This window comes from Notamacropus eugenii, chromosome 3, assembly GCF_028372415.1.
Source record: "Notamacropus eugenii isolate mMacEug1 chromosome 3, mMacEug1.pri_v2, whole genome shotgun sequence".
NCBI classification, from domain to species: Eukaryota; Metazoa; Chordata; class Mammalia; order Diprotodontia; family Macropodidae; genus Notamacropus; species Notamacropus eugenii.
In genome coordinates this window covers 401,097,741-402,123,526 of record NC_092874.1, presented here as the reverse complement: position 1 = coordinate 402,123,526, position 1,025,786 = coordinate 401,097,741, and the positions used below count along the sequence as shown (strand labels likewise).

The window sequence follows — 1,025,786 nt, the reverse complement described above, 5'->3', positions numbered from 1 at the left end:
CGTAACAATTGTTTTCAGAGCATAATACGCTTGAATTCACTAAGGCAGGCTCACATAATTTTAGCTAATACATCATTGCTCTCCTATTCTTGGCTTTTAGAAAGAATGGAAACCTCCCAAAATGACCAGACAGAAACCAGCCATTACTTATCAGCTAAAAATAATAGACCAAAAACTCCTCAAAAAGCTTCCAGAGAGAGTGTAATCAGAATGTCAAAATGCTAAGATATTTCAGTAATTTTCCTGTCAAACAAACCCATCCATCAGCCTCACTCATAATTCTGCCCCTTCTTGCTTTGCTGCATAGCTCTGCAGTGTGTCTTTGGAATTATGCTTAAAAGTGACTAAGCCACCCATACTATTTGACCCAACAATCCCATTACTGCACCTTCCCCAAGGAAGTGAAAGACAGAAACAAAGGTCCATTACATTAGTGCCTTATACCTCTTTCTCACCATGATAGAACTATGGAATATAGAAGCTGAAGAGAATTTGAAAATTATCTACTCCAACCTCCAATCAATGTAACATTTGCAACTGAGGGTTATCCAACCTTTGCCCAAACATTTCTAATGAGTAGGAGCTCAACCCTTTGCTAAAATGATAAAGATTATGCTAACTTCAAAAGTTCTTCCAGATTGAGTCAAAAACATGTCTCCCTGTGTCTACCCATTTCTCCAAGTTCTTTCACCTGAGATTGCAAGTCTGATCTCTTTTCCACATGGAAGTCCTTAAGATGCTTAGATATCGATCAGATATCCTTTGTGAGTCTTCTCTTCTTCTGGCTAAACAAGCCTGCAGCACTGGAATCCAAATCAATCAATCAAGCATCTAAGAAACTCCTAGCTGGCGCCAGACACCTGGCTAGCAACTGGAGCATTTAGGGATATTGCACCTTTGGGACACTGCAGCTCCAGTTTGAAGAGACTTCCTACCTATTCCCTGGTTGCTTATGAGGTAAGGAGAAAGATACTAAGTAATAGTCAAAGAATTAATAATATTTTTCTCTTCCTTCAAGGAAAGAACCTGGAAGTAAGACCCAGATGTCTTATTGCCTGTCCAATGTTCTTTCCGTTACACTATCCTGTTCATGGAATCAAGTATTTGTTTTGGTCAGCTAAATGACTCAGTAGATAGAGTGCTAGGCTTACAGTCAGAAAGACTCATCTGCCTGAGTTCAAATCTGGCTTAAGGCACTAAGGCACAGAAGAAAATGGCAAACCACTCCAGTATCTTTGCCAAAAAAACCCCAAATGAGGTCACAAAGAGCTAGACACAACTGAACAACAATAAAAATGGTCACCTAAGGGCTTTCTCAAGACCTTCTGCCAAGTCAGATCTCTTCCTCCCTTCCTCCCTACAAGGGAGATTTTTGAAGTGATTTCCTATCCCACAAGTTTTTTTTTTAATTCTCTCTCAATCCTGTTTCATTCATGAAGCATTTCTAGAATAAGGAGTTGGATGACTTGTGTGGCTATGCCAAGCATTTCATACACAAACCATAAAAAAGAAAACCTAATTATCCAAGTAGGCAAAATAAGAAGGGAAAAAATTCAGACCCTAAAATGATTTTGAAAAGTGATTATTTTCCTGAATTTTAGCATACTTTGTGTGTGTGTGTTCATCCTTCGTTGCCAAAGAAGACCATGCCATCAGAGAAATAATGACATGACTTGCACTTGACTTTGTTTTGAATGAGGGAGGGCGGAGCATACTTTACCTTTTTCATTAAAGTCCCACTTTGAACTTCAAGTTTAAATGAGCTATTTGTAAAGCATTTAGCACAGTGCGTAGCACACAGTTTATTACCTTTCTTCCCTTCAAGCTGTAAAGGTGACCTGGAGCCTTTAAAGGCTGTGCCAATAGTTTGCTGGTTCTAGCAGACTGTAATAGGTAGAAAGTCAAGAAACATTTATTGTCTACAATGTTCCAGGCACTGTTAAATGCCAGGGATACAAAGAAAGACCAAAAAAAAGTGGGGAGGTGATTTTCCTGCCCTCAGGGAACTCCAGTCTCATGGAAGAAACAATATGTAAACAATAATGTACAAACAAGACATATGCAAAATAAATTGGAGATAATTAACAGAGGGAAGTCACTGGCACTAAATGGAATTGGAAAAGGCTTCTTGTCAAAGGTAGAATTTTATCTGGAATTTGAAGGAAGACAGGGAAGCAAATAGATAAAGATGAAGGGGAAGAAAATTCCAAGCATGAGGGACAGTCAGTGAAAAAGCCTGGAGCTGATAGAAGAATCTCACGTAAAGAAGAGAAAGGAGACCAGTGTCACAGGATTGCAGAAAACATGGTGGGGAGTAAGGCTAAGACAACTAGAAAAGTAGGAAAGAATCTGAGTACTAATCGTCAGTGTACTGGCATCCAGGGTCTAACCTAGCTAAGTTTGAAGCTGCTCATTGCCAGAAAGCCAGCCACCAGGTGATGGATGTTTTCAGCTGTAGCACCTTGGGAAGGCCATCTACCAAGGAACAGAGAGGCAATGTATGTCCATGGATGGAATGAAATCATAAATCCTTCTGATTTCAAAGTAAGCATTATATCTATGAAACTAAGAGTTGCAGAAGAAGGAATTCTAATTCTAGCTACAATGGCTGCCAAATATTAAGGTACAAAAATGGACTCTAGAGTCACAGTTGCCATGAGTTGCAAAGCACAGTTCCAGAGATAGGAGATCAAATACCGCTAAACAAAAGTATCCGGGGAGGAAATACATGATTGGGAGGAAAGAAAAGCTGCAATTGGGAAATCACCCAAGAACTAGAAATATGGTGTATTTATATACTTGTCTATGTAATTACTTATTTGAAATGTTGTAAAGAGCATTTTTTCCATGTGCCAGTGATATGAAATGACCTCTGGATCCCTTCCAGTCCTGGCAGGCATGAGGCAGTAAGGCCCAATATTAGGCCTGTAGGCTGGTGGAGAGGACTTGAACTGGGAGAGCGAGAGAGTAGCAAGGACAAGAAGAGGTTGGACTAGAATATCTTTAAGACTCTAAATCCCATTTTCTATAATCTAGAATGCTTAGTGAAGGCAATTCATCCAGAGTATAAGAAGCAAGGGGGAAATCCCCTGCAAGTAAGTGGCCAGCAGTAAGCAGAAAGAGAAGGAAAACTGAGTTTTGCAGATGTAACATCTGAGTTTGCTAGGCTAATGGATCAAATAATAATGAGATATTACAATCTAGGGCAAGACAGGCAACCAGGTGGCACAGTGGATAGAGTGCCAGCCATAGGAGTAGGAAGAACCTGTTTAAATCTGGTCTCAGACATTTACTAGCTGTGTGACCCTGGACAAGTCCTTAATCCTGTCTGCTTCAGTGCCTCATCTATCAAATGAGCTGGAGAAGGAAATAGCAAACTACTCTAGTATCTTTGCCAAGAAAATCCCAAATTGGGTCATGGAGAGTTAGACATGACTGAAATGACTCCACAACAACAAAACTCTAGGGCAAGAAAGTCAAACTTATACTTATGTAGCAGGATTCACTGGGATGATACCTCCATATGTTATAGTGTTTAGAGGTCTGGGGTTGCCCAGATTCCTTTCTTGGTCACCTCTCAGTTTATTTCCATATTTAATCCCAAGACCCTAGAATTCACCCAAATTCTATGTTTATGTATTTTCTCATTACTTAGTAAAATTGAAACCTCTTTCTCGTTAGTCAGCTAAACTTAGAGTCCCTACCCCAGTTTATCAAATATTATTTAGTTAATAAACTGGAGAAACCTCCTTTTTTCCCATAAGTAGTTGGTCATATCTCTATTTTAAATCCCTTAATCTTATAGGATTAAATAAACATTAAAATTATTAAATATATAATTTATTAGCAATAGGATCAATAATAACAAAGATGTATTTGCAATAAAATATTTACAATATTTTAGCAGTGAGAGAGATCACAGCTGGAATCACTTCATGGAACTGCAGATGCCTCTTCTTTACTTCTAAAATACTTGTAGATTGATAAATTAGTTGCTTGGACTGCCAGAAGCCCAAGGTTCCCAAGACTGGGGAAATGGCATGCCTTTGACTTTACATCTAGAAACAAACCATTTGGCCTAGTTCCCACTGTGCATACCTTGGGTCCTCCTCCTCCCTCCCCTTCCCTCAGTAAGAGAACTATTATAATCTCCCATGTAAGGGAGTGCTAAAAGACTCACCACTCCACATCAGAAAGCTAGCTTATCTTTGAATTTTAATATATTGCATCCATTTTAGTGCCAGTTTTTATTATAGCTTGGTTTCATTTAACAACTAGAAAATGGCCCCATACAGTCTGGTTCTAGAAATGGCAACTGCCCCTACAATGCTATACAGTTAATATGATGACCTCACTTTGTACCTCAGCTGTATTCCTAAATAGTTCTGGATGTAAAATATATATTTGGATTGGAATAACATTTTCCAATACAATTTCACAGTTCTCAGGGAAAAGATTTGTCCCTAACTTGTCATTCTTTTGAAAATCTATACTTCAGAATTCCCGTATGCACTGGAAAGACCATTCTCTCTGTCGATTCAGGCTTCATGCTTTTAATTGAATCTGCACAGCAGAATGTAAGTTCCTTGAGACAGGGACTGTCTCACTTTTGTCTTTTTATTCTCAAAGCCTAGCATAGTGCCTGGCACAAAGTAAAAGCTTCATAAATGCTTATTAATTCATTACATATATCCATGCAGAAAAAAATCATCATGTAGGCATTCAGTTCATGTGATCCTTGCACACTTGTTAAAAGCACATATAATCTTTCAGGAAATTATCAAGAAAAACTTCCCAGATATTCTAGAACCAGAGGGTAAAATAGATATTGAAAGAATCCACCAATCGCCTCCTGAAAGAGATCCCCAAAGGAAAACTCCTAGGAATATTGTAGCCAAATTCCAGAGCTCCCAGGTCGAGGAGAAAATATCTCAAGCAGTCAGAAAGAAACAATTCAAATACTGTGGAAAAACAATCAGGATAACACAAGATCTAGCAGCTTCTACATTAAGAGATCAGAGGGTTTGGAATATGATGTCAAAGGAACTGAGATTAAAACCAAGAATCACCTACCCAGCAAAACTGAGTATGATACTTAAGGGGAAAAGATGATCATTCAATGAAATAGAGGACTTTCAAGCAATCTTGATGAAAAAAACCAGAGCTGAATAGAAAATGTGACTTTCAAATACAAGAATCAAGAGAAGCATAAAAAGGTAAACAGGAAAGAGAAATCATAAGTGACTTACTAAAGTTGAACTGTTTACATTCCTACATGAAAAGATAGTATTTGTAACATTTGAGAATTTTCTCAGTATTAGGTAGTTGGAAGGATTACATATCTAGACAGAAGGTACAGAGTGAGTTGAATATGAAGGGATGATATCTAAAAAAATAAAATTAAGGGATGAGAGAGGATTATATTGGGAAAAGAATAAAGGAAGAAATAGAATGGGGTAAATTATCACATAAAAGAGGCAAGAAAAAGCTTTTACAATGAAGGAAAAGAGGGAGGAGGTGAGAGGGAAAGAGTGAACCTCACTCTTACTTAAACTTTGACTTACAGAGGGAGTAATATGCACACTTAATTTGGTATGAAAATCTATCTTACACTACAGGAAAGTAGGGGTGAAGGGGATAAAGGGGGAATGGGGTAATGATAGAAGGGAGGGCAAATTGGAGGAGGGGGTAATTAAAGGTAAACACTTGAGAAAGGACAGGGTCAAAGGAGAGAATAGAATAAATGGGGGACAGGATAGGATGGAGGGTAATATAGTTACTCTTTCACAACATGGCTGTTATGGAAGTGTTTTGCATGACTACATATGTATAACCTATATCGAATTGCTTACCTTCTCAGTGGGGGTGGGTGGGGAGGGAGGAAGGGAGAGAAGATGAAACTCAAAGTTTTAAAAACAAATGTTAAAAATTGTTTTTACATGCAACTGGGAAATAAGACATATAGGTAATGGGGTGTAGAAATCTATCTTGCCCTACAAGAAAATAGAGAAGGGGTTAAAACAAGTGTGTGATAGAAGGGAGGACAGATTAGGGGAAGGGGTAATCCAAATGCATGCCTTCTTGGAGTGGGAGAAGGGGAGAGATGGGAGAAAATTTGGAATTCAAAATCTTGTGGAAATGAATGTTGAAAATTAAAAATTAATTAATTAATTAGAAAAAAAAGCACACATACTACATAACAACATTAATGAGCAGCTAGGTAGTGCAATGGATAAAGAAGAAAGAGTCATTTTCCTGAGTTCAAATGTGGCCTCAGATCCTTACTAACTATATGACTCTGAGGAAGTCGAGGGGCTATGTGAGGCAGAGAAGAGAAGAAAGGGTTGAATTGTCTATTTTCTCAGTCAAGAAAGAGGTAAGGTGTTCTCAAATGAAAATATTTAATAAATGCTGACTATGTGCCAGGCACTGTTGTAAGCCCTGAGAAGATTGAGAATAGCCAAAATGGGGAATGGAACAAAGAATTAACTAGGGAGGAATGAAAAAGATTGCTTGGTGGCAACAAGAATTCAACAAATACTAGATAACGTAAATTTGTAGTGGACCCAGTCAACTCAGTTCAAGACCTTCTCCCATGATAGTATAAGGGAGCAAAGGATTTGAGAGTAGAGAACAGAGTTGACATGGTTACCTGGAGGATCAAAATGGTGAAGGGATGAAAATGAAACCAAAGCAGGGTCAATGGTCTGGAATTCCACATCTTCTTCCTGAGCTATAATAGATAACATGAAACCCAGCATCCTTTAAGAACAGGTTTGGATTTACAGTAGTTCTTGAGTGGACTAGATCTCCCAAGACCCTTTCTGGGAATCTTTCAAGGTCAAAAATATTTTCAAAATAATACAAAGACATCTTAATTTATAATATGGTAAATATTGATAAATATAACCAGGGGTTTACTGGAGTCAACTTAGGCCAGCTGTGAGAGCCATTTTCAGTATGAGTTTTGCACCCTGAAAACTGGCAAGGTTTGATATATTGTGTTGTTGATCATCTAAACTTAAGAAAGTGTTGGAGAAAATGCTAATAGTGCAGATTAAACTTAAAAGTGTGCCCTGTTTACAATATCTTCCCCTGAGCAACCCAATTGTTAAATGTTTAATGGCATACCTCTGTGTATAACTCATACAAACAAAAGCTTTTTGGTAAATCCTCAATCATTTTTAAGAGTGTCCTGAGATAAAAAAAAGTTTGAGAACCATTGGATTAGAGGATATTTTTTAGATTTAAAAGTCATCTTAGAGATCATCTAGTCCAGAGGTTCCTAAAGTTATTTGGCCTGCTACCCCCTTAAAAAATTACTCAGAACCTCCTGATAATCTACTTTCTTTAGCAGTTTTTTTGAAATTTGCATCATTTCAAAAATATAAATTTTTTAAATAACACATCTTAAATTTAATAATTTATTGTAAATTTGAGACTTTTTCTTGCATTGAAATTTTGATGATGCAATATTGCATCATGTAACCATATAGCATCATATTGTAAACAAGTCATTACAGGCATAAATTCCCACTGAGGCATGCTGGACTTCCTAACATTGTGCAACATGCTAGCCTGCCAACACTTGCTTGTTAAGACCTGTTGGCAGACTTGATCACTGATCACTTGCATTTTGTGTATTTGTTTGTGAAATCATGTAATCACTACGACTTTAACTCTGTTACATAACAGGGGAAATATGTATGAATGGTTTTTCAAAATTTTCTTATCCTCTTTTCTTTCCTTATGCTTCCACCACCCCTTATTATTATTATATTAGTATTATTATTATTCAGTGCCCCCTCTATTTCCATGTGAGGTTGCTACTGCCCCCCTGGGTTGTTCCATTGACCCCCCAGCAATGGGGAACCTCTGATTCTAGTCCAACCCCCTCATGTACAAATGAGGAAACTGAAGCACAAAGAACCTAATGCTTCATCCAAGATTACCCAAGGAGTAAGAAGCAAAACAGATCAGAGCCCAGGTTTTCTCACTCCAAGTTCACACTGTGCCCAAAGGGGCACAGTGTCATATTCAACCTCTTAGACTCTGTATCCATGAACACCTCCTACCAGACGTGCTAATAATAATCTGAATTCTATTTTAGTTGTAGCCAGTTTGCTTGGAACTTACTTCTTTTTCTTATAACTGTGCTGGTAAGATGTTTCCTTTATATCAAGTCCAAGTTACTGCCATCATGTATTAAATTCACAAATGTAAAACTGTACAAAACATACCATTGTTTCACCAAATGTTTAATGCTGCCAGAGAATGCCAGTGGTAGAAGGGATTCACTAGTATTGAATTGGGCACATCCAGCCCTTATTTCCCTGCTGAAGTTACCAAGCTGTGTTCTTTTTCTATAGGGCTAGGCTGTACTCATATGTGAAGAAATGTAACTGCTTGAGAATCATCATCTACAGTGGAAACAGTAGTGAACTGGGAGTCATAAGATCCCAGGCCTATTCCAGGCTCTGCCCCTAACTGTCAAGACACTAACCATCTCTAGGCCTTGGTGGGTGGATGATCACAAAAGTCTAGTGTCATATTATTCTCAAGGTTGGCTTTTAACAGAAAGCCAATATTATACACTGAATCTAAGCAAATTTGCATAATATTAAGGGGAAGTTTCCTTAGTGTCAACAGTATCTTACAGAAGTCTTCCAGAATGGTTCTGAAGAATGGGAATAATATAGCCTGTACATTATTATGTAGGAAAATTGGTTAGATATTCCTCACCTTAGAAATGAAGGATATAATATCTCCCAGTGTCCTAGATTCATTCAGTACCTTCCTGGGTACTTTTCTTTCATAGAAGAAACCTGGAGAAGCTTATATTCCCAGAGTTCCAATGCAGAGTCCTGGAGAATCTGGTCTTAGAGATTTTCATGTTGTTTTTACTGTACTGTTATGTGAGGCCAGGATTGAAATCAGGAAGACTCATCTTCATGAGTTCAAATCCAGGCTCAGACTTTTACTAGCTGTGTGACCATGAGCAAGTCACTTAACCCTGTTTGCCTCAGTTTCATCTCTAACATAAGCAAGAGAAGGAAATGGCAAACCACTCCAGTATCTTTACCAAGAAAACTCCAAATAGGGTCATGAAAAGTCAGACACTACTGAAATGACTGAACAACAACAAAGAACCATAAATGCCAGCAGCTCTCTATCACCTCCAGGATAAGACATAAAATTCTTTGTTTGAAAGTTAAGGCCCTCACAAGCTGGCCACTTCTTGCTTTTCCTCTCTTATATTTTACTCCCTCTTGACTTATGTTCCTCATGCACAACCCCTCCATCTTCTGACTTGGTGCATTTACATTGGCTGCTCCTCTTGTCTGGTGTCAGCCCATCTTCTGTAGGAGGCCTTTCCTCTAACATTACCTCTAGTACACACAGTATTCTTTGTATATAGTTAGCTATTTGCATGTTGTCTCTCCTATTCAAATGTGAGCTTCTTGAGAGCAAAGATCATGTTTTTGCCTTCCAGTGAAAAAGAAATATGAGAAGTACAAATTTAGAGATATCTTTACTCTAAATGTTCACATGGACTATTTATGCCTGGTGGGTGAGACGTCCAAGCTCATATTGGTCTGATCAGCCACAGTTGGACTAGTTGTACTTTGACCCCAACAAAGTGATGTCATTTTGGACCTCTTGAATGAAGAGCAACAATTTCCAGGGCCCAGCACAGTACTTGGCACAAAGTAAGCACCTAATAAATGTTTGTGGATTGTTGACTGGGCAAATCACTTAAACTTTCTAAATCTGTTTCCTCATCTGTAAAAGGAGGATTATACCATGCATAGTATCTACCTTATAGACTTGTGAAGACCAAATAAGATTAATCATCATCATCATGAAGTAATAATAATATAAATGTTATATTATACATACAGAGGTGTGTATATATACACACATATATGAAAAACTTGTTGAGTGTCTGTTGCTATGTACGGCAGATTTAATAAGATAACCAAATTATGTGTGTGTGTGTGTATGCAGTGTATATATATATATATATATATATATATATATATATATATATATATATATATATGTATGTATATATATTAGAAAGAGAATGTTTGAGAACCATTAAATTAGAAGGTATCTCTTAGAGTTGAAAGCAACCTTAGTGGTCATCTAGTCCAATGTCCTCATATGTAGATGAAGAAACTGAGACATGGGGAGCCAAGCGTTTTATCCAAGATTACCCAGAGAATAAGGAGCAGAAGAGATTGGAGCCCAGGTCCAACTTTGCCAGACATTATGCTAAGTATCTTTCAATTATTATCTCATTTGAGTCTCATCTACCTGGGAGGTAGGTGCTATTATTATCTTCATTTTACAGAGGAGGAAACTGAAGCAAAAAGAGGTTAGGCTATTTGTCCAGGGTCACACAGCTAGTGTATCTGAGATCAGATCTGAACTCAGATCTTCCTAACTTCAGGTTTATACCTCTTATCACTGCACCACCTGGTTGCCTGTAATGCCAATTAGATATTTATAGCAGCTACTATGAATATACATATATATTTCCAGGGTTGAACTACAAAATATAATAAGCTCTCTTCATTCAAGACCAAAGCAAAACATTTATTTGGAACATCACCATTGAGATACCGGAAGGCAAAACTTAATAAAGTCACAAAAATAATCATACACATCACCAATCCAGGGAGCACCGACATCTTAAGCATTCTTTCTGTCCAGTCTCCCTGCAAGCAAGTTCCCCTAGGCAAGTTACTCTATCTGCCTGCTCCTTTCCCTCCAAGCAATATAATATATGCAATTTTCAAATAATGACTGGGCACCTGATTGGCTTAGCACTGAGAAGCTTGAAAATCCACATGCCTCAGCACTTAATTGGAAAGGTGAGGAAATCCCCATGGCCCAGAACTTGATTGAATCTGCGTCAGGGCTCTATGTGACTCAGGATGTGTCACAGCTGTGAACTGGGATGGAGTTCAAAGCAGCAAGACATCCATGATTGAAGTATCTGTGTACCTTTAGACCTGGGAACACGACTCACGTTCCAAAGGAGAAAGGAACATTTGGTCACATAGGCCTATTAATGGACAGGGAAGATCTTATATTCCATTCACCCTCCACTCCCATAATGAGATTTTGAAAATTTTTAAGTACTGTATAAAAGTCTGTTATTAATATTATGGTTATATGGTTATATATTATGGTTAATAAGGCCACAAGTCCTAACCCCATGTATACATTAGGAAGCCCATCCTAGAGTTTCATAACAAGCTTGTAATACCCACTCCTGCTTTCACCTGTCTGGACACAATTGTACTTACCCACTTTCTCAAACCAATCTCAGAGCTACACTCACTACAAATCTCCCTCTAAACATCTCTCCTGTTCACTCCTTAAAGTCATTAGGGTATAGGGTGTGTTCAGGGAAGACCTCTGATGTGAGGACTGCCAAGTCATTTTCAGGGGTGCTTTCTACCTTTGGTGTTCAACTCTTCCACCTAACCGTCACCTGTGGATCTAAGAAGCTATAGTATGTGCAGTGGCCATATCCCAGTAAACCATTTCAGCAAATGGGCTGAAACAGGTTGAGGGTAACAAACGGGTCTCATACTTGGTCAATGAGTTAGTAAGGTATCTACCCTAAACATGTGAAGATTTCCCCTAGTAGAATGGGTGGATGAGAATAGTTTGTTCCAACAGCCATGTAGGCAGCTGAAGCAGATGCTATGTAGTGCTTAGAGCTTGGTTAGACAGTGAAGATGCCAAGGTTCTGCACAGCATCTTGAGCCATCGCCAGTCATCTTGACTGTCCTGCTACTGGACTGTGATGACTGTGGAGGAGAAAGTGAGGTTGACAACTTCATGCATTTCTGCCTCACTTAAATCCAGTGGGATACATGGGAAACTCTTTCATCTTAAAAACCATCATATGATTCAAAATTACACACTAAAAGAAATGAAAAGGCAATCATAAAATCATCTGTCCCAGGGCCATTTTAGAAGAAGTATAGTAAAAGAGCAGAGGACTTAGAATCTAAAAATCTGAATATTAGATTTACTACTGACTTTCTCTATTACTTTCCCTGTCACGTTTCCTATTTAGATTTCAGTTTTGTAACCTGTAAAATAGGAGGTTGGGTCAGATAATCTTTTTTAAGCTTCTATTTTGCTGTAAAATACTATGATAATATGAATATCAAAACAAATAGAACAGAGTCATCTCTCTCTTTTTTCCTTTAATAAAATCTTTAAATGCAGAGATTCCATACCCCTCAAAAATCCAATTTTATGCACGAATCAAAAGACATCACTCATACCATTTTACCATTTTACCTATCTCAAAGTCCCATGGTGACAGACAAGTGATGAAGCAGAAGGTATGAAAACACTGGGAGCTGTAGTCACAACCCTGCACACAGGTAGCCCAGGCCAGAGGGTTATCTTCTCCCTGGAAGCAGCAGTAGGATTCCGCAGCTCCCATGTGTATTAGCAGCCTTGTAAGAATCGCATTTTTCACCTCCTGATTTGAGAAAGCGGCTAAAAAAGATGCCCTAAAAGTTGTCTGCTTATCCAATTCTGACCTGATTACCAAGGCAGGTGGGGATCCCAACCTGTGGTAAAAACACAAAATGATGTAGAAAAAATGTCTGCAAAGAAGATTACATTGAATGTGCACATATTTATAGACAACACAAAATCTAGTACACCTGAAAGAACAGCTCTTGTTGTAAGAGAACTCAGCAGGTATTGCATTCAAATAGCATCCCTGAGTGAAACAAGGTCAGCAAAACTTACTTAAATTGGAGCTGCATGTATTTTTTTGGAGTGGCTGTAGTGAAGGGGAGGACTGCAAAGCTGGTGTTGGTTTTGCAATCAAAACTTATCTAATCAATAAGTTTGTGTGCCTGCCAAAAGGAGGGAACAACAGGCTCATGACAATGCAGTTGCCAGTTGCAAGAAAACGTCATGCCACCATAATCAGTGCCTGCATTCCCACCATGATGAACCCTAATGAGGTCAAAGAAAAATTTTATGAAAACCCGGAGACTCTTATTATCAATGTGTCAAAAGAGCACAAGTTTATAATTCTCAGTATATCAGACTTAGCAGGAAGTCCTAGAGAGGAATGGAGTTGGAAACAGTAATAGCAATGATCACTTACTACTGAAGACTTGTGTATCTCATGACCTTTTCATCACCAACACTGTCTTCCATTTACCTAAACACAATAAATTTTCATGGATGCACCCTTGCAGCAAACACTGGCATTTAACAGACTATGTGATTGTAAGAAGAGACAGATGGGATGTGAGAGGGAGGAAGGCAATGTGTGGTACAGAGTGCTGGACTGATCATAGACTTAGCCTCTCCAAACTAAATATTTGCATTCAACAAAAGTAGCATGCCCAAGGCAAAATGACTACCAGACAAATTAATATCAATAGATTAGAGCTCATCTCTGAGAGGGAACAGTTTGTTACTAACTTGGAAGGAGAGTTAAGCCAGTACACAGTTGGAAACAGTGGTGCAGAAAAGGAGAGGGCAACTTTCAGAGATTTGATGAATAGCACTGCATTTGCTCATCTGGGTCAGAAAACTAGCAAATATCAAGTTTGATGCAAATGATGAGGAAATTCAGAAGCTGCTAAATGAAAAAGGAGAATGCCACAGGGTTTATCAGGAGAATAATTCATCCATCTCTAAGAAGGCAGCATTTAATTTAATCAAAAGTAAAGTACAAGAGAAACTTAGAGAGATGCAGGATTCTTGGCTCAGTAAGAAGACAGATGAAATTCAGTTTTATGCTGATAGTAACAATTCAAAGCACTTTTATGATGCCCTGAAGGCCATTTATGGGCCAAAGACCTATGGTGTGTCTCAACTACTCAATTCTGATGAAACCACATTGATTAGTGATGAGGACATGATCCTAGAGAGATAGACTGAACACTTCCATAGTGTTCTCAACAGACCACCATCAATCTGTGCTGAAGCATCTGACTTTTCATCTCAGGTTGAAGTCAATCCCTCTCTAGATAAAGTTCCAATTGAAGAAGAGGTTTTGAATGGGGCAAAGCACTTTGTGCTGATTCTATTCCAGCTGAGATTTACAAGGTAGGGAGTCCACTGCTCATACAAAAGCTGACTGAAATTTCTCAGGTTATATGGCAAGAGGAGGTTATTTCCCAAGAGTTCAAAGATGCCTCCATTGTCCATCTCTATAAAGGTAAAGGAAATAGATTGTGTGGTGACAATCACAGGGAAGGTCTCTCTTTTAGTCATTGCTGGCAAGATTCTTGTCAGAGTCCTCCTTAATAGACTGATCCTTCACCTGGAAGATGGTCATCTACCTGAGAGCCAATGTGGCTTCAGAAAGGGCTGAGGAACAGTCAATATAGTGTTTGCTACCAAACAACTCCAGGAGAAATGCCAGGACTAGAACAGAGGTCTATTACATTGTTTGTAGATCTGACCAAGGCCTTTAATACTGCCAGTCTTGAAGATTTATGGAAAACTATGTCAAAATTTGGTTGTCCAGAGCAGTTCATCAGTATTAACATCAAGTTCATGATGGCATGCTTGCCCGGTTTCTGAATGATGGACAATGCTACCTTGCTTTCCCAGTCACCAATAGAGTGAAACATGGCTGTGTGCTTGCTTTCATGCTTTTTAGCACGATGTTTTCAGTCATGTTGTCAAACACCCTCAATGAGGACAAATGAGGCATCAAGGTCAGCTACTGAATTCTTCAACTTGAAAGGGCTGCACGCCAAGACCAAAGTGTTGGTGCATGATTTTCTGTTTGCTGATGATTTTGCACTCAGTGCAGCCTCTGAAGCTGAGATGCAACAAAGTATGGATCAATTCTCTGCTGCTTGTGTTAATTTTGACCTCAGAATTAATACCAAGAAAACACAGGTGCTCCATCAGCCAGCATCACACCATCTAGGTAGGGAACCATTGGTTACAGCAAACGGAGAAATTTTGAATGCTGTGGATAAGTTCATTTACCTTGGTAGTCCTTTTCATGGATGTACACTTTGAATAAGGTTGACACACTCATTGCCAGAGCTTGCTCAGTTTGGCACACTCCGAAGGAAAGTATGAGAGAGAAGAATATTAGATTGAGTACCAAACTGAAAGTCTGTAGAACCATTGTGCTAACTTCATTGTGTTCCTGTGAAACCTGGATGTACACCAGTTCCATGCCAGGAAACTGAATTTCTTCCATTTGAATTGTCTTAGGAAGATTCTGGAGATCACCTGGCAGGATAAGGTACCAGGCACTGAGGTCCTTACTCAAATTAAACTACTGAGCATTCAAACTACGCTTCAGAGAGTGTAGCAATGATGGGCTGGCCATGTTGTTTGAATGTAAAATGTACGTTTACCAAAAAGACAATTTTATGGAGAACTCACACAGGGCAAGCATTCACATGGCGGTCAGGAGAATTAATACAAGGACACTTTCAAGGTCTCTCTTAAGAACTTTGGAATTGATTGTGTGACATGGGAGACACTGGCACAGTGTCATGCCTTCCTCAGAGAAGGTGCTGTGCTATGTGAATAAAACAGAATTGAAGTAGCTCAAAAGAAATGCAAGATGCGCAAATTTAGAGAATCTACCCCAAATGTTCACATGGACTATTTGTGCCCAATCTGTGGTAGAATATTCCAAGCTCATATCGGTCTGATCAGCCACAGACAGACACACAATGTAACTTGACTCTAGCATTGTGATGTCATTTTGGTCCTCTTTGAGAATGAAGGATAACAGCCAACGATAAGCTCTTTATCCACAGTCAAGGCATAAATTATACTTCCAGAAGGAAATTAGAAAGTATCATAAACAATTATGAAGTCTTGGTCAAAAAATTTATACACAGGATGCCTTTTCTTCAGTGCTGCTCAATGAAAGCCAGAGCTATAGAAAAGAAAAACGGATTTGGGGCATAATCAACCAGCTAAAAAAGTGGTATCTGAGAATGGTTTTCTAGAATATAGCTTAAAATAGAGATAACAGACTTCTAGTCAAAGATGGAGTCCAGGATCAAGGATAAAGTGCAGGGAGGGATAGAATGGCAAGAATGTATTTTCCTGTGGTGTCTAAAAAAACCAGCTAATCAAAGGGCTTTAAACCAAAAAGGATGAAGGATGGAGGAAATTGCCTATGTATATCCACTAACCTAGATACCATGTAGCTACAATGAAAAAAACATATCTTTTTGGGATGCCCAGAATTTCACAGAAGACAAAATGCAAGAAAAGAGAAAAAAGAGTAAAACTCTTGAGTTCAAGAGGAACAAGTTTAGTAAAAAGGAGGCAAATTCAATCTCATAGATATCGTTGCAGTTTGGTAGAATGAACCCTATGACAGGACTATGGTTTCACTCAGATGTACCTTATTCAAAGTAACAGGATAAGAAGGGGGGTAGAGCATCATATGTAAGATATACTCATGTGAGGAAATCTAGAAAGCAGGGAAACATGATGTGACAGCACTTGAGTGAAGATCAGTGGATGGAGAAACAGATGTAATTTTGCCATCATAATCTACAACAGACCACCTGGAGAGAGTGAGGACGTAGGTGAGGTATTTGGGAAATATAACAAATTCAGAGCTAGAAGGCCCCTTAGAAGTCATCAGAACTAGCTAACTTAGGACCCATCAGATCTAACTCTCTCATTTTGCAGTTGAGGAAGCTAAGGTACAAGAGAAACAGAGGGAAGGCATAGTTATGAGACTCCAATTATCCACATGTGTGCTGAAAATCTGTGTCAAAAATAGCAGCTAATAATTTTTTAATTTGCCCTAATGATATTTCCATACTTCAAAAGATTAGGGAACCAGCAGGGGGAAATTCAATACTGGATCTGATTTTCACTGATTTGGAAGAAAATGACAACTCTTGCCTAGATTTTCTGATTGAGAAGGGGAGAAAAAGTCAGCAGAATATAACAAACACCCTAGATCTTATGAAAACTGATTTGAAGGTGTTCAGAGGAAATATAGGTGGAACCCCATGGATTAAAATTCTATAGGGAAAGTCAGTTTAGGAGGGATGGGATAGAAAAGAAGACAGAAAAATTAGTTGTCTGAACAGAACAATATGGATGCAAAGGGAATTCACCAATGAACTTAGAAGTAATTTAGCATTTCCTCCAATTACTAATATAGGCAGCAAACTTTCAGAAAAGGGGTCCATAGGCATCCATGTGTAATGTTAATTATGTTAATGAGAGTTAAAGATGTTCCCCACCTATTAATGGGAAGCTTGATTGGGGAACTTTGTTTTGTACGAAGGTCCATACCTTTTGTTAATTTCTAATGAGGCACTGGTTCTCAACGGTTGTGATGCCCTCTGGATCTAAACAGTGTAAGTATACTCTGAGATGAGGTTTTACTTTGGGGCCTACTCATTGGAAGTGTTTGTTTGACCAGACGAGACTCTGGGTAACTGCTAAGGAGTTCCCTGGCTTTGGAAACCCAGATGTTGGTGCTTCTCTCTCTGGTAACTATGTATGTATAGTCACACAGCTGGATCTGTCTGTGGATCTGTGATACATGTATTGTTTATGGTCAGACAGTTGGAAGCCCTGTTTGTTGGTCTTTATTTCTCTGTTTGTATTTTCTCTGTTGGTATTTGTGTTTGATTAAAGTGATTGTTGACCCCTCAAAAGTTGCTTTTCTTTTAGAAAAGCAGATCTAAGAACCTGTATAGCAGGCCCTCCTTATCCCTATGCCGGGATCCTTGCTATTATACCATGACATACACAAAAAGGTTAAGAATCCCTGTGAACTGATATCATGTATATAAATCCCCAGCCTTTAAGACAACAAAAGACTAGTATAGTCCTATGTAATATATATACATATATATATGTATGTATACATATTGCCGAAGAAAAGACATTTCTTAGTGCAATCATATATGAAGTGACAGGTTACCTATCAGAGTAATAGACTACCCTTTCCCCCTTCCTCTTTATATTAAAACAAAGCTTAATTGCATGCTCCCTTGAACATATTCCAGTCTGACAAAGTAAAAGAAAGTGAAACATAGCACTGGATTTACGTACTACAGAAATGTGCAAATTGGAAAATCCTTGAAGCTTTGATTTCCTTCTGATTTCTAAGCCTTTAGGTAGTTTTCAACTTTGAAGGATCAAGGAGTTAAATGCATAATTGAGGACCCATATGTAGCATATAAATGTGCAAGATTAATGAGCTACTGTTAATTGGCAATGGCAATATTGCACTTCAGCCAGGGGAGAAGCAGCGAAGAAAGATTCTCACTGTCCCTGACATTTTCTATGGGACAATAGGAAGCACCTCATAATGCTTTCCATAATTATTCACTTTGTTTTTCCTGAAGTTTTCATGCCTATCAGACAGAAGAGGAGACAATATATATCTACTCCTTTACACTCATTGGCAAAGTCTCCAAGTGCAGGCTAAAACATACATTTTCACTTTTTTTGTTGCTTTTTTTGTTTGTTTTTTCTTCCTCCTAACATGGCTATTATGGAAATAAGTTTTGCATGACTTCACATGCATAATTGATGTCATGTTGCCTGCCTTCTTGATGGGTGAGGGAAGGGCAAGAGGGAGGGAAGGTATTTGGAATTAAAAACTAGAAAAAAAACTGAAAAAAATAGAAAAATCTCAAGAGGTAGTTACTGTTTAACTCTTCATATCCAATACACCAGGAAGTAGATAATAGGAGAGATCATAAGAAAGAAACAAAAATGGTGGGATGGAAAGAACGCCAACTAACAGTCCAAAGTCACAATTCTGTCACTGTCCACCTGGGTCACGTTGGCCAAATCACTTACCTCCTCTGAAATTTGGTTTCCTCATTTTTAAAATTAGTATATTCCTTGTAATGATTCTTCAGAAATTGTTGTAAGAAACAAATGGCATAACATGTGTGAGTATTATCCATATGTAAGGCATCATTATTTTCTGTGTTCATGGTTGGACTGGTTTTTTTTCTTTTTTCATGTTTCCTTTTTTTCTGTTGGTCTGTGGGAAGACAGACATAAACAGGCATGTGTATAAGTAGAGCTATCGATATCACATTGTTGGCAGAGACTGACTTATCTGACTACACAGCATATGTTTTATGAAACTATATATATGCATATGTAAATATATACATATGTTTGTGCATGCTATATACATATAGAGTGTATTATTTACTTTTGAGAATTCACAAAAGAAAGAATTGATGGAATTTTTGTCCCATTCGCCATTTCTGCCTGTTAAGATCTTTGTTCAGTCTTCTTTATGTTGAAAATAGTTCAGATTTCACCTCCACCATGAAGTCTTATTTGCTCTTTCCCACCAACGTCCCAAAAAAGACTTCTTTCATCCACCAAAGATTGTGAAGTGTACCAGCAGTTAACTTAATGTTTGTAAATGAACTAAAATCCAGGAAATTCTTAATGGAACCATGACTGGGGCAAGATGCTTCTTTGTCTTGGGTTCACAAAGCAGATAGGTACAGAAAAATAGGTAATGAATGCTGTCTACTACCCATGACATGCCATTAGGAAAAATGGGCATGCTTTTATATTTTCAAATTCAAATTGCAAATTCTAAATTAGCACAGCTACCAAAGTAGTTTTGTGTAAGCACATATTTGACCATGTAACTCCCCTATTCAACCCACTCCAGTGACTTCCTATTATCTCTAAGGTAAAATATAAACTCTTCCAATGGGCTTTTACAATCTTATACAACTTGGTCCAACCTATCTCTCCAGACTCATTGGGCAGACTCTTCTCACACTCTGTGGTCCAGCCAAATTGGCTTTTTCTCTGTTCCTCATACATGACACTCCATCATCTATCTCCTCATCTCTGTGCTGACTAGCCTGGAGTTCTCATGCCTGGAGAGCATTCCCTCCTTACTTCTGCTTCAAAGAGTCCCTCTCTTTTTTAAAATGCATCTTAAGCTCCATGTTGAGCATTAAGCCTTTCTTTATCCCCCAACTCTTAGCATCCTCCCCTCCAAGCCTGCTCATCCAGAGGGGTTTTCTGAACAGGGAGCACAATATAATTAAACAATGCTTCTAGATTGTAGGCATTGTCTCTCCCTCTTCACATGTTGCCAGGTGTTAAGAAAACAATCTCACTAACATTAAGTCTTATACCAAGAGAACCAGAGTGCAGGTCTTAGAAAACTCAGCCCCCATAATATTTCATCTAGAAGACCTCTTCTAGAGCTAAGGAAGGAGGTGAAAGTATGTGCCAAGGATAGATAGGTAGTGCAGTTCAGAGCACTGGGCTTGGAAGAAAATTGTAAGCTTCATCTTCATATGTTCAAATTCCTCTTCAGACTAGTTGTGTGACCCTGGGAAAGTCACTTAACCCTGTTTGCCTCAATCTCATCTGTAACATAATCTGAAGAAGGAAATGTTGAACCACTCTGGTATCCTTGCCAAGAAAACCCCAAATGGGGTCTCAAAGAGTTAGACACGACTAAAATGACTAAACAACGACTGTGTGTCAGGCATTGTGCGAAGTACCTTGCAGTGATCTCATCTGAGCCTCACAACAACCCTGGGAGATACGTGCTATTATCGTCTCAATTTTATAGTATAGGAAACTGAGGCAGACAGGTTAGGTGACTTGTCTATGGTCAAACAACGAGCGTCTGAGTCTAGCTTTGAACTGAGGTCTTTCTAATTCAGGTAGTCCTGTACTTCACCCACTATAAAATCTAACTGTCTCTATCTAGAATAGAGGGTATGTTATTAATTACTACCTGAGTGACCTTAGGTTTAAGCTTGTTAATCTCTCCAGGACTGTTTCCTCATCTGTAAAATGAAATGAATAGTTTAGATTGTAATTCGCCTTTTTTGTGTTAGGAGACCCCTCTGGCACTCTGATGAAACCTATAGACCCCTGCTCAGAATAATATTTTAAAATACATAAACTAAAGTACATAGGATCACAAAGAAAATCAATAATTAAAACATAGTTACAAAAATCTTTTTTTAAAAAATAAAGCCAAGTTCACAGACCACAAGTCAAGTACTCCTGGACTAGATGCAGTTGAGGTCCTTTCCAGCCCTAAATCAGTGATACGAAATGCTATGTAAAAATAACTCATTCTTAGAATGACAATCAAGAATCAATAGACATTTATTAACACCTACAAATGTATCAGGTTCTGTGCCAGACCATGGGGCATACGAAGACATGAAAGGCCTTGTTTTCAAGGGGCGTACATTCTCTAGGGAGACATCTGTGTCACAACACGTGAGTGTAAAAGTATAGAATAACAATAACACCTATAGCTGGCATTTATATAGTTCTGTAAGATTTACCAAGTACTTTACAAATATTTTCTCATTCAATCCACACAATAAACCTTGGAGGTAGGTGTTACTATTATGCCTATTTCACAGATGCGGAAACTGAGGCAATTAGAGGTTTAAGTGACTGGCCCAGGATCACACAGCCAAGAAAGTTTCAAAGGTCCAACTGGATATACAAAATAAATGCAAGGTACTTTAGAGAGGAGGCATTGCAAGCTGGGGAATCAGGGAAGGCTTCATGTAGGGGGTGGCACTTGAACTGAACTTTGGTGGAAATCTGGGATTCTAAGAGGTGAGGGAATTAGAGGACGTTCCTGTATGGGTACAGCTTGGACTAGATGACCTGTCTCATCAAATGCTGATGTTCTACCAGAATGGAATTTAGAGATTGTCTAATCACAAACCTCGGTGGTTGGGATGGAGGAAGGGAGAGTGGTTGGGCACTTGTATGCATCCATTTACAAAATGGATGAAGTAAAAATATTGGTAACTCTGAATGTTGTCTTCCCATAATTCAGAATACTTTTCCTATAACTTGTGTCCCCAGGGCTAGGCAAACCTGTTTAGTTGGTCAGTCAGTGAACAAATGTCCTGCATATAGAACCTAGAACATTAGGCCCCAAATGGATCGATCTTTGGGGTTGTCTAGTTTAGCTCATTTTACAGATGAGAAAACTGAGATCTAGAGAGGAAAAGTGGGGTGTCTGGGTGGCAGAGTGGATAGAGCTCTGAACCTGGAGTCGGAGAGACCAAATCCAGCCTCAGATACTTACTATGTGACCCTGGACAAGACACTGGACTACTGTCTCTCTCAGTTTCTTCATTGTAAAATGGAAATAATAATAGCCCCAACCTCCCAGGGTTGGATTGAGGATCAAAGAAGATAATATCTGTAAAGCACCTAGCATAGTGCCCATCACAGAGTAGGCACTATATATCCGTAGGTTATAATTATCATTATTAACATTAAAAGTGATTTGCCCAAGGTCAAGGTGATGGCAAGTAGTAAGCATAGTGAGGATTTGAATCTAGCTGCGACTGACTTATGCCCAGCCTGTGGTATAGTCTAGCAAGTTCATACTGGTTTGATCAGCCACAGTCAGATACCTTGACCCCAACACAGTGATGTCATTTTGATCTTCTTTGAGATCAAAGGACAACAAAAAAACAACCTCTCACACAACCACTTGACATCCAAAGCTGTATCAGGCCATGTATGCTGGAAACTACACATGGGGCTTCCTCAAAACTGGGGACTGTTTCCTCTTTCCAAAAAAAAGAAAAAGAAAAAAATGGGGCTTTCTACCATTCTGGTCTATATCAACTGAAAAATATCAAAACTTGAATAGGGGTTGAGCCATTTGGGATGGAGGAAAGGTTTGACAATGTGGGTAGAAATATGCTCTTTTGGAAGTGTTAGTCTGAAGGAATGTTGACAAGCAGCCTATTACTTGGATCCTTTTCCTAAACCACACTTTTGGAAATTTCCCTAGTGGTACAGATGGTACCATGACTGGGATTCTCCCAGGAGACTTGAGACCTTAGAATATTGCTCCAAATGCCATGAAACTGACAGAAGTAGTTCTGTTAAGATAACATCAGAGTGTTCCAGCCATTCATTTCTCATTAACAAATCTATCATTTCCAACCCTCTTGGGCATACCGCCAGCAGTGAAAACACTAAGCTTGATTATTTTGTGTTCTCACCAGCCAAGAGCAGAAGACAGCCAATGTAATCTAGCATACTGAGCTCAACACTACGAGGTAAGAAATCTAGTTTCTAAACCTAGCCTTGCCATTTGATGAGCTAGGTTTTCCCAGAGGCAAAGCTTCTCTTAGAGAACAAATCTGGCTTCTCTGGAAACTGCTGGGACACTTTCAGAACATAAAGTATTGCTTCCTACTACTACTTGAAAAAGAACCACAACAACCACAATGTTGGGAAAGACTTCAAGAAGCATCTAGTCTGACATCTGATCAAGATTCTCTTCTATATATAACTCAAGCCCAAGAGATGAAGCATCAGGTCAGCATTCTCTCCACCAATTAGGAACCTCCTCCTGGATGTACCACTATGTGCAAATCATTACAGGCTTGGAAACTCAAATTAAGTACAGTATCTTAAGAACTCTAATAGTCACAGAGCCTTTTTTGTGGCTCTTAAATAGGCTTGCTGCAGCAATAACACATTAGAAATAACATAGCCACATGGCTCAACCTAGGAAGAAACTCATGCCTAATTTTCAATTGGCCTTTCCCATGAAAGGAAATTAATTTGGGGCCATACTGAAAAACTTCAGAACTTGGATCAATGAAATGCCTAATTGTGGCTTCAGAAGACAGATAGAAAAGCATTCTACTTGCCCCTTAGCAGAGTGGTGATGGACTATAAGTATGGAATGAAGCATGCATCTTCAAGCATGGACAATGTGTTGATTAATTTCATTTGAGTGTACTTACATGTTAAAAAGGAAAGGAACAGAAGGAAGAGAAAAAAGCAAGCAAAGGAGGAAGAAAGGGAGGTAGGGAGGGAAGGAGGAATGAAGGAAGAAGGGAAGGAAGAAAGAAAAGAAAGAAAGAAGGATTCAAAGACATAATTCTTGTTTTCAAGGACCTTACTCATTATTTTGCAAGCTAAGACATGTTACCTTAGAAGAAATTACAAGGCACTACATAAGAAGTGTAGTTTAGAACAGTGGTTTCCAATCTGTTAGCAACAGGTCCATGGAAGGTCACATGACTAATGCAAAAGTTCTGCAAATCCATATGCACATGAAGTATTGCCATTTTGTTCTCTATTTAGTTCCAACAAAATGAAATGTGGCTCCTCTCCAAAGGAAGGTTAATTTGGATGGCCAAAAGATGCCCAGCTGACTTGGGTTTTACTGGCTAGTTCCTTCCCTCTCCTCCCCTCCCCTCTCCTCCCCTTTCGTCTTCTCTTCCCTTTCCTTCCCCAAAGCCTTAAACCTACTGCACTCTGAAGCTAGGACATCAATGGGCCCCTGCCTAAGGGCTCCTCTGGACCCTCCTAACTTTAGGGTGATTATCAATAATAACTGTTGCTGTTTCCCACCCAGCCTGATGTCTTTCTTTTTCTTCCCCTCATTAAAGGGGCAATGCCCTGCTTACTTCTTAAACAGGCCTATTCAATGAATGGGCGTTACTTCATCCTAAATGAGAACCTGCAAAGACCTTGACCTAAAGGGTCCAAGGTCACCCAGTGCATCCTGGGTCATCTCCAGTTATCCTGATGAATGTCTGGTCACTGGATTCAGATGGCTCTGGAGGAGAAGTGAGGCTGGTGACCTGCACAGCCCTCCCTCACTCAAAACAAAGTCAAGTGCAAGTCATGTCATCATTTCTCTGATGGCAAGGTCTTCTTTGGCAACGAAGGACAAACACAAACAAACACAAAAGAGACAAAAGAAGTAACAGATTTTGTCTATGTGTATATTAGGATAGGGACAGAGACTGAACCTATGATTTCCTTGGCATAGGGAGCTCCTGGTGAGTAACTTCCTCCATCAATACAGGTTAACACCTTCTCTGAAACTTTTATAGTCTCAGAGAGTTGCCTAAACTCTGAGAAGTAAAGTAACTATTGGCCCAGGGTCCTACACCTCATTTTGTCAGAGGCAGGACCTTAATTCAGGTGTTTCTGGCTCCAAGAAATCTATTTATTGTGCCCCTATTGTTTTCCAAACATATGTATATATTGTTGTGTTTGGTAAATTAAGACCATACATATAGAAATGGAAAGGACCATCGAATTAAACCCCCTCATTTTATAGATAAAGGAACCAAGACCCAGAGAAAGTAAATAACTTGGCTTAGACCACACATCTTATAATCATCAGAGGTGGGATTCAATCCCAGCTACTTATGACTACAAAGGAGTCACAGCTATTTCCTTCCTTGCTTTCTTCCTTTTTTCTCTTTCCTTCCTTTCTTCTCTTTCCTTCCTTTTATTTCCTTTCTCCTCTTTCCTTCCTTTCTTCCTTCTTCCTTCCCTTCCCTTTCACAATGCATCCTCATTTTACAGATGAGAAAGTAGAGGGCTTGAGAAATTAAATGATCCACCCCCTCAATGTCATAGCAGCAGGAAACAGAAGAGTTGGAATTCAAACACAAATCCTTTGACTCCATATGCAAGGCTGTTTCCTCTGCATGACCAAATACAAATATCATTAAATACTATAGTGTCTAAAATACAAAATTTATAGTAGGACTTTTTGTAATATATTCTCCCAACCAACAGATTTAACTAGTATTACATACAAATTCATTTTAAAAAATTGATTTCAAAAAGAGGTCCTCATAATTAAAAAGGTTAGGTATTCTGGTATAGACTATCTACATGAGTCCCAAGAGAAGAGCAAATACAAGGAAAGAGGCATTTTCATAATCTCTCTGCTTTCTGGAGAGGCTAAGCCTGCATTCTTGGATCCTCTGACATTCTCCTAAAGGACAAAAAGTACAGTATTGACTTTCAAAAGCCATATTTGTCATCAATGAAGTTTAGCTTGTCTAATGCCCTAAGAGAATTACTATACTTTAGATTTTGCCAAAGACTAAAACATCATTACTGTAGTTAAGTGTGTTAGGAATGTGTTGAATTGCTTCCATGAAGATGTCTTGAAACATTTCCACAGCTGAGCTTATTGTAAATGTTCCCAGTAGGAAATTTTGTTTCTCATCCTTATTTCTTTGGAATCCCATGAGAAATACAAGAGATCTTGTTTATTGCTGAAATACATTTTGTTTAATGCCCTTGGCATCTGTCACTGGTGGTTTAAGCAGCAAATAAGAGAATCATAATGTTTCCATGCTGAGGGAAGAAGGAAAAAGAGAGATTGAGAGGATGAAATGAAAATGTATACCGAGAAGAGGGAAGGCTCCTTTCAATTATAATATGTTCATATTTCTTCTCCCTCAGAAATACAGAATGCTAACAAGATCTTCTCTTTGAAAGTTGAGAAAATTTTAGAGCAAAAAACAAAAAAGCTAAGGAATGAAATAAAAGGTGGACCAGGAAAGAGAAATTACAACAGGTAATCCACTTGGAGAAAAATGATGAGTAGGAAGAATGAATGAAACCATTTAGAAAATGTAGGGTATTATTATGATGGCAAAGAATTAGAAAATATATAAATTAGACTATTGATTGAAGAATGACTGCCAAGTTACGATACATGAATGCGATGGAATACTATTGTGCTATAAGAAATTTTGAAGGGGATAGTTTCAGAGAAACCTGAAAAGATTTGAATGAACTGATGAAGAGAGAGATAAACAAAATTGGGAGAACAGTATACAATAACAGCAATACTGTAAAGACAGACAAGTGTGAAAGACTTAGGACATCTTCTCAGCACAATTCCAGAGGACTCATTTTGAAATATGCTGCCACCTCCTGATAGGGAAGTGATGAACTCAGAGAGCAGACTGAGACATTTTTTTTTGACAAGTGCTATGTGTAAATTTGTTTTGCTTCATTACTCTTTTGTTAACAGAGGATTTGCTTTTCTTGCTTTCTCAATGGGTGGGAGTGGTGGGAAGGAGGGAGAGAAGGAGGATCTTTGTTCAAAAATAAAGTAAAATTAAAAAAAAAAAACCCAAAGTATGGGGTCATCTAGGACCATGCACCATACTCCAGTGATGGAAATGGCAAACGATAATGGACCCATCTCAGAAATCATTCAAAGACTACAGGAATCTGAACAGTCCACCAGATAACTGAACACAGTGACATGTTTCCTCTAACTCTTTTATATAATGCTAAGCATCAACAGTTTTTTTGGTCATTCCTCATACGACATGCCTTTTAGTTGACTTTTTTCATATTTGAATGATCAATGATTTCTACAAATTAGAATCTTGGTTTATTGGCCATGGTGGTTCATCTCTGAAGTCAGGGAAGCAAATACTATAGAAGGGATATTCTTCTCCTCACACACCTTTTTCTTTTTTTGGTTGCTGGTGCCTGTCTGTTTCTTGCATTACTGATGTACTGTCCTCAAATAGTCTACATTATTGTTATTACTGTTGCTTTACTAGACATTTAATTTCATTGGTATAGGGAACTCTCAATGAGGAAGCTCCTTCTACCAATGAGTATAGTATATACTTACTTTGAAGAATGAATTGGGGGGTGGAGCCAAGATGGCGGAGTAGAAACACACAAATACGCTAGCTCCGAACCCACAGCCCATGAAATATCTGTAGTAAAGAGCCGCTAATAAATTCGGGAGCAGGAGAAGCCACATAATAGTGGAGCGGATAAGATTTCTGTTCCAGAGGGACCTGCAAACCTCTCGCAAAAGGTCCGTCGCGCTGCGGACACGGAGCCCAGCCCAGCCCTGCCCCAGCCCTGACACCGAGTGGACTTCAGGGACCGGATCTCCAGTGGCCACGTGGGTCCCTCCACCCACAGGTGACGGGGGTCAGTGAGAAGGTCTCTTTGGTTGGTCGAGAGGGGAGTGGGGTGCCCCCATACTCAGGCCCCCTCGGAAGGCAACAGCGGAGGCAGGAGCAGACCGGGGCTCCCCAAGCAGGCAGGAGCCCGGATCCATTGTTGAAGGTCTCCACATAAACCCCTTGAGGAAACTAAGCCTGTGAGGCGGCCCTGCCCCCACCTGAGCACCTGAACATAATCTCACACTGAATAGCAGCCCTGCCCCCACCCAAAGCACTGAGGCTGGGAAGCAGCATTTGATTCTCAGAACCCAAGCGCGGGCTGGGAGGATCCTGAGGCGAGGTGGGTGTGAGGAGAATATTCAGAGCTCAAGTCACTGGCTGGGAAAATGCCCAGAAAAGGGAAAAAAACCAAGACTATAGAGGGCTACTTTCTTGGTGAGCAGGTTTCTCCTCCCCTCCCTTCTGATGAGGAAGAGTGGTGGTCACCATCAGGGGAAGACACGGAAGTCAGTGCTTCTACACCCCAGCCCACTCAATGGGATCAGTTCTGGGAAAAGGTCATAAAGAGCCCAAACAATTTTCAAAATCATGTTAGAGAGGTGGAGGAAAAACTGGGAAGAGTAATACAAGACTTGCAAGCAAAGTATGAACAACAAATCAGCACCCTGCTAAAGGAGACCCAAAAAATGTGGAAGAAAATAACACCCTGAAAAATAGACTAACTCAATTGGCAAAGGTGGTTCAAGAAGCCAATGAGGAGAAGAATGCTTTCAAAAGCAGAATTAGCCAGATGGAAAAGGAGATTCAAAAGAATGAACTGGCTGAATGAAAGGATTCAAAGAGTATTCATTGATGTAAACACTTTCAGCAGCTTTCTAGCAGGGTGTACGCTTTCCAGGGTACTCTTTGACTCTTTCTAGTCAACATTTTTATTAATGTAATTTAATAGGGATATATGGAAAGTAGCTTTGGAGTTTTGAACGTGGAACCAAAAAAAAAATCAATCACACAAGTACAGAATGGGGAAGGTGTGATTAGGTAACAGTTTGTATGGAAAAGATTTGAGAGTATAAATGGACTACAAATACAATATGAGTCAAGAGTATGACATGGCACCCAAAAAAATCAAATGTGATCCTAACATGAATAAATAGGTATGTGTGTTCGTCCTTCGTTGCCAAAGAAGATCTTGCCATCAGAGAAATGATGGCATGACTTGCACTTGACTTTGTTTTGAGTGAGGGAGGGCTGTGCAGGTCACCAGCCTCACTTCTCCTCCAGAGCCATCTGAATCCAGTGACCAGACATTCATCAGGATGACTGGAGATGACCCAGGATGAGGCAACTGGGGTTAAGTGACTTGCCCAAGGTCACATAGCTAGTGAGTGTCAAGTGTCTGCGGTGAGATTTGAACTCAGGTCCTCCTGACTCCTGCACTGGTGCTCTATCCACTGCACCACCTAGCTGCCCCTAAATGAATAGGTACACGCATGGTGACCATACTGAGGAAGGTGATCATTCTCTTGTCCTTTTCAAAGATCAGTCCACAGCTGGATTGTAGTACACAATTCTGGATACTATTATGGAAGCATACTAAAGACCCCTTGCTCCCTCTTTAGAAATCTTTTTTTAAAAATTTATTTATTTAACTTTTAACATTCATTTTCACAAAATTTTGGGTTCCAAATTTTCTCCCCATTTGTCCCCTCCCCCCACCCCAAAATACCAGCATTCTAATTGCCCCATCACCGATCTGCCCTCTCTTCTATCATCCCTCCCTTCTCTTGTCCCCATCTTCTCTTTTGTCCTGTAGGGCCAGATAACTGTCTATACCCATTTACCCATATTTCTTATTTCCTAGTAGAACAGTACTTGACAGTTGTTCTTAAAACTTTGAGTTCCAACTTCTCCCCATCTCTCCCTCCCCACCCATTCCCTTTGGGAAGGCAGGCAATTCAATATAGGCCATATCTGTGTAGTTTTGCAAATGACTTCCATATTAGTCATGTTGTGTAAGACTAACTGTATTTCCCTCCATCCTATCCTGCCCCCCATTGCTTCTATTCTCTCTTTGATCCTGCCCTTCCCCAAGAGTGTTGACTTCAAATTGTTCCCTCTTCCCACTGCCCTCTCTTTCATTACTCCCCCACCCTGCTTATCCCCTTCTCCCCCACTTTCCTGTATTGTAAGATAGGTTTTCATACCAAAATGAGTGTGCATTTTATTCCTTCCTTTAGTCGAATGTGATGAGAGTAAGCTTCATGTTTTTTCTCTCACCTCCCCTCTTTTTCCCTCCACTGAAAAGTCTTTTGCTTGCCTCTTTTATGAGAGATAATTTGCCCCATTCCATTTCTCCCTTTCTCCTCCCAATATATTTCTCTCTCATCCCTTAATTTCCTTTTTTAAAGATATGATCCCATCCTATTCAATTCACTCTGTGCTCTGTGCTGTGTGTGTGTGTGTGTGTGTGTGTGTGTGTGTGTAATCCCACCAACTACCCAGATACTGAAAAGTTTCAAGAGTTACAAATATTGTCTTTCCATGTAGGAATGTAAACAGTTCAACTGTAGTAAGTCCTTTATGACTTCTCTTTGCTGTTTACCTTTTCATGCTTCTCTTCATTCTTGTGTTTGAAGGTCAAATTTTCTTTTCAGCTCTGGTCTTTTCATCAAAAATGCATGAAAGTCCTCTATTTCATTGAAAGACCATTTTTTCCCCTGAAGTATTATACTCAGTTTTGCTGGGTAGGTGATTCTTGGTTTTAGTCCTAGTTCCTTTGACTTCTGGAATATCATATTCTACACCCTTCGATCCTTTAATGTAGAAGCTGCTAGATCTTGTGCTATCCTGATTGTATTTCCACATTATTTGAATTGTTTCTTTCTAGCTGCTTGCAATATTTTCTCTTTGACCAGGGAACTCTGGAATTTGCCCACAATGTTCCTAGGAGTTTCTCTTTTTGGATCTCTTTCAGGAGGTGATCTGTGGATTCTTTCAATATTTATTTTGCCCTCTGGTTCTAGAATCTCAGGGCAGTTTTCCTTGATAATTTCATGCAAGATGATGTCTAGGCTCTTTTTTTGATCATGGCTTTCAGGTAGTCCCATAATTTTTAAATTGTCTCTCCTGGATCTATTTTCCAGGTCAGTTGTTTTTCCAATGAGATATTTCACATTATCTTCCATTTTTTCGTTCTTTTGGTTTTGTTTTTTGATTTCTTGGTTTCTCATAAAGTCATTAACCTCCATCTGTTCCATTCTAATTTTGAAAGAACTATTTTCTTCAGTGAGCTTTTGAACCTTCTCCTCCATTTGGCTAATTCTGCTTTTTAAACCCTCCTTCTTCTCATTGGCTTTTTGGACCTCTTTTTCCAATTGAGTTAGCCTCTTTTTAAAGCTGTTATTTTCCTCAGCGTTTTTTTTGGTTCTCCTTTCGTTAAGCTGCTAACTTGTTTTTTAAGGTCTTCTGTTTCCTGAGCCAAGTTTAAGTCTCCTTTGGAGGCAGGGGCCTTGACTTCCTCTGACAGTATGCCTTGTTCTTCCTCATCCGAATGGATGGGGGGAGACACCTGTTCCCCAAGATAGTAGCCTTCTATCGTCTTATTTTTTTCCCTTTTCTGGGCATTTTCCCAGCCAGTGACTTGACTTCTGAGTGTCCTCTCCACACCCACCTCGCCTCCAGATCTGCCCAGCCAGCCCTTGGGGGCTGAGATTCAAATGCTGCTTCCCAGCCTCAGGGCTTTGGGCAGGGGCGGGGTTGCTATTCAGTGTGAGATTAAGTTCAGGTGCTCAGGTTGGGGCAGGGCCGCCTCTCAGGCTCAGTTCCTTCAGGGGGTTTATGTGGAGACCTTCAACAATGGGTCCGAACTCCTGCCTGCTTTGGGAGCCCCTGTCTGCTGCCGCCTCTGCTGCTGCCTTCTGAGGGGGCCTGAGTTATGGGGACACCCCATTCCCCTCTCGGCAAGCTGAGAAGACCCTCTCACCAACCTTTGGGGCCCATGGGTGGAGGGACCATGGGCTGGAGATTCTGTCCCTGAAGCCTGCTTGGATCTGCTCCTCTCGTAGGCGTGTGGCCAAGGCAGGGCTGGGCTGGGCTCTGCTCCGGGTCCAGGGTGCAACAGACCTTTCGTGTTGATTTTGCAGGGCTCTCTGGAACAGAAATCTCCTCCACTCTGTTGTTCTGTGGCTTCTGCTGTTGTTGGGAGTTCTTCTTTACAGTAATTTATGGGCTGTGGGTTCAGAGCTAGCATATGTGTATCTTTCTACTCTGCCATCTTGGCTCCTCCCATTTTAGAAATCTTTATAAAGCATTTTTCTCAGCATCCTACTCTGAAATCTTTAGAGTCATCTGAATGATTATTTTTAAAAATTATCATTTCAAAAAACAGTATTGTACTCCAAAATCTTTTTAAATCATTTTAATAAAAAGCCTAATGAATTTCTAATCCCTCTCCCTCAATTAATTAGGGTAAAGGTCAGACTAAGAGAAGGAAGAAGTTTTTTTTACTTCAGTTAATGGAAGTATTTCTTGAGTTGATCTTTGATCATGTGAAAAGGAGAATTGCTAGAGTTCTTGACCTAGGGTCTGTAAACAATTAAAAAAAAAATTTTATAACTCTATTTCAACTTAATTTCCCCTATAATTCCTATGTATTTTATTTTATGCATTTAAAAAACATTGTTCTGATATGGGATCCATTCACCAGATGGCCAACAGGATCCATGACATAGAAAAAGATTAAGAATCCCTGACTTAGAAGGATTAGTCAAAGAAGGACTGAATAGTTTTAGGAAAAGGAATATCTAGATTGTTCTGACAATTTAAGCGATTTTTTTTTGAGACTCTTTCCTAAACTCTGAGCCCTCAATCAGTCTTGATGATGGAATTTTACCTGCTATTTGAGAATATTATAAATTGTAACTCCAAAATGGCTTATGTTAGAGAGATTTTTCAAAGGCATGGAATAATTCAGTCTTTGGACCTCTTTCAATCAAAATAAATGTTTAGAATTAGTTTAATCCACATTAATAAAAATTGTCTCTGGCAGGTTTGTGCCTAACACACAAAGTTACAAAGCATAGGAACATACATTCTAGGGCAGATACTAACAAACTACAGCCTGACCAAAGAAAGGCAGACAGGATTGTGAAAAGACTTAAAACCATGTCATATGGTCATTTGTTGAAGGAAGTGAGACTTTTTAGTTTGAAGAAGAGAAAATTCAGAAGTGTCATGTATTTGAAAAATGTTGGCAAAGCTGTGGAGAAAGAAGCACACTATTATACTGCTGGTAGAGTTGTAAATAGGTGCAATTTTTTGTAAAGCAATATGGCAATGTACAATGAAAGCGCTGTCCTTTGTCCTAGTGGTCTTACCAATGGAACCATACCTGAAGGGTAATATTAAAGGGGAAAGAGGGCCTATAGGTTCACACCTATGCAACAATAGCTTTATTTATAATAGAAAAAACTGGAAGCAACCCACATGTCTAATGTTTAGGGGGAATAACAATACTTTGTGGTATGATGAAACATAGAAAATGAAAAAGAATATAAACAAACATAGCTAGAAATATGTAGCAATAGTGAAAAAAGCGAAACCAGAGCAACTGACACGTCAGTTATGCCTGTACAAAAACATATCAGCAACAAAACTGAAAAATATACACAAGAAAAATATCGGCAGGAGGAACAGGCAAAAACAAGGCTTTCTTTTTATTATTTTATTAACGTTGACATGTATTTTTCTAAACAAATTATAAACTGGATATTTTATTTATGATCTCATTTTTAGAATTGTCACTATTTGAATATTTCTTGATTGATACTGTTTGTTCTGGTAGAATAAAACCTCACTGAAGGTGGGGATCACTTTATGTTGTATTGGGAGCACCTAGGGCAATACCTTGCACACAGGTGCTTAATAATTGTTTGCTGAATTTAGTTCAATTGGATGTATATTTTAGAATGTCAGGAAAGGAAAGGAGAGGGGAAAGAAAAGGGAGAAAGGAAAGAAGGGAAAGGATAAGGGGAGGGAAGGGAAGGGAGAAGGGGAGTGAAGATCTGTAAAAGCTAGCATGGTTGTCGCATCAAATCTTATCTCAAATGAGAAAATATTTCTGAAGCACTCAGCACAGAGTCTGGCACATAGTAGCTGCTTAATCAATGTCTGTTCCCCTCCTCTTCCCCATATATTTTTGACAAAGGAAGCTGAGTTGTGCAGGAAGCTGAGTTGTGCAGGTAAAGTGAGAGAAGCAAGATGTGTGGTGGGAGGAGCATTAGTCTTAGATTCAGAAGATCTTAGTTTGATTAAGAAGGCAACATGGCATGGGGAACTGAGGGCAGAAAATTAAGTTCAAATCCAGTCTCAGACTCTTACTAGCTTTCTGATTCTGGGCAAGTTACTTAAGCTATTTGCCTCAGTTTTCTCAACTGCTAAATGAAGATAATAATGGCACGTACCTCCTAGGATTGTTGTGAGGACCAAATAATATTTCTAAAGCACTCAGCACAGAGCTTGACACATCGTAAGTGCTATATATAAATGGAGATGATGCTTTTGCTAATTCCCTGTATGACCTTGGGCAAGTCTTCTAACCTTTCTGTACCTGTAGTTTCTCTGTCTATAAAGTGAAAGGTTACCCCACCTAGATAGCCTCTGAGGTCCTTTTGGCAGCTCTACATCTATAAACCTATGTAGTTCTTAGATCTGACACTTAATAGTAAATGACCCTGAGTAACTCACGTTACTAATTACTTTAAGCCTCCTATTTCTCCCAGGTAAAATGATGAGGATCTCCGTAACTCATTCTGAGGAAAGTACTTTGTAGAATGAGTTACCGGTTTTATTGTCAAGGCACGGGTGTCATCTAGTGGCAAAACCAGTAAACAGCACTTACATAGAGTCCATTATGTTTCAGGGTCTTGGAGTCCATATTGTTGAAATAACATTTTTTAAAATGTACAAAAAAAAGATAATAATATATCATAAAGAGATAGCTCCTGATATATGCAACTATTTCAATGAAATTAAATAGAAACTGTAGGGGAAATACATGTAACACACACATGCTACCATTATTCTCCAAATTGAGGTTGGTTAGCCCTCTGATACTTATTACACAGCCTTACATAGATGCAAGGCTGGAACCTCTTATGTTACAGATGAAGAAACTGAAGCCCAAGGAGGTTAAGTGATTTGGTTAAGGTCACATAGATAGTAATCATGGATGGATTTAGAACGCAGTCCTCTGAATCCAGAATCAGAACTTCTAAGCATAATAACACACTGCCCTCCATCATGTGGACTTATAGACATCTCAAGGTGAGCTGAGCAGGTTTTGCATTATTCACTATTCCTATTATAATTGTTTCTTTGGTTTTTTTTCTGGTACCCTTCCCTCTATTCGTGGGTGCTTACATTTTATTATTTATTTATATTAGGATCATCAGCTTTTAAAAACTTCTTAATTTAGACAAGTAACTTTTTTACAGTGCCTTCATTTTCCTACATTCTCCCTCCTCCCCTACCCAGTGAGCCATCCTTTGTGGCAAAACGTTTATCAAGACTAATGAACACATCAAACAAGTCTAACAGGATGTGCAATGTTCCACGCTTGCCTTTGTAATACAGGGAGTGAATTTCCTCATCTTTATTTCAGGTCATTATAATTATACAACTTTTTATTTCAAAGGGATTTTGTTCATTGTTCTTTTCATTTACGTTGTTATAGTCATTGCTTGTATAGATTACTTTCCTGTTTCAGTGCTTATAAGTCTTCCTATACTTTTCTGAATTCTTCATAATTATTGTTTTGCAGTAATATTCCATAATATACACGTACTACTAATTTGTTTACATTTCCCGATTGATGAGCATCTAGTTTCCAGTGATTTGCTTCCACAAAAAGAGATGCAAGTAACCTTTTGGCTTGTATGGGACATTTCTTTCATTTTATTTTACTTCATTGTGGTATATGCCAAGTAATGGGATCTGAGTCATAGGGTATGGACATTTCAGTCTCTTTCTTAGCATCTAAAACTACTTTCCAAATTACTTTCTAGATAGGGCCAATTCGCAGCTCCACAAACTAGGGATTACTGTACTAATCTCTCCACATTACTTCTGACATTGATTAGTCCCATCTTCTGTCATCTTTACCAATTTACTGGATGTGAAAAGAAAACTTAGAATTGCTTTGACTTGCTTTTCTTTTATTATTAATGATTTAGGACTATCCAATTCTTATGAGAAATGTGTTTATGCCCTTTGACCATTTATCCATTGGAGAATGAATTCTTTCATTAAAGTGGGGTAGGTACGTATGTAGGCACACTCAGCAACGCTAGCATTCTATATTCCATTTAGGCAATTCCATAGGTTCCCGCTAAGGTTAGATCATTCATATCATATCATCATGTCACTTCTCTAATTCCAGGCATTAACTCTCCGCAGCCTAGGAAGTACTTTATATGTACTTTCCGTTTTGTCATGGCAAATATTAAAAAAAAATTTTTTAATATGTCAAGGTTGAAATTTAATAAAACTAATTACTTTTATTGCTTTATCAAGGATATTCTTAAATGAAACAGGAATTAATTTTTTCTCCTACAAGTGTATGGCAGTGAAGAATATGGTAACAATTGTTTCAGTTTGGTACCACTGCCTTGATTCATGCTAAGATGCCAGTAGCTTGATCTGCCATTTTTTTTGTACCTTTAATGCAAATATCAACACCGTTAAACCATGAGATTCAAAAAAAAAGTTGCCATGTTTCAATACCATTTGTGTTTGTTGCCAAGTATTCACATAAAAGACCTTCTTTGATGACTAACTGGTGCTGATACTGGATGAATACAATCAAACCCAGCAAGTCTGAGCCATTTATAAGGCAAAGGTACAATTCTACAGATGAAGTATTAATTAAGTCTTCATGTTTACAGCTAAATCTTTAAGAAGTCACACAACCTCTGGAAAACTCCACTATATACCTGTGAAAGAATTAGAGTGAAAAAGGCAAATGATATTTTAAGATTATTATGAAAAGAATTTTGATCTCAGACTCCCTAAAAGGGCTTCAGGAAACCTCAGATCATCATAGTTTATGAACCATGGGGCTAAAACACAGGATGTTTGAAAGTTAAGTTGTTGTCGTTCAATAGTATCTGACTCTTCATGACACCATTTGGGATTTTCTTGGCAAAGATATTGGAGTGGTTTACCGTGTCCTTTTCCAGCTCATTTTACAGATGAGGAACTGGGGCAAATAGGGTTAAGTGACTTGCTCAGGGTTACAGTGTTTGAAGCCAGATTTGAATTAATGAAGATATGTCTTCCTGACTTCAGGCCTGTGCCACTTAGCTGCCCCAAAGGGTAAGTAGTGTGCAATAATTATCAAGTTTGTTACAAAGGAGTTTGTATTTTCTCCTATGGGCAACAGGTGGTCACCATTTTTTTGTAGGACTTATTCTGATAATGAAATGTCAAAATTTCTTGCTACTGATATTTTTCAGTTATTAATACAAGACTGTAAGCTTTTCATTTATGAATTTTATTGCAGCATTATTAGGCTTATAGATTTTAAAACTGAATGAAGGTCAGCCAGACTTCATTTACCTCCCAGCTCAGTGCTTTGAGCCTCCTTGCCTTGAAACATTCCATAACCCCTGTGCTTTCTTACACTGGAATATTCATCTATCAAGCTGACCCCTTCTCTTACCTGTAAGTTCCTCCTAGGGCCTCCATTTTATGGAGGGGTCAAACCCACAAAATTCAGCCTTTTATTTATAAACGTATATGTGTGTGTGTGTGTGTGTGTGTGTGTGTGTGTATACACACACACATATATATATTTTAATGCATACTGTATATATATTTAAAAGGACTGCATGATTCTTATGGCAAAATTCAATTCTTTATAACACTGTGGCTGAATTTTGTGGGTTTGATTATTGTTATTCATTAAGAAACATTGTAGCTCCTAAATTTGTTTTACAACCTTGTAAGAAGTTTTCCTGGTAGCTAGGTAGTGCAGTGGTAGAGTACCAGGCCTGAAGTCAGTATATTCATCTTCCTGAATTCAAATCTGACTTTAGACACTGACTAAGCTGTGTGACTCTGGGCAAGTCACTTAACCCTGTCTGCCTATGAGGTGGAAAAGGAAATAGCAAATTACGTCAGTATCTTTGCCAAGAAAACCCCAAAAGGGGTCATGAATAGTTGGACACGAATGAAAAACAACAAAGCAGTCTTCCAGTCTAATGTCTTACCAGTACTCATTGTTTGAGTGCTGTACAGAAAACTTGAGAATATAATAAAGAACTAGAAGAAATATTCCCTACAACCTAATGAGGGAGGAATGATTAAACACGCTTACAAAAAGCATAAGATTACATACAAAGAAAGCAACACAAAGAACCTGGAGCTTGGTTCTGCGGAATCAAAAATGCATCTGTTACCAAGCGTCACATGAGTTAAGAGCAGGAAAGGGCATTAAGGTTAAATACAGGAGTTCTTAACTTTGAATATGTGTGTGTCATGGACTCCTTACGCAATATAGTAAAGCCTGCAGACTCCTTCTCAGAAAAATGTTTTTTAAAAGTATAAAATTAAATATATAGGACTGCAAAGGAATTATAAATTACAAAGGGTTGTTGTAAAGGTCAAATGAGATCGTATTTGTAAAGCACTTAGCACAGTGCCTAGCACGTAGTAGGCACTTATAAATACATGTCCTCCACTATGCCTCACCCTCTGATAACTAATTATATTTTAATATAGTAAACAAAATATTTTAAAAAAGAAGTTTACTGACCTCAAGTTCGGAAAACTGATGTCATACAGTCCTCTTATTTTACATGTGAAAAAACTGAGGTCCAGACAGAAGAATTTGCCCGAGGGACAACTAAACTGGATAGAGGTCTAACTCAAAAGACAAGTGTTTTTTCTGAGATACCATGTCACATCATTCCTCATGTGGAAAGCTTCCTCCTCATATCCCAGCATTGAGGGTATAATGGCAAGGGGGCACATCTGACTGTACTCTTGTGAGCGCTGTTTAGTGCTACCAGGTAGTACTTAGGATATTGACGCATGTTTTTGAAAGGGTGAAGTGCTGTGTTTTTAAAAGTAAAGGGTAGGAGTCATAATGAGTAGTATGTTCGCATGAAAAGAGAATATTGTTACAGTTAAGTAGGTATTTCAGGTGTGGTCTAACAGGTGAAAAGGAGAATGAGGGCAAAGGCTAGGAGCCTTTGACACTATGGAACCTTCCCATGAACTTCTCTTCCAAAACGGCCTCTTGGTGTATGTACCCTGGGTTTGGTAGGGCCTGTGGTCTGGCTGTGAGTGCCCCCACCAATAGAGCAATATGGGGTAATGATGAAAGCCAGAATTTTTTTTTAAATAAAACTAATGTGCATCATCAGTAACTGAGATTGCCTTTGGGCGTGTTTCAGTAGGAGATTGTCTGGGACCCAGAATTGTGGTTCTGCCATTTACAACTTGTGTGACAACAGACAAACCACTTAACTTACAAAATGAGAGGGTTAAACCAGCTGACTTCTAAGGTTCTTCCTAACTCTAAAAATATGATTCTTTGCCGAGAAGGATGTTAGTAAGAGTGAAGGGGACAAAACTGAACAATGAGAGTGGTCCATAGATCATAAGATCCAAATTTTTTTCATCTCCTTCCATACCTAATGATCTTTCAGGAATATATTAACATGTTTTCCTTTAAATTAATTATAAATTATTTGAAATATTAGGTATACAAATTGATTGTTAAATTAAAAGATAAGTTGGAGAATGCACCACTATTTCCTTATCTATACCTGAAGATACGTTTGTAGCTGATTAGAGCCCTGGATTAACATCATAAATTTGAACCCCGGGTTCATTATTTAGTTTTTCTCTCTTCCATTGCCACAGATTATTTATTTTACCTGATCCAGTGATACATACTGCTTGAATTTTCAAGATTGGTAAATTACCTGAAGAAGGTGCCCAAGAATGGTTTCAGGTACTGCTACAGAAAATTCAAAGATAGCCTTACATGAAAGAGCTCAACCTCCTATAGGCACATTTTCTATTCTAAAATATGGCCACCAACCAGTGGCCATAGGAAGTCATATTAAATTTGTGACCTTGGATATGTCACTAAACTCCAAATGCCTCAACTTACTATAAAATATGGGACTTATGATGGATGCAGGAAAATCTTGCTCAAAATACTCTACAAAATTATGTAGAAAAGATCTAACTCTAATTTTCATCTCTACTTTTAAGTAAGAAGAATAAGGAAGTAAAACTGGCACATTAAGTTTTAAGTCAGAACTGGAACTTTACATTTAGGTGCTATGACAACAGCATTAGTAAATAGCATAATATACAACTCAAGAGTATCACCAAAGTTATTGTCACAGTGGCTTTTAATATCATGTGTTAACATCATTTACATACATTTCATATTTAAGAAATACTAAAAAACATATAATACTTATTTTAATTTAGACTAACCTCTCTTCTAGGATTAAAAGTGAGACTAGGAAAACCTAGTATGAGGCCGTATAAAAGATTTCAGGATCATTTTCCAAACCAATATGTTCAAGAACATAAATTCAGCAGGCACACTAATAACAGTCTGATAAAACACCAAGAATGTGTGTTTTCTATGGCCAATCCCATTTGTTTAGGGTGAAAAAATGGCATTTCCTTAAAGTTAAATACCTTACATAATTTTTCTAAATTCTAGTCTGGTCTCATAGTATATTTCATCCTACTTAAGAGTAAAAAAAAAAAAAAATTAAAGCATTCAGGCATGTTGGTATAAATAAATGAAGTGCATTACAGAATGGTTATAGCCTGTATAACATGCACCATTTATGTACATTTCACCTGCATAGATGTAAAGTGCCTTGCAACAAGGCATGAAATACAAAATCTCACCAAAAAAATGTGAGTCATTTCTTAGCACAGAGTGAATCGGAATGACAGTAACTTTGGCAGTTCATTTTACAAAGTTGTTTTCCCCAATGCAAATATTTCCTTCATTCTGGGTCAAGCCGCGGTAAAACAGGAAGAATGAGATTTCCAAATGCAGAGTCCTGAGTTATGAAGTATCCCGAAGAATGTGCATGAGCATGCTGAAACAAAGAAAGGGAAAATTAATAATCGTAGTTTCTCAACAACATGATTAAAATGACTTGTCCTATATAAGGAATTCAGAGAAAAAAAATGGAAAGACTAATATGAACTAATATGAGGAAGGACAAATAAAAGTGAGGAAAGTCTAACCAGAAGAACAATTCACAATGACCACAATAATACAAACAAAAACAAAAAAATTCTTGTCACAATAGTTTCTTATATATGGTAATATTTATAGAGGTTAATATTTAGATCATACTAAAATCTGCATAACACTAGCAAAAAAGAAAGGTATCTCCAATTTAATGTAATAATCAATCTTGGCGTTAAAGAATTGATACTGATGAAACATCTTTTCCTCTTCTCAGCAGGTACGTGGCAGATTATGGGTACAGAATGTCGTATACGCTCACAGCCACTGTGGTTTTTCTTAACTTTTTCTTTGTTACACAAAAAGGTTTTGACAAAGGGCGTGCAGAGAAGGCCAGGGTTGGGTGTATCAGGAAGTGACAATGGTGTGAAAAATGAAAGCCATCAATAACATGTGTAAGATGAGAAAACAAGTCCTCATCCTTTCTAAATTGTAAAGCCATTTTTATGCTACTTATTTTGCCAATAAAACTGAAGTAGAAGGAGAAATGCTGCAGCCATAACATCAATCAGCTGAACTAGGTGCTCCTCTAATTACCTTCGTAATCCCAGACACCAAAAGAGTAATATAAATACTTGTTCTCAAAGTGGGGACAACTTTAAACACAGATCTCACAGGACCACCTCTTGGTGGGACAGGCAAGGGAAAGCACCTGAGTTCACATAAAAAGATTCTGGATTTGCACATCAAATTTTCTAAGGCAACCTAGTAGTAGAAAAGAACAAAACAAGCAGAAAAGTGATGATTTTGAAATTAGAGGAGAGAGGTCTGTCTTCAAACTCTCCTTAAGTCTTCAACCGCTCCTAATCTACTGGTTACTTCCCTACTACCTTCCAATATGATCAAATAATTTTAGAAAAGCATTCACTAGACACTCTCCTTTTCTCTAACTTCTAAGAAAGAGCTCTCTCTCATAACTGTCTCCATTATCTCTCTTCTTATTCATCTCTTAATCCTCTGCAGTCTAGCTTCAAGCCCCATCATTAACCTGACACTGCATGTGACACTGTAGCCACAATCTCCTCCAAGATCTCCTCTCCAGGTTTGTGTGGTATTCTCTCCTTGTTCTCTTACCTGTCTGGCCATTTCTACTAAATCTCCTTTACAAATTCTTCCTCTATATCACACCAAATTATGGGTATATTCCAAGGTCCTGTCCTAAGCCCTTCAATTCCATCACTACACTGTCTTGATGACCTCATCAGGTCCTACTGGTTTGATGATCATTTCTAAGCATGATTCCCAGATGTAAATGTCCACCTCAATCTCTTTTTTCGAACTGAACGTCCTAGAGACATCTCAAATTCAACATGTCCACAAGAGAACTCATCATCATTCCCCTCCATATCCCCATCTCAACCCCCTCTACCAAACTTTCCTATTTCTGTTAAGCTACATGACTTATTAGAGGTCACAGGGCTAGTCAGTGACTGAGCAAGGACTAAAGGAGTTACCTAATTCCTAATTAGTACTCTAATATAAAATGTTCATTGATGGCTTGTTCAATTTCTTTTTCTGAAATGCGCTTATTTAAATACTTTATTTCCTCTTCTGTTAATCTGGGAAATTTATATTTTTGTAAATATTCATCCATTTCACTTATATTGGTCAGATTTATTGGCAATGTATGCAACATTTATATTGATATTAGATTCTGGGTAGAAAAATAAATTTATTGGCTAATATGCCATGGAAAAAAACAAAACTTGAGGAAAGGGCAAGGTGAAAAGCAACCAGAAATAGCACCTTCAGGTGGTATGTAACATTTGCAAAATATAAAGGCCTTATATAAGCTGACATCTTTTTCCGAGCATCCCACATAAGTCTAACATGTATTCAGAAGAATGCCCCCTTTTGACCCAGCAGTGCCACTTTTAGGGCTGTATCCCAAAGAGATTATAAAAATGGGAAAGGGACCCACATGTGCAGAAATATTTATAGCAGCTCTTTTTGTGGTGGCCAAGAACTGGAAATTGAGGGATGCCTATCAATTGAGGAATGGCTGAACAAGTTGTGAATGAATGTAATGGAATACTACTGTGCTATAAGAAATGATGAGCAGGTGGACTTCAGAGAGGCCTGGAAGGACTTACATGAACTGATGCTGAGTGAAGTGAGCAGAACCAGGAGAACGCTGTACACAGTAACAGCTACACTGTGCAAAGATTGACTTTGATAGACTTAGCTCTTCTCAGCTATGCAAGGACATCAAACAACTCCAAAAGACTCATGATGGAAAATTCTATCCACATCCAGAAAAACAAATACAGAGTCTGCATGCAGATTGAAGATATTTACTCTCTTTTGTTTTGTTTTTTCTTTCTCATGGTTCCTTCCATTCACTCTAATTCTTCAGTACAATATGGCTAATGTGAAAATACGTTTAATAAGAATGTATATGCAACACCTACACTGGATTGCATGCTCTCTTGGGGGTGGAGGTGGAGAAAATTTAAAACTTATGGAAGTGAATGCTGAAAATTAAAAATTAATAATTTTTTTAAAAAAGAAATAAAAATGTCCCTCTCCCCTCCCTGCGCTTAGCAATATCTGCTCACCTGTAAGGCAGCCTTCTGCTGCGCAGCAATGTGCTGCTGTTCAGCATGATCACGAAAATCTTTATTAAGGGGGGGCCTGGAAAGGGCAATGCTGAAAAAAAAAAAAACATTACTTGGCTACTTTCAAGGCACCGAACTAGTTAGTATTTACAAGTCACATTTTTCACTACATATGATGTGTTCTTTGTGGCGATGCAAAAGACCTTTCTGGAGCAGGGATTTTTTTTTTCCAGTTTACCTGGCTAATTTTATTACAGTCAAGAAATCAAAGCCACATGAAATTTTAGGCTTTCAAACTATCACTAATTCTACTGAATTAGTTTTAAAAAGCAATTCATTAACAGTTCAGAAAAAAATAAAACCACATTTTAATTTGTGCATGTATAAAGTTGCATTTATAATATGACACTGAATTTAGGTGGTGAAGATGGCAATCTATTAGGAATAAAAGTCAATGCCTTAGCAAAACCCATCTCTCAACAACCTAAAAAACTCATCTCTATTATAATGACTACAACTAAATTCCCACAGGTCCTTTTTACTTCTGAAAATAAAACTGATAAAATGGCAAATAATGTGATAAGTTTTTCTTCAAATTCTTCTGGAGGGAAAAACATCCATCATGTAATTGTCTAGGTTAAAAAGTCAAATAACACCGTACTCCTGGAATGTGTTTAGAAGATGCCAAAACTGTCAGGTGACATCAAATGATTCAATTAACTGGTACTCTGGTTAGCGAAGGGTAAATAACCAGAATGACTGAATGATGACTTTTCCCAAAAACTGACAGTTGTTTCGGCACTGTATAAAATACCCGTGATTTCTTCTTTAAAAATATGTGTGCTAAATATAGCATCTTGTTTCTTAAAACATAAGAACTTTTTCAATTTTGTGAAGGATCCCAATAACCTACTGTGGATCATGGCTTCAGACTTTGAGATACACTGACATCCAATTAATATATATAGTACCTGGCTCCAGGATGATTTGTTGAAGATTGGTTTTGCATAAGTAATTTCCTTTTCTCCTTGTCTAGTTCTGCCAGGATTGCTACTCGGTTCTTATTTTGAAAACCTAGGGGAAATAAGGAATAAGAAAAATTTCAATCTTACTTTATGACCCCAAGGCCACCTATAACTTGGAAATTAAAACTTCTATTCTTTATGACATTGTGATGAATTCATTACTGTGTGTGGCTCAGCTTATATTAAATTTGCTTTCCCTAGACAGGTATTATACTTTCTTTCTTTTAAGGTGTTATTAAGAAAAATTAAGAGAATTTTACCAATTTCAGTTACAAAACAGACATATTCTGTGTGTGTGTATATATATATATATATATATATATATATATATATATATATACATATATATATATACATATATGTATGTATAGTGCTCTGCTCTACTTTATTCTCCTACATAAACTTTCCTCCTGAACTTAATTTGTTTTTCCAAAAGTTTTAATCACCAAGGTAGCAGTCATGTCTTTTGTATCTTTGATTCCAATACTACTCTGTTCCCCACCCCCAAAGGTATCAAAGAAAGAAAAAAAAAGACCAATGTGAATAAAAATATTTATGATACCTCTTTTTGTAGTGACAAGAACAGGAAACTAAGAGAAATCCATCACATAGGTAATGATTAAACAAATTATAGTATATTAAGACAATGTAATATTATTGTGAGGGCAGCTAGATGGCACAATGGATAATAGAGTTACAATCCTGGAGTCAGGAAGACTCCTCTTCCTGAGTTCAAATCTGGCCTCAGATACTTAATAACTGCGTAACCCTGAGCAAGTCACTTCAACATGTTTGTCCCAGTTTTCTTATCTATAAAATGAGCTAGAGAAGGAAATGGCAAATCACTCCAGTGTCTCTGACAAGAAAAACCCCAGATGGGGTCACGAAGAGATGAACATGACTGAAATGAATTAACAACATATTGTTGTCCCATAAGAAATGATTAAAGGAACAGTTTCAGAGAAACTTGAGAAGCCCTACATTAAGTGAAATAAGCAGAAACTGGAGAACTATACATACATATACATATATATATATAGTAACAACATTATAATGAGAACTCTGAAAGACTTAAGAACTTTCATCAACCATGTTCCAGAACACTCACAATGAAGCACTCTACCTACTCCCTGGCAGAGAGTTTATGGACTAAAGAAGCAGAATGAGATAAATAGTCTTAGACATTGCCAATGTGGGAATTTGCTCTGTTCTATTGTACGTATCTCTTCCAAGGGCTTTCTTTTCCCAACTGGGTGGCAGAAGGTAGGAGGGATAGGAAGAGTGGTGATAAACACCCTTCTCTCAGATGGGAGAACAGAAAAAAGGTCAGAAGGAATCACAGACAAGCAGGACAGCTTTGAAAGTTTATATTGAAGATATTCTATGCTTAAAAAGAAAAGCAAGCTCTAGATGACAGCCTTGTAGTTTCAAGTACAATCCTCTCCCATTCCACAATGAATATGAAAACGCTCATTTTAATTGGTCTTGAGTTCTTCATTTTTAAAATGAAAAAATTTTTTCAAAATGTTAAATTCTATGATTGATGACTCTCTGGCAGTTGGTAAAATATACTCCTCTTTCCCAAATCCTTGAAGACTAAGTCTTAATTTTGTTCTTCCTGGATTCCTTATTTTAGGTCTATAACAATAAAATAAATGCCAATTTCAACAAATCTCTAAAACTAAATGGTGTCTGGCTCACCTCCAGGAAGCAAACTGAATGCTGTTAGTTCAGTTTATTTGGGGCAATCAGTCTATGTTGAAAAGGATACTGATTTACACCACAGACAGGATTACAGATGTACAGCCCTCCACAAGACTTTATAGATTAGGCATCCGAGATCCAGAAAAATGAAGTAACTCAGCTTACCCATTTGATTAACTTTTTCTCAAATCCTATTATCCATCAATAATCAAATAAAGCCATCACTACCATCTGAAAATCAGCATTCAAAATGTTCCAGTAAAGGAACCCTTTTTTTCTGTTACATGCAAACAGACCTTTATTAGAGTATTCAATCCAAACTGGAGTTCTACAGTCACACAAACTATAATAATACAAACTGGTAGAAAACCACACAAAGGGAGACTTGATCACATAACCAATAAGATGGTAGATACTGTTTTTCACAAATATTTCTAGCCCAAAACATAAATAAGGGGAGGTAGAGCAGAGGAGTGGAAAATTATCACATGTAAAGTAACTAAAGCTGAATTCACAAGACAGAAAGTCAGAGAAGTAACAAACAACTCGGCATCCCCAACACCAGTAACGACTCACTCTGCACACAGGTCGTGAGCACAGCGAGCACAACGAGCCTTAAGCAACTTTGCAGATTTGTTACTTCAAATTATAGTCAGTCCTCTTCTGTAGAGCAGTGACTAAGATCACCCCACAATGAGTTGCAGACACTGATTCCATCCAGCCCCTGGAAGGAAGGAAAGGGGAAAGAGGAAGTGGAAGTGGAAAATCAGAGGATCATAAAGCTCCAATCTAGAGGGAAAGTAGCTTCCACCCAAGGGAGAGGGGACTATAAACCCAGCTGGGGAAAGTATTTTCCCTGCCAAAGTATATTCTGGATAGGCTCCCATACTAATGAGCTTCAGGCATCTGTGCAACAAGGCAAAGTGAAGGAGTCAAAGCAAAAAGTAAGACAAGTGACTGGGAATACAAGAAAAAGCTCGAAAGAACAAAATCCAAGCCTAAATAAAAATCTAGCCCACAGGCAAATGTGTGTGTTTGTCCTTCATTGCCAAAGAAGACCATGCTATCAGAAAAATGATGACATGACTTGCACTTGACTTTGTTTTAAGTGAGGGAGGGCTATGCAGGTCACCAGCCTCACTTCTCCTCCAGAGCCATCTGAATCCAAGACCAGATATTCATCAGGATGACTGGAGATGACCCAGGATGAGGCAATTGGGGTTAAGTGACTTGCCCAAGGTCACACAACCAATGAGTGTCAAGTGTCTGAGGTGAGATTTGAACTCAGGTCCTCCTGACTCCTGCACTGGTGCTCTATCCACGGCACCACCAAGCTGCCCCTAACTTCCTTATGGGCCTCACTGAACAGTAGGCATGTCCTGATCTAACCACACAATCTGGCTTTAACCACACCACTGCTTCCAAATTCAATCACAGGCCTCAGTGAACAACACACCCACTGCCCCTAGCTAGCCACTGCCCCCAGACTCATTTTCCCTACCTAGCCACAGCTCCTCCAGTGCCCCTGCTGACCCAATATCCTGATTTCCTCATATGTGCCTCACTGCATCAAAAGAACAGCAGGTATGTCCATGAACTCATGCCCTACTAGCATAGCAGGCATGTCCATATGATAGAACCCTAGACACTGCTCTAAGACCCACTCCTCATATTTCTCATAGAAAAAGCATGTGTGTGCATGCACTCAATCACAACCATATCCATCTAGTCTCAGATAGGACCACAATACTCAGCAAATCAGAAAGCAGCACTACCAGGGTGCAGGATGTGGACCCCAAAATAATTGAAGGGATTTTCCCTAAGTAGGCACCTGCACAGTGATAGCAAAAGGGGTCCTTCTGGTTCATCAGAGTCTTAATGAACTCTGAGTTCAAATTAAAATAGAGAGGCTTATTATATTATTATCATACATACATGCCAACCCCCCCAATGGGCTTTTCTGTATGCACTATGGGTACATGCAAAGTTCCACTAAGGCTGGGACCCCTCCCCTATTAACTAATCCCTTGACAAACCTCTCCTGCCTTTTTAATATTCATAATTTCTGTACCGTAAAATGGCCTGTCATGTCCTACTGAAGGTGCCAGTTCCTTCTTGGAACTCAGTCCAATTCTGAGAGGTATTACTCAATAAAAACCTTTGCTTGGATTGGAGATGGTTTGAGTCTGAATTCTTTCATGATGACTCCCACTACACACCATGAAACCACAACAGCCAGGCCCTTAGAACAAGTAAGTGTTATTTTTCTAAAAAAATAAAAAAAAATGAACCAGAATTTCTTGATCAAAGAAAGAATTCTGCAGACTCCCCAGAGATCGTGAAATACCAGTAAGAAAATCCAGAATGGCTTCAAACGAGAAGTAGGTCAGAAATTGGAGCTTGAAACATAGAACTGAACAAAGAAAAATAACAACATCAAGGGAACAAATGGAAAAAAAAATGTGAAGGAAAGCAGCCTAGCAGTTCCAGATTTCAAACTATATTAAAAAGCAGTAATCATGAAAACAATCTGGTACTGGCTAAGGAATAGATTAGTTACACAAAGCAAAGTAGTAAATGAACATAGTAATCTAGTGTTTGATAACTCAAAGATTCAAGATCTGGAGGCAAGAACTCACTATTTGACAAAGATAGATGGAAAATCTGGAAAGTAGTTTGGCAGAAAAAAGTACAGATCAACATTTCACACAATATACCAATATAAGGTCAAAATGGGTACATTATTTGGAAATAAAAGAAATGACTTAGGGGGAGCACAAACAATTTTACCTGTCAGAGCTAGGGATAAGGGAAGAACTTATAACCAAATGAGAGATGGAGGATCAAAAGAACCAAAATGGATAATTCTGATTACATTAAATTAAAAACAGCATTTGTACAGCCAAAACCAATAGTCAAGATTAGAAAGTAAATAGAAAATTGGATGGAAAGGTTTTTTTACAGCAAATTTCTCTGATAGGTCTCTCATTTTTCAAATACATAAGAATTAAGTAAAATTTATAAAAGTAAGAGCCAATTGATAAATGGTCAAAGGTTATGAACAAGCAGTTTTCAGAAGCAATCAAAGCTACCTAGAGTCATACAAAAAAATGATCTAAATAACCACTGATGAGAGAAATGCAAATTAAAACAACTTGGAGGTAACACCAATCAATCAGATTGGCTAACATGATAGAAAAGGAAATGACAAATGCTAGAAGGGATATGCAAAAATTGGGATATTAATGCACTGCTAGTAGAGTTGTGAACTGGTACAACCATTCTAGAGATTAACTGGGAACTATGCTCAGAAAGACATAACTGTTTGGCCCACCAATACCACTACTAGGTCTGTATCCTAAAGAAATTAAAGAAAAAAGGAAAAGATTTATATGTTTAAGAATACTTACAACAGCTCTTTTTGTGGTAGCAAAGAACTGGAAATCGAGGGAATGCCTATCAACTGGGGAATAGCGGAACAAGTTGTATGTGATTGTGACGGAATACTATTATACTTTAGAATGCAGTCAGAAAAACCAAGAAAACTTACGTGGACTGATGTGAAGTGAGAAAAACCAGGAGAATAATGGCAATACTGTAACAATGATAAATTGGGAGAGACTGAGCTACTCCGATCAAGACAATGGTCCAAGGAAACTCTGAAGGACTGAAGAGGAAAGATGCTTCCACCTCCAGGGAGAGAACTGATGAACTCTTGAGTTCAGATTAAAGTATAATTTTTTCACTTTTTTGCCTTTTTTTTTTTTTTTGCAACATGGCTAACATGGAAATATGTTTTACATGATTTTACATGTAGCTGATAACATATTGCTTGCCTTCTCAATGGATGAGGGAGAGACTCCACGGAGGGAGAGAATTCAGAACTTAAATTTTTTTTAAATCATGCTAAACTAAATAAATAATGAACTTTTTTTCTAAAAAAGAACACCCTAAAAAAAAAAAAGAAAAACAAATACAAAACTAAGAAGATGCAATGGATATTCTCTCCAAGGAAGTAGAGGTTCTAAAAGAAGAGATGACAGATTTAGAACAAAAAAAAAATACGTAAGTTGAAAAAAAGTTAGGCAAAAAGAAGCAAAGGAGAACAATATTAAAAGTATTCATGAATTTAAAGCCAAAACAACTGATCTTGAAGATAGGATGCAGACAGATAAGAATTACAGATTTCTCAGAAGAGCGTAACAAATTTAAAAAAGAAACAAAACCTGAAAGCCAAATTGTAATAAATAATACAAGAAAAGTATCCATAACTTCTGAATAAAAATAACAACGCAACGACTGATCAAATATACAGATTAATGGTAGGGGGGTAAGCATAGTGGAGGGATACCCATACCTCAGACTCCAAGTAACTATATTTCACAATGTATTTTCTCCCCACTCCCCTTTCCTTCATCTAGAGAGCCAGTCATTCCTTATGACAAAAATAAAAATACAAAGAGGAGAAAAAAGCATTTCACCAAAACTAACTGACACTTAAATCAATACTAACAGTAGATTCAGTGTTCCATGTCTACAGTGGAACCTCACCACTACAAAGAAATAATGAAGGTGCATTGTCATATTTCTTCTTCAGGATCAAGTTTGGTCATTATCTTCTAATATTCAGTTTTGGTCTATTGCATCAATATATGTCTTCCTGTAGCCTTCATATTCAACATTTACATTGAATATTAATTACAGCAAATAGATCAGTAAATATCACAAGTTGCTTAGCCATTCCAAATCAGTAAGTACCAACCTTGTTTCCACTTCGCTAGGAAAGTGATGTTTCAAATAGTTTGGCATATATTGACACTTTCTATCTTCAACTTCTTAGAGGTATATGCTCAGCAGAGGGATCTCAAGACTGAAGCATAAATGGATGAAGAGCTGGGTTTGGAATCAGGAAGATCCGAGTTCAAATCCTGATTCAGACACTTACTAGTTATGTAACCCTGGGCAAGTCATTTAACATCTCTCAGCCTCAGTTTCTTCATCTGTCTTCTCATTTGTAAAGTCTGGAGTCTGGAGCAGAACTGGGAGAAAAGTGTGATATGGATGGTGCTGATCCTTCCCCAAATGGAGGCTGCAGGAACCCACCAATGGAAGAAATCATTTTCTTGACATCCACTGCCCCTCTTTCTCAGGCAACAGTAATCAAATCTATATGACTACTTTAAGAAAGAAACTGCCCTCTTCCTTAAACACAAGCTGATGCTCTCAGGTATGAGGTACCTTTGAGGGCCGGTTACAGAATATCTGTTTTGTTGTTACAGAATTTTTAATTGGTGGAAGATATATTAAGTAAAGTCTTCAAATCCTCCCAGGATGGAATAGTTGCAAACAGTATAGCCCCTTTCTGACTTTCCATATGGCTAGAACTGGAAGAGATGAAAGAACCAGACTGAGATGATGAGACCCTTCTGGGCTAGCATTCTAGTGGAAGATGCCATGAGGCCTTGGTGAGCTGTGCCTCTTTGTTCCCTTTCCTGGGGTGCTGTTAATCTTCATTTTCCCAAAGACTGTTTGTAGTGTTTTCCATCAGACTTTGTACTTGACAAATGTCAATTAAAACATGGGTCAATTTGAAAAAAAAGAAAGAAGGAAGGAAGGAAGGAAGGAAGGAAGGAAGGAAGGAAGGAAGGAAGGAAGGAAGGAAGGAAGGAAGGAAAGAAAAAGAAAGAAAGAAAGAAAGAAAGAAAGAAAGAAAGAAAGAAAGAAAGAAAGAAAGAAAGAAAGAAAGAAAGAAAAGAAAGAGCCCTATTGTTCCCCCCAGAAGCCCTGGGACCAGGGACTTTACAGACCAAAACATCCTTCCCTAACCACCACTTACCTATATTCAGTTGTCTTCTCCCATTAAAATATAAGCTCGTTGAGGGCAGAGATTTTGCATTTGTCTCCTCAGCACTTAAGCACAGGGCCTGGCACATAGCTTAATACTTTTTTTTTTCATTTGTGCAATCATTTATTCATGACATAAGTAAGAGGAATAGTAAACAATGGCTAGCAGTCAGGATCTTTAAAAAAAAAATCCTGAAAGGTCAGATTCCTGGGCTAAATCTAATAAAATTAAATTAAATAGGGATAAATACGAAAGTCTTACATGGATTCAAAAATCAACTTCACCAGGACTAACTAGAGGAGGTGTAGTGAGATAACAGTTTGTGGGTAGACTGCAGATCAGCAGTGCGATATGGCAACAAATCCAGCAAAACCTTAAAAAAGCAAATGTGATCTTGGACTGCATTAAAAGAGGCACTGCTTCCAGTAATAACAAGATGGTAGTTCATATGTTTTTTTACACCTGGAGTACTGTGTTCAGTTCTGGTGCCATTTTAAGAAAGACACTAATAAAATGGAGAGCATCTAGAGGAGGGGAACCAAGATGGTGATGGACCTGGAGTCTATGACATATGAGGATCAAAGGAAAGAAATGGGCAAGCTTATCCTGAAGAAGAGAAAACGGAGAACATGATAGTTGTCTTCAAAAATCTAAAGGGTTATCATGTGGAGGAAGGATTAGACTTATTCTGCTTAGCCCTAGAAGGCGGAACCAGAAGCAATGGATGTAAGTTGCAAAGAGGGAAGTCAAGGCTTGATGTTGCAAAAAGACTTCCTAACAATCAGAGTTGTCCAAAACTAGAATGGGCTATCTCGAAAGATGTCAGGCTCCTTCTCCTTGGAGGGCTTCAAGTAGAGGCTAGATGACCCTTTGTTAGGTATATCCTTCCTATGCGTGGTTTGGACCATCGAGTTCCCTCCCAAGCCTAAAATTTTATGATTGTGGTATTAAAAGTGTAAGTATAAAATAAGCACAGCTTAAATATGGCTTGTAGGATTAGTATCATTATTTTATAGTCATATTTCATGACAGTGGTATACTAGACATTTGTGTTATAACTCAGATATGTGAGTTTTATTTAAAAGATGACCAACAGTCCCCACCATAATAAATTTAAGGTAATCTTTCCCTTGATAGGGTCAGACAACAATAGCTCATATTTTAGGGCACACTGAGCTTTACAAAGTGAGATATGTATACATGCATACATACACACACATAAAATTTCCTTTGATATTCATAACAACCCTCAGTCACTCAACTAGCATTTATTAAGTACCTGCTATGTGCCAGACACTGTACTAAGTGTTAGGGATATAAAGAAAAGCTAAAAGATTCTCTGCCCTCATGGAAGACACAGTCTAAAGGGAGAGATAATATGCAAATAATTATGTACACATGAGCTACACACAGGATAAATTGGAAATAATCAACAGAGGGAAGGCACTAGCATTTAAGGGAGTAAGGTAAGGCTTCTTGTAGAAGGATTTTAGTTGGGACTAAAAGGAAGACAAGGAAGCTAGGAGGCAGAGATGAGGAAGGAGAGAGTTCCAGGTATGGGGGACAGCCAGTGAAATTCCTGAGTTGGGAGATGGAGCATCTAAAGCACGAACAGCAAGGAAGCCAGTGTCATTTTATTACAGAGTATTTGGGGGTTTGGGGGACCTAGAGAGGTAGGAAAGGGCTAGGAAATGGAGGGCTTTGAAAGTCAAACAAAAAATTTTGCTTATTTAATCCTAGAAGCAACAGTGAACCACTAGAGTTGAAAGAAAAGAGTGTGACATGGTCAGACTTTCATTTGAGGAAGATCATTTTGACAGCTGAGTGGAGCACGGATTGGCGAAGAGAATACAGTCACAGAGAGAACAACCATTATGCTACTTGCAATGAGGTGATGAGGACCTGCACCAGGGTAGTGGCAGTGACAAACGAGAAAGGGAGCATGAGAGATACTACAAAGGTAAAAACAACAGAATTTGGCAAACTCTTTGGATTTGGGGTAGGGGGTGGAGACAGAGGAGGGAGTGATAACTAGGAGGATAGTGGCACTCTTGACAGCAATAAGAAAGTTAGAAAGGGAGGATTTGGGGGGAAAGACAGTAAGCTTAATTTTGGATATGCTGAATTTAAGATGTTTAAAGGACATCCAATGTGAATTATTCAATTGGCAAATGGAGATGCTAGACTGGAGGTCAGAAGAGGGGTTAGGGCTGGACATATAAATCTTAAGATCATCTGTACAGAGATGGGATCTGATGAGACTACCAAATGAAGCAGTATAAAGAGAGAAGAAAAGACAGCCCAGGATAAAGTCCTATGGAATACCCATGGTTAGCAAGTGTGACATAGATGGAGATCCATTGAAGAAGACTAAGAAGGAATGGTCAGAAAGGCAGAAGAACCAGGACAGTACAGTGTCATGACAACCTAGAAAGAAGAGAGAATTAAGGACAAGAGGCTAACCAACAATGTCAAACACTGAAGAGAAGTCAAGAAGGCTAAGGACTGAGACTGGTTAATTTGGGAAAGATTAATTTCAGCTGAATGATGAAGCTGGAAGCAAGACTACATAGAGTTAAGAAGGAAGTGAGAGGAAAGGAAGTGGAGGGATCAATTGTAGACAGCATTATCAAGGAGTTTAACCAGGAAAGGGAGAAGAGAAATAGAAAAATAGAGAGCAGGGATGGATTGATGACATAAGTTTTTTGAGGAGGGAGGAAACACAGGCATGTTTGTATGCAGTAGAGAAGAAGCCAGCGAACAGGAAAAGACTAAAGATAAAATGAAAAACTGAGGATAATAGCAGGGCCAATTTGCTGGAGAAGATGGGATGGAATGGGATTGCTTGCGCATGTAAAGAGATTTGCCTTGGCAAAGAGAAGGGTCACCTCTTCAGGTGAAATAGGACTAAAGAGGAAAAAAATTAAAGAATGCACCTTAGTGATGTAAGATAAGAAAGGTGAGGAGGAAACTAAGCAAATGGCTTCAATTTTTTCAGTGAAATATGAGGCAAGGTTCTCAGCTAAAAGAAAGGGGAGCCATGGGAAATCTGAAGAGAGATGAAAAGATACTGAAAAGTCAATGTGGAAAATGGGAAACCAAGTTAATTAAAGAAGAGTAAAAGGACTCACAGTGATGGTCCAGTTGGGTTTATGTAACATAATTTTGTAGCAGACCCAGTCTGCAGTTTTGTGATTTTCTCTAGCATTATGTAGCAGCTCTGGAACAGTCCAAGGCTGAGGCCTGGCAGAGAAAGATCTTTGAAAGGGCAAAAGAGAAAGAGATTTGAGAGAAGAAGATAGTGTAGAGATGCATTAGTTTAGCAAGAGGGCAAGATGGGGAAGGAAGTTCAGTATATCTTGTACAGATGGGGGGATGGCCTGGGAAAGAATGGAAGTGGAGACACTAGAGACCACAGTGAGGATGAACAGGTTTGGGGGTTGCAAGGCATTAGGAAAGGTGGAATGACAACAGAGAAATTTTGTGTATAAATTTTGTGTATAAATGAGATAGGGTCGGGGAGTAGATCATGGGAAATGGGTTGAAGAACAGGGAGGTTGGGGTGCTTGTGGAAGTATCAATAAGAATTTTGGAGTCCAGTAGTATAAGGGAAGAAATTGAGAAAGACTGAGCAAAGTACTGAACTCACTGAGGAAGGATGGAGAGTGGCCTGGGGCCTGGTTGACAATAACCACCAGAATCTTTCTGGGGTGATAGATAGGGAATGTATGGATCTCAAAGGCAGAGAGATTACTGAGTAAAGATGGTAGAGGAAGAGACTGGAAAAGGTAAGGAGGACCAAAGAGTATTCGAACTTCTCCATCAAGACCAATAAGGGGTAGGGGTACGACTGAAAATGCCACTAGTATTAGAAAAGGTACTCAAGGAAGCTATGATAGGTGTGGTAGGTGCTATGTCATTTTTATTTTATAGGTGAGGAAACTGGGGCTATGAGGGGTTAAGTGATTTGCTCTGATCACACAGCTATTATCATCAGACTCTGAATGGAGACTTTCCTGACTCGAAGCATGGTGCTCCAGCCACTAGTGACAGAAGGCATCTCAGATCCTCTACCTCTTTGGCCTCAACATTACAATCCTCTTGCAGCCTCTCTCTGTTGTGTGACGTGCAAGTGCACACTATGTACACTTTCCAACCACCAATAAAGCTGTTCCTTATATGTGTATGGATGAGTTATTTGCTCCTTTTGTTTTGTTCTAGTTAGTGTTCCAATAACAATTCAGTTCTAGAGAATTTATTATGGTGGATCAATGGAATAGATTAGGTACATACTACACAGTAGTAAACTAGCACAGTAATCTAGTTTTTGATAAACCCAAAGATCTAAGCTTTTGGGATAAGAACTCACTATCTGACAAAAATTGCTGGGAAAAATGTAAAGTAGCTTGGCAGAAACTAAGCACAGATCAACAGCTCATACCATATACCAATATAAGGTCAAAGGGGATACATGATTTGGCCATAACAGAAGCAAATTAGGGGAGCATGGATAACTTTTATCTGTCAAATTTATGGATAAGGGAAGAATTTATGACTAGATGAGATAGAGAAGAACAAAAGAAGTAAAATGGATAGTTTTGACTTCATCACATCACAAAATTTTGCTACAAACAAAACCAATACAGCCAAGATTAGAAAAAAAAGCAGGAAATTGGGGTGAAATTTCTACAGCAAATTCAAATACATAAGGAAGTCAGTAAAATTTATAAAAATAGAGCTATCCCCAATTGATAAATGGTCATGAAAATCAACAGGAAGTTTTTAGTAGAAAAAAAAAATCAAAGCTACCTGGAGTCATATGAAAAAATTCTCTAAAACACCACTGAAATGCAAATTAAAGCAACATGGAGGTAACAACAATCAGTTTGGCTAACATGATATAAAAGCAGAGGACAAATGCTAGAAGAGATAGGGAAAAACTGGGATACTAGTGCACTGCTAGTAGAGTTGTGAAGTGGTCCAACCATTCTGGAAAGCAATTTGGAGCTATGCTCAAAAGGATATAAAACTGTGCATACCCTTGGACCCAGCAATACCACTAGTACATCGGTATCCTAATGAAATTAAAGAAAAAGGAAAAAGACCACAGTTGATTTAAACTATGGAATAGTTCCTTTTATTTCCTTCCTTTTTCTCCGCTCTTATCATATTCATGTCTGCTGAGCAGGACCTGTAATGAAGTCATTACAAGTGTACAGTCAAATTCCCTCCTCTTTGTTTGTAATTTTATAAGCTGGAGTTGCTAGCTGCCCTCATGATCCCTTCCCTAATACTTTCTAAATTTCTAACATTTACTTCTAAACTCCTTTATATAGTAAGGATTTAAATATTATAAATTGTAGAATTTTAGGTCTAGAAAGGCTATTGGAGTCATTTAATCTAGCCCCTCTCTATAAAAAACAAAAAACAAAAGTGGCAGCTGGTGTCTTTAAAAAATAAGATACCGAAAAAGAAGAAATGTACTGTTAAGTTATTGAACATATGTACATATCATATAAAATTTATGAATATATGTAAACATGTATAGGTACAGAAGATAAAACTGGGCCCCATTTATTAACAACAGAATTGCCTAGATATATTGACTTTTACCCGATTTTAATGACATGGCATAGCTAGGTGAGGAATCTAATACTCAGGACACTGGTGAATTACCACCATTCCCTAGGTAAGTAAATGGAGACCAGAGTCTCCATATTGTGAATAGTTCTTAAAAGTGAATTTAAAATTTGCTATATTTTTAAAATAGTGTCAGAATGCTGAGAATTTGCATCTGTTCATTGGCAGCGAATGAGACATGCCTTTTGGATATGGCCAAAGAGAAATGTACTTAGCTTTACTATGCATATTTATTGGTAGAATTCTCCTCCCTCCCTCCCGTCTTCCCTCCCTTCCTTTCTTCTCCTTTCCTGCACTCCTAGATTACTTCCTTTTCTTGTTTCTTTAAATGAGTTGGAGGGAAATGGGAACAAGAGAAAAAATTATTATTAATAATGAAAATAATAAATTGCTCTTCTTTGCATACACTATAAAAGAAAAGGGCTGTTGCAGAGGTCTTCAATTTGAACCATCTCTGCACCATCTATGACAGGACTTCTTAAACTTTTCCCACTTCTGACCCCTTCAATACTTCTTAAACTGTGAGTCACGGTCCCATATTTTGACCCACAGTTTAAGAAGCACTGATCTATGGCACACAATATGCTGGAGACCCCTTTGAATTTTTATATGTACATATATTCATAACTTAATAATAAATTTCTTCTTTTTAGATATCTTGTTTTGTAAAGGCACCAACTACTACTTTTGTTTTTTAAAGAGAGAGGCTAGATTAAATGACTCCAATATCCCTTCTAGACCTAAAATTCTACAATTCATTTGCTAACTCATCCTAATTTCTTACAGGAAGAATATAAAATTTAAACCACATAAAATATGAATTTATCCGATGGGAGAAAATAATGAAGTTTAATTCAACAAGTATTTAAGTACAATGTGAATGTAAACATATGAAAAATAATGAAAAGTTCTAGAGTTAAAGACAACACTTCCTTTCCTCAAGGAGCTTAAAAACCTACTAGGTGGAAGAGTGGCAGAAATGTACACACATAAGTACCACATATACTATATTCAAATATGATATGAGAGACTGAAACAAGGACAAAAAAGAAACCCCAAATATTCTGGAACATGTGGCTTAATAGCTTTCATGGTCATGCATCCTTATCGACGAAAACTTCTGGCACAAACACCCCCAATATATGTATATTTAAAAGTACACAATATACTACTGTTCTAATAATTATGTACAGTATGAAGCTCAAAAAAACTTTTAAAAGGAGATAAAAATGAAATAACATTTCATCCTAGAGTCAAAGGGAGTCAGTAGAGTTTATTGAGTAGGAAAGTGATAAGGTTAGACCTGAACTTTAAGAGAACCACTTTGGTAGATGTGTGGAGGATGGATTATAGAAGATCAAATAGAGAGCTACTGCAATAAAATTACGTAAGAGGTGATGAGGCCTTGAGACTGGTGGCTATATATGTATAGAAAAAGGGTCATATACAAGAATTGCTGTGAAAACAGAAAAGACAAGGTCTGGCAACGAAATGGATCTGTAGGGCAATGTTCTAATTTGTCCATGATGGCCTTTTATATCTAGGTCATGTATTCATTTTGAGCTTATTTTAGTATAAGGTAAAGGTGTTAGCCTAAATCTAATTTCTGACAGACTGTCAACCAATTTTCATAGCAATTTTTGTTAGTAAGTAAGTAGCTATTTAGGGTGGGACAATATGTTGCAGAGGATAAGCAGACACAGATGGATTGTGCCCTTCATTACTGATCTCATTATGTTATTTTTCACCAAAAAATTACCCCTCTTTCTAAATTTCCCTTTTATTGTCAACTGTAAAGCCATCCTTCCAGTCAACAAGGTTCATAACTTCAACGTCATCCACAACTCTTTTGTCTTCATGACCCACAAATCCAAATCCAAGTAGCCAAATCCTGCTTTCTATCTTCACAACATCAGATTTCTATTTGCTCTTTCCCTCATTAACCCATCTTTCACACAGCTCCCCAAGTGCTTTGTCCTAAAGCTCAGTTCTGAACATGTCATTCTCCTATTCAAACTCAACTGGCTCCCTATTGGCTCTAGGGGGCAAATGTTATCTCACCATCTTTCATCCTTTCACCAATGTTTATTTCTTGTGTGAGTTTTATAATGTACATTAATTATTAGATGAATATGACATGTATTTAATTTTTTAAGTGGATCTGTTATTTCTTCACTATAGGACGCTCTTAGTGAAGAACTTTTCTACCAATGCCAATTAGTACCAGCAATAAGTAAATGTACAAATATTAGGGAAGGGGTGACACTCAAGAATGTTTTACTGATAGGAGTGCACAATCAAAAAAGTCTGGCAACTACTGCTAAAATCCAAAATCATTGGGTGTGATATGACTTCAAACTCCAAATGTTATTTATTTACCTGGGTGGCCTTAGACTAGTCACTTAATTTCTCAGGGCCTCAGTTTATTACTATGTAAAACTGGGGGGGGGGGGGAATAGATTAGATGATCTTTAAGGTCCTTTGTGCTCTAAAATCCTATGACACTAGGATTTTAGAAATCCACTGAAAGTCACTGAACAAGAAAGAGGCATAAATCAGGCCTTGAGATTTAGCAGGCATGGGAAAAAATGAATTGAAGAAGAGAGAGACTCAAGGAAGGTTGGCCAGTTAGTAAGCTACTAAAATATTTAATTGTGTAAAATATTGTTGTACAAATTCCAAAATAGCACTTTCATGTCATCAACTGAATGTTTTTACAATATGCTTAAAATTATCACATTCATTTAACAATTATTTATTAAGTACTCAAGATATATGGAGCTTACTTTGTGCCCTCAAGAGATTAAAATTTAGCACTGCACTCTTCTTCAGTGTTAACATCTCAATGTGAATCTAAGAAATCATAATTTTTGAAGCTGAAAATATGTCATCAAGTTATGTATGTATGTATGTAGTAGCTTGAGCTATTATGTGTTGTTTCAAACTTTAGAAATTTAAAGATACACAGTAGACAGGAAATTTAATTATGACCTAAAAGCATTACTTTGTAAAGACATGAGATTATTTTCACAAAATTATTCCATTTTAAATCTAAGAGAGACCATCACCTACCTTCTCAGCTATGACTACTGTTTTAATATCTAATTTTAAAATAATAGTTTACAGTAATATAGCATACTGGTTATAAAATGCTTCACATAATATATTTCTTTTGATCTTCATAAAAAGGTAAGGTAGGAAGTAATAACAAATATTATCAGTCATTTTACAGATGAAGAAAGAAAAAGACTAAGGCTAACTGTCAGCACCATCAGTGGCAGTCAGGAGAAAAGTCCTTAGGGACAGTTTTACCAATTTGCCTTCTAAACAAAAATCTTCATCTTTTTACTGTGCCATACTGCTGCTCACATGTATGCTAACTAGATACTCCGAAGACTTCATCTCTGAAGTGATTATATTAATTAAAAACTGTTACACTGTCAAAATGAATCATGCCTTCTTTCACTCTCAGCAGTATGGGGGTGCTGAAAACAGATGGAGCTTAATATATTGCTCACACCAAACAGTTCCTTGACATTCACATGCAAGTGACCTGTTTAAAGTTAGTTTTCATAAGATGTTACTTGAAGCCATTAAGATAAAACAATGCACACAAAATGCTTATCTTTTTTCTAAAATATGTCTCATATAAATCTACATTAAAGCTTACATTCATAGTTATCTTTAAATTTCCACAATTTCTTTGCCTCACATAGCGATATCACTACTTCAATGAATTACAATAAAACTTAAAAACTTAGAGCTGATATTGTCTATCCTAACATTAGTTACTTAAAAAAAACTAAGAATATTCTCACACTATCTAAATAGGTATTTATCCTTCAAATTTTCCTATTCATAATCTCATAAAAAATCACACTACCATCTCTAAGACACTAATGTTTACTAGTAGAAAACTGAATAACAAATGAAAAATCTGCATTTGAACAGAAATTAGAAGACATAACATTCTTCATAAAGTCCTACTTGGCATGACATGTAGGAGACTCAGGTTTTTGGTGCCTTTTTTTTTTTTAAACCTGAACTTCAATTTCCTCAGTATAAAGAAATTCTCAGTGAGGAAACCTCCTCTTCCAGTACAGATGAGCATCTACTCTACTCTGTAACTCTAGTCATAATTCCCTGGGGCACCTCAGTCTTGGATGGCTCCTAGGTTCCAAGCCTAAGATATTGGGAGGATGCCACCTCTCTACAGTAAGACTCTGTATGCAATTACAAGCTGTCAACTCTGGAAAAAAAGGTAAAGTGAAAATCATAAAGACATGACAATCACTATTTCTTAGAAGAGTTTCACTGAAACAAAACAGTCACAGCAAGAAGACCAAAAAAAAAACCAAAACAACCCACCTAGATTACAAGTAATAGGACAGGGAGCTGCTAAGTTCATCTATCAGTATAAATACTTTGGACAAGTATCTGTATAGGAACAATGAACTGGGCTCAGATCTGAGTATGAGGAAGAGATTAGGCTAGATCTCATTTGGAATCCCACACAGCTCACACAGCTACAAAAGTCCATCTCTTTGGTACGTGGTGAGCCTACACATATGGCTACAAAACATGGAATTTTTATCTCAAACGTATAGGCTACCAGTGGCATAAAAAAAATCACCAGAAACAGGTGTCAGTCTGTCATTTTTTTATGACACTTCTCATGTACAACATACTGCTGGTAATATGCTTTAATGTATTTATACTTCACACATTTTTCCATTTTCATCTGGGTAACACTGCAGCAGTGTGAGCTCTCTGAAATCATTAAGAGTGTGGCAGTTTCCCAAATGAGATCCACCCTAATCTCCTCCGCATATTCAATTCTGAGCCTACTTCACTGTTGCTATATAGATATCATAACTAGGTGGTAGAGGGAGTAGAAGACTGAATATTGTGTCAAGACCTGAGCTCGAATCCTGCCTCCGACTCTTAATAGTTGGGTGCCCTAGGCAAGTCACTTAACTGCTATTTGCCTCAGTTTCCTCATCTGTAAAAATGAGAATATTAGTATCATTTGCCTCCCAGGGTTGTTGGGAAGGTTGTGAAATAATATTATTATATCAGAGATATAAATGCTAGCTATTATTAATAACATTCTCCCACTCAAAAAGCTTCAGTGAATTCTTGTTACCTCTAGATTAAAATACAAACTGCTGTTTGGAATTTAAGACCCTTCACAATCCGGCCCCAGTCTCTTTCCGGACTCATTTCACATTACTCCCCCTCAGGCAATCAATGTTCTAACCCAAATGGCCTACTTAATGTCCCTCCATCCAAAACATTCTGTCTCTCATCTCTGTGCCTTTGAACAGGCTGCCCTCCATGCCCAGAATAATTTTTTTCATTTTCATCTTCATCTCTTGAGATCCCTGGTTCCTATTAAGGCTTAAGTGAGATATCCTACACAGTCTTTCCTGACTTCCTTGCTCCACTCCACCCTGGCAACTAGTCATTCTCTCAAAATTTATATTTACTTATCTGAATGTCTGTCTGTATAAAAAGGTGAGAATTTTTGGAGTACGTATTTTGTTGTATATTTCATCTAAGGATACCTCTTATGTAGCTGGCCCTGCAGTCCATCAAAACTTTGACTCTTATCTAGTTTACTTAAATATCAAGTCTTTTTCCTGTCTACTGTCTGGACACACATGGTCCCCCTCACCCAATTCTGTATTTGTGCACCTGATTTTCTGATTCCACCCACAGGACCTTACATTTATTCTATTCTATTATTAAAGTTGGATCATCACTCTAGCCTGTCAAAATCTTTTTTTGGATCTTGATTGTGCTGCCAAATAAATGGGTTATCTATCCCTATTTCATATCTTTGTAAACTTGATCAGCAAGGAACTTTTTTTCCTCTTTTTTTATCCTTTATTACAAAGGACAGCTCTCTTGAAAAGGGAAGGCTATATTGGAAAATATAAGTGATATAAATTAAAAAATAGCAATAAAAAGTTTATTTTTTCAAAATCCTCGATCAGCATAGCAACTATAACTTCACTCTTATCACTAATAAATTACTGAAAAGAACAATATCAAGACCAGCTCCTTGAAGCAATCTATTAGATAACTCCCTCCAGATGAACATCAATCTATTAGCCACTACTCTTTAGGGATGGTCACAAAGAAATGTGGTGATCTAAGAAGGCAAGTCATTAGCACAGAACTGGCAAGACATACCAAGAAATTTCTACCTTAATAATTTAAGTTATAAAGGTCACAGCCTCAGATTTTGGGGGCACTCTAGGCCTCCAAGATTCTGATCAACAGATTGCCATATGTGTGTGTTGCTATCTCTTCCAGGGGTGGGGAACCTGCAGCCTTGAGGCCACATGTGGCCCTCTAGGTCCTCAGGTGTGGCCCTTGACTGAATCCAAACTTAACTCCACCCTAAGGCTAATGATACAATAATAAACAAGGGGCAGCTAGGTGGTACAATGGATAGAGAATCAGTCCTGAAGTCAGGAGAACTAGAGTTCCAATCTAGCCTCAGACGCTAGCTGTGTGACCCTGGACAAGTCACTTAATCCTGACTGCCTCAAAAAAAATAATAAGCATTGCCATAGTACTTGAAGATATGCCAAATGTGTTATACATCCATTATCTGCCAAGCTCACAACACCCACAGAAAGTCAACTAGGATTTGTTAAGTGTCTACTACGTGCCAGACCCTGTACTAAGAACTGGAAATACAAAGAAAGGCAAAAGTCCCTGCTCTCAAGATGTCATCATCTGAAAGGTGAGACATGTCAACACAATATACAAACAAGACATACACAGGGTATATTGGGGTAATCTCAGAGGGAAGGCACTACAGTTAAGGAAGACAGGGAAAGGCTTCTTGTAAAAGATGGGGTTTGAGCTGAGACTTGAAGGAAGCGAGGGAAGGTAAGAGGCAGATAGGAGGATGAAAAGTGTTCCTGAGGGGTAGTCACTGAAAACACTTAGAGTCAGAAGATGGAGTGTCATGTTTGAGGAATGACATGGAGGTCAGTGTCACTGGATCAAATTGTTCACGGAGGGAAGGGGCATAAGGTCTAAGAAGGCTGGAAGATAAGAAGCGACCAGGTCATAAAGAGTTTTAAAAGCTAGAGGATTTTATCTTTGATTCTTGAATTTCTTGGAAATGATATGGTCAGAGCTTCACTTGAAGAGGATCACAGGAGAGAATCACTGAGCACAGGACAGACTGGAGAGAGACTTGAGACAAGGTGTGAGGTGATGAGAGCTGCACCCAGGTGAATGCAATGACAGAGAAGGAAGCACGCAGAAGAAACGTTTAAAAGGTATAACAGTAGGGTCAGCAATAGTTCTTATTTTCTGACTTGTCAAGAAACACTGGGGTACTGCACAACATGGTCATCTGGTCATTTTCAATGCAATAATTATTATTCTCTGATGTACCTAAAATTCTGGAATATTGATCTAAATTAGTATTGCTAAAGTCTGAAGGAGGTTCTCCTGTGTGCCCAAAGAGGGCTTTCAGCTGTCCATAATTGCTGATTACTCACCAGGTGATAAAAGAACAGGATATACTCTTGATGTTTGTAATTGGTAGAATAGGCATGGTTAGGGAACTGGCCCCTGGCTACATATGTATTAGGTTAGTAGGCATGAGGCAGGTAACAAGGATGGTAGTAGAATGTTAGTGTAAAAAGAGGAGACAATCAATAGTAGTGTGAGCTTGTGATGATGATGGCTGGCTGTAGATGAGTCTAGGTTGAGCTTGCCCTTAAGGTGAAATTTGATGAAGAGGGAGGTTAAGAATTAGGATAATGTTCAAAGACAGGTAGTTGTAAGATGACAGAATTCTGACTTGGTTCTGCCAAGGAAAGAGGAAAAGAAGAAGATACATTGTGCCCCATCCTTGAAGGAGTCAAAGAATGATCATCATCATAGAATTTTAAGATTGAGATGAAATATTATAAGTCATCCAGTCCAACAACATAACCAAAGCAAGAATCCCCCACTGCAGCACACTAGACATTGGAGTCAAAATCCAGAAGTGTTTAGGTGCTTTCCACCAACTATCCCATCCCCTATAACCACTCCTAAGACTATGGTTTTCCTAAATCAATTTCTAGTTCTCAAACTATTATGGTAGATTTCTACAAAGAACCCTAGAGTATTTTGCATGCCAAATGTCTGCCAGGGGGCCCTAGATCTCAGCATGATTGGGGAGGCAACCATGTCCTCCTGGAAGCATGGGAGGAAAATTAATCAACAAATATTTACTGATCACCTATTATGTGCCAGGGACTATGCTACAAATAAAAAGAAACAATCCCTGTTCTCAGGGAGCTTACATTCTAATGGGAAAGACAGTGAGTACATATATAAGCATATATACAGAATATAAAGAGAATAAATGCAAGATAATTAGGAGAGCACTCTGTGGTTGAGGAAGGTTAAGAAAGGCTTCATGTAGAAACTGATACCTAAGTTGCATCTAGGAGGAAAAGAAGTATTATGAGGTGAAGATGAAGAGGTTAATACAAAGAGGGAATGGGGAATGCTAAATGCATTGCATTGCATAAACACTGGAGATAGAGTGTCACGTGTAAGAAACAGAGAGGACAATCTGGTTGGATCACTAAGTGCAAAAGGAAGAGCAATGTAAAATGCTACATGTGTTGGGATATGCTGGGACCAAGTTGGCTTAAAAAAAAATAGAAAACTTCATATTTTATCCTAGAGGCAAGAGGGAGTCATTGAAGTTTATTGAGTAGGGAGTGACAGGTCTAAGCTTAAGAAAAATCACTTTTGCAGCTGAGTGGGAAGTGGAATGGAAAGACACATGAAGCAGGAACACCAACTGTGAGGCTACTCCACTAGTACAGGTGAGGGGTGATAAAGTCCTCAACTAAGGGAGTGGCTGTATGGGTAGAGAAGGGGTAAGAACTGGAGAGATGCTATGAAGGTAGAAGTGGCAAACTGACTGTAAATGTGGGGTGAGGTAGAATGAAAAGTCAAAGATAATTCTGACATTAGGAACCTGAGAAACTGTTAGAATGATGCTGCAAACTTGACAGAAATAGGAAAATCTGGAAAATGACTGAGTTTTGAGAGAAAGATAAACTCATTATATTAATGTTTTATATGCACAGATTTCATTATTGTTCTGGATATGTAGTAGGTGCTCAATAAATGCCTTCTGAGTGACTGACAAAAAAAAAAAGACAAGAATTTTTATAGATTGTATATAATTATAAAACAGAAATTTCATCACATCCATAGAATTGTGTAAATTTACACTCAAACTTTGACACCAAAATTGGTTAAAAAAAAAAATCAGGAAGGTCCTGCTGTTGCATGCTAGTAAGTAGATTCAGTAACACAGATAAAGCTTTACTCCAAAATAAAACATAATGATTATGGAGAAAAAAAGAAAAATCATATAATTTCTTTGCTTTCTCATCACATAGATGTGATGGTAGTCAGTTTTGAGATAGGTTGAATATTCAGTCAGTCAGTCAATCAATAAATATTCATTAAACAACTAATCTACTATATGCCAGGCACTGTGGTAAGTGTAAGGGATATAAAAACAAATTTGTTCAAAATTATTCATCACTCAATGTCCACATCAAAGCTTCTCAAAAATAGTTTAATATATTAAAACAAATAGGGCACAACCTGCCAAAGATTCTGATAAATAACAAATACATAATTAAAAATTATTTTCTAGGAGTCCTACAAAAATATGGCATAGGCTTTCCCTGCTGGTTACAGTGGCAGTTCACTGAAAGTATTCTTAGGATAACAAATGAATGAATGAAGAACAAAATGTAGGCAAATGACACGTTAAACATAAATTTTATTTAAACATATAAATTCCTAATAGATAATAGGTAATTAATCAGACCAAATACAGGGTAAACTTTCCATTACAAACTAATATTCTAAATATTTACATCTTGATTAAAAAAGATGAAGATCCTATAAGCATAGTTTTAAACAAAATTATACATATATGTATATGTATGTGTGTATATGTATGTATATATATACATACATATAGATATAATTTGCTCTGTTCTCATTTGTAAATCTGGCTGTGCACTTAAAAAGCTCTACTGCCTTTCTTCTTCACAGGAGTGCAGTCACCGTATATGCTGTTTTTATGTTCTTGATCTTGTTTTCTTTCACTTCATGTAGAACATTCCATATTGTCTTGTATTCTCCTTTTTTGTTATACTTTACATCATAATAGAACATTGGTGGAATAAATAGAGACAGCCTTGGAGACAAGGAGTACTAAATTCAAATGTTATCTTTGGATATTCTTAAGTTGTTACTGCTGTTGTGAAAGAAAAGACAAAAAAAACCTCAAGAAAAATAAAGTAAAAAAGTATGCTTCATTCTGTATTCAGACCCCATCAGTCCTTTCTTTGTGGATGGAGAGCATTTTTCATCATAAGTCCTTCAGAGTGGTCTTGTATCGTGTTATTGCTGAGAGTAGCTGTCATTCACAGCGGAGCATCTAACAAGTGTTGTTACTTTGCATCAGCCCATGCAAGTCCTTCCAGGTTTTTCGGAGAGCCTCCTGCTTATTTCTCATAGTACAATAGTATTCCATCACAATCACATACCACAACTTGTTCGGCCATACCCCAATGGATGGGCATCCCCTCAAATTTCCAATTCTTTGCCCCCAGAAAAGACCTGCCATGAATAATTTTGTACATATATGTTCCTTTTGTTTTTTAATCTCCTTTGGGATACAAAGCTAGTAGCAATATTGCTAGCTCAAAGGATATACATGGTTTTATGGCCCTTTGGGCAGTTCCAAATTGCTCTACAGAATGGTTAAATCAGCTCACAACTCCACCAACAGTGCATCAATGTCTCATTTTTCCCACATCCCCTCCAATACCTGTTGTTTACCTTTTCTTTACTATTAGCTGATCTAATAGATATAAGGTAGTACCTCAGAATTGTTTCAATTTGCATTTCTCCAATCAATAGTGAGTCAAGAGTATTTTTTCATATGGCTGTGGATAGCTTTGATTACTTCATCTGAAAACTTATCCCATCATTTATCAATTGTGGAATGGCTCTTATTTTTATAAATTTGACTCAGTTGTCTATATGTTTGGGAAATGAAGCCTTTATCAGAGGAACTTGCATCAAAATTTTTTTTCAGTTATGATTGCTAACTGTATTCCCCTCCATCCTACTCCCCTTTATTTATTCAATTTTCTCTATCATTTGACCTTGTCCCTCCTCAAAAGTGTTTTGCTTCTGACTACTCCCTCCTGCAATCTGTCTTCCCTTCTGTCACCACCATCCCCTCTTCTCTTATTCCCCTTCTCCTCCTACTTTCAAACTTTGGGGTAAGATAGATTTCTATGCCCAATTGAGTGCGTATGTTATTCCCTCTTTGAACCTATTCTGATGAGAGTAAAGTTCACTCACTCTCTCTCACTTACCTTCCCTATAAAAGCTTTTTCTTGCCTCTTTTATGAGATAATTTACCCCATTCTACCTTTCCTTCTTTCTCCCAGTACATACCTCCCTTACCCCTTAATTTTATTTTTAGATTTTTAGATATTTTTAGAAGATCCCTTCTTATTTAACTCACACCTGTGCCCTGTCTATATATACTCCTTCTAATATATACTACCCTAATAATGAGAAAGATCTTATGAGTTACAAACCTCATTTTCCCATGTAAGGAGTTTAATCTTACTAAGTCCCTTATGACTCCCCTTTCCTGTTTATCTTTTTATGCTTCTCTTGAGTCATGTATTTCAAATTCAAATTTTCTCTTCAGCTTTGGTCTTTTTATCAAGAGTGCTTAAAATTCCTTTATCTCATTGATTTTCTATTTTTTTCCCCTGAAGGTTTATACTGAGTTTTGCTGGGTAGATGATTCTTGGTTGCAATCCTATCTCCTTTGCCCTCTGAAATATCATATTCCAAACCCTCTACTCCTTTAATGTAGAAGCTGATAAATCTTGTGTTATCCTGACTGTGGCTCCACCATACTTGAACTGTTTCTTTTGGGCTGCTTGCAGTATTTTCTCCTTGATCTGGTAACTCTGGAATTTGGCTACAATATTCCTGGCAGTTTTCATTCTGGCATCTCTTTCAGGAGATGATCAGTGGATTGTTTCAATTTCTATTTTACCCTCTGGTTATAGAATATCAGATGATTTCTTGAAAGATGATGTCTAGGCTCTTTTTTTTTTTTTTTGATCATGGCTTTCAGATAATCCAGTAATTTTATCTCTCCTGGATCATTTTTGCAGGTCAGTTGCTTTTCCAATGAGATGTTTTACATTGTCTTCTATTTTTTCATTTTTTTGGTTTTATTTCATTGTTTCTTGATTTCATTGGCTTCCACTGCTCCATTCTAATTTTCAAGGAATTATTTTCTTCAGTGAGCTTTTGGACCTCCTTTTCCATTTGGCCAATTTTTTTAAGGAATTTCTTTTCCTTACTGACTTTTTGGACCATTTGATCTAGTCTGTTTTTTAAGGTGTTACTTTTTTTAGTATTTTTTTTTCTCCTTTACCAAGCTATTGACTCATTTTTCATGATTTACTTGCATTGCTCTCATTTTTCTTCCCAATTTTTCCTCTACCTCTTTTACTTGATTTTCAGAAATCTTTTTTGAGCTCTTCCAAGGCCTGAGATCAATTCATATTTTTCTTGGAGACTTTGGGTGTAGGAGCTTTAACTTTGTTATCTTCCTCTGGGTATATATTTTGATCTTCCTTGTCACTATAGTAACTTTCTATAGTCAGAGCTTTTTTCCACCGTTTGCTCATCTTCCCAGCCTATTAGCTGACTTTTAACTCTGTGAAAGTAGGGCTCTACTCCCAAGGTGGAGGGTGCATTGTCCCAAACTTCAAGGGTTTTGTGCAGCTCTTTTCAAAGATACTTCAAGGGACCTGTAAGTTTTCAGTTTTTCCAAGGTAGCTTTATCTAAGGGGAAGTGTTTACTCCTCTCCTGGCCTGTGCTCTGCTCTGTGAATGACCACAAGCATTTCTTTCTGTCCTGGAACTGTGGGAAGAGTCGAGGGTACCTTCCCCCTCCACTGTGGACATAAGCTCTGGTGTCCCAGTGCTCCTCTTAGCCCTGGGACTACCACCCAGGACTGGATCCAAATATGGACAAAGCAACACAGAACTGTCTCAGTGCTAGCAAAAAGTACTCTCCTTCTGACCAGCTATTTGACCCTCTTACCATCTGTGGGCTGAGAACTCCAGAAGCATCCAATGCCACTGCTGATTCAATCACTCCCAAGGCCTGCTCCTGGTATGTTTCGGGTGGGACTATGTTGGGGCCAGGGCTATGCTGGACTGAGTTCCACTTTCACTCAGGTGCAACAGACCTTTCCTGCTGACCAAAGTTGTCTTTGGCATCTGGGCTGAGAGGTCTGAAAACCAACACTGCTGCCACTGATTCAGTATCCCCAAAGCCTGTTTAGGGTTTGCTGGGGTCAGTCTGTGCTACCACAGTCTATGTTGGACTATGCTCTCTCACCTTGGTGCAACAGACCTTTCCTGCCGACCTTTCAAGTTATCTTAGGCTGGAAATTTGTTTCACTCCATCTTTTTGTGGGTTCTGCTGCTCTAGAATTTTTTAGTCATTTTTAAAAAGTATTTGGAGGGGTTTGGTGGAGAGCACAGGTGAATGCCTGCTTTTACTGGCCATTTTGGCTCCACTCCCTCATCTTTGGAATTTCTTAAACAACAGCTGGAGGACCAGGAGTAAAGTTAAAGAAGAGTTGCCAGTCCGAATTGGTAAAGGGAGTTTCTGCGCTGTTAAACTCACAGGTCTTGACAAAAAAACAATTCCACATGCCATAATTTAATCAGTTGCTGGTTATTTCCAAATATTCAGTAACACAAATAAAACTACTATGGTATATTTCTGTATGGGTTAATTTTTTAAAAATTTTATATTGTCTTTACAACTGGACTGCTGAGACAAGGGTATGATTGGCTTTACGACATTCAAGGTACAATGCCAGATTGTTCTCCAAGAAGTCTGTTACAATTTATCACACCTAGGAAGTCTAGTGGACTGAGTGCTGGGCCTGAAGTCATGAAAACCTGAGTTCAAATTCAACCTCAGACACTATGTGACCTGAGGCAAGTCATTTTAACCTCTTTCAGCCTCAATTTCCTCAAATGTAAAAAGAAGACAAAAATAGGACCTATTTTGCAGGATTGTTGTGAGAATCAAATGAGATGTTGTTAAGTGCATAGCAACATGCCTAGTCCGTAGTAGGTGCTTAATAAATGTTTTCTTCCTTCCACCCACAAAGAATTAAAATGCCAAGTTTCTTGGAGCCATTCCAACAATGAATAACTTTTTTTTCTATTTTGTCCCCAAATAATAGGCATAAGGCATTTTCTTAAGGTCTTTTTAGCTTATATTTCTGTGATTATTAAGGAATCTCAATCATGTTTCATTTGGTTATTAACAATTTATACTTGGGAAGTATGAACTGATAAAGAGTTAAATGAGTAGAGCTAAGACAATTTGCCCAATTACCATAATAATGTAAAGAAAAACAACCATGAAGGACTATAGAAGTTTTTAACAAACCATGATTTAAGAAGATTAACGATGACTCTTGGAAGAGACAACATAGACTAGAGGTGCATAATGAGACCTACGTGTTCAGACATGGTTAATGTGTTGATTTATATTGCTTGATTATTCTTATTTGTGAAAAGAATGGGCTTCTGAGAGAGAGAGGCTGGGTTAGTGAGTAGTAATGCAAATACAAAAAGAAAAAGAACATCAGTAAACCACTAGACAAACACACAGAAGAAAACAAGATTAGGAAATAAATGACAATTTTGTTTCTATGTTCTTAAATTTAGTATGTACTTAAAAATAGAAGTCTATGATTTCCTATCCAGTTCTTTTTTGTTGTTCTTTTCTACATATTGAAATGGTTGTGGTTTTTTGATGATTAAGTCCAGGATAGAAAAGAATAAAACTTGTATTTCTTTACTCAAAAATAACCCGTTCACAGTATTCGATCATATTTCAAATGGGTGGTAATGTATTATTCTTATGCATATATACACATATATCAATTCCTTATAAAGTCTAGATGTTAGATCTTTATTGCAAATATTTTAAGGAAAATGTTGCTTTTCTTTACATTTGGAAATTTTGCTTTTTGTTGTACAAAAAGTACAACTGGGCCCAGAATTAAACAGGAGGAAAAAAGTAGCCTGGCTTGCCTGTGTAAAATTGCAGGGCTAATTTAATGACTCTAAACTTTGTCCTGAAACAAAGGTTCATCTTTTTAATACCATTATTTAGATGGCTGCCAAGTCATGGAACACTACTGTCTCTGAAGAATTAAAATTTACTATCACACTGAGGGTAATGAAGAGGCTCAAAGTGGGTGTGAGCAGACTACAATACATAAGTAATTATGAAGAGCTAAAGCAAGGGTGGGGGTGGGGAGGAACCTGTGGCCTTGAGGCCACATGTGGTCCTCTAGATCCTTGGGTGCAGCCTTTTGACTAAGTCCAAGTTCTACAGAACAAATCCTTCATTAAGGGGATTTGTTCTGTGAAGTTTAGATTCAGTCAAAGGGCCACACTTGAGGACCTAGAGGGCCATACATGGCTTTGATGCCGCAGATTGCCCACTCCTAGAGTAAAGAATGTTATCAAAGAAATGTATGAACAAAAAAGAATATGGACTACTCATATGGTGAGAACAAGGAATAACTGTTGTACTACCTGTGTACTTCAGTGGTATCTTCACAATGTCAAGAGAAAATGAAACATAGATAGACGTCTATTAGTGAACCTATGGGAAGACATGACCAAAAGTTGCACTGGATGCACCAGAACATCCACATTGATAAGCTCACAAACACATCTTAGTATCTGAGTAATTAAAAAAAAGACTTGTATATGTAATCAAAGTAACTGATTTTTATCTCTAATAATTCTTTCATTTGTTTGATAAAAATTTTTCTCCTCTCTAAAGTTGAGATATTATTCATTTTTAAAACTGCATTAAGATATTCTTATTATACTTATATTATTGATCGAGTTTATTAATAGTATAAAGTTGTGAGATATAGATCTAAACCTATTTACTGCCATGCAGTACTCTAATTTTCCCCTATTTTTTCATTGAATGACTCCATTTCCCAATAGTTTTAAATCATTAATTTATCTAACACTAATCTCTTATATACTTTAGGTCTTAGGTCTCTATTCTTTCCTGTTGATCTATTTCTGTGTTTTTTTCTCTGGCAATACACAATTTTTATCATCAGAATAATTTCATCATTATTATGATCATTATTAATGTAAAAATGTCAAATGGCTGTACTCAAGGACCTTGAAGGCCACACGTGGCCTCAAGGCCACAGGTTCCCTGCCCCACCTCCGCTCCCTCTAGTTCTTCATAATTACTTCTTATGTAGTTGAGTCTCTTCATTACCCTCAGTGGGACACTAAGTTTTAATTCTTCAGAGAAAGTAGTGTTTGATGACTTGGCAGCCATTCAACTATTGGTATTAAAAATTTGTTTCAGGAAGAAGTTTAGAGTCATTAAATTAGCCCTGCAGTTTTCCATAGGCAATTATCATAAGAATGATAATTATCACTAGTCCTTCAAGACTGTCTTTTGTTTTTGTACCTGCAGATATGGTGCCTTACCCAAAGCAGGGACTTAATGTTTGGTGAATTGAACTGAATCATTACTTCTTGACATATTCTGAAACCTGGTAAGGCAAAATTCCCTCTCTACCTATGTTCTTTTTCACAGTTCCATTGTATATTTTGCCCAAATAATTTTTATATGAATTTTTAAGGCTTTACCTAATTCTATAAAGTAGGGTCTTGGTATTTTGGTCTATATTACATAAAATATTTAAATGAGTTTGGGAAGTCAAGGCATTTTCACTGGCAGAGGACCTTTGCATAGAGTGGATAGGATGATATTTCCTGGCAACAGAGAATAGAAAGAGATGCTCAGTTCTTTTATTTTCTACAAAGGAGAATGACTTTTACACTAAAAATGTCGGGACTAAAATGAATGTCAAAGTTGATATCCAAGAAAAGTTAGGAGCTAGTAAGACAGCATTTAACTGCCCTTAATGAATTCAAGTCACTTGGACCACATGAACTACATGCTCAGGCCTTGAAAGAACAAGTATGACTGCTGAGTGACTATCCATGGTATTTACAAGATTACAGAAAACAGAAGCAGAACCTAAAAAATGAAGAAGGGCAAATGTGGACCTGATTTTCAAAAACGGAAATAAAACGAAGTCTGCACATTAGGCTGGTGAATTTGACTCCTATTCCTGAGAAAATTCTAGGATAAGTCAGTGTAAGGGTAAGGGAATTTGAAGATCTTCTCTGCCCTTTAATAGGCCAATGTGACACACTTTGAGTACACTTGAGTCACATGAAGTCTATGGTGGGAGGAGCTTGCTGAATGGGTGGAGCAGGAAGAGTGCAGCAAAAAGAGAGAGGGGGAGCTTAAAGAGAGGTAGCAGCAGAGCAGATTGCCTGGATGACAGAAGAGCATTTTGCCAAAGGGAGCTGTTTGTGGGGAGGCCTGACGGAGGGAAGGTTGGGGATGGCAGTCCTCCCTCTAATGGTAATGTGTATAAATTTCATTGTTACCATGGTGGAATTGGCTTTCTGGTATCTGAATAAACATTTTGGTTTCATCTTTGAGGAACAGAGTTTATATTTTGAGAATTTGCCCTGGAAATACACCTGCATATCCATAGCAGCTGCTGTGGGTATTGCATTGGCTCTACAAATGGCGACAAGGATGGGATTATGAAATATATAACCTATACTTGGAGACAGGAAGATTCTAGGGAAGGAAATAGGCATCCCAGGATGGGAGGATTTACCTTATTCCTCTCTTACAAGAGATTGGCTAAAAGCACAGGACTTTGTGAAAATTGGGAACTAGGGCTACAAAAGGGAGAACCCAGAGATTTAGACAGATGTTTGCAAGGAACACCAATAGAACTGGGGAAAGAAATGGCAGGGATATGTAGAAAAAGGTGGGCATTGTTAACAAGTTATCACATTATATGTAAAATTAGAGACAAATTGCTGGAAGAAAAGGTTCAGTTGAAAAAAAGGAGTTAGCTTTCTATGCCACAGCATCTGAACTTTCTTTAGAAGAGCAGGTTAAAAAGTATCAGGCAGTAATAGAAAAGACAGTTGTAAGTGGCTCAGAAAAAAAAAAGGGGGGGGGGGGGAGTTAACAACAGGAAAGTGAATGCAACCCTTGCATCTGTGGGGCCTGGTTTGGGCCCAGACACCTGGGAGGAAGATGCTTAGGAGGAAAATGAAACAAATGTAGATGAAGAGGTTTCTAGGAATATGAGCACACATCCAATACTATGAAGGAAGCAGGAGAACCAGAGGGGCCACACAGTGTTTAAGGAAGTAACTGAGGATTTTACTCAGTAGGAGGTCACTGATATTTTAAGTTGATTTACATAAAAAAATGAGAAAATCATTAGTATCTAGGATGGTGAGAATCAGTGACAAGGGGCCAGAGGAGTATAGATAGATAACATAAATTGTCTGAAATTCATAGGTATTAGAATCTCCTGGTACCACAAACTTTTAGGGATTACTATATTCACAAAGGAAACAAAGGAACTAATCTGCTGGCTTTAGCTGCCATGGGACACAATTAACAGTATGCCAATGACTATATGTGGCCTAGTGGAGACAGACCCTGGTATTTGCTTAGACTGTATGAGAAAATTAAAGGAAGGGGTAATGAAAACTGCAATAATGGCTGGAGAGCTGAGGTTTATCACAGCACTCCCTTAACAGTTTCTCATGAGAATATAACAGGGAAATCTGTTCCCCCTGCTTATAAGCATCTAGTTCTGACTCTACTAATTGGGGAAACAGGGCAACCTCTTTTGGAGGTGCTGGATAAGATTTCACAGCTAACTGATTTAGGGGAATGGGGAAAAGATAAATTTCCTCAAAGAGAAGAGCAAATTCAAAGTCAGAATAAACTGACAAGGAGAGAAATGTTTACTGCTTTATTAAGAACAAGGATAGATTTTGGAAGAATAGATGGTATTTCAACTAACGAACTACATAAGATGTACTAAGAAAAGGAACTCAGTATTAGATGGAATAGGGAAATAAGAACTGCCCCCTACAGACCCTCCTGAATCATTGTATCCAAGTTCATTACACCTGAAGGGAGAACATTATGGTAAAGATTCCTTTTGTGTAGGGGTTGGACTAAAGGGCTATTGAAGTCATCTAACTCTTAATCTTCTAACACTTAAATTAGGTAATTCTGGTATGTGACTGTCACAAGACTGGTTATGAACTGAGCATGAGACTCTGACCCTCCTGAACCAGTCTACACTCTACTAACTCTACAACTTATCCTCAAATAACATTCAAGTTTTATTAATGAGAATGCCTTATAATTTTCTCTTTCAGCTTTCTCTTTCTCAATTTCATTTAGCATTTTCTCTCATTGAAATAATTAGGAAATCTGTCATCCTGTTTTGAAACATTCTGCTACATAAGAATTACATGCTCTTGAAATTTGGTAGAATTCACTTATGAATCTTCCTGGTTCTGGTACCTTTTTGCAGGGAGGCACTTTTAATAGTTTGCTAAATTTCTCCTGAATTGTTCCATTTCGGAATCTACTTCCTCTTGTGTTAATTTTGGTATTTTTTGGTTTTATAAATAGTCTTCCACTCCTTTTAAATTCTGAAATTTGTAAGTATAGCTAAATTAGCAGATTTCTGACAATTTTCTTGATTTATTTTTTTTCTCCTCTTTCTCATTTCTAATTTTGGTAAATTTGCATTATCTATTCTTTTTCTGATTACATGTGATAAGTTTTGTGAATTTTGTTTTTCTCTTTTAAAAAGTTTGGTTTTATTTACCTTTAAAATGTATATAAATTTTGAACTTCAGGAATCTCTTTTTATTTTGGTTATTTATTTTTTCACTGAAATACTATTTTTTTCCTCTTATAAATTTAAGTGCAAACACAAACAAACCCAATGCAACCAAGATTAGGAGGGAAGCAGAAAATTGGGAAAGAATTTTTGCAACTAGTGTCTGTGATAAAAGTCTCATTTCTAAAATATATAGAGAAATGAGTCAAATGTACAAGAATACAAGTCATTCCCCAATTGTTAAATGGTCAAAGGATATGAACAGGCAGTTTTCAGAGGAAGAAATTAAAGCTATCTATAGTCATATGAAAAAATGCTCTAAATCACTATTGATTAGAGAGATGCAAATCAAAATAACTCTGAGGTACCACATCACAACTATCAGACTGGCTAACACGACAAAACAGGAAGATGATAAATGCTGAAGATGTGGGAGAGCTGGAACACTAATTCGTTGTTGGTGGAGCTGTGAGCTGATCCAACCATTATGGAGAGCAATTTGGAACTATGCCCAAAGGGCTACAAAAATGTGCATACCCTTTGGCTCAGCTATGTCGTTTCTGGGACTGTATCCCAAAGAGATCATAGAAATGGGATAGGGTCCCACATGTACAAAAATATTTATAGCAGTTCTCTTTGTGGTGTCCAAGAACTGGAAATGAAGGGGATGCCCATCAATTGGGGAATGGCTGAACGAATCGTGGTATATGAATGTAATGGAATACTATTGAGCTAAAAGAAATGATGAACAGGAAGACTTCAGAGAGTCATGGAAGGACTTATATGAACTGATGCTGAGTGAAAGGAACAGAACCAGGAGAACTGTATACACAGCAACAATCACAGTGTGCAAGGAGTTTTTCTGGTATACATAGGACTTCATTGCAATGCAAGGACTTAAAAAATTCCCAATGGACTCGAGGCAAAATGCCTTCCATATCCAGAGAAAGAACTATGGAATTGGATCACAGAATGAAGCAGATAATTTTCTTTTATATTATGTTTTGTTTTGTTTTATGATTTCTCCCATTCACTTTAATTCTACTATGCAACATGACTAAGGTGAAAATGTATTTAATAGGAATGTATGTGTAGAACCTATATAAGACTGTACACTGTCTCAGCGAGGGAGTGGGGAAGGAGATATATGGAAGTGATTGTAGAACACTGAAAACAAATAAAATAATTTTTAAAAAATTTAAGTGCAGACAACTAACAAAGGTTTTTTCCTTAGTCATATAGGACTTCAGCGTTACAAACTGGCCTCTTAGTGTAGCTTTGTTTGAATCTCATAGATTTTAATATGCAATAGCTATACTGTCATTATTACTGACATAATTTTTTTATCATTTCCTTTTTCACTAAGATATTATTTTGGTTCCCACAAGGACCTAGACATTTAATTCATATTATTACTCATTTTTGCTTTCCTATATTATTACTTTTGGATGTAATATATGTTTTATTACATTTACCTATTCTCCTGTGATTTAGTATATATCATAAACATATATTCGAAAAAGAATGTATAATCATTGCTTTTCCCACTGTAATCTCTCTATATACTTATTAGATCTAAATTGCCTCATCTTTATCAACTCTTTCTTGTTGGATTTATCAAATATTAGATAAATGTGTTAAAAATTTGTAATACAGTACTGGGAGATGTTATCTGTTCCTTTTTGTAATATTGTGAGCTTTATCTTTCACTGCCAATTAGGTCCAAATATATTTAAAATTGATAAGTTCTCATTTTGAACGAAACCTTTTAGAATTATATGATGTCCTCACTTATCTCCTTAACGTTTTCTGGTTTCACTTTAACTTTGTTCATTATCATTAATGCCACTACTATTTTTCACAAATTAGCAACAGTATTAAATGTTAGATCAACCTATAAGTATGTTTACTGTAAATAACATTGTCATGATTTTTAAAAATTTTACATAACCCTTTTTTCTTTGAGATTTCAATTCATCTACAATTTTAGCATGATAACTGTTAAAATTTATTTTTTACCCTACCATTCTTTATTAAAGTATTATTCAAATTAAAGGAAATATAATCTCTCATTCATATTACTACTAACATTATTAACTCAAATTGAATAAAATAACTCTAAACAAACTATCTAGACCTTAAACTATTAACTATGTAAATTTCTTCTAGATTCTCTCTTTTCAAAATTTAGGAGCTTTGTTTTTTATTTTGTAATGTGTTTTGTAATTTGTGTCTCCTCTGCCCATTACTTTTCTAATCTTTATGTGTGAAATTATGTAAAACATTAAGTCAAAAAATTAGTCGGAAAGTTCTCGAATATAATTTCCAACTAGACTATCTTTACTTAAAAAGTATAAATTGTTTTAAGTACTGTACATATCTTTCAAACTTAAAGTCCACATTATTTTCAAGGGGCTCTTGGAAGATAACAGCTTTCTGTCATCCTTCAAAATTTATATGATTCATGCATATCTAGCTCTTTCCTCTCAAACAGCATACTTGCTTTTGCTAGATAGACTAATTCTGGGTTCATAATTCATATTTTTAAAGTGTATCAATATATATATGTCATATTCTAGTTTCTCTAGCTGATCCCTATCAAAATCTGTTGTGATTCAGATTAATGTCCTTTGAAATGCCATCTCTGTCTTTCTTTTTGTAGCATTCTTTCCTCATCCATGCTTAACAAGAATGTATCTAGAAGGTTTAGAAATTTAAACTTTCCCTTCTCATGCACCTGTGGATTCTATTTGCATATTACCTCTTATTTTTGATAACTGGGCATTTTTCTTAAATAAATTTCTAGATTATATTGCTAAGATTTCTTTTTTCTAAATTATTCAGGATATGGGTAATCCTAAGGTTTCTGCATTTTTACCTAGTCTCTACCAAAAAAAAGGGAAAAAGTTAAAAAAAAAAACCCAAAAACTATGAAATCAAAATTGGCAAAAATATAAAATGTGCAGAAGAGTATTGGTAAAATGAAAAAAAATACTATGAAGCATCTGAAAAAGCTAGAGAAACAATTCAGGTGGGGAAAACAATATAAAATATTCTTGGAGACATTCTAAAATAGATATGTGACACCTCAACACTGAAAAGAAAACCATGATCAGAAATAAAAGAAGAATTTGATGGAAATCAAGTCACTGAAGATAAAATTAATGGATTTCTCATGGAAAGAAAATAAGCAAAAAAGGAATAAAATAGAATACCTGAAATGGCAATAGAAACAAATAGCAATCATTACATCTAAAAAAAATCAAATTATATAAAATAAGTGGGAAAAGGTCGGAAAAAAACTCTTAAGAGATTTGTACAATGACAGATCTGGAGTGGAATGGGAGTACAGCAAATGTGAGGAGACTGACTTCCCTTCAATCTCTCTACCACTTTGCTTGGAAGTCAAGTGCTATATTAAATTCTCTTATATTAATAAGCTGCATTATCACAATCAATTAGACTACAAATCTATCAAGACCATATTTTTGACTCGTGGGTGAATAGTTTTAAAAAACAACTACATGGAGAATACATTGAAATTACACATAGTAAATTCTCAATTATTTTTACTAATGGAGGAAAAAGTATAAACATACATTTTTATTTGAATTTGAAATGTAGTGCATGTTTCTCTTTTTTGGGGCATCAATGGATTTACTTCCTTAACTAAGCTTCATTTTGGCTTACATTAAAATCATTTTTGTACTCTGATGTCACAGGAACTCAAAGTGAGGAGGAGCTGCCAGGGACCAGGCTGTGTGGGTGCTGTGTATATTGCAGGACAGTAGGGAATCTTGAATGAATAAAGTGGAATCAAATATTTCCCACTGCATATTCCACATTGCAGATAATCTAACGTTGATTTCAAAAGGAAGTTGAGAGAGAAGCAAAAGAAACTTTTGCAATGAGGTGACAAAATTGATATCAAAGATAAGCACTAGCAAAAACTAAATTATCCTAAAATTTCCATAGGTTTAATAGCTCTTCCTAATTCAACTGTCATCCTCGATAAAAAGATAGCAGGCAGTAATTTCCCTATCCTATGCCAAACTAAAATACAACATTCTAACAGTATGTTAAGGATTATAACTGCTACTTCCCAGCGTAGCATTTAATAAATTGTACTGATAACCAATGTAACTTTTAAAATGTAAATTAAAATGTTACCCAACTAATGCTTCAGTATGTTTTACCTAAACATCAGATTCATAATAGAGCTAACGAACTAAATTTCTAACCACTCTGTTGATAACCCAGGACATTCTACAAAAGGTAAGTTGACCAAATTTCAACTACTTTATGTAGGCTCTGCCTATAATTTCTCCAAACAATATTACAACATGATTTTTCTTAATTACCTTCTGAGAACAGTTTGGTTGGTACTGAATGACTTCTTCCTGAGGGTGGTCATGAGCTAAATCGTCATTCATAATCTACAAGACACCAAGATCGCAGAATGAAAACTGCCACATCTTGTCATGAGTTTTCCAACCAACCCCTTCAATCAACAGTTTTTCCACCCCCTTCTCTACACCCTCCTCATAATTCCTAGTTATTTACCATATTTACCAGTCACCACAGTTCTTTACAACCCAAACCAAAGAACAGTGATTAATGTATTGATGTCAATCTGGAGGAAGGTACTCCTAGTCACTGTCTTGCTCTATTCAATATCTGTATCCATGGATGAAAGCACACATGGCATGTTTATTAAATATGCAGATGGCATGATACTGAGACACATAGTAGACACATTGGGTAAGAGAATCAGGATCCCAAAAGGCTGAAATGATGGGCCAAATCCAGTAAGATAAAGTTCAATAGGATTAAAAGTCAAGTCCTACCTTTGGGTTAAAAAAAATCAGCTTTGTAAGTATAGGATGGGGAAGACATGACTGGACAGTAATTAAGTGAAAAAGATTTAGGGGCTTTAATGGACTGAAACTGAAACTCAATATGAATCAACACTGCAATATAGCAGGCCTAAAATCTAAATTATTGATTTTTAAAGTAAATTTGTTGCATTCATAAGAATTCATTGCAAAGTAGATACGCACATTTATAAAACAGCAAAAAGCACCAAATGATTTTTTAAAAACAGAATAGAACCCTTCGTAGGAAATCAGCTTCCTACTTTTCCCCAAACCTTCACTCCATTTAAAACTGAAATGTGAATAGACGATTCTATAACTACATGTCAAAATTTACAAGAAATCAAAAAGGAAATAAAGTTTCAGCCAGCACCAAATAAATCCTGACTTTCACATTAAGAGAATAATGATGTCCATATTTCTGGTCCCAGATAATCACTTTTACCAGGCCCAAAGGCCCCAGAAGGAAAAGGAGCAGGAGAGAAAGTTTTACCTTATACCTGCTCCTTTTCTCTCCTTCTCTATGCCCATTATCTTGTAGCTGGCTCCTGGACCGGATATCTAGTCTAGGAGAAGCAAAGAGGAGAAGGTTTGGGAATAAAAGGTAAACAAATTCAAGGATAAATTAATCCCTACCCTCTCACCCCCCTTTTCCAATCCCCCTGTATCATTTCACTGGGGCTCCTTGGTCTATCAAAACACAAAAATTGAGAATTTATACTCTAACATTAAAGTATAGGTTCAGGAAATTGAAATATCTACAAAATGCATGATGACAAAGGATTCAGATTATAAAGAATACTTGTTAAATTAAAATCTAAAGGGCTACAATAAGGACCTGAACAATATTTGAAGTGGCAATCAATGATTCAAGTGAGTGGTTCAACTAATTCATGAAATTCCAAACTAAAATCTAACATGGCAGAAATTTTTGTTTTGTTTTTCAGATTACAGCCTAAATTCTAAAAGTTAAAAAAAATGCACTGAGAAATTATTACATTCATAAACTTATATTTATTTCTCCCTTAGCCTTCAAGTCTAGATATCTACTTTCTTTTTCAAACTAATAATAAATGGGGAAAGAGGAGAGAAGGAGAAGGAAAGATTAGCCAACAAAATTGTAAGTATAATTTATTTCCAGGAATTAGTTTCACTGAGATTATTTCCATTTTAGAATATATTTTCTTGAGAGCAGGGAACATGTCTACTTGATTCAATTGATCAGTAGTCACCCAATAATAAGCATTTATCAAGTGCCTACTATGTTCTAGGCACTATGCCAAGTACTAGGGAATCAATCAAAAAAGCAAAAACAATAAACCAGAACTACACATATGTGGGAGCTTACGGATTATGTAATAATACTAAGGATATGGGTGCTGCCTAATAACAAAGTTTTCTTCTCTTAAGAATGGAAAGAGTACTAGATTTGCAAACTGAGGACCTGGTTTCAAATCCTATCTCTACTACGGACTTAAGATTTACAACATTAACATTCTTAGCCCATAGGTAAAAGTGGGAATTGACAATGCTGAACATAATGTCACAATATTTAAGGGGCCTGGTATAATACTAAATCAGTTTTAAATGTAAAGTTTTACTTTGCCATGCCTCTTTTCATCTTGGACTACAGAGGTAATTCTAAGTTCTTTTCCCCTTACTCATACATACGTAGAAAGAGATTCAAATATGAATTACCTTGTCCAGGAGGATTTGTTGCCATGCTCCTATTTGCTGTTTAATTATCTTCGATAGCAGTTAAAGTAGTTAGGTTTAGAATGACCTGTAAACAAACGTACAATAAGTCACACTTCAACAACCGAAAGCATCAGATCTGCTTCCCTTTCTATGTCTACATTTAAATGATCACTGATATCTTAACCTCTTCCAACAATAGCAGTTATGGGAGCTAGTGTTTTGGGTTTTGTTTTTGTTTTTTTAGGCACATCTTCTGACATCCTGTCTGACAAAACTTGCATTCGTTCACCTACATTTTTCACTGACTAAACAGAGTAATATAATTACTCCTTTAATTTTATCATTTGGCATTTACTAATATCCTTTCACCTTGAACATCAGCTAGTAAGTATTGTACTACTGTATACTCTAAATAGACAATTAGACAATTGTCTAAACTGACAATTGCTAAAATGAAATTAAATGGAATTAAAGGGGACTGAGGAAGGCTTCCAGTAGGACCTGGAATTTTAGTTGAAATGTAAAGGAAGCCAGGGAAATCAGTAGTTGAAGTGAAGGAGGAAGAGTATTTCAGGAATTCAGGAGCCAGAGAGAAGGCCTGGAGCTGAGCAATGGTGTGTTTTGTTTGTGAAACAGCCACGAGGCCAGTGTCACTGGATCCAAGAGGACAGAATGTGTTTGTCCTCTGTTGCCGAAGAAGACCATGCCATCAGAAAAATGATGACATGACTTGCATTTGACTTTGTTTTGAGTGAGGGAGGGCTGTGCAGGTCACCAGCCTCACTTCTCCTCCAGAGCCATCTGAATCCAGTGAATATCTATTCATCAGGATGACTGGAGATGACCCAGGATGAGGCAATTGGACTTAAGTGACTTGCCCAAGTCACACAGGTAGTAAGTGTCAAGTGTTCAAGGTGAGATTTGAACTCAGGTCCTCCTGACTCCTCCACTGGTGCTCTATCTGTTGCACCACCTAGCTGCCCTACAAGAGGACAGAGTAAGGCTGGGGGGCCTCAAAAGTTAAATAGAGCATTCTGGATTTGCATCTAGAGGCCATAAGGAAGCCACTGAAGTTTACTGAGTAGGAGGTGACATTATCAGACCTGTATTTTAGTGACCGAATGGAGAATGGATTAGAGTGAGGAGAGACTTAAGGCAGGCAGACCCACCACCAGCAGGCTATTGTAATAATCACGGCATGAGGTGGCGAGGGCTTGTACCAGGACAGTAGCAAAATCAGAGAAGGAGTTAAATTTGGTAGAAGTTACCAAGGTGAAATCAACGTGTCCTGGCAACAGGTTGGATATGAGGAATGTGATACAGTGAGGAATTCAGGATGACTCCTAAGTTGTGAGCCTGGTATTGTCCTCTACAGTAATAAAAAAATGTAAGAGTGGGGGAGAATTTAGGGGAAAAGATAATGAGTTCAGTTTCAAACATGTTAAGTTTAAAATGTCTCCTGGACTTCCAGTTCTAGATATCAGACAGATAGTAGCTGGAAATACAAGACTGGAAGTCAGCAGAGAAACTGAGGAAAGGTAGATTGGGAACTCTCAGCATCAAGATGGTAATTCTATCTATAGAAGCCGCTGAGATCACTAACTGAAGTAGCAGAGAGGGAAAAGAGAGGAGGACCCAAGACAGAAAGAACCCTGAGGGGGGCTCCTACAATTAGAAGGCAGGGATCTGGAGGAGGATCCAGCAAAGGAGACAGAGAAGTAGGACAAAAGCCAGCAGACAGTAGTGTCCCAAAAACCCTTAGAGAAGAGATTATCAAGAAGAGTGACTGACACTGTCAAATGCCGTAGAGAGGTCAGGGAGAATGGAAATTGAAGAAAAGACCCTGGGATCTGACAACCAAGAGGTCGTGAATAATTTTAGTTATAAGTCTCATCATTTGGCATTTACTCACATTCTTTACCTTGAATATCAACTAGTAAGTTTGCTACTTTGTAACTCTCCATCAACAATTACTGATTGAAGCAGCTGTAAGTCTCTGTCACCTTGAACATCAGCTAGTAACAGTGTTGCATAATTTTGTAGTCCAAGGGCACAAGTATTCATGTAAGAAGCTTAAAGTCTCCTCACGTGGCATTTCCTTACATCCTTCACCTCGAATATCAGCTGGTAAGTGTGGCACCCTTTTGGACCCTAGTCAGTCAGCAAGCATTTATTCAGCGGTGGGTGGCCACGGGGCTTCCTGCCACTGCCCACCCACTGACCCTCGAGCCTCTCTTTTCTATATTCTACCCACTCTGTGCAAGGAGGGGGAGAATCCAGTTCAATTGGACAAGCACTCATAGAGCTGTGCCTGGCACCGTGTTGGACGGCAATCCATCCCAGAGCGCCTGCCCTCAAGGAGCTTGCACTCCAAGGAACGTTCTCCTCCTCTCATACCCTTGGGACAGAGTCCGTCCAAGCTGCCCGCCGCCAAACCCCCTTTCGGGGGCTCTGGTCCCTCCTGCCCGGGGGCACGGATAGGAACGCAGCACAAATAATGTGTGTCCGCCTTGCTGCTAGAGAAACGAAAATGAATGGAATAAAAGAAGCTGTTTCCGGTTTTTGATGCTTTCTTCGGGCTCCCTTTACACGCTTCACTCTCTTCCCCTCCCCCCAGCCCCCCACTGGGAGCTGCTTTTCTTTTCCCTAAAAGTTTGCTACAAATGACACCAACCCCAAAAAAGGGCAAACTGTGCCAGCTTCCTACTTACAAAGCGGGCGCCGCGGGCCGGCGGAGCGCCTGCCCTTCGGAGGGCTGGGTGTCGGAGGGCCGGGGATCGGAGGGTCCGAGGTGCCAGGGTCTCACGGCTCCGCAGCCGCCGGCACAGAATCCGACCCTCCGCCCCGCCACTATCCCGGCTCTTCCGGCTCCGGACGGAAACCGTTCCAGTACCGGACAAGAGACCTTCCGGCTGGAGCAGGGGGACGACGCCGGGCCGCGCGGCGACGAGTGAGGGGACGCAAGCACGTACGCGCTCACGTACGCACGCACACGAAACGAGGTGGCTTCCGCTCTTGGTGGCTGCGGTGGGCCGCAGGCAGGCCTTCTGTAACCTTTTATTTTTGTAGACTTTGATAGACTTAATGAAGCCTTTCGTGTCACAGCGAAGACTAGGATGGTCCGGGGTGGGATGCACTAAAGGAAGGGGCTTGGGATTGGGGGAGGGGGCCGCAGCCGGCTCTCTTGGCCTCCTTTCTAGAGAACTGCGTTTAGCAGGGTTAGCTGCCAGAAATGGCCGCTAAGGGGCGCAGTAGATCAAGTGCTGCGCCCGGAATCTGAATAATGAGAACAGCTAGCACTTATGTAGCATTATATATGTTAATTTATGTAATATAATATATATTGTATGTATATGACATGATATATAAATATAATATAATATATCTTGTGTTATATATAATAATATAATTTATATAATATATAATAAGTATACTGTTAGTTTAACCATGCACATAATTAATATGTAATAAATATTGTAACATATTACTATATTAATTAATAATTAATATAGTAATATATATTACATATATTACTATTGTAACATATATTACTATATATTAATATATTAATTAATATATTACTATATTACTATTATTGACATATATTAATATATATTAATTAATATATTAATATATGTTACATATATTACTATTATTGTAACATATATTACTATGTCAGTATAAGACTACAAACCAGGCACTGTGCTAACTGCTTTACGAGTATTATCTCATTTAACCTCACAACAACCCTTGGAGGTGGGTGCTATTACTATCTTCATTTTACAGAGGAGGAAACTGAGGCAAGCAGAGTTGAAGGGGCTTGCCCAGGATCACGTGAGGTCAATGTAAACTCAAGTCTTCTGAACTCCAAGCCCAGATCTAAAGAAAAATCCTGCCTCAAACATTTAGCAGTGTGACCTTGAGCTCAGTGGCTTAACCTCTGCGTGTTTCCCCATCTGCAAAATAGAGATAGTTTGTGAGGATAAGAAGAGATAATTTGTATAATGTTCTGCAAACCTTAAAGGACCATACAGATGATAGCAATCAGGACAATTGTGGCAGATCTTGCTTGCTTTTAAGGGATTTATTTGTGTTTGGTTTTTTTATCCTTTGAGTTAGTCTGCCAGGGGCTGCTTGACTTGTGGACAAAGCCTCTTAGTAAATCAGACCAGAATTAGCCTGGGTTGTAGACCATCCTCACCAACCCCTCTTAAAATCAGTCTCTTGTTAGCTCCAGAATTCATCCCAAGATCAATGTGCAGAATGGGACATATTTTTAGTTTTTATAGTGTTTGTTACCATTGTATAAATGTTTCTCCTGGTTCTGCTCATTTCTTTCACCATTTTATAAAAGTGCTCAAAATGTTTATGACATTGATGTTATAGCATAAATTTCCCTGGTTCTGCTCAATGCACTGCCATCAATTCATTTCCTTTTGAAATCCTTGTTTCCTATTTCTTACAGCACAAGAATATTCCATCACAATTATATATCACATCTTATCCAGCTGTTCCTCAGCTGGGGGACATCCTCTTGGTTTCTTGCTTCGAATGCTGTAGGAATTCTTCCTACAGTGACTATTCATGTTGAGTACCAAGGATGAAACATGCATTGATTAAACATAGAGAGGTAATGGTTTTAGGGTACATAATAAAAAATTTTTGTATGTCGACATTGAGGGAATCCATTTTGCTTGACTATGCATATTTATTTGAATTTATTTTTTTCAATGGAGTGAGGATAAGAGGAAAAGAGATTTCAGTATTTTCAGATGGGGGAAGGGTGCTACAGATGTGAAATGCATGTCACTTTATTACTGATTTTACCCAAATGTTTTACTTCATTGTAAGAATCCTTTCACAAAGTGGGAATAATTGGTAAATGTTTATAATGGAAAAAAAAACATATGAGTAAACTGTTTTTTAATTTCATGAAAGATAATGTCTAGGCTCTTCTTTTGATCATGGCTTTCAGGTAGTCCCAAAATTTTTAAATTGTCTCTCCTGAATCTGTTTTCCAGGTCACTTGTTTTTCCAATGAGATATTTCACATTATCTTCCATTTTTCCATTCTTTTGGTTTTGTATTGTGATATCATGCTTTCTCACAAAGTCCTTAGCCTCCATCTGTGCCATTCTAGTTTTGAAAGAACTATTTTCTTCAGTGAGCTTTTGAATCTGCTTTTCCATTTGGCTAATTCTGCTTTTGAAAGCATTCTTCTCCTCATTGGCTTTTTGAACCTCTTTTGCCAATTGAGTTAGGCTAGTTTTCAAGGTGTTAATTTCTTCAACATTTTTTTGGGTCTCCTTTAGCAGGGAGCTGATCTGCTTTTCATGCTTTTCTTTCATCTCTCTCATTTCTCTTCCCAGTTTTTCCTCCACCTCTCTAACTTGATTTTCAAAATTCTTTTTGAGCTCTTCCATGGCCTGAGCCCATTGGGTGTGCTGGGACACAGAAGCCTTGATTTCTGTGTCTTTGCCTGATGGTAAGCATTGTTCTTCCTCATCAGAAAGGAAGGGAGGAAATGCCTGTTCACCAAGAAAGTAACCTTCTATAGTCTTATTTCTTTTCCCTTTTCTGGGCATTTTCCCAGCCAGCGACTTGACCTCTGAATATTCTCCTCACACCCACCTTGCCTCCTGATCCTCCCAGCCAGCGTTTGGGGTCTGAGATTCAAATGCTGCTTCCAGCCTTAGGGCTTTTGGTGGGAGCAGGGCTGCTATTCAGTATGAGATTGTGTTCAGGTGCTGAGGTTGGGGCAGGGCCACCTCTCAGGCTCAGTTCCCTCAGGGGGTTTATGTACAGACCTTCCACAATGGATCCAGACTCCCACCCACTTGGGGAGCCCCTGTCTGCAGCCGCCTCTCAGCTTCTACCTCCCGGGGGGGCCTGAATTATGGGGGCACCCCACTCCCCTCTCGACCCGCCAAAGAGACTCTCTCACCGACCCCCATCACCTGTGGGTGGAGGGACCCGCGTGGCCGCTGGAGATCCCGTCCTTGAAGCCTGCTCGGATCTGTTCCTCTCGGTGCCGCGGCCGTGGCAGGGCTGCACTCAGCTCCCACTCCCGGCGCCCAGTCCGCAGCGCGAAGGACCCCGCGCGAGAGGTTTGCAGGTCTCTCCGGAACAGAAATCTCCCTCGCTCCAATGTTCCGTGGCCTCTGGGTGCAGAATTCGCCGTGAGTTACTTCCCTGTAGCCGTTCTATGGGTTTTGGGTTCGGAGCTATGTGAATGTGCGTCTTTCTACTCCGCCATCTTGGCTCCGCCCCCCGAGTAAACTATTTTTTAAAAGATATTTTTTTTGGATATGACCAATGTGAGAATTTGTTTTGCTTTACCATGCATATTTATTACAAAGATTTTGGTGGGGGTTTTTGAGAGAGGAAGTGAAAATAATAATAAAAATAATAGCCAGCATATATATAGTGCTTTAAAGTTTGCAGAGCACCTTACAAAGATTATTTAATTTTATTCTCACAACAACCCTGGGAGATAGGTGCTATTATTCCCATTTTAAAGATGAGAAAACTGAAGTAGGCAAGTGACTTTCCCAGGGTTACATAACTAGTGTTGTGTATATTAATTGGGGTGGGGGGGGGGGTAGAGTGAGATTAAAAGGGGAGAAAAGAGAATCTTAAACATCATCTGCTTAGAAGTTTTCCTTACTACCCCTTTTCATTTCAGTTGTTAGTAACTTCCCTACTCCCCCACCAAAACCCTCACATTTATTTCTTAATATTTATATATGAGTGAAAACAAATTCTAGGGAAGGTAGCCTAGCCGTACCAGATCTTAAATTGTATTATAAAGCAGCAATCATCAAAACTACTTGGTTGTGTTCGTTCTTCATTCTCGAAGAAGACCATGACATCAAGATGATGACATGACTTGCAGTTGACTTTGATCTGAGTACTTGGAACTGGCTAAGAAATAGAATGGTGGATCAGTGGAATAGGTTAGCTACACAAGACACAGTAATCAATGACTAAGGTAATCTACTGTTTGATAAACATGAAGATTCTGGCTTCTGGGATAAGAACTCACTATTAGATAAAAACTGCTGGGAGAACTAGAAAAGAATATGGCAGGAACTGGGTATAGACCAATGTCTTATACCCTATACCAAAATAAAGTCCAAATGGGTACACGATTTAGATATAAAAGCTGATACTATAAGCAAATTTAGAGCACAAGAAATAGTTTACCTGTCAGATTTATGGAGAACAGAGGAATTTATGACCAAACAAGAGGTAGAGAACATTATGAAATACAAAACAGATAATTTTGATTACATTAAATTGAAGAGTTTTTGCACAACAAAGCCAATGCAACCAAGATTAGAAGGGAAGCAGAAAGCTAGGGAACAATTTTTACAGTCAGTGTCTCTGATAAAGGCCTCATTTCTAAAATATATAGAGAACTGAGTCAAATTTATAAGAATAAAAGTCATTCCTCAGTTGATAGTCAAGGGATATGAACAGGAAGTTTTCAAAGAAAGAAATTAAATCTATCTATAGTCATACGAAAAAATGCTTTAAATCACTATTGATTAGAGGAATGCAAATCAAAACAACTCTGAGGTACCACCTCATACCTATCAGATTGGTTAATATGAAAAAATAGGAAAATTATAAATGTTGGAGAAGATGTGGGAAAATTGGAAAACGTTGGTGGAGTTGTGAACTGAGCCAACCATTCTGGAGAACAATTTGGATTTATGTCCAAAGGGCTATAAAACTGTGCATACCCTTTGACTCAGCAATATCCCTTCTAGGGCTATATCCCAAAAAGATCATAAAAATGGGAAAAGGTCCTACATGTACAAAAATATCTATAGTGGCTCTTTTTGCGGTGGCCAAGAAATAGAAATCGAGGTAATGCCCATTAGTTGAGGAATGGCTAAACAAGTTGTGGTATATGAATATAATGGAATACTATTGTGCTATAAGAAATGACAAGCACTGAGACTTCAGAAAAACCTGGTAAGACTTATGTGAACTGCTGTTAAGTGAAATGAGCAGAGCCAGAAGAACATTGTACACAATAAAAGGACAGTGTGTGAGGACTGTTTCTGATAGACTAAGCCCTTTGCAGCAATGCAAGGACCTAAAATATCCCCAAAGTGCTCATTAGGCAAAATACCATCCACATCCAGTGAAAGAACTATGGAATCGGAACATAGAATGAAGCAGACTATTTGCTCTTTTTTTGTTTGTTTTGTTTTTTCTTCCTCAAATTTCCTCCCATGCGTTCTAATTCTTCTATGCAACATGACTAATGTGAAAATATATTTAATAAGAACATATATATGTAGAGCCTATATTGGATTGCATACCATCTTGGGGGGAAGTGGAGGAAGGCAAAGAAAACTTAAAACTTATGGAAGTGAATGTTGAAAATTAAAAGTACGTAAATTAATTTATAAAAATATTTATATATGAACATATCTTCTGATAGTGTAAATTTCTTGAGGGCAAAACTGTTTAATTTCTCTGTAGCCAAACCCAGGGCCTAGTCCAGTGAAAATAAATCAGTACAATTTATTAAGTTCCTGTTATATGCTAAGTACTGAGCTAAGCACTGGGAATACAAAAATGAACTGATGCAAAGGGAAGTGAGCAGAACCAAGTGAACGTTGTACACAGTAACAGCAATATTGTATGATGATCAACTGTGAATGACTTAGCTATTTTCAGCAATACAATGATCCATGATAAATAATAACACAGTTCCAAAGGACTTATGATGAAACATACTATCTCCAGAGAATGAACTGATGGAGTCTGAATGTAAATCTAAGTATACTTTTTTAAACTTTATTTTTCTTGGTTTTTTGTCTGTGTTCATGACTGTGTTCATGTAAATATGTGTTTCATGACTGCATATGCAAAACTATGTCAAATTGCTTGCCTTCTTAATGAGGGGAAGGGGAAACAAGGAAGGAGAGAATTTGGAACTCAAATAAAAAAAAAACAAATGTCAAACTTTTAATATGTAATTAGGGAAAAAATAAAATGTTAATTTTTTTTTTAAGTTATGAACTAGGATTCTGGGAAGAAGACAGAGTAGGTCAGAAAACTCCTGGCTATCCAAATTTTCCACAAAAACTACAGAACTTTGAGCAGCAGAAATAATTAAAAGTTCAGCAAAGCAATTATCCTCCTAAGACAACTAGAGAGAACCTCAAGAAATACCAGATTTCTAGGAGCGCAGGTTCAGCTAAATGAAGTGCAAATACCTCCAGGCAGACTTAGTCGACAAATAGCAAGCCCTTAAAGCAGCTGGAAGAGGAGGCAGCCTCTGCCTAAGAAAATTTCACCTCACTAACTGTGTGGGGATCTGATAGCAGAATGGTTGTTGTCTTTCATCTTCCAAGAGGACCAAAATATCATCACCATGAGAAAGTGAAATTTCAGTGTGTCCAACTGTGGCTGATCAGACCAATACAAGCTCAGAATGCTCCACCACAGGTTGGGCACAGATAGTCCATGTGAACACCTCGGATGGATATCCAAATTTGCGCATCCTGAGTTTACTTTGTGCTGTCTGAATTCTGCTTTGCTCAAAGAGCACAGCACCCTGATGTGGGCACACCATGCTGAGCAGTCCTGTGCCAGTGTCTCCCATGTTGCACAGTCAAATCCAAAGTTCTTGAGAGAGACCTGGAGAGTATCCTTGTATGGCTTCTTCTGGCCACTATGTGATCACCTGCCCCCATGCCAGTTTTCCATAAAATAGTCTTTTTGGCAAGCATACATTTTGCATTCGAACAATGTGGCCAGCCCATTGGAGCTGCGTTCTCTGAAGCATAGTTAAATACTTGGCAGTTCAGCTCAAGCAAGGACTTCAGTGTCTGGTACCTTATACTGCCAGGTGATCCTCAAAATCTTCTTAAGACAGTTCAAATGGAAGAGATTCAGTTTCCTGGCATGGTGCTGCTAGACTGTCCATGTTTCACAAGCGTAAAACAATGAGGTCAGCACAACGGCTCTGTAGACCTTCAGTTTGGTAGTCAGTCTAATACCTCTTCTCTCCCAAACTTTTTTTCGGAGCCTCCCAAACACTGAGCTAGCTTTGGCAATGCATGCATCAACCTCGTTGTCAATGTGTATATCCCTGGAAAATACAGTACCAAGATAAGTGAACTTATCCACAGCATTCAAAACTTCTTCATTTATTGTAACCAATGGTTCCACATATGGATGGTGTGGTGGTGTCTGATGGAGCACCTATGTTTTTTTGGTGTTAATTATTAGGCCAAAATTAGCTCAGGCAGCAGAGAATTGATCCATACTTTGTTGCATCTCAGCTTTAGAGGATGCAAATAGAAAGTCATGCACCAACACTCCCTCCACTTTGGTCTTGGCTTGTAGACTTTTCAAATTGAAGAACTTGCCATCAGTATAGTAGTTGACTTTGATGCCTTGTTCATCCTCATTGAAAGCATTTGTCAACATAGCTGAAAACATTATACTAAAAAGCATGGGAGCAAGCACACAGCCCTGTTTCACTCCATTGGTGACTGGGAAGTCAGGAGAGATTTGTCCATTATCCAGAACCTGGGCAGACATGCCATCATGAAATTGATGTACAATATTGATGAACTTCTCAGGGCAATCAAATTTTGATATAATTTTCCATAAGCCCTCACAACGAACAGCGTCAAAGGCCTTGGTCAGATCTACAAACATTGTGTACAGACCTCTGTTCTGCTCCTGGTATTTCCCCTGGAGTTGTCGGGCAGCAAACATCATATTGACTGTTCCTTGGCCCTTTCTGAAGCCACACTGGCTCTCAGGTATATGACCATCTTCCAGATGAAGGATCAGCCTATTAAGGAGAATTCTAGCAAGAATTTTGCCAGCAATGACTAAGAGAGAGAGATCCCCCTGTGATTGTTGCAGGACAATCTATTATAGAGATAGACAACAGAGACATCCTTCAACTCCTGAGGGATAACTTCCTCTTGCCATATAAATGGAAATTTTCAGTCGCTTTTGTATAAGCAATGGTCTCCCTACCTTGTAAATCTCAGCTGGAAAAGAATCAGCACCAGCTGCTTTGCCACATGAAAGGAGCCTGATGACTCTCAAACCCTCTTCTTCAGTTGTAAGTTCAGCTAAGGAGAGATTGACTTCAACCTGAGGTAAATGGTCAATGACCTCAGCCTTGATTGATGATGGTCTGTTCTCTAGGATCATGTCTTTATCACTAATCAATGTGACTCCATCAGCATGGAGTAGTTGTGATGCACCATAGGTTTTTGGTCCATAAAAAAGCTTTCAGGGAATCAAAAAGCGCTTTGGATTGTAACTATCAGCATAAAACTGAATTTCTTCTGCCTTCATACTGACCTAGGAATCCTGCATCTCTCTAAACTTTGCTTGTACTTTACTTTTGATGGAATTAAATGCTGCCTTCTTAGAGGTGGATGAACTATCCTGCTGGTAAATCCTGTGGAGTTCTCATTTTTCATTTAGCAGCTTCTCAATTTCCCCATTGTTTTCATCAAACCAGTCTTGGTGTTTGCAAGTGTTCTGACCCAGATGCGCAAATGCAGTGCTGTACACCAAATCTCTGAAAGCTGCCCACTCCTTTTCTGCTCCACTGTTGGCAACTGTGTGTTGGCACAACTTTCCCTCCAAGTCAGCAACAAATTGCTCATGCTCAGAGAAGAGCTCTAATAGAGGCAGAGCCAAGATGATGGAGTAAGAGCAACTACTCACCTAAGCTCTTAGACAAACTCCGTCAGATACTTCTAAAAAGGGAATCTGACCAAATTTTGGAGGTGCAGAATCCAATAAGAGACAGACTGTGGCAGTTTCACAGTCCAGAACAGATTGGAAGATTAATGGGAAGAATCTGTTCCATGAGGATGGAGGAGCATACAGCGCCCAGCACAGCATCCCTGCCACTGCACGGCAGAGCAGGAAAGCCCAGGGGTGGTCTGAGGAACTGCTTTATCTGATGTAAAAAAAACAGGGGTAGTAATCCAAATCTCAGACAAAGCAAAAGTAGAAATAGATCTAATCAAAAGAGATAAGGAAGGAAACTATATCCTGCTAAAAGGCACCATATAAAATGAAGCAATATCATTATTAACATATATGCTCCAAGTGGTATAGCATCCAGTTTGTTAGAGGAGAAGTTAAGGGAATTATAGGAAGAAATAGACGGCAAACTATACTAGCGGGGGACCTCAGCCTCCCCCTCTCTGAACCTGATAAATCTAACCTTAAGATAAACAAGAAAGAAGTTAAGGAGGTGAATAAAACTCTGGATAAGGTAGATATGATAGATCTCTGGAGAAAACTGAATGGGGATAGAAAGGAATATACCTTTTTCTCAGTGGTACATGGCACATATACAAAAATTGACCATGTACTACAGCATAAAAACCTCACAATCTAGTGCAGAAAGGCAGAGATAGTCAATGCATCCTTCTCAGATCATAATGCAAAAAAAATCATATGTAATAAATGGTCATGGAAACACAAACCAAAAATTAATTGGAAACTAAATAATCTAATCCTAAAGAAGGAATGGGTTAAACAACAAGTCATAGAAACAATCAATAACTTCATTCAGGAGAATGACAATTTGGGAGACAACCTACCAAATCTTATGGGATGCTGCAAAAGCAGTTCTTAGGGGAAGCTTTATATCTCTGAATGCCTGCATGAATAAAATAGAGAAAGAGGAGATCAATGAATTGGGCATGCAGCTGAAAAAGTTTGAAAAAGAACAAATTGAAAATCCCGAAGTAAATACCAAATTAGAAATACTGAAAACCAAAGGAGAGATTAATGAAATTGAAATTAAGAAAACTATTGAACTAATAAATAAAAGTAAAAGTTGGTTTTATGAAAAAACCAACAAAATTGATAAACCTTTGGTCAATTTGATTAAAAAAAAGAAAGAAGAAAGCCAAATTACCAGTATCAAAAATGAAAGGGGTGAACTCACCTCCAATGAGGAGGAAATTAAAACAATAATTAGAAATTACTTTGCCCAACTTTATGTCCATAAATTCGACAATCTAAATAAGATGGATGAGTATTTTAAAAAATATAAATTGCCCAGATTAACAGAAGGGGAAGTTGAATACTTAAACAACCTCACCTCAGAAAAAGAAATTGAACAAGCCATCAATAAACTCCCTAGGAAAAAATCTCTGGGGCTAGATGGATTTACAAGTGAATTCTATTAAACATTTAAAGAACAGTTAATTCCAATACTATATAGACTATTTGGGAAAATTGGGGAAGAAGGAGGCCTCCCAAATTCTTTTTATGATACAAATATGGTTTTGATACCTAAACCAGGGAGAGACAAAACAGAGAAAGAAAATTATAGACCAATTTCTCTAATGACTATAGATGCTAAAATTTGAAATAAGATTTTAGCAAAAAGAATACATCAACTAATCATGAGAATAATACATTATGATCAGGTAAGATTCATACCAGGAATGCAGGGCTGGATCAACATTAGGAAAACCATTAACATTATTGATCATATCAACAACAAACCTAACAGAAACCACATGATTATCTCAATGGATGCAGAAAAAGCTTTTGACAAAATACAAAACCCATTCCTATTAAAAACACTGGAGAGTATAGGAATAAAATAACATTCCATATAATAACAAGCAGTATCTATCTAAAACCCTCATCAAGCATTATATACAATGGAAACAAGCTAGATACATTTCCATTAAGATCAGGGGTGAAACAAACATTATCACCACTATTTTTCAATATGGTATTAGAAATGTTAGCTGTAGCAATTAGAGAAGATAAAGAAATTGGAGGAATTGAAGGCAAAGAAGAAACTAACCATTACTCTTTGCAGATGATATAATGATATACTCAGAGAATCCCAGAGATTCAAGTAAAAAATTACTTGAAATAATAAACAACTTTGGCAAAGTCGCAGGTTACAAAATAAACCCACATAAATCTTCTGCATTTCTGTATTTTACTACCAAAGCCCAACAGCAAGAGATTTAGAAAGAGAAACCCCATTTAAAGGTAGGGTAGACACTATAAAATATATTTGCGAGTCTACCTGCCAAAACAAACCCAGGGACTATATAAACACAATTACAAGACACTTTTTGCACAAATAAAGTCAGATCTAAGTAGGAAAAACACCAGTTGCTCATGGGTAGGCCGAGCCAGTATAATAAAAATGACAATTCTACCTAAATTAATTTGCTTATTTAGTGCCATAGCAATCAAATTATGAGATAATTATTTTCTAGAGCTGGGAAAAATAATATCAGAATTCATCTGGAAGAACAAAAGGTCCAGAAAAGCAAGGGAATTAATGAAAAGAAATGCTAGGAAAGGTGGCCTAGAGCTATCAGATCTCAAATGGTATTATAAAGCAGCAATTATCAAAACCACTTGGTACTGGCTAAGAAACAGAAGAGTAGACAAGTGGAAAATACTAGGTACTCAAGACACAGTAGTCAATAAATATAGCAATCTCTTGTTTGATAAACCCAAGGACCACAGCTTCTGGGATAAGAACTCACTGTTTGACAAAAATTGCTGGGAAAACTGAATAAAAGTGTGGCGGAAACTAGGCATAGACCAGTGCCTGACACCATACACAAGAATAAAGTCCAAATGGGTATATGATCTAGGTATAAAGATTGATACTATAAACAAATTAGTGGAGCAAGGATTAGTGTATTTATCAAATTTATGGAGAAGGGAAGAATTTTTGACTAAAGAAGAGATAGGAAGCATTATGAAATGCAAAATGGATAATTTTTATTACATTAAACTGAAAAGTTTTTGCACAAGCAAAGCCAATGCAACCAAGATTGGGAGGGAAGCAGAAAACTGGAAAAGAATTTTTGCAATTAGTAGCTGCGATAAAGGCCTCATTTCTAAAATATATAGAGAACTGAGTCAAATGTATAAGAATACAAGTCATTCTCCAATTGGTAAATGGTCAAAGGATAAGAACAGGCAGTTTTCAGAGGAAGAAATTAAAGATATCTATAAACATGTGAAAAAATGCTGTAAATCACTATTGATTAGAGAGATGCAAATCAAAACAACTCTGAGATACCACATCACATCTATCAGATTGGCTAACATGAGAGAACAGTTAGATGATAAATGTGCATACCCTTTGACTCAGCAATACCACTTCTATGTATGTATCCCCAAGAGATCATAAAAATGGGAAAGGGTCCTACATGTACAAAAATATTTATAGCAACCCTCTTTGTGGTGACGAAAAACTGGAAATCAAGAGGATGCCCATCAACTGGGGAATGACTGAATAAATTATGGTATATGAATGCAATGGAATACTATTGCACTATAAGAAATGATGAAGAGGAGGACTTCAGAGAGGCCTGGAAAGACTTATATGATCTGACGCTGAGTGAAAGGAGTAGAACCAAGAGAACTTTGTGCACAGCAACAACCACAGTGTGTGAGAGTTTTTTCTGGTAGACTTGGAACTTCATTGAATGCAAGGACTTAAAAAATTCCCAATTGGTCTTTTAAGGCAAAATGCTTTCCATACCCAGAGAAAGAACTTTGGAATTCAATTGCAGAATGTAGCAGATCATTTTCTTTTGTTTTATGTTTTGGTTTGTTATATGGATTCTCCTATTATTTTAATTCTTCTACACAATATAACTATAGTGAAAATGCATTTAATAGGAATGTATGTATAGAACCTATATAAAATTGTATGACATCTCTGGGAGGGAGGGGGGAGGGAGGGGAAAAAATAATCTGTTATATGGTAGTGATTGTAGAACACTGAAAAAAATAAAATTTATATATATATGTATATATATATATACATATATATATATATATATACATATATATATATATATATATATGTATATATATATATACATAAAGAAGAGCTCTAATAGCAGAATAGGTGAAGATTGAAGGACCCTCCACTGTTAAGGGTCACCAGTCCCAGCTATGTTGGCTAGATGTGGTCAGGGCTGCAGCTATGAGCAAGAAGCAATGAGCATATGTCAAATTAGTGTGGTAGCAGAGGCATGGTGATTCTATTGACTGTGGGCACTCATAGTAGAGCAAAGTCCCTGGGTAGGGGACTCCAGGGTAGAGGGGTGAGCTGAAGCTTGCAGCTGTGGGAGAAAGGCCAGTAGGAATAGCACCTTAGAGTGGCTGGGGGGGTCTTACCTGTGGCATAAGGTTGAAATGGGCCCCTGGACAGAGCTCAGAAAATAACAGTAAGAAGAACCTAAGGCCTAGAGCACCATTCCCCAAACCCCTGGACAAGAACTGATTACAATAATAAGCTGATAAAAAGAAAATAAAATATAAATAATAATGAGTAAGCAAAGGAGAAAGAACCCAACCATAGACAGCTACTATGGATACAGAGAAGATTTAGGTTCATATTCAGAAGATGATGAAATTAAAATGCCACTCTTAATTCAAAGAGAAATGTCAAAAGGAGTTCTTGGAAGAACTACAAAAGAACTTCAGAAGTCAAATAAGAGATATTGAGAAGAAAAAAAGGGAAAAAAATAAGAGCAATCCAAGAAAATCAAGAAAATTATGATAAGAAAGTCAACCAATTGGAAAAGGAGATTCAAAAACCTAATGAAGAAAATAACTCTTTGAAACTAGAATTGGGCAAGGCAAGGTAATGACGTTATAAGTCACCAAGAAATAATAAAACTAAATCAAAATAATGAAAAAATAAAAGAGAATGCAAAACATCTTATTAGAAAAGCAACTAATCTACACTATAGATTGAGGAGAGACAATATAAGAATTTATTGACTACCTGAAAGTTATGACCAAAAAGAGAGTCTTGATATAATATTACAAGAAATTATTGAGGAAAATTGCCCCGAAGTTTGATATTTACTGCCTTATAATATAGTTTGGGGTCTAGTACTACTAAGCCTCTTTCTTTGAAATTTTTGACATTTTCTTCTTCCAAATAAATTTTATTATCTTTATCATCATTATTAGTTTTATTTTTATTCACTAATTTATTTTATTATTTAATTTTATTAATTATTTATCTATTATTTAACATTAATTTTATCTATTTATTAACTAATTAGATCATTATTTATTATGAGTAAAATATTTTTGTGATTTTTTTGTATTTGTAATTTATCATTATAAAAACTGTAATTTAATTGGGATGGCATTGAATACATATATTATTAGTTAGTCAAACTTGTCATTTTTATTATATTGACTTTGCCTACCATGAAGAATTAATATTTCTTCAATTATTTAAATCTGACTTTATGTAGCATTTTTTGTTTTGTATTTAATATATTTTATTTTACCCAAATATATGTTAATAATTTTTTAACATCTGGGTTTTTTTTAAGTTTTGATTTCCAGATTCTCTGGATTCCCCTCCCTCTTCTCTTCCCTAACTCCCCCCCCCCACCCCATGCAGTCAGATATAGGTTATACATGAACAATCACATAAAACATTTCCATATGAGTCATTTTGTACTAGAAGGCTTGAATAAAAGAATGAAAGAAAGAAATGGAAAATAGCATGCTTCAATCTGCATTCAAACAACATCAGTTCTTTCTCTGGAGGTGGATAGTATGCTTCTTCATTAGTGCTTTGGGATTGTCTTGGATCGTTGTATTGCTGAGAATAGCTAAGTCATTCATAGTTCATCATACAGTATTGCTGTTACTGTGTATAATGTTCTCCTGGTTCTGTTCACTTCATTTTGCATAAGTTCATGTAAGTCTTTCCAGGTGTTTTCTGAAATCATCTCATTTGTCATTTACCATATACCATTATAATCATATACCACTGCTTGTTTAGCCATTCCCCAACTGATGGGTATCCCTTCAGTTTCTAATTCTTAACCACCACAAAAAGAGCTGCTATAAATATTTTTGTACAAATAGGCCCTTTCCTCCACTTTTTATATCTTTGGGATATAGACCTAGAAGTGGTATTGCTAGATCAAAGGGTATGCACAGTTTTATAGCCTTTTGGGCATAGTTCCAAATTGCTTTTCAGAATGGTTGGATTACTTCACAGGTCCACCAACAGTGTTTTAGTGTCCCAGTTTTCCCACATCCCCTCCAACATCCATCATTTTCCTTTTTTGTCATATTTAACTTCTCTCTTTTGTACTTCCTTATCATCACCCTGTGCTGGGTACCTCCCGGTTCCCTTTTCAGCTTCTCGGTGTGTGTTGTCTTCCCTCGTTAGATTACAAACTCCTTGAGGGCAGGTAGTGTCTTTGTTGTATTTGTAGCCCTAGTATTTAACTGGTGGATCCTTTGAATTCAGAAGTTCTGAGCTACAGTAGGATTAAAGCCAATTCGTTTTTCCATGTTAAATCAGGCACCAATGTGGGCGTGGAGGACCACCAGGCTGCCTAAGGGAGGGGTCAGAAAAATCTTCTGAGCTGATCAGTATTGGCATCAACCCATAAGGGGCTGCTGTATATCCAGCCTGAGTGAGCTAGGGAGACAGACCCCCTCTCAAATCAATGGGGACCACATTGCATGGGGGTTTGTGAATGTTTATAGAAACCCCACCCCCTCCTAAGTAATTCCAAATTACTTAGAATTCGGAGATTTGTCACCTGCCAATGTAAATTAGAGTTGGCACAATAGTCCCAGAGGGGATGCTATACTTTCAACCCAGAAGCACTGCTTTCCTGGGGAGAAGGGAAAAAAGTTTTTTAGTTTCAACTGGTTCACCCTTTTACCAAACTGAACTAGACTGAGTGTTCTAGGACTATCTTCTAGAACAGAGTAGGGGGGAGTTCAAACCGGTCTCACCAGCAGACTTGTAGTGTTTTATGTTTTGGCACTACCAGCTTCTAGACTATCCTATCTCTGTAGAGCATTATTTCCCACCCCTAGGATTCCTCTTGCTCTAGTCAGAGAGCCAGCACTACCCCCCCTTACCCCAATTTCCTCCAAAAAAAAGTTCAGCCTAAAGGTACCAGCTAGACCTCTGACCTGGCTTCTCCTGCACTAATACCATTCTTTGTCAGTTTTCAAGGTCAAAGTCCCTCACCTCCCCAAGAGAATGAGTAATTCCATCACTCTCCCTCAACATTCCAACTGGAAACTCCCTAGCTCTGGCTAGCTCTCTGACCTCTGATCCTTTTTTGGCTTCTGAGAGGAGTACTCTTTGGGAAGGATCATATATACATATGCAACATATATACACACACTCAAATTATGTATGCATAATGTAACATATATACACACACATATTATGTATGGATAACCCTGAAGATATTTACTACAAATACATCCTTCAGCCCAACTTATTCAACTCTCTTTTCTCCTTAGAGTGGTAAGCATAAAACAGATATTTAAGTACTTCTTTATCAAAGTCAAAGGAAAATGATTTACTGTACAGAAATTTGTCCTATAGGTAACTTTTCAGCAACATACATAATCATCTTTTGCAAAGCAAGAACAGAAACATAGTACTTAGAAATGTACCTTAAAGGGAAAAGGTGATTCAGTGATTGCTTTGGTGGTTTGGAGAAATGGGTAGAGTTTAATTAGGGCAAATACTGATTGCTTCTGACTATAGAATCCAGGGTAAAAACTCATGAAGGTCTGCCATTAGAAACCCTTAACTGTATGATGCAGGAAACAAATCAACCAATTCTCTATTGAAGTTCTAGGCATCGATTTAACAGACAAAGCTTCATGATTTGAAAATGTATTTTTTCCCAAACATTCCAAGTGATAGAATGACTATTATCCTTTAACATTTTCTCTGTCTGTCTCTCTGTCTGCCTATCTCTCATATCACAAAAGGTAGTAACAAAGGAGTTTTATTCAAATGGGCTTTGCACTTGGATCTGCCAGTGAATAATTTTGACTTTTAAAATTCTTCTGACCTTTTTTTCTATGCTATTATTCTCATGCATAATGAGATTGAGGTAATGCTTTAGAAACCACTCATTCCTCTTCATGCTGCACCTATTTATTGAGTGCCTACTATGTGCAAAAAATTTTCCTTGGCATGTTAGGAAATAGTTTCTACCCAATAATTATGATTGCATAGCAATTAGAACTTAATTTGATACCATTCATTTATTTAGTACAATTTGGCTACTGCAGTAATCCTGCCTTCTCAAAATTCTCCCTAGTTTGGAATGCCCTCCCTGAATTTCTTCATATCATTCAAAATCTTAGCCCAAACCTTCTTTTGTCTTTGCCTTTCATTTACTTCAGAAGTGTTGTTTTGAGAAACAGTTAATATAAAGGATGTCGTGTAAAAAAAGCTATTATTGTATTAACAAACAGAAAATGATAAATCCTGACAACACAAATATGAGTTGGACTTAAGCACATGGTGTACTGGGGGGAATGTTGCCATAGAGAGTCTCAATGTGAATCTGCTTTGTTTTACTGGGGCTAAAGGAACTCCTTTGTCAAGTACTCTTAAACCATTGCCTGTGAGTATTACAGGGTCTATTTATTAAAAATCCTGCTTAGTGTCTGAGGCCTGGGGCAATGTTTCATTTGATGTTAAGGGATCTGATTCCTTGTAACTCAGACTGCCTGGAAGACGGGTTGGTACATGGCTGTTGTCTTTTAATCATACTCTTGTCTTTTTGTGATACAGCCAAGGTGGGTAGATACATCCAAGGCATTCTCCCCCCTCCAGAATTCAACTCAATAGGCCTTACTTAGACTCCTAGTCTCATAGACATCTGCCCATGCATCACTGAAGGCCAAAAGGAAAAGTGATATAAACAAAAATACCTCTGCGTCACTTGCCTTGTTTTGACTTGCTTGTACCTCACCATAATGATGTTTTAAAAAAATTGTTAGGATTATAATGATATGCTTTGTACTAATTATATCATTACAAGCAATTTCCAAGAACATTAAATACAGGGATAAAACAGTAAGTATATGAGGCAACTACACAGTTCTTGGATGAATAAATACTCAGACTTTCATCTCAATATGTTTCTTATGCAAGCTAATTTTCTTCATTTTTGAATTCAACACAGTGAGCCATTTTGGCTAAACACTTGTGATATGTCAAGGTTTTAAATAAAGTGGGCTTCATAGTTTACTCATCAGCAAAACAGGAATAATATTCAAGAATATTTCATAGTATCTCAGATCTAGCTATTTAGTACCTTTCATTTTAAAAATCATTATTCTATCTCTCTATTATTATTTTTTTATGGGAAGTAGACCTAGATAGAATCAGGCAACTATGAACAAGTAGGAATGAGTGGTATGCAATCAGGTTTATCAAAGCAACAAAACAACATTACATCCATGTATTCCTTCACAAAGTCTTTATTATCACAAGGACAATAAGAAAAGCATACAGCTCACTGGGCTTCTCATAAAAGTTCAGTGTTAATTTAATAGCATTATTGTTAAAAATGAAATGCAAAACACAACAATAATCAAAGAATAAATAAATGAGCACAGTACTGGTTACACAAGCCAAAGAAATAAACAATGCTCCCTTTAGGGGCTGTAACCAACTCTTGGATAAAAGCATTAACAAAGAGAAGTTTCACGCAACTGGGCTTTGTACCAGGACCAGAAGATTGACATCTCTGAACTCTGCCAAGAAGGAAGTTTCAGCTTCTTAAATTTTTCACTGAGCATTGACTTCTGAATTTCCTTTTATGACCTTAAATAAGTGGGGCGACCAACATTTATTAAGTGACTCCTATGCACCAGGCAGTCAGTTATTAATATTTATTACCAGGTACAGTGCTAAGCTCCAGGGATACAAAGAGAGGCAAAAGATAGTCCCTACCCTCAAGGAGCTGACCATAAACACGGGTAGAGGGTGCAACAAGCAAATATGTACAAACAAGCTATATACACGATAAATGGAACATTATTAAAACAAATAGAGGGAGGTTGGGAAAGGCTTCCTGAACATAAAATTTTAGTTGGGAATTAAAGAAATCTAAGAGAGCCAGGAGGCATGGAGGATAGCCAGAGAGAATGCCCAGAGCTGACAGATAGAGCGTTTTGTTTGTGGAACAGCCACAAGGACAGTGTCACTGGATCCAAGAGTACATGATAAGGAGGAAGATGTAAAAAGACTGGAAAGGTAGGAGAAGGCTAGGTGATGAAGGTCTTTGAATGCCAAAGAGCAATTTGTATTTCATCCTGGATGCAATAGGGAGCAACTGGAATTTATTGAGTAGGGGATGTGACACAGACAGACCTGTGCTCTAGGAAAATCATTTTAGTGATTGAATGGAGACTGTATTGGAGTGGAGAGAGAATTAAGGCAGGTAAACCCACCATAAAGCTATTATAGTAATCAAGGTTGGGGGCCTGCACTAGAGGCGTGTCAGAGAGAAATGTTGTAAAGATGAAATCAACAGACATTGGCAACAAATTGGATTGGGGTGGGGAGGGGTGAGAGATAGGAATTGAGGGTGACACCTAAGTTGTGAGCCTGGGGGAAAGCAAGGGTGGTGCTAACCTCAACAGTTATAGGGAAGTTAGAAGATGGGATGGGTTTGGGGGGAAAGGTAATGACTTCAGTTTTGAATATGTTGAGGAACTATGCCAAATATTGGGGATATAAAGACAAAAGTCAGTTGCTTCCCTCAAGGGAATTACATTTGAATTTGGGAGTGATGTGTGCACATATGTATGTATACAAGCTTGTGTGATATACATATACATATGTATGATATATACACACACACACACATATATATATATATATATATGGGTGGGGTGTACATATATTTGAGTGGGGGTATATATGTGTGTATGTGTGTATAAAAATATATACACACATACATGCACACATATAATATACTTAAGTAGATACAAGTAATGACACACATACATGCACACATATAATATACTTAAGTAGATACAAGTAATGAAAGAAAAGGAGTAGCTAGCAGCAAGGACCAAGAAAGGCCTCCTACAGAAGATGGAGTTTGAGCTGAGTCTTGAAGGAAACCAGGAATTCCAAGAGGCAGAAGTGATTGGAGAGAGAATTCTAGGTATGGGGCAACCATTGCAAAGGCAAAGATTGGAAATGGAGTATTGGCCAGTATGGCTGGGTCACAGAATATATGTGAGTGAAAAGGTAGGAATGGTCTAAGTTGTGAAAAGCATTAAATGCCAAACTGAGGAGGTGATCAATGGCCATAGGGAACCACTACAGCATTTTAAGTAGGTGGGTAGTGGTCAGACCCTATTTTTAGGAAAATCATTTTAGAGCCAATGTGGAGGATAGATTGGAGTGGGGAGAGAGAGAGAATAGGTAGGGAGAGCAATTAAAAGCCTATTAAAATAGGTCAAATGAGGGATGGTGAAGGCCTGAAATAGGGTGGTGGCTGTGAGAGTGGAGAGAAGAGGACATATATAAGAGATATGGAGATAGGAATGACAGACAAGACCTGGCAAATGATTAGACACCTGGGGTTAATGAGAATGAGAAGTAAAGGATGATATTAAGGTTGTAAACCTGTATGACTGGATGGGTGGTAGTAACCTCAACAGTAGAAAACCAATAGAAACCAACAATAGAAAAGTTCAAAGGAAGAGTGGGTGTGGGGAAAATATGAGTTCTGTTTTGGACATAATTGAGCTTCAAATGCCTTTGTGACCTCCAGTTCTAAATGGGAGTTGATAATGGGAGAATAGAGCTCAGAAGAAAGACTAAAGCTAGATATACAGAGTAAAGATGATAAATGAGCCCATGAGAATTAATGTGTAAGTGAAAGAGTATTGAAGGAAGAAAAAAGCCTGAGGGTTTAGGAAACTACCCTATAGTACAGCAATATTTAGTGGATGTGACATGGATAAAGAAACAACTAAGGAAACTGAGAAGATAGGTTAAGGGGAATACCAAGAAAGCCATGTCATGCAAATCCAGAGAGAGGAAAATATTCAGGAAGAGAGCGTGGTCAACAATATCAAATGTTGTAGAGAGGTCAGAAGGGATGAGAAATGAGAAAATGTCATTAGACTTGGCAATTGAGAAGTCACTGGTAAATTTGGGAAAACAGTTCCAGGTAATTTATCTCAAGCTAGTTTACAGAGGATTTAGAAAAAGACCAAAAAGAGAGGAATTGGGGGCATGAAGTGTAGACAACTTTCTCAAGGTTAACTGAGAAGGGGAGTGGAGTCACAGGGCAATTAGCAGAGATGTTAAGATCTAGTGGGATTTTTTTCTTTTAAGGATCAGTGGGAATTTGGATGTATTTGTAGGCAGCAAGGGAGGAGCTAGTGGATAGAGAGAGATTGCAGATGAAAATGAGAGATGACAATAATTGGGGGCAATCTGCTGGAGAAGATGGCTGGGATGGGATCAAAGGTGCATATTTAGGAGGCTGGCCTTGGTAAGGAGAAGGTTCGACTATTCATCAGAGACTGGAGAAAAGGTGAAGATAGTGGGGATGGTGTTAGAGAATATGAGATGAATAGATGAAGAAAAAAGAGAGTTTACTGTGAATGGTCTTAAATTTCTCAATAGAGTAACCTGAATTTGAAGACAAGATTGGGGCATTTTGCCTTCTGTTACTGATGCTTATGAGAAAGAGAATCCACTTGGTGGAGAGAAAGCTGATGTGACGCTGGATGCCATGTGAGGGTGAAATTGTTGCAAGAAATATGGGAGAGGAGAGACATTCTCCTTCAAGTAATACCCATAATGCTAGCCTCTCTTTGGGGTCAAATCCATATAGGTGGAGAGACAGACAGACAGACTTTGGAAGGTACATGTTGGAGAACATATTGGAGAAGCCAGCTCTTCAACCTGTTTCTGATTTCTGGCTTGCCTCTCTATGTAGTCTTCGGGGAATTTCTCCTTGGGTTAGATTGAGCCTTTTCTCTTGATGGAGCTGAGATTTCATCTTGCTCCCACCTCATTCATTCTGTGTATTTTCCAGCATGCTCTAATTTGTATTGCTTCGCTGATTTCTGTTTTTTGTTTGCCTGGATAAATGGGTTTACTTGATATACACTGTGATGGTCTTTTGTGTAAACAGCATTTAATAGGAAGAGAAAATCTTGCACATATAAGTTTGGGATAATCATAAGAATGATAAGGGAAGTAGTTTTTTTTGTTTTGAACCTATTGTGTCTCCAAACTTGACTGAGTGACTAGACTGCTAATATTTAGGGGGATATAGATATAATTCTAATCTGGTTCCTTCTAGGAGAATAAAGGAAAGGGCACCCAGACTGGCAGGGCTCGAAAGGGCTGACTAAAAGACTTGCTCATCTCTCTCTCTCTCAACCCCTACTCTTAAACCCCAGCTAATATGCTGCTTTTCCTCTTCTCAAGGGCAGTCCAGACCTCAGATTATACTTATCAATGCCTCCCACAAGTTGCATTTAGACAGCCCATGTAGACGTACATGGGAACACACACAGCTTAGAAGTATAAAGTGAGATCTCAGCTGAGAGTGTCAGTGGAGGAATTGCTGTGGGAAAACCTGAAAAGAAAAGAAAGTTTTGGAATAGTGTAGGAAGGGGAAAGGAAAGAGAATTTAAGTATCTATTATATAGTAAGTACACATTTGATCCTCACAACAATCCTATGAAGTAGGTGCTGTTATAATCCTCATTTTACTGTTAAGGAAACTGAGGCAGGCAGCACTTAAGTGACTTGTTATAGCAGCAAGGACTCCAGCATATACAGGAGGACCTGCTGTACAGGTTCTTAGATATGCTTTTCTAAAAGGAAAGCAACTTTTGAGGGGTCAACAATCTTCTTTGATCAAGCACATATTATTCACTTAGTTCAGGGGAAAAAGTCAACATATTGTACTTCAGAAAAAATAGAAAGCATAAATTACAAACAGAAAGACCAACAGACAGGGCTTCCAACTGTCTGACCATAGACAATACATACATCATTACCAGAGAGAGAAGCACCGACATCTGGGTTTTCAGGGGTGGGAGGGGGGAGTTTCTATCTGGCATCTAAACCTTCTTCCAAAAAAAAAAAAAAAGCACCAAAGCAAAACCTCACTTCAGAGTATATACTCTTTTCAGGGCTGGAGGGCACAACACTTGTGACCCTATGCCTCCTTAGAAATTAACAAAAGATGCCTGAGGCCTCTTAATGGGTGAGGAAGATCTTCAATTCTTCCTCACACCCACTATTAACCTTACACTTGCCCAGGATCGCAAGCTAGTAAATGTTTGGTGGTAGATTTGAACTCAGATGTTCCTGATTCCAGACCAAGTGCTCTTTTCACTGTCCTACTTCACTCCTGTTTTGAAGACCCAGATGAAATCAGAGAACTTAAATTTGTAGTGGACCCAGTTAGCATATTTTCATGATTTCCTCCAGTTCCATTCAGCAGCATGTGAATAGGATTGAAGGATTTGGATGGTGAGAGTAATCCAGGGTTAGTAAATCATGAACGAGGGAGCAAGGCATTCAGAAATACTAGACAAATTGGAAAGATAGGAGAAAGTAGCCAAAGCTCAAGTGATGACCTAGGAAAGTACTGAAGGATAGAGGGACTGGAGGTGACACTAAAGATAGAACTAGGAAGGAACAGAGAGACATAAAATGATAGAAGATTATGATTATGAAAAGGAATTACTGAGTTCTTGACCTTGGAAGTGGAATACCTGTGGGTGATGGCAAAATCAATAGTTTGACCATTCTTGTAAGCAGCTGAATTGAGGTAGATTTCTAGGTTATGGGAGTTGTCTCTGTAAAGAGCATAAGTGAAAGCAAGGAGGCAGACCAGTTCAGATCAACCAAAAATGAATAAAAGTAGTTAAGTAGCATCAAGGTTCCAACTAGTTAGAATATGTGAAACCAGTCATTGAAGTTTTGACTTTCTACAGAATATTCAGGATCCTAGAAGTGAAAATGGGCAAGAAATAGTATTATTCTACACTGGAAATTCAGTAGAAATGGCTGTAATGGGTGCCCTTTCTGGTTCCCTGTTACATGTCTATTTAGCCAACCTCACAAATGCATGATAGTTCTGCTATATCTATATATAGATATAGAAACAGATATACACATATACAAATATGTGTATATCTATACACACACACACACACACACACGCACATATGAAGAACAGAAACCCTGAGTGGATATTAATCTGTTTACTATATCTGTATACCACAGGCTGACCTAGACTTTCCTCTCTTATTTTTACCTTCTTTACTCCTTCCACCAATCATAATGCATAATGTAGATTGGGGGAAGAACTGGTATAATTTGTGTCCCGGCTACTTTAAAAGCTAGAAAGTTCAAAATGAGGTTAAAAAGCAGAAAAACAGATATCCTAAAAAAAACCTTAAGCCTCATAACTTATACCGATGCAGAAATTAGGCTATCATGTATTCTCCTGCTGTCTTAGAGGCTTTTCTGAAGATGTTGTGTTATCACTGAATGGGACATAGTTTGTAAGGTCTGATAAGAATATGCCTCTCATTTGGAAGTGTCTAGGAGGGGCTGTGATGAGGTCATATTTTTTAGGACTTGCTTTTCACCTTTGAGACCCAATCTGTTGCACCTCTATTCTTTAATAAACATAATTCAGATATATTTATTTGTGATTTAGCTGGCTTTTCACTCACTTGGTGTGCTAGCCAATTTTACCATACAATCCCCTTTAGAGAGCATGTACCCCTAAATAATGAGAGACAGATAAGAAAGATAATTTCTCCAGGTTCTTAAATTGAGCATATCAAACCCCAAACACTGGCTGAAGATCAAAGGGACAAAGTTTTCTAGGGTGTTTGCAAGAGTATCATTTACAATTAAGTCAAACCAGAACAGGGGTGATGATAGACTGAAGAAATTAGAACGTTATTGAGGGGCTAATAATTGAGAGACTAGAGGATAAAGGGCAAGTGCATTAAGATCTTGGGGTCAAATGGTTGAATTTAATCTAGGAATATGAGGTAATGCTTTGCTTTCCCTGTCTCTGCAATATTTTGTTTCCACTTGTTTCTTTTAAAAAATGTCTAAAATTGATATATCTTGCTTATACATCACCTATATTCCCTAATATATCCCTCCCTGTTGCCCTTTGAGAAAACCATCCCTTATTACAAAGACTAAGAAAGAAGGGAAAAAACAATTTAGGAAAACTAATCAATAGCTTTTTCAATGAAAACCAAATGCTTCAGTATTCAACTTTCTAGTCTAATAAGTCTGCATTCAGGAAGAGCTATCATACACTTTAGCAGATAAAAACAGGCACCCTTAAAGAATTCTGGTTTAGGTTAGAATGTGCAAGCACCAAATTGGCTTGTTCACCATTTCTGTCTTGTTTGATGTTATAACAGTAACAATAATACCATTTCTTGTTTTCTATAACAATTACAATGGCTTTATATTAACGTAGTGTTTTAAGTTTTATAAATTTTTCTTTCCCAATAGAACAGCAAATAGTACAAGTGTTCATTTTACAGATGGAATTTCGCAAGATCAGATGACTTGTCTGCAGATAACTGGTAAGACAGCTTGTAAGTGTGGAAATTAGGGCTTGACCTCAAGTCTTCTGACTCCCAGTTCAATATTCTTTTTGCTAAATTATAATCACTGTGATTTTTTTTTGTCATTTTAGATACAGGAAAAGTAGAGTAAAAGTGTGGAAAGGGAAAAACAAGGAAATATCATTTAATTTCAGACTCCAAAGCTTACAAAGAACTTGGAAGTATTTAACTTTCACTCTACTGGCAATAATGCTCTGGACTCATAGATCAAAAGTTTAGAGCTGGAATGACATTTCAGGTCATTTAGTTCAACCTTTTCATTTTACAGATAGAAAGCTGAGCTTAAGTGACTTGCCCAAGGTCATACAAGTAGCAAAACCTGAACTCTAAGTCAGGTCCTCTGATTCCTAACTCCCCGCTCTTCCTACTGCATATTGATGCTTCCAGTTCATTACTTAGTTTCACATGCCTCCTTGAACCACCAGTTGGTATGGATGTCATTCAGTCTCGTTCAGCTTTGTTCTTAGGTCTGAGGAGTCCCATGCCCACCCTGATAACTTAGCCAGACTCAGCTGCAGTGCTGAGCAGGCCTTGTGGGTCCCTGTGGAACAGTCAGTGACCTTTTATCTCTCATCTTCGTGTATCCCTACAGGACAGTGCCAAGTGTAGCATGTGGATTTTGTACATTTCCCTGACCAAAAACGAGCTCTGAGTCCCTATTTGCTAGGCAAATCTAAACTTCTTCTGGAACACTCAGTCATGTGACTTTAGCATAACTGAATTGACTCTTCAGAGTTGCAGACAAACATGCTCAGCTACTGCATAGTTGTTTAGTGCAGCATAGGACGGATCAGCAAATAAACAGGACGTAATAACTAGAGCCCAATGCACAAGACATCTACCAAGCAGCTGTGAATCCTCCTAATCCCTACTATAATCTCTCCTAAAAAGTACAGAAACTGCTTCAAAACAGGAATTCTAGGAAATCGATGGTTTGAGATGTTTGACTCACTGCACTCACAAAATGAGGCAAAACTGGGGAGGGGGTGGGGCTCTGGACTTGGTGCTCACAGCATCGCTCAAGACCTCATTGAACTCTAGAGGAGACAGACTTTTCGTAGTCCCTCATGGCCTTAGTGGGACCTCCAGTCGCTTCTGACTTCAGCTTACTTCTAAAGAAAAGCGGATGAATCCAAAGGCTAGTCCTGGCAAGAAGCCAGCTACCTTTTCATCAAGTAGCATCTCTCTGCTGCTGCCACTGCTTTAAAAAGTCATATCCTCTTCAGCGTCCCCACAAAAGCAAAACATTCTTTCCTGGCCACCCTTCCCTTGTATGCGTTGTCTCCCACTGCCAGAAAGGAAGCTTCACGAGTCAGGGATTGTCTCAGTTTTGTGTCGTCGTTTCCAGGCTCATTCTTATAGACATGTTTATATAGGTAGAGGCCGTGTGATACAATGCGTAGAATGCAGGCTTTGGAGTTGGTTTCCAGTCCTGACTTGTACAGGTGTTAGTTCTGAGACCCTAGGCAAGTCACCTGACCTCCACAGGTCTTCCGCAGTTTCCTAGGGCTTATTCAGGCACGGCCAAGGCTGCACGCTCGCATTCTCGGACGGACTCACAGAGCCTTCATGTACATGCACGCACGTCTGCATGAGGGCCACGTTTCTTCAAAGGGTTTTGACGCGTCTTATACGATCCTTTCAACAATAGGGCTGGTTACTTTGTTATCTCTTCACGGGTTTGGGTTTGGAAGGTTAACCCTGCAGAAGCTTACTGGGAGCGAGACCCTTAACATGCAATTCCCGTGACTGCCACCGAACGAAGGGTGGTGGTGAGGCCGGTATGGGAACCCCCGGACCGAGGAGGACACGGAAGCAGAGAGGCTTTCACGGTCCGTGGGTGCCGTGCCAGGACACCAGGCCAGCGCTCCCGATGCTCGGTCCGGCTGGTCCTGATGCTTGGGGGCACAGCAATCCCAGTCTACGTTCCCCGGGGAGAACTGAAGTTCTCCGCAGAGACTCTGTGTGGGAGGGGGTGTGCGGGCAAACCCCGGGGCACCACCCCAGAGTCAGGCCAGGGAATCCACCGAAACGGCGAGCCTCGGGGCGGCCCTCGCTCACTGCATTCGCCCCGCTCCCGGGGGAGCCGGCCCAGGTGGGGGGGCGCTGGGAGCACTTCCTGCCTGGGAACTGGTCATCGAGGGGAGGCGGAGCCCTGGCTTCGGACCCCGCCCCGGGGAAGCCTCGGCAGGAGGTCCAGCCCCGCCCCGCCCCGCCCCCAGGCCCACCCTTCGCCCCGCCCCCTCCCCGCCTCCCGCCCCCCCCCCCGCTCCAAGTGGGAGAAGGAGCGGCAGGAGGCCGAGCTGACGCTCCTCCCCCCAGTCTGAGGGTGTCCCCGGGCAGCGCTAGAAGGGAGACCGGAGGCAGGTGGGGGGGGACTCGGCGTTATTAAAGCCCCGGGAGAGGGAAGAGGAGGAGGAGGAGGAGGGGGAGGAGCCGGTGCTAGAGCGAGGGACGGCGCGTGAACCCGAGCCTCAACCCCCGCCGGCCCGGCCGGAGCAGCCGCCGCCGCCGCGGCCCCCAGCAGCTGAAGCGGCTGCCGCAGCCTCGGACCGCGGCTCCGCGGAGTCCAGACGCCCGGCAGAGCCAGGCGAGGAGGGCGGGGAGCGGCGAGCTCCTCCCACCCAGCTGCGGCCCGGAGCCGAGCGGGAGAGCCCCCTCCCCTGCGGCTCCCCCCCGGGGGCGGGGGAGGGGGTGGCGGCGGAGGCAGCCGCAGCCGCAGCCGCAGCAGCGATTCCAGCCATGTCGGCCGGAGGCGTCGGCACCCCCAAACCCCTGCCCTCCTCCGGGCCCAGGTCCCTGCAGGACATGCCGCACCCTCTGGCCGGCCCGAGCAGCGAGGAGGCGGCGGGCGGCGAGCTCACCCCGAGCCCGGACCTGCAGCTGCCCCGCAGCATCGCCGACAAGGTGGGGACGGCGGGGAGGGGGCCGGGGCGGGCGGGCCGGGCGGGCGGGAGCAGGAAGTTGCATCCGGTGTGTATTTGGGAAGTTGGGGTCTGGGGCTCGATTTTTTCCCTCCCTTTCTCCCGTTTTCTGTAATGGGGTCCTGGAAAGGGGGGTGCTGAGAGCCAATTCTGGAGTGCCCCCTGTCAGACCGTAACGTCTGGATGACATCGGAGAGATGCATCACGTTTTTCTTCCCCTCCCTTCTGGATTCAGTGACCTCAGGGAGGAAGGAACAGTGCGGTTGTGCCCCTGTGGCCGAACCGCTGGGGATGGCACTTCTCTGGCACTTCCAGCCTCGTTGGAGGGAAGGCGATCCGGCCTTCCTGTGTGGTCGGTGCTGGGAGGTGGGCTGCCTGTGCTCTGGCTTTGACTGCTGAGGGCACCCCCGGCTCCGGGGGGTGTTCCCAAAGAAGTTACCGGTTCCGAGAAGCAACAGTGAATGGGTTCTGTGGGAAAACTGAGCATCTAACCTGGTGGCTTCCCTTCATTAAGTCGTGTGTGTCTGTGTCTATGTGTGTATGTGTGTTTCAAGTCAGGTGACCACCAGCCCTCCTGAGGGGGTGGAATGGTAGTGTGGTCTAGAGTCCTGTGATTTTCATTTTGGTAGCCCCTTTTTACTGGGATCCTGTTCTAACCCTTTAAAGTTGAGCAGATCTAATTTTCGTGCTGCAGGAAAACCATCCTCTCTGCTTCCTCCATCCCCCTTTTGTAAACCGGGAGGTTCCTTTCTGCCCTCAGGAGCAAAGCAAACCACATGGCTATTTTGAGAGACCCTATAGCCTTTGCAGTGGCAGGGGGCTGCTCACCCATATCCTGTTGCTTGCCATTTCAGCACAAAGGTCTTGGTGCCCCCTGGAATTCAAGAGAGTATCAAAATACCTTTTGCTTAAATAGCAAATTTCACTAATTTCAGAAAATAAAGGTAGCTTCAGTATGTACAATAAAGATTTCCAACTTCCAGAATGCGCTATTTGGACTTAAGCTTTCTTCCTGCTTCTAAGATGGAGCAGAGTTGTCGTGGAGAAACCTCCTTTGATGGGCTTGACTCAGAAATGAGGAGAGGAATTGGAGAGTGGCAAAGGGACTTAGGGGATGCATAAACAAGCCACATATCTCCCTGCATATACGTATATGTATATATATTTATGCATACACATATGTATATATATCCATTTATGCATAGATATAGCCATACCTTATATAATCTTTTTCTTTTTTTCATCAACATTGCCCCATGTAGAAACTCCTTCCTGGTGCTGATATGTAACTTAAGAGGGAAAAATAATTGGCCTATGGTTACTGTATGTGTCAGAGGCAGGACTTGAACCCAGGTCTTCTTGACTCAAAGGGCATGTATCATGAATCTGGTTTGCTTTTGCCATAATTGAATAAAATCATAAGGATCTATGTGTGCTTACCAGAGAGCAACATCCTTGAAATATAACTTCCTTTACAACCTTTGTCCTCCTTGTGTTTTCTAGTGGTCAACTTCAACCCTGGACTAACTCAGTTCTGACCTACAAAGGTTTCGAGAATAGGGAAGAAACCACATTTTGATTACTGCTTGCTTTGTTAATGGATCTCAGTTCTCAAAGAAGAAAGATTGTCCTGGAGGCATTATTATTAATTAGCAAACAATTAATAAAAAGCACCCTTCAGTATTTTAACTGCTACACAGAACTTTGTAGTGACATAATGCTGACTTTGGGCTCCCAAGAGAATGATTTATAGTGAGTTACTTTTGTCGGTAGAGGCCGAGTGATGAAGTTGTCTCCGACTTAGAAGCAGCAGATTTTCTTGCCTTGTTATTTTTTGTGTGAAAATGTACATATGCTTTGAGTATGGTATGATTTAAGTACCCAAGAAACAAGCAGACAGTGACAACAAGAGCCATAATGTTTCCTTGGTTAGCAGAATCCTTTTTTTTCCCTTTTAAATCAGAAATATGATTTCATTGGTGTACAGAGCTTCTGGTAAACAATTTCCTTTACTGAGGCACATCAACTTCTCTCCAGCTGAGGTCCAAGTATCAACTTTACTTAGCTATGGCATGGTATTATGGTTGTTATAGCCTTAATCCCATGAACAAGTCACTTAATCTCTGAAAATGTCAGTTTGCTCATCTATAAAAAAGAGGATAACCCTTGTACTACTCCTTTTACAGTATTATGAGGAAGGGAAGAAGCACTGTGCAAAACAGCCTGCCATTACTGACGTATATATCACAGCTAGATAATAATTTTAGTCATGGGTCCTAGTACATTGCTAGTATTATATTTCCTGGAAAATAAAGGGTTCACACCAAAACTGTAAATGATCTGAAAGTAGCTGACTAGATAGCTTCAAGGATAACACATGCTTTTGTGGGCCATTCTGGTGGTTCAGGGATTGTAACCAAATGAGAACTTAAGAGACCATCCAGTACTGTAACAATAAAAAAAGTTTGTGTAGCAAAACAATGAAAAAGATCCACAGCAGAAATACAGCACTGGTTCAGGAAAATGGAACCTGCTTCATTTTTGTAGATGGATCTGTTCAGAAAGGTATGTTCAAGCATTTGTGAGGTGCTCACTGTCTGTTAGGCTTTGTGACTAGATGTTGAGAAATAACAAAGCAAAAACCAATCCCTGCCCTCAAAGATCTTTCATTTTAAGGAGTTTACATCTGAAGAGAGATTATTTGATCCTGTCACCTGTCTTCAGGAAAGCCAAGTATTATCATTCCCATTTTACATATGAACATTTTACATTTCCTGTTTTTATCGCTGTCTAATAATGCAAAATGTGAGTTTTGATTGAAGGGTTGAATGAAAGATGGCTTGGGCTCAGAAGAGTGTATTGACTGACTTGGAAGTGGTACATCTGTAAGCCCCATTAATATTCTGAGCTATAGCTCACTAGGGACAACTGCCCTGACTTTGGGGAGGAGGTATGGGGAGAGGAAGACTAGCCTATCATACCTAGTAGGCCTTAATGACTGAGAAGCCATATCAGTGACTGGAACCTTAGACCAATTAAATTTCAGGAACAGCTTGTTGGATATTTTGGGGAAAAAAACTAGCCTAAGTCTAGTGGCAAGGATCCTAGCAGATATTGTTCCTACCACACAGGTATTAGATCCCAATAATTTTTAAGTCAGAGCCTTCGAACAACTGAATCAGTGTTTCAGTAATTTGAAGACGTGTGTGGTTTGGATTACAGAGGGGTCATACTTAGCTTATCCTCTGTCTGCTTTGCCTAGAATGAAGTCTTTAGTCTCAACTTGGAAAACAAGGTTTTGAAAAATGTTGTATCTCATTTCCATTTGTGTTCAATTTAAATACTTCCTCCTCCAAAAACAATCCCACCTATATCCATGACCCTTTGATCTCTCAATAGATGTTTTTCTACTTTTTGTCTTAGACTTTAACTTGTTGGAAATCTGTCTAGTATTGAATGTGGGGGTTCTTGGGACGCTGTTAGGTCTGGTAGGATATACCTTAAAAGACATAGTCCTTGTTCTCATAGAGTTTATATGATCTAGTTGGGAGACAACATATAACTTTATGAAAAGTCAGTCAGTGAATGCAGTAATAAAAGCATTGTCACAAAGTAGTACATGCTTACCACATGGTAATAAAATATAGGCTAGATCTCTGTGGCTGATATGGCTTGGAAAGGTTTTAGAGGATAAGCACGTGTGTTAGGCCTTGAAGAATGGGGGAGATGTGAATGGACCAAGTTTGAAATGGAGGAAGTTATATATATATATGGAGGAAGTTATATACATATATCCCACAAATGAGATAATCAAGGGACAATTAGATTAGTTTGGCTAAAGTGGAAGTTTTTTTTCAAAAACTGGATTGGGCAAAAAAGTAGTATGGAGCTAGATTGTAAAATATCTGAATATTAAGCCAGGAGCATAGAACTTGGTTATAACCAGTGGGGAGCTATTAAAGATCTTTGAGCAGAAAAGCAAAGTAGTATTTTAGGAAAATTCATATGGCTGATCTATCAGATGGATTAAAGGATAGGGGGACAGAATGGAAGCAGAGAGATCAGTTTGGAGGTTTTTTTCCATACTAGGACTAAGATAATAACTTGAACTAGAGTGGTAGCAGTGAGAGTGGGAAAAGAGATAGATAATGAGAAAGATTTGGGAGGAAGAATTGAGGTGAATCCAGTGACTGACTTAAGTTAGTAGTCAGAAAAAATAGTCAAAGATGACTTGCAGGTTTTTAATTTGGATGATTGGATGTATGGCCGTACCATAAACAGAAGCTGGGAAATCAGGAAAGTGTGCCTTTAGATCCCTTCAGATGACTGTGGAACATTCAGCTGAGAATGATCTTCAGAAATTGGAGATGTGGGAGTGGAGCTTGGGGAAAAGGACAGTATTAGAATGTCTTTTTTTTTTTCCAACAGGGTTAGTGAGAATGGATGAAATCTCTGAAGGAGTGAGACTGTGTAAAAAAAAGCACTGAACACATTAAAAAGGACATAGTTGCAGCTCTCAAATTTTTAATCTTGAGGAATGTCCACATTTATAGAACGGAAGGAAGAAAAGTAATAAAGGAGATAGAAAATCTTAGATAGGGAGAGTTTTATATGCAGTGTTAAAGAACAGCCCATATGTCAAGGAATATGAGGACTGTTGGAAGGGCGCTGACCTTCATCAGATTCAATAGAGGGAAGTAAGGACCGTGGGTGGTGAGGATGTGATTCAATTCATTCTTTCTGAAGTGAGTTACATAGTAACATACAGAGTAACACTTTTGAATCTTGATGTCTTCTGGCTTTTACATCATCATAATTACCCCAGTATCCCTCTCCCTTCCTGTCCCAGAGAGTCATCCCATAATAACAAAGTGCTGAGGGGACCAAAGTCACTGGTTATTAGCTCTTTGCTGTCATTATATCAATACTATATGTAGGTATTGTATGTTTAAATTTTTTTCGACTTTAAACAAGTCAGTTCACTTTTTGCTTCATTTATTCCATTCATTTCCTCATCTGTTTTGCATGTGTAGACAGCCTAATTTCTTAGGTATTATAAAGACTGGTCTTGGGTATTGTGAAATTTTTCTCTTAGAGAAGAACGCTTTAATTGGATCTAATGGAGAAAAAAAAGTGGTATGTTAGCTGATCTTTTAAAGTAATTTCCATACCTATGGATTCCAACGTAAATTTTCCTTATTCTGAGCCTGTGTAAAGTAATAGAAAACTTAAAACTCGGTTTTGCAGTTCTCGTTATTGCCATTTATTAGCTTTGAAAAGCAAAAGAAGAGACTTCATTGAATCAAACAAAGAACCCTCAAATCACTGGGTTTCTAATAGATAACCCTACTGCTTGAGGCTCTGATTTAAATCCTTATACATTATAGACAATTGGATGTGAATAGTAAATATCCAGGGAAAAACCAAGGCATGATGGGAATAGTTAAAAAAATGCTGATAGTAACAGCTGCATCTGACCTTCTCTGAAACTATTCTGTGGGTATCAGTGTATATTATACTGTCAGAGATATATCGTTTTGGAAGAGTATAACTGAAATCTGAGTGCCTCTCCTACTTTATTTAATAATACAAAAAATTATATTTGGTATCTTGACTAATTTTTGAGGAACAGTTTTACTTTAATTTCTCTTAAGTCATTTTGGTAAAAGATTGGATAGAGTATTAAATTTCCTTTATATTTCAATTTAGTAGCAATTTGTATCAACAGTAAGTTAAATACACTACACACAAAATTATGAAAATTAATGAAAATTAAATATGCACATTTATTTTAATCTACAATAGTAGAAAGCTTTCATGTTCTAATCTTGTCATTTTCTGAAGCTTCTTTACCTGAGTCCCTTGATCTGATTTCTAGAAACTCAGAAAAGACAAAAGATTAATCTGTAGTTGTACCATGACTATTCTTGATTTGTTGACATTGGGAAGTTACCTTCCACTATTAAAACCTTATTTCCATTAATGATGGTTTTAGAGTGGCAGCTCAGTAGCATTGAAGCCTTTCATAGCAAAGGTATGTTTGTGAAGACATGACAGATTTTTCATTATCTGAGCCTTTGACCAATTTTATTTTTTAATTGAGTGCTTGTAGATAAGATGAATGGGTTGGATGATCCTAACATAAAGAAAGAAGCAGCGAGGTATCATGGAAAGGTCTGGGATGTTGGAGTCAGAGGATTTAGATTTTAACTTAGCTCTGCTACTTCCTATATATATGTTTTTGGCAAGTTGTTATTTGATCTTCAGTTTGTTCTGATCTGCATAGGCATTTGACTTTAAGGCTCAGAATGGAAATAACTTTTTATTTCCCATGGAAGGAAAATGAATGTATTTTTTCTCTTTTAAATGGCAGTTAAGGAGAATGGTCAGGGTCCAGTGGTACAGAACTGGTCTAGATACTGAGAAACTGATGAACCATATTACCAAGGTTGATTATTTTTCTAGACTATCCAAACTAAAGTGATAGTATTCTTTCTGCTTCAAATAGTGATAGCATAACTATCTACTAAAACTCTGAACTCTCAGAGGTTTGTCCCTTGAATAAGGCTATGACTTGATATTGCAGAAGGCTTTGAACTCCATCTAGAAGGAGGTTTTCTTAATTAATGAAGAAAAAAAGGCAGATTCTTTTTAGTTAACAGGAACTCTCAGGGTGTACCTCATTATCAGCTTGCTAGTGTATAAATTTATGTGCATGAGTTTGAAGGGAAAGGTATTTGGGGGACTAAATAAATGAAGGAAAGAGTATTTATCAAGAACTTACTATGTACTAAATACTTAGGGTATAGCTTGGAGAGTCCTTTTTCTCCAAGAGCACACACTCTAAGTGGGGAAGATAATATATGAAGAGAGAATAGGTAGCTACAGGGTAGAGACAAGGTCTAAGGGTACAATTTTAGAACAAAACACACATCCAAACCGTTGGGAGGTTCAGATGGCAATATATAGAGTTCTGTAGGGCATTGTTCCAATTAATCAAGCAGTCAAGCTGCTCCAAGGTAAATAGTAATACCTGGAGGTCTTTAGGATGCAGTGAAAAGATGTTAAGAAATTATCTTCCATCTCACTAAAAAGATAATGCTCATGCCATATACAGTTGGGACAGTTGCTCTTCCCACTCCACTGTTCTATGACTGAGGTCCGGAGAGGGGTAAAAGGAAGAGGTGAGGAAGAACATTCCTCCCTTCTCTTCCTGTCTGTCACGTTAAACATGTATTCAACATATGGTGATTGTTTATTCACTTACGCGAAAGATACTTTTGTTTGCATCTCCTCAAGAGTAAAAGCTTTTTTACCCTTGCAGATCCTCAATTTTCAGTACTATTCACTATGGTTCATCTACTGAACACTCAATAATTATTGATTGAACTCTGTCATTTTACTACTTTAACTAGCCAGGCATGGATAACTAGATGCACATATTGTGAGAAGGGTGTATCATTGTAGTATAATAGAAAAAGTTGGAAGTTGAGATCTTTGGTTCTTCAGCCAGTAATGCGTGTAGTCTGGAGCAGGCCACTTAGCTCATCTTTGCCTCAGTTTCTCCATCTTTAAAAGTTGGGACATTTCCCTTTATGTGTGAGACAGAATTTTGGTATAAAATTAAGATAATTATGTTCTGTGATTTAACATCATGCTAACCCTCTCTAACCTCTTCCTACCTCGTAAGAACAACAAAAAAAAAAGATTTGAACATATTTAAAAGATATGGAAATAAAGTTATGATATTTTATTTATTGTGATTAACTAGAAATGTTTATAAAACAAGGTTAGGAGGTTGTGTTGATGTTGAATATTGATTTCTATAAAACTTTTAATTTTTAAAAATGCTGCATGAATTTCATCTAAAACCAAGGTTAGAATGATTCTGGTTGAATAGGTAGACAGATCTGCAGATTGACTTACAAGTCATGAGTCAAGACCCTCAGCCTTTCTAGATATGGAGAATTGGCTGCTAAAAGTTTTCTCCTACACTTTTCCAGTAGATGGAAGCTGAGAGACTTCCCTCTTTGAACACATGGGACAGAATTATGACATAAAATGAACATAATATTAAGTGTGTCAGGCATATATATACATAAACAATTATTTTACTTCCTGAAAGCATGTAAAACTCTGTTACATGATCACTGTAGAAATTAGAGTTTTAAAGATAACTAGTGGTCCTTTTGCCTGTGTTGATCTGATGGTTCTGTATTTTAAACTTAAGTTGTGACAAACAGCGTGTGTGTTGTTGTGTTTCTATGTTGTAAGATGAGGAAATGCAGTTCTGTTGTTCACTGTCCAGGGAAATAAACTGCACTGTTATCTAACATTGTTTTCCAAAATCTATTTTGTGTGGATACAGATTTCTCTATTTACATTTTACTTTTGCCTTCATTTATGTAGGCATTTGGTTTCAAGGCTCAGAATGGAAATGACTCTTTTCCTGCTTGAGGAAGGGAAATGAATGTATTTTTTTCTTCTGTTCATATTTGAAAGCCCCTTGTCTACAAGTGAAGAAACAACAACAAACAAAATACGGCTTAGAGAAGCAAGAATTGGAATCAGCTGTAACTTGAATTAGTTATTGTTTAAGAACTTGCTTTTTTGTATGTATTATGAGTCACAAAACAAACCTTAGAAGACTCAAGGCATATTTGATTGGGGAAGTTCTCTGTTTTACTTTTCCATGGAATTGACCCTATTTTACTGGTATTGTCCATTAAATTAATCTTATCTGGCATGTACTGCAAATCAGCATAAGTAAATCTTGTCTTCAAGACTCATATCAGCAAATGGGAAGAAGACAGCGTCAAATCTGGTGTTTCATCATGCCTTAGTCAGTTAGTGCCTCTTGGATAGTGTTTTTCGGAAGTTTTTTAAGGAAGCCTTGAAGAAACTGATGTTGAAGGTCTTTAAAATCTATAAACAGTAGAAACTTAAGCCATATTCTAAGCATAGGAGGATGGAGATAAGGATGATGTTTTGAGGCCAGAGTAAAAATCTTAGAACAGTTGCTATAAGAAATAAGGAGTCTCCTAGAGGTTAGTGAAAGGATTGTTGATCATCATGCAGGACAGAAGTGTACATGTTTAGTTGTTGGGTTTTTTTTTTTAATTGTTGTTGGCAGTTGTTTTCTTTTGATTTTTGAACTGTTTTTTTTTTTTTAATTTTATTGGGAGAAGAAACTTTTCCTCCCATTGAAGATCCATACCTGCTCTACAGCACAGAGTGCTAGAGTTGCCTGGTGTACTTAGAGGTTTAAGTGATTTACCCAGGGTCATACAGTCAATGCGTGTGAGAGTCAGGACTTGAACTGATGCGGACTCCCTGTCTACTAACATAGTGCCTCTATGGTACATGTGTTAAGAATTTAGTAATTGTAAGGATATTCTGATAGTTAGGTGAAAATGGAACTACACTAAAATTTTAAAGATAAACTAAAGTGAAGGGAGTGTTGTTGGTGCATGATTCTTTTTCTGTTTGCAGATGATTGTGCACTCAGTGCAGTCTCTGAAACTGAGATGCAATGAAGTATGGCTCAATTCTCTGTTTGCCTCCCTAATTTTGACCTAATAATCAACATCAAGAAAACATAGGTGCTCCATCAACCAGCACCCCACCATCCCACCATCCAATTGATGTCGAGCCATCAATTACAGCAAATGGAGAAGTTTTGAATACTTTGGTAGTGTCCTTTTCAGGACTGTACACCTTGAATAAGGTTGACACATGCATTACCAGAGCTAGCTCAGTGTTTGAGAGTCTCTGAAGAAAAGTGTGGAAGAGAAGAGGTATTTGACTACCAAACTGAAGGTCTACAGAGCCGTTGTGCTGACTTCATTGTTGTATGCCTGCAGCGCCATGCCAGGAAACTGAATTGGTTCCATCTGAATTGTCTTAGGAAGATTCTGAAGATCACCTGGCAGGATAAGGTACCAGACACTGAGGTTCTTTTTTGAACTAAAGTGCCAAGCGTTCAGACTCTACTGCAGAGAATGCAGGTCCAATGAGTTGGCTACATTGTTCAAATGCCAAGTGTACTCTTGCCAAAAAGACTATTTTATAGAGAACTCACACAGGGCAAGCACTCACATGGTGTTACTAAGAGAGACACAAGGACAATCTTAAGGTCTCTCTTAAGAATTATGGAACTGATTGTGACGTGGGACTCATTAGCATAGGACCATCCCCCATAGTGTGCCCTCATCGGAGAAAGCACTGTGCTCTATGAGCATGGCATGAGAATTGAAGTGTAGCTCAAAAGAAACTTGAGATATGCAAATGTAGAGAATCTACCCCAAATGTTCACACAGACTATTTGTGCCCCACCTGTGGTAGAGCATTCTGAGCTCTTCTTGGTCTGATCAACCATACTGTTGGATACGGATCAACCATGCATTGTTGGACACACTGTAACTTGACTCTAACATGGTAGCATCATTCTTTTTCTCTTTGTGCACTTTGGACTTAGACCCTTTCCATTTGCTATCTCAGCCTGGATTGTCTTCATTGGTTTGTAAGTTATAAGTCCATAGTCCTTGTCTCTGGCATCCGTTAGCAGTATATCCTCAAAAGCCTATAAATTGCTTATAATCCTCCAGCAACGTATACATATGTTTTCCCAACATTGTAACCAACAATTTTGGAGGGTCAGTTTGATGGCTGTGAAGTGGTCTCCCAAAGTTATTTTAATTTGCATGTCATTGATTTGTGGGCAGCCTCCTTTTAAATATTTTATCTATTTCTCCCTCTCCTCCACCTTTCTGACCTAACGAAAATCAAGCTCAACCTAAACGTAGTTGTAGTGCTGCTTCCATCTCATGGATACGCCTCATCCCTTATTACTGAATGTACCATTTCAGGATCACTTATTCTAATAATTTACTCTGTCTTGCATTTTGAATGCATCATTGCTTCTGTTCCATTTTTCTCTTCCCCATCCATCCCTTTTACATGTTACATTGGACTTTAGTATTTAGATGGTTTTGTTTGTTTGTTTTCCTGTTACCTTTCCCTAATCTGACACATGGATTTTACAATTCTTACTTCTTAGTCTCTGTTGTTTGTCTGTACATTTTATATGTTGACCCCAAGACATGGTATATTTAGAACTAGAAAGAACTTTAGGCACTTTCTAGTCTGACAGACTAATTTTACAGAAATTGAGGCCCAGAGAAGGCAAAGTGACTTGCCTACAGTCACCAAAGTAGTATGTAATAGAAGTGGAACTTAAATCCAGATGTAATGACTCCAAAACTGGTGATGTTTCCATTGTACCATCTAGAATAGAGTGGTTTTCTCCTGTTTACAGCCTATTTGATCTGTCACACTGCACCAGCTCATTAATACCAACGGCGCCTCTACTCTTTTAATATCTCCTGGTCTGTCAGAGTATTCTTGGACTCCGTAGGCGTTCTTGGTCCCACTGTTGGCCACTTCAAACTGCCTTCATGAACTCCAACAATCCTTGACTTCCTACCACCCCAATTCTAGGTTCCCCATACCATCTCTTTTGTTTACATTTCAAGTCACCAGAGGTCTGCCAGTAAAGAAACAGATGTTTAGGCCTGAGGACTACAATTCATGCTAGCATAATATCTCAGTCTGGAGAAAACACATATTTCAGATGTAAGGTTTTGATCAGAAATAGAGGTACTAGAGATATTTCCGAAAACAACAACAACAAAAAAAACCTATAGATGAGTTGGAAAGAACTTTTATTAAAGTAAATTAGTGATGATAAAATGTAAACATAGTAATGGATAGGGTGCCAGGACTTCCTAAGTTTCTAGGCTGTAAAATAGGGATAATAATAGCACCTGTCTCACAGGATTTTGTGATGATCCATTGAAATAGTATTTATAAAGTACCTGGCATATAGTAGGCACTTAATAAATGCCTGTTCCTTTCCCTTTTCTTTTTCCTTCCCTTCAAATTGTCCCTGAATTTCTTGACTACCAGAAGATACCCACACCCCCCTCCCATCCCCCATTCACTGTAGAAACTGTAGAGGTAGAAAAAAGCAGGTTTAGAATTTCTTGTAACTGAGTTAGGTAAAGTCATATCATATACCTTTGGCTTTAGTATATCTTCTATGAGTTTGGCTTGACTTCAGTTTTTCCCCCACCCTTTTACTGCCTTTGCTTTATGATTCCTAGTTAACAATTAGATAACACTTTGAGGGCAGGAATGGATGGATTTCTTCCATGATATGTATTCATAATTTAATAAATGTGAGGTGCTAGTGAGACTCTTCATCCGTTTGGCAATCCTCTTGTTAATCTCCCTCTTTAGCAAATTCCCTGCAGTAGGAGTTTAGACACTGTCTCCTTTCCAAGTCCCCTTTTCCTTCCAAATATCCCTCAGTGAATAAGCAAAATTTTTTTGGCTCCAACTCCCTCCTACTCAACATATCACTGTTCTCTCATCCTCCTTTGCCTCTCCTCACCCTCAAAGAAATATCTTTTCTTTTGAAAGCTAAGCTAAGATAAACTCTCTCTGTGCTCTTCATCTGAGGAATGATACCCCACCAGGACTGTTACTGTACTTCTCTTCCTCCTCTAGTTTTTGTTATTGTTTTTATTTTTTGAGGCAGTGTGTTTTAGTGAAAAGAGTCCTTGACTTTAAAGTCAGAAGATTGCTCTAACCCTTGCTGTGTGACCTTACGTGGCTCCTTTGTCTCCTAAAACTTTGGTGCGCATCTTTAAAAATGGGATAGTACTTGAAATACCTATCTTTTGGTATTGTGTGAAGAAACACGTCAAGTAAACTGAAAAGATCTATGTGAAAATGAACTGTTATTGTAGAATGTCTCTCCATGCTACTTCCCATTTCCTTCTGACTGTGTATAAGTCATCTCTTGAATAAGACTCCATATCCGAACCGCTCAGTCTCTTTGAATTATGGCTTTTAAACCTCATTACCCTGATTTTTATGAAAATAGTTTTAATAATACAGTTTTTGTTTTTTGATTGGATCTAAAATGGTGCAGCTGTATATATGTATGTATTTATATGTCTGCATATCATAAACACACATTAAATTCCTTTTTATCTCTGCTTTTCACTTTCTTGAAACTCTTCCCCCTGGGGCTTTTGAGACACTAGATGAATTGTAAATCCATATCCCTGTGACATTCCATTAATTTGCATGCTTGCCTCCTTTCAGCCCTTAGCACAGTGCCTGGCATATAGTGGACACTTAATAAACGTTTCTTGACTTTCTCATCCTGCCCACTTAGGCTCACCCCCAAGCTTTTATGGAACTCGTCTACTTCCTTGCCTTGACATATGACTGCTATGAGAATGATTTCCTATGAGTGATAATTATATCATTTTTGTCCCCTCAAACTCTGACTCTATTTTTTCAGCAGCATCCAGAACCTGTCTTGCATGGATATGCTGCTGGCACCTCAAACTTAGCATTATTATCCACATTGTCATCTTCCTCTCCCAGATCTTCCCATTTATCAATACAATAGTTACTCTTCTTGCATCCATATTTTATTTTTGTTCCCACTATAATCAACCTAACTCAGATATTTATTTTTTTACTCCTCTACAATTGTAAAGATACAGGCATGCTTTAAATCTCTCCTCCTTCCAAACTATCCTACATCCAGTCATTGTGTACATCTCTTTCATGCTTTGTGTTTCAATGTTTTGTGACACTTTCCTTCAATGTCTCCTCATTGTCGTTAGGATAAACTCAAATTCTTTACCTTGGATCAAGGCCCTCCACAATTTAGCCTCTCTCTCTCTCTCTCTCTCTCTCTCCCCCTCCCTCTCTCTCCCTCTCTTCCTCTCTCTTCCTCTCCCTCCCTCTCTTCCCCTTCCTCCCCCTCTGTCTCTCACTCTCTAATCTGTTTTCCTTTGGTTCTCTACCCTAGTTGAACTCTCTGCTCTGGCCAAACTGATTTATTATGTATTATTCTCCTAATCAGCTATGCATGTATCACAAGAACTTATCATTTGCTTATTACATCTGCCTGCTTGTAATGTCCTCTCTGCTTCTTTTCACCTTGTAATCTTCAAGACACAACCCAAGTAGCCCCCGGTAATCTCTCTCTCCTCTGAAATTTGGTGAAACCTATAATGGGTATTGGTACGTATATGCTGCCTTCTGTTGTTGCTTGTTTTCATGCAAATATTTTACCTTCCCAATCAATTTCTTCCCAATCTGTGCTGTCAGAGAGATTACAATTTTTCCTTAGCCATCACATAGAGTATGTTGTTCAGTCATTTAATTTGTGGCTGACTCTTTGTGACCCCATTTGGAGTTTTCTTGGCAAAGATACTGAAGTGGTTTGCCATTTCCTTCTCTAGCTCATTTTACAGATGAGGAAACTGAGGCAAACAGGGTGAAGTGACTTGCCCACAGTCATCTAGATAGTAAGTGTCTGAGGCCAGATTTGAACTCGGGAAATCTTCCTAACTCCAGGCCTACTACTCTGTCCACTTCACTATTTAGCTTCCCATTATATAGCATAGTACCCTGCAAATACATTAGGCACTTAAAAAGTTTGTGATTCTCCCTTTTACCCTGTCTTCTTACAGTTTACCCAGTAAGCTGTCTTCTTACCAGGTCCTAAATTTGACTTCAAAATTGCTGGTTAGTTTCTTCCATTGTGTTTCCTGAGTGCTACATTCATTTTCTACTGTCCTTATCTCATAGCTCCTGGAGCTAGAAGGAACTTGAGATCTAATCCCAACAGAGCTATTTTTACAGATGAGGAAACTGAGACCCAGAAAAGTGAAATGACTTGTGTGATATCATATCACTAGTAAGCAGATGAGCTGGTATTTGAGCCCATGTCTTCTGATTAAGTCCACAGCTGTTTTTATATACCACTTTTTTTTTTTTAATATCACATTTCCTCACCATGCTAAGACTATGGCCACAGCTTCCTAATTGGCCTTCTGTACCTCTAACACCACTCTTATCTCCAACCAGCCTCAATCCCCATACTCCACTGCCTCCATGAAGCCTTCCTCAGCAGCTGCGCCCATGGTGATTTGACCATGTCTGACTTTGCTGTCACTCACTGTAAGACACATTTTGATGCTTTATTATATTTGGTATTGTTTTTCTCTGAGTTTATTGAGGGCAGGGAGCACACTTTTTCTATTTGGGACCTTTACTCATTCAATTTCCTATTAATGGATACTTTTCTATCCCTAATCCCCATATCTACCCACTTAGTTAATGATACTTAATGAAGGACAATAAGTGATACTGGAAAAGGGTATTTATTTCAATAAATGAATCCTAGCTTATAAGATACTTAGAATTTGTTATTCCCATTCTTTTAAACTGTGTCAATTTATCCTTTTTCGTTGTTGTTGTTCGGTTGTTTTCGTTGTGTCCAACTCTTGGTGACCCTATTTCAGGTTTTCATGGCAAAGATACTAGAGTGGTTTTCCATTTCCTTCTTCAGCTCATTTTACAGATGAGGAAATGAGGCAAACAGAACCCTGTTTGTGACTTTCCCAGGATCACACAGCCAGTAAGTGTCTAAGGCCAGATTTGAACTCAAGAAGATGAGTCTTCCAGACATTAGGCCTGGAACTCTTTCCACAGCACCACATAGCTGCCCTGTTTTCCTCTTTATAATTGTATATACTTTTTACATTTATTATAGTTAGCATGTACTTTGTTCTGATGCAGGTTTTTTTTGTTTCAGATTATTTCACAAAACTTTCTTCAGATGTATTTATAATGTTTATGGATATATTTTTGAACATTTAGCCTTTTAAAAAATCTTTTTAATAACATTTTTTAAAATATCAGTAAATCACATCATGGAATTTTCTTAGCATACTTCTAGATTGCTTTATCAAAATGTCCCACCAGTTCATCATTTATTCCACCGCCAACGTGTACATGTATCTTTTTTCACCAAAACTATGTTGGAGGTCAGTTTGGTTGGTAGGAGAAGGTCCTCCAAAGTTGATTTTATTCACATTTCAGTAATTTGTTAATGGGGATGAACCCTTTTTTCATGTAAAAAAAATTTATTTTTAATTTCTACGTTTTGTTCGCAAATTCCCTGATTCAATCTTTCGACCATTTAGTCATTGGTACCGGATATTGCCTGTGAATATTTTTATGATTTCTTAGTAATTTCAATGTTAAATGTTTATCTTTGTCAGAAGAGGTTCTTTTCAAACCTAATCTTATACTCAGAAACTTTTATAGTTTTGTGGAATTGAGTCTAATATTTATATGACACTTTCTATACATGTGCCACATAATGTATTAAGTACTTTACAAATATTTCTCATTTGATCTTCACAACAACTCTGGGAGTTAGGTGCTGTTATTATCCCTATTTTAGAGGTTCAGAAAAGCATCTGAAAGCTGGATTTGAACTCTGGTCTTTCTGACTCCAGATACAGTGCACTATTCACTGTACTGCCTACCTACCCTGTAATTAGCATGTCTTTTCACAATCCCTCCAATATTGATTATTTCCATCTTTTGTCACCTTTGCCAATTTGCCAGGCAAAAGGTGAAACCATAATTTTTTTGATTGGCTTTTTTCTTATTAGTGACTTGGAGCAATCTTTCATATATGGTTGTGAATAGCCTGAAATTCTCCTCTTGAAAACTGTTCATATATTTTGACCATTTATCCACTGAGGAATAGCTGTTAGTTTAACATATTTTATGTTAATTCTCTCTATATCTTGGATATCAGATCTTTTTCAGAGAGAGGTACTTTTAAAATTGTCCTTTTTGTTATTATAAACTTGAAAATATTAACAGACTTGATCATTTCATAATGTAAAGAGAACCAGGAAAATAGGCTTATATATTTAGCTGTAAACCATCACTATGATCAACTTTGGGATTTTTTGTATATTCAAACTTAACTTGGCCATTCCAAAACTGATCTGCTTTTTTTTTTGTCCTCTTTGGAAATTTTTCTGATCTTTTCTGTTTATTTTTTAGTGATATCATATATACCCTTTTCTTAGTATCAGTCTTACCTCCCACTCTCCCCTGCTTCCCCAAAGAAAGCCTTCCCTTATAAGAAATAAATTATGCAAAGCAAGTCCACACATTGCCTGTGTCTGAAAATTTATGTCATTCATTCTTGATCTCAACTCCATTACCTCTCTGCCAAGAGGTTTGAAACAATAATCAAAGATCTCAGATTTTTACAGTTGTTTTCCTTTGCAGTACTTTTTTATAAATTGTCCTCTGGGTTCTGATCACTTCATTCTGTACCAGTTTATATGAGTCCTCCCAAGTTTCTTTTAATCAATCCCTTTAACATATTCTTTCACATTCATTTACCATAATTTGTTTAGGCCAAAGATTCTTAAGTTTTTAATGGTCAGAGAACAATTTGGCAGTAAGGTGAAGTACATGGATTCTTTTTCATAATAATGTTTTGTTGCCTACATTCATAGTTGAAGGAGATGCTAAATTTCAGTTGAGTGAGAATAGTGAGAATAAAGATATAATTTTTTCCAATTAAATTTTATGGACTGCCTCAAAACTATGCATCAACTCTAGGTTAGCCACCCTTGAATTAGATATTCCTCAACTGATTGACACCCACTTTGTTTCTAGTTATTTTGGTTACAACCAAAAGGAGGCTTTGAACATTTCTGAAAATAGGAGTCGTTCTCTGTTTCTTTGATCTCTTTAGGGTGTGTACCTAGTAGTGGTGGTGGTGTTCAGTCAAAGGGTCTGTACTCTGTACATTTTAGTGACTTTTGGAACAACTTCCAAATTTCACTTCAGAGGACAGTGTGCCTGTCCTCTCACAGCTCCTCCAACATTACCATGTTTCCTTTTTGTCATTTTTGCCAATTTGGTCAGTGGGATGGAACCTCAGAGTTATTTTAATGTGCATTTTCTTAATATTAGTGATTTGGGGCATTTTCTCTTATGGTTGTTGATAGCTGGCTCCCCCCCTGCACCCCGGGATTTTAACTTCCCATTATATCCTTTGACTATTTATCTGTCAAAGAATGGCTCTTATTCTCATTTTTTCTGATCACTTATATTTTCATCCTCAGTATTTAGATCAGGATTTTGTGCTTGGATCAGTACCCCCAGGCACCCTTAGATGGGTTGGGCAGGTCTTATGTTCCTTGGGAGCTTGAATGCTACTGGCAGAATGCCCTCTACCACAATCCCTAGCCTTTGTCTCAGTTTCCCAGTGGATTACTGCAAGTTCTGGCCTTGGCTTGTCTCTGTGCCTTCTTATTCTTGCATGATTTCCAGTGGAGAGTTGGTTCCATTTTCTGCTCTGGTTCCGACAGGTTCTAGTGGGATCTTAAGCATTACATTTGTCTTAAGCCTGTTGTACTTAGTGCCCAGGTATTGTGTTGGCCTTGTTTACTGTTTGTGGCTCCCAGTGCTCCAAGAAGTACATGGCTAGGCCCTGTCCCACTGTCAAGTCACCTCTGAAGATTGCCTTTGATTCCCCAAAGCATTCCAATCAAACTTGGGAATTAGGCCTAAATCGTCCCTAATGGCCCCTTAGTTTCATAGATTCTGCAATTCTGTGATAGTATTTTAGTTTTTATCAATGGGAATTATAGCAGACACCTTGCCACAGTCTATTTAGCAAGGCCTGGGTAGAGCTGGAAATTGATTTTTCCCTGTTTTTGTCCACTAGGTGCTTTCAGGCTTTGTGTTAGCAATGAGCGTATATATAAAAAGTAATAAACATCCTTGCTGCTGAAGTTTCGTATTCTAGGCGGCTGACGCCTTATGCATTTCTCGTCTCAGATTTTCCTTAAATGACACTTTTTCTTATTAGGAAGTGGTGGGAAGAGAAAGTGAGAAAGAAAGGAGGTGGAAAGAGGAATCACTGTGTCCAATGGTCTTTTTTCATATTTGCTTTCTTTCTTTCTGCTGTTTTTTTAAATCTCTTTTTGACTTAAAAAGAAGCAGATTAGTTAATGATCAGGCTCTGAATTCCATTCCAGAAATGGAACTCTCAGTTTTAAGGTAGGTTCTGGGGTCTGTGCTTTTCCATCCTTGTTCAGAATGTGAGTCTTAAAGGTCAATGAATTATAGGATGTGAAGCTGCATTTACTTCAAGTATCCTGAATTTCATTGCTTTGGATATTTGCTCTGCTGGTACAGGGCCCAGCCCCTCTACATCTTTACAGTGAATCAGGGGACTGTCTCTGTAAGCTGCTAATGGTTGAAACATTTCCTCACTCTGGTATAATTTCCAGGCTTAGCTAACTAACAGGATGCCCTGGGTTGAAAGCTTTTCCACTTTGAGAATAATAATAACTGGCATTTATGTAACATTTTTAGGTTTAAAAGTGCTTTAATACACTTTTATTTAATTTGACCACAGCGTAGGGATGTAGGTAGTCACTCCTGTACTTACATAGCCTTTGAAACATCAGGGCCCCCTGGCTATGCTAAATGAGACATCAGAATAGGACTTTAACAGAGTAAGCTACAGTTTAGGAGAGAAATTGACAGCTTGCCTTTCTGTAGTTTTTAAAATGGTTCTGATTGAATTTCTAAATTGAGTATTAGCTTGGGTCCTCACCCAAGGTAGTTTTTATTTTCCCCTTCCCTGATGCTCTGAGTCTTAATCTTTCTGTGCTCAGTGGCAGATTCTCTTCTCCTAGCAGCTGTTCAAACCCACCCTCTGTTATACAATTATATCATACTGTTTGTGCCATCTGTTCTGAACTGAGACATTGAGCTCTGTAGTATTATGTGGCCTTGGTGCCTTTACCTCCAAGAATGCAAATACTGTGGCTCCTGTAAGAGACTGTATTTCTCTCTGCAGATCCTTTGACTGAATTGGTTACCCTGAGTGTGCTACATTTACTGTGGAGTGGTCCATGATGTCAGCTTATAATTTTAAGTAATATCTTGGTAGTAAAAATATGGTTGGCATATTTATTGTTGATTAGCCTGTTTGGGTTGGCATGGTAAAATAATGCAGTTAGCTAGGCTTTAAGCTTTCCCTTCTTCATGTCACCAAAGTCTTTCTCCAGGTGTGCACGATAAAAAGTTAGAGGTAATGATATGAGAACTGCTTAATGAGTTTTTCTGCACTGACTATTGTTTGCACAGCTCAGAGACTGATGGATTGTCATTCAGATTTCAGGGAGGGCCAGAGCTGTCTGTACAAGGCAACAATATTCTGTATTTAAGGATTTCAGAGCTTTTCCTGTAGTTCTGAGTATGGGTACTTTAGTATCTTAATCAGTCAACTTATTATTAACTTTTTAATGCCTGCTGTGGGATCAGGCACTGTGCTAGCTGGGTTTCAGAGATCAATGTGTTCTCAATGAATGCTCATTGATTGGTGTACACATTTTTAAAAATAGTAAATAAGTACAAGGTGATGGGGAGAGGGCAGGAAAGGGAATTATTAGCAGTTGGAGAGTGGGGATTAGGAGAGACCTATAAGATTAGATATTCATGAAAGTAAATTCCAGAATACTATGAAGTATTTTCACTCTAGTCATTGTTTTCAGACGGGGGAAGAGAGTGAAGGAAAATGAGGTCACCAAACAACAGATGCTACCCACTTTTTCTCAAGTTGTTCCTCCATAGGACTTTGCTGTATATGCTGTGTAGCTGAGTAGAAAGGAAATTTTTTTGCTGGATCTCCCCTGTTCAAGGCACATTTGATATACCAAGAACCATAGTTGGAGGAGCATTTGAGTATTGATAATAAACTGCTGCTTGAACGAGTATATACAGCCGGCATCTTATCATACAGTGTCTTTCCAAGAAGCTCTCCTGGGACTAGCAGATTGACTGTAGAGCTTTTCAGTCTTTAATTTTTAAAACCTCATCTCCATTTTCAAACTTTCCCTGTACTTGTGATGTGACTGTTAGAATAATCTTTTTTGTTATCCTGATCCTGAATTGAGGAAATGTCTTTTGACTTAAATTTGCCACTTTATAAAAATGGATAATGACTGTCTGGTAACCCCAAGATACTCTATTATCAATAGATTATAAAACCAGCTGCTTGATTTTTTTTTTTTATTAAAGATGTATTGGGAAAAACTGGTTCTTTAAAGCAATCAAGTAGAGATTTGTTCAAAGGAATTTTGTAGCCTGTTCCACCAAGGAAGTTGGGGTTATGTCATAACTGGTATGTTGGAGCTAGCTTGTGGATCCTGTTGTTAAATTTTGAGTGTGACTGTTTACACCTCAAAAATAGGCAAATGCTCCAAATCAGGGCTTGATTTATTCCTTTTTTGGATTGTCAAGACTTAAGAAAATGATGGAGGAAACTGTAAGTGATGCAGATAAAATAAACTTTAAAACCTGTCACATGTACATTTTTCCTCCTCAGAGAACCAGCTATTAAATATTTGTCACTCCACCCCTGGAACTGATGTGATGGTTTGCCTATTAGAAATAAATAATTCATGGATATATGATTTCATTGCTGTGGGTATTCTTTCCACTAATTCAGATAGCAGGCCCTCTTAAACCTGAGCTTTTAGTGTGTCTTTAGCTGAATATATTCATTACCATGATGCCAGCCTGTTGAAGAACCTGTCCAAATTTAACCAGACTGATCTTGGATGACAGCCAAGTAGTCTGCCACCAAGCCTATGTCTGAAACATACCTATCTTGGTAACAGCGACCTCAACTAGTGCTCTGCAGGTAGTTTTTGAGACTGTAGGGTCACTGTGAAACCAAATGGGATATTGGAATAATAGTAGAATGAAGGAGCCATAAATGGTGGTAACAGCAATTTACTGATTTCTTCAGAACTATACAGAGCAGAAAAGCCGCTCTCTTCATCTTAAAAGATACAGATAACGTGGGTAGATGAATAACTTCGACTGCTGTGCTCAGAAGTTCAGAAACTGAGTGATGAGTCAGTGTTTGCTTTTCTGAACTGCGAGTTTGCACAAGGAGGATTGTTACTGCAAATTGAAGGGAAACAATGGGAGGTTGTGGCAGGGGTTAATAGACCCATTTCTCTTGTGTTCACATGATTCTAAATTATTTTGCTGAAAGCAAAAAAAGCCAGCCTTCAGAAGACATGGCTACCAAAAAGAAGTATATCAGCATATAATATTGACAGTTTTGAAAGATTTATCGTAATAAAGATTTACTGATTTTAATTTTCTTACTTGTTTTTTATCACTTGCTAGCGTGTGAGCCACCTGCTTATTGGCTCATTCAGAGTGATACTCCAAATGAAAGGGAAGCTGTGACTGTATTACCCTGTGAGTTATGTACAGAAATGAGAGAGAGGCTCATTTCACATTAGCATAAAAACAGAGGAAGCATTTCTTCCTGAAAGGAAACCAACATTCAAGTCAACAATTCCTAAACTCTTGAAAATCCTCTTGGTGTTTAGCTGAATCTCACAAATATCCTCATCTTTTTATTTCTGGCGAATGCTGAAAAGATTCATTGGGTCCCTGCCTGTTTAGCCATCCTTGGAAATATTTAGAATTGTAAGTTTGGGGTGGGGTGGGGAACAGATAGAATCACTTTCTTCTCCTTTTAACTTAGATTCCCCCCCCCCCAAAAAAAAAAGAAATAGACATCTGAGTTACATGTAGATCAAGTTGAAGAATTGACTTTATGATTGTGAAAGGGTCAGGACTCCCTCATCAAACTTGACTTGCCACCTTTACTGACTTCCACATATGGCAGACCTTATATTGCAACAGGTACAAATTTTATGAGGTAAGTTCTGAGTAGACCTAGTGAGAAGGAATGTAAGTAGCAGTATGTGATCTACCAGAATGAAAAAGTAATGGGGCTTAAAGACCTTCTAAGACCTTCTAAGGAGCCATGTCCTTTTTTCTTCCTGTTGGCCTTGGGAGAAGAAAGCTCTTTCTGGGTTGGTAGAAATGCATTCTTCAGCTATTCCATTCTTCTCTGATGGTTGTGTGGGAAGCCCAGATGGGCCTAGGATAAATGATTTATTGTTGATCTATTTCTATCCTCCTTTGAAGAGTGTTTTTGTGTATCTCTTTAAGATAATAGAATGCTAAAAATGAAAAGGCAGCTCCTTATTTTACAGATGAGGAAACTGAGGCCAAGAGAAATTTAGTGATGTGTTTAAAGTCATGTATCAAAGGGATAATTGAATCTAGAACCAGTCTTTGCTCTCAAGGTACTTATATACTATTAGGGAAAAAACAGGTGGGCATGTATATATACATATGCGTACAATACAGATATGTGCACACATATGCATATATATGTATACATGTGCACACATGTATATGCCCACATACATATATGTGTGGTATGTGCAGAACAAATATGTACAGAATAAATACTAAATATAATTGAAGAGGCAGATGTTCAGAGGTGGGTTGTCCAGAAAGAATTCAGAGGGCAGGAGTTCTCCTAGATAAGAGAGCTTTATTGTCACAGAAGTGGTGGGCTAGTAGTCCTCAGGAGCACTAGCAACTAGAATAAGACAGGTTACTTTTATACCTAAGTTTTGGGCGCTCAGCTAGGGGTGGGGGGGTATGCTTCTGTGTGGGCAGTTAACCACAGGGAAGGATATCAGGAAAGGGGAAGCAGGTGCGTAAGGGGAGGCAGGAAAGGAGATGCAGGTGTGTTGGCTACTTTACAAAACAGTTCAGGGATGTGGTCCCAAAGCAGGGAACTTAACTTGCAACATTTAAGGATATGTGCACAAACCATAGGGGTTAGTCACATACACAGAAAATAACAAGGTTTTCTTGTCAGCAGATAAGAGCCCCCTGTTACTGGGCAGATTTAGATTTAGGCAAGGCTCTCATTGTTGCTGGGCAGAAGTCACCCACATCATCCCCCCCCCCCCCATAATTTTTTATATGAGAAATCTTTCAGGAAGATGGGTGGTGGTTCCTTCTTTGGTAACTGCGTTCTGCTGGCAAGGGGTACCAGATGGGTGGGGGAATTGTCGTCCGAACTTGTTGTCAGCGGAGTCCAAGGTAGAGAGTCCTATACCATGTGACATGGCCAGTAGTTGGTAGCCCAGGAGCTGGAAATGGAGTTTTTCTATATGAAAATATGCAAAGTATACTAACAAATTAAACAAACATGATTGGAAAATTAGAAGCAGCACAACAGTTGTAAGGGGAGTCAAAATAGGGGATGATCATCAGCCCCGAGAGGAGGTAGAGGGAGATATCAGGTTGGAGTGGATGTCTTGTATCCAAGAGGCTGCCTGTAGCATGCTTTGAGTGTGGAGTTCTACATTATAGGAATTATTAATATACTTGTAACGAGATGATGCCCAAAGCACAAATACCTCCTGTACAGGCAAGAAGATAGTCAAGAACAACTCAGTTCTCTCTAACTACATGGGCTAGAGAGTCAGGTGACTCTCAAGGTTCAAATAAGCAGGGGCAGTGTCTTTTGGGAAGAGTGAGATGGTGGCTATTAAGTTAGAAAGAATAGCCCTGTGCTTCCAGTTGCCATAGCAAGGGAGTAAATACTCAGCTTCCTTGGATAGATACCAGAGGGTATTTTCCCAGAATCTATGTTTCACATGGAAGTTTTGGGAACGAGTAGTGTGATTGTAACTCTGGATCAGGGGAATCACCTGGCCTAGTGTGCACTGTCCAGATGGGAAGAAGTAGCAAGTCAGGATAACATCAAGAGGTTGAGTAACATTAGGGGTGGCTAGTCCACAAAGGAAGACAGTTCTCTGGGGTAGTATGAAGAGAACCTGTGGTTTTATTTAAACCAGATCAAAACACTTTTGCCTGTATAAGTGATGTGTTGCAGGAACTGGGGAGATATCTGGTCCAGTGTCGGGAGATATTTGAGAGGGTTCTGGATGAGAAGTGGGGTTTTATGATGCCTGGGCCTCTGCTGCCTGCACCCATATTTGTCAGGATGCTAGTAACAGAAGTCTTTTGGTCCTTGCTGGCCTGGAAGCACAGGTCCTTGTGTCAGATTTGAGAGTAAATGAGCAATTACTGTTGTAGAGAGGTCCTTAGGGGAATGCTCGAGGATAAATTCCATGCTGGATTCTCAGGGGATAAGTAAAGGGATATGAGTAGTAAATCAATATCCTGGGGATGATGGTGACATACCAGTCATGCACCCTGCATAGCCCCATCCGACAGATGCGTATTTGAACCCCAGTTTCAGGGAAGCAGGCCTAGATTTAGGCACAGGGCGGGAATCAACTATAGGAAAAGGGAAGAAGAACATGACAGGGTTTTCATAAACAAAACTAAAAACTGAGGAATAGAAGGCAGAATAGAAAAACAAAGCAACTGCAAAGCAGCAGATTATGATGGTCCTTTGAGGATCAGTCGATTCACAGGTGTACTGCTGAGGGTGCTCTATAATAACAGAGACAGGCTTTATCTGGGACATGTGTGTCCACCTAGGGGGCCTCAGAGCTTCACAGCGTTGAGGGTTCTTAAGATGACCTTGTATGATGACCGTTTTACCTCCAAAGGGTCAGTACCCTGTGACATCCAAGATTTTAAATAAACCATAACTCTAAAGCTAACTGATGGGGAGAGACAGACTGTTTTGTCTGTCTTGGGGAGGGAGTTGGCATTGTCACGTACTGCCTTTTGTACCAGCCCAATGGTGAGAGAATACTTAGTAGTCAATACTTAGTCTGAGTCTGTTAGCATTAAAACAAGCTTAAAGCCTCTGCAGGGTGGCATATGCATAAAATCTATTTGCCAGTCCTCACCTGGGAAGGACCCATGATTTTGGACAGGGATAAGGAAAGATGGGAGTCCAGCTACTCCTTCAGGGTTGGTGTGGATCCATATAGAACAAACCTTGCAAACCTGCCTGATTGTTTCTAGTATCAGGGGCATCATCAAGGCTGATTCCAGACCAGCGACTTTATCAGCCTTGTCTGCCAGTCAGTTTCTCATAGCCTGTTCAGATTCCTCTTTCAGATTTCCTCTTTCCAATATGTGACTGCCATCTCTTTGGGAGAGTGTACTGTCTGAAGGAGGTACAGAATTTTGGTCCCCCATTTAACAGGGAACTCTCTTTGTGATCACAAATCCCTACTCCTTCCAAATAGTCCTATGGGTGTGTAAAAAATGGAAGTAATATTTGTAATCTGTAAAGATGTTTACCCCTTTGTTTTCCCCTAATTCCAAGGCTCTGGTGAGAGCTATCAGCTTGGCCTTTTGTACAGAAGTTGCAAATGGAAAGGTCTTAGATTCTGTAGTACCTTGTAGGCTGATTATGGCATAAGTGGTTCTCCTCACCCCTCCTTCCACAAAGCTAGAACCATCAGTGTGCCATTCCTCATCAGGATTATTCTGATAAGGGATAAGGATGGTTGAAATACACAGAATCAAGGGTCTCTTTACAGTTGTGGGTGAGGCTCTGAGAGCCACTGGAATCAGGAAGCAAAGTGGTTGGATTCAATACACAGACAATCAGGTGAAGGGTATCTAGCAGAAGTGCTTGATATTTAGTAAGACATGCCACTTGCTAGCCACTGGTGTTCTTTCATTTCTCAAATGCTCTGGACTTGATGAGGAGTCAGAACTCCAAGGGTAAGTTTGAAGGCTTCAGTAATAAGGAGGGCAGTGGCTGCAACAGCCCAGAGGCAGGAAGGCCAGCTGGCCACAACAGAATCAAGCTGCTTAGAAAAATAGGCCAGGAGCCTTGGGTCAGGTCCCAGGGTTTGAGTAAGGATTCCCAAGGCCTGTCCCAGCCTGTCATCCACATAAAGAGCAAAGGGTTTTTCCAGATTAGATAATGCGAGAGCAGGAGCAGAGGTTAAATTGGACTTAAGGGGGCTGAAGACCTGTGTCTGTTTAGGTCCCCATTCTAAGGGATAAAGGTGTCAGGACCCTGTGTGGCAGCATACAGAGGTTTGGAAATGACCCCAAAGTTGGGAATCCAGATTCTCCAGAATCTGGCCATGCAAAGAAGAATACATAACTGTTTCTTTGTGGCTGGTTCAGGAAAAGACAAAATGACCTGCTTTTTTTTTTTTTTCTGACATTAAAGACTGAGATGTAGGAGTTAATCCCATGTATGACCCAAATATTTTATGGACTGACAGGGTTTTGAGGTAGACTTTAATAGAGGACTCATGAGTGGCCCTCCCAGGGATACCATGGTCCCAGACCAAGGATCTACTGGATTTCAGATTTCAGAGGCACTATGGGACAGAACCTTTCAGCAGATGTCTGGAGCTGATTTAGAAATCATATGCATACTTAAAATTGTGGCTCCTATGGGAGATTAAGGATCCAAGTCAGTATACTTTCTTAGAGCCTCTCCCAACGTATTTCTAAAGAGGGAAGGGTTCTCCTCTGACCCTTGTATAATTCTCTTAATTTGTCATAGCCCATTTATTTCTTCAGGTCGCCTTTCATGCCTTCTAGGAGGGAGGTGATTATATGGTTTCTCCTCTCCCAATCCTCATCATCAAGATAGTCTTAGGAGGGATTGGCAAGAGGGATGGCAACCGTCCTGGGTGGATAATGGGGGCTAGCTGTGGACCTGGCTAGATCATCACTGTGTTTCTGAGCATAGTCCCAAATCATTCTCTTTTCCTCAATAAAACATAAGGTAAAGTTAATAAGATTGATGTTGCCCCAGGTTAAGTTAAATTGTAAGAAAACAGAATGAAATCCTTCTGTAAATTTGGTGAGATCCCCTGAGTAGCTCCCCAATTTCTCTTTAGTCTGGGTAGGGATCAGATATTAAAAAGGGAACATGGACTTGGTTGTTCTCCTCCATGAGATCAGGGACTTCTCTTAGAGCGAGCATTGAGACATTGAAAGGGGACTTGGGGCTGGGGGTACCTGTCTGGTATTTGAGGGACTTAGCATTGGGTGGTCAGGAGGGGGTATGAGGGAGGCTAAGGGACTTGGAGAAGCCCTTTTGGGGTCTAGGTAAGGAATAGGATGACCAGGAGGATTAGGGGTAGTGGGTGGAGATTTAATCCCATATATGACTAGAATGTTGAGTTTTGGTGCCTTTTCAGATTTGGGGAGTTTAGGGCTGAAGTGAGGGCATGTGAGGAGCATTTTGCAAGAATCATGGAGGTCAAGGTCTTGGGAAAGAGGGGTGAAAGTTTGAACATAGGGGACTTCGATCCATTTTCCCTCCCCCTGGCAAAAAAGATCTAACTGCAAAATGGTATCATAATTAAGGGAGCCGTTGGCAGGCCACTTTTTCCTGGTCCTCTAAGTTATATTGTGGCTGGGTTCCATTATAGAAAAAGATGAGACACTTTGTCTCAAGGTCCCCCTTCCCAAATTTCTCCCAGTGCCTTATAGGCAACCAAGGGTGGAATCCATTGGAATAGAAATGTCCTATCCCATGGCCAATATCCTGCAGCCACTTGCCTCCTCATCAGTGTCCTGAAGACGACAAAAGAAGATGGCTAAATGAGAGGTGTCCCGCTCAAAAAGCAAAAAACTGTCTTGCTTGACTACGTAGAAGTCAGAGAGACCCACAGTGTCACTCCAGGTAACCTAACCACCTGGAGGGCTTCAGTGGAAGGACATAGACAACAGAGAGGGTAGTGAGAGAGACATGCCTACCTGTTGGCTAGGAGAAGATCCAACCCTTGGACAATTTCCCAGTCAAGCGAACCAAATTTAGAGGTAGATGATGTTCAGAGTTGGGTTGTCCAGAAAGAATTCAGAGGGCAGGAGTTCTCCTAGATAAGAGAGCTTTATTGTCACAAAAGTGGTGGGCTAGTAGTCCTCAGGAGCACTAGCAACTAGAATAAGACAGGGGCTTACTTTTATACCCATTTTGGGCACTCAGCTAGGGGTGGGGAGGGGTATGCCTCTATGTGGGCAGTTAACCACAGGGAAGGATGTAACGAAAGAGGAAGCAGGTGTGTAAGGGGAGGCAGGAAAGGAGATGCAGGTGTGTTGGCTACTTTACAAAACAGTTCAGGGATGTGGTCCCAAAGCAGGGAACCTAACTTGCAACATTCAAGGATATGTGCACAAACCATAGGGGTTAGTCACATATACAGAAAATAACAAGGTTTTCTTGTCAGCAGATAAAAGCCCCCTGTTACTGGGCAGATTTAGATTTAGGCAAGGCTCTCATTGTTGCTGGGCAGAAGTCAGCCATATCGTAATGTAGTTAAATACTAGATATCTAGTGAGGGAGGACATGAATCTTGTAAAGACCATGGGGTCAAGATCTGCAGGAAGTAAATAAATATTTATTAAGTACCTACAATGTGCTAGGTACTATGCTAAGTACTCTATAAATATGACCTTATTTAATTCTTGAAGCAACCATGGGAGATAAGTGCTATTATCCTTGTTTCTTACCTTTGGGGAAACTGAGGCAAACAGATTAAGTGACTTGTCCAGGGTTACAGAGCTATTTAACTGTTTAAGCAGATTTTGAACTTAGGTTGTCCTGATTCCAGGTCCAGTACTCTTTAACTACCTTGCCCCCGAACTGCCTTGGGATAGGCTGTGGATGGTGCCCCTAAGGATTTGATCAGAGGACAAAAACAAAACTTTATAGGATCCAGAACTTTCATGTTAGTGGCCAACTAGGAACTCTGGCAGTCAGGGTCATTCATTGGTATATAGTTTTGTACAAAAGCCTAGGAAACAAATGGGGGTTTGGGCAGAAGCCTGTGCTCTTAAAAGGAGTTTTAATACCTTCTACACTGTAGACAGTTGGCTAAGTCATGTTGGGAGTGGGGGGTGGGGCGGTAGGTATGGGGGACAAGGGATGTAAGATAACTGAAATAATTCATGTACAGCTCCTCAGTTATCAGAAATCCCCATCATAAATACAGGAGTAAAGGTTTCTTTGCAGTATCAGGGGACCCTTTGTCATTGTCTGGAAATCTGACTGGGTTTGCACTTTGTGGAAAAAGTGGCAGAACAGACAGAAGACCTTTAAAATTTATTATGCAATTCCTGAAAGGATCCTAACAAAGGGTATTGAGCCTTATCAATCATTCCAAGGATTAGAAGTGTATTAATTAGGCTGTGTGGCCTGTAAGTACCATTTAGAGATATGGTCTGCTTAACCTTTAAACTCTTCAGAAAGGAAAAACTTAACCGTTGTCAGCAAGTTAAAAACCACACCAAATCAGACTTTGAGGCTTTTTGAATATATATGTTTAGCCTTATTCCCTGCCTAGACCTGAATTTAAATTTTGGGTTTCCTTTCTTATGGTTAATGGTAGGGGTTTCTTTTTAATGGGGCTTTTTAGATAACTTTTCTTCCCTTTCTCCCACCCTCTTTCACCAATTATAAGGGAGGTTTGGGTGGTATTGAGATGTTTGTTAAGAACCTACTATGTCTAAATGACTTCATATTTGAAGCCACGGAGTTTGTGAACTGGGGATTGTGATAGTTTTTCTTGCAATGTATGGGCTAACTTGGATTAGGGGCATAGGATGATTGGTACGATGATTTCAAAAGTTCATTTGTAAATGAATTTTCCCCTAGGAACTCTGTGTGTGTGTGTGTGTGTGTGCACATATACATATATGTGTAAATATAAACACTTCAGTTTATAGTTTAGCTGATGGTACCAAGTTGATCTCTGTTATACTTGAAATAGGTTTTTAAAAAAAGATCTGGAGCAGAGGTGGAGAACCTGTGACCTCAAAGCCACATATGGCTCTCTAGGCCCTCAGGTGTGGCCTGTTGACTGATTCCAAAGTAGAAGGGCTGCACTTGAGGATCTAGAGGGCCATGTGTGACCTCAAGGCCACAGGTTCCCCATCCCTGACCTAGAGAAAGCCCTTCATGGAAGCTCTATGGAATAACACAGACAAGAACGTCATAGGTTGAAGAAAGGGGATGAATTGCTATCTGTACCCATGGAAAGAAATCCCACTCCTATGAGACTGAAGAATGTGGATGCCTGAAGTACACCTAACCACCCTGTGAAATACTGTTATTATGAACTCTTATTAACTCAGGGTAACAAGAATACTTCTCTTCCAATCCTAGGCCCTTGAGGCTCTGTGTGCATGGTAGATCTGGAGGGCAAGTAGAGATACCCTTGAGCACTGGTGACTTCTTATTTCCCTGAAATTAATTTAGAGATTTTTAAAATCCTCTCTGGATTAGTCACTTCCCAAGTATTTTATAGAAGGGCTTGCCTACTAAGAGTCCAAAGACTTAATAGCCAAATTGAGTATTAATCAAGTGTTTCTAAACTGGGGATGACTTGTAGTTGCCTGCCACAAGTCTCACCCTTCTCCAGTCTGTCCTCTACTCAGCTCTCCAAGTGACCATGACCAATCTGACCATATCACCCTCCTGCTCAGTAAACTCTGTCAGCTGCCTGGCCTCTCCAGGATCAAATATAAAATCCTGTTTGTCTTTTAAAGCCCTTCTGAGGATGCCTCCCCTCTTCCAATATTCTTACACTTTTATACCTTTCCAGGCCTCCTAGCTTTTCCTCAAATGAGTTACTCCATCTCCCAAGTATGGGCATTTTTACTTGCTGTCTCCCATGCCAGGACATCTAGGTGGTACAGTGGATAGAGTGCTGGTCCTGAAGTTGGGAAGACTCCTTCCCTGATTCCAAATCTCACTTCACACACATACCAGCTGTGTGACCCTGGGCAAGTCATTTTACCCTGTTTGCCTCAGTTTCCTCATCTGGAAAATGAGAGCTGGAGACAGAAATGGCAAACCACTCTAGTATCTTTGCCAAGAAAACCCCAAATGGGATCATGAAGAGTCAGATACAATGGAAATGACTGAACAACTATAACCCCCATGCCTAGAATGTTTTCCCTTCCCATCTCTGCTTTGAGGTTTCCTTCAAGTTCCAGACAAAAATCCCACCTTTTATGGGAAACCTTTCACCCTCCTCCTTAGTTTTAGATTAGAACCTTTGCTGCTTTGATCATTGCCAATTTACCTTGTTAGTACACAGTTATTTACTTGTTGTCTTTCCCATTAGACTGTGAGATCCTTGAGGCTAGGGACTGTCTTTTGCCTTTCTTTGTATCCTCAGAGCTTAGCAGAATGCCTAGCACGCATTGTGTTTAGTAAATCTTTATTGCTTGATTGATCCGTAGCAAAATATAGAATTGAGTATATGCTGGTTTTCAGAAACAAGCCAATTTGGTAAACCCAAATACTTCCCAATGAAAAAATGTTGTTACTTTTCACTGTTATTTCTCCTTGTAATTACATGATTGTCCTCTTTCCTTTTCTGGTTGCCCATTTCTTAAATGATAGTCCCTCATACCATCTCTTTCCTATAAGATATCACTAGAAATATATTGCACCCTGCTTGTGTCGATCATATGTCTATTGTCCCTATTGTCTATTGGGTCACCAGAAACTTTGGTTTTTTGAAGATAGTGATATTCTAAGATTTGCAGCCTTAAAGTGAATATTATATTAGAAACATAGTAGAGATTCAGCTTTTAATTATTGAAAGCACTTACTGATTCCTGTTTTTCCATTGTTTGGGTAGGTATTTCTAAAATCACATTCCCCATTTAACTTTTTCTGCTATAAACATCTGCTTTAAAGATTAATTTGCGTAAGAGCTCAAAGCTCAAATTATTTTTACAATTGTCTGTCAGGTATACAATTGCAGGAATTTTTGTAAATGAAGAGATAGATTTGAAATTCCAGATGCAGACACATGGGCTCAAACACCATTCTCTAACGGATAGGTTGCCAAAACACATTAACAAATAGTTCTCAAAAGAAGAACTGCAGACTATTAAAAACCATATGAAAGACTACTTCATGTTACTAATAAGAAATGCAAATCAAAACAATTCAGGTTTCACCTCATAGCCAGCAAATTGTCTGTGATGGAGAGGCTACAGGAAGACAGGCACATTGATAGGCTGTTGGTGGAGCTAAGCATTTGTCTATCCTTTATTGTGCAAAGACAGAGATCTCATTGCTAAAGCGTATACCCAGAGGAGGTCAAAGACAAGAAGAAAAATCCCACACATTTTGTAGCACAGTAAAGGATGGTAAACACAGTGGGCACCCATTAATTGTGGGTCATAAATGTAATGAATATTCCTGTGCTGTAAGTGATGATAAATTTGAAGAATATAGAAAAGCATGGGAAAAGTTCAATATGAACTGATGTAGTCAGGTAAAGAGAGGAAATCAGTAGGTGCAATGACTACGACAGTGTGAACTGAAAGAAAAATAACAAAACAATTGGACCTGGATACTGCAGAATTAGAGGAACAGACTTGTCCCTGAAAAAGAGATGAAAATAGATCTCCCTCCTATTCTCTTTGCAGAACAGGAGGTCTTTGAATGTGGGACATTGAAGATAATGCCATGATTTTGTATGTGTTCATTAATGTAGCTTAACTGGTGCTTTTGCAAAAGAGAGAGCTTGAAGGGAATCCATAGGGAAATGTAGGCACTTAGGAGATTCTGAATAAGGAAAAGCTAAGATCATAATAGAATGTTGAAAAATAAAATAAAAGCAGTGTTTACTAACCATCTCTTTATGATTTATTCTGAAATGTTACAAGCAACTGACCTGTAGTTGATATGCTCAAGAAAATCAGGGCAACAGTTGATATTTCCCATTCTCCATGGTCTTTTGAATATTACTGACAGTGGTTTAGCAATTACATACACCAGTTTTTTTTTTTCAGTACCCTTAAGATGTTCATTTGATTGACGTGAATTTAATTCATTAAGGGCAACTAGGTCCTCTCAAATTCAAGTCACCTTTCTGGATCTGTTACCTTGTCTGCAAAATGGGGATAATAATACTTGGATTATATACCTCACAGGGTGGTTATGATAAAATGTTAAATATAAATGTTAGCGCATTATATAATTGTGAAGAGGAGTTGTCAGATTTGTTAAAGTCACAGTGGTTTTTCTGTCAGCTGTCATAAGTTTCTAAAATATAGCTGTTACTCATTCCTTTCGTTTGGCTGTAGAGCAGATAGTTCTAGTCTGTTAAATCTAGATTTGGTTCGGTCTACAAATATTTTGTGTGCTTACTAAGAGCCACCTTGGGTGGAGAAGTATGTGGGAAGAGAGTGGGAGGAAAAAACATGGAAGCTTAGAATCTATAATAACTCTTGAGATGGGTAGGTTTAAGAAAGTGGATTATATTTTGTTCTTATATCCCCTTCATTTACAAATCTCTCCTTCTTTCCTTCTTATCCCAGTTGTCTCTTTCAACAAAGAATAAAAAAAAAAAGAAGAAAAGCTCAGCAAAACTAACCTGTACATCCACAAAGCCTGACAACATATTTAGTATTTCACACTCATAGTTCCCTGCCTCTTCAAAGGGGAGAGGTACATTTTGTTTTCTCTTAGCCAGGGCCATAATTATACAGCTGTTTGAGTTTTTTTATCTGTCCATTTACATTAGCATCATCATATGCTGTTTTCCTGTTTTTTATTATTTCACTTTGTATCAGTTCATTTGAGTCGTCTCATGCTTCTCAGTATTCTCCACATTCATTATTTCTTACAGTGAGATAATATTCTATTATATTCACATATCACAGCTTATTTAGTCATTTTCCCGTCAGTGGGCATGAACTTTGTTGCTAGCTCTTTGCTGCCACGAAAAGAGCTGTTGTAAATATTTTGAGGTCTATGAGACATTTCTTTCTGACTTTTACCTCTGGAATCTTCGCCTAGTAGTATTGCCCTAGGATCACAGGATCAAAGAGTACAGAAATTCTAATCACTTTTTAAAAATGCAATTTTAAATTGCTTTTCAGAATGATTGGCTAAATTTTCAAGAGGGTGGATTTTAAAATATATATTTTTTTGTTTTTTCAAAAATATTTTTCCAATTATTTGTAAAAACAACTTTAACATTTGCTTTTTAAAATTTTGAATTCCAAATTCTCTCTCCCCCGCATTGAAAAGGCAAGTAATTTGATATAGATCGTACATGTGCAGTCATGTAAAACATAGTTGCCTATTACTTATGTTGTGAAAGAAAACAACCCCCCCAAAACCAAAAAAAGTCATTTTTAGTTGATTATTGTATAATATTGCTGTTACTGCATACAATGTTCTCCTGGTTCTGCTTCATTTCAGTTTGTATCACTTCATGTAACTCTAGCTTTTTCCAAAAGCATCCGCCATCATTTCTTACAGTATTAGCATAGTATAGCACGGCATGGCATAGTATAGTATAGTATAGTATAGTAGAGTAGAGTATAGTAGAGTATAGTATAGTACAGTAGTATTCCATCACAATCATATATTGCTGCTGTTCTAGTGATTCCCCAACTGATGGACATCCCCTCAATTTCTAATTCTTTGCTACTACAAAAAGAGCTGCTATAAATATTTTTGTACCAAAAAAAGGTCCTTTTGAAAATTCCTTTTTCCTTTTTTTTCAGATTTCTCTGGGATCTAGAGCTAATGGTGGTTTTATTGGGTTAAAGGCTATACACAGAACATAGAAATATATAAATTTCAAAGCCTGTTTTTTTCCCCCACGAGCAGTATCCATTCTTAACTTTGGTACTAAATATTAAAAAACAGTAACAAGCATAGGCTGTTTGATAGGACTGTATTCCACATCTTTCTGGAATGGTTGAACTTGCAGAATTTGTGCTTTACTGATGTAGACTTGAGTCCCTTCCATGGCACAGTGAAGCATTGGAGCAGGACATAGTTATAATAATATATACTGTATTATGTGTTGTACTGTCATAATGATGTAATTGTGAAACCATGTGGATTGGAGAAGCCTTATACTAGGTTTGAGAGTCCTACAAAAACTGAAAATAGACAAAGGCATTAATAAATTGTATTCTGTATTCTTTTTTTTTTTTTTACTTAATGCCCTCTTTAGGAAAGACTTTTTTTAAAAAATAAAAGGAGAGATGCTTTTAGCCCTATTTCATTCTCTGTTAAAAAGATGAAAATATTCCTTCAGCATAAATTTATCTGCATGAACAAGTTTTAAAAATCATTTCCCCTTTCTGGTTTGTGGTTCTGGTCATTTATGGCTTCATTGTGCTTGATTTTCATATTCGTAATAAATTCAGTGAAACTAAAGGTTTATCCACATTTGAAATGAGTTTCTCTAACCTTTTTGCGTAGTTCATTTCTTAGCTTGGGATAACTTTTTTTTACAAGCTTTGGTAGATTTAGGGGTTCAGCCACATAAAGCAAAATATGAAGGAACACAAAACCTTGGTCTTATTCTTAGTTTACTGCTAGTGTTTACTCATCTGTAGAATCAGATGGACGAGATCAGGGGCAGCGTGTGACTCACAGATGGAGTCTGTATGTTGTGTACAATGCTCATTAAATGGACAGATTGCATTATTGCTGGCATCTAACAGTTGCTTAAGTCCCCTTCCCCACACCCCTAATACACACACGCACACACTCACACACGCATACACACACAGACCAAATAATTCTTTGTTCCCATAAGCTTTTTTGTAATAACGTGTGTGTCCTAGAGAAGAGTTCTTTAGATATCTCAATGAGATTATTTGGTCTCTCTGTTGTTAACTACGATATCTTTGACACCAGTTAGGAAAAACAATTATATAAAAAGTTGAGTGGGACTGTCCAAGGAGCCAGGTCTAAAAATACTTGTTGTACCATTGCTGTGTTTGCTGAAGCTACAAAACTTCATTTGTGCTTATACTTTTCCAGCTTTGGCTGCAAATATTTTCCCTACCTCTCTTCAGAAAAATCCTCACATTCCAACAACATCAACGAAACTGTACCTGTTACTTTGTTTTAGCATACACTGATTCATACAAATAAATATTTAAGTATTAAAAAAAGGAAAATATTTTCAGCAGCATGAATTCCGTGTATAAAGGAGTAGCAATGATCTAATATTTTTTGTTTTAACTTTTTTAATGTAACTTTATGTAAATCTTGTTAGAGTCGTTGTTCAGTCATTTCAGTCATGTCTGACTCTTTGTGATGCTGCTTGGAGTTTTCTTGGCCAAGATACAGGAGTGCTTTGCTATTTCCCTCTCTAGCTCATTTTACAAGATGGGGAAACAGGCAAACAGGGTGTAGTGACTTGCCCAGTGTGACACAGCTAGTGTCTAAGGCTAGATTTGAACTTAGGTCCTTCTTATTCCAAGGCTCACGGTGTCTCCTAGCTGCCCAAACAATCTATAGGGATAACTAAATTTTTTGAGGTTGGTTTGTGAAAACTGGGTTTTTGTTCTTATTTTTGTTTCTTCCTGAGGAATTCTTGTTATCCCCTGGTGAAAGGCCTTAATTCCTTAATGGAAATACATACTGTGACATTGCAGGGAGAATCTACCTCTTGTGAATTAAAATATTAAAACTTTGGGCGGGGGGGCACGTGGGGAAAGGATCAGGATCTTTGATTTCATTTTCTAGGGAACTCCTAGTATGGAGACTTCCACCACTTCTGCAGATTGCTGATGCCCCTGCAGTTTACTGCCTTGGAGAGATGACGAGGCCCTGAAAGGTCAAGTGGTTTCTTTTTTGCTGGTGGAGTCAGAAGCAGGGCTTGAATCCAGCTGTTGTAGGCTACTTTTCTATGTAAACTGTAGGCTCTTAAAACTGTAGACTCTTAGCTTTGGGGATACTCAAACTTCCACTTGAGGAAGTAGTTAGCTTTTCTTGAGAAGGTAAGCACCAAGAAGTTTTCTTTTCATACTGTTAGAAATAGGCGAGGGTTTTTGTTTATGGACCCTTTTTAGTAACCGGATATCCTCCTCAATTTGAAATAACTTCCTACACTATGTATAAACTGTACTTTCAGTCCTTCTGCAACCAGTGGTCCATAGTATTAAAAAGGTAATAAAAAGGAAATACTTAAGAGTGAAAGGATAAACAGACAAGCCAATTTGCATGTTTAAAGCTAGACTCATTCTGGAGCTATTTAAAGCTGGGCCAAGTATCCCAAGGGCATTGTGTGTATCCTTTGGATGGCAAAGAAGTAGTCTCTGCCAGACCACCAGGCCTCGTAGCAGATTTATTCATTTACATCCGCTCGAGAGGAACCCTTTAAAGAATATCTGTCCTGGATTCATGGCAACTTCTTTCCTTCCATGACCTCAGCAATTGATGCTGGTATTACTATCAAAAGTTATCCCTTTTGTGGTTTTCCAAATGATGCTGCGTACTCCTTAGGAGGGATGGCCTGCACATAAGTGGGACAGTTGACTCACTAACTAAAATGTGGAACATTTTACAGGGCCTTGCAAAGCTCCCAGCTTTGTTTTCTTCTGCTAACAGCCTGCCGTGCTTTAGAGTTCTCTCCTCATCTGATTTGTTGTAATAACCTATTAGGCATTCCTTGGGCTAGGCACGGAGAAGTGGGCCCTTGTGTCTTCGAGGCTACTGTAAAGTGTTTTTAAAAATAATATCTGAGAGGTGACAGAAACTTGCCTGGAGAAGGTGAATAGGTAAATTTCAACCAAAGGAGGAGATATGGCATCAACCACCACTGAAGTGTTGTGCCAGACCTCTGGGTCAACAGCACAGAAAATGGGAGTCCCTACACGCAAAGTAAGAGATGTTGATGAAAAGCTTTGCCTGAGAGGCTTTAGCTCTGTGTTACCTGCAAAATCACCCAAATATAGTAATAAATGCTAAGCACTTTTAAAAGTTTGAAAAGCGTTTGCATATTCAGTAGTATCTCATTTGATCCTCACAGTGACCCTATGAGGTATATGCTATTAATATCCCATGTATAATTGAGGAACCTGAGACAGCAGAGGTTAAGTGCCTAGGTGTCTGAGGCCAGATTTGATCTCAGGTCTTTCCATCTCCAGGCTCATGCCCAGCAGCTCTGGACTAACTCGAAGCCTAGTAAGTGTCTGAGGTAGAATTTGAACTTATTTCTTTCTGACTCCAAATCCATTACTCCTCACATATTGAGTGGGTCCTTTCAAATCAGTTGTAAACTCTTAGGGTGTTTGTTTAACCTGTGGGAGACCATTGGAAGGATGTAGTAAGTGACCTTAAAATTACTTTAAAGATCCCTGTGTAGAAGAGGAAGGAGATGTCCTCCAATTTCACAGCACAGAACCAAGAACAATGAAGCTAAGACATAAATTCAAAGCTCTGACCCCTTATAAAACTCGTTGCAGGCACACACATAGAATACCCTTGTAGGGTGGCACATAGTTATGGAATACATTTGGCCAAGATAACTCACATCTCTACCATTCAAGGACCAGATGCTGCTTTCTCCATTCCCTTCTTTTTTTTTACATTTTAGACTTGAATACTAAAACTTAAATAAATAATGAGAAAAGAAAAACATGTTATAAACTTAAATATTAAAGCTTACATATAAAATAAGAAAAGAAAAACGTGTATGGAATGTGAGAGAGGATTCTAAATATACAGCAGTAAATTTACATTTCAAGAAAGCCTCTCTATTAAATGCTGCATGTTGTGTTAAAAGCTATCCATCTTTTCTTTGCTTCCTTCTTTTGTTCTCTGCTGTACATTTTTTACTGTGTTCTTTTTTTCCTCCTTCCTCCCTCTTTTCCCCCCAGGCTACAATTAAGTATGGATATTATGTATATTGATATGTACACACACATATACATATACAAACATATACTTTCCCTAAGAGATTATATTCCTAATCTTTGTTTTTTTATGTTTGTATGTATTTCTTATCCCTCCTGACTCCTCTACTTTACTTCTGCCCACTATCTTGTTCTCCTATTACTTAACCTACCCCCCCTTCCAATGATCCCTCCCTTATCCTCCCATTCCCATTAATCTAAACACCCTGCAATATCCTCTTTCAACCTATTCCCTATTCTAAAGAATCCTCCCTTATCCTCTCTCCCCACCATCTCCTTGGTGTTTTATTTTTTTCTAAATTTGGAAGATTTTTATACATACATACATACATACATACATACATACATATATATATAATACACACACACACACATATGTATATATTGTTCCCTCAAACAGATTCCTGATGAAAGTAGGTTTCCAGAAATACCAGCCCTCCTCCCCCCATCTGATTCTTCTGTATTGGTTCTTCCTCTCGTACCTCATTTGTATGAGATAAATTACTCTTTTTGCTCTTCCTGAATGGTTTTACTTTTTGAAGTCATATGCTCGTGTCTACCCTAATCTTTCTTGTGAACTATTCAATTACTAATAACAATCTTAGACATACATAAAAAGTGAGCTGTCCTTGTTGAGTCCCTTGTAACTAGTCTTTGGTATATATCTTATCTTGGCCCTTATACATCAAATCTTCTGTTAAATTCAGATTTGTTTTTTTAATAACATCCTGAAAGTCTGACAATTCATTAAATATCCATTTTTTTTCCCATTCACAATTGTGCTTAGCTTTGCTGGGTTTGGGATTTCTGGCCAGAAGCCCAGTTCTTTTGCCCTTCGGTATATAGTGTTCAAGTTCTGTGGTTTTTTAGTGTTGCCACTGCTAGGTCTTGTGTGATTCTAATTGTGGTGCCACCAAATGTAAATTGCTTTTTTTTTCTTATTCCTTATAATATTTTATCCTTGAGCTGGAGGTTTTGGAATTTGACTATAATATTCCTGTGGGTTTTCCTTGTAGGATCTCTTTCAGGTTGTGATTGGTAGATTTTTTTCTATTTCTACTTTCCCCTCTTGTTCTAATGCTTCAGGACAATTTTCTTTATTTATTTCTTGTATTATTGTATCAATATATATTTTTTTTAATCGTAGCTTTCAGGTAATCCAATTATTCTTAAGTTTTCTCTTCTTGATCTGTTCTCCAAAGCAGTTGTTCTTATGAGATGTTACACATTCTTTTGTATTTTTCATTCTTTATATTTTGTTTAGTTAATTCTAGGTCTCTTATGACTTCATTGGTTTCCCCTTGCCTAATTCTGATTTTCAAGAAGCCATTTTCTTAAGATTCCAGATTTCCTTTTCTAATTGGTTGACTCTCTTTTCATAATCTTGTTTTTCTTGTGGTGTTCTTATTTTTTTTATTTTAGTTTTTCCTCAATCTCATTTGATTTTTAAAGTCTTTTTAAAGTTCTTCTATGAATTCTTTTTTGGGGCAGGTGACCATTTGACATTATTCTTTGGGGAAGAAGAGGATTTCTTTGCTTCCATATCTTCCTCTGAAGACAAACCCCAGTCTTCTTCATTCCCATTCTTTCTCTTTTGCCTGTGCTTTTTTTTTTTTTTTGGTAAGAGCTTAATTTTTTTGCTATCACCTGGGATATGGGGAATGGTGCCTTGGGCCTTAGATCCTCCTTTTCTTCTCTCTGACCCAAACCAAACCCAACCCAAACCTCTAGCTTCCTGTTTAAGTGCCCACAGCCAGCAGTAATCCCCACCCCCACTGCTTCTGCTCTCACTGGGTGTGTGCTGGTTCTTTCTCGCTTGCCAGTTCTCCACAGCACAGCTGGGTCTGGTGTTCCTTGTCAGCAGAGGTTCCCTTGATCTTCCCTGGCTCACATACTCATCTTCCCCCACTGCACCAGAGTAAATGTTCCTGTGTCTGGGACCGAGGCAGCCTTCCAACCCAGCTAACCCCAGGCTTGCTGCATGTTGTTTAAATGGTCCTATCCTGGAGGTGTTTACTTTTCTCGTGGACCAAACCTCATCCAGGAATTTTTCATCAGATCTCCAGTTGTTCCTGGAGGACCCCAGTTCTGCCTCTTTTAGTATTTATTTCTAGTGCTCTCTGTTTGCCCTGAGGTACTATTTTATCTGTTTTGTGGAGGAAAATCTTGAGAGCTTGGAATTTTCTGACCTCTGCCATCTTCCCAGTTTCTTTTCTCTCTTTCCCCTTCTTATGGTGGTTCTCATTCTTCCTCCAGGGTAGAGTGCCACTACTGGGCAGGTCACGCTGCCTGTGCTATTGTTTTTCTCCTCTCTACTCCCAAAGGCCAGAGTCAGTTTGACTCACAAAGCTCTTTTGATCTCCTGCATTGACCACTGGAACAGACTGAGCTCTCCTACTGGAGGAATAGCTCTGCTACTCGACATTGTGACAGATGGGGCAGGGGGAGTGGAGGAGAGAGAGAAATCCTACTCTCCCCCACCCTCAGGTGAGAATTTTCCCTTAAAGATTGGGTGTTTATATAACCAGCTCTCTTTCTGACTGCCAGTGTTCACACAAAGTAGCCCTTTGCTTCTGCCTATTTCTAGAATGTCCCAGTTTTTAAGGTAAAGGGACATCAGAAGTGTGGTCAAGGCTAAAGCTACCCTCTAATTCTATCAGGTTTACCTTGACCCTCATAAAGAGGCTTAAAAAAAGTAGACACTCATAAAAGTAGACACTTCTTGCACTTAAAGTGAAAAATCTTAATACTTTTATTTCTATTACCTACCCCTTACCTTTCATTAATTGGACTGGGGAGGAAATCAATTGATCAGGAGTGTCCTGATTATTTTACCCTCACTCCTTAACTATCTAACTGTAAAGGTCTTTAGGTGGAGGCTGGCTGACCACTTAATAGAAATGTTGGTAGAGATTCACTCTTTTGGTTGGAACAGGTGACCTGTGAGAACCGTTTTTAACTCTGAGTTGCTGTCATTCTCTAAAACAGTTAACTTTGGACTTTTTTGATCTTGCACTCCTGTCAGAAAAATTTTTTGAGCACAAACGTTAATATGTGTATATTATTTATAAGAAATTTTTTAAAAAATGAAATAATATTTGATCCTAGACTCAATAAGAAAATAATAGAATTTATTGCATAGAAGAAGGACATAGTTAGACTTAGCTTTTTGGAAAATCACTGAGAAAGGTGTGGGTGGATAGGAGGGGGGAGAAACTGGAGGAAGGATATTCCAGTGGGGGGAGGGGCTAGGTAGCAAAATAGAGCATTGGTCTGGGAAGCCCAGGAAAACTCATCTTAACTCTCTTTGCCTCAGTTTCCTCATCTATAAAATGAGCTGGAGAAGGAAATGGCAAACCACTTCAGTATCTCTTCCAAGAGAACCCTAAATGGCATCACCAAGAGTTAGATATGACTGAAACAACTGAAATTGTTCACAAAGGTGATGGGAGACTGAACTGGAGTGGTGGCTGTGTAAATGAAGAGAAGGGGATCTATGCTAGAAATGTTTTGGAAGTAGAAACGACATGGCTTGGTAAATAGTAGGATAGATGGAGTTTGGGAAAGGGAGAAAATGAGTTGAAGGTAGTGCTGAGTTTGCAGACCTCTGTGGGAGGACTGACAGTAGTATTCTCAGTAAAAACAGGGAAATTTGGAAGAGGAGTATCAATTTGAGAGGAAATCAGTAAACATTTATTAAACATCTATTATGTTCCAGTGACTTTGCTAAGCACTGGTGATACAAAAAGAAGCAAAAGACAATACCTGCCCTCACGGAACTTATGATCTAATGGAAAGTTAATGTAATCACAACCCATCCATGCCTCCACATCCTTGTCGTAGGCAGAAGATGTCTATGGGGGTGAGTGGTGGGAGAGGGAGGGTTCCAGTCATTGAACTGTACTACAGGGTTCCCCTTTGAGTAGTGCATCCTGTAGACAGGATTGATGGGGGGTGGAGGTGGGACTGGGGATGTGTGATGGAAGGCAGGATGAGGAAGCCCTGGGGAATTTTGCCTTTTGAAGCTGCTCCCTTTTTCTGGTTCAGAGTTAGTTCAGAGGCCTACCCTGCAACCTTGGAAGGTCAGTGGTAGGAGGAAGCTGAATGAAGGAGTATTTATGGTTGATTGGTTCAGAGTGTGCAGCTAGAAGGGGTACCACCAGAAATGATGGAGTGAAGATGTGTGGGTTCTAGTGTACTGAAAGATATTCACTTGGACAGTTCTCCAAGTTAAAGACAGGCATTTACTGGGGTGATGTACTGAAGTGGGCCTTGCTTCCCTGTAGAAGAGACAGAGTAGGCCGTACTCCACATGAGAGAGACAGGGCCCCAATATGCTCTGCTCCCAGTGAAAGAGATAGAGCGTCAGCAGGCCCTGCTTCCTCCACAGTTAGCCAGGTTAAATAAGATCTGGTTTAAATACAATTTTATGGAATGGGGGAAGGAGAACAAGAGAATGGGAGGACAAGCAAGCACAGCTCTGGAATATCAGGTAGTCCCGGAGGTGCCTCTGTCATTCAGATAAAGACAGGGTGAAGAAGGACATTGCTCTGGGATGTCACATGGTCCGTAGAGATAAGCAAAGAAAATAGAAAAAGGGAGGGAAGGAGTTGTTCTGGAATGTTAGATAATTGGGATGCTTTGTGAAAGCACACAGGTGAGTGCAAGGTTGGGGGGCTTCCTTGCATAGTCTTCTTTGGTCACTTTTCTGGCTGGTCACAGCCTGCATCTCATTTCATATCTCACATTCCCTATCCTGTTTGCTCCATCTGCCTCAAGTACTCCTTTCTACTTTATCACAGGGATGGTGTGGTTATGTTGGAGCCTGTGTGGGATATTGGGGTGTTTTCCTGTCTTTCTACATTCTCATTGGTTGATCATACATACTGTTGGGGGGGGGGGATAGGTATCAAACCACTGTCTTCCCTCTCCTTATTCAAGGACCACTGCCCTAAAAAGGGCAGATAGGGCTGTGTAGTGGCAAAGGTTTGTCTTTGTTCTAGCCTTTTTCTGGTAAATGGAATGAAAACACTCTCTGCTGTTTCAGATGGGAAAGTCCTTGAAGCCTGAGTGTACTTTAAGAATAGTATTAGTATCAGGTAGACTAGGAAAGGGGTTTGTTTTGTAAGCCATTGAGTATTTAAATATTTACAAGATTTATTGCTTTAGACCTTCCCAGACATAGTGGTTTTATCAGTCAGAAGATGGGTCCTCAGAGTAGAGGTTTCCCCTGCGTGGTAGGGTGGTTGGCTAGAATGAAATTGAAGGTCAAATGGTGAATAAAGTGGAGCATGGTAGGCATTAATAAGTATTTGCAATGAATTCATCCTACTACTTGCGAACTTGGAATCAAGATCTGAGTTAAAATTCTGCTTCGTGGGCAAGTCAGTTAACCTTTCTGTGCCTCAGTTTCCTTATCTGTAAAATGGGAATAATAGCACCGACCTCACAGTGTTGTGGTTAAGATCCAATGAGATAATGTATAAAAATTATGTTGTAAACTTTAAAGCAATATAGAAATGCTAGCTATTATTTTTGTTCTTATTGTCATTAATAACCTTTAATCTTGACCCTTCTTTACCCTTCAGTCCCCTGACCCTCCTCTCAGCTCTCCATCTGTATCTTCTGCTCAGTGTTTTTAACTTGACCTCTTATATAGTCTTAACTCCATCGTTTGTAACCTCTGTATTTCACTAATTCTACTGCCTTTTAGTACTTTGCACTCTGATCTCCTCCCGCTCTTGATCTGTGAACTCTGAGGCACCTGTACTATTAGGTTTCTCTTGATTTGCTGAGTTTTGCTGGAGAAAGTTGTAAAGTCTAGCTCATTTCACCCACTCCTAATGAACGTATGGTTGATAACCTCCTCCCCACCCCCAGCTGCCATGTAGTCATTCATTCACTCTAATTTTATTTGATTCCTCTCCTCATTTACCACAGTTATTGTTCCAGATCTTTACTTGCCCTTTCTTGACGTCAGTCATTCTTCCCTACATTCAGTTCTGATGATTGATAACTTAGCTAGCTGTCTACTCCATGGAGAAAGTCTAGTGCTCAGAGGTCAGGGCTAGAGATCTAGGTTTGGGAATCATCTGTGCAGGGATGACAGTTGATGGTGTGAGTATAAAAAAAGATAAGGTATACAGAAGAAGGCAAAGGATATTGCTTGGGAAAAGTGGAAGGAAACAGACATTCATTAAAAATCCACTACATGCCTCAGGGACTTTACAAATATCTCATTTGATCCTCACTACAGTCCTGGGAGGTAGGTGCTATTATTATTGCCATGCTGCATTCACGGAACTTGAGACAGATAGAAGTGACTTGGCCAGGTCACACAGCTAGCAACTGTCTGAGGTGGGATTTGAATCAGGTCTTTGTGACCCTAACCACAGTGGTCTAGCTGCTGCCCCACCAGCTGCTTCTAACCTCTTTCAGCTTGGAAACATTAAGGAGTCAGAAGGAAGACTTGGAGTAAGGAGATAGACAAAGGGATAGTTTGAGAAACTAGAGGAGAAAGACTGGAGGCAAGGAGGCCGGGGAACAACCAGGATGTTCTCTTAGGAGACAAGGGAAGAAAGAGCATCTAGTAGTGGGATGTAGTCTGCTTCAAAGCTTAAGAGATGGGTCAAGAAGGATGGGAGGTCAAGGAATCTGAGGCAGCAAAGGACATTTGACTTAGTAGTCCTTTATAAAAAGAAAAAAAAAGAAATGGAAATGGACACAGACAGACATACAAATATATACACACAATCAGAAAAAGACAGACACAGAGAGACACACTCAGAGAGGGACATGTACAGATACAGAGTGAGATTTTTACTTTCCAAATCTAGAGCTCTAAAGAGTAAGCCATTTAATTGTCTCCCCTCCACCATTCTTCAGATTTTATCACTATCAAAGCCTTCACTACTCTCCATCTTTTCATTGAAGAGATCCCATAAAAGTAACTAAGACAACATCATTCACCTTTGATCTCATACCCTCCCAGTTCTGGCAGAACTTCGTTCCTTTAGTTATCTCCTCTGTAGACTGGTAATTTCATCATGCAGGGAATTCCTGGTATGGATACTCCTTATATCAGTGAGGAGCAGCCACTAACATGTAACCTAGCATCTTAGTCAATTTCCTGGGCTGCTGAAAGGTTGAGACTTTCTTGTTGTCACATAGCTTGATGTATTGGGTAAAATAGAAAAGACATAAAAAAAGAGAGAGACAAGTTGTTCTGTGAAGTTTGGATTCAGTTAAAGGGGTGGAACTTGAGGCCTCAAGGGCACAGGTCCCCCACCCTTCTCTAAGCGCTCATCTGCATCCCCCCCATAGCTTCCTTTCTAATCCTAGATTCAGGTATACTAGTTAGGGAAGAAGAGACAAAGTGGTTATGTGATAAAGAAATGGCATGCAGACTGTAAGAGTAACAAGAAAATTGAAAGCCACTAGTCAACTCCAAGGCCAGTCTGTATTCATTGTTCTTTTGAAAATGGGTTGCTCTGGTGTGTATGATAGTATGTCAATTTTCCTATCATATGTAGAACTGGTCAGTTTTCAGAATGCTATGCCAAAGGATTTCAGGCCACAGTTTTAGGAATCTATAACACAAGACTGGGAGAACTTAGGCAGTAAAAATGCTTTATTGCAATTTTTTTCCATAAGAGCAAAGTAAGGCATGGAAGTCAGGTGGTCAAGGGCAAAACAGTGGCCAAGGTCACCCAGCTAGATCATTAGCAAATAGCTTGACAGCAGTAGATAGAAAACCTAGTTCTTCTGACTTAGTTCAGTGCTGCTTCTACTCTACAATTAAAAAAACTTTTTCAGTAGATTTTAAAAATCTCTTGCTTTGGTACTTTGGTACTTTGGTACTCTGACTTGTTTTCTCACTAAATTTTTTTCTGCCTTTGTAGCTTTTTGTGGCTGAGGGCAGAAAGCCTAGCTTTCTTTTAATTTTAGTTTGCATAGCATCTGTGTCACAAGTGATAAATTTGGTCACTTTTGTTACTCTTCAGGAAGGATCAGAGTTGTGTCATTTGAACTGATTGGACACATTTTTATAATGCCAGGTTGTAGATCATAGCTTCAAGGGATTTGGGGCATGAATGGGGCACTCATCAAACTTTTGGTTAAAGGAATGGTGCTTTTGAACAGAAGAACCACATTTGTATTGTTACATTAAGACAGACCTGCACAACTTGTCAGTAGGTAGGGGCCAAAATTAAAACAGACTAAACTTCTTCAGGCCACAAATAGGTTTTTAATGGCTCACTTTCTAAGTAATGGTAAAATTAATGATTAAACTATTTTACAAATAAACCATATTAAGAAGGGAAAATTTCAATTGCTATCAGTTAATTATGCTTATTACTTAAGATTTTTATTTATCATGGAATCACATTAATGTTAAAACAATTACTTTGCTAAGTGGTACAAGTTTTAATACATTTTTCAGATCCTGTTTACATTTAGTAATGACTAAAAACACAGCGAACACAACTTTTGCTCCTCTCATGCTAGAGACAGATTGATGATGGTTGGTTGCTGTGGCTCACGTGAAAAACAGGAGCGTGTGTAGTGGTAATCCACCAACCAAGTTAGGTGATGGGCCTGCTAATGAAGGCGGGTTAAGTGAGGCACAGACAAAGCACTCGTTACATCTTTACTTTCTTTTACATCCTCTACAGTTTTCTTGGGCCACCTGAAACCTTTTGGTGGGCCTCAAGTCCACTGTATGTTGTACAGGCCTGCCTTAAGAATATTGTTAACTAAAGTATGCATTCCAGCTTTAAACTCGATTAAAGAAACAGAGTTTGGAGGGGGAGGGTTCTGAATTTGAATATAGTGCTAACCAATTTATTTGTATTTCAAATTCAATCCCAAATAATCGTTGATTAGGTATGTGCCATAAGTACTGTGCTGAGAAGTGAGAGGAGTCCAAAAATTTAACCTTTGAGCTCTTTTCTCAAAGAACTTATCTAGTAAATGTGCTCAAAAGAGATGAGTTCATATAGGAAAACCAAAATGGATGAAAAACGCCTCTTCTCATTATGCGATTGTGAGTAGTAGGTATGCAGTTGTGTTGGAAGTCTGTTGTCAGGCACTGTGTCAGTACGCATTTGGAATGGGAACCTCATACATGGGAGCCATGCATTGGGCCCAGAGTGAATGAAAAGAGGATTGGCTGGATAACATTGAAAAAACCGGGTAGTACTTCCATTGATCCCAAGTTTATGTTTAAAAAGACTGTATGGTTATGATCTCTAACCAGTAGAACCTTAGAATCCAAGTACCAGGTGAACCAAAGCATAGGCTTGTGTTGTAAGTTCAAGCAGGGTGTGATATCATTCCTGGGTTGAGCTGCCTTCAAGGAGTATTGTATGGGAGGGCTGTTGCCATGCAAAGAGCAAGCAATAATATGGTGGGGTAAGTAGTGTTTCATTACTAACTGGGATATATAATAACACCTAGAGAAGAACTTCTGAATATACAGGATGAGTAAGCATAAAGTTGTGATCTATACTGATGAAAGGAATTACCCCCATTGATGGGGTTACTAATGATAAAGATAACAATAGATTTAGAACTGGAAATCAATCAGCAGCCATTTGTTAAGCGTTTGCTTTGGGCCTGGTGATGATGGTCTGATCCAATAGATTGTGAGCTTCTTGAGAGCAGAGACTATCTTTTGCTTCTTTTTGTATTCTTAGAGATTAGAACAGTTCTGGCACATAGTAGGTGCTTAATTAATGTTTATTAATTGATAGATTGATCCTGTCATTCCCCCTCTTCTCAACAAACTCCAACGGCTCCCTGCTACTCTTATCTTTGTATACTTTTCACCAAATAAAATTTGTGGCATATAGGGCTTGTGGAATGAATTGTTGACCTTCACATACTTAGTCTGTTGTGCCCCCTTTAGCAGCCTCCCTTCCTAACAGCAGTAAGATAGGGGTGTGCTAGAGCCCCTAGGAGCATGGAGGTAACAGGAATGATGGCTATGCAATGAGGAACAGGAGAGGGAAAAAGTTGCTCAAAGTGACATCTGCAGAAAAAGAGGAAAACCTTGCATCTTGCTCATTTTACAGGCTAATTGGAGTAATCACAGTTGAATAGAAGATATAACATAGCTCAAAAGTATAGCAAAATCATTTAAATGATTTTTTTTGGTTTTGTTTCTTTTAAGAAACAGGTTTCTTAAAGGTTTCTTTAAGGTTTATTCTAATAATTTTTGTTTTGGTAAAAATTGTCTGTTGGGTCAAACATACTATCAGAATTAACCAAGCATAATTTTATCAAATCAAAATCTAAGTAAAACTTGCACTTGTGTGAATTTACTGTCATATATAGTTTATTGCTGAGGCTGTTGTCATTACTGGGCCAAAAAAAAATTTAGTAGCTCTACTTTTTTTTTAATGAGAGAGTTCCAGAGACTTATTTAAAAGACAGACAACAAGAAAAACAAATGAAGATTTTTCCATCTCTGTTTAGCAAGAGATTAAAAAGAATATATATAAGTTGGGTGTCCTGTATGTCCTTCCAAGTCATGTCTTTGCTGCTCAAGAAAAGAAGTCATGGGATCAGTCTGGCCTCTGGTGTTTCATTCTGTATGCCTCTATTTCCTCTTCTGTAGGCTCTTGGGTGTCATATATACAATTGTAGGACCTCTTTCTCTCTTCTCACTGCATGATCTCCTTTTCATAGAGGAGGCGGACCTGTTAGCATTAAATGCATTTTTCATGTTTCTTTTTTCTTCACCCCCACTGTCTAAACTACTCTTCCTATGTTTCTTTTTCTCTTTTCTCTTTCTCTGGGGGAAGTTCCATTAGAGTTTTTCATCTGCTCATTTGCTCTTCTCTCACAGCATCATCAGGAATATATTCATCCACATTAGCATAATCTCCTTCCCACCTTCTTTTAAGAAAACTTGACAAAGGAGTGACAGCATTTGTACTCCCATCTACGTTCTTTCCAATTTACATATGTGTATAATTGTTGATTCCAACATCCTCCTCATACTTAAGAGCAGGTGAAAGCTTGCTCTTGTCTTGAATATTTCACATGGTCTTCTGTTTGAACTGACAGAATTGGGGGGAAGGGAAGGAGGGAGTGTATCCAGGTATTTTTGACCTCCATACTTCTTAGCATGCTTTCTTTCTGTTTTTTGAAATCTTCTATCTTGACTTTAAATAATTTATGCTTAAATTTATATTTAAATAATTTATATATAATATGTATCCAGTTTTGTTAGTTCTTCTTGAAGATGCACATCAGATCCTTTGTCATAAGTCTCCCAGGCAAACAACTGTGTCTTTGCAATTAAAATTATATCTCCAGTGTAACGAAATTGTCTTCTGTACTTAATCAGAATTCCTTTCTGCATTGGTATAAGGATTATCTCTGATTGCTTTTGCTTTTGGATCCTAGTAGGCAGCTTTGGGATCTAAATTTCACAAATATTTAGTAATGTCTTCTCAAATACTGTTATGGTGTCTTTGCCTCTGAGGATTTGGTTCTCCCCAACGATGTTTTGGTGAATTCAGTTGTTCCATTAACTTTCCTGAGGCTAGTTCTTCCTGTAGTTTGAACTTTCAGATGGTAAGCCAGATCAACTTTAGCACATTCTTCCACAATCTTCATACGTTCTTCCGTCATAATCAAACAAGCTGAGGTTGGACATATTCATCTGTTGCTCCTCTGCAGTGTTTCATAGTCACATCATTCTCCTTTTCGCCCTCTTACACCATTCTCCTTTTCGCCCTCTTACACCATTCTCCTTATGAATTGTACTCTTCTTGTTTCTCAGGTTGGGGTTTCTTGTTGCTTTCGTGTGGGTCTTTTTTGTGGATCTCTGTATCATGAAGACTGGCAACTTTTCTTCCTTATCTACTTCAACTGGGGCTTTACCCAACTTTCTCTGTTATAGCTCCTTCTTTTTCTGGTCTTCTCCCTTTTTTCAGCTCTTCCAAACCCATGTCACTTGAATCCCCCTGGAAGCAGAGGGGGCAGAGACAGTGTTTGTTGCTTCTGTAACAGCAGACAACATGGTTCTGGTTATCAGTTATTGGGTGGTGTCACTGCTTCCACTTAGGGGAAGACCTGAGAGGAGTGTCTGGCGACCCTGACCCTGACCAAGACATGCTTCTATGGTGGCTGAGCCTTGTGGACCAGTAGTGCTACTTTTGTTGGACTGGTGGTGGGGAAGAAAACTAAATTACTATCAAAAATTTCTTTAATCTGATGACAGGACAAATTCAGGATTCCTTCTGTGAGCACTAATAGGTAGAATACTTAGCATGCCATCCTCAGATATCATCCTTATCTGTAGATAAAAGTGATTAAAACTGACCTCAAAGCATTGTTGGAGTTGGAACTTAATTATGGAGACCTGGGCGTGGACTGGGAAATGTATGGAATTTGCCCAGTTACTCTAATCACTTAAATTATTTTTTTGAAATAGGAGTGCCCCAGAAGATTTGTGCTTAGATTTGTTTGGAGGGGTAGGGTTGGTGGTGGAGAGGCAATTGACATTGAATGATTTGTCTAGGGTCACACAACTAGTAAGTGTCTGAGGCTGGATTTGAACTCAGGTCCTCCTGACTCCTGAGCTGGTGTTCTATCCACTGTGTCACCAAGTGCCCCTAGATCTTTATTTTTACATGTACGTTGTCATTTTTGTAGAAATACTGCTTTAAATAGCATCTCCTGTCATATTGAATTTTAGATTCATAGTTTGCCGAAGCAAGAAGTGCTCTGAGAGGTCATCTAGTATAACCCCTTCATTCTGTACTTGAAGAAATTAATAACTAGCAGCTAGCATTTATATGGCTACTTAAAATTTACAAAGTACTATACATGCACACACATATACATATATATATATATATATATATATATATATATATATAAAATCTTACTCAATCCTCATTTTCTGAGGTATCTGCTATTATTATCCCTCTCCCATTTTACAGAGAGAAAAGAGGGTATTTAACTAGAACTTGTTTTTCCTTAATTTTTAATGTCTTTATTTACTGTCAGATTTGAATAAATACTATATTTTAAATGCCCTCTTTTCTCTCTTCAGTGGGAAACTTAAAAGTAATTATCTACATACTAAATTGTATCACTAGGTACAAAGCAATACAAACTTGGAACATAATAAGTAGTTAAATAGCCAAATAGAACTACCAGGTTAATTTATTTATCATCATTGATAATGAAGTGGTAAAGTCCATTACTGTTGTTGATTTAAATTATTTCTGTAAGTCTGGTAAGTTTTTCTTTATGAATATTATTGCAAAATTGTTTTATATATATGTATATGTGTCTGCACATATATACATATAAAATATGTATATACGTATGTGTGTATATATGTATGTATATACACACACATATATATATATATATATACATATAAACACGTTTTAATAAGGGGAGACATATATAGGAAGTTTTGCCTACAAGTCTGATGGAAAGTGCCAATGGTCCCTTGGTTGCAGCCACAAAACAGAAGATAATGCATCTTTTTGAGTGTCATTTCTATGCATAAAATGAACTCCTTTTTTGACGTTGTTAAGGAATGTTTGGTAGGAAGAACTTTCTTTTTTGGGGTTATAGGTAGTTGTGACTGCTGAGGAGGTAGGGACTGCAGTTCTATCCATAGTTGTTAGGTTGTATCTCTCCAAGAATTGTATCCCTGGATTTTGACTCCAGGGATTTAGGGTGGAAGCACTGATGGCAGTATGATGGGGTTGGGGGAGAAGAAACTCTTGGATTTATCTGTCCATTAGTGACAGTTCGTCAGCAATTGATGAGCAATATTTATGTTTCCTCCACTAAGCTTTTTTCTAACCATACAGGTGGTTAGAACTGTTTCCCTTCAGTATGAATTAGTCAGGAAATTTGAGATGATGTTGTATGGTGTCCCTTGTGAGTAGAATCATATGAAAAACCTTGCAATCCCTTTTTTACTGTTGCACTATTGAAACTCCTTATTTTGTTTGATTGTTACCCAGAGCATCTCCCAAAGCCACAGCAAAAGTCTGCGATTGTCTCACCCTCGTCAGTATCTTGCTTGTTCTCTGTAATTAGGCCACTGAGCAAAGTTTTCTTAATATCCGATGTGGAGTCTTACTATTTGACTTATAACTAAGAAACAGCTGAGGAGGGCTTTCAAGGTTGTATTTTGTTCCATCAAGTCAATTAATTTTGGGAATACTTCAGCATCTCATTCTGTATCCTTTTCAGTCTGTTGTATAACTCGAAAGATGCGGAAAATAGCCCATGAAAACATTTCCTAAGGTAACTTTTTTTTATTGAGGATATCCTCAATAGACCATTCTTAATAAAGGTTTTTAAAGACATGAGAAAGCAGGAAAATGAGTTGCTGATGGCTTTTTGGTAGTCTTTTTTGAGCAAAAGTACTATTTATGGTCTGACTTCATATTCTGAAGTGCCATTGCCACTTCAAATAGTATTGAGATGATGTAGTCCAAATGCGGAGGGAAGTGGGGGAAAGAGAGAGACAGAGAAGGAGAGAGATCTATTCCATTTTGCATCTAGCTTTTTCTTCCACTTTATATTCAAATGCTTTTATCATAACTGGATTTCATGGCAAGCTCTCTGCTGGCTTCATTTTCTCCCTGATGACTTTCCAGTGTTCTTTGAGGTCATACTTTCTGTAGCGCCCAGTCATCTTACTCCTGTAGAGTTTTTGTAAATGAGATTATTATCAAATCCCATGTTGCTCTTGACTGCCACATCTTATTTCTTGGAAAAACTATTTGGTGAGCAGTAATTTTGAGTGAAAAAACTAGACTAGTGTGTTATTCCATTATAATTCTGTGTTAGTAAACAAATCAAAGGGCATACAATAAGAGTTCTCTGTCTTGTATGTAGTGTTAGAATTTAGCTCCTTTGCTCATTAAGTGACTTTCATTGTAAATCTGCCTTTCTGTTAGTCTAACAACATTGATCAAGATTAGTCAAAAGAAAAACAGAGATTTTATTTGGAAAATGTTACAGTTTCTTAGTTTTAATTAAATGGAACTTACCTTTATGAAGATAATCTTGTTGCATCTTTATTATAACTGTGCCTCTGTGTCCTACTAGGTGCCAGAGGAAAAGCTTTTCAGAAGATTTAGTGTTGCAAGTTATTATTTTGACCTGTAACTTAAAAGCACCATATTATCATAGATTTAGAGCTGGAAGGGACCATGAAGATTATTTTAACACAACCCTTTCATTGTATGTAAGGAAATTGAGGCCAAGAAAGATCACAGAATCATATATAGAGAGTTAGAGGGAATATTTGATGTCACCCAGTCCAGCGTCTTCATTTTATAGATGAGAAAACTGAGGTTGTGGAATATTAAGTTAGTTGTTTAAAGTCACCCAAGTAGTAATTATAAGAGGTAGGATTTGAACCCAGGCCCTCAGACTCTAGATGAAGTGACTGTCTACTAAGTAGGAGAGCTGGGTTTTCCAGGTCCTTTTCTACTCTATCCCACTGACTAAGATTAGGAGTTCCTATTCTGTGAGCCATAGACCCTTAGGATCTTTTGGAATTATTACAAGCATCCTGCAGATCTGTATGTACACCAAGCATCAACATTTTGCTCTTTAGTTCCAATAAAATAAATGATACGATTCCATATTTTTTCTCTGAATTGTTTCTATATCATTGATGCTTCATTTACATTTAATAGGCAAAAGTATTTTTTCTGGTTAGAATGTGATATTTACTTTTGCAGAGATTCATCTTGTACTTGAGTTTATTTTCAGGTCCCACAAGGAATCTAATGGATAAAATGTAAGTTCCTTTAAAATTCCTAGACAATTTAAAAAAAGCAGTCATTGACTTGGGTCAGCATCTGATAAATGACTTGGATTCATAGGAAGGAGGTAAATAAAATTTTTATGAAAAGGGTTGCAAATGAGTATATATCATGAAATTTATTATGCTTACAGTTTACCAAGTCGCAGCCTCACCTTCCTAATGTAATGGTCATCTTCGAGAAGGAAGGACAAATAACACGCCACTGTGCTGAGTTCTAGGGGTACAAATAAAGACTCATGCCCCCAAGGAATTCGCTTATCAATGGGAGAGGCACATGTAAATAATTATGTACATGTAAGATACATACAGAGTAGATAGGAGGTAGTCTGAGAGGGGAAGGTAGTAGCATTTAGGGGGACCAGGATTTGAACTCTCATGCAGAAAGTGAGGGAACTTAAGAAGCAGAAAGAGATGAGAGCAGAGCACTCTGGGAATGGGAGATGACTAGATCAAAGGCGTAGGGAAAGGAGATGGAGTATTATATAGGAGGCTGGTTATTGCCGGTAAAAGAAACGTAAGAAGACTGGCAAGATAGGAAGGGGCTAGCTTGTAATGATCTTTAAATGACAAGAGTTTATATTTGATCCTGGAGGTAATTAGGGAGGCACTGGAGCTCACTGAGTAGTGACACAGTCAGACCTAGACTTTAACATTATGTTTTGTATTTCTTATTTCATTTCTTTTGGATAATATTGTGGTTTCTGTGTCCTGCACATTCTTTTCTCTGAAAGTCCCATCAGACTTGTAGAGTTATTCTCTTCTGGTCTACCACATGGCTTCTCTCAGCCTATAGTATTTTTTCATTATATATGACATTTCCTTCTGTCTACTCATACATTTCCAGCCTCAGTTCTTCAATTGGAAATTTGTACTTGAGTCAGACTTTTTTCCCTCTTGTACTCTTGGATGATGTGTGAGCATGCTCAGTTTGATCCTGGAAGAGGTGATTAAGACTTCCTGCTACAGGAATTTCCAGATTTTGACTTAGTTTTTGGTGGCTCAACTCAATTTTTTTTAAATTGTTTTTTGAAGAATGGGGAGACATGAGTATGTTTGTAATTATCTGAGAAGGAGCCAGTATTTAGAAGGATAGAAAAGTTGACCTTAACTAAAGAGAAGGCCCACTTCTTCATCTAAGGGGAGTGGAGATAATAGTGAAGATGTCTGAGGGATGTGAGATGGGGAGGAGGAGAGAAGGGAGAGCTCATGGGACAGTGAAATATCTCATGGAGCCTGAGCTGAGAGGGTAAGAGAAGAGAGTGCTATGAAGGACTTGAGAGAAGAGAATGGAATATCTATCAGGTAGGGTGAGAAAACAAATTGAGTAAGGAGGAATATGCAACAAACATTGCACACTCATAGGCCCCCACTTCTCTATGGAAAGGAGGGTGGCATGTTTCCTTCTCTTTTCTCCGGGATGTGTATGACACATAATGGCTGTATGGTCCTGGGACATTCCTAGCACTCTAGGCCACTGGTTTCAAAGGGGGGAGGGAGGACATGTGGTCTGACCCCAAGGACTGTGATGTAATCAGCCACTTAAAGGGCGAGAAGAATGGTTGCAATTGGTCATCCTTGAGGTAGCCATTTTTGAAGCATGTCTCTAATACACCCTCATCTATCCTTATCTCCCCCAATTCATCCCTACTTTGCCCCTTTATGTCCCTGGTCCCAAGTTTTCAACCTCTTCCAGGTGTCTTGGAACATTTGTAATGGTAACCATAGCAGCAGCTGTGCAGATGTCACTGGGAAATTTTCCCTATACTCATCACATCCCTTTATGCCTCTGGTTGTTCAGTTGTTTTTCAGTCATCTCTGATGCTTTGTGATCCCATTTGGAGTTTTCTTGGAAAAGATACTGGAGTGGCTTGCCATTTCCTTCTCCAGCTCATTTCACAGATGAGGAAACTGAGACAAACAGGGGTAAGTGACTTGCCCAGGGTCACATAGCTAGTGAGTGTTGAGCTCAGATCTGAACTCATAAAGATGAGTCTTCCTGACTCAGGCCTGTCACTCTGTCACCTAGTCACCTGGTTGCTCCATATGCGTCTGGTAGGTACCTCTGAAAGTGTGGATAGTGACAAATGACAAAGACCTCTGATTCTTTGATTTTTTTTATTTGGGAGGGACAGAGTGAGCCTTATAGGATGAACAGCCCTGAATCAGTTGTGATTTCTATTGACATTATCTATCTTTGTCATATTCATCCCTTTCCCAGACTTCCATATTTCTGTTGAGGGCGCAGTTTTTTCAGTCACCTAGGTTTACAGCCTTGGTGTTGTTTGTCCAGACTCCCCACTCCTTCTCAACTCACATATCCAGTCGTTTGCTATATATTGCCTTTCCTACCTCCACACCTCTTCCCTTCTCTCTGCCCACGCACCTCACTGTTGTCAGGTTCTCATCGCTTCTCACCAGGACTATTGAAATGGGAGACAGAGAAGGGGAGAAGGAAGTAAGCCATTGCCCAGCTCCTGCTGTGTGCAAGGCCCTGTGCTAAGTGCTTTGCAAACATTATTTCATTCGATGCTCATAGCCATCCTGAGAGGCAGATGCTCTTATTATCTCCATTGACAGTTCAGGTAACCCAGGCAAACAGGTTAAGTGACTTGCCCAGTGTCCCATCGCTAATAAGTATTGGGAGACTGAACTTTGAACTGAAATCTTCCTGACTCCAGGCCACATTCTCTTTCCCTAGCTGCCTCCTAATGGGTCTCCTCCCTGTAATCTCTCCCAAGTCATCTTCCACATAGCTGCCAGAGTGATTTTCCTGATGCAGAGATCTGACCATGTTACCACCCTACTCTAGTCAACTCTGGGTGTCTCCTGTTGACTCTTAGATCAAGCATCATTTCTTCTTCATCTCATCTTCTTTTAAGTTCTATTTTTGTATGATTTTTATAATGGATATAATTATTAGTATGGTAGTACATCTATAATTTATACCTAAATGTATGAACATTGAGAGTACATGCTACACATTTTTTTTTTTACTAATAGATGTATGTTACTTAAAAGTTTGGAGCACATTTCCCTATGCAAGTCTCTAAGACTGTAAATTTCTAAGAAAGGGCTAAGTCTCAGTCCCTATTTCTAATCTGAGACCAAGACTGACTATTGCAATTAATCTGAGGCTGACAGCATTTTAGTGTTAAGTTACTATGAGTCATTTTATATATATATATATATTCTATTCTTTTTCCTATGCATTAGTTAGAAGCAGCTATACTACATATGGTCTATAGAGTGTCAGACTTAGTCAGAAAGACTTGAGTTCAGATCCTACCTGAGACACTCCCTAACTCTGTGGCCCCTGGGCAAGTCTCTTAAGTTCTTTCTGCTTCAGTTTTCTCATGTTTAAAATGGGAGTAAAAATAGTCTGTTTGACAATATTGTTGTGAAGATAAAATAAAATTATAAGTGTAAACCACCAATTACAAAGCATTACGTAAATGATAACATTTCAACATTATTAAACCGTAAAAGTCTTCTTAGGCTTCCTAGAATTCTTCCTTCATCCTTTCCTTTTTCTGTTCAGTTATTCAGTCATGTCCGACTCTTTGTAACCCTATGAACCATGCTGTCTGCGGGGTTTCCTTCGCAGAGGTACTGGAGGGGTTTGTCATTTCCTTCTCTAGTGAATTAAGGCCAATAGAGGGTTAGATGACTTGCCCAGGGTCACACAGCGACGTGAGCGTCTGAGGCTAAATTTGAACTTAGATCTATCGGCCTGACTCCAGCCCAGCCCTTTATCCACTGAACCATCTAGCTACCCCATCCATGTAATAATGTTCCATTACTTTCATATACTGTGTGCAGTAACTGTTCACTCGGTGGGAACCCACTTTGTTGCCTTTTTTAAAAACTTGCTAATTCTGCATCTATGAATAGTTTGTTATATAAAGGACCTTTCTTTTTTATCACTCATCGGTTGAAGGAAATGTAAGAAAGGCAAGTATATAAAGATAAAAAAATGAAATAAAAGTTTTTACCTCACTAAGGCCGAATAAGGCTAGTTTTTTTTAAAGCATTTCCAGTGACTTATTTTTTGCATTAGTCATATCTAAATATGCAGTGAGCTCTTCCTTATCACTGCATCTGATAGTGTAATGAACATTTGAAACTAGTATTCCTCTGCTTCTCCGCGAGCTAATATTTTTTTGTTTGTTAAAAAAATCTTTCGTCTGGTTTAAGGGCATGAAGTTAAATGGGGAGGAAGCTAGAATGCTTAGGGTCAGAAGAATCGGAAGAGAGAGTAACAATTAGTTTGTCTTTTGAATTTTTTATTTATCTTTTTTTTTTTTTACGTAGTTTTCATTTCCATATAAATCCTTCCCTTTGGAGGAGAACTATCCATTGCTGCCAAAGGTTGGAGGAGGAAGGAATTCAGCAAAACTAACCACCGTATCAGCTAAATCTGGCAGTATATCATCTCCCACCTCTGCAAAGAAGGGAGGGAAGTATATTTTCTCATTTTTTTCTCTAACTCTAAACTTGGACATCATAATTATACGGTGCACAATTGGGGTTTTTTGGTTGTTATATTTCCCGTTTACATTTTTGTCATTTTCAATATCATCTTCCTGGCTCTGCTTACTTCATTTTTTTTAGTTCTGATCTTTTCATATTCATTGTTTCTTATGGCACAAATAATATCTCACTTAGATTCATGTAGCACAAGTTGATTTACCGTTCTCTAATTGATGGGTATATACTTTGTTCCTAGTCCTTTGCTACTACAAAAAGTGGCTACTATGAATAGTTTACTGTTTGTGTGAGGTTTCTGAATTTGACCTGGATTTCTGGTTCCCTAGATCAAAGGACATGGAGATTGCAATTACTGGTTTAGCACAATTCCAAATTGCTTTTCAGAACGGTTGAACCCATTCCACAGTTCTACCATGGGGTAGAATGCCTATTTACATGCCTATTTACAGCCTTCAACGCTGACTGTTTCCATCTGTTATCCCTTGGCCAGCCTGCTGGGTGTGAGAAGGAAGCTCAGTTGTTTTCGATTGGCATTTTTATTATTAGTGATTAGTTGTTCTCTCATCTGTGATTGTTAATAGCAATTGCTGTTTTGAGAGCTGGTCTTTTTTTTTCCTTCCAATTCTTGCACTTAGTAGTAATCTCTTAGCATATGTTTCCTTTGTATTCCCCCCCACCTCCAGCTCATACTGTATAGTGCCAGAATCATCTTTCTTTGCCAGGTCTAATCTTATCATTCCTCTCCTCAAAAATCTTCAGTGATTTCCCATTGCAGGAGTAAAGTTCAAACTCCTTTTGTCTGATATTCAAGGCCCTCAATAATTTTACTTCAGCCATTCTTTGTGGCCTTATTTTGTTATCCCTTTCCACACTGGACTGTGCTTAGGTATCATGTTATCCTGCCTGTGCTCATTTTCCAATGCCTAGACCACTATCTTTTCTCCTCTGTACTTAACGAATTCTTAGTTATTCTTTCTAGACCAGCTCAGATGCTGCCTCCTACAGAAAGCCTTTCCTAATCTATCTCTTCCCCTTTCCCTCTATTTAGGGGCAGGTAGGTGGCATGATAAATAAAGTGCTGGGCCTAAAATCAGAAAGACCTGAGTTTAAATTTGCCTTAGACACTTACTGTGTGACCCTGGGCAAGTCACTTAACCTCCGTTTGCCTCAGTTTCCTTATCTGTGGAATTAATATAATAAAAACACCTGCCTCCTGGGATGGTTGTGAGGATCCAGTGAGATCATAATCGTAAAGTGTCTGACACATAGTAAGTGCTGTATAAATGTTAGCTATTACTTCTGCTGCTGCTGCTGCTGCAGCTACCACCACTATTATTCCTCCTCCACCTCTTTGCTATGGTATAGAAGTAATACATTCAGTAAAATCGTTAAGAGCAAATTTGAGGAATAAGTGAAGATAAAGATCAGTTCATTTCTTATTTTTAATAGTTATTTGTTGGGTATTACTATGTCACTCTACAAGGAAACTCTTGGGCAGGTTACTTTCTTTCTCTGGGCCTCAGTTTACTAATTTGTAAAACAGGATTATACTAAATTACTTCAGAGATCCCTTCCATCTTTAATGCTGTGATCTGACATTCCAGTCCAATCCAATGAACATTTTTTAAGTGCCTACTATGTGCCAGTTCCTATCCTTAAGGAGCTCACTATCTAATGCGGGGGGAGAGACAATGATAAAAAGGGGGTAGGACAGACAAGGGGAAGTGGAGGTGATACCTAGCACAGAGGTATCTTGTTCCATGGAGGTGAAATTGGGCCAAGTTTGTTAAAAGTCCATTTACCATATAAGCACTGCCACCAGCTGTCCGAACTTGAATATCTACCCAAGGAGGTATTACAGGTACAAGTAAATACAATAAGATCCCAGCAAATGAAAGATTCCCTCTTCCTTTAGTCATATGACACCCAGCCCAATGGTTCAACTCTTAGATCTCTTCAGTTTTCTTTACTTTGTGAGATACACTTTGGGTTTTCTTTTTGTTTGTTTGTTTGTTTTTGTCTTGTGACCATAGTTTTAGAAAATATTTTTTGAAGGGGCAGAGTAGGTCAATGTGGTCTCTCAAAAACAAGGCGCTTTGGGGAGGTTCTCACTCAAACTTTCAAAGGTAATGGTTAGCTAGTCAACTTGTACTGTTTTTTTCTTCTTTTTTTCTTTTAGTATGGAGGTTGAACCCTTGCCTAGAAGGTTTTTTGGTTGTGCTGAGAAGAAAGGGTGACTTTGGTTCTGGAATACATAGCTGAAGGGTTTTGGTTAGAAAATCTCAGGATAGTTCCATTCTATTGCTTTAGAACTGCCAAAGTCCAAAGGTTTTTTCCTCCTGAGTGTATGGAAGAAATATCACAAAAGCAATAATACTGACTTCTCTTCCTACCTTTATCTGAGTTATAAATTGCTATAATAAAGTATAGTCTACTTGCTTTGTTATTTTTTTTTAAACTGGGATTTAGGAAAACCATTAACTTGAAGCTCGTGTGAGTCACAAAGCTAGATGACTTGTTCCCTGACTTTCCTTGTCATCCATCTCCCCATCTCCCCTCAGAAAATTAGTAAAACTGATTTATAAACTTAATCTGTGATTTTACTCTCTTTTCTCAATTTTTTTGAGAAGTCTTTACCACTTAATGGTTCTGTCTGTTTGCCGACAAAGCTGTAACTAGAACAGAACAACTAGGGCTTTTTGTCTAGGATGCTAATTTTAAAGGGTGCTGGCAACAGCAATGAGATGTTTTGGCAATACAGAAACAACAGTTTATCACCTCTTTGCTAACAATAAGCAGAACTCAAATAGATTTCTCATCTTCTTCATTTGGAAATTTTCTTCCACAATGCTGACTGAAACCTATCCATGCCTGAGTACTTTGTCCATGCCCTCCCATCACCAGGCTTTGTTCCTCATCCTTCACCACATGGTTATTCCATTTTCTTTTCCTGTCGTACAGTTCCCTGATGACATATTTTATTCTTGTTCTTCAGAGTTCCTTATTAGTTTTATGCTACCCTTTACTTATGCCCACCATGTACTTCATCACTATCTCCCGTGTGATACTAATTTTTAATTTGTCCGACATCTGTTGTATTCCAGGTCTCCTGCCTTCCAGCAGCAATGGCAGCACTTTGGTATTTTTAAAAAATGAACTTTTGCTTTTATAGGAAATGGAGTCATTGAAGGAGCTTTGTGACTTACTGAAGGTGTTCTGACCTGTTTTGCCCTTTCTCAGAGCCTACCACTTGGTCCATCTGAGTGTTCTCAGGTGCCCCCCCCCACATGTGTGTGTATATATATATATATATATATATATATATATATATATAGACACACACACACACACATATACACATATGACATCTTGGCAACAGAAATTCTTTTTCCACTTGGTCTTTCCTGTGCGAATAGTTAGGACAAATTTTTTTGAGTGGTTATAGATGTTGAGACCCTAGAGAGTTCCTGATGAGCTTGATGCAGATAGGAACTTAAGGAGGATCTGACTATAGTGTTTAACTTAGATTCCTCTGTATCATATCAATGACAGTAGTGAAACATCCCTGTCAGCATACATTTCCCTGTTTTATACTTCCCATGAGGTTTATGATCAGATGGTTAATGAACAGGGTTATTGAATATTCTGAGATTTTCCAAGATCATTTTCAGTGATTTCAGTGTAAAGCGAGTGGATACGTAGTTTAAGTTAGTGTTTTGTTTTATGAAATCTAATGCTTTTTCATAATCAACAAAGCACAGAGATAAACAAGAACAAAACTTTGCAGTCTCTTTAGCCAGAAAAATTAATTAAAATGGGAAAGTATCAGCTGGGCTGGAAAGAGTTTCTCTTTCCTTCTCATTGCTGCACCTCCCCTTTACCCTTAGTCGCATCTTTTCGTTTCACAAATGTCCATAGGGTCCCACCCCATTCCCTTTAAAGACTGCTTGTGTTGGGTGTAGTTTGTGGTGGTTGCCCTCTATGCAGAAATTCTTGTCTACTGTTATGATTTCTGAGGTGGGTTTTAAAAAAGTGTAAATCATAGATAACTTCTGAAATTTTCCCTTGAGGGTAAAAAAATGAAGATTTTCTTGGAATTCTGTGGATGATGCTTGCTCAGTTGCCTAGGGAGTGAGATATGAGGAAATGCTTGTACTAATATGAATCATTTTTAAAAGGCTTAGTTCTTTTCTAGCTGGTGATGGTGGTGGTGGCGGCGGTGGGGGGTGTGTGTGTGTGTATACACAAATGTTCCATAAAAATTACCAAGCCAGCGTTGTGCTTTAAGAATACTGCAAAAAAGTTCATGGCTAATTCCTTCCCCCTGCCCCCCAAAGTATCTGAGTATTATAGTTTTTCTTTTTTTTTTTTAGTCCTCTTGCATTCTTAGTATGTGAATTTTTTCCATGTCTTGTTAATTTTTAAAGACATATTATTGGGTTTTCTGTATCATCTCTTACCTGGTATGAAATAGCACTGTGTTCAGGGAAGGAAAGCAGGGGTAGAAGATCACCAAAGTATGTGGTTAAAAAGATCCTTATTAGCTCAGAATGTTAGGGTTCTTGTGAGGATAAGAATCATGAGTTCAGATTTATGATTCCATCTAACTCACATTTAAGAGGTGGAGGAGGAATCATTTGGCAAGTTAATTCTTGTTAAAAGAGCACTGTAGTTGTTTTTACGAGGATCATAAAGAAACTTTTCCCTTTGAGTTCAGTTTCATATCTTTATATGAAATTTTACTTCGTTCAAGCATAGGATAGTTTTGTTCCTTTGTTGGAAGAAAACATTGACATGATAAAACTAAAATTACAAAGGGTGTGTTCAAAACAAAACCAACATTATGCAGGGCTTGTTTTATTAGGAGTTTATTCTCTTTGTGTGTTTTTTTAAAAAGCCGTTTTCTCTTTTTTCTCTTTTTAGGACCTTAGTTTGCCCAATGGTGGAACTCCTGCGGGCACTTCCAGCCCAGCCTCTTCATCTTCACTTCTCAACAGACTTCAGCTGGATGATGATCTTGATGGTGAGACCAGAGACCTGTTTGTCACCGTTGATGATCCCAAGAAACATGTCTGTACGATGGAGACCTACATCACATACAGGGTCACTACAAAGGTAGGACATAGTAATTTAATAATGGATAGGGAAAAGTTCCTTGGAAAGTGGTGGCCCTTCCTACCCAGAAAGCCATTTATTACAAAGCTAAACTACTTTTTACAGAGTTAATTTAATCTTTATTTGATTAGTGTGGTTTAAGATGAACTGCATGGGTGTTTAGGAGTGACAGACTCTCTGTATTCCATTAAGAAAGAATAGGCAGTGTAGTTCAGTGGAAGAAACGCTGGATTTCAGGTTAAGGACCTGTAAGGGTTCAACTCTTGGCTCTGCTACTTGCTACCTGTAACTTGAGGCAAGTCCTTTAACCTTCCTGGGTATCAGTTTCCTCATCTGTAAAATGAGAATACTAAATGACTTCTTAGCTCCCTTATGTGATAAGTAAATATTGTCTTTGTAATGAAACAAAATAATGGGGAAATGTTTTTTGTTTGTTTAAAAGCATGTTTTATTGATACTTTCTTGTTTTGCTTGACTGTATTTATTTTCTGCTGCCCTAGGGGCTGGGGTGGGACGGGGTTGAGTAGGGGAGAAATCATTGGGAAATGACAGAAATATAAAAAAGATTAAACCGTAAAGTTATTTTTTACCTCCTTTTAATTTCCCAGTGACTTCCTCCATAGCGGGTGGTGGTGGTGGTGAGAAGCACTGCAGTCAAGCAAAACAAATAAATGTCTTAGCCATATCTAAGAATATGTGCTTCATTTTTTACTTGTAGTCTTCTATCTCTGTGAGAGGCAAGAGACAGCCCTTAAGCCTGTCTTCTGAAGTTACAATTATTGATCATTATATTATTCAAAGTTCTGAAAGTCCTTCAGTATTGTGTACCTTTACATTATTGTGCTCATGATGGAAATTGCCCTACTGGTTCTGCTTACTTTGCTGTGTGTCCATTCATACAAGAGGAAGAAACATTTGGAATGAATTTTTTTCTTTTTAATTTTTCCTAATTACATGTAAACAATTTTTAACATTCATTTTTTAAAATTTTGAATTCCAGATCTTCTCTCTGCCCTCTCCACTCCTGAGAAGGCAAGCAGTTTTTATAGGTTATATATATGCAGTCATGTAAAACGTTTCCATGTTAGTCATGTTGTGAAAGAAAATACAGCTCTCCCCCTCACCAAAAAATCTCAAGAAAAATAAAGTTAAAAAAAAGTATGCTTCAGTCTGCATTCAGACCTCATCAGTTCTTTGTCTAGAGATAGACAGCATTTTTCATCATAAGTCCTTCTGAATTGTCTTCAATCATTCACAGTTGATCATAGCACAGTGTTGCTGTTACTCTGTACCGTGTTTTCGTGCTGCTCGCTTCACTCTGCATCAGTTCATGTAAGTCTTCCCAAGTTTTTCTGAAATCATCCTGCTCTCCATTCTTACAGCACAATAATAATCCAATACAATCATATGCCACAACTTGTATAACCATTCCCCAATTGATTGGGAATTTCTAATCCTTTGCCACCAGTAAAAGAGCTACTATAATTATTTTTGTGCACATAAGTCCTTTTCCTTTTGCTTTTTTATCTTTTTGGGATACAGACCTAGTTGTGGTATTGCTGGGTGAAAGGGCATACATGGTTTTATAGCTCTTTGGCCACAGTTCTAAAAATTGCTCTCTAGAATGGTTGATTCAGTTCACAACTCCACCAACGGTGCATTTGTGTCTCAATTTTCCCACATCCCCACCAGCCTTTGTCATTTTCCTTTTCTGTCATGTTAACCAATCTGATAGGTATAAAGTAGTACCTCGGAGTTGTATTGATTTGCATTTTTGTAATCCATAGCGATTTAGAGCATTTTTTCATAAGACTTTAGATAGCTTTGATTGCTTCTTCATCTGAAAACTGCCTAATGTTAAAGTTGGACCCTGCTGTTGAGATGAAGGGGACATTGTCCCAAGCTTCAGGTTTTGTGTGTAACTGCTTTCAGAGCTAGTTCTGGAGGTTTCTAAGTTTTCAGTTTTTCCAAGGTAGCATGATCGAAGAAGAGATCTCACTGTGTAGCCACAGTGGATATTTATATTATTTATTATTATATAATGCTGCGCAGGTGTGGTGGACATGTTCTGAACCATAACTGTAGGAACTCATATCTAGTACCTGGGAAGAGGAGATTGTTGTGGCTATGGATCCTGGGAAGCTGAACTCTTAAGAAATAATAACAAAAATTCACTTTACACACACTAAAATCCACCTTATTTACACTAAAAGTCCACCTTAAATATACTAAAATTCATCTTACATACAGTTTGTTAGCCATAACTGAGAGGTAGTGTGGAATAATGGATAGAGAGCCAACCTTGGAACTAGAAAATCCTTCCTCTGATACCTACTGGCTGTGTGACCCTGGCAAATCACCTAACCTCTCAACTTTTCTAGGTAACAATGATTATAAATTGAAGGGGAGCTGCTGACCTGTATTAGTATAGGGAGTTTCCTCACCTAGGAGTTTCCCACAGTGATATAATCACAGGAGCAGTCTCTATCCTTATCTTGTTCTCATTACTTAAATGAAGCCCTTTTTACCTCCTGAGTGGCTATGGTCAAAATAAGTGGTAACGTTGTGACCGACATTGTGGTTATTATACACATCTGAATTTCAGTGAGGTGGGTCCTTGTTTAGAAGGTTTTTAGCTTGGGGTAGGATCTGGCAGACCCTTTGCTCTGATAGCATGGCCTGCAATAACCCAGGGTCCTCTGTGTCCTGTGATAAACCATCAGAGAAAGACTTTGCTGCAAGTTATGTTGATGATATATCTTTTTAAAGAGTAGACAAGTTGGTTTTGTTTTGTTTTGTTTTTTTTTTTGCTGTATTAGATGAAATGTAAAACCTTTTTCCTTTATAAATGGTCAGTTTGTGCTATAAGATCGGTGGCTTATCTTGCTAATTCCACAAAGTTTCTTTGCTGCAATTCCTGACCCCCTCCCAAGTGATTTCTCTGACTTCCCTCTGAAAATGTGTATTCCTTCTCATCTGTTTTTACTCAGTTACACAAATTCACACCACATCATTTTTTCCCCATTGCTCTCTCTAACTGGAGATGAGGGTGATGAACCTCTCTCCTGCCTTCTTTCTAGTTCTTTCTCAGCTTTCTGCTGGACATCTCCACTTTGAAGACCTCTCCCAACCTGAATAATGGCAAATAAAATTCCCATCTTGATATCCCACTTGCCTTTTTGCTATCATTCTCCATCACCCTTTCTGTTTCCTCAGTTAAGTTATCTCTTCCTTCATCATATTTCGTGAACCCATAGCCATTGCAAAGTTACAGAGTTGGGAGATGGAATGTTTTATGCAAGTAACAGCTGGTAGGTCAGAGTAGCTAGATGGAAGAGCATGTGGAGATCTAGGGGGCAAGAAAATTGGAAGGCTAGAAAAGAGCTAGGCAGTGAAAGCCTTTGAAAACCAAATGGAGGATTTCACATTTGATCCTTCAGGTTACAGGGAGCCACATAGTTACACCTATGCTTTAGCAAAGTCATTTTGGCAGCAGAGCAGATGATGGATTGGAGTGAGGAGAGAGAGGCTTGAGGCAGGGAGACTAATTAGAAGATCATGAGAGAGATGATGGTGGTCTGAATCAGGGTGGTGGCTGTGTAAATGGAGAAAAAAGGATGTGTACAAAATATGTTGCAAAGGCAGCAATGACAAGATTAGATAGATGGAATAGGTGTGAGTAAGGAGTTGAGGATTATATTGAGATTTCAGTCCTGGGTGGCCGAGATAATGGTTGTACCCTTGTGGGGAGGGAGGTAGGCTGGTGAATTCTGTGCTGACCATGCTGAGTTTGAGATGTCTGTGGGAAATTCATTTCTAGATTTGTTCTCCACACATCTAAAGGCCTTAGTATAAGTTACTAAGAATTCTCTTGAGAAGGAACCTTCAGAATGGTGTAGGAGCAAGCGTAGAGCTGGGCACAAAATCTTTGTTTCAGTGATTGAGGTAACTTAACCTGTGAGGAGAGATTGGAATCACCGAGTTTGGAATTTTTCATAACTGAGTTCATACCTTCCTTTCCTCCCACTCCGCCACCCCCACCTCAACACACACACACACACACACACACACACACACACACACACACACACACACACTCTACTTTGAAGTGTCTCAGTTTAAAGGACAATCTAGAAGGTAGAAGCAAGGTCAGCATTCTATAGCATTGTAATCAGTGCTTGCCTTTGAGTGTTGTCTTTGCAGCTGAACCCAGAGAAGTATGGGAAGAGTTCACTCAGTGCACTGCTTGACTGCCAAAAGGCTTTCTAACTGAACCCCCCCCCCCCACTTTACCTTGTTTATATAAAACTAGGAATTGTAGGCATTTCAGTGTGAGCAGTGTTGTTGCTTCATAAATCATGAGCTTGTTTGGAAGAGAAGATGCCTGTTGTGCCAAGAAAAAAGAGAGCAAGGGAAAATTGAGCATTCTAGTGACTAGAGGTTATTTCAAGTTTTAGGAGACTGCCATTTTAGACATCCTTGGCAATACTGTAATTTTCATTTGACAATCCTATGACCTGCCAACTCTTTGTAAAGGGAAGCATGACAAATATGTAACCTCCCTTGCCTCTAGGCAGAACAGTTCATGGTAGGGGCAGAATTGGACCTTCTGGATTCAGAAGTAGCCTGTTCCTTACAAAATCTTCCCCTCTTCCCTCCATCCAAAATCTGGCATAGAGTTTATTTTTAAACTGAAATTTGTTGTTATTATTCAATACTTGACCAAAGTCATGAGCATATGCGTATGTGCATGTGTGTAGAAAAAAATATGGATATGAAACTACAAATCACTATTATACTTAGCTTGCAAGAATTTAATAGATTGAATATGTGAGTTTCAAAGCAGTTCTTTTAATCTGTACCTCCTTCTGAACCTTCTATTCTCTTTAGGTGTTTAAAAAAAGATGCCCAGATGTTCTTTCCTTCATCTTTTTGAGGGTATTCTTACTATTAGCCCTTTTCCCTCCTAAGTTCTTGTTCTTCCTTCCCACCAATAAAAATAAAACAAACTTTCTTTGTAACTAATAAAAACTAGAGAAAAACAAATGTACCCCACGGATGTCCAAAAATCTATATTGAACCTTGCCCTTAAGTCCCTCATCCCTTTGTGAGATCACTGTGGGTAACAAACATGCTTTTTCATTGTGCTCTTAGATCTTTCAAAATTGTTTTTTGTTATAATGTTTTGATTATTGTATAAAATGTTCTACTGGTTCTTCTCACTTCATTCTGTATTAATTCATGTCTTCCCAAGTTTATCTAAATCCATGATTTCTTGTTGTTTCTTACAGAGCAATAAAATTCCATTACTTCTATTTGTTTTGTTTAGCTTTTATCCAATTGATGAGAACCTCCTTAACTTCCAATTCTTTCCCTCAAGAAAAAAAATGCTGCTATAAATATTTTTATACATATGGGTCCTTTATCTCTTTGAAGTATTTACCTGTTCCTGGCAATGCTAGGTTGAAGGATATGTGTAGGCCACTCACTGCTGCACCCCAGCCCACTCAGCTCTCCATCCACCACCTCATGGTAAAGACACCTGTATCACCATCTCAGAATGACCAACAGGGGACTTGTTTACAGACTGAGCCAAGAAGTACAACAGAAAATTGAGAAGCAGTATGATGGAGCAGATCTTCATTCAGTAGATTACCACATAGTGCCGCAGGGATGTCGGGAGGCCCCACCCTGGGCAAGAGAATTTCCAAAACTGACTCAAGCATGGCACGGTGCTTTGTGAGCTTATCAGTGGGCTGTATCCTGAAGGCCAGGGCCCAGTAAAGAAAATCCAGGCTTCAGGCATGGTCTTCAAACAGATGGAACAGATTTCTCAGTTCCTGTAGGCAGCTGATATCTTCCAAACTGGGAACCTCTGGGAAAGAAAGACTATGGCCTGTGTGCAGCAGACACTGATGAACCTAGGTGGGTTAGCAGTGGCTTGGGGTGATGTCTTCTTCTCTTGAGATCCTAACTGGTTCCCCAAGAAGTTCAAGGAGAATCCCCCTAAGAAACCAACTGCAGGAGGCAAGAATGTCATCTGGCTGCAAATGGGCACCAACCATGGGGCATCTCAGGAAGGCATGACTGGATATGGGATGCCACACCAGATCCTCTGATGACCACTCTTCCTTACATTTCCTTAAATGGTTAATATATTTCTAGCAGTGACATTCCAAGGAAGCCTGTGGAACTCTCAAGTCCCTTCTCTTCCTCTTCTCCCTATGCTTCTTGCCCATTGGTGGCACTGCTTCTCCTGTTGTGCGTACAGGTGCTGAGCTAGTGCTTTCTCACCTTGAATTTGCTGTAGTACACTGCCTGTCCCCAAATCAGCAAAACTGGACCAAGTGCCCCATCCTCCCTTCTCCTGTACAAAAACTGGGGGATATCCCTTCATCATTCCTATTCATTCTCCCACCCTGGCTTGTCCTCTCATTTGGGAATTTGCACCCATATAACCATTCTTTAGGCGAGGGTTCACGGCACTGCCTTGAAAGGAGATGAACATGGGACCATTTTCTCTTCCACAAGGTTGTTCTTCCTGTTCCCCCCACCCCCAGCCTTGATACTGTGGGAACTTAATTTATAGGGAGGGGCCTACAGTGGCTGCTATTCTGGCCACAGGTGGACTTTGAAAGCTACACATCTGGGTAAGCCTCTCCTTGGCAGAGGCCTCTTTTTCCCTCTGTCCCTCTCTTCTTGGCATTCCCTTTGACCTATCCTCCTTTACCCAGTAGCCTGAGACAGGGTTCAGGGATGGAAGGGATGTCCAGGGAGATGGATTGGCCTTGCTTTCTCTTCTTTCCTGAGTCCTTCCCCTCTTCCTCAAAAGGCCCACCCAAAGTCTGAGATTTGAGAAATGTGAGTTTGCTGATCTGAATTAAGATTCCCAGTCTTTGTAAAAAAAAGAAAAAGAATACGTATAAACACATATAATAACCTATATCAGATTGCTTACCCTCTCAGGAAAGGGGAATTTGGAAGTTAAAACTTAATTTAAAAACCTGATAATAATTGTTTTAACATGTCATTGGGGGAAAATAAAATATTATTAAAAATACTTAGTGTTAAAAAAGTGATGGAGAACTTGTTAATAATACTAAACTTAAAAGTGTGGAAAAAATAAGTACATACAAGAATTTAGTGGTTTCTTGCATGTAGCTCTTGAATATAGCTAGCTAAGTGTTGAAACAGATAGAGCACTGGACCTGGGGTCAGGAAGTTCAAGTCTAGGAAGTAGAAACTCAGCATTGTTTAATTTTAATTCTCTTTATATTAGTGATTTGGAGCATTTTAAAAATATGGCTGATAAATATTAGCTTTAGCAATAAGAGAAAAAAAGAAATAGAAGGAATTAGAGTAAGCAGAGAAGAAACAAAGCTATTACTCTTTGCAGATGATACTATGATATACTTAGAGAATCAAGTAAAAAATTATGTGAAATAATAAACAAATTCAGCAAAACTGCAGGATATAAAATAAACCCACATAAATCATTGGCATTTCTATATACTACTAACAAAGCCCAACAGCAAGTGATAGAGAAATTCCACTTAAAGTTACTGTAGACATTATAAAATATTTGGGAATCTACCTACCAAAACAAACCCAAGAACTATATGAGGACAATGAACTATATGAGCACAATTACAAAACACTTCACACAAATAAAAGTCTGATCTAAATAACAGGATAAATATCAATTGCTCATGGGTAGGCTAATCTAATATATTAAAAATGACAATTCTACCTAAATTAATTTACCTATTCAGTGTTATACCAGTCAAACTACCAAAAAATTATTTTATAGAGCTAGGAAAAACAATAACAAAATTCACCTGAAAGAACAAAAGGTCCAGAATATCAAGGGAATTAATGAAAAGAAATTCAAGGGAAGGTGGCCTGATCATACCAGATTTTAAATCGTATTATAAAGCAGCAATTGTTAAAACTGTTTGGTACTGGCTAAGAAACAGAGTGGTGAATCAGTAGAATAAGTTAGGTACACAAGACACAGTAGTCAATGACTATAGTAATCTACTATTTGATAAATCCAAAGACTCCAGATTCTGGAATAACAGCTCACTATTAAAGAAAAATTGCTGGGAAAACTGGAAAATAGTATAGCAGAAACTAGGCATAGACCAACATCTTACACCATATACCAAGATAAAGTCAAAATGGGTACATGATTTAGATATAAAGACTGATACTATAAGCAAAATAGAAGAGCAAGGAATAAGTTACCTACCAGATTTATGGAGAAGGGAAGAATTTGTGACCAAACAAGAGATAGGGAACATTATGAAATGCAAAATGGATAATTTTTATTACATTAAATTGAAAAGTTTTTGCACAAACAAAACCAATTCATCCAAGACTAGAAGGGAAGCAGAAAGCTGGGGAGTAATTTTTATAGCTAGTGTAAATAAAGGCTTCATTTCTAAAATATATAGAGAACTGAATCAAGTTTGTAAGAATACAAGTCATTCACCAATTGATAAATGGTCAAAGGATATGAACAGGCTGTTTTCAGAGGAAGAAATTAAGACTATAGTCATATGAAAAAATGCTCTAAATCACTATTGATTACAGAAATGCAAACAACTCTGAGGTACCATATCATACCTATCAGATTGGCTAACATGACAAAACAGGAAAATGATAAATATTGGAGAAAATGTGGAAAAATGGGAACATTCATGCATTGTTGGTGGAGTTGTGAACTGATCCAACCATTCTAGAGAGCAATTTGGAACTATGCCCAAGGGGCTATAAAACTGTATGAAACTACCCTTTGAGTCAGAAATACCACTTCTAGGTCTGTATCCCAAAGAGATTATAAAAACAGTAAAAGTACCCACATGTACATTTATAGCAGGTCTTTTTGTGGTGGCCAAGAACTGAAAATTGAGGGGTGCCCATCAGTTGGGGAATGGCTGAACAGGTTGTAATATATGAATGTAATGCAATACTATTATGTTACAAGAAAGGAAGAGCAGGTAGACTTCAGAATACCTGGAAAGACTTACATGAACTCGTGCTATGTGAAGGGAGCAGAACCAGGAGAACATTGTACACTGTAACAACCACCTTGTGCAGTGACTGACTTTGACAGACTTAGCTCTTAGCAAAACGAGGAACCTTGTAAGGCAACTCCAGAAGACTCAGGATGGAAAATGCCGTTCACATCCAGAGAAAGAACTTTGGAGTCTGAATGCAGATGGAAGCAGACCATTTGCTTTCCTTTTCTTTTGTTGTTTTGTTTTGTTTTTTCTTTCTCTGGCTTCTCCCACTAGTTCTAATTCTTCTTTACATCATGACAAATGTGAAAATATGTTTAATATGAATATATAAGTACAGCCTATATCAGATTGTATGCTGTCTTGGGGAGGGGGAGGAGAAGGAGAGAAAAAGGAGAGAAAGGAGAGAAAATTTAAAATTTAATTTAATTTAAAACTCAAAGTCTTATTGAAGTGAATGCTGAAACCTAAAGCTAAATAAATAAATTATAAACATATATGACTTAAAAGCAATAAATATGCATTCATTTCATTTATCAATGTTATTGGCATGTTATTAGGCAAAATAATTTCTGATACTATCCTTTTATTCCTTATTTCTATAGAATTATCCTGTTTCTCTTTTTGGTGTTCTTCACTCTTTTAAAAGTTATGTTAGCCAATAGTTTATTTTATTAGTCTTTTTTTTAAAACTCAGCTTCTGCTTTTATTTGTCAATTCACGTTTTTGAGTTTTGCTTTCAAATTTATTAATCTTTAACTTTTAGACTTTCTCGTTTGGAATTCAGTTTAGCATTTTGGGTTGATTGCTTTTATAGGGATTTTTAAAATGTCAAATTCACTGATTTGTTTTCTTTCATTGACTAAAGTATTTAAAAATTCAGATTTTCATAAGTTCTCTCCCTAAGTACTGTATACCTGTAATATGTATGAAGCAGTTAGGTGACTCAATGGATAGAGCACTAGGCCTGAAGTCAGGAAGATCTGAGTTCAAACTGGGCCTCAGACACTCACTTGCTGTATGACTGTGGGCAAGTCCTTTAACCTCTTTTTGCTTTAATCCACTGGAGAAGGAAATGGCAAACCACTCTAGCATCTTTGCCAAAAGAATCCCATAATGGGGTCATAAAGAGTTGGACACAACTGAACAACAACAAATAATGTATACATATGAATATATTTCATATTGACATATTTTCATTTTCTTTAATGGCACAGACCTTAAAATACAGTACAAAGTAAGGTATAGTTTTGTTTGTAGAGGCTATAGTAAGAAAGATGAAATTAAAAGTAATAGAATAAATGAAAAGATGTGTAGGACCTCTACTTGGTCTTTGTTAAATTTGGCTTCACACTGGTAGACAGAGCAGCTCTACTTCTTGAAATCTCCACTTTCTGGCAGTGTTTCTTTCTGCCTGTTCATGCTTAGTAATCACCTTAAGTTATTGAAGTTGTTTTTGATGAATTTTCATGTTTTTTGTGTTGAGTTGGAAATTTTCCTGAAAATTCATAATGACTTGCTATTTAAGTCTCTCTCTCTGCGTGTATATCTATCTATCTATCTATCTATCTATCTATCTATCTATCTATCTATCTATCTATCTATAAATTGACCCTACTTATTCATTGGCTTTTAATCAGTCCAGTTTCTAGTCTTCTACGTATAAAAGATCCTAAGAATTTTGGGCTTGGAAAGAGCTGGTCTAGAGGCTGGGTCAAGTTTTCTTCTTGCAATGGCTTATTTGTGCCATATCTTTATTTGTTCAGGTATTTTTGCAATTCCCAATTGATCAAGGCTCTTTTAGTTTGCAGTTCTTTGTCACCATGAAAAGAGATGCTATGAATATTTTTGTACATATGGGTCTTTTTCCTCATTCTTTGATCTTTTGGTAATGGTATTGTTAGGTCAGAGGGTATGCACAATTGAGTAACATTTTGGTCATAGTTGCTTTCCAGAATGACTAGACCAATTCATAATTCTACCAACAGTGCATCCATGTGACTTTTCTCACAGCTGCTACAACTTTTGTCATTTCCCTTTTTTGTCAACTTTTCTCAGTCTGGTGGAATGAGGCGGAATCTCAGAGTTACTTTAACTTGCATTTCTTTAACAGTGGTTGAAATAGTTTTTTTTTTTCCTCTTATGGGTATTGATAGCTTGAATTTTTTCTTCTAAAAATGGCCTATTCATATCTTCTGGCCATTTATAAATTGAGGAATGGCTTTTATCCTTATAAATTAGAATCAATTCCTTATATATCTTGGAATTGAGACCTTTATCAGAGAAACTCACTGCAAAGATTTTCCCGTTTAGTTATGTGGTTTCCTTCTAATTTTAACTGAGTTGATTTTGTCCAAAAACTTTTTAATTTTATAAAATCAAAATCCTTAATTTTATCTTGTCTTTTTATCTATCCTGTATTTGGTCATAAACTCTCTCCTAAACCACAGATCTGAAATGTCCTCTAATCATTTGATGTCCTTCCCTCTCTTATTGTTTGTGATGCAACCATTTATGTGTAAATCATATTAATTTAGAGTCAATTAGCTTTTATAATTTGATATTTACTGAAAAGGTATAACAAGAACAAAAGTACAAAAAACTTTCTCAACTCCAGGAGCATCTCCCACCTCTGCCACCTCCATGTGCAGGGAAAATGGGCTCTAAGGTATTCTAATTGCTACAGAGTATCTCCTCCCATCATGTTCTGGCATAAGCAGCGTATAGTTCATTTGTGGCAAGACAGGGATCTTTGCATCAGCCTACCACTGGGCTTGGTCCAGGTGCTTCCCTTCTCAGGGTTTCTTGGACTTAAGTAGCTTGGCTCCTGTTAAGCTGTGGCATGGACTCTGGTTCTTGGATCTCTGGCATCTTGATCTTTTGACTTTTTGAAGCTCTCAAGCTTGCTGCCATAGCCAATATTCCTTCACTTAACAGTAGAAAAAAACAAGCACAACAAGGATAGGAGCAGCCGCTCATGAGCAACGTTGCAGTGGCCTGAGACCTTTCTCCCTTGGAGGAATGAAGTGAGGGAGGAAGGAAGGAGGAAAGGAGGGAGGGAGGGAGGGAGAGAGAGAGAGAAGAGAAGAGAGGAAAGAAAGAAAGGGAAGAGAGGGGAGAGAAGGGGGAGAGAGGGACAGAGAGAAACATCGAGACAGAGAGGAAACAGGTAGGCAGATATCTCTTTGACCAGTTAATGACTTTTTGTGTCTACACTCAGTTCCAAGCTCAGCAGCCAATCAAGAGTTAACTTGCATAGTAAGCAGACAGGGAACAGAGAAAACCTAGTGCACATGTTCTGAATTGGAGAGCAGGACCCTTCATTATACCCCCTGGAAGCAGGTGCAGCAAACAGCAGTGTAGAGCATTCTGTGCATACTCCTAAGTTGTGGGCTTTCATTGGCCAGCCCCTGTCATATATATATAATTTGCAGTCAAGCCTCTCTCCTTGCTGTGGCTCCCCTAACCTCCTGTAGAGTACTGTTATCTCTTCCACATTGCAGGAGTTTGGGGCGCAGCATCCCCAGCAATCTGGAAAATACACATAAAATTTTGCCTCCCTTTTCGTACCAAAGAAGTCTGAATTATTTTTGTATTAAAAGATAAAATATGTTGATATTATAGAGTACTATATTTATATTTAATGCATTTCTGAGTTTCTAACTTTTTCTGTTTCTTTTGTTGGCCTTTGTTTCCACAAAACTCTCCCTAAATTCTCACTTAATTTCTTATTTTGATCTGTGATTTATTGAAACCATGCTGGGGAAAGTTGCAGTGTGAAAGGGATAACTGTATAAGCTTCTTAAGTGCAGGTGCTATTCCATATTTTGGCCTTTGTATCCCCAGGTTCTATCAGTGTCTGGCTAATAGTAGATACTCAGTAAATGCTTGTGAAATTGAATCCTACCCTTTTCTGGAATGATTTCCATTTCCTTAATGATTCCATCAGAGAATGTGGAAATAGAGTTCTTTAAAAGAAGAAAGTGTAGCTAATACAAGCGGTTCCAGGGAAGCTGCTTGGCCAGCATTAAATGGCAAACATTTCCAGTTTAGTGGAAATGCTTGCTTGCACCACAGGTTGAAATACCAAAGGAACTTGGAATCTCCTCTCATAGACTGAAACCAAAAGTTTTCTCCTCCTGTGGGGACAAGACAACTGGGGTTAGAGTGAGGCTTGACTTTGAACTGTGATGTGATCTTAGGCAAATGATTTCACATTTCTAGAGCTGGAAGGAACTCCAGAGGCCATCAAACTGCAGAAGAAACTTCAGAGGTCACTGAGTCCAAACCTCTTCATTTTACAGGTGAAGTAATGGGGGCTCAGAGAGATTGAAATCATTTGCCCAAGGTCACACAGATAGTGGGTCAGAGGCACTATTTGAAGCCATGCCCTCTGTTTCACAGATAACACAAAGGAGGCCCTGAAGTTCTTGGTCACCAGCCTCTAACAGATTGACTCTCAATCTGGTCAGACAGACAAGACACCTTTGGAGGGATTAATAATGACCTTTATTTTAGTCTAGTTTTCTCAGAAAGGTCGCTGATAATGGAAGCACTAATTCCTGTAGCATTCCCCAATCACCTTTCTCACAGGGGCCAGTCAGAAGGGGAGGGAGAACTATTCCTACATCTTGATGGGGTCAGTCGAGACAGGTGCAACTTGTGCGCTCCACTAAGTCCCCACAAGCCTCAGTGGGGGCTAGTTGAGGCAGGTACATGCATTCCTCTGTGCATTACCTGTGGTTTTTCCCATGGATTCCCCGTGGTTTTTCCCCATTCACTGACTAGTACCCACTTGCTTTATAGGGCAACAGACAAAGAAGACATATTGCCAACAATGGCCTCATAGGTTTACTTTAGCAATATCGTCATTTGGCGCAAGCGTAGTAAATATCATGTCACCCCTTATCTTATAGCGCAGCCTCAGTAGGATGATCGTCACTATGATTCTGGGAATAGCTATCTAGAATCTTTGGACCTATTCTGGGAGCTATTATCTAGCACCTGGAAACGAGACATTGTCATGGCCATGGATCCTGAGAAACTGAACTCTAAAAGGATAACAAAGTCCTCCTTATGTGCACCCTCTGATTCCACAGCCTTATCTTTCTGCTCTACTACACTGTCTCTCCATAGTTTCCTAATCCATACAAATAAGGGGGTAGACTAGATCAGGGGCTCTCAATCTGTTTTGTGTCATGGACCCCTTTGTCAGTTTGGTGCAGCCTATGGATCCTATCTCAGCATATTTTTATGCGCATAAAATAAAATGCATAGGATTGTAAAAGAAATCAGAAGTTAGTAAAAATAAAGATAGAATTTTTTTTTTCCATCCAAGTTCAGGGACTCCCTGAAATCAATTCACAGATCCTCTGAAGGTCTGTGCACACCAGGCTTAGAAACCTGGGACTAGATCATTTGTAAGGTACCTTTCAGTTCTAAAAAATACCGTGTCTCTATTTTAGGGAAAGCATTCAATCCTAAATAACCATCTCTACTGAAGTTGAAACAACTTTTATAAAGCCAAAAAAAAGAGTAAATTATCCTGATTAATTCTGTGGTGTGGGACTTAAAGGAAAAAATAGTCAGCTCTGCTAAAACTCAACATATGCATTCCTCAAAAGCAGAATCACTCATTAAAAATCATAGGACTTATGGGGAAAATGGGACTTAGGAGGACATGATCAAAAGCTTCATCAGTGAAATATAACAAGGATAGAGACTTAGTAAAAACAGTAGCACAGTTTTATACATGTAATACATAAATCTCACAATAAATAGTGTTAGTGTGGGCAGCCTGTACTCTGGGTTCCCATGACCTGGAGTAGCAAAATCTCAGGTAAATTGGACAGGCCCTAGGGTTGTCTGAGGCTTTTTGAAAAGGCATGGGGAGTGGTTTCAGACCTTCTCTGACTCTAGCTCCTCCTACACCAGAGTATATACAGCACTTTATATATGGCACTTTACTTTGAAAAAGACCTGAAGTTGGTTTGTAGAAGTGGGTGTCAGAAGGGTTGCAGCTTGGGAGTTATTGCAGAGTGTTGCAGTTTTCTGTATTTTAGCTGCTTCTTGGGAAAGTAATCTCGAGTAAGCATAATTCTTGTTACGCTCAAAATGTTCCCTAACATATCAATCATATTGCAACAAATTTGAAACAAGCATTCTAGCAGAACTGAGTGGATAGGGGAACCTATAATTGCCTAATTTCTAGAAGATTGCTAAGGCTTCATTGAGAATTTGTGATCTATATAACATCTTACTATCATCTCAGTATTCAGTTAGTACAAAAGTAGGAGTATTAATGTGAAAACATTCTTTGAGCCTCTGCACGTGTACATGTACATCAAGAAAGAGGTATGAGGATGAGTTAAGAAATAGTCCTAGCCCTAAAACATTTCCAAAGGATTCATGATGCAAAATGCCATCCATATCCAGAGAAAGAAGTATAGAATCGGAATGCAAAATGAAGCAGACTATTTTCTCTTGTATTATGTTTTGGTTTGGTTTAGTTTTTCTCATGATTTTTCTCATTCATTTTAATTCTTCTTTGCAACATGACTAATGTGAAAATGTGTTTAATAGTCATGTAGAACCCATGTAAGATTGCATGCCATCTGGGGAGGGAGCAGGGAGGAAGGGTGAGAAAATTTGGAACTTAGGGAAGTGAAAAAACAAATTAATAAATTTGGGGGAAAAAAAGAAATGGTCCTTGCTTTCTAGGAGCTTGTAGGCTTGTGAGGGGTGGGGTGGGAATAAGAATTATATACAAATTAATATGACACAAAGTGTGAAGTATGAAAATATTTAAAAGGTACTATGCCCAAAGAGGGTAGTACACAGAGTAGCAAGCACTGTGTGCCAGGCACTGGGCTAAGCATTTTACAAATATGTTTTATCCTTTGATCATTACAACCACCTTGTGAGATAGGTGTTATTATGATCCTCCTTTCACAGTTGAGGAATCTGATGCAGACAGAGGTCCTTGCCCAGGGTCACACATGTAGTAAGTATCTGAGGCTGTGCATATGAACTCAGGTCTTCCTGACTCCAGGTCCAGCACTCTATCCATAATGAATCATGAAAGGAGAGGTGACATTTGAGCCAAGCCTTGAAAATTGGCTAAGATATGATATTTGCAGGAGGGGTGTGTGGAAATTCCAGGCCTAGTAAATGGTCTTAGCAAAGGCCATACCAAGGAGGTAAAGTATACTGGGAGGGAAGGGGCTGATAGTCTGGTGGATGGTTTTGTTGGTTTTTTTTTTTTTCTGATTCACTCTTTGAGTACCCTGATGATAGAAATTTTTACTGAGGAAGAAGTTGTTTTAAAAAACTAGACACGTCATCAGAGAAGTTCTCATTCTTAAATCATCAGTTCTCTTGAGAGTGATCAGGTCATTTGGATTAAAAGGGAAATGGAGTTCTTTTAAAGGGATCCACTGTTTATACTCCCCATGTGGTAGCATGATCTTTCCTGGGAGTCAAAAAGACCTGAGTTCGAGTGCTGCATCTGTGTCCTTGGGAAGCTACTTAACCCTTAATGTCCGTAATAGCTTTGTAAATTGCAGAGCAGGAGGTGATCTTCACTGGCATAATCACTGGGGGCTCCCTACATTGATGAAATCACAGTACCAAGAATCTCTTACCTTTCTTTGCTAGAATCTAATCTGATGATTGCTTTTGTTGAGGGGTGGGGAAGAGTTAAGAAAGAAACATGTCAACCCCACATCCTTTCCCCCCCACTTCCTCTGTCTTACAAGGAAAATTTTGAGTCATTTCTTCTAGACTAAAAATGTTTCTGAGAACTAGAAAGATTCCTCTTCACAGAATACCTAGTTCCTTCTAAATCATTCTTGGTCTCCTTTGCAAATTCATTACACGTCATACCCGTCAGTTATCATACCCAAAGACTCTGTTCCTGCCCCTCTTTCCTTATTCTCTACATTCTCGCTTGCTAACCTCATCAACTCCTGTGGTTTCAGTTTCCTTCACAAGCCATCAACACTTTTTGTTTAGATTATTGCAATAACCTACTAACTGGTCTTCTTGCTTGAAGTCTCTCCCCATTCCAATCCATCATCTGCTCAACTTAAAGTGAATTTTCTAAAGTGAAACTAGGTGGTGCAGTCGATCCAGTGCTGGGCCTGAAATCGGGAAGACTAATCCTGGCCAAGTCACTTAAGTTTGCTTCAATTCTTCATCTGTAAAATGGGCTGGAGAAGGAAAGGGTAAACCATTCAGTATCTCTACCAAGGAAACCCCAAATGGGGTCACAAAGAATCATACACAACTGAACAACAAAGACCATGTCAGTTTTCTGCTCAAGGAGCTCCCATGGCTTCCTATTACCACTAGGATCAACTATAAAGTACTCTGTTTAGAATTTTAAAACTCTTCTTAACCTGGCTTCTTCCTCCCTTTCCTCACCCCAACATACTCTGTGATCCATGTACATTGGCCTTCCTATTTGCCTTTCCTCTGATAGTCTTCCAACTGTGTGCCTTTGTATCATCTATATTTTGTGCTTGAAATGCTTTCTCTCCTTATGTCCGATCTCACCTGGCTTTCTTCAAAACAGCTCAAATCCCACATTGCTTTAAGAGGCTTTTCCTTTCCCAGCTGTAAGTGGTTTCTCCTCTGAAATTGCCTTCTGTCTACTCTGTATGTATTCTGTGTGTACCTAATTGTTGTCTCCCCCTTTAAGAGGTAAATTTCACGAAGACAAATACTATTTTTACCTCCCTCTGTATCCCCAGTACTCTAACCACTTTGCCACCTACCTGTTGTTGTTTGGGGGAAAAGATGTATGAACTCATCTTTTTGCTATCTTCTCCTTCCTGGAGAGACCTTGTAAAAATAGTACCTTAATGCTTTTTAAGATTGTGTTACTTCTGATACAGATTTCTGCCGTATTTTGTTTGACCCATCCATTCTTACCAATGGCTTCTGCACCATTTTTTCTTCTTCTCATAGGATATCTAGGTAAGGTCCAAAAATAGAAGTTTTATTGTCATTGATGGTGATAATACATTATTAACAAATGAACAGATCTGTTATCGTTTTGTAATGTTTATATAGCATTTGATATATAATGATGTATAAATATAATATTTCCATAATATTCATACCTGTTATTTACCTTTAGCTTAATAATTAGTCATTTTTAAATGGTGAAAAAAACACCAAAATTGGACAGATGGGAAGCTGTGGATTAAGAGCTCAGTCTGAATTAATGTAAAAGATGAATTTGAAAATATTTTGTTTTTAAAAAGTATATATATGTAAAGTTTCATATTCATATACATTCAAAAGTGGTTTTCTAAAATATAATATAAATAGCTAATGATAAAGATTAATTGATTGAAAAATTAAAGGCCTAGTTTACATAATATTGCATTATAATCAAGTCTTTTAATATGTAAAAATTACTGGATTTTTTGAGAAGTTGAGGACATGTGGCTTAGGTTTTTAAGCGTGTGGTTTGATATAAATTATTGAGTCTTAAATGTTGGAAGTGCCTTAATTCTCAAAACTCAAAAAATCTCACATGAACAGATAGGAACTTTAATTAAGGATAAATTTCTTATCTTCTATTGAACGATCATAGATTTTGAAGTTAGTAGAGTCTAAAGTGATGTGCTTGCCAGCTTCAGGGAGCCCTAGAGGCTGTGCAGAATCTGAAGGTAAAACATTTTCTCTACCCAGTGTGCTCTGTGAACTTGAATTATTGATCCCAGTTGGCTAAGAGGTGATAGAGAATGAGGGTAGGGTTGTGAGCCTCTTTTCCTGTTTGATCTAACATTTTCTTTCTGTTTTTTGCTATATCTGTTAAATATCTGAACCTATTGCAAGTAGTTTCCTTGATGTCAAATGTGATATTTGACTTATAGATCTGTTTCTTTTTGTCTGCCTTCCCATAATTAGATCCCTCATAAGGAACCAATGTTCAGAATTCCAAGTTTTCAAACATGCACACAGATTTTTAAAAGGCAGTTTATTTATACTCCTTAGCCCTTTCTGTTGCCTGAATTTCAAGCTGTTTCTGCAACCCTACAAGTAGTGTTTATAAATACATTAGAATAGAGAAGAGGATTCCTTGGTGTATTTTATTATGTCAGAATATCTACCCTAATGTGTGAGAGCGTTGTGGTTTTTTTTGTTGTCGTTGTTGTTGTGCTATTGTAGATAATGTGAAGAAATCTATTTCTTTTAACTTTTTAATGCTTTGCATATAATATGCATAGATTCTCTGACCCCTAGAGATAGAAGCGTTCTCAGGTCCTCTTGTCTTTCCCCTGTCATGGACCCATGAATCTAGAGCAGGGTTTGTTATCCTGAAATACGTGAACTTGCTTTAAAAATTTTTTTTATAACTATTTCAATATAATTGGTTTTTCTATATCTTTTACTTTATTCATTTAAAAACATTATCCCAAGAAAGTGTGTGTAGGCTTTACCAGGTTACCAAAGGAATCTATAACACAGACAAATGAAAAGGCCATGGTTTAGCGTGTGAAGGGATTTAGGGGCTCTCTAGTTCAATCCCTTCATTTTGCACATGAAGAAACTGAGGCCCAATATTAGGTCACACAGGTAATCAGCAGTAGAGGTAGAATTCTATTAACTCCTTACTCTGTGGTAGGCCCAGTGCTAAATACTGGTGATACAAATGAATAGATGAACTGAATAGTCCCTGTCCTCTTGGAAACCTATATTTTGTCTGGTGAAACATGTATACAGATCCTTCCTATTTTGGTTCTGTAGCTTAGTAAGTTTGACCCTTCAAGGAGAGAAAAAGAAGACTGCTTATTACTTTGGCCATGAGTTAAACCATGAAAAATAATGCAACGGCCACACAGTCCTTTAGTATTCAAAGTCTATCAGTAAATTCAGTATTCAGGTCCTATCTTAGCCTCTTGAGAAGGAAAACCTCTTCAGAAGGGGAGCTTTGTTTTAATAGAAGATTTGCTTCAGGAGAAGAGTTGCTTGACAATGTGACATTCTTGTCCTTATGACTCTTAAGAGCAATGAGTAGGAAAGGAGTTATCAGTGGAAGCTGGGCTATTCACAGCTTATTTGAAAAGTCAGTGCAAATGGCTCAGTGTACATTTGTTAATACATGAGCTGCATTCTTTCTTTTTCCTTTGCAACGATGCTGTGGTGCTTCCTTGGGATCTCTTAGTGATCTGAGCCTTGATCTCAGACTAGCACATCTGGTGGCCACAGGCAGAGCAGTGATCAAGTCACGTGTGTTCCCAGCTGTGTCATTTTCCTTGATGTTTCACTTTCCCTCTCCCCGTGTAGCCAATTAGTTACCATGTCTTATCATTTCTACCACCATATAATATTGGGCATCAGTCCCTCATCCTTCTACTCATAGCCACCGTTGTAGTTCAGACTTTGATCCCGTCTTGCTTGGACTTGTACTTGATCTTCCTGCTTCCAGTCTTTCCCTTATCCATTCATTGCATCCTGTGCACTTCTTCCAAGGTGACTTTCCAAAAGCACAGTTCTGACAGTGTCACTTTTCTATTAAAAACTCTAGTGACTCCTTACAGATTTTAGAATCAAATATTATTTCATCTTTATCTCATGTTTTGTTTCTATTTTTTGCATATTTTATAATGCCCATAATTATTAGTATAGTAGAATATCATGTAATTTATGAGTAAATGTACATGTACTGATGGTGTATATTTGCATGCGCATGCGCGCGCGTATGTGTGTGTGTGTTTTAAATGAGAGATGTATATGATGAAAGAAGTGTGGAGACTACTATTCTAAAGCAGAGAGAGTTGAGAACTGAATGATGAGGTTCCCTAAATTTCTTTTGCGCTTCCTTCCTTGTTCTGGCTTAGTGCTCTCTTTGAGAGTGACCACTTTAGTTTAGAAAACTTTTTTTAAAATTTACTTGATGCTTTTTATACCACAGTCACTTCCAGATAGTCTTTCCCTATGTCCAAATTTTCTGTTATGTCAAAATGTATTCAAAAGCAACCATCACTATTAACTGCATCCATATCTATGTGCAATATTCAACCCCTTTGCTTACCAAGAGTAGGGAAGCGTGTTTCATAATCCGCCCTCTGGAATCTGTAGTGGTTGTAATATGTAATAGGCATTCAGCTGCCTTTGAGGATTGTTTCCATTTACATTCCGGTAATCATATACACAATTCAATGTATGCCTTTCTGTCCAAATTTCTGAATTCTTATAACATAATAATGTTCTATTACATTCATATATTAATTTATTAAGCCATTTATTCCCCAGTGAACGGCTGTTCTCTGGCTTGATTTCTAGTTTTTGGTTAACACAAAACGTTTTGCTATGAATATTTTAATATATATTTTACTTCTCTTTCTTTATCTCATCCTTCATGGGGTTCATATCCAATAGTATTATCACTGACTGAAAGAGTGCAGTCTTTTTTCACATAACTCTAAATCAGAGAAAGCGTATTTTTAAAAACAACCTTATAAGAGAGAGTTTAACCATAAGCCCTGTGAAAATTAAAACCTTTGTGATATACATATCACAAAGTATAGATATAGAAGGGCTAAATGTCTCCTTTTTCTGTCCAGTTCCTAACGTTGTTATCTGTATATGAGTGTTCCATCCAGCAATTGGTGCAGCTAGGTGGTACAGTGGATAAAGAAAAGCACTGGACTTGGAGTCTGAAAGACATGAGTTCCAATAAGGCCTCAGATTTGAGGCGGCGTGACCCCTGGGCAAGTCACTTAACCTTTGTCTGCCTCAGGATCCTGATCTGTAAAATGAGGATAATAATAGCATCTACCTCTCAGAGTAGTTGTGGGGCTCAAGTGATAGAATATTTGGGTTTTTTCCCACTTAATAGTATTTTATTTTTTCCACTCACAAGTAAAGATAGTCTCTAACATTCACTTTCATAAGATTTTGAGTTCCAAATTTTTATCTTCCTTCTACCCTCCCCAAGATGGCAAGTGGTCTGATATAGGCTATACATGTACAGTCACATTTAGCATATTTCCACATTAGTCATGTTGTGAAAGAAGAATCAGAACAAAAGGGGGAAAACCACAAGAAAGAAAAAACAAAAAGAGTAAAAATAGTATGCTTCTCTATGCATTCAGACTCCATAGTTCTTTCTCTGGATATAGATAGCATTTTCCATTAAGACTTCTGGGATTGTCAAGGGGACGGAACCAAGATGGTGGTGTAAAAGCAGGGACTAGCTTGAGCTTTCCACCCAAACCCCTGCAAATACTTGTAAAAAATGTAAGACATGACTCTAAACAAATTCTAGAGGTTCAGAACCCACAAAATGACAGAGTGAAACAAATCTCCAGCCCAAGAGAGCCTGGAAGGTGAACAGGAAGTTCTATCGCACTGGCCAGGGAGTGGAGCAGAACACAGTCCCAGGTGGGCAGGGCCAGCACAGAGAGGGTTGGAGCAGGCCTCAGGGGACTGAATCACTGGCAGCTCTGGCAGTTTCCAGACTTCTCAACCCACAAATGCCAAACACCGCATAGTGGGAAAACTCTTGTCTTACCTGAGTGGGGGAGGGGCGTGGTTTGGCCGGGTTCTGAGCCCCAACCCTGGGGCAGAGGAGGAAGTGACCAGCAGCAGAAGCAGCACCTGCTGGAGCTCTGAGGCCACAGATGGTGGGGGATAGATCAGCTGATACAAAACTCCTAAAGCCTGAGACAGCACACCAACCCCAAACCCCAGCCCCACTGGAAGCAGAGTCCTACCTTGACAAAGAGCTAGAAAGTCAAGTATTGGCTGGGTAAATGAGCAAACAGAGGAAGAAAAGTCAGACTATAGAATCTTATTTTGGTGACAAAGAAAATAAAAAACGTACAACCAGGATAAAACAAAGTCAAAGCTCCTACATCCAAAGCCTCCAAGAAGAATATCAGGCCATGGAAGAACTCAAAAAGGATTTTGAAAATCAAGTAAGTGAAGTAGAGGAAAAATTGGGAAGAGAAATGAGAGTGATGCAAGAAAATTATGAAAAACAAGTCATCTGCTTGCTAAAGGGAACCCAAAAAAATACTGAAGAAAATAACTCTTAAAAATAGACTAACTAACCCAAATGGCAAAAGGGATCCACAGAGCAAATGAGGAGAAGAATGAAGGCATTCAAAAAGCGGGATTGACCAATTGGAAAAGGAGGTCCAAAAGCTCACTGAAGAAAATAATTCCTTCAAAAACAGAATGGATCAAATTGAAGGCAATAACTTTATGAGAAATCAAGAAATTATAAAACAGAACCAAAAGAAAAAATAGAAGACAGAGTAAAATATCTCATTGGAAAAACTAGTGACCTGGAAAATAGATCCAGGAGAGATAATTTTTTAAAAAATTATTGGACTACCTGAAAGCCATAATAAAAAAAAGGGCCTAGACATCATCTTTCAAGAAATTATCAAAGAAAACTGCCCTGATATTCTAGACCAAGGGGTAAAATAGAAATGAAAAGAATCTACCAATCACCTCCTGAAAGAGATTCCAAAAGGAAAACTCCTAGGAATATTGTAACCAAATTCTAGAGTTACGAGGCCAAGGGAAAAATATTGCAAGCAGCCAGAAAGAATTGATTCAAGTATTGTGGAAATACAATCAGGATAACACAAGATCTAGCAACTTTTACACTAAGGGATCCAAAGGCTTGGAGTATGATATTCTGGAGGACAGAGGAACTAGGATTAAAATCAAGAATCACCTACCCAGCAAAACTGAGCATAATCCCTCAGGGGAAAAATGGAATTTCAGTGAAATAGAGGACTTTCAAGCATTCTTGTTGAAAAGACGAGAGCTGAATAGAAAATTTGACTTTCAGATACAAGAATCAAGAGAAGGATGAAAAAGGTAAACAGGAAAGAAAAATCAGAAGGCACTTATGAACTGCCTAAATTCTTACATGGAAAGATATTTGTAACTCATGAGACCTTGCTTAGTATTAGGGTAGTTGGAGGAAAGATAGATAGATAGATAGATAGATAGATAGATAGATAGATAGATAGATAGATAGATAGATAGATAGAGGACACAGGGTGAGTTGAATATGAAGGAATAATATCTAAAAATGAAATTAAGGGGTGAGAGGATTATATTGGAAGGAGAAAGGGAGAGATAGAATGGGGCAAATTTTCTCACATAGAAGAGGCAAGAAAAATATTTCGTAGTGGAGAGGATGTGAGAGGGAATGAGTGAACCTTACTCTCATGGGATTTGGCTCAAGGAGGGAATAAAATACACATTCAATTGGGTATCTTACCCTACAGGAAAGTAAGGGGGAAGGGGATAAAAGGGGGGGATGATAGAAAGCAGGGCAGATTGAGGAAGGGAGTAGTCACTAACAAACACTTGAAAAGGGACAGGGTCAAAGGAGAAAATAGAATAATTGAGGGGCAGGATAGGATAGTGGGAAATATAATTAGTCTTTCACAACATGACTATTATGGGGGTATTTTGCATGACCACACGTGTATAACCTATATTGAATGGCTTGCCTTCTCAATGAGGGTGGGAGGGGAGGGAAGAAGGAAGAGAATTTGGAACTCAAAGTTTTAAAAACATGTTAAAATATTGTTTTAACATGCAACTGGGAAATGATAGGCAGTGGCATATATAAATCCATCTTGCCCTACAGGAAAGTAAGGAGGAAGGAGATGGGGGGAGGTAAAAGAGAGGGCAGACTAGGAGAAGGGGTAAGCAGAATGCATGCCATATGGGGTGGGGGAGAGATGGGGAGAAAATTTGGAACTCAAAATCTTATGGAAATGAATGTTGCAAACTAAAAATAAATAAATTTAAAAAGACTGTTCGAATTGTCTTGTATCATTGTATTGCTGAGAAGAACTAAGTTTATCAAAGTTAATCATTGCACAATGTTGCTGTTACTATGAGATAACATTTGTAAAGTGCTTAGCACAGTGCCTAACACATAGTTGGCAGTTAATAAACCCTTCTTCCCTCCCTTCCTCCATTGCTTCCTTCCGTTAAGGACTATTAAGGGGTCCCTTGAACTTGTCTTTTTGAGTTGCCTTATTTTCCAGAAACACTGCACCCAGAACATGCAGGAGGCCCTGAATGCATCAAGGATGAAGTACCATCCCCTTCCCCCTCCAAGCTGACATAATGTATTGTTTGCATCCCAAATTGGACTCCCTGTTTGTTCTTGGGAGTCAAGACAGGTGCCAGTCAAGCTGTGCTAGGCTGAGAAAGTGCTTGTGCATGTGGGACCTGTATAGATAAGCAGACTGGTTCCCAAGGGAAAAGAATTTGGATTCTGCTATTGCCTTGCTCTTTCTCTTCTGGAGGGGTTTTGTCCTTTTCCCATCTTTACGACACCTTTCCCTGTCCTGTGCCCCTATCCTTTAAGTGGAGGTTTCTGGTATCTCCTCTTTCCTTTGTCCTGTTGTTATAAACATGCAAGCTTCTGTATGGATTGTGAACTCTTTGGGTTCCACGTGCATGTTCATTTCTTTTGTAACAAACCCACTTTTCGTGTAAGTTTCATGAAGTTGTGATTGCTTATTGATCCTTCCTTCCTTCCTTTCTTCCTTCTTTCCTACCCCCTCCTTCCTCCTTTCATCTGTTCCTGAGAGTATTTTGTCATGTTGTAAACCCTATGAAGAAGATAGAAAAGAAAGACTTCCATTAATAGTATTTTCTTAATTAATAGGTCAGTAACAATTTCTTTTTTACTCCTTGTTGATCCTCTTGAGTGTTCTCTGAATCAAGCAGCCAGCTTCTTGCCTCCCTTAGATGTGTCTATTCAGTTGAAAGGTGTGTTCTGGCCCTTGATCTTGACCTCTGGAGCACAGTGCTAATAGGAGTGTGGCTTCAGGTTCAGATTGCTCCCTTTCCTGCCCCTTGCCACTTTCCTTCATGCAAGAGGAGATGTAAAGTGCTACCACTGAAATGTTTTAAAAATTTAAAATGGAATGAAAGATAAAAAAGGGGCAACGATTGAATTCAGTTATACATTTATTCTATGCCTATTATGTGCCAGGGACACAAAGTTTTGATAAACATGGTTCCTGTCCCAAAGTAGTTTATATCCTATCCTAACATAGGAGAAGGCATGCCCATAATTGTAATGGACATTTTATGATAAATATGCTGTTGCTTTTGCAAAACAAAGTTCTCTGAGAGATCCAAAGAGGGAGGATTATTATTCATTGGGATGCCTCAATTGAGTTTTAAAGGTTATATGGGAATACAATCAAGCATTTATAAAGAATGTACTGTATTCCAGATGCTGTGCTAGGGTTTTTCAGCAGGTGAATGAGGGAGGACATTCCAGGTTAAAGAATAATATACTTAGTCACAGGAGAGTTAAGAGTTTGTTTGAGGGGAGTGAAAGTAGTTTCGTTCATCTATGTTGAAAATTTTAAGATGCCAGCAAGATAAATCTCAACTTTATCATTCTTCTACTCAAAAAAACTGAAGCATTTCCCTGTTTCCCAACATGACTAGCTCTATGCATAAGAAATATTATTCTGGTAGTTGGAAGTTCCAGCAATTATTCTGGCAGAATGGAAGTAGGAAACACTGTTTGGTTATTGCAGACATTTAGGTTAAAAGTGTTAAACTCACTCTCTAGTTGTGTTGAACCAGATTAAAATTTAATTGGAAAATATTTGACAAAAGGAATAAAAATACATTATAATATAATGTTAGCTTGTGCCTCTTTAAGTCAGTATTCAGCCTGCAGGGATCCTTGTCTATTTGAATTGGATGATAGTAAGAGCCTGTGCTAGTGTGGTACCTGTGGAAATGTGTGCTCGTCCTTCATTGCCAAAGAAGACCTTGTCATCAGAGAAATAATGACATGACTTGCACTTGACTTTGTTTTGAGTGAGGGGGGGCTGTGCAGATCACCAGCCTCACTTCTCCTCCAGAGCCATCTGAATCCAGTGACCAGACATTCATCAGGATGACTGGAGATGACCCAGGATGAGGCAGTTGGGGTTAAGTGACTTGCCCAAGGTCACACAGCTAGTGAGTGTCAAGTGTCTGAGGTGAGATTTGAACTCAGGTCCTCCTGACTCCTGCACTGGTGCTCTAAACACTGCACCACCTAGCTGCCCTAGCTGTGGAAATATAGAAAAAAGGAACAGATGCTTGATGTAGATGTGAAAGCTTCATCTCCAGCATCTGCCACTTTCTATACATGTGAGCTTGGACAAGTCACTTACCCCTCTGGGGTACAGTTTTCTTATCTGCAAAAATGAGGAATATCCTTGAGATAGTTGAGAATGCTCCTTCCAGGACTAAGTCAGTGATTCTACAACAGAAGTGGCAAGCAATTGGATATTAGACTTAGGGGTTATCTTTTATTCATGCCTATCCTAGCCATGATGAATGGGTGGTTTCCCAGAGAAAAACTGAAGAAAGAGCTGGTTTTCGGGAAAGAAAATAAACTTATTTTAATCATTTTGAGTTAGAAGTACTGGCAAATATACAGATGGAGATGCTGTGTAGAGAGCTGAAGATGAAGATCTTGAATTGCCAAAGAAAGAAACTTAGGAGGTTATCTTTAAGGGAAAAGCTGAACAACAAGGTTCTTGTCTCACATCAGTTCTACCTAAGGAGATGAGTGGGATAGACTTAGTGAAGACTCCTCAGATTGTAATTTTTCTCCCAGGGGTGAGGTAAGGCCTAAAGGCTCAAGGTTACAATATTTTTAGAATAGAATAGTTCCATATAAGGATATAAAACTGTGTAGCGTATTAGGGTCTCAATGATTGGACAAAACTTACATAATTCCTCGATGTCTTCATTTCAAAAGGGATTGGTTAGATTTCGTGTCTAGAATGTAAGACCATATTCTCAGCTAATGAGGATAATGGTCAGTGGGGGGAGGAGGGACTTGCGTTAGGGTCTATATAAATCACTGTCCTGTTCTTTGTCTTCGGCTTTCCTACTCCTACAGGTGAGCCCCGCTTCTCGAGAATCGAATAAATCACTTTTCTGTCATCACTTTGAGAGGCCTCTGAGTAATTGATTTATGTAGGGACCTGAGCCATCCCACACAGAGAGATCTTCTGACTCTAGACTCCAGGTAACTGCAGCCCACACACTTCAGTAGCCCAGGGTGCTACCTTGGACTAGGCAACATCTCTGTTTCTGTAGATGATGATGTTTCCTGTCTAGCAGGAATGTTCCCATTTTGGAGTGAGGGGGAATGCTTAGATCTCACCCAGTGCTTATTTTGGGTCTGCTCAGGTTTATATTTTGGGTTCACCCAAAGTTTTAATTTATTTTCTCTCAGCTGCTTTACTTGTTCTGATCTTTGGACCAGTTTAGCAGAGTTGGAAGTACATAATTGACTAAGTCCAGTTTTGAAATGGTGTGTTTATAGGAAAACTATATATGATGACTAAATAAAAAAAGGGAAACTGAATGTTGTATAATTAAAACAACAAACTTTGTTCTGGAGAAGGGATGAAAAAATATATCTCTAACCTTCTTGGCAGAGGCAAGAGACAATGAGTATGGAACGCTGCACATAATGTCAAAGTTGGTTGATGTATTGGTTAGTTTTTCTGAAATTCTATTTTTTGAAATTTTTTTCTCATTTGTTATAAGGGATGCTTTTGATTGGGGAGGAGTATGGGATATTTTGGAAAATGAAGGTGATATTTTAAAAATGAATAAATAAAAATTTTTTAAGAAAGAAATCATGTTAGCCCACAGGCCACTTATGGAATGCTAAAGGATTTTGAGTAACCTGTGAAAAATATAGAGGAGAACATCCTCCACCTTTTCATGGGCCTCTCGAAATCCTTTGATGTGTCCTATGGCTATAAGCAGCCTGTGGGCCATACGTTGTGCAGGCCTAAACTTGGTGGTGGAGTCAATAGACTGCTAGAACCAGACTCAGAAAGACCTGAGTTCAAATCTTGCCTCAGATACTTGCTAGCTGTATGGCCCTGAAGTAAGTCACTTAACCTCTATCTCTCTCAGATTACTCATGTATAAAATGGGGATAGTAATAGCAGCCACCCCCCTCAGGGCTGTTGTGAGAATAAAATGAGGTAGTATTTATAAAGTGGTTTATAGTAGTTAAAGAGGTATATAAATTCTGGCTGTTATTATTACTCTTATTTTCTAGAGTATTAATTTAACAAAAAAAAATCTCATAAATCTGAAAAAGAATATCAGCCATTAAAAATGAGACGAAAGACTGTTTTCTTAGGCCCAGTGATAGGTTAAAAAATTATTTCTGATTTTCATTTGCAGAGGGCACTTATTGAGTGTTATTTTACTTCAAAATAGAACAGAAAAATTATCAAAAAGTTACTGTAATGAATTCGAAAAAGTACAATTCAGTAAAGCCACAGCGTCTAGTCTATTACATTTATGAAAGCTCCATCTCAGAATTGCTACCTTGCTTCAAAGCTAGGTTAGAGACCACCACATGAGGCCTTTTCTGATATCTGACCCTCTCCTGTCAGTGTACCCTCTCTTATCCTCTGAAACTGCTTTTTACTTATTATGTATATATTTTCTATCATACAGCATGTCCAAATGGGGTTTTAAGCTTAAAACTTTTTGACTGAGACTTTTTGGACACCCTGTATGTATATATGTTTTTCTTGGTTGAATATAAGCTTGTTTGTTGACTAACTGAATAATACAGTTATGTATAAATGGGGGTGTATACATGTGTATATACAGGTATATATTCCATAGCAAGAAATGTTGATTCATTTACGTTTCTCTGAGTAAGAAACATTTGTAGTTAGAAAATTATTAGAAACAAAGCCATATCCTTATACATATAATAAGAAAAGACATATAATTAGAGTCCAGACATGAAAAGCATTGCAGCAGAGTAAATTTTATTGATCCCTTCTGAGAAATGTGACATTACTGGGAATTCAGGAGAAGAGGAACTTTGAAGGGGGAGGAAGGGAAGGGGTGCCAAATTCATGGCACCTTCATTATTTATTACAGTTTCCTCCCCAGCATGTGTTCTTGCATCCGGTGACTCTGGCTTCGTGGCTGTTTCACAAACAAAACTCTCTATCTTTCAGCTCCAGGCATTTTCTCTGGCTGTCCTCTCTGGACTGGAATATTATCCTTCCTCCACTCTGACTACTGAACTCCCTGGCTTCCTTTAAATCCCAACTAAAATCCCACTTTCTGTGGGAAGCCTTTTCCAATCCCTATTAATTCTAGTGCCTTCCCTCTGTTATTATTTCCTGTTTATCCTGTATACAGCTTGTGTGTGTATATACATATATATACACACACATACGTGTATATATATGTATGTGTATGTTTATTTATTTGCATGTTGTCTCCTCCATTAGATTGTGAGCTCCTTGATGGCAGAGACTGTCTTTTGTCTTTTTTGTTTGCTTCCCCAGCACTTAACACAGTGCTCGGCACACAATAGGCACTTTTTTTGGCTGTTTTTTGGCTGACTGATTGAATTGATTAGGCCAGTTGTATGTGACTTTGAGAGGGGCAGAGTTCTAGCAATTCTAGCAGAGTAGTCATTTTTCATGCATAGTTTTTGACTCCTGTTGGTGTTAGTATTAGCTATGAAGTCATTCTTGAGTGTTGGCCCTGGAAGGTAAGGCTGACAGTTTTTGTTTGAGTTGGCCCTCTTGTACTTTGCCTTGGAAAAGTGCCTTAATAGCCTGCTTATTTGAGACAGAGATGAAAATGCTGGAGATCCTTGAGATACTAGAGTCATTGGAGTCTATAGAAAAGAATGTAATGATCATATTTGACTTCCAGGAGCCCAGATGGCCAAGTAACCAGTAAGTTCTCATTCTCCCTTGTTGACTTCTAAAAACTCAGAAAATATCGCCCCAGGAAAAACCCTGGAATAGATGATTCAGAAGAAAGATATGGTGCAGCAGTCTTTTACTCTGGGAAGCTTGGGGGATTAATGGGAAAAGGTCCCTTTTGCTCTGGTGGGAGGGGAGCAGCAGTATAGCACTGGAGGCATCCCAGCTAGTCATTGGCAGGCCCCACCTCAGCAAACCAGTGGGAGACCATGAGCCCCAGGGTAGTGGAGGAGGCAAGTGCCAACACTAGTGGACCCCCTGTAGTGCTTTGCCTCAAGGAGGGGAACCAGTAGACTCCAGGTTGGAAAACCATCACAGGTGCACAGGAGGCAGGCCTCCTCCAGTAGCCAAACCTTCTGGTACTTTAGAGTAGCCCAAGTAAACCAGCATCCTCCAGGAACCAGACCCCCATTCCCCACCCTGAGAGCTTCAATGTTGCCCCAACTCAGTACCAGGTAAGCTGCCAGGCCCCTACAATCTCCAGCTGCCAACATCTGAGACCCCCAACACACAAAGTCAGCCACCAGTTCCTTCGCCCCTAGCACAAGAAGCTTGGGTCAGTGCCTCCTGAGCTTCAGCAGGAGAGCTCAACTTTAAAAGCCATGAAATAGGTAAACATCATAGGCAAAAAGCAGAAATGGACAATGACCATAGATTCTTTCTGTGGGGACAGGGAAGATCAAAACATAAATTCAGAAGAGGACAACTTTGTCAATATACCCGCATCTGAAACCTCAAAGGGGAACATGAACTGGTCTCAAGCCCAAAATGCCTTCTTGGAAGAGCTCAGGAAGGATTTTAAAAGAGAAGTAGGAAAAAAATTGGGAAAAGAAGTGAGAGGTATGCAAGAGAGAGTCAGTAGCTTGGAAAAGGAAGGAAAAAAATTGACAGAAAACAGTCCTTCAAAAGTAAAATGAGCCAAATGGAAAAGGAGATACAAAAGCCAATTGAAGAAAATAATTCCTTAACAATTAGAACTGGGCGAGTAGAAGCTAATGACTCTATGAGACATCAAGAATCTGTCAGTCATGGTGGAAAATGCTCTCCACACCCAGAGAACTATAGAATGTGAATGCATATCAAAGGTTGCTATTTGCTTTCTTTTTATTTTGTTTTGTTTTTCTTTCTCGTGGTTCCCATCCATTCTAATTCTTCTGTACAACATGATTAATGTGAAAATATGTTTAATAAGAATGTATATGTAGAGCTTATATCAGATTGTATGCTGTCTTGGGTAGGGGAGAGGCTTGGAATATGATATTCCGTAAGGTAAAAGAGTTTGGACTACAACCAAGGATCAACTACTCAGTGAAGTGAAATTGAGCATAATCTTTCAGGGGAGGAGATAGACAGTCATTGAAATAGGGGACTTCCAAATCTCCCTAATGAAAAGACCAGAACTCCACAGAAAATTTGATCTACAAATACAAGCCTCAAGAGATGCATAAAAAGATAAACAGGAAAAAAAAAAGAAAAAAAACGTTATTCAGTAAGGGCGAACTGTTTACATCCCTACATGGGAAGATAGGACTTGAAATTCTTAAAACTGTCTCTTTATTATGACATTTAGAAGGGGTATATACATAGAAAGAGGTCATGGGTATAAATTGACTTTGATGTGATGACAAAAAAAATCTAATTAAATGGTAAAAAGTGATTGTACTGAGAGAAGAAGAAAGGAAAAGGCAGAAAAGGGTAAATTACATCACTTGAAAAGGCACAAATACCTATTATAGTAGAGGGAAAGAAGGAAAGTAGATGAGCATTGTTTGAACCTTACTTTCATCAGATTTTTCTCAGAAAAGAAATGACATATTCAATTTGGTATAGAAATCTAACTTACCCTGTAGGAAGTTGGAGGGGGAAAGGGAAAGAAAAGAAAGGGGGGCATGGATAGTAGGGTGGAAGAAGTAGTAAAGGAAAGAAAAGCGAAGAGGGTAGATTGAGGGAGGCAGGGGTCAAAAGCAACACTCTAGTTAGGAGGGAAAGAGAGAAAGGAGAGAGAAAAGCATAAATGGGGAAAGATAGGATGGAGAGAAAGGCACAGTTAGTAATCATAACTGTGAATGTGAATGGGATGAACTCTCTCATAAAACAGAAGCAGATAGCAGAGTGGATTAAAAATCATAATCCTACAATACGTTGTTTACAAGAAACACATTTGAAGTAGAGGGATACTCACAGAGTAAAGGTAAAAGGTTGCAGTAGAATATATTATGCTTCAACTGAAGTAAAAAAAAAAAAAGCTGGGGTGACAATCCTAATCTCAGACAAAGCAAAAGCAAAAATAGATCTAATTGAAAGAGATAAGGAAGGAAACTTCATCCTGCTAAAAAGTACCATAGACAATTAACTAATAACATTAGTAAACCTATATACACCAAGTGATATAGCGTCCAAATTCTTAAGAGAAGTTAAGGGAGTTACAGGAAAAAATAGACTATACTAGTGGGCGGCCTCAACCTCCCCCCTCCAGAACTAGGTAAATTAACCACAAAATAAACAAGAAAGAAGTTCAGAACGTAAATAGAAGTTTAGAAATGTTAGATATGGTAGAGCTCTGGAGAAAATTGAATGGGGGTAGAAAGGAATATACCTTTTTCTTGGCCTTCTGTGGCACCTATGCAAAAACCTCACAATCTAATTCAGAAAGGCTGAAATATTAAATAATACATCATTACCCAATAAAATTATGTGTAATAAGGAGCCATGGAAAGACAAGCTAAAGACTAATTGCAAACTAAATAATCTAATCCTAAAGAATGAGTGGGTCAAACAAATCATAGGAACAACCAATAACTGCATCCAAGAGAATGACAATAATGAGACAACATACCAAAACTTATGGGATGCAGTCAAAGTAGTTCTTAGGGGAAATTTTATATCTCTTAATGCTTACATGAATAAAATAGAGAAAGAGGAGATCAATGAATTGGACATGCAACTAAAAAAGCTAGAAAAAGAACAAATTAAAAATCCTGAAAACCAAAAGAGAGATTAATAAAACTGAAATTAAGAAAACTGTTGAACTAATAAATAAGAGCTGGTTTTATGAAAAAAACAATAACATAGATAAACCTTTGGTTAATTTGATGTAAAAAAGACAAATTACCATTGTCGAAAATGAAAAGAGTGAATTCACCACCAATGAAGAGGAAATTAAAAGAATAATTAGGATCTATTTCGCCCAACTGTATGCCAGTAAATCTGATGATCTTAGTGAAATGGATGAATACTTACAAAAATATAAATTGCCTAGATTAACAGAAGAGGAAATAAATACTTAAAAAAAAACCTCATTTCAGAACGAGCCATCAATGAACTCCCTAAGGAAAAATCTCCAGGGCTAGATGGATTTACAAGTAAATTCTACCAAACATTTAAAGCAATTAGTTCCAATAATATATAAACTATTTGGAAAAATAGGCAAAGAAAGAGTCCTACCAGATTCTTTTTATAATACAAATATGGTGCTGATACATAATCATTGAAGAGTCAAAACAGAAAAAGAAAGTTATAGACTAATTTCCCTAATGAATATTGATGCAAAAATTTTAAATACAATATTAGCAAAGAAATTACAGCAACTTATCATGAGAATAATACACTGTGATCAGGTTGGATTTATACCAGGAATGCAGGACTGGTTCAATATTAGGAAAACTACCAGTATAACTGACAACAAAATCAACAACAAAACTAACAGAAATCATATGTTCATCTCAATAGATGCAGAAAAAGCATTTGACAAAACACAACACCCATTCCTATTAAATGAGAGCATAAGAATAAATGGAGTCTTCCTTAAAATGATAAGTAGTATTTATCTAAAACCATCAGGAAACTTTATACATAATGGGATTAAGCTAGAAGCATTTCCAGTAAGCTTAGGAGTAAAACCAGGATGGACTTATCACCACTATTATTCAACATTATGCTGGAAATGTCAATGTTAACAATAAGAGAAGAAAAAATTGAAGGAATTAGACTAGGCAAAGAAGAAACAATTCTATCACTCTTTGCAGATGATATGAGAGTATACTTAGAGAGTCCTAGAGAATCAATTAAAAAACTACTTAAAATAATAAATTTAGTAGAGTTGCAAGATATAAAATAAACCCACATAAATCATCAGCATTTCTATATATTACTAATAAAGCCCAGCATCAGGAGATAGAAAGAGAAATTCCATTTAAAGTTACTGAAGGTATTATAAAATATTTGGAGAACTATATAAACACAAACCCAAAGCAAACTCAGGAACTATGCAAACACAATTACAAAACACTTTTCTAACAAATAAAGTCATGGGTAGGCTGAGCTAATATAAAAAAAATTCCAGTTCTACCTAAATTAGTTTACTTATTCAGGACCATATGAATCAAACTAGCAAAAATTATTTTATAAAGCTAGGAAAAACAATAACAAAATTCATCTGGAAGAACAAAAATAGTCCAGAATATCAAGGAAATTCATGAAAAGAAACATAAGGGAAGGTGGCCTTGCCACACCAGATCTTAAATTGTATTATAAAGCAGCAATCATCAAAACTGTTAGGTACTGACTAAGAAAAGATATAAAGTGGTGAATCAGTGAAATAAGTTAAGTACACAAGACACAGTAGTCAATGACTATAGTAATCTACTGTTTGAGAAACCCAGAGACTCCAGCTTCTGGGATAAGAACTCACTGTTTAACAAAAAGTGCTGGGAAAACTGGAAAATATTATAGCAGAAACTAGGCATAGACCAACATCTTACATCCTATACCAAGATTAAGTCAAAATTGGTACACAATTTAGATACAAAGGCTGATACTATTAGCAAAATAGGACAAGGAATAGTTTGCCTGTCAGATTTATGAAAAAAAGAAGAATTAATGACCAAATAAGAGATAGAGAACATTATGAAATACAAAAAGGATGATTTTGATTACATTAAATTGAAAAGTTTTTGGACAAACAAAACCAATGCAACCCAAATTAGAAGGGACACAGAAAGATGGGGAAGTTTGTATGGCCAGTGTCTCAGATAAAGGTTTCATTTCTAAAATATATAGAGAACTGAGTCAAATCTATAAGAGTACAAGTCATTCTCCAATTGATAAATGGTCAAAGGATATGAACAGGCAGTTTTCAGATGAAGAAATTAAAAGCTATCCATAGTCCTATGAAAAAAATGCTCTAAATTTCTATTGATTAGAAAAATTCAAAATAAAACAACTCTGTGGTACCAACATGACAAACAGGAATATGAGAAAGATACAGGAAAATGGGAACACTAATACATTGTTGGTGGAATTGTGAACTGATCCAACCATACTGCAGGGCAATTTGGAACTATAACCAAAGGGTTATAAAACTGTGTATACCCTTTGACTAGACATACCGTTTCTAGTTCTGTATCCCAAAGAGATCATAAAAAAAGGGAAAAGAACCCATATGTACAAAAATATTTATAGCAGCTCTTTCTGTGGTGGCCAAAATTGGAAATCTAGAGGATGTCCATCAATTGGGGATTGTCTGAACAAATTGTAGCATATGAATGTAATGGAATATTATTGTGCTATAAGAAATGATAAGCAGGCAGACTTCAGAAGAACCTGGAAAGACTTACATGAAATGTTGCTGAGTGAAGGGAACAGAACCAGGAGGACATTGTACATGGTAATTAGCAACATTGTGCGATGACTAACTTTGATACCTCTTCTCAGTGATGCAAGGATCTAAGACAACTCCAAAAGACTCGTAATGGAAAATGCTATCCATATCCGGAGAAAGAACTATGGAGTCTGAAAGCAGATGGAAGCATACTATTTGTTCTCTCTTTTTTTGTTTTGTTTCTTCTTTCTCTTTATTCTTGTTGGTTCTAATTCTTCTTTATGACATGACTGATGTGAAAATAAAAAGAAAAAAATGCTGGATAACAACAATAACTCGCAATTTATAAAGAACTTTACAAACATCTCATTTGACCTCTACAACAATCCTCTAAAAATGTCTGATCTTTATTTAAATAGAGAAAAAAGTTATACCTCTTCAAGAACTAAATTACCAATATGATCAATCAATCAGTAAGCATTTATTAAACATCTACTATGTACCAGACACTGTGCTAAATGCTGGGGATGCAAATATAATAAATGACATAATTCTTAGTGATATAGAACTTCAGTCTTATGGTGGAAGGTGGGGGAAGAGACTATGAGTTCATCTACAAGTATTAACAATAGATATAAGAAGAATAAATATCAAGTTGTTAAATACAAGGTAGTTTGAGCAGGGCAGTAGCAGATGGAACGGATCACAAAAGGTTTCATACAGATGGTGGTACTTGAGCTATGCCTTGAAGGAAGGGTGAAAATGAAGGAACATAACCAGCTGTGGTCTCCCAGACTCTGAGGTTTAAAGATCTGTTAACCCTCCACTCCTTGAACCCCTTACCACAAACGGTTTAGCAGAAGGAAATGAGTTAAGCCATTTTTTCTTTCAGGTACCCGGGCTGTCCTGATTCTGTAGCGGTCTCTGTGTTTTCCCACTCTTCCCCAAGGGACTTCAGAGTAGGACTTGGAGGGCATTCATTGGAACACTAAACCACCATTTCTAAATACAGTTAGTTCAGACAGCCAGCTTTCTTTCCATTCCTGCAAGCTAGGGGGAAAAAGAAAAGCAAACCAAATATCATCATTCTAGCTCCTGAGTTTGAAGTTGGGTCTGTAGAGCCAAGGTGATTTGTCATCCAGATTGAAAGTCTTTGTCACTTGGCTTCCACAGAAAGGGGAGGGGTGGAGGCAGTTGAATGCAGGATTTCCTTAAGCTTGGTTTATTCTGAAAAAGCATATACATATTTTTGTTTATTTACCTCCTCCACAGTCTCATCTATTTAACTTTTTCCCCCACTTTTCTTTTTTGTAGACCAGTCGGATAGAATTTGACTTGCCAGAGTATTCAGTTCGTCGAAGATACCAGGATTTCGACTGGCTGAGGAACAAACTGGAAGAATCTCAGCCTACGCATCTCATTCCCGTAGGTAGTATGCCCTTGTAGCTTGTTGCTCAGCTTTTCTGCATCCTGCTCAGTTGGAATAATGTTCATTGAATCCCTCTTTAAGCTAAGTGCTATACAGAACATTCACACAAGAATATCTGCCATGGGAGGGCTTATATTCTAAATTGGTTTGACTCACATCACAGATACAATGTACATTTCAACTTATGGATCCCACATATTTATCAGTATCTTATGCCATTAGTTTTTTGTTGCTGGCTGGGTAGATTCAGTATGAAGCATGTAGACCTCTTGTATGTTTGTTCATCTGAACTGTCTCAATAAAGATTGTGTAGGGACTAAGTTGTTGTATGTGTTCTAAGTAAACTTAGTATTAACACTGAGTGTACAGTTTCACTCTGTGTTTGGATTTGAAAATGTGACTGGAGATACTGTTGTTTTTCCTCTCAAGAGCTGTATCTGATATTTGGGTAGCTGCCAGCAGGTAAACAGTGGTACTTTAGGATTATTGCTGCCAAGTACTGTAACAGTTGACTCTAGATTATCCAGGTGTGAATAAGAGAGAATATACATTCTTAATAATTACCCTTTTTCTACAGAAGTTTAATTCTTTACTACAGTAGCAAAAAAATCTATTGATTATTACATAAAATACTGTCATAATACATTAAAATGCATTACAATAACATTGGCTTGTATTTTTAAAAAATTTCATCTAAAGAGAGGTAAAATACAAATTACAAATTTAATACCTTCCTTACTTTACCTAAACTCTAATTTTTGACTAAGTGTTGTTTATTTTAATTGGAGTTAAGTAGAACTCACCTGCAGCCTTTGCTGAGGGTCAAAAGTGTTCTGGCTCAGTTGAAGCTTTTTAGGCTAGTATTAATTTTGGGTCTTGAAAAGCTTTCAAAGGTGCTTTCTTTTTCAAAAGCAACCTTTAATTATTATTTTTTCACTTTTATAGAGGAAAAAATGTTTATAGCACTCTTTCTCTCTGAATTTTCCTTTTCTGTCTAGCTTCCAAGAAGAGATTTTTGATATTTTTTTGCAGCATGCCTCTGCTATCCTTTGTCTGCCTTCATAGCTAAATGCGGAATTGTAGTCAGCTATTTTCTTGTAAAGGTTTGTGTAAAAATCTAGTGATCTTCTCTTTCCAAATAGGTTATCTCTAGAAGCTATCTTGTTATGTCAAGTGTATCAGTTATTTTGTATCAAATCCTAAATATTACGTGTAAATTCCTTTTAGGGTAAGGGTTCTTGGAAATTTGGGTTCTGTAGATAGATTTCAGAAGGTCTGTGAAACTAGAAAGGAAAAGAAACACCTTTATTCTTTACTAATTCTCAGTTTCCTTTGTAGCTTTTTGTATTTGTTGTAATGCATTTTATGACATTATTTTAAGAAGGGGTGCATGGTCTTCATCAGACTTCCAGAGGGGTCCATAACACAAAAAAGATTACCTATTCCTTATTATTCTATATTCCATATGGGCTTACCAGCTTATGCTTAATCTGCTTTTTAAAGGTTCTTTACCCCACCTTTTTTCCTCTGAACAGTTTTAAATGCATTTGATTAGAAAGTGTTTTCATTTAATATGCTGGTTTCTTCACAATAGAATTTTACCTGGTTTTATAATATATCTTTTTAGTTAATGGTACCTATCAGTGGAGTGTATTGCATCTTGTAGATACTGTAGATATCTAGACAGGTGACAGATAAGAGAGTGAGAGTGATTCTGAGTCTGAGTTTAAGATATCCTTAAATAGAGAAATTCCTGTAGTTTCAGCAAGACATGTTGGAGATAAGAAAATGCTTGATAACAATGAGGTAAATGACAATATTGCGGAAGAGAAAGATCAACAGTTCCTAATCCAACATTACTGATACATTATAACACCCAAGGTGTTATTGGACTGGCTGCTGTCTTAATTCTTAGCCAAAAATATTTAAAACTCAAGGCCATTTAGGTAGTATACATTTTGTTTGTGATAGAATTCAGTGGGAAAAAGCTTTGCTTTACGAAGAATTGCTTTTTAAAATACTTGCTCTAAAATAGAGAACAGATGCATTTTAGAATAAGAGAGTTAGATGGTATAGTGCAGGGTTTAGTGGAAGACTGGGTGGAACCTGTTTGTTGTGAGCCAGGAATGGTTTTTACATTTTAAAAAAAGTTTATTGTATTTTAAAATGTAATAATTATTCTTAACTCGAAGGCAGTTGGTGCCAAATAAAATAGTTGGGACTTGGCCATTGGCCATACTTTGCTGACCTCTCTACAACATAATGGATATGTTGGACTGGTAAATTCAAATTCTGTCTCAGATTCTTACCAGCTGTGAGGCACTTGGCAAACCTCATAACTTTTCTGTGCTCAGTTTCCGTATCTGTAAAATGAGGATAATAATAGCACCTAAATCACAGTTACTAAGACAATGTGATGTGTGTGTTTTTACACACATATACATGCACACACATACATGCACACATGTATAAAATGCTTTACAAACCTTAAGACACTGTAAGAAATGTAAACTGTTAGGCTGGCAAAAGAGAGTTTGGAAACAGAAGTTATTTCAGATTAAGGGAGACTATTGTTATGAGAAATTATTTCCTTTTTGAGTTCATATAGTGGGTTACTGCTCCTGAATAAACCTAACACAGAAATTATAGAGGGTTTTATTATACATAAGCACAGGTTTAGTAGATAGAAAAATAATCCTGAACAAGGTTTAGGATTCTAATGAGGCTTCTTATAGAAAAAAGTATGTCATATAGAAAGAAAAATAATTTTTGACATACAACCATCTAGCAGTCTTAGGCCATAGATGTTGAAAAAACTTAAACAGAATCACAATCTCATGTATACCTTAAGGGGAAAAAACCCCAGTTATATAGACTCTAGGTAAACTAAGTCTATTACAGATTGAATTACATTTAGAGGGTTCACAGTGGGCTGATTCAGAAAGGATATTTACATACCTTCAGAGTCTGCTACAGGGGAATTCTTCCACAAATAGCTAAATCATTTTGGGAAACTCACTTCCCTTTGGCTTCTTACTTGGGGAATGTCAAAAAGACTTCCCTTTGTACTTTTATTTCATGAGTCAAGTTTTAGTTAGGTGAGGTTAATATTAACAGAAAACAGGTTTCATTTAGCCAGAAGATTCCAGGAGGAATGGCATAATAAAAATTAACAAAAGGAAATAAGAAAATGATTCTCAGTCCCTTGTTTGGATCATAGAGGTCTGCAGTACCTCTTTGATCACACATTTATAAATTGTTGTACTCCCATTAGAATTTGGTCATGTACCTTTGTAGGCAAACATAAGCACAGGAAACATTAGAACAAAAGTAATATAACAATGTCATCAATATTAAATAATAGGAAGTCTACTTGGTTCAGCTTGTTCCTACTCCAATGATCGTTTAATCAGCTTATTTCATTTTGGATCTTAGCTATCTCATATACCCATCGGATTCTGGAAAACATTTTCCCCTAGAAATTTTACAAGAGATCTTGCTCCCAGGACAGTCCTGGAGAAGTTTTTCTCCCAGTAGATCCACTTCCCTGGTTCTAAGTTCCAACAGAGAGGTTCACTAGGTAATGCTGCTAAAATCTACTAGTGATAAAACCTAATACAATTTAGTAAAGCCTAACACAACTTCTTAAATTTGGTCTTCCATTAACTAGTTTATGTGGTGAAAAACAGCTCAAACATATGGAGTTAATCTTATAAATGAGAGAGCTATAAGAAGAACCTCAAATAGGAAATCATAATTCACCTTAAAGTTCAGAGAATTTCAGTTTTTACATGCTACTTGCTCTTTCTACCTTTACTTGAACACTGTACATGATATAGATAATGCTCTCTACAGGCTGAAAGAATCTTAAAAAGGATCCATGAGGGTCTAACCTACATGGTCTTTCTGGCTCTTAATATTATAGGATAACAACTCCAAAAGCAGGGGAGAAATGATTAAATACTTCTTTGTAATTATTAGCACTATTTTAAATGTAAAGTCCTTAACACAATCTTGAAAATTTGTAAACAATTACTAAAATATAATTAAATCCTGTATATCCTTGGAAAAAGGATAAGAAAAAAATTACAAAAATAATTCATTTGTGTATATTCAATTGGACTTGAAGGAAGTTCAGCACTTTACTTTTTCAATCTTGTTCTTAATTACTTTCAAGATCAAAAGAAAAATTTACAAACTATCCAGGAACATCATATTGTCCTTTTTTCATTGTTCTTAATAGAAACATTTGAATGCCATCTATCTGTCTGTCTATCTATCTATCTTATCTTTCTATCCTAGTTTTCAGAGAAAACAGTCTAATTTTGCTGCTTCTCTCAAAAGTGAAGTTTACTACTCCATTAAAATCATATCACATCTGTGTTCAGTCCCTCCCTTGGAGTGTGTATGTGTGTGTGTGTGTGTGTGTGTGTGTGTGAGAGAGAGAGACAGAGAGAGAGAGAGAGAGAGAAACATAATCTGAGGTGATATGAGATACAGAACTAATTTCATTTTGTAGAATGATGAGTTTCTGAAGATCATGAAGTCCAGGATGGCAGCCAGATGGGAAAGGATAAGGAGAATTGCCTGGGTACCATTCTTAAATGACAGATGATCTGAGATGTCCCACATGTCCATCCTGCCTCTACACTTCTCCAGCCAGAGGAAGGGAGGGGCCCTAGGGCAGAGGGTGCTGAGGAAGTATGAATTTCAGATTTGATTTCATTTTGCATTATAATGTGTTTCTGGAGATCCTAAAGTCCTAGAAAGCAGCCAGGTGGGAAATGATGAGTAAATGCATAAGAAGAGTAGAAAGGTAATGCCAGATAGAGGAGTTTGTATTTGATTTAGAGGAAGTAGTGAACCATTGATATTTATTTAGAGGATGAGATAGACAGACCTTGTGTGTTGTTCGTCCTTCGTTGCTGAAGACCATACCATCAGAGAAATGATGACATGACTTGTACTTGACTTTGTTTTGAGTGAGGGAGGACTGTGCAGGTCACCAGCCTCACTTCTCCTCCAGAGCCATCTGAGTCCAGAGATCTGATATTCCTCAGGATGACTGGAGATAGACAGACCTGAGAACTACATGGGGACATATTGGAATGGGGAGAGACTTGAGGTAGGAAGACCAATTGAAAGTCAGTTAGTAATTCAGGTAAGAAGTAGTAGATGTGAGAGTGCAGAGAAGAGGCCATAAATAAATGTCTATCCTATAGAGATAAGAAGGACAATGAATACAAGGGAGGTGTCAAGTTTGATTCTGAAATGGTGAACCTAGGTGACTAGATTGATTGTGGTGTTCTTGGAAGTAATAGGGAAGTTCAGCAGAGACTTGGGTTTGGAGATAAGCCCAGCAGAGATGAGTTTAGCAATAAAGAGAATGAGTTCTATTTCGGACTTGATGAGTTTGAGATGCCTGTGGAATATCCAATTTAAAATATCTAATAGGTAGTTGGAAATGTAGAATTGGAGCTCAGGAGAGAGGCTATTACTGGATATGTAGATCTGAGAGTCATGGGATCATAGATTGAGAGATAGAAGAGACCTGGATGAGGAAACTGACACTCAGAGGTAAAGTGAATTACCCAAGGTCATACAACTAGTAAATGTCAGGTGCAAGATTTGCACCCAAGTTTTTATTTTGCTCCCAGTTGTAACACTATTCACTAGACCATAGTATCATTTGAATACAGATGCTAATTAAATCTATGGGAGTTGATGAGTTCATCAAGTAAGAGTATATAGAGAGAAGAGGGCCCAAGATAGAATCTTGGAGTACACTCACATTTAGTAGATGTGACATGGATCCAGCAAAAGAGACTGGGAAAAAGAGATCAGACAAGTAAGAGAACTAAGAGAAAGTCCTATCAGGGAGAGGTGGTCAGTGGCATCAAATGCTGCTGAAAAATTAACAAGTTTTAGAATTGAGTAAAGGTCATCAGGTCTGGCAATTAAGATATCATTGGTAATTTTGGAAAGAACAGTTTGAATAGGAGTATGAAAACCAGAAAGGCAGCTAAATGATGCAGTGGATAGGATACTGAGCTTGGAATCAGGAAGCCTCATCTTCATGAATTCAAATCCAGCCTCAGACATTTGATAACTGTGTGACCCTGGACAAGTCATTTAACCCTGTTTTCCTCACCTCCTCGGCTATAAAAATGAACTGGAGAAGGAAATGACAAACCACTCCTATATCTTTGCCAAGAAAATCCCAAATGGGGTATTGAAGAGTCATGACTGGGTTTTAAAAGAGAGTGAGATATGAGAGATTTTAAAATAGAGGGAGAGAAGAGGAAGTAAAAGTACCAAGTGAAGACTTTCTCAGCAAGTTTAATTGAGAAGAAAAGCAGAGAGAGTGTACTAAAACTAGTAGAATCTTGAGAATTATTTTTTTTATAGTGGAGACTTGGATATGTTTGTAGGCATCAGGGAAAGAACTGGTAGATAGGGAGAAATTCCAGATTAGAAAGAATGGGAGGAATGTGGTGATAGGGGGAATGATAAAAGACAGGAGAGAGTCAAAAGTACATGAAGGAAAGATTGGCATTGGCAAGAGGAAGGGTCATTTCTTCATTAGAGGCTCGAGTGAAGAAAGAAATATAGTGGGGAGAGACGTTAGAGGGATGTGAGAGATAAGGAGGGGGAGGGAGCTTACTTCAAATGTCCTGTATTATTACAAGTATTCTTAGTGAAGAAGGAGGCATAGCGATGAGAGGTGGGGGAAGGTTGCTGTGGGCAGCTTGATGTGAGGTTTGGAATAGTGGCTTTGGGGAGTGGGACAGAGAATTGAATATGGAAGAACAGAAGGATTGGGGTCCTTTTGAGATGAGGTAACATAAATTGATAACTGTCCCAGTCATGGTTGTTGACTTCTCCCAGCTCTGTTGAACAGCCCAAGAGTAGGAGCAAAAGGTGAGGATGGTAGAAGTAATCCAAAGTTGGAGTTTACATAAAGGTGTTTTCAAAAACCTGCAGGAACATGCACATAAAAAAGGAATAGTAGGAATTATTTTTGGGGGAAACAGTATTAAATACTCTTAGACTCAGCAGTTGTGTTGTTTAGTTTTGCTGCATTGCATTTTTTTCTTCCTTGTTCTTTGTTAAAAGGGAGAGTTTGTTGAGTTAGTGGGGGGGTTGTCTTATGTTTACATTTGAAGGTGATATTTTAAAAATAAAAAAATGCTGTTAGAAGGAACAAAGTCTGCTCTGCCTTCTATAATTTATTTATAGTTTATATATAAGCTTGTGTTCATATAACATATATTATACTTTGCAGCCTAATCTTTTACATCTTTGTCTGAAAGATATTACTGCACACATTTTAGAACTTTATTAAAGAAGGCAACTTTGAAGAAAGAAAATTCTCACCCCATCTTGGGGATCAGACAGTCTCACTCGCAACACTGATAGCCAGAGGATGGAACAGGAGAACTTTAAATCAAACATTCTTTCCAAAGCTACATGGAGAAGATTAGACCAAATCACTTTATTCAGTACCATGAAATACAACTCAAAAAGCGGCATAAAACAATGCGTGGAATAATCATTTGCATCCAAGTATAAAGACTTAGGAAAGTAGTTGACTAAGAAATTCACAGTAGTTGACTGTGAAATCCAAAAAAAGTTAACTTGGAAAACTGCATGTTTTAGAAGTTTGTAGACACTTAAAAACACTTTTCCCCCACTTCCTGGCATCCGAGCCTACTTTACACCATGTGATCTCAAAGCCACTCACTTGGGTTCCCAAATCACAGCTGTATCTCCAAAAACCGAATAGAAGTAGTATAGAGTAATAGAGTAATGAGTGGATTGGGCTCTGTATTTGGAGACAGGAAGACATGGGTTTGAATTCCACCCCAGTGGAACTGAGAACTGTGTGAATCTGGGTAAGTCTCTTAAACTCTATGAGCCTCAATTTCCTTATCTCAGGTCTCAGTAACCTCAAATGTATCTTTCATCTCACAATCTACGATCCTATGAAATTGACTTCCCTCTTTACAATACCACTTCCTTCTTCCCCTGCCCCTACCATCACATCCTATTTATTAGAAACAATGTAATAATGATGGTGTTTATTTCATTCATTCAAGTTTTTTTAATTGCCCACTATATGCAAGATATAAATGTGGCCCTGAAACCATCCTGCATTTCTCATGGTTCCTTAATGTTGATAGCTATTAAAAGGTCGGTTCAATTAGGGCTAATTTTCTTGTCCAGGAAGAGTAAGTGAGAGGGTGGAGCCAAGATAGCAGAGAAAAGCCAGGAAGTCATCTCAGTTCCCCCCAGTTTCTCTCAGAAACAATGTTAAATCAAGCCTCTAAAAGAATTCTGAAGCAATCCAGAATCCACAAAAAGATGGACTGAAATAATTTTCCAGTCCAAGATAATTTAGAAAGGACTTCAGGAAAAGTCTGTCTCATTTGGGTGAAGAGAGAGTACAGCATATTGTAGACAGTGTGCAAGCAAGCCAGTAGGAGGCTCTTAGCTGCAGGACAGATGAGCAACCAAGACCCTATGGTTCTGGCTTGTCAGGCCAGCTGTGAGACCTCCAACTTTAGCATAGCAGGCTATTGCCAGCCCTGGAACCCAGGGCACAATAGGTGTGTCTAGACAGGCTACCCTAGTACAGTGGACAAACTGCCAGCCCCAGAGGCTCCAGCTCAGAAAGCCACTAACCAGGCCTCAGCTCCCAGTGCACGAAGTCTGGGACAGTGCACCTCTGTGTCCCAGGAGCAGAACTCAACTTTTAAAAAATGAGCAAAACCCAGAAAAGATCCCTGACCATAGAAAGCTACTATGGCAGTAGGAAAGGTCAAAATACAAACTCATAAGAGGACAACAATGTCTAAATGGCTAATACAGAGTTTCAAAGGGGAATATGAATTATTCTCATCCTCAAAAAGTCCTCTTAGAAGAGCTCAAAAAGAATTCTAAAAATCAAGTAAGAGAGGTAGAAGAAAAATTGGGAAGAAAAATGAGTTATTCAAGAGAATTATGAAAAAAAATGTCAACAGCTTAAAAAAAAGGCACAAAATTGGATGAAAAAAGACCACATTGGAAGAACAATTGACCTGGAAAATAGATCCAGGAGAGGTAATTTAAGAATTATTGGATTTCCTGACAGCCACGATCAAACAGAACCTGGACAGCATCTTCAAGAAATCACCAAGGAGAACTGACCTGAGATCCTAGAACCAGAGGGTAAAATAGTCATCGAAAGAATCTGCCAATCACCTCTAGAAAGAGATCCTAAAATGAAAAGGAATATTAGAGCCAATTCCAGAATTATCAGGTCAAGGAGACAATACTGCCAGCAACCAGAAAGAAACAATTCACATATCAAGGAGCCACAGTCAGGATTACAGAGGACTTAGCAGCTTCTACATTAAAGGATCAGAAGTCTTGGAGTACAATATTTCAGAAGGCAAAGGAGCTTGGCTTACAACCAAGAATCCAGTGAAATTGAGCATAATCTTTCAGGGTGACATGTGGACATTCAGTAAAATAAGGGACTCTCAGACTTTCCTGATGAAAAGACCAGAGCTGACCAAAAACTTTGATCTTCAAATACAAGACTCAAGAGAAGCATGAAAAGGTAAACAGGAAAGAAAAAATGTTACTCAGTAAGATTTAAACTGTTTACATCCCCATACAGGAAGGTGATACTTGTAACTCTTGAGAACTGTATCTCTATTAGGGCAGTTAGAAGGAATATATGTAGACAGAGGGTGTGGGTATAAGTTGGCTTTGACATGATGATATAAAAAAATTAAAGGGTAAAAAAAGATTGTAGTGGGAGAAGAGGAAAAGGGGAGGCAGAATAGGGTAAATTATATCACATGAAGAGGTACAGAAGAACAGTAGAGGGAAAGAAGAGAGAGGTGAGCGTTGTTTGAACCTTACTCTTTGGATTTGGCTCAAAGAAGGAATAGCATACACACTGAGTATAGAAATTTATCTTATGCTGTAGGGAAGTAGGGGAAAGGGGAAGGAAAGGGAGGTGATGGTCAGAAGCAAAACACTGGTGAGGAGGGAAACTGAAAGGAGAGAGAAAATTATAAACGGGGAAATATTAGATGGAGGAAAATACACAGTTAGTAATCATAACTGTAAATGGGGTGAGTTCTCCCATAAAATGGAAGTGGATAGCAGAGTAGATTAAAAACCAGAATCCTATAATATATTATTTACAAGAAACATATTTGAAGTGGAGGGATATTCACAATAAAGGTAAAAGGCTGGAGCAGAATATATTCTGCTTTAGTAAAAGTAAAAAAAAAAAAAAAAAGGCAGGGGTAGCAATGCTGACCTCTGAATCAACTAAAAAACTACTTGAAATAATTAACAACATTAGCAAAGTTTTGGAATATAAAATAAACCCACATAAATCATCAGTAATTCTATATATTGCCAACAAAGCTCAGCAAGAAGAAATAAAAAGAGAAACTCCATTTAAAATAACTGTAGACAGTATAAAATATTTGGGAGTCTACTTGCCAAAACTAACCCAGGAATTATATTAACACAGTTATAAAACACTTTTCACACAAATAAAGTCAGATCTAAACAATTGGAAAAATATCAATAGCTCATGCGTAAGCAGAGCTAATATAGCAAAAATGACAGTTCTACCTAAATTAATTTACTTATTCACTGCTATACCAATCAAACTACCAAAAGTTGTTTTATAGAGCTAGAAAAAATAATAACAAAATTCATCTGAAAAAATAAAAGGTCCAGAATATCAAAGAAATTAATGAAAAATTACAAACATCAGAACTATTTGGTATTGACTAAGAAACAGAATTGTAGATCAGTGGAATAGATTAAGTACATAAGACACAGTAGTAAATGATTTTTGGTTTGATAAACCCAAAGACTTCAGCTTCTTGGATAAGAACTCACTATTTGACAAAAACTTCTAGGAAAGCTGGAAAATACCATGGTAGAACCTAGGCATAGACCAACATCTCACACTGTTATATGAAAATAAGGTCAAAATGGGTACGTGATTTAGACATAAAGGGTGATACTATAAGCAAATTAGGAGAGTAAGCAATAGTTTATGTCCCAGATCTATGGAAACAGGAAGAATTTATTACCAAACAAGAGATAGAGAACATTATGAAAAACAAAATGGATAATTCTGATTATATTAAGTTTTCACACAAACAAAGCAAGTGCAAACAAAATTAGAAGGAAAGCAGAAAGATGGGAAACAATTTTTTATAACCAATGTTTTTGATAAAGGCCTAATTTCTTAAAAGTATAAAGAACTGAGTCAAATTTGTAAGACTACAACTAAACATGAGTTTAGTTCAGACATATTCCCTGCCCTCATTGAGCTCACAACTCAGTGGATAAGGTACAGACAACATAGATGTTTCTACCATAGTTCCAACCCTGGGGTCTGTGAACTTGTTTGTTTTTTAAAATATTTTGATAACTGTATTTCAGTATAATGATGTCTTTAGTAACCTTAAGATTCTTGCTAGAGTCCTCCTTAATAGGCTAATCCTTCACCTGGAAAATGATCATATAGCTGAGAGCCAGTGTGCCTTCAGAAAGGGCAGAGGGGCTGTAGATATGGTGTTTGCTGCCTGACAACTCCAAGTCATTCCCCAATTGACAAATGGTCAAAGGATATGAACAGGCAGTTTTCAGATAAAGAAATTAAAACTATCTAGTCATATGAAAAAAATGCTCTAAGTCACTATTGATCAAACACGTACTGGAGAAGATATGGGAAAATTGGGACACTGATGAATTATTGGTGGTGTTGTGAACTGATCAACCATTCTGGAGAGCAATTTGGAACTATGGCCAAAGGACAATCAAAGCTTTGATCCAGCAATACCACTACTAGATCTGTATCTCAAAGAAATCATCAAAAAGGGAAAAGGACCTACATGTACAAAAATATTTATAGCAGTTCTTTTTGTGGTGGCCAAGAATTGGAAATTTAAGGGATGCCCATCAATTGGGGAATGGTTGTCCAAGTTGTGGTATATGAATGTAATAGAATACTGTTGTGCTGTAAGAAATGATGAGCAGGCAGATTTCAGAAAAACTTAGAAGGGCTTACATGAACTGATGCTGAATGAAGTGAGCAGAACCAGGAGAACATTGGATACAGTAACAGCAACATTGTGCAATGACTAACTGATAGATTTAGCTCTTCTCAATAATACGATGATCTAAAACAATCCCCAAGGACTTACAAAGGAAAATGCTATCAAAGAATACTATTTTTACTGGGGTTTTTTTTGTGGCTTTTCCCTGTTGTTTTGTTTCTTCTTTCAAAACATCACTAACATGAAAATATGCTTAATGTATAATGTATAATGCACATGTATAGTCTATATCATATTGGGTAGGGTAAAAATGGGAAGGGGGAAAGAGAAAAAATTTGAAACTCAAAATCTTATAAAAAATGGATGTTGAAAACTGGCTTTACGCATAATTGGAACAAATAAAGTAGTGTTTATCCCCCCAAAAAAGAGTATAATGAAAACTGCATTGCTAAACCTATTTCTCTCCTATTTTCTCAATTAATTGGAGCGCTTCTACTTTCTCTGTCTTCACAGCCTCTTCCAGAGAAATTTGTGGTCAAAGGAGTTGTGGATCGCTTTTCCGAAGAGTTTGTTGAGACTAGAAGAAAAGCTTTGGACAAATTCCTAAAAAGAATTGCAGATCACCCCGTGCTCTCCTTCAACGAACACTTTAATGTTTTCCTTACAGCCAAGGTAAGCTCAGAGTTTTTTGTATGTTTTTCCTGCTATTCTCTCAAATGCATGTCTAGGTACTTGGTAAAAGATCAACTGATTTGTCTTTCGTGATTGGCCTCCTGAATGACTCACTAGATTTACATTTAACTTTCCCTCAGAGGTGCTTATATATGTATAAATTGCAGGTCCACACAAAACCTCAGTGTGTAAGAAGAAGATAGAGAAGTTCACATTTCCCAACAGCAGGGATTAATATGTTTTTAAAAGAGTGATAGACACGGAAGATATCACGATCACACCTTCTAGGACTGTTGTACTCCTGCATCCCACAATGATATTGTGCATTGTTTCAGGAAAAGCACAAAACTGCTTGGATCTAGATACGTACAGTAAACTTATGGGACTGAAATGTTTCCTGGACATTTACTAGAAGAAAATTGTAGAGATACTCACTTCCAACCTTAGATTTTTGGAGCTTAAACTGTATCCTAATGGTTTTCCCTGTCCTCACCTGCGTCAGAACTGGCCTGAAGCATCGAGTGGCAGGGAGTCATCTGTGTATTAGACAACTTGATTCTTGTGAATCTATGGAAATGGTGTAACTTGTGCCCAGGATTTCCAGCATATATCTAATTCTTCCATCTTTCCTTTAGGCCATTCTGCTTTTTTGGTAGACTTCATATGTATTATGCTACCTGAATAAGGCCAGAAAGCTGATGATTCCATGTAGCCTGTCCTACAGTTGTCGAGGGGATTTCCTTTCTACTTTTCCCTGAAGAAATGCCAAAGACAAAACTATTTGCTTCTTACGGTATCTATTGATTTTAGTTGTTTCAGAGAGGGTGTCTTACACCTTGACTTGAAACTGAAGCTGTGTGGCCCCATACTTTAATGTTAGCCTTTTTATTAGCTCCCATCAAGCCTTGTACCTTTACCAAATTTTTTTCCTCATCTAACATATTTTTACAAGAATTACAAGGAAAATTCATCTCCATTTTTTGAGATGAATTTCTTCTTCCCAAAAAACTCACTGTTACCTTTTACTTATTGGTCATTTAATGATAATTTAATGATTCATGATAAAAATTATTTTACACATTTAAGTGAGACTAAAGTATTTTAGAAACTTTGTTAAATGTGGAAAAAAGAATGCTGCTTATTATGCTAGAATTCTGTAACCAGGGGACTTGATTTCAATGGAAATGTAGGTCTTTTATGCATTGCCTTGGAAATGCATTTCAGGTTTCACGTAACGTTTTAAGTGATATTTTTGTTTTTATTGACATGTCCCAGCCATGACAATATGTGGTTCTATACTTATTTGTCTTCCTTTTTTTAAGATTCCATTTTCTTTATTATTTGCTAATTTTAAACATTCATTTTTAAAAAATTTTGAGTTCCAAATGTTCTCCCTCCCCCAGTCATTGAGAAGACAAGCGATACGATCCCTATGATACATATTTCACATAATCTCTGTGTAGGAGAGGACCTCATCTAGGTCAGTCCTCTCAACAAACATCCTGGACAAAAGTTTGGCTTCAATTCTACGAGTGCCCCATTCTTGAGGAGCTCTAATAAGTGAGCAGTTCTTCCTTATGTTGAGATAAAATATGCCTCTCTTTAACTTCTAGCCCTTTGGTTCCAGTTCTGTCTTTTGGGGTAGAACATAATGGTTCTTCCTTTTCTATCCAACCTATGCTTCCATCCTCATTGGGTATTACTCTCCTTCCCACACTTTTCACCTAGCCAAACTAGCCTCCTTTCTGTTTCTCACACATAACTCTGTTTGCACTGGCTGTCCCCCTTACCTGAACCCACTCTCTTCTTACCTGTTCCTCATAGAGTTCCTCTCTTTCTTTAAGACACAGCACTTTCTTCTTCATGAAACCTCTCCTGTTCCCCACAACTGCTAGTGTCCTCCCTCTCAAATCATGTGTGTGTGTGTGTCAAATGGGAGTCAAATGGAACTACTTGGCAATGCCTTTAAATCCAAATCACTCTGGCTCTCACTAATTGACCAATAATAGGTCTCAGCCCAAGCCTCACTTGCTCATTGTTTTGGATTCGATGACTCAGAGTGAGTGTAAATAGCAATTGTTTCTGTCCTGGTCAGAAACTGAGGTCTTTTTTGCCATTATTGATTCTTTTGTGAAGGGCAGGGTAGGTCAACTTTTACCTCAGTTCTTAGCCTTTAACTACAGAATGGGTATTGCATCAAACTGAGACCTGGGAAAGACTTTAGTTTAAAAAGGTCAAGGTCTCCCACTGCATCTGAGGCCATCACTAGTCATCTTGATCTATGTCTTGCCACTGGACTCCTGTGACTCTGGATGAGAGAGTGCGGCTGATGACTTTGCATCGTAAGGCCTCACTTAAATCTAATTCATTCGCAAGTCAAGACATCACCCTCCTGATGTTATTGGTCTGCTTAGAGAACGAAGGACAGACAACAACAGAATACCTGTCACGTAGTAGATCATTAATAAATAATTTTTTGTTAAATGATATATTAATATATGATAGTTCTCCAGAAATTTGGCAGCCATCATTTCCTTGTCAAGTCTCCTTTTCTTTAGACTATGCATCCCTAATTCCTGAGAGAGTGTGTTCATTAACAGTTTTGATACAAATGTGACAGAGGAATTGTTTTAGTTACACAGTAGAGCCTCTGGCTTGGGTCTAAAATGGCCACTTGGTTTTCTGGATCTGAATGACTTCCTCCCTTTTCCCAAGTCATTAAACTACCCTGGTGTTTTCTCTTGTCAGGATCTGAATGCCTACAAAAAGCAAGGGATGGCATTACTCTCCAAGGTCGGGGAGTCTGTCAAGTATGTCACTGGAGGCTATAAACTGAGAAGTCGACCACTAGAATTTGCAGCTATGGGTGAATACTTAGATACATTTGCCCTAAAACTTGGAACCATCGATCGAATAGCTCAGAGGATCATCAAGGAAGAAGTAGGTAAGCTGTGCTCCCTCCAGGTCAGCATCCTGGCTACTAAAGTTACATGAGGGACTTGTGTGTGAGCTGGGTTTGCTAAAATTAAACAAGATTAAGCAATGCATGTGTGTTATCTTGCTTAAGGGAGGCTCACATGGTAACCTTGATACTTACTTCATGTTAAAAGGGGTTAAAATTTTTACTTATAGTGAAAAAGGTAAGAGGGAACAAAGAGTAAATTGATGAAGCCAGATCCTAAAGGAGCATCATGTACATACTTCATTCTGACAACTTGAGCTTTTCCCACAACAGACAATGGGGAATTTGGTTTGTTTTTTTTTCTTTTTTTTAATTACATAGCTATGGCTACTGGAATGGGCATCCTGGCAGTATAGCCACTTCACATTAACATGAAATGAATGATTTGACCATGGTGTGACAGTGGTGTAGGAGAGGATTTGTTCTGGGAAGTTTGGATTCAGTCAAAGGGCTGCACTTGAGGACCAAGAGGGCCGCATATGGCCTTGAGGTCACAGGTTTCCCACCTCTAGCGTTGGACAATAGCAGTCAGTTGTGCAGACTTGTGTAGTTCAGTAGGAAAACCCAGCCTACTAACTCAATGTCTCATGTCCCACCATTTCCCACTAAACCAATGGGCAGGAAGCAAGTTTTGTTATTTTTCATCATAAGTGATAAACCATTCATTCAGTGACTGGACTTCAGGTCAAGACATATTGCTCTGTCTTAGCTCTGTGACCTTGGGGAAACTCATTTCACTTCTCAGTTTTTTCATTTGTAAAAATGAGGTGGATGGACAAGATGCTCTCTAAAGTCTCCAACACTACTAACATTCTATGATTGAAGGATTTTTTGATTAAAAGAAAAAAGAAAATTTTTCTTGCCTGTTCTGGATAGGTCCTAGATAAATATTAGGGGTGGCCATCTCTTTTTTCTCTCCCTCTTCCTTTTTTTCTCAATTACATGTAAAAACATTTCCTAATATTCATTTTTTTAAATTTTGAGCTCCAAATTATCTACCTCCCTCCCTTGAGAAGGCAAGCATTTGCTGTGGATTATGCATGTAAAGTCCTGCGAAACATACTTCCATATTAGCCGTGTTGCCAAAGAAAACATACCAAAAAAAACAAAAAGGAAAGAAAGCTTAAAAAATATACTTCCATCTGCATTCCGCTCCTTCAGTTCTGTCTCTGGAGGTGAATAGCGTTTTTCATAAGGAGTCCTTTGAAGTTGTCTTGGACAGTTGTATTTCAAAGTAGTGAAATCATTCACAGTTCATCATAATGCAATATTTCTGTGGCTGGATACAATGTTCTGCTTATCAGTTTTGTATCAGTTCATATAAATCTTCTCAGACCATGTTGCTCATCATTTCTTAGACCACAATAATATTCCATCACAATTGTATACCACAGTTTGTTTAGCCATTCCCCAATTGATGGGCATCCCTTCAATTTCCAATTCTTTGTCACCACAAAAAGAGCTGCTCAAATTGTGTTTGTCCTTGTAGATCCTTTTTCTCTGACTTCTTTGGGATGCAGACCTAGTAGTGGTATTACTGGGTATGCACAGTTTTATAGCCCTTCGGGCATAGTTCCAAATCCCTTTTCAGAATGATTAGACGACTTCACAAGTGAGTGGCTATTTCTAAGAATATTTAATTGAGGAAGTTCCTGCCATAATTTTCTTTATGTATGCATGTGGATGTGTATACACAAATATGCATATGTGCATATTTGCATTCAACAAATTAAATTTATTCACTTTACTTCAACAAACATTTATTAGACATCTACTATGAACAATGAACTGAGATAAAAAAAGGTGTAAAGTAGCAGAGTATTATACATTCCTTCAAGAAGTTTGCTGTATACCTATTAATATTACTCCCCATTATTATAGACCCTCATAAAGCCAGGATTCTTACCTGTTTTGTGTCCTGAACCTCTTTGGTAGAGGTAAAGCCTGTGGAACTCTTCTCAGAATAATGTTTTAAATGCAAAAAAATAACTTACATAGGATGACATAGTAAACCAATTATGTTGCAGTGTAGTTGTCAAAATATTTTTTAAAAAAACCAAGTCCATTGAACTCATGCTAAAAACCCCTGCCATTAGAAGGTACTGTGACATTGAAAACATAGATTTTGATCTAGGAGCCCCAGAACACTTATAAGCTAGCTAGATGCAACAGTTTTCTACTACTATTTATTCTTCTTTCAAAAAAAGAAAAACAAAAAAACACCATGGTGTCTCATTCTTACAGGGCTGAGCAAGTCAGTTTTATGTCTGGTGAATAAAGCGTAGGATAGCCCCAGCAGGGCTTGCTGTAGAGATACTTTTGATCAAAGCAGTAGCAGATCTGCCCAGGTACAACAGTACCTAGGCCTAGATTCCTCCTGATGTGACCATCACTTTCCTTATCGAGTTTTTTTTTTTCTTCTTCTAGAATACCTTGTAGAACTCAGAGAATATGGGCCTGTGTACTCTACATGGGGTGGACTGGAGGTGGAGTTGGAGGAGCCTCTGGAGGGAGTTTCAGCGTGTATTGGGAACTGTTGTACTGCCCTGGAAGATCTGACTGATGACATGACAGAGGACTTTTTGCCGGTGCTTAGGGAGTACATATTGTACTCTGAGTCCATGAAGGTCAGTTACATCATACTCTTCTTGTTCATCATCCCTATGGGCATTGAAGCATTTGTCTACATGTGATGAATAGGACTCAGAGCTTTGTGATTCAACAGTGACATGCGCAGGCAATATGGAAACACAGGCAAATACTGAACCCATTGCACAAATTAGTGGGGAAATGAATACCAACAACACTTAAAAATAACGAGAGGACTGGTGTTGCCAGAATTGCCTTCTGAGACAAGTTAGATTGCTACAGTTAATGTGAAGAGGAATTTCATGGGTAATGTTTAAGATTTTGGAGGTTCACAGGTGACATTTGACCACAGTCACTATTGAGCAAGTTGAGCTGACTGGAGTTTGAGAAGAAAGAAGGTAGATAGCAAGCATTTATTAAGTCCCTTATGTACTTATAGATACTTCATCAGATGATGTCCCAGAAATCAGACAGCTGTATGAGATGAGACTCCTGAGCCTTAAAGGGATAATTTATTTATTGTTTCCTTTTTCCCTTTGGGTATCTGTATCTGTACTTACTAAGGGGACTGCCCCCTTTTGATTTGTCAATGCATCTACCAATTCCCCTCCCTTCCATTTTGTAACTCATTATAAGTCCCAAGACCCTTGATGAAGTGTTGACTGTATCAGTTAGTGATTCATTGAGGCTGTGCCTCCCATTAGAATCAGATGGGGGTACTGACTTTTACCAGGTGCTGGGGATATTAAGAAAGGCAAAAACATGGGCCCTGCTTCCAGGGAGCGAGAGTCTAATGGGTGAAGACAACAGGCAAACAGTCTGTGTGTAAGATAAAACAAGGGTAAATTAATCATAGAAAGGTGCTAGCTAAAGGGCACCAGGGAAGGGCAGCTTGAAGATGAGATTTCAGTTGAGAATAAAGACTTCCAGGGAAGCCCTTTAGGAGGAGGGAGAGGATTCCAGGCATAAAATGTCAGAGCTGGGAGATTGAATCTCTTATGTGAGGAGCACCAAGGAGGCCAGTGTCACTAAATCATAAAGTATATGCAGGAGAGTAAGATAAAGATGCCTGGAAAAGGTAGGAAGGTGACAGGCTGTGTTCAAATTCTGTCTTGTTAATGGTGTGATCCTGAGCGGATCTCTTGCCTCCTCTTATGTTTTAGCTTCTTTAGCTCTAAACCAATGACTTCTAAGATTCTGGACATAAATCTTACATAAAACCCTATGTTGAAAAGGCTGTGGTAATCTGGCTACACTTTTATAGAATTAAACAGAATGAGTCAAAAGGGGCCCTGGGGTGGATTTTCTTTTAAGTTTGGTGACATTTGGGGTGTTTATTTTTTTTAATTAAGATACTATTTTTAGTGATATAATGTCTATATCAGTGGGGTCACTGGTCTTGGGGAATCTGGTAGAGGGGAAAAAAGAGCATCTTATCTGAGATGTGACATGCAATAAGATTAAGAAAGGAAGTTCCACAAGGGGAAAAATGTGTTTTCAGGATGACCTCTTGTGGAAAAAGCAGTTGGTTTTACAAGGATCATTGGTATTTCTATAAGAAGGCAGCATCATGTGTGAACCTCTCAGAGTTTGTTCTAAGAAAAACAAATGAAATTAGGCTGTGTGTTCATGTTTTATTTCTCTCACAAGCTGATGACATACGTTGCATGGGAGTTACAGTTCAAAACTAACCCCAAGAAGACCAGTACAGAACTGGTTCAGTTTGGGACTTGGGGTTACAGAGTTATGTGCCCTTCAAAGAGTAGGTGTTCCCAAGGGGTGCCAATCAACTCTGATTGATCAACACACTAGGAGGTAGGCTATGTCTTTGAGTACATGATTTAGGTCACTTAATCCTGGTCAAAAGTTGAAGGGAGATGGGGTGCCCAGTTTATATCAAATCACCCACTCCCAGTCTTGGACTGCCTTGGCAAATGAATCTGTCTTCACCCAAGCAGCTTCCAATGCAATCTTATTATCAGTAATGTCCTTGTGAAGAATTTCAGAGCAGGAGGCTGGCTGGGGAGAGCTCTGAAAATCATTTTTCACATTTCCCTATCTGATTCTAATGAAAGGCATAGCCTTCTCAATGAATCACTAACTGATATGGTCATCTCTTCATCCAGGGTCTTGGGACTATTATAACAAAATGGAAGGAGGAGGAGGAAGTTGATCAACACATTGTCAAATCAAAAGGGGGAGTCCCCTTAGTAAGTACAGATAGTCATTCTCCCAAATGTTTCCATGAGAAACACCCTCTGCAGTTCATAGATGCAGTTCATGAACCCCACAAGGTTGCTGGCATCATGGATCATTGACTCAGTAACATTCCTTGATAACCATACCAAGAGTCAGACTCAGAATAACAGTTAACAGTCCCATAAGGTTTTGAATAGCAAGTTCCTTTCAATATTTACTTTGCCCTTTGATTCTAGAATATCAGGGCAGTTTTCCTTGATAATTTCATGAAAGATAATGTCTAGGCTCTTTTTTTGATCATGGCTTTCAGGTAGTCCCATAATTTTTAAATTGTCTCTCCTGGTTCTATTTTCCAGGTCAGTTTTTCTAGTGAGATGTTTCACATTATCTTCTATTTTTTCAGTCTTTTGGTTTTGTTTTGTAACTTCTTGGTTTATCGCATAGTCATTAGCTTCCCTGTACTCCACTCTTTTTTAAAGAACTATTTTGTTCAGTGAGCTTTTGAACCTCCTTTTCCATTTGGCTAATTCTGCTATTTAAAGCTGCCTTCTCCTCATTGGCTTTTTGGACCTCTTTTTCCAATTGAGGTAACCTATTTTTAAAGGTGTTATTTTCCTCAGCATTTTTTTGGTTCTCCTTTAGCAAGCTGCTGACTTGCTTTTCAAGCTCTTCTATGGCCTGAGCCCATTTCATATTCATTTTGGAGATACTGGAGGCAGAAGCCTTGACTTCCTCTGACAGTATGCCTTGTTCTTCCTCATCTGAAAGGATGGAAAGAGAAACCTGTTCACCAAGAAAGTAACCTTCTATGGTCTTATTTTTTTCCCCTTTTTTGGGCATTTTCCCAGCCAGTTACTTGACTTCTGAATCCTTTGTCAAGAGGAGGGTCCTAGTGCTCCTCCTCCCCCCAGTACTGTTCTCAGGGGCTTTAGGCAGGGACAGGGCCACCACTGAGGGCCGCTGTTCAGATCCCCTGTTCAGTTCCCCTGCTCAGTTCCCCTAGAGGCTGAGCTGGTCTGACAGTGGACCCAGGCTTCTTCTGCAGCTACTGTAGCCACCCACTGCCCACTGCTGCTGTTGCCGCTGCCTCTGCTGCCACCTGGGGCCAGTGCTGGAGGGACCCCACTCCTCTCTTGCCCAGCTGGGAAAGCCCTCCCACACTGACCTTTGAAAGTTCCTTTGGGGCTTGTGGGTTGAGGGGTCTGGGACCCTCCCAGCTGGGGATTCTGCTCTGGAGGCCTGTTCAGGTCCTGTTCCTCCCCCTGTTTCCAGCCAGGGCTAGGCTCCGCTCCACTCAGTGTCCCATGGGATAGACCTTTCCTGTTGGCCTTCCAGGTTACCTTTGGCTGGAAATCTCTTTCACTTCGTCATTCTGTGGCTTCTGCTGCTCTAGAATTTGTTGAGAGTTTTTTTTTACAGGTGTTTTATGGGCTGTGGGGGGAATATTCATCTTTCTACTCCGCCATCTTGGCTCTGCCCCCCAAGTTCTAATAATAGATATGTGACTCCAATCTCACATTATTTGGAAAAACTTTAAGGTGAGTCTTCATTAGTTTGTATACATTCCTACACACGCAGTAGTTGCTGATTAGATAACGACATAAAAATCAAATCTCCCGTTAACACAGGATAGTTCATAGATTACTGCTCTTCATAGATTTGTATCTGTTTTTAACGCTTATTTACTCTTCTCTAACCATGATCAGTCTGAGAGAATGAGGTGCTTCAGCAATTGAACCTGATAACTTCAGACATGAATTTTAACTCTTGTTTAGGCCATGGAATGAATTCAGATCTAAACAGCAAGGTCTTTCCCACTTACAGCTCATTCTTTAGTATTGATCACAAGCCTTAGATCTCTGATGCTGCTCGCATTGAGCTGTTTCCTGAAAGCACCCATTTAAGCCTGTCGAAGACACAACAAACCTAGAAATAAAACTCAAGACTCACGGTAGGTTAGGACATAATTGTTATCAATATCAAATTATTACTGCAACAAATTAGCTTGCAAATGAAATTTAGTAGGCCTTCTAAAAATCACAAAAGTTTTTGCAAAACATTTCTTTGTAAAAGTATTTTCCTTTCTTAAAACAGCTTACAGTTTATCCTGATGTTATTATAACAAGATAAATTCTTCTAAATTCTCAAGTCAAAAAGGATATCTCTTGCACAGGGCTGATAAAAATTACAATGGAGATTGTACAAGGCCTTTTCTTTGCATAATTACCAAGTTTTCTTTCACAAAAAATACTTTGGTAAATTTTTTATTTGAACAATAACTTTAAATAGCTTAGTTAACAATCTCATAATTTTCCTAAGAAACTTCCCTTTCAAATATAGAAAAAACTTGGAAGTTTATAATTTCTTAAATAGTACTTCAGAATATTACAACACATGGCCAAATAGAATGACCCAACAGCTTCCTGACTCATTCATTATTTTCTCTGACAGTAATAATTTTTAATCTAACAATACCTAGGTCATAAGAGAAATTGCTTTTCTAACAACATAGGTGATACAATTGTTTACCAAATTACACAATGTAAGGAAATTTTAGAAATGTAACAATATCATAAACAATTATCATGTATTTAAACTTGAAGCAAAGCCAATTAATTACAGTCAGATGACCTTAATTTGGTCAGATGTACTTCCAAATTGCTTTACACAGAAAATCATTCATCTCCTCACCATTGGTATACTGATCACACGTAAGAGAACCCATATAAAGTTACCAAGTAAGAAGCAATTATATCTAATTTAAACAGTTAACATTCAGATAGCATCTGTTCTATGCTAAGCATTGTGCCAAGCACTTTACAATCATGTGATCCTCACAGCACTCCTGGGAAGTGGGTTCCACTATTATCCCCTTACAGAACAGTAAACTGAGGTAAATAGAACTTTCTTGAGGCCATACAATTAATAAATTTCTTAATGCCAAATAGCAATATCTTTTCGTGCTTAATCCTGATAGGAAGAGCACTCTCTGATGTTGTTCTTATTCCTTCAGGGCAGATTTTTACTTAAACCAAATCAAATCTGGATTTATAATTGCTAATGATAAACATTTTCATTTTTTTTAAAGTCCAATACTCTTGGCCTTTTAAAAAGGAAATATCATCGACAAATTCATACATTCCCTTAAAAAAGACACGTGACTGAATATACTAGGAAATGCATATAAAGTTTTACAAACAGTTTGAAATCACATCTGCCACCACCAGGCCAGTTCAAATTGTGCTGTGCCCACATTTCAAGACCAGGCTTCTGGCCCAGGCAAAAAGGAGACCTAAGGAATTTGAATCAGTGTTGACAGGGCGAGGCTGGAACGTCCAAAGCTTCCAGAGTTTAATAATTAATTGAACAGTACAAGGAAATATTTTAAGATTTTAAATAATAAACTCATCACAATAACCAATATTTTTACCATAACCAATATTTATGTTGTGTTAGATTTAATAAGACCTTCCTACAAATTTATCCTGAAAGGTGGGTGAACATAATTCCTGCTACCTTTCCATAACTTTATCTATTGGTTCTCAAATTAAGCTACAAAGTTTTCATTTTCAGTCCTTCTACTTAAAACAAAAGCAAACTTCCTCACACCCTCTCGACATGATTAAGCCACCTGAAGCTGGCACAAGGGCACCCAGCCCAGGATGGGAGGGAGGGGTGCTTAGAGAACATGGGCTTCCACACCCTCTTCTGCTCCCAAGCAGTTTTTTTCTCTATCTTCATATTTTCACTCAAGCCTTTATTTCTCTTTCCTAATCTTTTAAAAACTCAGACTACCTCCACTTTCCTTTATATTCCACATTAAAAAAAATCATACTGACCCCAATTTGTCCTGTTTGTCTTCACCTTTTGGAATCTGGAAGGGGTTAATACCTAATAATTTACAAACCAAGAGAGCTGTATTTCACACCCTTCACAAACAGCTTTTATAATGTTAATATGCATTTTAAACAAATAACTGCAATCCTAAAGTGATCTCTTAAAAGACTAAAAAACCTTTATTTTTTGCAGTTTTAAACACATTGCCCTGATATCAGATACATTGGTGGGAGGAGTACAAAGACAGTTCTCTAGATTTAATTTAAACATAATCTACAAACTTTAGATTTGGGATCAAATTAAACTTGAATTTAAACTCATGCCACCATTTAATTGTCGACCCCAAAACTAGAGTTTGTTCTAAGAAAGAGACAAACAGATTAGGTCATGTGTTCATGTTTTATTTCTCTCACAAACTGGTGACATGCATTGTATGGGAGTTATAGTCTAGAACTAGGCCAGACTGGCTCATTTTGGGATTTGGGGGTACAGAATTATATGTCCTTTGAAGAGTAGGTATTCCCATGGAGTGCCAATCAATTCTGATTGATCAGCACATTGGGATGTGGGCTATGTCTTGAGTACATGACTTAGTTCACTTAATCCTGGTCAGGAGATAAAGGGGGAATGGGGTACCCAGTTTTTATATTGGATCATTCCCCCCCACCCCCTCCCCGCATCATACTAGACCACTCCCAGCCTTGGGCTATCTATAGAGGCAGAAGAATACTGTCTTCACCCAAGCAGCTTTTGATGCAATCTCATTATCAGTAATGTCTTTGTGAAGAACTTTGGAGCAAGAGCCTGACTTGGGGAGGGGAGAAAGGGGAAGCTCTGCGAATTATTTTTCACAGGAGTAACAGACAAGACATTGGACTTAGCATTAGGAGGTCCTGGGTTCCAGTAATATTTCTGTAGGTTCTGTACACTTCACCTTCTTCATCTGTAAAATAGGGGAATTAAACAGCTGTTAAACTCCATATCTAAATCTATGATCCTGAAATCTTAGTCGCAAGACTTCTAACTAGAGTCAGAAAATTTAGTAACCTTGATTGAGGGGGGAGAGGTTTGTCACCCGAGTTCAACTTGAAGGATAAAATTGAAAGCCTTCCCTCTCCAGCTTTATATTTTGGCAAAAAAACCCCACACCCAAGTGTTACCCAAGAACGTGTTTGCTGCCAATCCACTTCTCTAATTTGGAAAAAATTATTCCTCAGTCTAGCCTATATTTGGGATGAGAAAGGAATTCATTTCAGTTTACTATGGAAACCCCAAATCTCTTCACCAGAGCTCTGTAATTACATAATATGCCCTGGGCAGGGCAGGGAGGAGAGAGCCTTTCCCCAAAATCCATCTCCTGTGGCTTTCTTGCTTGGCTAACTCTTAACACATCAAAGTATAGAGAAACCCAATCCTGGCACAGTAGTCCTGAAATTTGGTGTCTCACCAATGGAGGAAAGCACCCTGGCTTTTCTTTTTTTTTTTTTTTTTTTTAAATTACAGATCCTTTATGTAGTAGTAGGATGAAACAATGACAATCTAGTAACTCAGGATTTTCACCTTTCAATAGTACAAATGTGTTTTTTAATTTTTATGTAAAGTGCCAGCTTTATGTACAAACTATTTAAAAAAGAATAAAGTAAACTTTTAAAATCTGCTTTGCAGCAAGCAGTGAGGCTGCCATTTTTTCAACTATGTATGGATCTGCCTAGAAACCAAGGATTTAATTTGTTGCATTACACTATCTTAAGGGGTCTCCCCATTCTAAAGCCAAAATGGCTAAGACATTCAAGCTACAGAAAGCCATCTAAGATCAGTCTTCTTGCTAAAGCATTAACACTTTCATTTTCAGATCTTTCACAAAAATCCGAGTAGCTTATGTCAAGTATCACCACATCCTAAGCAACACCACTTGCAAACATTAAACAAGATTTTTCTGAGGTAGCTACACAAAACTCTCAAATGCCAATAATGGCCATTACTTAGTACAGTCATTTCACTGTGTAGCATTAAAAGTAACTGATTTTCCCGGTGGAAAAAAAAAAAAACCAGCTAAGTAATAGCATGTCTTCAGTTCATCTAGAAGTCTGCATCCAAGGTAAAAGAATTCTCAGTTGGACTTGACATCACTCCCATTCTCTGATATTCTCCTACTCTCTTCTCAAAGAAGTTGGTTTTCCCTTCCAATGAGATATTCTCCATAAAATCAAATGGATTTTCTGCTCTAAAAATCTTGTTAAAACCTAGTTCCAACATAAGTCTGTCTGCTACAAATTCAATGTACTGCTTCATTAAAGTGCAATTCATTCCAATCAACTTTACAGGCAAAGCTTCAGTCAAAAATTCCTGTTCTATTCTAACAGCATTGATGATAATTTCCTTTACTTTTTCTGCTGAAGGCTTGTGTACCAGGTGTTTGAACATTAAACAGGCAAAATCACAGTGCAAACCCTCATCTCTACTAATAAGTTCATTGGAAAAAGTTAACCCAGGCATTAAACCTCGTTTCTTGAGCCAGAATATGGATGCAAAAGAACCAGAAAAGAAGATTCCTTCAACAGCCGCAAAAGCTACAACACGTTCACCATATGTTGCTTCTCTGTCCCCAATCCACCGCAAGGCCCAGTCAGCTTTCTTTTTAACACAAGGCAGCGTTTCAATGGCATTGAAGAGAAATTCTCTTTCTTTGGGGTCCTTAATATAAGTGTCAATAAGGAGACTATACATTTCAGAATGTATGTTTTCCATAGCAATTTGGAAGCCATAGAAACAGCGAGCTTCAGTCACCTGTACTTCTTGGCTGAACCGCTCCACCAAATTTTCATTTACTATGCCATCACTTGCTGCAAAGAAAGCTAACTCGTGAGATATGAAGTATTTCTCCTCAGGCTTCAGTGTTTCCCAGTGCTGAATATCCTTAGAGAGATCCACCTCCTCAGCCGTCCAGAAGGAGGCCTCTGCTTTCTTATACATGTGCCAAATGTCATGGTACTGAATGGGGAAGATGACGAAGCGCCGGGGATTCTCCTTCAGGAGCGGCTCCTCTTCCGTGCTGGGGAGGGCCGGCCCACTGGGGGCTTTCGCTTTTACCGGCTCCGGGACTCCTGGAAAATCTTCCTCGCCGTCTTGCTGGCCAGGATGCGGGTGCTGCTCACGGAGGGAGGCGTGTTCTCCTTGTCTGCAAGCTTGAGCGCCTTCAGAGGCGAAAGGCGAAGTTGCTGCGGGTCGGTGACTGGGGAGAGCGGAGCGCGGGAGGACAGCATGGCGGCGGCCGGAGGGCGGACGGGTCGGGCCACCCTGGCTTTTCAACAGGATGAAGCCTAGTGTGTGTTTTTGCAAGAAAAATTAATACTGTCTGTGGCTTTCAATGAAAATGAATTCCACAGGAAGATTTCCTCTAAATGTGCTGCTTGTATCTTGTTTTCCTTCACAATAATGATGAGGTAAACAAATCAACTTTTGGGTACAGATCCTCAATGTCATTGGTATAAGGAGTTTCTGAGAGAAAGCTTCCTTTACCAGGGCTAATCTACAAGTTTTTCTATAACTTCAAACCTTAGAAAGTTGCTAGGCGACACTGGAAGGATAATTGATTTGCCCAGTATCATGCAGCAAGGGATTGAGCTTGGATCTTAGGGCCACCAGACACTGGATCTCACTTTGTATGGACTTTCTACTAGCAAGTTGACACAGTGCAAAGAACATAGGACTTGGAGTCAGGAAGATGTGAGTTAAAGTGATACCTCAGCTTTATAAACCTGGGCAGGTTACTGGACCTCTGTCTGCCTCAGTTTCACATTTCTAAAATAGGGATAACAATAGCACCTACTTCACAGAATTGTTATGAGATTCAAATGAGTTAAATTAGGTAAGTATTTTGTAAATCTTAAAGCACTACATAAGTGCTAACTATTGCTGTTACTGTTCACCCTCTCCCTCTAGTATAGAAATTCCATGCTAATGGATTATAAACTTAAATGCCATCCCAGGTCTGTCTTGTTCACCTGTTGACAGCTAAATATAATGACCTTATCACAGTCTTCCTCCTCTTTGACCTTTTTTCCTTATTTCATCTTTAGTTTATGAAATAAAATGTTTCCATATCATAGTAAAATTTTAGAAAAATGAAACTTAAAAAAAGATGAAAGACAAAACTGCAAATCTATTATATATAACTTGCTATTCCTTTAAATATATAGTAATGTTATCATGGACATTTCTTTTTTTTCCTTTTTTTCTTACTTCGACTCTAGAGATGGCTACCATTAGACATACACATATGTGTGTGTATGTAATCATTCTATACATATTTCTATTTATCAGTTCTTTCTCTGGATGCAGATAGTGTCTTCCTTCAGAGGTCCTTTGTAGTTAGTTTGGGTACTTATAATAGTCAAAATGACTTCATCACTCAAAGTTGTTCTTATAACAGTATTGCTGTTACTGTATATAATATTCTCTCGGTTCTGCTCGTTTCGACCTTCATTATTTCACTCAAGTCTATTGATCACATACCACAACTGTTCAGCCATTCTCCTGTTGATAGGCATCACCACAATTTCTAATTCTTTGCCACTGCAAAGAGAGCTGCTGTAAATTTTGTTTTAGAGCATACAGGTACTTTTCCTTTTTTCGTAATCATCTTTAGTAGTGCTATTGCTGGATCAAAGGGTTTAATAACTCTTTGGCCATAATTCCAGATTAGTCTCCCAAAAGAGTCTTTTTGACTCTTAGAAATTTTTGACACCACTACCACTTGTTTCTGCTAGGAATTATCTTTTCCCTTGGCTTTTATGACACTGCCCTTTCCTGCTTCTATTCCTACGCATCTGATCCCTTCTTCTCAGCCTCCTTTACTGGATCCATCTTCTGCCTCCTAAGTATAATCATCCTCCAAGGCTGTGTCTTGGGTCCCTTTCTTCTCTCTTTCTAGACAACTTGACCTTGGTGAGCTCATCTATTCCCGTGGGTCCACTTAGCTCTACGTAGATAACTTTTTATCTCTGTCTGTCAGTCTGTCTGTAGCTCTAAACTCTAGTCTTGGTATATCTCCAATTTGTCTATTGGATATCTCCTGGATATGCCATAATCTCTGTCAACTTTGCTTGTCCAGAATTGAGCCATTTCTTGTGCCAGACCTACCCCTTTCTTGTTTTTGTTGATGCCATCACCTCTTTCCCACAGACCTAAAAATTTCCAGTCATATTTGATCATGTTCTTTTCATGGGTCCCTATTGCCTGTAAGTAAATGCAAATGCCCTAGCTTGGCTTTTAAAGCTCTCTGCAGTCTGGGTCCGTTCTATCCCATAGTCATTTTGTATTTCTTGAGTTTCTTCAATTTGATTGTCCTTCTCCTTTGTTCAGCCATTTGTCAGTCCTATCTGACTCTTTGTGACCCCATTTGATGTTTTCTTGGCAAAGATACTGGAGTAGTTTGTCATTTCCTTCTGCAACTCATTTAATAGAGGAGGAAACTGAAGTAAACAGGGTTAAGTGAGTTGTCCAGGGTCACACAGCCTAGTAAGTGATTGACTCACAAAGTCTTATTGACTCCCCACCTGGCACTCTACTGCATCACCTATCTGCCCTTCTTCTCCCTTATTCTCTAGACAATAGACATGTACCAAGTCTACCAGTTAATTCCTTACAACAGCTTTTACAATCAGCCCTTCTTCCCCCATTTATATAGCCACTACCCTTGCTTCAGGCCCATATCATCTCTCATCTGAGCAATTGTAATGGTCTCCTAGTTAGTTTTCCTAGTTCCCACTTTTCTTTTCTCTAGTTTCTTCTTCACATTGCTACCAGAGTAATCTTCATAAATCACCATGTCTACAACTGCTCAAAGACTTTTAATGGCTCAATGTTACCTAACTCCATAGTCTGACCTTTAAAGCCCTCCACCTTCTGATGCCATGCTACCCATACAGTCATTTTGCACTTCTTGAGTTTCTTGAACTCTACATTATGGACAGACTGTATGACTCCTAGTTGATCTCTGAATTTGGCATGCTATCTCCCATGTCACAAGAGGATAGTATATATTATTCAGTGAATAATTGGGGAAAAAAATCCTATGTCATTGTAGGGGGACTCTAATTACTACTACCTTGTCATCAAATATTACAAGCTTCCATGAAGATTTAACTGAAATGTCTCTATCACGTGAACTTTGGTTCTTTCTCCCTCCTCTGGCCCCATGAGGCACGTATATTAGGTTTCTTGTTTAACAAACAGAGCATAGAAAAATATAGGTTAATCATGCTGTGAAGATGTTAATTCCTCACCGGGATTTCTGGTTCAGTGTCATTCAGCCAGGAAGCTATTACTTTTGAGCCCTGAGAAATTCAGAAACATGATCTCATTGCATGTTAAACATAAAAACCTTATAAATAAGAATGAAAACTTTCCAATTAGAGCGCAATAGCTCCTCTACGTTTACTCTCTTCTGTATACAAATCCATACCGAGTCATTCCTGAGACTCTCTGAGTAGGTGAGGATGCACGTGGTCTTTGACGGGGATTATGAAATTGCCCAGGACAGTATGTGGTAAAGGTCAATGATGTGCCAGGTGAAAAGTACCAGATTTTAGTGACATAAAGATTTAGGTAGTTTCTGCTGCTTAAAAAATATTACCCCTGTTTTTAGTGCTGCCTCTTTCTCTTTTATCCTTTTTAATTGGGGGAGAGGAATTAAATTATTTTTCAAAATAGTAATATTTTTTAAAAATAAAATTTTTTATTTAAAAGTTCATGGTGTGTACATTGACCTTTTATATTCAATGGCAAAGTGATAAGTAGAAGAAAAAATTTCGTAAATTTCATGAAAATAAAGTATATGAGAATTAGTGTGTTAGTTGGTCAACATTTGCAATAAGGAATAAATATACTTTTGGTTTTGGTTTTGTTTCAAGGTGTGCTTGCAACAGTTTTTCCTCATTGTGATTCAGTGGAACCAAGTGGAAGTATTTACATTATGTTTGAACATCCATTCAACTTCAGGACATACGAGTAGGGAATTTGAAATATTCAGGTTCAGTCTGGTTCTGTGGGTATGTGTGTTGCTGTGGTTGGTTAGCTCAATTCTTTAATACTCTGTTGTAATGAAAGGAAAATTGTGTGGACCTGAGATCCTGACCTGTCTTTGGGGGTTGAGCCAAACTTCTGCTGTTTGCTTCTTGATACACCCTGCCCAGCACCTCCCTCTTTGGGAATTCCACTTCCTGATGAAGTCCACTCAGTCCTCTCAGTCTACCCTGAATCTGTGACCCACAACTGGGCACTTGGTGATAAAGCTGGCACCTGTCCCTGTCACAGGGTCTCAGTATGGGACCTTCTTTTATCCTAGTGCACAGCCTCTATATATATGAGTGTTGGCATACTCCACATGCCTTCATGGTGTTCTTGTTCTGAACTTGTCCCTGGAGTTCAAAGACTTCTCTGTATCACTGTGCCAACCTAGGGTGGATGAAGGATGCCACTGTGACTTTTTCTGGATTTCTCCAGCAGGATTTGATCCAGTGCTTTTTCTGTGTCTCTTTGGAGTTCTATGGATGGGAACTCAGTCAACTACATTGCTTCCTGGTATTCTGTCATCTTGGCTCTTCCTTTCAAAGACCACTTATGGCAGAGAGGCTCAGCAGTCGCAACTATATGTTCTTTCAGGATCCTAGGCTTTTTGTAATCTTTCCTTTTCAGTCCAAAAATCACTCTTTAGCAGAGAAAAAAAAAGAAACTAAATAAACATTGGACAGCCCTGCCTTTTCTCCCTGTCGTTAGTTCTTATAGTGGTACCCACCATGAGCTGTGGTCCCATTGTTTTGATTCTCTACTTTTCCATAGTGTAGCTTTAAAAAACTTGTTGTCTGTCATTGTCCTTGCCAGACTTAGTTCATTTTGAGCATTTTAGTATTCTCAAAGTTGTTCCATTGTCTGAATGTCTTCTAAAAATCTGAGTTTCTTTAATTAAATTTTTTTCAATTAAAAATCTTTTTTTTCTTCCTCCCACCTTCCCCCATTTGAAAAAAAGAAACAAACAAAAAAAGAAGAAAAAACAAAACCCTTGTAATAGATAAGAGTAGTCAAGCAAAACTAATGGTCACCTTGACCAGAACTGAGAAAATTTTTGAGTTCTTTACCCCCCTTAGTCTTGGCATTTCTGTGTTGGGAGGTAGGTGACATACCTTATAATGGCTACTGCCGTAATCGTGGCTAATCATTACATCGATCCAAGTTTAGTCTTTAACAGTTGTTTGTTTTTATGATACTGTTATTATCATATAAGTTGTTCTCCTGGTTTTGCTCACTTTTTCATTTCCTACAAATCTTCCCAGGTCTCTGAAACCATTGTTATTCATTTCTTATGTATGGCACAATAGTATTCAGACACATTCATCCACCATAGTTTGTTCAGCCAGTGGATGAGCAGCTCCCTAGTTTCCGTTTCTTTGCTACTACAACAACAACAACAAAAAAGCTACTCTAAATGTTTTTGCACATATGGGGACTTTTTGTTTTTCTTTGATCTCTTTGGGGTCATAGTCTGAAAATATTATTACCGGATCAAAGTATTTGCATAGTTGAGTACCTTTAAAGGTATAGTTCAGATTGCTTTCTAGAATGGTTGGACCAATTCAGAGTTTCACCAGTAGTGCATCTCTGTACCAGTTTTCACCTAGCCCCTCCAATGTATAGCATTTTGCTTGGTCAGTTCTTTGGTAAACTTTGCCAGGTATGATGTGCAATTGTTTTAAATGGTATTTCTTTAATGTTAAATGATTTGGAGCAAAAATCAATTTTTTGTTGATTTCTTGTTTGTCTTTTTCTTATCAAACTTGCTTCTTTTTATGACTTCAGACTCTCCTTTTAGAGGTTTCAGAACAATTATAGTCCATGGAATCCTAACTGTTCTTATTCTTAACTATTTGAAATCTACTTTTCCAAAATCTAGAGTGTGGTCAGACTCCATATGCCTGGCTTTTTCTCCCTTTTCTGTCATAATGACCATATTCTAGTCTTTCATGAGTCCCATGATTTCTATTCCTGCATCAGTTTTTTCTTTCTGTAGAGATCTGAATCCAGAATAGAAGTTTGTTGTTTTGTTTTGTTTTTTGTTTTCTGATACAGTAGATGCTTACTCAATGTTTGAAGGATCATTAAAGCTACTCTACTTTTGATCGAGAATCCCAGTAAATGTCCAGCTGATTTGAAGTACTCCATCACTGCCATACCTTAACTTGGAATGTGTTTCTTGAATTCCTCATTATATTTCATTCTTCTTTTCTAAACAGTTTCTGGTATACATTGATGACAGCATTGTTTTTGTGTCTACTTCATGGATCCTTATCCAAATAAATGCCTTTTACTATACTTTTTCCCCATTACTCCTTGTCCTGAATTTTCTGATATAAATAGATTTCTTTAAGATATAGAGTGTTCCAAAAGTTTAATGCAGTTTTCAGCTATTAAAGCTCTATGATTTTGGGGATACCCTGCGCTAAAATTTTGGGAGTACTTATTATAATTTGATTTCTTCATTCACCACTTCTTTCCCCACCTTTTTTTTTTTTTAAACAATCCATCCCTTTTTCTTTTGATCTAGATACACACTTCCAAAGCCATATACTAGCCATGGGTATCATCCCCTCAAGCCTCAGTGAGTCCTGAGATCAGATTTGCCTTTTTGTGCCCTTTTCTTTAGCTCAGAGAGTCCCAATGCAAGGAAACAAGGAATATATATATATTTACCAATATATATAGCAAACAGGGAAAATCCAAACCAGTATAATTCAGTGAAAAAAAATAGATGCTTGTTTTTTGGTTCAAAATGTTGTGTTTGTTTTTTTATCACAGTTATTTTCAGTTATGTCCCTCCTTCCACAATTCCTCATGAGCCTCTGCTTTAGCCTTTTTTTTTCCAGTGAGGAGAGAACAACTGAGCAAAACCTGTTGATGCAATGATTTATTTGACTGTGTGTACAACATTGAATAAAGTAGTTTTGTTGTAAATATTTACTTGAGGCAGGTCTTCCATTTTTACCACTTAATACTCTTGTGTAAATAACATAATTATAGCTTCTTGGTGAATATTATTTACATTATAAAGTGTTTTTTGAAGACTGGTATTAATGTTTGCATTTCCCAAGGAAGTACAGGTGGTGAGATATGCTATACTTCTGTATCTACTTTTAAAGAGTGAACGGTATTCTCATCTAAAAAGAAGTGTATATGTGTTTCTGGGTGGGAAGTGGTGGTGGTGGGGTGTATAACAGGATGTTTATAAATGAATAAAGCATTTATTAAGCACTTACTATGTGCAAAGCACTACAGATAGAAATTCTATAGACAGAAAAGTTAGGCAGTTGCCGCTCCCAGAGCATTCAGCTCTCCCTCATAACCTGGTCCGGAGGCTACCCAACATTCCCACCTCCTTATAAAGAAGGAAATGGTTCACCATCGGTCCTCTGGAACCTAGATTTTCATTTACATCACCAAATTGTGAATATATTTGTCTTTGTTTTGCTGTCTTCATTCTGGCAGCTTTCCGTACCTATTTGTATGCTTGTATTTGTTTTTTTCTTACGCTATAAGAACATTCATATATCGAAGTTTCTGACACCTACTTTGTTCCTACTTTTTTTTTACTGCCACAAAAATTGTGATTTTGACGTGTATTGGAGTTATGTGTCTTTGATCTCTTTGTAGTATATATCCATTGTGGGAGGTCAAAGGACATAGAACCTTGTAGCAACTTTTCTCACATAATTCCACGTCAGCATTTGTTGACCTAATTCACAGCTCCATCCAAAATATAGTAGTGCTAAGCACATGGCAAGAACTTAATAAATGTTTGTTCTCTGAGTGTGCAGTGATATTATCCTGACCCTCACCACCCCAGGTGTACAGATCAGTGATGGAGTTTTTCTGGTTTAGGAGGCAGGTCTTCACCGTGAGACAGTGGTTGGACACATAGGCAAAAATGCTAGTTTTTGTTTTTATTTTAGCTTTTTATAAACAATCTTTTGTTAAAGTTTTTGGAGTGACAGGATAGAACAGGGAATCACTCCTGCCAACCCTGGGATTGAAAAATCAGTTGTCCTCTGTGGTTGATTCAGGGGAAAACTAACCATCAATTATCGATGATGAATCTAATATTGAAGATGTCCAGGAAGCTCATATGAATATTTAACACTGAAAGCCATTCCCTTTTAGATAATTGCATAAATTCCCCAATCATGAGCCAGTAGTTCTCAAAAGAAAATTGCAAACTATTAACAGCCATATGTTAATTGCCATAATTAACCATTAACTTTGGCCCACATCACTAATAATAAGAAAAATGCAAAGCAGAATAACTCTAAGGTTTGACCTTCACTTAGTGGCTGTGCAGAAATGACAAAAGATGGTTAATGTTGGAGGAACTACAGGAACATTTAATGCCCCGTTGGAGCTGTCTATTTGTTCAGTCATTCTGGACAGAAGTATGGAACTATGCTCACCAAGTAACTAAAATATTCTTTGATCCAGAGATCCCAGTGCAAGTAATATATATGCCAAGGAAGTCAAAGATAAAAATTTTAGTGATATAATAAAAATTCTTATAGCAGCACTTCTTGTGCAAAGGATTAGAAACAAACTTGATTAATTGGGGAATGGCTAAACAAGTTTTGGTACATGAGTGTAATGAAAAATTATTACATGGTAAGGATACATATGAAAAATTCAGAGAAGTGTGGGAAGACTTAAATGAACCAGTGCAAAATGAAGCAAGCAGAAACAGGAGAATGATATTCACAGTGGCAACAACAGCGTACATGGAAATACTAGCATCAACGAAACAAATGGGGATAGACTGTGGAATCATGGTGACTGAAGCTGACCCCAAAGGAGAGGTACGAGAATGCCCCCCTCTTCCTTCTCTGCACAAGAAGTGTGCTGTGGCTCTGGAATGATACATCCAACTTAGCTGATGATTTCTTTAATTTTTCTGAGCTGAGCCTTCCCCTTTTTTTATTATATATACATATATATATATTATATCTTTACACACAGGATAGAGGGGAAGGTCATTCTGGGAAATGTAAGTGATGTAGCAAAGACTATATAAACTTTTTTCAAAAGGAAAAAGCAAAATAATATGGGGTAGTGTGGCAAATAAGAACAAGAGCTCTCTCATGAGCTGTGATGGAAAGAGCACTGCCCTGGGAGTCAGGAAACCTGGGTTCTAGTCCCATCTCTCTTGGGAGAAGAGGATAGGAATAAGCATTTATTAAATGCCTCCTATGTGCCAAGCACTGTGCTAAGCACTTCACAAATATTATCCCATTTGATTTTTGCCACTGACTAGTTATGAATATAGTTTTGGGTAACATCTGTGAGCCTGTTTCCTCAGCACTAAAACCAGAAGAATAATACAGTTATCTCCACTTTACAGAGTTGTAATGATTAAGTCACTTAGCCAAGTGTCTCTATGCATACATACATGCATGCATACATACATACATACATATATATTCATATATATTCAGAATGAGATCTCAGTTAGCTTTGTGTTCGTCCTTCGTTGCTGAATACCATACCATCAGAGTAATGATGACATGACTTGCACTTGACTTTGTTTGGAGGGAGGGAGGACTGCAAGGTTACCAGCCTTATTTCTCCTCCAGAGCTATCTGAATCCAGTGACCTGATATTCCTCAGGATGACTGGAGATGACCCAGGATGCACTGGGAGACCTTTTGAACAAATTCAGCCTCAGTCCAGAGGGAGTAGGGAAGGGACTAGTTCTGTCATTGTTGGCTAGTCCTGCTGGATGTGGTGGTGGAAGTGGGGTAGAAAATAGTATATAGGGTGTATAGAGAATGTAGAGTATAGAGAATAATATAGAGAATAGCCTCAGATGTAAGAGCTAAAGCTAACAGATTGCTTCTTAGGACTCTGAAGACCCACCCAAACGTGGCTTTAAAAAGAAAAAAAAAAAACTAGGCAGAAGTTCTTCTCCCTCTTCTCTAGAGTGTTAGAGAGCCAGAGACCTGAAGCCTGTCTTGCTTAGACCAAGGCAGTGAGAAGAAAATTCATATCCTGAGTGGTGTAAACTGGATTTGGAGAGAAGACCAGAGTTTGAATTTCCCCTCAGACATTTACTAGCTGCCTGACTTTTCATCAGACACTTAGCTTTTTTCCAGCCTCAGTTTCCTTTTCTGTAAAATGTGCATAATAACGTACTCTCTGCGGACTCCTCTACCCCTTGCCCCCCACGCTCCATATTTTCTCCTTTGACAACTCATTTACTCCTCTGGCTACAACTACTTATCTCCTCTATGCAGATGGCCTCAAATGTTTGTCTCTCTTTTGATCTCTCACCCCAGTACCAAGCCTGCATATCCAACTGCCTGTAGAAAATACTCCACTTCAGTCAAGTCTTTCTTGATATTCTTATTTGTTAATACTCCTTCCTCAAACTACCTTGTGTTTATTCATTTCTCTGTGTAAGTATTACATCCTCCCCTAGGGGAAAGTAGAGGTCTTGAAATCGATCAGGGACTATTTTTTTCTCTTGTTTTTGTATCCCCAGTGCCTTTCACATAGCAGGTGCTTGATACACACTTGTTGAATTTAATTGGATTGACTAGCACCTTAAACTCAACATGTTCAAAACCAAGCCCCTTTTTATTTCCTTTGACTTTACTGGTTTCATTCTATGGTGCATTTCCCACCTGGTGGCACTTCTCTGGACTTCATCCATGCTCTCTGGAATCTCATCCAGCAAGACCTCACCAATCCTGAAACTTATACCTTCTCAGTATGACCCCAGGGGTTCCTCCTTCCTTCTCACTAATGGGGAGAGCTAGTCGTGAATTTTACATTTAAGGAAGGCATTTGGCTCTTGTTCTTTTGTTTTCTCTCCCATTAGATGGTAAACTCCTTGAAGATATGGACTATCCTTTGCCTTTCTTTATTTCCTTTGTTATCCCAGCCTTTAGCACTCTGTGGGACACCTAGTAAGTATTTAATAAATGTTTATTGATCAAATGGTGCCTTCAATCACCAGTTTCCCTTATTCCTTTCCTTGTCTTTGATTTCATCTTTAATTAATTCTTCCCCCCCCCCCACATCCAAACAGGTGTCATTTTCCACCTTTCATTTATCCAAAGTACCTTCACCTTAGTTCAGTTATTAGTTTATGTTACTTACTATTATTTTTATTACTTAGTTATTGTTACTTCCAGCTTCCACTATGTCAGTAGCCATCTGGCAGAGTTTCTTGCCTTTACTCCCCTACTCCATCCTTTATATATCTGACATAATAATCCTTCTTATGCATTTATGTGATCATAGTCTTCTCTTCAAAAATCTTCTTTTGTCTCCTGAGTAATGTGTCTGCCTGGTTTCAGAACCTTGCACAAAATGGTGTAATCTTTAAAAAAAAAAAAAAGAAAAGAAAAGTTTTATTAATGTTTTCTGGGATTTTTTTTTTTTTACCTCACTGTCTCTTCTTACCTTCCTAAATAGAGTGTTCACTTTATCAGGTATATGTATGGTCAAGGAAAATAGAATCAACAAATTAGCAATATCTGAAAATGTATGACTTATTCTGCAACTGTGGTTTGTCACCTTTCCAATGGGAGGCATGCTCGATGCAGCGTGGGCAAGCACTACCAGAAACACCTCAGATTCATTATGTGTTTGATTTGTAATTAATTTTTGATCATTGCATGTTCAGAAATCTTTTACCCTTGCCAAATTTTTTTTGTGACTCCCCACCACACACACACACATTCAGTTACACTGCAGTACCAATCTAGAGCACTGAGAGATGCTCAGAAGTTGTGACTTGCCCACCATCACACAATCAGGAAGTGTCAGAGTTAGAACTTAAACCCAAGTTTTTCCGACTCCAAGTCTGGTCTTCTATCCATTCTTTATATCTTGGATATCTGACCTTCATTGTTCAGTTGTGTCCAACTCTAGGTGACCCCATGGACTTTATTCATGAGATTTTCCTGGCAAAGGTACTGAAGCTGTTTGTCATTTTCTCCTCCATTGTGTCCCTATTTTTACACATGAGGAACTGAGGCAAACTGGGTTAAATAGACTGCCGTAGAGTCACACAGCTGGTAAGTGTCTGAGGTTGTATTTGAACTCAGATCTAACTGACTGCAGGCCCACACCGTAGCATCCAGCTGTCAGACCTTTGTTTTATTTATTTGAAACTGCTCTCTCCAAAATTACTAATGGTCTCTTAGTTGCCAGATCCAGTAGCCTTTTCTCACTTTTCCTTCTCCTGAACCTCTTTGCAGTCTTGGACACGTTGATCACTCCTCCTTGACACTCTCTTCTCTCTGATCTTGGTGGGCCCCCTCCCCAAGCCAGGACTTTCCTTGAGTGTGAGTCCACTAAGGGACAAGGTCATTAGAGTAGCAGTCTAGTTCCTTTGAATCACCAGGTCGACTTTGAGGCATTTAACATTTTTCATCCCTAGAGACTGTTGAAGGACATCTACCAGGTTATAAAGAGATTAATTACTCTCTGTGTTGGTGGAGGGAATAACTACACCCAAACAATCACTAACTTCTGAAGTATTTAAACTGAGGGCTGTAAGACCCTTGGGGCCAGGGACCTTGTCTTATCTAAACGACGTCCTTCCCTTCTCCATCCCCCCCCCCCCCCCCCCAGCATAGGTTTGTTGGTTAAGGGAAAAAAGAACTTTGCAAATTTAAAAATGCTGCTTAAATGTGAGTGGTGGTCAACAAATCGAGAGATCTGCATGTAGTGATTCCAGAGGGACTTAACATTTAATTAGTGCTCTCTCTTTATGCCTCATGTATATCAATTCTGTGGGCTCATGGCTATATATAAAGTAACAGGGTTCTGTTTGCTATAGACAACTGTTGCTCTAACCGTCTCCAGGGTGGCATTACTCCATTGGTCTCATCTTTCCTGTTTAACTATAAACTCCTTGGAGACTGGATATAAGCTGTTTTCAGACCCTGTATCCCACCTAGGACAACCTTGACAGCTTGGTGTATTTAATACTGCCACTGCTGCAACAACTTCTCCAGTAACAGACTTACTTTGTGGTTAAGGTGCCAGACAAAGAGAGCCAGTATCTGTGTCCTCTGTCATTTCAAGAAAGCCCCGAGGATCGAGATTTACTTCACACATTACAAATGAGATACGTTCTCCATTTGAACTTTGAATCTCAGCTCTACTTCTTGCTGCTTGTATGATCTTATATTACCTGTTTGGGCCCCACTTGCCACACTCACAGATGTTGGACTAGATTATCTCTAAAGACTATTTTTACTCCAAATCCTATGATTTTTAACCAACTTCAGGAAGTTACTAAAGGTAGGTCAGAATGTGTGTAGAGAACTTGAAAGCTCTTAGGGGGGAAATTATAATATATCATTAATAATTATATAATTATTTTACATATAAACAAAATATTATTAATATTTATTATATTTCATTATATATTATGTATTATATAATGGTAATAAGCCTATATTTAAAAGACTCAAAATGTATGTTTTCTGTCTTTCCTAACTGGCTGTAGGGCATAATTTCAGCTTTTAACACATTCCTTTTGAACACGTTTCAGTTACTGAAGAGGTACATAATGTTAGTAATTTCCCATTAGAAGGGCTACAGATAGATGGAGAAATTATGGGAAATGATGGAGATATCATTTATTACCCAACTTTTTCACATCCTTATAAAGAATCTGTCTTTGACTTACATTGATCTCTCAAGATCCCAGGTTTCCCTGATAAAAATCCTTTGTATTTCAGAGGCTAACTCTCCCCAATTCTGCTCTTCCCTTCTAAGTCACACTATTTGTTAGACATTATCCTCTGCCTCCTTGCTTGCCATTTAACTTTATAATAAAGGATAAGGAAACACTTGACAGAAGAGATTCCATTCCTTTTTCTGTTAACTTTCTTTTCCTTCCCATGCACAAGAGTTGCATTAGCTCTTCAGGTTAGCTTCTGCCCTGGCTGTTCATCAGTTTCTTCTTCTCACCCACTTCCTACTGCCACTAATCTCCCCACATTCTGTAGTACTTAGCATCTCACTTTGTAGAATTGCCTGAATTCACCCGGAAGATGGCTAAATAAGGAACACTTTGGGGTTTATGTATTGTCATGTAAAAAGCTTGCTATGCCAATGATGATTTATTTGTTTTGATGCATGTAGTGGTAAGAGACTGGGTCAGTATATTCATTTGGGTTTTCTTATCCAGAATTCAGAGAACCCGCCTTGCGTTTAGACCTCTCACATCCTTTGGCCTCGGACTTGGTCTGCCACCTGCCTCTTATCCCTTTTCCTTCCTTGTTAGGATCAAAATGCCTTTAGCCTCGGGCTGTGTGGAATGGAACAATGGCCCAAATTTTAAAGGAAAGGGGAGGGAACAAACATTAATTACATTTATCTTTTGAGTGTTGGAAGCTCTGCTATTTACTGACTGCATGACATGGGAGAAGTCATTTTACTTTTATGAGTCTTTTCCCCATCTGTAACAGTCCCTGCCCTGCCTACCCCACAGAACTATAAGGCTCCAATGAAATGATGTTTATGAACACTTTTAATATTTGGGTGCTCTATTTCTTGTTGTTACCTTTCCCTTCAGCACTGTGTCCAGCAGCTCACCTTTGAAATCTTGAGGCTAGAGCAGCTGTGCCCCAGAAGCCACTTTGGGACCCCTCATAAAGAGACCCAACTGAAAAAAGACTGAAATGCAGATGATTCCCAGATCTCTTTACCCAACCCTAGTCTGTCTTCTGAACATCAATCCCATATCACCAACTAAGCAGATGGAGAGAAGGAAGGAATAAACATTTATATAGCACCTAGTAGGTGCGAATATTATCTCATTTGATCCCCATGAAAGCCCTGTTAGATAGGTGAAATTATTATCCCCATTTTACAGATGAAGAAACTGAGGCAATCAGAGAGTAAAACGTGATTTGTCCAGGGTCACGCAGCCAATAAGCGTCTGAGGCTGGATTTGCACTTAGGTCTTCCTGACTCTGGTGTTCTATCCACCATGCCACCTGGCTGCCTCAGTTGTCATGGAGATGTCAAACTGGATATCCCTCATCTGACCCCTGAATAATCACATATAACTTTGTACTTAACCAGGGCCAAGAAAAGGAATTGACTTGCTTGAGGGATAGTTAGCATGGTCCTCAAACCTTTCAAGGACTGAGATGACAGTGGCCATAGTAAAAGAGGACTGAGGAGGGAAGAGGATTTGGCGCTGTGACCATCTTTGTGTACCTTTTTTTAATGTGTCTTTTTCCTTTTTCCACCATTTCTCTCTCCCATAGAATGTATTAAAGAAAAGAGACCAAGTTCAAGGAGAATATGAAGCAAAATTGGAAGCTGTTGCTTTAAAAAAGGAAGAGCGCCCCAAGGTGAGTCTGACCTGCTTAAGAAGAGCATGTGGTCCCTTAGGGAAAGAACAACTTGGGTTTTTCAAACCCTGTGATTTTTGGTGGCAGTATGGAAATCCTTCACCTACAGATGCTCCCTGGAAACACTGAGAGGGTCAGTCACAGCTGGTCTTAGCCTCTAAGTGCTCCTGGTTATTGTTTCTCCTCCCTCCAAAACTTTGTGCCCAGCTCTCCACACCTTTAGCCTCAGTTTCAGCAGGTCCCTCCTCTGGGTTCTTTTTGTAGCCTCTAGTCACTGCAGTAAGTAAGGTTATATGTATCACGCAGAGAGGAAGACATGTCCCACTGAATACGAGCGTTGCTCCTCAGAGTCAAGAAAAAAGTCCTCTGCACATTTTGTTTGGCAGCGTTGTTTGTGGAGAGATGCTTTACTGTTTTAAAAAACAGATGTTGCATGTTGTCAGGGTGAGGGGGTAGGGAAGGCAGCAAAAATTTAAAACTCAAAAGCTTATGGAGGTGAATGTCAAAAACTAAAATTAAATTAAAGGAAAAAAAACCTAGACTGCAAGGTGGGCGTCTATTTCACAGACGTGGTCACCAGAACATTGGCTCCTGTGCCTCGTTTCTCACAGTGGCTGCTTTCTAGTGACATGCCAGGGCAGGAACTAGCCCTGGTGTTCTCTGCATGTGTTGCTTTATGTTTGTGTAGGATTTTCTTATTTTTTTAATCAATTTTGATCATCACAGAAACCATTATAAGGTAAGCAAATTCACTATAATCTTTTAAAGTACATATGTATATATGTATGTACGTATCTGTGCATATGTGTAGGTATGCATATACATACATGCATATACATATATAAAATATGTATATATAAAAAATGAGACAAAGGTGAGGCGGTAGCCTAGTTTCAGTTCCTTGATGATAGTGATTGTGCGCCCTCTGGTGTTGAATTTTTGTACCACAGTTCTTTTGTCAATCCTGTAGCAGTTGCACCAGGTTTAAGCAGGGTTGTATATGATTTAATAAATGTGCTGTGGAATGAAAACCAGTGAGGAAATGTGCTTGTTTTAAGGCATCAGACAAGGAACTTAAAAATCGATAACTATTTCAATATAATTGGTTCCTTTAGTAATCCTGTGTATTTAATTTTATAAATTTTAAAACATCCAGAGATCCATAGACTTTACAAGATTGCCAAAGGGGTCAACACAGAAAAAGGTTAAGAACCCTGTTTTAAGGCATCAGCATTTCCCCAGCTATGAGGTTACAAGGGGAAAGGATGTTGATTAGGATAATAATAATAATAATAATAAGCCATGAATGTCACTCCGGGCTTCTCTGATGCTGCAGGTAACTCTTTGCTGTTCCTTCAGTAGTCACTTGACATTATCAATTAACATTGCCTCGGACTTTTTATGAGAAGAAATGAAGTGTTAGTAAAGCCAGCGTCAGTCTCCCAAACCTCAGCCTGTTTTGATGAGATGAGATGAAGTATCATTAAAACCCTCCAGATAACCTGGTTTTGAATCTGAGACTCATCCAGTTTAAGATCACAGCAGAACCATACCCTTCAGAGAGGCAAGTGCACAGCTCCTGGCCTGTCGTGAGTGTCTTCCTGTTTCTTAGAAAGCTGCTTTAGCCATCTTGAAAACCTTCGGGGTTGCTGCTCTGCAGACTTTGGTTTAAGCGTCAGTTATGAAATGGCACATTAAAAGCTAAGCGTGTTTCATCACTCTTCCTTCAAAAAATCCCCTAAAGTCATACGTCTATTTTGTCTGTTGTCATCAATCACCAGGTGTTTATTAAGTCCCTGCTGTCAGGCACTGTGTTAACTGCTGAAGATAGAAAGATAACAGTGAAAGAGAGAAAAGTCCCTTCCTTTGAGGAGCTTATAGGGAGATAACATATAAACATAGCAGCATAATACAGAATCTGGGTAAAATGAATACAAGGTAGGGAGGGGACATGACTCGTATCTGAGGAGTTCAGAAAAGCTGAGTGTGGAAGAAACCAGGTATTCCAAGAAGCAGGGGGCAGGCAGTACAAAGCACTGGCTTTGTGATTATGTGATATCGGTGAAGCACAGGAAGTAGGCCAGTATGGCTAGGCCATAAAGTAATGTGCAGGAAGACTAGGAAGGCCTTCCTGGTTGTGATGGGCCTTAAATGCCAAACAGAGGAGTTTCTATTTGTTCTTATTGGTGAAAAGCTGGAGTTTTATTTTGTTTTTAAGAAGTAGGAGAGCATGGTCAGATATGCCTCTTAGGAAAAATCACTTTGATAGTTGTGTGGAGAATGGGCTATAGTTGGCAGAGATGTGTTAGGAAGACCAAATTTTTTTTACAGTAAATGGTCAGGTAAGAGGTAATGAGCGTTAAATAAACTAAGGTTCTGACTGTGTGAGTGGTGAGAAGGGGATACATGCAAGAGATACTGTAAACATAGGAAACCACAATGTTTAGCAACTAATAGGATATGTAGGATGAGAGTAAGGAGTTACAATGTTTTGGACTTGTAGTTTTAGATGTCCATGGGATATCCAGTTTGAAATGTCCAGTATGACTATCCAAATGATAGTTGGGGCAGCCAGGTAACATGGTAGATAGAGCACAGGAGTCAGGTAGGCCTGAGTTCAAATCCAGCCTCAGACACTTACTAGTTGTGTGATCCTGGGAAAATCACTTAACTTCTGTTTGCCTCAATTTCCTTATCTATAAAATGGGGGTGATAATAGCACCTAAGCTCCCATATTTGTAAAGTGCTTAGCATAGTATCTAGCAATATAAATGTTTTATTGCTTCCCTCTCCCCACCCTCCCAATTGGCGGTCAGAAGAGAGTCTAGAGTTGGATATACACATCTATATTTCGGTCATTTTTAGTCATGTCCAACTCTTTGTGACCCTGTCTAGGGTTTTCTTGGCATAGATACTGGAATTCTTTCTCCAGCCTATTTTATAGATGAGGAAACTGAGGCAAATAGGGTTAAGTGACATGCTCAGGGACACACAGCCAGTGAGCGTCTGAGGCCAAATTTGAACTTAGGTCTTCCTGACTCCAGGCCAGCATTCTAGGGACACTATGCCACCTAGCTGTGGTGATATGTTACAAGTGTCTGCCATGTTTATAAAAGCCCTCATAGGATGTTACCACACTGGCATATCTTTTATCGTCTTTCTCTCCTCCTTCTAAACTTCTTTAAAGGACAGTCTACCCTCAGTCCTGCTGCTTCTTTTTTACTCCTTTGAAAGAACTTCTGAAATCTGACTTTTGACTTAGCTACCCCAAACTGCCATGGAGTGAAAAGAATCTATCCCCATTGTGGTATCAGGGCAACGGAGAGATTTAAACTTCCATGTGTATTTGTCTTTCCCATTTAAGGTCAGTCTGGTTCTTAGTTGCTGGGGTTCAGGCACATATATCTCTCTTACATTTTGCAACCAGAATTGTCACAAATATCCAAAAAGGCAAAGCACTTATTCCATTCAGGTTTCTAGGTGAGTTTGTGGGGGGAATAAAAGATATTTATGAGGAAATGGGGTTGGACTTCATCAGGGGGAGTGCAGGCTAAATATAGGGAGGTTTTTGAAATTAGAGACTGAAGGGCTGTGACAGGTCACAGAGGGAACATAGGGGCTTCTCATTCTGAAACCCAGGGACAGAAGAATGGGGCAGCCCAGGTCTTTTGGCTGTTTATTTCAGCTAATTAACCTTCATGGCTCTTTTAGTAGAGATTCCTTGAAAAGCTAGGGCTTATTTTGGTTGAAAATGAGGATTATAAGCAGTGTTGAAGCTACCAAGTTTTTCCTCAGTCTGCAGAAGAGAAAACAAAATTCTCAGCTGCCAAACAGATGCCCCTGTGGGGAAATGAGCATCTGCCTAATTCTGCCATCCAGAATTCACCCTGTGCAGGGGGAATTAATCTGTCAGCTTCTGTGGATGGAAATGACTTCCATGAGTTGCGTTCTAGTACAAAGTAAGTTTAGTACAAAATGAGTTTCATATTAGTACAGAGTGTGCTCATGAACCTTTTGTAATGTATGAAAAGTATTCTTATTACCATCTTAGAGCACAGGAATGTAAAACACTGTAAAAAAACATTTACTTGAAATCCTTTCTCTTCAGGCTAATGAAAATTGCTCAGTCATTTTCCCAGCTTGAATTATCTGATGAGATTAAGACAATTTTAAGTCAACTGAAGATCAGACTTCTCTCGATTTCTTCTGCCCATTCTCTGTTGATATTGGATAAATAACCCAGATTTTTGAGACTTGTAGTAAACCTGTTTTTTTGAACTAAGGGTTAATCTGAACTTCTCCTTTCACACTTGTGGAATGGATACCTTTTTTTTTTTTTTTTGTCTGAGGAAAGGAACAAAAGAGCAAAATGAGGAAGATCCCCAGGGAATTTCCTCCAGATAATGGAAATGCACATTGGTTCAGGTTTGCTGCCTGGAAGAGACTTTCTGGGTCAGGGGGAGGGAAGAGAGGGCAGTATAATAGCCATTTTCAAATATTTGAAGTGCTCATATGAGCAAGAGACATTCGATTAGTTTTGTTTAGCCCCTGAGGCAGAAGTAGGATCAATGGGTAGGAGTTAGGTAGAAGCAGATTTCAGACGCAAACTTCCATGTAAAGCAGGAAACAAGGACTTATGTATAGATTTTAAGGGATGCTAAACTTGAATGGGAGAAAATGTTATTTTATTTGCACTAACCTCTATATGAAATTTGACATTTCCCTTATGAATTTCTTAAAATATTATTCTGAGAAAGGATCCATAGGCTTCACCAGACTGCCAGAGCATCCCTTGACTCAAAAAAAAGAGCCAAGAATCCCCGAGGTAAAGAAAAACTTTTTAATAGTTACATCTGTCTAAAAAGTGGACACCCCATCTCTGGGGAGGCTGATTGTCCACCAATTTATTGGTATTGTTGTAGAAGGGAAATTTGGTCAGGTCCAAATTGAAATGGGTGACCTCTGAGGCACCTTCCAATTCTAAGATGCTGTTTTATGATGCTGTTACTTCCCTTCTCTAATGCTGGCAGTGAGAGCTTAACCTGTTGATAGTATGTCAAGAAGGTTTGAAATATCATCAAAGAATAGCTTGTATTTTTATGAAGCCCGGGTTTGAAAAGTAAAATACATACAACCTTTTCCTTGAAATCCCCAGACTCTTAGGGAGAGAAGGAAATCCACAAAATGAGCAAGGATTTGCACAGTTGCAAAGCTGTTTACTAAGTACTGCACATCTTTGGAAGGCTTGAAGTGACCAAAATAGGTAGAGTTTCCTAGGCATGACACATGTAGCAAAATTTTTATTTTTGAGCAGAGTTTGGGAGATATACTATGTTCAGAGGCAGAAGAGAAGGGTCCTAAATGGAGGAAAGGGAGTGATCAGGTTCCAGACTTAGAACTGGGAAAATGACAAAGCTTTATGCTAAAAGTGATAGCCTTGTTTTTGTTGAGTTAGGAATAATGGGACCAGTGCAGCGAGATTGTTGTGGTGGAGGCCTCATGAGGGGATAGTTGGTAGGAAGAAAGGAAGTTGGAAGCATGACACTAAGAATTTGCTTAAGTCTTAGGGCATTCTAATCCCCAGTAGTTCCCTTGTCTTCTTTGCCATCACAGTGTAAGAATGCTTAAATGACCAGCAAGTGAGGTCAGAGGACCGGAGAGGAGAAGACATTCTGTGCTAATGACATTGGAGCTCCTGTGCTAACATGATGTGATGGCCATCTTAAGGGAAAATGGTGGTTGAGATCCACTCGGAGACACTCCTTTCATTTCCATTTTATTTCCATTTACCCACAGAGGAAAGCAGGAAAAGCAGCTGGGAGAGTCAAGTCAAGAAATGAGTGAGAGTCCTTTCTTGCTAGGAATGGCCTTGCTTTGCTTATTTCAGAGCTGGGTTTTCCTCTTTGCATAGGCCAGTGACTAATTCCCATCACTCATTCCTGTCATGGCAGACCAGCCTAAATGACATGGCCAGATTCAGTCTGTCTACCTGGCACTTCTTAGTGCTTCGGGGCTTTTCAAAGGAATATGAGGTATATGAGGATCAAAGACAATGGATGTGAATTTGTTCAGTCCTGCTGCTTTGGGCATAATTCCTTTGCTTGAAGTGTTTGTTAATAGTCTTTTTATCTTGGGTGGGTGCTGAGACAGTGATCAGGTTCTTCAAAATGCCAAATTCATTATGATAGACTTTTAAGCAAAACCTCCTGTTTTTTGTTTAAACCAGATCTGTGGTTTTATTGGCACAGTCAGCTTCTTCCCCTGCTAATGAAAATCAGCAAATAGAGTTGCCTGGGGGGAACTGAAGTGTTAAGTGACTTGCCAGGGTCACACACTTTTATTTTTATAATAACTAGATTTTCTCCTATCCTACCCCCTACCCTTCCTAAGAGATCAATCATCACATAACAAAATAACAAAAATTTTAAAAATCAGTGAGCACATAAAAAAAATCTGATGTTATATTCAGTGTTCCCCATCCATGGACTTTTGACTTCTGCACAGCAGGAATGGGAGGGAAAAGGGTATATCTTCTCTGGGGCTAAGGGCAATAATTTATTAGTAGGCCTTCCCATTTCCACTCTTCCTTATAGGGTATCCTTCATAACACTGCTAAACATATAAGCATCCCATAGGCATAGATGTCACTCCTATGCTCAGAACATCTTCAATGGTTTTGTTTTGCCTACAGTGAGTAGTGCTCATACTCATTTTCCCTGGCATTATAATAATAATTGACATATGGGGGTTTAAAGTTTGCAATGCTTGACACAATTCAGTGCATTTGAGTCCCAGAGTGATTGCAGTAGGCTCTACAAGTATCATTTCCCCCATTTTATGGATATAGATTCAGAATTTGAGTGGCTTGCCCATTGTCATTTAGCTCCAGTCAGAAGTAGGTGAAATTGGGACCCTGACTCATTGGTCCTCCTGACTTAATGGCTAATATTTCATTTGCTTTTTATTATGAACTTAACAATCATCCTCAAACATTTCATTTTATAAAGAAATACAAGAAGTAGATTGTATATTAAAAAAACAACTGTGAGCTTTGGCTTAACCCTTTAGCCTCTCTACTGTGTTGCTTCTGCATTCACAAACCTACATAATTTGCCACCACTCTACCTGTCCAGTCTTATTTTACTTTGTGCCCCATACTTACTGGACTGTTCTGTCCCCCAAATTAGGTCTGAATTTTTCGAACTTCATGTTTTTGCTTACACTGTTCCCTCTGCCTTTATCTGTGATTTCGTTGGTGTATGAAACTCTCTGCCAGTACTCGGTGACCTGCCCTGCTGCCCATCTAAGATTTGAGACACTAGTGTACAAATCATACTTCACATATATGCTAGCAAATCACTTAACTTCTGAGTTTCTGTATCCTGGAGTTAATAAAAGCAGGCATGAGGACCTAATGAGATAATGTAGTAAAAAGCTTTGCAAAGCACAGTATATGCAGCTATTATTACTGTCAGCCTCCTCTCCCTCCTCAGGCACCTAGTAGCTCTGTGACATCGGGTAAGTCACTTAACTCCTTTGAGCTTTCCTCAGTGAGGGAATTGGCCTCAAGTTTCAGCTCTGAGGACGGTCCCTTTCAGCCCTGTGATCTTCCTGACTGCCTCATCCCCTGCTAGACAGTGGCAGAATTTCATATGTTCCCCCAGTGCCTGGCACTGAAATTAGGTATTAACAACATAGGTTGTGGAGAATGGGGATTTGGTAGATAAGAGTGGTAAATGTCCAACACCTGGATAGTATTTGCTGTCCATCCTGCTCCTCCTCCTCATAACTAGCGTTTATATGGCACCCTACTATGTGCCTGGCATTTCACAAATATTGTCTCTTTTTATCCTCATAACAACCCTGGGAAGTAGATGCTACGATTTTTGTCCCATTGTTTCAGTCATGTCCAGCTCCTTGTGACCTCATTTGGGGTTTTTCCTTCTTTAACTCATTTTGCAGATGAGGAAACTGAGGCAAATAGTGACTTGCATAGTTAGTCAGTGTCTGAGACCAGATTTGAACTCAGGTCTGCTAACTGCTGACTAACTGCCTCCTTGACTTATCTGCATTCATGTCTGAACTTCCATGATATGAGAGAAGAAAATTTGTGTCAGCCTCAAAATCCAACTCAGTCATTGAGTAATTCCTTCTAGTTGTGTTAGGAGCAAATTTAACAAAGTCCAATTCTCGGGATTCAATTCAATAAGGAAATGACTTCCAAAAAACTAGTGGGATAATTAATATGAGGAATCTCAATAAACTGCCATATTCTTACAGCTTTCTAACTACTTCTGGTTTTCTGTGGAGAGCTCCTGCCATAGAAACTCCCTCAGTACAGATGAATGAATCAATGAAAAAGCATTTATTTTTATTAAGCACTTACTGTGTATCATGCATGGTGTGAAGTCCTGAGTTGATCCCTGCTCTCAATGAACTCACACTTTAATTGGAGAAGATTGCACCTCAAAGAAAGGGGCCAAAGTGTGGTGGAAAGGCCAGGAAGTCCTAATGAGGCAGTAGCAGGATTGATGACAAGTCTCCAGGGTGTTTAGGCTTCATCCTCTGTCAGATGACACATGGTAAGGCCTGGAGGGCAGGCAGTGCAGATAGTAAGGCCCATCCATGGGTACTCCATCTCACTAGACAGAATAGACCTGGTGACCCCCATCTCATTTAAGCTGTGTGACTAGCCAAGCAGTCTTGAATAGGAGAGAGGAGGGAAGGGCATCCCCTTTGGTGACATGCCTGAGACTAGTGAAGAGAGGGCCAAATTTGGAATCAAAGGCCTGCATCCAACCTACTGAGTAGGTGACCATTGACAAGGTACTTATTTAATCTCTTAATCAGAGATCTGTATCACATTGAAACCTGTTTCTTCTGTCACACAAATTAGGAAATGACTCATTTTTTTTTCCTTACCCTACTCCCTCGCCTGACCTTATTCATACCACACACACACACACACACACACACACACACACACACACACACGCACACACCCTTTGTTGAACTTCATTTGTATTCCCTGATTATCACAGTTTTGGGAGGGTAGAGATCATTTTTTGGTTGACTAATATATAGGATTAAATTAAATTAAATTGAGGCTTTGCTTCCTGTGAGGAACATGAAGCAGAGACACTGACTATAATGAATGCTTGTCAGAATTGTAAAAATGGGGGAAATGCTGAGCTTTTAATGCCTGTGTAGCACTTAGCATTGTGTAGCAGTGAAATGAGAGCAGCTCATTGGCTATCAGTGGATAGAGCTCGAGGCCTGGAGTCAGGAGGACTCATCTTCCTGAGTTCAAATCTGGCCTCAGACACTTACTAGCCATGTGACCCTGGGCAAGTCACTTAACCCTGTTTACCTCAGTTTCCTCATCTGTAAAATGAGCTGGAGAAGGAAATGGCAAATCACTCCTGTGTTTTTGCCAAGAAAACCCCAAACAGGGTCATGGAGAGTCTGACATCTAACACTATTGGAATGCCTGAACAACAAAGTAGTGAAATGACCTGACTCTCCCACTCTCCTCCCATTTCCAAAATGGGTGCAAGAATCTCTGCTGGGTGAATCCTAATTACAAAACCTTTAATAAAAGGAACTAATAGTAATTCTTAGTGGCCCTGGAGCATTTCTTCCTGTCTTAATAACTTAAGGCATTTCTCCTCAGGATTCATTTTTGTCTTCAGTTGGGGAACTTGACTGTTTGGTTGAGAAAATGGGGTCAGTCATTTTTCTGAGAGGGGTCAACTCCTCACTAAATTATTATTCCTCCCGGATTCTGCTCTCTGAAAACTATGTCATTCAGTGACTTGCCTATTGAAGTGTAGCAAGGAATGAAGAAGAGACTTTACTGTGATATCTGGCTGCTTTTAGACAGCTGTTTATTACTTTGACCCTTTTAAAAATGTGTGAGTCAAAAAAATCTCAAGGACAAGAGAAATAAGCAGGTAACCCTGCGTGTGTGTGTGTGTGTGACCTTCTTGTCTCTCAAAATGCCCATTTGATGTTTGTCTCCAAGGTGCCAGCTGATGTCGAGAAGTGTCAGGATCGAGTAGAATGTTTTAATGCTGACCTCAAGGCTGACATGGAGAGATGGCAGAACAACAAAAGGCAAGACTTTCGGCAGCTACTCATGGGCATGGCTGACAAAAATATCCAATATTATGAAAAGGTAACTATCCCACCAATTCACTCCTAGAGTCAGGACTGACCATTTAGAGCTAGAAGGGGACTCTGGAGAGGCATGAATCTGATTGTCATTGTTTTAGAGATGAGGCAACTGAGGCAGAATATGGCCAGCTAGCTAGCAGAGTGAATAGAGGAGTCAGGCCTGGAATCAAGAAGACCCAAGTTCAAATCCAGCCTCAGACCATACTAGCTGTGTGACCCTGGGCAAGTCACTTAACCTTGTTTGCCTCAGTTTTGTCATCTGTAAAATGAGCTGGAAATTTCGTAACTTTGTGACCCTGGGCAAGTTGGCCTCAGCTTCCTCATCTGTAAAATTGGGGTGATAATAAAACCTGCTTCCCAGGGTTGCTGTGAGGATCAAATATATATGGGGGTGTGTGTGTGTATGTATATGTAGGGGAGGGAGAGTAGTATAAAGCTTAAAGCGCTTGTTCTTCCCTGGCTTCCCTCAAGGCTCTTCTCAGATCCTACCTTCTGGAAAAGACTGTTGCCAGTCTCCACCCATGGTGGTGCCTTCCCTTTTAGGTTGCCTCCATTGAACCTTTATATATCTTGTATATACGTAGTTGTTTGCATGTAAACTCTGCCAGCAGAATGCAAGTTCCCTGAGGACAGGGACTCTTGCTACCTTTCTTTGTGTCCCCGGGACTTAGCACAATGCCGGGCACATAGTAAGTGCTTAATAGATGCATGTCTACCTATTATCATAATGATTATGGTTATTATTACCCCAAAGTGGGGTGGCTTTTAAATGTCATTGTAATCTCATATCTAAATCTAATCCTTATGTATGATGGCCCCAGTTTTTTAAGTAGTATTTTAAAATTTGTGGCAGAGATCTTCCCCTCTATAAAGAGAGACCGAGGAGGTCCTGTATGGTACATACATGTACACTCTGGCTTACACAGTTACAGGATGATAAGCCTTCTGTCTGGTTGGAGAAGGTAGAGAAATTCACTTAGTTGGCAGTTTAAAGGTTAATATAACCAAAAATAGGCCAGCTAGTTGGGGCCAGGTTATGGTGTCCTTGGCTGCAGACCATAGATGGAGAGCTTGAAGGGACCTTGTAAGCCACTGAGCCATTTTGCACATTTGAAAATTGTGGCCCAGAGAAGTTAGTGGATCTCTCTGAAAAGACATAGAGATGAACAGTAATGAGATCCCTCCCCTTAGTTTTTTACCTTAGAGCCACAAATCAACAAATAACTTACGGATTTGAAATTCAATTGCCAGATTTAAGAGAGCTTCCTTCTAACACACTGAACCTTTGTGCCTTCTGTGAATATTACAACTCAAGAGATTTGTGCATACTCCAGACCTCAAAGACTGGTTAGTTGAAGGCTACTATGACTGCTGGTATCTGCCAAGTCAGTTGGCAAGCATTTATTAAGCTCCTTCTATGTCCTAGGCACTGGAATTCAATGTATCTATCTATAAAATTTAAGATTAATGTTAAAATTTGATTGGACAAGAAATAGTGCTTAGTCCCACCTTATACCTAAAGACTTATTTTACTGGGACAGATTGGTACAATGGATTAGACTTTTCTGAGCATTAACCTTAAAAACACAGAAGTAGGGGTTGTATTTGCTTCCTCTATTTTTCCTTGCTGGCATGTATTTTTATTTTTTTATGACGAACACAACCACTGCAGTGTTTCAGAGCATTTTTTCATATGACTATAGATCATCTGAAAACTGCCTGTTCGTATCCTTTGACCATTTATCAATTGGAGGAAAGATTTATATTCTTATAGATTTGACTCAGTTATCTGTATATTTTGGAAATGAAGCTTTGATCAGAGACCCTGGCTGTAAAAATTGTTTCCCAGCTTTCTGTTTCACTTCTAATCTTGGTTGTACTGGCTTTGGTTTTGCAAAACCTTTTTACTTCCATGTAATCAAAATGACCCATTTTGCATTTCATAATGTTCTCTATCTCTTGTTTGGTCATAAATTCTTCTCTTCTCTTCAAAACTGACAGGTAAACTATTCCTTGCTCTCCTAGTTTGCTTATAGTGTCCCTCTTTACGTCTAAATTGTGTACCCACGTTGACCGTATCTTGATACACAGTGTAAGATTACCATGTATTTTTGAATAGTAACAGGTGGCGCAATAATTTTTAAACAGTACTGGATTGTACATCAAACATAGAACACTGGGCTTGTTTTAATCCATCCTTAGACACTTAATAGCTGTGTGACCCTTGGGCAAGTCGCTTAAACTGTTCTACCTCAGTTTCTTCATCTGTAATCACCTACCTCCTGGTATTATAGTGAGGATTGTAAATCTTTAAATGCTTTAGAAATGCTAACATACTTGTTATTATAGTTAGCATCTCTGGCAATTATGTTATTATATTTTATATGACACTTTACAGCTTTAAAAAAAGCTTTCATATGCATTACTTCATTTGATCTCCACAATAGCCCTATGGGTTTGGATAAGACAATTATTTATTATAACCCTTATCTTAGAGATGAGGGCACTGAGGCACAGAGAAGTTAAATGACTTGTCTGGGGTCACACAGCTTATTTATTGTCACAGCAGAGATTAGAACCCAGGTATTCTGACTCCACAGACTTTCTAATAGACAGGCAGGTATGGAGTCAGGCAGACCTGGGTTCACATATGGCCTCAGACACCTATTAGCTTTGTGACTTTGGACAAGTTACTTGACCTCAGTTTCCTCATCTGTAAAATGGGGATAATAATAGCATTTACCTCCCAGGGTTGTTGGGAAGATCAAGTGAAATAATAATTGTAAAGCACATTGCGAACCTTAAAAAGTGCTATATAATGCTTTTATTGTTATGATCATTATTAACTGTGCTACTTCATACCAAGTCAGTCTCCTGATTAATTATTGTCTTTATTGAGCCACTTTTTATAACTTTTAAGAAAATATTTTGTAGTTCCAAAGAGACAGTGTGTTGTTGTGGATAGAGAACTACCCTCAAAGCCAGGAAGACCTGGTTTCATGTCCTGTCTCTGACCCATTCCTAGCTGTGTATGACCCTCTGGGCAAATCACTCAGCCTCTCAGCACCCTAAGCAATTTGTTAAGCCTCTTAAGTTGCAGCAAAGGTGCAGATCTGCATTTGTGGAGGGAATTTCCTTACTGGGGAGTTCCCTGTACCAGTGAATTCACAAATGTAGTCCCTAGTCCCATCCCTATACAGCAATTTAATTTACAAATGAGTAGTGGTTTGTAAGAAGTCTTGGGCCTCTGGACAGCAGATGAGGTGACAGGTAGCAGTGAGCGTCCTGGCAGGGCCTCTAGAGATTCCTTTGGATTCCTATTCTATCGATTTCTTCTACCTACTGTCTCGTTATGTCAAGACTTCTGAGCAGCACTCTTTCTGTCCCTTAATGTCAGGCCTCCAAAACTTGCTGAGGGTTGCTGAAGGTTAGGTCAAGTTCAGAATTATTTCCTGTTATCTCCCCTTCCTTTGAAAAGGACCCTACTTATGCCAAAGCATGTCTAAGGCCCCATGTTTCAGTCATTATCAGGCTTGACGCTCCTTGTGCCCAGGTGTGTTTCTAGCCGTACTTGCGTGTGACTGGCAGCGTATTTCACAAGTTCCCAATGATTATGCTACCTGTGGGATTTCTAAAGCAGAGTGGAGGGACTAATTCTATTCAGATACAAACATACCAAGCAGTACTGCTTTCTTGAAATTGTGTTTGTCTGCATATGGGTTTCTTGAGCCTAATTGTAGAGTTAAGTCCTGGGCACCTGCTGCAAAATTGGGCTGGGTGAGTAGGAAACAATGGGGTATTTTCCCCTGTGCGTGCTTTGCATAAAGTTTTTAGGTGCACCTCTCCCAGTACTTCCTTAATACTTGGGACTCTCTTCTGGCAGACACAAGGGGATTTTTCAGTCACCTAGGTAGGAGATGGACAATGAATTTTTCTTCTCATGCACACTTTGACAAATGCTAACGAGGCCAAATAGCAGTAGTTTAATGATGCTTTTTTTTAAAGAAGTATATTATCAACTTTGCAGTTTAGTTTCAATTACCTTTTCCCCTTTGATCCTTGTTAAGAGGGATACCCAAGAGTCCTAAAAGGCATCAAATTTAATGAGTTTACCCCCTCACTGGCCTGCATTCTCATCATGCTTAAGTCCATTGAGGTGCTGTTGTTTTTAAAATTAAACATAAGTTAACACCTGAGATGAGAATCTATGACTAATATTCCAGCTTTCCCATTGGCTGAAGCAGCACTTTCAGGAAGGACTCAATTTCACTCTTTGATTTAGAGAGAGGAGGAAAGTATTGTCCATGGCATTTCAAATCACAGGTGATGGCTGGTTTGTCAGGACAGAAGCCCTTGTGCTCCTCCTCCCAAATGGTAATAATAGCAGGCAGTCTCAGAAAACTGGTTTCTTTGAGGGGCAGGACACGGTGAGGCAGGAATGGGAGTTGGGGGAATTTCATGTGACCACAAATGAAAGGGACCTAAGACATCATCTAGTTATTCTAGATAATAGTTACTCTGCATAGTACTTTCCCCAGGGTTATACAGCAAATTAGTAACCAAGCCAGGAGTAAAACTTAGGGCTTCTAACTTATTCTAATATACATGTCAGACCAGAAAATTCACTTTGTGTGATGTACTTCAATAATGGTTTGGAAGCAAGAATACATAACCATTCCCAAGCCCAGGAGAGAAACCATGTTTAGAAAGTGGGTAGAAATTTCATGTTCCTCTCTATCCCATGTGACCCAAAGAGAACTTGACTCTTCTGCCTTCAAACAAATCTCTTATGTGACCCTCACAAAAAGTCACCACTACTTTCTTTGTGCTGCAGGAATTTCTGTTGAACCTGGAGATTCTTGGTTGAGAATGTATGTAAGACTAAGTTGTTTACCCTTCCAAGCATCTGAAGAGAACACCTTTTTTTTTTCTTCTTCAGGAAATGGGAGGGGAAACCCCTTTATTTTTTTCCTACTAGCTCCCATTAAAAGGCAGGGTAACTTCTCTGTTCCCAGTCCCACATTGAACAAATCATTCAGATCTTGCTGGAGAAAGGGAAAGATTTCACCACATTTGCAACTCACTTGGAGAGGCTGCCACAGTTATTCTATATACCTACACCTATGGGCAGGCCCTGATTACCACCACCACTCCCCCCTCCCCCCATATGATGCCTCTAATCATCCAGAAGGTGAATCTAGGTGATTTTGTCCAAATGCCGTGGACAATACTTTCCTCCTCTCTCTAAATCAAAGAGTGAAATTGAGTCCTTCCTGAAAGTGCTGCTTCAGCCAGTGGGAAAGCTGGAATATTAGTCATAGACTCTCATCTCAGGTGTTAACTTATGTTTAATTTTAAAAACAACAGCACCTCAATGGACTTAAGCATGATGAGAATGCAGGCCAGTGAGGGGGTAAACTCATTAAATTTGATTTCCCTCATTTTGGGAAAGGTCAGGAAGAGAGTTGTCCTTTCTCCTCAGTGCTTTCTTCATCCTAAGTAGTACTTGCCTGTTTCATGACTAGGAAATAGTATAACTTTTGCATAATCATTGGTGAGTTGAAGTCTGTTTACTAACAGTGAAATATTCAAAAGAAATGGTTCTCTCTCTCTCTGTCTCTGTGTCTCTCTCTCTGTCTCTATCTCCCCCGCCCCTCCAAGTTAGGAGGACAAGGAATAGTTTACTTGTCAGATCTATAGAGAAGGGAAGAATTTATTACCAGGAAAGAGATAAAGAACATTCTGAAGTGCAAAATGGATAATTTTGATTACATTTAATTAAAAAGGTTTTGTACAAACAAAACCAATGCAACCAATATTAGAAAGAAAGCAGAAAATTGGGAAACAATTTTTATAGCCAGTGTTTCTGATAAAGGCCTTATTTCTAAAATTACAGAAAACTAGGTCAAATCTATAAGAATACTACACATCATTCCCAATTGATAAATGGTCAAAGGACATGAACAGGCAGTTTTCTGATGAAGAAATTAAAGCTATCTATATTAAAAAAATGCTCTAAATCACTATTGATTAGAGAAATACAAATGAAAACAACTCTGAGGCACCACCTCATATCTGTCAGATTTACTAATATGACAGAAAACAGAAATGATAAATGTTGGCGAAGATATGGGAAAATTGTAACACTATGCATTGTTGGTGGAATTGTGAACTGATCCAGCCATTCTGGAGAGCAGTTTGGAACTATGCCCAATAAACTTTGCATACCCTTTGATCCAGCACTATCACCACTAGGTCTGTATCCTGAAGAGATCATAAAAAAAAAAAGAAAAAGGAGCCACATGTACAAAAACATTTATAGCAGTTCTTTTTTGTGTGAACAAAGAATTGGAAATTTTGGAATGTCTGAACAAGTTGTGATGGATGAATGTGATGGAATACTATTGTGGTAGAAGAAATGATGAGCAGTCAGATTTTAGAAAAACCTGGAAAGACTTACATGAACTGATGCTGAGTGAAGTGAGCAGAACCAGGAGAGCATTGTACACAGTAACAGCCACATGTGATGACTCATTATGATAGACTTAGCTCTTCTCAGCAATGCAATGATCCAAGACATTTCCAAAAGACTCATGATGGAAAATGCTAACCACATCCAGAGAAAGGACTATGGAGTCTGAAGGCAGACCAAAGCATATTATTTTCACTTTTTTTTGCTTTTTCCTTTCTCGTGGTTTTTCCCTTTTGTTCTGATTCTTCTTTCACAACATGACTAATGTGGAAATATGTTTAACATGTATAACCTATATCAGATTGCTTGTTGTCTTGAGGAAAAGGAGAGAGAAAAATTTGGAACTCAAAATTTTACAAAAATGAATGTTGAAAACTATCTTTACATGTAATTGGAGAAAAACACTATTAAGGGGGGGAAAGAAAAGAAACTGCCCGTTGACACGTTGACACTGACTGTTTATATGTATATGTTGTTCTAGTGCCTTACGGCGTGGGAGTCGATTATACCACTGCTACAAGAGAAGCAGGAGACCAAATAAGTTCCTTCCAACAAAGAGACCTTTCTGTCCACACCAGTGCACAATGCCTCTCCCTGGGAAGTCCATTTAGTGACTGGCAAAACACCACCTGGCAGGTGGCATTTGGAAACCAACCACTGAAACATTTGTGGCTTTTTTTTTTTTTTTGCTTTCTTTTTTTTCCTCCTCAGTCCTTGACCCCATTCTTGTTTCATATTAATCTTTCCTCCCACTCTGTATTCCTAATCTATTTCCTGGCAGGACCCTGAGTGCCTGGGGGATTCTATATGGATTTCATCATCCCTTATTAAAGAAAGCATACTTTCATGTCTTGAAGGGACTTATGCAATGGAATACTAAGAAGATTTCAGAGGAAAAGAAAAGTGCCACCATCCCTGCATTTGGAATAGGAGAGAATCTGGCTGCTGCTTTATGATTCAGAAAGGGAGGCCAGAATGGGAGGAAGACTTTAGCACCTGCACACTCCTTCTACATTTGGAATGGAATTTTCTGTGGGTGTTGGCTTGTCCTAGGGTAAAAGGTGGTGTTGACATGTCTACCTAAAGTGTGTGAAGCAAGCATGACCTATAGCTGTGAATGTGGCATGCAGTCTGCTCGTGATGAGTAATATCATGTGTGTTGTTCCTTTTTGGTGATATGAAGTCAGTTTAAATCAGCTGAAGTATGTGTGTGTACATATATATGTATATATACATGAAATATGTATATAAGCTTATATAGGTATATATACATATATGTACGCATATACACACATGTATATGGGTGTTCAGCAAGAGGTTCAGCAAGGAGATTAGATTTCTACCCTAGCCTTATGTTTTTGGGCATTAGAATCAGCGATTTGAAATTGAGTAGCAGATGAAAAAGGCACCATTAACCCTTCCTGCCATACTTTATACATTGGTTTTTTCTTATTAAAGGGAGTACTGGTAGTGAATAAGGGATGCCCAGTGCCCCAAAGCTGAGAAATTCAAAGTACGATTAGGCTGAGGAGCACATTACGTTCCTCCTGTGTCTGCATTGTGAAACTTGCCTTTATCACCGCTAAAAAAACTAGTATAATATTTTCTACTATGTAAATCATATGTCAGTGCAGCTTTTTGAGGGTTTCTTGTCTAAGACAGAGAGATCTTGTTGTCTTATCCATTCAGTCTAAATTTGTAAAACAAACAAACAAACAAACATAGTGCATGCTGGTGCTCTCCATAAAGCATGTGACCTCCAACCTCTCTTCTTGGTAAGGCAAGGCATTATTTTTGAGGTCATCTGCTCAAAATAGAACTTTTTTTTAAGCTAGTTAAATTAGCCTTTAGATAACTTCAGTAGTAACCAGTCCCAAGTATTCATTCCAAGATTACCTTAAAAAAACAAGACAAAATAAAAATGAGAAGTTCCCTTTCTTCAGAAAAAGTTCCTTTTTCCAGACCAGACTTGTACATCTTTGCAAACTGTATACTTTTCTTCCCTTGTTCCTCTAATGAAATGTGTATTTTTCTCTCCCCATGGCTTTGTCCTTATGAAATCTAAGATAGGTTTCAAGTTAGCTACAGAATTTTCAGGAGCTAGTTGCTCTAAAATATCACTTTATAAACAAATTAATATTTAAAATACTGGTCAACAATTACCAGGTAACATTTCAAACCACTCCTGAATGGTTGTCTGCAGTGTTTGTGTATCAGATAAGCTTAAAATTAATGTTGTTGGTTCATCAGTTAAACTATTTGGTATGTTTTTGTCCTATTTTGCTGTGTCTAGTTCTTTGCCCACGAAATCATGGGAGAAGATTTTTTTCCAGCAGCATCTTTATCTCTCTTGCCACTGCCTACCCTGATAGAGCCTCATTCACATAATGCTTAAATCGTTTGATGTGAATTTTTACTTTGGTACGTAGAGTTCTAAACAACGTTTCTAAGTGAATGGCAATTCAGCATTATCATTCTACCTCTAAAGACCCATCTTGGATGCCGGGATTTTGTTGTGTATCTGGATCCTCCTTTGTTAGAATTGATGTACACTTCATACTGATACTTGATTCATCTTCTTTGATAGAAGTGAGAATATTTTAGATTGATTCAGTGAAAGAAAAAAAATCAGCTTTGGAGAAAGCAAGGGCTTTCCTCAGTGGAAAAAGTGCTCTTTAAAAATTTGGTTATGTTACTAACTGGGAGGAAGAGATGTTGGAAAAAGAGCTGCAATAAGAACCAGTATCTGACCTCCTGCTATCTTGCCAAAGCATAACAGTGCCCCTGTGACATGTAATGCAGAGGTGGGGGGGGGGGGTGAGGGAGGGAGGGTTTCCTCAAAGTTAGTTGACACAGGACAGGAAGAAGGGACCATTCTCCCCCTCTCATTTAGCTGAGTGTGGTAACAAAGGACTCTTCTCTGAAGGGATGTAGCAGTCTCTGGACTCCAGGTTTTTTTCATTTTGTTTTGGTCCCTTTACAAGGCACAAAAATGTAACATTTATACATCAGAGTTTATCAGCTTCAGAATGCCAAGTAGAGACTGGAGAGAGGCAAGCTTTGCCCTAGTTACCAAGGGCGTGTACCAATGAAACCATCACCAGCTATTGTAGAAAGATTTATTCAGAGAGGCATCTGTGTCCTTTTGATTTGGGAAGTTTTCAGTGGTAAAATGAATAAGAAAGCTCTGGGAACAGGGTTGGGGAACTTGTGGCCTCAAGGCCACATATGGCCCTCCAAGTCCTCAAGTGCAATCCTTTGACTGAATCCAAACTGAATCCAAAGAAGAAATCTCCTTAATAAAAGGAAGTTCTGTGAAGTTTGGATTCAGTCAGAGAGCCTACTTGAGGATCTAGAGGACCACATGTGACCTTAAAGCTACAGGTTTCCCACCCCTGGTCTAGGAATCATAGTATAGAGGATAAGATAACCAGCCCCTCTTGTACCAACTGCCTCCTCCTTCCTTCAGCTTCTCAAGGATCAGCAATACCTAACATTGTCCTTTGCCATTTCCCTCCCCTCCCAGTCATAGCTGTGCACCAAGGTATTGTATTCTTAGTCAATACAGGGAATATTTTCATTTGAGATGTACGAATTTGTGCCAAAGAGGTTAATGCTCAAGATGCCTTCCTGATGAGGGCCACCATTACTCTTTCCCCAAAGCCTCAAACCTAATGTCTCTATCTCTTTTGTAGCTCTTCCTTCCCCCACTCCCCCCACCTGACTTTTGTTTCCAGGAGTTTGGAGAAGAATATCCTTCTCTAACTAGAATAGCCATGCAGTAGGACAGAGAAGCTTAAGAGGACAATGGATTCTCCCACTTGAGCTTAAAATTTTTCATTATCTACTTTTAAAAAAATCCTGGTGATAGGAGTACATTTTACAAAGCAAGATAGTCTTTAAGAAAATATGCTGTAAACAGATTTTTCCACTGGCTTTCTTTATGGTTGTTTTGGTATAGCATCTATGTTTTTACCTGTGTATTTCAGAAATCAAGTAATCATTCCTCTATTGAGGATGGAAAAAAGTGAGGGTGGAGATGAGTAGGGGGAAACACCATGAATGTCCAGGTTTTCCATTGGTCTCCAAAAAAACATGATTTTTGTTAATTAGGTTACTTATAAGACTTTTCAGGATGCTACTGTGACCAAGCTCAGCTCTCACCTTTATTTTGATTCAACAGCAGAAAAACCAGCATGTCTTTAAGGGGACTATTTTTAGTACATATAAAAGAGGTTTCTTTTAGTGTGAAGTCACAGTACTCCCAGGTTTTGTAGATATTTTTGAAGTAGGGGCCATGTATGACCCATCATCAGCCCTCTCTCTGACAACAAATAGACCTTGAATCCTGAGCCTGAATGAGGCTGCCTTTTATCATGCGGTGGCAGGACCTGGAGGAGGTGTGGCAGGGCTCGGTATACATGGGCATAGGTGGAATTTCTAGTTCAGGGATAATAGCACCCCAGACTTGAATTACCTGATGTTGCTGCTTAAGAACATTGAGGAGCTCAGAAGCGGCAGATAAATGATCCCTTGTTCACATCGAAATTTATAGTCCCTCTGCTGGAGCTGATGAATGGCATGGGTGTGGTCTCGAAGGTAGAAAACTCAAGGGAGGGAGGGCCATTGTTGAGTAACGTGTAATTCCTTTGTATGGCTCTGGAAGGCCCTTCCTACTAAATTTGTCCCAAATCTAACTAGAATTAATGACTAGGTACGGAGCTACCCAGTGAGGTCCCTTCACTTTAGTACTGACTTTCCCTCTGCTGCTTTTAAACTGGCTGGCATGCCAGCCCTACAGATCCACCCCCTCATGCTTTTTATATTGACTGTCCATGGCAATGAGGCAGTTTTCTTAGCTGGCTGCTCTGAAGCTACTTTGCCAGGTCCCTGTTTCTTCTGGGGAAAGTGTGCTCCGAAATTTTGGGTTAGCTTTTTAAAAATGTACCAGGTTATAACATTCATCTCCTCCTGCCTCTATTTCTCCTAATTCTTAGAGATGGCAGGAGATTTTACTTAGCAAACTTTTTTAGGAACACAAGTCTCATTTGTCTAAATCTGTAGCTGGGCAATGACATAGTGTAGCACCTCTGGCTCTACAAATGGTTACCTTATGAAGGGAACAGAGTACCATTTGACATCCTACCAAACCACTCAACAAAACAGGCTTGGAAGTGATTGGCCAACCTAGAGACTGCAAAGCCTACAGTCTCAGGACATTTGTTGTGCCATACATAGGTAGGTGGCATCTACCCTGGGCAGACAGCTCCTTATGACAGCTGAATTTCAACAGCTTTTTAATCCTGTATGTTAGAATTATATTTTTTGGCACAAACATCCAACTCTACTCAGTTTGGATGATAAAACTGCTCCAGATCATGACCACTGATGTGAATAAGCCAGTAAATCAGTGTTGTAATCAACACTAAGTAGAATATCAGGTTATTTGTATAGTATAGATGCAGTTTGCAAATATATCTTATGATGATGATCAAACACAGCACGAAATCAGTAAGTTCAAGTTGTTGAGCTTGGTTTTTTTTTTAATGGTGCAAATTGCTAAATAGTAACTCGACTTTTTTGAGGCTGTTATCTAGCCAGACACTTTGATGCTACTAGCAATGTTTTTTAAATGAGAATAAAGTTCTAGTTGTCTTCTGTTTGGACAATTGACACAAGATGGCCAGCTGCCCCCCTTTCAAGAAACAAATTAACCTGGATCAAACGGAAAATAAAGGGGCATAATGGGGACTATCTTTTTTTAACGGATGTTTTTAAAATGTTTAAGTGTTGCTTTTGCCAAATATATTTTTATTATTACCATGGAGGTGGGGAGGGGAGACCAGGGACCATAAAAGCATTTCAAAATGTACATGGTTAACAATTTAAAGTATTTTAGGCATTTTTAAAATTTTAAGAATATGGGATCAATACTGAAAATCATACTTACTACATGTTAGTCTTTTCAAGTCTACTTGATATAAAGAAATTCTCAAGTTGTAACAGTATTAACGACATGCCCTAATGCTGTAAATGGACTTTTTAGAATATCATGGACACCTAAGAGCAAAGTTTTAGATCTGAATCCTACAGTTTTGATGCCAAAAACATGAAGTGTTGTATTAGCTTGAGTATTGAATGCTCTTTCCCTCTCATTTTTAGCAAAAAAAAAAAAAATGTATTGTTAAAACTGTGGGTGAAGGGTATTGCATATACATTTGTCGATAGCCATTTGGCTTTCACTGGGTAAACCTGGGAACCAGTGTTGCTACCTACAACCTGGTACATAATTTTCCTTTTGGTGGAGCCTCTGAGGTAAGAGTAGGTCAGAGCGCTTGACCTCTTAACATCCCCTTAAGCATTTTTCTCTTTTGGTTTCACTAGCAATTAGTAGCATCTTTTTGTTGCTTTGACCAAACCTTCTGCATAACTACTACCAACAAGTAAAACAGATGTAAGGGGACAAGTACAGGAGAAAAACATTTCATTCTTTCCTGTCTCTTTCAAAATGGTGGGTAAGAAGAAATTATTGGGGGAGGGGAGAAAAACAGTCAATATGTTAGACTGTGACCCATATAGCTGTAATACCAGCCAGACATTCCTTGTATAACAAGCCAGCATCTCTGAACGGTGATGTTTTGGGGCAGTATAGAAGCATCCTATACCCAAGTGATCTTGGTTATGTCCAAGAGACACTGTCCATTGTACTTCCTATGTGCCTGTCAGTTGTAAATGCTTTGGGAAGATATATGCGTATATATCTTCCCCATACATATATATATCCCCTTGAAATAAATTTCTGCCAGCAAACTTTTGGATCTAGATTTTAACTGTTTCAGTAGAGAGATGAAAAATTTATTTAGGTTTTATCAACTGACCAGCTGTCCAGACTGTGTACTGTATTGCTTATTTCTGACTTTGAGGGAAAAAAATGTTTTTAAAACCCACTCAGATCAAAAGAGTAGGGAATTTGCTCACTGAAAAGTTGTAGGGTTTTTGTTTGTTCGTTTTTTCTCTCTACCCCTGCTACCAATAAACCAAAACAAAAGCTGTGAAAACTCGTGAGCTTGGGAGAGCATGTGTATAGATTAGCTGTGAGCATGATTCAAACCATGGAGGGGTTTGTTTGCTGTAGATATCACACTTTTAAACAGGGTGCCCCCCTTTTTATTTGTTACCAACACCATGGGTGTAAAGTGGTTTTGTTTACTTTCCAATGCTGGCACAAATGTGTTAGTTCACCTTTTTTCATACATCTTTGTATAGACCTATTCTGTTTATTGTTTACTATGGGATTAGTATTATGCTTCGAGGTAAACAAAAGTCATTTGTATTGCCTGATGAACTATGAGCTTGTAAATTTTTTTTAATTTCCTTATCTCAATTAATTTAAAGGAATGGACCAATAAACATATAAAAAATGCTCTTGTTAATGTGAATATTTTGTTTTGCTTTGTGCTCTCTTTGTAGAATGGAAGGATGGATACTTTCTTTTGTTTGTTTACTTTCTTTAAAAAGAAATCAGTTCGCCCCGTGTGTTCTCCCCTTTCAGCTCCTTCCCACTTGTTTCTCTACAGCCCCCAAAAACCGCTCAAAAATCTGTAGCTCTTTTAATCCCTTCCATTACCTTCTTCCACACCTTCACCTTCCTTCAGTTATTTTGCTGGCATAACCTCCCCGCCAGATGAGAATAATGGGAATTATTTTACAGAACTAACACTGGTTAAGTTTCCCTAACTGTAACAAGCTCTGTAAATAAAACATAGCAGCACTGAATTTAGACTGAGGACCTGGCCTCTGGTCCCAGCTCTGCCTCCTTCCAGCCAGGTGGCCTTGGAGAAGTCATTTAAACACGATGGACCAGTTTTCTCACGTGTAAAATGAAGCATTTAACCTTCCTCACTGAGCTGTTACGAGGATCAAATGAGAATATATGTGGGAATGATTTGTTACTATAAAGTGTTGCATACATGTGAGCGTGTAATCCTCAAACTTTGACAATTTGGTGTGTCAACATCTAGGCCCCAAATACTTTTAAAATGTATAATGATGATGATAGTAAGCATTTATATGGTATTTTAAAGCTTCCTGAGCACTTGAAAAATACCTTATTTTATGCTCAAGACAACTCTGGGAAGCATATTCATTTCTTATCCCCATTTTACAAATGAGGAAACTGAGGTAGAGGTCAAATGATTGGCCTCTAAGTGTCTGAGGTCAGATATGAGGATAGGTCTTTCTGACTAGAGGCCCACTGTGCCATCTAGCTGTCTGTATTTTCCTACCTTTAAATAATATTGCAAGGCATTGTAGTCTGCTGAGAGTGTCATCTTTAATTTCAATAACTGACTAGGATGGCATTTCCAAGGAAGGAGAGTATTCAAAAGAGGAAAAAATACATATGTATGTGGATATATAATTGTGTAAACTGAATTTTCACTATATAGACTAGGGAATCATAATTCAAATTAATTGGCACCATTAATGAGCTAAATTCAGTTGTAGGAACAAAATAGAGTAAAAGCCAGAGTGGTATCGTCCTACACATAAAAGGTGTTTGATACCTTTCCCACTCACCCCTTCTAATTTTCTCCCAGAAAATGTAGTAAAGACATAATGGGGTTGGTTACAGAACAGAATTTATAGACCCTGTGATGGGATTGGGAGCAAAAGAAACTCATTATGAGGTAGTACCAAAATACCAGTCCCAACGCTATCCTTATTTGTAATGTAGTGGGGAGAAAATGCATTTGGAGTCAAAACAATTAGGTTCAAGGTCCGACTTCCCCACTTAGAATTAGGCAAGTTACATAATCTCTTAGAGACCATTTTCTCATGTCAGCTGGAGATGACTTGCATTGTCTTCCTTTCAGGTCACTACAAAGAAAGAACTCTGTAAACTCAGAGGCACCATATAAATATGGTGGTATTATTGCCCTGAAAATGTTGATGTATGATTTAAAATATTATCAAAAGTTCTCTGAGGGAATCGTAGCATGATTTTGGTTCAGCAGAAGACTTCCTTTAGATTCCCAGAGTGTTCAAGCTGGGAAACACATAAGTAATTTTATAGATGAGGAAACTGAGGTTTACAGAAGCAGAAAGATTTATGCAAATTTACCCCCTCCCCAGTTTAGACTAGATCCCTGGACTTTTTACTCTCAGTTCAATGCCCCTTCTATTACATTGCACTGGAGATTTTTCTCCCGTTTGCCAAATTATCCACTCACCATGGAAGTCCCAAATGTAGCATTTGTTAGGAGGAAGCCTTTATAGAGAGCCTACCAGTCCTTGCATCAGAGATGAAGACCCATGGTTCTAGTTTTGCAACCTCATTTCTTTCTCTGCTATAGATGAAAGGAGGATAGAGACAGGGACCATTGGCAGAGAACTCCCAGATGAGGAAAGTCCCTCAGTTCAGGTGGGTGCCTTCTCTATAATGTACAGTTTTATTTGTCTACGGCAATGATGTCATACTCAAATTGAAGTAGGGGGTCACTAAATCATAAGGATCCCTGTGAGCCACATATTAACTTTGAAATGTAATAGCTATGTTTTATCCTGTTTTTATATTCAATATCCCCCAGTTACATTTTATATTTATATATTTTATGTTCAGTATCCCCCAGTTATATCTTAAACAGTATATGTTAGAGGCAGGATTTTAATCTAGATCTTCCTGTCTGAGGGCCATTTTCTATATTCATTATACCACACTGCCTCATAGCTATAACATTTTGGTTTTTTACAATGCATTATTTTTTGTTAAGAAATTTTCCTGAGACCTTAGAAAACATCAAGTTCAGCCCCATTTTTTAAAAAATGAGGAAACTGAAGTCCAAAGAAGGGATTTGTCCAAGGTCACCCAGATGGTAAACAGCAGAATCTAGATCCAAACCAAGAACCTCCAGAGAGGAATGGTCAAGAATCTGTGTATGAGTAGAGAAACAAGACAAATAGAAGGGATAATGTGGAGGTGGAATTTACAATATTTAACAACTCATTGGGTACGGGAAAGTGAAGAAAAGGGCAGAATTGATGATCATTTTGAGATGGTTAACAGTGTCTGGAATATGTGAGTGGACCTTCAACAGAAACAGGCATGGATGGAGAAAGGGCAGATGAAGGGAACAAGAAACATAGGTTCTCTTTTTGATATGTTAAATTTGAGATGTCTATGGAATATCCAAGTAGAGGTGATCAATAGACAATGTTAATGTGGGTGGGATTGGAGCCCAAAAGAAAAAAAAGTGCTAGATAATTAAATTCTGAAGTCATTTCCATAGAGGTGTCCTGAAGCCAGGGGAGTGATGAAATCTCCGCTAAGATGTGTTGAGAGAAAAGAGGGTCCAGAACAGAGTCCTGGGGTGAATTGTGGCGTTATTGTAAATATGATTCTTTTCCAACCTCTTTGGGATTTTGTCCTTTTTTTTTTTTGGAAGTGGGGAGAGATGAGGGTGAAAAAAGGAAATGAAGAAAACAAGAAATATTCTATGCCAGTTACGTTCCACCATAACAATAAAGATATCACAGGAGAAGTAGTAGAGGTGGATTCATAAAATTGTAACATTAAAGCTGGAAGAGACCCTGTTAGAAGTCTAATTAGTCCAAATCCCTCATTTTGTAGTTGATGGATGTGCAGTCTAAAAGGAGAAAGATCTTGCCCAAGGTCACAGAGGTCACAGGTACATAATTCATAATTCGAACAAGTCTTCTGACTCCAAATCTAAAACTCTGGTTCATGTCCTGACTCTGACATTTACTCACCATGTGACCCTGGGCAAGTCACATAAGCTCTAAGAAGTTAGGACCAATTGTGTTAATAATCTTTGTACAATCTACCCCACAGCATGGTTGTGAGGAAAATGATTTTTAAAAGGTCTTGTGCTGTATAAACAGGTGACAATGTGAATATCTTACAGGGCTGGCTTTAGTTCAGGTTGTGGTGTATCTCTTGAAACATTTCTATTGGTATAGCCTTGTATCATTTTAACACCAGAAAAAAGACTCCAGGCTCTTTTGCTTATGATTTTCAGGTGTAGGCAACTCCCCATCAAATACACACAGATCTTTGTCCTTCAACTTATTGTCTTAGAAAGTGGCTTAGGATACACAAGTTGAGTGACTTAGTTATGTGTGAGAGGTGAGACTTGAATGCGCATCTTCCTGACTTTCAAGACTGCTATGCTATACTTCTTCTCTTTATGCATTTATTTTTTGTTGTTCACTCTTGTTTCGGTCATATCTGACTCTTAGTGACCCCATTTGGGGTTTTCTTGGCAAGGACATTGAAGTTCTACTTACTTCTCCAGCCCATTTTACAGATAAGGAAACTGAACTCAGATTGTCCTGACTCCAGGCCTGTCCTGTCTGGGCCTATACCACCTAGCTGCCCATAAGCATTTATACCTCATTTTAAAAAAAACCCATGTACTTCAGAGTTTATGAAAGATGAGATTATCAGGAAAGTAGCCATTTCAAAATATCTACCTCCTCCCTGATTTTCTTACTTCTTCTCCCTTCCCAAACCCAAACTAGAAAGCATTTTGTCTCTTTCCAGATTTTCTATAAAACCTTGAATCTCTTCTTTGCCTCCTTTATTTTCTGCCTCATATCTGTGTACCTCTCCCCTACTCCTTACCACCATGTTAAGTTCCGTGAGCGTAGAGACTATTTCTTAGCACCAACCTTGCACATAGCATAGACATTTGAAAAGCATTTGTTGAATCAAATGGAATTCATTCACATTTATTTATGTGCCCAAACATGGCACTTTAGGCAAATTACCATTTAGGAAAAATAGTCTCAGTAGATTAAACAAACAAGCTATTTAAGCAAATGCCTAAAAATACAGGACTTTTTACATCCCTGATACACTCTCCCTTACACCCCCTATTTTTGACAGACTAAAATGTCTCTTCGGACCTATTGGCACGATTGGCAGACTGCAATCCTCATTTTATTTTGTTCATTTAATTTAAAAAGGCCTTTTATGATGCAATCATGAATTAGAGAAGGTAACCCAAAGAGTCTTTCATGGAAACTTGATTTTTTGCAAAGAAATGAACACCCACAAAGGCCAAGCTACAGCTCTCTGAATGGTCCTCAAGCACTGTAGCTGATGCTTCTATAGAGAAAATGACAGCTAGCTTGTTCTTAAGGTTTTGTCTACCTTTTTTTCCCCCAAATATAACTTCTATGACAACAACTTTGGAAAATTAAAAAAAAAAAAAGTTCCATGGCCACTAACCCGGGATCTAAAAGGACTGGGAATCTACACCTTTGATTTATTTCTAGCATATGGGCTGAAGCAGATGGTTATTTCTGGATAACTATCTGCAGCATGGTGGAGGGGGCTGAGCCAAGTGACCCAAGTCCTCATAGGAGGGTTGAGAAATACCCCAAAGTTTTGATCTTTCAAATGCTTTCTTGGGGAAGTTCTTTGTGTCACCAACAGTATCTGGCAGCTTCCTTGTGAGATTAATTTTTAAAATAGAAGTTTCCTCCACCAGGATAGTGTTTCTCCCCACCCCAAAATGGAACCCATCGAAATAGCTGGTTCATGAGGTTGACCCTAGATGGAACTCCAGTTTTTTTTATCAACTTCTCTCCTCCAATTACTTCTCTTCAAGCGGGATCCATGCCACAGGGTATTCCAGTTGTTCATTTTAGGTACATCAGCTCCGTCATTTCTCAGTGATCTCTCCTTGCTTGCAGGCCACAACCCTGTTGGGTTTGGGGTGTGAGATGGAGAGATGGGAGAGAGAGGGAATTGACAGAAATGTTAATAGCATTAAGGGTAAGCCACCAAAGTAAGCCATTCCCAAAATATTGCTTTTCACCAAGCCAGAGTTCATGGGGCTAGAGGGGAAGGGGATAAATGAGAAACTGACCACGTATTCACTAAGGTTGACGACAAGAATTTTAAAAGAAGAACAAAAACAGACCGTGGAGGAGGGAATTCACCTTGGAGGGAGGCAATAGCACAGATTTAGGAACAGGCAGTACTCATTGCTGAGATGTACCATGCATGTCATAAAATGAAATTAATGACCTCAAGAGGACAACTTTCAAGTGCTTGGTAAGCCTGCCAAAAACTCATTCCAACCCTTCTTCCTTCTATTTCAAGTTTGAACATCTTTACCCAGATCAAGCAACCTTCTGGTCTTTTCTCTCAACCCCTTTAACCAAGTCTTTGTTACTTCATTATGTGGTTCCCAACGGGGAAGCCCAAGTTCTTCCAGGTACTTCTGGCTAGGAAACTACAACCTAGACCACCCAGCCAGAGTTCCTTCTTAAGGAAAGGAAGCATGATGAAGAATGTAAAGAGGTCTTTTGCCAGCATTGAAGTGTTGAGTTTTGGACTGGGCTAAAGGCAAAGATGATAGTAGATTTAGATCAGGAAGGGACATTAAGTCTCATCCCCTCACTTTACAGATAAGGCAACAGAGGCCAAGAGAACAAAAATAATTTATCCGAGGTCACCCAGATTGTAGCAAAGTTTTGGTTTAGATTTGAGCTGTTTCCGAATCCCAGGATTCTTTCCACTCTACCCTAGTTTCTCCTTAGTAACTGCTCAGTTTACTCAAGAAGGCCAGCTTTACTGGATCACCCTCTTTTGTCTTAGCAGAAATGTACCATGTATGGAGCTGAATAGTAGGAACTTTATGGCTGGGGTCAGACTAGATATCCCCACTGGGTTCTGACGAAGTGGTTTTGGGGGATGTTTTTTGACACTACCTTGTCTACCAGCTATCATTGTGGCTTCAACAATGGCCATCCAAAACAGGTTGGTGTCTTTGCAATAATAAATTAAATATATATGTGCAATTTTGTTGCAAGGAGGTCTAGATCCATGGGAAAGTATGTCTTCATTTCTGCCAAGAGTTCTCTCTGGGTTAGTTAGATAAATTCTGTCGAACCAAATACTCTGTGACTTGTCATCATCTCTACAGATAGATGTGGGGTATGCACATACATATGTACAGATAGACATACATCTACATAGAGACACATATAGACATATATTCAGTGTATAATATAGAAAAATCTCCCAGTTATTCTATCTGAATTTGGAGTGAGCATGGGCAAAAATCCCTGCTCTCTACTTAATTCATGACCTTGAGAAGTGACTTCAGCCTCCTGGTCCTCAGTTTTCTCATCTGTAAAATGAGGGGACAGGTTATTGAGCTCTGAGGGCCCTTTGGGCTATAATCTGGTTTCAGTTTATGCCTCATATCAGCCTAGTGCCAAAGGGTGCAATTACATATATTCACCTGGCTCTTTTTACTTTTTGCCAGACAGTGGATGAACCTTGTAAAGTAAATTGCCGGAGTGCCTACCTGACCACGGCAATATTGTGCTGTGAGTTTGAGTGTCTCATTTATTTTGGTGGGGGATGGGAGGGCTGTAGAGACTACTGGGAAAGGGAAGAACTTAAATATACAGGAAATAGCAACAAATGTTAAAGTACATTTTTGTAGCAATTCATAATTTACACTATACTTTTATATATATTATTTCATTTGAGCCTTAGAGCTACTGTATAAGGAATAACAAAAAATAGAATAGTAGTTGATTTACACAGCATTTTAAAGTTCTCAAAAGCACTTTATACACAGATCTCATTCAGGCTTCACAATCATCCCGTGATGTAGGTGCAATAGGTACAATACCATTCTCATTTTTTGTATTAGATGCTGACTGTAAGTGACTTGTTAGAATTTAGTGAGCAAGTAGTGAAGCCAGGGCTGGAACTTGGGTCTCCTGATTTTTAATTCAGTAATCCCCTCTCTTGGTAGAGGGGAAATAAAGATGAATTTTTACAAAAGTTGTGGCATACAATAGGGAATGATATATTTGATTGTTCAGAGAGCCAACTTTTTAAGGTGAAGAAAGCTTAGGTAGGTGTATGCTGTATTATATACTTAGTCTACAATTTTGTTTGGAAGGTTGGAAGGCTGACAATCCAGGTAGTCTTAGTGAGAAGCTACAAATGCATCAAAAAACAGGCAAAATAACCACAGGATTGGAGGCAGCCAACAGCATCTTCAGGTACTTGGAAGATAGTTATGACAGGTATTATCGGTACCTTTATAGACTTGAGAGCTGAGACCTAGCTTCAACTCTTATTAGTCTTATGACCTTGGCCAAACCACTGGACCCCTCTAAGACTCAGTTTCCTCATCTGTTAGCTGGGAATAAAAACACAAACTATTGGGTCAGCTGGGTGGTACATAAAATAGAGCACTGGCCTTGGTTCAGAAAGACTTGTTCAGCTCTGGCCTTAGACACTTACTAGCTGTGTGACTCTAAGCATGCCACTTAACCTCCGTCTGCTTCAGTTTCCTCATCTGTAAAACTGAGATAGCAATAGCACTTCCCAGGGTTGTTGTGAGGTTAAAATGAAATTTTTGTGAAGTGCTTAGCACGGTGCTTGGCACATAGTAAACACTGTATAAATGTCCACTATTACTATTAGCCTCACAGAGTTATGAGGAAAGTGCTTTTCAAGCTTTTAACATTCCTGGTGTTCTTGTAAGCCTCCACTTGTGTACTCATCATGCCGTAGAACTAGCTTGAGGTTTTGAAGCCTAACCAGTGTATTTTGAAGGTTATATCATGCTGGAAAGACTTTGAATGTGGCTCAGTGATGAAATATAGGATTAGTCTAGTTCTCACATATACACTATATCACTGGATTTAATAATATTTGAACACGTTTCATCAATCCAGGTATACCTCCCATCAATGTGGATTTACCTTTTGTAGATTTTATGAGCACTGATAGTTTAAAAAATTATCTATTGACCATCTAAGGACAGGCGATGAGCTTCTAACTTAGACTGGTCCTCAGATGAATTATATGTATAGTTAGAGTAAGGTGGGAGAGGCTATCACTTTTCCCTTGATAAACAATAGATAATAATTTTTTTTAACCAAAGTCACTCATTAAATCTTCCACTAACGTATTGAGGGATTTCAGTCTACGTTAGGATAAGGAGTGCCCAGACCAGTTTAAAGTGCTACAAAATCCAACCATTACAGGCTAATGGCCTTTTGGAAAGCAAAATAAAATGGAAAAAAAACTTGTCACCACATATTTTTCTCCCCTTTTTCTTATGCAAATGTTAACTAGCTAAAAACCAAATTGTAGTCTATGTCTGGCTGAGAAGAACGATCAGCAAAATTCATGAGTGTTTTTCACATAATGAGCATTCAAACATTTGGTGTTCACACATCAACTGGAAAGGTCCAGTTCATGATAATTTACTGGGTATTGGTTACATGGTTGCAAGAGTTAGGACTAGAGTAGATCCACTGAGCCTAGATCTCTGCTGTGAAATTCAAGCTAGGTAATCAAAGCATTTATTAAAGTTAATTTTAAAAAGTTAATTTGCTAATTATTCTTCTCAGCTACCAACACAGAAGACCATTTGGTTTTTAGCCATTTATCAGAAAAAGGAGAGAGAAATATGTGACGATGAAAATTTTTTCCTTTTGCTTTGGTTTCCAAAGTTAATACTAAATATTAAAGGCCTCCCTTAAAAACTTAAAAGACTTTCTATAACTTAACATTTTGGAGAGTTACGTGGGGCACTATGAGAAGTTGAGTAATTTGCTCCTGGTCATATAATCAATATATATATGTCTTCCCAGTTCCAAGACCAGATCCCTATAGCTGGAGTCACAGTTGACCTTAGCATAAAAAGGACTCCAGTACCTGAGTTCTGTAATTGTTCCCATTGCTACAAATCAAGTGCAAGTCATGTCATTATTTCTCTGATGGCATGGTCTTCTTTGGCAACGAAGGATGAACACACACACACACACACACACAGCTTTTAAGTGTGGTCTTTGTCCCTGACACAAAGTACCACTCTGTGAGAAACTAGAGAGTGGAAAGGAGGAGATTAGTTGGCATGTTTGTGCCTGTATCTTACCCAGCATTTCCTGTCCTTCCTACTCCATCCTCTTCTGGGAGTAGTTCCAAGCCTGACCCCTCTCACATCTTTTAAAATATTTGCTCCTTTGATAATCTTATTCTATACCATAGCTTCAACCTCTTTGGAGACCTCTGCCAAATCAGTATCATGGGATCATAGATCTAGAATTGGAACACAATTCAAAGGTACCCTAGACCAACCTCCTCACGTTACAGGAAGCTGAGGAAACTGAGACCCAGGTCGTGACTAGCTCAGCGTCACAAAAGTCGAAAGCATCAGAGGCAAGATCTGAACCCAGTTCTCCAGCTCTGACTTTTCTCTCAACTGTAGATTCTCATTTCAACTGTTTACTGGTTGTATTGCCTGAATCTCACCAGTATTCCATATTCAATATGTTGAAAACTGAATTTATCTTTTCTCCAAAGCTTGCCCGATTTCTCTATGTTGTTGATTCACCCACTCACTGAGGCTCAAAACCTCAACTGTTATTTTTGACCCTTCCCTCTAGATTCACTCCCATGTCCAGTTAGTTGCCAAATCCTGTCCGTATTATTCCTCACAACATCTCTTACCCTCCTTTTTGTTCCCACTGCCCCTCCCTAGTCTGGATTCTAATTAACTCCTATCCAAGCCATTGCAATAGCCTGATTATACCTCTTTCAATCTTACCCCACTAAAAGCTATCCTTTTCTCTGGATGCCAGATGAATTTTTCTTATGCAAGCCCTAATCATACACTTGCATCCAGTAGTCAGAACTTCATTGCCATTCATTTAACAAACTAGAGATTCAAGGACCTCTGTTACTTGGCATCAGTCTACTTTTTCAGCTTTAATTCACCATTCTCCATCCTCCATTTCATCTGTTCTATGCTTCAACAAAACTGGACAGCTCACCTTGTTTTGTACACATCCCATACTTTTTTGTCTCTTTGCTTTTATTTACTTCTCTGTGCCCAGAATTAAGTCCCCTTTTCACATCACTTCATTTTTACATGTTGAAATGTTGCTCATCCTACAAGACCCAATTCAAATACTACCTTTTCCCCAATGCCTTTCTTGATCCCCTCAGTCCAAAATTATTTTCTCTTCCTCAGGCCTAAAATAGTACTTTGTTTTATATGACTCATATATTTATTCTGTCTTGTGTATCCTGGTAACTTGTGTATGTATCTCAGCGCACACACACACACACACACACACACACACACACACTCACACCACTAGATTATCAGCTCCATGAGGGCAGGGAACATGTCATTCCATCTTTATGTCTCCCATTGTCCATATTTGATACATTTTTGTTGAACTGAATTGAATTGGGGAAATATTGAACTGAATATAGAAGATAAGGTGATATAGAAATGGAGCCAATCTTAGATAGAATGTTACCCTCGGGTACTACAACTTTTAAATGAAAGACCATCTCCCCAATTTTAATTTGCCATTGTGTTAGCACAAGAGTTAAGGGGGAAAGATCTGGTTCTGAGGTCCATTTTCCTAAATAAGGTCTATCTGCCCACTCAAAGTTGTTCAACCAAATCCAGCATACCTCAAATTCCACTTATTTTAATTGAACTTATAATTTGTTAGGGCTTTCTATGTACAGAGCACCATGGAAGACACAAAATTTAGATAGGACCTGGTCCCTATTCACATAGTTTAGTTAGATGTGACACATGCATAAATAAAAGAGGGATATTAAATGAAGGATTAGAAATATCTAGTAGATTTCAGATTAGTCTAACTCCTATGCCTAAGGACAATTCAGTATTGGTAGGTCCAAATAGGCCACCAGAATGTCTGTTTAAAGAAATCTGTTCTTATTAGTTCTTCCAGAAATCAACTGTTCATTTTTATGTGATTAAGCGAAGGGGATGATGGTCCTCAGCTATCATTTTCTCAGCCCTGAAATGGAGGTCAAAGAGCTTCCTAACTTCTAAGTCAATATTGCTTCCATGATGTCACCATGCCTCTCCTCTAATTGTCTTGGCTGTTCCTTCTTTGAGAAGATGAGTTGTTTCAGGTTTCAGTATCATTATTAAACTATAAAAACTGCAAGGGTAGGAACTGTGCCCTGATTATCTTTGTGAGGAGGCACTGTGTCCTCATCTATAGAATAATGAGGGGGAAAGGTGAACTAGTTGACTTCTGAGGACCCTTTCCCTCCAAATCTGTGCTCCTCCTAATGAGTACCCCAAACCACAATATTTGAATGAACATCGGTACACCATGGACAGCCCCCTTAGAATGAATGCCAGAGGAGACCCAATACCTTGGTAATCTGAGGTTAAAACATTTTGTTCAGGGCTGGTGTAGAGAAAGGAGAGAGTGGGAATGGTGAACCTCAGTAAAGTTCTAAAATGGGAAATAATACATATTCACTGTGTCCCAGAAAGAGTTAACAGTTTAAGGCAGAAAGCCCAGTTAGTTAGTTAATATGTTTGATGACAAATAGACTACTTCTCTTCTTGGAAGGGATGTTAGTTATTAAATGTAGGGAGGCTATTAAATGTAGTCACTTTTGAGGAAGGCTAAAGATGGGTGGGAGGAAGATGAGCCAACAACATTTTTAGCTCTGACTTTAGCCAAGCCCAGCAGTAAGATCCCATACCGAACTGTGACCCTTAGATCAGAATTCTGGGGAGCTACCTGCAAAGGAAGCCTGTGTCAGTGCTCCATGGAGAAGCCATACATCCCAAATTAGTGGACTTTAAACATGTTTTTAGTCCATGGACAATTTCAGGAGGGCTGAAGATTTCACAGACCCCACCCCCCGCCTTGACCTCCCTCCACCTCCCTCTCAGTAAAATCCTGCTTTCTCCCCTTTCCGCTCCCCCCCAAATAATGAGCAGAATGGAACTGCTTGAGGTAAGGCACTAATGAGAAGATGCTTGCTTCTTATTCAACTTAATTCTTATTAAACATATCTCTGATTGCTCAACAGCAACCATGTAAATGATTAATTTGGGCCAAGAACCACAAGTATAGATGTGGTCATGTTGGAAACATGCACAGTTCCAGAAAGCAGCCCCAGGACCCTGCCTGCACTTATGTTATTGTTTGAGAACCACTGTTACAGTACATGGTTTTTGTAAGATAGGAGGAAGACAGAAGGAAGGAATCACCCCTTATCCCTTCTACTCTTTGCCCAGCCAGGCGGTGTTTTGCCAATGTTTTTGTGAGTGTTGTGTGTCTCAGTATGACTAATGCACTCACAGGTGATCTTGGTCCAGTAGTGCAGGAAGACACAGACCTACTGGGCCACCGAATGCTGTGCTTAAATAAGCCTGAATAATTCAGGGGAAGGAAAGAGGCCTCTAAGGCAGTGATTGCCAGTCAATTGATATGAGTCAAACTAAGCTTAAAAAAAAAAGGAAAGGAAAGGAAAAGGAAAATCCTCAGTGTGATTAAAAAGGATTTCTTCATACTTATCCCAGCATTTGATTTCAAGGAGGTAGAACTGGGATCCTCTAAATAATATTTCATTGCCAAATGACTAGACTGAGTCTGTAGTTTTCAATTTACCACTTGTTTTAGTGGGAAATTCCTAAATTGCCATACTTTCAGTGTGGGGTTTTTGTGGGGAAGACAGCTAGATTAAATTTTTTCCTCTTGAGATAACCTACCCAGGACTTTATAAATGGGATGAGATAAATGCCCCCTCTCCCCAGAAATTCCCTGGAGATGAACCCATCCCCATTGCTCTCAATGCAACAATAGCGGGACCTTTAGAGCAGAACACACAGTGACTCTTACCCAATGGGGATGATGCTCAGGAAGGCGAGGAAGGATGATAGGGCAAAGCAAAAGCCAGTGAACTTATCCATGGTGAGCTGATAGATCTCATTGAATGTGGTGGATGTCACCACCCCGGTGAGGGCCAGTGCCAACTGGAGTATCACAAACACTTTTCCTGTAAAAGGGACCAAAAGGTCACTGAGAATGATTTTATCAGGACATACCATTCTATTCTAAAACTTAGAAGAGCTTCTGTGGGGTCCTTCAAAATGTTCCCTCAACGCCTAGGTAATCAGAGTCTATTTCTCCCAGTAAGTTTTTTCTTCTGGATTTCTTTGGACTTTCTGGAGACAAGTTGGTAACAAAACCCATAATGGGGCTCTCAGAGTCTTTCTCACCCTTTCTTGGGCTGTATTGACTGACCAATGTGATTCCTAGCAAACAGTATTTGTGCACTGAAGAGTGTTTAATATGCCCTTTCTATTCTATCTTTTACTGGAAGCATCCCCAACCTATCTTAATCCTAGTACCTTCCCTCTCTTAATTATCTCCTATTTATCCTATGTGTATCTTGTTTCTATAGATTTGTTTGTTGTCTCTCTCATCAAATTGTGTCCCTTGAGGACTGGCACTGTCTTTTTGCCTTTTTTTGAATCTCCAGTATCAAGCACAGTGTGAGGTACATAGTAGGAATTGAATAAATATTGATTGATTGGTTGGCAGCCAGCAGTAAGTGCTACTTACTGGCATAACTCCATGAATTCTCCAAGACCTTGGAGTCTACCCTAGGCTTCCCCATTCCCCAAACCAGGCCAGTAATCCATAGTGCATTTCTCCTCACCGTAGGAAGATCCCTTTATAAGCTTGGATAGTGCCGATCGGATTGTCGTTATTGGGATGAGAGCAAACAGCATGACAGCCCGGGCTGTAATGTGACCAAACAAGAAAAATTAGTGAAGCCTGACCTTGTCTGTCTAGAGTAACAGCCTCCTCATCAGAGTTCAGTGTTGACCCAGTCATAAGAGCCTGTCCTGGAAGACTGAGCTCCTAGAAACTGGGTGGGGTCTGTGCCTAATCCAGCTGGCTGAGCACCTAAGGTAGCCATAGGTAAGAGGATGGAGTAATCCTCTTCATCTTCACCAAGAACAATGACAAATACCTCTTTATGCTCCCTCCCTCCCTCACTCCTCTATTTGTATCCAATGGAAAAAAAAAAACACTTGGAAGAGCTGCCAGGAAATGGCTTTTTTCTCATACGCCAGAAGTTGGTGCTAGATCGTAGAGCTAGAGTTGCTGGAAGGGATCTTAGAAGTCCAACCTTTAATTTCCAGTGAAGGAAACTGAGATCTAGAGACGTTAAGGTCATTCATGTAGAAGAGGCAGGGGTGCAGAACCAGAATCATACAAGAGGATCGTCAGTGCTAGAAGGGTTCTTGGAAATCACCATATCCACTCCCCTCATTCCTCAAATAAGGAAACAGGCACAGAAAGGTTAAGTGATTTGCCTAGGATCACACAGCTAGTAAGTATGTGATGCAGGATTTGCACTCAGATCCTTTGACTCCCAAACCAACATTCTTTTTTCCACTGTGCTACAATTACAGTTTGGATTAAAATCTGTTTCTTTCCACACACCCCAGCTACTTTTCCTAGTGTTTAAGTTTAATAGCAGTTGCTCTCAAGAGCGAGTCAATAGGTCTCTGAGAACTGTTTTTGAAGAAAAGAGGGAAGGGGAAGTTGAAAGAGAAAGGTGGGGGAGGGAACCAGAGTTAAACCCTTTTCTTCTCCCTCAGTCAGAGCAGCGTCCCCCAAAAGCCACTTCCTTGCCACTGAAGACCTGTCTTCAGGCTCCAGATAGAGCCCCTTCCCACCCTATCTCCCAGTGCTTTCACTCTGCCCTTTTTCTCTTCCATAATTCAGAAAGGGCAGCCTCCCTCTGAAGCTAGGGTACTTCACCAGCATAACAAACACTAGCTTCTCCATTCATTTCACTGTTTGGGAAAGGGGAAGGAGAGAAGAGGGTGGGGAGACAATGTGATTTAATGGAAGACCACTGGGTTCAGAATCAGAACACTGGGGGATTGAAACCCACCTCTGCTCTTTCCTAACTGAGGGATCTCAGGCAAGTTCCTTAACCTCCTGGGTCTCAGTTTCCTCATCTGTAAAATGAGTGCCTTGGACTCAGTGGCATCTAAGGTCCCTTCTAGCTCTCTATATACTTCCCAACATATTATCTAAACATTTATGTATATCAAAAAATAAACATTTATGTATATAATAAATGATGTTCATATGAATTATCATAAATGCATACCCCTTTTAAAGTAGGCCCAAATTGCTCTCAGCATAACCAGTTCTTCCACCTGCCACCTAATGATTTTTTTTTAACGTAAAGCCTCACGTGTGCAACTTCTTCCACATGCAAGAAGCCTTGGAAAAACATCCTCATCAATCTAGAGGTAAGAGCTGCTCATGGAAACCCTGATGGGTTAGGGATGGCAATGACACAGAGTCCATTGATGAAGAAAACAGGCAAGGGTGAGAGTTAGAGATAGATCCAGCAAGTTTCATCTTGTGTGATTACTAACCCTTGGCCTCCCCTACCCTCTCTCTGTCATTTACCATCTCATCTTTCCCACAGAAGCCCCTTCTATGACTCCTCTATCTTTCAAAGATCTCTTCTTCTGAACTCCTAGCACTTCATCTCTATTAGGCATCTTGGCAGCCAATCAGTTCAGTTCGATCATTGTCTGACTCTCTGTGACTCCATTTGGGGCCTTTTTTTTGGCAAAGTGGATTGCCATTTCCTTCTAAACCTGCTCTATGGGATTTCTTTCCCATGTGTTAACCTTGATCTAAAATATAAAATTAGAAGCCCTTTTAGGGCAGATCTGACTCCTTTTCTGTATTTCCCACTGCCCAACCTGCCCATTTTACAGGTGAAGGAATGGAGGCCCAGAGAAGTGGGTAGTAAGTGACAGAGCTGGGATTTGAACTTAGATCTCCAGATCCTACTAACTATTTGGATTGGAAACAGCCAAACTCACCAATATAGAACATGTAGGTTTCCTTCACAAAGGTCAGGAGCAGCGAGCCAGCTCCAAAGGAGACCATTCCTATCAAAATCATGGTGGTGTCCCGGCAGCACCTAGAAAAGACCAGGACTCCCAGGAAGCTGGTGATGAAGATGGTATAGCCAGCTGCCATCCCATAGCCCACTTGCACGTGGTTCCAGCTCAGTGGCTCCCTTAACACAAAAAGGGGCATCACATCAACTGTACCCACCACTGCCAAGTCATAGATGATGGCCCCTGCAAAAAGCAGGGCAATGATAGCTTTGCGAGGCTCTCTTTTCCCCAGGGAAGGCAGCTCCACCACCCCTCCCCTTTTCTCTGGATGGTCAGGGTCCAGAGTGCGATAAGTGCCTATGGTCCCAGATACAGTGTCCACCACACCAAAGGCTTTACTAGGCTTGACCTCAGGCTCTGGGACCTTGAGGACAAAGAGACTATAGAGGAAAGCAAATGTGGCACAGCCTACACTAGATACAGCAAGGACAACACCTTGCCGGTTGCCCACTCTGAGTAAGTTGAACAGGTGACCAGAAGCAATGCTCCCACAGAAGCCTGCCAGACCCAAGATCAAGTCAATGATGATGAGCCTCACAGAGCGCCGGCCCTTAGAGGAGCTCAGGGAGCCCAGAGCCATGACGCCTGACCAGAAAGCCGTGAAGCCCCCAGAGAGTCCTGCCAGGGCGGCAGCCCCATACATCACTTCTACTGGCCAGTCCAATAGGATCTTCAGCAAAAGGAAGAGGCGAGAGAGGAGGTAACCCAAGAGGGGGACGCAGATGGAAATTTTCCGATTGTAGCGGTCGCTGAGCCAGCCCAGCCCATAGGCTGAAAGCAATGGGGTGAGGCCCACCACAAGGTTGTAGATGATGTAGAAGTTGGAGATGGCTTTCTGCTGAGCATCCTCACTGGCCCCCCTGGGGCTGGAGGAATTGGTGTGGTTAGAGAAACTTGAAAGGTTGTAGTAATTCTTGACCACCAGGAGCAGCCCTGCATCATAGAAGGAGGCAGCTACCTGGGCGGAGGCCACCACTGGTTCAATCCAGGTCCTCATCACTCCTGTCTCGAGACAGCTCCTCCTTAGGTCCTGATCCATAGTGGTCAGATCCTCACTGAGATCTGGGCTCTTGTCAGAGGGTAGTGGGAGTTTAAGGGAACGAAGGGAAAGAGACCTGCTGTAGGAGCAGAGAAAATCTCATAATTTGTTACCTTGCCAAGGGGAGATGAGTAAAGTTCAAGGAAAGGGGGGAAAAAGAGGGAAAGAGACAGAGTCAGAGGTAGACACCAATGGAAAGAATGATCTCTCTGAGGTGTGTGTGTGTGTGTGTGTGTGTGTGTGTGTGTGTGTGTGTGTGTGTGTGTGTGAGAGAGAGAGAGAGAGAGAGAGAGAGAGAGAGAGAGAGAGAGAGAGAGAGAGAGAGAGAGAGAGAGAGGCAGAGAGAGGCAGAGGCAGAGGCAGAGGCAGAGGCTGAGGCTGCCTGTATCATAGACAGGAGCAGCTACAGAGTGAAGACTGTCCTTAACTTGGCTTTTTTCTCCCCTCCCACTGTCAGAAGCCTTGTTGCTGTGAGCTCTACCTTGAACTCCCGCCCACAGTGGGAGGGATCGCTTCCGCTTTCTTTGCTCTGAGAGGACGTAGAGAATTAGCTCCTAAAGTGGGGAGAGTTGATTGTGTCATTCCGGGGAGGAGAAAGAGTTGGCACAGTTTCTACAGATAAGTGACTGCCCCTAGATTTGATGTATCCAAAGCTAGATAAATGTATTTAGCAGGGGCAAGGGTGGAGCCAGTGCAGAAAGAAGGAGCCTTAGCTGTGACTCAGGACATTCAACCTGAAAAGGGCACAGATTGTGGGGAGGGAAGGAGGGATGGATGGAGAAAGAAGGTATGCTACAATAGATAGTGCACTGAATTTTGATTCAGAGATGTGGGTTCAAATCCCAACTTTGCCATTTAGCCTGGGGCAAATTATTTAATCTCTCTGAACCTTAGTTTCATGCATAAAATGAGGATGTTGGACTGGATGCTCTGTGATGACATCAGGATCAGAACCTTGGAGCTGGGACCATCAAGTACAACCCTTCTCTCCATAGAGAAGGAAACTAAGACCCAGAGATGTGTCATGACTAGTTAGTGTCTGAGGTTCTTCCTGATTCCAAGTCTACAATCTTATTAGTGGAACCAAAGAAGATTCCCTCAGTATCCATCAGACCCATGTAGGCAGGTTCCTTTCCTGGTACTAACTGATCAATGACATGGGGTGGGGAGTGGTGGAAGGGGGAAACAGGTTTAATTTTTAGGGTAAGTCACTAATAAGCTTCTGATCAGGACAATTTCTTTGCAACCAGACTGAACTTTTCAGGAAAGTCTTTCAACTGTAGAAAAGAACTCACAGTGATTCAGGGTAAAGGACATTTTTTTAAACAAAGTCAAAACTGAGAACATTTACTGCCTTTCTTTCCACTCAGCATATGTTCTGGAGAACTGGGGAGCCAAGGTTCTATCTTTAAATCATCTCATTTAAGAGGTAGCTAGGTGGCTCAGTGGATAAAGTACTAAACCGAGAGTCTGAATACAAATCCAGACTCAAACACTTATTAGTTGTGTGACCCCAGATAAGTCATTTAACAAGGCTGCCTCAGTTTTCTTATATGTAAAATGGGGATAATATTGGCACCTATCTCCCAAGTTGTCATGAGCATAAAATGAGATCATATTTGTAAAGAGTTTTGCAAATCTTAGTGTTTATATAAAAGCTCACATATTTAGAAATCCCATTGCTACGAAGCAACACATCTGTGGCAGCTGGGTTGGGCTAGAAGAGCCCGGGGAAAGGTAGCCAAGGGTATGGATATTGTACCTAGAGAAACAGTTCCGTTGAAGGAGTAGAAGCTACCCTCAAATTCAAACTGAACAGTACCTACAGAAGGAACTTCCCCTTCTTGACAATAGTAAAGGATAATAGATGGAGTGGGGAAGATCCTACTGAAATGGTAGGGAACAGGAGTTGGGGCGTACCTATTGATAGAAACCAAAGGGAGCCTATATTGTTAAGAAAAGTTAAGATTAAGTCTAAGTTAAGAAAAAACTACAGTTCCAGAGATAGGAGTATTCCTTCTCCAAACAAGCCTTCCTCAGTAGCCTTTTTTAGTCCTTTGCTTTCTGGGCTGGGAAAGAGGAGGGGCCCTTGGTGTGGTGGACGCTGTGTCATTAGCATTTATGACACCCTGGACCCTGCCCATCCAGAGAAAAGGGAAAGTGTTGTAGAGCCCATTTGGAAAGGAGGGGGACAGCCTGGAGTTTGGCTGAGAACACAGGAAAGAGCAGAGGTATATAGGTAATATGTGCCCTGCCCCACCAGGCACCAGTAACCCTCATCTCCTGAATCCATCTTCTTAGCTTGAATTGAGAGCTCTACCATTTCCTGAGGCTTCTTCTCCTACCTTGCTCCACATCACCCCCACATCACCAGTCTCTGCTGGCTGAGATTAGCCTCTCAGCTAATTTTTTGTTTTTGGAACTACACAGGAGCTCCACAGATTCCATGGATGTACTACAGGGAGTATATATGGAGAACTTGTATGGACAAAAAAAAATGACATCTTTATTTTAATGAGATTGTCAGCCTATGTATCTTATACATTGAAAAATGTTCTGAGAAGGAAACCAAAGGCATCACACACACACACACACACACACACACACACAACACCTGGGTCATTTCTAAGGTCCTTTCCTGTTCAAAACTAACCAGTCTGTCATCTTCCTTTCTGACACCAGGGCTACAGAATTGTGTGACCTGGAGTGCCTGCAGGAAGGTTGAGAAGGCCCAATGGGGCCCAGTCAGTCAAGGGCCCTTCTCCTCACATGTATGCACCGCCTTCTCAGTAGTCTCATCTAAGTGAAATCAGGTCAAAAATGAACATTAAAGCAGCTTTGAAGGGGGAGAGTGTCACAAAGGGCAGTTAGGGAGGAAGTCTGATTCTTGGTCAATGATGTCACAGAGTATGACTGTACCCCCGGGGGTCAAAGATTTAGAGACGGAGAGTAAGGTGGAAGCCATCCAGTGCAGTTATCACGGGAGGCTTGCTCATGGTGACACAGCTGATCTAAGCTGTTTGTGGGACTCATCTCCTTTGCAAAGACACTTGTAGTCACTTCCTGGTTCTCTTTCAGTCATTCTCCTGAAGCTGGCTTTAGGATCAGAGCTTTAGAGCTAGAAGGGGTCTTAGAGAACTTTGGCTCCAGCTCCTTCATGTTACAGATACGATAACATAGAAACCCCACTGTTTATCTATTAAAGTTCTTCACAATCTGGTCCCAACCTATATTTTTAGCTTCATTAGTTTTTACTCCCCACCCTGCAATCCTTGATCCAGCCAAACTGGCCTAGTTTGTGTTTCTCATTGCCACTCACTTGTTATACACAGTACTACATCTCCCATTTCTGTGCCTTTGCATGGGCCATGCCTTGTCAGGAATGCCCTTCCTTGGGACATCTGAATCACAGATGTGCTCTCTTCCTTTAGGATGTAGCTCAAGCATCATCTTCTGCCTGGAGCCTTTCTTTATGCTCCTAATTGCTAGTGCCTTTCCTTTCCAATTTTCTACCTTTGAATATCTTGGTGTTTATTAAATTTCTATTTGTGCTGTATATATTAAAAATGGAATATATTTCTATATCATTTAGCTATAGTATTGATTATATATCATGTAATGTTATATTATGATATATACTTAAATATATTAATTACATGTAACATATTGATATGTAATTATATAAAATACTGATTTTCTCCCCCATTATAAATGTAAATTCTTTGCAAGGAGTGATTATTTTCTTATTTGTATTTATATCCCCAGTACCATGTTAGTTATAGATAAAGAAACTGAGCTTGCACAGTTTGCTTCTAGGAAATATCTGAAGCAGGACTTGAACTCAGGTCTTCTTTCCTCTAAGTCCAGATCTCTAGCCTCTCTACACCAGATATATCAAATACCCAGCCTGCAGTCCACATGAGTCCCACAATACTCCTGAATGTTATCCAAACCTACTATAATTCTTGCCTTTTAAATGGATGGGGGAGGAGATGGAAGGGGAGGCAGAGAATTTGGAATTGAAAATTTAAAAAAAATATTATTGAATTTTATTATTTAACAATTTTAAATGTAATTAGAAAATATTTAATAAAATCAAAATATAATAAAGCAGATAAAGTTAATATATGGCATATGCATATATGCAGTCTCAAGGATTTTTATATATGATGTAGGGGGCCCTATTTCTATTTGAGTTTGACATCACTAGTTTATACCATCTGTCTTTAAGATTTGGGATTTATTGTACCCAAGGGAAAAATTCCGTCTTCTCCTCTGAGAGAAGAAAACCCCTAGTTCCCTGTTCGCACTAAGCAAAAAAACATTCTAGGGTAGGCTGGGTATCTCAACTGAGGGCCAACCAGTTCTCCCCTGGCTTCCTCAGAGGTTCTTTAGGTGTGCCCCTGAAAGCTTGGCTACCACAATCAAAAGACTGCACAGAAATAGTCCCTCCTGTGCTTTGCCAGGCCCACCCAGGGAGGTGCTAGTTTCTGCCCTAGCCCACTGGGAGTCCTCCCACTCCATTCCTAACTCTGCTTTGCCAGAGACAGAGAAGTCCCCAGCAAGGTGGCCAAACCAGTGGGGTTCCTTTAGAATGAGTAGAGAAAGAGCTATAGAAAGAGTGGGGTCTAATTAATTAGATGTTGGCATTGAAGACAACAAACTAAACCTGCTGAACCACATGACTAGAGGAGGTGGGAAGGAAAGCAAAGAGATACAAGCCAGCCCCATCCCACAGGACCAAATGATTCCTTAGACATGTGACCTCATTTAGGTTTTTCCTCTATTCTAGGTGCTTTGGACACTTTGAGGGAGAGGACGTCTTAGTAATGCCATAAGCCCCAAACCTAAAATGCTGGATCTGGGTCTGAACATGTCTGGTTGTTATCAAGTACTTTCCAGACTATAGATTGCTTAGAAATCCAGGGTAGTTTGCAGTCTGCCTTAGGAGTGTGAGAGCTTCCTGCACTATTCTAGTGTTGACCTAGAATGAGTCAAATAGAGCTCTGAACTTTGGAGTCAGGAAGACCTGAGTTCAAATCCTGCCTCAGATACTTACCAACTGTATGGCCCTGGGCAAGTCACTTAATTTTTGTGTGTCCCAGTTTCATTATCTGTAAAAGGGAGATGATAACAACACCTGCCTTCTAAGGTAGCTGTGAGGATCAGATAAAATAAAGTGTAAAGCATTTTGCAAACCTTAAAGAACTCTACAAATTTTGTCCATCCATCCATCTGTCATCTGTCTATCCATCCATCCATCCATCCATCCATCCATCCATCCATCTATCTATCTTTATATCTGTCTTTCTATTTGTCTATATCTATCTATCCATCCATCTATCTATCTATCATCATTACCATCAGTTAATTCCTAGTCTTAGGATTGCTAGACTTGAAATTATTCAGTCCCCTAGGAATATTTTGAGGTGACTCAGAAAGAGACCACAGAACTACAGGGATGGAGGAAGGGGAAGGGGGTGAGGTCTAGGCTGGAAATAATCCCTCATCCTCATTTCCCTTGACTATAGTTGGGATGTTCACAGCTAGAGATGGGCTACAGGCTGAATGATCTCTCTGGTAGCTAGCACTTATATAAGACTATAAGGTCTGCAAAGACCTTATTATCTCATTTGATCCTCACAATAACTTTGTAAGGGATTATTCCCATTCTACAAATGAGGAAAAAAAGCCCCAGAGAGGTTAAGTAACTTGCCTAACATCACACAGCTAGTAAGGATCTGAGGCAGGACATGGACTGAGGTCTTGTTTACTCCAATTCTCATGCTCTAGGGTGGGAGATTGAGAGCCATTACCATTTGGGGCTGAATTCCCAATGATCTGGCTTCACTAGGCACAATTCAGTAGCTCAGTTCTCCTTTCCTGTTTCTCATCAGTATCCCCTTACTGTAATATGTTCCATTGGCAAGAAAAGAGAAAAAAACAAAAACAAAACCCTTGCTATCTCTTCCTTCTTCCCTCTGTACGTCCTCTGTAGATCCCTTCTTGACCTTACATACGTTAGAGAATTGCAAAACCAAACAGTATCTAAGGTCCAACAACCACGATGCTAACGATAGTCATAGTGACAGCTACAGTTTATATGTTGACTGAAGGTCAGCCTAGTGCTTTACATATGTTCTCTCATTTGATTTCCACAACAATGCTGTGAGGTAGGTGTTATTTCCATTTTACAGATGAGGAAACAGAATGGTTAAGCGATTTTCCTAGGACTATACAGCTAGTGAATGTCTGAGGCAGGATTTGAACTCGGGTTTTTCTTGACTCCAAGTCCAGGTTGTACTTAGTTGCCTAGGTCCGATCAAGAAAGACTTCATGGAGGAGGTGACATCTGAATTGGGTTTTGAAAGTGAGGCAAAGAATTTAACAGATAAAGCAAGAAAAGGGTATTCTAAATATTAGCCTAGGTAGGCATGCCAAACAGCCTGAATAAATAAGGGATAAGAGTACAATGGTACATTCTAGGGACAGAGAATAGACCAGTTTAGTTTTTAAATGTAGAGTTTGTGGAGGAATCTTTATGTTTGTCCTTTGTTCTCGAAGAAGACCATTACATCAGCAAAATGATGACATGACTTGCAGTTGACTTTGATTTGAGTGAGGGAGGGCCATGCAAGGTCACCAGCTTCTCTTTCTCCTCCTGAGCCATCTGGATCCAGTGACCAGATATTCATCAGGATGACTGAAGATGTCCCAGGATGCAGTGGGAGACCCTGACCTTTTTAGGCTAAGGCCTTTTCAGGTACTCACTTAGAGGGAGGTAATGCCCAATCAGTGAACAGGCTTGTTTAGGAAGTAGTCAGGAGGAGGACTCTAATATGAAACAGAGAGGTGCAGTGCTGACAGATTATGGAGGGCCCTCTGTTCTTTGACATTCTGGTGCGGACCTCATCACCTTATACCTGGCCTATTGCAATAGCCTACCGGGGCTTGCTTGCCTCAAGGAGGCCTCCCCACACCAATCCATCTTCCATTCAACCTCTAAAGTGACCATGTCACTCTCCTCTCCTACTCAGTAAACTCCATTGGCTCTCTGTCACCTCCAAGATCCAATACAAAATACTCTCTTAAGGCATTCAGAGCCCTTCATAACCTAAGCCCTTCTTACCTTTCCAGTCTTCACTTACTGAACTCCCTAACAAGTACTTTTCTATCCAGTGACCCTGGTCTCCACATTCCAATTGACTGATTTTCTCTGGCTTGGAACTCTCTCCCTTCACATTGCCACATACTGACTACCCAGGCTTCCTAGGGTCCTACTACAAGAAGCCTTTCCCAACTCTCAATTCTAGTCCTCTCCCTCTGTTGTTTCCTATTTATAGGCATATTACTCTGTTTGCTTCTTCTCCCCCCCCCCCCATTAGATTGTGAGAACAGGGTCTGTCATTTGACTCTTTTGATCTCCCCAATGTTTAGAATAGTATGTGGCTCTTGTCAGTGTTTATTGATTGACTGGCCTTGAATGGTAGGTAAAGGAGTTTTGACTTCAGTTAGAAGGCAGTCACCTTCAGAAAATTTTTGATAATGACATGATTTGATTTGTGTCTGAGAAGAATGGAGGCAGAGAGATGTAGTGTCTTTGGAATCAGAGGGCGAAGGAGGGTCAAATCTTGGCTCTGCTACTCTTATCTCTGGCCTTGGGCAAGTGATTTTACTTCTCTAAGACTATTTTCATGTCTGTAAAATGAAAAACTCGGATGAGATGACCCCAGATGTCCTTTCCAGCTCTAATTTATATGATCCCTACACATTGTTCCCCATTTCTGGATTGCACACTCTCTTTATCACTGTCTCTTAGAATCCCCAATTTTCTTCAGAGCTCAGCTCTAGCCCCATTTTCTATGTGATGCCTTTCCTGAACCATCCCCCTATTACCTGCCCAGGTGCAGTTGCCTCCCTACTCCTGGAATTGCCTTGTCATGTTTTCTATGTACTTACAAGTGTATCCTGTTGTTTCTTTCTATTGAATGTAAACTCTTTGAGATCAGGAATTTGTTTTCATTTTTGTTTTTGTACCTTTAAAACTTAGCACAGTGCACACTTAGTAAATGATCAGCAAATGCTGGTTTCAGGCCCTGAGAATCTCTCACCTAGCCAGGAGAGGCTTCATCATCCTCTGTTTTAGGAAATACTGCTGTAAACTATGTTTTGTCCCACCTCAGGTCATGGATGATCAAATGAAATGAACTCCAGTGAAATTCAAGAAGCATAAAAACCCAAGCCATATGAAAATGAGATTTTTGGCTCTGAGCACTTAAGGGATCCTTGACGCAAAGCATAAGGAAATTCTGTTGTGTGATTTGGGGAAGAAGGAAAGAAAAATAAAAGATGGTATCCTCACCATTAAAAAGAGGTAGAGGGACTGGGTGTACAATTTCATTTTTATAAGGAATTCACAGGTGAGGAAATTCCCTCGAGGAGTATAGATTGGCACCTTCTTCTTTTGTCTTAGAGCTGGCAAAACAGGGGTCGGCAAACTATGGCCCAAAGGGCAAATTCAGTCAGCTTTTGTACTGCTCATGAGCTAAAAATAGTTTCCGCATTTTTACTATAATAAAACTTTATTTAAATAATAAATAATAAATATTAAATATTAATTAAATATTGAATGTTTAAATAATAAAATTTTATTTTAAAATGCAAAAACCATTGTTAGCTGGCAGAATACAGAAAACCAGGAGGTTGCCTGGACTCAGGGCATAGCACTGAGAAGTTAAGTGACTTGCCCAGGGTCACCCAACCATAATGAGTTGTGTGTTACACACATATATACAAATATTTGTATATTTTATATGTATATATAAGGGCCCAAACCCAGGTTTTTCTAGCTCTGAGACCAGCTAGAGAGACTGGTCTTCTGTGTCATACACCACCTCAAAGAGTCTCCAATAAATGTGAACTATGTACGCATTATATAACACGTCAAAACACAGCTCCCCTCTCTGAGACTTTTGGTGATCCTCCCAAAATTACCCTCTCCTTTCAAATTACTTTGTTAATATATTTTGTATACTTTTATATGTATACAGGTTGTCTTCTCCTGTAAAATGAAGGCTCTGTGAGGGCAAAGACTATTTCCTTTATTGTCTTTATATCCACAGAACCTGGCACACAGTAGGCATTTTAAAAATTCTTTTCATTGACTGTCATGTCATTGATATACTGGCTCAAATGGATTGTTCACCATGCATTTATCTCCATAAATTTATAGACTCTAAAGAGGAAAACAACTTAATACCCACTGAAAAACTGAGGCCATGAGGGACAATGTGACCTAGGGGTCAAGGTCAAGAGATCTGTAAGTCACTTCTCTCTGGGTCTCAGGTTTCTCATCTGTACAATGGACTTACTTAGAAGATCTCCAGGATCCCTTATCACTTCAACATTTTGGGATTCTGTAGCTGTCAACAGATGGAAATAGAGCAGCCAACCAACTTTTGGATTCAAAGGAGTGAAGTGGTCAAAAATATGAAAAGGGTGAAACCACTGTTAATCTTACTCAACTTCCCAAACTATTGAGAGACCCATTTTACTGTCAGTCTCCTCTTGCCACTTTTCATTTTTAAGATCAGAGTTAACATACCCAAATTCATTGAGTTCTCTCTCTAAACACAGGACCTGAAATTTCTTTACATTCCATGGGCGTTATATTTTCAAGAGTTATTGGCAACATGAAAATGAGCTCCGGTCCCACCTCTGACACATACTGTGGCCAAATCAATCAACCTCTCAGTACTCCAGGCTGGTGTTTCTCAGACTACGTTGAAAGGAACCCTGAAATTCCCTGAGTTTGTTTGTTTTAGTTTTTAGCGAACCTTATATTGTTTGTCAATAGGTATTAAAAATCAACAAATTTTAAAAATAAAAGTAATAATTTTACAGGATTTTACAAGAAGGCTTCTGCCAAAATCTTGTTTACTATCACAGTTTTCTACTCCTGTAAAAGTCTGAGCATCACTGCTGTAGACAGAAAGTTGCAGAAAAGATTTTTGGTAAAGAGAGTTTCTACATCTAGGAGTTTCTTATGCTAATGAAATCATTATGATGATGAAGTCAGATGATGACTAATGAATATAATGCAGTCCCTATCTATAGACCTATTTATTCAGTAATGATTTATTAAACACCTAAGCCAGGATGAGCATAATGTCAGGCAGTGGAGGAGATACAAAGTTTAAGTTAACACATAGTCTCTACTTTCAAGGAGGTAATTAGGCAAAGCACACTGTAAACTTTAAATTCCTATGCAAATGCCAATTAGTGAACAGACTAGTAAAGTAGGATACCAACACAGAGAACTATCACATTCAAAGTTACTTGATAAAGTCCTATGGGAGGGCCAAGGGATAAGGCGATTCCCTGGGGGGAGACTATGGGAACAGAGATTGTACTTGAACCTTGCCCTCTCCAAATTAAATGCAAGTAGGCAATCCCCATTCAAACCAAGTCATCAACAAGCATTTATTAAGTGCTGGGTGATACACTCTGCTAAATTCTGAGGCTAGAAAGAAAAACAAAAACAGCACCTATCCTCAAGGAACTTATGATCCAGTGGGGGAGACTATCTGCAAATTATCATGTACAAACAAGGTATTATACAGGATAACTTGGAGACAGTCTCCAGAGAGGAGGCACTAACATTGGGGGAATCGGAAAGGTTTCTTGCAGGAGGTGAGATTTTAGCCAGGACTGGAAGGAAACCAGGAGGTTCAGATGAGAAGGGGAAGGATTCCAAGAATGGGGGACAGCCAGTGAAAATTGATGGTTTGGGAAGATGGAGTGTCTCATTCAAGGAACAGCATGTCACTGGGTCACTGAGTATTTTGAGGGAGAGCGAAGACTGATATGTAAGAAAACTCGAAAGGGAGGAGAGGGGGACAGATTATGAAGGACTTTAAAAGTAAAAAAAAATTTTATATTTTATCCTGGAGACTATAGGGAGCCATTGGAGTTTATGGAATTACGGGAGAGGGAAGAGAATGACATGATCAGACCTGAAAATTAGGAAAATCATTTTAATAGTTGGATGGAGGATGGACTGGATAGGGGAGAGACTTATGGCAGGGAGAAAAATTAGGCTATTGCAATTGTCGAGGCATGAGATGATGAGAGCCAGAATGGTGAGGGCAGTATGAGAAGTGCAAGAGAAGTGTTACAAAGTCCATTGACAGGACTTGGCAATGTATTGGATATGGGAGATGAAAGAGAGAGGAGGGGCCCATGATAGGTCTCCTTATCCATTTTGAACTGTCATCTGCTCCAAAGCTCAGGGCTGGGGAAGTTCTATTTTGGTCATGTTGAATTTTGAAATTTCAGTTAACTGCCCCTCCATACTTGTGGAAGCAGGAATAGGAAGTTCCCATGCCAGAAGACAGCAAATATGTATTCTATGCACAAATCATCCTGCTCCTTTCATTTAACATCTTCCTTCTTTTTCCCCTCTGGGAGATCATTCCGGTCCGTAAGCCCCAGGGAACAGATGTTACAAAGGGAACTGAGACTTTTGCTAGCCTTCCAGGCAGATGGAAGCAGATTTAATTTTTTTTTTCGTGGGGGGTGGGGGTGCGGGGGGTGTAAGTCTTTGTAACAGGTGGCTACAATCGACAGCTTTATCTGCTGTGGTCAGAACTGGGTCATGGTCCCAGTCATGGGACCTTTGATGGGACCTATACATAGGAAGTAATCAGAGAAGGAGCAGGGTAGGGGATTGAAAGGTGATTTAGAGTACTGGAGACAATGAGCTGTTCTAGAGCACAAGAGTTCAGAGTACAAAACTGGCCTCTCTATGATGTCCTTGCTTTTCTGTTAAAATTCTGAGGTTCAAAACAGGAGCCATGGACATCTCCCTCTTTCCCCTTATTCTTTCTCCACAACACCTAGGAACTGCTGGTGCAGGTTTGTCCCTCAAAAACCCCCAAAGAAGTGTGAGGCTAAGTAGAATGGAGTCTGGTTAACTCTGTGTAAAGGCACTCTTTGAGAATGGAACACTTGATAATTTCTTTGTGGTTTCTGAACTGTACTGTGCTCAACAAACTTGGTGAAGATAGAAAAATATAAAGATATATTTGGACAGAAGATTAAGTTAGGAAAATTTTTCATATAAGGTAGTTTCCTATCATTCTCCAATAAATCAGAGTCCCTAGAGACGCTCTTTGGCCCAGGGAATAGGGTCTCCCTCATGATTGAATTAAGTGACCTCATACTTTTCTGCAGATTTACAGAAAGCAAGACATGAGCCAGGCGTGGGCTATACAGCCAACCCAGTATTTCAAGTTTCATTTGGGATACCTGCCCATCAAACACCCATCATGCACCAAGTTTGCCACAGGTGAGGGGGTGAGGGAGTAAATGAAAGGTACTGTGAGTGATTCATAAGAAGTGTAAGACATACTCCCTGAGGCAGTCTGGCATATTAGGAAGGATATTGGTTTTAGAGTCAGAGAACCAGGGGACAGATCCAAGCTCGACTACACATGTGACATTGGGCAAGTCAATGAATCTCTTTGGTCCTTAGTTTCACACCTGTAGAAAGGGAGAAACAGACTAAACAATCTTCCAACTTTAAATGCTATTATCCTATGCCCTTAGAAAAATTATACATATTAATAATTTCTTCATCTTTAAGAGACAAAAAAATGTCTTCAGGCAAAGTTTGCCACTTAAAGGCACTTCTATGTCTCAGTTTCCATCTGTAAGATGAGAGTCATGTCATGTCACTACCTCTCTCAGAGTGTACTTGTGAGGAAAGTGTAAAGCACTGTACTCTGGAAATATGAATAATTATTGTTCAGGCCCTTCCCTCCTACCCATCTGGTAAGAATGTAGTAATTTCACTTTTCTTATAGCCTGGAATTAATTCATTCCTTCTATCTGACCATGTACTTCACTTTATAACTTTTCTTTACTCATTTTAAAAAACTGCCCTCATTAAGCATCTACAGATCCCTTTATTTAGATAAAAACACACATTTAGAAATAGGCGACATAAAGGAGAAAAAAGCCTACCCTTTTCTACTGCTGGTGTAAGAAAAATTTGTAGGGAAGAAATATGGGTTAGGATGAATTGGTAGATCAGATCAGTAACCTGAAATATGCTGTCCTCCACCCCAGCCCCCTCATCCAAGAAACAGGCTGTAGAGAATTACCTGCCCATCAAACATCCATCACAAATGTCTTTTTAATTCCATATAGTTCCCCTCTACTGTGCCCAGTACTGTGCTCTGGATGTAGTGGGTACTCTCCGAATGCTTTGAGGGGGTGGGGATGGGAGTGGGGTGACATCAAAATTAGCTGCCCACCAGGCAAATCTCAAGTCTAGGAAATGTGAAACCACAGAGGAAATGAGTGTGGTCAAAGAAGGGATGCCTTTGCAGGAAGAGAAGGCAGAACAAGCTTGGAAAATTCCCTTTGAGTCTGAAAAATTATAAGGACCATAATTTTAGAAGCACATAAGCCATACTTCAGTAAAATTTACAGTTTAAAATTACTTCTCTTCTCATAAAAACTCAGGATCCCCCTGAGGGAAGGAACAAGTTGATTCTTTCCATTTTTGTCCCTAGAACACTGAAGCTCATGTAACTTACATTTATAACTCATATCCGCAAAACCTTGAGAAAAGTAAAGGTGCTCAGTGACTCGTATATCTATTGCCCAAAAGGATAGTGGAAGGGCAGAGCAGAGTGGGCAAGTGAGAGAAAAACAGAGTTTTCTTGTTGACTTCTGTCTCACCTGTGACTTACAAAGTGACAGAATCGTAGATTTAGAGGTAATGTCATCTAACTCCTTCACTTTAGGTAAGAGGAAACTGAGGCCTAGAAAAGTCCTTTATTTCTGTTGACCATGACTGTCACTTGATAACTCAGCATTTAAACCTCTGATTACAAGGTGGAATCTATTCTAATGTAACAGGTGTGATTGCAAAAGCCTTCAGTGGTCCCTATTGGCTCCTACATATGCTCAGTGCTTTTGGGGGCAACTCTCCCTACACCCCCAAAAAGACCTTAATAACTTCTCCCATGAAAGCCCTGCAAAGAAGATGGCCTGGATTTCTGATTTGAGTGGTGTAGGAACATTCAGGAGAGGAAACTCCCTCTACCAGTGCAGATTGGTGCCTTCTTTGAAACTTAAGAGTTTTCAGATAGTTGCTTAGATCTCTGAGAGTTTAAGTGATTTGCCTAAGGTCATACAACCAGCATGTCGGAGGCAGATCTTGCTGATCTCAGGACAAGCTCCCTGTGCACTACACCCCACTGCCTCTCTGCAGGAGATAATGCAAGTAATCTTAGACCTTCTTTCCAAGTGTGTGGCTTTTTCTGTATAAAGCCAACTGCTCCTGAGAGATAGGAACCCCAGATTTTGGCCTCCTCATTACAGCTAAATAACCCATGAAATGACCAAGGCACTGCTAAAATTGGAAGAGGAAAATGGAGAAAGCAAATACGGTGTTCTCATAAATAATAATATATTCATCTGTGACATTTTCCTTTTGTTTCATTTCACTGTCTGGTCTCTGGAGAATTCTTCCCCCCATTCATTCTGGAGTTGCTGATTGCGACTTACAGAGCAATACATGTAATAGTTTTCTCTTTATAGTAAAAACAGGTAAAAAAAATCTACTCCAAACCAAATAAAAATAACACAATGAACTCACATAACAAAATACTTCACATTTACATAATTACTCATTAATAATTTGTTATGTGTTGGGGTCTGCTTACACCCACCATGGGCCTCTCCATTGCCCTCTGTGACTTTGGACATCATTGCCTTTCATGTCTTTTCAGCCATACATCACTGCTAGTAGAATTCTGTGGTCACAAAGAGGGGCCTGTATTTCTGGGAGAAGTTTAGAGACATGAAAAGAACTTTGCAATGGCCTGAAGGCCACCCAGCCAATTCATCCAGCCTGATTAATTCTAGGACCAACTCACCATTGATTTGTAATTTACTAATGGCAGTATCCATCAGGGAATGGCTGAACAAGTTTTGGTACATGAATGTAATGGAATACTATGGTGCCATAAGAAATGACACAGGGGATGTCATTTCACTGAGAATATTTGTATGAACCGATGAAGAATGAAAATGAGTAAAACCAGAACAAGTTAGAACAATTTAATTTTAAAGACATAATAACTCCGATCAAGGCATCGATGCAGCATGCTACCCTCTTCCTGACAGAGGGGAGAGGAACTCAAGGTGCAGAATGAAACATATATTTTTGGACATGGCTAATATAGAAATTTGTTTTGACTATGCATATTTGTTACAAGAGATTTAAAGCCATTTTTTTCCTTTTCAATAGGGGTGGGTGGGAAAGGAAATAAATGAGATTTTAAATTAATTTAAATTTTAAAAAGAATGATGGATAAGCCCTATAGGTTGTCTGACACCAACTTATAATCTAAACAAAAGGCATTCTTCATTCAATTTTCCCCTCCTAGATTATTAAATCAAACTCTTGAGTGATTACAAATCTCAACCAAGAAACTCTCTATAGTAGAGAATCTTAAACTGGGGTTCATGAATGTGTGTGTCTCTATATGTGCGTATGTATATACATCTATGTACACATATATGTGTATATATACATCTATGTGTGTATGTATATATATATATATAATGGATGTATAAGCCTATATACATGGATGTATATATCTATACCCACAAATTCAGATATATAGCTATACATACATATTTATACACATGCACAAATATTTATATATTATATATAAAATATATACTCTATTTCAATATAACTAGTTTCCTGTTTAATCCTGTATATTTTATTTTATGTATAAAATAAGGCATCCATAGATTTCACCAGACTGTCAAAGGGGTCTGAAAGCATAGGAAAAGTTAAGAACTCCTAGTCTATAATATTCTAGGGTTTAATGAAATGAGGTCAAGGTCATTCAGAAACTGGAATTTGTGGAGGATCTTATCATCCACAGGGAATCCTTCTAGATGTGAGAAGGCTGCAACATATGGGAAAAAATGGGAAATTTGAAAATTATATCATCAGTGAAATGTATGAAAGAAATAATAGCTGAACTGGACAACCTCGTGAGAGCAGATTGCTAGGTAGAGAGCCTGAGTGTTTTACCACTATCCAATTGATGTGTAGAGAGAGTGAGGAAGACCGCTGTTAGTTAGACAGATGGCTTATGTTGAACTTAGGACAGGACATGGACAAGAGCCACACAGGATGGGCAGGCATGGATCAGTTGCAATCTCTACAGGTAGGAGGGAATATCTACACTAGTGGGTTAATAATAGTAATAGCCAGCATTTATATAGCATTTTAAAATTTATAAAATTCATCACATATATCATCTCATTTGATCCTATTAACAACCCAGTGACGTAGATGGTGATATTATCTCCATTTTACAGATGAAGCGACTGAGGCTATCAGGTCCAAGATGACACAGTAGTAAGTGTCTGGGCAAGGGGGTGTGGAGTGTTCAGGGAGGATCAGCACATCTGTTGTGAGGACTTGCCAGGTCCTTTTCAGGGCTACTCATCTACCTTTGGTGTCTGCCTTTCACCCAACTCTCACCTATGACTCCAAGAAGCTATAGCATGTGTAGTAGCCACAGACAGGCTAGCCAGTTTGAGGATAACTGATGGCTACCAACTCACTGGTGAGTTAGGGGAGTGTAAAGACTTTGCCTGATGGAGTGGGTGGATGTGAACAATTTGTTCAAAAGGCCATGAAAGAGGCTGAAGCAGGCACTGTGGAACACTTAGAGCTTGGTCAGACATCAAAGATGCCAAGGTCATCCAATACATCCTGGACCATTGCCAGTCATCCTGACTTTTGTCTTGTGGAAGAGAGAATGAGGCTGATGACTTTGCACTTCATTTAAATCTAATCCATGCACAAGACATCACCCCATGATGTTATGGATCCTCTCCAAAAACAAAGGACCATGTCTGGGGTAGGATTCAAACTCAGAGTCTAGCACTCTACTCGTTATACAATCTAGATGATTTAAGAATATATATTCAAGTTGTTGTCAATAACATTAGTTTGCATGATAATGACAATAGTAACCCATATTTATGGATTTATGTAGGTTACAAAGCCTTTCCAGTATCTTATGTGATCTTCCAGTGTATAAGTATTATTATCCTGATTTTATAAACGAAGAATGTGTTCAAGATCAGTTGGTGGAGTTAGTGATTGAACCCAAGACACTACCAGAATTCCAGTTGGAAAGGATCTTAATGACTATCTCATCCAATTCATATATGACAAAGATTCCTACTGCACTATATTAGAAAACTGACTGTCCTGTCTTTGCTTGAAGAGTACAGGATGTAGAGCCTATTACTTCCTGAGGTAGACCACTCCACTTTTGAGTATCTCTGATTATCAGGAAGGGTTTCTTTATTTCAAGCCTAAACTTGCCTTCCTACAACTTTTCACTCCAAGTTCTGCTCTCTAGGGTGAAATAAGTCAATCAGTTCATCAGTCAAAAGCCAATCCATTCATCAATCAATTTTAAGTATTTATTGCATACCTACCATGACCAGGAACTGTATTAGGTTAAATAAAACAGTTCCTAATCTCAAGAAGCTTACATTATTTGGGAGAAGACAGCATGTGCATATATATGTAAATATGTACAATATAAACAAAAGATGATTTGGGGAGGGAGAGCACTAGCAACTGGGCAGGGGGGGGCAGGAAAAGCTTCATGCAGAAGGAAGCATTTGAGCTGAGCTTTGAAGGAAATGATGGATTCTAAGAGGTAGAGGGATACAGTGAAAAGACCTGGAGATGAGAAGAATAGTAAGATTACCATGTTGGTTTAGCTAGACTGATAAGGGATGGCAGCTAAGTGGTGGCATGGAGACAACTACTAGCTATGTGAACCTGGGCAAGTCACTTCAACCTGTTTGCCTCAGTTTCCTCATCTGTAAAATGAGCTGGAGAAAGAAATAGCAAACCATTCCAGTATCTTTGCTAAGAAAACTCTAAATGGGTTCAGGAAGAGTCAGATATGACTGAAAGGACTCAACAACAAGGTAGTTGATACCAGGTTGTAAAGGGTTTTAAATGCTGAACACAAGCGTTTATATTTGATTCTAGAGTCACTGGAGTTTGTGTGTGTGTGTGTGTGTGTATGTGTGTATGTGTGTGTGTGTTCATTCTTTGTTTTACAAAGAGGACCATGACATCGGAGAAATGATGACATGACTTGCACTTGACTTTGTTTTGAGTGAGGGAGGCCTGTGCAAGGTCACCAGCCTCACATTCTCTTCCTGAGCCATCTGGATCCAGGACCAGATATTCATCAGGATGCCTGGAGACAGCCCAGGATGCCATGGGAGACCTTGGCCTTTCAGGTTAAGGCCTTTTCAGGTAAACTGAGTAGGGGAGTGTCATGGTTAGATGTACACCTGAGGAAAATCTCTTTAGAAGCTATGTGAAAATCAGATTGTAGTGGAGTCAGACAGATGGCAGGTAATGATGGCCTTGGGAGGGCAGAGAGAAAGGGACAGATGTGTCAATTGTCATGGAAGCAGACTTGAACGGCGTGGTTAGAGTGATGAGATGAGAGAGACATGGTTTTTTGTTTTTGGAGAGGATCCATAACATCATGGGGTGATGTCTTGTGCATGGATTGGATTTAAATGAAGTAGAATTGTACAGAACCATCAGCCTCACTCTCTCTTCCATAAGACAAAAGTCAGGGTGACCACCAATGGTCCAGGATTAGTAGCAACTGATTAGAATGGCGAGTAGTAGTGAGAGAGTGAGGGGTAGGGATGACTCCTCATTCTCTCACTAGCACAATCAATAGCCAAGTCTCAAAACAAATAATAACTGCACACCATGCTCCTGGAAACAATAGTTTCAGATTCAGTATTACTATGACTAGTCTGACCTGCTCTCACTTCCCAATTTATGTAGATGGGCAAATTTCTCTTCCTTCCCTGCCTTCTCTCTTGTCCTTTATAAGAGACCCTACTTGGAGCACATATCCCCATGGCCTAAATTCTCAAGTTTACTTGATTCTTGCAGGGAGTGAAGCAGCCCTGTGTTCTTTTAGCCTTCTTCATTCCGTACCCTCTACATTATTTATTCCCCTAAGCTAAAAGTCAATACCCAGTTGTCAAACTGTTCACTATTAGCTAAGGTAAGAGTTGATGGTTTCATTCATAGATTTAGAGTTGGAAGGGACTTCAGGGATCACTGAGTCTAATCCCTTCATTTTATAGGTAAGGAACATAAGACCCTGAGAAATTAAATTGCCCAACATTGTAAGACTGTAAATGTCTGAGGCAGGATTCAAACTTTGGTCTTTCAAATCTAGTGCTGTATCTACTATACTCCAGTGCGTTTCAAAAGTTTAATATGTTGTTTCTTTCCTGAAGTGATCCTGGCAAAGGGGTGATTGGGATAGGGTAGGGGGAAAGGTATCCATCTCTTCATAGTTCAAGCTTCATAATCTTCCCATTCACTGGCTCATTAGAGTGCAGAGGAAAATCAGAGCTGGGATGAGCTACTCTCCTGACTTCTTCCTTTTCCGGATGCCCTAAGCTAGATGAAAGCCTAAGTTTCTGCGCAGCTGTGCTCTCTCAAGGGCCTCATGTCAGTATGAGGCTGGCTCATTAGGATCAGCCAGGCAACACCTGTATTCCAGGCAATTCTGCTAACTTTGTTTTCACCTCTATGGCTCCTGGCCACATCAGAGCAGTTTGATGTAAAATAGTGAGAAGAGCCCTGACTGGAGAGAGAGTGCCTATCTCAAGTAATTACTCCCTGTGTGACCTTGGGTAAGTCTCCTAACTTCCTTGGACTTCAGTTTTCTGACCTATAAAATTAATATGGGTTCTGAGGTCCTATACAACTTTATGGTGTGTGTGTGTGTGTGTGTGTGTGTGTGTGTGTGTGTGTGTGTGTGTGTGTGTGTGTGTGTGTGTGTGTGTGTGTGTGTGTGACAGAGACAGAGACAGAGACAGAGACAGAGACAGAGACAGCCAAATGGTAATAACAGGGGTAGCAATCAGTGAAGAGACATTTATTTTTGTGAGTGATATTAAGGATGCAAGATTGGTGATTCTGGTGATAAAGAGTGATCCTTAATGCATGCTGGCCACCAGCTCATGCCTCTGCATATTAAACTGTTATGTGCCTAAAGGCATACTGCCATTATTAGCTTTATAAACTTGGGTCCTCACTTTCCCCATCTATAAAATAAAAAAGATTAAACCAAATTATCAGTGATAAGGTCTGACAAGGATTAAACCAAAGGGTTGTTGAGAAGGAAAGATGTCAAAGCTTAAAACTGCACTAAGTCTTTTGGGACATGCTGTAGTTTTATGTGTTTATTCATGTTGTCTCCCTAGATAGAACATAAGCCTTCTGAGGGAAGATATGCTTTCACTTTGTGTTTTGTATCTCTGCTGGATACAAATATACATTTATATACACAGTGTCTGGCACACAGCAGGTATTTATAATAAATGCTTTTTGATGGATCTGTTGCTTCTTTTGGGTGGGGTAAAGAAGGGGAGAGATTGGCACTCAGGTAAATACAATTGTAATCCTTTATTTTGAATCCAACCCATCCGATAAAGACTATGTTTGTTACCTGCTATAAAAATAACAAAATGAAAAGCCATACTTGACCTTAGGAAGCTTAAATTCTTTTGGGATTATTTGATGAGGAGTAGGGCACCATAACCAAACCTAGAATCAATAATTGGTTGTCTCCCTTTGTGGGGTGGGGGTGGGGTAGGGCAAGGTAGGAGGGCAGGGATCATTTTGCCAGGAGCCCTCCCGGAGCATAAGGCTCCCTGCCTTTACAGAGGTTCCTAATGTCTTTCTAATATCCACCACTCATTTAGCTCCATGACCTGCCTCTGCTCCAAGAGCATTAACTCCTAGGGTCAATTGAGAGAGGGTGTGGCAGGGAAGAAATTGGCCTCAGAATGGCCAGTTTGGCTCCTTACTAGTATCATGGAATGAAATTGATTAATAAAGGTTTTCATTTTTGAATTTTGATCATCAGTATTATGGTCCTTCATTAGGTAGGATGATGAGTCATACATTTTTTGACATGGCCAGTGTGGGATTTTATTTTGCTTGATTATGCTTATTTGCTAGAACATTATTTTTTTTTTGTATGAGTGCTCTGTTCATTGAAAAAAAAAATTTGGGCCCCTTCCTTTTATTTCTCCCCTCAGTACTATAGATAACTCTAGGGTGGCTACAGTGAATCAGGATACCAATGCCAAAATCTTGTTCTGAAAAATCTCAACATGAAGATAATATCCCTGGAATGAATCTCTCTTTTCTCCCCCCCCCCCCCAAGGGTCAGGTTATAAGCAAGGAGGTCACCCTTGATAGTCAGAAGGTGACCCAGGTTTTAGAAATATGCATGACAGAAAAAAGGAGAATGAAGAAAGGCTAGAGAGGTGGGAGAGGCACGAAAGTAAGATCTTTCTGACTAAGCCAAAGAAACTGGTGAGAGCAGTAAGTCACTGTGAAGAGGGGAGAAATTTTCCATATTACTTCTTTCTATGTCCTTAGCCATCCCTATTGGCATCCTTGACATTTAGACCTTTATCACTTGGCTACATAATAACTCCTGAAGTTTGTCTACCTCCAATCCATCCCATATACATCATCAGGTTAATCTTATGCCCTCTTTGATCATGTCACATACTGTACTTTTTAAACACTTTTAAAAGGTTTCCCACAATTTACTTACCAGACTCCTTAGCCTGCTACTGTAAAATTTAGGCTCATCCTTTCCTTTCCAAAATTACCTATCATTACTCCCTGATAGGAAACACTTGATTAAATTGAGTTAGCTTGTTCACAATTCTTTTGAAAATCCATGGATTTTTCTGTCTCCAATCCTCATGCCATTCTCCCTACGTGGGATACCCCTGCCCTTCAACTAGCCAAACTGCATCTATCTTGGAAACTAAGCCCAAATACTTGGAGCTTGATGGAATTTCCTTTCGATGCCCTAGTTGGAAGCGATCTCTTTCTCTAGTATATATCCATGCCATTTCTTCTAATATTTGCTCATTTCTATTGTCACTGCTTATTGTTAGGTACAGGCAACAGTGTGCTGATAAATGTTTAACTGATTCTCCAGAAGGAAAAAAAATACACTCTTAAAACACACTCAAGTTTAGTTTGCTTTATTAACATTTATCCATTACTTTATTTTGCCTATGCAATCCACAAAAAAGAAAATCAAGTTCTTAGTTGTAACGTTTGCTGATTTCTAAGGCAGAAATGGCCACACTAAAAATTGAACAATTGGTTCTCATGAACTGGTATGAACTGGCTAGAGCTGGCTTCGGAATAACCTTGGGTACAGGTATATATTTAACTTTTAGATTTGTTTTTTGTACTAATTGCTTTGAAAACCAGAACTAAGATGATTTTTATTGCAGTTAGATCATCAGAGCAATGTATTCTTTGAAATGTTACATCTTTTTATGTGTGGAAAGTCATTCTAGTTTTGTAACTTACTAAAGATCACAATGTGCCCGCTCATTACCATCTAAGTCTTGCAATGGCTTTTGTCCAAGAGTGTTAGAATTTGCTGACCTAAATAGGGAACTCATTATTTCCTGCCTTCTATTTTGGTTTTTTGTAGGCTAAAAGGAGGACAATATTACTTGCAAAAGGGCTTTTGTTAAGAATACCCTACAAACATCTCTTAACATTTTAATATTCGATATAGATTGAACAGTAAGGGACTGGGCAGTGGGGGGAGGGGTAGGGAAGCTGAAAGGGACCTCAGAACCATCTAGTGCAACCCCCTAATTTTGTAGAGGAAACTGAGGCACAAGTAGGTGAAAAGACTCACATAGGTAGTAAACAAGGGTGGGATCTGAACCCAATACCACTCCATGCTTATGTGACCTTTGGCAAGTTATTCAATCTTTCCTGGCTTCAATGCAGACCTTGTTCCATTGCTTTCACTTTGTCTCTCTACCTTTTTCCTTCCTCTCCATCCATGAGAAAAAACAGAAGGGGGTTGGAGTTGAGAAACTAGAAAACCCTAGAACTCCAGAATGTTTTGGTGATTTTTAGGTGAGTGGTCATTATATGAATGAAGAACAGGTATAGTCTAGCCTTCAGAGATTAAAATCAGGAATGATTGCTGTAAGTTTGTGGTTTAGTTGTTTCAGTTGTGTCCAACTCTTTATGATCCCATTTGGGATTTTCTTGGCAAAGATAACAGAGTGGGAGGCAAACTGAGGCCAACAGGGTTAAGTGACTTGCCCAGGGTCATACCGCTCATAAGTGTCTGAAGCTAGATTTGAATCTTCCTGACTTCAGGCCAGGCACTCTATCCACTGTTCTGCCTAGTTGCTCTAAGCTAGAGTTAGGTCAAGTCTGTTGAATAGGAAGTTTAGATTTTGGGTTTGACTTGGGTCTAAGGGTACTACTGAGTCACCTACAGGTATTTCTGTTTTTTGTTCTAAAGAGCTTGATACCTGGAACTGAGAATCTTCTGTTGAAGATGAGAGAATTCATAAGCCAAAATGATGTAAGAGTAAGAACAGACTCGGAGAAGGTTTTTTCCTCCATCCCTAAGGAAGGCTTTTGTTGGTCAATGTCTGGGAGAACTGTTTTTCTTATAAAGCTTAAAAAGAAGCCGTTGACTTTGAATTAAAAGAGCATGATAGAGCCCGCTCTGCCAATGAGGGGTATATAGTATTATAGCTAACTGAGCTTTGAGGAAAGATAAGCATTCTAAGAGGCAGAGGTAAGGAGAAGTACACACACATGAATAAATGGAGGGGGGAACATCCAACTCGGAAAAAACTTGGCTAGAATGTAGATTACCTGAAAGGGAGTAATGTAAAATAAGACTAGAAAAGACTGTGAAGACAGATGGTAAAAGGCCTTAAACATCACTTTGTATTTTAATCCTAGAGGTAACAAGGAATTGCTGACAGTTTTGAACAAGGTAAATGATGTCTGCCTTTAGAAGATGATGTTGGCAGCTGTGTGGAGGATAGACTGGAGAGAAGGGAGGAAATATAGAGTTTAATTAGGAGGCTATTACTATGGTCCACATTTATCTTTAGAAAATAATGTTGGCAGCTGTGTACAGGAGGAAAGACTGGAGAGAGGAAAAGGTTGGACAAAATGGAAATCAGTTAAGAGGCTTACCACAGTCCACATTCATGTGGGCAATTGTGAAGGATTGATTAGAGATTCTGTGCTTACAAACCAGAATTCCTGGGAAGATGGGAAAGAAGACCTTAACACATTTAGACAAGTTTGGATGACTAGCTGTGGATGAGGAAGATAAGTTCCCTTCAAAAGGAATGAACAATTTTGTAGCGATTGTACATTGTCACATAGCTTTCACACTCATACATTGTTTTCAACTCGTAGTTCCACTTGTAATAGAATAAATAGCGTGCTGGTTTTCCCACAGCCTTGCCAGCATCATTTGAAATTATCTTTGCCAAATGGAATGGGTTGTTATTTGCATTTCTCTGATTAGAGAGTATAAACAATGTTATTTATAATTTGAGCGTTTCTTTTTAAGGAATGTCTTTTCATAGACATCATTGTAAAATCTGACTGCTATCAGCCTTTGTAAAGTTATATGTTTTCTTTGATAGAAAGAAGCTTCTTGAGGTCAGGGACTGAGTCATTTTAAGTTTTGTATTGTCATTGTTTAGTGCAGAAATGGAAACGTAAATGCTTGTTGATTGATTGGTTTTGTGAAAAGGGAATACACTTTTCCTTATTTCACTATTAATCCTTACACACACATACACACACACACAGCCTTCAGATAAATCAAAGCTCCCTTACTTCATATTGTTAACTCTAAATTTTGTGAAAGTGATCATCATTTAGAACTGAATCTATTGGCTAGAATGTTGATTTTGATGACTTCGAAAGGTTGGAGAGTTCCCTGCTCTTGTTCACTCGTTAAGTCTATTCTTTATGAATCGTCATTATTACACTGATTCTTATCACATTTTCTTTCTGATAAGAATACTTAACAAACTGCCAGAAAGTAGATTTGGGGATCAAACTCTATGATCAGTAATTTTTGACATGCCACATTCTAGGTTCTATCATTTCTTATTTTTGTAGAAATACTTTAGGTAATCAGGAATGATATGTTTTGTATGTTTTTGTAAATATGTGATGCTTTTCTTTTTGGCTGCTTTTAAAATAATTTCCTTAATTAAATTTGCTTAATTAAATTAAGTATTGCTGAGAAAATTGAAGTCTTTAAGCATGACCATGATGTGTATGGTTGATTCATCCCTGTTGGTAATCTGTGAATTTGATTTCAGTATTTCAGGGGAACTTTCTTCTATAATTGAATCATTTCATCAGCTAGCATTTATTAATCACTTACTGTGTACCAGGCGTGGTTCTAAATGCTGGAGATATGAAGAAAGACAAAAAAGAGGTCTCTGCCTTCAAGGAACTAACATTCTAGCATGAATAAGTAGGTATGTATAAGATTCAGAGTAGATGGAAGGTGATATTTAGAAAGAAAGGTTCTAGAAGCTGGAGGGACTGGGTAAGGCCTCCTCCAGAAAGATGGCATTTGAATCAAGTCTTAAAGGAAAGTGGAAATTCTAAGAGGTGAAGATGAGGAAGGAGAGTATGGAGAGTATGGCAAGGCAGGTCATGGAAATATAATGGACACATTTTTTTCATACTTCATGAGAAAGCTAATATTTTAAAAATGTTCTTCTGTGAAATATCCTTCAGATTTATGTTCCAACCTTGGAGTCAACCTTGGATTCTTCACTCAAACTCACCCCATATATCTAAGAAATTGACAAGTCTTATTCATTCTACCTCTTCCACATCTGTACTCTCTGTTCACTACAGTCACCTCCATTCAGACCTTCATCACTCCTTATCTAAGCTACCTCAGCAGACTCCTAAGTGGTCTTCCTGCATTTAGTTTTTCTCTCCTCCAATACATTCTCAACACAGCAGTTAAAATGACATTTCTAATAATGCTGAAATTCTAAATGTCACTCTGTTAATCAAAAAAGCATTAGAGGTCACCTGTTGTCTCTAGAATAAATACAAACTCTTCTGTTTGGCATTTAAAGCCCTTAAAAATCTAGTTCCAACCTAACACAAGCTTATTACATATTATTCTACCTTACTTGTCCCTCCAGTCAAATTTCTAGTTACTTGTTCCCTGATAGGGGTATGCTGAAGCCAGCTCATACTAGCTCCAGAGGGCTCATTGTTAAATTTTTAGTACGAGCATTTATACCTCAGAAAACAGCAAATGCTATGATGGAGAAAATGTTAATAATTCAGATTAAATTTTAAAATGTGTGTATAGATTTCCTCCTTCCCCAAAGAGCTGATTGTTAAACATTTACCAGCGCACCTCTGCCTGTATCTGACATTCTGTCTCCTATGCCTGTATTTTGGCAAAGACTGTCCCTTCTACCAGTAATGTTCTCAGCCTTCCCCTGTACCTCTTGAAACATTGGTTCCCTTAAAGGTTTACCCCAAAAGGCACTTTGTATAAGAAGCCTTATAAAACTAGCTTCCTCCCAAAATCACTCCATATTTTTGGTATATAATTTGTATATATTTTTATATTTCCTTGTGAGGTACATGTTATAATAGTCCCAGCACAATGTAAGATCCTCAAGGGTAGAGATGGTTTCATTTTTTTTTCATTGTATTCTTATTGCCAAGCACAAAACAAGCTTTTAATAAAGGTGTGTTGAAATATTAAAGTGTCTATGTAGCTCCAAATGTTTTTTGTTTTTTCAAATTGAATACTTTTCTGAGTTGACTTTTCTGCTTCTACTTTCTGTTATTTTTTGGGCCTCTTAGATACATTGTACATATCACTGAATCTACATATTTTCTACATATTCCTCACAGACATTTCTAAACCTTATCATCATCTTGTCCTCAAGATTCTTTAGATGCCCTTAGTTCCTGTTTACATTTCATTTTGTGATCATTTTAGTTAATTTCTACATTTATTATCTGTTTTATTGTTTCAATGTAATTCTGGCTTTGATGCTTCTGCTGGAATTGTTATAATAACATTTTTCTTCTATCATTTTTGTGTTTGTTATGATATGGTTTTATATGTACATATATATATGTGGTTATATAAGTGTGTGTGTGTGTATGTGATTTGCTCATTTCCTTGATTTTAAAGTTTATTTTGGAGACTTCTTGCTCATTTTACTTTTTTGTTTGCTTCTTTTGTTAGTTTTTATTGCTGGAAAAAGTATGTTTTCTTTTTAACAGGAAATTGGAAAAGATAGACTTCCTTATATATCACCCAACTGGAGTCCCAGAACCTCTAATGCTATGTTGTCATGGTATGAATTAACTTTATCACAGAGGTAAAAGGATTTTTAAAAATGACTAAAATTTCAAAAAGTCTTCTAGGGAGTACCAGTTCTTTGGCTTACCCATAGACTGCTTTGCTTTCCATGTTGGAATAGATTTATGATTCTCTTTGGAAGTTGTGCTCCTCTTAGTAGTCCCAGGACTCTAAACATAATAGCATTATAGATTTAGAGCTAGAAGTCATCTAGTTAAACTCTCTTACTTTATAGATGATGAAACTGAGGCAACCCTGATCTTTTTACAGGACCTTCAGCGAGATTATTTCAATCTGGTGAAAGATAGAATTGTCCCAGTTTCACTGAATTGGAGAGTATATGGAGGAGTATAAGATTTAAGAGAATTGGAAAGGCAGGAAGGGACCATATTATGAAGGGCTCTGAATACCAAACAGAATTGTATACTTTATCCTGGAAATGATTATCCTGGAAAAGAGCCACTGGCAGTTATTGAGCAGGGAAGTGATAGGATTAGACATGAAGGAAGATGACATTGACAGGTAAGTGGAGGATGAACTGGAGTGGGGAGAGACTTGCAATGGGGAAACCAACTAGCAAGCTATTGTGACAGTTCAAGTGTGAGGTATTAAGGACCTGCACCAAAGTGGTGGGCAAGGTCAGAGGAGAGAAAGGGGTGTATGTGAGACATATTGCAAAAGTAAAATGGACAGGTCTTAGTAACAGATTAGATATGGTGGGGGTGAGGGGTGGGTGAGAATGAATGAGGACTTGAGGATGACACCTGAGTAACTGGAAGGATGTTGGTGCCCTTGACAGTGTAATCTAAATTCCAAAGTCCATTGGTGTCCCACTCCCCAGCTTACTATATGAGAGACTTCAGGAAATTTTGACTTGGGTGAGATCTAGGACTCTTGCTTGAGCTGTTACCTTACCTGCGAAGTGAGAGCTCCTTTACTCTGTTCTCGTCTGGTACGTGTTCACTTATGTACGTCTTTTCTAATTTTTGTTTTGCTGTCGACTTGGACAAACAGGTTTCTTTGCTACTTACTATGTGTGTTTATTGTAGAGTTGGAATTTGGTGGGGAATCAAGTCTTTGATGTAAAGCTTGGGTCTTTTTTTCCTGAATAATGACCAGTGAATAGAACTTAAGCTTGAACTTGAAAACCACACCTCCTAGACTAAAGACATTTAAGGAAATTCAAAATAATTCTAGCCCAGAGGAAGGTGACCAAGCTTCTGGTTCCAGCCTCCTCCTTCTCCTCTTAGCTGGAATTAGTCTTTTTATGGAGAAGAGTGGGGAGGACGATGTCTATTGATGTCTGTTCTGCCTCCATTCAAAACACACAATGAAAATCTCATGTGGCATATTGGGGATAGCTTTGCTACTACAGTAATAGGGAAGTTTGGAAGGAGGAAAGGTTTTTTTTTTGGGGGGTGGGAGGAAGATACTGGGATCAGTTTTAGGCGTGCTGAATTTTAGATATCTACAAGACATTCAGCTCTAGACATCTAGTAGGCATTGAAGAATGTAAGGGTGGAAGTTGGCAAATAGGTTAAGGCTAGATAAGTAGATTTGAGACTCCAGCATAGACATGATAACTGAATCCAGGGGAGCCAATGAGATCGTCAAGCGAAATGATATGGGACACTCAGAGATTGTTAGTAACTTTGGATAAAGTAGTTTTGATAGAAAAATGAGATTGAAGCCAGATTCTAGAGAGTTAAGAAGACAGTAAGAGGAATGGAACTGAAGGTACCAATTGTAGAAAACTTTCTCGAGGTGTTTAGCCACAAAAGGGAGGAAAGATATGGGACAATAGCTAGCAGGGGTGGATGGAGCAGGTGAAGAGGTTTGTTGTTGTAGAAGAGACATGGGCATGCTTGTAGCCAATAGGGGAACAGCTAATAAACAGGGAGAAATTGTAGATAAGTGAGAGTGGAGTTAAAAAAGATGCTACTGGAGAAGATAGGATAGAATGAGATCACTTATGTGCGTAGAGGGGTTTGTCTTAGTGAGGAGAAGGGCAACCTCTTTATAGAAACTGGGGTGAAGGAGATAGTGGTGGAAGGCACCTGGGTGATGAAGAGGATAGGAGAAAAAGTTCTTGGCAAATGGCCTCCATTTTTCCAGTAAAATATGAAGCAAGGTTCTCAGTGGAGAGTGTGTATGGAAGGGGGCCTTGGAAGGTTTGAGGTTATGTAGTGGACCTAATCAGCACAGTTTCAGGGTTTTCTCCAGCTTCTTTCAGAAGCATGTATGAAGACTGGATTGTGAGAGGCTTGGCAGGGCAAGATCAGTAATAAAATAATGGGGTAAAGGACTTGAAAAGAGGACAGTCTAGGGATCAAGAAAGGAAAAGGAGAATGTAACGAGTCTGGGGGATGATGGCCTAGGAGGGAATCGAGGGGTTCAAGGGCTGGAAGTCATGGTGTGAAGGAAGAACAGGGTTTGGGATTATAAGGCAGAGAGAGAGGTGGAATGATAATATATTGTGATCAGATAAGGAAATATCAGTGTTCATGAGCATGGAAGTGGGGCATTTGTGGGTGATGGCAAAATCCAGGATATGACAGTCTTTGCATGTAGCTGAGGTGGGGCAGAGGAGTAGGTCATGTGAAGTCAATAGTAGATAGAAGGAACTAACTGTGAGGTTAAGGTGTTTGAGTGAATATCGGTATTTAAGTTGGAGTCCACTAGTTTGAGAGAAAGAGTTGGGGGGAAGAGAGACTGGAGCCAGACCCTGAGCTCATTGAGGAAAAAAAGGAAGAGTCCTAGAGGTCAGTAGCCAACAGCTATCAGAAGTTTGATTAGATAGTAGATATGGTTAGACTGAACCTCAAATCATTTCCCTAACGTTGGATTAAAGATAACATCACTTGTTAAGCCCTTGCTCCACGGTTTGAAGGACTAAGTTAACAAGGACTTTAACAGAAGCACAGAAGAGAGGACACAAAGATTCCTTTCCAATTGGACCGAGAGCCCACACTGGAGTCAGGAAGACCTGGGTTCAAGTTTCACCATTGGCACTATGACTGGGCAAACCATTTAATCTCTTTGTACTCTGAAGACTATGATTTAGTGCATGTTCATTTTCATTGGGAGAGAGAATTTCCTCAGTAGGAATTCCTTATATCAATAAAATTACAAGTCTGGTACACACACACATATATACATGCATGCACACACATATATAGACAGATAGGTCTAGTACTAGGTTCCTAGGACCTAGTCTTATTCAAAGTCTTATTAGAGGGTTCAGTGCTGCTTCATATCAAAAGACTCATATTTCTTATTAAGTATATTTTATGCATGCATGTACATGTTATTCCTCCCTCCTCCCCATCCCAATAAAATATAAGTTCCTCGGAGGCAGAGACAGTTTCATTTTTGCTTTTGTATCCTCAGTGTCCAGCACATAGTAGCTCCTTAATGAAGTCTATGGAGGACTAGCACCTGTGGTGTGAGGCCTTTTTAGGGCTGCTCATCCACCTTTGGTGTCCACCTTTCACTCAGCTCTCTGCTGTGGGTCCAAGAAGCTGTAGCGTGCAAAGTGGCCCCATCCCAGTAAAATCGTCTTGACAGGTGGGCTAAACCAGGTTGAGTGTAACTGACAGGCCACAAATTCATCACTGAGTTAGAGAGTTGTCCACCCCAAGCATGTGAAGATTTCCCCTGGTAGAATGGGTGCCTAAGAACAGTTGGTTCAAAAGGCTACAAAGGTGGCCAAAGTAGGCACTGTGAAGGCTTAGAGCGTGGTCAAACATCAAAGATACCAAGGTCATCCACTGCATCCCAGGCCATCATCAGTCATCCTGACTTCTGCCTTGCCACTGGACTTCAATGACTCAGGAAGAAAGAGGGAGGCTGATGCTTTATGCAACTCTGCCTCATTTAAATCCAATTCACCCACGAGTCAAGGTATCACCCATGATGTCATTGGTCCTTTTTGAAAATGAAGTACAAACAACAATAGTTGCTTAATAAATGCTTGTTTGTTGATTGATTATTCAAAGGCTTGAAGCTTCAGAATCTTTTCCACATGAAAACATCCAAAAAGACATTACTGTTTCATTTTTTTTTTGTTTGAGCATTCCATTATCTCTTAATGGAACAACCTGTACTTACCTTAGCATGACTGCTTCTTTCGTCTTACAGTTTGATCTCTTGTGGACCCCATAGAGAAAGGGTTCAAGGTACAGAATCACAGACCCTCAGGACTGAAAGGGTCATTAGGGGCCACCTAGAACAACCTGTACCTGGCTAAGTATCCCCTTTCTAATAACCCAGCAAGTGACCATCCTGCTTTTTTTTGATGGAAGAATAACCCTTGACCTCCAGAAGGAGCACATTCTACTTTTAGAGATCTCTGTTAGCAAGATTTTTTTTTCCTTATTTCAAGACAAAAATTGCCTCTCTGCAACTCAAAACTTCCTTGTTCTGCCCTTTTGGGTCAAGCCCAGCAAATCCAATCCCTCTTCCACACAGTAGCCTTTCAGATATTTGAAGTCAATTTCCCTATTGCCCCCAAGTCTTCTTTCCTCCAGGTTATATCCCCAGATCCTTTAATCAGTTTGTACAAAGCAAAGGACCTATGTTCAAATCATGCCTATAATACTTACTAGTTGTGTGACCATGGGCAAGTCACTTTCAGCCTCAGTTCCTTACTCTGTAAAATGGGGTTGATACTTGTAGTGCCTGCCTCACAAAGCTATTATGAAATTCCACCAAGATGTAATAAAGTACTTTGCAAACCTTTGAAGGGAAATATGGATCAGCTATTCTAATTATCCTTAACAGCATTATTTTTAGAATTATCTCAAGGCCTTCCACCATTCTGGTCACCTACTTCTTCCTAAAATGTGGTGCCCCAAATTGAATATGATAATCCCAAAGGTGTCTGATCAGGGTGAGAAAAGGCACCTCCCTCATTCAAGGCATTACACCTCTCAATGCAATCTAAGGATTGATTGCATAACCCTTTTCTACTGTCATATCACACTGTTGATAACTTCCTGAATCATTTTTTTTCTGTTCTAAGCTAATGTACGTACCTGAGCATCTGAAGACACTGGTAACAAGCACTGTTAGCTCTCATTCTACTAGTTCCTTTATATATTAAAAATTTGACAACTTGTGCTGTGGTATTTTCATCCCAATCATAGCATCCTGGACTTGAAAGGGATCTTGAGAAGGAATTTTGTCTCACATTGACTTTCCTTCAACCAGACTACAATTACAGTAAAGCTAAAACATAGTGGGATTGACTTCTTGTTTTCTAAATCAATGTTTCCTGACATCAAGTTGTTGCCCCATTTTTATCAGTCTATAAAAAAATTTTCTACTGTCTTAATTAAAAAAGTTATTGATATCTTCTGTTTTAAAATCACCTTAATTTCTGACTATATCCCTTCCTCCAAACCCCACCCAGAAAACTCTCCTGTGTAAGAAGGAGAGAGACAGAGAATCAGAGAGGGACAGAGAGAGAGACAGAGACAGAGAGAGATAGAGGCAAAGAGAGGGCAGGAGAGGGAGAAGCAGAGAAGGCAGTTTTCTAAAACTAACCAAAGCATTAGTTAGGTCTAACTCTCTATATAATGCTCTACAGCCATAGTTTTCTACCTCTGCGACAAAGGAAGGAAGATGGATTTTTCAACCTTTATCCAGTGTTTTCATTTTTTTGTTCTATTTACAGTATTATTTTTATGTGTGTTGTTTCCTACTTGGCTTACTTTCCTTTTTATTTCTTCATGTCCTTCCCACGCTCTCTTGAATGCTTCCTATGCATCATTCTTATCATATTCAGTCATTCTCCAATTAATTTACTTAGTTCCACTTCTTTACTCCCACAAAAAAGCAGTGCTATGAATATACTGATGCATGGGGGAATCTTTCTTTCTGTCTTTGACCTCCTAGGGGTAAAGACCTACAATGGGATCGCTGGCTCAAGGAATATGGACACGTTAGTTATTCTTAAGCATAATTCCAAATTGTTTTCTGGGATGGTTGGACCAATTCACAGCTCTAACAGTGTAGTGCTGTGCCTGTCTTTCTGTAGCCCCTCTAACATTATAAATTCCTTATCTTTTGATAGTTGTCAATTTAATGTCTGTGAATTGAGACAATGGGGGTGTCTCAATTTTTAATTCTTATTATTAGTGATTTAGAGCATTCTTTCCTATGGTTGTTAGTAGTTTGCAAATCTTTGGAGAACTGCGTGTTCATATCCTTTAACTATTTCTGTAACTGCCATCTTCTTTACTTTTGCTTATTTGTTTGTTTTAAAGACTAAGTCTTCCTATCTTGCCCAGGTTGGAAGTATAGGAAATTATCCTGTACTTCCTAAAGAGCTCTGACCAGCTCTTGTTTTCTACTTAGGCCAGTTTATCTCTCCTTACTAGGTAACCCAGTCCCCTTCTCACTCTTTCTTGCATCCCTTCATCATGATGCTGGACCTAGCACAGATACTCATCAGCATAGCCCACTGCAGCTCAGAACTCCCAGGCTCAAAAAATCAGCCAGCCTCAACTTCCCTTAGCAGGGTTTTCAGGTATGGGCTACTGTGCTAGTCTTTCCCTCCCTCAAACATAAAAATCAAACAAAAAAAAAAATACTAATTCCTCCTTGTATCTTCCACCTCTGCTTCACGACTTCTTTGCTAATTTCCTGTCCCCTACTTTCTGACTTGCTGAGAAACACTGTACCAGGGCTGTGAAAAGCTGAGCAGGTCTGCAGAAGAAATGAATTTGGTCCATTGGTTGAAAACTGAGATGTTTTACTGAAACCCAATATAGCTTGAATTGGAAAGCATTGTTTGAAATCACTGGAATCCAACATTTCTTTGTAATTCAGCCTCATGGCAGGTTGCACAGTATGACTTTCAGGTGGTCCCATCACATGATGGTCAGAGAATCACCCTGCAATGGAACATGGTACCCAGGAATGAAGAAAAGTTCTAGGAAAAACTGGTTGATTTGTTGTTGTCCTCTAGATGTCACTATTCCAATGTGGAAAGTCTGACAAAAAAATAGTTATAAGGAATCCTGGATTGGGTTGGGGGCTGCTCCCAAATAGCTTTTCCTTAACAGGGGAGAGGGAGGGTCTTTGCTATTGTGTGTTGCTTACAAATTGATAGGGATTTACTTCCTTGTACTGAGTCTCCATTGTCTCTACCCACGTACTATCTGTACAAGTCACTTTATACTCCCTGGGCCTCAGTTTCCTCATGTATAAAATGAAGGAATTGGACTAAATAGCCTCTGGAGTCCCTTTCAGCTGTAGGTCTGTGTTGCTAGTCCATCATCGTGTCTGGTCAGTCTGTTGTTTAAAAGTACCTACAACACCTCTCTACAGAACCATATGATAGAACCAGATTGTCTGTGGGAGCTCTTGGATGGCTTCCAACATGGTTTGGTTCCTTAGGTCCTGGCTTAATCTTTGCCTGGAATTCCAGTCAAGTGTTTAATACTTTTACTGCGGTGAGAAGCGCACACACACACACACACACACACACACACACACACACACACACACGCACATGCACACGCACACACACACACCACCAGTTAGAGCAAACTTTGTAGATTCTTCCTTACAGTTGATCCAAAGCCTTCATGCTGAAGCCAACTTTCTTGTCTTTCTTTCATAAGTAGTGAGAATACCTTCCAGTTGACTCAGTGCCATCGTAGGCATTCATGAAATCTCTCCTCGGTGATTTAATCTCTCTTTATTGTTTGTAATCACATTTCTGTCATGTCTCCTTAAGATTTACAATGGAATTTCCTTACAGCACTGTGAGTTAGATTGTATAAATTTTATTTTCTTCATTTTCCAGATGGAAAAGGTGAGTGAGGTTTTGAGAAGGAAAATGACCTAGCCAAGGCTATACCATCAATTAGCAGCAGAACTTGGATTAGAGTGCAAGTTCTCTCATTCCAAAACCACTGCTTCCTCCTTCTGAATGGATAAACTTATTTTGTTTAACTTATTTTCCCATTCTTTGGTAAAGCAATTCAATTTAGAAACAATTATTAAAGCATCCACTGTGCATTGTTCTAGTGTTAGAGATATAAAGCCAAAAGCAGTCTAAGAAATTTACTTTCTTTTGAGGAGATACAAGTCTAAATAAGTATAAAGTAATTGGGGATAGCACAGATAACCTGGGGAGGGGGAGGGACTAGGGAACTGAATCTTGGAGGGATCTAGGAGCTCAAAGGCATAGAGGTAAGGAGGATAAGAATTCCAGGTATGAGTAATAGCCAGTGCAAAGGTCTAAGGGTAGCACATGAAATACTGAGTTCTTAGAGGAAAGAGAACATTAACAACTGGGAAGATAGGGAAAGCCTTTGGAGAGAAGATGGATACACAAACTTTGAAGGAATTCAAGGATTCTGAAAGCCAAAGAAAAGACAAGGTATATTCCAGGTCTGGAGGCAGGAGATGGCATGTCAAATTCAAGGGATAGTTAGAGCAGTTGGGCTGCAGTGAAGGCAAGTAATAGGAAGTAAGGCTGGAAAGGTAGATTGGAACCAGATTGTGGAGAGTCTTAAATGTGAAGCTGAGGAGTCTGTACTGTATTTTGCTCTGGAGGCAATAGGGAACCACTGAAAGGTGCCTTAAGAAAGGTTCTTTGGGCAACTTCTGGATGATGCATTGAAGAAGGTAGAAACTGGATGCAGAGAGACCAATTATAGTAATCTAGGCAAGAAACAAAGGAAGCTTGATCAAAGGTGGTGGCCGTGTGAGAGCTGAGATGGGGCGGGTATGAAAGATGTGGAAGAAGAGTCATCCAGATTTGACAGGACAAGATCTAATGGTTGAGGGTTGCATAGGACCATCAACTCTGGTAGTTTTCCAATCAGAATAGTGGAAGGACCTAGAACTCAGGAAAATTATTTTGGAACACAGCAACTGTAACAAACTAGGACCATATTTAAGTGCTATGTGGACGTGTAGAAATGTGTGAAATCAAGGAGCACTCCAAGGAAGTAACCTAGGTCACTGGGATGATTGTAATGCTATTCAGAGCAAATAAAATAAAACAAAACAAAGATAGAATTGTATCCTGTCTAGGATAGGTATAGTTTGAGATGCTGACAGGATGTCCAGATTGAAAATGTTTAGTAGGCAGTTGGTGTTACAGGACTGAGGTACAGGAGAAAGGGGGCAACTACATGGGACTGGGCTAGGAACCAGGAAGACTCATCTTCCTGAGTTCAAATCTGACCTCAGATACTTACCAGTTATGTGACCCGGGGCAAGTTACTTAACCACATTTGCCTCAGTTCCTAATCTCTAAAATGAGTTGGAGAAGGAAATGGCAAACCACTCCAGTATCTTTGCACAAAAAATCCCAAATGAGGTCACAGAGTACACAACAACAGCACAGGAGAAAAACTGAGACTGAGATTGAAGGAATCACCTATTGGATTTATTTATATATATATTAATAATAGTAATATCATTAATAATTTTAACTTGTTTATTATAATTATATTATTGTTGATAATAATTAATAATAACATATACTATTACATATATATAGAATCACCTACATATAGATATAATTGAATATATCACCCATCTGTATTATAGATATAATTGAGCACACATGGGAGCTGATGGGTTTGATTATCAGGGAAGAGTGTAGAGTTACTAAAGAGGAACTGAGTCTTTCAAGGACATCTATTTTGGGGAACAGGAGATGGATAATAAACTAGTAAAGGAGATGAAAAATGACTCAATAGGTAGGAGAACCAAGAAGGAACAGTGAGAAGAGACTGTAAGAGGTAATCAGCAATGTCAGTGACTGACAAGAGCTCAAGAAGGATGAAGTCTCAGAGAAAGCCAATGGACTTAGAAGTTCAGAGGTCACAGGTAACCCTAGAAAGAACAATTTCAGTAGAGTTGTGGGTTTGGAAAGTTGATTTTAGGTGTTGAAACTGGGTGGGTGGAGAGGAGGCAGAAGTAGCCAGAGTGGACGATTTTGTCTGGCCTGTTTTCTCAGTAAAATGTATGTGTTTTATCACCCTGGAATAAAGAAACTCCTTGAGGGCAGGTTCAGTTTAGTTTTTGTCTTTGTATCCCCTATGCTTTTTACAATTCTTGGCATACTTTTGTTTGTGTGTTAATTGTGTACTAGATTTCTTTGGTACAGAGAATTTCCAGTAGGAAATTCCTTCCACTGATACTAATTAGCTCTGCTTTGCAAGTTAGTCTTTAGAGAGTGGCCAAGTGGTTAAAGTTCATTACTTGGTCAATGTGGCCAGGATGTGCTAGATCTGGAACTCAACTCAGATCTTCCTGACTCGGAGAATAGTTTCAGTACTCCACACAGCCTCACCTCTGGGGCACTGTAGTGGCTGAAGTGAATCAAGGTGAGGTCATCTGCTGAAAGTGAAAGGTAATTATTCGTAGAACAATGTGTATGACATTGGGTGTGTATGACAGAATCAGGAAAGAATTAAAGTTTTTTTATAAAGGAGATTAGCTCAGGTAACCCAAATTCACATTGGACTTGTTTGGTACAGTGGCACCATCTCCAGTGGCATTCAGGAGAACTGGAGTAGAACAGGTGGAATGAGGTAGATGGTGGGAGTGGCCCAGGGTTGAAAGATCACTGGATATGAATGACAGTAGTGTACAGAGTCAGGAGACTCAAGAATGGAAGGCAAATATATCACTTAATCATAGATAGAGATAGATAAATAGATAGATGGATAGATAGATAGATGTCTATCTATTTCTGTCTAAGATTTGCAAAGAGCTTTGTCTGTATTACCTCATTTATTCCTTAAAACAATCATGTGAAGTAGGTGCTATCATACCTCATTTATGAAAGAGGAAACCGAGGCTCTGAGATATTAGTTTACTTCCCCAGTAAGTTAGTAAATTTCCAGGGCAGAACTCAAACTTGGGTATTCCAGATTCCAAGTCCAGCGCTCTGTCCACCATACCATGCTGTCTTCTTAACATTAGTTAATCAAGATTGTGACTGGTGTAGGGGAGAATGAAATGGGAGAATAGAGATATGGAAGGACTGAGGATCACAGAAAAGCTGAAGAATACCATTAGGAGGAGGTAAGAGGGACAGCGGAAGTGATAAAGGATAGGTACAAAGATTTTCAAAGTTTGAAATCCTTTGTGCAATGATTCTTGTGAGTAGCTCATGGGACTTGAGGTTGTTGATGAATTGGGAGGCTAGGACATTCAAAGAGGCTTCACTGAAGTATTGAAATCTCCAAGAGACAGGTTGAAATCCCCAAGGTTGAAGTGGAAAGGAAGATTCGTTGGAGGGGTAGGTGTACCCCCAGTACTAAAACATGGAAAGAGTCTGAGATGAAGAGTCTTAAGATAAAGGGCAGTTTGTTAACAACAGAAGTAAGGTTCCAGTAGACAGAAACGGCAGATAAAATGGACTAAAGGAAAGATAGGGTTGAGGTGGATAAGGGTGAAAGCCTGGTAAAGCTTGACTTATCAGGGTGGTTATCAGTAGCTGGAGAAAGGACTCTATCACATGAAGAAAGGACCCTTATGCCTGTGACGGAATAGGGACATCACCAGGGAAAAGAAAGGTGCTGGTCATCAGCTTTCATAGTTTTCCCAAACTGGGGACCTGGGGATGTAGCTGGTGGGAAGAGGAGACAGGGTGTTCCCATTAGGCTTCTATGTCAATAAACATCTGATGATGAGATCCTGACAGGGCTGGACTCACATTCAACATTCCAAGAGGGCTGAGAATAAAGCCCCATCCACAATCCCTCAACAAAGCAAGCAGTCTGCTTTCGCTCAGAGGCTTGGGATTGCTCACAGATGGGCATTCTATTTTTTTTGCAAGCCCTCATTCTGACTCCAAGGTTCATGATGAAACAAATTCTATCAGGAATACTTAAATATTTTTGTTTCCTGGATGGTTTTGGCAATCTAGAGAAACTTAATGGACCTCTTCTCAGGATGTTTTTAAATGAATATAACATAACAGAGAATATAAAGGAATCTAACTATATTGAATTAGTTATCAAAATATGTATTTTATTTTATTTATTTTTGAGCTTTTATTTGATATTTTATTTTTCCTCAGTTACATGTAAAAACAATTTTTGACATTTGTTTTTAAAACTTTAAGTCCCAAATTCTCTCCCTTCCTCTCCCCCCCCCATTGAGAAGACAAGCAATTCCATATAGGTTATACACATGTAGTCATGCAAAACATACTCATAATAGTCATGTTGTGAAAGAAAACAATGACAAGCAAAAACACAAGAAAAATGAAATAAAATAAAGTTTAAAAAGTATGGTTCAATCTGTAAATAAAGTAAATAAAATATGCTTCAATCCGTATTCAGAACATCAGTTCTTTCTCTGGGGATGGAGAGCATTTTTCATCCAAAGTCCTTCAGAGTTGTCTTTGATCACTGGATTGCTGAGAACAGCCAAGCCATTCATGGCTGATCATCTTACAATACTGTTGTTACTTTGTGCACAGTACATTTCACTTTGCATCAGCTCATGCAAGTCTTCCCAGGTTTTTCTGAGAGCCTCCTGCTTATCATTTCTTATACTACTCTACTCTACCATCATAATTACATACCACAACTTATTTAGCCATTCCCCGATTGATGGGCATCCTCTCAATTTCTAATTGTTATTCTCTTTATAGCAGAAAAGAGCTGCTATAAATATTTTTGTACATATGGATCCTTTTACTTTTTAGCTTTTAAAAAAATCTCTTTTGAGATACAGACCTAGTATTGCTAGGTCAAAGTATACATGGTTTTATAACCCTTTGGCCATAGTTCCAAGTTACTCTATAGAATGGTTGAATAAATTCACAACCCCACCAACAGTGCATTAAAGTCTCATTTTTCCGAAGACCCCTCCAACATCTGTCATTTACCTTTTCTGTCCTATTAGTCAGTCTCATAGGCATGAGGTAGTGCCTCAGAATTGTTTTAATTTACATTTTTCCAATCAATAGTTATTTATTTATATGGCTATAGATGGCTTTGATTATTTCATCTGAAAACTGATCAGATCTTTTCATCATTTGTCAATTGGGGAATGGCTGTTATTTTTACAAATTTAACTCATTTCTCTGTTTGAGAAATAAGGCCTTTATCAGAGAAACTTGCTTCAAAATTTTGTTCAGCTACTATTGCTAACTGTATTTCCCTCCTTCCTATGCCCCTCCCATTTATTCTATTGTTTCTCTCTTTTCACCCTGTCCCTCTTCACAAGTGTTTGCTTTTGACTACCCTCTCCCTTGCCCTTCTCTTATCCCCTTCCCTTCCTACTTTCCTGTAGGGTAACTAAGAGATTTCTATACCCAGTTGAAGGTGTATGTTATTCCCTCTTTGAGCCTATTCTGATAAGAGTAAGGTTCACTCCCTCCCCCTCAATTCCCACCTTTAACCCTCCACTGCAAAAGCTTTTTCTTGCCTTTTATGTGAGGTAATTTACCCCATTCTACTTCTCCCTTTCTCTCTCTCCCAGTGCATTCCTCTTTCACCCCTTAATTTTATTTTTTAGATATCATCTTTTCATATTCAAATCACACCTGTGCCCTCCATATATGCTCCTTTTGGCTCCTTGCGATATTTTCTCCTTGACCTGGGAACTCTGGAATTTGGCTATAATATTCCTGGCAGTTTTCTTTTGGGGATTTCTTTCAGGAGGTGATTGGTGTGGATCCTTTCAATTTCTATTTTATGTTCTAGTTCTAGAATATAAGACTTCTTGAAAGATGATGTCTAGGCTGATTTTTTGATCATGGCTTTCAGGTAGTCCAATAATTTTAAAATTATCTCCCTTGGATCTATTTTCCAGGTCAAGTTGTTTTTCCAACGAGATATTTTACATTGTCTTGTATTTTTTTCATTATTTTGGTTTTGTTTTATAGTTTCTTGATTTCTCATAATGTCATTAGCTTCTATTTGCTCCATTCTGCTTTTCAAGGAATTGCTCAGTGAGCTTTTGGACCTCCTTTTCCATTTGGCCAATTCTGCTTTTTAAGGCATTCTTCTCATTTTTTGAACCTCTTTTACCATTTGACCTAGTCTATTTTTTTAAGGTTTTATTTTCTTCAGTATTTTTTGTGTCTCCTTTACCAAACTGTTGGCTGGTTTTTCATGATTTTCTTGCATCACTCTCATTTCTGTCCCCAATTTTTCCTCTACCTTTCTTATTTGACTTTCAAAATCTTTTTTGAGCTCTTCTATGACCTGACACCAATTCATATTTTCCTTGGAGTCTTTGCCTTTGTTGTTTTCTTCTGAGTGTGTTTTGATCTTCCTTACCACCATAGTAACTTTCAACAGACAGAGTTTTTTCTGCTGTTTGCTCATTTTCCCAGGTCGTTAGTTGACTTTTAAGTCTTTAAACAAATAGGGCTCTGCTTCCAGCATGGAGGGCACACTGTCCCAAGGTTCAGGGGGTTTGTGCAGCTGTTTTCAGAGATACTTCTAGGGACCTGTAAGCTTTCAGTCCTTCCATGATGGTATGATCCTGACCTGTGCTCTGGTCTGTGAGATACCACAAAAACTCTTCTGCCCCGGAACTGAGGAGGGTCCCCCCTCCACTGTAGCTGCAAGCAAGCTCTACTATGCTAGTGTTCCTCCTGACTCTGGGATTGCCACTGAGGACCTGGAACTGAGTATGAGCAAAGCAACAGAGTCCTGCCTCAGTGCTAGCAAAAAGACCCCGATAATCTCCTTCTGACCTGTTGTTTCACACCGTTATCATCTGTGGGTTGACAGCTCTGGAAGCAGTCATCACCACTGCTGATTCAGTTGCTCCCAAGGTCTGATCCTGGTTTACTGGGGCCAGGGTTGTGCTGGTGCAACCTTTGCTGGATTGCACTTCACTCCCACCCTGGTTCCTGCCAACCTTCCAAGTTGTCTTGGGCTGGAAATTTGTTTTGTCTTTTTGTGGGTTATGCTGCTGTATGGACTTTATCTCTTATTACCTGGGGTTATTTTTAACACTATCTCTGAACTTTCTCCTGAATCCTTTGTCAAGTCACAACTTTTTTTTTGAGTGCGAATGGGGAAGATGTGGAAGTATTTAAACAGACAGGGTTCTAGTCAGGCCTGCCCAATAGGGAAGATTGTTTCATATTATTTCATCCTGTATTATGGATAGCTGTGCTTCACATTAGGAAATGTGGCAAATCACACTTTTGTCAAAGATTGATTAAAATGAACAATCTTCCCATTGATTTACATTATTATTTCAGAGAGGCAATCTCCTGATTTACCATCAGTTCATCATATTTTTGGGCTTTACAAAGTAACAAAAATAAAACCGGACAGCTAGGTGGTGCAGCAGGTAGAGCACCAGTGCAGGAGTCAAGAGGACCTGAGTTCAAATCTCACCTCACACACTTGACACTCATTAGCTGTGTGACCTTGAGCAAGTCACTTAACCTCAATTGCCTCATCCTGGGTCATCAGTTATCCTGATGAATATCTGGTCACCTGGATTCAGATGGCTCTGGAGAAGTAAGGCTGGTAATCTGCATAGCCCTCCCTCACTCAAAACAAAATCAAGGGCAAGTCATGCCATTATTTCTCTGGTGGCATGGTCTTCTTCAGCAATGAAGGACAAACACACACAAATAACAACAAAACACTTAAATATTAGGTATGTTAATGTGCCCTTTGCTGCAGCCACGTGGCAGAGTAAATAGAGTGCAAGGCCTGGAGTCAGGAAGACCTGAGTTCAAATCCATCCTCAGATACTAGCTGTGTGATCCTGGGCAAGTGAATTAACTGCCTCAATTTCCTCATCTGTAAAATGAGCTGGAGGAAATGGCAAAACACTGAAGTATCATTGCAAAGAAAATCCCAAATGGCATCCTGTAGAGTGAGACTCAACTTAAACAAAAAGCCCTGGGCTGGGGTGGTTCCATCTGCAAAACAAAATCATTAATTCTAGTAGTTTGAGTTTGTAGGAATATACATAGTTTAACTCTTTTATTTTCCTAATAATTAAATCAATCAACAACCATTATGTAATTAATATGAGTGACAAGACTTTGCTAGGTATTGGGAGACATACAAGAATAATGTCTTACATGCCTGGATTATGTGTCTGTCTATCTATCTTCTATAGGAAATATTATTTCACTTGCCTAAGAATTTCACTGGTGAAGAAACTCCATGTTTTCAAAGCAGATCCATACCTTGTTGAGTTGCCTAGGGACCTGAGAAGTTAAGTGATTCACCCAGTCACGCAACTGATACGTATTAGAAGTGAGCCTTGAACACCCTGCTGAGGCTGGCTTTCTGCACACTATACCACACAGTCCCTAAAGTGGGTCATATTTACCCATTTTAGTACCATATGGACTTTGAAAATCAGAATCCTATATTCAGACTACTTATTCAACCTTTACATATAAGGCACTGTAAATGACTAATTCTATCACTTTATTATCTATTCTGATTCTTGGAGCTTTTTTCTCCCCACTGCTATCAGAACTAGTAACTGAGGTGAATTTAAATTCCAAGCAAGAGTTGGCCTTCTACCTTCTGTGAGGCAGCTGCTATAATGAAAAGATGTGCTACGATTTACGGTTAGAGGACCTATATTTCCATGTGGAAATATAGATGTGGGACCTTTGACAAATCATTTGATGTTTCCAAGCCTCATTCCCCTTCATCTGTAAAACAGGGATAATTACATTGACTGCCTCAGTGTTGTGAGGAAGAACTGTGGTCACATACGGTGACATTAGATAAAGTGCCATACAAATGTGAGTTATTCCAATTAGTTTTACTTTTTTAAACTGGCTTTGTAAGTTAACTAATTCTTCATTTATTTTCTCACTTAAACCTTCACATGTTAAGAAAAAAAAGTTATGCCTCTTGTTCACAAATCAAACTCCCAGTTTCTGTCAGAATTACTACCAGAATTGGATCTCAGAAGGCTCACATCAGGAAGCCTATAGTGGCAAAGAGGCAACAATCTCATACTTACTCAAATTCTTTTGAGCTTATTCATGAATCACTAAGAATTTCAGTGCTTCCTACTGTGTTTGGCACTGGGGATACCAATACAATTTTGAGGGACAATTTCCTAAGAATTCAAACTGATCTCTTAGCAAGGAATCCCAACAGAAACACCAAATTTCATGATATTTTGAAACAATAAAAATGGCATAAAGTAAATCACATCCTTGACGGTCGATTTCAGTTAACAATTTTATTAATAGGTGCTCAAGTTATTTAGAAATAAAATCATGAGTTCACAAATCGTCTGTAAGGACAATGAGCTCCACTATAGTCTTCAGTATAAAAGCTAGCTAGGTTTGAAGTACATAATAAATGCTGAGTGATTTAATTCAGGAAACTTATGGTTCTCATATCATTTAGCAATTATTAAACAACTCCAATGAAAATTACACTGTCACATTTTATATTTTGAATACTCAAACTGTCATCTTTGAATTGATTTAATTTTTGTCTTACTTTCCTCAAGTGCCAGTAGGCTCTTAATAAATGCCGATTGATTTTAATTCAGGTAAAGAAGGTGGGCATCCCACATTTAGGATATTTTCTAAGGAGGATGCCTGTGGAAAACAAGCGATGAAACACTTCCCTCCCCCTGTTCCATAATGTCGAATAGTCTCTCCAGCATTTTCTCTGCATTGGCTGTTTTTCTTGACTGTTTTCCTTTGTTTCAAGGGAGACTTCAGTACTGAGGAGAAGGAGGGAGGGTGAGAAGGACAGAACGAATCAGGCAATTATTATGGGATAAAATCAGAAGGCAACACCCAAACAAAAGAGGTAGATGGTTACATCCCAGGCTTTCCCCAAACTAGTCGAGGGCATGGAAAATTGTTTACTCTGGGAACCATGACATTCCTGACAAGCTCATACTTAGTATACACTGAGCTCTTGAGTTGGATATTTTATGGGTGACATATGTGAAAGGATTTCATCTTCAAAACCTGTAGCTCCCAAATTGCCTTCATTTAGATTTTGCTTTTCCCACTGGATCCATCTTCTCCAGGCCAAGTGACTAAGATTTAAATAGTAGTCATTTATAGAAACACAACACGGGCTTTGGTTTTAATGAGAAAATAATTATATACTTGCACTGTATATCTCACAGTCACTATAAAACAGAAGCAGAATAATTACATTTACGAGGTTAACATACACAGAAAGCCAGGTAAACAATATGATTGACAGGTCATAATCGACTGCTTCGTGGCTTCTAAAAGTTTTTTTTTTTCTTTTTAACGTAATATGAATCAAGAAGCAAGACAAAAAAAATCAAAGTTTGGCAGCTCCATGAATAACAGCTCAGGATATTAGTGTTGTAACCCAAAACTGGGTATGCTCACTAACGCTAATGCTAAAGCTATTTTTTCCCCCAATACAATCTCATTACATCCATCCTTTAGCTGGAGAAAGGTTTTATTTTTCCATGAAGATAGTATTAACTCTGTAATAATATTCCTTCTTTGAATTTCATATATATGTGTGTTCATATGGATACATACATGTATGTATATATACATACATACTATATATACTACATATATATATGGACACCTACGTGGTAACATGCAAGTGATACTGACAAGGAGAATAAACTGCATAGCTTGATCCAAGGGGCACATGTAGCCTATGCCTCCTGCTGGGAACAAAACCCCACTTCTGCTTCCGCAATTTCTGGATGAAAAACCAAAGGTGAGGAGGCAAGAGACAACCTGTCACATCAGCAACTGAACTGATGGGTCATTGGAGGACTGGGTACTAAAGTGACTTGTTTAGGGTCACATAAGTCATCAACACCAAGGGCAGGACTTAAACTCAGGTCCTCAGATTCCAGTCAGCGTTCTTTCCACTCTGTGCTTGGAGGGAGAGGGAAAGACAGGCTTGATTTCATCAAGAATACAAAATATTCCATCTACTTGAGTATTCTTCTGTGGATATTTAGGGAGAGGATAGAGTTTAGGGTGGGGAAAGGAAAGTAAGCAGGACTTACTCTTTTCATTTAAAAAAAGAAAAAAACTCTATCTTCCCCAGTGACCAAATCCCCTCTGGGATTCTTACTGATGGAGCCTAGTCTGGAGCTATGCACGCAACAGGTGCTCAAGAATGCTTGCTTGCAAAATGAATAAGCATTCTGGAAAATTCAGGGAATTCTAATTTGCAGTCCTCCCAGAGAGGATATTTTTTGGGTAAGGAATGACAATAGATAGCCAGAAAGGCAGCATCTTGGAGCAGAAGAAATGGAGGATGAGGAATCAAAAACTTGAAATTCCAATCATGGACCACTTGGCGTGACTCTGCACAAGCCCTCAGTTTTCTAATCCATTAAAGGAAAGCATTACCCTATGTGACCTCCAGGTTTCCTTTTAGCTGTGAAATTCTTTGTGGCCCTCAGAACAAGAAGTGTCTTTTGCTAAAGGGTTTCATTTCAGCCCATTAATGCAAACCCAGGTGCATTTAATCTGTTTGGAAACTATCCTTCTACCTGTACATTTTCCCAAAAGTAGTCTTAATGTGGGCATAACTTCGTTAAAAGAAAAATTCAGTCAAGCTCAAGCCCTTCTTAAAAATACCCAATAGGTGCCTAATTGCTCCACTTTGGAATCGTTTCTTGATGTCTATGGACAATGCAGGACTCAAAGAAATTTCACTTTATTACTTATAGAAAACAAAACAAAATTCACAGGTCCAGATGCATCAGGTTAACAGCGTGCAATTTTTGGTTCACATTTCTAAAAACTGGCTTCAGACAGACAGCCCTTTGGCAGTCCACCATTTCTATCCCCCTTGCTAATACCATTTTTGCTTACATTCCCTGCTCCCCCCCCAAGTCAACACATATTATCTACTAAAAAACCCCAAGAATAATGCATTGTGGAATTTGCCATATACTTTAAGTGGAAATTGTTTTCTGTTAGAGAAACCCTGCACAACACGTGGCGCCCCAAAATTGTAGGACTGCCACTGCGTACTCCTGTTTGTCACATGACCCAAGAGCAACCAACCATCCTCATTCTGTCTGTAGTCTAACATACCTGCTGCTCGAAGTTTACAAGCTGTGCAGGTCTGTGTTAGAGCAACACCTATCATATCATGTGACATACCGGAACAAAGTAGAAGTGAATTTTGGTGAGAATAAATTTAGTTATTGCCTTAAAAAAATAAAAAAATACTAGTTATGAAGAAAAGGAAGCAGGTTATTGTTTCCTCACCATCAGATTAAAAAAAAAATTCTCATCCAGATATTATGGCACCCAATTGTAGAAGATCGTTATATTGCTTTAAATGAAATAAAGTGTAAAACCAGCATCCTCTATGTCTACCTATGAATACAATGCACAAGAATAAATACCACAATCCTTTTTCTAAATATCAATTTACAAAACTGCCTCAAAACATTGCAATTGGGCCTCATGCAAATACTATGTTGGGTCAATTTAATATTACAAATACTGCCTCAACTCAGTGCCTTTATATCCCTTTTCATAAAAAAAGAAATTCTCAATCACTCCAGTAGCTAGCAAACAGCTCTGGAAAAAATAATTTTATAATCCTAATCCAAGGTCATTCTGGAATTTCAGCACGCACACCTGCACACAAGTGTACATACTACATTTTATACATGTACACACACACACGCACACACTTTTTAGTATTTGTGGCTGACTCCAATCCTATTTTTGTTTCCATGTATCATTCTAAAAAACACTGGTTGAACTGCAAAAATAACCTTTTTCCTTCTCCTTCTTTCTCCTCTCCTCCTTCTACTTTTCTCTACTTCCAAGACCTCTCAAATTTTTCACTTTCTGGAAATCCAAAGATTTCCATTTCTCACACTCTCTTCAAGGCCTGCTTCATCATTACAAAATATAGTTATAAACACTGCTATTGTCTTCTTGTTTAATACATCTAAGTCAAAATGTGCCCTTCTTGGTTTTCAATTATTGCCACTCTAAAAACTATATTCATTCTCCCACCCCTAGACTCTCTGAATCGTTTGTTCAATGTGTAAAGACTGTACACAAGCACGGCCCCCTTCCCATCATAAAAATACTTGTTGTCCACTAAATACAGATTTTTATATTAATAAACACAATTATGTAAATATGTTCTCAGGAACTGGAGACCAGTCAACATTACAAGCAGACAGGATCCTAAAGCTAAAATAACTCATTTGTGTTGGCTCCCCTCCCTGACGTTCTTCAACCTCCTAATCTAAAAGAGATTGTGTCTGTAAAAGGAAGAAATATTTTATTAAGTATACTGATTGTAAAATATGGATTGTACATTTTGCAGTGATGGTTCCTGATTTTAAAAAGAGTTAAATTAAGAGAAAGAGAGTAGCTTTACCTCTCTCTTGAAAAATTCTTTAAAAAAAAACAAAACAAAACAACAACATCCTATTTATGGCTATTGAGTAACAAGGGGATCATGATGTTCCTAGCACAGCATGGGGAACGGGAACAATGAAGCTGTAGGAGGATCCAGAGGAATGCCATGTGCCTGGCTAAACTGCTTCTGCACAAGACGTGCTCTTCTGATAGAGCCTCCCATGGACTGCTTGCTCTTAGCTCAGAGCTAGGCAGGCAGTCCTGCTGGAAGGAAGCACACTGATTTGCTCAGGTTTCCACGATCTGCAATTGCTTTGACCTTCAATGGTTACTTGCTGTAGGCACCACAGCTGTTACTGTTCCTATGGATGGTCACAGGAATCCTCTCCTGCTCTCTTTTCCCCTTGGGGTATGCTGAGAGTTCAGTAGATGAGTACATTTGATTTTAAGTTTCCTCCCAAAAATTTACTCCTTAATAAATATTTCCTTAAAAAGGTTACTTTCTTTTCTCCTTTTTCTTGATTTTTTTTTGGTTTCCTGTTCCATGCACCAAACAAACTTGGTTGAGAAATATTTATTCATCCTCCTCCTCCTCCTGATTGGCATATATTCCTGCTTCCCAACGTAAGGCCAGTGCACTCTTCCGGCGATTCACCCGGGTTGCCTCAAGGACCTAAAAGAAAGGGAGGAAAACCAGATTTTCGTGACCAAGGGTTCGACACAGACACTATCCTATCCTCTCAGTATTTTCTCTTTCTCCCTCCCTTAAGCACACAGGCCAAACATGGACTTTTTTTTTCAGGAGATACCAGTGGAAGATGAGAAGGCTCTAACATTATTTGGGATACTGTAAGGAGTCAATGTACTCAGTACACAGCACACAGTAGAATCTGTGATTGTATTCATTTTAGGTACAACAGTTATCTTATAAGGAAATACTTATTCCCTTGCAGTCTGACAATGCAGAAAATCTACAACTATTTTGAGAAAATATTCTAAAGACTTATCTGAATTCCATTTTAACCTTTATCATGTTATGGACAGGCTGTGTGGCACAGAGCATTGAGAGGCGCCCTGATGCCAGTCAACTTCTCTGACACATGCTGGCTGTGAGACTCTGGGCAAATCACTTACTTTCTCCATTCTCTAGACAACTGCTTAAGACTAGAGAGAAGGTGCTGACCTGCATGGGTAGGGGGAGTTCCCTCACCTGGGAGTTCCCAAAACTAATAAAATCACTGTTATCTAGATGATGATAAAACACATTTTTGAAAGTTGTAAATATGATACCATTCTCATTACGAAGAAGTTTTGGGTCTCTTCCTAAACAAGACGATGGATACTTCTAAGCAAGTGAACAAATCTGAATTAAACCAGCAAGGAGAGTGCCACAGGCAAAATCCAACAATATCTGAGAACCCCAGAAGTTGTCTCTGACAGCACTAGAGAGTAAAATGTGTACATACCTGAATAAAAGCCAGGTACCTTAAAGTAGCTGAATGAATGATAAGAAGTCAAGCTGGTGACCCACTATTTTATTTTCTAACTTGGGAGGAAAAAAAGGGAGAAAGAACTAGTTGCTTCAGGGACAATGATTAGTCATGAAGAGGAAAGACACTAAGTATTAGACCAGTCCCAACATCTGTCACCCAAAGTCCAAGAAAAGAAACTTCAGATTAATTGAAGTAAAAAATAAAGAAAAATGCAAAACAAGCAAATAGGAGCATTCAAGGCAAGATATTAAAAGAAAACATAAGCAGCCAAATGTAATTTCAGGCCAGTAAAGCAACGAGAGCATTTTAATTCGTAATTATACACACACACATTTGCATTTGATATCATAGCCACTTTCACATCTGAAATACTAACAGCTAATATAAAGAGCTGATATAGCTCTTTAAAGTTTGTTGGGCATTTTATATGTAGAATGTCTTTGGATCCTCACAACACCCCTGTGAGGTAGGTGCTTTTGTTATGCCCCTTTTACAGATGAGAAAGCTGAGATGAGATGCTGGGGCCACTAGTCAGGGGGCTGCTCTCAGTCACAGGGGCAGCCCTGACTCTGAGCATCTCTCTAGCAGGACAAAATGAGCTATTAAGGGAAACATCAGTGAGAAGATATTTCTGGGTTTGTTTTCTGATGATGAAAGTGGGAAAGAACACATTTTTTCTTTTTCAGGCCAAGGTTATAGGACAGATATTAACGCATGAGATGGAGAATCAGATTAAATTTCAGACTAAAGATTAATGAAGACAAGACAGTCATTTTCAGCTGACTGTTATATGGCAATGTGTACTGGCATAGACCTCATTTTTCAAAATAGATACAGGCCATTTATGGCTTTCCCTTAGATATAATGTAGGATTTTCTTATGAAAACCCTGGAACGCCATTTTAAAAAAGGGTGGAGAACCAAGTGGGGTCGGCTCTTTCTGGCTGCCTCACTGGCAAAACATGCCACACCTGTTCCATGAAAGGACAGAGAGAGCATGGTAGGCTTGTAGGTTGTAGAAAGACCACTGGACTCAGGGGGCAAAGAGCCTTGGTGTCTTAGTTGACCTAGTGACCAAGGTCACTAGGGTGATCTTAGATGAGTCATTCAACTCTCAGATGAAGAACCTGAGGCCCACACTGAGTTACTTGCCCAGGGTCACACAGCATTAGCATATGTGATGGACTTGTGGTCTGGTGCTGTTTCTACTGTTTCCTGCTGCCTTATTTCTTACCATTAAATTAAAGTATGTGTGAAAGGAGCCCACAGCCTTTCTTACTTTTAGGTAGGGTTCTTAAGCTGGGCCTATGCCTGTGGCCAGATTTCAGGGAGTGTGAACTTGGATGGGAAAAATATACATCTTTATTTTTAGTAATGTTTTGTTTCCTTGGAAATCCTACCATATTTTATTTTATGCATTTAAAAGCATTATTCTAAGAAGGGGTCCATGGCACACGCATGCACACACAAACACACACACACACACACACACACACACACGCACGCATGCGCACGCACATCAAGAACCCCTGATCCAGAGCAAAGAGAAGATACTGTTTCTAAGCAGTTAATGAAAAGTTTTAATTTTTCATACATGTTGTTTGAGATGTAAAGATTACCATTCATACATTTTGAATTACTATGTAGTGCTGAGTTTTTTGGCAATCTGCAAGTTGTCAAGATTTTTGTGTTTCTAAAAATACAACATTTTAGGATGATATTTCTATACGGTCATCTAGTCCAATTCACTCACAGAACAGTTGAAGAAAGTGAATCCCAGAAAGGTCAGATACCTTGCCCGGGGTCAAACTGGTGTTAAGCAGGTGGCTTTGAAGCTAGGGCCTCTAAACTGAGAGCCACTGTTTTCCTTTGTGCTACGATGTACTTAAAAGTCACCTTTCATAAAGGAAGAAGGAGAAAAGAAAGTAACCTTTCTAATGAAATATTTCTTAAGGAGTAGACAAGCTCAATGTCCACCAGTCAAAGTCCTAATACAGAATAGTTACCAACTAAAAGGTACTCCTTCACCCCACCCCCATCACACTACACAACACAGCACCATCTTGTTGAACACAACATAGCAATTCTCTCACCCTTTTCAGATACTTCCAGAAATCAGAAAAGGGCAAACAGGGAAAAAAAGGTGGGAGATACTGTTTCTCCCTTGGAATTTATTAAGACCTCCACTATAGTCCCATCCTTATGCTTCACTGTGGCTTGGGGATGATCCTGAACTCTCAGACAGGGATTCTTAACCTGGATGCATGAGCTAGTTTTAAAAAAATTTTTGGTAACTATGTCAACATAATTAATTTCTTTTATAAGACTACATTTTGTTTTATTCATTTATATTATTCTGAAAGGGGTCCATAACAGAAAGAAAGGATCTATCAGGGGAGTGGTAGATCATATCATGTAAGGTATGGATTCCCAACCTGGGACACATGCATCTAACAAGGTATAAGTGAACATCCTGTAAATAATTTGTATCATCTTATTAAAAAATTAATCTATTTCTTATGTGCCATATGTGGAACGCATTTTCTTTCATACTGAGTAAGGAGTATGGGAAAGTTTATTATAAGTCCATGGGCATGGGGGAAAAAAGGTTGGGAACCTTTGGAGTTGGGACCCAGTAATGGAATGTATCTTTTGTCAAACACCAGCCTAGGTTAAGTTCAAAGAGACCAGAAGTCTGGCCACCAAGAAATGAAGTCTGCTTTCCTCACAGCTCCCCACCCTGCCAGTCCCCTGCTGCCCCAAGGCAGAGTTCATGAAATGGTTAAGGTGTGAAAGTATCTCAACCTTCGATCAATGGAGTACCCATACCAATTTAGAAATTATGGCTCTTTCAAACTATAAGTTTTTAACTGCGAAGCACAACCAACATAAAGCATCAAGCCAAAACAGCATGCATTTATAAAACACCATGCAAGGAGAAACCAAGAAAGGCAAGTTGAAAAGTACCTCGGAAGTAACCTTGCTGTTAGACAGTAATTTACAGGTGTACTGGTAGAGAGGGAAAAGACCAACATTAGTACACTGAACAGGCATGCCAACATTTTAAAACCATCCAGAGTTGAGAGTAAGTCTACCTCTAGGTGATGGATTGATGGTGATTCAGAAGTGGTTTTAGAAGGCAATTCCAAATACAGTAAAGGCTTTATTGTTCTGATATTTATTTAAAGTTTTGCATCTTTGAAACAATGATGTCCTATTTTTTTCTTTAATAAAAATATCAGCTAAGCCATACCTGGTTAACTCAAAATGTTTTTCAGCCCTTTGCTTTTTGAATTAACAAGGTTTTACTGTATATCACCAGTCCATTACTGACACCTTTGTTTGCTCTTAATGGAAAAGACTTGGGTTAGATGAATTCCAGGGGATTTCCTAGTCCTCCAGCCAAAAGACTTCATTTCCCTTGAATCTTTCTACCCCAAACACAGTGCTACAACTTGCATTTCTAATTCCAGTGCAAGTTGTGCTTATGCTGAATGCCAGCAGTGGGGCTGAAAATGGCCATTTCCAAAGAAGTTACCATTTGGGATTATGTGATCATGACTTAGCTAGGTACCTAAACAGTGCCTTCCTCCCAAACTGTCAGATGAGAACACAGTTGTTGGAACACTGATCAGATGACGTGGGACACTAAATGTGAAAAAGCATCAAAGCAAAGTTACCAGAGCTGTTAGGACTTGTACTTCATTCTTCACAGATGACTTGTGTTACAGCTGTACTCTTCCTGAAAGGATCATTTATCAAAGGGGCATTAAAAAATGGGGATTTTATAAAGCTAGGCCAATTTCACAGGGAAGGTATCAATAACAGAAGGATTAGAAGAAAACAATATTGGGATATGATTTCATACCTTTACTTAGCTGTAGCCCTATGAGGGCCACAGAACCAGAGACCAAGTAAAGTGGAAATGAACCTATATATACAAAAGATATTCATAGCTGCTCTGTTTATAGCTCCAGACTGGAAAATGAGGTGGTGCCCACCTCTTGGGGAATGGCTAACCAAACTGAGGTGTATGGAATATTAGTCTGTGCCATGAGAAATGACAAGATGGACAGTTTTAGAGGTAACTAGCAAGGTCCCCATGACGCAGATCGAAGGGAGCAAATCAGTTTATAAAACTGCAACATCATATGGAAAAGCCAACTCAAAAAGACTTGAGAATCTAATCGGCGTATGAATAAAGACAACTAATGATGAGCACGCCTTCTGCTGGAGAGGTTTACAAGTGTGTATTAAGACTTAGTTTTTGGACAAGGCCAATGAAGAAATTTGCTTTATTGGGCTATGCATATGTTATAAGGGTTTAATTTATTTATTAACAGTGGAAGGGAGAGATAATATATTATTATTGGGGTTTTTTTTGTTTTGTTTTTTGGGGGTTTTTTTTGCGAGGTAATCAGGGTTAAATGACTTGCCTAGGGTTACACAACTAGGAAGTGTCTAAAGTTGGATTTGAACTCAGGTCCTCTTGACTGCAGGGCTGGTGCTCTATGTACTGTATCACCTAACTGCCCCTAATATATTCTTGTAAAATAAATTTAAAACCAAAAATTTTTTAAAGTGTGTGGCACTTTTACTATCATTACATAAATGCCAGATTAAGAGAGGGCAATTTTAAGGGAAAAAAAAATTAAACTTTACTCAATGAACTCAAGATTATAAATAGACTACCAGAAGACTAGATCCTCTGATAAGCCTGAACAGGAGAAACACCACAAGAAAAAAAGTTACCTCCCCTCAAATCTCCTTCCCATGTACCAAGCTGTCAGAAAATATGTGGAAGAAATTACTTGAAAAAACAATTTAAAAATAAAGAGAATTCTATCTTGAATGACTAATACTCATTAAAATCCCAGTATCAGGACAATCCACAGTTTCCACATAAGAAAGGTTAAAGCAATCCAGTCCTCCTCTGAGAGTCGTTACCATACCGATGACTGGGGCAGAAAGGGAAATGATAAAGGACATGGAGGGGACATTACTCCAGAGCATTAGGTCCTGGGGACATACTTGAAAAAGACAAAAGGTATGCTAGGATGCAGATGCTTACCATTTCAAGGGCATATTTGGTAAGGTTAAGGAATCTATCCCTCTTGAGGCTGGTGATCAACTGGGAAGGGATGCTTGGAAAGAACTGAGAGTCCAAGGGACCGAGTCAATGTGCAGAGTGATAACGTAAACAAGAGGAAAAGGAGAAAAGTAGTATGAAACCCCAAGTATGAATGACCGGCCAGCCCAGCATTCATACAGCAGTTGTTGGGGACCTGGGAACCTGAGTGGTGAGCTGAATAAGTTAGAGGAAGAGATTCAGTGTGAGTGAGGCTGAGGTCTAAAGATCCCTGGGCATGTGTCAGCTTTGTGGGAGAGTACATGTTATGGGTTAAGCTGTGACCCTGGGTCTTTGTGGAGTTATGACCTCCAATTCCCTTATGCACACACATTAACACCACTTTGAGATTAAGGATGAGGCAGCTTGATCAATCAATTAATAAACATTTATCAAGCACTTATTATGTGCTAATAAGCATTGGGTCGGATGCAATATATCTGAATGGCACACTCTGAAGCTCTCCTAGTCTCTACAAAATGAGAGAGCACTGTGGGCTGAAAATGAAAAGAGCCTTGGAGCTTGGGGTTTAGGTGAAACCAATGGCAGTGGCATGACTGTAACTGAATGTGCTTAAGAGGGTCTGTGACAGGGTGGAGGGTATTTTAAATTGTTATCCAAGTAGAAAAAAATAGGTTCAAGAAGCAAGAAAAACCCTTGTACCCCCAAAGGGAAGATCTGGGGGGCTTCCAGGTTGCCGATGAGTTTTAGTCTATTTTTTAAACAATTTTTTTCAAGCCCCTGTCCCCACTCCGTGAGAAAGAAAAAAACAAACAAGCCCTGTTACAAATGTATAGTCAACCAGAACAAATTCTTACATTGGCCATGTTAAAAAAATGAAAAAGGTCTCAATCTGCCTCTGATCACCTCTCTGTCAAGAGGCGAGGAGCACGTCTCATCATGAGTCCCCGGACGCTGTGCTTGGCCACCGCGCTGATCAGAGTTCTTAAGCCATTCAAAGCTGTTTTTTCTTTACAATATTGTTGTTATTGCAGAAATGATTTTCCTGCCTTACTCTGTAGGAGTTCATAGAAGTCTTCCCACATTTCTCTGAGGCTCTCCCTTTCACCATGTCTTACAGCATATCACAATTCATTTCCATAACTTTAGCCATTCCCCAAATGATGGGCACCCAAATCCTTTTTTCTAAATGAGAAGCACTTTATCCTTTCTATTCTCATCAGCCTTTTTTCACCAACTGGAGAAATCGTTAGCAGTGGCTTTTAGGATAGTGGCCTCCAGTGGCCAAAACAACCCAAATCTCTCAGTCTGGCCACAGTTAGCTTGAAAATTAGAGCAGTCTGACAACATAATCATCCAGCTTAGGAAAAGTTAATATATTCCTTAACTACTTTATGGAGCAGGACTATCATGGCCTTGAGTCTTTGGCATTTAAAGACTGTGGAAAAAAGACTAAGGAAATCCCTAGGGTCCTGAGCTGATGGTCACTACACCACAGTGACCATAAAATTACTGCAACTGGAGTGGACTGAAACTTCAACTTAGCAGGGCCTAAGTTTTATCACAAAGAATTTGTTAGATAGTAAGCTGTCGAATTTACTTAGGAGGAAAGAAACCACAACTTTCCACTTTTCACCAAGAACATGCATCTGACTTACACATATATCCAACAAGACTGACCAACCAACCATTTGAAATTGAGCCTTCCTCTCATGAAGCACACAGAAAAACATTCTTTCGAATACAATTCAACAGCCGACTGTGACTTTCTACGACAAATTGGTAAGGGATTACTTGCAAAGCTAGTGTGATTGGTGTCTCTATCTGGGCTTGCAATTTCTTCAGCAAGTTCACCAGTGAAGGAAATTATACAAGTCACTGGATACGGATAAATCTGTGCTCTGTCATTATCTGATACTTGCTTAACAGAATATCTGGAGGGAGAGAGGGGCAGGGCATCGAGGGCTCTAGCGTTAGCTGCAATGGTCCCGGAGCGGTGCAGGAAGTGTGAAGCCACATTTTTAGCCTTTGAAATAGGTATGTGTACAGAATCAATACAGGACAGCCGCAGCCACAGCCTTAAAGGCAACAGAAGGTGCACAGTGCAGTCATCAAGCGGTTAATAACACTGCTAATCTACCTTTCACAACAAATTTTCTGCTTTTTTCTTTCTTAAAGGGTAGAGCCATAGGTCCACAGGAGAAAACAAACACACATTCATCATAATAAACTTCCTGATCCAATGAATACTTTCAGAGAGGCTCTTCATGGGATAGGAATACAGTGGGGCTAAATTAAGTATCTGATGACATATGCCCACAATCCTATGAGCGACAAGATGACACGAGCCTGATCGTATACTTGTGCCTGACTGATAATTATAAATTAGCTCAGGTGAGATGATGGTAGATGCTCTTGGTGATCTGCTCCTTAATGAGAGATGCAGTGATCCAGATATATTTTCCGTTGGGATTTGAGAGGATCTTATGGTGCAAAATGCTTGGTCAATACTGCTTTGGGCAGTGTAAAAATATTTAATATCTAATCCAAGAGAGAATTAGTTGGCTGTTTTCTTTCCTCTTCCAATAGATGCATTTACAGAAAGGAAGACAGGAAGGCTTGGATGGGGGTGGGGCATAAGATGCCCTTGGGCAAGCTTCTGCACTAGTGTTCACTTAAATAGGAAGTGTGAAAAATAATAGGACCAATGAAACAAAACAGATTCCAAATGAACTCATTAAGCCAAAGGTGACAATCTACCACACTTGGTGCTAATTATTTGGCAGTTTGACAGTAACAAATGAACTAAACCATAGTGAACTGCTGCAGGAATGTCATGTACTTCAAATTACTTGTGGTGGTGGTCCCAATGCTTTACCACTGCTCTCAGGTAAGATTTAGCAGTGCATGACTTCAAAAGGGAGAAACCTTGTCTCCAAGAAAGGGCAAAACTTAAAACAGAAACACTTGCTAATGATGCAGATCCACAACACAGACCAGAACAGCAAGGAGAGACCATCATAGTTGGGAGTGTGTGCAAAAGCAGATTACATTTGTCCAAGCACATCCATACCACAGGGAAGAGCGTGGGGTATGTCACCAGGCTTACCTTTCCACAGAGCTGCTTAGGTACTGTGCAAGATTAAAAGAAGAAAATAAATAGGAAGCTGAGAGAAATTAATTTCAAAATTGTTACAGCCTCCAGAAGGGTCTGATTGAATACGATGCTTCAGAGAATTCTAGAAAAACTGTAAGGATAGTCTAATGTTAAGGGGCAAGGCCTGTATCTCTGGATAAGTGTTCTAAATGGGTTGCCTACATCCAAATTTAACCAAATGGAAGACAGTGAGGTGTCTTTAAATTTGAGTTTGAATTTTTGAGCTGTCAAATAATTCCCACCCCACTCCCCTCTGCAAATTAAGCAGAGTTCCAGACCTACCTACTTCCCCCTTTCATGGAATGCACAAACTGCTTGTGAATCTTATACAGAGTCATTCATTCCTTCATGACATGCTCTGTATAGACAAGTTCCAATTTTAGAGAGTAAGGCCCAAGGCACTTTTTAATGCAGCCACCCAGGAAAACTTCAGGGCCTCCAGGTGACAACTAAAAAAATCCATTTCAATAGCTCACACCTACTGTCTCCTTCAAACACCTCTCAGTATCTGGTTCAACACACATATGAAAATCCTCCCTTTATGTTCTAACTTACTTGAACGAGAATACAGTAAGCGAAGGCAATACTGACATGAGTGAGCCCCATCCAGTATGGATGCCTGATGCTTCAGAAGTATCTTACGGGGGTGAGTCTTGTGGCATTCATGCTCATAATCCTCTATGGCAGTGGTCTTGGAAGTTTCTGATGATCTATCCCCATCAGCAAAAATGCTTCAATATGTACCCCAATACTCATTTGTAAATTGTGCTATTACACAAGTAATTCTGGGCATCATAACACTTCCACAAAAACATATATTATGTAAACGAGATAAATATTAAAAAAATGTTTATCCTAGAATCAATAGGGCGCCATGTTTTAAGAAAACCGCTTTGACAGAGCTGTGTAGGACTGGTTAGCAGAGGACAGTCTTGCGACTACGGGAACGGCCCAGGGGAGGGGAGATAATGTCTGAGAGAGAAAGGAACATGATGTGGAGGAGTGAGAAATGATAAGATTTGACAACTGACTAGGTCTGTAGGGGGATGCAGTGAGGAGGCAAAGATGAGCCAATGCTGCGAATCTGAGTGACTAGAGTGTGCCAGTGTCCTAAAAAGAAATAGAGAAATGTAGAAGTGGAACGTGTTTTTGGGGAAAGGTAGTGTTGTGAGATAGACGCAGGTCACCATTTATCCATGTCTGTTTCTCCTGTGGGACTCAATTTCCCTATCCAAAATGAAAAGGTGGGTCAGGAGGTGGGTATGCTGGGGGAGTGTATGTAGGGGGATTTTCCCCCATTGATACCAATGATTGCTGCCAGTCACTGGTAGTAGGTCCCAGAAGGATTGAAGCTATACTTTAAAAGGGACATATTGGGAAATTGCAGAGTGGAGAGGGGAGGTTTTTGGGGATATGGATTGGTGTGGTGTGTTGGAGGCCAACCCAGTGTGAGACTATGGGGGACAGAGAGGATGGGCCTTATTTTGGGGACCAATGCTTTAAGAAAGCTGATCATTCTCAGAAGGTTAATTTGGAAAAGAGCAGTAAATATATCAGTTGTGTAGGTTTAGAGCTAACAACCCAACTGCCAGGTTCATGAAGTAATTGAGTAGATGACCTGGGGACACTGTCAATGCAGAGGTCCCAAGGTGGTGATTTAGATTTCTGTAGAAAAGTGTGTGTATGTTAAACTGTTGTTTTAAATCATCCCTTCCCGCCACAATAAGCAGAAAGATTTGAAATGACTACTGACTACATTCACTCTTCCAAGTATTGTCAGCAGTGAAATGACAGTCCTATGAGGGACTCCTATTCTCACTCTATTTGGAAAGGCAAAGGTTTACTGAAGAAGCCAGGGAGTGTTCATAATCAAAACTGTGGTTGGAAGGCTGTCCTTAATGGCCCTGGTAGATATCCCAACTCTCCCACAACTTTCCTGTCTCTGCTTCTGAATTCACCAAACAGCTACAACTATGCTAAAGGGTGTGGCTGGCACAAATTATCTCAAAGGCCTGGAACTGAAGCAGAATTCCAGTGGGTGCCCATCCTTCAGACTTTGGCACTCTGCAGTCAGTAAAACAAAAAGGACAATACTCCCCAGAGAGTCACATATTTCCAAACTAGTTAAGGAACCTTTCAAATAGTCTGAAACTTGGGGAGTCAAGGAGGGTTGCAGACAACCTTAGCCATAAGACAACCCTGTGAGGTCAAAGCCCTTAGCAACTGCCTTAGAGTAAGGAAAAGGAAAGGAAAAACTTACACTGCTCTCATCCATTTTCTCGCGCCTTTTAGATTTGTGTGTTTCATAATCTTCCATGAGGGTCTGCATCAGATTCTTGGGCCGCTGGGATCCGGCAGCCTCTTCGGGAAGTAAATCAGACTGCGAGCTGGGCCCTTCTGTTGTGGGGGATGGAGGAGGTTTGACTTTCTCTATTTTCCCTGAAACAATAGGAAGAGAAGACCCTTTCTAAGCTGGTCGCTCATGAGTGCTGTCAGAATGAGGAGAAAACTGGCACAAGAAACAAAACCCTGGTAGAAAGAATGGCAACCCCAAAACCTCAATACAAAAAGATGTGCACAAGCAACTAATTCTAGTAGAGACCAAAGAGCACCTTAGAGGCTGGACTGCTAAAAACTAAGTCAACTGCTTTTAGATAGTTAGATGAATAGGTCTGGCAAATATTTTATACATCTACACAAAGATGCAGATACAGATCTCTGTGACACCCACAAGGTATCTCTTTAGCCAGCATATGAGAAAACACAGATCTCCGTGGATTCCATGTTGTAGAAATGTAGGATTTTTCAGCTTGATTATTAAAATGCCTCCCAAAGAAATCCTGGGGAAGGAGGATGGTGAGTGACTGTGACAAGGGGTCACAGATGGGGGCCGCAGAGATGCTGGAAATTCTTTCCTGCCAATCTAGGCCTAAACAGAATATTGGCTGGCCAGCAGCTCACACACAAGCTCTCTTATGACCAGAAGCATTTTTTGCTGCCTTGCTTAAAAGCAACCCCTCCCCACCCCCCCACCCCTAACCTTGCTAAGCAACCTATGAATGGCTGCTATGCCAGCATGATAGAACTGTTGTAGCGGATTGCATCCTGCGGAAGGGCAGCTAGGTGGTGCAGTGGATACTGGGCCTGGGGTCAGTAAGACCTGAGTTCAAATCCAGCCTCGGGCACTTACCAGACATGTGACCCTGGGCAAATCACTTAATTAACCCTGTTTGCCTCAGTGTCCTCATCTCTAAAATAAGCTGGAGAAGAAAATAGCAAAGCATGCCAGTATCTTTGCCAAAACAACGACAAAAACAACAAACCCACCCAACCAAATGGGGACATGAGGAGTCTGCAACTACTGAATAACAATGCACAACTGGACAGGAGTGTTGAAAAAGATGATTTTGGCGGGGAGGGTCTTTCAGGCAAAGAAGACTGGGTTGTAAGAGACACAGGTTTCCAGCTGCTCTACACGCAAAGCTGGGCAGCGAACAATGTGTGAAGAAATGAATCTCCTGCCCAGTCTATTTCTTTTCATTAACAGTTGCTTTATCTCTCTTTGCCTTTGATCTCCCAACTTCTAAATATCTTATCTGCCTGGTTTCTGAATCAGCCTCTCAGCTCAGTTCTGACAACAAGTTGTGAGTCAGTTATACCTCAAGGTTGGCAGGTCAAAACATTCTGATGTTTTGTGTTACCAGCCAAGACCGTTGGTCCAGTAAATTGACACTTTTTAAATAGAATGTGTGTGGCCTTGATTATAGAAAGTGGGATGCCTGAGAAAAGGACTATTATCAATTACCTGATAAATCTGGGTTGTGTAGACCAGAGGTGTCAAACACTTCAATACAACACTTCCTACTGTCACTGGAAACAGATAAAATATAACGGGGAAATATTTAAAAGAATAAAAAAATTCATCATAAATAAAGGATAATGTGTTTTTTTAATTAGCATATGGCAGGCAGAGATCCTTGCGTATGGTTTAGTGGCTCTGTTTCTATCTGAGTTTGACATCACTTGTGTAGCTGGCTTTGTAACTCAAATCATTAATAGCTCTGCACTGGACTTGGAAAAGCAAGTATAAGCTCTGAATACTTCTCTGGGAGGTAATAACATTACAAAGGTGGCATGGCGTATGGTTGGAAACAACAAAATAGTCCAGTGGGAAATAGCACTGAAGGTCTGGGAAAGTCATTCTTTTTTAATCCCTAGGCCTTAGATTCTTCATCTGTAAAATGAGAACATGGAATATTTCAGATGTTTTAAACTTTTGTGTCACAAACCCCTTTTCAGAATAATTTTTAAACGAATATAGAGGATTGCAAAGAAATTATGTAGAAATATAGTTATCACAATTTTAAAAGAATAAGTCCACAGACTCTAGGTTAACCACCTCTAGAGGACAGAGAGCCCTTCAAGTCTTAAATCTATAATCCTATGTATCCTATGGACAGTAAGGATGGCTACATTTAAGTCTTAGCTGTGCCACTGATGATATATTTAGACAAATCATTCAGCCCCTCTGAATCTCAATTTCCTAACAGATAAAATAAGGGCACTGACTTAAAATCTGTCTAAGGTACCTTCTGTTTCCATTTAAAAATTTTTAATTAATGTTTAATTTTTATTTAACTTAATTTTTAAATTAAAAAAATTTAATTCTGAAATTCTACAATTTTTAACTCTGAAATTCTACAATTCTTCAAATTGGACTCATCCTCTTCCTTCATAAATCTGACTTTTCCCAGCTTCCTTGTTTCTGAGGATGGTGCTGTCTAAATACCTGTCACCCTTGATGAAAGCCTTAGCTATCTCTGACTCTTCCCCACATCCAGTCTCTCTATGAATAAATTCAGTCAACCCAACCTTCCTATCTTTCATATCTGTAATCTGTCTCATCCTCCCCACTCACACTGCTCCAGTTCAGACCCTTACTGTGTCTTCCCTGGTCTATTATAGCACTCTCCAGTCTTTCCCCTCTCTTGTCTGTCCTTGACAAAGCTGCCAATATAATCTTCCTACAGCACAGATCTGACACTCCTTTTTTCAAGTTTATGGTGGTTTTCTACTGTGTAAAGGATAAAACAGAGGCTTTCTACAATCCAGTTCCAACCTATCTACCCAGATTGATTTCACACTACTACCTTCTAAACTCTATGGAATCTTCCATTTAAGTTGATTAACTAGTCCCTAAAACAGTGTTATTTTTCACTCTCCCATCTCCATGAACTCATGTAAGCTATCTCCCCCCAATATTTGTTAGTCTGTTAAAAGCTTTCTCTTAAGGCCCTGCTCAGATGGCACTTTCTCCATTAAATCTTTAACTTTTCCAGCTAAAAGATTCCCTTCTTCTCAAGTTGTTGTTGTTTTAAGGGCATTTTGCCTAGATATTATCAAAGCCCTCCAATTAGAATGTGAACTTGAAGGTGGTAGGGATAATGTCATTTTCCATCTCTATGTATCTTTGGTGCAAAACTGCTAAAAAGAACCGAAAGAAATTCAGAGAACAAGGGTAATGCCTTCGCCAAAGGACAGACCATTGGGTCTGAAGATCAGGTGGGATGTATAAAACACTGAGGAAATTATCCTAAGCACACTACAAAGCTGTGCATACTAATTTAGTAAAGCTTAGTGCGTTAGCCTCAATCATTCTAATAACTGGTAAGGCTGTTAGTGTTAGGAAGGCACAGCTTCAAGTCCCATCTTGGATACTTATTGGCTTACGTGACCCTCACAAGTTAAGTAACCTCTCTGTAACCTCATCTGTAAAAAGAAAGTATTGGGCCCAATGGTCCCTTCCAGCTCTAAATCTATGATTCTGTAAGTCCTATAACAAGTAGTTGAATTATCCTCAACACTTAGCTAACTGTATGATTTCACTGCACAGGATCTGTGATTTTCCACTTCTTTTATATATATGACTTCACTATATAAAGACAAGTGACCAGTGAGGACTGTTCTCATTTTTCTAATTGGAAAATGCAGGCACAAAAAGTTCCAGCAATCTTCCCACAGCCACCCAAACCCAGGTTTCCTGCGATCCAGCCAAAAGCAGCATCCAAAATAATTGTGATAGAGGCTCAAACATGAATTTTTGAGGAAAATTAATAAATTAGGAAAATATATACCACATGACTTTCAACCAGCAATTTTGTCTTCAGCTGAGGATCAATGACATAGAAGACTCCTTCTTCAAATCTTGACATCACAGTCGCACAAGGTGAAGAGTCAGAAGGCCTGGGCTTCCAGTCTTGGCTCTGTGATTTTCTTTCCTGCCTACGCAACCTGAAGCAAATCACTAAGCTTTGCCCTGCAGCAGTTTCCACATTTGTAAAATTAGGAGGTTGGACTAAACAATCCTAACCTAGCTCCAAATCTTACAAGTCTCCGATTTTATCATATTGGTCGGTTTCCAAAACGAAGGACAACCACCAACCAACCAATCCAATACAGGAAAATAAAAATGTAACTCATTCATTAAATCAGCTGCATGAGTTTTGTCCACCAGAGGTCACACAAACCACAGGTAAAGAAAAACTTTAAAAAAAAAGTGAGAGGAAAACATTGAGAAAACAGATTGGAAGGCGAGAGAAAATCTCCAGAAAAGGAGCCAGCTGTAGTGTAAATTATTAGCACACTGTAGGGTCATAGAATGGCTTATTAAAAGTTTTAGCAGGAGCTTCCTTTTGCACTGCCCCTACACTGAAAATAAACTCGTTACATCTCCAAGTGGGGTCTTAAAGACTTAAGTTGGCCAAAAACTGGAAATCAAGGGGATGCCCATCAGTTGGGGAATGGCTGAACAAGTTGTGGCATATGAATGTAATGGAATATTATTGTGCTATAACAAATGGTGAACAGGAAGACTTCAGAGAGGCCTGGAAGGACTTATGTGAACTGATGCTGAGTGAAAGGAGCAGAACCAGGAGAACTTTGTACACAGCAACCACCACAGTGTGCAAGGAATTTTTCTGGTAGACTTAGCCCTTCACAGCAATGTAAGGACCTAAAAAATTCCCAATGGAGTCTTGAGGCAAAACACCTTCCACATCCAGAAAAACAACTATGGAAGTGAATCGCAGAATGAAGCAGACCATTTTCTTTTGTGTTATATTTGGTTTTGTTTTACAGTTTCTCTCATTCACTTTAATTCTTCTATGCAACATGACTAAGGTGAAAATGTATTTAATAGGAATGTATGTGTACAACCTGTATAAGACTGCATGTCATCTCAGGGAGGGAGAGGAAAGGGAGGGGGGGAAGTAAAAGGAGGAAAGGGAAAAAATCTAAGATATATGGAAGTGATTATACAACAATGAAAACAAATAATTCAAGGTTCGAATCTTGGCTCTCCTGGGTGACCTGGAGCAAGTTAATCTCACTGGGGCTTGGATTATTCAATCATAAAGTGAACTAGATGGAGTTTAAAGTTCCTTCTAACTCTAGAACTTGAGCCTAGGCCTCTCAAATCTCCTGACTTACTCTCTTTCCTTCTCTTCTGCTACCAAAATCTTCAGAGAGAGGATAGAGGGAGAGAAGAAAGGAAAGTGAGGGAGGGAGGGAAGGGGAGAGACAGTGACATTCAGACCAAGAAAGATGTCAGAGGAATGTGAAATAAAATGGAGGAAGAAACTCAGCATGTGTAGATTAAATACTATATTTGAAGTAGGAAGGTCTGGAATGAAACCTCCTGTGTGACCGTAGACAAGCTGGACTTGAGTTCCTTATCTGGAAAGTGAGGAATCTGGACCCCACTGGCTTCTCTAAGCACTAAATCTAAGATCCTATGAAACCGAGAAGAATACACAAATTAGCTTCAAAAATAAAAGATATGCACATCTTTGTACTTTACTGTCATATGATATTCTACAGTACGAAACAGAATTTTCAGAGCGTAATCGTTCTCTACTTGCCTTCACTATATATATATAGACTTGATCTTCCATCATGCAGCAAAAAGAATGGGAAGACTTGGCCTGTGTGTTCATTAATTTTTAATAATAGCTGGCATTTAGTGTTTTAAGGCTTAGAAAGTGTTTACTGTAGAATATATCTTTTGATCCTCACAATAATGTAGTCAGTGTTAGAGAGCCACAGATAATAATATCCTTACTTTAAAGATGAGGCAACTAAGGCCCAGAGAGATTACAGTGACTTGCTGATTTGTCACAAAGGTAGTAAGGTTTGGAAAGATTCAAACCCAAGTCTCTCCTGACTCCAAGTCCAGCAAGCTTTTCCTTTCCACTATGGCAAACTGCCTCTTTTCATCTCACTTAATGAGTTGTGTTTGCCTTCACATAGAAAAAAGATGGGATGGGGGTTGAAGGTAACGTAGGTATGGGTTGCTACCTTACCAAAAATGGCTTTGTAGCTGTCCTCTGTGATGGGGAGGATGAGGCAAGATTGTGGGTATGATACTTTTCTGTACTGGTTTTCTAGTGCTCCAGGGGGAACACAACTCTCCCTCTGCCATCCTGCTGCATTTTACAAGATTACTGCACTTCCCCTAGGGTTTGTGACAAATCTGAGCTCTGGCTTGGTGAGGAGAATGTCAGTACTTCCTCATGCCAAAGGAGACCCAATTCATTATAAAGCACCATTGTACTGCTGCTACCCACACACAAGGGGGAAAAGATCAAAATGTGGGTTGTGAATAGCCGTGGTTCTCACTATACTTGTAGAAACACGTTAGGAACACGCTTCCATAATAAAAATCAAGTGTAAACTGTGTAGCTTACAATAAGTTTCATTTCCAAAAATCAGCTCAATTATTTTGAACAGGGTTCTGAAAATCTGACACTTCTACAGATTAGAGAAGTGGTATTTGAGGGTTATATCGAAAGAGAACTTTTTCTGAACATTTTTCCAAGTGAAAGCAGAAATCAATCACCAACCATGACAGGGAAAACCCAACAAAACAAACCTAGAACATACTCCAAAAGAAAAAAAACCCCACCAAATCAAACAAGAAAGCCCATTAAAGTAAACGTGCTAGAAACTGTGCACTGGATATTGTAGTTGCTAAATAAATGTTTAATTGAATTCTCTTTCCTATGTTTTTTTCCCTTAGTGACATACTTTTAATTTCTATAAAAATCTATAACATTGTGGGTAAAGAGGTTTTGCGCTGGATGACGTAGGCTTACTGTTAAATATTTGAGCCATACAGAAAGAAAGAAACAACAGATAGGAAGAATTTTTTTTTTTTGAGGGAGTATTTGTGGTCTCAAAATGCTGAGTCATCAAATGATTTGGACAAGGATGGTCCAGGCAACAGAGAGCTATCACCAGTAGGTTTGACAGCTACATTAAACTTTTTTAAAAACTCAAGTGTTTCAAGGTACAGGTACATGCCATCTCAAGCCACATTCAGTTCTGCAAAAATAAGACATTAAACAAATAATTTTCTAGTAGGGGAAGTGGTTGTCGCCTTTCATTTTTGAAGAGGATCAAAGTGACATCACTATGCTAGTCAAGTTTCAGGCTAATACGAGCTCAGAATACTCTACCATAGGTCAGGCACAAATAGTCTATGTGAACATTTGGGGCTGGTTCTCTAAACTTGTGCATTCTGCATTTCCCTTTGTGCTGTCTCAATTCTGCTTTGCTCACAGAGCACAGCACCTTTTCTGATGCAGGCACGTCATGCTGAGTGGTCCTGTGCCAGTGTCTTCCATGTCACACGATCAATTCCAAAGATCTTAAGAGAGACCTGGAGAGTGTCCTTGTATTGCTTCTTCTGACCACCATGGGAATACTTGCCCTGCCTCAGTTCTCCATAAAATAGTCTTTTAGGCAAGTGTATGTTTTGCCTTTGAACAACATTACCAGCCCATCAGAGTTGCAGTCCCTGAAACAGAGTTTGAATGCTTGGCAATTTAATTCAAGTAAAGACTTCAGTGTCTAGTACCTTATCCTGCTGGGTGATCTTCAGAATTTTCCTAAGAAAATTCAAATAAAAGCAATTCTGTTTCCTGGCATGGCACTGGTATACTGTCCAAGTTTCAGAGGCATTCAACAATGTGATTAGCACAGCGGCTCTGCAGACCTTCAGTCTGGTAGTCAGTCTAATAATACTTCTTCTCTCAGATATTTTTCTTTGGTGTTTCCCAAACACTGAGCTAGTTCTGGCAATGCATATATCAATCTCATTATCAATGTGTACATCTCTGGAAAATACACTACCAAGGTAAGTGAACTTATCCACAGCATTCAAAACTTCTCCATTTACCGTAATCAATGGCTCCATGGAGAGATGGTGTAGTGGTGGCTGATGGAGCACCTATCACTTGTGTGTGTGTGTGTGTTAATTGTAAGATCAAAATTAGCACAGGCAGCAGAGAATTGATCCAAACTTTGTTGCATCTCAGCTTCAGAGGCTGCATTGAGTGCACAATCATCTGCAAACACAAAATCATGCACCAACACTCCTTCCACTTTAGCTGTGGCTTGGAAGTTTGTAAGGCTTTCAAGTTGAAGAATTTACCATCAGTGCAGTAGCTGATCTTGATGCCTTGTTCATCCTCATTGAAAGCATTGACAACATGGCTGAAAATATCATGCTAAAAAGCATGGGAGCAAGCACATAACCCTGTTTCACTCCAGTGGTGACTGGGAATGCACAAGAGCATTGTCCATTATCCAAAACCAGGGCAAGAGGACCCTCATGAAACTGACAAATAATGTGGATGAACTTCTCAGAGCAACCCAATTTTGACATAATTTTCCATAAGCCCCCATGACTGACAGACAGAATCAAAGGCCTTGGTCAGATCTACAAATGTTATATACAGACTTCTGCTCTGCTCCTGGAATTTCTCCTGGAATTTTTGGGCAGCAAACACCATATCAACTGATCCTCAGCCCTTTCTGAAGCCACACTGGCTCTCAGGTAGATGACCACCTTCCAGGTGAAGGATCAGCCTAGTAAGGAGGACTCTGGCAAGAATTTTGCCAGCAATGACTAAGAGAGAGATCACCCTGTGATTGTTGCAGGACAATCTATTTCCTTTACCTTTACAGAGATGCACCATGGAGGGATCCTTAAACTCCTGGGGGATAACGTCTTCTTGCCACATAACCTGGAAAATTTCAGTCAGTTTTTGTATGAGCAATGATCCCCCTACCTAAATCTCAGCTGTAATAGAATCAGTACCAAGTGCTCTGCCACATGAAAGGATCATAATGGCCCTCAAAACCTCTTCTTCAGTTGGAAGTTCAGCTAAGGAGCAATGGACTTCAACCTGAAGTAAATGATCAGTGGTCTCAGCATTGATTGATAATGGTCTGTTGTGAACACTATGGAAGTGTTCAGCTCATCTCTCTATGATTGTGTCCTCATCACTAATCAATGTGGCTCCATCAGCACTGAGTAGTTGAGATATATAATTGGTCTTTGGCCCATAAATAGCCTTCAGGGCTCATAAAACACTTTGGATTGTTACTATCAGCATAAAACTGAATTTCATCTGCCTTCTTACTGAGCCAGGAATCCTGCATCTCTCTAAGCTTTGCTTGTGGATGCTCCATCCACTTTTTTTTTTTTTTTTAAGATAGACCAACCATTTTATTTTCCTCTGACTGGTTCAGGAATGTTGATGGGCAGATAGTTCTTTACATGGGCTTTGGAGGGGGTCTGGGGGCAGCACCCGCGGGTCTGAATCGGGGTGGGGGTGTCCGATCCTTTCGTGCCTCCCGAGAGCGATTCCTCACTACCTTGCTGTGGATCGCGCAGCTCACACAGTAATGTAGCTTCACATACAGCTTGGGCAACACATAGGAGTCGAAGACGCTGGCCTCGGAGATGTCCCTGACGGCCGCGGCTTCCACGATGTTGCGGATAACGAACTTCTTGATGGCCTTGTCCTTGGGCACGCAGCGGGCGCAGTTGGTGCAGCGGATGGGCTGCACGTGGCCGCGGCCCTTCTTGGCGCGTCCGTTGTTCCTTTTCTTCTTGGTCATCTTGGAAGCCAAGAACCGGAAAAGGCTCCATCCACTTTTGATGGAATTAAATGCTGCCTTCTTAGAGATGGATGAACTATCCTGCTGGTAAATCCTGCGGAGTTCTCATTTTTCATTTAGCAGCATCTGAATTTTCACATCATTTTCATCAAATCAGTCTTGATGTTTGCAAGTATTCTGACCCAGATGAGTAAATGAAGTGCTGTACACCAAATCTTTGAAAGCTGCCCACTCTTTTTATGCTGCACTATTTGTTGGCTCAACTTTCCCTCCATGTTAGCAATGAACTGTTACGTCCCACTCAGAGAAGAGCTCTCATTTGTTGACATTAATTCTTCTGGTAGTCATTTTGCCTTGGGGATGATGATTTTGTTGAATGCAAATATTTAGCTTGGAGAGCTAAAATGGAGAGTCTATGATCAGTCCAGCACTCTGTGCACACAATACCTTCATCACTCTCACATCCTGCTATCTCTTCTCCTTACAATCACATAGTCTATTAAATGCCAGTGTTTGCTATGAGGGTGCATCCACCAAGTTTTGTTGTGTTTAGGTAAATGGAAGACAATGCTAGTGATGAGAACGTCATGAGATGCACAAGTCTTCAGTGTTAAGTGACCACTGCTGTTGCTGTTTCCAACTCCACTTCTCATTAGGACTCCTTGCCAAGTCTGGTAGTTTGAGCCTACTCTAGCATTAAAGTCACCCAGAATTATAAGCTTGTCTGCTTTTGGCACTTTGATGATAATGGTCTCCAGGTCTTCATAAAATTTTCCTTTGACTTCAACAGGGTTTGTCATGGTGGGAACATAGGCACTGATGACGATGGTGTGACACTTTCCTGCAAGTGGCAATCACAATGTCATGAGCTTGTCATTCACTCCTTTTGGCAGGCATACAAGCTTATTGACTAGATTAGTTTTGATTGCAAAACCTATGGCAGCTTCATGGCACTCCCCTTCACTGCATCCACTCCAGAAAAATGTATATCCAGCTCCAACCTCAGTAAGCTGGCCTTCATTTGCCAGCTTTGCTTCACTCAGGGCCGCTTTTTGGATGTGATACCTGCTGGCTTCTCTTCCATAAGAGGTGTTCATTTTTCATGTCTACTGGACTTTGTGTTGTCTATAAGTGCGCACATACTCCATGTGCCAATGGTGAGTGTTATCTTCTTTGCAGACGTTTTAGTACATTGTTTTTTTGGTTTTGACTGCAGAGTGGGATTCCCCACCTACCGTGATAATCAGGCCAGGACTAGGTAGGCAGACAAATTTTAGGGCATCTTTTCTAGACCCTTCCTCACACCTGAGCAATGTGATCCTTAAAGGGTTGTTTAGACACCCAGGAGGCTGCCAAATCCCACTGCTGTTTCCAGTGAGAAGATGACCCTATGGCCTGGGCTGCCTGTGTGCAGGATTGTGACTACAGCTCCCAGTGTATCCACACCTGCTGCCTCATCACCTGTCGCCACAGGACTTGAGATAGTGATATGGGTGATGTCTTTTGATTTGTGCATAAACTGGATTTAAGTGAGATGGAATTGAATGAAGCTGTCAGTCTTACTCTCTCCTCCAGAGTCATCATAGTTCAGTGGCAGGACAGAATCCAGATGACTGGCGATGGATCAAGGTGCAGTGGATGACCCTGGTATCTTCGGTGTTTAACAAAGCTCTAAGCCCTCTACAGTGCCTGCTTCAGCTGCCTTCATGGCCGTTGGAACAAATTGTTCTCATCTGCCCACTCTGCCAGGGGATGTCTTGTGGTAGACACCCCCTTGACTCACCAGTGGGTTTGAGACCCCTCAGTTACCTTCGACCTGGTTTAGCCAGTCTGCCGAAATGGTTTACTGGGGTGTGGTCACTTCTTGGAGCCACAGGTCAGTTACGTGGAACAGGTGAATACCAAAAGTGTCCTGAAAAGGGCATCACCCCAGAAGTCCTCGTCTTCCCTAAACACACCCTAATGTATGGGAATTAATTTCACAGTAACAACCTGTATCTCAGGTAACTGGACTGATACGGCAAGGATTGACGAGGAAGAGTCAAATTACGATATATTAATGATACTGTAGAACCCTCAGGATTCCACCTGTAGTTTGTGATGATGACAAAGCACTTTGCATACATTATCTTGTTTGATACCCTATGAGGTGAATTGTGAAAGCGTTCTTAGCTCTATTTTCTGAAGAAACTTGAGGCCACAGAGGGCTGAGCTCCTTATGGTTGAACAGCAAATATGTGGAAGAACTTGAATCAACATCTGAATCAAGATTTCCTGTTTTTGAATCTAGTAATGCCCAGCTCACTCTCCTACACTGAACCTGAGGGTAAGGAAAGTGACGAAGAACAATATTTCTCCTGGAGAAATGGAATATTGGGTGAAAAAAATTAAAGTCATAACTCCAAAAAGGTGAAAAGGATTAAAAATGAAATAGTGGCTAAACAGGTGGGCTTCTTTTAAAACCTAGAGGCTGTTTCATTGCTTTATGTTTATTACCATATAACTATATAAAATGATATATAATGATAATAATTCTATCATAATAGACTAATATTAATTTATTGTTGTTTATTATTATGTGTTTTATTAACCCTTTTCTACAAACATGTTAGAGATACTTATCCTAAATGGGAACTTAACTGTGTCAGGATGTGAAAAAAACAAACATTTTGTTAATAATTATAGTTAATTGTCTCAAATCATATTTGGAGATAAGTGGAATATAAATCCTACATAAGGCCCAAGAAAACTACTATTCTATAGTCACCTAAATCTTCCAAATGAGAACTTCTCACCCATTTTTTTTTGTTTGTGCGATAGATCCCTCTCTCTCAATCTAGCAAAGCCCATGGATTCTTTCTCAAAACAATGTGTTTAAATAATTGAAGGAAATGCTGAATTTCAGTTAGAGATTTGTGAAAATATACATGCAGTGTTTTCCCCGTCTAAGTTCATGAATCCCCAGGTTAAGAAATGAAGAATGCCTTTCAGAATCTGGTTTATCATCTCTGAGGGGAGTAAGGTTTTGGCATAATCTTTGAGAATCTAGGGTATCCACCTTACCACAATGAGACAAAGAAGTAAGGCCCTGGTGAAACTATTCATCTCAATTTTCCCCCCATAATGTAGCATTACTTAGATTTATAATCATATATTTTTAAAATGACCTTCATTTTTGTACAGATATTTTTCCACCTTACTCTGAAAAGGCTTTTGAAAAAAATGCTGTACATTATAAATACACATGGGGAGAAGGGGGAACCTCCCTTAAATTATTACATGTGTAAACCTAGAAGCCAGGTTGAGGTCACTTGTTGAGAATGCCCCACTGCCCAACTCCCTACCCTGCTCCCCCTACTCACTTCCAACAGACAGGTTTTGAAAATCACCTATGTAATTCACCTTCTCAGCCATAAAGAAAGGATCATTTTATGAAATGCGATATGTTTGATTTTCATTCACCAATAAAGGCGGTAAAACCCTCACTTTTTCCCCCTGTGAAATAATAGCTTATTCAAAAAAGGATCAAGGCAAGCTTATTCACAAGCAGCACAGAGAAAGAAACAGGTGGCAATTATTGCCACTAGGGATCAGTCACATCCTGTCCGGGATTTCCCATATTCACTGATGGGACATCTGGCATCCAGGCCTTGTTTCAACTGGACCATACTTCTCACTAGAAGCAGGGCAAAAATTGTCGGCTCAAGAATATCTATCTTTCTTGGCATGTGGCTGAAATTATTATCCTAAATATTTCAATGGAAGAGTGTGGTATTGGTAACACCAAATGAGAGTGATCCAGGCCCCTTTAGGTATCATGTCTACCCCTCTCATTTGCTCCTATCTGCACCCTCATGTAATGTTAGTGTGCTCTTAAGAAATGCTTTTTCATTCAAAAGTGTCTGTGTAACTACACTGCACTTGAGAGACTTCTGTGACTCTCGAGGTGAGAGAGAGAGACTGGAGAGTGTGCAGTTCTGCCTCACTTAAGTCCAATTCACATGCAAGTCAAGACATCCCCCCTGGTCTTCTTTGAGAACAAGAGATCACTACATTAAATAAGAGTATGGCCGCTACCCTAGTGTCTACGAATTCTCTAGCTGTCTTCAGACTGACAGTAGAGGGTCTTCCTTTCCTGGTTACACACCTTAAGAAAATTTGTTTTGGATAATACCAATTCCCTGGGTAACTTTAACTAGTGACCTTGGGCAAATCATTTCTCACTTCTGTGGTTATAGTTTTCTGGTTCATCCAACAAAGGGACTAGGCTATATAATCTGTATGGCTCACTTCTGCTCTAAAATTTTATTCTTACAAAATTCTATGCCAGTAGCAGACTGAATGCCACTGAACAAAATTCCATCGCAAAATTCTGGTCCTATTATTGTGAAACTAAAAACAAGATTTCAAAATGTACTTCAAGAAATAAGATTCTTAACCCTCAATCTGTGAACTTGTTAAAAAAAAAAGATTTTGCTAACTATTTCCATATGATTTGGTTGTACTGAATGAAAGGGTATTTCCTGTGTAATCTATATATTTTATTTTATATATTTAAAAATGCAATTCTGGTATAGGTCCACAGACTTCACCACATTGACAAAGGAATCTAGCAAACAGAGGTTAAGGAGCTCTGTTTTCTAAAGGTTAATGGGATCTCACACAGAAAATCACAGTTAGGAGGAGCCTAGCAGACCATTGATTCCAATGGTCTAAAGCAGAATCCTCTCTAGAAATGCCTGAATAGTAGTTTTCCAGTTTTTGCATCCAATTCTACTTCCTCATGCTAGAGGTCTCTGCAATAGCTGACACTGCCAAGCATCCTTCTCCTCCTGAGGACTGTCTCCTCTAGGTTTCTGAGACCCTGCTCTCTCTGGGTTCCCTCAGTGGCTCCTTCTGTCTCTCCTTTGCTGGGTACTGTGTCACACTCACTACCTGTGTGTATACTCCAGGGCTTTGTCCTGGGCATTCTTTTCCTCTCCTACCACACTCTCTCATTTGGTGACTTTATCAGGTACCAGCTGTCTAGGCAGATGACACCAAGATCTATACATTCAGCCTTGACTGCCTATTGGATGTACCAGAGGTCTTTTCAAACTTAATGTCTTCAAAACAGAACTCAATTTTACCATGAATTCCCTTCCTTATTTCTGCAGAGTCAATCAACCAATATGAAAATATTTATTAAGGGCTAGAACTAAGTGTTGGAGATATAAATTAAAAAAAAAAAGACACCTTTGCCTTCAATGAGCTTAGGTTACAAAGGGGAGGAAACAAAGCATGTATTTACACAGCATCTTGATGAAAATTTAGGCAGGTCATAATACCATAAAAGGCTAAATCGAGCAAGCTTCCTTGAGGAAAGATAATCCCAAAATGACCAAGGAAGGTGCACAGAGGGTATAGTTCACTGGCATCTTGGGTGGAGTTTGGTTCCATGCAGAGAATGCAGTAATTCACATTAGTGGAGGGAGGGAGACTCCTGGGGAACTGGCAGCTAGCTTACATCAAACTGCCCCCAGCAGCAAAGAGGTGTTGGTCCATTACGGGTGGTTTTGCTCTGACAAGGTGACTCAGTAGTTTTGAACTTCTTGGGGGCTTCTTGGTTTAGCAGGTCAGAGGAAGTTCCTGTATTACTTACCTAGAGTAAGTAACATGGTCCTCTGAGAAGGCAGACATCAGCAGCTGCTAGAGGAGATTGGGAAGGGCCCTCTTGCAGAAGAAGGCTGGAGTTTCAGAAAGGCAGAGGTGAGAAGGCAGAGCAGTCTAGCCATAGCTTAAGAAGTTCACTGGAGCATGTGTGTCACCATGCTCAGAAACACATTCAGTTACCTTAAAAGAAAGTTTTCTGCATTCTGTCTCAAAGATTAGGAAATAGATTCATCTTACACAAGGACCCTATTCTTTCAAAGACTTCAGGAACTGGTATTCTTCTTGCAATGAAAAGCATTAGCTTATTCATGAAGAATGAAGTTTTGGAAAAATGATTTGTAGGAATATCCTGGCTAGACAGTTAAATTCTAACTCTTAAATTATCTCTTTTACCATGTGCCCACCCCCTTCCCCTTCAATGTGAAAAGTCAGGTGGTATGGAAAGTGATGGGCTTTGGTCCCATAAACATATTTCAGTTTCATCAGTAACTATTTGTAGGCACTGAGCTCACCTCTGAAAATAATATAAGACCATCCAAGGTAACAGGAACCAAACCCACCACCTGGTCAAAAATTTGTAATTCACTACAAATACCTTAAGGCAAAATTTGGGCAGTGGGAAATCAGTGTCTATGCCAGCCTCATGGTAAATGTCAAAAAGATGAAAAAGGAAACCCAAAAAGAACCAGTCACCATCTAGTCAAAATTTTATAATACATTAAAATACTTCAAGACAAAAGGGCAGTTGGAAATCACTGTCTACGCCAGGCTCATTGCAAATGTCGAAAAGATGAAAAAAAAAGCTGAGGTGATTAAAGTAAGTTAACACAAAAGATAACCTCCATACCCAAGTCAAGTGCCCTAATTTCAGAAGATGTTTAGCAAATACACAAATAGACTATCAAACACTGATAAAACATTTCTGCTCAAACTCAGTTTTTAACCTGGGTATTTTCTCATTTTAATCAAGAACCTCTACACAAAGCCAAAAACAATGTTTGACTATCCCTTCCCCTCTCATGAGAAGAGCAGTGGCTTTTATATTAATAAGGGAATCTTTTTTTTTAAATTTTTAACACAGTTTATAACAGATAAAGCAATTCAAACTTTTGGTCAGGTGATACATCTTTTTAAAGCATTTATAATATGGACCACAAAAGAAATTTTTTTTTTTAAACATTAACTGAGACACAAATAATATTTATGTTGCTAATTTCACAAGCTCTTGACCTAATTGTCTCCACAGTATTACTAAGAATCAAAGGACCCTAACTTATTGTTGTTGGTCTAAAGCCCTATGCCTAATAGCTTAATTTTAGACAACCTCGGATGTTACCCTACAAATAATCTACAATGGAATAGATTTGGTATTAAGCTTACAAACCTTTTCACTATAGGAAGTTGCCACCAAGAGTAGGGATATTGCAGGGATACAATATCTCCCCAACTTCATGTCAATTCCAGGCAGGATTAGATTATCTACTTGCATTCAGTCAGGCTTAAAGTCTACCAGGTGTCAGTGGGGAAACTGAGTCAGGAGAATCCCACCTCAACCCATGCTGAACAGCGGCTCTCCCACCCTTCCCTTGAGATCACCTTATGCAGTTCATACCAGCATCTCATCAGCTTACTGGTATCATGGACTGGAGGCTCATATCGCCTTTCTTGCTACCCATACCTGGAGTTAGACTCAGAAGAATACTCACTTAATAGTCCCTAATAAGGGAATCTTACCAATGAAACTGGGAAGGAACTTTACCCCAGAAACACAATTCTTCCTGCTACTACTTAGAAAAGGACTTTCAAGGTAGAGAGATGCAGGGGCTGATGTTTCAAATGGTTCTACTACATGAGTACAGCTAACCTGATTAGAGATGTGAATTTATCATGAAATAAATGAGAAGATCTTAGCCAAGATATCAGCAAATATCTTGCTGGCAAAAAAAATTATAATTGAGACAATTTCAAAAGAAAATGGAAGGAGAACAAATGGACAGAGTCCAAGTTAGCAAGCTTTATTGAGTTATATGTTGGTGATCCTTTGTCCTCTTTGGAGAGAATACCTATATCAAATGAGGACACAAGTCTTTTTTTGGATATCTATGAGTGTTTTGAGAGTGTATTAGATTGTAACAATAACCTTATCCAAAATCTTAATCCCAACTATCTACAGAGGCTGAGTCTACTATGCAAGTTTTAATTTTATAAAACATTTTATAAAACTTTATTGGATTAAATGCAGGCCACTAGGTGGCAAAGGGTATACTTGGAAACAACTGGGCCTATGTTTAAATTCTGACTCAAACACTGTGTTAATAGGGAAGTCACTTAACTTCTGCCTCAGTTTCCTCCTCTGTATAACCAGGATGATAACAGCACCTACTTCACAGGATTGTTGTGAGGATCAAATGAGATAATATACAGAAAGTGCTTGAAGCACTTAGTTAAATGCTGTTATGATGATGATGATGATGATGCCACATCTTAAAAAAACAGATTAAGACAAAACAAAAAATTCTTGGTTATTCAAATCTACAGCTACATCTTCAGTTGTTTTTAGTCATGTTTGACTCTGTGGCAAAGATCCTGGAATAGTTTGCCATCTCCAGCTCAGTTTTCAGATGAGAAACTGAGACAGACAGGGTTAAAGTAAGTGGCTTGTCCAGAGTCACACAGCAAACAAGTGTCCGAGGCCAGATTTGAACTCACAAAGGTAAGTCTTCGTGATGAAGATTCTGACTCCAACACAGTGTTCCACCCACTGTACCACAACCCTTGAAAGAAACATTCTCGTTGGGTAAGTGATAAAACTTATTAGAGTTCAACATCTGGTATGTTTTTCCAGCATAAGAACTGAAACAAATATACTATTAACCAAACAAAGGATGGCAAAAACATTTGCTAACCCAGCTAGCGGATTTTTTTTTTCTTAAGCCAAAGCCTATAAAATTGGAAAGTATAACTAGGACACCTAATCACATTTCAGACGCTTTCCCAGTCAACCACACTAAAACCAGTCCTTTCTCAGTCAGCTCCTTTAAAACACAAAGCCATTTAGAAAGTCTCAAGTACTAACTTTAATGAAACCTTTACTCCTCAACTCTCTCCATTTGTAAATTTTTTTTTCAGAAATTTTATCTGCTTTGTAAAGAATCCCTCCTTAAGAAAGCTAATTTTAAATTGCCAAAAGCTGATCAGTAACTTCCTGTTTTTGTTGAAAAGTCTGTATCAATGATGATGTAACATAAATGATATTTAAAGATTTATGTACATTATCACAGAACTTTTGGACAATGAGACTACAATACAATAACGTTAAACAATTAACGTAGCCTATGTCCTCAGAGATGTATCTGAAAAAAGTCCCCAGAACATGGGTAAATAAGAAGATGAATCAAAAATCCTAATGCAAGGAAGGCAAATGATTTCTAAGTATGGAACACGGCAGCTATTCAGTAAAAGTGTAAGCTTCAGGGGAGTCAGGATTGCTTTTCATTTTGTTTTTCTATCCCTACAATGCTTATTAGAGTGATCTGTCCCTAGTAGGTACTTAATAAATGCTTACTGAATTGGGAAAAAAGAGTATGCCTTAATGAAAAAGGGGAAAAAAAAGACAAAAAGTGTTGTGGCATTATGGAATGCTCATGTGAGAAAACCCAGAAAAATTAAGAGGAAGCATGGTGGAAAGAATTTTGGTAAGTATTATTAAGAAAGAGCAATGATACTGTCATCAGGATATACTTATAAATGATCTGGACAAGAGGAGGAAACAGAAAACGAGCAGAGGAAATAGCCTGACATGGTGGAATGATCCAGAAGTAAATGAGGATTGCAACTACATAAGCACTTGTGGGAGTTCTATCTTTGCCCAAAAGCAGGGAAGCTGATAAATTATTGAGGTGCCTTAATTGTAAGTTCAATTTTTCAAAAGGCTGAGGAAGCAACAAGGGGTGCTTTTTTCTATTTTGGACCTGATTCTGAACAAATGTGAGATTAGTTGTTTAAGTAGAAATGATGGGAATCTTGGGGAGAAAGGCCCAACCACTCTATCTTACAATTAGTAAGGGAGAAAGTAAAATTGGGTTTAGAATGGCATATTTCCCAGAATTTGGAATGGGATTTCAAAAGGTTAAGAGAAATTTTGTGTATGTATGTATGTTTGTATGTATGTGGATGTGTGTATACGTGTAGGTATATGTATGTAAATCTGTGTGCATGTATATGCATGTAAGTGTATATGTACATGTCTACACACATATACTTGTGTATGTGTATACACATAATCTAAAATAACAGAAGTCATTCCATGGGAGACAGGAAGCTGGAAGGAACAGGGTTCCAGTGACAAAAACAAACTACTGCAAATGTGGAAGAGAAATGTAGCTGTCCAAAGGGTCTGATGTGGATGTACAAGGAACTCCTCCAACAACTTGGGTTTTTTAAGAGACATGTACAGAGAATGCAAACAAAAGCATGTAATCAAAGTTGAATCTCAAAATGTGACATGGTCCTGTTAAAAAAAAAACAGCAATAATGCTGAAGCTCTGAACAAGTTAAAATGGGTGAGAAAATGCAAAGGCCAAGAAGAAAAAGCTACTGGGACAAGAGAGACAGACAGTTTAAAGAAGGTATAAGACCTTTACTGCTCAAGAGAAACAGGTTCAGGATAATGGACAGAAAGCGTAATGATTCAACTCACCATGCTTTCATTTTAACTGACAAGAAAAATGTTCTTCAGACGGTCAAGAATAGATAAAAAAAAAAAAAAAGGACGAAATTAAGGTAAGTGAATAGGTGATGAGTGCACCTCAGCTGCTCTCAACTAGCTTCAGTCACAGGACTTGGAGGAATGAAAACTCCAGGGTTCCTGAAAGAACTGGCAGGTAGGAATGCTGAGAACACTGATCTCCAAAAAATCACAGTGACCAGGAGAAGTGAGAGACAAAAAGGTAAGTGAATAGAATATGGTACCTAAAGGCCAGGAAGCCTGACTTCAATTCCTGGCAAAATTACAAGGACATAGCATAAAAGAGTTGGTTTATGAACCCTTAGAAAGGAAAATGGTGATTACTGGAAGTCAACATGGATTCATTAAGAAGAGTTCATGGCAGAACAACATTTCCTTTTTTTATGGGTTTATTAGACTTGGCAGAACATGGAAATGTCTCTAACATTCAGTTAAACATGCTATCCTCAGACAAGATGGAGAGCTGTAAACTAGACATTTTAGTACTGTTTGAATGACACTAGACCAACATGGAGTCATTAATGGGTCAAAATAAAGAGAGGCTGCTAAGGAATTACACCATGGATTTCTTTTGGGTCCTATGTCATTGAATATTAACTAGTGATTTGAATTAATGCAAAGATAAAAGAATCCGTTAACTAGCATTTATTAAGCACCTACTAGGTGTCAGGAACTGGGCATGTGTTGCAGCTTATAAAGACAAAAATGAAATATTTCTTCTCCCTCAAGGAACTTACATCCTTCTTAGGGAAACAATACGTACATATATAAATAAATGTAAAATATATACAAAATATGAGATATTTTCAGTGGTGGTAGGGGAAACACTAAGAGCTGATGAGGGAATCAGGAAAGATCTAATGCAGAATGTGACTGTTAACCTGGATTTTCAAGGCAGTCAGGGCTTCTAAGAGATAACAAGATGGAATATTAAAGGTCCTGCATTGAGGAACATCAAATGGGCCAGTTTAGATGAAACTGCAGGGGGGGAGGGGTGTAATGTGTAGTAAGAATAAAAAGGTACACAAGAGCCACACTGTGAAAGGCTTTGAATGCCAACAAAAACATCTGTAATTTACCCTAGTGGTAAAGGGAGAACTCTTTGAGTGAGAAGGGGTGTGTGACACGATCAGAACTGGATTTTAGGCTATCACTTTGAGAACTGTCTGAAGAACGGATTGAAGCTCGAGGCAGGCAGACTATGGCAACAGTTCAGGTGAAGGTAACAAGATTCTAAAACAAGGGTGATGGCAGCAGAGAAAGGGAGGAGTGTAAGACATGTTGCATAGGTCAAAGTGACAAGTCTTGGCAACTGAGTGAACGTGGAGGAGGGCCAGAGTGAGGGAGAATGAAGAGTCAATCGTGACTCTGAGTCTGAAAACGTAGGAGACTAGAAGGTTGGTTGTACCCTTGAGAGAGGAGTAGGTTTAGAAAAGATAATGACTTTGAGGTATCTGGGGACATCCAGTTGAAAATGTCCAACAGTTAGTAATACAGGCCTGGAAATCAGAGGAGAGGCTAGGGTCGGAACATACAGATCCGGGAGTCATCTGCAAAGAGATCATAGTGGGGCCTATGGAAGCTGATCAAATTGCTGAGAGAGCGAGTGCCTGAACACAGACCTGGAACACACCCAAAGTTAGGAGGTGGGGTAGCAAAGACAGTCCAGGAAAAGATGGGAACCAACAGACAGCAATGTCATGAAATGCAGAGAGGGAAGAATTCACAAAATCAGAAGGTGGTCAGTCATCAGCTGTCTGACTTTGGGCAAGCTGCTTAACTTCCCTGGGCCTTAGTTTCCTCCAAAGTTGGACTAACTGGTTTCCGCAGTCCCTTCCAGCTCTAACATGGTATAAAGTACTGCAGAGAGGTTAAGAAGGGTAAGGACTAAGCAAAGGTCACTGCATTTGACAATTAAGAGATTACCAGTATCTTTGATGAGAAAAGTTTCCATTGTCTGGTGAGGTCAAAAGTCAGAAAGCAATGGCTTGACAAACACGAGTAGAGGAAGTGGACACAATGAGGATTGAGTGTATTCTGTCAGAGTTTGGTTGTGAATGGAAGGAGGGGATGGTAGGGTCAAATGAAAACCTCTAAGGATAAGGGAGACGATGGCATGTTTACAGACAGCAGGGAATGAGCCAGTATGTTGGGAAAGACCTACGCTGAGCAACAATATGCCAGAGCAGAGGACCAACTGGAGGGGCTGACTTCTTTATCATAGCATGGAGTAAAGGAAGACAGAATGGGGGATACTATCATGGGGTTTTGAGTCACAGAACAGGAAGAGGAGCTCACAGTATGTCAAGTATGAGGTGAGGTGCTCTGCACAGGGTGATGGTCTGGGAGGCTTGAGGGGAGAAGAGGAAGTTTGAAACGGCCTCTCTGTGTAATATCTCAACATATATAAGAATAAAAGTATTGCCTTGCTACAATGAGATCTACAACATAAAACTGTAGCAGACTCAGTCCAGCTGTGTGTTTTCTTCCAACACTGGTTCAGGAATACGTAAGTAGGAAAGAAGTGTGGGACAATGGGAAACAAAGGTAAGATTTCAACAAATCATGAGTGAAAATAGGTCAAAATTGCAAGGGATTCAAGGGTAAGCTAGTTATTTACTGTGATGAGAGGAAAAATGAAGCAGTCTACTACAGCAGTGACGGGTGGAAATCAGTAAAGAACAGTATGGGCTAAGGAGGAATGAGGCCCAGGAGAGATGAAATGACAGGAGGTTATGCTCAGAGACAGGACATTCAGAGTTCTTCTTCAAAGATGGAGAGCATTTCTAGGTGATGGTAGAATCAAACATGTGACCACGCTCGTGAACAGGTGAAGTGGAGTGAAAGAGAAGGGTCACTTGGAGCTGAGGAAGTTGATTAATTGGGAGGCCAGACTGTCTGAGGGAACATCAGCATGCATGCTGAAGACTGTTACTATAAGGGACAATGGTGAAGGCCATGAGGCTGGTACTAAACTCTTTGGGAACCAGAGAGAACAACCCATTATACAAATGCAGTATGTAGGGAACTATGGCTAAACAGTTGTTTCTGTGCAAAAAAAGATTTTCATTGGTCTGCAAGCTAAATATGAGTTAATCATGTGATGTGGCAGCCAGAAAAGTGAATATGATTTTCTGCATCACTGAGAGAAAAATAATGTCCAAAAATATCTACTCCATTCAGCACCAATCAGAACATATAGATTTACAATGTCAAGTTCAGTTCCGGGCACCACCTTTTAGAATGGGTGCAGTTAATTGGACAAGTCAAAAAAGTCCTTGGGACCACTGAACTTTAGCCTGGAGAAGAGATGACTTTAGCTGTCTCATATTTGAAGAGAGGTCATGTGAAAGACATTGTTCTGTCTGAGAGGGCAAAACCAGAAATAATGATCAGAGAAACAATGGTGAAGTGTGACTCCCACCTCTTGGCAGAGAGATAGTTGTAAAGGGCAGCTAGATGGCACAATGGATACAGTGCTAAGCCTGGAGTCAGGAAGACCTGAGTTCAAATCCAGCCTCAGACACTTATTAGTTGTGTGACCCTAGGCAAGTCACTTCAACCTGTCTGCCTCATCCGTAAAAGGGGATGGAGAAGGAAATGGCAAAGCACTCTACTCTCCCTGCCAAGAAGACCTCAGCTGGGGTCACAGAGTCAGACATGACTGAAAAACCAAATAACAACAACGATCTCACAGTGGAGTGGGCTGCCTGGTCAGCTGTAGAAGACAGGGCAGAGGAGATTCTTGCTCAGCTGAGGTTGCTCTAGGATCAACTGAGGTCCCGTTCCAAGTCTCATTCTGTGACCATAGTTCTTGCCAGTGTTTTCTTTTCATTTGTTTGCCATCACTGATTTCAACAGAACCATAAAATGCACCCAGTTGTGCTACTGAACCATGATGCAGAAGAGCAAGAATGCAGGGATTTGAAAGCTCCTGTGACATCCTGAGATTCTCCATGCTGTAGGTGCTAGAGATAAACATTACACAGTGTGTTATATAGGCACCACCCTGGGAGGATGGGAAGAGGAATCTAGTGGGGGTGGAGTGGGTACCAGGCTGCCCAAGGATCAGCAGTGAGGTTACTTTGATTAGCTGCTGCACTTCCAGCCTCAGTAAGACAGGGAGGCAGTCTCTTCCCTCCCCCACCCCCAAAATGTGTATAACATCAGATTTTTTCAATGTATTGAAGGGTTTTGCTGACTTTTTTTCCAAATCTTTGTTATGAGGAATGGCTATTTTGAAGGGTGAGGGAGTACGCTACAAGAAGAGAGTTAGGTGATATAAATAACAAGAGACAGCAATAAAAATCTCTTTTAAAAAGAAGATAATATGTGTGGGTGATGTTAATAGTGAAGCTTATAATCTGGTAGGCATGCCAAATTAGGGATCATTTTGCAAGGGGAATGCAACAGGATGGATGGTCATCAACTTGGCAATGAAAACTCAGCATCTGTAACAAAAACAGCTCCCGTTTATAAACTGCACTATAGTTTACAAAGTACATCATACACAGCATGTCGTTTAATCCTCAGCAAATACCTAGTGAGGCAAGCTGTGAAATGATTATCATTCCCTTTTATAGATGAGGAATATAATGGTGACTTCTCTAAAGTTGAGGAGTGGCAGATCCCAGATTTCAGCTCAAAAGCTCTAATTCCAGTAATTCAGTGGGCTTTCCATCCATCCCATTTCCAATTTGTTGTGGTTGTTGTTCAGTTGATTCAGTTAAGTCTGACTCTTCTTGACCTCATTTGGGGTCTTCTTGGCAAAGAAACTGGAGTGGTTTGCCATTTCCTTCTCCAGCTCATTTTACAGATGAGGAAACTGAGGCAAACAGGATGAAAAGACTTGCCCAGGGTCATAAAGCTAGTGTCTGAGGCCAGATTTGAACTCAGGAAGATTTGTCTTACTGACTTCAGGCCCAGCATTCTATCCCAGCTGCCCTACCTCCATACCTGCCAATTTTATACCTAGCCAACCACCTTTCCTGAATTAAGCTACTTATTTGGGCACTATATTTCTGGGTAAGATACTAGAACACTATACCAAGGAAGTCCTCATGTCTTTTGTTAGCCTGGGAAAAGTAAGATAGCATCGAGAGCTGGACCAAACAAAAGCCCTATAAAGTACTTATTTCTCGCTATTACACAAGTATAATGTATGAACCTACAATAGCTGTTATATTCAGATTTGGGGGAAAAGTCATCAGTAAAAAAACAATTGCAATCAACATCAACGACCTACCCAAGATGTTCCTGAAAGATTGAGGAGCTCTACATATCCACAGGATTTTCATCTTGAATCATTTTAAGACTGCTCATAAAAAGGAATTAGATGATCTCCATAAATGAAAGTAATTTCTATATGGTAATGTAAAGATAGACACATCTGAACAAGATGAGCAGAAAAAATGCCTCATGGCATGCCAAAATCAATGTGATATATTGAAACGTACAATTACGGCTAGAGAGAGAAGATGTGAAATCTAAAATAGACTGGGTTAAACTTTAACCAGTATCCAGAAAATAGAGCTGGGGAAAGGTCATTATCCACAGTACTTCCCCACCCACAATCCATGGATCTGGACTGTAGGTCCCTCTCATTCATCACTAATGCTCATGGACAACAGCACCTTAGGATAAAAAGGACAACGAACCAAAGAAAGTCCCGATTAGGAGGAAGGCTATTTTACCATAAATCGCTTCAAGTTTGTTCTTCAGAGTCAAGAGCCTACTTGTGCAGAAGGCATTTAAGCATGAGCTTACAATGATGGATGAGAACCAGCTTTGGAGTGATTGATTATTAAAGGATGTATTCACTCACGGTAGCATTTTATTTTCTATCAAAAAGCAATGGAGACTATTTTAAAAGAAAGCCTAAAAGGGAACCAAGCTTCCTTCATTCTAGAGGAGACCACTTGGGACTCCTTCCCATCAAAGGCCTCAGCCTCAGATGGCAACCAGTACAAGACTCCTCCTGTCAGATTTCCCTAGCCCACCTCCTGCTCAGGTCCCAAGGAGAGTGGGCCTTGGCTGCAGGATAGAATGCTCAGACCCACTGCCATCAGTCATGCTGCAGCCCCCTTAAGGGCCTTTGCATCCACCCTGCATCTGAACTCTCTCTCTTAAAGTATAACTGAGATCTGGGATATTTAACTTTTTAATTTATATTCAAAGCACTTAGCACAATATTTAACCCATTGTATGTGCTTAATAAATGATTTTTTAAAAATCCCTTTCCATATTCGACTCCAGACACTTACCGGGTGCTGTTTTGTAGCAGACTGTTCTGGAGGGCAGGGTAGATGCATTCTTCACCCTGGAGCTCTGTGTTGTCTTTAAGACTTGTCTCTGCCTTTTCAATTCCTCTTCTCTCTCCTGGGCTGCTCGGATCTCTTCTTCTATCATGGACAAAGTTCTCTGCTTCCTTGACCTTAGCTTAAAGGGTCCCACTGTCACCTCTGATTCTTGAGAGGCCAAGAGGGAGGCTGTACTCCTCAATTCAGCTGCCTCTGAGTACTTGCTAAAATAGCTACCTTCTGGCCTGCTCTCCTCGATGTGAACTGGATCAACAGGATGCGTGACGGGGAATTGCTGGGGAGCTAACTCTTCCCTGAGTTCTCTGTCTTCGGCTGTCATTATCTTTGGTAACACATCTCTTTTTTCTTGAACAGGAGAAGACACCTGAGGTGGCTTAAATGTGCTCTGAGGCTTATCTGAGCTGGGAGCCACTGCCTCAACTTCATCGTGGGCTTCCCCTGGGCAAGTCTTTTGTTCAGCTGGGTCCCTGTTTGCTTTGGAAACAGCTCGGTCAGCCTGCTCAGCTATGGCTTGTTGGATGGCATTCTGCACCAAAAGGCCAGCATGATATTCCAGTGCATCATCCACAAGCAAGGAATCTCCAAGCATCGAGGATGGGGAGTAGAAACCATGGTCACTGAATGATTTGGACACTCCTTCAGCTCGTCCCTCAGAAGGCATATCAGTCTGGGGGGTGTGAGGCAAAGAAAAATCTGTCAGTGAGTTTTCCTGGAGGGCGTTCATGGTCTCATTGGATGCACCACTGTCACTGAGGTTGTCCATGCTGAAGTCATTGGACAAGGTTTCCAGCACCGTGGTGCCCTGAGACCTTACTGACAGCTCCTCCAAACCGGAGTCCAGCTCCTCTGGGGGTGAAGAAACATAGACAGACCTCGTAAATGGATCTAAGATGCCAGGATCCTCATCCTTTACCACTGTGAAGACAGCCCGAGCACTTGTAAACTCACCCTCCTCTGCCCAGAGCTTGGCTGACGGCACATGTTTGGAAGCATCAATACAGGGGGATTCCTTTTCTGGGCTAACTGTACTGTTCTGGCCTCCTAAAAGCTGGCTTTCTGGAGCACAGGAGCCCTTCTGCCCCTTGGCTGTGGATGTCCCATCATCCTCCATCCGCCCCACAAATGAAACTGGTCTTGTGATGGTGGACGGCTTATCAGAGTAGCTGGAACCCAAGGGTCTGTAAAATGGTTTGATGGAAAACAGTCTGGGTGCTCCCTGGCCCCTGGTTCCTGTTTGTCTGGAATTCTCCATCAACTGAAACTGCTTCCTTGCAGCAGAAAAGTCTATTTGCTCTGTGACAATATCCTCCTTTAGACCACTGGATGGGTCTGGAAGTTCAAAAGGGCATATCGTCTGTTTAGGGGAGGCTGGAATTGAAGAAGACGGCAGTGGTATTTGCTGCTGCTGCTGCTGCTGCTGCCTCCTCTCCTTGCGTTCCTTATACTTTTTATGTGACTCTAGTGGCTCATCATCCAGCTGTTCCTCTAGGGTCTTCTCCTGGGGTGGGTTCCACCACTTGGCTGCAATAGCTGGATTTTTTTTCACTGCCTGACTCCGGATTAATTCTCTCCTCTCTTTTTCCAGCTCCAGCATCTCCTCTGATGGTCTTACTTTTTGGACCCTATAAGTTTCCTTCTCACTGTTGTCATCCTCAAAAAGTCTGGATGGCTTCTTATCCTCATGGAAGGCACGCAATTCAAATTTTGCTTCTTTCTTCAGAGTGGTGAGAGTGGTCTCCCCATCTCGGAAAGACCCCTTCGAACTGGTTGAGGAACTGGGGCTCGCAGGGGCTTGAAGGCCATCCCCAAGCAACTCCTTCTGCCCATCTGGAGAGTGACCATTTGTCCTGAAGGACTCCGCCATGATTTCACCTTGGCTCAGTTCGATGAGAGGAGGGGGCTGCCTGCCAACAGTGAGAACTGCTTCCCTCTCAGTGGGTTCTATGTGGTTTGTCGTGTGGACAGATGGACCTGGACTGCCTACGGTGATGGTCACACCTGGCTCTGGTGAAGATATCCCGTTGTAAGTCACCTCAGTGGCAGAGTCACAACAATTGGCTTCTAACACTTCATCTAGATACTGGATCTCTCTAGCCACCTCATTATCCAGGGATTCATGTGGGTCAGAGATGAGGCCATTATGGGGGGAATAAAAAGAGGAGGAACTGTCCATGGAATGTGATGCTGAAGAAACCCCAGAAACACTTTTACATTCTGCAATGGGGATTTCAATTTCCATGTTCTTGTTGCTGGGGGAAAGAATGCTGGCGGGAGATTCCAGCAGATTGGCACTATAGTGATCTCCACCTTTTGTCAATCGGATGTCATCCTCAAGAAGCTTGTGAGGTTTCTAAAATAAAGAGAAAAGAGAAACAAAAGCCTGAATTAGACACCGCCATCGCATATGTCTTGTATGCAACTATGCCACATAATTTTCTGTAAGAGCTACTGAAATGGCTGGAACATCTTTCCCTCTGGACTTTCAGTCATCCCTATTATTTGCTCTCTGTGGGAAAATAGATATATTTGAGACATAAATAATATCCAGTGTTTCATGAATATGAATTACATATTAGATGTAAGACGTGAATTGAATAGCTTCTCAAATAGTTTCATGGTACCAGTAGTTATTAACTAATTTGGTTAATATTAGTTAATTAACTAATTTAATAGTTTAATGGTTAGAGAGCTAACATTTCAGTTGAAGGAAATTTAGTGTGAGGCAATGGAAAGACAGATGGATTGCGAGTGAGAAAGTCTGGGTTCAAACCTGCCTTGGAGGGCTTTGGGGGACCCACTTAAACTCTCTAGTTCTCAATTTGCTTATCTCTGAAGTGAGGAGCTGGATTAGATAACCTCTCTAAATTCTTTTCAATTCTAAATATATGATTCTAGAGTAGATTTTTTTTCAGAAATCTTTTCTTATTCTGAATAAACACAAGCATTTTGATACACATAGAAAGCTAAAAACCAAAGTGCGTACACAAAATCACAAATAAACTACATATACCTTATTCCTTTTAATAGAGACAGTTAAGTGACGTGGCAGATAGTGTTGGACCTGGGTTCAAATCATTTATTAGCTTTGTGAGCCTAGGGAAGTCACTTCACCTGTTTCCGAGTCTGTAAACTGGGGATGATAATACCGTCTACTTCCCTTGGCTGCTGTGAGGATCAAATGAAATAATATTTGTCACACACTACATAAATGTTAGCTGTTGCTCATTAAATTTAATGTGGTAGTACCAGCACTGTCCAGCTTGTGTGCATCCTTCCTCCCATCCCCACCTTGGGTCACCTTATGTATGTTTTAAAGATTTCACTGACATTCTGTTTTTCATTCCCCCCATCCCCTTTTTTTTGTATCTTAATCATTATTCTTTTTATTCCTCCCCATCCTCTGCCAAAAAAAAATTGCCTTTCTCGGAGCAAAAATATAGTCAAGGAAACAAATTTATGTTGAAATGTTCCTATCTAAAAAGGCACATCCCACTACGTACCTATAGTCCATTACCCCTCCACCAAGCGATGGAAGGCTTCTTCATCAGACTTCTGAGAGTCAACGATCAGTTACCACATGAAGTCTTTCTAAGTTATTTCTTTTACAAAGCTATCATTCTATAAATAAGCTTCCTGGTTTGGCTTACTTCATTTATTCTACATCAGACCATACACATCTTCCTAGGTTTTCCTCCAGCCATCCTTTTCATTATTTCTTAGGACACAGTAGCATTCCATTATAGTCAGAGATAATAATTTGTTTAACCATTTCTCAATTAACAGGCACCCCGCCCCTCTTTTGTTTCAAGCTCTCTGCTACAACAAAATGTACTGTTATGAACATTTTTACACGTGGCTTCTTTTTTCTTTGATCTCTTTGGAGATACATAAATGTCTCTATTTCTAATTTTTAAGAAGGGAAAGTAATTTCAGAAAACTGTCAGTCCAAGTCTGGATAATATAATACAGTTCTACAATTCAAGAAATATTTTTAAATGGGAACTAATTCTTTAAAATTTATTACTGATATGTAACATTCTTTTTCTTTAAATTCTGAGTCCCAAATTCTCTCCCCTCTACTTGGCCCTTTTCCGAAGTGAACAGTATGATTTTATATGTGCGTGTGTGTGTGTGATTATAATTATACAGGTAAAATCACGTGAAACATATTCATGAAAACCAATGATAAATATTTAGAACAGATTTCGTCCATACTATTTGCTGTACTCAAAAGAAATGACACAATTCAAGACCGACCTCAAATAACAGTCTTGCCGATACCTGCAAAGTGGGATACAGACGTAGCTTTTATTTTTCTCGCTGTAAGAAGAAATGCCACTGAGTTTAAAAATCATAACCTCTTAAGAAGCTCTGACCCATTTTTGTCTGTGGAATCAGACCCTTTTTATGAGCTAAATTTAATGCAGGAGGCAAGGAACTTAAAAATGCCACCCAAAAGAAACCATCTGAAAATAGCACAAGTTTAAAATGAATGGTCCCTTTACATCTTGAGGGCCCTTTTGACCTCGTTCTATTTTATAGATGTACTATTAATACCCAAACGCAAATCACTAGACAAAACTGTTCTGTTTTACTCTAGCTGCTAACTTTTATGGTCATTATTTTTAGCAGTAAATTAGATTACAGAGAGTAGGGCTTGCTTGTAGTTTCTAAACTCTTCCAAATTTAAGTATGTTAAACGTTTGGTTATATAAGCAAATTCATGTAAAATAGTCCTACTTAATATACTATCAGCTTTCTACCATTCTTATTTCTGTTATAATTTGTATACCGGGTTTTTTAGGGGTGGTTTCTCAAAGAGGAATGAATAACTTCTAAGATCAGCTGTCATTCCATGTGATTGAGATTCAGCCTGGAGATATGTTTCTAAATTCCAAGTCTAATTTCTTCAAAGTAAAGGATACCAAAATATCTGTGTGGTAATTACAGAAATAAATTCTGTTCTTCGAAATGGGCCTTCCTCCCAACCCCAGTCTCATTTTCCCTTTTATAGAGTCTTTCATGTCACATGCATTTATTACCCATGAGTTCATACAAATTTTATGAAAAAAGAAAAACAATTGAGCAAAAACATCTGACCCATAGTGTGACCATAGATGATCATTTAAACAATATTCTCTTATAACTAGTCCTTTGCTTCCCTTCTTTCTATAGCTACTGTGGAACGGTTCTTGCTGAAATACATCTCTAAAATTTTATTTATGTATATAAATACAAATATACATGTAAATATATTACACATGCATATTTTATATGTAGTGTGTATATTTCTATATATATGCAGATATCTGTATAACTTATCATCTCTCATCTAGTTCTACCTTTGTTAATTTAATTTATACAAAAGTTTTTTAATTTTGTGTAGTCAAAATGGTCTAGTTTGTCTTTTATGCCCACTATTATCTCATTTAGTTAGGAATTCTCCTCCTTGGACATAGTTGTGACTCTTTCAAATTATTTTTTTTAAAGGCAAAAGCTTTTATATTCAGGTCCTACATTTTGAAATTATTGTGATATATGGGACTGTTCTAATTACTGGGAAGATTTTCCTTATACTGAGTCCAAATATGCCTTTGTATAATTAGTTGTGCCCTCTGGGACCCAAAAGTACTGGCTGAATCTGTCTTCCATATGCTATTTATTAAAATAATTAAAAGTAGTTACCCTGCCACCCCTCCCCTCCATCTGACTTCCAGAATAAATATTCTGAGTTTTTTCAACTGAGTCTAACACGAGAGCTTCAAATACCTTTACTACTCTAGTTGTTCTCTCCTGGATTCACTCTGGCTTGTCAACATTTTTTCCCTAAATGAGGTGCCCAGAATGGAAATATATCCATATACTGGTACACATATACCCAAAGCCAGTAAGAGGCTATTTTGTTCTCTATCAATTCATACAAGTTTTTTAAGGTTTTTCTAAAACTGTCCCCTCTGAATTAATGAAAAGAACTGCTAGGTAAGGTAGTCTAGTCATACTAGATTGTATTATAAAGCAGTTATGATCAAAACCACTTGGTACTGGTTAAGAAGAGAGTAGATCAGTGGAATAGGTTAGGTACACAAGACATAGCAGTCAATGATTATAGCAATCTACTGGTGATAAACCCCCAAACTCCAGCTTCTGGTGTAAGAATTCACTGTTTGACAAAAACTGCTGGGAAAATAGTATGACAGAAACTGGGCAGAGATCAACATCTGACACCAAATACCAGAATAAAGTCCAAATGGGTACATGATCTAGGTATAAAGGCTGATACTATAAACAAATTAGGGGAGCAAAGAATAGTTTATTTATCAGATTTATGAAGAATGGAGAAATGGATGACCAAACAAGATAGAGAACATTATGAAATGCGAAATAGATAATCTTGATTGCATTAAATTGAAAAGTTTTTGCACTAACAAAGCCAATGCAATCAAGATTAGAAGGGATGTAGAAAACTGGGAAAGAATTTTTATAACTAGTGTTTCTGATAAAGGCATCATTTCTAAAATATATAGAGAACTGAGTCAAATTTACAAGAATACAAGTCATTCCCCAATTAATAAATGGTCAAAGGATATGAACAGGCAATTTTCAGAGGAAGAAATTAAACCTATCTATAATCATATGAAAAAATGCTCTAAATCACTACTGATTAGAGAGATGCAAATCAAAACAACTCTGAGGTACCACATCACACACATCAGATTGGCTAACATGACAAAATAGGAAAATGATAATTGTTGGAGAAGATGTGGGAGAGTTGGAACACATTCATTGTTGGTGGAGCTGTGAGCTGATCCAACCATTCTGGAGAGCAATTTGGAACTATGCCCATAAAAATATGCATTCCCTTTGACCCAGCAATATCACTTCTAGGGCTGTATCCCAAACAGATCATAAAAATGGGAAAAGGACCCACATGTGCAAAAAATATTTATAGCAGTTCTTTTTGAGGTGGCTTAGAACTGGAAATCAAGGGGATGTCCATCAATTGGGGAATGTTTGAATAAGTTGTGGTATATGAATGTAATGGAATATTATTGTGCTATAAGAAATTATGAGAAGGTGGACTTCAGAATATCTGGAAAGACTTATATGAACTGACACTGAGTGAAGAGAGCAGAACCAGGAGAACATTGTATATGGTAACAGTCACAGTGTGTGATGACTGACTTCAATAGACTTAGCTCTTCTCAGCAATGCAAAGACCTAAAACAATTCCAAAAGACTCACGAATGCCATCCACATCCAGAGAAAGAAATGTAGAGTCTGAAAGCAGATGGAAGCAGACCATTTGTTCTCTTTTTTTGTTTTGTTTTTTCTTTCTCATGGTTCCTGCCATTCATTCTAATTCTTCTATACAATATGATGAATGTGAAAGTGTTTACAGAGCCTGTATCAGATTGCATGCCATCTTGGGGAGAGGAGAAAACTTAAAACTTATGAAAGTGAGTGCTGAAAACTAAAAATAAATCAATAAAATTTTTTAGAAGGTCTGAGTTCAGGTGCAGCCTTAGAAACTATGTAGGGCCCAAGCAGCAATCCTTTCCTAAAAGCAGTTTTACAAAGGATAGACGAGTTCAAGAAGGTACTGGGCAGCTGTGAAGGAATGAAGGTTAGAGAGTAGAAAAATCACTGCACTGGGAGAATGAGGTGGGGAAGTGGGGCACAGGAAGGAAGAGAACAGGGACATAATGAAGTTTTCTTCCACTTCCCAAATATCTCTAAGACTGACAACTTATGCAAAAGAGCAAGATCCAAAGTCTCTTGCTACCCTCTGTAACACATATATATACACACATACATATACTTATATGTGGGTGTACATACCCACATATAAGCCTACCACAGAACAAACATATAATTTTAATCATATCCCAACTTAAATATAATTAGGAGGATGTATCTACTGCTACGGAAAGAATCACATGACACAGTGGTTCCTAATCTTTTCAAGTCTGAAGACCTTTTTTTAAGGGACAAAAACTTGCAGACACACATTTGTTAATAACTGTACTACAAGAGAGGGAAATAAGAGAATAAGCATTTATCAAACACTTACTATGTGCTAGGCAAAATTGCTAAGTGCTTTACAAATATTATCTCATCTGATCCTCACAACAACCTTAGAAGAGAGGTGCTATTTCCCCCATTTTACAGCTGAGGAAGATGAAGCAGAGGGAGGTTAAGTGACTTGCCCTGGGTCACACAGCTAGTGTCTAGGGTGGGATCTGATCTCAGGTCTTCCAATTTCAGGCCCAGCACCCTATCCACTACACCACCTAGCTTTCTCTACTAGTATGCATGGAGAATTCAGTGACTCTTTAAAATGAAAATGTATCTCACTAATCACAACATCATTGATACAGAAGTAGATTACTGTTTTTTTAAAAAATATATATTGATTACAATATATTGTAAAAAACACAACAACAAAACTTGAAAGAATCACTGAATTTACTGGAGCTTTTGGTCTATATATCTCAATAAGCCTACAAAATGATAATGCTTGGGGTACATATGGATTCATGGACTCAGAGTAAATCAGAGCTCTCCCTACAAAAAAAAAAAAAATCAATTTGCTGCAATCCCTGATTTGATCCGATCTCTAAAGCCAAGCATAAATGTTTGTTTTATCCTTGTTATAAAGTATTGTCAAGGGTAAAAAAGGGTTGACTGTACCTCTAGGTGAAGTAAATAGTTCACTTGAGTACATTATAAACTTCTAGGAAGCAGAGTTCACCCTAAGTGTTGTTCAATGCTGACTAAACGATCAACATACACTAACACCAACATTTGTGACACAACATGGTGAAGAGGAATATATATACATACACACACACATACATATTTGTATCAGGGGCTGTGTGGTCCTCTCATAGTTATTTCTTTGGTCACTGCAGATGATATATAAAGGTATAAAATGCAAGGTTAGAATGTTTTCTGCCTTTTTTTCCCCTTATGGTGCAGTAGATAGAGAGCTGACTCTGGAGTCAGGAGGACCGGAGTTCAAATGTGGCGGACCCGAGTTCAAATCTGACCTTAGACACCCACTTATGACTGCTTATTGCCACTGTAGTATGAGTGGGAGAAACAGAACCCTACTGATGCCCTTTCACAAACAACAACAAAAGAAAAAGAGAGAAAACATGGTGTGGTGGGCAGGGCACTGGACTTGGGAGTCAGGATGACCTGGATTCAAATACTGCCTCTAACACTCAGGGAGCTGTATGACCCTGGCCAAACCCTGTTTGCCTCAGTTTCTTTATCTGTAAAATAAGATGGTGAAGGAAATGACAAACCACTCTGGAATTAACAGACTCACGGAGAGTCAGATATGACTGAAACAACTCAATAACAACGAATCAGTCTACTTTGTCAGAGCTCTATAATTATATCATAATAAAGAAGAATACAAGCGCCAGAAGGCAGCTTTACCCCAATCTCACCACTGGGCCTGTCTCACACCCCACAAGTCACCCTCATCCTATGTATCAGCCTTTTTAGTTGTAAACAAATGTGCACTGTATTAATTTCACAGCCTATGAATTTAATCTCCATGTCATCCACCAAAAATACTTTCTCTATGCCAGACAGCAGAAGTTCATTCTGTATTTGAAAAACCAAATGCATCTAGTTGAGCTTAACCCTGGTTAAGCCTCATCCCCAGATGGAATAATTTGTGGGTTCTACCCCATCCCAGGGACAAATTTGCAGGCTGGTGGTTGGTGCATCTTGCTACAATATTTGCCCTTCTAATTTTTAACATGGCTGATAAAAAAACAAAACCCCAAACTTTACTCAAGAGCATCATTCTTAGTCATGGGACTAGAAGACATTTGTGTCCTCTGCCAAAGAATTTAGCATACCAAAGCTGGGCTACATGTTCTGAACATTTTCATTTTAAAAATAAACATTCCCCTTTTTAAAGCCTGCGTTTCTGTCTTCAGTGTCCCTGGAACAGAAGCCTATAGTGAATTACACTTTTATTTTTCAAAGGAATCTCATCTAGGTTTGGTAACACTTGTTGCACCCTATCTATGAGGCAGCTAGGTGACGCAGCAGGATGAGGTAAAACCTAACCTTAGACACTTACTGCACAAGCTATTTCACCTCCCTCTCCCTCAGTCTCCTCATCAGTAAAACGGGGAAAGAATAAACATCAGGGCTGCTGTTAGAATCAAATAAGATCACATTTGTATAGTACTTAGCTCCACGCCTACAACAGAGTAGGTACTCAACAAATGCTTGTATCCCTCTTCCCCTTGTAAGGGTTGAGCACCACCCAAATCTACCCACACAGGAAAAGCAGCTGTCTGCCTAGTCTAGGTCCTTGTAGTAAAAATATATATATACATAGGTTGAAACCTGTAGTGGAGCATTGCAGTCAGATAAATGGGGTTCAAATCCCAGCTCTGCAGTGGGGAGCAACAGGCCTGAAGTCAGGAAGACAAGCTCATACCCATCCCTAGACACTCACTAGTTATCTCACTGGGCAAATCACTTAACCTGTTTGCCTCAGTTTCCTCATCTATAAAATGGGGATAGTAATAGCACCTACCCCCGAGGTTACTGTGAAGAGCAAATGAAATCTCTCAAGCCCTTAGTTCCCTCATCTATAAAATGAGGGTACTGTACTAAATGACCCCTCAGGACTCTTCCAGCTCTAAATCTCTGGTCCTACGATTTAGTCGAGGGGTAGGGAAACTGCCACCTTCTGGGTTCGTGGGTACAGTCTTTTGACTGAGTACAAGTTTCACAGAACAAATCCTTTTAGTAAGGGGATTTGTTCTATGGAGTTTGGATTCAGTCAAAGGGCCACACTTGAGGACCTAGAGGGCCATATGTAGCCTCAAGGCTGCAGGTCGCCCACCCCTGAAATTTTAGTCCAACTAGAAGACAGTAGGTGATTTCATTTCCTAGCATGTGTAAAAAAACCCACAAAAACCTGGAAATCTTCAGGGTTTTTAAAAAACATTTACTGCGCTTCCAATCTTTACCCCACCTTTTTATCACTATGATCACTTTCTTTCTCCCAGCATCCTGCCCTAGATATACATACAGTGACCTGAATTACTCAACTATTAGAGCCACTGCTGTAGAATCAAGCTTCCAGTCTCTAAATAATTCAGGTTACTTACCACCAAGACCAAGGTAGAAGTTCTCCACTCCCCACACAGATAACAGGTGACCCAATCCTTTACTCTGGTTTTAAAAACTTCTACCAGAAATATAAACTTACCAATGAACGGGATATGAATAAGATTTCCTGACTGCTCTAAAGTCAACTAGAATGGGCTGTTTAACCATTCTTCTAGTTCTCATTTGAAATCTTATTCCTGAACGGATCTGGCTTGGATACCCTGATGGTATCCAAAAAGTTTTCACATTTGTTAAGACTCCACAAAACAGGATTTACATAAGCTTTATCTAAACCATGCACAAGAATGGGGGGAGGAGGGGGACGGGACCAAAAAGCTATATTTTGTAATTGTTGTTCAATTACTTTCAGTTGTGTCTGACTCCTTATGACCCCCTTTAGGTTTTCCTTGGCAGAGATACTGGAGTGGTTTGCCATTTCCTTCTCCAGGTCGCTCCACAGATGAGGAAACTGAGGCCCAGAGAGGCTGTTAAGGTCACACAAATAAACAAGTAGCAGGATGGAGATGTGAACCAAAAATCCAACTCAGAATCCATCATCCTTTTCCAATGCACCACACAACTGCCCTTTAGACAGGATTCTGTTTCTTTCTGGGTCATTTATAAGGATAGTGACACAATGCATTACTAGTTCCCCTGCTCTGGTAACATTAAGGCAAGAGTCACAGGGAAAAGGAAAGGAGCTGCTGTTGACAGGAAGAGGGAGAAACAAGACAAACTCTTTTCTCCCTTAGCTGTTTGGTAGGCTGCAGAGCCAGGAAGTGAAGGGGAGAGGCCACTGGGTAGCAACCTGAACAAAAAATCTATTTAGTCCCGGGGAGCCTTTCCTTTCTATCTCTCCCCCACCCCAAACTCCCCAGTGAAACTTCCTTCCTGCCTAAGAAATTACTGGTTTGATTTGGCCTGAAATCTGATCTGCACCTCTGAGTCTAAGCTTTCAGATATATGTGTGTGTGTCTGTGTACATGTGTGTGTATGTATATGTATGCATGTGTGTGTATGTATATGCATATACACACATATACACACACTCTCAGACATAATTGAACTTATATGATAATCCTGGATACCTCAACTTTAAGTAAGTTATTCCACAGCTGCTTCTTCACTAAAGCAAAAGTATACAGAAACCAATAGGGCCTCTCAACTTCCCTCCAACAGACCACCACAGGCGTGGGGGGTAGGGTGGGAAGGAGAAAAGGCATCAAAACTCACAACTTTCTCTTTTTTGCTCACGATAAAAGGAAAATGAATAAAAAATGGAGACAGGAAATTATTTACTGGCCTGAAAAAACTCCAAGAACATTTTGGATACACTGGATCTTCATCCAGGACACACCAACAATTTTGTAGCTACGGACTTAGTGTATCTTATTCATCTCTGTATCCCCTCCAACGGCCAAATTACATGGGACTCAGTTGTTTCAAGTTTGAAACAACTTGAATTTCATCAGTATGGATCCTCTCCCTCCATCAACACAGACTGTAACTCCTCCACATTTCATGAATTTCCAGTTAAAAAGTAGCAACAACTTCTCAGCCTCATTCCTTGCCCTGATCTGAGTGCCCTCGTTATCGATGCTGACAAGTCGCCAACTTAAATGTCAGGAAGCACATCTGGAAAACATTATGGTATTATTTGATTAACACATTTATAACTTGGACTTTTAGGGAAAAAAAGTGTGTGTGTGTGAGTGAGAGTGAGTGTGTGTGAGAGAGGGAGAGAGAGAGAGAGAGAGAGAGAGAGAGAGAGAGAGAGAGAGAGAGAGAGAGAGAGAGAGAGAGAGAGAGAAACTGTCTTTTGGAGAGGGTGGAAAGTAGGGGAAAGGGAAGAGAATTCCTGGCTCCTCTGCATAACTATGAAAGAATCTGTTCTTGCAATTATCCAGATGCCCATTCACTATCTGAGGTGGCTGGTGACCACTGTGAAGCTGCCGAGTTTTCTTTCTGAATGAGTGGAGGCATTTCAGTTTCAGACCAATAGCTAGTAACGTTCTCTCTGCTTAGCTCTCTACTCGATATTACTCCATATGACAAGATCTCTCCTTAAGAATCACTCTTTGAGCCTGAGGAGCGACCTTTGAATACAGCTTCTAAGAGCCACAGCAAAACACAGAGATGTGATCACAGTGGCCACCGTGGGTTTCTGCAGCCCCTGTTGTTAGTTGACTTAGCTTTCCCTACCCTTCCCCCCAGGGACTCCATCCAATCCTCAGTCTCCAGCTGAGGTACTTAACCATTTCTGTGGGTAACAGACCCCTTAGGCAATTTGGTGAAGGTAATGGAATGTTTTAAAATGCCTAAAATAAAATGCTTCAGCTTACAAAGGAAACCAATTACATTGAAAAAGTTATGGAAATACTAGAAAAATTCATGGTTAAGAACCCTAGAAAGAGAAAGCTTCTGGCTTTTTTTTTTTCCCACACATCATGAGATTCAAAGTTTCCAAATCTCCTAAATACAGGGATGATGCAAAGTTAGCAGCGCTGTGAAGCTGACACAGGTCTCACAACACAACACAGCTCAGCTGCCGAGCTAGGAGAAGGAGACCGCAAACTGACAGGTCCTCTTGGTTAACACTATGATGGCAGTCTATTTTGAGTGGCTCCCAGACAGGGGAGGCACTTGTGTCTAGGGAACAGATAGAGGGAAACAGGAAAATGCACGGTGCCAAGGGCCAGTCATTTTTTTGGGAAATGTCACCGTAAGAAGAAAAACTGAAGGGTGATCCGGCACTTTAACATCTGCAAAATGAAACCACCAAAAATATCAGTTCCTAACTAGAAATAAAAATAAAAAGGGCGGGAAAAAACTTGCGTGCCCTCCACACTGCATTTTCTCTTTTCCTCTTCATCTCCTGAAACTCTCTATGGTTTTACAGGATGGGAGAGAAATGAAAAGAAAGCTGCCCTTCCCCCACCCCCACGAGCCCTGATCTGATGGGGCTAATCACCCAGCACACCTCTAGCATTACTGAGGACTGAAAGGCGAGACCAGCCTTTCAGACTAGAAATGGAAGGACAAAACCATGCTTCAGTCAGCAAATTTACTTACCCCTGCCCTGGCGTGTGCCTCCCAAGCGCCCTCAGTCACAAACTGCTCTGGGTTTTGTTTTCTTTTTTCTCTTTCCTCAGATTCCTTCACACTGACTGGCTCATCAAGCGAAATTCCTCCCCTAACTCCTTCTGCCTCCTTACTGTGATGTCACAGAAAGCCTCCCCCCATCCTTCACTCCCAAGAAGCCCATTCAAAAAGAGGCATTTCATCTGCAATCCCTCCCAAGGTTAGGGGGAAATCAGATTCCCCTTGGAAAATGCAAAAAGCATCATTAACCTCCTACTGAAAGCCCAAGGTCCCTCCTACTTTCCCTGTCTCCCCACAACTTTGCACTTACTTTCAATGACTATCTATGTACGTTCTCCTCTCTCTCTGCTCCCACCCTGACCCTAGTAAAACACAAACTGTTCCAAGGTAGGATCTGAGTATTTGGAGGTGGGAAGTGTGAGGGGTGTGTGTGTGTGAGGGGTGTGTGTGTGTGTGTGTGCGTGTGTGTGTGTGTGTGCGTGTGTGTCCTTGTTGCTCAGCACAGTGCCTGGCACTGAATACAGGATTCCTGGATCGAATCGGAAGCTGAAAGTAGCAGACGTCAGGTTTCCAGGGAAAGGCAAAAGTGTTGTACCTTCTTGGTAATTAATGCATGGCAGTTAGGACACAGGATCAATTTCTTAAATGCTATTAATGCACATATGGAAACACATGGTTAAGCTGACTCTTAACTTGCGGCTCTGTCATTCTCTTAGACCTTTGAGTGCTACAGGGATAGTCAGTAAGCAAATACTTATTAAGCACTTGTACACCAAACACTATGCTAAGCCCTGGGGATACACGGAACGGCATAAAGCTACAAGCAAGTTTAAAGCCTAATTAAACTCTCAGAGCAAGGGTTCTGGACCTTGAGTCTATGAAATCCACATATATATACATATATACATACACATGTGTGTACGTATATATGTATGTATATGTGTATGAACATGTAGCTATATGTATATAGCTACAGATAACTATTTCACTATAATTGGTTTCCTCTGTAATCCTAGGTGTTTTGTTTTATGAATTTAAAAAACAAATGTTTGTGGTTGTTTAGTTGCGTCTGACCCCATTGGTATTTTTAGCAAAGATCCTGGAAGTGGTTTGCCATTTTCTTCTCCAGCTCATTTTACAAATGAGGAAACTAAGGCAAATATAGGGAACACTGACATAATGCTTACTTAGTATGTGCTAGGCACTGTGCTAAGCACTTTTAAAAATCCTTATTTCATCGGATTCTCACAACCCTGTGAAGTAGATCCTATTAGGATCTCCATTTTACAGATGACGAAAATGAACCTAGAGGTTCAGTGACTTTCTCAAGGTCACACAGCTTGTAAGCATCTGATGGAATGTGAACTCAGGTCTTCTGACTCCAGGGCCAGCACTGTATCCACAATGCACCCAACCACCTTTTGAGAAGGGGTTCATCAGGTTCACCAGACTGTCAAAAGCCTCCCTGACAGGAGAAAGGTGGAGAACACCTTTACATGCAGTATTTGCATGTAACAAAGTGCCCCCAAAGTACTTTACTCTCCATTCCACAACATAATAGGCACCAGCACGATCTCCATATGATGAAGCCTGGTTTATCAAGGACATGTTTATCACCTGGCAATGTTGAAAGATGGGTTCCACATCTGTACTCTGAACCTTCAGACTCACCCTGAGGGCTTTGGGGCAGAGCTCTGGACCAAGTTTCTCTGGACCCTCTACTCAGACCTCCTACAGCTTGGAAGAAGGGAAAGGAAGAAATATACTAACTTTCCCACCTGCCTCTGAGAAACCTTTAGAACTGACCTAAATGTGGACAGATTTACTCAGGATAGAGAGGAGCATGAGAGAAATCACTAAGGCTTATTATTTTCTCTTCTAATCTGAGTCCGGAAGCCTAGGAGAAGGAGGTCCTGTGACATATTTAGATTTTACTCTAGGGGACCTAGAGTAAAAACTCTGCAATCTAAATGTAGCTAATAGGTTACTGTTAATTTTTTTTTTTCCAAAAACCTCCTATATTCAGAACTAGTCCGAAAACCAATTTGGTCACGTTCATGAGACTAGTTTCATAATAAGAAAGGAATATTTTCCAAACATGCAACCAAATTAGACCTAAAACAGTTATGTTTCCTTAAAAATCAACACATCTCACACAAAAGACATTTTAAAAAGAATTACATGTGACATTTTCATTTTTAATGACCCTAAATCGTCAATGAAATAATAATAGCTAGCATTTATGTATCATTTTAAGGTTTCCAAAGTGCTTCACATAGCATGCTACTTGATTCAATAACCCATAAAGCAAGTGATATTAACATCACTATTCTGCAGAGCAGGTTAAGGGACCTGTCCAGGATCACACAATTGGTAAATGTCTGAGATGGGATTTGAACTCAGATCAGCAGGCATCCACTATGCCACTTAGCTGCCTTAGATATTAAAAATAAAACACATCTGGTAGTATTAAAATGACACTGGTACTTCAGATTAGTTGGATGTTGGTGAAAATACTAGTCAACTGGGAGAGAAGCCACTGAAAAAAATGTTATACAGGCAGCCTAACAGTGACTAAGAGGTCTGGCTCTGGAGTTAGATGTTCTGGGTTCAAGACCTGCCTCTGAGAGTCTTGGTTTTTATTCACACCCATAAAAAGCAGAGAATACATCATGGACTTGTTTGCAGGTCAAGTCTTTTGCTAACCTTAATACACCAGCAACATTATTACTGAATAACTTAACAGAGATAGGGGACAGACCTCCAGTTTCAACAGGATGGGGAAAACTCCTTTTACCTTTCTGGAATTTATCATCTTAGAGCGCTGCCTACAGTCCTTACAAGCTAAGTGACTTGACAAGTGTCAAACACCCAGTAATGTGTCAGAGGTGGGATTTGAACCAGGTTTTCCTCACTTGGAGGTTTTCTATCTAACAACCACACTCCATGATGCCTCTTCCAAAGCAAGTGAAGGGACTCAAAAATGTTATTTTTGTTTGTAAATCGGATAGGATATCAGACATGATGAATTTAGGCCTAGAAATGATGAGTGCTGAAGACTAAATGTGGAGGACTTCATGTTGGGGGGGCACCCAAATTTGTGGGGCATATCCAATCACAGAAGGAGGGAAAGAACCAGGAGGAATACCTGACCTTCTCTTTCAGAAGGGCGTTGTAATATCCTTATAGTTTTTTTTAATTTAAAAAAGCCTGCCTGGTTATATAAGTGAAAGCTCATAGGGTTTAGAGCTGTCTTTTTCACATATAAAGAAAGTGAAGCCTAAAGATGTAAGTGATTTATCCCAGGTTACACAGGCAGTAAGTGGTTCAGTGGAGACTGAACCCTGATACTAAACTGTGTGCTCTTTCTACTCTAGTTCACTGTTGCTTCTTACTAATCAGCTAGTCAGCAAACATTTTTTAAGTGCCTACTATGTGCCAGCCACCTTGCTGAATGCTGAGGATACAAAGATGACAAAAGACATTCCCTGCCCTCAAGGAGCTCAAAATCTAGCAGCAATAATTATCAATGACCTTGATTCCTTGTCCTTTGGGGTCTGAGCAAGGCTATTTTTAAAGACCTAGAATAAAACAAGCCCAGACCTTGACACTATTTCCTCTCAGTAACATTTGTATTAGAACTGCTTTTTTTCGAGGGGAGGGAAATGAAGACCAGTTCTGATGACAGAACTGAGAAAAATTAAACGGACAACCTAAACTCCTTCGGCCTCTTGCCTGATGTGTAATGATACTGTAGCCTGCAATTGTTCACAATGTAATTGAGCATGACAGCTGAATTGCTTGCCCTTCTCCCATCACCTGAAATACAGACCCTGAGCCTGAAGAGGTTTCCTGTGGGAATAAATTCACGCTGTTGGTTTAATTTTGCCTGATGCTGTAACCTGATCTTTAATTTCATTTAGTTCTATTTAGAGCGAATGGAGAAAAATGAAGCTGTTTTTGCGACTAAGGAATCTAGTAGGAGTTTAATGCCAGTAATAGGAAAGTAGGGCCTGGCAAGAGACAAGAGTCTAAATGCATTTAAGGGGAATGAGTAAGGGCAGACAGGCCACTGAGCTGACTCACCTTCTTACTTGATTAGGGTTGCTATATGTGTAGAGTCAGGAAGACCTGAGTTTGAATCCAGCCTCAGATGCTTACTAGCCTGTGTGACCCAGAACAAGTCATTTACCCCGTGTGCCTCAGTTTCCTCAACTGCAAAATGAACTGGAGAAGGAATGGCAAACCACTTTAGTATCTTTGCCAAGAAAATCCCACATGGGGTCACGAAGAGTAGGACATAACTGAAAACACAACTGAACAACAACAACTTACTGGACTGGAGATGTTCCTGTGGTAGAAAATGGATTTTTTTTTTAATGGGTCACTGATCAGCATGAGCCAGCATGAGTTCAGCAGGGTGGCAGAGTGCATAAGGTGCTGGACCTAGAATCTATTAGACTTGGATTTGAATCTTGCCCCATGTACTTATTTCCTAGCTGGGTGACCTTGGGCAAGGAAAGGTTTGTCCTCCTCTATAAAATAAAGGGGTTGGACTTGATGACCTCTAGGGTCCCTTCCACCTTTACACTGATTATCCTAATTATCTTAACAGATAAATCTCATTTCCTTTTTAGATTGTTTAGGAAGACTCATCTTCCTGAGTTCAAATCCAGCCTCAAACACGTACTAGCTGTGTGACACTGGGCAAGTCAGTGAACTGTTTGCCTCAGTTTCCTCATCTGTAAAATGAGCTGGGGAAGGAAATGGCAAACCGCTCTTGTATCTCTGCCAAGAAAATCCCAAATGGGATCACAAAGAGTGGGATAGAATTGAAATGACTGAACAACCACCAAAAGAGGCAAGGAAAAGCAATGACTGTGGGATCAAAATTTTGGACAGACTCCTATTTAACTAAGTATCCTAAGTCTTGCCACACATCACATTCTACTCACCTTGCACACATTCTACTGATAGCATTCCTCCTATCAATCAAATCATCACTGAAACTGAGGGCAGATCTATAATACCCCAACTGCACTGCTTTTTCTACAATCAACAATATGAGGATGGCACTTTTCTGATATGTACTTATTAAAATGTATTTTTATACCATGCCACAAACTTGATATTCTTTAAAAAAAAAACACTAATGATGGGTTTCCAGAAAGGCAAAGGGAGGGGCACAAAGTTTATAGCACTGCTTGGCAGTACATCTTTGAAAATTAGATACACCCTGCTACAACTGCCTAAAATGGTTTCTTTTGGAAAATGGGCTCCTCAGTGGAGCAAATATTTTTTTTTTCTTGATAAGAGTATGTAATGTTAATGCAAGGCTAATGGTGGGGGTGGGGAGGAAGAGCTAAAGATCTTCCCTGCCCATTATTAGGTCTCAGATACCTTTCATTAATTTCTAATGAGGCACAGGGTCATGAGGGTTGTGCCCTCCAGCCCTGAAAAGAATATATATAGGTTTTGCTTTGGGTTTTATTTTTTGTAAGAAGGTTCATGTGCCAGTAAGACTCTGGGCAGCTGTTTTAAGAAGTTCCCTGGATTTGAAAACCCAGATGTCGGTGCTTCTCTCTCTGGTAATGATGTCTATGATCAGTTGGAAGCCCTGTCTGTTGGTTGATCTTTGTTTCTGAAGTTCAGGGTGCTGACTTTTTCCCCTGAACTAAGGGAATGATATATGTGCTTGATTAAAGTAGACTGCTGACCCCTCAGAAGTAGCTTTCCTTTTAGAAAAGCAAATCTAAGAACCTGTTAGAGCAGGCCCTCCTGTATATGCTGGGGTCCTTGCTGATGATACAGAGTATGATAGCTTCCACTGAGGTGAGAAGGTAGTCCCCACGAGAGACATAAGCACCATAACTGAGTTGATCTGAAGGCTGTGATTGCCAAGTGGCAGGACTTGAGGGGCTGGGAAATTCCCCCTCCCTGCTTCTAAGCTAATACCTAAAATTAGACAGTCAAAGTTTCATTGCTTTAGGGTTGTCATTACAATTAAAATTCACTCTCCCTCCAAAGAAGGTTATTATTAGTTGTTCACACTTCAGTATAAAAAGGAGCCCCCACTCCAACAATTTTTGACAAGGAGAAGGAATAAAGGACACGATGATAGACCCTTGAGTAAAAGGACATAACTAAGAAAGAAAGAAAAGAATAGAAAAGGTGATCTCAATTACAACTCTAGAAACAAAGATTACTGGGGGGAAAATTGAGGTTTCTCAACTAGTTCCAATAACCTTAATGGGATTTCATCAGTTCTAAGCAAAACTGCTGGACAAACAGTCTTCACACATCTGAACTTTTCTACCACCTGTCTTCAAGACCCTACTACCCAAATACTCAGGACTTTCATCCTCCTGCCTTCTGGCTGATCTAGAATCCTCTATCTCCACACCAAGGCCTGCTCACATGCTCCAAAATTTCACCTCCTTCTGCCCTGATCTAGTGAAAACTCAATCTTGGACAGCTCTTTAAGGAAAAAAAAAAAAACCTCACAAAATTGAGTATGAAACATAGCTATGATGGGGCATGTAGATCAGGGGTTCTTAACCTGAGGCCTATGAACTTTTAAGAATACATTCTGGTAACTGCCTTCAATATTATTGCATTTCATCTTTGTAATCCTAAATATTTTATTCTATGCATTTAAAAGCATTATTCTGAGGAGTTCAGGTTTCGCCAGAATCCCAAAGAGATCTATGACCCAAAAAAGGAGAAGAACCTTTGATTTAGACTTTAAACAAAGGAGCTTGCTAACCATTGCCTATGGGGAGAACTGGGAAAGATATTTTTGAAACAAGGAGAGAACTGAGAGTCTCCTGTTTATTTCTCATGTACTCTTTCCAAACCCTTACCTATTCTCTCAGAGAGTTTAACACTCAATCTGTATCGAGCCCACAACCAACAACCCTTTTACTTGTGAAGTTGTTTTTTTAAAAAAAATAATTACTGGAAGATATGGCAAAGTGAACACTGAACATTTTTTTTAAAAAGGAAGCTATCCCAGCAAGATTTCCTCCCATTGGTTTTAAGAAAAAAGCTTTTGAGTTTTTAATTATTAACTAAACTGCATTATTCTAAGTTCCCTTGACTAGGGTTCTCTGTCTCTTTTGCCTCTGGGATGGTATGAAACACTTGTCCAAAAGAAATTCTCCTCTCTCTGAGGATTATATGGGTAACTGAAGAATCTGTATGACAGACAATGGCCCCATGCCACCTCATCTGAAGCTGCATGCCTTCAGAAAAGTCTCCCTGGTAATCTGAGGTTATCTACCCATTCTGCCCTCATCAGTGGCCTGGCAGAACTTTCAACTGCTTTAAATCTCCATTTTTCCTTCCACAAAAAAGGCTCTCATTTTAGCTCTTAAACTATTAACCATTAGAAGTATAATAGAGATGGGTCTGAGGAAAGGAAAGAGATATATTTGGGAAAAATTGATTTAAAAATACCCCAAAAGTTATAAAAAATTCCTTTTAAAACACTTTCATATCTCCCAAGGAAGGATATTTTCCAAGTGCAAACTATTGTCATTACTATTTTGGGGGACACATGCTCATTTTATGCAGTTCTATGGACTTAACAATTTTCCTTTTTCTGAGAAAGATTTGAATTACTGCTATTTGCTTTTTATTGCCTGCCCATTCCCAGAAAAACTGCTCTGAAGAAACATGGGAATAAAAAAAATTCCAATTTGGGAGTCATAAATGTCACATGGAAATTACTACATGATTTCGTAAGTTTCTCATGAACAGACCACATCACAGGAAAACCCCAACAAACTATTTCTCAAGCAAGCAAGTCCTTAAAAATTATCTAGGAATTTGGGAGACACTTTCTTTACATAAACTATTTTTACTTTCTTAAAATATGCAGGGCTAGAACCCAGCAAATCCTTCCACAGGTTCAAAACACATACACTAAGAACTACCCTGAATTTGAGTAAACCAAACCCTTGGAAATCTGGCAATGAAAAAATAACATTTTGCTGATTCTGTATTTGAGGGGAAAAAAATCAGGTCCTTCATCAGTTTATAAGGTGAACAATAAATGAAGTTATTTTAGCTGCCGGTGAGTGTCCAACTTAAGTTTGTCAGTATCAAGGGTGCTGCTGGGAATACCTGCTACCAGGTCAGGACTTATTAAATCAATGCTACAGCTTTCTGTCAACACCAGGCTGAGACCCCTGTTGGCAGACTAAACCCAGGCCAAGAACAACATCTCACATATTTTACTGAAGTCTCAGCTAGGACCTTGGGTTTCAGACCCCAAACCCTTCACCTCCAGGACCACTGGCCCAGGCACTGGAACCCTCTTTCTGTATCCTCCCTACATGTCTTTGCGCAGGCTCTCTTCTTGGATGCACAAACCCTACCTTAGAATCCCTATTTTCCCTTAAAGTCCAGCTCAAATGCCAGCTGATCCTTCTCCCTTCCCCCAGTTAATACTGCCACCCTCCTTCACCCTGTTTTACCAATTCTTGTATTTGTATCTCTTGTAGGTGTACATTTTGTCTCTGTGGCAGAACACAGGCTCCTTGAGTGCACGTTTATCTTTGTACCTCTGGTACCTAGTCCTTCACCTGGCATTTTGTAGGAGCTGAATAAATGCTAGTTGATTAAATTGATCTAGAGAGGAAGTGTTGTACAGTGGAGATATGGCTTTCTCCGGAGTCAGATGACCTGAGTATGAATCCTGGTTCTGTTGCTTGACCCCTGCGACCTTGAATAAGCCCTGTGTCCTCCTTGGGTTCCATTTTGCTCATCAACGAGTGATGATGAGGAATCTTTTTTTTTTTTTTAATAGAGGGCAGGGATCCAGGCTTTCCAACCTACTCTCTACTTTCCATCTGCCCCTTTGATTGGTTTGAACTCTACAGAACATGATTCCTGTGTGCTGTGTACGCCATTCTCTCCTTCCTGCCACTTTTGGGTTTCCTTTTCTGTGTGCTCTTATTAGATCATAAGCTCCTTGAAGACGAAGCCTACTTTTCTTACCTGTATTCCTAGTTCCTGGCACATAGTAGGTGCTTAATAAATGGTGACTGAATTGATTTGATGACAGCCTCTTTATAGTACTTTAAGTTTTATATATTTTATTCCATTTGATCCTCACAACAACTCTACGAGATAGGAGCTATTATTATTATAGCCATTTTACAGATGAAGAAGCTGAGAGTCTGAGAGGTCTAAGCAAGTATCCAAGGCAGAATTCTATTAGGTTTTCATGACTCCTTGTCCAATTCACTGCACCCCTGACCTACCACTATAAAACAAGGGAAATAAACTAGATGCCACCTGAGGCCCCTTCTAGTTTTAGACCTACCTACAATGCTATGATAGGGTTCAATGATCTGGATTAAAAAATGAACATTTCAAGCCTTTTCATCTAACCTAGAGGTTAACAAAGATATCCTGAGCTGAGTTCTGGATGCCCAGCAATATTTTTCCACAACAACACCATTTCTCAGAGGAGAAAAACACCACCACCAGGATGATGCTATAGCGGGATGAAGATGCTATGGCTGACGAAGAGATCTGGACTTTGTGAGCTGCCTGGGCAGTGCAAGTCTGGGTAAAGGAAAAATAGTCTACATATTTGGTCAGCAGTCCCACAAGTGACCTTTTACCTTTCAGTGGGAGTGTGAGAGTACATGGCCTTTCGAAATATTTTGCTCTTCTGTATATCTTAATGGGCAACCTTTACATTTATGTCTTCAATGTTTCCTGGGTAGAAAAGACAAATTGCTGTTCTATAGAACACCAAGTCATACAGTATGCCAGATACTTTTCTAGAAGGGATTCTTGTTATTAATATTTTGGGAAGACCTAGACCTGGGCCATATTTGAACTTTGAGGATTTTCTCATGGTTTCACTCTAAGGGTAGAAGGAGACAGTCTGAGTAAGAGAAGCCTGACTTTCCTCAGGTTCCTTCCAGACGAACCAGGTCCATGTAAGACTAGAGGCAGAGTCCAGTACAGGTATGGGAAGGAGACTCCTAGACCACTGATGGCATAACGGTTATTTATTAAGACCTGTTAGTATAACTTATCACTCTGGTGGTTCAAAGGTTTAACACAATTGCTTCCTTCCCACCCTTCATCTCTTAAAATTAAAAGTCTGTTAGAGCATGATGGGTCACTGAGTAGAAGTGGATATATTTAGAAATAAATGTTTGAGTGAAATATAACATGCTTATTTCAATCGCTATAACAATTACTAAAGAAAGGATATTAAAAAGAATCTTCCTTTGCTGTAGCTGTCAGAACACAATTTAGTACGTACAAATATATGCTTTGTGCAGCCTCCATCAAAATCACAGCATGAAACAAAATGAAACCTTCAATGCAATAGCCTCCTTTTATTATAAAAATGATTTGCCGTGCTATCTTGACATTTTTAATGAAAATGCGTTTTGGGAAACAAAAGCCCCAAAATTTTCTCACCATTCCCTCTCATAGAAATAAGAAGACATTTGCATCCCGAGAAAGAACTGATAAATAGAAGTACGTATAGAATGATTTTACACATATATACTTATTTGAGTCTAATGGTGGCCATCTCTAGAGCACATCATGAACGCTAGAAATAAATCTACTTGGGAGAGAAATATTTTTGTTTCCTCTGTATTCCAGAGATTTGTTGCTTTAACTAGATTTCTGAATATTTATTTCATTATCAGTCTTGATTATTATTAGCATTTTTGCTTTCTTGGCTCTCCAAATGTTCCAGTTGTCTTCAACTGTAATGGATATTGGAACAAAAATATTTATAGGAATAAAATCTTGAAAACTACAATACACAAAGACACTGAATATTTCAAAAAGACTAATGTGAAATGAACTTTTTTGAATATAGTACTTTCAGGTGTTTCTGATGACCAGAACTGAGCAGGAGCTTAGAAATACAACAAGGAGTCCAAAGAAATCTAGGAAAGCAAATTTACTGGAGTAATGAAAGAGTTACTTCATAGGGAGAGAAGAAACAAGTGTCCTTTCACAACATTAATTCCCCTACTATTAGGTAATTAGATTTTCATTTTTTAATCACATAAAATGCTATAAATTTTTTGTTCAAACAATATTTTACAAATTTCACTTTCAGGGTATATTCCCTACAGTAGAATTATTAATTTGAAGGCTATGGTTATTGTCTTAATTTTCATCTATTATGTTGCCAGATTGCTCTCCAAAAATGTTTTACAAGTTGGTATCCAACAAGATAAGTATGCTCATTTACCTACAACTTCACAAGTACTGAGTTTTCATAGCTTTGCACCAAGTTGTTTTTCATTTGCATCTATATAATTATTAATGAAATTGAACATTATTCCAACTGATTAAGAACATCTGTTGCCTCCTGCTCACCGGGTGATTAAGTTAGGTCAATCTGTGATTACACATCAGCTTGGTGTGCAAGTAGGGTTACAGAATTTTAGAGTTGGAAACAGACCTTGGTGGTCCTAAAAATGGAATCCCCTTTTCAACATACCTAATATGTGGCAGCTAGGTGGCGCAATGGATAGTGCCAGCTCTATATCCCTGCCCCGTCCAAGGATTCATTTCTCACAGACTGGAAACCACTCATTTAAAGCAGTGTTCCTCAAACTGTGTTATACATTTTGTTGAGATATTTCTATGAAGCAAGAAAAAATAAAAATAAAAGTTTTTGTACAAATAAAACTAATGAAGCTAAAATCAAAATGAAAAATAAGAAAAAAAATCTTTGTAGCAAGCTCTTCCGATAAAGATCTTATTTTTCAGATATATAAGAAACTGAATCAAATTTATAAGAATGAGTCATTCCCCAACTGAGAAGCTGTCAAAGGATATGAACAAAGAGTTTTCAAAAGAAGAAATCCAAGAGATCAAAAACCACATAAAAATGATAAAATTAATAAAAATTAGAGAAGCACAAATTAAAGCAAGTCTGGAGTTCTGCTGCATATCCATCAAATTGTAAAAGATGAAAAAAAGGGGAAATGACAATTGTTGGAGCAGTTATGGGAAAATTAGGCACACTAATACACTGCTAGCAGAGCTGTGAACTGGTCCAGACATTCTAGAAAATAATTTGGAACCAGACTGCCAAAATCACTAAATTGTGCCTACCCTTTAACCCAGTAAGATCAAAGAAAAAAGAAAAGGACCCACATGTACAAAAATATTTATAGCAGTTTTTTTGGGGGGGCAGTAGCAAACAATTAGGGACTAAAATGACACATAGTGGGATATGGCTAAACAACTTGTGGTATCTGAATGTAATGGGAGACTATTGTGCTTTAGGAAATGACAAAATGGTTGGTGTCTCAGAGAAACTTGAAAAATGTGTATGACCTGACATAGAGATGCGTAGAACCAGAACAGTTCGTACACTAACAATAGCCTTATAAAGAAAAATAACTATCAAAAACTTGAGAACTCTGATCATTGTAATGAACAACTACAATTCCAGGGGGATGATGTTCAAGGATTACCCTGCTTGTCAGAGAGGTAATGGTCTCAATGGAAAGAATAAGAAATACATTTTTTGGACATGACCAATGTAGGAACTTGTATGCATACTTTATTTAAACGTTATGTTTTTGTTCTCTCTCTCTCTCTCTCTCAACAATTGTGGGAGGAGAGGTAGTGAGATAAGAAAGAAAAGAGAATAAAGGCTTGTTAGTTGAAAAAATAAATTTTAAAAAGCCTACTACTCCTCTAGGGGAACAAAGGTTTTTTAAAAAAAAATTGTATTTTAATAACTTCCTAAGAACCTAGCATTGTACTAACTACATATAACTTAACATATTGGATATAGATGTTCAATCATTGGTCTGTTAAGTGAATGAAAGGCAGTGTACCATTGCTTAAATAGAAATATGGCTAAAAATGCCCTTAAACAGGAAATTTTCTTTAAAGTAGAAAAGGGAATAAGGAGGCATGGACAAGTGTATGGCAAAGTAACCGTAGGGATTAGGGACAAAGGGGCAAAAGCTGTCAAAGGAACTTGAAATATTTTACTATTTTTATCTAAAACTGGCCTGGTATTTAACCATCTATAGAAATCCCTCTTTTTAAGCTTCATTTCACCATTTTTTAAGAAAAATAAAATGATGCCTTGAAGAAGCAAATTTTGTCTTCTGTTCTTTTAAATAGCAAAGAATTTATCACTGTTTAGCTGATGTGGAGGATTTTTGTTTGGGCTTGAGTATGTCTAGAATAATCTCCAACTCCACTAGAAACTGACCCTCCTAGAAATTTCAGATGTTTTCCATTTCTCTGGAGGTGAGTAAATACTTTGGTTGGTTGGAAGTGAATTCTGCAGATAACTGGTGACGCCTCCAGGGAATGTCAGTAACGTGTACAGTCTGTTGTCTCTCTGAGCTTCTGATCGCTGTTCAAGCGCTTTAAGTACATTCCTGACTTTGATCATTCCCCCAGACAAGTTCTACTGAAGGTGGGAATCCTATGACAGGAAATAACATAAGCAGGACTGTTTTCTCCAATACAAAAGACCAAAACAAAACAACTGTGGATCAGATGCCTTCCTGCTTGAATTGTTTAATTGTTTAATTGTTTTCTTATGCCAGGATGCTGTTAATTTATACTTAAATTTTTTTAATCCTACCAGAAAACTTGAGGAATTAATTTCTCTGCCCCAAAATAATAGATTTCACCCTACTAGGCAAATACAATTTGCTCAGAACTGGCTTTTAAAAGTTTCCACAATCTAGTTCTCAAATACGTTGCTAGTTATCTCATGTTACTTCCTTCACTCACTCTCAGTTCCAATCCAAATGGTCTGCTAGTTATTTTCTGTTACATGACATGCACGACCCCACCTCTGTGTATTTGCACAGTGGTTCTTCATATCAGTAATGCTTGCCCTCTGCCAAATAGCTTCCTTTACAACACAGTTTTACGTGTTACTTGTTTTGTGAACTGATCTCTCCAGGTATTGGAATTCTCTCTTAAAATAACTTTATGCTTCACTTGTGACAACATTGTATCATGTCTGAAAAATACAAGCTTCCTCACGGGTCGAGACTATAATTTTTGTCTTTGTATGCCTAGTACCATAGCTGGAACCCGGTAGGTGCTTAATAAGGAATGACTGAGTGCGGATGAGGCTAGGAATAAGATGCCCTGTTAAGAATGACACGTTCTTTTCTTAACAACAATGGTGTTTAATCAAAAGGACTAAAAAGCATTCTGCTTCACCTTCAAGGTTCTTAACGCTGCAGTAATTATCTCATCACCTCTGCTTCGTTCTGGCTATGCAGTGGTGTCCAGTGTGGGGACAAGTCCCCAGCCACCTCGCACTGAGTGACTGTAATGACTAAGTACTAACTGTGTCTCTTCTACCCAGGAACCTTGAGGGTCTTCTCCTCCCAGTTTGATATTTTTTTAATTAAAGAGGCCATTCCTTGAGTAACTTAAAGAAGCCTATTCATTGAATGGGTGTATCTCACTCAAAGTGAGAATGTGAAGCCTGAAAGGGCCAGGGTGTCCCATTGCATCCTGGGCCATCTCCAGTTGTCCTGATGAATATCAGGCCACTGGACCCAGATCACACAGAAAAAGAAAGTGAGGCTGGTGACCTTCCACAGCCCTCCCTCACTCAAATTAAAGTTAACACCAAGTCATGTCATCATCTTGATGTCCTCTTTGGTCCTCTTTGAGAATGAAGGGCAAACACAACAACTCTTTGTGACCCCATTTGGGGTTTTCTAGGCAAAGATACTGAAGTGGTTTGCCATTTCCTTCTCCTGCTCATTTTATAGATGAACTGAGGCAAACAGGGTTAAATGTCTTGTCCAGGGTCACACCATTAGTAAATGTCTGAGGTCAGATCTGAACTCAAGAAGATGAGTCTTCCTGACCTCAGGCCTGGTGCTCTAAACACTTTTCCACCTAACTGCCTCACTTTGTTAGGTTTCCTAAATTTCAGTTTTTAAAAGATTAAGAATAAGAAAGGCTTTGGACTATAGTCCAAAGTGCTTTAGAGTAGTTTCACTGAAGAACGGAAAAACAACTTACTCCAACACCCTTTATTTGACTGATGAGGAACATGAAACCAAGAAAGGTTAAGCACCTGTCCAGGGTCATATGACAAGTGGAGATGACACTAAAACTGAGGCCTTCTTGCCTCCCAATTTCCCAGCCACAGAATCTCTCTGTAATACCTAAAGTCACAATTTACATGAGTCAGGAATATAGGGACATACATGAAAGTCAAATTAAATTCACTTGGATAATACTTTAACAAACAAATGCATTCTGTGTCCACATGTGCACATGTGGTAAGAACATGAGTGTGGGATGGCTACAACTACCCCCAAGGATTATGGCTGTGTGTCTGTTACTAACATGAATTAGTCAACAGTGCGTCATCTAAATCTCTCACAAAGACCTTCTAGGCACACTGCTCAACATATAAATGAGTTAGTGTTCATTGAACTGCGCCTAAAGAAAAGTCAACTCTCAATGTTTTTACCTCAGATTTCTGCCTCTGGTTGTCAGATATTATTTGAACACTGGCAATGCTAGTGGCTAGAAGTACAAAGACAAAAAAAGAAAACAAACTTGATTACAATCTATTGGGGGGACAGGGAGAATTACTGATATTCCACCCAACGAATCACACAAATGTGACAGGGACAAAGAAAAGATTTGCCCAAAAGATGTTATAGGAAGTTTTAAGAAGGGTAGGATGATGTTCAGTGGGAGAGTTCAGAAGGCTCCATAAAGGAAAAAACAACTGATCGAAGGCATAAAGGAAGAGAAGGAGTTCAGCTCTGCAGGAATACACCAAAGTGAGAGACAACAGCATGAGACAGAAAAATGGTTAGTGACTAGCCCAGTCTGACTACAAGGGCTAAATGATGTAATGGGAAATAATGCTAGGGTCAAGGTTCACCAAGAACCTTGAAATGTCAGATTAAGTGTTTTGTTTTTTTTTTAATTGTACAGGTAACAGTTGAAGGCAGGTGAATAATGGAATGTCATGATCAGATCTGCTTTATGGAGGTTGGACTAAGGAGGGGAAGAGACTAGGGCCATGCTAAATAAGTAATTCATTAAGAAGCTTTCCTTCCCTGGAACAGTTTAGCTAGAGCTCAATTAACATAGGAAACAATTACAATAACCCAGGAAAGCAGTAAAGAGAGCCTGAACAAGGGCTGAGGCATTAAGCAGAGAGGAAAGAAAAGATATCTGAGAGAAGTCCTGGAGAAAGAATCAACCTGATTAGCAACTAATTGGATATGGTAGATTGGTGGAGGGGTGGGAGGAAGAAGGAGGACAGAGGGAAGAGGCAAAGATTCATCAAGGCTGCTGAAGTCTAAGGAGGTGGAGAGAGAAAAAAAAGGAATGTAAACTTCTCTTTCTATAAGCTTAACAGTTAAGAGAAGAAAGATATAGGAGAATAGTTTAAGGGAACTGTAGACTCAAGGGAGGGTCTTTTTAGGATAAGGCAGCAAATAAGTAATCAGTAGCTAGAAGTAAATGAAGGAAAAAGAGTAATCAATGAAACAAGGCCCTGGGTGAGGAAAAAGCGATGGGATCGAGGGACCAAATGGAGGGCTTAGTCTTTGCAAAGGGGAGGGTCCTTTTACTGTGATGTTTGAGCACAGGAGGAGAAGGCAAGTGAACACAGAATGATTTTTAAGGCATTTAAGAATGTGGGTTGAGGAAAGGCATATTGGATAATTTCAATCTCAATAAAGAAGGTGAAATGGTAGGCTGCCTTGGATTTGAGAGCTTTGGAAAAGGTTTAGAACAGTTGTTGTGGGGAATGAGACAGGAAGCAAAACAAAGGTGAATGAAGAGCACTGCCATGTAACAGCGAGAGTCTGGTTAAAATTAGACAGAATGCATGTGTGGCAAGCTAAGTCAACATGGTTTCAGCAGCACTGGATTGCTAGGTATTGACATTATTTTATTATATAATTATTATTCAAAACTTGGTAATGTATATGGTTTATATGGTAGCTCTTGACTCACACCACACCTCTAATTCTCTAGAGGAACTGGCCAGTTGATGGTGTTTACTATTTAAAGCGACTCCATTAAAAAGGCCTAACAATTAAAATTATTCATACCAAACAGTATTTTGAGAAACACAGGTGTTTACTTACTAAACTTTTTCAACTTTAAATAGCTAATAGCAGTAAACTTGTCTTCCTAGGCCAATGGTGATTTACTAAAATTCTAAGCAATAACATGTTCAAAGGAATGACATTGCCCATCCATGGTACTACTGTTTAAAACTGTCTTGAATAAGATTGTCCAGCTCTATGTGGAGAGGACAGAAAAGCCAGATCTTACATGAAGGTCTTTTTTTTTTTTTAAAAGGGGAAGAGGGGAACCTTAGTGAGTTGTTACAGTCAGATAACCTTAGGTGACAGAATCATAATTTAGGGCTGGAAGTGACCTGAGATGTCCTTCAATTCAGCCTCCTATTTTTACAGATGAATAAACTTAAGCCCAGGGATTTTCAGTTACTTGCCCATAATGACAAAGGTAAGTAAAAAGTATCAGAGGTAAGATATGAACTAAGGTGCTCTGATACCAGAGCAAGTGTTCTTTCCAATGGAACACAAAAACTGTCTGAGTTCTCAACTACTGAAGAGATCAAGTCAATGATCCACTTATTAGAAAGCAATGAATTCATAGCCTAGATTTTTATGCGACAACTCTTCTGACAAAAAGCAATCCACCCTCAGAAACTTGCTCTTGAAGAGTAAAGCCAACAGACCCTGGTTTTCTTCGTAAAAGAAACTGTCACAGGACTGAGATCTGAAAAGGATATTAGAGATGATCTTACTCAATCTCATTCTTCTGCAAGCAAGGAAACCAAGGCTCTACAGGCTTCAGTAAATCCAGGTCCTCTGACATAAAAATCCAGGATCTTTCTACTATGCAAAGCTTCTTCTCAAACTCCACCCTAACTTAATAGGCTCTAGTTTATCTGTAATTATCTGTAATTCAGTTTCTCTCACCCATAAGTCATAATAATCTAACCAATAACAAAGCAATCTAAGGGTAAGTGTAAACTTAGAATTGTTTTGGAAGTAAGTGTCTGAACTGTCTAAGGGAGAGAGGGTCTATGGACGTCATAATTAATTCCTATAAGAGAGACCTTAAAATTTTTACTTAAATTTTTTTTTAAGTTTTTAAACCCCCAAATTATCTTCTCTCTGTGGCAAAAGTGAGAATTTGTTGCTGCTTAGTCATTTCAGTCTTGTCCAACTCCGCGTGCCCCCATTTGGGGTTTTCCTGCCAAAGATATTAGAATGGTTTTGCTGTTTCCTTCTCTAGCTCATTCTACAGAGGTGGTAACTGAGGCAAATAGAATACATGGTATTAAAGCAACATGATTCCTAAAGATGATGACAAAAGGTCCTTTTCCACCAAAGTGTGAAGAAATAGTTTCTCTTACCTTCAGAATGGGTTCCATAGACAGGCAGAGAACTTGCCATGGCGCTGTGTACTTAAACATCTTTGGCAACCTCAGTGGGTAATAACAGGCAATATTCCTGAAGAGGTATCCCTTTTGAGCCTCACGTAAGTCAACGCCTTTGGTTGTGACCTCTTTTCAGGAGGACCACAAGGATAGTTTTCAGCACAGCATCCCTGTGCTATTTGTTCCTAGGGCCATGCTAAATAAGTAATTCACTAAGAAGCTTTCTTTCGGTGGAAGAGCTTAGCTAGAGTTCAATTAACATAGACAGGGTGATAACCTCTGAACTCAAGTCTTCAGGACTGGTTTTAATGCCACTAGATCTCTCTATCACATACATTTCCTTTTTCAATTTTTTTTTTTTTTTTGCTCGATGCTGTTATTTTTGTGTATGTGATGGTGACGGGTTATTTAAAAAAAAAATTTTGCACATAGAAAGGAGAAAACGTTTCCTTTTTTTTTTAAGAAGTCTTAGAAAAATAAACTCTGCCATGAAAACTTCCCATGGTCACTATTACCAGATATCCCCAAATAACTATAAATATTCAACCTCTCCAGTAGCTGCCTGACTAAAAGGGAAAGAACTATTTAGCTGAGAGAAAGAAGGAATTTAATCATGCAGAAGATGACAATATGGTACAGTGGGAAAAGATTTGGGAGAGGCAGTGTGGTGTAATGGAAAGAGCATTGGCTTTAGAGTTCCTGTTCAGTCACTCTAGTTTGGTTCACATCCCAGCTCTGGCACTTCCACTTGTATAACCTCAGGCAAATCACTTAATGTCTCTGGGTCTCAGGGTCTGCATCAGTAAAATGAAGGGACTTGGACTAGAAAACTAACGTTCTTTCCATCTCTAAATCTATGAGCTTGTAAGTAGGAATCAGGAGACAAAGAAAGAAGCAAACAAGCATTTACTGGGCACTGTGTAAGGGCTTTACAACTATTACCTCATTGGAGATGCAGGTGCCTATCTATGCCCATTTTACAAGTTAAGGAAACAGAGGCGGACAAAAGTGAAGTGACTTGCCCAGGGTCATGAGTCCCAACGGTGCCATTAACTAACTGTGTGACGTTGCATAAAGCAATTCACCTTTGTGAGCTTGTTTTTTCAGCTGTTTAAAAAAGAAATGTAGGGGTTAAAACCAGATAATTCCTAAGTCCTTTCTAGCTCTAACAATCTACAGAACTTTGGGTGGAGTGAATGAATTATTTTTCCTGGTTTTTATTATGAAACTTTAGGAAAATAATCTTTGTATCTTATTCCTCCAGGCACTTCATCTGCAAATGGCCTGAGATCTGTAGCACAAGGGACCTAAGGAAATCATTTGGTCCACTCCTAGAGAAGGCAGTTTAAAAATAAATAAGAAAACAAAACAAAACAAAAAACCAGAACAAAACAAAACTTTTCTAAAGTCAATATGCTGAGTCAATTTAGACTCTTGAGTTTATATGTGCTTTTTTTGGGGGGGAGGAGGTGAGACAATGGGGGTTAAGTGACTTGCCCAGGGTCCCACAGCTATTAAGTATCAGAGGCAGAATTTAAATGCAGGTCCTCCTGACTCCAGGGCTGGGGATCTATCCCCTGCACCACCTAGCTGCCCTATTTACATGTGTATATTAAGAATTAAATCCTACCCTCTTCCTTCCCTTCAACCTGGTCTTTCTGAGGTAAAAGTGTGAGTAAAATTTTTAAGGCAGAAAAAATACTAGGTTTGGAGTTAAAGAACTCTGTTTCAAAACTTGGCAGTGTGGACAAGGGGTCTCTCATGCTGGGCCTCAATTTTCTAATCAAAAAGCTGAGGGCTGTCCTTTGCAGTCCACATGTGGAGATGTATATTCAGTTCTAGGAAGAACATTGACAAGCTGGAGAACATGCAGAGGGTGCCTAGGCTGGTGAAGATTCTCACGAACATAACTGAACTCAAGTGAACAGATGAGATCTTCAATGGAGTAAGTATAGAGCCCTGGGGAATACCCAGGCTTAGTGTAGAGAAGATAGATCTGACAAAGACTGAAAAAGAGTCACTAGACAAGTTAAAAAAACAACAACAACAGAACAAGACAGTGCCATGGAAGACCAACTGAGAGCCACTGAAGGAATTGGGGGTGTTGGAGCTGCAGAGAGAAAACTTAAAGGATAAATACAGCCCTCTTCACATTGCTTTCAACTCTTAGACTCTGTAAAGTATTTGAAGGGTTGCCATGTGGGAGGGGATTATCCCTGTTCTGCTTAGCTCCAGGGGGCAGAAGTAGAAGCAGTGGGTGAGCAGATTTAGGTTTGATGTCAGGAAACTCCCATAATTAGATCTGTCCAAAAAGGAAATGGGCTGCTTTGTAGGGTGGGGGTGGGATTCCCCCTCAAAGAGGCAACTATTTGTTGGGAATGTTGTACAAGTAGGTTGGGATAGAAAGCCTCCGAGGTCCCTTCCAGCTCTAAATCCTACAATCCATTGACTTAAAATCATATAATTGACTATAACCCATGTATCTCCAAAGTGTCCCCTATCTCCACCACAACAGTGCAGGGGCAACTTATGAATCCAATCTTTCCGTTTATCAGAATGGAGCTTTGAGCCACTCCATTTCCAACCAGAACTAGTTTGTCTTCTTTAGGCAACTTTGTGTCCCACTCCCCAACTTGCAGAGGCTTACTGTACTGATGCTAGTCTAAGTGTGGATCCCCAACTGGCTTAGCCCACTCCAACTCAGAGCTCAAAATATCTGCCAGTCTAAGCCTCCCTGTCAGCCAGGATTACAATTGTTTTTTAATCACTAGAGAATGCTTCTAGATGCCAAGAAAATGGCACTCAAAGGTCAAAATAATATTTTAAAATGAAAATTACTTTTCCAGCAAAAAGAACATGTTGAAAAATTGATCATAAGATGTTCACATTATATTATTATTTCTCTTTGCATCGTTTCTGGTGTTTGGTGGATCTGTACTCACACCTTGAATGATGACCACATATAAATGGCAACACTACATTACATAAACCTTAATTATTAAAATTTGATGACCCTACTTAGAAAACTTAGCAGACAGAACATTAAGGCCAGTAATTCCTAAAGAAAGGCATTCAAAAGTTTTAATATTTACTTAGGAAAGTGAACTATCTCTCTCTATTCACACTGGTCAGCCTCAGGAGGTTAAAAATTCTCTATTAAGAGTAATTTTAAGAACAGGCCAATGACTACAACTGTATTGCATTTCTTGGTACAGACACCTTAGTGGAAGCCTAGAGAGTTAAGGTTATTATATCCAGGGTGACTAACGTCCATTAGCAAAGCACAGATTGGGAAGCAGATGGCTCTTGGGCTGATAATTCTGTTTACTGAACATTTTATGTGCACAAATATGTTTTGATGTTCTAGCAAAATAAGTGGTACTTATATTTACTTATTTTGTTCCTTTCTCAAGGGCAACTTGAAAACAAAACCCTTCACTTTAATGTTACAATCTCCTAATAAGCCCCCCCTCAACTAAGTAAAATAAGCTATTAGGTGGAGAGCAGCCGCTTCAACACAATTTTTTGTTAGTGGACACGTTGGCAATAGACAAAGCCCTAATCTTTTGGCTTGCTCATTTTTATCACTTAGCAGTCTCAATATAATTAGGCCCTATGGAAACACACACAACACTCATCACTACCACCTCCCTATGCCTGGCTATGTCCCTTGCAGTTTCCATGTTTGAGGTCTCTGGTGTTTAGTCATTTCAGTGGTGTCCAACCATTTTGGGGTTTTTTTTGGCAGAGATGCTGGACTGGTGGGCATTTCCTTCTCCAGCTCATGGTGAAGAAACTGAAGCCAACGAGGTTAAGTGATTTACCCAGGGTCACGCAGCTGGTAAGTGTGTAAGGCCAGATATGAACTCAGTCTTCCTGACTCCAAGTCCAGCAACATGCTATCCACCGCGCTACCTAGTTTCTACTCAACTGCAAACCAAAAACTGTCACAAAGTCTGCTTGGCTGATCCAGCTAATATGAAGGCCACAAGAGAGTCCAGAAGATTCCAACTCTGGGATATTGTTGGAGAATTTTGTTCTCCTTACACTATTAAGATGTGACTCTATCCTTTTCCCATCCCTGTGTGACATGGATCACCACATGAGCTTGACCTTCCAAAGCAAGGTGCCATTCCTTTAACTACTGGAGATCCCAATCATAAAAAGGGGGGAAGGTTAGTTTTAGATACCTACCAAAAAGCCTTCTACCTGTTCTATCTTGGTTACATAGTTCAGCTCCATTCTACAGATGAGGAAACAGACTCAGAAAGGAGAAGTAACTTATCCAAGGTCACACAGGGAGTAAGTAGTAAAACTGGCATATGAACCCAGGTGCTCTGACTCCAGAGTTATGGACTCTAAAACCAGTATTCTTTTGACTGCATCAATGGGCTCACCTTCCCTACAGTAGTAACTATGGTTCCACTGTTTTATTTCAGAAGAAAGTACCAGCATTACTTATTATGTTCCTCTATCACTTAAATTTAATTAAACTTGTGTTGAAAAGTGAGGTGGTATCTCACAAAAACAAAAGTAAAGGTTTCTTCAATTTTTAAAATGATTTGAGAAAAAAATTGGTCTCCATGTTTATGGACTGCGCTAATACTAGAAAGAATATTAATAGCATGGTAAAAGTACTGTATTGAGAGAAGAGTAAAAAGTATAAAAAAAATAGGAAATATCATGCCTTTTTAGACAAAAGCATCTTACAAAATGGCACAAAAAGCTTTGGAATGAAACACATGTAATAACCTGTAATGATGATTAGGTCTTTCTAAGACTAGAGACAAAAACAAATACAAAACACTCCTGAGAAAAGAAAGCTTATTTTAGATGAAAAGTTATGAATTCAATCAACAGTAGTTCTGAGCCCCCAGTTAGGAAAATTCCTAACAGTTAGGCAGAGGTTGGGCTTTCTGTATTAATTTAAATTTATATCTATCTCTGCTTAAGCAAGGTGCCACCCTTTTAAATATTAGAGGTCCCCTGACCTTTCTGTGATTGAAGCACAACTCAGGCCACTGGAAAAGTCTAGAAAATGAAATAGCAGATTATATATAATCATAGTATGTCTGCATAGAAAGGCACTGGAGGACAGATGGAAAGTTAGGCAAAGAGCTGATTTTCTTCTTGGAACTCCCTTCAGTCTGTGAGTAGGTGTCTCTGCACAGGAATGCACTCTTTCCTAATTTCTGCCTCTTAGAATTTTTCCCAGAATGATTTCTCGATCAACACAAGTGCCACTTCTTAAATGAGGCCTTTCTTGAGCTACCTGATTATTATAGACTTTGTATGTATTTTGTCCTTATCTATGAACCTGTCAGTTAATCAACAAGCATTTATTAAGTGCTTGCTTATGTATTTTGTCTTTATATCATCACTGGTGCCCAGTATATAGTGCCTGGCACATAATAGAAGCTTAATGACTGCTTGTTAAATGAAAAGACTAAAAATCAATCAAGTCTTAAGTACCCTGACTGACAATTTGGTTCATTCATTCAGCACAGGATTGTGTGCTCACTGCTTTGATTTGTGATTGGTTTATTCATTCCATAAGGTCCCTCTCTCCCTTGTATTTTGTCAATTTAAATGGAGCTTTAAAATGATCACTAATCTAGGAGGATGCTAGAGATTTAAAAACATGCATCCCTCTGACTTACATTCTCAAGTGAAAAATTATTTAAATTATCACATGGCCTAGATGTTCACACTTCTGTTTAACCTCAAAAGGTGTGAATAATTGAGAGCTGATTATATAGATGGGTATCATAAACTTTTAATTTGACAGTATAAAAATATGTAAATATTAATGGCAGAGTTTTAACGTATCTCTTCATGGCTCAAAAACTGGCTCTTTGTTCCTTCACCAACAGCCAAGAAATCTCTCTGTGGAAGATAACCCAGGTGGTCAGCTGCCCATAACATCTAAATCCCAGTTTCAGCCACACTTCCTTTCAATTGCTAATTATTTCCTTTCACACTTGCAGTACACCACTATTCCAGCTTTTCCCATTCTGGAAACTTATTCAATTAAACTTTGTCCCATATGGCTGATATCCCATATCCCTCTAACTTTCCAAACCAAATTAACCCTCCCTGGCCACAATTCCTCTATATGTGTATTTCTGGTTAGAATTAATTTTAGAGACACTGAGTTTAAGATATCTATGGAACATTCAATATGAGATGTCCAATAGGCAGCTGGAGATGTAAGACTGGAGATTAGGAGAGGTTAAGGCTGGATATGGAGATCTAACTTAGAATCATTTGCATAGAGATGATAATTAATATCTGCTATAAAGGTTTTGATTTTTTTTTCTCACTTTGAGAGGATAGGGTAGATGCAGGAAGCTCAGGATAGGGCTGACGATAAAAAGAGGGTTACTGAAACATATTCTTGAAATACACAGAAGAGAACAAAAAGAAGACCACAAGAAGTCACAGACAAGCAGGTCAGTTTTGAAAGTAATAGACTGAATTATATATTGAAAAGTGAAAGCATGTTGTACTCAAGAGATTCATGGTTTCATTAAAATGGGTGGAATGAAAAAAGTTCATGGTTCTCTGGAGAAAAACAAAAGAACTAGGTAGAATAATGGTTCTTGTAGTAAGGAACTTTAAGAATCAGAGATTCCCAATAATCAAAAAGGCCTAGGTTAAGCCAAAAGAATAAAATGGGCAGGTAATATATAATATATGAAAGAACCTATCTGTGCTAAGTGCAAGTGACTTTGGGCAACAGTCTCAGCTACTGTGGTTCCTCTCAATGTGCAAGAATGAAAACTGTCCAATTCTTTTATCCCTCTTATATCAGTATTTTCAAACATAAAGTCATGTATATTGAAAGTCAGGACCCTACAGGTTAAGTCAAGACACTTTCTAAATATCTAATCAGCATTCAAGCCATGTTTTTATATATAGTAAATATTTTTACTCTTCTTAATTGTATTAATTAGCCTACCATTATCCCCATATTTTACAGATTAAAGACAGGAAAAAAATCTAAGGAGGTATTATGAAATCTCAAGTGCAGCAGAATTCTGCTAACATTCCAACTTCATTATAAGAGTCTGCTTCTCAAAGACATTTCATTCCATACCTGTGAGCTTTGGCAAACTTCTATCTGCGTTCTACCTTCTTTGAATTCCTAAACGAGGCACATATTCTCATCCCCAAAGTTTGGATTGAAGAGACCCTGAGGCTCCAAGTCAGTGAAGCTGAAAACCTAGGATTTATATTTGTAAACACAGGCTAGAAAAACAAAGTCGAAGCAATGATTAAGAGAGCACCTCATGCTGATGGTGGGGTGTGTTTTCAATTAACAAAAGGGGCTCCCACAATCAGCTTAATGGTTAACAGTTTTTACCACCCAAGTTTACAAACAACTCCAAAAGACTCAAGACTTTAACTGAAGAGGTTTTCTGGCATGGAACAAATTGTGCCCTGGAGAGAATCTTAAACGGGACAAAATTGGAACTGGTCTCAGGCTCACTCTGTTTTGGTTTCAAGAAAAATCTGGATAGGATTCCATTAGAAACTAGAATGAACTCAAGATATTGGTTACAAGAATGAATTTAAGACACTGTATTTGGACTATGAATTGTATTTTGACATTACAATTAAAAAAATAGAGGACTTTCACAGCTGCCAGCATAGCCAGCCTCCTTTCTCGAACTTTTTGAACATCAAATTTCCGTATTTTTGGTACAACAGGAGGAAGGGATTGTATGTGAATCTGTCCTGCTGGTTGAGCACTTGTTTATAGGTTGTTAATTCAATGACACAACAAACAGTAAGCAAGATAGACAATTAACTAGGATCACATTAAATTAAAAAGGTTTTGCACAAAGCCAGTACAACCAAGATTAGAAGGGAAGCAGAAATGTGGGAAACAAGTTTTACAACCAGTATCTCTTATAAAGGTCTCATTTCCAAAATATATAAAGAACTGGGTCAAAATTAGGAGAATACAAGTCATTCCCCAATTGATAAATGGTCAAAGAATATGAACAGGCAGTTTTCAGAGGAAGAATTTAAACCTATGTATAGTTATATAAAAAAATACTCTAAAGCACAATTGATTAGAGAAAGGCAAATCAAAAGAACTCCGAGGTACCACCTCACACCTATCAGATTGGCTAACTTGACAAAACAGGAAAATGATAAATGCTGGAAAAGATATGGGAAAATAGGAACACTAATGCATTATTGGTGGAGTTATGAACTGATTCACCCATTCTGGAGAGCAATTTGGAACAATGCCCAAAGGGTTATAAAAATGTGCATACCCATTAATCCAGAAATACCACTTCTAGCTTTGTATCCCAAAGAGAACAAAAAAAGGGAAAAGGACCCATATGTACAAAAATATTTATAGCAGCTTGTCTTGTGATAGCAAAGAATTGGAAACTGAAGGGATGCCCGTCAACTGGGAAATGACTGAACAAGCTGTGGTATGGGAATGTAATGGAATACCACTGCTCCGTAAGAGCTGACGAGCAGGCAGATTTCAGAAAAACCTTGAAAGACTTCCATAAACTGAGGCTGAGTGAAATAAGCAGAAACAGAAGAACGCTGCACACAGTAATAGCAATACTGTGTGACAACCAGTTTTGATAGACTGAGCTCTTCTCAGCAACGCAACAATCTAAGTCATAGAGGTTCCTAAAGTGGATGATTTTGTAGCGGTGGAACAATGGGGAGCATGGTAGTAGGTTCCAGTGCAACTGGGGGATACTGACTAAAGTAGGTAGAAACATAAGAAAAGGAGAGAAGACGAGAAAATTTTGAAAAGAATATTCATACACGTTTCATTTGTTGTATAACAGAGTTAGAGTTGTAGTGATTACATTATTTTCCAAATAAATACACAAAATGCAAGTTATAAATGATAAGTTATAAGTTATAAATGCAAGTTATAACTGATCAGTCCACCAACATGCAGGTGTTGATAGGCAAGCATGTCGTGCATTGTTGGCAAGTCCAGCATGCATCATCAGTAGGAATATGTGTGTGTAATAACTTGTTTACAATATGATACTAAAAGGTTACACCATCAAAATTTCAATGCAGGAAAAAACCTCACAAATTTGCAAAAAATTATTAAATTTAAGATCTTTTAAAAAAAATTTTATACTTTGAAATGATGCAAATTTCCACCCAAAAAACCCAAACCCATTAGAGGATAAAAGTTTTCCAGTGGGGTGCTGAGTAATGTTTTTTAAAAAGGGGTAGAAGGCCAAATAAGTTTGGGAACCTGATCTAAGACAATTCCAAAAGACTCATAGAAAATGCTATCCTCATCCAGAGAAAGAACTATGGAGTCTGAATGCAGATTGAGGCATGCTATTTTCTCTCTCTCTCTTTTTTTCCTTTCTCATGGTTTTTTCCTTTTGTTCTGTTTGTTCTTTCACAGCACAACTAACGTGGAAATATGTTCACTATGATTGTACAAGTATAGCCTATATCAGATTGCATGTCTTAGGGAGAGGGGCGGCGAAGAGGGAGAAAATTTGTAACTCAAATATTATGAAAGTAAATGTTAAAAGACTAAAAATAAATTTTAAAATAGATATTCCTTGTTCCAGTTCCACTGTACTACAAGTTACTAAGGCAAGGAGAATTAAACCCTGAGGAGGAGAAAGGGATTCAGGTAGTAACAAGGTAGAATGATTATTTTAAGGAGGTATAGAATGAAGATTTCTGCAACCCATAGGTCCTTTGACATAGCTATAGAGGATAAGGCATCTGTTGTTTACTAGTATCAGGAGGGAAAGAAAAGAGCAGCACTTTGGTTATATGGGTAAAAAAGAATTGTCTGGGCAGGAAGGGAGTGGGTAAAAAAGCCTTGTGTGTGATCCCTTGCCAGTAAGGAAATGAGTTATCCCTATTCAAAAGTGTATACATGTATATGTTTTAGCTATAAAACTCAAAAGATTTCATGAGGTTTCAGTAAACTCTGAATAAAAAAATAAAATAAAAGCTAGGAGAGAAACGCTATTAACGGTAACTTTCACTTCCAAACAGAGTTCATTGGGGAATCGTTTCTTTTTCCCTCAAAACTAAAAATTAAAAAAAAAAACCAGGGGAAATATCACTGTGAATTAGTCATTGCTAGAGCAACTTCCCAAGAGATTTGAGAACAAAATGCTCTCAGCTGCTGTTCCCAGACAGAAAGCATGAGGTCGTCAAGACCAAGTATTTAGCAGGGGCAGATCCCTTTTTCTTTTTTCTGGGTTCCAAAAATGTGAGATAATCATCAGCCATTGGCCACCAGCATCATACACTGGGAAGTGCGTTGCACGAATGTGCCTAACTCATTGGTCCAAAAACATCAATGGACTTCACAAAAACCTTTTGGTTTCTTACTGCTAAGCAAATGAACATACAAAGTCCTTGGTCTGTCCCTCATCTCATAATTTTCTTCCTTAAGTTCTTGGCCAGAATTGGCCCTTCTCCAAACATTCTTCTGCCCTCTTCTGTTTCTGGTCATGCTATTTCTCTGTACCTGGAATAGAGCTAAAGGATAAGGGCTGGGCCCGTGAATTCATTTGTAAAAACAAATCCTAATAAGTAAATTCCCTCTACCAATTCTGGTCAGACTTTCAGTGGCCTAGGGCACTGAAATAGGTTAAGTTTCAGGTTTGCAACACGTCCTGAATACACCCCCCTTTCCTTCTCTGACACTGCCACCATTCCAGAGCAGGCCCTCACCCCCTCAAGCCCTGATTACTGCAACAGCCTGCTGGTGAGTCTGCTTGCCTCAAGTCTCTCCCCACTCCAATCCACTTTCCATTCAGCCACTAAAACAGAAGTCTCATCAAGTCACCTCTCTGATATTACTCCAGTGGCTCCCTATTGCTTCTTAAGAGCAGATTTATGTCAGACATTCAAAGTCCTTCATAACCTACCCACCCCCCAAATTTTCCAGTCTTTTTACACTTTACTCCCTGACCTGTATTCTTTGATCCAGAGACACTGGCCTCCTGGCTGTTCCACAAACAAGACTCTCCGTTTCTCAGCTCTGAGTATTTTCCCTGGCTGTCCCTCTCTGGACTGGAATGTTATCCCTCCTCCACTTTGAGGAGTGACCTCCCTGGCTTTCTTTAAATACTATCTAAAATCTCACCTCCTATAGGAAGCCTTCCCTAAACTCTAATTCCGGTCCCTATCCTCAGTTAATTATTTCCTATTTATCTGGTATGGAGCTTCTTTTCTATGTATTTGTTTGCAGGTGGTCTCCCCCATTAGATTTTAAATTCTTTTAGGGCAGGGACAATCTCTTGCCTCTTTTTGTAAGCTCTGCAGTGCCTGGTCCATAGCTGGGGTTGTGTTTGTCCTTCGATCTTGATGAGGACCAAGACTTCAAGATGATGACATGACTTGCAATTAACTGATTTGAGTGAGGGAGGGCTGTGCAAGGTCTCCAACCTCACTTTCTTCTGAGCCTGGCCCATAACAGGCACTTAATAAATGTTTACTGAATTAAGGGTCCCAGAGCCTGTGCCAGTGGTCAAACTTGAACTCAGTTCTTTCTGGTTCCAAAGCCAACTCTATTTCCTACAAAGCAATGACTCTGGTACACTGTTGTTGTTTTTTAAAATTGATCTTTGTAATACCCACAGTAACTAGAAAGGCCTTATTTTAACTTCATAATCCATATATTGCCTTGCCAAAATAGATGTAATAGATAAGAGGTGGAGTCAGGACCTGCATCTGGCCTGAAAATTAATCATCTCTTGACAACTGTAACCACAATTGCCATTTCCAGCCCAGGTGCTTCCAACTTGGCCTGGGATTAATTCTCAGCATGGATGACAATGCTCTGCCTCAAGGAAGGTCTGATCAGGTCAGGATAATCATCAGTCTCCACCCATCCCATCACACACACTCCAATATTGGTTGCAGAAAGGTAGCTTTGGCCAAAGTTGCCATTTATCTAGTGTCAGCCCTGGTCCCACTTGAAAAGGTTGAAGTTGTTTTGGAGGTGATGAAGAGATAAAGAGGGGGAAAATATTTGGGTTGCTAGGAAAAGAAAAGACTCCATTCTCAAAGATCTCTATTCAGGATAGCATGGAAACTATTTCAATTCAGGACCAAAAGGAAAAGTTCTTAGCAAACAAAAAGGTAATCTGTACAGGGCTTTCCCTTCAACCACCGAAAGAATAGTCCAATGACTTACAAGAGTGAAAGACAAAATGTGAATCTCCAGGGGATTGTATGCACATCAATACTTTAGTGCCCCAATTCAAAAAACAAACCAACAGAAGTCAATTGCTGCCACATTATAATCTATTCTTGGTAATCGAATTTAAAGGGGCTTGTTAGAGATGGGAAGACAACCAGGAGAGGATATATACTCAGGCCAACTCCCTAGGGTCAAAGTAAATCGGACTTGTAGTTGATGAAATAATTCAGGCACACTTTCCCCTCTCCCCATTCTCCACTGGCCTGAACTTTATTGGTAGTGATTTGTTTGTTTTTAAAAGCTAGTGGCCGCTAGGTGGAGCAGTGGATAAAACATTGGGCTTGGAGTCTGGAAAAGCTGGGTTCAATTCCAGCTTCAGACACATTATCTGCAATGACTCTGGGCAAGTCATTTAACCTCTATTTGGCTCAGTTCCTCATCTGTAAAATGGGGACACACTGCAGAAAGAAACAGCAAACCACTCCCGTTATCTTTGCCAAGAAAACCTCACGGTCAAGTCCATTAAGTCATGAAGAATTGGACATGACTGAACAATAGCACGGTATCTTCTCTAAGACATGGAAAACTCAGACTTCTTTTTTTTTTTTTCACATTGGACATCTGGCCTTAAAAATCCAGATGCCTCACTGAGATAATCCAGTGACCAACAGAAATGCAAGTTTCAGTTTGAGAGAAAGAAAATTTTCTTGAATCCCTAGTGGTATATAAAAAAAATTGAATAGGCTGATTCCTAAGGTAGTGGGTTCATCATTATTTCATTTTTAAGATGATACTAGGCTTGGTGATTCTTGTTTAAGGGACCATCTAGGTGATCTAGGAGGACCATCCTTTGCAGTTTTGAGAATCTATGAATGAATGTCCCTCCCTCTTAGTCAATAAACTCCAGTGGCTCCCACTAGGCTTGGCTTCAGGAAGACTTTATCTCAATGAGTTCAAATCTGGCCTCAGAAGCTTACTAGCTATGGGATCCTGGGAAAGTCACTTTACCATTTTTGCTTTAATTTCCAAGAAATGGCAAACCACTCAACCCCAAATAGGATCACAAAGAGTGTGATGCAACTGAAATGATCTCATCTCTCCCTATGCCAATCCACCTCCCACTCTTCTGCCAAAGTGATTTCTTTACAATTCTGACCATGCCACTCTCCTACTCCTTAAAAAAAAAAAAATACTGGTTCCTTAAAGCCTTTAGGCTCAAAACTAAAAACAGAAACAGGGCTGCATCCCTACCTAGAAGCTTACACTACTCTGCTTACATTTTTAAAAATTAAATCTAGTCCTAGGGTCATAAAACTACAGATGTAAATGTTGCCAAAATACACTGCTTACCAGAGGTGTTTAATTAAGAGCTGGTGTCAAGTGCTAAGGAACAACAAATTTCGATTCTTCCAAGTGAAATTAGAGGATAAACTACAAGAGCTCACTGGGAGCACCTAGGAGGTTAGTTTCTCAGAGGCAGAACCTCAGTTATATATATATATCCAAACAGAGGATGTTGTTACTAGTTTCTGGCAATTCTACAGTACAGTAGGCTTCAGAGTTCAACTCCATGCCTAGGACAATGTTACCCGAATTCTAAAAATACGAGCACAGCCGGAGAGTTTCAGGACAGCACTGAGAAGTCTGTTCTGTTCTAATTGGTGGAAGCCACAGGAACAGCTGCATCTGCATTTTGGAGTCAAAGATGACATACACAATGCATGCTGCCCTTCTCTGACTCATCCTGAATAAATCTCTCTGAAATGCACTGACATATGTGACTATTCTTTATCAATTTTTTCAGAAGTCAGAAACCAACAGAGGAGAAATCATCAACTACGTGCTTTTTGCTGCATTTCAGTTGTGTGACCCCTTTTGGGGTTTTCTTGACAAAGATCCTGGAGCAGTTGCCATTTCCTTCTCCAGCTCATTTTACAGATGAGGAAACTGAGACAAACAGGGTCACACAGCTAGTAAGTGTCTGAGGCCCTGGAATTTAACGACATCAGTCTTTCTGATTTCAGGACTGACACTCTATCCACCGCATTACCCAACTGCCCTTCAACTATATGCCAGTGCTCTGGAAATATTAAGGGAATTCCAAGCCTACTTCCAGGCAATAATCTGTGGGACTCAGAACAAAGAATGAAGATGAGTAGGGATATCATAGGTCTTGACTGAACTACTCCTACCCCCAACAACCTAGCAGTGAAATACGAAGTGCTCCCTTTGTTCAGAGTTCAAATTCGCTGGGAAGAAAATAGCAAAGCACGTCAGTATCTGCCAAGAAAACTCCATGGATGTTGCTGGCATGCTATGATGGGGTAACAAGGAGTCAGAGCCACTGATCGACTAGATGACTTTGGAAGATAATTATATCTACTTAAATACTAACACTCTTCTCCTCAGTATTAACATGCTCTGGGCTGTTCTAGTACCCTGTGCCACACAGTGGGGCCTGAATATCTCCCATCATTCTTTAAAAAATTTTTTCACATTCTTCATATGCATTTCTTCTCTTCCTGGATTCCATAGGGAAGAATGGGTAGATAAGGCAGATGGAGAAGGCAGAGGTCTAAGCCAAGAACAGAAGTACAGGGAACATCTGCTGGAAGGGTTCTGCTTTTTCCTCTTGGGGTTTGGCACAGACTACTGCTGATTTTGGGATACACATTTTTCCTGCCTGAGCATTCTCCAAGCTTCATGAGCAATCCTTAAAACTCACACAGTAGATAATTACTGCCTGTAAGTGATCCTTGTTCCTCTCGGGGTCATATGAGCCCAAGAGGCTCTTCCCCCTTCCCACCTCACTATGCTCTCCCCTCCTCTTTCCCCCTTTCTCTAGGCTAAAGAAGGGCTTAGCACAGTCCCATCAGTCCAGCCAGAGAACACTTTACCTATCAGAATCAAAACAATCTTGAGAAGGTTCACCCAAAGTAAAACTTGAAAATGATGGAACTTCAAAGTGGGCCTGTTAAATCTTCAAGGTCCAAGAGTGGGATATGAAGAATGACCGTGGAGTTCCCTCCCTCAGCCCCTCATTTCAACCCTCACTGTTCTGTGGTTACCTGTGGATCAAGGAATCCCAGATTTAGAACTGAGGAGGTATTTAGTGGTCTTCTAGTCCAATCTCCTTCATTTTACAGATGAGGAAACTGAGGCCTGGGAAGGTAAGGTGACTTTGCCCAAGGTCACATAGCTCAATTAGTGAAAGAGCTGGGATTTTAACCTAGAATATGATCCAGTACTCTTTCCACCACTCTAGCTTTCCCCTCACTGTGTGATCTAAAGGTTTGCTGGCCTCTTCTGGCACAGAAAACTAAAAAGGTGAAGACAGGATAGAAAAATGGTCATCAAAACATTATCAACAACCTTTCCAAGGAGGCCCTCTAGAAAATATTCTCTCCTATTATGAAGTCCAAACATTATTAAAAAAAAATAATATAGGGGAAGAGGGGAAAATCTTTGATCTTATTACTAATAATGCCCCTAACGAAGAAAGAACTCGATGTAGCACTTGAAATAGGGAATAAAAAAAAAGAATATGGACTAGTGAGAATAATTTTCTTAACTTTCCTCCCCCTTACCCAATTACCTCACACCTCTGTATTTTACTCTTTCCCTTAAGGATGTCATGTTCTAAGGTTAAGGCAGATCTTCAGGTGTTCATAGACTGTATCTAAGCCAAAAAAAGCAGAGGTCAAGAGGGCAGAAGGTGGCTAACAGATCTTCATCCACCCAAGAGGGCTGAATGTGAATAAGACAGACTTTCATCTACCAGGAGGGCAAAAGGTGGCTAACACTTTCATCCACTTCTAAGAACAGAATGAGAGTCCTTCCCCACTCCAATACAGAATCCATGTGTAAAACTGGGAGAACAGAACTTTCCAGGTCAGGGCAGTGATGAAGCCAAGTCCAATTTAGATTTGTAATGTGACCATTAACTATAAGGTAATTCACAATCTTTTTCTTTTCCTTTTTTCTTTTTGCAATTTGTCATTTTTCAGCTTTAGTTTTTTATGGTTCTTGATGTGACTTCATGAGAAAAAAATGAATTTAAAAAATAACAATCTAATTCCATCCCCTGGGGCGATCCTCTTCTATTGTCTATGAAGTAATACCTGCCTAGAAAGAGTCTGTATTTTCTGGATGACTGGAGAAGGGATTTCAAACGCCTCACTCATTTAGAGAAAACCCATAAAGGTAGTGAGGGGATGTGAAAACAGCTAAATCTCCATTTTTCCCTCGATGATCATTGCCATGAAAACGCTCCGGAAATACACCTAACTTAATCAATTGGGACATCTCCCCATTCTCCCCCCACATATTAATTTAACTAGTTAAGGGAAAAGCCCAACAAAAATTGATAATCTCTTTCCTGAAAACCAGATGTCACCTGACAGTGACAGACACAGAACAATGGGCTCCAGCTCAAAAGGCAGAAACTGGCAAACTGTATCACTGGAAGCCCAAAGTCTGCTATGTCCCTCAAATTAAGATTAAGATTATCTCCCTGGTGAAGTACTTTTCTTTTTTCAAGAGTGGAAACTTGGGAGAGGTGGGAATGGGTAACAACAGTCCCTTCCAACTCAAGAGATTCTCTGAATGGGGAAAAATGAATGTGTGAGAGGCAGATTAGATTTCCTTTACCATGACAGGGGACAGGACAATACACTTGCTGTTTTCCATGGGGCATGCCCTGAGAAAAATAAAATACAATTTAAAAATACTGACTATGGCGACACTTAAGTGAGGAATCCATGTTTTTCTATTTTTTAAATATTAAAGATTAAAGTTTTTTTAAAAAAACATCATCAGGTCTAAAAATACACATTCAAATCAGAGGTAGAAAGACATGCAAAATGGGTAGCATGCATTTATAGTGATTTCATTTGTTTATTTTAATATTTATATTTTAAATGCATATGAATGAACCCTCTGCTTAAGAAGACATTAATTACTTAGAGAATAGTTAATTACATCCTTATACTTAACAAAGGGTAGCTAAGTGGTGAAGAGCATAGGATGCCCAGCCTGGAGCCAGCATTTCACTTGGCACACAGCAGGTGCTTAATAAATGCTTGCTGAAGGACTTATCAGTCACTTAACAAATGCTGATTTGAAGTAGCAGACCAAAACCAACAAAATCTAATGATCTATTATTAATTAACTCAAAATGGTACACAGAACTGATTCAGGCATTTGTACCCTACTTCTGCATTAGTGTGAGAAGGGCTGAAGCTGGAGAAGGCGATAATGAACACACATGTAGAACTACCTACTAAGTCAAATAAGACAAGTTCATGCTGCTGCCTCTGTATCGAGCTTGCTTGGTATATATTTGTTTGCGTGTTGTCTGTCTCATTTGATGGTAAGTTCCATGAGGAGCTTACATGTCTTTTGCCTCTCATTAGCCGGCACATAGGGTTGTTAAATCATTTCAGTCATGTCCCACTCTCTGTGACCCCATGTGGGGTTTTCTTGGCACAAATACTGGAGTGTTTGCCATTTCCTTCTCCAGCTCATTTTAAGATGAGGAAACTGAGACAAACAGGCTTACATGATTTGCCCAGGGTCACACATACCAGATTTGAACTTGGGTCCTCCTGACCCCAGGCCCAGCACTCTATCCACTGTGCCACAAACTGCTCTGGCACAAAGCAGGTGATTACTGAATTGAATCGAATTCCATTCTGCCTTCCAGGGACCAAAAAAATCGTGATGACCGATGTGGTTTCTTCTTTTTATTTTAATCTTAATTTTAATTTTAATTTAATTTAGCTGCTATCAAGTCATTTTAGATATAACTTCTCTGTTCATAAAAAACCAAAAAAAACCCAGTCAACTACTTTTAACTTTCTTTAGTTTAAAGCTGCATCGCAGATCTACTGGCTTCTTGACCTTTGATGGTGATGACATAATTTTGAAATGAGAAAGGACCTTGAAATAAAAATGGGACCTATCTAGAAGCAGGAAAATGGCATAGCAAATAAAACACTGGCCTTGGGATCAGGAAACCTGACTTTAACTCCTATCTCAAATCAGTTTTCCCATCTGTAAAATGGGGGTAATAATGGCACTTCCCTCTTTGGGACTGCTTTGTGGATTCAGAGAGATCACATAGGTAAAGTCCTTTGCAAACTGTGAAATGGCATTTATGTACTAACACATTATACAGTAGTTTGCAAAATTATCTGATCCCGGTGAAGCATGAGTTTACACAGAAAGCGAGCTGGATGCCAAGCTTGCCAGGAGGTTTCTATGGTATACCACCAACAAAACGCTATCAGAACATGATTAAAAACCTTAGCAAACAGCAAAAAAAAAAAAAAATCCTCCAGGGGTGGGAGGGTAGGTTAAGTAATAGGAGGGCAAGGTAGTGGGTTAGGATTAGAGAAGTCAGGAGGCATAAAAATAAAATAAAGATCAGGAGTAGAATTTATTAGGGAAAAAAAGCAGGGGTTAATAATCATGGTTTCAGAAAAAATTAAAGCTAAAATAGATTTAATCAAAAGAGAACAGGGAAACTACACTGTATGTCAGTCATGTTTATACTGTTTTAGACTATTTAAAATAACTAGACAGTATATAAGACTGGAATGTTGTTGTGGTGTAGGAAACAATGAACTGGTGGATGTGGAAAAATATGGAAATACTTGGACTTGTGAAGGAAGATGTTATCTACCCTCAGAACAACAGAGGACAAACATGTATAGTATGGTCTTACACAGATGCATATGAATATATGTCTGCATGTAAGTATGATTATAAATATCTTATATATGTGCACATGAACACACATTATATATATTATATGTAAGTGTATGTAAACTTATGTGTGCATATGTATGTGTGCATATTTACACATGCACACACACATACACACACACAATTGTAGATTTCTTGAGGAAGGAGGAGGAGGGAGGAAAAAAAGAACAAAGTAAAAAGTGCACAGCAAAGAACCAAAGAAAAGATGGACAGCTCTGAACACGTGTAACATACAGACTTTTTTGAAATAGAAATTTATTGCTGTATATTTTGAATCCTCTTTTCCGGTTTGCTGTGCACATGGCAATGCCTTTTTTTCTTTTTCTTATTTTGTATTTAAGTTTAAAATAAAATAAAAAATTTTCCTTTATCTTGGGAAGTCCCTTGAAACAGTGGATAGAGTGCTGGGTCTGGAGTCAGGAAGACATCATTTTCCTGAGTTCAAATCCAGCCTCAGACTTAGCTTGACTATCTGGGTGACCCTGGGCAAGTCACTCAATTCTGTCTGTCTCAGTTTCCTCATCTGTAAAATGAGCTGGAGAAGGAAGTAGCAAACCACTCTTTACCAAATCTGAGAAGACTCCAAATGGGGTTTGACTGAAAAATGACTCAACAACAAACTCAAAATCTGGATCCTTTTCCAGCCCCTCCTCCCACCCCAGCATTCAAGAAGTCTTCAGAACAAAGATTCTTAACTTGGAACCCATGATCTCGTTTCTTAAAAAGAGTTTGATAACTCTTTCAATATAATTGATTCCCTTGATAATTCTATGTGTTTTACGTAAAGCATTTCACAACATAAAGTAATGCCTTAGTTCTAAGCACCTCTGGGTATGTCCCTTAACTCTTTTTAACATCAATTTCCACATCTGTAAAATTGGGACAATGCCAGTAACAGGGCTGTTGTGAGGATCGAATGAGACGACACGCAAAGTGCTTTGCAAACCGTAAGATGCTACATAAATATTATTACATAGAAATCACAGAATGTTAGAATCCAAAGGAGTCTCAGAAGTCATCCAGTCCAACCTTCCCAGCCAATTCTGGAAGCCTTTCTATAGCGTCTATCAGGTGGCTGTGCAGTCTCTGAATATCTGCAGTGAGAAAACTCAGAGGGAGCTAGGGTTATGTAAATAAGTCTCTTCCACTTTTCACTTTCACAGGTAACATTCTATCTTCTGAGCTCCCTCTCTCTTTTCTAAGGTTTGCTGCCCTCTTGCACCTTCCAGTAATACTGCCTCCAACAGCATCACTTCAAATAACATGATTATAGAACCGTACTGCATTTGATGACCTGGAATTCAAGGCTCAAATTTTGCATGTACTAGCTTTGAGACTATAGGCAATCCACTTAACCTGAGGGTCAGTTTCCTCATCTGTAAAAGGAGGACATTTTTATGTTATCTATTTCAAGAGTCTTGAGAGAGCTGTACTTTATAGGCAATAAGGGGTTACATTAATGCAAGCTATTATTATTAACAAACGCCATTATGATGCTATAAAATATACTATAATTCCTTTTAAGTTGATACCCTGAGATGCAATCAGTGATGATCCAGAATGGGGCTTGGGCCTCAGTGGTGCTCTGTTTGGGCAGTTCGGCCCTCCTGGGGAATCCTTGGGTCCAGGGAGGAACCCTCTTGTTTCTCTTTGGTTTCTTGATCATTATTCAATCTGATGACCTTTTTAGGTCTTTGCTGAAATACAAATAGAATAACCGGGTTCTTCTGCAGCCTTTCACACCAACATCTTAACCAGACATCTCTTGAAAGGCTTCTTAAAGATGACCGAAAAGCAATGTCTAAGAGTAGAGAGTGGACTTAAGGAGCCCAGGTTACAAGTGATGCTTTCTGATAGGGTCAGAAATGTGATTTATTTGCAAATACCTAGTGGGATGAAAGCAAAACAGAAGCAAATCCCAGTTCTAGAGGAAAAAATCTCAAACTCTCATGGTCTCTTACTTATAGAAGAGGCCAGAACATCCCATTTACATTGGAATGGCTGCACGCTGATTCTTGTCTTAAGGCCATTAAAAGGTAAGGCTATGAAATGATTCACATACATTCAAGTTTACTTTATTGGGACCATGACATCTCTTTGATGCTAAACGTTAATACTGTACCAACTCTCAATTTTTTCTCTATGATTTCCTGTGCATTTGTGATATTAGACTAGAATCCTCACTCCCTCTCTCATCTTCCAGGTTTCTGGTCCACCTCTCCTTCACCATCTGAGAAGGTTCCCAGGGCATGCAAACTCAGTTCAAATACAGGTTTGAGAAAATAAACTGAAAAATCCAAGTCACAGAATGCCATCTTTATAGTTCTGGGAATAGTCCACATCATGACTCTCCTCGGGGGTCAAATATTAAACACAATTTAACACTGTTTTTCCTTTGGCCAGCAACTCTGAGGGTCTTCTCTTCCCAATTTGATTTTTTTAATTAAGGGAGCCATCCCTTCACTCACTTCTTAAAGAGGCCTATTCACTGAATGAACCCTATTTCACTTGAAGTGAGAACCTGAAAAGATCTAAAAGGGCCAGGGTCTCCCACTGCATCCTGGGCCATCTCCAGGCATCCTGATGAATGTCTGGTCACTAGATTCAGATGGCTCAGGAGGACAAAGTGAGGCTTGTTGGGATTGGAAGCTCAATTCCGTGTGGACGGTCTCGGGCGGGTAAAAGTGGGACTTCTAAATCTTAGAGTCTTACGAGGCCCTCCATGAACAGTGGGGGTTCGAGAAGGTCAGACTGAGCTAGCTCGGGTATTTCCGCCTCTCCCCTGGAGATACGTGATGGGTGGAGTCTCCCTGCCCTCGAGGTCGTCCCGGATTGGAGCACACCTAGTTACCTAACAGCACGGTATTGAGATGCAAACTGTGTGGCTGAAGATTAAGTAGGATTGAGGAAGCCAGAAAGCTCTCTCTTAGCACGTGTGGAGCCAAAGAGGACAGTAGGGCTCCGCTTCTTTTCTTTCCTCTCTCCCCTCCCCCTCTCTCCCCGCTTGTACTTCTACTTCCAATCCCTTAAGCTTAGCCTCCTTAGGAAATCTCCCCCTCTTCCTCCTAAGGAAGACCACCCTGCACTTGTAACTAGACCCTGTAATAAAGCTCAACCCTTGTTCAGCTCTGGAACGTCCTTTCTCTCATACGTGCATCCGGCGTGGCCAGCCGAAGACCTCGGAGGTGAGGTAGGAAAGACTCGGGTAGCCCAATACAGGCCTCTAGGCTTGGCAGAGGCTGGTGACCTTGCACAGCCCTCCTTCACTCAAAACAAAGTCAAGTGCAAGTCATGCCATCATCCCCCTGATGTCATGGTCCTTTTTGAGGATGAAGGACAGAAACCACCACCACCACCAAGCAATGCAAGCATGATAATATCACATTATATAACTCTGTATGCGTCCGCTACATCATGTTATTCAAGAATGCTATGAACTGGGAGAGACAATAGTACTCAAGCACAAACTGAAAATAAGCTAACAAGGCCGTGTGGAATGTTTCTAAGAGTGCACAGCAGGCACTGGACTTTTCTGTCAAAACTTATTATGTTAGCTATTTATGTTTATTTTAAATAGTGTAAAATATCATCATAGGACCTTATTCAACTGTCGCTATCATCAGCTGATAAGCATTATCATTATCATTATTATGATAAGCATTATTAAGTCTCTATGAAGTTCCAGGTACTAGCACTACAAAGACAAGAATGAAACTGTCTCTGCCTTCACAGACATTACATAACTTTGGGGAGGGGGGGGACAGGACATAGACATCTAAGTCTATATGAGATAAATAAAAGATAATGGGGGAAGACAGAAAAGGTTTCATATAGGAGATGGAATTATAAGCAAATAATTATTTCTCATTTCTTGGCTGAATTTTAAAACCTTCCCATTGCCTTTTTTTTTTCTTTTTTACATACTTTCCCCTTTTTAGAAGGGTGGGAATGCGAATAAATATTAGCCTCCCTTCACTGCTAGTTTCCATTCTCTACCTGCCTGGGCTAGCAGTAGCTCTTCCTGCACAGTGGCTGGAAAGGCAGTTCAAGACAGGACAGGACCTCATCGGGAGTGTTTGGGAAGAGGGCGAAACCCACTGAATTCTCCTCTCTGTGTCCCATTTAAGAAAAATGGGTGGAAAATCCTCCAGATTTATAATTATCCATTTTGACTCAACTCTCTGTCTTCTATCATATTGTATTTTCTTAAAGCTTACATAGGATCTTTGTGCTGGATACAGGAAATGAAGTTCCCAGTTGCAGGGCTGAGAAGAGAGGGAAGCAAGAAAATTGTACTCCCATTCTTTATGAGAGCTAACCTAGATACCGATGCTAATTTTTCTAGCCAGTCTAGTTTCTCTAATATCAATCATAACGAAACAAAATAAAAAGACCTTTTTACTTTCTCACATTAATTTTAAAGAAATATTATGAGAAAAAAATCAACTGGGATAATGATCAACTGGGGAATTCTTATTTTAAATAATCTCTCTGGGAGATACAACATTTACAACCTAGGTCAGATTCTAGCAAATTTAAAAGGATGATGTATTGGGAAGTGGGAAGGAGGGGGAGACAAAGTGAGAAGTAAGAATTTAGACATCACTTAGCTTGCCCTAAGGGCTCCAGATAATAGGGGTGGGGGTGAAGAACAAAGCTGTGATGGACAAAAGTAGCCTCTCCTCAGTTCTGACACTCCACCCTTCTCAGAAAAAAGAACTTGAGTCAAAAAAGTAGTGCAAAACCAAGATATATTAATTCCATTTTCCCCCCAGGAGAATTAGAAACCAACTACCCCAATCCAGACTTGGCAAAAAGCCACGGACAACAAGTGAGGTCTAAGCCCTCAAATTTATGGAGGAGTAAAGACTAATAAAAATGTCTAAAGGGTACATATGGTCAACATTTTGTATTCCCTACCAATGGATTTTTGAGGCTATCAGAGACAGTGTGGCATAGTGGATAGAGTTATTGTTCAGTTGCTTTCCAGTCCAGTCCAATTCTTCGTGATCCCATTGGGAGTTTTCTTGGCAAAGATATTGGAGTGCTTTGCCATTTCCTTCTCCAGTTCATTTTACAGATGAGGAAATTGAGGCAAACTGAGGAAATGACTAGCCCAAGGTCACACTGCTGGTATGTGTCTAAGGCCATATTTGAACTCAGGAAGATGAGTCTCCCTTCCTGTAGGCAGTGGATAGAGCCAGTCTCAAAGCCAGGAAGACCTGGGTTTAATGACCACCTCTGACACATTAGATGGGTAAGTAACTTAACCTGAGTGTTATCAGTAACTCTCTGAGACTATAATATTGCAAAGGAGGTGCTGACTTGAACTTGTAAAAGGAGTTTCTCTTCTGGTATTTCCTCATACCAATGAGACCAACAGGTCCAGTTTCAGTCCATTCTCATGGCTAACGAGCTGATCCTGAATTGCACTGGGAGAACTACTTAGTTGAGTTCAGTTTGAGAATTCTCATTGTCTTGGGAGAGAAGACTAGCACAGCTAGGTTTGAGGATTAATTAAAATAAATGCCTTGGTAATAGGAGCTTCACAATTTCAAGATACATTTGAAGTAAAAATTTAACAATCCTCTGCTTCCTTAGAAGTTTCTAAAGGATATTTCATTAATTCTACCCAGTCCACACTTGGGATACAGGAAACCCCAAGCAGGATAGAAGTCACTTGCAAGCAAAACCAGCTCTCCATAGTTATTAGCCAATGTGTATGTAATACATTGTTTATTTTTAAAACCCCACAGTTTTCACAATCTGAATAAACTTGGTTTATCACCTAGATATCTCTACTACATGACACTTATTATTACATGGCACACTTATAATCAGATGCTGCCCACAGGGGTAGTAGCCAAGTATGTCCAGACACATCCTAACGTCTCAAAAATGTTTTCTGATTTTGATTTACATTTTTAAAAGTTTGCCTCTATAAGTAAACATTTCTGTTGTTTGATTGTCTCTTTTTGTGACCCTATTTGGGGTTTTCTGGGCAAAGATTCTGGAATGACTTGCTATTTCTTTCTCCGCTGTGTCCCCATTTTACAGATGAGGAACTAAGGCAAATGGGGTGAAGTGACTTGTCTAGGGTCACCGAGCTAGTAAGTGCCTGAGACTGCAAGTCAACTCAGATTTTCCTCATTCCAAGCCCAATGCTTTGTCCAATCCAAGGTGGTTAAATGCCCAAGACTGCCAGTTAACAGTAGCACTTCAGCTAGAATTTAGGTCTCCTGGTTTTCTGCTTTTTTAAAAATTAATTTGAGCCAATCCTTTGTTTTTCACTTCTAAAATTCATCCCTCTTTCTGCCATTATTTCCCAAGACATCTCTTGTAACTTTTTTTTAAAAAGCAGTTCAGCAAAATAACACGTCATTTGAATTTGACGTATATACACAACGTTCCACAACCACAGTCACCCACCCCTTCTAAGCTGACGTATTTTCTCATTTCTTAGTGGAGAGGAAACCTTTCTTATAACAACAACAAAAAAAAGAAGATATAACCCTGTAACATAAGAGGTGTCAGTTTTCAACCTGGTTAAACTTGCAATTCTAGGTTTTAGAGCAGAAAAGTACCTTAGAAATCTAAGCCAATCCCTCTTTCTTCATGAGAACAATCGGAAGTGATTTGTCCAAGTTTACACATGTATTAAGTAGCTATAATTCAAATCCAGGCCTACTAAATACACATCAATCTACTATTTTGTTTTTTTACTATTCTACTACACCTCTTCATGGATACCTTTCAATTCGATTTAATTCCATTTCGCATTTATTGAGCATCTACTGCATGCTAGGCTCTGAGAAAATAAAGACAAAATTTTAAAAACAGTTTTTTTTCAAGAACCTTGCCATTTAAAGGGAGAAGAGAATATAATACATATGCAGATGAATAAATTCAAAATCTATACTAATTACATACTAATTGGGGGTGGGCACCAGTAACACTGGAACCAGGAAAAGGCCTCTTTTCTGAGTTTCTCCTTGAAATGTGCCAGTGGTTTCAAGAGGCAAAGGTGAGAGGAGGCAGAGTATGCCAAGCAAGAGGACCAACTTGTGCAAAATCAGAGATGGGAAATGGAATGTTGTGTGTAGGAAATAGCAAGAAGAAGCCCAGTTTAGCTGGAAGATTGAGCCTATGAAGGGGAAAGCAGTGTGCAGTCTGCCTAGAAAGATAGGTTGGAGCTACATTGTGAAGGATCTAAATTGTGAAAGAAATTTGTGTTGTAACCTAGAGACAACAGAGTTTCTTTGACAAGGGAATGGTGTACTCAAATCTATGCTTTAGGAATATCAGTTTGGCAGCTTTGTAGAGGATGGGCTGAAGAATTAATGTGGTTGTGATGGGAGAAGAGCTATATGGAAGAAAAAATAATAGGACTTGATAAAGGACTGGGGCCATAAGAGCAAGAGAGAGGAGCAGTAGATGACTCTGAGGTCATGAACCTGCAAGATTAGAAGAATGGTGGTGTCCCTGGAAGAAGGGAAATCAGGAGGATGAGTGAACTGGACATGCTACGTCTCAGATGTCTATAGGACATCCATGGGGGAGGTATAGAGCAAGCAGTTGGAGATGTGGGCCTGCAGTTCAGGAGACAGAGGTGGATGTATTTGTGTGTATGTGTGTGTGTGGTGTGTGGTGTGTGGTGTGTGTGTGTGTGTGTGTGTGTGTGTGTGTGTGTGTGTGAAGTAATCTTCAAAGTGACTGAGAGCAACAGCTAGGTGGCACAGTGGCTGTCCTGGAGTATTTTCAAGGGCAGCAGGAAAACAGCTGGATCAAATTTTATCACGTACTCCAGAATATATTCAACAACATACATCAGATCATACAGTTAAACCTTACAGAGAGATCATACAGAAAGAGACCTTAGAGGTCATCACATCGAAATCCCTCATTTTATAGGTGAGAAAACAGGCCCCAAGGGATTAAGTGATTTTCTCAAGGTCACATAGGTAGTAAGTAGAGAAAGAACTTAAATTAAATGCAGCTATTCTGACTTCAAATCTAGAACTACACAACATATACATATGTGTATGCATCTATATAAACGACGTTTGGTTAATTAGATCTATAAATATTATTAACTATTTCATCAATAAATGAAAGTTACCTGGCTTATTAAAACTAACTTGAAATCATGAAAGTCCTAGCTAATTTTTCTGTTTAAGATTTAATTCTTCCTAGAAGTGTTAGGTAACAAAAGGGTATCAAAGCATCAGAATAATCATTATTACTTAGAAAACAAATAATTTACAACAACAAAATCGGAAGTTTAAGCTGCACAGCATTTTTATCGGATTTAAGACCATCAAGTTTAGCCCTACTACAGAAAAACATATTACACAAATAATAGCTATTTTCCTGAATAGAGAGGCAAGGAAATTTTGTCTCCAAGGCATGATAATACTTTGGGGTTTGACAAATATAATCTCCCTAAACAACAAAATGAAATGTGTCTTAATGACATGGCTGGGTTTGAATTTCAGAAGATGTAAATCATTTTCCCTGTTTCCAAACTTCAAAATTTCTACGGTTAAAAAAAACAAGAGAGACCTACCGAAAAGAAAGAAAAGAGCATCCAAGTAGCAATCATGGTCTTATTTACTCTGCCTTTTGGTTACCACCTGCTCTTGCGGATGTCTTATTACTAACAATCCACACAGGTCTCTTTTCCCCTTCCTTCTGTATTCGTCTTCATAAACAATGGGGCAGGCACACAATGAGCATGCAGCTGCTTGAGTCCCAGGTCACAGAGGAGAAGGTAAAGAAAAGTGGGAACTGAGCTGAGTCTGGTATGTGAAAGTAGCTTCCGAAGCTGCTGCAGTAAGCCAGAAAGAAAGCCATGGAAGGTGACCAGACCTCTCCAGTGCAAAGGTGCAGTCTGGAACCATATTAGAGGGCCTTCAAGGGCAAATGAAATGGAAGGAGAAAGTGTTTATTGTTAAACAACTACTAATCGTCAGATAGCATTTTATCAGATTGTGATGCAAAAAGCACCTTTGAATTCAACTGATAATATAATAGGTCAACTCCATCTACTACCATATAAATTTTCCTGAAGTAGTTTTCAGACCTTTAAAAAAGACCAATGATAATGGTATAACCTTCAAGGCTTTTTCTTCAAACCTCTTTCTTATTTTGTTTTACATAAGTTAGAAGAGTCACAGGAAATTGAAATTACTGTAGACACAAGTTCATAGTATTAGGTGAAACAAAAGACAGAAGGAAAAATAAAACCTGCTTAGAGGAAAAAGACATATGCAAAGGAAGAAAAGCAAGCAGCGAAAGTTGATCTAAAATTAAAGTTAAGCACAAACATCCCTGTTAATGGAATATGGGAGTGCTGCTAACCTGGACAAACCAAAAGTTAAAATGCTACACTTACTACTGAAATTGTTCAGAAAACTATGAATTTTTTTTTTTTGGCAAGGAAAGAGACTTCTGCAGGAAAAGATATAGGAAATGATACTATTGGCTAAAAAAAGTAACCAGCTGGCTAAGTAAATGTCAAATAGGCTTTCTTAGTCATTGAGGGGCAGTACAGTCTGTAGTATAGTAGAGACACAGCAGATATATTGTCCGAAAATGTATGTTCAAGTCCGTTCTTGATCACTTGACGAGTCAGTTTCTTGTATCTAAACTCATAACCTCAAATGACCTCAGGTAACATTGTTGGAAGCAATGAAAGGACACCCATCTATGTGGCCAAGAACAAAACTCAGAAACAGTCATTAAAAACTTCAGTGGGAGAGTGAAGCATCATCAGTATTCATCACTTCGATGCAGTTCATCTAAAACCTCAGACAACTTAGAGTGCAGCCAAACACAAAGGGCTTTCTCCAAGGACACAACTGCCACCCCCAACACAAAGAAAGTTCTCCTGGTGGCCAGACTCTCTAGAACATCGTTGTTTTTCCATCAAGAGCTCTCAACTGCTTTCCTTCCTTTCCAAAACACAAAACTCAAAGACAAAAGTTTACTGGGTTGGCTTGACAATAGCTCAGAAACCTAGGCTCTCCTTTTTTATTATTACAGGTAAGTCTCAGAGTGAGAGGAGCTGGTATCCTGTTGAAGGGCCAGTGGCAGCAGCTGCCAATAAGTCAATAAATGCTTATTAAGCACATACTACATTATCAGGCACTGTGCAGAGAACCCCAGTCCTTGCCTCCAAGAAGTTTACAATCCAATTTAATGTAAACAGCTACTACCTTGATCAAGAGATCAATTGGCTTCCTTTCCAGACTGTGGTAGCAGATGAGTTTCCTATGTCACCACGTACTAATTTTTTCCATTCCTGAAGATTTCAGTAAAAATCATAATGATAACACTGCTGAGAATACAAGAAACCCTCAGTAAATCCAAATATAAGTCATTACAGTTTTAGAAATCAAATTCAATACATTTTCCAACACCAGCAGGTCAAGTGTAGCTCAACTGCGCTTGTGTCCTTTAACGGATGGGCTATTTTTCACTAGAAAAGTCAATTTTTTCAAATTGTTTTCAGAAAGACTGAAGATTCATCTTAATTTAAAGTTTTGAAGTTAAAATAAACATCACTCTATATAAAAAAACATATACCTCCCCTTAGAAAAATGTTAGTCTTAAAAAGCAAATAGATCTTACAATTCTTTTCCAAAAATTCTATAAAATGGAACCACCACCTCTAGTAAATTGGTACATAATAACAGAAGTAGTGTAACATAGCACAAAGAGTAACGTATTATGAATCAGAAGACCTGGGAGTGTAAGTCCTGGGTCCCTCACTCACTTAGTGAAGGTGAATCACTGAATATTCTGAGGTTCCTCATCTATAAAACAGAGATAACTACTGATAGAATGGAACTGAACAAGCAGAGAAAATCAGTCCACTGGACTGACTAGGATACAACTGCCCAGAGTAGTTAGTTCCAAAGTAATGTTGATGACTTAATTACAACAAAATTTATAAAATTGACAAAAATTGCAAGGATAAGAAAAGATGGTTATGACTGAAGAGCCAAGTTCACTCTTTCCAGACCAAGTGCAACTAAATTTCATCCCCGATGTGAGCTAGTCACAGTGCAGTCATGAAACATACCACTATGAGGAATACTATAAGGTCAAACAGCCAACTATGAATGCACAAGCAGACCTTCTTCTCCCCACAATCCCCACTTCAACAACAAAGCATTGTTTTCTTCTGGAATAAAATAAATGCATCTTTTGTTTTTTATTTTTACTTATTTAAGAGGTATGACAACTTCAATAAGATTTATTTCTAATTAAAGCAGCAGTAGCCTAAAGAAACGTTTTTGATGAAAATTGTCCTTACCTCAATAGTATTTAGAAGTAGAAGATAAACATCAGCATATGGATGGTACATAGACATCTCAGCAGTCATCCAGTCAAATATGCATATGAAAAATGTCCTCCACTCTAACATATCTGATAATTCATCTAACCTTTGCTTAAAGTCTTCCAATGAAGGGGAGATCTACTCCATTTTTGCACTGCATGTTAAGAGGGCGGCTAGGTGGCACAGTGGATAGAGGAGTCTGGAAGACCCGAGTTCAAATTCCACCTCAGACACTTACTAGCTCTGTGACCCTGGGCAAGTCACTTAATCCTGTTCACATCAATTTCCTCATCTGTAAAATGAGTTGTGGAAGGAATAGCAAACCATTCCAATATCTTTGACAAGAAAACCTCAAATGGGGTCACAAAGAGGCAGATATGACTGAAAACAACTGGACAAAAATCATTCGGGAGGTTTTCTTGACAACAAGCCTAAATTTGCTACTTGGCAACTTCTGCCCATCATTCATAACTGTTCTCTCTAGGCTCAAATGTACATGTCTAATCTCTCTTTGGCATCACAGTTCTTGAAATACTTGGAAGATAGTTACCATGTTCCCCCTAAGTTACCTTCTTCAGGATAAACATTGCTATTTCCTTTATGAGATCCTGATATGGCATGGACTCAAGGCCCTTGTCTATCCTGGCTGTCCTCCCCTAGACACTCAACCTATCACCCTCCTTCCTAAAGTGTTCTGCCCACAAGATGCTAGTGATGTTCTGACCTGATCAAGTCAAAGGAATCCAGAAGGGCTATTACCTCCTTATTCTGGGACACCATGACTCTCCAAGAGTATCCTAAAACTGACTTAATTTTTTCAGGTGCTATTACCATTTGGCATGATCCTTTTCAAACAAGATGTGGTCTCATCTTAACTTTCTAATCATAATATTTTACTTGTAAGCAGATTTTCCGAACCAAAGTAAGTGTGTGTATGTGTGTGCATGTGCGTGTATCTTAAACTTAATTGCATTATATATGTAATCTGAGTTTTGAAGGACCACTTATACAAGACACTTCCCTCATTGGTGAAGAATAATTACTCATTGCCCTGCACCTGAAAGAACTGAGGGGGAGCAAGAGAGAAGATGAACAATTCCAACAGGTCCACGAAGAAAGAACTTTGGAAAGAAGCCAGTGTAGAGAAACTGGAAATCTCTGTATAATGCCCCTATCCCCTGCCTGCTACACTAGAGAATCTGGGCATTTTCCCCTTTAATGACATCTGGGACTCACTCTTGGTTGACTTATTTCACTTCCAACAGGAGAACTCATTCAACCTATATTGTCTAATATATAGTTTATTTATGCTTTCTCTAATTTCTGTTTTGCTATTGACCAGAATAAATGGGTTTATTTGCTATGTGTGTTCATTACAGAACTGGCATCTGATGATAAAGGAGTCAAGTCTTTTATTTACAGCTTAAGGCCCCCTTTCTTGTTAAGGAATAATGATCAGGAGTTTTCAATAATTAGAAAATTACTTCTACAATAGTAATATTTAAGGGAACAGATAAATATAATCCTGCTTGGTACCCCCTCCCTCTGAGAAGAACAGAGTGACCAGTCTCTGGCCCAACATACTATTATCCCTTGGCAAGAATCAAAGAATCCCCTGGAGAATGGTGGAGGAGATCTCAATAATTAATTAATTAATAATAAATAAAATCCTTACTTCCTTGTGAGCCATGTATTTCAGTTCCAAGCCTATGATATATAGTCCTATGATATCTCATAATTTAAATATTAAATGAACTAATTTTTCTTCATAACTTTTTGAGAATGTAAAATTGAATAGATCAAGATACATCAAATAAACTGATAAGCTGACATAAAATCTAGAGAAGCTTATATACATGAGGCATTTTAAAATTCCATTTGAATACTTCTTTTAAAAAATTCCTAGAAGCAGCCCATAGAAATAATGCAAGGGAATTCCTATGAGGCAAATTCATTCAACAACTATCTCAAGGTCAATCTACTTTATTGTTCTAGAGATATAAAAATGATCAAATACAGTCTCAGTTCTTAGGTGTGTATAATGTTTAAAGGGTAAGTAGAGTTTAATCTCTAGATACTTCAAAGAAACTCAGAACTTGGAAGAGAACAGAAAAGGTATTTAGTTCTCTCTCTCTCCTCAATGATTTACATATAACTGTTACTACTCATCTTAACATTAAGCCCACAGTTCCAACATACCAAGATATCTTTGCACTCTGGTTCTGTCACCCAACATATTACCTGTTTCCCCCAGTTTTGTCTTTTCTAAATATAAGCATGTCATCCAACATATACACATGATGTCACTGGAAAGAAAGCTCAATTTGGAGTTGGAAGACCTTGGCTCAGTTCATGTTTTGACAATTATTACTAATATATCTTCAAACAAGTCACTTAATCTCACTGGACCATAAGGAGGAGGTTGGACCATATGACCTTTAAAGTCTTTTCTAGGATCAGATCTCTTATGATCCCCAAAATGAGGATCTGCATGGGACTGTTTCTATTAAAATAAATAAATAATAAATGAAATAAACAAGGCTCTAAATAGACTCCCAAGACAATATGCATAGAAGAACCAAACGGTTAAGGATGAGGTTCCAACTATTACTAATTTGTTATCATCACTTTTCAAATCATCTTATAATAAACACATCATCCCCCTCACAAAGGGTTTTATAGTGCTGAGTTTTAAATTTTTAACTACTTATTAACTATGCCAAAAGAAAAAGGAGGGTTTTGGGCAGAAGCCACTATTTCAATCTTTCAGTTTAGCTTAATGTGTCTTCTTCCTGGTTTACGGCAATAACAAATCCACTTGAACACGTGGATCCCCTGAACTGTAGGTGTTCCGTCTCTGTCAAGGCTGGCAAGGTATTATTAACCTTATAATAATTATATAAACTGGTTTGAGGTAAAACATTTAGGGAAATGAGATTCTGTACAAAATCCTTAGTTGGAACAAAATTCTTCCCCGTTCCAGTTTCTGGGTCTCACCTAAATCATGATCACTGATGGAGTAATCCATGAACACTCACACTCCTGAGAGATCCCGCTAACTTCTCTCACATGGAGAGTTTGTCTTTCAAGAAGCTTTGGCTGAAAAACATGACAGGCAATGACACCCTCATCCCCAGGACAGAGTCATTAAGGCAGACTGAAAGGTCAAACCTGCAGTACTCTGTATAAAAGTGTAAATAAATGCCCTGCTCTGTACATTCTCTGCTTTGGAATTTATGACCAGGTTACTCTACTAAATCCATGCCTATGAATTACAAACTCATTACATTTGAATTTAAGTTCCAAACACAAGCCATTTTATTGTACCCAGCAAGCAAAATGATAGAAATCTGTCCTAAAACAAATCTTGAAATTTGAGTGTTGTTTTCAGTAAATTCCTAAATCTGGATGGGGAATTATATTAAAGAACTTAAATGGTGGTTAATAATGCCTTTGGTGGCTTAAATGGCGGTTAATAATACATATCTCAAGAGAGCAAAGTGATTCTATGTAACTAAAATGTCCATTTAAAAACTACCTCTACTCTTAACCAATCTTCTCTTTTTAAAGTGCTATAAATAAATAATAAATGTGCAATAAAAGTGCTCAGTCGCCCTCATAAGTAGGAAACTCAGTCATGTCACATGGGCCATGTTTCAAGTTTCTACTTCTCTCTACCTTCCTGAAAGGGAAACCAAATCCCTATAAAATTAGCTTTGGAGCAGAAAACAGTTTGGAATTTTGCATTTAAAGAGACAACTAGGCGCCACCAACAAAAACAGAATATAACTAAGTCATTTCAATAGGCACAGAGTAGTAACAGTCCAATGATTCAGCGACTGGAAGGAGAGAAATTTGGGGAAACCCATTAAAAGACCAAAAAAAAAAAAACCCAACAAAAATCCTTTAAAGATGTCAAATTTAAACAGAAGTGGGGCCTACTAAACAGTACATAAGGATCCCTGCAGGCTGTGGTGACTTAGAGAAAACCACGTATTAACGACGTTCTGTAGTTTTGTAGTTCTGCAGTTTTCTTAAAAAAAAACAAACATATCTCAATTACATTTCAAGCATCTTCAGCGTTGCTGGGCCCGTGTTTAAAGGACCTTCAATTCCTTTTTGGTTTAATTCATAAAATTCCAAAATGTGCTCAACATGTGGGTACTTTTTTTTTTTCACAATATCTATCTACTATTTCCCCAAACAAGTAATAATCAATCCCCCCCACAAACACAAACACACACACATCACATATGAATAGATCAAGGCAAAGATGAATGAAAGAGAACTAGGAAAGTACAGCTTAGAAAAATAAATCTCTGATTCAAATTAGTCATTAGCAAAAGAGAGACTTGGATCAAGGTCTTCCCAATGCAAGCACAGTGCTGGGTCAAATCTGCCTACATCAAAATAAAGATGGACTTCACCAACAATTCATGTAATTCCTTTGGTTCAGATCCCGCTGAAAAAGCTGCCAGTAAAGTCCTGTGTGATTGCAAAGTGAACCAAACCTGCCACTGTTAACGCTAAAGATACACTGCAAATTCAGAAAAACCGCCAAGTTACAAATAAGTTTCTTATCAAAGCTGTTTGTCAATTTGTTCTTTAGAACTCAGCACAAGCTTCCAGGGTCAAAAGACTATTCAACCTATAGCACAATTAAAATCCTTATGAATGGCAAATGCAGAGTAGAAATACTAATAAAACAAAGTTATTCAAGAAATTCTCTTTATTGCCTTTGAATACTGGTTTTTGAGGCCAAATAATGATAATAATAATTAACTAGCATTTACATAGTACTCTAAGAACAGCAAAGTCACTATACATTACATACATACATAACTACATATATACAGATAGACAGATATGTAATGTCATTTGATCTTTACAATGACCCTGCAGTTGTGTTATACTGTGACTTCATTTTACTGAGGAGGAAAGTAGGGTTTAAAGCAGCTGTCACACAGCTAGTGTCTGAGAGTTGAATTCAGATATTTTTGACTCTTAGTCTAATACTCTCTGTCTTTATCTTTCAGAGTGAAAGATGGGGGGAGAGGCGGAGAAAAGAAGATCAATTTTTCCAGAGCTTCTCAGGACAACTGGGATCTTTCAAGGACTTTGGTGGTTGATGATACTGGTCCTTTATTCCATATAATTCCTCTCAAAAACATGGCTTTTTCTTTAATTGACTTGTGTCATTAATATTATGCTTACAATTAAAATCATGCTAATAATTATTAGAATATTAGTATATAATATTAATATCATAATTAAGTTTTTCTGGCTTATAAATGGAATAAAGAAATTCAGAGAGGGGAAAATAAAGACTAGGTGAGAATGGAAACAGAAAACCATGAGAAAGAATGAAGGTAGTTAGAAAGAGGAAGAGATTTTCTTGAGCTAACTGGGCAAAATTTGTCCTAGAAGAGGAAGCACAGAAGAGATTGCTTGAAGGAAAGGAATGGCTGTGAGTCAAGAGAAAGAGCTGAGGAAAAAGGGAAAGTGTGAGGCAAATTCAGACATATGCATCCTTATATATATATAAATACGGAGAGAATATCGGTTAAACTATGTTTCAGGTTTGGAAACAAACGTGTATAGTAGAGGTAGGGCATAAAATGATCACTTTGGATATACTGAATATAGTTTTTCCTTCCAAATAATTAAAATGTAGCAATTAAATTTATTTTAATATATTTAATTTTTACCATTCAGGGAGTGGCAAGCTGTTGGATTTTTCAGTAATTTCACATCCCCAGGTTTCGGTCAGATTTATGGGAAGCAGGTAAAAACTTGAGAACAAAAGACACCATCAACATTAAAATAAAATAAACCCAGGCTCAGGTTTCCAGTCCTTTGAGGCCCAGGCAGAAAGAAAATAACAACCACCTCTAGATCAAAAGTCAAGAGGAAGCCCACTAGCAAACAAAAAACTGAATGCTTCTTTCCTTTCTAGTGTAAAGGAAAATGCCTCCAGAGGCAAAAATGCACATTGCTCTCTCCACAGGGCTGTTTGTTCTCAGCACACAGGTTTGGTAGCAAGTGATCTGATACCAAAGAGAGTTTTGTATTGAAAATCTTCCATCTGCAGTGCTCATGGCAAATTATTGTAGAGGAGTAAAAAATGTTCAGCAATGGATGAATACCTTATAATAGTAATTTTCTTTATTCTTTTTTGAAAGTCACAATTCAACATTTTTAAAAGGGAAGACATGGAATGAAACTGAGGAGGGGATGTGGGCAATGAACAAAGTCCCCAGAAAATAAATTGGATTTTTCCCCTAATTTTTTAAAAATTATTTTCCCCACTGGCCTTTACCCCTCTGATTTTGCACTGATTTTAACTATGAAAATATTTTTTCCTTTATTTTCAGTGTCCAATGGTTAACAACCTTAAAACAAAGGAACTTATCACATTCATAATTTTAATGGCGAAGGTAACCATTTGCTAAAGACTGATACTAAACTATATAATATGGGAAAGTTAACGACAGAAGTATCATTTTCTGACTACCCTGTAAATGTTTCAGGTCTTTGAACACTGACTATTATTAGTGTTACTACAAGAAGAATAAATGTAATTACTCACTAGTAAAGGCTCTGGAAAAACATTTCATTCTACAATATAGTGCATGCTCTACTTAGAAGGGTCCTGTCACTCAACTACTGTTACACTGCCCCTTAAGTCACAGCTCCCCTTACTATCTCCCCAAAACCACATACAAAAATGCTTTCAGAAAAGCTGATTTACACTGCATTTCCCCTCCCCAAAGAATACATATATACATACTCTGCAAAATGATTCTCAGGACCACCCCCCACCCCGCCAACCTCCTACTCCAAAATTCTTCATAGGGACATGACTGATAATAAGATTGCATTGAGTTTTACCCTGGTCAAACTCCAAACTAGGCCTGAATTGATTTAATCTACTCATCCTTGGATGGGTCTGGCATGGTGGAAGGTCTAATAATACAGGTATTTCCTCTGTCCGGAAGGTAGAATGATGGTGGTTGATATCAGCTACTGCGGAAAACATATAAAACCCTGTACCCCCAAATCCCAAATCAAGTCAGTTTTGGACTCTACTCCTATGCAATGCATGTCAAACCACCTTGAGAGGAAATAAAAATGTGGACACAGCCTAACTTTGTTTGTTTTTTCTTAGAACAAACTCTGTTGTATTGCAGACAATTAAATGGTGTCCCTGACTCAGATTTGGAGTTTAGGCTTCCCCACCCTAACAGCATTGGGACTAGGCACCCACAAGACTCTCTTTTTCCTTAAGTCCTAACTCTGAAAGGTAAGTGAGCCTTATCCCCCAAATCCCTGCTCCTTATCTATCAGACTCCCCATATTAGATTACAGTATGTTTTTTTTTTTGCTCTCCAAGTGACTCTGGAAGCAGAGCCTCCCCTGAAAGGATATCCTCTGTAATTTGGCTATGGGTCAGCCCCAGTAAACTGGAATGTGATAAATTATATTGTAATCTGAATTGGCTGCTTTTAGAAGGATGTGGAGCTAAAGGATAACTCTGAATTTTGACCAGTCTAATACTAATTTTAAATTGTTTTATCTTAAAAACAGTCTAAGCCTAAAAAGTCAACAAGAAAATTAGATTCGTGTGTACTTTGTCCTGTCATTCTGTCCTGTCTCTATAAAATGTTTCATGTTTGTGATAAAAAATTTAAAATGTGGCCAGAAAAAACTTCTAAAGAAGTAGAGGAAAAAGTATTTGGAGCTGGGATTTGTCACTATGTATCCTTTTAAGAGAAAATATCAATTTATGGATAATAATTTCTTTTAAAGGGCCAGGAGTACTGGACTTAAAAAAATTAAAATCCTAATCATTAGTGATTATAAATCCAGATTTGATTTGGTTCAAGTCAAAATCTGTCCTGAAGGAATAAGAACAGCATATGACAGTGCTCTTCCTATCAAGATTAAGCCAAAAATTATTATTTGCCATTAAGAAATTTATTAACTGTATGACCCTGAGAAAATTTTCTGTAAGGGGATAATAGTGGAACCTGCTTCCCAGGGATGCTGTATGGGACCACATGCTTGTAAAAGTGCTTGACATAGGACAAATGCTACCTGAATGTTAACTGTTTAAATTAAATGTAATTGCTTCATACTTCATAACTTTATATGGGTTCGCTTAGGGTATGATCAGTATGTCAATGGTGATGAGATGAATGATTTTCTGTGTAAAGCAATTTAGAAGCACATCTGATTAAATTAAGGTCACCTAATTGGTAACTGGTTTTGTTTCAAGTTTAAGTATATGATAACTATTTATGGTATTGTTATATTTCTAAAATTTCCTTATATTGTATAACCTGACAAACAATTGTGTCACCTACGTTGTTAGAAAAGCAGTTTCTCTTATAATCTAGATGCTGTTGGATTAAGAATTGTACTCTCAGAGAAAAAAAATGAATGGGTCAGGACACTATTGGATCATTCTATCTGATCACATATTGTAATATTCTGAAGTACTATAATTTAAGAAATCATAAACTTCCAAGTTTTGTCTATATTTTAAAAGGCAAGTTTCCACTAAAATTATTTGGCTTTCATTTATGAAAATTAAAACTGTAAACTAAGCTATTTGAAGTTATTCTTTAAATCAAGTATTTACAAAAGTATTTCTGTGTAAGAAAACTTGGTAATTATGCAAGGAAAGGATCTTGAAAAATCTCACTGCAATTAGTTTAGTTTGTTATAGCAACATCAGGATAAATTGTAATGTGCTTTTTAAGGAAGGGAAAACACTCCTATGAAGAAATGTTTTGTAAAATCTTTAGTGTGATTTTTAGAAGGTCTACTCTCTGTTACTAGTATATATTCTTGTATAAGTTAAGGTCCTTTAATTCCTCATAATGGTATGTGGATAATTAGGTCAAGGACTTGTAAAACCAGGATATTATTCTGTTACTTAGTTAAATATCATACCTGTCTCAGTTTGGCCTTAAAAGCAGCATCCACTTTAATTAGGAGTTATTTATTTGACCATGACTAGATATTGTTTTGAAACTGATCATTCGATGTATTATGTATGTATTGGAGCCTGTTCTTAATTCTTGAGTGGAATCTCATCCTCCTGATGGGGGAATGAATAATGAATTAATGCAAAGTATAAAAATTGGGTACTAATTTTTCTGTTTTTTTTTTTCTAATTTGAGTTTCTTAAATATGACAATTGGCCAAGGTTCCAATTTTGATTTTATAATAATAGAGACATAATTATGGTTGAGTAAACTTTCATTATTTGACCTGGTTACTGGAAGGTAATTAAAAATTGTGTTAAGATAAGTTTTGGAGGAGATTTTAACAAGGAAAGAAGATATCTCCACAAGGAGTCTTGGGGTGTGTATGTGTATGTATCTGTGAGTGTATATGTACATGAACCAGATGGAATTTATGATGATCTGGTGTGTGTGTGTGTGTGAATGAGACAGGAGTTAAGTTAGGCTTTTTTTCCAAAAACGTTAAAAAAGTTTTCCCCTATTTTATTTATGACCACCACACACCAACATATTGAAAGTCGAATTCATTACTTTTACATTTCAATATGATGTCATATTAAATTAGCACTGTGGCAGTATGCCAGTGGGATACAAGTATGTATGGATCTGCTGTATTTCCTCCAGTTTATAAGATGTGGGTGAGAAAAGGTGAGGCCCTGTCATTGAGAACTCAGCTGTTGGTGCAATCCATTGTTTCTGGTCTTTTCTGACTCCCTTTACTTCTCTTTCCCTCTTTAATTTTACCACATGCCACTGCAGAGACAGAAATACAAAGAACACCTGAATGTCCTCATATCTCTTAATAGACCCAGAGTTATTCTAGTTCGCTAAAGCTCAGTAATGACTATGATCTGACTCAAGCTCTCAAGCCACAAGGCTATCTCAGATGCTAGGTTAGGTGAGTCTAACCAGTATAACCCGAAATCATCCCTGCCTCCCATCCCTCAAAATGCAAAAGGGCAAAACAGTCAATCCAGACAAGATAAGGTTTTAAGACTTGACACCATGGCCCTGGGGAGGAGGTGGGGAGGGAGTGAGAGAGGGGCTGCATGCAAAAATACAAAGGAGAGAGTACTGGGCTTAAAGTCAAGAAGACTTTCCATCCCTTCGCTAACGCTTAGACCCTAGCGTCATGGGCAAAGCTTTTCATCTTCTTCCACCTCAGCTTTCTTACCCATAAAGCTGTGATAACATTTGCTCTCCCTACCTCATAGGTCTATGGCGAAGCTCAAATGAGACCCCATGTATCACTTCAGAAAAAAAGGAGTATATAAACGTCAACTAATTTTTGGTGTTTTAAGGAAAATGACATCAACAAAACTCTAACACACCCCCTTCCCTCTTACAAAGGATTCCATACGCGTGAAACTTCATTTATCTCCTACAGTTCTGTTGAACTAAAACAATAAACAACCACTGTGAGTCCTCTACTTACTAGCCACTTTTTAAAAAGCCCTCTGAATGACAATTCAATTACTGGCTCCTACTTAATCTTTAAAATATCATAAATTTAATAATTATCCATTAAAAAACAATCACAACCAAATTCCTGTGTACTAAAAGGGGATTTTTAAAGGGTTCTAAATTCTCAAGTACATGACATCTTAAATCAAGGTATGTGAACCCTAAAACAAGTAAATTAAAACACGAATCACTGTTCTGTTCAGTATTGAGGTGGAAGTCTGAACTTAGAGTCTGTAAATGAAAAGGACAAAGATATCTGGAGAATATCTTGCTAATTTTTTTCCTCTTTCACACACAATATTAGCTTACAGCTTAGTGGTGCCAAGGGAGGAAGAGGAAATTCCTCTGTTGTCACCTTCCCAAACTGTTGTTATTTTTCGAAGTTGCATAAAATGTAGTGATGTACTGCTTGGAATTGGTGTGGTATATATATTTACTAGCTAATGAGTTTGATTATGCTGAATATATGTAGCTACTGAGGTTTGGGAGAGAAAGAGGGAGGTGTAAAACTGACAAGAATTGGCTTATGATAACAAGTCAGAGAGATAGGAGCTTCGATTCGGAACGTAAATGAGAAGGGACCTTCCTTAGGGGCCAGTGAGGGCAACCTGCGCTCTTTAACTAAAAAACAAAACAAAACATATACATACACACATGTATATATGTGCATAATATGTATAAATTATGTGTGCATACACACACAGATGAGAAAACAAGCACGAAGTGACCTGCACGGTTGGTATGTGGCTCAGGCAGCAGTTGACTATGGTCTTCAGATTCAAAGTACCCTGTACATTATTCCACACTAAGTCTAAAACTCAGTTCAGTAATACTTTAAGGCCAGCTTCAACTGGACATACTCCACTCCCCTGACATGTAACAGGTTTGCACAAAGCATCCAGGGAACATTGCTTTCACCATAACACAAGTCTGGGACAGGACTGTGGAGTCCTTGGCACATTCAGATGAGGAACCATTGGCAGCTTCTGGGTGCGTGAGAGTGTGTGAGTGTGTGAGTGTGAGTGTGAGTGTGTGTGTGTGTGTGTGTGTGTGTGTGTGTGTGTGTGTGTGTGAGAGAGAGAGAGGGAGAGGGAGAGGGAGACAGACAGACAGAGAGACAGAGAGAGAGAGGGAGAGGGGGAGAGAGAGAGAGAGAGACGGACAGACATGTTCAGAGAAAGAGGCACAGAGACAGACAGACTCAGTGCTGAATGAATGGCTTGAGTTTTGAGACGACAAAGCAATCTCCTATTGGCTGCTTAGTCTGAATAGCTAACTATTTAGGGGACCTTTAAAAAGGGGAGTGACTCCTTCCAGACTCTCCATCTCTTGGTGAAGAGTGGAAGCAGGGCTGGCCTTCCTCTGTCCCAGCAGAAATGTTAGATTACTGAACACGTGGCAGCTATCGTCCATGTCGTACAAAGGCCACACTGAGCCTAAGTCCAAATTTTGGGCTTCCTCCTTTGTGTTTGTTTTTTCATAACCTTAGGTGAATGAACATCATTCCCAAGATGAACACGTCCAAGCTTGACAGCCACCTCATGAGCTTGAGTTGTCCAGAGGTGCCGAGTCCATTGAGGAGAAGGTGACTGGCTGCAGGGGAAGTCCCTGCACTGGAGAGAATACTACTGGTTGAGAGGGAAGGCATGTACTTTGAAAGAGAGAGTGACATTATCAGAAGGGGTAATTCCCAGACATCATATGACAGAAGTTAGTACTGCTACTGTTCAATTTGTCTGTCACATGTGCAGTTGTGAGTGTCTGTATTCCTAAGAGCCCAAGGAGTATGAGAAAAGAGAGTCTAATCCCTGTCATTAGAGACCAGGCTCTCCTAGGATTGCCCCATGTCTGGACCACATGCCTGGGTCCAGAGTAGAGGTTCCCATAGTTGAAGTGATGACAGGGCCTCAGTCCTCTAGGCTCAGCAGCAATCTCAAAATGTTAGGTATCACTATGGTTAATTTACCAGATTATTTACCCAGAGATTTTTTTTTTATAAAAGCTTAAATTCCCTTATTATCATTTACCGGAGTCTTCATACCAGCTCTTCAAACTAAATATTAAAATAAGTATCAATCACCCACTAACACCTCCAAATACATTCTTCATGAACAGGAACGTATTTTATTGAGATTACCAAAACACAAAGCTAAGGAAAAGAGGAGGCTGAATTCAAGTCAAATTATTCATGAAAACTGAGCCATGGCACAAATATATGCTTATGGAGAGCATGTCCCCAAAGTCTTAGTGCAGTTTTAAGCCTTTAAAGCTTAAACTAAAACTTTTGCAACAACCCATATACATGAAGTAACAACACTAATAATAAACCAATAGCCCCAGGAAATGAGTTTAATTAAACGATACTTGGTGTTGAACACAAGGCACTTTCAGGTCTGCACACTTAAACAACTGAATTTCCATCCTCCCAGCATTCATCAGGGTGGCCTATCAATGGTAATGTCTCCCCCTCTGCCTGCCAGACACCATTCCTTCTGAAATCGGCTATTAAAATTTTAGAGACTGAAGGAAACCTGCAGAGGTCCTTTAGTCCAGGCAACTCATTCTGCCAATGATAAAACTGAGTCAGAAGAGAGTAAATGACTTGCCTAGGCTCCCAAGGGTTCTAATCCTGGGGGCTGCAAATTTTTTGTCTTTTTCTTGATTCTGATAAGTGTATTTCCACAGAATTCATTTTCTTTAAAATCTCATTTTATTTTATGCATTTATACAGATGTTCTGAGAAGGCCATAGGCTTCATCATCAGACCATCAATGGGGTCCATGACATACACAAAAAGTTAAGAAGGCTTGACCTTGACAAACTTTGATCTTAAAGTTTTTGTTCTTGTTCCAGACATATTGACAAAACGATTGGGGTGGGGAGGGGGACAGGGACTGGTGTACTAGCAACCATAGGCTAGTAAGATTCTGAGGCCAGATCTGAATTCAGGAAGATGAATCTTTTGGACTCCAGGCCCGGCACTCTATCCACCACACCTAACACTCTATCCTAGGTGCCCCTCAGGCAGGAAGTCAGAGTAGAGGAGGAAGAAATTAGACAACACAGGTGATAGAAAAACCAAAGATAGGAATACTATTTGAAAAGAGAATAGAAGTTACTTCAGGACAAGGGCTGTTTCATTTTTACTTCTGTCTTTGTTTCCTCAGCATCCAGTAGAGTGCCTAGCACATGGGAGGTGCATAAAAAAAATACTTGATTTGGAACAGTTATCTCTTTCACATCCTGACTTTCTCTATTGCAATTCAATATATTGAGGGTTGGCGTAAGAAATTAAATGGGAATTTTTTGGAGTTTTGCAAAAGTCGCAGACAACATATGAAGGCCAGTAGATGACACAGAAAAGTTTAGAAACACAGAAATGCATAAGACATATATGTGTATTTGTCCTTCGTAGCCGAAGAAGACCATGCCATCAGAGAAATCATGATATGACTTGCACTTGACTTTTGTTTTTGAGTGAGGGAGGGCTGAAAACATAGGTATAGTATTGTATAATATCAACCCAAATTTTACAGTAAAGTACTGTAAACACCTTATAAAAGAAAAGGAAAAAAACTCAAATTTCTTCTCTGGTACAAAAGGAAGGCCAAGAAATGTTATATGGATTTTCCAAATTGGGGAGGGGGTGCCACATTCCTAATCCCTGAGACATAGAAGCGACAACTGTACATGGTCTTCAAACAGATGTGACTGCCAACCTGTTATAAGAAGCAGTGTGTATGATGTAGCGAGGAGAGCCCTGAACTTGGAGGCAGAAGACAGGGAATGGTCACCAGTCTGTGACCTTCGGCAACCTTGGCTAAAGCCTCTTAATTTCTCTACAATTCCATTTCCTTTTCTGTGAAATGGAGATAATGTGCTACTTACCTCATGGCGCTGGACATGTAATCAAAGTGAGGAATGACTGATGGATGTATGACCTTCGTTTTCTACTGATATCCACACAATGTCAAGACATCAACAGAATGATCTCCTGCGTGTTTTGGTAAACCCCCCATGGAGGAATTATGGGCAGTTACAAACACCAGTGACACAGGATGAGAAGGGAATGATGAGCTAGAACCTACAGAAATCATAGAGTGAGCATGCAAAGAATCTACTTTTAATGTCACCTTTAAATGTCAGTTATCCTATAGCTTCCCAACATCACAAATTATCTAACTCTTAGAAGGTCCGGGCATCAATCTCATTTTGGTCCTATCTTTTGCGATTTTTGTATTTATATTCATCTACAAATGTCACAGATGCCAATTCTAAGTCAGAACAACTTGGTGAAATCACTTTACATTTTGGGGTTTTTTATGTGCTTTAAAACTGACTTGTAGGTAGCCTCTTTAAAAAAAAAAGGAACAGGTAACATGAAAAGCCAACGGATTTCCTTGACAGAGATTTTCTCTTTGTTAGATTTAAAATACAGTAATTTAAAAGCAATTTAGATATTTTATATTGATGAAAGAAACAATGAACCTTTAATGGTCTTTCCATCACCTCCCAAGCTAAAGTCTACCATTTTCCCACCCACTCATACACCCACCTGAGTTGTTCTTTAATATTCCTTGAGAACAAAATGATTGCCCACCAGCCTTGTGAGACCCTGCTTGTAAGTACAGTTTAAAATGTTGGGTATATTCTGTGTGTATGGTAGAGTGCGTACAGTGAGCACCTAAGGTTGGAAGAAAAGCACGTGGTAGAATATACTTAAGACAGCAAATATTCAGAGTTGGGAAGTCCCATTAAAAAGCGTGAGTAAACGTGCCAAAACTTTTGGCCCATGGTATTTTTTTTTAAATTATCATCATTTTTAATGGTTTATAAAAATAAAGCTTTATTTTAAATTTATCTTCTGATTATTAACATTATTATTTGTTTTGGCCACAGCAACTTACGGATACTATCCAATTTCAAGTACAGGAAAGGCTCATATAGCTAGAGATGGAAAGGATTTGAAGGAAATTTAGTTCATTTTACTGATGAAGAAATTAAGGATTTCTAGTAATTGAGAGATGACTCACTCACATTCACATGGGCAATTCATGGCAGAGCCAGGATTTGAACCCAAGTCCTCTGATTCCAAAAGCTACCATCCTTTGCACTGTAGCACTCTATCCTCATATATCACAGCTGAAGTTTAATCCAACCTAAAGTATGACACTGATATAATGAGCCTCCTCCTAGATACATTTTTTTTAATGGACTCTAAAATGTCCCCCATGTTTCTGTTTCCTTATTGTTTCTCCAGTACCTAGATGGCTTGGTAGACAAAGCACCCGGTCTGCAGTCAGGAAAACCTGAGATCAAATCTGACCTCAGGCATTTACTAGCTGTGTGACCCTAAGCAAGTCATTTCACCCTGTTTGCCTGTTTCCTCATCTGTAAAGTAAGTTGGAGAAGGAAAACGGTAGACCACTTTAGTATCTTTGCCAAGAAAACCTCAAAGGGGGTCACAAAGAGTCAGATATGACTAAAACAACTAAACATTAAATAATAATTGTTTATCTTGTGATAAATGAAAAGAAGTGTAGGATGAGCACCTCTCGCCTCAATACCTCACTCTGCCTTCCTCCCCAAAAACTTCAGTGGTGCTAGGCCAGACTTGAAATATCCATTTTCAGGCAGCCCCTCAGAGAACTGACTCAATTTGGCATTACTTCCGGCCTGGAGTACTGCTCAGAGGCCAGACTCATTCCTATTATGACTCAGTCCCTTTCTAGAGTTGTTCAGTTGTTTCAATTGTGTCAGACTCTTTTTGACCCTGTTTGGGACTTTTTTGGCAAGGATACTGGAGTGATCTGTCACTTTCTCCTCCAGTTCATTTTACAAATGAAGAAACTGAGGCAAGTAGGGTTAAATGACTTGCCCAGGGTCACACAGCTAGTTAAATGCCTGAGGCCAGATTTGAACTCAATAATAACTAACTCCGGGCCTGGTGCTCTATCCTAGCTAACCTGTGACACCTAGCTGCCCTGTCTACAAGTATTCTTAAATGGAACAAGGAGCCAGCCTAAAAACTACTGTACCCCTTTACTACCTACTGGTGGAGATCCTTTGTATGCCATCTTGTGGAGAAAAAATTGTGGAGAAAAATGACCAGAGAGAAGATACTTGGGTCTGTCAACCAGTGTTTTTCTGTAGCTTTTCTCACAGAAAGTGAAGCTGTGGAGGAAATATGACAAAAACGCTTTCCTGTTTCAGAGACTTTCCAGGGACCGGATACATACAATGTGATCTTAGTGATTTGGACCAGAGCTGGTTCTCTGGATGTTCAAGAAGAAAAACACATATTCCACTCAGCTTCAGGAAAGGCTACTTTAGGGAAAGGTGGAGAGGGGAGGCTGGGAAGGAAGGATGAAAAATCACTTTTACCTCACTTCAGACAGATGAAAACCCAGAGTCAACTGTCAAAAGACACGCCATGGGTGTGGTGATCCAGAAAGCCATGAGAACCAGCTGACCTTTAATGACTGTTCAAACCTGTACAAAGTATGCCTCTTCTGTGTACCAGAGTGCTTCAGAGGGTCCTATCCTCACCACTGTAACTGTGGTGCCCTCTGCATCAACCCTTCTATCTCATCCTATTCAACTTCCTAGCAAGGAATAGGGGAATAAGCTATCTCATCTTTTGGCGGGGCTCACACTAGCACTATGGGCAGCTAGGGGATGCAGTAAATGAAGCTCTGGGCCTGGAGTCAGAAAGATTCGTTTTTCTGAGTTCAAATCTAGCCTCAGACACTTACTAGCTATGTGACACCAGGCACCTCACTTGCCTCAGTTCCTTGACTGTAAAATGAGCTGGAGAAGGAAATGGCAAACCACTCCCTATCTCTGCCAAGAAAACAAGACCAAAAGACTAAAATAGCAGCAAAATACTTGCAGTATCTTTCACTTAAATGCATCTTTACTAAAGTTACTTGTTTGCTCAAATACAACCCCCCAATTAACAAAAATGACAACAATACAGATGGACTTTAGCTTGTTTCCGTTATCTCCAACATTAAGTGAGAAACACACAAGCTAACAGGATTTCTAGTAAGCATTTTAGAAAGCTCTATGCACTCGCTCTCCAGAGTTTCTTTCATTCTAGAGGTATGAAGTACTTCACAATCTCAGAAACACAGAAAAACCATCTTTTTAAAAAGGTGAATTATTTATCCTTCTGATAAGATCATAACTATTTACTAGTTACAGGGGGGGGATTACATATATACTTAGGTGGTTGTTTTCCATCTGAAACAGCTTGTCTTAAAAAAAAATGAGATTACTGTTATCATGTATCCTAAAATCCAAAATGACTAATTTTACGAGTTTAACTGTTGAATAATTTCTGCTAGTGTTTTCAAGGCAAATTTGATAGTGCTGCTTGAAATGTTTTTCACCTTCAGCAATGAAAGAAGGTCAAGCCCAACAAGGGAGCTTTATGGAAAACTCCCGGAGGTATTGAAGATTGAGTGAGACATGAAAAGGCACTAGGATGTACAATGGGAACAGAGTTATAAAGAAGCCAAGGTATCAAAGACCTATTTTAGCTGTGCTAACTACCAGGAAAACTCACTTTGATGGATTTGTAATCACATTCATTGGGAGTACTTGACAATTCAATTCCACCCTTCAAAGGCACTATCATCCAATGAGGGCATTTGACCCCAAAGGGAACCTTAAAAATCATTTGTTTCCTTCTATGGAAATATCTAAAACACACCTACAGGGTAGGGAGACCATCCCTATTTCATCGTTCAAAAATAAATCGTAAGGTGCAGAGTTGAGACAATTTACCCAAGTCTCATAGGAAACCAAGTCTCTTAATTTAGCCCAGCCTTCTCCTTGCCAGATAAAACCACCTTGTATTTTAGGATCTTCCACACTGCTATTAAGTCCTGGCTTTTGTTCAGCACAAGCAGGCAGCATGCAGCTTACTGGGGAAATCCATCTAGGTCTACACTATGGGTTTTCTTTTTCATTGTTTGCCCACATCTATGACTGAAGAAGTAACAGTTAGGACTAACTGCTCCATTGCCAGAAGGGGAAAAAAAAACAATATTAAACAAGTCTATCAATTCTCTAAGTCTTCTGCCTTATCTAACATGAGTGTCCTAGGGTGTACATATTTGAATTAAACATGTCTGTGAACCAAGATACTATCAAGACAGGGGCCTTAAAACTCACACATGGAACTTGAGAGCCAGACTTATGTTAAGTCCCTTTATCTGAGAAGAATGCTTTCTACTAGCTAGGTATTTTAAGGCAAGCTGATGATGACATTGTAAAAGAAAGGGGCAAAAAGTTATTTGACTCAATATGAATGCAGAGATTTTGCTTCAGAAATCTAGCAATGTTTCACCCTCCTCTGCATTCAATTTTATGTTGTTTTACCTTAAAAAAAAAAACACGTTTAAACCAATTTATAAAAGACTTTTCTTGGCCTTTATTACTTATCCACTTAGTCAATTTCAATTGCCAAGTATAACAAGAATGCAAAATAGTGCCCTACTTCAGCATAGGTAATATAAAAAAGGGGCGGGGTACAATAAAGTTTTGGTAATAATTACAGAGCTGGTAGGAACCAAAAAATGTCGTTATGTACCTCAGCTATATAAATCAAGCATCCAGGAATACTAAAGATAGACAAGGCATGTGGATCCTAATTAAATTTCAATTTTAAGCTCCTTAAGGGCAGAAAATGAAATTGGGTTGAGCTCAAAGGTTCATCTCTAATCTTTGTTGACTGAATGTCTTTTCCCAATAAAACAATATTTTAAATGATGGCAAGATTTTCAGACTATTTTACAGAAGTTTACAAATGAGTAATAGTATATGAAACATAGTAAAAAAAAATTCTATTTTTGAAAGATGAGTAATTAACAGAGCAACTTGGAGTACTGGAGTAGCCAGGAAGTCATACACCTATGTACTGACAGATATTATATTGGCTGTTCACATACCCTGGGCTCAAGTTACAGATCTTTAAGTTGCAAAAGAGGGTACTGGCTTATTATGGGTCTAGTTCCTTTCTCTAGTAATTAAAAAAAAAAAGAGTAAAATGAAACCAAAAATCAAAATGTGAATGCTGGTGTTTGAGGAAAAGAACATTTAATTTCAGATTGTTAGACTTTAAAAAAGGGATTTCATTTAGTATAGGTGAACTACTAGTATTATTCTGCCAAAGGGTAGAGAAAAAGGGAGAGAAAGCGAGGAAGACAAGTAGGAAAAAGCGACAAGAAGACAGATTTAAGAGATGCATCTATGAAGGTGCAAGAGGCTGCTGGACATGGAAACACACTGGTTAAAGGGAAAAATATTAGAAAAAATGTTTCCTCCCCTCTCCTCCAAAACATTCAGCCCTCCTTTAAGCACCAGGAGAATGTTAATAGGAGAAAGGTTTCCCCAGCCACTAGGTGGCACAGTTGGTCCAAGACAACCATCTTACTTCGGGGTAATGGGGAGGCACATATACTTTTGTGTGCTTATCTTGAGAAGTTTTCGCTTGTTTCTGTGAATTCCCCATAGCCCTGGGCACAGAGCAAATGCTCAATAAATATCTTTCATCCGATTAACTTGATTACTCAGCGTCCTTGGTACTCTGGGAAGGACTATGTCTTGCCCATTTTCTTGGCACTATGGGCATAGTGAATGCCATATGATTATCTTCTCCAAGCCTAACTACACTAGAGATGGCCCGATATCTGGAACACACAGATTTGTCTGAAAGCTGGAAGAGATCTCTTGGATACAGATAAGCAGATTATGGAGGCTTTCTTGGGCATTCGGCTGAGGGCCCTGCTCCTCTCTCATCCTTCCCCCACAACTAACCACGTGACTTGGACAGTTATCCATTCTGAGGAAAAAGAGCCTCAGAAAATCTCCATAAATGGCAGAAATTCCTAAAACATGGTACGGTGGAATGAGTATTGTACTTGGAATTAGTCTAGGTTGTGTCCTGTAAAGATTCCTGACAACCAGGGGTATCCTGGTAAATGTCTAACAACCAGATTGGGAGAGGTGAGGCAGAGAAAGTATGGATCTAGGACATTTTCAAGTATAATCGGCTTTATTGTTTTCTTAAGTCAATCAAAAAAAAGATTTGTAGGGTTTGCAGATAAATGCTCACAATGAAAATTTAACAGCTGGCTCTCTGACTAGAGCTGGCTCCAGCATACCCTTGCTGCACACCACGCTAACCCTATGCTCCTCACTTTCTCTACCTTCCCTAGACTCACCACTCTCTCTCCCTTTTCCCTAGATAACCAGTAATGGAGATTTTAATTCGATAAAACATTATTAAGTGTACACTCAGTACTGCTATATGTGATGAAGTTGGATAAGTCCTTTAATCTCTGGGCATCTATTTCCTCATCTGTAAAATGTAGAGGTTGGACGAGACTTTTAGGATATACCTCCAGGCCTAAACTCATGAGAATATGGTCCTATTTCTATTGCTTTACATTTCCTTGCACCTTTTTCACTTAGAAACACCAAATGGGGAATTCGATTCAATGAACATTCATCGAATGCCTTCTCGATACAGAGTACAGTCAAGTCAACAAGCAAGTCACCAAAAGTAGTTATGATGCGCCAGGCACTGTACTAGGTACTGGAAAGAGAAATACAAACAATAAGATAGTCCATTTTCTCATGGAGTTTTTATTCTAATGGAGGAAGAGAATAAACATAAGGGAGCCAAAAACGTGGGGTAGATGGGAAGAGACAGTACAGAAGGTGTTGAACTGAGGTTTAAAGCTGGCAGTGGGTGAAGGATGGACAAGGCTGGCCATGGCACTTCCTCATAATGGAGGTTACAGAAAGATTTGTTAATGAGAGGAGAAGGCTGCTGGGGCAGACGGATTGTCTAAGGTGAGTGAGGATCAATTAGGGGAGCTACAAAATTTATATAATGTTTTTTTTCCCTTTAGGGACCTTGGAGTCTGGCAGGGGATAATAGCTGCATAGCTATGAAGCGGAGCAATATGGTTAAGAGAGGAACTTGGAGTCCCAAGACTTGAGTTTGAACTCTGACTTGGATTCTTACTATCTTTGTGATCTTACCAAGTCACCTAACCTCTCAGGTTTCAGTTTCCTCAAATGTCAAATGACCTTGGAATAGATGGCCCCTAATGTCCCTTCCAGCTCTAGAGCTATGATCCCATGCACCTACAGAGGTACAAAATAAAGTGCTTTGAGATATCTGAGACTCTGTTAAAAATAAGGACAAGAAAAGATGATATATGAGTAGAAGTTTATAGAATAGGTAAAAACTCTTCCTTAATGCCACCCCTCCCACTGTAAAGACCTACCCTAGGAAACATACACACATACACATACACACATGTATGTATGTCTGTGTATATATATATATACATACATGTACACACACACATACATATCTTTCTTTCTCAGAGCAAAATGAAGCTTGGGGAATGCTCAGGCAGGAAAAATGTGTATCCCAAAATCAGCAGTGGTCTTGTGCCAAACCCCAAGAGGAAAAGGAAAAAACCTTCCAGCAGATGTTCCCTGTACTTCTGTTCTTGGCTTAGACCTCTGCCTTCTCCATCTGCCTTATCTACCCATTCTTCCCTATGGAATCCAGGAAGAGAAGAAATGAATATAAAGAATGTGAAAATTTTTTTTAAAGAATTGTGGGATATATTCAGGACCCATGGTGTGACACACACCTGTGCAGTCAGGAGGACCTGAGCTCAAATCTCACCTCAGACACCTGACACTCACTAGCTGTGTGACCTTGGGCAAGTTACTTATCCCCAATTGCCTCATCCTGGGTCATCTCCAGTCATCCTGATGAATATCTGGTCACTGGATTCAGATGCTCTGGAGGAGAAGTGAGGCTGGTGACCTGCACAACTCTCCCTCACTCAAAACAAAGTCAAGTGCAAGTCATGTCATCATTTCTCTGATGGCACAGTCTTCTTCGGCAACCAAGGACGAATACACACACAATTACCAGTAAGTTTTTGTTTTGTCTGTCTAATCCTTCTACTAAATTCTAAGCTTCCTGAGAGTAGGATCTTACCTGATCTACAGATACTCAGCAAACAGCTGGAGCTGAATGAACAAATTACAATTCAGTAGGCAAAGGGGACAGGCAGAGGATGAGATGCATAAGTAGTGTCATGGAAACACAGTGGAGGATAGAAGTGCTTGGTGTGCTGTGATCCATGGGGTCATGTAGAGTTGGATACCCCTGAACTAGGGGGAGGGACCTTGGGAACCGCAGCAGAGAGGCAAAAAAATGTAAGACTGATTGGGGGTGGGAGAAAGGGAGGGAACAGTCCAATCTGACTAGTGCATTGAGTACAGAGGAAGGAATTGAATGCATTTACACTGGGGTTGCTCTTGACCCTTTATTCAGGTTTCCCTTGTTAGGTTAAGGGAATACCCTGGGGCTCCACCTAATTTTACTCTGAGTCACAGATGGTGGCTCAGGGTGTCACCTTCCTTCCCCCACTTCCCAATGAGAGGCACAGTCACATATGTAATCAGCAAACACTCAAAGATGACTGTTCCCCCAAGGAGGTACAGCCAGCTTTCCCTATCTTACATCCTTTATGCTTGTCACAGTGGAACATCTGTCATCCTTTTGGATGCTGAGAATTGTTTTCATAATTAAATGTATGATGAAAAGAATATTTCAAAACAATGTACACATTGTGATTTCATACAAAAGCAATGCCCACCCACTCTCCCCCCGTCACGCCTCTCTTGAACACTAATGTGAACTTTCCTCAAAAAAGGGAAAAAATCCAGAGCAGGGGAACACATTCTCTCCAGTGTATGGTCTTATGTTATCAATGCCATTTGTTTTTCCTTTTCAAAAGCACACGGACTTTGCTAAGCTGCTCTGGCTTTTATGCCATGCCTTGGAAGGATGAAATGAACAACTGCAGAACACCTTTTCTGCCAGCCTACTATATTTATTAGTCCTGGAATCACACAGCAGAGGTTTAAGCACGTATTTTAATTCCTATAGGAAGAAGGCATTTTAATTTGCAACTGGCAACCATCTGAGTTAGCCAGAATCTTGACTGATTTATTTTTTCTCACAAATCTTCAGCCACATAAAACAGAAGGCGAGGCGACAGTGGTGTATTTCTCATCCCTCCTGTTTGTGCAGCCTAGCTCATACAAGCTTTTACTCCAGAAAAGAAAGCAAGGTGCTGCTGTATTCCTCTGTAGAGATGACATCACCTTAATGTAAACCAATGAAGTCAGCCAAAGAATGAGAAAAGCTGGAGGGCTAAAACACTCATTTGGTCCTCCTCCCCAAATATATACCTCAGGAAGAGGTTATGGCTAAGATGGGCAGTAAAAAATAAATAAAAATTAGTGAGTAACTATATATCAGTATCAGAGAGGCATGCAGCCTGGTCTACTGGATAGAGAACTGACCTTGAAACTAGGACCTAGTCCTGCTGGACATGTCCTGGCTATGTGACCCTACATTTAAGTGCTCTAGAAACCTCTTTAAGGCAATTAAGTTGCTGATTTACCTTGGCAGAGGGAGTTTCATTGCCTGATAGTTCCACATCCCAATGAAATCAAGGAACCAGTCCCTATTCCTACTACTGCTGGCACCCAAGGCTCACAACCTCGCTGTCATTCTCATCTATCCCCGTCACCTCCCCCAATATACAATCTTGTTGCCAAAGCCTGCTGAGTTTACTTTCCTAACATCTCTCATGAATGTTCACTTTTCTCCTCTGATACTGCTACCACCCTGGTGCAGGTCCCTATATCACTTCATATCTGGTCTTTCAATAGACCCCCTGCTGGGTTTCCTACCTTAGGTCCCTCCCTACTCTCCCATTCTCCACTTAGCCATCCAAGTGATCTTCCTAAAGCCCAGGTCTGACCATGTGACACTCCCCGCTTCTGCAGCCCCTGCCCCTTACTCAATAAACTCCAGTGGCTCCCTATCACATTAAGGACCAAATACAAAACCTTCTCCTTGGCATTCAAAGTCCTCCCCTCCTCACTCTCCCAGTCATTATCCTTTCTGAACCAGAGACGCTGGCTTCCATGTTCTTCACACAAGATACTCCATTTCCCAATCCTAGGCATGGTAACTGGCTGAACTCCATGCCTGGAATGCTCTGCTCTTCCTCCTCATTTCTACCGCCTGGATTCCCCAGTCTCTTTTCAAGGCCCAGCTAACACCTTTCCCAATTCTTCATACTTCTAATACCTTCCCTCTGTTGATTATTTTCAATTTACCTTGTCTATAGCTCGTTTGCACCTACTTATCTGCACGTTCTCTCTCCCACTGAACTGTGAACTTCCAGAGAGCGGAGACTGTCTTCTGCCTTTTCCTGTATCCCTGGTACCTCATAAGCACTTAATAAATGTGTATTGATTGACTACCAGGTGCTAAACTAGGGATACAAAGGCAAAAATAGAAGGACCTTCCATCAAGGAGTTTCCATGCTATCAGGAAACACAAGATATACGAATAAACATAATGCGGTTTTAAGTTAAAACCACATTATGCGTTTTGGGATACCCTATAAACGAAATACAAAGTAATTTTTTGAGGCGGAGGGGAAAACTAGCAACTGGTGAATCTTGTATGGAGGTGTCAACTGAACTGTACTTTAATATAGGAACTTTAATTTTAATTTAGGAACTTTAATCTAGGGGATTGGGTGCATTCTAGGCACAGGGACAGCCAGATCCAAAGATACGAAAATGGAAAATGAAATACTCAATAAAATGATAAAAATCTATGAACAGTCACTGCCCTTAGAATCTCTTGGACATTCCTCCCAGCCAGGGCAGAAGAAGAGGTTTAAATGCCATAGGATCAGGATTTAGAGGTGGAAAGGACCTTAGAGGTCGGTCATCTAGTCCAATCTCTTTATTTTACTGATGAAGAAAACAGGGCTCAGGTAAAGTGACTTGCCCAAAGTCACACAGGATTCGATTGTGAATTCTTTGACTCCAAAACCAATGCTCCTTCCAAGTTGAAATTACTTGGCCCAGACTCTACTGTGCATCCGGTTGGGGAGGAATTTCCCCAGCAGACCTGCTTTCAGTTTGAGGTTTCCCAAAATGATCAAATGAAAAAACTACAACTTCCATATTTGCATTCATGGTTCCTCATACATGCTAGGTTAACTTCTTTCAGATTTCTGTTGTTTATTTATTCCTACTTTATCCACATTTAAGAAACACCTCTACTTAGTAAAAAAGATTTTTAAAAATTAGAATGGGTAAAATTCGATCAAATGGCAAATTTGGTGACCTACCGTTCAGTGCTTAATGCTCCTTTTTTTCTATAATTTTATCAGTAGGTTGGAAGGTAAAGTGAACTTGAAACGTCCATTTTACAAATATCACTTGTACTTAGATTTAACCACACGCATACAGCAGATGCCTTTGTGGACCAACATAAGTCATTCCACTTTCTCTGATGTGGCTCTGTGAGTGATTAACTCCTTTTAAAATTGTTCAGCAGGCCACTGTGCACATTTGTGAAGAAGCAGAGACCTATCAAAAAATGAAGCTACAAAGCTTGTTTTATCTGTACTCAAGAACCCTGTTCTGTTCAATTGGATATTCTGGTTAACTCAAAACCCCTGATTTCAATTTCAACTGCCTTAGCAAAGACAGCAGAGAGGACCCACCCAGCTCTCTGGCTGTTTTCTCAACCTTAGAGCTTCCTACATAATACTGAGAAGGTAATCAAAATAATAGCTACTATTGGCACAGTATCCACCATGTGCCGGGTACTTTACAAATGTGATTTCATTTTATCCTCACAACAACTCTGGGAGGGTACCAGTTTTATTCTGATTTTACAGCAGAGCAGATGGAAGCAAACAGAGATGAAGGGATCTGCCTGAGGTAAGAAAGCTACAGTCAGATACTAACCAGACAAGTCACTTAAAGTCTGTTTGCCTCAGTTACCTCATTTGTAAAATGAAGATAATAATACCACTTACTTTCCAGGGTTGTTGTGAGAGTAAAAGAGATAATATTTGTAAAATTGCACATTTCCTGGCACAGAGTAAGAGCTGTTTACATGTCAGCCATTAATTATTATTAAATAGCTGAGCTGGTCTTAAAGTCAGGTCTTCCAGAATCCAGTTTCAGGGCTCCTTCTACTAAGCCACCTAGCTGCCTAGGTAAAAAGGCATTCAGTACCTCCTTCACTGTTTAACATTCAAAGCCTTCCCCAATCTGATGCCACCTGACATTTCCTGCCTTCTCTTTTCTATTTCTGTTTAAGCCTCCGTGGTCAAGTCAGATTGGATTATTCTCTGTGACTTGAAAACTCCCATGTATTTTCTTACTTCTGTTCCTTCACTCATGTTGTCCAAACACTTACCATGTTCTTCACCAGTTGAAATCCTAACCACCTTTTAAAATTTAGTTCAAATGACACCTCCTCCATGAAGCCTTCCCTGATGCCAGCAGTTGGTATGGCCTGTTCCTTTTTGCCTTCGCATAATAATTTGCTTGGTACTCTCTAATGCACTTATATTTTGTCTTATCCACATCATAGACTCTAAGCAGTTGACTGAACATGTGCTTTCCCACCAAGATATACACCAGAAATGGTAAAGATTTCATTCAAGAGAAATCTCTCCTACCAGTTTTTCCCCCAAGCAAAAAAAAAAACAAAACAAAACCCACCTTTATTTCTCAAACCTGGGATTTGAACTCAGGTCTTCTTCCACTGAGTACTACTCTTTCTACTCTACCAAAATGCCCTGATTGGTCATTTTTTTCAGTTATGATAATTTAGTATGTGTCTTTCTTATTTACATGTATTAAGTGAGCTACACTATATTTATTGTAATTTTAAAATTTTCTCCATATCGGTAAAGTAGTGATGCTTCTTTTTAAGGTTTTAAACCAAATGTTCTACAAGTGTAAATAAAGTTTAGAAAATAAAAAGTCCCTGCTCTCAGTGGGATTTATGATCTCCCAGAGATATAAAAGAAAATCAACAATGAACAGCCTATTAAAACCTTTTAAAAACGTACATTATGTTCATCTGTTTTAGATCTGGTCACCTGCAGATAGATGAAGATGATGATGATAACAGTAACCTCTGCTAACAGATATATAGCATTTTAAGCTTTGTAAAACTTTATACAAATATTATCTCTTTGATTGACATCACAATCCTGGGATATGGGGGCTCTTATCACCCCATTTTACAGTTGAGGAAGCTGGGGCTGACAGGTTAAGGGACTTGTCCAGGGTCACACAGCTAATACGTATCTGTGGCTAGTCTTGAACTCAGGGCTTCCTGACTCCAGGCCCAGTGCTCTATCCACTGTGCCACCTAGCTGCCCTTGTTTTATTTTTATTTCATTTTTTAAAAGATAAATTAAGTGCTAGAATGTGCCTTGGACTGATTAAAAGACGCCCACCACTACAAAAAACAAACACAGCCAGGTGTTCTAGTGGGTGTATAATTTTCCCTCATTAGATAATAAAGTTAAGTAACACAATAAATGCTATATATTATTTGCGGCTCCTGAGGCTATTGAGTCAACAGGACAAAGTTTGTGAAAGTGAAATAGATGGAAAGCTTAGGACAATATTGCACAAAATTCAGTAGAGGCGAGCCCTGTGCCAGCTGACATGCTTGAGTTATGAGATAATAGCTATTTCAAAATGTCCATTCCATCTCAAAATAAAGCAGTCCTTTTCATCTTGCCCTCAACATTATTATAATTAGTAAGCTGATAGGAGCTCTGCTTATTCCAAATGCAATCCATGAACATCTCCAGCACATACACACAATGGCTGAGGCTGGGAAGATAAGTTATATCAAAGATGTGTTTGTGTGTGGAGCCCCCAAGCTATGCATCTTTCTTTCATTACTGTTTATGACTAATTGTGTTGCAACCCAAATAGTTACAGGATGTGTGTAATTCCTGGTGTACCCACTCACAAGTGAAATTGTCCTTTAAGGAAATGGCAAATGGTGACAACTGGAGACAATGAGCTCATGAGTGACCACTGTTCTGAGACCATTTCTGGCCTATAAACGCCCACACAGGGTAAGGGGAAAAAAAGGCAAAGCAAACTCATTAACAGGTGCAAATGTTTTCCAGACGTGTTACGTTTGAAATCCTCTTTATGAATGTAAAGTCTACAAGAAAGGGGAGAGAGAGGGGACAAGGAAGGATTAATTAAAATTTAAACTTTAACTGGTAGAGGGAAGTTTAATCAAAATAAGTAAACGTAGCTTTCAAATTTGGGGAGCAAATTCTACCTTCAGCCCTATGCTTTAATATCCGTGCATTTTAAATGCTATTTCTGCTAATTCATTCATCAAATGAAATACATCTCTTTAGGATCCCTACTGCAGACAAAGAGTTAGCTCTCACATAAGAGCTACATTCAAAACATAATGTACAAGACGTCCCCCTTTCAAATTGAAAAAAAAGAATGTGAACACAAAGGGCTACCTCCAAGTTCCTAGCTCACTCAGTGGTTCAAACTGCCTGGGAAAAGTTGTGATCTACAGCATCTTTCAAAACATGGACAAATGCTGCCTATAGAAAAACGTTCATACCAAACTCTTAGTGTTGAGGGGGAATTCTTCACAAGGTCAAGACGGGGGATGTTGCACACCAGCTAACAACTGTAAGCCCATGTAGCCTTATAAATGAAGTTTCCATTACCTCACTCTGCACCATCCTCTCCTGGCTAACTCCTATCTCTAGCTTCCTCCACGCAGGCCTCCCCCCATCTTATTTTGGGTGGAGGGAGCTCACCAATGCATACCACAGTAAAATGGACCATGGAATGTTAGTCAGCCTGTTTGAATGTTCGGTCACTAAATGTGATTTTCATTCCTCCGGTCTTTCTCTTCCCTCCTGATACCAGAGGCAAAGGGTCCTAATTTTTTTCCAGTTTCATTCAACCCTACAACCTTCACTAGGTCTGCCACCCTGCCATAAAGCTCCATTATTAATGCAGTCTACCTGTTTTAAATATATCCCTGTATTTTTCAGCTCTGGCACCTGAAGTCCGCATGCCTGGCCCAGTGCCCCACAACTCCTTTTTACCATCACTTCTCAGACTGGCACACTCACATGTATGCCATCAGTGACCACTGGAGACAACAGAAGGGGAGATTTCCACTCTGATTTCCCCCCAACGACCCCAGAAGGCTTGTTGCATGACCTCAGGAGAAATCCCCCTCCCTCCCACACCCACAAAAGCCCAGGAAATTACCCCCCTCCCCCAAGGAGCCAGAAACAGTACCAGAGGGCAGGAAGTCCCCTTCCCTCTGCACTGACATCACAGCTGTCCGAATCTGGGGTTCCCTAAGCTCCAGCTGCACCCACTCAGTGCCATGCCCCCACCACCACGGTGCCTTCCAGAGGATGCCAGCTAGCATTCCTTCTCCTACGTCTTTCCTTGGTTCCTCTTGAGTGTCCTAGCCCTGGAGATGGCTGGCACGGAGCGTGGCTGCTGCCATGTACTCCCAGCATCATTGTCTTCTATGGCCGGGGGGGGGGGCCCAGAAGTGGGGCTGGCATGACTGCCAAGGGGGGTGCTGGGCACAAGGCCGCCCCGCAGCCCCTCAGACGTCTCGCAGGGAAGCGTCCAGCCTGCCTTAGGAAGGCCCCGCGTGAGCATCAGCACACGAGTGGGGCTTCCATACGCCCGGAGGGGAGGGACACCTGGTGCCCACGGAGAGCCTCCGTCCCGTGGGGCCGGGGCGGAGGGAGGCCCGGGCACGGCGGCGTGGGCTCCCCGGGGAGAGCGCCACATGCCCGGCGGGGGTTCGGAGCCCTCTCACCACGGGCACTGCGCCCACGGAACTCATGCCCTCAGGGACCAACGCAACACGAAACACTGGGGGTCCCGCGTGCGCCCCAACATCCAGCCCTCCCCAAACGCGCGGCAGCCAAGCCCCTCGGCGGGGCCGGCTCCCCCCTTCAGGGGGACCCCAGAGCTCCGGCCGGACGCACCCACCACGCCCGCTTTCACCCCTTCTCTCAAGGCGTTACCAAGGGGGCGTCTCTCGATCTCCAGAAGCAGCGGTCTAGGAAAGCGGGGCGCTCGGCTCCCCCGCCAGCTCCCGGGGAGCGAGGAAAGCGGGGCGCTCGGCTCCCCCGCCAGCTCCCGGGGAGCGAGGAAAGCGGGGCGCTCGGCTCCCCCGCCAGCTCCCGGGGAGCGAGGAAAGCGGGGCGCTCGGCTCCCCCGCCAGCTCCCGGGGAGCGAGGAAAGCGGGGCGCTCGGCTCCCCCGCCAGCTCCCGGGGAGCGAGGAAAGCGGGGCGCTCGGCTCCCCCGCCAGCTCCCGGGGAGCGAGGAAAGCGGGGCGCTCGGCTCCCCCGCCAGCTCCCGGGGAGCGAGGAAAGCGGGGCGCTCGGCTCCCCCGCCAGCTCCCGGGGAGCGAGGAAAGCGGGGCGCTCGGCTCCCCCGCCAGCTCCCGGGGAGCGAGGAAAGCGGGGCGCTCGGCTCCCCCGCCAGCTCCCGGGGAGCGAGGAAAGCGGGGCGCTCGGCTCCCCCGCCAGCTCCCGGGGAGCGAGGAAAGCGGGGCGCTCGGCTCCCCCGCCAGCTCCCGGGGAGCGAGGAAAGCGGGGCGCTCGGCTCCCCCGCCAGCTCCTGGGGAGCGAGGAAAGCGGGGCGCTCGGCTCCCCCGCCAGCTCCTGGGGGGCTGCGCCCTGCCTGCCCTCCCGCCATCGCCGCCCGCGGCAGACACCCACCTCTGGGCCGGACGCCGCGCGTCCCGGGCAGCGCTCCCTGCGCTCCGCGCTCCCTGCGCTCCGCTCCTCACTTCCCCTCCACCGAGCGACTCCCGGGAAGCGCCCCAGGGCCGGGGGCGTGCGCGCCCGCCGTGCGCTCGGCCGACATGGAGCGCCGCGCAGCGGGCAGGGGCCGGGGCAGAGCCGGCCGAGTCCTCCTGCTCCTCCTCCTCCTCCTCCCTCCCCCGAGCGCGCCTCCCTCCCTCCCTCCCTCCGAGCTCCCGCTCCTCCGCCGCTACTGGAGAATAAATAAATAAATGAATGAATGGGCCGAGCCCGCGGGAGGGGGTGGGGCGGGGGAGGGCCGGCCGCGCGGGCCGGGGAGGGCCGGGGAGGGCCGGGGAGGGGTGGGGTCTGCCCGCGCGGCCTCCCACCGCCCAGCGGGGAGACGCGAGGCCGGAGCCGCGGGCCTGGGGCGGGGGACGCGGCCTGGAGCGGCCCGCCCGGCCGGCCTGGGGGGTGAGGGCACCGGCGGCGCGGCCCCGCGGGGGAGGGTGGCCTTCACCGTCCGCTCGGGCCGCGGGCTGAGGAGCCCCGGGCACGAGCCTTTGTGGTTCTGATTCCCTCCGGCCGGCCGTCCACCAACTGATGGAAGACCTACTGTGTGCCTAGGAGGGAGCGCAGAACACCCCTTAGTCTTTGCTTGGTATTTTTTTGGGGGTTGGCTTGTTTGGCCAGTCTTCTCCCTAAGAACATCCGCGGCTCTAAAGAGACTTGTTCAAGGTCACACGGGATCAGGATTTGAACCCAGGCTCCCTGTGGGGGCGGTCGCTGGAGACCCCCCCGCCCCCCCAACACTGGGAGGAAATCCTTGGGTCTTGTGGAAGTGGCCCCGCGCGTGTCTGAGGACTGGAGGGTGCCCCCTCCTGAATAAAGCCCCGCCGGCCTGCTTTGACAGTTGGCAGCTTTGGATTCTACTGAACCCCTCAAGTATGGCAGATGGGAGATGGCCCAAGATGGCCCAAGAGCCCCACTCCCTAAACCGTGCCAGGAGGATGAATTCCGAGTTTGAAATGTCCTCACCCGTGAAGGTGCCAGTCCTGCCCTAGCTTCATTCTTACTCTTTCAGTTCAACCAGTATCCATTAAGGGGCCAGACACTGCTAAAGCCTGGGCCCGCAGAGACCAAGCTGACCCTGTCCTCAAGGATCTCAAGCCAGCTCAAGTTCCACCCCCCAGAATCCCTAGGCAGAATCCTGGAGTTCCCCTAGGACCATGGTCGTCTGGAGAGCAGGCGGATCTGTCCAGGTGACCCAGCACCCTCTGAAGAACATGTGGCCGCAGCTCCTGAACCTCCTGTCCCAGTCCTGTCCTGCTGCTGAGCTGCCACAGATAAAATAAATGGAGCAGCCATGAGAAGTAATGGCCCTGAAACAGGACACTTTAAGTGGGATGCCTTTCAAGAAGCTGACTTTTTAATTTAACAAGCACTTGTTATGTACAAGACCTTGGGCTAAATAAAACAGTGAAATAAACTATGGTTCTTACCCTCAAAGGGTTTTTAGTCCAGTATGTGCAGTGTAATCTAGAGGATGCTTTTTTTCATCTGATTTACCTCCAGGGCTCAATTCATCTCTGGTAGAGACATCACAGTAGTTTCTTTAGACTTTGCAAATGCCAAGAGGTTCATTTTTCCTTATGTTAAGGCAACCTATTTCTTCTCTTTCTATTCTATCTACCCTGTCATTTTTAACTCTTAGATTTCCATGGAATGATTTCTGGTTATGGCAAAGTTAAAGGTCACAAGGAAACTTCCTTCAGCTACATAAACCCCTGCAAGTATATGGAAAAGACCCAGAAGAGACAATGATAAAGAAAACCAGCAGAGAAACAAAAACAAGTTCCTGCATCCGGTCTAGAGCTGGGAATGGGTGGAGGTAAAGGGAAGATTCAAGAAGCTAAGGAAAGGAGCCAAGCCAAGAGAGACAAAGTGAGCTCCAAAACAAGGTTTGAAGCCAGTCAGTGCTCTCAATGGCGTAGGCCACGAGCTAGCCCAAGCTCCAGTATTCAGGTACCTGAAACTAGATTCCAGCCCTGGCCGCTGAGAACAGAAAGGTTGGAACCAGCCTTCATAGGTCACTGTTCAGAGAGGCAGTGCCCAGTAATGCAACGTCCTTCTCAGGTCAGGAAGCTTGAGAGCAGCACCTTCTCCAGTATCCCACTGGGACCTATCAGGAATCCATTAAAGGAGGGAACCAGCTTCCATTTGGGAACTGTGCAGACAGAGTCCAGAACCCACAATGGATTATTAGGAGAACAAGACAGAAGTGACTGAGGCAAAGAGTGGGGCCTAATATCACACCCCACCCAGATCAGCCTCCAGACTACAGACTGGAAAGGACTACACAAAGCCTAAAAAACTCATTCTGAAGTGTCCAAGGGTACTGGTCCAGACAGAAAATCCCAATCCCAGAACTGAGTCTGAAAAAAACAGAAGAAAACATTGAGAAGCCCTACAAAGGTAAAGATCAACAAGAGTAATCTTATAACAGCTCTAAGTAGAGTCTCAGAAAAAAATATCTTGGTTTCAAGGATTAAAAATGGGGCAAAAAAAAATGAAGATTTTTTAGAAATGAAATGAGAATTTAGGAGGAAAAACAGAAATCAAATAAATACTATCAAATGGAAGGTGGAAAGCCCTACTCAAGTAGTAGATTTTCAGGAAAATAAAATGGAGCAAATAGAACTCAATGACTACAATGTGACAAGAAATATCAGTACAAAGTCAAAAAATTGAAGATACAGAAAGAAAAGGTTAAATATCTCCTATCAAAACTAACTGATCTGGAAAATAGGAATAATTCTTAAATGACCATGTCCCTGTAAAAACCACAATCAAACAAAAGCCCTGCATACCCTTTTTCAAGAAATCATAAGAGAAAAATTCCCAAATCTGCTAGAATCAGAGGGCAAAGTAAAAACAGAAAGAATCTACCAATCACTTCCTGAAAAAAAAGTCTCAACAACTCCAAACTGAAAAACATCCAATGATATCATAGCCAAAATCCAGAGCTTGCAAATAAAAAATTTCCCTGGAACTCCAGAAATGGGAAAGGGGTCTGATGAGCTCCCATATTCCTTCTATTGTCCAACTTTCACATATAGACTCTGAAGGTTGTACTTTCCCATGGATTTCTAGAAGTGTCAGATACTATTGCTTGGGAACTCATACAAAGCTAAGTTAATTCATAGTTATTAACAATGGCAATGAACTATGACATTTAGTCAGTGTCAATGGTTTGTAAATATATATTGTTTTTGTAGAAAAATGAGGACTTTTCAAGAAATGTCTAAAAATAGCAGCAGTGAGGTGTTGTATGTGCTCTATTCACCCCCAAAGCTACTTTCCTTCATTGCTTTGTTACTACTTTCCTAGTAATAATAGTTCTTTTCCTTCAAAGAAGAAAAAGAAAAAACAAAAAAGCCATAAAGCGAGTAACCTAGATTCTGTTCTGATTTTCCTTTTACCTTACAAGAGGGATATGCAATTGGTATTAATTATACAGTGCTAGAAATATTCTTTCTGGAAAAGGCAGTGCCAAGTAGCTTAACCCTATATTACTGAATTTGGGGCAATATGTATTACTGATATTTTTAAGAATTAAGAGAGGCATTTTGGTATTGTAGAAAGTAACAGCTTTAGGGCAAGAGATTCTGAATTCAAATACTACCTCTGTCTTTCAATAACTGTAGGATTTTGGTTGTATCACTTAACACATATGTCTTACTAGTCTCTTAATCTATAAAACAAGAGGTTGGACTAGAAGGCTTATTCTAAGGCCCCTTCTATCTCTAAAGATCTTCTGAATACTGAGTGGATGTAGATCATGTTGTAGGATGACAGAATTAGAGCTCAAAATAATGTCTTAATTATTATTATTTTTTAGAAGGAGGAGGGGGTTTAGTCCAGACCTGTGATTTCATCAGTGTAGGGCGTTCGTGGGAATGGATCTTCCTTTATCACTGAAGATAGACAACTGTTTTACCACTTGCAGTCCTAGAGTTTCTGGGGTACTCAGAGACTGAGTAATGTACCCAAGGTTTTACCCAGAAGTAATTACTTGCACATCGAGGGTCCTGACTCAGAGGCTGGCTTGGTATTATGCTACACTGCCAATCTTAAAAAAGGTTTTTAAGGACATATTTTGTTAATTCTGTGTGTGTTGCGTGTGTTTGTCCTTTGATACAGAAGACCATGCCATCAGAGAAATGATGACATGACTTGCACTTGACTTTGTTTTGAGTGAGGGAGGGCTGTGCAGGTCACCAGCCTCACTTCTCCTCCAGAGCCATCTGAATCCAGTGACCAGATATTCATCAGGATGACTGGAGAGGACCCAGAATGAGACAACTGAGGCTAAGTGACTTGCCCAAGGTCACACAGCTAGTGAGTGTCAAATGTCTGAGGTGAGATTTGAACTCAAGTCCTCCTGACTCCTGCACTGGTGCTCTACCCAAGGAGAAGTAGGAAATACACACTGAATAGGAAGAAATAGGCATAAATAATAACTTTACTTTAAAAAAAAACTTACAAAAGCATTTGAAACATCAGCTATTCTCATTTTTTAGAAAGTATAAAAAAGTTTTCAAGAAATCCAACAAAAATTATTAGTGTATGGCCATTCTTTATGTCCATTAAAGTAAAACTAAAAGCATGTTTTGAATCATTTTCACTAGTCAACAAAACAGAGGAAAAGCAGTCATAATTACTTACTATGTGCACAGGGATTTTCTGTGTATCTTTTTAATGTATTAAAGGTTTTTATATATGAAAGAAATTTTTTTGAAAGGACTTCATTTAACTCTCTCAGATGTATTTTTCACATATTTTTGAAGTAAACTACTATGATCTCCAGGAGAAATCAGACATCTAGGATATTCATAGATCTCAAGGGCACTAAGTAAGGCATCTAGGACACCTCAATTTTCTGCCTTGAAAATAAAAGCCTTTTAGGGAAATGCCGTGTTAGGAGAAGAATGATCTTCCTTTCAAAGTGGCCTTTGGTGACCATTTCTGCTGAAATTATTTCCACCACATCGTCTGACCCATTTTAAATGTGTCCCTACATAGGCGTGACCTTCAGGCAGTGTGGAAAATAGAGTTTACTTTAAAGGAAAATGAAAGGGAACAGAGTGGCACTGTGAGAAAGAGAATTAGCAGGATCATAAAAAAGGAAGAATCTTGGAGCCTTAAGTGTCTGAGGAAAGGGCTGGACTGAAAAAGAAGGAAAGGAAATAAAAGATAATCTACCTATCTCTATACATTGTAATATATATGCGTGTATGTATAATATATATACACATATATATTTACATACACACATAAAAACAAACACACTTAGGATGTCCCAATTTTACATTTTAATGGCTTATTGTGGCACTAAGATTTTTAGGACATCCTGTATACAAACATACATGAGAGAAATGATTATTTTCTCTTCTGTTTAATAATTATTATTAGTGAAATCATATTAATTACTCAGAAACCATGTCTCTCAGATTTTTCGTTCATTATGATACACACACACAAATTTGGAGGGGAAAAACAAATTAAGGGAACTTAAAATTCCAGGATGAAAGTAATCTTAAATCTACATCTGGAAGGGACTTTAGAGGTCAGTTAGTCTAACTCCCTCATTTTTGAGATAAGGAAGCTAGGACTTATTATGATTTAGTTTCTTTTCATGACACCACAGCCTGAATATTTGTTAGGTCAGTCATTCATTCATGGATCATTTACTAAGTACAACCCACTATGCTACTTGATTGGGGAAAACAACATTTTTGCAACACTTCACAAGGGTTAATTAGAATTTTTAAAAATAAAATTATTGTTCATGCATACTTCAGTGTAGCACATAACACTGGGCAAGAAGCTTCTGATCTAGCCAGAATGGGAAGAGATGTACACAAATAAATTCAGTGGAAATTAGGATACGATTTCTTCCTTCATTCAAAAAGTATTTTTAAAGTACCTATTATATCCCAGGCACTGTGCTTTCTGCTGAGAACACAAAGACAAAAATATAAGTGTGTGTTCTCAAGGAGCTTATGTTCTGTTGGGGATGGAGGACATGATGAATGTAGGTAAGTAAATACATGATATAAACAAAATAATCACAAAGTAATTACATGTGATTCAGCCTGTGCTTGGAGACTGGAGGTGGAATGCCGTGTCTAGAGAACAACAGATTAGCCAACTTGACTGGAATGCAGTATTCAAGACTGGAAAGGTAGCCTGGAGCCAGGCTGTGAAGGAACTTAAAGGTTTTAAATGATATAAGAGGAATACAGATAATAGGGTCAGATGAAGCATTTCCAAATGGGGAGAAGGGGAAGGGAAGGGTGGAAGGAAGAATCAGATTAGGCTTCATGGAGGAGGTAGTATTTGAGCTGGGTCTTGAAGGATGGGAGGGGAAAGTCAGTAGGCAGAGATGGAGAGGTGAGGATAGGGAACAGTAAGTAGATATTTTGGTCATCATCCGTATTAATGGACAACATCTAATTGACATGTCTGCCCTTTCCATTTCAAATGCGTTTGTCTCCATTTCTCTAATGCTGCTTTTTTTAAGGTCAAAATCGAGATCTAGTGCATACTGCTGATGCTCCATTCCACTGCAACGTTTTTGTGGAGGCTAAATGCTACTTCAACCATCTTGAATTCAGATTCTGTACTCTACACTGATTTAATTTTATTACGTTTTCTACAGGGATTATACAAATGCTTGTTCCCACTTATTGATAAAAGCACATACAAGACTTGACTTGGTTTGTGTTCCCTATTTGTGTTTCATCATGTTGAAGATACTCTAATAAAGCTTTTCTGGGAAGGCAGGAAGTATTATGAATTGCCAGTTGATATTTCTGGCCATCTCAAAAGAAATTATGGACTATTGGTGATAGAACCCTTCTGAACTAAAGGGGAAGGTGTACCAGGGAAGCATGGGAAGACGTATATGAAATGATGCAGAATGAAGTTAAGCTGAACCGCAAAAACAATATGTACAACCATTGCTGCCACAAAAATGGAAATGACAGAAGATTGGAACTGAATACCATGAATACCATAATGATGGAGAAATTTTGCCCTGAAGATAAATACAGAAAATGTATTGGGAAATAAAATGATGTTGTAAAAACCAAAGATACTCAAATGTAAAAGCACAGTGTCTGGCACATAGTAAGCACTATAAAAATGTTAGCTATTGATGATAGCTAGGTGGTGCAGTGGATAGAGTACCAGGCCTGGAGTCAGGGAGACATCTCCCTGAGTTCAAATCCAGTTTCAGATACTTAGCTGTGTGACCCTGGGCAAATCACTTAACGTTATTTGCCTCGGCTTGCTTATCTGTAAAATGAGCTGGAGAAGGAAATGGCAAACCATTCCAGTATCTTTGCCAAGAAAACCCCAAAAGAGTTGGACATGATTGAAAACAGCATTGATGATAATGCTGCCGCTGCATCTGTGATCTCATGAATTCAAAAATTCTTTCCAATGATGATGATCTTGACCCATCCATGCCTGTCCAGCCTAGGTGACCCATCATCTGCTCCCCCCATAAATTCATCACAGAGGGTCCACCCAACATGGAGGTAGGTGATGGTCTTCCTCTTTTTCTCCTAACGTCACAAGCGTAACCATGAAGCATTACTGCCATCATCCTTTCTTCTCAGGATCTAACAATAATCTTCTTTTCCTATCATATAATTCCTCAATGATATTTTTTACCTCTGGTTTTCTTTGGATTTCTTGACTGGTTATAAGTTGCAGCTTATTCATACCATGATGCAACTCTTCATGGCTTTCTATATGATTTAAAATTTTTAAATTTAAAATTCTTTCTTAAAAAAAAAACGCTAACTTTAGAAGAGGAAGAAAGAGTTAGAAATTCTAGTAAAGGAGGAGGAGATATTTGAGCATGTTTGGCTACCAATAATTCTAATTACTCATACAATTAGCCTAATTTAGGAAGTCTTCATATCTGTTCTCTACTATGCTTTAGAGAAGCTGAGTAAACTGCTTTCCTGGATGTACCATATTTATTTTCTTTTCCTACATCTGTAAATGAATTTTTTATGTTTTTTCTCAAATACATGTAAAAACAACTTTAACATTAATTTAAAAATAATTTAATCATTCACTCTTTATGTGCCCTCCCCCCTCCTTGAAAAGGCAAGCACTTTGATATAGAATGTATAGATACTATACATTCTGTATAGTAATTCTCCACTGCCAAAATCCATTAGAGGAAATGGTGGCCTGATTATATTTACTCACACAAGCTGCTTTGAAGACTTTTTTTTTTTTGGTGATACTTAAAAATCATTCTGGTTCAGTGAAGCATTCCAAACCCCAATGGGTATTTTTTTTGCCTTTCTATTTCTTTTCCACATTATTGTTCCTTATTCTACCTGTAACCTGCCAGCTACGATTGAGTGTTCTTCAGAACATCAGGGCCCCTCTTTGTGTCACACAGTTTAAACTTTCTAATGCCCATGTACATGGTATCAAAAAATACTGCGATGTCTCATTCCCTAACAAAATGGCTAAAAGACACAAAGGGACCTAGGTATGTGAGGATGGTACAAGTAGGGGGCCAGTATAGGAGAGGTAAAGAGTAAAAAGGACAAAGACACAGGAGATCAAAGTGGGAGGGACAGAGAGAGTATACGTGTAGAAAGAGATACATATCTTGAATCCCACATTGCTAAGACTCATGAGCTGCATAGCTCATGGCTGGGAAGTTAACCTCTGTTTACAACCAAAACATTCTTAAAAATCCAGTGAGCGCTTCAGAGTTCATGCCCTAACAGAGACAGTTGAAAACAAGTTACTTTTTAAATATAGCATTGTAAAACTATCTCATGGGTGAAAGTTTAAAAAAACAAACAAATAAACAAGCAAACTATACTTGGAATTTATGTTGCTTCATAGAATCCGAACCTAAAGAATTTCTGACAAATACCTTTCTACAGGATCAACAAAATGCTTTCAAAGTGAAATTGTGAGCTTTAAAAAAAAAGTAGCTTTCTGTTTTATTTTTATGAGATACTTCACCTGTGAACAAGGGGGAGAAGGGTTTAGATTTCTCCTGAAAGATTGTTGTTTTTTTCTTAAAGCCTCAAAATAGCTATTATATTTACAAACCAGGCTATTTTGTTCTCTCAAAAATTCCAATCGTTTCTCTCTAAGATCAGAAGTATAAGCTAATAAGTGACAGAAAGAAGCAAACTTTTAAAATGTAATTTAAATGAAGAAAAGAAGAGGATGCCTTAGCAAAGCCAATAATTCTGTGGTCTTGGAGTTCCATTTAAATCTCACCTCTGACCCTTATTAGGCACGGGACCCTAAGGAAGTCAGTTGACTTCCATATGTTTCAGGTGACTCCAAAGGCTTTCCTACTATCTCCACTATTCCTGGTCAGCCACCCTTGCCTCTTGAACTAGAGGCTATGCCTTCAAGGACTACCACCCTGGGCCTCAAATGGCCCACTGTTTCGCAACAGCCTGGCCCCAGTAATGTCTCACTTTTCTCCCATGACATCTCCTTGCTGGTCACCCTTCCACTCACCCTCTATCTACCCTTCGCACTACTTCCCCCCCTCAACTCTCATTTCAGTTCTAGAACAATAACCAAATCAATTATTCCACTGCTTCTGGGAAAATGTGTCAATCTACTTCTTTGTGGCTTTTTCCCCTCTTACCGATAACTTTCTAAAATGCTGATATAGTCTTCCCCTGTTAGAAGAGAAACTCATTGAGGAAAGAAACTGGTTTTGTTTTTGTATTTGTATCTCAAGTGCTTACCACAGTCCTTGGCACATTATAAGTCATTAATAAATGCTTAATAAATTCATTCAAGTCAGAGATAGATTGTGAACTGCTTTGATACAGGGAGTTCATTATGTCAGTATCTGAGTAATGAAGAAAGGGTAAATACTGATGCTTTAAATTTCAGCCATTTAATAGGTAGTCTCTGTTTATCAATGGTTATGCTGAGTTCATATTTAATGAATAGTCTAAAATTATCTAAAGAGAAAAGTCTTCTTTTTACTAACACTATATCTAAATTAGATTTGTTGTTCTTGTTATTGTGTTCAACTCTTTTTGTCCCTATTTGAGGTTTTCTTGGATACTGGAGTAGTTTGCCATTCCCTTCTCCAGCTCATTCTATGGATGAGGAAATTGAGGGAAATAGGATTAAGTGACTTGCCCAGGGTTAAATAACTAGTAAATGTCTGAGGGCCGATTTGAACTCAGGTCTTGACTCCAGGCTGGGCATTGTATCCACTGTACCACCTGCCTGCCCACGATGAAACTGTTGTTCTAATAATTTTTAGTCCTGTTTGACTCTTCATGACCCCATTTGGAGTTTTCTTGGCAAAGACACTGAAATGGTTTGCTGTATCCTTCTCTAGCTAATTTTATAGATGAGGAAACTGAGGTAAACAGGGTTAAGTGACTTGCCCAGGGTCACGCAGTTAGCACATATCTGAGGTCAAATTTGAACACAGGTCTTCCTCACTCTAGGCTGGGCACTCCACTGTGCCACTTAGCTGCCCTAAATTAAATTATTGATGCCCAATATCCTTCAGTGATGGAAATAGGTCACAGGAGAGCTCAATGAGCTTGAAAGCATCCTGAGAGGGGAGATCGTGATGGTGGACTTTCTTAGCCTAAAAGAAGATAGGATCATTGATTAAGAGCTGGAAGGAAAAAAAAAAAAAAAGAGCTGGAAGGGGCCTTAGGGTATAGCATCCAAAGTTCTGATTTTAGAGCTGAGACCTAGAGAGGTGAGGTGCCTCACTCATATAATTGCTGATTAATTTCTTATTTGGAAAACAAAGCCTGCAAGTTATCTGGTGAAATGAAGTTTAACTTAACTTTAAACTTAAGGAAAGCCATCTTGCTTTTAAGCAGTCATAGGACTCCTAGAGTTTGTTGGCAAAGCAAAAAGTTTAACAATGTTTATCTTCCTCAAACTCCCTATATCCTGCATTCTAATTGAACAGATGTTTCTTTCTATAGTAAATTGCCTGTGCTATATATCATGGAAATCCTGCTCTAATTATCAGGACCATATATCACCTATATCCTGCTTTAATGGTCTGTACCATATATTACTAATATCTTGTTAAAAAGCTTGCTTCTTAACTATGAATTTGTTTTTCTGTACCATCACGAATCCTTCTTAGAGCATAGCCCATCAGAATGGAATAAGTCTTCTTTGGTTTTTGTTGTTGTTTTGATTTTCTCTATAAAAGTAAATTTTTGGGGAAAATCTGGTTGACTTTTTTTCTCTCTCTGTGCATCTCCCTTGTATTTCAAGTTAAAAAATTGCTGACTAGTGCCTGTTTCTTGGGGTTTTTCTTTCACGTACCACAATCAGATCTGATGGGCAGGGGATTTCTTATTCAGAAACTTCAGTATGTCTTAGGAAATCCAGACCACTGGGTGACATTATAAATCAGGGAGGGATGACTGTATAGGACCCTGTCAAAGAGCTAAGTGTGTCAACAGAATGCCACAGAGTTGTCTTGACAGTAACCTCAAATTTGGTTCTCTGAGTGGAACTGATGTGTTATTCCAGTGTTTTTGTACCTATTGATGGGTTCCTGTGAGTCTTCTGAACCTTGAAGTTTTTCTGTGGAGTAAACTAAAGGCTGCTCTACCAAACACTCCTTGTAAAGAACACTTATTCACATCTGGGGAAATTCTAGGCATGAGTTGTAGGTAAGCATTAATTTGGAGATTCTCCTGGAGTTACTCCAGATGGAAGCAAGCATTAATTTGGAGATTCTCCTGGAGTTACTCCAGATGGAAGCAAAAGAAAGATGAAATGGGCCTTTGAGGGTCAACTCCCAAGATTAGACCTGGTCTATTTTAGATGACAGTCTTGGTGGTGGGGGTATTGAATTATGTTTCATTTTGTCTTTTATGCTTGATATCAAGTGGGCTTATAAAATAAGCATATGCATATATTTTCCCAATCAATGGTGTATGTCCAAAGAACTAGAAGTAATTATAACATTTAAAGGGAGGGCACAAGCTTAATGAACTGTCCAAACACTTGAAACTGCTTACAGCAGCATAACGATTTGTTTTATATGAAGGAAAAAACAAAAAGAATCTTCTGGATTGCACTGGAATGTCGTCTCTTAAGAGGGATTTTCCTGTGTCACTCATGATAAATTTTATGATGAGCTTTGAAATACTTTTCATATTTAAGGATTTGGTTTTTTGCTCAGGGTTATTATTTCTAGAATCTGTATTTTAAAATAAAATAATCAGTCTTTATATTTGAATATTCATTCATTTAAAATCTGAACGAACCTTTTGTTTACAACAACATAAAATTTTTAAGAAATGTTAGTGAAAAAACAAAAGCTGGAAAAGACTTGAATAGGAAAGAATTTGCAAGAATTCTGTGTGCAAGAATCTGTGATATATATTTTCCCAAAGTTTTGAAAAAAAATCACTCAAAAAGCAACAAATACTATTTTGTTTGTACCACTAACTATGGAAACAACAATGCCACTGCAGACATGAAATAGCCATTCTTCCAATTCCAGGTACGGAAGTCTTTCTCATCAGTTTTTTTTGTTTGTTTGTTTTTAACATATGCTTGATTTCTATGCGATTCAATGAGGACGGTTGCTTTTTGCACTGAAATCAGACCTTCCCACCACCAGCCCCTGTCCAAGTTGCCTCCATCTGTGTTGCATCATATTTACAAATCATAGGAGTAGAATGACCATGAAAATACGTAACCACAATAATAAGGATAGAAGGATAAACCTTACAAATAATACCCTAGAGATGAAAATCTAATTGGAGACCATCAAACACATTATTTACATTTGAATATATAATTTTGCAGTTCAAGAATTTATGCAAAGGGAGTCTACAAGGATATGTTCTTTATCTTAGGCTATGAAGCAAGGTGGATTCCTATTATATACCAGATTGGTAGAATTATCTTTTTACAGATTACTTCTGAAAGTTTCCAAGATGAAGCTCACTAATACATTCATAGTGTTAGAGGATAAATAAAAGGGAAAAAATCAAGTAGCATGTCATTTTCATTTTTCCCACCACGATGCATACGTCAGTCAGAATTAAAATGAGATGTGAGACGAACAACTGAAGGTTGTAGAGTTTACTTTCAGCATTACTCAGCACTGATTTTAAAAGTGGGGGGGCTTTAGAAATTCAAATATAGATTCTCAAAGTGCACCCTAGGGGGGGCGAGGCTCCCTTTCATTTGGGGCTATTCCTAAGAATTTTCCTGGAGTTGAACAGTTTTTCCACAGAACGTTTTCTATTGAATTAACTGTAGTTACTTAAATATATAGTTTATAGCTATCTAATTATCGTTATAAACTTCATAGTTATCTAATGAACTATAGTTATAAAGGGGATTCCCTTTCAGGAATTCTTCAAGGTCAAAACAATTTTCATAATAATACTAAAATGTTATTTGTCTATTAAAATATTCCTCCCTTTTTAAAGCTACTTATCTGTGTGAAGCCAAGATTTTCTTCATATGTTTCAGTCAAAACAACACGTTATAACAGATCAAATAGAGAAACAAATATGAGAATCCGGCTGTTTTCTATCAAGCCAGACATTAAAGAGATTTGCAAAAATACGCAAAACATCGCCAGTCTTTTTTGTTTGTTTGTTCTGGAAAAATATTTTTGTCATAAAGTATGTTATTTATGTTAACATATAATGGATTTATTACTATTATGTTTTAATGGATTAAAAGAATAATCTTATAAGGGCTAAGACATACCCTTTCATTTAAAAAAAAAAACTGTCACTGTGCCAGTTTAACTCCTTCCCTTTGATACAACAGAAAGTTCACTGGGGGAAGGGGAAGGAGGAAGGGGTATAGTAGTAAATCATGTACTTACCACCAACACTGGGATATAATTAATTCAATAGAAAACCTTCTGTGGAGAAACTGTGACTACAGGAAAATTCTCAGAATTAGTCTATCTCTTATAAATCATCACAAAATGAAATGTTGGGGCAGGGGTGGGGGTGGGTGGGAGAGAACCAGTGCTCAGAACTATGATTTCATTCCTATATGGAGCTCCTGGTGTGGAAACTCTCTCTATTAAAGCAGATTAGCAATTGTCCTGTAACTTGTAGTTTTAAAGAGTTGCCTGGGACACCGAGTTTTGGTGAGTCACACAAAGGACACATAATGCACGTGTCAGATGGAGGATGTGAACCAAAGTTTTCCTAACTCCATAATGTCTCTTCAGAGAAATCTTACTGCAGAGAATCCCTTTAAGTACAGTGAATGTGGAAAGCTCTGGAAATGTATGTGTCGCGATGGGGGTAGAACAGGGAGGTTGAAGGAGGGTCAGGATGCCTTATTAAAAACAGGAAATTCATAGTAGAGAGGGACCCTCTGAAAGCAACGAATGTGGAAAACCTCAAGTTAAATTGAGAACCTTACGAAACACAAGAGAATGAATTATAAAAACTTTTTGATTTCAATAATAATTGACATTTTTATAAAGGGGGAGGGGTACAGAGAGAAGAGAGATGGAGAAGATAGATCCAGAGTTTGAATGGACCTTAAAGGCCATTTTGTTCAATACCTTCATTTTTACAGATAACAAAACTGAGACCTTATAAAGTTAAGAGGGGCAACTAGGTGGATAGAGTGCAGTGGATAGAGCACTGACCCTGGAGTCAGGAGGACCTGTGTTCAAATTCATCCTCTAACACTAACTAGTTGTGTTATCCTGGGCAAGTCACTTTACTTCGCCCAGTTTCCTCATCTATAGAATGAGCTAGAGAAGGAAATGGCAAACCACTCCACTACCTCTGCCAAGAAAACCCCAAATATGGTCACAAAGCCTCAGACATGACTGAAATGACTCAAGAACTTAAGTGATTCATCCCAAAGCACTTAACAAGATCTGAACCCATGTCCTTTGTAGCTAGTGTTCTCTTCCTCATTTTTAAGTCATCAAAGCATTTCATACATGTTATCTCATTTGAGCCTTACAACAGTCCTTTGAAGTAGGTACCGTTATTTCCATTTGATAGATGAGAAGACTGAGGCTCAGAGCGGTTGAGACTTGCTTGTGATTTTACAGCCTGGAGGCATTAGAGAGGGGATCTATGGTCAAGTTCAGCCATTATGCCACAATGTCATCTCAATGTACTTGGTGGACCCTTATGTGGTAACACTAACCAGATGCTTTTATTCAACCATTGGTTGTACCATGCTGTGGGATGATCTTTGGCAAAACCTCATGCTTTAATCTACATAAGGAAATTCATATTGGAGAAAAAGCATTTGAATTTAACGATCTGGAGGGCAAACTTTAATGAACATAAAAGGAAATATGGTGTAGAGGAAAGAATGGTGAGTGATTTGGTGTCACAGCCCCTGGGTTAGAATAAGGGCTTTTCTATCTCTTAGTACCTATGTGAGCTTGGGTGAGTCACTTTATCTGATCAGACTTCAGTTTAGATATCCATACCGGGGTTGTTGGACTAGAAGAACTCCATAATCCTAGCCAACTCTAGTTTCACTTTTGCCATTAATTTCAGGATGTAAATGAAAGCAAGCAAGTAAAAACAACAGAAGAAGTTTAGTAGTAGTTTCCTCTCTTTGATGTTTATTTTCTCAGACTGATGACTATCCTACCTCTGATGAATATTTGGATAAGAGGGTGGTACCATACTTCCTCTATGTTCCTTTGACATCTGAATTGTAGAATTATAAGCTTTAGAGTGGGATGAGACCATAGGGAACATCTCACAGGGACTGGTATCATTTTATTGATGGGGGATCCTGAGGCCCACTGGGCAGCTAGGTGATAGAGTCAGAAGACCTGAGTTCAAATTCAGCCTCATACACTCAGTAGTTGTGTGACCCTGAACAAGTCACTCAACCCTATTTGCTTCAGTTTTCTCATCTGTAAAATGAACTGAAGAAGGAAATGGCAAACCACTCTGGTATCTTTGCCAAGAGAACACCAAATGGTGCCATGAAGAGTTAAACAGGACTGAAAACAACTGAACAACAACAATGACATTGAGGCCCAAAGAGATGATAATGATGATGATGATGATGATGATGGTGATGATGGTGGTGGTGATGGTGGTGATGGTAGTGGTGGTAGTGGCGATAATAGTAACTAGGATTTATACAGTGCTTCTTATGTTCCAGATAATGGGCTAAGCACTTTAACAGTTATTGTCTCTTTTGATCCTCACAGCAATCCTGAGAGAGGTACTATTATTACCCTAGTTTCACAAATGAGGAAATTCAGACAAACAGAGGTTAAGTGACTTGTCCAGGGTCACACAGCTAACACATATCTAAGGTAAGATTTGAACTCAGGTCTTTCTACTCTAGGCCCTACAGTCACCCTAATGCTCTTAAGCAAAAACTCATGCTTTACTCTAGACAAGGAAATTCATATTGCAGAGAAATCATTTGAAATTATTGAGCTCAAGTGTGTGTGTGTGTGTGTGTGTGTGTGTGTGTGTGTCCTTCACTGCCGAGGAAGACCATGCCATCAGAGAAATGATGACATGACTTGCACTTGACTTTGTTTTGAGTGAGGGAGGGCTGTGCAGGTCACCAGCCTCACTTCTCCTCCAGAACCATCTGAATCCAGTGACCAGATATTCATTAGGATGACTGGAGATGACCCAGAATGAGACAACTGAGGCTAAGTGACTTGCCCAAGATCACACAGCTAGTGAGTGTCAAGTGTCTGAGGAGAGATTTGAACTTGGGTCCTCCTGACTCTTGCACTGGTGCTCTATCTACTGCACCACCTAGCTGCCCTATTGAGCTCAAATACATCCTTCTAGAAGGAGGCCATTCTCTCCATTTTCAGCTCCCTTTTATGAGCTGTCTTACTTCCTCCATTAAAATTTAGTAAGCTCCCCTAGGGCAGAGACTATGTTCTATTTTGTTTTGCATTTGTAATCCCAGCATTTGGCACAGTGCCTGGCACATAGTTAGAGCTTAATAAATGTTTGTTGCCTTTCCAAAAAGGAAACTAGTTAGATTGCCTTCTGAAACCATGCAAGAAGGTCATCATAGCTGACTATGACAAATATTTAGTTTAGCTTCTGTCAAAAGTATTCATTGAATTTAATTTAAGCCCTTTCTTCATGTATGTTGACTTGTTGATTGCTTCAAACAGCTCTCAGTGATTTTCTACATTTAAGTAGGGGACATCTGATCAAAAAAGGTAAGAGTGCTTATTTGAAAATGGCAACACACCCAGAGAGGATACAGAATGTGCAGTCAAAGCAACGTTAGTCAGCTCCATTAGGAAATCATGAAGATGTTAACAGGCAGGACCTTACCAGAGGACAGAAAAAGTTGGGATGATAGAGTATCTCTACTGCTTTTATACTTATAAATAGGGAATACCTTATCCCAATAAAGGAAACTTCCCCTATCAATGTAGGTCAGCCATAATCTCTGTAGTTTATCATGCCAGAGAGTTGCCTAGATCATTTCAGAGGTGAGGCTTGAAGCCAGGTTTTCCTTACATAGAGACTAGCTCTCTTTCCCACTACCTCACACTGCCTCTCCTATTCATACATGTGATATACAAATGTGTAAAAGTACATATTGTATATATCAACCCAATTTCTATCTTAGTAAGTGAGTAAACTCAAAGGAGTGATGGTTCAGTTGTATCTGACTCTTCATGACCCCATTTGGGGTTTTCTTGGCAGAGATGCTAGAATGGTTTGCCATTTCCTTCTCCAGCTCATTTTACAATTGAGAAAATTGAGGCAAACAGGGTTTAATGACTTGCCCAGGATTACATAAGACATATGTAGTCAAAAGCACCTAGAACTTGGATATGGGCATGTGGACACTTTAAAAATAGATTAAGTTAAGATGATGAAGAGATTCATAAAAAAAATATCATTCCCTTCAATCATTTATCAAACTCAGGCTGAAGCAACTAGATCAAGAATACAAGTCTGTAGAAAGGTCAAGATATGCCAAACTTGAGCCACAGATCTTTAGCTCAAGGGTTTTAAAAATTACATAAACCACAGTTCTCCATGTGCTCACTTCCTAGGGATATCAATGGGAGGCAGTTTTCATTTAGAACCTAGGTTTAGAAAAACATGGAACTTAGACTTTAATATATATGTACACAGAAAAGACATCCTCAATGAAACGCTGAGATGGTGGCAGAAAAATAAGACATCTGTCATGCTCAAATGAAATTTCCCATAGCTGTAAAACTGGAGATCACTTCCCAATGAGAATGCAGAATAGCACAGAGGTAAAGGAAAATCCAGATTAATTTTCAGTGAAGTGAGCAGTGGTATACATGACCCAAAGCCATAATATGGAATGTACGATGTGATTTGCTTTCCATCTCCCACTCCTCTCTTGATTTTTTGCTTTATTATTAAGGTTTGTCTAGGCTAATATTGAAATGGTTTTGTGTTACTGAGGATAATCCATACAGCAGATAATCCAAACTTAGATAATGGAGAGAGCTGGCTCAGTAGCTGAGCAGCCTCACAGATAGCAGGAGGCTAGAGTCAAGAAGTCTCCTCTTTGTGAGTTCAAATCCATCCTCAGATACTTACTAGTTGTGTGGCCCTGAGCAAGTCACTTAACTGTTTGCCTCAGTTTCCTCATCTATAAAATGAACTGGAGAAGGAAATGGCAAATCACTCCAGTATCTTTGCCAAGAAAACCCCAAATGGGGTCATGAAGAGTCAAGGTAATGATGACGATGATGATCACTAATATTTATACAGTGCTTATCATGTGCCAGACACTGGACTAAGTATTTTAATAGTTATTTTCTCATTTGATCCTCACAACATCCCTAGCAGGTAAATAGTATTATTATTCCAATTTTACAGATGGTTCAACATCTGGGAGTATCCCCCACAAGGCAGCAACTTCTGGTACAGCAGAATGAGCTCTATCAAGGAACCATGTGACATAATAGATGGAACATTAGATTTGAAGACCCAGAACCTGGCTCAGCTACTTTCTTAGCCGTATGACCTTGAGAAAGTCACTTACCAATTTAGATCCATATATTTTCTTCACTTACAAAATGAATAGTTTATAGGAGATCAGCTTGGGATCCATGAATTTGTTTTTTAAAGACATTTTTACATTATATTTAAACATTTTTACATTATATTTCAATAGAATAGGTTTCCTTTGTAATCCACTATTTTACTTTGTGCTTTTAAAAGCACTGTTCCAAGAAAGAGTTTGTAGGCTTCACTAGACTGCCAGAGGAATCCAGGACACAAAAAAGATTAAGAATTCCTGGACTCTATAACCTCAAATATCCCTTCCAACTCTGAATTAATATTTGTAGATGCAACCCTTGATCTTTGCAGACCTGGCCTGTTTTATGGACTGATGGGCAATCTACTTGTAGACTTAACACCTTACTGTGTTGCTCTTAGCCACCTGCTCGTTGCTGACATCCAGAATGTTAGTGTCAGAGAGGGACTGAGAAATCATCCAGTCTCTTCTTTGGCCACAAAACGGAGAACAATATGTATGTTAGGGAGAACTCCCAAATAATACCAAAGTTGAAATAAACAAGAAAACAATACCTTCTTGGTCAAGGAAACAGATTGAGAACAATCCACTTGTGCACAATGCAGAAAGGAATGCTGGTCACCTATGGTCAGCTTTTTCATGGAGATCCTGTTTCCTTCCCTCTCACCCCTACCCATACATACAACAATCGCAGTCAGTAATGAAGACTTCACATGCAACGGGCAATTCTATATGTGGGTTTGGCCATAAAAGAGGCTCAGCAGGACAGATCCATTAAACGCAAAGGGTAAAGAAAGATAGAACATGTGACATCTATTCGCTACAGGAAGAAGCTAAGTGCCTTGCCTCGTTGTAGAAAAGAACATCTGCCCTTCCATTATGATTGGCTGTTTTTCTCCCAGGAATGATTTTTGATGTCCAAAGAAGTAAAGGACCTTGTTTATTCTGCATTCCTATTTCTGGATTGTGAAATGCTTCTTACACCCAGATTCTTTCAGCTTGTCAAAATGGGATCTATCTTACTTTTTATGTGAGGCTGTGAACAGGGATTGAAGAGTAAGAAAGGATTGGTTTTGATATTTGAAATACAACAAAGCCAGTGATATCTTCCTCAGAAAATGAGAACTGAATTTGTTAGGCTTCATTTGGCAGAGAATCTTTTTATTCAGTCTCCCCTCAGTGTAAGTGGAAGGAGGAATTTGCCATTTATTTGACTCCTTTGGTTACCTCTGACACCCCTCTCACCACCCAATCAAAAGATAAATGTCCCAACACCCAGGCCATATTCTACATGAGTGTTTTTCAGTGAAAAGATCTAAGGGTGCCAACATTACTGTCCCAAAACTCATTTAAAAAAGAAAAAATTTTAAGCTATCTATAGTCATATTAAAAAAAATGCTCTAAATCACTATTGATTAGAGAAATGCAAATCAAAACAAGGCTTACATACCACATCACACCTATCAGATTGGCTAACATGACAAAACAGGAAAATTATAAATGTTGAAGATGTAGGAAAATTGGAACACTATTGCATTGTTGGTGGAGTTGTGAATTGATCCAACCATTTTGGAGGGCAATTTGGAACTATGCCCAAAGGGCTATAAAAATGTGCAAACCCCTGGACCCAGCAATACCACTTCTGGGGCTTTATTCTAAAGAGACCATAAAAATGGGAAAAGGACCCACGTACAAAAATATTTATAGCAGTTCTTTGCCTAGTGGCAAAGAATTGGAAACTAAGGGGATACAACTGGGGAATGGCTGAACAAGTTGTGGTATATGAATGTAATGGAATACTATTATGCTGTAAGAAATGATGAGCAGGCAGATCAGAAAAACCTGGAAAGATATATATGAACTAATGCAGAGTAAGGTGAGCAGAACCAGGAGAACACTGCACACAGTTACAGTCACACTCTTCTCAGCAATGCAAGGTTCTAAGGCAATTCCAAAAGACCCATGATGGAAAACACTGTCCACATCCAGAGAAAGAACTATGGAATCTGAATGCAGATTGAAGCATATTATTTGCTCTCTTTCTCTCTCTGTCTTTCTCTGTCCCTCTATCTCTCTCTCTTTGTTTTGTTTCTTCTTTCTCATGTTTCATCCCACTGGTTCCAATTCATTTTTACAATATGACTAATGTGAAAATATGTTTAATAGGAATGTATATGTAGAGCCTATATCAGATCGCACACCGTCTTGGGGAGAAGACAGTGGAGGGAGGCAGAGAAAATTTAAAACTCAAAATCTTGTAAAACTGAATGTTGAAAACTGAAAATAAATAAATTAATTTTTTAAAAAAGAAAAATTTTTACAAGAAAGTGCAACTCATTATATCATATGAATTTTCAGAAAGGTGGTTTAGGCATTTTTACAGTGAAACATCAGAAGACTGAATAAAGCTAGAGAAAAAGCGAGCAAAGTACATATCTGTGCATGTACGTGTGTGTGTGCATGTGTGCTCATGTATGTGGATGTGTTTCCCCCAAAACTCATTTCTAAGAATAGTCTATCCCCTAAACAGCTTTTACAATGCAAATGAACAGACTCAGAACAAGTGAACAATTCTTGCATGCGCTAATGCTGCAGGTTCCCATAAAATAAAGTCTTTGGTGATTAGAAACAGTTATTATCTTTTAGCTTTCAAGGTGGGGTATTTATTTTTGCTTACTGACTGCAAGCTTCTTAATGGATGGATGGACAAAGAAAAAAAATTTCTGACCGGTTCCATCATCCTTGTATGTTTCTAGTAAAAGACCACTTCAGAAGCATAGGTTTGCCTGAGGACAGCAAAGTTATTCTGCTGATAGATAATGGTAAAGTTTATATTGAGCAATCAGCCCAAATATCTAGGAATAGATTTAAACATCTTTCTGTGCAACTCTATCACATTCAGTCTCATAAATTCCACTTCTGCATCTGGGGGGAATTCAGAATATATAAAAGGTTTGTGATTTTGTCCATGCGGCTGCTTGATCTACCAACACTGATTGTGACATCTCAGCAACTTAGTGGACAGTCTCTGAGTATTGCTGGGGCCAAAACATTTATCAGCCTGTGGCCAACCTGGGCAACGAGCCTTTCCAAACACAAGTAAGCTGATTCTCAGACAACAAAAATCTAGTCCATCCCCAGAATTGTGATTCACCATATGACATTAAGTTTCATAAGAAAGTTGGTCCATTAGCCAAGCACTTAAAAATCAGCTAGAACATTAACGATTACATTGTTAACATCGCTTGTGACTAAAATTCCGTTAAAAGACAAACATCAAGGATCATGTGATGAGAGCATATTACAGATCACTGAGTCAAAAGGAAGAAATGTTAAATGAGTCCAGGAAACAGATGGCCTTGGCCCAGAGGCAAGGGAGATCTCAACTATTTGGACATTTGCTGGTATGTTCTCTTAAAAACAGAGGAACTAATATCTTGGTTTACATTAATGATAATTTAATTTTTCCAACAGCTGAAGAAGTCAAGACTGGAACTGCTACTCTGTACCTGGTTCTGATACCTAAGGAAGAATTGGTTGCTGAAAGACAAGGAATTCAAGTCTTCAGAGTAAGGCTCTATTTGGGGTTTTTAATAGAAGAGATGATAATTGATAGTCTGACTCATACCCTAGATTTGGTAGAAAATGGGTTTTGAGAGTTTGGAGAGAGGATGGGTAGTATCCCATGGTGTCACTTTCTATAGACCAAATGAGCCCCCAGTGGGATGGAAAGCTCTCAAGAAGAAAAATTTTTACAACATAATCTTAAATGATTTAAAAGAGTAAGAATAAAGTGATAACCATCTAAAGAGAGTAATACAGGTGCATAGGAATGTCAGGGCAGCTAAGTAGCACAGAAGATAAAGTGCCAGGTCTGGAGTCTGCAAAACTCATCTTCCTGAGTTCAAGTCTGTCCTCAGACACTTTCTGTGTGACCCTGGGCAAGTCACTTAATCCTTTTTGCCTCAGTTTCCTCATCAGCAATGAGATGAGGAAGGAAATGACAAATCACTCCAGTATCTTTGCCAAGAAAACCCCAAATCAGGTCACAAGCAGTCGAACACAGCTGAAAAAACAACTGAACAACAATACAGGAATCTCATCAGTCAACTTTAATTTTCAAAAAGACGTGTATAGACAAAGAGGAAGTATTGTTATGGAAAGCCAGGCTTGGGGCTAAGAAGATCTGAATTCAAGTCCTACCTTTAACACATACTACTCTAACACATACTAGCATATCATTTAACTCAGAGCTTCCCAGACCTATTTGGTCTACCACCCCCTTTAAAAAAAAAAAAATTAGGAAATCTACTTTTTTTGAACTTGTTAACGATTTTTTAAAAATTTTATATCAAAATATATCAAAATATATTTGATATATTTTATATCAAAAATATAATTTTTTTGCAATGATGCATCTTAAATTTCATAATTTATTGTAAATTTGTGGGGTTTTTCCTGAATTGAAATTTTGATGATGCAATATTGAATCATGAAACATATAGTATTGTATTTTAAACAAGTCGTTATACACACATATTCCTGACAATATGCTAGTCTGCTAATGTTTGCTTGTTAAGACCTATCAGCTTAGCATACACATATATATGTATATATATATATATGTAATCATGTATATAACCAAGTTATATGTATAACCAAAGGTCAGTTATAATTTGCATTTTGTATATTTGTTTGGAAAATAACATAATCACTACTACTTTAACTCTTACACAACAGATGAAACACGTAAGAACAGTTTTTCAAAAACTCTCAAAAACTTTCTTATCTTCTCATAGATTGTTCCAATGCCCCCCACGGGATGCTATCGCCCATTTTGGGAATGTCTGAAGTTGCTGTAAGCGACTCTCTCAGCCCAGAAATTGCAGAAAAGGGGCCAAAGGGAGCATTGGGAGAGGGAGTTCTCTATCTGGTGATTGCCCAAACCGACAGAATCATTGATCCAATTCTCGTCCACTCCAAGTATAGACAACACAAGTTAAGGCAGGTATTTGAAGAGGAATATCTAAGAGTTGCATGGTTTTAGGAGATTAATGTCAGTACTCAAGCAGGGAATGAACTGGGCTTTACAAGGAATGCTAACGATAGAAGTAAGATCAAATAAAGAAAACTACATTGCACTGAGAAGTACAGAACAAAAATAGAAGGCTGGTGAAACCTAATTTAAGTGAGATAAGAGAGCACTAACTTGTGCTGCTGATGTATTCCCATCATCAGGCCTCACTGAAATACTTTCCTGTTTCTGAAATAAGTGATTTAACCTTACACACCACTGTTGATCTATTGTTGATGATGCTTTAAAAGTCATGGAGAATGGGAATACTGCCATAGGATTGGAGAGAGGCAAACATAATCCTGATTTTCAAAGAAAGAGAAAAATTTTGAAAACTATAGAAATGTAACATTGATTTTGACTGATGGGGGGAAAATTCTAGAATTTGATCTAGTGAACATTTGTAAAGGGAAGGCATGATAGCTAAGAGCCAGTATGGGTTCATCAAGAATGGGTCATGACAGTTCAACTTCATTTTCCTTTTTGACAGTTACTAGACAGGTAGGTCAGGGGATTGCCATAAAGGTTGGATAGCTAGATTTCATCAAGGTATTTGAAAAAGTCTCTCATGATATCCTCGTGCAAAAGGTAGGGAGATATAGCCAAGAGGAGAATATAGTTTCATGAACTTGGACTTGGTTGAAAGGGGTAGGAAAACAGACTATAGTTAGAGAAACTGGGTTCAAGTCCCTCCTCTGAGAACATTTACTACTTGACTGACCTTGGGAGAGTCACTTCTTAAACTTCAGTTTCCTCATCTGTAAAACAGGAGGTAGTTGAACTAGATGGCTTCTGAGATCCCTTTCAGTATTAGTGTAAGATCCTATGAGCAGGTATCACTTGTACCATATAGCCATCCTTCTAAAGTACTTAAAGTTTATGCTCATTATTCTAAAATTTTGTTTGCATTACTTATTTGTTTGGTCAACTTCAAACATAATATCAGAGTAACTTTTAGCCCTACTCTTCCTTTTTGATTTGTCAAAAATTCCAAACGAGCAAGTTTGAATTAACTTCAACTGTTTATCTGATATCCCTTTTAGCTCATCCTGTTCATTCACAGCTTCTGAGTTTCTAGTCTTTGCAATAAGTCAATAAAATGCAAACACATCATTACAACTTCTTTTCAAGCTCTGCTAACCATAATAGCAATCATATGACAGCTGAGATTATTTCAGACCAATCACTACACGAGCCTATCTGTCCTTTATTAGTTTTCCCTTGTGACAGCATTATGTTGGCTTTAAGAAAAAAATGCCTATTATGCTGCTAATGCCAATTCAGCCTTCTTATCACAAAGCAAAGCTAGCAATGTCAATTCTGCTCACAGATCCTCCTGCACAGCTGTTACTGATGACAAATCCCAATATTACAACTGTTGTCCTTTCTGAGAATCGGAGGTGTCATTATTTTTTGCCTGTCAAAGCTGACCCTCAGATGTTTTATACACAGGAATTCTTTTAATATTGTAATTAGTCAGAAGTGTGGACTAATTTGGTTATGTTATTGTTTAAGCGCTAAAGGGAAAATGAATTATATGACTAAGAAAAGAAATATCTAGATCACTAGGGTTAGGTTTTAATCCTAGGTCCCTAAAGGGAAAAAAAAAAGGAATGGCATATAATTATTTGTTCTTGTACTCCAGTGCCTGCCTAGCACAGTGCCCTTCACATAGTTGGCACTTATCAAAATTCTTTTTAATCTAGATTGGAATGAACTTGACATGATTGTATACCAAAAAATATGGGGGACTCAACAAACTATCACCTACTTCAATGTGTCAAGTATCTTATTTCATCCATGTGGGTAGGAATTCTTTCCCTAATATGCTTTAGCATATGGTCTTTGTGAATTGCTGTGGTTGCCCAAACATCTAGTGATAAATTTCTTCCAATGTACTTTATCTCCACTAAAGTCCTCTAGAGACTGTCTCATGGTTGGATGGAACCTCAGAGAGCAATGAATGGAAGTGCCCTTGGCTTTTCAAAGGTCTGGAAGAAGAATGCAAAGTTGGCTAGGTCCTACCAGGTAGAAAAAGCTTTATATACAGAGTTAGTAATAGACTGTATACATGTCATCCAAAGACGAGTTTTACTGAGCTCAGGGAGACTCAGCAAAAACTTGAAATAATAAATAAATTCACCAAGGCTTCAGGATACATATTAAATCTACAATTTTTTTTGTATTCTTATATATCATTGATAAAGATCAAGAAAAATTAGATTAAAATTCTATTTGAAAAAATGAAAATATTACATACTTTGCGTTAATTTACCTAGGCACACATGAACTTCATAACTTTTATGGAGAAGTAAAGGAAGAATAGCCAGTGTTCATGTGTGGGTCAGATCAACAGAATAAAAATGTCAATGCTTCCCAAATTAATTTATAGAAAATGTAATTAAAATGTGAATAGGGTTATAGTACATGATAAAACTCTAAAAACACTGATGTGAAAAAAACAAATGGGCAAGAATATCAAGGAGGCACTGGCGTAAAACTGGATGAAAATAGATGACTAGATTTTAATGTAGCAATTACCATTGAAATAATTTGTTTCTGGGTTAAAAAAAAAAGACCAACAACAGAATAAAAATCCCTTTTATAGATTCAAGTATACTTTAATATAAATCTAAAGAAAAATGAATAATGGGGCAAGGATTAATTGTTTAATAAATGTTGGAAATTGTATAGCAACGTGGTAAAAGCAAATTCAGATCTTCATCTCCTACTATATCACATAACAAATTTGGGCTAGATCAAAGAGATAAACATACAAATGCTAGAAGAAAGTACTGTAGCAATAAATATTTATCCCGCTTGGAAAAGGAAGATAACTTTTTCTCTGTTGAACAGACAAAAAAGAAATTTTTGAGGAAAATATAGAGGGACTTGATTATGTAGAAGTAAAAAATTTGACAAAAACAACATAACTGCAAAGAAAAATAAAAATATTTGCAACAATGATATGAGATAAAGCCTGATAACTAAAAATTACAAAGAATGTACATAACTATTCAATAACAACATCATGTCTCCATTGGTTTAAATGGTTAAAGGATGTGTATAGAAAACTTACAAGAAAATGTAATTTACCATAGTTTTCAAAGAAAAACATGATAATTAAAATGAAAATAAAAAATAATTCTGAGTTATTATTTTGCCACAAAACTGATAAGAATGACAAAAATCAATTGTGGGAGCTTTGAGAGGAGAAATAGGCATGTTTCTATGCTGCAAATTGGGAATCTTTTCAAAGAGCAACCTGGCAGAATACTTACAGGAGTTATGTCACATCCTTTGACCCACTAATACCACCACTGGGAATATACCCTAGCAGTGATATAAAAAAAGGGAAAAAAAGAACTATTTTTACAAAGGTATTTATAGCAGTATAATTTGTAATGGTGAGAATATGGAAACAACCTAAATATCCATCATTTGGGGGATAGCTGAACAAAATGTGTCACGTCAGTATAGTAGAATATATAATAAAATTTTAGAAGGACAGATCTGAAGAATAAAATTACATTAAAGGCATGAAAAAAGGAGAATGCAAAATGCAGACACTGTCTTTTTAGAAGGAAATATATGCATGACATAGATATACGTAGAGAACAAAAATGATCAAAAGATTACAAAGGGAGAAAGTAATAGAAACAGGGAGGCTGTGGCTGGTAGAGTGAACAGAATTCTGGACTCCCGAGTCAGGAAAACCTGAGTTCAACTTCAATCTCTGACTTTACTAGCTTAGTGACCCAGATTAAGTCACTTTAACTTCAGTTTCCTCATCTGTGAAATGGGGGTTTATCATTGTTTTCCAGTTGTTTCAGTAGAGTCCAATTCTTTGTGACCCTATTTGGGATTTTCTTGCCAAAGACACTGGAGTGGTTTGTTAGTTCCTTCTCAAGTTCATTTTACAAATGAGGAAACTGAGGCAAACAGGGTAAAATAACTTGCCCAGGGTCACAGAGCTATAAGTGTCTGCTCCCACACTGAACTCAGGTCTGTCTAGTGCTCTATAAGGATCGATTACCAAACATAGGCACTCTGCTAAGTTCTGGCTATACAAAAATAGGCAAAACACAGTCCCTGCCCTCAAGGAACTCACAATCAAATGGGAGAGACAACAATAAATGTGTACAAACAAGCTATATAGAGAATAAATAGGAAATGATTAACAGAGGGAAGGCATGTGGGAAAAAAAGCTTCTGGTAGAGAATAGGATTTTAATTGAGACTTAAAGGAAGCCAGAGAAGCCAGTAGAGGAGATGAGGAAGGAGAACATTCCAGGCATGGGTATACCTAGAAGTTCAGAGATGGAATGAAGATTAAGAATCAAAAAATAAGGTGTAAGAACAAGATTGGAGGTGTAGGGGGTGCTGGGTCATGAAGGCTTTCAAGCACCAAGCAGATGATTTTATATTTAATCCTAGAGGCACTGGAGTTCATTGACTAGAAGAGGGACATGGTCATCCACAATACCAAGGTTGTTGACAGGATAGCATGGTATATTTGTAAAGTGCTTTGCAAACCTTAAATCTCTATATAAATGCCAGTTAGTAGTAGTAGTAGTAGTAGTAGTAGTAGTAGTAGTAGTAGTAGTAGTAGTAGTAGTGGTGGTGATGGTGGTGGTGGTGGTAGTAGTGGTAATAGTAGGGGTAGTAGTAGTGGTGGTAGTAGTAGTAGTGTGGTAGTAGTAGTATGTTGAAGTTCATTTTTAATGTAATTAGTTTCAAATGTAAGTAGAATTAATTTTGTTGTTCAAAGAAAAACACACAACTACTTTAAATGAATAAAATGGAATGCTATCCCATTCTTTTCCTCTTTGCCAGTGATACAGGAATAGGCTGATCAGTAGTTTTCTAGATCATATAGTTACAGGATTTAGAGCCTGAAAAGATCTTTTTATGCATCTGACAACTTGTATAACAGATTCAGCAATGATGATCTCACACAAGCTTATTCATCTGCTCATTAGATCTGGATTCCGGAATGACCCATTTTATTAGCTTTTGGTCATTGCAGTGCTAGCTAGAGTGGACTGCTCGTTCCAGGCAACAGTAGAAATTATGCGTCTGGATCAAAGCTGGTTTTTTTTTTGTTCTTTCACTATGACCAATAGAGGCGAGACCTTCCAGCTTGCTGGACTTCCAAATGGGTGTCTATATTACACAGTGGTGGGTTGAAACTACTGAAATATACTATGTATAAAGGTGGAGCAAAGCTAATAATAACAGTACATATGTGTATAGTCAGACAGTCAATAACTTTTATTAAGTACCTACTACGAGCCAGGTACTGTGCTCAGCTCTGGGTATACAAAAAAGCACAAATGCTTGTCCCTGCTCTCAAGGTGCTCACAGTTGAATGAGGGAGATATTACTGGTTTATAAAGTGTCTGCTTCACAACAATCCTATTCAGTAAGCAGTCCAAGTATCTTCACTAGTGAGGAAATAGATTTGGAGAAGTCAGATAATCTGTCTAGTCACATGTAATTCAAACCTAGATCTTTATTCCCAGTCCAAGACACTTTCAAATACACCATGATGCCTTATGTCAAGTTACCCCTGACATACATGTTTTAGAATCTGGTTCAAAGTATTTTCATAACCCAGTACGCGAATTGAAGGAAATTCCACATCTGTTCCCTTCACTAAGTTCTGTAATTATCTAGGAAGGAAATCCTCCCACCGGAAGTCAGTCATCTAAACTACTGGTCAATGAGTCTGCCACATCAACCCTTTGCTTGTGTACAAAAGGAACACCCCAGATGTCAGACAACAGGTTTTTCCTAGGAATAGGTAGCAGTTTACCCTTGGAAAATTGACATGCTTCTGTAGTTTGTGATAAAAATGAAATGTAGGTAGACTTACCTGTACAGTCATTTCTGCGTCAAAAGTTTCTAATGAGTTGAAGGTTTTCTGATCACCACATGGCAGCACACTGTCCCACTGAGATCCTGCAAGGTAAAGCATATATTTGTAAATAATAAAGTTCTCTGCCTTGGACTAATAACAATCTTATTGCATGGTATTGTGAAGGGAAAAGAAAAAAGAAAAACAAAAGAAGCATTTAATGTCAGAAAACTCTAGGTCAAGTATTGCTTTTGCCCTTAACTAGCTGTGAGACCTTGGGCAACTCATTTAAAAACCAAAAACAAACCTCTGTGTCTCAGTTTTCCCATCTATTAAACAGAAATAATACTTGCATTAACTATCTCATAGGGCTATTGTACAGAAAGTCTTTGTAAACTGTAAAATAGTCTTATAAAGGAATTATTATTCTATGGGTTATATAGTTCAATAGTTACTTTTATATAATTAATTGATTAGTTGCAGGAGGATTACCTCTAATAGTCTCCTACAAATCTTGCTTTCAAGTTCAATGTCAATAAGTTTTTCATCCTATTCTAAACACTTACTTTGCTGGCTTCTAACTCCTTCTGTGGTACAGAAAAGCCCTTTTAAAGCCAAACTATTTAATCATTAGCTGTCAAGTAAGGTTTGAGAAAGGGCATAGACCTGGATCAGTGTAAAATAAAAAGTTCCAGCATTGAGTGGGTTACAGGAATGAAGGTCAAGGGATCAAAGAGCTTAGAATAGGATATTTCAGAAGTCAAATGAACTGGAATAAAAACCAAGAATCACCTTCCCAGCAAAACTGAGTATAATACTGCTAGGGAAAAAATGGTCACTCAAAGATATAGAGGACTTTCAAGCATTCTTGATGAAAAGACCAGAACTGAAGAGAAAATTTGACTTTCAAACACAAGAATCAAGAGAAGCACAAAGAGATAAACAGGAAAGAGAAATCACAAGGGACTTACTAAAGCTGAACTGTTTACATTCCTACATGGTAATATTTGTAACTCTTGAGACTTTTCTCAGTATTTGGGTAGGTGGAGGGATTATATGCACGCGCGCGCACACACACACACACAGAGCACAGGTTGAGTTGAATCAGAAGGGATGATATCTATAAAAAAAATAAAATTAAGGGATGAGAGAGGAATATATTGGGAGGAGAAAGGGAGAAATGAAATGGGGTAAATTATCACTCATAAAAGAGATAAGAAAAATCTTTTTCAATGGAGGGAGAAAAGGGAGGAGGTGAGAGGGAAAAAGTGAAACTTACTCCTCTCACATATGGCTTAAGGAGGGATTAACATGCTCACTAAATTTGGTATAAAAATCTATCTTACACTACAGGAAAGCAGGGAAGAAGAAGACAAGTGGGGTGAGGGGAATGATAGAAAGGAGGGCAAATGGGAGAAAGGAATAACTAGAAGTAAATACTTTTGGGAAGGAACAAGGTCAAATGAGAGAATAGAATAAATGGGGGGCAGGATAGGATGGAGGGAAATTTAGTTAGTCTTACACAACATGACTATTATGAAAGTCTCTTGCAAACCTACACATATATAGCCTGTATTGAATTGCTTGCCTTCTCAGTGGGGATGGGTGGGGAGGGAGGGAGGGAGAGAAGTTGGATTTTAAGGTATTAGAACTGAATGTTGAGAATTGTTACTGCTTATAACTGGGAAATAAGAAATACAGGTAATGGGGTATAGAAATCTATCTTGTCCTACAAAAAATGAGAGAAGATGTGGATAAGGGAAGGGCGGGGTGTGATAGAAGGGAGGGCACATTGAGGAAAGGGGTAATGTAAGGTGTTATGGGGTGGGAGGAGGGGAGAGATGGAGAGAAAAATTGGAATTCAAAATTTTGTGGAAATGAACTTTATAATCTAAAAATAAATTTAAAAAAGAAAAAGCATTTTATTATTAATTTTATTATTTTCAACTCCAATGACCCAATTAGACAAATAAAGTATTGTTTACTAGCATTCCTCAAAGAAACAGCTGAAAGAGGAAGATAAGAATACTTTATAATTAGTATATCAAGTATTTGTAAATGGAGTATTTAAAAGTAAAGTTTAAGGAAGTTAAACATTACATTTTTGTGTGCTTAGAAAATATTTCTTCCCTTCTAGACCATGTAAGTGCAAACTTTAACCCAGTCTCTGTCTAATTATAATAAATTCTGATAGTAGTGGAGTCTAAAGTTTAATTGCACTTATTTACTAAGAATTTTCTCCTCTCCCTTCTTCCTCATGTCACGATCTTTGATTTCATGTCCCTCTCCCAACTATTTGCTCCTTTTCTCAAGTGTCTGATAAAGAGGTGATCCTCCCCCTCACCAAGTCCAACTCCTCTGCCCATACTCTTGATCCCATCTTCTCCTGCCTTCTTCAGCATTCTTTGAAAAAGCTCTTCTCCTTCTTCTCCTCCTCCTTCTTTTTCTCCCCCTTCTCCTTCTTTTTTTCTTCTTTCTCCTCCTCCTCTTTCTTCTTCTTCTTCTTCTTCTTCTTCTTCTTCTTCTTCTTCTTCTTCTTCTTCTTCTTCTTCTTCTTCTTCTTCTTCTTCTTCTTCTTCTTCTCCTTCTCCTTTCTCTCCTTCCCCTCCTCCTCTTCCTTCTTTTCTTGGGGAAGGTAGTATCTCTTAAATTTTTTGCTAAAATAATTCCTAAATCTAGCAGAGTGCTTGTAAATAGTAGTTAATAAATATTGGTTGAATTTACAGTCAATGAAATGGATCTGAAATTAGTGCAAATAAAAATTTCCTGTTTACTTTTTTAGATCTTATACAAGACAAAAGAAATTACTTTTTCTATTATAATGACCCTAACTTTCAGTCTAACTCTAAGAGATCAGATATGGAAGGTTCCCAAGTAAATTCAGCAATGCAGAACATTCTTGAGGTCATATGATGCAATAGAAAGAACTCTGCATCTCAGAAGACTGGAATTTGAGACCTAGTCATTATTAGCTGTATGACCCAGACATCTTCTGTGGGAACTCGGCGTTTAGTTTCCACATCTGTAAAATGGCGTTAACAACCGCCCAGTTCACAAAACTGTTGTGAGGGAAATGATTTGTAGACCTTATGAGTAATTGTTCTTATCTGATAAGAGTCTGCCATTTGCCTGGTATCTTAGAGCCAGTGGTTCCTGTAGTTCTCATTCAAAGTAGGAAATTAAATGGCTCTTCTCAACACTCTCTTCAATTTGTCCAGTTTAACTGAATTCTGATAACATCTGATTTTACTTATGTTTGCAAAGGGATCTTTCATTCAAGAACTTCAGCTTTAAATCATCACCTGGTGCCAATGACTGCACAGACTGACAGCCATGGAAACTAGATCAAGGAGGTTTAGTGACTTGTTACATAATCTACGCTCTGACAGTAAAGAGAAAAAAGTATTGAACTAGAAAACACAGATGGAGGGAGTCACCTCTAAATATTGTTTTCTGGAGAAGAGTCTCTGCTCTGAGCTGTTCAATTAAATCATCTTTCTTTAATGGGGCTAAAAGGACCTAGAGCTTAGAGGTCAGTGCCTGAAGTGAGATACCATTTCCTGATGTCAACAAGTGCTCTTGACAATGATTTAATTCAACAAGCATTCATTATGTGCCTAATGTAAGCAAGAAATTGTAATAGGCATTAGGTACTATAAAGGCAAAAAAAAAAAAAAAAGAGAGTGAGAAAATTTCTGTCCTCAAAGAGCTTATATCCTACTGGAAGAAGAAAATAGGATGGATGCTAGGAGGAAGAAAAAGATGTGGAGAAGATTTTATATTTGCTATTAGGCAAGAATGTGCGTATTACAAAGATAATATTTGATCTGGGAGGAATAGTAGGTGCTTAGCAAATGTTTGCTGATTGGCTGAATAATTCCAATCAATAATCATAATAATTAATAATAATCAATACTAATAATCAATGCAATTCCAATAATCATTCCAATTTATAAAGCACTTTGGCTTGATATTCATAGTCTGATTTTGGATAATCTCATCTGTTTCGTAAAACAAATATTTTGAATATTATTATCCCTCTTCTGAAGATAAGGAAATTGAGGTGAAATCACTTGAGCAAGGTTTGCAACTTGAGCAGGACTCAAATCTGGGACCTTTATTTCTAGGGCCAATGCTCAGTTCACTAAGGTTATCAATTATGTTGCTTACAAAGTTCCCTCCAGCTTTAGTAATCATTTCCCTGACCTCCAAGTTCTTCCCACAACTTATAAGGCTGTCCCAAAAGTCTTAATGTAATTTTAAACTTTAATTACTTCAGAAGTATACATGTCACTAAGTTATAAAAACACCATTTGAACATTTAATCATTTAAATTTATTTCATGCTTACTTAATTTTATGAATTTTGAGTAACAAATTTTTGATTTCCATTTTTAACAAGCTTCTGGATGACACTTTCTCAGACCAATGGATCAGTGGAGAAGGCCCTCTTATTTCATCATCTTCGTCACTTGATCTGGCTCCTAAAACTATCTTAGATGTATCAAAACCCCATTCTGTGGATGATCCTAAGGCTAGGATGACAAATGCAATCCTCAGACACTGAATATCAGCAGAGAAAAATTTTCACGAAGTTAAAAAATTGTCTAGAGGGCTGTATACAGCATAAGATGATAGTTATGTGTAATTTTAATACAAAATAAATATTTTAAAAACTCAGATAGTTAATTTTCCAGTGTTGCTTTTGTAAGTTTGTAGCACTTATACTTCTGAATTTATTAAAGCTTAAAACTACTTTAAGACTTTTGGGACACTTTTTATCTTCCTGGTCAGAATTTCCATTCAAACTGTAGTACTCAACATATAGACTATAACTTATGATTGATTATAGCATCTAACTATAAGCTACATCTAGGTTATAACAATAAATATAAACAGAACAGATTATAGACTGGAGTATTTTTGTCTACTGTAACACAAGCATCATAACTCATTCTGATTTAAAAGGATGTCATATATAAATAATTTGACCTATAAATATTGATAATAATGTATTTGTTTGTGTCCCTAAAGTATTTGTTTTCACATGACCATAGTTCTTCTTTTCCTTCCTCCTTTTGCTTAAAATATTACTTAATAAGATTACAAACCCTTCAGGGACAAAAATACTTTTCCAATACCCCCAGCACCTTACATAGTACTCAATACACAGAATCACTGAATCTCAGAATTGGAAGATATAACTGGTGTTATTTAATTCAACTCCACAGATGACTGAATTGTCGTGTCACTAACAAGAGGGCATCCATCCTTTAAGACCAAGAATCTTTTCCTTTTTTTTTAGACCTCAAATGTTAGAGACTGTATTCTGAGACAGCCCATTCTACTTTATGGGGGGCTAAACTGACCTTTCTGAAACTCTCACCTGGCCATTCTTCCTAATCCTGCCCTCTGGGGTCAGGCCAAGCAAGTTGAATCCCCAGCACCAAAGCAAGTTCCTGGAGGTGGGCCTAGTTTTTGTATTTGTATCTCCACCAGCCTTGCACTGTCTCCTGAATACATTAAGAGCTTAAAAAAATGCTTTTAAAATTGACACAAATTTCTCTGGTATCCTCTACTTATAAGGAAAAAGGAAAGATCTCAAAACACCTTGGGTAGACCTCTACAATGAATTAGTGGGAGGTCAGACTCAAGAGTTGCTCAGGATGGGAAAGTATGGAGAAGTAGTGATTGGAAGCATTAGTGAAAACCTCCAGATTGAAGGGATCACAGATCTATTGGAGTATTTAAGGTGAGAGCCCTCTGCATGCCTAACAACAGCTGTCATGGACTCCCCAAATCTTTTTTTCTATAGATAGTTCCTTCAAGGGTTCCTTAAATGGCATGATTTTGAGACCCTTCATCTTACTCTAGGCATTTCCAGTTTGCCAATACTCTTTCTAACATGCAGTGCCAAGAATTAAACACAATATTACAGATGTGGTCATAGTAGAGAAGTATTACCTTCAAGGTCCTGGACACTATACTTCCCATAATGCTTGTTGAACTGAACTGAATAGAATCTTAATAAAGTCTAACATCATATTAAATTTTTGGTCTCATATCACATTATTGATTACTGAGTCTGTGGTCATCTAGGCCTGCTGGATTTTTTTCAAGCAAATGGCAACCTTGCCATGACTCCCTCAACTTCTGTCTGTGATACTAATTTTTTTTTTTTTTTTGCAACCCAAGTATAGGACTTGACATTTATTCTGATTCAATTTCATTTTTACTAGATTTGGCTCAACAAATAATATTTAAGGAACTTTTCACCTAACCAACTTAAGATGTTTCTTAATGGATAACAATCAATCATTTGAGAAGCATTTGCTAAGCCTCTACTATGTGCTGGGCACTGAGAATGCAAAAAAAAATCAAATCATTCCTGCTCTCAGGGAACTTACTGGGAAAAACAACATGTAGACATATAAGTAAGATATATATGTATATATACACATATTTGTGAGTGTGTATAAATGTTTATTTAAAGTAAATTTGAATTTATTTATCCATATCTGCATAATTTACCTATATTGTTAATTCTCCACTAAAAATCCTATTGACAAACTTGCATGATCCAAAATTCCTATACTGTCTTAGTTTTAGGACAACAAATCCTAGGCACAGGAAAAAGAAGGTCTGGGACGTGATGCATTTTGGGTGGTTTGTAGATTCTATATTCTAATTCTTTCTAATTGCCTTCTTCCTTGGGACTTGCATGAGCAAAACTCAGATTCCTTATGAATTAAGTATGATAAGTAAGAAAACAATATATCAAGATATAAGTTCACCAGTAAGATCTAATGTTTAGCTGGGACAACAGGCTCCATGCTCATCTGTGTGAAGGAGATGGTTTTGGTTGAGTCTTTTTCTAATAGGTGTGATTCGTATTTATGCGTACATTTGTTTACATGGATGTCTACTTTCATTGGATCTGAGGAAATGACTATAGATCTCAGGTTAGTATTTAGGAGACGGCAGGAAGCCAACTGCACTTTATTTAATCTTGTTGACAATTTGGGGAGGAAAATATCTTCATGACTGAAGGCAGAGCTCAGGGCGGGAGATGATAGTTTCTCCCTAGGGTCTTCTTGGAAAAGATACTGGAGCAGTCTGCCATTTCCTTCTCCAGCTCATTTTATAGAGGAAGAGCTGAGGCAAATAGGGTTGGATGACTTGCCCAGAATCACACAGCAAAATAAGTGTCTGAGACCATATATAAACTCAGGACGATGAGTCTCCCTGATTCCAGGCCCAGCATCTCTATCTTCTCTGACAAATAGCTGCCCCCTCTCTGCTCATACTTATGCTAATGCAATGGAAAGCCTCCTGACTCTGGTGTCATTAGATCTGAGATTGAATTCCAGCTTTAGCATTTATTATCTGGGCAAGTCAATCTCTATGGGCCTCAGTTTCCTTATGTTAAAAATTAAGGGATGGATATGGGAGAATGCTTTAAATTTCTAATAATAAGAGAACTACAAATCAGACCAACTTGGAGCTTTCATCATGAGCTTGATAAACTTGCAAAAAATGACAAAATATGGCGACAGTACGAGAATGGTTCTAAAAAGATGGACACACTAAGGCATTGTTGGTGGGGCTTTAAATTGACCCATCCATTCTGAAAAGTAATTTGAAATTATGCAAAGTAATTAAAATGTGCCGACTCTTTGACAGAAATTCTGCTTCCAGGAATATACTTCATGAAGGTCAATGACAAAAAGAAAGGCTCCCTAGACACCAAAATACGTACAACAGCACTTTTTGTGTGATAGCAAAGAACTGGAAATAAATGAGGGAACAGTAAAGCAAACTGTTATACATGAATGTAATGTAATATTATTTTGCTACAAGGAATGATGGATACAAAGAAGAATGAGAAGATTATATGAACTGATGAAAAGTGAAGTAAGCAAAAGCAGAAAACAATATACATGTTATCTAAAAAAATATCTGTTAACTTCACATTATTCTGTATATATACTAATGTATATAGAAATGATATAAATACACAACCATAAGCATATAAGTATATATTTATACTTAGCAGTGTATTTATGTATATATTGTAAAACGTGCTTCTCTCCCCTATTAGAATGTAAGCTATTTGTAGGTATAGTTTATTTCTTTGTATTTGTATCCCTAAAACCTAGCATAATGACTGGCACATAGAAGGTGCTTTAAAAATATACTTTGCTTGATACTACAATATAAATGGAAAGAAAACAATAAAACAATCATGCTGAATTCTGTGAAATCATAATAGCCAAACTTGGATCCAAAGAAGAGATGTGAGAAGGTATCTCTCTCTCTCTCTTTTTTTTTTGTAAAGATAGGGATAAATTATTATTATTATTATTACTGTAGGTATATAATATCAAACTTTTTCAATGTCTTTTATTGAACTTTTCCCCCCACTTTTTTATTCTTCATTATTAAGGATGACTTTTTTAGGAGGGGAGGGGAAAAGGATACAGTGGGAAGTGTGGTGATGTAAAGACAAGATATCAATCAACACTTTAAAAAAATTTGGGGGTTCTACTAGATGTGAGGAATCAAACATGATCTGGAACACTTACTCTCCTGTATGACTAGAAACATTTAAATGTAACTGGGAAATATTTAACAAAATAAAAGTACAACAGAACACAGAAAATGTTAATATGTGGTTTTCTAAGTCAATACACTGCCAACAAGGATTTTTATGTATAGTTTAGTGGTTCCTCTGCTTCTATTTGAATTTGGAATGACTGTGCTGGATAACCTCTCAAGTCTCTATCAGCTCTAAATCATTGATCAGTGTTCTAGACTGCAATATTTTTTTTGGATCCTAACTCTATTTTTCAATCTACTACTGTCCCTTTTATCTTTGGCTCATCTACAAAATCTGATAAGCAGACCAGCCATAACTTCCTCCATTCAATTATACAAATGTCAAATGGAGCCGACAGATAAATACCTTACAGGTACCTTCATTCAAGTTAACATTGTTCCATTAATGAGTACTGTTTGGGTTGGGTCTGGTCATTCAACCTGTTAGAATTCATCTCACTGCTCATCTAGCAAATATTGCTTCATCTTGACCGCAGGATAACATGGGGAACAATGTCAAATGCTTGGATGAAATTTAAATAAATTATACACACAGCACTCTCCTTGTCTACAAGTCTACTTATTCTGTCAACAAAGGAAGTGAAGCTGGTCTGCTCTGATTTGTTCTTGATGAAGATGTACTGGCTCTTCGCAATGCCTACTTCCTTTTCTTGAAGTTCATTAACAATCCTTTTAAAAAATGAACACATTCCATAATCTTGCTTGAAATCAAAGCTCACCCACCTATGGCTAGTAGACTCTACTCTCTTTCCTTTGTGATGAAGCATTTGTCTTCCTCCAATTCTGTTGCCTCTCTTGCATTCTCCTATAGTCTCCTATATCTTCCAAAGATCACTGGCAGTGTTTCTGTAATCATATCCTCCAGTTCTGTCAATACCCTGGGATGCAGTTAATAACTCATCAAGAGCATCTCTATTATCTTCCTTCTTGGGTTTCAGTTTCCTAGTAGTTTTTGCCCTATCCTTTTTAGTCTAAAGATCATCCTCCTTGGTAGAGACTACAGAAATAAACATTAAATAGTTGAGAAGTTTCCCTTCTCCCACTGTGCATTATCATTGTTTTTTACTACTCCACACTACAGTCTTCATCCCTTCCTTAATCTCTTTCATTTTCCCCTAGTTACCTAAAAAGAAAATCTGTTTAGCACAGTATGTATTGAATAAATATTTTTTTTGATTGATGACTTTTTGTTTTTTTAAAAATGACTTTGAAATCCCTAGAATAACACTTTTTGGAAAGAGAATAATCTTACACAAATGCTTTTCTCTTCAGGCCTCAAAGGAAGTGTAGGAGAAGAATGTATTAGGTTTGCATTTCCCTGTAGTGTGACAATCTGAGATGTGTCTATTATATTAAAGATACCTGTGATATTAAACTCCAGTTGGTGTCTTTTTGTAAAGATCCTTAAAAGTGGATAATATCAACCTATTGCTTTTCATTGATCTTATCATTCTCATACACAGCCCACATGAAATAGACCAACCCTTACAGCTAGAGAAAACCCTCTAACAACACCTCTCTAGCTTTGATCTGCTTTCATTAGAAGCCTGTTACTGATTTGTTTTCTTTAATTTGTTGTTGATTTCAGCTATCCATGGTGTTTTTTCTTGGTTGATGAGACCTCTACAATAAAATGACAGGACAACGTAATAAAAATGAAGTGACACCAAGAGGTTTTCTCTCTGTCTCTCCGATGCAGGTTCACAAAGGGGAAAAGGAAATCATGGTAATTGAAGATGGAAAGGGATTTGGACTGTTGGTTTAGCAGGTAGCAGGGCTTAAGAGCATTTATCCTGGAAACCAAATAAATGCTGCATTGTTTTATCAAAGGAGACAGGATGTAACACTTAACAATGGAAGGCATGACAGCTCAGGGGTAGCTTGTGTGGGACAGTAGCTGATGTCAACATTCCAGATCAGAACATTGGTCCATTTCCTTAGTTCTGTCCCTATTTATAGTCAGAAATCTGTTGACAAGCAAGAGGCTCCATAGCAGAAATGCTGCAGATTATAGCATTTTACTTCCCTGAAGTCGACCCAAAAAATCAGGTATGCCATTCCTAAGAGACCATGATAACTTGAATTCAACTGTTATCTTTGTAATAAATTAGAACCCTATCATAGCTTGGGGAAGTTGGTGGCTCAACAGATAGAGTTCAGAGGAGGGGAGGGTCAGGCAGACACATCCTCTCAGTTCAAATCCAGCCTCAGACACATATTAGCTGTGTGACCCTGGGCAAGTCACTCTGTTTGCCTCAGTTTCCTCATCTGTAAAAGGAGCTAGAGAAGGAAATGTCAAACCACTTCGGTATCTTTGTCAAGAAAACCCCAAATGGGGTTATGAGGAATCGAACACAACTGAAATGACTGAATAACAACTACCTTAATAATAAATATGTATATTATAAAGCTTTCACAAGGTAGAAATTTTAAAAAGATGAGATAAAGATAAAATAATATTTGATCCGAAAGTCAATAGGCATTGGAGTTTATAGAGTAGGGGATGAGTGAGGTTAGATCATTAGAATATAAACTCCTTGAGGGCAAGGACTGATTTTACCTTTTTACCTATCATGTTTGTTTTTTTTTTTAGCACAATGACTGGCACAGAATAGGCACTTAATGCTTGGTGAACTTTGATGAAGGGAAACACTTTGGCAGCTAGGTGGAGGATGAACTTGAAGAATTTTGGTGAGGTAGAAATAATAAGAATTGTTAAATGATCAAGGGAGGGTTGGGAATCAAAGAAAGGTGATATGAAGGTTGTGTACCTAGGTGATTAGAAGGATAGTTGGTGCTTTCAAGTGATAGGTAAGTGGAATTAGGGTAAGTTTCTGAGGAAAGATAATGAAATCTGTGATGAAGATCCATACCTGCTTATCTGTATGGTTTACTCTCTTCTACCCATAGTGAAAAAGCCTCTTACTTATGGGTCACTGCTCCAGAGACCAGAGGTCATCTTCCAAGGAAGGCTGACAATAACCATGGTGTGATCTGGGGATAGGAGAGTAGGTAGGAAGGAGGTGGGATTTTCCCAGTGGAAGGTGAACAGTTGCTGTGGCAGGTGTCTTGGAAGCTAATAGCTTATACTGCTCTGAGGAGTCTACACCTGCTTCAGAAGGAGAGGGGTTGTGAGCTGGTCTATTGGAAAGATGGCACAGTGGAAGAGTGTTAGAGGCTAAGGAGAGATATAGGTGGGTTTGAAACAACCCTGCATTTAGCTAGTGTGTAGAAGGTGAGATTCAACCTTTTCTCCTACTCTCTGAATTGTAAATCTCATACCCATTGTAGGTGAGGCCAACACTTTGGAACTTACTGCTCTACAAACACCATACTTCATTATTATTTTTTTTGTGGCAAAGTCAGTTATTCACACAGAAGACAGGAACATTGAGATCTCAATGCAGTTGGATTATGGGTCCATTATTTTCTAAATAGAACCGTACTTACTTGTTAGGTTTTCTTTCTCCTAATTACAGTAATTACCCCTTGAGGGCAGGGACTACATCCTATATTTCTTTTGTATCTCTCTCTGAGTGGCTAAAACAATTCTGTAAGGTCTTTGCTCATGTCCCTTCTGCCTCCCCTTCCTCCATTTCATGCCCCACCCATCTTAATTTTTAAGACCCAGTTCAAGCCACAGATGCTCCATGAAGCTTTTCCTGTATCCTTGGCAATTATTGTGCATAATATTCATTTGCCAATTAATTATGGGCTGTGCTTGTGGTGGTCTTAGATGTTGGAAGATAGGAGAAAAATGTGAGGATTAATGGGACGGTCAGTACTGTGAAAGAAGAAGGTGCTGGTATCATCTCCACCAGGTCTTAACCTTCACAAAAAAGAATGCAAACTGCCTCTTTATAGATTCTTCCAAAAGTGTTAGTGCTTTTTTAAGCCAGTCTAGAAGTTCTCTTTTTCCACTCATTTAAAGCATTTGTAGTTTTTGGAGCGTTGCTTGGAATACCGGTAAGTTAAGTGACTTGTCCGTGATTACACACTAGAAAGGGTCTGAGACAGGACTTAAACTCAGGTTTTCTTGATTCTAAGATGGGCCATGTAGTCACTCTGCCATGTTGCTTCCCAGCTCAATATCAATAAAGTCTGGTTCTTTAGGTCTGGACCTATGCTTTCCTCAGGGCAGGGAGCTCTCCTCTACCAATAAGACTGGTAAGTGTTCTTTGACTTACAGTCTTAGAGAGTTACCTGGGGACAAAGAAAGGTAAATGATTTGCTCAATGTCATATGGTACAGGTCAAAAGGTAGGCCTTGAAAACCAATTGTCCTGACTTCCTCTAGCTCACTCTCTGAACAGCTGCCTTTCAAATACGTAATCAGTAACAATCTAATTACTCTAACCATCTCCTTTCAACCTTTCTGACAAATACAATATCTTTTTGCCATTTCCACAGTGGGTAAAGAAGATGAGCATGCCCCACCTGCATGGACCTATGAGCTCATGGGTCTATGCTAGAGGAAAGAGTCATGGATTTACGGATGTCATATCTTTGATGTAAAGTCAGGGAGGGGGTAGCTAAGTAGTGCCATGGATAAAGTGCCAAGTCTGGAGTCAGGAAAGCCTGAGTTCAAATCGAATCTCAGACATTTACCAGCTCTGTGACCCTGGGCAAGTCATCTCACCCTGTTTGCCTCAGTTTCTTCATCTGAAAAATGATCTGGAGAAGGAAATGATAAACCACTCCCAGTATCTTTGCCAAGAAAACCCAAAAGGAGTCACGAAGAGTTGAACAAGACTGAAACAACTGAACAAAAACTACAGAGACTGGGAAAAAGTCGTACAAAGATACCAGTCACAATAGTTACAGCTTCCTTAGTTTTATGGAGAGTAGCAGTAGGGAAGGAGACTGTCCTATGTAAGGTATAGAGTTAGGTGATGAACAGCTACCCCTGTTCTGATATCATGAAGAGTATTCACTGGAGAAGCTGTCTGCTACAGGAAAGAGAGATTCTTAGCTCGTGCCTGACTTAAAAACAAAACGTGTGTGTGTGTGTGTGTGTGGGTACACTTGCACTGGGGATCATTTACAGCTGCAATAACCTTCTAATTGGTCTTTCAGCCTCAAGTCCCTCCCCAGTCCAATCAATCCCCACTCATCTGCCAAAGTGATTTTACTAAAATGTAGGTTTCACTATGTCAATACTCACTCCTTCAACCTCCAACTCAATAAACTTCAATAGCTCTCTATTACCTTCTCAATGAAATATAACTTATGTTTGGCATTTTAAACCCTTTATAACCTTGTCCCTTCCTTCCTACCTTCCTACTTCCCTTCACTTTATTCTCCTTTACACTCTGTATAATCCAGTGACACTGCAGTGTTTGTTGTGCTTCATATACGATATTCAGCTCCTAACCGTCCATTGTATTGAGTGTTGCCCATGCTCTGAATATTCTCACCCTTCACTTCAGACTCCTAGCTTCCCTGGATAAATTCCACTTGCTGTAGGAGACTTTTCCTACTTTTTCTCTAGGATTACTTTCCATTCATACTGCATATATTTTGTGTATTATTTCCCCCATCAGACTGTGAGCATCCAGAGATCAGGGCAGTGTTTTTGCCTTTCTCTGTATCCCTAGCACTAAGCATTGTGCTTGACAGATAATGTGCAGCTAGCTCAGCAGATAGAGCATTGGGTGTAGAGTCAGGAAGACTCATCTCTAAGAGTTCAAATCTGATCTTACACATGGACTAGCTTTGTTTGAGCTTGGGAAAGTCACTTAATCCTGTTTGCCTTAGTTCCTCATCTGTAAAATAAGCTGGAGAAGGAAATGGCAAAAGATACTGGGTCTTTGCCAATAAAACCCCAAACAGGGTCACAAGGAGTTGGACAGGACTGAACAACTGACACAATCTGTGGGTTTAACAAAAGCTTCTTAAACTGACTGTAGGTTCCTGAGTTATGGAAGAGCTTGGTTTGAGAGCTCAAGATATCTGTTCACTTTATTCATCATTTACCCAACATCCCTGTATAATTCAAGGGCCCACAGATATAAAGATGTTAAGATGGAAGGAAACAATGATAACTAATGCAATCTTCTCATTTTCATAGGATCATAGACTTAGAGCAGAAGGGATCTCTGGTCATTATGCTCAACTTCCATCATTTTATCAATGAGGAAACAGGTTCACAAAAATTAAATGACTTGCCCAAGGTCACTGAGGTAGTAGCAGAGCTAGGATTGAATGTAGGTCTTGGGTTTCCAAATCCAGCATTCTTCATTGTACCACAATTTAGAAAAGTGAAAAGACAGGCCAACATTATACCCTACAACAGATGGAGAGTTGGGATTCAAATTTGTATATCTCAATTCCTGGCCTAATGCTCCTTATATATACTATACCATATTTATCCCATATATTTTAGTGAAGAAAAATTGACCCACCCTGACAAAGGTCTGTTTGCTTATTTTCACTGAAAATGACTGATTCACAGATAGGACTCAGGTCTCTAATTAGCATGACCTATATTCTCTTACTGTATTTTTTTAAGTGTTCATTTGACAGTTCTAGTTAAGAAGGGCTTTGGAATTCAAACTTATTTTCCCCTTTAATTGTTTTTGGCTCATGTTAATCCCATGGGTGGTGATGGCGGTGGTGTGTGTATGTTTTTTAAATTTCACTTTGTTCTTGGAGAATTTCTCAGTAGGTTGGTCATTAAAACCCAGAGGAACTTCTAAACAATGATTTCCCTTTAAATGCTTGGCTTTGGGAAACCCCACCCAAAGATGAGCTGATCAGATTTCCTTTGGGTGGCAATTCCCACTCATGAAAACAGGGGATTAGGGGAATAAGGAAAGGAAGCAACCCAACCCCTAATTCTACTCCCAAGGGGTGGCCCATCCTTGAGATAGACAGTGGGCCTATGACAGCATGGCTGGTTCTTGGTCAGCACTGAGTATATCCTAACACTTTTGTGGATTATTTTGAGGTAGTTGAGCTAGTAGAATCACATCTGCCAGGTTGTCCTGAGCTACTCTAGGATTGGGGAGCATTTCTATCTTTGTCCTCCTCTCTCAGTATCGAGAGAAGATCAAAGGTGAAGGAGGCAAGTGGAATAGTGCCACAATGCCTGGGAGTATTTTTTCCTCTTATTAATCCACACACACAAGAAATTCTGATCAACATTATTTTATGCAGTATTGTCCCCTGAATCTTGAAGGGTAGAAATGCTAGATAGCATTGAGATCCATGGATAGATCACAACTCAGTTCTAAGTCAGTCATAATTCAAGCTGGTCTAGTGGTTCAGGTTAAGGACTGAAACAAAATGAGATACTCATGGACCGTCTAAGAGCTAAAAGAGAAGTTTACTTAGCCTTGGTATGGAAAGGATATTCAGTAAGAATACAGCATTGATTTACTTTCCTGCCTCAGTATTAACCATACCAGTGAATTGGCATTTGACATGACTGAGGTAGAATCAGTACATTTTTGTCCAACTCTGAATTGGAACCAGAAAGCTATACCACCTGTATAATCATTAGTCACGGATTAGAGATGGAAATTAGTCATTTAGCGCTGGAAAAGATATGGTGTTGTTCAGTAATGTTATTGTGTCTGACTTTTTGTGATTTCATTTGGGGTTTTCTTGGCAAAGATACAGGAATGGTTTATATCATTTCCTTCTGCAGCTCATTTTACAGAGGAGGAAGCTGAAATAAACAGGGTTAAGTGACTTACCCAGGGTCACACAGCTAGTTAAATATCAGGGGCTAGATTTGAACTAATAAAAATGAATCTTCCTGCCTCCAGACCAACACTCTGTCCACTGCACCACCTACCTGCCCTTAAAAGACATCTTATAGGCCATCAAATCCAACCTCTTTTTATAGAGGAGAACACTAAGGCTGAGAGAAGTTAAGTGACTTACCCAGGTCAAATTAAGTCTTGAGGATGACTTTAATACCTTTTAAGGCAAAACTAGGATAGCCTGTGTGATAGAGATGATATTCCTACAACCTCACATGAGAGGTAGTATGACAATAGGTCACAGAATCAGATGTTTAAAACTGGAATGGACTTCAAAGATCACCTAATTCAGTCCTTCCTCCCTCCTCTCCCATTTTGCAGTGAGGAAACTGAGGCCCAGAGAGGTAAAACGACCTGGATAAAATATTGGACTTAAGAGTCAAGAAAACTTGGATTTGACTATCATAATAGATTCTTGCTATGTGACCTTGAGCAATTTACTTTACTTGGAGTTTTAGTTTCCTCATATATAGAATGAGGAGAATGATATCTATAAGTATTATATCATATAATAATATTATATATATATATGGATATATGTCTATCAGCTTTTGTTCTGTATTTCTTCCAATGGGCTTCAATGGGCATCATCTCATTTATTTTTGTCACATTCCCTTTTTCTCCTTTAGTACCACCTCAAGGAAATATTATCCCCATTTTCCATAGATGACATCAACAAGGCACAGAAAAGTTAAGTGACTTGCTTCAGATTACAAAGGAAACAAGTGATAGGGCTGAAGCTAGAAGCCTAAGCTCTTGAGAAAGGGAAACCCTTACATGTGGGTTTCTGAATTTCCCTACAGCCCTGAGGGATGAGGTAATGAAAGCAGGGTAGCATAGACCCTATCTCCCTCGAAATCATCCTACAGCTGATAGATGGTCTTTCCAAGCCAGATGGACCCAGAGTGCTTTATTCAGTAGGAAGGCTAACTTTACCCCTAATTCTTGAGCTTGTGCTCTAGCCCTCAGACCATGACGATTTTTGAATAAATAGGAAAGATTGCTGCACGACTTCACTCATGTCATAGCATGTATTAGGAAAAGAAAAGCACGTCTGCTTTCTTTAACTCTCAGTTATGCAGGCTACCTAAGATAGATTTTCCTGTTGATTCTACCCTCTTCTCTAGGCTTTTCCTGCTTACTTGGATACTCTCTTGATCATGTTTTCCTTTTTTTTCTTTTCTATCACAACTCCCTAAGCAGCAATTTCCTCTTTTTTCTGTTTCTCCTCACTTCCTGGGGAAATGCCTTCCTCTTCTTATGTGTTTTGGTGGGAGTAGTTCAGTTGCTATATGAGAAGAGTTGCCAGCTGGCTCACATAGCTTGGATGGCCAGGATCAATGGGTAGGAACCAAGTATTCCCCTGGCGGCCACTTGGGAGGGCAGTTTGCCCTGAGATTTATGCTGATTAAGTAGTTTGCTATCCATCCCCCATCCCATAGAAGCAGGACCTGTATCATACTGTTATGAAGAGGCCTTTATGATCAGCTTTGCTGCTGTACCCTAAGGACTGTGGGACCTTTCCATCAGACTTGCAGCTGAAACTTGCCATATGCGTTATCTCCCTCATTGCAATGGGACAGCAAGGACCGTCCTTTCTTTTTGTATCTCTAGTATTCAGCACAGTGGTTTGTATATAGCCATTTCTTTATTCATAGTGATTCATCTTGTTCTATAAGAGATTACCTGTGGGTGGCTTGGTGGATAGAACACTGAGTCTGGAGTCAGGAAGATCTGAATTCAAATTCAGCCTCAGACACTTATTAGTCTGGTCAAGTCACTTAACCACAATTTCTCTCAATCCATTGAAGAAGGAAACGTCAAACCACTCCACTATCTTTAACAAGAAAATTCCATGGACAGTATTGGCTTGTGTCCACAGGGTCACAAAGAGTCATACACAACTGAACAATAAGTCCCATTAAAAAAATTGCCACAATGGCCATGTTTGAAAATATATGTTTGATTCTACACTGTGAATTCATCCCTCTCTACCAGGGAGCACAGGCTGCTTCATCACTGGTCCTTTGGAATTATGTTGGCTACTGTATTGACTAGAGTTCTTAAGAACATCAAAATTATTTTTCTTTTAAATATTATTATTGTATAAGTCATTCTATGGATTCTACTTACTTTACTCTGCATCTGTTCACATGTCTTTCCAGGTTTGTCTAAAAACTGTCCTTTTGTCATATCTTACAGTTCCATAAAATTACATTATGTTGTTCATATACCATAGTTTGATCAGCCATGCATCAATTAATGGATACCTTCTTAGTTTCCAGTTTTGTCACAACAAAATTAGCTGTTACAAATATTTTGTGTATAATGTGTGTATATGTACATATGTATGTTTATGTCCTTTTCTTATTTTTGGGATATAAGGCTACTAATGGTATTACTAGGTCAAGGGATATGCATGGTTTAGTGACTTTTGGGGACCTTTAGTCCAAATTGCTTCTCAGAATGACTAGACTAATTCATAATTCTAATAAGGGTATTTTTTTCACCAATAAAGTATTAATATGCCTGTTTCCCCATGACCCTTCCCACAACTGTATTTTCTATTTTCATCATTTTTGCCAATCTGAGGGGTACAAGGTAGAACCTCACAGTTGTTTCCATTTGCATTTCTCTTATTATTAATAATTTGGAGCAATTTTAAATACGATTGTCAAGTGCTTGGATTTTTGCCTTTGAGAACTGCCTGTTCATATTCTTTGGCCATTTACCTATTAGGAGAATGGCTTTAGTTCTTATGTATTTGAATTAATTTATATCTTGGATAATAGTGCTTTGTCATAACAAATTTGCTGCAGATATTTTCCCAGATCTTTTCCTTCTAATTTTAATGACATTAATTTTATTTGTGAAAAAATTTTCAAATTTATGTCATCAAAATTATCCATTTTATTTTCCACGATCCTCTTTCTCCTTTATTTGGTCATGAACTCTTTCCCTATCCATAACTATGACAGAAATTTCCTTCCTTGCTTTTGTAATTGTTTCTTGATATAACCTTTTATATCTAGGTCATCTAAGACATACAAAGGTATACAGTATGAGATATTGGTTTGTCATTAAAAAATCTTCATAAAGCATGATCTCAAGGTCTTTTTGCCTTGTGACACTCTGAGCCCTTCTCATTAGGATTCAGGAGTCCCCAAAATAAATTTTGTATTAGCTTGCCTATAGGAATTTCCAATGCCTAGGAGATGCAAACTGTTTGCTTTCTGACACTGATTAATCACTGGAGACATACTAGAATCAAAAATAGCTTTCTAGTATACAAAAATTTAATGAGAAGAGGAGAATTTTAAAAAAAAAGGAGAGTAAGGTGTCACAAACTTTCATTCTATGTGTGCATGTTATATTACTTATTGCCCTGTTTAGACCCTAAATCTGGTCTGAATGTGCTTCTTCTTTTTCTTCTTCCACTTTTAAAATTCTATTACTAAGGCCATTTTCCTTTCTCCATTATTCCAAAGAGAGGTCAATAAGGGTTAGTGTGGAACCAATCATACTTCATCCAAGAAGAAATTCACAGCTTCAATTTCTGAACTTTCACTTAAAACAAAAAGCACCCTCCTTAACCTCCTCCATGGGAAAGGCATGTGAGAGGGTTGCCATCCTATCAGCCTAGCTCAACCTGAAATTCATCTGGTTAAAAAATAACAAAATTTACAATGGCAATCACATCTTATGCTGTTATACTTTTCACATGGAACTAGGGTAGTAAATATTATAGGGGACTACTTGAAATAAATAAAAAGCCACATTTTAACAGCTAACCCTAGCCTCCTTCTACTAGAAACTTGGGATGAAATTACTGAATGCTAAATCTAGAAAGAAGAAAGTAAAATACTTTCTATATAAATATATAAAATAAATATATTTTTCTATATAAATATATGATTTTTCTATATAAATATATAAAATAAAATATGTAATAATATATGATATATAATATAATAATATACAATATAATATAATAATTATTATATATAATAAATGTATAAATATAAAATAAAAGGTTGACTAATTCCATGTTGTCATTTTACAGATAAGGAAATTGAAAGTGAGGGTGTCTTTTTCATGATCCCAAGTTCAGCAGAAGGAGCAAAGGATTTGGAATCTGTTGAGTTTTAATTCCCTCAGTTTTTGGGTTCAGGTCCCTGCCTACCATTCATTTTTTCTTTACTGCTGTTGATCAGTTGTGAGGACTCTGTGACTCCATGGCCCTTAGCACACCCGATCCTTTTATCATCCACTATCTCCTGAGATGTGTTCAAGTTGTTTGTTGTTTCCATGACATTATCTATCCATCTCATCCTCTGCCATCCCCTTTTCCTTTTGCCTTCAATTTTTCCCAACATCAGGGTCTTTTCTGATGAGTCTCATCTTCTCATTATGTGGTGAAAGTATTTAGGTTTTAGCTTCACTATCTGATCTTTCAGTGAATAGCCTGAATTAATTTTATTGACTGATTCGATCTTCTTGCTGTCCAAAGGACTCTCAAAAGTCTTCTCCAGCACCACAATTCAAAAGCATTGATTCTATAGGCTTCAACTTTCCTTATAGTCCAACTGTCACAGACATAAATTGCTACTGGAAAAACCACAGCTTTGACTGTACTCATGTTTGTCTTCAAGGAGATGTCTCCACTCTTTAGTCCAGATTTGCCATAGCTTTTCTTCCAAGGAGCAAGCATCTTTTAATTTCATGGCCGCAGATGCCCTCTGCAGCTATCTTTGAGTCCAAGAATATAAAATCCGACACCGTTTCCTTTTCTTCTCTCTCTATTTACCAGGAAATAATGGAACAAATTGCCAAGATCTTAGTTGTTTCTTTTTGGTTTTTTACATTAAGCTTCAAGCCAGCTTTTCTGCTTTCCTCTTTCACCCGACTGAAGCGGCTTTTTAATTCTTCTTCTCCCTTTGCCTTCATGTGGTATCTAGATATCTGAAACTGTTGATATTTCTCCACCTTAATTCTGGTTTTTGATTTATCCAGCCTGGCATTTAGTATGATGTACTCAGCATATGTTAAATAAATAAGGTGACAATATACAGTTTTGTTGTACTCCTTTTCCAATCTTAAACCAGTCAGTTGTTCCAAGTTGTTTCTGTTGCTTCTTGACAAGCCTACAGGTTCCTCAGGAGACAAGTAAGATCTGGTATTCCCATCTCTTTGAAGACTTGACTTTTTTTTTTTGTGATCCACACAAAAACTTTAGTGTAGTCCGTGAAGCAAAAATAGATGTTTTTCTGGAACTCCGTTGCTTTTGTGCAAATCACTGTGCTTCAGTTTTCTCATCTAAAAAATATGAGTATTATACTAGATAACCTCTAAGGCTCCTCCCAGCTTTAAACATATGGTCCTAGAGTCCTCTTTAGTCTTTGTTTTCTTGGTAGTGTCTACCAACAGTCATTCTGGGCCCTTCTCAGGATCCCTCTACTTCTTTGATACACTCTGTTTCTGATGAGTGGGTAGACCAGATATTGTGTCTCAGATTCCTCCTAAACTACATGCAATGAAAAGTCTTAAATACAAAATCTGGGGGTAGGGAAGGGAAAAAAGAAAAAGGGGGGGGGTAAATTTCAAGGTCCTGTGACATCTCTTTCAGATGTATACCTAGGAAAATAAAGAAGGGCTCAAAATGAGTTTTAGCTGTAGCTGTTCCCTGACACAGAACTGCACTGTTTAGCTCTTTCATGTTTGATGTGCCTAACACCTCAGGACACTTATAGCACAATCCAATGTACAAGACCTTCTCCAAGAACACATACAACAAAGGAGAACATAAATACACACATGATGGGAAAGAAAACCAAGGAAAACAGATTCCCTAGTACAGGGATACTATTATACCAGGTTTTGCCTGGCTCCATCATGATTACTGAGAGAGTCAATGTTACCTAGTGTGCCCTATGCTGGTCAGAGGAGCAAGTGGTTCAAATCCTGCCTTTGACACTTGATAGTTGAAAAGCTTTGGGCAAAGTACTTCATCCCCAAATCTGTTTTTTCATCTCTACAACAGGGACAGTTGTGGTATCTAACTAACAGTATTATAAGGATGAAATGTGGTAATAATGTGTATATATATATATATATATATATATATGCACATATATATATACACATAAAGTCTTATATACATTATGATGTATATAAGGTTTGCAAAGTTCTAAATAAATGTAAGCTAATTTTGTTTCCTTCTGTCATTGTATTCAGCTCTGTAGTGACAAAATAAGGACACCTTCCCAGAGGCCTGACTCAACTCTCTTAGAATTAGAGAGATGCTGATGACTTCATTTGGGCTACTGGAAACAGCCTCTATCTTTCTATTCTCGTAATTAAACTCTATTGCCACTCTGATTATTGTAACAAAGAGAGAGGAGACCCCATGAGCCAGCTGGCATGTCAGGAGTATTGGCTAAACAAAGGTGTCAGACTCAATAGCTCAGAGTGGAACAGTATTCCAGAAAATTCTGGGCAAAGTGATTGGTTTCAAGCTCTAAATGCCTTTAGTCGTGGGAACTGACAGGAAAGTATTTTGCATCTTCTCCTCCCTAATTTTCCCATCTAAATCATAACAATATAGACTTATTTCTGAACTTCCCCTTCCCCTAACAAAGGGTTAAGAAAATAGAAAGGGTGGAGTTGGAGAAGGGTTAGGACGATGAAAAAGGCAGTGGCGAGAGCCCAGTGTTTTAGATGAAGTGAAATGGAATGGTAGAAGGAAGGAAAGACAGAAACAAGCACTTATTAATGCCAGAAACTGAACCAAGCCCTTTATCTCATTTGATCCTCACTACAACCCTGGAAGGTTGCTGCTGCAACTATGTCCATTTTACATAACAAAAAACTAAATAAGATGGAGGTTAAGTGACTTGCCAAGGTCAAATAGCTAGTGTATGGTCTGAGATCACATTTGAACTCAGGTCTTCCTGACTGCAGGGTCAGTGCTGTATCCACTATGCTACCCATTGGACATGGTAAGTCACCATTAAATGTGTGGTTCTTGGCTAAAACTACAGATGTGATTGGCAAAATTCTTTGGAAATCATATTTGGCAAATCATATTTTGAAAATTCCAGCCAATCTTTAGTTACTGCTCAAAGGATAACATCAATAGATCCCAGAATTTAAAATTGAAAACCACCTTGGAAATCATCTCATCATCAATGAGATCCAACACCTCATTTTGCAGAAGAGGAAAACCAGGTGTAAAAGAGGTGAAGTGTCTTGCTTGAATTGCCCATACAATCAGCTAGTGGAAGAGCTGGGACCAGACCAAGGTCTTCTGGCTTCCATACTAAATACATCTGTATGTCATGAATTTTGGTCAGCTACTTTTCTAGTGTAGATCACTGTGAGCTCATCCATCAATTCTGACTTTCCCTTGGTCACTTTATGTGGGTGAGGTAAGTATTGAGACACATTAACTTAACACAATTGTTTCCTGTGTGCATCTTTTCTTCTTTGTATCAGATTTTGCCCAACAATCTGATATTGTTATGCTAACTTTTAGATTCTATGATTCTACAAAATCAGAATAATCTAAGTCTTGTCTTTGGAGCTGACCTGTATATGAGGATTATTACTGAATAATAAAAAGTAGAATATAAACAGTAAGTATAGGGAGAATCTGGATAGTAAGAAGAGAAAATGAAAATATTAGAAAATCACAGAAGTTATTTGTCACAACATTTTCCCCAGGTTTATTCCTTTTTCTACTGCCTTCTACCCAGAAATGTCCCTTTTGCCACCAGATATGTTTAAAACTCTGAGAGCCAGAAGGTTCTCTGATCCAGCACTGGAAGCCAACATTATGCCCAGGGCACCAGCTGCTAATTTTAATTGTTAATGAGACCTCAGTACCTTCCATTTTCCTAATCTGGGAACAGAATCCACAATCAGGCTGGAATTTTAGTTGACTTTTAAATCATTTTATTAGACAAGAACCACTTTTCCAGGTAAGTAAATTCAGGCTGTAGGTTACTGATAAACTGGGCACTATGGATATGGATCACAGCACTACAGAAACCCTGAAGAGAAAATTCACTGAACTGGAAGATTAAGGAATTAGAAAATAAAGCAGGTTCAGTACTTATCAATATCTGGGAGATCCTTCCAAATATGGAAACCTTAAAAAAAAAAACCCAAACAATTCCTTAAATGTCCTAGGAATAACAGAGTGGTTGAGTAAAAAAAAACATTGATCTCCACAGGCAAGCTTACTAGAGCACAACAAACCATTTAAAAATAAAATTGGTTTGTGCCTCAAGAGCCTTTAAAACATCATTTAAAATAATGCACCATGAACCTTTCCTCTCTCATTTTCATCAAATTGTATTCTCCTTTACCCTTCAGACTTAGAGGAGAGTACTCAAAAATGCCCCTTTGTAAGGATGAAACACTCAGGCTTCCAAGATGTTGAGATACAAAGATAGTAAGAAGGCTCTTTTCACCCTGAGATGGTTCCAAAATGGCACCTGTTTCCTGTTGTTGTTCAATCCTTTCAGTCTGTCTGACCATGACCCTACTTGGGATTTTTCTAGCAAAGATACTAGAGTGGTCCACCATTTCCTTTTCCAGCTCATTTTACAGAGGAAGAAACTGAGGCAAACAGGGTTAAGTGACTTGCTCAGGGTCATACAGCTAGTAAGTATTGGAGGCTATATTTGAACTCAGGAAGACGAATCTTCTTGACTTAAGGTCCAGCCAAAGGGCAGGAAGAAGGCTCTCCTCATCTTGAGATGAATTCAGAATTTCACACTAGCACTCTCTGCCAAAGCTGTGGGTACCTGTTCCCTGCATTAGTAATTTTTTGGGGGGGAGAAAGTATCAATTGTACTAAGTGCTTGCTGTTATGTTCATTCTAAAGGCAAAAGATAGTTTGTCATCTGTTCACAGTCTAATGGAGAGATAATATACGGACAACCATGGACAAAGGACCCCTATACAGGTTAAGTTGGAGATATCAACAGAATGAAGGCACTAGAATTAGAGGGGATCAGGAAAGGATTCTGGTAGAAGATGGGATTTTAGTTGGGACTTGAAAGAAGCCAGGGAAGCCAAGAAGTCTAGGTGAGGATGGGCGAACATTCCAGGCACAGGGGACAGCTAGTGAAAATACTTGGAATAGTTGGAGGTGGAGTATTTTGTTCAAAGAACAACCAGGAGGTCAGTGTCACCAGATCACTGAATGCTCAGGCAGGGCAGGCGAGAGGTGAATAAGGTATAAGACTAGAAAGGTCGTTGGAGCTACGTGGTGAAGGGCTTTGAATTCCAGAGAGAGGATTTAATATTTAATCCTGGCTAGAGACCAGGCAGGAGAACTGGAGTGATGAAATGCCTACTGTGTGCAAGGCACTGTGCTAAGCTATGGGGATCCAAAAGCAAAACTGAAATAGCACCTGTCATCAAGGACCTTACATTACAGCTATGGCCAGAAACTAGTGGGGTGCTTTGCAAAGACTAGGCATTAAATGGAAGAAATGTGTAATTGAAAGTCATTTGGCCTAGAGTTTCTTGTGAATTTAGGCATAGGGATTCCAGAACTTAGCACAGTGCCTAGCACACAGTAGGCCTCTAATAAGTATTGACTGATTAATTAATCAATCAATTAATTAATATGGACTAGACCTATGATTTCATTGATGGAGGGATTGTCCAGTAAAGAACTTCTCTGTCAATGCAAGTCAGCACCTTCCCTACAACATATTGTCTTGGAAAACTGCCTAGAGCACTGAGAGGTTAAGATACTTGTTCAGAATCACACAGCCAGTATGTCTCAAGAAGCAAGATCTGAATCCAAGTCTTTCTGACTTTAAGATTATTTCTTCTTCTACTATGTCACATTTCCTTCATGTGCTTTTACGACTTTCTTGTGGGGGAGGATACGTGGAGATAGGGTGATTCATTTTATGTGTCTCCTATTTCAAAATGAGATATTGTTTTGACAGACTATGGAAATGTGTTCATAACTTAGAGCAGGGATATTTATGCTGTTTCTCTCCACAGCCATCTGCAAATTCGCCTACTCAACTACTCAGCAGATTTGAGTTTCAACAGACTCTCTTGCTTCCAAACTAAGAATCTGAAGCAGCTTAAGGAGACAGGATGCATCCTTAATGAAAAGAGTTTGCTATCAGGTAACTATTTTTTTTATTTTATTAGCATTTTATTTTTCCCCAGTTATATGCAAAAACAATTTTTAACATTTGTTTTTAAAACTTTGAGTTCCAAATTCTCTCCCTTCTTCCCTCCCCACCCACCCTCACAGAGAAGACAAGCAATTTGACACAGGGTGTACATATGTAGTTATGCAAAACATTTCCATAACAGTCACGTTGTGAAAGAAAACAAAGAACCCCTCCCCCAAAAACCCTCAGGAAAAGTAAAGTTTAAAAAGTATGCTTCAGTTGCATTCAGACACGATCAGTTCTTTCTCTGGGGATGGGTAGCATTTTTCATCATAAGTCCTTCAGAGTTGTCATGGATATTTGTAATGCTGAAAATAACTGTCATTCACAGCTGATCATCTTACAATATTGTTGTTACTTTGTACACAGTCTATTTCACTTTGCATCAGTTCATGCAATTCTCTCCAGGCTTTTGTGAGAGCATCTCACTAATCATTTCCCTTACTAGCTGTGTGACCCTGGCCAAGTCATTTAACCTCTGCCTGGTTCAGTTTCCTCAACTGAAAAATGGGGATGATAAAAGTATCTACCTTATAGGCTGGTTGTGAGGATCAAATAAGATAATATTTATTAAGTACTTAGAATAATGCCTGGCACATAATAGGTACTTAGTTATCCTTTCCTTCCTTCCTTCCTTCCTTCCTTCCTTCCTTCCTTCCTTCCTTCCTTCCTTCCTTCCTTCCTTCCTTCCTTCCTTCCTTCCTTCCTCCCTCCCTCCCTCCCTCCCTCCCTCCCTCCCTCCCTTCCTTCCTTCCTTCCTTCCTTCCTTCCTTCCTTCCTTCCTTCCTTCCTTCCTTCCTTCCCCTTGAACAAATTCCCCTTCCTCTCTAGTCCACAGTGTGCTTGTGTACAAAATGAGAAAATTCAGCTAGATGACCACCTAGGTCCCTCGCAGCTCTAAATCCATATTTCTCATTTCTGCCAACTCCTCAAGAAAGAACACACTAAAGAAGAATGGAAGTTTAGAATTTCTTTAAGTAGATTTTGGGAAATAACAACTTGTCTCTTTCCAAAAATAGTCAGCAAAAAAAGAAAGGAAGAAAGAAAATTGGCAGAAAAGGATCTATAGCAGTTTTAACACAGCTTATAGAACAATAATTCTGATCCTCAGAGACATGGTGAAACAGCAGCACTGTTTTGACTCTAAATTTTACTTACCCTGTTAAGTATGCACTAGGTTAACTTCTGGCTTAACATTTTAATTATTCATAGATGAAAGGGAGAATGCAAATCAGGAAATATAACTTAAAGCTAATCCAGTGCCATCTTCTACATGACCTCCCATTACAACTACTTCCAAGATTACCTTTATTTTGTGGGTATTATTAATGGTAAAGAAAATGTAGATATCCTGGGTCATAATTTCAATTGACACTTTGTCAACTCTCTTATCTTAAAAATTCCTTTCTCATACTATGGTTAAACATATATGGAGATTGGGGCAGAGCCAAGTTGGTGGAGTAAAAGCATGGACTCCCCAGGCCTAGTCAAATACCTGTAAAAAATGACTCTAAACAAATTCTGGAACTGCAGAACTCACAGAATGATGGAGTGAAGCAAATCTCCAACCCAAGACAGCCTAGAAGGTCAATGGGGAAGCATCTACCATGCTACACTGGGAGCAGAGCACAGTCCAGCATGGGCCATGCCAGTACAGACAGGACTTGAGCAAACCTTGGGAAGGGGGTGGAGGGGGGACTGAATCTCTGGCACCTGTGGAGGTTTCCAGACTTCATGACCCTAAAATGCCTAAGATAGAAGGTCAGTGGAAAAAACCTGTAAGACCTGTGTGAGAGAGCAGATTGGTCTGGTCATAGCCCCAAAGTAGCAGAGTGGGTGGAGGAGCCTGCAGCAGCCATAACAGGGGCAGAGGCAGCAGTTGTTTCTGGAGCTCTAGGCACACAAATTTGGGGAATATTGGGGGGGAATTGAGCGGATGACAATAAACCCCCTATTCCCACACCAAGCAGAGAGCCACCTTGACAAGGAGCTCAAAAGTCAAGTAAATGGCTGGGGAAATGAGCAAAAACCAGAAAAAAGAATCAGACGATAGAATCTTACTCTGGTGACAAGGAAGACCAAAATATACAAACAGAAGAAGACAACAAAGTCAAAGCTCCTACATCCAAAGCCTCCAAGAAAAATATGAATTGGTCTTAGGCCATGGAAGAGCTCAAAAAGGATTTTGGAAATCAAGTAAGAGAAATAAACATATATGGAGATCAAAAATTTGAGTGGTATAAACATCTTGAGCTGGAATTGTTCTAAAACATACTTAAGGCTTCTCATTCTTTTATCTGACAGTCAAAATTTAAGTTTTGGCTCCATGATCACGTATCTGGTAGCTTCAAGGGAAAAAACAGTATGAATTTCTATATTACCTAGTCTGTTTACCTCTTTTAACCAAACTTTCAGGTTGACAGTTAATAAGTATGTATAGATATTTATATATGTGTGTATATAACCCATGCATGTATTTGTAAATATGTGCATATATGTGCATGTAGGTATGAATATTATATATGTCTATATCTTTTAGGGCAGAGAGTGTTTCATTTTTATCTTTGTATTCCAGCATCTAGCATAGTTCCTGCACATAGTAGGTACTTAATACATTCCTGTTGATTGATTAATTGCCACTGGATAATAAAACTTATGCCAGCTATGTTGTAGTTTCCCTGCAGATCATTTATGAAATTCAAACTTCTGGACTAAGGGTAGGGTGTAAGCAGGGAGAGGACTAGTAAATAGGAGAAAGGCATCCCAGGAATTTGCCCAAATGGCATCCTCTTACCTTCTGATGCAAACTGACTTTTCAATTCAGAAGTTCTTATGGTAGGACAAGAACAAATATCCTTACCACTTCTTGAATTATCACCCAGACTTCTCCCTATGTAACTTTAAAAGGCAGGTTTTTGAAGCATTGTTTGCATGGGTTTTGTGTAATGTTAATACCTCCTGGTATTCTAATGATGTCCCAAATAAATATTTTGGCTTTGCTTTTGAGGAAGAGAGTTTATTATATTCTGAAAATTTACCCTGCAAATATGCATGCATATTGATAGCGGCTTCTGTGAGTATTGCATTGGTATTACAAATGGCAACGAGGATGGGATTGCAAAATATAAAACCTCTACTTGGAAACAAGAGGGCTCTAGGGAAGGAAATGGATATCCTGGGGTGGGAGGATTTACTTTATTCTTCCCTTGTGAGAGAATGGACTAAAAGCACAGGATTTTGTGAAAACTGGGAACTGAGGCTACAGAAGGGAAATCCCATAGATTTAGAAAATGTTTATAAGTAATACCAATAGAAGCAGGGAAAGAAATGGCAGGCGTAGGTACAAGAGGATGGGGCTTGTTAATAAGCTATTGTACTATATGTAAAAGTAGAGACAAATTGCTGGAGGAAAAGGTTCAGCTGAAAAAGGAATTAGTTAATTTGTATGAGAAGCTTTCTATGCTACAACACCAGAACTTCCCTTTAGAAAAGCAAGCCAGAAAGTATCAGGTGGTAGCAGAAAATACAGCTGTGAGTTTAGCTCAAAAAGGGAGAGAAAAGTTAACAAAAGGAAGGTGCAATGCAACCCTTGCACACATGGGGCCTGAATGGGACCCAGATACCTCGGAGGAAGATGCATGGAAGGAAAATGAAACAAATTTAGATGAGGAGGCTTCTAGGAATGCACGTGTTCATCCAATACTACGAAGGAAGCAGGAGAAAGTCAGATATTTTAAGTCGATTCACCCCAAAAATTGGAGAAGCACAAGTATCTTAGATGGTGAGAATCGTGACAAGGGCCTAGAGGAGTATGGGTAGATTACATAAAGTGTTTGAAGTTTATAGGTATTAGAATCTTTTTGTACACCAAGCTTTTAGGGATTCCCATATTCAAGGAGGTAACAATGGAACTGATTTTAGCTTTAGCTGCTGAGGGATGCAATAAAGAGTATCTCACTGATTCTATGTGTGAGTGGAGACAGTGGAGACAGATTCTGCTATTCACTTAGAGACTGTGTGAGGAAGTTAAAGTTAAAAGTTAAAGGTAATGAAAACTGCAATTATGATTGAAGACACAGCACTCCCTTAACAATTTCTCATAGAAAGATAAGAGCGAAGACTGCTCCTCCTGCTTATAAACACATAATTCTGACTCTACTAATTAGGGAAATAGGGCACCCTCTTTCAGAGGTGCTAGATAAGACTGCACAGTTAGATGACTTAGAGGAATGGGGAAAAGATACATTTCCTCAAGAGAGAAGAGAAAATAGCCACTGGATTCAAAGTCAGAATAGATTAACAAACAGAAAAATTTACTGCTTTACTGAGAGCAGGAACAGATTATGGAAGAATAGAAGGTATTCCAACTAGCAAACTATGTAAGATGTACCAGGAAAAGGGACTTAATATTAGATGGAATAGGGAAGTACTAATTGCCCCTACAAATCCTCCTGAATAATTGTATCCAAGTTTGTCACACTTACAGGGAGAAGAGGAAATCAGTCAAGTTCTAGCACAGATTTAAGAAGTATGCAAACGCGATTACAGATCCCACATCAATTTAACTATATATTGGAAAAATGGATCAACCACTGATAAGCCTCCCTTATATAAAGAGACCCTGATAAATTTAAACATGGAACCCCTATTACCATCATAGGAATGGGAGGGGCTGAAATACCAGGCAGATAAGTTAAACTAAAGGTGAAAATTGGACAATTACGTAAGAAAGAATGTATAGTGGTAATTGTCTCTGTTTCTGAATATGCCACTGGGAAAGATACACTGAGAGGATAACTTTAAATTTGTCTGAGGGGAGATACTAATTTTCAGTAAGGAAGATAGAAATTAATGCAGTTCTAGTGGATTCATGGAATCAAGAAGCACAGCTGACGCTTTATTTACCCTGCTTGTGGTTATTATCTCCTTATTCTTTTTGGCTTTTGTCTGTTTAACCTGTTTGCAATATTTGTCTCCTCCAGACTTAGTGCCCTCCACTTGTAGACGACTCACTGCTTAAGCTGGATGTTATCCTCTGCCCAAGACTACTCTAAGACCTGGCACTGACCAAGCTCCACTTACCAGCTAAGGACCTGACCTCTCGAATGGGACTTCATGAGGCAGGGACAGCTCTATGTTCAATCTCAGCAGGAAGTAGTTTCAGAAGATAAGACCTTCGTTCCTTACCCCAAGGGATTTGGGGTCCCATTTGTTTGAGGGGGAATGATGGGGGGCTTATGCCCAAGCCCCCACCCTAAGATATTGTTTTATGTGTTTATTTTGTGTTATCCCTTTTATATTGCTATGTAAGTTATGTTGATACAAGCTACCCCTAAAGTCCCATCAGCCTATGTAATGGACATGAAAGATCTTGGGGCCAAATGCAATGTTAATAGAATAGGAAGATCTTCCCTGCCCATTAATAGGCCTAATACATGGAGCCTGTGGTCACACAGAGCCTGGGTCACACAGAGCTCAGAATGAAAAGAGATTGCCCAAGAAGGAGAGAGAGTGCATGAACAGAGAGTGTAGCATAGTGTTACATTGTTTAAAAAAAGTACAGGACTTGGAAGTCAGTAAACCTGGGTTTGACTACTGGATTTACTACTTGATCCTTCTAGACTCAGTTTCTTCACCTGTAAAATAAGGGGATAAAAGGCAGGTAGGTGACAAAGTGGATAGAGCCCTGCATTGTAATCAGAAATACCTGGATTTAAATCTTGCCTCAGATACTTACAAACTGTGTGACCCTGAGGAAGTCACCTAACTTCTGTCTGCCTCAGTTTCCTTATCTGTAAAATAGTGCTAATATTAGCATCTACCACACAGAGTAGTTTTGAAGATCCAGGGAGATAACATTTAAAGTGCTTTGAAAACCATAAAGCACTTCATAAGTGCTAGCTAAAATAAGGTGACAATTAGATGAACTGTGAGATTCCATCCAGCTCTTGATAATCTGTGCTGCTCAGATTCCCCATAATAGGCATAAAGTATTCCTTCCTTTTTGTGTAGATTTTTTGTTTACTGAAAGAAGGAAAAATGACATTTGTATGAGATACAGAGAAAAGCAACCTGAAGGGAAACACTGTTCTGAGAAGAAAGCAGCTCTGAGGCAAAGGTATTTACTGGTGATAAAGATGGTTGTAGTGCATTATTTCCCATCAGCTGATTTATATACACAAGTGATCTAGGGCCAGGCCTAAATGACAATTAGAGCGATTGCTAAATTTTCAGTGTGAGCATATATACATAGAATTTGGCAGATTCTACAAATCATTTTGTTAGTTGTCTAGACGTTAAAAAATGTTATTAAATCAGACTAAACTTAAAATTTTATATATATGTTTTTTTCCCCACAAGAAACTGGTTGTTGAATATTTTAGTCTCCTTTAAGACCCAACTCAAATCCCTTCTTTTACTAGAAGCCCTGCCTGACCCCTATAATTCTAGGACCTTCCCTCTATTAATTAATTCCTATTTGCCCAGTATATAACTTGCTTTGTATATACTACATTTGTTTGCATGTTGCACACTCCCTCATTAGATTGGAAACTCCTTGAATACAGAGACTCTCTTCCCTTTCTCTTTGTATCCACAAAGCTCAGCACAGTCCCTGGCTGGCTCATAGGAAGACCTTAATCAATGTTTGTTGATTGATTAAAAACTAACCAGCAAGCCTTGTATTGCTTTATTGTTCGAGCTCAGCAGGAGCAGCCTCAGGAATGAAGTTATTGCCATGTTGGAAGCCTTCATATGGTAAGTGAACAACAGTTATAACAAATGGTATTTATATAACGCTTTAAGGTTGGTAATATGCTTTATATTCATTATTTCATTTGAGTCTCATAATACCCCTGTATACATATGACTGTTTTTTAGGACTTGGAAGTTTATAGCTGTGAAATCCTGAATTAAAGAGCTTTATGGGGACTATGGGACAATGTATGTTGGTTACTTGCGTAATATGTGTCTGAAATGTGGAACTGGGTTTTTTTAACCCAAAATAAATCTGGGTCATCATATGTGGGGAGACCTTGATTTCAGGCAGGAGAGTCGCGGAGAAGCCAGAATAGAAGCTGCAGAGTTCTGTCAAAGAGACAGAACACAGAAACTGTCTGAGCTGAGGCGTCAGCAGAAGCAGACAAGCAAAGCAGAGAAGAATATACAATCACAGCTGCTTTAAGCTGAGACCAGCTGAGCCCATCTGACTGAAAACAGACAGGCTCTGCAGTGGAGGCTGGGGAGTTCATTTGTTTGGAAGAAAAGGACTGCTGTTTGCAAGAGCTGATTATAGGAAAGGAGAATCCTCTAGGGTCTGAGTTATTGTACCCCAAAGGAAACTCTCTAAAAAGAATATTGGGGCATTTAAGTGGCTCCGCAGATAGAGTCCTCTATCAGCAGATAGAGTCCTGGAGTCAGGAAGACTGGAGTTCAAATTAAGCCTCAGACACTTACTAGCTATGTGATCCTGGGTCAATCACTTAACCCTATTTGCCTCAGTTTCCTCATCTGTAAAATGAGCTAGAGAAGGAAATGTCAACCACTACAATACCTTTGCCAAGAAAACCCCAGATGGGTTCACGACTAGTTGGACATGACTGAACTACAACAAATAAAGTATTGGAACTGAACTTATCATCTAAAAGCTGAGTTTAGATATATTCTCCCTAAACATGTTTCCTCCTTTTGACCTGACTATTTTAATCAGTGGCATGCCCATTCACCTACCATCCCATGCTCACAGCTTTACATCTTTGATTTTTCCTACTAGGTCTGTCTTATCTAGTCATTCCTATTGATTCCATCTGAGGCATCTTTTATCATCTTCCTCTCTCAACCTACCCATACCTCTATCAATGTTACCATTCTAGTACAAGTTTTCATTTCCATTGCCTTGAACTATTGAAATAGTTTCCTGATAGGTCTTCCTGCTTGGATTTTCTTCATATCATTGCCAAATTAAAAATCCATATGCAAAATTCTGGTCATTTCCCTATCCTGCTCAACAATCTTCAAGGGCTCCCTATTTATTTTTCTACTACATACTCCTTTGACTAGCATTCATCACCCTCCACAATTTTACAACACTTTTATGCTCCCTTCCAGATACAAGATTCATGAGTCAAACTGGACTCTTCTCTGTCCTTCAAAAATGCCCCCAGACTACTGCTTACACTGCTTCCAGCACCTGAATTGTTTTCCTTCTTTTTAGATTCTGTCTTTTAAAGTTCAACTCAAATATCTCCTTCATGAAGTCTCTTCTAATCTGTTTTTGTAACAAGCTTCACTCTTAGATGTCGCTTTTTAAAAATAGAGAATAGGGGATTCTATACCTGTGAAATGTTACATCCACTTTCAGATGAGGTCAATGTATTAGTATTTTTACTTAACTTTTACTTTGGTAAAAGAGATTGTTCAGGAAATGAGCATAATCTGTAAATGTTTGTAATATAAAAACAAGGCAACAATAAAGAAAATAAGTAAGGGCTCTCTTAACTGCAAGTCTAACACTTTCCTCATTGTATTCTGCATCTTTCTGATGCACTTATTATGCATTATTACATATTATAGTTATCTGAGTAAATATCTTAATGCTCTATTAGACTGTAAATTCTAGAAGACTTACTAATACTTACGTATTTCTCAGGATGTGGGACAATGCTTTGCACCTAATAAGTATATGATAAATGTGTGTTGAATTGAATTGAATTGCTAATAGAAAACTGAAATATAACTTGGAAGACATTTATAAACGTAACTTAAAACTTTTATTCCATGCCATTCAACGGTAAATGTCCTAAAAGAAAAGTTACACATTTTCCATTAGTTCTCCACTAAAAATAAGCTAAAAGAAGTACAACAAAATGACGATATTTGAAGGTCAAGAAGTGTAGGCCTCTAACATAACCTTTTGCATAAATGACAAGAAATGAATTACTTGAAAAGTAGTCTGAACATTAGAAACCTCTCCACTCTCCCCTTCCTCTCCCAGCAAATAATTGCTTTATATTGGAGATGTGGCCTGTTGGCGTCTCAGATTCAACAAGTCCAAAACAGAACTCAGAATCTTTCTCTCTAAACCCATCTTTCACCATTCTCCTTTTTATTTAGGTTTCAATCAATCAACATTTATTAAGCTCCTACTATGCACCTGGCACAGTTGGAACATTGTTTTCACCCGCAGTTCTTTCACTCTCATGCATGTCACATACCTAATCAATTGCCAAATCTTGTTTTCCTCTCCACAGCATCTGTTGAACATGCTCCCTTTGCCCCTCTCCCAAGTTCAGGCCCTCAACACCTCACCCCTAAACTATTACAGCTAAACTCCTGCCACTGTCTCCTCAAGTCTCTCTCTGTTGCAATACATCTTCCATGTAGCCACCCAAGTGATTTTCCTAAATTGCAGGTCTGATCATGTTACTCTACTACTCAACAAACTATTATGACTCCCTATTACTATTAGGATCAAATGTATAGTTGTCTGTTTGAAATTTAAAGCTTTTCACAACCTGGGCCCTGGTTATCTTTCCAGTCAACTTATGCATCTCTCATTCCCACATTCACTAGAGTCCAGACCTACAGGTCTGCTTACGGTTCCTCACATACAATGCTCTATCTCTCACCTCCGTGTCTTTGCACTCACTGTTCCCCACACCCGGACAACTCCTCCTCTTCATTTCTGACTCCTGGAATGTTTGTTTTCCTTTAAGACTCAGCTCAAGTATCTTTGCCAAGAAATGGCGGCACAAAGAATTGGACATGCCTGAAACAACTCAACAATGACAAGTATTGTCTCCTTCAGGAGGCCCTTCCTGGTCCCCCCAGTTATTATTGCCTTCCCCTCCAAGGTTGCCTTGCATTTTGATTTGATATATACCTAGATAAGAGTGTTCCTCCTCCCACAGCCCCTTAGAAGGTCAGCGTCTTGAGGACAGGAATGGTTTTTCTTGTCTTTGCATTAGCAACACTTAACACAGCCCCCTCTCCCCCCATTGGTGCTTAATAAATGTTTGTTGATTGATTTTTTGTCCTCTCTACATAATAAAATACTAATATTATATTAATAAATTTAATTAACTAATTAATTAATTGATAAATTAAATAAATAGGTGACACCTTGAATTTTGGTTTATGTGAAACACAGAATAATGTCAAAAACCAGAAAGGCCAGAATTACAAGGGACTGAGAAAAGAAAACTGTTAATTTGTGAAAAAGAAAAAAAACCCCAACATATGTACATTTCTTGTACAATTAATTTATGAAAATGTGTCTGTAAGTCTAAGGTTTACATTAAAACTGGCAAAAATGTGAATGCGAAAAGGCAGTATTTTTACTGAGCAGAATATTTATCTGTTTGAATGTCTGGAGGAAATGAGGAGAAAAAAAGGAATTTATATGAAAAAAGACTTATCAGATAGACTGTGGATTAAGATATTGATATGAAAAGTCCTAAGGGAGTCTAACTCTCCCATGCACTTGCCAACAAAGTTCTAAAAATGTACCAGAAAGAAATCAAAGAGAAAAACCAGTAAGCTCCACTACTGATTAGAGCACTATACAAGAAGACTGACAGAAGCCTGCCAGGATTTGGAGTGGAGGCAAGGAATCATGGAGTGGGTGGAGGAAGACAGAACTCTGATCTGGGGCTGAAAGCCAGTGAGATTTTGGCTCTTGCACATTAGAACAGAAGCGGGAAAGGGGAGTTCCCATGGATCACCGCACAGGGAGGCAGGACCAGGGAGTGTATATAAGTCTGACCTTTTCCTGAAGTCTGGAAGCCAGCACTCAGAAGGCTCCCAGTGGAGCCACAGCAAGAGATGGGGCCAGTGCATTCCTTCACCACACATATTTATGGATTCTACACCTGTCTTAACTGAACTATGGGCTCTAGAAGGAGTGGGACTTTTAATCTTTTTGTATTCCCCAGGACCTAAAAAATGCTTTACACATAGGAGTTACTTAATAAATGTTGATTGGATTTAATTGTATTGTAATTGAAAAATTTGGATAAAACTTGGAAGATTCTTCTATAGATGATGTGGTGCATTTGTCTCATGATGTTCCATTGTAAATGCCCTCCAAAAATGGATTTTCCATTAGTTGGCCCACCTCCAACAAGCTCCAGAATCCATGGACCCTCTAAGAGGTCAGAAATCTCTACTTCTGGGGCACCCAATACAATAGACAAGACGGGAACAGCACACGCCCACCCTCACCCGCAGGCAACCTCAGGATAGGGGGAACTTTACAGGCAGGGGTGTGTTGAAGCCAGCTCAAACCCAGGCAGATTGTGAAATTTTCAGTGTGAATGTAAAACTCAGAAATTGGCAAAAACTACAAATCAGGGTTTGATTTATTGTTGATTGTCTAGACTTAAGAATGTGGTAAAAAATGATAAAGCAAATTAAATTTAAAAGTGTGTTTTATGTTTTTCTTCCTCTTTCTCTTCCTTCCTTCCTTCCTTCCTTCCTTCCTTCCTTCCTTCCTTCCTTCCTTCCTTCCTTCCTTCCTTCCTTCCTTCCTTCCTTCCTTCCTTCCTTTCTACCAGTTTTGAAACTTATCACTATACCACTACTTACAGGATTCTTACAGGAGATTTGTAACCAGCACAGTCTATAACATCCTCTTGGAACGTTAGGGCCATAGCTAGCAATGAAGCTGATACCAAGTTGTGCAATGAGAAAGGGACCAAAAAAGATAGATGCTCCAAACATTGTAAATCCACCAGGAGATGGAAGAGAATCCAAGGATTCTGACAGAGAGTGGGGCCTATCTTTAAAAGGCTTAAAAATGCACCAAGACTTTTGAGACACTCTGTAAAGAGAAAAAACAGGCCATTTATGGTATGCAATCCTCATTTAAAATTCTTTTTGGTGGGGAAATGTTTGTTGTTGTTTGTTGTTGTTTGTCAAGTTCCTAATAATAAAAAAAGAAAGAAGACATCTGATCACATTAAATCAAAATGCTCTCTGCTTTTTAAGGGGGAAAATGGCATTTCAAAGTTGCAAAATGGATAAACTGATTGCATCATAAAAGGATTCCTCTGATTGAAAAAAAATTATTCCTTTCAGATTTCCTTTAAAAATCAGTTCTTCAGTGAATTTAAATTTACTTGATTTGCAATAATTAGATTTATATTGAAGTATTCAGGGAGACATCTGTTCTTTAAAGGGGATTAAGTGTACAGTATAAAAGGAAGTAAGTCTATAGTCTTATAAATTTCATCATACCAGGTTCAACTTTAGAAATTCTGATAAACAAATTCCAGGTATGGAATGTATGATCTGGAAATGAAGACATTTTCTCAGAAATAAATAATCTCTTTCAAAAGTGCATGAGGATAAAGAAAAAGAGAAGAGTGCATGTCTAGGGAGACAGACACTGGCAATCTTGCCACAATTATTTGCTCCCGAGGGGTGCTTTTCCATATGCTAAGGGACATATTAAGGAGATTACTAAAGAGTTCAGTATCCTTAATACCCTGTCTGGTGGTCAGTTCTGCCAATATGGTCAATATGCTTTACAGTTCAGCCACTGCCACATCCTGAATCCAAATGAAGGTTAAACATTTCCCATGTTGACTGGTCTGATAACCAGTAATTTGACAAAATTCATTAATAAGCAATTAGTAGCTATCCAAATCAGGTAAAATGGCAAATTAAGCATTCTCGGAGATAGCCTTAGAGGCTTTGATGATGCTAAGTACATATTTTCATATAGGTAATCCTTAGATTTATGAACAGGTGAAAAAGTTTTAGTAAGTCAATTATTTGGAACTCAAGAATATCTTTTCCAAAAGAAACATTAATAACTGACATTTACATAGTGCTCTGTATATAGCATGTCATTTGAGCCTTATAACAATATCGTGATAATACTACATGTATTATTGCCACTGTATGCTTAGAATAGCACCTGGCACACAGTCAGTGCTTAACAAATGTTTCCTGATTGACTGAATTTATAGATGAGGAAACTGAGGCCCTGACAGATTAAATGAATGAATGAAAAGTATTTATTAAGCATTTACTATAGGTCAAGCAATAACTATACTTAGTACTGAGGATAAAAATGGAAAAGATGAAACTGCCTGTTCTAAAGAAGTTCACATTGTAATTGGGGATAACACATATAAAAGAATTTAGTTGCAAAATGGATGGAATGGCCCAGAAATCACAGGTATAGTGGTTGATAAAGACCAAGAATTCTTAGGGTAAATCAGCATATCATATGGCACTGCCTTTGGGTCTAGAGTGCAAGGTGACAGGGAAGATAGTAAGATTTAGAGTTCTTTCATATCACCAGAATTGGGGTGGTGACTCCCAGGTCATCCAAGTGGTGTGAGCAGGCCTATTACTCTTCTCCACCAACTGTCCTGATGGGATCCAGGAAGATCAGAGTTAGTGGAAGGAAAGGATGAATGGCTACAAAGCTATTAAATGTCAGAAGCAGGACTTGAATCCAGGTGGTCCTGACTCTGAGGCCAGCAATCAATCTAGAATTCCATATTTCCCATACAGATTCTTAAAATGGAGCTTAGTAGTGAACCATTAGGATGAGGAAAGGCATGAAACAGTTTCTAACATGGGGTGCAAAAGATGACCTATTGAGTGAATGACCATTATCAGCCTGTAAAGTTAGAGTAGAGTAGTGTTGAAAGGAGAAAAGAAAGAAACAAGGTTATCCATGGTAGCTATGTCCCAAGGCTAGTTTTCAGAGGATTAATTATTATATTAGTTTAAGTTCTGTGTCTTGGATGCATAGAGCCATGCTGTCTAGGAAAAAGAAGAAAGAAAAAAGGAGGGAAGGGAAAGGAAAAGTAAGAAGGAAATGATAAAGTTAGGAAGAAGTAAAAAGGGGAATATAAAGAAGAAGTAGGAGGAAGGTGATCGATGAAAGTTGATAGAAAGAAGAGAATTTACTCCTTCTTGGAAACAGGGTTGAGTCTAGCTAAAATTTTAAATTGTAGGTTGGATTAAATGACTTCTAATATGTTCAGCGAATGATGTCATGTCTGATAGTGATGGCTGTTGTTATGTTTTTATGGAGAAAATTCAGGCAAGTGGGGGTGGGGATTACATGGGAAGGGTCAATGACTTAGACTGTCAAGCCCCATCTTTGGATTCACATGAGAGGTCACCTCCACCAAATCTCCTCCATTTATAGCTTCCTTTCTCTACTTTTAAACTCATGTGTTCTCTAAGCACCCCCATTTTTTTCACAATGGTTCCTATGGTGAGATCAGGGGTTTGGAGACTGAGAGCTGGAAGGGACCAGAAACCTCTTCATTTTGCAGATGAGGAATTTGGGGCCCAGATTGACTTGTCCAAATTCAGAGAGGCAATAAATGGCAGAGCCAGGATCCTAAGTCAGATTATCGAAGTTCAAATTCAGCACCACATTGATTGGTGAATTATCGAAGGATGGGGGTTATGGTAGACATTTGTAAGTTGGAGATAATTATAGGTATCAAACCTAGGTATAGAGCATACTAGTGTAGCAATCTCTTTTGGCCATTTTTGCAACTTTCTCTTGCACTCTAGGGTTCTGATTATGGAAGGCATCTGTTAATTGAAGTTCTAGGGTACGATTTATACTCGTAATACCAGAGCTTATGAGCCCCCACTGGTCTGCTTCCCATTAATAATCAGCCAGTAGACAAAATAAGAGTAGCTCTTTGAAAAGTTATTTACTAAGATGACACAGTAGACCAAGTACCTACAAAGCATTCCTACCACTAAAACATATTTTGTCTGTGGAAATAGTAGGCACAAGTTTGGATCACAGTGGTAGTGAGAAACACATGTAGAGAAGACATGTGGCCAAGGCTGCTCATTACTATGGTACTGCTGGTCCAGGAAATCTTTTCTCTCCCTAGTGGAGGTCAGGTTGCTGAGCTGGGAACCCAAGTCTACTTCTTCACCTATGGTTTGATCATTCTTGCCCGGATTCTTTCCAGCTGCTGGATGGTGGCATGTCACCTTCTGGAAGAGGAATTCTGTTACTAGATGCAATGGTCACTGGGGGGGAATGGAGGAAGGAGAAATCCCCTCTGCAGAAGCAGATCCTGACCTGCACTCATCCAGAACTGCCAACTCATCTAGGGCATAGCTATTTAAAGCCCTGAAGAGGAAGGTACAATTTTGGCTTCTCTAATGAAGTTGTTCCTTTTAATTTTGTCAAAGAAAGGTGTTCACACTACTTAAAGGGATCACAGTGTGAGAAACTCTAAAGAAACCATTAATAATTTGGTTTACTGGAAATGTGAATTCTAGCAACAGAAAAAATACAGAAATGGCTTTATTGTGTCCAACTTACAGACTACTGAACTTAAAAAAATGTGCAATATATTAGATAAGATGTAGAAAAAAGTCAATTGAGTATTTAGACCTTAGTTAGATTTCTTCTGAATTTATATTACCTTAAAATCTTAACCATGAAAGAAGACCTTTAAAAAAAATCAGAGTTTTCTAATATGGCATCTTGGGTCATCTTACTGAAATTGTGATTACTACTGTAGTTGCCTAAAGATTTATTAACATCACAAATAAGGAAAAGGATATGGATTTTAAGAAGAGTATTGTCTGTATATTGCCTTAATTATAAAATATCATATTCAAGTCAGTTAGCCAGTTGAAAAGTAATATTATGAAATATTATTATTATTAAGCACTTACTATTGGTGAGAAACCTCACTAACTAAACCCTAAGGATATATTAAAAAAAATACCCTAGGGATATAAATAAATAATTTTATGTACATGTAAGGTCTAAATTTACAAGGTAAGTTGGAGATGATCTTAGAGGGTAGGCACTGGCAGTAGGAAAGAAAGCCAGGTTGGAGAGATCAGAAAAGGCCTCTTATAGAAGTTAGATTATGGACTAAATCTAGAAGGAAGTAAGGAGAGGGAGAAGAGGAAGGAGAACATTCCAGCTCTACAAGTCAATGATGAAAACGTATAGAATTGGGAGATAAGAGTTTATGTTCTAGTAACAACAAGGCCACTACCACTGAATTGTAGAGTAAGTAGAAGGGAATAAAGTATAAGAACACTGGAAAAGTAGGAAGGACACTATTGTGAAAGACTTTAAAAACCAAACAAAGGAATTTATATTTGATCCTAGAGGTGATAAGAAGTCACTGGAGTTTACTGAATGGGGTGAGGAGTATGTGACATGGTCAGGCCTGCACTTTAGGAAGATTACTGGCAAAGAAAAGGAGAATGGGCTCTAGTCCATTGAGGAGAGACCTGAAACAGGGAGGGAAAGGCTGGATAAATTCCTGGTTTATCTGTAACAGAAGATGGAAACTGACTTTTCCATTGTCCTTTGGCTGAATGGGACATGTAAGTCAACTGGACCATGTTTTCAGTGATGGCTTCTGCATGAAAAAATAATACTTAGAGAATTTATGACATGAAAATGAGGCAGGCTAATTATGTAGCAAAATAAACATTGGTGGTCCACTCCTGAGATATAAAAAGAACTGTAGGAAGGAATTCAATCATATTGGATGGATATGGGAGACATATTGGAAAATAGGGTAGGGATGGCATAGAATGAGAAGGCATGAATTGATATCTGTGGAAGGAGTATCCACATGTAAGTAATATTGGGGTTAAAAGTGATCTCACAGGTTAACTAGGTCAACCTATACTTGACCAAAAATCCTTTATGCAACATTTTTCATTGTTCAATTGTGTCCTATTCATAGTAACACTGGGGATATAACGTTTTCTTGGAATGGTTTACTACTCTCTTCTCCAGTGGATTAAGGCACAGATTAAGTGACTTTGCAAAGATCACATAGCTAGTACGTGTCTGAGTCCAGATCTGAACTCAAGTCTCCTTCTAGGCCTAGTCTTTATTCACTGAGACATCTAGCTGCCTCTTTCTACAACATACTTAACAAGTGATCATGCAGTCTTTGCTTGAAAATTCTCTAGTCAGGTGAGGGGTAGAGGTGGAGACCCACTTCCTTCCCAGAAACTCCATTTCAAAGTGTCATCATTAAAATGTCATCATAAAGACATGGCAGTACCTGGAACTGGATGGAGCTGGGAGTAGTGGAAGGAACCCTAGCAGCAGAATGATAGCTGAGAGGCAGTATGTCATATAGATGGAAAGCCAGGATGAGGGACAAAATGACCTTGGATTCCCATACAATGAGTCCTGGGACAAGTCTCTTATAAGCCTCTACTAAAAAAGAAGAAAAACTCCAGTGGCTGCCTATTACCCACCAAATAAAGCTCATGCTCCTTTGCCTAGCATCTGAGGTCTTTTACAATCTGCTGCCACCCTAACTTACAGGTCATTATCTATTATTATTTCCATCCATATACTTTTCTGTACTTGATACACACCATTCTCAGTGCTCTGGATATGCTCTCCATTCTTTCACTTCATTTCTTTTGTTTATATTTTCACATATTCCCTCCATTCTCACCTTTGCCTATTACACCTAACTGAAATACCTCCTCCTCCAAAAAACTTGTTCTGACCTACTGATTAGTACTGACACTCCTACATGGACCTCACTCAGATGCTTTTACTTCTCCACTGCATTTATCAGTCAAACAGTCAGTCAATTGGCACTTATTAAGGGTCTACTGAATGCCATACCAAGCTAAGTGCTGAATACATGCTATGAATTATAGTTATTTGTGCTTGGGTCTGATCCCCCTTTAAAACTGCAAAAGAATAGAGAAGATGTCTGATTTACACTTTGTATCCCCCTCCGTGCCTAGAACAGCACAACAGAGCCCTTAATTAATGTGTGTTGAATGTATGTTGTTGACTAAAGCCCTTTTATTCATGTGGGTTTTTTTTCTTGCTTTGAAGATGAATAACTCCAAATTCCAATTACATCTTACGAGTCTTTCCTTGAAGGATTTCTATAGGCTGTCAAGCAATTCTAAATTTTACTTTCAAAATGATAACTTTTTTTCATTTCAGAACACTCCATCAAGAAGCTTTTAGAACTGGGGTAAGACAAAGCCCATTTGCAGCTTCTCCAATCTCCATATGCATGATATCAAATATTCTCAAAGGGATCATTTGCATTAGGTTTACTGAAAGTAGAATGTAAGTTCTTTGAGGGTAGGTGTTTTTGTCTCTGCCACTGTAACCCCTTGTCCATAACAGCCTCTTTTTGTTGTTCAGTCATTTTTCAGTTACGTCCTACTCTTTTAGTGGCCTCATTTGGGGTTTTCTTGGTAGAGATACTAAAGTGGTTCATTGTTTCCTTCTCATTTTAAAGATTATTTTACAGATGAGGAAACCGAGGCAAGCAGGGGTTAAGTGACTTGCCTGGGGTCACACAGCTAGTAAGTGTCTGAGGCTGGATTTGAACTCATGATGATAAGTCTTCCTGACTCTAGACCTGGAACTCCATCCAATGAACCCCCTATGCTTTGTGAACTGATTCAAGAGATGTCAAGGTACAATTTTTATCTTAATTTTCTTCCTTCCCTTTCCTTGTCTATGCACATCAAATATATCACCATATATGTGCATATATATGCATATGTCTGTCTGTCTATCTATCTTTCACCCTTGGAGGCTCAACTCAAGTTCTTTAATTCATGAAACCTTCCCGAGTAACTCCAGTAAACGTTGCACTCAAATGTGAAATCTTCCCTACATTTCCTTCAAAGCAGTCATTTAAAGGTTACTCATGTATTGCCTATCCGTATTACACATTTATTATATTGTTTTCTTATATTTTTATTTCAAGTGATAAAATATCAAGTGATATTTTAATCACCTGAGGATCAGCCAATCTACTTTAAGTCGTCAAGGAGTATTTGCTAAACATTTATTGGTTATTGTCCTTCATTCTTGAAGAGGACCAAAATGACATCACTATGTTAGAGTCAAGGTACACTGTGTCCTACTGTGGCTGATCAGCCCAATACAAGCTCAGAAGGCTCCACCACAGATAGAGCATAAATAATCCATGTGAACATTTGCGTGGTTTCTTTAACTTTGTGCATCTCCAGTTTCTCTTGAGACTTCTTTGATGAGGGCAGACCATGCTAGGAGGTTTATTATTAAGCAACTGGAGAAGATAACATACAAGAAGATGCTGAAAAGTTGTGGGGGTGGGATGGGAGATAAAGGTGGGGTTGGTAAAGAAATTCTACAGTCTAGGGAGAAATGAAGTCTTGGCTTCATGGGCATCCTCCTTAAAATGGATATTTTAAGAGGAATCATCCAATCAAAAGGAGAAGCCATGGGGGAGGGAGAAAGGTGAAGGGTACTTCTAGTGTGAATTCCAGGGGACATCACAGTGGATAGATTGCCAGGCCTGGAATTGGGAGAACCTGAGTTCAAACCCGGCCTCAGATACTTAATAACTGTAACCCTGGGGTTCTTCAACTGTAAAATGAGCTGGAGAAGAAAATGGCAAACCACTTTAGTATGTTTGCCAAGAAAACCCCAAATGGGGTTATGGAGAGTCAGATGTGACTCAACAACAACAACAAACTGAGGATAAAGAGATTTCTGGGGCATCATTGTTGTTGTGTTTGCCCTTCGTTGCCAAAGACCATGCCACCAGAGAAATGATGACATGATTTGCACTTGACTTTGTTTTGAGTGAGGGAGGGTTGTATAGGTCACCAGCCTCACTTCTCCAAAGCCATCAGAATCTAGTGACCAGATATGCATCAGGATGCCTGGAGATGACCCAGGATGCAATGGGAGATCTTGGCCCCTTTAGACATGGTAGAGAAAGTACAGGAGGGCAGCTAAGAGAGGAATGAAGTAAGTCTGGGTAGACTCAATATCCCAGCATTAACTACTAGTCATCCCAACATTTGCGCTTAGGACCTAATGAAGACCATTCACTAAATCATGCCCTAGTTATAGCTTGCATCAATGGAAGGAGTAGTCTCACTGGTGAATTCAGCAACCTTGAATTTGAAGAAGAGTCATAGCACTAAAAATTCTAGAGGGGGAAGGACCTAGCTCATGGGGAGTGTATTTTCTACTGATGATATATTGGAAATGTTGATCAATAATCACACAGGATAAAAAATTGTGGAGGCCCTGCAATCTGTTTAGGTAGATGGAATGCTCTGAAGAAACTTTAGAGATAATTTTGTCCAACCACTTCATTCTACAGGTGAGGAAGACTCCTGTGTCCCATAACTTTAAGGGTCTTGGTTTTACTCCCTAGTAAGTTGGTAAATTCCTTGAGGGCAGGAATTATGTTATATAATTACATTATAGGGTAGCTCAGTGGTGCAGTGGAAAGAGTTAGGAAGACTTCTTTTGTCTGTTTGTTTTTTTAGACTGGCTCTTCTATCTTACCCAAGCTAGAAGTTCAGAGACAATAGTCACAGTAACAAGTAGCACAGAAGCCTGCTCCGTTTTCTTGACTTGAGTTGATTTGTTCCTCCTTAGGTAACCTGGTAGTCCTTCACTTCCAGAGAATCACCACATTAGTGCCAGACTTAGAGTGGACATCAGAATAGCTTTAGCTCTACTGGAGGTCAGAAATTCTGAACTCTACTAAGCCTCTTTCAGTAACAGGGATTAGGGGTAGTGAGGTTGTACAATAGATGGAACACTAGAGGCCTGGAGTCAGGATGTCCTGAGTTCAAATCCAGTCTCATGTACTTATTAGTGTGACTCTGGGGAAGTCATATAACCACTATTTGCCTAAGTTTCCTTATCTGTAAAATGGGGCATGCAGATATGTCTTTAACCTAGTCTAAGACTATGTTAGAATCCTAGCTATGGGAGCTAAATGTTTTCTTTCTGTTTCCCACTCTTGGTACAGGAGACTGTATTCCTGTTCTGCCTTTCCACTCTACTCAGTTAGGTAAGGGGCCCTGAACAGAAGACATCTGCTATCTTGCAGAGGGTTTGGTTATTTTTTTCCCTCTCCAGGAGAAATAAGGCAAAGATAGTCATTGGACAGCTAATGTTTGAATATTCTGTTAAAGCCAATTTTGTAGCATCATTTGGTGACACTGCATTTTGGAGTGTACAGGGGAAGAGAACCGATCCAAGTGATGAAATGGAGCATTCTCCTGACACTCATCAATTCCTAATGTCATGTAACTAAAGAAAGATTCTAAATTTTTTTTAAAATGAGGATAATTATAGGACCTACCTTTCAGGGTTGTTGTAAGGGTCAAATGAGTTAAAAATTACAAAGCACTTAACACAGCGCTTGGCATATAGCTGTTGTGTTTGTCCTTCATTTTTTAAGAAGGCTGTGACATCAGAGAATTGATGACATGACTTGCACTGGACTTTGTTTTGAGTGAGGGAGGGCTGTGCAAGGTCACCAACCTCACTTTCTCCTCCTGAGCCATGTAGATCTAGTGACCAGATATTCATCAGGATGACTGGAGAAGGCCCAGGATGCAGTGGGGTCTTTGGCCTTTTCAGGTATTCACTTAGAGGGAGGTAATGCCCATTGAGTGAATAAGCCTCTTTTAGAAGTAGTCAGGGAATGGCCCTTAAAAGAAAAAAAATAACTAAATCAAGCTGGGAGGGAAAGAGAAACTGTTACTACTGATAATCACTCTAAGCTAGCCATTAAGTGGAACTTAGGCATTGAAAATGAAAAGCATTTTCACTAGAGGCCCCTCCATGAGCTCTACCTGAAACTGAGGCCTAGAGTATCTAATGAACATTGTGTGTGCACCCACAAGTATCCAAGAACATTGAGCCTGAGCAAGTCACTTGACCTCTGTCTGCCTTAATCCACTAGAGAAGAAAATGGCAAACCACTCTAATATTGCCAAGAAAATTCCATGGACAGTATGCTCCATGGGATCACAAAGAATCAGACAAGACTGAAAATAACATAAATGTTAGTTAATATTATGATTATTATTGAGGTATACTACCATATCTGTGAACTCATTTAAAAATATCTTAATAACTATACTTCAAAATAACTGATTTTTCTTGTAATCTCATTCATCTTATTCTATGTATTTAAAAACATAATTCTGAGAAGAGGTCCATAAAATTCACCAGATTGAAAAAGAGATCCAGGACACAAAAATAATTTAAGAATTTCTGTTACAGAATTGAACAGAAAAATCTCTTTATTGAAGAAATTATTTTAAAAGGAAAGTATTGCTAAAGGCTGAAGGATCTGAAGGAGAGTGGAACATGAAAGCAAAATGCCATTGCACTCACATTTGTGAAAGACATCCAAGGTAAGTCATTAGAGTTACTACAACTACCCAACTTCTCTCATGCAGTTGTAGCCTCCATGTTAATTTCAGAAATTCTCTGAGGTTGGAGGTGAGTCCAAACCACAAGTCATTCTTACTAATTCACAGCACTGTCTGTCCTCCTTGGACCAAATACCACAGTCACAGAATAAATGAATCTAGTCTTCTTATTAAGTGGTAGCATATTAAATGAGCCAAGCCCAGCCTCAGAATAAATCTCCCTGGGGAATTCATCAACAGAGCCCAAAATTAAGTAAAAGAAAATGGCCAAGGTGTCTGTTCTCATCTCTCAAGAGGCATTTCTATTTCTGACTGCTTCTTATGCTATGCATGCTTTTTTTGCTACATCACTGCCTCATTAATAATCTATCTACTTTGGAGCTCATTCACCATTTTCATTTGATGGGTGACTGCTTACTTCTTAATTGGCTGTGCTTGTGGAGAGGAGGTGGCCCCCCCCTCCCCCCCACTCGGGCAGTGGCATCCAGAATGATAAATATATTCACTTAGAAAAAACATCCCATGCTTTCATACTGAGATACATGGTACAGTTTTCAATGTTGCAGAAAGAAGAGGAATCATTTCCCCTCCTCAATACTTTAGCCTGTCCCTTTAAAATCTGAAGCCAGTAACATCGAAGGGAAGTGAAAATGACATGTTTTGACAAGCCAACATGTACTCTGTCACAGATGACTGAAATCCAATTCAAATCTCATTTCTCTTTCCTCTTCTCAGGTTGAATCTGAAGTCTCTTTGTCTTTTTGTTTTCAGGGTACTTAGTGGTATACAAATCTATGATAAAGTCTTAGCAAGGGATTTGATTAAACACTGGATAAAATTCTCAAAGCATATGACAAAATCCCTCATACTAGTCTTGTGGACAAGATAGTCGGATACATTGAAGAACTGGTTCAGTGGTCAAACCTCAAAGAACAGTCATTGATGGACTGATATCAACCTGGAGAAAGATGTCTCAAGAAGTGCCCCAAGATCTATCCTTGCCCTTTCATTGTTAGACATTTTTAATTGTGATTCAGAAGGAAGAAGCATAGAAGGCACACTTGTCAAATCTGCAGATGATATGAAACTGGGAGGGGGTAGCTAACATGCCGAATGACAAGAATAAAACATACTCCCACGGGTTAGATCTTTGGGTCAAATCAAACGAGTTTTAGGACCACTGCATTTATGGCTGAAGGTGACTTAGAGATAATTTAATTCAACCCCTCCTTCATTTTATAGATGACCAAATGAATGAATAAAAAACATTTATTAAGTCTTTGCTACATGCAAAACACTGGTGCTAAGTGCTGGGGATACAAGTAGAAAATTAAGACCATCTCTTAAGAACTTAATCAGCTGTCAAGGAGCTCACATTAAAATTTTATATATATGTATGTATGTATATATAAACATTATATAATTACAATTATACACATAAATATCATAATTATATATTATAATAAGTATAATATATTTACAGGATTATAATAGGCATCATAATTATATATATCCCACCTGTTTTATAATATACATTGATGCCAGAGAATGAAATTACTTTCTCTAACCTCTCAAAGGTATTAAGTTACAGAGATAGAATTCAACCCTAGGCCCTCATACTCTAAATCCAGGACTCTTGTTATACCACAGATAAATGTAACAAAATAACTGCACAAATACACGATAGAAGGAGAAAAAAGTAAAGGTCAAATAAAAGTTCCTGTATAAAAATAGCCTGGGGATTTTACTGGCTTACAACTTAGCAAAAAAAAAAAAACCAAAACAACCATGCAACTTCTTTTTGTTTTGACCAGACCTATGATTTCATTAGTACAGGGAGATCCCAATGGGGAACTGTTCTCCATCAATTTCCTTTACTGGGTCAGTATTGTCATACTACCACTTTTCAGAAGTTAAAATATGAGTAAAAAATATGATAAGATAGCAAAAAAAAAAATCTATTTTTTTTTACATTGCCTTTGCTATTTCCTTGATGTAAGGAATTGATTTCTTAGATATAGGAACTACCTGGTAGGTGAGGAAACTGTCAGATTAGACTGGCAACTGCTCTTGCTCTGTACTTCAGAATTTTAGAGTTGCCTGAGGAACTAGGAGGTTAAATGATTTGCTCAGGGTCACAGAGTTTGTATGTGGAAGCAAAATTGAACCCAAAGCTTTCTGACTCTGAGGCTATCTCTCCATCCACTACACCATGTTGCCTCTCTCTAACTCAATAGTTGACTGCATTAAAAGAGATAGAGTGGGGCAGCTAGCTAGGTAGTACAGTGGATATAGCACTGGTCTGGAGACCCTGATTTCAAATCTGACCTCAGACATTTACTAGTGTGACCATGGGCAAGTCACTTAACCCTATTTCCTCAATGAAAAACAGAGAAAGAGAGACACTGAGAGAGGCTGTCCAGAACAATAGCTATAAAAGCACTATTGCTCTGATCAGATTATATTTGGGATGTTATGCTGGTTTTATGTACATTTCTTCCTGGGAAGGAAATTGAAAACCTAGAGACTATTCAGAGAAGGGAAACATAGATAGTGAGAGAACTGGAGATCCATGGGATAGTCAGCTGAAGAAACTGGGGGTGCTTAGTGTGGAGAAGGCTTATAAGGGAACTTCTCAATCTTGACCCTTAAGATAGCCAGTCCAACTCTATGCTATCCTCTTCTCTGAAATCCCATGCTCTCTTGCTCTGTCACAGGTCACATCTTGCCAAACCCAGATCCTGATTATTCCCTCCCTGACTCTTATGTGCTTGCAGAGCAGAGCTGGAGGAAGTCACATGATTATAACGATTGGGTCTTTATTACATGTAACCTTGACCCTTCAGTTTTCTCCAGTAGACAGCCCACACTATCATCCCTGCTTCTAATCGCCCTTACCTCTAATCATTAATTTCTCCCTGTCTACTGGCTTGTTCTCTGTTGTTTATTTACATTCTCAAATATTTCCCATTACAAATAAACAAAAAACCGAACTTACTAGATTTCACCATCCCTGATATCATCCACTGTCTCTCTTTCTTAGCCAAATTCCAACTTTCCTCTTATTCTTCTAAAATGTCTTTTTGTTGTTGTTTAGTTGTTTTTAGTCATGTCCAACTTTTCGTGACCCCATTTGGATTTTTCTTGGTCCAAGCCAAATTCTATTCAACTTTATTAGAGATACTTTTCTAAACAATCATGGTAATTGAGGCAGCACACAAGCTATGATCAACAACAGTATACTTTATACAACAGTATGTTTCTCGGCAAAGATACTGGAGTAGTTTCCCATTTCCTTCTCAAACTCATGTTACAGATGAGGAAATTAAGGCAAATAGGGCTAAATGACTTACTTGGGGGCACACTGCTAGTGTGTCCGGGGCCATATTTGAATTCAGGAAGATGAGTCTTCCTGACTCCAGGACCTGCACTCTAGCCACTTTGGCACCTAACTGCCCTGAAATTTCTTTATTCTGGTTTCTGATCTAATCACTCAATAGAATTTGCTCTCCCCAGTTACCAGTAGTTTCTTAATTGCTAAATCTGATAGCATTTCCCTCAATCCTCATCCTCCTTGACCTCTCTATAGTATTTAGCAGTACTGATTACCCCCATCCTCCTAAATATTCTCATTTTTTTTTTTTGGTGGGAAGGGAAGTATGACTCTGCTTTGTATTGGTTCTCTATTTGACGGGTCCCTTCTCATTCTCCTTTACTGGATCATCATGTACTTCACATTCACTAATGGTAGATGCACCTTAATTTTCGGTTCTGACATTTCTCTTATATGGTGAGATGGGAAAAGCAACATTTTCAATGAGAAACAGTAGGAAGGTCAAGTTAACCTGACCATAGAATGCACGGAGAGGAGTAACGTGTCATAAGACTGGAAGTTAGAATGGAGTAAGGTTGAGAAGAGCTTTAAACAGCAGGTAGATGGCATGGTGTTTAACGCACTGGACCTAGAGTCAGGAAGACCTGAGTTCAAATTCAGTTTCACATCTCCCATGGATTCAATAATCATCTTTCCACAAGTTACCCTTGAACTTTGGTCCTGCACCACTGTGTTTTGGACATTTGAAACCAAATGTTGCAAAGTCAACTTAAATTTGTCATGCCCACAACAGAACTCACTGTCTTTTACTTCAGACCTGCCATTCTTCTGAATTTCCCTATTACCATCTAGGTCACCTCCATCCCTTCCAATAATAATCTACTTATTGCAACTTTGGTGTTATTCTCAACTCCTTACTCTTCATCTTACATATCCAATCAGTTTCCAAATCTTGTTATTTCTATCTTGTGACAAATTAAAAACCAGAGACAGAATTTCTGGGTCATTAATAATCAATTTATTAATTAGGATAGCCAGTAATCAATAAATCCATGGTCACTGGTTTTTCTTGATAACCAAAGATAAGTCTATGGAGAACCTGAAAGCTTTAAAAACTTTTTGATAAGGAATGCTCCTGACAAATGAAAATCAACCCTTATTGGAGGACATTTAATGAGGAGGTGGGCTAGAAGTCTTCAGCTCTTCCTGCTCAGAATATGACTTAATTAAGAGACAATCTCCTCCAGCAATTTGGACAAGGGAATCCATCTCTGTCCAGACTACTCTGGTTGGTTTTCACCTTCATGGGCTGGGTCTCCCTAAACTCTATTGGAGGAGTACAAGGACATTTACTCTTTTCCCCAGGGTAAGAACTGACTGAGACTGGATTCTGTTTATACTCTAAGTAGAAATTAAGTCTCCCAGTTGGTGGGGTCCTGTCTAAGATTGAAGATCATGTTCCTTGAGGGTAGGAATAATCTTATCAATCAGTCATGTCCTTCAGAGACTGACTTTTTAACAAGAGCTGAGTCTTTAGGAAAAAATTCTGGAGCCCAATTTAACAATTCATTATTAATATAATAGTAAAATAATAATTTCTCTCATTCTCAACAACATTCTTCACATATACTTCTTTCTCCCCACTCACAGAGCTACTAAAAATAGTTAAGGTTAACATCACCTTCTTGCCAAGTCTATTGGGTTAGCCCCCTAATGGTTCTCCATGCCTCAAGCCCTTTCTAATCCAGTCCATCTTTCATACAGCCTCCAAATAGAATTTCCAAAAGCTCAGATCTCACTACATCATTCCTTCTTGCCCCTCCCATTCAATAAACTCCAGTGGTTCCCTCTTATCCCTAAGATAAAACATGAAGTTCACTTGGGCATTTAGAGAAGTGAAGCATTTAAGAACTTGTTATATGACAGGTACTACGCTAAGCACTTTTTTTTCCTTAAATTTGTCCTTGCAACAACCGTAGGAGGTTGATATGAGTAATGGCTTCATGTTACAGTGGAGTAAACTGAAACAGATGTCCACATAGCTGGTATCAGAGGCTGGATTTGAACTCAGATCATCCTGTCTCCAAGTCTAGTGTTCTAACCACTGAGCCCCTTAGCCACCATTTATAAAGCCTTTCAAGATCTTGCTCCATCCTAGCTTTCCAATCTTATAAAACGCACTCTATGATCAGGCTAACTTGGCCTTCCTACTGTTTCTCATCTAAAATATTGCATCTTCAATGTCTTTGCCTTTGTATTGGCTGAACTCCACCTTATTTTGTATCTACATCTATGATCCTTTGATTCTAGAATTCTACACTGGAGGGGATTCCTCTTCAAGTACGGATTGGATTAGATGCTCTCCTCTAAAGTCTTTTCCAACTCTGAAATTTTGTGATTCTATATTAACAGACGACCCTACAAACCAGAATGGGTGCTTGATAAATTCTTGCTAATTTACAGCAAATATAAGATCCCATCTGAATTGCATGAAGATCAACTAGCTAAGTTCTATTTCCCATCTCTATGCCTTTGCACTGGGCCATCGCCCATGCCTGGAGCACACTTCGTCTTGAGACCTTTGTGTCCTTCAGTACTTAACTCAAGCATTACTTGTTACTTGAGATCTTTTCTGACCACTATCCCTAAACTACCTTGTAGTATTGTGAATATACTTCATATGCGCATGTCATAGAGAGCTGGGCCTGGAGTCAGGAAGACCTGAATTCAAATCTGACTTCAGACACTAGCTGAGTGACCCTGGCCTTAACCCCTGTTATCTGTCTGTCTCAGTTTCCTCAACTGTAAAATGAAGATAATAACACTTACCTCCCAGGGTTGTTGGAGGGTACTTAACACAACTTCTGGCACTTAGTAGGTACTTAATAAATATTTACTCTCTCTTCCTTTCCCAACAGAAAATCAGATCCGGAGAGCAGGAACCTTTCATTGTTACCTTTATACTCCTTTTGCCTAGCACTAGGATGAGGGAGGTACTTAATCAATGCTGCTGTTTAACTAAAGAACTCAAACTGGCTTTAAACCAAATTGAGACTAAGATTAGGCAATTATCTACCTAACATGAAACATGCAAGTGGGCAAAAAAAGATCTATTTTGATATAATTAAAACAAATTTTTTTGAATGTCAGAAACTGGTTTGTAGGTATTCCGTAATAAGTTGAAATGCATAGGTTTCAATAAAGGTTAAAAGCCTCTGCACAATGTTATTGCTGTCCAGTCATTTTAATCATGTCTGACTCTTCATGTTCCCTATTTGAGGTTTTCTTGGCCAAGACACTGGAGTTGTTTGTCATTTCCTTCTCCAGTTCATTTTACAGATGAGGAAACTGAGGCAAACAAAGTTAAATGACTTGCTCAGGGTCACCTAGCTAGTAAGTATCTGAGGCTATATTTGAATTTAGGAAGAGGAGTTTTCCTGACTCTAGACACTCTATCCACTGTGCCACCTAGCTGCCCTTGGAAGGAGAAACCCACAAAGAGGTAGAAACAGTGTAAGGAAAATAATACCAGACTCAGAGTCAGAAAATATGGATTGGAACCCAGCTCTTCTGCTCTTCTATAACTGTCTGACAGAGAGGTACTTTCACCTCTCTGGGTATCTCAGTTTCTTCATCTGTAAAATGGGATTTTTAGAGTATAAGATCTTTAAGGTTCTTTACAGATCTAATAATCTATGGGTTAGGGAACTCAATCATAGCTATTCCCTAATGATAGGGATGGCTACCATAGCGTAAGGGGAGGCATACTTTCTAAGTCTTGTCCAAGGTATAAAATTCTTTCACTGACTTCTGGTTTCAAGCAACATTCAACCTAGGCCATCATCATTTAAATTTCAGTACATGTGTGTTGATTTAAGGGGAAACACCTGCCTAAGCCCATTTGGAAACAATTGGAATACTGTGCCCTTGAATTTTCTCTGAGAAGCTCAAAGTACTTTTTAATGTCTTTTTCCTCACAAAATTCTGAAATGTGTTTTTTTCCTAAAATAATGTCTGAGTGATTTGATGTGAAGAAGCAGGCGCTATTATTTCACTATTACAGATTCAGAAACCGAGATCCTAGCAAGTTAAGTGGTTTTCTCAAGGTTAGAAGTCATAAGAGTACACGATTCATTGAGATTCTGAATATGGTGTGCTCATTTAGACTCTGATTTAGTAGGCAGAACTTTGCTGCCAGATAAACCCATGACATGCCTAGGATGGATATCCATGGTTCCAGTCAAACTGATGGTATTCTGTTCTCACTGCAAATATGTCCACCCACATCAAGCTGGATTATTTGCATGCACAGGTTCTTAACTAGACATCCAAGAACTGTCTTTTAAAAAATACCTTCATCATTATATTTTAAGATAATTGATTTCCTTTGTAATCCTATGCATTTAAAAACATTCTTATGAGTCATCCAGAAGGTTCACCAAACTGCCAAAGAGGTCCACAATACAAAAAAGTTTGAGATACCCTAATCTATAGTCTGTTTGTCTCATGTACACTGGGACCCAGTTTAATTCTGTTTTGAATCTCCTGGTTCCAAAATCAGCTGGAGTTGAGAGATGAGCCTCTTTTCATGTAGTTAAGTGTGATAGTTACCTGCTGTGGGAGAATATTATGCTAGGGATCTCATTGCCTTTAATTAGAGCTATTTTTTTTTTGGTCATTAAAATGGAGAGCTGGCTCCTTAGTAAAAACAAATTGTGTGACTATAAGGAGAGGCAACATAGTGTAGTAGAAAAAGTCTGGAACCTGGCATCAGAAGGTGGGGGTTCATTGCCCAGCTCTGATTATTACTAATTATATATAAAAAGTGGTGGCTAAATGACAGAAGGTAATCTCTGACAATTTCTTCCAGAAGAAGGTAATTTCCTTAAAGGCAGTAACAAATTGTTGCTGTACCTCCAGAACCTACCACAGTCCTCATACACCATTGGTGCTTGATCAATAGCTGTTGAATTTAACTGACCATGATGAAATCCCTAGTGGCAGTTGGTGACACAGTGGACAGATTACTGGGCATCGAGTCAGAAAGACTCATCTTCCTGAGTTCCAATATGGCCTCAGATATTTACTGGCTGGGCAAGTTATTTCTCCTTGTTTACCTCAGTTTGCTTATCTATAAAATGAGCTGGAGAAGGAAATGGCAAACCATTCCAGTATCTTTGCCAAGAAAAACCAAATGGGGCCAAGAAGAGTGGAACACAACTGGAATGCCTGAACAACAAAATCCCTTAATCTCTGAGCTTCAGTTTATTTTTCTGAGGAAACTGAGGCTCAGAGAGGTTAAGAAATTGCTCAAGGTCACGTACAATTTCCTAAAAATTCCAGATCTGCAATACTTTCCACTGCCCTACACGGACTCTCTCCTTTCTTTCATTATATTTACTGTTACGTTTCAGGAGCCTTTGCCATGTGGTAGCCCATGTAAAGCTAATAGACTGTTGTATGTTTGTTTTTCGTTCTCAAAGAGGACCACAACATCAAGATGATGACATGACTTGCAGTTGACTTTGATTTGAGTGATGGAGGCCTGTGCAAAGTCACCAACTTCACTTTCTTCTCCTGAGCCATCTGGGTCCAGTGGCCAGATATTCATCAGGATGATTGGAGATGACCCAGGATGCAATGGGAGACCCTGGCCCTTTTAGGCTAAGCTCTTTTCAGGTTCTCATTTTCAGTGAGGTAATGCCTATTCAGTGAATAGGCCTCTTTTATTAAGTGAGTTGAGGGATGGCCCCTTTAATAAAAAAAAAAAATCAATCTAGGAGGGAAAAACCCTCAGAGTTGTGGGCAAAAGAGAAACAGTGACTATTTACTTTCACTCTGAGTCAAGAGAGCCCAAAAAACAGCCATTAAGTGGTGTTTGGGCAGAAACCTATTGTCCAATTCTGTGAGCTCCAGAGTAAATTGGGTTTAAGGTTTGGTCTTTGAGAGAGACATCTAGCCAGTAAACCCTATGTAAACTAGGCAGCTTTCAGCCATCAAAATTTATCTTCCTTTGGAGAGGAGAGAGAGAGGGGGGAAGAGGGAAAGAGAGGGGAGATAGGAAGAAGGCTAAATTTACTTCATAGGCTGAGGGAGGAGAAGGGAGGGAAAGACAGAGAGACATGTGATTCAAGGACTTACACATACATAATTCATCTGTCACTTTTTTAAGATGTGTGTTTGTCCTTCATTGCAGAAGAAGACCATGCCATCAGAGAAATAATGACATGACTTGTACTTGACTTTGTTTTTGAGTGAGGGAGGGCTGTGCAGGTCACCAGCCTCACTTCTCCTCCAGAGCCGTCTGAATCCAGTGACCAGATAGATATTCATCAAGATGACTAGAGATGACCCAGGATGAGGCAATTGGGGTTAAGTGACTTGCCCAAGGTCACACAGCTAGTGAGTGTCAAGCGTCTGAGGTGAGATTTGAACTCAGGTCCTGCTGACTCCTGCACTGGTGCTCTGTCCACTGCACCACCTAGCTGCCTCTCATCTGTCACTACAGTCTTAGAGAGTATCCACAGCTAATATATGTCACAGCCAGTACTTGAACCCAGGTCTTCCTAACTCCAAGGCTAGACCTCTATTTACCACCTAACTTTGCCTCTCTACATGTCCATCTTATCATTGTTGTTCAGTTGTTTCAGTCATGTCTGACTCTTCATGACCCCATTTAGGGTTTTCTTGGCACAGACACTGGAGTGATTTGTCATTTCCTTCTCCAGCTCATTTTACAGATGAGGAAACCAAGGCAAATGGAGGTGAGTGACCCAGGGTCATACAGTTAGGAAGTATCAGAGGCTGAATTTGAAGTCAGGTCTTCCTGACTCCAGGAAGCACTCTATCTACCGTACCACCTAAATAAATAAATATATATCTACATAATTTACAAACATATATACATATAGGCATATAAACATGCATCATACATACATATATACAATGTATATATGTATATATGTATGTGTGTATGTCTCTTCAGCTCCAAGTTTCATAAAAGTAGAAAATAGTAAAGCTGAGTCTGATTGTGGTCTAGTTTTATTTTCATGACGCCATGCAATGTGCTCTGATTCTCCCCTGCTCCCTTGTGAATGCTTCTCTAGAGCTTTCAGCTCTATTTCTTATACAGGCTCCTTAAGTGCTCCTTAAGCCATCCTAATTTCCTCACTTTCATAATTATATTGCCTTGAAGCTATTGTGTAATCTCTTGTGATTAGATGAACTGGAGTCATACTCCAATGTCTCAAACACTGTGTAGAGGTGCCCCATGGGTTTATTAAAGGCTATGTTAGTTAAGTGTGAATTCTGGTATGTCCTACCAGGGTTATGTGTGACTTTTCTTGGAGGACCAGGCTAGCTTTTGTAAAAACTCATCATCAACAGGCCTATTCAATGAATGGGCGTTAACTCACCCTAAGTGAATAGACCTAAAGGACCCAAGGTCTCCCAGGGCATCCTGGGTCATCTCCAGTCATCCTGATGAATATCTGGTCACTGGATTCAGATGCTCTGGAGGAGAAGTGAGGCTGGTGACCTGCATAGCCCTTCCTCACTCAAAACAAAGTCAAGTGCAAGTCATGTCATCATTTCACTGATGGCATGGTCTTCTTCGGCAACAAAGGATGGACACACAAGATCATCAAGTTGACTACCAGCACCTGTTATTTTGGGGGAGAAGGGTGAGCACAGAAAGTCGTCACAGTTTACTAAGACATGGAAAGTTTGGGATTTGAGTTAGTGGCAAGAATACTTATAACGATGAAATCAATCCATCAACAAGCATCCCATGCCAAGAACTGGGGATCAAAGGTAAAAGTGAGATCATCTCTGCACTCAAGGAACTTACACCAGGGGGAGACAACAAGTTAACAGACAAGAAAACTTAGGATATGTACTTCAAAAATATACAGTGATGGGTGGGAGGGGAGAGGAACGCCTAGAGGAGTCAAGAATGTTTTCCTGAAGGAGGTGACATTATAGCTGAGCCTTGAGAGAAGCTGAAGGTTCAAAAGGCAGAGGCGAGGGGAAAATTCCAGGCATGGGAATAGCCTACAAAGGCATGGAACTGGAAGGTGGAATGCAATGTATGGGGAACACCAAACAGTTCTTCTTTTGTGATACTAAAGCATAATTTTATTTCATCTGCTACACTGTAAATTCCTGAGGACAGGGACTGATTAAATTTATCTTTCTTTTTCTACCTGTCATAGTATCTTGTTCAATAATAGTTTGTTAAATGAATGTATACATGCATGAAGAGTTTTTCTGTTGCAACGGGCACTACACAATTCATATTACTGACTAGAACCTTTAATTTGTCATAAATACTCTCCAGATCTTTATGTTGGATGGGAAGGGGCCCTTTCCCATTAGTTGTGAATGAGAGAAGTGAATCATTCCTAGGAATTTCTGGATATTAAATCAGATCTGATATTTTATTTGGGTTCACAATTTGAATTCTAGCATCTGAATATACAACTAGTAGAGTTCTTGGTCATTCTGATTTTTTTTCCAAAAGTGGTATTTTTTTCAAGGAAGGCAAGGAAGAAATTACAGTAAGTGGAAAATGGAGACCTCTCAACATTTATCTCTTGGTAGCCTCAGTTTATAAAAGATATCTTCTGTCTTCTTATCATAAAATATGAGTCTTGATTTAGATACAAGGAGATCTTTGAGATTTATTAGCAAGGGGAAGTACAAGGGGAAATGGATTTAGGAGCAGAATACCTGTTTTTTCTAGGTTCATTTCCTCATCTATAAAACTCAATTATTGTTGAACTCAATTATTATTAATTTTTCTTCTGGTTCTAAATGCTATTAATTCTATATATCACCTTGTAGAGAATATAAGGTGATGCTTCTTTTATATGTGAACACTGGTCAACGAAAGGGGCAAAAAAAAAATGCCTTTGTGTGCTAAAAAAAATATTTTAAAATGTAACTGTGAAGAAACAGTTTTTTGAGACAGAGTATGTTAAGAGGACCAGTTTGAGGACTGAAAATGGGCTCAGGCTGCAGGGTGTCTGATCTATTAGCTCATTTGAACATAATTATTTTTAAGGCCTAAAAGGCACAGAAAGATAAACACAAAATGATCTGAAAATTATGAAATGGTTACATAAGGACTGTTGGTTTCAGTCCTTACAGAAAAGAGGAGCTTAAAGGGACCCAGTATGTTTTTACCTCAAAAAGGAAAGATGAGACATCAACTCAAATCATTGAAAAGGTGAAGAACCTGGCTGGATTGGTCAAGAATGGGCAAGAGAAAAGAGATAAGAGAATGGAGACTCAGCAGAGAGGTAAAAAAAAAAAAATGACAGATCAGTGTGAAGAAACTTGTTGAAGACTTCAGTTACTATTGGTTGAATAAACATTGAAAGCTAACTGGAGGATAGCTATTATTTTTTACCATTATCTCCAGTGTAAGAGGTGAAGCGTCTCAAAGTTTCCGCTCTTCTCTGCCTCTCTCTGTGGTGTAAGCAGGAAAAGGAGAAAGAAGAAAAACAGGCCTTACAGCTGGTTGATTTACTGTTGGATCAGCTGACTGATGACTGAGTGGATCATCCTTACAAGTGGAGAGCTTGGCTGGGCTTGTCTACGATGCCCAGAGAGGGCCACCCTAATGACCTTTGCAGTTCTCTAACTGAAGTGAGCTACTAGACAATACCATAGTGTAACATTTTTTTCATTGCCCTCTTAAGGATTAGTTAAAAGAACTTATCGATACCTCATCAGTTCAAGAATAGGAGAAGCACAGTTAGAAGAAAAGCATTTTCATATGGTGCCAATATTGCTGAACAAACTAATGACATCAAGGCCTGGACTCCAGAATTGCGAGTTATCACAAGCATACTGGTTTTCCTCACTCATGTGTCCCTAAGTCAGGTTTATGTAGGTATGTATACAGGTTTATGTGTGGAATGTGATGTAGGGAGGATTTTTGCATCTGTTTTATATATACTTATAATATATGGTTGTTGTTCAGTCATTTCAGTCAGATCTGACTCATATCTAATGGTGTCATATTTGTAAGTAGTTGATTTTGTATAAATAGAAGCACACTAGTGGAGACTTGAGAATAACAGTGGTGAATAGAAGTTATTACCTCTGAACAGAGTTACTTGAAGGCCCCTGTAGAAGTTTGAGTATAATAACAGTAGACTTTTTATGGGAACCCAGGCCTGACAGTGTGAGGGCAGATTGGGATAAGTGAATCCATGAGTGAGTGGGTGACACATACTACATGAGGGGTTTATAGTGTGGGAGTTCATACTGGGCATGACATGTACCCATTACACAAATATCCATTCTGTACATATTCTACATATACTTCTTCTCTCCTAAGCTCCTTGAGGGTGTCAATCTGTTTTTGATTAGCTTATCCCAGTACCTAGAATATAAATAATAAATGCATGGTGATAGCTTAATTGTAGCTATGCACTTCTGCCATAAGTTGCCAATGCTTCTCATGGTGGTAGAGGAAGGAAAATCCCTTCCTCCCTTCACTCCTCACCATGTGGCTATACTTTTGAAGAAAGCACAAGGGAAAAAAGTAAAGAGTGAATACTCAAAAGGTGAACACCTCCAAGAGTGATACAGGGTTGCATGCTTTGATAGGCTATGAATAGTGGTGATTAATCCGTCAATCACTGTGTCCCACCTGTTGCTTTTAAATTATGGCCCAGGACCTATGATTTCACCATTTTGATTGGGAAACTTCTCTTATTTGGGAAAGGACTATAATCTATAATCTTATCAGATTAATTAAGGAACTTCCTACACCTCTCCTCCACCCCATATCATTTCAACACAACCTTATAACAGCCCCATCAGACAAGACTACACTTACAGAAGGGGAGACTGAGGTTGAAAGAGTACACAGTTAGTTAGCCACAGGTAAGAACTCATGCTTCTTTGCCCAGTACTCCATTATATTGACCTGAAGTAATTACTTATGTAGTATCTAAGTTTCCTGACTTCTTGTCCATTTGCTTTGTTACTTGAGCCAGGTAGGCCCAATTCTAATTGTCCAGTGTTGTGGGTATACATATTCTTCACATTCCGCTCCTTTTTCAGAATGTGGTCTTATTTTCTCCTTCTCTGTTACATTTTTCTCAGCCCTTTTCATATTCATAGGATTTCTCACATAATCCTAGGATTTAAGGCTAGAAGAGATCTTAAGAGTTTATTTAGTCCCATCTTCTCATTTCATAGAAGAAGGAACTGAGGCCCGGAAGAGTTAAGGAATTTACTTAAGGTCACACAGGTAGTAAATGGCAGAGTCCTCATTTATGACCTGATCCTCTGATTCCAAATCCAAGGCTCTTTCCACTGTACTACCCTTGTCTTCATCTTACTACCCCATACAGGGAGCCAAGATGTATATGCATGGGAGTGATCATATAAAAAATTGGGTACTGCAATTCTAAAAAGTGGGGCATCATGGCTCTGAAGATATGCGCAGCATTGCTGCTACTGAATGAAAATGATGCATAGTCCGGCTTCTACAGTTGTTACAGGCACCATTCGGTTTCCCTCGCTCACCTCTTGCCACCTTTTTTTTGCTTGCATTAAGTTACACAGTCTTATCTTGGGGGGAAGAAATTATGTCTATTCTTAGGCTTGGCCAATCTTAGGATCTTTGAAGCATACTTTCTCAGATATGTTACTGGCGTTATCATAAATTAAAAAACCAGTTAGTTCTTCAGATGCATTGTAAACAGAGATAGCCATTAGCCACTATGGTGAAAGTGAAACGCAGATGCCCAAATAGTAATCGAGTCCAGCTCTTGATAATCACCAGGGGCCAGATCTCAATTCTTGTGTGTCTCATGACTTCTTTCCATTGCTTTCACAGGAAGGAAATGGGACTACGAGTAGTGCAGTATGGAATGAGAGCCTCCCTTCAGAAACCCACATTTTCACCCCAGCTGTGTCAAAACGCATAGATCTGCCAAAATTGTCCAGGGCATGCATCTCCTTTGGAGAGTCCTTTGAACCATTTCCTGTTTCTGATCTCCTTAGAAATCCCCAGAGAAAAACTTCCCTATGAGCAATCTTGTCACTTCTGCCTCTCAATTCCATCTGTAAACAGGAAGTGGAGACTGACAGAAATAGAAAATAATAGTCAAAATAGCTCCTAAGAAATCATCTTTTTTTTCCTTCTAAAACTCATTGCAATTAGCATGTGGCTAAAGGGCATAAGCAGAGGTGGCTTGGTGAATAGAACACTAGGTCTGGAGTCAGGAAGACCTGAGTTCAAATGTGGTCTCACACTTACTACCTGTGTGACCCTGGGCAAGTCGCTTCAGCTCTAGGAAATGGAAAACCACTCCAGTATCTTTGCCAAGAAAACCCCATAGACAGCATTGTTGTGATGTGGTCCATGGGGAGTGGAAGAGTTGTATACGACTTAATGATAATGACAGAGCTATGAGGGATGGTTTCCTTTGATATAAGCTCTCTCAAAGCCTTAATAATAAACAAAGTGAAAAGGTATAATTAAGTTGCCACTAGGCACAATGCAAAGTACTGGGGAACCAAACATCGAACAGAAACTGACCCCTCCTTTAGGAGCTTATACTCTACTGAAGAAGGATACATAAGTAAATGCAAGACATATGTAAAATAACTATAAGGTAAAGGAGGACACTAACCTCTGGGGAAATCAGGAATGGTCTCTTGGAGTTAAGATCTGAAGGGACTTAGAGCTTCGAAACAGAGGAGATGAGGGAGAAGAAAATTCTAGGCATGAACATGGAGGTGAAAGATGAGCTGTTTTGTAAGGAGAGCAGCAAGAAGGATAATTTGCTTGGAAGAGGAATTGTGCAGGGATGTATAATCAGTCTGAAAAGATAGCCTGGAGCCAAACTGAGAACCTTCAGGATGTTCCTTGGGGACAAAGGGTATTAGCAATAGGAATGTGCCTAATATCCTTTTTGATACACTAATTCAATTGTATTAAGTTCAATTCAATTAACTAAATTCAATTCAGTCAAACACCAAATAGTACCCACAGCTGTGAAGCAATAAATGTGTTTTCCTTTAGCTTCTGAGATCATCAGAACCCTTTGGTTTCGATTTAAAAAAAAAAAACCAACTAGTTTGATAACAACAACTCCTAAAAATGGGCTCTAGGTAGCACAGTGGATAGAACTCCAGGCCTGGGGGGTCAGGGAGACTCATTTTCCTGAATTCAAATTTGGTCTCAGGTACTGACTAGTTGTGTGACCCTAGGCAAGTCACTTAACACTCTTTGCTTCAGTTTTCTCATCTGTAAAATGAGTTGGAGAAGGAAATGGCAAAATACTCCTTTGTTTTTGCCAGGAAAACCCCAAATAGGGTCCCAAAGAATCAGATAAAATTGAAAGTACTGAACAGCAACGAAGACCTCTCTCTCTCTCTGTCTCTGTCTCTGTCTCTGTCTCTTTATCTCTCTGTCTCACTCTGTCTCTCTGTCTCTCTCTATCGCTCTCTGTCTCTGTCTCTGTCTCTGTCTCTGTCTCTCTCTCTCTCCTGAGATTTGTTGTCACATTTACAACGTCCTGATGGGCATTTATACTTGCTGTCACTTTACACTCATCATGTCCCAAACTAAACTCATCATTCAAGTCAATATCATAAAATTTTCTAGAACCTACTACGTACAAGATTAAACATATAGATACTTATGGAACAATAGCACATAACGAGTGCATTGAAAATCATGGAAACCTACACTGAGAAGAAACAAGAACATTCTAAAAGTATTTGAAGAGTTGTCGTGTAGAAGAGGGGTCACGACCTGGCTTTGCTTGGTCATGAAGGACCAATGTGGAGAAGTTGTAGAGATAACTTTGTGCTAACATATGGATTAAAAAAAACTTCTTAAAAGTTAAGAGTGTCCTCAAATAGAATGAACCTTCCTATCTTTGGAAGTAATAAAAAAGGCTGATGTCCTCTTTTTAAGGAATACTGTCAGTGGTGTCAAATATCCATCTCAGAGCCACATGCAGCCCACCAAACTCCTGAGTGAGGCTTGAACCAGAATAAAATGTAATTGGGAAACATTTAACAAAATAAATGAAAGTACAAGAAAACACAGTTACATATTCAAACTAAGTCAAATACAAACTAAGTTAATACACATGGCCTGTGGGGATGTGAGTTTGACACAGTTTGTTGCAGGTGAGATTCATCATTTTAGATGAGGTTTGGACAAGATAACCTCTAGAGTTCTTTCCAATCCTGTAGTTCTGATTCTGTGTTCATATTAGGGATATATAGTAAACAGATGATACAGTCCAGCTGAACTTCTTTTCTTAAACTGATGCCTTTGGTTACAATTATACCTTTCTTTTCTCACATTTTTAAGTAATTTCTGACTACATGAGTTCAATGTGGTCATCCTCATTACTACAGTTTGGGAAAATATCTTGTATAGTTACCATTACAGAATTTTGCTTGGTCTTAATCTATTAAATAAGGATGAATGGATTTACTGATTTCAAGGACTTCCCTTTGAGGAAATCATGGTCCCAAAGCTCATTTAGTCATTGACTATCCAACTGGTCTTCCACTAACTTGGCAAAGGATCTGAGCATCACTGGTATTCCATGTAAGATGGTACATGTATACCATCTAAGCAATGAACATTTTTAATCTTTTTCATAAAATATAGGTATGCTCTGGGAATTAATTCTATTATATACAATGATATCAACACCATGACCATATATAGCAGCCAGTGTGATCTTAATAATTTTCCATCATTCTTTCCTATATATATACACGCACACATATGTGTGACTAATAGACTGACTTGATACTGTTTAGTAGAAATCTAAGGCTCTCCCCAGTAAATCTGTAACTGGGGAAGGAGTTTTATCCATTCCAGTAGCAGTGAAACCAGAGAATGAATTTTTGGTGAATAAGACTTGGATTGAAATTAGTATTCATAAAACAGTATACTTTAAGAATCTGTGAAGTGCAAGTACATCATTCAATCATGGATATTACAACACCACTCTCCCTTAATGGACTGTCTTCATGAGTTGTTACGACTAAAAAAAATCCATTAATGAGTGGCCAGTCTCCAGGTGATAAACCTCTCTTAATATAGGTACACTGGTCTTCAGATGACAAACATACTGCTTATTGACAGTTCTGTATGAAAAATTCTAATATGTTAGCAAAAAGTTGTTGTTGTTCAGTTGCGTCTGACTCTTTGTGACCCCATTTGGGGTTTTCTTGTCAAAGACACTGGGGTGGTTTGTCATTTCCTTCTCTAGTTCATTTACAGAAGAGAAACTAAGGCAAATAGGGTGAAGTGACTTGCCCAAGATCACACAGCTAATTAGCATCTGAGGCCTGATTTAAGTCAAGTTTTTCTGACTCCAGACCCAGTTACCTATCTGCCCTAGCAAAAATCAGAGTGGCTCAAATTATAATACAGAGACACAAGAAAATAGAGATAGATTCTGGCCACCAGTAATCAGTGCTGCCTTTATCTAGGCCACAGGTTACCACATCTAATATTTTCAAATAAAGCTCCAATTTCAAATATGGAAAGGCAATTATCAAGGTCTTCAAGAGGATTTTCAGAACAGGAACATATAAGTCCTTTTTTCCTAGGCTAAGGATCGAAACAAAAACCAGCCATCAATGACAGGGTTACACTTTTTCACAGACAAATATCCTTGAAACTAATACATCTTTATTACAAAAGAGTGAAGAGTTCATGGAAGAAGAGATTTAATTTAGGAGATTAAAGTATCTTTCTTTTATATTTTGTATTGGTCAAATTACTCAAGAACTTCAGATGGCAAACTGGGATAAAAATTTGGACATTTTATCAAAACTGAAGGAGGCTTGCCAAACAGGGAAACTATAAACAGTCACATTGGTCAAACATCTGTTCTTAAAGTGAACATCTGTCTTAAATTCATTACTTTGGAGGTCATCTAAATTCCCTTGAAGTCATACATAGAATTGGATATGGAGTCAGACTGAATTAAAATCCAGCCTCTGGTGACCAGAAGCAAGTCACTTAACTCAGAGACCTAGCTATATAATGGAGATTAAGACACCTTAGTATTTACCTTGATAGGTTTTTTTGTTTTTGTTTTGGAGAGTATTTAGAGAGATAATGCATATAAATCAATTTGCTGGACTTAAAAAATTATATAAATATTTTAATATTTATTTGATATTTAATATTTTAATTGTTGTGCTTGAGAGAAGTGATAGACTGGTTCATTCCTTTCAGCCCTTTGAGTCTGAGACTTTTCCCATACTAAGGATGCCATAAAAGTAAAGTGAAAATGTTATATTGCAAATCTTCAAGTGAAGTAACTGCCTAACCAGTATCTCCATTGCTCTGCCCTGTTCTGGCTTCTTCTTCCCTCACTCTGGCTAACTTTTGGACTTGACCTAGCTTTTCTGAAAACCTTTTTCTCAGTTTATCCTCTGGCATTCTGCCTTGACACCCAACCTGCTTTCCTGACTTCCTGACATTTCAGATCTTGGGATTCCTTCTTCTGATTTTTGGTTCTTTCTCAGGCACCATCAACAGGCTCCTTCTCAGGATTTTAATCTCCTAGAGACCAAGCCCTGTTATTCCTCATATATCCAGTTCTAACAATGAATATAAACTACATTATATAGATTCTATATTATAAAAGCCTATAAAGTTGTGAAATATGTGTGTGGCCAAATGATCAGTTTAAAGGTAATCACAGGGCTTTGCACACAGAAAGAGTTTAATAAATGTTTTTTCATTCATTCATTCACTCATTCAATTGTCCTCAGACTAGGCAGAAAGCTGAAACAATCGTTTTTATCTTTTTTGGAAAGAAGATGCAATTCCCAAGGGATTTAAGTCTTAGAGTGATTTTATTCTAGCGATTTTCACCTGAAACATGCTTGCTCCCCTAGTTGAATCATTACTTCCAGGACAAATTAATGTAGTGGAATAGCTATGAAGGGTTTTTTGCCTTAGGAATGATTATGAAATATAACTATAACTGGAGTCTATCAAAAGAAAAAAGCTTTTCTCCCTCTTATTAACTTAGAGACCATGTATTTCAGGTTGTATTGATTTTTGTCCTAGAGAAACTTGTTTCTTACTATGTACAGTATAATCCTTTTTAAAGATTACTACTAACCTGCACAGTTTAGCTATTCTAGAAAAACATCAGTTAGTGTAATTGATTTTTTAGCTGGCACACAGCAAGGTCTGTTCTACCATAAGTGATTAAATGAGCAGGAACTAATGGTGAACAAAGAAACATGTGAGTTCTGCCAAGCAGTGGCAATAGTGGGAAGATGTCTGGACGTGGACTCAGAGGACCCTATGATCTTGAAAACCCGAGGTGTTGGCTCTGCCATTTACTATTTGTATGAGGCAAATCATCTCACCTCTTTCACCTTAAATTCAGAGATGATTAGTACCACAAGGAAATCAGCACTTGGTCATGAGGCCAACAATACTTGTGTTAGTGTAGGAAGTTTTTATAAGGATCAATTGTGCTAATAGGATCTTTTCTCAACCCTCATCTTCTTTGAACTCTACACTGTTAATCCCCCTTTCCCGCTGGATGACAAGGTTCTCTTCTGGTTCTCCTCTTATCAATTTGTTCCTTTTTAGTCTCCTTTGCTGCTTCTTTATCCATCCCTGTCATGCCCAACAACAGGGCTCTGTCCTGGGGCCTCTCCTCTTTTCACTCTATGCTATCTTACATGGTGATCTAATTAGCCATTGGGGATTCAATTATCATCCCTATGCAGATGGCTCTTAGATCTATATACCCATCCACAGTCTTTCCCCTGAGTTATAGTATATTACCAACTGCCTCTTGGACATCTCAAAGTGAATGTCCTGTAAAGCATCTCAGACTCAATTCAACATGTTGGCTTGGACTCAAAAGTCCCAAACAGAACTCATTACCTTCCTACCTAAATCTTCCCTTCTTCCTAATTTTTTTTATTGCTATTGAAAACACTACAGTCCTTCCAGTCACCCAGGACCACCACCTGGCACAGTGCCTACCACAAAGTACTTAACAAATGTTTCTGACCTTGGAATAATCCTTGGCTCCTCATTCTCAACTCATCCCATCTATTCAGTCTTGCTGTTCCTACCTTCGCATTAGTTTTCATTTAGGTCCCTTTCTCTTCATTCACATAGCAGCTCCCCTAATTCAAGCCCTCCTCATTACTAATACAATGGCCATTTAACTAGTCTCCCTTCATCCCCTACTCAGTAGCCAAAGTAATTTTTCTTAAGTGTATTATCACCTCCTTTCTCCCCACCATCCCCTGCCCCCAGCTACTCAATAAAGTTCAGTGGCTCCCTATTACTCCAGGAGCAAACCCTCTGTTCGTCATTAAAGCTCTTTATAACCTGGCTTCTTTCTAGTCTCCTTACACTTTAGTCCCCTGCATGAACTCTACCATCAGATGTAACTGTCAATCTGGAGTATGTTCGCTCCTCATTGCCACCTCCAAGTTTCTTAGCTCCCTTTAAGACTCAGCCTAAATCCCACATTGTGTTGGAGTCCTTTTCTGGTCTTCCCACAGTTAGATCTTTCCTTCTTAGATTACCTTTCATAGATCTTGCATGTGCCTAGTTGTTTACAGGTAGCCTTCTCCATTGGAATGTAAGATCCTTGAGGACAGGGACCATGTGTTTTGTCTTTCTTTGCATCCTCAGCATTTAGCATAGTGTCTGGTCCATAGTAAGCACTTAATAAATGTTTGGCTAATTAATGTATAGAAAGTGCTTTATAATCTCTATATATGTTAATTACATAACAGCTAATTTATATGACATTTTATAAAACATTTTTATTATTGGTATTATCCATATTATTTATTATTATAAATACTATTATGGATGGATATGCTATTAGTATCCACAAGCATTTAAGATGTTTTCCTAAGGGTAGGTTTAAAATCAAGAGGACTTTGGAATGCAAAAGACCATAAAGGCTAATGAGATCTAGGGCAACAAATGACTTATCATTATTCTTTTCAATGGGCAGATAGGTGGTATAGTGGATAGTGCTGGGCCTGGAATGAGGAAGACCTGAGTTCAAATGTGACTTCAGATACTTACTAGCTGTGTGACTGTGGGCAAGTCACTTAACATCTGGCTGCTTCAGTGTTCTCAACTGTAAAATAGAGATAATAATAGCAAATGCCTCACAGGGCTGTTGTGAAGATTAATTTGATGATAATAATAAGGCATTATAATTATATATATAATTATAACACAGTGCCTGGAACATAATAGGCACCGAATAAATGCATATTCCCTTCCCTCTAGATGTCAGAGATCTCATTTCTGTCTCTGATCTTTTTACTGTGCTTGTCTCTGTGTCTCTGTTTCCCCCCAGAATTTTCTCTAAAACATGAACTCTCTCTGTTCTCTGCTGTATTAAGCTGCTTATGTGCAGATACTTATCCAATCATGTGCGTGGTAACTTGTCTACTGCGGTGTTCTCTGCATGGCTGTCATTCTTAGATAGTGACTTCTGGAAGGCAGGCTCAGTGTATCACAGGATTCAGATAGGTACTTAATGAAGAAGGCATTTTATTAAGTAGGAAGACCACTAACTTTTTAATTATAAGACCTACTGTGCAGATCAGACTCCACCACTTCTCAGTTGAATGACCCTAAGAGAAGTTCTTTAGAATGGATGTTTCCTTATTTATAAAATGGGAGTGAATGCTGTGGAGAGAGTATGACGTAGTAGATAGAAAAAAAGTTGGCCTCAAATTCAGGACTGACTGTGTGACCCTAGGAAAGTCATTTAACATCTCTGCTTCAGGCAACTCTAAGACTTGAATCATCAGAGTGGATAACTTTTGCCATGGGAGAGGGAGTTTTCTCACTAGGAGTTCCCTCTATCAATGAAGTCTGATCCTTCCCTGCCCTTCCCTCCCCTTCCCCCCAGTGAGGGGTGGGGGTAATTCAGGAAAAAAATAGTTTCTCCTCTAGTCAGATTATTGTGACAGTCCAGGCTTGCTCTAAACCAAGATGCCTCCTTAGAACAGAAATACCAGTATCATTCATGGGATCTTTCTGGCATAATAATGCCTTACCTCTCAATGAAAGCTCTTCTTGTCTCCCACTGAATTTTTGATAGGATACAACAGAACTAACTTTCTCATTAAGCAAGCTTTAATGTGATAACCCTCCTCAGTGTCATTCTCTGGAACAAAAAACAATTGTGCAAGCTTAGCTCTCTGAAGGGTGAGTCTCTGCTGCTGATACAATTGTGTATGTACACGTGTGGACTTGCATCCTCACGCATCCCCTGATACGCTGACATGAGCTAGCCTGCTCTCTGTGGGTAGGAGTGATTGGGGAAGGGAAAGTGGTGGGGAGGCTCATCATTTATACTGGCATCACACTTCACAGTGGTTTTTATTGGGTATTCTTAAATGAATTCAGCCAAAGTTTTACAAGAAGCAGAGAGACAGTCTAGTACAAAGCCAGGCTTTGTAGGAAAGGTAACTGCAAGTTTGGGTCAGGTACAAGGAAACCAGGTCCTGGCTCAATAAATAAGCATGATCTTAGCTTTTCATAGTTTACTGAAAGTTGATGCTCACCTAGAGTCAGGAAGACTCATTTTCCAAAGTTCAAATCTAGCTTCTGACCTGTGAGACTCTGGGCAAGTCAACTTACCCTGTTTGCCTCAGTTTCTTCATCTGTAAAATGAACTGGAGAAGGAAATGACAAACTACTCCAGTGTCTTTGCCAAGAAAACCCTAAATAGGGTCACAAAGAATTAAACGGACTGAAATGACTGAACAACAAAAAAAAGGTGGTGAAGACTATTAAATTCTTGTCATGGGGGGCTCTTTTTTATTTCTTTTAATTGCTTTCACTTCATCTAAAATGACTTCCTGTAAGGGAGTTTTTTCAGTCTCTCAAGGGAGGATAGTCATATTTAAATTTAATAAACAAACATTTATTAAGGACCTGGTATCCTCAGGCACATAAGAAACTCCTCCCCCTCTATAAATAAACAAAATAGTGCCCTGCCCACAGGGAATTGATATTCTTGCTTCAAGCAGGGGAAATTTCTTAAGTAGTTTAAACTTCTGCATCTTTTATTCTTAATTCCTCCCACCACCCAGGACCTCTCTAAACTCCTCATTTTACAAATGAGGAAAAATGAGTCCCAAAGAGGTGACTTGCCTCGAGTGAAAGAGCTAGTAAGTGCCTAAGGCAGGATTGATTGACTAAATCCAGTACTCAAGACCTGGTTGTAGAATTACTATCTCTTTCCTAGGCTAATTGAAAGTTTGTCATACATACTTGATCCCTACTTGAACCTAATTACATAGGTTCATATTTTAACTAACTCTGTGGACAATTTGCCTCCTCAGAACTTGATCCTGTCCCAGGACATTTCAGTATCTACACTACACAAACATGACAATATGAATGCTAGTCTTAGACAATGTCAAAGTTCTATGTTTAAGAAAAGATCCTGCATAGTCCAAACTAATCATTTGGTACTGGGACAATTATCAAGGTTTCCAACAGGATTCTGGGTTCACTGGACTTCCGGCTCTCCTTCCTCCAGAAAAGCTATAGGAAATGGAACATTCAGAAAACTTAATATTGGATCCTGAACTTGTAAGTTGCATTAGGGATGTTAGGAAAGTTCCATCAGGCTAATGCCAGTCAAAGAATAGATACCATATAATTTAAGAAATTAATGGATGGGTTTCTTCAGTGAGTTTTTAAAAATACTTCTGAATTAATTATTCTGGGAGAGTTTTATCTTCATGGATGCACTGTTTTGGGTCTACTCTACATACAGACATAGAGAAGGTTTCTTTTGTGGAGTTATTTGGAACAGAGAGTTAGTGATGAGTAGCCTTCCTTCCTTTATTTTGTTCTCCTTTGAAAGTGATAACCATACCCTTTCCCACACATCACATAGGTAGACTTTGTCAATTTCCAGTCTCTGTTATCTTACATAGCTTTTCCATACATATCTGATTTAATTTGCTTATACTAATAGGAAAGACAGGTAAAGATTGGATCTATGATGACCCTAGTGAGGAACTCTATCAATATAGGTTGGCACCTTCTCTGCAACTTAGAGAGTGACCAAGAACACAGAGATATTAAATGCCTAACCCATGGTCACACAGTTAGTATGTGTTAGAGGCAGAACTTGAACTCAGGTCTTCAAGCGTAGCCCTTTATTCATTATGCCATACTGCCTCTATTTCCCAAGGATTCTGGGACATTTCCTTATAGTAAGGAAGAAATATTAACTCTTCTAAGTTATAAGCAAGGATCACTTAATTTCTGGAATCAGTGATATATAATCCTAATACAATAATAGCTTGCATTACTATAGAATTTTGAAGCTTTCAGAATACTTTTTCTCAAACTATATTATTAGGTTCTAACAGTTACTGTGTAAGGTAATAGTCTTCCCATTTTACAGATGAAGAAACTTGAGTCCCTAAGTCTGCTGACTCAGGTCAGTGCTTATTCTAATACATCATGATGCTCCCTGAAAGAGTTAATGTGCTTATCTAAATGCTTATTCTGGGATAACTTGGTCTTTGGGAAGTCTGAAGCTCATTAAATAGAAAAGAAAAGAGAAGCATATGGAAAGTTAACACTAATGTGGCATTTGTGAGGTCTTATGAGCAAAGCCACTCCTCCACTATTCCAACCCCTATGGGCTGCTTATTTCTCCAGTTGTGAGTGAACCAAGCCTGCTGTATTTACTGTCCTTGTTTACTAATCTCCAGAGTATTGAAATAGCAATCAAGCAAGCTCTCAAGTCCAAGTTATGTGATGAAACAACAGTAGCTACATATTTCCAGGTGCACTGAACACAGCCCTGCTAGATTCTTGGCACAGTGAGCAGGTTTGGTATTTGTCTGTGGCTTCAGTTTCTCCCATCTGTCTGGAAATTCACATCTGGCCCCATAAAATTGCTCTTATAGCTCAGCAGAAGCCAATGAGATCTGCTTTCCATCAAGGAGGGATTTCTTTTGGCCAGGGACAGCTGTTCAGCTGGAAAACTTGTTACTATTGTTTTGTCTGAATTGGAGGTCTTTAAGTAAGAATTGGAACTTCATGGTGGACATACTCAGTTCACTACTTCTAAGTTTGGCAAATTTTAAAGTTCAATCCAGATCTGATTTTCATTTTCAACCTGTAGTCTGAAAGCAAGCATCAGTAAGACTTTCCAGTCTAGGAGATACTTTTGAGTCTATACACGTATTTCAATGTGAGGTATGTTCTCAGTTAAGGACAAGCTGAGGCCATATTCTAAAGGACAGAATATTCCCACTTAATCATTAAACTAACTAACTTTTTCTCTCTGTCTCTCTCTTTCTGTCTGTCTCTCTCTGTCTCGGAAGGAAGAAACTGGGACCTGCTCAGAGACACTTATTATTAAAAGTTCTGGGTCCCCAGACTAAAGGATTCAGGTCCATTGGACACAGTTTGGTCACATATTTGGCCCAGAAAAAAACAGGACATAGTAACCAAATTTAACATCTTTAAAACAGAGAAGATACATAGTTTAGTACAGTGTTTCCCAATATTCTTACACTTAACACTTATAGTTAAACTTTTACCTTTTTACAATCTGAAAAGTCACTGAGGAGCCCAAAGATATTTTTGTCTATGTGAATTCTATCTTTTGATATTTGTCATAGTAGAAAATATTGATAATAATTGCTAGCATTTATGCAGTACTTTGAGATTTTGCAAAACACTTTACAAGTATTATCGCATTTTATCCTCATAACCACTCTGGGAGTGCTAATATTAGCAGCAGCATTTTACAGATGAGGAAACTGAGACAGACAGAAGTGAAGTGATTTATTCTGGGTCATTTATCTAGTTAGTGTCTGAGGCCAGATTTGAACTTAGGACTTCGTGATTCTAGGTCCAGTGCTCTATCCACTGTGTAAGGAGCTGCCCTACGTCTTACTATTATTATGAAAATAATTTTAACCTCAGTGATATTCTAAAAAATTCTTAGTGACCCTCAGGGGTCCCTGGACCATACTTTGAAAACCACTTATCTAGTAGATAGAAAGGTGGCTATAATTGGGAGACCTGGGGTCACATTCTGACTCTTACATATACTGGTTCTATGACCACTGGTAAGTCCCTTAACTTCTATGAATCCCTAAAACTTTCAAAGTCTGTGTGAATTGCTAATGTGCATTGGTGGAGGGTGTTTCCACAGTAGGAATCCCCTAATAAAATCACAGGTCTGAATTAATAATAATAACATAAAAGAAATAGTTATGAGAAAACCTGCATGTAGGGTGACCATAAGTAACACATTTTCCAGAGAAGTCTGAATCTCAGGAAAATCAAATGTACTTTTAACAAGGCTTTACAACAAAAGTACTATCTTCTGTCAGACCATGTGTCCCTAATTTTTGATTTGTAAAATGAAGGAGGCTATTTCCCTGTTCTTCCTACTCCTATCCTGGAGATAGATACACTTTTAAATTTCTTTCTGTCTCTGATTTTATATCTAAGTGTATTCAGGATATGTTAACCTGAAGTCATCACCGTAAAAATGAGAAGTGGACAGACTGGAAGAAATGCTTAGCGTAGTGACCTACATCTTTCCTACTAAAAAACTAATACCATTTGTGGACAAAATTTCAAAGGGCATTTGAAGATAATTTTTTACATATAAAAATAGAGAAGGAAGCATTTGGCAAATGGAGGGACAAAAGCAGCTATGGAAAAACCATGATGTGAGGATACTAGCAAAAAAAGATTAATATTTAATGGAGCCAGAGAGGATTTTTGGAAAAGATCTGGCTTTGTTGATGTGACAGAGGAGAAGTTAATCAGTTTAACAGACAAGAGGTGTGGGGTTCTAGCTAGGTTTAGCTCTGCTGTTGGGTCACTGTGGGAAAAACTAAGTTTCAGTTTGCTTGTCAGCAAATGGCAAAGGTTGGACTAGATACTTCCCAGGCCTATTATTCTATGAGTCTATGATATTAAATAGTGCCAGTCATTGCCTTTGTGCAAGACATAGCATTTGTTAGAGGAGAGCAGGAGAAGTCAGTTGCACATAGGCTGGTGAATGGTGGGGGAAGACCTTATTTAATATAGGAAACATTTTACAGGGTGCTAAGTGCAAGAATGAAAAGTCCTAGTCTAAGGAGATGACCAGGAAACAGTGTAGGGGTATTAGTTAACAACTTGAGAGTTAATAAAGCATCACTGTTCAACTTTTTGCCATCCAGAAAGTTGAATCCAGTAAGCCACAGTCCCTTGGGAGGCTGTCAAAGGTGGAGAGGGCTAAGAAAATCTTTGTTATACTTAGTACTTTCTAGATGAAGCAGCTAGGTGGTACAGTGGATAGAGGGCTGGGCCTGGGGTCAGGAAGACTCACCTTCTGAGCTTAACTCTGGCCTCAGACATTTACTAGCTGCGTAACTTTGGGCCAGTCACTTCATCCTGTTTGCCTCAGTTTCTTCATCTGTAAAATGAACTGGAGCCTCTGCCTCATGCTGGCTTTGTGACCTTGGACAAATAACTTGACTTTGCACAGAGCCCCAGGCAATTCTGCCAACACTATAAACTGCTGAGCAGGTGCTAATGAGCACTGGTTAGAGGAAGTTTCCTGGTCAACAGACAATTCCCTCTACCCAGGGTTCTTAACCTTGGATCCAAGTCCCTGGATTCATTTAGGGAGGGGAAGGGCATGCCATGAACTAAGATGGAGAAAAAAGATGACATTTTTATTTTCACTAATCTCTAACTGAAATTTAGCATTTCCCTTAATTACATAAAAACATTATTCTAAGAAAGAGTCCATAGACTTCACCAGATTGCCAAAGGGTCTATGGCAACAAAACAAAAACCCAATAACCAACAAAAACCCTGAGAGCTATATGAGTGAAATTACAAGTCCAATTAAAAAAAAATTCCCTTGACTCATTATATTTAGTGTAGTGGTAAGAGCACTGGATTTTGAGTCAGAAGATCTGGGTTAAAATCCTACCACTACTGCACATAATCTATGTTAACTTGGGCAAGTGACAACATCCTTGGGTCTTCGTTTCCTCATTTGTAAAAAGAGGGAGTTGGACTAGATGGCTTCTGTGGTCCCTCTCAGCTCTGAATCTATGACATTACAATCATAGGCCAGGGACAAAGGGGAAGCTAATTTTGATCTTTGTGGTGTGAGAATAATTGATTTATCAAATATTTGTAATTCCATGTTGCATTCTATATTGCAAGGTTATTTCTCAATCATTTATGGGGCTGGGAGTGGTGGTGGTGGGGTACTGGTGACAGTTTGGTGTTGTAGAAATAACACTGACTTTGGGGCCAGAAAACTGGAGTTGAGGGCCCAGTTTTTCCATTATTTCTGTGACCTTGCCCAAGATAATTTTACTTTCTGAGATTTAGTTTGCTCATGTGTAAAATGAATGGTTTTGACTTCATACCTAATCTACTTAAATGGGAAGTATTTTGCATAGATTCTTTCATTTGACCCTAACTTTATAAGGTAGGTGTTATGATTATCCCCATTTTACAGAGGAGAAGACTGAGGTTGAGAGAAGGTCACACAAGGTAGCCTATGTTCACAAACTAGTAATTGTCCCAGGTAAGATTCGAATTCAGGTCTTTTTGGCTCCAAGACCCATTACTCTTTCTACTATGTCCTTTTAGTATGAAATCTGGTAGAAATAAGTTTTACATTTAATATGAGTAAAATTTAAATTTAGAGGTAAAAAAGGACTTTCTGATAGGAAAGAATGTTTAAAATGATCAAGGCAGACTATGAAATGTCCTTCTGGTAATTTTAAAATAGTCTTATCATCTCCTTTGTCTGACCCAACTAAGTCACCTAGGATGCCTTTTCTCAATCTCTTGGTACTATATTCTTTTAAAATCTAAAATGTTGTCCCCACTCTGCTTAAGTAGAGTTAGAAACTCATGAAACCACAAGAACTTTATCTTGTTCTACACTATAGTAGACCTTGGGCAGCTAGGTGGCTGAGTGGATAGAGTATCAGGTCTGGAGTTAGGAAGACCTGAGTTCAAATTTGGCTTCAGATGATTACGAGGGCTGAAAAGACTCAAGAACAAGAAAAATAGTGATCTGCCCAACACTGCCATTCTTTTCTCATTAGAAAAATTTTATTCCTCTAAAAAATACATAAATGTAAAATACTACATCTTGTTACCTCTTGGCTTATTTCCATAACAAATTATTAATAGTATTAGGCAAAGTTAATGAATGATTTGGTGTGGCCTATTTCTAGGGCTATTTCCCCTTCTTGGGGAAGGAAATTCTATTTCAGTTAGTTTGAAAGAAGCATAGTCATGACTGATGTGCAAGGAGAATTTTAAAACAACTCTAAGTTGTATGAGTAATGAACCCAGGGACAGGCCATTCAGCCTTCGGTAATCATCTGGCACTGCTGGTAACTTTCTGGAGCCAACAGAGGATCCTATTTGCATGATCAGATAAAGTACTAATTGCTGTTAAATCACCCTTTCCCCATTTTATTTGGTGATCAAGAATTAGAAATCATCTTATGTCTCTCACTGGTTGGAGGGTTGTTGTGTCACTGCATTTCTTTCTGCAAAACCTTGGAACTTCACCATAAGCACATTGGGTCCATCTCCAAGGGTTGATCAATGTTTTAAAAAAATATTTTTGATGATGGTGATAAATGATGATTCTAATAATAACCAGCATTTATACAGTACTTTAAGGTTTACAAAGCCTTTTATGCATATTATTTCACAACTATTCTGGGAGGTAGTCATAATTACTATTACTATTTTACAGATAAGGAAACTGAAGTTGAAGAGGTGAAGTGATTTGTCCAGGATCACACAGCTAGTCTCTGAAGCCACATTTAAACCCAGGTCTTCTTGACTCCAGGTCTATCCAATGAACCTTCTAACTGTATTTCAATGTAATTAGTTACTTTTATAATCCTATACATTTTATTTTATGCATTTAAAAAACATTATTCTCAGAATACCATAGGTTTCACCAGCCTTCCAAAGGATTTCATGAGAAAAGTAGGCTAAGAACCCCCAATTTAGTCCCTTTGGTCAGAGCTGAGAGCACCTAAAAGACCTTAGCTTATAAGACAGTTTTGTTTACTGAGGTTGTCCCCAAACCAAGGATGACCTTTCCAGAGGACTTGACTTCTTCCTGTCCAAATCTTGGTAGCTTACAAAGAAATTTTCAAAGTTTACATCTGTCTTCTTTGGACAAAATCTTATAGGATCACTGATTTAGAGCTGAAAAGGATCTTAGGAGGCCACCAAGTCTCACCTCTTTCTTTTACAAATGAGGAAATTGAATAAGAAAGAGGTTAAGTGGCTTGGCCAAGGTTTCATAATTAGTGTAAGTGGCAGAATTCAAGCCTGGTACCCTAACCACTGTACCATCTACCGGCCTTAAGCAGTGAGAACCAAGTGGCTACTGACTCCAAAAGTGAGAGTGGTGGCAGGATAGAGCTATACTGAGGATTTGTAACTGTCAGTTTATGGTAAAATCTGAGTTCTCCCCAACACTTTGGCAAATGCTATAACTCTCAATCCAGATACCTAGAGAGAAATGCCAAGGAACTGTCTCCCTAAGTAACTGTATTGTCTTCAAGTTTAGTCCTGATTTGCTGAAACTGCCAGAACCTAACGAATGTGCTAAGTGCCTAAGGTGAGGCAAAGTCTTTAAGTGAGACGAAAAGGGATGGCTTCATCCAGACACATATAGAGTAAGAGGCTGGTGCAGGGTGGGATGGAAAGTAGCAGGAAGGTGAGTTAGTAGTCTTAGGTGAAAGCTAACAGCCATGAATTAGTAGTCAGGACAGAATGTGAACCCAGACATATTGGTTAGTGTTTATTTGTTTACTGAACAGCCTTCTCAATTACACCATGCCACCCCAAAACAGAAGATCTTGGCAAAGTGGGAACTGAAAAGAAATCTGAGCACAGAGACACAGAGGTAGGTGCAGTGAAAAGGCAGTTTATTTTCTATTAATACTGTACAGAGGAAAAGAGAGAAGCCACAGTTACAGTTTGACTGTCTCTGGCAGTGTTATTTTCGATGTCTTTTTGTCGTTATTATTAATCTGGAGAAGACAGAACAGTCAAAGTATGCTTCAGGTTACAAAGTTCAGCAGCTAGCCCGGAAATTCTAATTCAGTGTGAGCACAACAGGTCCCCTTTTCCCCCCTCCCCCAACGAAAGTGGATCTATTTACATGTATAAGGCTCACCCCAAATGAGCAGCTAAAGCTGGGAATTTCCATTGACAACCTACATTCAGTGTAAAGCTGCATTTTACACAACATTTTCTTAAACCCCTGCAAGAATCAAATGTACTAGGTTTGAAGTTTGAGAAGAGGGAAAAATATGCACCCTCTTCATTCTCCAACAACCCACCCCCCCAACCCACCCCCCCCAACCAACCAACCAACCATGAAATAATAGGGACTTTTTTCTACTTTCTGAAACATTATTTCACTCCACTGGATTCTTTTTGTCCTAACCAGCACTTATGCTTTGTCCCTTACTGCATGAGCTGTTGCTAAATGCTGCAAAACTAAGGAGACGCATTTTCTCTCTAAGCTGAGAGATGCTTTCTCCTTTCTCAGCTCTAAGACAAAGCAGGCTTTTAAGTCTCTTCTCACTAGACTGACGGCACAGATGCTTCTGTTACAGGGGTATTCATTCAAAATAACAGTGAATCTTGAGTGGGCCTATTTGAAAGGAGTCCAGGAAAACTGGACGGGACATGGAAATGCTTCTCTCCTGCATTAGACTGTGAATTCCTTGGGAGCACTGGCTGTTTTTTTTTTTTTAAATCTTTCTTTGTCTTCAGCACTTTGGATAGTGCCTGGTAAGTTGCAGGTGCTCAATAAATGCATGTTATCTAGACTTCTGGAAACTTTCTGAAGCCAACCGAGGAGTCTATTTGTATGCTCAGATAAAGTACTAACTGCTACTAAAACACCTGTTTTTTTTTTTCATTTTATGCTGTGGCTAAGAATGAGAATCTTTAGAGTCTGAATGAATTCTTCAGGTCTGAAGAAGCTCTCTGTGCTTGGAAAACTGTGTATATGGATGCAAGACATAGGCAACTTTATTTCAGTGTTTGGTTTCTTTTTTAATAGGTAGCGTTGACTGAGCTATGATGTTGCATCTGGGGAAAACATTCGGCAGAAAGAATGAATGAGATCTTTGGGGTGCATTTCACAACAGATTGGAAATCACTCATCTATGGAGAATAAGAATTACTCTACTTGACTATTTTAAACATGTTCTCTTTCTCCACTGATATTTACAAGGCTGAGGATCAGGATACTGTGGTTTGTAGCTTTTACATTGTGATTGTATGTACTTATGGACAGATCTTAGGCACACAGATGTTTCTGAAACACCATGTCACAAAAAATACAGCATAGTGATTTTTTCATTAAACCTTAACTATACCATTATTTCTGAAATAGCTGCAAGAATTTGACTTGGACACCTCCTGGGCTTTATTAATCTATTAGATATCCATAGCTGCCAGGATGTTATTAATTCTTTCAAAGGATCGACTTAATGAGATATTACCATTGGTACAATGAGATTATTATTTTTTTAAATGTCATCTATTCTAATGGTAGATATAAAAAATTCTATCTTTTGATCAGTGGTGACTAAAAATTGCTACAGTGGAAAAGAATGCTAAATCTGGGACCACTGTAAGAATTTGGACTCCAGCTCTGATGTTTACCACTGGGGTGACAGACAAGTCATGTAACCTCGATGTGTCTTAGTTTCCTCATCTGTAAAATGAGGAGATTGGACTAGATGATTTCTGAGGTCTCTTCTAACTCTGTCATTCTGTAGACAATCCTACCACCTGTTTTCATTCAGTGGTAAGGCAGGGTCGGTAATCTCTCTGACAAAGGTATCTGTAAACCTGTTTCCCAAACCAAAGTCTGGGTGAGCTCCATAAACCCCACTGCAAAACTGTTGTCCTAATAGTGGGGTGAAAATGATTCCATTTGTCAGAAATGTAGTGTTTTCAAACTAAGCTTCCAGAATATGTTATCTCATTAGAAAAATATTATTCCTTTAAAAAAATACTTAAATGTAAAATACTACATTTCATTACCTCTCCGCTTATTCCAAAGTACATTATTAATAGTATTAGGCAAAATTAATGAATAATACCCTTCTCTCATACTAGACATCAACAATGGATTTCCCTTAATATGTCTTCATGTCATTATTATTGTGCTTCATGAAAAAGAAAAAGAAAAATGCTCTCTTAGAATTAGATATATACTATCACTAGACTATCAACTCTGGGCAAAAGTAGCAAAACCAACTGCAAGTTGGCTACTAAATGGTTTTCACTGGCACTACCATATTATGAGGGTGTCAGTAACTAAGGTGAATTTCAGCATACCTTCAAAATATCTTTCAGAAACATGAATAAACATTCTATCAACATTGCACTGCAGAAACTATTGCAAGCACACATTTAGATACAGGAATAAAAGTGTGTCAAAAGGCATGCACTATAGATAATGATTTTCATATGAGAGAGAGCTGTGGTAGGAATTCTCTGGGAATCTCTGAGAAATGAAACTTTGCCTTAGTTACTGATTCCTAAATACAGGACATGACAGCACAATATAATGACAAGAGTCCTGACCTGGGATTCTATTCTCAGCTTCTCCATTATCCTTGATAGGTAATTTCCTTTGTCTGTGCTCCAATTTCCTCTCTGTAAAATGAGGGGATTGATAAGATGACCTTGGACATCCCTTTGAGCTCTGACATGCTATATTTCTATGGTACCACACATTCAAGTGGGAACACAGAAAGGTTTCCAATTGGTTGGTATGGATGCAAAGATAATGCCTAAACTATACACTCTTAGGAATTTTTTTGTATGTGTCTTGAGGATCCTGGATTTTAACCATATTTCAGAAGAGGCTTGGACTCTGATACTTGCGCTAAGGGGTTGCAAAAGAGAATGTTGTGTTTATACAGCTTTGGAATACAGCCTGAAATATTGAAAAGGACAGAAAAGAAGAAAAATAAATAGAGTACTAAGGCAAACAGTCAAATGGCCCATCAGACCTATTTTATCATTCATTTAGGTAACTTCACAAAGGCAAATCAGATAAGTTCTGTAAACATAAACCATACAGTACATCAGCTATAGGTAAACGAATAGAAAGCCACCCTGTAATTCTTTTCTTTCTGTACTTGTATTCTTTTGTCCCGAGGTTTGTTTTTTAAAACTTTTTGACAAAAATTCAGTGCTTTGCAAAAACACCCAAAACACAAAACCAGCCCCAGATGAATAAGGGACAATGGGGGAGGGGGGGAGAGAAAGAAATATTATAATACCCCAAAGTGTAGAAACTTAGAAAAAATTCACAAAACATTTTAAAAAAAGTTTTACAGGCAATCATTTTCTCCCTATTTAGTAAAAGTGAAAATTGAAAAATGTGTTTGTTTGTTTTTTTAAAAAAGTTAAGGCTAACCAGTTCACTGACACAGGAAGCATGCAGTTCAGTCCATTTCCGTTTTTCTCTCTTTCACCCTGTAAGGAATTTTTCATGTTGTAGTTTTGATCTACATATATCTAAGGTTTAATGGAGTTTAGGAGTTGAGGTCTTCTTAAGTAAGAAATAAACAAAAGCTCCAATAAACTTTTCTAAAGATTACACTTGAAAACTTGTTCTGTGTCCTTCATGATATGGAGTGTAAAGGTCCTTGAGGGTAGGGACTATTTTTTTTCCTCTATAGCCCCACTGCCTAGGTTAGTGCTTGGCATACAGTAGGTGCTTAATAAATGTTTGTCAAATGAATGAAAGAATGGAGCTTTTGTCTGAATCCTGATTGTGCAGGTAACCATGTTCAACTTCTAAAGGACTGTTTTTTTTTTTTTTTTTAATAAAAATATGTATGAGTTCAGTGGAACTATGAAAATGCAGGCTGATTACCAAATTAGGATCCATAATAGGAAATCTTGGTGAAAAGTCAATGTTAAAGGCTAAAGCACAATTCAATGCAATATTAATAATACAAATTCTTAATTTTCAGAAAATACATAGTGTACATAGTACCAGTCAAAGAAATGGGGGAAAAAATCTACTGTAGCTGATTCTCTACAGTTGTCTGTACCCAATGGGACTGATATTTTCAGGTTCTCTGAATGGGCCAACTGTGGCAAAGATAATAGATCAAATCTTCTGATTAAGACTTGTCCTATTCAACTGGGCTTATATCTACTCAGCTATCAAAGTGCAAATATGACTTGCTTAAGCACTAGGTGTGTTTCTAAAAAATTGTGGACAGGTAGGATTTTGGATAATCACATCCTATTTTAAATGCACAGAGAAATCTGTGATTTAACTGTTGCTCTTAAAAAAATTCCCATACTTCTACATTTTGGGTAAAAATTAAAATACATCTTAGTAAAAAATTGTGACAATATTTATCCGTGGTTCAACTACACAGGGTTGACATTTTTATTCTTATTTGCAATTATCCGCACACCAGACCAATTTCCTTCTGCCTTCTTTCCCCTCTCCTTAAGCAACAAATTTACACTGCCAATGAGGTATTTTTCAGTGGGCTTTCTACAATCTCTGAAATGTAAATTTTGACAAAGACACAGAATGGAAGGCAAACTGGTTGGTTTTTTTTTTTTTAACTTTGCCTGAATTCTGGGGATACTTATATTTTTATGAAGGTGGTTTTCTGTTTATCAAAAGTTTCTCCAAAATTAGTAAAAAAAGGACACTTACTTTGTCCTTAGGGCAGATGCTTTTCATCACCTGGACAGAAGAGTGAATACAAATTCCCCTCTTTTTTTTTTTTTCAACTAGCATTTCAAAATGTGCCCAAGTGACTTCTGAAGGTATTTGACTTGCCTGAAAGCCACTAAGTGGTGTTCAATTACTCTGGGGGCCTTAAGCAGGAAAGTTTTGATTTCAGTTTTAAGGATAGTTTTAGAGAACTGTCATACCATAATGCAATGCAACTTTTGTTTATTAAATCTACAGACGTAAAATATACAGTTACTGACAATGAAAGCACAATTTCAGCACCTCTCAATTTTCCTCCAGTACTATGTTTCTTGAGAATGAAAGTTACTAAATTTATCTAGGATGAAAAGAAAAAGCCTTAGGCTTTAGGAGTAAAAGGAGTCAAAAAGCCATGTTTGAACTGTTTAGTAAAATTTGAACAACTATATGTTCATGGGATCTGTAAACATGTTTTAAAAATATTTTCAATATAAGTAATTTCCTTTATAACCTATATATTTTATATTATACATTTAAAATCATTATTCTGAAGAGGGGGTCCATGAATTTCATCAGATTGCCAAGGGGTCTATGACACACATAAACAAGAAGGTTAAGAACCCCTGATGTAAAGGAATACTGTGTGGCTTTGAAGGGATGATACCACATACGTTGGAGCTAAAGCAGAAAATCCAAGAAGACAACAGTGTAGAACAATTAAGATTTTCATGATTCTTGTATCTCTTTATATGTCTATTATTTAGTATTTGAAAGCTGAGTGAGACTATTCCTTGATTACAGGTGTTCACCGTACCTCTTTCCCTGTTGGGGAGTACAAGATGTGTGAAGTTCAAAGACATGAAATGATTCTTCCCAGGCATGAATGACTTTAATAAAGGTAGAAGGGAGAACATTTTAATTTTAAAACTGTTGACTAATCAGGCTTGTGACTACAATGATAAATAGAAACCTAATTTTTTTAATTTGCTAATTATCACTTTTCTATTCTGGATATTAGTTAACTTTTGGGAACTTTACAAGTGGAAAACATTCTTCAAATACAAGGTCTCATGTGGGAATAACTCAGGCACTTGGGAGAATTAGACTCAGTGTTTTTAGAAAGAGCCAAAAAAAAAGTGCTAAATTTAAGTTATCCTTCTACTTTTACCTGCTCTAAGTTTAAAAAAACAAACCCAATGTATACTGGATAGTTCAAAGTCTCAAGTGAAGAAAAAAAAGACAAGCTACAACATGCTTTCATGCTGTTTCTTCTCTAAAATAAAACACAAAAATAATGTACTATCAAAACCAAGACGCTTTCTTTTAAGCTAGTTTATTTCTTTTAAACTGGATGTTTTCTCAAATTGCTTTGGCTGATTATTTCATTGAACTTTAAAATAAATACTAATCTGTAGAAAGGAATATAATTGAGGTTAGCCAAGTTTAGTTTGAACAAAGTTTGGCTTCTAAGTCAGATAGCTTTTTCAAAGGCAGCTGTTTTGGCAAAACCACATCTTTTAGAACTTCTCATCCACAAGTGGCTCTAACCTCCCCATGGAATAAAAAAGAAATTACCCCTTTCTATTTCATTCATCTGTGAAATTTAAAGATAAAATGATTGACCTCATCATCTGGAAAACTTGTATATTAGATACTTCAGGGCCATAAGTTGCTTCTAAAAACACAAAAGATGTCATGCAGATAACATTTACTCTTCTAAATGAGAGTAAAGCTAATATCAGACCAAGAAATTAAAACTAGAAATAAAAAATGTTTTCCTATACTAGTGTTAAGTAAGTTGTTATTGGGGCCAATTTAGCCAATACTGGGTCTGTATTCACAAGACTACCTTTTAAAAATTGGTATTGGTCCCCCTCAGAAACTGGATCTGATCATCTGATCTCAGCTTTAACTTAATATTTATAGAGTTTTTTTGGTCTTTCATTGTGTGATAGAGTGGGCAAGATTTCATGTTAAAGTTATCTATAAAGTACTCTAACTTGGCCAGAAAGAAAAGAATACAGAGTAAGGGCTCAGCTGAATTTTATGTGTATGTAGCTTCAGCAGTTAATGCATTTAAAGCACCATTCATGATGGAAGAGAAATATCATAGAAAACAAGCTTAGGTTGGAAAGACTATTTGAGAAATATGGTCACTTGAGAGAGATTCTTTAAAATAATCCCTTTGTTAAAATGTCAGAAAATAGCCATGAAAACAATACACAGATGTCTTAATAGAAAAATTTACTGTTTTTTGATATAATAGAAACTAGATTCATGTTTTTGTCTGCCTCCTTCAAGTCTGGAGATAAGTCAATACTTAACACAATGTTTCATGTTCTTAGAAAATTAAAAAAAATGGCAGCTTTTATACACAGAGATCATCAGTTGTGTTGGACAGTTCCTGACAGGTTATGGAATGAGTATCTAAATTTCATTTTGGTTGAACAATGGATTTTTTTCATGCCCAGTTCATTTCAGTTTTCACTGAAGGAAATATGTAGCTGCACAATACTGGAATCTGGAAGCTTAAGTCAGGTCAAAAGAGGATGAAACATCTCTCACCCTCTGTCCCTTAACACCTAGGTATTGCCAACAGTATTTTATCACTCATGACCTAAAAATGGAGGCTCATGTTAAAAAGATGCATAGGGAAGAAAGTCTTGGGGAATAGTTTAGGACTATATTTTTGAAACATGCCACAGAATTTAAAAAAACCCCAACAAATATTCTATTTCAGGGAAAAGATTTAAGGCTAGTATATATAACTGGCTAACTGTGAACAGCGGAATTCAACAAAGCAGTATAAATTTGAGTCAGTTTTTCAGACCTACATCCAAGTGTGACAGAGAGAGAGAGAGAGAGAGAGAGAGAGAGAGAGAGAGAGAGAGAGAGAGAGAGAGAGAAAGAGAGGAAGAGGGAGGGAGAGAGAAAGAAAAGCAAGTCCATAAGAAAAAGAATAAGATAAATATAATGACATGCACTTCGCCCCCTGATTGGGAAAACTGGTAAGAAAAAATAAAAGTAAAAGAGAAAGATTACATTTGATGGAGGTAAAAACAAAATAAGAACATCGTGGTGCAGTTTATTGAGAAAAGAGAACTCAAAGCCATCCACCTGCGAGGCAATGAAGGCGTTTACTTCCAGCTCATAGTATTGCAGTTAGTTGTACAGAAAGGTCTATGTAAGTGACAGAGGGAGCAGAGGCTCCTCAGAAGGAGAGAGGAGAGAGAAGTGGTCACATGACAACACAGCATTGACAGCGTTTTTTCTTTTGGGTACCTGGAACTGGTTCTGTGGCCAGGCTTTCCTCCTTCACTTCAGGGGAGGAGGGCTCCGTGGTGTCTGAGATAGGCTTCCCGGAGACAAGCTCAGCGGCATTTCCGTCAATAGTGGACACATCTGTCACTGTCTTCTCTCGAAGGGACTTCTCATCATCTTCGTCGATGAGGACCAATTCGGCTTTGATGGTCTCATCATAGCCTAGCACCTTTTTGGCCTCCTCCTCGCCCTCTATGTTTTGGTAGCCCATGAAAATCATGGTCACTGGCTGGTCCATGCTCACGTCCGGGACTTCAGCTCTAGGGTCTTTAGCCTGTTGTTCTATGCTCTCAGCAGAATAGTCTTTCTTTGATTTGTGGACCATTTCTAACTTTGCCTCCTTGTAGAGCATCTGTTCCTTTGTTTGGCTGAATCTCCCATCTGCGATCACAGTCCTCTCCGACAGAGCCTGGGCCTCATGTCCTCCTCTAATGCTTGATTGTCCAGCTTTCTGAATAAGTTCATCTACATCCTTTGAGCTTAATTTATGAACTCCATTCTCTACCACGGTACCTCCCGAGTGCACCTCATAGACTACTTTGGTACCATCATCATAGACTTTGGCTCCTCTCTGATGGACCCCCTCTGGGCCAATGGTTGATGTAGAGAGAATCTTGGTCTCTCCTGTTTGTTTGTCTTTCTCCACATTTATTTCCATGGCGTACACAGCTTGAATGAAAACAAGAGAGGAAGTGCATGTTACAACAAAAAAAAGCCAGTGAACGGTTAATTGCCAAACAGACCAAAAAAAAAAAATGTTATTGTGCCCTTTTGCCTATCAAGCTATTTCTAAGTGCCAAGCATCCTGCATGTTAGAGTGAGGTACATATGGTGAATGGAGATGCTTACAAAGAATACAGCAGTATGTGCATTACAAAGACAGGTATAGTAAAGAGGCACCACACATTAGTAGGGATCAGCCTGTCAGTCCTGTGAGAAGACAGTCAACAACGACCTCTGAAGATTCAGTGTCCTGTGATGCATTAAGGTTGATAACATGCAAGCTGACCTTTATCATGGGGCTTACCTCCAACCGACAAAACAAGAGAGAATTGTTAAAAGCACTTAACATTCAAGTGGACTAACTCTAAAATGTCATAGCCCTCTGGCTATTTTCCCCCAGAGGCCTTTGTCCATTGCTAACTTCCCCTCTGTCTTCTTTTTGATTCCAGGCTCAGGATTCTGAGTGAGGGGTTCTCTTAGAGTTCTTTCACATTCTACTCCAAAAGAAAGTAAAAACATTTTTTAAAGCCGTGGAAGTCTTCAGGTGAGGTGAGTACTTGAGACATTTAGTTTCTTTTCTAAATAAATGACTAGAAGTGGGGCAAGACTGACTGAATTTAGACTATCCAGACAGACTGGAGTATGGAAAGGATGGTCATTGGAGCTCTAGTTGCTGGTTCCAGTTCTGAAGGCCACCAACCCTTCTGCCCACTATGGCATTGTTCAAAAGGTGTAGAGAACAATTCACAGTTGAATCAGTCACTTGAACACATGTGATAAAGAAAAGTGATAAATATACCATTTCTAGAAGAAGACAAGGCAATCTCAATACTGGTCACTTTTTTTTTTTAAAGACTACAATAAAATATTCAGAGTTTCATCTCTTCAAGGCATCTGATCATTAAAGTTTTATTTAATCCAAGGGAAATCTTATTTTTTCCTCAAGAGGTCACCCAACATTTGTCTCTCACATACAGGTGCGTGCACACACACACACACACGCACACCACATGCACTCACACAGAGCAGTGGTTAAAAAAGCAGATGCAGGGGCAGCTAGGTGATATAGTGGATAGAGCAACATCCCTGGAATCAGGAGGACCTGAATTCAAATTTGAAACTTATTAGCTATGTGACCCCGGGTCTCAGTTTCTCCATTTATAAAATAAGGGATTTGGACTAGAATGCTTCTGAGAGATCCTTTTCCATTTTTAATTTTGGATCTTAAAAATTCTATCAATCTTCAATTGTTTAAGAGTACAGGAGAGTAGTTACACTCTGGGCAAGTGGGAGGTTAGATTCCAAAGTAAGTCTTCCTAAATGGATGAAATTACCCCAGAAAATCTCAACAGTCACCCATAAAGTACAGAACAGTACCATTAAACAATTGTTGCTAAAAGAGTGTCTCTGTAAAAAAAAAAATGTCTCTGTAAAAGAAGGCAGTCTGGATCACAGGGCAGGTAGAGCTTAGTAAACAGTTGAATTTGAATTGTATTTTTCATGAATCCTTAAGTGAGAGGTTCTCAAACTTTTTGGTCCCAGGACCCCAAAGAACTTTTGTTAATGTGGGGTTATATCTACTGATATTTACCATATTAGAAGTTAAAGCTGTTAAAATTTTAAAAATTAATTCATTTAAAATAAGAATAAATTCATTACATCTTAATATAACATTTTTATTAAAAATAGGTGTATTTTCCAAAACAAAAAAAAATTCTAATGAGAAAAACTGCATTGTTTTACACATTTTTGCAAACTTCTTTAATGTCTGGCTTAATAGAAGAGAGGTGGAGTCTCTGTACTGAATCTGTTGTGATAAGTTATTTTGGTTGAAGAATATCTGTCTCTCACAGGTAATGTTGTTGGAAAAGGGAAGAGAATTTTAATAAGCAAATAACATCTTAGTTTCATTACAAAAATAGTTTTGATCTCATGGATCCCATGAAAGGGTATCAGGGATAACTTACGACTTTAGCTAATGATCAGAAGTGAGGTGTGAACAAGGACTTCTACATCAAATAGAAGAAAGTAAAAACAGGTGAAAACTTAACTGGCAGCAAAATTAATGATTAAGAAGGGATGGGGGAAGCCCTTGAAAGGGCATTTAAGGGGGGTTACATCTCCACATGACTTTCTTCTTGCTTCATAATGAAAAAAAAACCACAGACACGCTGAAAGTCAGTTTATCAGAAATGCTAGGATGGTCAACTAAGGCTGTCCCTCTCATGAACTCTAATAACTTTTAAGTATAATGATGAGAGTGTCTATGGGCATGATGAAAAGAGATTGTATAACTCAGTGCAAGGAGCACAAAGGAGGGAGACTGAGAGAGGAGCAGATTTAAGGCTGTCATTGTAATGCAAGGATTCATCATCTTTATTATGTCATAGACCCTTTTGGCAGTCTGGTGAAGCTTATGGACCCTTCTCACAATGATATTTTTAATTGCATAAAATAAAATACATAGGATGACAACGGAAACCAAAGGTTAGTGAAAATAAAGATTTTTTTCCCCTTACCTCTTATCCAAATTTACAGACTCCCAGAAATCGATGTATCAACCCAGGTAATTAACCCCTAACCCCTTATCTCATGTCTTACTCTGGAGCTTATTGAGAAAGGCAGTTGTGACTACTGAACTATTTAAACTGTTATCCATCTAAGTAACGATCTTTGTCTGCCTGTTCATCCATCCCATCCATTTGTTTCTATCTGTCTCTTTATGTAGCTGAGAGGATCTAGTTGAATTCCAATAAGTTAAATAGCATATGATGCGACCAAGCCTATGGTGTTAGAGTTGGAAGAAACTTTAGAGAGGTCGTTTAGTAAAATTCCTTGTTTTATATATGAGGAAGCTGGGCCCCAGAAAAGTTCAGAGATTGCCTAAGTCTACACAAGTATTTAAAAGGCATAAAGTTGGTCCAATATGATTCCACTGTGCATTCTACCCTGCCAGATCCACATCATTTGTCATAATAAACTGCAAATTTGATCTAAGATAAAGTAACATAAATTTATATTTAATTGTTTTTATTGGATTAAGGCAATGCAATTCTATTAGGGACTTTTTAAAAAAATTTCTCCTGCTTCAGGAGGAATGCCTCTGAAAGCTACAGGCACAGACTATATATATATGGAGGTATATATACTCCATACACACACACACACACACACACACACACACACACACACACACACACACACACACATATATATATATACTCCATATATATATATATCTATGGAGACACATATACTCCATATGTATATATGGAGGTTCTTGGGAATAAGAGGGATTCAGGGACTCTGATTGAGCTTCACTGCAGTCAGGCCTCTTGCCTTGTATAGGGGAGAAGCCCACTGAAAGAAAAATCAACCACATGGTAGAAATGGGAAACTTTTTTCAGCAAGGGCTTTAAGAGATATCCCGAAGACAGAAGCCAGTTAAGAAGAGATTGATTGGAAAAAGGACCAAGTTCACTGGAAGGATGAAATAAACCATGGGACAATTCTTTTAAAAGAGAGATCTAGAAATTTATTTATTTTAGTATCAACATGTTTAAATGGTCCATCCTGAATAGGCTTTAATAACAATATACATTTGTACACAAATACATGCATGTATTTCACATATACATAAAGCTCGATGCCTCTGCTTCCTCACCATACATTATCTCTTTTACTCTTTGCAGTATGGTTTTAACCCTACTTCTCTTCTGAAACCAATCTCGAAAGGCACCAAGGACCATCTTATTGCCAAATCTAACGTCCTCTTGGTTATTTTAAAGTATTACACTTTCTTGTCTTCTCTATAACATTTGACACTCTTGATCAATCTCTTCTATCGGATACTTTCCTCTGGCTTTTACTGTCCTGATTCTCCTGCCTCTCCAACAACTTCTTGGACTCCTTCATTGACTCCTTGTCCTTTTCCTAATATCTTTAAGGAAGATGAAACTGCAAGATTTGGTGCTTGGCATCTTTTCTCTCTATAACCCTTTCCCCTGTCAATCACACTAAGTCTCATGGTTTCAATTGTTATCTCTGTACAGAATTAAATCTGTAAGTTCAGCTCTGACATCTCTTTGAACTCCAAACCCACAATTCCAACTGCCTTTAAGCTGTTTCCACCTAGATGTCCTACTATATGAACATATCTCAAAATAAGGTGTTTTCTTTCCTTTGCTTTTCATCAAATTACTGACCAAGTCTTGTTAATTCCACATCTGTGCTCAGGAGTGCTCCCTCTTTTATCTTTCCACTGCAACCAACCTAGTGAAGGTCATTTAAGTATTGCTCATCTCAATTTTTGCAATCGTCTTCAAACAAGTGTTCCTACCTCTCTTTTTTCCCTAGTTTGTGTGTGTGTTAGTCCTTCGTTGCTGAAGAAGACCATGCCATCAGAAAAATGATGACATGACTTGCACTTGACTTTGTTTTGAGTGAGGAAGGGCTGTGCAGGTCACCAACCTCACTTCTCCTCCAGAGCCATCTGAATCCAGTGACCAGATATTCATCAGGACGACTGGAGATGACTCAGGATGAGGCAATTGGGGTTAAGTGACTTGGCCAAGGTCACACAGCTAGTGAGTGTGAAGTGTCTGAGGTGAGATTTGAACTCAGGTCCTCCTGACTCATGTACTGGTGCTCTGTCCACCGCACCACCTAGCTGCCCCTATCTAATCTATTCTTCTCAGCAACACCAGATTAAGGTTCTTTATTAATAGATCTAATCATGCCATGCCTTTGCCTGAAAATCTTCAGTGGCTTCCCATATCCTACCAAGTAAAGTTCTGTCTACTTTGCTTAGCATTCAAAGCCTTTTACAAACTGATATGTTTCTATCTTCCCAGGCTTTTATTCTAGTAGGATAAGACATTATTATATAATACTCTATTACATACACTCTGCCTTCTAATCAAGCTGAATTATTCTTTTCCCTCAGGATACACACTGAATTTTCCTAACTATGCTTGTACAGTTTCCTGTGCCTGGAATTTCCTCAATCTCTCTCTTTACTCAATTATTTTCTTATTGTTCAGTTGTTTTTTTTAAGTCGCGTCTGACTCTTTGTGATCCCATATGGAGTTTTCTTGGCAAAGATACTGAAGTGGTTTTTTACAGTTCATTTTCCAGATGAAGAAAGTGAGGCAAACAGGGTTAAGTGACTTGCCTGAGGTCACACAGATAGTTAAGTGTCTGAAGCCAGTCCAGCATCTATCTACTGTGTCAATTATTTTCTACTCATCATTGAAAGCCCAAAGCAAATGCTAACTCCTTCAGGAAGACTTCTTTCCTTTCTGTCTTTACTTTCCCATCCTTCCTCACCTTGGATCTCAGTACTTAATTTTGAGCCTTTCTAATACAATTGTCATGTGTTATAGTTATTTGCGCTTGTGTTCTCTTTCCCTATGAGATGGCAAGTTTCATGAAGGAATGGATCTTTTAAATTTATTAAATCAAATACTCCAGGTATCCATGACTGAGGTGGGGCCAACTCTCTTAGGCTGAACCTCTCCAAACTTAGCCTAGGCTGGTCAGTCAATAAAAGATACACAATCTTCTAGTCTGTAGAAAATGTCAGAATTTGTACTCTCACTATCACAACTGTCAAAAATCCAAGGACATCTCTGTACCACTTGGAGGCAATGAAGGAAGAAAAGTTTTGTGGAGGATTTATGATTTTCCTCTCTGACTATCACCAATCTACCGGAAACTTGGATTCCACTCCTCAGTCTCCCAGCTCCGATAGGTAAGCCTTTTGTCTCATCTTGAAGGGAACCAGACCTCCATCCAGGGGAGTGTTGGAACCAACTCTAATTGGCTTGAAGGTACTGATAGTTAAATTTTCAGTGTGAGCTTTTGATAATTTGGATTAAACTTGAAAGTGTGTGTGCATAAATTTTTTTCCCTGGAAATCCTGGCTGTTGAACATTTATCAGCACAACCCTGCCTCCATGACACTTTCTTATATATACCTAGTATTTACACAGTGTTTTAAAGTTTGCAAAGCAATTTACAAATATTATCTCATTTTATCTTCACAACAACCCTGATAGATAAAGTGCTATTTTATCCTCATTTTACAGATGAGGAAACTGAAGGAGACAGAAGTTAAGTTACTTGCCCAAGGTCACAAGGCTAGTAAGTATCTGAAACCTGATTTGAACTTAGAACTTCTTGATTCCCATCCAGTAGTCTATCCACTTTACTACCCATCTGTCTCTAGGCAGTTCCTCACCATCCATCCTATGGGTACCCTACCCTTTCTAGCACCCTTTTATGTGTTATCTTCCTCCAAATGTAAGTTTATTGAGGACAGAGACTGTCCTGTTTACTCTTGTATTTATATCCCTAGTACTTTTCAAGTATATAGTAAACACCTAATAAATTGTCCTTCCTTCCTTCCTTCCTGTATACATACATATGTATATACACATATATAAGGTGTGTGTGTATGTGTGTGTGTGTATGTGTGTTATGATTACCTGTCTCATTTTCACCTTCAGCCTTAGAGAACTGACCACTAAATTTTTGGCCACAGCAGCTTATAAAGACCATCTACTAACACATGGAGGGGTTTGAGGTTTATATCTAGAGGGAGGGAGTATGCAGGGAAGTCATGAATCTTTAGCATGTTCACTTTACCAGTATTTCATATTCTGCGCACACAGTATATTTCTAGAGGCAGCACGGTATTATAGACAGATTGGTACAGCACAGGACTGCTCTCAGACAAGGATCATGTGGGTTTAAGTCCTGCCTCGGGCACATATTGGCTTTGTGACTGTGGGGACATTACTTAATCTCTCCGTGCTCCCAGCACCTCTATAAAGACTCTTAAGTCACAGTTCATTAGCACCGATAATGGTTTTCTCGTGAGTTCTTCATGCTAAGGAGATCACAGATCCATTCCCCTCCTCTCTATGTGTATTAATGTGTTTGTTGATATCTATAAATATACTTCTATGTCTATATATGTATATACAAATGTTTTTTCAAATAATTTTCTTTCACTCCTTACAACCAGTGAAGTGGCTGGGGAGATGTTATTCTCATTGCAAAGATGAAGACAGTAAGACACAAAATGGTTGAATGACTACTGGCCAAGGGATGCATAGCAAGTGAACAGGGGAAGAGCTAGCATTACATTCTGTGTCCTCTGGGTTTAGTTTGACTAATGAATAATGCAGGCGGCTATAAAATATCCCCCAATCCCTCTTATCATGAGGACAGCACCCTTACAGACATTAGGGGTATAGTGAGGGTAGTGTCTAAATAAGGGCTTCAGTGGATGTGAGGCCTCTGCCCAGTAAGAGAGTCAGGGCAAAGATTGGGGATTGGGCATTGGGGGGCGGAGGGCTAGGAGGAAGTGAGGCGGAAGTGGGTTGGGGGTCATGAAGGACTAGATAACACAATGCCCGGTGGCTCTAGGAATTATTTTTCTTGTGGATCTTGTACCTTGCAGGGCCTGATTTTGCTCTGCTGTAAAATGAAGAGTGTGGACTTCCATGTCTAGATCTCTGATCCTTAATTCTTCATCTGTTGAATCTCTAAGTCTTCTTCATTTTACAGCTAGCATTTATACAATGCTTTGAAGTTTGCAAAGCACTTTAGAAATTTATTTCATTTGATCAACAACCCTAGATACTATTATTATCCCTATTTTACAGATGAGGAAACTGAGGTACCGAAAGGCGAAGTGAGGTAATATACAGCTAGTGACTGAGGCTGGATTTGAAAAGTTCAGTGTATAATAATAATGATGACGATGATAGCTAGCATTTATATATTGCTTGCTATGTGCCAGAGACTATGCTAAGCGTTTTACAATTTTTATGTCATTTGGTCCTCACAGCAGCCCTGAGGGATAGCTGCTATTATGAGTCCCATTTAACAGATGAGGAAACAGGCAGACAAAGTCAAATGACTTGCCCAGGATTACACAGTTATTAGATTTGAACTCAGGTCTTCTTGTCCTCCAGTTTAGTGCTACCTACCTGCTTACTTAATTTCCTTCAGAAAGCCTTTTTTGGTCCTTGGTTGAGACCTCTTGTACCAAAATAGTACTTTGTTTTATGCATTTCTCATGCACTTACAATGTGCTTTTTATCTGACATATATTTCGACCCCTTATTTCCTTACGTCCTGTAAGAGGTGGGATTCAGCCTTACCTAACTTAGTTATTCACAGTGTTCTACACAGAGTAGATGTCTACAATATTTAAATGTTGGATGAATGAAAAGAATGCAGATACATATGCATTTAATTTTCTTAAAATAGATGATAAATTTCTATGCACTTGAATGGTAAAACCACTGAAAGCTAACCTCTCTTGTGGACCCACTTTTCCCCATCTCTATTTTTTCATCATCTCTTCTTCTGTCTCTACTATGACTTGTTTGGGGGGGGAGGGGAGATTTGAATGTCAGGAAATGACTAAGAAAGGGATTTATCCACAAGTGATTTTCAAAACAAAGAAAGAAATGAAAAATGGGGCCTATGACCAAAGAGATACCCAATAACAAAAGAAATGACCACTTAATAAATTGTGTTGACCTCAGAAGAACTTTCTCTCTTCCTTTGGCACTATTACACAAACTCATGGTGTTCAGGAAGCCAAACTTCTCATCTTGCATGTCAACTTTTAGCCATTTAACCTCAGGGTGAGAACTCCAAGGCTAACCACATTCAGATTTTCTAATGACTATAAGTTTAAGTGAGAAGCAGATCTAATATCCTGCTTGCAGGTTTCAAATTTTGGTTTTGTAAGCAATAAATAAATGTTTAACTGTGGAAATTTATCCTTTAGTGATATAGAAAGGTTTTACAGTCACAAAATGCTCATTAGGTTAGTATGTGAGGAGGTATGGAAATATAGAAGGCAGCTAAATGGTGTAATGAATGGAGTGCAGGGCCTGGAGTCAGGAAAACCCAGCTCCCAGAGTTCTAATCTGGCCTCGGACACTTACTAGTTGTGTGACCCTGGGCAAGTCATTTAACTCTGCCTTAGTTTACTCATCTGTAAAATGAGCTGGAGAATGAAATGGCAAACCACTCCATTATCTTTGCCAAGAAAACCTCAAATGGAGTCACAAAGAGTGGTACACAACTGAGATGACAGAACAACAACAAAGTGGAAACGCAGAGAGGCAAAGTCATGTAATAGATAGAGGACTGGCCCTGGAGTTAGGAAGACCTGGGTTATGATGTGGACAGCTCTCTAGGATTGTAAATTACAGGTGAATTACATATGTGCAATGGTGAATCCTTGAATTACATGTGTCTCCATTTTTCCCTGCCTTCTAACTCAGCCTGCAAGTAAATTGAACAGCCTATTAGTTTTACATAGGCAGATAGATGGCACAGTGGATAGAGTGCCAGGCTTGAAGTCAGAAGACTTATCTTCCTGAGTTCAAATCCAGCCTCAGACACTTACTAGCTGTGTGACCCTGGGCAAGACATTTAATTAACCCTGTTTGCCTCAGTTTCCTCATCTGTAAAATGAGCTGGAGAAGGAAACTGCAAACCACTCTAGTATCTCTGCCAAGAGAACCCCAAAATGGGGCCACAAAGAGTTGGACACAATGGAGCAAAGTTTTACATGGGTTCCTAGTGCATTCACCTTGAGATACCCATAACAAATTTTCTGTACCATGGCACTTATACCAAATGAGTTTATATTTATGTGATTTTTTAATTTTATACTTATATTAAAGTGATTGATGTGTACAGGTGTGCACTGCTTTAACCAAATTCTTTATAAAAGCTCTGATTTATAGAAAATAAATATTAAAAACTAAAAGAATGTGGACCAAGTTATATCTCTCTATGGTCTCTTCCCACTCAAAAATTCCATGATTTTCTGTTTCTTCTCTTTATGAGGAAGGGCAGAGTGGTAAAGAGGAGAGTCGATACAGAAGGCAAGAAGATGTAGGTTCAGTTCTACCTCTGATATATAGTGGCTGTATGACCTTAGGCAAGTCACTTAACCTCTAAACGTTCTAGGCAACTTTCTAAGACTGTAAGATGCAAAGAAGATGCCAAATTCCATTAGCAGAAGGAAGGTCCTCATCCAGGAGCTCATCCCAAGGAAATCACAGGTCCAGTCCCTGTTCTTTTATAAAAGATTTCACCAAAGAGCTCTTTTAAATAGCAAGCTCTCCTAGCACATGAGAGCATGATTTGATATGTTGCTTGTTTGTTTTTAAATCAGTTTATACTCAACTTTAGCAAACACACCTACTGTATAAAGTGAGGCACGCACATAAGTAGATAATCTGACTAGTACATCACTTTGGAGACATCTATAAATAAAAAAAGTGACAGCAAAATATGTATATTCTTTGAAGGGCTATGACTTTTTGTTCAGAGGTCAGTAAGGCTGAGAATGACCCTACACACTTGCTTCTCTCTGAGTGTGTGTGTGTGTGTGTCTGTCTGTGTGAGTATGAGTGTGTGTGTATGTGTGTGCACGCGCATGTATGTATAGATAAATAATTTCCAAAGTGTTGGATAATGTGCTAAAATAGGCCATTTAAAACACCGTACACAGATCTTAGACTTGTTTTCCTCTCTGGTTGAGTAACAACTAGAGTAAATGTAAGTTACTGAAGAGAGGACAGTGATATTTAATTCATACAGACTTATTTTGACACAGTGACAGAGATAAAGCCTCTAGAGTCACGAACAAGGCAGACAAATATGCAAATTCCAAAAGGGATTCTCCACTCCCAACCCCCAATATTCCTGGTTTCTCTGTGATGGACTCTCCTCTGGTCACAAGTTACTAAATATACCTCTTTTCTTTGTCTCACATAGTTCTTGGGAGGGGGCTTGCTTGAGAAAGGATGACCAACAAGACGTAGTCTGGTAGAAGGGCATCTGGGTAAAAGGCCCATCATTAAAGTTATCAGGGAAAAAGGACACCAGCCCTGGTTTGGCTTCCATAAACACAGAGTTCCTCCAGACTTACCAGCTACCCTGCTCGTCTCGTCTTGCTCAGGAGATGATTCTGCTGTTCGTGAATAGAGGACTGGCAAGTCAGGGGGCTGGGTGTAAATGTAATTTACTGCATCTAGTATCAGAGAACAGGGAATACAATTAGGGACAGTGCTTAGAGGCTCGGATGGTTTCACTGCTTAGGCAGCAGCACGCTCACTTATCAGCCCCACACAATAGACATCAGAGCTTCTCACTGAATAACTGGATAAGGTCAACAAAATGTAGAGTCATTTGCCCAGGGATTGGGATTCAATAGACTAGCTGAGGTAGGACGGAATTGGTCCAGATGAGTCCAGCCCTGGAACCATTGCATGTGTTGAATTATTTGTCAGGAGGTTTTGGATCTAGAAAAGCAGTGACCTCGAAAAGAATATAAAGAAATAGGGAGAGTCTGGTGGTATTGATGAATTAGCGATGTCTAAATAAACCTATGTAGCATACTACTTTAAAATATATCTTGGGTTTACCTTCTATAGTAGAAAAACTAATAGTTAATTGACTCATGACTACTAATTTTTTGGATATGTGTTTAAATGTTGTAGACTTTGTTCTCTGAAATCAATACTGCAGATGATCCAGTTTAACTGGTGAAGATGAGTACTGAAATTCAAATGAGCTTACATGGACTTCTACCTCAGAAATCCAACCTATTGGAAAGATGTTGTCTTGAAGTGACATGGGCTACCTAGAGAGGAAGTAGTCTCTCTCTTCCTTGGTTGTCTGTGAATAGAAGTGCAGCTAGGTGGGGCAGGAGATAGAGTGCAGGGTCTGGAGTCAGAAAGACTCATCTTTCTAAGCTCAAATCTAATCTCAGACACTTACTAGCTATGTGACCCTGGACAAGTCCCTTAACCCAGTTTGCCTCAGTTTCCTCATCTGCAAAATGAGCTGGAGAAGGAAATGACAAACTATTCCAGTATCTTTGCCAAGAAAACCCCAAACGGGGTCATGAAGAGCTGGACATGACTTAAAAATGACTGAACAGCAATATATAGAAGCTGGATGAACAGGGATCCTGTTCAAGTATGAGTTGGATTAGGTGACATGTCTTCCAGTCCTAGGAGTATTGTGATTCTGAAATGCTGACTTTCTGAGGTCATTTTTTATCAAGATAAATATGGCAGTATTCTGCAAAATGAACTGGAGGTGGAGAGACCAATTAGGAGGCAGTTGGAAGTAGTTCAGACTAGAGGGAAGAAGGGTCTGAATTAAGGTGACACTAGGCTTATGAACACAAGGTATGACCATTCCATGCAAAGCAATGAAGAGATTCCAATTGATGTCTCTTTTTCCTTGTTCAAGATTTACTGTTAGAAGCATAATTGGGGTTTTGAGCCCTAGATTTATTATTTGTTACTAAATATTCTCCAAGGTGATGAGGTCTTTCTAAGAAGAAACCAGTCTGTGAGAAAAAATAAACAGGAAATTATCTCTTTTGAAATAATTGATATTTTATAAAGTGCTTTTAAGGCCTGCAAAGAACTTTTCAGTATTAGCTCATTTTAGCCTCACATTTTACATGGGTTTTTCCTCATCCTAATTCAGACTCCCTGAGATCTACCTCTGTTAAGAGAGAAAGAATGGTCTTAGGAAGCTTAGGAAACTTGAGTTCAAATCATCTCTAATACAGATTGTTTCTGTGACTCTGGGAAAAATCACTTAACCACTCAGAACTAATGACAACTAAGATGCTACATTACAGAACAGGTGCCAGTCTGAATCGGGAGCTTCTTTACCAGCACTTAGTTCTTTATATTAATGAAATTACAGGTTTGATCTCCCCATTCCCAAAAAAGTGCTATATAAATTCAACATACACACACATCTATGTATCTATGTATCTATGTATCTATCTACACACTCACTCCTCAGGCTCTTCTTCTTGTAAAGAATAGTTTAAACTGAGTGGTGAGAACAGAAGTCTATGTCGTTGTCCAGTTGTTTTCAGTCATGTCCTTCTCTTTATAACCCCATCGGGGATTTTTCTTAGCAAAGATCCCGGGACTAGTTTGCCATTTCCTTCTCCAGATCATTTTGCAGATGAGGAAACTGAGGCACACAGGGTTAAGTGACTTGCTCAAGGTCACAGAACTAGTAAATGTGTGAGGCAGATTTGAACTCAGGAAAATAAATCTTCTTGTCTCCAGGCCTGGCACTCTATCCACTATGCCATCTGGCTGCATGCTACTGCAGAATTCAGTAATGATTTCTTAATTTCCATTCCAGTGGGTTTCTTCCTCAGGCATCATCATGCTCCTTGATGTCTTTGAAGAATTTTATATGACCAACTCACACCCTTCTTGAAACTCTCCTCCTGTGGCTTCTGTGATGCTATACTTTCAGCAGTCCCTTTCCACCCCCACCTACTAGTAAGGTTTATGGTGACTATAGAGTGGATCTGGTAACTCTGAAAGCCTTGGAAAAGAGGGCCAAATCAAAAGACCATGGTTGTAGTCATGAGCTAATTTGTATGGTTTTGTGTCAGGGTACACATGCACACAGACCTCCACAACACAGCCGTTGGTAGAGAGTTAGCAGCTCCTGGTGGAGGAGTGGAGATGTGATCCAAAAGTTCTCACGTTTCCTTTCTGTGTCATCAAACATGAATATGTGAAGTGGGTGGAATGAAATTGGACCTCCTTGGCAGCCTTGCTTCAGTTCTCTGACCTGGTTCCATTATAACATTACAGATTGTAAAATCTCAATGATTTGGAGGGGAGTCCTAATTTATTATTTTTTTCTGTAGGAGTGCAGGACTATTAACTGAACTTTTATAGAATGTAAGTTTATTGAGGTCAGGGACTTTTTTCTTTTCTATTCTTAGTGCTTAGCAAACATTTGTTGAATCAAATTAAAGTTTTTTATTTCATTAGATTTTCTTGGCATAGGGAATTCTCAGTAAGAAAATTCCCCTTACCAATGCAAATAGTGCTTGCTGTGCAATTTATAGTTTTAGAGATTGGGGGGCACTGAAAGATTAAGTAAATTGCTCAGAAAATATGTTTAAGAGGCAGGATTCAAACCTGAGTCTTCTGAACTCTGAATCTGGTGATCAGTTTCTGTAAACAAAGATTAATGACTAATATAGAAAGGTCATGGTAATGCCTACCACCTTTTATATTCAGCACAGCTCATACCAACCATTCTTGCAACACTATTGTGTGAGTTAACAACATATGATTATTCTTGGAAGGTTTGTCTCACAGTGTCATGCAATAGTTCATCAAAAAGTCTTCTCTGACCATGAGTTTGCCAGTGCTCAAGCTATGACATAACATAATATTCACCGTCAGTCAACCTGACATTCAATAGGTTCGCTATAGTTGGGTGCCACTATACAGCTTTTCCTGACACCATTCTCCATCATGCCTGTTAGACTCCAATCAGACTAGCTTATTCACTGTCCCCTGACCAGATTTGTCCTTTACTCTTTGGTTGTGTCACTCTTTGTCCCTATAATGTCTTTTGCCAATAGCACTAACTATTCATTCAACAAACCTTTAAAAATTCAATAAGCATTAATCGAGTTCTTATTGTATTGTATTGAAAGGCAATATTTAAGCCACTAAGGATAAAAAAAAAGAAAAAAGCATAATACCTGCACTCAAAGGGCCTGGAATCTAATTGGGGGAGGGAGACATGAACACAAATAACCACTCCAACATAGAGAATGTTTAAGCACATAGGAGAGTGACCTGAGATATTCAAGGAAGGAGAGGAAACTATATATATAGTATACATATATATAAAATATATTTATAAAAATAAAATAAATAAAATATATTCATAAAAATAAGAGCCATTGCCCCATGGACAAATGATCAAAGGATATGAATAGGCAGTTTGCAGAAGATGAAATTGAAACTATCAATAGTCACATGAAAAAATGCTCTAAATTACTATTGATTGTTGTTATTTAGCCACTCAGTCATGTCTGACTCTTCACAACCCCAAGGACCATACTGTCCATGGGGTTTTCTTGGCAAAGATGTAGGGCTGGTTTGTCATTCTTCTCCAGTGGATTAAGGCAAACAGAGGTTAAGTGAGAAACAGCTAGTAAGTATCAGACCAAATTTGAACTTAGGTTTTCCTGACTCTAGGGCCAACACTCTCTCGTTGAGCTTCCCAGCCATTGGCTAGAAAATGCAAATTAAAACAACACCGAGGTACCACTTCATACCTATCACATTGGCTGATGTGACAGAAAAGAACGAAAATGCTGGAAGGGGTGTAGAGAGATAGGTACACTAATGCACTGTCGGTCAAGTAATGAACTGGTCGAACCATTCTGGAGAACAATTTGGAACTATGGCCAAAGAGCTCTAAAATGTGCATTTACTTTGACCCAGCAAAACCACTACCAGGTTGATTACCCAAAGAGATCAAAGAAAAGAGAAAAGGAATTACATATACACAAAAATATTCATAGCAGCTCTTTCTGTGGTGGCAAAGAATTGGGGAAAAGCTGAACAAATTGTGGTATATGATTATGATGGAATACTATTGTGCAATAAGAAACAATGAGCAGAGTCACTTCAGAAAACCCTGGGAAGGTAGCTGGGAAGACTTACGTGAACTTGTGCAAAGTGAAATTAGCAGAACCAGGAGCAACAATAAGTAATCAATTGTGAAAGACTTAACTACTTTCATCAAGGCAATGATCCAAGACAATTCTGAAAGAATTGATAAAAAATGCTATCCACTTCCAGAGAGAGAGAAATGATGAACTCAGTGCAGAGTTAAGCATACTTTTTTCCTTTCTTTCTCTTTTTTTTTCTGCAACATGGCTAATATGCAAATACACTTTGAGTTCACATGTACAACTGATATCATATAACTTGCTTTTTCAATGGAAGTGGAAGGACAGAATTTGGAACTCAAAATTTTTAAAAATGAATGTTCAAAATTAATAAATTAATTTGAAGTGGTTATGGGACTTCAAATTTCCCTTATATATGGCTGGAGTTCAGGACAAAAATGAAAGCTGAAGACAAAGACTTTGGGGTCACTTGCAGAATAGCTAAAGTCATGAAAGATGATCAGATCTTCAATGTTTAAAAAAGCATAGAGGAAAAAAAAAGAGTCAAAGCCAAAGTTTTGGGCACTATCCATAATGTATCAAGAGGAATACGTTTAAACAGTGAGGGAGATAGAGCTTTAAAAATACCAAAATCCTTATTACTATGACTGGTCCCCAGCTGGTAGGTGATATACTCAGTGAACAGTTGTTGGGAAATAGCCTTTAACCACTTGGACACAGTGAATTGAGAGGACATATGGTGAGATCAGAAAGGGCAAGACAGCTGTATTTCTCACGGCCATCCAAAATGATGAAATCAGCCATCTGTGTTAGTATCAAGTATGGAATGAGGGAGCTCAGCTGGGACCCCTCACTGGGGAGGAATATGAAGAATGAATATGGAACAGAGGAGCTCAGCTAGAGTTCTTCATGAAAGATAAGTATTAATGTTAGTTGTGAATACAGGGGCAGATGAGAGAATTAATATTATACTATTATATTAATAACTAATTATTGTGATCCACTCTTCTTTCCTTCTATTTTCTGTAAGGGCCCAATTCCTGTTAAGGTCAGTCAGTCTCTGAAGGGCAAGGCTGATTGATGATATTGCTCCCAGCCCACAAGAAACACATGGGACCTGACCCAACTAGGAGACCTAATTTCTGTTTAGAATATAAACAAAATCCAGTCTGGGTAAACGCTTGCCTTGAGGGAAGGAACCCCTGCCCCTGGTCCCCTACATTAGAGTTTAGGATGGCCTAGCTCATGAAGGAGAAAAGTCCCCCTGAAAGGGGCAGATGGAGGTTTCTCCTGTCCAGATTGCTGGAGGCTGTTGAGTAGCATGATCAAGCCACATTCTCAGGAGGAGCCGAAAACTCCCACCTCCTCATTAAATGCCCATCCATCGGAGTTGATTTTCACTTGTCAGGGGAATTCCCTTTCTGAAGGTATTTAAAGTTTCTTAGGGTCTCTCTTGGGGTCTTGGGTTACCAAAAGAAACCACTGACTATCAATTATTGATTGCCAGCTAGCCTAATTAATAAATTGATTATTAATTACCCAGAAACTCTGTCTCTTGGGATTTTAATTTGTGTCACTGGTGAACTCAGCTAAACTAAGACTATGTACTGGAGATAAGCATAAGGGATTTCACCCAGATTCAGTAGGTGTTTAGCTTCATGTTGCCTTTGGTGCTGGTGAATCTTGGTCAGACTGGTCTGACCCTGATGTGAATCTTACTGTAGTATATTATGATGGAGAAGTAGGTGGTAGGTAAGGTCTAAGAAGCTTCTAGTGGCTTAGCTGTGGTGGTACAGACTTTTCTACTGTCTTCTCTGATGCGACACATGGCTCTGGCTGTTGTTTTCCAGGAGCACATGTGATGTCTTGTTTTCTTGATTTTATTTTCTTTTTCTATGTGCTCCACCATTAGGTACTATGCTAATTCAGAACTAGGAAACAATAAATTCAAGAGGAGTTCTGAGCAGGGATGCCATGTCATTCAGATTCAATCTCAGGGTCACAATTTGAGTTCAATGTACACTCATTGGGGAAGATTGTCCAGAGCAGGGCATCTATGTGACAGAAGGTGGTAGATTCACTAGTAATAATAGGGTCATCTTCCCTCCTCCCAATGATCTGAAAGATGAAAGGTGGTGAATAGGTTGGTGAGGTAGTCACAAGGACTCCAGCAAAAATAGCACTTGTAATTAATTATCCCTCACACAGGAAGGTTTCCCTTCTGTCAGATGTCTATATCGTGTCCCCACCTATTATTAAGGGACAGTAGAGGAAAATACTATCTTTGCTTGGCCAGTGTGAGTTAGCCTTTGAGACACAGCCCTGCAACTAAGCAAGGAGACTAACCATGCTTGACTGGGTAGTACCACTACAGAAGGAACTGTCCACGATACAAGCTTAGCTACTGCTAAACTTTGAATATACAAAGGAAAAGGGACAACCTGATCTCCATGGAGGCATTAAGACATGAGAAGAGGTTGTTAATTAAATACATAAATGCATTACAGAAGCTAAATGATAGTTTAGTCTGGAAGGAATCATATTCAAAGTATTTTTAGGAGAGAGTTCAACAATGAACTCAAGGTTTGATTAGCAAGGAATATGGCTTATCATCTGGCAGCCTTAATATATACTTGACCAAGAAGCTTACTGACAGACTAGAAAGGCAGAGGAAGGGTTGAAATTTTCATCAAGAAATCATAAAATAGGCCAGGCTAAAGCATAGAAATCTAGACCTACTGTGACTGGGAAACTAGTAGGATGACCCTGTTGCCCAGTGAAAAGAATTTATGGCAAAGTGTCAATTTTGTCTTAGGTGTGGGAATCATGTAATTCTTTATGCCAGGTATCCCCACAAATGAAACTATAATGTAACAGAAATGAAGTTATTGTTAATTTGTATGATGTGTTAAGAATATGATAGAACTTGATACCTGATGATTGTCTTTAAAAATGATAAAAGTTAGAAACATTTGAAGGAAGCACATAGCTTATCCATGGTCTCCTTTTTTTTTTCTTCTAGGTAATTTATGTACTAGAGATCAAGAAGAATCCCAAAGAAAAGTGCACAATGAATAAGTGTTAGCTAATTGAAGAGATTCCAGTGGCCACAATCGAAGAGACCTGAGTTCAAATTTGGAGCCAGACATTTACTACGTGGCTTTGGGTAAGTCACTTAACCTCTGTTTATCTTAATTGACTGGAGAAGAAAATGGCACATCACTCCAGTATCTTTGCCAAGAAAACCTCATAGACATTATAGCTCACAAGATCATAGAGATTTGGACACAACTAAAAACAACAATTGAAGAGGCAACATAGTACAGTAGATAAAATTCTAGCCTTGGAGTTGAACTCTACCTCAGACACTTCAAGTCACTTAATCACTCAGGTCCTCAGTTTCCTCATGTGTAAAACATGAGGGCTGAAATCAACGACCTCTGAGGTTCCATCTGGTTTTAAATCTATGCTCCTATGTACCAATCTAGGGAATAGGAAGAATTTATGGAAAGAGAAAAGTCAGAAATGATCTTTGTACCAGGGATTTTTACTGACATAATAAAAGGCTGGGGGCAAGTCTGTGATTTTTCAATTGATTAAAGAAAATAGAATTTATATAGGGATTTAAGCCTTTGCAAAGCATGTTACAAATGTTTCTTTTTATCTTTACAATGAATATGGGAGTTAGGTGCTTTTATTATTCTCACTTTACAGAAGAGGAACCTGAGGCAGACAGAGGCTAAGTGACTTGCCCAGGGTCACATAGGGAGTAGATATCTGAGAATGGATTTGAACTTGCCCCTTTATTTTCTTTTTTAAAAAATTAATTTATTTGTTTTCAGTTTTCTACAATTACTTCCATAAGTCTTAGATTTTCTCCCCCTCCCTCTCCGAATTGGCATGCAATCGTATATGGGTTCTATACATTTTCACATTAGTCATGTTGCATGGAAGAATTAAAATGAATGGGAAAAACCATGAAAAAAACAAACCAAACCAAAACATAACACAAGAGAAAATATTCTGTTCATTCTGCATTCCGATTCTATAGTTCTTTCTCTGGATGTGGATGACATTTTGTCTCGAGTCCTTTGGGAATGTTTTAGGTCCTTGTGTTGCTGTGAAGGGCTAGGTCTACCAGAAACAGTCCTCGCACACTGTGGCTGTTACTGTGTACAATGTTCTCATTTCACTCAGCATCAGTTCATATAAGTCCTTCCAGGCCTCTCTGAAGTCCTCGTGCTCATCATTTCTTATGGCACAATAATATTCCATTACATCCCCATACCACAACTTGTTCAGTCATTCCCCAATTGATGTGCATTCCCTCCATTTCCAGTTCTTGGCCACCACAAAGAAAGCTGAGAATCATATTTAAAAGGAATCTCAAAGATTTGGCCTTGAAGGTCCATATCTATTTTTTTCATGACCTAATGAAATTCTCCATTACTAGAGAAGATTGTCCAGTGGCAGTCATTTTCATGACAGACTATTTGAGTTTCTGTGGTTTGTAATAGTAAGAACGTGAACATAATAACAATGAAAAATTCTAGTCTCAGAATTAAACGCTAACATTTCCCAGGCCACCTTTGGAAGTGTTTTTCCTTGGGACTCAAGTAGCTTTGTCAAAGAATCAAGGGGTAGATTTTGTAAGTAAAGTCATTGAGTGAAGTTTACTGAAGCCTGTAAGGTTCTTTGATAAATATGAATTAGAAATGGTCTTGTAATTGGGGAAATGTTAACACATCTGCTGGCATTCATACTAGTCTATACCTATATACGTGTGTGTGTGTATGTGTGTGTGTGTGTGTGTATGTATATATGTATATACATATACACACAAAGATTATACCAAAACTGACAGAAAAGAAATTACCACCAATTTTCCCCTAGCAATAAGCCGTAGACAAGAAACCATCATGCTTCCCAGTCTCTCTGTGTCTGACTTACAAATTGGGGTGGAGCCCTTGAGCATAAATAGGAGCGGCGACAATAACGTTTTATTCTGCTCTTTTACTTTTTGCAGATGAGTGTCTCTGCATCTATGTGTGTATGTGTTGAATTAGTTGTGGCTAGGATTTCCAGATTTGTTACCATTTCAGATGCAAAAATGTCTGGATGGGTTCCAGGCTCTGTCTCTTGAATCTCTGTGGGCTAAACCTCCCTTAAATCTTGGACTACCTAGAAAGCACTGTAGAAAGTGCAGTGGCAAAACTAGTATGGAAATCTGGCTGTCTGAAGAGGTGGGTCAGTCTGAGTGTATGCAGTTCAGGGAATTCTCTGTAAGAATGAAGGCTATATGCATAGGCTCTGATATTTGAACTTAAAAGATCAGTGTTAAGAGAACACCTACATGGTTTTATTGAGGTCAAGTTGTGTGACGAAATCTCTATTCCAGAGTAATGAAATAACGAGTGGATGTGGTCTTTAAGCTGCTGCTGATTTCTGAAAAATCGTGGGAACCAAGAAAGGTGGTGTAGGACTGGAGATAGGCAATGTAACTTCAAAAGCAGGGAGAGTATTCTTTCAGTTATATGTCAGTGATCTTGACTCTGATTCTTGGAAAATTTCTATGGTATAGAATAAGGGACATAACTTTGGAGGACACCCAAAGCTAGTGGGTATAACCTGGATGAAGATACAGCAAAGACTGAGAAATCTGGTAGGATAGCCAAGAAAGCAGTCATGAAAATCAGAGAGAAGACCATATGAGGAAAAGAGGGTGACTGACAATGAAAAAGGATGCATAGAGGTCAAGAAGGATGAGAATTTGAGAAAAGGTCATTAGATTTGGCAATTAAGAGAATACCAGTAACTTTAAAGAGAGTACTTTGGGTTGATTAATGAGATGAGAAGACAAGATTGTACAGACTTAAGAAGAAGGGTGAGAAGAAAGGAAGTAGAGGCATTAGTTGTAGATGGCCTTCAAGGAATCAAGCCATGAGAGGGAGGAGATGGACAGATCAAATGAATGTTTTTTGAGGATGGGGGAGAAATGAATATGCTTGTAGGCAACGGAACCAACCAGAAGATGGAAATTAAAGATTTGTCAGAGAGTGGAGATGATGGGAGGGCAATGTACTGGAGAATATGGAATGGAATGGGATCACTAGTGAATGTTGTCTTGGCAAAGAGAAGGGCTATCTCTTCATCTGAGGCAGGAGTGAAGGAGGAGACAGTAGGGGAAGGTAGATGAGTGATGTGAGATATAGAGTTGATGAGGTAGCTTTCAGTGAGACTTCAATGTTTTCAGTGAAATATAAGGCAAAGTTCTCAAGTGAGAAAGTGGGAAAAGATGGATCCATGGGAAGTTTGAGGAGGAATGAAAAGACTTGGAAAAGCCAATATTCTGAGTGGAATAGTAAATCAATTAGGGAGGCATCAAAGGATTTCTTTGTTGAAATGAGGCCCAGTTCCTCACCCCAGAGATGATTTTCAGTGCATGGAAAGGGAAACTGAGCTCATTAAAAGATAGCACGGTTTATCAAGAATCCCTCATGCTTAGCGATTCTCGGCAATACAATAATCCAAGACAATTTCAAAGTATTCATGATGAAAAATTCTTCTACTTCCACAGAAAGAACTGAAGGAGTCTAAATGCAGATCGAAGCATACCATTTTTCACTTTCTGTATTTTTTTCACGTATTTTTTTCTTTGGGTCTGTGTCTTCTTTTACAACATGACAAATGATAATATGGTTTGCATGATTGAACATGTATAACCTATATCAAATTGCTTAGTGTCTCAGGAAGGGGAGAGGGAAGGAGGGAAAGAGAAAATTTCAAACTCAAAATTTTAAAAAATGAATGTTAAAAATTGTCTTTACGTGTAAATGGGGGGAGAAGAAAGAATAGATCATGACACTGTGCATGTTCAATTTATCAAATTGCTTGCCTTCTCGATGAGTAAGGGAGGGAAAATGGAAGAAAATTTGGACTTCAAAAGTGTAAAAAAAAAAAGATTAAAATTGAAAATTGGAAAATTGGAAAAAATTAAAATCTTAAAACTTAAAAAAAAATAAAGAAGGGGAATCTGAGGGGGACATGTGTCTTTCTTTCACATATATGGCATATAAATTAGGGGGACAGCAAACTGCAGACCACAGACAGCCCATCATCTGTTTTTGTATGTCCCACAAATTAAGCCTGGGGAAGACAACAGGCCAGATTTGGCTTCCAGGCCCTAGTTTACCAGTCTCTAGTATAGATGGGATTCTAAAGCTAAGCTTGACAATTCAGAGGTATGCTGCAAAAGGACTAACTCTATAACAAGAAAAGGGCCATAGAAACAGTGCTTCACTGTCACTGTATTTTCAATATTTTTTCATTCTTCCCACAAATTTCTGTTTGTGGAAGTGCCCTATGGTTGTTTTTTTTTGGGGGGGGGGCATTTTATAGACACTATTCTAAGCATGCCATCTTAATAATAAATGCCTTTACTTAAAAAAAAGAATAAATCTTTTTTTAAAATTTGCTATTTTGATATGGTTACTAGACTGCTAGAAGAGGGGAATGATGTCAAGAGGCCAACTAATCCAAATCAACTTGTTAGAATGTGGGAGCTGAGATTTAGGGAGGTTTGATAGAAGTCTTGCCTAAGGACCCCCAGCTGTTATCATCAGAGGCAGGATTTGAAACTAGGTCCTTTTGACTCTAGAGTCAATGTTCTTTCCATTGTCCTATATAAGATACATGGCTTTAGGTACATGGATTTACATTAAATCATTGGACAAAGTTTTTTATAATATCCTTGTAGATAAAATGGTCAGATTTGTGCTAGTTAATAATATTGTTGAGTAAATTTGGAAATGGTGGAATGACCAGACTTAAAAGAATAGTGATTAAAGGAAAAATGTCAATGCAGAGAAGAGAAAGGGAAGAAAGAAAAGAGAGATGGGGGGGTAGGGAAAGGAGGAGGAGAGAGGGAGACAGAGAGAGAGAGAGAGAGAGAGAGAGAGAGAGAGAGAGAGAGAGAGAGAGAGAGAGAGAGAGAGAGAGAGGAAGAGAGAGCAAGAGGGAGAAGAGGGACAGAGGGAGAAGAGGGACGGAGGGAGAGGGGGGAGTGAGGGAGAGAGAGAAATACAAAGATAAAGCAATTATTAAACACTTAGCATGTGCCAGGCACTGTGCTAAATGCTGGGGATTAGTGAATAGTCCCATAAAACTATCCTGGCCCGTTACATTCAATACATTTTGTCAATAACTAGACTTGTCAGATCTATAGATGATACAAAACTAAGAGGGATGCTGTTGGTAGGGATATATAGCAGAGTCAGGATCCAAAAAAATGTTTACATTCTAGAACTATAGACAGGATCCCATAAAATGGCATTTAATATAGCGATAATGTGAAGTACAACACTCTGGTTATTAAAAAAGTACAGGATACACACAATACTATATAAATGTGCATATAGAAAAATGCCCATTGCCTCTAGGCATCATATGCTATACAGTAGAAACAGCTAGTTTCTGGAGAAACTAATCTGTCACTTTAGTTTTTGACTTGCTAGAACCTTGGACCATCATGACCTGCACAGGTAAGATCCACTGATTTGTGGTTTCTTGAGATCCATGTCAAATGTCCTGGAAGCTGCTCTAAAATGAGAGTTGATTCCAGCTACTTATCTTTATGCAGATCTAAAAGGGAATATCTTTCATGTGAGCAGGTGACCTTGACGGAGCAAAGGAATGTGTGCATATGTGTTTGTGTGTGCACGTGTGGATGCACACATACACACGCATAAACTTGGTCAAATTAGATTGAGATGACTGCTTTTGCTTTGTCATAGCACAAGGCAGTTCTCAGACTGTAACCTCAGAAGTTGGGTGTTTTCTCCTAAAGTTTTCAAACTAGGATTATTTCATTTAAAATTTTAGAACACAGAAATGTTGTTAATTATAAGAAATGGTTGGATCCGAGATTACCTCTGTTCCCCAGGAACTACTGAGTCACTGAGGGATGAAAACATTAAACCATGAGAAAATAATAAAAAATCTAATGCCTCACTATTTTAGAATTCCATTTTTCCTCAGAGAACTAATCTACCGTCTCTTGCCCAAGGCCCTACTATGACCTAAACACTTCTTGCATTCTTTAAAGAGTACTTACTTTCCTCCAAAACCTTCCAAGCAAATCTGACCATACATGAAGTAAAAAAAGGAATGGTATTATTGATTTAACTACAAAAAGAAAATAATCTTAACACAGATTGGCCATTTAAAAGCAGATTAAAGGCAATGAAGCATTTTAGTGCATCTTAAGTTCAATAGGCCTAAAACTTAATTTTATTTTCCCCAAACTTGCTGCTCTGCTCTTTCAACGTCTCTGTTTTTGCTGAAGGCAACACTGTTCTCACAGTTGCCCAGGCTTATAACCTAGTGATTACCATTGACACGGCTGTCCAATTAGTTGCCAAATCTCATTGATTATACCTCCCTACATTCTCATCCATGCCATATTCTTCATTCTCACTTCAGTCATCATAATTCAAACCCTCATCTCTTCTCTCCTAATTGGCCAATCTATTTCCTCTCTAATGCATCCTGCACACTGTTGTCTAATAATCTTTCCTTTTATTTTTTTTTAAATACTTCACTGATGCTCTTACATATGTTAAATATCTCTAATACCTCTTAATGCTTCCCTCCCCCACAAAAAGAAACTTCCCTTGCAACAAATAGGCACAAATAAGCAAAACAAATCAACCCTTGGGCCATATCTGCAACCATATGCCTCATTCTGCATTTATAGTCCGCTATCTCTCCGCCATGAGGTGAGTAAAGGTATGCTTCACTACCAGTCATCTGAAGTAGTAACCACAGTCACTGTCTGGATCGTAGATCTGAAGTCTTTCAATGTTCTCCTTCAACATCATTGTGGACGTCACATAAATTCTGCATCTGTTCACACCAATTTTTGCAGAATTCTCTGAATTCTTCATTCTGATAATCCTTTTAACATGCTTCTGTGATTGTGTTTGCAGAAGACTTTACCATCTCTCTCTGATGGAGCCTTTTCCTTCTTCAAGGCCCAACTCGGATGCCATCTTAAGGAAAGCTTCTTTCTCACTTTTCTTGTCCTTTTCACATTTCTCACAGCACTTGTCTGGACCTCTCATTTGCACTTAACTCATTCTCCCTTACACCCTAATGCTCTGTATGTATTCCTTTCCCCCATTAGACTGTCCACTCCTTATGAAAGCCTGATCTGTATTTTCCCTTTATTTGCATCTTATATACTGTTGGCTTTTAATAAATGTTTAATTTGAATTGAATAAAATAGAGAGAGTTCAACGACCATCATGAAGTTCTCAGTTTGAGAAAAACTATTTTGAATTTCACATCTTGGTGTCTCTAAATATTTTGTGATCTCCACAACATCCACATATCAAATTAAGGACATTTAGTGTTTTCCCAAAGGTCATAAAAGAAGGCAGCACCAGAATCAAGAAAAACATCTTGGTCTCCACACTTTCACTTGCAGAAACACTAATAGTTTAGTATATTTTGACTAAAAGCAGATGCATCCTAAATCTTATTTCCATAGCCAATTTAGGAATTTTTCATCTGAAAGTTTCCAAACAGTATAAAAAAGTATTCTGATGATAATGATGTGGCTGACTTCTGTCCCAGCAACAGTGAGAGCCTTGCCTAGATCTAAATCTGCCCAGGAACAGGGGGCTCTATCTGTTGACAAGAAAACCTTGTTATTTTCTGTATGTGTGACTAACCCCTATGGTTTGTGCCCATATCCCTGAATGTTACAAGTTAAGTTCCCTGCGTTGTGACCACATCCCTGAACTGTTTTGTAAAGTAGCCAACACACCTGCAATCTCCTTTCCTGACTCCCCTAACACACCTGCTTCCTCTTTCCTGACATCCTTCCCTGTGGTTCATTGCCCACATAGAAGCATACACCCTCCCCCAGCTGAGAGCCCAAAACTTGGGTGTAAAAGTAAGCCCCTGTCTCATCTCAAGTTGCTAGTGCTCCTGAGGACTAGCCTTCCACTTTTGTGACAATAAAGCTCTCTTCTCTAGGAGAATCTCTACCCCCTGAATTCTTTCCAGACAACCCGACTTTGAACATCATTTACCTATTCAGCAGCTTCTATGAGACCCATATGTGTGGATATGTTTTCTCTCCCCTATTGATTCTGTCTTTGTATCTCCAGGATCTAGAACAGTGCCTAGGCATAAAGTGATTTGTCCCTAATAAGTGGTTTTTTTATTGATTGGATAGACTCATTTGTAAGTAGCAGGCAAGCTGAAAGTATGTGAATATGTTTCCATGTGTATAAATCACAGAGGAAATTTTAGTCATCTCCAAAACTTGGAAGGAGGCATTTTGAGAACATTGAAAATTCCTCACTTATTCCAGCTTTATGCATATTTGGGTAGGGTAAAGAAAAGAACTGGTAACATCAATTTAGTGTTCTCCTCCTTACCCTACACACACTCTTTCCCCAAATTCTAAAGAGAGAGAAAGGAAAAGTTTCAAGGGATTTAGAGCTCCCCAGGAAAGGTGAAGAGAGGAAAACAGAAAGGAGAAAGATGAGAAGAGGCATGAGCAGCGTGTTGTAGTGGAATGAGCACTGAGAGGATGTAGAGTAAAACGATGTGGGTTCAGTTCCTAACTCCAGCAAGTATTAGCGATGTGACCTTGGACCAGTCATTACCTCTCTGAGTCTTAGTTTTCATTTGTAAGATATGGGGTTGGGCTGGATGGGTTCCAAGGTCCTTTCTGGCTTAACATAATAACCTTTTCTGGGCCCCAGTTTCTTCTTCTGTAAGATGAGGGACCTGGATGCTCTCTAAGGGCCTGTCCAACTTTAAAGTTTATGATTTAGAACCTCCACATACCAAACCGAGGACATTTAACTCTTTGCCCTAAAAGAAGTGGGATGGGCTCCCTGAAGTGATTTTTTTCTTCCTCGCTCAAAATTTGGGGAGCAAAACATCAAAAGGCAGAATCTGGTGGCTCCTCCTTGTGCCTCACCTCTTTGAATTGAGCTTAAATCCTTGCCAGGTTCAAATGTCCTTTAATGTTCAAAAATAGGACTTTTTCATGCAAAGAAGGGAAAAAAGGAAACTTTAGAAAAGGCTCAGACCATCCTAAACATCAGAAAGCTTTTACTAAATGTTTTTGGGAGCTAGGAGACTAAAATTCTCAGAAATACAACCAGATAGGTCATGATGCCATAAGACTATCATCTTATATTTGATGAGTACTTTTTAGGAGAAGCTCAAGCAGTTTGTGGGAATCGTTCAATTTGTTCCCAATACCCTGTGAAATGGAGAGGATGAGGATAGCGGGAGGGACTATTAATTTCATCTGGCAGATCAGAAGCTGTGGCCCAGAGAAGTACATAATAACATAAGCCAAGTTAAAATCCCCTCCAAATAGATACTAGGAACTTCAAAGCCACTCCCCACAGGCTTTCTGATATTTTGCTGCATTCCAGGTACAGCTGTTTTCTTTCATTCTCAGATGCTTCCAAACCAGTAAATCATATCTTCCCATAACAGCTACTTGTTCATGAATCCTACTAAAGCAATACTTCTCCCTTCCCTTCAACAAATTTAGAGTTCATTTGATAGTAATCTCAACATTTCTTTTACTTTTTCAAGCAAGCAGAAAAACAAAACACTTACCTCCATCCACATTGGAAAAGCTCTGTGGAAACAAAAATAAGGCAAACCATTACATTTCTGGAGAACATAAGGGGTTTTCATTTAATCCTTACTTCTCTTAGATTCACCATAGATTCACTATATGCCCCAGATGCAGAATTTTAATGGGAACAAGCACTTGACAGATGTTATTCCCTAGAAGTAACTTCAATGAGTTGGCTATGTTGTTTTTGTTCATTTGTGGTGGAGGCTGGAATCTCCTTCTCTTGCCTGGGTTAGAAATGTAGTGGCTACTCATGAGCTCATGCCAACACTGATCAGCACAGAAGCTTTGACCTGCTCATATTTCTGACATGGGCCATTCACCTCTCCCTAGGCAGTCTGGTATCTCCTTGCTCCTTGGGGGTCATCACATTGGTGCCAGACTCATAGTTGTTCTCTGATGTCCATTAGCCCTATTGTAACTTAGAACTTCCTATCTCAAGCAATCCAGCACCTCAGCTTGCCAGGGAGTAGGGATTACATTCATAAACTTCCACGCTCAGCAAGAGAGGGTGATTGATGTCTTACGCTATCATGGTCAATGTAGGATTCTATCTGAAAGACAAAAGTTTAATAAAAGATGCTGATATGGCTTGGAAGTGAATGCCTATAATGGTTTAAACTGACCTACGAATACTTCCTCTCATTAATTTTTAGTGATCACAGTTATGCTCAATGGGCAACACATACAAGAAGATATTGTGTACAGGAACAAATAGCACTCACATAAAGTCGATTTGACATACATTTGCATGGACTTACATATAAAAGTCATTGTTCGTCATGCAAATAAGGCATAAAAAAACATGAATTTTGCATAAATGTCTACATTGCTCTTGCACAGTCAAGTCAAGCATTTTGAGGATCACTGAAAACCCCAGGACTAATAAGGTGGCGGCAGACCCTGTTCATTTTTTCTAGCAGGGGGTACCCATGACCTGGATGTTTTTGAAAGCCAAGGACTAAAACCTTTCCTTTCCTCTCCTTTCATTAAAGGCGAAATGAATGTAGTAATGTTATGTAAGGAAAAGGCCCCCTTGCATTCAGATATCTTCCTCCCATTGTCCAAAACTTCACAAACTAGAGATAAATTTGAATTGATAAAGAAATGAACATGAAAGGGAAAGGCAGGGTGGTGTGGGAGGCTTGTAAAAATAAAAATCTAATTTATAGCTCTAAAAATAATATTCATTTATGACTTACTGCAGGATTTTTTTTTTCAAATTGAATATTTTATTAACATGGTAGTTGTCTTTGTAAACTGCAAGATTATTCAATGAATTTGTTTTAGTAGAAGAAATACATAGAGGTTTTATTGGGAATGTAAGGGGAAATAACAAGAGATAATTTAGAGCATTCTTTCTTGACCATTTATGGGAAGACAGGCCACAGTGGGTCAGTAGAGTAAAAGGTTTTGGACAACAAGAGGGAAGTATAGAGGTGTTGAATTTGTGGGGTCACGGTAGCTATAAAGGCCAAAGACAAACTTGGCCTTACAATTTTTCCAGTTCACCTACTCCCCTCACCAGTGACCTTTTGGAAAATCAAATGAAGCTGTGATTTAACTCCCTGGCATCATCCTCTTGCCTTGCTCCATCTAGAATGGAAGGTGGGGCATATTTAACTTCTTTAAAGAGAGCTGGGTTTTTTTGGATGTTAAGAAAAGGGGGTTGGACCTAATAATCACTAAAGTCCCTATAGTTTTAACTCATAAGAGGAGATCCTCTACAAACAACTATTTTTGAGTTCAAGTAAATGTTGCCAATTACCTAAAACTCTGATATACTTATTAAGTCTGGCCAAGCCAGACCACTACTTTAAAATATTTTATTAACAGCAAGTAATACAATTGAATTAAAAAACCCCAATAGTCTATGTAATTTAGACTTTTCACTAACATAGACTAGACTCCTCTTCAAACATTCATAATGGGTGAGTTTTACTATATTTTTTAATTTTAATAATAAAATTACACTGAAGGATATCTACCACTTGGGTATTTTTGAATGGGATGCATGGCTGGACTAATGGCCTCTGAGGCTCATTCTGACTTTGAGATTCCATGACTTTATAATTCTTTCTGGATGGAAACATTCTTATAAATTATAAAATTATAAAAATAATATAAGATGTAAACAATATAAAAATTCTTATAAATTATATTTTCTTCACCTTCTGAAAGTCCTTGAAAGATTTCTCCGTTTCCTTTAGTTTCTCTAGGATGATTTGCTCTTTGGCAGATATCTGGGACTCTTCACTTTCTAGTGTTTGTATTTCCTGCTCCAGCCTAGAAAACACACAAAGATCAGGTTACTCTGTCATCCTGTTATATATTAAAGAGAGTAACTTCTACTTACTGGGTGAACGGTAGCTTTCTTGATTTATCTATCTTACATTTCAGTGAATCATCAGGCTAACCACCATTACTAGCATTTAAATAACATTTCAAACATGAAAAATGCTTTACACAGATCTCACTTGATCCTCACAGCAGTCGTAGGAAGAAGGTATTATTTTGCAAATATACAAACTGAGGCCAAAAGAGGTTAAGCAACTTACCCAACTAATAAGTCACACAGCTAATAAGTGTCTGAATCAACATTTTAACTCTCTCTAGAGGCCTATCTACTATGCTACCTAACTGCTTTGTTCTCTTTTACATACATGTTATCATTCAGTAAAGTCCTACTCATGTCTCACCACGAGCTGGAGTGAGACACTGGTTCTTTTAACTGACCTTTTTTTTTCCCAATTTATTTATTCATTTATTTAGTTTTAGTTTTCAACATTCACTTTTATAAGATTTTGAATTCTAAACTTTTCCTCCTCTCTCCTCTCTACCCTCCCCAAGATGGCATGCAATCTGATATAGGCTATACATGTTCAATTATATTAAATATATTTCTACCTTAGTTATGTTGTGAAAGAAAAATCAGAACGAAAGGGAAAAGTCAGGAGAAAGAAAAAAAAAACAAACAAAAAAAGAAAATAGTATGCTTCAATCTGCATTCAGACTCCACAGTACTTTCTCTGGATGTGGATAGCATTTTCCATCATGAGAGATATTGAATCTTAAAGACTATGTCAGTAGAACATAAACTCAGACAGGTCCTATCAGATGGGGAAGGTTGTGAGTATGGAATGTGTGGCTATCATCCAAGTACCAGTCTAATAGTCTGAAGAAGCTCATTCCATTTGCAGACAGAGACATGTTTTGGCCCTAGGAACAACAACATACTATGTTATAGTGATTTATACTGGCAAAAATAGGGTTCACTGAGTCCAGATTACAAATATTCTAATTACAAGTTAAAATAATAAAGAGTGGGATTTTGTTAGTTGGGGGAAAAAATCAGATGTTTTTGTATTTGGTTGGATGCATCTCAAACATGCTGTAATGCCTGATCCTGTTCCCTCTCCTTGGTGTGTCCTCAAGCTATGCTTGTCTAATTTGTATCATCCCTCAAGGCTGTATGGAGTAATAGAGAGAGGTCAGTACTTGCAGTTGGAAGACTTGGTTTCAAGTCTCTGCCATTTATTAGTGATAGTGACTTGGGTAAGTCATATGATATTTCCAAGTTTTTCTTTCTTTATGAAATGAGGTTAATAATGCCTGTACTTCCTAACTCAAAAGAGTAGAAGGAACTCTGCTGCAAGAACTTTGTAAACTGTGAAGTTGAGTTCTTATTATGATTGGAGTCCAGGTTAAATGCCATCTCCTTTACAAAGTCTTCCTTGATTTTCCTAACTAGAAATAATCTTTCCAAGTTCAGAAGTTACCTTATACCTTTTTATTTTCAGGTTCACATTCTAATTTTTTTTTTAAAAAAAATATGTCTCAGCAATTAATCCCTCAATCAACAAGCATTTATGAAGTGTTTACTACATGCCAGAGGCACCTTGGTAGAGTGGAAACAGAGCTGGTCTTCCCTCTGATGCATATTTTCTCTGTGACCCTGATCAAGCCAATTAATCTCTCAGTGCTCTAAAACCATAATAGAAGGCTGTGGTCTGCATTGGTAGAGGAAGATTCCTCATTTGAGAATTTTCTGTGTAAATGAAATCACTAGAGACTCTACCTCTATCCCTAACTATGTACCAGAAACTACGCTAAAAAATGAGATAATATTTGTAAAGTATTTTGTAAACCTTAAAGTTCTAGATAAATGTGAGCTGTTATTATTAATTATTATTACAAATTGCTGAGAATACAAAGAAAAGTAAAAACAGTACCTACCATCAAGGAAAACACATTCTAATGGGGGAGAAAATATATAAATAGCTAGACACATAGAAGATATATGCAGAGTATATGGAAGCTGATCTCAGAAGGGCAGGCAGTAACAGCTAGGGGCATAGGAAAGGTCATTTTATCTTCCCCATTGGACTAAATGTGGTGCCAGCAACAGCCCTTAGCTTGTGTGCTGCTTTCCCCTCACTCCCTCCTCCTCTCTGCCTCTTAAAGTCCTTCCTTTTCCTGAAACCTCAGCTCAAGTTCCACCTTCTCCATGAGGCCCCTCCTGACCCGGGAGCTGCCAGCTCCCTCCTCCCACCTAAACCCCTTCTTTCCTGTAGACCTCTCTATGTACATGTTGCTTCTTCCAATAGATTGTGAGCTCCTTGAGGGCAGGTATGAGACTTCTTATCCCCAAGACCTGACAAAGTATAGGCACTGAATAAATTACTTGTTGACTTAATGAGAAAACTCTGGGGGCTTCTGGGCTCTCCAGTGGTAAAACCGTAGATCTCTGGCATTCACCAGCCTAGACTGGGAGGTAGTCAAGTAGCTTCATCTGAAACACAGTGGGCTGGTCCAGAGAGCCTTGAACTCCTTTAGAAACTTTTTCTAGACCTATACTTGACAAGCTCCACTTAAGGGCTGTTTTCTGGACCCTCCTGGCTTAAGAGTGATTATCAATAGTAACTGTTGCTGTTTTCCTCCTGGCCTGATTTAGTTTTCTTTCTTTGCCTCACTAAAGAGGCCATCTTCTGACTACTTCTTAAAGAGGCCTATTCATTGAATGGGTGTTACCTCACCCCAAGTGAGTACCAAATAGGCCTTGGCCACAAGAGGCCAAGGTCTCCCATTGCATCCTGGGCCATCTCCAGTCATCCTGATAAATATCTGGCCACTGGATCCAGATGGCTGGGGGGTGGGAGGAATGAGGCTGGTGACCTGCACAGCCCTCCCTCACTCAAAACAAAGTCATGTGCAAGTCATGTCATTATTTCTCTGATGGCACGGTCTTCTTTGGCAACAAAGGACTAACGCAACAACAACAACCACCTCTGTGAGGAGAAGACTACTTTCTCTGTATCCTCTTGCAGTAACTAGCATAGTGCCTCCCACACAGTACTTAGTATATGTATGTTGAATGAATGAATAGGGAGCGATGAATGGATGGAATTTCCCTTTGATTACTTTCATATACATAACCTTCATTCAAAGCATAATTCATTTTTAGCTAAAATAGAAAATAATGTCTAAAGCAAGAGTACTTAGCTTTTGTATGTGTGTGTCATTGACTTCTCTTCAGAATAATGATTTTATAAATAATAACACAATGGATAATAGCAATAAAAATAATAGCTATCATCTGTATAGTGCCTTAAGGTTTGCAAAGTACTTTATGTGTTCATAGACACATATCTATTATGTATTAATATACAAAAATTATTATATAATAATTATTTATTAATATGCATATATTAATATATCTCAGTTGATTTTCATGACAACCTTGTGAGATAGGTGCTATTATAATCTCCATTTTACAGATGATGAAACCTAAGGCTACACAGCTAGTGTAGGAGGCAAGATCTAAGCGCAAGCTTTCCTGACTTTAAGTCTAGTACTGTGCCAACTAGCTGCCTCAAATAAAACATATGGGTTTACAAAGGAAACCAATTACATTGAAATATTTTTATCAAAAAAATTTTTTTTATTAAAGTTCATGCATCTCAAGCTAAGAACCACTAGTCTAGAGAGATGAATTATATCTCTGTATTCTCAATATTCTACCAGTGGGATGAGGGAAGAACTGATACAGTGGCAGCTACTGTTCCTCAGGAAAAACTCAAAATTGTTCCTGAAAGTCCAAAGTTTGTTTTGTGGAAGTCTCAAGGCATGATAGTAGGCTATATCTCAGAGCAAGAGCAGAGGTCATTTGAGGATAGTCTTAGCAGCTGAGTACCCCCAATGACAAGAACTCAATCCAACCACAAACATTTAGCAGCTCCCTCCCTTCTTTCTCGAGGTATCAGAGTATGGGAGTAGAGACTTCATACACAGCTAGGTGTGGTCAATTTGAGGTATGTTCAACTCCCTTTGTCTTGTCTTTCTTACTCCAAGAGCACTGGCAGGGATCTTAGTCAACACTCTAATCAGCGTAGGTATGACATGAACTTGTGTGAATTTCTTTGCATGAATGAGACCAAAAGGGAGACCTAGCAGATTTCTTGTTTTTAAAGATGTCACTCATAGCTATCATTTAGCAACTGTTGCAGAATGATGTGAAAACAATGCCATGATATTGTAAAGTCATAAAAATGTAGGGATAAGAAAGGTAAGAGCAAGTTAGGTGTTACAGTGGGTAGAGTGCCAAGCGTCAAGTAAGGAAGACTCCTCTTCCTGAGTTCAAATCTGGCCTCAGACACTTACCAGCTATGTGACCCCGGGCAAATCACTTAACTCTGTTTGTTTCCGTTTTCTCATCTATAAAATGAACTGGAGAAGGAAATGGGAAACTACTCTGGTATCTTTGCCAAGACAGCTTCAAATGGAGTCCCATTGGACATGACTGAACAACAAGAAGAAAGGTGAGCATTTAGTCCAGGTTTTTACTTGTTCTGTATCTTTTACGTTGATCTATTGCCTTTGATTATGACTGTGATATAGTACTACCCCATTCCTCTAGCATTGCCTGAAAATGGTGCATTCCACATACGTAAACCTTCTGTAATAAATGAAGTTTATTCTTTTGAACTTCGTTTAAAAATTTAGACGCAGAGCCGAAATAATAGGGACAAGGCAGGAGCTTGTCTGAGCTCTCCTAAAATCCCCTCCAAACAACTTTAAAAAACTCCTCAAAATGAATTCTAAAGAAGCAGAATCTATAAAAGGATGAGGTGAAACAATTTTCTTGCCTGAGACAACTTAGAAGGACTGCAGGAAAGGTCTGTTTCACTCAGGTGAGAGGAAAGTGCAGCTCAGGGCAGACAGTGTCTAGGCAAGGCATCAGGACAGGTTGGCAACTGGGACTTTGTGGCACCAGTGGGTACAGTGGGCCAGCTTTGAGGCCTCCACCAGCCTCCGTCAGCTGTTTCTTTTACTGTTAGATGAAGGAGTTGAGATAGATTATGTGTAAGAGCCCTTCCAGGCTACACCTTTTGGGAATAAGGATAGGTCTCGTTCATATGTTGCTTTAAGATTTGCAAAGCACTTTACATATATTCTTTTATTTCAGCCTCATGACAGTCCTCATGACAGGAGGTGGGTGCTATTATTATCTCTGCTTTACAGAGGAGGAAACTGAAGCAGACAGAGATGAAGTGACTTGACCAGGGTCCCACAGTTCTCAAGTATCTAAGTTCAGATTTAGATTTAAATTTTCCTGACTTCATGTCTGGTTCTCTATCCACTGTATCACTTAGTAGGTATCTATGGTATCTAGGATTGAACCTGTGATTCCACTCCCAGTCTTACAACCAAACTCCTTCTACCAATACACACTGGGATTTTATTTACAACTTATAGCCTCAGAAAGCTGTACTGGACACAGAGACATTAAATGACTTTTAAATTCAGATCATCTTCACTATAAGGGAGCATCTCTGTTCCCCTATACCATTCTGATTTTCTCTAACATAAAGTAGTATAGTAGTAGTGTTAATGGGCACTGGTAGTATCATCTAAGAAGCAGCCAGGTGGGCACAGAGCACTGGGCCTGGGGTCAAGAAGACCTTCAAATCTGGCCTCAGACATTTACTAGCTGTATGACCCTGGGCAAGTCATTTAATCTCAGTTTGCCTTGATCCTCTGGAGAAAGAAATGGCAAAGCACTCCAGTATCTTTGCCAAGAAAACCTCAAATGGGGTTATGGAGAGTAGGATATGACTGAATAACAACAGTACTACCTAGGTACAGTAACAGGTGGAGCAGTAGAGAGCAGGACCTGGAGTCAGAAAAAGCTGAGTTCAAATCTGGCCTCAGACATTAACTAACTGTGAGATCCTGGGGAAGTCACTTAATTTATGTCTACCTTAGTTTCCTCAACTGTTAAATGGGGGAGCGGGGAAATAATAACAGTATTTACCTCTAAGGGTTATTGTGAGGATAAAATGAAATATTTGTAAAATCCTTCACACAATGCCCAGCACACAGTAGGTGCTTAATAAATGCTTGCTTCCTTCCTTTTGTTGTTGTTTTTTAAGAAAAAACCCCTCAGAATTAGATCTCAGCCTGATAGCTTAGGAAAGCATTTTGGAAACCCTCACTATCCCTCCAGGATATTTCCAGGTTCAACATGTCTATCTCATCTCCCAAGCACAGTTAAGGTTTTAGAGATATGGGTCAGTGATAGTTAGAAACTGAGACGGAAGAGAGAAGATAAAAGCAAAGAAACAAAAACCTTCAAGATAACTGTAATAAAAACTTTTTTCCAAAAAATGGAGTGGGGATAAAGTGCATAGTTTATGTAGGGACAAATACCTTGTATTTAAATAATATCATTATATAAATGAATCTATGGAACCGGGATCCTGGGTCAAATCTTGGTGGAATACATTGGATTAGATCAGGGGTTAACTTTTTATGTCATGGACCCTTTTGGTAATCTGGTAAAGGGCTGTCCAATCCTTTCCCACAAAGAATGTGTAAAAATAATTGAATAAGACGCTAAATTTCAATCCAAGGTCAAGAATCCCCTAAAATCTGTCCTTAGAGAGGTCTACAGATGACTGTCTAATTTCATGAAATCTGTTCTCCAACGCTGAACAGCTGCCCCCAAAACAAGTGGTCCTGGGATTGACAGGCTCTCCCAACAGGAAAGGAAATGTCATTGCTTTTGATTTTCCTGACTAAAATCCCAGATTCCAAAGATCAAGAACCAGGGATAATTGCAGTATGCCTTGAGAAGCCAAATAGACATTTTCAGTGCTAAAAATAAAGTATCAGAAAGATAAGCAATTTATGCTAAAGGTTAATTTAGTCTCTGGGATTACGTAGCAAATATGCATAATAGCCTAGCTCTAGCTTGTTTAATTAATTTCTCCAGAGCTGAAAGAAAATGGAAAAGGCTATTGGGGGAAAGGTGAACTGCTGTATGTATATGGGCTTAATTCACTGGTCAAAGTTCACATGCAAGGCCAAATGGTCTTTAAAATCCTACCAAACCTCAATATGCCAACCTAAAAAAACCTAACCCTCGTATTTAAAGATGAGTAAAGCATTTATTATATGCTTACTATGGGTAACTGTGCTAAATGCTGGGGATATGAAGAGAAAAGTCAATCAGTCACTGTTCTCAAGGAGCTCATATTCTAATGGTGAGAGAGTGGACAGTGTTTTTCTCACAATAATCCTGTCAGAGCAAGAATTATTATTATTAAAAACATGCAAGTATTATTATCATTATGTTATAGATACAAAGACTGAGCTTTGGGAGATTAAGACATTTACCCATAGTTAAATAGTGATTAATTATCCTATTCAAACTCAAGTTTTCTGACTCAGCCTATGTCCTATGCCACAAGTTGGCTGAATTGGTCTGTTATGAAAACAATCTGACTTTTTCTTTTATCCTAGGGCTAAATAATAATTGTGGGGAGGCAAGAGTTCTATTGATAGGCATTTCTGATTGTGTTGGTGATTTTTGCCAGTTAGGTGGCCCAAATCTGGAATCAGGAGGACCTAAGCTTGGATCCTTAGACTTGGTCATCCTTAGTAAACGCCTTAGATACTTTCTAGCTACGTGTCCTGGGGCAAGTCACTTCACGTCTCTGGCCTTCAGTTTCTTTACCTATAAAATGAAGGGGTGGATTTGGTCTCTCGGGTCCTTTCCTATAACTATAGAAACAAGCAGTGTGGTTACCATTCTGAACCAACTGTAATCCTTTCTCATTGCAAGTATAAAGTCATATTATGGCCTCCCTTCTCCTCATTCTGTTTTGCAACTTCAAAAGCATCTATCATTCTTTCTTGTATATCACACTGCTGGAAAGTCAGTAAAGAAGATGAAGAATTTGAAAAAAGAAAGCCTCTGAGGTGACTGTCCTGATGTCTTGGCTTGGCCCCAAATATGAGCAATATTATGGTACATATCATGGATCCAGTAGAAAGAGATGATTCCAGGGATGTGTTTCACTGCCTTTTCACCAAGCACCAAAAATAAAAATCACCTTGGGTCAGTTCTTTATACTTAAGCTATGCTATCATATAGACAGATTTCACAGCATATATACCCTCTGGCAGCATTCCAATTCCAAGATGCTGGGGTAGTTACAGGGTGCTCTAGCTCAGTAGATATGTGGTACAATCCTACTATGATGGCTCATCATTGTGTTGGAGTGAGCCTGGCTGGGTTCTTGAGGGCAGCTTTGGTCCCAGATGGTAGGTCCCACCCAGCTGAAAAGGCTTTGAGCATAGGCTGGTGAAATGTTTGTTTTTCAGGAACCATTATCACTAAGTTTGGAGAGTCTTCTCATAAACAGGTTGGCCAAATTTTTTTATTCAGAGAAATGAATGAAGTCAGAAAGTGTTCTAAGGAGTTGCAGCCTGCCTTGGGAAATGGATTAGTGGATGACTCCACTGGCTGCCAGTACGATAGTCAAGTACTCAGGCTTTCAGTTTTACTTTTCTGCTTAAGCTTCTGTTTCCCGGGAATTAGCTTCTCTCAGCTCATGTGGTCCCCTTCCAGGGTAAAGAACAGTTACTTGAAGTTTCTTCCAATCCCCCATTTTCCCCTGGGGTACCTTCTTTCAAGAGATATGACAAAAATATGACACGCACACACACACACACACACACATATATATATATTTATATATTATCTACAGTATAGATAGATTGACAGATTGATAGATAATCTCTAACTGAAACTTTACGTTTTCTTCAGACACTCTCAGAAATTTTCTATCTAGGTTTCTTTTGGGAAATAAAGACCCTTTGGTTATGGGGGGACGGGGTGGTTAGCTGACTCAGTATTGAAACAATGTCCTGCTTTTATGTTTTTGGTTATAAACCTCTCATTTGTGGGAGCTATATCTCACTGGGAATAGCAGGAAGTTAGCATTCCAGGTCAGCTATATTAAATGGGGTTGCCACTTTAGGGTTAGAGGGAATGGAACATGGAACTACTCATTTCCACCTGTACTTTAATAAACAACACTAAACTTATAACTCTCTCTGTCCATTGCTCCCGTTGGCCTCAAGGAAAAACATACGAAATCCTTGGCCTGTTATATATTATATAACATGCATATTATATATGAATGTGTACACACATACACACACACACACACACATACATATTCCACAATACAGCTCCTGCCTGCCTATTCTAATTTGGCTTCCTTTGACTCACCTTTGTGTATTCTCAGTACGTGACATTCTTTGGCTTTGTACAGCAAATTCCTCAACTCTGGAATGCTCTCCTTCCTCACCTTTACTTCTCAAACTTCTGAAATTCTTTTGAGGTGTGACTCAGGTGTGGTCTCATATTCCAAGTCTTTCCTGATTCCCCAAGTAATTAGTGCTTTCTGTACTTGTGTGTTCCCTCTTGGATCACTGCCTTGTCATGGCAGAGGGGCTTCATTAAACTATGTGCTATGCTATGCAGGGTTACCCAAGACTGACAAGGTCATAGTGGAGAATTCTTCAAAGGGTGATCCACTGGAGAAGGAAACAGCAATCCATTCCAGTACCTTTGCCAAGAAAACCTCAAGGACAATATAGTCATGAAGAGTCAGACATGACTGAACAACAAAAATACTTGTAGGTAGAACAGAAGTGTCAAATTTGGGACCTACAAGCCTCTTACAACATTTCCATAACCAGATTAAAACGTAATTGGGAAATGTTTGACAAAATAAATAAGAATGCAATACAACATAGATCATGTTAATGTGAGGTTTCCTAAGTCACTGTTTCAGGCCAGCAGGGATCTACTTCTATTTTAGTTTTGACACCACTGGGGTAGAACATATTTATATGTGTAGAGTATATATTGTTCCTTTCTCCTTAGTAAAGGGATTGTTAACCTTTTGTGGTGTCAAAGACCCCCTCTGGCAGTCTGCTGAAACATATACATCCATTCTCAGAAGAATATTTTGAAATAATTGAAGAAAATATAATGTTTCAGTTAGAGGTTGTCTATCGATCTATCAATCTATATTATAGGTATATATACCTATAATATACATATAATATATACATATAACATACATATATACATAATATACATATTATATATGTATAAATACATGTGCCTATATGTGTGTATATATACATGCACATATATATTACATAAAGATGTAATTATTTTCCCTATCTAATTTCATGGGATCCCTGAAATCTATCCACAGATCCCTGTTTAAGAGTCTCTACCCCAATAAAATATAAATACCTTGAGATCAAGGTCAGTTTCATTTTTGTCTTTATATAAGTCATTTCCACAGCCTTATCACCTTGTAATTTGGACCTGAGCACTGATCATTAGGACAATTTGCCTCCCCCCCTATATTTTTTTCTTCTTAGAGGGTTGTAGATGGATCAGCATTGCCTGCTATCCCTAGAAGTGCTGGCTAATGACTTTCCAGAGTTTGCTTCATAATAATGGTCCTTCAACCCTGGTAACCAGGAGAAGTCTGAGTCTATGGCAACTTTATAAATATAAAATGAGCAGAACATCCCTTAGCTAGATAACTCATGATTGACTTTTAGGAGAATTACTGTTTTTATTGAGTTTCTTCCTGTTATTTATTTTGACAATTCGGAGTTATGTCACCGAGGGAATTATCATCCTTCCAGTGTACCGCTTGCTAGCAAGTCCCCCTCTGTCATACCAGTAGCCTTGGGCATCATTACCCTACCTTTTCAAGTTCATAAGCCAAGTCAGTGTGAGTATGCATCAGCTGTCATCAGATTATACCTTTTTAAATCTAGTTTGTCTTTACATATATGAATCTTTCATTCCTTCTTTGTCCTGAGGTTGGCTATTAGCTTCTTCATTATCTGGGTTCTCCATGAATTTTTTAAACTGAATTCGTTGTGCTAATATTATATGGGGGGTGGGGTGTCTGACTTGGTAGCTTTCTCCTAGACACCGGTGTACCATCATTGGAAGTGACTGTAGACAGTAGCAATTTTCTAAACTTCTGGAGAAGACAACATTTAACTGTCGACAGGAAATGAAGTACTCCTCTCCATCAGGAGAAGGTCAGTTTCCTTGAAATGAGCTTCAATGTCTTGATTCTCTTAAAATGATAATTAGTGCAACACTCTGGTTTTGTGTAGTCTCAGCATTTAGTTTTGCCTTTTACTTTAAATGTATTTGCCTTTTCTTTCTTTAGACTCTCCATGTCATCTTCAAATCTTCAGGATGCCATGCCGTTGTTACTGTTCAGTTGCTTTAGTCACATTTGACTCTTGGTGACCCCATTTAGGGTTTTCTTGGCAAAGACACCAGAGTGATTTACTTTTTCCTCTTCTAACTCCGAGAAGGGAAAGGTGCCTCAGCACTCCAAAAGAAAATTGCATGACTCAGATTTAGGATGCTGCAGAGTGGCTTAACCTCTCTAGGCTTCTCCAGCTCATTTTACAGATAAGGAAACTGAGGGAAACAGGGTTAAGTGGCTTGCCCAGAGTCATACAGCTACTAAGTGTTGGAGGCTGGATTTGAACTCAGGAAGATGAGTCTTTCAGATTTCCAGCCCAGTGATCTATCCATTGCACTACCTAGCTGTGTGTGTGTACATGCACATATATGTATGCACACATGCATACATATGTGTAGACACATACATACACTAGAAGCTGAGGTAGGGAAAAATTAGATTTTTTTGTACATACCACTAGACTACAAGATGCTGATAGGGCTGGTGAAAAGCTCTTAACTCCAGCCTCTACTCTGATCTTGAACTGGAATTTTATAGTGGGTAGTCAAGAAGGATGGTCATCTAACTTATCAGTAAGTATGTCAAAATAAGATCCTTCAGAATAGCTTGTGCTACTTGAAGGAAAATAAGATAGGGTACCTTTTATGTTTTTCAGAAGTATTCTGGTTATTCAGGGCAGTTGCTAATCACAAGCATGGAGCCTCATTAACAGCTCAGTGGTAGGAAGAAAAAATACTTTGCATTCTGAAGAATCTGAATACGTTAGTGATAAATCAACATTTATAAATGGATTTTGTCCATATGTTGGAAAGTCAAAACAAGTGCTAGGTTCAATGAGGAAAATTCCCTGCCCAACAAAGAAATAAACAAACATTCTCCTCTCAGCCTCAAAAATATCCTCAAAAAGTTTTTAGCGCCTACCAATAGAATGTAAGCTCCTTGACACGAGACTTGAATTTATTTTTTGTTCTTTATATCCCTAGTGCCTAGCACAGTACAAACCCCTAAGAGATACTTAATGTTTCTTTCTTTCTCTCTTTTTGTGCTTTTTTCTCTTTCTTCCCTTTTCTTTCTTTAATTCATAAATGCTTGTTGAATGAATTTGTTTGTTGTAGGTTTATCAATATACTGTATGTATACATGCATGTAGGCATGTGCATGCCAGTCTGCATTTCGCTGGGCAGAGACTACCTCCTCAGGGTCCTGTTCTGTAGAATAATCTGCTGCTTGCTTTGCTTAGTAGTGAGTGAATCAGCTCAATAATAAATTATGGTACATTTGCCAAAAGGATTGTGGTTCCCTTGGCAGATGCCAACAATTAAACCCCAAGCTAGATCCTGTTATTTGTATCCCGATAGAGATCTGGAGAAGCAAGAGGTGGAAAGAGAGTTGTAATTAAACTTGTGGATTGTGTGTGTGAGACAGTGCTCTTGGGGGCATGGGAAGGATGAGGGTGTGTGTGTGAGTAATACCCTAATGTTTGCTTTTTCTTCCTTTAACTCCCACCATGGAAAGCTGCCCAGTGTTCCAAAAGAAAATCACACTACTCAGATTTAGGATGCTACAGAGTGTTTCTGACATTCTTAAGGACTGGGGCAACCAGGCCGCACATACTGTAGCGGCATTAGAACTGAATTCTAGTTCTCATGTGGTCACCTGCTAGACATATTACCTAACCTCTCTGGGCTTCAGTTTCTTCATCTATTTGTTTATCTTTTCAGACCAGATCTGTCATTTTATAGGCTCAGGGAGTTCTAGGATGAGAGAACTCCCTCTGCCAAAGCAGATCAGCCACTCCCTGCTCGGCTGTTTAGAGAGCACTGGAAGGTTAAGCAGAGGTTTGCTGGTTGAACCTGGGTCTTTCTCTCCTCATCTATTAAAAAGAGATAATGCAACCTACCTTATCTTGTGGAGTTTAGTTTTAGGGGAAGTGAGAGAACTAATACGTGTGAAAGCACTTTAAAAATCGTAGTATACTATAGATATGTAAGATACTATTATTACCAGCATTGTTCTTAGTTTTTTCTACCTTCTAGCTCAGGGATTCTTAACCGAGGGTTTGTGAACTTCAAATATGTATACTGATAACTATTTTCAGTGTCATCCGTTTCCTCTGGAACCTATATATTTGAAGCCTTGAAAAAACATTCTTTTGAGGGCTCCATAACACACACAAAAAGATTAAGAGCACCTGGTTCTTTTTCATTTTCATTGCTGGTCTGAGTTTAGCATAGATGAATTACCAAAAATATGAGAATAGACGCTCAAGTGGGAACTCTGAACAGATTCAGTTGAATGCCAACAGAGGCAGAGAATTCACCAGGCTTCAGGGAGGCCTTAAGATCTCAATTTGGTTGGCATCCACCTATATTGCCGTTGAATCTGGGAATCTCCAGTGAAAGGTGTGGCACAAGTCTCAATAGGGTGTGGCCCCACCAGGTAAAGGGGGCAATCTATGGCCACAGAGTCCAGTATCCCCATGACATGACTGATGACGCTCAACTTTTGTCCCCTAGCACCCTGGAAACGGAATAGGGAAAGTAGCAAGTAAGGAGTAGATGAGATACGAAAGAGAGGCATGAAATTACAATGGAAATCTTGGTCTGGAGTCCTGGGTAGCCATATAGCACAGGGATGATAAGCCTAAGGACTGCTGTATGGAAGAATGGGCCCTTATACATGTTGGCACCTTGAATAACTACATCTTTGTAGTTACTGGATGCCCAATCCCAAGTATATATCTCTGAGTAAGAATATTATTCTCAGATGGGTAACAATGAAAAAAAAGCTATCAATAATTGACCATCATGAATTGTGACTGGATTATGAGTGCTATCATCAAAGAAATAGTGGACTTGGAGTTGTAAGACCTAGGTTCTAGTTCTATACTTACTAGTTCTAGGTTCTAATTTGACACTTACTAGCTGGTTAAGCATATGCAAATGACTTCCTCTCGGGGCTGTTTTTCTTCATGTATAAAAAAAAGTTTTGGGCTAAATAATCTCCAAGGTTCCATTCTGGTCAATTATTCATGATTTCCTGACCCAGTTCTTCACTGGGGATACACTGAAGGTTCCATTCTCCTTTGAGTCCATGGCTCATCATTGCCTTAAAAACAATGATCCATTAAGGGTGAGTTTAGAATCCTAGACTATTAAGGTTGAGAAATTCAGAGAAAATTTCCTCTAATCTTCTAATCTTGCAGATGAGAAGTCTGAGACCACAGAGCTCAGGGAACCCGATCAAGGTCACACAGCAAGATGTGGCAGAGTTGCTATTATAACCTAAGACTTTTGACTCCTAAAGCAGTTTAGGAGACTTTCTCCTAAATCATCTAACCTACATGGAAACAAATATAAGTTGGATAGGATGTAAACAAGCACATATGGTCGAAGATGCTGATGTCTCAATGTGAAAACTGATCTTACTCTTTCTTACCTTTGCTCCATAATTTTGGAGCAAGGATATTTAATTTAAGGGAAAATGCCTTATATTCAATGAGAAATAAGGTATCAATTGGTCAAGTTAAAAAAATCTTAATTTTGGTGCAGGGGAAGCTCTGTCACAAACTATTTATGTGACATGGATAAATTCTTTCATCTCTCTTGGTTTCATTTCTTCATGTGTAAAAATTAACATGTTGGAATCATCATTATCATCATAGCTCACATTTATGTAGTGCTTACTAAGCACTACGCACTGTGTTAAGCTCTTTACAGTTATTGTCTCCTATGATCCTCACAACACCCCTGGGAGGTAGATGTTATTAGGATTCCCATTTTACAGATGAGGAAAGTGAGGCAAGCAGAGATTGAGTGACTTGTACAAGGTCACACTGCTAGTAAGTTCCAATGCCAGATCTGAACTGAGGTCTTCTCGACTCCCAGTTCGGCTCTCTATTCACAGCACCACTTGAGCTGGACAGTACCTTGGAGATCACCGAATCCAACCCTTTCATTTTACAGATGAGGAAACTGAGGCACAGAGTGGTTAAATGATTTGACCAACTGTAATGGTAATGGAATTTGAAGATCTTCCCTGTCCCTTAATAGGCCCATGTGACCTGCTTTGAGCTTTGGCCCAGCCCACAGCCTGAGTCACAGGGAGCTGATGGTGGGAGAAGCTTGCCTAATGGGTGGAGCAGGAGGGGAGAGAGAGAGAGGTAGAGCTGAGACAGAGAAGGCAGAATAGAGCAGAGCAGCTAGCATGAGTGAGAGAGAAAGTGATTTTGCCTAAGGGAGCTTGTTTGTGGGGAGGCCTGATGGAAGGAAGGCTTGGGGATGGTAGTCCTCCCCCTATTGCTAATATGTACAAACTTCCTTATTACCATGGTGGAATTGGTTTTCTGGTATCTAAATAAATATTTTGGTTTTGTCTTTGAGGAAGATGGTTTATATTTTGCAAATTTAACCTGGAAATAGACCTGCATACCCACGCTGTGGGTATCGCATTGGCTTTACATCATGGTGACACAGTTAATACATGTCTGAGATGGGGTTTCAACCCATCTCCAATGCCCTTTACTACACCATATCAATCATCTTTAAGATCCCTACCAATTTTTAATTCAATGATCTATAAATTGATTATGCAATAAACATTTATTAAGCACCTACTATGTACCAGGCCCCATGCTAAGCACTAATTCCATGCAGAATGGGTAAGAGGTACTGAACAACAATAACATGTACAGGAGATATGGAAATGCTTAACTCTTATAAATAGAAACTCTGTGATCCTCAATCAATAGCATACATAAATCTCAGCACTGAGATAATTCCATGAAAGGCCCTTCTCCCTTAACAGTCTGTTAATCTGCCATTAATCAAGAGGAAGGAGGTCTTTTCCTTTCTGTGATTGGGGGCCCAGAATTTAAACTTAAACTGTCATGATCACATCTGATAGAGGTGCATTTGGCAGTCTAAGAGAAGAGATGAGAAAATTATTGATGGGGATGTTCCCCCCACAGGATTTAGTAGAACTCTGAGAGGAGAAGGGAGAGATTTGAATCTGAGATTTTACAAGGAAAGGGTTTCTATGAGATGAAGAAATTCATGGTATAGCTAGGCCAGTGGGATACTCATGTGGAATGAGGAAAAAAAGCATCAGAATGGAGGTGGTCATTGGAATTGTGAAGCAAGGTTGTCAGCTCACCAAAACACATACTGAATTCATTGAGGATAAAAGCATGTGACAGGGTGGATGGAGAACAAACTGAAAACCATGGACATAAGTCAATGAGAGAGGCTTAAGTGTATGACAGGTTGACAGGTGATGGCCATGATGATGTGGAAAAAGATATAAACAGAAGGCATGGATCTCAGAAGAGGCACTCCTGTGTGGTGGTAATGGAACAGCGTGCTTTGGCAGTGGCACTTAGGGGCAAAGAGTTGGCTGACCCATCTTCCTTTCTCAGTGAAACAATGAAAAGTGGGGGTTTGAGGGTGGGAGTAAAGGGGAAGTGTTGGAGAGGAGCATCTGGGAAAAGCTAGATTTCAGTGAAGGGAGATGGAGGGTAGTCTTGTGTAAAAGTTCCAGGATATAAGTGGGCCTGATTTTAATGGAAATTTCACAAGATGTTGCTAATGGAAGGTGGGGAAATGATGTGGGTTGTGAGAACACAGAGTTCCAATTGCGGGGCAGAATGAAGTTAGACCAAAGCTGTCCATGGGGCAATGTGAGTGGTTTGCCATTTCCTTCTCCAGTTCATTTTACAGATGAGGAAACTGAGGCAAGCAAGTTCAAGTGACTTGCCCAGGGTCACATAGCTAGTATCTGAGGCCAAATCTGAACTCATGAAGATGAGTCTTCCTAATTCCAGGCTCAGCATTCAATCCACTGTGCCACTTAGCTTGCCCTTTACCTTTCTTACCCTTCAATTTTTCTAGCTTTATAATTGAATGGTATTATTTTCATATAATTCTCCAGTAATTGCTAAATAAGAATTATGGATGACATCTTCCAAAACAAGAAATTTGCCACGTTTCCCCTTTGTCTCATTCATATAAATGAGTTCATACAATGTATTAATTATTGTTGCAATTAATTAATTATTAAATTAATGTATTCATTTATGTATTAATGTATATCAGTGCCTTCAAAATATTACCCCCTTCCTCCATCCAATCCTAAATGCTGAAAAATGGGAAACTGCTCAGCTCGCTGAATCTTTTGCAGGAGAGCCCCTCATTAGACTATATCCCTCATTCATTTCTTTATTTCTTTGCTTTGATGTGATTGAGCAAGGGCCAGCTGTGGGAAGTGAATAATGGGAGTTTCCTCTCCCTGAGTACCCCACCCAGACAATAGCTTGAGTCTCCATGGGTGGTGCTCTTGTCTCTGACTGCTGTTGCATTAGGGTAGGAGGTAGTAGGGAGAAAGAAGGAGGAATGACACAACATTCTTCCTGCCATCTGCCTTTCCTTCTTGATCTCTTCCTTTGACAAGAGTTTCAAAGGAAGATGTACTCTCCTCTTTCTGCAGAACCTATTCTTGAGAGCCTGCAGGAGATCAGAATGGATGAGAATCTTGGCCTTTGAACCTCTTGGAGAATGGAATTTTTGTCAGTCTCCATCTCTTGTTAACCCAAGAAGGTCGAGCACAGGGTGGTGGTGTGGAGAGTCTGGGGGTGGGGGGTGGAGAAAGCAGATGGGGGCTGGAGAATTCAAGAGAAAAAGTGTAGCAAGAATCATAGGGCTTTGCATTAGGTGGTGACAGTCAAATACTAAGGGATTTATTGTTTTGTTTTTAAACCTATAAAGCTATAGGTTTGCAGCCACACAGCAATCATTTTTTTTTCCTTTTTGGGAAGAATTTAACAAGTAAAGCTCTGTAAACTGACTGAACTAGAATCTTTTATAATGCTTTCCTTCATTACATTCAGTTATATCCTTAAAATCTACTAGGTTTCTATCTAGGACATTACTCTGTTTATGCATTAAATGCATTCACTAAATTGACCTAGATATTGAGAAGATCAGAAGCTATCTCATTTACTGGTACTTAAATTTTAAACTGTTATATACTTTGACTAGTTCAGTATTTTGAGTCTCATTTTATGTGTGTTGGTCATTAAATAGTTTGGTCTTCTTTTAAGATTCCTGCCTTGTCTTCTCTATAAAACTTGAGATATTGGTACCAGATATTGGTGAAATATTTGTGAAAAAAGCCATCTACCCCCTCTCTACTAGTCCACACAGAACCTAAAAGTCCTAACTTGGATTGATTTGTTTACTACAGTTGGAGAATTTGAATTTTTTATATGTTCAGGGAACATTACAGTATTTTAAAAAATGTTTTTACAGATAATATTTGTGTCACTTTTAGTGCTAATTGAATTGAGTTTACAGAGTGTATATAATTATGTATATATACATATATGTCTGAGTGTTAGATATACCCAAATATGTGTGCATATGCAGACACATGTATATGTGTATATGTATACATATGTATGTGTACATATATACACACAGCTAGAATACACATACACATATATACTACATACATACATATATAATATACGTATATCCACACTTGTACATGTAAGCACACACATACTTCCTTTCTACTTTTCATTGGGATTTAGCCTCCTACATGCCAAAAACTTTCTAGCAATCACTCTGATCAGCATTTACAGTCTAGAAAGTCTTATTTTAGGAGATCCTGGGATCTTTTTCTATTCTTACTCCACCTCCTCTTTCTAAATGAAAGCTATCCCCAGGAGGGAATATGTGGGGGAAGATTTGGGATAAGCACAGCTTCCTATCTCCAATTTCTAGCTTAGGTAAAACTGATAGTAGGGAATGTTGACAGCCTTAGGGGATTTGAAAAATCTTTTTTTTTTTTTTGTTATATCATGGACCCTCTTCAGCAATGTGTTGAAGTCTATGGAAACTTATCGTTTCAGAGGATGATTGTATAAAATAATATGCATAAGATTACAAATAACATTAAAGGTTAATAAAAATAAAGATTTGCCCCCCCCATCCAAGTACATGGACTTTCTGAAATCTATCAAAGGAACCCTGGTCAAGAAACTTTGAATGTGTGTGGTTTAAAGGTTGGTGTTGTCATTGCTTGTGCTTCCTGAAGAAAACCAATGACCATGGGAGGGTGATATATTGACTTGCAGCTTAATTAGATTTTAAGTGAGGCAGAGCTGTGCAAAGTCACCAGCCTCACTCTCTCCTCCAGAGTCATTGGAGTGCAGTGGCAAGACATAAATCAGGAGACTGGTGATGGCCCTGGTTGCAGTGGGAGACCCTGGCCTTTTTAAACTAGGGTCTTTGTCAGGTCTCAGTTTGTCCATTCATTCAGGAATTAGAGACTAGGTAAAAATTGAGGCAAAAGATGACCTTGTTTGACTTCCCAAAAGAATCAATCTGGGAGAGGAAGACCCTCAGAGTTTCTGGCCAGAATAAGAACAATTGCTCTTTATACTCTGAGCCATTATAATGCTAATAAGAGTTAAAGATCTTTCCCACCCCTTGACAGGCCTGCCCATTAAGGGAAGCTTGATTGGGGAAGCCCACACCTTTTAAAAATTTCTAATGAGGCACTAGTTCTCAAGAGTTGTGAGCCCAGTTCTGAAAAGTGTATAAATACTCCGAGGTGAGGTTTTACTTTGGGATTTTACTTATTAGAAGTGTTTGTTTGGCCAGAGGAGACTCTGGGTAGCCGCTAAGGAGCCCCCAGCTTTGAAAACCCAGATGTTGGTGCTTCTCTCTCTGGTAACCATGAATGGTTGGATCTGTTTGTTGATCTGCGATGTAGTTATTGCTTACAGTCAGACAATTGAAAGCCCTGTCTGTTGATCTCTCTGAAGTTCAGGGCGTTTACTTCCCCCCCCCCCCCTACCCCGCAACACTAAGTGAATGATATATGTGCTTGATTAAGTGATTGTTGATCCCTCAAAAGTTGCCTTTCCTTTTAGAAAAGCAGATCTAAAAACCTGTACAGCAGGTCCTCCTGTGTATGCCAGGGTTCTTGCTGTTACAGCCATCAAAACCCAAACAATGAGCAAGTGAGGCTTGGGCTGGGGCCTATCTTTGGTCAATCATTGAGAGCAAGAGTGAAGGTTGCTTAGGGAGAGGTGCTTTGTTTGCCCCTCCTAAATAAGGTGAGAGTGTTCCCTCAGGTGAACACAAGTAACAAGAATCATACTACATTACAATGATGCTACATTGGGTGGCAACAGTCAAACAGCTAGTTGTTTGTTTTAGAACGTAGTAGGTTTTGAGACATCCATCCTAGGTTTTCCACCACATCTGGAGTTAAAGACAAGAATTATCTTGAATCTGGAGATTGATAAGTGCCTGTTCAAGTAAGCAAGGAGGGCAGGATCCATCTTTTGTCCATGATCACAGAGAAGTCACTCAACTATTCAGGACATCAGTTTCTCCATTTATAAAATGAGGGAGTTGGATTAGATCAGAAGTTAGATACAATGAAATCTTATTCAAAAATGTAAAAAAAAAATCTTTAGCTCATGGGTCAAATAAAACCAAGCTATCGGCTTCCTGGATGAGTTGGTCTCTAAAGTCTCTTCTAGCCCTAATTCCATGATAGTATGGTTATCATAGCTAGTGGCTCAAAGGATAGATCACTAGCCCTCAAGTCAGGAAGACTCACCCTCTTGAGTTCAATATGGTCTCAGACACTAATTGTGAGAGCCTGGACAAGTCACTTAACCCTGTTTGCATCAGTATCTTCATCCATAAGATGAGCTGGAGAAGGAAATGGCAAACCACTACAGTATCTTTGCCAAGAAAACTCCAAATGGGGAATAAGACATGACTGAAACAACTGAATAACAATGGTTATCACAAAATCACATACATGGAAAGCTTTCAAAGATTATATAGCTCAACTTATAATTGAAAAAGATTTCCCCACTTCTGGGAGCCAAGATGGCAGAGTAAGAATTAAGTTGCTCTTATCCTCCCTTATTGATCTCAGAAAGCCCAGAAAATATCACCCCAGGAAAAACCCTGGAATAGCTGCACCAGCAGAAAGATGGGGTACAACAGTCTTGTACCTCAGGAAGCTTGGGGAGTTAACAGGAAAGACTCTTCTTGCTCTGGGGGTGGGGGAGCAATACAGGATGGGAGGTGTCCCTGCAAAGCAGTGGCAAGCCTCATTTAAGCAAAACAGGGGGAGATCCTGAGCCCCTTGGTGGTGGAGCAGGCAAGCACCAACACCAGGACCCCCAAGTACCTTGGTACAGACAGGGGACTTGGTAGACACCAGCACAGAAAATCATTACATGTGCTGGCATTCTCCAGTAGCCAAATATCCTGGTGCTTCAGCACAACTTCAGGAAGCACAACTCCAGGAGGCACAGCTCCAGGCTAGTAGACATCCTCCAGTAGCCAAACATTCAAGTGCAAGGCCTGGGTAAGCAGACCCAATACCCCCACCCAGAGAGCTCCACTGTTGCTGACCCCAGCTTAGTCCTAGGTGAGCTGCCAGACCCCTACAGCCTCTAGTTGCCAGAACCTGAGGCCTCAGCGCACAAAGTCAGTGACTAGGGCCCAGGCCAGCACAAGAACCTTGGGTCAGTGCCCCCTGTGCTCCAGTAGGGGAGCTCAACTTTAAAAGTCAAGAATTGGGCAAACACCATGAGCAAAAAGCAAAAATGAAAATGACCACAGATTCTTTTCATGGAGACAGGGAACATCAAGGCACAAATTCAGAAGAGGATAACATTGTCAATATATCCACATCTGAAACCTCAAAGCAGAATGTGAACTTGTCCCCAGCCCAAAAAAGCTTTGTTGAAAGCTCAAGAAGCATTTTAAAAGTCAAATATGAGAAGCAGAAGAAAAATTGGGAAAAGAAACAGGAGATGTGCAAGAGAGAGTCAATAGTTTGGAAAAGGAAGGACAAAAATTGACTAGAGAAAACAAATCTCTAAAAAATAGAATGGGCCCAATGGAAAAAGAGTCACAAAAACTCACTGAAGATAACAACTCTTTAGAAAGTAAAATGGGCCAAATGGAAAAGGGGGTACAAAATTTAATAGAAAAAACCAATTTGTTAAAAAATAGAGTTGACTTTATGAAATATCAAGCTAATGACTTTATGAAATATCAAGAATCAGTCAAACAGAAACAAAAGACAGAAAAAAATAGAAGAAAATATAAAATACCTCATTGGTTAAACAACTGATTTGGAAAAGAGATCCAAGAAAGACAACTGAAAAATTATTGGTCTACCTGAAAACCATGATGAAAAAAGAGCTTGGACAGCATCTTTCAGGAAATCATCAAAGAAAACTGCCCTGAAGACTGCCCAAGAAGCAGAAGGTAAAATATTCATTGAAAGAATCCCACTGATCACTGCCTGAAAGAAATCCCAAACTGAAAATGTCAAGGAATATTGCAGCCAAATTCCAAAATTACCAAGTGAAAGAGAAAACACTACAAGTAGTCAGAAAGAAACAACTTATACATGATAGACTCACAGGTAGAATTACACAGAACCTTGAAATTTCTACATTAAAAGATCAGAGGGCATGGAATATGATATTCCATAAGGCAAAGGAACCTGGATTACAACCAAGAATCAATTATCCAGCAAAACTGAGCATAATCTTTCAGAGGAGGAGATGTATACTTAGTGAAATAGGGGATTTCCAAACCTTCCTGATGAAAAGATCAGAGCTCAACAGAAAATTTGGTCTTCAAATACCAGATTCAAAAGAGACATAAAAAAGCAAACAGGAAAGAAAAAACAGTATATTATCATATTAGCAGGGCAATTTGTTTATATCCTTACCAGGGAAGATGACACTTGTAACTCTTGAGAACTATATTGTTACTATGCCATTTAAAATGGGTATATAGAGTCAGAGGGTGTGGGTATAAGTTGACTTTGATGTGATGATAAAAATATCTAATTAAGTGGTGAAAAGGGATTGTACTGGAAGAAGATGAAAGGAATAGGCAGATAAGGGTAAATAACATCATGTGAAATGGTATAAAAACCTATTACAGTAGAGGGAAAGAAGGGGGGGAGATGAGCATTATTTGAACATTAATCTCATCAGATTTGGCTCAAAGGGGGAATAACATAATAAGTTCAGTTATAGAAATCTAACTCATCCTGTAGGAAGTAGGAGGGGAAAGTGGAAAAAAAGGGAGGGATAGATAGAAGGGAGGGAAGAAGTAGTAAAGGTAGATGTGAAGAAGAAAAGAAGGGAGCTGATAGAAAGGAGTGCAGACTGAGGAAGGAAGTAGTCAAAAGCAAAACTCTAGTGGAAAAAAGGAGAGAGAAAAGCATAATCAGGGAGAAAATAGGATAGAGAGAAAGATACAGATAGTAGTCATAACTGTGAATGTGAATGGAATGAACTCTCCCACAAAATGGAAGCAGATAGCAGAGTGGATTATAAACAAGAATCCTATAACACGTTGTGTAGAAACACATATGAAGCAGAGGGATACACACAGACTTAAGGTAAAAGGTTGGAGCAGAATATATAGTGCTTCAGCTGAAGAAGAAAAAGAAGGGGTAGCAATCCTGATTTCAGACAAAGCAAAAGCAGAAATAGATCTAATTAAAAGGGATAAAGAAGGAAACTACATCCTGCTTAACAGTACCATAGACAATGAACATCATGACTAAACATATATGCACCAAGTGGTACAGCATCCAAATTCTTAGAGGAGAAGTTAAGGGAGTTAAAGGGAGAAATAGCTAACATACTATACTAGTGGGGAACCTCAACCTCCCGTTCTCAAAACTAGATAAATCTAACCACACACACACAAAAAAAACTAAGAAAGAAGTTAAGGAATAGAATAGAATTTTAGAAAAGTTAGATATAATTGACTTCTGAAGAAAACTGAATGGGGGTGGAAAAGAATATACATTTTTGTCTGAGGTACATGGCACCTATACAAAAACTGACCACATATTATGGCATTAAAAACCTCAAAAACCAATGCAGAAAGGCAGAAATATTAAATGCATCTTTTTCAGATCATGATGCAATAAAAGTTACATGTAATAAAGGGACATGGGAAGATTGACCAAAAACTGATTGGAAACTAAATAATCTAATCCTAAAGAATGAGTGAGTCAAACAACAAATCATAAAAACAACCAATAACTTCATCCAAGAGAATGACAAAAATGAGGCAACCTACCAAAATTTATGGGATGCAGCAAAAGTGGTTCTTAGAGAAAGTTTTATATTGCTAAATGCTTACACGAATAAAATAGAGAAAGAAAAAATCAATGAATTGGACATACAACTAACAAAGCTAGAAAAAGAACAAATTAAAAACCCCCAACCAAATACCAAATTAGAAAGTCTGAAAATCAAAGGAGAAATTAATAAAATTGAAATTAAGAAAACTACTAAATAAATAAAACTAAGAACCTCTTTTACAGAAAAAAAAAACCCAACCCAATAAAATACATAAGCCTTTGGTAAATTTAATTAAAAGAAAGAAAGAAGAAAGCCCAATTACCAGCATCAAAAATGAAAAGGGTGAATTCACCACCAATGAAGAGGAAATCAAAACAAAAACTAGAAACTATTTTGCCCCACTATATGCCAATAAATTTAACAGTCTTAGTGAAATGGATGCATATTTACAAAAATATAAACTGCCCAAATTAACAGAAGAGGAAATAAAATACTTAATCCCATTTCAGAAAGGAAATTGAACAAGCTATCAATGAACTCCCTAAGAAAAAATCTCCAGAACCAGATGGATTTACAAACAAATTCTATCAAACATTTAAAGAACAACTAATTCCAACAGTATATAAACTATTTGGGGAAATAGGCAAATAAGGAGTCATCAAATTCTTTTATGATACAAATATGGTGCTGATACCTAAACCAGAAGAGTCAAAACAGAGAAAGAAAATTATAGACCAATTTCCCTAATGAATATAGTTGCAAAAATTTTAAATGAAATACTCGCAAAGAGATTACAGCAATTTACCTCAGGGATACCATACTATGACCAAGTAGGATTTATATCAGAAATGGAAGGATGGATCAATATTAGGAAAACTATCAGCATAATTCACCATATCAACAACAAAACTAATAGAAATTATATGATTATTTCAAAAGATGCAGAAAAAGCTTCTGACAAAATACAACACGCATTTCTATTAAAAACACTAGAGAGCATAGGAATAAATAGAATTTTCCTTAAAATGATAAGTAGCATCTACCTAAAATCATCAGCAGGCATTATATGTAATGCGGACATGCTAGAAAAATTTCCAATAAGGTTGGGGGTGGTGGTGGTGAGGGGACGTGAAACAAGGATGTCCATTATCACCATTGTTATTCAATATTGTACTAGAAATGTTAGCTTCAGCAATAAGAGAAGAAAAAAATCAAAGGAATTAGAATGGGCAAAGAAGAAACAAAGCTATCACTCTCTGCAGATGATATGATGGTATACCTAGAGAATCCTACAGAATCAGGTAAAACATTACTTGAAATAATAAACAACTTTAGCAAAGTTGTAGGATACAAAATAAACCCACATAAATCATCAGCATTTCTATGTATAACTAACAAAGCCCAACAGCAAGATATAGAAAGAGAAATTCCATTTATAGTTCCTATAGACATTACAAAATATCTGGGAATCTACCTGCCAAAACAAACCTAGGAACTATATGAACACAATTACAAAACATTTTTCACACAAATAGAGTCCAATCTAAATACCTGGAAAAATATCAGTTGCTCATGGGTAGGCTGAGCTAATACAATAAAAATGACAATTCTACCTAAATTAATTTATTCAGTGTCATACCAATCAAATTACCAAAAAATTATTTTACAGAGCTAGAAAAAATAATTACAGAATTCATCTGGAAGAACAAAATGTCAAGAATATAGAGGGAATTAATGAAAAGAAATGCAAGGGAAGGTAGCCTAGCTGTACCAGATCTTAAATTGTGTTATAAAGTAGCCATCATTAAAACTACTTGGTACCGGCTAAGAAATAGAGTGGTGGATCAGTGGAATAGTTTAGGTAGGCAAGATATGAAAGTCAAGTTACTTACTATTTGATGAATCCAAAGATTCCAGGTTCTGGGATAAGAACTCACTATTTAATAAAAATTGCTGGAGAAACTGCAAAATAGCATGGCAGATACAAGGTACAGACCAAGATCTTACACCCTATACCAAGATAAAGTCAAAATGGATACCTAATCTAGATATAAAGGCTGATACTACAAGCAAACAAGGCAAGCAAGGAATAGTTTACCTGTCAGATCTTTGGAGAAGGGAAGAATTTATTTTTTTTTTAAATTTATTTATTTAACTTTTAACATTCATTTTCACAAAATTTTGGGTTCCAAATTTTCTCCCCATTTGTCCCCTCCCCCCACCCCAAAACACCGAGCATTCTGATTGCCCCTGTCACCAATCTGCCCTCTCTTCTATCATCCCTCCCTTGAGAAGGGAAGAATTTATGACAAAATAAGAGATAGAGAACATTATGAAATGCAAAATGGATGATTTTGATTACATTTAATTGAAAAGTTTTTGCACAAAGTCAATGCAACCAAGATTAGAAAGGCAGCAGAAAGTTAGGAAACAATTTTTACAAACAGTGTCTCTGATAAAGGACTCATTTCTAAAATATAAAGAGAATTGAGTCAAATTTATAAGAATACAAGTCATTCCCCAACTGATGAATGGTCAAAGGATATGAACAGGCATTTTTCTGAGGAAGAAATTAAAGTTATCTATAGTCATATGAAAAAATGCTCTAAATCACTGTCCATTAGAGAAATGCAAATCAAAATGACTCAGAGGTACCATATCACACCTATCAGATTGGTTAACATGACAAAACAGGAAGATGATAAATGTTGGAGAAGATGTGGGAGAGTTGGAACACTAATTCATTGTTGGTGGAATTGTAAACTGATTCAACCATTCTGGAGAGCAATTTGGAACTATGTCCAAAGGGCTATAAGGCTGTGCATACCTTCTGATCCACCAACACCACTTCCAGGTTTGTATCCCAAAGAGATCATAAAAATGGGAAAAGGACTCACATGTACAAAAATATTTATAGCAGCTCTCTTTGTGGTGGCCAAGAACTGAAAATTGAGGGGATGCCCATCAATTGGGGAATGGCTGAACACGTTGGGGTATGTGAATGCAGTGGAATACTATTGTACTATAAGAAATGATGAGCAGGCACACTTTAGAAAAACCTGGAAAGACTTATATGAACTGATGCTGAATCAAGTGAGCAGAACCAGGAGAACATTGTACACAGCAACAGCTATATTGTGTGATGACTGACCTTGATAGATTTAACTATTCTCAGCAATGCAAGGATTTAAGACAACTCCAAAAGACTCACAATGGAAAATGTTATCCATAGCCAGAGAAAGAACTTTGGATTCTGAATGAGGATGGAAGTCAACTATTTAAACTCCTTTTCTTTTGTTGTTTTGTTTCTTCATTCTTGTGGTTCCTTCCATTGATTCTAATTCTTCTTTAAATCATGACTAATGTGAAAATATGTTTAACATGAATGTATACATAAAGCCTATATCAGATTGCATGCCATCTTAAGAAGGGGGGAGGAGAAGGTAGGGGAGAAAATTCAAAACTTAAAATCTTATGGAAATGAATGTTGAAAACTAAAAATGAATGAATGAATTATTTTTTAAAAAAAGATTTTCTTTACAACCAACTTGAGAACCTGTTGTCTATAATTTGCTTGAAGAATTCAAGGGAAGGAGAACTCATAACATCCAGAGGCATCTTATTCCCATTCTGGATTGCCCTAATTTCTAAGAACATTTTCTTTATATCAAGGCTAAATCCCTCTCTCATCACAACTTTTACAAGTTCTATTCTTTGAGGTCAAGTAATATGTCTAATCCCTTTTCTCCATGGCATTCAGATTTTCAAATATTTGATGGCAGCGATCATCCCTCCACAGCCTGTCCCAGTTTTTTCTTTTACAGGTTAAACTTCCCTAGTTTCTTCAAATGGCATGAACTCAAAGTCTTTCACCATTCCGGTTGGCTTTGGGGGTATGATATCCAATTTATTAATATCTTTCTTAAAATATACAGTTGCAAAGTTGGGTAGCTTCAGTTCAAGGAAGTCCCTAGGTAGGTACTGTATTTCTTAGAGTTGGGACACAGAGAGAACTGTCTACTGGGGAACAAGGAAATTTTGGAAGCCTTTCTCTACAGGGTAGCAAACTCTGTTATCCACGACAAAGAAAGCTTTGCTTTCACAAAGGTTTGAACCTTCTTTGCTCATAAACACACGGAGCAGCTGGAAGAACCACAACCCAGGTTCTCATTGCAAAGAGCCAGACATGACTATAAATGACTGGACAACACTGACCTTCCACTGAAAACTGATATTTTAATTAGAGTGCATCTAAGTAAAAGTACATGTAATAAAGTCCATAAAACTCTTTTTTGTTGTTGTTTCTGAGTTTTAGGAAACATCCATCTCAACTAGAACATTGTGTAGGTTTGTAATGATTTTTGCAGTGAGGACAATTTTCCATTTGCCCAAAGACTGGGGTTTCCATAGTGGTCACATAAATATTTCTCATTTGTGACTCAATTCATTTAAACACACATGCACACATACATACATCCCTTCAGTCAATTTTGAGTCATGCCACTCACTCTCTTTGATTTTCTGTTCAGAGAGGCATTTAAATGGTCCTTACATGAACTCAAGATTTCCATTTTTACTTATAAAGGACAAAACTTTACATCACCAAAAGGTAGAAACAGAAAATGAAAGGTCAGTTTGTGAAATGGCATGAGAAATTTCTCCCTTTAAAAAAGATCTAGAAGGATAATTATAATTATATTTATAAAAGTGTGTATTTATAAATATAATTATAAGCTTATAATTCCTAGAAGTGGATATAGAAAAATGAACATTAAGTATGGATAAAATAGGTTTTTCATTTTCCCACCAAAGACTAATGTATATATTGAGACAAAAAGGAACATGATGGTAGGATGAATTCATATTTGCATGTGAGTATGCAGATAGACACATGTTCAAACTACAATGCATGAGTGAACTAATAACTGGTTTACAAGACACTTGCTATATATGTGCCAAGCACTGTGCTAAGTGCTAGGAATATAAATATAAAAGCAAATATTTTGCTTCAAAGAAGCTTGCATTCTAATAAAGGAGGAAAACATCTTGGGGGCCAGGGAAGGAGGATCTGGTCTTGGAAGACACAAGGATGGTTAGTGTGACCACGGGCAAGTTTACTGATACACTCTTTCCAGAAGCAATGATAATTCTGGGTTAACTATAATTCCCTGAGCAAAAGGTGAAAAACAAAATAGGTGTCAGGGGTGGATGAAACACATACAGTGGCAAGGCAAGAAGATGGTAAGGAAGAGGGCTGAATTAAAAAAAAAAGCATAGTGTAGTTTGGTTTGAGGTCAGCTGGATATAGAAGACTATGTGAATTTGTACTCATTCACTGACCAGTCAGGTGACTGTAAAACTCCAGTGGAATACTGGTAAAATGTAAATATGAATGATCCGATGACATTTTAAACATACTGGTTTTATGGGAAGGCAGCAGGGTATGGTAGATAGAAACCTGGATCAGGAACTGGAAGACGCAAATGTATATTGTTTAAGCTCAATTTTGGTCCTAACTGACTTCTCTAGAGTTTCTCGAAACCAAGCCTTAATTTCAGGGATGTGCTGGAGCCAGTTCTAATTGTTTGAAGAGCACCAATTGTGAAATTTTCAATGTGGGCATTTGCTTCTCAGAAATCAGCAATTGCTATAAATCAGGGCTTGATTTATTGTTCTGTTAATTGTTTAGACTTAAGAAAGTATTAATAGTGCTAATTAAGCTTTAAAGTATATATTCATGCATTCTTCCCCCTCTGGATAGCCCCATTGTTAAACATCTATCAACACACTCCTGTATTACTCTGTAAATGTTGGTAAAACTCAGCATGAGTTCAATAGAAAGTTCAGGGAATGAAGCCAACATGAGACTGAAGGCTTGGTAACTAGAGGCTAAGAATAACTGGATTTATACAGCTCATTTATACAGGTTTGCAAAGTACTTTGCATCCACTATCTCATTTGAGTCTCCCAATATCCCTGCCTATTTCCCAGCATGCTCATCACCGTCTTTGCCTTCTTGCTAAAGTCAGCAGGTATCAAATTAGTTGTTCATATAATTTGGAGGATTTTCTCAAGTCCTTTGAGACATTTCTCTCCCTCTTCATTCCTTGCAATAGGTATTGCAATTCTGCTATTTTTGCTATACTGTACTGCCTTCAGCCTTCCTGATGTCGCTGTCTTACTTTCCTTCATCCCCATCCTGGATATGTCTCAATTTCCCCCATAGTTGGCACAACGATCCTATTTAGATAGAGAAAAGGTTTCAATCTGACTATTCTTTAAAAAACAAAAAAAAAAATCCAACGCCCTTTTATCAAGAGTCACAAGGAGAATGAATCTGAAGGCCATATCTAAGAGTGATCTTTAATCTCTTCATATCCAGTTTAAATTTAAAAAAACCCTTTTTAATTAAAATCCCTGTGGACAGTCTTCTGTTATACCTTTTGCCTTCTGTGATAATACCTAGATTGGCAGACATATGTAAGCAGTTTTCCCTTTCTACTAGTAACCTCCATTTAAATCAGCTGCACAAATATCCAGACAAATATATATTTTATTATATTTCTGTGGTGTACTCCAATCCTGACCAAGGACCCCACGATCCCTATATTTTGGGTTATAACCCCAAAATCAAAAACATATTTGCAAACCAGCTATTCTCTTTCCAAAGCTACCATTCTTTTCTAATGTCCTTTAACATCATTAGTAATAGTGGTAAAAACGCCAGTGATATAGCTAGAGGTTTTTGTTTCTTTTTGGTTGGGTACTTTGTAATCCTTGGTAACCATTTCTTATGTTAGGTCAAGTAGGATCATTTGTCCCCACATGGATAATGATTCATCCCAGGGCAGTGGACACTGAGTTTCAAAGTTCTTGAGAAATTCTCTGTCATGTCCTGGGATGGTCATAGGGTTATCAGACCACAGAAGTAGAGCTAAAAATGGCCATCAAGACCACTGTTGACCCCATTTTGGAGATGAGGGAACCAAAGCACAGAAGTTAAGTGGGTTGTCCAAGGTCATACAACTATTAAGTTTCTGGGGCAAGATTTGAACACAGATCCTCCTGAGTGGTCAAAGGAGGAAGGATTTACCAGTTATGGAGTTCAATGATTGTATGGCTATTACAAGTACAATTAGGTATCACCTGGAGGAGTCAAAATTACAAACGAGGGTGAGGGCAGAAGACCTTTGAGATAAGTCAGAGAAGTTTGGGACAGATACAATCTTTGAAAAAGAGAAAAAAAAATTCCCAGAAAAATAAAGGGTTTCTTTTGATTTCTTTCCCATGGCTAGTCAGTGAGAAATGGAAAATTCTTTTTTTTTTTTTCCTATTATCTACCAAGTAGAGTATATTAGGAGCTATTCTTGCATTAGACAAAGGTAGGTTTCTGGCAGCCCATGCTGAAACTCAGAAGTCATTTCCTCAGAGAAACCTACCTCAAACATTCTGCTTTTCACTCCTGGTAGCGTAAGTACTATATTTCAACAAGTCATCTAGCATTTACTAAGGGCCTACTATGTGCCAAATACTGTGCTAAGTTTGGGCTATATGAATTAAAGGCAAAAATATCCCTGCCCTCAAGGAGCTCTCACTCTAATGGGGAAGACACAGCCAAACAACTATGTACGAACAAGCCCTCTCCAAGCATGGGGGACAACCAGTGAAAATGTCTGGGAGACGGAGTTTGATGTACAAGAGGCAGTAACAAGGCCAGTGTCACTACGTTGCAGAGTAGGCATATTGCAGATTGTAGGTATGTTTATAGAGGGAGGTCAAAATATAAGGAGAATGTAAAGGGAGGAAGGAGGAAGGGGGCAGGTTATCAAGGGTTTTTAAAAGTCAAACAGAGAATTTTAAAAAATGTATCCTGGGGCACTAGGGAAGCACTGGGGCAAGTGTGTGTGTGTGTGTGTGTGTGTGTGTGTGTGTGTGTGTGTGTGTGTGTGTGTGTGTGTGTGTGTGTGTGACAGAGACAGAGAAACAGACAGAGAGAGAGACCTGCACTTTAAGAAGATCATTTTGAAAATTGAGTGGAAACTCTACTGGAATGGAGAGAAATTTGAGGTGGCGAGTCCAACTAAAAGTACTAAAAGTCCAACTGAAAATAGTCCAAGTATTAGACCCATATTGCCCTGCATTCCAGTGGTGGCAGTTTCAGAGATGATTTATTGTTTTGCTAATTGTCTAGACTTAAGAATGTATTAATAATGCTAATTAAGCTTTCAAGTATGTGTTCTTGCATATTTTCCCCCACTTGAAAAAAATCCTCCAAAGCACATACAATATGGGATATATAATAGATGCCATGAAGGTAAAATCCATCAGACTTAACAAGAGATTGGATCCAGGGGGTAAGAGAGGGTGACGAGTCAAGGATGACACCTAAACTATAAGTCTGGGTGACTATGAGGATGCTTGTGCCCTTGATAATAATAGGAAAATAAGAAAGAGGGAAGGGTTTAAGGGAAAAGATAATGAGTTGAACATTCTGGACATTCTGAACATTTTAGACATTCTGAGTTTAAGAAGACCACAGAACATCCAGTTCCAGATTTCTAACAGGCAAAGTTGGAAATGTGAAGTTAGACAAAAAGATCTGAGAATCATCTGCTTAGAAATCATAATAGGCATTTTCTAGGGTTAGCCTTCTGTCTAGATCTGAAAAATGGCATTTACTTTTCGAATGTTTACAAAATTAGCTACAGTCCTGGTATTGAAAAACTCATCAGAGAAACCACCAGAGTGTAAACTTTCCAATATCTTTATTCTTATAGCACTGAAGGCCGAATTATAATGAACAAAATGACTAAAAAATAACAAGTCCAAAAGTCAGTTTCAAAAAGCAGTAACAAAGGAGATTGACAGAAAGAAACTAACTGAGCTTTGTGGTAAATTCAGTCTGGGAGTAGTGGTTCCTATATTAGTTGCAGGGTAGGTAAAGATGAATTACTTTTCACCTTCCCCAAGGATCCAATACCCCCACTCCATCTACCTGCATCGTTGGAAAGTATCCAATTCCCACTTCCTCCCTCAGTCCTGGCTGCTGTCTGGGTACCCACAGTTGCAGTTTTGCAGGTGGCCATACAATTTTATCCCCTCAATTTCCCTAGCGTACCCACTCCCTTCCCCTTAGATCACCTCCCAGCTGTAGGTGCTTTGAGAGACATAGTTCTCAGAGGGCAGGTTTGCTCCAGAGCAGGGACATAAGTAAGAATCCATCTCCACTCTTTTCATTTTTGGTGGGACAGAGTGAGTTGCACATGATGAGCTGGTGTGGGTGTACTGAGATTCTTAACTTGGCTCTCTTTTACACTTCCCTTTCATCCTTCCATTCACCTAGGTTTTACAACCATTCTTCCATATACCTGGGATTACAACCTGGGTATCATTTTCACCTCCTCATTTTCCGTCACCCCACATAACTAATCAGTTGCCAAATTTTATATTTATCTCCACAACATCTCTCATAACTGTCCATTCCTGTCTACTTAAACAGCTACCACCCTCATTTAACAGCTTCTCATCTCTTGTCTACCTACTGAGGAAGATTTAAATAATCTGATTCTTTGTGACCTCATTTTAGATATTTCCTTGGCAAAGATACTGGAGTGGTTGATCATTTCCTTCTCCAGATCATTTTATAGATTAGGAAACTGAGGCCAACAGGACAAAGTGACTTGCTCAAGGTCACACAGCTAGTGCAGGAGGCTGGAATTGCCAGGTCTGGCGCTTTATCCACTGTGCCACCTAGGTGGATACAGCTTCAGGCCTGAAGTCAGGAAGACTCATCTTGTATGGCTGCCCCAAGTTCAAACCTGGCCTCAGACACTAGCTGTATGATCCTGGCCAAGACACTTAACCCTGTTTGCCTCAGATTCCTCATCTGTAAAATGAACTGGGGAAGAAAAAGGCAAACCATTCCAATATCTTTGCCAAGAAAATTTCCAGAAATGGGTTCAGAGTCCTATATGACTGAACAAATTAAATCATCCTCCACACAGAAGCCAAAGGGATTTGTGTGAGCCTTAGGTCTACTCATGTTACTCTTCTAGAGGCAGCTATTGGTACAATGACCTGGAATGGGGAAGACCCGAGCTCAAATCTGATCTCATTCACTTAATGTGCTACCCTGGGCAAGTCACTTAAGCTCTATTTGCCTCAGTTTCTTCAACTATAAAATGGGGATAATGATAATAGTACCTTCTTACCAGGGTTGTTGTGAGGTTCCAATGAGACAATATTTGTAAGAAGCACTTAGTACAGTATGTTGCACTTAATGAAGAGCTATATAAATAATTAATCCGTTTCCTTCCTTCCTTTTACTCCATAAATACACACGGCTCCTTATTGACTCTAGAATCAAATCTTATTTCAATGTTATCTCATCCTTTTTAAATTTCTTTTTTTGAAATGAGTTAATAAATAAATATATTTGTTGATAGGATGTACTCAAAAACTTTTTACTTATGGAGGATCAAGATCAAAAGAGATTGTTCTAGAGTACAGGCATGGTAACTTCCAGATTGATCCTCCCAGTAACCCTTTTAAAGGATGTTGTTTTTCAAAGCTTTCCATGTTGTACATGTCACATGATGAATTCCTCCTGAACGTAGAGATATGTCATCCCGTGGGGATAATCTCAAGGTTATTCTAAGTGTTCCTGCTCGGTGCTGATCAAGCCAATCAGGAAGCTCCTCCAGTTCTGGGATGTGTCCAGTTTATTGTTTCCACCCGTAGAAATTTCCCGTGATTGTTCTCAATCATTTTTCTTAGCGGTGTGGCGACCATGGGCCCTCCTAGTTCTCTCAGGGTTTCTAGACTTGCCTTGTTTGCAGTTGGTTGCAACAGCACACTTGTTTGTTTTCTCCTTGAGATGACTTGGCTCTGTGATTTCCCCAGATATATCCAAGCTCTGGGATGACGCACCTGGAAGTGATAAATGGGCTGGAAGTTTAAGGGAGGCCACCCGGCAACTCCCTCATGAACGCTCTAGCAGGGTGACAGTGGGTGAAGCCATATCACAAAATGTTAGAAGAATATGGCTCCATGCCCAGAGGAAGTGCTGTAAAAGTCCTAGTGGAAACAGAGGGAAGGCTATCTAACTGAAAGGTCAATGGCTAATTGTGAGAAGTCACTTGGGGAAAAAGATTCATGAAGATGATACCATCTGCTCATTCCTCCCCTACATACATTTCTTACTCAAGAATGGAAGAAAATCCTAAATCTCAGCTCTGTCTTTCTCTCATATTTTAATCTAGAGTCCTGGCTCCAGGAATCCTGAGTGACAAGAGACACATACATAGAAGTGGTGTTGGAATTTGTTTTTGATCATCCTTTGACCTGTCCTTTGGAAAGAATGCTTGGAGAAACCCACCAGTCCTTTAACTTCATCTGACTTGGAATCCCTGGATTGCAAATGTCTGATTTTGAAGGGTTTGGATTCATTGCAATTCATCTCAAGAGACTGATCAAATGGTAGTAACTGTAGTAGAAAGATCATCAGTTTTGAATTCAGAGGGCTGTGGTTCGAATTTGAATGCTGCTACTGGAGGCTTCATGGTATAGTAGGGAGAGAGTTTGACCTGGTGTGAGGGGAAACCTGAATTTAAATTCTGACGCTGATGCTTAGACGGGTAAATCACTTTACTTTTCTGAACCTTTGTTTCCTCAAAATGCAGATAATATTAATAGCCATGATAATTGTAGTCCAAGTGAGAGAATACAGGGTATCCTGAAAGCCTTGGTGTAGATGACACTAAGATCGCACTTCGGGCACAACCTGTGTTTTGCACTTGAGCCTGATGATAGCTCTGTGAGCGTAAGCTATGAAAACCGTAATAATTACAACAAAAGAAAACACCAGCACCAAGACTTTTGGGACACCTCATATAAGTAAGGCATATTGTAAATTTAAAATTGCTGTATCGATGTTAGGGAGAAGGATGAACCTGTAATTTCCCAGGTAAAGAGATCAGCAACATTCTGACTTGTCCAGAGTCACAAAGCCAAGATGTGTCGAGATATAAGACTTGAACTCAACTCTTCTAGCTTCAAAAACATTCCTCTATTATGTCATATAGTTTCTCGCAAAAATGTTAGCTTTTATTTCCCTTGAGGGTAAAAGGGTTTTGGTACATGTCCAGACCACCTTAGTGGGCGGTGCTCTTGCCCATTCTTGTGGGTGATGCCAGTGGGAAACTCCCTGTTATATTACATATGTGTGTCACCTTGGACAAATCCCTAAACTTCTCTGTGCCTCAATTTCCTTAGATGAGAAATGAAGGGCTTGGAGCTTTAAGGTTCTTTTTCATCTCTAAATCTATATTCACTGGGCTATGTGCTGGGGCTATAAAAATAATAGCTGCTGATATTTCCTTAGCACTTCAGGTCTGCAAAATGCTTTATATAGAATTTCTCAGCTAATCCTAACGAGAACCCTGTGAGATAAGCAATACAGCTATTAAAGACACCTGAGATACAGAGCTGTTAGACAACTTGCCCAAGGTTCCACAACCACAGGTCAGATAACAAATGCATCAGTCTTCCTCCTATAGTACCCTGCTAACCTGCACTGGAAAAGAGAGTTTCCTTACCTGTTCCAGTGAAACCACAGGTTTGTCCTTATCCTTATGCGTGAGAGATACCTTACTGCTTTGCAGGAGCAAGGGATGAAGGAGGGGAGGAGGAAGAAATTTTGTGGTTGTCTTCCCCCAAGGTTACAGAGATCAAGAAAGGGCACTGAAAGGATGTGTGGTTTGCCTGGAGGTCACAGTAAGTGGCAGTGATGGGATTTAAAATCAGGTCCTCTTTCCAGACTTACTGATTCCCAGTCCAGGGTTCCTTCCACCACACTGCATTGTCTCCCTTATTTAAGATCTAAAGAAATTAAAAATCCTTTGGAAATCGATTTTCTTCCCAAGCTATCCCTATTTATTTGGCTTATACAGGGAAAGCAGCTTTCACTGCTGTACCTCAGTTTACCAGTTTTTAGAATTATGGTGGAAGACTCCTTACTTCAACGTCTTAATTATTGTATAGTCAAATCTTTTAACGGCAGCTAGAGGAGGCAGTGGATAGAGTGCCCACTCAGGAGTCAGGAGGACCTGAGTTCAAATTCAGCCTCAGACACTTACTGTGTAACCCTAGGCAAGTCACTTCACCCTCAGTTCCTCATCTGTACATTGAACTGGAGAAGGAAATGGCAAACCATTCCAGTATCTTTGCCAAGAAAACCTTAAATGGAGTCAAGGAGAGTTGAACATGACTAAAGCAAAACAACAACCAAACACCAATATCAACAATGTGTTGTATTTCTTAGAATGAAACCCCTAAGTGTGGAAAACCATCACAAATCAATGCTTCCTAATTAGAAGGCTGCTGGTAGCACAGCTGTTAGCCCGATGGCCTGGAGTCAGGAAGACCTGAGTTCAAACACAGTTTCAGGGCTTACTAGCTGTGTGACCCTGGGCAAGTTACTTAACTTCTGTCTGCCTCAGTTTCTTCAACTGTAAAACGGGGATAATTTATCCACCTCCAGGGATGTTCTAAGGATCCAATAAGATAATAACTGTAAGTACATAGCACCATGCCTGGAATATAGTAAGAGCTATATGAATGTTATTAGCTTGCCTTATTTTCCTCAACTGTAAAATGGGGTTAATAAAATAGCAGCTATCTCTCAGGGTTGTTGTAAGGATCTAATGAGGTAATAACTGTTAAATTCTTAGTACAATGCTTAGCACATAGTACATGCCATGTAAATACTACCTATTAGGAGTTACTATCCCTGAACTTTCTAGATTTCTTACCTATAAAATGGAGTAGTGAGAACTGTAATGCTTATATCACAAGCATTATTGTAAGGATCAATTAAGAGATCATATGGGCAATGCAAACCTTACATCTGTCAGTAGTTATTCTTTTTAAATCTGTAAGTAGAAGGGAAGGGGAGAAGCACTTATATAGCACCTACTACATACCAGACACTGTATTTAGTGCTTTTACAGACAATCGAACAGGAATCTGCTTGCTACACACTTGTCTTTTGGAAGAATAGAGGAATTTATCATTTTCAACCTTTTTTGAGGGAGCAGGGAGAGAGTGGAATTGGAATTTACTGTTCTTAGTCATTTGTTTCCTGAACCTTGTGAAATCCGGGTGTTTCAGAGTCTGTCATTATGCATCATTCATTTTCCCCTTGTGTTTTCCCTGAAACTTTGTCTAGTAATATCTTTTTTTGCTTTTTTCTTAAGAGATAACATAAGAAATTCCTTTCCCGGCATGGAAAGTTGGAAGGCGGTCCTCTTCAACTGTGGGAAGGTGAATTTCACATTCATTTCTTGCAGAGAGCAAGCTGTGGGGAAGAAACACAAGTTGGCTCATTTCCTGCTTGTGTGTAGCTTAGTGCAAAGGGTCAGGAATTTCACCCTCAGCCCGGAAAACTCCTAAGGGTTTCAATCCTCCTAGTCCAGAATGATTCAAAGAAAAGGACTGGGGATCTGCTGGGAGCTTAAATTCCCCTGAAATCCACCTGCTCCTGTGGATCCAAGAAACCAATAGATTTTGAGGTAGAAGGGACCTGAGAGATCCTCTTGTCTAACCCATTCAATTTTACAGATGAGGAGCAAATCTGAGGCCATTCCGGAAAGAAGTAGTAAAGTCAAGATTTGAACCCAGGTTCTCTGACTTTAAATCTTTTCTATTATACCACACTCCCTATTTTAGTCAAGGAGCTAAGGTGGAAGATGCTGACCAGGAAAGTATCTTTTTTTTTTTTTTTTAAAGATCTTAGTGAGGTTTTATGTTATTTAATCTTTAAAGAAATTATTTCTTTTATTTGTATATCAAAAAAAAAACAAAACAAAACAACTTAGGACTTACTAGATATACCTGTAGCCCCGAATTTCAGTGAGGTTTTTCTTGTGGCATAGGGAAAACTCTACAAATCATCTTATCCATTGCACACTGCATGATTAATAATTATAATAATATTAGCTAGCATCTACAGAGCATTTTAAGGTATACAAAACACTTTACATTTATTATCTCATTTGATCCACGACAGCCCTATGAGGTAGGTGTTATTATTAACATCCACATTATAAGAGGTAAGGAAACTGAGGCTGACAGAGGTTAAGTTACTTGTCCAAGATCACATAGCCAATAAGTGTCTCAGGCAAAGTTTGAATCTGGATCTGCTTGAGTCCCAATCCAACATGATCCACTGTGTGACCTAGCATCCAGTCGTCTTGATGACTGTAGACTTCAGCTTTGTGCATTCTCCTAGGGACCAGCATTTTAATATGTAGATAGATAGCTATAGATAGTGCTGTAGGTGAGAGGTGTCAACCATAGTTTTCTAAGTCAATATCTGACCCACATGGATCCGTTTCTTTCTGAGTTTTAATAACACTGCAGTAGAGGCAAACATTTCTATCCTGTTCTTACAGGGGTAGCTCGGTGGTGAAGTGGAGCACTGGTCCTGGAATCAGGAAGACCTGAATTCGAATCTAGCCTCAGATACTTACTAGTTATTTTATTCCAGGCAAGTCATTTAACTGCTATTTGCCTCGATTGCTTCCTCTGAAGAATGGGAATAATAATAGCACCGACCTCCCAGGGTTATTATGAGGATAAAATGAGATAGTATTTGTAAAGCCATGTACCTGATACATAGGAGGTGCTATATGAACATCAGATATTATCTTCTTATTATTATCATTACCTCCTCTTTAAATTAAACTAAAATTTGAAATTAAAGTCACTTGAACCCAGTTGAAACAAATTCAGGTAGCTCTGCCCCCTTTAGCCTATAACCCCATCTTTTGCTGGAGTTTATGAACAAGACACATAGAATACCGTAACTCCTTTTCTAAGCTTCCTACATGTAGCATGTTTCTGATAACAGGAATAACAGATGAGAACAAGGAGGTTTTGAGAGGTTAAGTAACTTGCCAATGACAGAATGATGGAACCTCAGAAACAGAATGGGCTTCCGGAGTCATCTTATCCCTCCCATCCTATACCTGTATAGCATTCTCCTCTACAACATTCTCAACAAGCCTCTGCTTGAAGACTTCTAGCAACAGGGAATTCACCATCCCCCAGGCCAGTAAATTCTGTTTTCAGACAACTCTAATTGTTAGGAAGTTTTTTCTTGCATATATTGAGTCAAAATTTGTCTTTCCATAACTAATTTAAAGTCCATTTCATTTACCACGGTAGTTATGCCCCATACTTGCTTCTACCTTCCAGGCTACCAAAGAACCTCCTCCCCCAAGGTGAGGATCTCAACTGGGGTATCAAAGTCATTTGCTGAAATTGTAGAGTAGAACTTTGTGTAGGTACCTGATTTACCCCTTGGAGCTAAGAACTTTTGAACTCAAGAGCTCCACCAGCCTCCGTTTCCCTGGTAACTGAAATTAAAGGCATGTGCCCCTTTGCCCAGCAGAACCACTTATCTTCCCTGGCAACTAAACCCACCCCAGATAAATTTCTCCATTATGGTTAAGAGCACCACCATCCTTCCAGTCACCAAGATTTGTAATCTCAGGGGCATCCTGGGCTCCTGAATCTCAGCCCAAAAATCCATTTCCTGGCAAAACCTTATCATTATGTAACCTCCTCTCTACTCACTGGGTCATCACCCTAGTACAAGCCCTTATCACCTCATGCCTGGACTATCACAATAGCCTCCTAATTTGTCTCCTTTCCTCAAAACATTCCTCACTCCAATTTATCCTCCACTCAGCTTTCAGAGCAGTTTGGGCTACCAGAAATTCCTCTGACTGTCCTTCCTACCAAGAAGAAAGCACACACGAATGGTGCATGTCCTACTTTCAGCAATACTTCACATGGACAAGATTGCAAAAAGTTTGTGACGATGTGGAAAAAATTGACTTAATTAGACTTTGCTAATTATTGAATCTGAAATTATTTGACTCAGTCCCCTCACTGTTTACCTTTCACTAAATTGTTCCCTCTGTAAATTAATAGTGCAGACAATAGTATGCCACCTACTAAAGAGAATCAAGTGTTTTTACACAGTCTAGCATACCCATTCACAGACAAAAGTGTTCATTTCAAAAAGGTTTTCAGCTATTTCTTTAAAAGCAGTGCCTTACTTAGTCTTGATTAGTTTGCTTTACTCTAAGTAGCTAAACTATTAAATTCCTCTAAAATATTCTAGAACGTAAGACTTGTCACTAATCAAGGCATACTCTTTCGTTTCCCCAATTAGTCTGCATAGCTGAATGTTCTTATCCTATGTGACTAGCTCTGTATATTTAAAATGAGAAACTCTAAATAGAGCTACCCAGTTATTGTACAACCATACCTTCCCAACAAATACTGGACCAGAAGGATAAATAGGTTTCATAATGTCAGTCCTCACTATAGGTAGGCCTGCCCCCTCCTGGAAAAACCTGATCGTTAGAACGAGGAATTAGCCTTTGTTTATAATGCCCTCTAGAGGCTGACTGGCAAAAATACTTCTCACAATTTCCAGGGCTATGGCCTAGGCAAGGAAGCCCAAGTTTGGGAAAGCAAAGGTTGGGAATTCTCTGGAGGGGAGCATCGATGCTTCTGGTTAGCTGATGGTTCTGAGAGCCTATGGGTTGTTTTAACAATGGCTTGTGATGGTGGTTGGAAACCTTGTAGACCTCTTCAGTCTCCTGTCTTCCTCTGAATCCACCTGAATCATCCAGTTCACACTGTATCCATCAACTCTGTTCTACTCACACTACCCTTACTATCAATTAAGCTCTTATCACCTCGTGCTGGTCTATTATAATACCTTCCTTACTAGTCTCCCCACCTCCAGTCTCACTCTTCTTAGCCTGGCCTTTCCAAAAGTTACCAAATAATCTCCCTAATACATATGGCAGACCACATCACTTTCTATCCAGTTCAATAATCTTTAGGGGCTCCTTATTATCCATAAAATAAAGTACAAACCTCCCAGTCTAGTGTATAAAGCTCTACACATTTTGGCTCCAATTTATCCCATCCTTACTTTAAAATAATTCAATTACTTTTAGGGTCCAGTTGAACTGGACTTCAGTTGTTCCCCTAGACATTCATAAAGGATGGACCAGACACACCGGAACATCTGGGCACACTTAACCCATGCTCTATGCCCACCTTTGGCTGTCCCCTAAGCTCATCTTGCCATATGTTACTTCTATGCATTCACAAGTACCCCTTACATGACCCTCCTAATCTGTGCCTGATGCCATCTTTCTCTTTCTTTGAGGATGAGAGAACAGCTAAGTGGTGCAGTAGATAGAGTGGTGAGCCTGGAGTCAGGAAGACTCATCTTCCTGAGTTCAAATCTAGTCTCAGATACTTACTAGCTATGTGACCTTGAGTAGTCACTTAGCCCTATTTGCCTTAGTTTCCTCATCTGGAAAATGAGCTGGAGAAGGAAATGGCAAACCACTCCAGTATCTTGGACAAGAAAACCCTAAATGGGGTCACACAGAGCTGAACATGGCTGAAAACAACTGACTAACAACAAGAAAAGGAAAACATCCCCCTCCCAGCTTCAAATTTTTATAGATCTCTTTTTCCCCCATCATGCTTCTACTTTAAATTACTTTTATTTGTGTACATGCTATGCCCCCTCATAGAAGGCAAGATTCTCAAAGGCTGATTCTGTATTGTTTTTCATCTTTCTATCATAAGAACATAGCAAAGTACTCGGTACACAGTGAGTACCTGACAACAGTTGGTTAAATTTGGTCGGATGAGATCTGTATTCTTAAAAGAGCCATGTAGGACTGTCCAAATACTCGTGTGTGTGTGTGTGTGTGTGTGTGTGTGTGTGAGAGAGAGAGAGAGAGAGAGAGAGAGAGAGAGAGAGAGAGAGAGAGAGAGAGAGAGAGAGAGAGAAGAGTCAGAGATAGAGAGACTCAGAGAAAAAACAAAGAAGAAAGGGGAAGGAACAAATAAAAAAAAGAAGGAAGAGAGAGGGGGAAAAGTGAGTTCACCTACTTGTTGAGGACAACACTATCCATTTCATATGGCTAATGTATAAAAAGCAAGATTTCTAACTAGGTTAACAAAGAGTTGGCCATTTCAAAATATATCCCCACTCCAAGGTGGGCTACGCTGTAATAACAGCATGTGACAAGCCAGACTAAACAATCTGTAAGTTACCAACTACACTCTACTATGAAGAGGTGGGAAAGACTGGCACTTGGGGGTGCCCTTGGGGAACAGTCATTCTAAGTGAGAGGGAAACACAGATGGATACCAGGTCCTTTATGACAGTTTTATGGGACGGGTTTGAAATCTGACACACTTGTGCTTGAGTGCTTCTGACCTCACTTACAGTTCCCTGACACCACCGACAGCATGGGCAGGCTCTGATAATTCTACAAGCAGTCTGTATACATGTTCTATTTATTTGGACACACCATGTATTCTTAATGTATTTTACAGTCACCCGTTGCAATAAAACTTGATTAGCCAGGAGCCCTGCAGATCCCATGACTGGCTTCCTATGTGGTACAGGTATTGTGAAAGTTTTTAAAAAATTAAGGCACCCCTCCCCCAATACATTCTCAATTTCTTCTCAGTCTACAATCCAGCTAAACCCTGACCCCCTCCACATTTCCCTCAAAAAACAGTGTTGAGATGTAATTTAGCACAATTGAGTTTAGGTATCTTTATTTTAGTCATCTTGCACCTAAACTATTTTAAAAAGGGATTATTAACGATAAAGGGTAGAGTTGGAATTTAGAGGGGAAGCTTTCTTCTGCCCATTTTCTCCATGTGACAGCCCTTCAAATACTTGAATTCATTCCTCAGTCTTCTTTTTTCTCCAAGTTAAAGATGCTTAGGTCCTTGACCACCCAACCACTTCTGACTCCATATGATTATACTGTTATACCACATCTTTCCATCTGGTCCAAAAGAACACTATAATGCGATTTACTGAAAGCCTTGCTAACATCTAGGTAAAATACATACACAGCATTCTTCTCATCTAATAATTTCATGATATTGTCAAACAAAATTAGTCTGGCATGACCTGTTCTTGATGAAACCTTACTGGTGCTTCACAGTCACGACTTGGGCCCTTCTACATATTCAACAACCATCTTTTTAATAGCTACTTGCTAAGTAACTAGGATTAGAAAACTTATTCAGGTAGGAAAGGTCAAGTTTGACTTTTGAGAGCACAATCCCAAACCAAATATAGACAATTCTTGAGCTTCATCCTTGAATTGCTGGTGGGGTTATATTTCCAGAAAATGTGCCACAAATCAAAGCATTGAAAACAGAATCTGATTTCCCCATAGGAAAAAAATATATAATAGAAAATCTACATTCCAGGACTGTTACCCAGCATTTTAAAGAGATAACTGCAATATATCTGATCAACTATTTTGTCAGTTATAAAACATATGAAGCTTCTTAGGGTATATGTAAACTAATTAAGCAGGACAGTTTGCTCAAAAATCATATAAATCTAATTTAATTATATTTATTTAAGAAACTTTGCCAGGGAGCAGTTGTCTCTACTGGGTGGGAGAAAGGTGTGTCTCCCACAGCAGAAAGTGAAACAGCAGAGAGAGTCCATTAGAGGATGTTTGTGCCTGAGGTGTGGACAACTCTGAGGTGCTGGAAAACCATTATATTGGACTTATTTTAAATTTCAATGCCAAGAACAAGAATAAATACTGGGGGGAGTGGAGGAGGAGAGATATGTGTTGGTTGCACTATTTGAAAAACATGGCAATGGTGAAAAGTTTGAGGATTTTTAAAAAATATTCATATGCTTTTAAAATAACATCCAGAAAGCCAAGATGAATTCTGGTACAAGGAAAACATTTCTTATCTGTGCATGAGGCCATCTGGCGGCCAGTAAAATTATATCCTCTTCAGTGAATATGGTTGGGAATTTATTAAAAACCTGTGGGAAGAAATAAACTTCTGATTATATGGATATGTGGAGTGTTGGGGGTTTTTTGTGTATGTGTGTACTATTGTTACTGCTTGATTGGGGTAGGGAAGGGTAGACAGAGGAAGCAAATGGTAAACAATGTTAGTATATTTACATCCTTCTTTTTTGCTGCCCCAAATACTATGAGTTTTACATTCTAAATAAAAGCCAATATACTCTAACCAAAATGTCAGTTATCCTTTGTTCTCTGAAACACAATTTATGCATTCCTATATTTAGCCTTTAACAAAATTAGTCTAACGTTTAAAAGTCTCATTTTCATAAAATATCAGAGAGAAACATGAGCTTGTCTTAAGTAAAATGAATACCATTCATACTTCTGATAGAATGCTTTAGGTATTCAATAACTATTAATTTGTTCCAGTTTGATTTCTTTAAACCCAACATTTTTTGGAGTAAATTTTAGGCTTTAAGTAATTCACTGATTTTTTAGAAGTGAATTGAAACAATACACAGGGGAAAAAAGTAACAAATATTTTTATTTTATTCAACTAATGCTGAAATGAACAGCCTTATAGGTAATTGTGATCACATATTACATTCTACGGGGATAAATAATTACATGGTAATATTTAAAGTCCAATATAAAATCTAGAGAAGTAAATATTACATGTGTACATTTCAATCATAAAATAATCACAAGAAGACACTGTGGAACGTTGCATATAAATTAATAAAGCTGCTTATCCCTGTATTCTTAAGAGCTCATTGTGAGTATTGTCTAATTCCTGTTGCATGTTTCAGTTGCATGTTGTTTGCCAATCTGATGGAGTCCCTGTACCATCAACTTCTTTATAAGGCTAACATGGTTTGGACTAATCCTTAATTTAGGTAACACAATGTCTTTAGTTGGATCCCATCCTGCTTGGGTCCCCACTACGAGTGAATTGAAATGTATCCTGTTGCCTTCCTAAGTCAGATGCTGATAGACTATCCAATATTTCTCAATCTTTTCAGCCATGGATGACTGGAAGGCAGAGTGTGTCTATTTTCAAAGGGCATGATAAAGTCAGTCATAGTGGTATTATAGTTATTATTGTCCAAGATGACTAAGTCAGGTCATAAGGGCTCTCTGTTCTAGAATCATTGAATTTACCCGAATCTCATTTTTTTCCTGGCACTCCTTTTTTTTTTTTTTCCTGGATAACTTTAACAAATCTATTTGAAAAAGCATCATGTTATCTGTGGACAGCCCCAATCAGTGGATGACCAACCACAGAGGACATGTAGGAGCATTTCATTTGATGCCCTATACTGATGACCATGTTTTTCTCCAGAGTGAAATCTCCTGACTCGACTCAATGAGGTAAAATCTAGTTGGGATCTGTGAATGAAATGCCAGTCCATAAATCAGGTAAAAGATCCTTCCCTCATAAAAATATTTGAGGTTGTTGCCACTGAGGCAACAGACTGTACTTTACCCTGATCAGATTTGCTAAATAGCTGCTATTTAAAATAATATCTTAGCGTATATCTGAAATTCTTTTCCATTCCTTTTAATTTCTACTGAATTAAGATTTTAGCTGACAATGACTTGGAAACTACCTGTAGCTGGGACCAGATGGGAGATGCTACAGTGCCCTTGTATCCAAATTGTCTTTCCATAGGGCATTTAAATAAGTGAGTAGGCCTTCCGGTTGAAAGTTGTGTTTGATTCCAGTCCTCAGCATATCACTAGGAGAACGGTGGCACAGTTGGCCCAGATTGATTGATGCCAGAAGACTTACTCCATGATCAACCTGATTGATGTCTGTCACTACAAATAATGGTGATGGATTCATCTTCCTCATTTTATAGGGGAGTTATAGTTGCTCAGTCCCAGGTTTTTGGGAGAGATATATCCATTTCTTGGCATCTTTTTATAGTTTTCTGTCCAAGAATTTGTGAGCGCACTTGGGGACCATATCCTTCTTAAGGTGGAATGAGACAGAGTAGAATGAAACTATTTGCTAAATCCATTTTCTGCTAAGGAACCAATTTAGACTTGTTCACAAGGTATAAGTCTGTAGTCACACAAGTTATCATATTCTTGGCAGAATTTGCAGTGTGGAACCCCAAGGAGATTCCAAGGTAAGAACAGGTGTTTTCCTTAGACATTAACGAGATTCCACCAATTTTCTATTTGGAATTTTATAAGGGATATCCTCTTTATCCAGACATCAATTAGCAAGGGCACACATCTGGTTCCTTTAAAATATAATCCTGCACCCATGGCAACTTCACTTGTGTTGTACAGCATTTTGGTCAAGGTGTCAGCCATAATGGCCAAATCATCTGCGTATACCAGGACATTAATTTTTCTATTGTATACTTCATACTCTAGTCCTGTTCTTTTCAGGACATATATTATTGGTTTCCATGTTAAGCTAAAAAAAATAGGATGCTAATAGAGCATCCTTTCTTCACTCTTGTCTGGACATTAATGATGGTCTGTGGTACAGATTAAGGTCTTAATATTCTGGTGGAGTCCTTCTACAATGCTAATTGCCTCAGCATGAAAACCAGCCCATGTTAGTGCTAACTATATTTTCTTGTGTGACACTGATTGAATACATTGGTTAAGATCAGGCCAGATTGTTTTTTAGTTTGTCCAACTCTTTGTGACTGCATTTGGGGTCTTCTTGGCAAAGACACTGGTGTGGCTTTCCATTTCATTCTCCAGTTCATTTTACAGACAAGGAAACTGAGGTAAACAGGGGTAAGTGACTTGACCAGAGTCACACAGCTAGTAAGTATCTGAGGCCAGATTTGAACTCAGGTTTTCCTGACTTCAGGATATTCACTCTATTCACTGCACCACCTACCTGGCACTAGACTATCCCATATTTTCTTTTTATGTTTGGCTTCATCCAAGACAGATTGTGTTAAGAAGTTATGTTCTCTGCAATTGTTAGTAGGAATGAAGCCCTTTTGATTCCTGTTGGTGTGGCCCCATGGTGTTACTCTGGAAAATAGGTCTCCAGCTGAAGGGTAGATTCCTATTACTTTTTTAAAAAAATAAAATAATTGTAAGTGACTCCCACTCCATTGGGGGAACATAACTGTTTTTATGTAATAGATTAAAAACAGTGGTTAAAATATATTTCTTTATATCAAACTTCTTCCAGAAGAGTGGACAATGGAATTGTTTCCATATATCCAAATTTATTTCTAACTTTTATTAATACTCAGATTTCAATACTTCAATGGCTTTGTGATCTCATCAATGTGGGTACTCCTTCCAGTAAGCAGATCCCAAATGATCCATGCCCGATTAGCCTTTGTTACTCTTATTCATATTCTGCTATAAATTCAACAAGGGAAGTCCTTCCAATATGACAGGGGGCTTCTTTTCAATCTCTTGACATCACATTCATACCAATGGAGAACATGGGATTTCCACCAGATATTCCTGTTATCCATCACTACCTAACTGACCCATTTTTTTACACCTATCTTCGTTAAAAAATAATTTTGTCACTTCTCCAGCATAATTTCTCATCCATCATGTGCCGTAAGCTTGTTCATGTCCACCATGTTTTTATATAATTTCAATCAGTTTGTCTATACTTTTGTTTGTTTGTCCTGACTTTTTCCACTTAATATTATTTCACAGAAATATCTCCATGTATTGCTGTAATTCAAGTAGTTACCATTTTCAATAAGTATATAGGATTTCATCATATTAATGAAAATATACATATATATATATTTTAGCAATACCCCTGTTGTTGGGCATTTAGGTCATATCTAATTTTTTTATAGCCAAGGTGACTCTTTTTTTAGTATGCTAGTTTCTAAACCAAACTGAATGTCAATTTAATCCCAAGCCCTATGTTCTTAAACTATATCTCCTTCCTTACAGTCCTCCAAATATACAATAGCAGCTTGAAATTCTCATGGGGCATAGGGAGAGACATGAGACTTGAAGGCTGCTATCACTTCCAGTGAGGAAATGGATGATAGTTAATAGCTCTCTTCTGGTTCGCCTCCTTTTCTGTCTGCTCCTCAGTTTGCTTTGAAGAATCAGCATCACTATCCCATTGCCTGTGCATAGATGTACCCCAGGACTCTGTCTTGTCTCATTTTTTCTCTCTACACTCAGTTGGTAATTTCATCAGCAAACATGGGTTCAACCATCATCTCTATACAGATGACATCCAAGTCCATTAAGAGTTCTCATCTCTCACTTACCCTCTAGACTTACATCTCTAATTGCCTGCTGTACAGCTCTATCTGGAAGTACCACAGGCATATCAAACTCAACAAACTTGAGTATGAACTCATTTTTTAAAAAATTTTATGAAATAAAACATTTTCATAACATAATAAAAAAGACTGTACACAAAACTGCAAATCTGTTATGCATAACTTGCAATTCCTTTTAAATATATAGTAAAACTATCATACATTTTTTTCATTTTTTCTTCCGTCTTCTCCACTTAGAGATGGCTACCATTATACATATACACACACACACACATACATATCTATGTTATATATATAACTTTTGTGTGTGTGTGTGTGTATATGTGTGTGTGTGTATAAAATCATTGTATACATACTTTTATTTATCAGTTCTTTCTCTGGATGCAAATAACATCTTCCTTCACATGTCCTTTGTAGCTAATTTGGGTACCCACTAAACTCACTCCTCTCAACTTCCCTATTTCTGCTAAGAGTTATATCACTCTTCCAGTTACCCAGATTCTGAACCTAGCAATTATTCTTGACTCTCCACCCTCATTCACTTCCCATAATCAATCAAATGTTAAGTCTTATAAAATTTATTTCAGAATTATCTCTCATATCTGTCTCTATCCACTTATATACATGACTATAATGGTAATTCAGATTCTCATCATCTCTCATCTGAACTACTATAGTAGTCTCCCGATTGATCTTCCTGCCTCTAGTCACTCTCCTTTCCAATCTTGTCTACCCATAGCTGCCAAATTGATGTAGCTAAAAGACAAGTTTTGCTCAGGAACTTGTAGTGGCTCCCTCCTGCCTCCAGGATTAAGTACAAATTTCTCTGTAACTTAAAGTCTTTCACAATCCAACTCCAAACTATTTTTCCAAGCTGATTACCCATTAATCTCCTTCTCAACCCCACTCCATCCCCAGGCACTCAAAACTTTAGCCAAATAAGACTACTTATTTGCCACATGACCCAAGGCTTACAGGGCAAAACCTTTCAGGTTGACTTTGGCTTGTCAGATAAACTTTCTCAGGTATGCTTTGACTCATTCAAGTGTTTCATCATGAAAATTTAATTTCTAAAAGGACCTTGCATGATTCTTGGGGAGGTGGGTGGAGCATGCTTAGTTCCTTTTGTGGTGGTCTCTTTATTCTTTGGAGAGGTTTGTTTTTTTTCCTTGACATAAACACGAGAAGGCAGGACTCATGGCTTCTGATCTGATTTGAGACTTCATAATGTAGGATTATATCTTCTGAAAGTCCCACAGATTGGTCAAAGGGACCGTTCCTTCTATATTTCCTAGCTTTTGAACCTCTCAAAAGTGACATTATCAAGCATTCATGTCAGGAATTCAGCATAACTTGATTTAGACATAATATTATGCCTAAATATTCATTTGCACTGAAAAGCTGGCTATTTAAAAGAACTCTCCATCTAGTAATATATTTCTTTGTATGCTCACACTTTTTTGAGTCAGATTTTTCTCAAGGTATGATATGTCTGTAATCTTGTCCAAGTTGGAACAACTTGCAATTGGATTAGAAATGATAAAATAGAAATTTAGAAAGATGAAGTGGCAGAATTATTTAACAGGATTTATGAAATGCCTGCTTTCAGCCAGGTGAGTGGTAAGCTTGGGAATACAAAGACATAAATAAATCAGTCCCTGCCCTGAAACTTACAATGGACTAGAAGAAAACAACATGTGCACAGATAAGTATGAATGAAATCAGGTTAAGTAAAGACCCCACAGGCATGAATTCCCTAAAACTCCCACCCTTCTTGCCAAAGCTAAAATAACTAAGTATCCTCCTTATGCAAATAAAATGCTCCAGGATGGAGGAGAACCACCAAAGTTCCAGTAATGCAACCCGGTGTACCACCCCTCCCTGCCTTCACTTCCCCTTCATCACCTCCTTATGCTGCATCAGCACTTTTCCCTTAAGTTCCATATTTGGTAACAAAAACCCTTTTTGGTGCTCAACGATCCTTTCTGTGTTATTTATGTTCTTTGTCTCTGGAGTAGATTCCTGCACTTAGACTACATACCTGGATTCCCAGCCAATGGGAAGAGAGGCTAGTGGGTTTCTGCATTAGGGACTATATAATGTTGTACTCTGCTCTGCTCAGATGCACTCCCTTGCTGACACTGCCCATGGTCATGCAGGAAGTGCCCCTTCTCATGAGATTGTAATAGACTCCTTTTTTTGCCTTCTATCTTGAGAAGCCTCTGAGTTTAATTTGAGTAAGGGTTACTGATTCCCACACAAATACATACAAAATTCATCCAAAATTTTGGGAGGACAGCTAACAACTGGGGAAATCAGGGGTGAGTTTTGTGGAAAAGAAGGGAGCATGGAGATCATTCCAGGCAGGGGAGACTCCCTTTTCAAAGTGACTACAACAATGGAAATGATATTAACACATGCAATATTATTATCCCCATTTTACAGTTGAGGAAACTGAGTCAGACAAAGGTTAAGTGACTTTGAACAGGTTCAAACATAGACTGATATCTGAGGGAGGACTAAAACTCAAGTCTATCTGACTACAAGCTCAGCACTTTATTCATTGGATCAACTAGTAGCTGCCAAAAGTTTATAGGGGTGAAGGTATGGAGTTAATAAAGGTGACTACATTATGGGTCAAAGTTATTCCGATGCTAGAAGAATTGCTACGAGGAGCTAAGCTGGTGGGATATATCTATACCATTCTATTTGGGAAGACTGGATGATTTTAAATACAGAATAATCACAGAGTTTAGGGGTTCCAGGAGCCTCCAAATGTTACCCTGAAATCACCTGAGGTGTAGGTTTGCTTTGGAACTCTTTCAGTCAACCATCCCCTGAAGAAATTATGAAATGATTTTCATGCACAAAAAAAGGGACAAAATTTAAAAACTGCTGTTCTGGAATGGTAATTGTAAGTGGGTAGAAGGATGAAGAAAGAGAGAATCTGGGAATCCTACATAACAAGAGAGGTGGTGGGAGTCATTAAAAAAAGTCCTGCCAGATTTCTGGTAGAGAAATTAGACTGTATCATCATCATCACCATCATCATCATCATCATCATCATCATCATCATCATCACCATCATCATCACCATCATCATCATCATCATCATCATCATCATCATCAACATCATCGTCATCATCATCGTCATCATCATCGTCATCATCATCATCATCATCACTATCATCATCACCATCATCATCATCATCATCATCACCATCATCATCATCATCATCATCATCATCATAGGGCAGGTAAATGGCAAAGTAGAGAGAGTGCTAGGCCTGGAATCAGGAAGACTCATCTTCCCCAGTTCAAATCCGGCCTCAGACACTTACTAGCTGTGTGACCATGGGCAAGTCACTCAACCCTATTTGCCTCAGTTTCCTCATCTGCAAAATGAACTAGAGAAGGAATAGAAAACCACTCCAGTATCTTTGCCAAGAAAACCCCAAATGCAGTCACAAAGAGTTGGACATGACTGAAAAATGACTGAACCGATTCTTATCATAATCCTCTCACAACAATCCTATAGTGGTAGGTAATACAAGTATTGTTATCCACATTTTATGGAAGAGGAGATGGAGAATCTGAGAAATTAGGTGATTTGCTCATGATCATGTAGCTTTTAAGTAACAGGGCTGGGATATGAGTTCAGAATTTCAAAGTCTGATGTTCTAGCCATAATATTCGTAGACTGGACCACCTGATTTCCTTGCCTTGCCCTTACTCCATGCGACCAAGATAAACAACTAGTTTAGGGTCACTTTGTTAGCCTGTGACACTGGACCACTATACACAACAGAAGGGTTGTCACAGTTTCTAGAGCAGAGGTTTCTAACCTGGAGTCCATGAATTTGCTCTAGTTTTTTTAATAACTGCATTTCAATACTGGATTCCCTTACAATCTTATGTATTATATTTTATGCATTTGAAGACATCATTGAGAGAATAACAAGGTGTAATGGCAAGGGAATATGAAGATCTTCCCTGTCCCTTAATAGGCCCATGTGACCTGCTTTGAGTTTTGGCCCAGTCCACAACCTGAGTCACATGGAGCTGATGGTGAGAGGAGCTTGCTGAAACAGTGGAGCAGGAAGAGAGAGAGGCAGATCTGGGAGAAAGCAGACAGAGCAGCTAGCATGAGTGAGAGAGGGAGTGATTTTTGTCTAAGGGAGCTTGTTTGTGGGGAAGTCTGATGGAGGGAAGGTGTGGGGATGACCATGCTCCCTGCATTGATAATATGTATAGATTTCTTTGTTACTATGATGGATTTGGCTTTCTGATGTTTGAATAAATATCTTGATTTTGGCTTTGAGAAAGAGAGTTTATATTTTGTGAATTTACCCTGAAAATACACATGCATATCCAAAGTAGCTGCTGTGGGTATCACATTGGCATTATACAATACTGCCAAAGGGATCTGTCACACATACATACATATATAAATACATACATACATACATACACACACACACACACACACACAAAATGTTAAGGTACTGACTTTCTGCCTGCAGGTTTTTCTAATTCAGGGTTCCAGAGCCCATTGTCTTTCTCTGAAATCTTTTGAAGGGTCCTCTTCTACTACCCTCAAAGCCATCTTCCTGATCTCATTCATTTTAAAAGCATTTTTATATGACTACAGATAGCTTTGATTTCTTCTTTGGAAAACTGGCAGCCTCATTTCTGGAAACTTCCTTGCTTGAAAATTTACAGTGGCTCCCAACTGCCTAAAAGAAAAATATTCAGAATTCTTAGCTTACTTCTTAAAGTCCTTCATAATCTGGTCCCCCAACTGGCTGCTCTCCTACTTGAATGCTCCATTATGATCAAAGCAAGGATTCCACTTCAAAAATTCATCCTGCTTTCAAATTCAGGGGATGCCAGAACTCTTGGCAAGATGAGCCTCTTCTACACACACAGGGCAATGGGCAGGCAAGATATGGACCATTCTGCCAGGCGGAGTTGTAGGTGCCTCAAAGTGAGAGTAGTAATTTAAAGATCATGATACTCCCTACCACCACCCTGTTCTCTTCTATCATGTACCAGAGATAGCGTCACCCTCAAAACACGTAAAAATTCAGTCTGATTTGTTTATGACAGGTGGATGTGCCTGAAAGCCAGGGTTTGCCAAAAAAGCTATCTGTCTGCATAGAACTCTTATGACACACTGCTAGCTAGCATTTAATGTATAATCTGCCAAGCATTCATGCTCCAGACTCTAGGCTCCCATCTGGCCATAGTTTACTGATGACTTTATCAGTCAGTGACTCAGTGTCCTGCTCGAAAGCTCCGGTTTCCAGGGCAAAGTGGTCCAAGGAGGAGTTGACCTATTAGCCTCAGCACAGCAGATAGAATAAAGAGATGGCATTTGCAAAAGCCCCCACGGTGCACATTTTGATCTTTTTTTTCCTGCACAAACATGGATGACATGTTCTTCAACTAAATGCCAATCATCCAAATCATTTCACAACATGCCTTCTATATTTCTTGGCCTCAGAGCCTGGAATTTCCTTTTGGAGAAGAATGAAAGCTGCTTTTTCACACTAGGCCTCCCTTATTTCTTTTAAAAAATTTTCTTACAGGAGAGTGCATTAAAGATCCATATTTAAGAAGACTTAGGTGTTCAGATTTGGAGCAATATAAAAATACACAGGTTAAAAAATTGGAAACTAAACTTAATGGGGGAATAAACCACAAACTGTGGTTTATCAATGTGATGGGACATTACTGTAAGGTAAGAAAAGATGAATATGAATGTGTAGAAAGACTTTCAGAACCAGGGAAATAATATAAACAGTGACTACTACAATAGCAGTGAAAGCGACACTGAAAGGTGCTGAATTTCAATAAATTGCCATGAATCGTCTTAATTTCTGGAACAGAACTAAGAAAAGATAGTTCCATATTCGTGGTAGAGAAGTAGGGGGCTATGTAGGTGAAAGCTGTATATGCTGTCAGGCAGATGTGTTGTTTTGGCTTAACTTTTTTTGATGTCATTAGGGAGGACTCTATAACTGGCTGGTGGGGCAGTCAATATTGGGAAACGACGACGATGGAAATTCAAGAGGACGAGTATCAACTAAAGGAGCGAAAGGCTAACAAAAACCAAACAAATAAAAAAAATTGTCTATCATTCTCTGAAGTGACGAACATTCTAGAAAGAGGGCATTTTTTTTTTTTTACAGTGCCATGCAATTTGTTCATTATGAAAACAAGAATAAAGGAAATTTAGGAAGCCCTTTTTAGGATTTATTGATTTATTTATTATTAATTTAGGAAAGCCTGGGTCTCTGCTGGTTTTTAGGAAACGTCCTTATTCATGCTTATGGAATTAGACTTTAAAGTGATTTGCGACATTCCCTAGTTATCCTAGGAAAGAGAATCAGAGAAAACCAAAGGTGTTTGTTTATTCATTCAGTAACTTCAGTCATGTCCAACTCTGTGACCCCACATGGGATTTTCTTGGCAAAGATACTGGGGTGTTTGCCATTTCCTTCTCCAGCTCATTTTACAGATGAGGAAACCGAGGCAAACAGGGTTAAAGGTCCAGGGTCACACACACAGATCTGAACTAGGGAAGATGAATCTTCCTGATTCCAGACCTGACACTATCTACTGTACCTCCTCGCTTCTCTAGGTGTTTGTGAGTCCCCTTTTCTGAGGTTCAGTAAAATGACATGTGTAAATTGGACATGCCCAAATTCTACCTCCCCCATGTAACCTTGATCTCTTCCTTCTCTGAGTTCCTAAGTCATTTAGTGTTCCAACTGAACAATTAATTTTTCTTTAAATTTGTTAATTGCAGGGGTATTGTGAGGCTCAAATGATATCATGAATATAAAGCAATTTGCCAACCTTAAAGAGCTATATGAATGCCAGTTAGCATACCGTTATTAGCCCACAGTCACCAGGCTTCATTCCTGAACCTTCCACTGGACTCCTGCTGAGCTCAAGCAGTGTTTATATTGGAAAACAGGGGTGAGCTGGTAAATGTTTAACAACCAGAGAACTCTGGAAAAAAAGATGTATGCTCACAGGCTTTTAATTTTAATCTGTATTATTAACATTTTCTTAAGTCTATGCAGCTAACAAAACAAGAAATCAAGCCCTGACTTGTAGGGACTGGGGTTTTTTGACAATGAGTTCTCAAAGCTGGTGAGTTGGTTCCAACACACCCCTGACTAAACGATTAGATTGAGAGATGGTGAGTGATAAGGAGACCTAAGTTCAAATCTTGCCTTAGACACTTATTTGCTGTATAACTTGAAAAAAATCACTTAGATTTTCAGTTTTAGCCTTAGCCTCAGTTTTCTCATCTTATAGATGATGATGACGATAGCACCTAATTGTTGGGTTTGAGGGGCAGCTAGGTGGCACAGCAGATAGAGTGCTAGGCCTGAAATCAGGAAGACTCATCTTCCCGAGTTCAAATCTGGCCTCAGACACTGTTTGCTTAACCCTATTAAGCTTCATTTTCCACATCTGTAAAATGAGTTGGAGGAGAAAATGGCAAACCACCCCAGAATTTTTGTCCAAGACGTGACACAAATGAGGTCATGAAGAGTCAGCCGTGACTGAGAAAAGAGTGAACGATAAATAGCAGGTTTGTTGTAGCTGGATCAAGTGTGCAGTGCCTTTTAAGCTATTGAGTTCTATATAACTGTTAGTTATTATTATTATTTCATACAACTTGTTGTATAAACCCTTAGCGCAGTATGAGGCACAATGAGTCTACTTAAGGAATACTGCTGATGAAACCTCAGCTGTCTCATCAATGAAATGGTGGTAATAAACATCACTGACCTCACTGGGCTGCTTTGAGAATCAAATGAGATAAAATAGGAAAAGGGATTTACAAAATTGAAAGCACTATCTAAACTGACCTATCATTATTTTTGCTATTGATATTTGAAATGAAGTCTACACCAACTAACTCACGTTAATAGCATGGCAGAAAGATAGTGTCTTTTCACAGTTTGGTCTATTATTTTATCAAACCTACAAACCCCATAGCAATCCACACCAAGGAAACCGCATCACATTGTGAGGAGTCTCTCCTATCAACAGTTACAGAGATCACACGGAATAAATGTACAATTTATAGTTTAAAAAAGGTGCCTGAGGCCTGGAGAGCGATTGGTCACTGAGTGTCATAAGAGGGATTTGAAATGGACAATATTCCCCATAATCCAGAGGTGTCAAACACATGGCCCACAACACTCCCCAGAACAGATCGAATCAGATTAAAATATAATTAGGAAATATATAACAAAATAAAGAAAAAGACAAGAACACCGAGATAACATTAATATGAGGTTTTCTAAGTCAATCTCTGCAGAGATCCTGATTTACAGTTTACTGTTTCTATCTGAGACTGACACAGCACTACACATCACTACCTCTCAAGAAAATATTACCCTTTTAAAAATTCACAGCCCCTTAGGAATGAAAACAAAGACTTTCATTTTCAGCCAGAAATGTCTTTGAACAGAGAGAAATCACGTGGGTTTTGGTGCTAAAGGCCTTTGATGTTTTTGGGTTGCTGTTGCAAAGCTAGCTACACTTTTTAGGAAGTTCACAGAAATAGGGTATACTGTGAGCTCTCTTAATCTGGTGTTTTGAGGCAGACTGAACAACTTGCAGCAAAATGACAACAGAGAATAAATATTTCCTCCTGAAGAAAACACCTGTCAGCTTTGACACTTTGAAGATTAGCAAACCCAGTCCCAAACACATTTTTAATACATACATACATACATACAGAGCTGGAAAAAAAGTTGTCATTATGAGAAAGAAATAATTAAAGGAAAAAACAGAGGCTTAAAGGGTGCTTGAATTTAAAGCAAGGACTGCAAAAAGGGAAAGGAAAAGAGATGGCACACACCTGAACTCTGAAGAGTGTGTGTGCGGATAGATAAAACTGTCCTCCAACTGGTGGTAGATTTCTTGCCCATACGGAGCAGTGAAGCTGTGTAACACAGAGGTGCTACACAGAGAGAAATGAGGGCCACTGAGCGTAACATCAGGATCTCTGCAGGCCACACACTGACTTCGAAAACCATATAGTCATATCATCTCTGCTTTACTGTTATTTATTTTAGTAAGTATTTCCCAATTGCATCTGAATTGGGTTCCTGCTGCACTTGGGAGGCCCGTGGGCCATGTGTCAGACACACATGAAGGCTGTAGGGGAAGTAGAGCATTGCGAAATTGTGTGATTTCCTTTTAAGAAACTGTTCAATGATCTTGAAAATGTTAAATCTATATTAGTTTCCCTTTGCGAACAGATAAAACCACAAAATAAGATTTCACATTACATTTAAGTAACTTACTTTTTTTCTACCAATTTCTAACCTCAAGAGTAATTTCTTGTTTGTTTAATGTGATTGATAACCCATCATTTATTTTAAATAATTTAATTTATCTTAATACAAATACATATACTGCTGTGATTAAGAAGGATTTTTGAATAAACTGTTCCTAAATTCTCCATACTACCAAGTTTTAATGAACTCATTATTTACAGGCAGATAGGTGGCCTGCTGGGCCTGAAGTCAGAAATGCCTAAATTCAAATCCAGCCTCAAACACTTATTAGTTAAGTGATCCTGGGCAAGTCCCTTAACCTCAGTTAACTGCCTCAGTTTCCTCAATTGTTAAATGAGAATACTAATGGCACCTACCTCTCAGGGTTGTTGTGAGGAGCAAATGAGATATTAGTACATCACTTAGCACAGTGCCTGGAACATAAGAGGAGCTACCCTTCCCCCATTTAAGAAAAGATGTTAGATGAAGATAGGAGAGAAAGCTGGGACAGACTTTAGTTATTGTCCTGTTAGCACTGTGGGGAAGGCAGTATAGCTGGGCCAATGGAAATAGGAAGGTTATACCAGCAGACACTGGTTCCAAGAAGCGCCCTTGCTTTTTTTTTAAGGTTGGAGCTTCCTCAGTCAGCACATATAAGAAAAAAGCAGAGCTCACACTGTTTTCATTTAGAGACATGACGCCACCATTCTGTGGGAAAAGAGCCATCCTATGCAAGATAAAAGGGAGAAAAAAAAAAAAGACAGGTAAAGGTCCGATTAAAGAGGACAATGTACCTGCCCCTACAAGTGTCTTGAATCTCTAGATATCTGCCTTTCCCTGTTTGCGTTAGTGGAACAGTCAGGAAACCCCCTTCTGTGGACCAGACTGAGACACTGCTGCTCTCCAGGTTGAATACAGCCAGCACTGTTTAGGATGTAATCTGTTATGGTGCTGGGCAGTCAGGTGTTAGAGATACTGATAACAGATTAATCCAGAAGTCTGCTGGTTTATATTTAACAACCAGCTCTGCAAAAAGCACAGCACACTTCTGCATATTTTATATTTTCCCCATCATTTTTAAAGTCTAGAAAATCAACAAAACACTAAATTAAGTGGCCTTTGTCAATCTGTGAGATATGCTTACTCACTGAAAATTTAACAATCTGCTCTCAGCTGCCCAGTCAAGAGATCACTCCTGTATACCCTGGATTAATGCCTGCTTAAGATGATTTCTCTCATGGGGAGTAGTCAGGAAGGATTTAGATCAGTGGGGTCAAACTCACAGCCTCAAACTGCCCACAATAGTCACACTGCCCGCAACACTCTCCAGGGCTGCAGAATCAGATTGAAAAGTAATTGGGAAATATTTAACAAAACAAATGAAAATACAATGTAGATAACATTACCTTTAAAACTAAGTCAATATGTGGCTTTCAGGGATTTTTCAGGCTGTATGGATTAATGGGCTGCAGTTTCTACCTGAGTTTGATACCGCTGATCCCGAGTTTGAAATATTTCTACTTTATTAGAGCAGTGAGTCTCAACTGTTGAGGAATTATAAAATCCTTCAAATATATTTCATGTCAATGAGAATCCATTTATCCTTTTAAAATGAGCTATGGTATGTTTGTATATGTATATGGTGTATATATATGTATGTATACACGCTTATACATATATAAATATACATATATACCATACATGAATGTACATACACACACCAAGGGGCTTTGTATATATTTATGTATGTAAACACACCACAGTTCTTTTGAAAGGATAGAAGATAGAACATATACATACATATGCATACATGTACACACATGTACATTTACATATATGTATCAACATATGCATATGTATGTGTGTAGTTTTATATGTGTATATACTATAGAACAGGATAGATTTTTTTCAAACTGCCTCTGTGATTTCATTGTTGTGGGGGATTTCTGGGGAAGAAACTCCCTCTACCAGGACAGATTGGCAACTGAACTGCACTTCATAGTTTTAGAGAGTTGTCAGAAGCACTAAGAGACAAAGTCATTCACTTAGAATCTCATCACCATTACTTATCAGAGAAAGAAATTAACTCAAGTCTTCCAGATGCCCATCACTTTTGTCTACGTGATATGTGTATGTATATGTGTGCATACATATGTACAATACCATATTTTTTATTTAGCTAAATGCAACAAAATGAATTTAAGAATTTCATGTTATACTTTCAGATAACTAAAGCTAATTGGGGATGTTAAAATACCTAGTGTTTACTTGAAGTACTAATGTTCAGACTCATGGATCAGAAAGGGTGGCCATAATAAATCTAACAGAAATAAGATTTAACAAACTGATCCCAAAGCAGTATGATTCCAGGTTATGTGACCAGTAATTTGCACAAGGACCCTAACTTTGCTTCTACACGGGTAAAGTCTCAAACTATTGTGTCTCATTTGGGATTATTCAAAAAAAGAGAAAAGGAAAGAACACTGAAAGGATCCTCAGGAGAAATAATCAGATGATAAAAGGACTGGGCCTTGAGGAAGGGGAGAGAGAAACCAATTAGGTAGAATTAAAGGGACTGAGATTATTTAGTTTAGAGAAAAGTCTGAGGGAGAAGTTCAATAAAAATCCTAAATTTAAAAAGAACTTTCATGCAAATTGTGTCTGACTCAACTGAGAACAAAACAAGAGAAGCTGGTTACACTGTGAGGAATTCAGGCTAGATATTTGTTGCTCCTGTCTAAACACATACTATTGACCTATTGTCAAAACAATTTGTATTTAAGTGCCCATTTATATGCAAAATACTCTGTATGTTAGCTATTACCCATTTTTTTTTCTATTTCATAAAGCAAATTCCTTTAGGATCAAATAAGAAAATATATGCGAAAGCACTTTTTTGGGGGTATTTAACTTGATGAATTGATTTTTAGAATTTTATTAGTATTTTTAGTTTCAAATTCTCTCCTTGTTTCCGAACTCTCATCCATGAATTGAGAAGGCAAGAAATACACATTCATTATACATATGAAGTCCTGCGTTAGCCACGCCCACCCCACCTCCCATCCTCTACCCCACAAAAGCAAGAAAAACAAAAAGGGGGGGGGGGGGGAATGTGTTCAGTCTGCAGTCTGAGTCCAACAGTTCTCTATCTAGAAAGTAGATAGCATTTTTCATCACAAATCCCTTGGAATTGTCATGGATCATTGTACTGATCAGAGTTGCTAAGTTTTTCACAGTTATTTATCTTATAAAGCATTTTGTAAACCTTAAAGCCTATATGTATGTATGTATGTATATTTATATATGCATTACATTATTCTTACCATCTCCATTATGTGTCACTGGCAACATTAGTGAACTTAATGAATGCTCTTGAAAGCAGCAGACTCATCTTTCCATTAGTCTACATTCATTCCAAATCAAAGTCCAGCAGGGTTCAATTTCAGTTTGCTGTTTTTACTGTGGGTATTATATAGCCATCCTCCCTTTTTATGTTCAAGTGAAGCTGTGAGTCTTGTGCCAAGGATTCTAAGGCTGGCATTCCTTCTGAAATCCCTGGGTGTAACTAAAGTGGAGCCCAGATCCCTGAATCGAGCCTCCTCCTAGGGCCCACATCCAAGGTTCAAATACATGTGCAGGAGGTCACTGAGAACTTGAGTAGGGGGATTAAGCTGTTCCCTGTCATTTCAGTCATGACTGGGCCTCTTCTCTGCACTCTACCAAAATTGGTCTGTGATAGTACATGTATATTCTAGTGACTTCTCAGTCCCCTTTGCATTGGAAACTCGATACTAAATGGGAATTATGAACATCCTATACTTTAAAGCAGCTAGCTGTACCTGTGACTGGGAACATACTTTTAAATTTAGGACTCAGTTTTCTATTTCTGGAATTGAGTGTTGCAAACCCTTCAAATTTTCACTTACAATATGCATTATACTTGAAGTCTTAAGAATTCTTTCACATCCATTATCTGATTTGATACTTACAACAACCTTGTGAGGCAGGCTCACTAATGTTGGGGGAATGCTACTAGCAGCTGCTGTGGGGGTGTGAGACCAGTAATACACAGGAGAGCTGCTAACAAGGGTTCTTGATCTGCTTTTCTAAAGGAAAGACAGCTTCAGAGGGGTTAGTAATCTTACTTTAATTAAACAATGAGAAAGATATAGTAGAGAGAAGTGAGTATCCAAGAAAGAATCCATATATAGACAGGTCTTCAACTGTCTAAACAAAGCAATAGATACATAATCACCAAGGAGCCTCAACATCTGGGTTCACAATGCCAGGGGACCCCTTAACAACAGCTACCCAGAGTCACATCTGGCCAAATCACAAAGAAACATTCTTCCCATGAGTGAACTCCAAAGAAAAATATCAACCTCCCAGTATATATAGTTTTCAACTAATAGGCTCAAGAGCCAGAATGCATCACAACCTATGGGACTCAGTGCCTAATGGGCTCAGTTCCAAAAGGTGTGAAAGTCTATGTGGCACAGCATGGAATATATCAGAGCTATAAACTGAGCTGAAGTTCAAAGAAGCAAGACATCCTTGATGGAAATATTCATGTACCTTTAGATCTGGGAACAAGCCTCTGTTCCAAGAAAAAAAGAGAACACGTGGTCACATAGGCCTATAAATGGACAGGGAAGACCTTATATTCCCTTAACCCTTCAACTAGCTAACATAAACCTTATTTATATCACAAATGAAGAAACCAAGGGACCCGAGGGGCATCTTGAAGTGATGGGTAAGGGTTTGGTATTGGAATCCAGAAGACTTGGGTTTAAGTCCTGTCTCTGGCATATACTAACTGTGGGACCATTAGTGAGTTACTCACCATCTCAGTGCCCCAAGTAACTTTCTGAGATGAAAAGTTGTATTTAAATTACTATAATCTCCATCAATGGAGGGAATTGCCACACTTGAAGTTCCATACCCTGATGAAATGACAAGTCCTGACCAAATTCAAAGGTAATTGAAAGTAAGTGATCCAAAGTCACAGATGTGAAGTGTGTTGGCTGGGTATGTCTATAGTTAATGTATTTTTGCATAATGGGTTAATGTTTTTTTGCCTAAAGGAAGGTCTTTCCCCCCATTAATAGGTCCATGTGACCTGCTTAAGTCATGTGGAAGCCTGAGTCACATGGAATAGGAAGGGGGGAGAAGAAATGGGTAGAACAGGAAGAGGCATGGCTAAAGCAGAGCTGAGAGGAAGTTAGTCAGAGAGCAATCAGAGCTAGGAAAGGCAGCTGGGTAGTGAAAGAGCTTGTTTGTGATTTATTTAAGGGAGCTAATTTGTGGGAACCTAACAGAGGGAAGGTTTGAAGATGGTATTGTCCTCCACATTGCTACTGTGTGAAGATTTCTTTGTACTATGATGGATTTGACTTTCTGGTTTTGGGATTTGGCTTTCCGGTATCTGAATAAATGTTTTAGTTCTCTCTTCCTTGCGGAGAGTCTGTTGTATTTCGTGATTCAGAATTGTGCCAGCATATTCACTGCCACTGTAGGCATTATGAATATTGCATCAGCCCTACAGCATGTGGGCACAGCCAGGCACACTCCTACCCATCATCTCTGCATGTTTATGTCTAGTATATAGGAGCCAGAACTAGGACCAGGTGTTTTTGTTTTGTTTGCTTGTCTTTACAACAAGTTTTGTATAATAAATAATGGGTAAATTCAGCTTTCTTTTCAGAATTAAAATGTAGAACAAATGGGAAAAAATTATGATGCCAGTGAGTCTCCTTAGATAATGCAACCAAGTTTTACATTTTAAAGAATTCTTCTACATACAACTCATCTTCGCTAGCTGAGTCCCTGTTTCACCTGCAAACTTCAGCTCTCCCAATTCCTTTGTTATGAAAATTCAGTCCAGTTATTGCTGAGAAGTTCTGCTTAGCCTACCCCTTCCTCTACGCACCAAACTACAGACAGGATGGAGTGCAAGGTGAGCAGGACAAAGCTTTCCTAACTCATTGATTCTTCTCTCCTTCTCTGCCATTCACCATTAACCTGAGATATTCCTTTCCCCTCACAACCTTGTTGCCATGTTCTAGAGCAGCTTGTGCCCTAAATTGATTCCATCTCCTGTATTTGAATGGTTTGAGAGCTAAGAACAGCTTTTGATGTGCCTTGTAGTCATAGGTTGCTCATCCCCTGTTATATGCCAATAAATAGTTGAGTAAGACATTTATTTGTTTCAGGCATAAGGAAAAATAATATCCATTATGGACAAAAAAGGATTCCTTGTTCATTAACAGTAATGGTTTTTCCTTCCTCTGTTTTCACATGGGATTTTGTACCAGCTCTCTATTTAGTACTATAGTCACTGTATTATTGCATAGTGTTGAATATTTGTATATGAACAGTCTATCTTCCATGTTATACTGTAAAATCCATGATGGCAGGATCTTGTCTTAATTATTATTATTTTTTTAAACATCATAGTAACAAGCACAGCACTTTTTGTTATTGAGGTTTGTTGTCTGTCCTTTGTTCTCAAAGAGGACCATGCCATCAGAGAGGTGGTGCCATGACATGCAAGTGAATTGGATTTAAGTGAGGGAGGGTGTGCAAAATCACCAGCCTCACTTTCTTCTCTGGAGCCATCTGTCTAAAGTGACAAGATACTGATCAGGACAACTGGAGATGGCCCTGGATGCAGTGAAGAGACTTTGGCCTTTTTAAGTTAAGTGAGGCAACCCCCTTCAGAGATTAAGACTAGTTAAGAAATGGGGCCGAGAATGGCCTCCGTTACCTGGTCAAAAAAAGTCAATTTGGGAGGGGAAGACCCTCAATGTTTCTGGCCAAAATGTTAACAATTACTATTTACGTTCACTCTGAGTCAATTAGGGCCCCAAATGATGACCAGGTTGGGTTTGGCTAATCAGTCCATAGCAGGTTTCATAGAAAACTGGGCCTGAAGTCAGAAAGACCTGAGTTCAAATTCTGCTTTAGGCACTTAGTAGCTATTTGATTAGGGACAAATCCCTTAATCTTCTTTTTATCTCAGTGTCCTCAACTCTAAAATGGGGGTAATAATAGCAATTACCTCCTAAGGCTGTTGTTGTGAAGGTCAAATGAGATAATATTTGTAAAGACTTGGCATAGGGCCTAGCACATTCAGTCCTTCAGTTGTGCCCAGCTCTTCATGACCTCATGGAATGTAGCACGCCAATACCATTCATGGGGTTTTCTTGGCAAAGATACTGGAGTGGTTTGTCATTTCCTTCTATAGCATTAAGGCAAACAGAAGTTAAATGACTCGCCCAAGTTCACGTAGCCAGTACGCGTCTGAGGCCTGACTCCAGGCTCAGGGCTCCTCACTGTGTCTCCTTGGCTCATAGTAGGCATTATACAAATGCCAGCTATAGCCAGTAGGTGCTTATAGATACTGAATAAATCCTTGTATAATTCTATTGGATTCAGGATGTGTCTTTAAGTATCCATATGCATTGATCATGAGAATATCACTAGTAAAAATATTACTATCAAAATGTGCTACATTAATCCAGATTGTCAGGGAGGTGGTTTCACTCACATCTAATCTATAAAGATCAGCCTTATGGTAATTACCACCTTATACACCCAAGCTGAAAGGAAAACTTACCCCCTAACATCAATTACACTCATAGCAGCTACTAGCTGAATGAAATGACATCTCATAAGATATTTACATGAATACTGCTACTGGACCCTTAGCTTTGTCCTTTCAAACATTTTCCCAATTACATGATAAATATAGTTTAAGGCATTATAGAGATTTGGATGCTGTGAACCTCCTCATATTACAGCAAAACCTCAGCAATCCAGAATGCTTAGGGACTAAGTTTGGAAAGAGCTAAGGGTCAACCTCTTAAAACATCTTAATATTTAAAATGGACATCTGTCTAGTCTTCTCTATATACTTCCTTGCCTCCTTAGAGCATTCTGAGCATTATTTTTAGTGATTGCATGGTGTGTTATATTTCCTAGCTGTGTGACCCTGGACAAGTCAATTGACCCTGTTTGCCTGTTTCCTCCTCTGTAAAATGAGATGGAGAAGGAAATAGCAAATCACTCTAGTATCTTTGCCAAGAAAACCCCAAATGGGGTAATTAAGAGTCAGATACGACTGAAATGACTGAACTACAAAATAAATGTAGTTACAGATGAAGACAGGTGTAAACGATGTGGGGTCAGAGGGCAGAATAGAGATGGATCCCTCTAGTCTGGGTAGAACTCACTTTCTTAAAGAAGTTCTTGATGTCAATTTAGCTTCCAATCGATTGCCTCTATAGCAAAAGTGGAGTGAAGTATATCCAGTTGAACATCCTCCTGAGGAGTCCTATGCTTTCTATAAATGTAATTATTGAATGAAGGTCAAAAGAAACGTTTTCCCAAGTGGTTTCTAACTCTCTGGAAAATCGTCATCTTCAACATTGCTAAAAGTATTCACTGACATTTTCATCACTCAAAATGATGTCTATATTTCATATGTTACTAATGAGGTCAAATGAGATCATTGCTACATGTAAAGTGCTTTACAAAACCTTGATAAAGTACATCAATACTATTATTGTTATTAACAAAATGGGCCAGAGGCACCTCATAAGCTTCTACTCACTTTCTACAAAAGAGATTTCACTAGAAATTTGATCTCATCATTTGATCTCACCTTCTAATCTCATGCATACAAATTTTTCCGTAGGATTTGAAGAAAGGCATCCCTCATGGTTTCAAGATTTGGGTTAGCATGTTTTAGGACTTCTTCTGAAGCCTGAAAAATCTTTAGCATCATCAGTTTTGCAGGCAGCTAGGTCGCCATTGGCTTGGGTCTTGAATCAGGAAGATGAGTTCAAATCGCACCTCAGAAACTTACCAGCTATGTGACCCTGAACAAGTCACTTTAACTCTGTTTACCTCAGTTTCCTCAACTGTAAAATGGGAACAATAATGGCACTCAGGGTCATTGAAGGGATACAGTGAAATAAATATTTGTAAAGCATTTAGCATCTACAAGTAGATCCTATAGAAGTGCTAGTTATGGTTGTCATTCAACAGAATAAGACCACACACATATAAATACTATATTGGGTCACAATTTCCTCCAAGCTCTCCTCAATATTTAACCTTTATCAGAAATCCAGGCAAAAGCAACGTTCCAGGTTATATCTATGATGCTATGAGATTGAAGGTCTTGTATATTATCTGAAGTATGAGATCACATTTCTAGTGAAATCTCTTTTGTTATATCATTTCATATTCTGCATAACACAAGAGAATAACATCTTGGGGATAAGGCTGAGAATGAGATAATGTTGAAAGCCAGGAAGACAGTAGAAATATTATAGGACACTGACCCATTTTCTTTAGAATGGAAGCTCTCATTTTCTATTCCTAGACAAGCTTTGCTCTCCTCAGGTATGCTATGACTCTGGGATGACCTGACATGGCAGATTAACAAAAAAGATGACTAAACTGATCTTTAGAGTCATGTCAGTTCTTTCTCCTTCTGTGCATTAGTAGGCACCCGAGGAGAAGTAATAATGATGATCACAGCTAATATTTATATGTTCAGTCATTGCAGTCATGTCCGACTCTTTGTGACCCCATTTGGGGTTTTCTCTGCAAAGATACTGGATTAGTTTGTCATTTGCTTCTCCAGCTCATTTTACAAATGAGGAACTAAAGTGAACAGGGTTAAACGACTTGCCCAGGGTTGCACAACTGGTAAGTCTCTGAGGCCAGATTTGAACTCAGATCTTTACAACTCCAGGCTGGTACTCTATTCCATTGCTCCCACTCATTATCCCAAACATTTATATAATGCTTGGTATATGTCAGATACTGTGCTAAGTGCTCTACAATTATTTTCTCATTTGATCCTCACGAGGTTTGATCATCCGACCCTGTGAGGCAGGAGTTATTATTATACCCATTTTATGGATGAGGGCCCTGAGGCAAACAGAGGTTAACTGACTTGTCTAGTCACAAGCTCCTAAGTGTCTAAACGCAGTACTTCCTGACTTCAGGACCTCAGTGCTCTCTCTACCATGCTACTTCTTTGTTAGAAAAGTAAATGTCTGTTGTGAAATGCAAAGACATGTTCTGTCTTCTTTACTTTCTATTCTCCTCTCTGCAAGTAGAAGAGTTATTGCCCCTATTTCCACTTCCAATCTCTCCAACAATTTCTGACCTCTTTTTCCCACAATTTTTTTCTTCCTCCTCACCTCATGCCTCCTGATATTTTCTCCAAATTTCTTGGCTTTTTGTGCCCTTTTAGAAATCATTTCAGCAAACCCACGTGTTCTTTTCCTTTTGTGGGGTGAATCATGAACTCACAAAGTGCTCACTCATGGAGAGGAATCCTTAGTTCTCTGGTTTATCTTAGCTATTTGTTTGCTGCTGACTGCTTCCCTGTCACCAGAGAGGTGGGACGTGGGAAACCTGGAGACCTAGAGTTGAAATTGTATGCATATATAATGAGAAAAAAAACCCCTCATGTGATATAGTTAACTTGAAAAGCAAATGATTACACCGGCCCTCTACAGCATTGCTGGAAGTGAATCATCATGCTGAGAATACTCTGGGGAGGTGATTGGTGTTCTCTGACTTGCCATTTTATCATGTAAGTGGTAAATCACTCCAGTGATAACGATGAGCAACTCTTCTGTTACTTGTAGTCTTGGAGAGATTTTTACATCACCGAGAAGCATGATTCTCCTATGGTCCCACAGCTTGTGTGTTAGAAGCACGGCATGAACACAGGTCTTCCTGATTCCATGGAGTCCGGGCTTCCACTATCTACTACATCTTGCTGACTTTCAGGAACTATTTTAGCTAAGAAAAACTTAAACCACGCAAGTAATTTTATACCAATGACCTGATCTAGAAAAACCAAATCTATTTTTCCTCCCACATTTTCCCAAAATTACTTTAAAAATAAAAAAAAATGGAAGAATTTTCAAATAAAAAAGTATTAAAAGCTGCCAATGTGATATCATTCAAACTGAAAGTCCTTAAACAGGCAACAACGATGAGGATAATGATGATGTTCTAAATGTAGTAGGTATTTATGGATGACATTCTCATTCTAAAATAAAAGATCGAGCTTTGTGGTGCTGCCTAAAGTCAATGGGGAATAATATTATTTTCATTTGATTCATCATTTAGGGGAATATTTAGATGGGTGAGTTATTTTCTGCAAACTCACTTTCCCCTATATGACTTTTTACTATTTTGTGAGGAGCACTACAGGGCAGCTAGGTGGTACAATGGATAGAGCATCAGATCTGGAGTCAGAGAGACTCATCTTCCTGAGTTCAAATCTGGCCTCAAATACTTACTAGCTATGTGACCCTAGGCAAGTCACTTAAACCGTTTGACTCAATTCCCCATCTGTAAAATGAGCTTGGGAAGGAAATGACAAATCACTTCAATACCTTTGCCAAGAAAACCCCAAATAGGGTCAAGAAGAGTCAGACATGACTGAGAAACAACCCAACAACAGGGGAGCAATACTGCTCTTACTCTTCCATCACCCTTCTGGGAAATGTTCTTCAAATTAATATGTTTTATAAACCTGTGTTACCCTTAGCTAATATGTCTTTCCATTTGGCAAAAAAGATTAAGAGTTTGCTGGATAAGGGGGTTTGGGGTTACTTTTGGTCTTTCATCTGTAGTGACTGTTTTGTATCACTTAAACTTCTCCAGGAAATAACAGTAATTAAAATTTCTCTTTAATCCACTTTTCACTTTTCAGAATTAACAGCTTGATTAAATAGATAAACTTAAACCATAATTACATGAAGGGTTTTCTTCTCATCTTTATCCTTCTAATTCAGTGTTGTAATGTTAAGGGGATTTGAAGATCTTCCCCACCCCTGAATAGGCCCAAGGGACCTGCTCTCAGCTCTGGCCTAGTCCACTGCCTAAGTCATATGGAGCTGATGGTGGGAGGAGCTTGTCAAATGGTGGAGCCCAAGGGCAGAGCTGAAGAGAGGCAGCCGGCAGAGCAGATCAGCTAGCCTGGATGAGAGAGGAGCATTTTATCTAAGGGAGCTTGTTTATGGGGAGGTCTGATGGAGGGAAGGCTTGGGGATGGTGGTTCTCCCTTTGATGGTAACGTGTACAAACTTCCTTGCTACCATGGTGGAATTGGCTTTCTGGTATCTGAATAAATATTTTCATTTCATCTTGGAGGAAGAGAGTTTATATTTTGTGAATTTACCTTGGAAATATGTTTGCATATCCATGGCAATTGCTGTGGGTATTTCGTTGGCACTACCAGTGTTGATTTTGATCTTTGCTCTAAGTAGTCCATAATTTGCCTGAACACAGATAGCTAATTCTGCAATGTCTGCCATGCTGGTAACCAGTCATTTCCTGTCCATTTAATATGTAATTGATTTCATTTTTCATATTGTTACTCAGTGATCTCCATATTCAGCAACACAAGTATGGATGGCAGATATGAGTAGTCTACAAGCTCGTGACCACTTTCATTTCAAAATCTATTAGTATTTTTCAACAAAATCTTTTAGCATTTTTCAACATTAAAAAAATAATCCTCTTCTTTGCTCTCAGGTGTGTCAGTGTTAAATTATGTGTTGACTTGATCTGGAGGAATTTGTCAAGTTCTTTTTAGAGGGTTTCTATTTCTTCATTCTCTGCAATAGCTGCTGACACATAAAGTTGTCTTTTTGTTTATGGTCATTATAAGCAGTACAAGGCATGATGCCCAAGTGTATGGCATTTTTTGGTATTTGGCATTTGGTATCTGGTATTTCAAATATGGTATTTCTTACTGCCTAAGGGTGGCCAATTATATTACCTCTTTCCATTTTTTTATTCATTTCTCTAAGGAGAACCTGTGAACCTGAAAACTTCTTTGTATTTTTATCTTCATATTTTATAACTAAGGTTTCTTGTTTTCTTAATTTATAGCTAGACTGTCAATATTAATATGAAAAAAATGAAAAAGATTCCCTACAGATGGTGAGGTCCTTGTTTACAAATGATATTCTGCTGACTGTGTTAATTCATAGGGCCTTGATGAGATCTATGGCTATACAGAAGAGATTAGCCTAGAAATTAAACAAGAAAATCCAAGTGGATGAAGGCGTATATTGCCCTATTGTTGAAGGGCTATTCAATCAGATCAATCAGAAAGTGCATCTTGGATAGACACTATCAATGGACAATGAACTAATCTAAAGATTGAAGAGGAGGAATGTGGACTTATATTTGGACAACTGTAACAATCAATCCATATTTTAAAAAAATCAAATATATCCTTGTGATGCTATATATCTGTGAATCATAGAATACCATGATTTCAGAAAAATCAAAGATTTAGATGATCCAAAAAGCAATGGAGAATTACACGGTAGATCTAAGCAGGCTATAGAATATCAGAATGGGATGTTATTATAAGCATGAGACAAGTAGTATGAAACCTATCATTTGGGCCATTTATTATTCGAGAAGGAGGTGAACCAGTCATGTAGCAAGATAGAGAATCACAAATGGACATCTTAAGTACTGCTTGTATTTATACTCACAAAATACTTAAAAGATTTAGAGCAAGTTCTCCAGCACATTGGGTAGATTCTTTATGGAGGACTTATGGAAATGAGTATACAATAATCATATAATCCAAGAAGAAATGGATGGATTTCTATATGAATTGATAGAGGGGTAAGAGCCTGTACCAAGGGGATCATGGACCTACTGAGGTCACCTATGTATAAAAATCTCAATTATATCTCTGGAAAATATAAAGAAGCAAAAATCTATTAAAATGATAAAAAAGTACTTACTATATACTTTCATAGTGCTTTTAGCATTAGGGATTTTGAAATACTTGCTATCAGTAACCTAAGATTTCTTCCCAAATCAGATCCAGGTTGTTGTTTAGTCATTTTTCAGTTGTGTCTAATTCTTTGTGACCCTATTTAGTGCTTTCTTGACAAGCATATTGCACTGGTTCACCATTTCCTTCCCTAGGTCATTTTACAAATGAAGAAACTGTGGAAAACAGGGTTAAGTGACTTGCCCAGGGTCACAAAGCTAATAAGTGTCTGAGGTCAGATGTGAACTCACAAAGATGAGGCTCTAGGCCCCTGGGAACCACCTAGCTGCTCAGATGCAGGTAACAATTTATAAAGTGAAGAAAAAGTAAGACAATTATCAATACTAATAAAGTTCCTGAATTTTGATTAGTTATTATTCATTAAACTGAGGCCTGAAAAAGAATTTAAAAAGGCCCAATTTATCCACTGCATCCTCAGCCATCGCCAGTCATCTGGACTTTGTTTTGCCACTCAACCCTGATAGCTTTGGAGGACTGAGTGAGGCTGAGGATTTCGAGCAGCTCTATCTCACTTATATCCAATTTACACACACATATCAAAATATCACCCTGATGATGTCATAGGCACTCTTCAAGAATGAAGGATGACCAACAGCTAATGTATATTAGTAACATTCTAATAGTTTTTCAACTCCTGGAGTTCTAGGATGCCAGGTAGATTTCATGATTAATCAATCTATCAAGAACTATTTAGATTATATTAAATAGCCCTTTAATGGCATTATATGAGGGATACCATACTGCCCCATCAAGCCAAACTATTCTTCACTGGTCTGTCAGGATGGAACTTTTTCCTTCAATCAGCCTGAAATACCCATCACTAAAATCTTTCCTTTCAGTTAGATAACAAAAATGGGCATTGTCTCCAACATACCTGTTACTTGGGAGAGAAGGGGAGCCTCTGAGGTGGGGGTGAGGAGGGAGGGAAGGAAGGGGGAGAGAGAGAGAAAGAGAGAGAGAAAAAGAGAGAGAGAGAGAAGAGAGCTTCTATGAACCCCCAATTTCCAGGGACAATTAGCCACTTGCTACCTTGAAGTACACAAAGAGCTTAGTTCTCAGGGGATGAATTATATAATGATCTATATTTCTTTGAGGGGGTTTTAGGGTAAAACCTGATAGTGACAGACAGCATCTTATGGTCAAAGAATGTACTACCACAGCAGGAAGTTCTGGTGGGAACTGACCTAGGTCAAGGGTCCCACATAGACAGTCCTGGCAGCTAGTCCTAAGCATACTAGAGCCTTAAGCAGCCGAGTTCTAATACTTCTTTGGTCATAGTATTAATAAACCACTGCTTTGCTGGATAGATCTTTTCTATCTCACTGGATTTTTTTCTCCCATCCCCAGTAAGTTAGTCAGTCAACAAGCATTTATGAAGCATTTAATATGTGCCAGGCATGATGCTAAACCCTGGGGATACAAAGAAATTAAAAAACACAGTCCCTATGAGCCTCTAAGATCAATGTCATAATACCATAAGGGATACTTAAGCTATGAAATGGAAGATAGTTGTCTAAAGAGGACAAAATCCATGAGAATGTTGTTTTTTTAAAAAGCTCTTTATGGTCTCATAGTAGATGAAGAGTAAGCCTTATAGTCAGAGCAGTCCAGATTCCAATCTCTCTCTGTCACATATTTGCTATATGGTCCCAGAGAAGTCAAACTTTTAGGTTACCCCACTAAGATCACAAATTATGAATGAGTGGCACATCTGTATTGGTGGAATGAGTTTTCACACTGTTAGTTTCCTATACTGATGAAATCACAGGTTTAGTTAAAAAACTAAAAAATAATAGCGACCAGCCTTTATTAGTGCTCTGAGGTTTGCAAAGCGCTTTACAAATATTTCACTTGATTCTCACAACAACCTTGGGAGGTAGGTGCTATTTATTATCTGCATTTTACAGATGAGGAAACTGAGGCACAGAAAGGCTAAGTGACTTACCCAGGGTCTCAGTAAGGGTCTGACGTCAATTTGGACTGTAGTTTTCTTTATGCCAAATCCAGCTGCCTCTAAAAAATTCTAAGGTGTCCTAAGATGCACAAAGTCTACTTTGCACATTCTCTTCAGTATTAACTAGTCAGTCTCGGGTGCCATAAACTATAATAATCTGGCCCTGAAGGATTGTTTTCCTTATGGTCTATGCTTTAGAATGAATCTTTACGCAATTCTTTATGCTTTTCCATCAAAAGCCTTCATGGCTTACTGCAACAACCTGTCAAAAAAAAATGAGTTACGTAAACTCTTTGGGATTCAGAGTTCCCCATTCAAAATATATCTCCAGATCATTAATCTCTCATGGCCACACCTACTATATACACACACTCCTCTAACACACTAGCGAGAAACTGGCATTGGTGGCATTTGAAAGAAGATAACAGATGGTTTGACTTAGTAAAATGTGCCCTCAAAGGTGGCAGATTTCATCCAGTGATCAAACACTGATGAATATAATAAGCACAGCTGACATTTGGAGGGTGCTTTTAAAAATTTCAAATTGCTCTATATATCTCATTTGAAAATTATAACATGCTTAGGTGAATGCTCTGGGTTTTTTTATTATCATCATTTTTTACTCAGAGAAACTGACGTTCAGAAAGAAATATAAATGATTTGCTCATAGTTAGTGAACTAGTTGGTGTGTGATTTGACTTCATCTTCTTGTCCTTGAATATGCCCTTCTGTAAGCAGTTAATACCACTGTGATAACCCTTGATATTGTAAAATTTATCCTGTAAATTTTTGGGGGGGAAAAAACCTGAAAAAAGAGCTATACTGCTGTGTGTGGGCTGCCTAGCGCTGTGGCAAAACTGGCTATTAATTCACAGATGTGGAATATACCAATTTTCCATTCAGTGCTGTAAAATAACTGAGTGTCATGTAGTTAAAAATAACCACTATGAATCATGCAATGAATTCCAACGTCTGTTTCCACTACAACGGAGACTCGAGAAAGTATCTGTACGAATTCACCGAATCCTTCTGAGGCTGCCTTTTCTGGGACAGACATTTGGAGCTGATTTTAGTTTATTTTTGTTGTTAAATTCCTGCAACGGTTTTTTTTTTAATGTGTGTTCATGCTCAGTATTATTGGGTTACATCTGGGAATACAAACTTTCCTGGGGATTTCTGATGGTAAAGATGTTAAAAAAAAACAGATAACTAATGTACTAACAGTAAATTAGCATTTATTAAGTACTACCTATTAAGTAACTATGCGTCAGGCACAGTGCTTAATGCTGAGAATACAAAGAAAACATAAAAACACAGTCCACGCCCTCAAGGAGCTTATACTCTAAAGAGGAGACCACATACAAAGTGTCATGCAGTGAAAAACCATCACTGTGAATTATGCAAAGAATTCTGAAGTCTGTTTCCCCTTTAGCGGAGATTTCAGAACTTAAAAATGCTCTTCTGTGGCTGGGAACTGATGGAGAAAACCTGTTTGCCGGTATATTTAAATTTAAGGATATCCAAGGAAGAGTTTAATCATATTTTATAAATAAACAGAATGTAATGATTGGCTGAAAAAATTCCTTTTGCAAAGGAATCTGACTATGGGACTTTTGTAAGGAAAACTGGGTCTGATGGGGTAGGGAGTGAAGGCCTAAGGGAGGGAGACAAATGGAAAAATATGAAGGTTCCCTACAAGTGCTTAGTGGGTAGTGTATGATTTAATACAGGTCACTGAAAGAACTGGCAGCTAGGTAGCACAGTGGATGGAGTGCTGGGCCAGGAGTCAGAAAGACTCCTCTTCCTGACTTCAAATCTGGCCTCACACACTTAGCAGTTGATTGACACTGGGCAAGTCACTTAACCCTTTTTACCTCAGTTTTCTTATCTGTAAAATGAACTGGAGAAGGAAATGACAAACCACTCCAGTATCTTTGCTAAGAAAACCCCAGATGGAGTCATGAAGAGTTGGACATGACTGAAAAACTGATGGTATAATAATAACCGAAAGAACTGGCAAATGTAGAATCATAGGAATGATCATTTTTCTTGAGCTAGAAGGAACCTCAGAGGCAACCTGGTCCAGATCTTTCATTTTATAGATATGGAGTGAGAGAGCTTAAATGACTTGCCACTTCATTACCAAACTACACAGTGGCAGATGTGGGTTTTAGACCCAAGCCTTCCTGATGCCAAGTTGAGTCCTCTACTTATTACATCACACTGGGCTTAGAGTACACAGTCACGGATTCCTTCTATAATAAGCTGCACACCCAGTAATAAGTAAAACTGTATTAAATGCTTCTGACCTAAGTCAGTCAAATTACTCTTTGCCCCAAGATCCACCAGTATGGGAGAATATTAAGAGTTAATAGTAGTCTCTAATTTTCCAATTCAAGTATCCTTTCAACACTGAAAGTAAAGTAAACCCTGAATTTAAAATTCTATAACACAGTTGTGGCTAACAGCCCATTTTTATCCAATTCCACTTTCCCAATACCACATCAGTTGGGTATCTTCAGCCAGGCATAATAATTGATAGTCATGTCTCCATCTTGGGAATCCTTTGTAAGATGTTAGTTGAATTAGCACGTGTGACAATGTAATTCAGTGAACATTTACTATGCCCCATTTCAGCAGGTGATTTTTATTCAGAATGTACAATCAGCTCTGGGCCTGAATCGGTCAAAATGTTGAGTCTCAATGCTGTTCTCCCCTCTCCCTGTGAAAAAAAATTACAGTACTTTGTGTCGAGATTTTATAAATAAAAGCCTTACTCTTATGTGCCACCCACCCCTCTATGTAGTCTTTGACCCGGTGGCACTGGCCTCTTTGCTGTTCCTTGAATGAGATGTTCCATTTCCTGACTCCTGGAATTTTATTGGCTGTCCTCCATATCTAGAATGTTGTCTTACATCTGTCATCTTTCCCACGTTGATGTTAGTGCCTACCCTCTACTGATTATTTCAGATTTATCCTACATATGGCTTGTGTGTACATAACGGTTGTTGTTTCCTTATCATCCCTCCCAGTATACAGTAGTTGGTTGGGAATGTTGTCTTTTCCTTTCTTTGTATTCCCAGGGCTTAGTATGTTACTTAATAAATGTTTCTTGACCGACTGACTGACATAATCTCAGAAGCCTGAATGAAACCTTATAGAAATTTCAGGGGGAACTCAAGATGAGAAGATCAGAAGGTAAACCCCAGGGCCAGGAGTCAAACAGATGCAGACAGTCATGAGTTAGACTAGCAACTCACCTAGAACGTTCCCATTACTCAAACATGTGGTAGATAAATGATGTAGAAGAGATATAATATCTTAAAATCAACCCAAACAGGTGAAGGGTCCTTTTTGATTTTCCCAAGGTAAAGGAAAAAAATGTAAAAATTGAACAAAAATGTGTGTAAATTTTGATTTTGTCAATTTGGAATTTATGTGTTCAGCAAGGCCAATTTTCCTTCTGGCCACTAGAGAGAGCCAGGAAAATGACCTAATTGTTTGGTATGTGCACATATTATACATGGAAAATACCTCAGAATGCATAAGAATCTAATTGTACATGGCACTAAATCAGTTTCATTCTCCCTCTTCATCCTTTCTGATATATTTTCAGGTCACAAATCTTTTCATTCTGGCTTCAAATCCTTGAAGAAGAGGAGAGATTTCCTTAAATCCAAAATTTTCCTTAGCTTCTTCCTTATTTATATAGGTTCAGTTAGTCTGTTTTTAATCAAGTTCGAAAGAAAAATTAGCTTGATGGCTGATCTGTCTCAGAGAGAATAACTAGAACAAAGAAACTAATCTACATGAGTAGCTCCCAAGTTGGTAGGAATTGTTTGATTAGTATCTGCCGATTGAGGAAATAATAGCTAATAACACTGTGCTTTAAAATCAGAAAAGTGCTTTACATTTGTTATATTATTCGATCCTCAAAATGACAACTCTGTGAAGTTAGGTAGAGTCCCCACAAGTGTTTGTGGGTGATGTTTGATGCTAGTATAAGAATGAACCATCATAATCACTCAACAAGCATGTGTTGACTACGTGACAGCTGAGATGCACAAATTTAGAGACATCTTCACTCCAAATGTTCATGTGAACTATTTGTGCCTGATTGATGGTAGAACCTTCTGAAGTCATATTGCTCTGCTCAGCCAAAGTCAGACACCCCAACCTAGTGATGTCATTTTGGTCCTCTTTAAGCACAAAGGACAACCACCAAAAAAACCAACCATGTGGCAGGTGGGCAGCTAGGTGGTACATGGAGAGTCATGGACCTGGAGGCTGAAAGACTCAAGAGAGATACTTACTAGCTGTGTGACCTTGAGCAAGTCACTTAACCCTGTTTGCCTCAGTTTCCTCATCTGTAAAATGAGCTGGAGAAGGAAATAGCAAACCACTCCAGGATCTTTGCTAAGAAAACCCTAAAAGGGTGTCACAAAGAGTCAGACACAACTGAACTGAAGAGGTAGCTAGGTGACACAGCTGATAAGAGTACTGGGCCTGGAGGCTGAAGAACAGGTTATAAATCCAGCCTCAGATGCTTCTAGCTGTGTAACCTTGGATGAGTCACTTAATCTCTGTGTGCCTAAATTTCATCTAGAATAAAAATGTAATAGTATCTACCTTCCATGGTTGTTGTGAGGAGGAAATGAGATAATATTTGCAAAAGCTTTAAAAAGTGCCTGACACATAGTAGGCAGGAAAAAAAAAAGAAAATAAATTATTTCCTTTCTTTCTCTCATTTTCCAGATAAGGAAATGAATCTCTGAAAAGTACAAAGATATGTCCATGATCATACATGTTGTAAATGTCAGAGGTATGTTAACATTCAGGTCTTCCTGGCTCCAAGTCTAATAAATGATCTGTTCATTTTGAAAAAGTCATTATTTATGCAGAAACTTTTGATGCCAAATGAAGATAAAAATTGTGGTATGTTGTTATACATAGGGATGCAGGACCCCTTGTCATAGTTCTGTGACAATCTCTCCTGCTCCCTAGGAACCTCAGGGCTGGGGGTCACTAATATATATTCTACTTTAAATGGTTATTTCTATATACACCATCAATAATAATGATGAAATTGTGAATCTAAGTGGAAGAGTGTTAGACTTGGAGTCTGAAAGATCTGAGTTCAAATCTTGCCACAGACACTGACTAGATCTGTGACATCAGAGTAAGGATCACTACCTCAGTCTCCATCTCCTTATTTGTAAAGTGGGGATAATAAAAACACCTACCTCCTAGAATTGCTATGAAGATCACATGAGATAATATATACAAAGTGCTTTGCAATCCTTAAAGTGTGCTATATAAAAGCTACTTGGGATGATTTTAAAATTCAATATGCAACTTTCAAAGCTGTTCTGCTTGTTTATTATTCTTCCTGGACTTAAGAAGGGCATTTTCCGAAGTGTTGTTACTTTCTTTAAGACTGTGACATATTATTTATGGTAAGATAAAAACACAGAAAAAGTTTTTTTCCTATTTTTTGTATATTATCGATTTTCTCAAAGTTATTGTCACTTCCTTGTTATTAGAATTTTCTTAATGGGATCTTAATTAACTGCTGTTCTTCATGCAAGATGATCTTATAATTTGAGTTTTTCCCTCTAATTAACATTGGTTGGTGATAGATTTGTGCTTATACATCATCCACATTCTTTTGTTCATTTCCTTTTATGGCCCCAAGACCAACAACATGCATTTTTCAGATGGCTAGCTGAGATTAGTGATTATGGAAAAGCCAATGAAACTGGTCAATGAATTATTTAAACCAGTAACTGAATGGGAAATGGACAACAGAAATCATCTTGACACTGACTATAATAATTTCATCCAAAAGTCAAACCAATGTAAGTTTATTGCTGCAATAAGGAGGCCAAAAGAGTTCAGAAGACACCTTGGTCAGCAAACATTTGGCTAACTTGTCAAATACACAGTGATGGCTGCCAAAGTAAAGACCAACTTAAACTACAAACTAATCTATAAAAATCTTACAGAGAAGGTTGATGGACAATTACAAATATATAAAAAATATGTACGTAGATTGTAGAATATAGGAATGGATGAAAATGAAACAATAATTTACTTTATTAATCAGCCAGTACCAGAGCTGGAGCATAGTGGGCTTGGGATCAGAAAGACCCATCTTCCTGAATTCACACTTACTAGTTGTGTGACCCTGGGGAAGTCACTTCACCCTGTTTTGTTAAATTTCCTCATCTGTAAAATGATCTGGCAAAGGAAATGGCAAACCACTTTTATATCTTTGCCAAGAAAAACCCAAATGGGGTAGCAGAGAGTCACACATGACTGAAACAACTGAACACTGATACAACATTGACCAGAGCTAGAAGGGACCAGAGGTTCTTTCATGTGAACTTCTACAGATCCCACTGTTAAATGAAATGTGCTGGTCTGAAACTCACTTTGAATATGTGCTGAATATTTGACCAATCTGTTGGAGTAATATGTGATAATGATTTATTAAATTCAATTGCCTTTCATATTCAGGTTATAAGATCCTAGAGAAACAAACAAAAATCACTTCAAAGGCATCATATTAAGATATCTCCAGCTGTCCTATCATTACAAGAGTACGAATTCCATTTGGCACAGACAATGGTGAATGTTTTTAGGATTATGGAAAGAAGGAAACAGTCATTTACTAAGTATCTACTTTGTGCTAGGTACCAAATAAGCACATTATAAATATTATCTCATTTGATCCTCACAATAACCCTGGAAGATAGGTACTATTATTTTCCCCATTTTGGAAACAAGAAAACTGAGGTGTTAAGTGACTTGCCCAGGTTTGAAGGTCATATCTGAGCTCCACTCCTTTTAAAACACAGGGCCTAGGAATAGGCCATATAGATGAATTATGTCAGGATTTTACTAAAATCATAAAAAAAAAAATAGCTAAAAAGGATGTTAGAGACTGGGATGCAGTGGATGAACTTGACTTTGGTCTCAGTTTGTCGGAGGTCATACCCATTCAATGACTAAGGGCTAGGTAAGAATTGAGACAAAAGATGGTCTAATTTACCATCACAAAATTATCAATCTAACCCACCACACTAACTCACTTTTGGGTTTCTCTCTCTGGTGATTAGGATAATGTTTGGCACATAGTAAGTAAATGCATGGTGATTGAAGAAACGTTTGATTTAGCTGAGCAAAATGAAGACTTGAAAGCTTACCTTGAAGTAAGGTGTTTTTCAATCGTATGTCAGAATTACATAGAATTCTACATTATTTACAAAGGTGAATAACGTAAGCATGTTGAGGGCATTGTTTTGTCTGTGCATCTCCAGTTTCTACCAGAGTGCCTGGCATATAGTAAGTTCTTAATAAGTGACTTGGATTGAATGGTGACAGAGATTACTTGTTTACTGTTCTGTTGACTAATTATATCAAGCGAGGTAATTAAATAGGAAGAAACATGTTCACCGAAGATGTTTACCAATGGCGGATGAGCTGTTTAAAGGCCAAACAAAATAAATGTTCATTATTATAGTGTCTCTAAATGATCCCATTTGCTGATAATAATAATATACTATCAAACTCCAGAACTTGAACAAATCACTTCAATTTTCTAGGCCTCAGTTTCCTTACTGGCAAAATATTGGGATTAGTTTAAGTGACCTTCTTTTGGCTCTAGATATGCTATTCTATGAAAACTGTAAATCTACAGTAATAACCTTAACCATTTAGACTGCGCAAATAAAGTGGATGAAAAAACACATTTTGCCCAGATTACAATAGGGTGCTGAATAGGGGCAACCTATCATATTATTATATTTACATGTATGTTAGCTATATGATATTGTGGTTGTGAGGTGGGCCTAGAATTAAGTAGAAAAAGGAGTTGTGGCTGATTTCATTTGGGAAATAATAGTGCTTTCAATGATCTCATTTGCTGCTAGAAGCTAATCTTTTCAATAAAAATATTCACCTGGTAATATTATGTGGCTGTGAATACCACGATCTCAGGAGAATTAAAATTTCAAATAGCCCAAAGAGCAGTGAAAAGATGCAGAATGGAAGTAAGTAGAATGAAGCCCGCTATTATTAATAATTTGAATTCCAGAAGTGGAGCAAAAATTATCAGTGTGTAAATAGGATTAAGGACAGCAAGGTGGTTGATAGAATGCTGGGCCTGGAGTCAGGAAGACCTGAATTCAAATTCTCATGACAATCTGTTATTATGCCCATTATGCAGATAAGAAAACTGAGGCTAAGTGACTTGACCATGGTCACACAGCTATATAATTGAATTCAGGGGTTTTCTGACTGCAAGTCCCTCATTCTTTCTCCTGTATCATGCTGGCTGTAGATGATGGGGTGGGTGGAATGATACATACCAAAATATCTAACATTATCCATTCCTATACAATAATTATACAGGAGATGAGAATACAATAGGAGCACAGAGATAAAAAGTCTTACAGGTCAGAGTAAGGAAGAGAGGAAATGTAGGCGAGTTAAGTGGGGGAAATCAATAAAGACTTCATGGAAGTGGTGGCATTTGACCTAAACTTTGAAGGATAGGAAATATAGTTTTCAAAAGCAGAGAAGAAAGGGGAGTGAGAGGCAGAGTGAGCATTCCAAGCAGAGGGAAATGGTATGAGACACATACTCAGGAAAGCATGCTCTAAATTTTAATGGCTTAAAACTACACTAACATGAAATTTTCAAAGCTGTCTTGATTGCTTCTCTCTTCTTTGGGCCTTCTTTATGTTCTCTTCTGTATATTTTTAATAAAATATTTTAACCTTCCTCTTTTCCTTTTCTTTATTTTTTGGGGGTGGGTGGGGAGACAATGCTATCCCTAGCCCTACTCTTTCCCACCTCTCCTAATTTTTTTTAAAAAGGAAAAAGAAAACCATTGTAATAAATATACATAGCCAATCAAAATAAATTCCCACATTAGCTGTGTCCAAAACTGTTATTCTGCATCTCGAATTCATCACCACTCAGTAAGGAGGTGAACAGTATGCTTCATCATTGGTCCTGTGGAATTGTGGTTGGTTGCTGCACTGATAAAAGTTATTGTCTGAAAATATATTCTCCAGGTAGTCCTGTGCACAGTTTGCTTTGGTCCTAAGACTCAATAGCAAGTTATTTTCATTGCAGCATGCTTAGGTTTAAAAGAGACTTTGAACCATCATTTTAATACAGTTGCTTGAGTGGGGAAAAAAAGCCATGGTTAGTTCAATACTGCAGCAAATTGGCTTGAAATGGCTTTGTGTCCTCCTGGGTAATGGGAGATTCTGTTGATTGGAGTTAAAGCTTTAAATAGCCATTTCAGTAGTGGTACAAATAGAGGGAAGGTGAAGCAAAATAATAACATTTATATAGCATTTTGTCTCACTTGATTTTCACAACAACCCTGAGTGCTGGAAATATTATTAGTCTTATTTTATAATGAAGCAATTAAGCCTCATAAGAGAAGAAGCGATTGGTCCCAGTTCACATTTGCCCTAGTAAATGATAAATAGAGGACTGAAAATGCCTATAAGGCATTCCACTGTTACTAAAATCGGGAAGGCAGGAAAATATATCTTTGGGACAGGAAAGTAGCAGTTGTTACCAAGGCTATGATGAGGACAAAACTGTTTCTCCTTCTCTAATGCTTTTTGTTATCCCTAGCTCATAAAGGCACTTAGCCTAGGATTTTGGGTTGGTGTCCTAAATTGGGACTGCACAGAGAGGGCAAGAGATCATGGGAAGAACCTGTAGTAGCAATAGGATAGTCTTATAAATCTGGCTACCTGAAGGACTTTCCCTTTGTGACCACGTTTGTGTTTCCTGGTGGTTTGTGTCCCTAGAGAGTCTTGTGCAGAAGGCTTTGCTAAATGACTAAAGCTTAAGGCCAAAGAGCATTATTAATACATCAAAGCCTCAGCAGTATGGATGGCGTTGTGCTACAAGGTCATTGATAGCAGTGTCACTGACAATGTTTTTTGAGCTCTTGCCTATTTTCTCAGGCTTTCCTACTCTAGAAGATAGGAAATGGTTACATCTGACCCACTGGATGTCCCCAAAAGCTGGAATTCTCTTCCTTCTTCTCATCTCTCCCTCCTGCCTTCCCTTGAAGGAAGTTTCAAGTCCCACCTTTTATAATACCTTTATCTGAGCTTTTATAAGAAGTTTTTACCTATCCCCCTTAATGCTAGCATCTTTCCTCTGTGAAGGTCTTTTCCTCCCAGTTTGATTTTTTTTGTTATTTTTTCTTTATTAAAAGGGGTCATCCCTTGAGTAACTACTTAAAGAGGCCTATTCATTGAATGGGTATATCTCACTCAAAGTGAGAGTCTGATAAGACCTTAGCCTAAAATGGCCAGGGTCATACATTGCATCTTGGGCCATCTCCAGTTGTCCTGATGAATATCAGGCCACTGGACCCAGATGGCTTAGGAGGAGAAAGTGAGGTTGGTGACCTTGCACAGCCCTCCCTCACTCAAATCAAAGTCAAGTACAAGTCACGAGATCATTGTGATGTCGTGGTCTTCTTTGAGAATAAAGGACAAACACAATCTCCAATTTATTCTGTATATATCTTGTATATAAATTGCATATAGTTTATATTTTAATATATAATTTATATGTAAATATAAATTGTATATAAATAGTTATATATAAATATATAAAAGCATGCCATTTCCCCATTGAACTGCTGGGCTTCCAGAGAGACAGTGATGTTTTCTGTTTTGTGCTTACCACAATGCCTGGCACAACTGATAAATAACTAAGGCTCTGTCCACATAGGCTGGGCTAGGTTTTCCTAAGAGTCTGCTTTACAAGTTGGGTTTGAGTGGTGGTGGTTTTTTTTCTCCAACTAGTAGAACAGGTGTCTCTGAGACTTCACTGATCCAAGGAACTGGGGCTTGGTCTTTTGAGGAGACTTCCCACTCACATAGGGGATAAAAAGGCCAGTGCAAAGAGTCACTGACTCTCACACTTGATGGATGTTTGGCTTGTTATGCAAGCTAAAACACCGTTTTGATCCAACACATCCTTTGTACTATACATTTTCTATATGAACATGAGGGAAACTATCAACTTGAACCTTTATCTTTGCATAACATACTATGTTATTGTCATATAAACTTTGTAAAGTGCTGGATGGTTTATGAATATCTCATTTTGTTTTAATCCTGAACCTGAGCCACTGGATATGTGTGAATCAGGCCTGGCCCAGGATATCATTCACAAGATTGTCAAAGACAGAAAGGTCATATGTATACCAAAATATTAATAACAGCACTTTTTTGTGGTAGCAAAAAATATCACAGGACAATAATGCCCATAATTAGGGGATAGCAGAAAAAATTTCTAAGTATACATTATTTTATTTTAAAACAATTATTTTTTATTATTTTAAATTCTGAGCAAAAATTTTTTCTGAGAAAAATTTTATATAAGGATAATATCATATCATAGTGTCTGAATAAATTATGAATATGTGGAAATCAGAGAGAAACAAGATTCTGAAGATATTGCCCACTAGCCAGTAAAAATCCCCAAGATTCCTCTACTGGATCTCCTGGGAAACTATTCTAACCTGGAGACTGTCACAAGGGAGCCAATGTGACTTATAAAGGAGGTGACTAAAACCTCACAAAGCAGGACACTCAGAAGCTATTACATCAGTGCAACAGCAAAGACAGGTATAATGGGAAAGGATCAAAAAAGGGCAACTGCCAAAACTCAAGGTGATGCTGGAGAGCAAAAGGAACACCCTAGGAAACCATTAAGGGAGAACATTAGCCTTGACATCTTTAACACTAAACTTCAGGACAGGAAAAAAGCTATGTAGCATGACTTCTCACATTACTGTGATGTCAGAATAAAACACATTAACAAAAACTCACAAGGAGTAGGGCCATGGGGCACCCCCACCACCTAGAAAATCCAAGTAAAATTGTTTGCTCCTCCCTTCGTTCCACAGAAGAAGTCGGAATTTTTTCTTTTAAGCGGTATTCACAGTATCTTATTGTAAAATTTGGGGTGATATTATACAATATCATACACATATTTTATACATTTCTGAGTTTCTAAACATTTTCTGTGTCATCTGCTGGCCTTTGTGTGTCATCTGTGGCTTCTGCACCCCCTCCCCCCAAATTTCCATTGAATTTCTTATGCTGACCCAAGATATAATGAAACAGCAATGGGGAAAGTCATAATGTGGAAAGGGCTAACTACACAAAGTCATGGTAAATGGTGGCAGGTTGGCGAAACTGAAACATCACTATTTCCTTAATGGTGGCGAGGGCTCCAGCCTGAAATCCAGCAGAAGCCAACAGACACTGCATATTCCATAGAGCAATAGGGAATATAATGAATGAATTTTAAAATTATTTACATTCATTTGGTGGGTTATATAAGGTTAAATGTGATAGAAGTTTAATTTTTTTTTAATTTACAAAATATTTTTCCTTCCTATTTTCACCAATTTCCCCCATTTGTCTGCGGTTCTAAATTTTCCCATTTTTCTGGGTTTCCATGAACTTGCTGGGCTGATTTGGATGTTGTTTGTGGCAGAGGTTTATTTTTAAAAGGATTAATATCACCTAAATGGGGATAATCAGTCGTTTAATAAATTTTTGCCATGTACCAAGCAAGGGGCATACAAAGGCAAAAATCATCTGCTCTGAAAAAGCTCATATAGTAATTAATCAGGGAGAAAACATGTGCATAAGGACTAGACCTATGATTTCACCAAAACAGAGAACTCTCAGGGGAAGATATTCTCTAACAATTTAGGCACTTTCTCTTAACTACTGTTTGCCTCAGTTTTCTCATCTGTAGCATGAGGGTACTAAAAGTACCAAGGATCAAATGAGACAGTAATTTAAAGCACTTAGCAGTGCCTGGCCATAGTAAGAGCCATATAAATGTTAGTGATGATGGTCAAATGAAATAATATATTAAGGCATTTAGCAAACCCTAAAGTGCTACATAAATACTAGGTGTTAATGTTATTATTATTATGTTCTTAGAAAGGTGCCTGGGAGCACTCAATAATTAAGTTATTGGCCATGGACACAAAGTCCAGTATATGTCAGAGGTAGGTCTTGAATACTGGTCTCTTGGGCTGGCTCTCTATTCTCTATACCATGTGGACTCTTACTCTTCTAGATGGGTCAAGTATTTCTTTAACATGGTCATTCTGAATAATGATTTTCAGTGATTACCTCTATGGGTGTGCATATGTGTATTTTTTCTGTTCAAAGAGACTGGATTTTAGAGAAGTAGGAGATAGTTTTTTGAGGAGGGGGCATGCTTATTTTCATACCAATATAGTTACAGAAGGGGGAACCTAGAGGTTTGGAAAGGTGTTTCCAAGGAAAACCAATAAAACCAGGGAAAGGGCTGCCAGGGGTGTGTAGGAGAGGCTGGATTTTATTAACTGGTTACTGTATTATGTGTAAAAGCAGAGGCAAGCTGTTGAAGAAAAAAATTCAGATGGAAGAAGAGTTAGCTAGTTTGATGGAAATTCTCAGCATTCAGGCTCTCCTTTAAAAGAGCAAGCGGAAGGAGGGGTATCTCAGGCCACTATACCATTGGCCCTAGTTCTATGGCCTATGCAAAGTGGTCTGGTGGAATAGCAAGGGACTATAAAGGATGAATATGCAAACTGGAGTTTAGTTTTGGTCTAGGAAACTCCCTTCATCTGGAATACAATAAACCACTTTTGAAAAGCAGTTGTTAGTTGCATATAGGGCTTTGGTAGAGATTGAAAAGCTGACTTTGGGCCACGAGGTAATATTAAGGCCTGGAATCTCGAATATGACCTGTGTAATGAGTACCCCAGCTTCTCACAGAATTGGACATGCTCAAGAGGCTAGCATAATTAAATGGAAATTGCATATTCAAAATAGATCTAAAACAGGCCAAAGTGGAGTTTCTGCTTTACATGAATCTATAACAAACATAGATACTGAGGGAAATGATACACTCCCTGAAACAAAGAAACAGTTGCTGCAGTCCTTGGTAAAATGGAATAAGGGATATGATGGATTAAATGAAGAACAAGAGACAATGCATGGTTTACTGATGGGACAGCAAAATGTTTGGGCCACAAAAGACACTGGAAAATGGTAGCCTATAACCCATATACTAGGATAGGTGGAAGTAGTCATGCTGAACTTGTGGCAGTACATCAAGCTATCAAAACAGAACAAGGACAGTGTCGTATATTCACCAATTCATGGGCAATAGCTAATGGGTTAGTTACATGGATGTCCATGTGGAAATATCAAAATCAGGAAATTCATGGCAAATGATTCTTGGGCAAAGAATTATAGGAAGATATATGGGATGCTTTGGGTTGCTAATTTGTTAGTTTTTCATGTAGATGCTTATATGGCCCTCACCATGCTGCCAGAATGTGAGTACAGTGCACATGCTGATTGATTAATGAAGATTACTCAACATACTGCTCCTACTCTGACACCAATTGATGATCCAGTACTAGCAAAATGGTCCATCAAACAGTCAGTCATTTAGGAGCCCAGGCCACACACCAGCGGGCACAAGACCGAGGTCTTAGTATCTCTCATTCATTGTTAAAACAAGTAGCAGAGGAATATATGTCAATTGGAAAAGGATTTGGCAAGATATGATTCACATTGTTTAGAGAACTTTTGGTTGGATAGAAAAGAAATAAGAAAAATCTGTACTGGAATATGTATGATAATCCCTAAAAATGGATATTACCTAAATCAGGATTAGCAGCTTGAGAAACACATGGAGTGACAGGTTCTCCTTATCAAGGAGAAATTATTGTGACATTCCAAAATTTAGGTCATAAACCCACATAATTTTGTAAAAATGACAGAATAGTTCAAGTGATTGTTATTTCTTGTGAAACAATACCCGTTGTGGAAAAAGACCCTCTTTCCAAAATAATTAGCAGAGGAGCTAAAGAGTTGGGTTCTACTGATAGAATAAAACTGGAGCTAAAGCATGGGTAAAACAGAAACCAGATGATGTTCCAAAGACTGCAGAAAGTCTAGCACATGGGAAAGATAATACTATAACTGTTGCTTATTCAGGAGATGATGATTACCAAATCTCACCCTTAACTCTTATATTCTACCGTGAATAAGTGGATTCATGGACTCCAGAAGCATGGCTGACTCTTTGTCTACTCTGCTTCTGGTTATTGTCTCCTTGTTTCTTTTTGGCTTTTTGTCTGTTAAACTTGTTTGCTAGATTTGTTTTGTGCAGGCTTAGTACCCTCCACCTGCAGATGCCTGATCACTTAAGCTGGATGTCACTCCCTGTCGTCCACCAAGCTCTGCATGCCAGCTAAAGAACTGACCTCTCAAATGGAAGCTCTTGGGGCAGGGACAGTTCTACATCCAATTTCAGCAGGAAGTGGCTACAGAATAAGAGATCTTCACCCTTTAACCCAAGATTTTAGGTCCCATTCATTTGAGGGGGGAATGATGGAGTGCTTGTGCTCAATCCCCACGCTAAGATATTGTTTTATGTGCTTATTTTGTTATACTGTTATAAAGTTCTACTGTTGTAAAGTTCTGCTGGTACCAGTTGCCTAAGATATTGCTTTATATGCTTATTTTCTGTTATCCCTGTTACAATTCTGTTGATACTAGTTGCCCCACCGATCTATGTAATGAATATGAAAGATCTTGAGGTTGAATGTAATGGTAATTTAAATGGAAAGATCTTTCCCATTCATTAACAGGCCCATATGACCTGCTTAAATCACATGGAAGCCTAAGTCACATGTGGTGGGAGGAGCTTGCTGAACAGGTAGAACAGGAAGGGTGGAGCAGAACTGGAATTTGGTGAGAGTAGTTAGAGTGGTGGAGAGAGGACATAGGCAGGCAGGCACAGCTAGTCTTGTGAGTATTTGCTTGTGGGAAGGCTCCAGTGTGGGGAAAGGGGGAGGTGAAGGGGAGGGAGGGGGAAAGATTAGGAAAGGCTTTGACCCCTGCAATGGTAATATGTATTGGCTTCTTGGTTGCTATGACAGATTTCGCTTTCTGGTGTTGGGATTTGGCTTTCTGGTGTCTGAATAAATGGTTTTCTTCTGCCTTTTACATGGAGAATCTACTATACTTTGTGATTCAGAATACCAGCATGTTCATAGTCGCCCTCGGTGCTATGAATATTGCCTTGGCAGTACAGAACCCAAGATGCTTCCATTTTCATAAGCTTGATTTGCTATTTTACACTGTTGAGGGGACTGGCTTTCTCTCTTAGAAATTTGGACTTTGTTTTTGTTTGTTCAGGTTTTCTGAAAACAAGTATCTACCCTGACTGTTTCCCAAAAAAATATGTCCCAATCTGCACTTTGAGTCTTTCATCTCTCTATCAGGAAGTATTTTTCATCCTGAATCTGCTAGAGTTGTAGACAGTCATTTCACTGATAAGAGTTTCTAAGCCTTTCAGAGTTGTTTGTCTTTACAACACTGCCTTCATTCTAAAAATTGTTCTCTTGGATCTGTTCACTTCATTATGCATTAGTTCATACAAGTCTTTCCAGGTTTGTCCAAAATCATCCCCTTCATTATTTCTTACAGCACAATAGCATTCCATCACAGTCATATAACTTGTTCAACCATTCCCCAACTGATGAGCACCACCTATAGTTTCTTATTTTTTGCCACCAGAAAAAAAAAGCTGCCATGATATTTTTGCACCTCCCCAGAGCTTGTTTTGCTTAGGATTTATCTTTCTCCTTATTCTTCCTTTTCCTTTCTGCCCTTTTCCTCTTGTTTCTCTGTTGAGTGAAATGTATTTCTGTATCCATCTAGGTATCTGTGCACATTCTTCCCACCTTTGACTGGTCATGATGAGAATGAGGTTCAAGTGTGAGCCATTAGTCCCACCCCTTCCTCTTGTGCACTGAGATTATATCCCTCACAATTCCTCTCTCTTTTCTTCCCCTAATATATTCCTCTTCTTCTCCCTTTCTAGCTGTCTTTTAAGATTATCAAAACACAACAGTTTTCTTGTGTGATTCTTGGTACCTTTCAGGTGGTAGGAGGTTCATTTTTTTCAATTCAGGAGAGTCTGTCATAGAATGGACATTTCTGGTAAAGTAGTTGTTCTGAAACTCTATTAAGAGCCTAGATACAACACCCGACAGTTTCTGCCTCACTCAATTTGATTGCCTTTTTTGGGTCTTCATCCTCCTTAACCACCTTGAAGCATGTGACATAGTGGCCTATTATTCCCTGTTCCCTCACAACTTTGACTCCCTTCCATGGCTTCCATAATACCATATTCCTGTTCTCTAAATATCAAACTACTACTTCATCTCCTTGACTGGTTTCTCATCTTCCTCCTGAAATAGGGATGCTACCGAGGTTCTGTCCTCTTCTCTTCTCCTTAGTTATTTCATCTACTCCCATGGCTTTAACTATGGCCTCTATGGAAACTGTCCAATCTTCTCCACTCCCAATTTTGCCCCATACTTGCTGGTCTGTATTTTCAAGGACCACCTAGCTATCCACTAGCACCTCACAACATGTTCAAAATTCAACTCCTGGTCTTCCACTCACTCCAAATGAGCCCCTCCTCTTTTCTCTTAATTACATCACTATCCTTCCCATCACCAAGACTTGTATCCTTGAGTTGTTTTAAATTCTTTCCCCTTCCACACATCCTGTTTCCCACCCACACATCCAATCAGCTAATAAGACCTATTCATTCTGCCTCTGAGATAATTCTTATATCTATCTCTTCTTTTTAACTCCCATTGCACCCATATCAATCCAGATTCTGATCTTTCCTTGCCTTGATTACTAGGATAACCTACTAATGGGTCTTCATGCCCTCCTAGTCTTTATTTAATCCTTCCTTCACAATGCTTGCCTAACCATTTTGCTATTACACTGCTTTGATAGTATCTCCCCCTTCTTACAGACCTTTAGTAGTACTCCATTAGCCACCAAAGAAATTATAAACTTCTGATTCTGACATGTAAGGAGATCCACAATCTGGATCAATACTACCTGTCCAGCCTAACTACATACTACTTGCATTTATGTACTCTGTGCTATAGCCAAACTAGACTTCTATCCATTCCCAGTTTTTGTCCTGTCCTCAGAGACAAGATAAGCTCCTTGAGAGCAGGGACTATCTAATTTTTGTCCTTGTGCCCACAGGGGATAGTATGTTGTTCAGTTGTATCCACCCCTTTGTGATCCTATCAACCAAATCATGCCGATACTTTCCATGGGGCTTTCTTGGCAAAAATATTGGAGTGGTTTTCCATTTCCTTCTCCAGTGGATTAAGGCAAACAGAGGTTAAGTGACTTGCCCAAGGTCATACAGTAAGTGTCTGAGGCCAGATTTGAACTCAGGTACTCCTGACTCCATGGCCAGCACTCTATCTACTGTGCCATCTAGAACACAGTAGGTACTTAATAAATGTTTGTTGGTTGCCTTTTTCCTCATCTCCATATTTTTGCCCAAGTAGTCCCCTAATCCTAGACTTTACTTCCCTCATAATTAATTAATTTATTTAGCAAGCATTTATTGATCAATTTGCTCATTTATTTTAATTTCATTTATTAATTTACTAATCTTTGCAAAGCATTACGCTGGGTCCTGGGAACAAAAATGGAAACTTTCCTTCCCTCAAGGAGAATACACTCAACTACAAAATACTGGAAGAGACAAGGAGTCTGCGAAATGTTTACGGGTTGCATAGCTTTGAATTTCTTCTGCTTCATTTTTAAACAACCAAAAAATGTTAAACTTCACAAAAATTTCTCTTACATAAAGATTTTAAAAGTCTATTTTAGTCTATGGAAAACCCGTACATTTTTATGGCAAAACACATGATTTTCTTTTTTCTTTCCTTTGAAAACCAAGGCTATTTTGTCTACATAACCTACAAAATAACCCATCCTTTTCCAAATCAACTTCTTTTTTAGGAGGTGGAATATACAAATGAAGACAATCATATATAAATTATTAGTATAATGCCTTTGGTCTTCAACACATCACCAGTGAATAAAGGAAAAGAAAATGAAGAGAAAAATCTTGGTCTTAGTCCTAGAATTCTTCAGAAATATCTTCACCATTTTATTAGCTGCCCTTTGTGCCATACTCTCCATGCATTCTTCCTTCTAGACTTAACTGAGGTGGTACTTTTCCATAAATCTTCTCTGATCTTAACAGGTGAAGGTAATCTCCCTCAAGTTCAAATGTCTCAATTCCTTGTCTCTAACTCACTCCCCTTCTATCATATTTATTTGATGACAAGTATTTTTCTCCTATTGGATCAGGGTTTGTTAACATGATCCATGAAACTATTTTTAAAATTTTTAATATTCTGATAGCTGTATTTAAATTTCATTGATTTTCTTTGTAATCTTATCTATTTAATACATTTAAAAACATTATTCTGAAAAAATTCTCTAAATAACTACTGATTGGAGAAATGCAAATCAATACAGCTCTGAGGTACCACATCACACCTATTAGATTGGCTAACATGACAAAACAGGAAAATGATAAATGTTGGAGAAGATATGAGAAAACTGGAACACTAATGCATTGTTGGTGGAGTTGTGAACTGATCCAATCATTCTGGAGAGTAATTTGGAACTATGTGCATACCCTTTGACCCTGCAATACCACTTTTAGGGCTGTATCCCAAAGAGATCATACAAATGGGAGAAGGATCCACATGTACAAAAATATTTATAGCAGCTTTTTTTACTGCCAGGCCTAGAGGCCTGTGTGGGCTACCCGAGTCTTCTTACCTCACCTCCGAGGTCTTCGGTTGGCCAAAACCGGATGCTCATATGAGAGAAAGGACGTTCCAGAGTCGAACAAGGGTTGAGCTTTATTTCAGGGTCTAGTTACAAGTGCAGGGGGTCTTCCTTAGGAGGAAGAGGGGGAGATTTCCTAAGGAGGCTAGGATCTTAAGGGATTGGAAGTAGAAGTACAAGCGGGGAGAGAGGGGGAGGGGAGAGAGGAAAGAAGAAAGCGGAGCCTACTGTCCTCTTGGCTCCTCACGTGCTAAGAGAGCTTTCAGGCTTCCTCAATCCTACTTAACCTTCAGCCACACAGTTTGCATCTCAATACCGTGCTGTTAGATAACAATAGTGTGCCCAGATCCGGGACGACCTTGAGGGCAGGGAGACTCCACCCATCACGTATCTCCCGGGGAGAGGCGGAAATACCCGAGCTAGCCGAGCTAGCTCAGTCTGACCTTCTCGAACCCCCGCTGTTCATGGAGGGCCTCATAAGACTCTAAGATTTAGAAGTCCCACTTTTACCCGCCCGAGACCGTCCACACGGAATTGAGCTTCCAATCCCAACAGATCCACATGTACAAAAATATTTATAGCAGCTTTTTTTGTGATGGCAACGAATTGAAAATTGAGGGGATGTCCATCAGTTGGAGAATGGCTGAAGAAACTGTGATATACGAATGTAATAGAATACTATTGTGTTGTAAGAAACTGAGCAGGTAGACTTCAGAAAAATCTGGAATGACTTATATGAACTGATGCTGAGTGAAATGAGCAGAACCAGGAGAACAGTCTACATTGTGTTATGAATGACCTAGACAGACTTAGCTCTTCTCAGCAATGCAAGGATCTAAGACAACTCCAAGAGCCACAGGATGGAAAAGGTTATGCATATCCAGAGAAAGAAATGTGGAGCCTGAATGCAGATCAAAGCATACTATTTGTTCTCCTTTACTTTTATTGCTTTGTTTTTCTTTCTCTGGCTCCTCCCACTAGTTCTAATTCTTCTTTACGTCATGACTAATGTGAAAATATGTTTAATATGAATGTGTAAGTAGAGCCTATATCAGGCTATGTGCATGCTGTCTTGGGAAGGGGGAAAGAATTAATTATAAAAAAACCAAAAACCCCACCATTTTTTCTGAGAAGGGATCTATAGGCTTCACCAGATTACCTAAGTTGTCCATAATATATAAAAAGTTTTAAAAACTTTTTTATTAGATTATAAGCTCCTTGAAAACTGGGTCTATGTTTACTTTTAACACCATGCCTCGAAATTAACAAATGAAATGTTTACTAAATTAAATCTAAATTTATATGTTGTAACACAGGAGCTCCTCAGCTCCAACCTCTAGCAGGTTCACTCTGGATCTGGGCAGACAGAAGGACAATAGTGGAGACTTGATAAGGGGTTAATTTACTTTATTCTTCCTGATGGCAGGGTCTGGAAGCAATGTGGGAACTCAGCTCCTACAGCATACCCCTAATTGTTCATCCCAGTGATGGCAGGTTGAGACAAGCACAGGTTTCCATTTTCACATTCCACATTCACTGACTAGTGCTCACTTGATTTATAGAGAAACAGACAAAGAAGGCAACATGCCAATCATAAGCTCCTAAGTTTGCGATGACTTTGGTTATATCATGATGAGTTAGCGTAGAGCAGGAACAGTGAGGATGTTTACAGGTTAAACTAAAATGTTGATATAATTTATGGTTATATAATAATGTGCAAGTGCAGTAGAGCTGTTTACAGGCCATGATCTTGGGAACTTGTATCTTTAAAAACAAAATTGGATCCATGCTATAAAGAGCAAAATTTGATGGCATTAAAATATTTATGTGTATAAAAAGGGGCAGGGATTGGAGGGTTGATTTCATTAGTATAGGGAATTCCCAGGTGAGGACAAAGCAAGTTGGCATCTTTTCTGGTGGTGCAGCAGCTAGAGTGCTGGGACCTGGAATGAGGAAGACTTCCTGAGTTCAAATCACATACTTACTGGCTGTGTGACCCTGGGCAAGTCACTTAACCCTGTTTGCCTCAGTTTCCTCATCTGAGGAAACGAGCTGGAGAAGGAAATGGCAAAGCAGTTCAGTGTCTTTGCTAAGAAAACCCCAAATGGAATCATGAAGCATCAGACACAATTCAGCAACAATCTAACAGTCTTGGTTATCTTGTTTCCCCAGCCCATAAGAAATGGAAACAAAAACTGAGAAGTAGTTTGAGGATGGTATTTTCTAGAACAGGGATTCTCCTTAATCTTTTTTATTGTCGCAGACCCTTTGGGTAGTCTGGTGAAGCCTATTTCTTTTCAGAATAATGTTTTTGAATGTTAAGATAAAATACAAAGGAAACCAATAATACTGAAATACAGTTATCAAAATATTTTAAAAGACCCCACAAATTTACAGGACTCCTGACCTAGAGGTGGGCACAAGGATAACAAGTAAACACGTACAAACTTGAGAAGGAAGGCGTAGAGAGACTAAAAATTTATAAAAATTGTCAGAAACTCCAAAAGCATGACTGCCTGGGGTCAGTTAGCCTTGCCTACCTCGATAAACTCTGAAAGCATCATTGAACTATAGCACAGCATAATATAATAATGATTCATTGTAGTAAAAAAATGTTAAATGCTATCCAATATATCCTGATTAACAAGGCAGAGAAGTGTATTATATATGTTAAATAAAGTTTTCTATTCAAAACAGCTTGTTTAAAAAAAGCTTTTGCTCTTGAAAGACATAAGCTTTAGTTTCACGGAAAAAATACATTCATTCCTTGACAATTTCACATAAAACTGTCCTATAAAAAAGGAAAGCCAAAATTAGATGTAGGAGGAAGGGAAGGAGGAAGGGGGGAAGGGGAAGACCACAGGTGTTTGTTCTTTGCTCAAACAGTGTCCAGTCCACACATGAAACCACATACCTGTGAATATTATCTTCAAGTTTTTTAACTCTGAATTCATCTTCCTCAGACTGTCGTTTTCTTGCTTCCTCCTCTTCAGCAGTACCAGCTGGCATTCCTTGGAGCAGCCATTTTTCTCGGAGTGCTTTGGACTGTGAGAATGAGGGGAAAGAAAGATGTTGAGATGAATTTCTCAAACTCACCATTTTCTTTTTATTTCTAGAGAGGGGGAATCTCATTTTCAGAGTTCTCTTTGGAGTAGGAAATTTATAGAAATTTATAGCAGCTGCATGGTCTAAGCCTCCAGGCAAACATTAAGGAGAAAAAAAATCTTTAACAGGACTTTGGAGACAGCTGTGTCTAGGGTTCAAAATTCACAGATGTTCATTTTGTGTTAATCCCCAAAGTTTTTGCTCTGGTGACAGAGTTATTCTAACCATTCAATCTTGGGGTTGTATCAGATCTCCAGTCTGGTACATTGGTGAAAACCCTTGCTTCTTATAGAAACGGAAGCCTGGCCCTTCAGGATGGTTGTGTTTGTTAGGATTCTGCATTCCTTGGTTTCTCAAAGTCTTCCTGAACTCATTGTCCAAGGTCATAGAGGTAGTAAATAGTACAGCTGGGATTCAAAACTAGATCCGCTACTCATCCAGCATTTGTTCCCTAGTAGCATGCTTATTAAAAAATGGACATATGTTGTGATGAGGTTGGGGCGGGGAGAAATTAAGCAAGCTGGTTAGAAGAAGGATGTTTGGCAAAATATTGAGAAAAGACTGTTAATTGCCAACGGATGTTTTTTCTGAAATCCTACTGCCTGGATCATACTATCACCATCATTTTCTTCCCTTGAAGGCTCTTTCCATTGCTATACTCTGACTCTATCTGCTCTTGGTGCAAGAGGCTTCCATCTGCACAAATATAAAGCAACTAACACAATCACAAAAGTTCAAAACCTTATTTTGGGTTATTTTCTTTGAGTATGTAAGACAGAGAGAAAAGGAAAGAATAATCATGTACCCTATGATTTTTTGCATAGTGACATACACATGTAAGTAAAGAGCCTCATATAGTGTCAGCTGATTTAGATCAAAGTACTATAGACATGGTACCCATTGGGAATGCAGACTGGTGGGCATATGTACAGTTTTAAATGCATGTGTGCACAATCTTTTACCATTCCATCTTCTTGTGGCAATGATTTCATTTTGAAGTGGTACCAATAAAATTCTCAGTTTGGAGAGACAGGAAATGATGATCTAATAAAAAGAAATGTATATCTGTCTCTGTGAAGGCTGCTGGGAAAGTGTTTTGACATCATGAAGAAAAAAAAAGCACAGTTGTTTTCTTCTTTTGGGGGCCTATCAAGGGAAATTAACAATTCAGACACATCTAACTTTGAAAAACTTCAAAGGCTTCCTTAACCCACTGTAGATTTATTTTTTTAATTTTAGCAGGAGACTGACTTAGGCATCTGGAATACAACCAGACTCAGGCATACTGAACATGGGCAACCACAGAAATAGCTTTTGGATAGCAAAAAGCAGAACAGTTTTCAGTTTATATGACAGTGTGGGGTGTGTGTGTGTGTGTGTGTGTGTGTGTGTGTGTGTGTGTGTGTGTGTGTGTGTGTGTGTGTGTGTGTGTGTACCAACTGCCTCAGTTACCCAGGTTTCAATGAAACCTCAGTAATGAAAATGGTAAAAACAAAGGGTCACATTAAGCTCATCTTTCACTTTTTACAGATTTAAAAACCTTATAAAGTAAGTCTTTTCCAAAGAGCTCTCTAGATAATAAGTAAGATTAGAGTTAGAAAAGATTAGAGCTTTATATCAAGCCATCTGTGTTTGTACAGCCCTTTCAGAAGAAAGCAAGTACATAAATCCATCAGAAAGAACTTAGAAACAGCAGAAATTCATTGCAGAGAGAGTCATGGAATAGCTGCTTTCTCACTCCATGTGTCAATCAGATTTTGGATTGTGTGCCTATGTGTACATGTATGTGTGTGAAAGAGAGAGGATAGGAAGTGGGGGGAGGGAGAGAGAGACAGAGAGAAGCAAAGACAGAGAGATGGAGACAGAGACAGAGAATGGATTCCATTAAGACTTTGGTGACTCCCTATAGATTGCTTTTTTTCCCCTCAGTTAAGTCTGAACAAACACAGTTTGATGATCCATGAACCACACTTTAATAAGCACTATTCTTAGGGTACGTGTAGAATGAGGCATATATCTTTGAACATAACCAATGAGGGATTTTTCTTTTGCTTGACTATACATGGATTTTTTTCTTCTTTTTCCAATGGGGTAGACATGAGAGGGAGATAAAATAGATTTCTGTTCATTAAAAACATAAAAACTAAAGAAAATCTCAAACCACCTTAGATCCCTGTGCAGACTGAGAACTAGAACTTCTGTTTCCCAAGGGTGCTAAAGGGCATGTGGACTCTGTGGACTCAGAGATCAGGAGCTGAGTGCTAACTCAACTTAGATTCTTTAGGGGAGTTTCATCCCCTGCCACTATGTAGAGAGAGGCTATGTGATTAGTACTCAGTGTGAGTTTAGCCCAGGCTGAAGAAACTGAAAGAACTCCATACCACCTATACTCCCTATTCTATATCCCAAGCATCCCTGTAACCAATTCTGAACTTGGTGCCACCAGCGAGCATCAGTGCCATACTCAATCATTACAAAACTTGGCAGGTAGAGGCCCTGGTCCTGTGGTAAGCAAACTCTGAGCTCTTCTTCCTCTTAATCCATTAATTCAGATTCTACAGCTGCTGAGACAAAAATACCTTTTCCTTCCTGCCTTCCCCTCTCCTTTCCTCCTCAGTCCTATGGTCCACTGATCTCCCATTTTGTTATATCCTCTATAAACTCTATTCTATTGTAAATAAACTGTCCTTCATTTCTTGTCTTTACTTCATGCTTCCCCCACACCCCCATTTTTTTGAGCCAATGACAACCTGGCTTCCCCTAGAAAACAATGCATCCCTGACCACTTTCAACGAACTAGTCAATTTCTCAATTCACAAACATTTCTTAAGTACTTACTATGTACTAGGCACTTGGGGGCTAGGGATGTAAAGGGCATGAATTAATTTAACATGAATTTACCTGCCTCCAGTAAGTTTATAGTCTATAGAAAGAGAAAGCATGTTCTCAGAAAAAGCAAATATATATATATATATATGAATATGTCTTACAATCTCTTTATATATCTATAGACATGTTTATATATTTATATGAATGCTGATATATCTATAGAAATCTATAGATAGATATTGCTATAGATATTGTATGTGTGTCCCCTTTATGCCTTTCTATAAGCTGTCCCCATGTCCTCTTTACTTTTATCTCTTAAAATTCCTACCTTTCTGTTGGGTTCAGCTCAAGTGTGACCTCTTTCACAAAGCCTCAACTGATTCTCCCCAATTTTTAGTACTTGAACCCTCCTCAGATTTATGATTTGAAGACGAAACTATATGCACATCTGCATGAATATTTGTCCACTTGAGAGTTCTGTGGGTCTAATCTTAGCAGCTCTGACTTAATAGGTAAATCCCATCACCAAAGTTAAAGGTATCGTACACATCACCTTCCTAGATAATTTCTAGAGTTGTAATTTATGACAGAAAGTTTCATTGAAAGCAGTCATTTTAAGGCTTAAGCTGTTAACTGAGAACTATCTAAAGAAATACTGTGCACTCACCCAATAATTATGTCAAACTATATGATGGAGAACCAGATTTTTCCATGAAGCATCTCTCAGTCCTCAAAAGAAAGCATCAGAAACGTTTAATTTGTTACATCATCTTTTGGCCCCATTCCAATATAACTTAATGTTTGAATTCTAGGTAGAACCCAACACAGAACACAGAAATGTTTCAGAACTTCAAAAGCTTTTCTAGATAAATGGTTTTAATTCTCTAAAAAAATTCAATGAAGCATCTTTATACAGGTGGAAGGATTACGAATATAGAATATTGCATGTACATGGTAAACATGTTAGGATCATTTAGCTGAACTGCTTTTTTTTCTTCTTTCTTTTAAAAATCTCTGTTACAAGGAATAGTTCCTTGTGTCCTGGGAAGAGAGATGCTCAGAAAAGAATGTGGTACAATAACAAAAAGAATCAATAAAAATTAATTTTTAAAAATTTCAGTGCAGTAAAAGATCTTACAAGGCCGTCTTCCCCACCTATCAAAAATAAAAAGCCTATTCATAACATGACTAATATGTAAATATATTTTAGATGATTGAACATATATAACCTATATCAAATTATTTACTATCTTAGAGAAGGGGGAGGTGGGAGAGGAAGGAAAAAAATTTGGAACTCAATTTTTTAAAAAAATTGGATGCTGCAAATAGCCATTACATGTAATTGGTAAAATGTTATTAAAAATGAAAACATAAAAATTATTTTAAAAAAGCCTCACTGCTGTTAATAGAACTGCTTTTAATGAGGCACCAAGAATATGGTTATGAAAATAAATCACAAGTAATTTACTATTTCATGTAAGGAAAACACATTGAAACTTACATTTCTGCTGTCATTTTAGATTGTAAACTCACAGTAGGCAAGAAAATGCTGGATTCATTTTAAATTAAGCTTTGAATACCATGTCACAGAAATTAAAATTAAATGGAAAGGTACCTCATAGCTTGAGAGGAGGGTGGAGAAGGAAATGATTTTATCATATGCCCAAAAATAAAAATAGAAATTATTTAATGCAGGGGTTTTCAATATTTTTTTGTGACACAGAATTCTTTGAAACTCTGGTGAAGACTATCAGTTCCTCAGAAAGTTTTAAAATATATAAAATAAAAAACCATAGAATTGGGGGGCGGAGCCAAGATGGCGGAGTAGAAAGCCGCACATACACATAGCTCCGAACCCACAACCCACAGAACGGCTAGAGGGGAGTAACTCACAGCCAATTCTGCACCCAGAGGCCACGGAATATTGGAGCGAGGGAGATTTCTGTTCCGGAGAGACCTGCAAACCTCTCGCGGGGGTCCTTCGCACTGTGGACTGGGCGCCGGGACTGGGAGCTGAGTGCAGCCCTGCAGTGGCCACGACACCGTGAGGAAAAGATCCGAACGGGCTACGGGGACGAGATATCCTGCGGCCACGAGGGTCCCTCCACCCACAGAGGGACCTGCAAACCTCTCGCGGAGGGTCCGTCGCACTGCGGAAGCGGAGCCCAGCCCGGACCTGCGGCGGCCGAGAGGTACAGATCCGAGCAGGCTTTAGGGACAGGATTTCCAGCGGCGGCACAAGCCCCTCCACCCACAGGTGAGGGTTGGTGAGAGAGTCTCTTTGGCGGGTCGAGAGGGGAGTGGGGTGCCCCCATGGCTCGGGCCCCCCCCCCGGGGAGATAGAAGCTGAGAGGCGGCTGCAGACAGGGGCTCCCCAAGTGGGCGGGAGCCTGGATCCATTGTGGAAGGTCTGTGCATAAACCCCCTGAGGGAACTGGGCCTGAGAGGCGGCCCTGCCCTGACCTGAGCATCTGAACTTAATTCTCACACTGAATAGCAGCCCTGCCCCCGCCAAAAGCCCTAAGGTGGGAAGCAGCATTTGAATCTCAGTCCCCAAACGATGGCTGGGAGGACCAGGAGGCAAGGTGGGTGTGAGGAGAATATTCAGAGGTCAAGCCACTGGCTGGGGAGAATGCCCAGAAAAGGGAAAAGAAATAAAACTATTGAAGGGTACTTTCTCAGAGAAAAGACACTTCCTCCCTTCCTTTCTGACGAGGAAGAACAATGCTTACCATCAGGCAAAGACACAGAAATCAAGGATTCTGTGTCCCAGCCCACCCAATGGGCTCAGGCCGTGGAAAAGCTCAAAAAGAATTTTGAAAATCAAGTTAGAGAGGTGGAGGAAAAGCTGGGAAGAGAAATGAGAGGGATGAAAGAGAAGCAGATCAGCTCCCTGCTAAAGGAGAACCAAAAAAATGTTGAAGAAATTAACACCTTGAAAACTAGCCTAACTCAATTGGCAAAAGAGGTTCAAAAGGCCAATGAGGAGAAGAATGCTTTCAAAAGCAGAATTAGCCAAATGGAAAAGGAGATTCAAAAGCTCACTGAAGAAAATAGATCTTTCAAAACTGGAATGGTACAGATGGACGCTAAGGACTTTATGAGAAAGACAGATATCACAGAACATAGCGTGAAGATTCGAAAAATGGAAGATAATGTGAAATATCTTATTGGAAAAACAACTGACCTGGAAAATAGAATCAGGAGAGACAATGTAAAAATTCTGGGACTACCTGAAAACCATGATCAAAAGAAGAGCCTAGACATCATCTTCCATGAAATTATCAAGGAAAACTGCCCTGAGATTCTAGAACCAGAGGGCAAAATAAATATTCAAGGAATCCACAGAACACCGCCTGAAAGAGATCCAAAAAGAGAAACTCCTAGCAACATTGTGGCCAAATTCCAGAACTCCCAGGTGAAAGAGAAAATATTGCAAGCAGCTAGAAAGAAACAATTCAAGTATTGTGGAAATACAATCAGGATAACACAAGATCTAGCACCCTCTACATTAAGGGATCGAAGGGCATGGAATAGGATATTCCAGAAGTCAAAGGAACTAGGACTAAAACCAAGAATCACCTACCCAGCAAAACTGAGTATAATACTTCAGGAGAAAAAATGGTCTTTCAATGAAATAGAGGATTTTCAAATTTTCTTGATGAAAAGACCAGAGCTGAAAAGAAAATTTGACTTTCTAACACAAGAATGAAGAGAACCCTGAAAAGGTGAACAGCAAAGAGAAGTCATAAGGGACTTACTAAAGTTGAACTGTTTACATTCCTACATGGAAAGACAATATTTGGAACTCTTGAAACATTTCAGTATCTGGGTACTGGGTGGGAGTACACACACACACACACATGCACACACGCACGCATACATAGAGACAGAGTGCACAGAGTGAATTGAAGAGGATGGGATCGTATCTTAAAAAAAAAAATGAAATCAAGCAGTGAGAGAGAAATATTAGGAGGAGAAAGGGAGAAGTTGAATGGGGCAAATTATCTCTCATAAAAGAGGCAAGCAAAAGACTTATTAGTGGAGGGATAAAGAGGGGAGGCAAGAGAAAAACATGAGGTCTACTCTCATCACATTCCACTAAAGGAAAGAATAAAATGCACACTCATTTTGATAGGAAAACCTATCTCATAATACAGGAGAGTGGGGGACAGGGGCACAAGCAGGGTGGGGGGGAGGATGGAGGGGAGGGCATGGGGAGGAGAATGCAATCCGAGGTTGACACTCATGGGGAGGGAAAGGATCATAAGAGAATAGAAGTAATGGGGGTCAGGATAGGATGGAGGGAAATATAGTTAGTCCTATACAACACAACTAGTATGGAAATCATTTGCAAAACTACACAAATTTGTCCTATATTGAATTGCTTGCCTTCCAAAGGGAAGGGGTGGGGAAGGAGGGAGCTAAAGAAGTTGGAACTCAAAGTGTTAGGATCAAAAGTAATATTCTTACCACTGGGAAATAAGAAATACAGGGTAAGGGGTCAAGAAAGCTATCTGGCCCTACAGGACAAAAGAGAAGACGGAGACAAGGGCAGGGAGGGAGGATAGAGGAGAGAGCAGATTGGTCACAGGGGCAACTAGAATGCTTGGGTTTGGGGGGGGAGGAGATAAAAGGGGAGAATATTTGTAACCCAAAATTTTGTGAAAATAAATGTTAAAAGTTAAATTTAAAAAAAAACCATAGAATTACAAAGGAAACCAATTATATTGAAATAGTTATAAAAATATATGTTTTTTAAAAAGGTCATGGACTCCAGGTTAAGAACCCTTAATATAACAGAACATTTGGGACATCACAAAGAATTAAAAAACCAACTCTAAATAGAACTACAACCTATATAAGACTTCTGCTGAATAGGGAGAAGGGAAATTATAGGCCCTCTAGAATAATTCAACATATATATAATATAGAGAGATATGTAAATACACGGACATATATAAATAAAAACTCAGTGATTTAGATGTGAAGGTAGGAACAACGAAAACTGGACTGTAAAATATGACTTAGGAAAATAAAAAGATAAAAGAGGTTAAAGATACTGGCCAACTAACAGACCTAGGCAATATGGATCCATATCTGTGCATGTCTCCCTTGGCTAGATCATGATCTTCTTGAGGGTAAGGCCTGTTTTCACTTTCATTATTGCATACTCAGTGCCTGGCACTATGTCTGGCACTTAGTAAATGATTAAGAAATGCTTGTTGATTGACGTAAATTATTTAGAAGCCTCAGAAAGAGAGTTAGAATGTATTAGATATTGTGACTATGGAAGAATATGACAATTTTAAAATGATTGTGTCTTAACGGATAGAAATCAAAGAACTTCCTGATGTAGTAGTCATTTCAGAATTCAGCAGAAATTTAGAAATGAATTAAGGATGCTAACAATATTAGAAAAATTAGGCAATTATTGATTTGAAATCTTAAGTAATATCCTTCTTTTTCAGCATATCTAATTAATTTATAGAAGTTGATGGCTTCCTAGGGTATAAAGAATCTATAAATAAATGCAGAAGTTCTTTTTGTGGTAGGAAAGAATTGGAAATGTATGGGATGCCCATCAATTAGGGAATGGTTGAATAAATTGTGGTATGTGAATGTAAAATATTATTGTGCTATAACAAATGACAAGCAGAATGATTTCAGAAAATCTCCTTCATTTTCCCCTAGTTGCTTTAAAAAATCTGTTTAGCAGTTTTCAGAGAAAGAAATTAAATCTATCTATAGTCATATGAAAAATGCTATAAATCAGTATTGATTAGGGAAATGCAAAACAATACAACTCAGAGATACCACATCATACCTATCAGATTGGCTAACATGACAAAACAGGAAAATGATAGATGTTGGAGAAGATATGAGAACACTGGAACACTAATGCATTTTTTGGTGGAGTTGTGAACTGATCCAACCATCCTGGACAGTAATTTGGAACTATGCCCAAACTATGTGCATATCCTTTGACTCAGCAATAGCACTTCTAGGTCTGCATCCTAAAGAGATCATAAAAACAGGAAAAGGACCCATATATACAAAACTATTTATAGCAACTCTTTTTGTGGTGGCAAAGAATTAAAAATTGAGGGGATATCCATCAATTGGGGAATGGCTGAACAAGTTATGGTATATAAATGCAATGGAATACTATTGTGCTATAACAAATAGTGAGCAAGCAGACTTCAGAAAAACCTGGAAAGACTTATATGAACTGATGCTGAGTGAAATGAGCAAAACCAGGAGAACAGTCTACTTAGTAACAGCCACGCTGTAAGATGACTAACTTTGATAGACTTAGCTCTTCTTAGCAATGCAAGGATCTAAGACAACTCCAAAAGACTCATGATGGAAAATGCTATCCATATCCAGAGAAAGAACTTTGGAGTCTGAATACAGATGGAAGCATACTATTTCTTTTCTTTTTCTTTTGTTGTTTTGTTTTTTGCTTTCTTTTGGTTTCTCCCATTAGGTCTAATTCTTCTTTACGTAATGACTAAAGTGAAAATATGTTTCAAGTGAAAAAAATCTGTTTAAGTTGTAGTATATGAATGTAATGGAAAAGTACTGCTCTATAAGAAATGATAAGCAGGCAGATTTCAGAAAAACCTGGAAAGTAATAGCATCATTATACAATAATTGACTATGACTGACCTAGCTCTTATTAGTAATACAATGATCCAAGATAATGCCAAAAGACTCATGATAGAAAATAGTATCTGCATCCAGAAAAAGAACTATGGAGTCTGAACACAGATGAAAACATACTATTTTTTGTTTTGTTTTTTCTTTCTTGTGGTTTTTCCCTTTTGTTCTGATTCTTCTTTCACAATATAACTAATGTGGAAATATGTTTAACATGATTGTACGTGTAAACCTATATCATAATGCCTGTTGTCTTTGGGAGGCAGGAGAGGAAGGAGAGAGGGAGAAAAATTTGGAACTCAAAATCTTAGAAACTACATGTAATTGGAAAAAATAAAATACCCTTAAGTGGAAAAAAAGAAATACGTGCAGAGAAAAATATTCAGTGTTTTACAACCCATAACGATAGTATGTAATTAATAAACAGAAGATGAATGAAGAGCACATGCTAAATAATATTGCCTTAAAATAAGGATACCAAAGAAGAATCTTAGAACTAAAAAAGAATTATATTAATGAAAGTCATTAATAAAAAAGCAACATACTCAAGTTTGTGGGATGGAATTCAAGCAGTCCTAAGGAAGTTCTTTACATCTTTGAACACTTATATTAGCAAAATAAAGAAAACAGAGATCAGTGATGTGAACATGTAACTAAAAATGCTGGAAAATCAACAAAATGAAATCAGTTTTTACTTGGTGGATTGGGGAATACTTCATGGAAGAGGTGATGTTTCGTCTAGTCTTTGAAGAAATCTAGCAATGAAAAAAATGACAGTTTGAAAAGTATAGATGGGGGGGTAAAGGTTTTTCTAGGACAGAGGTAACTTGAATTTGAAAGAAGGCTAGGGGAAAAAATAAGCGAGGGTAGTGGATCAATTAAATATGACAGAAAAAGAGAATACTGGGGGGTGGAGTGAAGATAGCAGAGTAGAAAGACAAACCTGAAGAAGTTCTCCCCCTATAGCCCATAAAATACCTGTAAAAAATGACTCTAAACAAATTCTAGAGCAGCAGAAGCCACGAAATGAAGGGGTGAAACAGATTTCCAGCCCAAAACAGCCTGGAAGGCTGACAGGAAAGGTCTATTGCTCTGGGTTTGGAGTGCAGCGTAGCCCAGCTTGGGCTCAATTAGATATGGAAATCTATTTTACCCTGCAGGAAGGCGAGGGGAAAAGGTATAGGAGAGGAAGAAAATAGAAGGGACAGCAAATTGGAGAAAGGGATAATCAGAAGCAAACACTATTGTGGGAGGACAGGTCAAGGGAGAGAATGGAATAAATGGAGGACAGGATAGGACAGAGGGAAATGTGGTTAGTGTTTTACAACATAACTATTATGGAAGTACTTTGCATTGTCACAAAGGTATGACCTATATTGAATTGCTTGTTTTCTCAATGAGGGTGGGTGGGGAGGAAGGAAGGGAGAGAATATGGAACTCAAAGCTTTAACAATGAATGTTAAAAATTGTTTTAGCATGCAACTGGAAATTAAGATATACAGGCAATGGAGTACAGAAATCTATTTTGCCCTACAGGAAAATAGAGTGGAAGGGGGATGAAAGAAGAGTAGGTAATAAAAGAGAGGATAGACTAGAGGAAGGGGTAGATAGGGTGCATACTGTCCTGGGATGGGGAGAGATGAGGAGAAAATTTTTGAATTCAAATTCTTGGGGAAGTGAATATTGAGGACTGCAAATAAATAAATTTTATAAAATTTAAAAAAAGAGAATACTAAATACAGAAAATAAAGTGGCTTAGGTGTCAGCAACAGGAGTAAGTCTAAGGTATTATTAAGTGGAATGACAGCTCTTTCATATCGAAGAGAATAGAAAAGCAAAGGTACAGATAAAGAGATGTGATGAACTGGGGAGGAAGGTATAGGTAGGATTTAATTTTGGATAAGTCCAATTTTCTTTGTGGAGAAGGCAAAGTTTTTAACTAAAAGTGAAAATATAGATGGTTCAAGAAGAAACAAGTTACAAAATAAGAATCATGATTTTCGTACTAGACTAGTTTTCTTTCTTTGGCAATGTTCCTTCTCCCAGAAGGAGGAGCAGGAGCAGGAGCAGGAGCAGGAGCGGAAGAAGAAGAAGAAGAAGAAGAAGAAGAAGAAGAAGAAGAAGAAGAAGAAGAAGAAGAAGAAGAAGAAGAAGAAGAAGAAGAAGAAGAAGAAGAAGAAGAAGATGAAGAAGAAGAAGAAGAAGATGAAGAAGAAGAAGATGAAGAAGAAAAAGGAGGAGGAGGAGGAGAAGGAGAAGGTGAAAAAGGAGAAGGAGAAGGTGGAAAAGAAGAAAGAGAACAAGAAGAAAAAGGAGAACAAGAAGAAAAAGAAAGAAGAGGAGGAAGAGGAGGAGGAGGAGGAGAAGGAGGAAGGAACTAGTATGGTACGCATGACTGTGTGTGATATCAGTAATGAGACAGACACAATGAAATTGGAATGCCATAAAACTAGATACCATGGAATCTAGGTTGGACAGGGATTCTTGTGAAGACAGAGCAAACTGACAAGAGGAAGTGAGAAGAGTGGAGTGATTGGCTGCTGTTTTTTCCATCTATAAAATGGAGATAACACTTGCCCTCCCTCCCAGAGTGACTGCAAGGATCAATAAATAATACATTTGGAGACATTCACAAAAAAGTATAAAACACTGTTCAGGGACTTTACCATTGCTTATTCTGAAAGCTTAAGTCAGAGGTAATTTGATGGTCCCATTACTATAAACCTGTTTTCAAGCATATTTATACTTCAGTCAGCTCAGGATGCCCTTAAGTGATTTTTCACACTTTATAGATATTTGACTGAAGGAATATAATCTCACTGCCAGAGCTTTCATGTTACAAAAGCCACTTTAGGTCAATCATAGATGTAGTACTGTATTTTACTGCATAAACCCAAAGATTTTATGTCAATTTTTTTTTTGCAAAAAACAGTGGAATGTGAAGATTGTTAAGATTTTTTTCATTGTACTGTATTATTTAAAAACCATTTATTATTAAACTGTCTGGTACAAAATTAGGATGCATGGAATACTTATGAATATAGGTGAAAATTGGGAAGATGCAATCTTACCATATCATGTGACTTCACCTGCCCGCTGGCTCCCCTTGTGTGTACTTCTCTCCATTGGGTTGAGTGACAACACATACTACATACTACATACTACAGCACTATAAACAAAACATGTAAGTCCACTTTCAGAAATACACTGACATTGCATGAGAATAAGTTCTAGGCTTGTAGCTCAAGAGATAAATGCATATCCGTAAGCCACTGGTGAATACATTGCTTCTCTGTTTGCCTTTTAAATGGCATGAGGAACAGAATTATACCACAGTTGATTACACAATGAAAAGTTATAAACCAATTTTTGGAATAAAAAAACAGGATGCAATGATTATGCAGTGGTGATGATTATGTGGTGAAATACGTTTTAGGTTTGTTGACATTTGCATATTATTCTAATCAAATCAGCACTGTATGGTAGCCTCAAGCCAAGTCTTTTACCACAAATAAAACTAATTATTTTTTAAATGCAGCATTGATCGGTGGTATTTAAACTCTGCCTTGATTAAAGAGAAAAGACCAAAAGAAAATAAGCATGGACTTTGGGGTCCTATACCTCTACCCTTCCCTGTCCTCGCTCCCTCTCCCTTTCTTTCTCTTTCATAACAGACTCAACTACACAAGCCATTGCAGTGGCACTACTGGCACTGAAATGACTATCATTTGTAGGAACTGAGGGTGTTTAACCTTGAGAATGGAAGGCTCAGGTATCTGCTAAGACATGATAAAGTACCTAAAGGTATCTGAAAGGCAATGAGATCAGACTTGATAGCAGGACTAGAGTCAATAGGTAGAAATCACAAAAAAAAAAAAAAATTAGCCTTGATGTGAGGAAAGATTCTTTAATGGTTAGAACTACCCCAAAATAGAACAGACTGGCTCAAGAGGTAACAGGTCCTACTAATGCATTGTTGGTGGAGTTGTGAACTTATCCAACCAATCTGGAAATATGCCCAAAGAGCAATCAAATTATGCATACACTTTCATCTAGCAATATCACTACTAGGTCTGTATCCTAAAGCCATTGTAAAAAAGGGAAAAGGACCTACACATATACAAAAATATTTATAGTAGCTCTTTTTTGTGGTAATAATTAAATGGAAATTGAGGGCATGCCTATCTGGGGAATGGCTAAACAAGTTATAGTATGTGAATGTAATGGAATACTCAATAAGAAATGATAAACAGGCAGACTTCAGAAAAACCTGACTTATATGAACTGATGCTGAGTGAAATGATCAGAACCAGAACACCGTACACAGTAACAGTAACATTGTGTGAAGATCAACTCTGATTGACTTAGCTCTTCTCAGCAATACAATGATCCAGGATAATTCCAAAAGACTCATGATGGAAAATGGTATTCACATCCAGAGAAAGAACTATGGAGTCTGAATGCAGATTGAAGCAAATTTTCACCTTTTTTGCTACTCTATGTGTGTGTGTGTGTGTGTGTGTATGTATTTTCCTTTTGTTCTGTTTCTTCTTTCACAACATGTCTAATGTGGAAATATGTTTTATGTGATTGTAAATATATAATTTATAGCCGTTTGCTTTCTGTCTTGGGAGTGGATATACCAGGATAGTCTCTCTGTCTCTCTCTCTGTCTCTCTGTCTCTCTCTGTCTCTCTCTGTCTCTCTGTCTCTCTGTCTCTCTGTCTCTCTCTCTCTCTCTCACACACACACACACACACACACACACACACACACACACACAAACACTTCATTTATCTATCCCAAAACAATGGGAATTTGGCAAATACACAGAATATCTTTCATGCCAGTAAGGTAGCCCAGTAAACTGAACCCCAGGCCTGCAGTCAGGAATACTTGAGTTCAAATCCTACTTCACACATTACTAGTTGTGTGACTTTGGGCAATCTGCTTCACCTCAGTTTTCTTATCTGTAAAATAAAGCTATTAACAGCATCTATGTCTTAGAGATTTTTGTGAAGACCAAATGGAATAGTAAATCTAAAAAGCTTAGCATTGTAAGGATTATATAAAGGTTAGTTATTAGCTATTGATGGCATGAGGCATCCTGCCTATGTGCCAGATCATTCTGGGGCATGAAAGTAGTCACGTAATGAAGTATCATTTTTTGGTGTGCCCTTACTATGCATTTTTTCCATCAAAAATCAGGGAAGTTCAATAATTTATATGGACTTTTTCTCACAACTTCTGAAGCCTTTTGAAACTTTTTGGGGGGCATGTGTGGGTGGGAGAAGAGTCCCATCTAGAATTTTTTTATTATTATCTATGCAACTTTATTATGTCATATATTAATTTATATATTATAAATTGGGGTTAGGGGGGCAGAGACCCTGTGATCTGGAAAAACCTTTAAAAATTTTTGGCCCTCTGTTCACACCAAAGAAGTCTGAATTTTTTCTTAATCTTTTAGGGGATGTTTATAGTATTTTATTGTAAAATTTGGGTTGATATTATAGAATGCTGTATGTATATTTTATGCATTTCTGAGTTTCTAAACATTTTTCTGTATTGTTTTCTGGCATTTGCATGTCATCTACATCTTCTGCAAAACTCCTCCCAAATTCCCATTTGAAATCACGATTGGGAAAGTTGTGCTGTGGAAGAAATAACTATACTAAGAAGTTAGGCCAGTTGAGCATGGGATCACACAGGAGATATGTGTCAGAGGGAGGACTGAAACCCAACATCCTCCTGTCTTCAAGGGCAGTCTTCCCTCCTGTGTGCCATGATACTTCTCATATATGTCTACTGCAAGTCAGATTCATTACAATGAAATCAAAGCTAACCTTTTACTGTAGTACTATTTGTGTAATGGACTTTTGATTCTATTTCACTGGTTCTTACAACTCACCTAGGAAGCAGGGAAAGGGTAGGTTATAATTACCCTCATTTTAGGGAAAGAGAAAAGACACTTGTCGCAGATCCAAGAGTAGGTCAGAAGCAGATTTAATACTAAGCCTCTGGAATCTTGCTCTATCTCTCCTCACTAAACTAAAAGGGAGAAAGTGAGGAAAATGAAAGAATGAAGAAAGCATACAAAAGAAGAAACAAGGCAAAGAAGAGGAGAAAAGAAATAAGAGGACAAGGAAATAAGAAATGAAATGAGAAGGGGGAGAGGAGCATTGGTATTAAGTATATGGAGGCAGAGAGAAAGGAAGGCAAGGGAACAGAGAAGGCATGTATTCAAGGTACCTTTGGGGTGTGGAGGTGGGATAAGCTTATAGCACAATTGTCATTGTGCTATAGAAGGGGCCACACAGGATCATTGCCATGTCATGCCCTACTAACCAACTTAGTTCTACAGACACATAATTGAGGTATTGGCCATTCTGTTGGAGTTGAGAGGATTCTTCTCATGCAGTTCAGTACTTATTTGTTCCTGGATGAAGAGGAGATGGAATTATGCGCAGATGGATATCCTCAAAGCAAATCACAACTAGTTTGGCCTGATTTGGGGTCCTTTCACTTGACCATTTTTCTTAATAATTGTGAATACCTTCTTTGTGGCTATGTTGTTGTTCAATTATTTAGTGGTGCCCAATGCTTTGTGACCCTATGGAGTTTATTCAAGGGATTTTCTTGGTAAAAAATCTGAAGTTGTTTGCCATTTCCTTCTCCATTGTGTCTCCATTTTACAGATGAGGAATTGAGGCAAATAGGAGTCAGATGACTTGCCCAGTGTCAGTAAGTGTCTTGAGACCACATATGAACTCAAGTCTTCCTGACTCCAGGTCCTGTGCTTTATCCACTGCACCAATTAGCTGCCTCCTCTGCATGGCTATAAGAAAATGTTTTTTTTTTCCTTCAGAATCCTGAAAAGTATATCATTTCGATTAATTTTTTTAATTTTTAAATTTACATTGTAAAACTAATTATTCCCTGGTTTTGAGTCATAAATAATACGTGCAAATAATGAATTAATTAGTTCTCTTTCCTTCTTGGAATTACTTTACGTATAGTCTATATTAACTTATCTGTATACAGGTTATATTACTCCCCTCTCCATCTACCATTCCTGTACAATGGAAGCTGTTTGAGAACAGAGACCTTTTTATTTTTGCCTTTGCATCGCAGAATAGATACTTAATACGAATGTGTTTATTAATTGTTGAACTCAGAGAGTTGTGAGTCTTAAGAGATTTCTTCCATGTCCAGCTTGGATTATAACTGTACTTGTGATTTCACTGGTATAAGGGAACTCCTAAAGGAGTTCTAATTCTACATTTTAACTGCAACATATAGCCTTAGAGAGTTGCCTAGAGCAATGAGGTTAAATGACATCACTAGGGTCACACAGCCAGGCCATGTCAGTGGCAAGATTTGAGCCCAGGTCTTCCTGGCTCTAGTACTTGCTCTTTATCCACTATGTTATGCTGTGCTGACATCCCAAAAAGATTCAGTCATGGATCTCTTCCATCTAATGAAGAAAAAGAAAACTTATCCCTTTGATCACACAGTGAGTTTTGCCTGAGCTGGCACCGCATGTTTCTTTTTCTTTCTGAATTTAGAAGACTTTTATACTCTTCTAGATAGACTCTTCTTCTTGAACCTATTCCTAATGAAAGTAGGTTTACAGAACTAATAGCCCTCCTTGCCCATCTAATTTCTCTGTGTCAGTTCTTCCTCTCCAACCTCATTTGTATAAAATAATTACTCTTTCCAACTTCCCCTAAATGGTTTTACTTTTTAAAGTTATATCATACTCAGGTTGACCCCAATCTTTCTTACAAACTATCGAATTACTAATAACAATCTTAGACATACATTTTAAATTTTATATACGTAAAAAGTAAACAATCTGTCCTTATTCACTCTCGTAATTAGTCTTTAGTATGTACCTTATAGTTTTCTTGGTTTTTGTTGGTCAAATCTTCTATATTAAGTTCAGTTTACTGTTGTGGTTTTTTTTTAAAGTTCTAAAAGACTGACAGTTCATTAAATATCCATTTTTTTTCCATTCAGAATTATGGTTAGCTTTGCTGGGTTTGATATTTCTCTTCTACATAGAGTGTCCCAAGAACTGTGGTCTCTTAATGTCACTGCTGCTAGGTCTTATGTGATTCTAACTATGGCATTGCTATATTTAAATTGTTTTTTTCTTGTTGCTTGTAATATTTTATCCTTGAGCTGGGGTTTTCAAATAGGATATCTTTCAGGTGATGATCAGTGGATTTTTCTATTTCTACTTTCCTCTCTTGTTCTAATGTTTCAGGAAAATATCTTTATTTCTTGTATTACTGTATCAAGATTTTTTTTTGAGCACAGCTTTCAGGTAGTCTGAGAATTCTTATTTTTTTCTTCTTGATCTATACATTGGATTAGTTGTTTTTTTATGAGATGTTTCACACTTTCTTCCTTTTTTTAATTCTTTTTATTTTATTTTATTACTTCTTCATCTCTTATAATTTTGCTGGCTTTACTTTGCCCAATTCTGACTTGTCATTTTCTTCCTTAAGGTTCTGGATCTCCTTTTCGAATTTATTAACTTTCTTTTTATAAATCTTGTTTTTCTTGGATAGTTCTTTTTTTTTTTAAATTAGTTTTTCCTCAATCTCTCTCACTTGATTTTTAAAGTCTATTTTAAGTTTTTCTAAGAATTCTTTTTGAGCAAATGGCCATTTGACATTACTCTTCGGGGTGGGTTTCTTTGATTTAGTATCCTCCTCTGAAAATGAACCCCTGTCTTCTCTATTCCCACAGTAACTATATATGGTAGGATTCTTTCTTCTTTGCCTGTGCGTTTTTTTTGTAGTAGCTTCGTTTTGATAATCACCTCCAGTCCTAGGATACGGGGGATGGTGCCTCTGTTCTCTGATCTTCCTTCAGTTCTTACCTCTGGCCTGGAAATGGAACCACAAACTCTAAGCCTCCTGTAAGTGCCCATGGCCAGCAGCATCAGGCACCACTGCTTCTGTACTTACCAGGGGTGTGCTGGTTCCTTCTCCCCACCGCCAAATCTCCCAGGTGGTCTGGCATTCCTTGTCAAAGTTTCCCTAGATCTTCCCTGGCTCAGATGCCCAACACCTCTCACTGCCCCAGGGGTAAAAGTTCCTGAGACTGGGGCTGAGGGAGCTTCCCAACCCAGCTAATCCCAGGGATTGTTATTTGCTGTTTAAGCAGAGCTAGAATCTATACTCTTCACCAAACCTCATCCTAGGACTTTTGTTCAGATTTTCTCCAATTGTTCAGGAGGACGCCTGTTCTGCCCCTACTCATTTATTTTTACTGCTCTAATGTTTGCCCTGATATGCTATTTCATCTCTTTAGTGGGAGAAAATCTTGAAAGCTTAGAATTTTCTGACCCACTCCACCATCTTCCCAGAATTCTCTCCCTACATGTTCTCGTTTCAAAAATGATGTAATCATTTTAAAAAAAATTCAAAACCATTGGGAAAATGTGAATTCTAATCAACCATAAGTGCCTGTACTAATCTGTTTAAAGGTGATTAGTTTTTCAATGAAAATCCATTTTCTCTCTGAGTCACCCCTCCCTCAGTATTGAATTAAAAAGAAAATACTTGCAGCCAATATGCATAATCAAGCTAAAATAATTTCCCCATTGGCAATGTCCAAAAAATCTCTATATCATTTTGTCCCTTGAATCTACTACTTCTATTTCAGGATGGGGCTCAATCATGGTTGGTCACTGCATTGTCAGAGATCTTATACCTTTCAAACTTGTGTGTCATTTATGAATCATGCTGGTTCTGTTCATGTTACTCTGCACCAGTTACTTCAAATTCTTTTTGCAATTCACCAAAAGTAGAAGTTGAGGGATGAGTTAAAGAAAGTCAGAACACTGATGAAGGCACAAGTTACGGTCTTCCTTAAGTGTATTCTATGAATCTAATGGAAACACCATCGCACAAACTAGATTGCTTGAATGAAAGTACTCTGGCTACATTTTTAGGTTCTCCCTACATTCTGAGAGTCAGGATAAGGAATTTCATTTTGCCCTAAAAGTGACAGTCATAGTAATATCCACAAATTCCAAAAAAACAATTCTCATAAACAGGCATACAACATTAACTGTGCTTTGCCTTTTTGCTCTTTAGAGAGCCTATATTTTTTTAAAAATTAAGCTATTCATTTTGAGTTTTCAACATTTACTTCCATATGATTTTGAGTTTTAAATTTGCTCTCCCTCCCTCTCTTCCCCAAGATGGCATACAATCTGATATAGGCTCTAATTATACCATCATATTAAACTTATTTTCACATTAATCATGATGTAAAGAAGAATTAAAACTAATGAGAGGAACCACAAGAAAGAAGAAACAAAACAAAACAACAAAAGAAAAGGAGAGCAAATAGTGTGCTTCCATCTGCATTCAGACTCCAAAGTTCTTTCTCTAGACATGGACAGCACCTTTCATCATGAGTCTTTTGGAGTTGTCTTAGATCCTTGCATTGCTGAGAAGAGCTAAGTCTATCAAAAGGCAGTCATTTCACAATGTGGCTGTTACTGGGTACACTGTTCTCCTAGTTCTGCTCATTTCACTCAGCATCGGTTCATATAAGTCTTTCCAGATTTTTCTGAAGTCAGCCTGCTCATAATTTCTTACACCAAAATAGTATTCCAGTACATTCATATACCATAACTTGTTCAGGTATTCCCCAATTGATGGGCATCTCCTCAGCTTACTTTTCTTTGCCACCACAAAGAGAGCTGCCATAAATATTTTTGTACATATGGGTCTTTTTCCTGTTTTTACGATTTCTTTGGGATACAGACCTAGAAGTGGTAGATCAAAAGGTATATACACTTTTATAGCCCTTTGGGCATAGTTCCAAATTATTTTCCAGAATGGTTAAATCAGTTAACAACTCTACCAACAATGCATTAGTGTTCTGATTTTCCCACATATTCTCCAAAACTTATTATTTTCCTATTTTGTCATGTTAGACAATCTGATAGGTATGAGGTAGCACCTCAGAGTTGTTTTAATTTGTATGTCTCTAATCAATATTGATTCAGAGCATTTTTTCATTTGACTATAGATAGCTTTGGTTTCTTCCTCTGAAAATTGCCTATTCATATGCTTTCATCATTTATCAATTGGGGAATGACTTGTATTCTTATAAAATTGACTCAATTGCTCATATATTTTAGAAATGAGGTCTTTATCAGAGACACTGGCTATAAAAATTGTTTCCCAGGTTTCTGCTTACTTTCTAATATTGATTGCATTGGCTTTGTTTGCGCAAAACCTTTTTGATTTAATGTAATCAAAATAATCCATTTTGCATTTCATAATATTCTCTATCTCCTGTTTGGTCATAAATTCTTCCCTTTTTAGAAATAATTAATTTTTAATTTTCAACATTCATTTCCACAAGATTTTGAGTTCCAAATTTTCTTCCCATCTCTTCCCGCCCCCTGCCCTGAGATGGCATGCATTCTGATTACCCCTTTCCCCAGTCTGCCTTCCCTCCTACCCCCCATCTCCTTTTCCCTTATTTTCTTGTAAGATAGATTTCTATACTCCATTGCCTGTATACCTTATTTCCCAGTAACATGTAAAAATAATTTTTAACATTTGTTTTTAAAACTTTGAGTTCCAAATTCTCTCCTTTCTTCTCCCCCCCCACCCTCATTGAGAAGGCAAGCAATTCAATATAGGTTATACATGTGTAGTTATGCAAAACACTACCATAATAGTCATATTGTGAAAGACTAACTATATTTGCCTCCATCCTATCCTGCCCCCCTCACTTATTCTATTTTCCTCTTTGACTCTGTCCCTTTTCAAAAGTGTTTGCCTCTGACTAGCCCTCTCCCATATCTGCCCTCCTTTCTATCATGCCACCCCATCCTCCTTCTTCTCACTTTCCTGTGGGGTAAGATACCCAATTCAGTGTGTACATTATTACCTTCTTAAGCCAAATCCAATGGGAGCAAGGCTCATGCATTCACTCTCCTTTTTCTTGTCTCTTTTATGTGAAATCATTTACCCCATCTGTCTCCCCTTTTTCTTTCTCCCCATATATTCCTCTTTCACACCTTAATTTTATTTTTTAGGTATCATCCCTTCATATTCAACTCACCCTGTGCCATCTATCTATCTATCTGTCTATCTATCTTTCCTCCAACTACCCTAATACTGAGAAAAGTCTCATGAGTTACAAATATAATCTTTCTGTGTAGGAATGTAAACAGTTCAACTTTAATAAGTCCCTTATGATTTCTCTTTCCTGTTTACCTTTTCATGCTTCTCTTGATTCTTGTATTTGAAAATCAAATTTTCTATTCACCTCTGGTCTTTTCATCAAGAATAGTTGAAAGGCCTCCATTTCACTGAATGCACATTTTTCCCCTGAAGTATTATACTCAGTTTTGCTGGATGGGTGATTCTTGGTTTTAATCCTAGCTCCTTGAACTCCAGAATATCATATTCCACACCCTTCGATCCCTTAATGTAGAAGCTGCTAGATGGTGGTTATCCTGATTGTATTTCTACAACACTCCAATTGTTTCTTTCTGGCTGCTTGCAAGATTTTCTCCTTGATCTGGTATAACTGCAAGGACCCTGGCATACACAGGAGAGCCTGCTGTACAGGTTCTTAGACCTGCTTTTCTAAAAGGAAAGCAACTTTTGAGGGCTCAACAATGTACTTTAATCAAGCATATATCCCCTGGACGCTTAGTTCAGGGGAAAAAAGTCAGCACCCTGAACTTCAGACAAAATACAAACAGAGAAATAAAGACCAAGAGACAGGGCTTCCAACTGAATGACTATAAGCAATACATACATCATAAATTAACAGATAGATTCAGCTGTGTGACCATTACCTACATACATAGTTACCAGAGAAAGAAGAACCAATATCTGGGTTTTCAAAGCCAGGGGACTCCTTAGTGGCTACCCAGAGTGTCATCTAGCCAAACAAACATTTCCAATGAGTAAATCCCAAAACAAAACCTCACCTCAGAGTATATGTACACTTTTTAGAGCCAGAGGGCATCACAATCTTTGAAAACCAGTGCCTCATTAGAAATTAACAAAAAGTGTAGGTCTTCCTACAAAACAAATCTTCCCTAATCAAGCTCCCCTTAATGGGCAGATCCATTAATAGGTAGGAAAAGTCTTTAACTCTCATTAACATTACACCTGGGAACTCTGGAATTTGGCTACAAAATTTCTAGGAGTTTTCCTTTTGGGATCTCTTTTAAGAGGCAAATCAAGTATTCTTTCAATTTCTATTTTACTTTCTAGTTCTAGAATATCCGGGCAGTTTTCCTTGATAATTTCTTGAAAGATGATGTCTAGGCTTTTTTTTTTTTTTTTTGATCATGGCTTTCAGGTAGTCCAATGAGTTTTGTGTTATCTCTCCTGCTTCTTTTTTCCAGGTCAGTTGTTTTTCCAATGAGATATGTCATACTGTCTTCTATTTTTTCATTCTTTTTGTTCTGTTTTGTTACTTCTTGACTTTTCATACAGTCATTAGCTTCCATTTGCTCCCTTCTAATTTTTAAGGAACTATTTTCTTCAGTAAGCTTTTGAACCTCCTTTTCCATTTGGCCAATTCTGCTTTTTAAGGCATTTTTCTCCTCATTGGCTTTTTGGACCTCTTTTGTCATTTGGGTTAGTCTATCTTTAAGGTGTTATTTTCTTCAGTATTTTTGGGGGGGAATCTCCTTTTTACAAGCTATTGACTCATTTTCATGATTTTCTTGCAGAACTTTCATTTCTCTTCCCAATTTTTCCTCTACTTCTCTTACTTGATTTTCAACATATTTTTTTGAAATCTTCCATAGCCTGCAACCAATTCATATTTCTCTTGGAGGCTTTTGATGGAGGAGCTTTGACTTTGTTGTCTTCTTCCGGTGCTATGTTTTGATTTTCTTTGTCACCAAGGTAAGATTGTATAGTCTGAGCTTTTTTATTTTACACTGTTTATTCATCTTCCCAGCCAAATACTTGACATTTAAAATCTTTCTCAAGGTAGGGCTCTGCTTAGTGGGGTTAGGAGTGGGTGTATTGTTCCAGGATTTAGGGGTTTTGTATCAGGCACTCAATCCCCTGCTGTCTGTGGGCCCAGAGCTCTGGAAGTAGCTACTGCTTCTGATGCTGCTTTTGCAGCTGCTTCCATTTTCCCTGCCCCAGGGCTGGGGCCATAACATGCTCCTCTTTCACCCAGGTTCCACAGAGTTTTCCTACTGACCTTCTATGCTGTCTTTGGAGTTTGTGGGTTGAGAAGTCTGGAAACTGCCACAGCTGTCGGTGATTCAGTCCCCTGCTCCAGCCCTGTCTGTGCTGGCATGGCCCAAGCTGGACTGTTCTCCACTCCCAGCTCTGTGTGATACACCCTTCCTGTCAACCTTGCAGGTTGTCTTGGGCTGGAGATTTATTTCACTCTGTCAATTTGTGGGTTCTGTAGCTCTAGAATATGTTTAGAGTCATTTTTTTTACAGGCATTTGGAGAGCTTTGGGGGAGAACTCAAGCAAGTCCCTGCTTTTACTCTGCCATCTTCCAAAGAGTGTAAGGCGTTGGTCTATGCCTAGTTTCTGCCATGCTACTTTCCAGTTTCCCCAACAATTTTTATTAAATAGTGAGTTCCTATCCCAGAATCTGGAATCTTTGGATTTATCAAATAGTAATTACTATAGTCATTAACTTTTGTGTCTTGCATACCTAACCTGTTCCACTGACCCACCACTCTATTTCTTAGCCAGTACCAAGTAGTTTTGATGGCGGCTGCTTTATAACACAATTTAAGATATAGTATAGCTAGACCAATTTCCCTTGCATTTCTTTTCATTAATTCCCTCTATATTCTGGACATTTTTTTCTTCCAGATGAATTTTGCTATTTTTTTTCTAGCTCTCTAAAATAATTTTTTGGTAGTTTGGTATGGTACTGAATAAGTAAATTAATTTAGGTTGAATTGTCATTTTTATTGTAGTAGCTCAGCCTACCCATGAGCAACTGATATTTTTCCAAGTATTTAGATCTGACCTTATTTGTGTGAAAAGTGTTTTGTAATTGTATTCATATAGTTCCTGGGTTTGTTCTGGCAGGTAGAGTCCCAAATATTTTATAATTCTACAGTAACTTTAAATGGAATTTCTCTGTCTCTTCCTATTGGACTTTGTTAGTTATATATAGAAATACTGATGATTTATGTGGGTTTACTTTGTATCATGCAACTTTGCTAAAGTTGTTTATTATTTCATGTAATTTTTTACTTGATTCTCTAGGACTCTCTAAGAATATCATTATATCATCTGCAAAGAGTGACAGCTTTGTTTCTTCTTTGCCCATTCTAATTTCTGCAATTTCTTTTTCTTCTATTACTTACACTAACATTTCTATTACAATATTGTGTAACAATGGTGATAATGGACATCCTTGTTTCACCCCGAACTTACTGAAAATGCTTCTAGCTTGTCTCCGTTATGTATAACGTTTGCTGATGATTTTAGGTAAATACTACTTATCATTTTAAGGAAGATTCCATTTATTCCTATGATCTCTAGTGTTTTTAATAGGAATGGGTGTTGTATTTTGTCAAACGCTTTTCTGAATCTTTTGATATAATCACATAATTTCTATTAATTTGTTGTTCATATGGTCAATTATACTGATGGTTTTCCTAATACTTAACTATCCCTGCATTCCTAGGATAAATCCTACCTTATAGTGTAGTATCCTCGAGATAAGTTGCTGTAATCTCTTTGCTAATATTTTATTTAAAATTTTTGCATCTATATTCATCAAAGAATTTGGTCTATAATTTTCTCTGTTTTGACTCTTCCTGGTTTAAATATCAGCACCATATTTGCATCATAAAAAGAATTTGGCAGGACTCCTTTGCCTATTTTCCCCAAATAGCTTATATACTGTTGGAATTAATTGTTCTTCAAATGTTTGATAGAATTCGTTTATAAATCCATCTGGCCCTGGGGACTTTTACTAAGGGAGATCATTGGTGGCTTGTCCAATTTCTTTTTCTGAAATGAGGTTTTTTTAAATATTTTGTTTCCTCTTCTGTTAATCTGGGTAATTTTTATTTTTGTAAATATTCATCCATTTCACGAAGATTGTCAAATTTATGGGCACACAGTTGGGCAAAAGACTGTTGTATCCCATCTTTCTGCTGTCTCAACTGTTCTAGGATATTTTCTGGGCTTTCAGAAGTCAGAAAGGGAGGGTGAGAGTGACTTACTTCTTATTCTGCCCTCTTGCCTCTCAGAAGTCTGCCTACATTTCTTTTTTTCAAAGCAAAGGTTTATGGCTACCCTGCATCAAGTAAGTCTATCAGCACCGTTTTTCCCGCAGCATGTGCTCACATTGTGTCTCTGCAAAGCATTTTGGTGATCCTCACAATGTTTCAAACATTTTTATTATTATTATTATATGTGATCAGTGGCTTTTGTTACTATATTTGTATTTGTTTTGGGGCACCATGAACCTTGCCCATATAAGATAGCTAACTTAATCAATAAATATTATGTGTCTTCTGACTGCTCTACCTACCCGCTATTCTTGTCTCTCTCCCTCTCCTCCAGCCTATCTATCCTGAAACACAATAATAGTGAAATTAGGCCAAGTAATAACCCTACAATGGCCTCTAACTGTTCAGATGAAAGGAAAAGTCAATTGATGTGGAAATCTTCATCACTGTCTTATTTTAAGAAATTGCCACAGCCATCCCAACCTTTAGCAATCACCACTCTGATCAATCAGCAGCCATCAACACTGAGGCAAGATCTTCCCCCGAACAAAAGGATTATGATTCACTGAAAACTCGTGATGGTTAGGATTTTTAACAATAAAGTATTTTTAATCAAAGTATGTACATCTTTTAGACATGGTACTATTGCATACTTAATATACCACATTATAATGTAAATATAACTTTTATATACACTGAGAAACCAAAAGATTCATGTATCTTGCTTTATTGCAGTGGTCGAGACCTGAACCCACAATGCAGCTGAGGTATTTCTGCGTGTAAAAAGAAATGCAAATTGTTGGCTTGAACCTTCAATGATGTGTTATTCTCTCTAGGTTAAAATACAAATGCCTACATCTGTGATTTAAGGCCCCTAGAATTAAGCTCCCATCTATGTTTCTAGTTTTTTTTTCATATGATTCCCCTCACTCCCTCCCCACACACACATACACTCTACAGCCCAACCTCTTGTAGAACAGAAACTCCTTGAGGGATGAGACCATTTCATTTTTGCCCAAGGGCCACTCACTCTCATGACTGTGAGACCAGTTAGCATGGAACCTGGCATGGGCTAATTTGCCCTTCCTTAGGAAAGCTGAGAACCCTCTGTTCCCTGGGGTTCACCCTGTTGGTGACAAAGTACACACTGCTCAGTGTTAGCCATACTGCAGCTCAGAACTCCCCAACTCCAGTGATCCACTAGCCACAGTCTCTTCTGCAACAGGGATGATAGGCATGTGCCATCATACCTGGCTGTTCTATTTCTCTGTGTACATGTTTTAATGGAGAAGAAAATAGCAAACCACTCCAGTATTTTTGTCAATAAAACTGAAATGGGGTTACAGAATCAGACACAACTGAAATGACTGAACAACAACAAAAAATACATATTTTATCTCACTTAGTAGAATGTACATTCCTTGAAGCCAGGGACTGTGACAGTTTCATTTATTCCTTAGTACCTAGCACAGTGCTTTGCACAAAGACATAATAACAACTAACATTTACATGGTGCTTTTAAGTATGCAAAACATTTTATAGGAAATATCTCATTTTGTCTTTGCAACAGCCTTGGGTGGAAAGTGCCATTATTATCTGCCTTTTATAGATGGGGAAACTCATGCACAGAAAGGTTGAGTGACATGCGTAGGGATACAATGTAAACTTTTAAAAAATTCACACATTTCCCCTCTAATCATGGTAGTAACACTTCCTTAAGCAAGATTTCTTTTTTTCATAAACTTTAGTCCCTGGAAGTATTATCACAAATTTCCAATTAGCTTAGCTGAAATTGACAGGTAGTCTGTTTAAAAGTAGTTGTCATTCCAACATGTATATTTTCCTAGCATCCTCCCTTTGAACTGCTACTAGGAGAGTAAATATAGATGAAGCTCTAGAAAAGGGAAATTAAGGAGTCAGTTGGGTTATTTCCCTTGCAGTTCTCAGATTGCTGAGGTTGCTGAGGAACTAATGGATTAATATTTCATGTCATTCTTAATAGTTGCTCTCAATTTGGTGCTAAAGAAATTTATGATTGGCCAAATACAAAGTGAGACTAGTCTAATCTGCCAGTCCGTTAGCTGTACGACCAAATTGGGCAAATTAAGTGAATCAAAGCAGGACAAAATTATTAAGGCACCAAAAATTGTATGCCATCTATTTTCATGGCCAATAGGTTGTTTAATTTAAATTGCTCATGATAACCTGCTAATGAAAACTAATAAGATTTCTACAAAATATTTAAGAAAGAGAAAGATGGTCTCATAATATTACAACCTAACTTCAGTGCTCTGTTATTTATGCTTATTTGTTTCTTTTTACTAAGAGAGTTTAGTTGTTCTGGTGAAAAGTTGATGGTTTTGACACTTAACTAAAGTAAAAAGTAGAATTTCCATATTCGAGTTATGGTACAGAGAGTTGAGCTCACTACAAGGGGAAGAGTACAAGAATTGGAGTGAAAAGACCTGATTTCAAAGTCCAGCCCTTCCGTTTACTTGTTATATGACTCTTAAGCAAGTCACTCCTAAGCCTCAGATCATTTAGCTGTAAAAGAGGCACAAATGGCGTTTGTTGTTGTTTAGTCATGTCTGGCTCTTTGTGACTCCATTTGGAATTTTCTTGACAAAGGTAGTGGAATGGTTTGCCATTTCCTTCTCCAGCTCATTTTACAGATGAGGAAACTGAGTGAGATAACTTGCCCACGGTCACATACCTAGTAAGTGTCTGAGGCCAGATTTGAACTCAGGAAGATGAATGAGTCTTTCTGACTCTGGTTCTCTATCAACTACACCATCTAGCTGTCCAATGGTATTTGTATTATCTATCTTAAAGGACAGCAGTCTATAAACCTAAAATATTGAGAAATTATGAGCTTTTTAATAGACTATCGGTTCTTCTGTGCAAAGGAAATGTCACCACTACAAATTCTTGTGAGTCACCTCATTGTCGCACCAGAGGTGTTGAATTGGAGGCAGACAGGCCACAAGTGGCCTACAAAACTCCTGTATGAAACCCAAACCAGAATAAAAAAATATTTGGGAAGTGTTTCACAAAATAAATAAAAATACAGTATAGCATAGATCTGTTTCTTTTTGTATTTGACACCACTGGTCTAAATTTTTGAAAACCAATGATCAAAGGCTTGGTTTTCCTCACAAAAAGTTTAGAACAAGAAATTCTACATGAAGTGATAGAATCGGGTCTCTTTTTTTTTTCTTTTTACATATGGGGAAGAAATCTCTAAGCTATAGAAAATATTGTTTGTCTTTTGTAACAGACCAATTTTCCCCAGAAGGCTCTGAGCCAATGTCTGGAGAGTTAAATGTTCTCTGCGTAGACTACATCTTCCAAAAGGATTTGGGCCAAAGACTGCATGGATACTGAAAATGACTTCCTAGGGAGCCTATACATGATTCAGACACAACTATATGGGGAGAGTTCTGAAGAGCTAATACATGAAGAAATAGAAGCAATGAGGAGCATCTCTTCCCATTTCCAAGCTTTCAGAGTTGGGCTGGAAGACTCCCCAGGTCAAAAACCTACAGAGACCCATAAGTGAGGTGGACTGAACAAATTGGGAGGCACTGGCCAACAGAGAAGAAAGCAGCTTAAAGTCTACAGTTGATGGTGTCTAGTACAAGCAATCCTTTCTAGTTGCTTCTCCTGACCTAGAGATGACTCTGGAGGACAGAACAGAGCTGATAATTTGGCACTTAAATCCAATTCATTTGCAAGTCAAGACAACACCCTCCTGATATCATCTGTCCTCTCTCACTATGAAGGGAGAACAACAATCCTTGAGGAGCAGTAGTTGCCCCACAGGCAGACCCAACAGGCCAGTTCCTGTTGGGCAATGCTGCTGTTTCCTCCTCCTCATTCTCCTCATCCTTCCCATCCTCCTCCTTCTCCTCTGTCCACATGGAGAGTCATACCGTTACATGTGGATGCTCTATCCAAAGGAATATAAACTTTGATCATTTATACTTTGCAAGGTATCTTGGGGTTTGGAGGGCTAGATGTCCCCCCTCCCCCACTTATTTATTCTCTCTTTTTTAAAATTGGGACAATTAACTCTTTTGTTTCATGGAGTTTTCATTTAAGATTTTTTCTAATATAGCTCTGAAAAACTAGACTTTGTGATGAAGTCCATAGGGATTCAGTGGAGGTACCTGACTATGCCTTTAGACCCAATCACTCTGGCTCTCGCTGACTGGCCAATAATAGGTCCCAGCCCAAGCCTCGCTTGCTCATGGTTTGGGTTTTGATGGCTCAGGATGACTGTAAATAGCAATTGTTTCTGTTCTGGCCAAAAACTTGAGAGGGTCTTCCCCTCCCTGAATAATTATTTTGTGAAGGCAAAGTAGGTTATTTTTTACCTCAGTTCTTACCTAACCTTTACTGAATGGGTGTAGCCTTAAAAAACTGAGACTTGGGCAAGACCTTAGCCTAAAAAGGCCAAGGTCTCCCACTGCATCCTGGGCCATTGTCAGTCATCCTGTCTTGCCACTGGACTCAGATGACTCCGAACAGAGAGTGAGGCTGATGACTTTGCACAGCCCTGCCTCACTTAAATCCAATTCACTTGCAAGTCAAACATGACCCTGCTAACATTGTAAGCCCTCCTCAAAAACAGAGGAACAACTGCACACAACATCCCTCCCAGGAAAAACCATCTGTAGACCACATAACGACTTAGAAAAACCACCTTTCAACACTATCTCATGTTTTATCATATTTTTATTTATATGTTAAACATATCCAGATTACATTTTAACCTAGTTCAAACTCACTGGGAAGTGTTGTTTGTTTGAAGCCTCTGCATTAAAGCACCTATCAAGGAGTTAAACAGAGTGATTAAGTATTTTAATTCCTCACTCCTAACACGGTGTGGAGATGGGAGATTTTATTAAACAAATGAAATCGCTGGTTATCTTTTTTTTTCTTTTGCAGTTTACAGACTGAAGAGGACAGAGAAGGACTCTAGCTTAAGAAGTAGGTAGTTTCTTTGGTAGTTGAAGCTGGTAAGAGTTTAGAATGTCACATCCTTTGATAGGAGTGGTTAATGCTTGAGGCTTTACCAGACTTTTAGCAAATCTAATTAAAATATATATTTAACCAAGACTGAGATTTGAAGACAACTTGCAGAAACTGGGAGGGAGAGCTGACTCTGGCTGAAGGGTTGAGCAGCAAGGCATGATCCTGATCCTCCTGGACTTGGACAAAGAACAAGGGATGTAATAATAAGGGGTTCTATTTCTACTGAATGACAATTGTCAGTTATCTCCCCCAAATTCTGTTATAGCCAGGGGAAAGCAATCCTTCTAAAAGGGTTGCAAAGGATACCTAGATGCCCTTTTTTTTTTTTAAAAGAACAATATTTTTATTACATGTCTTTAAACAAAAGTCATAATCTGCCACCAGTATGGAACAAAAAAGCTTTGGAAAGATAACAAGGGATCCAATTCATGTGGGAAAAGGATGGAGAACATGAAAATGACCCCCATTATACTGTCTGCTACTAAAGATACAGTATGGATGCTTTATTTTTTCCAAAATCCGTTTTGTTTTTAGCATTAGCTAAATTTCCCCATGTATCCTCCTCCTGCAGTAAGAGAGCTACGTCACACAGCAAAGTATTTTTTAAAAGAAAACAGTAAAAGAGGAAGAGGAGATCAAAACAATGAAGAAATCTGAGAATATATGTAATGTTCCACATCCACAGGACCCCTCCTTGATCCCCCAACACATACCCTTCAGCAAAGGAATTGTGGCAAGTATCTTCTCCTCTGGTACTTCTTTCAAATGATACTTTTAAAGTTTCTTTTTTATCTCTGAAAATCTCAACGGAGTCAAGAACATGACTGAAAATACTCCTGTATCACAGCAAGGTGTTCTGACATTTAACATGTCCTGGTTAATGTGGGGGATGAAAAACCAGTGAGCTTTCAAGGCCTATTTCTAGCCTGTTATTATGCAGATGCAAGTGTGGTCTAAATGAAGGCTGAAATAGTAGTAAGCGGGCATTGCAAGAACTGATTAGAATGCATGTTCACTTTCCATTGCACCTGTACAGCTGGCCACTTTGCTGTCTCCACTCCTGGTGAGGCTAACAGCATACAAGACTTATTGACTTCAGCAGCCAGTATCCTAGAAGTTTTAGATTTGGAGATAGAAGGAATTCTGGCGGCACTCTAATCAAACCCCAACACCATTGAGAGATAAGAAAACTCAAAGAAGCAAAGACTTGCCCAAAGTCACAAAGGAAGCAGCAAAGTTGGGATTTGTGCTCTTTCCATGAAACCATGTACGACATATGCAATATTCAAGCAAACATACAAATATCCAATTCTCAGACTAAAATTGAGCTTGATTAGTTGGTCAAAAAACAAAAGAAGGAAAAGTACTGATGGGGTGATAGGAAGTGGGCCACATTTTTGAAAGCAGCCCAGTCCCTGAATTTCCCCATACATTTCAGTAGCCTGGATCACTGGCTCCTCTGCCCAAGGCCCCAGCCCACCTAGATCACCTAATTTGCTTACTAGACATTCCTTTCACTGTAGCTCCTTAATCCAACCCAGGTCCTTTCCTTGTTCCTTCTGTATATAAGCATTAGCCCCATTCTCATGAATTTGCAGGTTCATTGGCAACCCTACAATAAATTTTGCCACTGTTTGAGTGTGTGAATTTGTTGCACGCAACTCTGCCTCATTCCCTGACATTTTGGGGTTCCTAGAACCCCAAACTACATCAGTATCTTTTTAAAAAAAGAGATATGGCTTTAAAAGTGAGATGACTAGGGAAAAATAAAATAAGGAAGATCCTGGGCAAATAATAAATTAGGCAAAAGTCAAAAGAATAATTTGAGAAGGGGGAAAAAAAGAAAAGAATAAGTATTCATTAAGTACCTACTACGGGCCAAGTATGATCCTAAGTCCTATCTCATTGGAAAACAGTCTTGAAAGTAAAGTCAAAGCTGATGGAGGATTTCGGTTAAAATTTCTTTTTGTGTTTGGAAAACTGGATTCGCCATGGGAAGCTCTCCCTCCTCTGCTCTGACAACTGACCTCCCTGGCTTCCTTTAAGTCCCAACTAAAATCCCACCCTAACCCCTCTTAATTCCAGTGCTTTCCCTCTTTTAATTATTTCCTGTTTATCCTGTACAGAGTTTGCTTTGAATACATTTGTTTGCCTGTTGTCTCCCTACTCTATATTGTAAGCTCCTTGAGGGCTGATTGTTTAGTTGTTTCAGTTGTGTCTGGCTCTTCATCACCCCATTTGGGTTGTGGAGTGGTTCACCATTTTCTTCTCCAGCTCATTTTGCAGATGAGAAAAATGAGGCAAAAAGTGGTGCCTTGCACAGGATCACATATCTAGTAAGTATCTGAGGCCATATTTGAAGTCAGGAAGATCAGTCTTCTTGACTCTAGGCTTAGCACTCTATCTACTGCATCATCTAACTGCCCTACCTTGAGGGTAGGAACTGTCTTTTGCCTCTTTTCATAGCCACCCTTTCCCCTTAGTATAGTGTCTGGTACACAGTAGGTACTTAATAAGTGTTTCTTGATTGACACATTGAAAGGAGAGTGTAAATTGGTCTTTCTCTCTATCCCCATTTCTTTGGAGTTCACTAATAACAATGAATGCCCTCTTCCCTGCTAAGACCAGTCTTATTTAAAATATTTTGCTAAGTTCAACCAGAATAAGGAATGCAAAGCATTCTTTTCACATAAGTTGATGACACTAAGCTCTTCCAAGTAGTAATATATAAAACCATCGAGGGAAAAGGGCAGGAAAAACTGCATGAAGTAGCAGAAAAGTCCAGCTGAACTTCAATAAAGGTAGAGAAAATGTAATTTTTGGTAGGAAATAGTTCAAATTATTCTTACAATTCAAGATGGGAAAAGAAAAGAGCTACTATGTGTGGACTGTTCTATGTGGACAATGGCATGATGTGCCACTGTTGTTTAAAGGGTCAACAAAATGTTTGATATTGTCAGGAAGCGTTCTAGAAACAAACCAAATGATAACAAGGAAGTCCAATCTTCTTTTTCCCATGTTCAATCCAATTCTCCCAACAAACCAGGAATTACAAGGCTACCACTGTATAAAACCATGGCATCTCTGTATCTAGAAGCTAATCCTGTTCCTCTCATTCTTTCTCAACACAGGAAGAGGAAAAAATACATTTGCATTTTTTTCAAGCAAAATTCTTGAATTTCGTTGAGTTCCTTTATATTTTTGCTCTCTTATAAGGAAGCAAAATTGAAAGAGGTGGGTCAAAGTTTAAGACATGGATCTGACTAGCAAGCTAAGTGACCCTGGTCAGCTCACTTTGCCCCTGCTAAGTGTGTTTAGGTTGTCTTTAACAAGAGAGTAATGTTCTTGGTCATGCTTTTGATATTCAGGAATTTGGGGAAGATACAAGTAATTCCAGTCTTTGTTATATTTTTTAAAATTCTAGAGAATGGGAGCTATGAATATGTTGTACCCAATATAGGTAAATGTCTTGAGTTTCAGAACAAGAAGAAAGTAGATTCTTTTTTAAAAAATTTAATTAATTTATTTGTTTTCAGTTTTCAACAATCACTTCCATAAGTTTTAAATTTTCTCCCCCTCCCTCACTCCTTCAGATTGCATGCTGTCTTGGGGAGGGAGGAGTGAAACATTTTCACATTAGTCATGTTGCATAGAAGAATTAAAATGAATGGGAGAAATCATGAGAAAAAACAAAACAAAAAAAACATGACACAAGAGAAAATAGTCTGCTTCATTCTGAGTTCCAATTCCATAGTTCTAAGAAAGTAGATTCTTAAAACTATGGGCTTAAAAGGGTTAGGAACAGGAAAAGGTAGCTGTGATTTTATTGTTCAGTCATTTTTCAGTTGCATCCAACTCTTTTGGGGTTTTCTTGGCAAAGATACTAGGAGTTTGCCATTTCCTTCTCCAACTCATTTTACAGATGAGGAAAATGAGGCAAACAGGGTGAAGTGACTTGCCCAGGGTCACACAGCTAGTAAGTGTCTGAGGCTGGATTTGAACTCGCAAAGAGGAGTCTTCCTGACTCTAGGCCTGGTAACCTATCCATCGAACCACCTAACTGCCCTGTGATTTCATTAGTAGAGGGAATTTCTGTGGGAGAAAATTCCTTCTACCAATGTAGATATGCACCTACAATCTTGAAGAATTGCTGGAGCACTGAAGGGTTAATGATTTAGTTAGGGTCACTCAGCCATAATATATCTGAAGCAAGACCAGGTCTTCTAGATCCTAAAGCCATGTCTTTATTTCTTTATGCTGCCTCCAACATTTGTGAGCTTGAATGAAATTCCTGACAACATTTGAGAACTTATTATTAAAGGGTGGTTTTATGATCAGTTCCTCATTAACCTCATTTATTTTTTTGGACAGGTACAAGCCTGGTAAATTGAAGGAAAGGTATAGAAATAGCACATCTAGTTTTAATCAAGGTATTTGACAAGGTCTTTCTTTATATTCTCATAGATATGATGGAGCAGCAAGGGCTTTATGTTAATACAGTGTGTGTGTGTTCGTCCTTTGTTGCCAAAGAAGACCATGCCATCAGAAATAATGACATGACTTGCACTGGACTTTGTTTTGAGAGAGGGAGGGCTGTGCAGGTCACCAGCCTCACTTCTCCTCCAGAGCCATCTGAATCCAGTGACCAGATATTCATCAGGATAACTGGAGATGACCCAAGATGAGGCAGTTGGGGTTAAGTGGCTTGCCCAAGGTCACACAACTCATGAGTGTCGTGTCTGAGGTGAGATTTGAACTCAGGTTCTCCTGACTTCTGCACTGGTGCTCTATCCACTGCACCACCTAGCTGCCCCTAATATAGTGGGCAGATTTGAGTTGAATGGCTGAACTTTAACCACAGTGATTTATGGATTGATATCACCCAGGAGGTAGATTTAGAATGGAGTATCCACTCCAAGGGATCTGTCTTTGATCTTTTTCTGGTCAACATGTTAAGCAATGACTTGGATGGGGGTATAGATGGAAAATTCATCCAGTTTTCAGATGATAAGAAGCTAGAAAAGAGAGCTGAATACTGAACACCAGAATAGAGATTTTGACAGTTTTGGACAATAGATCAAATCTAGAAAGATGACATTTTGCAGGAATAAATGTAAAGTCTACATTTGGGTTAAAAATCAATTATACAAAATACTTTTTGTATGAGGGAATGATTCTTTGGGGGGATGAATACAGGGGTTAACTATGATGATGTAAAAACAGAAGACATCAATTAAAAACGTATTTTTTTACTCAGTCGTATAAGCCGAAGATGACAGAGGCATGGCTAATCAATAGCACATGTAAAAAATACATAAGAGTTCAGTGAGTTGCAATATGAGTCAACAATGGGACCTGGAAGTCAAAGAAAGTCCTGAAATTTTAGGTTATATTAATGTCCAGAGTGAGGAAAGTGATACTGCCACTCTATTCAGACTGCATTTGGGCTAATTAGAAGGGATGTTAAGAATATCCAATGAGTTCAGAGGAAGGGATATAAAACTACACTATGTAAGGATAGGTTAAAGGAACTTTGGATATTTAGCCTAGAGAATACTCAATGAAAAGGGGCAGATACAATCTCTGTTTTTATGCAGAAAATGGAGGCTGTGAGTGAAAGCTGACAAGAGGCAAATTTTGGCTGAAAATAAGGAAAAACTTCCTAATAATTTCAGTTGTACACAAGTGAAAGTTCTGACTTGGAATGTAGCAGGTTCTCCTCCACTGAAAGTTAGTTGAATGATCATTTTTCTGATCTTATAGAGCGGATATTGGATCTCTGAGCTCCTACTAGTCTGAGGCTCTGTAATTCTAAAGCACAGTAACTTCCTCAAAAGATCTGCAAAAGCATGGCTTGCTAAAAGGAAGTTCTTCTGGAGTTGATTTCAGTTATGTGACTCTTTCTAACCCCTTTTGGGGTTTCTTGGCAAAGATACTGTAGTGGTTTGCCATTTCCCTCTCCAGCTCATTTTACAGATGAGGAAACTAAGGCAAACAGGGTGAAGTGACTTGCCCAGGGTCATCCAGCTAATAAGTGTCTGAGACTGGATTTGAACTCATGAGTCTTCCTGACCCCAGGCCTGGTGCTCTATCCATTTGACTAGCATACATTATTCTCCATTTATCATATCATCTTTGTGCATTTAAAAAAAAATCTCTCACATAGTTTTTAACAATGCATAGGAGTGAATAACCATGCTAGACAGAAACATTTACATGTAACTTCTCAAATCAGTAATTAGCTTGTCAAAAATCTCAGCATGGGAAATTAAGCACAACCTTGTTTTCAGGGGGCAGATAAAAAAGGTAGGAAAAGAGTTCAATGTACACACCAAGAAATATCTTGAAAATCAATACTAACTCCTCTGTCACTATCACATCCAACAACACTTACTCAACAAAATTTAACATTAAATTTTTTATTAATTGTCTCCTACTTACAATGCAGTGTTCTGGGGGCACTGTGGGAAATAGATAAATAAGAGACGGTCCCTTACGGATGATGCCATTTTGCATATTTGACATGGCAATAACTTGGCAATAACAGTAGAAACATTTTGCTAAAGAACCAATTGCAATCTCAGTGAAATGGCAATTCATGCTGCTCCACAGGAATGCAGTTGCTTTATTCTCTGATAATGCAGAAGGCAACATTCTATCACCAGCAGGTTCTAGGGGACAGTGGCAGACCTTTAGCCGAGACTGTAATCAATTACAGTGCTTAACGGTATTATGTTAGAAAAATGCATTGTGCCTCTCCCCACCCTCAACCCCTTTTTTTGGCTGAATGATGCAAGAAAGAGAAAAACATATTTTGGGCACCAGTGAAATTTGTAACACACCACCAACCCCACCTCTGTTGAGCTACATTTTACCATATAAAATGATCACACTCAATTTAGAAACAAATAAATGGCATTAAGATGAAATGACCAGAAGTAATCCTCTTTATCAGTTATTGTGAACCTTCCCTTTAATGACACCAAGAAGTTATTTATTTTAAAGTGTCTCTTTAAAACAAAACAGTGTGCTAAATGTATTTGTAGGTATATTTCAACAAACCCACACACACATACACTGAAAGCATAAACATATGGATAGTGTCTCATTGGAACGATGTGTTCTCAACATGTAGTATTCGTATCTAATATTGCTATTTAACAATTGTACTTCGTATGCACGCATAAAGCCAAATTCGAAATCCTCCCCCGCCCTATCCACATGCACAGTGTCATCTCTTCATCCTTGCTGAAACCCAAATGTTCCTCTAACAATGCACTCACTGCATTTGAGAAACACCCAAGAAAAAGCCAAGTGGTGATTTTATAATGAACTCGACCCAGCCCTGTCCCTGAAATCCCCTTCATGTCAGTGCAGGCTCTTCCTGGCTTTTTGAATGTGTGATCTGCATGTCTAATAATGAATAGATTTCGCCAGCTTTTGCTGCCTGGCATCAGACTCTTACCTTGGAATGCTGCAGCTGAAGGATCTGTTCTTCAAGCTGCTGCCTCTTGCCTTCTATTTCAGTCTGTCTTTTTCTTTTTTCCTTTAAAAAGAAAGTGAGAGTGGCTATAAGACCGGGTAGGTGTTGGATCCAGAGATTTTAAAATAGCAAAAAGAAACAGAGGCAGAGAACATCTGTACACATGCTTCCAGGGATGCTAGGCACACACGCAATGTCACCTGCCTCTGTCTGCAAGCATGTTGCAAATAGCAGTGTTCTCGGAACGTGTCTGCTGTGGCTGAGCTACTTGTTCAGCAAGTAGGAGGAATCCTCCTCACTCAGCCATAGACCGAGAAGCCTCAGTTTAACACAGAGCAAAAGAGGACACCTTTAACCCACTCTATCCACTCCCCAGTCATGCTCTGAGTCTTTTGTTAGCATTACCGAACAGTGTAGTTTATTCAATGAAAAATAATAAAAGACAGGGGTGCTTGCAGATTTCAAATATGATAGATAAAAATAATGGAAAATTCCATGGTTTAGGCTTTGTTCAGCAAGATGATCCTCACAGTATCTCACTCCCTCTCCCAATAAAGTAAAATTAATCGTAGTGGGCAAAGCTACTGAAAATATTTGTCCACTAAGGAACAACATTGTACTACCAGAGAGGTGACAGAATAGGTGTTTGATAACTCCAGCCTTTGAGGATTATACGGAATAAAGGAAGTCCAGGTTCCAACCATTTCTCTAGGTTCCAACTATTGAAAAACAAAAACAAAAACCCAAACAATTTTGTTTGTGATTCTGGTGTGTCACTGTAGATAGAAAAGTGGCTGTGCTGTGACCTTAGGCAAGTCTCTCAATGCCTTGAGCACCTCTCTCAGCCTAAAACACCTTGTGGAGTAGTTACTGATGTGCATTAGTAGATGGAGTTTACTCACTAGAATTTCCCTATTCCAGTGAAATTATAGGTCCAGTCCAAAAAAATCCAGAAATTTTGGCTACCTCCCCTAAGGGCAGCTAGGTGGCAGAATGGATAGAGCACTGGGCTTGGAACCAAAAAGATTCATCCTCATGAGTTAAAATCCAACCTCAGATACTTACTAGCTGTGTGACCCTAGGCAAGTCACTTAACCCTATTTGCCTCAGATTCCTGTAAAATGGGCAAGAGAAGGAAATGGCAAAAGCACTCTAGTATCTTCGCCAAGAAAACTCCAAAATGGCGTCACAAAAAGTTGGACGTGATTGAAAGGACAAAACATCTCTCCTAAATCCTATACCAGTAGCTGGTATGGAGGTGAGCCCAGATCTGTAAAGGGCATGCCTACAGGCATACAAGCTCTAAGACGTCTTTTGAAGTTTAACAAATCTTCCATATTTTTTTTAATGAGCAAGAATTTATTTTCTCTTCTACCTCTTCCTTAGGGGGAAGAAAAGAGAAAGAACACATATATTATAACATAGCAAATAAGGATAATCAAACAAAACAAATTTCCACATAGGTCAAATTCGAAAATTTGTGTCTCATTCTACACCTTGAGTTCATCACCTTTTTGTCAGGAGGTGAGTGGCATGCTTGATCACCTGGTATTGTGATGGGTCACTGCAACTGATCAGAATTCTTAAGTCTCTCAATGTCATTTTACAGGGTAGTTATGGTCCAAATTTGTCCTATATAAGTTCACTAGAGTCTTCCCAGGTTTCTCTGCAACCACATTCTTCATCATTTCTTACAGCACAATAATATTCCACTGCATTCACATACTACATGTTCTTTGACCATTCCCCAACTGATGGGCACTCCCTGAGTTTCCAGTTCTTTCTCACTACAAAAAAGAGCTGCCAAAAATATTTTTGTATATACAGGTCCTTTGCCTTTTTCTTTCATCTCTTTGGAATACAGAACAAGTAACAGCATTGCTGGATGAAAGGGAATGTACAGTTTAGTGATTTGAGGGGCAAACTTTCAATAGTTTTCCAGAATGGCTAGACCAACTCATAGCTCCATCAATACTGAAGCAATGTTCCTCTTTTTCCATAGCTCCTCCAATATCTGTCATTTTCCCTTTTTTGTCATTTTGTCAATCTAATGCATTTGAGGTCCTTTAAGGATTTGTTGAGTATGATCTAAAAAATAGCCTACTTAAGTTTGAAATGGCTAATAACCAGAAGTTTATTATAGAGTGATTTTTTTTTTTGCTATAGCTACGAATTAAGAAGTACTACATGGTTATGACTTGAACTGGTATAAGGTCAAATCTTGCAACCATGTAATATTTGAAAAGATGCTTTATTTTACTTATATTGGAAATTTTAAAATATACTTCATAGAAAAATCATCTAATCATCAAAATATATACAATTTCTCTACTACTTCTCAATTGAAATGATTAAAATAAGAATTTGAGTTGAACCAGTTTAAAAATGGAATGGATTTCATTTTGCCATAGTTTTGGTTTAATTTTTAATATTGTTCAGAGGAGCTCACTGCAGTGTAATATCTTCCCTTATTCACACATTCCTTTATTCTAGTAACACATTAGAATTTTAGATTAGGGCAGTTTGCTACCACATTAGATTTTCTGGCTAATAAAGTAGAAGCCTTGCCACTCAAGGACCACTCCCTAAAATAAATTTTCACCAACGATGTTACGCTGTTGAGAAAGTTAGAATTCTATAATCTCTCAAAAACTGAAGTTGTGAATCATCTAAAGGTCCATAATGATATGCATGGTAGGCAAAAGTAATTTTCATCTTATTTTCAATTATGACTTATGAGCAAGGAGTGGTGTAAAAAATCATCAAGGAAATTTATGATTGAAAAGAAGGTAGACAAGTCATGGTGAGAATGAGGGATATCAAATGGACAACTTTAGTGTTGCATTGATGTCTAGAGGGGAGAGAAGAGAATAAGCATTTATTAAATGACTACTATGTACCAGGCACTGTGTAAAGATCTTTATAAATATTATCTCATTTGATTAGCAGCAAGACATAAACCCAGAACTTCCTGATTCCAAGACCTGATTCCTTCTATAACCAAGTCTCTACTAATATACATACTACTGACAGCAGCTGAGAGACCAACAAAGGAAACCAATTCATTTTAGCTACCTCAATCTTTTTTTTTTTTTTTTTTGAGGCAATCAGGGTTAAGTGACTTGCCCAGGGTCACACAGCTAGTAAGTGTCTAAAGTCATATTTGAACTCAAGTCTTCCTGACTTAAAGGGCTGGTGTTCAATCCACTACACCACCCAACTACCCCTACCCACCTCAATCTTGAGGTCATAGAGGGAAACTCTGACAGTAAAGTCCAGTAGGCTGCTTGGAGATAAGGTTGTTGTTGTGTTGGTCCTTCATTTTCGAAGAAGACCATAACATCAGAGAAATGATGATATGACTTGCACTTGACTTTGTTTTGAGTGAGGGAGGGCTGTGCAAGATCACCAACCTCACTTTCTTCTCCTGAGCCATCAGGATCCAGTGACCAGTTATTCATCAGGATGACTGGAGATGGCCCAGGATGCAATGGAAGACTTGATGTGATGGTCTTCTTCGAAAATGAAGGCCAAACACGTGAGTAGACCAAGCTGCCTGAATGGGGACCCAGCTAGCTGGGTAACTCAGCTTGGAGATAAGACACTAAAGTTTAAGGGAGAGTTGGGTTTGTCAGTTATTTTCCCATAGGTTAAAGGTGATTTTATGCAAGGAGAAGAAGAGAGGGAAGATAAATACTTTGGCAGATTTTAGAATTCAGTCTGTAAAACAGAAGAGATATGCATAAAACATGAAAGATAATACTTTTGGAGGTAGTATCTTAATAGCTCTTTCTCAGAAAGGTTATGAGTGATGTTCATAGCTAATGCTCGCTATTTCAATTTGTAATTATTTTATGGCACAGTAGAAAGAGAAATGGATTTGGAACTAGCATGCTTGGGTTCATATCTTTGCTGTCCCTTACGTCTGTGTGACCTTGAGTAAGTTGTTTCAACTTTCCAGGCTTTGGTTTCTTCATTTAAAAAATGAGGATGAAGACAAACTCTACGGTCTCTTCCAGCTCTAAATCGAGGTTCCCATGATCCCAATACTGTATCTGTTTTAATACATAAGATTAATACAGTTTCATCCTATGTATAATACCACAAGTTGAATAATGTATTACTCTCTTGTTCTACATAAAGTAGAAATTCCAAGAGAGCTTCAATGTCAAATTTCAAATGACACTTAAAAAAAAAGCTGACAAGAGTTTTATTTATAATGGCCCTGATTCACCTATTAAAGGAATTCAGTGTGATTCTATAAGGTTCATTTAGATTGGATGTACTGGTTCCATGCCTCAGCCCACTGTATCTTTCCAACAAGTCAGAAGTCATGTTCTCTTGGAACTCAGGTAGATCAGACAAAAGAGGCAGGCCATACTCTCATGTTGCCAAGTTGCTAGGCAGCATTTCTGGCTCCATTACCCTCACTGTCAAAGTACTTGGAAAAAGCTCAAGTTACTAAACAGGCCACTGGGCAAATGTTCAGTTGTTCCCCAGGGGTGAGTCTGACACTGATAAAGGGCCCCAACTACCAAACAATATTAATAGGAAAAACATTTTTTGAAACAAGGTCTTCCTGACTCTGAGACCATCTCTCTAGCTACTACATCAGAATGTCTTTCAGTAAAAGTTTAGGAGGAAAATGGAAACCCATGAAGTGCAGTGTGTTTTGGTGGAAATGATGACTGGACTAGAAGTTAGGAAAGCTTCATGCTAGCCCCAGCTACTTGTATTAGCCCAAGAAGGGACTTCTCTCTTCTAGATTTTATTTTCTTCATCTACCTGTGTGACCTCCTGCAAATCACTTAACTTCCATGGACCTCAATTTTCTCTTCCAGCTCTAAATCTACACCTAATCTCTCTTCATCTACCAAGTAAGGGGGTTAGCCTAGGCAGGTAGGTAGTATCGTGGCCGAAGACAGGCCACAGCCCACCAAAGAATTTCAGGTGGCCCTTGAAAATATTCTCTACGTTTTTCGTGGGTCACCAGAAAGCCTTTGGTGGACTGCAGGTTGTGCAGGCGTGGGCTAAAGACTGGAATTTGAAGTCAGGAAGATCTGAGTATGGATCCTACTTCAGACACTTACTATTGAAATAGAAGCATCACTAGCCTTCAACTTCCTCCTTTGTAAAATGAGGATAAGAACACCTCACAGGCTTGTTGTGAGGATCTAGTGAGGTAATATAGGTAAAGAAGTTTGCAAATCTTTTTTAAAATTTCTTTTACATTTCTATTGAAAGCTTGGAGTTCCAAATTCTATCCCTCCCTTCCTTCCTTTCTCCCCTTCCCCCAAGACAGTGAGCAATCAAACATAGGTTATACATGTGCAATTATGTATAACATTTCCATATTAATCATTTTGTGTAAGAGTACTCAAATAAAAGAAAAAAATGAAACAGAGAAAGTGAAAAATAGCATGCTTCAATCTGTATTCAATCAATTTCAGTTCTTTCTCTGGAGGTGGATAGCACGCTTCATCATTATTTCCTTTGGGATTGTCTTGGATCTGTATTGCTGAGAATAGTTAAGTCATTCACAATTCTTTATAGAACAATATTGCTATTACTGTGTAAAACATTCTCCTGGTTCTGTTCATTTCACTATGCATCAGTTCATGTAAGTCTTTCCAAGTTTTTCTGAAACCATCCTGCTTGTCATTTCTTATAGCACAAGAAAATTCCATTATAGTCATATACCACAGCTTGTTTAGCCATTCCCCAACTGATGGGCATCCTTTTGATTTCTAATTTTTAGCCACTACAAAAAGAGCTGCTATAAACAGTTTTGTACAAATAGATCATTTTCTCCTTTTTTGGATGTCTTGGGATATAGACCTAGCTGTGTGGCATTGCTGGATCAAAGGGTACATAAAGTTTTATAGCCCTTTGGGCATAGTTCCAAATTGCTCTCCAGAATGGTTGGGTCAATTCACAATGCCACCAATGGTACATTAGTGTCCTAGTTTTCCCACATTCCCTCCAACATCCAACATTTTTCGTTTTTTTGTCATATTAGCCACTCTGATAGGTGTGAGGTAGTACCTCAGAGTTTTTTTAATTTGCATTTCTCTGGTCAGTCGTGACTTAGAACATTTTTTCATATGACTATAGATAGCTTTGATTTCTTTGTCTGAAAACTGCCTGTTCATATCTTTTGACCATTTATTAGTTGGGGAATGACTTTTATTTTTATAAATTTGCAAATCTTGAAAGGCTAGATAAATGTAATATATCTGGTTTCTGAGGTCTTTTTCAGATTGAAGTTTATTATCCTCTGATCTATAAAATGAGGAAGTTGGACAATATGATCCCATCTATATCAAAAATGCTACGATTTTGGGAGGGAATGCTTAAAATTTTATAAGACAGGCCTTTATTTGGGGGGAACTTTTAAGTAAGATAGAATTTTTTTCAATTAACCAAAATCTGCCCACTCTCTTACCACATCCGTCCTCAAAGGAAAAATAAAAACAAACCCCTTCTAACATGTATAGTTACGTAAAATAAACCTTGCTTTAGCCATGTCCAAAAAAAGTAGGTAGCAATCCATACTCTAAGTTCATCACCCTTTATTTTTGTCAAGTACCATGTTTCATCATGAGTTTTTTGAGCATTGTTGTCACTCACTGTATTAATCAGAGTTTCCTAAGTATTTTCAAAAAAATTTTAAATTATTTATTTATTTCATTTTGGGGAAAACTTTAAAGAGGCTTTGGTTCCTTCTGTGCTTCCTTAACCAATCCCTCCATTTACTGTTAGTCAAACTATCTCACATAACTCTCAACCTTTGTCCATCTCCCTTGGGTATACTCCAGGTTGACACAGACCTCTTAAGATGCAAACGATGTTACCTTCCAAAAGCTAACTCTTTCTTAGAAGGGGAATACATGCAGTTACAAGTAAATTTAGAAATTACCACCAAACTTCGTTTGAGCTAGTAACTTTCTCCTTTACTCTTCTTGATAACAGAATTGCTACCAAAGATTTTTTGCCTCCTTTACCTCATGTTGATATGATGGTAACAAGCAATGAAATGGTCTGAAGGCAAACAGATGAAGTAGCTTTTCACTGTCTCAAAGCATAACATTTGACCTGTAATGTAACCTAGAAACTCTGTTGAGGAGAAATTCACTGTAACAAGAGTTCTCTCTCTAGCTGACTTTATGGAAATAATACAACCCTGAACAGAAGGAGAGGAAAAGTGCCTGAATAATCCACAAAGCCAGTTCATGAATTAATAATAGGGAGTTTCCTGCATATATAGAAATCAATGTTACATGGCTAAAAGATAAGGGATCATCCACCTCTAGTGATTACCAAATCACAATAAAATAAAACAAATGTTTATACAACATATATTCAATAATATAACTTAAAGAGAGAAATATAGCGCCATTTAAATGCTCAGTGATTATATAAGTATGAACCACTTATATAAGCAAACTGATGTTATGTTGAAAAATTCAATAATCATGTCTAGCAATGCATGAGTCTGACCATATCACTCCCTTATTCTGTAAGCACCAATGACAGCCTATTTCCACTACAATAGAACCCTTAGTGTGACATTTAAAGCCCTTCACATCCTGACTCTCACTTATATTTCCAACCTTCTTTATACATCATTACTGCCCTCCACACACTTTAAAATTCAGCAAAACTGCTCTCCTTTCTGTTTCTCAGACCTGACCAGCACAACACTCCTGTTCCCCTCTCTGCACCTTTGCAATGACTATCCTCCATCCTTGGAGTGCACTCTAACTAGAAATCTATGATTTATTATTTCATTTGTAGAGCACGATCTATTTACAAAACTAAACTCACAGAATGGGATAGAAATATAGATACAGAGGCATATATAGATACATTTAAAATTTCTATGTAATATATAGATACATATAGCAACTGTTTTGTGTATATATACACACATATATATACACATATATAATCACACGTGTATATCTATATTTATATATTGTATTTCAGAAGTGAAAAGGAAATTAGAAATCTAATCCAACTCTCTTATTATCCAAATAAATATACTGAGATACAAAGAGGCTATCCAAGTGGTTATCCAAACTCATCCAGTTAATTATCAGTTGTTTTTTAAGTCTTTTTTTTTCTAGAATGATATAGCCTTTGAGATTCCTGAATGTAGGAGCATAATTCACAACTTCACTAAGACATGGTAATTCCCATTTAGTGGTTTACAAAAACACCAAGGGTTTGCGATAATGCTCCAAGAAGTTCACGCTAAAAATTTTTTAATGGTGCCTACAAAACAGTATATGTAATATATTAAAAGACCCTGGGGCTAATAATACATTTTTGTTGTCAAAAGGGGTTCAAGAAACAAAAAAACACTGGGAACCACTTACACAGAACAAAATTCCCTCTGTTCTTTCTTTTCTTGTACATTTCAATCACAGTCCTTAGTCACAACTAACTCTGCAGACACAAGGAGAAACAGGCATGGTCTGCTGTCTAGAAGACACATGTAATGTTTTCCACACTGACTCACTCCACTTTTCAGCTTAAGAAGAGATGGGAAACTAATCTCTTCTGATAATAGTTGTCTTTATCCCTCTGCATTCTTTTATGACTAGCTTTTTCTCTTGATTCAATTTGTGATCCAGAGTTCTGTCTTCCTTCCCTCCTAGCCCCTTGGACTAGTTTTACTCACTTCAAAGAAAGAGCTTAAGTTGTGCCTCTCAGAAGTCAATTGTTTAGACTCAAGAGAGTGTGATAGAAAAGTCTGATCAAAGGAGAACAGAATTTTTTTTTCTCTTCTTTTTGTCAAAAGAAACACTCAACAAATGAAGTAATGAGTATTTATCAAGTGTGTGCTAACCCTCCTACAGAGAACTAGTACTTTGTCACAAGGAAACACATGAGAGTTAATGACCTGGTTGTCCATGACTTTTATAAATGGAATGCAATGAATACTACAAAACAAACAAGTCAAACATTTAGAGGCAGTGTTCCAGAGCGGTCAGAGTGCTGGACTTGAAGTCAGGAAGAAATAGGTTCAAATACTACGCTAACTATACAATCGTAAGCAAGTCACTCAACCTCTATGAGATTCTGTGTCTCCATCTGTAAAAATGGGAGCAAGAAAAGCACCAACTTGGTTGTTGTAAGGATCAAGTGGGAGCCTGTATGGAAAATATTTTTTCAACTTTTGATGGACTATACAATTGTGAGCTACTATCATCATCATCATCACCATCATCACCACCATCATCATCACCACCATCATCATCATCACCATCATCATCATCATCATCATCATCATCATCATCATCATCATCATCATCATCATCGGAAAGATAGTTTGAGTTCTTCTGACCATGTATTCTGACTGTATTATCTTCTAATAGACATATCTCTGAAGAGGAAAAGAAAGGGTATCTTGTAATGGGAAGTTACTTTGCACTAATTCATCCATACACTTTTTGCTTAATTTCCTTTAAACACCAATTCATTTAAGGACCTACTACGAATAAGCACAATATTAGGCACAGTAAAGACAAAGGCAAAAACAAAGCATTCTGTCTATAAGCTATTTATATTCATGTGTATGAGGGAGTGTGGGTTGGTGTGAGTGTAGATGTCAGTTTGTACACAAACAACTTAGTAAAAGTTTAATTAGGGAAACTTCTATGTAGGATTGGACTTGAGTTTAACTCTGATACATGTATGTCGGACAAATGATTAAGGAACTGGACAAAGCTAATGTTCTTGTACAAAAGTCAAATGAACTTGTGCAAATCAAAACATGGAATGTCCATTGTCACCACTATTATTTGATATAATTCTAGAATATGCTGGCTATTGAAATAGGACAAGACAAATAAATTGACAGAATAGTATAGAGAAAGAAGACATAAAATTACCACTGTAATGATATCACAGATTAGAAAACTTTAGAGATTCAACTAAAATTGACTGAAATAATAAGTTTAATAGACTAGCACCCACCAAATTATTAGCTTCTCTGCATGCTATCAACTAAACTCATCAAGAAATGGTAGAAAAAGAAATTCCACTCAAAATGACCACAGCATGTATAGAATATCTTAGAGTCTATCTACCAAGATGCACTGAAGTCTTACATGGGTACAAGTCTAAAACATTCCTTATTATAATATTAATACTCATGATTAGAATGTACTAATAGAATTTAAAATAACAACAATAACTAGTGTATAGATTTAGTGTCAGATACATTATACTGCTTTAAAGGTACTTTAACAGAACTGGACAAAATAATAGCAAAATTCATCTAGAGGAACAAAAGGTCAAAAGGGGATGTTGAAGGACATGCACATTGATGTACCACTGATGAAACTATAAATTGGTCCAACCATTCTGGGCAGCAATTTAGAATTACCCAAAAATCTCACTTAGCTATGACCCTCTGAGTAAATACTAGGCACGTACCCCCAAAAGTTTCAAACAAGAAAATATCTCTATGCACAAAAATATTTATAGCAGCATTTTTTGTCATATCAATGAACTAGAAAAAAGTTGAGTGGACATTTGGGGAATTTTAGCATATGAAGATAAAGAAGCACCGTTGTGCTGTGAGAAAGAATGAAAAGGATGGTGAGGTAGAAGCAGTATCTGTTTTATGTAGACTGAGCTGGTTTCTCTTTAAGGGAGTGGGGAGGTCACTCTTGGGATCATCATTGGTTTGGCTTCCTTATTTCCTGGGTATAAAAGCCTTAGCATAGGGGGAGCTGACTTCAGAGATTTTAGTGGAATTCCTACTTGCCTGTGGGGATATCTTTCTGATCTGTGGAAGCTGAGGGGAGCAGTTTTCTTAATCTGACTCAGTATCCTTTTAAATTTTAGGAAGCTTGTATCCTAAGTTCCAAAGGCCATTGGCATGGGACTATCTCCTCAGTGGAGGAGATCAATTCACCATGCCTACTTAAGGGGCAGGGTGGAGTTGATGAGACCAAGAGAGAAGAGAGATCTGGTCTCTTCAGTCTCTTCAGGTTGCTTCTGATTTCCATTTTCAAGGGAGATGCTCAATACCATCCATCCTTCAGATAATGGAAGGGAAAAAATGACTATGGGAAGAAACTGACATAAGAGGAGCTAGCTATTTCTATGATGTCCTTATCCCCAATTTACTATACTAGAGACTTCAGGGAATTTTCTTATGGGTGAGGTCTGGAATTCTCTCTCTCTGTCTCTCTGTCTCTCTGTCTCTGTCTCTCTCTCTGTCTCTCTCTCTCTCTCTCTCTCTCTCTCTCTCTCTCTCTCTCTCTCTCTCTCTCTCTCTCTCTCCTCAGTTGTGCTACTTTGCTCCCAGTGGAAGAGTTCTGTCAACTGGTATTGTCTGGTATATATTCTTGTGTGTATACTTTCTTTGTTTTGCGCTATCAACTTGAATAAATGACTTTCTTTGCTATTTTCTATGTATGTTCATTGTAGAACTAGTATTTGGTGGAAAGGAAATCAAGCTTTAGATATAAAACTTGAGGTTCTCCTTTCTCAGTGATTAGGAGTTCACCTTGAGTCTAAAAATCAAATCTCCTAGACTAATGATATTTAAGAGAGTATATAGATATAATTTTAGCCTGGTATCCTCTCTCTCTGAGAAGAGCATAGTGGCTGACCTCTGGCTCTCATCTCCTACATCTTCTCCCGGCTGGAATTAAGCCTACCTTAGAGAAGGGTCAGGGAAAGAAATGCTCGAAATAACTATTTTTGCTCCCTGAAAGCCACGTGGCATGCTACACTACTTCTAAATCATTCTGAAATTTTTCTTTTTTATTTTCATCTTATACTCTGCAAGTGTCTCATTTCAATTTAAGCCTAAGACTGAATTACTACCTACTGGCCTGGGTTAGGCCTGGCCCAGAAGAGGCATATTCCTAGGAAACCTCATATAAATTGATGCAGAGGGAAGTAAGCAAAACCTAAAGAATAATTAATAAAATGATTAGAAGAATGTAAAGGTAAATGATTGCTATTTTCAGTGAACAATCATAACTATAGAAGACTGAGTATGAATAGTGCTTCCAAACTTTTTACAGAGAAGTAATGCAGAAGAGGACATATGTGTTTGCAGATGTGGCCAATGTGATGATTTGCTTTGCTAAGCTGTATACATTTGCTACAATTTGTTAAGGGCAGTGAGGTGGTGGAGTGAATAGTACTGGGCCTGGAGTCAGGAAGATTCATCTTTCTGAGCTCAAATCTGGCTTCAGATACTTACTAGCTAGGTGATCCTGGGTAAGTCACTTGACCCTGCTTGCCTCAGTTTTGTTTTTCTTCTGTAGAATTAGCTGAAGAAGGAAATGGCAAACCACTCCATTATCTTTGCCAAGAAAACTCCAAATAGGGTCATGGAGAGTCAGACATGATTGAAAAATGACTTAACAGCAAAGACTTCTAAGGGAGAGGGAGAGTTAGTGGGTAGTGGTAATGATGCTGAAAGAAAGAAAAGAATGGGGGAAAGGGTCAAGGAAACATCTTTTTTTCTTAAATACACAGAAAGAATTTCAGAAGGCGGTCAAGACAAGCAGGGAAAACAACTATTGTTCCCAATTTAATATGTGTTTAAAAACAAAATGTATGTAACAAAACTTCACTCTTTTCCTGTTCTTTATGTGTTGAAATTCTCGTTTAAGTTTATAATAAAAAAAGAAAATTAAAAAAAGAAATTCAAATATGAAATCATTAATTTGACTACTAATAATTTTAATGGATATAGATGAAAACAAACGAATGACTGAGGACTTAAAAGAAAAAAAACGGAGTATAAACAAAACATTAGGACAAATCTTGGCCAGCCTCCTATCTTCCTGAAGTGAGAATGGAAATGGATTATGTGTTGTAAGAAACAGGAGAGTGAAATGAGGGTTGGGCATAAACCTGGCTATGATCATGTTAACAATATCATTATTGGATCTCTCAGCGGCAAAGCAATTGGGAGAACAATTAAAGTATTGGCCAGATTATTCCCCATTTCAGGGATTTTATGCTCAGCTGCACAGAATATGAGAAGAGACCAGAGAAAGAGGAAATTTCCTCTGCGCCCAGGACAGTACCGTGACAAGTAGCCTTCACAGTTGCAGGGTCAAAAATAGAGTCCATTATATTTTCATGGACTGCCACTAATGCCTTTCCTTTTTTCTTAAATGAGCCTGTTCCTTTCATCATCATTTATTTCTAGCTCTTCTTTGTACCAGTGCAGGCTTATAATAAGTTTTCCATGTCATTTTTATTGAGTGAGTTTCCTAACTTTGGAGATATGCTAAAAGAAGATATCAATTTTCTTGCTAACAGGCTGAAAACTCATAAATCTGTAAAATAGCCACCATTTCTCCTCTTTGGAAGTTGCCAGAAGGCACAAAGACTGATTAAGACCAATATGGAAGGCAGCATGGAAGATCTCACATCATAATTTATGCAAGGTTGCTTGGTCTACTTAACAACAATTCTGTACTATTATTTGGTCAGTTATCCATTCCCCCTATCATTAGAACAAATTCACCGTATGCAGATGTGTGTATAAATGTTCCTGCAGGTGAGACTCAAACCACAGGGCATGTCCCCAGCCACTATCCTCCCCAAAGAAGCTTAAACAGGACCGTATGCTTCCAGTAATAATTATTATACTTATTTGATGCTTTAGAATTTCAAAGCACTCTCACTATTGTGTGATTTCTATAACAGCCCTTTGGCATAGAGCAGGAATTATCCTTTTGTTTAGAGGTAAAGGAACTGAGGTTCTGCTCCATGCTTAGAATGTTCTCCCTCCTCATCTCTGCCTCCTGACTTTCCCAGCTTGTCTCTTAATTCTAGTGCTTTCCCCCTGTTGATTGTTTCCTATTGGTCCTCTATATGGCTTGTTTGTACATGGTGGTTTGTACACGTTGGTCTCCCTCAGTAGGTTGTGAGCTCCTTGAAGGCAGGTACTGTCATGAACCTTTCTTTGTATCCCCAGCAAGCACTTAGCACAGTGCCTGGAACATGATGGGTGTTTAATAAATGCTTTAATGATTGACTGACACTTTATAAATTAAGTGACTTTCCCAAAGTCATGTATCTAATATGTGGCAGGTCCCAGGCAGACTAAGATGCAGGTCTTATGTCTTACTGAAATAATAACAACAGTGACAATTCACTTTCCTTACCCAAACCTATTATTTCACTAGTTTTTACTATTTTAATTAACTGCTCCTTACAATTCTTGATACCGCTTGGTTTCTAGCGTATGCCTGCTTTCCTTACAGCGCAGGGATTTTGTGATGTGGAAACTACATCGCTTCTTCTAGATAGGCAATTAATTTGTAACTTACAGTCTTTGAGAAGTACTTAGGGTTGTTGCAAGTCTCAAAGGAGATGATATGTGTAAAGTGTTTTTGCAAATCTTAAAGAATTAAATTTTATGTATCTAAGTTAATATATTAATTACATAAAATTATATTTTTAAATGAATATATATTAAAATTAATATATGAATAAATTGAAATATACATTGCTATCATTAGAATCATTATGTCTCCAGGTTGTTCTCCTTGATGGCACCTGTCGTCAATCTGTTGGTTCCCCTGTTTACCTCATCCTTTATCATGACATATCTAGACTCACAGAAATAGTTTTTTATGGAAAATGATGGACCACCCTACACAAACTCCACTAAGAGTCAAAGTCACATGTACCATTTTGAGGGGTCCATCACACCATCATGGTCCATACTGACCATATGAATATAGATTGCATTTACCCTGTCCTGCAATCTAATCAATGCCAGATGTTATCGGGTGTTATTTTTACATTAAGTTCAATCACTAGCCATGTCCTGAATGCTGTAATTGGAGAGATATAGTCTTAGGAAAACACATTCAGAGGCATGTTGTTGTTCAGTCGTGTCCAACTCTTTGTGATCCCATTGGGGGTTTTCTTGGCAAAGATAATGGAGTGGTCTGCCATGTCCTTTTCCAGCACATTTTACAGATGAGGAAACTGAGGCAAACAGGATCAAGTGACTCACCCAGGGTCACACAGCTTGAGTCCAGGGCTGGATTTGAACTCAAGAAGATGAGTCCTTCTGATTCTAAGCCCAATGGTCTATCCACTGTACCACCTAGTTTGCCCTGAGGCAGTATGGTACAACAGGATAATAATAACTTTGAAGCCTCCTGGCCCAGAGTACAAGTCCCAGTTCCATTTACTATCTGTGTCACCCTGGGCAAGTCACTTACTTCTCTGATATCCTCTTCTTTGTTTTAGATAAGCAGCATGGAATAGTGAAAAGAACAAACTCGTGAATCAGAAAGACCTGGAGTTGAATCCTGCTTCAGACACGTCATTGAATCTCTTTGAATCTCTCCTGGTCTCTCACACCAGCCATCTCACTTGTTTGGATTTCAAGGGCTCTTCTGACAACTTGATATTGCTAGATATCTAGTTTATGCCTGCTTTTTGTAAAAATAGCAGCCAAGTGACAATGTGGAGAGAATCCAGCCTTAGATACTTACTAGCAAAGCACTTCTGGCAAAGCACTTACACTCTCCTAACTTCGGTTTCTTATCTATAAAATGGGAATGATAATAATGACAGCTACCACAATGCACTGTTGTAAGGATCATACAAAACACTGCATGTGAAGTACTCTGCAGACCCTTAGATGCTATATCAATGGGAGCAATTATTCATCCCTCAGACTGTGTCCTGTATGTCCCTCCTGGTAACTGCCCCTCTCACAAGCATGGGTTTGCAGTATCATTTGCATGTATTAGCCTGGGACGGAGCAGAATAGCCCTGAGAACTGAGAACAGCTACTAGTGAAGGTCCAAACTTTGAAGTAAGTTAGAGTGTCCATGAACTGAGCTGAATGCCAGGCAGGACTAGGTTAGGGCATTTACGTACTTTGGGCAAGGTTTTATAATTGAAAGCCTTGCATGTCCCTCACTGGATACATTTAATTCTTCAAGGATCCATGACTTCATTGTACAGGTAACCTTTCCACCAAAACAGATGGTAACTCGTCTATACTGTAGTAAATGGTGTTCATGAGTTGCTGTGCCTGAAAAGAAATTCATCACCCAGTGGCCCACACACAATTAATTTAAAAATTAATATATGAATCAAACAAAATAATTAAATAAATAATGAATTATTAATTGATAATAAATAATTAATCATGAATGAAAAAAATAAATAATTAAATAAAGTAAGACAAACATTGCTATTATTAGAACCATTCTGTCTCTAGGTTGTCCTCCTTGGTGGCACCTGTCATCAATCTGCTGGTTTACTGAACTTAACTCTCTGAGTTAAACATCTCTGAACTTAACGAAGCTAGTCCTCAGAGAGCAGACAAATAGTCCACCACCAGACTAGTAGTGAAAATGGTAAGACCCATGCCAGCATCTCTCCGATTGCCAACAAGTTACAAATGAAAATGAATTTTTCCAGCATTAAAATTATGTGCATCAATAAAAACTAATTTTTAAAACTTCCTCATCATCCTTGCCCCTTCCCACCTTCTGATGAGTCCTTCCTTCCTCGAGCTTTGACTCAACTATTTGGCCCACTAACCACACCTAGGTTTAAATGAACAATACCAGTCTCTTTCCCATTGGTCTCTCACAGAGAAACTAGGAGGGGTGAAGGAAGAAAAAGCATGGCTGTAGAGATGGGAAACTTGAAAGAATGAACACAACAAAATGAAAATCTAGTATGAAACATTACACTGTGCTGACAAGAAACAAATACATATAATTACAGAGAAAAATAGCATCCTTCCAGATAAGGGTGTCAGTTTCTTTAGGGAGTTTGTCATTAAGCCTTCTTTGTTTCTCGAGATGCTATTTCTACATAATATTGCACACTCACCCAGTAATAGTAAATTATTAAAAACCAATTCACCACAAAATTCAGAGTCTGTGATGGTTCTCCTTCCTCTTAATCCTCCTCTCAAAGCCTTTAACAGGTAGCTGGAAAAGTGAAGCTACTTTTTTAAAGAATCATATTTTACTGATATCATTTGTTTTACAGTATCCTCATTCTAAATGCATCCCTCCCCCTTTTTCTTCCCCATAAAGTCATCCCTTGTAAAAAAAAAAAAAAAGGTAATGAAGAATTTTTTTAAAAATTCGGCAAAATCAACATATCAACCATGTCTGACAGTCTGATACACCCATGATGTCTTATCTCTGCAAAGAGGAGAAGACGAGGAAAACTCTCTGAAGCCACTTTCCTATGAAATAGCATATCTGAGTGCTTGCTAAAAATAATAAAGGGCATTTCCAACAATCTGGGGAAACTGCCATTTGCTAGGAACAAAAATCCTCATGGTTATATGGTTTAAACCCTGCCTTTGACACATCCTGGCTGTGTGACCCTGGGCAAGTCACTTGAACCTCTGTAGTCAAAATCAAAGGTGATAAATTGCAGAGAAGACAGAGTTTCCTCATCATGAGCTCTGTATGGCAACATCATCAGGAGTTCATTCTCTCTCCCTCTTCCTATGTATATGTCTATGTCTATGTTTGCATGCACACATGTATTGAGTGATTGGCTCTATCAGCTTCTGCTGAGAAGTACAAGGCAAGGTTTTCTTTCCCCCAGCCATACAACAATAACATTATATTTCCGATGCAATGCTACACATACCTGCCACTATTCCTGCAGAGAGACAGGCTCTCCCTTCAGCCCCCAACATCTTTCTGTTCCCTTACCGAATCGTTGGTTCTCATGTGACTAAGAGCCTGCTTTCCTCTTCCTCCAACTGTGTTTCAAAAGTGGAAAATTTAATTGTACCAACCATCGCTTACAAGATTGCTGCCTAGCACCAAATATTCCTTACACACGATGGCCCCCAGCATCTTCTGAGACTGTGATCAGAACACATGGGAAACCTGAACGCAGGGGAAGAGAGCACCAGACTGCTAGAAAGAAATGCTGTCTGCACCCCAAGAGATCACACTCTACAGCTTAAACGAAAAAGATTTTTAAAATCCTGAATTACCTCCTGGTGGCTCCTGCTCTGTGTCCTCTCTCCCTGTGCTTTCTTCTACAATATTCCCATCATCCTTTTCTTTGAGGTCCTCACCCCAAAGTCACTAATTGAAGCAACCATAGTTCAGAGTCCCAGAGGTTTTGTGAAAGTGGCTTCTAAGTCACTTAGTATGCCTGGCAGGCTGGGTTTTGCTTCCAGTCTCCAGGGGCTAAAAGTCCTCGAGGGACCTCTTGAAATGTGTCACAACAGTACAAACCCAGTGCTATTTCCCCCAGCTACCTGCCTTCTGGAGAAAGAAAACAAACACCCATGAAAAAGATCACAAAATGCTGCCTTGTTATAATCTTCCTAGTTTACTTTGATCAACTCCTTTTTAAAAATTTTAATAAAAAGTCAACAACTTGTGCTAGTGAGTGAATAATAGCTAGGGACTTTTGACAAGTTGCTTGTCCTGTCTGGGGCTTCAACAATCACACCTATAAAAATGAAGAAGGCTGAAAGGATGAGCTGGGAGGTGCCTTCCTATGGCTGATGCTGGATGTGAAAAACATCGATGGCTCTCCCACTACTCCACCAATGGACAAGGGCTGTTCAGTCATTGTAGGTGCAGGAAAAGACTGGAACTGAATGGGGATCTGTACTCTGTTATATTCAATTTGATTCAATTCCACAAACCTTTACTAAGTACTACTCACAAGTTCAGGTTGAAAAAATAGACGATAAGCCAGCCCCTGCCTCTAATGGAGCTTATAGTTTCTTGGAGTCAGATAAGTGAATATAAGGTAATTTGAAGAGGGAGATGTCACTAGTAACCAGATGAAAGGCTTCCAACACGAGGAGGCAACTGAATTGAACCCTGAAAGGAAACTGAAGATTCTAAAAGTTAAAAGACCGGAGAAACACACATTGTGAGTAGGGGGAGCAGCCTGTACACATTGATGGAGGAGGTAAGATATATAATGCAGAACTCAAGAACAAAAAATTTATCAGTTTTAAGGGAATGTAGGAGGTATGACAAGGCTGGAAATGTGAAATGAGGCTGGATTATCTCCAATCTGCCATGTATATATCTTCTTTAAGGGCAGCTAAATGGAATGGTGAATAGAATGCCAGCCCTGGAGTCAGGAAGACTCATCTTCCTGAGTTCAAATCTGGCCTCAGAAATTTACTAGCTGTGTGACCCTGAGAAAGTCACTTCACCTTGTTTGACTCAGTTTCCTGTTCTACAAAATGAGTTGGAAAAGGAAATGGCTAAATTACTCCAGTATTTTTGCCAAGAAAACCCCAAAATGGGATCACAGAGAATCAGACACAACTGAAAAACAAATGAATATCTTGTTTATTCATAGCTGTTAGCATGTTCATTTGCCCATTAAATTGTGAACTCTTTGAGAGGAGGGCCTCCATGCTTTGCCTTTCTTTGTATCCCAGGACTTAACATAGTGCCTGGCATGCAGTAGGCATTAACTTAATTTGACTTTGAAGGTGATCTATACAGATAAGAATGAACTTATCAGCTTTGCCCTGTTGGGAAAGAGTGAGTCATCTATGGCAAAGTTCTATGTACTGAGACGCTTAGTGTTTCCTAATCACTGTTTCAGAGGGATGCCTTGTTTAAAAAACAACCCATCTACAGAATGACACCTACTGCAGCGATAAACTTGAATCAATGACACATATTTTTAAAAAAGGATTATTTTACAGTTTAATTAACTGCAAAGTTGCTTTTAATGTTATGAGTTCACCTAGTACATTTACAAAATTGATTTGTTAAATATTGACTGATAAACAACTCTGAGCAAACTACTGTGTAAAAAGAGGTGCATTAAAAATGGAAGAAAGAATGAGTCCAGCTCCCATCATGCCTAATTTTCTTGTAGAGATAAGGAATCTTTTTCTGTTAGGGTTAGATTACTTTTGCTCAATAAAACATGAAAATTAATCCCCATGATGGCAGGATCTCTCTCTCTCTCTCTCTCTCTCTCTGTTTTCCTATCTGTCTCTCTCACATACACACTCACACTCACACACACACAAATCGTCCAGCAGCAGTTGGTGTAACCAATCACAGCTGGCAATTCTGTCCCATTCCACAGGGCCAGATTCATCGCCTCTTCAACTCCAGAAAAAACACACCTTACCTCAGCACATCAAGAACCAATTCTTAAATAGGCTTTCAAATAACTGACTTTACCATGTTATATTTGTCCATCTGATTGGCTTAGGGGAGTATCTAGTCGAGATGCTACTTAGGGATTTTTAACAAGTGAGACAGTGGTAGTGGAGGACTGTATGTAGAACCAGTCTTTGGGATCTGGAAGGCCTCCAGTATTCAAAGTCTTGCCCCTAATATATAGTACCGACTGTATGACCTTGGGCAAATCACTTAACTGTATGGAGATACAGCCCAGGCAGTTAAGACTACAATTTGCTGAATAAGTGCCAATCTATATTGGTGGAGGGAACTTCTTTATCAGGAAGTTCCCTCACAAATGAAATTAAGGAGCTAGCCAAGAAAAAAAAGTGGGTGGTAAGGGAGTGAGGACCATCAGTGCACGTGGTTAACCAGTCATATGAGGTAGCCTTAGAGTAATTACCTGCATGTAAAAATAGACAAACTATTAAAGAAAATGAAATAATATGCTTGTAGTTTCTTGACAGCTTGGTCACCATGAAAGAGTATAAAGTTTAAATGAGATATGATGCTTTTTTTCTTGTCATTGGAATGAAGGACTAATTTTTCAAAATTTGGAAACCACCATTCTCCATGACCAGACCTTGGATCTCTGTCATGCACAGGGTCTCTAGAGGGGGCATTCCAACCCCATATATATTTGTATACTATATATATATATGGTATATATAAAAATATATATATACATACACACAAAAATATATATAGAGTATATATATAAATATATATACATACACACAAAAATATAGGTATATCATATATGTATGACATATGTATGTATCTATGGGTGGATTTTTTATACATGTATATATACATATATGTATATGTTGAGTCTATTGTGTATATATGTATATTGTGTATGCACAAACTTACACACTTCGGTATGTATAAGATGTCTCCTGAGGCACTGGTTTTATTTTTGCCTTGGTATCCCCAACACTTAGCATAGTGCATAGAATACAGCAAGTGCTTGATTGAATATGACCTTATTGAAAAAAGAAGAGACTAGCTGTACACCAATTAAAGGACTGAACTGGTCCTTAATCTCTTTCATGACCTTAGTAGTAACCAGAGTTAGAAAGGAGACCTGCCTTGCAACGATTACTGATGTTGGATAAGCCTTATGTTTTTACAAGGGGATCATTACCAAGTAAATGACAGCATTGTTTTTTTAATTTTCTTCATTTATAAGAATATCAGAGCTAGTGCATGGATAGTTCTTCCCACTCCGATTCATCTCCCCCTCCCTCCACCCCTATCCTGCCATTTTGGACTTAAAACTAATAAGTATAACTTTCCTCAACCAACCTTTAAGAAGAGATCTAGGGAGCTGATCCTGTGGGATCTCCCATCCCACCACTAGAATAGTAAGTGGAGGGGGGTGAGGGTAGGGGAAATTCCTGGACTAACACACATACTCAATGAGCCATTTAAGAAATTGGAGATACAAAGGGACTCCCTGAATACACTTCAGTTCACATTATCACTATCCTCATCCTCAGAAAAACACACACACTCTCTCTCTCTCTCTCTCTCACTCATTGTCCTTTGTATTTCGAGATAATGTCCCTATCCTTGTATACAAATACTGCAAAGCCCAGATGTTCAAACCACAGCCTTTTCCATACTGAGGATATATCTTACCAACCCTTAAATCTTCCCTTTGGTTAACAGTTCACCATCTGGGGGATTTTTTGGTTGTTTGCCAATGTTCTGCCCATGCTTAAAATGAATTAGAACTTTGAAGTTTTACGCAGCCTTACAGATTAATCCTCTGGTTGTATACATGAGAAAATTAAGGCCCAGGATAGGGAAATCAGAGAATCCTTGAGTTGGAAGAGACCTCAGGAGACCACTAAGTCAACCTGTGAATTGACCAAGGTTATGAGAGCCAGTATCAGTGGCAGACTTGAGAAAAGAACCCAAAGGTCTACTTCTAGAGTCTAGTTCATTGTGTTCCCAACTACCTAATTTTACTTTGCCTGTGATGACGATGGTGTGCGAGACTGCTCTGTGCTGTGTCCAGAGAGAGATCTTCAATCAATGTGACATTATTCATGTTCTTTTCATTTGGCCAGCATTTTGGATCAAAGAAAGGTTGCTTACGGGCAACCTGTCCTTAATTTAACTTCATAATCATATGAGGTTGTTTTCTGTGTTTTGTTTTGCCCCTAGCTCTTTACTTTTAAAAAGACCATAGTACCTACCCAACCAAGAAATTGGAAAAAAAAAGTTATTAATGATTTTTATGTGTGTTTTTTAAAAAAATTATGTGTTTACTTACTTAAGTAAAATTGAGAATTGTACCAATTATCCAGATAATTCTGGCAAAACAAACAAAAGTTTTGCTCCAAATATCCAGATAATCATGACATAGGATTATCTCTAGGCCCAGATTAAGTGACTTTCTTGGCGTCACATTGGTGACAGTAAGTGCCAGAATTAGAATGTGGACCCCAGTCCTTTGACCCCAAAGCCCAGTATTCTTTCTGAAGCATTAGACTGATTATTCTGCAAAGGACTGATACATTCCATTAACACAGTCCCATAGTGTCCTTTGAATCACGGGATTTGATGCCAATGTGTTATCCAACCACCTTATCAGGTCTTTGAAATACAAATTCCCATTTGTTGGCTGATGACCACAAGGCATCAGCAACAAATCAGCCCTGGTGCGTGGGGCTGGGACTTCTTCCCTCTTTCTGTTTGGATTCTGTTTGAGATAAGTATCTTCCATTAGACTGGCTAATCCTCCCTAGGGGCTTGAGGATAATTGAAAATAGGAAATTAAAAGTGACCTTCTGCTATGCAATTCTTCCTAGCTCTATGAAGGCAGCATTCAGGGTTGGCTAATCAGCTAGAGGTTTTTTTTGGTGGCAGGGAGGAGGGGATGCCCAAGGCCCTGGCTCATTATTTGATTAATACCTAACTTAATGTGGAATGTTTTAATGAAAGAAAAAGAAAACAGCTAGCAGCAAACAGGTATAATTTCTTTCCCTCCATTATAACACATTGTAATTCCATAATTTAAGAATGATCCCTAAATGGTTTCTCAATGAAATTCTCTATTTGTTTTGTCATGTGATAGCCTGTCTCCCTGCAAGAAGTGAAATTCTCTCCAAGAAAAAAAATGGAATTATAGGAAGAAATGCCAGGACATGTTGTTAAAGGGAAGCCTTCATCTGTTTTAATCAAAGGCAAGAATGACTTATTGCAATTTCACCTGTATGTTAACATTGTAATTAACAGTGTACAATTGAGTGCTTCTGAAGGCACTGAAAACAGTATTCCTGACACGGTTTAAACAATCATCCTGTCACAGAAATAACTGAACTCAATAACCCAGTGTTGGATAAACCCCCAAAAATAAATTGCCCAACAGAGAACCCTATTTGATAAGAACTGAGAAAGCTGGAAACAGTTTGGCAAAAAAATAGGGCTGGGCCAACATTTTACACCATATTTTACAATGACTTTAAAATTTATGTGATCTGAATATTAAAAATTATACTATAAAAAAAGAGGAAAAATGGATCATATACCTTTCACAGCTATTGGTATAGGGTGAATTCTTAACCAAATAAGGGACAGAGGTAACAGCAGAAGGTAAAATGTTGATTACATTAAATTAAAAAGGTTTTTTAGCCCTTCCTATTACCACCCACACCTATTTCCACCCTCCCCCCCCCCCCCAAATTAAGACATCTAGGATAAGAAGGGAAGTGATCAACTGGAAATAACTTTTTACAATCAACTATCTCTTAAGATATAGAGTTGACGTTGAAGCTAGCCATCTCTAAGACAAAGGAGGTATATGACCTTAGTCAAATCACTTTCAAATCAGTTTTAGTGAAGGTGTTGATATGCATTAGGAGAGGAAATTTCCTCAACTGGAAATTTCCTAAACCACTGTAATAAAAAGAAATGAAAATTAAAAAATGAAAAAAATAATCTCTATCTCCATCCCTAAGAATATTCAAATACTCACAATAAATAGACAAATAACAGAAATATGTAAGACCAAAAGCCATCTCTTAATAGATATATGGTCAAAGGATATGAATAAACAAGTCTTAAAAGAATTAAAAACTATAAACCACCACATTAAAGAATGCTCAAAATACTAATTACAAGAGAAATACAAATTAGAAAAACACTGAGTTTTCACCTCACACCAATGTGTACATCCCTGGAAAGTATGCTACCAAAGTAAATAAACTTGTCCACAGCATTCAAAACTTCTCCATTTGCTGTAACCGATGGTTCCACATATGGATGGTGTGGTCATGACTGATGGGGCACCTGTGTTTTCTTGGTAATAATTGTTAGGCCACAATTAGCACAAGAAACAGAAAACTGATCCATACTTTTTTGCATCTCAGCTTCAGCGTCTGCAGAGTGCGCAATCATCTGCAAACAGAAAATCATGCACCAACACTCCCTCCACTTTGGTCGTGGCTTACAGTTTTTTCACATTGAAGAATTTACCATTGATGCTGTAGCTGACCTTGATGCTGTGTTCATCCTTATTGAAAGCATTTGACAACATGGCTGAAAATATCATGCTAAAAAGCATGAGAGTAAGCACACGGCCTTGTCCATTGGTGACTGGGAAGGCGCAAGAGCATTGTCCACTATCCAGAACCTGGGCAAACATGTCACCCTGAAATTGATGTACAATGCTGATGAACTTCTCTGGGCAACCAAATTTTGACATAATTTTCCATAAGCCCCCATGGCTAACAGTGTCAAAAGCCTTGGTCAGATCTACGAAAGTTGTGTACATTGTGTACAGACCTCTGTTCTGCTCTTGGAATTTCTCCTGGAATTGTTGGGCAGCAAACACCATATCGACTATCCACTGTCTTGGAGTCTTGGGGGTATCTCCTCACTAGAGTTCTTACTCATTGAGTATATTGTCCTGGGGATTCTTTGGGAGGCAAGGAAAGGAATAGATGGCCAAGGTTTCTTCCAACTCTGAAATCCACCAAAGTCTGTATTTGCTGGGCCACACTCCCTGCCTTGAAATGTAACCCTTATGAAATTCAGAAATACTTGTGAAATGTAAATATACATTAGGATGTTCTTCTATTAAAGGACAGCACAGATATGAAATATTGCTCCCAGGGGTTTCTTCTGCAGCCTTGACAGTGTCATTCTAACATCAAAATATGAATCAAACTTTTTTTTTGTCAGTCTCAAATTTATTACAGTCCTTCCTGAATAACTGACATTTTCCATAACCATTTAATCCTTTGAATAAAATAACCAATCAAGGAATATTCCAATGGGAAATGTTACTTTAGTACACAGGCGCTTGAACATGGACATGCGAACTTAGTGTGTCTGTATGTGTGTGTTTTTTTTATAAACACTTGGATAATTACATTTCAATATAATTGATTTCCTTCGTAATCCTATACATTTTTTTTTATGCCTTTACAAACATTATTCTGGGAAAGGGAACAAAAGGTTTCACAAGACTGGCAAAAGGTCCATAATACAAAAATGGTTAAGAACCCCTGCCTTAGAGGAAAAAGAGGTATGAGCATATAGACTATGAATCTCTATGACAATCTGCCAATAAAAATACCTATAGACCAGGTCTCAATCCCATAGACTTTTTTAGTAGGCAGAATCCCCATAGGTATTAATTTCTACCATTTGTTTCAATTCTTGCCTAGCCTTCACACTCTAATTGGGGAAAGCAACACATAAAAGAAAGTTCTTGTTTTATGTTCAATTGATGGTAGGACAAAGGGTCAGGCAATACTTAGGTTGTGGAAGTGAAAATAAAAGGGTGTATGGCAAGGAACGGCTCTCAGAGGGAGGTAGGAGGAAGGGAAACCATGGAGAATGGAGGTGATGAAAATCAAAAGATATCTAAAAGAGTTACATTTTAAAATAAGAATAATACAGTTGGATTTTTGGCCTTGCATCTTTAGCTAGTGTCCATGAAAACAAGGGAATCCAGTGAATATTTTTGGGTGCGGTGAATTACAGGATAAATCCCTTTGGGAAATTTGATTTTGAATCTCAGAATTTAAATGTAATTGTTCTTGATTCATATTCAAATTATTTACTAGTTACTTTAATAATACATCAAAAATAACAGTCCTCTTCAAGAATGAAGGACGAACAGCAACAAAAGTCATACCAAGACTTTTTAGGATACCCTACATAAATCTCAACTGAATATCAGTCCCATTCCATCCCAACAGACACGATTATGAAGGAAAGAAAAAGTGTGCCCCTTGATTACGAAGCAGATGAGTGTAGTGTATTAGAAAACACAATAGACTGGGCATCAGAAAATCTGCATTCAAGGCTTACCTCTGCTGATCAAAGAAGATAACATTTCATCAGGAAGACTGAGTTCAAATATGGCATCAGATACTTAGTAGCTACGTGACCCTTGGAGAATTACTTACCTTCAATCTACCTCAGTTTCCTTATCTGTAAAATGGGGATAATAACAGAACCTATCACCCAGAGCTATTGTGAAGATTATATGATGTAATATTTATAAAGTGCTCTGCAAATCTTAAAGCACTATAAAAAAGTTAATGATTAGTAGGAGTTGTTTTTCAGTCATGTCGAACTCTTCATAACCTCTAGGGGATATTCTTGGCAAAGATACTGAAGTGGTTAGCCATTTCCTTCTCCAATTGATAGATGAGAAAACTGAGGCAAAAAAAAAGTCAAATGATTTGCCCAGGGTCACACAGTGAATAACTGAGGCTGGATTTGAATATAGGAAGATGAGTCTTCCTGACTCCAAGCCCAGCACTCTATCTACTCTGCCACCTAGGTGGTGGTGGTGGTGGTGGTGGTGGTGGTGGTGGTGGTGGTGGTGGTGGTGGTGCTGGTGGTGGTGGTGGTGATGGTGGTGCTGGTGGTGGTGGTGGTGGTGATGGTGGTGGTGGTGGTGGTGCTGGTGCTGGTGGTGGTGCTGGTGGTGGTGGTGGTGGTGGTGGTGGTGGTGCTGGTGGTGGTGGTGGTGCTGGTGGTGGTGGTGGTGGTGGTGGTGGTAGTGGTGGTGGCGGTGCTCTACATAAATTCTGGCTTTTGTTATCATTACTGATTTACTGTTTGAAATTGGGCAAGCTGTCTAGTCATGTTTCCTCTTCAATATAATGAGGGCTTTGGATTAGAGGATCTTATATAGTCGCTTTCCAGCTCTAACTAAGGTACAGTGATCAATTACACTCATTTGCAGTCAAGTGTGCTCATATTTTCGCATGCCACTAACAACTATGGACATGAAAAATTAAAATTACCGACCTTGAGTTCTTTTTCCTAACGACACTGGGCACAGGGGTGTGTATGGTGGTAAGAGTCATTCTGCCAACTACGGAGACGACAATTCCTAGCTTCTTTTTCCCCTCTAATTCCACTCAGATCATATTCCCCATGAAACGTAATGAAATATCGTTTATCTAGTACTAGTAGCTATGGGGGTAAGACACCTGCAACGATAACCATGATACTTGTGTCAGGAGCTGAAAATACAACAGGAGAGACAGAGCCCAGAAGAATGACAGATTCCAAAGAACATAAAAAACAGGGCAGTGCTAATTATAGTTCTTTAATATATAGTAGCAGACAATGTGGAAGGCCTGCTGGAATGAATGGCGTGACCAAAGATAGATGCAGTTACGGAGAATGCTGAAGGAGGAAAAGGACGTATTCTAGCAGAGAGAAAAAGGGAAGACTTTTCTTTAGGAAAAAGCTTATGTTCTATATATATAGTAAGTTCATAATAAATGCTTATTAAGTAAATGAATGAATGAAGACTCAGAAATGTGAAGAAATAGATGCATTGTCTCCTAAGTTGGATGGAGATCTAAGCTAAAAATTTATGAAATTAAAAAAGACTGATCTTTCTCTTTCCCTCTCCTTTCTTCCTCAACTCATTCCTGAAGTCTCTCTCCTCTCCTCTCCCTTTGTTCTTTTTCCTTTTATTTCACCCCCTGACTTAGGTTCGAATCGAATCTCTTCCATTTAGTAGACTGACCTGTCTCATTAGACTATGAACTCCTTGAAAGCAGAAACTGTCTTTTTGCCTTTCTCTGTATTCCCAAACACAGTGCCTGGCACATAGTAGGTGTTTAATATAGGTTTATGTACCAACTGACAGCCTACACATGTCACACTTTGGGGTTGAATTGGTGTACCTCAAACTCAAAATGAATCAATAGAATGACATGGAGGTCAAAAAAAGCTATTAAAAACTCAGTTGGCATTAAGAAAGCTATAATGCCCAATACTAAAGAGGTGATAGCTTAATTGTACTTTTCTGTATAGTTAGACCGCATTTATCAAGCACAATGATAAGCTGAAGGGCATCCAGGATGATGAAGACATTAAATTCATACCATGTTACATTTGGGGGATGGTACTGGGGCAGGTAGGTGGTGCAAGTGGTACCAGCCTTGAAATCAAGAAAACTCCTCTTTGTGAGTTCAAATCTGGTTTCAGGTACTTACTAGATATGTAACCCTAGGCAAGTCACTTAATTCCATTTGCCTCCATTTTCCCATCTGTAAAATGAGCTGGAGAAGGAAATGGCAAACCACTTCAGTGTTTTTGTTAAGAAAACCTCAAATGGAGCCACGAAGAGCCAGACACAACTGAAAAATAACTTAACAAGAAGTGGAAGTATTTATTCTGGGCAGTCTTTGAGTTTCTGATCCGTATGGATCACAGTAGCATAGAGTTAGAGCTGGAAAGAACTTTGAGGGGTCAGCTAGTACAACATTCTCAAGCTACAGATGAGGAAACTGAGGCTGAAGAGGTTATATAACTTGTCCAAGGCACACAGGTAAGAAGTAGAAAGTCTAGGTTAAATTGCTAGCCTTACTACTAATAGCAAATCTGGTGTTTTTCCATTGTTCCACTTTTCCATTGCTATTAGCACAATGTTTGTTAAAGATGACTCAAATTACTGAGCATTCAGGGACTGGGGTAAAATAAAGCAACACAGAGATTATGATCAGCTCAGTTTTGGCAAATCCTTTAAAGCTAAATGACTGGGGACAGGTATATACCTACTGTGTGCTTAGACTTGAAGATGATGTTAGGTCTCCTATACATGAGATTAAATACGGTTCTTGGTTAGCCTATGAGTCATACCATAGTCACAGGTTTCAATGGGTTGAAGGATGGGTAAGCCCAGTTGTCTCTGCTGCATATTATTTCTCAGTTTAATATTACAATTTCCTGGCTCTACTACACATGCTCCATTCAGAATGGAGGAGAAAGAAGGAAATAGGCGATACCAAGGGCTGAAATACCAGAGAGAAATAAGATACCTAATTATGTAGAGACTGATATGTTTGTTTTCCTCCTGAATGTAATATTCTCTCAAGGCTATCTTTAGTATATTCTGGCTTGGGAAGCTGATTTTGAGATAACTGTGTAGTTGAATTTATAATCCCCCAATACTGGGCTTAAATCCTGCTATTTTTAATACCTCTGTAAGAGCATAATGGCTGCTCTTCTCTCATCCTGAAGGGGAAGAGATCTAGCATTTATTATGCACCTATTGTCTTCTGGGCACTGTGCCAAGCACTTTACAAATATCTCCTTTTATCCTCAAAATAGCTATGTAAGATAAGTGTCATTATCATCATCCTCATTTTACAGATGAGGAAACTGACACAGTCCGAAGTTAAGTGACTTGTCCAGGGTCATACAGCTAGTAAAAGAATCAGAGGCCACATTTGAACTCCAGTTTTTCTGACTTCAGTAGCTCTATTCACTGAGCCAGCTCGTTCAAATTCTAAGGAATGATTACTTGAACTACCATAGAATTTGTAGAATAAGGAATCTAAGTTGTTTTTTTTCTTTCCCCCACAAGTGCTGATTCTTTTGTCAAACTCCCTGGAAGAAAGGGTTGTCACAATTCAAGTTTCTTGTCCCTTGTTTTGAGCCAAGCTTATCCTACAGATCCCAAAGATAAGTGAGCCTGGGTGGAATGTTGGTGCTTAGCTGACTCTAAGGAATAATAGGGAGTTAATTACCTACGTTTGCAAAGTGCTTTACATAAGGTATTCTCATTTGGAACTTGCAAGAAGCAATTCCAGGAAATAGGTGTGATTATCATCCCCATTTTACAGATGAGGAAATTGAAGCTGACAGAAGTTAAGTGACTTGTGCAGGGTCACACAGCTAGTAAATGTCTGAGTTTGGATTTGAGCTCAGGTTTTCCTGAGTCCAAATCTAGCCCTTTATTCACTGCACTGATGGGGGAAGGAGGGGATGTATGGGAAGGGGAAGGGAAGAGATAGACAAAAAAACTTGGAAGAGAGGAAAAGGAAAAGAAGAAGGCAACTAGGAAAAGAATAAAAGAAGGGGAAATAGGAAAAAAAGAAATAAGGGAAATGAAAAAAAGAGGAAGAGAAAAGGAAGTGAGAAAAGAGGAAATGACAGATGGAAGTGTGTAAGAGAAAATGTAGAGGGTGTTCTGAGGTGGTTTTTCACTTCTTTCCATACTAGAAGGAAACCTGAGACTACTTCAAAATAAAAGGAGGGCATCAGTTGGGAGATGGCTAAATACACTATGGTATTGTAATGGAATGGAATATATCTGACCTGTAAGAAGCAATGAATATGAGGAATTCAGAGAAATTTCTAAAGAGTTGTATAAACTGATACATACTGAAATAAGCAGAACCAAGATAACTATAATTGTGATAATGCAAAGAAAAATGCAAAAAGACAGCAGAAGTTAGAGCGATGCAATAATCCATCTTGTTTCCAGAGGAAAGATTGATGAAACAGGCTTCTCTCTATTCAGGAGAAAGGTAGTGAGTCAAAGATTCAGAATGAGGCATCCACTGTCAGACATGGCTAACGTATGAGCTTTGATGAATTACACTTTGCTACAAGAGAAGATTCTGTATCAGAAAGGGTATTGGTATGTGACAACATTGTAAATAAACCTATGAAAGGGATCGATACTTTTTTTTAAAGGAAATGCTCCACCTTATTACAACTCACCCCAAACCTAGACTTCACCAGAATTCAGAACAGAATAGAAAGGGTCCTAATGCTTTGAAGGACTTAATTTGAAGTCTTAAAAAATTTGTAAACAACTACACATAGAAGATATGGGGTTTCTTTTCAACAGCTGTACTTCAGTTTTTTGTTTTATGAAGAAGTCAAGAAATAATTTATTAAACATCTACAATGCACAAATTATCTGAATCTGCATGGACATGCACTTCTCAGAGAGGGGTGCCCAGGCCAGGCACAAGCTCACTGTGCATTTACCCTACTATAACCCCAGATTTCCATTTTAGGCTGCTTGCCCAAGCAATAGTCTTCATCTCAGACTCTCACAATTGTATTTCAGTGTTTATCAATTACACTTTTTGTTTGAATGGAACTGTGATCTCATTTGATGTGCTCCTCCCTTCACTGCTGCAGACTGCAACCAATCCATACTTCTCTTGGAACTCTTGTCCATCTACACTGAGTCACCCGTGTCCCCTTGTTTATGAGACAAAAGGACATACACAAGACTGAAGGCTTTCTCAGATTTTTCTTTGTTTCATAAATTTCTGTATCCTAAGAATTCATTATCTAGTTGGTGCACAGCCTACTGGTGATTTGATTTCTCTGCACTTAAACTAGGCTTGTTCCTGGAAAGTAGACACAACTGGCCACAGGGAGCTTACCTTGCAAAAAAAAGTAAACATTTCATGCAAGTAAATCTGGAATTTTTCTCTGAAAGCCTGTGGGGGAGACCCGACATCCTAGGGATGGTAAAGTGAAGAGGCATACTCAAATGCAGTTGCTAAGTTAAAAATACAGAAAGGGAAATTTTCCTTTGCAAATTGTGTATGTCCACTTTTAATGTAATCTACTTTTTTCCAAGTCTGAGGGAATTTACCTAAAGGACATCACTTCACTGTGATCATTTCTTTACTGTCTAAGAGTATGTTGAGTTACTATGTATGGTAAGTACAGAAAGAGATAGCATCTCTAGGAAACTGGGTTAAGAGAAAGACAATGAATAAACTTTTTAATAGATTGGAACCTCTCTGAAGGCTCAGACCAGTAGGAAATGACAGCTGCCGTCAAATTCCTTGGTTTCAAATACCTACAGCCCTAAAGATTGCAAAGAACAATCTTCCCCTTTATGAGAATAATATGTCTCCTGGCTTGGACTTAGATTTTCATCCTGCTTCCAGCTGAAAAGTTCCATGCTCTCTTTTGTGCACTTTGGTATAAACTAATCTGATTCTATTTCTGTTTTCTGATTTTTTTAATAAAGAAGTTCACTGGCTACTCATGATGGTCTTTTGTGTAAGCAGAATTAGGTAAGGAGGGACTAAGCAGTCCAGTACAAGCTAAGAACTATCTTGAGAGCTGATCAAGCAAAATGCCTTTTACTTTGAACCTATTGTTTCCCATATCTATTCTAAATAAAGATATCTGAAAGATTTGAAGTAGATGCAATTTCAGCCTTACATTTTTCCCCTCTTCCCCCCAAACACACATTGGAGACCAGAGGAGAGATCTCTCCATCTCAGCAATCCTGGATCCTGCCTGACCATCTCCCCAGTTAGCCTGCTGGTGATGCTGAAACAGCCCTCCTCTTACTCTCTACAAAGGTGGGCTAGGTCCCAGATCTTGTCTTTCCATGCCAGTGGTGAGGCACATCACTTACATATATTACACAGCAAAAATAAAATATAATCATGTCTATAAAAATGTTTCCATAAATACTAGCTTACTATACCTGTGATTTCACTGTTGTAGAGAACTCCCAGGTAAGGAAACTCCTGATACCAATGGAAGTCTGTAGCTTATAGCCTTGGAGTGTTGCCTAAGGGAGTGGTGGACAGGTAGGTAGCACACTGGATATAGAGCCAGGCCTCAAATCATCTTCCTGAGTTCAAATCTAGACTCAGACACCAATTGTGTGACCCTGAACAAATCACTTAAGCTTGTTTGCCTCAGTTTCCTTATCTGTCAAATGAGCTGGAGAAGGAAATGGCAGACCACTCCAGTATATCTGCCAAGAATGAGGTCAGGCAGAATCAGACATGACTAAACAATAACAACAAAGAGCAGTGTAGTCAAACTCAAATAGAACAGAGTCCACTAAACAAAACTTGAGAATCCCAATGTACTACATATTGACTTAGAAAACCACATAGAAGTAGTATCTGTATTTTATTGTTTTATCCCTCCCAGTGCTTGGCACAGTGCCTGGAGGTGCTTAATCAAAACTTACCGATGGATTATTGTATTCTTATTTATTTTGTTAAATATTTCTTAATAACATTTTAATCTGGGTTAGGACTGCGGTAGACCTCAGGTATGTTTGACACATCTGGTCTATAGCACAAGGAAGTTAAGTGATTCACTTAGCATAAATTAGATATAGGATTTGAACTCAGGTCTTCCTGGCTCCAAGATTGGCTCTCAGGCTACTCTGTTTCTTGGCATCCCTTTTATGTCAGGATAATATCTGTGTTCAAGGCTAGCATGGTTATGTTGAGTTTTTATGGCATGTATTTATTATATCTGGAGGCATGTGATATGTACATGACATAACCAAAGCCACTTAATAATAAATTCTGTTAAAATTGAGTTTTCCTTTATTTCTGACTTGTGTTTTGTAATGAGACTGATTATCAGTCTTGCTACTTGTGTGACAGTTATTTAAACTCTATGAGCCTTAGTTTCAACATCTGTAAAATGTTTGCTGTGAGGTTGTAATAAGATAATGGCATATAAAAGACTATATAAACATTAATTATTATCCTGGACTTTATGGGCCTAAAGAGAAGCAGAATTTAAATAAACCATTTATGCAAAAGTATTTATCTAGTAACTTCTGCCTCCTTCCTTGTAACATGGGCTTTTTAAAAAAAAATTATGATTTTATTGTTTACAGCCTATTACTTCTTGAGTGTATCTGGCATTTTTTCTCTCTATTCAAATTTGTATGCTACTTATTGCACTAAATTATTTAGTTCCTTTGTATAAGCCAATTAAATTTTGATGGGGCTGTCATTAGCCACAATGCGGTATCATGATGCAGGAAACAATTACAAAGTCAGAGAAGAGAATGCTGTCCTGACTCCCCAGCACATCTGAATGAGAGGATTCTGGGAAATGACACCACTATCTTGGCAAATTGTTTCCATCCCTCCCGTTGTCACAAGCAGCAGCCAATGAACATAAAGAAAAGGCAGGAAGAGGCCAAAACTTGTTTTTATTCTGAAACTGCTCAAAAATGTAAGCCAGTGGAGACTTCTACACTATGAAACTGCCATTCCCTCCAGAATGCCTCTCACTCCTCTCAACCTATCTAGGCTGGAAGGATCTTTAAAGGATCTTCTTGATCTCATTTCCCTTACTTTACTGGTGAGGAGATCAAGCTCCTCCCCTCCTGGCTTCTCTTCATCTGGTCCTGAAAAACAAGGCAAATAAATATAAAGACTTTTGCATTCTTAGCTTGGCAGTTGAGTATGGCTTGCTGCTCAGTCCTTCTTGAACCTACTTTCAGTAATGAGGAAGCTACTTGGAGCTACTACTTCCATCCCCTTACCCCCATCCAATCATTTTCAACCTGCCTGGAGCCCCAGCTAGCAAAGATGATTTCCTTTTATGTCTAATAGAGCACCCTGGTACTGCCAGTCTGCCTTTTGGAACCTCTGCCACTGAGTACCAGCTGTTACTTGCAGGATCATAGAGGACTAGACCTAGAGTCCATTCTACTACAATATTTATCCACCTGATGGCATATCTGCCTCTTGCCTCCTGCTAAATCTTTAAACCGACACTCTCTTCCTTCTTTACCGTCAAGCAAGTTAGGCTTCTAACTTTGTCAGTGACTTCAGGACCCTCTTCCTTACTTGAAGTAACTTACTCCCAACATTTTCAATGACCTTCAGGGTCTTTCCTTCCACTCTACCCTCTGCTATCATCCTTGGGAAATTTAACATTCGTGATGATTCTGCTTATAACACATAACATAATTTATCAGTCTCTTAAAACTATAAAATTGAGACTAACATGGAAATATTTTACATGACTGCACATGCATAACCTATATCTGACTGTTTACCATCTCAGGGAGGGGACAGTGAGATGGATAGAATTTGGAACTCAAAACTTTAAATAAATATGTGTTTAAAAATTGAGAAAAAACCCTCCAAAATTCTCCTCTATCCCAACTTGAGCAATATACCTCATGGCTAGCCCTCAAACCTGACAGTCTCTTAGGATTCTGCCATCTCTGAGATTCAGAACAACGAAATTCCACACTCACCATGACCTATCAATCTACCTCTCTTCCTTTTCTCACAGAACATTCTTCATCCTCATATGACCTTCTCCTTTGTCAATTCTTATTTCCCCAGGTCACCTCAACACTGGCTTCATGTGCCTTCATACCTTGTCATAGTTTACCATCATGTCTCACTTTGGAATCCTGTATCTCCCACTCCACTCCATTCTTCTGCCCTTCATCTTACATATACAATCAATTTCCAAGCATTGTCAACTTTGTTTCTACAATATTTCTCATATCCCTATCTTTCATTCTAGTCTAGTCCTACTATAGTAGTACAGTTATCCCTTCCACATCATGACTTTCCCCATTGTGATTTCACCATATCTCAGGTCAACATAAGAAATTAATAGGATTTGGGGGGAGTTTTGTGGAAGCTGCAGATGACACATGAAGCTCTTTTTACAATTTTACAATAAGGTACTGTAAATACCCCTTAAAAGAAAAAGAAAAATATTCAGATTTGTTCTCTGGTATGAAGGGAGGATCAAAAAATGTTATGCAGATTTTCTAGATCACAGAGGCACCATACTCCTAACCCCTGTGAAGTAGAAGGGATAACTGTATAGACATCCATTGTGACCTGCCTGAACTGTAGCAATAGCCTCCTTACAAGTTCTGATTCCATGGTCTCATTCTTCCAACCCATCCTTTATAACACTGCCAGCATTCACAAATCTAGCCAGGCCATTCTTCTCAGACTCTTCAGAGGTTCTCTAAGGCTTCCCAACTGAAGTTTATCCTCCTCTACCAGGCATTCAAGGCTCTCCATGCTAGCCCATATTTATAGCTTGGGCAGGGACCTATTGTGATCCAGTCTCTGAATTTCAGAATGAACTAGGTTTAAGGTTTTGTGAAAGGAGGAAGACAGAAAGGGAGAAAGAGAGAAATAAAAGAAAGGAAGGAAGATACAGAAAGAAAGAAAAGAAGGAAGGAAGGAAGAAAGAAAGAGCTAATCAGTAAACCCCAGGTTAACTGGGCAGCTTCTGGACATCAAAATTTACCTTCCTTTAGAGAGAGGAAGGAGAGGGACAGGACAAGCTGAGTAGCCCAACTGGTTGGGTCCCCATTCAGGCAGCTTGGTCTACTTACAGGTTGTGTTTGTCCTTCATTGTCAAAGACCACCATGACATCAGGGAAAGGATGACATGACAGGCAGTTGACTTTGATTTGAGCAAGGGAAGGCTGTTCAAGGTCACCAGCCTCACTTTCTCCTCCAGAGTCATCTGGATCCAGTGGCCAGATATTCATCAAGATGACTGGAGATGGTCCAGGATGCAATGGTTGTATTTTGGGCCCTCCTGGCTTAGAGTGAATGTCAACCGTAACTGTTTCTCTTTGGAACAGCAACACTGAGGGTCTTCCCCTCCCAGCTTGATTTTTTTTTCTAACTAAAGGGGCCAGCCCTTGACTTACTTCTTAAAGAGGCCTATTCACTGAATGGGCATTACCTCACTCAAAGTGAGAACCCAAAAAGGCCTGTGCCTAAAAGGGCCAGGGTCTCCCATTGCATCTTGGGCCATCTCCAGTCATCCTGATGAATATCTGGCCACTGGATCCAGATGGCTCAGGAGGAGAAAGTGAAGCTGGTGACCTTGCACAGCCCTGCTTCCCTCAAATCAAAGTCAACTGCAAGTCATGTCATCATTTCCCCGATGTCATGGTCCTCTTCAAAAACAAAGGACAAACACAACATGATATTTATAGTCCTGCATCATATTACTCCTCCTATACTAAATTCCAGAAGAATTAGATTCTCCTTTTATCAAAACATGCCCTATAGTTTCTAAGTACCTCCTATGTGCCAGGTACTGTGTGAAGCACAGGAGATATGAAAGGAAACAATCTCTACCCTTGAGGAGCACGTATTCTTACTGTTTATTTGGATAATTACCTCTTTATCTGTTTTCATTATCTTTTTCAACCTCACTCAAACATCCTCTGTGAGGATCTGCTCCTGGTCAGTAACAATTTTCCCCATCATCATTTTCCTGTGCTTCTTTCTCATTCTATTCCCCAAAATTGTTTCATCTCCTATCACCATGACTTTACACTGTCTTGGAATCAATGGGATTCACTCCCTCATCACCCCTACCTTTCATAATCCATAGCTCCTCACGCCTTCTCCCAATTGCTAATTTCTCACTTTTCATTTTCCTCTCCCTTCCTCCTTCTCCTCTATACCTTTCTGTCACCCTCCTTCCTCAAACTATTTTGTACTTCTTATATTTCTCACTTTCCCCCTGTAAGAAACAAGTGCCTTACCAAGAACTCCATATGGCCATTAGTGAATTCAGGAAGAACTTTTATCTAACGTTCTTTTGCAAGAACAGGTGACCCACAAGTAGGCACATCCTTGTAGTACAAAAAACACAATATTTTATTTTCATGCCCCAAATGCAAATCCTTCCCTGGTACCCCATTGGTTGGGTACTGCAGGATTTATAGCCTATCTGAAATGTCTAAGCGCCCCTCTCCCATGTGATTCTCTGTCCCTGTTTACATTTCCCATTCCCCACATTTCAGTGCTCCCTCATCCTGTTTTCCTTATACTTTATTTGGTAAGAGAACTACAAGCCCTAAATACTTTTTAGAACAATCTCAACTCAGGATGTCTGCATCACTTAGATTTATGATCTCCATATGTGTTTAACCACAGCATGAAAAAGAAATTTTCTCAACTGATAAGAGAGTTGACAAAGTGTCAATTGAAACTATAACCCAGGATATCTGTGTTTCCTTTACCATTAACATAACCTAACATAGATAAATCCCATTATTCAAGATAGTATCTTTGGTTATGGCATCTCATCCTTAATAGAGCTTCACCTGGCTTTGCAGTTATTGACACAGGAAGAGACATTCTCTGGTTTTACTCAGAGAACAAAGGAGAGAATGTCTACTCTACATGCAGAAGCAACATCCCCAACTACATTGTCTATATCTAGTTTATCTCCTGCACTAGTTGTAAGTAACCACTAAGTGAGAGACTTTCTGATACATATGACTCCTTAGGTTTCACAAATCACATATCACATGATTTTTGTGGAAACAAAAGTTTAATCCTTCCTTAGACTCCTATCTACAATAATGTCAGTTCCTTAAGAGCAGGGACTAGCACACAGTAGTTGCTAAAAAAAAGTTGGTTAGGCTAAATGGCATTTATAAAATATTGCTCACTTTTTTTATTCTATATTTTATATCCTCCTCCCCCCAATCAAAACCACCAAGTGGGAAAGGGATATGTCTCCTCTAAACTCTGTGTCTCTCTTAAGTTCCTAACACAGTGCTCTACACACACAGTAGGTACATAATAAATGTTGTAATACAGTATAAATAGGGGGGAGGGAGAGAGAATTTGGAACTCAAAATTTTTAAAAAACAAGTGTTCAACTTTTTTTTGGTTAAATGTTATTGAGGAAAAACCCTAAAATTTTTTTAAAAATATAAAATCACAAAATTATTTTTTAAAAAAGTGCAAATAAGTGAAAATTTAAAAATTATTGCCACATTTCTTTTAGTAGAATAGGACTTGCATTATTTAATTGGAACAGTGCCCTAAAGCATAACATTTTTACACTGGATGGATTTGATTCTGCCACATTACTTTAGACTCATCTTGACTGACAGCTCAGAGGTCATTCAGGTCAAACAAGAGAATGATTATAAACCTTTCAGAGAAATTTTTTTCCGTCAAAGGAAGGGAAAAACTAGCTTTAGTGATCAAGAAGAGCCCAGCACAGATCTGGGCTTTTATTGATTTGTCAAAGCACTACATTTTCTAACTTTTCTAACCACTGTTACAAACAAATATCACAGAAGCAGTACATATCAACGGTAAGCAAGTATTAGCTTTAAAAGTACAGCTCTGAGGAGTTGAGATTCTTTTTTATTCCTCTACCCACATCCTGTAAGATTAATATTATATCCACAAGGAAAACATCTAAGTGTAGTAAGATAAATTTTCCCTGGAAGATTCAGTGAATGGATAACAGGATGTGAGTGACTGACTCCCTAGAAAAGCAAAAGAAGAAAGCAACTATAAAATAGCCAAACTCTTATATTTATTAGCTCTTCCCCCACCCACCCCAACCTTAACCATGGTTCTGGAGGCATAGAATTACTTGAAAACTCTGTCAAAGTAAGCATTTAGTACATTTACCACCCATGTGGAGCCCTCTAAGGGGGCAGAGCAGCTCAGCTTTGTTTATCTTTGCTGTATAATAAGATGGAATGTTAAACACTACCCCTAAGCACAGGAAGGGAGGGAGAGAAGGAAAAAAGGGAAGAAAGAGAGGAAGAAAAAGAGGCAGGGAGGGGAATGGATGGATGGAGAGAGGGAAGGAAGGAAGGGAAGGAGAAAGCAGAGAAAAGGAAGGAAGGAGAGAAGGAAAGAAGCAAAGAACAGAATGAGGGAAGGAAGGGAGAAAGGATGGGAAGAAGGGAGAAAAGGAGGAAGCACAGAAGCAAAGGAAAGAAGGAAGGAAAGAAAGAAGGAAGAAAAGAAGAAAGAAAAGAAAGAAGGAAAGAAAGAAAGAAGGAAGGAAAGAAGGAAGGAAAGAAAGAAGGAAGGAAAGAAAGAAGGAAGGAAAGAAAGAAGGAAGGAAGGAGAGAAGGAAGGAAAGAAAGAAGGAAGGAAAGAAAGAAGGAAGGAAGGAGAGAAGGAAGGAAGGAAGGAAAGGAGGAAGGAAGGAAGGAAGGAAAGGAGGAAGGAAGGAAGGAGAGAAGGAAGGAAAGAAAGAAGGAAGGAAAGAAAGAAGGAAGGAAAGAAAGAAGGAAGGAAAGAAAGAAGGAAGGAAGGAGAGAAGGAAGGAAGGAAGGAAAGGAGGAAGGAAGGAAGGAGAGAAGGAAGAAAGAAGGAAGGAAGAGTTTATTAAGCGCACCTAGTACACGCCAGGCACTATGCTAAACACTTTAGAACTCATCTCATTTGATCCTCACAACTGTGGAAGATAGGTACTGTTATTTTCCCCATTTTATAGTTTAAGAAAGAGAGGTAGACAGAGGTTAAGTGACTTGCCCAGGGTCACACAGCTAATAAGCATCCAAAACCATATTTAAACTCACGTCTTGCCAACTTCAGGCCTAAAGTTCTATCCATTGTGCCACCTGCTACCTCCTATGACTTATGGGCTAGGAGTAGCCATTGAGACAGTCATTACATAACCTCTTCTCTTTGCATATCTAATTAAGCACCATAATATGTAAGCCTTTGTCTCAGTGTCAAGTCAGACCTAGTTCCACACACTACGACCTTAAGGTATAAGTTTTGCAGAAGAGACTCAGTGAGTCTCACCCATCCACATGATACTGAAATTTAAGTTTCCTGAAATCAACACACACTCTTTATCAAATGTCTTGGTTCTACTTATCTGCCGTTGAAGACTCCCACTACTGAAGATTCTTATCCTTCTAAAAAAGCCCTTTCTCTATCCAACAAGTCCTCCAATAAACCTAACAATGTGAATTCAATTTCATTCTTTATCTATTCATTCCATAATGAATGAATATTTTCCCTACTTACTCTAACATCCCAGGATCAAGCAGCCTAATCACAGAAAAATGCCTGCCCCCAGAAGAATCTGATGATCACATTATACTTCTATTGTTTAAAATGTACTTTTAAAATCGATTTTCCAGTAATAAAAAAATTGAACTTAAATTGGGTAAATTTAGGCAATTTCGGAAAACTTACTTAATCTCTTACTTTGTGTTCACCCCTTTTACACTAAACTAGCTACCTTTCTAGAGAATATAAATCGGTATCTTCATCTCAGTGTTGGGAAGTATGGCTTCTCCTAAACAAATTAAAAATCGATGAGCTCTCCTTAAGTTTTTCTTCTTCATGACATGAATTCAAGATTGGTGAAAAAATTGTGAAAGGTAAGTCAATTTCAATCAGCCTTGCTAGAAATAGATTACATACACACATATATACACTTTGAGAGTTAGTGTATGCCAACCAAAGCAATTATCCTAAAGTTAATTCCAAATACTGAAATCAGCTTTAAAAGAAATGAGCAAGTCACTTAAACTCTCTGTGTTTCTGTGTTCCTTGTCTATAAAGTAATATAAAATACAGGATAAAAGGAGGTGACTGGCCTTAATACTCTTTAAGGTTCCTTCTAGTTCTGTATCTACAATCCTAAGACCTCAAAGAAAGTATTCAGAAAGTTGGCTTCAGAATCCCCATGAAACAATGGTGGCACTTGCTCTAGCCAGAGAGGAATTATAGATTCTAGCGTAAAAGGAGTCATGGGTTTTGCAATTCATCTACTGCAATCATCTCAGTTTGCAGATGACAAAACTAAGACCCAGGGAAATTAAATGGCTTGCCCAATGTTACACAAAAACTAAATCATATAGCTAGGACTTGAGCTTACTTGAGCTTACATCTACTAGAACCAATCCAGCCAACCAACCACAGCAGTACAGCATCGTGTGACGCAAGGGGAAATCCTGAGGAAGAAATCCCCTATTAAGAAGTAGCTCTCATGAATCTCTTAAGCAAGTAACCACAGTTCCAAGGCCAGAATTCCAGGCCAGTAGCAGCAGAGGCTCCCTTGAGGGCCCCTGTGGTAGTAGTAACAGAAATCTCCCTCCTAGGGCTGACAGGAAGTTTTGATCAGCAGCTTCTTTCTCCTTCCCCCACTTTGCTCAGATTGGCCAGACCAAGAACAGCTGTTTCTTCAAGAGGCTTAACCCCAGAGCAGCAGCTGCTGTTGCTGATTTAATAGCTAGCATGAGCAGAGCTTGCCAGGGGCCAGCAAAAGCAGTTCCTCAGACAGAGACCACAGAAGCTCCTCCAACATGCCTCAGGATCAACGGCAAGAATCTCTACCATCCTGCAGTGGAAGCCGGCAGTTCCTACATGGGCCACTGCCTAGGCCAGAATATTTACCAAAATGTAAAATAACCGTCAAAAAATCAACTCAAAAGAAAATAGAGCACGTAAATGGTCATTTCAGAGGAAGTTCTCAACAAACTACCCAGATAAAGAAAACTTATAGGCAGATGGCTTCATGGAGAAATTTTTTCCAAACCTTAAAAGAACAAATCATTTCTATATTACATGAATTATTTCTGAAAATAGACAGATGGAACACTAGCCAGTACTGTTTATGAGGCAAATATGGTCTTGATTTTAAAACCTGCCAAAACTCTGAAAATGAAAGTGTAAAATCAATTTCACTAATTAATAGAGTTAATCATGACCAAGTAGGATTGATGCCAGAGAGGGAAAGATTGTTCAATATTAGAAAAATGATCACTATAATATATCCTATCAATAAGAAATATTTTTAAAAGACCATGTCAATAGGCACCGAAGGGGCTGACTTGATTTTAAAATAATTGTTATAATAGTATAAGCAATAAAAATGAAAGGATTCTTTCCCAACATGATGTAACACCATTCAGCAACCTACATACTCTGAAGAGAAGAGGAGCACAGCTGAGAGTCTGTTTGTGACCGTGGCTACTGAAAGAAATACACCTTTTTTAGAATACGTCTGGAAGAGAGGGATCTTGAGGTAGTGGATAAAGACCTGGTGTCACAGTCAAGAAGACCTGGTTTGAGGAAGTACTTCTGACATAATACTGACTTTTTAATCCTGGACAAGGCCTTAGATATTCAATGCCTCGCAAGGAAACTTTTTTTTTCCTTAAGGATCATGCCTCAAACCCAAATTACTCTGGCTCTCATTGATTAGCCAAAAATAGGTCCCAGGCCAAGCCCCACTTGGTCATTGTTTGGGCCCTGACTGGCTCAGAGTGAATATAAAGCAGTTGTTTCTGTTCTGGCCAGAAATCCTGAGGGTCTTTCCCTCCCAGATTTTTATATATACATTTGACTAGGTAAAGAGGCCATTCTTTGCCTCATTTCTTACCTAGCCTTAATCACTGAATGGGTGTTGCCTTAGCTTAAAAAGGCCAGGGTCTCCCACTGTACCCAGAGCCATCTCTAATCATTCTGATCTATATCTTGCCACTGGACCCAGAGGGCCCTGGAGGAGAAAGTGAGGTTGATAACTTTACACAACCCTCACTTAAATCCAATTCACTTGTATGTCATGGTATAATGGTAAGGGAATTTGAAAATCTTTCCTGCCCTTAATAGGCCCATATGACCTCCTTTGAGCTTTGGCCCAGGCCACAGCTTGAGTCACATGGACCTGATGCCAAATGGGTGGAGCAGGAAGAGTGGAGCTGAGAGAGAAAGAGAAAGAGCTGAGAGAGAGAGCAGGCAGAGCAGAGCTGAGAAGTTAGCATGAGTGAGAGAGGGAGTGATTTTGCCTAAGGGAGCTTGCTTGTGGGGAGGTCTAAGGGAGGGAAGGCTTGGGGATGGCCATGCTCCCTTTATTGGCAATGTGTACAAACTTCATTGTTACCATGGTGGAACTGGCTATCTGGCATCTGAATAAATATTTTGGTTTCATCTTTGAGGAAGAGAGTTTATATTTTGTGAATTTACCCTGGAAATACACATGCACATCCACAGCGTAGGTATCACATTGACGCGACACATGGTCCTCTTTAAGAATGAAGGACAAACATCAACCTCACACAACTGTAAGACCCTAACTTGAAGAGAAGGTGCCAACCTGCACTGATGAAGGAAGTCACCTCTTTCTGGGAGTTCCCACTGAAATCAAAGGTCTGGTCCCTCTCCCAATCTTTATAATGTCTAACCAATACTGGTAAACTAAACTTTCTAAACCTTCCTCTCTAGAGAGCTCAGATCAGAACTTCCAGTTTCCATCATCAGTTCTACTTGATTTCAACTTTGCATAGAATCATAGCTCCTGGTGCCTCACTCCTCACCCCTATTTCCAGTTTCCTTTTTAGGTCTTTCCTCACTTAAGATTGTAAAGTCCTTGAAGGCAAAATTCGTGTTTCTTTTTTTGTATTGACAGTAATTACCACAGTGCCTGCTATATAAGCACTTCATAAATTAATAATATAAAATATAAAGTAATTTTAATTGAATTGATATATTGTAGGTGCCCAATAAATGGACATTGAATGAATGGTCTTATTTAGGTGTATTAGATGTTGCAACACAACAGAGAGCTGCCCTTTATATTCACTTATGGGACAATAGTAAGAATTGTACAAATAGAATATTCCAATTTGGGCCAACCTGGGCACAGGCCCTATTCTTTTCTCCAGGGTCCTGGGGGTGATCATGCAGTTTGTGTTTAGGGCAGCTGGAGTCCTTTAAAATTCTACCACCCTGAGTTCCTCGATAAAATAAGATTACCATTCTAATCAGAAAAATACTCATCTGGAAGCCATTTTCTGAGCTTGAAGCCTTAGGTCTGAATACTGGTGATTTAACTGCAACAGAATCTTCCCTATTGCCTCAGGCTAGGTTTGTATCTAGTCTATAGGTGGGAATTGATTAAAAAATTTTTCTCAGGCTACAAGGTAGCTACAGAATCATGCCATAGTCTATTAAAGAGTCTTTTTAAGAGCACACTACCTTTTAATCTTCATGAAGATCTCTAAACATACTGATTGATTTGTTGTTGTTCAGTCATTTTCCTGTCATGTCGGACCCCATGATCCTATTTGGGGTTTTCTTGGCAAAGATAATGGAATGGTTTTCCATTTTCTTCTCCAGCTCACTTTACAGATGAGGAAATTGAGGCAAACAGGGCAAAGTGACTTGTCTAGGGTCAAACAGCTATTAAGTGTCTGAGTTTACATTTGAACTCAGGAAGATGAGTCTTCCTGACTCCAGGCCCACTGCTTCATCTACTGTGCCACCTAGCTGCCCTTGATATTAGAGGTATATTGATTAATGAAAGGATGCTAATGGGGGAGCTTCCAAAAGTCTTTTCTTGTTTTAGGAAGGTTGAGGCTATGGGTTGGTAGGAAGGCATTCCTGTTTGGGGCCCAGGAATCCGATCACTGAAAGCCTTTATGGCTTGGAGTTGCCTCCTCTCTTCTACAATGCAGGGGCTACCTCCCTTAGGAATGCTTGTTTTGCAAATATCTTGACCATACATATAGGGTTTGCACATTGCTTGTTCCAGCCTCCTCCTCCTGCCCTGAGCAATGTGTGCTGGTGTCCAGTGTATGGAATTATCTGACCCAACTGCCCAGAAAACCCCACCTTGAATTCTCCTTGAATTTCCCCACTTAGTCTGGCTTTCGCCTGAGTCTATAATCCCCTTAACTGGCCTTTCCTTGTCTTCAAACCCAATTCTCTTTTACCCTTAACCTAACCCAGGCTTTCATTGTCCTCCAGATTGCTTCCAGCTACTTCCCACCCCTAAACTCTAGGTTCCTCCTGTCCTCTGACCTCTTTACCCCAGCCTACTGGCCACTCCCGTCAAGATCCTTCCCTAGACCCCTCCTCCAATCACCAAAGAGTACTTAGCCAACCCTAGATCCCTCCCACAGTCTTTCTGTATGTAAGATCCATCTTATTTTCATAAAAGTATCATTCAATCTGGCCCATTTGCATTAGCAGTACAAATGCTTAGATTTCTTAAGAATCTGGCCAATATGGCAGATCTTTAATATACCTTGTTTATTAAACAATAATAAAAAGACTGAAAGAAGGCTTGGATCGAATTCATTTGGGCAAGACCCACATGTCACTATTTCAGGGGCTCAGCACCCTTAAGTCGCAACACAACCACTTCTTGGCCATACTCCTCGGATTCCCCATTTCCTCTTTTCTGCTTTATAATTGTTGGGAATCATTTCAAGCAGCTCTGTGACAACTTTGCCCATTTTACCCCTGGAAGATCTCTCTATTTCTCTTCATTCCGTTTGTGAGCTCCAAACAATCCTAGACATGACTGACAAAGTATAAGTAGAGCACTTGGGATAGTTTTGAAGAAAAATTAGGTAAAAGCATTTTAAAATTAGCCATCAACCTTTGGTGCTAGTTCAGAGTTTCAGCAAATTTCCTTCTACCTTTTTCTTGTTGTTCAGTTGTTTCAGTTGTGTCCAACTCTTCATGACTTCATTTGGGACTTTTCTTGACAAATATACTAGAGTGGTTTGCCCTTTCTTTCTCCAGCTCATTTTACAGATGAGGAAATTGAGGCAAACAAGGTTAAGTGATTTGCCCAGAGTCACATAACTAGTAAGTGTCTGAGGTGACATTTGAACTCAGGTCTTCCTGATTCCACACTCGGCACTGAGCCACCTAGCTTCCCAGCCACTTATTCGTATTCCCCTAATTAATCCTACTTGTTACCAAGTTCCAGCATTAATGACACATTTTCAATGTATTTCTTCAATTTTACTTGGAGGTTTTCCTTTAATGACTAGTACTACATTTCAAGGAAGAACTAGCTGGCTATAGAGTGAAGAAGAAATTAATTCAAATCCTCTCTCTGACACAATGACTTTGTTGATTCTGGGTAAGTCACTGAGCATCTCTGTCCCAGGCAGCTCTTGAGGCTGCAGGTTAAAGAGAAAATGCTGTTCTGCTTTAGCAGAGCATGTTTCCTCATCCAGAATTTCTTTTATCAATAAATTTACCCTTCTGGTCCTATATTACAAACAATACGGTTTCCTACCATTTTCCCACTGCTAGGGAAAACAATTTAGCCATGTTATGGGTTAAACAGGCTTTTATGGCCTGGCCTGGTAACCTAACCACCATCTATAACATGGTTTCTGTGGGAAACCATGTTAAAACGTTTTCTCAAACAACTGATCTATAAATAAACTTTGGAACTCAATTCATTTGTAAGATGGGAACTTCAGTAGTCATTTAAAAATTTACCTTTCAAAAAAAGTCAAAACCCACAGATGTGACTGACTTTGCCTTTTGGATGTAAAAGATAGCCACAGAACAGGCTAAGTTTCTGTTCCCTTTGATACTGGTGTTCTGTAACTCATGAGAAGAAGCCATCCCAGAGAGGCCTGTGGAAACATGGAAGTCCTCTTAGCACTACTCACGAAGACGTATGGTGAATCCTCTTTTTATGTGATGCTGAACATATTAAAATATTATTTTTATCTGTTTGTATGTAAGCTCAAAATGAATACTAAAAAAAAAAAACCAAAAACCAAAAAGCCCTAAAGCCTCAACATGATCAGAAAAAGAAATCATAGTGATATAAATGCCCAAACTGGTTCCAACCAGAACTAGGGGGGAAAAGAGCAAAACAATGACTTTACAACATTTTGAAAATATTTGGGAATTAATGGATATTATTTCATCAATAAAAATGACACTAAAGAAGATGCATTACCATTTGTTTTACAATTACACCCCAGGGACCACTGAAACATTATGTCTGACTCACAGCTGAAACTTCCTGTATGTGTTATCTCTCGGTATGGAATGTGAGCTCCTAAGAGCAGAGACTGTCCTTTTCTGTTTGTTTCACCACTGCCTAGGACAATAACATCATCGCATGTGATAAGTGCTTAATAAATGCTTTTACACTTGGTAAACATTTAGTACTTTTTTCATTCACTAATGCATTCACTGAAAGAATAGAAGGAAAGAAACAAGCATTTATTAAATGCCCACCATGTGCCAGGCACTGGGTTAAGTTGGTACTTAAAGGTCAAAAAAAAGTAGTTTCTACTTGGGAACAAATTTAATGCTTTGAAAATAATATCTTACATATACATACATATGTACACACATACACACACACATGTATACATATAATACCAAAAACTGCAATAAACATTTCATTTGATACTCCCTATAAGTTTGAGCTATATTTATAAGTTGTGGGGCAAGTTACTTAGCATCTCTAAACATTCCTTAGTATCTTCATCTATGAAATGGGGATAATAATACTTCCACTGTTTACCTAACAGAGCTATTTTGAGAGAAATGTTTGCTAGACCTTAAAATTAAGCAGAAACATAAACTATTACTATTATTATTTCAATTCGGAGAAAAGTATGCCTATCCTAAGCTAAATATTTGTGCTTAAGAAGCCAGAAGCATTTTGTTGCCTAGCAAAAAGGACGTTTCATAAATGTGAATAAGTAATTGGATTACCACCCCCATGGAGTCAGCTCCAAGAAGAGGATGAAGATCGCAAAATAAAGTTTTATCGTTTACCAAAAGAAAGTCCAAATGGGTCCATGATTTGGATATAAAGGCTGATACTATAAGCAAACTGGGAAAGCAAGGAAGAGTTTAGCTGTCAGATTTATGGAGAATGGAAGTATATGACCAAACAAGAGATAAAGAATATCATGAAATGCAAAATGGATAATTTAGATTACATGAAATGGAAAAGTTTTTGTACAAACAAAGCCAATGCAACCAAGAATGCAGAAAACTGAAAATTTTTACAACCAGTGTCTCTGATAAAACCCTGATTTCTAAAATATATAGAGAACTGTGTCAAATTTATAAGAATACTAGATCCCAATTGATAAATGGTCAAAGGATATGAACAGGCAGTTTTCAGAGGAAGAAATGAAAGCTATCTATAGTCATATGGAAAAATGCTCTAAATCACTATTGATTAGAGAAATGCAAATCAAAACAATTCTGGGGTACCACATCATACCTGTCAGATTGGTTAACATGACAAAACAGGAAAATTATAAATGCTAGAGAAGGTGGGGGAAAATTAGAACACTAATGCATTGCTGGTGAAGTTTGAACTGATCCAACCATTTTGGAGAGTAATTTAGAACTATGGCCAAAGGGCTATAAAAATGTGCATTTCCTTTGACCCAGCAATACTACTACTAGGTCTGTATCCCAAAGAGATCATACAAATGGGAAAGGACCCACATGTATAAATATTAATATATTCATAATATATTAATTAAAATATAATAATATTTATAGCAGCTCTTTTTGTGTTGTCAAAGAATTGGACATTGAGGGGATGCCCATCCATTGGGGAATGGCTGAACAAGTTGTGATACATAAATGCAATGGAATACTCGTGTGCTATAAGAAATGATGAACAGGAAGACTTCAGAGAGGCCTGGAAGGACTTATATGAACTGATACTGAGTGAAAGGAGCAGAACCAGGGAACATTGTAGTCAATTACAACCTCGCTGGGCAATGACTAACTTTGATAGCCTTGGCTCTTCTCAGCAGTGCAGAGATCTAAGACAACTCCAAAAGGCTCATGATGGAAAATGCCATTCACATCCAGAGAAAGAATTACTGAGTCTGCATGCAGATTGAAGGATACTACTTGCTCTCTCTCCTTTTTATTTCTTCTCATGATTCATTCCATTGGTTATAATTCTTCTTTACAATATGACTAATGTGATAATATGTTTAATATGAATGTACATGTAGAGGCTGTATTTCAGATTGTATGCTATCTTGGGGAAGGGGAGACAATTTAAAACTCAAAAGCCTGTGGAACTGAATGTTCTAAACTAAACTAAAATGAGAAAACAAAATAAAGTTCCAGTGTGTTAATAAGCCAGCGTAATTTCCAGCTACCAAGATTGTCTATACAAGCCTTATTAACCTGGATTTCAAAGGATTTGTGAAGTTGGATGAGAAAAAAATTACATTTGTTTCCACTAACTAAAATTTAATGCTGCTTTCAATTACTTCAAAATATTATTCTTAAAAGGGAGGCACAGGCTTCACCAGACTGCCAAGGGGGTTTGTCATACCCAGGCATTTGAGCCACTCAAGACACACACGTATACACACACACACACACACACATGCAAACACACAGAGTCCTGGCATATGACTCAAGAATTATGGTCAAAAATCACAGAATTTTAGACTAAAATGAAGCTTAGTGATGATCATCTGGTATAGCCCCTTCTTTTTTTAATAGCTGAGGCTCAAAGTGGCTCATTGACTCAAGGTTACATAGACTAGAGGTTCATAAAGCTATAGGTCTCAGAAGCCATTGAGTCTAAATCACTCATTCTGCTGATGATAAACTGAGGCTCAAGCAGATTAAATGGCCTGCCAATATCACCTAGGTAATAAAGAAGTAAAATTTGAACAGAGGCCCCCCGACTGGAGAGCCAGAGCTCTTGCTACTATACCCTTCCGCCTTTTCACCAGCAGAATTGGGACTAGGATCCAGATTATCTGGCCACATTGCTTCTAGGTATCACTGGAAGCCATAAAGAGAAAAGCGACGTCAAAGGTTCCAATGGCTTCACCAGGGTAGAGATCACGGGATCTTAGATCTTCCGCCTCTTCTACTGGTTAAGACGACTTGGAAAACATTGTGAAAGGAATGTTATACTTGGAGTCAGACAAGACTTGGGTTTAAATTCCACCTCTGAAATTTGCTCAGTAAAGTAGGACTACTAGGACCACAGATCTAGAGCTAAAAAGGACCCTAAAAGGCTATCTGGTCCAAACGTCTCATTTTACAGAAAGCAAACCTAAAGCCCAAGGGAGCATGTGGGGTTACTGACTTGTTATCGTCATACAAAGGCAGAATTTGAACCCTGGCCCTCTCAGTCCAGAGCCAGGGATGTTAAAACTGTAGCACTTTTCTACCTTTACCTCATAAACTTGTTATGAAGATCACACAAAATGAGATGTGCCAAGTACCGTATAGATGTCAGCAACTATAATTCCTGTTCTACTGCAGTGATAATGAGATAAATTATTTTTAATCATTCATTTTACTAGATCCATAGCACAAAGATGGCAGTAGAGCCCACAGACTGAAACATTAGTCAATAGAAAAGACCAAGTGCTCCTATTTTTTTCCAGTTATTACCTGTTTTCTATCATAACAAAGGCTGAAAAAGTCTTGGGATCACAAGTCTCAGAAATTCTGGATAAAATTGTAAAGGAATCTACTCCTGACATAAATCTCAAATTATACCTTACAAAGTAGCTGTATCCCTTAGCCTTCCTAGTGAGTCTTTTCTAGGGAGTCCCTCTCATCTTGGGGACAGTCAGGCAGTTAAGTGACATCAGCATCCCAGGAGACCTCTGAGAGAAGCAGGCCAAAGAAACAGGCCACCTAAAGACTCACCCAAATAGCTTCATGGGAACATTGGGCAGAAGAGAATGCAAGATAGTATCCTGAGGACCTGGACAGAAATGGTTAAGGATTCCCCATTTTATAGAGGTGAGTCACCATGACATTAAGTATGTCAGAGTTAAGAATTGAGCCCAGGGTTTATGACACAAACGTATCATTTGTTTCCTAATTAGTCACTGGGATTGGACTTCTGATTTCATTGGTATAGGGAAATCACAGGTGAGAAAACTTCATTTAGGAAGGCAGTTTGGCACCTTCTCTGCAAAATACAGAGAACATTGAGAGAGAAGTTAGGGACCTGACACACAGCCAGTATGTGTCAGGGTAAGATTTGAACCCAGGTCTTCTGGGCTCTTATGAAAACTCTTCATTCAACAGGACACTCTGAAATTAGGGGATTTGTAATATATAATGTTCCGGTATCACTTTACATAGTGCTATCACATAGACTAGGAGAAAGGAAGGGGATAAATATATATATTTTGTTGTTCAGTCATATCTGGCTCTTCATGACCTCATGGATCTTAGCACTCCAGACCCTTCTAATCTTCCACTATCCCTCAAAGTTCATGTTCATTGTTTCCAAGCTACTATCTGTCCATCTCATTCTCTGCCATCCCCTTTTCCTTTTGCGTTCAATTATTCCCCCCATTGTAGTCTTTTCCAGTGAGTCCTGTCTTCTCATTATATAGCCACATGATTTAAGCTTCAGCTTAAGTATTTGACCTTTCCAATAAAAAGTTTGAATTAACTTCTTTAAGTACTGACAGATTTGATCTCCTTGCTACTCAAGGCACTCTCCAAAGTCTTCTCCAGCATTACAATTCAGAAGCATCCATTCTGTGGCTCTCAGTTTCCGTTATAGTCAAACTCTCACAACCATACGCTGCTGTTGGGAAAACCATAGCTTCGACTATACAGACCTTTGTTGTCAAGGTAACGTGTCTGCTTTTTAGTATTCTGTCCAGATTTGCCATAGTTTTTCTTCCAAGGAACAAGTGTCTTAATTTCATGGCTGCAGATGCTGTCTGAAGTGATCTTTGAGCTCACGAATATAAAATCTGACACTGCTTCCATTTCTTCTCCCTCTATTTGCCAGGAAATTATGGGACCAGTTGCCAAAATCTTAGATTTTTGATGTTAAGCCTCAAGCTTATTTTTATATTCTCCTGTGAAGCAGTTTTGCTTTGGTTTTTTACAAATATTATCTATTTGATCTTCATAATAACTGGGGGTGGGGATGGTTTGCTGTTATAATCTTTATTTTACACTTGAGGAAATTGAGGTAAATAGAGGTTAAGTGACTTGCCCAGGGTCACACAGCTAGTAAGTGTCTGAGGTTGGATTTGAATTCAGGTTTTTCTGACTCCAGGGCCAACTATCTGTCAGCAGCTGCCTCTAATTACCACAACTGACTGTCATAAAAACTCCATGAAGTAGGAAGAGTAGATATTACCATATTGGCACAAATATAATCTGCAACCCTAAATATCCCCTCACCTCTCTCTTCCCATTCACACACACACACACACACACACACACACACACACACTCTCACACACACTCACACATGCACTCACCACATATGTATCTACCATCTATATATATAGATATATATACCAGATATCTGTAAGGTATATACACATATATACACACACACATATACACATACATATGTATGTGTGTAGTGTATATATAGAATATACATGGACTATCTATCTATACATATATATTATATATGCATCATCTATATCTATTTCTATACATATATGTGTATCTATCTATCTATATAGATAGATAGATACACATATATAACATATTTCTGTATCAGTATTTAGATGGGGGCAGCTAGGTGACATGGTAGATACAGTTCTGGGCCTCGAGTCAGGAAGACTCATTTTCCTGAGTTCAAATTACTAGCTGTGTGACCATGGGCAAGTCACTTAACCCTGTTTGCTTCACTTTCCTCATCTATAAAATGAGTGGGAGAAAAAAAATGACACACCACCCCACCATCTTTGCCAAGAAAACCTCAGTCAGGGTTACAAAGAGTCAGACACACCTGAAAATAACTGAACAGCAAAATATATATGATAGACAGAGACTTGTTCGGCATCCTCATAGACAGTTGAAGTTAGAGTGACCAGACAGAAGGGAAAAGACGGCTACAGAAACAACAAATTTGTGACAACCACATTATAATAACAATAACTGACACATGTAATGCTAAAATTTTCAAATAATTTACACGATGTCATTTGATACACAACAAGAAAGTCTCTTAACTTTTCTGAACTCATATACAAAATGGGGGTGCCTTGCCATTTCTGTAAAGTTCAACAAGAATCTTTCACTTTCTCTCCCGATGACTGTTCTCATGAGGTTACTTGGGTAGGATTAAAATTATTAAGGGGTGTGGAATAGCTAATTTCTTTAGCCTGTATATCTCAGGAGTTCTCCTAGGGGTGATAATATAGGGGTCATTTTCATCAAGGGACCTCACTTAGAAACCTCACTTAGAGATCACTGAGTCTGACCACTTCATTTTACAAGCAAGGAAACAAATTGACTTTGAGGAATATTTACATGGCAGAAAAAGAGACAGAAAATGTATACATGAAATGTCAAAGAAACTGAAGGAAAACTTCAGTGTCCTATAAATTAAAGGAGAAGAGTACTTCAAGAAGGATGAGGTCAGCAGCGTCAGATGCAGCTCATTGAGGAGGATGGGCATTGAGGAAAGACCATTAAACTTGACAATTAGGAGGCCACTGGGAGAATGTTTCTGTTCAATGGTAAGGTCAGAAGACAGATTATAAATCTCCTACATGAATGGAGACAAAGAGAATGCTAATATTAGCTATTCTTTCTTTCCTTTTTATTTATTTTAATTTATGGAATAAAATAAGCATTTCTGTAACATAGTATAATAAAAAGATGATCGCATATGAAATTGCAATTCTGTGTGCAACTTGCTATTCTTTTTAAATATATTATAAAGTTATCATGTAAATTTCCTTTTTCTTTCTTTTTCTTCCCTCTCCCTCCTGCCCCTCCCCCGGATGGCTACTATTAGACACAAACAGGTGTGTGTATATATACATATATATGTGTGTATATGTATATATATATACACATATATACATGTATATATATATATATGTAAAATTATGCTATTTTTATTTATCAGTTCTTTCTCTGGATGCAGACAGTGTCTTTTTTCATATGTCCTTTATAGTTTATTTGGGTATTTATAATAATAATCAAGATGGCTTATTTGTTCAAAGTCATTCTTAAACAAAACCGTTGTTACTGTACACAGTTATGCCTTCCACACTGTGGGGATTAGGGGTGCCATGAGGTGCCCCCTCTATCGGGAAAACCCATGTAAAATTTTTTGGCACTCACTTCATACCAGAGAAAAAACCTGAATTTTTTATTTTTCTTTTATAGGGAATTTACACCTTTCTATAAAACTGGGGTTAAGTATTTGATCACAGGCTATATGTAGGTCAAGATTAAGTAAAAATGCTATATAAAAAAGAACTTTTTCTGTGTCATCTGCTAGCCTTCACATATCATCTACGACTTCTGCAAATTTCCCCATATAATTTCTTAAGTCAATCCATGATATGTCAAAACTACTACAGGGAAAGTTGAGATATGGAAGGGATAACTGTACAGCATTCTCTTGTTTCTACTCATTTCACTTTTCATTATCTCATCCAAGACTTTCCATGTTTTTCTGAGATCATTGAGCTCATCATTTTTTATAGCACAGCAGTACTTCTGTCACAATCATATACCACAACTTATTCAACCATTCCCCAATTGATGGGCATCCCTGCAATTTCCAGTTCTTTGCCACCACAAAGAGATAGTTATTCTTTCAAAAAGGGAAATGAGGAGACTAGAAGAGAAATAGAAGAGTGGATTAATGACATTGTAAGGTTTAGGAAAATTTTGTTTTTCTTTAGAGATGCATGCATCTTTATATACAGAGGGGATATTGAAAAGAGGGCATAATAGAGCAATGGCACAGAAGAGATAAAAAGCTAATGGCTTAGCATTGGAAGAAAAATAAACTTCTCTAGAGATAGAATAAAATAAGATAAAGTGAGTAAAAATACCAAGAAATTGTATTTGAGGTGGTCAGTAGGGAAGTTAATGGAGCTCTGAGTAGTTGAGATGCACCATAGGTTTTTGACCTATAAATAGCCTTCAGGGCATCATAAAAGCACTTTGGATTGTTACTATCAACATAAAACTGAATTTCATCTGTCTTCTTGTTGAGCCAAGAATCCTGAAAGAATCTTTCTAAGCTTCATTTGTACCTTACTTTTGATGGAATTAAATGCTGCTTTCTTAGAAATGGATGAACTATTATTCTGCAGGTAAACCCTGTGGAGTTCTCCTTTTTTTATTTAGAATTTCTGAATTGCCCCATCATTTTCATCAAACCAATCTTGATATTTGCCAGTGTTGTGACCTAGATGAGCAAATTCAGTGCTATACACTAAATCTCTGAAAGCTGCCCACTCCTTTTCTGCTTCACTGTTGAGTTGTGTTCTAGCTCAACGTTCCCTCCAAGTTAGCAACAAACTGTTATCACTCAGGGAAGCTCTCTAAACTGTTGACATTAATTCTTCTAATATTCAGTTTGCCTTGCCCTCTTTCCCCTTTTGTTGAATGCAGATATTTCACTTAGAAAGGATAAGTCTATGATCAGTTCAGCACTCTGTTCCACACATTACTTTCATTACTCCTTCATCCTGTCTGTCTCTCCTCCTTACAATCACATAGTCTGTTAAATGCCAATGTTTGCTTTGAGGGTGTATCCATGAGGTTTTATTGCATTTAGGTGAACAGAAGACAGTATTGGTGATGAGAAGGTTATGAGATGGTACAAGTCTTCAGTAGTGAGTGGTCATTGTTGTTACTGTTTCCATTCCTCCATGGACTCCCTGCCATGTCTGAGCCTACTCTAGCATTAAAGTCACCCAGAATTATAAGTTTGCCCTCTTTTGGCACACTAATGATAAAGGTCTCTAGGTCTTCATAAATTTTTTGTTTGAAGATGATGTGCACTCAATGCAGCCTCTGAAGATGAAATACAACAAAATAGGGATCAATTCTCTGCTCCTTGTGCTAATTTTGGTCTAACAATTAACATCAAGAAAACACAGGTGCTCCATCAGCCACTACCACACCATCCATATGTGGAACCATTAGTTACAGTACATGGAGAAGTTTTGAATGCTGTGGATAAGTTCACTTATCTTGGCAGTATACTTTCAAAGGATGTACACATTGATATTAAGGCTGACACATGCATTGCCAAAGTGAACTCAGTGTTTGGGAGTCTCTGAAGGAAAGAAGAGGTATTAGACTAACTAAAGGTCTTTAGAGCTCTTATTCTGACTTCACTGTTCTAAGCCTGTGAAGCCTGGATAGTATACCAGCACCATGCCAGGAAACTGAATCATCTCCATTTGTATTGTCTTAGGAAGATTCTGAAGATCACCTGGCCAGAAAAGATACCAGACACTGAGGTCCTTTTGTGCACTAGACTGCCAAACTCTACTACAGAGAGTACAACTCTGATAGGCTGGCCACATTGTCCAAATGCCAAACATACACTAGCCAAAAAGACTACTTTATTGAAAACTCACACAGGTCAAGTGCTCACATGGTGGTCAGAAGAAGTGATACAAGGACACTCTCAAGGTCTCTCTTAACAACTTTGGAATTGATAGTCTGACATGGGAGACACTGGCACAGGACTGCCCAGCATAGCTTGTCTTCATCATAGAAAGTGCTGTGTTCTGTGAGCAAAGCAGACTTGAAGCAGCTTAAAGAAACTCAAGATGCACAAATTTAGAGAACCCAATCCAAATGTTCAGGTGGATTATTTATGCTCAACCTGTGGTAGAGCATTCTGAGCTTGTATTGGTTTGATTAGGCACAGATGGACATACTGTAACTTGATTCTAACATAGTGATGTCATTTTGGTCCTCTTCAAGAATGAAGGACAACAACCAACCAACAGGGCTTACAGTTACCCTGGATGGCAGAAGAGAAGTCATCTGCTAAAAGCGAAGTTGAGGGTGAGAGAAAGTAATATTATATTAATAATTAATTTGTAATCTATCCTTTTCCTTCTACTTTTAAGAGCTGTAAGTGGAAGAAAGGTGGGATTTTTTTTTTTTTTTTTGAGTTCAGTTTCCCAGACTCAGGCTAAATTGTAAACATCTGAAGGATTAATCTCCTTTGAACCCTGATAATTCACAGCGGTGCTGAGTCATATAGGTTTTGTGCCTTCTGGCTCTGAGCCAATCAGGGGCCAAATCTTTGTTATATATACTGGGAGGTTGGCATTTTGCTTTGGGGGCTTGCTCAGGAAAAGAACCTTTTGATTCCCTGGACCTGACTCTGGGCAGCTGTTTGTTAAAAGCCCTCCCCCTCCCCCCACCACTTAGATATTCGTGTTCTCCCAGTCTGGTAGTATATGTAGGTAGTTGTATTATTCTGTTTAGACAGTTGGAGCCCTCTATTGAATTCTTTCTTGTATATTTCTTTCTTTCTACTTATCTGTCTGCATCACTTAATTAAAGTAAGATTGTTGACCCCTTTGAATCTGTCTTTCCTTTAGAAAAGCAAATCAAAGAACATGTGCTAACAATCTACCCTATGTGCTAGTGTAGTTGTTAATATAAGAACTCACTCCTGAAAAGGTTTGTGTAAGGTTAATTTTTGTAAATATATGTATGTAAATTTATGTAAAGTTGATTTTTGTGATTCTTTCTTAGAGTTTAGTTTCCCTGGATCCGTGACTATAACAATCTCTATTTCCCAGGCTCATGATTTGTAAACATCTCCACCACACTTGCACAGTGTTATATAATGATAAATAATATAAACATTTGCGCTTAAATTGTAAATTTCCACTGTGACTGTGCAGTGAGATATAACAGTGAGATAATGTAAACCTGTGAGGCTATTGCTGGCAACATGCCTTCTTCGTCTATTACCCTATAAATCATGTGGGCACTGATCAGTGAGTGGGGAACCTATAGGGATTTGGGTAATTCATAGAGGAATATATGTACCTGCCTTGATCAGCCCCCATCAAGGTTTGGATGGGTTTAGGTGAGTGTACAAGTTTGAATGCTATGCCTATCTCAGCTGACCCCACTGAGACAATAGGGTAGTTGCCCCCCCTTCTCAATGGCCCCTTTGAGAGGCATAATTAGGGAATGCTATAAGAACTGGTGCTCCCATTAATAGCAACCCTTTTAAGAAGACTAGACTAGAATAAAGTAAAATTATTAACCCCTCCTAAGTTGTTTTCTTGTGCTTCCTGTCTGCCCAGAACGAGACTGAACCTCTTACAGGCTGGAGTTCAAAAACTCCAGTACCTCCCATGTGTTATTTGTGAAACAAAAAGTCAGTCAGCGTCAGAAGGTTGTAACTGAATTAGGTAATCTTCTTGCAGTCCACAGGCATCTACTTGGGCAGGGACTCTATCTTTTGTTTACAGGATAAACAAAAAGTAAAGATGAGGACTCTTACTTTTTGTTTACACTGTAAACAAAAGTCAGTTACAGCTAGATCTCCTTATCCTTGATCCTCCTCCATTAGAGTTTAGGCTCAGAATAGAGACCACTACTCAGAGAGGTCTGGATGGAAATGGTTTCCCATGCCCAGATGCCTTGAGGCAGCTGAGACTTTTGATCAAGCTAAATTCTCAACTGGAGGAACTGAAGTCTTTTAGCTCACTTTCTCATTGTCAGGAGAGTTCCCCGTCAGAAAATAAATGCCTGATTTAAGGTGTTTCTGTCTTCCTCTGTGTCTTCGGTTACCCAGAAAAATCACTGACCATCAATTTATAATTGGCTAACCTAATTAATAAAGTGATTATTAATTAACTGGTACCTCTGTCTTTGAGAATTTTCATTTGCCTCAGGGCAGTGGGAGAAAGAACAAGGAGAGGGCAAAATTTGGTAATAGTGGCTGTAGGGACTTTCATTAGGAGTCAAGGGAAAAAAAAGAATTAAAACGATAACTGACTGGCCTTAAGCACCTAGTTCAGGTTGCCATTTGTTTCTTCAGTTTTTGGAGGAAGATTAACAATTTTATCCATGTATGGAAGACCAAGTATGGAGAGTCCCTCTGCCATTATATCTCAGCAACTCACTTAGGTAAGAAATTATAGTTGATCTAATCAGCAAATTTTGTGACTTTCCCCAGAAATGAATGCCTAGTCACCTGAGAATGGGAATAGAGGGCACAGACAATGGGAATTCCTTGGAGATAGATTGTTAAGGGCAAGGTAGGCATTCAAGAGGGAGGAAGACCCTGTGGTGATGGCTAAGTCCATATTTGTACTTCTAAAAATCCCTTGACCCTCTTCAAATCACTTTCCCTCACAGACTGATAATGTGAGAGGCGGAAAAAATGGCAAGTGCATTAGGAATCAATTTCAGTTTATTTGAATGCATCACCTTTCCCTCTTTCTTCCTCTCAATTACCCTGCTATGACACAGCTATTCTACATTCCCTCTAAATTAAATGTTTTCTAATACGTTATAAAGCTTGAAAGAACCTGAATACCCTTCAATAATTTAGAACTCAAAACTGTGGCAAAGTTAATGTTACATTATCACGTTGACCTATCATCTTTGCACTGGTAAACAGTCCCTTCTTGAACATGCAAAGACAGATTTCACATAGTGGAGGGACTTGTGAAATATATTAACAGTAGCCATGCATCTATCCATCCACTTTTCCCTTCTAATACAAAATAGAATGATTTCTGAATGTGAGATTCTTCAGAGACTCATTCTTATTGAAGAAGACTATGAACTACATGTTTCTTCTCACCTTTTGCCTTCAATTGAATGGAAAAACTGAATATCAATCAGCCAAGTATTTATTGAGTCCTTGCTATGTGCCAGGTGCTATACTGGGCACTGGAGATAAAAAGACAAAATGAAAACAGTTCCTGAAGGAGCACACACACACACACACACACACACACACACACACACAGAGCTTAGCTGAACCGCTGAGGGAATTAAAAGGGAGCAAGTAGTACCCACAGAGTAGCTGGTATCCAAATTCAGAAAGTCAAAAACCAGGAGGAGAATGAAAGTTGGCCAGACTTGAACCCTCCCCAAAATGGAGGCCCAAGGAGAAATTCATTAATGGGAGAGGTGGGGCACGCTGGAGGAATGTTCCTTGGTGAGAAAAGAGGAGAGGTAATGGATGTTCCAGGGTCTGAAGTTTCCAGGTGCTGAGGAAATTTCCAAGGTGAGACTGTAACTGAGGTGTGGTGGTAATGCAAGTGAAAACAGAACCAGGAGTGTATACAGTATTTGGTATGTAAATATACACATGCACGTATGCACAAAATAAATATAAGGTAAATTTTGGGGTGGGAGGGCATCAGCAGCTTATAGGATCAGGAATGGTATTATGAAGATGATATTTTAGCTAGGACTTTGCATGTAAGGTGTCAGATCCAGTTTGATACAGGCAACCAGGGTCTATGTGCTGTGTGCTGACACATCATTATATAGCCACAGATAATGTAAACCCATGAGCTGATTGCTGGCATGCTGCCTTCTTTGTGTGTTTCTCTCTATGTATCAAACATTGGTTGGTAGATGCGGATGCTGCAGGGGCAGATCCTTCTACTCCTTGTCTCAGCTGGTAGCCTCCAAGAATAAAGTGATTTGGCAGATGCTCCCTGTTTCATCCGGTCACCTTGCGAATATGAATCCCTTATCTACTGCTCCATTGTCTTTATTAGGTCTATCTAGGCCTATTGTGAACCTGACTCTATTTGGAGCAGAGCTCCTATCTTACAGTTCTGAAGGAAACAAGGAATTCTAAGATGTAGAGGTGAGGTGAAAAGGCATCCCAGGAATGGAAGATGTCCAATGTAAAGGCAAGGAGATGAACTATACAGCATCACATAGGAGAAACAAGAAAAAAGCCAGACCACAGAATGTGGGGACAAAGACAGGTCTGGAAAGAAAGGTTGGACCCAAATTGTGAAGGGCTCTAAAAACTAAACAGAGGAATTTATATTTGATCCTGTTGTCCATCCTTCATTCTTGAAGAGGACCAATGATATCACGATGGTGACGTTAATTTAAGTGAGACAAAGCTAAGCACAGTCATCAGCCTCAGTCTCTCCAACAGAAAGCCATTGGAGTTTTAAGTAAGTGATATAGTCAATTCTATGCTTTAGGAAAATCACTTTAGTGCTTGTGGGCAGGATAGGGAGAGAATTAAGGCAGGGAGAACAATGAAGAGACTATTCCATTAATGCAGGAGAGAGGTAATGAAGACCTAAATTAGAGTGATAACCACATGAGTCATGAGAAGAGAATGGATGCAAGCCATGAGGTAGAGGTAGAAGTACAAGATTTGGTAAGTGACTGAATATGTGCGGTGAAGGAAAATCAGGAGTTAAGGATAATGCTGAGATTGTGAAACTGGATGACTAAAAGGATGTGCTCTTGAGAGCAATAGAGAAATTCAGAAAGAGGGGTGGCTTTTGAGGGAATGATAATGTGTTTTCTATGAGTTTGTAGGAGGTAGAAGATGATACAATGTAGGGAGATTTTTTAAGGATCAGGGAGATATGGTTTTAGAGAGCAGAAGGAACCAGTAGAGAAAAAGAGACTGAAAGATCAGAGATTGAGAAAGGAAATGACTGTGGAGGAAAAATATGCTGAAAAAGATGGGAGGGGTGGAATCAAGGGACCCTTCATCAGTTTCCTCATCAGAGAACTAGAGTAAAGGAGAAGAGAATGGAGGATGATGTCAATGGAGTTTTGAGATGTGGAAAGGGGGGGAAAAGGAGTCGTTCATCTTTTTTGCACAGTAAGTGGTTAATGTTTGCTGAATTGAATCAAAGAGAGAAAAACTGGTGACACACACAAAGATTTAAAGCTCCGATTTCAACAGAAAATGCCACCAAAGTGTACAACTTGCTGAAAGGAATGAAGTCCCTGTTTAAGCAAGTTCTGATTAGATCTTAAGATTGTCACTGATCCTGTCAACACTGTTTTCAAAAGTATGGAGACATTCTGCAATTGGCTTTATTTAAAATACCATCTCTTCGGCAGGACTCAAAGTTTTGTGGGTTTTTCTTTTTGGCCACTCAACTAATGAACCTCCCAAGATAGGAGCTGGCAAGCATTTCCTTCGTTCTAACACCAACTTTGTGGTGGCTCTCAGAAGAAGGAACCTCTATTTTCCAATTTGGTGCAAAGTGGCATTTTCTGCCCTGTCAATGAATGGTAGCCCCTATCCAATGGTAGCACTTCAAGAGAAACTCATTGTTCCAAGGGAAGTCACAAACCAAGGAACATGTCTAGAGTCTGCATGGCTAAAATTTTTTTTTAAACATTGCTATGCATGAAAAATAGGGTTCCATTAACTTAAATTCAGTATCAAAGTAGAACTAAGTTTTAGTGAATGGCAGTGTTCAAAGTGTGAAACTGTCTTTCAACAACTACTTTTCCTCTAAACGGCCAAAGTTTAAAAAAAAAAATGAAGGAGGGGGGCCAATTACATTCGAAACAGACAAAGGGGCCCTGTTTCTAAGCATAAATGAAATACAGCTGCTTTACAGCTGTGCTACCTTTCCTCAATAAACCAGAGCTCAACACAGAATGAAACCCAATAATGCTTTCACTACTACGACTCTGATATTAAGGAATTTGGTGTGTCCCTCAGGGTTCCCACATCCAGGGGACAAGCTATTTGTTCCTGAAACCTCCTGAATTCCATTTTCTGACTCCCATTACTGTGTAGCTTAGCAGAGATGTGAATTTTAACTATAAACATATAAACATCCATCCACTTCTACCCCTGCTGTTTTCCAGATTAAAGAAAACTGTGATTAATACCTTTCTTGTACCAGCTTAAACTTTGAAGATGAAGATGTTTGCTTGATTTCAGATTAAATTTGATCTCCCCATCTGCTTCAAGATGATTTATGTCTCTTTGGGCTAATAAAGCTCCTGATAGTAGCCTTTCCTTTAAGATACCCAGAGATTTCTTGGATGAGGCAGTACCTAATTTATATAGATAAGAGACTTAGCCTTGTTAGATCTATGACATAAAACCAATGTGCTAAATGAAAAATAGCAAAAGCAACTTCAAATGCCAAACTGGACATTTTCTTGATGCCTTTAGAATTCAAGGCTATCAATTGCTAATCTTAATTTTCATTTCTCAAGCAAGTTTTATGACACTGGCTCAGCTTTATGATCCCTATCATTGTATGCTTCATTTCTTTCTTGAAGAATCATTTATTAGAAATCTATTAATGTCCAGAGCATAGGAGATGGAAAGGGAGAACTATAGGAAGGGAAAAGAGGATTGGAGGGAGGCAGGAAGATACAACCCACATACAAATAGGTAATAAACAAACAAAAAACCCAAATAAATAAACTTATATGTAGATAAACAGGTTTTGAGTTTAAAAATGAATAAGGTGAAATACTATTGAAAATTGTTGATCCTTCCCTCTGGAAGTATGTATTCAAATGTACGTGGATCACAGTCGCCAAACCATAATATTTGCTCCTTTACAATAAGACAGAAATTTTGTTGCATATTATTTTTAATTAGATTTTGCATTAGACTGAACATTCTAAGGAGGTGGGGAAACAAAAACAAAAGGATATCCCAAGGTATCCTTTAATAAATTTTTAATTCATAAATAATTTTAATAAAATTTTCAAAAGTTCATGGTTGTACCTGAGAAGAGGAAGAGGGAAATGAGTACATATGAGAGGATTTACTGACTATTTTTAAAGATAACAGAAAGGTTGCTAAAAAAGGATAACCAGTCTGGGGTGAATTAACAATATAGTGCAGCTATTGTAGCTCAAACAATGCTGTGAAGCAATCCTAAGAAAACATCAAAAACGTCAAAATGCAGAGCTCATTTTTCTTCTATACTATGTTTTGGTTGGATCTGTGGTATAGGGAAGGCTGACTGGAATTCTAGTTTTGATACTTCATAGCCCTATGACGATGGGCAAACCACTGAGCCCCGGAATCAGTTCCCTTTTCTATTAAGTGGAGATAATAATATTTGCCCTACCTACACCTCATGAGGTTGTTATAAACAAACCTTTTGTAAACCCTAAATCAGAATCTCTATTTTATTATTATTCTGAGTTATTATTCTAAGAGTACAATTTTGTATGACTCAACCAAAGAACTTGGGAAATTAGCAGTACTTTGGGAAAACAGGTATAAAGATAATGGGAAAGGGGGAAGTAGAGGCCCAAAGAAGAAAAGCTAAATGGATGAATATTACTATGCTCTGCTTATTTTACTCTGCTTACATAGCCAGGGTTGTTGCCTTTCTCCAATGAAGGACTAAACTAGAAGAAATTCTTTAAGTTGTGGCAACAGATATTTGGATTAGATACTGGGGACCAGAAGGACTATTCAACATTGGAATGCTAGGGCCTTACAAAAGAGGCTGTGGAATTTCCTTCTCTGGAGGTCTTTCAATTTGAAGTGGATTCTCCCCTGGGATAATTTTATTCATTCAGTCTTTGAATTGAATCTGTCATTACTCAATTTTTTAAACACTATTTTGTCCAAATGATCAGACTATTGGCTTTCCCCTCAAGTTCTCAACCTTCCAATGAGCCTTCTGGGATCTGTAGAATCACAGATCTAGCATTGGAAGGGACCTTAGAGGCATGCTATTCAACTGAGGTCCAGAAAAGTTAAGTAAATTTCTTATTCACACAGATAGCAAAAGAAAGAATCAGGATTTGAACCCAGAACTTCTGAATCTAAATCCAACACTTTTCTCACCATATCACACCACACCATACCACCCTGCCTGAATATCTCACTGGAGTCTTATTTTAAATTACCTATAAGAGAGCAAGTAAGACAGACTTTTATGTAATCCTATGCTTTGACTTTTAAAGATATTCTCATAAAAGGCTACATTTTTCATAATTGTAAGCTTAACTGGAGTATAATGATTAGCTTACCTCCTTGACTCTCCATCCCTGTTTATGGTTCACAGTTTCTGGGGTCCATTCTAAGCTGGAGGTCCATCTGCTGCCTGTCTTTGCTACATGACTAGCCCAGCATTCTTTTTCACAATAAAGGACTTCCAGTACATTCACCACCCTTGATATTATAATGAGTGCTTCATGTGTTGTGAGATCATACAGGAATACCATTCACCTTTATCATTCCATCTTTCATTGAGTAACTGACAACTTTTCCTTTCTTTGTTCTTCATTACTGACCAACATTGCACTATGGTACAACTACGTAGAATTCAATATTTCTGCCCAAGGCTTTAAAATCAGGGGATTGGACCAAAGGATCTTGAAAGTCTATTTTATTTTCAGAATCTATGAGTCCATGTTCTTACCTCAGGACAGCTAAATTATTTGACCTCACCAGCTAAATTACTTAACCTGTACGAGTCTCTTTGGCATGAGATTGATCATTGTGCTTTGCAATGATTTCCATTTTATCTGTCACATGACCACTTTTATTTCTGCCGTATACAGAACTCCCAGACAAGGAAACCTCTTTTACCAATACAGGTTGGTACCTTCTCTGAAATTTAGAGCCTTAGAGAGTTACTTTGAGGTTAAATTAACTTGCCCAGTATGTGCTGGAGTCAGGATATGAACCTAGGTCTTCCTGACTCCCAGGTTGGTTAGCTATCCACTAAACCACATTCATAGAAACACACACACATGCATGCACACACACATACATACTCTTATATACCTACCCATTTAGGGCAGTTTGGCTGGCTCATTGAAAAATAGGTTGGAAACAAATTGGACAGGGCTTTAAAATGCCAGACAGAGGATTTTTTATTTTGTTTGAGAAACACTTGGGAACCAATGAAACTTCTTAAGTAGGATAGTGCCATGGTTGGAACCATCCTTGAGAAATATCAGTCTGGCAGCTATATGGAGGTTGAATCAGAAGGAAGAAGAGATTGGAGGGAGGGAGATTAATTAGAATACTCTTGCAACTGGCCAGAACCATAACATGGCTCTGTGATCTCATCATCAAATTACTCCATGCAGACCTGGGAACCCTAGCTACAAAGTTCAGAAGAAAAGTTAAAACTGCAACTCTTCCTTATCTATGTAATGGAAGTGGTGCCATTGACTAGATAGTGTCATGCCTTGAAAACACAGAAGCAGAAATAGTAATCATAAGAGCCAGGGGTTATGTCTAGGTATTTCAAAAGCCAAGGAGAATGATGATGCCAGGGACTGCTATAGATTATTGGTAGTCAAAACTGAAATCTTAGCATTTAGTCTACAGGTCTTGTTTACTGATCCCAACAGCTCCTGAATAAAATGAATAAAACCCTAAATTCATTATAGCACTCCAAGAGAAGGGCTACATTTTAGCATTTTTTAGAGTAAATCTCTTGGTTCTTGACAAATGGAGGTACAGTTAGCTCTAAATCCAGAGGTGGTTTACTATCATTTCCTCTCATAAAATTCTTTTGGGGAAAATCTAGGTCATTTATGGTCTGCTACTTTATTTACAAGGATTAGCCCATTTTGATTTCAGCTCCAGGTGAATTCCCTGAGAAAGTTTTCTCAATAGTTATGAAATTCTCCACTTACATCATGTCAGCTTGAAGTCATTTTTAAAAATCATTCAACCATCAGAGATTTCATATGACTCGTTAATTTTACATTGATTATACCTCCCATAGACAATAATGGAGGTGAGGGGAGTTGGTTAGGATGTCCCAAGCCAGTTGATGTCATCACAGAAAGTAATGGACAGGTGACAGACACAACATGGTATTAAGTAAGGTTTTAAAAGAAGGGCTTACATTGTTTATTATCCTTCCTATAAGTCTAATATTAATGAAATAGGAATATCTTTCCCATCCATTAATAGGCCTATGTGCCCAGTTGTGATACATCCTGAATCACATAGAGCCCATTAAAGAAGGCTTAGAGAGAAGCTTGCTTAGGGGAGGCTTGCTTGTAGGAAGGCTTTCACACCTTTTGTTACTAACCTAATTAGGCCCTGAGTCAGGAGGGATGCCTTCTGGCTCTGAGAATGTATATATATACTCTGAGTTGGTATTTTACTTTGGAGGTTTGCTTATGAGAAGGACCTTTTGATTCCCTGGACCAGCCTCTGAGTAGCCATTTAAGAGCTCCCCAACTACTCAGATGTTGGTGCTCCCCGATCCGGTGGTGTATATAGGTGGTTGCATTACTTTGGCAGACAGTTGGAGCCCTATCTGTTGATCCCTGTACTAATTCCTTTGCTTGCATTTTCTCTATTTGTATTATCAGCACGTTCAGGGTGATGATCTTGCCCCTTAACTAATGAATGACTTATATATGTTTAATTAAAGAAGAATTATTAAGTTGTTTGAAGCTGTCTTTCCTTTATAAAGCAGATCAAAGAATCTGTGCTAGCAGGCCGTTTTAGGTATGCTAGGGTGCTTGCTGTTACAATAAGAATTAAAGATGACATTCAGATCAGATGATGACTTCAGGAACTAGCTTGTTATTGTTGTCTGGGTAGAAAATTGTTCACAGCCATGATATCCTGTAAAAAGCAAACTTGATATCTATGGAGCCAATTGAGGCAACTTCGAAGAATGTGATCCCTTGGCAGTAGAAAGAACCCAGTTCTTGAGAGTCTTTGCTTTTCCCCTTACGCTTTTACCAGAGAGCAGTGGAAGAGAGGAGATCTCTCTTCCCTCAGGACCTACAAGGCATGGTGTCTTGTAGAGAGCTACTTGTTTAATAGGAAACACTGTACCATTTGGGGAACAGGAAAGAAAAAGGGCCAAGGCAGCTCTCAGGACTGTGATCCTTGGCTATAGAAAACAGAGCCAGCTAGGGATTAATTAGCTCAGGAAGTCAGGGAATCTAGATGATCAAGTGGCCTGTTTAAGAGAGATGCCATGCCCAATGGGGACCTGTGTGAGGACACTACAAGATGAGAAAGGACATCAGGGTTATGCAAGGCCAGAGTATGAATTTCCTTGATCACACAGGTGTGCCTTTCTTCCAGAATATCATTCATATACATATACTTACACACACATATACATACACACACACATATTTATATCATACTTTCCACTAATACTATATGTATATGTGAGGTTTATGGGGGAAATGTTTTTGTACATAACTTTTCTTCTAAGGCCATCTTGGTTAAAAATCTTGATTCAATTGAAATTTGCTAATTTGATGAGTATTAAAGATACATGCAATGGCAGGGCCTTGTGAGCTCTAGTTTCCCAAATGGAGACCTATGGAACATGTTGAACCTGGAGATGGCAGTCACCATATCTGTGAGTTCTAAGTTGGAGGAGGGTAGACTCAGAGAGAGTGTTATACTTCAATGGCCATCCCATTTAATAACAGGTTCTTATATTACATTTACATATTAGATTGTATTTATGTATACATATATATAAAACTCATAAAGATGAAAGCACATCCACATCCATTTTGCCTTGTATTCCTACAAAAACCAGAGAGATCAGTGAATCAAAAATTTTGATTTCTATGTAACTGAGGGACCAGAGAAAACAATGTGAGATGGGGGAAAGAACACTGGATCTTCAATAGAAGACCTGAGTTCAAATTCTGACTTTGCCATAGTAACCCATGTAACAGAAGGTAAGTCACTTGATCTCTCTGGGGCAGTTTTTTCATCCAAAAAAGGAAGAGTTGACCTAGAATGATCTCTAAGGTCCTTTCCTTCCAGCTTTAAATCCTAGGATTTGTCTGAGGTGACAAAGGGAATCAGTGGCAAAAGCAAAAGCAGATTTCTTAGCTCTGTATTATTTCCAGTAAAATGACTAGAGTTTTACCTGCTGTTCTACCAGTATCACTAACCCTAACCACTTACAAACATCTGCCCAGGACAAATACACTCAAAATTGTGCTCTTTTCTCCAGAAAATCCTCTGGTGTCTTAAATTCCTTTGAAAAACAAATAAAACAGAAAGTGAACCAGAAAGTACATTACATTTTTTTTTAAATAGCCCTTTGACTGACTTCCATTACTCTCATCCTTGGGTCCTGAACTTATTCTCTAAGAAAAAAGAGAAAAAAGGGTGAAATGGTGCACTTTCTAAGATAATCAAATATAGGGATGCTCAGGGGTGTACTGGTAAATGTTTAATAATCAGCTGTCATGGGGGGGGAATACTCTTGATACACTGTAAATTTATTCTGTATAATTAACATTTTTGCTACCACTTTCTTAAATCTAGACAGTCAACCAAATAATAAATCAGGTCCTGAATTGTAGATCGCATTTGGTAATTTCCAAGATGTAAATCCTCCCAATGAAAAATTTTAGCAATTGGTTCTTAAGAACCAGTTCAAGTTGGCTTCGGTATACCACTGACTATATGTCCCACTTTAAGAAAATCCAATTTAAAAGATATGAATTTATTAGCTAAATCAGAAGGTAATTATACCTATTACCAGAGATCTCTTCACCTTATATAAAAATTAAAAAGAATACGGGATTTTTTAACATAGTGAAGCTCCTTACTACATTTATAACATAATTCAGTTCACAAAAATTCCATTTGTGTATATCTTTTTTCTTATAATTTTTTGCGAGGCAATCAGGGTTAAATGACTTGCCCAGGGTCACACAACTTGTAGGTGTCAAGTGTGTGAGGCTGGATTTGAATTCAGGTCCTTCTGCCTCTAGGGGTGGTGTTCTATCTACTGTGCCACCTAGCTGCCCTATGTATGTCTTTTTAGGAACACAGTTACTGCATAAACAAGGCAGAAAGCTGCATGACTAAAAAATATAGAAATTGTACTTTATTAATTCATATGGTGGGAAGTAGTCAAAGCGTATTCAGGTGAGGCTGACTCTTCATGACCACATTTGGGATTTTCTTGGCAAAGATATTGGAGTAGTTTGCCATTTCCTTCTCCAAGTGCTTTTACAAATGTGAGACAAACAGGATTCTAAATGACTTGCCCAAGGTCATACAGCTGGCATCTAAGCCTGGATTTGAACTCAAATGCTCCTGACTCCAAGATTGGCGCGATATCTGCTGCACCACCTAGCTGCCTGTAGTCAAAGTACCTATGTAGAACTTATGATCTCACTATTTATAGGACCTTGAGCAAAATCCTTAACTTTCCTGGGCTTCAGTTTCCTCATCTATTTTCCCATTTTCATTCTTCATCAGATGAAGGGGTTGAACCAGATGTCCTTCAAGGTCACTTCTAGCTAAGTTCATGATCTTAGGAATTCAGAGAGACTTGGATGTAATGTACCATAAAAAAGACTACTTAGCTTTAGGGTGGAAATTAGATGTCTGCTTAATAAAACTTAATAAAACTACTTAAATACTTAAATATTTCTATAATTTGATAGCTCTGTGATTCCAGTCAATATAGGTATGCCTTTTACTGCTACATATTACAATCTGTTCCATCCTCTAGGGTTCTGCATAGTGGACAGAGCTCTGGCCTGGAGTCAGGACATGATTCATGGATTCAAGCCCAGTCTTAGATACTTATTAGTTGTATGACCCTGGGAAAGTCATTTGATCTCTAATTGCCTCAGTTTCCTCATCTGTAAAATGGGGTTATAATAGCTCCCACCTTCTAGAGTTGTTGTAAGGATCAAATGAAATAGTAAGAAGCTCTTAGCACCGTGCCAAGCACACAGTAGGCATTATATAAATGTTCACTGCTTCCACTGTTATTATTGTGTATCCTGTTCTCAAAGAGGACCATGATATCAAGAAGACGATGCCATGCTTGGAAGTGAATTGGATTTAAGGGGCTGTGTAAAGTCACCAGACTCAGTCTTTTCTCCTCAGCCATCTGGGTCCAGTGGCAAGATATAGATCAGGATGACTGGAGACGGCAGCAGATGCAGTGGGAGACCTTGGCCTTTTTAAATTAGGGTCTTTCCCAGGTCTCCTTTGACTGAGGCACCATTCATTCAGTGATTAAGGCTAAGTAGGAAATGAGGCAAAGAATGTCCTCTCTTGCCTAGTCAAAGAAAAAAATCAATCAGGGAGGGGAAGACCCTCAGGGTTTCTGGCCAAAATAGAAACAATTGCTATTATATTTACTCTGAGTCAACAAAACCCAACCAATGAGGAAGTGAGACTTGGGCTCAGACCTATTATTGGTCAGTCGATGAAAGCAAGAGGGATTTGTGTTTAAGGTGTGGTTCTTAAGAAAAAAATCTAGCTTGTAAACCCCCAGAGGTTTCAGCAATTAAAATTTATATTCCTTTGCACAGAGCATTCATAGGTAAGGGTATGTGGACAGAGGAGGATGATGATGATGATGTGTTACAATGAATACTCAATCTACCAAATGTCCAGGAGGTCTTCTTTTGGTTCTTATTCTAATTTGTGACCACTAGTACAGTACCTAGTCTATCTAAGTTACTCTTCAGTCTCACTACATGAGGGGTTCATCTCTTTTTCAAGTCATACATGTCCTCGATGATATCAATTATCCAGCTTTTGCATTCAGGTCTTGGTGATTTTACACAACTTTTTTAATACCCAAGTAAAAGGGATGAAGACATTGCATTGAAATTTTCACAGTCTAGCACCTGAAAAATCACCAACCAGTCATGTAAACATATAGAAAATCAGAGATCTAGAGCCAGAAGATATCAGAGGTTATGTAGTCCAAACTCCTCTTTTTTACACATGAGAGAACTGAGTTCCAGGGAGGCTGATGTCCACAGATAATAGACATCAGAGGAGAGATTTGAACCTAAGTCTTCTGACTCCAGTGTTAGCACTCTTATACTCCAGTGCTAATAATATGAATCAAAAATTGTGTTAAAAAAATCATCTCCAACTATACTAAAGTGAGACACAATTGCAAGATTTCAGTATTGCTAAATAATAATACATGATTGAGACTAAAAATAGTCCTTATTAAGTTAACAAGTTTTAGAATTAGCATTTTTAGTTGCTTAAAATATTAGTATTCAGAGAAAACTGGGATGACTTCTTAGAACTGATGCAAAGCAAATTAAGCAGAATCAGGATAAGAATTTATGCAATGGCAGATATTATAAAGAAAATTTTAAAAGATTTTAGAAGTTGATTGTTGCAATGAACAAGCACAATTTCTGAGGACTGAAGATGAAGCATGCTACTGCTACCCACCTCCTGTCAGAGAGGCAGTGTCTATAAAATGCAGAATGAGGCAATCTTTTTTTTCAGCATGGACAATGATGGAATCTGCTTTGCTTAATCATACATATTTCACAAGGGTTTTCTTTTATAGTTGTTCAAATGGGGAGCAAGGAAGAGGAGGAAGAAAGAAAATAAATGCTTCATAATTAAAAAAATAATAAAAATTAAATTTAAAAATAAGGGTAGATATTTTACATGAGAAGTAGGTAAAAACTTGTTTAGTACTTTACATCCTTTGAATTTCACACATGTTATTATTCTCATTTTTCATAGGACAAAACTGGGGCTTCCAGAGGTTAAATGTGTTTTCCATGGTCTTAAGTCTTCTTAACTCCAAATTCCGCCCTCAGAGGCGTCAAATATGTGATCAGTGGGCTGCATGTGACCTACAACATCCCAAGTGTAGCCTGAATCAGATTAGAATGCAACTGGGAAACATTTAACAAAGTAAATAAAAATATAATAAGTTATAGATAATATTACATTTTAAAACTAAGTTAATATGCATCCTACAAGCATCCTTATGTATGGTTTTGTGGGGCCCCCAATTTCTATTTAAATTTGACATTACTGCACTACAATGAATTGCTTTTCTACAAAAATACATTAAATTTTTTGAGGGGAAGGGATTTTAGTGCAGGTACATTTTACGAAACATTTCATTTTATGTTATGGAACTTAATCTGGAATAAAAATATTCTATTTGTGACCCTATGGTATGGCTCTATTAATTCTCTTATTTCAATATTATGAGGCTATGTTTCTTAAGAAAAATACTGTAGGGGATTGAACGATGACTTCCTTAATGTTCAGGTGGCACCCGGGTAGCCTGACAAGCATTCATTCGAGTGGAGATTTGTTCATGATTTGGAGTCAAGAAAACTTGGTTGTAGTTAAACTCTTTGGGCAAAAATCCAAGATGATTCCAAGTAGAGACTAAAGATACAGCCATTCACAGGTTCTGCCTTAAGCCAGGTTGTAAATACTCCCTTCTCCATGGAAGATTCCAATAAAGTGGCACCATTACTGGTACCAAACAGGTTTTTGGTTGGATGAGTTCTGTGATTTCATTGGCACAAGGAACTTCTTAGGATTTGGAGGTGTTGTTAGAGATTCCACCACTTTGGTGGTACTACTTGGCAAGCCCCATGGCCACTATCTTATCGCAATTAATATCACTAGGACGATGGCATCAAAAGGTTAAGAGACTACAGCAGGATGTTTTTTTTTTTATTTTCCCCATTTCATCCCCAAATTTGAAAAGATATTTATCCAAAAAAACTCATTTCCTAATCTTATCAAGGAGTCATTTCACAGATTAATTCGGTAGTGCTTATATATTAACAGGCTTGAATCAGCAATTCTCCAGTTCAAGAGATCTTAAACTGACCTTCCTCCCAACCCCAAGGGAGTTAATCCATTGAGATTTTTCCTGGAGTAGAGTTGAGGAGATTGGAATGTAAATCAGTCTTCACCTTAGCACCCTATAGTTTGCCAGTGCAAGATCTCCAAGCCATGCTTCATTTCACTCAGCCATCCACCAGGCCACCGAAACCTAGCCAGTATAGACTCCTTGCCATTTGGCTAGACATATACATTCCTCTTCTCCCCCACATTTTCTATTCCAGAAACTATAATCAAATCAATACTGCCATTGTTATTGGAAAGTATAAAAGAGTCTATTATTATATTGTTCCACTAACAATTCTTGTGGCCTCCTAGACCAAAACTCTCTTTCCTTGGCACCCCCTCCCTAACTATATCCCTCTAATAGAAAGTAAGCTTCCTGAGATCAGGAACTGTCTCCAATTTGTATTAGTGTCTACAATACCTAGCACAAAACCTGACACAAAGCAAGTGCTTTAAAATGCTTGCTTGCTTGCTTGATCAAACAGTATAAATACCTCAGAGATGGAAGGGAAGGCAGAGGTCATCCAGTTCAAGCCAAGCCTGAGCAGGCATCTCTTCTAGAGTGTCCCCGACAAGAGGACAGACTTGTAGTCTAATTAAAGAGACAAGTCACACATTTATGGGAACCTTTTTCTGTATGGCCAGTAACTAATCATCCAGATCTCCACTGATGGGGGAACGCACTACCTTCTAATGCAACCTATTCCACCTCTGGACAGATCAAAGTGTTAGGATGAGTTTCCCTTATATGAACCTTGATTTGCCTCTCTGCAACTTCTTCCCATACTAGTCCTGGTTTTGTCCATTGGGGCCAGGCCTATGGATAAGGACAGGCTCCAGATCTGTTATTTCATTCCTATGGGGGACTCTCTGGTGAAGAAACTCCCTTCTACCATTTCAGGGCATATGTGCTGCCACTGTGGTGACCATGCTAAAATATCAGAGAACAAGAACTGTGTAAATGTCCTCGTTTTCCAGAGAGGAAGAAGGCAAATTCTTAAAACCACAGGTAGGTAAGGGATAAAAATAGGAACTGGACTTATGATTGAATTCATAATAATAAGGATAGCAACAATAATAATAGCTAATATCTATACAGTGCTCACTCTGTGCCAGGCACTGTGCTAAGCTCTTTACAAATATCTCTGTCAGTCCTTACAACAATGCTGGGGATGGGGGGTGGGGGTGGGAAGGGGAATATGTGTTATTATTATCATCATTTTATAGATGAGGAAACTGACTTACCTAGGGTCATACAACTATGAAGTGTCTGATGTCTTATGTGAATTCAGGTTTTCCTGGCTCCAGGTCTTAGGGAATATCTCTTAGCTCCACCACCCCCATACCACCCCCCCAATCAGAAGGGCAGAGGGTATGATGAGGGGTGAATACTGAATGAGGTATAAACACCAAGATTGATGCAATAAGAGAGATAAAAAATAAAAAAGATGGAAAAGTTCCTAAGAAGTGCAGCAATGTGTAAAATGAAGAAATGCTTAATCTGGGACCCTTTCTTAAATGGAGGTTTTGGGAGAAGCTCTTTGCTCCTACATTTGGCTGAAACAGTGTATACCTACTGCTTCTACAGATAAAATCGTTCAAGGAATACACCCTACTAAATGTAGGCCACCCTCCTCTATTTAGGGCATTAGATTAGCTTTATGGTTGGACAATCTTTAGGGAATCACTTCCCATCAGTAGCAATAATTATTTTTAGTGTCTGGAAAAACATTGCTAATGAAATACAAAAGAAAAAAAGTAGATATAAAACAGATTGAAAATGGAAGAAATTTACAAGTAATTTAATAAAAAGTTAGGAGATGTACCAAAAAGCACATTATTCTCATACCATTTATATGGGCCAGAGATGAGAAACCGTAGGAAGCCTGGCCTCATCGCACAATTTATTATTTAGCAGATGGGGCCATTGGCAGCTTAGCTTCCTCCTACCACTCCTTCTTGTTGGTATGTATACTATGTCTCCTAACAACATGTTTCTCTAAATAAACCTCTTCATTAACACCACCATGCTTTCAGATATGTAGAAACATTCCTTAGTCTTTGGGAATGTGATGGGGGAATGAAAAGTCCAAAAGGATTTTAGCTTTATATGGAAGTGAGTGGATGTTTCCATTTCTGTCAGAGAGCCTACAAATAAAAAAACTTGCTAGTTTCCATCTTAGCCAAAATTGGTATAGCATGTATACTAATTCATGCCCTCTTCCTTATCTCATTTTCCCTGGTGTGGAAGAATCACAGAATTCCGTAATTCTAGAGCTGAGAGGACTTCAGTAGCCATCCAGTCTAACCCATACCCCGAAAGGAAATTCTACCACAAGATACATGATCAATGTTCACTGAGCTTCTGCTTGAAGTAAGGGGGACCCCACCACTCCTTTTATTCTATTCCAATGTTGGACAGTTCTAATACCTAAAAAGATTTTTCTGAGTATCAAGCTTATATTGGCCCTGTATAATTTCTGCCCATTGCTCTGAGGACTGCCATCTTCTCTGCCATTTTCTCCTAAGGTCCCCCAGGCCCTCCAATCTGCCCTGCCTATATGCCCTCTGGGGCAAAACAGAACACATGTAATCCCTCTTCCACAAGGCGCTTTCCAGTGTTTGAATGCCTTTATGTTACTAAACGTTACCTCCTTGTTCAACCACTCTTCATAATAAATGCTAATTGATTAAGTAATACCTTCATCATCCTGGACACTTTCCAAATTAGCAATGTACTTTCTAAAATGTGGTGCCCACAACAAAACATAAAACTAACCTAACTATGGCAGAGTACAATAGGACTATCACATCCTTATTCCTGTAAGTTATGCTTTTCTTAATGTAGTCTAAAATCATATTAGTCTTTGTGGTTATTATATCATACTACTGACTCAAATGGGCTTTCCAGTCCAATACAATGCCCAGATGGTTTTCAGACGAACTGTTATAGCTCCTTCATCTTGCCCTTATGAATGACTTTCTTGAATGCAAGCATAAGGCTTTATATACATCTAGGGTGTCTGGGAAGTGGGCACCCTTCCCCTACTACCTTCCCTGGGACTCATCCAGGATAGCTGAGGGGGTAACCCAGAACCCATCAGAGCAGCTTAACTTACTCACATGGTTTGGATGAGATAGACAGGAGTCACCAAATTTATTTCTTCTGTTGAGATGAAGAACCACCAGGTTTACTACCTGCCTTCTACGATCCCCTAGGGCTTACAGTCTTTACTGTTTCTATGTCCTCCAGATCCCTGACAATTTCATCAGACCTAGATTTAATTTGAAGACCCCAGGTGGATGCACCCTGCTACAGAACCATTAAGACTTCTGAACCTTTCCACTTGTCTTGCAGTTGAATCTTCTTTGGGATTGTCTTCCTGTATTAGCAACCACACTAGCAAACTAGGGTAGGTTGCTAGCACAGGTTCTTTGACCTGCTTTTCTATAGGAAAGACAATTTTAAAGAGGTCTACAATCTTACTTTAATTACAGATAAGTAGAAAGAAGTGAGTATAGGAAATACAAGCAGAGAAATTAGCATAGAGATTTAACAGACAGGGCTCCAACTGTTTGAACAAAGTAATACAACCACCTATGTACACTACAACACTACATACACCACTGTACAGAGAGAGTACCAACATCTGAGTAGTGGTGGGAGGTGCTCTTAACAAATGTCTACTCAGAGTCCTGTCCAGGGAATCAAAAGTTCCTTCTCATGAGCAAGCCCCCAAAGCAAAATGCCAGCTTCCCAGAAAATATAACAAAGACTCGGCCCCTGATTGTCTCAGAGGCAGTTGGCACAAAACTTATGTGATTCAGCACAGCTGTGAATTATCAGGGTTCAAAGACGATAAATCCTTCAGATGTTTGCAATTTAGCCTGAGCCTGGGAAACTGAACTCCAAATAGAAAACAAAAATCTCACCTTGCTTGAGTTTACGCTCCCCAATTTGTATGTGAGCTCCTTGCAAGCAGGGACTATCTCACTTTTTCTATTTGTATTTCCAGGGTTTATCAGAGGGCTTAGAACATGGATAGTTTGTTAAATTCTCATTCATCCATTCATTTATCTTTATTAAATTTTGTATCAATCCAATGTTCTAGCTTGTCAAGATCATTTTGGGCTCTGGCTCTGTTATCCAAAATGTTAGCAATCCTTCCATGTAATGTGTCATCAGACTTCAAGGCTGAATTTTTTCTGCCCTTTGATGGAGGGTGCTAGTTAGGCAGGATGGGCTAGGAATGTTATTGACCTGTAGACCCTATGTTTACTGACAGTAATGGGATGAAAGGTAGTAGCTTCATTAAAAAAAAAAAAGTTGTATTGAAAGAGTAACCAGACCTTTCAAAGCAACTCAGCTCCATCAGATCTCTGTCTTTAAGAGGTACTGACAACTGGGAGAACATCTATCAGTGTAACTTTCCAGTCTCTGGAAATAGAAAGAATGAGACTTTTGAAGAGGAGATCTTTTAATATGGCAATCTGATTCCTTAAGTTGTAGGTGAGACCTAGATGAAGAGTTAGGATGAATCTAAACTATGAGCCATAAGCCATAGATACAAATTAGACCTTCTCTTTGGCTAGTTTACCTAACAATAACAGGGAGTAATTCTTTTATATATAGACTAGGCAAGGGGACAGGTAGAAAGCTTATATGAATGGCTAAAACAATGTAGATGGAGAGAATAAAACTGAATGCTATGAAAGACAGAAAGAACAGAAAAATAAAACTGAATGACCATGTTTAGTCCTGAGGAAGTCAAGAAAAAATGCATCTCCCTTCTTTACAGAGGGAAGGAACTATGGAATACTGTATATATTGTCATACAAAGTTGGTGTGTTGGTTTTTTCTGCTGAAATGTTTTTTTTTTTTTTAATAATGTATTCTTTGTTACAAGGGATGGCTCACTGAGAAGGGAAGAAGGAAGACCTATGTTCAGAAATAAAGATAATGGAAAAGCAAAATATATTAATAGAAAAATGTTTAAGTTAACATAACTGAAAGAATGGATTTAAGCATAGGGAGATTAAGGATAGAGAAAAGTACTAGATGATGAACCTACAGATTTTTTTTGTTCTTGTTTTACACAACTTATTGCCTATAAACCTTAAGGACCCCATGCAAAAGCACGTAAATATCTATTCTGTAATTACTGAACACAATGTGCTTACTTTTGTTTCTGAGACAGTCCTACCCCCAATACACAAGTACACATTATTATTCCCAATCTCTGGTGCCACGGAAGACATAGTCTGATATCAAATACAAACTTACCCACAAATTCACTAAAGACATAAATTCATCACACATTATTAGCTCAGCAATACTTTGCAACATTTTATCTCCAATCATTATCTGTACCCTGAAGTTTTCCCTTCCATCTCTGGCTCCCACAGACTGTTTTTTCTCATAGACCAAACGGCTGTCCCCACCAAGATCTTCCAGAAACAAGGGACTATCCCTGGGGGAGTTCCCTGAAGTTAGCTTGATCACCTGGATTCCCATAATTCCCATAACCCTTGTCTCTTTCCTCTTGGCAGAAACTAAAAAGACCTGCTGTTCCCTCATAAAGAAAGAGCTGGGTTCCATGAGGGTTTAAATTCATAACGTCTAGATCCAGAAATAATTTAATTTCTAGGCCACCAGATGGAATGGAAAAACATTTACTATGTGTCAGGCACTGCGCTAAGAAGACAATGGAGATACAAATAAGAAAATAAAACAATTTTTACTCCAGAAGAACACACATTGTAATTAGGTGAGAAAAGGTGGTTTCTTTATGGTTCAGATAACAAACTATTTCTTGGTTCAGATAACAAAAACTTATTGGTGCAAATATTCACTCCATTCTCTCCAGTCCCACCCTTGACACTGCCTAAAAAAACTTAGGGGCTAGAAATTGAAGGTTTCCCAGGCAAAATATATGCTCCTATTCTATCAGTTTTTTTAAAAATTACTTACAAACTGTTATCAGACTTCAAAACCTTCAGAAAACCTTGAATTTTCTTATAACATGTATTCCACTACTGACTTCAAATCTTCAACTACATTGGATTTCAACTGTATGGGTATTTTCCCTCCATCACTGCATGGTACCAACTTCTCATGACTTAGCAGAAGGTCTTCAAGGGTTGTTATGTCTAAAAAATTCATCATCCTGTACCCAATTTAGTAATGAGTACATCTGAATTTGGCTAGGTTCAATCTTAGATAGTAAACATATATTGTCTGTTACCAGGCCCACACTCAAAAGCTTTCCCAGATAGGGAGGAACCTGACAGAGCTTTCGCTCAACTGGTAAAACTGCCAAGAACCTGGGGTTACTTATACATCAGAGTACTGGACTTGGACTCTGCAAGAACTAGGTTCAAACATTCCTGACACTATTGTGTGAATCTTTGTGAGTAATTCAACCACTCTGAATCTTGGTGCCATCATAAAATAAGAGTGAACTAAATGGCCTCTAAGATTCTTTCTGGCTCTAAAGCTATGATTCTTCTATAATCCTACGACTACATTCTGGAACATCAGAATAGGACTTTAGGAGAGGTATGTAGAATTAAGTGAAAGCCACCAAAATGCTAAGAAAGCATACTCAAGTAGACAGTATTGGATTACTTTCTTCAAAGTTTTCCCTGGGAACAGGTAGGTTTTGGATGAAGAAATAAAAGCAATCTACAGTCACAGGAAAAAGAAATGCTCTAACTCACCACTGATTAGAGAAATGTACCACTTCGCAACTGTCAGATTGACTAATAAAACAGAAAAGAAAAATGACAAATGGAGGGGATGTGGCAAAATTCAGATACTGAACCACTGTTAGTGTAATTATGAACCATTCTGGAGAGCAATTGGGAACTCTGCCCAAAAGGCAATCAAACTGTGCATATCCTTTGATCCAGCAATAGCACTACTAGGTCTGTATCCCAAAGAGATCAAAGAAAAGGGAAAAGGAGTTATTTGTATAAAAATACTTATAGCACCCCTTTCAGTAGTGGCAAAGAACTAGGAATTGAGAGGAGAGAGGATGTCCATCAATTGGGGAATGGCTGAACAAATTGTAGTATATGATTGTAATGGAATACTATTGTGCTGTAAGAAATAATAAGCAGAATGAATTCAGAAAAACCTGGAAAGATTTACATGGGCTGATGCAGAAAGAAATGAACAGAACATGAAGAACATTGTACACAGTAATGGTAATATTGTACAATGATGAACTATGAATGACTTAGCTACTCTCAGGAGAACAATGATCTGAGACGATTCCAAAGGACTTATGATGAAAAAGGCTATCCACCTCAAGACAAAGAACTGGTGGAGTCTGAATGCAGATCATTTTTTTCATGTTTTTTTTTGGGGGGGGGGGGTCTGAATTTTCTTTCACAACATGACTAATAAAGAAATATGTTTTATATGATTACATATATATATATATATATATATAAAATCTATATCAAATTGTTTACTGCCTCAGGAAGAGAGGAGGAGAGGAAGGGAAAGAGAGTATTTGAAACTCAAAATTTTAAAGAATGAATGTTAATTCTGGCAAGCAATTTGGAACAATGCCCAAAGGTTTATAAAACTGTGTATACCCTTTGACCCACCAATACCACCACTAGGTCTATAACTCAAAGACATGAAAAAAAAAAGGGTGGGGGGGAAAGTACTTATTTATACAAAAAATATTTATAGCAGCTCTTTGTGTGGTGGTTAAGTATTATAAATCAAAAGGATGCCCATTAATTGGGGAATGGCTAAATAAGCTGTGGTATATGGTTGTAATGGAATATTACTGCTTTATAAGAAAAGACAAGCAGGATGATTTCAGAAAAAAACTGGAAAGACTTATGTGAACTGATGCAAAGTGAAGTGAACAGAACTAGGAGAACATTATATACAGTAACAGCAATATTGTTTGATGAAGAACTGCGAGTGTGAGCTATTGTCAGCAACACAGAGATCCAAGAAATCCCAAAGGACTAAGGATGCAGCATACTATCTGCCTCCAGAGGAAGAGCTGATGTTGTTTGAATACAGACTAAAACATGTTATTTTTCACTTTCTTTCATTCTTTTTCTTTTATTCACATCTTCTTGCACAAAATGACTAATATGGAAATGTTTTACATGACTGCACATGTATAAGTTATAACTGATTGCTTACTGTCTCAGGAAGTGGGGAGGGGAGAGAAGAAGGGAGGGATAGAATTTGGACCTCAAAATTTTTTTTAAAAGTTTAAAAAATTGTTTTAACGTGTCATTGGGGGGAATAAAATGTATTTTTTTAAAAAAAGAATGTTAAAAATTATTTTTTACATGCAATTGGGAAAAATATATAATTTTTTTAAAAAAGAAAGAAAGTTGTAATTGAGGGCCCAGAATAGAACTTTGTATCCCTCTTCCTATGCATGAGTCTTCAGGGTGACTCAGAACCAACCTTCATTTAGAATATATAATTTTAGGAGTGATTCTCTAAGACAGGGGTCCCTAACCTTTCATGGTTTCAAAATGCTTTTCGGATGCTTTTGGCTGGCTGGTGAAATTCCTTCTAAAAGAAAGTTTTTAAATGCATAACATATAAATGGTTAAAAAGGAAACCAATCATAGTATAAATAAACATATATTTTTCACCCCAGTTCAATGACTCCCTAAAATCTATCCACAGAAACCATGGGGAACAGGAGAGGTCTATGGACCTCTGGTTAAGAATTCCCAAACTAAGATTATTAGTTGATGAACAGCTGATGATCCACATTGGAAGAGGGGGTCTCTTCAATAAGAGTTCTCTTTACAAATGGAAAAGCACAATGGAAATTGGACCAATTTTAGGGGTAAAAGGGTCCTTGGATATCTCTAACTTCCTTATTTTATAGATTAAAAAACAAAGGCCTAAAGAGGTTAAGTTCTTTGCTTATGGTCAAAAAGTAGGCCAGTGATGGAACGAAGGTCACATCTCCCAATACCCAAGCTATACTCTTACTAATGCATCTGTGAACACCTTGCCTGTATACTTTCGGTGACATGTAAAACCCAAGGCAAGTTAACTTTGTCACTGAGGTAGGACTGCCACTCCATCAGTAAGTTAAAACTTCCCCAAGTCAATTCAAATGAATTATTTTCCTCTTCTTCTCAGATGAGTTCCCATAGCTCTTTGCATGAGCAAGGGAAGTATGTGCTTGGATGACAGAGTGGTAAACATGAAATCATATTCGTGTTTGATATGGGTATCTGTTGCTTCTAATACAGGTCACATACCTGTGCTGTGACTTGAATCGAGTGCCTCATGGTCTTCTGGGGCTCCATGGCAGAGGATAAGAGCAGAGAGGGTAGCATGCAGGCAGTGCTTGGTTGATGAAAAGTGGTTATAGTACCAATAGGAGTAAGGCATAATCTTTGTCCCAGTGACACCCAGGCTTTGATATAGCTCATTGGGATTCAAATGGAGCTATTTGACTATGCTTTTAAACACAAATCTCTCTCCTTTCACTGACAGCCAAATAAAAGGTTCCAGCCCAAGCCCACATTTGTTTATTGTTCAGGTTTTGATGGCTCAGAGTGATTGTTTCAGTTCTGGTCAGAGGCCCTGAGGGTCTTCCCCTCCCAGACTGACTCTTTTGAGTAATCAAACTAGGCCATTTTTTTTGCCTCAATTCTTACCTAGCCTTAAATCAATGAATGGGTGTTGCCTCAGACAAACTGAGATTTAGGAAAGACCTTAACTTAAAAAAGCCAAGGTCACCCACTGCATCTGGGGCCATATCTAGCTATCTTGACCTATGTCCTGCCACTGGACTCAGATGACTGAAGGAGAAAGGGAGGTTGAGGATTTTATACAGCTCTGGCTCACTTAAATCCACTTCACTTGCAAGTCAAGACATCACTCTCCTGATGTCATTGTTTCTTTTTGAGAATGAAGGACAAATAACTATCCCAATGACACCATTACTGGTCAAATTGCCTAACATTAAAAAAAACCATGACAACCACTTAAAGCCATCTTTTATTTAGAAGGAAATAGGAATAGCTGAATAAACTGTGTCACATGAATGCAGCAGAATATTATTGTGCCACAGGAAATGACAGTCATGAAGAGCCTAGAGGAGTTCTGGAAGATATGTATGACTTGGTGCAGAGCAAGGTAAGCAAAACTAGAGAACAACTTATACAATGGTCATAATAATAGTCACTAGGTGGCCCAGGAGATAGAGAGCCAAGCTTGGAGTAAAGAAGACCCCAGTTCAAAGCCAGCTTCAGACACTAGCTGTGTGATCCTGGGCAAGTCACTTAACCTCTGTCTGCCTCAGTTTCCTCAACTGTAAAAATGGGGATGATAATAGCACCTACCTCCCAGGGTTGTTGTGACAATCAAATTAAATAATAATTGTAAAGTCCTGTACAGATCTAGTGCTATAGGAAAGTTAGTTATTATTATTATTATAATTAAAGGAAAATGATGCTGAAAGACTTCAGAACACTGAGCCAATAAGCAATGGTAAATTCATGGGAGAGAACAGGAATCATGCCTTCTACCTCTTGGCAGAGAAATGGTGAACTACAGAAGAATGAAACATACATTAACAAATATGGGCAATAATTTGATTTGTTTTGCTGTAATAGAGGGGATATAATACAGTCACTATTTATAATTTTCCATGGAAGAGAAGGGGCAGGTAAGTGCTGCAGTGGATAGAGTGCTGGGCTTGGAGTCAGAGAGACTCATCTTTGTAAGCTCAAATCCACCCTCAGACACTTAGAAGCTGTAGGACCCTAGGCAAGTCATCTAATTGTATTTGTCTCAGTTCATCGTCTATAAAATGAGGTGGAGAAGGAAATGGCAAATCACTTTAGTATCTTTGCAAAGAAAACCCCAAATGGGGTCACCAGGAGTCAGATATGACTGAAAAACAACTGAACAACTTGCAGAATATAAGTCATGAGGAAGTCATAATTTCTGACTGGAAGAATCATGGAAAACTTCAAGTGGGAGGTGAGAGTTGTGTTGGAGTTTACCAGAATGGTGTGAGCATAGACACAGAGGACATGGAATGCAAGATATGGTTAGAGGAAAGTGAGCAATCCAGTTTTCGATGTTCATGGAGAAGAGTTGGAAGAAAGACAGTTATACTGGACAGGTAGATTGGATCCAGATGGTGAAAAGCCATCAATTTCACCCTAGGTACTTTGTCATGAACTGGAGGATTCTGAGCAGATGAGAAACATGATCAAACCTTTGATTAGGTATTAGCTTGAAGACTGAATTGAAGGAAGAAGAGACCAGTAGCTAAGTAGTCTATTATTAGAAGGCTACTGCAAAATTTAAGATGGGTAGTTACGAGACTCAGTATCAGAACCACCAGATTTAGAACTGGTCTAACTTGAGAGCTAACTTGGTCTACCCTTTCCCTACCCCTCACTAAAAAGAAAAAAATCTCTATGTGATTTTACAAGTATGAGCAAGTCCCTGTAAGGGAACTCCTTTATCCATGTAGGCTTTCAACTCTCAATAACTTATATTCTTCTAGAGTTGTCTGGGGCACTTAGCTGTCACCTTTTTCCAAGGTGACACAATCAGTATGTATTAGAGGCAAGACTTGAACCGAGGTCTTTCTAATTCCAAAGCCAGGTCTCTATCTACCACACCATTCTATTCCTTGTTTTCTAGATGAGGAAATTAAAGCACAAAGAGGTCATGATTTGCCTAAGGACTGAATGTGAAACTAGGTACTATGGACCTTTATCAAACACTCTTTTTACTACATCATACTGGTTTTCCAATAGTAACAGGGTAAGAAAAAGAAAAGAAATGGATTTGAGAGATACTACAAGGGTAAACAAGACAAAACTTGATCATTGATTGAAGACAGGAAGTGGAGATGAGAGAGAAGAGTCAAAAATGGCTCCCCGATTTGGAATATGGGTCACTAGACAATGGATGGTACCAGTGGGGGTATGCGGTGAGGGGACAGAGAAATTAAAACAAGGCACAGATTTTGAGAGAAAGAACGTAAGTTTAATTTTAGATGGGTGAGACTAAGATGTCAACTCAGGTAGAAATGTTCAATCGTAAATATGGGTCTAGAGCTCAGGAAAGAGGTCAGGGATAGATAGAGGCAGAGATCTGGGAGTCATCTGTATAGGTAATGACCCATGTTTGGGGAACAAGGGAGAGGGGACAGAAGGAAGCCAAGGACAGAGACTTCATGGACACCAAAGAGTTGAGTAGAGGTGCCAAAAAATTTGATAACTGGAGAATCACAAAACTGCTTTCAAAGAAACCAAGGAAAGAGCAAACATCAAAAAAGAAAAGGTATCCAGATATCCCATCTTGTAGAGATCAAAGCACTATCATTTTTAATTACTCCCAACTGGCCCTTCAGAATAGGGATGGAAAGAGCCAAAGAATATGAGAAAAGTACCCTAACCTCTTTTTATTGCTGGCCAGGTTCCCCTAAGACTGAACCCAGTTGTGGCATAGGTCTGGCACAAATTATAACTGTTAGATATGGAAGAGATTTCTCAGTGATAGAACTTAAACTATTCTTACAATGAAAAGTCAAATTGAATTTATTAATTTATCTTTTCATTCATTTATTTATTTGCCCACCCCATTAACATGAACTTAAACCCTCCTTTAGGAGAACTGAATTTTCCAATGTAATTTACTAAGTAAAGACTCTACCTTTGCTACCTAGACTCTGGATTCTAGAGTAGATCCAGTCTGATTAGAGACTGGAGCCCATCCTATGGAGTTTATAGGTAAGGAAAGCAATATGCTTCCCAGTTATAATTCAGAAGTCAATATGAGCTCTCATATAGAGAAAGGTTGTTGTTGTTTTTTTAATTGGCCCAGTGGCCATTTTTTTAATTGGCCCAGTGGCCATTTTACTCATGGAAAACAAAACATGACTCGTTATTATAAGTAGCATAATCACAAGAATACAAGTTGCCTCACAGTAGGGAGAGTCATGCATCTTAATGACTGTGCAAAATAAGAGGATTTATACTATTTGCTCAGACTGACTGAGGCTGGATCAAACCTAGGCCTTCATGAAGAATGCAGCCTTGGCTGTGTGGCTACTCTGTGTGTGTGTGTGTGTGTGTGTGTGTGTGTGTGTGACACACAAAATAACGTGATTTCCTCCCACCACATATGCATTGTCTGCACCAGAATATTACCTTTGAATAATTAAAGAGTCATTCTCTTTTTTTAGCTAGAAAACAAAACTCAGACTGAAATTCTCCAGTGTTAAGCTGTCAGTTATACCCACATTTTAAATTTGAATTTCATTCAGAGAAGCAGAATGGTTTGGTGGAGGCAGGAGAAGTAGTCTCATTGACTGACATTGAACAAATTGCTTTGCTTCTGGAGCTTCAGCAGAGGTGGGCAGAGGGGTGGTGTAAAATGGTAGGTCTGATGATCCTAGGTCCCTTCAAGGCATAGAATTATGCCTTTATGGTTCTACGTGTTGAACCTATTAACAGTAACTTATTAATTGATGTAGGGACAAACAAGTAGATGAAGAACGTAGAATGTCCAAATTATGATGTAGAACTGGAGAAGAAGTCCACTCATCTCTTCCCTTCCATCATCCCCTTGCCCCTCTGTCTCTGTCTATATGTACATATGTACACAAACACAAATAACATGTATATTGCATATATGTGCATGTGTGTATACACAATACATATGTGTGTGCCAGATTGTATATACACATATACATATATAATGTCACAATAATGACACAACACTTTACATCATGTAACCTAGCTCTCTTGGGGCCTTTGCTTTATTGCTTTTTTATGAAAAAACCAAATTAAAGGGTCAGGGTGAAAGGGCTACCAGGACAAAGGCTGTTCTAGTCTCCCTTCGACCTCCTGCCCTCAGCTCCCCTTTTCTCCAGCCCTCTTCCTTCAATACCCTCTCCTCCTACCAACTCTTTGCCCATCTCTATATATACACACACTAAGACTTTCATTGCTGTAGGGAACTTCTGGGTTAGGTACCAAAGCAGTTTGGAACCTTCTCTGCAGTTTATGGTCTTAGAGAATTCTTCAGAGCACTAAGAGGTCTTGACCTTTGGCCCAGCATCCCATAGCCCCTGTGTCATCTGGGGTAGGACTTAAATAAAAGGTTTTCTTGGCTTTGAGGTTGGCTATCTATCCACAATGCTCTATATGTATGTATGTATGAGTGTGTGTGCGTATAAGACATGAATGAAAAAAGACTGAGTCATTATTATAAGCAACCTAATCACAGCAATGCATGTTACCTCATAGTAGGGAGGGTCACACATCTTAAATCTGTGCAAAAAAGAAAAGAAAAGATCTGTACTGTTTACTCAGACTAAGGCTGTATTAAATCCAAGCCTTCATGGAGAATGAAGCCTTGACGGTGGGGCTGCTCTGTACATGTATGTGTATATAAGAGAGATACACACATAAATAATGTGAGTTCTTTCACCATATATGCATTCTCTGCATCAGAATCTTACCTTTAATTTGGTAAGGTTTATATATGTATGTATGCATGTACACATATACATAGATATCTGTATATATGTGGATATGTGTATACATATGTACATGTATAGATAGATATTTGCATGTATGTATACACACACATATACCTATCAGACAGTCAATGAGGTGGGCCCAGAACTTCCTAGGAGCAAGATAAGAGGCTGGACTGCATTCGGAAAATGGGGGCTGTGCTTTTGGTAACTTGAAGCTGTTTCCTGACAGGAGTGCCCATCTTTCTAATACCAGTCTTCTCCCAATGATACCATATGGCTATGAAATATGGGACACCATGATTTCTACGGAATTCAAATTGTAGGTGACAGAAAGCACAATGAAAAGATGTGTAAGGAGGACAAGCGCTTTGCTGAAATGGAAGGTATGCCAGCAGAGGACTCGCTGGTTATGTTCTTGTCTAGCAGTCATGTTTTGGCACTCCAAAGGATTAAGACAAATTGCACCAAGAACATGATGGGAGTCAAAAAAGCAGGCATTCCCAATCTCAGAAAACCCTCAATATAAAGTGGAGATGGAGTGGGATGGCATACTTCCTGATCCTTGAGGCAGAGAGGGCCTCAATGAAGGTCACTGCCTTCACTGTGAGAGAAATGGGGGCTCTAGATCTTCCAAGGAGAGGGGTGAAGCTGGGAAGTGCTACACAGCCCTTGTTGTATGGAAAGTCCTTCTGGGCGCTACTTAACAGAACTATGAGGCAGATGAAAAATCCAGATGAAAGAACATGATGAATAGCTCCTTTTATTACTGTCATAACACCTACCTGAGGCCAGAGGCTGAGGATGATGATTTGAATTTAAAAGAACATCAAACAATAGCAGTCCCCCCCACTCCCAGGCTTGCAGCCTAAAAGGGCAAGGAGAAATAGGTTTTTCCAGACTGCAGCCAATACAAGAAACCTGGGATTAGGATGGAGTGAGCTGAAGGCAGTGTTTGCTATTAGTATTAAAACCTGAGTTCCAATGTTGTCTAAAATACTTGTGGATTTTCTCTCTCTCACCCTCAGTATTTTCATCTGTAAAATGGGGAGTAATAACAGTACTTACTTCCTGAAAGAAATGATTACTCTCATACTAATAAGCTATTAATATTGGGGTATGTGGAATCCAGAGTTTTTTTCCTTCCTATTTCTTCACTCAAAGTCCAGTCTCTCAAGGATTTTACTGACTTTGCCCCAAAATTTACCCCAACCAGACCATTTAATCTAGGTGGAATTATTATTCCCACCCAGTTAGAACACCTTAAAAAGAGAATTTCACCTAGGTGAATTCCGGCCCATTATATTCTACTCAGACAGTCTTGGGTGTGGGGGTCGATCCCTTTGTCCAAACTACCCAAGGCTGGAGGTGGTCTGGGTAGAAAGAAGAGCATAATCAAATTCAAGGCCCCAGCCCCTCACTAGAATGGGTCCACCACTCATTCTGATATTCATTTTTTCATTCATTGTTAACCAATCAGAGTTGATTGCTGCCTGACAGGAACACCCACTCTTCAAAGGGTATAAAAGAGTGGAGAGGCCTTTGTTGATTATTCACTAGCCATAATTAATAAAATAATGAATTACCCAGAAATTACGTCTCTCTGACTTCTTCGATATCACATTCCCAGGGTTGTGGTAAAGATCAAATGAGACAATATTGGTAAAGCACTTTGCAAATTTTAATGCCCAATGTAAATGTTTGTTATTATGGCTGTTGGGCAGTTCCATCTAGTTCTTCATGATCCCATGGTGTCCCTTGGTGTCCATGGGGTTTTCTTGAAAAAGTTAGTGGAGTGGTTTGCAATTTCCTTCTCCAGTGATTAAAGCAAACAGAAGTGTCTTCACCAGAAGCTCACAGCTAGTAAGGGTATGAGGCTAGATTTGAATTCAGGTCTTCCTGACTCAGGCCCAGTCACTGAGCCATCTACCTGCTATCATTACTATTAATATATCTGTAGTAGAGGTATCCACAGGAGAGATCATGAATCCACTGGCGTAACAAAGTGTGTTTATTTGTGATTGGGAATAGAAATATAAGGTTTTATATAAAGTTTTATGTATATTATATAAGGTGAAATATGGTTTGACAACAAGAAGGCGAAATAAGATGACATTGAGAGAAAAACTGAAAGAATAAGGTAAAAAAGAGGAATATTAATTTAAAAAACAGAGTTGTTTAGATAATTGAACTTGGAGTCAGAAGATCTGAGTTCAAATTTTGTCTCAGACACTAACTTGTTAGTGACCTTAGACAAGTGACTTGCCCTCTCTCCTCTATAAAATGAGAATAATAGCCCTTATCTGCAATCAATCATTCAATACACTTACATCAAGCAATCAATAAACATTAATTGAATGCCTACTACACAGGAATATAGTAAGAGTCAAATGATGCTTAAAAAATATTATTTGTATCACACATGTAATGTGCTCTGAAAACCTTCAAGTACAACATGTATTATTGTTAGTAATATTTATTATTAATTTTAGTAAATTATAATTTCTGGCTAATTTTTATAAACTTAATCCATTTAAATTTAAGATTTTATTAATAATTATAATAAAAATAATATGAACTCTGAAGTTGTGTGATTTAAGTATTATAGCTCTTCTGCTTCTCAAAAAATTAGGGAATATCTGTCTACTAAAGTTCCCTTCTCACACTTCCAGGCAGACTGAAGCATTGTTGACAGGAAAAAAAATACAAAGGGGAGGAAGATGAATAGTGCTTAATCTTACTCAGAGAGGTTCGTACTAAGATTGGCCACCAGGAATTTTTACTTGAAACCTGACATGAAATTGATGAGTTGCTTATTAAGACCCTGAAGGTCAATGCTACATTTCCTGATATAGGATGACTCTATGAAAGCTTCAACAGAAGGCAAAAGTTGAAACAGTCCATTCCTTGGACTTTCTGATTCTTGCTTCCTCACCAGTGTGTGCTTTTGGCTCCTGGATCCTAGTTGTGGAAAACAACTCTTACCCTGAATGAACAGGCTATTAGAAGATGGCTTACATCAGACTCAGGACGCCTGGATGCAAGGTTCCGTTGGTTCTGTGACTAATTAGTGGTGGGGCTTTGGACAAATCACTTAACCTCTCCTGAGTCTTAGTTTTATCAGTTCTAAAATAAGGGCTTGAGATAAGATTCCTACCGGACTTAAAATTCTATGAAATCCCAGAATTTAAGAGTTGAAAAGGACCTCAGTGACCAACTAGTCCAATCTATAAACAAATGGAAATCCTCATTACAACTTAGTCTGCCAAGTGGGTAGCTGACAAGCAGTCAGTGCTGGTCCTGAGGCCAGGAAAACTGGAGTTCAAATCTAGTTCCAGACTCTTGCTACCTGTATGACCCTAGCCAAATCACTTCACCTCTGTTTGCTTTAGTTTCCACATCTGTAAAATGGGGATAATAGCAACACTTTCCTCACAGGGTTGTTTTGAGGATCAAACTAAGATATGTGTCTGTCTGTCTGTTTACCCATTGCACTTTGTAAAACTTTAAAACACCATATAAATGCTAGCTGTTATTATCAAGTGCAACCCACTCATTTTAGAAGTGTAGGAACTGAGGCAGACCTAGGTTAATTGACTTGACAAAGCATCACAATCAGGAAAAGAATCCAGGTACTCAGACTCCACAGCCAACTTTCCTTACTCTGTGCGGTCCTGCTTGCCCCTCTTCCACAGGATGATCTTTTGAGTACTTGAGAACAGTGTTCATGTTCCCCAGGTCTTCTGTTCTTTGTTATGTGTCCTCAGCTCCCTCAACTGACCCTCAAATGGCATATAAGTCCATGAGCTTCACCATCCTGGTTGCCTAGGTTACCAGCATTCTTCCTGAAACACAGTGGCCTCAAATAGTATTCCAGATGTGGTCTGATCAAGGCAGAGTATCTGTCAGGACCACCCCCTCCTTATTCCTGGAAGCTATGCCTCTCTTATGGCAGCCCAAGATCTCATAAGCTTTTCTGGCAGTCACATCACACTGTTCTGAGAATCGAGATTTAGGGGGAGAAAGGAAAAAGACATCTCAAAAAGATCTTAGGATAAACTGTAGAATCAGAGTCAAAAGGTAACTTAAAAGTCCTAAAACTTCTCTGAAAAGAAGTCATCAAACTGTTCCTTGAACATCTGCAGTGCTGTTAAATTATAAGGCCATCTATTGCATTTTCAAAATTTCTAGAAAGCTCCTCCTCCTCTTGCACTGAAATCTGCCATTTTGATGCCTGGTTATTCCACTGGAGTCAAGCCAAGTATGTCTAATTCCTAGACCTTCCTTCACACTAGACTCTCTCTCCATGGAAAACAGGATTGTTTTAAAATGCAATGCCATTTTGGGTCCAGCCAAACTAGCATAATATCAGATACTCAGATTTTAAAATATAAACATGCATTTGACTTGGGAAGCCAAAACATAATGAGAAGAAACTGCAGTAATAAAAACCACATCAAAGTATTCAATAAATGTAAAGTCCATGACATTGTAGCCCAGAAAACTGAAGAATTTGTTTAAGAAGTTTTATTGTGCTCCATGCAGTAAGGAAATAGTCATTTCACTTTGTTGAGCTTAAAGAGTCTCTTTATATTTCTTAATCACAAATTAAATCACTGGAGAAATGTTTTCTGGAAAACCAAAACCAACAACTAATTTTAGGGCCAGGCATGACTTTTGTCCAAAGTTTCTGCTTTTCCTTTTTCCTTACCGCTCCAGCCCCTACGCAGACTGGAGGAAGTCCAGTGAGTTTCTTTGAAACATTAAAAAAAAAAAAAAAGGCAGGAAAACAAAAAACGCAAACCAGATAAACAAAAAAGAAACAAAACAAGACAAAACTTAACAACACAAGAACTTAAAAGTCTCAGCAAGATAAGTGAGTTGGAATGATCTGCTTGAAGCTGAAACAGGACCCAGCTGACTGAATGTCACGTGTCATCATCCTGCTCAATCCTGTGCAACAGGTCTGACTTCCAGCCTGTTAAAGGATAGTATCCCAGTTGTATTCTTAAGTTCAGCGAGAGGGAAACCGTCTCCATGCTAAGTCCTTAACACTGCTCTAAATTATGATCTGGCTCTCTCTTAAGAACTCTGCAGTTAACCATGCAACCTGTTCTTGTATTAAAGCCCGTATTTACATACTCTATATAAAAATACCCTATAATTATATAGTATATATAACACCAATTATACTCTACTACATAATGTCAATTATATATACTATATATAAATTCTATATACCATTATAGTGTGTATATATAGTGTATATAATAAAATTATATAGTATAAAATTATATAGTATACAATATCAATTATATATACTATATACACACTTATTTTACATATTTTATATAAATTACACACAGTATATATATATATATATATATATAAAATATTATATAATTATATGGTATATCTATAATTATATAGTATGGTATATCATGTCAATTATAGGTACTACATAAAATCTATATTACCACAGTATATATAATATAAATTATATACCATAGAACATTACATAATTATATCGCATATATAACCATATAGTATATAATATAATTATATATACTATATTTTATAGTGTATATACCATATATACTTATTTTATATATTCTATATCAGTTATATGTACAATATGAATTATATACTGTATAGGGATATAATATATGCCAATTATATATCCTTAATATAGTATATAATATCACTGATCTACTATATACATATTACATACTTATGTAGTGTATATATAATTCCATGCTACATACAATATTATATAATTATATACTCTATATAATATAAATTGCATAGTATATTATATAATTTTATAGTATATATAATTAGAGTATATATTATATAATTATATAGTATATAAAATATGAATTATATTTCTCAGAATAACCGTATAAGAAAATTATTACAGGAACTCTTTTCTTTGTTTTGCAGATGAAGAAACTAAAGTTAAATTAAATTAATTAAATTCAATCCATTCCTCTGGTAGCAATTTTTGGAACTGGAACTGAAATTCTACATACAGCACTCCTATTACTATCTTCATTTTAATCTATTGATAAAATATTAACAATGTTCAAATATGTTTCCTATCTCCTTGGAAATATGCTAGTATTTTTAAAGAAAGATACTTGTGCCTTGAAAAGAAATCACAAAATTTCCGACTTGCAAGGAGCTTTAGAGATAATTTAGTTCAACTGCTTTATTTTATATATAAGGGAACGGAGGCCGGGAGAGGGTTAAGTGAATTGTCCAAAGATACAAAGAAAATCCTCTTCAGTCTAACTTTCCAACTTTATGAAACTGCTCTCTCTAAAGTTGTCACCCCTAGATGCCAAACTGAATAGCCTCTACTTAATTCTCATCCTTCCTGATCCCTCTGAAACTTCTAACAATGTTAAACAACCCCCTCTTACTGCAGGCTCTGTCTTTTCTAGGTTTTCATGATGCTCTCCTTTCCTGGCTCTCCTTCGACTTGTGTGACTGCTACTTATTGGCCCAATCACTGAGGATGCTCCTCAAGGCCCTCATCTTTTTTTTCTGTCTATACTGACCTCATCGGGTTACATGTGTTCAATTATTTACTCTATGCTAATGACTCCCAAGCCCATGTATCCTGCCTTAGTGTCTCCCCTACCCTCTAGTCCTATATCACCGCTGCCTATTAGACATTTAGCACTACATATGCTATCAGTGTCTGAAAGTCAGAAGTAATACATAGTACTTTTGGGAGGGAGGAAGAAATTAGCAGCTGGGGTGATCAGAAAGGCTTCAAGAAGAAGGCCCCACGTGAACTGAGTCTCTAAGCAAATCAAGGATTCCAAGAGGCAGAGGTGAAAAGGGAATATATTTCTATCACAGAGGACAACTAGTACAAAGGTACAGAAACCATGAACAAAACAGAATTCATTAACTTCTGCCCCCAAAACCATCCCTCTTCTGAAATTCTGAACCTCTTCCATTAAATTGTGAGTTACCACCACTGCCGCCACCACCACCACTACTACTACTACTACTACTACTGCTACTACTACTGCTACTGCTACTACTATTACCACCACCACCACCACTACAACTACTGTTATTGTTTAGTCATTTCTGACTCTTTGTGACCCTATTTGGGATTGTCTTGACAAAGATACTGGGGTGGTTTGGCATTTTCTTCTCTAGCTCATTTTACAGATGAGTAAACTGAGGTAAACTGGGTGAAGTAACTTGCCCAGAGTCACACAACTAGTAAGTATCTGAGGCTGGATTTTAAACTCAGGTCTTCCTAACTTCCTAATTCCAGGTCTGCATCTTTATCTATTAGCTCTACTATTACTACTACTACTATTACAGCTACCACCACCACCACCACCACCACCACCACCACCACCACCACCATTACAGCAGCTAGCTAGCAAGCATATACAGTGTCTACTTATGTACTAAGGACTGTGCTAAGTTCATTGCAAATCTTTGAGATTTATTTAATCCTTGAGAGCAGAGGTTTTCTTTTGCCTTTATTTCCCCTTGGTTTAGCACAGTGTCTGGTATATAATAGGCTATTAATAAATGCTTGTCAACTTCTTGAAATGCCCTTTAGAGGAATTTAGTCTATTGGAGAAGAAAAGAAGGGAGGTGGGAGTGGGAATGTGCATTTATACAGTGGCTTCTATGTGCCAGACATTTTTCTAAGCTTTTTTTGTTTTTGTACCTAATATTATCTCATTTGATCTTCTTAACAACCTGGCAGGGTAAGAGCTATTACTACCCTCATTTTATAGTCAAGGAAACTGGGGCAATGATTAAGTGACTTGACCAATCACACGATTAGTCAGTATCAAAGGTTAGCTTTGAACTCAGGTCCTCCTCTGGTCACCAAGGCTCAAAACTTTGAGGTCATCTTTCACGCTTAATTTTCACCCAATTCATATCTTTTCTCTCTCCATGATATCTCTTATATATGTACCATTCTCTCCATCTACACATCCACCATGTTCACTAAGGCCCTCATGTTCTAGTATGTTCTTGCTATAGCCACTACAGTGATTTTCCTAATATGAAGCCCTGACTATGTCATCTCTGCTTTCCCCTAATCTATTCGTTACATTCCAGTTGCTCCTTATTACCTCTAGGTAATAATTAATATTACCCCAGGATCCAATATAAATTGCTCTATCTGGAATTTACATTATTTCCTTTTACTGCTGTATCCTGTGCCTGGAATCTATTCCCTACTCACTTCTGCCTCTGGGAATCTCTGGTTTCCTTTAGGACTCAGGTCACATGCTACTTTCTACAGGAATCTTCTTGATATCGCCTGACTCCACCAGTATCCTCCCCCCTCAAATCACCTTGTATTCATTTTGTATTGACCTATATCTATATTGATGTCAATACCAATATTAATATAGACTTGTATGTATGTTGTTGTTGTTCAGCCATTTTCAGTCAAGTCCAACTCTTTGTGACCCCATTTAGGGTTTCATTGGCAGAGATACTGGAGTGCTGTGTCATTTTCTTCTCCAGCTCCTTTTACAGATGAGGAAACTCTATCCAATCAGTTATTTAGGTAAGTGACTTACCCAAGATCATACGGCTACTTCTGTCAACGAATCCTTGCATGGCATCATCTTGCTGCCACTCAGTTCTGGCTATCTTCCAAGTTCTAAATATCCTCTCTAAAGTGGAGTCCGTACAACCAAGTCCAGGAAACCAACAAGACACAGGTGAAACTATGACTGTTAGCTTTGACAGGTCAGAATGGTGAGCCACTAGAAGTCTCTGAAACTATGAAATATACAAGCCCGAAGGTGAGGTCCTGAATGACCTACCTGGGCCAACTCAGCAGTAGCAGAGCTTCAAACCCACCTATCTATCAGCCATGACACATTGGGAGTGAATTTGATTGGGCAAATGCTTTGTATAAATTGTATTATGTATGACGGTCTCAGATATTATAGGGGAGAGGGTGCCCTCAGGTGTTGGGGAGAATGTCTGTACTTCTGTTCTTGCTTTATCTTCAACTGAATATCCCTTTGTAAATACAAAAAAGTTTTTTAGAGGGCAGCTAATTGGTGCAATGGATACTGGGCCTGGAGTCAGGAGAACCTGAGTTTAAATCTGGCCTCTACCCCTACCTCTCCATGGGATCAATCCAGACAGACACAACTTGTGCATTCCTCTACATCCTCTCAAGCCTTGATGGGGCCAGTCAAGGCACACACAGATTCCCCTTTGGGTTCGCTGTGGTTCCCCTCCTCATTGACCAGTGCCCACTTGCTTTAGATAGCAATGGACAAAAAAGGCATCTTGCCAACATTAAACTCACAGGTTAACTTTAGCAATATCGTTATTCTGTACAAGCACAGTAAATACTACATTATGTCACCCCTTATCTCATGGCACAGCCTCAGTAGGATTGTCTGTCACTATGATTCTAGGAATTACTATCTAGGATCCTTGAGACTATTCTAGGAGTTATTATCTAACACCTGGAAACTAGACATTGCTACGGCCCAGATCCTGGGACACTGAACTCTAAAAAGATAACAAAATCCTCCTTACATACACTTAATAACGGAAAGAAAAAATGTCATTTAAAGGACAATGTACTCAAATCTTTATTTTTCTCTTTCATCTGTTCAACAAATATGTGGAGAGCACTGTGCTTTCTAAGTAATTATACTAATTAGATGAAAACGGCAAATCTTAAAAACAGGAGCCTATCCTAACTTTTTAATATTCCATTTTTGGAAAGATGGAAACCCAAAAGTTAAAGGACTTTTAAAGATCAACTGTTGTAGGTTCTGTCCTGCTGATACGACCTTTCCTGTGTTCTGTAGCACTGGAAGCTGATTTTGAAATTGCCAAGTATGAAAAACACAACTTGAAGACAGACTCAGCTTGTTCCAATCACTACAACAAGGCCAGGCATACTCTCCTTAGCCAGTCTGGCAAGACTTGACTCCTTCCCCCAGAGGAGGACTGGTGAACCGCAAGATCCCATGTGACTAATCATTCTTTAGGTATGCCCATTAAACACAAAAGAAACTGCATCAGCACAGATGGCCATACTGACTTCTGACAGGTAAATTCATAGATGCATAGTGTTTTCTAGTCATGGATTGGTTCTTTTGTAAAGCATACCTGTGTAGCTTTTGCTATTCTAGAGTATCAAAGAATGTACTCCTGATAGGTCGTGGACCATTTATGGAGAGTTAGCAGGTCCCAACAGAACAGGCCACCCACTTGTTGGACTAAGGAAGAAAATGTATCCCAGAGATAAATGCACTTATACACTTGGGTGCTACCATTTGCATAAGTATATCATTATCTTGACTGTTTCTCTTGCTTTGACATCAATAAATCAATTTGGCAAATGTTCTACAAGTGAACTAGGTCGATCTTCCTTAAATCCCCAAACAAACCCATATCCTTCACTCCTCCCACCCCCCAATGAGGGTCTTATCATTTTGGTGTATGTGTTATTCGCCACCTTGGAATATCAGACTCTAAAATATTCCACCTATCAAAAAACTCTTTGATATTTTTCATCTCAAAGCTGCCTAGCTTAGCACCCAAGAAAACCACATACCTACCATGAAAGGAGTTAAGGTTGTCAAACATATGCTTTTCTTTTCAGAATAACTTTTTTTGTTAACTCTCAAAGTCTGGAATTTCAGGCTTGAATTTAAAAATAAAGTGAACACTCAAATGACTGTTTGGTTATAATTTAGAAGGCAAAAAATAACAAAAATCCCACCCACCTAGCATGGTAAGTAAACCAATATAATTCAGCAAAAAGTTAAGGGAAGGCTAAAGTTGGCAGAGGACTTTAAAGCTGATTTATTGAACACCCACAGTGAGATATGACAGGGTGAGGCAGCTGATGGTAAAGTGGATTGAGCACTGGGTGTAGAGTCAGGAAGATCTGAGATCATATCCAGTGTCAGATACTAGCTGTAAGACTCTGGGCAAGTCACTTAACCTGTTTGCCTCAGTTTCCTTAACTGTTAAATGGGAATAATAATAGCATCTATCTCACAGGGTTTTTTAAGGATCAAATGGGATATTTTGTAAAGAGCACTTAGCACAGTGTCTTGCACGTAATAGGCACTACATAAATGGTTATAATGGAACAATTTATTTCCTTATAATAGTTCCCCTTAGATGATTTTACAGACTATATGACCCCACATCTAAACCCCAGGGATGTGTGAAATGGATTATGAGAGGAGGGAGGAGATTGGTTGTCAGCCTGACAGAGAGGTCGATGAAAGCAGAAGTGGGGGTTATGCTGGAAGGGTACATCTTCTCCCTCTGAGCTGAAAATGGGATTAGCTACCTACTTTCCCAAAAAGTCATTAATGACCTTTTAATCATCAAATTCATGGCTTTTTTTTTCAGTCCTCATTCTCCTTGGCCTCTCTGCAACATTAGCGACCTGGTTGACCAATTCTTTCTACTTTCTATATACTCTTTCCCTTCGTTTCAAAGGCCCCAGAATTTCAAACTCAACCAAGTTTTCTTTATTTTCCCTTGGGTTGGTTTCTTCTTTATTTCCAATATTTCTGGCTTTTGCCCCCATCTAGCCTTATAGGACTAAAATATTATTATCTTTGGCCTTCCTTCTTTCACTTCTTCTCTCCAATCAGTTACAAAATCTGGTCAGTTATCTCTGCAACATCTTTCAAATCTTCTCTGTATACCAACTGCCATCACCAAAATGCAGGCCCTAATTAAACCTGCCAAAAATATTGGAACAGCTTCCTAACAGGTTTTCTTCCCTAAATTTTCTACCCCTCCAATCAATCCTTTATATCACTGCCAGAATAATTTTTCTCATTCACAGAGTTAGTCAAGTCATTCCTCAAAAATCTCAAGTAGCTCCCTCTTTTCAGGTTTAAACTCCTGCTAGGCATTCAAGTCTCTTCACAATATGATACCACTGTACCATCAACTCCACATCAGTCTTATCTTGTATTCCTTCTCATTGTGGAACAGGACATATAGGGACAGTCAGTTCTGCTGTAAGATGACAGATGTGTTCCCGAAAAAGTCTCACTAAGCAAAATCGCACAAATAAAAACCACAGGCTTTATGAGGGAAATGGGATTAGGTCTAGAACACTCTAAACTTTATCTGTGACGTAATTTTAAAAAGATAGGAACCTAATAAAAACAATAGGCTAGTTTTATACACATTAAATGGTTAAAAAAAATACATAACTACTACAATAAATAGCAGCCATCAGGGAGCTATTTGGCATATACCCTTGGCCGTATGACCAAACTGGTCCTTCAGTGGGCCACAGAATGGTTGCATTTTATGAGTTACTGAAAAAATGGTGCAGTTTTCTGACTTCTTTCTCTGTTGCTCACAGAAGAAACTGAACAGAAGTAAACTCAATCTCTTATGTGCCAAATGTTCTCACATATAGCAATCAGGTTAAAACACATTCCCATTTTAAACCAAGCACTGTAGCAGAACTGGTACATAACAACTTGAGCTTTCCCACATACGTGCTTTTGATTCGGCAGTTCCCTAGGCTTGTAATGGCCTCCCCACCAAACTGATGAATGCTAAACCCTCCCTTTTGAAGTCCACCTGAAATGCTGCTTCTTCTATGAAGTCATTCTTGACTTACCCCATACTCTAACAGTAATGACTTGTATTCTTGGATCTTTTGTTTTGCACCATGTTTGGTGTTTTAATTTATTTTTATACCTCAGTGATGTATTATTGTAAGAGAGGCAACATAGAATAAAAGTAGAGAACCCAGGAGATTTGGATTTAGGATATATATATATATATATATATATATATAATTGTAATATTCTATGACCATGCTTCCAAATGTGGCTTGATTCTCACTTTCCTTGGGGATTCTATTAGGGAAGCTAGGTGACACAGAAAGAGCAGCAGTCTTGGAGTCAGGAGGACCTGAGTTCAAATCTGGTCTCTGGCACTTACTAACTGGGTGACCCTGGGCAAGACACCACCCTGTTTGCCTCAGTTTTCTCATCTGCAAAAATGAGGTGGAAAAGGAAATGACAAACCATTCCAGCATCTTTGCCAAGAAAACTCCAAATGGGGTCATGAAGAGACTGCACAACAACCAAATGGAGATAATAACACTGGTACTACTTACCTCATGAAGCAGTTGGGATCAAAGCCCTTGGTAAATCATAAAGTACCAGGTAAATGTAATTTATTGTTGCTCCGGAGAGGCTGTATAGTCTAACAGATAATAGTCTCAGGATAATCTTGGTTGAAGTCCTACTCCAATACATACTAGCTATCCTGAGCAAGCTACTTCTCGGTGCAAAGGCTAAAAATTGCCAAAGAATTGCCAATTTATATTGGTAGGAGTTTTTTCTCACCAGAGACTGTTTTATGTCAATAAAAGCACAACTTCAGAACCATCCTCCCCACTCCCAAAATTAATTATTATTGCCCCTGTACATTATAGTTATATGTGACTTGTCTTCTTGCCTTGACTATCAGCTCTAAGAGGACACCTACAATATCTTCCAGAGCACCCAACACAATGCTGTGCATACAAAGGGTACTTAATAAATGCTCATTGGAACTAAAATAAGTCTTTGACCATCTGAAGTGACTTCCACCCATTTAGCATTCCCAGGATGTCTGCTAACACTTTCGTTGAAGCATTTAACACATGAAATGTCAAGGCTTTCAATGATCTTTTCCTAAATTCAAACTTTTGTTGGTAAAACGCCATACCACTCCTGGCTGTAAGGCTATGCCAACTGGCAGCTGCAACTATTAGAAATAATACCTGGAACCTATTCTCAGCTCCGTCGTCTTGACTGCTCCCTGAGGAATCTAATAAATGAATGCATTAAAATGGCTCAAAGTCAGAATCAATGAAGGAAGTATCAAGATGAAGAGTTCTGAACCTTCTTTGTGGCATGTATACCTCCAACAGTCCAGTGAAGCTGAGTCCTTTCTCAGGAAAATGTTTTTAAATATATAGGATTATAAAGGAAACAAATTTTATTGAAATAAAAATACATTTTTTTCACTAAGTTCACAGACCCTCTGATTCCCCTGAAATCTTAGGAGTCCTAGAAGTAGATAATTTTAGCAACTCTTAAAAAATATAGTTCCATACAACTCTGTATCTTCTAAAAATTATTTCCTAAGTCAAAAGACCAACACAACAGAATGTAAGCCCCTTGAAGATAAGGGCTATCTATGCCTTTTTAAAATCTCTGCATCCTCCATGGTTTGCACACAGTAAGCACTTATTAATGTCTGATGAATTGAAATAGTTTTTTAAAGTTTTTCACTAACTTATTATTTAAATTAAATTAATTTAATCCAAATAAATTTAAATGAAACGAAATTATATTTTCTGTTTGAACACTGAGAGATTAATTACTTCTCCAGAATTGCCTGTTTATATTAACAGTTGGCAGTTGGCAGCTTTGGAGTCAGGAAGAGTAACTCTGCCTCATCTAAATCCAATTCACAAACAAAAGTTAAGCTATCACCCAGTCATGTTACTGGCCCTCTTCTAAACTGAAAGATGAACTCACTGCTCCTTGAGGCTGGTCATTCCATTGTTAGATAGTTTAAATCCCTTTTACTAACCAAGTTCAGCTTTTCTCAACTCTCATTTTCAATTCAATTGAATAAACATGTATTAGTTATGTGACAGGCACTGTGCTCAGTTGATATGAACAAGAAAAAAAAAAAGACAGTCCTGCTCTCAACCTTATAATCTAATAGGGGAAGACAACAGACAAAGGGGATGAACCACTAGGGAGAGCCCAGCACAGGGCACCATGTTTATTGCAAACCAAGCAAGCTACAGATGAAAAATGGAGAGTTAGCTGAAAGTCAAGATCTCAGCCCACTATAAAGAAAGGTGTTGGGAGGAGTTTAGTGCTCCACCCTCCATTCCACCAATCAGAAAGAGCAGAGGTCAGGGAATTGAGAAGGTGTTGAGTATCCAAAACTGAGTCCATCAGTATGATGCTGAGATTTCAAGTAATCAGCTTGTCCTGTGTAATGTTCCTAGAGTCTGAACCAAACAAAGTACAAGTTTGGGAAAGGGCAAATGTCCTCATTGGCAAAACAGAGAAGACAATACAGTCTGCATGCTAGAGGACAGTGAGCTTGACTTGGATTCCTTGGGAAAATTCTTTAAAAACATGGTTCATATCTAGCCCACCCATTTTATCATCTCTTCTGCTGCTTTGAATAGGGATAGTGACACACTTGATTTCACTATAAACCCCAGATATTCTAAATTTCTAATTAAGAATTAGAAGAATTCTAAATTTCCTCTCTCTCTGACTGAGGACAAGCTCCTTTCAATTAGTCTACCCCTTCTCTCCTAAGCTATATCTTGAATCTCCTTGACCTTATCCCCTATTTGCTCCTCCTTTATTTTAGTCTGATGAAAAAGTGGCCCTTCTCATCAAAGCCAAGATACTTATTCTGTTCACCCTAGTCCCACCAGGCCCCTCTAGCAAACTGTCCCCAACACAGAGGAAACCAGTAAATAAGGAGAGACTGTCTTTTGTGTTGTCTTCTATAATCATGCCCAGGTCCCACCCCACCCCCATTCTTAAACAAACCCCAAAGCTTCATTTGACTTTACCATCTCAAAGTGATTCTCCTCACTTTTATAGTCAAACTTCTAAGAAACTCTTTCTTATATACATTCACTTCTCACTCTTCAACTTTTTGTAATATAGCTTCTTCACCGTAACTGCTCTCTCCAGTTTTCCAAGTTACCAGCAATCTCTTAATTGTCAAATCCAATAACCTTTTCTCAGTCTTCATCCTTCTTGACTTCTCTGTAGTATTAGATGCTTTTAACCTTCCTTTCCTCATGAGTCATGCATGACCTGTCTCCTTCCTTGTTCCCTTCCTTCCTGTCTGATCACTCCTCAGTCTCCTTTGCTGGATCCTCATCCATGTCACAAACATTTTCCTCTAAGTGTAATCGCAAGGTTTTGTTCTGTGACCTCTACTTTTTGTTCTCTACATTCTTTCTTTTGGTGATCTTATCAATTCCTGTGGGTTGCATTATCATCATTATGCAGATGATTCTCAGATGTATATATCCAGCCTCAGTCTCTCTCCTGAACTCCTGCCCCATGCCAACTGCCTATCAGACGTTTCCAACTGGATCTCATAGGTATCTCAAGCATGACTTTTCTCAAGACAAAGCTCATCTTTTCTCCTAACATCCCTATTTCTGCTAAAAGCAACACCTTCCTTCTAGTCATCCAGTTTTGCAACCTTGGATTCAGATTGGACTCTTCACTTTCTCTATCCAATCAGTTGCTAAATCGTGTCGATACTGCTTTCACAACATTTCTTACATCCTTCTCTTTCTTTCCCATTCGCAAAAACACCTAACCCAATATCGGTCCTCATCACCTCTCACAATGACTGCTGCAACAGGTCTCTAATTGGTCTCCACACCTCAAGAGTCTTCCCTATTCAATTCACTCTCCTTAGACCTGAGAAAGTGATATTCTTAAAGGCACAGATTTGAGCATGGCTTCCATGCTCAAAAATCTCTATGGCCTCTAAGATAAAATACAAACTTCTGTACTTGCCAGATAAAGCTGCTAAGAGTTTGGCTACACCTTGCTTTTCTGATATTCTTAAACCCTATTCCAGGACATGTTCTCTGTGGTTCAACCAAACTAGCCTGCTACTTTCTCTTAGTTTCTCATTCTCATTTTCTCTCTCTCTCTCTCTCTCTCTCTCTCTCTCTCTCTCTCTCTCCTCTCGTCTCTCTCTCTCTCTCTCTCTCTCTCTCTCTCTCTCTCTCTCTTCTCCTCTCTCTCTCTCTCTCTCCTCTCTCTCCTCTCCTCTCTCTCTCCTTTCTCTCTCTCTCTCTCTCTCTCTCTCTCTCTCTCTCTCTCTCTCTTTCTCTCTCTCTCCTCTTTCTTCTCTCTCTCTCTCTCTCTCTCTCTCTCTCTCTCTCTCTCTCTCTCTCTCCTCTCTCTCTCCTCCCCCTTTCTTTCCCCCTCCTCATTCCATTTCTCTGTGATATACCTTTGCACAGTCTATCCCCCCCCATGCCTGAAATGAACCCTCACCTCGTTTCTGCCTGTTAGAATCCCTGGCTTCCTTCCCTCAACCCAATGAACTCATATTTTTTTTGCATAAATGTTTATATTTATTTCTATGTGTATACATTACTTTTTCTGACAGAATAGCCCCCCTTATGCCAGGGGCTGTTTTCTTTTTTGTCTTTGTACTCCTAACACCCCATATAGTGCCTCACTCTTATCAAGTGCTTAATAATTGCACACTGATTTATAGAATTCTTGTCATTCTTCCCTTTGATCCTAGTTCTACTCTCCGAACCTACAAAAATTCAAATCAACAATTTGGCAAAATTTTATTAAGTGTCTGCTAGGCTCAAGTTGCTGGGAAAACAAAGATGGAGTAAGACACCATCCCTGTATTCAAAAAGTTTACAGTATAATGGGGAGATAAGACCTGGATGCAAATAAGTTCTCTTCCATACGACAGTCTTTCCAATATTTGAAGACAGCAATTAAATGCCCATTGTTTTTCATTCTCTTTCCCTTTCCCTTTTCCCTCAGTAGTGGAAGGTACCAACCTAGTCATTGTGAGAGGCAGCAAGGGATGATGAAAAATATATTGACCATGGAGTCAGAAGACCTGAGTTTAGGTTCGAAATTTCCACTTCTGAGCTATGTTACTATGGATAAAGCCATTTAACATTTTTAGACCTTAGTTTCCCCTAGGAGCCCTTCGAACTCAATCGTGCTACAAATACCATAAGCAAATGCTGTATAAAGTGCTGAAAGCTCCAGGGAAAAGTAGTGCCAGGTAACTTGGAAACTGGAACGCTCACCATCTCCTGAGAATTGGCTTGAGAACTGACTTTCTTCCTAATGCTGCCAAAATCAAATCAATATATACTTGGCGTCAGTTGATTTCAGATGGCAGCTGTGATTCTCAGTGCACCACAGAGTCCACTGTGGCTGATGGTCTTTGCTCCCAGGAGACTCAGGTCTGGAATGTTGAGATGCATGTTTCTCATGTATCAAGATTGCAAACACTGAGCAAGGTTAGACTTGCAAACCCTATTTCAGCTTTATGCATTGTTCACATTGCTTGTTTTCTTTGAGACAATTAAACTACTAAATTAAATATTTATATGAACTCTGGATATCTACCACTGTCCAGTCACAAGGTATCTGAAGTCACATGCTTGTCTCTATGTTCTTCACAATGGTCAAAAGTCCATAGCTTCATTAAAAAATATTCCCTGAACCACTGCTTTCTTACAAAAAGAACTTTTTTAAATTATCTTTTTTCCTATGATTAATAAAACTTTTTTGATTTGAGCAGGAATTAGAAAAAGAATAATCTTTTCTTGCTGAACTACCATCTTGGTCTTATATTAAAAAAATAGTCCTAGTACTAATCAGAAAAAAATAAAATAAGACAAACCTTATTTTTCTCAAAAAAAAAATTAATTTTTTTATCCGACCACTTCCTTGCTCAACAACTTTGCATATCTCCCTGTTTCCTAGTTTAGTCAATTCAAACTCTTCTGTATAGCATTTCTACTAATTGCCCTTATCTCTTCCATTTTTTTTACTTTTTATTACCCATCAACAACTCCACATATACATTGATTTTTTTCCCATCTCCAGATTTCTCCTTCCCTTCAACTGTAATGTCTTTTCCTGTCTTTTCTACTAGTTCATTGGATTTACTCCTTTAAAAATACTACTTAATACTCACCTGTTCCAAGACATGTACGAATAATACTCTCCCTCCTTTATACTTTATACTACCTCAGCACTTACTCAAATGAGTCTAAGATCTCCTTGATGTGATCTAAGATCCCTAATCCCAACCTGTTCATGCCTATCCATCCCAAAAGCCTCTTGACTATGCCCTCCCATTTCTACCACAGGGATTCCATGCAGCATTCTGGAAAATAGTCCTCCACTTTTTCTTTGAAATGTGTTGTTGCTTGATCATGCCCATCATATACTATATCCACTGCCCTTGGGTGATGCTCATTTTCAATTCATTAGAGACTACAAAGTCTTTAGAGACTTTAGAGACAAGAAATCATACAAGAGCACTGGATTTGGAGTTGAAGGAGCTGGTTTAAGATCTGAGCTTTGCCACTTTCCTCCACCCCTTCCTTTCAGCTTCCCCCATTAGATTATAAGCTCCTTGGGGGAAGTAATAAGTTTTCTTTTTTGTATTTGTATTGCCAGTGCTTAGCACAGTGCCTGGCATATAGCAGGTATTTAATAAATGTTTATTGACTGATTACCATGTGACCTTGTACAAGTCATTTAGATCTCTAGCCCTTGATCTCCTCATCTGTAAAATAAGGAGACTGGACTCAATGACCTTTAAATTCACTTCCCTCTCTAAATCTGTGAAGCTATGTGATCTTGGCATTCTGTGAACAATACTAGAAGAACACCAGCATGAAAAATAAGGCCCTTCATTTAAGTGAGCCATTAATAATTAGATTTGTAAATTTTCTTGAATATATGTACACAAGTAGATTACAAGCTACTTGAGAACAGGACTGTTCTGTATTTATTTACAGTTCCTAGGAGAGTACTGTGTATACAGTGTGCTCTTAATAAATGATAAAACCAAACAAAAGTCAGTATAAACTGGCTTCAGATTTAAACTTTAACCACACCCAAATTCTCAGGCTTTATTAATCTATTATAATCCAAAGGCATTACAGCCCGGATGTTCATGGCTGTTGCCCAGAATGCAGTTTTCCACGTTGACCCCAGAGCTAAATTATAACTCAGTGGAAAGAGGGGGAGGGGAGTCAGTTTTGGATGGGATGGAATGGGATGCCTCTGTCATCCTTTCTTGAAGTTCAGACACCACACTTCCTTCCCTACATTTGGTTTCCATTTGGTCTCAGTGGCCTCTTCAAAATGCAAATGTTATTCATTAAGATACAACTGACATTGGATGGTTTACATCCACTGAACCAATTCTTGGAATATTTGTAACAGGATGTGGGTCCCCAGCTTACCACTAATACCAGTGGGCTTCATGGTTTCCTCATGCCAAGGGTACATGTCAGGCTGCTTAGCAGTGTTCTAACTTCATCCCTCAAGAATTCTTAATCACCCACATGCTCATGGCGAAAAAAATATACAGACATGGTGTCCAGAGACACTTTCTTGGCCTGAAACTGTTTTGGGGCTCATTCCATACTTAGACTAAACCTTTCACATCTAAAACAAGAAAAGGTAATTATGAAACCTGCCCCCTCTAAAGCTAAAGAGTCATAGTAAAAAGAAAAGTAGAGGTCCACTGTTGATTGTCTCCAATATATTCTATCTATAGCTTGTCTGCACATAGTTACTTCCATATTGTCCACCCCATTAAATTGTAAGCTCTTTGAGAGCAGGGACTATCTTTTACCTCTTTGTATCCCCATCGCTAAGCACGATGCCTAACCCAGAGCAGGCACTTAAATGTTTGTTGCCTGATTGACTAATGGACAAAATAGGTTTTTAAATGATCTTGCCCATTATGATTTCCTCTTGGTTTTGGCAAAAATAAAGATAAGAATAATCCATTTCTTGCCTTGGGATGAAAGATTCAAATAGAAAACTAGAAAAAAAATTTTGGAGACAGTTGGAGCAGGGTAGATGATGGGGAAGGACTGGTTTGCTTGGAAATTAAAATTGTCTGAGATCGTAGCAGGATCTTACGTTTAGGGCTACATGGGAGCTTAGAAATCATTCATGTAATCCCCTCATTTTACAGATGAGGAAATAGAGACTGAATCACTAAGGCGAATTGTTCAAAGTCACCATGTGACCTGATTATTTTGGGTAACATGACTGTTATTTCACAGCACTAGCTATCACAGTCTTAAATCTCCCCTATGCTAGTTAGTACTGAGAGATTATCTCCCTTGTTTTTTAGTGTCTTATACAGAATAGATGCTTAAGAAATACAATATTTGTTGTTTGAATCTGTCATGGTCATAACCCATTCTCCTAGGGACCCCCCAGTGCCACCTTCCTATCTATCTTTCACCATTTCAAACTGGGCTCTGAGTCCATAGCACAGCATGCTAGTGCGCTGTCTGAGTCAATAAAGGGAACTGTTTCTGTCTCAAGAACCTGAGGAAATCTACATAACATTATTCCAGGTGGCCTGGGTTTCTTCTCAAGCTTCCATCTTAATCATGAACATTTATAGAATATTTTAAGGTTTTGCAAAGGACTTTACATATGTTACCTCATTTGGTCCTCAACACAATCCTGTAAGGCAGATCCTATTTTACAGATAAGGAAACTGAGGATGAGAGAGGATAAGTGCCTTGTCCAGGATCACATAGCTAATAAGAGTCTACGTCAGGATTCAAACTCAGGTCTTCTTGATTCCCAACTGAGAAATTCTATTAACCACAGCATCTAGCTCCTTTTATTTTCCTGGGGAGCCTTTCAGTATCCCAGCCTGTGGAGATGAGGCTTGAGGAGGGGGAGGTAGATGGATACCATTATTCCTCCAGGGCATAATGAGAAGAGGGCACTGTTCTTTAGATTGAATTTTCATTGAGGAAGCAGGCAGATGGGACTAGGGAAGATGGAAAACAAATAGATGAGAGTTCTGAACCCTTTTGGGTCACTGAACCCTCTTACAGTGTGGTAAAATCCATATACTTCTTCAGAATGTTTCTAAAGGCATTCAACAAAATACATGAGATACAATTATACCAAAATACAGTTATCAAAATATATTTTTTAAAAAGTTCACAAACCGCAGGTTAAGAAACTATAAACTAGATAATGAGGTTCCCCAAAATGATGTCATCTTGCACAGTGCCACACTGACAGTAATCCTAGAAAGTATAGGACATGTATTTGTCAAAATTCATATGTGAATTTGCTTATTTGAAATTGACACAAACAATCCTCCAGATCTAGTCACCAAAAATTATAAAGGCCCAAGAGATATACATGTTCTTAAAAAGTATATGTGTGTATGTGTTTATGTACATACACATGTAAAGGAGATATATATATATATAATATAGAAGATATATAGGAATATATGTATATGTTTGTGTGTGTACAAACACACACACACACACACACACACACACACACACACACACACACAAAAGTCCTCCAAAGATTGTGCCAGACTCCTTTCTAAAGAAAACCACTACTTGGATTAGTCAGCCACATTTTGCCACAGTTGACACCAGAGGACCTGCATTTGCCAACTTGCCTTTCTCCACGTGCAGCCAGTCTTCTTAAGAGTGCCAACTTTTGCTTAGCCATTCACTGAAGGAAACCAGTATGCCAAGTCAGAAAATGTAACAGCTATGTGAAGGAAGCCCTCAGCAGAAGCCTGGAGCTTCTAGCACCAGGGATTCCATCTAGGATTCCTGTAACTCACCCAATTATCTGTGCCTCAATGCCAACTCCAGTTACAGCCTCTTATTATGCCTTCAATTTCAAAACATCAGCTATCTACATGGCACCATGATTTGAATATATTTTCTTATCAAGGGCATGACATGCTTGCAACACCGGTTTGCTAGGGAGTTTTGAAGCAATGAATGACTTTATGGGCCATTAAAATAGACACAGGAGCCATAGATAATGACATAGCTTATTGAATTCTGAAGACCCCATTTTCTGAAATCTTCATATTAGATATGGTGGGAGGCGACCCTCTCAATTCAACAGTGGCATCTCAAAGCAGAATCTGAGTTTGAAGAGTTAGGAAGGAGGACTTTCAATTCCATAAAGGAGACTCCCTTCATGCCAGAAGTCTTAAGAAAAATAACATGGCCTGAAAGCCCCTTGCCATCAGAAACATGGCTTAAAACCTTCTGGGGTTTTAAAAACAATATAACTTGTTGGCAAAGCACTGCCCACGACTTCCCTCCAACAAATTAATATTTTCCCCCCAGGAAACTTTGCAGCAGAAGACATATTTAATCCACTGTGCCTCTGGCGATTGTTCTGTGCTAGTATGTTATTAGACCTAGTTTTTCTTTCTTCCCTATAACAGCGGTAATCATTCCCTCATCTACAAGGGAAATATATAATCCAGCTGTGGCCTTTATAGTAAAAACACAACATCTGTTGATCATTGGTAACACTAGTCTAGGGGTGGCTAAAATCTGGACAGATTTAGGCGTTTTAAGACCCAAGCAGCACATGCAGCGACCCTATATTGCACAACTTTTTTGAACTGGTATCTGAACTTTGCCAAAAGGGATTGCCTTGAACCCAGTTGGATGAGGTGCATAGAATATCCGAGCCCTAGGGCAGAGATTCGTTTCATCTCCTCCCCAAATCTTAGGAGTTCTAAGCTATGGCTGTGCCTGGGCCCTATTATAGACAGTATTTTTCCCTCTTCCGTGTGCCCTTTTTCATACGACGCCAGCCAAGGGTAGGTGAGGCTCAGGGCTTCCAATGGCATCCAGACAATCAGCTCAGTGAGATGGCATTCCACTCGAGCAGTTTGGGGAGCTACATACTTTTTCCTCCTTTCGCTAAGAGAATGGCAGGAACGTTAAATCACCATTTAATCCAGTTTCCCCACCCTCCTGGGCACGGCATGAGAACATTTTAGAACCGTTTCATTCTTTCCCCTTCTGCTGCCATCGGTCCTTACATAAAGCATCTCATTTCTGTACAAATAGCTCTGAATTCACCTCATTCAAACCCCCAGTCCCAAGCACACTTTAGTTTTACCCGGGGGCATACAGACAGAAAAATGCATGTGCTGACCTTTATGCACGCATCTAAAAGGAAAAAGGCAAACTTCTTTTTTCAAGAGCATGCCAATGGATCTACTGTGCTGGAATACCCCCCCTTCCCCTACCCCCCAACTCAGGGTACCCTTCCACTGCCAGACAATAGAGTAAGTAAAATGAAACTAGACTTACAGCTATGGCTTGCAGCCTTTCCTTGTGCAATTCTGCCTCCGCCATCCTAGAGAAGAGGACACGGGAAGGGGGAGAAGAAAAGGGGGAGGGGGAAACACCGCAGTCACCGAGAGAAACTGAGTTGCAGCGCGGGGTCTCTGCACCGAGCCTGGCACCGCCGCCAGGGGAAGCCCCGGGCCCGCTGGCCAGCACCGCAGTGGAGCCGCAAGCTCACGGGAAGCTCATTCTCGCCCCTGGACCATCGCCTCCCTGCCTGCCTCCCAGCTGCGCCGCTAACTGCATTTCCACGCGGCTTCTGCGCTCCGCTGCTGTCACCCAAGCCATGGATGTGGGCTGCCAGCAGCTGAGCCCGGGGACAGCTCGCATGGCGAGGATGGGGTTTTTTCCCCTGACGTCTCCGCTTCTTCGCTCCGCCTCTGGGGTGTTAGGTCACCACAGGACTGGCACATCGGGAGAACGCCTAGCAATCAGGACCTGCCTGAATGCGGGGGAATGAGACAGCTGTGCGGTGGCTAGCCCCTGCTGAAGTGGGGGGCCGGGGGTGGGGCTGGGGGCGAGAAAGGAACTGGCCAGACAGATTCCTTTGGGAATCCAACTGCAGTCGGGGACGAATAACGGTTATTGCTGTACCAGGGTTGGTGCATGAAAATGTGACACTGGGTTTAACTTCAGAGGAGGAATGTGGTCGGGTCTATTCTGGGTATGGAGGGCTGGGCTGGGCTGGGGGAATCCTCTCTGTGAATCGGCTTCCTTGCAGTCGTGGATGGGATGGAGGTGGCATTCCCTGCCCTGTGGACTTTGCACAGACAGCATTGGCTTTGCACAATTTGGCTCTTAGGTGGTTCTCTGTATTTATCATGGTTACTCTCCTTCCTCTGTAGTAACCCGGGCTTTTAAAGTCAAACGAGTGTCCAGATGCCCTTCCCTCAGGCTAGCTAAGGCTATGCTCCTCAGCCCCTCTTTTCCTACTCTCCCAAGGAACGATTATGGCTCTAGAAAATTTGGGCCACTTAAACCTAATCGTCCACACCCATAGCTATCCCTCCGCAGTCTCCAAAAGGGTACTGGGGCTCAACCAAACAAAATTGTTGACTTAGTGTGTACCTTGGGCTTGGAAAGAGCAAAGGGTACAAAGTACCGGAGTCAAGTACATATGCCCTGAGATACAGGTTGTCTAGGAAGTCTAATACAGCACCCAGGAGAGAAAGCCATTGGCTACTTGGCTTGATTGGTTTGTGCCATTTGTTATTTGGGCAAACATTTATCAGAATTTGCTTTTATTGTCCCCCAAAGCGCCTCTCTTCAGCTTTTGAAATGTTTTTTATTTTGCACAGGCTGTTCCCCCAACAGTCTGCAATGCTTGTGTCCACTTCCTAGAATCTCTAGTTTCCTTCAAAGTTTACCTTCTGCCCTAGGCCTTTTGGGTCCCTCCAGCCTGTGGTGTTCTGCCCCAGTACTTTGCATATAAACTACTGAAATTTGAAATGGCTTTAAGATTTTTGGGACAGGTTATATATTGTCTCCTGTGGTTGTTTGTGCTTCATTCCTGAAGAGGACCATGACATCAGGGAGGTGGTGCCATGACATACAAGTGAAATTGGATTTAAGTGAGGGAGGGCTGTGCAAAGTCACCAGCCTCACTTTCTCCTCTGGAGCCATCTGGATCCAGTGGTGAAAGATAGAGAGATGGAGAGATGGATGGAACGAGAGAGAGAGAGATAAGGACAACTTGAGAAGGCCCCAGATGCAGTGGGAAACCTTGGCCTTTTTAAGCAAAGGTTTTTAACAGGTCTAACTTTGATGCATCCACATTCAGTGATTAAGGCTAGGGAAGAAATGAGGCAAAGAATGGCCTCTTTACATCGTCAAAAGAAAATCAGTCTGGGAGGGGAAGACCCTCAGGGTTTTGGGCCATAACAGAAACTATTGCTGTTTACATTTGCTCTACTGCATCCAGGACCATCTCTAGTCATCCTAATCTGTATCTCACCACTGGACCCCGATGGCTCCAGAGGAGAAAGAGAGGCTGGTGACTTTGCACAGCCCTCCCTCACTTAAATCCAATTTTACTTGCATGTAATGGCACCACCTCCCTGGTGTTGTCTCCTAGAATAGCAGGGAAAACAGAGACTTGTTTCATTTTTTATCTTTGTACCCCCATTGCTTTGCGTAGTGCCTGGACCACAGAATGTATCTAATAAATGCTTGTTGACTGATTATTAATGAGTGGGGATAGATATTATTAGTAGCTTCTAATCAACTGGAATAACTGAGAGGATGTCCTAGAAAAAGTGGGGGATGGAGGGGATAGGAAAGAGCCTTTGAGAGAGTAGTTTTGGAGTTGGTAATTTCTAACCTTTGTTGAGTATGATTTATTATGAATAAAATAAGAGCAGGTCTTGGGATTAAATGAAGAAATTAACAGCCCCAAATAGAAACGCTTGTAGTCTTTTTAACCTCTAACACAGACAAGGTTATTCTAGGCAAATAGATAGATTATCTGTATTCTTAGAATACTTCCATGACAGGGCTCTGTTATCTTAGTGTTAGAGCTCCTGAAAACCATCCCAGTGATAGCATTTCCTCTCTGATGGTTCTAATTCCAGCTTGTAAATCAACACTTTCATTCTATAATCCGTTTGTTTGTCATGGTTTGTTAATACTTCTCACGGTGTGGGGGTGTGGGATAAGACTTGCCATAAAAAAAGTCTTCTAACTTAATTACAAGCAATGGTCTTAAAAGTATCAGCATTTACTGTAGGCAAAAATCACTGTTTTTTTGGCAAAGCATCATGCATGTATTTTTGTTTGAACATAAATACACATATAATATGTATTAAATAATGCATATTTATATAACACTTTAAGATTTGCAAAGCACTTTTCCTCACAACAACTTTGTGAGGTAGCTTGCATCAGAGGGCTAACTAGAGAATTGGTGTACTCGTGCCACAGGGCACTAAATTTATTTATTTGTATTTAAATCAAAGTTTTTTTTTAATTAACATAAATCAATTTTCTCTCCCAACCCACCTCCATCTCACTAGAAAAAAAAGAAAAAGGAATTCCTTGTAACAAAAATGCATAGTCAAGCAAAATAAATTCTTTCATTGACCTCATTCAAAAAATATATTTCATTCTACTCCCTGAAATTATCACCTCTCTAGGTAAAATTATGAAGCCCTAAGAAATTTGTCTTCAGGCCTATATATACACCAATGTATTCATAGCAGCACTTTCGGTGGGAACAAAGTCACCAGCCTCACTTTCTCCTCTGGAGTCATCTGGGTCCAGTATATGAATGTAATTGAAAGCTACTGTGCAATAAGAAATTATGAGTAGGCAGATTTCAGAAAAACCTGAAAAGATCTATATGAACTGATGCTAAGCGAAATAAGCAGAACTAGGAGAACATTGTACATAGCAGCATTGCCCTGAATGACTTAGCTCTTCTCAGCCATACAGTGATCCAACACAATTCCAGAGGATTCATGATTGAAAATGCTAGCCACATGTAGAGAAAGAACTGATGGAATCTGAATGCAGATTAAAGCATACTTTTTTCACTTAATTATTTTTTGCTTTTTTTTCCTTTTGGTCTGTTTTTTATCTTTCATAACTATGACTAATATGGAAATATGTTTTACATGATTGTACATATATAATCTATATCAAATTGTTTATTGTTTTGAGAAGAGGGGACGGAGGAGGGAAAAATTTGGAACTCAAAATTTTGTAAAAATGAATGTTAAAAGTTATCTTTACATATAATTAGATAAAATAGAATACTAATAAAAAAGAATATTTTTCCCTCACAATTCCTCCCTTTCCCTAACTTTCTTTTGTTTGTCAAGGGCACCACCATCCTTTAGTCACCAAGATTTTTGATCTAGGATTCATCTTTGACTTTTCACTTTCACTCACCCCTCTAACCCTGTATCTAATCAGTTGCCAAATATTTAATGTCTCTGGTCTCACTCTCTTCTCCCCTCACCCAGCCACCACCCTAGGTCAAGTCATCATCCCTTCTCAACAAAGCTATTGAAGGAGGCTACTATTGGTCTTTCTATCCAGTCTTTCCCCTCTCTGATCTATCTCCCCCAAAACTGCCAAACTGATATAATACATTGTTCTCTTGCTCATGAAATTCCCTGCTGCCTCTAAGATAAGATGCACACTTCTCTACTTGGCATTTAAAATGCTTTACATTCTGCCTCCATACTCCCCTGCCTGGTTGGTTACATGTTACCCTCTTATCGTCTAAGTCTATGTTTCAGGCAAACAGATGTACTGTTTTCTGTTCTTTATATATAATACTCCATATCCCACTTCCATACCTTTGTCCAGGCTCTCTCCCATGTCTAATATCCTTTTCTTCCTCATATCTACCTCTTGGAATTCCTAGGTCCCTTCAAAGCTTAGCACAAATACCAGCTCTTTCAAGAAATTTTCTAATTTCTCCAGTTGGTAGTGGCCTCCTGTTTCATCCCCCAATCACTTTGTATTCATTTTGCATACATGCAGTCTACTTGTACTATAACCATTCCCTCTCCTATTTGAATGTAGGCTCCTTGAGGTCAGGGACTGTCTTTGTATTTGTATCCCCAGTGCCTAACGCAATCTCACATGGTACATGCTTAATAAATACTTGTTGATTAATATTGGTAGATAGTGCAAATATTATCCTCATTCTGTATATAAGGAAATGGGTCCAAAGAGGGTAAGTGACTTACCTGGGAGAGGGGTTCTCCCAAAACTTGAATCTGAATCATCTACTTTGATATATGGTGCAATTTTGACATCATCAGAAGACATGTGTGATGGGACTATGAGGTAAGTCAGGGTCTTCCAGTTGTTTGACTACACATAGCTTGGGAAAAAGGTCCTTTAAATCTGTGCTGTATATGATGACTGGAGAGATCCCATCATGTTAAAAGGAGACAGAGTCAGTGTAGTCCCTTTCCCAGTAAATTGCCAAGACTACCTCAAACATTCTATTCCCTAAAACCTTGAACTACCAACTTTTCTGGTATTCATAATAATAGCTAACATTTATATAGCGCTTACTATGTGCCAGGCATTATGCTAAGGGCTTTACAATTATGATCTCACTTCATCTTTACAACAACCCTGGGAGGTATTTGCTATAGTTATCCCTGTTTTACAGATAAGGAAACTGAGACAGGTTTAAGTGACTTGCCTAGGATCACAAGCTAGTAAATATCTGGGGTCATGTTTGAACTCATCGTCCTAACTCCAGGGCCAGTGCTCTATCCACTGTACCACCTAGCTTAATATTGGTTTCCCTTGTTTTTGGATTTGCATCTCTTGTACTCCCTCTCCACTAAGATACCTCCCTCTTCCCAGGAAGCTACAGAGATCTGAAAAGCCCCCTACTGCCCTTGGACTACTGAATACAACTGGGAATTGAGAGCTTTATTTTGCAAGTGGTTTTCTTTTTGTTATTATTTTGTTTTGTTTTGTTTTTTTCTCTCTCAATAGAGAAGGGGAATAGGGGAAGGGAAAGATTAATTTTTAAAAATACTTTGGCAGGTAGAGTCAAGATAGTGGAGTAGAAGAAAGCAATGTAGCTGAGGTCCCATCCCCAGTTCCTCCAAAAAGACGTAGAAAATGCAACAAACCAAATCCTGATAGAGAAATTTAGAAAGTTAGAGTGACTCCTTTGTCTGGTTCAGGTCAGCAGAGGGAGACAGACAAGGAGCTCTGCTCACACTGAGGAAAGGTCAAGCCAGGAGCATGTTGGCAGAGCGCTCCAGAACCTAGACCCAGGCCAGGGCCTTGCTATGGGAGAGGTACTATCAGGCAGCTGCTTTGTTGCCCATTGCCCAATCGTGGGTCACAGATCTAGGGCTCAATGAGAAGGGGACCTGTGCATGGCAATGTTTCCTTTCCTGGGTAAGGAGACTGGCCCCGGACAGGGCACTGAGAAAGGAGGATTTTCAGAAGACAGAAGCTACAGTTGTGGGGCTCAGACCCCAAACCCAGAACAGTGTTTCACTTCCATCATATAGCCCTGAGCAATAGTCAAGGTAGGAATCCCAGGGAAGCTTTCCCAAAAGGAAGTCAATAATTCTGCCACACTGTACCAACAAAGCTTTCCTACTGGCTGATGGTAGTAGAGTCCAGCAACAGTCTGCTCTTGCATAGACCCAAAGGCAACTTGCAGGAGCTCAGAAAAGGGAGGCAGCAACCAGACTTTGCCTCACATTAGATGACTTTGGGAGCACTGAAAGCTTGCAGAAGAGCAGCTTGTCCCTGAGATCCTAGAATAACAAAATACTGAATACCCCAAGAAAGCAGCAATAGAACCAGATCAGGCCTTCCCTCCAGACCCCAGACCTAATATCAAGTCCAAAGTCAAGAAGTAGACTGGAACAATGAGCAAACCAAAAAAGAATTACAACAGAATAAGCTATTATGGTTGCAAAGAAACTCAAGACACTCAAACACAGAAGAGAATGACTTCAAAACGTAACAGATATAGTCTCAAAGAAAAACACAGTTTGGGCACAAATTCAACTAGAATTCCTTGAAGAGATGAAGCCAGAGTTTTAAAAAGGGCTTTTAAAATGTTATTATGAAAGGAATGAGAGGACTTGAGAAAAAATAGAAAAGAAATGAGTTATCGAATAAAGAATTGGAAAAAGAATGAACAATTTGGCACAAGAGGTCCAAAACCTTGCCCAGGAAGCACGCTTCCTGAAAATTGAAATGGACAAAGCACTAGCCAGTTGACTTCATAAGGCAACAAGAAATACAACAAAGTCAAAAGCTGAAAAAAAAAGGGAAGAAAATGAAAGTATCTCTTAGCAACTAAGCTAGAAAATTGATTGAGGAGAAGAAAAAATTTAAAAATCATTGGACTATCTGAACTATGACATCATGTTTCAAGAAATCTTAAAAGAAAATAGCCTAGATATTTTAGATCCAGAGGGTAAAGTAGAAACAGAGTACACAAGTAGCCTCCTGGAAGAAAACCCAAAATGAAAACTCCCAGAAACATTAGAGCCAAAAGCCAGAGTTTCCAAGTCAAAGAAAAAGTACTGCAACCAGACAGAAAGATTTCAGGTACTGAGGAGCCACAGTTAGGATCACATATATATATAAATACAAATAATATCACATATATATGTATATACATATATACATATATATGTGTATATATAAACCCAGCACTATAAAGGAGAAGGGAACTTGGCATACAGTATTCCAGAAAACAAAGGATATAGACTTGTAGCCAAAAATAACTGCTGCAGCAAATATTGAGTGTAATATTATGGGATAAAAACAAAAAAAAAATAGATCTTTAATGAAGTACCTCCAAGAACTTCTAAGTGTTCCTGATGAAAAGACCAGAACTGTAGAGAAACTTTGATGTTTGAATACAGGAGTAAAGAGAAACAAAAAAAGGTAAAGCTGAATGAACAAATGATAAAGGACTGAATGAGAATATACAGTTTACATTCAAATGTGGGGAGATGATATATGTGCCCCCTCTGAACCCTATCATCCTCAGAGTTCACAAAAAGAGTCCAATTCGACAATGTCTGGAAGTAGTTCTTTTACATCTTGATCTTTAGAAAAGAATGAAAAGAAAAAGGAATACATCCCTAGGGGTGAGAGGGAAAGACAAAGGAAGGTGAGGGAAAATTATCTCACATAATCAGGGTTCACAAGTAGACACATCTGTACAAACAAGGAGGAGAGAGTTGGTAGGGGGAAGCAGCTGACATTTAAGCCTCATTCTCATGTGAACTGGTCAAAAGAAGGAAGAATGAACATATCCAAACACACACACACACACACACACACACACACACACACAAATATAAAAAATACATATCACTCCACAAGGAAATAGAGGGGAAAGAGGAGAAGGGGAAAAGGGAATTAGAGAGAGGTCAGATTAAGGGAGAACTAGTCCTAAGCAAAACTCTAAGGATGTAAAAAATATTTATAGCTTTTTCTTTTTGAGGTGGCAAAGAATGGGAATCTGAGGAGGGGCCCATAAACTGGGGAATGTATGAATAAGTTATAGTATATAAACATGATGGAATTCTATTGTACTGCACTCTTATCAACATAATGACTAACCAGGATTCCAGCAAACTAAAGATGAAACCTCCTGCCCACCTCCTGATAGAGAGGAGAAGGACTTAGAATGCAAAATCAAACACATATTTTTGGACATGACAAATGTGGAAATTTGTTGAGGTAGGAGGGTTAGAAGGTAAATCTTGGCTGATCAAAACAAGTTTAAAAATACTTGGCACTTGAAAAATAAAAATAATAAGCTATTAATTTTTTAAATCTTAATATTAGTATATCTAAAATAGACTCAGTGATATAACTGGATATTCTGGTCCCCAATGCAAAGATTTAAGAAAAATATTTTCTCCCCATTCCAATCTGTGTTTATTGTAAAATAAGCAAGTCATCATCTTCTCTGCAATGCAGAGGCTCTTTGGGTACAGAATAGAGATTCTTAATCTTTTGTGTGTCAAGGACCCCTTTGGCCATCTCGTGAAGCCTTATGAACCCCTTCTTAAAATAATGCTTTTAAATGCATGAAGTAAAATTCATTGGATTACAATAAAGAGTCATGAAAATTAAGATGTAATTTTTCTTCATCAAAGTTCATAAACCTTCCTGATATCTTTTCATTGACGCCTGGGTCTGTGGACTGCAGGTTGAGATCTCTGGTATGGAAGAGTTACTTTCTACTGAGCCACATTGTGGCATTGCATAGTGGTTTGAGAACCCTGAGGTTGTCTTTCCTCTGACATATACTGGTTGTTTGATATTGGGAATGTCACAACATCTCAGTAATTCCCAGTGAATTTTTTTAAGACTACAAATTGCAATACAGTGACCACTCTCCTTTGACAGACATTTCCCTTCTCACCTGAGGTTTCATACTCTAGTGAAAACATTAGTCTAGAAGTTGAGATGTATATCCTGGTGTCCTCACTCAGCCATTAATTATATGACTTTGGATAGGTCACATTACTTTTCTGCACAGTATTACACTCTTTTGGATGTGACTTCGAAGTTCTCTTCAAGCTATAACGATCGATGATTATTTGTATCAAGAGAGAAAGAAGAGAAAGAAGGTAGTATTCTCTCCAGGAGTTTTTGTATGTTTTGGGGATTTTTTTAGCATACATCGGGGGGCAGATAAATTACTGAACTGTGTAGCAATAAGCTAAGAAAGTTATGATATTGACATGCTCCCACAAAAACATTTAGAATTATAAATGTTTTATCATATTTGCAAAGGTGATTTAAAAAAATGGAAATAGTCAATGTTTGCCATGTATGGGGCCATGGGAAGGCAAGTATTTTAATATACTGTTGGTAGAGTGATGAATAAGTCCAACCATGCTGGAGAACAAGTTGGAATTATGCAAGAAAAATAAGTTACTCTTCGTCCATATCCTTTGGCCCAGTGATCTTAATACTAGGCAAACTCACCACGGAGATGATACAAGGTCCCATGTATTAAAATATTTGCAATATGACTTTGCAAATATTTTGATGCATTTGATAACAATATCACTTTTGCTATTAGAAAAAATGTCTTGACCATTCATTAGGGTGTGCTTGCACAAATTATGATACCTGAATATAATGAAATATAATGAATCCTAGCTTTAGAAATGGAAGTGATCTTAGAGGCCATCAAGTCTGATTCCCTCACAATAAAGATGAGGAAATTAAGATGGAGAGATTTCATTGACTTGTCAAAAGTTACTTAACTACCAAATATTGGAGGCAAGATTTGAACTCAGGTTTTCTTATCTGTAATTCCAGTAGTCTATTTAGTATTCTACCTCGCTGCCAAATCCTCAGAGAAATATAGGAAGACTTGTATGAAGTAATTCAAAATGAAGAAAATAAATATACACAATAATTCCAATTATGTAAATGACAATAGCACCAAAACTCATTCAAATTCCAAAGAATTTTAATGAACAATTTTTGTCCTAGAAAAGTGATGGAGACACATCTTTTTTTCTCAATAGAGGTAGGAACTATAGACAGAGAATGCAGCATATATACCTATGTGCAGCTGCTGCATTCGATTTAACATCTAGTGCTGGAAGGGACCTTAAAATAAAAAAAACCAACTCCCTAATTTAACACCTGAGGAAACTGAGGCCCTTAGAGGTTAAGATTTTGCCCAGAGTCATACAACTAGTACATATCTGAGGAGAAATTTGGACCCAAGTCTTCTCAAATCCAGACCTAGCATCTATTCACTCCTCTGTGGATTTTACTTTAGTATTTTCTGTTGTTCTAAGAAAGTGGTCAAGGGTAGAGTGAGGAAGGAGAGGTTAAGTGGAAATAACTGAGATATTGAATAAAAGACAAGAGTAAAACAATCAAAAATTATTTGCGTCATATGGTAGTTTGTCAAGAGTTTCTAGATACCTCCCTTCTGTTTCCATTTAATCTTTGCCCAGGATGGTACCAAAGGATCACCAAACCATATCTTTTCATCTGTTTCTTTTACTCAGCTACGAGTTCATCTGATCTTGTCAGGAAAACTCAAAACCTTGTTCATTTGCTCACCCTGCTCCGTATTTGCTGCTCCTTTGGGCACCACAAACTCTGCCTAGAGTGAGCTCAAGCTTCTAACTTTTCATATCATAACTTTTCTGCCATTCAAAGAGTTCCTGAAATCTTGCCCCTTAACAGAGGCAAACCTTTACCACTTGGAAAGAAGAGTTAACATTTTCCTCCCTCCAAGTGAGCAAATCACTTAACCCTGTTTGCCTCAGTTTCCCCATCTGTAAAATGAGCTAGAGAAGGAAATGACAAACCATTCCAGTATCTTTGCCAAGGAAATGCCAAATGGGGTCATGAAGATTTAGACACAATTGAAAAACAATTAAGCAACAAATCCTCATACCACTTGTGTTGTACTGCTTCACAGCTCATTCATTCACAGTTCATTCATTAGACCAGTGTTTCTCAAAGTGTGATCCACACAGTGTGATCCACTAAGGGTCCTGGACACCCTGTCTGGGATCCATGAAGTCAAAATAATTTTCATATTATTACTAAGATGTTTTCATTTTGATGTGGAAAATATCAATAGACATAGACATCATCGACAAAAGCTCTTTGAGGGATCCTCAATAATTTTTAAAAGTATTAAGGAGTCCTGAGATGAAAAGCTTGAGAACTGCTGAAAGAGACAAAGGCACATTGCCAGACACATATTTCAATACGTTAAGCATGCCTGATGTCATCGCTGTGTTTGTTCCCTTTACCGGTGTAGATTTTAAGCCCTCTAAGACCTCTTACTGTCGTAGGAGCAGAGATTCAGATTTGAAAGGAACCTTAGAGATGACTTAGTCTGAGGACGCTTAACCTGGAACCCACATACAGTGGTACATGGATAGATTTCAAGGGGTCTTTGAACTGGAATGGGAAGAAAATTACATTTTTATTTTCATTAGTTTCTGTTGTAACGCTTTGTATTTTATTTTATGCATTTAAAAACATCCTTCTGAAAAGGGTTCTATAGCTTTCACCAGTCTGTCAAAGGGGTCTAGGACACAAAAAATATTAAGGGTACATGCTCTAGTTCAACCCATTTGTTTTCCAAATAAGAAAACTGAATCTCAAAGGCAGGAAACGACTTGCCCCAGGTTGTATAGAGAGTAAGTAGCAGAGCTAGAATTGCATCCTTTGACTCCAATTACAATAAATTTCATAGTCTGTGTCTGAAAAAGACATATATATGTTTCTCTCTCCATGCATATACATATGTGTGTATACACGCATCTATACATTTATGCACATTATAGAAATACATATCATATGATGATTATATATGTATATATACATAGATGTTTCTGTATGTGTGTGTATGCAGTATATGTGTGTGTGTTCTACATACAGCCAGGGATTCTGCTGCGATCAATAAAGGATCCCTTGGGATCAAGGGAAACATTTATATATTCTAATTTTAAATAAATATATGAACAAATAAGTAATAATAAAGTTTAAATATGACAAAATCGACAGGTATAAGATGGGAGCTTGAGATAAAAGGGATAAGATTTGGGGGTTAGAGAGCTATAAAATGTTACTTAGTTTTCATACAGGGTTGGGGGCCTGGCTAGCAGCCAACTTGATGGCCAACTGTCTCTGACCTTAGTTAGGTTGGTCCTTTGATAGCAGACATACTTTGCATTGCTAAGCCTAGCCCCAAATAGGAAGACCCTGTGCTTCTCTGCAATGGCCTCCTCCAGCCTCAATGACACATCAGAATCGGACTATGATTTCCATCTAGGTACAAAACAAAGAGAAAACTGAAACCTTGTCCTTATGGAACTTGCGATCTATTAATGTTACTATTAAATGTATTAATATTACTATTATTACTAATATTAAATCTATTAATATTACTATTAAAATTATAAATAATTTTCATATGACCATAAAACACTATGAGGGTCACTAAGGTAAGTGATTAACTGTATTTTATGTATGAGGAAACTGAGTCTCAGAGACATCTAATAAACTTGGTCTAGTAATATTAGTCCAATTCTTGTTGCTATGTCACATATCTACTGAAATTTGTCCTACTCATCCATCAACACTTGTTCTTCTGCTTCTTTAAATGCTTCTTTTCTGTCTGACCATGTTTATGATGTCTATTATAACCCTTTGATTCCCTGGTTGCTGCCCTGAGAGCGTTGCCATAGAGACACTAGATTGCAGAAATGGTTGAATAGATTGTCAAAGACGCCTATTTGGTGATTTTGTTTTTAAACTTGGCTCTGAGAATTGTGGGAAATAAGAGTGGGAAGATCTTCCATCTTATGTCCCATGCAAGAGGAAGAACTGTAGGCAGGATTTAGCATGTGCATCCAATCTCTGGAAGCCTGCTGCCCTCACCCCCTTCCTAAGGGACTCTGGTGGGCTGGGAATTGCAACATGGCAGTCATCAGAATGAGTGGGATAGTCACTATTCACTGTACTTTGTTTCCTACTCTACTAGGGGAGGAAGACACAGGAAGGGAGAACAAAATGTGTTCCTCTTGGCTGCTACTCAAAAGCAGCCAGTGCCTGCTGACCTCATCAACTTCCCAATTTTATCTCCTTTGCATTCCATGTACATCTTTTTGTCTAAGTGCAAAAAAAAAAAAAAAAGCAGATGGTCACCTACATCCTTGTTTGTGTGGTTATTACCAGCCTAAATAGTGATTTAAGAGAATATTTTGGCTCATAAAGGGACAGGAGACATTAACCCTCATGCCAGAGTGACATGAAATGTTGAAGAGAGGTGGTCATGAATCCTGTCTGGATTTCTCGAACACAAGAGAAAGATGCTAAAGTAACCACAATTTTCTCGTAAATGGGGAATGTATAAGCACATATGATGATTTATATGTCCCCATTGACCTAACATTAGCTTTTACCTTGAGGCAAAATAAGCCTAGTCAGGATAAGTAAGTCTCATGAAAGAAGCAACCTCTCCTTGCCCTGTGTCATGGAGGGGTGGAGGTGAGGGTAGTAATGCTGAGGGATGCTTTCCCTTGAACTACCCTATACCCACCTGGCACCATAGAACATGTATTCGATATATGAAACTGAAAGCTTCTTAATGAACTCACATATTTTGCCTCCAGTCTCCGTGTGACTTTGCCTAGAATTCAGTCCTTCCTTGCCTTCATCTCTTAGAATCCTGTTTCCTTTAAAACTTAGCTCAAATGTCACCTCCAATCTGAGTTTTTCCTGATTCCCAACTCCTCCTTGAATTTATGTATGTATGTATGTATGTATGTACACATACATATATGTACATACATAGATATATAAAATATATTTAGCAAATATTTATATGTCTATATACTATCAACCCTTATAAAATATAAACTACTTAAAAGCAGAATGGTTTGGTTTTGTCTTTGCATTAATAGGCACATAGTAATTACTTAAATAGGAGCAGCTATGTGGCACAGTGGATAGAGTACCAGACTTGGAGTTCAAAAGGCTATTTTTTCTGAGTTCAAATCAAACCGCAGATACTTACTAGGTGTGTGACCCTAGGCAGGTCACTTAACCCTGTTTGTCTAAGTTTTCTCATATGTAAAATGAGCTGGAGAAAAAGATGGCAAACCACTCCAGTATCTTTGCCAAGAAAAAATAGTCAAACACAACTGAACAACAATAAATTACTTAAATGTTTGTTAATTAATTAGTTAATTAAATCCTTATTTTAAAAAAGAGGATGTTTAATTAACCCAACAGAATTTCTGGTAAAATTTCAGACAGTGAAGTAGAAAAAAATGCAGGCAGCACCAGGTAAGATATAGTTAGACAAGGTAAGATAGGAGGGTGTCAGCCTGGGAGTCTACCCCAAGTTGTCTCTCCAAAGCTGTGTATGTTTTATCAAGGACTTTTTGACCTTCCATTTCTGAACTTCTTGGTTCTCCAAAACCTTCCCCCTCCCCTTTTTAAATTTCATGCAGGTTTCCAGTGGAATTCAGTGAAGGTGGGGAGGAGATCTGGTGTTCACTTGTGTGTGTAGATCATTTGTGAGTTTTTAACAGCTTGTATTTTGTTTCCATACCTTTAGTCAGTATCACAGCCTGCCAGAGAGATGCCGTACCTCACATCTGGATCTTGCCTCAAAGAAAGCATCATAAAACTTAGTTTTAAAGGACTGGAAAGCATAGTACCATAACTCAAATACGGTAAAGAACAAAACAAAACCTCACTTCTCCAGAACGCTTAGGAAATAAGTCTTTCTGGATAAGAGTTCCTCTAAATACCTGAAAAGGTAACCATTTAGACTCCAATTTTAAGAAATATATTTTAGTAGCAAATAAGATTTATTATATGCATTCCTGTTTCCTTTAAAAGAACACATATTTACATATTTTAATTTTCTCTCCATGGCTCTGGCTAGTGTTGTGAATATTATTTCTTGACTAGTGTTTTAATGCTGGGTACTATCCCTTGTGACATACTATGAATGTCCCACCCAACCTCACCTCCAACTTTGACTCTAAACTTAATTCTGAAGATTAATTAACTGAATTGGCAGGTGTACAACTAGGAAGTCTTAAATAGTTGGTTAGCTGAACTAGATCCATTGTGGTATGGTGGATGTAACAGTCTTTGGGTTTTTAGTTATGGTTGACTCTTTGATGAGTATAGGTAGCTGCTTCTTTTCTGCTAAAGACTTATCCATAATATTTTTTAAACAAATTTTTAATGTATTTTACTTTTACAACACTATCATTCCCAAGTACTACCTCATGAGCAAAACCCACTGACAGTGAATACAACATTCCACACCTATCATCCCTTACAACATTCTTCCATACAATGCACAGGTGCTGAATTTATTGTATGTTAAAGGAGTTAGTCTTCATCCACCTTTTCTTAGTCACACTGTCATCTATTACTACCACAGAGAGAAAATGGAAGAGGAAGGAAGGGACATTTATATTGCTCTTACTATGTGCCAGCTGCTTTATAAATATACATAAATATATATTATATGTGTGTGTGAATATATATACACATACATATATATGTATACATATACATATATATATACATATCAAAGGAGTTATCATTTGATCCTCACAAGAATTCTGGGAAGTAGGTATTGCTATTTTTCCCATTTTACAGGTAAGGAAACTGAGGAAAACAGACTTTACATGACTTGCCCAAGGTCACTCAGCTAGTAAGTGTCTGAGGCTGGAATCGAATTCAGATCTTTCTTACTCCAGGCCCAGGACTCCATTTACTGCATAACCAGATGCCTTTAGTAATGATCATATTAGTGACCTGGAGTCATCAAGGAATGGTTATTTTCAGTATCCTTTGTTGAAGAAGGCACGTAAGTATACTATACATTTAAAAAAGATCTCTGTTTAAAATACATTAAAATAAAATAGTTCTGGTGCTACATCATTCTTTTATCTGGGATATAGGGGCAGCTACGTGGTGCAGTGGGTAGAGCACCAGTGTAGGAGTCAAGGGGACCTGAGTTCAAATCTCACCTCAGACACTTGACACTCATTAGCTGTGTGACCTTGGTCAAGTCACTTAACCCCACTTGCCTCATCCTGGGTCATCTCTGGTCATCCTGATGAATATCTGGTCACTGGATTCAGATGACTCTGGAGGAGAAGTGAGGTCAAAGTCAAGTGCAAGTCATGTCAATATTTCTCCAATGGCATGGTCTCCTTCAGCAACGAAGGATGAACACACACATCTGGGATATTATTCATAAATATTTGTTTTCTGATGATGTCATGGCACTGGGGCTGCATTACTTTATATGCATAGAGCAAGTTTAAAGAAATAAGTACACAGTTAAAATAAAAGCATACTAAGGTTACAAATGTTTTCTCATTGAATCCTCACAATAACCTGGTGAGGTAGGTGGTATTACTTTCATTATTCATAGGTAAGGAAACTATGGAGGAAAGGTTAAGTCACTTGCCCAGGGCTATATAGTCGGTAAGTATCTGAGACAAGATTTGAACTTAGGTCTTCCAGTTTCCAAGCCCAACACTCTATTCACTGAACCTCCTAGCTGCCCATTAAAATCTGATAACTTTCTCACTGTTCCTTACCAGACAGTTATGACTAATTATCTTTTTCCTCTTTTACCTTCTGAACACTTTTATCTCCTTCTCTCACCTTTGGTATTGAAACTCCCATGTACTTGTCTATAACCCTGTGGTATAACCCACTAGCCTTAATGAACTGATACAGTTATCCTTTCCACATCATGGGGGTTTATTGGATCCAATCTAGAAAATCCACATGCAGGTTTTAGCCCTCTTTTCCTACTTGAGAAGTGTGAATTATTATGGTATTAAAAGACAAAGTATGTTGATATTATATAATGTAATACAATGCATAGATGCGTGCTATCTGTGGCTTCTATAAAACTCCCCAAAATTCCCATTTAAACTTCTTATGCTGACCTGTGATATACTGACACCACAATGGTGAAAGTCGCGATGTGGAAGGGATAACTCTACTTTCTTCTGTCGTATCCCTTTCCTTCTTCATTTAACTAGAGGAAGGGCAAAGAGGAAAAATGTCAGTCTCTTTCCCAGTCAATACCCTTTCCTTAATATGAAATTCATTCACCTTAAAGAATCATTCTTATAATTCTCTATCAAAACCTTCATATGAAGTCGCTGTTAGACTATGAGTTTTGGGCTGGATGGTCCTTTGTATTTTCCCTTTCTTGTACCCTCAGCACTTAGTTCAGTGTCAGACAAATAGTTAAGTGCTTGATAAATGTTTGGCTATATTTTGACTGATTTCTTTGAAATTTCAGCTTTCTTTTCTTTGAGAACTTTTCTTTCATTTCTGGACAGCTGTTGTTACAGTGGGAAAACCAACTTCATTCCCTTATAGAATAGTTCTGAATGAGTTTCCTTTTTTTAAAAAAAAAAAATCTTATTCTTAATTAACGTCTTTTGCCTATAGATCACCTTAATTTCTGAAAATTTTCCTCTCCCTTCTCTACCCAGCAAGCCATCCCTTGTCAAACAAACAAAAATCACAGCATAGCAAAACCTACTAACACAGTTTCTGAAAGCACAGGCAATATTCTACACCCATAGACTCCCACCTCTGCAAAGAAGGGAGGGAAGTTATGTGACTTTTCTTCATCTACCTTTCCTAAGGAAATTTGCTTTTGCTTTTTTGTTTTTGTTTTGTTAAGGGCTCCCATACTCCCATTCCTTCCCATATGGTATTTTTCTTATGTTGTTGTTAATTCATTCAGTTGTGATCGACTCTCCATGATCCTGTGGACCATAGTATGCCAATACTGTCCATGGGATTTTCTTGACAAAGATATTGGAGTGTTTGCCATTTCCTTAAGGCTAACAGAGGCTAAATGACTCGCCCAAGGCAATACAGCTTGTGTCTATTTTTTCCCTTTATTAACTTATTATCTTTCTTATTAACTAGTTTTAATTCAACTTGTTTGTACACAGCTTGCATGCTGTCTCCTCCATTAAATTGAGAACTCCTTGAGAAAGAGGATTGTCTTTTGCCTTTCTTAGCATTCCTGGAATATAGTAGGAGTTTAATAAATGCTTACTGACTGAGTAAGCTTCAGTTTACATAATTTTTTAAACATATTTGAACAAGGGCTAAAAACAGAGAAGTTTACATCTTCACACCATCCTAGAAAAGCATTCAATCTTACTTCTCTAAATGTCATCAATCCTTATTAATGAATACACAAGATTCAGGGGTAGACATGAATACAAAATCTGTTTTCCAAAGATTTGTCACATTTTCTAGCAATGTGGAGGGAGTTGAAACAGTACTGGAATTGAAGTCAGATGAATTGGCCTCTAATCCAGCTCTTCTGCTGATGACCTCTGTGTTCTCGGGTAAGTCAATTAAATTCTCTGAGTCTTTTTTATCATCTAGAACATGAAGGTGATGAAGGTCTTATGACCAACCGAAATGCTTTCCAAATCTAAAGCTAGGAGGCAAAGTCATTTTGTTTCCAATCTTTCCTTCCAGCCAGAACTGTAGTTTGATCTTAGTCCACAGGGCATTCCAGCTTCCAAAGAAAGTGATCTGTCACTGAATTCAAGGAACAGCTAAGACTAATGAAGTCCAACACAAACTGAGTAGCAGGCTCATTAATAAGAAAATTCCCTTTCAAATCCAATGACATAATGCAGAGGAGGAAAAGGTAAGTGAGTTTTATGTTTCAATTCCCAGGGCCATTTATTGGCTTGAGAAATTATACTTCTTTGGCACCCTTAACCTCCCCCATTTAACTCTCTCTTATAATAAAGAAAAATATTTATGCAAAACCAACTGATACAGTGAACCTTCCATGCCAGAATGACATATTCCACATTCATGGACTTCTATCTCTATACTAAAAGGAAGGATGTGTGTTTCACTATCTGTCTCCTGGGACCAAGATAACTCATTATAATTCATCGTAGTTCAAATACTTTTTAGTGTTACCATTTACATTACTGTACTCATTGTGTATATGGTTATCTTGGTCCTGCTTTCTTTGAATTGCATTTATTTCCATAGAAATGAAAATATTAGTAAAAATGGGTAGGATCAGGGGCAATGTGAAGTTAAACAGTGAGAAGGGGCATTCCATTTTTCACTTTGAAGTGAGTGCACTGCTCTTCTTTATCCTGACACAAGTTCTAATGAAAAGAAATGAATGAATATAAAATGAAATATGGGGAAGATTTCCAAATCTCTTTCTATATGGTTTGCTTTCTGGATTTATCAAAAATAATTGGTTGGACGTTGCTTTAAAGCAAAACTGGGACTAAAAAGTTGATGACATTTAATGTTCTGTTTTAAAATGGTCATCAAGTGCTTTTAAGAATAGACAACATCCCATAGGCCTTTTGTTACCAGGCAGAAAGTTCCTGCTTTTTAGCTGCATTGAAGGTTATGCACTTAGCATCGAATGATTAAGATAGCACAGAAATATAGGATCATAAGATTCAGAGATTCAAGAAGTCATCCAGTTAAGCCCCACCTTTTATAAATCATGAAACTAAGACCCAGAGGGGTGAGAGGTGAATGACTTCTCCACTGTCACATAGGTAACAAGGGGCAGAGCAACAAATTTGTTTCCGATAGAAACCTATAGTACCAGAAATCTTCCTACTCTAATCTCTCACTCATACCTCCAATATTATTAATGGCTCCCTACCACTGACCAAGCCTAACTCCTTAGACTGACAGTCAAGGCCTTTCGTAGTCTGTCTTCAGTTTAGGATGGCATAGAGAGTGGGGTGGGAGTGGGGGCACAACACATTTAAATATAAAGTATATTTAGACTAATACTAAATAATTTCAAGAGGCACTAACAACTAGTGGGGCAGCTAGGTGGCAAAGTGGATAGAGTTGTAGGTCTGGAGTCAGGAAGACTTCCTGAGTTCAAATCTAGCTTCAGACCCTGTTTCCTTCAGTTTGCTCATCTGTAAAATGAGCTGGAGAAGGACATGGCAAACCACTCCAGTATCTCCGCTAAGAAAGCTCCAAATGAGATCTTGAAGAGTTGAACACAACTGAAATGACAACTAAGAACTGGAAAAATCCCAACTGGAGAAATCAGAGAAGTCTTCACACAGGAAAGAGGTAGCCCCTGAACTCTGTCTGGAAGGAAGGTAGGGAGTTTAGAAAATAAGATGAAAGAAGGCATACATTCCAGCAAGGGAGACAATGGTGAAAATCAGTCATCCAGTCAATTGATAAACATTTATTAAGTTCCTACTATATGCCTAGCACTGTGCTAAGCACTAGAGATAAAAAGAAAAGGAAAAAAAAAACAAAAAGTCCCTTCTCTCAAGGAGCTAATAGTCTATGTAAATAACTATGTCCTACCAAACCATATACATAATAAATGGGATATAATCAAGAGAAGAAAGACACTAGCATTCAGGGGGACAAGGAAAAGCTTGTAGAAAGTGGGATTTTAGATGAGACATGAAGGAAACCAGGAGACCAAGATCAGTGTTACTACATCACTGAGTATGGGGGGTTGGGAGTGGGGGAGAAGAGAGGGGAGAAAAAGCATGAGATGAGGGAGGAGTAAGGTGTAAGAAAACTAAAAAGATAAGAAGAGAACAGGTTATGAAGGGCTTTGAAAGCCAAACTTTATATTTGATCCTGAAGGTGATTGGGTAGATAGATTGGAAGCTATTGGGAGGGAAGCTATTGGTGCGAAAGGATGAGTAGTCAGACTTGGACTTCAGGAAGATTATTTCAATATCTAAATGGAGGATGAATTATAGAGCAGAGAGTCTTTGGACAGGGAGACCAACCAAAAGTCAGCTGCAATAATTCATTGTGAAGTGATGAAGGGCTACACCAGGGTGGTGGTGGGATCAGAGGAAAGTAGGGATATATTTGAAAAAATGTTAGGCTTTTGTTGGAGATTGAATATCATGAATGAGAAATAGCTAACAGACCTATTTAACTGGAAAAGAGACTACATGAAGAGAAGCAATATAAAATAATACTGGAAAGGTAGGTGGAACCGTAATTGTGTTGGACCCGAAAAACAGATGGAGGATTCTGTACATTATCCTTGAGGTGGTAAGGAACTATTGAATTTTCTGCATAGAATGGGGATGGAGGGGTATGTGTGAAATCCTTAGCTCCGTGTTTCAGGAATATCAATTCGGCAGCTGTGTGGAATATGGATTTAAAATGGAGGAAGACTGGATGCAGGGAGACCAGTTAAAAAATGGAATGCATCATGAATGTGTGTTATCCCAAGAGCTGATTGTCCCCAGGCAAGGTGCAGCTTTCTTAGACCTAAGGGGATGAAATGCAGGGTAGGAAAGTTTCAGCTGTGTGAGAGTGGCAATCATGGTATTGGCAAAGCCTCATTTCTCCATCATGCAGAACGAACAGAGTTAAGAGATATTTTGGGACATCTAGGGCATTGCTACAGCCTCCTAATTATGCTTTCAAAGACGGTTCTGCCAGATCACAGAGCCAACCAAACTTACATCAAAGAATTAGAAGTACTATAACTTTATCCCCCCTCTCTCTCTGACAGTTTCTACTATATTTTAGTGAAGCATTTCACGAAGTCTCGCATGATATCTTTGGAGATAAGATACGGAGACAAACACAGTTAGGTGGATTTGGAACTGGTTGAATGATTAGACTTCTAATAGCTCTATTAATAATATTACTGCTGACTGTGCAAAGCACTATTCTAAGCCCTGGACATACAAGTGGAAAAAGCGAGATAGTCTCTGCTTTCAAAAACTCACATTCCAATAAGAACAGAAAAATATATATATATATATATATACATATATTTATACATGTTTATATACATATATAGGAAAATACATAGCAGATACATATGTGTGCTTACACATATGTGTATGAATATGTATAAATACACATATATACATACATATGTATATTGTTTGGATCTATTTTAATGTGAGATCTGTAAGAGCAGAGATTGTTGCTTTTTCATTTGTATTTGTAGTGTTTAGCACAGTGCTTTGCACACAGTAAGTGCTTAATGAATGCTTTTTTCATTCATTCACTTACTTAAGGTTTGAAAAACCATCACTAGTTTTTCCTTTCTCCTTCCATTATTTTGACCCCCTGTTTCTTAAAAAAAGTTTGTCATTTCATACATATTGTTTTTTATAGGATCCAGTCAGCATGGTGCAATGGGATATGCACACACACGCACGCACGCACGCACACTGACACACACAAGACTGGATTTGGATTCAGAGTACTGGATCTCTCACTGGTCATATGACCTTGAGCAGATCATCCAATTTAACCCCCAAATAAAACATGAATCTCTTCTACAAATCTCCTTGGCAAACGCTTATGAATCTCTGTTGGACTACCTCCAGCAACAGCGAACTCAGTACCTCACAAGGCAGCCCATTTTACACCCAGAAAACTCTAATCACTAAGAACTTCCTAATATTCAGCTGTAACCATTCTCCTTTTCTCTTCTACCTTTTGGTGCTAGCTTTGTTACACTAAATAAGTTTCATCTCTTTGCAGTGTGACAGCCCTTCAAGTATTTGTAGACAATGAGCAGCTTCCTTTACTTCTCCAGAAAAACACCCCAGTAGCTTTTCATCTATCTGTAGAGACAACATAATTCTACATCTTGGTTGCCCCAGGTTTATCAGGTGTATGGGGTGTTCAGGGAGTACTAGCATCTCTGGTGTGAGGGCTTGCCCAACCCTTTACAGGGCTGTTTATTCACTTTTAGTGCCTACCTTCATCCTATTCTCATCTGTGTTTCCAAGAAGCTATAAGCATGCAGGGTGGCCACATCCCAGTAAACCATCTTGCAGATGAACTAACCCAGGTTGAGCCTCAAACCTGTCAATGAGTTAAGGGGATGTCTACTCTAACCATGTGAAGACTTCCCAGCAGGAGAATGGGCAGATAAGAACAACTTGTTCTAACAGTCATGAAGGCAGCTGGAGCAGTTGTGGAAAGCTTAGAGCTTGGTCAGACATCAAAGATGCCAAAGTCATCCACTGCATCCTGAGCCATCACTAGTTATTCTGACTTATGTCTTGCCACTGGACTTCAATGACACCGGAAGAGAGAGTAAGGCTGAGGACTGTGTGCAACTCTGCCTCACTTAAATCCAATTCATGGATCAGGGAAGACATCACCCCTTGATACCATTGCTTCTCCCTCTTCAAAAACGAAGGATAAATGACAACATGACTCCCCAGTTAAAGCCTGGGGATATTTACTGTGTTTCTTGTTTTATGAGCTGTGACTTTTTCTGGAGCCTTTGTTGAAAAATCACCCTATGAGTCTTGTGGGACACTAGAGAGAAGCTGCAGCCCCCTGCCTCCACCTGCCTTTGCTGCCCCTTGCTGATGGCTTCTTTATTGCCATAGCTTTGGGAATATTCCCTGCCTTGCCCCTTTTATTTCCTGTACCCACACACTTTCATGGCAATTGTCTTGAGCAGAGGTATCAAGCGTACCGCCAGCACGTGCCTTGTGGCCAGCAATAGATGATCTGAACCAAATAAATGTAATTTGGAAATATTTGACAATATAAATAAACATGCAGTAAAAATATAAATAATGTGTGTGGTTTTCTAAGTGACTGTGTGACCCACAGGGATCCCTATATATGGTTTAGTGGCCCCATTTCTCTTTGAGTTTGACACCAGTGGTCTTGAGTACTACAGGCATGGAGATGCATGAGATTGTGTTAAGGTAGACAGTTATAGGTATATGAAATAGGGATAGAAGTTTATAGGTTTAGAGCCAAAAGGGACTTTAGAGGTCACTGAATCCAACTCCCTCATTTTATAGAAAATGGAACTGAGTCACAGAGAAGTTAAGGTAACTTGCCCAGTGTCACACAACTAATAAGTCTCTGAGACAGGATTTGAATCCAAGTTTTCCTGCCTCCAACCTTATCAATATGGTTCAACTCTGTCCTTCTTTGGAGACAGGTCTTTACTGAAATTCCCTGATGATAAAATCCTCTGTCTATCTTCTTGAATATAGAAGTAGGTCATCTTTCATCTCAATTCTTACCTATCTCTTAGCTATTGAATGGGCATGTCCTTAGACAGACTGAGACCTGGGAAAGACCCTAATTTAGAAAGGCCATGGCCATGCATTGCATGTAGGAGCTTGACCAGTCATCTTGACTTTTGTCTTGCGACGGGATGAGAGAATGAGGTTGATGACTTTGTGCAACTCTGCCTCACCCATACAAAGGTCAAGGCATCACCTTTGTGATGTCACTGGTTCTCTTGAGAATGAAGGACCAACAAGAAACAACAACAAGCAGTTTGTTCTCAATTCAGAATTTAGACAAGCTTTTCTAGAAGTCTTTCCTTTCCTACTTATGATCTGAAGTAGAATAGCTTACCTTTGCTTAGTGCTTCACAGTTTATAAAGTGTTTTCCTCAAGACAATCTTTCAAAGAAGTCCCTGAGTATTATTACCCCTATTTTAAAGAGAAAACTCAGAGTCTGAGCTGTAAAATAACACATTAAAGGAAGGACATATATCTTATTAGAGACAAAATAGGGATAAGAATCAAGCTCTGACTTCAAGTCCAGTTCTCTTTCTCAAGCAGCAAAGTGATATAGTAGATAAAGCGCTGGACCTAGATTCGGAAAGATCTGAGTTCAAATCCAGCCTCAGACACTTAATAGCTGTGTGGCCTTGGGTAAGTCAGTCAAACTCTGTTTTCTCATTTGTAAGTTGGGGATGCCTCCCAGGTTGTTGTGAGAAAAAATTAGTTGATACATGTAAAGTGCCTTACAAACCTTAAAGTGACATAATTGCTAGTTATCATCATCATATCATCTTTGTACCTCATTTACTTTCACTATGGCTAAGCCCTTGCTCCCTACCCCCCAAAACCAAGAAAGATTTCTCTGCTGATTTCTAGTTCCCATTAATTAGAAATCTTTTTTCTTGGTCCAACAATTTTCCTTGGACTCCAGCCCAGAGGTCTCAGTTCCCATTTTATCGATTGCCCCTTAGAGTTCAGGAGGAGTATAGGATTTGAGTTTAGGTATTCCCGACACTAGATTCTACTCGATAGACCACATGATCTGCCATACATATATAAAATGGGATTTCTCTGGGCAGATCCAGTTCTCCTAACATGGAGATGTCCCTGAAGGGCAAATCAAGAAAAAATGCGCAGGAAAAAGCAGCAGAAAGAGGATGTGTTTTAAAGACACAGACAACCAAAAGAGGCTACCCCTACCCATATGGTAGGTGATGTAGTGGGCTCCGTGTTAGGTGAACTAGGCATGCTCAAAAGGTCCTTTAAAGGCATCTCCATGTTATGAGAATTGGATATGCCCAGACCAGCCTGGGTTACACATAACATGTAAGAGTTCATTGGTATTAAGAAGTAAAAGTATTTGTCTGGTTCCTTCTGAATTGAATGGAGGGGGGATGGGGTAAAGAGAGAAGGAAGGAAGGTCTCTCTCTGAGATTTCACTGGCATAGGGAATTCTTGGTGAAGAAATCTCCTCTATCATTGTGCATCATGTTCCGCAACTTACAGGCATAAAGAGTTGTCTGAGGCCTTGAGAGGCTAAGTGATTTGTTCAGGGTGATACAGCCTGTATATGTTAGAGCCAGGACTTGGAATCCAACTCTCGTTGAATCTAGGGACAGCTTTCTATCCACTGTACACTTCTGCCTCTCTGAAAAGTGACTGAAGTTTAAAAGTCATAAAAATGTGAACTTCCATTATACTGTGATGTGTATATATGTACACATATATACATATGTGTATTGTACCAATTAATATGGCTCTACTTAATGATATGCATCAAGAGGGAAAGATGGAGAGAGAGCAAACATACACTATGACTTTTGCCCTGAGCCTCGAGGAATGGCCGCAATTAAATGGTAGGAAGAAAAAGAAAAATCACCTAAGAGAGAAGTACCAGTCTGGATACCAGTGTAATGTTCTGTAGGCTGAAGGAGAATTTCAAGAAAATATTATTCAATCATGCATTCATCCACATATTTGTGATCAAGGTATTTGTGACTCCAGATTTTCCCAGTAACGAAAGAAGGATATATGAAAGAAAATGAAAGAAAAATTCAAATCAGCAGATAATTTTTTGGGAAAAAAAAGAACAATGTATCTTAAATGATGGTAAGTAGGAGCCTAGGAAGATGTGGCTCAAATAGAGGAGGAAACACAAAAACCTTTCTAAACTTCAGAAATGCAGCATACAACTTGTCACATTACTGAGCTCAGACTGACTACTGATTTTTTACTAAAAACAACTGAGAGGAGGGAAGACAGGAGGCAGATGCTTTATAACAAGGTGAAATGAAGGACAATGTACATCTCTGTTTGTTAAAATGTGCATTTTCTCCATGTCTTATACTTGGTTTTAGCCTCAAAACACACTGCAACAACAGATGGAGCCTTTTGACAAGTTTGTCAGCATACATCCATCGTTTGTCAAAGTTAGTACCATTGGATATTGGCTTTAAAAAACACTGTATTTATACTGTGTATATACTGTCAAACTTACCAGAGTTTGTTCTAAGAAAGAGACAAATGAATTAGGTCATGTCCATGGCTTTAATTTCTCTCACAAACTGATGACATACACTGCAAGGGAGTTACAGTCCAGAACTAGGCCCTGCTAAGGGTACTAGTCCAGAACTGGCTCAGTTTGGGGGTTGGGGATACAGTTATATGCCCTTTGAAGAGTAGGTGTTCGTAAGGAGTGTAAATCAACTCTGAATGGTCAACACACTGGGAGGTGGACTATATTAAAATGAGAGTCTTGTATACTTGATTCTGGTCAAAGAGACATCAATTTCCATATCACCTGTCTTGACAATAGGGAGGAATTAACATTTTCCCAGACCTGTCAGGGCAGCGCCATGACCAGGAACAGAGCCATTAGATTAGATAAAGAGGGATGGGGAAATTCTGAGTCTCCAAGGTAATGATCAGTAAGAAAAATATTTTCACAATACAAAGAGACAAACACAGATAAACATTTGCACGCGCACACACACACATCTATAGATCATCCATATCCATTGCTATAAGCAATATCATCTCTATCTCTCTATAATTTAACTATATTTCCTGAAACTCTTTCCCCTTGGTTTTCATGACATTGAACTCTCCTGGTTTTCTTCCAGCACTTCTGACTATTCCTTCTCTGTCTGAAATGACCTTCCTTCTCAAGCCTACTAATTGGGCTCATTTTCCCAAGGCTCAATCCTTGGCCTTGTAGCCCCTGTTATTCCCTGTGAGAAGGACATATGCAGTTAGAAATAAAAGTTCTGCTGGTTGGGATGGAAATTTGTCAATTTGTTAAGACTAAAGAGGATTGTATTTTAAAGGGACAGTGTTGCTTTTCATCCTGTCTTGAAGTGATAGTGAGAGGCATGGGTACTCTCAGAGTACCCATGAAAAAAAAGAAGGAAGAAAGGAAGGAAGGGACTTATTAAGCATCTACCATGTAACTAGCATTGTGCTAAGTGTTTTACAAATATTTTCTCATTTGACCCTCACAATAGCCCTGGGAGGTAGGTGTCGTTGTTGTCCCTATTTTACAGTTGAGGAAACTGAGGTTAAGTGACTTACTCAGAATCACACAGTATCTGAAAGCAGATGAGAACTCAAGAGACAGAGGCTGAGAAAAAAGGTTCTTTTCCATCCCCCTCAGTAGAAATTTAGGACCTCTAAGAGAGAAAATGTCATTAATTGTTATATTGGATGAATTTCCCTAAAGCACTGAGATTAAGCCATGAGGATTTAGTCCTTTTTTTCCCATTTGGCTAGCACTGGTGGTTTAAAAAAATAGCAGCTTGGCTAACTGGTGAGGCTCTGGCATTACACTTTCCCAAGGGAGTATATCACTCATTGGAAGGAAAAAGGTAGTGTATGGAAAAGAATGACAATGCCTATGGGACATATGGGGTGTTCAGGGAGAACTGGCACCTCCGGTGGCTTGTTGAGCCCTTTTCAGGGCTGCTCATTCACCTTTGGTGTTCACCTAGCCCTCAAATCTCACCTGTGGCTCCAAGAAGCTGTAGCATTCAGCGGCCACATCCTGGTAAACCATCTTACCAGACAGGCTAAACCTGGTTGAGGGTAACCAATAGGTCTCAAACCTGTCAGTGTGTTAGGGGGATGTCCACCCTCCCAAGCACGTGAAGATTTTCCCCAGTACAATGGGCATATGAGAACAGTTTGTTCCAGTGGCCATGAAGGTGGCAGAAGTAGGTACTGTGGAGAGCTTAGAGTTTGGTGAGGAAGATCTCCTGCATCCTGGGTCATTGCCAGTTATTTTGACTTTTGTCCTGCCATTGGACTTTGATGACTCGGGGAGAGTGAGGCTGATGACTCTGTGCAAGCGCCTTACTTAAATCCAATTCACACACAAGTTAGAACATCAACCCATGATGTCATTGGCCATCTTCCAAAATAACAACAATAATGCCCATATTCCAAGGGAGGGAACAAAAGCTCGACAACAGCTAGTCTTCCCTCCTTATTTTCTAGATCCTATTCACCCAGTCACACATGCTCTATATAGCCTTACGCTATGATCTCTCTCTAGCTCTTCTACAAAGAATTCACCACCTTCCATTGCTTTAACCATTACTACTCTCCTGCTCTAAAATTTTCGATTGATTTGTGATTCTTGTGTCAAATCTAAATTTCATCTGACTTTTCAAGCTCGCTATAATCTGGTGCCAATTTATTCATCCAAATTCATTAGGGAATTTTCTATAATGATAGCTTGACCCCAGGTTGGGATAAATAGTGCATACTTGATTGGGTTGCCTCCACTGAGGCATTTTAACACAGTTCAGTAACAGTGTTGCAAAAGCTAACTCTGACAGCATGGGTGCTTATCCACCACTATCTTTTCAGGATATTAAGAGGCAGTGGGAAAATAAGGCAACACGGAGAGAGGGCTTTGCAAACTTGAAATCACAATATGATTGCTCTCATATTGGATGGAACTGGGATACAAAGGGTTTGAGGACCAGTTCCTATCCTATTATTAATTCTTGTATTTTAGAGTTTGGAAGACTTGCATGAGTAGATAAAATGATTGCTTTTTTTCTTATTAAATTAAAATATTGGGTCATCTTTGATAGGCTCAGCAAAAGCCTACCAAGGCAACATAATGAGAAGGATTGGCACTTAATCCTGCTCCCACGTGCTTTTGATTTATTCTGCTAGGTTTTTATGTTCTGAGAGCTTTTCACTTCACATAGTTTGGAGAGTTTTGTTTTGTTTTTTGCACAGCTCTACGTCACTTAAATCCAATTCACTTGCAAGTCAAAACATCACCCCCTCCCCATGTCATTGGTCCTCTTAAAGGACAACAGAGAACAGCTTGGAGGTTATTAGTTTGAAGGGCAGCTAGGTGGTGCAGTGAATGAAATTCAGGGCCCAGAGGCAGGAAGACTCATCTTCCTGAGTTCAAATCTAGCCTCAGACACTTACTAGCTGTGCCACCCTGGGCAAATCACTTCACCCTGTTTGCTTCAATTTCCTCATCTATAAAATGAGCTGGAAAGTATCTGAATGTATAAAATAATAGTAAATGCCTTACATGGTGTGATGCTGCATTGCACATAAAACTGTGCATATATTAAATTTTGTTTGTCTCAAAAAAAAGGGGGTTGGAGAAAGAAATGGCAGACCACTCCAGTATCTTTGCTAAGGAAACCCCAAATGGGCTTGCGAAGAGTCACACACAACTGGAAAATGGTTCAACAGTGGAGGAGATTATGAAAATTTGCTACAATATCTATTGCATTACATTACATATTACATTACATTATATTGTATATTATATATACAATATATACTATATCAATACCTATTGAATTTTTATGGGCCAATATTACGTCCAAACAATTAGGAGCAAAAGTTTTATCTGTGACAATGCTCTAGTTCTAAGACAGTTTATTTGTTGAATTCTCAAGGAAATTTTGGGATTCATATTTGTAGTATGGGAATTTGTCATTTGCTAGTTTATGAAGGATAGTGAGCTTCTGGCATGCAATGAGTAAAGGAAGGAAGCACTTATTATGGAATATGTGTAGATGACACAAATTGAAAAGAGAACTCATCCATTTTCTCAAAGAGTTCACTTTCTAATTGGGAGAGACAATGCATTGAGGAAGACACATTGTAAATGTCAAGGCCTAATGGGAGAGATAATGAGTTTTGTTTTGGACATGTTTCATCTGATATACCTACAGGACATTCAGCTAATGGCTGTAGTAACTAGATGGCTATGGTAGCAGGTAGTAGGACATGTGGAACAAGAGCTTATGAGAGAGATGAAGGCTACATATGATGTATTAGGAGTAATAATCTGAGAATTTGTGAGGTCAGCAAGAGAGAAAGAAGAAAAAAAGAAAACTCAGAATAGAGCCTTAGCATCCTGAAAAGTTCATAGTGGATCATACTGGCAAAATACTTACCAGAACTGTTATTAATATATGTTACAGTATATGTTAATATTAGTATATTATACCTACATAATATGCTATGCATATTAACACCTAATTCTGGTAAAATCTAGTTCACTGTTGTTTTTAATAATTTAAATGGTGTCCATCACACTTATCATTCTATCTCTTCCGATTCCTTACCTGAATCATATTAACAACAGCAATAATGATACCTAACAGTTATATAGCGCTTTAAGGTTTGCAAAGTGTTTTATAAACATTATGTCATCTAGTCCTCACAACAACCCTGGAAAGAAGGTGCTATTATTTCCCTCATTTTACAGATGAGGAAACTGAAGCAGAAAGCAGTTAAGTGACTTTTCCAGGGTCACTATTTCTGCAACTGCATTTGAATTCAGGTCTTCTTGACTCCAAGTCCAGCTCACTATCCACCACACCTTCTGACTACCTTTTAAAGTCATGAATAGATACTTGTTTTTGCAATTTGCGAAGGAATATTAAATTCTTTCTACTATTTACTTGCAAAATCAATCCTAACCAAGAAATTGGGGTGCCTTAAAAACACAATTTGTCATTTCTGGTGGTGATAACCTAGGCTTCTGTCATCATTATAAACCCCATCACATACCCCATTCCTGTTTTTTTCAGACTCTACTATTTTAAAAAAAATTTAACTTCCTTTTTCAATATTCACTTCCCTATAATTTTAAATTTCAAATTTTTTCCCCATCTCCCACCTCCCCACACCCCATGACAAGGTGTATTTTTATTACCCTTTCCTCCAATTTGCCCTCCCTTCTGTCACCACCCCCCTTTATCCCTTTCCCTTCTATTTTTCTGTAGGGCAAGATAGATTTCTATATCCCATTGCCTCTGTATTTCATTTCCTACTTGCATGTGAGAACAATTTTTAACATTAGTTTTTAAAGCTTTGAGTTCCACATTCTCTCCCTTCCCTCCTCACCACCCACCCTCATTGAGAAAGCAAACAATTCAATATAGGTTGCACATGTGTAGTCATTCAAAACATTTCCATAACAGTCATGTTGTGAAAGACTAACTATATTTCCCTCTATCCTGTCCTGCCCTCTGTTTATTCTCTCCTTTGACCTGTCTCTCTACCAAAGTGTTTGCTTCTGATTATCCCTTCCCCAAATCTGCTGTCCCTTCTATTATCCCCCCTCTCTTATACCCTGCCCCACTGCTTTCCTGGAGGGTAAGATAAACTTCCATACTGAACTGAGTGTGTATGTTATTCTCTCTTGAAGTCAAATCTGATGAAAGACTCACTTATTCCTTCTCACCTTCCCCTTCTTCCCCTCCACTGTGAAAGCTTTTTATTGCCTCTTTTTTGTAAAATGATTAATTACATTCTATCTCTTCCTTTCTCTTTCTCCTAGTATATTCCTCTCAACACTTAATTTTCTTTTTTTAGATATCATCTTTTCATATTCACCTCACCCTGTGCTTCCTCTCTCTGTCTCTGTCTCTGTCTCTCTACAGACACAGAGACAGACACAGACACACACACACACACACATACACACACACACACACACACATATTCCCTCCAACTATCCTAATACTGAGAAAGGTCTCACAAATATCATTTTTCCATGTAGGAATATAAGCAGTTCAACTTAATAGCCCCTTATGATTTCTCTTTACTGTTTATCTTTTCATGCTTCTCTTGATTCTTGTATGTGAAAGTCAAATTTTCTATTCAACTCTAGTCTTTTCAACAAGAATGTTTGGAAGTCCTCTATTTCATTGAAGTTCCATTTTTTGCTCCAAAGAATTATACTCAATTTTTCTAGGTAAGTGATTCTTGGTTTTAATCCTATCTCCTTTGACCTCTGGAATATCATATTCCAAGCCCTTCAGTTTCTTAGTGTAGAAGCTGCTAAATCTTGTGCTATCCTGATTGTGCTTCCACAACACTTGAATTGTTTCTTTCTAGCTGCTTGTAATATTTTCTCCTTGACCTTGGAACTCTGGAATTTGGCTACAATATTCCTAGGAATTTTCCTTTTGGGATCTCTTCCAGGAGATTATTGGTGGATTCTTTCCATTTCTATTTTACGCTCTGGTTTTCCTTGATAATTTCTTGAAAGATGGTATCTAGGTTCTTTTTTTTTTAATCATGGCTTTCAGGTAGTCCAATAATTTTAAAATTATCTCCCTGGATCCATTTTCCAGGTCAGTTGTTTTTCCAGTGGGATGTTTCATATTGTCTTCTATTTTTTCATTCTTTTAGTTTTGTTTTATAATTTCTTGATTTCTCATAAAGTCATTTGCTTCCATTTGCTCCATTCTAATTTTTAAGGAATTATTTTCTTTAGTGAGCTTTTGGACCTTTTTCCATTTGAACCATTCTGCTTTTTGAGGCATTCTTCTCCTCATCTACTTTTTGAACTTCTTTTGCCATTTGGGTTAGTCTAATTTTAAAGGTGTTATTTTCTTCAGCATTTTTTTGGATTTCCTTTAGCAAGCTGCTGACTTGTTTTTCATGGTTTTCTTGCATCATTCCCATTCTCTTCCCAATTTTTCCTCTGCTTCTCTTACTTGATTTTCCAAATCCTTTTTGAGTTCTTCCATGGTCTGAGACCAATTCAAATTTTTGTTGGAGTCTTTGGATGTAGGAGTTTTGGCTTTGTTGTCTCCTTCTGGTTGTATGTTTTGATCTTCCTCATCACCAGTGATGTAAGAAGATACCTCTTCATCAAGAAAGTAAGAATCTATAGTGTGTTTCTTTTCCCCTCATTTGCTTATTTTCCCAGTCATTTACTTGACTTTTGAGCTCTTTGTTAAGTGAGGGGCTTCAGAAGCAACCTGGTGCCACCCTGGGGCTGGGGCCAGGGCCAGACCAATCTACCCTCTCAGTCAGGTGAGAGACCCTTCCCACTGACCTTTAAAGTTCTCTGGTGTTTATGGTTTGAGGAGTCTTGAAGCTGCAGCTGCTGTCAGTGATTCAGTTCCGTAAGGCCTGCTCCAGTTTCATTCACTGTGCTCTGCTCCCAGCCCAGTGCAATTGACCCTTCCTGTTGACCTTCCATATTTTCTTGGACTGACAATTTGCTTCAGTCTGTCATTTTGTGGTTTCTGCTGCTCTCGATTTGTTTAGAGTCATTTTTACAAGTTTTTTGAGGGATTTGGGGGGAGAGTTCAAGTAGGTCCCTGCTTCTACTCTGCCATCTTGGCTCCACCTCCCCATTTCTGTTAACAAAGCCACATAACAGCTTCCTTGTTGACATACTGCTAAATGATTCTGTGTGGTTATTGTCATTGCTATTACTAGTCATGGACTTATTGCCATGATTATATTTGATTACTGTATTCATCCTTACTTTGCTTGTGCATATAGCAAGTAAAACAAATCAAAACTTTAGTGGCCAAAGATGAGTACGCACATATCATATTGGACTGGGAAGCTCCTACATGTGGTGAATAACTAGAGAGGTTCCCACACATAGCCTTTAAAGGGAATGTAGTTGGTTGCGGGGGGGAGGTTTCAATGTGCCTCCAATGTGTTTGTGACTTCTGAATATCTATTCTTCTCCAACTTGTGCCTCAGACTTGTTAAAAATCAGGATGTTTTTGCCATGTTTTTACATATTCAAACTTTTCCCTAAATTTCTATCCGTACTAGTTTTAATCACACCCAACAAATATTTGGTAACTGCTAAATTTTTTTTTTTTTTTATAAAGGAGGAATAAAATGATAGCAATGGAAGGAGAGTGAGCACTGGGGAAGAAGAGTCCATTTAGATAGGATGAAGTCATTGGCTCATGCTGCTTGGTGCCAAGGTTGAAGCAGCTTCTCCTCCTGAACTCACTCCTCTCTTAAAAGGAAGAGAAAGCATCTACTAGCTTAAAACAGGGGCAAGTTTTGAGCAAATCTCTCTCTAGCAGGTGAGTGAGGAGAAAGGTAGTTCCCTCTTTCTGTTTTACAATCTCATCATGCATGCTCATTAGTTCACATCCAGAGAGGAGACGACTTTTCTCAGTGTCAAATTCCCACTGTCTATGACAAGACCTCATCAGGTCAAGGAAGCAACATAAGGGGAGCCAACACCCAAAACTGGGTTGCCCTATGGGCGTTGTCTGCTTTTCCCCCTTTCTTGGGGGACAAAATCGCTACTTGTTCTAAGGCTTTTCTCTCTGAGAAGACTCCAAACCGCAGTGTCCCAGAAAATAAAGTTACAATAAATATCACCAACTGGCAAACTCTGGGCTAACATCTGCTTGAATCTCTTATCTCCATAGCAGCACCAGCAGCAGAGGTGATGTAAATCTGATATTCCCCCATTTCTGGTGTAGACAAAGTGGGGAATGAAGTGTCTCCATGCTTATGATCTCTAGTTCCTAGGAATTTTTGCTACCTTCCTCAGAAGATTTTAAAAGGAGTCATATCCTTATTATATTATGCTTTTATTTCATTCTTTTTCTTTAATCTTTAACTTTACCTTATTTAGATAAATGATGAATTAGCGTTCAGTACAGCCTTTGCAATGTCACCCATGATTGATTGATAATGATGGTGATAGTACCAGGTATTTATATGTCATAAATTTTGCAAAGCACTTTGCAAACATTATCGCATTTGATCCTCACAACAACCCTAGGAGGTAGCTGTTATCACTATCCCCATTTTACAGATAAGGGAACTGAAACAGACAGAAGTTAAGTGACTTGCTCAGGGCCACACAGTTAGTAAGTATCTGAGGCCACAGTTGAACACTCATCTTCCTGACTATAAGTCCAGAGCTTCATCCACTGTACTATCTTGTTGATTGATTGATTGGTTTTTGTACAGTCATCAGCATAAGAACTGAAACACTCAAGCATACTGTGAATGTGATGTGAATAAGCATACTGGATAGAGTGCAGGGCCTAGAGTCAGGAAGACCTGAATTCAACCTTAGATACTTTTTAGCCTGGGCAAATCACTTAACCCTGTTTGCCTCAGTTTCCTCATCTGTAAAATGAACTGGAGAAAAAAATGGCAAATTATTCATCTTTGCCAAGAAAACCCCAAATGGAGTCACAAAGAGTCAGACACATGGGGTGACGCTTATTCACAAACTCATCTTTCCACTTTGATTCAGTGGTTCCTCATTACAACATAAATTTTTACAGAAGATTTTTCATTGAGTCCCTAATTATAAAAAGAAAGTTTTGTGTATTATAATTATACTGCCAGATATTCCAATATATCCCCTCTCTATTAAGTTAATTGGATTAGCATATCCAGTTCAATTATTGTTAGATATGCTATCTGTCTTAAGGTTTTTTGAAGGGGTTCTCATATGGAAGAAGGATTGTGGTTCTTAGCTTTTTCCCCAAAGGACTCAGTGTAATGAATGGAAGCTGTGAAGGTAAAAATTTAGGCTTGAAGTAATGAAAACTACAAAAGAGAGTCATCCATAGGTAGAATGATATGCTTTGGGCAGTGATGTATTTATCCCCTCTCCTTAGAAGCCTTCAAAAAAAGACTGTGTTGGATATGTCTTAGAAGAAAGTGGTTTACAGAATATGAGTTGGCCTCTGAGGTCCCTTCCAACCCCTGAAATTCTGTGATTCTTTACTGTTTAAAAGGAAAAAAAAGAATTTTTAATTAGAGTGTTAAATAACTTTCCTCTCAGAGCCGCAGCATGCATATTACTCGAGTTTTGTTGGTTGAAGTAAAATACAGAGAGTTTTATCATAGAGGAATTTTATAAGCAGGTCACATGGGCCTATTAATGAATGGGAAAGATCTTTCCATTTAAATTGCCATCACACGCACTCTGTAAAGTCATAGCAACTTGGAAAGAGGACCACTCAATGGAATAATCTTGTCTGGCCAGTACAAAAGTCAGCTGATACGTGGAGGATGACAGTGGGTTATAGACAATTGAATAAGGTAGCTCCTCTCTTATACGTGGCTGTTCCAGATCCCATTACCTTAGTAGAAAGGATCCAGAAATATGATGGGACTTGGTATGCAGTTATTGATTTAGTTAATGCTTTCTTTACTATCTCAATAGATTCTAAACAATGGGACAAATTTGCTTTCACTTGACAGGGCCAAAAATATACTCTTACATGCTTACCACAAGGATATCTGCATAGCCTCACTATTTGTCATAGGATTGTGGCTGAATATTTGTATGATTTAGAGCTTACCCACTACATAGATGATATTATGACACAGGGAAAAAATGTAAAAGAAGTGGAGAAGAGTTTGATGCTTTCAACTGAGCATATGAAAACAAAGGGTGGGAAACTAACCCTGCAAAGATTCAAGGGCCAGCTCAAAATATAAAATTTTAGGGTGTACAATGGAATCAGGAGCTGCAAGAGGTTCTCCCACAAGCCCAACAAAAGATTCAGGATTTTCCTATCCTCACCAATAAGAAAGAGGCTAAAAAAAATTGTAGGATTATTTACATATTGGCAACATCACATACCACACCTAGGACAAATTTTGAAACCCTTATATAAAATTACTAGGAAAAAATATGAATTTGATTGGGGACTTGAGTAAAGCTTTTGAAGAAGCAAAGGCCACTATACAATTGGCCCTAGATTTATGGCCTGGTGGAATTACAAGTGACTATATAGGATAAATATGCAAACTGAAGTTTATGGCCAAAACAACAAAGCAGAAACATACCCTTAGGAGTTTGGTCTAGGAAACTCCCTTCATCTGGAGTTCAACGTCCCTCTTTTGAAATGCAATTGTTAGCTGCATATTGGGCTTTGGTAGAGACTGAATAGCTGACTTTAAGCCATGAGTTAATATTGAGGCCTGGAATCCCAGTTATGACCTGGGTAATGAGTACCCCAGCTTCTCATAGAATTGAACATTCACAGGAGACTAGCATAATTAAGTGAAAACAGTATATTCAAAATAGATCTAAAACAGGAAAAAGTGGAGTTTCTGCTTTACATGAATCTATAGCAAACATAAATATTGAGAGAAATGATAAGACCCCTGAACCAAAGCAACTATTGGTACAGTTCTTGGTAAAATGGAATGAGGGATATGATGGATTAAATGAAGAACAAAAGACACGTAAAATGTTTGGTCCACGAAAGACACTGGAAAGCAAAAGCCTATAACCCGTGTACTAGGCAGACTTTGGAAATCTCTGAGACAGGTGGAAGTAGTCAACATGCTGAACTTATCAAACATCTATCAAACAAGCTATCAAAACAAAACAAGGAGGACAGTGTCATATATTCACTGATTCATGGATGGTAGCTAATGAGTTAGCTACATGGATGCCCACGTGGAAAAATCAAAATTGGGAAATTCATGGCAAAGAAGTCTGGGGCAAAGAATGTTGCCAATTTGTCAGTTTTTCATGTAGATGCTCGTGTTGCTTTCACCATGACAGAACATAAATACAATGTACGTGCTGATCAGCTAGCAAAGATTGCTACTCAACATGTGGTCCCTACTCTTACACCAACTGATGATCTGGTACTAGCAAAATGGGTCCATCAAACATTTAGCTATTTAGGTGTCCAGGTCACAAGCCAGTGGACTCAAGAACGAAGTATTAGTATGTCTCATTCATTGTTAAAACAAGTAGCAGAGGAATGTTATATATGTTAATTGGAAAAGAAACAAACTATTTCTTGGGTAGTAACTGGAGAGATAGCAAGGGCAAAAGTACCAGTCCAAATTTGGCAAACAGATTATATTGGACCCCTCCCCCAAGAGAAAGGATTCCAATTTTTATATATATATATACTTGTGCTGATACCTATTGAAGTATATTAGTGGCTTGTCCCTATAAGAATGCAACCCAGAAGAACATCTACAAAACTCTAGATATTATAAGTCCATATTATGGAACCCCAATGAAGATGCAAAATGACAATGGGTCACATTTCAAAGGTAATGAAATGAAGAGATACTGTGTGTTAAACAACATAAAATAGATATGTCATATTCCATAACCCACAAGCATGTGGGTAAACTGAAAGAATGAATGGATTATTGAAAGAGCAGTTAAGGAAGTTAAGTTCTAATAATTCTTATCTACATTGGAAAGATAATTTGTTCATTGCTTTATGTAATTTGAATAATAGACCAATGGGAGGAAGTACACCTCTAGCCAAAAGGATGCAAATTAGAAAACAACAAACACATAAGATCTCAAATGTTGAGTATCAGACTGTAAGGTTAGATGTTCCAGCACTGTATCCAGGGACACTTGGTTCAGAGGGATATGATTTACATTGTTTAGAGGACTTTTGGTGAGATAGAAAAGAAATAAGAAAAATCTCTACTGAAATTTGTATGAGAATCCCTAAAAGTCATTTTGTACAGATATTACCTAAAACAAGATTAGCAGCTCAAAGAATAAATGTAATATGGAGTGAAAGATTCTAATTATCAAGGAGAAATTATTGGGACTTTCCAAGATTTAGGTGAAGAACCCATACAGTTTTGTAAAAATGATAGAACAGTTCAAGTTATTATTATTCCTTCTGAAACAATTAGCAGAGGAACTGAAAGACTGGGTTCTACTAACAGAATAAAATTGGGAGCTAAAGAATAGGTAAAATGGAAGCCAGACAATGTTCCAAAGACTATGGAAATTATGGCATACAGGAAAGATAATACCATAACTGTTGCTTATTCAGGAGAAGATGATCACCAAATTGTACCCTTAATTCATATATTCTACTGTGAATGAAGCTATGACAGTGGGTTCAAGGACTCCAGAAGCGCAGCTGACCCTATATCTACCCTGCTTCTGGTTATTATTTCCTTGCTTCTTTTTGGCTTTTTGTCTATTAAACTTGTTTGCTAGATTTGTTAACTGCAGGCTTAGTACCCTCCACCTGCAAATGCCTGATTGCTCAAGTGGATGTCACCTCCTATCCACGACTGTGATGTGTCATCTCTGGACCTTGCATTGATCAAGCTCTGGATGCCACCTAAAGAACTGATCGCTCAAATGGGATTCTTGGGTCAGGGACAGTTCTACATCCAGTTTCAGCAGGAAGTATCTATGGAAGTAGAGACCTTTGCCCCTTACTCCAAGATTTTAGGCTTCATTTGTTCAAGGGGGGACTGATGGGGTGCTGGTGCTCAAGCCCCACCCTAAGATGTTGTTTTATGTACTTATTTTCTATTATCCCTGTTACAGTTCTGTTGATACCCATTGCCCCACCAACCTATGTTATGAATATGAAAGATCTTGCAGCTGAATGCAATGACAATTTAAATGGAAAGATCTTTCTCATTCATCAATAGGCCCATGTGACCTGCTTAAATCACCTGGATGCCTCAGTCACTTGTAGTAGGAGGAGCTTGCTGAATGGATGGAACAGGAAGGGTGGAGCAGAACGGGAGGAAGTTAGTGTGAGTGGTCAGGGTGGAGGGGAGAGGATGCAGCCCAGCAGGCACAGGAAGGTTCATGAGTGTTTGCTAATGGGAAGGCCCTGGGGGTGGGCGGGTGGAGGAAGGCTTGGAAATGCCTTTGACCCCAGCAGTGCTAATATGTTTTGACTTCTCGGCTACTTTGATGGATTTGACTTTCTAGTTCTGGGATTTGGCTTTCTGGTGTCGGAATAAATGTTTTTCTTCTACCTTCTCTATGGAGAGTCTTTTATACTTTGCAACTGAGAACTACACCAGCATATTCATAGCCATCCTCAGTGCTGTGAATATTCCCTAGGTGATACAGTGTGTCATCTATTGGCATAATTTTTGAGAATCCAGGGGCACTCCTATACCATAATGAAATTTTAAAATAGAACCTTAGTGGAACATCTATTGCATCACTATCCAAAAAATGCAAAATGTTGTCATTTACCCTAAAGCCTCTGCATATTCAGAATATCTTATAATCTTGTTTTGGAAAAAATTTTCCAGGCACCGAACTGCTAATCAGAAGACTTCACATCAAGTTACAGTTGTGCTGCCCATACAGACATGGGGCCTTGAGTGAGTCATTACAACTTCAGGCTTTAGTTTTCTTATCTATAAAATGAAGATAATAACACCTGCCTCACCAGGTTATGAAGATCAAATGAATGAACGTCTGTGAAAGAACTTTGTGAAGTATAAAGCACTACATGAGTGCAAGATAGCAGGAATTTTATTATGCAGATTGTTAGCTTTGTAGTAAGTTGATGGATCAGGTAGATGGTGCTTCCTTTTTTGAGAATAATTTTTTTGTTGTTTTCAGATATCATTTAATTGTGTGATCTGACCAGTCTACCTCAGTTTCTTCACCGGTAAAATAAGGAAAATATTATCTCCTAATGCTTAAAGTTGTTGTGAAGGTAAGATGAGATATTTGTAAAAACACTTTGCAAACATTTAAATGCTACTTAAATACTAATAGTTATTATTAATAGCAAGGATTGATATTTATGTAGCACTTTTAAGTTTGCAAGATGTTTTTAAATACATTATCTCATTTGACTTCACAGGGATTATAGCTATTATTATCCTCATCTTAAAGGTTATGAAACTCATGCTCAGAAAAACTTAATGCTTTCCCCAAGTTCACACAGCTAATGTCTGAGGCGAGATTTGAACCTTTTAATGATTTCATTGGATCTCATTAGGTAAATACTATCCATGGTCAAGAGCTCATTATTTCTGTATTTTAAGCTATAGTCTAGAAACCAAAATCCAATTCTTAGATATCACATTCTTAGTCAGTTGACTGCTGGAAATTTACAAAGAATTGATTTTTTACTCAACTTTGATTTTCATTTGTCTTGAACTAGACACAAACTTGTGCTTTCAAATGACTGAAAGCTATTTAAGGAACCTAAATTACACATTTCATTTCAAGACTGTGAACTCCTGTGAACTCTAAACGTAAATCTTTTGGATCCTTTAAATATTTGTGTTCGGATAACTCACCATGACATAATGTATATGAAACTTTGCATTTTGATTTGAATGTGAGCAATGAAAAAATTAAAAAGAGAAAATATTTCTTTGGTAATCTACTTGAAAAGCAAGAGATGAGTATTCTCATCACGAGGCTCATTGCCTCTCGGCTAAAAATCAGAATTTGAATGAGATAGAAGTCTAAGAATGATTTATCTTTTCCTTCCCTAACTCCCTGTCTCATCAAGTCAGGCTGTGAGATAGTTCTGTGCCTTTACAGCCAGGGCATAGAGGAGAAGTGCAGCCGAGAATGCAGAAAGGATTATGGAATTGTACATTTAGAGCTGAGACTCTGGAGATCTAGCCATAATTTGTTGTCCAGTTGTTTCAGTCATGTCCGACCTTTTGTGATTTCATTTGAAGTTTTCTTGGCAAAGATAATGGAGTGGTTTGCCATTTCCTTCTCCAGCTCATTCATCAAATGAAGAAACTGAGGCAAACAGTGTTAAATGCCTTGCCCAGGCTCATACAACTAGTAAGTGTCTGAGGCTGAATTTGAACTCAGGTCTTCATGACTCCAGGCCCTGCCCTCTGTCCACTGCCCTGGGCACATTTTCTTTTCCTAGGCAGGCATATCCTAGATGGTTAATTTCTTTACCTTGTAGCTCCATTCCTTTCCCATTCTTTCTCATCATCTTCCTGCTCCTTTCTAATAATAATTAATCCTTCGGCAAAGCAGAAACTTTGTTGTGTCAAGAAGCAGCCACATTCCAGGTGAATGCCACCATCCTCCTCAACCACCTTATTCCCCTTCCCCCTCTCCCTGTCCCAGGCCCCAAAAAACCCATTTAAGCTTCTGTTTAGATCTTATCTTTAATTTTACAGATGCAAAACTGTCTTAGTGTAGTCAAGTGACTTTCTCAAGGTACGTAGGTAATTGGTGTCAAGACTGGGATTCAAACCTAGGTCTCCTGGTTCCAAATTCAACACTCTTTATACTGTCTTACACTGCCTTCTCTAAAGTAGTGCTATTCCCAATTTTCCCTATAGGGGAGCAGGTGAGCCCTCCATGCCAGCAAAGAGAACTACTCTCTACGGAGCTACTTCCAGAGCTAATGGCCCCTAGGGTGAGGGCTAGCACTTAGCAGCACTAAGATGACAGTAATTAAGAAAAAGCAATCAAAGATGAAGGACTATGGGCTATTAGAGTAAAGGAGATGGCAAAGAATTTTCTCCTTGAAAACCATTCAATTATATGATACTTTCTCCTCCCCAAATCCACTGCTTTTCAACTTCCTTTTGGGTATTGTCTTCCCCTAATTCACTGTAAGCCTTTTGAGGGCAGGGACTATCTTTGTTTTTGTTTGTATTTGTATCCCCAGGACTTAACATAATGCCTGGCACATAAGTAGGTTCTTAATAATTATTTACTGACTGACTAGTACTATTGGTTTGCTGAGACTTATCATATCTATTCAACATTCAGATTAGAGAAAGAGGCTCCATGGGAATTCTTACAAAATAACTGGAAGAAGGGGTAATCCAAAAGTCCCCTGCCAAAGCTTTGGTGTCATTAATTTAAAAGAAAAGTTAGGAACTAAGGCTCTATCATGCCTATGGAGTCCTCAACACCATTGCCACAGAGGACAAAGGCCCTCAACACAAGGGTTTACCTTACCTGAGGCACTAGCTACCAAAGGTGATAATAGACCTCAAATAGAATTCTGGGGTCAGATAAGCTAGTCTGGATTGTTGTGACTGCTGCTGCTGTGGCTACTGCTGTGGTGCATCCTTAGTTTTTGACAAGACCCAGTGACATCATGGGGTGATGTTTTGACTTGCTCATGAATTGGATTGTAGTGAGGCAGAGTTGGACAAAGTCCTCTCTCAAGACAGATTCTCAAATTATGCAGAAGGAAAAAGAAGGAAGACCAGAAAGAATTACAGACCAGCAGGATAGCTTTAAAAGCAATTGGTTAAATTTGCTGTAAAATTACAATGAAAAGTAAGTTCTATATAAGAGAAATATGAAGTTTCACGTATGATCTTTTTATGTTCTCCTCTGCATAGGTAGGAGCAGCTGGGTAGTGCAGTGGATAGAGTACAAAGCCTGGAGTCAGGAAGACCTGAGTTCAAATCCAGCCCCAGGCACTCACTAGCTATGTAACCTTGGGAAGTTACCTAGTATTTACCTCAGTTTGCTCATCTGTAAAATGGGCTGGAGAAGAAAATGATAAAACGCTCCAGTATCTTTGCTAAGAAAACCCCAAATGGGGTCACCAAGAGTCAGATACAACTTGAACAACAAAAATGCATATGTGGCTAGGTTCTTCTTCAGTTGATGATTCCTTTGAGAATTCAAACTGACTAGACCATATTTATTAAAAGGGAGGGATAAGGGAAAATGATTAATAATTTTTTGTGATGATACTGCTCCCTCCTGATCAAAGAGAGGTGCTCATATTTCATAAGTATGGCTTTCACAGAAATAAATTGTGTTGAGTAGGGCACTTAGTAATTGATTAATAAATACTTGTTACTTGCTTTCATAAAGTGATAAGAAGGTATTAACACCTAGTTAATGCATTAATTGGTCATCATCTGTGATTATAATCTGAGACTACATCTAGTGAGCTGAGGGTGGAGAAGACCAAATTTCCTCCCTCTTTCAAGCCACCAAATAGGTAATATGGATTGGTAGAAAGGTATACCTACAGATGTTGACAAGTTCACAAATTTGGTGTTTTAAGGCCTGTTAGACTGAGGAAAGTATGATTTATTGGATACTTTCACCCTTTTCTGCCTGCCTGATTGGTGTAAGCCATCCTGTAGCAGATACATCAGCACCATCTACACCAAAGTAGAGAAATGTCAGTTGGAGAAGGAAGAGACTAGTTCCTAGAGAACATTAATAAAAAGACAAAAGGGAGGATCTGTATCAGTCTACACAAGAAGCATTAAGTCTCCCAGAGCCAAGATTATTACTTAAGGTAAACTTCTCTGCCAAGTTGTCTTTCATTGGCAGGAAGTCCAGGTCTTTGTTAGTTCTCTGTCTGAGTGGTTTGTGTGCTAGGATGGCAGAACTGGGTCTTAACTGGTATCAATTAAGCCACAAAAGTCTCCTGCCTTCTTTAACGACTGGATCCCAGGTAGCTTGAGATGGTGCAGGAAGATCTGCCAAAAATTTAGCCATGATTGAAGGTGGGACTTGATGGACACACATTGCCTGATAAGTACTGGCAAGTTGGTAGCTATGTTCAGCCAGGACAGTTTAGATAGATTCAACTACATCCTTCAAAATTTAATCCACCAGAACTAAGGTCATAACTTCAGAAAGTCATAACTTAAGATCTAGGAGGAGCCAGGATGTTTTGTCATTGTTATTTAAGCTGGAGTCAGCAATATTGCGGGCTAGTCATCATGGCCTTGATGCCATAGACCATCTCTTTTAGATATCAAATAAATTCTACGTTGTCCAGTGGAAGTTATTATCATTATGATAGTCCAGTGGGTAGCCTATCCTGCTAAGTAGGATAACATTAAGGCCGCTTTGGTCTTGTGACTAATGAAAGAGCCTGGGGAATTTCAGGGGCTGAGTCCAATGCCACTGATTTCCAGGGCTGCCTACATCAAAGGTTTGCTGCCTTCAGAGGGGCAAATGTATCTTGCAGTGAGTCTAGGTTCTTAGACTTCTGGGAAAACTTTTGTTATTGCTCCCTTGTCTCTAGAGCTCCCTGCTGGATACATTGCAGTAAGACAAGCAATTCTGCCATCCTTTACCACAGTCTTATCTATTTGGGAGCCAAAAGACACTGGCATATTCTGCCCAAAGCAGGGTGAATAGAAAAACCACAAGACAGGAGATGAGCCTTGAAATGGAAGAATATGGGTGCTAGTTGAGAGAACAAATAAAAATTGAAAATCCTGACTGACTTGGTTACCAGGCTATCTACAAAGGGTTAAGATGATTAGGAAACTTGGCTGTTTTTCTGATTCCCATATTGAATCATAGATTTAGAATTGGAAAGAAAGAATCTCTAAAGGGATCATTGACTCCTTCCCTTCAGCCTCCATTTAACAGATAAAGAAACTGAGGCACAAAGATTACCTTGCTTGACCATGGTCACACAAGAAGTAGTAGATTAGAAATTAGGATCCAAAACTTCAAATTGCAAATTCAGAGTGCTTTCCATTGTATCATAATTCCATTATATTATTTCTCATGGAAAGAGATTCGGGTCTGAAGGTCTGTACTAGAGCAGGAAGCAAACTTTAAGGAGTGCTGAGCATCTGATTATTTTTCTGGCTTAATCCATCTTCTCAGAAGCATCTAGATGTTATTGTATTGGGTTTGAAGTCAAGCTCAAATCTGGCCTTAGATGCTTACTAGCAACGTGACCTTGGGCAAATCATTAACCTCTATCTGCTTTAGTCTCTTCAACTGTAAAAATGGGAGTGATAATAGTACCTACCTCCCAGGGTTTTGGTGAGGGTCAAAGGGGACAATATTTGTAAAAAGATTTGCATAGAGCACGACACATAGTAGGCACTTAATAGATATTTGTTTCATTCTTTCCTTTCTTCTTTCTTTTCAAGCCTCTTTGTCTTCATGGAGTCACTGGAATTCCTGAAGTTCCCATAACTATAGAGTTACTGGAATTTCTGGAGTTCCAGTAACTCCATAGAGTTACTGGAATTCAGTTACTAGAATTCCTGATTCTTTCTGCCTCTTGTCAATTAGTGTGTGGTTGTGGTCAAGTCAGGTTCTTCATGACTCCTTCCTTTTTTGCTTATTCTTTAAGACTAAATACTCATATAAGAAGCAAGTAAAAGATTAGATGAAGCCAAAGAATTATTTCTCATCAGATAGGGGATCTAGGGCCAATGGCAAGAGAAATGCTCAAGGTTTCAAAATACAAGTCAGCTTTTGAAATAGACAAGCACTGTTTAGACAAGGTAGGATCGAAAGGTTCCAAAGGGGGAAACCAGGCCAAGAATGGTCAATGGCCAAGCACAGTTTCAATGGCATAGGTCTACAAGTGGACGGACATTATGATTTCACCTAAAACTCACTCAGTAAAAAAATCACACTCCTGTTCTTTTAAGCCCTAATGTTTGGGGAAAATCTTCCCTCTTTAGTATCCCCTACTCCTATGCTTCTGGCTGAGTTAGCTATGAAAAGCTCTCATTTTCCTGACAGTATTTCCTATAATGGAAACAAAGAGATTTTGCATGCTGGCAAAGAACTCCAGAGTAAAGGAAGACTTTTTTATGGGCACAGGGAATGGCGCCAAGTATTAAGGTATTGAGGAAAGTAAAATCTGAAATGTAAAGTTGTTAAAGTTGTCTGAAAGGGGAACAATGCATCAAATCAGGCAAGAGACTGAGGTTAGGGCAGTACCCAGGCCAAAAATAACAGATTACCATGAGACTGGTAAGCAAATGCGCATTCAAGTTAGGCAATAGCCCAATTTCTTCCACTGAGTAACTGCCATAGTACAATGTCAATAACCACCACCATCACCACCACAATCATAATAGCTAGCACTTATACGGTACTTTAAAGTTCGAAAGGACTTCACATGTTATCTCATTTGATCCTCATAACAACCCTGTGCTCTTATTATTCTCCTGTTATCGATGAGAAAACTGAGGATAAGAGAAGATAAGTGACTTGCCCAGAACTGCACAGCTAAGAAAGGGATTGAGGAAGGATTTGAACTCACTTCTCCATCTCTCTGCTTTATAGTGATTGGACAATCCTATTACAGATTGTGGGTACCCACTTCCACCACATTCTACATATACTTCCATGGTATCTAGCCCCCTATCACTGATAAGGTTTATTAAGCAATGCTGTTTAGTACAAAAGTCACCAATATAATATGATTGAGAACTGACCTCTCTTCCTTCTATCTAAATATAGTATATTATTCCCTTGAACTTTTGAAATTTCCCTTGCAATGGATCCAAGATCAGGAAATCAGTTTTGCACTATTTTTGGAAATTGTTTCAATTCACTTGTTCCAAGAGACATTCTTCCCAAAAGGACTTAAAATATTTGCTGTATTATTGAAGATAATTGCAAGGCTGCTGTTGTGAAGAACATCCAACTTCGTGCGTTTAGGTTGGGCTACTTGAGATGGCATTTGGCACAAATACAGATTCCATCTTCCTTTTACTTTGACCAAGGGCCTTGTTGTTAGAGAAAAAAACTCACTGATAAAGAGTAGAAATTGTTGACTCCAGACCTTATAACAGCATAATACGGAATTTAAAAAGACTAAGCATTCCATTACAAAATACCAATTCCTTTTCTGTTTGTCTCTTAATTTGAAACATATGACAAAAAGGTTTTAAAATATATCTGTTGGCACCAATGAAGAGTTGAGAACGTGAACCTCTTTCCTTTCTTTGCAAACCCAGGAGATTATAGATGCAGGGTATCACATATACTGTCCAACTCCGTTGATCTGGTGATTGATTTCAGGAAACTAGTTTTCCTCCCCTCTTTTGAAAATCTTTGTCACAAGAGATGCTTTTCTGGGTAAGGAATGGGGAGGAACATATCTATACCACCTATTTCTATATCTATATCTGTATTTCTCCATATGCATGCAAATAAAAGTGTTATGAAAATGGAAGATACCAATACAGATTTAAAAAAATGAAAACATAGCTGTTAAATAACTGGTATGTCAGACATTCCAAATATGTATAGCTTTGTTCCAGTCATCAAAGTAGTGAAATAGTTCTCTAAATTCTCAAAAGGCCAAAGGAAATCTGAAATACACTGGTGTCACTCACCAATTCTTAACTGTTTTCTTAAAATATAGCATGAAAGCACATGTCAATGAGTTTAAAAACAATTATTAAGTGCCTACTATGTATCTACCAGGAACTGTAGTGAGCACTAGAGAAGAGAGAGGGGGAAAAAAGCAACAGAAAAGTCAAATTCAGGAATGTGCTAAAACACATCTCCTACTTTTACCCATTTTGTTAGAAAGTACCTAAGTTATTTAAGCAATAAGAATGAGAAAAACTAAAGAGAGAGGCAACATTATATAGGGAATTGAGTGTTGGGTTAAGTCAGGAAAAGCATGGGTTCACATCCTGACACTAGCATCTGACCTAGATCAATTCACTCACTTTCTGAGTGCCTCGGAGATCTCCTTATGGTGGATGTGTTGATGGAAGGAGTTCCCGTGTCCCCTGAACTAATTCAGTGATTTCTCTTTCCTGTCAAACTCACCACTTTCATTCCAGGATACCCTGTATTAATAGGAGCAGGGACCATTACTTGAGTCTTTGATGTGTGAGCCAAAATTTGGATATTCTTGTCTTACGAGGAAACTGAATTTCAATCATTTTTTTTCTCGATATCGGTATCCATGGCTATGCAGAAACATTTTAAAATAGGTTATTCAGAAAGGTGGGGTGTCAATGAGAACCAGGGTTACTACGAACACCTCCAGTGGGTCTCTGAAAGAAACCCCTTACAAGGGTATGATGAAGATTAAATGAGATAATGTAAATACGAATGTATTATATAAATGCCAACTCTTAGTTTTGATCACTACCTCATTTTTTTCACCTTTTTGATGAGATTTAGTTAAAAATGATCTGTTAGCCTACTATTATTCTTTGGCATATAAAATTCTGCAAACTACACTGCAGGTGGATAAAGTGGCCATTTTTGATAATGAAATAGGAGTATTGGAATGCAACCTTATATTCCAAAGACTCACCAAAAGCATTTCTACCACAATTCCAAAAGTAGGCAGGGTGTACTTCATTCTGTTCCCATTTGTTTTTAATTCTTCTTCTATTATTATCACTATTATCAATTACATCTAATAATCCAAATTTTACTAAAGTCTTATGCTATTTATTTATCTCCAAATCTGTGATATTCTGATCACATTTATAGGCTAAAGTGCCTTAGAGGTTGCATTCCCTTGGGTACTTCAGTAGTTATATTACTTTGGACGAAGTCTAAAATGAGGGACCCTTTTAATTTCATTATTACTGTATACTATATATGTGTATAAATGTGTGTTTCTCACCAAGGGTATATGTTTTTTAAAAGTTTTACAAAAATAAACTCGATGCTGGAATAATAGAAAATACATAGTTTGAGAGAATAATTGTTGAATTATAGCTCTCCTAATCATATTCTTAGTTTTTGAAGACTAAAATAATGAAGTACAATCTCTAAAAGTTCTAGATCCATCAACAGGGACTGCAAACCCTATATACTTTAGTGAACAGTTCTCATGACCTGCCTTGGCTAAAAAAAATTATTATATGGGAGCCAGAATTGTAGTGATTTCATCTTCTCCATACTTATCTAGGTTAGTCATTGTATCTGTTTGTCTCTCTATCTTGATCTGCGCGCACACACACACACACACACACACACACACACACACACACACTCACACATTTTCCTGAAAGGCAGGTAGCTGATGCAGTAAGAGTATTGGACTTGAGAGCTAGGAAGACCTGAGATGAAATCCTGACTCTAAAACTTACTAGCTGACAAAGTCTGGGAAAGCATGTCACTTCACTCTCTAAGCCAGTTCCATCATCTTTAAAATGAGAATAATAATAGCACCTACCTCACAGACTTCCTGAGTACAGTGCTTGGCAAATCTTAAAGTGCTATCTAAGTGCTAACTCTAATAATTTTTAGGGTAGCTAGATAGTGCAGCAGACAGGGAGCCAGGACTGGAGTTAGTAGGACCTGAGTTCAAATCCAGCCTCAAACACTTACTAGCTGTGTCATCCTGTGCGAGTCACTTAACTTTGTTTGCCTCAATTTCCTTAACTGTAAAATGAGACAGAGAAGGAAATGTCAGACCACTCCAGCATCTCTGTCAAGTAAATCTCAAATAGGGACACAAAGAGTTGGACATGACTAATGAAGAAAACAAATTAATTGTTACTGTTATATATCCATCTATATATATTTATATGTATACGTATACGTACATACATACCTATACACACACACATACACACACACACACACACACACACACACACATTTATCCAGACACATACTGGGCTTATTATCTGAAGTCTCTTAAAGTTAATCAAACCTGAGAGAGCTTGCTGTGTCCTTTGAGAAGACAGGATCACCTCCATATTCTAATACAATTATTAGAATAATATTTTTGTGGAGACTTTGAACAATTTTTTAAAGGGGGAATCATAAGATCATAGATAGAAGGGACCTTAGAGGCCGTCAAGACCATTTTAGGGATGAGGAAATTGAGACTGAAAGAAGACAAGCAATTTGCCCCAGGGTCACACACCTAGCAATTGTTTGAGGCAGGATTTAATCTCTGGTTTTCCTGATGCCAAATCTAGAACTTTGGCCACTGGACACCCAGCTGGGGAGTGGTTTTGCACCTGTGATTACTTCAGTGTGGGAAAATTCTGGTGAGGGAACTCCCTCCACTGAAGTAGATGCAAATTGCCATCTCTTGGAGAGCTGACTGGGACACCAAGAAGTTAAGTGATTTGCTCTAACTCACCTACACACAAAGGCTCTGCTTAAACCCAATTCTCTCTGACTCAACAGTCAGCCCCCAGTCCCTGCAAAATGCTTAGTAAATAGTTGCTCCCATCGATAGTCAGTCATGCAGTCATCTGTCCATCTGTCTATCCATCCATCTGGCCAGCATTTAAGGAATGCCCACTGTCTGCAGGGATTTGCAGCTGGCCCTGAGAAATACAAAGGCATTGAAATACCTGAACTATTCTTAGGCATTATTTTTTCTGTTCCATTTGCAAAGCATTTTGTGCTGTACTCACCCTAAGTCTATGAACTCGACTGATTTATTAGGCCAAGCAGAAATTCAACTAGAAAATGAAGCAGGTGTGCTTATTTAGTAGGTCTTTTGCAAATTTGCTTATTTCCCTAGACTGGGATAGGCTTTCTTTCTGGTTCATTTGATGGTCAATTACAAGATGATTACTTAAGAAAGGAAAAAAGCACTCTTGGGTGCACACATTTTTACATACAGCTCTCTGAGCCAATATCCATATACATTTCTACAGATTAAACCTCCTGTGAACTATGCTGGTAGACAGGAATTCCCTACATGCAAATCACATATTGGAAGACCAGGAAAGCAACGGCATCATTTCCCTTCCAAAGCTAGATCTATGATGTGTGTTTGTGTGAAATGTGTTTCTGGAAAAAAAATAAATCAGTTCTCCATTCGAGAGTAATTACAAACTTTCAAAACAAGCAATTTTTAAAAATACACCTTTAAAAAAAAAAAAGAAAAGAGAAAACCAGACTATAGACGGGAGAGAGGAAAGCACGTGTTACCTCTGGTAATAAGAATGATCCTTGAAGTCATTATATGTTACCTTTGCCAAGTCAGCTGAAAAAAAAGATGAGAGCAGAAATAAAACATGGTTGGAATCCCCTCAGTGGGGTTCTGCCGCACCGAGAGCAAAGAAAATCAAACAAAAAGAGCATTCTTTTCACTTGGGAGTGAAACAAAGAACCTACAGAAAAATCTAAAGTGGGCATATTTAACGTAAAGTAACCACGGAAAGCAGGGCTCTCTGTCTCTGGGGCATCTGGTTTCAATGTAACATCTTAAAAATGTTTGGGGAAAAAGCTGCATGTACATCTGAGTCATTCATCACTTCAAAATATTTATATATGTGTAGAAGTATGAAAGCGTTTTATATATAATGTATATATGTCTGTGTCTGCTATGGGGGAATGGCTACTAAAGGTTATCTTTAGACAGGCCCCAGGGAAGCACAAATTCTCTTATTTTGGGCAGATCTTATTTTTGACATGCAAACTTATGTATGCACACACACACATACATATACATATACATACTTATATATGTATATGTACACATAGTCCTCCTAATTTTGTGGAAACTATGAATTTGTAATTAGTATCTTGATTTACTTTTAATATCTGAAATTTATTAATTATTTTTGATATTGGAATTAAATGAGACTCTGGCAGGTCATTTAACCAACTAAAAGCACCTTTGCCAATTATTGGCAAAGTAGATACAGTTCTGGATTTACAGTCAGGAATACCTGAGGTCACATCTGGTCTCAGGTACTTCTCAGTGGAGTGACCCTGGGCAAGTCACTTAACTTCTCTCAGTCTTAAATTCCTCATGTGTAAAATGGGGATAAAATAGGAATAGGCAGCACCTATCTCCCAGGTTGGTTGTGAGGACCTGATGAGATAAAATATGTAAAGTACTTGGTTAACCATAAACGCATTACCTATATACAGGCTGATGATCATAATTATTATAATTCAACAGTTAAAGTAAAGGAAATGTACTTAGTCATACCATGAGATGGTTATTTAACAAGAATACATGCTGAGGATACGCTCAGCTCCTTTAGTTGAGCAAAGCTTACTTGTCTGAGTTGTCCATTGTCATCCACTAGCAAAGTATCAGCTCTCTCCTGGAGATCCTTACAGATGTTTGAACCAATCAAGTCTCAAAGTTGGTTTCAGTATCTTTTAAGAAAAAGCAAGCCTAAGGCAGAAGTGTAGGGAGTGGCCATAATATTGCTCCCATCACACCTCCCTTATTTTCAAGACAGTCTTAATACACTTTGAGATCACTTTAGGATTTATTTATTTGGTTGGTTTTTGTTGCCCTTCCACACTGTTGAGTATCTGGTCCACTAAACCCCTCAGAATTTTCCATTTGAACTATTAACTAGCTTTGTGTCCTTTATTCTTTACTTGTGATGTTGATTTTTTTAAAAGAAAGTAAATGACTTAAATATATCCTTATTAAATCTCATCTTAGTGAACGTAGATCATCCTCTTTAGCCAGCTGAGAACTTTTTACACTACCCAGTTTGTACCACCCACAAATTTGATAAGCATACCACTCGGGTCAACGTTAAAAAATGTTAACTAGCATGGCGCCAAGGACAGGTTTTTAGGGCATTGCATTACAGATTTCTCTCTGGTTGAGGATGACATATAACTACTCATTGAATCTAGTCCTTAATCCACATAAATAGGCCACCTCCATATCTTCATTTAGTCCATAAGGAGGAACTTTGTCCCATGCTTTTACTTGTTAGGGAAGAATCATGGCTATTATTTTTATCTCTTGATCTTTTACACAGGAATATTGGGAAAAAACTTGTCAAAAGCCTTGCTAAGATTCAAGTACAGTCTGTCTAGAAATGAGAGATGGGCAAATTTAGAGTCACCTCCATTCCAAATGTTCATATGAATTATTTGTGCTCAATCCATGATAGAGCCTTCGTAGCTCATATTGGTCCAACCAGTCACAGTCAGACACACTGTACTTTGACCCCCATATAGTGATGTCATTTTGGTCCTCTTTGAGCATGAAGGACAACAACCAATTGTTCTCCCACCAATCAAGTGATCCTGTCAAAATTGGAAATGGAGTGAAGAAGCATGGCTTCTCGATAAGCCTATCATAACCTGAGTTTCCAAAGTCTTTTTATGTGTTTCTCCCCCAGAAGAGTGTCTAGAACCACACATATATCTAATCCAAACAGTGTGGAGGCACAAGTGTCTCTCCTCCAAGAAGCTCTGGCATCAAATCTGCCCCTTCCATAGGTACTCTGTCATGTCTCATTTGGCATTCTTTCCACTAATTAGGAGTCATGTTGACTTCCCCATACAAAGACAAGCAAAGTGCCCTAGGCTTAGTTGGAAACTTGGGTTCCACTGTGTTAGCTGTTAGTAATGGCATAAACCTGCCTTTGTCAATGTACCTATCTACCTCTATTAGTTCTTGTTTGTTTTCAGTCCCAAGTCCCCAAAACAAAATCGCAAATGATGCTTATTTGTTTCTTCTACTACTGTATAAAGTTTCATTTTTCTTTACAAAACCTTAATAACTTGCTAACATTTTTTGACAGAACAAAGGGACAAAGAGTTGAATAATATACAGATGGAATTTGAGGACAAAAAGTGTTGGGAGCATGACCTATATTTAGTCTTAGATAGCTCAATTCTAATCCCTTCTCCTCATTTTACAGATGAGGCAATTGAAACCCAGAGAAGAAAGAGATTTGACTGAGACCACATAGCTAAACAGTAGTAAAATTAGAGTTAGTATTCAGGTTGCTATGTACATAATCCCCTGCAATAATGTGTATTTACCCAGACTTGTTTTACTGTATTTTACTGTGTAATTGTACTAGATTTTATGCCACTTTTTTTTTTTGCTTTTTTACAAACTTAGTGGGGTGTGACCATTATATGAAGCTTTAAAAAAAAATGTTCCATTATAACTTAAAATTCATTTACTACTAAACTGTCTGTGGTATAAGATTAGAATGCAGTGAATATATATTGCAATTGAATATTGACAGTGTACATGCACTGAGAATTCTAGACTCTGGGTTCACAATGTGTAAATGTGTATCCATATGCCACTGGTGAATATATTGCTGCTCTGTTTACCTTTTAAGCAGCACGACCAACAGAAATATATTATACATCGATTACATGATGAAAGAACATAAGCCAATTTTTGTACTTGGAAAAAAACCAGGGTGTGACAATTACGTGGTGGTGATGTTTATGTAGTAAAATATGGCAAAGAGCAGAAATAGGAACCCAACGAGTTGAACTAGGAACAATGGATGAAAACTGTATAGGCAGAAATTTAGGTTTGCTGTATGCAAACACTTCCTGATAATTAGAGCTGTCCAAGGATGGAACAGGCTGCCTCAGGGGGTAGTGAGACTTTACTAAAGGTCTTTAAAAAACAACAACCTAAATGACTACTTGTTTGTTATATTGAATAGTGGATTTTTCAGATATACGTGGGTTAAACTAGATGGTTTTTTGATGTTCCTTTCACTTTTGAGATTCTACAATTCTATGACTTTCTTCTCTAGGGCTTCCTGTTCTACACAGGTAAAAGTCTCATGTCTCATGACTCTCATGTCTACTACTTCTTCCACCCACCATGACTATTACTTTTTGTTCTCTCAAAAGGTTGGGCAATGCTAATGGACACTGCAATTGTATCCCTTGCTCTGTCCCTATGACTTCTCCCAGCAACAGTAGATTGCTGGCTCCTACACTTTCCTTCCTTGCTGCATCTCATACTTTCTTTTCTTATTACTTCCACATCTAGGTGTATCACCAAGGCAATATTCGCAGCACTGGTGGTGACTATGAATATGCCAGCATAGTTCTCAGTCATGAAGTATAACAGACTTTCCATATAGAAGGCAGAAGATAAACATTTATTCAGACACCAGAAAGCCACATCCCCAAACCAGAAAGCCAAATCAGTCATAGTAACCAAGAAGTCAATAAACATTAGCACTGCAGGGGACCCAAGCCTTCCCCCATTCCCCCACCCCTCCCTTCCCACAAACAAACATTCACAAGCCTAGCTGTTTGCTTGACTGTGTCTTTCTCAGCTCTGACTAGCTTGATCAACTTCCTCCTAGCTTTGTTCTACCCTTCCTGTTCCATCCATTCAGTAAGTTCCTTCCACCACATGGGACTAAGGCTTCTATGTGATTTAAGGAGGTCACATAGACCTATTAATGAATGGGAAAGATTCTCCTATTTAAATTACCATTACACTAGGGTAGAAGCCTAAATTTAAAATTACTATCTGCTGCAGTCTTCTCCTTACTTTTGTACGCAAGGTCATCTGAACTGTTTGGAATCTCAGACAATTGAATGGCATCCTTTTCCATATCTCTGGGATATGGAAAAGAGCTGTTAGTTTCTCTCTGCCTAAATGTACAAAGGTGAGCTTGTCTAATTAAATCTGTTGGCACTGGTAACAGCCTTTCCTCTGCCTGAAATATTCCTAATAATGCCCCATATGCTGCCACAACAGTAGGGAATTGCAGACTAGCTATAAGGACACCATTGTTACCTACCACCTTAGTGCTGAACCAGTCAACTTTGGTCACCTTTGCTTCAAGTCTTTGTCCTGGTGCTGATTACTTTTCAGACAATGCTCACAAATAAAAGACAGGAATAATAATGTACTTTGCTTAGCATAATTTTTTTAATTGGGTGGAATATTGCTTGCAATAAAATTTTTATAGTAAATTGTAAGTTTCTTTAAATATAGAGTATTAGTGCAAAGTCACCGAATTGTAGTTGTAGTGTATAATAATCTGGTCTGGACTTTTGCTGCTACTCAATAATCCTATTTTACCCTTATTTATTCCCTACATTATTCCCTGCAATGATGATTCCAAACCTTTTCTTCTCTCTTCAAGCTCCCAACTACATCTCCAATTCATGCAGATAATTTAACTTTCTGAGCAAATTAAGCTGCTAAGAAAATTAAAGTCACCAAATTAAATTTTCTTAGCTTCCCTCTTCCATTCCACAAAACTTGTCAATATCATTACTCATTTTCTTCCCAAATCACTTTTGTGAGTTGTGAAAAAGAGATATTTCTACTTCTCACTGTGCTGATGCTTCTGTTTGTGCAGGTGATATCATTCCCTCCCACCTCCTCCTGTTCCAGCAGTCATCCCCTTTGTTCACATATCTTCATGGTATCTCTCTCTCAACTGACTTTTGTCTATCTGCCTTCTCAAATCTGCCTAATCCTGAAAAAAATCTTCCTTTGGTCCCTTTGCCATATCCAGGTACCACCCTACATCTCTCCTTTGCTAATAAACTTCTTCAAAAAGTTATCTCCATTTAACACCTCTGGTTTTTGATTGTTTCCTCTACCTCATGACATTTGGTTTTCATCACCACTATTCTCCTGAAACTTCATTCTCAAAGGTCACCAGAGACCTCTTAAGAACCCAATCCTTTGATCTGTTTAAAGCCATCCTTTTTATCTCCCTCCTGTATTTGAGAATGCTGACCATGCATTCTCTCTAGATTCTTTCTACTTTGGTTTCACTAACAACACACAGTTTTCTAAACTAGAAAATGGGGTTAATAATAGCATTTTTATTGCAGGGTGGTTGTGAGGATCAAATAATTGTAAAAGTGCTCAGGATAGTACCTGGCACATAGTAGGTACTATATAAATACTTATTCCCTTTCATTTCCCTATAGTCTCTTGGTTCCCCTCCTACTTCTCTAAATATTCCTTCTCTCTGTCCTTTGAAGGACCTTTGTCCTTTTCTTAATCCTCTGTGGAGAGGAAGGAGAAAAGTTTCTATGTATAGCCTTCTTTTCTCTTTATATCCCTGGGAAATCTAATTTACTCCCACCATTCCCATGCAGATGACTCCCATATCTGTATTTCCAAACATTCATTGAAAAAAGGAGGAGAGACTCAGCTCTAGCCCCAGCAAACCAGGAGCAGGCCTTGGGACTTACTGAATCAACAGTGCCAGGGGCAACAGCTGCTTCTGGAGCTCTAAGCCCATAGGATAGGGGGGTTGAACAACTGGTCAGAAGAAGATTACAGGGGTCATTTTGCTTGCGCTGAGGCAGGACTGTCTTGCTTTGTCCACACTTGAATCCAAGTCCCAGTCATGGGTGGCAGTCCTAGGATAAGGAGAAGCACTAGCATAGCAGAACTTGCAGTAGCAGTGAAGGGGGGATGCTCTTCACACTTCCAGGGCAGAAAAGAGAGCTTGTGGTCACTCAAAGACCAGAGCACAGATGAGAAGAGTAGTAAACACTTCTCCTTAGATTAGGCCTGCACAGCATATGACCCATCAAAGGATTTTGGGTGGCCCGTGAAAAGTGTAGGGTTGTGCACTCACTTGTTTGTCATGAAATCCACAGCAACTAACCATCATTCTCTCTCTAGTCTAACCTATCTATGGCCCAAAAAAGTTTATAAGTTGTGCAGTTCTGCCTTAGATTATACCACCTTGGAAGAACAGGTCCTTATTAGCCCTATTTTCTAGTTTAGTGAAAACAGCTTCACAAAACCCCAGAAGCTTGGGACAATGTACCTCCACCCTAGAAGCAGAGCCCTACATTAACAAACAGTTAAAACTCATGTAAATAGTCTTGCAAAATGAACAAACAATGAGAAAAAATCTTTGACTATAGAAAGTTATTTTGGTGACAAAGTAGATCAAAACGCATACTCAGAAGAAGACAATAAAGTCAAAGTTCCTACATCCAAAGTCTCCAAAAAATGTGAACTGGTATTAGGCCATGGAAGAGCTTAAAAAGGATTTTTAAAATCAAGTAAGAAAAGGAGAGGAAAAATTAGGAAGAGAAATGAGAGTGATGCAAGAAAATAACACCTTAAAAAACAGATTAGGTCAAATGGTAAAAGAGATCTAAAAAACAAATGAGGAAAAGAATGTCTTATAAAGCAGAACTGGCCAAACGGAAAAGGAGGCCCAAAAGCTCACTGAAATAATAATTCCTTAAAAATTGGAATGGAGTAAATGGAAGCTGAGAACTTTATGAGAAATCAAGAAACAGCAAAACCAAAAGAATGGAAAAAAGAAGACAATGTGAAATGTCTCACTGGAAAAATAATTGATGGGGTACAGCCCAGATGGCACAGTAAAAGCAGGGACTTGCTTGAGCTCTCCCCCCAAACCACTCTAAATATCTATAAAATAAATGATTCTAAACAAATTCTAGAGCTACAAAAACCACAAAATGACAGAGTGAAACAAATCTCCAGCCCAAAACAACCTGGAAAGTTGTCAGGAAGAGAATATCACACCTAGCTGGGAATGGAACACAGTCTAGCATGGGCCATGCCAGAACAGATGGTATTGGATCAGGCCTCAGGGGACTGAATCACTGACACCTGTGGCAGACTTCTCAACCCACAAACCCAAACATAGAGTAAAAAGTCAGTGGGGAAAACTCTGTGGGGCCTGGGTGAAGGAAGAGCATGGTTAGACTGGGGTCTAGCCCCAGCCCTGGGGTGGGGAAGGTGATGGCAGTGGCAGTGGCAGCAGCAGTAACAGCTACTCCTTCTGGAGCTCTGGGACCCAGACAGTGAAGGATCAAGCAGCTGATACAAAACCTCTGAAGCCTAGGACAGTACACCACCCCCACCCCTCCACCCCTACTGAAAGTAGTGTTCTACATTGACAAAGAGCTAGAAAGTCAAGTGTTTAGGTGGGAAGATGAGCAAATAACATAAAAAAACTCAGACTACAGAATCTTACTTTTGTAACAAAGAAGATCAAAAAAGAGAAGACAACAAAGTCAAAGAGAAATGAGAGTAAAGCAAGAAAATCAAGAAAAATGAGTCAACAGCTTGCTAAGGAAAACCCATCAAAATGCTGAAGAAAATAACAGCTTTAAAATTAGATTAGCCCAAATGGGAAAAGAGGCCCAAAAAGCCAATGAGGAGAAGAATGCCTTAAAAAGAAGAATTGCCCAAATGGAAAAAGAGGTTCAAAAGGTCACTGAAGAAAATAATTCCTTAAAAATTAGAATGGAGCAATTGGAAGCTAAGGACTTTATGAGAAAATAGAATGAAAAAATAGAAGACAATATGAAGTATCTCACTGGAAAAACAACTGACCAGGAAAATAGATCCAGGAGAGATAATTTAAAATTATTGTATTACCTGAAAGCCATAATCAAAAAGAGAGTCTAGATGTCATCTTTGATGAAATTATTAAGGAAAACAGCCTGGATATTCTAGAACAAGAGTGTAAAATGGAAATGGAAAGAATCCACCAATCACATCCTAAAGGAGATCCCAAAAAGGAAAACTCCTAGGACTATTATAACTAAATTCCAGAGTTCTAGGTCAGGGAGAAAATATTACAAGCAGCCAGCAGGAAACAGCTCAAGTATTGTGGAAACACAATCAGAGTAACATAAGTTTTAGCACAATATACACTAAGGGAATCAGAGGGCTTGGAATGTGATATTTCAGAAGTCAAAGGAGATAGGATTAAAATGAATAATCACCTACCCAGCAAAACTGAGTATCATACTTCAGGGACAAAAATGTAACTTCAATGAAGTAAGGACTTCCAAGCATTCTTGTTCAAAAGCTCAAAGCTGAATAGAAAATTTGACCTTCAAATATAAGAATTAAGAGAAGCATGAAAAGGTAAACAGGAAAGAGAAACCATAAGGGACTTATTAAAGTTGAACTGTTTATATTCCTACATGAAAAGATGATATTTGTAACTCATGAGACTTTTCTCAGTATTAGGATAGTTGGAGGGAATGTATGTATGTGTGTGTGTGTGCATATACATATATGTATATACATATATATGAATATATGTGTGTATATATGTATATGAATATGTATATATATGAATATGTGTGTATATATATATGAATATGTTTATAAATAGAGAGACACACACACATAGGGGAGGATATGATATAAGGGACACGGGATGAACTGACTATGAAGGGATGATATCTAAAAAAGAAAATTAAGTGTTGACAGGAATGTACTAGGATAAAGAGAAAGGGAGAGATAGAATGTAGCAAATCATCTCACATAAAATAGGCAAGAAAGAGCTTTTACAATGTAGGGGAAGATGAGAGGGAATAAGTGAACCTTCCTTCAGATTTGGCTTAGGGAGGAAATAACACACACATCCAACTGGGTATGGAAGTTTATCTTACCCTGTAGAAAAGCAGGGGGAAGGGGACAAGAGAGAAAAGATAACAGAAGGGACAGAAGATTGGGGGAAGAAGTAATTGAAAGCAATTAGAGGGACAGGTCAAAGGAGAGAATGTAGAGTGGAACAGGATAGAGGGAAACATGACTGTTATGGAAGTGTTTTGCATGACTCCACATGTATAACCTATTTCAAATTGCTTGCCTTCTCAATGAGGGTAGATGCGGAGGGGGGAAGGGAAAGAGTGTGGAACTCACAGCTTTAAAAATGAATGTTAAAAATTTTTACATGCAATTAGGAAATAAGATATATAGGCAATGGGATATAGAAATCTATCTTGCCCTGCAGGAAAATAGAAAGGAAGGGGATAAGAGGGAGGGAGGGTGAGAGAAAGAAGGGCAGATTGGAGGAAAAGATAATCAGAATTCATTCTGTCCTGGGGTGGAAGGAGGGGGGAGATGGGGAGAAAATTTGAAATTCAAAATTATGTGGAAGTGAATGTTGAAAACTGAAAATATACTTTTAAAAAAAGAATTATAAAAAATAGACTAACCCAAATGGCAAACATGATCCAAAAGTCAATGAGGAGAAGAATGCATTAAAAAGCAGAATTGGCCCAATAGCAAAAGAGATCCAAAAGCTCACTGAAGAAAATAATTCCTTCAAAAATAGAATGGAGCAAATGGAAGTTTTATGATAAATCAAGAAATTATAAAACAGAACCAAAAGAATGAAAAAATAAAATACAATGTGAAATATATCATTGGAAAAACCACTGACCTGGAAAATAGATCCAGGAGAGGTACTATAAAAATTATTGGACTACTTGAAAACCATGATCAATAAAAGAACCTAGACATCATCTTTCAAGAATTTATCAAGGAAAACTGCTCTGATATGCTAGAACCAGAAGGTAAAACAGAAATTGAAAGAATCTACTGACTGCCTCTTGAAAGAGATCCCAAAAGGAAAACTACTAGGAATATTGTAGCCAAATTCCAGAGTTCCCAGGTCAAGGAAAAAAATATTGGAAGCAACCAGAAAGAAACAATTTGAGTATTGTGGAAATACAATCAGGATAACACAAGATCTAGCAACTCCTACATTAGAGGGTTGAAGGGCTTGGAATATGATATACTGGAGGTCAGAGGAGTTAGGATTAAAACCAAGAATCACCTACCCAGAAAAGCTGAGTATAATGCTTCAAGGGAAAACATGGAATTTCAATGAAATAGAGGACTTCCAATCTTTCTTGTTGAAAAGACCAGAACTGATCAGAAAATTTGACTTTCCAGTACAAGAATCAAGAGACGCATGCAAAGGTAAACAGGAAAGAGAAACCATAAGGGACTTGCTAAAGTTGAATTGTTTGCATCCCTTCATGAAAAGATGATATTTGTAACTCATGAGACATTTGTCATTATTAGGGTAAGTTGGAGAAAATTAAGCAGACAGAGAGACAGAGAGATAGACAGATAGACAGACAGTCAGACAGACAGAGAGACAGAGAGAGAGAGAGAGAGAGAGAGAGAGAGAGAGAGAGAGAGAGAGAGAGAGAGAGAGAGAGAGAGAGGGAGAGAGAGGTAGGTAGATAGATAGAGAGATAGAGAGATAGATAGCTGACACGGTGAGCTGAATATGAAGGGATGATATCTAAAAAATAAAATTAAAAGGTGAGAGGGAAATATATTGGGAGAAGAAGAAAGGGAGAGATAGAATGGGGTAAATTATCTCACATAAAAGAGACAAGAAAAAATTTCACAATGGAGGGGGATGGAGGGAGGTGAGAGGGAATGAGTGAACCTTACTCTCATTGGATTTGACTTAAAGAGGGAATAACATACACACTCAATTGAGTATCTTTTCCTACAGGAAAGTAAGGGGGAGGGGAATAAGGGCAGGAAGTGATAAGAAAGAAGAGCAGATTGGGAGATGGGGAATCAGAAGAAAACACTTTTGAAAAAGGACAGAGACAAAGGAGAAAATAGAATAAATGGGGAGCACGATAGGATGGAGGGAAATATAGCTAGTCTTTCACAACATGACTATTATGTAAGTGTTTTTGCATAACTACACATGTATAACCTATTTTGAATTGCTTGCCTTCTCAATGACAGTGGATGGGGAGGGAAGAAGAAAGAATTTTGAAGTCAAAGCTTTAAAAACAAATGTCAAAAGTTGTTTTTATATGCAACTGAGAAATAGGACATACAGGCAATGGAGTACAGAAATCTATCTTGCCCTGCAAGAAAGTAAGGGGGAAGGGCACAAGAATGGAGGGCAGATTGGGGGAAGGGATAATCAGAATGCATGACACATTGGGATGGGGAAGAAGATGGGAAGAAAATTTGGAACTCAATATCTTCTGGAAATGAATATTGAAAACTAAAAATAAATTAATTAATTTTTTAAAAAAAAGAAAAATAATTGAACTGGAAAATAGGTCCAGGAGAGATAATATAAAAATTATCGGACTTCCTGAAAGCCATGATAAAAAAAAAAAAAAAAGAGGCTAGACATCATCTTTCAATAAATTATTGATGAAAACTGTCTGGATATTCTAGAATCAGAGGCTAAAATAAAAATTGAAAGGATCCACGGACCACCTCCTAAAAGAGAACCCAAAATGAAAACTGTCAGGAATATTACAGTCAAATTTCAGAGTTCCCAGTTCAAGGAAAGAATATTGCAAGCAGCCAGAAAGAAACAATTCAGATATTTTGAAGCCACAGTCAGGATAACACAAGATTTATTAGCCTCTGCATTAAAGGATTGAAGGGGTTGGAATATGCTATTGCAGAGGGCAAAGGAGCTAGGATTGCAACCAAGAATCACCTCCCCAGGAAAACTGAGTATAATTCTTCAAGGGAAAAAATAGACATTCAATGACATAGAAGATTTTCAAGCATTTATGATGAAAAGACCAGAGCTGAATAGAAAATTTGACTTTCAAATACAAGACTCAAGAGAAGCATAAAAAGGTAAACAGGAAAGGGAAATCATAAAGGACTTGATAAGTTTAAATCATTTACATTCCTATAGGGAGGATGATATTTGTAACTCATAAGATTATACTCATTATGAGGGTAGTTAGGAGTATATATAGACAGAAGGCACAGGTGTGAGTTGAATATGAAGGAATGACATTTAAAAAAATAAAATTTAAAAGTGAAGGAAGAATGTACTGGTAGAAAAAGAAATAGAATGGGGTAAATTATCTCACATAAAAGAAGCAAGAAAAAGGTTTTATATGGGAGGGAAAGAGAGAGGAGTGAGTGAACCTTACTCTCATCAGAAATGGCTCAGAAAGGGAATAACATATACGTGCAATTTGGTATAGAAATCTATCTTACCTTATAGGCATAAGGGAAAGGAGATAAGAAAACTGGAAAGTTTAATAGGAGGGCAGATTGGTGGAGGGGGTAGTCAGAAGCAAAACACTTTTGAGGAGGTACAGAGTGAAAGGAAAGAGAGAATTAAATAGAGAGGGGAGAATAGGATGGAAGGAAATACAATTAGCCAAAGTTACTGTGAAAAAAAATTTAAAGCAAATTTCTCCAATAGACCTGATTTCTCAAACATATGAAGAAACAAATCAAATTTATAAAAATAATATTAATTCCCCAAATGATAAATAATCAAAAGATATAATCAGTTTTCAGATGAAATAATCAAAGCTATCTATAGCCATATAAAAAGTATTCTCACTATTGTTTAGAGAAATGCAAATTAAAACAATTCTGAGGTACTTCTTACCTATTAGATTGTCTAATAGGACAGAAAAGGTAAATGAGAAATATTGGAGACATTAATGCATTGTTGGTGGAGTTGTGAAATGATTCAACCATCCTGTACAGAAATTTGGAACTATAGCCAAAGGGCTATAAAACCAAGCATACCTTTTGACCTAGAAATATCACTGCTAGGTCTGTATCCCAAAAGAGACCAAAAAACAAAAAGGAAAAAGACATATATGTACCAAAAAATATTTATAGCAGCTCTTTTCTGGGGGCAAAGAATTAGAAACTGGTGGAATGCCCATCAATTGGGGAATGGCTGAACAAGCTGTGGTATGTGATAGTGAGTGAATACTATTGTACTATAGGAAATGATGAGCGAGATGCTCTCAGAAAAACCTGGAAAGAATTGCATTGGCTGATGCAAAGTGAGATGTACTATATACAAAGTAACAACAATACTGTAAGATGATCAGCCATGAATGACTTAACTATTCTCAGCAATAGAATGATCTAAGACAGCTCTGAAGGACTTATAATGAAAAATGCTATCCATCCCCAGAGAGAGAATGAATGGTGTCTGAATACAGATTGAAGTACACTTGTTTTTTACTTCATTTTTCTTGAGCATTCTTTGTCTATGCTTTCTTTTCCTAAAATGATTGTTATGGGTATGTTTTTCATGACTACACATGTATAACCTATATTGAATTGCTTGCCTTCTCAATGAGGAGGGGTGGGGAAGAAAGAAGGGGGAGAATGTGGAACTCAAAGTTTAGAAAAAATGTTAAAAATTGTTTTACATGTAACTGGGGAAAAACAAAATAATAAATGCAAAAAAAAGGAAAAGCTTAATAGAGTAGGTGTCAAAAATCACTGTAAAAACAGTCAGGAAACCTCTCTCCAGTCCAATTTCTGCCATTGATTTTGTGTGACTTTTCATAAGTCACATATTCTCTTTGTGTCTCAGTTTTCTTGTTTATAAAATAGATTTACAATTTTGTGAGGACAAAAGATCATATGTATGTGTTTTGAAGAATATAAAGTGCTTTATACAATTATTATTTTTTGCTATTGTTATTATTATTGATGCCTGGAAGTGCTTAATGTAGTGACGCTGAATTTCTTTAAAAAACAGTCCTTTGAGTAACTGCCACTAGTCTTCCCATATTAATCAAATTCAATAAAAAATTTAATGTATGTAACTAATAAGCTTCCACTACAGTATTATTCTGGAGAAGAAAATGATAATTAGAGAAGGAAATGACAAGTATCTTTGCCAAGAAAACTCCCAACAGATTTTTCTTAGGATGTTCTGATTTAGCTAGTTCTCATGTGAAAGACAAGTTCACACAGTAGAAAAAAAAATTTAATTTGAACTCAACTTAAATCTGAATATCTCTGGACTGAAGTTACCTCCTCTGTAAAATGAGTAGGTTTAATTAAATGACTTCTAAGTCTCTTTCAATTCTAAATCCTATCATTCTGTTATTTGAAGCTTAATTCCCCATGCAACTCTCCTTTGATATTTCTAAAGCAATACTATTTACCATCTTCTACAACCTTCTCTTCATTCTTGCAAATGAACTTATATTCTAAACCTATGATGCCTTTGGCCACGATATCTTCTTTCTATTTGGGAAGAAGATCCAATATCTGCTGGATAAGTTAGTTTCTGGGTTCTTTCTGCCTCTTCTTTCAGGCAACAGTTTTGCATCACACTAAGGTCTCTAAGATATGGTGATAATAAGGTTCAACGTATTTACTTTTATGCATTTCCCATTTGGAGGAGTTAAAATCTCATATTTGGGGGGGGGGGGTATTGGAGTGAAATCAAAACAAGTTTTGGCAGCTTTATCTTAACATTTACCTGAATTTTGTTGTTTACATTCATAAAACATTAGCTTAGACCAATATTGGCACAACAAACCACCAGTTCTTCAGTTAGTCACTTACTCATTCATTTATTCATTCGTTTGTTTTTGTATGCTTAATAGTATAGTTCAAATCATTTGAGTCCTAGTACTGCTGCTTCACTGGCTTTGTGATTTTTAACAAATCATTTAACTTCCCTGGATATCAGCTATATATATGTGTGTGTGTGTGTGTGTGTGTGTGTGTGTGTGTGTGTGTGTGTGTGTGTGTGTGTGTGTGTGTGTATAATCAGATTATAACTGATTATAGATTCTTAACTTTTTTTTGCATCATGGACCATTTTGGCAGTCTGATGAAGCTGTGTGCCCTACTCAGAAAAATGACTTTAAGTAGTTGACATAAAATATATAGGACTTCAAGGCAAAGCAATTGAAATACTGTTATCTATAAATGAAAAGAACAGTCACACATAAAACCCAAAAGTGAATGTAGTAAAATTATAAAGATCAAGAATGATTCAGATGAAGAGATTTGAGAGGACAACGTCAAGGCACCCTTTCTGGAGGTGGTAGGTTCATAAATGTTGCACATTGAACATGTTATCAGACTTCTTCAATGTATTAATTGGTTGTACTGATTGTTTTCTCTTCCTTTTCTTGTTTTTTGACCTTAAAAAATATTTTATGTTATACGGATGGCTCTCTGGAAGGGGGAAGGGGAAGGATACTGAGGAAAACGATGATGATGTAAAAAATAAAAGGCGTTAATAAAAACTTAATTTAAAAAACTTAAACATCGTTATAAAAATATTTTTAAAAGGTACTTTCAAGGATCCCAGGTAAAGAAACCTTGCAATAGAAGATCTCTAAAGTTCCTTTTCTAGCTCTAAAATTACTTGACTCTAGTTTTCCTTTTGTCCTCCCTGTCATTTTCTTCGTATTCACTACCCTTGTTAATCTACAGTGACTTCTAAAGTAGAGCTAGTTCTTGCCGACTTAATGCTTCCCAGGTCCCCAACCCTTCACATTCCTGAAGTCTTTATCATGGTGAAGGCTTGAAGGGGAACAGTTCATGGCAGATAGCATAAACTCGGCCCTAAAAGTGGGGTAAATTGTTGCTTGTCATCTGGTCCCGACAGGCTTGCACTTGGAGAGGCTGTCATTCCCTGGTGGTGAAGTGAAAATGCCTTATAAGGGAAAGGCTGAGCAGCCGATTAAGCAGCCTGAAGTGTTCCTCAGAGCAGTAAACCTCCTGGGAATGTACAGCATACTCCTGGCAAAGATTACAGCCTGTTTTATGGCAAACTTGTGGAGTAACAGAGCACATATTGTTAACTCTGGATTTCAAACTCTACAGGCCACTTAAGAAAATAGTGTGACTCCTACTAGCTATATACCTTTTTAATAGGATGAGGGGAACTAGCCTGACGACAACATACTGAAAGGAGTCATAACAAAAACTTTAAGTCAGGGGTGAGTTTATGAAACAGAGCCAAACTGGAAGGCCAGCCAGAGTAAGATCACTATTATTTCCTAATCACGTGGATAAGCCAAAGAGAACTTTCTTTCTGGCAGTTGTATTGTTGTGTACTCGTCTGTGGAGAGAGTTTGTTTGAAATATTTCCCAGTTGTTTTAACTATCTGGTGGGTTTTTTTTTTTCTCTAAACTTGCTTGCTATTAATAGAGCCTCTGCTTTTAAACCAACTTTTCTTCCTTCCTTCCTTCTTTCCTTCTTTTTTCCTTCCTTCCTTCTTTCTTTCTTTCCTCTTTTCTTTCTTTCTTTCTTTCCTCTTTTCTTTCTTTCTCTCTTTCCTCTTTTCTTTCTTTCTCTCTCTTCCTTTCTTTCTCTCCTTTTCTTTCTTTCTTTCTTCCTTCCTTTCTTTCTTTCTTTCTTTCTTTCTTTCTTTCTTTCTTTCTTTCTTTCTTCCTTCCTTCCTTCCTTTCTTCCTTCCTTCCTTCCTTCCTTCCTTCCTTTCTTTCTTTCCTTCCTTCCTTTCTTTCTTTCTTTCTTTCTTTCTTTCTTTCTTTCTTTCTTTCTTTCTTTCTTTCTTTCTTTCTTTCTTTCTTTCTTTCTTTCTTTCTTTCTTTCTTTCTTTCTTTCTTTCTTTCTTCCTTCGTCAGCTAAGAATTAGCAGCTAAATAAAACTTTGGATCCCATGGTATAAGACCAAGTATCCAGTGAAGTCTAATGAAGAAAGGGAGGTGCGAGTAACTGAACATCTGACTACAGCAGTTTGATGTTGTGCTTTCTTTAATCTACACACGCATGCTTATTCAACATGGGCTAATGAAGGGAAGGGAAAAGGAAAATAAAAAGGAACAGAGAGAGGGAAAAGAAGACAGGAAAGAGGATACACTATCCAAAAGATTTCTTATAAATAGGGAAGTAGAAATATAGGAAAAGTGAAAACTTTGAAAAAAAATTAGGGGCTATTTCTTCCTTAATCATATCACATGTCATATGTGTAAGGCATAGAACATATACTCTCCATTCTAGATTGAGGGTAGGACTCCTGGCTACCATATAAAAAATGGACACTAAATTAATAAATTATTAAATCCTGGTTCTGTCCTTCCCTAGGTGTTGGCCTTGAGCAAGTCGCTTAAATTTCTGACCCAGTTTTCTTGTCTGTAAAATTGGTTTAATTTGTTGGTAGTGGATGTTATGTATTCATATGAATTGCTAAAGTCAGTCAAATACTTCAGAGTATAAGGATAGACAGTTATTGAAGAATATAATAGAAGAATTATATACAATAATATTCTATTATTACAGAACAATGATTCTAATGAACCAAGAATCATTCATTAGGCAAGTGGGACATCTTCAGATAATAAACCTTTTGAGTTTTGTTTACTTTGGATTCAGAATAACTTAAATTTTGCCTGCTAGAAACTGTTTTTGGAACTCAGTGCTGAGAACTATAGTAGGAATGATTAAGGAGATCTGTTGCAAATCAGACTCTGGAGGTGAGGAGTCAGTATGACTCCAAGGGGGAACTCTTCTCCAGTTGGAGTCACTCAGGAGGCATCCTGTCACTAGTTGCTGACATACACATTATATTACTGGGGCAGATTCAGGTAGTAGAACTGGGAGACCACATTTTTGAGAATACTTATGCTGAAATTTAGTTGATGGAAGGAGTGGAGAGGATTTTATCCTTCTCCAGGACACAATTAGATAAAATTTATAAGGCATTTAGCACAGGGCCTGGCACCTTGAAATAGGAGTATCTGGAATTCTTATAAAAATTCCTGAATGTACAGATGATTCTAGGGAGCATATTAAGCTAAGAGAAAAGAAATTCCATCTACTGGAGGAAATCTTCAGCATTATTAGAGTTTATTTACCTTAATGTAGGAGTCCTTAACATTTTTGTATGCATCACAGACCCCCTTTGGCAGTCAGGTGAAACCTATGAACCCTCTTGCAGAAGCATGTTTTTAAATGCATAAAATAAAGTGCATAGGATTTCAAAGGAAAGCAATTATATTGAAATAGTTATTACAATATTTTCTTTAAAAAAAACAAGTTCATGGATTTCTGGTTAAGAACTTCTGCATTAATGAAATATTAAAGGCAAAGGCAGCAAGGATGATAAAGCAACTGAAGGTGATGCTATTTGAGAATCATTTGAAGGGACTGAGAATATTTAACCCAAAGAAGAGACAATTTAGGGAAAACATCAGTGTTTTTAAAAGCATCTTTATGGAAGAGAGATTAGATTTGTTCTACTCGTCCTAAAGGAGAGCAAAAACTAGGAGCCCCTGATAGAAGCTGCAGAAAGGCATATTTAGGATAAATATAAAGTAAATTTTCTTAACAATTCAAGTTGTTGAAAAGTGAAATGTGCATGAAGGAGTAGAATCTTTATCATTGGCCATTTTTAGGTAGAGACTAGATAACAAATTATTAAAAGAAGGGATTTCTGTTCAGGTATATATTGACTAGAATGACTTTTAATGTTTCATTCAACTCAGATATTTTGAGATTTTCAATGCATCATTTACCCAGGATCCTCTAAGCATTTTTCTCTATCTCTTTAAGAGAACTTGAATCTTAATTTGATTCAGAAAAAATGAATTCTCCCTTTTATCCATAGGATTATTTTTCCTTTGTGATCTTATGATAGTTGGATTTGAGCCAGCAAAGATGTTCCTGGTTCTTTCTTCTCCCCTCCTCATACCCCTGCTTAATATCCCCCCTACTCCATATGCAGCTAGAACTTGAGGTAAGAGGGAGATAAAAACCTATGCTTACTTGTCTTGCTGTGACTAGGATTCCTGACACTTAATTGTTTTAGTTTAGCTTGTATAACTGAACCTACTTTAAAAAAATTAATATATTTTATTTTTCCCCCAATTACATGTCAAGACAATTTTTAGCATTCATTTTTACAACATTTTGACTTCCAAATTTTTTCCCTTTCCTTCCCTCTTCCAAGAATGGTAGGCAATTTGATATAGATTATACATGTGCTATCATGTAAAACATATTTCCATATTAGTCACAGTTTTGAAAGAAACAGATCAAAAGGGAAAAAGGTATGAAAAAGAATAAAGTAAATTTAAAAAATGATTTGATCTGTATTCAGCATCCATCAATTCTTTATCTGGATGTAGATAGCATTTTCCTTTGTGAGTCCTTTGCACTTGTCTAGGATCATTGTGTTGCTGAGAAGAGCTGAGTCATTCATAGTTGATCATCACACAATGTTGCTGATACTGTGTACAGTGTTTTCATGGTTCTGCTCATTTCACTTTGCATTAGTTCGTACAGGTCTTTCCAGGTTTTTCTGAAATCTGACTGTTCATCATTCCTTATTTCACAAAAGTATTTCATTACATTCATGTACCACAGTTTGTTCAGCCATTCCCCAGTTGATGGATATCCCTGCAATTTCCAATATTTTGCCAGCGTAAAAGGAGATGCTATAAATATTCTTGTACATGTAGGTCTTTTCCCCTTTTTGATGATCTCTTTGGGGTCCAGACTTAGTAGTGGTATTTCTGGGTCAAAGGGTATGCACACTCTGGTTTCCCTTTGGGCATAGATCCAAATTGCTCTCCAAAATGGTTGGATCAGTTCACAATTCTAATAGCAGTGCATTTGTGTCCCAATTTTCCCACATCCTCTCCAATATTTATCATTTTCCTTTTCTGTCATATTAGCCAATCTGACGGGTGTGAGGTGGTACCTCAGAGTTGTTTTAATTTACATTTCTCTAATCAAAAGTGATTTAGAGAAAGACTTCTCCAACTTTTTCCACTCATGACCCTTTCAGTGCTTCCTTGTATACTATAGATAGCTTTGATTTCTTCATGTGAAAACTTCATATTCTTTGACTATTTATTGTGGGGAATGGCTTATAGTCTTATAAATTTGACTTGGTTCTCTATATATTTGAGAAATGAGGCCTTTATCAGAGGCATTTGCTGTAAAGATTGTTTCCCAGCTTTCTTTTTCCTTCTAATCTTGGCTGCATTGGTTTTGTTTGTACAAAGGTTTTTTATTTTAGTATAGTCAAATTTATCTATTTTACATTTCATAATACTCTCTACCTTTTGTTTGGTTATGAATTCTTCATTTTCCTACAGATCTGACTGGTAAAATGTTCCTTATTCTTCCCTATCCCCATTCAATTCTTCAGACTGGGTTGGGATCTTGAAAGTGTCATAATAGTAATAATAGCTTCCATTTAATAGCACTTTAATGACATAACTTTCACTTACATTATTTCATTTGACAAATGTTTCTTTAAAATCATTTTTAAAAGTGTTAGCTGGTCATTCAGTAATGGAAACAATGCTGCATTCAAATTTATTATTCTCCACAATCTCCTCTGCACGCTAGAAGTCAGAATTGTCCTGATCAGATTACAAACTGGCTGGTCCCATCAGCCTTTAGATCTGCCACTAAAGAAAGTGGGCCCTAGGATTTCTCTGTCTCAAATCCAAGATGCTGACTTTAAATTTTTTGTCCCAGATATCAAACAAAATTTCTAGCAGAAACCCTTCCCAGAAGAAATCTGAGGTTAATTTGAGTCTTCCTTTTACTCTCCAGTTTAAGAAGAGCACTGATCTGAGAGTCAGAAGCCTGGGATTTGAGTCCTTAGTATGATTTGTACTAGCTTCCATAAGCCTCAACATCCTCATATGCAAAATGGGGATAATACACTTACTCCAAGCCTTTTGTAAACTTTAACGCACTGTATGAATACGAAATATTCTTAGTGAATCTTTAGCAACCTTTTAAGTTTGCTATAGGAATAAAAAGTGATTCTCCTTAAAAAAAGAATGGTTCAGTTTGGAACATCTTTCTCAGTTCATTTAGAAATTAAAGTGGCTTTTATGGAAAAGAATTTTGTTGAAGGCTATCCCACAAAAACTTGACAGCCATAATAATGTGTGACAAACTGACAAATTGCCTTGTTCCCATTAATATTGATGTCTGACCAAGCTCTAATTGCTACACAGAGCCTGCTTCAGCTGCCTTCATGACTGTTGGAACAAATTATTCTCATTCACCCATTCCAGTGGGAAATGTCTTCATATTTTGCATCATATGTTTAGCCCTTTTTTCCCCTCCCCAGAGACTAAGGTAATACAAAGAATGGGGAGGAAGGAGAAAGATTATGCCCCTCCTGTATCTGGGGAGTAAGTTTGTATGTTTGTGATTACACTTTCTGAAGTAAATATTTCTATGTAAAAGCATCAAAAAAGAATAATAACGTATTCATAGAGAGCATCAGGTTTACAAAGGAGTTTCCTTAGACCACGTCTGTGGGGTAGGTATGGTAAATATTTGGTCTGGATCTTGTGGTTGCAGGTATTATTTTTATTTTATAGAAGAAGAAATTGAAAATAAGAGATTAAGTGACTTGCCCAAATTTATACAGCTAACACTTGAATTCAGGCCTATGGGCTGCAAATGACCACACCCTGCCTTCTCAAAACTGCATGCCTTTAAAAGTTGGTACCATATCCCAGAAGTTCAGTGGCAGACAAATGGTCATTCAACTCTGTTTGAAGATCTCCAGGGAAGAGAAGGCCACTGTCCTTCCCCAAAAGTTAGTCCATTCTATTATGTAGACTATAGTCCTCTCTGAACTTCAATTATTTCAATGAATATTTTTTTCTTCCTCCCCATCTCCAAATCTCAACTGTACCCAGTATCTGACTTACTGACATTTTATTTTGTTGACAAAGTAGTGTGTTATTTGTGAATGGGGGCACAACAGGGCAGTATGATGTGATGGTCTGTCATTGATCAAGCTACTTCACCTCTGAAGGATTCCAATTCATCTGGGAAATGTGGAGGTTGGGCTGCTAGGTGATCCCTAAGCTCTCTTACAAGTCTAAAATCCCATGACCCTTAGAGTACCATGACTTTTCCTTCATGATCATCCTTGTTTGTAACATGTGAGTTGGATCTGCCTTCAGCTGTCATGTCCCAGCTGTCCACAGTTCTGCAGCATAGCTTTACACAGTATTCGATCGTGTTTCAAAAGCTTTCCTTCTGTCTGGCTCATAATTGCTCCATTTCTGGCCACTCCAAAACAGTTGCTGGTGTGTCTTGCTGACAGCTGTTCTTTACACACATTAACCTTTATTTGTAGTAAGCATTTATTCAGTACTGGTAAGACTGGCGGTGTTCCAGGGCCCTAGTATTAGATATTAATCTTATTGTCAATTAATGTCCAGTCATTTTCTTTGATGATACTGACCAAATGGTCCCACAGGCTAAATCTGACACTCTCCTGTGGTTGCTGTGGTAGAGTGGAAAGAAGACTAAATTTGGAGGCAAAATATCTGGATTTAAGTCCCAGTGCTTCTAGCTATATGACTTGGGGATAGTCTCTTAATGCAATTCGGTTAACTTTATTAAATTAAATTAACATTTATTAATTACTCATTGTTCCTCATTCTTCTTTTTCAAGGAAGATCAATGGCATCATGGGGGTGATGTCCTGACTGGCACATGAATTGAATTTGAATGAGACTGAGCTGCCCAAAGTCATCAGCCTCATTCTTTTTTCCAGCCATTAAAGTCCAGTGACTGTGGCCTGAGCCTTGGTATCTTTGAGTCTGACCAAGCTCTAACTGCTACGCAGAACCTGCTTCAGTTGCCTTCATGGCTATTGGAATAAGTTATTCTCATCCACCCATTCCAATGGGAGAAGTCTTCACATGCTTGGAGTACACATCCCGCTAATTCATTGAAGGGTTTGAGAACCTTTGGTTATCCTCAATATTGTTTAGCTCAGCTGCTGAGATGGTTTTACTCAGCAGAGTGTGGCTGCTGCTCATGCTACAGCTTCTTGGAGCTACATGAAAAAGTGGGTGACTAGTGGATACTAAAGGTGGATGAGCAGCCCTGAGAAGGGCTCAGCAAGCCTTAACACCAGAGGTGCTAGTCCTCCTTGAACATGTCATATATTCCTAAGTACCTGTTACCTGTAAGGTATTGTGGTAGGACCGAGGATACAAAAGTAGATGTGACAAAGACCCTATTCTCAAGGATGCCTTTAATCTAATATGGTGGAAAGAAATGTACACAAGTAACTATGATGCCTGAGAGAGTGAGATAAGTGCAAGGGTTGAGTCCAGGTAAAAGGTTATAAGAAATCTAAGGAGGTTGAGGTAGGAATCATGGAAAGCATCTGAAAGAAGTGGCACCTGAGGTTGCCTTAAAGGAAAAGAAAGGTTAAAACAGATGGAACTGTGTTGTTTTGAGAATGTGGAAGATCTTTTCAAACTTAAGGAAAAACTTGGGCAAACCACAGAGATGAAAGAAGGAAGCATGAGGGCAAGGGATAGAGAATAGTTCAATTAAAGTGGAACATGTCCCAGACAATGGGGAATAGTAGCAGAAATAGCAAAAAGGGCTGGAGCCAGATTGTGGTAGGTCTGAAATATATTTTTAGTAAGCAATAGGAAGCTGCAGAAAATTTTTGAGTAAAAGAATTGCTATGATACTCACTCTAATCATGTATTAGATACTTAATTTATTAAATGGGGATAATGACATTTGTTCTACCTTTCTGAAAAGGGCTGTTATACAGATTAGTTGGGTTAATATATGTAAAGTATTTTAGCCAATATTGTAATCTAAGAAATGGGTAGATATGTTGCTTCAGTGACAGCAGCTGTCAAATGCATTGTAATCATTTTGAAAGGCCATTATGGTTATTTCATTGATATCTCCTAGTACAGTGAAGGGAGTTGGAGAATTTGGAGAAGTCCAGCTCTCCCATTTTTTTTTTTTTTTGCTTAATTGTACTTTATTATATCTAAAGTCTTTGAAAACTGACCTCCCTTGAATGATATACATGGTGCCTCTCTATTAACGTGGATATTGAATTAATCTGGGCCTTACATTTTTCAGCTGTTTCAGATAAGTATATGCCTAATCATGGAATTTTTGAGCCAAAGAGGACTTTAAGCTCACTTTGCTCAGCCCTACCAATTTATAGGAACAACTGAAGACCAAAGGGATGGAAGGATCTGCCCAAAATTATACAACTAGTTAAGAGTTGGGATGAAACTGGAACCCAGACATTTGGACATCCTTTCTGGGGTACTTTTCACTGTTCCTAGCATTCTTACAGTATATTGAGTTTCCATTTTATTTTTCCCCTCACATTTCAACTTATTTATTTATTTTAGTTTTCAGCATTTATTTCTACAAGATTTTGAGTTCCAAATTTTCTCCCCATTTTTCCCCTTCCCCCATCCCATAACAGCATGCATTCTGATTACTCCTTCTCTCAATCTGTCCTCCATTCTATCACACACCCCCTTTCTCTTATCCTCTTCCCCTTCTATTTTTCTGTCAGGCAAGCTAGATTTCTGTACCCCATTGCTTGTGTATCTTATTTCCCAGTTAGTTGTAAAAACAATTTTTAACATTCATTTTTTCAAAACTTTGAGTTCCAAATTCTCTCCCTGCCCCCTTCCCCACACACCCTCATTGAGAGAGCAAGCAATTTGATATAGGCTATACATGTGTAGTCATGCAAAACTCTTTCATAATAATCATGTTGTGAAAGACTAACTATATTTCTCTCCATCCTATCCTGCCCCCACTCTATTTTTCTATTCTCTCTTTTGATCCTGTCCCTCCTCAAAAGTATTTACTTCTGATTACCCCCTCCTCCAATGTGCCCTCCCTTTTATTACCACCTCCCTCTCTTATTCCTTCCCCCCTACTTTCCTGTGAGGTAAGATAGATTTCCATACCCAACTGAATGTGTAGTTCACATATTAAAGCAAATCCAATGAGAGTAAGGTTCATTCATTCCTTCTCACCTCCCCCTTCTTTCCCTCCATTGTAAAAGCTTTTTCTTGCCTCTTTTATGTGAGATAATTTACCCCATTCTATCTCTCCCTTTCTCCTTCTCCCAGTACATTCCTCTCTCATCCCTTAATTTTATTTTTATTCAACTCACCCTGTGTTCTCTGTCTCTATATATATATATGTATATATATATATATATTCACTCCCACTACTTTAATACTGAGAGGTCTCATGAGTTACAAACATCGTCTTTCCATGCAGGTATGTAAACAGTTCAACTTTAATAAGTCCCTTATGATTTCTCTTCCTGTTTACAGCTGCCATTTTCTATTTGTTGCCTTTGCACAAGCCACTTTAAGTTTCTGAAACTTAGTTTGCTCAACTGTAAAATGAAGGGAATAGAGTAGCTGATCTTGCAGGTCCCACCAATTTTAAATCAATGATCCAATGATCTTATTCCTACTTCCACATGAACACAATTCATAAGAGATGAACTAAAATGAAGGGGTTTATTATCACTCTTTATGCTTAAGAATTAAACATGTTCCTGGGTGCTGAGATGAAGGGTGAATTTCCACTGTGAATTTGGCCTATTGCCTGAAAGCCTGCAATAGATTTTTTTGCGATGGGAAATGACCTCAACATGGACTAAAGATAACCACTGTGGGAGAAATTTCTAGTTTTTATCTTTATGCTTTGCCAAGTTTCTTTCCATCTGAGAAAGACCAAATTCCTTAAAATTTACTTCCCAGTGCAATGAGTTATAAATGAAAAGAAGGTATACCAAGATATAGCTCAGAAAAAAACAAAACTCTAACATTACCAAAAACAGACCAGGAGTTGTTTCTCCCACTCCTCAGTTCATGACAAAATAAATCAGTCAGAGATTAGAAGAGCTGAAAGGACCTTTAAAGATCAATTTTACAAATAAGGAAACTGAGACCCAGAAAATTGAAGTGATGCCTCTATAATGACAGAGTAAGTTACTGGCAGAATCAGAGGATGGGGCTCTGTATTCCCTCCAGGGATAGGAAAGCTGTGGCACCAAGGCCATATGTGACCTTATAAGTCCTTGGGTGTGGCCTTTTGACTGAGTCCAAATTCTACAGAACAAATTCTTCTAAAAGGGGATTTGTTCTGTGAAGTTTAGATTCAGTCAAAGGGCCACACTTCAGGACCTAGAAGGCCACATATGGCCTCAAGGTCACAGCTTCCCCATCCCTGCTGGTCTAGGCTCTTTTCATTACATCTTTTAGGGAGACAGCTGCTAAAACTTTGAAAAAGACAAAATAAAGAAAAAATACTGCTCTTTGCACCTCAGTTTCCTTATCTGCATATGCAGACAGTGGTTTTGGATTGGCACACTTTCTGTGGAGTTGGACTTGTGCCCTGTGGGCTCCATGGGAAGGGAACTGAGTTGTTACTAAGCTCAAATAAAATTTGCTAATCTTAAAATACTATATAAAAGCCTATCATCATCATCATCATCATCCATTAGCTAATAGTCACCAGGCCTCCAGTTTAGTGATGACTTCATTCCTGAGCCTTCAAATGCATTCCTACTGAACTCAAGCAATACTTATAGAGCTATACAAGGATTTACTGGTGAATGCTTAACTGCTCTCTAGGAAAAAAAAATGTATGCACACCCACACTTCTAAGTTGAATCCACATTATTCATACTTTCTTAAATCCCCAACAAATCAAGCCTGAGTTTGTAGCAGCTGCTATTTCTGAGGTGTAAATACACACACAGAAAATGTAATAATTTAATAATATGACTAGGAAGGCAGGTTAGAGCTGGCTCAAGCACAACTGGAGGAGTGGCACAAGTGTACTCATCCCTTGCTAAAAAACAAATGAACAAGCAACGTGAGCAACCAGAATCTCTTAACTTGTTCCTTGGTTTGCAGGAAGTGGGATGCTATGACAAAGAAGAATGGCAGCTTAGCCAGGAAAAGTCACCTACTCTGCGTGCCATAAGGTGCAATGGGAGACACCATGTACTCTCTTTCAAGGATCTTCTTTTTGTTGGGACACAGCTAATGCCAGTTCTTCACTGGATTTTCAGAAACAGAGATAAGAGATTGTCCCCTTCTTCCTCTTACAAAACAGCCACAGTATGTGGCTGCTTAGATGAAGAGATGGTGTTTACTGAGAGTGGACCTCAAGTCCCTGGATGTCTATTTCTTTCTTCGTGCCCACTGAGGAGCAATCATGACTCATTTATATTTCCAGCCTTGGAAATGAATGAATAAATAAATGAATGGATTTTAAAACATTTATTAAGTGCTTACTCTGTACCAAGTATCGTGTTTAGCTCTGAAGAGACAAAGAGAAAATTCAGAGAGGCTCTGCTCTCAAGGACCTCACACTCTAATTGGAAGAGACAATAGATTCTTTTTAAAAAGTTCTTTTTCGGGGCAGATGGAAAAGCCTACGTTCCTTACATTTCAACATTAGGTCAGATAATAGTGCTAGAGGTCTGGGAGGCATAAATGAAGAACAGATGGTAATGCTTGGAAGACCTTAGGTAGGGTAGGTTGTCCTCCATCTTACCTGAATGGACAGAGCTGGTGACTCCCTTATCATCCAAGCAGCATGAGTAATCAGTCTAGATGGGTTCTGGATAACTGAGGCCAGGGGAGGGAGTAAAGAGAAAGCAATGAGGGAGTTTAAGAAGCCTAGAGTTTTTGAATAGATTGTTGCCTACTAGGAAGCAACTGAAATTACACCCTTCTCAGGGGAGATGACCACCTCTAGAAGAATAAGCTATGCCCTGGCTGGCCAGAGATCTGGACCTTAAGCTGCTGCAGGAACAGTGCAGAATGAGGTGAAAGGACAATCTGTTCTACAGTTCCACAGATCTCCCAAGATCTTTTCAATCACCTTTATTATGTATTTCGAGATACAGGAAAGTCTTGCTACAAATCCAAAGGAGAACTCACTTTGAGTGTGTACTGACAAAAAGGCTATCGTAAAAAGAATGAAAGTCTTCTCTTCTTACTACTTATGGTCCATGATGTAGTGCTTCCTGACTCAGTCACCAGTCCTCTATGGCAAAGTTCCTCTTCCCTCTGTTGACCAAGGGACCACTGAGGAAGTTCTGGTCATATAGCCCTTTAGTCAAGAGCCACAGAGTACATATGTCCATGGAGCTGAAGCACATGCCCAGCCCATGAGAAATGCTACAATTCAATCTGCTTCTACATCCATAACATGAAGTTGGATTAGATGACTCCAAGGTCTCTTCCGGCTCTGACATTCTACTATATGGTTCTAGTAAAGATCTATTTTATTGAAAGCAAATACCTACAAACATCTCATCCTCTTCCAATAATAAAAAGGAGATTATCCAAATTATCTCCCTTCAAAGGAAAAAGGTATAGAGATCAGTGCAGAATGAGGAGGACAAAAGATGGGAGAGATGGCTTGATGTGAGAATGGGAGAGTTGGAGGCAAAAGATAAGTTTTATTCCTGACCTCATGGCCAACCTGCCGAGTAAAATTAAGTGATTTATTTAGCCTCCTTCTGCCCATCTGTAAAAGGGAAATCATAAGGTGTCCTAGAAGCCTTTTGTGTTACTGGCTTTGGGAGGGAGCTAATTGAGTTAAAGACTGCATTATACGTAATTTGTTGGAGCAGCTAGGTGGGGCAGTAGATAGAGCACTGGAGTCAGGAAGACCTGAGTGAGTGAGTGTGTGTGTGTGTGTGTGTGTGTGTGTGTGTGTGTGTGTGTGTACTTTGCTGAGAGATGACATGATATAATGGATAGTGCTGGACAGTGCAGCAATCTTTTCTGCCCAAGCCTTTTTCCTTAAGAGCTGAGTGATTTTACATGAGTCATTTCACCTCAGGAAAGTGAGCCTTAGTTTTTCACCAATAAAAAGTAATGATATTTGTCCTACATACACTTACTGCACAGGGATGTTGGATGATCAATCCTTTGAGCGTCATGCACAAGTGCTGGAGATCCAAGGAAAAAGCAAAATTAGTCTCTGCCCTCAAGGAACTTACATCCTAACAGAGGAGAAAACATGTACATGCAGAGATGTATGTAAGATTCGTACAAAGTAAACATAAGATAACTTTAGGGAGAGGACTGGAAGCTTGAAGGACCAGGGAAGCCTCTGGCAGAAGATGACACAAGCAGACTTGTAAAGGAAATCAGGGATTCTGAGACAGAGAAGTGAAGATAAAAGAGCAGCTCTAGACATAGGAGACAGTCAATTCAAACGCAGGGAGGGAGGGAATGGAATACTGAATGTGGAGCAGAATATTATATAAGAAAACTGAAAATAAAGAGGCCAAGTTGTAAAGAGCTTTAAATGCCAAAGAGAGGGGTTTATATTTTGTACAGCCCAAATTATATAAGGTATGTGAAAGTACTTTTAAATTTTTTCAACTTTGTAATAACAGACCACAAAAACAAAAATTTCAAAAATTTAAAAATGGTCTTGCATGGAACCACAAGCTGCTATTTGCATTTTTAAAAGAAAATGTATAGTTTGCATTAACAAAATCTTCAGAAAAACATCTTATTTGTTTCTCTGACCCTTTATGATCTCATATATTTCTGAATAATTTTTCATCTTTTATTATATTTTTTCAAGCTTTGTGGTAGTCAACATGTACATTTTTCTCATTCAGTATTTTTCATTCTGCATGACCTCATACAAACCTTTCCTTATTTAGTTCCATTATGAGTGAAGAAGGGGCCCACCTTTCTCCTCATCACCAGCAGCAATTGTTGACTAACTGCCATGTAAGGCAGATAAGATGGTCACAGGAGCCCAAACTGTTTCCAGTCCCACCCTCACAGTCATCATCTAGGGAGGCAATTCCTTAAGGAAAAAAGGCTAGCCATCCCCCAGCTACCAACCAAAGACCAAACATAGAGCAGGCAGGCCAACCTAGCTGAAACAGCAAGGTACCTTGAAGGAGAGACAGAAGGTAGCATGTACCAGGCAAGTTAAATGTTTACCATCGCTTTAACCACCACTTTCTCTCAGACCTGGATGAAAACAGTCCCAGGTTCGGAACCCAAGAGCCTTAGGAACAGCAGTTCTTCCAGCTCAGTGTCCACAACTATTACCCTAGAAGATAACCCCTATGTAGATGGAACCTGACAAATTTCTGTTGCAGATGTTATGGTCATAACTACTAAAGACCACGAAAGAACCTTCTTGCCACCAAAATTCTTGGCCCTGTTAATGGTTCAATATCAGCATGTGACATCATTTTATCAATGGAAATGACATTAAAGAAGAGGCATTATCAGTTTTCCCACTGCACCTTAAGAATCACAATTAATCAGTCAATAAACAATTATCAAGCACCTACTATGTGCCAAGGAGTCAGGAAGACTCATCATCCTGAGTTCAAATCTGACCTCAGATACTATATGTGTGACCCTGGGCAAATCATTTAACCCTATTTGCCTCAATTTCATCATCTGTAAAATGAGCTGGAGAAGGAATTGGCAAACCACTCCAATATCTTTGCCCTCTCCTCCCCTTCCAAAAAAACAAATGGGATCACAAAGAGTTAGACTCAACTGAAAAATGACTGAACAACAACATGTACTAGGCATTGTGCTTAGTGTTGGGTTGAAAAAAAAGAGGCAAAAGATATTTCTTGACCTCATAGAGCTTACAAGTTAATGCAGGAGACAACAGGCAAATAACCATGTACAAACAAGATATATGTAGGATAAATTGGATAATTAATGTAGGGAAAGCTCTAGAATTAAGAAGGGTTAGGAAAGGCTTCCTGCAGAAGGTGGGATTTCAGTTGAGACCTAAAAGAAACCAAGAAGATTAGTAATAAAAAAAACAAAAACAAAAACAAAAAACCAAGAGGAATAATGTTCTAGGCATGGGGGATAGTCAGAGAAAATGCCTGGAGTCAAGAGATAGAGAAGAATAGCCAAGAGGCCAGTTACTGGATCCGAGAGTATGTGATGGAAAGTAAGGACTAAGAAGTCTAGAATGGTAGGAGGGGGTTAGATTATAAAGAGCTTTGAATGCTAAACAGGATGTTTTTTATTTGATTCTGCAGGTGATAGGAAGCCACTGGAATTTATTGGGGGAGGGGGAGTTGACATCATCAGAGCTGTGCTTCAGGAAACCCACTTTAGTAGCTAAATAAAGAATGAATTAAAGTGGGGAGACAAGGCAGGCAGACCCACCAACAGACTGTAATAATAGTCAAGGCATTAGGAGATGAGGACCAGCACCAGAGGAGATAAAAGGCATGTTGCAGAGATGTTACAAAGGTGAAATTAATAGACTTGGCAACAGACTGGATATGGGATGGAGGGTGAGAGATAGTGAGGGGTCAAAGATGACACCTAGGTAGTGAGCCTAAGGGACTAGGAGGATGGTGTTGCCCATAACAGTAATAGGGAAGGTGGCTGCAGGGTTCAGGAAGGAGGGGACAGATGGAGTATGGGTCCACTTTGGGAAGACTGCCTTTAAGATATCTACTAGATATCCAGTTCAAGATGTCTGAAAGGTAGTTGGAGATGTGAGACTAGAGGTTAGCACAGAAGTTAGGGCAAGATAGGTAGATCTTGAGAACCATCAGCATAAAAGCGGTAATTAAATTCATGGGAACTGAAAGAAACATCAAGGGAAGGGGTATGAATAGAGAATAGAAGAGGGTATAGGACAGAACTCTGAGTGACTCCGATGGTTCGAGGGTGTGATCTGGAGGAGGACCCAGCAAAGGAGACTGAGGAGTAGTTGGATAGGTAGGAGAAGAACCAGGAAAACAGGGGTGGTGGTGGGAAAATCTAGAGAGAAAAGAGAGTTAAGGAAAGAGTGATCCACAATGTCAAAGACAACAAAGATGTTGAAGAGAGTGGGAATTGAGAAAGTTATTGAATCTGACAAATAAGAGATCATTGGTAATTTGGTAGAGAATGGTTTAATAGAATCATGAAGTCAGAAGCCAGATTGTAAGAGATTAAGAGAGAAAGTAGAGGCACCTGTTGGAGACAACATTTCCAAGGAATTTAGATACAAAGGACAGAAGAGATATAGGATGATAGTTACTGGGGATGGGAGGACTGGGTGAGGGTTTTTTGAGAATGGGAGAGACATAGGCATGTTTATAGGCAGTAGGGAATGAGTTAGTAGACAGGGAGAGAAAGAAAATAAGTGGAAGAGTAAGGATGACAATCTGTTGAAGGAGATTGGGACTGTCTTACTTTACTATTTGTATCCACAGCACTTAGCACAATGCTCTGGACATAGAAAGCACATAATAGATGGTATATTTATTCACTTAGAAGTCATCATTTGTCTGACCATTCCCCAGTTGGTGAACAGTAAGATTGCTTACAGTTTATTTTTTTCTACTACTACTAAATCTACTATGACATTCATAGTGGTATAGTAGATAGAGATCCAGCTGTGCAGTCAGAAAAACATGGTTCAAGTCCCACCTCTGATCCCTACTATATAAACCTTGAATAGGATTGTTATAAGCTGTGTTTGGTAAAGTTCCATATAACTATTCTTATCATGTGTTGGTGTCCCAAACCAAATTTTAAGACGTTTCAAAAAGTGGGAACTATTATTTATTATAATTCTGGTCTTTAAAAAATATTCCCTAAGATTCTCAGGCCCCCAAAATATATTTCTTGACCCCATTCACTAAATAGAGACTCAGAAAAGTAAGTTTATTAACCAAGGTCACCCAAAAAGACATCAGACTGCTTCTCTGGGAATAGAAAAGGTCATGCTCAGAAGAGCAAAAATTTTGGTTTAGTAAATAATAACTGTAATGCCATGAATGCTTTCAATAATTTCTAGAACCAGTTAACAAGTGGGGAATAATAACAATATTTAAAATTCAACTCAAACCCATTTATAGAAACATTTATTAAGTTCCTACTATGTAAAAAGAATTTTGCTTATAGTTTTCTTAAAGTTTCAGCTCAAGCATTACCTTCTATTGAAGACTTTCCATTGAAAATACACACATATACACACAATGTTAGAAATGTATTAAATTCAATGGTGATACAGGAAGAAGGGAGCAGGAATTAAGAGGAAGTATGTTTAGTGAAGGATTAGTCATAAGCAAAGCAAATACCTGTCATCTTCAGAGAAGATGCATGAAGGGAGAAATAAAAGAAATGGGAGAAAAAAAAGGTAAGTACATGTGTTTAGAGACTAGGTTGAAGAAAAGAGAAGAGGAGGAGTAGCAGAAAAGAAGTATATTGAACCAAATATAGATCATTAATGTTTAGTATATTTCTCTCTTAATACCCTTTTCTTTCTAAAGGAGGGAGTGAGAACAGAGAGGGAAAAGTATCAAAGGAAAAGATGGAGGGAAAAACATAATTAACACAAAATTAACAACAATACCCATTAGCATAAATAGTATGAACTCACCCATAAAATTGAAGAGGGTACTAAATTGGATTAGAAAGCAGAATCCAACAGTAGTTGTTTAAAAGAAACGCTCTTGAAACACAAAGATTCACAGAATAAAAATTCACAGCAGCAAAATCTATTATACTTTAGGTAAAAGCAGAATGAGCAGTTATAATTCCAGACAAGGTAATAATAAAAAATAGATTGGATTTAAAAAGATAAATAGGAAAAAATTAAAAAATAAACAGGAAGCTATATTATATTTAAAGGCACCATAGACAATTAATTAACTGAATATCAATTTGAGAGAGAGAGAGAGAGAAAGAGAGAGAGAGAGAACCTAGTATGTAAATACTTAAAGGAAAAGTTAATCAAATAAAAGGGAGAAATAATCAGTAAAACCTTAAGTATAGGGGATCTCAATGTTCCATCCAAGACCCAGACCACTCTACCAGAAGATAAAGAAAAAAGTAAATGACACAAGTAAAATTTTACAAATGTTAAATATAATGGATTTCTGGCGATTACTGAATGTTAACAGAAAACAGTGCACTGATTTCTTGGTTGCATATTATATTTCACAAAGAAATTAAAATTAACCTAAGAAACATAAATAAATCCAGAAAAGTAGAAATATTAAACATATTCCTTACTAATCATAACTTGATAAAAATTGTATTCAATATTCTAATTAAATAATTTAGCCCTAAAGAATTCACAGGTCAAAGAACAAATCATAGAAACAATAAAAAAAATTCATTGAACAAAAGAATGACAGAGACAATATACCAAAACTTTTGGGATATGGTCAAGGCAATCATAAGGAGAAAATATATTCTTTTAAACACTTTCATTTAGCACAAAGCCATTTTTGATACTTTCAAGTTGCTAGTGCTTTCCTCCACCCCACCCTATCCCATCCCTTTGTAATATTTTGTACATACATGTATTCATTTTGTCACTTCTGGCTACACATTAACTTCTTCAAGGACAGGGACTCACTCTTATCTTTGTATCCACAGCATCTAGCAGAGTGCCAGGCATCCAGTATGTGCTCAATAAATCCTTAGTGATTAATTGATTTGACATGAAACTAAATCAATTGAGGGAAGAATGGGATGAAGGTCTGGGATGGGATGAGAAATTCTAGACTATCAAGAATAGGAGATAATGGATGGTCTTTATCTTCTCAGTTAAAACAGGTCAGTAAAAAGAGATGGCTTGAGGTTGGGGGTGCTGCTCATGGAAAGAAAAGAAAATTTATAGAAGACGCTATGCGGAGTGTGATTTGGAGAAAATTGAACAAAAGGTGCTGTGAAGCATTAAAGGTCCAATTGAATTTAGATAGAATGAATTTGTAGTAGAACTAAATAGCATAGTTTTCCATCTCCAATATCACTCTGAGTCTTAGACAAGGGAATAAAGAAGATGGCTGGTTGTGGTGGTGACCTAGAATTGGAGATAATCAGAGAAGAAACATTAGAGATTAAAAGGAAAGGCGTTCAAGGATAGAAAGCAATACATTGTTTAAATATCTCACTTTCAGGGGCAAGACTGTGAAAGAAGAGAAAGTTAGAAAAAGGGATGGGTCTCAGTTTCCTCCTCTAAAAAGTGAGAGGATTAATGATTGCTTAAGGTTTTCCAAGCTCTAATTTCTATGATTTTATGAACCAGGAACATATTGAGGATCAAGTGAATAAGATCACAATAAGCTTAAAAAAACTGGTTTGTGAGTAGTGAGGCATCAGATAAGGAAATGAACAGGACAAATTGCAATTGGCTAGCTTCACTTCTTTCCTCTATGGTTATTAGGTGGTATCTGATTCTGGTCTAGACTACTCTATATCCCATAGACTCCCTACCTACCTAGCAATCCATTTTAGCAGTCCACAATATTGCAAAGCTTTCCTCCCTGTCATGTACTTTGATATTATCACAATCAAACCCATTCACTTTCTATCAGTCTCAAAATAACATTCTGACTCTATGGTTCTTCCTCTGGATATGGATGGTGTTTTGCATAATGAGTCCTTTGGAAATGTTTTAGGTTCTTGCATTGCTATGAAGGGTTAAGTTTGCCATATACAGTCCTCAAACACTGTGGCTCTTACTGTGCATAATGTTCTTCTGGTTCTGCTCATTTCACTCAGCATCAGTTCATATAAATCTTTCCAGGTTTTTCTAAAGTCCTCCTGTTTGTCATTTCTTGTAGCAAAATAGTATTCCATTACATTCATATATCACAACTTGTTTAACCATTCCCCAATTGATGGGAATCCCTTCAATTTCTAGTTCTTGGCCAGCATAAAAAGAGCTGCTATAAATATTTTTGTACATGTGGGTCCTTTTCCCATTTTTATGATCTCTTTGGGTTACAGTCCTAAAAGTGGCAGATAATCATAAATATTTAAGCTTTTAGAATAAGAACTCATTATTTGGTAAAAATTGTTAGGAAAATTGGAAAGTGGTCTGGCATAAATTAGGTTTAAATTTAATGGTGTAAGACTATTATCTTTACCATTTACCAAAATAAGGTCAAAATGGATACGACATAAAGAGAAATGTCATAAGTAAATTAGAAGAACATGGAACATAGGGATAGGAGAAGAATTATAAATAAATAAGAGATAGAGAACACTGTGGGATTTAAAATGAATAATTTTGATTTCATTAAATTAAAAAGGGTTTTACAAATAAGACCAATGTGGCCAAGATAAGAAGGAAAGCAGAAAATTGGGGGAAATTTTTACAGACAGTTTCTTGACTAAAGGTCTCATATTTCAAATATATAGAGAATTAAGTCAAATTTATAACAGTATGAGTTATTATCCAATTGATAATGGTCAAAGAAATAAACAGGCAGCTTTTCAATGAGGAAATCAAAGCTATATGTAGTAATATGAAAAAAATGCTCTAAATCATTGATTTGGAAAATTCAAATTAAAACAATTTAGAGGTACCACCTCACAATATCAGGTCTTCTAAAAATAGTAGAGGATAAAAATGACAAATGCTAGCAAGGCTATGGAAAAATTGGAACTCTCATTATTGGTGGAACTGTGAACTTATACAACTATTTTGGAGAATAATGTGGAATTATATCCAAGGAGTTATAAAACCGTGTATACCTTTTGACTCAGTAATACCACTATTAGGTCTATTTCCCAAGGTGATCAGAGAAAAAGGAAAAGAACCAATATGTTCCAAAATATTTTTAGCAGCTCTCTTTGTGGTGGCAATGAACTGGAAACTGAAGAGATGCCCATCATTTGGGGAATGGCTGAATAAGTTGTGGCATATGATTGTGATAGAATAGCACTGTGCTGTAAGGAATGATGAGCAGGTTAATTTTAGAAAAACATGGAAAAACTTGCATGAGATAGTGAAAAATGAAATGAGCAAAACCAAGAGAACATTGTATATAGCAACAGCAATATTGTTTGAAAAGTAACTGTGAATAACTAAGCTATTCTGAGTAATATGAATATTCAAATCAACTATGGACTTATGAATGAAGATACTATCTACCTCCAGAGAAAGATTTGATATATATGAAAGTATGTATTGTAAGGTTTCACATATATATCTGTATCAAATGTTGATCTCTAGCGCAGGGTTGAGAGGGAGAGAAGTAGACAGATCAGAACTCAAAATGTAGCAAAAATTAAATAAAACAAATATGATTAAAAGTCATAAAAGTAAATCCTAGGGATATAAATTAAAGCAGTCTCTGCTCTCAAGCTCACATTCTATTAAGGGGACATAGAACATAATGTATAGGTCAGGGGTGGGGAATCAGTGACTGAGAGGACATAGGTTCTCCACTCCTGGTATGGGTTTTAGCTCCATATAGTTTTCCAGCAAAAGGAAAGGACCAGGGATATTTTTAGTACAATAACAAAGTATATAGCAATGTTTCTTCTTTAGTGTCATTTCCATTGATAAAATCATATGTTTCCTACATTGAGCTATTTTAACAGCGCCAAGTACTTTGGTGATGAGAAAGACAGAAAAATCCATAAAAATATTTAAAAGATCAATATTCTTTATAAAGACATAAATAAATGGAAGAGCAAAACTTGTAACCAAGACAAAGTATATGTTAAAATAAATTTATTGCTAGACTAAAGAGAACTGAGGAGTGAAAATTGGCTCCTTCTCCTTGAATTAAGTTGATGTGAGGCAGATACAGATGATCTAACATCTTGCCTTAAGGATGAAAGAAAATCCTCAGAATTTAATATGATCCTTAGAATGTAACTGAGACATTTGTGCAATATAAACATACTACTGGATGTGCTATTAGTGCCAGATCAAAGTTTCTTTTAGTCTTCTACAACCTTTTTTGTGGTACAAAATAAATTATTACTTGGAATAAGTGACTGACAAAAACATCTTTCCATTTCCTGCCATAACAACATCAGATGAAGCTCTTCCATCACTTGTTTTCATAATCACTATCTTTAATAGTAGTAACAACAACAAAAGAACCCCAAATGATTTTCAGTTTGACTTCCAAATTAACATAGTGTAGCCCCCCTGAAAGCTTCCATAGACTAATGAGGTAGTTCCCTGGGGGAGTAGATTATCTATCACCACTGGATAAAGTTTGGGTTGAAAGGGGATAAGATCTAACAGCTATACAAAGCTTGGGGGCACCAAGAGTTGAGTGGAATAGAGAGAAAAAACTATTCTAGTGAGGCCAGATGTACAATTCAGGCAGACAGGGTACTAGCCACCAGATAGTTGTAAGAATCCCTGGGAGCTCTCTCATTATTCTTTAGAAGCTTGTGGGAGTGACTGCTAGAGTGACTACTTCAATTAAAATTAATCCTGGCAAAATTCACCAATTTAGAGATGGAAGGAACCCTCAGTGTCATTTTATCTAAGTTCCTCATTGTAAGCGATGAAACTAAGCCCCAGAGAAGTTGTGATTTACCTAAAGTCACATAGTAAACAAGAGACAGAACCCCTAAAAGTGTATTGTATTCAGAATCCAGACCAGAGCAGTGAGAGCTTGGAATGGAGCCCTGGTTGAAAGTGTTCTTTTGGCCAGACAACACTCTGGGCAGCTGCTAAGGAGCCCTCCTGCCTTTGAAAACCCAGATGTTGATGCTTCTCTGTCTGGTAATTATGTATGTATGGTAAGAGAGTTGAATCTGCCTTTGTTCTGTAATGTATGCATTACTTACAGTCAGACAGCTGGAAGCTCTGCCTGTTGATCTTTGTTTCTCTGCTTGTATTTTCTCTGAAGTTCAGGGTACTGACTTTTTCCTCTGAACTAAGTGAATGATATATGTGCTTGATTAAAGTGATTACTGACCCCTCAAAAGTTGCTTTCCTTTTAGAAAAGCAAATCTAAGAACCTGTTACAGCAGGCTCTTCTGTGTATGTCAGGGTCCTTGATGTTATAGATTTATAACCATGTTCTTACTCCAAAGTCTCTACTTTTTCCATTTCATCCCCAAACTCTGGTCATTTATACTAACCAACTCAATTTACAGTTGAGGGAGCTGATACCTGGAAAAATTAAGTAACTTGTCTAAAGTCAAAAGGTAACAAGTGACAGGGCTAAGATTTATACCCCAAATTTCAAATCCCGAGCATTTGTTTTCCTTTAGCACCCCTCTCTGACAGATGAATGAAAGTCTTAGGATGATAGACTTTTAGTCAATTAACACATCTGCTCCCCATTCCAAGCAAGGGGTCCTACCTTGGGTCTGAGATGACAAAATTTTCAAAAGAGATATACCAGAGTTCCAGACCTGCTCGCTTTGCTGCATTGGAGTTTGGAGTGTAATGCTGACTGCCGATTTAAAAGTGAGTAACCAGAAATGAGTACCTACTTACTGTATGACTGTCTCCAGAAGGGTGGGAAGCATGTAGAATAAACCAACTGTCACAGCAACAATTTTCCTACACTATAGAAGAAGGATGTGTCAGTCAGCTTCTGTACTGTCTTGTAAATGAGCAGCCAACATTTGTTTCAGGTTTACATTTTTAGAGTAACTTATGGTTACAAAGAGTTTTGCACACATTATTTCATTTAACCCTTCAAACAATTCTTTGTGAACTATGTAGTAGTACACATATTCATAGAATCATGGATACTAAGATAATGGAACTGGAGTTAATAAAATAGTATAGTGGAATGGGAGCTAACATATCATCTGGCTAATGCAAAATCTTAATACTGCAGATGAAGAAATTGAGACAGAGAGGTGACAAAGACAGAGATGTGTCTTATAGAACCAGGACTTAAACTCAAGTTGTTTAACACCAAATTTTGTGTGGACCCATTTTGTGGTTGTTTGTCTCTCTTGCTTTGTCATTTCAATTGTGTCTGACTCTTTGTGACCCTTTTTGGGGTTCTCTAGGCAAAGATACTAGAGTGGTTTGCCATTTCCTTCTCCAGCTCATTTTACAGATAAAGAAACTGAGGCAAGTTGAGTGAAGGGTCACACAGCTAATAAATATCTGAGGGTTGATTTGAACCCAGAAAGATGAGTCTTCCCAACTCCAGGCACTCTTTCCACTATGCCACCTAGCTGCCCTAGTTTTATGGTCCCCATTTTACTGATGAGGAAAAAGAGGCTGAAGGAATTTCAGTGACTCCCCAGGGCCACAAATCCAGTAAATAACAGAGTCAGGATTAAAATCTAGAACCCCTGAATCCATGCTAATTTCTCTCTTTCCCATTCTGCATGTTAAAAAGTACAAAATTTATGAAATACTGTGAATTCCTACTTGTTTATCATTCCATAGTGGTGAAACTTTGGGGTAAAGCAATAGTAAAGATAATCCAAATGTTTAAAGAAAAGTGTATCTTACTTTTAAAAATCACTTTAATTTTTAAAACGTTAGAATTACCTAGATTAATTAGGAAGAGGAAACCAGAGAGTTGAAGATTCAAAACTACAAAGAGTTTGAAAGCCATCTATTCCTAAGTCTTCATTTTACAGATGAAGAAACTGAGCCTCAGAGAAGGTATGTGACTGACTCAAGGGCATACTGATAGTGTAGCCCAGATCTATTCACTCTAGGTCCCATACACTCTCTTCCATTGATTAATACTGCCTTATCTTTGGGTGTGGCAGGGATCCAATATAGAGAGGGAAGAGAAATGTTTGTTCTAGAATTAACTATATGACATCCCAACTCCAGAAAGTCTAGAAATGACTCCTTTAGACACCCAAATAAAAGGAAGCATCCAAAGGGGGATAAATCTGCAGAGATGGTTATTCTACATTTCTTTTGGCAAGGGTGATGTGTAAGAGCAATCCTCAGACTTCATCTTTCCCTTAGTGATTTTATTCACTCCCATGGCTTTAATTATCACCTCTTATGTGAATGACTCTTTAAATCTCATCTCTGATCTCTCCCTTGAACTCCTCTTCTAGATTTCCAGATGCCTACAGATTTCTCCATTTGGTTTTTCTGTCAATTCTTCAAACTCAACCTATGTACAATTTAGCTCACTACTTTCCCCTCTGAATATTCCTCTTCCCATAACATCCCTATTTCTATTATTGAAACCACTCTTTTCCCAGAGACTCATTTTTTAGACCTGAGAACCCCTTAACTTTTCTCCAGCCCATATCCATTCAGTCACAGACACCTGTCCATTCTAACTTTGAAATATCTTTCATCCAATTACTTTAAACTCATATGGCTTTAATTGAGAGCATTTATTTCTTACCTGGACCACTGCCATAGTCTACTGGCTTGCTTTTTGTATTATATTTTCCTTGCCTTTTAGTCCAACCTTCACATTATTACAAATTAATCATTCTATATACTAATATACTATTAAACTAATCAATCTAATCTATGTCATTCATATTCTTCTCCCCCACCCAAGAACCATCAATCTTCTCTTTCTCTCTCTCCCTCTACCACCCCCCATTCACATAAAGGGTAAAGTATTAACTTTCCCTCTTGCTATACAAGGCATTCCATGCTCTGGCTCTGACTTACTTTCCAATTATATTTTATACTACTCTCTTTCAAGTACTATATCCTCCAATCATATTGAATCATTCCCTATTCTCTTTTGCCTTCTTTTGCTGCTGTACATTAGCCTCTACCCTAGCCTGCCTCCTCAAGCTTGAATAGACTACAAATCTATCTCACCAGTGGAGGTCCTTCTGTACCTTCAAGGTTAGACATATATATCATCTCTTCTATGATGCTGCCTGCCTGACTTTGGTGAGGTCACTTAATCTTTCTTGGATTTGGTTTCCTCATCTATACAATGAGAGGGTTAACGAGACTATATAACCTCTATGGCTCTTTCCAGTTCTAAATTTATAATCCTTTGATCCTATATTCCTTGCTAAAAGTGATCCCTCCACTATAAGAGATGGAATAAATATGTAATCTCAGCTTTAAGTTTGGGAGTTCTGAGTTGCAGGAGGCAATGATGACCAGTACTAAGTCTGGCATTAATATGGTAGGTCCCCAGGAAAGGAGAATTCCCAGATTGCTGAAGAAGGAGTAAACCAGCTCAGGTCAGAAACAGAGCAGGTCTAAGCTCCCATGCCAATCAGTCTTGCACTTTTAGCCTTTGTAAGACAGGAAAATGAAGTCTTTAAAAAAATTTTTTAGTGATGCCTTCTTCCTTAAATCTCTCAGGTCATTCACTTGGACCTTACTTATGTGCTTCATATCCTAAATTACAATCTGATTATTGGTGTATGTGACTTATCTGGCCTCCTAGGGGAAGAATCAGTTTTCATTATTGTATCCCCAGTAGCCATCATGGCACCCTGAACAGTGGTAAGTTAATTCAGTGCAGTACAACACAACTCAACATTGATTGATTGCCTTCTGTGTAGGGAGTCGCTACTATAATGTTTATTTTGTTAATGATTCTTAGGAAAGTTTCAAGAAAATAAATCATGTATTCTTTGTCAAGATACTGTTCCCTTTGGACCTCCAACTACAGCTTGGACTCTTTCCTTCCCCCAAAATACAATTCTAATAAGGCAGTCAAAGACTAGAACTTCATAACACTTTTTAGACACATTGACCCAGCCTTGGTCATTTCTTTCTTGATCTAGCAGTTTTCATGGTGACTCCCACTTCTGTGATAAGAGTGATTTCCTTTGTTTCTTAAGGGCTTCTTTATCTTCAGACACAAGCTCCTTGTTAAGGAGACAAAAGTGTTTCAGAAACAGGAATCAGAAAGTGTCACGGATCTTTCAAGTCACACCCAATTATGAAGCCTCAGAAGAGCACTGCTTACAAAAACAAGGCAGTCAGCCAGAAATCAACTCTAGAAGCATTCTTACTTGCTAAACACAGAGGCTATTTTATTAGCCATATAGACTCATAATTCAGTGCTACCCTGTAGTAAGTAAGTCAAATTCAAAGTTTGTAGAATGTATTAGAATCTGTGAACTATTCTTATAAAACTTGCAGGGGCTGATGTGATCAGCTTCTCAAGTTGTGCATACAGACTTCCCCTTGCTATATGTGACTTGCCTATGGAAAATATGTTATTGGCCTAAATCCAAACAATGGTCAACGTCCACAGCAAGAAGAATTAGAAAATAAAGGAATTGGGATTCTATTTATACTTTTATTATAAAGGATTTGTTAACATAAGACCCTTTCTGTGAATTAATAATAGCTTACAGTTAGCCAGTGCTTTGTAATTTCCAGTCCTTTATAATAGCTATCTCTTTGTCCTCACAAAAACCCAGTCTCCTTTGTGTTTTCATTATAAAAGATTTATTCATTTAAATAAGACCTCACTCATAAATTAATAGCAAGAATTGACATTTATATTGTATCTTATTGGTTACAATGTACTCATTCATCTTTTTCAGTTTTCACAAAATCCTATGAGATGCAGAATATACGTATTACGCCCATTTGGCAGATAAGAAAACTAGAGCTCAGAGAAGTTACTTCATTCGCAAGGTCACGTAGCAGAGTCAGAATTTAAATTCAGATCACTAAATGCCATACTCTCTCCGTTATCCTATTTCTTGGTTCCAATAGTACCTGAGCCTGCATCTCTGGTGGGTAAGATTTATGAGACTCAAATATAAGGGTGGAAATTCAAACATTTTCACTTAGTAGTGGCCACAGATGGCTTTAGGTGAAGATAGAACATATTTTTAAAAGATGTTACATTTATTAAATGTAAATTGCATTTACATTTGTTAAAAATGTTACATACCTTTAAAAAATAACCTATGTAAGTAACTAAAACCTTACTTTATGTGTTTTCCCTGTTGTAGACATTTGCTAACATTTATTTTTCAGAAGGGTCTCAGTTCCCCAATCACAAAAGGAGAGTAATTTTGTATATCAGGAACCTCAGAAGGCCTGATTTCCTCAGTCATTTCTGGACCCACTCAGGACAGCCCTGTGAGGAAAGTAGGAATATATATATGACAGCAGAGAGTAGACTGAACTAAGGAAAATCTTGGTATTAACTCTGTGACTTTTGGCAACTCATTTTGCCCTTGTGAAATCCTGTTTCTTCATCTTTACAACAGGGATAAAAATAGTACCTTCTTCACAAAGTTGCTATGAGACTTGAATGAGATAAAGTATACAGTCCATTATGATGCATTATATAATGTATATGTAATCCATTATAATGTATAATATATAATTCATTGTATAAGTAATGTTTGATTGCCTTTGTACAGAAAAAGGTATTAAATCCCATAAACCTACACAATAGAAATATAATCTGAACATGCGTTTTCTGACTCCCAATCCAGTGTTTTTAACTTTAAAAAAAACTAATGTATTTAAATGTAATATTGACCATCATTCATCACCTAAACTTTTATAATAATTATTTACTGCTCAGTTAATTTCAATGAAGAAAATACCATGCTGTTTCTCTTTTTTCCATGTCTATTACTACCCAGTATTCTACCATCATAATCTCGCTCCCCAAATTAAAGCAATCTCTTATAGAACATTTGTAAAATTAGTCCAATAAGAAATCCACACCAGCTATGAATCAGAATGTATATCTAGTTCTACAACCACTAGTTGATCACCTTTCTACCAAGGGGCAGAAGGTATATTTCATCATTAATGCATCGCTCAGATTTCTGAGTACTTTCAGCTGTTTTCCCTCACATTGCTATGGTCATCATGTAAATTGTTCTTCTGGCTCTGATAACTTCACTACAACAAATCTTGCAAGTCTCTCCATCTTTTTCTGAATTTATCATGCTCAACATTTCTTATGATATAACAAAATCTCACTATTTTCATCTGAGGGGCAACGTGATATAATGAATAACAAGCAGTCCTTGAATCCAGCAAGACCTGGGTTTAAGTCTAAATTCTAATTCTTACTATGTAACAAGTCATTTTAGTTTCTTATTGTTTTAAACATCAATTTAAAACTAAGTTACAGGGAAGGCACTGACCTGGATTTTAGAGGGAGTTACCCATAACTATGAAATTGCAGTTCTGGTCTCTATTCTTACATTTTTATGCTCCAATGTGCTCATCAATTCCATAATAAGCATTTTATTTTTCTTTCTAATTATTTACTACAACAAAAAGTGCTTCTATAAATATTCTTCTTCATATATATCCTCTGTTGATCTCCTTGGGGTGCTTGATTATTAGCATTGTTGGGTCAAAGAACATGCACAACTTTTGTGTCTTTTAGTGTATAGTTTCTCGTGTCTTTGCTTCCACTTATCTAACTCTAATTTTTAAGGAGTTACTTTCTTCAATATTTTTTGTGCCAAGCTGTTAATTATCTTTTCATATTTTTTCTTACATAGCTCTTATTTCTTTTCCCAGTTTTTCCTCTACTGCTTTTATTTTATCTTTAAAGCCTTTTTTTCCCCTCTTTTAAAAGTCTTTCTTTATCTGCTCTAGGAATTCTTATTGGGCTTGTATCCAACTTGCATTTTTCTTTGAGGTTTTGCTTATAGATGTTTTCAAGTCACTGTTTTCTAAGTTTGTCTTGAGCTTCCATGTCACATTTTTGTTATTTGCTAATTTTTTCAGCATACTTTTTTTACTTTGGACTTTATATCAGAATTGGTCTCTGCTCACCTCTAGAGGGGATAACTGACCAAAGTTTGTGTCATATCCTACTGAAGTTTTTCACAGCTTAGTCTAGGGGACCTTAAGTTTTTGTGCTCCCAACATGGATATGATCTAGGAAGAGATCTGTTCACTGCTTTCCTGGTTTATGCTCTGGTTTTTACTGAAGTAGAGCCTCTATGCCATGAGCTGATCTCTCCTTTCTACCCTAGTACTGGACCTGGTACTGAGTAATGAACTTGCAAAATGGCAACTATTTCTCTTCTCATTGGTAGTACAGGGGTTCCTGGGATCTTTTTCTAACCAGTTGTCTGGTTGTCTTACTGTCCTTGTTCCCCACCATAGCCTTACTGCCACTTAGTCCATTTCCCTTTATTCCTGAACAGACCTTACCCCAATGTCTTTGAACCCCTGTGTTTTCCTAAGTGTCCTTGGGCTAGGAAATGACTCACTTTGACTTATTGTTGGCTTTTCCACTCAGAATTTAGTTTGGCACATTTTCTATGGTCATTGTAGAAGAGGTTTTTGAGGTATTACGGCAATTGTGACCTTTCTTTCCACCATCTTTACTCCTTGCTCTGGGATATAGCTCCAAAATGTTTTCTAGGATGGTTGAACCAATTTATAGCTCTACCAACAATGCTCTCATGTGCTTATCCTTTCACATTCTTTCCAACAATTGCTGTTTTTCTTTTTGGTCTTCTTTGTCAATCTGATGATAAGAGGTAGAACTTCAAAATTGTTTTGCTTTGAATTTCCCTTAAGTGACTGGGAGTATCTTTTCATATGGTTGTTAACAACTTGCATATCTGCATTTGAGAAACAAATGTTCATGTCTTTTGACTATCTATTGGGAAATGGCTCTATTTCTTATATATTTCTATAAATTATGTATCTTGTATATTAAATTTGTTGTAAAGATTTTTTCAAATGTATGATATCTCTTCTTATTGTATCTGGATTTATTTTGCTTATTAAGGAACTTTTAAATGTTATGTAATCAAAAGTAGCATTTTATCTTTTATAATCACCTCTATTTTTTCTTCAGGTGAGAGTTCTCATTCTAACATACAGTTGTAGAAAGTATCTCCTTCCTTTGTCCTTCAATTTTATTATATAACTTTTCATATGTTGGTCATGTATCCATTTAGAGTTTAGTAGAGTGTATGGCTTAAAATACTGGTTTAAACATAATTTCTATTAGACCATTTGGCAACTTTCTAAGTACTTTCAAAATACTCTAGTAAGAAAATTTTTATTCCTTACTACTCCCAGAAGTGAATGTCCTTATGTTTATTGAACAGTATATTGTACTTCTATGTTTGCTTGCTTCTGGGTATTATTTACCTAACTTGTTCCACTTATCAACTTTTGTATTATTTAAATGATACTAAATAATTTTATTGCTATAGAATATAGTTTCATTTCTGATACAGCTAGACCCCCTTACTTCATACTTTAAAATTTTATTTCTCTTGAGATTCTTGACCTTTTGCTCCTCCAGACAAATTGTGTTATTATTTTATCTAGATCTATAAAACTGTTATGATACTAAATTTAAAAATGAATTTAGTCAAGCACTATTTTAATCATATTGGTATAGCCTAATCATGAAATATTATTATGCCTCCAATTATTTGTCTTCCTTTATTTCTGAAAAATTGTTTTGTGATTGTATTCATATAGATTCTGACTATGTCCTGGCAGATAAACTTAAAGATACTTTAAATATACTGTACTTAATTTTAATAGGATTTCTTTTTCTATTTCTGTGAGGGGAATGTATTAAAATAACATACAGAAAAGTTAATTGGAGGAATTTTATATTTGTCTGCTGGACTTATTAAGTGTTTTCATTCATTTTAGTTGAAATTCCAGGAGTGTTGGGTTTTTTTTGGTAAGCCGTCACATCATCTGAAAATACAGATAATTTTGGTACTTCTTTACTAATATTTATTTCCTCAAGTTCTTTTTCTTACTATATTGCCATAGCTAACATTTCTGGAGCTATATTAAATAATGCTGGTGGCAATTGTTATCTTTCCTTTACCCCTGATCTTTGTGGAAATACTTTTACCATTTCTATATTACAGAGAATGATGATTTGGGGTTTTTACTAGGTAATAATTGCCATTTTCAGGAAATGTCTACTTATTCCTGTGCTTTCTGGTAGTTATTCACAAAAATGTATATTATATTTTGTCTCATTTTTTCTGAATCTCTTGACATAATTATGTTAGTTTATTGTTATTGTTATTCACATGACACATAATATGCATTCTTAATGTTGACCTATGTTTGCATTCTTGGAATAAATTTATTTTGATTATAGTGGATTATTTTTTAAATATGTTGTTGTAGGCTTTCCCCAAATATTTGTTTAATATTTTGCAGCAATAATCATTATGTATATTTGTATTTTTTTCCTGATTTGACTCTTCCCAGCTTAGGTATTAGAATCATATTTATTTCATAAAAAGAATTTGGTAGGATACTTTCTATGTTTTTTTTCAAAATAACATAGCATTGGAATTAATTATTCTTTGAATGTTTGATAGAATTCACTTTTAAATCCATCTGAGCCTGTTTTTGTTCCCTTTGGGAGTTCATTTATGGTCAATTCAATTTCTTGTTCTGAAATCAGATTATCAAAGTCCTCTACTTCTTGTTCTATTAATACTGATAGTTTGTAATTTTGTAAGTTTTCAACTATTTCTAAGTTATGAGTTTTGGGGTTATATAATTAGACAAAACAACTTTTAAAAAATTCTTTTTATTAATTATTCATCTATTTAATTTCTGCTTTTTCATTTTTTTATATTGGCAATTTGGTTTTTCATTCTTTGGAGGAATGAAATTAGTTAATGCTTTGTCTATTTTCATAGTTTCACCCCCGCCAAAATACTCTTTTGATTAGATCACCACTGCCTCTTGATTTGGAGCAATTTTCCTATAGAGTCCTAGCCACCCAATATCTTTCTCTTCAATAATGTGTCAGTCAGAGAAAAGGGAGGGGGTAGTTAAAAGGGAAGGAAGAAGTAGTAAAGGAAAAGAGAAAAAATAGGGAGGGGAATAGATAGAAGAGAGGGATGATTGAGGGAGGTAGTGATCAAAAGTATAACTCTTTTGAGGAAAGGAAGGAGAAGGGAGAAATAAAAGCATAAATGGGGTGGGAGGAATAGGATGGAGAGAAAAGCACGGATAGTAATTATAACTGTGAATGTGAATGGGATGAACTCTCCCATCAAATGGAGGAGGATAGCAGAACAAGAAACACATTTGAAACAGGAAGATACAAACAGGGTAAAGACAAAAGACTGGAGTAGAATATATTATGCTTTAGCTGAGGTAAAACAAGCAGGGGTAGCAATTCTAATCTCAGACAGAGCAAAAGCAAAAATAGATCTAATCAAAAGAGATAAGGAAGGAAACTATATCCTGTAGTATCTTGTAGAGAAAACAAGAAGAGCAACATTAATTTTTCATCACAATAACATATACAGAAATGACTGCTGAATAGGCAATGTGATCTATGGGAAAGAACTTCTGCTTAAAATAAGATTCATTGCCCTGTGTGATTTTGTGTAAGTTATATAATCTGGTCATAGCTCATTTTCCCATTCTCTAAAATAGGAATATCAAAATGTCCCTCTCCTGACATCAAGGTCATTTGTGAGGGTGAGATCACAGTAGTTGTATCCTTGGACCTGTTAGGGGCTATATCTACTCAAAGAAATATGTAACATCTTATGAAATCCAACAAATATTTGCTGAAGACTACTTAAAGCAAAGAACTATAATGTATAATGGAGTCACAAAGATGAGCAATACACAATCATTGCTCTCAGAGAGTTTACAAATATAATAGAAAGTTTGGGAAATACTACATAAAGTTGAGTAGGAAAATGCATGAAAAGTAACAGGTACAACTAAAGTTCATAATAGGGAGAGATTTTAACCCAATACCTAGAATGGATAGTGTTGGGTTTTGGAATGGGGGTGGGGAGAGTGACACTACACACCACTATTTGTCTCACAAGTCACTTGAGGCATGCATAGATGTGGGCAGTTATTTAAGTCCATTTATTAAGCCCAGAGCCAGGCTTTCTCACCCTTACTGTGTAAGGTGAGAAAGAGAATTCTTGTTTTTCAAAATCAGAATGTATTATCAGTCAGCTTCTCCACTTTCTATGTGCCTCTGGGTCTACAAGATAAGGGGGAAAAAATCATATCTTTACTTCATACCTGTAAATGACACCACCATTCTCTGAGAAACCTAGTCTTTCAATCCTGAAGTTATCTTTGGTGCCTCTTTCTCCTTTGCTCCCAAACATGAATATTGCCAAGTCCTTCTGTTTCTTACTTCCCAGTATCTCTTCCATCTGTGTCCCTTTCTTTCCATTCCCATGACCCAAGTTCAGGCCCTGATTACCTCATGCTTGGACTTTTACAATTACCTCTTAACCAGTCTCGGTCCTCCAGTTTCCTCCTTCTCCACTATTGCCACCAAATTTTAATTTTAATGTGTGGCTCTAATAAAATTGTTTCATTGATCAAGTGTCATCAGTGGTTCTCATTGCCTATTAGATGAAGACCAAACTCACTGGTCTTGATTTTAAGTGTCTCCAAACTACCTTTTTGCTTTAGCCTCTATTATTCCCCTAAATAATTCAGTTCAAGTCAGTCAGAGTTTAGTCAGATCTTTGACAGGCACTAGACTAGGTAATGGGCATATAGACAGAAAAGGGGAAAGTGTATGTTTTTGAGGGGCTGATATTTTACTGGGAGTAAAGAACTTCACAGATATGTATATACAGAATATTCAGGGAGAGCCCTAACAACTAAAATCAAGAAGTTTTTTATAGTAGATGTTACATGAGTTGAGCATTTAATTAATTGACAGATTCTGAAAAAGGAAGGCAAAGAGAGAAAGCATTCCAGGTATGGGGGACAGCTTGTGGGAGGTATAAAATGGAAGACCATAGAGAGAGAGAAGCAAGCAGACAATCTTGTACAGAATGTATGGTGAATAGCAGGCAATGATGTGAAATATATGAATCTTTCTCTCTAGTCAGACTGGACTAATTCACTCTTGCCTGTGTATCTTATGCTTCATTTTTCTACACTTTTGTTCAAGAAAAAAGGCCACCAAATGGAAAATGAGGTTCAAAAGCTCACTGAAGAAAATAGTTCTTTAAAAATTAGAATAACAGATGGAAGCTGTATGGAAGATTCTATGAGAAATCAAGAAATTACAAAGTAAAAACAAAAGAATGAAAAAATAGAAGACAATGTGAAATATCTCATTGGAAAAAAAACTGACATGGAAAATAGATCCAGGAGAGATAATTTAAAAATTTTGGGACTACCTAAAATCCATGATCAAAAAAAGAGCCTAAACATCATCTTTCATGAAATTATCAAGGAAAACTGCCCTGATATTCTAGAACCAGAGGATAAAATAAATATTGAAAGAATCCACCATCACCTCTTGAAAGAGATCTGAAAAGAAAAACTCTTAGGAATATTATAGCCAAATTCCATAGTTCCCAGATCAAGGAGAAAATATTGCAAGCAGCTAGAAAGAAACAATTTGAGTATTGTGGAAATACAATCAGGATAACACAAGATCTAGCAGCTGCTACATTAAGGGATCACAGGACTTGCAATATGTTATTCCAGAAGTCAAAGGAACTAAGATTAAAACCAAGAACCATCTACCCAGCAAAACTGAGTGTAACACTTCAAGGGAAAAAATGGTCATTCAATGAAATAGAGGACTTTCAAGCATTCTTGATGAAAAGACCAGAACTGAATAGAAAATTTGACTTTCAAACACAAGAATCAAGAGAAGCATGAAAAGGTAAACAGGAAAGAGAAATCAAAAAGGACTTACTAAAGTTGAACTTTTTACATTCCTACCTGGAAAGATAATATTTGTAACTCTTGAAACTTTTCTCAGTATTTGGGTAGTTGGAGGAATTATACACACACACACACACACACACACACACACACACACACACACATATACATGGACAGAGGGCACAGGGTGAGTTGCATAGGAAGGGATTATATCTCAAAAAATAAAATTAAGGGGTGAGAGAGGATCATATTTGGAAAAGAAAGGGAGAAATGGAATGGGGCAAGTTATCTCTCATAAAACAGGCAAGAAAAAGTTTTTGCAATAGAGGGAAAAAGCAGAGAGGGGAGAGGGAAAAAGTGAAGCTTACTCTCATCATATTTGGCTTAAGGAGGGAATAACATTCACACTCAATTTGGTATGAAAATCTATCCTACACTACAGGAAAGTAGGGGAGAGGGGATAAGTGGGGTGGGAGGATGATAGAAGGGAGAGCAAATTGGAGGAGGGAGTTAATTAGAAATAAACACTTTTGGGGAGGGACAAGATCAAAAGAGAGAATAGAATTAATGGGGGGCAGGATAGGATGGAGGGAAATATAGTTAGTCTTTCACAACATGACTATTATGGAAGTCTTTAGCAAAGCTACATATATATAGCCTATATTGAATTGCTTGCCTTCTCAGTGGGGACAAGTGAGGAGGGAGAAAGGGAGAGAAGTTGGAACTCAAAGTTTAATGAATGAATGTTGAGAATCGTTTTTGCATGCAACTTAGAAATATGAAATACAGGTAATGGGGTATAGAAATCTATCTTGCTCTACAAGAAAAGAGAGAAGATAGGGATAAGGGAAGGGAGGGGTACGACAGAAGGGAGGGCAGATTGGGGGAAGAGGTAATCAGAATGCATGGTGTTTTGGGGTGAAGGAGGAGAGAGATGGGGAGAAAATTTGGAACTCAAAATCTTGTGGAAATGAAAGTTGAAAACAAAAAATAAATATTTTTTAAAAGGGCCTCTCTTTCCCATATTTGTCTGTTGAAACTCTAAGCCATCCTTCAAGGCCCTATTCAAATGATAGCTACCCCATAAAATAGTCACTAGTGTCACTTTCCTTTGAAGGTCTGCAGCTTTCCCTTTTCCCAGTGAGGGTACAACTCAAATGTGTAGACTGTAAGTTACATAAGGGAAAGTGACTCTATCTTATTGAGTTTCGCATCTCCCATATTTCCTTTTGTATACACAGTTAGATAGAATAGTGCTTTTAAATGTATAAAATACATAAAAGGAAGCCAATTATATTGAATACAGGTATCAGAATTAATATTAAAATAAAGAGTTCATAGACTTCAGGTTAAGAATCCCTGTTCAAGTTCCTCAGCTTGGCATTTGGAGACCTCAGTCTGACTCTAGCTTACCTTTTTTTAAGTTTTAAATCACATCTTCTTTGTCAACTAAGTGATCCACTGGATAGAACACTATGCCTGGAGTCAGAAAGCCCTGAGTTCAAATGTGGCCTCCATCATTTACCAACTGTTTGACCGTGGGCAAGTCACTTAACTTCTGACTGCCTTAGTTTCTTCATCTATAACAAGGGGACAAAAATAATACCTACCTCCCAGGATTGTTGTGAGGATCAAGTGAGATGTTCATAAAGTGCTTACTATAGTTCCTGGCACATAGTAGGTGCTTAATAAATGCTTAATTTCCCTCTTCTCCCATCATCTCTCTGTTCCCTTCCTTACCCCCACACCAAACTTCCTATTTCCTGTGCATGGTATTCTTTTGCACATTCTGCTTTTCAAACCTGTAATGCTTTTGCTTCTCACTCCTACCTCTTGGAATCAATCCCTAGCTTCCTCCACATCTCAGTTCTGATGCTCTTCCTACAGAAGGCTTTTCCTTATCTTCCCAATTATTACTCCATCATTTTCTTTGTATGCATCTTGTATTGACTTCTCTAATTGTAAGATTCCTGAAAGCAGGAACAGTCTCATTTTTCAGCCCAGCACTGAGCATTAGATCTGATGTGTAAAAGGCATATCATAAAAACTTCTCAAATTATTAAAGAAAAAAAAGGTTCTGAGTGCCAGAAAGATAAATTAAAGTATTTCCTTTACTTATATCAAATAGTCTAGAACAAAATATCCTACAAAACCGTTTATTATGATTTACAGTTTAAAAGTGGTTCCACATACATTTCAGTAGACCTCACAATGAACCTGGTGATATAGCTCACTCAAGAGCTATTATCACCATTTTATAGGTGAAGAAACTAAGCCTCAAAGTTAAAGTGACTTGATTCAGTTCACATAGCAAATAAAGTACCAGAGATAAAGTTGTTTGTTCTTTAGTCAATTAGTTGTGTTTAACTCTTTGTGACCCCATTTGGGATTTTCTTGGCAAAGATATTGGAGTGGTTTGCCATTTCCTTCTTCAGCTCATTTTATAGATGAGAAACTGAGGGAAACATAGCTAAATGACTTGCCCAGGTCACACAGATGGTAAGTGTCTGAGGCCATATTTGAATTCAAGTCTTCCTGACTCCAGGCTCAGCACTCTATCCACTGTACTACCTAGTGCCTTATCTCTCTCTACCTTGGCCCAAGTTGATCCTTATAAAAAATGGAAGGGAGATTGGAAAAAAAGGAGAGCAGTAGAAACCAACAGTTACAACCCAAGAATCATTTCAGTGGGTTTCATGGTTTCTGAATTTTTATGTTTCTGGTATTGTGAGGATACCAATGACAAAATGATGTGACAGCTCAGACCAGATGACATTCCTACAGCTATGTAGATTTAAAGGAGGCATGTAGATAAGTTATACAGCCCTTTCCACACATATGTAAAGCATAGGAAGAGCACAGGACCTATGTACTAGCTGCAATACTATACATAAACAAGTCTCTGGGCCTCATGTATATACAATGAGGGTACACTGTTTAGGTCATGAAAGGCACCATGGTCTAATGGAGAGAGAGCAGACCTTGGATCTAAGAGGACTCTTAAGTACTGACTCCATAAATTGGCTCAATAAACCAGAGGGAATCATTCAATCTCCCAGTGCTCTAGGTAATTTTCTAAGGCTATAAACTGCAGAGGAGATGCTAAGCAGCATTGGTAAAGGAATCCTCTTCCAAGATTTTTCTATATCAATACAATCACAGGTATGGTTAAAAAATAAATAAATAAATAAAAAGTCCAAGGTTTTGTTAGGCATAGTTGCTGATTCAGAAATGAAAATGGCAAGATTTTTGCCCTTGAAAAAATTTACATTTCAGTAAGGGAGGATGAAATCTCTCTACTATTTAGAGCACAGCATTGTTTTAAGAAAAGTACTTTGGAGACATTAAAGAAAAACTTAAGATATAATTGTAAATTAGTGTAACAGTGAAAAATTCAATATTCTGAAGAAATTATTGGTTAATTTTCCTTTTTGAGGAAAATTCTGATTTGCAAATAGCTTGATTTCTTTCAAATGAAGGCTGATTTCTTTTAGGCCATAAGACTACGTTAATTTGTATTACACTAAATCACATTTATAGAGCGCTTTATAAATTTACAAAAACAAAAGATTTTCCCCGTAACAGCCATATGAAATAGGTAGTATAGATGTTATCATTTCTATGTTCCTCATGAGCAAACTAAGGTTAAGAAACTAAGTAACTTGATTATGATTGTAAAACTAATATGGTAGAGCTAGTTGTGAACCTAGGTTTATTCACTCAGTCTAGAGCAGGGGTGGGAAACTTGCAAACTCAAGGTCACATGTGGCCCTCTAGGTCCTCAAGTGTTGCCCTTTGACTGCATCCAAGTTTTACAGAACAAATAAAACTTGGATACAGTCAAAGGGCCATTCTTTCACACAATCCTACCTCACCATGAATGGAGAGTGAACTTGAGTTCTTAAAGGGTAGGACAATGGAGCAAAAGCTCTAGGAGTTTCTTCCATGTTAACCTACATCTGCTTTCTAGTTTAGTGCAGAGCTACTCATAGCCAGTAGGCTGGCCACTTAGTGACAAATTCTTTGCCTGTGGTAATCCATGAAAGAGAAAAAAATATTAAATGCACCTCAGCTCTGCAAAGGATGTTAATAATCACACAGATTTAATAATATTTATAATATAATAATATTTTATAATATAATATTGCAAGCATTTATGGTAGTTCATACTCTAAATGTGGGATTCTTGTTAACTGACCAACAAATGGACATACTAGTAGTAGATAAACTGAATAATGTCAATCTTGACATTTTTTCTATAAATGAAGGCTGAAGATATTAGGGAGTTATAGCTGAATGGCAGGATGGTCATAGATTCTCCTCAGAGAGGCCATAGATCTGGCAGAATTTGATTGTGAGTCAAAAGAGAGTAAGGAACACGATTTTATGGGACATTTGGGTATCTCATATTACTTTTGATTGCCATTTGCAAAAGGACCATGGCAAAAAGTTGGACACTATGTGACAATATCTGTTGTAACAGAAGAGAGAGAATAAAGAGAAATTCTACAGAGAATATGATGAGATCCTCTAAATTGAATCAATATACATTTCAAAATACACTGCTGAAGTTAACAGCTTCAATAGAAAATGGACATAAGAAAATATAGTGAAAAATGTTGGAAAAGACACTTCAGGGAGTCAGAAACCAGAGGGGACCAATATTGTTTGAAGAATTACTGTAAACAGCTAAACTATTCTGAGTATTATAAATATTCAGATCAACTACAAAAGCTCTATGAAGGAAGTTGCTATCCACCTCCAGAGAAAGAATTGATAAACAGAAGTGTGCATATTATGTTTTTTACACATATATGTACCTGTATCAAATAGTGACCTTCTCTAGCATAGGGTGGGGAGGTAGAGAGAGAGAGAGTTCAGAGTTTAAAGTATAACAATAAGTCAATGTAATCTAAATTTAAAAAAAAATCCAGAGGTGTCAAAGTTTTCTATCTATACAAAAGATGCATATCTTTCTGTCAAGAAAACTTTCTCATAAAGAAGAAGTTTGAAGGCTCTAGACATGACTATAACTGGATAGAATAATGAAAATTGAATTGATTGTATTTTTAACACATAAAAGATGAAAAGTGGGAGCCAAGATGGTAGAGTAAAAGCAGGGCCTTGCTTGAGCTCTCCCCCAAAACTCTCCAAATAGCTATAAAAATTGACTCTGAACAAATTCTAGAGCAGCAAAACCCAGAAAATGACAGAGTGAAACAAATTTTTAGCTCAAGACAACCTGGAAGATCTACAGGAAAAATCTGTTGCACCAGACTGAGAGAGAGGAGCACAGTACAGGACAGGCTGCACCAGCATAGACCAGGCCCCAACAAATCTGGAGCAGATCTCAGGGACTGAATCACTCACAGATGTGGCAGTTTCTAGATTTGTCAACTCACAGACACCAAAGACATTTTAGAACATCAGTAGGAAAGGTCTGTCAGATCTAGGGGAGAGAGGAGCACAGTCTGACGCCAACCCTGGGTGGCAGCAGCAACTGCTTCTGAAGTTCGTGGCCCACAGACAGTGGGTGGATTCAGCAGGTGATCGGGGGGATTTCAGGGGCCTCTTTGCTGGTGCTGAGGCAGTATTGTCTTGCTTTGCCCTGTTGGATCTGGGTCATAGTCCTAGGTGGCAGTCCTGGGGCGAGGAGGAGCACTTGGGTTTCAGAACTTGTGGCAACAGTAGAGAGGGAATCTTCCTCAGAGTTCCAAGGCAAAAAGAGAGTGTTTGTAGTCATTCGCAGACCAGAGCATTGGCCAGGAGGGAGTAAACACCTCCCCTTTGATCATACCACCTTGGAAGAACTGAAAATTTACAGGTCCCTAGAAGTATCTCTGAAAATAGTTGTACAAAACCCCTGAAGCTTAGGACAGTGCACCCTCCACTCTGGAAGCAGAATCCTACCTTAATAAAGAGTAAAAAAGTCAAGTAATGGACTAGGAAAATGAGCAAGCAGTGAAAAAAAGATTATAGAATCATACTTTGGAGACAAAGAAGATCAAAACGTAAAACTAGAAGAAGACAACAGATTCAAATCTCCTGTATCCGAAGCCTTCAACAAAAATATGAATTGGTCTCAGCCCTTGCAAGAGCTCAATAAGGATTTTAAAAACTAAGTAAAAGAAGTAAAGGGAAATTCAGAATAGAAATGAGAATGATGCAAGAAAAATCTCGAAAAACAAATCAACAGTTTTCTAAAGGAGACCCTGCCCAAAATAGTGAAGAAAATAACACCTTAAAAAAGACTAACCCAAAGGACAAAAGAGGTCCAAAAAGCAATGAGGAAAAGAATGCCTTAAAAAGTAGAATTGGCCAGATGGAAAGGAGGTCCAAAAGCTAACTGAAGAAAATAATTCCTTAAAAATTATAATGAAGTAAATGGAAGCTATGGACACTATGAGAAATGAAGAAATTATAAAATAGAACCAAAAGAATGAAAAAAAAAAAGAAGACTGTGAAATAATGTTGGAAAAACAACTGACCTGAAAAATAGATCCAGGAGAGATAATTTAAAAATTATTGGACTACCTGAAAGCCATGAGTACTAAGGAGTCTTCTTAGATCATCCTTTGGAATTGTGGTGGGTCATTATTTTAATAATAGTTAATAAGTTTTTCAAAGTTGATTATCTTTACAATTTGACTGTTAACTAGTCTCCTGGTTCTGCTCTTTTCACTTTGCATCAATTCATACAAGACTTCCCAGATTTTCCTAAAACCATTCCTTGAATCATTTGTTCCACTGCAATTGTATTCTATCGCATTTGTAAATTTGTTCAGCTACATTGATGACTATCCCTTGTTTCCAATTCTTTGTCACTACAAAAAAAAAGTTGCTATAAATGCTTTTGTAGGGGGCGGAGCCAAGGTGGCGGAGTAGAAAGACGCACATAGACATAGCTCCGAACCCACAACCCACAGAATGGCTACAGGGGAGTAACTCACAGCGAATTCTGCACCCAGAGGCCACGGAATATTGGAGCGAGGGAGATTTCTGTTCCGGAGGGACTTGCAAACCTCTCGCGGGGGGTCCTTCGTGCTGTGGACTGGGCGCCGGGACTGGGAGCTGAGGGCAGCCCTGCCTCGGCCACGGCACCTAAAGGAAAAGATCCGAGCGGGCTTCGGGGACGGGATCTCCAGCAGCCACACGGGTCCCTCCACCCACAGAGGGACCTGCAAACCTCTCGCAAAAGGTCCGTCACGCTGCAGACGCGGAGCCCAGCCCAGCCCAGACCTGCTGCGGCCACGGCACCAAGAGAAACAGACCCGAGCAGGCTTCAGGGACAGGATCTCCAGCGGCTGCACAAGTCCCTCCACCCACAGGTGACGGGGGTCGGTGAGAGAGTCTCTTTGGCGGGTCGAGAGGGGAGTGGGGTGCCCCCATGGCTTGGGCCCCCCCCCCGGGAGGTAGAAGCTGAGAGGGGGCTGCAGACAGGGGCTCCCCAAGCGGGCGGGAGCCTGAATCCATTGTGGAAGGTCTGTGCATAAACCCCCTGAGGGAACTGAGCCTGAGAGGCGGCCCTGCCCTGACCTGAGCACCTGAACATAATTCTCATACTGAATAGCAGCCCTGCCCCCGCCAAAAGCCCTAAGGCTGGAAGCAGCATTTGAATCTCAGTCCCCAAATGCTGGCTGGGAGGATCTGGAGGCAAGGTGGGTGTGAGGAGAATATTCAGAGGTCAAGTCACTGGCTGGGAAAATGCCCAGAAAAGGGAAAAGAAATAAGACTATTGAAGGCTACTTTCTTGGAGAACAGGCATTTCCTCCCTTCCTTTCTGATGAGGAAGAACAATGCTTACCATCAGACAAAGACACAGAAATCAAGGATTCTGTGTCCCAGCCCACCCAATGGGCTCAGGCCATGGAAGAGCTCAAAAAGAATTTTGAAAATCAAGTTAGAGAGGTGGAGGAAAAACTGGGAAGAGAAATGAGAGGGATGAAAGAGAAGCATGAAAAGCAGATCAGCTCCCTGCTAAAGGAGACCCAAAAAAATGTTGAAGAAATTAACACCTTGAAAACTAGCCTAACTCAATTGGCAAAAGAGGCTCAAAAAGCCAATGAGGGGAAGAATGCTTTCAAAAGCAGGATTAGCCAAATGGAAAAGGAGATTCAAAAGCTCACTGAAGAAAATAGTTCTTTCAAAACTAGAATGGTACAGATGGAGGCTAAGGACTTTGCGAGAAAGCATGATATCACAGAACAAAGAGAGAAGAATGGAAAAATGGAAGATAATGTGAAATATCTCATTGGAAAAACAACTGACTTGGAAAATAGATTCAGGAGAGACAATTTAAAAATTTTGGGACTACCTGAAAGCCATGATCAAAAGAAAAGCCTAGACATCATCTTCCATGAAATTATCAAGGAAAACTGCCCTGAGATTCTAGAACCAGAGGGCAAAATAAATATTCAAGGAATCCACAGAACACCGCCTGAAAGAGATCCAAAAAGAGAAACTCCTAGGAACATTGTGGCCAAATTTCAGAGTTCCCAGGTCAAGGAGAAAATATTGCAAGCAGCTAGAAAGAAACAATTCAAGTATTGTGGAAATACAATCAGGATAACACAAGATCTAGCAGCCTCTACATTAAGGGATCGAAGGGCATGGAATAGGATATTCCAGAAGTCAAAGGAACTAGGACTAAAACCAAGAATCACCTACCCAGCAAAACTGAGTATAATACTTCAGGGGAAAACATGGTCTTTCAATGAAATAGAGGATTTTCAAGCATTCTTGATGAAAAGACCAGAGCTGAAAAGAAAATTTGACTTTCAAACACAAGAATGAAGAGAACCATGAAAAGGTGAACAGCAAAGAGAAGTCATAAGGGACTTACTAAAGTTGAACTGTTTACATTCCTACATGGAAAGACAATATTTGTAACTCTTGAAACATTTCAGTATCTGGGTACTGGGTGGGAGTACACACACACACACATGCACACACACACACATACATAGAGACAGAGTGCACAGAGTGAATTGAAGAGGATGGGATCATATCTTAAAAAAAAAATGAAATCAAGCAGTGAGAGAGAAATATATTGGGAGGAGAAAGGGAGAAATTGAATGGGGCAAATTATCTTTCATAAAAGAGGCAAGCAAAAGACTCATTAGTGGAGGGATAAAGAGGGGAGGTGAGAGAAAAACATGAAGTCTACTCTCATCACATTCCACTAAAGGAAAGAATAAAATGCACACTCATTTTGGTAGGAAAACCTATCTCACAATACAGGAAAGTGGGGGACAAGGGGACAAGCAGGGTGGGGGGGATGACAGAAGGGAGGGCATGGGGAGAAGAATGCAATTCGAGGTCGACACTCATGGGGAGGGATAGGATCAAAAGAGAATAGAAGTAATGGGGGACAGGATAGGATGGAGGGAAATATAGTTAGTCTTATACAACACAACTATTATGGAAGTCATTTGCAAAACTACACAGATTTGGCCTATATTGAATTGCTTGCCTTCCAAAGGGAAGGGATGGAGAGGGAGGGAGGTAAAGAAGTTGGAACTCAAAGTGTTAGGATCAACTGTAATGTTCTTGCCACTAGGAAATAAGAAATACAGGTAAAGGGGTATAGAAAGCTATCTGACCCTACAGGACAAAAGAGAAGACAGAGACAAGGGCAGAGATGGATGATGGAAGAGAGAGTAGATTGGTCACAGGGGCAATTAGAATGCTTGGTGTTTGGGGGGGAGGGGATAAAAGGGGAGAAAATTTGTAACCCAAAATTTTGTGAAAATGAGTGTTAAAAGTTAAATTTTAAAAAAAATGCTTTTGTACACATGGTTCCTTTCCTCTCTTTCTTTGATCACTTTGGAGTATAGACCTAATAGCAGAGTTTGCTAGATCAAAGAATTTACATAGTTTAATAGTTTTGAGGGCATAGTTCCAAAATGCTTTCTGGAATAGTTGGACTAGTCCACAGCTCTAACAACAGTGCATTGGTGTACCTGTTTTCCCACATCCCTCCAGCACTTGTCATTTTCCTTTTCTGTCATTTTAGTCAGTGTGGTGAGTATGAATTGGTACCTGGAATTGTTTAAATGTGCATTTCTCTACTTGGGTTTCTTCCTCTAAAAACTGCCTACTTATATCCATTGATCATTTACCAATTTTAGAATAGCTCTTATTCTTATAGATTTGACTCAGTTCCCTATATATCTTAGAAATGAGACCTTTATGAAAGAAACTTGATACAAAGAACCATCCCTCCCCTGTTTTATGCTTCTTTTCTAATTTGAGCTTCTTTGGTTTTGCGACTAGTGGTTCTGGATCCTGGTTTTTGTGACACCTCAATACCTACTCTGTCTCCAACTATCCCAAGAGGACTTGTAAAATTTTAAAAACACAAACTAGACAATGAGTATTTATTAAACACTTGCTATGTGCAAAACTCTATATTAAGCACAAGGGATTCAGGAATAGATGTAATATAGGTTCTGTTCTTAAAATTTTACAACATATAATGAAAAGGAAGAGACTCACACAATAATAGAAGAAAGGATGAAATAAAGGCAAATAGAAGATGCAGACAAAATACTGAGAAACTTGAGAAGGAAGAGATCACTTTACCCTTGGCAATATTACTTTAAAACTTTAGATATAGGCTGATCAGGACCTCTGCCCCAGAGGAGGGGTCAAGAGAACATGAATCAAGACAGAATGATTAATGAATCTCCGTAAGTATAGTCTCTGACTCCAATGGAAGTCTACCAACCCCATGTATTTACTCTTATTTGATCTATTCATGATGCATTTAAAGGTACATGTGAGTCTGTCTACCCTAAGATTAGTACATTTGCAAAAGGCTCTAGCTTCTGGTAACTACATTAGTATAAAAATATAAAGCCTCTAACTTGTCTGGGCCAGTTGGATTTGGATTACCCTGGTCTGGATCTCACTGTCCGTTTAGAATCAGTTCCATATGCATCTTTTGTGTCCTTGGACCTTACAAATTTGTGTATCTAGCAGATGCCAGCTGTGCATTTATGTCCTTGTGGTTTGGATATCATTCTCTATGACTTTTAGATCAATTTACTGTGCAATTTTTATCTATGTTCTTTGAAGTCTTAAACCTGACACAAATTCATTCAGCACTCCATTTGGCAAAGAAGGAAACTGAAGACTGGGGATGTTCAATGACTTGCCACAAAGGTGGTCATGGACAAAAGAAAGGTGATCTCAGAGGGAAAGAGACTAGAAATGGGGAGTGGGATGTGAACAGAGACCAGGAAGGGCTTTTTGGAGAAGATGGGATTGGAGCTGAGTCTTGGTTCAAGAGAAGCCAGGAGGCAGGAGGTCAGAAGGGAAGGTACTCCAGGCATAGGAGACAGCTAATGAAAAAGAATGAAGTCAAGAGATGGTGTGTGGTGCACAAGAAATTTCAAGAAGGCCAGTTGTATCACCAAAGCAGCATTTATAGCACCAATGAGTGACTATGAATATGCCAGCGTAGTTCTGAATTGCAAAGTCATTAACAGACTCTATATAGAAGGCAGAAGAAAAACGTTTATTCAGACACCAGAAAGCCAAATCCCAACACCAGAAAGTCAGATCCATCATAGCAACCAAGAAGTCAATGCACATTAGCACTATAGGAGACAATATCACTCTCAAGTCTTCCCCACCAACACCCTTGGGGCCAGGGCCTTCCCACAAGCAAACTCTCACAAAACTAACAGTACCTGCCTGTGTCCTCTTTCCTCACTCTAACTGCTCTCACCAACTTCCTCCCAGCTCTGCTCCACCCTTTCTGTTCCACCCGTTCAACAAGCTCCTCCCACCATATGTGACTTAGGCTTCCATGTGATTTAAGCAGGTCACTTGGGACTATTAATGGATGGGAAAGGTCTTCAAATTAAGCAAAAATATATTAACAATACACCAGTGTCTCTGGATCATAGAATCTATAGAAGAGAGTAAGTCATAAGAGACTAGAAATATAGAAAGGGGCCATATTGTGAAAGGTTTTCAAAACCAAACAAAGGGTTTTATTTTATTCTAGAGATAAAAAAGAATCACTGGAACTTGGCACAAATCAATCAAACAAAGTCCTCTAGCAGATTTGTTCTTTCCAAAGGCTTGTTTAGTCTTTTTCAGTTGTGTCTAACTTTTTGTGGCCCCATTTGGGTTTTCTTGGCAGAAATACTGGGGTGGTTTGCCATTTCCTTCTCCATCTCATTTTACAGATGAGGAAACTGAGACAAACAGGAATAAATGACTTGCCCAGAGTCACACAGTTAGTAAGAGTCTAATACTGGATTTGAACTTGGGTCCTCCTACCTCTAGGACCAGCTTTCTATCCGCTGAGTCTCCTAGCTGCTCCACAGTATAATCATAGATTTAGGGACCTTGAGTATCATAGATTTAAAGCTACAAAGGACCCTCAACGCTAGTGGGTCTGGTCTTCTCATTTTACAGTTCAGGAAACTGAGACCCAGAGAGGTTAATCAACTTATGGGGCCTGGCAGAGAAGAGGATTTGAAGCCACATCTCCCTGATTCTAAGTCTATCACTTACCTCATCCACTTTACCAAAGCTGCTTCAATAGTCAATTAAACAATATTTGGATATCACAGCTCCCCAGGTATCAGAAGGAACCTCACTTTCCCCTAAAAATAAAAGAGCATAAAATATAATTCTAAACTAAGAAATCTGCCAAGGTTTAACCTCTAAGGCCTCTTTTTTTTCTTTTCAAAAAGCCTCATTCACACATTCTGAATCTGGTGACAGGAGATGTAATAGGAGTGTCGGCAGAGGCCATCCAACTGTTTCAGTCTTGGAATTCCTGTGTTGCATTTCAAAGGGCATGTAAAAGGATGAACACTGCGGGACTCTCAGACTTTCACCAGGAGGTATGAGGTGACTGACCTAGAGAGACAGCTTTGAGAAATGTGTTTGGATTTTGTTGTTGTCTTTTTTAAAGAGCATCTAGTTAATTATTTGTAACAATAATGGAAATCTTGTTGAATCAAATATGTTCCCACAGTCAGAGTTTAGGTTCAGACACCAGATTCAAAACTTGGACACCCAAACCAAAATGACAAGTTTGAAATGCACTTACTGCTGAGTTGTCTCTGAGTATTTTTAGAATCATTTTTCAGACAAGCCATATATGGAAGCTGCTGACCCAGAAAGTGAGTCCAGAAATAGTAAAAACATGTCAGGGTAGAGATAAACCCACAAATCCAGATAAGTTCACCTTCTCATACCCAATAGTACCTAACACAGTCTAGAATACTTATGATGATTCAATATTTGTAGTTTTATTTTTGCTTTTAAAATTTTGCTTTTCCTGGTCTCATTTTTGTCATTAGTAAAATGGGCTAAGCATATTCCTCAAGCTTATAAATATTATTAAAAAATAATAAATATGACTAATATTTCTATATCATTCATTGTGTGCCAGGCCCTGCTTTATAAATAACATCTCATTTGATCCTTACAACAACCCTGGAAAGTAGGTGCTATTATTATCCGTATTTTACAGATGAGGAAACTGAGGAATATAGGGGTTAAGTGACTTGTAGTAAGTGTCTGAGTCTGGATTTGAACACAGGTCTTCCTGATTATAGACCCAGTGTTAAACCTTTGTGTCACCTAGCTGCTTACATCACCAGAAAGCTGTTAACTAGATGGTGAATATTTTCACACAGAACAACTCATAAGATGTCCAAAGACACACAACTAGTTTGTTACAAAGCTAGGATAACAATTTAAGGAGGAAAAAATGGTTTCTTAAATAAGTATTTCCATGTTCATTCAAATTTTTCATATCACTGTCTTTTGTCCTTTGGTTAATAAACAGCTGTTTCTAAGTGGAGTGGGAGTAGAAAGTAGGGCCAGTAATAAACCCTTACAGCTTTTTAAAATAAATAATTAATTAATTTTTGGTTTTCAACCTTCACTTCCATAAGTCTTAAATTTTCTCTGCCTCCCTCCCGACCCTCTCCCCAAGATAGCATGCAATCTGATAAAGGCTCTGCATATATATTCTTATTAAACATATTTTCACATTAGTCCTGTTGTATAGAAGAATTAGAATGAATAGAAGGAAACATGAGAAAGAAAAGGCAAATCAAAAAGAGAGAGAAAATTGTATGCTTCAATCTGCTTTCAGACTCCATATTTCTTTCTCTGGATGTGGATGGCATTTTCCATCAGGAGTCTTTGGCATTGTCTTAGGTCCTTGCATTGCTGAGAAGAGTTAAGTCTATCAAAGTCAGTCATTGCACAATGTGGCTGTTACTGAGTACAAAGTTCTCCTGGTTCTGCTCACTTCACTCAGCATCAGCTTTGCATTTCATAATGTTCTGTATCTCTTGTTTGGTCACAAATTCCTCCGTTCTGCATAAATCTGACAGGTAAACTATTCTTTGCTCTCCTAATTTGCGTATAGTATCAACCTTTATCTCTAATTCATATAACCATTTGGACTTTATTTTGCAAATATAAGCTCACAAAAAAGGATAGATGCCAATACTGAGGGTGTCAGAACCCAGTAACTCACCTGAAATAAAGCATATATTTAATCAGTTAAACATTTGCCTAAGCATAGCCACATACAAGTCATGTGACTGTAGGCAAGTCACTCTCAGTACCTTCAGACAACTGTAGGACTATAAATCATTATAATTGTCAATCTGCTCAGGTAAGAGTGTTTTCATACCAAGATGTTGGTCTGTGCCCAGTTTCTGCCACATTATTTTCTGATTTTCCCAACATTTTTTGTCAAATAGTGAGTTCTTATCCCTGAAGCTGGGGTCTTTGGATTTATCAAACAGTAGATTACCACAGTCATTGGCTACTGTGTCTTGTGTACCTAACCTATTCCACTGATCCACATTCTATTTCTTAGCCAGTACCAAGTAGTTTTGATGATTGCTGCAATTTATACAATTTAAGATGTGGTATGGCTAGGCCACCTTCCCTAGCATTTCTTTTCATGAACTGTCTTAATATTCTGGACCTTTTGTTCTTCCAGATGAATTTTTTATTATTTTTCTAGCTTTATAAAATAATTTTTTGGTAATTTGATTGGTATGGCACTGAATAAGTGAATTAATTTATGTAGAATTGTTATTTTTGTTATATTAGCTCGGCCTACCCACAAGCAACTGATATTTTTCCAATGATTTATATCTGACTTCATTTATGTAAAAAGTGTTTTGTAATTGTGTTCATATAGTTCCTGAGTTTGTTTTGGTAGCAGAACTTCCAAATATTTTATAATGTTCATACTAACTTTAAATGGAATTTTTCTTTCTCTTTCTTGCTTTTGAGTTTTGTTAGTAATATATAGAAATGTCAGTGACCTGTGTGGGTGTATTTGATATTCTGCAACTTGGCTAAAGTTGCTTAGTATTTCAAATACTTTTTTACTTGATTCTCTAGGATTCTTTAACTGAAACATCATATCATCAGCAAAGACAGAAAGCTTAGTTTCTTCTTTTCCTATTCAAATTCCTTCAATTTCTTTTTCTTCTCTTATTGCTAAAGCTAACATTTCTAATTCCATATTGTATAACAGTGGTGATAAGGGATATCCTTATTTCACCCACAATCATATTGGAAATACTTCTAGCTTATCCCCATTATATATAATTGCTTGCTGATGGTTTTAGGTAGATGCTACTTATCATTTTAAGGAAGGCTCCATTTATTCCTATGTTCTCTAGTGTATTTAAAAGGAACGGGTGCTGCATTTTGTCAAAAGCTTTTTCTGCATATATTAAGATAATCATATAGTTTCTGTTAGTTTTGTTATTGATATGATCAATTATGCTGATAGTTTTCCTAACACTGAACCAGGCCTGCATTCTCGGTATAAAGCTTATCTGATCATACTGTATTATTCTCATGATAAGTTGCTGTTATATTTTTTGCTAATGTATTTAAAATTACTGCATCTATATTCATTTCTTTCTGCTTCTATATTATGCCTTTCCTTCCAAACTCACTTGACCTTCAGAAAATAAATTCTGGTTTCTGTTGGATCAAAGTACCCATCAAGTTAAGCACTTTAAACACTGCTTTAGACTAATGAAAACAATCCTGTTAGCTTTCAAATTGGATTTCTACTTACATTACTATGAAAATATAAGTGACTTAGTCCCTTAAGTAGAATCTTTGCTTATTTTTCTTTGAATACAAAAAGGAAATTACATTCAAAACTCATCTCAAATATAAAAACAGATTGCAAATATAAGATCACAAAAAAGTATAGATGCAAATACTGAGGGTGTCAGAATCCCCTAACTCACCTGAAATAAGGCATGTATTTAATCAGCTAAACATTGCCTAAGCATAACCACATACAAACCATGTCACTCTCAGTGCCTTCAGACAACTGTAAGATTGTAAGTTGTCACAATTGTCAATCTGCTTGTGGAAGAGAGTTTTCATCCCAAGAATTCCCTACACTGATGAAATCATAGGTCTCAACAATAGCAGCAGCAGCAGCCAAAACATTTGTTCAAAAACTGTGTGTATAATAAGAATAATTTAATGTGAATGAGAATGTGATCTTTTGTTATTAAAATATCTGAGCTATTTAGTTATTTATCTTCATGAATAAATGATCATATCAGAATTTGCAAAAACCTCATTGGGCTAAAATGATGGATCCAAAATAATAAGATGAATTTTAGCGGGGATAAATGGAAAGACGTTGTTTTTTTTTTTTTAAAGGCAATCGCGTGGATAAAAGGCTTGGAGTTTTAGTGAATAACAAGCTTAATATAAGTCCACAGTACAACATGGCATTGTTAATGCTAATGAGATGTTGTTCCTCAGTTGTTTCAGTCGAATCAGACTCTTCTTGACCACATTTGGGTTTACTGTTTTCTCCTCCAGCTCATTTTACAGATAAGGCATCTGAGGCAAACAGGGTTAAGTGACTTGCCTAGGGTCACATAGCTAGTAAGTGTCTGAGGTCAGATTTGAACTCAGGGGCATGAGTCTTCCTGACTCTAAGCCTGGCATTCTATCCACTGTGCCACTTAGCAGTTCCAATGTGCTCTCAGGTTGCGTTAAAAGAAATATTCTGTCTAGAAGCAAGGATTTGGTATTTCTATTGTATTTTATCTTGGCCAGACCACACCAGGGGTATTACATTCAATTCTGAGTGACATAGTTGAGGGAGCTAGGTAACATGATGAATAAAATGCTGGACTTGAAAGGCCTAAGTTTTCTGATTAGTATGAAGAAAAGCAACCTAATTATTAAAATTATCCAAAGCAGAGTGGGCTACTCTAAAGAGTAGTGAGTTTTCTATTACCTGAGGTGAGTTTGGAACTCAAGGAGGGACTGGACTAGATGAACTCTGAGGTCCCATCCAACTTTGAAAGTCTGAGATTCAATTATTCTAATGAAGATACTACAGTCATGAGTTTGAACTCCATCTAGACCAATTTGTTTTGCTCTGTTTCATAAGCTTATGCTCAAGGAAATGAGGTAACTTGTTCTAGGTTACTTCAGACTGGTAAATTAGTGGTGAGCTTCTTTAGGAATCAATTACTATAGTTAAGATTTATAAGGGATAAAATAGTATTCATGCCCTTCAAAACCTATTAGTAAAAACAATGGTCAATTTTTCCTTCTTCATATTATATTCCTCTAGCTGTATATTCTCATAGAATCATAAATTTAAATATTGAATTTTTCTGAACACCAAGGTTCAAATAAAGCTAGATGAAAATTCAGAGATATATAGAGATACATTAACTGATGCAGAGTGAAGAAATGGCATCAGAATAACAAAATATATATGATGATGGCGACAATGTAAATGTTGATTACCAAAAAAACTGAAATTGAACACTGTGTAAATATAATGACCAAGAAATTTGACCTTGGTGAGGTTGTCAAAATCCTTCCTTCTTTGTAGAAGCAGGAGGACTATGGATATGGGATATACATTGCCAGACTTAGTTAATATATTAGTTGGTTATGCTGAAAATATTTTCTTTATTTAAAAATTTCTCCATTATACAAGACAGTTTGCTGGGTAAAAAAGGGAAGAGGACATTTAAAAATGAGGGCGATAAAACAAAAGCAAGAAAATAAAAATAGCAAATTTAAAGATATAATGTTTTCTATAATCATACCTCATAGAGCTGAGCTCTCAAGAGGTCATATGGTCTAGGACTCTGTGTTCAAATGGCTCAGGGATTATTATTTCCATCTTAAGAAGAGTTTACTGGGGCTTAAGAGTTTGTATGATTATTTATCATACAGCTAAGCTGTAAATGATGTACAATTATTTATCATACAGCTAAACTATAAATAATGGAATTGGGGTTAGGGATAGTTGAGGAGAGAACTAGAAGTCATATCTCCTGACTCTTGCCACAGTTCCCTTTACACATATTGTGAACCAGAGCTCTGATATGTATTTTCCCACACCGTTCAAAAATATATACTCCTAGAGAAGCCTGATCTTCAACATACCCTCTTGGCAAAACTTAGGAGTAAAGACATACAAATCAAGGTATTTATTTCCTGAGCTGCTTTATTTGCCATTTTGTACGTTTGTCTAGAAACTTCACATGCTTGGCTATAAGCTTCTTCCAGGCTAAGGAATCTCAAATCTAAAGGCCCAAGACTGCACTGAGCTGCTGGCAGACTTCTCAAGGTATATTTGGAACCCTTTCATTCAGCCAAAACCATATGTCCCTAGTTTAACTTTCTGCTTTCAAATAGGATTTAACCCACAATAGTTTTAAGGTTCTAAGATAAACTTGAAGAAAATGGCTACCATGGGGTGCTTTCCTTGCAATATTTTATCACATTTCAAAGCAATGCTCAATTGGATGATACTTGGCTAACAGAGGAAATGTCAGGCACACCATTACAGCTGTGGGGGCAGGTAGTATTCCTCCTGTGAGGTCAATGAAGATATATGTGTGTGTTTGTGTATATGTATGAGTATATTATATATGTGTGTATACATGTGCATATACACACAACCCCTATACATACATGCATATACACATATGTACATACACATACCTATATGTTCTGGTCAAGATGGCAACCCAAACAGCTACAAAGAAGACCAGCTCTTCCATATATGTATAGATATATGTATGTGTATGTATCTATGTATTACATGTGTATATATGTGTGTATACATATTCCAGTAATGACTCACAAAAAGAATCATATTGAATAATGATCAAGAATTTCAACGAGAAATAACATGAAAAAACTTCATCCAGCCCAGAACAGTATAATGAGACAGTCAGATACTATCAGTCTGGGAAACAATTGTACCAAAGAAGCCAGCAAAATGAGTTCGGGTCAATAGACCCACAGAAACTCTCTGAGCAAGGCAGCCCTGTGAGACATAGAAGCTCACAGGAAGGCTCAGATCAGGGCAGATCACAGTTGGTCTAGAAACCTGGAGCAATGCCCTGACCAGGGAACTGCAGAGGGAAATAGAAATTTGGAAACTCATAGCCATATCCTGACATGGGAGGAGGGGGAGGAAGATAAAGAAATGGACCCACAGAGGTACCCTGAATTAGGGCCTTGGGGAAGGCTATCAGTTCTTGGGATGAAGCCAAACCAGGGGAGATGCATGGAAGCATTGCGAGCCCAGGAATTCAACATTATAATCAAATAGGGTTTAATCAACCAGGAATATGGTGGCAGAGCTTGGCCCTGGAAAAAAGTCCCAAATCAGTAACTGAGACTGGAGATGTAAGTAAATAGAAGAAAGCACAACACACCGTGAAGAAATATTATGAATCAAAACACACAAGAAGTAAACCCAGAAGCTCATTTTTACACCAAAGTGGGGGTAGAATGGAGTGGTGGTAGAGTTGGTGTTCTGTTTTGATACTTTTAACAGAGGAAAGAAAAAGAAAGATCAGAGAATACACCAAGAAATAAATGAGAGAGAAGGGATGTAAATAATTATATCTCACATTTGGGATGCATGAGAAGATTATAAAAACCATGAAGACAGGGACGTACAGCTTGGGCATCATATGAACTTCATTTTCTGAATGGGACAAAGAAGAGATCAACATATATAGACACAAACAAAGAGATTATTATACTAGCATATTAACTCAATAGGGAAACAGAGATAGGGAAAGGGAATTTAGAGAGATGGTAGATTTGAAGAAAGGATAGTCACAAGCAAAATACATTTCAATTCAAAAGGGGGGTTACAAATAAAGCATAATGACAGACATCAGGGTTTCAGTGAAAAAAAAGAGAGGAGAAACTGGGCAGTGGAAGCATAAACCTTTAATTATAGATCACCTTCCTCCTCCTTTACATTTTACCATTTTCTTCTTTCTTACAAATGGGAGAAAGAGAACTGGGCACAGGGAGGAAAAAATTCTTCTCAAAAAGTATAAGAGTATATGATGGGAGGAAATACAAAATTAACATTCATGACCATTATGTGATGTAGTGTATTAAATGTTGGACTTGGAGTTAGAAAAAGCTAATTTTGAGTCCTGCCTACTTAACTGCTGCTTGGCTCTGTACAAGTCATCCAACCTCTCTCATGCTTCACTTCCTCATCTGTAAAATGGGCATAATAACAGCATATGTTTCGAAAGGTTCTTATGAGGATCAATTAAATGGCTTATATAAAGCACTTTGCAACCTTAAGGTCCCATCTAAGTGTTATTATTATCATTAGCATTATTTGAATGAGATAAAGTCACCTATAAAATGAAAGAAAGTAGATTTTTAGAAAACAGAGTCCAGCAATATGTTGTGCTTAGGGAACAAAGAATAGCACAGAGCTGAAATGAGGGGTTACAATAGAATTTATTATGTTTCAGGTGAACTCAGAAAAGCAAGGGTAGCAAACCTTATCTCCAACAAGGCAACAGCAAAAGTAGACGTGGTTAAAAGATAAACAGGGAAAGGACATTATAATAAATGCTTTACAGATAATGAACCAATATCAATATTTAATATAGACATTTCAAATAGGAAAGGAAGGAAGGAAGGAAGGGAGGGAGGGAGGAAGGAAGGAAGGGAGGGAGGGAGGAAGGAAGGAAGGAAGGAAGGAAGGAAGGAAGGAAGGAAGGAAGGAAGGAAGGAAGGAAGGAAGGAAGGAAGGAAGGAAAGAAGGAAGGAAGGAAGGAAAGAAGGAAAGAAGGAAGGAAGGAAGGAAGGAAGGAAGGAAGGAAGGAAGGAAGGAAGGAAGGAAAGAAGGAAGGAAAGAAGGAAGGAAGGAAGGAAGGAAAGAAGGAAGGAAGGAAGGAAGGAAGGAAGGAAGGAAGGAAAGAAGGAAGGAAGGAAGGAGAAGGAAGGAAGGAAGGAAGGAAGGAAGGAAGGAAGGAAGGAAGGAAGGAAGGAAGGAAGAGAAGAATGAAGAAAAGAAAGGAGGGAAGGACGGATGGAGGGAGGAGGAGGGAAGGAGGGAGGAAAACTTTACTAATTATCTGCTACGTGCCAGGCACTGTGCTAGCTACTTTACAAAGACATCATTTCATCCTCATCACTATCCTGGGAGATAGGTACTATTGCTATTCCCATTGTACAGTTAAGGAAAATGAAGCAGACAGAGGTTAAGTGACTTGCCCATGGTCAGTAAGTGTATGAGGATAGATAGGGACTCAGGTTTTCATTGAAATACTTAAAGTAAAATTTATTTGCATTATAGGAAAGAATATTAAGGAAACTATAGTTGGGGATTCAGTGTATCCCTTTAAATTCTAGACAAAGCTATAGAAAAGATAAACAAAAAGACACCTGAATAGAAATTTAGAAAAGTTAGATGTATTATATCTCAGCTAACTGCTGAATACAAATAGAAAGGATTAGGCATATTTCTCAGTTATGCATGGCACCTTTACAAAAAATTGACCATGTACTGAGACAAAACCTTCCTAAAATGAAGAAAAGTAGAAATATTAAATATCCTTTTGATGGAATCCTATTAAAACTGCCCCCAGCCCCAATATTCTAACTTCCTTGTAGTCAGTCCCCACTGAACTGCGGGTCTACTGCCCCTACCTAGCCACTCACCCACCCACTGCCCACTCAGTATCCTCATATATGCCTCACTGCTCACTAGAGCGACAGGTGTGTCCATGAATTCATATTTCTCACAGAAACAGCAGGTGTGTCCATGCAATCAACCACAGCCACATCCATCTAGTCTCAGCAAGACCACAATACTCAGCCAATCAGAAAGCAGCACCACCAGGACGCCCAAGCAGTGTGTGGACCCCAAAACAATAGAAGAGACTTTGCCTAAGTAGGCCCCTGTGAAGTAATAGCAAAAGTTGTCCTGTAGGTGAACTTAGATGTAGAGAGACTTATTATAATATCGTTATCAAACATAATATCCTCCCAAATAGGTTTTTCAATATGCATTGTGGGCAATCTCATACACAGTTCTACTGTGGCTGAGACCTCTCCCCTATTACCTAATCCTTTAACAAACCCTTCTTGCCAATTTAATATTCATAATTTCTGTCATGAAATTACATCTTTACCCTATAAAAATCCATCTCCCTTTCTCTGAAGTTGCTGGTTCCTCTGGGAACTTAGCCCACATCATGAAACTGCCACACTTTATGGACTACAATACTATAAAAATTGAAGTATTAACTTCAGTAAGGGCCTCTGAAGAAAGGATTAAAAATTAAATGGAAATTAAATAGTTTAATCCTGAAGAATTTATGTATCAAAGAACAAATCATAGAAATAAATAGATAATTTTGTCAAAGAAGATTCATGAAATAATATTACTGAAATGACCTTCACGAATGAGTTGAAACATACCAAAATTTTTGGGATGCATCCAAAGCAGTCCTTGGGGAAAATTATATTTCCAAGCACTTTCATCAACAAAAGGAAAAGAAAGTAGATTGATAAATTGGGCATGTAGCTAAAAATAAGCCATAGTAAAGCAATATTTTTTTAAACCCCAAATAAATAAAAAAATGGAAATTCTGGAAAACAAAAAAATTCAATAAGACATAAAGAAAAATTCAATTGATAAATAAAACTGAAAATTGTATCTCTAACATCAAAAATGAAAAAAAAAACTAACAACAAATGACAAAACAAAGAAAAATGTTAGAAACTATTTTACCTAGTTATATGAATACCACTAGAAAACAGTCTTTACATAATTAAAGATGGAATATCTTTCCTAAATAATTAGAGAAATGTTAATTGCTTATGATTGAGGCCAGACAATGTAATTTTTAAAACCTACCTAAGATAATTTATTATTAATAAAGATGACATTATTATTCAGTTTCATGACTAGCAACAACTAGCAAAAGGTTATTTTTATTATACTTCCTAATTGTTTTAGGAAGATTCTGAAGATTACCTAGCAAGGTAAAATACCAGACACTGAAGTCATTTTTTGAGCTAAACTGCCAAGCCTTCAGACTCTACTCCAGAAAGCACAACTCCAATGGACTGGCCACATTGTTCAACCACCAAATGCATATTTACCTAAAAGACTATTTTACAGAGAACTCACCAAAGCAACTGCTCACAGAGGTCAGAAGAAGTGATACAAGGACACCTCAAGGTCTCTCTGAAGAACTTTGAAATCAGTTATGTGACACGGGAGACACTGGTATAGGACCACCCAGCATGGCATGCCTGCATCAAAGAAGGTGCTATGCTCTATGAGCAAGGCAGAATTGTAGTAGTTCAAAAGAAATTTGAGATTGCAAATTTAGACATCTCCACTTCAAATGTTTATATGGACTACTTGAACCCAACTTGTAGTAGAGCCTTCTGAGCTTGTATTGGTCTGATCAGTCACATCAGACAGACTGTGCCTTGACTCTGACATCCTGCAGCTCTCTGAATTCTTCATATTCATTATTTCTTGTTTTGTTTGTTCAGTCATGTCTGATTCTTTGTGACCCTATGCTCACAGGGTCACATAGACAATGTCCATGAGGTTTTCTTGGCAAATGTACTGGAGTGGTTTGTCATGTCCTTCTTCAGTGGATTAAGGCAACCAGAGATTAAATAACTTGGCCAGAGTCACATGGTAAGTATCTGAGGTGAAATTTGAACTCAGGTCTTCCTGACTCGAAGTCCAGTGCTACATCTACTGCGCCCCATCACTGCTTCCTTTTTTACAGCACAGCAGTATTGCTTCACATTCAGGAATCACAGTTTGTGTAGCCATTTCCCAGTCTACTGGCATCAACTTTGTTTCAATTGTTTGCTACTACGCGAAGTAAGAATATTTTAGCATGTATAAGACCGTTCTTTCCAACATTTAGTATTTACTTTTTATGAAGTAGTGTAGGCAAACGCAAAGACGAAAGTGAGAAATAGGTGGAGTTTTCTGCCCTCAGGGAATTTATATTCAACAACATTTAAACAGATAAGTAAACACAAGATAATTAGGAAAAGAGAGGACCCAATCTATGTGGAATATGAAGGGCTTCCTTTAGGAGTTGTCACCTGAATTAATCCTAGAAGGAAGCCTGAGATTCCAAGACACACAGAGAGGAGAGTGAATTCCAAAGAGCCTCTGAGTCTCTTCCAAAACCCAAAGGAAGGAAATGGAATGTATTCTAAAATACTCGCCAACTTTGCTCTTTGCTCTGAAATTCCCTCATTCTCTCCCTCTTGTAGAGTTTTAACAGAAGGAGCTGTAGCTGAAAATTTCTGTTAACACCTTATATCTTCTTGAACCTTAAATTTCCAGGCTGCATTGAATTAAGCTTGGCAGTCTACTTATTACAGCAGAATATAAGTTTTTGTGTCTTGGGAGGGAAAAACAGTGAAATGCTCATATTTTCTCCCTCTTCATGTTAAACCCCCTTACTGGGCCTGGTATAAAAGGGATTCTTTTCCTGCATGTGTTGAACTAGGGGGTCTACGAGGCACTTTGAATCTTTAGATTCTGTGATTTTGAATCTATTATGTTGAGTTATAAATTGAATCGAGAGAAGACTCAAGTTCTAACCATTATTCTGCCATTAACTTGGGTGACTTTAGACAAATTACTTTATCCCTCTGGCCCTTGGCTACTTGATTTGTTTGAATGTAGTCTCTCCCCTTAGATTGTAAACTCCTTGAGGGCAGGGACTATCTTTTGACTCAAGTGCAAGTCATGTCATCATTTTTCTGATGGCATGGTCACAAGCACAATCCTGTCAGCAAATGCAGCTTGCTGAATGGGGACCCAGAGTTGGGTAACTTAACTCCTCCTCTCCTGTCTGCGTTTGGATGGTCAAAAGATGCCCAGTTGACTTGGGTTTTACCAGTTCCTCCTTTCCCCTCCTCTCCTCTCTCCTCTTTTCTCCTTCCCTTCCCTCCCCAGCCTTCTCCTCCCTTCCCTTTCCTTCCCTTCCCCTCCCTTCTCCTCTCCTCTCCTCCCTCTGCTCTGTCCTCTCCTGTCCTGTCCTCCCAAAACCTTAAACCTACTGCACTCTGAAGCTGGGATGCCAATAGACCCCTGCCTAAGGGCTCCTCTGGACCCTCCTAGCTTGAGAGTGATTATCAATAGTAACTGTTGCTGTTTCCCACCCAGCCTGATGTCTTTCTTTTTCCTGACCTCATTAAAAGGGCTGTGCCCTGGATATTTCTTAAACAGGCCTATTCAACGAATGGGTGTTGCCTCACCTAAGTGAGTACCTGCAAAGACTTTGGCTTAAAGGACTCAAGGTCTCCCAGTTCATCCTGGGTCAACTCCAGTCATCCTGATGAATATCTGGTCACTAGATTCAGATGGCTCTGGAGGAGAAGTGAGGCTGGTGACCTGCACAGCCCTCCCTCACTCCAAACAAAGTCAAGTGCAAGTCATGTCATCATTTCTCTGATGGCATGGTCTTCTTCAGCAACAAAGGACAAACGCAGTCTCCAGTGATTAGCATGATGCCTGGCATATAGTTGGTGCTAAATAAATGCTTATTGGTTGATCTATAAAAAGTGGGTTACATTAGTTGATTTCCAAGGTTCCTTTAAGCTCTCATCTGTTCCAAGTCTACAAGAAGACAGCTTTCCCTATTGAGGAGCTTAGGAATGCTGAGGCAAGACTATTTTTTCCTCTCTATTTTATTTTCCCTCCATGGGATTGGTCTCCCAAAGAAGCTCAGATTTCGCATTCACAAACTGATGATTATATATCTAGAGTTGGAAGGATTCTTAGAAATCATCCAGTCCAAATCCCTCATTTCACAAATAAGGAAACTGAGGACCAGAGAGGGTGACATGCCCAAAATCACACAGGTAGTAAGTAGCATAAGCAGGATTTGAATTCATTTCCTGTGATTCCTATGTGCAATGTTCTTTCCATTGCACCACTGTGATTATTATCATCATATTTTTTCAGTTTCCTTTTTTATTTTTTAAAAATTTGTCTTTAACATTCTTTTCAAGTTTTGAGTTCCAAATTCTCTCTCTCTCTCTCTCTCTCTCTCTCCCCCTCTCATATGCACCCTTCTGCCACTCACTGAGAAGGCAAATAACATGATATCAATTATACATGTGAAATCATATAAAAATACTTCTATATTAGCCATATCACTCCCCCCAAAAAAAGCAAAAAAAAAAAAAAGGAAGGAAGGAAGGAAAGCAGAAAGGAAGGAAAAGGAAGTAAGGAAACAAGAAGGGAAGGAGGAATGAAGGGAAGGAAGGAAAGAGGGAAAGAAGAAAGGAAAGAGTGAAAGAAAGAACAAAGGAAAGATGGAAGGAAGGAAGGAGGGAAAGAAAGAACATAGAAAATGATACTCCAATTTGCACTCAGAGTTTATCAGTTCTCCCTCTAGAGGTGAATAGCATTTTTTTCATTATGAGTCTTTTAGAATGGTCTTGGATCTTTATATCGATCAAAGCAGCCCAGTTTTTCACAGTTAATCAATCATTATAACACTGCTGTTATTGTGCACAATGATCTCCCAGTTATTCTACTTCACTTTGCATCAATTCATATAGATCTTGCCTTGTTTTTCTAAACCACCCTCCTTGTCATTTCTTGTAGTACAATAGTATTTTGTCACAATTATATCCTACTTTTTCAGTCACTCTCCAATTCATGGTCATCCCTTCAACTTCTAATTCTTTACCATAACAAAAGGAACTTTATAAATATTTTTGTACATATAGGTCACTTTCCTTTTTCTTTGATCTCTTTGAGGTATAGACCTAGTACTGCTAGATCAAGAGATATGCACAGTTTTGTATCCCTTTAAGGGCCATAATTCCAGATTGTTCTCCAGAACAGTTGGCCCAATTCACTACTCCACCAACAATTCATTAAGGTACCTATTTTCCTCCACCCCCTCTATTATTTGTCATTTCTGATAGATGTGAGTGATGCCTCATAATTGTTTTAATTTGTCTTTCTCTAATCTATAGGGATTTAGAGCATTTTTATACGAATACAGAAAAACTTCGATTTATTCATCTGAAAACTATCTTGTTTATATGTTTTGACCCTTTATTAATTGCGAAATGACTTATTTTTCTAAATTTGACTCAGTTCCCTATATTTGAGAAATGAGGCTTTATCAGACAAACTTTCCGTAAAAGTTTTTTTTTATATTACTTCATTGCCTATAGTGTATTTGTCCTTCATTGCTGAAGAAGACCATGCCATCAGAGAAATAATGACATGACTTGCACTTGACTTTGCTTTGAGTCACTGAGGGCTTTTAGCAAAATGTTGTTTCCTTGATTATCTATTTTAATTAAGTCTATTTCTGCTTCTGCTTGTTCTGAGATCATGAGTGTTACCACTGCCTTTCTTACTTCAGCTGAATCCTAGATTCTGCTCCAGCCCTTTACTTTGACTCTGTATATGTGTCTTTCTGAATTAAGTGCAACATACATGTACAACATATTGCTGGATTCTGACTTCTAATCCATTCTGCTATCCAACTCCATTTTATGGGTTAGCTCATCCCATTCACATTCACTGTTATGATTACTGTGTAATTCCCATGCCCAATTCCTATTTTTTTCTTTTCATCTTTTCCCTTCTCAGAAGTCTGTTTTGTTTCTGACTACTGCTCTCTTAATCCACTCTCCCTTTCATCAGCTCCCCTTCTCCCCATATCTTTTATCCTCTTGCCCTCCTATTTCTCTGTTGGGGAAAACAGATTTCTCTAACCCAACTAAGTATAATTTGTCCCTCTATGAAACAATTCCAACCAAAACAAGGTTCAAACAATGCCAGCCACCACCCCCTTTTCCCTCCCTACTATAAAAACTCTTTTTTCCATACTTCTTTTACATGAGAAAATTTTCTCCATCCTACCCCTGCCGTTCCCATTCTCCCAACAAATTCCACTTTCTCACTCTTACTCTTTTTTTTAAGATCATCTCAATAAATGCACACCCATGTCCTTTGTCTATGTAGACTCCTTTTAACTATCCTAATAATGATAAAGTTCTTAGAAATTACATGTATCATCTTCCCAATAGGAATGTAAACAGTTTAACTTTATCGATTCACTTGTGATTTCTCTTTCATGCTTACATTTTTATGCTTTTCTTGAGTCTTTTGTGTGAATGTCAAATTTTCCATTGAGCTTCTGTCTTTTCATCAACAATGTTTGGAAGTCTTCTATTTCATTAAATATCTATTTTTCCCTAATTTTGCTGAGTAGGTTATTCTTGCTTGTCATTCTAGCTACTTGGCCTTCTACAATATCATATTTCAAGCCCTATGTTCCTTTAGCATAGAAACCATTACATTGTGTATAATCCGGACTGTGACTTCATATATTTGAATTGCTTCTTTCTAGCTTCTTGCACTATTTTTTCTTTGACCTGGAAGCTCTGAAATTTGAATATAATATTTCTAGGAGTTTTCATTTTGGGATATCTTTCAGGAGATGATCAATGAATTCTTTTCATTTCTATTTTACTCTTTGGATCTAAGATGCTGGGACAGTTTTCCTTGATAATTTCTTGAAATATGATATCTAGGCTCTTTTTTTTTAAATCATAACTTTCATGTAGTTTAATAATTCTTAAATTATTTCTCTTATTTTCCAGGTCACTTTTTTAACTGAGATATTTCACATTTTCTTCTATTTTTTCATTCTTTTGCCTTTATCTTATTGGGGTTTTTTTGAAGCCCTATGAAGTCTTCACTTGCCCAGTTCTAATTTTTAAGGCATTATTTTCTTTGGTGAACTTTTGTATCTCTTTTTTTCATTTGGCCAATTCTGCTAGTCTTCAGTTAACTTGTGTAACTCCTTTTCCATTTGGCCTATTCTGTTTCTTTTTTTTTTTTTTTTGGCCTATTCTTCTTTTAAAGGAGTTCTTTTTCTTTAGTTCTTTAGTTTTTAATTTTTGTGCCTCTTTTACTATTAAGCCAATTCTGTTTCTTAAGGTGTTATTTTTTGTGCTTCTTTTACCAAATTCTTAATTCTTTTTTATAGTTTTCTTGCATCATTCTTATTTCTTTCCCTAATTTTCCCTCTACCACTCATTTCTTTCTTTAACTCTTCCAGGAATTCTTGCTGGCCTTGGGTCCAAGTAGCATTTTTCTTTGAGACTTGGCTTGTAGCAATTTAGCATCACTGTCTTCTTCTAACTTTATGTCTTGGTCTTCCCTGACACTTTTTTTTTTTTTTTTTAGTGTTTTATGGTCAAGGTTTTTGTTCATTTGTTTGCTCATTTTCCTAGCCTATTTTTTGACTTTGACATTTATGTTAAAGTGGGCTCTGCTCACCTAAGGGTGGGGAGGCACTGACTCAAACTTCAGGCTTTTTCATGATGATGTTTTCAAAGTTAGTTCTGGGAGTATGCAAGTTTTTGGTGCATCCAAGGTGGGAGAGGTATAGTCACTGCTCTCCTGGTCTATACTCTGGTCCTTATCCAGGAAGAGCCCCTGCTCTTCTGAGGCCACAAATATTAGTGCTCCTCTTGGCCCTGGAACTGTAACCAGGGCCTCTGCTCCTCCATGACTTATCACAAGAGTTCCTCTCTACCTTGGAACTACAACTCAGAATTGCTTATGAGCAACAGAGTTGTCTATCAGTGCCAGCTGCACACAGTGCCAGCAAAGGGTCCTCTGTAATCTCCTTCTGACCAGTTGTCTGATCCCTATTCTGTTTCTGGACTGAGAGGTCCCAATGACACTGTTGCTTTTGAGGCCACCTTCAAAACTCATCGCTGGTGTTCCTGCCATGCTCCAGGTTTATACCTTCCCCAAGATTACAGATCTCTCCTATGGACCTCCTAAATTGTCTTAGGCTAGAAAAATATCTCCCTCTGACCTTGTCTTTTGGTCTTTCGATTCCAAAATTTCAATTGAGGTATTATTTTCAAATTGTTGGGAGAGTTGTCTATCTACTCCTTGGAATTTCTAATAAAACTTTTAACAATTATTTTCAAACCCCACATTTCCCACTACTCATCTATTCCATTATAATGTAATAGAGAATTGGTCTGCATTATTTGGGATGTCATTTTGTTTCTCTGTTATCACACATAGCTGAAAATTGGTTGGATGGACGTCCCTTTTTCCCTCAAAATGGCATCTATAGTACAATATGTGAAATATAATCATCCCAATCTCAATTTACCTTATTAAATCAAAAGCAAATAATTTTCTTCTTCATACTAAAAAGTGAGTAAATCAGAGGGAAAAGGGGGCAGAGTAGGAACATTTGTCTGTTTTATTTTTTTCCAATTTATTTATTTTTGGTTTTCAACATTCACTTCCATAAGTTTTTATTTTCTCCCCCTTCTCTCCTCTCCCTCCCCAAGACAGCATGCAATCTGATATGGGCTCTATGCATACATTCCTATCAAACACATTTTCACATTGGTCATGTTGAATAGAAGAACTGTAACAAAGAGGAGAAACCATGAGAAAGCAAAAGTAAAACAAAACAAAGTAAAACAAAAAAGAAAATAGTCTGCTTCACTGCATTCTAACTCCATAGTTCTTTTTCTCGATGTTGATTATGTTTCATTTTTGAGATCACTCCCACCCCACTTTATTTACCTCTTCTATTTCATGCTTTTCAAATTTTATCCATCCTTCCTATCTCCAGATTCATATGCCTATAGTCATAAATACTTAATCACTTACCTATATCCCCTTACTAATATTCTATGTGTGTATTTTTCCCTCTACTTCAAATTAGGCAATGTCTAACTCATACAGAGCACCTCACACTAGAGGAAATTTGAAGATTACTTAGGCAAGATCCTATGTATTCCTTGTATGAGCCAATAGCAGTCACTCTATTATCTCCAACCTAACAGTGAATAATTTGGAAAAATAAGATGGGGGAAATGGTTATAGTGGTGGTGAATTTGAGGGAATTAAGGCATGAAGAGACAGTGCAAAGGAGTGGTAAATTTCCCATCTTTTTCCTTGAATAGATATATATCCTTGTTCTGCTTAGAGTTGGAAGGTCAGATATCAGAATATCCTAATCATGTAGTAAAATGAAAGCATTTCCAATGGAAAGCCATCACTAGGGTCACTATCCTCAGAACTCTCCCTCTCATAAAGAAGTGACAACCTCTACAGCTCCCCTGTCATCCCCTAAAGACTGTATGATGGGAGATCAAGGTACTGCCCTTGCCTCTGAGGTATGAGCTGATCTCACTATTCAGATGCACTACCATTCTGTACTAGAAGCCAGATGCTAAACCAGCTTGGCTTCCTAATTAGCCATGAGTTCCCTTTAAGGAAAGCATACTTTGATGAAAATTCTGAAATTCAACCTTTGGGCTAACTTTTCAAGTGAAACAAAGATAGCTAAAATAAGAAGAACAAACTGATGTGTTGGTGGTGGTGACACACAATATTTTCTGAGGTCCTCCGCTCACAGGAGATGAAGAATTCAGCCCAGTAAAAATACAGGCTTGTCCAAGTTCTGCTATATATCACAGAAATCTGCTTACAAAGATGCATTTCTTATATACATTATGTATATAGGACAGATATATTAACACACACACATATATGTATATGTATATATAGTCACTGCTCTCCTGGTCTATACAAATATGCCATATTTGTGTGTAGTTAGTGGGCAGCTAAATTGTACAGTGGATAGATCACTGAACCTGGAATCAGGAAGACCTGAGTTCAAATCTAACTTCAAACATCTACTAGATGTGTAACATCTAGTTTCTTGACTTCTGTCTGCCTCAGTTTTCTCATATGTAAAATGGAGATATTAATACCATCCATCTTGCAGAGTCCCTGTGAGGATAAAATGAGACATTTGTAAAGTGCTTTGCAAACTTTGAAGTGCTATTTAAATGCTATGGTGATGATGATGATGGTGATGATGTCAATATCATCTTTGTGATTGTAAAAGAGGCACAATTTCCCACTAGGGCAGAGGTCCCAAACTTATTTGGCCTACAGCCCCCTTTAAAAAAAATTACTCAGTGCTCCCCTGGAAAGCTACTTTCATTAACCCTTTAATCTTTTTTAAAAAAATATTTGCAATTATTTCAAAAAATATATTTCATTTTAAAATTGTGTATCTTGAATTTAGTAATTTATTTTAAATTTGTGGGGTTTTTCCTGCATTGAAATTTTTATGACGCAATATTGAGTCATATAACTGTATAGTACTATATTACAAACTAGTCATTACATGCAATATTCCTGCTGATGCATGTTGGGCTTTACAACAATGCACAACACACTCACCTGCCAACACTTGTTTGTTAAGACCTGTCAGCAGACTTGACCACTGATTGGTTATAACTTGCTTTTTATGTGTTTATTTGGAAAATAATGTAATCACTACAATTTTAACTTACACAACTGATGAAACATGTACAAACAGTATTTCAAAATTTTATCTTTTCTTCTTTCCTTATGCTTCCCCCACTCCCTTATTTTTATTCAACATCTCCCAATTGCACCTGAAATTAATACCATCCCCCTGGATCAGTCTAGCACCCCCTAGGGGAAAGTATTTGCCACGTTAGGAAACTGTAAGTAGAGTCTAATTTGATTGAGTCCATTGCCTGTAGGAGAGCAGTAGGAGAGCAGCTACACGGTGCTGTGGAATAGAGCACTGGGCTAAGAATCAGAAAGACTCATCTTCCTGAATTCAAATCCAGTCTCAGATACTAGCTGTGTCACCCTGGGCAAATCACTTCACCCTGTTTGCCTCAGTTTCTTTATCTGTAAAATGAACTGGAAAAGGAAATGTCAAAAGATTCCAGTATCTTTGCCAAGAAAAATCCAAAATGGGGTCCTGAAGAGTTAGCTATGACTGAAATGACTGAACAATAAAAGAAGGTATGTTTCATCAGTACACCAAAGTCATTATTTCAAATTTACGTTGACTTTTCTGAGATTTCTCTGATTACATAATTTTTAAGGTACAATAATATTACATTACATTCCTGTACCACAAATTGTTCAGCCATTCTCTAAGTGATGAGCACTCATTCTGTCTCCAGTTTTTTACTACTCCAAAAAGTGTAGTCATTAATATTTTTGTGCATAACAGCCTTTTCACTGTCCTTGATCTCCTTGGGATATGTGCCTAACAATATTGCTTGAGATACAGAATGAGACACAACAGGCATGACAATGTATTTATTTGTTTTGTTGAACTTTGTTTATTTCAAAGGAGTGTTTCTCCTTGGGGAGGCTCAGTGGGGGTTGTAGGTGAATGGGTAGTGATAGGAATGCCCCCCAAAAAGCACTGATACTACATTTCCAAGGTACAAAACAAACCAAAAAAATTGCAGAAAGGGACACAAACAAAATAGCATAGTTTTATATGATTCTGTCAAATTACATGCACACATATATTTATATACTTCTTAAGAAAAAAACTTATACATAACAGAGGTTTCTTATATGAGGCTCTTTTTTTTTATATGTTGGAATATTTGTGGATGGCTTTTAAGTTCACAATAAATAAAAAATTTTTAAATAACTTAATTGGGCATATTTCTTCCTCATTAATTAGTACCAATCTATGATGAAATTACCAAATGAGATCCATTTAGAAGTAGACAAATTCAGTGTGGGAAAAAAAGTTTGCAAAATAAATTATTAACTGGTTTTTCCGTATCTAGAGTTTATTCCTCTTAATTTATCCTACACATCAATGCCAAATTAATTTTTCTAGAACATGGCTTTGAGAATATCAATCCCTCTGCTCAACAACTTTCAATGATCTACTCAAAAGTCTAAACTCCATAGTCAGCACACAAAGTCCCTCTGTCTCTCCTCATTCCCTGGTTTCAAACATATTTCTCTAGCTTTATCTCCAAGTTGTAAATCTCACAAAAGGAATGAAAAAGAAAACAATAGATCAGTAATACAAAAACATAAACATGGAGGAAGAGAAGCAAAACATGAAAATATTAAAAGAAAAAAATCTCTACATAAGATAACATATTGATCTTGAGGACAAGATGTGAAATGAGAGCTTAAGGATTATAGGTCTCCCCGAAAAACACAATAAATCAATAATCCTGAACACTGTGATGTTCAGCACCATGACTGTGCACCCTAATACAAGATTACCACTGGTCAGAACTTCTGAACACAGAAAACGAAATGCCAAATAAAAGAATTCACAAGTCACCTCCAGAAAAAAAATACTGCAAACATTGAGACATATAGTGTTTAGATTTAATAATTCCAAAGACAAACAACAAATTTTTCCAGCAATAGGAGAAACAGCTTCAAATAATGAAGAAAAGAAATCTGAGTAACACAGACAATTCTGTATCTATCAGAAACCACAGAAAGGAATGAAATAATGTGATCTAAAGCTGCTTCCCTTGAACCTCTGTCCCTCCCTTCTTCATGGGCTACTTCCCTAAGGGGCTATGGTCTCCCTTAAAAAGGTCTCTGGTAGGTGTGTTGCCTGGAATAAATGCCTGTACTTGATTTGGAAATGGTGAGCGAATTCTTTGGAGACTACACCATCACACACACATGCACACACCTTGCACCACAACATTTTGGTGAACTTGCACCTTATCAAGCAGACTTGGAGTTTAATTTCATTTTAATAAATAGTAATAAAACGATTATTTGCTCTGTCTTTACTCTAGCAACATACGGCCATAACTATGATTTATTTGGTGCATAGTTCCTGATCAGGAATACAAAGCAGTCCAATTAGAACATTTTTCCTACAGACAATGGGACCATAGATGGAAAAGACCTTGAAAGTTCTCTTATCCAACCTGACCCCTTATTTTTATAGGTAAGGAAACTCAGGCCCAGAGAGGTTAAATAACTTCCCCAGGATCACACAGGGGCAGAATTTGAACCCCGACGCCCTGACTTCAAATCTAATGATCTTTCCTTCGTACTTGTGAATGCTTCCTCTGACCCCATCCTCAGGCCTCCTTCTTCCAATAAGTTCAGTTGTTCTCCAGAAGGACATTACTGATAATGAGATTACATTGACTCTCCATGTCCTGGTCAGCCCCTCTTGACTCCCCTTGCAAGTAAAGTAGTACCTAAAGTAGGGAAGCCCATTGTGTTCTACTCAAACTTGGATGGAGACAGATTCTTTTGTCTAGATAGCCCAAGGCTGAAAGTGGTCAGGTATCGCTGGGAGTAGTGTGGTACAGAGAGATTTTCTCTATATGGGTTGAAATGATGATGGAGTGACATCAGTCCCTGTTGGAAGGGTATATAAACTGGGCACCCTAACTCCAAGGTGAGCTCAGTTCTAACCTGAAGCTCCCATACGTGAACCCATGAATGCTGCCTGCTTTAAGAGTTAGAAAAACACAGATACAACCTAATTCAGTTTGTTGTTCTTAGACTAAACTCTGAAGGTTGACATACCACAGCTACTCAATATGCTCCACTTTATGCTACAGTTTTCAAGAGCATATTGCAGGGGGGGGAAAGGAATTGCTTTTATTCCCGGGTAATCACAAATCCCATGTAAGGTTGCCAGGACCCCTACTCCCCAAAAAAATTGGCCAAGATTTTTTTGGTTTGTTTCCTTTCAACCAAAATGAAGGAACATTTTAGGGGAGCCCTGTCTCTATTCCAGGCAACCCCAGCTGGTTCTAGGTGTGGTACAAGGGTGGAACACCAAACTTTCTTTTGTGAGAGATTACTTTCCTAAATCCTCTTTTCAGTAATTCCTTTTATAGACAACAATCAAATTCCTCTAAGTACCCTTAGATAACTGCATACCAGGGGACTCTTGTTAGTCAACCAATCTCCTTCTGTAAACACAGGTAAACACCAGGTCAGTTCCTAGGCTCCAAAAAAGTACAGAAGCTTCCTTGTTTATGCGGAGATCAGTCTGGTTAATGTGCACCTGTTCTATGGGACATTCCAACAAAAACCATCAATTACACTCCCTGGCATTGTGAGAATTCCCAGGACTGCAAATTATACTTTATTGAATAATTGTACAGAACAATCCAATTAGTTTGAATTTTAAATCAACTCAATGGGAGAAAAAGATCATCATATTCTGTGTATATTACATAATCTGGATTATCCTGGATCTCAGTGGTAACATAGGCATTTGTGGGAAAATATTCTTCCTCTTGCCTTGCTGATAAACTGCATCCCCTCTCCCAGGGAATAAATTTGATACCTGAAAAAAGTTATTTAATATATGCCCTAATTGCCACATTTAATGAAATCTTTTCTGAAAAGTGTCTGTATGCATATATACACATATGTATGTACATATATGTACACACACAAACATACACACATATATATACATATATACATTTTTGAGCAATGTGTATATTTTGTGTACTTTTGGAAACACCAACAAAATAAGGAAGCAAATGGGTCTGCATGTCCTATGCTAAATATTTGGGTAGCATCATTACTTTGTTTATATCAGAGTTCTTGTAAGGTTAATTGTGGGGATTAAAGAGTAGAAAATGAAACTGATTTTCTATTTTTTTGATTTGGCAAGAAATTGATTTTTAATTAATCAACCGTACTTTAGGCAAATCACTTAATGTCTTAGTGCCCCTAGGTAATTCTCTAAAACTCAAAATTACAGGTGAATTACCAATGAAATCATGAATCTCTTCCAAAAAATAATAACTTCTTAAACATTAGCTACTAATAATATTTGGTACTATCAAACGGTTCAATATCAGAAAGCAAAATTATTTTATCAGTGGAAATAATATTGAAGAAAAGGTACTAATATATAAAAGGCACTGCACCTAAGGACCATGGGATCCTTCCATTTGACTTGCAGCTAAAAATCTTCAATATGTGTTGTTTCCCTCATTAGAATGTGAACTACTTAAGAATATCCACCCCAAATGTTCACACGGACTATCTGTGCCCAATCTGTGGTAAAGCATTTCAAGCTCGTATTGGTCTGATCAGTCACAGTAGGACACACTGAAATTTGAGTTTATCACGGTGATGTCATTTTGGTCCTCTTCCAGAACACAGGACAACAACCAACCAACCAGCTTACGAGCAAGGACTGTCTTACTTTCTCATTTGAATCCCCAACACTTAGCTCAGTGTTCTGTATATAATAAGTACTTAATAAATGCTTTATTCCTTCCTTCATTCAACAGTGTATTCATTTGGGGTGTATGATGAAATGTTAAGAGAATAGGAAGATCTTCCCTGCACATTAACAGGCCTAATACATGGAGCCTATGATCACATGGAGCTGTGATTAGGAGGAGCTTGCCTAACAGAGAAAGAGAGAGAGAGAGACAGAGAGAGAGAGAGACAGAGAGAGAGAGAGAGAGAGAAAGAGAGAGAGAGAGAGAGAGAGAGAGAGAGAGCATGAGCAGAGAGTGAGAGCAGGCAGAGCAGAGAAAGAGAAGCAAGCTCTAAGTAGGCAGAGGGAGGGATTTGTCTAGGGGAACTTGTTTTTGTGGGGAGGCCTGACAGAAAGAAGGTTTAAGAAGTCAGTGCTCACTGGATTAGTGATAAGTACCCTGTTAAATCTTACCTCCTGGTATTCTAATGATGTCCCAAATAAATATTTTGGTTTTACCGTTGAGGAAGAGTTTATTATATTCTGCTAATTTACCCTGGAAGTACACACGCATATTCATGGTGGCTGCTATGGATATTACATTGGCGTTACATATGGGTGTTCAAGGAGGATTATCACCTCTGGTCTAAGGGTTTGCCAAGCACTTTTCAGGGCTGCTTATTCACCTTTGGTATCCCCTTGCCACCCAGCTCTTATCTGTGGCTCCAAGAAGCTGTAACGTACAGTAGCCATACCATGGTAAACATATCAGTAGCCAGGTTAAACCAGTTTGAGGGTATCTGACAGGTCACAAACCCATTGGTGAGTTAGGGGAGTATCTGTCTCATGGATCTATTTTCCAGGTCAGCTGTTTTTCCAATGAGATATTTCACATTATCTTCCATTTTTTCATTCTTTTGGGTTTTTTTGTGATTTCTTGGCTTCTCATAAAGTCATTAGCCTCCATCTGTTCCATTCCAATTTTTAAAGAACCATTTTCTTCAATGAGATTTTGAACCTCCTTTTCCATTTGGCTAATTCTGCTTTTTAAAGCATTCTTCTCCTCATTGGCTTTTTGAACCTCTTTTGCCAACTGAGTTAGCTTATTTTTAAAGGTGTTATTTTCTTTAGCATTTTTTTGAGTCTCCTTTAGCAAGGTGTTGACCAGCTTTTCATGCTTTTCTTGCTTCTCTCTTATTTCTCTTCCCACTTTTTCTTCCACCTCTCTTACTTGATTTGCAGAATCCTTTTTGAGCTCTTCCATGACCTGAGACCACTGAATATTTATTTTGGATGTTTGGGATACAGAAGCCTTGACTTTTATGTCTTTCCCTGATGGTAAGCATTGTTCTTCCTCATCTGAAAGGATGGGAGAAGGTATCTGTTTACCAAGAAAGTAACCTTCTATAGTCTTATTTTTTTTCCCTTTTTTGGGCATTTTCCCAACTGGTTACTTGACTTTTGGGTCTTTTGTCAAGAGTAGGGTATACTCTGGGAATCTGTAAGATCTAAGTTCCTCCAAGGTGGCACAATCAAGCGTGTACACTGGTCTGGGAGCAGGTAGAGATTTTTGTGCCCAGAATCTTAGCAGAGTTTCCTCTCCACAGCCACCTGGCCTCCAGTTTGGCCAAGCCAGCACTGGGGGCTGAGATTCAAATAAGCTGGATGGGCAGGGCCGCCATTCAGTGTGAGATAAAGATCATTTCCCTCAGGGCCTCTACACGGGGCTGAGGTAATATTCAGCTCCTCAGTTCCCCCAGGGTTTTATGCTCCAACAATGGATGCAGGCTGCCCAATGTGGCCTCTGCAGCTGCTGCCTGAGGCTAGAGCTATGGGAAGGCCCTCCTCCCTTCCTGGCTAGCTGAAAAAAGCCTGTCACTGACCTTTGGCGCCTGTAGGTTGAGGGGTCTGTGAATCACTGCTACTGCAACTGGAGATTCAGCCTCCAAGGTGTCCTCCACCCAGAGCCATGCTGTGCTGCACAGCCAGGGCTGGGCTGGGCTCTGCTCCGCATCTGGTGCAACAGATGTTTCCCGTGGGCCTTGCAGGTCACCCTGGGCTGGAAATCTCCACTCTGTTGTTCTCCACTTCTGCTGCTCCAGAATTTGTTGAGAGTCCCTCTCTACAGGCATTTTATGGGCTGTGTGGGGAGAGCCCGCATATGTGTGTCTTTCTACTCCACCATCTT

At 38.6% G+C, this 1,025,786-nt stretch overlaps 5 protein-coding genes, 4 long non-coding RNA genes and 3 pseudogenes across 25 annotated transcripts; 5 read left to right on the top strand and 7 right to left on the bottom strand.

Moving 5' to 3' along the window:
• Nucleotides 1-40,153: 40,153 nt before the first annotated feature.
• On the bottom strand, nt 40,154-87,175 carry INIP (INTS3 and NABP interacting protein). 4 transcript variants are annotated; one of them, XM_072598046.1, is made up of 7 exons: nt 87,039-87,090; nt 84,328-84,412; nt 83,123-83,195; nt 82,117-82,191; nt 44,570-44,672; nt 43,599-43,689; nt 40,154-40,885 (listed from the first exon to the last, which is right to left on the bottom strand). In XM_072598046.1, exons 5-7 carry the CDS (start codon nt 44,605-44,607, stop codon nt 40,790-40,792), a joined length of 225 nt encoding a protein of 74 aa, XP_072454147.1. In that variant the 5' UTR covers nt 44,608-44,672; nt 82,117-82,191; nt 83,123-83,195; nt 84,328-84,412; nt 87,039-87,090; the 3' UTR covers nt 40,154-40,789. The 4 variants fall into 4 exon arrangements, with proteins under 4 accessions (XP_072454147.1, XP_072454148.1, XP_072454149.1 ...); XM_072598047.1 differs by lacking the exon at nt 82,117-82,191; XM_072598048.1 differs by lacking the exon at nt 83,123-83,195 and having other exon boundaries at nt 87,039-87,086.
• A 28,272-nt stretch (nt 87,176-115,447) lies between these two features.
• SNX30 (sorting nexin family member 30) lies at nt 115,448-285,295 on the top strand. The gene is made up of 9 exons (XM_072598043.1): nt 115,448-115,734; nt 180,421-180,612; nt 218,349-218,459; nt 231,060-231,218; nt 233,967-234,162; nt 236,608-236,807; nt 261,138-261,224; nt 271,249-271,401; nt 278,354-285,295. The coding sequence occupies exons 1-9, from the start codon at nt 115,570-115,572 to the stop codon at nt 278,411-278,413; spliced, it is 1,323 nt and encodes a 440-aa protein (XP_072454144.1). The 5' UTR covers nt 115,448-115,569; the 3' UTR covers nt 278,414-285,295.
• On the bottom strand, nt 139,094-144,601 carry LOC140497281 (uncharacterized). Its single transcript, XR_011964600.1, has 3 exons — nt 144,240-144,601; nt 140,784-140,879; nt 139,094-139,723 (listed from the first exon to the last, which is right to left on the bottom strand). It is a non-coding gene; the product is annotated as an uncharacterized lncRNA (long non-coding RNA).
• On the bottom strand, nt 165,667-167,028 carry LOC140531162 (pre-mRNA-splicing factor SLU7 pseudogene; annotated as a pseudogene).
• Nucleotides 181,149-187,526, top strand: LOC140497280 (transgelin-2 pseudogene; annotated as a pseudogene).
• On the bottom strand, nt 244,367-246,091 carry LOC140497279 (ribonucleoside-diphosphate reductase subunit M2-like). The gene is given in 2 exon segments (XM_072598044.1): nt 244,367-245,904; nt 245,907-246,091. Coding segments are annotated over 2 exon segments (1,182 nt in total). The 5' UTR covers nt 246,069-246,091; the 3' UTR covers nt 244,367-244,884.
• A 4,309-nt stretch (nt 285,296-289,604) lies between the features above and the next one.
• SLC46A2 (solute carrier family 46 member 2) lies at nt 289,605-303,190 on the bottom strand. The gene is made up of 4 exons (XM_072598042.1): nt 301,605-303,190; nt 299,399-299,482; nt 298,576-298,732; nt 289,605-290,598 (listed from the first exon to the last, which is right to left on the bottom strand). Exons 1-4 carry the CDS (start codon nt 302,722-302,724, stop codon nt 290,559-290,561), a joined length of 1,401 nt encoding a protein of 466 aa, XP_072454143.1. The 5' UTR covers nt 302,725-303,190; the 3' UTR covers nt 289,605-290,558.
• Nucleotides 303,191-347,267: 44,077 nt separating this feature from the next.
• PALM2AKAP2 (PALM2 and AKAP2 fusion) lies at nt 347,268-883,723 on the bottom strand. 8 transcript variants are annotated; one of them, XM_072650185.1, is made up of 13 exons: nt 883,074-883,723; nt 770,479-770,559; nt 732,055-732,185; nt 634,468-634,582; nt 632,275-632,296; nt 615,052-615,153; nt 603,315-604,022; nt 514,105-514,190; nt 389,782-392,188; nt 363,413-363,591; nt 361,105-361,127; nt 355,874-355,915; nt 347,268-352,087 (listed from the first exon to the last, which is right to left on the bottom strand). In XM_072650185.1, exons 1-13 carry the CDS (start codon nt 883,116-883,118, stop codon nt 352,066-352,068), a joined length of 3,963 nt encoding a protein of 1,320 aa, XP_072506286.1. In that variant the 5' UTR covers nt 883,119-883,723; the 3' UTR covers nt 347,268-352,065. The 8 variants fall into 8 exon arrangements, with proteins under 8 accessions (XP_072506286.1, XP_072506285.1, XP_072506288.1 ...); XM_072650184.1 differs by lacking the exons at nt 355,874-355,915; nt 361,105-361,127; XM_072650187.1 differs by lacking the exons at nt 355,874-355,915; nt 361,105-361,127; nt 363,413-363,591.
• Nucleotides 372,723-374,309, bottom strand: LOC140530992 (small ribosomal subunit protein eS26 pseudogene; annotated as a pseudogene).
• Nucleotides 484,515-507,473, top strand: LOC140530995 (uncharacterized). The gene is made up of 3 exons (XR_011976242.1): nt 484,515-491,683; nt 500,344-500,451; nt 506,628-507,473. It is a non-coding gene; the product is annotated as an uncharacterized lncRNA (long non-coding RNA).
• On the top strand, nt 520,598-574,470 carry LOC140530993 (uncharacterized). 7 transcript variants are annotated; one of them, XR_011976237.1, is made up of 7 exons: nt 520,598-524,753; nt 540,502-540,632; nt 542,651-542,879; nt 545,666-555,822; nt 558,643-559,127; nt 562,741-562,874; nt 571,710-574,470. It is a non-coding gene; the product is annotated as an uncharacterized lncRNA (long non-coding RNA). The 7 variants fall into 7 exon arrangements; XR_011976238.1 differs by having other exon boundaries at nt 542,651-547,439; nt 555,647-555,822; XR_011976239.1 differs by having other exon boundaries at nt 542,651-555,822; nt 558,643-558,673; nt 558,947-559,127.
• Nucleotides 594,049-598,946, top strand: LOC140530994 (uncharacterized). Its single transcript, XR_011976241.1, has 3 exons — nt 594,049-594,174; nt 595,129-595,218; nt 596,389-598,946. It is a non-coding gene; the product is annotated as an uncharacterized lncRNA (long non-coding RNA).
• Nucleotides 883,724-1,025,786: the final 142,063 nt, after the last annotated feature.

Bases quoted from the DNA above. Each gene is read 5' to 3' on its own strand.
- INIP (XM_072598045.1), bottom strand. From the start codon at position 84,352: ATGGCAACAAATCCTCCTGGACAAG. The intron at 44,673-84,327 runs GTAATTCATATT...TATTTCCCCTAG, and splicing joins AACAAATCCTCCTGGACAAG to GTTTTCAAAATAAGAACCGA. The intron at 40,886-43,598 runs GTGAGCAGATAT...TCTTTGTTTCAG, and splicing joins AGCAGAAGGCTGCCTTACAG to CATGCTCATGCACATTCTTC.
- SNX30 (XM_072598043.1), top strand. From the start codon at position 115,570: ATGTCGGCCGGAGGCGTCGGCACCCCCAAACCCCTGCCCTCCTCCGGG. The intron at 180,613-218,348 runs GTAGGACATAGT...TCTTTTTTGTAG, and splicing joins CATACAGGGTCACTACAAAG to ACCAGTCGGATAGAATTTGA. The intron at 231,219-233,966 runs GTAAGCTCAGAG...TTCTCTTGTCAG, and splicing joins ATGTTTTCCTTACAGCCAAG to GATCTGAATGCCTACAAAAA.
- SLC46A2 (XM_072598042.1), bottom strand. From the start codon at position 302,724: ATGGATCAGGACCTAAGGAGGAGCTGTCTCGAGACAGGAGTGATGAGG. The intron at 299,483-301,604 runs GTGAGTTTGGCT...GTCACATTACAG, and splicing joins AACCTACATGTTCTATATTG to CCCGGGCTGTCATGCTGTTT. The intron at 298,733-299,398 runs GTGAGGAGAAAT...TCCCTTTTACAG, and splicing joins TATAAAGGGATCTTCCTACG to GAAAAGTGTTTGTGATACTC.
- PALM2AKAP2 (XM_072650184.1), bottom strand. From the start codon at position 883,118: ATGGCGGAGGCAGAATTGCACAAGGAAAGGCTGCAAGCCATAGCT. The intron at 732,186-770,478 runs GTAAGAGTCTGA...TCATTCTCACAG, and splicing joins TTCAGCTGCAGCATTCCAAG to TCCAAAGCACTCCGAGAAAA. The intron at 514,191-603,314 runs GTACCCAAAAGA...TTTACCTTGCAG, and splicing joins GGCCACAGAACCAGTTCCAG to GATCTCAGTGGGACAGTGTG.